The sequence below is a fragment of the Rhinolophus ferrumequinum genome, chromosome 9 (assembly GCF_004115265.2).
Source record: "Rhinolophus ferrumequinum isolate MPI-CBG mRhiFer1 chromosome 9, mRhiFer1_v1.p, whole genome shotgun sequence".
In the NCBI taxonomy this organism is placed as follows: domain Eukaryota; kingdom Metazoa; phylum Chordata; class Mammalia; order Chiroptera; family Rhinolophidae; genus Rhinolophus; species Rhinolophus ferrumequinum.
This window is the reverse complement of record NC_046292.1, coordinates 91318668-92448588: the sequence shown is the minus strand read 5'-3', so window position 1 is coordinate 92448588 and position 1129921 is coordinate 91318668. Positions and strand designations below refer to the sequence as shown.

Genomic DNA, 1129921 nt, shown 5'->3' with positions numbered 1-1129921 from the left:
TCTCTCTCTCTCTCTCTCTCTCTCCTCTTTCTTTTTCTCTGCCATATTTCTGTTTCTCAATGCATAGGGCAAAAAATGATTGAATCTCTATTCCCAAAATTTTATGACCTCCCACTTCACATACTAATAGAGCCTGTTTAGTGACTCCAGTTTCAATTCCAAATTCTTAGGAGAGAAAAATCTTCCTGATTTAGTTCAGCTATAAAGCTAAATATATACATGGGTATCTCCTAGTGCACCATTTTCTTGACCCCATACTCAGTATAGTGTATTGATGGGAACACTTACTAATTGTATGACTTTGATCAAGTCAGTTACCTCTCTGTCTCACAATAATAGTACCTATCACATAGAGTTTGTATAAGAATTAAATGTGATGATGAAAGAAATTTATCACAGTATATGATAAATTTATCACAGGCACAGAATATACCCCAATAAAATGTTACCTATTACTATTATACTAAGGTTATTTTGTGTCAAATTTTTGGCAGTTGCCTGGACACATTTTCCCAAGGAACATTATATATGGTTATTGGGTTCCCAGTTATACCCTGTCAAAGCTTTGAAACTCAAATGCCCCCAGATCTCACCAGTCCATTAAAAATGATTCTCTGTTCATATCAATATTCTATTTATATCAGTGTCCCATCTATGTAACTGCATAATGTTATAGTCCTAACACATTCTCTTTAAATTCTCCAGTTTATTTTTTCTGGAAGTTTACAGATATCTCAAATGTATGTACCAACACCATGCTTATGCTTATCTACACAAGTTCCTGGTTTGATGTTCCTGATTTGCTGGCTATGCACATAAATCTATTTATGGCCATGAGAAAGAAGCTTGTCATTACACTGCTGTGGGTATTCTCATGAATAACACTTATGCCTTATCAAAGATGACATCTCTCTATGAAGATGCCCTCACATTACCAAGGTTTTCCCCATCCCACATGAAAAATGGCTTTGCTTTGGATCCACAGAGGCTTTCAAACATACATGGATAGAATGCACATAATGATTGTAGTATATTCTTTAGAATCAGATTTTCCACTTGTAGTCCTTTCCATCGCTGACTAGCTATGTGACTGTTGGTTAGTTACTTAATCTCCTTGAGCTTCAATGTTTTCTTCTGTCAATTAATACTGATCCCCACAGATATATGGTAAAGATTAAATAAGATGATACATTTACAGCCTTGGAGATTTCCAGCTTCTAGAAGTGGAGAAGTAGTTTATAGCAAATAAACTACCATCATCAACTGCCATCATCAGCTATAAGCTCTAAACAACTATTTAGAGGCACTGGAGAGCAAACAAAAGAGGAAGAAATGGGAGAAGATTCAAGTCTTGAAAGAAAATAAACATACAGTGTGAAATCCACATTTACCCAATTTTTTCTCTTTAGGCACTCCAGAGTCTACATGGAAAATAGAGCTCAAGCAAAAGCAGCCATCTTGTTGGGCTAAATGTCAGAGGTTATAGTTTGGGACTGCAACAATGACTAGAAATCAAGGTGGGAAGAAATCCCAAAAGAAGGGAATCACATAGGGGATTAATTGCTTGCCAAAATAAAACTCTAAATTTTCAGAGGAATATAACACAATCTAGAATTTCTATACCATATCATTCGTAGTGTCCAAAATACAATCAAAATTACTAGACACGAAGAAAAGCAGGAAAATATGACTCATAGTCAACAGAGCAGATTCACAAATGACCTAAAGTTAGCAAATAATAGATATATTAAGGAATTTGCAGGAAAAGATGGATATACAAATGAAGAGTTAAAGAAATAATAGAAATTATAAATAAATAAATAAATAAATCCCCTAGAATGGAGAATTAAATATCTGAAAAAAATTGTTTAATCTGCACAATGAAGAATATTTCAAGATCACTCACCTTGAAGACAGATAATTTAAATAGAAATTATCCAAACTAAAGAACTAGAAAAAATAATTTAAAAAACACTGAATAGAGCCAAAATGACATGTGACATAGGATCAAACAATTTAATCTATACATAAATGGAGCCCCTGAAGAAGAGGAAAGAGAAAATGAGACAGAAAAAAAATATTTGGAAAAAATAATTAGAAAAGAAAAATCTTGGCCAACATTTTTCCAAATTTTATTTAAAACTTCAGCACTCGGATAAATATGAGCAGATTCCAAGTGGGGTAAATACAAACAAAACCACACCTGAGCACTTCATTATCAAATTGTTAAAAACTAATGATAAGGAGAAAAATCATAAGACAGAAAAAAAAAAACCCCACCTATTACTGTTGACTTCTCATCAGAAATATTGGAATCCAAAAGAAAGTGGAATGACATCTTTAAAGTGCTGGAAGAAAAATATGAATTCTAAAAATCTATGCCCCATGAAAAATTTTTCAACAATTATGGCAAAATAAAGACATTTTCCAATTAAAAGAAGCTGAATTTTCCCAGCAGTAAAAGATTACAGGAAATACATCGTAAAAGAAGAATATTCAATTGAAGAGAATGATACCAGGTGTAAATATTTATCTATAGGAAAGAATAAGAATCTGAAATCATAAATATGTGGGTAAATATAAAAAACTATATTTTCTCTTTCATTTTGTAAATGGCAATTGAGTATTTAAAGTAAAAATAACAATAGTGAATTGTGTGGCTTACAACATATATGACAGCAAAAATATTACAACTATAGCACAAAAAGATTAAGTGAAATTATGATGTTATGTGGTTCTTACCTTATACTTGAAGAGGTATATATTATTTGAAGCTAGATTGTGAAAAGCTAAAGATTCATATCATAATCCATGTATAACCAAAAATGTAAAGAGCTACAAAGCTAATATAGAAGACAGAATAGAATATTAAAAAACACACAACTAAAAGAGGAAGAAAGGGAGGAACAACAAAGAACACAGGGGAAAGACAGAAAACAAATAGTAATGTGGTGGAATTAACCTCCACTATATCAATAAATTAAGTAAATGTAAATTGACTATACATTTCAATTACAAAGCAGAGATTGTCAGACTGGATAAGAAGCAAGTCCCAATAATATGCTCTTTAGAAGAGACACATTTTTAACATAAGGACACAATAGGTTGAAAGTAAAATAATGGAAAAAGATATACTATACAAACACTAAACATAAGAAAGATGGTATTGGGTGGCTGGATGGCTCAGCTGGTTAGAGCACGAGCTCTTAGCAACAAGGTTGCAGGTTCAATTCCCGCATGGGATGGTGGGCTGTGCCTCCTGCAACTAAAGACTGAAAATGGTGATTGGACTTGGAGCTGAGCTGTGCCCTCCACAACTAGATTGAAGGACAATGACTTGACGTGGAGCTGATGGGCCCTGATGGGCACTATGCTACAATATTCCCCAATAAAAACCAAATTAAAAAAAAAAAAAAAGAAAAATGGTGTAGTTGCTAGGAGAATAGATCTTAAAAGTTCTTATCACACACACAAAAAAATTGTATGGTGACAGATGTTAACTTGACTTATGGTGATCATTTTGCAATATATACAAATATTGAATCATTATGTTGTATACCTGTAACTAATATAATGTTATGTCAATTATACCTCAACTGAAAAAAAAGAAAGCTGGTGTGTTTATATTAATATCAGGCAATGTAATCATCAAGACCAGAAGTATTACCAAAAATAGAAAGGAGAACTTTATAATGATAAGAGTTTATTTATCAAGACAAAAATAATCCTAATAACATCTAATAATAGATCCTCAACACACCTGAGGTAAAAACAATAGAAGTAAAGTGAAAAAATGTTGGACAATTTAACTCCCCACTCTTAGTAATTTGTGCAACAAGTTAAATAAAAATAAGAATAGGGATATAGAAAACTTTAATAAAATACTATTAACCACCTTCATTTAATTGTAATATATTACATAAAACACTACATCCAACAACTGCAGAATACACATTTTTTTCAATTGCAAATGGAACATTCAACAAAATAGACTATATGCCATAAAACGAGTTGGCAATTAACTTTCAAAGAATTGAAATCATACAGAGAATTAAGTTAAAATTCAATATGAATGTGATAGGTACAAAATCCCAAAATATTTATAAATTAACCAACACTACTTCTAAATAATCCATGGGTCAAAGAAGAAATAACAAGCAAATTAAAAATACATTAAAGTGAATGACAATGAAAATACAAGATATCAGCATTTGTGTAAAGTAGATAATCCCTACTCACCAGTTCTTCACACCCCACCAATAGAGGACACCGTGATTTCTTTCCTTACTCTTTCCACCACTATTCTCTTAGAAAATGCTTGATTTTCCTTTTAACCCACCTCATGTCACCAAGAATTTTTGTGTGAAGCTGACCCCATTAGACTTCAGGGATGGGGCATAGAGCTCAGAATAAATTAATCAATACTTTCCCATCTTTGGTCATGTTAATAGTTCAGACAGGGCATATGACTCAATTTAGGCCAACAAGTAACAAGAAATCCAAATTGAAATCAAAATTAAAATCACATAACAAGGACACTTATATCCTCTCATGTCGAAAGGTTTAACTGCAAATCAACTTTGGAGTTGGTTAACTCTGCAACTAAATGATAATGTCAAGGATCCAATTTCCTTTCAACTTTCTTGACAGAACTTCATAAACTAAGTTGCAGTTTATCATCGGCAGAGAAGACAACATCCAACAGGAAGAAAAGAATCATTTCTTCCTTGTGTGTCTGCTTTTAAGGAAGTGAAGAAATCTTTCCTATAAACTTTTTTGCAGATTTCTACTCAATTTGCATTGACCAGAATTGCATCACAAGCCTAAATCATGATTAAACCAATGATTATTTTCCTCAGCTGGGGCCTACTTTCTTAGAAGCACAGAGAATATGGGAAAATTGAGTCAAATTAAAGTATTTTGGTAAGGATGAAAAGGAAGACCAACTTTTGATTAGGAACCAACCATGTCTGCTACTCTCTGTGATACCATTAAATATTGCTCCAGGCTGAAACAGCTCTAAAAGGTTACCTTTAAAACATTTCATGTAGGATCCAGTCATGATGGTGGAGTAGGTAAATACTGTACTTACATTCTCTCATGACCACATCAAAATGACAAACTACAGAACAATCATTGAGAATTGGCTAAAGTTTAGCTGAACTGAAACACTGCAACTGAAAACATACAGAAGAAGCTACCTAGAAACTGGTAGGAAAAGTAGAGCTGTGGAATGGACTGGCCCCTCACCCACGTGTAATCGTTAAAACTTGGGAGGGATATCTCAGCTGCAGAGATTCCTCCCACCTCCCAGAGGAGCGAGGGGCCCCAGACCCACAACAGGTTTCCCAGCCCAGGGTTACAGTGCTGGGGAGAAAAGTCCCCATAACTTCTGGCTGTGAAAACCAATGGAGATTGTGGCTGAGTGAAACTAGGGCAGCTGCAGTTCCAGGTGCTCCTCTTAAAAGGCCTGCTCAAGGACTTACCTGCTGTCGGACTCACTAACTCTGAGCCCCAGCCCTGGGGAAGCAACTAGAAAGGTGCCAGGAACTTATAGAAAGGAACTGAATTGTCTGGCTTCAGAGAGAGGGCTGAAGGGCAGCCTTCTACCGGACATGGGAGCTGGTGGAAGCCATTCTTTGTTGAGCCCTCCCCTCTCCAGGCGTGCAGATGCAGGTGGCCGCCATATCTCAGTCTCCATCAACCTGACTCAGTTTGCCCACCCTGATTCCCTGAGACCTCCCCACCCAACTTTCAGGCACACCCACACCCCTTTCAGTGGCTTTTCTGTATAAACAGCCTGCCTTTGTTCATGCTGTGGACTTTTCTAAAATATCTCAAAAGTTCACAAAACCCAAACAAGCAGCATCTGGCTTCAGCATGTCCTGTACCTCTGGCTGAGCATCCCCAAGCCAAGAACTAACAGCAGCTGGCCTCAGTTCATGACTTGGCCTCTTGAGGCACCTCCAACCCCAGCATGGGTGGTGGCAATCTTCAGATTGTGTGTGGTTCATGGCTAGTGGCCCTGGGCAGGACACAGGCTGCAGCTGAGATTGGCCTCAGGTGGGGTCCCTCCCAAAAGGCCCTGAGACTGGCATGCCCAGTGGTCAGCTTCAGATTCAGACAAAGTATTCCTGGCCACCTCCAGGGATGAAACACCAAAAGGGCAGACTATACAGGCATCAGAGACCTGCTGAAGCAAACCCTGCTCTGTAAGATCAGCCCCTGCACCACAGCTCCTCTACTGTAGTCACAACTAGTCCTGATAACCAATCCCACCCATTGATGTACAAACAGAAACCAAGGCTTGACTACAACAGGAGGGCACACACAATCTACACAACGAACACTTCTGGAGTACCCAGCTCATGTGACCAGGAAGACTGTGCCATTGAGCTCCACAGCACACCTACTACATAAGGCCACTCTACTAAGACGGGGAAGCATAGCAGTCCTACCTAATACAGGGAAACAAATACAGGTAGGCAGCCAAAATGGGGAGACAAAAATATCTCCCAAATAAAAGAACAGAACAAAACTCCAGAAAAAGAATGAAACAAAATGGAGACAAGCAATAGGCTAGAGACAGAGTTCAAAACACTGTTTGTAAGGATGCTCAATGAACTCAGGGGAAACTTCAGCAAAGAGATAGGAAACATAAAAATGGTGACAGAAAACATGAAAAAGAACCAGTCAGAAATAAGAACTACAATAACTGAAATGAAGAATGAGTTAGAGAGACTCAACAGTAGATTAGATGAAGCAGATGGTGCAATCAGCAATTTAGAAGATAAGGTAGCAGAAAACACCTTCTCGGTACAGCAAAATGAAAAAAGAATCCAAAAAAATGAGGAGAGTTGTGGGGGCCTCTGGGATAGCATCAAGCATACCAACATTTGCATCATAGGGGTACCAGCAGGAGAAGAGAGAAAGCAAGGAATTGAAAACCTATTTAAAGAAATAATGATGGAAAACTTCCCTAATTTGGTGAAGGAAATAGACATACAAGCTCAGGAAGTGCAGAGAGTCCCAAACAAGATGAACTCAAAGAGTCCCACACCAAGACACATCATAATGAAAATGCCACAGGTTAAAGACAAAGAAAGAATCTTAAAAGCAGCAAAACAAAAGCAGTTAGTTACCTATAAGGGAGCTCCCGTAAGACTGTCAATTGATTTCTCAACAGAAACTCTGCAGGCCAGAAGGAATTTGCACGAAATATTCAAAGCGATGAAAAGCAAGGCCTGACAACCAAGATTACTCTACCCAGCAAAGCTATCATTTAGAATCAAAGAACAGATAAAGAGCTTTGCAGACAAGAAAAAGCTAAAGGAGTTCACCAACACCAGACCAGTATTACAAGGAATCTTAGAGGGACTTCATTAAGACTAAAAATAAAAATAAAAAATATGAATAAGAAAATGGCAATAACTTCATACCTATCTACAATTACTTTCAATGTAAATGGATTAAATATTCCAATCAAAAGATATGGTGGCTGAATGGATAAGAAAACAAGACTCTTACATATGCTGCCTACCAGAGACATACTTCAAATTGAAAGACACAGACAGATTGAAAGTAAATGGATGGGGGAAAATATGTTTCATGAGAAAGGAAACAAAAAAAGCTGGGGTATCAATACTTATGCCAGACAAAATAGACTTTAAAACAAAGGCTATAGCAAGAGACAAAGAAGGACCCAGTAATCCCACTTCAGGATATTTATCCAAAGAAACCCAAATGCTACTTTGAGGAGAGGTGTGCATCCATATGTTCATTGCAGCATTGCTTACAATGACCAAAATGTGGAGGCAGCCTGAGTGTCTGTCAATGGATGAATGGATAAAAGGAGGTGGTACATATATACAATGGCATATTGCTCTGCCAGGGAAGGGAATGGGTTCTTGCGGTGGCTAGATGGACCTGGATGGTATTGCGCTGAGTGGAGTATATCAGACAGAGAAAGACAGAGGCAATGAGATTTCGCTTGTATGTGGAATCTAAAGAACAAAATAAACAAGGAAAACAGAAACAAATTCATAAATACAGAGAACATTTTTATGGTTGCCAGATGAGAGGGGGGTTTGGGGGTACGTGAAAAGGGGAAGGAATTAAAATGTAGAAATTGGTTGTTACAAAGTAGTCATGCGGATGTAAGTAGGGTATAGCATTGGGAACATAGTCAATAATATTGTAATAACTGTGTACGGTGTCAGGTGGGTACTAGATTTATCAGGGTGATAGATGGGAGGGGGTTGGGGGTAGGGTAAAAAAGGTGAAGACATTACAAAGTACAATTGGTAGTTACAAAATGGTCACAGGGATATAAAGTAAAGCATACGGAATATGGTCAATAATATGGTAATAATTATGTATAGTACCAGGTGGGTACTAGACTAGTCAGGGGGATCACTTCTTAAATTACAAGAATTTCTAACCAATATGCTGTACACTTGAAATTAATTTAAAATAATATTGAATGTCGGGGCAGCCTTTTCTAAAGTTCACGTGTCTAGAAAACTGGACTGCAGGTCTCTCCTTGCAGCCACGGCGCGAGAGCAGAGTACGAACTGCTGCTGCCAGAGTCATGGCAGGACAGGCATTTAGAAAGTTTCTCCCCCTCTTTGACCGAGTATTAGTTGAAAGGAGTGTTGCAGAAACTGTAACCAAGGAAGGCATTATGCTTCCAGAAAAATCTCAAGGAAAAGTATTGCAAGCAACAGTAGTAGCTGTTGGGTCCGGCTCTAAAGGAAAGGGCAGAGAGACTCAACCAGTTAGCGTGAAAGTTGGAGATAAAGTTCTTCTTCCAGAATATGGAGGCACCAAAGTCGTTATTGATGACAAGGATTATTTCTTATTTAGAGATGGTGACAGTCTTGGAAAATATGTGGACTGAAATAAGTCACTACTGACATGGCATCACGTGACGCTGCCCCTTCCACTGAAGTTCTGAAATCTCATCATGTAAATAATTTCCATGTCTCTTTTGTAATAAACTAATGATATCCAAAGTAATGACATCTAGTGTCTCTTAAAATTTAGTTCTACTGTTCTGATACAAACATTTCCAAATAAAAATATACAAATAAAAAGAATAATAATATTGAATGTCAACTGTAATTTAAAAGTTAAAAGGGTCGGGGGAGGTGAAGGGAAATAACAGGTCCAAATTTCCGGGTATAAAGCAAATCAGTCATGGGTGTGTAATATACAGCATAGGGAATAGAGTCAATAATACAGATGGTTTGCAGGACTTATGGTGATCACTTCTTTAGGTATATAAATGTTGAATAACTATGGCATACACCTGAAACTAATATAATAATATTGTATGTTAGCTATATTTTAATAGAAGTCTTTTAAAATTTTTCATGTAATTGCATTGAGTGGTATGTAATAGAGCTTCAAGAAGTTGATGTGTGCTTTAAGAAGGAATTTTCATCAGATAGATGTTACAGGTGCAGAGAGCGAAACATTCCAGGCCCAGAGGACAGTGTGTGTGTAAAGGCAAAGAGACTTAAAACAATGAAGCATACTCAAGGAATTTCAAGTACTATAATTGAGCATGCCTGGAGTAAAGAATGCAAGTAGAGAGCAGAGGTAGATATGCCAGGAGGTAGGCAGGGACCAGATCATGAAAAGCATTGAATACTCTGCTGAGGAGTTTGGAATTTATCCTATGGACATGAGAGTGCCATGTTGGACAGGCATTTTAGAACAATCATTCTGCTGTCATGTGGAAGAGGAGTAATACTGGAGTCTGCAAGGTTAGTGAGGAAGCCCCCCAATAGGCCAGGCAGGAGAGGATGACCGATGGGGGTGGAGAGAAGCGGACAGAGTTCAGGGCTATATCCTACACGGAATCAACAGAACTTGATGGCCAATGAAGTAGGATGGACTGAAACTGCCTCATATAGGAAGCAGAGGTTTCACAAAAGGAGAAATGGGATTTTATTTTAATTTTATTCTCCAATAAGATGGACTAAAAGCATTGGTTTGAGACTGTGCTCCAGTGAAAGATTATATCGTAACTGGCAAAGTCATGACCTTAACATCATGGGACTTGGGACTAAACTCTTGACAAAATTGTGAAGTTTAACTTCCAACATCAGTGTCCCCTTCTGTTCTGTAGTATTCTCACCTTCAGGAATCACGTATATAACCAGTCAATTATTATTTTTGAGCATTTACTCTGTGCCAAACATCTCACAGAGCCCGTGCGTATCAAACGCCACCCGTCTCTCAAGTAGGGAAGTATGGTAGAGTGTCTACAAAGAGAGTGGCCCCAAGTCCTCCTACCTGTGAACGCATATGCCACCTCTCCCATCAAGAGGAGGAGTCTAGCTTCTTCTCTGAGAAAACACCAATGGCAGATGACAAGGTGCTATGGGAGGGCCCAGGGGCCTGGGGGCCTGGAATGGGCGGCCGAGGCAGTGTCCTGGCGTAGTTTGTGGCCACGGAGCTGGCGGAGGCAAGGCCGAGGACAACGAGTGGATCGCTGTCACCAAGCTGGGCCGCCTGGTCAAGGACATGAAGATCAAATCTCTGGAGGAGATCCATGTCTTCTCCCTGCCCATCAGGGAATTTGAGATCGTTGACTTTTTCCTGGGGTCATCCCTCAAGGGCGAGATTTTGAAGATTGTGCCGGTGCAAAAGCAGACCCGCGCTGACCAGAGGACCCCGTTCAAGGCATTTGTCGCCATCGGGGATTGCAGTGTACATGTGAGTTTGGGTATTAAGTGATCCAAGGAGGTAGCCTCTGCCATTTGCGGGGCCATCATCATGGCCCAGGTCTCCATCATCCCTACGTGATGAGACCACGGGGTAGGGGGGTGGGGAGACTCAAGATCTGCAAGCCCCAGACCGTCCCTTGCAAGGCCACTGTGGCTCTGTGCTGATGCGCCTCATCCTGGCCCCCAGGGCACTGGCATTGTCTCAGCTCCTGTGCCCAAGAAGCTGCTGCTGATGGCTGGTATCCATGACTGCTACACCTCAGCCAGGGCTGCACTGCCACCCTGGGAAACTTTGCCAAGGTCACTTTGATGCCATCTCTAAGACTTGCTGGAAAGCAACCATGTTCACCAGGTCTCCCTGTCAGGAATTCACTGACCATCTTGTAAAGACCCACACTACAGTTTCTGTGCAGAGGACCCAGGCTCCAACCGCAACCACCACATAATTTTATACAAGAAAAATAAAGTGAATTGAGTCTGTTAAAAATAAAAAAGAGGTGGAGTCTATTTCCCATCCTCTGGCATTATGGCTTTATAAACTTCTTATGACCAACAGGATGTAGCAGAAATGGTGTGTGAGTTCTGGAGCCTAGACTTTCAGAAATCTTGCTCTCTTGGAGTCCTGAGCTATCGTGTGAAGTCTAGCAATGATGCGGGAGAGACCACATAAAGAGACAGAGGCTCAGCCAGCCCCCACGCCATTCCATCTGTCCCATCAGAGGCTCCACCAAAGTGAGGCTAACCTGGATTGTCCAGTCTGGTCAAGCCTTCAGATGACTCTACTTCATGAATGACCTCAGGCGAGACCAGCAGAAGCACTGCCCAGTTGAGCCAGGACCATATTGCATAATTGTAGGTAAATAAATGGTTATTATTTTAAGCTACCTAATTTGTTTTTTTTCAGTGATAAATAAGTGATAAAGGAAGTAAAGAAAATTGATTTTAAATATATTGCAGCTAAGGTTTTAAGGACTAAATGCAGACCTATCACTTTTTTTTCTCTGAAGAGAATAGGAGTGCAATACCTATTACGAATGAATTCACCCATCAGCTGGCACTAATCTACTTAATACCTACTATATGCCAAGTTTGAGATGGTTACTCCACAGAACATTAAAAGTAGGAGGTACAGAGATTGCAACTTAGTAAAGGAGATCATATTGACACGAGGAAATAGCACGGGATATAATTTGTAATGGTGAAATTTAGGCACTACGTCAAGTCAATATGTATATATTTCAAGCAGATGACCCACAGTGTTCCAAGTAGGTAATCAGAGAAGACCCTAAGCTAGTAGAGAGTTGAGGGATGAGTCTCCTGGGTCCTGTTTATTCATACCATTATACCACACAAGAGTCAGGTCTGGACTGTGCTACTCTTTGTAAGTGGAACTATGGTGAACATTGGTGCCAACAGAAGTGACAAGAGACAGGCTTTGGAAGGTCCTTGTCATTTTTCCTGGCAAGTTTCTTCTTCCACATATGACTTTAATATAAGATTTTTTATTCTAATAAATAGATTTAAGCTTGAAGAAAGTAAGTCCATAAGTAACCTGTAGCTAGCCTCACAGTTCCACAGCATGGGCCAAGGGGCATGGATGAACGTGTGTCATCAAACAGAGCCTATGTCTGATTTCGAAATGTAGATTAAAGCCACAGTGATCAAAGCAGTGTGGAATTATGTAAAAGACTCACATAGATCAATGAAACAGATTAGAAAGTCAAGAAATAAATCCTTACATCTCCAGACAAAGCATTCAATGTTTTACAATAAATGATGTTGGGACAATCAGATATACAAATGCAAAAGAATGATATTAAGTTAAACCCTTACCTCACACTGTGCACAAAAGCCAACTCAAACAGATCATTGAGTAAAATGTAAAAATTAAAACTATAAAACTTCTAGAAGACAACATAGAAAGAACTCTTTGTGGCCTGGACTTAGACAAAGATTATTTAGACATGACATTAAAAGTACAGTCAAAAAAATTGTTTTGATAGGTTGGACTATGCAAAAGTTAATAACTTTTGCTTTTCAAAAGGTACCATTAAGGAAGTGAAAAGACAAGCCACAGCCTGGGAGGAAAAAATTACAAATCATATATCTAATAAACGACTTTAATCCAGAATACCTAAAGAACTCCCGCAACTCAATAACAAGAAGACAAGTAACCCAATCTTAAAATGGGCAAAATATTTCAGTAGATATTTTACCAAAGAAGAAATATACGAATGGCTAATAAACTCATGAAATGCACTGCAAGCTTACTAAAATGGCAATAATTTTAAAAAGAATTAATATCATGGATAAATACTACAACTTAAATGAATCTCAAAACTTGTGCTAAGTGAAAAAAAAACACAAACTAGGCAATGATTCTATTTATATGAAATGTCCAGAAATGGTAAATCTATACAGTCAGAAAGATTAGCAGTTGCCTAGGGCTGGGTTGGGAGCAAGGACTGACTGCAGGGTACACAGGAGCTTTTTGGATAGGTGAAAACATTCTAAAACTGGACTATAGTGATAGCTGCACAATTTATAAATTTACTAAAAAACACCCATTGAATTGTATAGTTACAATGGGTGAGTTTTTTAATTAAAATTTATTGGGGTGACAATGGTCAGAAAAAGCTACATAGGTTTCATTCAAATGTACAATTCTATAACACATCATCTATGTATTGCCTTATGTGTTCACTACCCAGAGTCACTTCTCCTTCCATCACCATATGTTTGTCCCCTTTACCATCATCTACCACTCCCCTCTACCCTTACCCTCAGGTAACCACTGAATTGCTGTCTGTGTCTATGAATTTTTGTTTCTTTATTTGTTTGTCTTGTTCCTCTCTTGTCTTCAGTTTTACATCCCACATGAGTGAAGTCATATGGTTCTCTACTTTTTCTGTTTCACTTATTTCATTTTGCATAATAATCTCAAGATCCATCCATGTTGTCGAAAATGGCAGTATTTCATCTTTTTTTATGGTAGAATAGTATTCCATCGTGTATATGAAATCTGACAATTAAGTTTGCGAACTCATCCTAGAAAAAGTGCTACACACCTCATTGTTAAATATCACTATGGTCACCTTTGAAGTACTCCCCATGGGAAGCTAAGCACCCACCAGTGCCTAGTCCACCCTTCAAAGAAATTTTGGAACTCTTTTTCTGGAATGGCCATCAGAGCTATCATCATATTACCCTTGATGTTCTGAATGTCATCAAAATGTCTTCCTTTCAATATTTCCTTTATCTTTAGGTAAAGAAAGAAGTCATTGGGGGCCAGATAAGGTGAGTAGAGAGGGTGTTCCAATACAGTTATTTGTTTACTGGCTAAAAACTCCCTCACAGACAGTGCCATGTGAGCTGGTGGTGTATTGTCGTGATGCAAGAGCCATGAATTGTTGGCAAAAAGTTCAGGTGGTTTTTGTCTAACTTTTTCACGCAATCTTTTCAGCACTTCCAAATAGTAAACTTGGTTAACTCTTTGTCCAGTTAGTATAAATTCATAAGGAATAATCCCTCTGACATCAAAAAAGGTTAGCCACATCATTTTGACTCTTGATTTGGACTGATGGAACTTTTTTGTCGTGGCTGACTTCCATTGTGCACTCTGACACTTTTTTTCAGGGTTGTATTGGTACACCTATGTTTCATCACCAGTCATAAGACAGCTCAAAACAGTGTCTTGTCCCTCCAAAAGGTCTTGGCAAACTTTGACTCTTCTTTGCTTTTGTTCATCGGTGAGCTCCTCTGGGACCATATTTGCACACACCATTTTCATGCCAAGATTTTCAGTTAAGATTTTCCCAACTGTTTCTCTATCAATGTTTACTTGATCTGCTATGCTTCTCACAGTCAGCCAACAATTTGGACACACAATTCAATGAATTTTTGCAATGTTTTCATCAGTTTTGCTTGTTACTGGCCACCCTGACGCATTCAATGACGCATTCTTCATCAATGACACATTCTCTCCCCTCAGAAAAATGTTTAATCCTTTTGTATACTGACGTTTTCTTCATGGCATTATCCCCATAAACTTGGACTAACATGTCCCTGATTTCACTTCCACTCTTGCCAAGTTAACCAAGAAATTTAATGTTTGTTCATTGCTCTAATTCAAGCTCAGACATTCTCATGACAGCATACAAAAACATGCAACAACAATAATGAACATCACTCAGCAAGACACTGACAGGAACACACTGTGAGACAGTGATATACCAAGGTTATTACTGAGGTGTTTGTACAGAGCTGCCAATGTAAGTGCACAGTGGCAAGTTCGTGAACTTAATTGTCAGACCTTGTATATACCACATCTCTTTATCCATTCTTCTATTGAAGGACACTTTCGTTGTTTCCATGTCTTGGCCACCATAAATAAAGCTGTAACGAGCATCAGAGTACATATATCTTTACGGATAAATGTTTTCAGATTTTTTGGGTAGATACCCAGGAGAGCGATTGCTGGGTCATATGATAATTCTATTCTTAATTTTTTAAGGAACCTCCATACTGTTTTCCACAAGAGCTGTACCAATTTACATTTCCACCAATAGTGTATGAGGGTTCTTTTTTCTCCACAGCCTCTCCCACACTTATTATTTGTCTTGTGGACAATAGCCATTCTAACGGGTATGAAGTGATACCTCATTGTGGTTTTGATTTGCAGTTGCCTAATAGGTAGTGAAATTGAGCATTTTTTCATATATCTGTTGGCTGTTTGTATGTCTTGTTGGGAGAAGTTTCTGTTTGTGTCCTCTGCCTATTTTTTAATTGGACTTTTTGTCTTTTGGTTGTTGAGTTATATGAGTTCCTTATATATTTTGGATATTAGCCCCTATCGGAAGCATTGTTTGCAAATATCTTCTCCCACAATGGGTGAATTTTAAGGTTATATAAATTATATTTCCATGATGCTGTTTTTTAAAAATAAGAAAAAAATGATAAAGAAAAAAACGAAACTCTATAACAGGTACATGAAATTTCATGGGATAACCCATGTGAAAACTGCTCTGTGAATTTTTAAGCCCGGTATGGATCAGAGCAATAATAATATGGGGTTTTGTGATTACAGGAAACAAAACAAGGACTGTATCAGTTTAAGGTGAGCTTAGCAACCAGAATAATTTTGGTTAGCCATAAAGAAGGACATTAAAACCTTTTTAAATTTTTAATGGTTGTTAAATCCTACAGCATTTAAAAAATATCCGAAATACCATCTAGTGCCTATTCTTAAAATAGTTTTAACTTCATCTCAGCTTCCAGAGATGAAAAAAAAAAAGTGAGAGCCAACCAAGTCTGCTTCTTTGCCTTATGGTTTTAGGCTTCCCCAGCCATCATTACAGATATTTACAGATAGCTTTGGATGTTTGTTGATTTTGCTGCCCAGCATCTATTTTTTTCCCTCCTCTTTGTGTTTATTTCCATTTTCTAGACTTCGATGTACTGGTGTATTTGGTGTGTCTTTTAAGCCCGTTAGCCATTCACATTTCCTGCTCAGCTAGTCTGAGGTCCAATCTAATTGTAGAGGTCCCTGTTGAAGTTTCCTTAAGATGATAGGTATTCAGGAAATCAGGAAGGTGCAGTACAAGGGAGAAAAAACAGGAAGCTGGCAGTGATATCCCAAGAACAATTCCCAGTCCTTTATTTGGCCCTTCCCTCATGGTGAACTCCCCTTGCTTTTCTGTCTCTCTGTCTCTCTGTCTCATTTCTTTCCCCTGTCTCTCTCTCTCTCTCTCTCTCTCTCTCTCTCTCTCTCTCTCTCTCTCTCTCTCTCTCCCTCTCTCTCTCTCTCTTTTCTGAAGGGTCAAATTTTTTCTAATAAGGCTTGACCCCTCCTTTCCTGGAAAATTTATTTTTTTACCAAGAGTTTCCCCCTCAATCATCCTACCTGGAGAGACTCAACGATGATAGAAAATGGAACTTCAGATTGAATCCTTCACCTTCTCTCAAATGAAACAAGCATCTAAGGACAAAGAAAAGAATCTACTTATTTTACATTTATTAATACATACCTTACAATGCGATCACCATGATAAGTCTAGTATTTGTCACCAAACAAAGTTATTACAATATTATTGACTATGTTCCCGTGTTGTACATCCCTGTGACTTATTTATTTTATAACTGGAAATTTGTACTTTTTATTCCCCTTCATCTTTTTCACTTATCCACCTACCCCCTCCTTGCTGGCAACCATCAGTTTGTTCTCTGCATCTATGCATCTCTTTCTTTTTTGTTTTGTTTTAGATTCCACATATACAAGTGGTATCATACAATATCTTTCTCTGCTTATATCACTTAGCATAATGCCCTCTAGGTTCACCCATGTTGTCACAAATGTCAAGATTTCCTTCTTGCAGAGTAATATTTAAGTTGTACACCTGGTACTAATATCATACTTATGTCAACTATACTTTAATAAAAAACCTGATGGTGCCCTTATATCACTTTTAAAATAAAATAACAGACTATATGGTTCCAACTATATGACACTTTACAAAAAGCAAAACTATAGAGACAGTAAAGGGGGTTACTGCAGAGGGGAGGGGTGAATAGGCAGGGCACAGAGGATTGTGACACTACTCTGCACGATACTGTAATGATGAATACACATCATCACACATAAAATGTACAATGTCAAAAGTAAACCCTCATGAAAACTATCATCGACTTTGGGTGATGATGTGCCAATGTAGGTTCATCAGTTGTAACAAATATACCACATGGTGAAGGATGTTGACAGTGGGGGATGCCACATGTAGGCAGGACAAGAGGAATTGGGGAAATCTCTGTACTTTCTGCTAGATTTTGCTATGAACAAAACTGAGCAAAGCTACTCTAAAAACTATTACTAAACTACTCTAAAAAATAAAGTTCATTAAAATTTTTAAAAATAAGAGAGCAGAATTGATAGGTGGAATAAATACCAAAATCCTGGTGTTGTCATTCTGCTCCTGAATGTCACCAGACATTGTATGAGGCCATTGTCCTGATCTGACCTGCAGAAGCAGCTGCTCAACAGTGGCAGCCAATGTTGCTATTATTCAGGATTCGTCTTCACTCCGCCTTCTTCACTTATGGCTCATAACAACAGCCTAGTCCATAGATGCTCAAGGCACCTCAAGCCTGTACATCATGTCTAGAATTCAAGAAATTCCTAGGCCTATGAATAGCCCACCATTGATACGTTTTCCCCCGACACCCATGCCCAGAATTCCTCCTGGCTCCCAAACTGTAATTCTCCTTGTCCGTGAGTTGGACTAGCAGGAGCCAGAGAAACTACAACTATTTTGGAACATTAAGACAGCTATTGACAAGGAAATGCTAAATTATTCTATTTTGTTTGCTTGTTTGTTTATGAAATACTGTGTGACAATATAAACTCTGGAGAACAGAACCCATGTTTTGCTCTCCCAGTATTTTTATCAAGGCTCCATTGCAAGCAGGTCACCAAGTCCACATGCTCCTTGCCTGGAAAGGATTATTTCTCAGTGATGAATTAGGTTGCCTGAAGATAACCTGTCTTCCTGTCTGTGTGAAAGCCTATTCTGGATGGTCAATTCAAAGACCGGCAGAGTGGCCTGTAACAAGGGAAGGAAGCGATCAGAAGATCCAGCCCATGGGGTGCAGTGACCCAGCCCCCTCAGCCAGCTGTGTCCATCAGGAGAGAGGCGACGCAGGGTGCTCAGCTATCCATTCATCTAGCTGCTGGTTCCTTACTTACCTTCCCTTGTACAGGTAGGTTTTAATTAAAACAAGAGCTAAGTTCCATGTGAGCCAACCAAAACATGTTTGTGAACTGCCTCCAGTCCGAGAGCACAGTTCGTGTCCTCTGGTCTAGACTCTGAGAAAATTAGGTGCCATGCCTGGAAAGGCTGTCGAGAGAGAACAGGGTCCCAACACCGAGAAGGAACCAGGTCCTCTCCGTGGCTGTGCTTCAAGCCAGTGGCCGGCCCTCGTCAGGTGGCTGCACGATACACCTAAGGAGGTCAGATCCTGGGTCCTGTGCTCTCAGCCCCTGGAAAGATTCCCACGCTTTGGTGGACTCCAGAGCCCAGGTCGCTCAGAACCCAGGCACAGTGCTGGCCAGGACAGCCTTCCTGAAGCCTTGGGGCTCTGTAAAACCTGCCACCTTTGCAAAGTCCTTGGTGGTAGCCCCATTAATGACTGAGACAAACTTTCCACCAGCTCAGCCAGATAAGGGCCCAAGGTCATATTTGAATTTGATTTGAAAGGAATAAAGAAAAGTGACATTTCTTTCCCATCTGTGTTTATAATTTTAGATTCATACTTGTAGTAAGAATAAGGCTCCTAATAGACATTCCTGATCTTGTACCCCTCTCTACCTAGGTTCCTCATCCCTTATCTGAACCCACTCTCATCCCTGCTTCCAAAAGTGGGGCAGGGAGGGAGGGAGGATATCTTTTTCATTCATTACATTGCAATTATTTCTCTTTCGAGCTAAAAGCTGAATAATTTATTTTCTAGGTCACCTCAAGATATCCCCAAGTCATCACTGGAACTGGTTAATAAAAGTCATTCTTCATTACAAAGTGTATTAATTTGCTAGGGCTGCCATAACAAAGTACCACAGACTGGGTGGCTTAAACAGCAGACATTTATTTTCTCGCAGTTCTGGAGTCTGAAAGTTTGAGCTCAAGTTTTAATAACGAAGTTAATTGTGTATAGTTCTGTCGGCAAGATTGGTTTCTTCTGAGGCCTCTCTCCTTGGCTTGTGGATGGCCGTCTTCTCCCTGTGTCCTCACAAGGTCTTCCCTCTGTATGTGTCTGTGTCCTGACCTCCTCTTCTTTCTTACAAGGACATCAGTCCTATTCGATTGGGGCCCACCCTGAAGGCCTCATTTTAACTTAATTACCTCTGTGAAGCCCCTACCTCCAAATGTAGTCACGTCTAAAGTACCAGGTTTTGGGACTTCAACATATGGCAGGTGGGGGTGGGGAACACAGTTCAGCCCATAACACACAAAGAGGGTAGCTTTCTTTATTCAGGACCCTGAAAGTTGTTCCCTTCACACAAATACAGATCTGATTGTATCAAACCCCGTGCCAGCTGAGTTCTTCAAAGTTTTAGGCGCCTGAACTTGCTCCCCAGGCTTCTGTACAATGCTTCTTCAAAACTTATGGTGTATTCAAAACAAAAGTCTTTCTAGTTTTCCCAGTGAAATGTTCATAGTTCTAAGGCTGATCTTATCAAAAAGCTTTGTCAGCACAAAGCCTCTGGATTTACATAGGGGACTCTGGAGAAAGCCACATGGTGTCAAGGAGAAGCTGGACTGTAGCCTCCTCTTTTGGTAACCAGATTGATATATAATACCCTTTATAGTCTTGTTTTTCAGCTTAAATTGTATATTCCCCAAGTCGTCGGCTGAATAAATAAATTGAATTAGGGGTGGGGGTGTGCAACTTTGAATAACGCTGGCTCTCATCTGTGAAATTCTATATGGCTTTGTCTACGACCTAGACCAGTTGTTCTTGCCTGGCAGTAATGGTTTGATTCTCACATTAAACTTACTAATTTGATAAAGGGCCAAAAAGTGCAGACTCAAGAATCTGAAACGACCCATTTTCCAAGGCGAGGCCCTGGCAACCCCAAGTGTCTGTGGCAATGGGAAGGGGCCCTGGCTTCTAATTTTGTGGTCTCCCTAAGGAACAAACATTTCTTTTGTGTATGTTTCTACTTTGATGTAGAAATAAAAGAGTATTTATATATCATTGATGCTTTAGCATAAACATTTTATAGGGAACATTTGCCCAGGAATCCCCAAACTTTGATGCCATTACAAGTCAGGGAGAAAACGACGGACACAAGCAGGCAAGGGAGCCCAACCTGTCTTCCTCCCACAACCTGCAGGGCTGCAGCCCACCACATTAGCGCAGAGGGTAAGCCATTCTACAGCAAAGTCTTGCCGCAGATAGAACTCGTCCTCATCCCACTGGCAGGCGTTTTAAAGCAGAGCCTGAGGCAGCATCTCCAGGAAAACTGGAAGGTCAGTTTTTCCTGTGAACTGCAGGCTCCTGAGTCCCCACAACTGCATTTCTGTGAATTCAGGTGGGACCTTGAGGAAGGGACAGAAAGCTGCTCCAGACAAGAGCCAAGTCTGAGTGAGTGCCTTTTGTTTGCAAGTGCACAGCACCACACAGAGCTGAGCTGGACGGTTGTCTCCCAGTCTGCTGACCGGCTGTAGCAGCACCCTCAGCGTGGGGGCAGGGACAGAGGGAGGCAGAGTGCAGAGGGAGAATGCTGAGATGGGGTGAGAGAGCCTCAAGCTTTCCCCTTCCAGGAGTCTTCCAATCAAGAAACATCTTCCCTTCCTGCTCCTCCCGTCCTCGGGCTCAGTTGCAGCCACAGCCCCTGCCATAGGTAGTGCTAAGACCACAGACCTCAGAATCCTACCCACCTGGGCTTGAATCCCAACACTGCTATTTACTAACTGTGAAATCTGGGGCATCATGCACTATACTCACCTTCTTCATCTTTAAAATGGGCTCCCCTCACCTTCCTCACAGTATTGTTGTGTGGACTAGTGAAGTCCTAAAAGAGCCTGTGGCCTGGTATTCTTATTATTGTGCTTTTTGAGGTTGCAGGGTCAGCGCCTCCTGTGTTAAGTTTATTCGGGAAGAAAAGCAAACACCTTGATGAGCAAACTCAGCTTGTCTATCCCTGAATGGCCTCTGGGCCATGCCCACCACTGGGCACTGCCCTGACAGCCATACCTCACCAATGATCGCCTCCTTCCTAGTGCCCCTCAGGAACTCCCACGTGGCCACTGGCCTCTGTCTGAGCACAGGAGACAAAAATGCAGACCTTGGCAAAGGGAGAAGGGGGCACCCCTCTTTCTGCACCATGGTTGTATCCCAGAGAGCAGGGGTGGAGTTCTAAATGTGGTGGCCCCAGAATGGGAGGTTCTCTGTTTTGTAAAATCCCAGCCAAAGTCAACAGGACACGAACTTGCCAATGACCATCCTCCTTATTCTATAAATGAAAGTCATGTTTCCCAAAATAATGCTCAGGGAACCCTAGGGAAAATGTTTCATCTTGAATTGCTTCTCATCTCCAAGACTGTGAGCTCCTTGAGGAGAAAGAATATGGGCTACTAATGTTTGTATCCATAGAGTCTAGCACTGTCTGGCACATAGTAACCATAGCAATGGTTTGTTTGTTGAATGAATACATACACACTTACATCTCAGATTCTTTATCTCATTTCTCTAAGCAATCTTGATCGCTTTTAGTAAGCTGATTAACATCAAAGCCTTGATTTTTTCATCCATACAATGGGGCTAAAACAGGCCTAAATATTAGGATTGACTTCAGAATTTAATCTACAAGAATAGTGTTTCCAAACTAAGGGTCTCACCCCATTTGTAGGTCACAAAATCAATTTAGTTGATTATGATGAGCTTTTTATAATGAGGGAGAAAACAATTGGACACAACAGAAAATGTGGTTGGGCAGATTAGAGTAAAGGTTAAGAAGTAAAAGTATTGTATTGTAACTTTTGTTTCAGTTATGTGTATAGGTGAGTACTGGCTTGGACTATAAAATGTATTTCTCACTGTACACGTGGTATAAGATGTCTGAAAGTCACTATGGGAGCAGGCTCACAGGCCAGCTCTGAGAGGATGGGATCTCGGCACACACTGCCTGTGAAGCCCAGTGTCACCCTGTGAGAAGCAGTGGAGTTTCCCCAGGTCTGCGCAGTGGCAACCACTGTGTTGCAACACCCTCTGGGATGCACTAACTTTATCACGTTGCAAAGGTTTCACCTAAAGAACTAGTTTCTGAGTGAAAAGCCCAGACCCATGCAAGCCTGACATTTGTTATTTGAAGGTAAAGAAACCACAATTAAGACTAAATTGGTCTTTTCTCAGGGGATGCATAAACACATGCTCCAGAACATTTTAGAAGGAATTTCAGGAAAGGCCTGTAGTTTCCATGTAGTCTTGGACTGAAAGGCTTATATTAGGAGGAGAAAAGCTGAGGTCTGAAATTAGAGAATCATTAACTCTCCGAGTAAGAAAGGACCTTAGAAATCAACTGACAGCCCCATACGTGAGTCTTTTGTGCCAGGTCACTTCCAGAGAGGGGGATCCTTGCTTCCCCTCAGGAAAGCCCATTCTGTTTTCACCAGCTCTAATTGTACAAATGATCTCCATTTTATCCAATACAAAACCCCCCTTCTCTCACTTTCAATTATTGATCCTAAAAGCCAAAGAGAAAAGAATTCCCTTATAAAGTCTCTCAATTGACCAATGCTAAAAAAATGTATTGACTAAAAAGTTTGATAGCCCAACAGTTCTATAATCCTCTGAATTCAACCCAGCGCACATCATCTTGAGGGACTTGATCATAATTCGGGTTCTTTGTCCAGCTTACTTTTGTTATTGGTTTGATTTAAAAAAAAAAAAAAAGAGTCACAAAGCTAAGTTATTACATGAACATAAGGAAACCAAATACCCTTTAATAGTAACTTTACCCATATTATCAACATCCAGCCTCAGTCTCCTTTTTGAAGAATTGAGCTTCTGAGATCTGAACAGAGAATGTTGTCTCCAGAAGGGGTAGGGAGCTGGGAGAGTGTCCCTTTCCCCTTATGAGTTCCATGTTGATTTCTGCTATAGAAACTTCCTCTGGTTTCCAGACAGCACCACTTCTCTATTACGATTCCACTGAAGCATGCTCACAATACTCTTTCCTTGAATGCTCTGAGCACAGCTGAAATGCCTTGGAGTTTGTAAGCAAGAAGGTCATCCCAACTGCACAAAAACAAAAAGAGAAATAGGCTTGAGGCATTGCTGTTGGTACCATGGACTCAGAGTTCTCAGGTCTCCCTGGGACCCTTATTTCCAACATGGCACCATCCACTTAGCCCCTGCTGGAATCCTAGGTAAGGAAAGCAACTTCCTTTACAATCTTAAAGATTCCATCTTGGGCTTCGGGATCTCCCATCCTAGTCCCTGAACCTCTTCTTCTCCCTCTTTCACTAGCTGGGTTTACTCTTCAGTGAGCCTTAGCCAAGAAGAATCTGGGTCTTAGCACGCTGGTAACCTCAGGATCCGTGTCCACCCAGCACTGTGCTCCAGCAGCCCCGTCGCTCCATGTCAGTCCCCCACAGAGAGCGGAAGATTGCCTTCTCCAGGTTTAAAAAAATTCCTGCTTGAGTTCCTATGCTGACTCTGAGGGACCCCATTAGGCACTCAGTTATTTTCCTAAGTAGAGATAAATTCATAAACACCAAGCACAAGGAATAATCATACCCTTTCTTACTTAGAGGCCACCACCACCCACTCAGGTATCCCCTGGACCCACTACAGTAGCTCTCCCACCCCAACCTCACCAGTTTGCAAGTCATCAGTTCACCCTGACATCTTGTTCTGGGACTCAGTTTGGGCTCCTGTGCTGTGTCCCAGAGCCCCAAACATTCTGGTCGAAATAAAGACTGGCTGTCCTCTTTTCTACACGGAGTCCTCTCTACTGCCTTCTCAATTCATCCACCAGATCGAGAGAGAACCAGATGGCAGAGCCTGCCTAAAATATAGTGTGGTCACTCATTCAACCACCAACACAAAGCAAAGCACATTCTGGCATTGACTTCCCACAAGATATTTTTTTATCCCTTAGCGTATCATTTGTATAAGACTTTCCTAGATGTGCATACTGTTCCTGGAATCTTAGTGTTGGAAAGATCTTGGAGGTCTTGTGATCTCATACTGTCTTTTTGCAGGGCGGTTACTAAAGCCAAAACCATTCAGCTTTTTACTGAAATAATAGGGCCTAGTGCATCCCAAGCACTAATATGCTGCCCCTTGGTGTTCCTGAGATACTACCTAGGGCAGTTGTAAACTATGGCCACAATTCCTCGTCCTTCCTCCTATCACAAGGTGGGACCTATCTGCTCACCCTTTAAAGCTGAGTGGGCTTGTGGCTGCTCTGACCAGTGGAATATGGTGCAAAAGATGCTATGTTTTGATGTTAGGTCATAAAAGGCCATGCAGTGTCCCTCTTCCTTGCTGAAACACCGGCTCTTAGATCTTTGAGCCACCATGTAAGAAGTCCAACTATCCTCCAGTAAGGCTGCAGATGTGGGAGCCTGTGAGTACGTATTCCAGTCTTCACACCCATCGGAGCCCAGCCTTTTTGCTATTCCCCTATAGCACGAGTCTCAGACCACCTACACCGGTCCGTTCACCAGCTGAATACCTCCAAGTGACCTCAATCTCAATCAGGGCCACACACGACAGAATTGCCCTGCTGAGCCCTGCCTGAATTCCTGACCCACACACGTTTAAGCTATGAAAAAAAAATTATCTTAAGTCCCTAGGTTTTGGAGTAGACTTTGCGCATCAGTAAATAACTGGAACCTGCATGATTTCCTATATCAGTTTGCTAGGGCTGCTGTAACAAAGTCCCACAAGTCCCACTGAGTAGCTTAAACAGCAGAAATGTATTTCTCAGTTTCTCAGGCTGGAAGTCCAAAATCAAGGTTGTTCCTTCTGAGGCCTCTCTCCTTGGCTTGTAGATGGCCACCCTCTTGCAGTGTCCCTACCTGGTTGTCCCTCTGTGTGTCCTTGTTCTGATCTTCTTATAAGGACAATAGTCGTATCGAATTAGGGCCCACCCTCATGACCTCATTTAACTGTAATTAACTCTTTAAAGATTCTGTCTCCAAATTAGGTCACATCTGAGGTACTGGGGGTTAGGACTTCGACATGTAGATGGGGGGGCACAATTGGACCCATGGCGCCTCTAACAGTGTTTGGATCACCAACTCCAATGTGCGGGCATAGGGGTTTTCCCACACCTCCAACAAGTCTCTGGACTCCAGCTGATGTCCTACAATTTAACTCAATTCTGACACTGTCCACCCAGAGATAGCATCAGATTCCACAGGTTATGTGCAGTTCCACAAGACTGTGCTTGCCTCCTACTTCAGATGCCAATCACGAGCCCACGTTGTCACCTCTGCTCCTGACCTACTGGCTATAAATCAGAGGTTCCCATGAACCCCTCCTTGGGTTTGATTAATTTGCTAGAACTCAGGAAACCCATTTATTCACCAGTGTTAAGGAATAAAATTCAATCAAGTAAATCTGAGCATCTATTTGGCTTTATTGAGCAATTCATGAATCAAGCAGCTTCTCATCTAGCAAATAAAGAGGTGCTCCAAGGAGCTGTACGAAATGGAAGGCTTTTATAGGCAGATAAAGGGTGGGGTAAGGAAGTTATTAGCAAAATAAAAGAAATGATTGTTTCCAGCAAAGATGTCTTTTGGGGGGAAGGGAATGGAAGGGATTATCAACAAAAGAAATACCCAAACCTGTAGAGAATTTTAATGAGTTTATTTGAGCCAAACTGATGACAATTGCTGGGAAGCAAAATTTCAACAGGTTAAGAAAATGCTCTGGAGAATCGCAGTTTTGCAACTTATTTTATACATTAGAATTAAAGAAAGGAGGCATAAGGAGAGTTACACAAAATCTATTGGTGTTAGGTTAAGGGGGCTGGAGAAAGCAAAGTGGGGAAATCTCTGGGATTGAATAAAAGTTAAAACAGAGAAACACACTTCTTTTACATAGTCTGGATAGTTAATAATTCACATTCACAGCACACAGAGATGGTATTTGGGGGACAAGACAGCACTGATGGGTTCTCAGTCTTGTGCTTTGGTGAGGTGGGTTGCGCCCTGAAGAGTCCTGAAAAAGGGATTACCCTGATATTCCAAGGACATGTTATCTTAGTGCAAAAAGACAATAGCTTAGGCTCACCACTTAAGGTAAACATTGACCTTTGTTAAGACAGCTAGAAGTCTAGGATGTGACTACCCACCATGATTAACTTTCATAAATTCCACCTTTAGTTAGGAATTTTTATGTTCAGACCATCCTACGTCGTTACTTTCAGTCTCAGTTTGTAGGGACCGCCATGCTGGCTTCCCGGTTTGTCAGGTTTAGTGTGCAGCCTCTTTTTTACCCACAGGGTCTTAACATGCCAATTACCTAATTAATATTGACCAGGAAATTTCAGATTGACTATTTAATGCTCACATTCCTGGGAGAGGTTGAAACCGCAGTAAGTCTTGGTTTATTATCATAGGGGCAAATGACTCCATTGGGGCCTGTTATTTCTTTTTTAACACAAGATTACTGGTTTACTACAAAGAATATTAAATGATACAAATCAACAGCCAGATGAAGAAATACATAGGGCAAGATCCTGAACAGAGGAGCTTCTGTCCTCATGACGGTGGGGCCCAGCATGGTGGCCCATGGAAGCGTTCTTGTTCTACAGCCTGGAGCTCTTGGAATCCCATATACACTACCTCAGCAAGAGCCTGAGGAGGAGACGCACAGAGCGATGCATGCAGAAACGAGGCGGAGCGTCCATGACCCTCTGAGCCCACCACTCTTCCAGAACACGTGGGGCCTTGTTCACCAACCCAGAAGCTCTCTGAACCCTTCCTTTTGGATTAGTATGGAGGCTTCATTACACAGCCGTGACTGATTAAATCATTTGTTATCAGTGATGGATTTAACCTGAACCTCCTCATCCCTCCTCAGAAATTAAGGGGTAAAACTGAAAGTTCCAAACCTCTATTCTGGTTGGTTCCCCTGGCAACTAAGGTTCCCCAACCAACCTTAGGTGCTTTCCAAAAGTCACCTGATTAATATAAATCCAGTTGTGGTAGACCAAGACCAATCTATATTTCTTATTATAAATCACAATATCACAACCTTCTTAAAAGGAACAAGAGCCTTTATATAATCCACACCCTCAAATAATCACTTTTAACTGCTCTAATAGGAAAAACAACTCACTACATATTCTTGCCTGTATCACTCAATAATACATCCTAAACTGAAGTTGAAATAATGTGCATAGAAAAGAATGAAAATCAGTTATGAATATGTGAACTCTTTCTTTGTATACAATGGGAAACTGGGGCCCACCTTCCATGATGGTGAGAATAAGAAAAGCTTCAGGGCCGTGATAACAACAGGTCATGCAGGCTGTAGTCCTCCATCACACCTGTGCTGTGTGAGGCCCGGGCCACTGGGACAGAAAGCCAGGCCACTTCAGCAGGGCACTGTGGGGGAGGGCCGAGTCCGTCAGGGCTTTTTCAGGCTCCCCTGTGAGCCTGGCTCCAGCAATCAAGCTGTTAGGTTAGGCAGGAGTCCCACCTGCTGCAAACACAAACAGGACACTCAGTGTTCCATTAAGGAACTCGTATTTTACTCTGCAAGCCCCTCTCATTAATTATGTGTATGATGCTGAGCTGTGCTGGGTGGGGGTGGGCAGCAGATTGGTATGCTAACCTTTCACCTCTCCAGAGCCTGGACTCAAGCCCCACCCCCAGCTCCACATGCAAACACAGTATTGGCAAGCAGAGGCCGAGTCTGGTTTATGTAGAGCGAGAAAGCCACTGGCAAGCAGCTCTCTTGGCCCAGGCTTCAGGACACGGCTCAGGCCTAGACTGCAGGGGTGTATGGGAATAGCGTGAAGGTTTCTGCAGCAGCCTGCAGGCAGAGAGCCTTTCCTTGGAGTAGGAATGCACAACAGTGTTTGTGTCAACAGAATTGAGTCCTCCCCACTTCCAGGTCTTCTTTTTTGTAAAAGCTCTGCTTCCTCTGTCAGCCTACCTCACAGCACCGTACCTACTCATTACGTACCTACTCAGTTCTTTTCAACACCCAAGCTTCCCCAGGTGGCCCCTGTGCCTCTGAGTCTCAGGTTCTGCACGCCCTCACTACGTTGTGAAACTCTCCAAAGAGAAATGAACTTGCTGGCTCTAACCTCAGCTCCAGTTTCCATGCCATGGCCTCAAGCTTCTCCTGCCATGTGGCCAGTCCCACCTAAGGTGCCTGGAGACACCTTGGTCACAGCTGTTATTTGGATTGTACCATACTCTCTGTTGAGATCTCTGAGAACTTCTCATTCAAGGTTGGCAGGATGCTGCCTGTCGTCTCTAATCTTCCGAGGTCTGTGTCCCTACCAGGAGTTTGTTAAGGCACATGTGTGCTTTATGAAAGGAAAGGAGCTGAGGCACTGACAAATGGACAAAGCAGTCTGACTCCTTCCAGAGCACTTTATTTAGCACAGGAGCATTTTTCTCCACCGTAGGCTCTTCCTCAGAAGCAGGAAGCCATCCCTGAACGCCACACACCATTTGAGGTTGTTTAGTACTACAAGTGATAAATAATCATGCCAGCAGCTTACACCTTCACGCTCTGTCTCACTGTTTCACTTGACCCTTACAGCTGGGACTTAGGCAGAACAGGATCTCTCCTCATATCACAGGGGTCGAGTATTTGGCTACCCCAAGGTCATCACGCTGGGTAAAGTAAGGGAGGGGTGTGGGTACCCATCCAGTACTCTTTCCCTCACACGTGCCATCTGCGGCCTGTGAGTCATGTGACTTTCACAGCTCCCAGCCCTGGGCAGCCACGCCTCATGTTCTTTCACTGATGGAGTCTGCCTACTCCATATGTTTCCCTCCTCCCCAGAGTGTTCATGACACCAACATGACAGCCGCAGCAGAAAGCAGAGATGCACAGCAAACAGCAGGCATGTCATCGTGACACATCAAGCCACCTGTGAATCACCTGTGCCCACTGTCAATTTATCACTAGCTCCCTTGCTCTACCCTTCATGAATGGCCTGTGAAAATAGAGCTGGGTCTATTAAATGTTTCCTTTGCCAGCTGGCACAAGGTGAACCTTTATCAGTAGAGGGCATTGCGGAAACATTACGGAAGGAAGAAGTCTTCCTCTCTGGTTCTGGTGTGCTCTTTTTTCAGCCTCCTGCCATACACGCAGTTTCTCCAACAGTAGGTCCAACAGCCCCTGTGGCCAGAAGCTCCCCTCCAGACCCTGCCTTGGATGGTTTCTGGCGGAGCTCCTCTGATGAGATACCTCCTTGTGAACAGCTTCCTCTGGCTGCTAGAGGGCAGCTTTTTCAGCAAGTCTGAAGGATGGATTTCCCAGAAAGTTCCACTAGCACAGCAGTACATGTGTGGTTCTGCCATTCAGGGAGCCATGTCCTGACCTTTCTAACAAGGTCTGGGCATCACGTCAGGGACTAGGAGCCCTTTCTTGGGCACTCTATCTCAGCCTTAGGGGTTGTGGCTACTCCTTATATATCTGCCATGTCTTCATTCTTTAGAGTTCCCTTCACTTCTAACTAACCAATCCTTTATGACTTTAACTCCTTATTATAGTTAATAATTCTTTACATTGAACTTTCCCTGTTTCTGTGTCCTTATTGAATCCTGGCTAACACATTGCCTAAGTGGCAATCATTTTTCCCCTGAAAAACAGCATTGGTTTTCCTAGATTCAGTAGAGGGAGACCAAGCCAGTGAAAGATGTGGAAATCATGCCATATTAGGGATAACTGTGTAGAATCAAGGGCAATGGAAGGAGATGTTGGCAAATGTGATCTGCTGCCTTCAAGTTCCTGATAAGCTGGCTGTGGAAATGGACTTGGACCTGTTCTATTGGACTCAGAAGTGAGATAGAGAGATCACCAATAGGCAAAAATCCATGGGGCTGGAGAGGGGGCAGATCTCCACTCAACAAAAATAAGACCTTCCTAATCATTCTGGCTGTTTGGGCATGACGTGCAGTGCTTCCACCAGGCTTGGCCTGCCCTAGCACACATGCTGACTAAGGCGATACAGACTGGACAATTGCTTGGGAAGAGTTATAGAGGAGGTTGGGGTCCAACAGAGAGGATTTCTAAGAACCCATTACTCTGAGAGATTTTAACAAATAAAATATAAAGCAAAGCATTGCAAAGACAAAACAATAAGAAAGAGCTAAATAATAACATTAGACATTTTTAACCTAATACGTGGATCTCCATGTCATTCTTACATGGTGTAACTAATAAAGTCACTATAAAAAAGTTTCTTTCCAGTTTTTAATATTTTGGTATAACATATCTACCTGGATAAAAGCAATGTACCAGTAATCACACTGAAGTCATAGTTCTATTGGTACTCTAAATATAGTTAATCATATGAGCAAAACACATTTTCAATTAAGGTAAAAATAGTATTGCCAGCATATATATGTTGTATAGTTCTATAATTTAATTTTTGATTTGATCATAAAATCTCATTTGTTGTTTTTTATCTTATGAACCCAAGGGCTGTTTAACTTAGACATTTATGATGTACTAAAGTTACTGTGAGACTATTTAAATAGTTAGCTTTAAGTGCACATGAATTTATGGTTCCATAAATGTCCTCTTGAACTGTAAGATATAGTTCTGCTGGAAACCTAGCTGAGAAATTCAAACCTAGTTTCATCACTATTTTCTAATCAATAAGCAACGCTTTTATTTTCACTACTTTAACAAACCTAACTATTATACACAAAAGGTCTGAGTAATCAATGTGGTAATTTAACAAATATCTATTACCTGTCTTTTGCCAGCCTCTCTGAATATAGCAGTGAGAAAGACTGCTATGACTCCTGCCCTCAGAGAGTGGAGAAATCATGTTTCACTGTATCAGTGATACACAGAACTCTGAAAGTTAATGGGGCTGTAGGGTAGCCTGAGCTAAGGCCTGGGGAGGAAGGCATGTCAGGCAAGGCCTCCTTGAAGAAGGGACATTTAGGCTGAGTCCTGAAAGTTGGAGGCAAAAGGCCAGGGGTGGGTGGAGGGGATGGGTATTGTTATAGGTGGAGGAAAGAGCATGTCCTTACCATGTAAGAACACGGCAGGTTCAAGAATCTAAACACTAAGGGGACAAGAACAAAGGAGAGGTGATATGGGGGGGAAATCAGGAACGAGATCCTTGGGGGAATCACAAGCCACGTTACAGGTCTGGAGCTTTATTCTTTGCTGTATCCTCAGCCTATTCATCTTATTCTTGATCTTAATGTCGTACCCATCAGAGTGTGTATGTATGTGTATGCACACACGTGAATGAGAGTATATGTTTATTGGGTCTAGATATAAGAAGTCTTTCTTACCATTCATCCTAGTCATATGTGGGAAATAGAGCTTTATCCTGAGTGTACCAGGAAACCATAAAATGCTGTGACCAGATTACATTTTAAGTTTCATCCTGGTTGCAGAGAAGAAAATGGACTGGTGAGGAGTAAGACTGGAAGCAAGGGAAGCAAGCGCAGTTGAGAGAGTTAATTCTGCCTTAGATTTGAGTCAGGCCAATTGGGATAGAGTGGACAAATCTGACAAGTGTTTAGGGAAGAGGAACACTAAGACTGGACATGACTTAAGTGTGCACCGTGAGGTAATGGAAGGAGTCGAGCCTGCTTTCCAGGAGTGGAGATTGAGCAGTGGCTTCTATAGTGGGGCTATTTCCTACAAAAGGGAATCATGCAGAGGAAGCACATTGGCCTAGGGAATAAAAGGCTGTGTCTGGGAAATATCTAGTTTGAAATTTCTGTGAGGTATCAATTCGGAGATGTTGAGTAAGTAGTTGGATACATGGGTCCAGAGCTTAGGAGAGAGGTCAGGACTGGAAATGAAGATTCATTCAGACATTTCTTTGGCAGATATTTCTTGAGCTCCTACCATGTACCACGCACTGTACGTTTTGTTCTAGACATCCATTAGTGAGCAGACTTTATCACTGCCCGCTTGGAACTTACAGCAATCATCATTTAAATGAAAATCTAACTCATGGGAGCAGATACGCTGGCCAAGGGTGAGCGTTTTAAATAAGATGAAATGGGTTTAGAATTTCAACATCTAAGATTGAAATAAAAGAAGAGTAGTTGGCAGAACAGACCAAGACAGAGAAAAACTAGCACTGTGTTATGCCCTAAAGAGCCAAGAAGAAAGAGCTCCAAAGAGGAGGGTGGGGGTGTCAGAGTCAATGCAAACCAAATTGAAATGACATGCTCAAGAGCGGTGCTCAATTTTCTCCCTCACTTCCTAGGTTTGCTCTTAGAATGAACAAGAGCATAGGCGTGAAAGCCCTCTGAGTTCCAGGAGACAAAATTGCTTATAAAATATCAGTTTTTATCATCACCATAATTACCGTTATAACAGTAACATCAAAGAAACTACAAATGCAAAAAATTGAAGTGTCACCACCCAAAATTATCTTTGTTTCAGAGATTAGAACTAGGACAAGGGCTTTGCAAAAAGATAAAAGATAGTGATATTCGAAAAAAGAAAAAATTGAAAAATACAGCAGATGAATGTTTCCTGTCATTCCTAGTCAACTGTAGATACTTCTTTGCTGATATGATGATTTATTTGCTCATCTCCGTATGTAGATGTACAGAGTGCATTTCTGATGTTGAATAGCCTCACCAGTTGGAGAGACCCCACTGTCTCCTGGTTGTTGGCAAGTGTCGGGGAAGTTATTAAACAGTTTCGGGCTGGAGAGTTTACCTCCCAGAGCTTTGGCTTCTGAGATGATCCACTGTGAGATGGAATCCTACATCCCTGGGATGAAGGATTGTGAAGCATAGTGAAATTGTAAAGTGTTTTTACTCTCATTGTTATTATTAAAGTTTGCTGTGATAATTGGAGGAAACTAAGGAGAAATGACAACTACCTACAATACGGGACCGTGGAATGCATCCTGGAACAAAAGGAAAAAGGGACATTAATAGAAAAACAAATAAAGTCTGTACTTTAGTTAATAGTATTGGACCAATGTTAATTTATTGGTTTTGATCATTATAATACATGTATGTCAGATGTTAACATTAGGGAAAGCTGGATAAAGGATATCCAGGAATTCTCTGTACTTTTTGGGGTGCAACTTTTCTCTAAGTCTAAAATTATTTTAAAGTGAGCACTTTCTGCTCAAACTCAAAAAAATGTTTAAAATTACTCCATAAAACCCTAATTAACTGAGACTCTCTAAATCCTCAAAGCAGGTGTCAGATTTTGAATTTCTTATAACTATTTTCTAATGGATATTAGTTGGTTCTTGTGATAAGCTTAGGTAACTTCACATTATAACACCACTGTGAGTCTTCAACATATTTGTCACTTTAATTGCCTTTGATTCTTTCTTCAAGTTTTCTGCACTTAAGTACAACAAACCACCTCATTTAGACCCACCAGTATAGAAAAATATTGGAGGCCACACATATGCTTATAACATCAAACAAAATAGCCTCAGTGGCTCCTAAAAAAAAAAAAGAAACTATCTTTATTTTATTGTTTTAAATTTACTGCCTATTATTCCAATAAAGTATTTTTGTATGCTTGCTTTTTAATATCTTTACCAAACTATACCTACACATAGCCACTTTCATTCTATCAATTTTCAAATGGTCCAGTCTAGTGTATAAGCCATCTCAGCGTGTGAAGCATTTCTGAATGCATGGACCCATACACTTGTAACACCCATCCCCACGTGCTGCTAATTCACTCAGCACAAACATGTTATTGAAACAAGGCATGGTGTGCAAAACATTTGGTTGTCTCTTATTGTGGTGATATCTTAAACAATGAAATCTGACTATATCATCAGGAAACACTTGCTCTTCTGTCCCAACTCACTCTATTATCTGTAAATGCACTGTGTTATAAGTGAAAGAGTTTGCCAAAATCAGCAAAGTCAGTTTTTTGTTTTTTGTTTTAAGCCTGGCTATTTGGCTCTGAAAGTCTTTTTTGGCTAGATCCTATGTCTCTTTCCCAACTCAGGACTTGAATGATAACCACAGAGGATCTGTGTGAAGCCTGATGTCTGGGGACCCTCAGCATCAGGGAGGCCCTTTTATCTAATCTCTTTTCATGTAAATGCTGTTTGTGCCTAATGCACTGTAGCATCTCATTTAGATACAGAAAGATGAATTCCACAAGATAAAAAAACAAAACCATTATTCAGAGATTTAACAAGAATGGTTTCACTGAATAAGTGCTGACCCATCCATCTAAAGGACAATTTACTCAAAGAACCCACCAATAAAGGACTTCTCCATACAATACACTACTGAAGTAAGAGTGGGGACTGTGTCATTTGGGACTATGAATGTGCTAAAGCAATACTCCCAGGAGACCACACCTTCTATTTGAATCCCCTGAGTAGTGCTGACGGTGATGTATCAGCATGTCCAAGCCAGAAACATAGTCAGCCTCCAAGGAGGATATCAGTCGACCTATAAACTGTAACATGTGGCTTCCTTTACAAAGCTTACCTCTGCTGAATTCTCAGTTTTCTACTTAGTGCAGTGTCCATTCGGCATATTTTACATGACACACAGAGAAGGCTAATCCTGTCCACTCAAAAGCATGCAGTTTAGCTTTCACTGAGACTTAGAAGAGAGAATTATTCTCAGCAAGACCATCTATAATGGTATGGCTCCCTCCATGGACAGGAGGGAGTATCAATGAAGAAAGTATTACAAACTGAAAGATGAAATTGTGTTTAAGCATGTTATGGAGATGCTATTAAAGCCAATAGTTAATATATGAGTCCCTGAAAGGATTCATTTAGTTATGTTAGCTGTATAAAGACAGTCTCTTCAGAGTACAAGTGTATAAGATTTGTCAAAAATAATATCAGCTAAACTAGACTGTCAGAAATGGAAAAATAGGGCACTAACTCCTTGTTTCTCCTCCCAGATATCCAGTCTTGCTGAGTGAGGAAGAACTCACGTTACATGGTTGGTTCCCTTGGATCAGACTTGGGGCACAGAGAGCCCAAAAGGTCCCAGGCAGTACTGGGACAGCAGGGGGCGATGTTAGCACGTGCTAGTAGACAGCCCCCAGCCACCTGCCTGCTGCTAAGGAAGCTCTTTGATCCTTAGCTGCCCCCATGATTGGAAATGAGCAGAGGACTAGAATAGAAAGTGCACACAGATACTGTCCTAAAAGTACAGGGGAGATTTTCCTTCTGTTTAGACATGAGACAAGGAACAGATGGGGACATACCTAATTTCCCCTGATCCGTTTGCTTTTGTTCAGATGAATCAAAGAAGAAAGACAGAAATCATGGTTATCTAGGACATAGGTTTAGGTCACGTAGATAGCATCAGAGTGGTCAGTATCAAGAGCTTTAGGGATGAAGAAGGGTATCAGGATCGGAGCACCACCCCAATGCATCTGATCCAACTGCCTCTCCTGTCAGAATCAGAGCTTTTCTTCTTCTTTTAATGGATCTGGAATACTGGTCTTCCGATATCATCTATTTTAATGTAAATGCCTCCCTCAGCCCCAACCAGCTAAACTTATATGGGGGAGCCAAAATAATGTATACAAGTAGACAATGATCAAGATTGCTCAAGTAGTAGTTTGCTGTAATCAGAAGTGTCTGGACGCTGATATGAACCACTTTGAGCACCTCTTGTAATTTTGGAAGTCAAACGTGTATTCATCTTTTGTTATCGGTATATATTGAGTATTACAATTTTAATACTTTTTCTTTCTTAAAATGTGCATCCATTTTTTTGGCACCCTCTGTATTTAATAGGATGGAACACAAGATGAGTGTCTTAGTGGTTGAGGAAGGTCCTGTGGACCAAAAAAAGGGTTCTATGGAAAGTAACCTTATAGGGTGATCTGATCGTAAATTCCTAACTGGGCGGGTCATGGTGGGTAGTCACACCCCAGACCTGTAACTTCTTTAGTGAAAGACTTGTCTTTGCCTCAAGCAGCCCTGTCCATTGTTTCTGTGCAGCTAGGTGAACACACATTTGAAATGCCCCTTTTCAGACTCCTCCTTCTAAACTGCAGAGAGTATGCATGCAATCTTAACGATCCTGTAATCCAATTCGTGTCTTGCTTTCTCCCTCCTTTCTGCAAACTTCCTTACATTCCCTCCTTAATCTCAAATGCATTAAAGAAGCTGCAAAACTGTCATTCTCTGGAGCATTTGAGATATTGCTCCCCTGCATATGTCATCGGTTTGGCTCAAATAAAGTCTTATAAAAATTCTCTGCAGATTTGGATATTTTTTAGTCCAACAGTCCCATCCATGACTCCTGTTTCTTGCATCCATCATGCAATCCATCAGCACATCCTGCTAGTTCTACCTTCAAACACAGCCACTGCTCCCCAGTTCCACTGTTCCTAATGCAGCCACTGTTAAGCCATATTTAGGCCATGCTATCTTGTCTTGATCCTGTCTTGCTTTATCTCCTAAGGGCCTGTGATTAGCAGGCCTGGGCAGGCCTGGGTGGTGCAGACAGTGACCTGGGGCCAGGGTGTGGAGCTGCAGGGTTTGGTCATGCCCTGAAACCCTTTGTCAACGAAAACCCCCTGAAACTTTGAAGGGGGAACAGCCTCGTTTACCCCCTCCTATAAAACTCCATACCGCTTTTTGCTCGGAGAGGTTATGGTCTTGTCTAGCCTGATCTCCCACAGCTCAAACATGCCAAATAAATTCTAATAGACCAATTTTGGTCTCCCGCGACTCATTCCTCCAGCCGCGCCTAACAGCCACTGCTCACCAGTTCCGCTGTTCCTTCCTGGTCTGGCTACCACCATCTTCTGTCACCTGAACTACCACAAAAGCTTTTTAACTGGTCTCCCTGGATCCTTCCTTGCCTCCTTTACTCCAATTTCCACTCAGCAGCCAGAGTGATGTTCTTAAAATGTGTCTCAGATGATGTCATCTCACTGCTCATAACTCTTAGCTTCTTATCTCAGAACAAAAGCCAAAGTCTTACAAAGCCCTACGTAATCTGATCCTGGGATCTTTCTGACCTCCTCTCTTATTGTCCCTCTTAATCTATCCCAGTCATTCTGTCCATATTGCTATTTCTTGAACTTTCCAGGCACGTTTCCCAACTCAGGACCTTTGCACTTGCTGTTCCCTCTGCCTATGAGATTCCTCCCCTCTCTCAGATCTTTATTTGAGTGCCCCCACAAACCCTCCTTATACCTGTTTCCTGGCTTTACTTCATTAGCATTTGTTACCATCTAACATGCTACATATTTCATTACACATTTTTTTCAACATCTGTTTCCCTCAACCTAAATGTGAAGACCACGAAGGCAGGGTTTTGTTTATTTTATAGCGTATCCCCAGAGCGTAGAACATGTATGGTACATAGTTGGTGCTCAACAAATCACTGCTTCATTCATTTACTGGGAGAATGAATGAATACTAAATGAACCAGGCAGGTCAGCAGGATAAAGCTCCCCAAAAGAGGAGAGAGATGCTGCAAACTCACTGGTTATGCCGGGCATGCTATTTCTTAATCTATTGGTTAAGGGTGGCCAGAGGAGTCCTCTAGCACAGTGTTTTTCACCCAACATGGTACCCATAAGAGTGGCATAAGATCATTTCAGTGGACCATGACCATCAATATAAAAAAAAATTAAAGAAAAAGAATAGACTTTTAAAAATTAGAGTTAATTATATACAATAAGGATAAGTATTACTTCATGAAATTTCTATTTCCAGTGGGCACACACAGATAGATGGTCAACTATTGTAATGTAAAATATACTGCTTATCATAGTTTTCAAACAACAAAGCTTGAAAAATGCGTTATAGATAACACGCCTGAGGGTGGCTAAAATAATCCTGTTTGAACGGTTCTACAGAGAAAGATCTTCCACGGCCTTTTTGGAACTCCCATTGCATGCAAGTCAGTATACTTACATGTCCAACATGTCTCTGAGGCCCTGCTCATTTTTCTTTATTCTTTTTTCTCTCTGTCCATCTATCTTCAAAGTTTGCTGACTCTTTCTTCTGCCAACTCAAGTCTACTCTTGAGTGTCTCTATTGAAATTTTTATTTTTGTTTTTGCATTTTTCCACCACAGAACTCCCATTTGGTTCTTTTTTATAATTTCTACCTCTTCGGTAATATTCTCCATTTATGAGTCATTTTATCATACCCTCCTTTGATCCTTTAAACATGGTTTCCTTAGTTCTTTAAACATATTTATAATACCTGCTTTGAAGTATTTATCTGCCTAGTCCATCATCTGGGCTCCCTCCAAGGCAGTTTCCATTGCCTCTTTTTTTCCCTGCATATTGACCACACTTTCCTGTTCCTTTGTATGGCTCATAATTTTGTTGAAAATTGGATATTTAGATAGTATATTATAGTCACTCTGGATAAGGATCCCTCATTTGGGGGCTTGATTTTTAATTTGGTTGTTTGTTTAATTGGTTAGTGACTTGGCTGGGCTAAATGTGTGTGCAACCTCTGATGTTCTTCCTCGGGTATTTTTCCTTGCTTATGTTTTTTAAGCTGGCTTCCTAGGGGTCACCTGGGTGTGCAAAAACCACTTACTGGTCAAAAGTTGTGCTTAAGCCCCTTAGCCACTTAGATTTTCACCCCTTACTGTTGGATCTCTGTGTGGCTTGGAGAGTTGTCATAGTTCAGGGAGTTTATGATGTTGCCCTGTCTTCAGCCTGGCACTCATAGTTCAGAGAATCTATTTCCTGAGGAGGTGCAACCTTGGGCATGTATAGCCTTCCAGACAACCAGGAAAGTATGATTTCATTATTTACCTGGCTCGCTAGGAATCACCCCTTTGGTGTAGCCCGTGTTTGCTCAGAAGTTGTGTTTAAGCCCCTTGTTGATGGTTCTGTGTGTGGGGTGGGGAGTGCTTTCATGTCTGCCCCAGGGCCTAGAGGAACAGCCCTGTTCTATGACCAGACACTGGAAAGGATGGTGATCCCTGGTCTTCTCAGCTTGCCCCTTCTTTTGTGGAAGCTCCATCCCATAAAGAAGCCGGCTTGGGGCAATCAGGCCCCATTGTTCCTGGCCTGGTACACCTGGGTAAACCCTCACCCTATGAACAGGGGCTGTGTGGGGAAGAGAGCCCAAGTCCTCACCACCTTGCCCACCTGGAGCTCCACTTTCACAACACAAGGCAGGACAGAACAAGCGATGCAATGACCTGCCTCCCACCCCGGGATAAACAGCAGCCTAGATTGGGTGCTGAGGGGGTGAGCCCCAACCTCTTTGCTACACCTGCCCAGAGTAGAGCTGTCATCACACTAGCTTGAGGTGGGAGTGGGGGAGCAACCCGAGGCTCGAATGCCACAGACTCTTGTTATTCTTATGGAGATTTAGTAGATTTTATCAAATCATTCTCCTTTTGCTGTGTGCCTTTAGAACAATAACTAGAAGGTTTAGGCGGTTGTTGGGTTTTATGTTTTTGAATAATTTTTCTCAGTTAATTGGTTGTTTCGCTAAGGACAGGGTTTTCCTACTTCCTCACACCATCATTCTGGAGGTTCTGTTTCTGGGCTTTTTGTAATCCACACTGAGGCCTTACTCTGTGACAGAAGATTTCCGTGTCGAATTCAGCATGTCATGTGCATGGAAACATCCTGCTATCTTTCAGCAGGTACCCATGGCTGACTCAAAGGGGAATCAGAGGAGAATGAGGACAAATACAAGTGCAGAGGTCTTGTTTGGTAGTTGTGGTACGCACTAGTGGATCATTCAGTTCAAGACAACAAATATTTGCTGATAGAGCCCTACACTTCAGTTCCCATGAGCTATCTGTTACTTTCCACCAGAATAAAAAGACCAAGAGGGCAGGGAGTTTTGTTTATGTTATCTAATTCTGTATCCCCAGAGTATGGAACAGTGCCTGGTACAGAGCAGGGCAACCCGTTGACTGGATGTAGTTCCTGGCCTCCAGCTGTAGCTATGAGGGGGACAAGATGGTAATGAGGCCGGGATTCTGTAGGAGAAACTTGATTTCCCTGAGACATAGCGGTTAGGCTCACTCTCTGATTCTATCATCTATCATAGCCCCCAGCTCTAATCCAGGGTGGTTCCCACCCAATCCCATAACAAGGTGGACAGAGCGCCACAGCTGTAGCCAAAAACTGGCAGAGCTGCTCCTTGAGAAAGATGCATCCTTGTCACTCTGTCACTCGTACCTCAAGTGGTGCCCCATCTGTAAGAGGAAAAGAGACAGCTGGAGAAGACTATTCTGCCTCCATCCCAGGAGACCAGGAGACATATCCTCCATATTTTTAAAAATAATCCCTGGGAAATACATTTTGTGTCACATGCATTGAGTAATTGAGCAAAGGCTCTTTATATATTAGGTCTTAAGCCTCACCACCACCCTGTAAGGTAAGGAATATCAGACTGTTTTTGAGATGAGGAAATGAGGCTTAGAGGCCCTCCATATCCACAGGTTCTGCATCCTTGGGTTCAACCAACTGTAGATTGAAAATATTGGGGGGAAAATGTTATGTTGTTGCTGATGTGCACTATATACCATGTTTCCCCGAAAATAGGACCTAGCCGGACAGTCAGATCTAATGCGTCTTTTGGAGCAAAAATTAATATAAGACCCAGTCTTATTTTACTATAATATAAGACCTTATATAATATAATATAATATAATGTAAGACCCAGTTTTATATTAATTTTTGCTCCAAAATACGCATTAGAGCTGACTGTCTGGCTAGGTCTTATTTTCGGGGAAACATGGTAGCTAGACCTATGATGGTTACATCTGTAGTGAACATGTACACTTTTTTCTTGTCATTTTCCCCTATCAACACAGTATAATAACGATTTACATGGCATTTACATTGTATTAGGCATTACAAGTAATCTAGAGATGATTTACCGTGTACGGGAGGATGGGCAAATACTACACAATTTTATATAAGGGATTGAAGCATCCTCGAATTTTGGCATCTGTGGGGGTCCTGGAGCCAATCCCCTGAGGATACCAAGGGACTCTAAGTTTAACATCGCATGACCAGTAAGTAGCAGAGCCAGGATAGGCATCCAGGAATACCTGAGTGCAGTGTTCTTTCTGGTACTATCTATACTATGTCATCCAGGAAGAAATCATTATTTTAAATGTCCCAAAAGGTCTTCATGGAGGAAAGGAGACCTATGAGTAAGCCAGGAGAAGCCCCTCACATTTTGCATTAGACTATGTGAAATCTTACTTTAAACTGAATTAAGGCTCTGTTGTGTTGACTGAACAAAATGATCCATCGTATTATCCAAGATGATCGTGTGATCCTGTAACTTGCTTTGACTTGCAGCAGCCTTAGCCCCAGGCCCACCTCCAATCATCATGTGGTCCTACAGTTACCTCATGAGTTTCTTTTTTTCACATGGCAAGAGCAACTTTACGTGCTGAGGTCTGGTGCTTTGGCCAGAAGGAGGCTTCCGATTGTATGTGCCACACCTAATTATGTAGCACTTTTATGAGGTGGACGGCAATACCCCAGGGGCTAACTCAGGGACATGGGATTTATTGAGCTCTAACTGCAAACTGACAGCCCTCAGCATGCCTATATTATAAGTAAGTCAATGTTGAAAGAGAATTCTTTCAAGGCAAAGTGAGGTACCCATTCTCTAGTTGGGGTCCCTGCTCAACAACACCAGCATTTCCAGCATGAGCTCAAGGTGCAGATCAGCAGGAGACATGCAGAAGGAAAGATGAGGGAGCAGTGACTCAAAAGCACACTTAGGGCCTACCCAGTGATCGAAGGGAGCAGGTAGCAGAGTTCCTAAAGATAAATCAGGAACACCAAGAGCGATGCGATTTTAGTTCAACAATTTCTACGGATGAGATGGGCCAGCAGGGGTATGATCAATAAGTTTGGTTTCAAGAACAAGAAGACCGGAGTCAGCCACCTGTCTCAAAGCCACCTGTCTCATTGCAACTTCAGCCCTTCACTGGCCAGATAAATAGAAGGAAACAGGAATGTGTGATGCAACCAACCAAAGAAGAGCAGTTTACTTTGCGATCACCCATGTCTAGTTTTAGGGAACATTTTTTAATATGGACAGACAATATGCTTTGCTGAAAATCAAAAGGAACATACTATAGACTTAAAAATCTGCAAGTTTTAACCCATGAGTCAAAAAGTTCCTTGGATTTGGGAGCATCTACCTTTGGAGAATACATGTTTCGTCCTAACCTTACCCTGTGCCATTGCTCTGGGTAGCATGGGCAGCTCTCCCTACAGGACCATAGGAAGCAAGGGCAAGTTTGAAATGAGCATTTGTTTCCTTGGAACATTTATTAAAATAAGAAGATGTTATGTATTCTGTTAATTAATCCATAATGTTGCAACCTGATTCAAAGCAAACACATTAAAAAGCTCAGGGCCGATGTACACAGAAAAGATCTTCATGAGGGATCCTTAGAGATTCTCACATATTTAAGCCAATGTGTCAGGGTGAAGACTCTTGAGACCCTGTAAGGAGCTGGTAAATGTGGAGTAGGGTGATCATTCATCCTAGTTTTCCCAAGGCAGTATCATTTTATCCAGTTGTCCCAGGATAATGGTTAATATTGTCCCCTTGTATTCTGAAAAGCACCTCAGTTTGGACGTCTAAATTATTCAGTGACCTAGAACTGGAATCAATCCTGGAGACCTGACAGCTTCTCATCCTTCAGGTGTCGGTTCCAACAACTATAAAACTAGTGCCTTTTACTTACCTTGGTTCCAAAGCGGGCAGTGAGTGATCAACAAGGCAAATGGAAGGCCAGACATCAGGTCAAACTCCGTGCTTGCCAGGAATAGCTGATCTGCCCCTGCATTAATGGCCATGCTTCCTTTGACCACGGTCAGCCTTGTGGCCTCTCTGCCATCTGCCCCAGGCCTATCACTTTGGGTTGATGACATTATGCTGACAGAAGGAAGATTTCTCCAGCTTTGTGATGTGAAGGTCAAGCCCAGCCCAGCCAAGCAGTCCTTTTTAAATTAGTAATAGCTCTTAGCTCTCTATTTGGTTGTCATAGAAATAAAAAAACAAAGATCCCCTTTTTCATTGAGATCCCATAACACTTCAGATATCTGGAAGAGAGATTTTTGGAATCAAATTGCCCAGAAATTCTGAAGAACTGAACATCACTTATTTGGAAGATGGAAGAGTTGGATGTCCATGACCCCTACAGGGTATCCCCTCCATATATGATGTGGGCACCAAGCAACATATTGCCTTTGTGGTTACAGGAAGACCTCCAACTTTTCTGCAAAGTTTCTCTGGGATATGAGTTGTACAGACTATCTACTCTTAAATAATTTCTGCCAAATGGCAGGATTTACTGCTAACTGTGCTTACTAACCTATGAGGCTGGCTCTGAATCGGGGACCCATATATTGCCAAGCTGCAGTCTCTTTCTCAGTCTTTACAGGTCTGAGACAATGAATGGGTCAAGGTATTGGAAATAGATGGAACAGTATTTGGGTCCTAGCTCTGTGACCTTGGTGTCTTAACTTCTCCAAATATTCCATAAAATGGAAATATTAGATAAGAAGAATAAACTACTGTACAACAGAAAGAACAACAAAATTCAGGACTTTAAAGAATAAAGGAATTTAGGGGGATTTCTGGTCAAGATGGAAGAATAGGTAAAGGCAGTGCTTGTATCCTCTCATGACCACATCAAAATTACAACCAAACTACAGAACAACCATCACTGAGAATCACCTGAAGTCTGGCTGAACAAAAGACCTACAACAAAAGATATACAAAAGAAGCCACTTTGAGACTGGTAGGAGGGGTGGAAACGTGAACCAGGCTAGTCCCACACGCACGTGTGGCAGTTAAAAATTGGGAGGGATATCTTGGCTACAGCAGTCCCCCAGAGGAGTGAGAGGTCCAGCCCCACACCAGACTTAGGGCCAGGGTTCCAGTGCCAGGAAAAGAAGATCCCACACATTGTGGCTGTGGAAATGGAGATTGTGGCTGAGTGACATGGAGGGCAGCTGGAGTCCCAGGCTCTTCTCTTAAAGGGCCTATGCTGGACTTACTCACTGACAGACTCACTCACTCGGAGCTCCAGTGCTGGGGCAGCAGCTCAAAAAGTGCCAGGGACATATGGGGAAGAACTGAATTATCTGGCTTCAGAGAGAGGGCTTTCTCCCAGACAGAGGAGCTGGAGGGAGCCATTGTTTCTTTGTTGAACCCTCCCCACACCCAGCGTGTAGACTTTAGTGGCCACCATATCTGAATCTTCATCAACCTAGCTAACACTTTAGGCCCCCGCCCTGGTGATTCCCTGAGACCCCACCCCACCCAACTAGTGGACCCACCCAAACTCTTTCCAGTGGCTTTTCCAAACAAGCATCCTGTCTTGGCTCATGTTGCAGTTTTCTAAAATCTCTCAAAGGTTCACAAATCCCAAACAAGCAGCATCTGGCCTTGGTGTGTCCCATATCTCTTCCTAGGAAATCCCAAGCCTGGCACTAGAGGCATCTGGCCTTGGTTCATGGCTTGACCACTTGAGATACCTTCAAGCACAGTGTGGGTAGTCCAGTTTTCCTAATAATTTTGTTAATGTGCCATGAAAGACTGAAAATTTGATTATGTAGTGTATATATTAAATTGTGAATGAGTAGGACTTTGATGTAACAGCATATCAACATTTGAAGATATTGGTACTTGATATTCTATTAAGGAAAATTAGCCTCCAAATTTTAAGCTGGAAAGCACTGGGATAACTGTTTAGAAAAGAATCACAACTACATGACATTTTAGGTTTTGGGTATGTATGTTAAGAATTATGTACAAATTGAAATGTCTGTGTACTTATCCTCAAAACAACCAATAAAAATCTCAATTATGAAAGAAAAAGAATCTTACCTCATTAACATGACAGAAAACTCCTTTATCACTTTCATCACAGGAAATTCCAAAGGCTGTAGGAGATCTCTGCCAGGATCTAAGGCCAGGGGAGGAAGGCCAAATATATGTTCTTATTATAAATCATAATTTATCACACATCTCAAATTTAGTATGTACATATGTCAAAACTCATCAAATCATACATTTTAAATTTGTGTAGTTTATTGTGTGTCAATTATACCTCAATTAAATGTTTTTTATAAAATGTTAGTATGTTTAAAAAAAAAACACAAAAAAACAAAAAAAACCAACACTTGCTTTTTTCCCTGAATATGTTCTGTCTAAAGAACTCTAAAAGAGTCTGGAGGCTTTGCTAGAAATAAATGATAGAGATTTATTTAAGGGTCTGAGAATTTGCAAACTGGGAACACAGCTGGGCAAAAACTCAGAAGTTCCAAAAAAGAAAGTAAAGCTAAAAGTTCTGACAGTAAAATGTGCATTGTTGAGAATTATCAGTCCTGCATTCTTTGCCCTAGGATTGGTCCAGGATGGTTATCAGTCTGGTGTCAGGCAGTCAGGATGCTGGATACCAGGTGGTCTAGAAAATGGATGCCAGGAGGTCTGGTCAGTCTTGGTGGTCTGGATAATGAATCTCAGGTGCATGTATGTATGAGTCCTTCAGAGAGTAAACAGGTGGCCTGGATACATGAGGTCATCAGGGGATAATTAGAGCATTACCTGCAAGTCCAGATGTATATCCAGGCATTGAAGCAAATCTGGAAAGTTCAAAAAAGTTTAAGCTCTCGGGCTAGTTAGAACAAGCGTAGAGCCTTCCCTCATGCTTCAATCTTCATAATGTTAACAATTTTAGCAGCTTGTTTAAAATGACTTCATTTTATATATTCCCAATCTTTACTCTTACCTCAGTTCTTTCCCTAGTTGCTGCCATTTCAGCAAATGGTACCACATAGTTGCCCAAATAGAAAACTTAGGTAATGAGTCCATGCCCTCCTCACACCCACATGAAATCCTGTCTATTTTGTGTCTCAGATCCATCTACTTCTCTCCCTGAACCTGGACTGAGCTGTCATCATCCTGTGCCTGCAGCAGCCTACCTGTTGGTGCCATCTCACTGCCTTGCCTCTCACTGCCTTCCAATCTTACCTTTTTTCTGTATGTGTAGTAAAAATATACATACATAAAATTTATAATTTTTACCATTTTAAGTGTATTGTTCAGTGGCATTAAGTATATTCACATTATTATGCAACCGTCACCACCAGCCACCTCCAGAAATTTTTTACCTTCTCAAACTGAAACTCTGTACCCATTAAACAATAACCAGCCATTGCCCCTTTACCCCAGTTCCTGGTAACCACTTCTGTCTCTATGAATTTGACTGCTTTAGGAACCTCATGTAAATGGAAACATCCAGTATTTGTCCTTTTTCTGTCTGGCTTATTTTACTTAGAATAGTATCTTCAAGTTTCATCTATATTGTAGCATGTGACAGGGTTTCATTTTTTTTTTAAAGCTGAATGATATTCTATCCTATGTATGTGCCACATTTTGTTTATCCATTCATCTGTTAATAGATACTTGGGTTATTTCTACATTTTAACTAATGTGAATAATGCTGCAGTGCACGTAGGTGTGCAAATATCTCTTGGAGTCCCTGCTTTCAATTAGTTTGGATATGAATACCTAGAAGTGGAGTTGTGACATCACATGGTAATTCTATGTTTAAGTTTTTGAGAAACCTCCATACTGTTTTCTGTTGTCACACAGCAGCTTTCCCGTCTGTCTCCTCGTACCTGCCCCTAAAGAAAGGAGAGTCTGTCAGATGGATCCTTTCAGGGACTTTGCTTCACCTTTGTGCTTACACCTTATGTCTCCCTGTTTGGCCCCAGAAAGATGGCTGGCTAGTCAAAGACGGGTTCGATTACCCAAGGGGCGGGGTGGCAACCCAAGCCAGACACAGCTGTGTGGGGACCATCTGGGGAACTCGCAGGGCTGATGGAGGTGGGCACAGCCCCCCACCTTCCCCCAGCTAAGGAGAGCCTCTGCCTCTGTGGCTGCATTCCTTCCCACAACCTGCAGGGGAAGTGACTCAATGATGTGCTCTCCATCTATTCATATGCATAAAGGTTTTGTCCCTTGGGGAAGTACTCATCCTGGGACTTAAGGTTCAGCTGCCTGCAGGCAAGGGTGATTGGCTTAAATCAGTTTCCTATTGTAATGTATGGGATTCACAGATCTTGAGACTGACAAGCTTTCCTTCTTTTACTTCCACACCTAACTAATAAAAGCCATGCGTTGGCCCGATTTGGGGCTCAGTCCTTGAGACTTGAGTCCCTTGGCCCCACTTGCACTCTACTCTTATCTACTGTCTTTCTTAACCTTGTGCCGCCTTTCTCGCTTCCCACTGCTCTTGTTGTGCTGGACGCGACAGTTTTCCATAGTGGCTGTATCATTTTACATTTCTATCAGTAATGCACAAGGATTCCAATTTCTCTACATCCTCACCAACGCTTGCTATTTTCTCTTTTGTTTTTGTAATAATAGCCATCCTACTGAGTATGAAGTGGCATCTGATTGTTTTGATTTGCATTTTCCTAACAAATAGTGATGTGATCTTTTCATGTGCTTTTTGGCGATCTGTATATCTTCTTTGGAAAAATGTCTAGTCAAGTCCTTTCCCCATTTTTTAATTGACAATTTGGGTTTTCGTTTGTTTGTTTGTTGAGTTTTAGGCTACTTTTTAAAATATAAATTAGATCATGTCGTCTCTTATTCAACCCCTTCTAACAGGTTTTCAATGCATTTAGAATAAAAACTCCTCTGGTGGCTGTCTCCCTCCAAACCATCGTGCATCACTGTCCTGTTGGCTCACTAAGCAGTTCCTCACTAACAGCCTTCTTTCTGTTCCCTAAACCCACCAAGCTCTTTCCCTGATCTCTCCTCATGGCCCTTCCTGTTGTAATTGAGAGAGCCCTTCCCTGATTGCCTCAGCCAAGGTCACCACCTCTTTGGCTGAGAGTTATGCTCAGTGTATCATCTTGTTCATTACAACCTGAAATTACCTTGTACACTTATTTTGCTTTTTCATATCTTTCCCTCTTCACATAGCTCCTTGATGCAGGGATCTTGCCTGTCTTGCTCACGATATCTTTAACACCTAGCCCAGTGCTATGTTCATAGCAAGAAAAATAAGTATTTGTTAGATGAATAAATAAATCTATTAGTCTTCTGCTACTGTGACTGCTATTTCTACTTCTATTACTGGCCTAAAATCCATGTGCCCAACACTTCAAAAGGCCAAAACTCAAAACATCAGAGTTTGGAGTAAAAAAAGGTTTATTGATCAAGAAGGCACCAACCAAAAAGATGGGAGCCCTACTGTTCCTCAAATCCGTCTTAAGAAAATAGAGTTCAGCCTTCTTTTATATCAAGGGAAGGGAAAATGGGAGGGTCTGTTTTTGTAAAACTCAAGTGGCAAGCAGAATTCCTCTAAGGATTAACATGTCTATATGCAAGACTAAGCAGAAGCTGTTAGCCTGAAGGCCATGGGAACAAAGCAGGCTTGAACAAAATGGAGGTAGAGAGGCCAAACATTTCATTCTGTTACACTTCTACCATTTCTATTATTTATTGGAAACCTATTATATGCCACACACTGTGCTAGGTACTTTAAATATATGAGTACTCTCAAAAAAATCTGAAACTCAGGTATTAGAATGCCTATTCAATAATAAGAAAATTGTATCCCAAGTTAGGAATGTAGGGGAGCAGAATTTGTCACCCCAAAATGTTTCTTTGGCATAAGGATTATTTTAATCTAGTTCTTTTTTAAGAAACAGCAGACATGGGAGAAGCTCTGAGAACAGTAGAAGCTATCCTTTTATAAGACATTTACATTTACTAGGGAAATTTCTATTTGTAAGGCAGTCTCCCTCTCTGTACCAGGAAGAAGACTAAATCTGTAGACACGCTTATCAATAGAGAAGGGAAGGAATTAAATCTACAGAACAACCTTACCCTTGTTTACTGAGCTTTTCCTGGTCACCTCCCGTGACTGACTCCCAACCCCCAACGTCTTATGTCTTTCTCTGAAGATGTTATTTAAGGTGACGACTTCCACCATTTCAGAGTTACTCAGTTTCCCTGGGTTTCCCTTGTATACGGGAGTTATATGTGTTATTAAACTTTTGTTTGTTTTTCTCCTGTTCCTGTTAATCTGAGTTATAATTAGACCAGCCTAGAAAGGTAGAAGGAAAATCTTTCCTCCCCGGTAGTTGGCATAGTCAGCAGTGTGAACTTCACTGGCTGGACATGGCTTGCTGTCGCAACTGGGAGACCCTGGGCCTTCTGACAAGAGCAGGCAGATGGTGAAAATTCTTACCACCTCACTCTCCTGGATCCCTGCCTGCAGGGTCTATGGAAGCAAGAGTGGTAAGTGTCCTCTTTCCTCTTCTAAATTTAGATTAGCAGGAGAAAATATCTGTGGAACTGGTTCATTGGGTATAATGACTCTTGTAAAACTTTGGTCTGAGCATTCTTGTTTTGTATTTATCCTTTTTCTTCCCACAGATGGTCATTGCTTTCTTTTGTCTCTGTGGTCTTATTCTATGTCTTGAGAGCTTGGCTTTATGACCAGTGAGAATATCCCCTCTGGTCTGCGCCAGCCAGAGGATGCATGTGCCATCATGCTTCTGGTAGGCAGCCACATAAGTTTTGGATCTGATATGCAGTGTGCCCTTTGGCTGTGCCAGCTCTCAGAGGAGTTTGTCATAGGGGTCGAGCAATAAGGGACCTTTGTTTTCTCAACCTTCATTGTCTCATGAGTGTTGGAAATATCACACTCCAGTAGCACATACCTGGTGTCACAGATTAGCAAGTCTGTGACTGGAGGTATCTCATATTCTCCTGGGAAACTAAAGACACCATTTGCACCAGCTCCATTCTCGTTCTCCCTCGGGAAAGAGGAGTCATACAAATGAAATCAATGTTCTTTCCCAAGATTATAAACTCTAGGGGCGGACGGTGGCTCAGTTGTTTAGAGTGTGAGCTCTGGGAAACGGGGCTGCCAGTTCAATTCCCATATGGGCCAGCAAGCAGCACTCTCCACAACTAGAATAAAGTCAACGAGCTGCTGCTCAGCTCCAGAGTGGCCAGATGGCTCAGTTGGTTGGAGTGCAAGCTCTCAACCACAAGGTTGCCAGTTTGACTCCCTCAGGGATGGTGGGCTGCACCCCCTGCAACTAACAACGGGCGACTGGAGCTGGAGCTGAGCTGTGCCCTCCACAACTAAGATTAAAAGGACAACAACATGACTTGGAAAAGTCCAGGAAGTATACACTGTTCCCCAATAAGTCCTGTTCCCTTCCCCAACAACAAAAAATATCTTTTAAAAAAAAGATTATAAACTCTAGAAGGAGGAGAGCTGCAGCTCCTCTTTCCTTGGTGCCTTCCACGACAGTGCTTCCTGAGCTCATCAGTCTATGAGTGCAGAGGGGGAAGCCTTCATAGCCATCCCATTTCTCTGGCTTTTGACCTGACTCACTGCTAATTTTGAACCATGAATCTTCCTCTACTCCACTCCCCCACCAGGTCCATTTATCTGCTAAAGCTACACTCAGGTGTTTCTGGGAATTCCTAGGGGGTGTCTTGCGTGAAAAACAGAAAAGGAATCTTTGAGATCGCCAGGCCTAGGCGCTCAACTACAAGGCAGCTGCCAGCATCATATACACCATCTTCTGCAGGCCCCTTTGTTACCAACCAAAGTTGGTGGATTCTTTGCCCACCACACATATAGGCCAGATTCTGAAGCAACAGGTTTTTTGTAGATAAAAGTAGTTTTTATTCATGAGGCAGTCTGATGAGGAGACAAGAGGAAGCCCAAATCTATATCCCCGAATAAAGATTTGAGGCAAATTTAAAGAATAAGATGAGGAGGGACTATGCATATTTATGAATTCTAATTCAGAGGTCTGGTTGGATAGTTTGGACCTAAGCCATCTAAGGCAGTAAGAGGGCAAGACAAAGCAAAATAATTTCAATCTGGCAGAGTTGGATTGGTCAGTCCTACTATGTGTCCACATTTGGTCTAGGCACTGGATCTTCCCTATTGATGGACTATTGATTTCTAAAGGGTTCCAGATGGCAAATGATGGCACCTCTGTTTCTTGAGTTCCATGAACCATGGTTCTGTTATGCTCTCAAAGTCAGCTTAGGGTCATTTGGCTGCTAACTGCACCTGCTCAAGCCTCTGGGACCAGTTTTATCCGGATAGTCTGGCACCGTGAGGAGGCCTGGCATTCTCTGAAAAATACTAAACAGAAACTTGACAGAAAAAAATACGTGGGTCTGGTTTTAGTGTTCAGGCCCAGTTTCAACTTCACTGAGTGGTCGTTCTTGTGCTGGGCTACAGTAGTGACATGGCAGTCTGTAGGAGATTCCAGCAGGTAAGCATTGTCATGGCTTGGCATTAAGTGACCCTATAAAATTATTTTTTTCTGAAATATTTAGCGCTAACTTATTAAAAACCAGAAAATATGTTTAAAGCCATACCAGTTTTCTAAATTGTACAAGAAGGTGTGAAAATCCCTTCCCTCAGTAGCTTTTTCCTTTCTCTTATTCTGAGTCCAGGTTCTCATTCATTTCTGCATGAATACAGTAAAATAAGAGACCCTCTGAGGGATCTATGGCTAACCAACCCAAAAGCAAGAGCCAGAGCTCCAGAAACCCAGTGTAGTGCCATGCAATGGGCGCCAGCATGAAGCAAGGGCATCCTTTTCCAGCAAGCCACCATGCTGCTAAGTGGTCTGAAACTGGGCTGGGGAGAGAAGAGCCTTCAGAACATGTGGAATAAGATCAAAGGTGGCTATGCTACAACACGGATGAACTTTAACATTATGCTCAGTGAAATAAGCTAGTCACAAAAAGACAAACACTGGATGCTTCCACTCATATAAGCTTTCTAGAATAGTCAAATTCATAGAGACAGAACAGAATGATGATTGCCAGGGCTAGGGAAAGGCAATGATGGGAAGTTAGTGTTTAAATGGTTTTAGTTTGGCAAGATGAAAAAAGTTCTAGAGGTAGATATGGTGATGGCAGCACAGCAGTGTGAATGCCACTGAACTGTGCTATTAAAAAAGGTTAAAATGGTAAATTTTATGTGTTATGTATTTTACCACAATAAAAGAACTTGAAGGTAGCTAGTTCCCAATCTCCTCTGCCTAATCTCAGAGAAACACGTGGGCATAGACAAGGAAGGGATGACCCTGTGTATTGCCCTGACCCCGCTGCCTTCCAGACCTTTGACACCACAGAACTCTTTCTAGCTACATTCACAGGCCACTTTCTGGGCCCACCGGGACCGGGGTGGGGGTGGGGAACTGCTGTGGAGAGAGCCAGCCTGTAGGCAGGGGACACGGCACGCAGTGTGTTGACTGGCCGTCTCTTTTTCCTTCCTCTCTTACTTACTGAGTGGGCGTTTGCATGCACTTCACCCAACTCCTCCACTTTCAGGGCAGCCCTGAAACCCAGGACCAGCAGTGAGGAGCAGCAGAAAGAGCAGTACACTACTTGGGGACACCTGGCTTCCTGGCCCAGTTCTCAAGCCCTTGGTCACCTTAGGCGAGTCTCATAATTTCTGTGAGTCTCAGTTTCCTCATTGGTAACATGAGAGAGTCGGACAAGATAATCCCCAAGAGCCCTTCTAGCAACTCCCTTCTGAGAAATGGCCTGCCACAGCACACTCCCTTTAACACACACAAAACCAAAACAGAGGAGAAGATTCTCAGAAGGAAGACGAAGTCTTGCCCAGCACACGGAGGCAAGGGGCCCCTGTGACCTTCTGAAATGCAGGAAGGGCACAGGTTCTGCCACTTCTTGTTCTCTCCTTGAACATCTCTATCTCTTTGAAGAGAGTATTTAGGGAGTAACCAAATACTTCAGCCCTGGCCTGTTTCCTTAGCTCCTGATCGGATTCCAGAAGGCCTGCCCTGTAGCAGCCGTGGGCACCTGCTCCAGCCCCACTAGGCCTGGGGATGGCTAGTCCCAACCAGTCCCACCTGCAATCCTGCAGGGGTCATCTTGATGTAGGTGATGTTGGATCTGCTGGCAGTTTCTGAATGTTGGCCGGGATCATGTCTCGGGAAGCCGAAGAATGGAAACACGGACCAGGGAGAGGCAAAGAGTTTTTAAAAAGAGGATAGTTTATTAGAGGAAGGAGAAGAGGTTGCAGCTCCCAAGTGGGAGGGGGTCCCGAGTAGGGGGTGCCCCCTGACTGTGGCAAAAGCTCTTATTTTTATACCTTCCCTTTGCCTGTCTGGGGAAGGGGAGCTGTGTGAAGAAGGGAACCTGTTTGAAGAAGGGAACTGGCGCCTTCTAATGAAATTCGGTCTACCAGGTTTGTTCCGCTTGCCCATCCTAAAGGAATTAGCAAAGTAACCCACTCTTATCTATCAGATCTGCTCCGTTTGTCAGGCCAAAAGGAATTTTATGATTAACCTCAGGGCCTTGTTACATTATGTGCTGGAGCAAAGGAGTGATTTCAAAGCCTGGAGTTTTAGGATATGGCTGTCTTGTTTATTCCACCAGGGACCTCCCTGTCTACTAGGGACATGCCAAGTCTCCTGGATCAATCTGGGCCCCAACCTCCCCTCTTCTTCTGACTTTTGCTGGTGAGTGGGCTGGGCAAAGGAGCAGCCCACGGCACTATCTCTGCCCACCTCAACCTGGCGCTCAGGCCGCTTCGGGCAGGACAGCCCACCAGCCGCACAGCTGCCCTGGAACTGCTCTGTCTTTAATTAGGCAGAAGTTTTATTAGGTGGATGTGAGCACCAGATTTGTGGAACCCTCCCTGTGACCGAGGCCCAGCTGACTCTCCCAGGGTTTCGCCTAGCCCTGGAGACAGGTGCCCCTGGGCCTTTCTTGGCCTGCCCGCCTCTCTGAGCCTAGACTGGTGTGACAAATACCTGAATAAGCTCACAGGGTGGAGGAGAGAACACGATGATGAGAGTACCCAGGAAGCAGCAAGCTCATCACCAGGCTTGGAAACCTCACGACTCTAATTCTCCATGCCATAGCCATCATGGAATGAATACTTAGAAATTGGAAGTCTGTGAGCAGAACAATTCTGTCATAAAAGCTTAAGGACCATATCAAGGCTGGGCTCCGAACTTAGCGTGATTTCTTTATTTACCAACAGGATAAAACAGGTCATTCGTTTTCTTAGAAGCTGCAAACCTGTCACCATGCTCAGAACCAATCCAAGCAGCTGTTCCAAGTACAGCCTTCAGCTCATGCCAAACTTAGGTCAACTGTAGGCTCGTAGGATGGAAATATGTGTGCCATGGGCAACCCGTGCATGTGTACCCTACTTGTGTGTAGGTGTTTACATACATCCCAAATGGCCATGCACACACATTCATCGCACATGCTGGCTAAGGCCTTGGGAGGTGGCAGGCTCTCCATACTCACAGGATGGAAAAACCATCACGTTTATTGTCTGCCCTTGTGCGGTATTTAAAATACAACTTTGAATGTGTGCAGATTTTTAAATGTTATTCAACCACTTGGGTTTTTTTATTTTTTTAAAACTAAGCTGACTCTGAGCCAGACTGCATCTGTGTGCATTGAAAGGGACTATTCTTTCCTTCCCAGCGCTGACCCCCCTCCCCACACACCCTCCTTCAAGTGAAACCCAAGTGTTTCCTTTCCCGTAAGGCTCAGCCAGCCCGGTTTCTCCTAGAAGCCTGTGCTCAGCTCGGAGGCCAAGCCCTGCAGCTCAAGCAGGCCCCTGTGAGTCTTGAACTACAAACCCAAGTCCCAGGGTAGGAAACCGTCTGTCAACAGCCCTCATATTTACAACTGCAAGGCCAGGCTGGTCTCCTGGTGCATAGCTATTGTTCAAAGCACCAATCACGTCAAGGAGTTCCTGGATCTTTGGTTTTCTCCTCCAAAAACTTTTCTTCAGCTTTGAAGAAATGCTGTTTCTTCCACTGTCTCCTGTCTAGTGATCATTCGGATTAGGGGAATTTGTTATTTTGTTGAGGAGAGGCCCACAGTGCACATTTTCTCCATTTGAGAAGACACCACCTTGAAAGAGCATGCGTGCAGCATCCAGAATTAATCTCAGTTCAAACCACTGTGACCTTAAGCTGGGGATATCCCTTTGGTGAATGGGTCAGTCCCTATATCTTCTCCAAAAGACACCATGGGCTGTATTTCCTAAAATACGTTTTTTTAATCTTCCATTTTCTGTGCAAAACAATTTAGCATCATATACATATAACCCACAAGACAACTTTGTCAATCTCATGATTTTCATTTCTTTATATATTTCCCAGTCCTGACCACGTGAATGAGTACTTTACAGTCCAGTTTCAACTGGACATCCACTGTTTTCATTTAACATTATTTAAAGCCACTGCATTATGATGCAGTCTGCACAATTATAGTTCCTCATGCTCAGATACTATTCCATCCGAAGAGTGCACTGGAATTAGTCTGCCATTCTCTGTTGCTGGACATTTAGGTACAGCATGGTACAGACCAGTTGTTTCTTCTATTGAATTATTTCCTTGAGATGAATTTCCATAAGTGACATGAATATATCCACTGGTATAATCAATTTCAGGTCTCGATGAAACTTGCTTTCTGAAACAACTTGCTTTGTAAAACAACTTGCTTTCTGAAAAGCTTTTAAGAATTTACAATGCCACCTAAAGCAAGCATTATTATTTATTTATTTATTTATTTTTACTGCAACCTTGCCAGGAATTAAGTTAGTTTTTGCTGACTTAGTCGTTAAAAAATCATAAACTCAAAAGGTTATTTTAATTTGCATTTCTTTCATGACTAGCGAAGTTTTTTCCCTTAAACGCCATGCATTTTAAAAATAGCCTATGGCTATACCTTCATCCTACCTCTTCTAGACTGCTTCAAAGCAAAGGCTGCAAATGAGGCCCAAGGGGGAAAAAATGAAATGGAGATCATCAGAATGGCTTGTGAATTGACTTTCCAGTACACGTTACACACTTAGATCTGCTCCTGCTAGGATAGAATGGGAGACTGAGCTAGGAGATCAGGAGGGCAAAGAAGTAATTTCCAGGGACAGAGAAGGTTGGAGGCCATTTCCCTCCCTCTCCGGGGTGATGATGGGGATTCCCTGCTGACACCTGCTGCCTCCCTGGGGCCGGTTCCCTTCTATGGGCTCTCAGGGTCCCAATAGCTTGGTTACCTTTCCTAACCACATGTCCCAAAATGCAGCTGTTTGGTCCTCAAATTCTATACTTCCAGCACGCACTCTCCAGTTTCTTTTCAGCAGGTGTGACAGGCTTGTAGTGTTTTTGTTTTTTCCCCAGCTTTATTGAGATATAATTGACATATAACATTGTGTAAGTTTAAGGTGTGCAATGTGGTGATTTGATAGACTTATATATTGCAATATGATTACCACCATAGCTTTAGCTCACACCTCCATCACATCACACGATTTGCATTTCTTTTTTTGTGGTGACAACATTTAAAGTCTACTCTCAGCAACTTTCAAGTATCTAGTACAGCTTTGTTAGCTATATTCACAATGTTGTGTATTAGATCTCCAGAACTTGTTCATCTTATAAGTTGAAGTTTGTACTTTGTGACCAACATCCCCCCTGCCCCCAACCCCTGGAACCTGGGGACCACCATTCTAGTCTGTTTCTATTCAATTCTGCTCTTTAGATTTCATGTATATGTGATGTCATACAGTGTTTTTCTTTCTCTGTTTGATTTATCTCGGCATAATGCCTTCAAGGTGCATCCATATTGTCGGAAATTGCGGGATGTCCTTCTTTGTCATGGCTGAGTAGTATTCACATGCGCACACACACGTATATATTTCACATCCTCTGTATCCAGTCATCCATTGATTGACACTTAGGTTGTTTCCATACCTTAGTTATTGTGAATAATGCTGCAATAATGCTGCAATAAGTGGAAATACAGTGCAAATACCCAAAAAATAAATACCCAAAAAAGAAAGAAACCATTTAAAAAATAAATAAATAAAATCGTAGTTACAGATTCCCAGGGTTGTCAGGATTAAATGAGCATATATACACATTGCTTACCATATTGAGTCCTCAATAAGTGTTAGCTATTGTGGGAGGCAGCCCATACAATGATTCTCTGTAATCCCTGCTTGGGAGTGCAAATATCTTTTTAAGATCCTGTTTTCATTTCCTTTGGATAAATACCCAAAAGTGGGATTGTTGGATCTTATAGCAGTTCTGTTTTTTTATTAGTTTCAGGTGTACAAAACAATGTACTAGTTAGACGTTTACACCCCTCACAAAGTGATAACTCCCCTCCCCCAATCTACTACCCTTCTGACACCGTATATAGCTGTTACAATTCTGTTGACTCTATTCCCTATGCTGTACTCCATATCCCGTGACCATATATATATATATATATATATATATATATATATATATATATATATATATAAAATTGTAGTTGACATTTAATATTATTCAGCTTCAGCTTCACGTGTGCACTGCAGTGGTCAGGCACCCACACCATCCAGGAAGTGGTCTCCCTAATAAGACAAGTGCCCATCTGACCCCCTACAACATCTTTACAACATTATTGATTATATTCCCCAAACTGTCTTTCATATCCTCATGGCAACATTGTGTCCACCAATTTGTGCTTTCTAATCCCCTCATCTTCTCCCTCATCCCCACTTCCCTCCTATCTAGGAAACATCAGTTTTTTCTCTATATCTCTGACACTGTTTCTGATTAGTTTACTCATTTATTCAGTTCTTTAGATTCCACATATAAGTGAGATCATATGGTATTTGTCTTTCTCCGTCTGACTTACTTCACTTAGCATAATGTTCTCTAGGTCCATCCATAAATGTTTTGAGGAACCTCCATACTGATTTCCATAGTGGCTGCACCAATTTGCAATCCCACCAACAGTGCACAGCGTTCCCTTTTCTCCACATCCTCACCAATACCTACCTTTTGTTTTCTTTTGTTTTACATAATAGTCATTCTAATAGGTGTGATTTGATAACCTATTACGGCTTTGATTTGCATTTCTTAGTAATGTTAGGCACCTTTTCAAGAATGCATTAGCCATGTATATGACTTATTTGAAAATGTTTTCTCTTTTAGGAATGGGAGCCTTAAGACTGAGAACTGAGGCCTCTAAGGGTTAAACTAAATTAGCAGCCAGGAGCACTGCTTTTCAAACCCAGGTCACTTGGAGACTCTAACCGAACCTGTACTCCAGCCCCTGCGTCATGACCCGCACACCACGTCAGCGGTCCCTTAGGATCTGTGGTGTCCACTAACTTCAGGCTGAGAATCAAGTCCCACCTGAGCCCACCAGGACTTCTGCAGGGAAGTTCTGTGTTGAGCTGGTGAAGACATGGGTGCCTGATAGGAGGCTCATCCTCAGGCCATTGGGGACATGTTGTTTTCTTGTGAAGAAGTTAAGGGACAGTTTTGGATGATGAGAAAGAGAGACTCGGGGAGAAATTGGGGACATCGATGTTGGGCATCTAAGGAGCTTTCTACTTGGGAGGATCTGGGCCTTATCTTGATTCACAAAATCAATACTCTTAGTCTGGTGTTCAATAACTCTGCCCCAAAATGCTCTCCCACTGTCCTAGAAAGATATTCCCCCCTATAAACCATCATGTGTGGTTCCTGGGGCAATCTCATGGCTGATCTTCTTGTAGTTCCTATACAGTGCCAAGCTTTTCCCTCTAGCACAGCAAAAGTCACCCACATTACATTTGTCTGCATATTTATCTGTCTCTCCCACTAAACTGCCGTGTCCTGGAAAACAAGGGCATCTCTTACTTCTCGTATTCCCAGCACATGTTGCCTGCGGAAAGTATTGAACAAATAAGGGCTTTGGGAAGACAGAACTGAACCCGGACTCTCCTTGAGTTAGCAGGTACGGCAGGGCTTGGGCAGCAGTCTGGACACTGAGACCCTTTGCAACCATCCACCCAAACAGCAACCTTGCCCAGCATCCTACAGGAGCCCAAGCAGAGCGCAGGGGAATAGAACCTTTGGCATAAGTTTCTTGAGAACCAGCCACTCTTAGATCATCAGTCCCCTAAGCAGGGAGACTTGGCCCAGATCATGTTATGTGGAGCTTCATCATCCCCAGCAGGACAATCACACCCAAACCAGGTGGTTCTCTGAGGATCAGCAATGAGTGAAAACCTGATGGTAAAAGTAGTGGGCTCTGGTTGAAACAAGCTTCCCTGAGGATCCTAGGCCTGTCCTTCCACCCGGGTACTACGGCGGCTGTTCATTTTTATTTGGTTTGAGTTCTTTTTACTACTCCACTCCTCCTGCAAAGAGTCAGATCATGATCTGGACCCTGTGCTTTGCTTTAGCTTTACCCAATTTGTGTTACAGCCTGCTATGTATTTAGCAAGCACTACGTAAATTTTCAGTTATTTTACACATATCTAATATAGACATGTATATAGCTTTTATTTTTCACGTAATATTTTCATAATATTACTTGCTCTTTTCACTTAGCATTGTGTATTGGAGCTCATTCTATAACAGTACATTTAAAGTTGCCTTGTTCCTTTTCTTGGCTGCATATTATTCCCATGTGTGGGTTTACCATAATTTATTTAACCTGTGCCCCATGGATGGGCATTTCAGTTATTCTTCTTAAGTTAATCTTCTGCTATTGTAAGTAATGTCCCATAGTCTTGTAAAATTATATCTGTAGGATAAATTCCTAAAACTGGGATTGTTTAGTCCAAGGGCATTTTAGTGTGGGTGGGAATTGCCCAGCTGTTGTGCAGAGATGTCATGTCAGTTCACACTTGTGTCAACAATGTATGAATGTGCCTGCCTCCACACACGGGATATTTATCACTTGGTTCATCTTTGCTAATCATTGTAGTTTTGAGTTCCATTTCTTCTATTATAACCGAGACTAAGTTTACTTCTAGGTAGGCTTTGTATAGTTGTCACCATTGTATATGGAATATGTACTTCATTATGTCTTAGACTAACTAGTTTTCATTTGTCTGTATGAAAGTTATTGACTATAGTACATAAATTTTGAATGCAGTCACTTTACTGAAGTGTTTTACTTCTTGTAATTCCCTGGAAAACGCCCCCAAAAAATCTGCCTGAAAAAAATAACTATCACATAAGCTACAAATAATGATTAGTTTACTTTCCGTTTTTTAATTTTTATATGTCTAATTTCTTTCTCCTATAATTTATTAACTGATCTCTAGGACAGTATCACATGATATTTGTGAAAGTGTATATTCCTGTTTTACTGCTTTTTTTATGTAAATGTTTCAAGTGTTTCTGCATTTTTAATCATGACACTGTCTTTGAGACTGAATATGTTTTTATATCATGTTAAGGAAGTATCTAAGTAGCTAGCTACATTAAGGAAAAATGGCTGCTAAAATCTCGAAAAGACAACCAGGCATTATGTACCTCATAATGGAAAAACACATCATCTATGAGGAAATCTTGTCCAAAAAATGTCAAAGCTGGATCTGATTTACCTTCTAGATCCAACTACCAACTTATGGAAATACAGGAGACAGAGAAATAGTCTACACTACACCAGAGGGAAACAATCAGCAAAATCCAGACTGTGGGAACATCTACAGGACACATAACTCAGGTTCTTTAACAAACATATTCCAAGGTGGGGGGAAAGAGAAAGCTTGAGGGAGACTCCTCTAGGTTAGAGAGACTTAAAAGACATCAACCAATTCCAGTGTGTGGCACTTATTTGGATCCTAATTCAAACAAACATGTTATCAAAAAACTATGACATTCATGAGAAAATGCAAAAATTTGCACATTTACTGGACATTTGATGACATTAGGAGAAGTATTATTAATTTTTTGGTGTGATTTTGACATTAGGGTTATTTTTTCAATCCTCATCTTTAAGAGGTATGTACTAAAATATTAACTGATGACATAATATGATGTCTGGGTTTGGTTCAAAATAATCTAAGAGGGAAGTGGATGGGGCACAGATGTAACAAGATTAGCCATAGTTGGAACACCTTAAGACATATGCAATTTTTATTTGTCAATTATAAATAAAGCTTGAAAAAAAAGAGTTAAAGAGTGGCATAGGTGAAGCTGTGTAGTGGGAGCATAGGGGCTCATTATACTATTCTACTCTTGTATTTATTTGAAACTCTATTATATGAAGTTTTCAGAAATGAATGCCGCATTTTAACAAATGTCTTTTTAGAATCTGTGGAATGACTAAATTATTTTTCTCTTGTGTTCTGTTAATATGTTTCATTTTATTAATCAATTTCCTATTAGTGAACCAACCTTGCCTTCCTGGGAAAAAAGCTATTCAGTTATGCTCCATTAGTCCATTGGTCCAGTGGGTTTCTAGGCTGTCATTGCTGTTACTTTGATGAGGACTTTTGAATCATTATTCTTAAGTGAGATTAGTGAAGACCTTAATTTCGACGTAAATTCAAAACTGGATGCTTATATGGGAAGACAACTTGACTGTAAGACACCCTTATAATTGTAATGATAGTGGCAGTAAATATTGATTACCTATCACTGTACTGAGCACTTGACTTCTTAGCTGGTCCTGCCCTTCATCTCACAATTAAGAACAAAGGATCTCACATGCCCTGGAGCAAGGAGAGAAAGGGCAAAAGTAGCAGGCAATCCACTGGGCTACACTGCGCATGCATCCTTCCCTAAACCGGCCACACAAAACCACTGGTTGTCCTATGCATTCTCCTGGTCTTAGAGTCACAGGGTTAAAGATGCCCCAGTCCTACTGTGAGGTCTTTACCTAAAGAGTCACTGGAATCAGGACAAGAGTCGTTCCTCAACAGTCTTTTCCTTGGCCAATATCTTGCTTCACCAAGGCTATTTTAGGAAAGTTGAAAATAGCCCATTGGAATATCTTGAGAATCTTTGAACAATGCATGTATGTGGAAGTCAAAGTTCCATTTACTGGTACAGGGGTTATCTCATAAAAAAATAACATCTGATGGTTCACAGATTTAACTTACATTAATATAACATAATTACTATGGGGGAGGAATGTTCTTGATTTGATACTGAATGAAAACAAGAAGGTTAAAAAAATAACAGTATATACAGTAAAATCTCAAGTTTGTAATACAGGTATATATAAAGAAAGAAAAAAATGGAAGGAAAAATACCAAAACATTAATAGTTGTTGTACCTGGATGGTGAATTATGGCTGATCTTTTTTGTTTCTGAAAAAAATTTTCAATAAATATATCCTAATTTTTAAAAAACTATCATTTAAAACTAATAATATATGGTATCCCTTATGTGATCAAAGGATTGTGGCTAATCCTTTTCTATTAGAATTTTATCTTGGTTAGTTAAATTTCTAGAAACCTAACTAACTGCCCGTTAGTATGTCCACATGGGTAAAAAATGTGCTATCATCTTACTGCGTTATTTTTTAAAAACTTTATTACTATTAGACCCCGATATTTCCTCCACACAGCCAGTATTTTGTTTATTCTTCTCACTGCTCACCCTGTGATCTGATCAAGAGTCCTTTAAAAATAAAGAGCAAACTATTTAGGAAGTTTGAGATCAACAAGGAACAGAGACTCTATTGGCTTTCATCGTCTCCTCAAGTTCAGCTCTCATTCTTCTAGAAGCCTGTCACTATGGACAAGTGTGATGTTCCCATGGGATTTATCCTCAACACTGCTACCTTCCTGGGCACGCCTCCCATTACTTGCTGTCCCGCATTTCCAAAATGCTTCTGTGCTAATACTGTCTAGACATAGGCAGTAATATGCACACATACCCTAATGCTATTTTGAAAGCTGTGAAACAGGCAAGCACAGAACATTTGACATTCCCTTGCTGTGCATGGCATTATCATAATTGACAAAAGAGCACTCCAAGTTTTCGGGTGCTTTGCTTTCAGAGAAACCAACTCTCTACTCTCAACAAACCCAGCATGCAAGCCATAAGGAAGGGCTTGTAGATTTATTTCCTGCAGCTGCTTTGATTACATATTACGTATTACCCTAGCCCCAAAGACATCACAAGTTGATTGTTTCAGAAACAGTGGTGTTAAGATCAAGCCCCAGAACGAGCTTATGACCTAGAGATAGCCCAAACCTTCCAGGTAGGGGAAATTGGCCTATATAAGCCACTTACACTCCACTAAAAAAAAAAAAAAAAAAAACCCACCAAGCTATGACAGATACTGCCAAATAAATAACCCTCTTTTAAAGAATAACTTTTTGGTGGTCTGAAGAGAGTGAAGGTTAGCTTTTAAAAAATTGAAATAATTTGGCTCTCCTCTCAGTACCAACTGTGCCATTTGTAAAAGCAACAGAGACCTCAAAATTGTTCTGAGCTCATTCTTCCGGGCCACAGAAATGAGATTCAAGGCCATCGTGATGTAGGAATATTTTTCTGTGAGTTCCCAAATTATGTAAATGATGTAGGATCTGCTAGCAGTTTCTGGGTGTGGGCCGGGACCATGTCTCGTGAAGCCGAAACATGGACACACGGAGCAGGGAGAGGCAAAAAGTTGTAAAGGAAGATAGTTTGTTAGACGCAGGAGAAGAGGTTGCAGCTCCCAAGTGGGAGGGGGTCCCGAATGGGGGTGCCCCATGACTGAGGCAAAAGCTCTTACTTTTATACCTTCCCTTGCCTGCTTGGGGAAGGGGGCTGGAGCCTTCTAATCTATCAGTTTTGTCCTGTTTGCCCATCCTGAAGGGATTAACGAACCAACCCTTTCCTATCTATCAGATCTGCTCCTTTGTCAGGCCAGAAGGGATGTGAGATTATCTATTAACCTCAAGGTGTGTTCTCATGTCTCTGTCCCGGAGTGAAGGAGACATTCCAGGGTCTGGAGTTTTAGGATATGGTTGCTTTTATGTTTATTCCACCAGGGACCCCCCTGTCTACCTAGCAATCATACTAACTAACCTGTCTCACTTGGGTGGTCAGCATCCCTTGGAGAGGTGATGATACAGGATAGTTAGTATGTCCCTAGGTAGACCCGGAGGTCCCTGGTGAAATAAACAAGACAGCCATATCCTAAAACTCCAGATTTTGAAACCACTCCTTCACTCCAGGACATTATGTAACAAAGCCTTGAGGTTAATCATAAAATTCCTTTTGGCCTGACAAACGGAGCAGATCTGATAGATACGAGTGGGTTACTTTGCTAATTCCTTTAGGATGGGCAAGCGGAACAAACCTGGTAGACGAATTTCATTAGAAGGCGTCAGTTCCCTTCTTCAAACAAGTTCCCTTCTTCACACAGCTCCCCTTCCCCAAGCAGGCAAGGGAAGGTGTAAAAGTAAGAGCTTTTGCCTCAGTCAGGGGGCACCCCCTATTCGGGACCCCCTCCCACTTGGGAGCTGCAACCTCTTCTCCTGCCTCTAATAAACTATCCTCTTTTTAAAACTGTTTGCCTCTCCCTGGTCCGTGTTTCCATTCTTCGGCTTCACGAGACACGCACTCAAAAACTGCTGGCAGATCCAACATCACCTACATCAGTGGGAGGCAAAACAAGGGAAATCCTGGGAGAAAGTACATTGTCCAGACCAGGGCAATACTATTTGGGAACACTATTATGAGTTATGTGGTGATAATACGTTGCATTTAAACTAGGCCATGTTTCTGGGGGAGTTCAAGCATCCTATAAAGAAGCTCATGAGCTTTTAATATGAAGCAAGGAAGTATTTTGGGACCCATTTTACAGCAGAAGTAATGGATTTCCCATTGTATGCAAAAACAGAGTAGATTTGGTAATTATCCATTTTATTTGAGTACTCTGCAGTTGCAAGACTGTTCATTCAGACAAAATCAATTTATGGCCTAATGGATCAAAATAACTGGTTGATCTCTGCCAAGTTTTCTTTTTTTGTCTCTTTTTTATGCTCAGTGGTCATGACTTTGGAGAAGTGATTTCTTTGTGTCCATTCAATAACAGAGAAAGAATAATTTTTTAAACCCAAAAAGAAGACCTATGCATTGCTTTGATTTGCAAACAATGAGTAGACAAAGATCACAGAAAAAGCAAGGGCAGCGGTGGAGAACCACAGTGCACCCCGCCCTCGCCTCTGCTGCCCCACCTGCCAGGTCTTCCCACCTGCTAATCTGGCCTCATTCCGAGCCTCAGTCCCCTGAGGGCAGAGACTGCTGTGAGATGTATGCTGATGTGTCTGGCACCAGAGAAGTTTGTAGCAGGAGTTTAGTAGACATTGGTGACTCATTTTCTAAGATGAGGTTCCCTTTGTTGGTGTAATGCTTTAAAGAAAATGCCCAGATGGTCTCCCGAAGCCTCTGTGGGCATGTCCATCGCAGGGCCTTCAACATCCCCAAAAGAAATGGACTTAAGGTTCCTGTTTAAACTTCCTGCATCACTGGAAGCTTTAGTTTTCTGATAGGAATGATTAATTCCTGTGGAATTGGTACTATAAGGAACTATTAGGTGAAGTGCTGTGCTCAGCCGTGCTCCAGCCTCGGAGCTGCAGTAGGCTCTGAGCTTGACACAAATGCTCTTTCAAGTGAGTGAATCAGGTCAGAGACACTGGGGGAGGAAGATGGGAAGGATGATATGGACACGTACGTGGGCCACTAGGCTGGCGTGGGGAACGTTTTGCACTGATACTCTTATCTCTGTCCTCATTATTTTAGAGCCTCTGAATAAGATCCTTGATAGAGCCACAGGCTCAGAATCGCAGAGCTGGAAGGTCCGTCCATGGTCCCTCTTCCAGAGCAGTAGGCTGGCGTCTACCGAGGACAGAAAATAAACCCAGAATGTTTTTCCTTAAGTGAGACTGAGGGGGTTCCAGGCAGCCTACTGTGTCTCAGCTTCCTAACTGATGTCCATTGAACCAGAAAGACGGCCAGGCAAGAGCTCTGACTGGTCAGTGGAGAAGGCAGCCCTGCTTTAGTTTCTTTCATTCCCCCAGTGCTGAAACCATCTGTACTCCAAGGCTTGAAGAGGTTCCAGACACCTCATAAAAGTCACGTCCTCATCACAGTGTGCACACAGAAGTAATCCCAAGTGTGGGTCATTCCACTCCTGGCCAAGGCTGCCACAAAAGGAAGTAAGGATGTGTCCATGCTGTCATACTGGAGAAAAAAGCCTGCTTCCCGTCCTCACTGCCGCGTGTCGCTCACAGCTCTCCTTACTGCTACAAGACCCCAAAGAATTCACTTAATCTCTCAATTTCAGCCAATACAATGTCAAACTCTCCAGATGTGCCCAAGTATAAAATTTTAAACGTAGCACACTATGGTGTACTTTCTCAATAGCCAGATGTTTTGCTGTATTAAGAATATGATATTGAAATACTAAGTTCCAAGAACCAAACTACGTACTTTGCTTAAGTATTATTTATAATTGTTATAACAACCTTGTGAGGCAGAAATGATTACCTATATTTGTCCTTTTCCTTATGTCAGTCCTGTGGATTAGGAGGTTCCATGCCATTTTATGGAGACAAAACCGAAGTCAGGAAGCCGTGTTACCCACCTTTACCTTGGGTCACATGTTTGGTACTTGACAAGAGCGGGAATTAGAAGGCAGGGGTCTGCCCTACTCCAAAACCCACTCTGCCTTCGTCTCTCTGAACCTGCTTCCTCATCAGTAACACCGTCTTTGGAAGATTAAGAAAATAATATGCATCTACTAGGAGGGCACAAGCTCAAGGCCTCCTTGGCCAATACAGCACGGATGTATTTGACTTGAGGAACACAGTGTTTTAAAATGTTTTAATCTGAATCAAACAGGCAGGGGATGTTCCCTTCCTTTAAGCACAAATCCTTCTATGCCCTGTTGTCCTCACCCAGCTGATTCACTAATTGGCTTTATCCAACTGGCCCTTACAATTACGTGTGTGTGACCCCCGTCTGGTGGAAAGTGCAGGGAAGAAGTGGAGAGGTCACATTCTGTCCCACAGTGATCCAGCAGGAGTGAGAAACAGGTGGGTGATGGCAACAAGGAAGGAACTGTTTCCAGATCTTCAGTGCCCCTGAGCTCATGCCCAAGGACGTGCCAGAGCTGAGAGTTCACATCACCCCCCACACACACACTTTACAAAGAGGGTGATCCTCTCAGCCTTCCCACAGGACTCGAAGAAACCAGCCAGGTAGCCTTCATTAATGATGAAACAGGCAAAGGACTTTCCACCGTTCCCCTTCCTTTTCCCCAGGACTTTCCATCTTATGCTCTGTGAAGAGTGAGGCTGGTTGAACAAACAACATTTTGGCCTGAGTTTGAATGTTCTATATTCAGATATATGATAGAAGGGGGTGATAATTTTTGTTTAATAACTGTACTTCTTATATTCTGCAACTACTGGCAGGAAGAGGAGACCTGGGAGCCAAACTCCCAAGATAGATCATGTCTGTCAACTGAAAGCTGCAGAGGAAATAAGCCTGAAATGGGAAAGGAGGAGGATAAAGGTGGCAGGGGTCCCTACTCCATCACATGACATATTAACCATATCTTCTTATTTTCTTTATTCTTGATGCTTTGCCACCTGGGGCGTGTCTGACAGGGAGACACTGACCCTCCCAGGGTTAGCCAATTCTTAGCGATGGCAAAGGACTCACCTGTGAGCACACCTTTCCTATGCAAGCCAACAGATCCACACCCCACCACCTCCTCTGAGTTCTTACACTCTGGCCCCAAACACCTCAAGGCTAGGTCCTAGACAATCAGGGTCAGCATGCCCAGAGCCTACTGACATTATTCAAAGTAGCCAATCCTAAGCCTGTTTACCCTGCCTTGCCCTTTCCTTCCTGTTGATACCACAATCGGGGCTCTGGCCCATGCTTTCCTCCCATTCTGCCTGTGTCCTCTTGTGGAGCTGCAGAGCACAGCATGCCCCCCTCCTCTTGAGATTTGTGACTAATAAACTATTTTCTCAATGGCAATCTTCAATTTTCTCCTGAACTGTTGGCCTCACCATACATGAATAATAATAAAACCTACATTTTTTTCACATCAAATCTATGTTATATTGCTCAAGAGTTCAAATAAGCTCAAAGAGACTGATACTAGTGACAACCAACAGAAGACAGACTCAAATATCATACTAAATTACCAAAAAGAATGACATGGTAAAACGTCCAGACGTGCACATTTCTTTCACATGCAAAGTTTGATTTATCACCCATGAATACAGAGAATCCGAAAAGTCCACTGCTAACTGAATACATTTCGTGTGATCTAACATTTAAAAACAACTGCCAGACAGTTTACCCTCTAAGGAAACTTATTTAGGGGTACAAACTACTTTGGTAAGATTAGTGTTAAGAAGTAATAGGAGCAAGTTAAGGGAAATTGCTATTACATACTCTAGAACATAATGGAAGGCAAACATGCCCCCCCCACCCCCAAAAAAAAGCTTCACTGGAAAAAAAAAAGGTTGAAAGCTAATTGTAACACTAGTGCCCTGCTCCAAAGTCAACAACGTGAACAACGAAAAAAAAGGAAAAGACCTTGCTCAACCCCACGCTCAGTGAGGGACTACAGGAAAGAGCTGTGCGTGAATGGAACGCCTGAGAGCGGAGTGGTGCCAGCATTCAATGGGCATGTCTTGATCTGGGGACCCATCGCTCTGGGCCTTGACGCAGAGCGTGTGGCCCAGCAACCTGGGGGTCCAGCATCCATTCACGGGTTCCACCTAGGGTAGATGAAAGTCTCTTACAGCTCCTTGACAGTAAAACCTACATTTTAAAACACATCGGAATGCAATCTGTCTTTGATTGTAGGACAAAAATTCTCTATTTCTGGGTCCCCACTTAAATGATCATAATCACCTAATTAATTGAGCAGCAAAATTAGCAAATATATTGAGATTGCTTGCAGCATACAATCTATATTCCCAGCAATATGTAGGATAAAAAGAAATAGACCTGGTCCCAGCCCTCAGAAACTCACAATTTTATCGTTTCCAATCCTGTTGTTAGAAGATGGACATTGAGACATCATCCCCAGGGCACCATAATCTGCTAGGGCATTTCAGAAAGTGTGTTCAGTAATTCCAGGGAATGCTGAGGGGTGGGGTGGGGTGGGATGGGGTGGGGGAAGAGCTCAATAGTCAGAGGATTTAGGGAATCATTGTTTCTGGAGAGTCACAAAGCACATTAGCATATTAAAGTCTCCGGGAAAAGGAGTTTACAATATATTTGTTGCTGGAACTGTTTTTTTCAAATTGTAGCAGTGACAACTATTGACAGCTATTGACTGCCCATGAAACTCACTGTTGTCAGAACATACTTCACGAAACACTGGCTTATAACAAAAAACTACTTAGGAGCTGTTCCTTATTTAAGTTATATGAGAAATTTCAGAATGTGGGGCCAATACACCATTTTCTCAGCTGATAATTTAGTATTCTTTGTTATTTCTAAATATATAATTGATCCCAATATATAACTGATCTCATAGACAAAAGATGGAAAAAATAATGTGGTAAAAGCTATTAGTTGCCTCATAATATTTTCCCCCTTATTTAGTCACAGAATCCTGATTTTATTGGGAGTGGCAACATGACCAACTAACAGACTACATTTCCAGCCTCCATTATAGTTAGGTATTGCCAAGTTACTACTTCTGCCAGGGAGGCAATGATGATTAGCAGAGAGCTAACTCAGATATTGAGCCCATTTTGTCCATTTATGACTCTTTAGTCCTGCTGTCTGGAATGCAGATGTGATGGCAGGAGCTCCGTCAGCCATTTTGGATCATAAGGTTACCTTGAAAATGGGAGCTACACACTGAGGATATGGGAGCAGAAGAGGCTTGGGTCCCTGTGAACATTGTGAAGCTGCCACATCAGCCCAAGAATGCCTCTATCTGGATGTGCTGTACCTAACAAAATATACTTGTACATTTTAATTACTGTTATTTGAGGTTTTCTTTTACAAGCAATGGAGTCAAATCTTAACCAAAGAAAAGAAAGTAAGTACCTGAGAGAGTTTATTGATACTTCTGGTACAGGAGTTTATTGGCCAACTTTCCAATAAATTTCCACCTTCCCAGCTGTTACTCCAAGCAAAACATGATCTATTATTACCTGATAACCAACAGCAAAATTTCCTTTCCATCTAGGGATTCCTTGTCACTCCAGAATATTAGCCTGTGGCCCTTTGTCCTTTCTTCAGGATAGGAATTATGTTTTTCTTGCCAGATTCCTTACAGAGTTATACAACGTGAGTTTTCACTGATAATTGCTTTTCATAATGTAAATTTATCCTGTAAATTTTATTCTCATTTTCTTGCGTGCATCTCCCTTTTGGATGCAGCCTCTCACCACAAGGTTGCCATGTCATTCAGTTGTGATATTTTCACCAGGTTCCTATCCCTTTTTCTCCATCTGTCAGGAATTGAGTTTCCATTAAAAGGAAGTTTCTTTTTGATTCAGTAAATTGATGTAAGAAGAAGAGCAAAACTATTTTGATTAGAATATGTTTGCTTTTCCAGCTGTCTAATCCAAATTCAAAAGCTTCTCATTTAACTTTCTCTGTGTGCAAAACAAAAATGAATCGAGGCCCAGAAAAGAAACAAAAGCTTTTACAGAGTAAAAATATTTGATTCTTCTTCATCTCAGAAATAATGTCATCTCAGGAAACATCTGTAACAAGGTTTGCTTTCTTATTTTAAGCTAACTAATGATAAGTGGAATATAAGACTTGAATTTTGTGAAAATTGTCTTAGTCCTTTTGAGCTGCTATAACAAAATACGATTGGACTGGGTGACTTTTAAGCAACAGAAATGTATTTCTCAGTTCTGGAAGCTGGAAGTCCAAGATCTGGGTGCCAGCAGGTTGGCAGATTGTTGACTTTTTGCTGTGTCCTCACATGGTGGAGGGGCTAGAAAGTGCTGTGGGGTCTCGTTTATAAAAACACTAATCCCATTCATCAGAGCTCCAACCTCATGACCTAATTACCTCCTAACGGCTCCATTTCCTAATACCGTCACATGAATTTTGGAGGGACACAAACATCCAGACTATAGTAAAAATATCATGGTTTACTAAGTCATTTGCTTTAATCTCTAAAATAAGGATAGATGGATAAGTAGATGTGTGTGTGAATGTGTGTGTGTGTGTGTGAGAGAGAGAGAGAGAGAGAGAGAGAGAGAGAGAGAGCTAATATAATTATTAGAGAAAATCTAGTTTAATTTCCTTCATCTATGGATAAGGAAGCTAAAGCCCAGAGAAACAGAGCCCATGGTTTCCCCACTGACACCTAAAATCCGGGACTCTTGACTCCCAGTCCAGAGGTCTATTACTACAACTTTGCCTTATTCCCAATGGAATTAGTCAGTTAAACTAAGTTATGCTGCAATAGGAAGCAACCCCCAAATTTCCATGGTTCAAAACAACAAAGTTGATTTCTCTCTCACACTAGGTGTGTGCAGCTGGTCAGCGCAATGGCTCTGCTCATCTTAGCTAGTCAGAGCCTCAGGCTGACAAAGTTCCACCATCTTAGGTCACAACCTTCTCAGAACAGTCTTCAAGTTCACTGCTGCAAGCAAAAACAGCACGGAGGGACTCGTACCAGGTCTTCCCTCTTCTACCTGGAAGCAACCTGTGTCACTGCCTCTTCCATTTCATTAGTCAGAGTAAGTCCAATGGAGGTTGGGGAATGGTCCACATCTGCTTTGTTGTGTACTACAAAGGTGGGCTGGTACGTAGTGAGACAAAGGCAAGATTCACCTGCAAAATCTTTCTCAAGATGAAATAAAATTGACCTCTGATGGAGGTTTAGAAATTTACAAAGACACGAGGCATGCTTAGAGTCGCTAATTCTGGCTATGTTCAAATCTGAGAGTAGCGAAATGAAGACTTTAAGACCTTAAGCACATAATACTATGGCCATGAAGAAAACTCTGTTTTTAAAACACGCTATATTGCTAAGCTGGATGTTCTTTGAAGAATGTTAGGCCTGGAAGGAACCATTGTCTTCTTTAACCATCCCTGCACAGCTGTCTGGTCACAGCCTTCAGTCTTCAAGTTCACTGCTGAAAGCATGGATATTATCACTTGTACGGAGCATTAATTATGAACACAGAATGGACGCTAATAAGTCTGATAGCTGTGTCAGTCACAAAGCAACAGTCATGCCAGGACATCGCATGAAAGGCGTACCCAGTGAATGCCCTAACCAGATAACTCCAGACGCAGGGTGGTGTATGACCACCTGGATGGCTTTATGGGACGACAGATGAGCTTTATCGGACTGCAGATGGGGGCACCACACCCAGTCTTGAGCATAAGATCAGAGCTCTCTGACTGTTTATTGCTCAGGCCTCAGTGACCAGCTGACAGCTACGCCTGCACTTGTCCCAGATGGAGCCCTTGAAGCCTCACCTCCTGACTGTCTCTCCAGCCCAGACTGATGCCCGACTCTCCACACCCCAGCACCGAAGGGATCTTGCTAAACACCAGACTCTCTCTCCTTCTTGCATAAGACTGTTTGCCTCACCTGACCCTATTGCTTACAAACCTGTGTGACCCTCCTATGTGAAACTGCTCTCCCTTGACTATTGAAGAGTATCCTCTGGCGGAGCCTCGGTTAATACCCGTGGAAAACCAAGTCAGTAGGACTAGATCAATGGCTTTATTCTCATGAAGTCTGACATTGTGGAAAGACACAAACGTGTGTGAGACTGCTCCTTTGATAGTCACATCCTGCTCACGACAATAGCATTTTACAGATGATAAAATGGAGACTCAGGATTAAGGGGAGTTGACCAAGTACATTAGTCAGAATGAGCTACATTAGACCTTAAAATTCTACAGTAATAAAATATTTACAGATAATGAAATATCTACAGTAATAAACAAACTTAAAATTCCTGTTCTCTAACATACGTGTACACGTGTGTGCTTACTCACAGGGTGTGTCCAACATGGATTGTCAGGGAGCTCTGCTCTGTACAATCCTTGGGACCAAGGATGATGGAAGCTCAGCCACCTTGTAGCTGCAGCACTGGGAGCACACATTTTTTTCAGTCACAATGGCAGAAGAAGAGAGAGACAAATGATCAACCTGTATGTGACACAAGTCGTTTCCACTTACCCCCTATCAGCAGAGTTGGTCATGTGTCCGGACCCCACTAGCAGTCTCTAGGAAGGACAGATTTCTGAGTGTGCAGGACAGGAGGCTGTGATAGCCACCAAACCGAGGCACTCAGCACAGAACTGTTAGAACTACTTCTAGCTGTCCAGAGCCAAGTCATGTGAGTTGCTCTTCAGTGTTCCTATTCAGAAGTCAGAGTAAATGGTTTAAAGTTAAAATTGGGGTTTAATCCAATGACCTTGGGTCAGTGAATTTATCTGAGACTCAGTCTGGTCATTGATAAATAAAAATAATAAAATTTCCCTCAATAGTGCTTATCGGGATTGCATGAGATAATGAATACTAAATTCTTAGTATAGGATCTAGCACACAGTAAGCACTCGTTAAATTGTTGCTGTTGAGATGTAGTTTTAAAGTCATATGATACCATTGTGCCCTCTACTTTAATGTCAGAAGGATGATGTTGGCCAGGTAATTGAAACACCTTACCCTTCATTGTCGACCTCAGACTTGGTCAAAATGACCCTCCAATGACAATCTTCGTTGGAGCTGGCAATTCGTCACTGAGAAAAACCTTATCACAAACCCATTAAAAGTCTGGGTTATTTTTACGACCTCTTTATTTCATCCATTAATTCAACAAGTATTTATCAAGCATCTCGTCTTCACTAGGCACTTTCCGCGTGCCTGGATTACAGTGATAGAGAAACAATGAGGGTGCTGCCGGTCTGGTGCTCAGACTTGGAAGAAGCATAGCGTCACCTCACAGGCTCTTGGGAAGTAGTAGGGACAGAAAACGCCCTTGCACGTGAAGGGAATTGGAAGCTCTCCAGCACATGGTGTCATCATACGCTGCATCCACACACAGAGCAGAGCTCTGAGGACACTGGATTTGAGTCGTCCCTGTAGGTAACAATGGGCACAGGGAGTACAGCTATGGCGAGCTACTTGCCCACTCCCTTCAGGAAGCTGCACTCCCACCCTCCTCTGATTGCTTCTTCTGCAAACCACAGCAAGCCTCAAGACATTTACTCTCTTCTCTTTCTTGTAGTCCATCCTGCTTACACATTCCCTTAATGTAATAAATGCAGTAAACGTTATAAAAGTAACAAATCGTGCCGCCTTTTCAGAGGCCTCTGTGAACTGTGTCTATCTGTCCGCAATTGGATTCTCTTGCTCATGGCCGCGAAACCATTTCCTTCCTCCTCCGTCACGAACGTCCCCACCGTGTGCCTTGATACCGCACCCCTGGGTTGTGCAGATGCGTTCTGCCAGTCTTCGTCATCCTTTTCTTAGTATGCCTTCCTTTATTCGATAGCGGGAAATGGAAACACCACCTGGCTCGTGGCAATGCCCATAGAGTCTGAGCGGCAGCTAATGCCGCAGCTTCCCAAAGTGTCAGCCTGCTCGCTGACCTGGAAGAGCCAGAAGCCTCCTTGCTGTGTAGGAGACTCTGGGAGTCACTCCTGAGAGCTCAGTCTCTATCTTGTTTGTTTATGTTCACCAGTGATTCTATGAGCCATTTAATATCCCGTAAGAAATCCCTTTCTGCTCAAACTGCTGGGAGTAGAATCTGTTCTATAGCTGAACTCTAATCAATACAGTGATTGGTATCAGGAGGGGTTTGCAGAGCCCCTTTCGTACCTTAGGAAAGAAAATCAAAGATCTGCTATTTCAATGGTTTTCTAATTCCTGAGTTCAAGTGGTACACAGATAATTTTAAAGAAACCTATTCCACGTCCACACCTTCCATAAACACTGTTGCGCCTCGCATGTGTGTGAGTACACAATCTCCTTTCACCCACTTACAACAGAAAGCACGGACCCTCAGCACTCCCAGACTCACTCCCGTGATTGCCTGGGGCTTAGAAACCTTCAAGTGCCAAACATCAAAAAGCCTTTCCTGATAATTAATCAAGGTACCATAAACCCTCCTGCCTTTCCACCTTTCCCTGTCCTGTGTGACTTTCTGTTAAGGGTGGTGAGGCTTAGCATTAGTAACTGAGTATTTTGGCCTGTATTGACATGTTCTGAATTCAGATGTATGATGAAGTGGGGTGGTGAGAGTGATGACAAGTTCTGCTTAATAACTTCACCTTTTATACCATTCAACTGTTGTCAAAGAACGCATCATTTTGAAGAGAGAGTCCTGTGAGAGAAAAGGAAAGAGAACGTGGGTAGTAAATACTAGGTGACTTAAAACTAGGAAGGAATTGGAAGAATGGACTGATATTTCTATAACAAAACCCTTCCCCTTCCTATGAGATTAATTTTGTCATCAGGGTTTTCCAGCAGTTTCATCTACAAAGCACAAGAAATAAGAAAAGAACTGATGCAGAGAGTAAATCTTAAACATTCTCCACGCACACAAAACAGATGTGTTTATTATCTTGATCTTGCTTTGTAATCATTGGTAATTATAATGTATATGTACATGTATATCAAGTCATCCCATTGTGCATATTAAATATACATAATTACATTTGTTAATTATTCCTCAATAAAATGTAAAAAAAGAATTGATGAAGAACTATGTTGCATTATGGCAGTGGCATATCATCCTGCTACATTAAGAAAAGAGTACTTTAGGTATTTTGGACATTAACCCTTTATCAGAGGCGTTGTTTGCAAATATCTACTCCCATTTGGTTGGTTGCCTCTCTGTTCTTTGATGGCTTCTTTTGCTGTGCAGAAGCTTTTTAGTTTCATATAGTCCCATCATTTATTTTAGCCTTTATTTCCCTTGGTTTTGAGGTCAAATTCATAAAATCCTCTTTGAACCTAAGGTCCAGAAGTTTAGTACCTATGTTTTCTTCTATTCAGTTTATTGTTTCAGGTCTTATGCTTAGGTCTTTGATCCATCTTGGATTAATTTTGGTACATGGTGAGAGATAGCAGTCCAGTTTCATTCTTTTGCACGTGGCTTTCCAATTTTTCCCGGCACACTTATTGAGGAGGCTTTCTTTTCTCCATTGTATGTTTTTGGCTCCTTTGTCGAAAATTACCTGCCCATATTTATGTGGGTTTATTTCTGGGTTTTCAATTCTATTCCATTGGTCTGTGTGTCTGTTTTTCTGCCAGTACCATACTGTTTTGATTATTGTCACTTTGTAGTAGAAGCTGAAGTCTGAAGTGTTGGAGAGGCTGTAGAGAAAAAGGAACCCTCATATACTGTTGGTGGGAATGCAGACTGGTGCAGCTGCTATAGAAAGCAGTATGGAGTTTCCTCAAAAAATTAAGAATACCATATGACCCAGCAATCCTTCTTCTGGGTATCTACCCAAAAAAATCTGAAACTATTTATCTGTAAAGATATATGTACTCCGATGTTCATTGCAGCATTATTCATGGTGGCCAAGATATGGAAACAACCAAAGTGTCCTTCAATAGATGATTGGATAAAGAAGACGTGGTATATATAGACAATGAAATACTACTCTGCCATAAGAAAAGATGAAATACTGCCATTTGCAACATGACTGGATCTTGAGATTATTGTGCTAAGTGAAATATGTCAGACAGAAAAAATCGAGAATCATATGACTTCACTCATATTGGGATATAAAACAGAAAGCAACAAAGAAACAAAACAAATGAACAAAGAAACAAACACTCATAGACACAGACAACAGTTTAGTGGTTACCAGAAGGTAAGGAGGAAGGGGGTAGTAGAAGAAGGTAAAGGGGATCAAATATATGGTGATGGAAGGAGAACTGACTCTGGGTAGTGAGCACACAATGTGATATACTGGAGGTGCCAAAAAAACGTGTACACATTTTAAGAAAGGAAAAAACTGTATTAAAATTGTAATAATATATACCAACAACAAAAGATGAATACGAGTCATGTGCAAACATTTTTTGGCACCCCCGGAATAGATGATGTATTATAGAATTGCACACTTGAAACTTATGCAATTTTACTAACCATTGTCACCCCAATAAATTTAATTTAAAAAAGAGAAAAATTCATCACATAAGTGATGTATTTTCAATAAAAATTTTCTCCTTGTGTTTAGCAATAATTTATCAATTTTTAAACAGATTTATGTTGTTTTCTTTAGTTGTATATGATAGCAATACTTGTAGTGATGACTTTACCTAGAAAACATCTTGAAGTCCTACAGTCTTTTGGTCACAGGAAATAGAGAACATTTTAAAATTTCATTTCACATACTTTTTTTTGTTTGCAGAAAAGAGTGATCATTAAGTTTTTCAAGCATAAAAATATATTTCAAATACAACATGGATGAACTTGAAAACATTATACTAACTGAAGGAAGGCAGTCACAAAGGACCATATATTATATGATTCCATTTATGCGAAATGTCCAGAATAAACAATTCTATAGAGACAGAAAATAGGTTAGTGGTTACCTAGAGCTGGAGGGAGGGAGAATGGAGATTTTAGGGGCAGACAGTTAAGAAGTTCAAGATTTCTTTTGAAACAAAAATTTCTAAAATTGATTGCAATCATGCATGGACAACCCTGATATACTAAAAGCCATCAAATTGTACGCTTGAAGTGAAGGAATTATACAACACGTGAATTTATCTCAATAAAGCTGTTAGGTTAAGAAATACCAAAAAATACATGTTACATTATGATAGAATTCTAAGGAGAAAGTGGAATGAAATATATGTTCAAAGAGTAAAAGGAAAAATAAAATTTTCAAGTGTCCAAAAAGGTATTGTATAAATATGTTTCAAGTAAATATTGATGGCTGCTGGATTATAGAAGAGGCAATAGCTTCTTTAGTTCTGCATGATGGCTTTGGGCAGTGCTCTGAAAAGACCAATCTGGAATCTGTTTCTTCAGTCTTCCCAAAGAGTGTATAAATCATGCAATACCCTTTAAAAAATCTGTGTGTTTCTTAAACTAACTAGATTGAATTCTGTTGTCTGCCAGTGAACTTGGGCAATGCACCATGTAACCCTCTTTGCTATTCCTTTCCCTATGTTTCCTTGTTTTCACTAAACCAAGTCACTGCACATGGATCTAGGATGTATTATTCATTCTCCTTGGCCAAAGCACAGGCTTTCCTTTTTTAAAAATGCAACTTGATATTTACCCTCCATGAAGCCATTTTAGATGTGTTCAAAAACACATTCCATTTCTTCTGAAACTGTAACTTAGACACTTATTAATGGCTCTTTGGGGACTCTAAGGACATTAATCAGTTTCAGAGCCAGAGTCAGAGTACTTCCCCTGGGGAAAAACTTTTCACATAACATAAAAGTATTTTGACCCTAGCAGGGCAGATGAGGACTTAAAAAAAAAGCTAGAGTTTAAGGTTGGGATGGTGAAAGATGTGAAAACTCATTCCTCTAGTCTTGCAAGCTATTTCTCTTCCCCTTTCCTTATCTCCCCCTTTTCCACAACACTTGACAATTGGTAGCAAAATTGCATGGTAGTTAATCATGCCAATGACGATATTCTTTCATTAAAAAAAGCCCCACCTGTCAGCAAAGGATCTCTACCTTTCAGGAGGCCCTGGAACTCAGGGCTACCTCCAGCGCGCCTGAGTCTTCTCCAGATCACAGATGCTCAAGTGCCAAATGGTGGCAGATGCTGCCAGACTTGCACATCCCGCCGCTTGGAGATAGGTCCTGCCGCTGCGTCCTACTTCCCACGGGCTCTCAGTCCCATATCTCAGCTGTAGACTTTTCATTTGGCCCACAGCATGGCAGATAAGAATGAAGAGACAAACTTACCTAAAGTTTTAAAGAGAAACTTTCAAAGGAAAACTAAATGAATAGAGGTCATTGTAACAAATATGTGAGAAACAATTAGAAAATGTATAAGTTGTATTTCTCTTTTAGTGTGATTCCCAAAATCACTACCTTTTTTTTTTAACCTCACTCAGAAGTGATGTCATGACACTTCAATTAACCATATCATTGAACTTTAGAAGCAGCTCTAAGCAGTTTAGAAAATTAAAAGACAGAATAATTGGCAATTAACAGTGTCATCTAAATTTTATGTCTTTTACAAAACTAAAGAACAATGCAAAGCAAACTGGTTAGTTAATCCTATGTGTTGATGTGTCATTTCCAAAACTTAATTTTCTTTGACTAATAAGACCAACACTTCCTCTAACAAATCAAGAGGTAATGGGGTGAAGTGTCACTGAATCAATATTTAGGATTTGGAGCTAAAACTTAATATGTAGAGATTCCTTAACTGGAAGATTGGTTTCCTTGCTAATAACATCTACCTGTTCCTACTTTAATTATTCTTGCTTTTAATGAGTTGATTGTGTTACATACCTTTTTGCTCACACATATATACAATGCTTGTCTCACCAGGAATCAACCAGATATTAAAAGAATTTAAACACATTCTGGCCATAAATTATAAAAGCAGCATTTTGGACATTCTAAGCATTTTTATTATTTGCCACCTGTCCTGTTATAAATATTGAGGTGCAGAAATGCTCTAGAGCAACTTTGCTTGAGAATTCCCAAGGAAAGTCCCTAATGACCAGGGAAAGCCAGCAAGCCTTATGAACTTGAAACATCAGAGGAATTGACCATCCTGAGGTATATGCTCTTACAAGACATTGTAAAGACAAATGGTGAGTGCCTAGAAAACCAATACATTCTAACTCTTTCTGTAACATCATCTTTTAAAAAAAATGACAATTCCTGAAAACCCTTGTATGCATAATTTTATGCAAATGTCACACGAGATTAGATGGAGTTGCTTCCAATTGTTTACTAAAAGGGAAAATTCAGATACATTTTTTGTATCCTCTTTTTGAAAAAAACTACAGTCCTCTTTATTAAAAATAAAATTTGGTAACAAACACAAGCATGTGTTACTAAAAGCGTCTTAACTACTTCCAAAAATGTATGAGCACATACATGTTTGAAATCCCTTCTTTTCATCGTTTTCAGAGACAAACTTTTCATTTCCTGCTCTGAAACATGTGGAATATTATTTTAAACAAAAGTCTACTTTGAAGGACTTTCAGGCTTGGTGTGGCTGTTCAGTACTAGAGAGCACTCAGGCCTTGCTGCACAGGAGACTGGCTACAGCAGCACTACGCATAGTAATCACTAGCTTTCCAACCAGATGATAAATCAGAGGACAGTGGCCATGTCTCCCATATTCTCTGTAGTGTCCCGGGTGCCTCCATTATCTTTATTATACATGCAGGGGTCCCAGGAATTAACCATAAGAGCTAATATTTGTAAAGCATACTCTCTGTACCAGGTATGCATTATCACAGAGAATCTCTCACACCATATCTGGGAGGTAAAGGTTGTCATTACCACTGTTTTCTGCCTGAGTGTACTGAGGCTTGAAGGTGCTAGTCAGTGGGCCCAAGGTAAAGTAGGCCAGGGAACAACCAAGGTATCTCTGGTGCCAGCATATCATGTTGTTGCCTTTTAATTAATTGCCTTTAGTTAATTAATGGGCCACATTATTCTTCCATTAGGTGTATCTGCAATCAGCATTCGATAAATATGAAAATAAGAATGACAGTTGCAAATGGAAATGAGCAAAAATGCGGAGTAGCAATACTTATTTTGGACATAATGGACTTTAAAATGAAGACTACAACAAAAGACAAAGAAGGGCACCACATAATAATAAAGGGATCGATCCAACAAGAGGACATAACGCTAGTAAATATTTATGCACCCAACAAAGGGGCACCTAAATATATAAAATGATTTATGACTGATATAAAGTGAGAGATCAACAGTAGTGTTATCGTAGTAGGGGACTTCACCACCCCATTGTCACCAATGGACAGATCCTCCAGACAGAAAATCAGCACAGAAACAGTGGCTTTAAATGACACTTTAGACCAGTTGGAGTTAATCGATATTTTTAGAGCATTTCACCCCAAAGCAGCAGAATATACATTCTTCTCGAAGTGCAAATGAAACATTTTCCAAGATAGACCACATGATAGGCCACAAAACAAGTTTCAATAAATTTAAGAAAATTGAAATCATATCCAGCTTCTTCTCTGACCACAATGATATGGAACTGGAAATCAATTATAAAAAGAAATCTGGAAAACACAAAAAAACATGGAGGATGAATAACATGTTACTAAATAGCGAGTGGGTCAATAATGAGATCAAGGAAGAAATTGAAAGACACCTAGAAACAAACAAAAATGAAAACACAATAACTCAAAATCTATGGGACACAGTGAAAGCAGTCCTAAGAGGGAAGTTTATAACAATGTAGGCCTATCTAAAGAAACAAGAAAAATCTCAAATCAACAGGCTATCTTGATACCTAATGAAACTGGAAATAGAACAGCAAAACAAGCCCAAAGGGAGTACAAGGAAGGAAATAATAAAGATCAGAGCAGATATAAATAAAATAGAGACCATAAAAACAATACAAAAGATCACCGAAACCAAGAGCAGGTTTTTTGAAAAGATAAACAAAATTGACAAACACTTAGACAGACTCACCAAGAAAAAGAGAGCACCCAAATTAATAAAATCAGAAATGAAAGAGAAGTGATAACAGATACCAGAGAAATACAGAAAATTTTAAGAAACTACTACAAGCAACTATATGCCAACAAATTAGACAAAGTGGAAGAAATGGATAAATTTCTAGAAGCATACAATTTTCCAAGACTGAATCAAGAAGAAACAGAAAATCTGAGCAGACCGATTACTACCAAAGAAATAGAATCAGTAATCAACAAGCTCCCAACAAACAGAAGTCCTGGACCAGATGGCTTCACAGGTGAATTTTACAAAACATTCAAAAAAGAATTAACACCTATTCTCCTCAAACTATTCAAAAAAATCCAGAATGAGGGAAGGCTCCCAAACACATTTTATTCTGGCCACTATTATTCTGATCCCCAAACCAGACAAAGACGTTATAAAAAATGAAAACTACAGGTCGATATCCCTAATGAACGTACATGCAAAAATCCTCAACAAAATACTAGCAAATTGGATTCAGCAATACATTAAAAAGGTCATGAACCATGATCAAGTGGGATTCATTCCTGGTTGGTTCAATATCCGCAAATCAATTAACGTGATACACCATATTAAAAAAATGAAAAATAAAAATCATATGATCATATCAATAGATGCAGAAAAAGCATTTGACAAAATCCAGCAGCCATTTATGATAAAAACTCTTAGCAAAGTGGGAAGAGAAGGATCATATCTCAACATAATAAAGGAAATATATGATAAACCCACAGCTAACATCATGCTCAACAGGGAAAGGCTAAAACCTTTCCCCTTAAGATCAGGAACAAGACAAGGCTGACCACTTTAACCACATTTATTCAACATAGCTCTGGAAGTTCTAGCCACAGCAATCAGACAAAAAAAGAAAAGAAAAAAAAAGGCATCCAAATTGGAAAGAAGGAAGTAAAATTGTCATTATATGCAGATGCCATGATACTATATGTAGATAATCCCAAAGACTCCACCAAAAAAACTATTAGAACTAATACATGAATTTAGTAAAGTAGCAGGATACAAAATTAATATTCAGAAATCAGTTGCATTTTTATACACCAATAATAAACTATCAGAAGGAGAAATCAAGAAATCAATCCCATTTACAATTGCTTCAAAAACAATAAAATATCTTGGAATAAATTTAACCAGAGAAGTAAAAGACTTGTGCTCAGAAAATTATAAGACACTGAAGAGAGAAATCAAAGAAGATACAAATAAATGGAAACACATACCATGTTCATGGATAGGAAGAATTAATATAGTTAAAATGTCAATACTACCTAAGGCAATATATAGATTCAATGCAATTCCTATCAAACAACCAATGACATTTTTCTCAGGAATAGAACATATAATCCTAAAATTTATGTGGAACTATAAAAGACCCTGAATAGCCACGGCAATCTTGAGAAATAAGAACAAAGTGTGACGTATCACACTACCTGACATCAAATCATACTACAAAGCTATAGTAATCAAAACAGTATGGTACTGGCATAAAAACAGACACATATATCAATGGAAGAGAATAGAGAGCCCAGAAATAAAACCATTCATATATAGTCATTTAATCTATGACAATGGAAGCAAGAATTTACATTGGGGTAAAGACAGTCTATTTAATAAATGGTACTGGGAATACTGGACTGACACATGCAAAAAAAATGAAACTGGACCACCTCCTTATGCCTTTATGAGAACAAATTCAAAATGGATTAAAGACTTAAATGTAAGACCCGAAACCATAAAACTCCTAGAAGAAAATATAGGAAGTAAATTTGCAGACATTATCCTGAGTAATATTTTTACTGATATAACCCCTCAAGCAAGGGAAGTAAAAGAAAAAAATATACATTTGGGATTACATCAAGCTTACAAGTTTTTTCACAGCAAAGGAAACCATCAATAAAACAAAAAGGCAGCCTACTGAATGGGAGAAGATATTTGTCAATGATACATCTGACAAGGGATTAATATCCAAAATTTAGAAAACACTCATTCAACTCAACACTAAAAAAAAAACAAGCCAATTGAAAAATGGGCAGAGGACATGAAAAGACATTTCTCTAAAGAGGATATACAGATGGCCAACAGACACATGAAAAAATCCTCGACCTCAGTAATCACTGGAGAAATGCAAATGAAAACCACAATGAGATACCACCTTACTCTGGTCAGGATGGCTATCATCAATAAGTGCTGGGGAGGCTGTGGAGAAAAGAGAACTCAGGTACACTGTTGGTGGGATTGCAGATTGGTGCAGCCACTATGGAAATCAGTGTGGAGGTATCTTAAAAAACTGGAAATGGAACTACCTTATGACCCAGCAATTCCATTCTTAGTTATCTATACAGAAAAATCCAAGATGCTATTTTGAAAAAGTATATGCTCCCCTATGTTTATTGCAGCACTATTCACAAGACTTGGAAACAACCAAAATGTCAGTAGACAACTGGATTAAGAAACTGTGGTACATTAATACAATGAAGTATTACTCGGCTGTAAAGAAGAATGAAACCTTACCATTTGCAACGATATGGGTGGACCTAGAGAACATTATGCTAAGTGAAATGTCAGTCAGAGAAAGACAAATACCATATGATCTCACTTATATGTGGAATCTAAAGAACTGAATAAACGAGTAAAACAAACAGAAATAGTCTCAGAGATATAGATGTAAAACTGATGGTTGCTAGATGGGAGTGGGGTGGGGATGTGAGAGAAGAGGAAGAGATTAGACAGCATAAATCAGGAACTACAATATTGCCAAGAGGAGATGAAAGACAGTTTGGGGAATATAATCAATAACATTGTAAAGATTTAGTAGGGTATCAGATGGACACATGTCTTATTCGGGAGACCACTTCATGGACGGTGTAGATGCTTTATCAATGCACTGTACACCTGAAGCTGAATCTGAATAATATTGTATGTCAACTATAATTTTATATATATAATTTTATGTATTTATATATATATATATGGTCACGGGATATGGAGTTCAGTATAGGGAATAGAGTCAACGGAATTGTAATAGATATATACGATGCCAGAGGGGCATTAGATTGGGGGAGAGGGATTATCACTTTTTGAGGGGTGAAATGTCTAACTATTACATTGTTTTGTACACCTGAAACTAATAAAAAAAAGAAAGAATAAAAAAGGAATGACAGTTACAAAGCCAAATAATTCCAACATGCTAAAATAAAAGTTTTTAACATTTAGTTCACTCTCGAGCGTTTTCTACAGTGCTTTTCCTCCAAAGAGCTCTACAATTGACTTGTAAATTAAGACTATATATCAACTTAACTCATAATAAATATTTCATTATTTGATTATTTCTGGTCTAAATGTATTAAGTCTAAATGTATCATGAAATATTTAAGCTTCCCTTGCAAATAAAAACAATGGAGCTACTTATTTTACACTTGAAAGATTTAAGCTTTACAATGCCCATATAATAAAAACAACATAACTACACTATAATTATCTCACCTAAAAAAAAAAAAAAGGATGTAAGAGCAATTATTTAACATCATCAAATATTTAGTCAGTGTTCATTTTTCTCTAATTATTTCATGATTTCTTTTTATGGTCTGTTCAGATCAGGTCCAAAGCCCATATATTGTACTTAGCTGATATGTCTCTTAGGTCCTTTTTTTTTTTTTCTTTGGTTTCAGGTGTACAAAACAGTATAATGTTAGACATTTACACGCCTCACAAAGTGATAACCTCCCACCCCCAATCTACTACCCCTCTGGCATCATATACAGCTGTTACAATTCCATTGACTCTATTCCCTATGTTGTACTCTGCGTCCTGTGATTATATATACATTAAATTATAGTTGACATTTAATATTATTCAGCTTCAGCTTCAGGAGCATACTGCAGTGGTCAGACACCTACACCATCCATGAAGTGGTCTCCCTAATAAGACAAGTGCCATCGGATACCCTGCAAAATCTTTACAACCTTCTTAATTATATTCCCCAAACTGTCTTTTGTATCCCCATGGCAATCTTGTGGTTACCAATTTGTGCTTTCTAAACTCCTCACCTTCTCCCTCTCCCCTTCCATCTAGCAATTCATCAGAAACAGTCTCAGAGGTATAGAGGAACATCTTAGGTCCTTTTTAATCTATGGTTTTCCTCTCTTTTTCCTTGAAATGTTTTTATTCAAAAAACCAAGTCATTTGCCCTATAGTATTTTCCATGTTCTGAATTTGCTCATTGCATACTGGAGGTATCATTGAAATGTCCCCTGTACTTTTGCTAAATTGATGGTCAGATATAGGTTTTTGACGACTTTCAGTGTTGCCTGTTCTGAGATTGTTTAGCTTCATGATTTTCCCTTCCCCTTGAAAAGAAGAAATATATACCATGACCTGAATATTATACAATTTATAACAATCGTAGATGAGGATTTTTTCTTTGGAATTCTTCGTTGGGAAGGATACATAAGGTCTCACCTGGACTAATGGAAAGAATACACATTTTAGAGCAAAAAAAAAAAAAAAAAACTCAGTGGAATACCCACCACCTATGAGTTATGTGATCTTGAGTAAACTATTTAAATCTCAGTTATTTCATCTGTAAAATAGAGACAATAACGCCTTCCTTAAAAGGTTTTTATACACATTAGAGAGAGTAACATATATAAAGCATCAGGTAACACCCTAAGATTTTAATAGTGGATCTCAAGGATGTCTACTAATACTCTAGGGGTCTCAAGGATGGCTACACTCCCTGCCTGGAGTGTTCTTTCCCATTCTTCTCCCTACCCCTATATTGCTTTTCAACAATCTGATGAGCCATTACTTTCCAGGAGGTGATCCCAAAACCCCAGGCTGAGCTATCAGCAGCTCCTCCATGTACCACTGTTTCTTGTATCATCAGCATTTATGAAACCACCATTAGTTTGCTCATTTTCTTTCTTCACTAAAATTTGAGCTACTTAGAGATAATGCCTCTGTGTTGTATTACTTTTTTTCTGATTTCTTTTAAATTTTCAATTACAGTTGACATTCAACATTATATTAATTTCAGGTGTACAACTTAGTGATGAGACATTTATATAACTTACAAAGTAATGACCCTGATAAGTCTAGTACCCACCTGATCCCATACATACTTATTACAATATTATTAACTATATATTGACTATGCTATACTTTACAACGCCATGACTGTTTTTTAAACTGGCAATTTGTACATCTTAATCCCTTCCCCTTTTTCACCCATCCCACCAACCCCCATCCCATCTGGCAACCATAAAATTGTTCCCTGTATCTAGGAATTTGTTTCTGTTTTGTTTAGTTTTTTAGATTCCACATATTAGTATTTATCTTTCTCTGTCTGACTTATTTCTCTTAGCATAATACCTTCTAGGTTACCATGTGGTCACAAATGGTAAGATTTTATTCTTTTTATGGCAGATTTGTACTCCATTGTGTATATGTCCCATACTTTCTTTATCCAATCATCTGTTGATGGACGCTTAGGTTATTTACATAATCTTGCCTATTGTAAATAATGCTGCAATGAACATAGGGATGTATATATCTTTTCGAATTAGTGTTTTGAATTTTTTTCAGATACTCAGAGGTGGACTTGTGGGGTCATACAGTAGTTCTATTTTTTATTTTTAGAGGAACCCCCATACTGTTTTCCATAGTGGCTACACAAATTTGTAATCCCTCCAACAGTGCCTCAGGGTTTCATTTCCTCCACATCCTCGCCAACACTTGTTGTTTACTGATTTATTGATGATAGCCATTCTCACAGGTGTGAGATGATATGTCATTGTGGTTTTGATTTGCATTTACCTGAAGATTAGTGATGTTGTGTATCTTTTCATATATCTATTGGCCATCTCCATGTCCTCTTTGGAGAAATGTTTACTCAGATCGTCTGCCCGTTCTTTAATCAAATTGTTTTTTGGTTGTTGTTGTTTTGTTTTTGTTCTTTGTTTTTGGTGTTACTTTATATGAGTTCTTTTTATATTTTGGATATTAACCTCTTATTAGATGTATTATTGGCAAATATCTTCTCCCATTCAGTAGGTTGTCTTCTTGTTCTGCTGATGGTTTCCTAAGCTGTGCAAAACTTCTTTAGTTTAATGTAGTCTCTTTTATATTTTTTCTTTAGTTTCCCTTGCCTAAGGAGACACATCCAAAAAATATATTATTAAAAGCAATGTCAAAGAGTTTATTACCTGTGTTTTCTTCTAGAAGTTTTATGGTTTTAGGACTTACATTGAAATCTTTGATCCATTTTGAGTTTATTCTTATATATGGTATAAGAAATGATCTAAAATGCAAATAAAAACCACAATGAGATATACCTCACCCCAGATAGAATGGCTATCATCAACAAGACAAATAGTAATAAGTGTTGGAGAGGCTGTGGAGAAAAAGGAATCCTCATACACTGTTGGTGGGAATGCAGACTGGTGCAGCCGCTATGGAAGGCAGTGTGGAGGTTCCTCAAAAAATTACAAATAGAATTACCATATGATCCAGCAATCCCTCTCCTGGGTATCTACCCAAAAAATCTGAAAACATTTATTCATAAGGACACATGTGCTCCAATGTTCATTGCAGCTTTATTTATGGTGGCCAAGACATGGAAGCAACCAAAATGTCCTTCGATAGATGAATGGATAAAGAAGTTGTGGTATATATACACAATGGGATACTGTTCGGTGGTAAGAAAAGATGAAATAGGACCATTTGTGACAACATGGATGGATCTTGAGAATATAATGCTAAGCAAAATAAGTCAGACAGAAAAAGCAGAGAATCGTATGATTTCACTGATATGTGGTATATAAACCAAAAACAACAAAAGAACGAGACAAACAAATGAGAAACAAAAACTCATAGACACAGACAATAGTTTAGTGGTTACCAGAGTGTAAGGGGGGGGAAGGAGTGGTAGATGAGGGTAAAGGGGATCAAATATATGGGGATGGAAGGAGAACTGACTCTGGGTGGTGAATACACAATGGGATTTATAGATGATGTAATACAGAATTGTACACCTGAAATCTATGTAACTTTACTAACAATTGTCACCCCAATAAGCTTTAATTAAGAAAAAAGAAATGATCTAGTTTCATTCTTTTGCATGTGTCTGTCTAGTTTCCCCAACACCATTTATTGTGAACACTGTCTTTACACCATTGTATATTCCTGCTACCTTTGTCATAGATTAATTGACCATAGGGGTGTGGGCTTATTTCTGGGCTCTCCATTCTGTTCCGTTCATGTGGGTGTCTGTGTTTATGCCAGTATCACGCTGTTTTGACTACTACAGATTTGTAGTATAGTTTCATATCAAGTAGCAAGATACTTCCAACTTTTTTCTTCTTTCTCAAGATTGCTTTGGTTATTTGGGGTCTTTTCTGGTTCCATATACATTTAAGGATTACTTGTTCTAGTTTTGTGAAAAATGCCATTGAAATTTTGATAAGGATTACATCGAATTTATAGATTGCTTTGGGTAGTACAGACATTTTAACGATATTAGTTCTTCCTATCCATGAATATAGTGTAGCCTTCCATTTTTCTGTATCTTCTTCAATATTTTACAGTTTTCCATGTACAGGTTTTTTTCCAATGTTTAAAATATTTTTTAAAATTTTCAATTACAGTTGACATACAATATTGTATTAGTTTCATGTGTACAACATATGATTAGACATTTATATAATTTATTGGGTGATTACCCCAATAAATGTAGTACCCATATGACATACCTATTACAATATTACTGACTATATTCCTTATGCCGTACCCACATTCTCATGACTATTTTGTAACTACCAATTTGTACTTCTTAATTCCTTTCTCTATTTTACCTACCCCCAACCCCTTCCCAGCTGGTAACCCTCAAATTGTTCCAGTATCTATGAGCTTGTTTCTGTTTTGTTTGTTTATCTTGTTCGTTAGATTCCACATATAAGTGAGATCATATGGCATCTGCCTTTCTCTGTGATATTTACTCCACTGAGCATAATATCCTCTAGTCCATCCATGTTGTTGCAAATGGCAAGATTTCATCATTCTTATGGCTGAGTAATATTCCATTATACATATAGCCATCTTCTTTACCCATTCATCTATTGAGAGACACCCAGGCTGCCTCCACATCTTGGCCATTATAAATAATGCTGCACTGAACATGTGGATAGACATGTCCCTTCAAAGTAGCATTTTGGGTTTCTCCAGATAAATACCCAGAAGTGAGATTAATGTGTCCTTTGTGTCTCTTGTTATAGGCTTTATTTTAAAGTCTATTTTGTCTGATATAACTAATGCTACCTTAGCTTTCTTTCATTTCCATCTTGATGAAATATCTTTCCTGAAAATATCAGTCCCTCCCCTCCTATTGATGTGTCAACAGCAACCAAGGCTCACCTATAACAGAAGGGCATATAAAACCCATACAAGTGACACACCTGCAGCACCCAGCTCTAGTGACCAGGGAGACTGCACCACTGGGTCCCACTGGACACTTACATCATAAGCCCACTCCACTAAGACCGGGAAGCATAGCAGCCCTACCTAATACATAGAAACACAGGGAGGCAGCCAAAATAGGGAGACAAAGAAACATGTCCGAAATTATAGAACAGAAGTAAGCTCCAGAAAAAGAACTAAACAAAATGGAGAGAAGCAATCTGCCAGACACAGAGTTCCAAACACTGGTTACAAGGATGCTCAGTGATCTCAAAGAGAACTTCAACAGAGAAATAGGAAACATAAAAATGGAGATGGAAAATATAAATAAGTACCCATCAGAAGTAAAGAATGCATTAACTGAAATGGAGAATACATTAGAGAGAATTAACAGTAGATTAGATGAAACAGAGGATCAAATCAGTGACTTAGAAGATAAGGTAGCAAAAAACACCCAATCAGAACAGCATAAAGAAAAAAGAATCCAAAAAATGAGGATATTTTAAGAGGCCTCTGGGACAATATCAAGTGTACCAACCTTCACATTATACGGGTTCCCAAAGGAGAAGAGAGAGAGCAAGAAATTGAAAACCTATTTGAAAAAATCATAATGGAAACCTTCCCTAACTTGGCAAAAGAAATAGATATACAATCCAAGGAAGTGCAGAAAATCCCAAATAAGATGAATCCAAAAAGGCCAACACCAAGACACATCATAATTAAAATGCCAAAGGTTAAAGACAGGGAGAATCTTAAAAGCAGCGAGGGAAAAGCAGATAGTTACCTAGAAGGGAGCCCCATAAGACTGGCAGCTGATGTCTCAACAGAAACTTTGCAGGCCACAAAGGATTGGCATGAAATAGTAAAAGTGATCAAAGGCAATGACCTATAACCAAGACTACTCACTCAGCAAAGCTATCATTTAGAATCAAACAACAGATAAAGAGCTTCCCAGAAAAAAAAAAAAAAAAAAGCTAAAGGAGTTCATCACCACCAAACCAGTATTACAATAAGTATTGAAGGGATTTCTTTAAAAAGAAGGAAAAAAAAACATATGAATAATAAAATGGCAATAACTACACATCTATCAACAAACACTTTAAATGCAAATGGTTTAAATGCTCCAATGAAGAGACTAGAGTGGCTGAATGGATAAGAAAACAATAACCTTATGTATGCTGCCTACAAGAGACTCAGATCTAAAGCACACACAGACTGAAAGTAAAGGGATGGGAAAACATATTTCATGAAAATGGAAACAAAACAAACAAACAAACAAAGCTGAAATAGATATTTATAGCAGAAAAAATAGACTTTAAAACAAAGGCTATAACAAGAGACAAAGAAGGACCCAGTAATCCCACTTCTGGGTATTTATCTGAAGAAACCCAAAACACTACTTCAAGGGGGTATGTGTATCTATATGTTCATTGCAGCATTGTTTACAATGGCCAAGATGTGGAGACAGCCTGGGTGTCCATCTATGGGTGAATGGATAAAAAGTAGGCAGTAAATATATACAGTGGAAAATTGTTGAGCCATGGAAGGGAATAGGTCCTTACCATCAGCAGCAGCATGAATGGACCTGGAGGATGTTGTGCTGAGTGGAGTATGTCAGACAGAGAAAGACAGATGCAATGTGATTTCACTTATATATGGAATCTAAAGAACAAAACAAACTAATTAACATAACTCACAGCTACAGAGACCATTTTAATGGTTGCCAGATGCAGGGGGCATTGGGGGTGAGTGTAAAAGGGGAAGGGATTAAAAAGTACAAATTGGTTGTTACAATGTAGTCATAGGGATGTAGGGCATAGCATAAGGAATACAGTCAATAATATTGTAAGAACTATGCAGGGTTTCAGATGGGTACTAGATTTATCAGGATGATAGATGAAAGGGGGGTTGGGGACAGGGTGAAAAAAGTGAAGACAACAAAGTATAAATTGGTAGCTACAAAATAGTCATGGAGATGTAAAGCATTGAAAATATAGTCAATAATATGGTAATGCCAAGTGAGTACTAGACTAATCAGGGGGATCACTTCTTAAATTATATAAACGTCTAACCACTATGCTGCACACCTGAAATTAATATAAAAATATTGAATATCAAAATAAATAAATAGATAAATAAAGTGTAGAAATCATATAAGGATTTTCTAAAGCATTTTTAGTGATTTTTATTTAATGTACACTATAATTATATAATTTTTTTTTGATGATGAAATGTTCTACAGCGATTGTTAAAATATCGCTAATGTTACCAAGGAATCAATTTTTAAATTTTATTATTTTTAATGACTTAAAATTAATATAACTTTAGTACAGCAATTTTCTACTGGTTTGTGTTACATGAAATATATTTTTAACTTTTACCTTTCTTTTATGCTTATGCTAAAAGTGTATCTCAAAAATATGAATGGATAAAAAAATACTTCACAAACAAACAAAAACTGAGATAATTAATCAGCAGCATACTGGCACTACAAGAAATACTAGAGAAAGTTCTTTGGGTTGAAGGAAAATTATATAATAGATGGAAATGTGAAATTGCAGTAGGGAATAAAGAATACTGGAAAGCATGAAAACTACTCACTGGAGGCCAATGTTGAAGGAATAGAACCTGGGTTCCAAGCCATCGCATGAGGAAGTAGTTCATTCATGATTAATTGAATAGCCCACTCAGGAAAACAGGGATTGCCTCCTCCCACAGATCAGCCCCTCTTCATTCCAGCACCTGGAGTTAAAGCAGAAGAATCAAACCCTTTCCTTCCATTCCTGCTAATATTGTCTCCAGGAACTTTTTTCCATGTGATGATAATTATTTTCTTGAAAAAAAATAAATCCTTAAAATGATGTGTGCATGCTCACTTTTTAAGTTTCTTTTGTTTAAAACAATGTTTAATATAGGAGCTTCCTTGAGATATATAATTCACATGCCACACAATTAACTCATTTAATGTGTACAATTCAAAGGTTTTTAGTTTATTAATAGAGTTCTGAAAACATCACTAAAATTAATTCTAGAACATTTCATCATGTCAAAAAGAAACTCCATACCCATTAATAGTCACTGCTCATTTTCCCCCAGTACTTTCTCTCCCAGGCCTAGGCACCACTAATTTACTTGTGTCTCTCTAAATTTGCCTATTCTGGAAATTTAATATAAATAGAATCATATAATAGATGTGATAGACGTTTTTGTGACTGGTTCCTTTCACTTAGCGTAATGTTTTCAAGGTACATCATGTTGTAGCATGTATCAGTATTGCTTTTTTTAGTTGTGGTAAAACACACATAACACAAAATTTATCATCTTAACCATATTTGAGTGTATAGTACAGAAGTGTATAGGTTTGCAGTCAATCTCCAGAATGTTTTCATCTTGCAAAATTGAAATTCTATACCCATTAAACAACTTCCATTTCCCCTCACCCCTAGCCCTTGGCAATCACCAATCTACTTTCTGTTTCTATTAATTTGACTATTCTAGATACTTTAAATAAATGGAATCACACAGTATTTTCCTCTTTGTGATTGGCTTATTTCACGTGACATAATGTACTCAAGGTTCATTCATGTTGTAGCATCTGTTAGAATTTTCTTCCTTTTTAAAGCTGAATAATAGTTCATTGTGTATATATACCACATTGTTTATCCATTCATCTGTCATTGGACACTTAATTTGTTTCCACCATTTGGCTGTTGTTAATAATGCTGCTATGCATATGGGTGTACAAATATCTCCTTGAGACACTGCTTTCAATACTTTTGGATATATATCAAGAATCATATGGTATATATGGTAATATATACTGAATCATATGGTAATTTGATTTTTAATTTTTTTTGAGGAACTGCCATACAGTTTTCGGTAGTGGCTGCAATATTTTCCATTCTCACCAATAGTGCACAAGGGTTCCAATTTCTCCACATCTTCACCAATACTTATTATTTTCTGGTTTCTCTATGGTAACCACTCTAGTGAGGGTTAGGTGATATCTCATTGTGGTTTTGATTTGCATTTCCCTAATGATCAGTGATATTGAGTTTTTTCTTATGTTTGTTGGTCATTTGTATATCTTCTTTGGAGAATTATCTATTTATATTCTTTGCCCATTTTTAAATTAGGTTAAGGTTCTTTTTATTATTGACATGTAAGATTCTTTATGTAATCAGATACATGATTTGCAACATCTTCTCCCATTGTTAAGGTTGTCTTTTCACTTCTTTTGGTGATACCCTTTGAAGCACGAAAGTTTTTAATTTTGATAAAGTCCAATATATCCACTTTTTCTTTTAATTCATGTGCTTTTGGTGTCATATCTAAGTAATCTTGGCTAACACAATGTCATAAAAATTTATTCCCATATTTTCTTGTAATCTTATAGTTTTAATCTTACTTTTATGTCTATGACTTGTCTGAGTTAATTTTTGTGAATAAGTGGTCTAACTTTATTCTTTTTCAGGTGGATATCCAGTTATCCCAGTACCATTTGTTGAGAAGGCTATTTTTTCCTCCGTTGAATTGTCTTGATAGTCTTATTGAAAATTAATTCACTGGAAATGTGATGGTTCATTTCTGGACTCTGGATCCTATTCTACTGATCTATGGACATGTCTATCTGTATGCCAATACCACACTGACTTGATTACTGCAGTGTTCTAGTAAGTTTTGAAGTCAGGAAGTAGAGTCCTCCAACTTTGTTCTTCCTTTTCAAGAATGTTTTGGATATTCTGGGCACTTTGAATGTTCATATGAATTTGAGATTGTCAAATTCTTCAAACAATTTTGCTGGAATTTTGATGATATGAATTGCTTTTCTTTAGTGTTTCTTTTGAGTAGGTCTGTTAGCAACAAAAACTTTCAGTCAGTTTTTGTTTATCTGTAAATATTTTTATTTTATCTCCTTTTTTGAAAGATAGTTTTGCTGGATATAATATTCATTGCTTTTTTTTTTTTCCTTTTAGCACTTTGAATATGTCATCACATTGCCTTTTGGCCTCCGTTGTCACTGATGAGAAGTCAACTGTTAATTCTTTTGTGGTTCAACGTTTTGTGTGTGTGTGTGTGTGTGTGTGTGTTTAATTTTGTTGATTAACTACAGAATAATAGAATCACATGAAGCTGTGTTGAGGCTTCTTATTCTCACCTTTGTAGGTGGTAAATTTGGGTAAAATACTCAAACTCATAAATCCTTATCAGCATTTACTAATATGATGTGTCTAGGTGTAGATCTGTTTGCATTTATCCTACTTGAAATTTATTTATGTTTTTCAATGTAGATTAATGTTTTTCATCATAATTGAGGAGTTTCAGCAATTATTTATTTTAATATGTTTTCTGCTCCTTTCTCTCTCTCCTCTCTTTCTTAATTATTACATATGTGTTGGTGCTCTTTCTGGTGTCTTGCACTTCTCTAGGCTCTGTTCATTTTTCTTTATCTTTTGTCTCCCTATTTTGTTTTTCAGATTGCATAATTTTTGTCTTCAAGTTTTCTAATTCTTTTTTTCTGGCAGTTAAAATCTACTATTGAGCTCCTCTAGTGATTTTTTCATTTTCGTTATTGTAGTTTTCAACTCCAGAATTTCCATTGGATTCTTTTCCATTTTCTATCTCTTTATTGATATCCTCTATTTGATGAGACGTTATCATCATATCTTCCTTTACTTCCTTCAGCTTGACTTCCTTTAATTCTTTGAATATACTTGTATTGGTTGCTTTGAAGTCTTTGTCTGTTAAATCTGATGTCTGATCTCTCTCACATGCAGATTTTGTTGCCTGTTTCCACTTCCCCACTCCCAAATGTGTTACACAGTCCTGTCTATTTGAATGTGTCATTTTGTTGTTGTTGAAAATTGGACATTTTAGATCATACGCTATAGCTACTCAGGATACTGATTTCCCCTCCCTTTGGAAGATTTTTGTTTTTATTATTGTAATTTGCTTGTTTGTTTATTTAGTGACTTGGCTGGCCTAATTTAGTGACGTCCATTTCCTTTGCAGTGTCAAGCATCTAATTTTGCTCCTCAGAAAGCACAGCCTTGGGTATGTGCACAGTCACCCAGGGATGACAGTGTTTTGTGTTTTTTTTTTTAATTTATTGGGGTGACAATTGTTAGTAAAATTACATAGATTTCAGGTGCACAATTCTGTATCACATCATCTATAAATTACATTGTGTGTTCACCACCCAGAGTCAGTTCTCCTTCCATCACCATATATTTGATCCCCCTTACCTTCATCTCCCACCCCCCACCCCCCTTACCCTCTGGTAACCACTAAACTATTGTCTGTATCTATGAGGGGTTTTTTTTGTTTGTTTGTTTTTTGTTTGTTTGTTTGTTTTTACTTAGACGTTTATCATTTATATCCCTCACACTGTGGACCCCCCGCCCCCCATCCACTATCTCTCTGACATCGCACAGAGCCATCCCATTTCCACTATCTCCACTCCCAATGCTGTACTCAGCCTCTTGTAAATGTATACATACCTATATATACATATATATATATATACATATATATTTATATATATGTGTGTGTATATATATATATATATATATATATATATATATATCATAGTTGGCATTCATTATTGTTCAGCTTCAGGTGTACAGTGCAGTGATCAGGCATCTACATCTTCCCTGAGATGGTCTCCCAAATGGGACACGTGTCTATCGGATACCCTACAAAAGCTTTACAACATTATTGATTACGTTCCCCAGATTAATTTTCAAAACCCCGTGGCCATCTTGTGGTTACTGATTGTTTTCTAATCCCCTCTCCTTCCCCCTTACCCCCGCCCATCTAGCAACCCTCAGTTTTTCCTCTTTGTCTCCAAAACTGTTTCTGATTAGTTCATTCACTTATTCTTTTCTTTAGATTCCGCATATAAGTGAGATCATGTGGTACTTATCTTTCTCTGTCTGACTTATTTCACTTAACATAATGTTCTCTAGGTCCATCCATGTTGTTGCAAATGGTAAGATTTCTTTCTTCTTTATAGCTGCGTAGTACTCCATTGTATAAATGTACCACATTTTCTTAATCCAGTCATCTACAGATGGGCATTTCGGTTGTTTCCATGTCTTAGCTATTGTGTATAGTGCTGCAATAAACATAGGAGTGCATAAAGATTTTTGAATTGGAGTTTTGGATTTCTCCGGATAGGTACCTAGGAGTGGAATTACTAGATCATAGGGTAGTTCCATTTTCAGATTTTTGAGATACCTCCATACTGTTTTCCATAGTGGCTGCACCAATCCGCAATCCCACCAACAGTGCACAAGCGTTCCCTTTTCTCCACATCCGTGCCAGCACTTGTTGTTTGTTGATTTATTGATGATAGCCATTTTGACTGGGGTGAGGTGGTATCTCATTGTGGTTTTTATTTGCATTTCTCTGATGGTTAGTGAGGTTGAGCATTTTTCATATGTCTGTTTGCCATCTGTATGTCCTTTTTAGAAAAATGTCTCTTCAAGTCCTCTGTCCATTTTTTAATTGGGTCGTTTGTTTTTTGGGAGTTGAGTTGAGTGAGTTTTTTATAGACTTGTGATATTAATCCCTTATCAGATATATCATTGGCAAATATCTTTTCCCATTCAGTAGGATCCCTTTTTGTTTTATTGATGGTTTCCTTTGCTGTGAAAAAACTTTTTAGTTTGATGTAATCCCACATGTTTATTTTTTCTCTTTCTTCCCTCATGCGAGGGGATATATCAGTAAAAATCTTACTCCGGGTAATGTCTGTGAAGTTTCTTCCTATATTTTCTTCTAGGTATTTTATGGTTTCAGATCTTACATTTAAGTCTTTAAGCCATTTCGAATTTATTTTTGTATACGGTGTAAGGAGGTGGTCCAGCTTCATTTTTTTGCATGTGTCTGTCCAGGTTTCCCAGCACCATTTATTGAATAGACTGTCTTTACCCCATCGTACATTCTGCTTCCATTGTCATAGATTAAATGGCCATATAGGCGTGGATTTATTTCTGGACTCTCTATTCTGTTCCATTGATCTATGTGTCTGTTTTTATGCCAGTACCATGCTGTTTTGATTACTGTAGCCTTGTAGTACAATTTGAAGTCAGGTATTGTTATACCTCCCACTTTGTTCTTATGTCTCAAGACTGCTGAGGCTATACGAGGTCTTTTATGGTCCCATATAAATTTTAGGATTATATGTTCTATTTCTGTGAAAACGTCGTTGGTAGTTTGATAGGAATTGCGTTGAATATGTATATTGCCTTAGGCAGTATGGACATTTTAACTATATTAATTCTTCCTATCCATGAACATGATATGTGTTTCCATCTATTTATATCTTCCTTCATTCCTTTCTTCAGTGTCTTATAATTTTCTGAGTACAGATCTTTTACTTCTTTGGTTAAATTTATTCCCAGGTATTTTATAGTCTTTGGAGCAATTGTAAATGGGATTGTTTTTTTAATTTCTCCTTCTGATGTTTTATTATCGGTATATACAAATGCAACTGATTTCTGAATATTAATTTTGTATCCTGCTACTTTACTAAATTCATCTATCAGCTCTAATAGCTTCTTGGTGGAGTCTTTAGGGTTCTCTATATATAGTATCATATCATCTGCGTATAATGATCATTTTACTTCCTCCTTACCAATTTGGATGCCTTTTATTTCTTTTTCTTGTCTGATTGCAGTGGCTAGAACTTCCAGCACTATGTTGAATAGAAGCGGAGATAGTGGGCAACCTTGCCTTGTTCCTGATCTTAGGGGGAATGGTTTTAGCTCTTCCCCATGGAGTATGATGTTAGCTGTGGGTTTGTCATATATGGCCTTTATTATGTTGAGATATGATCCCTCTATTCCCACTTTCTTAAGGGTTTTTATCATAAATGGCTGTTGGATTTTATCAAATGCTTTTTCTGCATCTATTGATATGATCATGTGATTTTTATTTTTCATTTTGTTAATGTGGTGTATCACATTAATTGATTTGCGGATGTTGCACCACCCTTGCATACCAGGGATGAATCCCACTTGATCGTGGTGTATAATCTTTTTAATGTATTGCTGAATTCTGTTCGCTAATATTTTGTTGAGGATTTTTGCATCTATGTTCATTAGCGATATCGGCCTGTAGTTTTCTTTTTTTGTGGTGTCTTTGTCTGATCTTGGGATCAGGGTAATAGTGACTTCGTAAAAAGTGTTTGGGAGTCTTCCCTCCTTCTGGATTTTTTGGAAGAGCTTGAGGAGAATTGGTGATAATTCTTTTTTGAACGTTTTGTAAAATTCACCTGTAAAGCCATCTGGTCCAGGGCTTTTGTTTGTTGGGAGATTGTTGATTACTGATTCAATTTCCCTGGTGGTAATCAGTCTATTCAGGTTTTCTGTTTCTTCTTGAGTTAGCCTTGGAAGGTTGTACGCCTCTAGAAAATTGTCCATTTCTTCCAGATTGTCAAATTTGTTGGCATATAGTTGCTCATAGTACTTTCTTAAATTTTTTTGTATTTCTGCGGTGTCTGTTGTCACTTCTCCTCTTTCATATCTGATTTTATTAATTTGGCTCCTCTCTCTCTCTTTTTTTTAATGAGTCTGGCTAAAGGTTTGTCAATTTTGTTTATCTTCTCTAAGAACCAACTCTTGGATTCATCAATATTTTGTATTGTTTTTCTGGTTTCTATTTCATTTATTTCTGCTCTGATCTTTATTATCTTCTTCCTTGTGCTCCCTTTGGGCTTATTATGCTGTTCTTTTTCCAGATCCCTTAAGTGTGACGATAAACTGTTGATTAGTGATGTTTCTTGTTTCTTTAGGTAGGCCTGCAAAGCTATGAATTGCCCTCTTAGGACTGCTTTCATGGCATTCCATAGATTTTGGGTCGTCGTGTTTTCATTTTCATTTGTCTCGAGATATCTTTTGATTTCTTCCTTGATCTCCTGCTTGACCCATTCATTATTTAGTAATAAGTTATTTAACCTCCATGAATTGGTGTGTCTTCCAGTTTTTTTCCTGTAGTTCATTTCCAATTTCATAGCATTGTGATCAGAGAAGACAATTGGTATGATTTGAATTTTCTTAAATTTATCAAGACTTGTTTTGTGGCCGAACATATGGTCTATCTTGGAAAATGTTCCATGTGCGCTTGAGAAAAACGTGTATTTTGCAGCATTGGGGTGAAATGCTCTGAAAATATCGATTAAATCCAAGTGGTCCAATGTATCATTTAAGGCTGTTGTTCCCATATTGATTTTCTGTCTGGAAGACCTGTCCCTTGTTGTCAGAGGTGTGTTGAAGTCCCCTACTATGATAGTGTTACTGTTGATCTCTGTCTTTATGTCAGTCAGTACCTGTTTTATATATTTAGGTGCTCCTATGTTGGGTGCACAGATGTTTACTAGGGTTATATCCTCTTGTCGGATCGATCCCTTTATTATTATATAGTGCCCATCTTTATCTTTTAATATGTTCTTCATTTTAAAGTCTATTTTGTCAGATATAAGTATTGCAACTCCAGCTTTTTTCTCATTCCCATTTGCATGAAATATCTTACTCCAACCCTTCACTTTCAGCCTGTGTGTGTCTTTTGTTCTGAGGTGAGTCTCTTGTATACAGCATATACAAGGGTCTTGCTTTCTTATCCACTCAGCCACCCTATGTCTCTTGATTGGAGCATTTAATCCGTTTACATTTAAAGTGATTATTGATAGGTACATAGTTATTGCCATTTTTAAATTTGTAGTTAGGTTGTTTTGATCTTTCTTCTATTTACAGAAGTCCTTTTAGTATTTCTTGCAATGCTGGCTTGGTGGTAATAAATTCCTTTAGCTTATTTTTTTCTGGAAAGCTCTTTAGCTCTCCATCAACTTTAAATGAGAGCCTTGCTGGATAAAGCAATTTAGGTTGTAGGCCTTTGTTTTTCATCACTTTGAGTATCTCCTGCCACTCCCTCCTGGCCTTCAATGTTTCTGTAGAAAAGTCATTTGATAGTCTTATGGGAGTTCCCTTGTATGTAACCCTCTGTCTTTCTCTTGCTGCTTTTAGGATTCTCTCTTTGTCTTTAAGCTTTGCCATTTTAACTATAATGTGTCTTGGTGTGGACCTGTTTGGGTTTATCCTGGTTGAAACTCTCTGCACTTCCTGGGCTTGTATGTTGGTTTCCTTCATCAGATTGGAGAAGTTTTCGGACATTATTCCTTCAAATATGTTCTCAATCCCTTGCTTCCTCTCTTCACCTTCTGGTATTCCTATGATGCGCATGTTGTTGCGCTTGATGTTATCCCAGAGGTCTCTTAAGCCATCCTCATTGTTTTTTATTCTTTTTTCTTTCTGTTGTTCCGTTTGGGTGATCTCTGCTAGCTTGTCTTCTAAGTCGCTGATTCGATCCTCTGCTTCATCTAACCTGCTGGTGGTAATTCCTTCAAGTGAGTTCTTAGTTTCGGTAATTGTGTTCTTTAGTTCTAACTGGTTGTTCGTTATGATTTCTACATCCTTCTTTATGTCTTCTCTAAGCTCCTGAAACATTCTTATCACCAGTGTTCTGAACTCTGTCTCTGAAAGGTTGGTTACCTCTGCTTCATTTGGTTCCAGTTGTGGAGGTTTCTTCTGTTCTTTTATTTGGGACGTTTATCTTTGTTTCCCCATTCTGGCTGACTCTCTGTGTTTGCCTTGATGTATTAGGTAGATCCCCTAGAGTTCTTAGTTCTTGCTAGGTTATCTTATGTAGTATGCATCCTTTATATTTGACTTGCACTACTTTGTTCTTCTCCTCTGCGTGTGCTCCACAAGTGACTCTCGTGTTGTGTATATTGTCCTGTTCAAGAAGATCTTTAATTGCTTTTTGCTTGTGAGTAGGTGGGGTTAACTCCTAGGCTGACTCGTTGTGAGACTTGGCTCTGCCCACTGCAGGGCGTTCTGCTGCGTGAGGGTTGACCACTTAAATGTGGTTTGGCCTCTGGGCTCTTGTGCCTGCAGAGAATTCCCTCTGGGTATGTGACTTGTAGGTCACACCTGGTGGTACTCTGTTTTGGTCTGGAGTTGACCTCTGGATATGTTGAATCTTGTGCCTCTTAAGCTGGGCCCTGGTAGGGCAATTTCAGAACAAAGCAAATCACCAAGCACAACAACAACAACAACAACAAAGAAAAAAATCAAATACATTCACATGTAAAAACACCCGATAACCCCAACTCAACACAGGCAAAGATATCAAAGATATAAAGACAAAACACAACAAAACAAAACAAAGCACAACAAAAAGCAGCGCCAGTCTTGGCTTAAGCCCACCAAGTAATGTCCAGGTTGTCCTCTGCTATACCAAAGAGCCCCCTGCTTATTGCGCAGGCAGAGCCGGTCACCTGTTGCCCTGAGTGACTTTGGGACTGTAGATTTAAATGCGTGGGCCTGAGGGGTCTGGATGATAGCTTTTACAAAGTCAGTACAGTTTCTGCCCTTGCCTGCAAATATGCACACTGAGAGTAGCACCACCAGCCCCGTGTCCAATACTCCTGAGTCTTAGGACACTTCTTCAGTGTGTGTGTGTTTGGGGGGGGGGGGGCGGTGCGGGCGGGAGATTTCTGAGCTGCTGAAAGCCCAGAGCTGCGTCTGCCGCTTACTGCTGATCCCTGGGAGTGCCTCCGCAGTTGCACTTGCCCCGCCTTTGGCGGGGAGAAGTCTCTAGGCGGGGAGAGAAGGAGGAGTCTCTTCTCTCCTAGCCCAGCCAAAATCACACTCTTCCCAGCCTCTTCCCTGGGTCAGAGTTGCCTGTCAGTCTTCCCAGAGCCTGAGCACTAAGGCTCCTCTGTAATCTGACACTACTCCTCAGTTCAGGGGCCAGTTTAAGTCTCTGGAAGGGCAGGGTTAGGACTGGAAGAGGCGGGGGAGGGGCCCAGGTATGGAGTCTGTGTTCTTTGTCCGCCCTAGGGCCCACTAGCCGCCCTCCCAGCGGAAGAAATCAGCCGTGGGACGCAGGGAAAGAGCCCACCTCCTGGTCTCTGTGCTCTCCGTTCCGCCCTGGGATCCCGTGCGTGCCCGGAACTGCGGGTGCCACCGCGGTTTTCGCTGCCGCCCCCTCCGCTGCTGCCGCCACCAGCCGGGACCCCACCGCGGGCCCGGGCGTTTTCATTCCGCTCCCTTCCTTCCTTCCCCTGCTTGCCCAATTATCGCACCTTCAAGTAATCCTTCCACGAGTCTCTTAGCTGTTCTGTGTGATGAGCAAAGAGTTCTTTGATGGGTTATAGGTCCTGTTTGTAAGAAGATCCGGAGGAGAACTCATAAAGTGTGTCCCGCTGCCGCCATTCCTATGACCGCCAGTGGTTTTAGCAGGACTATCTTTCACTGTTTCTTTCCCCAACCTATCTGTTAAGCTGTCTGCCTTTGCTGATATCACATCTAGTTCTTAGGTTCTACTACTTGCCTAGTGATTGCTCTATTGTTTTTTATAATGTCCTGGTGCATAAATTTCTCCATAGTCTCAATCAATTAAATTTATACCATTTTACAAGGGTAGTTTTTGAGGCTAGTCTTCAAGATTTGCTTTGAACCCCAGAGCGTTCTCCTTAGCTGTCTCTTTCCCTGGTTCTCTCTGATAAACTGGCTGGCCTAGATTTGTTGTGCTCATGGAGCTACCAGCCTCCTCTTAATTGAGTACCAGCAGAATCTCTATTGTTTTTGAGAACTCTCTGAGGTTTGACTTCCAACATGTTGTTCTAAATAAAGTAAGTTCATTTGGGGAGAACTTTGGAAGTCTCTGTTCTTAAGGTCCGCCCCTTCTACTAGCCACAATCTCTGAGGCACTGCTCTGAAGCTGGGGGCAAGGGCAGTGGTGCACTTCTTTTTGAGAAGCATGCAGGGCAGGGACAGTTGTCTCTGGTCTTATTGTCTTGCCTCCCCTAGCATGGAACCACCACTTTATGAGTGAGCTGGGATAAGGGCAATTAGGGCCCCAATGCTCTTGGCTTGCCATCTGGGGTAGAGCTTCCATTCTAAGAACAGAGGAAAAGAAAACTTGACCTCAGCCACACTCAGCTGGAATTTAGCCCATTCAACTCAGAACTGGAGGAGATGAGAAGTACTCGGGGGTTGGCCCCCTTAAAGAGATGGTGGGAAAGAAAGTCCTACATTTCTTGGGCACACCCACCTAGAGTGTAGCTCCCATTATGCTGAACTCATTGGGTACAGGTTGTGGCTCTGGACCACAGACTTTTTCTTTTCTTACGAAGATTTAGTAGAGCTTTGTGAAAAAATATTTCTTCATCTACTGTCTCCCTCAGCACAATTTCTAGAGCTTTTAAATGGCTGGAGTTTTTTAAAAATAATTTTTACCAATTATGGTTGTTATGTTGGGGAACAGATCTACAGAGTTTCTCACACCACCATTCCAGAAGTGAATCAACCATATGTGCTCATAAGCATAATAATTTTTAGGGAAGAATATTTAAGAAATTATCTATAAAAGGGTAAAAGGAAAAATAAAATTAATTGCATTTAATACCAATCTGTATCGGAATTTGTCACTTTTCTTTTAAAATAAACCATAAAAATAAGCAATTTCAAGCTAGATCGTAAGACTATACAGATTCTGCCTTTGTTCACTGATGACTTGCTCTAGGAGTCCTGAGGCATCCTTTGGAGAATTTGACTCTCCCAAGGATGCCATATTGTGAGGAAGCCCCAGCTACAAGGAGAGACACAGCTGAGCCCAGCCAGCAAGTCATCTCAGTCCAGGTGCCAGCCCCAAACATTTAAGCCATACCCAGATGTTCAAGTCTTCCTGGCTGAGAAACTAGACATTGTGCAACAAATACAAGCTGTCCCTGGTATGCATTGTGCAAAATTGAACCCACAGAATCTGTCAGCATAATAAAAGAGCTGTTTTAGGTCACTAAGTTTGGGATGGTTTATTACACAGCAATAAGCAACTGGCAGAAAATTCTGTGCTCACTATTTCTAATACATCCTGGTCAGCAGGTAGAAATTAACAAGAGCATTGTGAGATGTGAGATCCAGGCTCACGTGCCATCATGCCGCGGAATCTCCCAGCCCAGCGAGCTCACACGTTATAGGGTTCTTTCAAGTGGCCCTTTGGATCCCTGAGCAGTCCCCAGCTCCTACAGTTGTAGACCCCAAAAAGAAAGAATACGATGTGGAAGGTGCTGAAGAGTTCCGCTAGAGTTCACGTCAGTATGGAGATCTGGTGCTCAGTTCTGCAGGTTCACAAACCTGACTTGTCAGCATTCACCAAACCCTGTGGGTTTTGTAGACCTGTGTCTTGTAGACACAGATAAATGACAAAAGGGCAACTTACTGATTTATAATGAGGAAGATCATACGTCTTCTCTCCTTCTAGGAGGTGTGATGTTGAAGCTGAACAGTAATCAGAAGTTTGGTGACCAAAGAACCAGAGCAAGGGGTATTATAAAATAATGCAAATATTTAACAGAGATTAAATTCAAATGAGCTGGTAGCTCCAGGTCCACACAGAGGTTAAGGTGAGCAGAGAAGGGATAGGTGTTGCTATGTGCTGACCCCTTTCTGACTGGCGCATAATCTTTAGCTGTATTAATACCTTTTGTTAGGTAATAGGGGCTTCTCACCACTGACTGTCACATGGATGCAGGCACAGCATCACCAGATCTTCTGCCTTTTGGAAGAGATGCTAGAAATCCAGGTTTTAATTTTAAAATTCCTGATTTTTGAAAATAATGACTCAAACCATTTAGTAACACGATGTGGGTCCAACAAAGCCCGTCATCAGAATGAGTCCCACCTGCTGGCTGCTTGGTTGCAAACTTTGGGTGAAAAATCAGGTCTTCTGGCATCTGGACGCAGCCAGGCCTGTTTACAGAAAGCCCCTGGCAGACTTCGGAGGTGAACTCCTGGGCCCAGATAATAGGAGGCAGCCCAGCACTGGCACAGAGACCTCAATGTCCCTTACCACCCAGCTGAGGGGACATGTTCACTGAGGAGCTGAATGTCTCCCTTCTATGGTCATATCTGCTGTTTTTGGAGCTGAAGACCCTGTAAACATGTAAGGCAGTGAGCACACAGTTCGGCGCTCCTCCAAACTGGTAGCTGACAAGGAGGTTGCCAAGGTAGGGAATTCTGGGCTGAGACCTGCATGGCAAGGATAGACACAGCCACTGTCCACGTCCCTGCCTCATTCATGTTCTTTTCACTGCTGGTTTCCTCCTTTCAAAATAAACCAGAGTAAAGCAATGTTAGACTAAGTCCAGGGGCAATTTTGGCTAATCCCCAAACCTGAAACAGGAGAAGGCAACTTTGAATCATCCTCACTCAGGCTGTTTCCCTCTCATCAAAAGCTTCCCGTCAGTCCCCATGACCCCCTAGTAGCCCACTCCCAACCGGATGCGCTGTGGGCCTTGCACACACAGTGGGCCCGGCATCACGACAGGCAGCCCTGGCCAACGACCAAGGCCCCATTCTTTTCCCACAATTAGCTGATGACTAAAGCCTCAGTTTTCTGGAGCAGACTCAATTATGAATGATGGGTTCCTTCAACAGACCATGATGGATATTTTGTTCAGAAATTCCTTGGATGGATGTAGAAATTTCCTTTCCCGTGGCAGAAAATGCAGAGCCGTAGGATTTAACAAACCTGGGGCCAAGTTCCAGTGTTTGCCAGTTCTGTGTCCCTGAGTGCTGCACTTCCCCTCCTGGAGTGTCCGGTTTCTCATCTGTGGAAAAGATATAGCAACCCCTTCCCAGAGTCTTTTAAGTGTCTGGGAAATGCAGGGAGGGATGACTTACATTTGAGCTCACTAAGTCTCTCCTCCCTGCACCTTGAATTAGTAATCATGGACCCTGGCTAGGAATTCAATAAACATGAGTTCCCTGCCTCCTAGTCCCTATCACCAGGTTTTATTTCAACAGGAATCCCCACCTGTCACTCAGGACAAAGCTCCTGTTAAGGCCTTGGGTTTGCCCTGTGGTGTCAGCATGATGACCACCCACTAACACAGAAGGAGCCTGGAGTCCTTCCTCCTGGGGCCTCTGGGTCTGCACGCTTCCCCACTCTGAGCCTCCTCCCCTTGTCGTCTCCTCTATGTAGGTGTGGGAACTGAGGTTCTTAACAGACCCAGAGGGTTTCGGGGAGGGAGTAGAGCTGGGACTATAAAACTCACAACCTCTGAGTTCCCAGGCTCTTTGTCAACCCACCAAGCCATGTCACCTCACAGCTAATGCAGACTGTGGCCCAGCATTCCCTTGGGAAATGTTTAAAAGCACAAGTCTGGTTTTTAGAAAACACAAGAAGCTGACAGTCCCCCACCATTTGAATCCGCGAGTAGCAAAGTGAAAGAAAAGAGAGAAAAGAGCTTCTTGAGTGACATTCTCACAGGAGACACCATTTCTACCTAGGAAACTGGAAGATTCCAGGCAATAATTTTGCTCTATCAGGAAGAAAGCCATAATCCCCAAAGCATTCCAAAGTTAAGAGCCAGCCCCGCTCCAGCCTCAGTCCAGTCTTAACACGGACTTCCCCACAGGCCTGAGGAGGCCACAGTCTCAGGGTTTCACTCCCCATTTGCTCGCTTTCAAAAAAAAAAGGATCCCAGGAACACACAAAGTTTCCCTCCCCAAAAAGGCAATCCAGTACGCTGTTTGAGACCTTCCTTCACACCCAGCCCTCAGCCCGTGCAAGAAAAGACAACACTGTCCCATTCAGCTCCCAGTTAAATGAAAGGCTGGCCTTGTTATGATGGGAAAACAGGGTTGTGGCTCCCCACAATTGGAAAATGCAGTTTTGATGAGTAAAGTGTGCATTTCAACAGGCTTTGTGAAAGACGTTTCTGGGCGAGGTCTGAGAAAAGGAGGCCACCAGTGAGCTGTGTGCCAGCCTTGTTTACTCTGAACTTCTGGCCCCAGTGGGGAAGGAACTAAAAGTTACTTTCTAATTTTTAGTCTTGATCCACAATGCTAAAGGGTCACGGCCTGGGGTTTAGAAAACGTAGCCATGAAAAAGATCCAAAATGCTCTATTGAAGGTCAGTCTACCAGCCTAGTATTCCTTCTACGACAGAAGCACCACAGGCACAATCTGGGATGACAAAATTATCGTATATGACACCAACATTGTACAGTGAGGAACATCCTGTTACACATCCTTAAAGTCATGAGTCATTATGTCAATGCTTTAATCTGCAAATTACCTAATGATTTCAAAGTGCTGTCACGCTTGGACTGAAACCTGATTTGATAGGCCTTCATCTCTGAAATTCCTATGCTTTCATTCTTAATAACAAGCCTGGTGCTTTGACTGTGTATTTATTTGACACCAGTTTATGAAATGATATGCAGAACAATCAATCCTGGCAATAAACGAAAGAGCAGAAGTTGGAGAAAGAAACACCCAGGCTCAAAATCAATCATTGCTCAGTGGATAACTCAATACCAGTAACTTCCAAAAGCAAAACTCTTCAAGAATGAACAGCTAGTGTGTCTCACTGGCTCCAGGGAGTGATTCTAGAGAAAACTGGTGACTGCAGGAAAGCAAATAGATCCCAAATGATCTCGTTTGGCTTTCAGAAAATTGCTTTTTTTTTTTTTTTTTTAACTTGAGTTATCACTTATATAAGGTACCTAGAATCTCACACTCACAGAGACAGAAAGTAGAATGGGAGTTGCCAGGGGCTAAGGGCGGGGGGTGGGGAGTTGTTTAACGCGCATTGAATTAGAGTTTTGCAAGATGAAGAATTCTGGAATCTGTTGTACAACAGCGTGAACATACTTAACACTACTGAACTGTACACTTAAAAAATGATTAAGATGGTACATTTTATGTTATATATATATATATATATTTTATCACAATAAAAAAAGAGAAAAAGGAGTTGAATTAGTTGCTAACATTCAAAAGTCAAGACATCACACTTACAGATCTTGTTTCCTTCTCCTCTCTTACCTATAATTAAAAGGTGAGGCTACACTGAGCCTACTACCCCACAGGGCAACAGCCCGCTGGGGCTGACAGCCGCTACCCCTTAGCAAGCTGGACAGTCTCCGTTCACCCCAGCCGCCACGCCAGGCCACCAGAAGCTTTTGGGTTTCAGAACCCTGGGCTGGAGCAAATGGAACATACTGTACACACTCGACCCAGAGCAATTAAGATGCAAAAACTTTAAATACACGTCAGAGTCCTATGAGAAAATCCTCTAAAATGCATTCTGAGTTATGTGGAACAATAATTTAGGCAGATAGCAAATGTTTGAAAAGACCCAGGGCTCGGCGGGAGGACTGCACCTGATGGCCGCGCCCACACTCAGCGGCACCTTTCCTTTGGCGCGAGCTTTCCTTTGACGCTGTCCTGGGTCGGCCGCGCTTCCAGGTCTGCAGAGGACTCAGTGCTAGTAATCACCTTCTGAAGGGGTAAAGGGCCAGTCATCTTCCTCCCAGGACACTCCACCTGGGCCTCCCCAGGCCTGCGCCAGGGCCCTGAATGGGGACAGTGGGTGATGTCAGAATGCCCATTTGTCCGCTCCCAGGCTGCAGGAGCCCTGGGTCCTCAGGGGCCAACTTTGGGGAAGATTTGTGATGTGGAAATCTAATCCTTGGAAACAAAGTTGAGCTCTGGCTGGTCGTATGCCATCAGTCATGGGCAACCGGGCATCCTCTCGGAGTAACGGCCCTCTCAGGCAGCGAGGCCCCACCCCCACGGCTCGCAGCTGCACAAGCGCACCTTCCTGTTCTGGATCCAGAGCATTCACACCAACCTGGGTGTTTGACAGGATCCAGGGACAGGTCAGAAGTACCAAATAAGGAAGAGTATCTGAAAATGGGCACCAAAGGAAGAGGAATAAATGGCTAGAAAGCTGAATTTAGCTGTCTAAGCGTTTGGAAATGCCTCAAAGCCTGACATTAGTTTTCAAATTGTGGTCTTTAAAGTGTAAGAAACGACTGTGCTAGTAAAGACAAAGAGAGCCTTGGATACCATTTGTGTCCAGATGTCCCTGGAAAGAAGGAACAGAGAGTCTTGAGGGCAAATGCAAGAATAAACACCAAGAGACTTTTGGCCCAGAGGATTCTAGATGCCCAGGGCCCAACAATGGTACCCAGCTTTTAGAAGTGAGGCCAGCACTTGGGCACAGAGCAACCGGACTGTAAAAGTCATCAGTGCTTTGGTTTTTTATTTTTTTGACATTTATGTTTCATTATTTTATGTAGAAAAATCCTGGTTTTGAACAACTCACAGAAGGAAGCACAAAGAGAAATGACATGAGGAGGGAGGGAGCGGTTGAAGCATCAGCTAATGTTTTCAAGAAGAAAACCTACCGTTCTGTTTTCTGCGCTTCTCTGCTGAATTTATTACTCGTCCAAGCACAGTAGATAATTGAGTGGGTATTCCACCAGCTTTCTAAAGACAATAATGCCACATGTCCAAAATTCCACCGTTTCAAAAACCTCATATTCAACACATTGTAAAGAGTCCCTCTATGGTAACCATCTCGTACCAAATAAATCCTGCTGTTGTCACAGATGGCCATGGTTCTTTCCATTTCTTATGTGGGCTTTGAACAGACCATAAATCCATTGATGAATTAGTCATTTTAGACCAGAGTTCTTTCCCCAAAGGCTAGGCAAGGTATGATGAATTTAAGCCACGTGATCATGCACAGGAAAAATCATACAAATTCTCTCTTCATAAATTGAGAATGAGACATTTGGGAGAAATGTACAGTGAGTTCTTGCTTACACCCAGATTCATTGATCATTTATTAGCTGTTTGGAAAAACAGCTGGGAAAGTTCACCCTTCCTGGGTTCTGGTCCAGTCTGTTAGTAACTAACCATGACTGGTTGAGTCACAGCTCTTCTGGGACTCAGATGTCTGGTAGCTAAGATTTGTCCCTGTAGGCTTCCTGCTGTAAGACTCCATGGGATCTACAAGAGGCAGGAAAGAAGATCAGATAACATCTTGGAAGAAATGGGCAGAAAAGACTGAAGAGAAACTGAGGAACAGGATAGCAGACAGCTCAGTCTCCCATAACCTGAGGTAAGAGTGATCCCTCTTTGCTTTGAAATCAGAATTTAGCCCTTCTAATTTCTAAAGAGATGCTTCAGCCTGAGTTTAACAACCCCAACAAAGACAATGTGGCCTGAAGTGCATCCACCCCCACGATAGAGAGAGCCCCTGTGATAGATATGTCTTCGCCTGGAAAGAACGCACCTTATCACCATGTTAAAGGCACTGGAAAGGAGAGAGGACACATTATTATAGTTAATTCATGCTTTTGTGATAGATACAGAAAAACAAGGGGGGACGATGTGGGGAAACCAAAGATTCCAGGAAAGGTCTAGGTGTATCAAGGAAGACTCTGAAGTACTTATAAATATATGATGTAATTTAGTCACAAAAAGAATTTTTAAAAAAACCTTATGATACACTGGGTGTACACAGAGGACAAACACTGTGTGCCTGAGAGGTAACAAGACTTTCTTTATTCTGCAGATCCCAACCCTTAGTTTAGCCTTTCAGAAGACCGCAGACAGTTTGGAGCACCCCAAGTTCACAGGAACATTGAGACATTGGAAGCCTTCCAGAAAAGAGCCACAGAGTTGAGTTACAGGCTGTGAAGGGTTGAGCAATGAAGGGAGGGCCAATAGCATGAAACACTGAATAAGTGCAGCAGCTGTAAGTCAACCAGGGCAAGAACAACCTAAAAATAATCACAAGGCCTCCCCCATGAAGAAGGTTTCCAACTCCACGGACCAGGACCTGGGCGGCTGCAGACCACAACCAGGCTCTTGGCCAAAGAACCAACAATATATTTATAACCTGCAGTTTCCAGGGACTGTGGCTGCTGTCCTGCCTATACCAGGTTTAGCGAAGTCAGCTGTCAGAGACGGAATCTCATGGAGAGGAGACATGCTCAAGCAGAAGTAGTCCCCAGGAACACTGTGAGGGGCCCTGTTGGTACAGATGTGTTCTCACCTCTCTTCATCTCCCCTCTCATCAAGCCCTTCCTCTCGCTCTCCACTTTCCTCTCTTCCTTGTACCTTCCTCCTCTCCTCCCCACTGCAGTAATCCTTGGTGATCTTCTGTTATGTTATCTTCCCCAGTCCAGGGAGAAAGTGAGATCATAAAACAAACCGTCCTTGAGGTGTGAGTGACTCTGCAGATTAGCCTCCAAGACTAGAGGGTCTGTGAGGATGGAGAGTCCAGCAGATATTGGCGGTCGTCGAGGCCACTGTGGAGGCCACTGCTGTCCTCCTGTACCTCAGGCCTCTCCCGCTGTGAACGTCTCACCCAGCTGGAGCGCTTACAGTAGCACAAGTCAGAGTTTCTAGCACTGGGTGCTTGGCCCCCTCTTCCACTCAACCAGCCTGAGCCTATCCTTCCCTGAAGTGCACAACTTCGGACTCTAAACAAAAAAGCCAGAGGCAAAAAGATATGGGAGAGTTACTTGCCATTTTTTTTAAATTATTATTGTCTTTGAAATCAATCATCTGAGTTAAAGTGGCTTTTAGGTACACTAATATGGCCATAACTTGGAGCAGTTTAGAGATGAATTACTCGTGCTTCAGCTGGGAAAAGCTCTCCTGAGTCTTTTTTTAAAATAACGCTGTATTGACTAAGAACAAGGTACAATTTCATATTAAGTAATGAAGCCAGCATAGAGAAAAATCCCTTAGCCAACACACCTGGAGGAAGAAGCATGCAGTGATTTGGGGTCCCACCTGGCTTGAAGCGCAGCCCTGTGAGCACCACCACGCTTTACTGTTTAAACCAGGGACCACCCTAGGACCCTCACACCCTGGGGAGCTAAGACTCTACCAGAATCTTTTTAACCTGTATTCACTTTTCTGCCTTAGAAAGAAATCTTTATAAACATGATATTTGTTCTATAATTCAGATTTGATCAGGGTCATAGATCCACCTGTTGTGATCTGTGGTCATCTTTGATGGAAGGACACAGACAGAACCTCTGCTGACCCTTAGACATGGAATGGGGACAACTGGAAGAGCAAGTAATGCCGTCAAAATTTGATATTTAGTTGGGGTGCGTGTGACAACTTTAGCAAAGTTTTAAGCTGCCTCTACTTCTTTGTGTCCGTACATTGGTCCTGCAGTCCCCCAAGAAAAATCCCACCCAGTGTCCAGAGAGGAGAAAAATCTCAGGACAAGGGTGCGGGGGGCACACTCTGAGTCAAGGTGAACAGAGCTGTCACTTGGGCAGGATGTGGGCCATCAGGAGCTCTCTTACACTGCCACGGGTCACTGGTGACTAGGACCCAGTAACTCCACACTGAGGGATGTACTTAACAGAAATACAATACATGAACACATGCATCACAATTCACGTGCAAGAATTTCACAGACAACTGGTCCAAACATCCCCAAACTGGAAAAATAACTCAGGTGTGCAGCAGGATTAAATTAATAAAAAATAAGTGTAAAGGAGCATGTAAACATTGAAAACAATGAACTATAGCTACATACAGAAAGAAGCATCAATGTCACAAGCACAATGTTGAAGGGAAGCAAGACCAAAAGAAATAGACAAGATGACTCCATTTATATACAATCAAACACAGGCCAAAACTCACACAAAATGTGTATTGTTTAGGGGTTATAGCCAGGTGGCAAAACTATGAAAAGAAAAGCAAGAATCTCCAGAGAAATGGGATAAAGATGAAACTGGGAGAGCACATGGGTTGCTCTCCCAGGCGTGGGATGAGGTGTGGGGTGTTAGAATGTTTCATTTCTTGATCTGAGGGTGGCTTCACTAAACTACATATATACAGGGAAGTATTTTCTGCATGCATTGTTCTACTTGTAAGTAAAAGAAGTGGGGAGAGAAGAAAGATCATTGAATTTAGAGTAAAATCCATGGGTTTTATTCCCATCTCTGTCACCTATTAAACCCTTAAGCTAGTCATATAACCTTCTTAAGCTTCAATTTTCCTACCTATACATATACCAAAGTGTGATTAAAAAAATATCTACAGTGAATGCTGCTGCCGAGTGCCATCCAACGGAAAGACAGGGATCCTCAATACGGGAAGCTGTGCGTCGAACCTTAGTCACAGTGTGTGACAAGTTTTAACTTGATCAGTGCAGTCAGTGGGGTGTGAGCTACAGTTGACAGAAGCTGTGTCTTAAAGTGTGCTGTAAATCATCCTTCATCATGACAATGCTCCGTGTTACACATCGCTTCTGGTACATGGCAATTTCTGTCAAATAATAACATTATGGTGTTTCCTCATTCACCTTATTCACCGGATCTGGCACCATCCTATTTCTGGTTCTTCCTCAAAGTCAAAATTACCATGAAAGGTAAATGTTTTGAATCGATTCAGGCCATTGAGGCAGCCATGACAGCACAATTAAGACACTCATGAAAGAGGACTTCCAGAACTGCTTCAGAAAGTGGCAAGAACAATGGAATAAGTGTGTTTGAAGCCAGGGGGAGTATTTTGAGGGGGATTAATGTCAATGTGTCTTTTACTGTAATACATTTTTTAAAATTTAAACATTCACTGTAGTTTTTTTATCACACCTTGTAAGTGGTAAAATGGGAGTAATAATCTCAAAGAGTTGTTGTGTAGCTAAAATGAGTACATATTTTTAAATGCTTTAAATCCTGAAAAGCAGCATATACCTGGAAAATGTAACTTTATCAACTCCCATCTCAAAATTTTGCCTATATGCACATTGATTTGCTATCTATGCCGTCAGTAACCATCTGTTGTGTGCTTGACAGGTGCCTGGCACTATGCTGGGTGCTGTGCAAATTGCAGGGAGCAAAAGCAGACATTTCATTGTGTATATTTGCATCAATATGCAAAAGTGAAACTGGGATCCATCAACAGATGAATGGATAAATAAAATGTGGTCCACCCATACAATAGAATATTATTTAGCCTTTAAAAGGATGGAAATTCTGACACATGCTACAACACGGATGAATCTTCAAGACACTGCCAAGTTAAATAAACCAGTCACAAAAGGACAAGCATTGTATGATTCCACTCATATGAGGTCCATAAAGTAGGCAAATTCATAGAGACAGAAAGTAGAATGGTGGGTGCCAAGGGCTTGGGGAAGAGGGACAGGGATTTAGTGTTTAATGGAGACAGAATTTCAGTTTTACCAAAAAAAAAAAAAAAAGTTCTGAAGACAGATGGTGTGATGGTACAATGTGAATGTACTTAATGTTACTGAATTGTACACTTAAAAATATTAAAACGGTAAATTTTATGTTTTGTGTAGTTTAGCATTTTTTAAAATGGTTAAGATAGTTTAAGAAAAAGTGAACGTGGGGAAACAGTGGAGGTATTCTCGCTAAAGTTAGTAACAAAACAAGATGTCCACCATCATCACTACCATAGCACTGTACTGGATGTTAGTCAAAGCAATTAGATGAGAAAGAAATGTATAAAAATTGAGAGGAAAGTGAGACTATCACTGTTAATGGATGCAACGAGGAAACCTTGACAAAATCAGCCAAAAATACTGCTATAAACAATAGCTCAGGAAGGTCAAAGCAGAGTCAACAGTAGCCTCTACCATGCCTTTCCCCTTTCTGGTGGTCACGGCCCATGAGCATGCTGCCTGACCAGGGAAGGGCAAGCTGAGTTCCAGCCCCATGCCCACTCGGCTGAATGCTTTGTGCAATGACACAGGTCTATAAACGCACACTCTCAGTAGTAAGATAGAAAATTAACACATAGAAATCACCAGCTTTATATATACCAGCAATTCCCCTTTAAAAGATCGTGGGAAAGGCAACACTATTTATAAGAGCAATAACAAGGACAAAACATCTAAGGAAAACTTAACAAGAAATGTGAAAACCTTTAGAATAAAACTTCAAAATGCTCTGTAAGAATACAAAGGTAGAATTTTTATAATGAGAGGACATACCATTTTCTTGATATGAATATTCAATATCAAAAGGTGTCCACTCTCTCTAAGTTCATTTACTTAAATATGAATTCCATCTCAACTTTTAAAAAGGGAATTTTCTGGAACTAGACAAGTAATTCTAAAGTCTATATGAAAAAAAAGGAAGGAGAAACAAAAAATGTAAAAATAAAGAAAAATGAGACGGGGCCAGCCCTAAGACGTATCATATCAAATATACTCTAAAGGTTTAATAATTAAAACTAAAAGAAAGGCTAGTGGAAAAGGGTTAAAAAGTTTAGAAATAGGATCAAGTGTATATGTAAAATAAGTGTATGACAAAGTCTACATCTTAAATCTGTGTCAATAAAGATGGACTTTTTAATAAAGGAGACTGGTGCAACGAGGTAGGCAGTTGGAAAATGATAAACTGGATCCATCCCTCTCAAAATACATCAAAATAAACTTCAGATGTATCATAGACTTAAGTATAAGAAAATGAAACCATAAAAAGTACTAAAAAATTCCAGGACAGAAAATATCCAAGGCCTTTGTAACTTTGAATGGGAAGTTCTTTTTAACTGTGACTCAACAAATCAGTAGTAGCCATTTAAAAAAAAGAAGATTGAGAGATTGATTAATCTAAACATGTAAAAATAAAAAATGTCTATATGGCAAAGACATACATCATGGGCAGCATGAATATTAGATAATATTAGGGAATTATTGTTTATTGTTTTGGGTCTGATAATATGATGAATGTGTAAGAAAATGTCCTTTTTGGAGACGTGTGCTGAAGTGCTTGGGTTTAAAAAGACATGCTGTCTTCACCTTACGTGTAAATTATACATGCTCACACAAGCATGTGCTCACAGCCTCACAAGCTTACACAGACACAGCTAAGGCAAAGATGTAACTGGTATCAATGGTTGAATTTAGGGGATGCATATACAGGTGAGTGGTGCATTATTCTTTCAACGATTTATTTATTCATAATAGAAAGTTGAAAAAAATACACCATGAGCAAAGTCAAAAGACAAATAACAAACTGGGAAAACTATTTGTAACTCATATCATAGACAAGGGTTAATCTTCCTAATACATAAAGAACTTCTATAAATTAAGAAGAAAAAGTCCAATAACCCAATGGAAAAGTGGACAAAGGCAGAACTAGTTCACAGAAAAAGAAATATGAAATATGACCTTGCTAGTAAGAGGACAAAATGGTAAAATGACAGTGGATGGATATTATATATCTGTCAAAACTATAAATACATTTAGCTTTGACCTAGAAATCTGACTTCTTGGAATTTACATTGTGGATACCCCTGCATACATATATAATGACAAATTTCCAAGTTGATTTATTGAATCATTGTTCATTATAGTAAAAGATTGCCACAACACATGTGTCCATCTATGTGGGGCTGGTTGAATAAACCTTGGCATAGTCACCGTTTAGAGAAGCTCCCTATGTACTAAGGAGAGATCAACAGGATGCAACGATAAGTGAAAAAAGTAAGGTGCTTTTGTTTATAAAAAGAATGAAAATAAGAATATGTACTTTCTACTTCTTCGTATTTCCACAATGAAACACTAGGACAAAGCATATACATACTCCCCCTACCCCATCCCACACACACAAAAACTAATAAAAGTAGTTACATTTGGGGCTGGGTTTGGGGAACAGAAGGACAGTGACCTGGATGGGAGGAAGACTTCCCCATGTTTACCTTTTTATATCTTTTCTATTTAAACCATGTTCATGCACTGCCTAGTCAAACAATAAAATTTAATTTAAAAAAAAAAAAGAAAAGAAAGAAAAAAGCCCTCAAGAACTTCTTCTGATTTTTAAATAAAAATTTTTTAAATGTCGGTAACACTTGTTTTAAAGATTGTTTTCTGAGTTGTCTGGTCCACACCTCGATTCCCAACATTCTCTATGACCTCAGTCATCTCTTTTAAATTGTGCAAATTCATGAGCCAATTGCCTCCCTGGTGATTTGGTGCCTGTGCAGAACTAACCTCAACAATTCAGAACGACAACAAAAGCAAAAACAAAACAAAACAAGAAAAAAAAACCTTTCTTTGGGGACTTGCTGTAAGTGCTCCCATTAGCTCACCCACATGGCTCTGCTTGTGTAGACACAGCCTGACTTCTCCCAGGTGCCTCTGGGTACTATCCATCTCGGTAAGCTCATAAAATCCCCTTTCCAGATAATTCATAAACAAATATGGAGGTGAGAAAATCAACAGTGCAAGAGTGTTGGCTGCTGTTCAAGAAGGATGGGAATAAGCATTGCTCCACATGGGTCTCGTCCAAAACCAAACAGAAAACACATCCCGCCCTTCTGAGCCACCCAGATGCCAGAAGGCCACACGTACTGATTCTATTCATTCTAGTGTATTCGCAAGCGAGAACAGCCAGAGTGTTTGAAATGGCTATAGTATGAGCAGGCAACTCTAGGAGCCTTTTGAAACCCACCACCCTCTCCCAGAAGCTAGTTGCTCAGCATGAAAACACATTTTGCAGAATGCAGCTCCCGGTGGAGGACATTCCTGGACTGCTCTCCTGCCTGGGGAGGTGCTGCTGTGGGGACAGAGGCTCCAGCAATCCTGCTGAGTGTCTGAGTGCTGAGGCTGAGTGTCTCTCCCAGGCTCCCCACATCCTGACACCCTACTGTGTGCTATGGGGCAGGTGAAATCAGCACAGAAGAGAGAAAACCATTTACGAAAAGCACATGCAGCCTGAAGTGTTTGTAGAAAGGAGGAGGTGTGTATCCTCGGGGAACAGTGCATCTGTGGGCTGTCTGCAGGAGAATGGGCTTCTGGTCTCCCAGAGCTGCCAGGCAAAGCCACCTCCTCATAGTGACAACTGACCTGGAGCCCTCTGCCCGGGGCCAGCACAACAGCACCTCTTAGCATGTGGTTCTGGACCAGCGCCCCCATGCGCTGTGCCCCCATGCGCTGTGCCCCAGGCCAGCTTCGGGGCGAAGCATTCCTCCCTTTCTCAGTTTCCACCCAGGGATGGGAACAGGCACTGGCTACCTGCAAAGTGAACTCCTGCTGTGGCAGTCACGTGCCTCTACAACAAACCAACCTTGACAATTTTCTTCTTCAATATATCTTCTAAATCCTTTGGCCTTTTCCTCCTGTGACTTTGGCTTTTTCTGTTTTCCTTTTACAAAATAGAATCATACAGGGCAATAAAATATTTAAATACATAAAGTGAGACTTCAGTTTTCCCCAAATCAGGTAGTTAGTGTCAAATTGCTACCCAGAGCCTTTCTGAGAAAGCTCCAGGTTGTGAAAAAAGGCTGTGAAAAGAAAAAGGCTGTTAGTTCTGGTTCTAGCTCCTGCAGAACCAGAGCTCTCACTGACTAGTGGTCACTAATTCATAGAGGCTGGTATGTTTTCTCCAGAAATTAGAAATAACAATTGATCCTGATGATAGCTATTGACCAGCTGCACCAAATCAATGGACTGCTGAAGGTGTGGAGGAAGCTAGAAGAGCGCCCAGGCAGATTGTCATTTAGCTGTGACTTTCCTCTAACCAAAGTAGCTGCCACCATCTTCTGCTTTCCCAGGGTGATTGCTTTCTCCAGGGTATATAAATACAGGTTCTCTGTGACTAGAGAGGGCACCACAAAGGTCAGGCTGGGAGAGACCTAAATTACATTATTCATGAGAAAAGAGCAAACCCTGGAGGGTCGAGGGTGTGCACTTCTCCTGTTATGACAAAATATTGAATTAACAGGGTCAGGGGTTAACCTCACTCCTGCTTAGCAGAAGCCTTCAAAAGTCCCTTTCTGATCTATGTCTCACACTCCCAATTCTGAAGTAGCAGGCAAATGAGGGCATTCGGGCTTAAGAATTACCTAGGTCTGATGAGTGTGTCTTCTCAGTGTCCCTTCCTTTCCTATTACCTATAACCAAGCAGGGAGAATCTTTGTACTCCCTGAGGAAAAAAATGACTCCTTGATTCAAGGTTTGTATCAGCCAGACTGAGAGGTAGGCCCTGTGTGTGAGTGTGTGTGTGTCAGTGTGGAGGTTTGTGTTGGATGTGCTTGTGGGTGTGCAAGTATGTGATGTGAGTGTATGTTGGCGGTAAGTGTGTATATGTGTTGTGTGAGTGAATGTGTGTGTGGGAGGGAGAGGGGGAGAGAGAGAGAGAGAGAGAGAGAGAGAACATCTCTTGTGTGTGTGACTGGGTTGAATTTTGAATTACTGGTGAACTGAAGCCAACCAATTCAAATGAAGAATTTCTTTTTTCATTGACTCAAGAAAGGCTTACTAGCTCTGGTAAAAACTCTTCAAAAAAAAATTTACCTTTGGGCATACATGGCCCAGCACCAGACAAGAGGTTTCAGCCCCAAAGAATTTGGCAGAAAGTTATGAGCAAGTGACTGAAGCAGCTGTGAAATGCGACTCCACGCTCCCTCTCACTGCCTGCTAGCTCCTGCTGACAGCACCGGAAGGCCACTTCTGCAGCCTTCATTCCCGCGCAGTCAGTGGGCAGCAGGGCGTGGCTTATCTGGTGTGGCGGCTGCAGAAGCAAGTCCCATAGAGGTGTTTGTGAGCTTATGTTAAGCGACATTTACAGATATAGCATAGACTGTAGGCTTCACCAAAAGTCTATATACATATCCTAAAGCTATCTCCTCTCTATAGAACCTTACATACTCAGAATACCATGATAATCCTAGGTGCTTCACCATCACTTTCCTTTAAACCTCAGTTCCATTAAAAAAAAAACGTTGTCCCAAACATTGCCAGCAACATCAGGGTTACTGTTCAGAGCAAACCTGGAAAGCTCCAGTGTTGGGCAGAGAGTGAGTAATTGAAGACTGACAGCTATAATTGTTACCACTTAATTATAAATGCAAGACCTTCTTTCAATTGAGACAGAACCTAAATCTCATTTACACCATTGCCTAGTACCTAGCACACACTGGCACATACTAGGTGTTTAATAATAATGGTATGTATGCTTTTCTTATGCACAGAGATGACCAACATAGAGCTTCAAATTGCACAAAGCAAAAGAGGGATGTTGAGAACCCTTTGACTGACCCCTCATGAAGCTCACTTGAGGGCAATTTTTAAAAAGTTATCATTATCCAGTTGTTGTGCCTGTGACACTGTCTACGTGAGAAATGCAGAAAGAAAAAACCAAAGCCACAGTATTTCAACAGTGGTAGTTACAAGACAGGTGTCGGTCCCACTGTGTTCTGTGGGGTCCGAAGGAGAGGCACCGCCTGAAACATTTGCGTTTGGTAACTGAGGTTGAGATGATTATCAATGCAACATTAAAAACACGATCAAAGTGAAGTCATTATAGTTTCGCTCTTCTTTTGGCAACTCTTAAGTCCCATTCATCTTTGCATTACCCACCCTAAGCCTATTCACAGTCAATGGTCCATAAAAATTTCTTGCAAAATCACAGAGAGCGGCATGTCCATTTCAGTACCTAAAAGCCAGGAAATAATCCCCCAGTAGTACTGAAAGAAAAAGGAGGGAGAGCATCATTTAATTTACCCAAGACAAGGGGAGAGACTGCGTTAGCCCCCCTTGTGGTCTAACCCCAAGGACTGCCATAGCCCCCCCGCGGGAGCGACCCGCCAGCCCACGTACCAGCACTGCTCCCCCACTGCAGATACGCCGTGTATTCTGTGCAGCCCCAGCCTCTATGTGTTTTCCAAGAGAACATTGGTCTGAGAGATCATTCCATGGTCCACATGTCGAGGGCACACTGCCTCATAGAATTCTAAAACATACAGCAGGCTCTGAGAAAGCATGCAGAGAGGAACAAGTTGGGCTTTGCTCAGAATTTCCCAGATTTATCCATTGCATAATCCACAGTACTAGTGTTCTATGGATCTCACTTTAGGAAATGGTGCCCTAGAGGGACGGTTTCATAATCTCACTTTGGAGAAAATTGGTAAGACTTCCTTGTCATGAAAATATGAAAAGGACAGTTGAAAGTGATCCTTTACCTGAAATATTTTCCCCAATATAGCTCCAAAGGGAAAAAACACCATCTCCAAGTGAAACAATTTATACCTTCTAGTATATTAAATACAGTCATATTCAACAGTTCAACAATGACGAAATTCTGATCTTTAGAATGTCCCAAAACTATCAGTTGTGACTGGCAAAGCAGGCTAATACCAGAGCTGGCCACATCCAGAAATGCAGAGGGTGTTTGATGAGTGACTTTTTTTTGATGGAAGTAGAAAGATGACACAGAAAGGGATCATTAACTTCCATGGAGAAAGAAAGGTGAAGAGCTATTTTCAAAGTCCTGTGTGTTTATTAACAAAACACTGTATAAATGCAGTTAATTTTTTAAAGTGTGAATTATCTTTGCTTTGACATTAGATAAAACCAAAAGTTATATTATTAGATAATAATCATTACCCAGAATCAACAGATCTTTCAAATGTATGTTGAATTTATCAATATTATAGTCAATCCTCATTGTTCACGGATTCCATATTTGCGAATTCTCCTATTTGTTAAAATGTATTTGTAACCCCCAAATCAGTACTCTTATTGTATTTCTGGTCATTCATGTATGCAGAACAGTGAAAACCTTCAGTGGCCCCACATGGTTCCAGGTGAGGGTGAGCAAGGGGGTGCTCTGCCTCCTTGGTTCAGCTCTTGTAAACAAGTGTCTTTCCATGGTCTATTTAGTGTCCTAGTTTTCCATTTTTGTTGGTGATGACACTGTTTAAAATGGCCCCCCAGCAGAGTGCTGAAGTCTAGTCCTCCTAAGGGCAGAGGGCTATGATGGGCCTCAAGGAGAAAATATGTGTGTTAAATGAACTCATTCAGGCACGAGTTACAGTGTTGTCAGCCGTAAGGTCAACGGTTATGAATCAGCTGTACAGTACATAAAATAAAGTGTCTTTCAACAGAAAGACACATCAAGCAAGGTTCTGTATTGATCAGTTGATGAAAATGTAAGTAGAGGCTCGCAGGAACCAAACCCTGCATTTCCCCAGGAACGATGGCTCGGTATTTGCTAATTCAGAATTTCTGGGCACGTTATAGAGCTTAACATCTGCGAATAATGAAAGTCAACTGTATTGTTTGGGAAGCAACTAGCAAAGTTTCCTTCACGAAAAAGTCTTACTGAACATGAACAAGATTACTTCCGGAAGGTGAGTGTGCTGCGAGATACCAAACCTTTGAATGAGACTAGAACCACTCAGCCAGCACCCAGGCGGCCCTTTGTGACAGAGCACACAGGAAAACATGCTGTTTGAATCAAGCCCACAGCCAGTTTGTTCACTCAGCATTACATTTAAATCCCTTTTACTCCTACCTTCAGCAAAGTTTTCTTTCAATTCCTGGTTGAAACAACCAAATGGTGCCCTAGAAGGCAAAATTTATTCATATCTCGACCACTGCTCTAAATTGTTGTTCTTATCTGAGCTCATTTTAATTTGAGATCGATATTTTAACATGTCATGACAATCAAGTGCAACTGTAATTTCAAACAATCTTATAAAGATATGCTGACATCATCAAACATTTGCTCAGACATTGTAACTTCAGCCTTTTCTGTAAGGAACCTAGGAGATCATTCCTCGAGGAGGCCTGAGTTAACATAATGTTGGCTTTTGTCCCCAGCTGTATCACAGCTTGCATGGCCCAGCCTGGCACACCGTTTTGTTGATTTCAAGGAGAGCTCACTAACATGTGGGAGCAGTTTGGTCCCCAGGACACAGACAACGTCGGCTGGTGCACTTCAACCACGGTGCAGCTCCACGGCCACCAGGGTCGCCCACATTCAGTTCTGAGGAAGAAAAGTTCAAAATCTATGCTCTTACTTCTAGCACACTCTCCGTGCCACCTCCACAACACACACACACACACACACACACACACACACACGGAGCACTCAGCAAGATTAACTTTGTTCAATCCTTTAAAAAGTCCATGCTTCTAGAGTCAGTCCATGGATAGACAGTTACAGCCAAATAAGTCAGACTGATTTTAAAGTATATGCAGTGGAAAATACACTACCTAAAAAAAGTCCTTTATGATCAGGCACCCTCACCACCCAGGTGCAACGTGCTTATTCCATGACGGGATCATTCTATAGTTATAAAGAGATGTGTTCACAGACTGAAATAGCACATTTTTCCTTTGAACTGATGAAAAGATCCTTGGGCGATTTGGAGAGCTGTGCCGAATGAGTGCAAGGAGCGAAGTGATTCACAAGGGATTTTGCTTGGCTTGTGCAAACACACAATGTCTCAGGAGGAGCTTTTACTCCTTGGGTGAGTTTTCTAGAAACCTGATGAGGCTGCTCTTACCCCGAGATCATACCCGATGAACGGGGCCCCTGTGGTAACCTGCCGTGTCCGTATACACCTCGTGGCCAAACGGAAGGAAGCCCAGACCCTGCTATCTTTGTCCAGAGGAGCTGGCTTGAGGGCATGCAAGACCAGAGTGCTGCCTCCCAGGAAGGAAGTCCCAGGTAGGTGCCTTAACCAGTGCTGGTCAGCCCTCCGCACCTGCCCTACTAGCTTGCCAAGGAAACCACCCTGGCTGTTTGTTTCTCCAGAGGGCAAAAGGGGGGTACGGCGAGGAAAATGAACAGACTTCCCTTTGGGGAAAAAGCAAATGAGGGGGGCACTGGAAGATTTTCTTTCTTCCCTTAGAGTTTTAACAGAAGCAGATTCCTGGCATTATAGGAAAATGAAGCATCCCCTGACTGGTTGGTATTCATTTTGCTGTCATTTGTCCCTGCTTGGTAGCTGAGGGCCACAAACGTGAATCTAGCTGTGGTGTGTGTGTGTGTGTGTGTGTGTGTGTGTGTGTGTGTGTGGTCTGATTTTTTTTAATGTTTTTGTTTTGCTATTTTCAAAAGAAAAAAAGGAAAAACCCAGAAAAAGACACAATAAATGACTAGCTGGCCAAGAAAAAAATTGCTGGCAAGTGTGGGTTAACCCAGCTACCAGCTCTCTTGCAGCTGCTTAACTTGCCTGTAGAACATTTAGTTAGTGCACCAGAAGCACTTGCGTTCTTGCTGGGGACTCTCCCTAGTAAGGTGTCTCTGACTCAGCCCCCATCTTTCCCGGCACATTATATGTCTATCAAGGTGAAAACCAAGAGGATGAAGTTGAGAAAGTGCCTGCCTTTAAAGTCCCCCTTTGAATGTGACTGAACGAACGCTTCTGATTCAAAAATAAACTTGCAGGTTGTGTTATGAATTCTATATGATTCAAAATGTATAGGAAACAAGGAAACTTGTCAAGGCTTAGTCCTTAATAAAACCCCCTTTTAAAAATTGTGGGGGAAAAGAAAGCCCTATTTTTCTCTTTCTTTACTAAAGCACTAGAATTCTGTTGTCTAAAAGCTGCCTCCCTGGAGCCCATGGAAAATTTGCCCGTGGAAATGAGACAAAGTAGTGAGCGTTCTTAACAGACATGTTAAGCTCAGAGTAACCCACAGCCAAAGAAAAACAACGAACTTTATGTTCTTCCAGAACAAATTACACACTTTCCCCAGCTCATAAAGACTTTTTATGTAACTTCACTCAGGCAATACTTGGGCAGGGAGGGTCTGCGGGGAGATAACCACATCCCTGGGGCAGCAGATGCCCGGGTTCACACCACCTCACAATACCCAGGAGTGTCTCCACCTGGCATCACGGCGCCTTCCGTCAGGCTGCTCCTGTGTCCCAACAGACTCCTGCCTCCGGGCTCTTTTCCCCACCTGGGAATCTGAACTTAATGCCAACGTGTGTCCATCAGGGCCCCGAGCAGAGGGAGGAGAGAGGGAACCACGTAAGTCGGTCTCTATTGATGCAAGCCTTGGGCCTTAGAAGTTAAAACTCAAAATATATACCCTGAAAACCTTCCAAGAGAAGTCCAGCCTTCTCATAGGAGACATTGAATTAGTCAGCTCCATCCTTCTCTCAGTCAGTGCAGCAATGTTCCTCACCAACATCACCCCACCTGCAAGCCACTGCTGCTGGCTGGCTGTCCTACCAGGCTGAAAGTGTCTCTCCTTGTCATGCACGGTCTCTGCTCCCGCTCCCCACACAAGAATGCAGGATGTGGCGAGGCCAAAAAGGAGCACCCACGGAGCCATAGGGGGGGGAGTCACACCACTGTAGTCTCACTGGAGGCTGGAGTCACATGACGTGCGACCTGCTGTTCGCTTTTCTGCCAACCGACTTCCTCTCCCCAGCGCAGCCGCGGCAGTTATATCAGGGGCCAATTGGCTAACCGTCTACAGCTGATGGCCAACTAGCCACAGCGGCCGGCCATCTACTACCCAGGCCAGCACCCCTCTACATGAGGCCCAGAGCCTGGAAACGGCTCTCTGGGACTCTGTCCCCACACTCCTCCAACACGGTTTCTGCATTAGGTGACCAGCCAAGCCAACACGACAAAGCTGAAGATACTGTGTCAAATGAACCTATGACCAAGAAAGACTAAGTTAATCACTGATACGTGAGGGTGAGCTTTACATAATTCCAGGGAGTCATTCGAGACAGTTATGAATGTTGTGTTTTATTTAAATTATTTTGTTAACATATGAATATTATCAAATATTAACAATTCTATTAAGTTAATTATTTAAATTAATTCATCTAGCCGCCCATCACCTCTCATGTGAACTATAGTCGAGGTTTTTCCAAGGGCTAGATTTTTAGGTAACACCTCCAAACCCTCAGCTGCTGGAAAGGTTAGAAAATATCAGGTGGCTGAGTTGGGGGGTCCCCAAGGAGTGCTTGTCAGCTAGTGCTTCATTCCCAGCCGTGCCTTGGGGCAGCCCTCGCTGGGGCACAACCAGGCCAGAGTGACTGGCTCCCACTGGGTCTCAGTGTGCCCCTACGTTCTCCACAGCAGAGCCTCCAAGCAAGGCCTGCTGTGATGCACAAAGCTGGTACTGCGCTGGGTGAGATGCCAAAGGCCCCATCCCTCTCAGGTACCCCCTCCGAAGGCTCAATGTGGTGAGGGCTGGTACCCCAGACAAAGCCTTTGCAGCAGGTGCCTGGAGGTGGAGACTTTTAGGGCACACAGCATCTAGCTCCTTAATGTCCTCGAAAATACCTGCCTGGGCTGCTCTCCTTCCCCAGCCCTCACCTTCACTTCCGCCCTCCCCTCCCACTACACATCCAACACAGGGACAACTTGATTTAGATAGGTGTCTTTACAGAGAAGTGTTTTCTAAATCAGTTTAGGAAATACATGAGCAGAAGTGCAAGAGGTGTACCTCATATCGGTCTGCTGAGCTGGGGGATCCAGCGCACGTTTTGAACGTTTCCTCGGTTGCCTCTCATGGGTGTATTTGGATTTGGAGATGGATGGACTGAAGTAGACAGCAAGGTAATTCAAGTCCATTTATGGTTTTTGGCCCACCATAGGGAAACAGGCCCACCAAAACAGACCCTAATTTGAACTGAAATTCAGCTGCTTCTTCTCCCTAATGAGCTGGAGTCAGTCTAAGGACTCAGCAATGAAACCCATGAGGGACAATGCCATTCCAATCTACTGGGGAGGCTGTTGTCTTGCAAATATTTAGCCATAAAGCTCATGGACACTCACCTTGCGGTTGTGAAACTTCTGGGCTTCTGAGGCACCTTTGTGCAGTTCTCATTTATTGCCACTAGATGGCGCACGAGATCCATCACAGTCCTTGCAAACTGTGTGTTAAAGGTGCCACAGCTAGGACTCCTGGAGGAAAAAGAAAAAAAGAAAAAGAAAAGGCTGTAGGGGACGGTAAGGGGGTGGGGTAGGGAGAGAGTCGGAAATAACTTTTGTTGATACATTCTTACAGAGTCAAGAAATAACTAAGATCACTGGTTTCAGTCTTCAAAACTAAGTTTCCATGCCAATTTATTGGATCTCGTGATAGGATACGTAGCATTAATATATAAAAACCCCAGATAACTAAAGTTGCAACCAATAAATACAAAATATGGAATTTATCTTTAATTTTTTAGTCTATGTAAAGCATCGTTGAGTGCATTGTGTCTAAAACAAGCCGATAATAGATTTTTTAATAATTTCTTTTCCGTAAGTGCTAAAGGGCAATAGAAAGAAATGTCTGGCTGTTGTTGACACAGCAAACGTCTTGAGCCTCTGGCCCTTTCCTAGTCTCAGAACCTCTCTTCTGTTTAAGACTGACATCACCTAAGACCTCTTCTTCCCCAGGTTATAGCACACAAAGTGAAGTGTGCCAAGAGACAGAGTCCTCATGAAAATTCTTCTCTCACTGGGAAGCCAGAGCCATTTGCCCTGGAGCTTCCCAGACGCCCAAACACACACCACACACACACACACACACACACACACACACACACAGACCAGCCCAGAAAAACCAGAAGAACAGCCCATAAGCAATCAGCTCTCTCCCTCACCTGCCCCCCTCTTCTTCCACAGCACCCAACCTTCCCCTTCCCGGACCCCCACAAGCCCAAGAGATAAGATTCATGCAAAATGAGAGGGAAATCGATACTCTCCAGGTTTGTTCCCCCTGAGCTGTCCCACTCTGTCTTCATGTCAATTTGTAGCGCCTTCATTTGTGAACCAGCAAATGTTACATAAACGATTCACCATTTTAAAGGTGAGATAACATCAGAGCGGAGGGAGATAAAGGGCTTTACGGGAATTCAATGCCCATGGTATTGGGAGCCTCTTTGCCTTGATGGGGCTTTAGGCCCCTTGTTTACCTCCTCCTCTCACCAAATTACTTGGGGTGTTTACACCTCTCCCTCTCCCCCTGACACCCACTTCTTTTTCTTCCCACACCTCCCATGAGCCCTCTGTCTGTCCCATACTTGTTCACAGGGGAATTTCCAGGCCCAGCCGCCAGCTGGAGGACTTTCCAGAGAGGCTTCCTGTGATGTGATTGTATATCTCAAATAGAAAGCGATCCTTTTCCAAATTCCATTTTCCCATTTTATAACTTTAAATTCTGTATAATCGTACATTAAAGAAATGGTCAGATAAAAGAAAGAATCATCCCACTACCCTAATGATCATTTTTATTTTTTATTTTCTTTGACATTTTTTGTCCAAAAATATCCATCAGTGGGTTCATCAGTTCATGCTCTGCAAGGTCCTCATAATTACGATTTTTCATGACCCCATTAAATTGATGTTCTCATTAATGGACATCTAGTTTGCTTCAAAATGTGTCTTCAAAAACTTTTTGCTTCAGTGTTTGCACTGTTAAAAACCTCAGTTGTGTTTAACACCCAACTTATAGTATAGTAGACTGTATAATTTTTGTATATTTACAAATCAAAAAATCAATTGCAATACGTAAATGATTTTTTCCCTAGACTCATAGTTCCCTTTGTTTCCCATGGTAACACAATTTCTCCTAAAGCTCAGTGAGCACGTTCACACACAAACCGTCACCAACAATGAGGAGCAGGCGGGTGCTCTGAGAACAGAATTTCCCTGGGCTCCTTGGACCTGACCCATTTCTCCTGATGCCGTTAGTGTCTTCATTCGCAGCTTCCTTTCTCAGCATCATCAGACTTGAACACACAACTCCTGTCAGCGTGTGCTGCTCAGGGTAGAAATCTGAAACTCCAGGGACGTAGCTGGAACTTCAGAGCGTGGTATGCTCTTTCATTTACTATTTATAATCACCGTTCCTTAATTTCCTGTATTTACACAGTTTCTTTTTTCAAAGGCATTCCAAAGATTCTCCATTGGGATTATGTCATAAAAATCCGTCTATTAACTTTTAAGTTAAGTAAGAGACAGGGATTATTCTCTCCTTGGAAAACAAGGTAAACTGAGGCACAGCTAAGCACCTCGTGCTAGACCTTCTGGGTGTGCTTGGCTAGACGGGCCTTGCAGTGTGGGGTCTCATGCCTAGGGCCCTGAGCCAGCCAGAGTTCCCCTCGGCTCCACTCTGCAGCTAGTGCCACAACCTGGAATTGAGGAAGGCTTTACTCCTCTGTCAGATTTTGCTTGCAGTACCCAACCATTTCGTGGTGTATACTTTATGTAGTGAGAAATTGGACCAGGCCGACACGTAATTCCACAGAGACAGAAGTTTTCCATGGAGAACACCCACACTCGGCTCACAGAGAAGGTGAGGGTAGCAAGCATGCATTGGGCCCAGCAAACAGATGCAGGCGAATGACCCGCCCCCTCCAGATAGACCCGCCCCACCTGGAAGGGGTAGAGGCAGGGCCAGCAGGTGGGCTGCAGCGCCTGCCTGGCCAGCAGATAAATGATGGCTGTCCTCCCCGGGCCAACTTTCACACATGCTTTACCCCCTTTGGTGGCCAAAATGAGAAGACCCCCAGAAAGTTCTTAAACATCGGTACAAATACTGCCTTCCGTCAGGCTTCAACATTTACTCTATGCCTGCATTTATTTGGCAGGGCAGCTAGGTGGAGAGGCCTCCTTCCCCTCCAATTTTCCTCTGCTCCTGACAACACGCTTGGTTACTTGCTGCACTCACTTTCTTGAGACACTTAGTTCCAGTGGTATCCAATACCGGGGCATTGATCTTGCAGGGCATCCCAAACTGGGTCTGCAGTAGGAAAGTGGTGAAGGGGTGTGGATCTCTTCAGCACTCTTCCTCTCCGTTCCATTTGTGGCCTTCTCTTTGCCACCACTTCCTCTCCCCCCATTTATGTTCCCCTCCACAGGACAGCTCTAACGGAGGAAAATGGATGCTATAGAAGCAATTTGCACTGAAGTGTCAGACAGCTCCTGTATCTTTAAAAAAAAAAAAGAGGAGACATGTTTGAACAAAAATAACCCGACCCCCACCACACACACACACACACACACACACACACACACACACACAGTCCAGCCAGCAGACAGAGGGCCCATTCCCTGTCTCCTGGCATGGCACTGGAGGCTCCCAGCAGGGTCTCAGACTGAACCCAGTCAGGAGGACAAGGGGGGCTTCCCTGCAGTATCCCTGTGGCCTCTTTGCCCCATACAATCATTAATAAGCCCTTCAAAGATGAGAGAATTCATAACCACAGTCATTATGCTTTCTAAAAGAAAGTAGGATCAATAAAAGACCCATCAAACTTCTTCCTCAAAATTTTGGTCCTTGATCTCTTTTACGACCCCAGCTCCATTCTCTCTTCTCATGCCCCCACACTCAGCTAACTTCAAAATTTAAATATAATATTAAATAACTAGAAGTGGGGCACAGTGGGGGACAATGAATTGGATCTATCAAGACATACATTATAATGAATTATTCAACATTCAAACTTTTCCTAAGAGAAAGAACAAATTATGCATTCGTCATTTTCTTTTTCCACTGAATGTAGACACTTACAGTATTTGTTTGATGGATAAAATTGAAAGTTATGCTAATTTTGGAAGAGCAGATCTAGGCATATCAGAGAAATTTGTTTATAAAGGGACACTGCCAAGAACTTTCAGTCCAGTACTTGACCTGTATTTAACATTACTCTGATCTGCTAGGGAACGCTTTCTGGGTTCTAAATACCTGCTTGGAAAATGTTTGGCACAGTCAGAAAATAAAGTACAACTCTTCTTTTGTGAGATTTACAATAGACTGTCAACACCATCTGATAATTGAATCTCCTTGAAATCAGCAAAGCTATATAGAGATATCATCAGGGAAGCTGATGGACAAACCAGCCCCAGAAGGCAAAAAAAGAGTTAGAAAAACTTGTTTGTTTATCTCCATTTAATGCATAATCAAAGGAAATTCAAAATATGCCAAACTGAGGAGAAATATGAAGGTTTTTCAAAATTCTTTTAAAATAAAAGGCAGTGTTATTGCAATGCATTAGCCCTTTCTTTTAAAATACCCAAAGACAAACTAAAATGGGCAAAGCATCGCAATAGAAATCTGAGCCAGAAAAAACAGTTGACACTGATGACAGTAATGTTTACTAGAAAACTAACCTAGTTCCAGCAGACACTAGACAATGCGACTGATATTAAACAAAACATGTGACTGTATTTGCCTTGATGCGAAGAAGGTGGAGCCCAGCCTATTTTCCTATTATGTAAAACCCCTGTCCGACTCCTCCCCAAACATTTTCCCAGTGACACATTTATGGGCCTTTGGACAGGTTCCTTACTAAAACAAATACACCTAACAAGTAATCTTTGATAGCAAATATTCAAAGACAAACAGTGAAAAACTACGATGGGGTGTTTCTCAAGATGGCAGCACGCACTCTGCAGAATTACCACATACAAAAGCAACACAGTTCTGCTTTGCTGACTGGGCCTGTTCCCAGAAGTCAGCAACTTTTAGCAACTTGCTCTTTCTTGGCAAGTAACTAATTTTCCCCTTTTTGGGCAATGAGTGGCCCTCTTCCTAATAAGTCATAGTGTGTATATATGTTGTCTACTTTAGAAGAGAGAGAAGTATAAAGACAAACTATTATTACAAGCCCACACTCACAAATAAAAAGAATGTCTCCTAAACTGATACCGACACCTTATAAAAGTGTAATTTAACCTTATCTAATCTGGAGGCTGTTTCATCATTGGCATATCCCATAATGTAAACCTTTGTGTTAAAGGAAGAAGGAAAAGCAGGGGCGGGTGGGCGGTGGCCAGCCTCTCTTGTGAGCCGCCGCGGGGACTTTCTGCTGCTGGGCAGTCAGTCAGTGCAGACTTTGCTGTCCTGGGGACAGTAGGTGAGAAAATGATGGATGGGCCAGGGTACAGTGAAGGCAAAAATGGCTAAGAGAATCGTTTCCTTTTCCCATCTGCTCAGGAAGGACGTCAGCGAGATAGACTAAACACTGGCCCTGGGTTGGGATTCCGTGTGTGCGCCCGTGTGAACACAACAGCCCAGCCTTTAAAAGGACCTTCCTCCGCCCCCTGCGCGGACCCACAAAGGCAGACCAGACGCCCACAATGGCTGGTCTTGAAGAGAAGCAGGACAATCCCAGACTGTCGCCGCTGCCGGCTGGGGGAGCTGGGGGGCTGGGACATTCCCGGGGGAGTCTGGCCTGTGGAACCCTTCGCCTGCTGCGGCCACCACCTGGGGGGACCCACACTCCAGGCCTGGGCAGAACTGGCTCTCTCTTCCCAAGAAGATGCAGGATATCCTTGCGCAGAGGGGTCCTTGGGCACCACTGAGGGGTCCAGAACACTATGTTGTCCTGTCCTCTGGGACAGCACATCCCCTTGGTCTGGAGAAGCAGTACCCTCCCAGGCCTGCCTGAGACCTGAGGTCTGTCTGCCCCTGGCTCTGGCCACCGGCCACCTACTTTCTACCTCACCAGGAGCCTTTGGATCAATCTTCCAGGCTCAGACCAAGTCGGAGCTGGGCAGGGGAGGGATTCCTCCAAAGGGAAAAAAAGGCCCTGCTCTCTCCGGGCCTCTGTTTACCCCCACAGGCCAGATGGCCGAAGGTCTACATTACACACCAGGGTCTTGGTGGGACCTCAAGCTGAGGAGCCAGGGTGACTGGGGAGGGGAGGCTGGACTAGACTTTGCAATGTCTGGGGGGGGGGGGGCGGTCAGCTCTCTTCAGTAAGTCTCTGTTTCCCTCTCTTTGATATGAAAAGCATGAGTTCCATGACTGCCCAACTGTCCCCTCATGGGTCCTGGGGGTTAGCCACTCCTGAAACCCATCTTCTTCGGCTGTCCGTCCCTCCCACAGGCTCCTTCCTCCTAAATCCTGTGAGGGGAAGAGAATGGAAATGTTCGAATTTTCTTACAGTGTCCTAAGCTTTCTTAGCCTGCAAGATCCGGTCTGTCTAGTCCCTCTGAAAGCAGGGGTGGGGGCTGAGAATTGGGGCACATCCAGCATGGGGGCAGGGGACAGGAAAGATCATTTCTTCCATTCGCTGTATTTCCTAGAGAATCTTCCTCAGTACAACTAAATGGAAGGGAAATCCAGGAGAAGGGCCATCAGATTGCATTCAAGATGAGAGCAAATGCATTAGCCAGCAGGACCTTTATTAGTTAATACAGAAATGTTTGTGCCCAAATACATAGCATTTTTCTGTGCATGTCCTGTGAGGATTCCTAAACATATGTATGCAAATATATCAGCCTTGTGCAAGCCAAGTATGTTTACACACATACAACAGATCCAAGCATTAATGTGGGTGAACATTTCCCCTGTGGCTATTAGTATCTACCTTCACAAAGATGTCCAGCAAAAGGCATGCTATTATATCTCCAGCTGCTAGAATAGTGCTGAACATAAAAACAGCCTCTTTATACTTGTTGATTAAATGGTTTAGTCAACGTAACATTGATCTGAAATGCACATTTTAACATCTGAAATAGAAGTGAGACTTACCACTGATGATGCTTAATAGTTTAATATTTCCTTCTCTTAGTGGCACATAAATGACACCTTAGATCCAATATGACACAGCAAAGTAAAATTATGAGGGCTGTGTAAACTTAAGCAAGTTACCTATACTCTTTAAGCCACAATTTCCTCCTATATCTCTTATATAAGGCACGGATAACAGTATCCACATCTGAGTCCTTGTGAGGATTAGATAAAATGTTTACTTACAGCATTCAGCAGAATGACGACATAAGTGCTCCATGCATCTTATTGTTTTTATTTAAGGGTCTGTGGTTAAGACCAGAGAAATGTCATATCAAACAAATTCACCCTTGGTTAGTATTCACACTCTGCTCTGAACTGTCTGCAGAAGGAGTCAGGCTTTGGGGAGAACAAAGAGTTGTCCCATTTGGTGAATGGAGAGATTTTCTAATTCCAACTGGGGTCTTTGTGACCCCAAGCAAAAGGGGACCTCAATAAAAGTCAATTCTGTGTTGCTTTGTCTATTGCCCTTAATTTATAGTTTAACTCTAGTCAACTATTGGCCTTAAAAAATAGTAGGGCAACCAGAACTACATACCACAGAGGAAGAATCTTTTTACCTTTCATGCATTTATTTTTATTTAATATTCTGTGGAAATTTGCCTCTGTTTGCCATAGTTTACCTTTTCTTATAGCTTCACTTCCAAACTAAATAGCACTAATCCGAATGCATACCTCTCTGCCGGCCAACGTCTAGCCTCGCGTCTGTATCTACCGTGTATATAAATATTGGCACATCTCTCCGTGGGTAGAGCCGCAATGTGCGCAGTCGGTGTTGTCGTACGGTGTCCCTGGGGTGTGTAAATGTGTGTGGGGGTGTGAGACCGCACTAGCAGCCACCATTACTGCCACTCACTAGTCCTGTTCTCTAATCTGGTTCTTTGGGGGTTCAGTTCTTCGTAATTAAGACTAAGGAGTGGTTAAAAAACAGAAGTACATTTTCCTGGAAACCAGCAGTCTTCATTTGCAACTTTTATTGGCAAACCTGGCTGCCAGTAAATACATTCCTTGGCATCTCCCAGAATGTAATTCACTTGATGAAGCGGCCTTGCTTTTTCTGTAATGTGCACATCAATTAAAATGGGCCGCCTGGAAGGAATGTAGCCGGTGGCTGAAAGCCCCAGTACCAGGTCACCTCGGGCTCCAGAAACCAAAACGTCCTTGGTCTGTGCCTGGCAGTCTGAGATAGTCTCCCATGGGACTTCACGAACAGGCTATTCCCGACTGGACTCTGGGCAGGCTTTAGGATGCGAAAACAGGAGCCAGACCCTGCGGGGTCCCACTCCAGCGGCGTGGGCTTCCCTAGGGAACCCTTCCTCAGGAGCCACTTCCCCAGGAAAGGCTCTGGAAGGCAACGGAGGAAGCCGGGCGGAGAGCCTCCCGCCGCCGCAGAGGCGCAGCCGAGATGAAACTGAGGACGGCAGGGGGCGCTCGGAGCTCGCGCAGGACAGAGTGCCCTCGCCCAGAGAGGCGGGCGAGCCCGGGACCCCGGAGGTATAGGACTGGCCGGGGACCTACGGCCCCTAGCCCCGGGCTGTGGAGTGGACTTGGGACTTCCCACACCTTCCCTTCTCTGCCCTGAGCTCGCAGGGAAGAGGCAGGAAGCCTGTGAAGGGCGGAAGGGGCCTCCGGCCATCGCTTCCAGCCGCAGGCACACGCGAAGACGAGCCGCCCACTGGGGAGACCTGTTGCCCCGAGCCAGGTGCCAGCTTTGTCTCTGCCCCGCGAGGTGCAAACAGCTGCTCTGCACAAGGTCCCGGGTGCGCGGCTGCCCGCGCCTTACGCACAGCAGGCCCTGCCGGGCGTCCACGACGGAGGACGCCGGGGCGTTGGGGTGAGGGACCTCGGGAGGAACATCCCAGAGTTCAGGCCCGCTGGGCGCGTGAAGGGGCCGGGTCGTCGAAGCTCAGGCTCCGCGAAGGTCGCTCTGGGGTGGGAGAAAGGGCCTGCTGCAGCCCGAGCGCGCGGGTCCCCCGTGGGGCAGGGCTGGCACCCCGGGAAGTGTCTGCCGCCCGCAGGCCATAGGCCCAGCCGCCAGCAACGTACAGCCGGCCTCAACCCCGCCTGCGGTTCCGAAATGTCTGTGGGTCTGTCCACTGGTCAAACCTTTCCTCCAACACCCGTTAGCCAAGCGGCGTAGGTGCAGGAGCGCGCGCTTCCCGCCCCAGTCCGGGGAAGGCGCCTTGGTCCCTCTGTCCTCTGACAGCCGACGCCCGCCCGCACCCTCACTCTGTGCGGCGCTGGCATCCTCTGCAGCTTGAGGACAGCCGGGCCCAGAGCGGCGCGCTCCCCAAATGACTCCAAGTCGCGAAGCTGGGTGCCGGCATGGCCTCTACCTTTCCGGGCCCTGGCTTTCGGCGGCGGTGGCCCTGAGACGGCTGGTGAGGACCTGGGTAGGGAGAAACCGAGGCGTGCGCGAGCACACACGCACACAACTAGTCCTTTCCAATTATCCGCCTCTTTACACATTGTACGCTTGTCCTGGATTGTTCACGAAAAAACGACAGTTCGAATTGCCATCTACCTCTGCCTGGACAAAAAGAAGCCCTGAGTCTTTCGTAGCCAGGCACCAAAGTTAAAGATTCACTTCCCGCAAGCCCCGTGGCCCTTTCTTGATACTCAACTTGGCTTTGAGCCCCAGAAATGCTCTGGGAGACTGGGGTTTCCCTGCAGCGAGGCGGCAAGTGAGCCAACCCAAGGGGGTCACCAAGAGAAGGTGTTGGCACATTCTCTCCCGTGTACGTAATTAGTGGGGCGGCCCGTGTTGGGGACTTGGGGAATGACATTAACTTACCCCATCTTATAAACTTCCGGGGGAGGGCTGTCCCTAGGAGGGCAACAATCTAATTAATTAAATCATGTAGACACATAATGTGGATCGCTTTGTCTTTAAAACATCATCGAAAAACAAACACTTTAAATTTATTGTAAGAATTATTTTTCTACGAAGGAGGGGCTGAATTAGAGGGACTGCGTTAACAGAACTTCTACTCAGACACCCCGAATTAAGCGAGAAGAAGGCAGTGGATCCTCGGAGTCGCGGTCACCCAGACGTTCGGTCCCCGCCTTCTCCCTCCGCTGAAAAGTCTCACTGATGACAAACACTACCTGCCGGGCCGACCTTTTGATAACGAATAACGGTTATTGACGCCAGGATATTCTCCCCTACCCCTGGGCTTCTGGTCCACGTAAACGAGGCCACATAGAGAAGCATGAAAATTACCTAAACAGCTGAAATACACCCCCAAAACGGACTTGCTCCAATTGTTTGTGATTTCAATCTAGTGAGGAGTTTTCAAGTCGAATTGTCGGGGTAATTGCCTTAATCTTCCACTTCGTCTCGGAGCAGGGAAAGGGGAGATGGTAGGACGGCCGCGGACCTGCAGCCTCGTTCCTGGGTTTGCAGAGCCCCCAGAATTCGAGGCACCGTCTAGAGCTGGAGAAGCCCCTTTCCCCATCTTCTCTCAGCCTGCCTTTCCTGTTCCACAGCTCCTGGGCCAAAGCCTGCACCCCCCTACTCCCCCACCCCACGCCGGCTCGCGGGTGTCCTAGCCCTTCGACTGGACGGTTTCCTGGGCACAACGCAGAGCCTAGAGCGTTCGTGATCCGGAACAGCGGGCGGGGAGGGGGTCTGGGCACGCCACGGAGGCTATTCGGCTGGCCAGGGCTGAGGAGGACGCTGGAAAGTTCCCGAGGTGTCTCTGATGGGGAAGACAGTCTGTGCACCCAGGGCTGGGCTAACGCCCCTCAGCAATCGTTTCCTGGACCTTGGTCCTCCGCCCCGATCCTTCTTCTCTCTACTTGACTTGAAAAAAAAAAAAAAGAAAGAAAGAAAAGAAAAGGAGTTCCCGGCTCCTGATGACCTGCGTTAGGGCACCATCTCCCCCCTTCCTCCCCCCACACACTCATTCCTGCGGTGTCACCACGTTCCCGAATCCGGGCATTTCCTGGAGTGCTCGTCACAACTCCCTTCTTGGTGCTTTTCTACTGTATGGAGCTGGGGGAGGCCTTGTTTTAAATATCGCTGTGACGTCACGCCCCCTCCTCAGAGCCAAGAACCCTCTGAGGTGGGCCCAGGGAATTGGAACCCCGCCTGGCGGGTCAGGGAGGGGATGGGGGTCGGGGGGCGTGACGAGCGACAGTTCCATCAGACATCCATTACAGCTGTCGCCTGCGGGGCATTTCTGCCAATTGAGACTAGGGTGTGAGGGAGACCGGTGATCGAACTACCCCATGGAGCAGAAAAAAGGGGCATCAAAAACTTTAACCTGGAAATAAAAACTTTAGCCCATTCCCCACCCCCACCCAAGATTTCATGTCCGCGCCTTAATGTCCGCTTAACGCCGCTAGCAGCAATAATAAGTACTCGAAGTACAATTCGAACGGTTTACTGGAGGTTTGCTTCCGAGTGAGCTTATAAACACAAATGCAAATGTCTTTTCCTGGCGAATGTCCAGAGCTAAACCGGTGGAAAGTTGATCTTTATAAAGCTGTACCCCTTCATTTTTTTTTCCCGCATGCCAGATACTAATTTCACAACGGCAACTTTTATACCCGAAGCGGGGAGCCCAGAACACAACTGCTCTTCGATTTGCAATTTTCATAACAAGCTGTTTACACTTCTCCAGGCTGACGGACAGAGGGAACGAGGGGAGGGGCAGCGGAGCACGACTGTCTATTGCAAAACCCAGGCCCGTTGGCGTTTCCCACACTCGGAAAACAAACGAGTCGCTGTTTCTGTGTTCGTCCCCGCGCACCGCGAGTGGTAGAAACGCATTTTAAAGACCGAATTCACCAAATGCTGAGGAACTTAGGGAATCCACTTACTTAACTGGCCTCAAGGCTGAAGCAAGAGCGCCCCATAAAGCCTTAGCCAAAGGGGCTGATTAAGCCTGGGTATAGGGGCTGCGGGTTGGACACGAATTCGTTTTTCAAGTTTTGGGGTTTCTCCCGGGTCCTTTCCCCGTAAGTGTTTAGGAACCGCCAGATACTGAGCCTCCTGCTGAAAAAAAATCAAGTGTTCTTCCAGCCCGTCTGTGACTGGGCCTAACTAACACCCTGGAAAAGGCGTTTCATGTGCCCCGAGCGCACAGCAAGCCAGGCGGCAGCGGCCTCGGGAATCGGAACTTCCGGGCAACCTCCCAGGCTAGTTCTAGAAGCAGCAGTTCCTCCTCTTCACGCCATGAAATGTCCATTTTTGAAATACAATATACATTTTTCATGTTCAAGTGACACTAAGCTCTGCCTACTACGCAAGTCAGCGCCCCTGACATCTAACAAATGAAGCTGAAATTAGGATTTTTGTGCGGAGTGAGGAAGTCGAGTTACCAGCGGGGAAGCCGAAAGGGGCTCCGAACACGTCCTTGCAGTTAAAGAGTGTCAGAAAATTTGGGAGTGGAAGTGTTAAATGCGACACGCTGCTCTTCTTTATAGTTTGCTAAACTCGCCATTTCTCCCAGCTTCTAGTAAAGGATCTAGTGCTCAGTCTCCAGGAGGATCTTCTCTGGAGTTGCCCAAGTGCAGGATCGCGCTGCAGGAGGAGAGAGGCCCATCTTTGTCCTGCTCCTGCGTTTTTCCCCCCCCTCTCATTTCTCTTCTTCCCATCTCACCCCAGTCACCTAAAAATTCGAACCCCACGAGGATGCACAAGGAAGGACCCGCCTTCTGCGCTTCCCCCTCCCCCAGTCCTAGAGCCGCCTTGCAGGTGCGATTGTGAACACTCCCCCCAACGCCCGTTATCTCTGCGAGCCGGCAGCCCCGCGCGTGTGGAGACGGAGATTGGACTGGGACGCGTTAAGCTCTTGGACGTATTTATTTGCTTCTTGTCATCACACCTGCTAATGTCACTGAGCCCGCAGGCTGACCCCTCCTCTGAGCCAAAACATGCCGTACTCGACAAGAGGGGATGCTGCATGGCGAACCTGAGGGATTGCATGCTTTCCGAAGGGCAGCATGGGGAGCCTCCTGGCTCCAGCAGCCCGCTTCGCAAGCTCCCTTGGGCAGCCGAGGGCTCTGGGGGGGCGGGCTGCGGCCGAGGAGCAGGTCGTCCCTCAGTGGGGAGGGCAACAGCCTACCTGGGCTAACCACCGCCCGAAGCTCCTGGCGAAGGGGATATCCTCCTCCCTTATTTCTACTGGGGAGGGTTCACGCGGACGGTGTGGTGGGGGCGACAACTCCTTCCCCACCAGGAACAGAGCAAGGCTGTGACTGAGCCCTTGAAACTATGGCGTGTGTAACCCAGTTAGGACAGGAGAACCTTCAGGTGGGAGGAACTAGAGACATCTGTGAAAGCAGTCGATCGGGCGATCGGGAAGGGAGGAAAGAAGTGGGAAGAGAGGAAAGGTGAAGGGAAAAGGAGGAGGGGCCCGGGAAATCCCGGAGCTGGAGCCGGTCAAATTAGCGTAGGAATGGGAGAGAGCCAGCGCGTGTTGGGGCTCCAGGAGTCGGTGACATCTGGGAGCGGAAGGACAGAAGAAGGGTCTGCGTGGGGTCCGGGAGGACCCAGGCAGTCTGCGGGAACAATGGACGTCGGTGCGGAGGGCCCAGGGTGGGAGACCATGTCCCGCGCCGGCGGCGGGCGGGTGGCCGCAGAGTTGCGAACCGACTTCGAGCGCAGGCCGTGCGCCCATAGGGGCGCGGGCTTCCGCGCGGGACCCCGCGGGCCGGCGCGCGTGTGGTCAGCCCCGCGGTCCTACCGCGGCTGGGCGCGGGCCGTCCGGGCTCGGCCTCCGGCTCATTCAGAGGCGGTTCTCCCCTCCCATTGGCTACTGAGGCTGCGGTGGGGCGGGGCTCCGCTGCCCGGAAAAAATGTAACTGCGTAAAAAAGTCCTCGCCTGGGTGACGGATGCTCAAAAGTTCAGAAGTTTTCCAATGCTTCCTTAAGCGGCCGGCGCGCGAGAGACTGAAAAAAAGGTGACGCGGGGCCCGGGAAGGCGGCCGGCGCGGCCCCTGCCCTGGTGATCTGGCCGCCTTCGCTGGCGGCTCCGGGCAGATTCTCCTGAAAGGCTCAGGCCGTGTGGCGAGAAGAGCGCCTTCTTGTTTTTAAGTTTTGGCTCCTTTTTCCCGTTCTCGCCTGGAAGTGGCTCCGTGAGTTCCTCCAAGGCCGTCTGCGGCGTCCCGGGCCGTCCCGTTCCCTAGCACCGACCCTCCTTCGCGGCTGGCGCGGGTCCCGAAGTAGCCGGAGGAGCCCAGGAGCCCGAGCGAGTGCAGGGAGAGGCCGCGCGCGGCCCGCGGCTCCGGGAAGCGGCGGCGGCCCGGCACCAGCTCCGCGGGGCCCGGACTCGGACTGGGCGGCTGGCGCGGCGCGGCGCGGCCGACCTGAGCGAGGGTGGGGGGCGGCGGGCGGCGCGGGGCGGCGGCGGCGGCGGCAAGCGGGGGCCATGCAGGCGCGCTACTCCGTGTCCAGCCCCAACTCCCTCGGAGTGGTGCCCTACCTCGGCGGCGAGCAGAGCTACTACCGCGCGGCCGCGGCGGCGGCCGGGGGCGGCTACAGCGCCATGCCGGCCCCCATGAGCGTGTACTCGCACCCCGCGCACGCCGAGCAGTACGCGGGCGGCATGGCCCGCGCCTACGGGCCCTACACGCCGCAGCCGCAGCCCAAGGACATGGTGAAGCCGCCCTACAGCTACATCGCGCTCATCACCATGGCCATCCAGAACGCCCCGGACAAGAAGATCACCCTAAATGGCATCTACCAGTTCATCATGGACCGCTTCCCCTTCTACCGGGACAATAAGCAGGGCTGGCAGAACAGCATCCGCCACAACCTCTCGCTCAACGAGTGCTTCGTCAAGGTGCCTCGCGACGACAAGAAACCGGGCAAGGGCAGCTACTGGACGCTGGACCCGGACTCGTACAACATGTTCGAGAACGGCAGCTTCCTGCGGCGGCGGCGGCGCTTCAAGAAGAAGGACGCGGTGAAGGACAAGGAGGACAAGGACCGGCTGCAGCTCAAGGAGCCGCCGGGCCGCCAGCCCGCGCCCGCGCCTGCGCCCCCGGAGCACACGGACGGCGCCGCGTCCGGCCCGCAGCCGCCGCCGGTGCGCATCCAGGACATCAAGACCGAGAACGGTACGTGCCCCTCGCCGCCCCAGCCCCTGTCCCCGGCCGCTGCCCTGGGCAGCGGCAGCGCAGCCGCGGTGCCCAAAATCGAAAGCCCCGACAGCAGCAGCAGCAGCCTGTCCAGCGGGAGCAGCCCCCCTGGCAGCCTGCCGTCGGCGCGACCGCTGAGCCTGGACGCCGCGGAGCCCGCGCCGCCCGCGCCGCCCGCCCCGCAGCCCGCGCCGCCGCCGCACCACAGCCAGGGCTTCAGCGTGGACAACATCATGACGTCGTTGCGGGGGTCGCCGCAGGGCGCAGCCGGCGAGCTAGGCTCGGGCCTTCTGGCCTCGGCGGCCGGCTCCTCGCGCGCGGGCATCGCACCCCCGCTGGCGCTTGGCGCCTACTCGCCGGGCCAGAGCTCCCTCTACAGCTCCCCCTGCAGCCAGAGCTCCAGTGCCGGCAGCTCGGGCGGGGGCGGCGGCGGCGGCGGCGGCGCGGGGGGCTCCGGGACCTACCACTGCAACCTGCAGGCCATGAGCTTGTACGCTGCCGGGGAGCGCGGCGGCCACTTGCAGGGCGGTCCTGCGGGCGCCGGCGGCTCAGCTGTGGACGACCCCCTGCCCGACTACTCTCTGCCCCCGGTCACCAGCAGCAGCTCCTCCTCCCTGAGCCACGGCGCCGGCGGCGGCCAGGAGGCCGGCCACCACCCTGCGGCCCACCAAGGCCGCCTCACCTCGTGGTACCTGAACCAGGCGGGCGGAGACCTGGGCCACCTGGCTAGCGCGGCGGCGGCGGCCGCGGCGGCAGGATACCCGAGCCAGCAGCAGAACTTCCACTCGGTGCGGGAGATGTTCGAGTCGCAGAGGATCGGCTTGAACAACTCTCCGGTGAACGGGAATAGTAGCTGTCAGATGGCCTTTCCTTCCAGCCAATCTCTGTACCGCACCTCCGGGGCTTTCGTCTATGACTGTAGCAAGTTTTGACACCCCTGGCCCCCTCAGTGCCAAACTGAATCGAACCCCAAAGCAGGAACAACCAAAAGAACCATCAATGCAAAATCGAAACCAAAAAAATGCAATTTAAAAAATCTTGAAGAACATTCGCCAAACCGGCGAACAGAATCCCTCCAAAAGTTCAACTCACCAGCACAAAGAAAACTATTTTCTTAAAAGATTTATTCAGAGCCACCTCCACTTTGCCTTATCTAAATAAACAAAACCGTAAACCATTTTACACAGAGACAGCAAAATCATGGTTTATTAAAGGACAGTGTTACCGCAGATAACACGTAAGTTTCTTCTTGCTTTTCAGAGAGCACGCTTTCCTTTTCCTCCTCTCTCCCATTTCCTTACCCTTTTCCTTACTTCACCTCTCACCTGTAAGATATTTTATCCTATGTTGAAAGGAGGGGAAAGTCCCCGTATATGAAAATCGCTTTCTTTTTATTCATGGACTTGTTTTAAAATGTAAATTTCAACATAGTAATTTATTTTTAATTTGTAGTTGGATGTCGTGGACCAAACGCCAGAAAGTGTTTCCAAAACCTGACGTTAAATTGCCTGAAACTTAAATTGTGCTTTTTTTCATTATAAAAAGGGAAACTGTATTAATCTTATTCTATCTTCTTTTGTTGAACATATTCATTGTTTGTTTATTAATAAATTACCATTCAATTTGAATGAGACCTATATGTCTGGATACTTTAATACAGCCTTAATTATTATGAGAAAAAAATAAGGTTTCAGAGATTCAAACACTAGACGTTACCTATTCTCCTCCTAAATCTCTGAAAAAGTGGAGAAACCCTTTGACTATTCCCTGTCAAATTTCACATAAAAATCTCTTTTTTGTTTAGTCTTTTTTCCTGCAGCATCTTCTGCAAAATGTACTATATAGTCAGCTTGCTTTGTGGCTAGTAAAGACATTATTTTCCTAAACAGATCTGAGTTGGCATATACACAAAATATATTTATCAGTAACGACAGAACATGATTTGGAAATTGTCAGCAGCGCTCTTTACCACAGTGATACCTGTGTGTAGAGAGATGTGAATGTACCTCCAAAGATACACAAATGAATATTTGGCTTGTGTAGCACATAAACAGTTGCGATGTGTATTATACACCCCTGTGAACCAAATGCTGGGTAGACTTTTTCCTATTATTTTTATTCCTTTATAAAAGGAAAAATAAACCCTTTAAAAATGTATGTATATAACTCATCCACATTTACAATCCTCCATGTGTTATGTAGAAGGATTGATTTAAAAATATATATATACCGTGGGTTGGAAAGGGAAATTTAATCTTTGGGAAACTATTTTAGAACATATGTTTGTAGAACAATTATTTTTTGAAAAGGATTTAAAGCAATAACAAGAAGGAAGGAGAGGAGAGCAGAACATTTTAGCCTAGGGTGGTTTCTTTTCAATCCAATTTTTCTTGCTAATTTACAGTTAAACGTAGGGGGCGATCGGATTGGCCCTCCCCCTTTGTAAATAACCCAGGAAATGTAATAAATTCATTATCTTAGGGTGATCAGCCCTGTCAATCAGACTTTGGGGAGATGGCGATTTGATTACAGACATTCAGGGCCTTTCAGTTTGTTTTCGAGATAATACAGTTTCCTGCTATCTGCCGCTCCTATCTAGAGGCAACACTTAGCAGTAATTGCTGTTGCTTGTTGTCAAAATTTGATCATTGTTAAAGGATTGCTGCAAATAAATACACTCTAATTCCAGTCAAAAACTGCTTTACGTGGCCTCTGATTTGCTCGGGTCTCCTTTGCTCAGAGTCGTAACCTAATAGCCAGGGAAGATTGCAGCAGCGCAGGGCGCGGGTGTCTCTTCGGGTCAGGCCCCCGGCTGGGGCTGGCCTCGGGGCTGCTCGTGAGCCTCCGCGCAGCTGTCGCAGCCCTAGGTCCTGGGGCTGCCTCGAGCTTCCTCGGGTCACCTCCTTTGTGTGGGCGGTGGAGGAGAAGAATCCATTGACAAAGCTCGTAGAGTTTGTGCGTTGATCCACTTTGGCGAGCCGAGTGTGGAGCCGGGATTTGCGGACAAAGGAGGGGTCCAGTGGCCGGAGCTGGGTTGTCTAAGCCCGGAAGGAAAGCGGCAGCAGGTTACCAAACGGCCCCGGCCCTTCGGACCGGGTGACCGATTCCTAGGCCAGGCAGCTCGGGCAGCCGGAGTCGGTTCCTTTCCGACTTGCCTGGTTCAACTTTTTGGAACCGGATAGTGAGTGGAGGCCAGCGGCCCACCGCGGGCTTTCCAGGGGGCGTTTCTCGAGGCCCGGGCCCAGCCGAGTCGCGCCCGACCCGACGCCGGCCTCCGGACGCCGCTCCGGGACTGAAAGCTCCTCAGCTAATTAGCTGTAATTACCCGCCGCGGTCGAGGCCCGGCCTGTTTGTGTTTGGAGCTCCTTCCTTCCCTCATATCGCCCCCGCCCTCCCTCCTCCCTGGCTTCCCGCAGCCTCCTCGCGAAATCAGTAGTTTGGAGAGAAAATAGAGTCCAAGGAGACCGTGGCTGGGTGCATGTGTTGGGACGTGGATGCCGGGAAGACAGCGCTGATGATAAGGTGGCAAAGGGCAAGGGTGTGCGTGAAGGGGACTCGGGCCCTCGCCGCCGGGCCCGGGGAGCCGCGGGAAGGTAGCCGGCTCCGCTCCTCACCCTCGCGCCGCCTGGACCACAGGGCTTCCCGTTTACACTCCTCGCCGCCTTTGTTTTGAAGACACACGTGTGTTTAGGAGCTCAGCCGGGGTGGAAAGGTCACAGGCACTCCATTGCTCCCAGGTGACAGCAGCCACAGGTTTGTAGGAGGACCTCCAACCCGCGCCCCTAGGCCTGCCCGCGCCGACCTGCCCGGTCCAGCGCTGAGGCCCCAGGAGGCCTGTCCCGCAGGGCTGCGTCCCCGCGGTGTGTGAGGTCGGTTAACTGAGGCCACATATCACTTGGCAGTGGTCGGGGCGGGAGTCACTCGGCCTAAAGGACGCGAGAGGCGCGCAGGCAGGCAGCGGGTTCGGAGTGTCCAGGGTCCAGGTGACCGCGACACTCTGCGTCTCCTCGGACCTCGGATTTGTGGCCCTAGGACGTCGCAGCCGCGGCTAGTCTCAGGTCTAGGCCCAGCCTGGCCCTAGAGAACTAGATCGCGCCGCTCCGAGGAGTGGGCCGTGGGATAGAGAAGTAGGCGCGCGGGGATGGGGCGGCCCTGGGGCCCCGAAGGAGCGCACGCGGCCTGAGCTGGCATAGCCGCGCGGCGGGGAGCTCTTTCTGGTGTCGCTAGAAAGCGGAGTGGACTGCGGGTGCCCCTTGCTTCTCCTTCCTGCGTCCAGAGACCCTGAGGCTGGAGAAGGAACCGGGTGTGAGTGCAGTGCGCCGGCTTCTGGCGGCCGGTGAGGAGCCCCTCGTCGCAGCTCCTGACAGTGTTTACATGCTTGCCAGGGGAAGAGTTCTTAGCAATCATTTTTGCTCCCTTCGATTCCAACGTTTGAAAATTAGTCATGGAAGACATATGTGTTTAGGAAGATGTTTGTGTTATACGTATATAGCAAAGGTAGTTAATTGCTACACGAGTCGCATACACAATAGTTCAAAAGCTACGTTTGAGTGGAAGGTCCGAAGTTCTATTCATTAGTCTTATTTTTAAAACCACATATGTAATGCTTTCTACTATCAATACACTTGCGTTTGGATTCTAGTAACCAATTTAAGAAAAAACAACTCCCACCACCTTACTTAATCTGGGAGATTCCTTAGTGGTTTGCTCGTTTGGTTTGTACTTTTTCAGTAATGAGGATAATGCTTCTGTAAAATATTCTAAGAAAACTCCTTGATATTTTAACTAATAGTACGTTTTGAAATTGGCTTGTAGCACCCGGCAGGACCCGTCGGTGGGGACTTGGTTAATTTTGACATTAGCCTCTGTGGAAAGCTTTAGGATAGTATTTTGTCCTTTATGTAGCAGTGGGAACATTTATTTTCTTACCATTTTATACCATGAATGCCAGCATGTTACATGCCACCTGAAAACTGGCATTTGGCATATTACACGTGTGGTAGGAATGCATGGTGTCTCCAGGGTTGTGTAGTCAGCAAGCCTTTTTCACCAGACTTCATGCAAACAGGCATGTATTTTACGATTTATCATTCCACAGTTTGTGTCATTAATAATCGATGTTTGCAGAGGAATAAGGCTTAATTGTGCTGGTGGCCCATAAGCTCTTGGCTGTTTCCTGCGGGGTCAGAAACAAGGGTCAGGAAACAAGAGCGCCTTATAGCCTGGGCTCCCCTGAACTTTGATAGGTGAAGAAGGGACATAGACCTTTTCTTTCCCACCCACTTCCCTAGAGAGAAGTCTCAGTTTTTAAGGTAGAGGGCCATGCGTTTTGTTCTTAGTGTTGCAAAACCCCACCGAGGCCATGAATCCTCTGCTGGTTCAGGCTGCCTGGCCAAGCTGCCTAGGAGTGACCAGAGGCATCCATAATGGACCCAGGCCCTAAATACCTGTGTTTTTCCCGGCTGGTAGTGGCACCCAAAGCAAGGCTGGTTGAAGTAACAATTTCTACCTCCAGACCACATCTTGGAGTTCCTGGGGAGGGGTCCCATTTGCTTCTGAGTCCAGTTCCCACCTCTGGATCCTGCCCGGTGTTGCAGGGCCTTGTCTCTAGACTCCTCTCATTTCAGAGCCGGTTCATGAAGCCATTAGCCCTTCCCACCCAGTCATAAACAAATGTCGTGTTAGGGGCAAGATTGATGGTGGCCATGTAATAAAGCTGGCCAGGCAGGTCAGAATACGACTCTGCATGGGCAGCCATTCTTCAGCCAAGCAGGGAGTTTTGGGGGGAGGCAGGGAGAAAAGGGACCAAGACACTTTGTCAGAGTGCTCACCCCACCAAGTTGTGGGGAGTCGGGGAGCAGAGGGCAGGCAAACCATAAGCTCAGAAGAGCTTCCAACAAGAAAAGCCTAGTTTATTCAGACAGTGGCCACAAGGCATGAAAAAACCCACTGAGATTTGCTATGGGACTCTAAAATCCAACTTCAGAAACCCCATTTTCCTGAAAGCTCCTATTTCAATTTATAACAAGGCCAAGAGGTTCCTTGTAAAGAGGTTTTCACATGGCCTTCCTTTACCATTTGGGTTCTATAGTCATAACTGGAACTTTTGAGGCCTGGTATCCCCTTTACTCCATCTCCCCTTTTTGAGTGTAAATCCAAAATAATCTAAGTTCTGTGTCTCTTTCTGTCTCTATCCCTCTGTCCCTCTTTGTCTTTGTCACTTTTCCTCACCCCTCTTCCTCCCAGGCCCCCAAAGAAGGCCTTGAGACCCCGAAGTTTCTCCCAGATGTCCCCACTCCAGTTGGGCTGCTTCCCTGGTGGCCTGCAGGCCCAGGGGCTGAGCCCTTTGGGGGATGGGCCAGATGCAGGGGACCAGAGCTTACTCCCAGGCCTCTGACAGACCTGGGGCCACAAGGGAGCTGGACTGGCAGATTCCAGGTCAGTCAGGTTGTGAAAGGAACAATACTTAATTAAGTGAATTCCAGCTCCAAAATCCACTCAGGAGAATGAAAGCCGCTTCTCCACGATGTTCTAAACATCATTAGTAGTGGAAAATTGAGCAAAATGTACCATGTCCGCCTTATTGGAAACCAAAATACGGCAGAGAGGGCATAAGGCCTGATTTAGGACCTTGGTTGCGCTCCTTTCCCATCTTAGCCTGGCTGCAAGTAAACCCTCTGTTTTATATTACTTTTTTGTTGTTTACTTGATTTTTTCCCTCACTGATTTTAAATTTGCAGCATATTGAGCGTATTATAGGAGATGCAGTAGGATCTGCAATTTCCTTGCATATAGGTCTGGGTCTTCCAAACGAGAGAGAAGGGCGGAGCTTCCACCGGAAATACAGCCCAAGAGGAAAAGCCGGGTCTGCACGGTCCTGAGAGCCCCTGGCATTGCTACCAGCTCCGCATCTCCCCACCTGGGGTTGGGAGGGTGACCCCAAAAGCCTGAGTGTTGCTTCCCCAGTCTCTTGCTCTTCCAGATGGCGCCTCCCTCTTTTCTCCCAAAGAGCATCTTCTTTCTGTGTTTGTCCTTGAGTTCCTCTAAGCCCGACAGTCAGCAGTGCTGGTCAGTTGAACTAAATTGCCCATTCTCTTCTAGCTGTCTCTCCATGTCGCTCCTAGGAAGACTGGGTGAGCTGCTCATTTGCCCCCTAAGTCAACACAGCTTGGTTCTACTTGGGTGGGCATGGGAGTACAATTTGTTAGCCCAGGGAGTGAGCAGTGGGTGGTCAGCTTGGGCCAGGCAGTGGGGCCTCTCCATTGAGCCAGGTGGTGAGACCCCAGGCAGGGCCTAGGCACAGGAGGAGGCTCTAGTGAGGAGTTCTTTGGGGCTCAGAACTTGAGGTTGGGGAGTGAAGGGGTTTGCTGTAGGGCTTTGAGGATGATTTGAAGAGAGAGAGAGAGGGAGAGAGAGAGAGAGAGAGAGAGAGAGAGAGAGAGAGAGAGAGAGAGAGAGAGAGAGATTCCCTTCTCCATTACCTACCCACACAGAAAAAGCAGGAAAACCAACATTCAGCGCCATTAACTCTTAAGACCTCTGCATTTCCTTCTGTATAAAAGCAGGTCATTGGTCCCGGTGGCTGGGCCAGGGTCCTGTTAATGGCTACAGATGTGAAAGTGGACAGGGTTGGGGAGCACGTGTTTAAGTGGAGATCGGATTCTTTAAAATCTGCCAGTGGAGGAAAAACGAATACTGTCCTGGAGTGGAGAAAAATCAGCAACCCCGACGGTGCACAGGGAGGGCCTTGAAGGCTTCAGACGCCTGTCTCCAGAGCCTGTCGCACCGGGCCCGCGTGTGGCGGTGGGGCGCGCCGGTCCCCCAAGATGGGTGGGTCCGCAGCGCCTCGGGGCCTTTCGGGTGCCCTAGCACACAGGACAGCAGAGGCCGCAGAGCCGGGGCCGAGGGACAGGGGCTGCCCTCCTTGCGGTTCCAAAGAGGATTTTAATAATTATTACGCACGAAAGACACATGCGGACAATGGCTGGGACTAGCAGCTGGCCCGATTACGGCCAGAGGAGGAATGTAGGCTAACGCAAGCGCGCGGGGCAAGGGCGGGGGGGGGGGGGGTACGGTGGGTGTCTGTGTGTGCCGCAGGAGCCTCAGTCCTAAGTGTCCCGGGGACAGCCATAGGAGTTGGCCCCACCTTTGTTCCCGCAGCTAAGGGCTGTCTAGGTGCTATAAATTCCCAGGGAGAATTCGGCTGGGTGATGCCCTGAATCACCAGTTCCCGGGTCCCCTCCCTCCGGGCTTTTTGCGCGCCCACTCCCAGTCCCGCTCTGGTTACACGTAATATCGGAGAGGTTCAGGGCAACGATTTACAGTAAATGTTTGGTGACCGGGAAATGTGACATTGCTCTGCATTTGTCAACTGGCCCCTGGGCGGGCCTACCCTCCCCCCAGTCCGGGGAAAGGGTCCGTGGAGCCAGGGGTCTTGGGGTGCCGACAGGATAAGAGCTCCCTGTCTCCCTGGAGCCGCCTGTTAGAGGTGGCACAACAGGAAAGCCTCGCCAGAAGGCCCTTCCCAGGCAGCTAGCTCCCTGGCCATAAAAAGCCAGACTCCAGCCGAGGTCCTGACCCTTTCCAAATATACATTCCCTCGCCCGCGGCCAGCCACTCTAGCCCAGGCTTTTCCTCACAGGCTGGCGCGGCCAAGCTCCTCCAGTTAGAGTAGCGGGAGTAGGGGAGCCCCAATTTCAGTTGTCTCCCCCAGGTCACCAACCCGGTTGCTCTCCTGCTTTGGACGCTGGGCTTCTGAGCGCCCGTCCGCGGGTGCTCCCTGAGCGCATTAGCTTATTTGCAAAACCAGGGATGCAGCTGTGGAACATTTTCTTTTTTTTAACGACAGTTCTCCATCACCTACTCAGCTCCCCGCGGGTGCTCCAGGGTGGGAAGCTCGAGGCTGTAGGCAACGGGACACGTGTGCCGGGACAGCCCGCCTGGCCAAGGCGGAGGGACCAGAGGCCAGCGCATGCGCACGTGCGGCGCCGCTCAGTCCCCTGCGGTCGGCGGTCCCAATAGCTCGGCCCCCTATTTTCCGTCCAAAGCTTAGAAGCCCAGAGACCTAGAGCCCCGCCCGAGGGTGCCGAGCTAGTGAGCGGGGTGCGCAGGCCAGCCGAGGCCTACCGCAGCCGCCGTCGTCGCTCAGCAGCATAGCAGCTAAGCGGTCCCAGTGCCTAGCGCGCAGAGCGCGCACACTGGCGGGCAACTCGGCCCGCGAGTGCAGAGATCAAAAGGGGCTGCTGAGAGTGGGGCGTCCGCAGTGTATGACCCTTGACCCTGAAGGAAGGGCGGGAGCCAGGGAGTAGGCGGCAGGGCCTGGGGTCAGCCCGCGGTCGTCAGCCTCCCAGCACAGACGCTCTGGCTGAGGAAATGGGTGAGGGTGGGGTGGGGCCCTGCCATCATATTCGTAATGGGGGCCTTGGAAGGTCTTTGGGGATAGACCGCACTCTGGGGGAGCCAGGGCGCGTCTATGGCGTCGGGTCGGAAGCCCTCCAGCTCCGGCCTGGGGAGGCAGCGGCGGCCTCGCAGGCCAAGGACAGCAAAATGGCCGTAGGCCCAGTCATCGGTAATAATCCTGGTGGCACACCCCTTCAAAAAGTGCTCCATGCTTCCCTGTTGTGTGCTGGGGAGGAACGAGGCTGAGAGGTCACGGGGAGGCCTCGGCCTCGACCCTGTTTGGGACAGGGTAGCAGCACCCCTTCTGACTCCTTGAAGAAATCGTCCCAGACCCTGTGTGTTGGGGAAAGGACACTGTGGACGGGGAAATCCCTGACTGCGGAGAGTGGGGCAGCTCCCAGAGACGCTTTGTGTCTCAGTTGTCGCAGCTGTTTGTGAAAATTCTTGGCATCCCAATGATTAAAACCCACAATTTTCGGAGGTGCGGGTGGCACAGGTAGACCCGTTTGTAGGACACATCCACACACACAGAAACATGATTTTTTTGTTCAACCCGGGTGGGGGCTTTTCACACACACACACACTCTCCCCATGCCATCTACTTTAGGCTGCAGTGCAGGTCGTGAAAAATATATGACGTGTAAATTTGGACTTACTGGGCTTAAAACTGAATACCTGGTTGGCATTTCCATATACAAACAAGGTGCCTGAGGTGTTTGGAGGCTTTTCTAGGGGCTTAGAAAGTTATTTGTAAACAATGCGTTTGTTATTTTGAAATGAAATTTTAAAGTGTTGCCCCCTGCTACGACCTTTAATAACATATGGAAGGTTTCACTCGGCAGCAGTGACCAATGGACAGCCAAGTGTTCTATCCAATCTTGGTGGTTGGTGTTGGTAAAGGTGATTTAAGGAGATGATCAATTTCTGTACCGGTTTACCAGCTCACAGTCATAAAGCTGAAATCGGGTTTCCTAAGGGCCATCTTGCATGGAGCGGTACCTTCCAAGCACTTCGGCACTTCCCTTGAAGGTCCTGCAGCCTGCCAGGCAGGCCTTTGCTTCCAAGTAACTGTGGAGCTGTGTCAGGTTTATTATGCCGGACCCAGCTCCCTCTTAATTCTTTAAGACAAAGGGTAGCAGACACAGGCCAGGACAGAGTCTGGCAGGCAGGTCTGATGGAACATGAGGCTGCGGGGAGCCCAGGTGGCCCAGGCATCCATGCACCTTGTTTCTCATCTGCAGCACAAACAAGGCGTTTGACTGCTTTGCTGTGATACTCGAATGTGCTGAAAATTGAACGTTCTTAGTGTTCATTGAAAAAAATCAAGGTGGAAGATTATTTTATCACATCTAAAATGAATAGCCAAAGCTGGCAGAGCAGGGAAAAAAGGGCAAATAAATTCACTGGAATTGAGTTGAGATTCAAGATAGAAGAAACCCTTTAATAAGAATTGTCTTGAAGGATGTCCAAATGAAATTCACAGCACAGAAAGAAAACAGAAATACTCAGGCAAGTCTGTTCTTTTCTACTTTTACAACACACACCTAGAGACCTAAAAGACAAACGAGCCTTCCCCCTTCAACCCATTGAGGGTGCAGGAATCAAGAGAAGGTTGAAACCAAAAATACTTTTTGTGTCCTTCAGTCACTGATGCCCAGGTCGTTTTGGGAAGAATAATTTAACATTATAGCTCCACTGGAGTCCCAGTAAACCCCTACCTAGAGTCTGTCCTGGTCTTCACTGAAGAGCTTATTATGTCTTTCGGTGAACAAGCCACAAAATACTGAACTGAATGCGGCCACTGCAAGCCCTAAGGCCCCCGCGAATGGCCTCTATGCCTGGGTGTGGGAAGAGGTGGGGGATTCAGGGGGTCAGAGGAGGAGAGGGGGTTCCTGTCCATTAGGGTCAAAGCTAAAGGGGATGTGTGTGAGTGTTTATTTGTGAGATTTGTGAGTATGTGTGTGAGAGTGTGTGACAGCAGGTTTGTGAGTTGTGTTTGCAAGTGAGTGAATGTGTGTGAGTGTGTGAGATGGTATGTTTGTAGGTGTGTATTTGTGTTTGTGAGTGTTTGGATGTGTGTATTGGAGTCTCTGAGTGACAGTGTGTAAGTATGTATGTGTGAGTGTGTGTGTATGTGTGCCCACCAGCCTGCCTAGTCCTTCCTGGAGGCCCAGTCTGCCAGGGACCATCTGTTTCCAATTAGCAGCATCCCGATTGGGAGAAGGCCCGTCCTGGGGCAGCTTCTGAGAAGGGGGGCGCAGCTCAGGCCACCCCAGTTCTGCTCCATCAAAGCTGAGGCTGGCCCTGGCCAGCATGCTGTCGCTGCAACTCACAGCCACACAAAGAGCCCTCTTTCCTGCAGCCAGCCTTCGGAGCCTGGGTCCTCCCCCAGATCATAAACCTGCCGGTGAAGACATTCAGAAATAATTCGCCAGCATTCACAGGAGCATGTGCAAAGGCTGGAATTCCATTTGCTATAAAGTTTTATTTTATTTTCCTTGGAGGGGGAGCGAGGGGGAGAAGAAGAGTCCTGACCTAATTTGTTCTACAGCAAAACACTATTTCATGCAAGGTATCCACCTGTACACAGACAGATCCTTGCTCACTGCCCGTGGGTTCCATACGTCTGTGTGTCCACCTGCCTGAAGCTGTGCAGATACAATCTCCACTGCTCGGGAGCACAGGTCTGTGGTCAAAGGCAGGCCGCCTAAATGATGCACTCAGTGAAGCTGGATTGGGGGTCTGAGGCCTAGCCTTAAAGCTCTTTATTATAATTCCTAATTAATGCTGATGTACATGAAGGGCACAGTGTCTGTCTGGCATCTATTAGGCACTTAATGTAAATTGGTCGAATGACTAACTCAAAATTAGATTTAAAAAGTGATCTAGTACTGAGAAGGGGTGGGAAATGAGTATTGTGTAAGATTCTAGACCACAAGGAAAGGCATGGACTAAGAGACCTCTTGGTAACCCAGGGGCTTTGGCATGGAACGTTCCAACAATATTTACTTACCTTCAAGTTTCTTCTTCTACCCCCCCTCTATTTCTGAAGCCTTCTTTTGAGATGATTGGAGCCCCGTGGGTTCTAATTATAGTCAGCAGAGACCGGAGGGGATGTGAATGCCTCCTTTCTGCAGGAACTGGGTTTCCAAATCCTCTGGATAGAGTGGATTATTGTCACCAGGAAGGAGAAAGAAATGTCCCAGGCAGAGCCTTAGGAGGGCACTCTGGCCAGATCAGACTCAGGCCTGGCAGGGGTCTGCCAGCAGGGGTTCTCTGAAAAGGGAGTAGGCCTGAGAGAAGCGATTTCCTTCCAAGGCAAGGATTTGGGTGTCTTTGTTTTGGGGCCTCATAGCTGCCTTTATAATTGGGAGGAAACATAGACGTCTACTCTTACTGTTGGTTCATAGAAAGGCCATTTTTAATAAGAAAAGAGAAACACCATCTGAAAGCCCCACACTTTCAGTTGTCTAATGACATAGTTTCAAGTAAAGTGAATATGTGATTAAAACATCTTGTTGATTTCACAAAACCATTCAGAAAAGGCCTCGACAAAAGGAAAGTGGGCCGAAGGCGGAGTGCCAGGTCCCGGCTGCTGCAAACCTGAGCGACCCCAGTCCTGCGGGCCGGACCACCTCCAGATGGGGTGAAGGTCCTGGGCGACCGTCGGAAGGACGCGCTCCTCACCCCTCCCAGGACCATGCCTGCGGCCCCTCACCAGCTGGTTCCGCGAGGAGGGTAAAGGCCGGTGGGGCGGCTCGGGGCTCAGCGGCTGCGCTTAGGCGTTGGGGTTGTTCCTCATGAGCTCCACGTCGGCATCCACCATCTCCCGCACCAGCTCCTGAGGCCCAAGACGGGGGTGAGGGGTGGGCGGTGAGGGAGGAGTTTGTCACTCTCTCCTGGTGACACCTCCACCCCTGTGAGGCCTCCACCCAGCCCCTCCTTGCCCTCCGGCCAGGGCACCTCAGGCGCCCAGCTGCCAGCCCGGACGGCCACCCTCCCGCGAGGCCCGGCCCACACCGGCGAGTTGGCAAACCAGCCCACGCGTTCCACCGTGAAAAGGACACTTACATCAAAAGCGACCCGAGGTTTCCAGTTCAGCTTCTGTTTCGCTTTGGTGCAGTCTCCTTGCAGAAAGTCCTGCAGGGTGGAGGGAGAGAGAGAGCGCAGGCGTGGTCCGGTTTGGTGGCGGGATCCGGAGTCGCAGGGACCCCCGGCTCCCTCCCTCCCTCCCGCAGCTGTCGCATAAGGGAAAGGCTCCCGTTTCCCTCCTTTTGGTCCCCTCCCGGCACGCTGTCTGGGCTCTTCCAGCCGTAAATCTTGCGAAGGTCGCGTTTAAGAATGTTCTGCACAGGCCAGTGTGGACCGTGACAGCCATAGGGTCCGCAGCTCGCGCAGCCCTCCCGTGCACGGCGTCCCACTGACGCCTAATGACTGTGTGTGTGTGTGTGTGTGTGTGTGTGTGTGTGTATATATATATATATATATATATATATACTGAGTTGACAGGGACGCTACTGTGAGAACTATTTCGAATTACTACTGCACGTCTCCGACGCGAAGGGAGTAAATCACCAGACCACCCCCCAATCCCCCACCCTAGTCTGCAGCTTCTCTCGGGTGGAAGGGGACGCCCCTCGCCCCACGCCTGCCGGCACGCTGGGTCCCATCCCAAGCCACCGGCTGCAGCGTGGAGGCGTGCGGTCCTGGGGGGACCTCGTTCCAGGCCGGGGCTGCGCGCCCCTCTTTGTAACCCAGCCGTGGTTAACTTCTGCCGGTAGCCCGGCATAATTTTTCTCCGGCAGCGGCTTCGAGCTTTTTTGACCCTCGAAAAGGACGGGCAGTTCACCCTGTCATTCAACACACCCACATGCACGTAAAACGAAACTGAAGTTTCACGAAGCAGTCCTCAGTCTGACTGTCCAGGGGCACAAAAACCAGTATTTTCTATTCTGTTCTATTCCACTCCTTAGAAAACGCTGATCTCGACCCACTTACTTCATCCCACGACCCACTAACGAGGTGCAACCCGCAGTTTGAAAGCGCTGCTCGAAGAGCGAGCGTTGGGCAGCTTCTCCAGCCGCCGTCGCTCTCCTCCGCGTGCCCTGTGTCCCCTAACTGCTCCGCTGGAGGATCAAGTTAATTTTCAAACGAACCTCCAACTCCTGTACAAGAGGCCGGGGCCGCCATTTGCTTGATCCTTGAGTTTCTCATCCCATCTTACAGGGCATTATCAAACTGCTGAAACATATAAAACAGTACGCCAAAGACCCTGTTAGAGTCTGCTCGCTTAGCTTTACCAGCGCAGAGCGGAAGCTGCAAACACACCAGGGCTTCGGAGAGTTTCCATCCATTTAAAAGACTTCCTTGGAAGGAAAACTGGCTAAAAGAAAACTAGAGGAGAATAAATTCATCCTGCATCTCAGGCCTCAGCAATTTCTTATTACAGCTCTTTGAAGACTGAGTTAGGAGAAAATTGAGACGAGAATTTCAAGATTATTTGCAAAAAAGGACGGAGAGAGGGAGGAAGGAAAGAAAGCAGGAAGGACAGAAGAAGTAGAAGAAGAAGAAGGAGATGAAGACGAAGACGAAGACGAAGAAGAAGAAGAAGAAGAAGAAGAAGAAGAAGAAGAAGAAGAAGAAAAGACAGAGAAAAAAGAAAGAAAAGTACTCTGAAATAGACCATTTTTGGGGGGTAAGATAAACATTTGGCTTTTCCATATACAAATGTATCATCAAATAGTACACAAGATATGAGTCCTCGAAATGGAAGAATGTGAAGGCAGTATGAAAATAGCTGAACTTTAAACACGTTAAATACCTCATTGAGGCACTATTTTAGCTACACACAATATTAAAGAACAATCTAAAACCAGTAATGTGGAGGGAAAGTAACAGATCCTCAAGCTGCAGTTGAAAGCCTTCCCTACTGATTTTCTCCAGACTGCCCTGGAAGGAGGCGGGCAGGCCTGGGCGATTTGTTATAGACCCACAAGGGGCTGGCAGGACCTGCCCTGCAGGACTCCCTGGGTGCTTCCCCTTACTGCTAAGCCTTTGCTACCAAAGGGTGTCTGGATGCTACTTCTCAATGTCTGTACTGTTTGCTTGAAACTGTACCTTAACAGAGTACATTCAGCAACTCTCATTCTCAATCATCCGTCATTACTTTTTAGGGTTGAATAAATCAAATACCCAAAGGCTTTCTATTTCACAATATACTGAAGTCCTGATTTCCTCTCCAGAGTGCATAGTAAAAAAAAAAGTTATTTCTGCTGGACTTAAGAGTCCATATACAGATTCTTCAGGAAAAGTAGGATACAAAAATTAATAATTAGCAATTTAACAGGAACTGGAAATACAAGCGGAAAAACAAATGATTTCTCTTTCCTTTCCCTAAATAAACTTGTATATAGTTCTACAATATTTCTATTTTACTATAAGTCACACAAAGATATTCATTCTTTTTCCCCAGAGGGAGCTGTGAAATGTGGCGTCATGAAGCAACACAGTCCTCCCTCAAATTCTATAGCAGTTACACAGCCTGAAGAAACACGGTTATTGTTTAATCACATAACACTTGTTGTAAATCAACTAGCATTGTATAGGATGCAATTCATGGCTCTGAACTTATAGTTAGCAAAACCCTAAAACCAAGTTTGGCTCCAAATGATCTCAGTAGGCTTGGGAAAGGGAGCTTTGTATTGTAATTATGTTTCCTGTATTTTTCTGCAAGTAGCTCATAATATAAAAACAACTAGGGAACTACAATTAAGGAAAGAGAAAATGGTTTCAAAAGCCTAGAACAGACATTACTACATACACTGTAAAAGTATTTCATTGAAACCAGAGACGCACCCAGTTAAACTTCCCAATTTAGTTTTGAGCCCAACTCCTACATTCCAGTCTAGCAGCTTACTTTAACTTTCTGCCAAGGCTCTGTCTCCCTGAAATTTAATTAGACCAAAAGACCTTGTGAAGGGAAAGGATGAGGTTCCATCAAAACAAAATAGTGGCTCTTTATGCCAGCTGCAACTGAGCTAACATTTAGAGTATTCCATACGTGTGTGCCCCAATCCACTTTTAGGAAAAGAATAAGGAACCCCAGCTTATTTTACACTTCACCCCTCCTAAAGGACTTTCTTACCTCCTCTGTTGTGAGAAGTTATAGTAAACGGTTTAGTCTGCAAGGTTTGGGGCACAAGGTATACTTAAAGGTGGCATGGGGCGGCCCTGGCGTGGGAGTGCGTGTGGCTCTGGAATGACAGCAAAGACGTGGAAATGCTTCTTTACCTAAGGCTTCCGCTAGCCTGAAGAGAACCAAGGACTGTGGAAGCTGTATTCATACAAGGACATCCGGGACTGCCCTCTTGTAGCACTGTTGAGCAGTGGCAAGGGGGTGGGGGAATAAGGCTACAATATAGTTTCCTTTTAAATTCACAAATCCTCTCACTAGGGTGTGATCAGCTCCTAAGTACCAGGGAGAAGAATGAGTTCATTTGTTTTGCTCTTTTTTTTTTCTTTTTGAAAGTTCAGTTCCTTCTTTGTTTATAGGCTTAAAGCTATAGTATGACAACAGGGGCAAAAGCTGGATTAAAGTGATGATTTTATGTACAGTTTCCAAAATGGACTTTGTGCACTGGGTGGTCTGTAACCTTTCTTTAAAAAAGACAATAAAGCTCTGAGAAAAATTTAAAGCATTTCTGTGTGAATATGACATTTCCTGAACTCTGGCTTCTGGTGTCTTCACCATCTCCATTGCTATTCCTTAGGTGAGCTATACAGTTTCAACATGTGATTAATTATTGTCAAATTCAATTATGGTTAGCTGAGGATTTTATAGCAGCAAAACAGCATGGGCAAGAGAAAATGTATATGTCAGGACTCCTAGAGGCCCCTGCTTTTTTCTCAGAGTCCCTGACTACTGTTGACTTGTTTGACCTTGAGGAGTTGTCCTCTAAGTCTCTGACCAGGCATAAACCCTAAAGGTCAAGGCCAGCGGTCAGAGCTGGGAACAGCAGCCCAGCAGGAGGGAATGTTTGGCTGCAGCAAGTTTCCAGGCTTTCCTGGCTTACCTTCTTGTTAGAGTGAACTGATAAAGGGGCCAGGCTAAATCCTGGAAAAGTCATTAAGCCAGTTTCTGAGCCTGCATAAAGTCCCCCAAAAGCAGAAACCATGCTATGCCATTATCTTCTACTCTAACTATCGTTTCCTCTCCTCAAGTCTCCTGGGCACTTTTTCACCTCCATCAAGATAACAACACATCTTTAATGACACTGGTTTTCTTTCCTTCCCCCAATCTTATTTATTTTGATCATTATTTAAACACATTAAATCCCTTGCTAGCCACCCACTTTTCCTAAAATCATTGTGGGAATGTTATTAAATAGATTGTATAGCATATCTTTTCAAAATTCACATTCTCAATTTTTTTCTTCCTCTTTCCTTGAAGTTGTATTGGGAAAGTTTTAATATTTATTTCAAATTATGTGTTGGATACCATATTTCCTCAAAAGATCTGCTTGTAAGGTTTGAGATGGAGTGGAGGAACAATTTAAGAGTGTGAGCTCTTTTGGCAGGATGTTGTTAACTTTCTAATGCGCATATTGAAAGAAATTCACTCTTGAGTGCTGTAAAGAAGGAGAAGATGTATAGACAGAGGATGTTTAATAAGGAAAATTAAGACCGATTGAAAACCCTGGCGAAACATCTTCAAGAATTTAAGCTATGACACGGCACTCGATATTCATTTCTTTCCTCCACGTTTCTTAAAAAAACCAAAATTGAGGATTAGCTCAGGTTCCAAGGGAATAAAAGAATGCCAATGAATTTGGTTCTTGATCTAACTGTATGTTAATGGAGAGTGAGCAGGAAAGATTTACTCTTGGGGAAATACTTCTTTTTAGAAAGATAGAATTTCTAAAAACAACAACAACAACAAAAAAACCCCAAAACAAAATAACCCTAAAACCCGAAACCCCAAAGAACTTCAGTAAAATGGAAAAAAGTTTTAAAGTTGCACAGAATATTCCCAGTCAAGATTCAAGATATGCAGCTGAAAGTAAGAATGGGAAAAACAAAAAAAACAAACATGAAGTCTGAAAGTTCCCCCAGAAAGTTTGCAGTATAATGTCTCTTATGAGCAGTTTAAAACTCTTATGTGCTCATAAATATATCCTTTGATTGGAACCTTCCCAAGAGGGAGCGAATCTCAAAGCAGTAAGAAATACACTGGCCTTAGTAAGGGGAAGAAACACTTCCCATCTCTCTTCCCTTTTACTGCTCTATCTCAGCACAAATTGAAGTTGAAGCTAGGCATCTCCTTTAATGACAAGGGGTGATAAGAGACAAGTGGAGAACAGTGGGCCGTCTGGTCTGCTCAGGAAGCTGTACTCAGTGGGGACTGTCCGTCAACAGGAGCTGACAGAATGCCGTTAGAGCCAAACAATGCTTGGGCTCAGTCTGAGGGAAATCGAGTCCGTCAGCACTGGCTCCGACTAGCACGCTGACAGTGGACATAAAGTGGCAAAGGGAACAAAACAGTGAGCTGGCCCTGCATTGTGTCTCCATCCTCAATCCTGCCGGGCAACACACGTGTATCCTGGACTGAAACTCTGCTCAAGCCCTCACATCGTGACACTGTCACCTCTGCTGGTGGCCTCACATGTGACTCAGGATGTGCTGTCTGACCTCCTGGGGAGTGCCTGAAGGGGTCTCTAGGATCTTGTGACCCTTTGTTTGATCCCATTTTTCTTGGCTGGGGACCACTTGTGTTCAATGGTAGAATTTGGCATTGGAATCAATAGCTATTAAGAGCACCAAACAAAGGGAAAGAAGCCCATCTACATGTATGCCCCCAGACACTAATGAAAAAGTCTACCAAGCACCATAGAGCTCTCATGGAAAGTGAGAACACTGTCTTCCTTATGTGTCCATTTGTAAACAAAGCTTAATGTGGTTAAAAAATAAGTATCCGCTTTATAAAGGGAGAATGCAATTAATGGCTTCTTAGTGCAGCCTACATCTAGAGGCATCTGTTTTCATTTGTGTTTTAAAAATACGGTTAGCATAAAAAGAGAAATGCAGTTCGGCAAAAAGGGCTCTGTAAGACACACAAACAACATAATTATATAGGGGAGATACAGCAAATAAACACATTAATTTACTTTTAAATAGAGTTTTACAAAAAAATATTCTGGAGAAAGTCCTTTCAGGAGGACAAGCGTGCGACGTGTGGAGACAAGGACAGTGGCCTGTTCTCCTCTGTGGAACGGCCACACATTCCATACAGCGCATGCCACGCGGGAGCCCCCGCTGCCCTCCCGTGAGGCAGAGGAGCAGGCTCCCAGGACACTCCAGCCACCTGCACCGGACGGCCCTGCAGGCCTTTGGGGCCTGTTCCTTTCAACCAGGCACTGGTCTGAGCATGGCTGAGCAGAGGAAAGCATTTCTCAGAAGCTGTACCTCATACCTTCTGGGGCACTATCTTCTAATAGGTGGGTGTTTAATAGGTTGCTTTAAATAAAATAAGCAAATAAGATGTAGGGGATGTAATTTTGCATCATATATATTTATGGGGTACTATCTCTTTCTGGTACCTGTCTACATCTGTATATAATTGTAGTTACTTTTTTTCTTTAGCTTATTTCTTGATCCCTGGTGCTTCTAGGAGTATCAGCCTAGGAAAGCTAAATTCAGTACTATAACTGAAGCCCACTTGACTTTGATTTCTTCACCCATCTTCACTCTAACCAGCTGATATGGGGGGGCTGACTCACAGCTGTAATTCAGGTCCAGTTAATGAAAGGGAGATAAGATTGTTGGTGACCCTCAGCACTCTGGCTTCAAAGCCAGCACCTCTTTGTCGGAAATGACTGGTTACGGTAATAACTGGCTGGCTCTCGGGTGTAAAGATTTACCCATGCTGGTAGGAGGTGACACAAACCCTGAGGAAAGGAGATAAAGCACCTTTAAGTGGACTGATTAAAGATTGGTGTGACATAATTGGCAAGTAGTGGTTCTGGAGTACAAGACACAGGCTACTTTTCTTTTGCCACTTAGTACTTTATAACCTCAAAGCACTTTACATCCATCAGCTAATTAAATCTCCAGAGAGTCATATTCATAATGCAACTTAAGAGATCTTGTATCTGTTTCAGGTGGCCTCTTTCCTGGGGATGAAAGCAGTGTACAAAGTACCTGTGGGGTTACAGCCCAACTCTGCCCTTGGCTTATCTTCAGGTGCATGCGGAGGGGAGGTACCCTCTCATCCAGGAAGGCCGGCTCAGGCCACACGTGACCCCTAATCGCACACTGTGAGGGTGATTTTCCTTAAGCTTGTTCCCTTCCAGTTCATTAGGACATCTACACAGCGCTTTAGAAAAGGTTCCCCCACTCCCTTTGAACATCAGCACTAAATATTTTAAATGACACGAATGCCTCCACAATATAGATGGGATATTTTTTCCTTTGGGGTTTTTCTCAACTTACATAATACATTAGGTTATTCAAATTCAAGAAACCTCACTTCAATAACCCTTCAGACTCCCTCCCTCCCATCTATCCATGAAGCCATCCATCCATCCAGCCAGCTAGCCAGTCAGTTAGCCATGCATCCTTCTCTCCAACCAAAATAGAAATGACATGACAGGGTCATTCAAATGTGTATCCACAAGTTCAGTCAAACATTCGTTCCCTCAAGAACGTCTAGGACTAACCAGGTAACTGACCACATCCAAATTGCTTTTACTCTGGGGACTTTCATATTTCTGGAAAAATTAAGACAACTACTATGAGATTTGTTAGTAAGGTTTTTGAGAGGCACGAAGAAAAGATGAGTATTAAGATGAATCTTTAGGTTTTCTATGATTTTATTTATCCATTCATTTGGTTTCCTATTGTCATAATTAAGAGAGTTTTTTTTACCAGGGTATCTATACTACATGGTTACCTAGAATTTTTTTTTTTAAATCTTTTAAGAGCAATAGAATCCTATACCTGAATGCATCTACAGAGATATTTAAACTAAATAACTCTATTAATGTCACAGAGCCATGGTAGGGTTTTGGATTAGATGGCAGGATTTCTGGTTGTTAGTCCAGCACTCACAACACTCAGTAGGACTAACCCTCCCCAGAAAGTACTGTAAGCAACATACCTTACGCTGCATTATTTTGAATGACAAACAGATCTCTAAATAATAAAGACTATATCAACATTTAGAAATATTAACACATTCCAATGCTGAAGAAAAGAGATGGGCAGAGAAAAGTATATATTGTATGATTTAATGTGTATGAAGTTCCAGGAGAAGCAATTTTGATGATGACAGAAATTAGATCAGTGCTTACTAGAAGAAGACCGACAGGGAAGGTGCACGAAGGAAATTTTGATGATATTTTTATGTTGACAGGAGTGTAGGATTTATGTGTATGTTTGTCAAAGTGGATCAAACTATATAGTTAAGACCTGTGTATTTTACTTTGTGTAAGTCATATCTCAATAACAAACGATTCTTAGATATCAGCAACACTGAAGAGACCTAGTTTCATATCGTGGCTCCACCACTCAGTTGTGTGACGTTGGGTAACAAGTTCTTAATGTTTCGGAGCCTCAGGGTTTAAATCTGTAAAACAGGGAAAACATTGCCTATCTTGCAGGGATGCTGTGAGAATTCAAGATTACGCACGGAAAGTAGCTAGCAGTATTTCTAATTCATTGTATACTTGAACAGGTTTTCTGTTAAGGCTAGCTACTGTTGCTTTCATCCCCAAGGTGTAGGAAAAGCTATTCTTTTCATTTCTTATAGTAATATGATGGATGAATTTGTAATATTTTAAAGTGAGCTGTCTTACAGTATTTTTTTCATACTTATATGCTACTTTCACCCTGCACCTCAACCCAACTTCTGTTTTAAATCATCATTTTTTGATTAATTGTAACCAGAATCTACAGAATTTTGTATTCTGCTTTTCTCCAGTTATTGCAATCATTTCACATGCTCTTGATTGTTGTTGCCAAACACTTACTGTTTCAGATGCTGGGGAAGCAGCCATGGATGGACAAGACAAGGCCATTCCCCTGAGCTCATGTCCCAGCTGGTGAGACAGGTAAGGGGACAGGAGATATGAATCAGAGCGTTTCGGCTGTGGGAGAGCCAGGCAGGAGGCTGAAGAGGAAGTGGGATTGATGAGGAGTGGGAGGCTTAGGTGGGGACGGCCTTCCTAAAGAGGCAACATTTGAATTTGAGATTTGAATGACAAAAAAAAAGCCAGTGCCATAAAGAGTTGGGCCAGGAGGGTCTCCGGAAGATGCCACAGGTGCAAAGGCCTCAGAGAGAAACACACTCAGCCTGAGGAGCAGAGAGGAGGCTACTGAGTCTGGACAGAGTGCCTGAGGACATCGAGGCCCAGGCCACGGAGGGGAGGCAAAGTGGCCGGTCAGATCACCTCTGGCCTCCTGGGTAATGCCTATCATAGGGCACAGCCATGTTGTCACAAGGCTTTATTCTCTAGTCACTGATTGTCCCTTAGAGCATCTGCCACTGGGAGGCCAAGACTCCAAAGCTGCCTACTGCAGCTGAGACTTAGGGCCAGGCCCAGCTGGCCCTGGAGGATGCAGGGCCCAGTCCTGGAGGCAGAGTGCAGGGGCCTGTCCTGCTGCTTTGGCACCTCCTGGGTGTGAGGTGGAAGGCTGTTCCTCTTCTGGCCAAATGGGGACACATTCAACCTCCTCAGGGCTGCTGACATGGTGTCCCACCCTTTACTCCCTCCCGCATGAGCAGAATCCTGGCCTGAGTGAACCTGAAACCACAAGCTCTCCTTGCTGGCTGAGGAGCCACTCTCTACTCTCTTCTTCTCCACTAGCTCTCAAGAGAATGGATACAACACTGAAATTTGCTTGGGTTTTAAAACAGTTTTAGCAAATTCTGTGTGTGTGTGTGTGTGTGTGTGTGTGTGTGTGTGTGTGGTGCAGAAAGGGGCACTCATCTACAAAGAGCCCACTTTACTTTAAAATTTACAGTCCTTTATCAGCCTGCTACACAGAGTATGGAGTTTGGATTTTGTTCTGAGCTCCTGGAAGGCTGTAAGGACTGCAGGCATAGGCTCGGCCAGACGTTTCCAGCCTTGCTGTGGGTGCTGTGCTACATCAGAGAGGGGCTGTGTAGGGGAGGAGACCAGCTGAGACAGTGGCCACAGATGTGGTAAGATGGTGGCAGCTTGGACTGGAGGGAGGTGGTGTAAACGGGAAGATGGGAAGAAGTGGATAAACGGGGGGGCCTATTCTGGAGGCAGAGCAGGAGGACTTGCTGATGAGCTGGGTGTGTGTGTGGGGGAGAGGATTCATAGAGGACTCAGGATGCTGGCTTGAATTAGAGCTTTTTACTGCTTCAAAGGCACCGTATGCATTTATCGTGCTACCAACAAAGTATGACTGTATCACTAACCCACCGTCGTTAGATATGATCTCCTTTTCAAAGAAACCTCTCATTTTCATGATTATGAAACTGAGACTCTTTCAAAAGATACTTTTGTAAAAATTACCTACGATCTCTTATATCATGCCACAGAACACACTGTCTTGTTTGAATCTTGATTTGATGCCAAAGCTTCTTAGCTGAGGAAGTCTCATTAACTCAGAGAAGGCCCAGTGTCCACAGGCCCAGCTGTATTCGTGGGGAGGGAAGGTACTGGGGAAAGCAGCTCACCTTCTTCCACGACCCTAGCTTAGAGGGCAGCTTCAGCTGCCTTAAGACAAGCAAGGAAAGGGTTAAGTCAAACTGTGTCCACTCTGCCTGACCAACACGTCCTGCTTAAAATCTATGGCTTGTGGCAGGAGGAAGTCCGAGAGGTGGCCTTTCACATGACATCATAAAAGCCTGATTTATCACCAGCCACCAAACATCTAGAAAATCATAACATCCTTTCAGGAAAATGCAGTGGAAAATAATCAGGTTGACTTTGATGAAAGCTTTGGTGGGGACTCCCAAGTGTGACGCTCTGCACAGAAACCCTTGGCAGGTGCCCTGTTTGCACTCAGAGAGGCCTTCTCTGACAAAGCCGAGTCAGAGCTTCACGGCTGCCCACAACCGAGCATGGCTTTCATGTCCAAGATAAAATAAGAGTTTGGCTCACACTCTGCCAGCTACCTAAAATAACACTTCGGTGGATATGACATGCTTTGGAAATGACAGCTCTATTCAGATGTGAGAAATTATTGATTGTGGAAATAAAAATCCCAGTCTTGTTACATAAGCCTCTGCCGTACCCGCAGCGCTGACCTCTGACACTTCCCACACGGCATCCATCGCTCTGCTCTTGTCTGCTCTCTCCTGGGACTGTCTTTAGGACCCTGCCCTATATTTAGGTCTCTTTCCTGTGCGGTATTTCCACAGCCGTTTGCCACTGTGGAATTCTGCCTAATAACTAAGAGGGCTAAGGATTGACAGGGGAGAGACATTCCAAAATGGAGGAATGTCCATTTTATTTCAGAGGAAATAAAGGGATGAATTCCTCAGGCCACCAGGAACTGGTCCTGGGAACGTCTGCATCTTGACGTTGTCTCTCTTGCTCAGTAATTTCATAAAACCACCGAGCAGGAACCTTCTCTTCTTTGATGTGCACGACGTGCTCTGCAAGTAAATACAGGAAAGAGGGACAAAGGCAGGCTGGGGTCTTGGATGATTCTAGAATTCTGGCCATATCAATCCGACAAAAGCCTGTCAGTAGAGACAGTAGGCCTATCTTTGCAAAGCGACACCAACTGAAGGCGCTGGGATCCTTGAGTTTGGGGAAAGAGAGGTGGGCTACACATTGAGCCAGGATGACAGAGGGCTAGTCTGGGTTGGAAGGCTGACAAAAATGAAAACTTGGGACTCAGTTCAAAGTTACTTTCACTTTGTTTTACTGCTGTACCTCAACTATGTTGCACAAAGACTATTCATAAGATCAAAGACTCATGTGAGTAGACCCAGCTCTGTGAAGGTTCCCGGACGCTTGGTGCTCAGTGCGGCCGCTGTGGAGGGAAGAGCCCCAGGTTGGAGAAGCACACAGTCTGGGCCCTGACACCATCCACCTAGGAGAGGGGCCTCCTCCTTCTACCTAAATCAGCTCTAACCATACCACTGTTACATCCTTCCACATTTGACTTCTTAACTGAAGAAGCCTGCTCGTGCCTGATCTTCCCAAGATCCTATACAGGAAACAGGAATGAAAGGGAAGGGAGCAGAGGAGAGAGGTGAGGCCCAGCTCTGGCCCTGCCGCATGAGTTCCGTAACTTAAGCTGTCCTCATCTGTATACACAGAATGGCTGGACTAGGAGAATTTCAAGGTCGCTTTTCTAAGTTACTCCTTGCCACTTGGCTGGGATTGCTGGTGCTGGAGCGAGCACTACATGCCTTGTGTCAGTGCCTTAGGGACACCCACTGCCTCTCCTTACCTAATGACCACTCATCGTTTCATAGCAGCCAAGGCAACAGGAGCAGCAGCGTTCACGTTCAGCTCCAGCTGGGCCCCAGTCTGGCTTAGCCTCAGCCCTGAACTTGGAGTTCTGCTTGTGAGTAAAGCTGGGTGGCGGGGGAGCTGGGTGCCTTGGCAGCGGGTGGTGGGCGACCCCTCCTGGACCTGGCCCACTGCAGCTCTGCCCACTGAGGCTGGGCACATGCTTCCCATATGGCTCGAGGCAGAGGGCGCTGGTCAGGAGGCGAGTCACCAGGATGGTGTGCTGCACGGAGCCCTGAGGGTATTGGGACATTCAGGTAGCTAGGACATACAACCAGTCAAACTGAGTGCTTCAGCATTTTGTGGCTGTAAAGTGGACACTTGTGGTACCTTATTTTTCTGGGCTACACGTGTCACTGAGGCACTTGCATGATAAATACATAATGGTGACAGCGGGGAAACAAACTTTTCCACTGATGCGAATCATAATCAAATGGCCTGACCTGCTGGAGACTGTGGTCGGGTCAGGAAACCTGTACTCAGACGGTTAAGCATGGTTCCCCTGCAGTGGGCCGGTGAGCCACCTCCACTCCCCACCCCTGGCCATTCGTTCAAACTGGAATGTGACAGGGCTGCTGGCTGTCATTCGCTCCAGGGGTAAAGCCTTTGGGCCCAACGACTACTTCAGGGGTGGGGAAATTGGGGATCCCCTAGAGCCAGCAATAACATCTCTTCATTGGGCCCCTTCTTTGTGCTATATGCTAAACACATTACAAACCTCGTGCTATTTCACCTTCTAACAATCCTATATGGTTCACGAGGAAAGTGAGGGTCCAAGTAAATTAAGTAACTTGCCCAGTGTCATTCCAGGCGGAGTCTGGACTCCGACCCAGGTCTGTGTGACTCTAAAGACTAGGTACATGTATGTAGACCGCCTCCGAGGGCCTTCTCTCTTTAGTATCTGGGCTGACAGGAGATGAGGACACCAGTATGCGAGGACAGGCGTCCCCTCCCATGAAGTAGACACTCTTGATGAGGATGAAGTCGCCCCCGGAAAAGAACTTGTCAAAGACACAATAGAAGGAGCTATACTTTCACTCTCTAGAGGTCCAGAAACACTAAATTGTTGGTTAGATTACTTGCATAGATTACAGATTAGAGCAGACACCAGTGGGAACCTGAGTCAGCACAAAAGAGGGCCTGCCGAGAAATACCAGATTAAAACAAGCACACAGCTCTCTATGTCATGGCAGCACACGGTGACAAGGTTTGATGCAGCCTTGGATTTTAGAGCAAAAATGAATTCACTGTTTTTCTCTAGCTGGAGGTTAAAGGTTTTATGAAGGGAACCTCCGCTGGATATAAAGTACCTTGTTTTGGCCAATGTGATTAATGTAGTCTTCGCAGAAACAACTATCAATTCTTCAAGTACCATCAGGAATGGTCATGATAATGGCTGTTATATTTATGAGAAGCTGAAACACAGACCAGTGGCCATGTGACCGTGGAACGATTCTTTCCTCTCTATGTCCTGGATACCACTAGGCCATGAGACCCTCAGGGGACCTCCTCTGGCAGAACCTGGCTTTGAGGTGGGTTCTTCTAGGAACTACTGCTGTGCAGGACCACCAGGAATACTAAGACACATGGGAACTCTATGGGTTTGGGACACTTCCAAAGGACATGTGCTCAGTCTCTGACCACCTCAGCTTTTTTTTTGAAAACACTTCAACTCACAGAATTTAAAAGACTTGTCTGATCTTATTTATGCCACTGCCATGACCTACTATTAGACATAGAGACACTATTCTTTGGGGGGCATAGCTTTTCAGTTTCAGGACCCCAAGAGTGAAGTAGACCACTGCTGGACCTGGATACGAGCAGGGAGTACGTCTGGAGAACACGGGGTATGTAAAGACTTTACCGAAATCTACTTAGTTCTTGAGTTTGATAGTGAGTGAGGAAAGAAAGGGATGCCTCTGAGTATCACAGTAGTGACGACACTACTAGTTATCACAAGAGAAACAGCCACGCAGCCCTTTCCTATTTAAAAAGGACCTTCCAATCTAATGTAATGCCGGCAACATGCAGTCATTGACATAATCAACAGCCATTCTCACGGGGTCCTCAAGAAGTTCAAGGTCCAATGGTGGAGACTAATAAGCAAATAGCATTATCTGATGCATGTCCCACAGTGCAGGGGAGTAAGGGAGAGCAGGTGAGCAGACTAAGAGGTCGCGAAGAGAGGAGGGAGCAGGGAGAGGGTTGACATGGGAGGGGTATGAGAAGGGGAGGACTGAGGAATGAGCTGGGGGTGGGCCTGTGCTACCAATGCCATCCAGGTGCCTGCGATAAACAGGAAATGGGAGGACTTGTCCAACAGTCCCCCTGGGAAAGCGCTAGGGTTTAGCTACCTTCACAGTGGGACAGAGGAGGGGACGGCAGCCCAACAGGGGTGCAAGGACTCAAATCCTCCCCAGAGCAGACGCCCCTAAGCTGGTGGTGAAGAACAAGCGGGAGGTAGGAAGGCAAAGAGCAAGGCAGGGAGTCCAGGAGCGGGAGCAGGGTGTGAAGGGCCTCCAGGTGTTAGGGAGTCATCCAGGAGCAGCAGGCGGGTTGGGGGGAACTGTTCCCTCGGGCTGCGTGTGCACCCCAGGGGCCCAGCGATCGTGCTCGTTTAGCATGAAATTCAGCGTCACCCTAAACTGCCTCCTTGTTCCATCATGACTAACTGGGCTTCGGGTACTTCATTTATGAACTTGTTACATTTTATCTGTGAACAATCAAGTTTATTGACAACATAAGCTCTGAGAACAGCGCCTGACGCTGCGTAGGTATTCAGTCAGGGCAGCCACATCAGTGTGTGACGTCACAGCTCCACCAGGGCCCGGAACAAGTGCGATCCCTTACGTGGCCATCCCAGACCTCTGTGCTAGTTCTCCAATGTTACTCCCTTATAGAAGTGACTCATTGTATAATAGCAATCAGCAGCCCTCTTTTGTCACACCGTTAGTTCCCACAGTCTGGAATATTCTTGTTCCTCATCTTCATTTATTTAACTATAGCCCTGCAAAAGCACATGAGATTTGGGGTCAAAGAAACCTCGGCTGAAATTCTAGATTCACCATCTGTTAGATGAGACTCAGTTCCTCACTGGTACCTCTAGCTGGCGTTTTGGCGAGGATATGCCCCGAGCTCATTGCAACCTTTTCTGTTGTACCTAGTCTACCTTTGTACCCCCACAGCCCTGTTTCAGCACTGCCAACACAGCAGTCAGAGAGGCAAATGGGTAGCTCATGTAGCACTACGGGGGTGCTGGCAGTAAACAACCAGCAAGGAAGTAACCAGGTCGTTATAAGGGCCATGATGGAAATAACACTGCGTAATTGGGGTCAGAAGTGCTGACGAGGTGATGTTTAGGCAGAGTCATGACTGACGCGGAGAAGCCAGCTACAGGAGGCCCAGGGAGAGTTCCAGGGGGAGTAGCTTGGGTTGGGGTCCAGTGGCAGGGAGCTGGCTGCTAAGAAACCCTTGCACTTTGGAGTAGCCCGAGGTTGGGGTGATGGAAGCTGTTACAGGTGGTAGTGAATTTAAGATGTACTGATTCATAACTTCGCCAAGAAAGGTCTCTGGATCCCTTTCTTCTTCTGGATACTTAGCAGACCCTCTGCCTGCAGGTGTCCTCTGGGCTTCCCTTGGGGAACCTGTTGGCCATCCAGGGGCTAGTGATTGGACTGGACTCATTTCAGGGCATCCTGGGAAAGAGCTGGCGGCCAGGTGGCACAGACACTTGCTGCAAGGAGCTCCAAAGCCCACAGGCCTCAGAGGAAGCCCCGGGCCCACTCCAGTCCTCTTCACTCCGAAGCACACATCTGGAGTTGCTGAGGAGGGACATGGGGGTTGATGTCTTAGGTTCATCAGGGATAACCTAAGTCACTGTCACCATGTTAGCGAAGATACACAGTGGGAAATACGCTCTGTCAATCGATGGTGCACAGAAAGTGCTGTGGGGGGACTGCCTGCGCCGTGGGCCACAGGAAGTCTTTCAGCAGAAAAGGACCTTCCTGTCAGAGGAGGTTACGTGACTGCCAGGGCCCTGCACAGCCCAGTGAGTGTCTACCTGACCCCCACTATGATCTTTTATCAGGTGATTCAATGCTTCTTACCGCACATCCCTGACTGGAGCAGTGGGAAAGGGCACAATTCCCACGGAGGCACAGAGGGGAGGGGTGGAAAAGACCCCCGCGCCCCCCGGCGGTGAGCACAGGCCTTTAGGCGCAGAGCGTGTGCCTCAGCAACCCACTGCTCACAGCTCACTTCTTTTCAAAGGTTTTTCTCTCTCCTTTCCTCCGAAGGATTCATGTCTTTTAAAGTAAAGCCTTTTAAATATTGGTCAACCTTTTGTTTAATATTTTGCACGTCTTAGAGTCTCCTTGCATCTCTCTGGCTTACCTTCATAAAAGGGAAAAGAAATGCTGTGGACAACTCAGCACACCTTCTTCCCCCAAACGTTACGAAACCCATCAGAACGTTCCTCAGGACCCAGGAGAAGGCCCTGGCTCACACACCTCTGGGACTTCCCCTGCCTTTTCGTATTGGTCACTGTGCCCTGGCACGTCATTGCTCTTTCCTTTTTGAGCCTTGTCCCCTCTTTGCTAGGAAGTCGCTCTCTTCAGATGTCGGTGGCCAGTAGCAAGCTTCATTTCCGTTGAAATCTGGCCGCTTCAGCCTTCAAACTCACCCCGAAGTCATCAGTTCTGTAACGATTATTCTGGTCTGCCTGAAAATTTTGGTTTTGTGGGGGAAGAAAATGAATTCCTCCTTTTATGCCATCAAAACGCTCCCCTCTTCTAAGGTTTAAGGCCAATCTGGCCTTGTCCTCTAGGCTGGAGAACTGGGTGCCATGGTGACCATAATCTTGAGTTATAAATGAGGTGAGTTTATTCATCCTTATGAATAGAAACACAGTGTAATGTTTTGACTTTATAAACCTTGCCTTCATGATCTGTTTGTGGCATCTATGTGAAGAATGCAGGGCGCCAGCTATGCTGGTCCCATTGGGAGGTGGAGGGGCTGGCGACCAGCAAGGTCTGGCCCTCAGAGTCCAACAGGAAGTCGGGGGACTCAGTGGTGCCCAGGGTGGACGCAGCTCTCCTAGCCGAAGGCACACCAGGGACAGCCGGCCCCATGCAGCCCTCACCGAGAATCCTCACGAAGACCCTTCCTCACTCTGACCAGTTCCTTGGTTTTTCTCTCATTTAATTGTTTTCTTGTTTTGGAATATCTGCTTCTGGAGACTGCTCAGGGCCTTTTAACCACCCAGCCCCCGGCCTTGGCAGAGTGGACACAGCTATATCTTAGACCATCTGTTCATAGGTGGGCTTCAGACAGATCGAGTTCGTACTTCCTTTTTAAATTTTATTAAATTTATTGGGGTGATACTGGTTAGCAAAATTATATAGGTTTCAAGTGTACAATTCTGTCATACGTCATCCATGTATTGTATTGTGTGCTCACCACCCAATCTAGTCTCCTTCCATCACCATAGATTTGACGTCCTTTACCTTCTTAGTCCTCCCCCGCCCCCTCCTGGTAATAACCATACTCTTTTCTGTGTCTCTGAAATACTTCCTTTCATTTTCTTATCCGGTTGCTTTTCTCCACCTGTCTCCTCAGAGAAATCAGTGGTTCTAAACAAATTTGTAAAGTTGGGATCCTTAGCCAGGCCAAATGAATTAGAAACTGAGTGGGAGTCTTTAGAAAAAGTGTCCTAGAACTGTTTCCTCAGAGCACACCTATTTTGAGGGTAGGGAAACATCTTACTCGGCTTGGTGTCCCTGGGACCCAGCCCCTTTCTGGGTACATGATAAACATTCTAGGGAAAAAGGCCTCTCTCCTTAAAACGAAGCCCAGACTGCCCATGGTTGAGCTGGACACTCCCATGTCTGGCCTAGCCCCTCTTAACATTCTCTTGCTTCAGTGACTCCCATCTTCAAGGGGCTCCAAGTTCCTTATCTCCCCCGGGCTCCCTTTGGCATAAATGAGGCAGGAGGAGCCTGCAAAAGTCCTATTAAAAACCTGAGAAAGAACAAAGGAGGCACTCTCCTGGACACCATGCTCTGATCATGCTTCAGCAACCTGCTCCCAAGGCTCACAACCCCCACCCATCCCGTGCCCAGCTGTCCCAAGACACCTGCCATCCCTTCCCAGGCCCAGCCCATGGTGGGCATCACACTGCGTCCTGACTCCGTATCTCCTGCCTGTTCTGCTAGAGCTAGGCGCTTTCGCCAGACTCTCCTCCAGTTGTGCAGACTGGCCCTGGCAGATCCACCCACAGCCTACAGCCTTGAGTCCTGAGGATACACTGTCCTTCCTCTAGGGACCAACTCCAGGAAGGCCCTCACCGGCCAGGTGAGACCTGATTCCACCCTGAGGGAACATGTGAGCAATGCACGTGTGTGGACACCAGGCTGTCATTCTGTCTCGGCTGCCCGCTGAGGGCCTGTCAGCAGAACCCACAAGCCACCACCCAGATGCCCATTGCTGGCACCCAACTCTGCCTCAGCACAGCCCCCCAAGTCCCCTGCCTTCTCTCAGTTTCTGTGAACAGACTCCACAGAGCGGTGAACTGAACTGACTAAGCTCGAGGTCCTTGTCTCTGACTGCCCTGTAGTCCTGCCTGTCTCCCACCCTATACTTCTGCTCTCTTCCCAGGTTCCCTGGTTGACATTCTATCCATTTTAAATGATCCTCTAAAATTCTGACTTGGGGTCAGACTCCTGAGCCACAGGCTGACACACTAATTCCAGCCACCATTCAGGACAGGAGCTCCAGGGTCCCCATTACAGTGCCCTTGGTGGAGGTGAGCGATTTGCTGATGCCCACAGCTGGTGTGAGCCTAGCCAGGACCTGCAGGCACGGCACTCAGTGTCTTCGTGGTACCACTGCTGCCTCCGTGCCACTGTCTGGGTGACAGCTTCTCAGGACCCTGCAGCCACGCGTGGACACGGCCCCTTCACAGCTCTGCACCCCCGTAGCCCCCTGCCTTGCATGCACTACCACTCTTACTATGTTACCACTTCTGCACACTCAGTACGTGCTTTGTCTCTGTTGCACCATCCAATTCTTCCAGTAATCTGAGGTGCTAGATCATCTCATTTTTGCACATGAGGAAACTGAGGCTTAGCAAGTTGCCTAAAGTCACAGAGTTAGCGAGTGGGAGTGAGGGGCGTGAGCTACCAACTCTGGTTTTATTCCCAAACCCTTGTTCTCAACCATTGTTCCTCCTTTCCCAAATTGAATGACAGAAATTGCATCTTGCCCATTGGCAGTGACATGTGGTGTGAACGATGGCTTCCTGCACATAGCAGCTTTAGAAATCATCTGCAAAAGCAGTCCTGACCATAAAGAGCACTTTTAAATCACTGTGCAAACCATCACCTTCTCCTGGGGTCTCCTCTCCTCTTGCTGGCTCTGTGGGTGCTCTCCAGATGCTGAATCTCTTCCTCTGCTGGTCCCCCCATTCCCCTTGCTCCTGCCCCACTCACCACCCCTCTCTCCTCTGCTGGTTCCTTCTCTCTTCCCACCTCTAAGCTCAAGTTCTGTTCTTTCTGTGGGCTCTCTCTTGGCAGGACAATTTCCACCCATGATTTCAATTATCACCTCTAGGGACACCACTGTCTCCATTTTCAGCCCTTACCTTTCTCCTGGGGTTCAAACCTGCATATTCCTGGCAGCCGCAGCTGGCCACTCACAGGCATCTCAGAGTCACCACCCCTCCCAAGGGTCTTTCCCTTAAGAAGTCTCCATATACATCCCTGCTTTCCTATGTGCCACTGTCCTCTGCATGTCTCTTCTAGCCCCTTCACACAGTCTGTAATTCCTCTGTCAATTAGGGATGGCTACACTGTCTCCTTCCATACAACGTGAGCAGCCTGAGGGCCAGAATCACTTGTCTCACTTACCTCTATCCTCAGGACCTAGCACCTGCCGAGAGCACAGTAGGCCCTCAATTAGTCTGTGGAATGAATAAAGGGATGCTTAAACTGAGGTCAGTACAGCCTCCCACCCACCAACTAACTACACTTGTTTCCCTTCCTCATTGCTTTGTTACCTTCCCACACCCCATCTTAAAATCCTGCTCAGCTTTAGCTCCCACTGTTTTGCCCCCATCATTCATTCCCAAATTTGCCAGAAACTTTTGCATTCAGGTTTTCCTTTCATGGCCCTCAGCTCACACGTCCTTGGGTGAGAACCGCACCATCCTTCTTCACAAACCAGCCCCCGCTACCCACTCCAGTGTCCCTTCTCTCCTGCAACGCAGCTCACTCCTCCTGGAGATCCATGTGACATTCTCCCAGTCAGAAATCTCTGTGACTTGCCGAATAAAATCCGAACTCTTCCTCAGACTTTCAATATCTTTGACAATTTGAACCTGACATACTCCAGGTTTATTTCTCATTCATTTGCAGCCGTACCCTGCATTCAGGACAAGCTGGATTAACCAGGAAGAAGACTCTCCCCGCCCCTCACACCCGCCCTGTCATATCTAGAAATTCAATGAAGAAGCGTTAATTGAATGCCTGCCATGTTCCAGGTACTGGGTGCTGGACACAAAGCTAAAAGTCACAGGGCTGGAACAGGGAGTGTAATTCACAAGCCAGGTCAGAGAAAGCCTGTCAGTCTGTCTCTCAGGCAGGGTACCTGGCCGGATCCCTTGACATGGGAGGTCAGGCCTGTTCCTTCTCTGGCCTGGCTGGACGAGAGGCGGTTCAATAGGAAAGGGCAGAACTGCTTTGCATAAAGGTGACAAGACCTGCTTGGGGCGCTGGGCAAGTGCCAGAGGGAGAGGAGCTGAATTCCTCTCCCCAGGGGACCAGTAATCTACAGGGAATAACAGCCAGGGACTTTGAAGAATGGGCCTCTCCCATATGCGATTTTCAATTGCTTCATTCACTAACATATAACCAACCTCTTTACCAAACCCTTAAAATTACAGAAGATCTTACTTGTGATGTGATATGGGAAATGGAAGATGCAGGAGACCCAGAGCAAAAGTGGAGAGTTCAGAGGAAGCTGGAAATTCCCCGAAGCGAGGTAATTTGCAGAATATTGGAGACACTGGTATGTGGGGACAGGAATTCAAGCAGTTTAAAAAGGTTTAAAAACAGGGTGTCCCCAGTAGGCAGAAGGGTCTGGAAGCATCTATGTGATTGAGACTTTGGTTACAGAAACCAACCATAGTACCTCCAGCCGTGCACAGGAGAGGGGCACATGAGCCAATCAGCGCCATTCCGTGCGACGGGAACAGACAGGGTCCTTAGTGGGGACGGCTAGGATTCAAGGGAAGAGAGGTAGCAGCTGCTTCTTCTTGGGACAGACAGAGCTCTGCACAGGAGACGGTGTTTGGGCTGACTCCTGAAGAATCCTGGAAACTTTCTCAGGCCAGAGTGGGAAGCACAAGCCTTTCTTTCTTCTTGGAACACTCTTCTCTCCACCTGGACCTACCAACATCGTATCCATCCCTCAAGAACCAGCTTAGAAGCCACCTCCTCCCAGAGCGTGCCGACCCTAAGTGATCTGTTCTTCCCGGGAACTCGGGCAGCTCTGTGCTCCTCTCACTGACACAGCTCCGTTCCCTGAACCCTCAATGCACACGAGTTCTGCCCTTATAGCATCTTCCTGATGGTAAAGGAACTGTCTTATTCAGTATCCTCCCCATTCGCAGCTCGGAGCGTATTTTGCCTACAGTGAGTGCTAAAGATATACTTACTGAAAGAGTGAGCAAATTCCTTGTTTCTAGCTCTTTTCCTTGATTTGATGAGAACAGGCTTGGGGTCCTATAATTTGGGCAATGGTTCATCATATCCTCCCTTTTCAGGATTTCCCCACTATTATTCTTTAGAAGTGACAACATAAGCAGTGTGGTTATTCTGTGTGCAAGAGCATCAGAGGAAGTTATTTTGGATGGGATCTCACATCTCTACCATATTTGCACATTTTAAGATCACCTTCATCCAGGAAAACAAACACACCACAAACGCTTTTCTGCAATGCCATGCCTTCTGACTTGCTTACCCGTGGAGCTGCATCCAGAAATGCAGGGCGTTCTGAGGGTTACGTCTACATCATCATTGAGGGCTGCTCCACGAGGCGTGGCTTCATTTCACAACTAACAACACAACGTTACGGAATTCACGGGAGAAGCACATAGAACAAACGTCAGGTCTGCTAAACCTTATTCCTTGCCATTATAGTAAGGAATGGTTTTGAACATATGCTGAGAATATACAATTACATTTTCCTCTACACAAGGAAAAGTATGGCTTTTGCTGCTTCAAACAATGCAAACCTGTTTTGCATAGAGAATTTTCAGATCTGTTAGTTGTGAAATACTTTAATTCATCGGTAGTCTAGCTAATTATCACTCCCAAATAATAAAACATTGTAACTATTAACAATTTTAAATGAAATAATTTTTGCAAAATAGCTGAGTGTTATTGGTCTAAGTGTAAAAACACCGTGGTGCTCATGGTGTAATTCTTTTAAGGCGGCTTATTCTTCTGTTGGCTGCTGCAGAGACCTTCCTGATAAAGGATCTAAAACCTTAACAGTCTTCTTCTTAGAGGTCTTTGAATTTATTGCTCTAAATTTCTCGATACACATAGTGGTTGTAAAGGCAACACTATACAGAACCAGAAAGAAGAAGAACAGGAGCTTATGTTTATGGCAAACTTTGAAATACACAAATGTAATTATAATTCTTATTTTAAAAAAAGTGTTCACTTATAGTACTGTCTACCAAATACTATTTACATGTGAGGTTTCAGACTATGCTTCAAATCACCTGCCATACGGTTGGGTTTCACTGGTGTGGGAGGTGCACATTAATCCTTTCTAATCACTAGGGTTCTGCGTTAGAATAACACTGTGATGCACTCTCAGGAAGTAAACCTGGTACTAAGAAGAAAGGAGACTTGCTTTGTGGGGTTTTATATAGTCTTGCTCACCTCAACCCATGTTTCAAGTATGTGTCATTCACTCTTCTTAACAGATGGGAAAACTCAGTCTCAGAGGACAAGGGGGAGGTCAGAATACCTGATAATTTCCCAATCTCTAAATTTAACACATACTTATGTCAACAACATTAAAGATGGTTGTAAAATTGTGCAGCTAGCCTTTTACAGAGCCCATTTAACTACATCCACTAAACTAAGATTCCTAGAGGAACTGAAATCCTCTATTATTGCACCTTAGAATATGAAAGCACATAGTACAAGGTACCAGCGCAATAGGTCCAAATGTTCTTGCCCTGATTACTACATCTTCGTTATGTGCAGGCCAAAGGGCACTTTTTCCTTTTGCTACATTCCAACTCATTCTCAAACAACAGGCCAGTTACCCCATGTTATTCTTTCCAAACCATTTCTTCTTTATTTTTAAAGAAAAATTTATTGTATCATTCTCTAATGAAGACATTTTTACTGTACTTCAAAGATATCCCTTAGATATTAGGGTTCTAAATGGCTGTTGAACAAAATAGTTCTAACGTATTTCTTTATGTAGGTGACCAGTTCCGGGTACCATAGAGTTTCCCAAATTCATCTTTTAGAGAGCCCTAAAAAGAACAGAATGGAACTGCCCAGCATATCTCTTGGCCAGTAAATCTGTACTTCACCTTCTGAAAAAGGTCAAAAGTATCTACCCAGCTGTCTGATCTTGGACAAGTAACAACTTCTGTGGGTCTCAGTTTCTTCAGCTATAAAGTGCAGAGTTGGATTTAGTGGCTGTGGCCTCTTGTCTCTACGGGCTGAGACTGGAGCCTTTTTCTCTCGTCATCTCATTTTGTGGAGACTGGTGTCTACAATGTCAACAACTGCACCTACAGTACAAAGAATTTTAACTGTCAAGGCAGCCAGGAGCAAAGACTGAAAGGATGAACTTCCGCACATGGCTCTACCAACAAACTTCTGACGGCACTCTTGTGGATCAAACTCTCTGCCGGGAATAAACAGCCAGGAATCATACATTAATTTCTTCCTTTAAAACCGGGAAGAGGCTCCTGTAAGTGCTGCAACACTCCTCCACAGTGTCCCAACAGACAGCTTCTTACAGTGGCACCTATTTAAGAATCTGTGAGAAATGAGTACCATTAGTAACCAGGCAGAATCAGAAATACTCAGAGGAGTCTCCTGCCAATTCTGTTTCACTTTAATTGTCAACTACACTACAAGTAGAGTAGAAAACCCCTCTTAACTTACTGTTCACTGATTAAATGTCTTAAAAAAAGGTTTTGCACGTCTGAAACTAAAAAAAAAAAAAAAAAAAAGCAAAACAAAACGAAACAAAAAAGAAAATAAACTCATCCATCCAAAGTTAAAAAAAAAAAAAAAAACTATGACAGTTTTCTTAGATTGAAAAGAATGACCAAACGAATGAAACAGAAAAATGCCCAACAATGCCTCCATACCTTTCTGGGGATGCAGGAGCAGCTGCACTGTCGGGAACAGAACCAGATCAACAAAGAAGACAGATGAGGAGCATTCTAGGGCCCCTTTGGGATGAAAACTAGGCTTGGCACTCAACAGGTACTGTTCCTCTGTGGGCACCTTATCTAAATAATAATGGCCACGCTGGGTTTCACCACCATTAACAGTGCGCACTCCCCTTAGATCTAATCGGACAGGGAGACGCTTTGAGGCCTGGTGGCCTTGTGCCTGCTGTGGCACGTAGGCAACAACCCACATTCACCTGACTTGTTCTCACCAAGTCTTAGCTCACACCTGTCATACAGGTTAGAAACACTCAAAGACAAGTTCAAAAAGTCAGACTGATCTAAAAATGCAGTCTGGATCGAATTGCTGAGGCCCAATGCAGTTCTCTCATGTGCTATCCTACACACGTTCTTTGATTTGCATGTCTGGTCTTTCCAGGTAAGGGAGAGAGAGGCAAGAAAATATTCTCCTGGAACTCCTTTCTATGATGCTCTATGAGCCTCAATTTCTGGGTCCTGTGTCACCAAGGCTCCCACTGTGCTATGTGGACACCTCCTTTAAGTAAAAGAGCAGCTGTGGGTGTTTGTGATCAGGGCGTGGAACACACTTGGATCTCTTTCCCAGGAGATCTGATGCCCGGATTTAGCTGAGGCCAGACTTGTTGCCCTTCTCCAGTCTATGACCTTGGAGAAAATGAATGCAGATGTGGAACTTTAGTTTTTTTTTTGCCAGCTCAGACATTGTTTAAGGTCTTCTTCTGTCTATATTCTGTTTGTCCTTCCTCTGCTTGTTGGATATGCACTGGATGCCACACACACGGGTGCTGCCTTGTCCCTGGTCCCACCCTTTGCTAGGTCACTCATTTGTGTTTAAGCTTCCCCCTTGATCAGGTTTGCTTGATTTTTCTTTTAGCCCTCAGCCCACTTTTGGTCATTCAGATCACCAACCCCTTGGAATCTTGACTCTTTCCTTGGCTTGTGCCACTCATGTCAGTCTTGCATGGGTGCTCATGCTGGTCAGACATACTTTCCTCCTCTGACCTTCATGGTATCACCCTTGATGCACTCACCTGGTGTCAGTTCTCATCTATGCTCTTGACTCATTTGTTTAATTTGCCTTACCATTCAAATTGGACTGTACACTGCTCTAGAAAACATATTAAATTTTTCTTTTTCCCATGATCAAAAATGGTGCTGTACTTACAATGGGCCTTCAAAAACAAGTGCAAGAGACAGAAAAATGGGAAGACATCCTGTGTTCATGAATTGGAAGACTTAGTATTGTTAAGATGACAATGCTACCCAAAGAAATCTACACATTCAACGCAATCCCTATTAAAACCCCAATGGTATTTTCTACAGAAATAGAAATTTGTCCTAAAATTCATATAGAACCTCAAAGGATTGGGAATAGACAGAAGAATCCTGAAAAAGAAGAACAAAGTTGGAAGTCTCACACTTCCTGATTTCAAAACTTATTACTAAGCTATGGTAATCAAAGCAGTGTGATATTGGCATAAAGGCTGATGAATAGACTGATGGAATAGAGACCCCAGAAATAAACCCTCATATATATAAAATGGTTTTTGACAAGGGTATCAAGACTATTTAGTGGGGAAAAGACAGTCTTTTGAATAAATGATTATGGGAAAGCTGGATATCCGCATGCAAAAGAATGAAGTCAGACCCTTATCTTATACCATATACATAAATCAACTCAAAATGAGTCAGATCTGAAGGGCGGAGTCAAGATGGACTTATAGATAAACTTGAGCTTACCTCCTCCCACAATTACACAAAAATTACCACTAAATTATTGAACCATCACTGAGAACCATTCGAAGACTAGCTGAACAGAATTCCCATAACTATAGCTACAAAGAAGCCACAGTAAGACCAGCAGTGACACAGACTGGGCAGGCCCCACACCCACATGTGGCAATTAAGAAATGGGAGGGTTATCTCGGCTGTGAAGGTCTCCCTGAGGATCGAGGGGTCTCAGCTCCAAATTGGGCTCCCCATCTTGGGGCAACAGTACCAGGAAGAGGAGTACCCATCACTGGTTGTGAAAAGTAGTGGGGATTATGTCCCAGGGAGACAAAGGACTGCAGGAGACCGAGAATGCTGCTTTTAAAGGGCACGGGCACAAACTCATTTGTGATAAGCTCTGGCACAGGGGCAACAGCTCAAAATGTGCCAGGGATATACCAGAAGAAATACATTGATTAATTTCAGGGTGAGTACTGGAAGGGCAGGGACAGGGACATTTCTCTCAGGGGATAGAAGCACTGGCAGGAGCCATTTTTCCTTTGTGGAGCTCTCCTCTGACACAGCTGGCCCAGCTCAGGGAGGTGCCAAATCTGTGCTGTTCGTTAAGCTGGCTAACACCATTCACCCCACTCAAGTGATTCCTTGAGACCCTACCCCACCTAACTCTCTCCCCAGCAGAGTCTCTTCCAGGGACTCCTCCACACACACAGCCTACCTCGGCTCATGCTGAAGACTTTCCCCAAAATCCGCAAGTCCCACACGAGTGGCAGCCACCCTCAGCTAGTTCTGCAGAATCTCTCAAAGGTCCACAAACACAGCATAAGCAGCACCCGGACTCAGTTCACACTATAGTGCCCACTGAAAGTTCCCAAGCCCAGCAAAGTGGCAACCAACTGTGTATCACTTTATAGCTCCTACCAAGCAGCCTCAAGCCTGAACAAGAAGCAGCTGACCTTGGCCCATACCAGAGCCCTTCCCAAGAGGCTCCAGACCCAACACACCCATAGCCAGTTTTGGGCCACACCAGAGCCCTACCCAAATAGCTCTACAACCGACATACCTGAAGAGCAACCACAGTTGGCACCAGAGCCCCACTAAACTGACTCCTGCTCCATGGGGTGACCCCCTGCACAAACAGCTTGTCTGCTGTAGTCACAGCAGACCCTCATAGCCAGTCAGCCTGAGGGTCAACCCCAACCACTGACCTGCTCAAAGCAATCAAAGCTAAGCACAACAGTAGGGCATACATGACCCACACAATGGACACCCTGGAGCACTTAGCTGAGGTGACCAGAGACACTGAGCCATTGGGCCTACAGGACACCTTCTATGTAATGCCACACTTTTAAGACTGTAAGACTTAGCAGATCTAACTAATACATAGAAACAAACACAGAGTGTCAGCTAAAATGAGGAGACAAAGACACATGTCTCAAATGAAAGAACAGGATAAAACTCCAAAAAAAAAAACAAAAACAAAACAAAACCTAAGTGTAATGGAGACCAGTGATCTACTAAATAGAGTTCAGCACACTGTTTATAAGGATACTCAATGAACTTTGGAGAAGAATAGATGAATTCAGAGAGAATATCAACAAAGAGATAGAAAACTTATAAAAGAACCAGTCAGAAATGAAGAATACAATAATTAGAACAAAGAATACACTGGAAGGAATCAACAGCCAATTAAATGAAGCAGGGGATCAAATCAGCAATCTGGAAGACAACATGGTGGAAAAACACTCAATCAGAACAGCAAAGAGAAAACAGAATTACAAAATGAGGATAGTTTAAGGGAGAACATCAAGTGTATCAATATTTACATCATAAGGGTACAAGAAGGAGGAGAGAGAGAACAAGGAATTGAAAAAATTGATTTGAAGAAATAATGACTGAGAACTTCCCTAACCTGGTGAAGGAAATAAACATCCAAGTCCAGGAAGTTACAGAGAGTTCCAAACAAGAGGAACTCAAAGAGGCCAACATCAAAACACATCATATTTAAAAAGCCAAAAGTTAAAGACAAAAAGAGAATGTTAAAAGTAGCAAGAGAATAGCAGTTAGTCATATAAAGGGAGCTCCCATAAGACAATCAGCTGATTTTTCAACAGAAAATTTGCAGGGCACAAGAAAATTACATGAAATATTCAAAGTGATAAAAGGAAAAAAAAAAAAAAACCTTACAACCAAGATTACTTTACCCAGCAAGGTTATCATTTAGAATTGAAGGAGAGCTAAAGAGATTCCCAGACCAAAAAAAAAAAAAAAAAAAAGCTGAAGTTCATCACCACTAGACCAGCATTACAAGAAATGTTAAAGGGACTTCTTCATGTAGAAAAGGTCAAAAATAAAATTAAGAAAATATAGGAAAGAAAAACCCTCAGTGACAAAGGCAAACATTTCGTGAAAGCAGTGGCTCAACAAATTATAAAGCTAGTGTAAAGGTTAAAAGACAAGATCTTTTAGATCTTGTAGAAAGATCACATGTAATTGTAGCAATAAATTAAGGGATACACACACTCATGAAATAAAAAAATAATGACAAAAACATAAGTATGAGGGGGTGAGTAAAAATTGTAGTGATTTTAGAATTTGTTCAAACTTAAGCAACAATCAATGTAAAATAGACTGCTATAAACATAGCTTGGTATATATGAAGTACATGGTAGCCACAAACCAAAAATCTGTAAGAGGTATACAAAAAAATAAAGAGAAAGTAATCCAACCATAACTATCCAATCCAACTACAGAAAGTCATCAATATGCAAGAAAAGAGACCAAGAGGATGGGAAAGGAACAGAATAGAGCTACAAAAACAATAAAATATAATTAATAAAATATCAACAAGTATATACATGTCAATAATTATTTTAAACGTAAATGGTCTAAATGCTCCAATCAAAAGACACAGGATGGCTGAATGGATAAAAAAACAAGACTCATACATATATTGCTTACAAGAGACCCACTTTGGATCAAAAGACATACACAGACTGAAAGTAAAGGTATGAGAAAAGATATTTCATGCAAATTGAAATTTAAAAAGCTGGGTAGCCATATTTATATCAAAAACAAACAAACAAACAAACAAACAAACAGTGGCCTTAAATGCCATTTTAGAACATACGAACTTAATTGATAGTTTTAGGACATTTTACCCCAAAGCAGCAGACTATACATTTTTTTCAAGTACAAGTGGAACATTTTCCAGGATAGATCATATGTTAGGCCACAAAACAAGCCTCAATAAATTGAAAAAGACTGAAATCATATCAAGTACCTTCTTTGACAACAATGATATGAAACTAGACACCAATTACAAGGACAAAAAATACACAGATACATGGAGGCTGAAAACATGCTACTAAACAATAAGTCAGTTAACAAGATCAAGGAGGAAAAAAATACCTTGAGACAAATGAAAATGAATACACAATGACCCTAAAAATCTATGGGACACAGCTAAAGCAATTCTAAGAGAGAAATTCATAGCAATACAAGCCTACCTCAAGAAACCAGAAAAATCTCAGATAAACAATTTAACCTTACACCTAAAGGAACTAGAAAAAGAAGAACAAACAGAAGCCCAAAGTGAGAAGAAGGAAGGAAAAAATAAAGCCCATAGTAGAAATAAATGAAGTAGACACGAAAGAAAGAAAGAAAGAAAGAAAGAAAGAAAGAAAGAAAGAAAGAAAGAAAGAAAGAAAGAAAGAAAGAAAGAAAGAAAATATCAATGAAACCAAGAGTTGGTTCTTTGAAAAGATAAATGAATTGACACACTTTTAGCCAGACTCATCAAGGAAAACAGAGAACCCAAATTAAAAAAAAAAAAAAAAATCAGAGGGTGGTCCAATGGCTCAGTTGGTTAGTGCATGAGCTCTTAACAACAGGTGTGCTGGTTCAATTCCCACATGAGCCAGTGAGCTGCGCCCTCAACAACTAGATTGAAAACAACAAGCTGCCACTGAGCTGCTGGTTGCCGGTTCAATTCCCGCATGGGATGGTAGGCTGCACCCCCTGCAACTAGATTGAAAATGGCAACTGGACTTCGAGCTGAGCTGCGCCCTCCACAACTAGACTGAAGGACAATGACTTGACTTGGAGCTGATGGGTCCTGGAAAAACATACTGTTCCCTAATATTCCCCAATAAAAAATAAAAGCAAAAAAAAGATCAGAAATAAAAGAGAGTGACAACCAACACCACAGAAGTACAAAAAACTATTAGAAGTAATGAATTCAGTAAAGTATCAGGACACAAAAATTAACATTCAGAAATCGGTTGCATTTTTATACACAAAAAAATCAGAAAGAAAAAATTAAGAAAACAATCCTGTTTACATTTGCAACAAAAAGAATAAAATATCTAGATTAAATTTAACCAAGGAGGTAAAAGACTTGTACTTGGAAAACTATAAGACACAAGAAAGAAATTGGCTCTGCCGCCATCTTGGTTTCGCGTTTCCCGCACAAAATGCCCGGTGAAGCCACAGAAACCGTTCCTGCTACAGAGCAGGAGTTGCCACAGCCGCAGGCTGAGACAGGGTCTGGAACAGAATCTGACAGTGATGAATCAGTACCAGAGCTTGAGGAACAAGATTCCACACAGGCTACCACACAACAAGCCCAGTTGGCAGCAGCAGCTGAAATCGATGAAGAACCCGTCAGTAAAGCAAAACAGAGCCGGAGTGAAAAGAAGGCACGGAAGGCTATGTCCAAACTGGGCCTTCGACAGGTTACAGGGGTTACTAGGGTCACTATCCGGAAATCTAAGAATATCCTCTTTGTCATCACAAAACCAGATGTCTACAAGAGCCCAGCTTCAGATACCTACATAGTTTTCGGGGAAGCAAAGATCGAGGATTTATCTCAGCAAGCACAGCTAGCAGCTGCTGAGAAATTCAAAGTTCAAGGTGAAGCTGTCTCAAACATTCAAGAAAACACGCAGACTCCAACTGTACAAGAGGAGAGCGAAGAGGAAGAGGTTGATGAAACAGGTGTGGAAGTTAAGGACATCGAATTGGTCATGTCACAAGCAAATGTGTCGAGAGCAAAGGCAGTCCGAGCCCTAAAGAACAACAGTAATGATATTGTAAATGCTATTATGGAATTAACGATGTAACCATCTGTAAAAGACAAGGACCTTTTTTTGGTGTTTCAAAAGAATAACTGCAGCTTGGTTTGAAATTTGTACTGTTTCTATCATTAATAAAGTTATGGCTTCTTGTGGGGAAAAAAAAAAAAAAAGAAAGAAAGAAATTGAAGGAGATACAAATAAATGGGAGGACATGCCATGTTCATGGCTAGAAAGAATTAACATGGTTAAAATTTCCCTACTATCCACAGTAATCTACAGTGTCAATGAAAGCCCTATCAAAATACTCATGGCATTTTTCACAGAACTAGAACAAATGATCCAAAGATTCATATGGAAATACAAAAGTCCCTGAATAGCCAAAGCAATCTTGAGAAAGAAGAACAAAGTTGGTGTCACGCTATCTGATATCAAACTATACTACAAGGCTGTAGTAATCAAAACGGCATGATACTGGCATAAAAACAGACACATCGATCAATGGAACAGAATAGAGAACACAGAAATAAACTCACACATATATGGTTAGTTAATCTATGACAAAGGATGGAAGAATACACAATGGGGTAAAGACAATCTCTTCAATAAATGACGTTCGGAAAATTGGACAAACACACGTAAAAGAATGAAACTGGATCACAATCTTACACCACATACAAGAATAAACTCAAAATGGATTAAAGAGTGAAATATAAGGTCTGAAAGCATAAAACTTTTAGAAAACATAGGCAATAAACTCACTGACATTTGTCTTAGCAATGTTTTTTTTTTGGATATGAGTATGTCTCCCAGGGCAAAAGACAACAAAAGTAAAAGCAAACAAATGAGACTACATTAAACTAAAAAGCTATTGCACCTCAAAGGAAACCATTAACAACCAAAAAAGTAGCCTACCTACTGAAAGGGAGAAGATTTGCAAATGATGTATCTGGTAAGAGGTTGATAAGCAAAATGTATAAAGAACTCATATAGTTCAACACCAAAAGAACACAAATAATCTGATTTGTGTTGGCAGAAGACATAACAGACATTTCTCCAAAGAGATGGCCAATACAGATGGCCAATAGACAATAGACTCAATGTCACTAATCATCAGGGAAATGCAAATCAAAACCACAATGAAGTATCACCTCACACCTGTCAGAATGGCAATTATCAATAAATTAACAAAAAAATAAATGTTGGTGAGCATGTGGAGAAAAGAGAACCCTTGTGGGATTGAGAGAACCCTGTTTGTGGGATTGTAAATTGTTGCAACCACTATGGAAAATAGTATGGAGATTCCTCAGAAAATCAAAAATAGAGCAATTCCACTCCTGGGTATTTAGCCAAAGAAATCCCAAACACTACCTAATTCAAACAGACATACACAGCCCTATGTTAACTGCAGCATTATTTACAATAGCCAAGATATGGAAGCAATCTAAGTATCCATGAACAGACAAATGGATAAAGAAGATGTGGTACAAATGTACAATGAAATACTACTTATCTATAAAAAAGAATGAACTCTTACCTTTTGTGACAGCATGGCTAGACCTAGGATATTATGCTAAGTGAAATAAGTCAAACAGAGAAAGAAAAATGCCATATGATCTCACTTATATGTGGAATCTTAAAAAACCCCCCAAATGAAAGAACAAACAAAAGAGAAATGAACTTATTGATACAGAGAACAAATTGATGGCCCCTAGATGGGAGGGATGTTGGGGGATGGCTGAAAAAGGTGAAAGGGATTAAGAAGAACAAATTGCTAGTTACTAGAATAGTCATGCAGATGTCGTACAGCATAGGGAATATAGTCAATAACATAATAATTATGTATGGTGCCAGGTGGGTACTATATTTATCGGGGTGATCACTTTGTAAGGTATATAAATGTCTAATCACTACATTGTACACCTGAAACTAATATTATATGTCATACTTATATTGTATGTCACATAATATTGTATATCAACTATAATAGAAAAATAAAAGAAGATTAAATGGAAACAAACAAATGAATCAAAGACCTAAACTTAAGAGCTGAAATTATAAAACTGTTAGAAGAAAACGTAGTGAATATTTTTATGACATTGGATCTGGCAATAATTTCTTGGTTATGACACCAAAAGCACAGGCAATAAAAGTGAAAATAGATAAACTGGACTGCATTGAAATTAAAACTTCTCTGCATCTAAGGACACAATGAAGAGAATGAAAAGGCAATGTGTTCTCCCATTAGAATGGGAGAACATATTTGTAAGTCATACTCGTATATCTGACAACAGATTAATATGCAGAATATATAAAAAGCTCCTACAGTTCACCAACAAAATGAACAACACAACTAAAATTGTGCAAAGGACCTGAATAGACCTTTCTTCAAATAAGATCTACAAATAGCCAATAAGCAAATGAAATGATTAGTCACTACGGAAATATAAATAAAACCACAATGTGGTACTACATCACACCCTTTAGGATGGTTATTACAAAAAAGACAGAAAATAACAAGTATTGGTGAGGATGTATTGAAATCCTGCACTGTTGGTGGCAATGTAAAATGGTGTAACTGGTATGGAAAACAGTATTGAGGTTCCTCAAAAAAAAAGAATGAATATATAACCTAGCAATTCTACCTTTGGGTATACATCCAAAAATTGTAAGCAGGGTCTCAAAGAGATATTTGTATATCCATGTGCATAGCAACATTATTCACAACAGCCAAAAGGCAGACGCAAACGACGTGTCCATCAACAGACCAACAGATAAACAAAATGAGGTTTATACATACAATGAAGTATTGTTCAGATTTAAAAAGGAAGAAAATTCTGCTACAATATGGATGAAACTTGAGGACATTATCCTAAGTGAAATAAATCATACACAAAAGGAAATAAATCATACACAAATATTACATGATTCTACTTATATGAGGTCTCTAGAGTAGTCAGATTCATAGATAGAAAGTAGAATGGTGGTTGCCAGGGACTGAAGGGAGAAAGGTGTGGGTATTTATTGTTTAATAGGGACAGAGTTTCGGTTCTGAGAGATGAAAAGAGTTCTGGAGATGGATGGTAGTGATGGTCACACAACAATGTGAAAGTACTTAATGCCACCGAACTGTTCACTTAAAAATGGTGAAGATGGTAAATTTTATGTTATGTGTATTTTACCATAATAAGAAATAATCAACCCTCAAAAATAAATCAAGAAATCATTACTGTAGTAAATCATTAACTCTCCTTTACTTTTCAAAAAGTGTCACACTAGAGCTACTCCTTTAGTTGGTTTCTAAGCCTTACTGTTTGTATTATAGCACCTAGCACAGTGCTGGTTACATCTTGGAAACTCAACACTAAGTAAAAAAAAGAGCGTGGGGATGAATATATGGATTATGATAATTTTCCTCTTAAATTTCTAAAGCCATTCATTCAACTATTTTCTGTTTAAACTAACGTATATAAGTATATGTATTTGTGTATACATATATGTCTCTTTTTTAAGTTAAGAATTTTCCTATTTATGTAAAATACATACATTAGTTATTTTTTTTAGGTTGAAAGCCTATAACATTTTTAACACAAAACTAGAAAGAAGAGTATAATAAATGTCTATATATACCACCCAGAATCAACAATTAAGAGCTTTTCATTTGGCCATGGTACATCATGTTATGGTAAACAGTAATTTTCTCAGAGTCATGGTAACATCTTTATGTCAAGTACGAGGAAAAGGAGTTAAGTAACTGGACCAAAGTCACACAGCTGGTAAGTGGTGGAGTTGGTACTTACACCCAGGGCATCTGTCCCCATAACCCCAGCTATGACAACATCTGCCAAATCCATTAGGTTGAATTTCTTTTATTTCCACTTTTTTATGCAAGTTAATTATCTTAACTAATAAGATTAATTTTCCAACGTAACTGGGCCAATTTTTCAAATAAGGTTAACTCAAATTTTCTTAAAAAGAAAACAAATAACTTACGAGTCTGTTCTCTTACCACTGGTATTTGAGCTTTGGAAACAGCCTCACTACCGTCTCTAAACACTCAGTTACGATTCTGGAGTCCTGACTATCTGAAGCATGTGCTGAGGCACGTGGGGTCCAGAGCCTCACAGCTGTGCAATTCGGAGGAGAAAGTTACTACCTCCACAGTCAGTTACAAGTTAAGTTTCTAAATTAGACCCAGGTTTATCCCTTTTTTGTCAATGAGGAAGCAATTTATTCATTTTAGAAAAATGCTTTTTGCCCTACTCTTTTCTTTCACCCTGTTCCCCAGGCAGATTTACAACCACAAATCACAAATTCAGGCTCAAATGAGGTAACATCTGCAAAGAGCTTTGTAAATGGTGAATCAGTCCATATGGTAAAGTAGACTGGTTTGCTTGCTAGAAAACATAAGTTTACACTTTCTGACCTGGGTTTGGCCCCTGGCTGCACACTGTGGCTCTCTCCCTCCACACACCTGAAACACTACTGAGCAAAGGACTGAGGTCTATACTGTGGTGCAGAAGGGCTCCTGCAAATGGTCCCTCACCAGGAAACGATCTTCACAATTATGTTCACAAGGCACAAGGAAAGACTGAAGTCTGGCCTCCCAGATGACCATGCGGGAGGCCTCCTCAGAGGGAGACAGGTACGTGTGTTAGTACTGGCACCATGGAGTGGCATGCGTCATCAGGGCCCTGTCCCCCACACCCCACATCTCACCCAGGGACCTCTGCTGCGTCCCATCTCACCCAGCGTCCCATCTCACTGAAGTCAAACTTACATTCTGTACCAGGCCGATCACTGAGAAGAAACTTGTTTTGGGGATGAAAAACCTGGATGTATTATAGGGTCACTCATCATGACACTGTCAGAGACTCGAATGATGAATTAATTCTTTCATCCAGTGGTCACAGTGTGATGGTGGGCCCGGCAGGCATGACCTGCTCCCCCGTGGAGCACATGAGGGCCGTGCCAGCGGGCGCAGAATGGCCATGTCAGCTACCCAAGCAGGTCGTGGTAAAGTGGCTCATCAATGACCATGTGAGTCCTCCAGCACAATGGCCTCCTGTGGTGATCGGGACCCTCGACAGGGCTTGCTCGGCACAGAAGGCACAGCAGTGCTCCTGGCTGATTCATGGATATCTGAGCAGGGTGCCACCAGATTCCTGACGAGCAGGGAGGCCGGATGACGTGCTCATGGGCACGGTGGGGACTCTGCTGCGTGGGTGTTTTCCCAGGTAAAACCAGGTGAGGTGCTCAGGCACAGAGGGGCTGGCTCGTCTGGCGCAGGCCTGCAGACAGGGTCCGTCAGGCCCCTGCTGGAAGGCGCACTCATGCACTTAGGCAGGTGCTGAAATGGGAGAGGCTGAGCCCCGAGACGCTGGCTGGCTCGATATGGCAGCTACACTGGGGATCATAAAAACCAGACGAGCCAGGAGATAACCGCTGGTAACTCGTGTCACAATACAAATGTCAGTTTTCTGTATTATTTTACAACATCAACTAGCTTAGGAATGCTTTCAAGCAGGACACAGATACCGTTCACTGTTAAAAACAGGGCTAGGCCTTTATTCACTGGTATTCACGTGGCTCCTTCACTATCCGAGTTTGTGAAATGAGACCAAATGTCCTGTCCTTGGTGTTCTTTCAGGAGCAGCGACCACGTGGGTGCTGTAGAATGTTTCTATCAAAAGTAACAGCTGAGGGCGGGCACTCTACACTGGCTCATCCCTGTCTCAGTCACTTTCTCTTGCCCGTGAGAGTTAAGCTAAATTCTTTCATTAATTCTACTCTTTACTCCTTCAAAATATTCTTGTAACAAAGATGTACATACAAGCAAAAGACTCACCTAATAATTTTAAGTAAAATGTCCCTCCCTCCTTTGTGAAGTATGAGGTGAACTCAGGGGCAGTGGTGTGCAGCCCAGGCCCAGGACACTGGCTTCTCTCTTCAGTTCCGCCTTGCATAGCACTGGGGCCCCACAATCTGGAACATTCTGACGGAACAGCTCAGAGGCTAGGATTGCAAAGGGCACGTGTTTGCAAAGAGACATCCAGGTGATTATCTAGATAACGTGCCCCTGAATTCTAAGCTGAAAGACATTAGTTTGAGGGTTGTCTTCTCCTTAATTCGAGTGAATCATCATGAACTGATTTTATAAATATTGCTATTCTTCAAGCTAAAGGTGTACATTGTACTGTCTCTTTATCCAACAATTGCTCCTCTACTGAGCACAGTTGAACTTGTTCATTGTTTCAAAGCTGAAGCCACAATTTGTGAAAACTCGTTTTGTTTACAGCTTTTCTGCTGAAGAAGTACAGTGTAGCTCTGTTGCCTGCTGGCCATGCCTCCACCACCAGCAGACTCCAGAGACAAAATTACCTGTGTGAAGGTGGGAACTTGTCACAGGCATCATGGTGCAGGTGCAAGACTGACTCTGTTTTTACCTAATGCTTCATCTACTTTATGATATACTCAGTCATATGAAGTCTATTGATCATGAAGAAAAAAAGCACCTTCTTTGAATGAATAAATTCTATTTTAAAGAATAAAAGAGCAAGATTAAAAAAATCAATATATACATTCATAATGCTTCATTTCAAAACTGTAGAATCTGGAATATATAAAGCACCTGGGAGATTATTTAGCTCAAAGTTCCTCTTATAAATCAGGAGTTGAGACACCAGCCCTGGGGAGGCCAATGTCTTGACCAAAGTCACCTTAGCAGGATGGCCTTGTCACCCAGCCAAGCCTGTTGTCACCAGTGTCCAAGGAAGGAGGGACGTGAGGTGCAATTAGGGTTTTCTTAGACAAGAGACGTTGCTTGGGGTCAGGGGCCTGAGAGTTGTCCTCTACTATCTGAAAGACTCACGTGGGCAAGCGGTCCGAACTTTTTGGGGTAGACAGACGGAGAAATTTCATGGTGGCAGGTTTTAGTTTGATAGAAGAAAACAGCTTTCTGACAATGGAATGAGCTGCCTTGTGAGCTAGTGACCAAGTCTTCATCATGGGGCAAAACAGACCCTGCTTAGCCTCTGTGAGGATTTGCTTGAGGGAAGGAAGGCTGACCAATCCCAGCGCTGGGCTGGGCCAGGGACATGACATGCAGAGTGCATGCTGGGAGTACCTCTGGGGAGAGTGTTTGGTTTTTTTTTACGACTTCATTGTTGCATGTTTTACATATCATATAATTCACCCATTTCAAATGCACGATTCATTCAGTGGTTTTCAGTTACTCTACCAAGTTGCACAACCATCACCATACCTCAGTTTTATAACATTTCCACCCCGATAAGATCCCACGGTGGAAGTCGCTTTAACTAAAGCTTGTCCCTGGGTCCGGATTGTCTAGTGAGGGCCAGTCTTACGCGCACCAAATCCTGAAGGTTTGCACCGCAGCCCGGCTCCCACAGTGAGTGTGCTGGGTGCTGTGCCAAAAAGCAAGGGTGACAAGTAAGGGACTAGAGGGAAAGGAAGAGACTGGCAGGTGGGCGACAGAGCCCACCAGTGAACCAAAGGGTAGTGTCACTCAGGTGGCACCAAGAGAAGAGTATGTCTCCTTCCCTGGGTCCTGCTCCACTCCATGTAAGTCCCAGCTGTCAACAACTCTGCCACGGCCCGTGACACTGGCACTCTGACCTTCACGACAGCACACTTCAAAGGGCTTTAAGAGCATGCCATCACCTGAAAAAGACTCAGGAAACTGAAGCCAGCCGCTAGCAAAAAGATGGTCCTGATTGTACCGTCCATTTTTAAAAGTATTAACATCCATTTCAAACCCACTTCATTTCCCTAACAAGTTAAAATCACCAGAAAAAGGGAACCCTCGTTACACTCAGGCTCCCTGTGCGCCCCAGAAGGGGGTGTCCGTGGCCTCGCTGCGGACACCGTGAGAGGCCGGTGCTTGGCCCCGCGTCGTGCGCCCCATGCCACCGACCTGCCTGTGATGTTACGGCAGGGACTTACGCAGCGCCCTGATGACCACGTGTGCACAGCGCTTTCCGCGCACGCCCGCACTCCTTGCTGCAGCGCCCTGCGAAGCCTCGCGAATCTGATGCGGGGCAGTCAGGCACCGGCAAGGGCAAGCTCCCAGTGCACGTGCCAGTCACCAACCGGGGCCTTGGTGGGGCTGGGGTAATTGTAAGGGAAAGCCTAGGACCTCCGCTACAGGAAATCTGAAAATCTTAATTGCTAGTTAATGCTTCATAAAAAACAACAACTTTGAAGTGTGGAGCTCAGTCTTTGGGCTTATAGCACCCAACATCCAAAAGAAACAAAAACAACGCAACTACTCATAAAATCTCAGAAAGCCATTTCAGTTTTCTGAAACTTTGAAAATATTGCAAAAATGGCATGTATTTCTCCAGAAAGGCTGAGGAGGAAAAGGATGTAAGGGGGTGGGGGTGGGGGGGTGTCACGAGTGGCACTTGTAGCAGGAAAAAATGAAGATGTATGTTAATGGAAAAAACGTGCAGGAATTACATCTTTGTTAGTGTCATGAGGCACAGAGTATGATGAACACTGTAACTGGCGGGGTCGCAGTCTGCTCCAGTCACCTCTTCCATCAACTGGGTAAGAGCCACCTCTCTAACAAAGTTGGAATGGATTCTTTCTCTTCTGATCATTAGCTCACTGGTACCTGAATTCAACCTACCTATCTGTTTTGTGAGATACAAGGAACATGTCATGTTAGAGGACTGTGGGGACAGAGCCAGGAGTGCAGTTTCCAGGCTCTCGGCCTCACATAGAAAGGTGCTGGCTCAGGTAGTAAATGGCCATCAACTGTGATTGGATGGCCATCAGCTGTGGCTAGTTGGCCGTCAGCTGTAACCAGTGAGCCATTGGCCACTAATGTAACTGCCGTGGCTACGCTAGCGGCAAATGGGGGCTAGCAAGAAGATGGTGGCTGAGCTAGCAAGCGTGGATTGCGGTTAGCATGGCGGAGTGAGGGTTGCAGATTGTAGAGAAGTGGACAGCAGGTTGCAGACAGTGTGGCTCCTGCTTCCTGTCTTCAACCCAGCTGCCAGCGAGACTATAGTGATATGACTCCCCTACCTATGGCTCCGTGGGCGTTCCTTTTTGGCCTCACCATATCCTGCGTTCTTATGTAGGGAGCGGGACCAGAGACCCCGCACGACAGGACAGTGGCAAATCTAAAGCCCAAATCCTGCTACAAAGTCTTTTTAAAATAGACACAACCTCAAAAGTGGGGTGGCAAAGAATATTCACGCTCGGCACCTGTAAGCTTTCAGAGGGCTGCCTGGATATTAGGGACACGGATATTAGGGACTTTCGTTCTTTCCAGCAGAGCTCCATGGATTGTAAATAAATCCGTGCTGGTCACACATCAGTCTCCATTTTTCTCCATCTTGACCTTGAGATACGACCTGAGGAGACTGCAAGTCCCAGCAGGCAGTTTTCAGTCTCTCTGAGCAGCTCCACATAAAAGATGAAAGCAATTTCAACAGGCACCATGTGCAGTCCTCTTGGCTTCTGGAAAACTGTAGAAGCCCTGTAACTGGCCCAGTGTTCGGGCAGCAGCCTCCTGACATCTTTTTCAAATTATAAATCCATTTGGGATAAATTCTCATGGGTTGTGCCTTACAGCCCGGAGTGGATTGCACAGCAGGTGCTATTAGAACCTAGTTGTAATCAGTGACTGATGGTCCAGGAACCTGGGAAGGTTCTAATAATAAGCAAGAACTATCATCAGAATACTTAAACACTTAACCAGCTTTGCATCTTCAAAGCACTTTACAAACATTAATTAATTAATGTACACTACACCCCTGTGATATAGTTAAGTATTATTATCTCCATCTGACATATAAGGAAACAGACAGGTTAAGTGGCTTGCTTGAGGCCACACAACAAGCCCAGAGTGGGTCTGGGAACTGAAATTAGAAGCACCTGATGCAAACTCACACCCAGGTGTGCTAGTGGTGTGGTCAGCTGGTTCACCTCAACCCTTAGTAGGGAGCTGAGAAGCACCTCTGTGGGAGGGCCTGTGGTTACAGCAGACCTGCTGACAAGTGTCAGAGGAGGCAAGCCTCAGGCTGTCTGTCAGACCCTGTCTCATTCCACAAGGTGAAGCCGCTCCTTGATCACTTTGCAACCCAGAATGGTCAGTAAGAGTTTGATGAGAGAGAGCAGGAGAGTGACAGCTGTGCTCTGGCTAGTCCACTGCTCTGTCTAGCTGTGGTGGGTGGAGGAAGGACGGCCCTTTGCTTCTGCATTCCCTCACCACACGGGAAGTGCACTGACAGTTCTGGCTAGAAGAGAATGCTCAGGCAGGCTGGTAGCTGGAAAAGTCAGATGTCATATCTAAAGAGTGGGTGACAGAGGGAGGAAAAAATGGAGGAAAAGAGCAGACCTGGGCAGGAAGAGCCTACCATCCAAGAGTCCTCACAAACAACGGCAACAGCAGCAAAAATCTACCCTGTGGAAATGGAGGCTGTAACTGAGAATGAAAAGAACTACAGAAGGGAGAACTGAATGGTGAAAGATGAATTGCCTTGGCAACTGAAGGTGGCGAGAAAGGGTAGGAAGTTGGGAAGGAACATGGGAGACTGGGCAAAGGAAGGAGACCCAGCATTTCCTGAATGCCTTCTGTGTACCAGGAGCTTTACAATAGTCACGTATTTAGTCCTCAACTCAGCTCTACCAGGTGAATATCACTTTATTTTTATCCTCATTTTTAGGAATGGGAAACTGAGGTACCAATGGTCAATTTTCAGGCATAGTTAGAATTCAAACCAGGTCTGGATAACGATGACCATCCTGCACCATCCACGGCAGGGAAGGACTCGGGCATTTCAATACATGGAAAGGCAGGAAGAACTGGGAGGAGGTGCAGGTTTGGGAGTGGCTGTAAAGACGCTAGTAACACCGTGCTGGGGGCAGTTCAGGCATTCTGCAGCTGTGGGGGACAGCTGCCATACGAGGAGGTGCAGTTGACTTGAGAATGGTCTTAGGGAAGTGGGGAGAAGCCGGAAAAGGCAAAGGAAGCCCTAGGCCCATGTGTATCTCTGGCAAGCACATTCTTAGGAATCTAGTAAACCCTACCTAACATATTGGAATATCCAAGGAGAAACATTCAAGTGGTTCATATATGTCACACCGGTTGGCTTACGTTAACTTAGATATGCTGTCATCAGAGCCAAGGAAAATCCCTTCACTTTTTAGAAAACACAAATTGACATAGATCATCCCAATATTTCCCTGGTTGTTTGCTGACAATGCAAATTTGGGGAGTACTCCTGAGTAACATTTGTGCTCTCTCCTGCCAAGGTGCTGATGGCAGTCACCTGGGAGGAACACTGCTTTGGGATGAATGGACATTTGTTGAATGAATGACTAAACAAGGATTCAGAGGCAAAATGTTGTCTACGAATCCTTGCAATGGGACTGCCAGATGGAGGATATAGGCTTGCATTTACTTATTTTACTAAAAGCTCCCTATCTCCCCGACCCTCTTTCTGAATATTGGAAGACAGGTCTGACCTTTTCCTTTCAAATATGACATTTCCTTCTGTGGGAAGAGACGAAACCTAAAGTGAAATTATTTTCGTAGAACTCACTCTTATTTATGGTATTTAAAACCAGATTGTAGCTTTTCTTAGCATCTCGAACTTTTCTAGAATGTGCAATGGGAAGGAGAAAGGGAGAGAACTTCAACTTGGGTTGTCTTCAAAAGGGGTACTGGGAAGTGACGGGAACCGAGGGTCCTGAAACGTGTGCAGGCAGAGCACCCAGAAGCAGAGCTGAGGGTGTTGGCTCAGAAAAGGCTGCTCTGCTTCCCTTTACGAACCAGCCCAGTCCAAACTGTGGAACCTCCCGCAGCACAGTGCCCTCAGTTGCCTCCTGTCCTGATGTATTTAACTGGAACCCCCTAAAGTTTCCTAGAACGTTGAAAACCTCGATACTTTCTCCCTGTTTCCACCCATGCCTCCTACAGAGTTCTTTCCACAGCTTTTACCAATGCAAGCTGCACTGTGGTGTTCTTGCTGTCCAGAACAAGCCCACAGTTCCCCTCTCACATCCACCAGAACCCCAAACTCTAACCATGGCCTATAGTGCCTTATGTGACCAGCCCACGGCCATTTCCCTAACCTCCTTTCTTCCTCCAGCCCCTGCTCACTGGCATGTGCACTGGCCCCTCTGCTCTTCCTTCAGCTGGCTGAGCACATAGCTGCCGTAGGCCTGTGTGCTCACGGAACACCCTTCGTGGGAAGGTCTGCGTGGCCTTCTCCCTGATTTCCTTTATGTCTGTGCCCAAAGCTCTCATTATCAGAGAGGTCTGCCTCCATCACCATTTACCTTGCTTTGTTTTTCTTCACAGCACATATGTCCCCTGATAGACTCATTTATTTATGGTCTGTGTCCTCCCATCAGGAGGTAAGCATCCTACGCATAGGGACTTTGCACCCCCAAGGCCTGCCACAGTGCTTGGCACCCGATAAGAATCTGTTGGATAAATGCTTAATCCTTGCACATACCACCTATTATAGTTTCTTTACAATAAAAAAAGCCATCCAGTAAAATTTTCTACTTTGGTATTTATTTTTATCAAATTAATCCTTAAATGTTACACATTCTTACTCCAAAAGACCAACTTTGGATCTTGATTTTTTTTCTAAGATCAAGAATCTGTTCCTTTTACTAGAATCTTGCCCAGCCTTTGGTTGAAACCTGTAAAAGCCTGGGCCGACTTGTTGGCCTCAGAGATTTCTGAGTCCTGCATGTACTTCCTTTATGCCCATGACCCCTGTCTCACCTGCCAGCTCCCCCTCCAGCTCCATGGTCTGTCACCAAGGGTGATGCCAAGGTGCGTTCTTACAACCTCACTGTTCACTCCTATGGAAGGAAGACTGGGAGTTTTGCCCCCCAGTGGAACTGAATCATTTCCCCTTACAGGGACCTGGGATGAACGAGTGTCCCATTCTCCTGAGCGTTCTCACCCCCGTGTGTGGCCCAGTTTTTCATTTACAACACGGACAATCACGTAAAGCTGAAAGTGACGATGCTCTTTGTACTGTCAGCCAGATGACTATGTCACTCTGCCAGTGCTGAAGAGTTTGAGCCCATGTGAACTCTTCCCTGATCAGCTGCAGTTCTGGCCCAATGATTAGCACAGTGCCCTCAGTTGCTATATGCTAATATTTAAGCATAATGTTTAGCTTGGAAAATCCTAGACAGCAGTAAAGAGGCTGCACGTTCAGGTAGAGATTTCTCTACTTCATTGATATCAAAGGTATAGGGCCATAAGAACGTTTAAAATTGAAGTTAAAATAGTTCTAACTGTAGTATTAACATGTTTTACTTCAGTAGTGTTCATTATAGTCACTTATATATGACATATGAGCTGTGTAAATACATACAGTCTCCACACACCCCGTCGGCTTCCTCATCTGTAACTCCTGTGGACAGAGCAGGATTCATGGAGTTGGCAGTTGGTTGTTTATTTTTTTCTACTGTATTCAAAGGTGGCTTATGCTTTTAAGGGCTTTTAAGTGTATAATCACAATTATTTTAAAGAGTTTCAATTCCATGTGCTAGAGAAGTAATGAGCCAGCCGAGGAATTGAAAGTGAAAATGAAATATTAGTATAAAAGGGAAAAGGGGAGTAGACCCTTGACTTTTAGTGCAAAGAATAAGACAATCTTAGACTCATTTTATACATCACTTTCAACCATTTTTCTTCTGAGGTAGGAATGAATATCTGACACGGAAGTATAGGGCAGAAAGCTTTGCTGTTGTTTTTGGCATTCTGGTTTTCCTCTTTTACTGTGGTCAGAGCAGAGGGCCTCCTTCTTTCTGGTGATCATACATTCCTGATTTGCTTGTCATCTGGAGATGTGCTTTGTCAGTGGCGACTGGGTTAAGAATGAAGTAGAGCAAAATGAAGAAGACAGTGACGAGATAATGGAGCAGGGAGAGAAGGATATGCATGCGCCTTGCTTCACACAGGGCTATCGCCCTAGAAGAATAGAACATTTGTAAGTATAATCATGTCTGAAATGTGATGATGAAGCTTGCTCTCTGAAACAGACCCCACTGAGCTAAAATAAGGACTACTTTCTAAATATCATCTTTAATTTATCATTTTGGTATATTTAGATTTGTTATATCAAGTTGAGTTATATAATTGGTAGACTTTCTGAGGACATTATTTCTAATTTCAGTGACCTATAGGAGTTAAACTTGACCTCTGGTCACACTAAGAGGAGTCAGCCATATGCACAATCAATGGAGGAGTGATAATGACACTTCCATTCAGATAGGGCTGGGAGTCTACAAAGGGATATCCACATATATCACTTTTGATTCTCAATAGCCACAAGAAGTAAGTATGTAGTAGGTAAGTAGATTGGACATCTGTCCCATGTTATGGATAAAGAAACAAAGGCTCTGTGAGACCCCTAAGGTCAGACAGCCATGAGGTTCTAGAACGGGGAATCAAACTTTTGTCCCAAGGTCCTCTCACTTGCACCACAAGGCATGTGTCTCCTTCTATACCCTCTTTATTTTATACTATGGATTTGTGGGCTAGAGCTCCTCTTCTGTTGGTCCTGAAGAGGCACCAAGAGCAAGAACATTATGGAGCAAATGTGGTAAATGTGAAGCATCAGAGAACTGTCCCTTCTTCCCATTCTGTCAGCCTTATTGTACCAGGGAGGTAAATCTCTGCTATGATTTATTTAAGTTTTTGTCTACCTGTTTAAATTAAAAAGAAGTTCTTGCAAATTTAAAAAGTTGTACAGACACTCAATGATATAAAGGTAACATGAATTTATACTTACACAATCAGCTTTTTATGTTACGGTGTTGTGATCATTAATAGAATTTATGGAGTATCCACGGAATGCACAGGACCCTTGGGATCCTGGGGTATAATTTGAACTGTTTCGTTGCCTTTGTTGTGTAGTAGGCATCTCCGATAACGTCTATAGCTGATTCATGACACATTTACATTTTGGGTTCCCAAGGTCACAGTGTCCTTGTAACCTTGGCATGGAGTAAGCTAACTGGAATGATGGTGGATCAGGAACTAACTTCTCTCTTTTTTGACAACATGAACGGGGCTGGCTAGGCACCTCCTGTGTAGCACTTAATATAATCAACCCTCCCAGCTGGTCACAGGCATTTATGGAGAAAAGGGTGCTGGGGAAAGGGTGCTGTGTTTTCTGCTGAGCACAAGCACCCTTACAGTCCTCACAGAACAAGTCAGAGCTTACCTAGATGAGCAACACCAAAGAGTAGGGCTTCAGCACATACTAACATGAGCCAAGTGGCAGCTAGGCCCACCCTGGGCCCCTGCCATTGACTCAGCAAGTATGGCTGTCTTATAGGGTGTCAGGGGGAGGGGGTGGTAGAGATGAAAGAAGCACGTCTGCTCAACAAACTGCTAGATGGCCAGACCCAGATTGATCAAAGTCTGCCATTTTGCCTTATCTATTTGGAACCATAATTCAAGAATGAAATTGCCCTAGGTTTTCTCCTCCCCACCATTAAATTCCATTCAATCATAGTAGGCAGAATGCAGTCACGCTCAAGCAGCCAGATGTTATCATTACAGACCTTTCTTTATAAACCAATGCTGAAACTTGAGTGGTTGATGAGACCAGCTAAGCAGTTGTACCTTTGACCCGACTGCATTAAACTTGCCCTATCAATTTAAGCTTAGTATAAACACCATTTCCCAGGGCCCCTCATGAAGTCAGCGGTGAGAAGAAGCTGACTAAGCCTAAACATTTTTTAACAGCAATCTTGTCTTACAACACCAAGGGGATTTACTGGGTATCTGGGGCTTTATAAAACCATATGGACATGCTGAAAGAATTAAAATCCTTTAAGAATGAAAAATTGATGGTGACAGTCCTTTCTGAAGACCACTTGGTGGAATGGCAGCATAGAAATGGGTAGGAGAGTTGATTTGAAACACTTTTGTATTTTTTTAAGTGACATATTTTTAATAGTTTTTTTTCTTTTTTCTCAAATGTTTACTCTGAGGTGGCCACTCTGATTAAAAAAAAAAAATGTGTCCTACTTATCAGTAACTTAGACATTTTGAGAGAAATTGAACATATTTATTGTCCCAGTTAAGTTTCTTTCTAATACAGAACTGGGACCCTCTCTCCATTCAGACAGCTTGGATCATGCCATCACAAAAGGTAAGGATACATTTATGATTTGTAAATAAACATACTTCAATGTAAGGCTATTTCAAAAGAGAAGACCATCCTTAGAAGTGTTTGTTTAATATATATATATATATATTTTTTTTTTTTTTAATTTTATTATTATTTTTTTTAACTTTGTATAAAAAGAGTATTCGGTTACTTTTTGGCTTAGATTCCAAATAAGTAGGATACTGTCACTTTCTGTTAAAATGCTAAAATAGTACATTGGTAAGCAAATTGCACTATAAGATTTATAAACTCTAATACAAGTTACTTTGAAAAATGTCTTATCAATAAAAATTTTTGAATTATAAATTATAAAAAGTGGGCAGACAATGTAAATATTTTAAGAGGAAAGAAAAAGGAACCCAAACATCAAAACAGAATATTCTCCATTAAGGGAAAAAATACTATTAAGTTAGAAATATTTTTGAAAATCATCTGATTTTTGCCATATCAAACAAGTACCAGGGTATCAGCTCAGGACAACAAAACCAGTTAGTTATCAAGAGGTATTTTCATATAAACCTCACATACACTGGAATTGGTGAAGAGTCACAGATTTAAAGGAAACATACGTGTAACTCAAATCAATAATGTGAAGAAATCAACTAGTAAAGAGAAAAATTCTCTATAAGAATTCTCTATAACCGTGAAATCTAATACTGAGGTCTAAAAAAACTCTGTCAAATATCTTGTTAGCCTGATTAAAAGAATTCTTATATATTTTTCCTTTTCTTCAGAAGGAGGCAACAGAAAAGACATTTATTTCATGGGATAGAGAGAGAAAACACTGAAACAGATCCTTGGAAGATTGTGGTCTAGACTTGGTACTGTCACAGTTTGGGCAATTTCGTGAGCCCAGAATGGCCTGGCCTGTCCCTCTGAAAGCGTGCACTTCAGAGGGGATGGCAGCTCAGCTTCTTTCTGGCTCTACAACTCTTCCAAGGTACACGTTCTCTCTGGGATGCATTTCAGATTCTGTGATCTTTAAGGTTCTTCCCATCTTTCTTTAGGATTCAACAAATGTAGGAAACATTTGTTCAGAGAGAAAAATGCACTTCGTGAATAACACCTTCCTCTGTTACTTCAATAAAAAGAAGTAACATGTATTGCGTGCTTTGCTATTTAAATGGGAGTATTGAAAAATGATGTCATCACATTCCACAGCACTTCACAGTGAGTTTATGAAGCTGACACTTAGAAGTGGAGGTCTGCCATCAAGAGTTGTCACAACCTGTTGGATGATGGCCCAGTGATTGTAAAAACCACAGAAAACCCCCCTCACCCCCGTTCCCCTGAAGGTTTGGTGGGCTTCTCAGGAATATCCACTTGGAATTACAAAGGAGGGGAAAGCTTAAACAGTGTTTTTCAGACCCATCAAGTCTCTAGGAAGGATCAAATGGATGGCATGATTTCAACCCCACTTGACGCGGGGTGAGAATGAGGAAGCCTCGCTGGGTGCTGGGTGGCCTTCTGGGAGTATGGGGCCAGAGGGCAACGGTTTGGAAAGGAGAGGGTGTTACCCGTGGTGAGACAGAGGTGAGAGGGGTGTCTTGTGCATGGGCGTGTTACACAAGGAGCTATACATTCCCTGCTTTGATTTGAAAAAGCTATTTTAGTATGAAGGGTTTCTGTTTGTTTGATTTTTCCACCTAAACTAAAAGTGTGAGGAGAATGCTTTAGGAAAAGTTCTGGTAATTAGACAAACCTTTTCCACTTGATGTAACACACACTGGAATGTGGGATTTGTAAGCTGAGGCATCATGACTGGTAACTGATTTTTAGTTTTTCTTAATTAATCAGCAGCTCAGATATTTAAATGGAATTGGTTTATCCACACTGTGATAGGCCAGAGGAAAAAAGTACACTAATCTGAAAAACTAGGATATTGTCTAAGTTGGTTTATAATTAAAAAGAACATTTAAAATGAAGAAAATTAAATAGACATGCTCTAACATAATCTTCCTAAGGTAAGGCGACACTGGAGAGGTAATCGAGTCCTACTGTCTTCTGACTTCTGCTGTATTTTTAGTTTTCATTCTGCATTCCACGGTTCCAAAAGCTGAAGTCATCTGCAGGTCAAACCATGGCCTGCGGTGACTGCCTAGCACTTCTTAAAAAATGCATTTTAGTTCTGAAAACATGAAAACTCTTGCTCTGAGGCTGGATTCAATGAACCACACCTCTTTACAAGTTGCTCATCTTTCCTCCCTCCCAGGGCGGACTTCTGCTCAGAGTTTTGCTGTCACCACATAGCTGCGGGGCTTTTCGAAATCCTAGACAATGAAGCTCATTTCCAAGTTGCTCACCTCCCAGCAACGGTGAGGGCCTTCAGAAGGCTTGAGTTTATGGATTGGGGGTGAAGATCTGACAGCAGCATTCTGTAAACCACGGTAACCTACCAGCACTTACAACGCTCCAAGGTGTCAGTCAGTTGCACCGCCCTTACCCTTTCTAAGCAACCTGTGACCCACAGAGATGCCAGCCTACCGGAGCCTGGTGGCAGGCTTATCGCTCTCATCTACGACTTTCAGACACATTCATGTTGGTGCATGTGTTTAAAGGCTGCCTTTCACTCTATGCCCTGCTCAGAATAAGCAAGCAAGGGAAGACAGCTTTCATCCTAGGTTGCTCTTCTGTGAAACACCACAGTGATGAGGAAAACGAATGGCAGCCGCTGGGGTCTGGCCAAAAGCAACAGCACCACACCACTGCCAGAGACTATACCTAATACAGGGCATCATTATCTTCTAGGCCTAAAGTCACAGATGTATGTGCATGTAAACCACTAAGTAAATAAACAGGAACACAGAATGAATTACATCCTCTGATGATTTCAGAGGCAAGCATTTTGTGCATTCCTAAAATATGTATAAGATAAATTAAAAATGGGCAAAATCACGAATCCAGGACTACCACAGACTTCCTCATTGTGTTTTGGCCTGCATCAGACAGGGCCTAGTCGTCACACACTACAATCACATTTGGGTCTGTCTTGGAGATGACAGGTGTGGGTAATTTGAGAGGTACCGGTAACCTTGAAGCAATTGCTATGCTATGTTTTCTGAAATGATAAAGGTGGTCTGGTGCCCAAGTCACGATGAATGAATGAGAGAGAAGATGGGGTGACAAGAGAATGGGAAAGAACTGGGGGGCATGGGATGGTGGGTGGTTAGGATAAAAATGGAGTGGAAGAGGGGAGAAGTAATCGGGAACAGGAAGTAGGGTGGCTATGATAGAAAATAGTCTACAAGCAATTGATTAGGTGGTGTGTGTGTGTGTGTGTGTGTGTGTGTGTGTGTGTGTGTGTAAGCAGGCATACATATTAAGAGACCTAGAGTTTTGTGTAATTCTTTCCATACAATTATAATTTTAGAAACAAAAGTATTTCTGAAGTTTCCAGTTTTATATCTAACATTCTTGGGCATTATTTAAGTCTCTAAAATCAGTGTAAAAAGAGGCATTTCACAATGCTTGGTCTCAGTAAGCAAACTCAGATGCTGAGACAGAATTCTGAGATTAGATAAAAGGTCTCCAGAAATGACAGACTGCAGAGGTTTTACATGTGGTGCAAGGAGACCTATTTGGCCACCTGCCTGAGTATCTTCCAGAGGTAAAAGGGACCTCAGGAGAATCCAACCACCTCACCAGGCAATGACACAGTAGTGACGCAAATTTCAGGGTTAATTTCCTTCTGGTTTGTGTGCCCTGTCTCACGCGGTACTCTTCTGACCTTTCTAAGGAGGCTTTCTGAATGCTGCTGGTTAGAAGCTGGAGTCAGCACAGGGCTAGAGTGAACGCTGTTCCCTAGTATCCTTTCTGGGCTGGTCAGAAAAAGCAGCTTATGACTGGGTCTGCACTCCTCACCACGCCCAACCAGACATTTCAGCGGGGATTCGGAGTGTACCAAATAATTCCCAATTCCATATTTTTAAACACAGCATGAAACAAGCCATCGATCAGCCCACAGCAGCTGGCAGAGGATCAAGCAGGCCCACCGTGGCTTGAACTTTTGTGAAAACAAATGAGGGTTAGGATTTCAGAGCCCCTCTCCAGTTTCAGGCGATCACTAATTCCGACTCTATTTTCCCTAACATCTCAGGCTGCCCAGGCTGCTCAGCCCAGCAGACGTGCCGGCTGGCACAGATCCACGGGCTGCTGTGTTCCCAGAAACTATAGGCCCAAGTGATCAGGGCACTGCCACATCCGTGCCGTCCTCCCACCTTTTTGGCAAAGACTCCAAGTTTTTCACTATGACCTCTCTTCAGTTAACTTGTCAAAGGGCCTTTTCTTTTTTTTTTTAATATATAGGACTTTAATTTTTAGAGCAGTTTTCGCTTTACAGAAACATTACACAGAAAATACAGAGTTCCCATATACTCCTTCCTCCCCATTCCTTGCACAATTTCTCCTATTATTAATATCTTGCATTAGAGTGGTATATTTCTTACAACTGATGAACCAATACTGATGCATTAGTAACTAAAGTCCATAGTTCACATTAGGCTTCACTCTTTATATTGTACAATTTTATGCCTTCTGACAAATGTATAATATCATGTATCCCCACCACCACAGTGTTGTACAGAGGAATTTTTCTGCCCTAAAAAAACCCTGTGCTCCATGTCATCATCCCTCCCCACCCCCCCGAACCCCTGCCAACCACCAATCTTTTACTGTCTCCACAGGTTTGCCTCTTCCAGAATGTCATACACTTGGAATCATACTGTACATAGCCTTTTCAGATTGGCTTCTTTCAGTTGGTAATATGCATTTAAATTTCCTGCCTGTCTTTTTGTTGCTTGATAGCTCATTTCTTATTATTGCTGAATAATATTGCCTTGTATGAATGTTCCATAATTTATCCATTCTCCGACTGAAGGATATGCTGCTTGCTTCCAGTTTGTGGAGATTACGAATAAAGTCGCTACAAACATTCCTATGCAGCTTTTATGTACACATAAGTTTTCAACTCCATTGGGTAAATATCTAGCGGTGTGACTGATAGATTGTATCATAAGACTACTTTAAGGCTTTAAGAAAACTGCAATCTTCCCTCCAAAGGGGCCCCCCACTCTGCATTTCCACCAGTGGCAAACAAGAGTTCCTGGGGCTCCAGACATCCCTGCCAATATTGGCATTTGGGATTTTCATTACTCTAATAAATGTGTAGTGCAATTCCCTAATGACATAGGATGTTGTACATTTATTTTTCCATATGCTTATTTGCCATCTGTATATCTTCTTTGGTGATGTGTCTGTTTAGACTTTTTGCCCATTTTTGATTGGGTTGTTCATTTTCCTGTTGAATTTTAGCAGTTCTTTGTCTACTTTGGATACCAGTCTTTATCAGATATTTGTTTTGCAAAGATTTTTCTCCAAGTATGTGGCTTTTCTTTTGTTCTCTTAATTGTGTCTTTCACAGAGCAGAAGTTCTTAATTTTAATAAGGTCTCATTATCTTTTTCTTTCATGGACTGTGCTTTTGGACTAAAAACTCCAAAATCATCTTTGGTGTTATAACTAAAAACTCCAAGGTCACTAGATGATCCAGATTTTCTCCCATATTATCTGCTAGAAGTTTTTTAGTTTTCCACTTTACATTTAGGTCTATGATCCATTTTGAGTTAATTTTTGGGAAGGGTACAAGGTCTGTGTTGAAATTATTTTTATTTATTTATTTTTTTGTATGTGGCTATCCAGTTGTTCCAGTACCATTTGTTGAAAAGACTCTTTTATCCATTGAAATGTCTTTGCTCCTTTGTCAAAGACTAGTTGACCATATTTGTGTGGGTCTATTTCTTGGCTCTGTATTCTGTTCCATTTATCTATTCTTTCACCAATACCATGCTGTCTTGATTATTACAGCTTTATGGTACGTCTTGAAGTCAGGTGGTGTCAATTCTCTAATTGTTCTTTTTCAGTATTGTGTTGGTTATTTTGGGTGTTGTGCCTTTCCATACAAACTTTAGAATTAGTTTGTCAATATCCACAAAACTGTCCTATGTTATGTTCCTTCTTCATGAAGAACTTCTTTTTTTAAATTTATTTTTATTTTATTATTAGTTTCAGGTGTACAAAATAATGCAATAGTTAGACATTTACACCCCTCAAAAAGTGACAACCCCCCTTCCCCCAATCTACCTCCCCTCTGACAGCGCACACAGCTGCCACAGTTCCACTGACCCCATTCCCTGCGCTGTACTCCACATCCCGTGATGAGATATGTATATATATATATATATAAAACCACAGTCGACACCCATCACTATTCAGCTTCAGCTTCAGGTGTACACTGCAGTGGTCAGGCACCTACACCGTGCATGAAGTGGTCTCCCCGATAAGACAAGTGTCCACCAAATACCCTACAAAATCTTTACAACATTACTGATCATATTCCCCAAACTGTCCTTCGTATCCCTGTGGCAATCTTGTGGTTACCGATTGTGCTTTCTAATCCCCTCACCCTCTCCCCCATCCCCAACCCCCTCCCATCTAGCAACCCTCAGTTTTTTTCTCTGTATCTCTGAGACTGTTTCTGATTAGCCTGTTCATTTATTCTATTCTTTAGATTCCACATATAAGTGAGATCGTCTGGTATTTGTCTTTCTCCATCTAACTTATTTATGAAGAACTTCTTTTAACTTCAATTCTTGCAAGATAAGTCTAGTGGCAACAAATTTCCTTAATTTATATTTGTTTGAGAAAATCTATTTCTCCTTAACTTTTGGTGGATAATTTCCCTAAGTACAGAATTCCAGGTTGGTGTTTTTTTCTTTCAATGCTTTAAATATTTCACTTCACCCTCTTCTTATTTGCATGGTTTCTGAAGAGAAGTCTGATATAATGCTTACCTTTTTTCCTCTAAAGATAAGCTGTTTTTCCCTCTGGCCTCTTTTGATATTTTTTCTTTGTCTTTTATTTTCTGCAGTTTGAATATGACATACTTAATTGTAAATTTTTGGCATTTATAGTACTTGGAGTTCTCAGAGCTTCCTGAATCTGTGGTTTGGCATACGCCATTAATTTTGGAGAAATTGCAGCTAGTTTTGCTTTAAATGTTTCTGCTGTTCCTCTTTCTTTCTTCTCATTCTGCTACTCCCATTGTGTGTATGTTACACCTTTTGCAATTGTCCTGCAGTTCTTGGACATTCTGTTCTAGTTCCCCGCCCCCCATTCTTTTTTCTCTTTGCTATTCAGGTTTAGGAATTTCTATTGACATACCTTCAAGCTCACTGATTCTGTCCTTGGCCGTGACCAGTCCACTGATGAGCCCATCAAAGGCTTTCTTCATAGCTGTCTTAATTTAAAGTCTTATAATTCCAAAATCTTTTCTATACCTGATTCTGATGCTTGCTTTGTCTCTTCAGACTATGGTTTTTGCCTTTTAATATGTCTTGTAGCTGAAAGCTGGACTCGATGTAACAGATAAAATGAACAAATGTAGAAGACCTTTCATGTGAGGTTTTATGTTTATCTGGCTAGGAATTAAGCAGTGTTTATCGTTTGCTGTAGCTGTATCAGAGGCTAAAATTTCCTCCAGTGTCCTTGTTTTTGTTTCCTCCTTTGTCTTTGGGTTTCCCTATAGATTCCTTCTTGGAGTCTGAACCTTGCAGTTCTTTCAGCTGTAATACCCATTCATATACAAGAGCCTGGTGACGTGGTGTTAAAGTGTGAAGGAAGGGAAACATTCTTTAATCCTATAATTAGTTCTCATTCTTTTATTGGTCTATGTCCCTGGGCTGTGACCTTTATAAGTGCTTTTCAGCTTTCTTCCTCATCTTCCTAAGTGAGACAAGAGGGCTAGAGGAGGCTGGAGTTGAGTATTTGCCTTCCTTCACATCAGTTAGACTCTGGTAAATAATTTCCCTTGAGGGAAGGCATTTGTTAAGAAGAAGAGAGAGCTTTGAACACACCCTGTTTCCCTGAAAATGAGATCTAGCCGGACAATCAGCTGTAATGCGTCTTTTGGAGCAAAAATGAATATAAGACTCGATAATATATTATATTGGATTAGACCGGGTCTTATAGTATAGTAAAATAAGACTGGGTCTTATATTCATTTTTGCTCCAAAAGATGCATTAGAGCTGATAGTCCGGCTAGGTCTTATTTTCAGGGAAACATGGTATTTCAAAATGGTTACTTTTCTTCTCCCCCCTGAGGTGATTTTTCTTCATTCTTCACCCTGAGACTCCTGGAGGTAAAACTCATGAAAGTGTGGGGTCCCCCTCATGCTGAACCCCCAAGAGTTTTGATCTCTCAAGCTAGTCCACACTCAGCCTCCAGCAATTAGTCAATCACCGTTTGCGTGAAACCATCTGATGTTGGCCCCGTGGAACTTTCTGCTCCTGATAATCTCTGATTCCTTCTATTCACGTCTCTCTCCAAATTTTGGGGCAGTGTTTTGCCCCGTGACCTCAAGGATCTGAAGGATCTAAGAAGAGTTGTTGATTTTCAGCTTGTTTCGCTTTCTACTTGTTGTGAGAATGATGACTTCCCCACCTACTCCTTACGTGTTGGAGTGGAAAATGGAAGTGAGTTCAATGGACTTCTAATTTATTTTTCTCTTCAACTAAATGCAACTCAGATCAAACATGGAAAGGTAGTTCATAAGGCAAGGAAAGTGGTAAAACCAGACAGGTAGAACATTTTAACTTAAGACTCTGTCAGAGGTAAAAGATTAAAATAGATTTTACAATTATTTTCCACATGACACATTTATAAATTCCTGTAAGGAGGGATTTCCCTGTGCCAAAACATGTTTTCAGGCATTTCTTTTAATTATTTAAAGTTACCATAAAAATTACTTAAATATTTTCATTTACACAAGCCCAGTAAGCCTTGCCACTAAACACTACAAAGATTTCATTATTTGTTTAAAACAAGCACCCACCACAGCACATTCTAATTCCTAACCCTAATACTGATAGCAAAGGAACACATTTTCTAAATGAGTGCTGTTTACCAAGATAGCCCTAGACAAAACTGCTTTTCAAATGATTTATATGACCCAATTGCACGCATACACACACACTCTCACTCTCACACACCGTACTCTCTCTCTCACATATACAGGCACATATTGTAAAAACAAGGGAAGACACCATTTTGCTGGTGAATCCTGTGTCAAGTGCAGATAGGTAGTGGCTGTCACATCCTCTCCACTGAGCTGAACCTTTATGAAGACTGCCTTTGGCACTGGATCCAAACCTGAGCAAGAAGCCTTGTGATGCCCTCTTCCACAGAAGCATATGGATTGTTCCAGCCCGTGGGGGTGGGTGGGAAAGAGGTTTAAAATATAAATAGAGACCAGGACAAAGACTACCTTTATTTAGAGGTGACAGCAACATTAAATAATTTAGGTCAGCTGATGCAAGAGCTGAGAAGCTGAACCTTTACAATGACTGACATGGTTCTCTATCTTGCTTACTAGGCCAGGCCAGCGTGGCCTGGTTAAAGCTGACTATTTGTTCAGATATGCTCTTTGCTCCCATACTTGCTGATATCAACCTGTGGGAGTTTAAGGCCCATGAGTGATCCATGGAGTGATGGCGGAACGCTACTGGATATAGGGAAAGTCACTCACACACAACACCTCCAAAAGGGAGTTTGGCCCCTGCAAGTTGCTACAGTTCAGTATGCACCATATTTTGATAGTGTACAGACAGTGTTTTATTGCAGTCAAATAATATCTGGAGCTCTCACAACAGCAAACTGCGGGCACTTCAAAGGGATTCCAGTCCAACTAGAACCATCATTACAAAACAAATTTTAGCTTTATTGTTAGCCAGACCACAAAGGGGTAGAGACTGTGCCAAAGTAAATGCTCTTGAAATCTCCTCTATATATTACCTTTGAACAATTAATTGGTCTCCTGGAGACAAGGAAAAAAAGAGAGGAAAACAAAATAGAAGATTGACAATGGACTATATTGTTCTTGGATGTTGTAGCATGGACAAACCATAGTCATACTGCACAACTACGTGCTCTGAATTGATCATTAATTTTAGCTGGTCTACAATTTTGCACAGTAGGTTAGGTGTCATAAACTGAAATCATACTCACTTTGTAGATTATTTTTTTAGTTGGTTACAGAGAGAAGAGTCTACTGCATCAGAGAATCTATTGTACTTAACATCCAGCTGTTCAATGGACCACTGCCACCAAGCCTCAGAGGTGACCTTCACTCATGAAGCACTTCTCTGTGGCTAACCCAAATTCCTAACACATGGGCCGTTCTCCAACTTGACTTCTTCCAGCATCCTCCAAAGTGACAAGACGTAACTGACTAGCCAGGTTAACGAACAGCACAGGTAGGTTACTACAGTGAATGAATGGGGGACTGATCCATATCAGGAATGAAAGGTTTTGGGGTCCCAATCCCAAATATCAGAATCCCTTTGCTGTAATAGCTATTTGTCTTCTTACACCTCTTATCTTCCAAAGTTCTGTACAACTTAAGGCTCGGATCAGATTTTAGCTCTGATTCACTGTGGTTTGATTTCTCATATTGGGAACAGTGCCTGTCTTCTGGCCTCCCTCCCTTGGGAGCTGTCATGAATATATATTATATTACCTTTTAATGTGACATTTCACATTGATAAGGTCCTTTGAGATCCTCATATTAAGGGGACTTACTAAGGAAAAGTATCACTGATGCCATCCATGTATTCTAGATGCAACATCTGAAATGTAAGAATCACAGAATAATTCCCCTGTAATTACCTTTACTCAGATGTTGCCTAGCAAGCAAACTACAAAAATAAGTCTGCAAAGATGTCTATCCAGAGTGGGTGTGCAAGAGTGCTTGTCCTTTCTGAAATTAATGTAAGTAACCTAACAGGATGCTTTTCATGATAAATCACCTTGGATGATGTTTCCTAAAGAAAAGCCATGTAAGTGGGCCAGAGACAATTTAGCTCTTGGTCTGTTCTCTCTGGCTGTTCACATTTACTGCTGCCTCTTTAGGAGGGAGGCTAAAAAGAAAGCAAAACGCACAGACACCTACACACACCATACACGGACACACACACACACGCACACCCACACACACCATAAACGGACACACACATGCACAGACACCCACATACACCATACACGGACACACACAGACACACACACACATGCACAGACACCCACACACACCATACACAAACACACACACATACACGGACACACACACACGCACAGACACCCACACACACCATACACGGACACATACATGCACAGACACCCACACACACCATACACAGACACACACACACATGCACAGACACCCACACACACCATACACGGACACACACACATACACGGACACACACACACGCACAGACACCCACACACACCATACACAGACACATACAAGCACAGACACCCACACACACCATACACAGACACACACACACATGCACAGACACCCACACACACCATGCACGGACACACATACACGGACATGGACACACACACACACAGACACCCACACACACCATACACGGTCACATACATGCACAGACACCCACACACACCATACATGGACACACACACATGCAGACACCCACACACACCATACACGGACACACACATGCACAGACACACACACACACCAAACACGAGCACATACACACATGCACAGACACACACATACTCCTCTCCGCCCCCAAGGGGTGATGGGCACAGGGCGTGTGTTGACTCAGGGGAAGGAATGTGTCGGCACATTTGCCCCTTGGCAGCGTCCTACCACCTGGACATGTTGGTACTCGTCCAAATGTGACAAAAGCTCCTGCTTGACTGACTGCATGACATCACACTGCAAATTCTGTCACATTGTTGGATAAGTCACTCATTTTTCAGTCGGCTGTGTTCTAGCATGCAGGGTTCTAAAATGGCACAGGAAAAAAGGAGCCCTACGGTGTTCCACACCTGAAGTGAGGAATCACAGAAGGTTCCACGCTCAGGACAACGGGTGCGGCTCTGAGTGCAGACCGGGGCAGACAGACGCACAGCAGGGCTGCCTGACTGACAGGGCTTTCAACACAGGTGCGCTGAGGGCTTCACAGGGACCAGTCAAGTCCCACCAGCCCTTCTGATCTGAACACCACATTGAAGTGCTGGGAGTTGAATATAGAGAATGCTGTGAACCTGACTGTCAAAACACCACTTAGTGTATTCATGTAGAAATTCCTCCTTTTTTTTCCTTTTTTTAAACTTTTATTTATTTTAAGTGTGTTTTTCTAGGACCCATCGGCTCCAAGTCAAGTTTCAATCTAGTTGTGGAGGGCATAGCTCACGGCCCATGTGGGGATCGAACCGGCAACCTTGTCATTAAGAGTACCGCGCTCTAACCAACTGAGCTAACTGGCAGCTCCATTCTCCTTTTCTTAATAGAGAGATATGGGATTTAGATTTAGAAGACCTGGCTCCACATTATGGACCTTTCAAAACTTACAAATCTTCCAGCCTTCTGTATTTGGTATGTTCTGGGTTGATGAAATGCTCTTTTCTTCCAAAATTTTGACACTTTCTGAACACCTACATTTTACCTTGCAAAGTAGATGCAATTGTAAGTAATTTGATGGGATTCATTTATTTTATTTTATAATTTAATCTAAAACAAATACAAAGAAAAAAAGGGAGTTCATGTCCAAAAAAATCTTAGCACACATTTCATAAGCGGTCACAATTTTAGACAGGAAAAAGCCAGCATTGTGTTAGAGCTCCGACAAGTTCTCCTTGGGCTCCACTCCCAAGGTCTCCACCTCCATCAAATTCAGTCAGTGGTAGCCTAACTGTTGGCATTTTGGTCAGGTTCACAGATAGACTCTCCAATGCCAGCAAGGGAACGTGCACCCAGGTCTTCTGATGTCTCAGAAAGATCAATCTGGATTTTTTTGCAAAATCTTCTGATATTTAAATTCAATTAAAGAAAGCACATCCATTGGCCCCGCTGGTCCTAGAGGCTCCTGATTGGACACCTCTGGGTGGGCAATGCAGAGCAGGGAAAGAAAACGTGTGCAAATGCCTGCAAACCTCACTGCTTAGTTCACGAATTTTCTTTGAGATTGGTTCCTATGCCATGTGTTTTACCCCACCCATGGCTCTAGTGTTAAAGTTAACCCAAGAAAATGTGGCTGAAAGGCTGATGTCAGAAGCCCAGGAATCCTGGCTTCAGTGCTGGCTTCTCTTCTATTTGCTCTTCAGCAAATAGGATGTAACCATTTACCTCCACAGGTTTCAAGGAGAGGGGGTGGGTATCATACACAAATGACATGATATGCTGATTTGGGGGAGTAAAAACTTTAGACATAAGAGTGATTTTGATCTCACTTGTATTTTCCCTAAATTTGTTTTTCATTGAGTTAAAAAATTCCTTTGCACACGTTCAACTTTGTATTTACAAGTCATCCGAGGAAGTAGTAGGCTCTTGGCCTTTAATGTGTAACTAATCATATTTCATCTGTCCTAAAATCCTCTGGATTATCAAGACAAGTTTTCCTAACTATAAGTGCAGTGCTTTGTAACATACACAGAGTGGGTATGGGGCATCAATAGACCCACGTCAGTACAGACTGAACCTGCCATCTGTTAGCTACCCTGTTTCACCGAAAATCAGACCTAGCTGGACAATCAGCTCTAATGCGTCTTTTGGAGCAAAAATTAATGTAAGACCCGGTATTATATTATATTATGTTATATTATAAGTCTCAGTCTTATATTATAGTAAAATAGGACCGGGTGACTTATATTAATTTTTGCTCCAAAAGACGTATTAGAGCTGATTGTCCGGCTAGGTCTTATTTTCAGGGTAACACCGTGTGTACATTACACAGTTCACTCATCTCTTTAGGTCTCTGTTCCCCCATTTGTAAAATGGGAATAATAACCATAATACTTAACTTCATAGTGTTGTGAGGATTAACTAAGTAATAAAGATGAAGATGGGAGCAACTGGAACTCTCAGCTATTGCTGGAGGAAAGGCCTAAGGGCAGAGCGAGCTTGGAAAACAGTTTGGCAGTGTCTTACAAAGTTAAAAGTATACTTCCCACAGCAACCCGCAATCCCATTCACAAGTATTTACCCAAGACTAATAAAAACTGAGGTCTACACAAAACGTGTACGTGAATGTTCAGAGCAGCAGCATTCATCCCATCCCAAAAGGAAACAACCCAATGACCTTCAGTTGCTGAGTGGGCCAAAAGGTACGTTCTCATACAATGGGACACTACTTAGCAATACGAAAGAATGACCTAGTGCCGTGTGGAAGAACAGGGGTGAATCTCAGCCATTACGTTAGGTGAAAGAAGTCAAACACAGAAGACCAAAAATGAATCATTCACTTTGTATGACCTTGTAGAAAAGGAAAAGCTATAGTGACAAAAAAAAGTGGGCTGAAGGATTGACTGCAAAGGGGCAGGAGAGGACGTCCTGAGGTAAAGGAATTGTTCTCTGTCTGGGCTGTGTGATGGTTGCTGAATCGTATCCACTGCCCATAGTCATCCAGTTGTACACTGCAAGTGAGTGATTCTTATTTTAAATAAATTATACCTCATTTAGGCTGGGGGCAGGGGAGCCAAGCACGGTACCCAGCACCAAGTAAATACATCAGGTAAAGTGTTAATCCTCTTCCTGTTTAGTTGTCATTTAGAATTATAACCCTGTGCTTAGATGTGCTAATGCTCCTGTCACCAAAGCCACGAGGCCTACGTGTTCATGTTCCCCTTCAAGTCCTTCTGACACTAATCTGCCTCCCGCGCCAATCCCCCCCCCCCTTTTTTTTTTTTACTATTTACCTCAAAAAAGAGAGTTGGAGAGAGAGTGAGAGAGCGAGAGAGAGAGAGAGAGAGAGAGAGAGAGAGAGAGAGAGAGAGAGAGAGAGAGAGATAAGGTAGAGAGACTTAAACAAGCGTTTGTAAAGCACCCTGGGACACTTCCATAAAAGTGATACAGGAGTGCCAGGTATTGTTACTTATTCTTTTTTTTTTTTTTTTATAATAGACATTTATTTAAAGTAATACATTTGCAGCCCAGATAATTCTAAATTGTACATTTCAGAGTTATACAACATCATAAAAATACTTTGAGGATAGCTGCATCCAAACATTTCCATTACATGATTATTTCTTTGCCCATTCTTCTCTCTCTTTTCTTTCCCGAATAACCTCTTTCAGATAGGGTTCAAGGTAGAATTTATCCTCCTCGTATTTTGTCCACTGCTCTTTAGGCAAGATCTGCTGCCTCATGGTCAGGTCCAATGCTCTCTTGATTCGAAACACCCTGTCATTATACAAGTTCTCAGGAAGCCTTCTTATTGCTTCTTTTACATCTTCATCCACATGTATTGTGTCATCGCACATTAACCCCAGTTTATTGAACCCTGCAGCATTGTAATACCATTTTCGAATACCCTCTAGCCACCGGCTTGATGCTGCAACAGCAGGCCTGCTCGCCATTTTGGCCCGTGAACGAAGCGTTGCCTACTGGGTAAGTCTTGTTACTTATTCTTTGTTTCAAGTATACAAATAGTACAATTCTTTGTCTGATAATTGACTTTAGTAATAAAGCAAAAAACCCTTTTTATTCTTAAAGGCAACTAAAGGCCATCTGACAATAAATGCCTCATCTCCAGTCTGCTGACAGATTCCTGATGCTCGTGTTTCCGCCTGGGCCATGGCGCCTAAGTTCTGACAGCTGAGATCCCCCCGGTGCTCCCCTCTCCTTCTCCCAGAGGTCAAGTCCCACCAGGCATGGGGCAGGTACATGGGCATGAACGCTCAACAGAAGAATGGAGTGAAGACAAAAAAAAGAACCAGAGGGGCACAGAAGAGCATTTTAGGCGCAGGCTGAAGGAAAAATGATGGCTGTTTCACTCAACATTTCTGGGCTTTACTAATTGATAATGTTTTTAAAAGCTAACAATTTATGACAATTTTCTCAATCTTATCAGTAAGCTCTTACATATCACATACAGGAGCCTTCCTTTGGCACATCCCCGAATCTTAATTTCTCTTTCCCATTCTGGGTAATCATGCCGTAAAGCAGAGGATAAAGAGTCACTTTCTGAAACAAAATGTCACTCCACGTTGGGGACTTTTGGGTTGGTCCTTGATGACTATGGGTCTTGTCTGGCGCTATTGGTAGAACAGGAGCCTGTAACTCTAATTAAAGCCCTTCTTGGAGGCACATGCTGTTTAAGGGGAGAGTCGGACCTAAGCGTGTTTCTCAGCCTCTGCACTCTGAAACCCGAGATGACCGGTTCTTTCCCGCACAACAGTGTGGAGCGTGTAGTTGCTGTTATGACTTGTCTGGTTCCCACAGAAAGAGGAATCCTGCCAAATATTTGTAATCTGCACTGAAGTATGCAATCAGGGAAACCACACCCAGAAGCAAGTGCATGGCTGAATAATTAAAATGATCTTGCTTGAAGATCAGATGGAAACACTGGTCAGGAGTGTAAGAAGCTAATGAAGGAGCGGAAATGGCATCTCTAACAGCATTTTGACTACCGTCCTCTGCAAAACATTTTCTCCTCAGACTCTGGTAGACATGCATCTTTCTCTATGCCCCGGATAAATCACAGTGTTTTCCTTTGTGCATGTAGTCATTGAAGACAGTATCTGTATCTATGTAAGGCATCTAGATAAATAGATGCCATCAATTCAGTTTTAATTTATGTCACAAGCCAAAATAGAAGGCACTTATGTGCAAACAATCATCTCCTTTCCTCTAAGTAGGCCTTCTGTCACATTTGTATGACAGCACTGGTAAAAGCGCGCGATATAATCATGCAGGCAGCTTGTGGAATCAAGCTGCTGCATGTTTCAGGGCTGGCTTTACTATACGAAGTGGTTAAAACCATTCACTTTCTGAGGTCTCGGTAAGATACAGGACTAAACAAATTAATGTAGCATTCCAGGATGCAATAAAAATTTTTAATGAGATTATTTAAGTTAGTAAAGCTGAAATTTATATTTCATAGTCAGATAATAGCTACCAGCAGCGCCATCTGTTGAAATATTGCAAAACTTCATTTCCTCCAGCCCAAATAATATTTACTTTAAGTAAAGGAAGATAAAGACATTTGGAATCACAGGTAGAACTAGAACTTTATGGCGTTTTAGTCCATCCCTAGTTTTAGGAAAAATCACAACTCTATTTCCCAAGACAAAGGAAAAGGGCTGTATATGAAGCCCCTACCGGCATCGGTAACCTCCCCAGGATTTACTAAGCATCTCACGGACAGAATTTCTCCTTTAACAGACAACTAAACAGCTCATACTTTGACTTCAGTGTGCTTTCTGAGGGATTACCACCGGGGAAGCTGGGGGTTAACAGCTGAACAACACACACCGTACACAGTCTCACTTATACTTCACAGCATCATTGGGTTTCAGAGCTGGAAGGGGCCCAGGCTTCCATTCTACATGGTCTAGGTCTAAGTCTTGCCCAAGGTCAGACCGGTGGTGAGTACCAAGGTCAGGACCTGAATTCAGGCCCCAGGTGTTCTGAATTTCAGCCCAGAACTCTTTTCATTACATTCCAGATCTCTATCTCTCTGTGACGTGTGGAGGTCAGTACTACCATACCTCATCCACCCAACAGACAGTCGTCGAGCAGCTCGTTCCAGGCACTGTTCTAGGTGTTAGAGAGACAGCAGTGGACACGATGAGCAGAGACTCAGTCTCATGGGACTTACATTCTACCTGGGAGAGAGACACAAGAAGGTGGCAGGGAGGCTGTCACTCTGGCTATTATCTTGAGAGTGAGCTCTAGGGGGCCAAGAATAGAAGCTGTGAGGATGCTACTGGAAAAACCCATGGCAGAGAGGACGGTGCCATAGTCTAAAGAGGTGCTGGGGGAGCTGGTGACATGTGGCTGGATTCTGGATATATATCTCCAAAGGAGAGTACACAGAGTTTGTCGATGGATCGGATATGGGTGCGAGAGAAAGAGAGGGGTCAAAGGTGTCTCTAAAGAGTTCAGAGTTCTGCAAAAATAATCACTACATTTGTTGACTATCTACTATGTGTCAGGCATATTATTTCTACTAGTCTCAGAAACTCTGAAAGGTGGGAATCGCTCCCACTATACAGATGGGAAAAAAAGGCTGAGAAAAATTCATGGCTTGCTAAGGTCACACAGGTGTGAAGTGTTGAATGGAATACAGGTCCCACTCCAGAGCTCTTTCTTTCTCCCACTTGAATCTACTTCCAGCAATGAAGCAATTCCAGTTCCCTCTACTTTCTAAAGTCATGTGTGTGTTTCCACTTTAGCATATGTGCTGCCGAAGCGAGCACGAGTGTTTCCACTTTAAATCTTCTCTGTGACTATTTTCTGAAACCTGTGTATGGTATTCAAGCACATCCTTAGTTGCTGAGTGGCAAATCCACGGCCGCTCTTATAAGGTCTCTATCATAGATACTGGCCCAAATGGGAGAATTTGTCTGGGGACTTTATAGTCCTATGCACAGCTTAGTATTTTTAAAATACTGCTGTAATAGTCTTCATTAGGGACATCTGTATCAAATAAAGTAGCAAGTCTATAAAGACAGCCAACTAACACTTTTGAAGTGTATGCAGATTTTGGGGGTAGTGCTTTTTCCAACTTTTGGCATCTATTCAAGGAACATGAGTTTATAAAAAAAAAAAAGTCAGCTCTACACACATAAGCTTTGGAAGGTAAACAGATGATAAGACTTTAACACCCTGTCATTTGCACTGGACATCACCAAAAACCAACGTTAGAGAATGTGTATTTGCATGGTCATTGCTCTAAAGATTACTTTCTTATAAAATGGTATTGTTATGAAGGTTGCATTGAAAAATGATGCTCTGAAAATACAGTTTTGTACCATCAATTCTAGTAGCCTACTATACTCAGACAACTATTTGGTCTTTTTATCACGCTGAGCTAACTGTGCCAGAGGTATATACCTTTTAACCACTGAAGAGATATAGGAGGAATAGCTTGTATGGGGTCCCATATTTCATACTGGGTTGGATATGACCACAGAAGGTTTTGTCTACCACTTCCCTCTCCTCTTCATTTGATTTTGCTCCACGCCCAATGACTGAAAATATGAACCAAGAGAGCCCATAAAATTACTTAAGTGCAGGCCTTTAAAACTACTTTGCAATGAGTACTTAAAAGCTTTCACTAGCTATTATAAAGTAACTTTTTATTATCTGAATGAACTGTCTCATGACTAATGTCATCCAACAATGTAGCAATCTAGGGCCACTCCTCCTGAGTCATAACTGTGTCGATCTGAATAGAGGTATCATTTAAGAAACTACACCCACATCTTTGAATCAGATACATTTGTGATAGACACTGGATATAGGAGTAAACATGTTTCTGGCAGCCCTGCACAGGTAAATTGTAACTCCAGTGTTGATCCTGTCACTCATTGACACACAAATCTCTTTCCTTTTTCTTCCGTGTACCGTAACTATTTCACATTCCCAGGGTTTTTGTCCAAGTTGCCTTTCCATTGCCTACAAGACTGATTTGAGGGCGGACTTAGACTGCAAGCTACTGGAGCGCAGGATTTATATACCACAGTGCGATGCAAATGGGGACTCCCTGATGCCTTCTGAGAAATTGCAATACAGTTAAAGAAGAGTCATGATTTTCCTAAGTCAAGTGGATCCTACCTGGCCTAATCTTCAAATTGGCTTTCAGAAGCCCACAAATATACAAAACATGACTAAGTAATATGATTGCTTTTGTTAAATAAAATGAAACTGTTGCACATTTACATACACAAATAAACTGAGCATTGTTTCTTCGAAAGAAATCATCCTGGAGTCTAATATTACTTATACCAGCCTTGGTTCAAAATATTTCTGGAGTGTTTCTTTGGGTACTGCCTTAACAGTGAATCTGTAAGTCACATTAGAGAAGCAGTTTTATGGCATAGCTGTAGTATTTTAAATTTATTTTGCTTTAACAGCTTTATTAAGGTTCATAATTAACATAAAATAAGCTGTCATCCTTGTCTTTGTTCCTATGTGTGTCAAGTGTCCTTTAACATTTCTTTTTCTTTGTCACTGGTTTTGTGCAATTTGATTTATGAGGGATCTCAGTGCAATTTTCTTCCTGTTTGGGGTTTGTTGGGCTTCTTGGATCTGTGTGTTTATGGTTTTCACGAAATTTGGAAAATTTTCAGTCACTGTTTCTTCAGGTATTTCTTCTGTTCTCCCCTCTTTTCAGGGACTCCAATTACATGTAGATTAGAGCACTTGAAGTTGTTCTATAAAACTAAAAAGCTACAAAACTATAGTTTCATATACATATTTATATAAATATATTTATATATAAAACTAAAAAACTTTTTTTTAAATGAACAATTCTATTATTTCTGTGTTTCATTTTGGATAGTTCTTTATTGCTATGCCTTCAAGGTCACTAATCTTTCTTTTACAGTGTCTAGTACACCATTAATTTCATCCAATATAATTTTCATGTTGGACAGGATAGATTTCATCTCTACAAGTTCAATTTATATCTCCTTTCTACCTAATTTTTTAAACAGATGAAGTTCTAAAATTTGGTTTAATGTCCCTGCCACTAATTTTAACATCTTTGCCAATTCTAGGTTGGTTTCGGTTCCTTTTCTCTTCATTCTGGGACATATTTTCTTGCTTCTTTGGAAACTTGGTAATTTTTTATTGGATGCCATACATTGTGAACTTTACTTTGTGTAGTGGTAGATATCTTTGTGTCCTTATAAATCCTCGTGAACTTTGTTCTTGGACACAGTGTGGTCTTTTGGGTCTTCCTTTTAATACTTGTGAGGCAGGTCTGGAACAGTACCCAGTATAGGGCTTATAAATCCCTATAACCCAGGCAAGACCCTTCTGCACACTCCAACCAATGCCTGTGGATTTTGAACTTTTCTAGTCTGGCTGATGGGAACAGGAAATATTCCCAGCCCTGCGTAATGCTGGATGCTGTTCCTTTTAATCCTTTTGGGGGGCCCTTCCCCAGCCTTCTTAGACGGTTTCCTCAAACGCCTATGATCATCAGTACCCTCCTCAACACGCCGGGGGCGGGGGTCTCTGCAGCCCTTTGGCACAATCTGCGCAGTTCTCTCCTCTTGGGAACTCTGTCCTGTGTACTCTTGCTGAGCTGTCCTCTCTACTCTCATCTCTGTTCTTTTGACTTAGGGAGTCTACTGGGCTCTGCCTGACCCTTGTCTCCAGCTGTATCTTGGAAACTCTCTCAAGTCAGTTTGTGGGGCACTTAAAGGGCTCACCTCATTTATTTCCTATTTCTCAGGGATCACTGTTGTCTGCTGCCTGATATCTAGTGCACTGAAAACCATTTTGCCACACATTTTGTATTCTTTGTTTTGTCTTGTTCTGGACAGGAGGGTAAATCTGGCCCTTGTCCTTCCATTTTGGTTAGATGTGGATGTCTACCATGCTTAGTTTTTGTTATCACTCAACATGGCCATCAATTTGATAATGGTAGACTTTGGATGACTTGTGCCTACTTCAGAAAAAATCAAATAAAAGTACAAAGGATAAAGCTCTGTCCCTAGCAAGCATGGTTACTATGTTGTTTGCCCTTTTATCATTAACTGAGCTTGTACCATATACCTCACCAGTAAGCTCTGCTTTATGCACATTATCTCATTTAAATCTTTATAACAGATTTTTCAAGTAAATACTATCATCCCCATTTTAAGTATGTGAAAATTGAGACTTGGAGAACCAAGCAACTTGCTCAAAGTTACATAGCTATAGTAGTAAGTGGCAAGACTGAGAGTTGAAACCAAGTTTGTCTGATTCCAAAGCCTGTGTTCTAATCCTCTGCACTTCCTAGTGTAGTAAAGAGAAGATCTGAGGCCAAGATCTTCACTGGAACATATATAGCATTATTAAAACAAAGAATACAATGCCTTCCCTGATGACCTGAAAAAGCATAAGGACAACAATTACTCTGTTTCATTGATTCGAAGATGCCACTGGCAGTTAGAGGAAGCATTATTGTATTTATTCCTGAGAAAGGAAAATCCTGCCCATCAAACTATGACACAATATTTTAAATACCAATAGTTTTAAGATTGTTACAAATTAAATTTAATAAGCACTTAAATTTAAAGACTCAGATTTAGTGTTCTTTAGGATCTCAATGACCGGCACCTACTATGTGCCACTATTGCATTTAATTCAACAACACTAAAAGGCAGGCATTACAGTCTGCATTTTACAGAAGTAGAGCTAAGATTCAGAGAAGTCAATAACAAATTGAAGGTCACACAGCTAGTAATTGGTGATGTTAGGCTTTTGCTATTTCTTATATGCTCATTAAAAAAAAAAATCAGTCTTATTACGTGACATGTTTTACTAATGGCATGTTAATCCCATGTACGTCTGCACATATGTACATTCCTGAGAGCGCCCTGAGAGTTAGATCTGCTATAACAGATGGTGAGAGGTGGAAATAGGATCAGTGAATGTTGGCAGAATGAAATTTCTCATCCGCCCACAATCTATGAATGAACAATGTCATGAATGTTACATAAACATAGAAAAAGCTTAAAGATTATTTACTGTGGCAATAAACCATTTTTAAAATTAGAACATACATCTGTTCAAATGAAAAATATCTATTACTTTTATAGATTCCTACTTAGTTTGAGTGTGTTAAAGACTCAAGGCAAACTCTGCTTAGTGAGTATAATTGTCTGCAGCCCTTAATATTAAGAAATGCCTTTTTACAATACTGTGCGAGGAAGATTCTGCTCCAAGGACAACTTCTTTTTGTTTTCTTGTTAATTCGGTCCCTCTCTTGTGTTAAAAAACAATCAGAGAACAGATTCCTATTTCTTTGTATGAACAAATTTTAAAAAAATTTCCGAAGGTAAAAGTGAGAGGTTGGTCATTTATTGTGATTGATAACTGTAGCCTATAATGAAATATCCAAAGACAGCCAATCTCCATGTCATCACTAGTACAATATGTAATGTGGGGAACACTGGAAAGGTCGTCTACTGTTTAGGGTCCTCATTTCTAATAAGGGCTATAAATCTCAGCAGCGAGTTAATTTCAGAAATAAATGGATTTCTGAGCTTTCTGTGAAAGTGCTGAACCCATGCATGGCTTTGAAATAGAAAGAAGTGTAACTCCCTTTGAAACCTCTCGTCAGCAATACTCTCTAAACAATGATAGGTATGTTAATGTAAAGACTGCTATAATCCTGGCCTTGAAATGTGATATTTTTAATAGGAATGGTTCAATTATGCTTCCTATTTCAGAAAAATAAGGGGTGACACTAATATACAGCGAACAGATTTTTCTAAATGCCAGTTATTGCTGATTACGGAGGGGTCTCTCATGCGGAAGCAGACAGTGTCTAACAGGTCAACCTTCCCTGAAGTCAGGGACACTTGGGTCAGACAAATGGAGTCTGGACATGGCTCCTGTGAGCCGATGTGAGCCTGTGCCTGTAAGGTCCCTGTGCCAGGTACCTGCCCTGTCATGCTGAGATTCTGGCACCTCGTCTGCTCCTCTCCTGCTCACATTCAGTACCTGGAACCCAGGGGCTCAGGCCTGAGAACAACAGTGCTGAGGAAAGCCCATGGCGCCATAAGCAAGCTGAACCCCAAAGACAGACGATCACACACTTTTTATTGTTTTGAATTGAAGCTTTGATAAGAAACACAATGCTGGAGGAAATGACAGGATATGATTTAACTTAGATGAAGAAGCTGCAGGCAGCTGAATGTATGCACACAGAGAAAAGGGAAGAAGAATAGCAAAGGAAGGGAGGCAGAAGCAAACACATTCCTAAAAGGATGATTATAACCCTCTTGGTTCAGCACTCTAGAATTCCTAATGTTTTAAGGAAAAAGAAAACAACAGTAATGAAATGTAAGGAGACCCTTTAACACTGAGGAGGTGACAGCTCAGGCCTGGCCTACTACTGCACACCTGTTGCCTGTGACTTGCAAATGACTGCCTCACCAAGGCAGTGCCTGCTGCCCCGCCCCCGCCCCGCCCATGCCCCGCCCCCGCCCCGCCCCGCCCCGCCCCCGCCCGTGCCCCTGCTCCTTTGCACTGGCCACCACCATTTGCCTGACTGGTTGCTCATGGATGGGCCACATACATTGCTAATCCTTGTAAAACCAGCTGAAGAAACATTTTCCCCCTGAGAATTGTCTTGTGTTCTTTGCTAATAATGGCTACTTTAATTTGCTTTTTTCCTTCTCCACGTTAGCAAACAGTACTCAAGTTGATGTGCCAAATCTCTTTTGGAATAACACATGGCTTAGGAAGTACACACACATTTGTTTAGCACTTTGACAGGTTACCAACAGCTTTACAAACACTATTTCGAGTGCTCTTCAAGACAAGCTAAGGAGGAAGGCAGGGGAGACATTATTATCCCCATTTCACAGAGGAGGAAAGTGAGGCTTAGAGGGGTTAAAAAGGTGACTTGATCCGAGTTATTCAGCTAGCAGCCGAAAGAAATAGGACAAAAGTCCTGATGCTTAGCCCACTGCCCTCTACTCCAGAAAGGGTTTATCTCCAATACAGTAAAAGCATGTGAGTGGTTAGAACACTGATTACTGCAAAAAGACTCAGATTTAATGTCATTAGGGTCATGTAGTCAAAGAACAAGTATTTGACCTGTGCTTTGGCCACTTACAGATCTGTGACCCTCGGTAAATAATAGTCCCTTTAAGCAACCACTACTTCTCAAAAGAAAGAAATAGTGATAATGACTAGGTAGGGCTGCCATGAGAATGAAACAAGCTACTGCATTGAAAATGCGTAAGGGTCTGTCTGTCACATAGTAGGTACACACCAGCACCTGTGTTATTCAAGATTATAACGTTTCATTGTGTGAGCCTAAATGCCACAAGTCAGCATGTTTAAAGTGGCTGTGATTCCTCCACACTCCTCATTAGGTCTAATTAACATCTCTGAAGATCATTGCTGTGCTTTGATGGCAGGTATCACTCAAGTTCAAGTAGTTACCACTTCTACTACTTTGCTTGTGAAACCCAGGGGGGCATATTCACAGTCTTTTGAAGGGGAGGAGGGGCCCTTTGAAAAGGGCCTTTCTGAGTAAGTACCTTAACGGAGCCCGTTGTGGAAAGCATTTTGGGGAGCTGGGTCAATAACTAAGGCAGCCAGTCCCTTCCAGATTGCCCAGTACTTTCCCAGGTTGGGCATCACAAATCATGTGTCCCAAGAACCCCGTCGGTCCTGGGCAACCTGGGATGGCTGGTCACCCGTCAGTCATAGAGGCTAAACTAGTAATAAAACAAAGCAACCTAAAACCAGCTTCTTATAAAATATTCCTAAACAGAAAACAATGCAAGAGCCATGGACCCCTGCAACTCTATGTTCTGAACCAGTGGTTCTCACAGCGTGGCCCGCAGACCAAACAGCGTCAGTGTCACCTGAGAACATGTAAGAGAAAACGAATCTGGGCGCACTCAGCCAGGCCTGATGAGACAGAGACTTCGGGATGAGGCCCAGGCATGTGCCTTTTAACAGCCCCTGGATTATTCTGATATTTGCTCAGATGTGAGAGCACTGGTCTAGACCACAAGTGAGACTCACTGCCAAATAAAATGAAGACAGTGAAAGGCCGCGAGAGAAAACTTGTTTCCTTTGACCATTATCATTTACTTCCATTTCTGAAACTTAAACTGAACCGGGGAAATCCTATGAAAGCACTTCCTACTCCCTTGTCCCACAGTAATCCACTATTACTTAGAGATCATCAAGTGTGAAGTACCTCCAGAAAAGCACACACTGACAGGAGAGGCATCGGGACAAGTCATCCGCGTCGCATCATTTGTGGCCACATGCAAATGCGATTTATGCATGTGTTCTAAAAAGAAAAGGGCGGACAAAGAGATATTCCTCCCAGACTGTGCACACGAGAATCCAGTTTCCTCTCTTCAGCTGGTGCTGCAGGGCCCGATTCCAGCAATAACAGCCTCCTGAGGAGATTAAAGCCCTGGCAAGCACAGTTTATCTTGGTTAATGCACACTTGAGCTTTGTGTATATATGCACATACACACACACTGCAGTATTTATGTGTGATATACATGTGAAATATTACTGGAGATGGGTTTGGAATGGGCAGGCAACACCCAGGAAGCTAGAACTGAGGTGTTTTTCAATGTAATCTCTGTTTTCCCAATTGCCCTCGCCCTTGTGTGGTAAAAACACACACGTGTGCATATCAGGAATAGCACCCCCTCCCTGCAAACAAGTTCAGCAGAGTCTCTCTTCTGTTTCCAGAAAGAGTTGAGTATTTTGTGGTAGCTTCTTTTATCTCTGGGAACTTTGCTTATTAGAAAAATACCTGGAACTTCCATCTCCTTGCCAAGGAAATGTGCAGCTCGGGAGATGAGCTGACTGGCGGCTGCGGCTTCATGGCAAGTGGACCAAGCGGGAATCGAGGTGGAAAACAATCTGGGTAACAGTGCCCAGCACTGTGGAAGGCAAGGCGCTGCTGCCACTGGCCCGGACACGGAAGGGAAGCGTCACAGCAGAGGTGCTGCCCCAGGGCACTGTGCGGCCTGGTCTCCTTTTTTTGTGATAGGGGTGCATGTTTCCTCAGGAAGGAGCAGATAAGTTACTCCTTGGGGCTGTGAATGCTTTCTTCTCACCTGGCCAGAGGGAAATTTCAGAAGTACTCTGAGTAGACAGTGCCACTAGGACTGATGGGCGTACATTCACAATACCAGCCAGCAATCACGGAGTGATACAAACTCCCCTCTCTATTTTCATGTAAAATAAGTGGGAAGCTCAGAGTTGCAACCTTTAAACAATGTTAATCTCATGTGATTTATGGGCTCCATCTAGTCTCTCTTCATCGCTCTCTGTTCAAAAAGCACACGCCCAGACTGTATTAAATGAGAGAGGCTGCCTCAGTGATACAGAAGTGTGACACACTGTGCTGCTCTTCATTTAAGGAACTCGTCAGAGGACAGATGGAAGAAAGAAAAGAAAAACTGCATATCAGACTAGAAAAATGAGCCCTAGGGTTTATGTTTTGAGAATGGAAAGAAATATAAAATGGGAGTAGGGAAAAGGAAAAGAAGCCAGAGGTGAGAGGCTGAGGAGGGACTAAAAGGATGGGGCGGGGGGCGGGCAGCCAGGGAGTTTTTCAGGAAAGGATCCACACTGGGAGGTGTGCTGGAGGGGGCTGGACAGGAAATTCTGGGGTCAGGGAATTCCCACATGCTTCCTCGGGCTGCCTAACAAATTCCCACAGACTTAGGGCCTTAAAACAACGCAGGCTTATCCTATTAGAGTTCTGGGTGTGGGCAGGGCTGGTTCCTCCTAAGAGGCTTCAGGGGTGAGAATTCATCACCCCTGCACGCCTTGGCTCATGGCCCCCTCCTCACGTCACTGTGACCCCTGCTTTTGTCATGACATTTCCTTCTCTGACTCTGGTCCCCCAGCTCCCTCTTATAACAACACTCGTGCATGAAGGGCGTCTCCTGTGTGCCCAGCTGCAGGGGAGCACACACAGCTTCCTTATACCCAGGGGCAGGCTGCCTGATGGATGGGCTTCAGCACCCTCACTTGCACTTACGAGGCCCGGGGGGGCCCAGCAACAGGTCACATGGTCCTAGGCCTCTGTGAAGAACTTTCACAAGTTAGATAGTTTTGCATTCTTTTCTGTAAGGAAGGCCCCAAATGTATAAACTCCCACATAAACGGGATCCACCCCAGTTTAATCTATTTGTCCATCTATTGAAAGACTCTCAGTGGGAAGCTACTGTTTAATTAGAAATACTTTGTATTTAATGATGTGGCAGAAATGCTACAGTGTGAAGATGTGCAGGAAAAGGGATATTTCTTTAAGGAAAAATCTTCATGCTCCTACTAACTTATCTGAGTGTGGAATTTTTGTTTTATTATTTAAGAAAACTCACTTTTACTCTCAACTACTCTTTAAAGGTTTTATTTTTATTCTGAATTCTATTTTTATGCTTGCTGGAAAAAATCTGCAATCATTTAATTTCATTTTCATGTAGTTACAAAAGGAGAAACTCGAAATCTGACAATTTGATGTTCAGGTCAAATGGAGCACCCCAGTACCACTCAAAGCAGGAAGGGGAAGGGAGATCATGGAGTGAGTTTCATAAACACCAAATTATTAGTTTTTGGGGGGAAGAAAAAAAGCACATCTATAGTCTTTTGGCACCTAGTCAGTCTGAACAGAGTCAGAAGCTCCACAGGATGGATTCTATATCACATTTTAAATTCTTATGAACGGACAAAAAAAAATAATTAAAGAGTGCCTGGATATCAGGGCCTTTGATTTGAGGAGTAAGATGGAGACATAGGGCAACAGTATCTGTGTTTGGTATTTTGCAGACGTGAGCTCTCTTGTCTGACGAACGTTCTACATGACAGAGGTGCCAGCACAAACCTCGCTGAGCTTCCCCCACCCCCTCCCCCCCATACAACACCACCTGTGGACAGTGTCCTGCAGGAGTTACTTACTACCTGTCACTGTACTCCAGGCACAGATGTACCCTAGACACAAAAATCCATCCCATGCCCATTCTTGAAACCTGAGACTGTTACTGTACTTTAAAAGATAATTGAGAAATAGAGGCAGGAGTCAAATACAGAGGTCAGGCGTGACTTATCCTATTCATAAATCAGAACAGCAAATACAGAACCCTGGGCAGACTCTCTGATGACCAGGGTACCTGACCATGACGCTTTAAGAGGAGGGCACTTGCAGGGAGGGTACAGCAGAGTACATCATTCTGTTAAAGGAATGAGCTATGTTTACTAAGTTTGGGTTATAGTTAACCAACTGACCCCAATTCTTCGTGTAAATTGTGTTTATTATTCAAAAACACAGGTAACGCTTCTTTCATTGTGAACGTTCAGGTGTTTTCTTCCCATGGAAAATGAAATAAAAATAATTGTCTTTCAATCCCTGCGTTCTTTCCCTACCAGATTAAACACTGTCTGTGGACGGCTTTTCAGGTGTAAGACCCGCATCTACTTTGACTCTCTCAGTTCTCCACAGAACAACTTCATTCTCTAAGGCAATTTTTGAACTTAGAGACAAATCTGTACAATTTAAGAGATAATATATTCAAATTAATGAGAAATTAGTAATATCTACGTTCTCTTGTGTCTTTGTGATGACAAAATAAAAAATAAAACATCCTACTTCCATACATTAGAATCTGAGGTCGCTGATTCTCAAATCTGAGAATCGCTGGGGCAGAAGTCTTATTACTTTTAAATTTTATATCAATATTAATTACAAGTAATCCATTTATTTATACATTTCTTCCTTTTCATACCTCTATAAATGTTTCTTCCATTTCTGTAAACTTAAATTTCTATAAAACAAATTATTTTTGCTTATTGATGGATATGACAATTTTATTTGGAGGAAAACACGTTTTTAATCAAAGAGAACGGTTCTCCCAAAGTGGCTAAAAGCTGATTCACAACACAGGAGTTTGTCTTTTACAGGGAGATATGACGTTATAAAACATCAAATGTCCAAGACTTTTGAGATGGGGGTATTATTGACCTGGAAACTGGAATCCCCCCTTTAATAACAGATATTAAAGAAGTGTCTCAATGCAACATGGTCAGCTCTGTTTTCGCAGCAATGCCAAACTCATGTTTTAACAAGAGTAGCCTGGGTCTGGCTATCTGTAAAAGCAGAGCTTAGCTCAGGCACCACTGGAGAACCTGTGACAGAATTAAAGACATGCAAGCAGTAGGAACTCCTGATCTGGTTCCTCAATTTTATAGATGAGGAGACAAAGGCACAGCAAAGCTAGAAAAATACATACTTCTCTAGTGGCATCGTCAGGACCAAAACATCAAAGTACCTTCCACTCTTTCTCCCAAAATCTTCATTAAAAATACCCTTTGCCCACTCAAGAGGTTAATGTGCTGAATCATTTCCTAAGAACACTGCTCTGGTCATGGTTTGTAGTTTCACTGGGGGGTGGGAGAGGAGTTAGGAGAGTAGCGAAAGGAGCAGTAAGAAGTAGCACTTGATATTATTGAATCACGTTCCCCAGGGAAGAGGACAAAAAGACAAAAACCGCCTCTGAGAGAAGCCGTGATGATGAGAAGAACGTGTGCATCGTTCTCTGTCCTCTTCTGTCTCTCTCTCGATTCCCTAGCCATGGTGGTATTAACAGCATTGTCAGTAAGGGCAGCCTGTGCCTATGGTGAACTTGGGGGAATGATGGCTTTAAGAGCTTCCAGGGGGAGGTTTCTGGAGGTTTCCAGGCTGATGCCCCTAAGTCATGAGCACTTAGGATGTTACAGCTCAAGAACACTGAACTGCAGACAGACACACAGCCTCACTGCCCTTCTGTTGACCTTGGGGGAAATCATTTCCCCATGAAAGATTATTTCGTCTCTGTGACAGCTCCGTCCCAGTCCACACTAAGAAGAGAGACAATCAATTGTGCTGACTTATGACTGCTGGTTTTCGTGTTCCAGATTGCTGAGCATGGAGGATTTCTTAATGCAGCTGGACCAGAGCCCAATACGCAGGGACGAACTGAAGTATTAAAACACAACGTATGCCCTTTTACAGCTGCAGCAGTACCTTTTGGTTGAGAGAGCTGACATATTTCCTAAGCATAATAAGAATAATGTATGTGTAGTGTAGGAGTTCCTTCTCTGATAACTACTCTGGAACGACTGAGCTGGTGTCTCAGCAGGGCAGGGTCGGGAAACTGCAAGCAGGTAGAGTCGTGTTTACTTCTGTCTCTCTCTCTCTCTCTCTCGTTCTCTCACTCATTCTCTTCCTCCCTCCCACCTCTTTCCCCCTCTCCCTCCCTCCCTCCTCTTCCTCGGGGAGAACAGATGTTTTCACTGATAGTTTGTAAATATTCTTAAGGCAGGCAGTTGCTACCTGAATTCACCTTTCTTATCTCCAGTTCTACCCTAAAGTGATAATGTAACATATCCAAACATGTCTTGTCATACCAAAAAGGAGCCTGTAGCTCAAGTATTTACTTTCATTCAAAAAAGTTTTTAAAGGTTGTTATTGTATATGACTTTTTCTGTCCATTAAAAACTATTTTGTATACATATAGAAATACAACCCTCTTCGTCACACCCAGTAACGCAGTGGGCTGCATGCTGGCCCTTGTCCTTGGGAGTTGGGAGTGTCCGTCGGAGCCTCTGTTGCCATGTTCTGCCCTAGCAGCAAGGAGACGTTTGTGTGTGTGTGTGTGTGTGGACACAAGCTCCTCTTGAGCATCACACTGCCATTGAAGTGGCCCAGGACAGAACTCCATTTTTAAGCATCACATACACTCTCTTGGTTCATATGGAGCTTACAGATAGCTACAATGCCAAGGCTTTTTTTCACACGTGATGCTGTTAGGTTGTGTCTCGTCCTTAATGTGAGTTTTAGATTTTGGCTTAGGACTTGAAGTCATCACATTTCTCTTCTCTTTTTCTTTTACCTTTGATGTTCCCTTGTCCTTTAACGTTTTCTTTTACCTTGTAAAAATGAGTGTAAGGAGGTGGTACTCTCATGTGAGAGAGATGTTTCTGAACATCAGTGCACCCCGACTTCCTAAGGCCCCATCAATCATAGTATTAATCACCTCTCATTTGCCTGTCATAGTGACAGGCACCATGGAAGATACAACAGCGAGACAAGACATGATTCTCAACTCTAACAAGTTAACATTTTGCTAAGGGGTCTGAGATGTAATCAGCCAACAACAAAAGGTTGTCTACAAGGGTTACATTTGCACTGCTGGCTCGGAGTACAGTAGGGCCATCAAACAGAGAATGAGCATTCCAGGGGGTAGGGTCAGTCAGAGAAAAGGTACAGAAGATTCAAGGAGGGTAACTGTGGGGGTGAAGGAACAGCCCTGCCTGGTACACAGGTAATATGTATTAACAGGGAAATCAGATTCTGGAGAGCTCTGAAAGCTGGGCAGAGTCGTGTGGGCTACATGGGGTAGGTGACTGGGAATCACTGCAGGAAACTGGGCAAGAATGTGCCTGTGAAGAAGGAAGGTGAATGTATTCAAACTATTCAAGATGGTTTGCTGAAAAAAGAGGACTGAGGCAGTGAAACCAGCTAGAAAGAAACTCAGGAAACCAAAGGCATACTCCAGAAAGGAGGATAAAAATGTCTGCCTTGGGATATTATTGAAAAGAGTCAAGGAGGATTTTCTGGTCAAGATGGCAGGGTAGGTAAATGCTCTGCTTGCATCCACTCACAACCACAAGTAAACTACAGGACAACCATCATTGAGAATCGCCTGACATCTAGTTGAACAGAAGTCCTACAACTAAGGACATACAGAAGAAGCCACGTGGAGACTGGTAGAAAGGATGATGACCTAGAACAAGCTGGTCCCACACCCAATTGGGAGGGATATCACAGCTGCAGAGGTCCCCCTTGAGGGATGAGGGGTCCAAGCCCCACACCACGCTTCCCAGCCCAGGGTTCCAGTGTCAGAAAGAGAAGTCCCCATAACTTCTGGCTGTGAAAACCAGTGGCGATTTTGGCTGAGTGAGACAGAGGGCTGCTGGAGTCCCAGCCACTCCTCTTAATGGGCCCGTGCACAGACTTACTTGCTGGACTCACTTGCTCTGAGCTCTAGTGCTAGGGCAGCAGCTTGAAAAGTGCCAGAAACATAGGGCGAGGAGTTGAATTGTCTGGCTTCAGGGCAAGGGCTGTAGGGGCAGCTTTCTTCCAGACAGAAGTGCTTGCAGAATCCATTGTTTCTTTGTTGAGCCCTCCCCCACCCAGTGTGCAGATGCAGGTGGCCTCCATGTGTGAGTCTTCATCAACCTGACTAACACTGTTCACCCAGCCCTCCCTGGTAATTCCCTGAGGGAGGCCTCACCCCACAAAATTTGTGGGCCCACCCAAGATGCTTTCAGTGGCATTTCCATACAAATGGCCTCTCTTGGCTGATGCTGAGGATTTTCCTAAAATCTTTCAAAGGTTCACAAATGCCAACCAAGCAGCATCTGGCCTTCATGTGCCCCACACCTTTCGCTAAGCAGCTCTAAGCCTGGCACTAGCGGCAGCCAGCCTTGGTTTGCAGCTTAACCTCTCCCAGGCACCTCTAAGCCCTGTGCAGGTGGAAGACGTCTGAAGATCACTTTGTGGCTCATGCCAGGTGGCCCCGGGCAGGGAACAAGTGGAGGCTGAACTTGGCCTTCAGCGGGGCCCCTCCCAGGAACACCACCAGGCTACCTCCACAGATGACACAACCAAAGGGCAGACTGGGCAGGCACCAGAGCCCTGCTAAAACAAATCCTGCTCCATAGGGTCAGCCCCTGCACAACAGCTGCTCCACTGCTGTCATGACCAGTCTTCACAGCCAGTTGGACTGAGGGTCAATCCCCTCCATTGATGTGAAAACAGCAATCAAGGCTCAACTACAAGAGGAGGGTAGACACAGCCCACACAAGGGACACACCTACAGTACCCAGCTCAGGTGATCAGGGAGATTGGACTACTGGGCTCCACAGCACACCTACTACATAAGGCCACTCTACTAAGACTGGAAGACATAGCAGCCCTACCTAATGCATAAAAACAAACACAGGGAGGCAGCCAAAATGGGAAGACAAAGAAACATCCCAAATGAAAGAACAGAACAAAGCTCAAGAAAAGGAACTAAACAAAATGGAAACAAGCAATCTACCAGATATACAGAGTTCCAAACACTGGTTATAACGATGCTCAATGACCTCAGTGAGAACTTCAACAATGAGATAGAAAACATAAAAATGGAGACACAAAATATAAAAAAGAACCAGTCAGAAATGAAGAACACAATAACTGAAATAAAGAATACATTAGAGGGAATCAACAGTAGATTACCGTGTTTCCCCCAAAATAAGACCTCGCTGGACAATCAACTCTAATGCATCTATTGGAGCAAAAATTAATATAACACCCAGTCTTATTTTACTATAATATAAAACCCGGTCATATGATATAATATAATATAATATAATATAATATAAAATAAAATAAAATACTGGGTCTTATATTAATTTTTGCTCCAAAAGACGCATTATAGTTGATTGTCTGGCTACGTCTTATTTTCGCAGAAAAATGGTAGATGAAGCAGAGGTTCGAATCAGCAATTTAGAAGATAAGGTAGCAGAAAACACCCAATCAGAACATCAAAAAGAAAAAAAAAATCCAAAAAACTGAGGACAACATCAAGCATATCAATATTCGCATCATTGAGATACTAGAAGGAGAAAGAGAGAGCAAGGAATTGAAAACCTATTTGAAGAAATAGTGATGGAAAACTTCCCAAATTTGGCAAAGGAAATAATAATACAAGCCCAGGAAACACAGAGAGTTCCAAACAAGATGAACCCAAAGAGGCCAACACCAAGACACATCATAATTAAAATGCCAAAGGTTAAAGACAAAGAGAGAATCTTCAGAGCAGAAAGAGAAAAGGGGATAGTTATCTACAAGGGAACTCCTGTAAGACTGTCAGCTGATTTCTCAACAGAAACTTTGCAGGCAAGAAGGGTGTGGCAGGAAATATTACAAGTGATGAAAAGTGAGGAAATACAACTAAGATTACTCTATCCAACAAAGCTATCATTTAGAATCTAAGGACAAATAAGAAGCTTCCCGGACACAAAAAAGGCTACAGAAGTTCATCATTACCAAACCAGTATTACAGGAAATGTTAAAGGGACTTCTTTAAGAAGAAGAAAATTAAAAATGGGAATAATAAAATAGCAATAGCTACATGTCTGTCAATAATTACTTTAAATGTGAATGGATTAAATGCTCCAATTAAAAAACATAGGATGGCTGAATGGATAAGAAAACAAACCCTACATACGCTGCCTACAAGAAACTCACTTCAGATTGAAAGACACACACAGACTGAAAGTAAAGAAATGGACAAATATTTTTCATGAAAATGGGAACAAACAAATAAACAAAAATCTAGAGTAACAATACTTATACCAGACAAAATGGACTTTAAAACAAAGGCTATTACAAGAGACAAAGAATAACTCAGTAATCCTAAAGCACTACTTTGAAAGGATATGTACATCTGTATGTTCATTGCATCATTGTTTACAATGGCCAAGATATGGAGGCAGCCTGGGTGTCCATCAATGGATGAATGGATAAAGAAGAAGTGGTACATACATACAATGGAATATTACTCAGCCACGAAAAGAATGAAATCTTGCCACCTGTAACAACCTAGCGGGTACTATGCTGAGTGGAGTAGGTCAGACCGAGAAGGACAAATGCCATATGATTTTACTGACACGAGGAATCTACAGAACAAAATAAATGAGCAAAGTAAACAGAAACAGACTATAGCTACAGAGAACATTGTGATGGTTGCTAGATGGGAGGAATTTGTGGGGATAGGTGAAGAGATGAAGAAGCACAAATTGGTAGGTACAAATTAGTCATGGGGATGTAAAGTATTACATAAAGAATATAGTCAATAATATTGTAATAACTTTGTATGGTGCCAAATGGATACTAGATTTATCAGGGTGATCATTTCGTAAGTTATATAAATGTCTAATCAATATATTGTACACCTGAAACTAATATAATAATGTATGTCAACTGTAAATAAAAATTTTAAAAAATTATTAAAAACACAGTCAATGAGAAAATACAGAAGAAGCACTTAGCATAGTGTCTGGTATGTAATATGTGCCCAGGAAATGCTACCTAATAGAACTATTTTGTTGTTATTATTTCCATGTGTGAGAAGAGAAATAAATCAATAGAAAGTAAATAAATGATATATAGCCCCTGCTTGTGTGGAGGTTGTTTTGTGGATTACTTTTAGGGATATCTGGCCATAAAAGCAGATCTTCTATCATTTGAGGGGGTTGAGTACAAATAGCGTTGGCATTAAAGCATTTAATGATCACACTCACAGTTCAAATGCTGGACAAAGCCCATGCAGAAGTTTTGCACATCAATAGCTCAATGAGTTTTGATAATGAGATGCTAGTTCTACAGACAGTTAATTAGTAGATGCAGACTAAAAAGCAAAGTGATGAATGTTCAAATTCCATTCAACCAATAAATACTGATAGCTTACTATGTGTGTAGCAAGGTAGTGGTGACACAAATGAAACAAAACACCTGTCCTGTACTTAAAGAGCTTAAATACTGGGGCAGAAAGAGACACAGAAACCAGCAATTAAACACAGGTACAGAGTCCCTACGTGAAAACTTTTGGCAGCATTTGGAACTTAGATTGTTTGGCTTCTAGGAGGACAGTGACATGTGTAGTGCACAGAGGAGAACTTCTGTTCTGGTCTGTCTGGGACAGTATCCGTTTATCCCTGTCCTGGCATTGCATCTGGCCAGTGCCCCCTTTACTCTCAAAAGTTGGAGGGTGAATATATGGTTACCCTAACCCCATCTTTCTGGACACCTCCAACAATGTCTGGGCAGTGTCCTGTATCAAACATAATGTTTCTTCAGCAAAATTAAAATTTATTGAGCAAAAAAGCATGAAATCTTGAATATTCACAGGAAATAATACTATAAAGACAGGGTGTAGATAGTCTTGTGTCAGTTCAGGTTAGATTTTGCTGCCAGATGGGTTATGAGAGAAGTTTTGATTTTCCAGAGCTTTCTGGAGTTTGAAATCCAGGGTAAGGGAATGGGGACTGTGCAGAGTGGTAAGTGCAGGAGTTACAGAGAATGGAAGAGGGAACACGTTGGTCCATCTTGGGAAGTTGACGGAGCTTCCCAGAGGAAGTACGAGAAAACATGAGCAAACACGAGACTCGGAGACTAGGGAGGAGAACTTAGCTCCTGGAGAATTCGGGAGCAGGGGCAGTGGAGGGAACGGCTATCTCATCAACTTCCTGGGACGCTCCCAGTCAGGGTCAGACAGGGACAGAGCATGAGGCAGAGGGCCCCTCGCAAGCTATGGGGTGCATGTGGAGGGTGTTAGGCCAGGAGGAACATGGTACGATCTGAGCTTTAAAAAGAGGAGCTCTGGCAGCTTAGCAGCTGATGCCTCCTGAGGAGAGGGCCAGGGACGGGGATACAAGTGGGAGGTGGCACACTGAGAGGTGATGTACTCCAGGGATGTTCCTGAGGTGGTGTCTAGGCTTGGGGATGATTAGAGTGGGGGGGAGTGAGGTAAAGAGTGGAATCCAGGGAAACATCCAGGCTGTTTCCTGTTTATTTGTTCTAATCTGAGGGCCGGTGAAAAATACTTGTCTCTTTTCTCATGCTTTTCTTTGTTTTAACTGATGAGAACAACTCTGAGGTCTATGGCCAAGATGGTTTTTTCCCCTTTTTACATTAAGGTAACATATGCTCATCAGTGAACATCTGGAAAATATAGAACGTTAGGGGAAAGTTCCCGTATAGGCCCATCAACAAAACACAATCCATGCTAACATTTGTGCTGGAATGAGGCCTGGAACACAAGAGACAGCTAAAGACTGTGGCTGAATGATCATTTCCTTCTAACTTTCTCTTACCTGTGTGTAGGTTTTCTTACATGGCTGTGATCATACTGTTTGTACATTTTTAAATGCTGCTTTCCCATCCTTAACACTTTATCTCAAACATTTTCCTGAGTTATTCCATGGTCTGAATAAATGCAGTTTTTAATGGCTTCTTTGCATTGTGTCAATTTGAAGTATCATGTACAATTATCTTTTATGATTGGACATTACACTGTCCAACAGATCTCTAAACCCCAAAAATTAATTTTAAAGGCAAACTCTCATGCCAGTATTTTAGGGAAGGCAAAGAAGCATTTGGCATCTCTTACCAGTTCCTAGCTTAAAACCTTCCAAATTCTCTTGCTGTCAACTGAACTGGGCATGGAAATATTTATAACTGGTGGTTTGTGGATAACAGAGTAGTATTTTAGCAGTTAAGGGCATCTCAAGTTTCAGTACCTCTCAAATGTTGTTTACCCAAAATTTCAATATTATTATTGGTTGGGAATAGAAGGAATTAAAATTACATCTCCACTGTGCCCACCAGAACCACGTCTCTGCTAACCATACTTTTTATATGACTTTACGAAAGCAAAACCAAGTCATAAGGTTTTGAGGTCAAAAAATGGGGTGAATAGACTGTGATTTTAAAAAATATCTGTCTTTCCACCCACCTACCTATCTACTGCTTAAACATATTTCTAGGTCTCATAGGAGGGGGCAGAAAGGCTTTAAGGATAGATTGAGAGAAGTAATGAGAAGACAACTTTCTCTAAGGCTCTGTTTGGGAGCCCTCTTACTTTGCCGAGGGGTGAGGCACTGAATGGAAGTGGCCTTTGTCCCCGAGGGCAGCCCTCCCGCAGGCCAGACCTGACACACAGCTCTGGGTGGAGGACCTCTGCTGAGCTTCCTGTCCTTCCCTCCCACCTCACACTCCTGAAAGACACGTGTTGTTAGCACACAGATTTGGAACTCAGGACATGCGCTTCCATAGAAAAACAATTTTATATATGGTAAATAGGTGTAGTTAAAATATTTTTATTAGTATTTTAGATTCATTAGAGAGGAAAATAGGAATTTGTTGGGCAGGGCTGGGGCCCTAATATCATTTAAAGAAGCTTTAGGAGAGAAAAATGTTTTCAAGTACCAACTCTGTTACTGCACCAAAGACTTCACAAAATAGGCTGAACCCTCCCAACTCACGTGGGTAATGACATTTCCTGAAATAAGGTATAAAAAATGAAATAAGAATAAACCAATACATTGCTTATCCAATTTTAATGGCATAGAGAGGAAACATCCAGAAGTACCAAATGTGGACGGTGCCCATCCACTCCCTCCTAAGGCTTGGAAGGCCATGAAGTGCAAGCCATTTGTTCGCCATCCACAGAGATGTGTGAAACACCACGTGGCGTCTTTACACATCTGACAAGTAGGAAGGGAAACTAGAAGACGGTAACTCTGCAGATGCTGGAAGGTCTCTCCTTGAGAGGCAGCATCCCAGCCAGCTGTGAGGTGTGTTCAGAAAAGAGCAAGACAGACGAAGGCAGAAGGGGGAGCTGAGGAACAGGCCTGCAATGGGAACCCGTCTGGGGACACTGTCAGTAGAATGGCAGTGACCAGGACTAACATGCCACATGGCAGGGGTCCAAATCTGAACTGCTCAGGGATAAATAAACGTGTAATGAAGTCTGATGTTAACGATATTACGGTTTAGGCATGGAGAAGGTATTGGGAAGAAAGTCCCATTACATCAGATAAGTGGTTGATAAAATGGTTTAGATCATGGAAAAAGGAGGTTTGGCTTTCCCCAACCATTCCTATTCCAAACTCTGGTCGAATCGTCCTGTTAAACGAAACTCTAGTGGTCTACTCTGAGATTCCAAGGGCACACTGAAGACAGAACAGTGACACTGGCTAGGCCTCGGGACTTGCTAACACTGCGCTGAGCCCCAGGGAAAGACCACTGTTGCTTGAAAAAGCCACCAGAAGTCACATCTTACTATCCTGCATCTCTCAGTTTATCCTTTAAACATAAACCAGAAACACTGCTCAAGAAGACTTTTTTATGTGGCAAGTAAAATGTGTGCCAATGACACAGTAAAAGGACAAGGAGTCACTGATGATGAGGAGGAGCTCCAGCTAGGCCATAACCCCTCCACTCGTAGATAAATCCTCAGAACCACGGGGGGGAGCTGGGCCGTCGGAATAATTCCCTTTGATGGCCCATGAAGCGTTCACATTGCCTCAACTCTGCAGGTGACAGGACAGGTTTATGTGCTGTGGACAGGGCACGGATGCTGCCCGAGTTTATAGTTTCAGGCCATTAAGTAGGTGCAAAACACCCACTGCACTAAGAAAAGCTGTCCTGAAAAGAGGCCGAGGAAGATCTTCAGAGAATCGAAGTGCGAGCCAGCCTGGTGCCGCAGCGCAGGGAACTTACTGAAATACTGATGCTGGTGTCCCTGGTGGCTCAGGAGCAGCAGGCAAAGTTCTCAGGGGAGCTGGAATTCATGAGCCTGCGGGAAAGACGGAGGCTTGATGGGGAACTACAGCCTGGAACCGGCTGGGCCGGTACCACACTGTGCGTGACCTTAGGCAAGTTACGCGGCCTTTTGATGCCCCAGTTTCCCCATCTGCAATGATGATAATGAGATGATAATGCTCCCAGGGCAGCTGTGCACGGAGACCAGGAGGCTCTGTGCTGGCAAATCAGGTAGATGCAAGGCTAACCTCACACCTTCAAAGTGGCGCAAAGGCCACTACCTCGGCAAGGGCCTTGCTGCCTCACCCCACCCCCGGACTGGGGACAGAGAAACACGTGATGGTTCCAGCCGATCTTCACAGCAGCAGACAGAAATGACTCCTCTCTGTTTCCTAAGGCGAGAACTTGACGATGAGCTGCCCTTGCAACAGCTCTGAGACACTGCGTACTCCAGAGAATAAAGGGAAACAAGGAATTTATCAGGAATTTATGCTGTAACTAGCGTGTAGGGTTGGGACTGTGAGTTATGTTTTCAAACCAGATTATGAAGTTTTGGGAAAGGAAAATGGTCTTTCAGTTCAAAACCTGCCTGGCTCATCTGGGCACAGCACCCAATAATGGAGAGTTTGCACCTCAAGCAACAACTTTTGGCTTGACTGCGGAATTATTTCTGGAAGTAGTCAACAAAAATTGCATATGTATATAAAATGATAACAAAACCCCAACCCATACAAGCTCCTTTAAGGTAAATGACTTCAGATTTTAAAAAACTCATTTTATATTGCCTAAATCCCTGCCGTCTGAGCGCACGTTGTAGCTGGAGGCTTCCTGAGAGTGGCTGCTGGTCACCACCGTGCCTGCTGAAGCCAGGAGGCTCACCTCCACCAGGCCTGTCACGCTGACGTTGCCTCTGCACACTCTGCTTTTACATTCCCAGCCTCCAGCAGACAGAGAAAAGCATTTGTGTATGTACATGTTCCTAAGAAGCTTAACCCTAGTATGGCTGAGAACACAGCAGATATAGTCATCAATTTGGTCAAGAAAACCAAAGTGATTGATCGGATGCCTAAAGCAGCTCACTGATTCCGGAGTTTTCGTGTATACCTGTGGTATTCTTTCAGTCATCAAACACTCAGTGACCATGTGCTCTGTACTCAGCATGGAACACACAGGTCATGGTGTCAGATCTGACAGAGCTCCAGCCTGTCAGAGAACTCTGTAGGGGCAGGGGCAGCATTCAAAACGAGCGGATGCATAGACACATCGAGCTATACCTTGGAAGTTCTACTGGGAGGTAGTTCCCTGGACATGGGGTTGGGGAAACCAAGGCTACCTGCACACAAAATCTTGACTTCTAAATTTCTACCATCATTTCACTTTCATTAGTAAATTATCTTTTGAAGCTGCCAAGTTCAACATGCAGGCCCTAAGAGCTTCCTCCCTTGAGGGGCAAAAGCTCTTCATGTTCTGTTGTGTGGGGGAAGGTGCCAGGCATTTCCAAAGTACCCATGTGAGTTTGTGGAGGGCTTACCCACAGCTCTGTGAAGGGCTGACTACACACCATCAGATGACACAAATAAAAATTTCAATCACTCAAAATGAGCATTTAAAAAGTAAAATAACCTATAAAAAGATACTTGAGCTAAGCTAAAACTTGGGAATAGAGGAGAAAGGAGCCAGTCTTCACACTTCAGTTTTGATTTTTCTCAGCATGGATGACTAGAAAGGAATGATGATTTTCTACAATTGCATTAAAAATACTGTATTCTGAGCATTCCCCCCTGGGAAAAATCAGCTTATATCTGATTTTCAAAGAGGTTAATGAAACCCAAAAATGCTGGGGACGACTAAGCCATCTGCATCCTTCTGACTGCAGACCCCGGTGATCTCACTGTGCTCACTGCCCGGCTCCAGGCTGGCTGTCTCAGTGTGCCTACGGACAATCCTGAACTCCCAGAGACCCCTGCTCAGCTGGTTTGAAGATAAGCCCTGGAAAAATGTATTTTAAACAGCTTTCTGTATGATTATAATGCACCAGGCTTGAGGACCCTGGACTAGCGTGGCCACCCTTAATGAAATATGCCTGTAATTCTGCTTATTGCCTGAGTAGAAATGGGTCTCTGGCCACTTCTCTAAGAACATAGGGAAACTGGCACATCCATACCAGTTCTGACTTTACAGTCAAAATGAAACATTTCAAGTGGGAAATAAATGGAGAAACCCAATTTGCCACTGTTTGCTTTGAACCTGCTGCATACACAGCCTGCAGTTTTGGGGGTATTCCTCTACCATTTTCACACATTAAATCTAGGTATAATTTTTTTACCCACTTTGCTTATCTCTGTGCTGTCAGTCTGTTCTTACCTCTAAGACTCCTGGTCTTCTATGTATCTGTCCCCACCCCGTAAGTGACTTGGGAAACTTTTGGAAAGCCATCTTTTCAGTCACATTCTGTGCAGTATGGACCAAAGTCCCCGTTGGCCATATGGGATGAGTTGGATGGAAGGACTGTTAAAAAGGCATAATAAATGTCACTGTGGACATTAGGGCGGACATGGTATGACGACCAGCAGATGTCTGCTGGGTGGCTTTGCCGAATAGTCACCCACAGAATATGCACTACAAATCTTGTCCAATCCCTCACCTGAGAGTTTACCAATACCTGACACTCTTCCTTTGTTTGTAATTCCATGACCGTGACTTACTCTTTAATCTTCTCCAGCATCTAGAAACAGACTTAGTACCGAGAGAGAAAATTCCAAGAGATCAAAGATTTGGGGCTTCACAGAAGTTCTAGAGGACATTGAGTAATTCAGTCAGTTTAGTCCTAACTTCTTGTTTGAGGAGTTTGAGTTTTCCTCTAAAATAAATTTATACTAACAATAGTATGTTTGATCATAGATCTCAACATGTTTCACAAACATTAATTCAAACTTTTGTGAAGTTTGGCACAATCATCCTTCATTCAGAAGATGGAGAAACTGAGGAGATGTGAGAGATGAAGACGCAGACAGCTAGGTGTAGGACTGTCAAGTGCTGCTTCCTTCTTAAGTCCTGACCACCTGACTGAAGTGTTCCTCCCTGTGGTTTCCTTCGGAGGAAGACACTAATAGCATCACTAATGATGTATCTAAACAGCGATAACTGCAAATACACATTCCTAACCCATTATCTATACTGGGAGCTGGGGCTCAGGATGCCACAGATAGAAGATGCAGAACAAATAAGTCCTCACCACAACTCATGTTTGAAAACAAACACACACTTTACTTTTAAGTCTTTCATGCAGACCACAACGCATAAAGGTATCAGAAATGAAGTTCATCTGCCTTTATAAAGATGGAGGAAAGACAAAAGAAAAGAGGTTGCGTTATTGGAAAAAAAAGAATAATATAATGAAAAGTGCAGAAAAGGAAAGAAGAGCATTTCTAGTAAGCAATAGGTTATTTAGTTTGGATTTTAATAGAGGTTGGTAGCAGAACAACATGAGTGTTACTTAGGTGGGGAAGAGGGCTGAGGAGAAAGCAGGCTAAATCAGAAAGATGGACAGTGGGACAATGGAGCAGGTATATAAAGTTGTTTCTGCTGTAGAAAGCTAGAAAGCAATAAAACTGTAAACACAAGCCTTCTTACCGAGTCATCGATGTAAGGCTAATGAATCAGAAGAAATGTGACCATGGTGGGCGTTCTCAATGGACAAGAAACTGACTTTGTTTTATATTTGCCAGACAAACCCAAATGCAGGAGCCAAGTGCTAGCCTTTTCATAAATGTTAAAGAAAGCCATGATTACAGCCATTCTCTTAGCCACCGTTATCCTTCTGGGACGAGTATCCTGGTTTTGCTGATGGACCCCATTGTGTGTTGAATTATCTTGCCACGTCCTTCTGGGATCAGTTGGTGTTTGCCCAGTCCCACATGTGACTATTGCGCACCAGCCTTGGGGCTCCCGGCACCTACCATCCGCCCACTCCAAGATCAGGTGCTTGGCCATTGTTTGTTCAGTGTCTCCTCCCTTCGTCATATGCCCTCCCACTGCCCTCCCTCACCAACTGAAAGAGGAGACAATGCATCATATTAACAGCCACCCCCACCTTTAGGGCAAGTGGGAGGTGCTGATTCATGAAGAGACTATTTCGTATCCCCAATGGAAAAACAGGCTTTGGATCCACGGACTTTCTTGCCCTTCCCCCCCAACACACGCACTACATTTTATAGATGTTCCAACTGCGTGAAAACGGCTTCTCATCATCTCAATTTGGCAGCACACTGCACAAGGGCCTAAAAGGAAAATTAGCAACTGTTTTGATTTGCATTCCCTCTTTTCTTTTTCATATTCATCTGACCCATGGACACATTAGAATTCTTTCTTCACATCCTCAGTGTAAGTTAATATTTTTAGCAAGACAGCTATACTCAATCAGGACACTTCTCTTCATCTGAGAAGTGTAATGTTAAAGAAAACTATATTTTCTATACTTGTTTTAGAAAGTATATCCAAAGCCTATTCCAGTGCACTGGACTGTATTTTTCACCAAAATAGGTTCACAAAGGCAAAGATATTGCAAGCCTTACTAGGAAAATCTTCTCTGTAAGCCCAATACTTATTTCAGAAATTAAAAAAAAATATTATTCTAAATGACTGTCACTTATCTTACACAATCATATACTTAAATTCCAGTCTGCACTTAACAGAAGAAAAACACTGACAATTCTAAGTGAGGGAAGGAAGTGGTAACATGCCATTAAGTGTCTAGTAGATTTTGGCTCCAAAGTAAAAACATCAGTCATTATAGTGATTCATTGATCTATACTTCTCACTTTTTTAATCACAAAGTTTTGGAACTAGAATAGCAAAGGAACATGTGAAGTGGACGAAGCCAAAGGAACAAGTAAGTGTCTCTATGCTGTATGCTCCACCAATAGTCTCAGAGTAGGTAAAAGAATGATAGTAGCTGCCCAAGGGGGTCTTTCTTATTAGCAGCTCAAAGCTAAAAATACCTCCGACTGGCAGATGTACTTTCCTCAGACCAAGCAACCTAGTATGTACTTAGTACCTGTGATGTTGTTGGTTTAGCCCTTCCAAGACTACAGACTTACACAGTGCAAGCTTTCTCACACGGGGTGGGCACCACAGTGCACACGACGCACCATCATGATGCCTGAAGCACCTCACTCGAGAGTCAGGCTGTAATATCGCCATTACCAGTGCTTCCCATGAAGAGGCACCAGCAAACAACTCTGGTGTGTTGAGCTCATTTAAGATGCTTGGAAGAGATGAGAAAGGAAGTTGCAAGAAGGGAAGGGGGGGAAACAATCAGAACGTACAAAAAAAAAAAAAAAAAGAATTTCAGAAAATGAAGAAAAAAAGGAGGGAACATCAGCAAAAACAGGAGAAGATTAAAAAAGGGGCAGAAAAATGAAAGAACTAGTGAAAAAGGCATATATAAAAAAGGGCTAGATATGGAATATGAATTTTATTTAAAGATTGGATGTACAGGTGTGAACTGTAAACTCAACACTCATCTTGCCATAGAATCTCAAATAGAAAGAAAAACGGGAAAATCTTTATACCTTCTTTGCTATTGAAAATTTAATTACACTTTATTACATTGGTTTGAGCAATTTTGTTTATACCAGAGATGGTAGGAAAGCATGAGAATGACTCACTGATGTGGCATACAGGCATTCATTAATTTATCCCCTACTATGTGCCAGGTGCTATCCAATGTCATTTCTGTTCACAAGGTCCCAGGTGGAAATAACACATCACAATACAATGGGACACGTACTTCAAAAGAGGTGAGTGCTAACTTTGCCTGAGGCAATAGGGGAAGGCTTCGTCAATAGGCTGACATTTATGCAGGGACTTGAAACTAATAATTTATCAGTATTCTTCTATATGCCCATAGAGGTTGGTGGAAAAATATGCATTGCTATGTTACAGTGGAAATCACAGGAAAGCTTAAGAGCTTTAAGAAGATTTGTAAGTTTGAGGCTGGGAGTAAAAAGTCTTGGGACTTATACCTTTTAAATTTATCATGCAAGCCAGTACAACCTATCCAAATTACTACTATACTTTCTTTTAAATTTTAGAATTTCAATAAGGGACTCTCTAATCTTCCAAAAATAAAACTAATCCAGAAACAAATATTTCTCTTCAACATCTTCTTAACTTGCCTTAGAGGAAATACGACACATTCCCAAAAGTTTAACAAGCGGTTTTAGATGATCTCGGTAGGGACATTTTCTCTGATGATCTGTTTTCCAAAAATAATAGAGACAACCTACATGAAAAGGTACAGTGTCCTTCTAATGGCTCTTCTGCACAGCGTTACTCTCATTCTCACCCAAATCCGTGTAAAATAGGGAAACACTTCGTTTAAAGTTGAAGAATGTGTTTTTAACAAAGTGTATTTAGATTGATCTTCTTGGAATGACTGTTAAGGACCCATGTTTATGAGATAAACAAATCTCTTATGAAAGTAAGGTCCTCCCTGTTCCTGACTTTACCTTTTTAATCACTAAAACAGCTGTAAGCTGTTTAAGAATTAGTTTCAAACACAAAGTTGTTAAACTAACTTAATTAAACAGGTGAGGGGACACTTCCAGAACTTGCAAAAGTCAGGGATCAGATGACATGTACCGAAAGAGAGGTTGGTGGTCTCAGGAAGAATAGTGGCTCCATGGAGCGTAAGGAGGACATGTGGCTGGTTTTAAGGCTTATGACAGTGAGAAAAAGGGAAGAGAAGGTAAAAATACAGGGAGAAAAAAGTAGATACAAATAAAGGAGGAAGAGCAGCTGAACTGCTGCACAGACAGGCTAGAGGTGCAGAGGCATGGCGCAGAGGGGCACGGCAACAAGTGGGAGGGCTGGGAAGGAGCTTTGTCTCTGTCTCTCACTGTTCCCCTGCTGAGCCCACTCTCAACACAAGACAGCACCCCTGCCCTATGGCTCTTTCCCAGAGCACCTCCTGCCCCCACCTGGAACGCTTTCTCTCTCTCTCTTTCTCTCTCTCTTTCTTAAACCACACATCTTTCTAAAACCCTGCTCCAAAGCGCCCTTCTTTTAGGAAGGCTTTCTTGTCTTTCTGCCTGGTGTTCCCTCAGACTTAGGGTGGCTTGTCCTCATTCACAGCTGCCCAAGCGCATGTGGATGGTATTTTTTGAGTGTGTACATTATGAAACTTTAAACTGATGATTAACTAGAGTCCTCCACTTTTTCTTTCTCTTCAAAGTGATTAATAATGCGTTTTCCAAACAATAGAAAACACTGTGATCCGGCAACGGTTCAAAGAGATTCCTTCAGTATTCTCGGCCAACAGGCTATCCTACAGTCCAAGGACTCTCCAGGCTCCAGATAGAACACAGCTTGTCAACCCCTCGTGTCAGCCTTCTGACCTCCAGAACTGTAAGATAATAAATTTGTGCAGTTTTATGCTGCTCCGTTTGTGACAATTTGCTACAGCAGCAATAGGAAACCAATACATTTTAGACTGTACGAGTGACATCCGGCTGGCTCTAAGAAGCAAGTGCAAAGATAGATTTTTGCATCAAGATTTCTGAGGGAAGAGACAAGGGTGTGGTTGCCAGTAAATGTCAACACGATGATAGGTGATGTCTTCTCTCTGGTGGCTGCTCTCTAGCCTGTGAGGGATCCTGAGTTCCTGGGCGTAGCCATAGAACTGGCTGGAGGTCAAGGCCTGTTATAGCCATTTGGGACATGCAGTTTACGCAGAATCAGAAGCGAAGGTCACCAGTTCAACTCTCTACCTTTCACCATGATCATCGTTTCTACCACTGGATCCAGAAGTACAGAGCTGGTAGTGCTAATCAGCAGGCTTCTCTGCATGGAGTTGTATAGGCACAAAACAAAAGGAGTATGTAAACAAAAGAAAATCTCAGGAGTTGAAGAGCTCACAGCATCCTTTCAGATGCCTTGTGATAAATAATGATTTCAGAGAAGTGTATAATGATGATGACAATTAATGATGACAGTAGTAAAAATTATAATATGCAGTGCAAAGTACCTTATATTTACATAAGACCTTTGATCTTTAAGAATTCTAAAATGCATTGCAACTTGACTTCTAGGACACATCAATTTGAAATTAAGTCTCTGCTTACCACTGATATTCAGTTTTGCCTGTATTGAGATGTACTGTATTTTGCCGAAAATAAGACCGGGTCGTATATTAATTTTTGCTCCAAAAGACGCATTAGGACATACTTTCAGGGGATGTCTTATTTTTTCATGCACAACAATCTACATTTATTCATGTACAACAACCTACATTTATTCAAATATAGTCATGTCATCTTCTTCTGGAACATCGTCATAACTCTCCAAACCCCGAATTCCGGCTGGAATTTCTTGCAACTCCATTTCCTGTAGAACCATTGGCCCCAATCTCTCATGTCCAGCAATAGAGCTCTCCTTAAATGAGCACTTCTTGTCCATGTAGCCTGCTCGTACTGCATTGGCAACACAGCTGGCAGTGATTTTATCCCATGAATTCTTCACCCAAGTCACGACTTCTTGCAGGCCAGGCTTCACAAAGTTTCCATGCTGATTTCTCTCCATTCTATTTTCAATGTAGTCATTGATTTCCATGTGCAAATGATCCTTGAATGTCTTGTTTATTGCAATATCAAGAGTCTGGAGGTAGGCAGTCATTCTTGCAGGAATCATTTGATCTATTCTTCCTTGCATAGGCAAGGAAGTTCTTCATGTCTTTAGCGTGGTGAGTGCTGGCTGAACCCCAGACTAGCAGACCACTTTGGCCACCTGGCAAAACAAGTGGCGGCATTAAATCGACCCAATTCTTTATGACTGCTTGTGTGCACCAAGCATTTTCGGTTTCAAGAATATAAATGCCTGAAACACGTTCAACCTTATCTTTCTTGCCCTTAGTGATGATAAGAGGTGGGGCTTTCTTTCCATCCAGACGAATTGCCAAAATACAGGTAACACATGCTCTTTCGTAACCAGTGGAGGGAATGTAGATTGAAGAAGCATCCTTCTGATCAATTGTCGTTTGAGATCCTTGGCCTATAAACACTGCAGTTTCATCCACAGCAATCATGTTGGAGAGTTGGCATTTAGAAAAGTCGATGCCATCAACAAAGGACTTGAATGCAAGTGCACATTTAATAACATTAGTATCTCCCAGGTTGAAGAGTGTTGTCGATCTTAGAGACAGTTCATATTGCTGAAGGAAGTCATCCAGCCAGTGTTGTGATGCTTTGAATTCTTCTGGGGATATTTCTAAATGGTGCCTTTGCAAGGGCAAATGCTTGAATATCAGCCCTGCGCACAACAAAGCCTTTGCTCTCCTGTCAGCAATCCATTCCCAGATGATGTCCTCCAGCTCAGGAAAACAATGGTTGCCGACCTGATCCACACTTGTGCTTCTTAGCATTTCCCTCGTCCACCTGTTGACTGAGGTTATTGTACTCTGCTCGCCATTTTCAGACCAATCGGGGATCCATCTTCTTCTCTTTGCAGAAAGCCTAAGATTCTTGCCCCGGGATCCCTCCATGATTCCTTTCTTGTATTCGACGGAATAGCTCTTTCTTTTTGCACTCATGTTGTCTGGGAGTCAAAATATTATTCCCTTTAAATCTACCATTAAATCAAGTGTTAACTGAAGACTTAGGAGACAGGAGTGGCAACAAAAATGATGACAATTAAGAATGATGGTCCACACAAAAGCAATGAAAATTTGCAGGCACCAAAATTCAGAAAACATTTCTTTATTTCACATGAGTGCATTAAGTACATCCATTACAACACCCGATGTATTGAACTATGAAGATTCATATTGGACACAACCACGTCCGTCTGTTCGTTATCAAGTGTGCACGTTATTCGTGCGTTGTGTCTGCACTCCGAGTGGTCATTCGGCAATAAGTCTCCAGTTCATCTGTTTACATAGGCGTTTAGATCTCGTCGAAAGGCGCCCGCTTGGATATTTACAAATCCTGAATTATAATTTATATTATCATTTATTTTAAGTATTATTGTCAATCATATTATTTACTTAGATTTAATTATATATTAATATTATTATTTTATAATTCAATACATCTGTTGTGTGTTGCAACGGATGTACTAAATGCATCTGTCTGGTTGACGATCTTAACTGGGGCTTATTTTTGGGGTAGGGCTTATATTACGAGCATCCTGAAAAACCATGCTAGGGCTTATTTTCTGGTTAGGTCTTATTTTTGGAGAAATACGGTAGTAATCATTTGCCAGTTAATATAAACTCTTTGGTACTTACCCTATAAATCTTTAAGGAACATTGAAGGCACGGAATAATTATCTAGGGTCAGGGGCACCTGAGTCTGGTCCAGGCTCTGGGACACAAATGCTTGATTTGTGAACTCTGAATTCTTAACCCCATTTTTCAAAATGTGTTTCTGAGTCTTACCTCCTGGAATTCACACTTGCCTGCCTGGCTTAGTGACTAGCTCTCTGTTCATGCTCTGCTCTTCTCCCTGCTCCTGACCCCAAATGCTCTCTTTTGGGGTGCTCATCTCAGGTCTTCAACTCTCAAAGCTTACACATCAGCCTCTTTCTTCTACAGGAGGCCTCGGCTCCCTCCTGCTTGATATTGCTACATGGATATCCCCAAGGCACAGGAATGTAACAGACCTCAGCACCTCCCCCTGCAGACGGTGTCCTCTCTTTAGATCTTGGATGTGGGTATGGCATCACTATCTCCCCACAGCCCTCCACTTCAGAGAGTCACCCTCAGTTCCTGCCTATCTTCCACCTGTCACGACCCAATCTGATCCCTAACCCCTGGTGTCCATCTCTGCAGTGTCCTGGTATCTGTCACAGTTTTTCTCCCTCCACTGCCTTGGTTCAGGTAGCTCCTTGTTATACCTGCCTGTGACTGTCCCAGTAGCTTTCCTAGCTGCTCCCCCTTATTTGTCTGAGAGTTACTATCAAACAAGGACCTCATCTCATCCATCTTTATACTTCTCACAGGGCTACTAGGACTTCCTTCCATGGTAGGAATCCAATAAACATTCTTTCTGAATTGAATCTCTAAGACCTAATCCATATAAGAGTATTTTATCTTACATATACTGATATATTTCTGAGAAGCTGAGATAAACAAAAATTATATTTTAAATGTACACAATGAAAGTACTATTTAAAGGATTCCTATAATGATCCTAAAAATTAGAGAATCTTTTGGTACCTAGATACTTGCCCATTTCTTAGCTTAGATAGTCTTACACCAGGTTTTCATGAAGAAGTACACATATCACTTATCCAGGCAACTTGCAAATTTACGCACAAGCTGATTTTGCTATTAAGGACAGCGCCCATTCTGAACGGCAGCTGAAGGGAACTAGGGTTTACTGGCAGGCCGAGCCGTGAAGCATGCAGATCAGAGCTGCCAAATCAGGAAGTAAGACAATCACTGTGGGTCTCCACCTGGAGGTTTCCAACAAAAGCAGTCAAATGGACTGTCCACTTTGCTGGTAGATGTAACAATGAATGAAGAAGCCAGTTTGCCAAGAGCCCAGGGCGTGGGGAGTGTGGTAACAGGGAGCCTCAGAGTGAGATACAGACAGATAGGAGCCCAGGTAGATCTACACAGACTAAATTTTAGTAGAGCCAGAATATTTGGTGTCCATAAGTGAATAACGTGCTAGGAAAAAAATCAAGCCTGGACAAGAATAATTAACCTTATTGGGAAGATAAAGCAGAAGTTGTTGTCCTTTCAGTCTTAGTTGTGGAGGGCGCAGCTCAGCTCCAGGTCCAGTGGTCGTTGCTAGTTGCAGGGGGTGCAGCCCACCATCCCTTGAGGGAGTCTAACTGGCAACCTTGTGGTTGAGAGCCTGCGCTCCAACCAACTGAGCCATTGGGAGGCAGCTCAGCTCAAGGTGCCGTGTTCAATCTTAGTTGCAGGGGACGGAGACCACCATCCCTTGCGGGACTCGAGGAATTGAACTGGCAACCTTGTGGTTGAGAGCCCACTGGCCCATGTGGGAATTGAACCGGCAGCCTTCGGAGTTAGGAGCACGGAGCTCTAACCACCTGAGCCACCAGGCCGGCCCCCATAAAGATTTTTGAATTATAGTTTTTGTAGAAGGTAAACATGGCTTGATAGAACAGAAGAGCATTGTTAAGCTGTTTAAAAAACAAATAGCAAATAGGGATTTGTAAAATTCCAGACTACAGGTCTCATTGGCTAGATTAAAATGAGGAGGGAACAGGTGATCACCTCAGTGATGGATGGGCCTCCCGTACGTAATTCTATACTCTGAGTGACCTGCATAAGAGCTAGTTTAGGTAGAAGCTGAGCTCAAATAGTAATTGCTATTCCTAAGAAAAGTAGCTGCAGAGGCTAAAACAAATTTCCAAAATTTTGGAATTTATTTTGTAGACGTCAAGAGGTCAACACTACAATTATAAACTAGGGTAGTCACTACCTGGACAGCTTCTTTAGAAAAAAGGGACAGATTTCCCTACTGGTGCAAGGAATGAAATCATGGTACATTACGGATACCAAAAAGGTTTTAGGATCAATACAAAAAATATTTTTAAGTAAGAGAATGCATACCCTTATGTATCCTCATAAAGATTTTTGAATCTTTAATGACATCATTCTAATCTGGATTTAATCATAAGGACCTTCAAGGAAAATCAGGAGGAAGTCGGGGGCATTACAGTCACTACACAATGCTATTTCATGATGTAGAGATGGAATGTTCTTGAGGGGACTAGCAACGTTAGGAGAGGTCACAGGCTTTGGGAGGAATGTTACATACCCCTGGGGGTTTCTATGGGACCCCATGAAATATGGAAAACATACAGTGGAATATTTGAGAATCAACGAAAGAGATTGAAACTTAAAGCTCTCTTGGTTAAGTCCAAGGAAGGAAAAGGGCAGGAAAGGCCAATGTGATTAAGGAAGGATATAAAGATTATGAAGAGTATGAAGAGTCTAAGAGGGAGGCTCAAAATATATTAACAGTGATTTAGAGATATCAACTATTTATAAAATATAAGTAGTAAAAACTTCAGAGAACAATTACAGAAGAGGAAGCATTCTGATGAGGCATTAGTGACAGTATTCCACACTGGTGTGCTCTGACAGTTACAAAAGGAGGAATGATAGGATATGAACGTTGGAAGAGACCTTACAGAACAAGTAGTCCAGCCTCTCCTTTTACAGGTCCAGGGACGCAGGAAGAAAGGGACTTGCCCTTAATTTGCTCTCTCTGAATCCTCTTTCCCCCAGCTCTCACCAGTCAAAACAAGGAACAAAGAAAAGTGGGGGGCAGGGGAGGCGGGGATTTGAGCTGTAGAGGTCAGAAGGATCAGGACGGGGAGGTCAGAGCTGGAGAAGATGAAGGGATGGAGTGGAGAGGATCTAATTTCTTGCTACAGGAGGGGAAGTGTGAGAAGGTGGTGAGAACAGGGAGTAAAAGGGGACAGTTTCAAGACCCCCAATACACAAAGATGGAACTGAGGGAAGCTCTAACTGGTATTTATACAAGTCCTCTGATGACAGATCAGATTCCTGAGGTCTGGAAAGTGTTACGTAGCATTATTCTAGAGCTACGGGATAGAGCAAGCAATTATGGGCCATTTAACTTAACCTCATTTACAGAAAAATATTAGGAAAAGTTTGCAAAGGGGACAACTCGACAAGCATGTGGTACTTTTATTAGAATTAGGCCACATGTTTTTACTGAAGGAAGGTGTTGTTTTAACTAGCTTGTTGGACTCCTTTAAAGTTACCGTTTTCTCAATTCTAGATTTGCAGTCATATTTTTTTCTAATATCTATAAAGAATGGGAATAAACATAAAGTATCTAAGCAAATAAAACAAAAACCAATCACAATTGAGGACAGTAGAAATACAAGCAAAAAAAAAGGAATGTTAAAGACAAATAATATAGCAAGAAAAAAATTAGTTCTCATTATCTGGTAGAATTTAAGTCCTTTTTTATGAAAAATACATGATTTCACTTTTGGTCTATGAATGTGTCCCCCATGCCATTTCCTAAAATACTCTGCACAAAAAAAAAAAAAGGATTTTTGTTTGTTTCACTAAAAACATCTTACTTTTTTTTGTGTTTGTTTTAAGTGGCTTGACCATTTGGTGTGGTTAAAATTTTCCAAGTTAAAAATTCCCAAACGAAAAGATGACACCTTTGTGGTTATTTTAAAATATGTAATAGTTCAGTATCAATTTTCTTACATTTACATGACACTTCCATACCACTGAATAACTATTTAATCTTAAGAAAGAGGATCAAAAAGGAGGGAAATTAAGATAAAACAAGAATAAAAACATATGAAGAACATATTGTTTGCTAGTAGTCTTGATTATACCTTATCTACTTTTTATTGGTTAATCTACTACACAGTTCACCAACGATGTCATTCTACTTTTCAAAACTTACTAGACCTAAGTATAGATCTAGACCTCTATATCTACAGTCTCCACAAAGGCAGGGGATGTGTCTGTCTTGTGCATACAAGGGTATTCCCAGGGTCTAACAGAGTGTTTGGTAAATATCTGAATGCATACTAAATATCAATCACAGCATCACTACTGGGTTTTTTACTGTGTGCCAGATACTGTTCTTATAAGCATGTTGTATACTTGACTATTATTCTTCAACAATTCTTTGAAAGAAGTTCTATCATCAATCCCATTTTTAGAGAGGAGGAAACAGAGGCACTGAGAAGTAACTTACCCAAGGTCACACAGCTAGTACTTGACAATTCAGACAGTCTGGCCCTGGGGCCCATACATAAGCACAACCCTACTTCTCTATGAATGAATGCACAATGCAATGAATCTGTGTGTAAACACATGCACATACAGAAAACTACACGCAAAACAGGAGTTTTCAGAGGCAGAGAATTCAAGTGTTAATAGCACCATCACAAAATACTGGAATTCAGGGGCAATGGGAAATTCAAAGTCTAATGTTCAGGATCAAACTCTCCACAGTAGCAAAACTCCTAAATGTTCAAAGGAAGCCCCTAGGTTTATAGGTAGAGAAGCAAAAACTGTGACTTCATTCAGTTCTAACTGGGTGCTGGGGTCCGTAATTCAGAACAAAAACTTTCAAGACTCTTCATGTTGATACAGAAACAGTTAAGGTTTTGCATGGCAATGGGGACAATGATTCTTGGCACATGTGGCAGTATGCTTTGTGTGGACCCATGGTGGCCTCTTTTGGGTTAGAGCTGGCCTATGTGGAGCAAAGAGCCTTTCTGAAGGCTTGTCTGAATCTTATTCAAAAAAAGACACAAATCTCCATGTCCCTTTCATCCTGCTTTAGGATACTGGTGTTCTGAGACTTGGTATGTCCTTATCACTTTTTTATTTTCAAATTTTCTTTATGTTTTTTGCCATCAGGCATTAGGGAACCATCTGACTCTCAGAAGGTCTAATGTAAGCTCTGGCTTTGGAGTGCTCTGTGTGCTGAAGATCTTGGGAAATACACATGATAAAAGCTCATCAGGATAGCAAGCTTTTACAAAATCTGAGCGGAGAGAAGAATGGAGAGAAGCCTCTGGCATGCTGGATGAACTTAGACACGGAGTGGGCAAGGACACAGTTTAGACCAGGGAGAATTCCATGTCTCCCCTATATTAAGTGCTGATAAACCTCAGAGAAGCTTGGTGGTTTTGGGGACTCTCTGGGTGTGTTGGCTATCATGGCCCACACCGAAGTGAAAGCTCGTTTACAAGTCAGTGTTCAGTACTGGTCACCTTTCAACTAGATGAATGCTACTACCCCTGAGGCAATTCAATATAAGGCTGTCAAGCTGATCCAAGTTTGGGGAAAACTCCTTGTTCTAAGGAATGAGGTTAAAAGTTTAGTCTCACTGTACAAGAAAATCTTGCCCAACATAAAATCCAGTTGAAGTGGAGTGAGCAAAATTAATGCAGCCTAGAGGCTTAGAAAGATGAAATGCAGTTAAACATCCAAAATCAAGCAGTAAAAGGATTCTGGGGTGAGAGCTAGATCAGTGAACAAATAAAGCAAGATTATGAAATAAGACACCACTCTTATGTTCAAACAACTTTAGCGCAGATGGGGTTGCAGAACAGGTATGATAATGACATTTGAATGAACTAAAGAAATGACGAGGGATGCAGTATCAGGACAGGAAAAGGGCTGATAGGGAGCGACTTCAAGAACTGTCTGTTAGTCCAAGGGTCCTTTTCCTGTTCAGCAAATCCTTTTGTTCTGTGCTCTTATCAATCCCACACCTTGCCTAAGTGAGAATGACAGACAAGCCATTCTTAATGACTTCCTAGCTTTAGAAACTATTCGGTCTCCAGAAAGAGAAAGAACCGTGTTTAAATTGTTATAAGGATTGAGGTTTCTGTTGGCTCAGTAAATTTTCCACTCTGAGATCACAATTTTTGTTAGCACAGAAACAAATTTGCCTCTTTATGTGATCTGTGTGACATTCCAGCAAAGTGACACGCTGCGGCACCTCGAGGACAGGGAAACAAATGCAGCCTGGCTGGGGGCTCCACAGACAGGCCTTGTTGCTGTGTCAGCAAGACTGTGCCGTATCTTCCTCCCCCAGAGACACAGCACATCCTCTCCTTGGCACACCCACGAGCCATTAGCACAGGGAGCCATTGTTCCCTGTGTGTCCCAGACCCAGCCACGCCCTGTGCCAGGGCAGTGCCGAGACACTGCAGCCTGTCTCTAAACACTGCTTATTTCCTTTCCTTTTTATTTCCTCCTGTGTGTAAGAGTGCATGAAATGAAGTTTTTCTTTGTTTGAAACAAGACATTTTAAAGGGTGGTTACTGATGACATATGCACTTTCAATCCCTCTTCGCTGGGGTTTTCCTAATCTCTGAAAGCTTGTACAACACATGGGAATTTGGTTCAAAACACAGGTAAAACAGGTTCAAAGGATTCTATATTCACAGTTAATGTACATTTCATTAGGTAGCCATCATATTTGAACATTTGTCTCGGAAGAGTCTGCTTTCTGTTATGTTTAGGTATATAACCTGGTGAGTTTTGTCACCAGAGTGAACGTGGACCACATTAAAGTGACACCACCAAGCTGAAAGGTTGTATAAATTTAGGAAAGGCAGATGTTATGTCCTAACAATCTATAGGTCATTTCTTAACACAGGAACCTCTGTATTTATAAATCCATTCATTTATCCATCCATCTACCTATTAATCAATATTCATTAAGCACCTACTTTGTTATATTCGAAGATATTAAAAAAAAGCTCCTTATCCTAGAAGAGTTCACGGTTTGGTAAAAGGAGAAAGACATGTAAACAAACGAGTATAATAAATTATAATAGGTGTTATAATTATCTACAGTGTATAATGGAGATACAAAGGAAGGAGTAGAAATTTCAGTGCTAGTGGTATTTTGTCCAGGAAAGGATTCACTTGAGCTGAGTGTTAACAAATGTGTAAGGAGACCATTTATGACTTACGTTTGTGTATGCGTGTGAGTATGTGTGTGTGCGTGCATGTGAGTGCATGTTTGTGTGAGTGTGTGTGCACTGGAGACGTAGGTAAACACTCCAGATCTCGAGATCCTGCAGGTTGTGGAGGGCCTTGTAAGTCAAAGATACCCTGTAGGTATTGGGGCCCAGCAGTCAAAGCAGAAGACTAACACATTGAGGCTCATTGATTTGAGTCTCCATTTCTGAAACCAACTATTTCCTTGGGTGTATTTTACCCTTGTTTTCCTTTTTAAAGCAATCGATTTTGTGGTGAGAATAACATCTCAAATTCAACGCACTGTACTCTGGTTTGGGAAGTGCCCGCTGAAGGATGCCAGCGAGCCCAGTGGAAAGCTCTGAAGGTTGGCTTTGGGCATTCAGTGACAGTATTTTCCCAGCCAGCTGGCCAAATGCAGCCATATGCTGGGTGGCCAGGACTCCTTACCACTTCAGTTGGTCTGTAGTATTTGAGATCCACAGTCACGTGAACTTTGCCGGTCTCTTTACATCTGCCCACTTCGTTTTCATTCTTTCCTTCCCACCTGTAAAGAAGATAAACACTTAATCAGCCTTTAATTGCTTGAGAGCATTTGGCCAAGCTGTAGTCCCTCAGGATGGCTCAGCCTTTTCCCTGCAGGAGCGTGGAAGCTCATTAACTGCAGGAACACAGGCTGAAGTTGAACTGTTATTAGGGAAACAGTGACGTTCAAAGCCTTTCCAGATCGTTTGGAAAGAGCAGGGGTATTTTTTGTTTTTCGTTTTTTCTTTTCTTTCTAAGAAAATCATGATGGATTCAGAAATGAGACTTCAGGAATCAACAGATTATTGAGAATAAGTAATTGGGCAACTTTCAGGAATTTTAAATTTTGCACTTTAGACTATTCTTGGTAAAGTTAATTATTATGAATTAATTAATTTCTTCTGAATCTCCTTTCCTTATATTTTAAAATTTTTGTAGGGATAGTTGTTATTAATTCAATGCATTTCAGTTTGAGTACTTTCATACCCTAATTAATCATCTATTTCATTGCTGTATTACATATAAATTTCCTTACTCTACCAAGTCAGCAGTGGGCCTCATTAATAAATCTCAGATGATTAAATCTCCAAAAAGTGAACAATTAATTGGTTTACTTCCTGCAAAGAGAAGGTATATTAGCATCTCTCTACTTCCTTTGGTTCAGCTACAATGTTATCATTATTTTTTAAAATATATTTTTTTTAATTTTTCAATTACAGTTGACATACAATATTATATTAGTTTCAGGTGTACAGCACAGTGGGTAGACATTTATATGATTTACAAAGTGATTACCCTCTTCCCCCGATCAGTCTAGTACCCACCTGGCACCATGCATAGTTGTTTCAATATTATCAACTATATTCCCTATGCTGTACATTACTTCCCCATGACTACTTTGTAACAACCAATTTGTACTTCTTAACCCCTTCACTTTTCTTCACCTATCCCCTCAACCCCTCTCCCATCTGGCAACCCCCAAATGTTCTCTCTATCTATGAGTTTGTTTTGTTTATTTTGTTCTTTAGATTCCCCATATAAGTGAAATCACATGGCATTTATCTTTCTCTGCCTGACTTACTCCACTCAGCACAATACCCTTTAGATACATCCATGTTGTTGCAGATGGCAATACTTCATTCTTTTCATGGCTGAGTAATGTTTCATTGTATATATATATATGTACCACATCTTTTTTATCCATTCATTCATTGATGCATACGCAGGTTGCCTCTATATCTTGGCTATTGTAAACAATGGTTGGGTATTGTAAACACATGCATCCATATGTTTACCATTGTACACAATGCTGCATCCATATGTTTACATATGTAGTTTACATCCATATGTAAACATATGGATGAAGCATAAATATCCCACCTCTGGATATTTATCCAAAGAAACCCAAAACAAAAGTAGTGTTTTGGGTTTCTTTGGATAAATATCCAGAGGTGGGATTACTAGATCCTTTTTTGTCTCGTTATAGCCTTTGATTTAAAGTCTATTTTGTCTGGTATAAGTATTGCTACCTCAGATTTTTTTTTCTTTTTGTTTCCATTTTCATGAAATATCTTTTTATATCCCTTTAATTTCAGTCTGTGTGTATCTTTCAATCTGAAATGAGTCTCATGTAGGCAGCATATGTAAGGGTCTTGTTTTCTTATCTATTCAGTCATGCTATGTCTTTTCACTGAAGCATTTAACCCATTTACATTGAAAGTAATTGTTGATATATACCGAGTTCTGACAATGAAGTCCGAGATCTTGTTGCAACGATGTTGCTAACCTTTGTTAACATCAGACGGATTATTAATTATGAATTTGTTTCAACTGGACAAACAGTTAACCAAGTTTACTATTTGGAAATGCTAAAAAGGCTGTGTGAAAAAGTTAGATGACCTGAACTTTTCGCCAACAATTCCTGGCTCCTGCATCACAACAATGTACCAACTCACATGGCACTGTCTGTGAGGGAGTTTTTAGCCAGTAAACAAATAACTGGCTAAAAGTATTGGAACACCCTCCCTACTCACCTGATCTGGCCCCCAATGACTTCTTTCTTTACCCAAAGATAAAAGAAATATTGAAAGGAAGACATTTTGATGACATTCAGGACATCAAGAGTAATACGATGACAGCTCTGATGGCCATTGCAGAAAAAGAGTGCCAAAACTGCTTTGAAGGGTGCACTAGGCACTGGTGTTGGTCCATAGTTTCCTAAGGGGAGTACTTTGAAGATGACTGTAGTGACATTCAGCAATGAGTTACGTAGCATTTTTTTTTTTACGATGAGTTTGCAAACTTAATTGTTGGACCTCATATGTAATTAGTGCCATTTTATAATTCATATTTTTTTAATCTTTCTTCTCCTCCTTCTCCTCCCTTTTCTCCTTCTCCTCCTCCTCCTCCTCCTCCTCCTCCTCCTCCTCCTCCTCCTCTTTCTCTTTCAAGAAGTCCCTTTAACATTCCTGTAATACTGGTTTGGTGGTGAGGAACTCCATTAGCATTTCTTGTCTAGGAAGCTCTTTACCGCTCCTTCAGTTTTAAACGATAGCCTTGCTGGGTAGAGTAATCTTGGTTGTAGTTCCCTGCTCTTCATCACTTTGTCTATTTTGTGCCAATCCCTTCTGGCCTGAAAAGTTTCTGTTGAGAAATCAGATGACAGTCTTATGGGAGTCCCCTTGCAGGTAACTAACTGCTTTTCTCTTGCTGCTTTTAAGATTATCTTTTTGTCTTTAACCTTTGACATATTAATTATGATGTGTCTTGGTGTCAGCGTCTTTGGGTTCATCTTGTTTGGGACTCTGTGTTTCCTGGGCTTGTATGTCTATTTACTTCAACAAGTTAGGGAAGTTTTCAGTCATTATTTCTTCAAATAGGTTTTCAATTTCTTGCTTTCTTTCTTCTACTTCCGGTACTCCCATGATGCAAATGTTGGTATGCCTGATGTTATCCCAGAAATCCCTTAAACTACCCAGTGTTTTTTGGATTTTTCTTTTCTTTTTGCTGTTCTATTGGTGTTTTCTGCTACCTTATCTTCTAAATTGCTGATTCGAACCTCTGCTTCATCTAATATACTGCTGATTCCCTCTAATGTATTCTTTATTTCAGTTATTGTAGTCTTTATTTCTGACTGGTTCTTTTTTATGTTTTTTTAATCTCCATTTTTATGTTTCCTATCTCTTTGTTGAAGTTTCAATGAGATCACTGAACATCCTTATAACCAGAGTTTGGAACTCTGCATCTGGCAGATTGCTTCCATTTCGTTTAGTTCTTTTTCTTAAGCTTTGTTCTGTTCTTTCATTTGGGACATATTTCTTTGTCTCCCCATTTTGGCTGCCTCCATGTGTTTGTTTCTATGTATTAGGTAGAGCTGCTATGTTTTCTGGTCTTAGTAGAGTGGCCTTATGTAGTAGGTGTCCTGTGGGGCCCGGTGGTGCAGTGTCCCTTGTCACCAGAGCTGGGTGCTGCAGGTGTGTCCCTTATGTGGGTTGTGTGTGCTCTCCTGCTGTAGTTGAGCTTTAATTGCTGTTTGCACATCAGTGGAAGGGATTGACCTTCAGGCTGATTGGTTCTGAGGACTGGCCATGACGACTGTTGTGCAGGGGCTGATCCTATGGAGCAGATTTGCTTTAGCAGGGCTCTGGTGCCTGTCCAGTCTGCCCTTTGGGTGTGTCATCTATGGAGGCTGTTGAGGGTCCAAAGCAGGTTGCCAAGTGCGCCGGCCCTCCTGAGAGGGGCCCTGCTACAGACCAAGTTCATCCTCTGCTTGAGCCCTGCCCAGAGCCACCTGGAGCAAGCCACAAAGAAATCCACATATAGATGCCACCCATGCTTGGCATGGAGGTGCCTGGGAGGCGCTAAGCTGGGAACTGAGGCCGACTGCCACCATTGCCAGGCTTGGGGCTGCTTAGCAAGAAGGATGGGGCACATTGAGGCCAGATCCAGCTTCTTTGCGTTTTGTGAACCTTGGAGAGATTTTAGGAAAGTCCGCAGCATGAGCCAAGACAGGCTGTTTGTACAGAAAAGCCACGGGAAGCAGCTTGGGTGGGCCTGAAATTTGGGTGGGGCGGGGTCTTAGGGAATCACCAGGGTGGGGTGAACAGTGTTAGCCAGGTTGATGGAAACTCAGATTTAGAGGCTGCCTGTGTCTGCCTACTGGGTGGAGAGAAGGCTCAGCAAAGAAACTACGGCCCCCACCAGCACTTCTGTCTGGAATAAAGCTGCCTCTCCAGTCCTTGCTTTAAAGCCAGACAATTGAATTCCTCCCTGTATGTCCCTGCCACCTTTTTTTTTTTTTAAAGATTTTATTGGGGAAGGGGAACAGGACTTTATTGGGGAACAATGTGTACTTCCAGGACTTTTTTCCAAGTCAAGTTGTTGTCCTTTCAGTCTTAATTGTGGAGGGCGCAGCTCAGCTCCAGTTGCCGTTGCTAGTTGCAGGGGGCGCAGCCCACCATCCCTTGCGGAACTCGAGGAATTGAACTGGCAACCTTGTGGTTGAGAGCCCACTGGCCCATGTGGGAATCGAACCAGCAGCCTTGGGAGTTAGGAGCATGGAGCTCTAACCTCCTGAGCCACCGGGCTGGCCCTCCCTGCCACCTGTTGAGGTGCTGCCCCAGTTCAGAGAGAGTAAGTCCATCATCGAGTAAGTCCATGTGTGAGCCCTTTAAGAGAAGCATCTGGGACAGCAATTGCCCTTGTCTCTCACTCAGTGCCAATCTCTGTTGATTTTCAAAACCAGAAGTTATGGGGATTTCTCTCCCTGGCATTGGAACCCTGAGCTGGGGAAGGAATCTGGTGTGGGATCCCTTACTCTTCATGGGGGTCTCTGCAGCTGAGATATCCCTCCAGATTTTTACAGTCATATGTGGGTGTGGGGACAGCCTTTTCCACATCTCTACACCTCCTATCAGTCTCGTGATGGCTTCTTCTGTATTTCTTTAGTTGTAAGACTTCTGTTCAGCTAGACTTCAGGTGATTTTCAATGATGGTTGTTCTGTAGTTTAGTTATAATTTTGATGTGGTTGAGAGAGGAGGCAAGCACAGTGTTTACCTACCCTGCCATCTTGACTGGAAATTAGCTATTTTATTGTTATTTGGACTCAAGTTTTGCTTCCTTAAACATCTATAATTGACAACAATTAAGGATCCCAATAATGGCCCCCTGAAGTCCACCTCATGCACCACACAGGCTAGGCTCAGGAGCTTCAAGGTCAGCTTTTTGCTGGAATTCCATTTTATGTTCTCATTTTATAAAGAAATAAAGCCACTGGCTTAATGTTGACCTCTGGATTTCTACAATCCAATGTCCAAACAACAGAAAATACTATATAATTTGAATTATTTTTAGAAATGAACCTTTTGGGCCAAGGAAGAAAAGAAATTAGAAAGTAACGTTTGACTTCAATGTTTATCCTCAGAACTGGTTTGCTTTATCAGCTGGAGATGAATCCTATGACAACAGGATAATTCGATGTGCTCCTGGATCTGAGTCACAGTGGGGATTAAAGGGAAGAATAGACCATTAAATTAGTTACTCAACTATGTGATTTACAAGTGCTATTGAAGATGAACATTAAATGTTGATCATGGTTATATTTTGGACATAGGTTGGGTATTAGAGACATAAACTGATCTCACAAGCTTTATTTTAAGCAATGATCTGAATGTTTCATTCTCAATTCACTTTTTGATAACATAGGGATAATATTTCATCATTGGAGGAATAATCAATTTATAAGTATGCTAAATTTGCCGGTGGACTCAAGGCAAATATGAAAAACATCCCACAACAGAGAGAATCATATTACATTATAGAATAATTTGTTGAACAATATGAAACTGTACCACTGGCATTTTCCAAGACTTTCATATTAATTGACTCAAAAAGGAATGTTTGATAATTTCCTTGTTTGGTTTAATTTCTTACTGTCAATTAGACTGATTTGGCAGGATCAGAGCTAAGTTTTTGGAAAATTCATCTATAAATGGTTTGAGGATGTTCTAGGGTATGCAGACTATAAAAATTGTGTATAATGAGAAAACCTAAAGTGATGCTGAACTCTGTACATCTTTTATTTATAACAATCAAATTTTGGCTAATATCCATAGTAAGGGAGAATAATTGGTAAAGCTTTAATTTAAAAAAATTACCTAATTCTAAAGTTAATTATTTAAGTGAAACCTTTCTTTGATTAGGCTTTCAGTAAACAAAAAGATATTTGTATGGTAAAAGCATGTTTTAATTTTATTTTTGTTCACATTTTATACTCTCAAAGAGAAACAAGTTCAACATATATATACCTTTCTGACAGTATCTCCAACTAAGCCAAAGGGTTTACAAAAGTACTATTCATAATTTTGGTGTTTTTTTCCAGTTGTAGCTGGGTATGTAATCTATGACGGGTCATGCTGACTTATGTACACACATACATATGACACTGCCCTTTATATTGGTAAATCTGTTTAGACGTCACAAACTTGAGAAATGATGTTTCCATATATAGAATCTATATCATTAAACTTTTTTTGAAACCACACACAAACACACATACATGTTTAAGTTGCTAAAGCCTTGAGGAACACTTGGAGAACTTTCCCTGACTGGGGAAGGAGCATGTAGGACAGGAAAGGAATGAGACTAAGCCAGTGGTGGCTAGACTAGGGCCTGGCAAACTGTTTCTGTAAAAAGCTAGAAAGTACATATTTTAGGCTTTACAGATGACATACAGCCTCTGCTACATTTTCCCCCTTCTCCTTCTGCTTTCTTTTCTTCCTCCTCCTCTTTCTCTTCTTCGTCAACATCATCTTTGTTGTTGTTGTTGTAGAACGTTGTTGTTTGGTGTAAGAAATTAAACCAAACAAGGAAATTATCAAACATTCCTTTTTGAGTCAATTAATATGAAAGTCTTGGAAAATGCCAGTGGTACAGTTTCATATTGTTGTAGAATGGTGAAAATCTCCTTAGAGGATGGGTAAAAACAGGCCTCAGGTGGGCTTTGGTCTGTAGGTCATAGGTTGCCGCTCCTTGCTTTAGGGGATGAGTTAATTGTATATCCTCACCCTCAATTAAAGGCAAGCATTTAATTTCTGTTCACACCAATAGGTTGCATTGCTGGATCAGCTGTAATTTTCCTGTCTACTATTGATTCTGTTTGATTGCTCTGCAGTCATATACTAACATTTGGCATTTGTACAGTAGCTGAAATGGGAAAAGATTGCATCTGTCTGAATATTGTCTGCTAGGCTGCTATTTTGCAAATGCTGTTTACTGTCCAAACCATCTCTAATGGCATGACATTGCCCCTACGATTGATATAGCTGCACTGAATAATCAACCGTAACCAGGAAATGGCTCAAAGCAGAACTGAGTTGGCAAAAACCACTTTCTAATTTGCACTAGGTCTACATGAGGGCAGTAAACAAAAGTTTCGGCCAAGGGCCAAAAACATTCAGTTACAACAATACATGAAACACTTGTATTAACAAGTAAAAGGTAACAGCTAACTTGTCTTAACAAGTAATGTTATTACTCAAAGCAGAGATGCTGTGATCATGAAATGACAGCACCTTCACAGAGAGTAGAGGATTTAGCTAATTAACAGGAATTGCTACCCACTATTTTTAGATCAACAGCTCACTGAACTGCGATCCTGTATAACTCAATTTTTAAAATAAATTGTTGGCTCCTAATAAGCATTACAAAGCAATAGAAAGCATCGAAGAATAACAGAATGAAGCACAATAAAGCAAGATGAGGTGCTATTAAAATCTCAGCTAGGAATCCCTTTAAGGAACAACAAAAGCAAAGTCAACTGTGTAAGTTAAGTTTAAGTGACACAGATAAAGTAGGGGAGGGGGCGAAGCACTCCTTGTAGCAACCTGAATATCACAAAAGCTCTCAGGGATTATTTTAAGAAATACTACTTCATTAGGAGGTTGTCTGAGGCTAAAATTTAGTAAATGACATAAAGTAGTCCCGGAAGAATTATTAGGTTCTGGACAAAAACAGTAGTTTTGTACACACGTTTGCTTCTTGCCAAGACCCCTTTCAAAAAAGGAACTAACTCACAAGGACTGAAAGAACAGGAAAGAGAAACCAAATTCTGGAAGCTGGAAAGCAGATGGATGAATGTTAAAGGACTTAGCATGAGCCCTAGGAAACAGATTCCTAAGCCAGAGTGGGGAAGCTGAGAATGAACCTAATATAACTTGCAGGAGCCCACAAATGCTCAGGATGTGTGGACTGATTACAGTTCTCCTTGAGAAGAAGTCTGATGCCTAATCCCCTCTGGGATTCTACAGCACTTGGCAACTGCCTCAATCTTTCTGGAGAAGAAGGTCCCAGGATTGAAGATCACTGGGCCGAGTGAAAAATGGAGTCACCATGCTGAAAAGAAGGAAAAAGTAAGTGAATGCTGAGTGCTGAGACACCCCAGCCAGCCCCAGCGTGCTGGCCATCAGACTTATCTCTTTCTAGGGAGCAGACTGGGGCCTCTTCTCTGGGCATCAGAGTCTCTCTGATTAAACGGCCCTTGTCATGTCACCCTGCAATGACACATTCAACACGCTCTGACTGTGTTCTCAGAAACTCCCAATTAGCTTTTTAAGCCCTACTTTTAAACATGAGCACAAAACAAGGATTCCCAGACAGACACGTGCGGAAAACACCATATGTGAAACACAGAAATCACAACAAACAAATTAAAAAACAGTTACTTGGAGGAAATAGAACAAACAGGGAAGATAATTAACAAAACAAAATATAAAGTCATATGCTCCACCATTAATATCTTCAGAGACACAAGGAAAGATATCAAAGAAACAAAAACAAGACACTATATAACAACGAATAATTAAAAAAGAGTTTAGAAATTGAAAACAATTCAGAAATTAAAAATTCAAGAGAAGATTTTGAAAATAAAGTTGAAAAAGTCTCCCAGAAAGTAGAGCAAAAAGATTAGATATGAAAAACCAGAAGGATAAAGAATGAAATCTTACCATTTGCAATGGTATAGATGGACCTAGAAAACATTATGCTAAGTGAAATAAGTCAGACAGAGAAAGACAAATACCATATGATCTCACTTATATGTGGAATCTAAAAAACAGAATAAATGAGTAAACTAATCAGAAACAGTCTCAGAGATATAGAGGAGAAACTGAGGGTTGCTAGATGGGAGGCGGGGTGGGGATGAGAGAGAAGGTGAGGGGATTAGAAAATAAAATCGGTAACCACAAGATTGCCATGGGGATATGAAAGACAGTTTGGGGAATATAATCAATAATGTTGTAAAGATTTTGTAGGGTATCCGATGGACACTTGTCTTATTAGGAAGACCACCTCAGGGACGGTGTAGATGCCTGATCACTGCGCTGCCCACCTGAAGCTGAATAATAATGAATGTCAACTATAATTTTATACACACATACACACACACACACACACACATATGTGTGTGTATATATATATATATATAGTGGAGTACAGCATAAGGAATTAGAGACAGTGGAAATATAATGATTATGTGCGATGCCAGAGGGGCAGTAGATTGGGTGAGGGGGATTATCACTTTGTGAGAGGTATAAATGTCTATTACATTGTTTTGTACACCTGAAACTAATAATGATAAATAATTAAAAAACAAAACAAAAAGAACGCACAAAAAAACAGGAGGATTAAAAAAAAGCAGAAGATGGCCTCAAGAGGTCAGTATAATAGGATTTCCAGAGAGCACAGAAAAAATGGAACAGAGCAAATAATTATCTTAAAATAAATCAAGAAATTGATCAGAGCAAAAGAAGACACATTTCCAGACAGAAAGAGCCCAAAAGAGTGCTCCAAATAATGGATGGGACTAGACCCACGTCACATGAAATTTCCGAATACTGGGACAAAGAGAAGGTCTGACGACTTCCCGAGAGAACACACAGGGACTCGGAGTCAGAGTGGTTCTGAATGTCCCACAGCAGTACTGCAAATTAAAAGGCAATGGAGCAATGCCTTCAAAATTCTGAAGAAAAATTATTTCCAAACTAGAAATGTATATATCAGCTATCTTATTAATTTTGAAGATAGAATAAAGATATTTTCAGATATACAGTAGGTCCTCAAATAATGTTGTTTTGTCATAATGTTGATGAGAAAAAAAACAATTGATTCTTGGCTGGCGCTGCTTTCGGTTTGGGTTTGCACAGTCTCCCCATGTCTGCGAGGATTTTCTCTGGGTATACTGGTTTCCTCCCACGTCCCAAAGATGTGCACATGTCTACACTGAGCGAGTGTGGGTGTGTGTGAGTGAGTGGCCCTGCGATGGAAGGTGTTCTGTCCAGGGTGGGGCCTGCATCCTGAGCTGCAGGGATGGGCTCTGGCCAACCGGGGTCCTGCACTGGAATAAGTGGGATGGAAAAGAATGATATTACTTGTTTTTAGTAACCTTTCTTAAATGTATGTATAGCTGACAGTTATTTCAGTGCTTCATATTAGAAGTGTTTTGGGTCTTTACGTAGAAGTTTGGTGATGTTTTTGTGACCAGAAATATGCTGTGGGAAGTTAACTCTTGTTTATATCAATTAGCCTGTGGTCAATTGGTTTTGTTATACGTTGTTTCACTTAAAGTCGTAGTTTCCAAGACCCCATGGATGACATTAAGTGAGGATTTACTGTACTTTGTCAAAAAATATTTACTTTCCATGTACCATTCTCAGGAAATGAATTGAGATTTGCTTTACCAAACCAAGGAGTGTTTTAAAAAAATGCCAGGAAACAGGGGATCCAAACCAGGAGAGCGGCTAAGAGAACCCTTCAGATGAACAGGAAGGTAGATCACGGAATGCCAACCCTCCACCAGTCCAGATAGGATCAGGTCAGAAGGTTCTAGAGGGCCTGCTATAGGATGACATGGCTGATAGAATAACCAATGCGCTGATTCAAAGCCGATTTAGATAGCTGGGGCAAAGTTTGGGGTAGTTAGTGATAAATATATAGAAAATAAGGCAAATGGACAAAGACAGTAATTATTAGCTTCATGGTAAACAAATGACAATTGTATAGAAAAGAAAAAGTAATTGTGGTTTACTGATGTGAATAGCATTGATCAGTCATGATAATGTAACACTAAATATGAAGCTAACTTAAAATTAAAATATAATAATAGCATATTAAGAGAATGGAAGGATGGGGCAAGGGAAGGAAAAGAGAACAAAACACTTGTTTTGAATAAAAGGAGGACAAGAGATAATGTCTAGAAGGGAAAAAAAATCAAGAGGCAGCAATAAAAATACGTTATTTAGAAACTCGGGGGTAAATGACAAAATAATCAGCTAAAATAGTATAAGACAGTACAATGGTATTTCCAGAGAGAGAAGAGAGACATAGAGCAGAACAAATACTTAATCTTGAGGTAAATCAATACAATTTACCAGAGCAGAAGCGCATGTATATTGAGACCCAAAGGTCCTGCAGACTGTCCCAAAGAGCAGACAGAACTAACTGTGAAATGGAGGGGGTGGGGATAGTGGGGGGTGGGAAATTGCTGGGGTTTCTGACAATTCCTGTGGAATGATTGGAGTTTAAATTAGGAGCTGGAGTAACTAGGGAAAAAACAAACAACGCAATACTGAAGGAAATAAAATCATGACAAAAACGAGCTTTATAAACCATACACTGACCAACCAAGGCCCACCCCAGTGGCTCTCTCTTTAGTACCTGCCAGGGTTCCACCCTGACCCAGCCAGAGCTCTGCCCTAGGGTTTCTGCTCTGCCCATCTCCCCTAAAAACCCATTAGATCCCCCTAGATCTCCTCCTCCCACTCTGTCTTCTGGACAACAGAAGAGATTATGTTTTTTGGAGCCACTGACACTCCGGCTGCCATATCCTTCAGAGGAAGCCACCCACAGAGCGGGCAGATCAAGTCTGCAAAACCTGAGGTGGACATGTCTGGGAAGCAGCAGGCAAACTGCAAATGGCTGGACCTCAGAAAATGAGGGAAGAGGTGTGTGTGCAAGGCAGGGAGGGGATATTAGCATTGCCGATGCTGGGGACATGTTACAGAGGACTAGAGACTGGAAGCAGGCCCATCGAGTTTAGTGCCGTGTAGGTCCCTGGGGATGTTAGAAAGAGCCCCTGTGAGGGAGCCGATGGGGTAGACTAGTGTGAGGTGAAGAGGGCAGGAAGTAAGGCAAGGGGGAGGGTGAGGAGAGGTAACTCTTTGGTACTGTCTGGCAGGGCAGGGAAATGAGAGGAAGGGCAGAGCCTGGAGGGAAGGAGTGTTTGTGTGTGGGGGGGACATTAAACAGAAGATGGTTGGATCTGCAAATGTCAAGATGTTGATGGGAAAGAGCCGTGAAGGAGGGCTGAAGAAGAGGCGCAGGGGTAACTGATAGTCTCCTGAGAAGGCAGGAGGTCTGTTTCCAGAAAGGAGTGAGGGGTGACCTGCTAGTAGAACGAAGCAAGGAGGACAGGTCATAATTTTTAGGTTCAGGGACCACTGTTTTAATCCCAAAACCTACTCTAATTTCTAAAAGATGACTAAAGGTTGTACTGTGTCTGTATGAGAGCTAAAGTTGTGCCCAGGTCTTTCAGATTGCTACTGAAATGGAAACCCTTCTTCTCCATCCATGCTCAATCTTTCTCCATTTTATTTATACTAATGATGATAATTGTCACGAAGTGAGGGCTTTCCAGCTCTTCCATTGTAGTTAATAAATAATCAACAACAAAAAAGTAAAATTTAAATCCATCATACACTGTTCATGTAGAAGGCTGTTCATGTCACCTGTTAGAGTAACAGCTACCTTTCTTCTGCGCTTCCCCAGTGATGGGCCCTTGGAAATGTCAGTACATGAATCCCCACACCAGGAGTCAGGCAGGTAGGACAAGCAGTAGTTTCCGTGTGGGGAAAGGAGTTCAAGGGGCTGAACGACGTCTGAAGGCCTCATGGGCAAGGGCTTGGGTGCCCTCTTACAAGGACACTGTCATTTTTATGGGGAAGCCTCCCAAAAATGTTTCTGTAAGAGTTATTGATTGGTCAATATTTCCCTTGCTTCTTCTTTTCATCAGTATCACAGAAAAACTATTAAACTGAGAGGCTCTACTTTCAAATTGTCTTTTCTTATGCTTTATCTTTAGGAAACTGGATTGTTATGATTAAGTCAACGGTAAAAGCCTTGTATGGTCTTGTCTAATGAGGGTGGCTCAAGAGATCAAATAAGAAAAAACAAGAGGTTGCTCTTCCCAGCTGTAAAAATGGCAGTGAAAGGAAATTCAAATGCACAGCTAGCTTCCAAATGAGCCCAGTGTTTCCATGCTATCTCTACATGGATTGCTGACTGTGCTCTATCCACCTGCTTTATTTTAATTTAACTCAGCTGGGGGCCCATTCCCAAAGATTGTAGATGGCGTTTGTCCTGCTTTACAGGATAAGTAAAATGTGTGGAGGTTTTACTAAGGGGCCACCTAAGGACTAGTACTCAGGTTGTGCATGAGAGTCCTAGCCATAGTTCAGAACCTTCTCTCATCTGTACCTCCTCCATTTGGCCATCCTTATCTATGCACCTCTCACAGATATTCACTGAGTCCCTACTTCAGGTGCCAAGGACGCAGGCATGAGTGAGCAAGACATGGTCTTTGTCCTTTTAAGGGGCTAGAAGTCCAATGGCCACAACAATATAGTGCGTCAATGATGGTAGAAGTCAGAGAGTACTGTTAGAGGACCAGTGCTGTTAGAGGCACTGGCGAGACATGGTTGAAGGTATGGCATTGGCCATAGGGAGAACACCTAAGCTAAGACCTAGAGAATGAGTGCGGGGGAGCAGAGGGAACAGGAGGTGTGGGTATCTCTTGATATGCCCCAAAGTGGTGAGGCTGGTCCAACCCAGGTAATCTGTTTGCTGATCGCCCACATGGAGCTTCCTGAGTCCTGCCTCCATGTCTTTTCTCATACCGTTCCACCCACCTGGAATCTTTCCTTCTTCTCAACTGACGTTCTGATCTCCCACTTTGGCTAAGGACCCGTTTAAATCTACGTTTCTGCGGACAGCACTCCAGTCAGGATCATATCTCATTACTTCAGTACTGAGATAATGAATTCACAAACACCATCATCTATTTGTGTATATTTGTAAATAATGTGCTCTTACTGTCACCCAATTAGAGCCTATACTTCTCACGCACAAGAAAATGCCTTTTAATTCTCTTAGATGAGTTTGGCTTTCAGAAAAAAATGAAGTGGGAGGAAAGCACATTTATGGTATGTCTTAGGTACTGTGCTGGCTGTTTAGTTAGGTAACATATAGAGGCAGCAGCTATTTTGAGGATCTAATGGATCCTTAGTTAAAGAATTTACACTGACCTGCTACCCAGTGAATTGCATCAGCTGTGTGTGAAATGGAACGAGGGTGCCTTAGCCTCCAGGGCACAGCATGACATCAGGACTCAAATGAGATCTTCTACATACTAATAATTCAACATCCTGCTGCTTCGGCGATGGCTCACATCACTTATGCTGTTATATATTGTTTTTCATGGGCTAAAGCCCCAAGCATATTAGAAGTTAAAATGATGGTAGGGCTTAAATTCCAGAAAGACAGCGGAAGGGACAAAGACAAAGAACACAGAAAGAAGGGGATGGGGTTCTCTTTCAATGGTACCGTAGTTCCCCGAAAATAAGACCTAACCGAAAAATAAGCCCTAGCATGGGTTTTCAGGATGCTGATAAGCCCCACCCCCAAAATAAGCCCCAGTTAAGATCGTCAGCCAGACAGACGCATTTAGTACAACCATTGCAACACACGACGGATGTATTGAATTATAAAAGAATAATATTAATACATAATTAAACATAAATAAATAATATGATTGACATTAATACTTAAAATAAATGATGATATAAATTATAATTCAGGGTTTGTAAATACCCAAGCGGGCGCCTTTGGACAAGAGCTAAACGCCTATGTAAACAGATGAACTCGAGACTTACTGCCGAATGACTAATCGGAGTACAGACACAACGCACGAATAACATGGGCACTTGATAACAAATGGACATCGTTGCGTCTAATATGAATCTTCATAATTCAATACATCGTGTGTTGTAATGGATGTACTTAATGCACTCATGTGAAATAAAGTAACATTTTCTGAATTTTGGTGCCTGCAATTTTTCGTCCCTTTTGTGGACCATCATTCTTAACTATCATCATTTTTATTGCCATTCTTGTCTCACAGTCTTCAATTAACACTTGATTTAATGGTAGATTTAAAGGGAACGGTATTTTGACTCCCAGACAAGATGAGTGCAAAAAGAAAGAGCTATTCCGTCGAGTACAAGAAAGGAATCATGGAGGACTCCCGGGGCAAGAATCTTACGGCTTTCTGCAAAGAGAAGTTGGATCTCTGAATGGTCCGAAAATGGCGAGCAGAGTACAATAACCTCAGTCAACAGGTGGAAGAGGGAAATGCTAAGAAGCACAAGTGTGGATCAGGTCGGCAACCATTGTTTTCCTGAGCTGGAAGACATCATCTGTGAATGGATTGCTGACAGGAGCGCAAAGGCTTTGTTGTGCGCAAGGATGATATTCAAGCATTTGCCCTTGCAATGGTACCACAGTTAGAAATATGCCCAGAAGAATTCAAAGCATCACAACACTGGCTGGATGGCTTCCTTCAGCGATGTGAACTGTCGCTAAGAAGATCGACAACACTCTTCAAGCTGGAAGATACTCAAGTTATTAAATGTGCACTTGCATTCAAGCCCTTTGTTGATGGCATCGACTTTTCTAAATACCAACTCTCCAACATGATTGCTGTGGATGAAACTGCAGTGTTTATGGGCCAAGGATCTCGAACGACAATTGATCAGAAGGGTGCCTCCTCAATCTACATTCCCTCCACTGGTTACGAAAGAGCATGTGTTACCTATATTTTGGCAATTCGTCTGGATGGAAAGAAAGCCCCACCTCTTATCATCACTAAGGGCAAGAAAGATAAGGTTGAACGTGTTTCAGGCATTTATGTTCTTGAAACCGAAAAAGCCTGGTGCACACAAGCAGTTATAAGGAAGTGGGTTGATTTAATGCCGCCACTTGTTTTGCGAGGTGGTCAAAGAGGTCTGCTAGTCTGGGATTCAGCCAGCACTCACCACACTAAAGACATGAAGATCTGCCTTGCAGAGAGAAGAATAGATCAAATAACGATTCCCGTAGGAATGACTGCCTATCTCCAGACTCTTGATATTGCAATAAACAAGCCATTCAAGGACCATTTGCACATGGAAATCAATGGCTACACTGAAAATAGAATGGAGAGAAACCAGTGTGGAAACTTTGTGAAGCCTAGCCTGCAAGAGGTCGTGACTTGGGTGAAGAATTCATGGGATAAAATCACTGACAGCTGTGTTGCCAATGTACTACGAGCAGGCTACATGGACAAGAAGTGCTCATTTAAGGAGAGCTCTGTTGCTGGACATGAGAGATTGGGGCCAATGGTTCTACAGGAAATGGAGTCGCAAGAAATTCAAGCCGGAATTCGGGGTTTGGAGAGTTATGACGATGTTCCAGAAGAAGATGACATGACTATATTTGAATAAATGTAGGTTGTTGTACATGAATAAATGTAGATTATTGTGCATGAAAAAATAAGACATCCCCTGAAAATAAGCTCTAATGCGTTTTTTGGAGCAAAAATTAATATATGACCTGGTCTTATTTTCGGGGAAATATGGTAAGTTGAAGCTTCTATGGAAAGTCCAACTCTCTTTATTATGTATGACCAAATGTTCTGTATGGTCATAACTTCTGAAGGCTTGGATCTGTGTAGAGGATCTCCAGGAAGTCCCCACAGTATGTACCTTCAGAAACAGGCTTCTATGCAGGTTCTCACAGTGACTGATTTTCTAGCTCTAATGGCAGATTCTAAGGGTGATGACTGGATGTGAGTCACATTTTCATCACTCAGTTGCACAGATGTCGCTTTTCTCGGTAGGGACATCAAAGAAACACTTAGCAAGCGTTAAGGTAGGGGTTAGAGCTGTTGGGCGGCTCAGAGGTAGATGGTTTGAAAACAGATGCCACAACGCTGTCAGGAACGGGATGCTTAGTCACCTATGCACACTTAATGGCATGGGTCTTCCCAGAGGAGAAAGTGCACAGCCCAGTGATTTTCCTTCTCCCGACTTTCCCCCCTTAAGGATCCTCTGAAGTGTGCCATGGGAAAATCTGTTCATCAAACATGACTGATAGGAAGGAAGTGTTTTCCCTATAATGTAGTCAAACACAGTCACAGGCTCAGGCACAGGGATTCAGCATTTGCAGCCTGGAGGTTCCTTTTTGTATAGTCCTGCTCATGCGTGTCCTTAAGGGCCAGGGGCCAGGAATCCCACCCACCAGGAAACAATTCCCAATTAGGGAACGAATTTGCATGAACGTCTCATGTCAGCCAGGAGGATTTTAGAAATGAGTGTCTTTTTAAATATATAATAATTGTTGTCCTTATTGTTTATACTGAAAATGTAGATACACTACCACAAACTATGATCCATATTTCCATTGGCTGAAACATCTCCCCACAGTCCCAAGCAGTACGTGGTGGTTCTCACATGGTTACGGGCTACTCTCTTCTCAAAATTTAACAAGATTAATGACAGAAAATTAGTCAAGACAAGTATTTGCTACTGTTTGGTTTATGCTACTATCACTTTAATTGTAGGAGAAAAGTGCTTCCTTTTCAAATTACTGAGTAATTCGTTGATGAGAAAGTGAAAGGCAAAACCTAACACTAAAAAAAAGAAAACAAAAAAACCAACCACCAATGCAACCTCCTCTGAATAAACAAACACACAGCCTGAAATGTTCTTAGAAGAAAACATTGTTGTCATAAGGGTGCCTTCTCAATACTAAAGACTGACTGAGCATGAATTGCCAAACCACCTTAAATTTCATCAGGACGGTACGTGGTGCTGATCTGCTGCCCTGAGTATCTTCCACTGACCCAAACTCAAATGAATGTGTTATTTTCTGATAACACAAAGTACAAATCACTCAAATGACATCAAAGATTTCAAGAGCAAACATTTTTGTAAATATTAAATATATAGACGGCAATACATTTTTCAAGCTTTTTCAAAGAAAATTACAACAGATATTTTCAAAAAAAGCAGAAATGGGAAGTGACAACAGATCTTACAGGCAAGGTGAGAATGTTCCAGATATTGATTGATGTGTCCAACATGAAAGGCATGTAATATAAGGTTAAAGAGAAAGTTCAGAAGTTTAAAGAAAATATCTCTTCCTTTCAGTACATAAAACACAGCAGGTAAAAAGGATGGGAGGGAAAAAAGTTTTCTGCCTTACTTGATGGCGCCACTAATCAAGTTCTCCTTCACCCTCTGTAACCAACTGTTCACTGAATCCTATTGATTCTGTTTTCCTTGGGTCAGTGTGTCCTCTCCATCTCTATGCCCTTTTGTAAATTCAGGTCCTTATCATCCATTCTTAGTAGCTTCCTGGGGGAGAAAGCATGATGGCTTTTCTATAGCTGTCACCACCATGTGAGGAATTACGCTGAAGGAGTTCCTGATCACCTAACTTGGGGACATCAAGGTGACAATGGGCACTCTTGGAAGGACTTCCTGGACATGCTGGTTTTTGGACATCCATTTGGGTTCAGTTGGATAGGTACCACAGAGCACCTATGGCAGGCCAGCTGCTGTGAGCACTGAGGACACACTGGTGAATGTGACGGGTATCAGTCTTATCTCCTTCCCTTACAGATACAGATCCTAAAGGACAGGAGGTGCTCAAGGAACCAGGAGGGTGCTACAGGTTGGGGTGGAGGTGGGGCTATGCTTCTAGTGCCAGACCAAAATTGCATATAGTGAAAATTATCCTTAAAAGATCCTTCAGATCTTGCTTTTTTCATCAGAACTTGGGCTCCTGAATGCTCAAAAGCCGAGATTTAGCTTCTTTTACTCTCTTTGCATTATGGCTGGGGCTTTTCTTTCCCAGAGGCATGCAGGCCTCAGCCTAACTTGGTAAGTTATGATGTGACTCTGCTGTTTGCATGCAACCATCACATCACCAAGTTTTCTTTGAAGGATATCAATAAAAAGGATGAATAGTGCAATATAAAGGGCCGTTTGATTCAGAAATACTCAGTTTAGATTCTGGCTCTACCACACACACCAGCTGAGAACCTTTGGAGGGTCACTGTGCCTCACTTTCCTTCTCAGTGAAACAGCACCCACAGCCCTGAAATCATATTTTGGGCTACGGTGAACACGTTGTTTTTGTGTACTTAGCATCATGTTTTGCCTTTTTTTTTTTTTTTTTTTTTTTTTTAGCTATGACATTCCACTGCTGGTGGAGGATACTGCTCTTCTCCCACTCAAACCATAGATTTCTGCGGGGCTGCCAAGCATAGACTTCTCTCTCCCTGACAACAGGACAAGGCCCAGGAGCCTGCTCCACACTCTGGCTTCCGTGATAGGTCTAGAGATGATCACGGGACCAATGGGGCCAGCCAGAATCCTCCTGCAGGGTTTCTCGAAGAGGATAGCTATCAAGAAGGTTCTAGTCCTCTTTGACTATGTTAGGCTGTCTCCCCAGAAATGCTATCAGTGATGTCCTCAGTCATAGGGGCAAACTGAAGGAACGACGGTGGCATTCCAAGAGCAGTCGGCCAAAAAGCAGAGAGCACTAACAGAGCTCCGGATTCTGGACCCAAGTGTTCCTGAGGCTACTCTGAGTTCAGTTTCAGTCCCTTAAAAATAAAAGAACTCTGACTAGTAAAAATACTCATTCACTTTTCTCTCCCTAATATAAAGACTTTCATTATATGCAAGGCTTTGTTTTATTAGCATGGATACTTCATACATTAAAAAAATAAGAATTTATATATATTATTCTTCACAGTTTTTGGAGCTTAACAGAGAACATCCCTAATAATAAAATGCTGTGCTTGATTCCTTAAGAAAACACAAACAAAAGATGCACCTATTTTTAGAAAATACGGTGTTAAGTTGCCTCTACTATTGAGTGGAGGATATTCATTTATTCTAAAATATACATTTCAATAAAAACTTTGGAAGGTTATTTAAAAGCAATATGAATTCTGTATTAAAACACACACAAAAAACCCCTCAATCCCAACATAAGCAATCCACAAAACATTTTTAAGCCCACAAAAGAATATGGATAATTTCTTCGAAATGTGAAATACCTTCTTTAAAAAATGAAATAGAGGGCATAAAGATAATCTAGATGACTAAATTGCATTGCAAAGATTATTTAATATACTACTTTTTATTTTTATTCAATATTTCAACTCTCAGCATTGTTTTTAAAATAAAACTATTACAAACAAAGATACTGGTTATGGGTTTATGGACTTTAACTTATTGTTCGGATTTAAGCAATGTCAAATATTTTAAAATGCAAAATGATTTAGGAAATCATGTTACATGTTTCCAAAGAGATAAGCTCTTGGGCATTCTCCAATTTCCAAGGTTATTTTGATGGAATGATATTTAAATGTTTGAAGTAAGCAAACTACTTTATAAATTGTTAGTTCATTTGAAAGAAACCGAGTAATCCAGAACTGGTGGGTTTGGGTAGGTGATGATGGCTGGAGAAACCACCGTGGTCCTTAGGCTCTGACGTGACTTGCATTCCTGCTCGTTAATCTGCGAAGCATAGTCTCTCAGATTAAAGAGCAGTTTGGTCCAGGTTGGACCAGAAGCAATTTCCAGAAACTTTGGCTTTATACTTTGGAGATCCTAGTCTTCCTTTGGTCTATTTCCTTCAATCATATGAAAAAAAAAAAGGTAGAAATGACTCTTGCTTTTCAGATCTCTTCATCTCATCTGAGGGCATTCCTGAACTTATTAATGGCAGAAATGGAAAAGTCCAGAGAGATCTGTTCATCTCAGTTAATCAGATGATGAACTGAATCCAATTGCAATGACCTTATGAATAGTGGAGATGTGAGGAATAGAAGGAAAAATGAGGAACTTACTGATTTGTTCCCATGGGAAACCCTGGAATTTTTAAGTCTTTACATTTTTAAGAAATTACTCCCCTTGCAATACCTCCCAATCAAATTCCCCAACTTCCAAAATTCTTCTTTGCATTACTGATTCATTAAAATATCAATTTCTTTACCAAATGTCTGACTGTGCTGGGCAGAATGAAAGGTACAGGTAGGAACAGGAACCAGATTCCACCCTTAAGGAAATGACTGTCTCGTCTACCAGGGAAGGTGAGAGTCACAGATGACTAAAACAAGGTCGAAAGTGATAAGGAATTGGACGTGGCAATTGTCAAATTTCATTCAAACGTGAGGTTCTATCGTTCTCTCAGTCTTTGTACTCATGGACCAGCAGCACTGGCGTCACCTGATATCTTCTTAGAAATTCAGAATCTCAGGCCCCACCCACACTTACTAATTCCAAATCTGCATTTTGACAAGATCCCCAAGTGATTCACAGAAAATTAAGTTTGAGAACCACAGTTCTACAGGAGACAGATTTAGGCAAAAGGTGTTATAATTCTGATACATGGCCAATTACTTTTCAGAAGGGGTCAGATGTCAGAGACAAAGACATGTCTAACTCCAACTGAGCAAGCTGGTTCTTCCTCCTACAAGGACCTTTCTCTGCTAACTGTCTTTGTTAAATTTCGTCTGGTCATACAAGCATAAAACATTAGTATAACCTTCTTTACTTTTTCTTGTCCCCAAACACATAATCAGGTGCCCAATCTGACAGTTTCTACATTTTATTTATCCCTTGTATTCACTGTTGACAAATGTAAAGTTCAATCAAGTAACTATTTCATTAACAGCAAACGCTTATATAGAGCTTAGGATGTATCAGGCACTGTTTTAGGTGCTGCACCTATATTAACCCATTTAATCTTCACACCACTCCTGGGAGCTAGGTACTCTTAATAACCCCATTTTACAGTTGGGAAAATGGATACAGAGAGGATAAATAAGGCCCCTAGGAAGTTGCAGAGCTGGGATTCCATCCCGGGGAATGTGGCATGGGGACTATGTTTTTATGGCACACAATATTATCCCACACTGTGTACACATTAGGACAGATATCTTAGGAATGGAGCTGACCACGTCATGAAATAAAAAAATTAAGACAGCATAATTGAGAGAAGGAGGCATGCACTCCGAAAGGTCTAGAAAAACGTTTCTTCAAATATTACTAGTAATAAAACTATGAATTACTAAAGTACAATACTATGCTTGGCCTTCTAAGCTTTGTTCAGATCCCACTGTGTTTTCTTTGCTCATTTCTGCCTGGTTTCCAACTGTGTGCACACTGTTCCCAAGAAGGACTCGCTAGGCTTGTGGAAAGCTCACAGACAGACGCAGTGGGGATTCTGAAGCGCAAGGAGCAGCCATGGCCCTGGCACATGGAGTTGTCTGTGGCTTCCCTGCTTTTCTTCCAGCTGAGATCAATATGCCGATACATGGAACAAATAGAAGACCCAGAGGAAGGAAATTGCAAAAAACCGAACAACAGAACATAACGTACAGACAGCATGCACAAAGCCATCATGATTTTATTATCTGGCCCTGAGAAGGAATTTTCTATTTTCAGACAAACTATGAAGAATATGCATTGTAAACATTCTTTTCCCACCACTCCAATGATATGACACAGAAAGACTTGAAAAAGGTACTGGGCACACAGGTGGCAACTGCCGCCAGTGAGATATGCCGCCACTCGGAAGGTTTACTAAAGGCAAGGTCTTTAGCTCATTTGGAATAGTCGTCACCTCACATCCATCTCTCTTTTCTGGAAGAATTTGGACAAAGTTTGATTTCACTAAAATTTTATATACCAGGCAAAGGTAATTTTTAATATACCACTAAAAGCTTGATTTGTGGTTTAGTCTGTCAATTGAAACAAAATGAGGGTCATTGCCTGAAATTTGAAATAAATTTTAGTAAAACCGACTCGACTGCTTTACTGGGCCTTCCGTACAGAGGGAGAAACTACCAATGACAAGTATCACCTTAGGAAATGACAGACAAACATTTCCCAGTGGGTGATTCACAGAACTGTTGTTTGTGTAGGATTTTAATATAAAATTTTAAATTAAGCTTGGAAAATGCTGGGTTAAACAAAGTTAAACACTTTCTTTAAACTGTTGATTTAAATCAGTTTCTTTAAATCTGGTGATTCTCCAAGAAGGGTTGTAATATTCAATATTTTTTAAAGGAGCTAGACATGGAATGCTTTTTTAGAAATCTCCTGGAATAGCATCCTAGTTTGTGACAGACTGCGCTAGGTCAAAAAAATAGGTATTTATCCCATGTGAATACAGGACAGAAGGGTGACTTGGTGACCGAAAACAGAACATTATCTCCAAGACAGGAGAATGGCCAACTTGCATATACTTCCAAAAAAGTCTTATTTGAGGATTCATTTGCAAGACTACCCCTAATTTTGAAAAATTATGTATAAGATGATTCCTTACTACAAAAGCATATAAGTTCATTATAGAAAATTTGGATATAGAGAAATGCATACAGCAGAATACTAAAAGTCACCCATAAATCTCCCATGTAGAAACTGACATTTATTAAATTTTTGGTGTGTTTTCTTCTAATCTTTTGTAGGCATAATTTTAGAGAATTTAGATCTAGTTAAACTGTATCCTGTTTTTTTGTCATCTAACATTGTCATAATGATATTTCATGTTATTCAGATTTCTCTTTAACATTATTGTTAATAATTGTATAACAGTTGATCAAATTCACTTAAACATTCCTTGACGATGGCCACTTAAGTTCCTTGTTTTCTATTCTTTTTATTAAAAAAGTCAACTATATTGAGGTATAACTTACAAACAATAAAATGTGTAACAAGTGAATAGTTAGATAAGTTTTGAAAATGCAGGCATTCAAATAACCCCTATCACAATCAAGATATAAAACATTTCTACCACCCTAAAAGATTCCCTGTCCTTTTTCCTCGTCACTTCACCTGACATAGCCCCAATCATGCTCATACAACCACTGATTGGATTCTATAAGCACAAATTATTCTTTCCTGGAATACCATATAAATAGAATTGTACAGTATGTACTCTTTTGTGGTTGACTTCTTTCACTAAATTGTAATGATCTTAAGATTCATCCATGTTGTTGTGTGTATCGGGAGTTTACTCCTTTTCATTATTGAATAGTATTTTGTTGTATGGACACTCCACATTTGTTTATTCATTCACTAGTTGATTAGACACTGGGGGAAGTAATGCTTTTTTAGGAATAAAGCTGTAATTCATATTCATGTATAAGTCTCTATGTAGACACATATTTTCATTTCTCTTTGGTAAACGTCTAGGAAAATTGCTGGTTATATGGTACATACGATTTGATTTTAAAAGAAAGCCCAATGAATTTTCAAAGTGGTTGTACCATTTATACTTTCATCAGTAATGTAAGAGAGTTTTAGTTGTTCCCACATCCTCATTAGTATTGTCGATCTTTCTCATTTTGGCCATTCTAAAGGGAGTGTAGTGGTAGTACATTGTGGTAAAAATATGCATCTCCCAGATGACTAGTCCCGTTGAGCATTGTTTCGTATCCTAAATGGCCATTTGTGTATTTTCTTGTGTGAAGTATCTGTTCAGATATTTGGCCCATTTTTAAAATAGTAAAATTGAGTTGGTTGTCTCCTTATTTTTAAGTTATGGGAGATCTTTTATTTTCTAGTTTCAAGGACTTGTATTTTCTAGTTACAAGTCCTTTGTCAGATATAAGTATTACACTTATTTTTTTTGCAGACCATAGCTTGCTTTTTATTTTCTTAATGGTCACTTTCTTTTCTTAAAAAATTAAAATATTTTTTCAATTACAGTTGACATTCAATATTATATTAGTTTCAGGTGTACAGCATAGTGCTTAGACATTTATATAACTTATGAAGTGATCCCCCAATTAGTCTTATACCCACCTGGCACTATACATAGTTAAAACAATATTATTGACTCTATTCCCTATGCTGTACTTTATATTCCAATGATTATTTTGTAATTGCTAATTTGTACTTCTTAATCCCTCCACCTTTTTCACCCACTCCTCAACCTCCTCCCACCTGGCAACCATTAGTTTGTTCTGTCTCTATGAGCTTGCTTCTGTCTTGCTTGTTCATTTATTTTGTTTTTTAGATACACATATAAGTGAAATCATATGGTATTTGTCTTTCTCTGTCTGACTTATTTCCCTTAGCATAATACCTTCTAGGTCCATCCATGTTGTCACAAATGGTAAGACGTCATTCTTTTTTATGGCCAAATAATATTCTATTGCATATATCTATGTACCACTTCTTCTTTATCCACTCATCTTTTGACTGGAGCATTTGATCCATTTACATTTAATTATTGATAGGTATGAAGTTACTGCCATTTTATTAATTGTTTTCTGACTATTTTTGTATTTCTCTGTTCCTTTCTTCCTTTCTCTTTATTTCTCATAGATTTTTGGTTTGTGGTTACCATGTGCTTCTTCTCTTTTTCTTTTTAAGATTTTCTTTTTGTCTTTGACCTTTTGCATTTTAATTATAATGTGTCTTGGTGTGGGCCTCTTTGCGTTCATCTTGTTTGGGACTCTCTGCACATCTTGGACTTGCATGCCTGTTTCCTTCATCAGGTTAGGGAAGTTTTCAGTCATTTCTTCAAATTTGTTTTCAATCCCTAGCTCTCTCTCTTCTTCTAACAAGAATCAGTGTGGAACCAGTTTGTTTCTAGTCTCCACACCTCCTATCAGTCGTGTCATGATTTCTTCTTTATATCCTTAGTTATAGGAGTTCTGTTCAGCTTGTCTTCAGGTGATTCTCAAGGGTGATTGTTCTATAATTTAGCTGTAATTTTGATGTGACTGTGGGAGGAGGTGAACACAATGTTTACCTACTCCTCTGTTTTGATCGAAAGTCCTTAATGGTCACTTTCAAAGAGTAGAAACTTTTAATTGTAGTATTCTTTTAGTAATTTTTTTTGTTTTATGGTTCTTGCTTTTAATGTCCTAAGAGATCCTTGTCTTTGCCCCAAACTGATCTAAAAATTCAACGCAAACATACACACAAAACAAAAAGCCATAAAGAATGATAAACTGAACTACATAAAAAAGTAAAACTTTTTGCTATTTGAAAAGCACTCTTAAGAAACTGAAAATGCAAGTCACGGATAGAAAGACCAGATGTTCAAGACATAAAACCTCACGTAACTCAATAATTGGAAAACCACCTAAGAAATCTTGGCCTACCCCTGGGGTTACAAAGGTTTTCTATTTTGTTTTCATCTAATAGTTTTTTAGTTTTAGCTCTTACATTTAGATCTACAACCCATTTCAATTAATTTTTTGTGCTATTTTTTTGTTTGTTTTTCTTTGTTTTAGTAGTTTCTCTAAAGTATGCACTTTAACTTATTGCAGTCTATCTTCAAATAATTTTGTATGAATTCATATCTAGTGTAAGAACCTTACAAACAATATAATGATGAAATGCTTCCATCCTGTCCCCATACTTTCTCCTTTCGTTGTCATACAATTTATATATACATGTATTGGAAACTTCACAATATATTGCTATTATTTTTACTTTCAATAATTAATTATTTTTAAAGAAATTTTAAAATGAGGAGGAAAACATTTATATTTTCCCACATATTTACTCTTTTTCTTACTCTTCCTTTCTTCATATGGATCCAAGCTTCAAACTAGTATGATTTTCCTGTATAAATGTTTTCTGGCAATGAACTATCTCAGTTTTTGTCTGTCTGAATAAAGTCTTTAATTCACTGCCATTTTTGAAATAGTTTCACTAGGTACAGAATTCTAGGTTGTATGTGTCTCTCAGCAGTTTAAAGATGTTGCTCCATTGTCTTCTGCCTTGCATAGTTTTTGATAACAAAACATCCTTATAATTGTTCTTCTGTAAATAATTCTCTTTTTTCTGGGTACTTTTAAGATTTTCAGTAATTTGATTATCATGTATCCTAGTGGGATTTTCTTTGTGTTTATCATGCTGGGATTTATTAACTCTCTTGAGGACCTGTGACCTTATTTTCATATGTATTTAATTTTTTATGTATTGCTGAATTTGGTTTGCTAATATTTTGTTGAGGATTTTCGCATCTATATAGTCATTAGGGATATTGGTCTACAGTTTTCTCTTTTTTTGTAATGTCTTTGTCTGGTTTTGGAATCAGGGTAATGGTGGCCTTGTAAAATGAGCTTGGATGCCTTCCCTTCTCTTGAATTTTCTGGAATAGTTTGAGAAGACTAGGTGTTAATTTTCTTTTTTTTGAATGTTTGGTAAAATTCGCCTGTGCAGCTATCTGGTCCAGGACTTTTGTTTGTTGATTACTGATTTGATTTCATTAGTAGTAATGGGTCTGTTCAGATTTTCTATTTCTTCTTGATTCAGCCTTGGAAGATTGTATGCTTCTAAGAATTTATCCATTTCTTCCAGATTGTCCAATTTGTTGATGAATTTTCTCGTAGTATTTTCTTGAAATTTTTTGTATTTCTGTGGTGTCGTCACTTCTCCACTTTCACTTCTGATTTTATTTCAGTCCTCTTTCTTTTTTTTTCAATGAGTCTGGTTAAAGGTTTCTCAATTATTTACCTTTTTAAAAAACCAGCTTTTGGTTTCATTGACATTTTGTATTTTTTTAAAGCCTCCATTTCATTTCTGCTCTGATCTTTATTATTTACCATAACCAAAGGTTGGAAGCAACAAACAAAACATACAATGAATTATTATTCAGTCTCAAAAAGGAATGAAATGCTGATAGAAGCAACAACGTAGATGACTCTTGAGGACATTAAGCTCTGTGAAATAAGCCAAACACAAAGGACAACTACTGCATTATTGCACTTATATGAAGTACCTTGAGGCAAATTTATAGAGACAGAAAGTAGAATGGTGGTTGCCAGGGGTAGGGGGAGAATGAAATGAGGAATTATTGTTTAATAGGTACAGAGTTTCGGTTTAGAAATATTAGAAAGTTCTGAAGATGGATGGTGGTGATGGTTGCATAACATTATGAATTTACTTAACAACACCGAATTGTGTAAAAAAAAAGTGATTAAAACGAGGGCTTCTGGTCATAATGCGGAGTAGACAAATGTTGTGCTCACCTGTTTCCACCCTACATCAAAATTACTACCAAATGATAAAGCAGCCACTCTTAAGAATCATCTGAAGACCAGATGAACAGAATTCCTATAACTAAGGATATAAAGTAGAAGCCATGTTGAGAGCAGTAGGAGGGGCGGAAACACAAAACTGACAGATCCCACACCCACATGTGATGGCTAAGAATCGGGAGGGATACATGTGCTGTGGCAGTCCTTTCAGAGAAGCAAGGAATTCCTGCCCTACACCAGGCTCCCCAGCCCAGAGCACCAGTGCTGGGAAAAGAAGTCCCCACATCTGACCGTGAAAAGCAGCAAGGACTCCGACAGGGTGAACCTGAGGGCTCTTGTAGACCCAGATGTCCTCTTGGGTTAAGTTGTGCTTAACCCAAGCACAACTCACTTGCTCACAAACACTTGCCCTAAACTCCAGTGAAGGGACAGCAGCTTGAAAAGAACCAGAGACATATGGTGAAGAAATGAATCGTCTGAATTCAAGATGAGAGCTGGATGAGCAGTTCCCTCTCAGACAGAAGTGCTGGAAGGTGCCATTGTTCCTTTATTGAGCCCTTCCCCCACAGAACTGGCAGGTGCAGGTGGAAGTGCTGGCAGGTACCATTGTTCTTTTGTTGAGCCCTCCTCTCCTCCCACACAGCCTGCAGGCACAGAGAAGTGCCAAATCTGAGTCTCCATTCACCTGTTTAACACTACTTGTCCCAATTTGGTAATTCATATAGACCCTGCCGCAACTAGCTCACCGACCTGAAACTTTCAGTGTTTTTACATACAAGTGGTCAACCTCAGCCTATGCTGTGGACTGTCCTAAGATCTCAATTCCATAAACCCCAAAAAGCAGTGCTTGCCCTTAGAGTGTCATGTACCTTTTGCTAAGCAGCCCCAAGCATGGTGCTAGTGGCAGCTGGCCTTAGTTTGAAGCACAGCCTCTCCCTTCAAGCCCAGCCCCGGCTTCTACCAACCAGAGACACTTTGTAGGTCTTACCAATTGGCCCTGGGCCAGGCACAGCCAAGGCACAACTGACAAGGGCCTGCATTGAAGCCCCTCCCAAAAAGCTCCAAAACAAACAAATATGGTGGCCGGCTTTAGACCATACAAAAGCACCACTCAGTTAGTGCCATAAACAGAACAACGAAAGGGTGGACTCAGCAGGCACCAGAGCCCTCCAAATGTGAATCCTGATCCATGGGGTCAGTCCCCACACAATAGCTTGTCTGCTATAGTTATGGCATCCTCATATCCAGTTAGCCTGAGGGCCAATACCACCCACTGATGTGCCAATAGCAATCAAGGCTCAAATAAAATAGGAAGACACACACAACCCACACAAGGAACACGTCTGGAACACCCGGCTCAGGTGACCAGGGAGACTGTGTCACTGGGTCCCACAGGACACGTGCTACATAAGGCCACTGTGCCAAGACTGGGAGACATAGCAGATCTACCTGATACATAGAAACAAACACAGGGAGGCAGCCAAAATGAGGAGACAAAGAAACATGTCCCAACTGAAAGAATAGGACAAAACTTCAGAAAAACAACTAAACAAAATGGAGACAAGCAATCTACCAGATACAGAGTTCAAACACTGATTATAAGGATGCTCAATGAACATAGGACAAGAACAGATGATCTCAGTGAGAACTTCAACAAAGAGATAACAACCACAGAAACAAAACAAAACAAAACAAACAGAAACAGAAATAAAGAATACATTAAATGGAATCAACAAAAGATTAGATGAAACAGAGGATCAAATCAGCAATCTGGCATTGAAGGTTGCAGAAAACACCCAATCAGAACAGCAAAAAGGAAAAAAGAATTCAAAAAAATGAGGATAGTTTAAGGGATCTCTGGGACAACATTAAGCATAACAACATTCTCATCATAAGAGTAGCAGAAGGAGAAAAGACAGAGCAGCAATTCAAAACCTATTAGAAGAAATATGACTGAAAATCCCTAACCTGGTGAAGAAAACAGACATATAAGTCCAGGAAATGCAGAGAGTCCACAACAATATAAACCCAAAGAGGCCCACACCAAGATGCATCATAATTAAAATACAAAAGGTTAAAGATTAAAAAGAGAATCTTTAAAGTAGCAAGAGAAAAGTGCTCAGTTACCTACAAGGGAGCTTCTATAAGACTGTCAGCTGATTTCTCAACAGAAACTTTGCAGGCCAGAAGGGATTGGCAGGAAATATTCAAGTGATGAAAAGCAAGGACCTACAACCAAGATTACTCTACCCAGCAAAGCTATCATTTAGAATCAAAGGAGAGATAAACTGCTTTCCAGACAAGGAAAAGTTAAAGGAGTTGATGACCACCATACCAGTATTACAAGAAATATTAAAAGGAATTCTTTAAGAAGAAAAAAATATATGAATAATAAAATGAGAATAACTACACACCTATCAATAATCACTTTAAATGTAAATGGATTAAATGCAAAGTCAAAAGACATAGGATGGCTGAATGGATAAGAAAACAAGACCCATTCATATGCTGCCTACAAGAGACCCACTTCTCTTGTATGACACACATAGAGTGAAAGTAAAAGGATGAAAAAAGATATTTCATGCAAATGGAAAGAAAAGAATTCTGGGATAGCAGTAGTTATATCAGACACAATAGACTTTAAAACAAATTCTATAAGAGGACACAAAGAAGGACATTTATTAATGATAAAGGGATCTATTCAATAAGAGATTATAATCCTTGTAAACATTTATACACCCAATTAGGAACACCTAAGTATAGAAAGCAAATATTGACAGATATAATACGAGAGAGTCACAGTAATACAGTAATAGTAGGGGACTTAAGTACGCCATTGAAATCAATAGATAGATAGTCTACACTGAAAATCAACAAGGAAACAGCGACCTTAATTAACACACTAAAGCAGATGGATTTAAATGATATTTTTAGAACATTTCACTTCAAAGCAGCAGAATATACATCCTTTTCACAAGTGAACATGGAATGTTTTCCAGGATAGACCACATGTTAGGCCACAAAACAAGTGGCAATAAATTTAAGAAGACTGAAATCACATCAAGCTTCTTCTCTGACCACAGTGGTATGAAACTAGAAATCAATTGCAAGACAAAAAACTGAGAAACACACAAACACATGGAGGCCAAATAACATGCTACTAAACAATGAATGAGTCAACCAAAAAATCAAGGAAGAAATCAAACGATATCTTGAGACAAATGAAAATAAAAACACAATCTTTGTGTTTTTTTGTGTGTCCCAAAATCTATGGGACACAGCAAAAGCAGTCCTAACAGGGAAATTCATAGCAATACAGACCTCAAGAAAGAAGAAAAATCTGAAATCAACAATGTAACCTTACACTTGAAAGGACTACCATGTTTCCCCGAAAATAAGACCAGGTCTTACATTAATTTTTGCTCTGAAAGACTCATTAGGCCTTATGTTCAGGGGATGTCATCCTGAAAAATCATGCTAGGGCTTATTTTCTGGTTAGGTCTTATTTTCAGGGAAACATGGTAGCAAAGAACAGCAAACAAAGGCCAGAGTGAGCAGGAGGAAGGAAATAAAGATCAGAGTGGAAATAAACTAAAGAGTCTATAAAAACAATACAAAAGATCAATGAAACCAAGATCTTATTCTTTGAAATGATAAACAAATGTGATAAATGTTTAACCAGACTCATCAAGAAATAAAGAGAGAGGACCAAAAATAAATAAAATCAGAAATGAAAGAAGAGAATTGAGAAGTGACATCACAGAAATACAAATGATGATGAAAAAAATACTATGAACAATAATTATATGCAAACAAATTGGACAGCCTGGAAGAAACAGATAACTTCCTAGAAACATACAATCTTCTAACACTGAATCAAGAAGAAAGAGAAAATCTGAACAGATCAATAACTACTGATGAAATCAAATCAGTAAGAACAACAGCAACAACAAAACAAAAACAAAAAAAACCCAACATTACTAAAGTCCTGGACCAGAGGGATTCAGAGCTGAATTTACCTAACATTCAAAGAAAGAACACCTATCCTTCTCAAACCATTTATAATAAAAACTCTTAGCAAAGTGGGAAGAGGGACATACCTCAATATCATAAAGGCCACTGAAAGAAGAGCCACAGCTAACATACTCCACGTTGAAAAGCTAAAAGCATTCTCCTTAAGATCAGGAACAAGACAAGGATGTCCACTTTCAGTACTTTCATTCATCATAGTACTGGAAGTCTTAGCCACAGCAATCAGGCAAGGGAAAAAAAAAGAGAGAGAGAAAAGAAAAGAAAAGGCATCCAAATTGAAAACAAAGAAATAAAACTGTCATTATTTGCAGATACTACATAGAGAGAACCCTAAAGATGCCACCAAAAAACTATTAGAACTGATAAATGAGTTCAGTGAAGTAGTAGAATATAAATTTAATATTCAGAAATCAGTTGTATTTTTATATCAGTAATGTACTATCAGAAAGAGAAATTAATAAAACAATTCCATTTACAATTGTATCCAAAAAATACCTACCAATGAATTTAAATAAGGAGGTAAACAAGCTGTACTCAGAAAATTATGTCATTGAAGAAAGAAATTGAAGGAGATACAAATAAATGGAAGGATATACCATGCTCATGGATAGGAAGGATTAATATAGTTAAAATGTCCATAGTACCCAAAGCAATCTATAGGTTCAATACAATCCCAATGGCATTTTTCACAGAACTAGAACAACTAATCCTAAAATTTATATGGAACCATAAAAGATCCTGAATAGCCAAAACAATCTTGAGAAAGAAGAACAAAGTTGGAGGTATTATGCTATCTGATATAAAAGGCTAGATACTACAAGGCTAGAGTAAACAAAACAGCATGGCACTGGCATAAAAACAGATAAATAGATCAGTGGATCAGAATAGAGAGCTCAGAAATAACCCCCCACCAATATGGCAATTAATCTATGACAAAAGATGCAAGATATACAATGGGGCAAAGACATCTCTTCAATAGATTGTGTTGAAAATACTGGACAGATATGTGTAAAAAAATAAAACTGGACCACGTTCTGACACCATATGCAAGAATAAACTCACAATAGATTAAAGACTTAAATGTAATACCTGAAACCATGAAACTCCTAGAAAAAATATAGGCAGTAAACTGTCTGATATTGCTCTTAGCAATATGTTTTTGGATATGTCTCCTTGGGCAAGGGAAACAAAAGAAAATACAAACAAATGGGAATACATCAAAATAAAAAGTTTTTGCACAGCAAATGAAACCAAAAGAAAAATATAATATACTGAATGGGCGTAGGTATTCATCAACAATTTATCCAATAAAGGGTTAATATACAAGATACATAAATAACTCATACAACTTAACACAAAAAACAAACATTCCAATTAAAATTCACAGAGGAACTGAGCAGGCATTTCTCTAAAAGGGACATGGAGATAGACAATAGACATGAAAAGATGCTCAAAGTCACTAATCCTCAGAGAAATGGAAATTAAAACAATAATGAGATATCACCGTACACCTGTCAGAAGGACTATCATCAATAAATCAACAAATAACAAGTATTGGTGAGGTTGTGAAAAATAGGGAACCCTCATGCACTGTGGGTGGGATTGCAAATTGGTGTAGCCCTTATGAAAACAGTACAGAGGTTTCTCAAAAAATTAAAAATAGAACTACCACATAACCCAGCAATTCCACTTCTGGGTATTTATCTGAAGATATCTAAAACACTAATCTGAAAAGATATGTGCACCTCTATGTTCACTGCAGCATTATTTACAATAGCCAAGATATGGAAGTAATCTAAGTATCCATCAATAGATGACTGTATAAAGAATAGGTGTTACACATATACAAGGGAATATTATTCGGCTATATAAAAAAAAGAAATCTTACCATTTGTGACAACATGGATGCACCTAGAGGGTGTTGTGCTAAGTGAAATAAGTGAAAGACAAATACCATATGATTTCACTTATACGTGGAATCTAAAAAAAAAGTAAACAAACAAAAGAGCAACAAACGCACAGCTACAGAGAACAAACTGATGGTTGCCAGTTGGAAGAGGGTATAGGGCAGGGTGAAAAGGTGAAGGGATTAAGGAGTACAAATTGTCAGTTACAAAATAGTCATGGGGATGTAAACTACAGCTTGGGAAATACAGTTAATAATAGTGTAGTAACTATATGTGGTGTCAGGTAGGTGCAAGACTTATCAGGGGGGAATCACTTTGTAAGTTATATAAATGTCTAACCAGTATGCTGTACACCTGAAACTAATATAATATTGAATGTCAAGTGTAATTGAAAAATAAAATATATTAAAAAATAATAGTGATTAAAATGGTAAATTTTGTTATGTACCAGGGGTGCCAAAAAAATGTATACAAGTGGACACTTTGGTCAATGTTGTTCAAGCAGTAGTTCGCTGTAATCAGAAGTGTCTGGACGCTGATGGCAACCACTTTGAGCACCTCTTGTAATTGCAGAAGTCAAATGTGACTTGTATTCATCTTTTGTTATCAGTATATATTGACTATTACAATTTTAATACAGTTTCCTTTTCTTAAAATGTGTATACATGTTTTTGGTACCCTCTATGTATTTTTTTACCACATTAAAAAAAATTGGGAAAAAAGGAAGAATCTTCCAGTCTTCCATGTGTAATGAAGGATTTCCCACAAAGCTTTCAAATATTGCAATAAAAATCTGACTTCAAAATGTGTATAATGCAGCAAGTAAATGTAATGCATGATTATAAGCTGGATCATTTTGATATAAAGGATAGCATTCAACTTACTGGCAATGATCAAATCAGATCTGATGAGTAGACAATAGCAATTTATCTATGGTGAATTTCCTGATTTTGATGTTTGTATTGCGTTCATGTGCGATAATTGCATTGTTTATAGGAAATACACACAAAAGTCCTGGGTGATGGATGTTAGGCTTGTAACATACTCTCAGTGGTTCAAAGAAGATTGCTTGTAATGTGTTTGAAACTTCTCTGTACTTTTTTAATGGTTTCAAAATTTTAAAACATAAAGTGAAAGCATTAAAAACGATTGTGTAATGTTATTGTATTGATCTGGTAAGAGTAGATTTAGCTACAGTAACATTATAGTAAGCCATATACAGTGTAAACCATAATAAAACATTTATAATTAAAAATAATTTAGAATGTTTTAAAAATGAAAAATATTAAAAAATAAAACAGATAATAGAATTTTTCAAAAGATTGTTTAGATGCTGACAGACATTTCACATGGAATAACTGTGGGTGGAAGCCATGAAATACCAAGACCCTGCTCCATACTGAAACTGCAGATACTGCTTTACAAGAGAGTGAAAAGGGAAAAAGACCAAACCAAGACAGAACAGCAAGCACATATACAAATCTGCCAGCAAATGTCTGATGAATGCAGAAATGCACTCTCAGTTATACTTACACAATGGTTTTTCCAATGTGCAAAAACGATTTCTCTACAAATTCCCGGACACTATGGACTTCCCCAGTGGCGATGACAAAATCCTCTGGCTGATCATTCTGCAACATGAGCCACATTGCCTAGAGAGAGAGGAAAATCCAGGTTAAAGTTGCACCCAGCTGCCACTGGGAAATGAAATGTTATCATACTCACATAATTGGCTATGGACATTGTTAAAAGGTAAACTGAGGCAGATTCAATTTTTTAAGAGTTTATTTGATCCCACGTCTACCTGAATAGTGCAGCGCTAAAGCCAAGGTGGTTAGGAATGCTTCGCCACGGGCCAGGGGCACGGTTTTCATAGAGCAGACGCTGAAGCAAAGCCAGTAAGTTACTATAGCATATGCAGCTGCTTTATCTGGGACTCAAGTTAGCTGTTTGTGATTAGGTGTTCTTAAGTTTCATTTGCTTGATTTTGAGTGAATTGACTCTGGCTTAATGTCTCTACCAAGACATTAAGCACCTGAGGTCAGTGTAATGGTCCCCATGTTGAAATACTTTAAAATGACTATGAATTTAATACAGTATTCTGACCACTATAGTGGTGGTTCTGAAACTTTAATGTGCCTCAGAGCCACGTGGGGAGCATCTCAGTATGGATGCTTGGGACACCGGCACAGACGTTTGGACTCAGTAGAGAAAATGCTTTAGGCATTTTTATCTTTAACATCAGTTGTTTCTCATGCAACTGGTCCTTCGGGTAAAATTTAGAGGACCAAAATGTTAAAGACTATCTGTGGCAAAGAACTTTCCCATAATACACTTAAGAAAAGACGAGTTTAAAAAGCCTTATCTAATATACTCTCATATCATGGATGGAAGGTAAGGAAACGTCATTTGAAGACAGATGTTTGTCCCCCCAAATATAAACAAATTTAACAGTAAAGTTAAAAATTTTACCAATGTGTTGACATTAAAAAGAAAAATAATCAAGAATCATTAATGGAAAAACAATCCTATAATGAATAGTCCTAGCACTAGAAAAGTTATCTGAGAGGCAATGAAAACGTGTGGAGTTAAGGATTTCCTCAGGCAGAATTTCAAGGTCAGGTGCTCTCAGCCAGAGCATCATACAGGTGCTCTTTTCAATAGGAAGGAGAAATCTAATTGGCCCACAGTGCAGCCTCAGGGCTAAGACACAAACTGTGGTAACGCCACAGCCCGGCTCTACTCAGTCACATCAGCTTTTGTCAACACACACAGACCTGTAGTTTCTGTAGCTTGGAACTGCACATTAATTTTAAAGGTTTTGTTTACACAGATAGACAATGCAGATTTAAAACAAGTATACTTAGTATCTAAAAACATGTCTAAGAAAAATCCAAGGGAAAAAAAAAATCAAAGTTTTTTATCACTCCGACGCACTTTTCAAAATATAATAGGTCAAAATAATAGGCACTTCATTATAACACAGTCTGCAATATCATGTGAATTAAACTCTTGTTCTAACATTTAAAGAAAACTGTTTTGGTTGGTGTCTCCCTAGCTGCTATTGAATAAACTGAAAAGTAGGTTGTTGAAATCAACGGGCAGCTTATTTTGTCTTAGAACATGAAATCAAACAAGTTAAATTCCTCTTTATTTATTTGAATTTGTGGCAGCCTTCTAAAAATTAAAAAAAAAAAAAAGGTAAATATTTCTCCTTTACTTGAAGTTACTTCTTGTGAATATTGTATTTTTGGCCTATTACAAGATTGTTTTAAATCACATTTTTGTTCTATGGAAGATAAACCTTTGGGCAATTTCATAGGCCTTGGAGATGTGGCACCCTGGGTGGCGCAGTGGCAAAAGACTCAGGTCAGTGATCTACTGAAAAATAACTGATACAATTTTCTTGGCTAGGAGAGACTTTTGTTCACATTAATAAAATATCTGCAGCTTCATTTTGCATTAAGAGATCATCGATGGCGAATTTAGTCACAATACTTTTTAAATTTTACATTGATTCTATTATTAATAATAAAGTTTGATCAGTTTTTTAAGGGCACAGAATATGAGATGTTCTCCTTATTGGGACAGTCCGTGCAGTGCAGGGTCTGCAAAAGCTTTGCAGCTCCGTTAGCTCATGGCTGCCCATACTGTTGTGAGCTCCATCCAGGCCGAGAGGAGGGTTGTGGGCTGAAGTGCAGCCCGGCTCTGCTGGCCAAGCCCTGAGCCCAGACCCCTTTGTTACAAAGCTCCTCGGAGAAGTGCTTCTTGGTCATGGCTCTAGCCCCTGGGGCTAGACTGGCTTTAGCTGGGGCCCGGTGGGGCTGCTTTTCACGCTGTGCCTTGCACGGGGCAGTTCCCCCGTCTGTGTGTGAACTCGGACCTCTCCTCCTAGATCACGTACAGGAGCCCCAAGTGTCGTCATCGCAGTGAATTGCTGTTATCTCCGTGGGTTTCCCTGTGATGGACAGCACACAGCCTGGTTGGGTTCCCTGGGACGGAGCCTGACCTTTGGCCATCCTTCTTTCCCCAGTTGTTGAGCTGACCCTCCCACCTCCACCAGTGCACGGGGGCGCGTGCGTGCGTGCGTGCGTGCGTGCGTGTGTGTGTGTGTAGACAAACACACACACACACACACACACACACACACAGATTTGTTTGGGCTTTCTTCAGAATACTTTCAAAGTTTTTAGGAAAAATTAAATTATGCTTCTGGCTAGAGTTTCTATTTGAACATTTTTCTGAGGGATTAGTATATACACTTAAATGTGTTTTACTCAAATTTCTCTTCTAAAAATAACATTTCAAATAGGTCTTTCAGGACTGCTCAGCTTATTTCATTTCTTTCAAAACACTATGTTGTGCTAGAATGGTTTTGAAAAAAATCATATTTTTAGTCATGAGAAAGAAAGCAAGGGCTCGCTAAAAATAAAAGGAGAAAATCTGATTACCAGTTAATGGTAGATTACTTTAAACACTGGCACAAGTTCTCTGGTGCTTGTTTTGTTCCTCAACAGGAATCTGGGGATCAGTCAGAGCCTCTCACTTTCACTAGCGTGAGTGCCAAGAATCTGCTCTTTTCTTTTCCATAAGACTATCTGCAGCCTTTGACCTATCAATTTCTAGGCATTTCCTCTTAACTTCATATTGTACCAGACTCCAGTCTGAGGGTGGGAAGGGAAAGGATATACAACTCCAGATTTATTTGTTATTACTGAATAGTTTACTGGTTTTAACAGGGGGAAAGGGCTTTGTTTAAATTTCCACTGAGCATAATTAATGGTTATTGACTGGTAAATGAAGAACAGGTGACACTCTGGATTAGAAGATAAACGATCATGTGTTCTGGTGTGATAATGGGTTAGTAATTTGCCACAAACCGTGGGCCCAGTGCATCCCATCGTAATGCTCGGTCATGTCCAGAACACAAAGGCCCCTGTGTGAGAAGCACTCTGCCGTTCACCTCCTTATACAGCTGCACACGTTGATTTGGTCTATTTATTCTCTGATGGATGGCACAACTGAGGCAAAAGTTCACCACTTCTCACCTTCCTGTTCACATGCTGAGCATATGACCCATGACACCGCCAGGGTACAATCTGTGATCAAATTGCCACCCAGCTTTGGCTTCTGACTATAGAAAGGATTTTGAGGTTACATATTTTAGACGACAATTCTCTTTGTCTCTCAAGAAATGAAGGAAGAAAAAGACAGTCTTCCCACATTCTTTCAGGGCCCTTTAAGGATGTGGCTGACTTAATCCACTTTCTCAGATACTTATTTACTTTCAGCCCTGACCTGATCACCAGTGGTAACAAAAAACAAATTTCCTGCTTTTTAATCCATCTCACAGGGAAGAAAGACAATCAGGTAAGGAATGTTCAACATAAAAATGTCCTTTAATGTCAAATGAACAGTACAGTTTTCAAATCATGTGTCACATTCATTTTGCTTTTAAGGTACATGAAGTTTAGGGGAAATCTGACTCCATACCTCTGACATATGAAGGCCAAGTTAGATGGTTATAAATATTAGTTAAGTTTGGACATGTGCTCTCTTGTAACTTGTAACTATATAATGAACTGATCTGTTCTACAGGTCTAATTTAGAGAAGACAAAATAAAACTTAATTTTAAAAATTTCAAATAAAAATACTCCTCTCCCACAAGCTATTATTTGGCCATTGAAGTCACGAATGCGGAAGTGGGCAGCGAAGGGTCATTTCTCTTTCCTTGATTTGGTAGCTCTGGAGGCTGTTCACAGCTGGACCAGTGAAGGAGAACACCCGAAGTACATCACCACAGCCCAGTGACTACACCTGATTCCATGCATGCCTTTTGGGTGGGATGGATGTTTGTCTTAAAAATCTGGATTCTACAATGGCTTCCACCTCACCATTAACTCCAGTTCAGGATCCAAGCCACAAATACTTATTAACTGAGCTGGCATCCATGAATAACAAGATTTGTTAACCAAGGTTATGTTTAACTATGCTATTTGACTGCTGGTTTTTCAGCCCTGTGCTTTTGTGCTTTATGTGCTACTGTTGTAAAAAGAATGTTAGAACGATACACACACACACACACACACACACACACACACACACACACACATATAGTTCAGAGGAGAGAATCTATGAAATAATTCTAACAAAAATCGAAGGAATTTGAACAAATGGAAATTAAAATTCCCAATAAAGCATGCCAATTGTGGATCCATTCACATACATTTGGTCTTTAAGCTTTGTTCAGTAGCTGTTTTCATGATGGCAGCCTGGTATTTACAGTTTGGGTGAGGACTTCCAGTAGTCCTGTTCTAGCCAGAACTTAAGTTTTGTGGGATCCACATCAGTGGGGCTGAGGGTTAGCCTGGGAGAGCACCCCCTACTCTAACATAATTAGGAAACAGGTACCAAATGACTAACAAATAAAACTACATCAAGACAATCATCTATATAAAACCAAAGGATGGCCTGAAGTCCCTCTCAATCTGTTAATTTTCTTCATGGGCAAAACCTACTATGGTTTGTGGGTTCCTTTGATTAAGGACTCTTCAGACATTTTAAAGATACAAAGTTACTGAACAAGAAAAATCATTATATAATAAATTAATAAAACCACCAAAAATGATGAACCAGTTTAAAGCTACACAGCTCTTGCTTCTTATATTTGCTGTTAACATATCATCTCCATTGATAGCACATACACTGAAAGAAAGGGGCTATGTCAAAGTCTGCCTTGCTCTGGATCCTTTTGTTCTAGCCAGGCACACCAATCTGCAGATGCAAAGGTTGGGACTAGTTTTCCTCATCCCTGGAAACAACACAAAACCTAAAAGCTCTTACTCTTGTGGTAATAAGTCCGAGTCAGCTTTTCTGGGATACCATCTGTTCTTGTGATGCAAATTCAAGTTATATATTTATTTTGTCCATTAATCTTTGAGTAATTTCATCTTTTCTACTTGTTCCATTTCTTTTTCAGGAACACCAATTACGCACATGTTGTATCTCTTTCCTTCTATTCTCTATGTATATTTTATCCTATCTAATCATTTTTATGTTTGCTCTTTTCCATATTGTTTTATGTGATTTCCTCCTGTTGTTCACCTAATTGTTTTTAGTAACATTTAAGTTTCATTGCTAATGTAGCTTCAATTTCTGGAATGATTTTCTTTTTCTCTTCAATATCTTTCCTGCTTACTTCCAGCTTAACTTTTCCATTTATTTTCTTTCAGCCAGGGCTCAGCAAACTTTTTCTTAAAGGGCCAGATAGTAAATATTTTAGGCTCATGAGCCATATGGTGTTTAACACAATTACTCAACTCTGCTGTTGTAGCAAATACACGGCCATAGACAATATAGAAACAAGTGGGCATGGCTGTGTTCCCAGGAAACATTACTTATAAAAACAGGCAATTGGCCCATGGCCTGTAATTTGCCCACCTTCACTTTTAGCAAACTGAACAAAAACATGTTGCCTGTATTTCTTTGACTCTGTGGAGAAAATTATCTGAGCTCCAGCTACATATTTTTTCTTTGAATAATTCTTCTTATAATATGTGCTATTTGTCTGTTTTATGAATATTCCTCTTCTTCTCCTTGCAACCCTTTTCCCCACTCCCATTTCAGGTACAGATCATGGGGTAGTGCCTTTTCAATTACTATTACTATTTGAACAAGGCTGGATATTTGCTGAAGAATGGTATGAGGAGGAGCAGGAAAGTGCTCCGAGGGCAGCCTGCAGCTTCCATTCAAACTTCTCTCAAAAGCGTCCCACCAAACTCACTGCATTCTCTGCCCCAGGACATGGCTGCCCTCATTTTTCAGCACTTAGTTAGTGTGGCTCCCAGAGTATCCATAAGTCCCAGGGTCACTCTGATGCTATTTGGCCATTACTGCTTCCTCTGTGACGTCATCCCAGATCACATCCTGCACTGCCACTCAGCTAGGAGGCTGAGTCACAGGCAGTAAAATTGGTTTCTCCTACAGCAACATCTTCCTGCCATCATGAAGTATAAAAGTGGTCATCTGTAAGGATATTCTCCATTCCTAGGTAGTATCATTTTGTGGGTCTCTTGAACTTAAAATTAATTTGAGCAAAATCTGCAGCCTGTACATGTATGTACGCTCAGTATAATATATTCTGAGTGAGTGCATATAGATCTATTTTGAGCAATTATATGTATCCTAAAGTATGTGACCATGTAAATAATAAAAAGAACCTAAATGAAAAATGCACATACAAATAAAGGATGTTTCACTCATTAATGCTGCTAACAAGCCATCCTAAAACTTAGTGGCTTAAACCTTTTTATTGCTCAGGATTCTGTGAGTTAGGAATTCAGGAGTGCTCGGCAGAGGTGCTGTCGGCAGAGGTGATTTGACCAGGGCTGGCCTCCCTCACAGGTCTGGGTCCTTGGTGCCGGACATACCTGAGTTCTCCACATGCCTCCGCCCCCGTGGTCTCTCATTCGTGTGTCTAGCTCAAGGTTCTTTATACAACAGAAGCTACAAGGCCTCATAAGGCATCAGCCTGACAGTGACCTGGTGTCACTTCCTCTGCATACTACTGATTATAGGGTCAGCCCAAATTCAAAAAAGGGTGTCCCCCTTTATGAAAAGAGTGGTAAAGTTACACTACAAAAGGGCGTGCAGGATGGGAGGGATTATTGCAGCCATCTCTGGAAAAAATCTACTATCTTGTGATGACTATATCAGCTGATTGTTTCAAGAGAGTAATGAATATTTATGCCTTTAATTCCAACATTGCTTCAGTTTGTGGTTTCCATGTAAGGCTCTATGTATCTTTAACATTATTCAGTGATAGTTAGGTTTACATGAGGGCAACAACAATTCACAGACTAACACCTGGAATGTGGAAACTCACTTTCAGTCACTATAATTTAATAAATGCTCTGACTTGGCCCTAACATCATTACTGTCACAACATACTTCTCAGAAGTAGTTGTTTCCTGGAGCGCGCCCAGCCACCCATCTCAACCAGGTGTTTCCAATTACCTGCTCCCACTCGCATACCTGGGTAAGCCATTCTAGAATTAGTTCCTGGCTCAACAGGAACAGTATAACACTCTGGGTATGCGGCAGGAAGTCCCTCTGCACTCACAGCCACCTGATCGTCCATCTCCCTGCCCAGGGTCCCCGGCCATGCTGCCCAAACATGCTCTTGGGAAGCTCTGACTTCTTCTCTCTGACCTGACCCTCAAGCACGTCCTGACCGTCTGGTTTTACCTCTCAGTCTGACTCCGACCTTTGGAATCCAACTTCGGGGCTGGTTCTGGGCTCCCTGAATAACAGGCCCTAGCCTTGCCATAGATCTCTCAATTCCAGTGTTGATAATCATCATCAGCAATAAAGAAAAACTATACATACATCCTATTGCACGTATTAGGTAGAAGACGATAGGCCATTACACGCTTAGTCTAAAACATGCCGTCCAACAGAAATATAGTGCAAGCCACAGGTGTAATAGAAAATTTTTAATTTTTTATTAGCCACATTAAAAGAGTAAAAGAAAATACGAAGTTAAATTTGATGTTTTCTTTTTTTTTAAGGAGGGCGCAGCTCAGTGGCCCATTCGGGGATAGAACCCACAACCTTGGTGCTATCAGCACCATGCTGTAACCAACTGAGCTAACCGGCCGCCCCCAAATTTAATGTGTTCTTTAACTCAATATATACAGCATATTATCATTTCAACATAAAATACTGTAAAGGTGTTTTACATTATTTTCCCATGTATTAAGTCTTTGGCGTCCAGTGTGTAGGTTGTGTTTACAGCACATCTCAGTTCAGACTGGGCGCACTCTTCGGGTGCTCAGGAACCACATGCAGCTGGTGGACACTGCATAGGACAGGGCAAGGCCAGCACTAGAGAGGAAGGAGAGTCTGGACCTACTATGTGATGCACTGCCCTAATCCTGTGTGCTCAATCTGTCAAGGTTTGCTGGGGCTTCCGGGAGGAGGCTGCCTCATCTCGGTAGCACAGCTGGCTGAATAAAACCATTCTCCTCCCTCCTTTGTGATTATCTCTGCCTCCTGACTTTTCCTGTAGTGATGTCATCACTGATGCCAACCAGGGGAGAGAGAACTTGAAAAGCAGTATAACTAGCTCCTAATTTACGATACCTCACGTGAATGCTTGCATCGTTCATGTGTAAATGGGCAGTGATACCATACCCCCAACTCCCAACTGGAATACCGGGGAGCAAATACCTAGATAACCTCTTATGGGTATGCTGAAATGCAGTGCTGAAGAGAGGAGGCAGGGACTTTCAAATTTTATTGTGCATTACAATCATCTGAAAGGTTAAAACACATTGCTGGCCTCTGCTAGCCCCAGAGCTTCTGATTCAGTGGGTTTGGGGTAGGGCCTGGAAATGTGCATTTCTAGCAAGTTCCTGAGTGAAGCCGATGCAGGTGTCCGGGCACCACACTGAGAGCGACTCTTGTGGTTGGAGCTCAGACTCGGAATCAGACCACCAGTGTTTAAACCGTAGTGCCAGGATTTTTCTCGGCAACTTCCGGCAAGTTCCTTAATCTTCCAGTGCCTCAGTGAAACGAGAACAGTAACAGTACCTACCTCATAGGGTTATTTTTAGGATTAAATTAATTAATATATGTAAAGTGCCTGGACCGGTGCCTGACACACAGTAAGTGCTCAAGGACTGTTACTTATCATGACGATGATGACAGTGATGGTTATGTGGCTTGCGAGGGTTCCTGGTACCCGAGGATCTAGTTCATCTTCACGACCAAACTCTTGTACCTATATATGGCACGAGGAGGGAAGACTGAAAGGGTGGAGTAAATTTAATCCTCATTCTGTGAGAGCCACAGAATTTTATAGCTGGAGGGTGCCTCAGCGATGTCCTCATTCAACTCATTTTAAAGACAAAGCAGCAGAAACCAGAGAGGTTACCTGACTCACCTGAAGTCACACACCTGCTTAGTGCTAGAGCCGGAACTAGAACCTTGATTTCCCTTTTATATTCTTTTCACTGCATTACACTAAAATGCATTTTTCCTAATGGCTATGCCTAGGAATGCATTTTCCTGTAGGAAGGCTGTTATAAGTGATTGTTAGGAATAGCTGCATGAACTTCTGTGGGCTAACCTGGGACCTGACCAATCAGTATCTATGGAATGCCTGCTAGGTGCCAAACACTGTGCTAGAGTCTGAGATACGCCAGGTGGGAATAAACAAGGTAAATGCTGCGCTTCCTTGGGTTATGGACTCCCAACATTTATACAGGAAAAGAATTTTAAAAGTCCAACATTTGATATAAGAACTTCTGAGACAAACTGTAGGTAGTATCTAGAAGAAATTGCATGGAAGCCTTTTGAAACCTTCCTTCCAAGCAACACTAGCCCCACACACAGCTCTTGCTGAAGGAGTGAATCAAGGCAGCTATATTTAAGCCAGGTGACCTGTGCCTGGGCCTTCCCTCCCTCCTGACTCCCTTAGGATGGATGGAGACCTGACATATTCTGGGACTGTCAGTCTCGAAAAAGTCTGGAGTAAGAGAACCAAAGACTGAATGAGTAGGACAGCACTGAGCATTGGAGCTATATGGCTGTCACCTAGGGTCAGCTGGCCCTGCTGCAGCCAAGAGGAGAGCAGAAGTGCGGCTGCAGAGTGAGTAGGAGAAGACCTATCTGGGCAGAGGAGTAGGAAAAGGGAGACAACAAAGCTCGAGTGGGCGTGAGAGAAGACATGCACACACATGGGATAGCAGATTTCACTTCCCAGTTCCTGTGAAGCGTCCCTACGTGCTTTATATAAATCCCTTCTTACTTGGATTTCTTTGAGTTGGTTTCTGCTCCTTGTGCCAACAAGCTCAGGTGAAGATAGCTGGAGACCAAACAAGGCTCCCAGGACTTTGCAGTCTGAGTGCATGGACCCATCATGCATCAGGATCTGGCCTCAGAGCTGAGAAGGCAGTTGTTTCCAAGGGGGTAAGAAACCACCTAGGACTGCAAAACCGACCGGAAGACTGCCATGTGCCCAGCCAGCAACTAAAATAACGTATGGCCAATGGGATAAATGCTAGCAGGAAAGGGAGTGTGGAAGCACCAGGAGGAGACAATTAACACACACCAGAGGAGCAGGAGAGCTTCGAGAATTCTTATCACTCTGTTTTTTAATCCCAAAGAGCACTGATGACTGCCTATTCTTCAGCTCCTCTTTAGACTGCAGACTAGGACACTCGCACCACCTTTGTAACGAGGAATGAGTGTCCCATTCAACTTATTTCAAATGTGTTTCACCACAATATCCTCACTCACAAAAATCAGGATTTCAATTTAAAAGTGACTCTCCCACTCAATACTCTTAAAACTGTGCTTGAATAGATTTAGATTTAATCATGCTGTCCTTAATTTTTGGTTGCTAAATATAAAATTACCCCAATGTAAACAGTACATAAGCTTTGTTCTTCTGGGAGGTCAAATTGCTCTTATTGACTTGGTCTCATCCATGAGCGTAATGTTTCTGTTATCATAATTATGTCCTAGATGCTGACTCTGTAATGTCCTTGATTGAAAGAGATGAAAAGGGAAGCCAGTTATACTTAAGAAAACATCTATTATAACAGTAATATTTGAGTCTAGTGATACAGGAGGAAAGAAATTCCACTTTATATAAAAAAATAATAACTTGGAGACAGCTTCACCTCCAGTGAGGGCCCCTCCACACTACTGGAAATTAAACAAAGAACTTCTTTATGCTCACCAAATTAAACAAAAAAAATCAAGAGAGCTCCTAAAAGTTCAATTATTTTAAAAATACATAGATATTTTTTTTTCATGTCTGTATAACTCTAGATGAAATCTAGAAAAACAAACCTCTGATAAATTGAATTAACATTTTCAAAACATTTAACAATATCTAGTATTCTAAAATTCTAAAATGTCCAAAAAGTATTTTAAAAGAATTTTAGAAAAGCTTAATGGAAATTATCAGATTCTGGAGAATAAACATTTATTTTTCAGTGACTGAAATTTTCAGTAGTCTGACAAGTATCAATGACTGCTCAAGATCCATTATTAACAATAAACAATTGTCTATTACTACACAACACCGTAAGTAATGTCATCTAGCAAACGCTAAAGGTCGAGAATGAGGAGCAATCTTTTCTGTTACTATAACAACATTTTTTGCATTCATTTCATATGAATGAACAATGTCTTCATTGTTATCCTGAACACTAATTTAGTGTTGTATTTTTTTGCTTGTGTCAATGAGTGTCAAAATATTGTTCTTTTAGTACATGGAAGTATTTGCATAGAGCTTTATTACTGATCTTTAGATGTTGGCCAGAGGCAAAATAAAACAGAGACGCTCCAGTTGGGAAATCTCACTAGCAATGAAAAGCAAGAGTCTTTAACATATTCTGCTTTTCTGCCAATTTTTTCCCCAAGTACACAATGGTTTATTTACCCCACAATTGGTGAAATTAAAAGCAACGTCGGACACCACAAAACAATACTTCAACTGTAAGACACAAGGATTCCATTTCCCTAAAAATGAAACAGAAAGTTTGCAAGGAGGACTAGAAAAACTCTAACAGGAAATTCTAAGATCCTAACATGAATTAAAATACAATACCATATAAACCAATTATGGAAAAGCCAAGAAACACAGTGTGTTTCAACAATGAGCTGAGAAACATATGGGCAATTTTTATTGTTATGCCTTCCTGCATCATTTCATCACTAAATGCTCAATTGCCTATAATTGTTTGCATGTATCCCAGTTATTAAGAAAAATAAAGCCACCACATTTTCTGTCTCTTCCAAGTTGAAGAGTCCACACCAGGTATCTGATGTGGTTTTCAATCTTGTTTTTTTCCTCCTGGACACTAATTATCTTGCCACGGTCGTATGGCTCGAAAAGACAAAATGCCCTTTCACAGAGGAGTAGGCTTCTACTGATGGGTTACTCACTACGAAACTGAGGGCTGTACCCAACTGGTTGCAGTGGGGAAAGAGCAGTCCCAGAGCTGGGTGCCAGGACTAGCTAGGAAAGGCCATGCTCACACCACGAGAAACCAGACCAGCCTTTCAAGTCAAGTGTTGGCTTGTAGACATATAAGTTAATCAGCTATGAAATAACCACCACAATGTTCTTATTGATCACAAAGGACTTATGACGCAACTCTTGGCCAGGAGAGGATCTGTGCTTCATTCGTTCAGCCTCCAGCTTTCAGAGAAAGAGAGCAGCAGCACATTGAGAGTGGTTTTTACAAACTTCATATATTAACTTCATGATTTACACCTTCCTAGGAAGATGCAGTGTGCCGGGTCTTCCCAATGCAGTGGACTGAACCCATCACATTCACATACCTGCTTGTTTTCTCAAGGAACACGATAGTGTCCCCTAAATTTTTTTCTTCACTGAGACACTAGGTAATGTTGATAGTTTTGTTTTTAAATCAGTATTGTTGATTCAAAGAATAACTATTGAACATTTGCTCCAAAAGTCATAAATTAATTTAAGAGGCTGGTAATTTTAAAGTGTGTAGGTAGACTATTTAGTATGCCTTTACTGCCCTTGAAAATGAGCCAGTGGGATAATCACACTTTCTGCTCAACCTATACCAAATCTTTAGTTCCCATGTCTACTAAATTCTTTCCCAAAGCACAGAGAGAAAAACAAAAGTAGGTGAGGGCGACTTGTGCTGTTGGAGCTTTAGGATATATTCCTAAGATATCCTAAAGATGTTGCTAAATGTGGGCAATTGGGTCACCCACAGATGTGACGATAATCTAACGAGTTCTCTTGCACTACTAGGCAGCTCCATTATTCAGAAGTGTCGGCTAGAATGAATCCTCTTAAGCAAAAGTGAAAAAGAACAAATTCAGTACAGAGTCTGGCGAGAGAACTATGCTAGGAAGCTGAAGAATCAGTGAATTAAGTCTTTAAGAGAAACAGTCAGTCAAGCAATTCTCCAAGGGCATGGAGACAAAATCCTGGTGGCTCCCCAGGAGTGAACTGGCTGCCAAGTGATGAGTCCTCTACTTCCGGTGCGTCATCCCCACTATCTGGACAGGCCTCCAGATGCACATGGCCACAGCCATGGAAAGAGCTCGGTCAGTGAGAAAAGGAGCACACTTGGCTGACATGACAGTTACATAATTGTTCCTGCTTTTCTTTTTTTCTTTAATATAGATTGCCTGTGTGTGACTGACTCCCGGGAAGACTGATGGACAAAAATCAAGTATTGTATTTCTAATAGTGACAAGGTTTGCTCTGGGGGGAACAACAGGGTATCCCGGGCTTCGTGGTGGCATGACGATCTACAAAGCTTGTTTCTCAGTTTCTCAGATTCCCTTTGGTCTCCAGCTCTGTGTTAGATTAGTTTACAATTTTGCTAGGATCACTGAGGGAAAGAACAAGTATCAGCCATTTGCTCCTATGGGTGAACAGTGACCCCCAGCTGGGGGGCATACATGTCCCGATCATTTGGAGGAAACAGCGCCACCTGCTGAGACCCCGAGCTCTTGGTCCAGACGCTTCCCCAGCACCCCGCGGGTTTGGAGGCTCTGCAGGAGAACAGAGCCAGAACTGCCAGCTTCTCCTCTGAATTCAGCTCTTCCTAGCACTCCTGGAGGTGGAGGCTAAGAGTGAAGGAGTGAAGAAAAAAGTGTTTTGCTTTGTTTTTCAAAGATCTTTTCCCAGCAGTAAACACAGTGATGGTAGCTTAGGAACCCTTTGTGCGATCACTTGTGTACTTTCAGGCAACGGGAGACAATTACTTAAAGCTGAGCCTGTGGTGGGAGGCTGCATACAAAAGCACATACTCAAAACAAAAACCCGTATGCAGAATGTGAGAGCTGAGAGAATCACAAGGCCAAGACGTGAAGGCCTCATTTGTCTATTCGTCTTTCCAAATGAAGTGTTTTTACAGGAAAACAGGCAGTCATAAAGGACCGTCTCGGTGTCGTGCAATGAAAAGAACTGAGATGGAAGTCCCGAGACTCTATAGGCTTGTCACATTAAATAAGTCACTATTTCACCCTTGATTTTCTCACACGGGTTCCAGGGTTTTAGGTATCCCATTAGATAACATTTTGAAAGCATTTTGTGATATACTAAATGTTATTGCTATTATAAATGATAATATTATTGGAGAAAAGTACAGGCTTAATGCCTAAGAGATCAGTGTTCCATAATGACCACTGAGATATGATGTGATAATTCCATGGACTGTTATCAGACTTCACATAAAAACACTGCATCTTTCAGAGCTCTAATTCATTTTAAAAATGTGTTTTAGAACAGAATCTGGGGCTCTAACATTTCTATCCAATTTCTGATTCCTTACCCCAAACAGGTCAGTTATATTCAAGTTTTCCAAGAGCATAAAAATGCTGATAATTTCTATATATGTCTTATATGTGGGTTTCTGCTACTTCAGGAAAATAAATTTGCATTCTATAGGTGGATATTTCAGAGGAGCTTTAAGTCTTTTCTTCTGAATAGTTAGCTTCATTAATTGTTGTTAGATAGTATTCCTTTGTTTAATAGTGTTTCTAAATAGTAAACAGCTATTGACAGAGTTTTTTCCAACATGATTTCTCAATGAAGAAAATAAGTAGAGCCTGAACTGAGGAGTGATCAGCAGATTTAAACAAATGAAATCTTTGACAAACAAACAAACAACATTTATAAACAGATCATTTAACTGGAGATTGTGCTTTTTGGAAATGGATTCTAACTTAAGCGTAATAAGAAGTCTAATGTCATCTTTCATTGAACATCATTTTCCTAATTATCTTGGTCTAAGTGTTTCCAAACTTTATTGTTTATTTTGGCATAAAGAGCTCCCACCTCCACTGTCTTTCTTCCTAGAGTGGGGGGATGGTGTTAACATGGAGGGGGACATAACCATGGGGGGAACACAACCATTAATAGGCAACAACAAGGCTGTGGTCTGGAAAAGCGCCTCCGAACAGATGAGGAAGCACTGGGCAAGAGTAACCCAAAGAATGGATCAAAGCAGAGCCCCCATGAAAATATTCATTTGCTATAGTTTTGATGAAAATAATGAGAAGGATTTCGCTAACATTTCTTATAAAGAATGTTACTTTCATTGTCTTATTTTATAGATGGAGAAACTGAGACATGCTGGGGGTGGGGGTGTGTGTGGGGGGAATGACCTGCAAAAGGGTCAGGCGGCAGCAGAATGAGGAACAGAAGGCAGATTTCCTGATCCCTCTGCCAGTTTTCCACCCAATCCAGCCCGGCTAAATGAAACGGCAGAAGCTTAGTTATGATAAGCAGTTCCATGAAAACACATCCTGTGCCAGATTCTCTCCAGTGCCCAAGACACTCCCCGATGGTGAGTTAAGGCTTGGAGTCCTTTAACTCTTTCAGCACACACTGACTTAGGAAACAAATACAGTGAGAGGGCGTTGGGTGAGCGTTCCCAAGACTCAACACAGGACCGTCCTCCCTTTCCCACTTTTCAGGCTTACCCATCACGGGCTGAGGAGCTTGAAGCCTTTAACCTGGGTCCTTTGAAACATGCGTGGGTCCCCTTATTAACGACTGTATTGAAGATATCAAGAGCAAATGTCCACTAGAACGGTGGTCAGACTGGCTGCACAGACTGGAAACTATAGAGATGAAATGGAGGGTGATACTTGAGTGACTGTTACCTTTACAAAGGGATTCTTCGCACAGTTTATTATATTCAACACTCTCAGTGCATCAACATGTTTGAGTCTATGATTTTTTTTTTTTTTTGACAGAGAAACTAGGGAAGTTAGGAAACCTAAGCCATTGTGTATTGAGTCATTGGAAATCGAACGGTAGCAAAGATCAGAGAACTTGTGAGAGTTGGCAGGTTTGTTTGGTGTTTAAGGCTAAGGAAACTGGGGTCCAACAAGACGTCTCACGGGGCTAAAGACAAGCCCAGCATTAGAACCCACACCTTCCATCTTCCAGGCCAACCCTCCTTCTAGGTCACCACGTAGGAGCTAAAAGCATCCTGAGAATCATAATGTAAGCCAATGAAGAAATGAGTGTAATGTTTATATACCTGCTTTCATACGGAAATTAGGACTAACTTTCTAGTGAACAAAGTACTCTAAATAGTGATTTCTCTTTTTAGCAAGGCACTGGAAGGAGGGTGTAAAACAGGGTTCACAATTGCAGAGCCTCCATGTCCCAGGCTCAGCTCCCCCGTTAGCACGCCGAGTCCATCCCCTCCTACCAGGGGCCATGTGCATTGCACTCTAGCAGACAGAGCCCATCTGAAATGTTAAAAATCTAGCATTATGTTAAGAAAACCCATATTTTAACTGTTAGCAAAAAAAAAAAAAAAAGTAAAACTTTGCCTGGACTAAACAAATCATGCCAAAGGGCTGGCCACATCTGGTGCAGTGAGGTCGGCCTGTTAGCAATCTGGCCTAAACAAGTACCTCAGGAAGAGTTGTTTTTTCTTTAAGAATCTGACGTAAGTGTAAAACTGAGCAAGGATCTCCAAACCTTCTTCTCACACCAGCACTGCAGGGTACACTGAAATTTATTCACTTCACTAGAAAATAAAATGGACAAACTATAAAATGCCGCTTCTTAGCCGCTGACAATATAGATACCATATTTAACAATACTCATGTTTTCCTACTTTTCTGAAATGTAAACTGCAAAAAGAATATAATTTAAAAACTGGAAACATATTTTCCAAATGCACAACAGAAAACATCCTTTGTAAAATAGCTAATATAATTACAAAATAATTAGTTGCAGAGATCCTACATAATAAAAATAACAACAACCCTTAAATTTCAGTCATCTAAAATCAGGGAACTCATTATTTGGGAAATAAAAATCCTAGTTCGTCTAAAGTAAATTTGGGGTTGAAAAAAAAGACAGTCAAGCAAAACCCAGTACTACTTCCACCCTGTCCTCTGTCCACCCTTTAGAATGTATTTCAAATAACAACAAATGACAAAGACAGAAAGCGCTATTGCTAGACCTCCCCTGAATTCTTCTCAGAACTGCCACCTCTCCCAGTTCCCAGACTGACCTCTGAGTCAAGCCAGATGGGCTGAGAGAGACATCAAGCAAGTGCTGAAAAGGTGACTTGAGTATCTGGCAGCTGAGTCTGGAGCGAGTTTCTCTACCAATTCTCTGGGGGTTGCTGCTTTCCAATTTCTCAGGAATGTTGAATTCTCCTCATCCCTTCACTGAATCTCTCTCTGGAGAGGTCAGGGAAGCCTGTGACATCTCCGGAGGGCACTGCCTGACTGAATTAGCATGAGATAACTTTAGACTCTCTTCTAAACAAGAAAATACAAGGGAGGGAATTTCATTAAAAGCAGAAGACTGGGTGATCCAAGTTAATCCCGGCTCTAAGCTGCCGTAGAAACGTTCAGTGTTTATATGTGACTCTTCTCTCTGTTCGAGTTCACCAACTAGAATGCCAGCAATGCTGAGTGTCCAACTTGACCTCAGCTGACCAAACCTTACTTTCATAATGAAGGTAAAAAGTGGGTTTGGTGGTGTCAAAATAAGGATTTAGCCTGTGTATGTGTTACTATATAAAGCAGTAAGATCCCGAGCTCAAAAATAAACATTTCAGGATTTCAGCCTTTAAATATCTCTTAAATCAGGAAAAGAGGGAACTTTAATAGGTAACATGAATCAGTAACCATATGTACGTGTGTAAACACGGGAATATCTAACGTCAATTTAGTAAGGCACAGAATGTCATAAAGACATGCTTTCTATTTTATCTGCAAATGTTTGAAAGAACACATTGTAAATATTTAGAATGATAGTATAATTAATGAGATATGTTCAAAAAGTACAAGAATGACCATTTCATCATTTGCTTTTAAAAAATTTAATTGGAAGGATAGCTCTAGAAAAGGTATCAGTGTAGCCTGTTTATAAAATATGACCAATAAAATATTAAAACATTCAAACTTGGATGCATGGTTTGGAGCTCTTCTGTTTCAAGAAGCACTGTTTACTAACTCTGTGAATAAATGTTTCTTGTTAGCTACTATACCACAGTGTGTACTATGTTTCACTTTTATTTAAAAAATATTTTGTTTCTTTTGAATATTAATAATTTGTGAAAGTTGGTATTTCATAAGTATAATAAACTATTACCTATTCATATTTTGCAGACTAAAAGTTATGTTGTGTATTTTTAAACATTTTTGTGCACTTTAAGATATTTTCCACTTTGGATTCCTTTTCATTTTCCTTGACTATTATATGAGATAAAAGGTATAAAATAATACGCTTCAGATGAGGACTAATGGCTTACTTTGTCTGATTATAATACATCCTCCTATAGACAGCAAAGTACTCAGTGATAAAAATTATTGGCTAGTACATTATACTTTACAGTAGGTGATCTCCTGCTGTAATTAGTTCCTAGAAAAGTCCTCTGTTTTGACGCGGTGATTTTGTGTAATATGCCCCCGACTACTTCGCTAAAGCCTCACAACAATGACTGACACTAACTGAACACATACTGCACGGCAGCACTGTATACTAAACTTACAGAGATAAAGAGGAAATGGACCCCTCTCTCAAAAAGCACCTAGGTATGTGATGCAGAAGGTACGTAATGTTAACTTGTGAGGAAATAAAATTCCTGAAAGTCAAAAGTTGGGTTAAGAAACTCTCTGAAACCTGGGCGAAATTGAAAAAAAGATAGTTTAGCCTGTGGTAAGTTACTTCTCAGCTGAAGTTATATGTAGACTGAAGCTATGACCATACAAACAATCCAGGAAACACAATGAGGGAACGAATGACATGCTCTAATTCCCTGTCTCTTTTTAACCCATCACGGGCATTTTCAGGGTAGCTGGTGGGCCTCAGTGAAATCTGTGGCTATAGAACTGTGCTATTAATTAGCCAATATGAAGATTGAAGCCCAAGCTTTAACTTCAGTTTTAAGCTCTAACAAACCAAAATCGATTAGCTTAGACATGAAATGTGGATATTGTTTAGGCAACACAGAGGTTAAATCTAACTTTCTGATGATTTCTAACTTTTGTTATGAATGCTAAATAAAATCGTAAACTATTTTGTGGCTAAGTATTTTAATTTTTTAAAGCAGTGATTATTAACTTGATTTGAGTCATGGACCCCATTGAGAATCTGATGAAAAATAAGGAGGATACGTTCTTCCCTAGAAACCATATGTGTGACATGGGCACATTTTTGCCTAAGATTTTAGGAGATTCAAGACATCACCTAAAGGCTATCTTTGGATGCTAGGATCTAACATTTTGATTTACCGAGATAACACTACAATTTCCACTAAGCTTTCATTCGTGCATGCTTCCATCTAGTACATATTTACTGAAGGTCAAGTTTAAGGCACTGTATTAAAAGCTGTGTGGAACACAACAGTGCAGGACACAGTCCTAGCTGTAGAGAATCTCACCATGAAGCAAATCTGGAATGACACTGTACACATTGTCAATACAACTGCTCCAGAGCACTCACTCCCAGGATGGCATTTCCTCCTGTGTGAATCGGAGTCCTATGACAGTGACCCCCAGCACTGGGTGTGAGACAATGGCTGTGAACAGTGCTCTCTTTGTAAATGGTAAACCACTGTGCAAATGTTAGTTGTTGATTTTATGAAGTCAAACTTGCCTTCCTGTTCTGAGAGCCAACCATTGAGTTGAAAAGCAAAATTTTATACCAGAAGAGTGAAAATGAGAAGAAGACAATCAGAAGCATGTATAATGGTGTCTTTAATGAGGATAGAAGATCATTTCACCAAAAGCATCCAATCAAGTCCTTTGAAAATATTTTTTATAAATGATGATCCTTTAATAAATAAAGCTGCCAAGGTAATAAATGAAGAAGCATTTGCTAGAGTGTATAACTCACGGCTCTGACCTACTTAACGCATTCTTTATTTGGTTCACAGGCTATATAAATAAAATAACTAAACTAAAAATAAATGTAAAAAGTAAAAGGTTTATAAGAGATAGTCACTCTTGATACTCACTTATCTCTCATACCTCACATGCTAAAACATCTCCACCTCCCCTGGCAGTCAAACATTGTATTCTTTTGGAACTAAGACAGCTAAGCTTGAAAATATGATTCTTCTGGAGCTTGTCAACTGCAAGACAGTCAAACAGACTATCTTCAGTTTCAACCGTATCCCAGGAGAATGGCTTTGATGGTGTCTTCTTTTGTCTTCTCTTTTTCCTAATTTAGGATGCAGAGAGAAACCACGAGGAAAGCCTGGGCATTGGACAGACCCTGGTGAGAATTTCAGTTCTGCTACATAATGCCTAGGATGCTGGGCAAGTCACTTCAACGGTAAAATGAGGATAACAATGCCCCTTCTGCAGGCTTGAAAAACCTAAGTGAGAAAATGCCTGTAGCATGCCTGTAACACTGGTTGGCAAATAGTAGTAGATTGATAAAATGGCAGTTAACATCAATTTGCATTAATGATGCCATTCACTCTGAATAAATTAGGCACAAATATCCTACAGTCATACAGCATGTTTATGTTTGATAAAACACCCACCCAATATGTCATGTGATCCTCACAATTTTGAGTTAAAAAGACAGGTATTGTTGCTTCTCTTTTGCCTATAAGAAACCAATGGATGAGAGACGTTAACTGATTTACCGAAGTCACACAGTGACAGTTTTATGACAACATCTGGTATGTCCAGCAAGGAGAGCGTCCTGTGCTACCTGCATCTATTGTATAGTATGGTATTTGAACCAGCTCTATTAATGCTGTAAATATTCAGGTAAAGGAGCGATCTGGGAAGTGTGAACATACAATAAGGAGACGATCAGTCTCCAGAGAAACCGAAGAGTACAAGAAAGAAAAGAGAACAGGCAAAGTGGATTTTGACTTCTCACAGCAGCAGAGAGAACGAACTGGCAAGCAGACCCTGCAGTCCAACAGGGTGGGTTTACAGGCACCAGGAATGGTACTCATGAAAACAGCACACTCGCCTTCTGTACTCTCCAGAATCTCATGCTGTTTGCAGTTACCGCCACAAGGGAAATAAAGCAGGAGATGATGAATTGAAGACCACAGTCAAAACCCAATACTTAAAAATGAAAAAACAAAAAACTCCGATAGTAGAACTAGAACGGAATATGCTAAGGAAAAAGTGAAAAATGTTCCTTTATAATTGAAAGCGCTTGCAGTGGATGCTGAGAAATGCTGACGCCCATAAGTTCCCAAGTCCTTTCATTCTGTCTTCAGCGAAAAGAGAAGCCATCTGATTCATTACTTTAAATCTGCGTGTTGATAAGAAAAAGTACCTTTCAAATACAGAAGTGGCCGTTGAAGGACTTCAATGGATGACTGTTGGGACTGCATCCTCAGAGGTTGTTAAACCTTTTACAGATTATATTTAGCTCTGCCAATGAACAAAGCTTGAGCAGAGACGCAGAGGACAGAGATACTAATTTGGTGCAGCAGCATCTACTCTCATGCACGAGATTATCTACACTGAACAGAACATGGAGGATTATACATCATGGAGGATTCGTTTAGAAGAACTTTGAAAATAGGCTGGTGACTGTGGGGAAAGCCTAGTGGGGGAAGAACTGGTAGAGGCCCATTATGCTACCTAAGATAAAACTGAACATGGAAATAGATGGAAATATTCTTTATTTCCTCTTAGTTCTTTGCAGGTGGCAGCTTGTTAGCAACACGCTAGTTTTTGGACGGAGGGTTTTATTGCAAATATTACCCACCTCTATGTTCCTGTTTGATATTCCTTATGCTTAAGCTGGGATGTATGTTTCAGAGAAAAATATAGGTAAAAAGCTCACACAGGGAAGCTTTTGGTGATCACTAGCTGGGGCTAATATTAAAGAATCTCATTCTTTTTTCTTTGTGAATGGCAGTGCCCGCCAACACTTAATTGCAAACATTAGGCTCAAACAGGAGTGTTAAAGCAGCTGGAAAGGAAGGTATAGTTTATCTCACTCGATGATGAAAAAATGCAGGGGAAGTTCAAGGGAAAATGGATGCTTTATACTTTACATGTGTTTAGGGCAGTTAGAAAACTGAGTGAGGGTCCACTATTTTAACTTCAATATAAGTGTACTATTTGAGAGACATAGCTAAGTTATTTGGGCTAACCAAGATCTTTCTCAATAGTTATTATATTCCTTGGAATTATCAGAATCTCTGAAGTAACAATTCCTCAAATACACCTCTATGTTTTTATTGAGATGCAACTAAATGGAAGCCCTGTCCATTGCTCAGAATGTTGAGTGCTACAGTGTCAAACGTTGGGCATAAATACTTATTTGCACTAACCCACTTTACAAAAGGGGTCTAGGTGCCTCCGGACCCCAATAAACAGTCATACAAATGAAGAGAGAAGGCTGATACCTGGACAGGTATGTGGGACATCAGAGGGAATCTGAGTATCCCTGGTATGACAGCTTCACAGCATGGGCAGGAGAGGTGAGCAGCTCACTGACACTGGCCAGCTACTGAGAGCTTGTGGTAGCCACCTGGGCCTGTCCTGGGTGCCCTGGTCCGGCTCTCAGTGCCGGATAACACAGGAGTTCTAAGCCGTCAGTTCCTCCGGGGAGAACGAGGGGAAGGACTCTACAGAAGGAGTCACGTCTTATTCCAAGACTTTAGTCTCCTTGGGAAGGATAGACGAGACTTTAAGACGAAAGGGTACAGCCTGTTTTTAAGAAATATCAAATCCACTAACAGTTTATGAGTATCTTAGAGCTCAAGAAGCATTTATTATTGGGTGAAAACCTGATACTACTGTACATGATACATTTTTTAAAAAAGGAACTAGAGGGAATTTTTGAATAGTAGCTTCAGTTTAAAGCACAGAAATGATTACAACTATTCAACATCAACATTAGAATGAATATATATATATATATATATATAAATATATAATATAAAAATTAATTAAAGGAAATCTTGAAAGAAGGTGATGGCCATTGTTGCTTCTTGCAAAATTCCCAAAGAGCACTGAAAATGTAGGAAGCAAGGCCTTATAAATAAATGAATCAAAAACATAAGAATTCTACTTCTCTCGTTTCTCCTCTGAGTTGCATTATTAATATAAATAGAGCTGCAGAATAAAGAACAGTATATTATCTGGTGTAGAGAGATATACTGTCTTCTTAACTCACTTGTGCCTCATCACTCCTGTGTCACAGGGTTTAACCTCCCACTCTTGTGGAAATAACATCCTTGTTTTACAGCATCTATCATGCGGTCTTTCTGCATACATGGGGGACAGACAGAGTAATGAGTTGATATGAGATATGGAGTAGATCCCACAAGTAAGAGAGGCAGGCTCTCAGATGAATTATGAGGGTTATTCCTTCACAGCTGCAGATAGTTTTCATATTTTGTAAAACAAAACATGATGCAATCTCTCACTAGGCTATTAAGAGTGGATTAGGGCCCATCAGCATCCCCGAATGATGACCGTGTGTAAATGTGCAGACATAGACAAACACAGGCATAAACACACACACACACTCTGTCCTTCTGTCTCAGCAAAAATCGAGGGAAGCTGTTTTAAGCTACGGCTCACATTGAAAACATGTGTGCAGCACGTTATAGTTAAGAAAAGCACGGTAACTCATGTCAGGGTAGAAATTACTTGACCCAAACTAAAAAAAGAATAGCTTCCAAAGTTTTTCTTAGTGCTTATAAGGAAGCAAATTTTCATATTTAATTACTTCAGTTATCTTCACCAGCAACTCTGACTGAATCATAGATGTATATAATTTTAGAGTATCAGAAGACCTTAGATGACCTTAGATTAAGAAAAGTGAACTGAGTTTCATAGAGCTATAGGTAGAGCAGCTGGTCTGGGGAAAAGAGAAATTTCTTTGGGACCAGGGAAAGGATTCTTGGGGGAGGGGCAGGGTCCATGGAATTTGCACGTTGAGGCCACTAGATGGCCTGTCGTCTTTGGTTCCTTCCAAAGAAAAAGTCTATTAGAGACAAACCACTTAATTAGAATCCATAACACCTAATGTGATCATGAAAAATAAGTAAATAAAACAACTCAGGGACCAAGGCTGGGGTTTCCTAAGAATTACCATGCCTCCCAGAGAAGAGGTGGAGAATTCTGCTGGCAAGCTAATGGCTCGGCTGAAGGTCCATAGGAGGTTTTATGGGCAGCCACAGTAATACCCCCAGGGCCATCTTTGCCCCTGCTCTTCAGTGTGAAGGCTGCGTAAATGTTAATTAAGACAGCCACCACCCCTCGGTGTGGCTGCGGCTCAAAGGACATCTTTGTGTGCATTAGAAGAAGGCGAGGATTCCTTTTACTCTGGGACAAAATTGCATGAATATGTTGATTGTTACAATAGGATGCTCTACTGCCACCTGCGAGAAAATCATCATAACAAGTATGCAGATCAAAGCTGTCTGTAAGAGGGCACCCACACTGGACACGATGGACTTAACCCCACTAGGCTTTGAAGCTTCCTTAATCTTATGCTCAGGAGGGCCAAACACATCACTTCTTTGAATAGACAATTCACTGCCTGGACTGATGCCCTATCCCAGGAATCCAGGGAGGGAAGGAGGCAGTACCTTTTTAAATATTCTCCCTGTTGCTATGAAATGAGATGAGGGCGGCTGGCACATTTTTTTTTTCTCAAGAAAACTGTGTTGCTTACAATTCAAAATATTGTTCTCCAGAACACAGAGGCATTATCCCACAATTTTCAAAAACATGAGCAATAGATGGTTGTTTCTAAATAATAGGTCTGTTTTTCTTCAAATTTTCTAAAACGAATATGTACACTTTTCTGACGTTATAGTGAAAAGAGAAGTTTGTTTTTAAGAAATCAGAAAAGGGGAGCTGGGCTATGTGGGGTTTCCAGGCCAGTTTGTCACTCCCTTGCTATGGGTATACAGGCCCTTACACTGCGTCCATCCTGGAGTCCTCTGGGCAGCGTGGGCAGCAAATCAGCTCCACTCACAGGTCAGCACCTGTGCCCTGAAAACCAGGCATCATCCGGAGTTGACAACATATCATGATCAAGAAGATACTGGCTTTTCTTAAACATTCACCAGAGGACAGTGAAAAAAATACCATTTCTTTATTTCCTTTGAGTTTGGAAAGTCATGGGGCAGGTGTGGCCTTTTTTAAAACAAATTATGTTAAATACATAGATTTCCATTTCGGTCTAAGGTATCCCTGTTGTTATAAAGCCTTACATCCCACATAGCATTTGAGGAATCTTAGATCCTTATGCTCAACGAATAGTCTGTGGACTAGCAGCTCTGGCTGGTTTCTGGAACCTCAGGCTCAACCTCAGACTTACCGGATCAAAATCTGCATGTAATCGAACCGCCAAAGCACTGCATGAGCTCTTTTCTGCCTGGGCAATTGCCTACCCTGACAGCCCGTTAGCACAGGATACAAACATGAGGGTGAAGACTGATGCTCTTTTTCCACGACGTTCTGCAAACTCCTGAGGGATGTGGCTCGGGCCTCACCAGCCCAGGAAGCAGCAGCACACAACATTCGCAGGTGTTCATGTGGCAAAGCGTCGTTATATATTCTATATATTCACATACACATATACATATATCAGCCTTCGGGAGACCTCGCTTCAGGTGGTAGGTGTGAGCCAATCATCAGTGTGAAAACAAATGGCTCAGACACAAACTCGAGTCACCTCTCCGCCGGGAAACCTGGCACAGTGGTCACGAAGCCCACCACTGATGAACACCTGCCATGTTCCAACTCCATACGTTGCCCTGGTCCTCACAACATTATTTAAGTAGGTGGCAGTTTTGCGATGTGGTGGCAGGAGAAGTGGAGGTCGGACGCACGACTGCACCGGCCTGCTACGACTCCCCGTTAGCCCGGAATTCGTCTACGGTCTGCCCACTTCAAAGGCGATGCTCCCTTTACTATTCAGCTGCTTCCTTCCAGGTCATGTTGTTGTGGGGAATGTGTGAAACTTAAAAAATTTATTTGCATGTGGCAATTCTAGAAAGAAATAATGTTTGTATTTTTATTTTATATTATTTCTATATTTCTTTTTGATGTAGTTCCAAATTTATTGCTAAAGGCTGAGGTCACCTTGCTTTTAGAAATTTAAATATATAATATATATTTATAAAAATACATACATATACACATATGCACACACATACACATATACACACCCATACACATACGTACACCCATATACATGTACACATACAGGTGCTCACAAACATGCACACACATATACACAGACACACATCTCTATATATTCACATACACATATACATATATTCACATGTGCACATACGCATATATACACATATATACACCCATACACACATACACATATGCACATGTAGGCACACATACATGCATACACATATACACTCAGGCACACACATCTCTATACATTCACATACACGTATACATATATCAGCCCTTGGGAGACCTCACGTCAGTAGTGGGTGTGACACCATGAGTCTTACAAGTTTTCAAAGATTGTAATGACATTAATATTTCTAGGAAAAGGGCAATGAGGAGCAGGTCTGCGCCTGAAATGCAGTACTGTGAGGTCAACAGCCATGTGTGAGGGAGAGAACGGGAGTTTAATCAGATGGCCTCTGGGTGAAGTTCACGTTTATAGAACACTTTCTCTTTGGGGGATGGAGAAGGGACAGCAAGAAGGTATAAAATGCCTTCCTCATTCTAAAACACAGTTCTCCTCAGACTGTTCACCATGAATAATGAACCAGGGAATTAAAGCTTTAAACCTGTTAAAGAAGCAATATTAAGTTTGGTATAAATATAGCTGAAATAATCCAGACAGTTTTATGACCTTACACCCCAAATAAAGGTGAAATACTGAATTCTTTCCCTAGAAATAGTGGTATACACAGCTAACAGATGGAAGAGCTGAATGGAAATTTCAATAAAGAAGGCCACAAAGAAGCATTTGTAAGCTCAGGGGTGCACACTTTAAATAAAGAAGCTGAAAAATGGAACTTTGTTTTATTTTGATAGAGTGCCAAAACAGTACTGCATTCCTTAAAGAGTTGAATAAAGGATCGAGTTAGACTGGCCTTCTCAACACCTCTCGAAAAGCCCCCTTGGGTCTCATTTTGCTGGGATGACTATTTATATGACAGGTAAGGGAATAATTTTGTTGGATTCAGTTACACTCAGGCCTCCGTGACCCCTGGGTCAAAAGAGCAAAGGCAAAAGTGACAATGTAGATAATTGCCTGTTTAGGATAATGGAATACTGATTGAAGTCAATGATTATAACACCTGAAAGATAAATGAGCTGATGTGAAAGGTTCAGTGGAGATAGCAGACAAGTGGGACGGCTGGCACTGCAGCAAAGAGTGGCCGAGGGACTGAGGAATTCAAGAGGCGGGGCGAGTTTCCTGACCTGGAACTTACTCCAGCCTGGAGTGTTCCAACATCTAAAAAAGGTTAGTTTGTAAAACATGCCATAAAACAGAAATTTCGCCCAATGCCCCAAACTGCAGGATTAGAGTAACATTAGTTAACGTGGTCCTCCATTAATTTTCACTGTAACCTCTGAAGGCCTAGACTTGCCCCAAATCCATTATTTTTGTCTGTCACTGGAGGGAACTTTCCCTTCCTGGCAGCCAGGAAAAAGCCTGCTGACGTTTGCAGTTCAGACCTCAAAGCGCGTCGACAGCAGCCCTGACCAGTGTGGGCCAGGGCTGTACCAGCTCCACAGTCAGAACTTGGCCCCTTGGTTTTCTTTCTTTCTTTCTTTCTTTTTTTTCCTTCAAGGCAGAAAAATGCCTGAAAATGTTTTTCCAACCCCAATTCCCCCGCTGCCCTACTGGTTCAGGTTTCTTATTGCTGTGCCTGGCCCTTCACAGGGCCTGTCCTGTCACCTTGCAGGGGCTGGCGCGGCCTCCCAGGCTGCTTGCTGGGCCAGGCCTGGCGGGGGTCTCAAGGACAAAAAGCCCCACTCTGTTTCCAAGTGAGGCTGGAGGTGGGGTGCTGCAGTTCACATGCCTCCTCGGGGTTCGGGGTCGGGGCGGCCCTTCCTGGCAGGTCTCTCTGTGGTCAATGCTGGGAGCCTTTCTGTCCCAGACCCACGATGCCGCTGGATGGGAAATTTTGGAAACAGGTCACTCATTTGCCTAAGTGTTCCCCGGTCTGTCTCTTCTGACACTGATCTGATGACACACTCTCCTGACCAATGCCTTTTGAGTTTTAAGTCCTCACTTTGCTTCCGAATAAATTCACTGAGGCTCAAGGTCACATATCTGGGGAGCTAACATTTTGGGATTCTACCCAGGCCCTCTTCCTCCAAATCCTCTCCAAAAGTAACCAAAGAACCCTGAGTGACTTGAGAAGCTTCTAGAGATTATGACTGTGGAAGGAAACTTTTTGACCCAGCCCACAATTTTCCAGTGAGAGACAGTGCATCTGACCCGTGAGACATCTGTCTTCTTCTTGATGAGTACATGTCTATGTAAATAGGAATGTTCTCTGACAGGAAATGTCCTCAAAATATTCTTTTGTTGCACCCTCCCCCCACAAAAATAGTGTATAAGCAGCTGGACAAGCATAATTCAATATTGTGTGCTAATCTGTTCCTCTAATTGATAGTGGTAAAATAAAAACACCACTGATCAAATTCAATTTCTTCTTTAATTTATTGAGGGTCACAGATGAATTAAACCAAGTATCTGTTTGTAATTGCTCAGAACCCTGAAAGGGAGCCAGCCCTACAACTGTAGGTACATTTTAGTGAACAACAGGCACAAGCAGGCAATTACTGAACCAGCTGGAAAGAATCACTTCTACTGAGTTCTGCTTCAGTGGCTGATTCCTGTTGTGAGTTTAGTCTTGAGGACACATCCCCCAGATAGCTCCCTCAGGCCACACACAAATACCGCACCTTCAGGAGAGCTGGGATGGGCTCCGTATATAAAAAGAGAAGCATATGTAATACACTCCCTCCACTTGCAGCCTATTGTTGACATATGTGAAAAGATACATTTTAGTAACTGCATTTGAGGATATAGGAGTAAAAGTTTTGTTTTCTAAATAATTATTTCTAATCTTTTAGAAATGTGTGACTTTGGGCAACTCACTTCTCTGAGTCACAGTTTCCTCATCTGTAAAATGAGGATGAGGATATGTTGTAGCACAGAGGTTTTTGTTAGGATTAAATTAATGGGGGTCAAATATATGGTGATGGAAGGAGAACTGACTCTTGAGTGGTGAGCACACAATGTGATACATAGATGATGTATTATAAACTTGTACACTTGAAACCTATGTAATTTTACTAACCATTGTCACCCCAATAAATTTAATTAAAAAAAAATTATAGTACTTAGCATGGTGGGAGACACATAGAATATATTCCATAAAAGGAAACAACTGGTATTATTTGAAAAGTTCATGCAGGCTTGCCGGGACTGTCTCCATTGGCCTGTGAGAGGGGAAGAACAGAAAGGTATCCGCTCCTCTGTCTCAGAGCCCCTCCATGACACTAGAAGCCTATAGCCATCACATATAGACCACCTCCTTTCCCTTCCTTCTCCCCAGCCCATGGGGCTGGAAGTCCTGGCGGGGGCCTCCCCACCTGCCTGCTTGGCATGAGTGGGCCCTGCTGGGTGCCTGGCCCAGGAAGCCGGTAGCCTCTCCCTGCTCTGTCCATTTTCTCTTCTGTGAGGATCAGCACAGCACAGCTCTGTCATCTCCCCAAGCCGCGCAATACAGCATGTAGCTCAGGAGCCTGACAGGGTATCGGACAAAGAAGGTCTTTGCCATCTTGTTTTGCTTTATTATACCTCAGGGTGACTTTTCTTTTAAATCTGAGAGACTGAATTGCAAATGGAGACTTACAAGTACAAAGTCCATGGAGAGATCTGACCTGGTGTAGACCTTATAATGCAGTATCATTTCTCCATATCTTTTTTTTTTTAAATGTATAACTTTAAAACCTTCATATCAAGAAACCAAGCTTTAAATTTTAAAAACAAGCTTTAAATTTTTTAAAACAAGATTTTCCTTTTTCTTTCATATCTCATTACACATGCAATTTGAGTTTGAAGAATTACCTGCAGGAAGTGAGTTTTTCTCTGCAACTGCTGCAGTTGGACAAAACTAATCGGTGCTGTAAGATCATCAAGTTCATAAGCACTGTCTTACATGGGAAGTCTCTGATTTGTGAAGATGCAGAAATCATAAAAGTCACACAACAACCTGCTGGCTAGGAAAAGCTCTTTGCTAATCCACAGTGAGAAAATGACCTTGTGTGTTTGAGGGACCTAAGGCAGAACTTCCCAAAGGAGGCCCCTGCCTTCCTGGTCCTTCCTGCAGGTGTCACTACTGCAGACTCAGGTCCCCCCATGAGAGACAGGAAGCTCTGAGGGAGCTCAATTCCTGCTGTCGCTGGTGGTCCTGGCTTGTCACTCAGCAGCTGCCCAGTCTCTGGCATCTCGGTGCTCACTGCCTCTGGCGTGGGTTCTATCATAGCGTCCTCAAGCCCTGGCGTGGGTTCCCAGCCCTTTGCTCCTCAAGCTGACTGTGGAGCCTCCCGACTGCTGCCTTAATGGCTTCAGTCCGAATTGACCTCAGGTGGGTTTGACTTTCCATGTGGAGGCCAAACCCTTGGGCCTGGTTCCCTCTGGTATCTTCTGCCACCCTCCTTCCAAGCTGAGTCACCTCATGTGAGATATGTTGGCAGCTCTTCCAAATTAGGATTTGAACTCTAATGCATTGTCAGTACAGAGAATAATGTCCTGCTGTGAATATCCTCTAGAATGAACCCTGCTGGTCATAACATCCTTCCCTTTCAACTTAGTACTGCAAGATGAGTCACCAGGTTCCAATATTCTTAATGGTTGTGGAGCCTTTTACAATTTTATAGTATTGTAGGAATAATAATTTAGGAGTAACAATATTCTCAAACCAACTTTTTTTTTTTTTTTTTGGCAAAAGCTGATTTTCAGAGAATCCCAGCTGTACTGAAATATTGATGAGCAGAGGTGGAACGGGCTCACTTCAAACACAAATCCCTGTCACCACCCCTCGCTGCCAAGTTCAACAGACTGCACAGCAACAGGCTGTTGTGCTTGGATCAAAAGGATCCGAGAGTCTGGAGGCAGGCTTGAAACACAACTGATTTTATTATGAGTAAAATTAATTCAATGGAATTCTATTGAAACTGCATGGGGGGAAAGAGAATTTGGCCTGGCTTAGTCCAGACTCACAGAATTTGGTCCAATTCTTTCATTTATTTCCTTATTCCAACTTAGCCCAAAAGAAATTTCTAGCAAAAGACCTAGTTACATGTATTTAAAAAGCATGAAGGAAAAACAAAACATCCAAACGAGCACACCCAAACCTAGCTATGTTCTAAGAGTCACTGTTTCTAGATACACATCACCAAACAAGCACAATAATCTTCAATTCAAGCTTTGCAAACATTCATTTTCTCAGTTACTTTGAATAAAGACAATTGGGTAATTTTTTTATGTCATCAGAAGCCACAAAAAGATCCTCAACGTTCATCTTCTAATAATATCTTTCACGTCCAAGCTTAAGACCAACTTAGGGCCAATAAAAACCTGAATTTAGAGAAAACGGGACTATCATCAAACACAAAGTTCGTATCGCCTATAGAAGGATGAATGCTGTATATCAGGAGACCTCTGACAGAAATGCCTCATGGCTAAATGTCGGATTCTTAAAGTTTATTGACTTTGACTCAATCTTGGCAAAGAGAAATATTAGAAGTTACCAGGAAGTAAAGAAGAAGGGTAAAATGGCCTCGCACATGAAAATGAAGTAAAATGTTTATGAAATAATTTTTCTAAATGCCTAAAATGTGCTAAGCACTATGCACACCCACATTTTAACTCGTCTGACTCCCAGAACAACACTGAAAAGGAGGCACTATTCTTCCCTGTCAAAAAACCGAGGCTCAGAGAGGCTTGGTGGGGGAGTACCGTGTATCCCTGAAAATAAGACCTAGCTGGACCATCAGCTCTAATGCATCTTTTGGAGCAAAAATTAATAGAAGACCCGATATTATATTACATTATATTATATTTATATTATACCCAGTCTTCTATTATATTAAAATAAGACCCAGTATTATATTATATTATATTATATTATATTATATTATATTATATTATATTATATTACATTACATTACATTACATTATATTAGATCCGGTCTTATAGTAAAATAAGGCCGGGTCTTATATTAATTTTTGCTCCAAAAGACGCATCAGAGCTGATGGTCCGGGTAGGTCTTATTTTGGGGGAAACACGGTAACTGAAGACTTGGTTACTCAACTCAAAGCACCTGTCACATCCCTGCATTTTGGAAGTTTGCCCCTGAGGTTGTGTGGTGCTGGTGTACGGGAGCAGAGTCTTACTGGACTCTGCTATGTTAACTGTTTATCTGTGTGTTCCCCAGAAAATTATATGCTCTGCAGGCAGCAGGGTGCTCTTCTCACCATTGTATCCTTGTGGCCTGACCTAATAAATGTCAGACAAACACTAAATATTTAGGTCATGATCCACATGTGCAAAGGAATCCAAAAGGAGGGGTACAGTTCTCTTACTCTTTGGAATACAGCATCTGAATAAAGTTGTAAATCAAAATAATAAAGTGTATAGTGGTTAAAGGTAACTGTTCCTTTTTCCTTAAGAAGAGCCGTGATGTTTACACAGGTTAACGATACTGCTGCTGAAATAAATACGCCTTTGCCATCTCAAGAGTGGCAACTGTATTAGTACTGAAAATACACAAAAGAGAGAAAAGTGAACATGTTAATACAAGCTCCTGACAATGCAGCTCATTCATTCATATTAATGAGCTTCAAATACAGACACTAAAAGGACCCGAGGCTCTTTGGTACTTGGTGACAGAAAATATGTTAACATGTTAAGGTTAGTTTGGCTGATTTACAAACTCCTGCCCCTTCCCCATGGGTCTACGGGCAGCCCTGGATTTGTGATAATTGGCTAGGTGGTCAGGCTAGATGGACCAGCCTTAAGAAAAAGAAAAACAAACCCAAAAAACCAAAAACTTTTCAACTTTAGTTAGGTCCCTGAAACCAGTAAAATATAAGGGAGCTAAATCTGCTGTAATAAAAGTTGTATTTTGCATGTTACACGTAGGCTACTTATGATGCCATTTAAAATTTTTTTCTAAGCATAACTACATGTGACAGAGACCAGACATGTTTATTTGTAAATTTTCACAAACCTCCTGCTCCTTCCCCTGCCCGAGGATGTTCAGTTTGTCTCATCCGAGGACTGTCTGGGGCTAGAAGGAGTAATGGCTGGAGAGGAGAGCAAAGAGGCCAGAGACAGAAGGAAAGAGACGACTTGAAGTGGAATCTGAGAGCGGAGAGGGGAGAAGCTGGAGGCCTTTGCGTAGATGGGTGAAGAGGAACTCCAGGGCTAACTACTTGGTGTCATATGATCAGAACCCCTTGGTTGTCTCTTCCAGAGACAGCAGAAAAGAATAAAGCCACTTTTCAGTGCTTCTAAGGGGCTGGAGGTTTGCTTCTTTGGGCTGTGTGACTGGCCACTCAGCAGTGTAGTTCTCTCTGCATTACATGTAAACCAGACTGACTTCATTCATTCGCTGGTCTATCAGAGATGCCTTTGCAGATCTAAATAACGAATCACTGCAACATAGTGACACGAAAATCGTGCAACTCTATTTTAAACGTGACTATGGAGTAAGGATTTTCCAGAGTAGTTTTGATATAGAAATAATCTGTGACAGCATAAACTTTTCTCTTAAAAAGCATAAAGAATGACTTTTCAGTCTAATAAGGTAAGGATCAAAATGAAAAGTGTGCTGAATAAAGCTTCAGTAATACTCAGAGTTGTAAGAAGTTGACGCATTATTTTCCAGCAGAGGCTTATGCCAACCAGGGTTAGGGAATATAATTCATGAAGTCTTTTGTGTGGCCGTGACAAATCCAGATGGTTTACAATTGAAAAACAGGATTAAAAACATGTTTTTATTTGTATTCTTAATAAATCCTCAGCACGAAGTATAAAAAAATAACAGAGCTAGATAGAGGGTTAAGAAAAAGTCTAACAAGTAGCAAGAAAAAATAGTTTTGTCAGATGAAAATCATAATGTTATATACAATTGTAATAGGTTGTATCATTGGGCCTCATTTCCTTAAAGAGAATAATTTAACCATGACCATGGCAACTCAAAGTCATGATGGTATTTGATAGAACTTTCTTATTCCTTAATGACAGTCCAGAAGAACTGCACTCAAAAAATGCTTAGTATTAAGTTTTCACAATGTGAGTAACACCTCATTCTGGAGAAGTCAATCCCTAAGAACTTGGCATAGCATTCTTGTGGGGTAAGACCTGCAGCTGGTCTGGGACACAGTGAGTGCAGCAGTGTACTTTTTGATGGCACCATTCTATCTGTTTAAGTAATGCACGCTGCTGTCACGGACAAACACTGAAATCTCCATGTCTTAATACAGCCATGCCTACCCCAGAATACACTGTCACCCACGAACGTAATTTAATATTTTCTAGTAGACACAATTAAAAAGAAAAGAAATAGGTGAAATGGACTTTTATAACGTTACTTAATCTAATATATACAAAATAGTATTTCAACCTGTAATCCATATGAAAATTACTGAGCTATTTTACATTATTTTTTGTACTCTGAAATCTAGTGAGTTTACATTTAAAAAAATCTTAGTTCACACTAGCCTCATTTCAGGTGCTCAATAGCCACATTGTAGCTAGAAGCTAAAGTTTTAACACAATAGAATCTAGCCTTGCTTTCCTTGATTCAGTTGGGTATTTAAAAGCAATTTTCAATGTATTGATTCAGGGACAAAAGTCCTTCTATCTTTTGCACATTTCCATCCCCTAGGGGCTCAGAGACCTTCACTTCCAGTCAGTGAACAGGGAAAAAGAGGGAGGACCCAGAAGCCACACATCATTCTGCTTCCAAACAGGCACTGGATCACCTGGATGCCAGGGGACACGAGATGTCACTCGGGACTGAGAGGCTGCTTCCTTGCAAGAGCTCAAAGGAGAAACAGGATCTGTACAAAGCTGGCCGAGTCTAAACTTCCGTTTTTTTGTTTTTTTTTCTCACAAGTAGGGCAAACCGCGTGCTCATTTTGAAGTTTATATTCCTAACATTCCAGACTGACTGGCTTTATCAGAGAGGAGGCGATAAATGACACCTTGGTTTGGCATTCACATGGCTGAGGGTCAGTGGTGTGGGCACGCATGGGCACTGAGGCTAGCATTTTCGTGGCTGGTGGGCAGGAACAGGTCTGGGCTACCACGTAAGTGTGCCGAGATATGAATACAAACTGTACTCTGTGCAGCTGGTTTGTCTGAGCTTGTCCTCTAGTGACTGTTGTGTCCACTCTGGCTGCTAACAAAATTTCCCCAAACTTAGTGGCCTAAAACATCCATTTATTATGCTCATGAATTCTTTGGGTCAACAATTTGGGCAGAGTTGTTACTATCTGAGGGCTGGACTCATTTGAAAGATGGGTCATGCCTGTGTCTGGAGGTCAGTGTTGCCTGCTGGTTGTGAGCCCCAGTGCCTCTCCATGTGCACTAACAGGCTTTCTCATACAGTGACAACTGGATACCAAGGACAAGCATCTCCTGACAGGAAGTCAGATGGGACCTGTGTTCCCTATTTGCCACATTCTACTCACTGAGGCAGTCACAAGGCTGGCCCAATTTCCAGGGAAGGGAAAAGAGGTTCTATCTCTTGAAAGAGAAGTGACAAGGCTCTGGAAGACCATGCCAGGCTGCTGATATTGCTGTGGCCCTTGGTAGAAATAGAATTTGCCACACTAAGTAACCTGCTGAGCATCTCCGGAGTTTCAGAAGGGCTCTCTGGTCTCTGCTCACCATTCAATGCTGCACAGAATGATGTTATTGTAGTAACGCCACAGAAATGGTAAAATAATGAAGCATTCGTGTAATTCAATTCAGTTCACCACAGTTCGTTAAATCATAACCATCAATGAGGTTGATAACTGTGATTCAGAAAGATGGAACCAGCAATGCCTCGACAAACAGCATCCAGCTGGCAGCGACCCTGGGCTGAGGGTGAGCAGACAGGAAGTGGAGTTCACGGGGGCAGGCACCAATCAGAGCCTGAGTCCGGCAGGCTAGGGCACAGAACAGGGCTCCGGGCTCTGGGCGGTGGAGTGCGGAGACTCAGCACAGGGCACTGCCACAGCTCTGGCAAGCCCAGAGAGCCTAGAGGAAGGCTGTGGCTTTATGAGCAGGAGGTGACCTTACGTTCCATGTTCATGGTCCACGCTCTGGGCTTCAGCCAGCACACTGAGTCTTAGCCCTTGCCTGTTGGTGACTGTGATTGCGTAGGTGCTGCCTGGAATGGGGCTGGACACTCGTGTGCCTACACGCTGAGCACTGAGGCTCCAAACCTCCGGGCCAGACACCAAAAGCCGTGCTACCCACCCTCACGGGGCACTGGCATCTCTCAAATGAGGCAGTTATGTATTGAAATTATTATAATTAAGAAAATTTGTCAATAATTTGCGGCTTTGTTATCTTCTGAAAATTATAATTACTTTGGAAAGTAGGGAAGAACAAAACAATGACTATTGATTACGCCAAAAAAGAAAGACAAGAAACAGAGTAAACTGAGTGTCAGTTATGATGTAGCAGCTATCGATACACTGAGACCCCTCCCATCATTTCATGTGCTCATGGACCCACAGCAACGTGACCTCAGCAAATATAATCCTGCAGTTATTCATGACTCTCCAAACTCATTTGTGTCAAAACAAAACGAAAGTTTCCCACTTAATAAAAATGAAAGGCTAATAGACTTGAACATTTACTGCATGTTTTCTGGGCATGCCATAATCTCCCCCTTGGCTAAATCGCCATCGTATAAATCAGACCCTTAAGTTATCATTGTTATAGTAGCAATAAAAATAATAATAAAAGTACTGTGAGGTCAGAAAATGTCAAGAACAGTCAGAAAAATGAGAGCGACATAAAACAGTATAAAAGACTAGCTCGCACTGGAAAAATTCAGGTACTGTACCTCCAAGTGTATTCCGGCAGGAGGTAGCTGCCACTGCTGTTTTATTTAATGAGTCTCCACATAAATCCCAGCTGCTAACCATGTGATAAGTCCATCTCTGCAAACAAGAGGCCCTATTTTCCATCAGTGTTGGGTCCTGGCTGTCACTAATGGGAATTTCACTTACAATAAGGGAAAAAACAGATCTTGAGATGCTCCTTTGGATTTTCTTTTTTATTTTTTAAAAACACAACTTAAACACTAATTGGTTTGACTCTATTTTTTGCAACAAAATTAATGTGTAAAGGCTTGAGACCCAAATACGTACATAAAAAAGGAAGGAGAGTAAGCCCTGGATACTTGAAATGTATTTCATGTGGAGACGATATTAAGACATTTTCCTAAATTACCAAAGAGAGAATTTGGGCTCTAAAGTAGAAATAAAGCCTAACTGTTTCATAAGCTGTCTGTGATGAATAGATACGAGAAAAGAATGACATCTTTTTTGGAATATTCTTAAAGGACACACTTGTTTTTGTAAACTTCTTAACTCCCAGTTTGCAGTGGCTGCCGCACCATTTTAAAAGTGGAGTGTGTACAGGTCTGAAATACAGACTTGCACTTGGTAACAGAGGCTGGGTGGGTGGGAAGGGGTGGGAGAGAGGAAAGAACAGCCTCGAGGCACACCGGCTGGGAGCCCAGCCCGGCCACGTGCTCACCTTGCAACCTTGGCAGGTTACTTACCCTCTCTAAGTCTCAGTTGCCCAGATGTCAAATTGGAATATTAATACCCAGAAGTTGGAACAGGCACCGAGGAAAGGCATGGCAAGCCAGCCAAAAGCAGGCACCGAGAGGAAACCATGAGTCACGAGGCAGGGACCAGGAGACTACTACCAAGGCCATAGCCAGGAAGGCGATCCAGAGTTCAGGGCAGGGGTGAAGGAACAAGGGGAAGGCTCAGAGGACCCAGAAATCACACAGGTACAGAAGGTCTTATTCACACTGTGTGGTTGACGGGATTCTTCAGTGTCTTCAAAATTAAAAAGCAGGGTAGGGGCTGTAGCACACAAATGGAATCATTTGGGGCCTTTTTGTTGGTTTCTCTGAGGTGGTGGTCGTGGGGTGACTATGCTGGGAACTCTTGGCAGAAATGCCTCAGAAAATTTGATGGAAATAGTTGAAGGAAGAAAGAGGTAGTTTCTGATACTTAACCAGCAATGGAGGGGGAACAATAAGGGCTGCAGGTGATGACATCATTACTTTAGGGAAGAGAACAAGAGCTGCTGTCAGAATTCAACAGACCTCTCATTTAGGGCCAAACGTCAATCTAGCTAGTTAAGAATATCAAAGCTCCATTAGGCTCAAATGCTGTTGATGCAACTTAGCACTCTATATTTTAGGAAAAATAATTTTAACTTTTTCAAAAACCATATGTTTGGTTTTAATTAACTATCTTAGATTTCTGGATTTTCTTTCACCTCCCTAATTTGTTAGTCCAATACTGCAGTACAATTCTGACATTGACGCCACGGAGTTAGACTCCGTATAGTAAAGGGCACAGCCCCCACCAAGACGGTCCTCACTTCTGATGCCAGACATAGGTCTGGGGGTTCCCCGGCCACTGTACTTCTGACTAACCATCTACACATTCAGGGCGTTGCCCTGAGTCCCTTCAAGTTTGATAATGTGTTAGAATTAGTCACAGGACTCAGGAAGTGTTACACACATGCACGGGATAAAAAACAGGACCAGCCAAGTGGAGGGACACACAGGGATGGTCTGGGAGGGTTCCAAACTCAGAGCTTCTGTGTCCTCAGGACATGAAACACTCCCATCACGTCTGTATGTCCACTGAGTCTTGGGTCCAGAGTTTTTACTGGGGTTCATTCTGTACACATGATTGATTGGATTACTGACTATGTGGTTGAACTTAACCTTCTACCCAGAGGGCAGGAGGTTGGGCTGACCGCATGTGGCTCAAGGTCCTGGCCCTCGAATCATGTGGTTGGCCTTTCCAGCATGGCCAGTGCCCTCCTACAGTTATCTAGGGGCCCACTATGAGTTACCTCATTAGCATGGTCCAAGGGGTCCACCAGGAATAACAAAGATGCACCTATCACTCAGGATTTAGTCTCCCTTCCAGGAATGAGGAACAAAGGCCAGTCATATTCTTTATTACACAAGTTAGACAGAAGTCCGTAGACAATAAACTTTTTTTATTGCATCTTGCTGCTGGTAACATAGCTAAATATTATGCTAGCATTTAATCTTATTCCTGTTTAAATAAATAATATATTTACATTTATTAGCTTCTATAGTTAAAATTATTTGTGATTCATTCTGATATATTTTCCCCCATCTTGTATCCAGAAAGACACATTTCTTTTGGTTCTTAAATACATACGTTGCGTTCATTGCTATTGAAGTTCTTATGGTATTTCATGAAATGCTTCTCCCATTTTCAAGGTCATCTTGAAAATCTCACTCTGTTTGTCAACAATCTTATCAATCCTACACACTGGTTGACAAATCCAGACATAAGTTGTGTCACTCTAGTATGACAGCTCAGGAATAAACTTCCAGGGTTTATGGGTTAGTAGATAAGCCCCTTTTGTCAAGAAGAACATAAACCAATAATTGATAATAATAATAAACAAGAGCTCCTATTTATTGAATGTCTTCAATGTGTTAGGAGAAACAGTCTTACAACAACCTGAATGAGCTAGACTATTGTTTTCATTGTTTTACAAATGAAGAAACAGAGATTTAGAGAAGATAAGTAACTTATACACACATAAAATGGTGGAGTTGAGCTTTAAAATCAGTTGTTTGACTCAAGCATCTAAATTTTTAACTGCTATTGACTTATTTGTTTTAATGGAGATGATTTGACAGGCAAATTATCTGTGAAACTTCCAAATGTTCCAAAATATCAAGGTTTCCAATAGTCGAATTTATAACTAAAATTAAATTTTATTGAATATAACAAAAAACATGTAGTTTTAAATAAATTTCAATTCACTGACAATAATCCTGACACTTGGGGGTTACGTGTAAACTTCTGTTTGTTCACACCTGCTGATTCCCTTTTCCTCTTGTGGTAGATTGAATAATGGTCCCTCGAAGATGTCCATGCCTTGAGATACCTCCATATTGATTTCCATAGTGGCTGCACCAGTCTGCAATCCCACCAGCAGTGCATGCGGGATCTCTTTTTTCCACATCCTCGCCAGCACTTGTTTGTTGATTTATTGATGATAGTCACTCTGACAGGTGTGAGGTGGTATCTCATTGTGGTCAGTATGGAGGTATCTCAAAAAACTGGAAATGGAACTCTCATGACCCAGCAATTTCATTCTTAGGTATCTATCCAGAGAAATCCAAAACACTAATTTGAAAAAAATTATGCACCCTTATGTTTATTGCAACACTATTTACAATAGTCAAGACATGGAAACAACCGAAATGCCCATCGGTAGACGACTGGATTAAGCAACTGTGGTACATTTATACAATGGAGTATATTACTCGGCCATAAAGAAGAATGAAATCTTACCATTTGCAACGATATGGATGGACCTACAGAACATTATGCTACGTGAAATAAGTCAGACGGAGAAAGACAAATACCGTATGGTCTCACTTATATGTGGAATCTAAAGAGTAGAATAAATGAGCAAACTAATCAGAAACAGTCTCAGAAATATAGAGAAAAACTAAGGGTTGTGAGATGGAAGGGGGATGAGGATGAAGGAGAAGGTGAGGGGATTAGAAAGCAAAATTGGTAAGCAAAAGATTGCCATGGGGATACGAAAGACAGTTTGGGGAATATAATCAAGAATGTTGTAAAGATTTGGTAGGGTATCCGATGGACACTCATCTTACTGGGGAGACCATTTCATGGATGGTAGGTGCCTGACCACTGCAGTGTGCACCTGAAGCTGAAAAATAATGAATTTCAACTATAATTGTGTGTATATATATATATATATATACACACACACACACATATATGTACAGGATGTGGAGTATAGCATAAGGAATATAGTCAGTGGAACTGTAACAGCTATATACGATGTCAGAGATCAGAGGAGTAGTAGATTGGGGGAGGGAGGTTATCACTTTGTGAGGGGTATAAATGTCTAACTATTACATTGTTTTGTACACCTGAAAAAAAAAAAAGTTGTCCATGCCTTAATCCCTTAACCTATGAATATGTTACTTTACATGGCAAAAGTGATTTGCAGGTGTGATTAGGATCTTCAGTAGGGGAGATTATCCTGGTTATCTGGGTGAGCCCAATGTAACTGCAAGGTCCTCATAGGGGAGGCAGGAGGATCAGAGCAGGCAGAGAAAGTGATGTGAGGACAAAGCAGAGGTTGGAGTGATGTGCTGTAAAGATGGAGGAAGGGGCCGTAAGCAAAGGAATACAGGCAGCCTCCAGAAGCTAGAAAAGGAAAGGAACAGATTCTCCCCTGGAGCCTCCAGAACATGTTGCTGACACCGTGATTTTAGCGTATAAGACCCATTCAGACTTCTGACTTCCAGAACTATATGATAATAAATTTATGTTTGCCTCAGTCAGCTTGGGCTGTCATAACAAAAGACCATAGACTCGGTGGCTTAAACCTACAGACAGTTATTTTCATACATGTCTCTGAGGTCAGGGTGCCCGCATGTTCAGTCTTGGTGGGCGCGCTCATCTTGGCTGGTAGACGGCAGCCTTCTCACTGTGTCTTCCTCAGGTGTCTCGCTCTGGCGTCTCTTCTTCTCATAAGGGCACTACTGAGGGCCCCACCCTCAGGACCTTATCTAAATGTAATTATCTCCCAAAGGCCCCATCTCCAAAAGTCATAACATTGGGTGTTAAGGTTTCAACACATGAATTTTTTTTTTGGGGGGGTCACAATTCAGTCCATAGCAGTGTTGTTCTAAGCCACCATGTTTGTGTTAATTTGTAACAATAGCAATAGAAAATTAATTAATTTCCCATCTTCTTTCTCTAGATAAATGAAATGAACAGTTTACTATACTAACTATAGTTAATAATACTGTATTGTGTATTTGAAAGTTGCAAGGGAGTAAATCTTAAAAGTTCTCATTGTTAAAAAAAATAATTTGTAACTATGTATGGTAATGAATGTTAACTATGCTTTTGTGATCGTTTCACAATATATACAAATATAGAATCACTATATTGTACAGTTGAACCTGATATGTTATTATATGTAAGTTACTAAAAAAAAAGAAACCTTACTTCCTGTTGCTAGAATATAGTGTGCATTCAGATGAAAAGCGAACATACTTTTTAAGTTTGATATTGTGTATAACGTATAGTCAAATTATAACAGAATAGACACATCATTTAGCAAACTGTTGTAAGTGTTGAAAGGGGCTCTGGAGGGTCTGACCAGTTGGGAGAAGCTTAACAAATAGTCAAATTATATTTGTTTTTTAAATTAACTTTTAAACTAACCAAATTTTACATATAAATAATATTAAACATTAAATAGTGGAAAAGACTTATAATAAAAAACAGAATACCTTGTTCCCTGCTCCTCCCAACTGATCAGACCCTCCAGAACCACTTTCAACACTTATAACAGTTTGCTAAATTATGTGTCTATTCTGTTATGTCCTGATTAATCCATTTTAGGCATTAACTATCGACTTCCTATTACAGAAATAGAGGATTTTTAGTAGATTTACTCATTTTTTTTCACCCTAAACTGGTGGATCATGATTTCAGTTCCTTTCTTAAAAACCCCTTCCCTCTCCCCATCATACTTAATAACTGTTGGGTTTTTGTCATTTTATTAGCTTTCCTTGTATATCTGCGTCTTCTTATACCCTTCAACTCTTTATAAAACACATCTCTATTTATTGTCCATGCCCTCAAATCTATTAGAGTACTTATTGGTTCCTTTTAATTTTACTCCTGGATATACACATCCTGAAGCGCCTCTACCCCCATTACTGTCTGTTCTATACCTGTTGCTGTGGTCTTCCTGGGACTTCCTTTGCTGTCATCCTGAGAATTTCCTTCTTCTTTCTTTGCATTGGATCCCCTACCTCCTGAAATTATGCCTTCATTTATTTTTTAATTTTTTTGTATTCCCTTGTTTTGGTGCAGTATATCCTCTAAGAGCTTTCTCAGAAAAGTGTGTGGAGGAAAATTTCTTTAAAAATGATGCATGTTTGAAAATTTCTGTAATACTTTGACTGGGTTTAGAATTTCAGACTAAAATAATTTCCAAAATTCCGAAGGCTTTGCTTCATTGGCTTCTCATTCTAATGTTGAAACAAGCTTACACAATGCCATCTTTACTCCTGATTTTACGGTCAATCATTTGTATTCCTGGAAGTTTTAGGATCTTCTCTTTAATCTCAACGATAAAATTTCACAATGGTCTTTGGTGTGGGTCTTTGTTCATTCACTGAGCTAGACACTCACATACTTTTTGCAATCTCAAGATTCATAGTCTTCAGTTCTGGGACATTTTCTAAAAGAAGTCATTTGAAAATTCCCTTCTATTTTTCTTTTTTTTTTCATTATGAGATTTATTTTATTTTATTTTATTGGGGAATATTGGGGAACAGTGTGTTTCTCCAGGGCCCATAAGCTCCAAGTCATTGTCCTTCAATCTAGTTGTGGAGGGCACAGCTCAGCACCAAGCACAGTCACCATTTTCAATCTTAGTTGCAGGGGACACAGCCCACCATCCCATGCGGGAACTGAACCAGCAACCTTGTTGTTGAGAGCTCGTGCTCTAACCAACTGAGCCATCTCCTCGCCTCTCCGGAAGCTCAGTGGCAGCTCTTGCCTTCAATCTAGTTGTGGAGGGCGCAGCTCAGTGGCCCATGTGGGAATTGAACCAGCAACCCTGTTGTTCAGAACTCATGCTGTAACCAACTGAGCCATCCGGCTGCCCCTCATTATGAAATTCTTATTAGATGCGTTCACTTTTCAATATATCCTCTAGTTCTCCTACATTTAATCTTCATGTGGGTATGCTCCAGGACTTAGTTCTCGGTTCCCTTTTTCTAACTATACTCACTGTAATAGTGATCTCTTCTAGTCTCAACAAATGACTTCTTCAGGTTTCCTCTGGGGGCACTGTGGGGCATTTTCCTGGGTCATTATAAATTCCCAGATGTCCCACATTTTATGGTAGTCTCAGAACCCATGATAAAATGACTATGCATTTATGATTAAATTCTCTACTCCAGAATGGTTTTAGGAATCTATGAAGCTGTTTAGGGGTACAGATATGGCCTTAAGTGAGCCTAAGAATTCCAACTGTCTTCAGAACAGTTATAAGAAATTCAGGTAAACTGAAATTCCTATGTTCCTTTAAAGTAGGTCTGAATCAGTGTGGGACACTATAAATGACCTCTTTCCGTAAGTTCATGGAATGAAAACCTGATGTCTGTTCTGAAGATGTCCATGGACTTGATGAGTCTGCCCTTGTGTTTAAGTGAATGTAGTCAACTCCAGGAAACCTGGGTGCTTCTGAACCACCCCAGGTGAAGGCTGTGGCTACCTCTCATGCAGAGGTGATGGATGCGCATATTATGCAGGCAACTAATCTTCTTACTTTAAAATGCCCAAGGAAGTTACCCTCTCCCGACCCCAGGGGATAATTACTATCCTTTCCCTTCCTGCTCTGCAATTTTATGGTCATCTGGAATTCTGCGTCTCTCATTTTACTTAGTATTCCTAAATGCACACAAGTTCTCTGCCTCAAGTCTCAGAGCTTCTCCCAAATACTCAAGACTTAAAAGAATAGAAAGTTTGACAGTGTAGAGCCAAAAATATAGAGATGTCTTTACTTAGCTTAGAGTATAACATGACTGGGCCTGGTAGGGCAAGAGATCCCCAAGGACGGCAGAAAGTGAAAGGACAGAAAGAGCTTTACATGCTACGTGGGAATGGCTTAGTTTAAATGGACAGGAGATGGAACAGATACTTCTTAACAAAGGGTGGGGAAGTGAATGATACCAAAGGAGAGCACATTTTAATGAGAGGGAAAATGACACAAAACAACCAAACGGACAAACTAGATCTATACGAGTTTATCCTAACCTTTGGATGTGAATTTACAAGCCACCTTTCAAATGCCATAACCAACACCTAGTGTGGTCCTTCTCTTTTTTATGATAAACCTATGGAGATTCCTACAATTAATTAATTCCAAATCCCATTTATTTATATTTATAGCTACTCTAAGGATTTTTCAATCTAAGTCATTGAGAAAAAACTGGGAAAACTGCAGCGCCACATAAATTGCTGAGGTGGTGCAAACATTTGGATAAAAACAGATACTTGTATATTAGCAAAAATCAGAGAAAGGAAATTGTGGCATTTTAGGGACGGCTCTGTGTTTGGTGATTGAAACCATGGAGTGGCCAAGTATGATGGTTCTATGTCAAAGGACAGAATTAGAAGTAATCTACTGGAAATAAACCAGTCTTGGGAGACTCTAGCCTTAGTGTGACTTCATAAAGAAGTAGGGTTAATACTGTTGTCATAAGATAAAGGAATGATTTGACAAGAGAAAAAGTCTACGATGTCCTACATTGAATTGCAGCAGGCTGGACAGAGAGAGAAGAGATTTGAGTAGTTAACCAGTTAACAGCTGTGGGCCAACTAACCACAGGGGCTCACATCCCTGACAGTAAGTTGGAGCTTGGAACCAACTTCTGTACTGACCACCAGACCTCACATTATCCTGCATATACTTGAACTTTCAGGACTGTTGCCTGTAACCAATCAAATATAGTAAATATTTCTTCCAGACTGTGCACCTATCATAGAAATGCCCTGGCTTCAACTTTTCCCGCCCACCCTCCTCTGTAGCCAGTGTGAATTCTTTCAAAACAACTTATACCTTTCTTCCCCCATAAACGTATGCAGGTGCCCATGGACTGTTGCCTTCTCCACCTAGCCTTGCGGCCAGTGGTGCAGACTTCATGCTCCAGGACCCGGGGCTTGTTGGCTAGAACGTTGCTCAATAAACCCTTTCTTTTAGAAAAGCTTTTGGTTGAGAGAGTTTTCTTTTCTTTCTACATATTAAATATCAAAGTTTCCTATCAACTCTGAATATTAACAACAGTCCCCAAATCATTTTACATATTGATTAAAAGCTGTATGTATTCAGTGAGAGGACTTTCACATGTGTACTATGTAGGACGAACTTGCCATTCTTACCCCAAGAACATAAAATTCATCTGGAACCTTTGAAAAAGAGACAGAAATGTCCCATTCCAGACTAAACGTATGTCGATGTTAATAAGATCCTAAGGGTTCTAAGTGGTCTCAATGAATGTATTTTTATATAAAGATTTCTATAAGTTACCAAACACTCTGATGTACTGACTTTATTTTTTATTTTTACGGTATTCTCAGTTATAGTTAAAACCCACGAGGCACCAAAATTACATAAATGCATACAATGTTCGTCTAACTGCTTAGATGGCTGTGTGGAATCCAAGTACTGATTTTCCTTCCGAATATTCCTATCTCTTTTTTATACATATGTATATGTCTTTTAAATTGCCTATTGGAGAGAAGATCAAGATACGATATATCCTCATTGGAGAACAGCTGAAATATGAAATAAAACTTTTAGATTTAAAAATAATAACTATGTAGTCATAAATGGGCAAATTCGTATGAACTATGCCTTGAATGCAAATAAAATGTGAAGATGAATTATGTCTAAACATAAAGTCCAGTATTGAAATGTTTCAATACTGGAATGAGCTCTGCAATATAAAGAATACGTCAATAGATGTTCTTATTCTGAAAGCAGTTCATTCACAGTAACAGTGGTTCTCATTTTATTATACTTAATTTAAACCGCTCTTTGATTTAAAGATATGCAAGAAACTTTTGCAACATGACACTATGGAAGCACTCAGATGAGTGTTGATAATTTATTGTAAGTACATAATCTTCATTTACAGTGACCCTATTTCTAATAGTCAGTGGAGCCGGCGTGGGAGAAAAGCAGGGCCTGGCCATTTTCCTTCTTTCTACACCAAATTAGCAGGATGTCTGTAGCCGAACAGCAAGCTGTAATCAGAGCTGGGCCCTCAGTTAGAATGCGTTCCTTTCTGAGCATAAGCACAGTGGTATGTGCACACTTCTCTATTAATCGTCACAGGCCCCGAGAGGGCTCTGCAGCCGTGAACCACAACAGGACTCTGGGCAGAGATCCCTGCAGTGCTGGCTCCGGGAGGGCCGCCTGGCCTCAAATTTTTTCCTTGAAGCTTACAGACAACCAGGGTCTCTGGTCATTTTATCTAATGCAGGAAGATATGTAGAAAGAATGTATAAAATTTGTTATTTTTCCTTAAGACAGTGCTCCAAAAAATAGGACGAAAAAACAAAGCTGGTTCAAGTTATAAACTACACTCTTACTATGTGTATTTTGAATCACCTGGGGTGCTTTAAAATAATACAAATTCTCAGGCCTCACTTCTGCAGATTGCAATTAGGTAAGTTGCTGAGGGGTCTGGGAACTCCTACTTTTATAAAGCTCCCTATGTACTCTTAACAATCAAGCTATGTTTGGGATTTCAAACTTGATCCTATTTTGGATAATTTCCTTGGGATACTAACTTCTCAAATCATAACCCTCAAATTTTATGTCAGTCTGAAATATTGAACTCCTACACATATTTGCTCCTTTAGCAACATAAAATTCACTGATTTGCCTCATTTTAATTAAAAATAAAAACACAAAATATTAATTTGCTGTGTTTTCTGTCCAAATGCTCCCTGTTTTTGTAGCAAAAAACTTGAGGAAGCAGAGAATAAGGTTTTCCCCTCCTCAGCATTAGTAAAGATCTTGTTCCTCAAATTGTAGTGATTTTTACTCATTTGATATGTTCATAGGGGTTCTTTTCCCATTCACTAATGATTAGTCAGAGAAAATTTATCTTGCTTCTGATGAGAAATGGTTATTTAAATGGCTCTAGACAGTAGAAAAAATGGTGCTACTATACCCACTTCAAATGATCACTAGAGCATAATTCTGTTGTGCTGAAGGATAATTTAAAATTTATAGCTGGCATGATAAAAGTGTACTGATAAAAAGAATTCTCTTACTTCTCTCTTTAGTTTAGGTAATACATATTGTAACAGATTGGTTTATATCTACACTGACTTTCTATGAGATTGAAAGCTCCTCCTCAGGAAGAATTTTGTGATGTTGACTTGTGTGATGCAAACATGGTGGCAAGTGCATGTCAATACCATCACCACCACCACCATCATCACCATCATCACCACCACCACCACCACTATCATCACCATTGTCATCACCACCATCACAATCACCACCACCACCACCACCACCATCATCATCATCACCATCATCACCACCACCACCATCATCACCATTGTCACCATCAACACCACCACCACCACCACCACCACCATTGCCATCATCATCATCACCATCATCACCACCATCACAATCACCACCACCACCACCACCATCATCACCATCATCACCACCACCACCACCACTATCATCACCATTGTCATCACCACCATCACAATCACCACCACCACCACCACCACCATCATCATCATCACCATCATCACCACCACCACCATCATCACCATTGTCACCACCACCACCACCACCACCACCACCATCATCGTCATCACCATCATCACCACCACCACCATCATCACCATTGTCACCACCACCACCACCACCACCATCATCGTCATCACCATCATCACCACCATCACCATCATCATCATCATCATCATCATCATCATCGTAGTTACTAACATTTTAAAAGTCACAGTTTCATGAATTTTACATACACTGTGTTTAATTACCCATTGGAATCCTGTGAGGTCAGTACTATCATTATGTTCATTTTACAAATGGGGAAACTGAAGCATAAAGAACTTAGGAGATGCCCCAGTATTTCACAGCTAGGAAGTGGCAGAGCCAGTGTCTGAACCCAGGAAGTCTGGCTCCTGAGCTGATGCTCCAGGACATCATTCACATAGAATACAAGGAAAGTTATGTACTTGGGGATCCCAGTGAGCACTGCCTTGAGGACTCTCTATAATCATCAGACCCCATGTCTGTGTGCATACCAGGACAGACTTAGTAACGTGTCAAAATACTTGTTCTTCAATGATGGGCAGGGCGCTCTTACTTTTCTGTTTTAACTTTGTCTCTGACTCATTTTGGGGTATTAATGTTAAGAATGTCGTATAGTTATTTCCTGGTTTTATATACTCAAAAGCACTAGAAAATGCCTTCCTGCAATTCTTTTACGAAGTAGTCAAAGGAAACAAAGTTTACACATTTCCAAGTTTTGGTTTCAATCTCAGTTTGTACCAGCTTCAGGAAAATACTCATTCCATAGTTCTGGAATTTTCATTAAGTGTGACTGTATACTGAAGGAGGCAAATCTTGCCTAAATTCTGGTTTAAGAATTTATTTCTATTCTTTCCTCCCTGGCTGCTTGAGGGTCGGCCGCCATCATGAATGACGCGTAACTATCTGGCCCAGGAAGTTCATGACCAATAGACGACTTCAACAGAAACAAATGGTAATCGACGTCCTTCACCCTGGGAAGGCAACAGCATCTAAGACAGAGATTTGGGAAAAATGAGCCAAAATGTACAAGACCATACCAGATGTCATCTTTGTATTTGGATTCAGTACCCATTTTGATGGTGGCAAGACAACTGGCTTTAGCATGACTTATGATTCCTTGGATGACGTAAAGAAAAATGAACCCAAACACAGTCTTGCAAGATATGGTCTGTATGAGAAGAAAAAGGCTCAAGAAAACAGTGAAAGGAACACACAACAGAATGAATAAAGTTGGGGAGACTGCAAAGGCCAATGTTGGTGCTGGCAGAGAGAAGGAGTCAAGATTCGTCACTGACTGTCACTGTGGTGACTGAGCAGAGTTTTCATGAGAGGACTAGTAAACGAGTAACTTTGAAGAAAAGTTTATTTCTAATTACCCAGCAATCTCTCTCTCTCACACACACACACACACACACACACACACACACACACAAGCACCCACACACACACCCTACCTACCTTAAGGCAAAAGTCTTAAGGATTTAAAAAGCTATTACCGAAAAATGCACTCCACACCACCGTGTTCTAATTCTCCAGTCAATGATGGTACTAGGTCATTTTGAAAGAAACATGATCTTTAAGGACGTATGCAGTAAACTCTCCTGTACTTTGCTCTTCTCAGGTGAGAACAGAACCTGTAGAACCACAGTCTTGTGCAAACCCTTTGTGTGGGAGGCTCTGGAACAGTACCAGGCTTTCTGGAAGATGGAATGCGAGGGAGGAGCGTGTGGAGGGGAGTAGCAGGAGTCCTTTGTTTGGTCAGAATTATAATAACTCTCCCTGCCACCAGCAACCCACTGACTCTTCAGGAGAAAGTATGGCTCCTCTGGGCCTGCTGCATGTTTGGAAGTCCTCCAAGTGAATGTCCCCTAAATGTCACCCAGAACCAGGCACTAGGAATTTCTGTTTCGCGAGCACTTTCTTTGCAATCAGACCACATTTTCGGGTCCTGGCACCCTATATCTTCCAGGGTACGAGACAGCTTCGCTGACACCTGCACGAGGGGTGTGAACTGCAGGCTACAACACATCAGTGGCAACACAAACCTGCCTTCTTCTGCTGAAAAACATGCTTCTTATTTATGCGAAGCAGTCATATGGATTTAGCAAGGCAGGAAGCTGGATGCGAAGAACTTAGAGACCCCTAATTTTACTTCTGTCTCACGTATGGTGTTCTGGGCCCAGTAATACTTCATGAGACAGTAAAAAGACAGTTCAATCACCACCACTTATTTTAAAATATGTACTTTCAGAACCTTTATACCTAACAATCCCCAGAACATTGTGTAGTTCAAAGACGAGCAAAGGAAGGGATGTAGAATCAAGCAGCTGGAGCTGGAGGAGGACAATGAAAGGGAAAACGGGAGTGAGGAGGCTGGGGTGTGGATGGTGGGTTCCTGACACTCAGTCCAAGTCTAGAACTTCCTCCTGGCAAAAGAGTCAGCCATTTCCCCCCGTTTCTGCCCTCAATGTTCTGATAATAAAAACCAGGTTCTCTTTAAAATGTCAGATTTCTCAGGATTTAATCCCCAACGATAAAAGTGAGTGAACTTGATGTGTCAGTTTAGACAGCATATACTGAAAAGGCCTCAAGCTAACAAAGGATGATGTGTTACACGTGACTCTCAGCCTAGGTGCACTTAAACTAGGTACCTTTGGTCTAGTTTTCATTTTTAAACTGGGATATCTCTAATGGGAAAATTTTTAATAGGAAAACTATGATCAAGATATACTTCTACGTTAAGTCTGAAGGTCTTCATTATTGTCAAGGGAGGCTAAGGAAGGCAAAAAAATGGAACTTGATTCTCCTTCTTTCCTTAGCCACATTCTAGAATAAACAGATGTCACATGACCCTAACATGAAAAGGAGAAGAAAAGCAGAGGAAGAAAATCAAGAGAAATTGGCTAAGGGGCTGGGGATGTAGAGAGAATTAAAATTGGAGACAGATTCTGGAGAGAATAATTCTTAGATTCATGCACATGCTATTCATTTAATGATATATATTATCATTAACACACAATCTTTGATTTCAGAGTTACATCCTACTAAACAAACCCCATGGACTAAAAGCCTAGGTACATTGGTCTGGAAACTTCCTTGTTGAACAAACAAGAAGACCCACCCACTATTTCAAATACATCCCACACATTTATAACAGAGATTCACTGGAAGTAACAAAGTCTCCAAGGTTTAAGCTAGTAGGTCATTCACACCTTATTGTCAATTTTTCTTTAATAATTAAAGTCACAGGTAGCTAAGATGGTCTCAGCAATTCAGAACTTTGCTGTGGGGAAAGAGAGCAGGAGGCCAGGGCAATGGAGTAGAATGGAGCAGAATGGTCTCCCATTCGCCTGCTCACGGCTGACCTTCACCTCTTTCCCAGCCCTGCCCTCCCTTCCATTTTAAGTACGTTCCTAGGACTGGTGGCTGACTTCTGGAAACCACTCCTGAACAAGGTCTCCAGATTAGGTTTTCAAAGTGAATGAGGCATAGTTCAAGTAATGTGATATATTATAGAAAGAAGGAGGCTTCTGATTCTGAGAACTCTGGGAGTGAATCCTACAACTCCACATACCAGTTGTACGGATTTGGTGAATTACTCAAGTTTCAGTTTACTCATTTATAAAAAATGGATAATCATATCCTGTGTCAGAAGGGCCCCTGTGAGGTGAAAGAGGTCACATCTGCAAAGGGCAGCATGATGCATTCATAGTTCCTACTGATCCCCATTTCTTCTAGTGTCACACATTCACACCTCCTCGGGGCCTGGGGGAGGCAGACACAGCCAGCATGGAGCCGCAACTCAGGGATTAATTTTGCATGTGAAGGCACAATGGTGCTGGGCTTCCAAGAACAGTCACACCAGGAGGTGCTGAGAAATGGGAACAACTTCTGGGGAGAACTTCTGTAGGAGGGAGCTTGGAGACTGGTAATTCCAGAAAGGGTATGTCCTGGGTTAGGGCGATGGCTGTCACAGATCTTACCTGTGGCAGTTACCAAGTCATCCCTGCTCTTGAAAAGGTACGCTCTGAGGACACAGTCCACTTCGTCCCGTCCTCTGTGGAATGCTCGACCCCCACTGTGAGGTCAGCAGAGCCTACCCTAAAGCTTAGAAATCGGAGTTCTCTGTACCGTCCCTATTCTTTCAGACCCACATTGAAATTACCTTCCAGAAGGAGAAACATGCTGTCTGTGAGGAAGCTAAGCATGGTGATCTTTATAGGGGACATACGTATCCATTTCTAGTGTGTTCCTTTGAGTTTTCATAATACAAGCTATGCCATTTATATGAGTGAGAAAGGTCCCTTGTTGGAGAATATGAAGTACGTAGATTATCACAGTTCAAGTTGCCAATTCTGGTAGCTATTCAGTAGATAAGTAATTAGTCCCAGTTTTGTTGGACCACTAATACCAGAGATTCATACCCTTGGAATAGAACCTTATACAGCAGTAAAGGTTTATAGCTATATAAAGCTGTCCAGCTGGACTGGAAGCAACCCACAATTATTTTCCATGCAAAACCCACTCGCATGAAGCATTCCTCCCCCTACCTCACTGACGGAGCGGCAGGGCAAGTGAAGCCCATGTTTGCATGGGAACTTTCCCAGGGCTTAATTCAAGACGCTGAAACAGTGAGCACACCTGAGCAAACGAGGCCAGGATCAGGCGGGCAGCCCTGGGCTGCAGCCCCACAGTTCTCTAAAACTGGTTTACAAACACAGAGAGACGAAGGCATTTTCAGTCTTTAAGGTTGGAATTCTACCCACTTGGTATAGTAATGTTCAGTTTTATCAGCTTTGCAAGAGGGGACAATGGAGAGCTGTAGTATTTTCAGTGCGTTGCATTTTCAGTGTGTGTGCATGTCTGTATATACCTCAGAGAAAACACCTCGTCTAATGCTACCCTCTCCTCGTGCATAAATGACATCGGATATTGTGCTGCTGAAATAGGCACCGACCTTAATTGACATGCAGCACCTCAGGCATTGCTAACAAATTTGAATTTGGATAGTAAAGCAAATTATGTTAAACAAAGGCTCACATTTGCCAAAATAGAAAATTTGAAATGTAGTATCACATAAGGAAAGAAAGAAAAAAACGCTGCAACACTTTCAGTTGATTATTCCAATGTAAAATTAAATCTCCCTTCTAAAATATTGTAACAAAGGTACAAGTCTTCAGGAACTGAATTATACATGTTAATGAATGTATAAATATCAAACACAGCAGTTAGCCTCGGTCTTCTATACAGTTGGTACTCAATAAATGTTACTTGACTTGAACTGAAGGACAAGACAAAATTCTGTAAGATGAAAAGGAAAAAAGAAAGTTTCCACAAAGCAAGTATTTTTGTATAATAGGCATATCTCAAACTAATAGGCAGGAAGTATATTTAAAAAATGTTTTTGCTTTAGGTCTAAAAGATTTTCCTTTCCAACTATAAAACAGCTGAAATCATGTATTCTCAGCCCAACGTAATTTCACGCCTAATTTATGGAAATAGAATACCAAAGGACTCTGAAAGGGAGAGGGCAGGCAGGAGGGAAAGGATAGTGTGACATTAACACAGGGACCTGCTACTCTGTTGTTTGGCCAGGAGAGAGACCTGGGCGATTCTAGCCTACAGGCAGCACTGTGAGATTCCAGCAAAAACATGTGTTATGAGGGGAGAAGGGGGGTTCTCAGCTGAATGAACTTACTGTTACCTTTTTCCCCTCTAACATAAGTCTTCTTTTTACTGATACTGTCTGAATTTGAAACATCTAATTTAATCCGTTGGAGGGCCAGTCTTCCTTTTATTTCCTGTCTGTACTGAAGCAGTCGCCTGTTTCAATTACGTCTTTCTCCAGCTCCTACATTTCTTGTGCTCCAGCTGGCTCAAAGTGCACTTCCTTGGAAGGTAAAATGCACTAACTGTGCTGATCGGAGACTGATAGCTGGAGAGCCACAATATTTAATAGCTGCACTGATAAGGAGGTTTAAAAAAATCCATTTTTGAGCCTAAACAAAAGGATATTATGTAGCTGTATGTTCAATTAAGATCTAGTTAAATTCTTTTTCCCATTATGTGGGACTTCATACAGGCAGCAGACATAATTCATAGTGTTATGGCAAATTTCATCGGCACTGTATGTTTGAGAAATACTTCCCTCCTGCTTTTCAGTTAGTTACTGCTGATTTGGGACCAGCTTGGTGCAATTATTTCAAAGAACAGAACTGTGGGATTGATACGGCGTTCTTGCAAAACCTTGGCTGGCTAAAAATAAGACTGTTTTGTAGTGGAGAAGGCAAAAAATGTCTCGCTGGGCTGTAAACACCAGTCAATGTATTTCTTTTCTGCTTTATGAAAACCACAATTTCCCCCCCCCCCTTTACTCATAGTGTAGTTTAATTACAGTTTAATCTCTTTCAGTCAGCTGCCCTGGAGACCTTATTGTTCCACCACAGTATTATCAAGGCCGCAGCTACAATTTATAGCAAAAGGTAGAGGCTCCCCTTAGAAAACCCCAAATTCTACCTCCCAATAAATAAATAAATAAATAAATAAATAAATAAATAAATAAATAAAATAGTCACTTTATTTCTAACTCACATTGCAAATTTTTATTAGGCCCCAGAGATGCTAGCCCAGTAATTAAAGAAATACCTGAGAGGTGTTGATCAACACTTACCCTGTTTAACTCTGCCCGGTCAATAAATCTGAAGGAAAACTTTTAAGTTAACAAGATTGTCTAGGCCTCCGGTTGCTGAAAAGTATTTGGTTACACCGAGGGGAAATGAGGTGGGAGAGGGTGGAGGAGAGGTTCAGAAGTAAAAAACCAACTCTCCACACTCCAGGTACAAGAAATACAGAGTAAGGAGTTTGTTGCAATTGAAGGGGGTGCTAAGGTCAGTAAATTATTTTTGCTGCTTTAAGCTCACAGGTGTAATTTAGTGTCTGATTTTTAGTACATATGTTGAAAGCATGGCTACAATCCTAGGGGTTTCAGTAAAAGAAAAGGTATAACTCCACTGTTTATTAGAACAAAACATGACAAGAATAAGGCGACTGCTCAACTCTGTGATGGAACTTTACTTTCCATATTACTTTGTCAGTTATTCCTTCATTGTCTTCATTCTTTAAATGTTTGAGGTAAGTTTGATAAATAAAATCATTTTCTCTAAAGAAGCAGGAGTAGCAAGAACGTTTCCTCCAGCGCGGCAATGCAGGCTGGCTACCTGGAGGGTTTCCATTCTCCCACTAACTTGGTTCTAACAGCAGTCTCTCCCACCCCATGACCTTCCCTTCAGTCTTAAATCGCAACCCAGGGGGGCACGGATGCTCACGGGGCTTCGGGTGGCTCTGCCCGGCGAGGGTCTCCAACCTGCTGCCCCTGGGACCACCTGAGCCATCTCTGAGGCTGGTTCCCTCCACCAACCACCCCCTCCCCCCCAGCAACCATGGCCTCTGCCACCTACCCTTCTGCTGCCCCTCTGTTTTTCTCTCCTTCTGGGGTTTTATGTAAAAAGTGCTGCTTTATGAATCAGAACTTCAGTGCCTACTGGTCCTCTCAGTTGTTATACTTGCTGACCAATTCCCCTGCTACCGGAGAACACATTCGTCTCTTATTTATCACTAATTACATACACTTTCATTTGAAATTATGGAAATTCATTAATACACTAAACTTTACAGAAAAAAAAAGCCAATGAACAGAAAGTTCTAAAAATCTACTAGAAATTTGCGTCTAATCCTAATCAATAAACATTTTTACATGGCAGAAATGTGTTTATTCCATTTTGTGTTTTTCTAAAATTCTTTAACATCATATGGTCATGTCCATTGCTCTTAATATTTTATAGGCTAAAATCATCTCTGCCAAACCATAAGGCATAGATCTCTAGGACCTCCATGGAATATTTTTCTAAGTGCTTCCACAAAATCAGTTTCTGTTTGAGAACACACTAGTCTCCAAGTATCCCATAGCGAACCTTCTAAAGAAATTGAGCGGCATTCTATTTCAAAGAGAAATCAAGACAGACATCTCACTCTATCATAGAGTGTCAATTTTCCTCCCTGTTTTCTCTCAGTTTTGGAAGTGATGGGTCGCTCTTCTGCCACACAAAATGTATAGCTCTATCTTTACAGTCTTAGACTTTCATAATGTAACTTAGTAGGTTAGGCCTTTGAGCTAGTTCCAAGTTAAGCTGCTTGATTTTATTTAAGTGCTGGTATAAGAAGTGGTCCGAAATGTATGCTTTATTTTTTCTGTTGTAATCTGCATGCATTGAAATATTATAAGATATGATGTTTGTTTTCTAAGTAGGGGGAGCATATGTTATTAAAAATATATTCCTGTGTATTAAAAAGATCCACATACATGCCATTTTAGAGGTTGTACTGTCTAGGTTTGTGTAAGTGCACAACGACGGAATTGCCTAATGACACATTTCTCAGAAAAAGATCAACTTACTTTGTGGAGAATTTCAAGATTATCTTTTTCTCCAAACATAAAAGGGTTAAGGATGGCTGGAACTGAAGTGAAGCCAACATTATAAAATATATACATACTTACATATCTAGGTATTTTTATCTACCTCTCCCTTTAGGTATATGTTTAATTAGGTTTTCGGTACTGTCTTTCTTTTTCAAAGATGATTTTACATCAGTATTTTCCATGAACACATCTGCTGTTGCTTTACAGCCTGAATTTACTAAATGTCATAGCTAACAAAGGAAGGATTTACGCTTTTTCAACATACATTCATTTTGTTTTCTCCAAGCTCCTCCCTCTCTACTCAAAGCTGATGACTTCTAAAACCAAAATGGTTGGTCAGAATCCAATCAAGAATATAAAGGCAACTGAATAAATAAAACCATGAAGTAAGTGTAAAATATTAGTGTCCAGACATCCGAGATGTATGTGGCTACTATGAAACTCCCACAGCTGTTCTGGCCTGGAGCTCACGTGGTTCCTCAGATTTAACAGGACCCATTACCAGTTAAGAGTTTTATTTGCTTAATAAATTACATTCTAAAGCACAATAGCCTAGGCTCATAGCTGTAAAATTGCCAAATATTGTCAATGGCCACTCTCTGGTCATAAATAACAAAATCATCTATGACTCATTGGAGTTTTGATTCCCAGGGCAATTCTTTCTCGCCATTACTCAAAAATGTAAAAAAGGGCCTCTACGTGGCATTTTATGGAGGTTATAAATTACTCAAAGGAGATGACATAGGACAGATTTGTAGACCGAGTAACAGGAACCAGCCAAGCAAATGTGTAAATTAAAAAACTAGTGACAAAGAAGAGGGCTAGTGAAAGAACACTGGAATCCTAAGAATAGATCACAATTAACTACAAAAAGAGAAGAGGGGAATGGAACAAAAGTAATACAAAAAACATTCACAGAACATGCTATTAGGGGCAATGTATTAAAATAACTGAACCATCACCTGGTGACTCAAAGAGCAAAACTCACGTTAACCTTGAAATGTATGTATATTCACAGTCTTATTTGAATGCATCAAAGGGTAAACACAGTATCTAACAGGTGCCACAGAGACAAACTTTAGAAGGCCAATTTTTAATAGCAAATATCAATTTTAAAATGTGGTTAATAGTTCTTTCATTTATGCAACTAACATATAACACTGAGCAGTTGCTGTCTGCTTGCTCTCAGGCCAATGGCTGGGGTATTGAAATTAATAAGGCACGGTCCTGCCATCTGCAAGAGAAGCTCGCGGTCCCGCAGAGGCTCACAGTTGGGAAAGGAGGGAGATGGTTAAATCAGCACGCCCACTTGCACTCCCTGGGTTAACACAGGTCCCAAGCTGTGTGGAACGGTGTAGACTAGGGCACCTGACTCACTCAGTTGGGAAAGGCAGGCTCAGGAGAAGCTGTGCTGGGCATGACAGGTGGGAGGAACCTGGGGGAGTAAGGATGGAGAAACAGTTGTCCTGGCAGACGAAACAAGATGAATGAGAGGCATGAAAAACCTGGTCTGTGGAGACGACAGACAGGGGAGAGGTCAGGGGGTGAGGTAAGAAGGGCAAGCACGAGGGTTTCCGCTGCCAAAGAGGAGGATGGACGTTACCTGGTAGGCAAGCAGGACAGTGACAAGGTCAGATTGGTATTTAGAACGATGACTGTTTCAGCACTGTGGCTAATTCCATTATAAGACCATTTAATGACCAAGTCAAGCTTTTTTAGCTTTTAAACAGAATAATCTTGAAAACTAAAAATGTATTTTTGTGGCAATTATGAAGACTAGAGCAGAACAGACTCGGTTATATTCTTTTTACATGTACTGCACATGTACTAGTCCAGTTATTTTCTGTGGAAATGGAAGATGTCCATTCACAACGACAAGGTTTTTTACATGTCTTTATTGCTCCCTCTCATTTCATTATGGGTTTTTCCCGCCCAGTATTCTAGAGAGTGATTTGTAATGATGTTAGGGAGATTCTGACAATGTGAAATACAATCTTGCCCATTAGTTTGTCCCACGTTCAGAGGATAGATTTTAAAATCTTTTGGTCTCTTAATTTCTTAGACTAACTGCTGGGTAAACTCTCCTGCCCCACTGAGGTTGAAATGATGAAATAATTATTGAAAAAGTTTCACCTTTGTCACAGAGAAATTTGTCCTGTTTCATAGAAGCCATCAAGAATATGGTCCTGTGGTCTTTTCTAATATTCAGTGTAACGCTATGAAGTGCGAACTGCCTTAAACAGACATTTTGACAAACAAGTCGTGTAAGTATTATCAGCTAAGTTTTATTCACATGTATGTTCTTCGCAACTCCCAGTGGTATTTTGCACACAGTAGGTGATTAAGCACACCTTGAATAAATGAGTATTGCTTTTAATTATAGATGATTCCATTTTAATACATCTTTAACATACCATTTTCTATGTACAATAACTACCAACATTTTGACTGACCACATACATATATTTTTAACTGAAGAGCTCCGTAATGCTTTTGGCGACTTAATGGAGAGTCTCCTGTTACACAGCGCATAGGCACATCCACAGGCACAACCTCTGTCCCTCACGGAAGATACGGCATCGCTGACCCTTCACTGAGGCCGTCTACAGTAGGACTCAACGTCTGAGGGCAGTGACACACTGGTTGGTGTTCCTATTCTGCTACCTGTCATTCTCTGAATAAGTTTCATAGTCCATTAAAGTAAGTACTGCACCCAGAGAATTTTCTTTGGATATATAACCACAAACCCACTTGAAATTAAGTACCTAGTTTCACAATGCTTTGCTTCCATAATTTTAGAATTAGAAGCGCTGATATTCATTCATCTTATTCACCTAACTATTATTTACTGAGCAAGTATGTTCCAGGTACATGCTGGATATGTAAAACATAACGGTACCGTCTTCCTGTCATGGGAATCACAGTCAACTAGGAGAAGGGACGTATAATTAAGACATAAAAATGCTAAAACACAGACCTTTATACAACGCTATGGAGGTACAGTGGAGGAGGGAATTATTTTGAGTGGGATAAAAGGGGTTGGAGTAAAGCCCACAGAGGTCAAGTTTTAGCTGAGGACCTAGGAGAAGGAAGAGGAGTTCCCACGCAGAGAGAGGCCTCGCCACCCAGGCAAGGTGAATGGCAGGACCCCGGGACACGGGCTGTGTGCACAAAGCACGTTGGGGACGTTCAGTGCCCCCGTGGCGATTCCGTGAGGAGCACGTGAAGGGGAGATTCCAGTCAGTCCCTTGGGGCCACGGGATAGAACTCACTGAGGACCTGAGACTTTCTGTAGCTGACAGTGGATTGAAAAAAGTAGAGGAAACCAAGGCTTTCTTTCCAGTGTTGGCAGCTGTAGAATCTCCCCGGAAACTCAGGAGGGGTATGAGGGAGATAAAAAAAGAAAGGGCAGAGGAAGGGAAAGGGAAAGGGGATGGGGGGAGGAAAAGAAGGAGGAGTCCGGGGAGGACAGAGAGGAGGAGGGAGAAGAGAAGGTAGAGCCGGAAGGGCAAGTCAGAGGGTGACAACTCCACGCCTGGTCCCCACACCGAGGTGGGCTCACCCAGAAGCTACAAGTGCAGGGCCCAGGGCGCCGCAGCTCTCGGGGCTGCGCAACCAGCTTGGGTCTTGCTGTGGATTCTTGGGACTCGCTGGGAGGGAGGCCCACTCTGTATTTTATTCATTTTTTGAGACAAACAAGCAAAAGTTCCAGTTCGATGTAAAGTTATTAGACTCCAGTGTGAAAAGAGTGCACACTGGGAGGAGAACCTTTTTTTTTTTTGCTAGAGCTTTCCTTGGTTTATCTCTTTGACAATTCTTGGTAACTATATGCTTCTAAAAGGAGATACTAAGCATCAATATGTTTTCAAGAAACTTGGAAAAGAATAAACACTACTAAAGAACTAATAAATAAACTCAATCATTTTAAAGGTTTCTTTTCATGAAAGTTCAGAAGGGAAACCCAGAGCTCAGTAGTCAGTGCGACGTTATTTTAGAAACTACTGCTCCTAACTCATTGCTAACGGCATGTAATGTGAGAAAAAGAAAGAACTCTTATGGGCTTCCTTTTTCATCTGAAAACTTTACATGATACCCCAGGAGACAGAGAACTGTAAAATCCCTGAGGAGGCACATTGGGAGTGATTCGTTGTAGGCGGCCAGTAATGTACGGTCGAGAAAACAGAGTTCCAGAGGATTTAGTAAGAGCGTCTCTCCAAGGGTTACAGCATCCTCACGAGGTACTCACGAGGTACTCAAGACCTTCAAGGAAGAGAGAAGCAGCAACTCACTGACCGTTTCTTTAGTAGTGATATGTTCTTGTGTATAATTTAAAACAAAAACTCTTTTTAAGTTTTCTTAGTGCAAGTCAACTAAATACAGAATTGTTCATCCTATTGTTTTTTATCATTAAAAAAAAATTAGGGAAAAAAATCACAGAATCTATCCCATGCACTGTTTAATATAAATAGTAAAATGTTTGGTTTCATGTAAAGAAATGTATAAGATGTATAAATTATAAAACATAATTGTTTCACATTAGCAAATTCTGAAAATCTGGCATTATGAAACCTGTGCTGTATTTTAAAATGAAGCTCAGTCGTCAAAGGGAACCTGAAGCCTATCTGTCCTTTCTGGCTTTCCATTTTCATTTCAGCAGATTCACATATTGATAAAAATTTCCTGATACTTCAATTTCTGGATATTTCAGTTTCCAATTAAAAATGATAGGATGAACAGTTCTGCACTTAGTTGACTTGTACTAAGAAACAGAAAGGTGTGTATTTTAAATTAAGTGTGAAAAGTCAGGTCAAATTTGGGGACAATAGCAGGCATGCAATAACATCATAAATTCTAAGACAAAACATACATGACCGCGTTATAAAATCTCAAGATGAATACGTAATGCCATGGGTTAATACTGACCACATAATTTTAAACCAAATCAGAGTATCAGTGCTCATTTAAGAGTGATTAAATCTACCTTGGCTGCCAGAAAGTGTTTGGGTAGCATCAAAACCGGGAAGGTTTTCATTATCCTCATTCATAGGACTGCCTGTAGCAGACACTGGAACTCCTTTCACAAAAGGAAACAGCTTCCCACTTTCAAAGGACTGTGACTAGAACGGCCTTTTTTTCTTTCTAAAAAATGTGAACGTTTTCGGAATCTTTGGAAAGACTATCGGAACCTTATGAAAAGTCTTATAATGTTTTCAACATTAATACAAAAGATAAGGGTACCCAGAGTAAAAAGGGGCAGCTCCTTTGGGACACTCAGGGACCACCCAAGCTGTGTTCTGTGAGTTTGTCGATGTGCCTGCCATATGAGGAGCAGGAGAAATGTAAACACGTCGGGGATTGTGAAGACTTAAATAATGTAAGAGTTAATAATACGAAGAGCCACCTCATGTCTATAGTATTAAAGAACTCTCAAGTGGAAGATGATATTCAATTTGAAGGCATTTTATAGTTGTATGTAAAAAAAAAAAAATCACACGAGTGTGTATATATATATTCAAAGCTCACGTATATGAAACAATTCTGCTTTGTAATTCAGTCTCTAAACTTCTTTATACAAAATCAATTAAACTACTGGTATTTATTTTATGATTTTGTAAAATTTCCTGATACTTCAATTTCTGGATATTTCAGTTTATAATTAAAAACGATAGGATGAAAAATTCTGAACTTAGTTGACTTGTACTAAGAAAAAGAAAGGTGTTTATTTTAAATTAAGTGTGAAAATCAGGCTAATTTTGGGGACAATAGCAGGCAGGCAATAAACATCATATATTAAAGACAAAACATACATGACTGCATTATAAAATCTCCTCTTTAAGGTGAGACATTCTGCTGTGGGTTAAATGCCCTCTGCCCCCACCACACACATAGTGCATCTCATTCAAATAGGTAGCTGAGGCTTTCCAATATGTTGGAACACTTTTAGAGCATTGAAGACAATTTCTTTTTCCCCAATGCATGTACTGTGTGCAATAAAAAGCAATTCACCTAATTAAAAAATTCAGCAATTCACCTTAGGTTTGAGGCAAGTTTAGAGTATCAGTCACCCTATAAATAATATTATTAACCCAACAAGTCATCATGCAAACATGTATAAGAGATAATTTCATAAAATAAACATTAGATAACTTCTTCATATTTGGAAATAAATAGCCATGATAGAAAATTTCAATGCCTTTGTTTTTGCTATCAAAGTCTAAATGAAGGCTTCTTGTCGTCCAGCCTCACTGATCAGGCACGAAAAAGTACCTGACATAGACAACAGGCCTATCCAAAGGAAATATTTATTCCATTTGGTGAATAAGGCCATTTCTGGGAAAACTAGGAGAAAATCCGTCTGAGTATTTGTTTGTTATTCTCCTTTTGATGGCCCACATGCTTTCAAACATCTCTTATAAAAAAGGAATTGGTGAGATTAAAAAAAAAAATACCATTCCTACTCACACAGAGCAAGGAATGAGACTTTCAATTTCTTTATTTTTCCTTTTTTTTTCAAATGAAAAAGAACATGCATACTAAAAAGGCCAAGCCAAGTTCTATAGATAACTTACTATTTAATTAGTTGAGCTGTTTTTGATGGCCCTCTGCCTGTTTTATACCTTACACTGATGTCCAACCTTGTTTTTGTTCTTGCAGATTTCTTTCACAAGAAAACTCAGGCTGACAGAATATTGCAAAATAAGGAGAAAACTGAAGAATCTGGAAGAAAGAATCTGGAAACTAAAGAATCTTCTCAAGTGGAAGAAAGAATCTTTGTCCATCAGACCAAATACATGCCGTATTTCTAACATGCTATGCATGCAAATTACCAGCTATTTGCCATGCGAGGTAAATGAGTAAGAGTGTACACTGTCCATGGGTGTGGGCACTGAGCTGGGTGTGAGGTTTGCACTCCTGGCCTTGACCTGACCTTGACAGGTGGTAAGACAGGGCAAGGGGAGAGGAAGTGGATGGAGAAGTAGCCATGTATTCATATCCCATTCATTCAGTACTTATGAGAGCTTACTGTGTTGTTGGCAGTGTTCTAGGTGGTGTTGAATCCTTCTAGGTGGAGGACCTGCTACGTGCCAGCAGCTGTAAATACCACCATTCACCTTTATGCTATCTTACTGGAAATGATATTTTTGTGGCTTACTTATCCATGAGCAAACTGAGGTGCAAAGAGCTTATTTAGTTATCTTAAATCACATCAACTAAGGATTGAGCTATGACTACATCCCAATTTTGTCTCATTTCAAAGCTAAGGATCTCTTGATGACTATATTATGGTGATTCCACAAAATATCACTGTTAGATTTATTCATGTATAATAGCAGCACCCTCTTCTAAAAGCTTCAAGAGAAGTAATATTTCAGACTGCTACTGGTAATTCATAGTATATTGTGACATGTTTTGCTATGATTTCTACTATTTTATAACTTTAATATAAAAGTAATACATTGTCATTGTAATAAATCAAAGAACACAGAAGTGTATAAAGAGTTAACAGGCTTTCTCCTCCTCTTACAAAGTTGAATTCAACCAATTAACCAATGTTCAAAGTTTGCCTTTTTCTTTTAATAATTTTTTCTCAGCTCACGCTAACTGCAACAAATCACATGGACATCTCTTTTCTTTCTTTTTTTTAATCGTGAAAATTTTTCTTTTTGTCTTTTGACAGCAGGATGCTGCTTCAAAAATGGGAGTAAATGGAGGGGTAGTGATAAAGTTTTGGAAGACCATGGAAACTGCTGGAATAAAGCAGGTCTGGATGGGGTTATCAGAGTTTAAATCAAATAAATTTTCCCTTTCTTCTAAAGCAGTATCTAGAAAATTAATTATTAGTAAATTAGCAGTGACTATACATAAAAATAGCAGCATGACTATACATAAGCTGGTGTCTACACACATATATTTAATACATTGCTCTCTCTCTGTACACACACACACACACACACACACACACACACACACGATGCTACTGATAGATTGCAATGTAGAACATGCCTTCCTGTTCCAATACAAATGGGTCTGCATTTTCTTTCAACTTGGCAAGGTTAAAAAACAGACTCGTCATAAGTGTGTAATGTCTTGAACCAAAATAGACTTCCTTAATGATTTGTTTTCTCCAATTTCACCACAAAATGTAATGCAGCCAACAAAAGAACTATTCTTCCCCCACGTATAATAACATGTTATTCAACAATCATGTAAGAAAGCCTATACATAAGACTGCCAAGGATCTGAAATTGAGTTTCTAACTGAAATGTTTGGGGAAAAAAAAATTTTTTTTAAGTTTCACTCCAAGGCTTTGAGTGAAGTGATATAAATACCTAGGCATATACAGTTTTGCTTTGCTACTGTAACATGCTTACAGAAGTAGTTATGGTTTACTTTATGACATAGGTCACTGAAAACATTAACCGTAAAAACATATAAAGATACAAACAAGTTCTCAGTAGGCCATTTACTTTGTAGCAGAACAAACAATTTAACTGCTTCTGTCCTTGGGAGGGCAAACAGCTCCGGATGAACCTGGGTCAGGAGGACCCCTTGGCTTTCTGGGGAGCTTCCAGTCTGCGTGCCCTTTACCCTGTCTCACGACATGGAGGAGCTGCACCTTGGACAGGAGGTAAAAGCCTGGTTAACAGGAGCAAAGGCACCTATGCCCTAAATCCTAAAGATTATAATTAAATGATGAGATTTTTCTTTCTCTTCTTTTCCTCCCTCCCTTTCTTTCTGAGAACTTCAAAAGAAAGAAAAATTATAATGCTGTAAAAAGCTAAAAAAAGGGGAAATAAGTGAATCCCTTATTTAGTTTTCTAAAATATAGAGTTGGTCTTAAAATATATCCCATTATCATTAGCCCATCAGAAAACTACAGAAACTACAGAACTAGAGAACATAAATACAACATCTGACTACACAATGATGCATTAATGCTTTGGGTATAAACACAGTAATGGATATCAATATTACCAAACGTGAAGACATCTCCTGCATCTGTCACATTTCTGAGGAAGTTAATTGGGTGAATTAAAACATATTAGGCAAGAGAAGGCATAGCTAATGAATTTTGAAAATTAGAATATCAAGGACAGATTGTTGTAAAGACTGAAAGTTAGGTTTCCCTGAGGTGGGGGTGGCCGGGGAAGCTAGTACATGCATGCACACATTTGTATAATGTATGTAACATGTCATGTATGGAGCACACATACACACTTTTACACTGGATCATCAAAATAAGTGCATTTTGCCTCATGGACTTCGGGGAGCCTGGGTTTAAGTCCCAGACCCACTGTTTATCTCCCATGTGGCCATGGGTAAGTAAGTCACCCACCCTTCTTTGCCTCATACTAGGGAGAATACCACTCATCTTACAGGGTTACCGAGAGATGTAAAAAGTTAATGCAGGTAAGGCCCTAGTGTCATACCCTGCAATTAGTGTCATATCCTGCACTTCATTAATTCTTGTGAAAAGTACTGGCTGTAACTTGTCACATCAGGAAAGTTTCATGGAAGAGGTCTGCCCCTTGGAAGATATTTCTTTATATCCACTTTAAAATCTGTACTGTGAGTTAGGTTTCTCATAGAGATAATATTATGACAGGTAGAAGGTTTGGGGGGAATGTTAATCTAGTTGCTACGTTGTGATGAATGAGAACATTCAAGACAATAAAATAGTATGGTCCACAGTAGGAGTCTTCATTCTAAGTGTAAATGATTGCTGCAATTTTGAGCGTTTGTTTTGGTAATGTGCACAACAATACAAACATCACACAAAAACTTCTGTCTGGTACTAATATAAAAGCCCCCCCAATAGTATAACCATTATTAAATGAAACTCCATATTTCCTAATGTGTTGTTACAGTTTCTAAGCTACCTCTGACTCATCATTAAAGAAATGAAATTTACAAGCTTGAAAACAAATTTAGTATGAATTGTAAATGGGGAAAAAGAACTTAGGGTAGTTATCTGCTATTCATGTGATACTGAAAGAAGAGGCATAAACTTTATTATAAAAAAATAAAATGTGGATAAAGAATCCCCTGGTAATGAAAACATACACATAAAAAGTATTGGATTTCGCAATCAAAATTTGCAATGAGAATTTTCTTCCTTTGGCAGTCAAACAAAAATTCCAGGAAAATGGTTTAAATTCCCTTCACAAAGTTTAAATGTAGCTATTGGTTATTAACTTGCAAATATAAGATAATATTTTGGTATAGATATCTGACCAATGATTGCTTATGTACCCTATAAAGCTTAGAATGTTTTTTGCCTTTAATACATTTGATATACAATTATTGTTATAGCAGTCCCACCTCTATTTACTGAATGTAATTCCATACAGATGTATTAGAATCTCCTAGAATTCTATGTAAGTTTTAATGTAAACAATTCACCTAGATGGATAGTAGTGTTCATGATTATTTTTAAGAGAGAAGAATGTTTTAAAGACGGGGTAACTTACTCATGCTTTGAAGAATAAGTTCATTTGATTTCTAAAATTCTGATCCACACTGTAATTTACATAATGCTCTGTAACGTAAAGTCCGCAGCTTTTAAAAAAATCACGCATTCCTCTAAATTCACATTTCACAGATACAAATGATCCATTGGAATGTCCTGCTTGTAAGCCTAAACACTCTGGGGCTGCCTGCTCACTAGGTCTTTCTGCACATGTGGGTAGGGGCCTCAGCTGTGACCCTGGCCCTGGGCTTCTAACTCAGCCCCCTGCCATTGACTTCAGCGAAGTTACAGAGCCAATATGTTTCTAAAAGGAATTTACAAAAACAGTTATGGGAAATACTGAAAGCACGTTGACCTCACTGTGTCTTACGTAGTACATGGGTTCTATATATGGACACATACATTACGCCCAATTATAGCTATCCCAAAGTGAAAGGATGTCTTGAGAGAGGCATTATTATAGCAAACAAGACAGGAAACATTCTTTTTCATTTTTCAAGGAAAGACAGATATTTGTTTCTTGTCTCCTGGCAAAAATGGGAAGGTTTCTAACATTTCAGAGTTACTGTGTCTCTCCAGAGATTCCAAGAAGTGCCGATGCTAAACAATCCCAAGCTGAGGCAACATTCCTGGTTCCTTCCTAGCTGGGAGATTCTGTTCAGCCTGAGCTGTGTGTGCTGCCAGGAGCCGCTGATGGTGGACAGTGACCAGTGGCCAGCCGGCTGCGGGTGGGCGGGCTGGTGCTTCAGGGAGCATGCCTGGCAAAGCCAGGGCGGCCAGGAAGAGGAGGGGGAGACTGACATTTCTTTGGTAATAAAAACGCAATTTATATAAACTATAGGAGACTTGGTGAGAAAGTAAAAGAGGTAATTGTTCGCATTCCAAATGTTTTAATATATAAACTGTGTAACCATCACTCACGAATAGTGCAGCTGCTAACAATTTTTCTTTTTTTTCTCTCCCCAGGATAAAAATCATGCTGAAGCCAAGAGATGTTTCTCTAGTGAATGATATTTTGAAACTTTGGTCATAGTACATTTTTAAGAAGTCAGGAAAGCTCGTAGTCTGAAATTTGAAAGAAACCCCAGTTTTTATCCCAAGTAGGAAGGACCACATTTCGGCTTAGTCTTCAGAGGAGGAAAAAAAGGCCAATTCTGCATGCACATCTGTTTCCAGTGTGATGCTGGTATGCAAACTATTGTCTATTGGAAGTGTGTTGTGGTAATGTTTGCCAGGGTTAAAGGCTGGGTCAATTTGATCAAGAAGCTAAAATTAGCTTCTGTGTGTTTTCCTGAAAAGAAAAAAATACTGTAAAGCTCTTTGTTTTCCTTTAAGCACTGTTCTCAGATTTCAGTTTCTGGTGTGTAAACTACCAGGAAACAGACGTCTATGACAAGTGACTTTTTGTTCATTGCATTCTGCATAATGAAATGATGCAACACATTACCTGAGCTGAAGGATGCATGAAAAAAGCAAACATTCTGACTTAATTCACATTTTCCTATTTAAAAAAAATTCACCTACAAATATTTAAAGAGAATGCATTTGGAAATTCAAAACCATAGCTACATTTTAAAGTATGTGATGGTTTGGCAAAGCCCAAACATATTAAGAAACTCATCATTCTGAGAAGTATTGGGGTAAGTTTTAGGTCATATATTCCTGGTTTCATGACAGTGCTCTGATTATTTCCACAGGAAGTAAGTTCCTTAAGACAAAAAAAGAGGAAAAAAATTCATGTAAAACTCCAAACCAGTAATAATTCAACAAACTCAAAGTGCAAAAAAAGGACTAATAGAAACAAAATTCACAGTTATGAGATAATTCAAGAAAAATACCAATATGCAAAATTACTTAACAGTTCAGATAGATGGGAGAGAAAAAAAGAAAGAGCATAATTATCTGTTATGTTTAAGACTTTGTGATGAGTGCACAAATAAACCTTTTAAAAACAGAAGCATGTTTTTTATTTACATTCTCAGAAATTTGCTTTTTCTTGTATTAGATGCTAAGTTAAATAACAATGATCTATTTTTACTCAGTAAAATGCCTCTTTAATATTTTAACTACTTAATTATTAACTTTGAAAATGATTTATAATATAATAAAATATAATTTAAAAATGATCTATAATGTAACAAGTATTTTTATTTTTTGTTATAGCATAGTTACAACTTTCCCTGATAAAGAGAAGTCTGAGAGAAGAAATAAAGTATTTGTTGGGGGGAAGTATTTGTTTCCCCCAAATACAAAACGTGATGGGAAAATAGTTCAACCTAGTTATGCCAATGTGAAATATTATATATTTGGGTCATTTATACCTGAGGATTTCCTTTTCTCTAGGCATCCTCTTGATTTTAGTAACTTTCTGTGCTTTTTAAATTTAAAGATAATTAAAAAGATTTGGTATGTATACTAGATGTACGTAAAATATTTGGCAACACATATTTCTATACAAAATTTATGTATTTGTAAAATATACATAAAATTACCTACTTTTTATATTTAAATATCTTCTAGAATTGAACACTCTAGTACTTACTAAATGTTTGATTTTTTTTTTTCTCTTGGGTCAGATATTACTGGGATAAAAAAAGCCATTATATATTTTGATATCAATAAACTTCTATATTATCTCTAACTTCTCAGTACCCACTCTTCAGTTTAAAATGGGCCCATTTCTCACACAATTCTTTTTTAAAAATGGGGATACTAATATCAAACATCAATGAGTGTCTATTCATCAAGTCCAAAGCTTTTCTGATACTATCTTCCTAATTGTATCATCTTAAACGCAGCTGACTGCAGCCTTCTCCAAAGAGATTCCCCAGGGTTTGTAAGATCTGTGCTGGCCAAGTGCTCTTCCCTCCTTGTCCCAGCACTCCCACTTCCTCCTCTTCCGGGCACTCGAATTTAGGCATTTCCTAAAGTTGTGACCTTATCTTCCGTCCTTTTCCTTTTCCATACTGTTTTTCAGTAAATTCATCTACTAATATGGCTTCAATTACCTATGTTTCTGGTGTAAGGACCTTTAACTTTCTGGTCCATGGATAGACTTCAGGAGATCTGTTAGACTCCTGAAATTGTTAGAATGTATGAATAAATATGTACATTTTTGGTGACCATCTAAGTTTTTCATTGAAAGTTGTCCATGACTCAAAAACAGGATAAAACAAAAATTGAGACCCCCTTTTCCAACACCATTTCAAATAGCCCAGTATCACCCCCACTTCATGTTACCTGCCATACCCTGAAAACACTGCTTCTCCTGTGTGCCCTATTTGTTATGCTATTACCAGATTCTACCCCTCCTTTCTCTGTCACCAACAACTTCAATCTGCTGTGAATCCAGAGGCTTCTCTACTCTCCTCTGTTCCCACTGCCATCCCATCAGTCTGTGACCCTTGAACTATGTGATGAGTTTGCCTCCCAACTGTCTTCCTATCCGGGATGGCCACTGTCGCACAAGCCATGTCATAAACCATGCAAATGCACTACATCTCCATGTGACCTGAAAGAGCCTCCTGGGGCTATGCACACAGCAAGGATCCAGGCACACACTTCCGTGCCGTCCACAGCATCTTTCCCACTTCCCTCTGCAGTCTTGTTTTCTACAGAAACAAGACTGCTCTTCCTTCCACAATTAATTATTCACTGTCTCTAAGTATATACAAACTTTTTTTTAAAGCCTTTGTGCCACATGTCTTGATGAGCCCTCTGTACTAGAAAAATACTATGAAATCCTTGCCTTTCCAAATGCCTGGCAACCTGGCTTTTGTGTCTGTTCCAAGGGGTTTGCAGGAGGGCACAGAGTTTGCAGCAATAGGAGCACATGTGTCGCGTCAGTTCCAAACCAGCTCCAGCATAGACTACCCAAGGAGCCTTCTGCAGACTACCTCAACTCTCTGCACTCACAGACTTGTTCTAAAGTGTGGATAATATTTAACAGCCAGAATATGAGGATTTTTAGTGCTCAGTATTTTGTAGCTATTATTTTAACATCCTCACTCCCAAGTAGTGATTTTGCTGTCCTCTGTCCTCTGCCTTGGGTTCTAATACTGTATGTGTATTGTTTTCTCACCTCCTAAACATGACTTTAGATGTCAAGAGCATTCGTTAATTATATTTAAATCACCTCAAGCAGCTAGCACAGTGCCTCACACATAGTAGGTGCTTATTAAATATTTGATTATTTTTCTGAAGTCACTTTTTCTTGGGCCAAAAATTACAGAGGCAGAGGAGAAGGAGAAAGAGGATCCACAGAGAGTTTTTAAAAACTTTTTTTAAAAAAAAACATCTAAATCCTTTACTTGCAAATAAATAAATCCTCTTGTGGAAGTCAGTCACAGTTTCAAAACATGAGATACAATGCATAAGGTTTTTACAGGTACCAAAGCAAAGCATCAGCTGAGAATACCCCTGATAAAGTTTATCTTGTATAGTTTCCTTCAAAATATCTGATTCATGTGTGAGGATGTCAGATAGAGAAAGCATAAAAATTTCACAAAACATAAATTTTCTTAACTTTTAAAAAGTTAGGACCAAATGCATTACAAAACTTCAGATTTTCAAAATAGACAAATAAATTACAAGTTGGCTTAATTGAGCTATACTGAAAAAATAATCTGAAGAACCAGTTTGAATATCTGTAGTAAGAGGATCATGGAATATTTCTAAGTAGAGAGCCTATGAGATCTATGTTTATGTACAGATACAAATTTTATAGATGAGCAAATTGTTTGTGTGCAAACAAAGGCTCCTAAATTATGTTAATTGCTTAAAAGTTTGTTGTAGGTAGTAATCACATTCACTTTGCTTAAACTGTTAATAAGATAAGTAAATTCTTTCTACAGATATTGTAAAAAGTAGTTATGAAATCCAAATTAATAAGGCAATTTAAAACAGCCTGACTTCAGTTATACATACCTCATTACTTTTCAGTTCTGAGGTCTTATCAAGAATGATCTGAGCCCCATAAATTTTCAAATTACTATCTGAAATCATTTCACATTAGAAACCTATGTATAAAATGAAGACTTTGTAGAGCTATTGTTTATTATAATTTAACAAATATCTCCTGAATACACACTAACTTCAAGGCACTATATCAGATGTTTGGAAAGAAGTCCCAAGGCAGAATCTCTAACAATCTTGTAAGTTAGTTTTATTAAAAGATAACAAGTTGTTGCCATTGTTTCAACCCCCACCAGCTAAAACAACTTTCAGGGGATTTAAAGGAACCGGACCTATTCTGTAGGATATTCAAAAATAATTGCATTATGTGGAATTTAAAAAGCCACCACGATTACCCAGGGAAAGATGCAGGCTCAGAAAAGTCATGGGAAGACCTTAATCGTTCTCTTTAAGATGATTCCTGGCACAGCCACACACTACAAGAATAAAAAACAAACAAAACCCTAGCAAACCCTGGGAAGGAAGAGAATCTAATTTCCAGAGTTAACATATAAGATTTAAATGTCCAGTTTTCAACAACAACCCAAAATCACAAGGAACACAAAAAAACAAAACAAAACAACAAGAACAACAACAACACAAAACCAGAAAAGTATGGCCCACTCAAGGGAACAAAATACACTAACAGAAAATATTCCTGAGGAAGCCCAAACTTCGGAGTTACTAAAAACTGTAAAAAAAAAGATGCTCAAAGTGCTTTATAAAGGAAGTTAATAACAAACCAGAAAAATTACATAGGAACAGAATGAGAATATTAATGAAGAGAAATTATAAGAAGGAACTACAAAGAAATTCTGGAGCTGCAAAGTAAATAATTAAAATGAAAAATGCAATAGAAGGGTTCAGAAGCATAGTTGAGAAACAGAGAATCAGCAAACTTGAAAATAAGACACGTGAAATTATTCTGAATGAGGAACAGAAAGGAACAAAAAAGTGATCAGAACATAAGAGACCCATGGGACACTCTCAAGCAGGCCAAAATATACACCAAGGGAGTCCCAGAAGAAGCAGAGAGGGAGAGAAAAGGGCCAGAAAGAATATTTGAAGAAATAATGGCTGAAAACTCCCCAGATTTGATAAAAGACACGATTCAATAAATCCAAGAAGCACAATGAAGAACAAGTGGGATAAACTCAAAGATGTGTACCAAGACATGTAATCAAACTATCAAAAGACAAAGACAAAGAGAGAATCCAAAAAGCAGCAAGACAGAAGAACCTCGTCAGATACAAGGGGTTCTCAAAAAGATTATCAGCCAATTTATCATCGGAAATCTTGGAGGCCAGAAGGTTTGATATATTCAAAATGCTGAAAGAAAAACATTGTCAACCAAGAGTTCTATATCCAGCAAAGCTGTCCTTAAAAATGTGGGAGAAATTAAGATATTCCCAGGTAAGCAAAAGCTAAGAAAGTTCATTATCACTAGACTTGTCCTGCAAAAAATGTTAAAGAAAGTCCTTCAGGTTGAAATGAAAGGAAGCTAGACAGTAACTCAAAGCCATGTGAAGACATAAAGACCCCGAGTAAAGGCAAATACATAGACATTATAAAAGCTAGTGTCATTATCATTTTGGTTTGTGACTCTGCCTTTTATATTCTATATTACTTAAAAGAGAAGTGTATAAAAAAGTTATTAATTTATATTATTGGGCACACAATGTTTAAAGATGTAATCTGTGACATCAATAACAGAAAGGGGCAGTGATAGAGCTGTATTGAAGTTAAACTGGTATAAATACAAATTAGATTGTTATAACTTTAGGATTTTAATTGTAATCTTCAGCTAACCACAGTATCTATGGAATATTAAAAAAAGAAAATGTCTAGAAAATATATACAAAAATAGCTATAGAATATATACAAAAGAGAGAAGGAAAAAGATAAGGATCTGGTACAACTCTGCCATTTACTAACATGTAGTTCTAATTTGTCCACTTAACCTACTGGAATCTTAGTTTCCTTATTTACAATTAGGGTAAATACCACCTGCTGTGACTGCTTCACAGAATTAGAGGGAGGACCCAATATAAGTAAAGAGGATCCAATATAAGTAAAATGCTTAGAAAACTGTAACTTTCCATAAAGAATTTGGGTGATTGATGAGAAAATACACTTTATTTGAATTGACATTTTCCTACTTGAATCTGCATTTCTAATGTCTGTAATATCTTTGCTCATGCTCCTCCAATCTCATTATATACACACAAAGGGGATGATATGTAAGCCTTACCCTTTTCTGCTCAATGCTATAAACAGTCGTAGTTCATCAGTAGAAAATATTAGTGTTCTTAATTATTAATGACACATTCAATTTTTAATTTTGTGGATCTCATGGTAGTAGTTCAGAAATCTCCATGTATCTGTATTAATAATCTATATAACCCAAAGAAGATAAAGAACTGTATTTTGCCGTGTATAATGCACACTTTTTTGCCCAAATTTGTGAGGGAAAAATAAGGATGCACATTATACATGGGTAATACTAATTCTGTATCTAGATACAGAATATACAGAAACATTTAATTAAAAAATTAAATGTTTTTAATTATATTTGTGCTTATGAGTTAAGTGTAACTCTAGAAATCAATGATATCCGTGTGCAAAATGATATCCTAGAATACGATAATTGGTTTTGCTGAACTTACGATGAACTTTCAACTACGAAGAGTTCTTGGCCTTTCTATGATGGGTAAATATTGTAAATTTGTTACTGGTACATAAAATTTCCTGTACCTTGTATCTGTTCTTGTGTTTTGTAATTATTTGTTACATAAAATTGCTTGGACTATAATATTTTTAAAAATAAATGCTAAAATTCCTTTATAATACAAAAAACAAGTACCTAAATGTAAACAAATAAAAATTTGAATTAAAAAATTAAAATGAAAGATTTTTTTCCCCTGAAAGTTTGGGTCAAAAATGTCGATGCACATTATACATGGCAAAATACAGTAATAATTTATTACCCCTCTCCTTTGGCACAACTATAATAATGCACCTTAGAACAACCCTTTTCAGGGAGTTATGTGCCTCCAGTGGGATGAATTAGTTCTTAGATGACTCACAAGAAACCTGTTGCTATCTTACCACTAAAGTTTGCAAGATTAAAAAAACACACACAAATCTTAGCATATTCAAGGTCATCCCCACACCTAGATACACTTGCTTGAGTGGAAGTGGATATCACCTAACCGTGGGATGCCTATGAAGTATGCGCTCTTCATTAAAATACATTTAGAATTCCATATACGACTTACATACTTACATACTTAAAACAACCAAGTGAATAAAGGGATCAATGTGATCGACTAAGTCTACAAGTATAATTATAACAGCTATAAACAACTTGGGGATTTCTAGTAAAATTAAAAATACTTTGGTGAAACCAATTCAGCTGCACAATGCCTTTTTTTTTTTTTTTTTTTAAAGATGAGTACCACACACTGAGGTTCCTGGTAGAAGAGGAGTAGTGGTTTCAGAATATACAACAAAGGACATCATATTATGCGTTTATCCATCTCCACCTTCCAATTTCTTGCTGTCAAGTTAGGAATATTTGTATTCTGTTCTATCCTTATAGTTGAGTAGTCCAGGCTTTTTCATAGGTTGACTCTAAACAATGGAAACCAAAAATCAATTTTACATTATAGCAGCCATATCAAATAGTGCTCTCTGCAGAGCCAGGTAATATGCTCGGATCACACTTCATTTCCTAAGATTCCGGTTTGGCACATGAGTCCTTGTCTCACAAGACAAGAATATTGTCAGCATTAACGTCATGTGGAATATCATGCCTGGGGTTCACTTCAAAATGATACAGGATGAAAGAAGTCGGTAAAAGTATAAATTAAACAAGAATGACCAGAGGTTGATAAATTGTTGAAGCTGGGTGATACGTACTTGAGAGTTATTTCATTACGTGATACTACCTAATTTATATGTTTAAAATTTTCTAAAATAAAATGTTTAAAAAAGTGAATTCTCTTTTAGCTTGCTACATACTTGGACTATGACTGTTTTGGCTTTCTATTTTTCAAAGTTTTTATTTAGAAAGTGATAAAACATCACTATAACTCTTCTATCCCTCATTGCCTTATTTATTTTATGTACTGCTTGGAGTTCATGCCAGTCTATTTGAAGACATTCTTCTTGGAACTCACTGAGTCTGTTCTAATCTGTACTGATCACTTAATAGGCTTGAATCACTGCCACCAGACCACGGATTCTTTTTATTGGATGCTTGTGTCAGTCGTTTTGTTTGCTGTATCATACATTTCTGTCTTTGTTTTCTCTCTTATTTCACTGGAATTATGGGTATAGAAGGATATGTCAAAATTGACTTCAGTCTTCCTACTTGATTGACATTGTGGCTGGATAAGGAAAAGTTGATTAAAAATAATTTTCTCCTCAGAATTTTGAAGGTCTTGCTCAACACTTTTTAGTATCCATTGTTGCTGACAGGAAGTTCCAGTGTAAGTCTGATCCTTGTTTGGTTGTGGGTGTCCTGTATTTATTTATTTATTTATTTATTTATTTATTTATTTATTTATTTATTTTTTAGTTGCAGGGGGCGCAGCCCACCATCCCTTGCGGGAGTCGAACCAGCAACCTTGTGGTTGAGAGCATGCACTCCAACCAACTGAGCCATCTGGGAGCTCCTGTTTTTATTTTTCTAGAAGTTTTTAGCCTTCCTCTCTATTCTTGGTCTTCTGGAACTTCATAATGAGTGTATGTGAGGGTCTTTCTCATTCTTCTTGACCAGCCTTTCACACGCACTTTCAACCTAAAGGCTCGTAGCTCTGTCAAAATCCTGGAAATTTTTCTCCTATGATTTTCAGTTAGAAATTATACCTCTGAGGATTTATGCCATATGCCTTTTATTTTTTCCCCCAAATTCAAGCCCTGTTTTGTGGAGGCCGTGTCTTCTTGAGTCTCTCTGTGGATACTAAACAGACATGAAGAAATGAGAAAGCCAAGTGTGAGGTCTATGTATGAAGCTGAATGACTGTTGAGCTGTTTTGGAGCAACTAGGGAATCATCCATTATACTGAGGATCCCTCAAAGACCAGAATGGTCAAGGCTTAGTTTCCGGAATCCAAATCACCTCAGCCATGCTGGTTCTACCCAGGGAGCTGGTTCAGATACTACAGAGAAAAAAAGAGTCTGGATTTTACAGGGTAAAGGCAGGCATGAATAGGCACTGCATACACTGACCCTTAGTTAATCCCTGTTTCAGACCTATGAGTGACTTCTGCCTTATGTGATGTGTATCAACTTCTAGTGGAAAGTTTTTCTGGGTTTGCTGGGCAAACAGGCTCTCTCTCCATGTTTTCTAGGCCCTTGATCCTCAATGTGTGGCCCTCAGATTGGCAGCATCTGTTTCACATGGGAACCTTGTCACAAATGCAGACGCTGAACACCATCTGAGACGCACTGAAGAGCTTGGAGTGATTCACACTCACATTCAAGTTTGAGAAGTGCTATTTTAAATCACAATTTCTTCTATTCTGCTTAGTTCATTAGCATTCTTTGATCTGCTCTGTGTTCAGAAATCAGGTAAAGTACTTCATCTGCTTTTCTCTTTGATGTTATCAGTAGGTAAATCTTTTATCTTTTTCCTTTTTTTTTTTTTAATGGGGCCTAAGTCTGTAATAGAAACAAATGCATGTGTTCATTCCACTTTCTTGAACTGGAATCCTACCTGTTACATTATGGGGCCTTCTCTCAATTACTTTATTTGGAACACTAAAGAATTCTTTAAGGAAGATTCAACAGCTTGAAAAGACCTCATTCAGTGTTATTTCTGAATGCCATTCTATAGGTCAATTGATAGTAGTTGTAATAAAGGAGGCAAATTTAATGCAGATGTAGTTGTGTTCCTGAAGGTATGGTTTCATAACTGCAAATCTTAGATGTTGAAAACAAGTCTTTTAAAATTTGGCTTAAAAAGAAATACAGAAGGTAGTTATCTTAAGGATTTCAAGAATACATACATAGAGCATAAAAGGGGGAAAATAGCTAACCTAATGTCATGCAAATGGCTACATAGAAAACATTTTCCAAGGACAGATTTTTAAAGTGCCACACAAAAATATTTTAAAAGTACTGTATCTCAAACAGCTTGGACGGCAGCAACACAGTGTGTTATGGGAAAATCTGTAGACAACTCAGGGGCTCTAGTGATGATGAGCAACTACACCAGAGATAAAACAAGAGCTGGAAAAATATTATTTCAGAAAATGTGAGATTGGAAAAACATAGTAGGCATATTATTAAATATATATGTATATATATGCAAATATCTATATCTATATATCTGATTTTAAAATATAACTAAATTGAAAAAAGTTAATTACAAGTGGACATTTTCCCCTAAAAAAATATTTATTTCCCCTAACCCACTTTTTTCAGTGAATCTTCCCATAAGGTAAACGCAAGAATCATCTTATATTCAAGTTACTTTATATGGGTATGTAAGGTTCTTTTTATTCTTCTACACTCAGCTCAAGTCACCTCCTGTGCACTGTGTTCCTGGAAAGTCACTCTTGCCTTGGCCTTTCTCAGATTTCCGTTTTCTGTGTTCCCCTAACACCTCTCAGTAGGCTTCTTTAAAGAGTTCTCATACATGGAGTTGTAATTATTGATTAACTCATTAGTCTCTTCTTTTAGACATGCACTGTCAATGCGGTAGCTACCAGCCACAGGCAGCTTTTAAATTTTACTTTAAATTAATAAAAATTAAATAAAATTAAATATTCAGTTCTTCAGTCACACTAGCCACATTTCAAGTGCTTAAAATCCACATGTGATTAGTAGCTTTCACATGGAAGAGTGCAGCTATAAAACATTTTCATCATCAGAGAAAGTTCTACTCAATAGAGCCGCTCTTAATCAGGGTTTCTTAACCTCAGCACTACTGATTTTTCTTTAGGTTTATTTATTTATTTTTAAACTTTTATTAAATTTACTGGGGTGACAATGGTTAGCAAAATTACATAGGTTTCAAGTGTACAGTTCTGTAATACATCATCTATACATCACATTGTGTGTTTGCCTTCCACCACCACATATTTGATTCCCTTACGCGCATCTACCATCCTTCTCCCCCCTTATCCTCTGGTAATCACTAAACTATGGTCTGTGTCTATGTGTTTTCTTTGTTTGTTTGTCTTGTTCATTTGTTGCTTTCAATTTTACATCCCACATATGCATGAAGTCATATGGTTCTCAACTTTTTCTGTCTGACTTAATTTGCTTAGCATAATCATCTCAAAATCCATCCATGTTCTCGCAAATGTCAGGATTTCATCTGTCTCTTATGGCAAAGTAGTATTCCATTGTGTATATATACCGCATCTTCTTTAACCAATCATGTATGGAAGGACACTTTAGTTGTCTCCATGTCTTGGCCACCATGAATGTAATGTTGCAATGAACATAGGGCTACATATATCTTTATGGATAAATATTTTCAGAGTTTTTGGGTAGATACCCATCCAGAAGAGGGATTGCTGGGTCATACGGCAATTCTATTCTTAATTTTTTGAAGAAACTCCATACTGTTTTCCATAGTAGCTGTAACAATTTACATTCCCACCAGCAGTGTGAGTGGGTTCCTTTTTCTCCACAGCCTCTCCAACACTTGTTATTACTTGTCTTGTTGATGATAGCCATTCTAACAGGTGTGAGGTGGTATCCCATTGTGGTTTTGATTTGCATTTCCCTAATAGCTAGTGAAGGTGAGCGTTTTTTCATATATCTGTTGGCCATTTGTGTATATCTTCTTAGGAGAAGTGTCTGTTCAGGTCCTCTGCCCATTTTTAAATTGGATTATTTGTTTTTCTGTTGTTGAGTTGTATGAGTTCTTTATATATGAGGTGTGATCAAACACTACAGTGAGTGTTTAAATAAAAAAACATGTTTAAATAAAAAAATGTATTACAGTAAAAGACACATTGCCATTAATTCCCTTCAAAATACCCTCACTTCAAACACACTTATCCCATTGTTCTTGCCACTTTCTAAAGCAGTCCTGAAGTCCTCTTTTGTGAGTGTCTTTAGTTGCACTGTCGTGGCTGCCTTGACGTCCTAAATCGATTCAAAACGTTTACTTTTCATAGTCATTTGACTTTGGGGAAGAGCCAGAAGTTGCATGGTGCCAGATCTGGTAAATAAGGTGGATGAGGACACACCATGATGTTTTTATTTGATGGAAACTGCTGTACCAGAAGCTAAGTGAGACACGGAGCCTTTTCATTGTGATCACAAAATACGATGAATGCTGCTGCCGAGTGCCATCCAACAGAAAGGCAGGGATCTTCAATATGGGAAGCGGTGTGTTGAACCTTAGTAACAGTGTGTGACAAGTTTCAACTTGTTCGGTGCAGTCAGTCAGGTGTGATCTACAGTTGAGAGAAAGTATGTTTTAAAGTGTGCCGTAAATCATCCTCCATCATGGCAGTGCTCCGTGTCACACATCGCTTCTGGTATATGGCAATTTCTGTCAAATAAAAACACTACAGTGTGTTCTCATTGTCAAGCGGGACGGCCTGCGGGGTCTCTGCTCTCGCTCCCCACACAAGAACGCAGGATGTGGTGAGGCCAAAAAGGAAAACCCACGGAGCCATAGGTAGGGGAGTCATACCACCATGGTCTCAGTGGAGGCTGAGTTCACACGACGTGCAACCTGCTGTCCACTTTGCTGCCAACCGACCGACTCTCCTCGACTCCCCAACGCAGGCGCGGCAGTTATATTAGTGGCCAATGGCTCAATGGTTACAGCTGACGGCCAACTAGCCAGAGCTGACGGCTATCTACTATCCACGCCAGCACCCCTCCACGTGAGGCCGAGAGCCTGGAAACTGCTCTCTGAGACTCTGTCCCCACATTCATCCACCTTATTCACCAGATCTGGTGCCATGCAACGTCTGGCTGTTCCTCAAAGTCAAAATGATTCAGCACATCAAGGCAACCACGACAGTGCACCTAAAGACACTCACGAAAGAGGACTTCCAGAACTGCTTCAGAAAGTGGCAAGAAGGATGGGAGAAGTGAGGGGGAGTATTTTGACGGGGATTAATGGCAATGTGTCTTTTACTGTAATATTTTTTTTTTTAAACATTCACAGTATTGTTTGATCACACCTTGTATTTTGGATATTATCCCCTTATTGGAGGTGTTATTTGCAAGTATGTTCTCCCATTTGGTTGCTTGCCTCTTTGTTTTGTTGATGGCTTCTTTTGCTGTGCAAAAGCTTTTTCATTTGATAGAATCCCATTCATTTTATTTTTGCTTTTACTTCCCTTGCCTTTGAGATCAAATTCATAAAATCCTCTCTGAACCCAAGGTCCATAAGTTTAGTACCCATGCTTTTTTTCTATGCAATGTATTGTTTCTGGTCTTATGTTTAGGTGTTTGATCCATTTTAAATTCATTGTGGTATACGGTAACAGCAATCTAGTTTCATTCTTTTGCACGTGGCTTTCCAATTTTCCCAGCACCATTTATTGAAGAGGCTTTCTTTTCTCCATTGTATGTTTTGGGCTCCTTTATTGAAAATTATCTGCCCATACATATGTGGGTTTATTTCTGGGTTCTCAATTCTATTCCATTGGTCTGGGTGTCTGTTTTTCTACTAGTACTATGCTGTTTTGATTATTGTTGCTTCGTACTATAAATTGAAGTCAGAGAGTGAGATACCTCCACCCTTGTTCTTTTTTCTCAGGATTTCTTTGGTTATTTGGGGTCTTTTGTGATTCCATACAAATCTGATGATGTTTCATTCTATTTATTTAAAAAATGCCATTGGGATTTTGATGGGGATTACTTTAAATGTGTACATTGCTTTGGGTAATATGACCATTTTAACTATGTTGATTCTTCCATTCTATGAATATGGATACCTTTCCCTTTCTTTGAGTCTTCTTCAATTTCTTTTAATAATGTAAAAGTTTTCAGTTTTCACTTCCTTTGTTAAGTTTATTCCTCGTCATTTTATTCTTTTTGTTGCAATTGCAAAAGGAATTGTTTTCATTTCTGTTTTCTGAAATTTCATCATTAGTATACAGGGATGCAATGGGTTTTGTTCATTTTTGGCCTGTATTTGTTTATTGTTTCTAATAGTTTTTTTTGGTGGAGTCTTTAGGGTTTTTATATAAAGAATCATGTCATCTACAAAAAGTGACAATTTGACTTCTTCATTCCCAGTTTGGATGCCTTTATTCTTTCTCTTGCCTGACTGCTCTGGCTAAGACTTACAATACTATGTTGAACAACAGTGGTGAGAGGGGGCATCCCTGTCTTGTTCGTGATCATAGAAGAAAAGCTTTCAGTTTTTCACCATTAAGTATGATATTAGTTCAGGGTTTGTTGTATATAGCCTTTACATGTTGAGGTAGTTTCCTTTTATATCCATTTCATTAAGTGTAATCATAAGTGGATGATGTATCTTGTCAAATTTTTTTCTGCATCTATTCATATGATCATACCATTTTTATCCTTCATTTTATTTATGTGGGGGTATCACACTGATTGATTTGCATAGGTCGAACCATCCTTGTGCCCCTGGAATGAACCTCACTTGATCGTGATGTATAATCTTTTTAATGTATTGTTGTATTCGATTTGCTAAAATTTTGTTTAGGATTTTTGCATCTGTATTCATCAGAGATATTGGTCTGTAGTTTTCTTGTGTTATTCTTACCAGGTTTTGGTATCAGGGTAATGTTGGCCTCATAAAATGAGTTGGGATGTATTGCCATTTCTTCAATTTATTGGAAGAGTTTGAGGAGGACAAGTATTAAATCATCTTTATGTGGTAAAATTCACTAGTGAAGCCATCTGGTCATGGACTTTTGCTTTTGGGGAGGTTTTGGATGATTGTTTCAATTTCCTTACTGTTGATTCATCCACCTTCAGATGTTTCAATGTGCAGATCTCTCAGACGTGTTTGTGTGTTGTGCAGGGAATCCTTTGTTGAATTACAGCTGTTCAACTCGTACCTTCAAGGGGAGAGATTAAGGGGGACCACTCATGCTGCCATGTTTCAGGTATCACTCCCCACTGTTGACATTTTGTGTCAGGTAATTCTTTGTCCTGGGATCTCTCCTATGCATTACAGGAGATGTTGATTGAGAACCAGTACTTTACATTCTAGACATCTTGACAAAAAAGAATATGTTTATTCAGCTTTGTATTCCATATAACCAAGCAACATGCTTGGTGTACCACAGAGCTCAATGTATGTTTAGAAATGAAGAAAAGAAGGGAGATAGAAGAAAAGCCTAGGAAATGAGCATTTTCCACTCTAACTCTTCTCTAGTAAAAAAAAAAAAAAAGCCAACAGTAAATACATTTTGATATAATTATTTTTGCCTAGAATATAAGTGAATAATATCTGATATCAGTTTAGAGATATATCCTTCATAGTTGTTATCAATACCATATTAATGCTGTCTGATAATGATATAAAATTGAATCCCCTGCACTATATCAAGACATCTAAAAGATAGCAAGTGGAGATAATTATTAGAGTTTAATTGAGAGTATTCCAACTTTTACACTGGTATGTGAAAATTTACCCAATCATGGTAGAAAATGTAGCCCCTTTCATTCATATGTAGAAAATTACTTGCCAAAAGTATAATTTTAAAAATTATTCTTAACACAATTTAACAACCATAAATGTGGCGATCATACTGGCTTTATTTTGCTGTTATAGATACAGGTTTAATGTTTCCAAATCAGAATGAACCAGCAGAGTTATTCTGTTAAGTCCTTTTGTAAATCATTTCCTGAAGGCTACAAATGCATGACCAACATTATGAAACTGGAGCAAGTCAGAGGGCTTTCCTCCCTCTGAATCATTCCACTGGTCACCCTAGTCTCCTTAACATTAGGTCAAAACCCTCCCCTTCTAAAACCAAAGGGGATCTCAGTGGTTGTGTCCCTTCCGCCATCTTTGACAGGGAACGTAAGCAAGAAGGCCTTGACTCTACTGGTAGCTACCACTTACAAATGCTGCTTAAAATTCCTTTAGGGAAATGATGAATCATGACAGTAAGTCCTGCTTTATGGGGGGTAGGTGAAGGGGAAATGTTTATAAACTGGAGAACACTAAACAGATGCCAGATTCACTTTTATATAAGTAGTTTTGATACAGTTATAAAGTTTTTAGCAAAGCAACTAGGGGAGAGCACACATTGATGATAACTGTAAATCCCAGAGGCAGTTTTTAGGGAAGCATGCTTTAATAAAATAAAAACAAACACCGTAGAGTATCATGTCACTAGGGGATAGTCAAACTTTTATTCCAGCTTTCTGAGGATTCATCTGAACAAAGACATTCCTACCCTTTTCAGGTTTTTTGATGAAATCATGAAAGCTCCTCAAGCACCAGCACCTGTAGGGAGTATTTATCTGAGGGGGTAAAGCTTGCTTCTAGAGGTATTTGTCAGGGCAAACTACCATACTGAAAAATGAGATGTATGATGTGTGGGAGCCTAGTTCAAGCCCATAATAACCATCAATTCCAGGGTCTCTGTGCAGCCAGGGCGCAAGGGCCACAGGTCAGCTCTGGTGACTTTCACTCTCACCATTTTAATCTCCATGCATGAGAGTTTTTGTAAAGAAATAATTCTAACAAAGAGCTTCATGGTCTGGGTCTTAGAATAAATAACTAGAAGAAGGTTTTGAAAATAATTTCAGAAATTTAATAAATCTGTGAAAAGTACCATGTTACTTGGATGGGCTAGAGCTAAGGGAAGACTGGCGTGTAGAACAGAAAAACTCTTTAGAGGTTAATTTTTATCTTGGCCCTTTGACCTAGGGGTGCAATGATGACTGTTTTTTGCTGAAGGACGTGTAAGTGCTACCACTGCCTATCATGCAGATGACACACGACAACCTGGCTGCCAGGACTCACTGGATGTTCAGGATGAAGAAGCAGAAAAGCACACAAGCAAGGCTGGGTGAGAGACAGCCAAAGAGTCTCTGTTTTTAAAAACAGTCTGCCACACGAATCGTTTGCCTGACTGAACATTCAGGAAGAAAAAGAACTAACAAAGTGAGCCTCCACATTTTAGAAAGCACATTTGCAAAAACCCTTTAGCTCAAAAGTTAACTTTTCATTTCTCTTTTATGTTGAGCTTCGTCAAGTGCAGATCCGACAAGCTCCAGTGAAAATGTCGGCAGTGGACGTGAGATGACGTGAGATGCCTGCCGTGAACTTTATCAGACTGTGTCTCTGTGGCCTCTTTCCAAATCACACATTCACCCAACAAAACGTTCAGGCCACACAAGGAAGGAAGTCCTCAGCTACTGAAGATCATTAGCAACACTGAGTGAAGTCGCTGTCAGTTTCTTGGGGTTGGCCTCTGATCACTCATACAAAGGACGGAAAATTGTCGGCGCCACTGGAGCTCTGCCCAGCTCAGCCATCAGCAGAGCATATGAAAGCCTCCTTCTTTAAAACCAACACGCGGGAAGAGGGCAAAGGGTGGTAAGGACCCTCAGGCACATTAATCAGCAGGGGAATTGGCCCAATGTCATCTCCTGCTGGGCTGCACTGCTGAGACTACATGTGTCAGCGGCTCCCAGAAAAGGGGAGGCCCCACAATAACACTGGAAGCATCAAATGTCCTCCCTTCTCTTCATATGGAAAGCTCATCTCAGAGGTGTCAGGATAAAACATGAGAACAGCATTTGTCCTCAGAGACAAACATGAGTGATTCACTGTTTCATGGCACAATGAGAGGAGGAGGACACTGTAATAAAAACTTTATAAGGTGAAATCTAAATCCTGAATGCAGCACACATTTTAAAAAACTTTTTAATTTATTTTTTTTTTCATTTTCTTCCTTTCTCTTCTCCTCCCCTTCCTTAGGGAACATGACACAATGTAATTAAACGGTAAATTACTTGAGAGAGAAATGTTTAGACTCATGACAAATTTTCGTGCAGAAAACAAAACTTCACACCCCACTCATATTTTGGATGATCTCGTTCTCCCAGTAAAGCAAAAAACTACAAGGTTTTTTAAAACACAGTTTTCAGATGGAAGGGCAGTGGTTTGAAAAATCTTCATTATTCAAGACAAAGGTAATTTACAGAGGCAGAAATTAAGATGAATCCACGTTCCTCACTGACTCAAGTAAAGTGAGAGGCAGTTGCTTAGCTTTTCTCAGTTTCTATTCGATGTGTAAACGGGAAACACGCTCCCATTAAAATCCTAGCGCCCATTCGTCCAAATCTTTACAAAAACTCCAGATTCCTGCTCATTAAAAAATGAAAACTCGTACATACAGAGACAGCTGGATCATCAAGGCAGCGCGCAGGCGTTCGCTCAAGCTCATTTAAAACCTTAAAGAAATGATTAAGGGTGACTACTTTAAAAGCTGATTTTAAAATTGAAAAGGGAAACGTTACAGATTTGCAGTCTAAATTTGCAGGTTGGGTGTGCTTTGAAGTTAAACCAGCTGATATTAGTTTCATCAAGCAGCAAAAACCTGAAAGATATTCCACAAGGTTTCATTACGGGTCCACTGAAGGTTTAAAAACATTTAAATCTAAAAGAGATTCCATTTAAAATGTTCTCAGTGGTGGAAAAAAACAGTTGGGCTATTTTAAGATACTGATTTCCATCTGGCAGGAGGGAGCAGACCTACAGTGCATTTCTCTGCTCCCGGGGTGACTGCGTGTCACAGGAACCATGATACATCTTCTGTCCACTGGCCCCAGTTGGGAGCCATCTTTTCTTAGTGCATGACATCTGTGTGGAGAGTCAGCAACTCCCTTTCATTTTAATAATGACACACAAAAAACCCTTTATTTACAGTACTTTTCTGAGATTTAGTTTAAGCACCAGCATACATTTTTAATATATTTCTAATCTGAATACAGGATTACTCTGTATGAAGTAATGAATGAATCAAAAAGCAATTTCTTATTAAACCATATCATATGCAGTAATTCCCAACTAATTCATTTTTTAAAAAATCAGATATTGCATTCATATGGTTAAAATCTCAAAAATTAACAAGGCATATAGTGAACTGTCTCCATCCAGTCCCTGCACACTCCCTCTGCCCAGCAGTCTGCATCCCCAAACCAGGCAGCCACAGTAACTCACCCACCTTCCTAATACTACACTATATATGCTATTCGGACCTTTCTTTTTACCTTAACGTCCCTAAGAGGTGTTTCTGTTTCATAGAGAATGTTCTTGTTCTTTTCTACAACTGCAATTGAACTAAATTATAGGTTTATCATAATTTATGTGTTTTAATTTAGACATTAATTAGTTCTCTGTTGATTGACATAGACTTCCTCTCCCCTGATCCCGTAACAAGAAAGAAAGAAAAAAAGGAAGGAAGGAAGGAAGGAAGGAAGGAAAGAAGGAAGGAAGGAAAAAAGAAGGAAAAAGAAAAGTTTTTGGATTTTAAAATCTTGTCTTGATTCAGTTCTGTAGCACTAATTAAATATATCTAATCACTTGGGTTTAATGTTTTGGTTCTTGAGTTTGATCCAAAGTTGAAGACTGTCATTTATCTATTATAAATAACACTGTATCCAATTTTTCATTTAATATTTTCAAGAAGTATTTATTAAGCATCTACCATTATAGGCCTAGCTCTAGTTACCTCCTAGGTGTCAAGTGGAGGTAAGAGTAGGGGTGGCAGGAGGTGATTTTTAAAAAATCACCAGTGTTCATTAGGGGCTTATGTCATTAAAAAGACAAGCTACAGAGAGCTCAAAAAGGGTCCAAAGCAGTAGATGAGCAGGTGTCAAAATAATAGTTGCATGAATTTAGATGTTCCTAGGTAAGTTAGTAAAAAAAAAAAAAAAATTGTTAATTGTTTAAGATAGGAGATATTTTAGTCAGAAATATTTGAATTCAAATGTAGACTCTGCTATTCCCCATCTGCATGATCTTGGGTAAATTCTTTTCACCTTTTCTAGGCCTCAGTTTCTTTGTGCATATAAAGAACTTCCTTCTATTTTACGCAGTTACTGAGAAGAGTGAATGTACACATATAAGCTTCCCAAGAGCTCTTCCTGACTCTGGTAGATGGATGACCCTTCCCACATCATGGATGAAAGTTCTTTTGGGATACATCTTTCAGAGACAGGGAGAGGGAGAGGGAGGGGTAGGGGGAGGGAGAACGTGGTAAGTGCTAAAATGACATGAGATGATATGTGATAGGGACATAAATAGGGAGGGCACAAAACCCAGTGTTGAGTAGGGGAGACCCTAGAGGTATTTGCATGGAGGACAGGATGTCTAAACCGGCTGAGGCCTATGAGCAGTCAGCCAGGTGAAGAGCACACAGGGCAAAGTGAGGGGCCTGGGGGTGGGGGGAGGCGGAGGTGGGTTATGCTGAAGCAGGTTCTGACTCCAGTTCAGAGGAAGTGAAATTCCTAATGAAGATAACAATTACAGTCTTTGGGAGGAGTTGTTAAATTCTGGGAATTTTTGTCCAGCTTTTACGGAAAATAATGTGAAATAAAGGTGAAATAAAAGGGGATATGTCACTATCACAAATAATGATAATCTGAGTAACATTCACATTTAAATCACTAAATTAGATTTATGTCTTTTTAGGTTTGATTAATCTGTTTGACAAGTTTTTAGATGTTTTTGTTTTTCTAATTCAAACAGTAAGTGCTGGCAGATGGGCATAAATATCAACTGAATAGTTTATTGTGAGGAATCATGAATAAATGTAGTAGGTACTTTTTGATTACAAAATATTTTAAATACTACATCAATGTGGTAATACAGTGAAAAATAAGTATTGCATTAAGGAAAAGAGAGGCTATCAATGTAATGTTCCAGAGGGTCACCAGCGATTTTTTTCATTTGCTTTATTTTTTAATATATATGTTTTTGAGTCCCTAGTGTTTTATCATCTCTAACAGATAAATCTCTTTTCCCAGTGGTTCTGTTGTATCATTGAAAGAATAATGCCTAAAACCGAACTTAGATTTTGACATATGAAAGCCAGTAGAAACCAAATTAAGTGCTCAGATTGGTTACGACATCACCAACTTACCAACTGCTAAGCTATTTCTCTAAGCTCAGTAAGGCATCTGCATTGCTTGTTCCAATTTGTGTTTATGGTTAGAGATCTGTCAGTATTTTCTATTATGTTGCTAAGTAAACACAGTTCACTGAATCTGAAAGCTCAGAGAGTACTCCTGTGCATTTTGTGATAAAGCAGCCCAAGTTTTTGCATTAGTAGAATAAAATCTACTAGCTATTTCAGCTTGCAGAAAAATATTCTATGAAAACAACCAATACAAGGGAGACTGAGTAAAATGGTCGATGAACTGGTTGCATTAACATGTGTTTCCTCACTGAATTTTGTCAAGTTCTCCCTTTTCTTATAAAATTCTATGGACTCTTGCAAATCCCTTTCTTCTGCAGCCAAGCTCTCATTCAGAACAGAGGACACCTGAATTACATAAATCTCTATCACAAAGTTACATTTTCTACGTAGAGCAAGAGCTTGTCAGGAAAAAGGTAATGAAGAAGAATAGCTTAGACAGAGGGATTTAATGATATCCAGCTGCTACTCTATGTTACTTGCTGATAAGACTTTGTTTTAAGTTTACAATAGAGAAAGTTTGGGAAAAGGCTAAAAATTCATATACAGGATGTGGAAGTCTTTATATTTCATTTGTTCAATTTCCGCTAACTCTTGCAATTATGTTCACACAAGGTTCAATTTTCAGAATGCTCAAATGTGTCACTGTAAGACTTTAAAAATAAAATTTAAATTGTATTCAAAAGTGTAGAAATATCGCACCTTAGGGAAAAGACACTTAACCTACTTGGGCTCCCTGTATGTTTAGATGATAAGTTAAACCTGGGAAAGATTGTTAAACATTTACTGTCATTGTACGTCATTATCTGCACTTACGAAAGGGCAGGGGTGGGTGAAGAGAGAGAGTTCTTACCAATCAAGGGGACACAGTTATTTCTTCAGAACTTATAGCTCATTACCATAAAATTAGGCAAAAACAGCATTTGAAGAATGAAAAAACCTAAACAAAGTACAGTTTATTGAGGATTCAAATTCCAACACAATGTGACCTTTCCGTTTGCACAGATGACGCTCAGTGGCATTGCTCAAAGCGCTGACCAGCGTGAGGGACCCCACTACCACGTCTGCACTTTCTATGGGAAGGAATGCATTATGATTAACCCTTGTCTGGGAAAGGAAGTTACTGAAAAAAATATCTGTGGGGAGCAAAGTAATTATGACTTTTTAAAGAAAGAACTTCAAGATCTGAAATGTGAATACTGCCCTCGATGGATTTCCTGCCACAGGAGCCCAAGAGTTAAACACAGGAGCGATGTCCTTTCAGGCTAATGAAACCTTCCTGTCTGGAGTTCCTTTCCCAGTGAGTGGGAAAGGAATGGATGAATAGCTGGTGCTCTGTGCACTTTCCCACAGGTCTGAACAGGATCTCCATCTCCCCTCAGAGGAAGACGTGCGTGGAGGGCAGCCGCTGGAGACCTGGGCCTCCCAAGGAGGAGGAGACAGGGCGACTGGAGAGACACAGCTCAGGCGGTCCCACATAGCCAGGCTGCCCACAGAGGGCTCTGACAGGCTTGACCAAAAATAGCATTGCTTTTTTTTTTTTTTTTTTTTGGTAAAGGGCAAAGGTACACGAAGGTCAGTGGCAGATACCTGTCTGGAGGCTTTTTATGCTATTGGTGCAAACCTCCTACAAGTTGAACTTAAAGGAATGTTCCATCCTTTCAGGAAGTCTCCAGATACAGGAAAAGCTAATAAAATGAAAAGGGAGGAGGCTGTGCTTTACTTCCCAAACTCAGCTCCTACCACATCTCACATTACAAATTTGCAAACTAATTACTTAGAGCCAGACATATTAAAAAATTTCCCCTTACAACTAAGTGAATACAGAGAGATTCAAAACAGAATACTTGGTTCCAGACTTAGATCAGGCTCTGAATTTAAAAGTCTAATTAAGGGGAATCATGTTTGCTCTGTAGTTCTCTCAAACACTAGCATTATTGAAATGACTTCTAACGACTTAATTGATTTAACTAAAACCTCAAGTAGAGATTAGGCAGTAAATTAGTTCAGCCTGCAGAAGCTGAGGTATTAGGGATGATGAGGCTTTCTATAACGGCTTTGGCAATTTTTTTTCTACATATTTATTTCTGTGAAATTTCACGTTAGACAATTTTACTTTAAACAGATATATCACTAAAAAAATCAATATTAAAAATAGCTGAAATACTAACTTAAATGTGATGATTTCTTGATTAGCATTAAGATTAGTATGGGGAGTGGAGGAATTCCTTTCTGTCTCTTTCCTCTGAGCTCTCTTTTTTGAAAAGAGAAAGGGGAAATGGCAGTGTTTTGTGACTCATCCTTCGGTGCAGCATTCCAAGTGTGATTTACTTAATACAGCCCCATAAATCACCTAGTGCAGAAATAATCTCAAGATCTGCATGTAAACACAGCTATTAAAATATTACAATTACTCTGTTTGCTTAGTGCTCACAAGGTATATCTCATCTTAAAGTAAACAGCTCCCCCGTGCCTCCCCCAGGTGGGGCATCTAAAGTAGCATCCAAATTACAGGCCCATGTAAAAATGCTGAATTTAAGTAAAATAAATATCTAAGTAGCTAAGGAAAGGACTATTATACCTTTAGCTGACATTTTTTCTGCTTTCAATTTGCTGCAATGGTTTGAAAATCAAATTCATCTAATTTTACAGTTGGTTATTACACTGGTTGCAAATTATTAATCACAGAAAAAAATTGCAGTTCAGGAGAAAAAGCGAGAATGTCTTTTGACTACCTTTGTTTTAGGGATTCGCTCTGCAACAGCCACAGGGCATTCATTTTTAAACAGAAAGTGAGCCAGGGGACCCATATATATATGTGCCTTTTGATAGTACTTATTTCTGACTCACAACACTTAACTTTGTTTACTGTGGTAATCTGTAAGAGTAAGCAATCACCCAGCAGATTACTATTGGGTTAAAATCTGTAAACCATCTACTATTACTAGCAATGATCCCTAACCTTTGTAAGGTGGTAATCCAGTATTGCTTGTTAGCTGTCAAATTTATTTCCCTTTGGTGAAATACACCCTGGATTTAATTAGCAGTCATTCTTGATACTTTATGGAGCTGAGCCCAAGCTCTGTGGCTTTGACATTTAACCCCTGACCCTCAAATATTTACCAGCTTTTAAACTGGTTGTGTACAATTATCCCTTCAAGTATATCTCAGATCCATCATTTTGACCACTCCAGTCAATTCCAAGTCAGATATACTATTCCGAGTGATGTTGTAATTTTCACCCTGAAACTGGAAAACCATGTTGTTCCCCAATGAGCTCTGTCAGGAAAACCTTGAAGCACTTGTCACTAGAAGCCACCTATGGAAGGAGCAGGATGGGCTCCTAGCTGGAGTCACACGGACCAGGGTGACAAGCAGGCATCAGGCAAAGTGGCTGCAGGCTGCTCTGCAGGCCCTGAGCCCTGGGCCTTTGGTGGGATGTTTCAGAACCAATTTCATCTTTAGCTCACAATGGAAGGAGTATTTTGGGACCTGTTTTCATTTGTTTGTTTGTTTGAAATCAACTTTATTGAGGTATGATTTGGGAAGTGTATTTTTTTAACTCCTCCTCAGGTCCTTAGGCAGCAGACACCTAGATGAAAGCACTCTGAGGCAGGGCCCCCATTTTTCCGACCCTCGCTTAAACTCCCACAGTGTCTAATGCACAAAACAAGTGCTCTACATGTTAGAATTGTAGAGACATTGTCACGCGGGGTGTCACGGGGGGTCTTGGCTCCTGTTCCCCACACAAGAATGCAGGATATGGTGACGCCAAAAAGGAACACCCACGGAGCCACAAATAGGGGAGTCATACCACTATACTCTCGCTGGCGGCTGAGTTGGAGACACAAGAATCAGGAGCCACACTATCCGCAACCCGCCATCCACTTATCTCTGCCAAACAATCTCACTTACTAGCAATCCGCTTCTCTGCAATCTTCAATCCACACTCCGCCGCTTGCTAGTTCAGCCACCATCTTCAGGCTAGCCCCCGATTTTCTGCTAGCGTAGCCACAGCAGTTATATTAGTGGCCAATGGCTCACTGGTTACAGCTGACGGCCAACTAGCCACAGCTGATGGCCATGCAATCACAGTTGATGGCCATTTACTACCTGAGTGAGCACCTTTCTATGTGAGGCCGAGAGCCTGGAAACTGCTCCTTGGGGCTCTGTCCCCACACTCCACTCCTATAGGGTCTCGCCTCAAAAGTTACGTGACAAGCATCTTTCGTGAGGAGCCCTGTGTGAGAAGCCTGGAGGTGAATGCAATATCCTGGACACAGCCAAGCTCTCTGGTCACAGCCAGGGTTTCTCAGGGCACCACCAGTACTTCTGGGCACAGCCAGACTTCCTGAGCTCAGGCAGGGCTCTCAGGACACCGCCACTCTCTCTGGGTACAGCCAGACTTCCTGGGCTCAGCCAGTCTTTCTCACATATTCTCCATGGTGGCTGGTCAAAACACAAAAGCAAACATCCGCCAGTTCCACCACATGGTGGTATGTTCCCAAGCAAACTGTCAAGCGGTCTATTAAATTGGGGATGGAAGGCAATTCCCCATAGTCCACAGTCATTCGCCAGGGCTGTGCGTTAGCCTCACGATGTGTGCCATCTCCGCAGGGCGAGGGCTCCAAGTCCTCCCCAACCTGTGGGTGAGGGCCTCAGCAAGCACTTCCCAGCCCACAGGGCCGCACTGACCTTCACTTTCTCTGGTTTATGCTGGTTGGAGAACCATCCACGTCTTCCCACCGCTACTTGGGGGTCCAGCTCTCCGGCAGCTGCTCCTCCTGGTCTTCCTGAGACTGAAGGTTCATACACACAAACTGCTCCACTGCCCTTCAGGGAGCTTTGGCCAGCACCGTACCCTGCTCGCTGCACCATTTGTCACTCGGGGTGTGTCACGCGAGGCGGCCTGCGGGGTCTCAGCTCCCGCTCCCCACACAAAAACGCAGGATGTGGCTAGGCCAAAAAGGAACACCCATAGAGCCATAAGTAGGGGAGTCATATCACTATAGTCTAACTGGAGGCTGGGTTGGAGACACAGGAAGCAGGAGCTACCTATCCACTACCTGCCGTCCACTTCTCTCTGCCGACCAACCTCACTTGCTAGCTGCAATCCGCCGTGCTAACTGCAATCTGCGCTTGCTAGTTCAGCCACCATCTTCTTGCTAGCCCCCATTTTCTACTAGCGTAGCCACGGCAGTTATATTAGTGACCAATGGCTCACTGGTTACAGCTGACGGCCAACTAGCCACAGCTGATGGCCATGCAATCACAGTTGATGGCCATTTACTACCTGAGCCAGCACCTTTCCACGTGAGGCCTAGAGCCTGGAAACTGCACTCCTGGCTCTGTCACCCCACAGGGTGTCACAGGGGGTCTCAGCTCCCGCTCCCCACATAAGAATGCAGGATATGGTGACGCCAAAAAGGAACACCCACGGAGCCACAAATAGGGGAGTCATACCACTATACTCTCGCTGGCGGCTGGGTTGGAGACACAGGAAGCAGGAGCCACACTATCCGCAACCCGCCATCCACTTGTCTCTGCCAAACAATCTCACTTGCTAGCAATCTGCTTCTCTGCAATCTGCAATCCACACTCCGCCGCTTGCTAGCTCCGCCACCATCTTCTTGCTAGCCCCTATTTTCTGCTAGCGTAGCCACAGTAGTTATATTAGTGGCCAATGGCTCACTGGTTACAGCTGACGGCCAACTAGCCACAGCTGACGGCCATCCAGTCACAGTTGATGGCCATTTACTACCTGAGCCAGCACCTTCCTACGTGACGCTGAGAGCCTGGAAACTGCACTCCTGGCTCTGTCCCCACAGACATATTTTAATCCACATGATTGGGGAAGAAAAAGCCCTCATTAGGCAAATACCAAATGTTAAAAGATAAAAAGGGTGTTGTTCTATTGAGACATTTCAAGACATCACACCTGGAAGATGCAGCCTTCATTCAGGAATGACAACTGGTCACATGCTCTACCCGCCAGGCACATGCATCACGCCTGGCATAAAGTAGGTGCTCAATAACTTGTTGAATGGGTACTATATAAAGATGGCAGTCAGAATGACAGCTATACAAAGGCAGATGTGCCGACCGGAAATGTCAAATACATTTGTGCAAGTAGAAAGAAGAATGTTACTGGGAGTGAGAGTGTTGGAGACAGGAAAATAGAAGCGGGTATCACTGATCTCTTCCGCCTACCCCTCCCCTATGCAAGAGAAAAAGAGTGAGAGAACTGTTTGCTGCTAGTGGGGATCTTATAAGCTGAGTCTAAATTAGGGCCAGATGCTAGTTTTTGGCTACTTTACGAAACCAAAGTCTGGGTCAGCTGCATTTCCAAGTAGAACACTGAGTGGAGACTCTGGGCTCTGATGTCCAGCTGATCCAGAAGCCTATTTTCTGTAAGGAGCCAAAACAGGCATGTGAATCAGCTGGACTTAAAAAAACAATCTGCAGAATAGCCATGATGTGTGGTCTTCAGTGTATTTTCAGTAAAGGCATTCAGTGTGGGTAAAACGCCTCAGTGGCAGTTTGGTGCTTGCACAGGATCTGGCAGCCACTTACTTTGTGCAGGGCTGTGGATTCCTGCATAATAAAGCTATACTGTATGCGTAATACAAATTAAAAATAAATAGCACAGGCTGAAATTTATGAGTCAAACCTCTTTTGTTTCCCTAAGGTTGACACACAGACAAATATTATACAGAATTTCGGTATCATAGACTGAACTAGCTATACGTTTTAAAATCTCTGGGATTTCTTCCCCCAAGTTTTGTTAACTAATGTTTTGGTGATGTAAAAAAAAAAAATCCTAAACAGTAAAAGCCGATAAGTCTTGGGCATTTATCTTTAGGGAGTGCTAAAGAGCTGGACGTGCTAAAAATAAAACGGACCCCAATCATACAATCCCTTGCTTTCAAACATCCTGAAATATTTCAAGGCGTTCCTTATTTCTAGTTTGGTCTTAGTTCAAAGGTGAACTGCATGCAGGGAGGAGGTTGACTAAGCATATTTCAGCCATTTGTAAGAAACATGATACTGAAAATAGTATGTTTCCTCCCAAATTCTAACTACAAAATGAAACTTATATGGAAATCAACAGATTCACAAGTAGCTGACAACCAAATACTGAAGTTTTTAAAAATGATTGATTCTTTCTAAAGATCAATGTCACAGCTAATTAGAAATCACCAAATCTTTTTTAAAAGAGTCACTTGTTTTGCATCCTCAAACAAATAAAATTGTTCATTTAAAATATTTCCAAAAATTGGGAAGGGGGAAGCTGTTAGTATTAGAATGGGGAAGAGAACAAATGAAAATTATGATGTCCCTATTTTTGCTGCAATGTCACTGGCATAGAAATTTCTGCTTCTGTGAGACAGAGAGAGACAAAGAGAGACAGAGAGAAAGAAAGAGACAGAGAGAAGCCCTAGGAGAAATGATGATGACACAGGTGTTTAAAGAGGCTGGAAGACCAAGGATCTGTTGAGGTCCACCACTCCTTTGTGCTCGCTCCTCATATCCCCACTGGCCAGGAAATCCTGTCACCCTTACCTCTGAAGTATTTCTCTAAAGATCACTTCCTCTCCACTTTCTAGATATGCCTGTAATTAAGAATGGCATTCAAGCTTAGTCATGACATAAAAAGACCTCTTTCTCAGACGCCTATCTCATTATTCTCATTCTCTATAATAACCTACTTAGAGCTCCCTACAAAAGAACATGTTATTTCAGAGTTCTGGTCTTTCTGTGTAAGCTGTCCCATCTACTTCAAGTTTCTTCCTCACCTTCTACATCTCCTTATTGTTTAAAACTCAGTCCAGAGATTTCCGGTCAAGATGGCAGACTAAGTAAACTCTGTACTCACCTCCTCTCAGGATCACACCATTTACAACTGAAACACAGAACAACGATTACTAAGAATCACCTGAAGTTTAGCTGAACTGAAGCCCTACAACTAAGGACACACAGAAGAAGCCACCTTGACACTGGTACGAGGGGTGGAGACGCGGAATGTGCTGGTCCCACACCTGAGTGTGACCATTAAAAATTGAGAGTGGTATCTCACCTGCAGAGATCCCCCTGAGGAGCAAAGGGTCCCAATCCCCCCCAGTCCAGGCTCGCCAGCCCAGGGTTCCAGTGCCAAGGAGACAAGTCCTCATAACTTCTGGCTGTGAAAATGAGCAGAGACTGTGGCTGAGTGAGATGGAGGGTGGCTGGAGTCCCAGGTGCTCCTCTTAAAAGGCCCACACATGGACTTACTCGTTGATGGACTCACTTGTTCTGAGCCCCAGTGCTGGGGCAGCAGCTCCAAATGCACAAGCAACATACACAGAAGAACTGAGTTGTCTGGCCTCAGGGTGAGGGCTGGAGGGGCAAGTTTCTCTGGACTGAGGAACTGGCAGAAGCCATTGTTGCTCTGTTGAGCCCTCCCCCTCCCTACATGCATATCTGAGTCTCCATCAAACTGGCTATCATCTTTCATCTGCCCTGCCCTAATAATTCCCTGAAGCCCTGCTCCACCCAATTTTCAGGCACACCCAAGCCATTACCAGTGGCTTTTCCATATAAACAGCCTGCCTTGGCTCATGCTGCGGACTTTCTAAAATCTTTCAAAGGTTCAGAAAACCCAAACAAGTAGCATCCAGCTTTAGCATGTCCTGTACATCTGGCTGAGCAGACCTAAGCCAGGGACTAGCAACAGCCAGTCTTGGTTCACAGCTTGGACTCTCGAGGCACCTCCAAGCACAGTGTGGGTGTCAGCCATCTCTGGATTGCTTTGTGGCTCATGCCAGGTGGCCCTGGTCAGGGCACAAATTGTGGCTGAAGTGGGTCCTCTCCCAAGAGGCCCTAGGACTGGCAGGCCCAGTGGCCAGCTTCAGACTGAGTCGGAACACACCCAGCCACCTCCACGGATGACACACCTAAAGGGCAGACGGGGCAGGCACCAGAGCCCCACTAAAGTGAACCCTGCTCTGTAGGGTCAGCCCCTGCAAAACAGTGTCTCCACTGTAGTCACAGCGAGTCCGCACAACCAATCAGCCTGAGGGTCAATCCCTCCCACTGACATGCAAACAGCAACCAAGTCTCAACTACAACAAGAGGGCACACACAACCCACACAAGGGACACACCTGGAGCACCCGGCTCTGGTGAGCAGGAAGATTGCACCACTTGGTCTCGCAGGATACTCACTACATAAGGCCACCCTATTAAGACTGGGAGGCATATCGCAGCCCTACATAGAAACAAACAATGAGGAGTCAAAGAAAGATGTTCCAAATAAAAGAACAGAACAAACCTCCAGAAAAAGAACTAAACAAAATGAAGATAAGCAATCTACCAGACACAGAATTCCAAACACTGGTTATAAGAATGCTCAATGATCTCAGAGAGAACGTCAATAAAGAGATAGAAAACATAAAAAAGAACCAGTCAGAAATAAAGAATACAATAACTGAAGTGAAGAATATATTAGAGGGAAGTAAGAGTAGATTAGTTGAAGCAGAGGTATGAATCAGTGATTTAGAAGATAAGGTAGCAGAAAACACTCAATCAGAACAGGAAAAAAAAATCCAAAAAAATGAGGAGCATTTAAGGGTCCTCTGAGACAACACCAAGTGTACCAACATTCACATTATAGGGGTAGCAGAAGGAGAAGAGAGAGAGCAAAAAATTGAAGATCTACTTGAAAAAATAACTTGGTGAAAAAAATAGATATACAAGCCCAGGAAGTACAGATCGTCTCAAACAAGATGAATCCAAAAAGGCCAACACCAAGACACATCATAATTAAAATGCCAAAGGTTAAAGACAAAGAGAGAATCTTAAAAGCAGCAAGAGAAAAGCAGTTAGTTACCTACAAGGGAGCTCCCGTAAGACTGTCAGCTGATTTCTCAACAGAAACTTTGCAGGCCACAAGGGATTGGCATGAAATATTCAAAGTGATGAAAATCAAGGACCTACAACCAAGATTACTCTATCCAACAAAGGTATCATTTAGAATTGAAGGATGAATAAACACTTTCCCAGAAAAGAAAAAGCTAAAAGAGTTCCTCACCACCAAACCACCACCTAATCTTAGAGGTATTTCTTTGAGACAAAAAAAAAAAATAAATAATGGCAATAACTACCTATCTATCAACAATTACTTTAAATGTAAATGGATTAAATGCTCCAATCAAAAGACACAGGGTGGCTGAATGGATAAAAACAAGACCCTTACATATACATGCTGCCTATAAGAGACTCACTTCAGATCAAAATACATACACACACTGAAAGTAAAGGGATGGGAAAAAGATATTTCATGAAAATGGAAATTGAAAAAAAAAAGCTGGGGTAGCAATACTTATATGAGACAAAATAGACTTTAAAACAAAAGCTATATAACAAGAGACAAAGAAGGACCCAGTAATCCCATTTCTGGGTATTTATCCAAAGAACCTCAAATTGCTACTTCGAGGGGACGTGTGCATCCATGTTCCTGGCAGCATTATTTACAATAGCCAAGATGTGGAGTCAGCCTGAGGATCTATCCGTCAATGAATGAATGGATAAAGAGGAGGTGGTACATATATACAATGGAATATTGCTCGGCTAGGGAGAGGAATGGGTTCTTGCCATTTGTAGCAGCATGGATGGACCTGGAGGGTGTTGCGCTCAGTGGAGTATGTCAGAGAGCGACAGGCAGATGCAATGTGATTTCAGTTATACTCGTATATGGAATCTAAAGAACAAAATAAACAAACAAAACAGAAACAAACTCATAGATACAGAGAACATTTTGATGGTTGCCAGATGGGAGGGGGGGTTGGGAATGGGTGAAAAAGGAGAGGGGATTAAGACGTACAAATTGGTTGTTATTATACAGAGTCTTCACGGGGATGTAGGGTACAGCATAAGGAATATAGTAAATAATATTGTAATAACTATGTGTGGTGTCAGATGGGTACTAGATTTATTGGGGTGATAGATGGGAGGGGTTTGGGGGAACAGGGAGAAAAAAGTGAAGGAATTAAGCACAAATTGGTAGTTACAAAATAGTTATGGGGATGTAAAGCATAGGGAATATAGTTAATAATATGTTAATAACTATGTATAATGCCCAGTGGGTACTACACTAGTCAGGGGGAATCACTTCTTAAATTATATAAATGTCTAACCATATGATCTACACCTGAAATTAACATAATATTGAATGTCAACTGTAATTAAAAAAGTAAAAAAAGGGGGGGGAGAAGTGAAGGGAATAAGAGGTTTAAATTTCCAGGTATAAAACAAATAACTCATGGATGTGTGATGTACAGCACAGGGAATATAGTCAATAATATTGTGAGAGTGTGGTACGGTGTCAGATGGTTGCTGGACTTATCATGGTGATCACTTCTTTAGGTATATAAATGTTGAATAACTATGGTGAATACCTGAAACTAATATGATAGCTATATTTCAATAAAAATCTTTAAAAAAACCAAACTCAGTCTAAAGATCGCCTCCCCCAGGAAATCTCCTGTGGTGGTTTTGTTGCAGTGGCCTGACTGATTTCCTCCCTCTCCCTTCCTAAGAGAACCCCAGTGTGGTTTGGGTGTTTATCCTTACCCTTGTGCCTGAGGGAGGCTGACCACAGCTCCAGTCTTAGACAATCAGAGCAATCCCACTTATTTGACTAGCAAAGGACTCAGGAATGGCATATGACTCAACACTAGCCAGTGAGATGGGACAGGTGTGCCGGGGACTTCTGGGAAAGCCGTGGGATGTCATTTCTGTTTGTCCACATGGAGAAGAATGTGGCTCTGCCTGCTATTGGCAGCTGGCCTACAGCCATGTCAGGGATGAGCCTGAGGACAAAGTGGTACTGTGTGCATAGCAGAGAGGGGACAGCCTGGGACCTGGACAGCACTGATTAAGCCAACAGTGAAGCCCAGCTCACCTCTGATGTTAGGTTATGTGTGACAATGTATTTCCTTAGCTAAGGCCAATTTGATTCAAATTATCTGTTAGTTGAAGCTAAAAATTTCTTAATTTGGGGGATGAGGTTGGGGGTGGGGAGAGATAAGCTACTTGATGTTCCTTGCCTTCAAAGGTTACAATAAGATAGAGGCTCCAACCGTACACTTTCAGTAAGAGAAGATCTAGCTCTCTTGCATGGCTGCATCCTGCCTGGGTGGTAGATAATGGGAAGTACAGGTTAGGAGCCAATGCGAATGTGCTGTGCCAATGGCCACAGCCAGGTGACTGGCCTCCAGTGTGGCAGGAGGTGTGACCTCAAGCCAGCAGGTTCACTCATGCACAAAGCAGGCCATGACCTTGTGGGTCAAAAGGCGACGTCTGTCAACCCTTCTGACTCTTATGTTAAGGAAAAAAAAAAAAAACACACCATAAAACTACATTAATGTATAGTTAAAGTGTGGAAACAACAAAGTCACAGTGAGCAGGGCACTACAGTGGCCTTGTGCAGTGCAAGACCCTGGCTGAGCACATGGCAGCCACTGACAGCCCCATGCCCCAGCGCACAAGCCCTTCCAAGGTGAATGCAGGACAGGATGGATGCCGTCATGCCCCCAGCCTGTCTGAAATGCAGGTAATCCCTGAGGCCAGGTTTCTAGGTCTCTCACCGAGTTCACAGGTTTTATTTTCAATATGAGTATACGGCTGATCACAAGAGCTACGATTCCTTCGAAAATGTAATAATGTGCTGGGCACCATATTAGTAGTTCTGTATATGCCACCAGATTTAATTCTCACAATAATCCTACGTACACAGATAGTTGTCCCCAAAGCCCACAACTGGTTAAATGGCAGAGCAGGGTGTGCATGCAAGTTTGTCTCTAAACCTTGCATTTCTCCAAGTGTGGTATACTGTCCAAATAAAAATGGAGAATGAATTTTTCCCAAATCAAAGGACGAGGCTTTGTCCTAGCTGAAGGCTGAATGGGTTGTATGTACTTGAGCCATATGTTGAATATTCCACGTTGGTCTTTAAAAATAGTTAATATTACAGGAACCCTATGTCAAAGTTTTTACTGATTTTATGATAAAACTTGAAATTCTTGCTATACCATACTTCTTGCACTTAACTTGAAGTTTGAAACTTAAAAACGCTTGGCATCTTTTTTACATTTTGTTTGAATTTTCCTAAACTCACTGACAGATGGATGGTCGTTAACATAAACTTCATCAACTTTGTACCAAGAAATGTAACAACCAATACTTTTTTTCTGGAGGGCTCTGGAAAACATCTGATTTTTTGTTGTTGTTGCTTAAAATACTATGGTTGGCAAATCTGGCAGCGATAATGGCTGTACCAGCTGCCTGTACTGTATCTATCTAGCAATTTTCAGTAGCATTACTACAGGAAAGTACATTTCAGAATAACTTTTGGCCCAACTGCAAATACACACTTTTTAATAAATATGTTAACTTCTCTCTCAGATAACTTCATTTGAGTAGAAGAAATTAGTAACAGAGAATTGCATTTGTAATCTTAAGGTAATATTTCTTAATGTGAACGGGTAGTGATGAAAGTAAGTGGCCCTCCTTAAGCAAACTGGAAGTTTGGCCTCAGAAGAAATTTTTAGGTTTTACTGTACCACTCAGTAAATGCTTCTAAAGCTCAATGCATTTAAATAATGTATACTTAATAGTTTGCTCTAGTTCAAATTAAATTATGAATATAACTGGTTACCAAGGAAAACTACAAACATTTGAAATAATGGCAAGACAAACTGTTTCACATCACACAGAATTTTACCCCAGAGATTGAGGTAATGTGTCAGTGTCATCATCTGACTCTCTAATGATTTCTACATTATACATTAAAAATAAAATAAGTGGTTTATATAATAAGCTCATAGACTGAGTTAATGGCAGAAAGCATAATGGATATTCACAGTTTATTATCCCATACTAAAGTTTGTATTTATACTTTTGTTATTTAAAAATTAAATTAAATTTCAATTACAGTTGACATTCAATATTATATTAGTTTCAGGTGTATAACATAGTTAGACATTTATATAAATTACAAAGTGATCCCCCCAATAATTCTAGTACCCACCTGACAACATACATAGGTATTACATTGTTATTGACTATATTCCCTAAGCTGTATTTCACATCCCTGTGACTGTTTTGTAGCTACCAATTTGTACTTAATCCCTCCACCTTTCTCACCCAGGCCTTGGCAACCATCAGTTTGTTCTCCATATCTACGAGTTTGTCTGTCTGTTTGTTCATCTATTTATTAGATCCCACATCTAAGTGAAATCATACGGAATTTGTCCTTCTCTAACTTATTTCACTAAGCATAATACCCATGAGGTCCTTTCGTATTGTCACAAATAGTAAGATTTCACTTTTTATTATGGCTGAGTAATATTCCATTGTATGTATGTACCACTTCGTCTTTATCCACTTGTCTACTGATGGACAGTTAAGTTGCTTCCATATCTTGGCTATTGTAAATAATGCTGCAATGAACATAGGGGTGTACGTATCTTTTTGAATTAGTGTTTTGGATGTCTTTGGATAAATACCCAGAATTGGAATAGCTGGGTCATATGGTAGTTCTATTTTTAATGTATTTTAGGAAACTTCATACTGTTTTCCATAGTGACTACACCAATTTGCAATCCCACCAACAGTGCAAGGGTGTTCCCTTTTCTGTGTATCCTCACTCACACTTGTTGTTTGTTGATTTATTGATGATATCCATTCTGAGAGTTGTAAGGGGACATCTCACTGTGGTTTTAATTTGCATTTCCCTGATGATTAGTGACGTTGAGCATCTTTTCATAGGTCTATTGTCCATGTGTGTGTTCTCTTTGGAGAAATGTGTACTCAGGTCTTCTGCCCATTTGTTAATGGGATTGCTTGTCTTTTTGGTGTTAAGCTGTATGAGTTCCTTACTATTTTGGGTATTAACCAGTTATTGGATGTATCATTTGCAAATATCTTCTCTCATTCACTAGGATGACTTTTCATTTTGCTGATGGCTTACTGTGCAAAAACTTAAGATTTTTTTTTCAATTAAATTTATTGGGGTGGTGTTTGTTAGTAAAATTATATAGGTTTCAGGTGTACAACTCTATAATACATTATCTATATGCTGCACTGTGTGTTCACCACCCAGAGTCAGTTCTCCTTCCATCACCATATATTTGACCCCCTTTACCCTCTTCTGCCACCACCCTGCCCTTCTTCCCCTCTGGTAACCACTAAACTGTTGTCTGTATCTATGAGTTTTTGTTTCTTTGTTTTGTAAAAGCTTTTAAATTTGATGTATCTATTTGTTTCTTTTGTTTATCTTGCCTGGGGATACATATCCAGAAAATATTAGTAAGAGCAATGTCAAACAGTTTACTGCCTATGTTTTCTTCTAGGAGTTTTATAGTTTCAGGTCTTACATTGGACTTTTAATCCATTTTGAGTTTTTGCTTGTATATGGAGTAAGATGGTCCAGTTTCATTTTCTTTCGCATGTATCTGTCCAGTTTTCCAAACACCATTTATTGAAGAGACATTCTTTACCCCATTGTATATTCTTGCCTCCTTTGTCATAGATTAATTGACCATATAGATGTGGGTTTATTTCTGGGCTCACTATTTGGCTCCACTGATCTATGTGTTTGTTTCTATGCCAATACCACGTTGTTTTGATTACTAGAGACTTGCAGTATAGTTTGATATCAGGTAGTGTGATACCTCCAACTTTGTTTCTCTTCAAGATTGCTTTGGCTATTCAGGGTCTTTTATGGTTCCATATACATTTTAGGATTATTTGTTCTAGGTCTGCAAAAAAATGCCATTGCTATTTTGATAAGGAGTGCACTGAATCTATAGATTGTTTTGGGTAATATGGACATTTTAAAAATGTTAATTCATCCTATCCATGAACAAAGTATATCCTTCCATTTATTTCTACCTTCTTTAATTTCCTTCATCAATGTTTTGTAATTTTCCAAGTACAGGTCATTTACCTCCTAGGTTAAAATCATTCCTAGGTATTTTATTTATTTTGATTCAATTATAAAAGAAATTGTTTCCTTGGGGCGGCCGGATGGCTCAGTTGGTTAGAGCGGTGAGCTCTTAACAACAGGGTTGCCGGTTCTATTCCAACATGGGCTAGTGGGCTGCGCCCTCCACAACTAGATTGAAGACAATGAGCTGCCGCTGAGCTGCCCAGTGGGGCGGCCAGATAGCTCAGTTGGCTAGAGTGCGAGCTCTTAACAACAAGGTTGCCAGTTCAATTCCTGCATGGGATGGTGGGCTGCACCCCCTACAACTAAGATTGAAAACGGCGACTGGACCTGGAGCTTAGCTGCACCCTCCACAACTAAATTGAAGGACAACAACTGATGGGTCCTGGAAAAACACACTGCTCTTTAATATTCCCCAATAAAAAAATAAAAAATAAATAAAAGGAAATTGTTTCTTTAATATTTATTTCTGATAGGTTATTATTGGTGTATAAGAATGCAACTGATTTCTGAATATTAATTTATTATCCTGTTACTTTACTGAATTAATTTATCAGTTCTAATAGTTTTTTGGTGGAAATCTTTCAGGATCTCTCTATAATCACGTCATTTGCAAATGATGACAGTTTTACTTCTTCATTTTCAATTTGAATGCCTTTTATTTCTTTTTCTTGTCTGATTGCTGTGGCTAGGACTTCCAATGCTATATTGAATAAGTGGTGAAAGTGGATATCCTTCTGTTGTTCCTTAAGAAAAATGCTTTTCACTTTTCATCATTGATATGATGTTAGCTGTGGGTTTGTCATATACAGTCTATTATGTTGAGGTATGTTCCCTCTTTTCCTACTTTGCTCAGAGTTTTTATCATCAGTGGATGCTGGATTTTATCAAATGTTTTTTCTGTACCAACTGATATGATCATATGAATTTTTTCCTTCATTATGTTTATGTGTTGTATCATGTTAATTGATTTTTAGATATTGAACCAACCTTTGATCCCAGGAATCCCACTTGATCATGGTATGTGATCTTTTCAGTGTATTGCTGAATTCAGTTTCCTAATATTTTGTTGAGGATTTTTGCATCTATGTTCATCAGAAATATTGGCCTATAATTTTCTTTTTTTTTGTAATGCCTTTGTCTGGTTTTGGAATCAGGGAAAAGCTGGCTTTGTAAAATGAACTTGGGAGCCTTCCCTCCCCTTCAATTTTTTGGAATAGTTTGTGAAGAATAGGTGTTAAGTTTTTTAAATGTTTGGTAAAATTCACCTTTGGTAAAGCCATCTGGGTCCAGGACTTTAGTATGCTTGGAGTGTTTTGATTACTGATTCAATTTCGTTAGTACTTATTACTGCATTCAGATTTTATTTCTTCTTGATTCATTCTTGAAAGATTATATATTTCTAGGAATTTATCCATTTTTTAAAGGTTGTCCTATTTGTTGGCATATAATTTTTTATAGTATTTTTTTTTAATCCTTTGTATTCCTGTGGTGTCACAGCTCCTCTTTCATTTCTGATTTTGTTTATTTCGTTCCTCCCTGTCTTTTTCTTGTTCAGTCTTGTTAACAGTTTATCAATTTTGTTTATCTTTTCAAAGCAGCAGCACTTGGTTGCATTAATCTTTTGTATTGTTTTTTCTAAATTCTATTTCACTTATTTCCTCTCTGATCTTTATTATTTCCTTCCTTCTACTCACTTTGGGCTTTGTTTGCTGTTTCTCTTTCTTTCTTTCTTTCTTTTTCTAGTTCCTTTAACTGTATGGTTAGATTGTGCTTTCGAGCTTTTTTTTTGTTTTTTTTGGTGTAGGCCTGTACTTCTATGAATTTCCCTCTTAGGACTGCTGTTGCTGTGTCCCATAGATTTGGGGTCATCGTGTTCTCATTTTCATTTGTCTCAAGGTACCTTTTGATCTCTTCCTTGATTTCATTGTTAACTCATTCATTGCTTAGTAGCATGTTATTTAGCTCTGTCTGTTTTTCAGTTTTCTTCTTGTAACTGATTTCTAGTTTCATACCATTGTTAGTGGAAAAGATGTTGTGTACGACTTCAATCTTACTGAATTTACTGAGGCCTGTTTTGTGGCCTAACATGTGGTCTACCCTGGGAAATGTTCCATGAACACTTGAAAGGAATATATATTCTGCTGCTTTTGAGTAAACTATTCTAAAAAAAAGAAAAACAAACAAACAAAATAAACATCAATTAAATCCATCTGGTCTAAGGTGTCACTTAAGGTCACTCGGTGATTTTCTATCTGGATGATGTATCCATTGATGTCAGTGGGATGTTAAAGTCCCATACTGTTGTTACTGTATTACTTTTGCTCTCTCCCTTTATGTCCACCAATATTTGCTTTATATACTTAGGTGTAACTACGTTGGGTATATACATGTTTACAGGGTTATATCCTTTTGCTCGACTGATTCATTATTAAGAAATGTCCTTCTTTGCCTATCGTTATTGCTTTTGTTTTAAAGTCATTTCCTGTGATATAAGTATTGCTACTCCAGCTTTTTTTTCTTAATTTTCCATTTGCATGAAATATCTTTTTCCATTCCTTTACTTTCAGTCTGTGTGAGTGTTTTTTGATCTGTAGACAGTATATGTATGTGTCTCGTTTTCTTATCCATTCAGGCACCCTATGTCTTTTGGTTGGAGCATTTAATCCATTTACAAAGTAATTACTGATAGGTATGTAGTTATTGTCATTTTATTATTTATAATTTTGATCTTGTTTTTCTTCCTTTTTATTAAAGAATTCCCTTTAACCTTTTTTGTAATACTGGTTTGGTGATGAACTCCTTTAGCTTTTTCTTTTCTAGGAAGCTCTTTATCTACTCTTCAATTCTAAGTGATAGATTCACTGGGTAGAGTCATCTTGGTTGTAGGTCCTAGCTTTCCATCACTTTGAATATTTCGTGCTAATCCCTTTTGGCCTGCAGTTTCTTTTGGGAAATTGGCTGACAGTCTTATGGGAGCTCCATGGTAGGTAAGTAACTGCTTTTCTCTTGCTCCTTTTGAGATTCTTTGTCTTTAACCTTTGGCATCTTACTTATGATGTGCCTTGGTGTGGGTCTCTTTGGGTTCATCTTGTTTGGGACTCTGCGCTTCTGGGACTTGGGTGTCTATTTCCTTTGCCAGGTTAGGGAAGTTTTCTTTCATTATTTATTTCAAATGTTTTCAATCTCTTCTCTCTCTCTTCTCATTCTGGTACCCCTATGATGCGAATGTTCATATGTTTAATGTTGTCCCAGATGTCCTTTAAAATGCACTCATTTGTTTAAAAAATTCTTTTTGGTGTTCTTTTTGTTTTTTTCCCACTACCTTGACTTCCAGATTGCTGATTCGATTCTCTGCTTCATCTAATCTAGTGTTGCTTCTGTCTAATGTATCCACCATTTCAGTTATTGTGTTCTTCATTTCTGACAGGATCTTTTTTAGGTTTCCTATCTCCAGTTTTCTGTTTTCTATCTCTTTGTTTAAGTTCTACTGAATTCATCCAGTCTTCCCCTAAGTTCTCTGAGCATCTTTATTACCAGTGTCTTGAACTCTGCATCTAGTAGATTGCTTGTCTCCATTTCATTCTTTTTCTGGAGTTTTGTCCTGTTCTTCCATTTGGGACATATTTCTTTGCCTCCTCATTTTGGCTGCTTTCCTGTGTTTGTTTCTATATGTTAGGTAGATTTGCTACTTTTCCTGGTCTTGATAGAGTGGCCTTATATAGTAGGTGTCCTGTGATGTTCATTGGCACAGTCTCCTTGGTTACCTGAGCCAGGTTCTCCAAGGGTATCCCTGTGTGGGTTGTATGTACCTCCTGGTGTAGTTGAGCCTTGATTGCTGTTGGGACATTAGTGGGTGGGACTGACCACCAAACTGACTGGCGATGAGCAATGACTGTGTAATGCAGGGATTCAGCTCCTGGCAGATGAATGCAGGATATGGTGAGGCTGAAAAGGAACAACAACGGAACCACAGAGAGGGACTTCATACCACTATTTTCTTGAGGGCGGCTGGTCGAGACACAAGTAGTAAACATCCACCAGTACCCCAACAAGGGGTCTTCCTGCACCACAGTCTCACTGGCAGCCAGGGAGACACAGGAAGGAGGACCTGCAAGATCCACAATATCCGCACTTGCTAACGTAGCCACGACAGTTCTATAACATACAGAACAATAGGGGCTGACAGCCAGCTGGTTACAGCTGATGGCCAACTGGTTACATCACTGCTTACATAGGGATGTATCCTATGCATGTATGGGTTACATAACTGAGCCAGCACCTTTCCACGTGAGGCTGAGAGCCTGGAAACTGCTCTCTGGGACTTTGTCCCAACAGACCATGACTATAGTGGATAAGCTATTGTGTAGGGGCTGATCCCACAAAGTGGGACTCTCTTTATCAGGGATCTGGTGTCTTCTGTTTCCACCATTAGTATGTGTCATCTGTGGAGCTAATTGGGTGGTTCGCTGGTGTTCGTCTAAAGCTGGCTACCAGGTGTGTTGGTTCTGGGGCCCCCTGGGAGTGGTTCTCGTGCAGGCCAAGGTTAGCTGCTGCCTGTGCCAGGCTCAGAGCAACCGGGTAGGAGCTACAAAGTGATCTGCAGATGGTTGCCACCTATGCTGGACTTGGAGGCACCTGTGAGAGTGTAAGCTGCGAACCGAGGTGGGCTGCCAGTAGTGTGGTGGTTGGAGCCACTTAGTAATAGGCATGGAGCACGCAGAGGCCAGATGCTGACTGTTTGCGGTTCGTGACCGTTTGATAGATTTTAGGAAAGTCCGCATTGTGGGCCGAGGTCATCCACTTTTGAGGAACACTCGGTGAAAAAGGTTTGGGCATGTGTGTGAATTGAGAGGGGTGGGTTCTCAGGGAATGTTGATGGAGACTCAGATTTGGCAATTGTCTGCACCCACAGGCTTGATGAGGGGAGGGCCTCAACAAAGGAACAACGGCATCTGCTAGGACTTCTGTCCTGGAGAGAGCTGCCCCTCCAGTCCTCATCCAGAAGCCAGTTCCTCCCAGTATTTCTTCGATTGTTTTTTGAGCTGCTGTTCCTTCCCTTTGCTGGAACTTATGGCAACATCTGTGCTTGAGTCCATTAAGGGACAGCTGGGTCTCCAGCAGCCCTCTGTGTCACCCGGATGGAATCCTCACTGATTTTCACAGCCAAATGTTATGAGGACTCCTGTTCCTGGCACTGGTAATCTGGGCTGGGGAGTGGGGTGTGGGGCTAGGACCCTTTGCTCCTCAAGGGGGATTTGTACAGCCAAGATATCCTTCTCAATTCTTAACTGCCACACGTGGGTGCGAGACTAGTCTGTTTCACGTGTCTGCCCTCCCTACTAGTCTCAACATGGCTTTTTTATACCCTTAATTATAGAAGTTCTGTTCAGCTAGTTTTGGGGTGATTCTCAAGGGTGGTTTTTCTATAATTCAGTTGTAATATTGATATGGTCATGGGAAGAGGTGAGCACAGTGTCTATCTACTTAGCCATCATGCCCAGAAGTCTCCTATTTATGCTTTTAGTGGAAGCAAACTATATCTAGATTCTCTTTACAACATCTATCAATAGTGAACATAGATATACACACAGAACATATATATGTATATATACATAGTTCTCTCAGAAAATGCACATAAATTATAGCAGAATAATCTGCTGGCCCGTAATTTTATTATCCAGCCACTTCATTGCTTATGAATGTTAAATGGATACTTAACATAATTGAGTCCTTCTTGGATAGCTCTTTATTATCTTCCCATTAGACTATAAACTGTTCACAGGGCACCTTCTAAGTCCTCACAGCAGTATCCACTCGTGATGACCCAGTGGGGCAGGTTTGAACCCCAGGCCTGAAGTGGGGCCTTCTGGGAGAGCCAGTCACACTCTGGCCTCCTTGATAATATGAAGTGGGAGTTTAAAGGAGGGGCTAGACATCATGAGTTCTAACGTTTTTTCATCTCTAAAATTTTGAAATTCAATAAAAAGACAGAAAACTACTCCAATACTGGGTTAAAGTGAAACACAGTTTATAAAACCATGATGAATAACTCTCTCCATAGAGAGTAGGAAAGATTGAAAAACTATAAGTCTGGAAGGAATGGTGAAACAGTTTGGAAGGCATAGCGGGAACACACAGAGAGAAGAAATTCTTTTACATCTTCTGAAATTCTAGGTTATAAACCTCTATTGCCTCCATTGAATTGTTAAATTCACAATCTGTATTCTGGAAAACTAGGGCACAAGGCAGGGCACTGGAGTGAAGAGAGTAAATGAAAGTTAGAGACATGGCCAGAAGCAGGATCATGTTTGCAGTGGAGCAAAACGCCAGGACGGCATCTGAGCAGATATGTTTTAAAATTTAGAACATTTATAACTCATGTCTTTTAAGATGTAGCAAACTTATCAGTTTGGACTCTAATGATCCAAGAAGGCAAAAACTGGCAAAACAAAAGATTATCATGGAAAAAACTCTAAGGGAAGAAGAGCTGCTGACATCATTCCTGACCCTTCAGCTGTATTTAATAAGCATTATTATGCACATTTGATTGAAAAGATGGTAAATGTTCTTGAAGAAATCTAGAAGATGGCAAAAAAAAGATGATGAGGGCAGGGATGAAATTTCCATTCGTGGCAATCAATGTTCAAAAGATCAAAATCCCAGAAGCTTATCCAGTCTTTCTCGGGTTTTTAAATACCACAGCTGCAATTGGCTTTCACATCTAACTCTGCATCCCTAGTACTCTGCCATGTTTTCCATGCCTGCTAAATCTCTCCACACTAACACTCACCAGCGCTTCAATCTCAGCATGGGCAATATGGAACTCAGCTTCTTTTCAGCTGGACATTTGTCAACCCATTGTTTCCTATCCCTATTAATGCAACACATGACCCCTGTTAGGAGGCTTAAAACCCTGAAGTCATCCTTGATTCACTCTTCTACTGTGCCCTGCTATTAATCGGTTGGTAAATTCTACAGTGTCAACTAGGGCTGAAATTCTGATTTGTGCTGGTCTGAGTGTTCTGGTAGACCAAAACAGACATAGCCCCTGACTTGAGAGTTTCCAGTCTAAGGGGAAGGTAGACTTCCCCTATAGTCTAGGAGGAAGGGGAGGACGAAAGAGTGACACAAGATTTACGGAAGAGAAATATAAGATACTATGGGAGTGTATAGCATGGGCATTAAGCCAAGCCTTGGGAATTGGGGAAGACTCTCTGAGGAAGTGACATTGAAACTGAGACTTCAAGGATGTGAGGTGAAAAGCAGTGGGTGGTCCAGGCACTGCTATTAGTTTAATCTTCCTGAAATCCGTCTCCAATCAGGTCCATTTCCAATCTCATGGCTCCCACCCACTGCCTCCAGAAAGAAGTGCAGCCTTCTGAGCTTTGTTTTTTATATTTTCCATGATCAGGCTCCAACTTAGCTTTCCATTTACATCATCTACTCTTCCCTTAAGTAGCAATACTCCAAACAGAGCATTCCACTGTGTATTTCCTGGTCACAGTCCTACTTTCCAGCTCCCCTGGAACAGAAGACACCTTTGATCGTCTGTTACATCCACCCAGTAGCTCAGGTGTCTAATTGTTACATACCTTTCAATATTCAGCTCAAATGGCACATTCTTGATAAAATATCGATGGATCTCTGCTCCTCCCACCCCCCTCCAATTCCTCACTGCCCTTAAAGCAGCAAGCACTGTGTCTGAACTACCACTGGAGCTGGTACCCTTTCTTAACATTGACTACTTTCTGCTTTAGGTCACTTATACAATTTGATTTACCAAAACAGTTCTGTGTTGCGTGCCAGCCATGTGCCTAACAGAGTGCTGCAAGCAAATGTTTGGAGGAAAAATGGTGAATTCCATTTTGGACACTCAGTGCTTGAGACAGCCTTTGAGATAGTTGGGTGGGAATGTATAGAGGGCAGGCTGCACAGGGCTGGGGGCAGGGACAGGTCTGGACTGGACACAAAAATCTGGAACTAGAGCGCACGTGGCTGTAGAAACCCTGAGAGTGGAGGAATCAGCTGTGGTGTTTGTATGTGTAAAGTAAAGAGAGCTGGAAGGTGGGGATGGGTGTGTATACGTTTTCTCTTCTACTAGAGCAGATTTTCAGCAGTGGCATTATTGATATTTTTGGGCTGGACAGATTTGTTGTGGGGCTGTCCTGTGTACTGCAGGATATGTAGCAGCATTCCTGGCCTCTACCCACTAGATTCCAGTAGTACTGCCCCTACCCCCATAACAAAAACTCCAGCATTGCTGAATGTCCTTTCGGAAGTACAATCACCACTGGTTGAGAGCTACTGGCCTAGATCTGTAAATGTAGGTTCTAAGTATGTTTCTTTCTTCCTGTGATTAAGTTAGTCATTGATTAAATTAATGGTTAAGCAAGTACTTAGTAAACATCTATTACGTATAAGGCACTTGTGCTAACACTGAAGGTCTGTGCTAGCTGCTTAGTAATAAGTACATATTTAGTCAATAAATGAAAAACATGCTACATTTCAGGAACAAATCTGGTAATGTGTGTTCATAAAGGACTATGATCACCGGAAGCACGCGGATCAGTTTCATAGTCACACATCCGCAGGCCATGTGTACTGATGAATAAAATGATACCACGGAGTAGAAATACAGTGACTTGATGTACAATGATCTTTCTTAAAGCAGGTAACACAGGGTGAAGAAGCAAATCACATTGTTATTTCTTTTATTCTCCAGATGCAGAAAAGTTTGTTGACTTGTTAATAAGCACAAAAGCATGCAGCCTTCTTATTTGTGAATAACTTGTGAATGCCCAGTAAATGTTCTCAGCTTATATGGAGTATGATAATTTTGCTTTTGCAAAAACGAACTGCTGTTGCTGTAGCTTTTTCATGAATTTGAGTTTCTTAAATTATTATTATAGCCTCCTCATTCTAAAGAGAGTATACCATAAGAACAACCCTGTTATGTCCAGAGAGGCAGCCATGCAGATCGAAGCCTTTTGCAGTAGTATACAAACAGCAACACCACAGGGATCATTATGAAACAATTTTGCAATCCTTTTTCTCCTTCTAACAAAGAACTTTTCAAAACGCTTTTCAGGAGCCAGAATTGCTCAGAAAAAATGGGTCTTCTTTGCAAAATATGAAGTTTGCTTTTCACAATAAGGAAATTAGATCTTAAAGAGCTTTTATACCTGAAGACATGCGTTGCATGTAAAATCCCATTGGGTTCCCTGTAAACGACCCTTATGTGTGCTGTGTAGAATTCCAGACACATCCTTGTTGGTGTGTTTTCTTCCTACATCTCCTCATTCATACACATGCAAGCTCATGGGCCTCCTGCTACAAATAAAGGCATAAGCTGGCAGCAAACCAATGGCAAGCTTCGGAATCCTTGTGCCAAGCTGCTATCGGATGTAAGTATGCTCCGAGACTGTGTTAGAAATGGGCCTTTTTTGGTTCAGCTTCAGCTTCTATTACCCAAGGTCTGTTCATTAGAAACTCATTACTATGGACGTAAGTGTCAAAATACGCGTGGCAGTTAGGCTCTTCTGCAGGCACACAGTAAAACTTTTATGTAGAACTCTAAGTACGCTTTTTATCTTTGTCAGTTTTCAATTAATTTACAATGCTGGCTTGTTTATCAGAACTGGAATTAGGCCAGGCCCCCCGAGTATTTGATGAGTCTTACAATAACCCTGAATGCACCTGTTAATTTTGCCTCTGGGTAAACAGTTGAAAACTCCTCAGCTATTTCCTCAAATTGGGTGGAAACAAAGAAACATGAGATTGAAAAAAAATGTCTAGATTAGGGAATTGGAGATGCATTAATTTTAAAAGGGAACAGGGTCAAACTAGGGGCTAGGAGGCTAATAAGCACAGAGAACACAGCTAAAAAGCTCCCAGCAGGGTAAGAGTTCACTCAATTCATCGGGCGATCTGTTCCAGACGCAGTCAATGATACATTATTGGATCCAGACCTGCGACTGCTCCTAGGACCAACCGCACTCAGTGTCACTGGCCTCCCTTTCAGAAATATCGCTGTTACTCAAACCTGTTCACAGAGAGGGCTTTACTCAGCTGGCAACCCACTAACTTTTGTTCTTTATGATGCTCCCTGTAATTCCCTTCTCTGCTGTGGGAATTAGGCATAACAACCACCACGCAAACCACAGAACACCCAAGTCGATCCTACTCTATGAGATTTTTAGTCCTTTATTACAAGGAAAGCCTAATCTCAAGGATAACGGATTATAAACAGCAGCAAGTGCTCCATCCAGCAGGCTGTACGAGGTCAAGGACTCTGATTTACCAGACGGGCTGTGGATGGGGTCGTCCCCTCAATCCAACGCTCTTCCTCACACATTAGGTTAAAAACAAAAAAAGAATAATGAAATATAAGACAACCTACTTAAGATATTTAGAAAACACATGTTCCAAAGAATGAGGGAGGGTAGGCTAAGTGATCAGCTATAATTAAGGCTGTCTTCTAACCTTTTAATTATTACTAATGTTCAGAGTTATAAAACCGAGAAAATACATGTATTTTATTGCAACAGGAAATAAGTTTTAGGTGTTGGCTAATGTCATTTAAACATTTACATATTTAAATACATTTGATGAACAATAAATAATCCTCTACGCATATTAAGGGGCTTACTGGAAATAAAAGTTATTAAAGTTAGGAGCTTCAGGGCAGGAATGTGCCTCTTGCCTGTGCTGCTATCTAATTGTTTGAAAACACACATATTGCACAGCAGACCCCACACTGGATGGCAGAACCTGGGCATTTAATAAGGGAAAGTGTTTTTAGGGCTATAAACACAGGCCGACTACTAAGGAAATGATCACCAACACTAAGGTTCCAGCGCTTTCCCTTACTCTGGTGTTCACCATGAAACACCGTATTTTTAAAAATAAGAATTAAGAAAAGAAAAGCTTGAATTGAGAACTAGCCACAGAACCTGAAGTCCTTTCAATGCCAATCTGAGGTCACCGTTTTGTCATTTCTGTAACATACAGATCCCCCTCTCCCAAGCCCTGTTCTGTTTCTTATTCAGAACAAGCACCTTTTATTTGGGGAGATTGACACTTTCAAAGGAGAAAACAAAGGGAGGCTACCCAGCAGACAGCACAGAGCAGGTCCCCCGCATACGTGTTCCCTCACCAGCCACCAGTGCTGTTTTTGGAACAGACCATCCCACTATTACCTGCCGTTAGCAAGAGCAGAGGAGAGAGGAGGCAGCGGAGCTTCCCTGACAGCCACGCAGCCCCTCTGACACGAATGACAGGGGACATGGAAGCATGCTTCTAGGTGCAATGGATTATTCTCTTCTGTGACTGACTGGATGCTCTGGAACATGTGTCCTCCACAACTGTCACTCCAACCACCACAGTTATGGAGGCCCCTGGAATTCCAAGTCCCATGCTGAAGCCGCACTCCCGCACGTGGCCAGAAATGACCCGGAGTGTAGATATGGACACACACGTGGCGTATGTGTGCCAAGCACGGAAACCACATTAAATTTATTAGTGCTTTCTTTTGGTCAAAAACATTTCAAGTACATTTTCTAAAACAAAAGCTTTTTGCTTAATGAGTAAACTAAAAAATGCGAAACTTGAGGACCCTTTCTATTCTAGACTCAGCAATGCATTCATTCTCTGCCCTGCGCTCTACAGCAAACCAGTTCAAAAGCAGTATCTCACCATTTGTTTTCCACAGGTTTTTCCCTTCATTAAAATATGTTTTTCCTCCTAATTCTTGCTTTGATAATTTTGCATTTTGTCTTTCTCAAGTTTTCTTGACTTTCACTATTAACTACCCTTGACTATTTTTTTCTGTTCCTGGGGATGGTGTTAAGAACAGTAGGAAGTGGGCTCAGCCTAGAATCTGTTTATCACTTAGAGAATGTTTTCATTTCCGTCCTTGTTGAGAGGAAGGAAAAACACAAGTGGGCCTTTCTAGAATTCCTTCCATTTCTTTTCTTTCCTCCTCACCAAGTGCACAAGGAAACTTCCGAAAAGTATCCAAGACATGCAATATTGCCAAAAACAAGCACAAAGCATAGTGTCTTTTCGTAAAAAGTTGTCTCACCATTACACAAGGAGATAACTGGGTATGTGTGTGTTCGAGTGTGTGACCATGTACAGGGAGAAGATAGAAAACATTTCAAGCTGTCCACACCTGCATTGTTTAGAGCTACAGAGCCCACTAGGAAATTAAAACATTAAGGTAGACTACAGTGAAGTGATTCGTTTACGAAAGAGAACATTCATAAATGGGCGATCATTTTAGTAGTTCAAGACTCAGTTAAGATAGTCTGGAAGATGTAACCAGAAGTCATTATCAATAGTTTGATTTACTATGGGTGGCGAAACATACAAATCTGATGTGGATCAAACCTAGTTATTCATTTTAGAAAATCTCCTGAGTTGACTGAATGAGTCATGCACAAGGTGTATTTTTTTTATTTTAAATGATTTCCCCCACTCTGATATCAGTGCCAAATCTTTCCCCTCCTCAGTCCTTTAGCACCATTCAGAGGCAGACAATGCCACCACTGTTTTCAGAACACAGACACGGTCAAGAGTGGAATAATATAATGATGCCATTTGAAGCAGGGCAGCTAAGGTTGTGTCAGCATTTCCATTATAAAAATCTCTTTTCAAGGATTAATATCTCAGTTGTAAAAATTCACACCCAGGTAAACTTTGGTAGCAGAAATGATTTCATTCTGTAAAACTGGAAAATGTGCTTGTTCAAAAAGTATTATTTTTAATCTATACCAATTTCTCATATATAGATATATGACAAAACAATTTAGAGGAAGTTGAATATGTGTGTGTGTGGATGAAACACCAGTGCTGAGGTGTACCTCGGTGGCTTTCTTTTACTGAAATCAAGGGCAAAATTACCATGTATCGAATTGGGGTTTTAGTTTTAAAACTCAGATTATGTTGTTGTAAGAACCAAACACAGTAAGTCTCCCAACAAACTTCCAGGATCTTCTGTTAATAGCATCCTCCAGTACTATCTCACCTTCATCCATCCTTATAGAACAGTGGCTCTCAAATGGGGGAAATTTTGTTCCCCGAGGAACGTTTAGCAATGTTTGGCGACATTTGCAGTTGTCACAAGTGGGGCTGTGTGTGCACACTATGCCAGTGATGCTGCTGAATAGAAAAGATGAAACCGGCCCAAATGTCAGTAGTAGCGATGGAGGCTCCTCTGGAAGTTACCTCCAAGAACCCCACTGCAGAACCGTCCTCAGCAGTATGAGCATGGAAGGTGTACAGCTGTCTACAGCTTGGGTTCCCTGCTCCTACAAAACCTGCAGTCCAATAGGGAGGTGGGCCTCATTCGCAAACCATCTTATCCCCACTGTCCTAAAATGTTCATCTCTGTGCTTCATTTTTCAGTTTAGGGAAGGGGAGACACTTTAAAATCTCAGATTAACTATGCTGGACGATTTCCTTTATTATTATACTTTCTTGCTAAGGTTGACTTTTTACAAATCCCTGAGATAATTAGAAAAAAAAAGATTAGAAATAAGTGGCTGTGTGCTAGAAACTGATGCTTATTTTTTATGTTTTTATTTGAAAGGGTACAACGTACGTTTGGCTGGAGTGTGTAGCTGTCTCAAAAAACCGGAAGTGTTTAGTTTATGGTAGGTACTCACTTGGCATTTAAAAACTCTTCATTCACTTTGTTTATCTATGACAAATACATAGCTACCTCCCATATTTTATCCTTTGATTAACTGATCTCCCTCCCTTGTGTCAGGACAGATAGTAGGAAGTTCTATGTACTTTGAAGATCTCCTACGGAAAATTCAAGGACAGCACAAACCAAATACAAGCAAAGGAAACCCTTGACTCCATTTTTAGCTTTTGGTGTCAATATCTTCTCCAGTTGCCATCTATTTGCTAAAACCATCAATCAAGTAACATATTTTGATAAGTGAAATTTCAACTCCTTACTTCCTTATTTCTACCATTGAGAGGAAGGTCTACTTATTAAATAAAGAGTCAAGAAGTGAGAAGCTGGAGGCTGGGCAGATTTAGCGGTTAACACTAAACAGAATAGAGCTCTATTTTAGAAGAGAGACAGGCCATTGTAGAATCTACAATTCACAAGTTCAGAGATAGTCGATACCATTCCCCCCCAAACACCACTGTCAAGATAGTATATATTTCCTTTATCTGTTATCTTGATAGTTGTCTTGAAGTAGTGGCAAATAATGTCAAATGTATTAGAGCAAAAAGAACTGAAGGATAACATGTTAAGCAAAATATTCAATGGGAGCAAGCTATAAAAATAATATTTTTGTTAACCAAAATACAGCATGATAGCAGGAGGCCAACTAGCAGATTGACAGGGAAACAGTGTTTTCAGGAAAAAAACATACACAAATTTGCCCTTCCAGAATTTGAAACATTTAAAATGGAATTTAAATTTACCTTTCCAACAAACTTCTGGTATTATATCATAAACTATTTTTCTTCCCTCTGCTACTACTGTTACTACTCTTACACACGCACTCCTGCCTTTGTGTGTATAGATGTGTGTATGCACATCTGGGGAGATTTGGGAGGTGCAAGGCTGGACTTACACACACACTCGTACAGACTACAGGTGTCGTGTATCCATCTCTCAACTCCAACACCTCTCCACAATAGTTTCAACATCCTCCCGAATTCTGAGTGGCTGAACAATGAACACTGGAACATTTCTGGAAATCTAAACCTCCCTGTAAATGCACAGACTGCTTTAGGGGTAAGACGTATTTTGGAGTACGGCTAGTGAAGATCAAGTATGTTAGTTGTTGGTGGTGATAGTGATAATGGTGGTCTACGTGTGTTTAAAACACCTTAACTACTGTCACCTCCTGATTCTGACGAATAAAGTTCTTGAAAATGAAAACCTTGATAATTCACCGGGCCTGCACTCTAACCTACCTGTTAGAGGTTGCCTGTATTTATTCCTACTTACGACTCAGCACCTACCTACATTCTCCCCCTTTACTTCTATAAATCTGAAAATTCCTCCTGGCTCTAAAACTCTGTTAGCTACCTTAGGGAGTGTCAAACTTTGCCACTGGTGTAGATGTTAACTTTTCAATTGGCTGAGAGCTAGCCTATTTGCACAATTTGCATTTTAACAGTCTGCAGCTGCAGCTGACTCCACTCACTTTAAGACAGGGATGCCCCAGCTTTGCTCAAGACAGGCTACACTGGCACATTGCCCAGAGCCTGACAGCTGTGCCTCATTTGGACAAAATGCAAGAGGAGAGCCTCTTGTTCACAATGGGGTTCAACACGTTGGGGGCTCCACCCTAGACCCAGCAGCTCGCTGACAGAGCTTCCTTTAGAAGAGCAGTTCTGATGTTCCTTCCTAGATGTCTCACCCTTCTGTGCAACCACTTCTCTCCCCACAGAGCCGCATGGAAGTGGGTAGACTCTTTCCTATGTCTATCATGGAGGTGAGGGACATCACAGTCTAAGAAATTAAACAAGGGCCATCCATCCCAGAATGCACGTAGCTGTGCCACATGCTAACGGATGTCTGACCTTGAGTTCACTGAGCTTTCCAGAGGGAATGAACATACTGAGTACACACATGGAGGCGCAGCGTTCAGAATTCGAATCTATCCACTTTAGACATTCCCAAGGCTTTTGTCTTAGAAAATACTGACTTCATTTCCAAGTTCTTAAGTATGAAGATGTGCACGTATTAGAAATGGTACAGAGGAAAACATACATGTGACATTCACTGCAGTGAATATAACTGGGTCTTGCTGTTTTCACAATACAAGAAATCACCTGATAGTCCTATATGCTGAGTTTAGTTCCAGCCATCGTAATGGGAAGCACCGGATTATTTGAGCAACAACTTCCAAAGCCCACGAACAATAAATAAGGCCTGGGGACACAAAGGGACAGCCGACTCTGTGGTGTGCTTCTGCGGGACTTGGGCTGAGGCAGGATGTCCATTTCAGTGTCTTTAGTTCTTTACACTTGGAAAATTGCTGTTTGGCTCTGGCTAACAGTTGTTTGATTTAGGGTCACAGTAGGAGATAATTTGGAAAGTGTTTCTAAACTTCTTTTTGTTAGAAAAGGTTTGATTATGTGGGCTTCCTGTTTGTGAGTCTGAGAGCTGCCTAGCACAACGCACACGTCCCGAAGCCCTGACAGGACTAGTATCTCTACCTGTTTTGCATTCCTGGGGATACAAAAATGTACTTCAATTATTCATTATATTTTATAGCAGGTCTGAGCTGGGTCCATATGCAGACTTTGGGTTTTGTTTATTAATTAAGTCATAATTATGGCTGCAACCATTGCGAAAGTCAGAGTTGCCACTGTTGGGAATTGCATTTCTGTGCGTGTAAGAAAAGTACATTGAGGCAGCCATCACAATCATCGTCTTGGAAAACTCACCAAATCAATTTTAAGATAAACTATTGCCACATCCACCGAAGCCTGTGCTGCATTTATGAACATGTCACTCCATATCACAGTAAAGTGTGTATACTTATGAAGATCTATGTCACACTATGGAAGAGTAAAGTTACACAGCTGAGAGTAGTATAGCTTATTAGCCTATGACTCCAAATATCTCAGCACACTGAATAAAACATATAAAAACAGACAAAAAGGAGCTATAATGTAAAATCTTCAAACAATAATGAAACCTAGAAAAAAGTGTTTAGACGTTACCCCTCATTTCTTGCAAAGTAAGCTCATATTTAAGTTCAGATGGACCGGGTTAACAATCACTATTTTTACTGTTAAAATGCCCCAGGGAAGTTATAAACGCACCAAATATGCTGTTAACCTTCCTTTATATTGTGTGCAGCTGTATGGCTTTGTACCAGGGACCAAACTTCCTAACTGGGCCAACAACGTGAAAGAGGCTTTTTTCCAAAACCTTTCAATAACAATGCTTTGCTTGTCACTAGATTTCCATTTCGTTTTTCCTACTACTTCACACTAGTATTTGGTTTACATTTTATTTATTCCAATTACTTTCTTTGGTTGTTATTTTTGCTGAGTGCATTATATATTATTGAATAAGGATAAAAACAGAAAAAGAAACATAATGGAAGGAAAGAAGAATTCAAATGTTTATTTGCAACACCCAGAATCAATGCTTTTTAAACTCCTACTATCATTTTCATTCACAAGTTTAAAAAGACATTTGTAACATTTCTGTAGACTTTCCTGGCATCGTTAATGTTAAAGACTATCAATTGAGAATTCAATAAAGATGATAATTTTTATTCTTTTTTTTTTTTTACTGTCTACATGGGAGGTTAAAATCTATTCAACTTTTTAAAAGAGATTTTTAATGGCTTTAGATCATTTACAAGCATTGGCAGACTATATTAAAGAAGAAAATGTCAGCCACATTTCGGTGCCCTTTTTTTTTTTTTTAAACATAGGACTATGATGAAATCAACACTGTGGCCAGATTCTCAGGTCTGAGGAGACACATTCCATCCCACTGGTTTATACTTTATGAATTTTGTACTCAGGTCTGTACAGAAATGGCAATTCAGTCTAGGCCCTGGCAGTGATTAACTGACTAGCATATTGCACGTGATCATTTCTGACATCCAGACACAACACTTACCTAGGAGACCAGCAGTACACATTGATACTTAATCAGAAAACAGAAATCGAACTGGAAACCCATGTTCTGTTTCAGTTCTGTTGATGAAAATACTTTCTTCAAATGGCTCTGATACTAGAAAGGCTATCTACAAACTATTTACCAAAATGTGTCTCATGACAGAGAACAAATAAAACAAATTCTGTTGGGCAGACGGTCAAATTAGGCTAGGCTGTAGTTTGTTGGATTAAAAAAATTAATAGAACATATTAATTCAATAAGGTATAAAATTGCAAAATTTTAGCTGTAATGACCACCAAAAATGCAATGAAATGAGTCTAACTGCCTTAATTAGTTTATAGTTTATGCCTCGTCATGATACTTAACTTCAAATCTTTGCTTTTTTTGTTTTGCTTTTTAAGTAAGAAAAAATGATCTTAAAGCTTTGTTTCTGAATGGTCTGTCAAAAGACCACAACCCTTGGAGGGAGAGTTGGAGGGCGTTTAGAGACCACCATTCCTGCCCTTTTACCTATGGATGTCTGAGTGGCCCCTGCACCCTCTGAAATGCCCTACTGTAAAATCAGTGGGCTGTCCAGATGATTTCTATAGCCCTTAGAGAACTCACGCTGGAACTGTGAATCCTAACACTTGACTGTATTCAAAGAACGAATATCATAATTTACTTATTAAATGCCTTCAAATACATTCAATCCTCATTTTATGAAAATAGTACTTAAGCACAAATTTCAAAAGATTAGAAAATCTTGTTTAATATGATTGGACTACAAGCCCGTGACAAGGCTTGACCTGTATTGACCAGAAGACTGTCGTGTACCCACTGGGTCATCTAGACCACATATTCTAGTGAGGAATAGAGACTAGCTAAGCAAATAGCAATTAAAAAAAAACAACCCTGAACACCTACATGGTAATGTGTTAAAAAAAAGGGAATACATGAATTCAAAACAAGTCACTGATCTCAGATTTTAATTACATATATTTGAAAATGTTTGGAATGTATATAATATAAATTTGATATACAACTAAAATGTTACAATGAAGTTCAATAATTTTTTTCAGTTGAAAAATAGCTTAGCCGAAGCAATCTTGAGAAAGAAAAACAAAGTTGGAGGTATCATGCTCCCTGATTTCTAACTATACTACAAAGCTATAATAATAAAAACTGTCACAAAACAGACAAACAGATCAATGGAACAGAATAGAGAGCCCAAAATTAAACCTTAGATTATAAGGCCAATTAATCTATGACAAATGAGGCAAGAATATACAATGGGGTAAAGACAGTCTTTTCAAAACTGGATAGATATATGCAAAATAATGAAACCACACCATTTTCTTACAACATATACAAAATAAACTGAAAATGGATTAAAGACTTAATAAAATGTAAGACCTGAAACCATAAAAGTCCTAGAAGAAAACATAGGCAGTAAACTGACAGTGATCTTAGCAATTTCTTTTTGGATATGTCTCCTTAGGCAAAGGCAACAAAAGCGAAAACAAACACACAAGACTAAATCACACTTAAAAGCTTCTGCACAGCAAAGGAAACCATAAACAAAATGAAAGGACAACCCACTGAATGGGAGAAGATATTATCAAGTGGCATATCTATTAAGGGGTTAATATCTGAAATATATAAGGAACTCATAGAATTCAACATTAAAAAAAAGAAAAAAAGAATCTGATTGAAAAATAAACAGAGGACCTGAATAGGCATTTCTCCAAAGAGGACACACAGATGGCCAACAGACATACAAAATGTCACTCAATGTCACCATTGTCAGAGAAATGCAAATAAAAAGCACGATGAGTTATCACCTCACATATGTCAGAAAACCATCATCAATAAATCAAAAAATAAGTGTTAGTGAGCATGTGGAGAAAAGGGAACTCTTTGTGCTGTTAGTGGGATTGCAGATTGGTGCAGCCACTATGGAAAACAGTATGGAGGGACCTCAAAAAATTAATAATAGAACTACCTTATGACCCAGCAATCCCACTTCTGGGTATTTATTTGAAGAAATCTAAAACACTACTTCGAAAAGACATGTGCACCCCTATGTTCATTGCAGTGCTATTCACAATAGCCAAGATATGGAAGCAACCAAACTGCCCATCAGTAGATGAATGGATAAAGAAGATGTGTTTTGTGTGTGTGTGATGGAAAACTACTCAGCAATAAAAAAGAATGAAATCTTGCCATTTGTGATAACATGGATCGACCTACAGTCTATTATGCTAAGTGATATAAGTCAGAGAAAGATAAATACCATATTCATTTATACATGGAACCTAAAAAAAACAAACCAAACCAATCAGAAACAGACTCATAGATACAGGGAACAAACTGATGGTTGCCAGAGGGGAAGGGGTAGGTAGATGGGTAAAAAAAGTGAAGGGGAATAAAAGGGGCAAAAGTTCCAGTTATAAAATAAATAAGCCACAGTGATGTAGTAGACTGCACAGGGAATAGTCAATAATATAATAATTGCACAGTAACAGATGGTTACTAGACTTATCATGGTATTCACATTTTAAGGTATATATGAGGTATGATTGAAAATATGGTGAATGTTTAAATAAAAGAAATTATTACTTTAAAAGACACATTGCCATTAACCCCCCTTGCTCTGAACACACTTATCCCATCGTTCTTGCTGCTTTCTAAAGCACTTCTGGAAGTCCTCTTTTGTGCGAGTCTTTACTTCATCCTCGATCATAACAACGCTCCCTGTCACACATCACTTCTGGTATGGCAATTTCTTTCCAATAAAAGCATTACGGTGTGTCCTCATCCACATTATTCACTGGATCTGGCACCATGAGACTTCTGGCTCTTCCCCAAAGTCAAAATGACCATGAAAGGTAAACATTTTGAATTGGTTCAGGACATGGAGGCAGCCATGACAGCGCAACCAAAGACACTCATGAAAGAGGACTTCCAGAACTGCTTCAGAAAGTGGCAAGAACAGTGGGATAAGAGCATTCGAAAGGAGGGGGATTAATGGCAATGTGTCTTTCATTGTAATATTTTTTTTAATTTAAACATTCACTGTATCTTTTGATCACACCTTATACATGTGGAATCACTATGTTGAAGCTAATATAATGTGCCAATTATACTTAATAAAAAATTTTAAAAATTCTCATCACAAGCAAAAAGTAGTCCATACAATGGACTACTACTCAACAATAAAAAGGAAAAAACTATTGATACACATAACAATAGGAATGAATCTCAAATGTATATACTAAGTAAAAGAAAGCAGACTGCAAAGGCTACCTGTGGTATAATTACATTTATATGGCATTCTACAGAAGAAGAAACAATGGGGCAGAAAGCATATCAGTGATTACAAGGCGATAGGAGTGAAGACAAGGGAGGAAACTGAATATTAAAGAGGAACGGGAATTTTTGGGGTGGTGGACAGTTTTATATCTTTTTTTTTTTACAATTATTTATTTATTATTATTTTTTAAAGATTTTTATTGGGGAAGGGGAACAGGACTTTATTGGGGAACAGTGTGTACCTCCAGGACTTTTTTCCAAGTCAAGTTGTTGTCCTTTCAGTCTTAGCCACAGAGGGCGCAGCGCAGTTCCAGGTCCAGTTGCCGTTGCCAGTTGCAGGGGGCGCAGCCCACCATCCCTTGTGGGAGTCCAGGAATCGAACTGGCAACCTTGTGGTTGAGAGCCCACTGGCCCATGTGGGAATCGAACCGGCAGCCTTCGGAGTTAGGAGCATGGAGCTCTAACCACCTGAGCCACCAGGCCGGACCCACAGTTTTATATCTTGATTATGGTAATAGTTCCATGACTAATGCAGTTTGAAAAACTATAGAACGATATACCAAAAAAGGTGAACTTAATGGTATGTAAGTCCCACCTCAATAAACCTGACTCAAAAAAAAAATAATCAGCTAATGTTTTGCCCAAAAAAGGGACAAGAGGGTCTAAGATCTTACGTTGTCGTCTGTGAAAGAGGTCTGGTCCACAGGTTTGGATTTTCAGGAACCTGACTAGGAAGGTAAAATCCCAGGGTGCTTTGCAAAGGTTAAATACATTGAGTCCTCCAATTTGCTGAGCTACACAGCAACCGAGCACTGGTAGAGAGGAGATAAGAATCTGAATCTTTCAGTTTTTATTATGATTACACCACCTGGGAAAGGTGCCTTTCCTCATCCTGCTACATTAGCTACTGGTCAGTTAGCAGCACACTCACATTTATGTATCTTGGCCCAGAGCCGACCATCAGGGCAATGAAATATCAAGAATGTAATTTACAGAAACAAGATCTGTCTTTTCTCTGCCTTCCAGTTAGTGTACTGTTAAACTAAATAAGATGTCTGCTTTTGAGTAGATCACTGGAGAAAAGTTTTACCAACCACCAGCAGGGTAAAAGGCAGGGAAGGTGAGGGACACTTGGTCTGTGGGGACCATGAAACCAGCCTGCCATCGCTGAAGTTCCGGGCTCATCATTCCTATGTCGACTTAACGTTCATTCTAGGAAGCAACGTATGTATAAAACTGGAAAATGATGAAACATTTAAACTAAACAAACATTTGCATCGTGAACAAATGGGATTGAGAATCCAGGGGTTCTGGAACGAGAGGACTAATGCCAGGCCATTTCCCCCACCCGAGTTAGCCCTGGCCATTATACAGCTCTGGTTGGCAGAAGTGTCTCACACAAAGTAAGAACCTTTCCTTTTAGATTTTTTTTTTTGTCACCTCTGGAACAACATAGATGATTTCTATTTCCTCTATTAAATAACAGCCTCTCAAATTTGAAAACGTAGCTTTTAAGTTTCCGCCCTAGGTCAAAACATATACTGACGTAGTTTCTAAGCAATGTTCAGATTTACCACTAAATGATGTTGACTCCTTAACCTCATCACCAAAAGGGTCCTTCTCTGTCCACCTCTCTCTGGTAGACAGCAGATCAGCCCTGCGTAATTCAGAAACCGCAGGAGCTGAAAGGCTGAATAATCTCAAGAAACAGATGCCAAGACAGCTCAGAATGTATCCCAGGGAATGGCGTTGTCCCAATGGCAGAGAGCGGGAACCAGGAAGGGCCAGTCCAGCTCAGTATACCTCGGGGACATAGCCAGTGGGGTAGGCACCTTGGGTCCTATCTTGCCTTTTAAAGGGAAATCCAGAGACCCTGATTTCTGTGAAAACAGCAGCCTGCAGGGCTGGAATGCTAGCATTCTGATCTAATTCTGCAGGCTGATCTAATTCTCTGATTTCAGGGCATGAAGCAGAAATGTCAGTGGCTAAAGGTCATCATGACAATTTCTCCCCTAAAATATTGAAAAAAACCAAGAGGTGTCTATAGATCCCAGGGAAATTGCCTAACTGGCTGAGAGTGACCTGGTGCTAGGCAGGGGACTCTTGTATGGGAAGCTGATGTGAGAGAATCTGGATAGGTCCACTGCAGTCCCTGATCACAAGTCAGTCTAGGGATAATAAACACACTCGGTCCTACTTGACTTGCAAAAAGTCCACGTAACAAAGACAAAATACACTCTATATATTATACTGAAAATTATTTTTGTTAAAATTCAAACTGACAAGCAGGTAGTATTGAATAAGCTTAAGAAAAGAGCACAGAAATTACACAAACCTAAAAATAATAAAAGCGATTCACAGAGAACATTTGCTTCAACCACTTTCCCAACAACCCAAGTTTTAGTTACACTTTAAATCTCTGAGTATTTTACTGGGATTTACAGAAAATAACTTGAACAGGATGGGAGATGATAATGAAAGAACAGATATTTCTACACTAGAACTTCTCATTCTTCTTAAACCAGACCAATAAAAATAATGTTTTGTTTGATGAGTTAAGCTTATTTATTTACTTTAGAGGGTGTGGATGATCCATCGGTAATGAAATAGAATTAAAAGTTATTTTGTTTAATATTTCAAACTAAAACAGCAGTTCTCCCTTTACATAAACACACTTTGAACAGGAGACAACAGGGTAAGGCAAAGAGCCCTCCTGGCTCAGCTTCAGACTTCCGGGAGAAGGACGTCACCCAAGTATATTAGTGACACACGTCACTGCTATGTTAATGCTGGGTACAGCACACCAAGCTATGAAAAAGACTTTGCTGAACGTACCAAATGTGTAACTCCAACAAGTTCTTTGCATTAGCCAGAACAAGGGTAACAAGCATTAAAATCGTCCATCAAATGAGTGTGTGATGCATGTTATTTCCACAACCTGCTATGGCTTGTGCTGGTTAGTCTTTGTCAGTGGTACCCAGTAAGATCCTGCATTGACGACAACGTCAAATTAACTTGAGAACATCTAACACTTTATTTATAGAATATTTTCCTAGGTAAAAAACTGTGGATTTATTATTTTGTATCATTGAGCAATACTTTTCTTTAGGCTACAATAATGGGCATAATATAAAATCTATTGGGGAAGAGATATAATTTTTATGCATACAGTGTTCATAACATTGTTAAGAGTCTTTTCAAGCCACATTCTCACTTCCAAACATAAACTTACATACACAACTTACACAAGACACTAGAAAACATCCCTGAAGTTAGAGGTTAGATATTAAAGTTATAATTTATTATAAGTAGTAACAGCTTAGAATCTAAACTAATTACATCATTCTACTTTTTAACATGTAAGAAATGATGCTTGTATTTTTACTCTGCAGAACAGGAAGACATATTTTTTAGGGAATTTGATTTCAGACATTCAGTTTCAAAGGTTCTGCTGTTTTCTGTTGTTTCAATGACTTTGCTTACCTGTGTGACTAAAAGAGGTGGCAGAGGTCTGAACACTAAACTGAACATATCAAGGAGCTCTTACGAGGTGTTACAGTCATATATAACCGTTAGTTTCTGTGGGGACAGAGCCACGAATGCAGTTTCGAGGCTCTCAGCCTCACGTGGAAAGGTGCTGTCTCAGGTAGTAAATGGCCATCAACTGTGATTGGATGGCCATCAGCTGTGGCTAGTTGGCCGTCAGCTGTAACCAGTGAGCCACTGGCCACTAATATAACTGCCGTGGCTACGCTAGCAGAAAATGGGGGCTAGCAAGAAGATGGTGGCTGAGCTAGCAAGCGTGGATTGCGGTTAGCACGGCGGATTGCAGCCAGCAAGTGGGGTTGGTTGGTAGAGAGAAGCGCACAGCAGGTTGCAGATAGTGTGGCTCCTGCTTCCTGTGTCTCCAACCCAGCCGCCAGCGAGACTATAGTGGTATGACTCCCCTATCTATGGCTCCATGGGTGTTCCTCTTTGGCCTCACCATATCCTGCGTTCTTATGTAGGGAGCGGGCCCAGAGACCCCACATGCCATCCTGCATGACAGTTTCTTTTAACATATTGAGAACTCACCATAGGAAAAATTCTAGCAAGCAAGTAAACAAGCAAATGTTTTAGGATTTTACCTTAGAGGGTATATTCTTCCTATTGGTGTTAGTACATGTTTGTGTGTAGGGAGAGTGAACTGGAATTAGCACACACAAGTGCTTGGCTGTGAAACCTTCAAGTTTTATGTAATGTGTCCAAGTATTACTTCCTTATATGTGTCGTGTGGGGCGGCCTGCGGGGTCTCTGCTCCCACTCCCCACACAAGAACGCAGGATATGGCTAGGCCAAAAAGGAACACCCACGGAGCCATACGTGGGGGAGTCATACCACTATGGTCTCACTGGAGGCTGGATTCACACGACGTGCGACCTGCTGTCCGCTTTTCTGCCAACCGACGGACTTCCTCTCCCCAGCGCAGCCGTGGCAGCTACATCAGTGGCCAATTGGCTAACCGTCTACAGCTGACGGCCAACTAGCCACAGCTGACGGCCATCTACTACCCGAGCCCGCACCTTTCCACGTGAGGCCGAGAGCCTAGAAACTGTGGGGCTCTGTCCCCACAATATGGTACCTCATAACACAGGAAGACATGTATGCAGGTGTACATGTCCGTGTGTGTGTGTGTGTGTGTGTGTGTTCCAATATAAATAGGTGAGGGAAAACATCCTATCAACACCTCTAAATTTACATAAAGTATCTGAATAGTTTTTCTTTAAATTTTTGAACAGCATGCGAATGGGCTATTTTATTAGTAATTTAATGATTCTGATACCTCTTAGAAGCTTCTTTAAATCTTATAAATTAAATTCATTCTTAAGTTAAACTTAGTACATTCCTTTACATCTGTGCATTTTAGCAACATAACAAATCACCAACCTTCAAAGTTATCACAAAATAAAAGAACAGGTTTCATAACATTTTCTAGTGTGTATCCTTTAAAAAGACATTAACCAATTGGCTAAACAAATTAGCCAATAAACAAGCAAAAGTGGTTCAACTGATAAATTACCTAAGAGGGGTAGGTCACAACATTTTATTCATAAAAATTTTAAGTAAATTTTTATGCAAGTAAGAAATGTGCTTTCTAGTTTATTAACAGTTCAAAAACTACCCTAGAAGATAAAACATGTAGATATCAAAGAGTTATTTACATAAAGTGTTCTTATTATTTACTACATAGGAGCAATACTCTGATTAATTTTTCACAGCAGGTATTAGGGGAGTTATTGTTAACTTCTGTAGTAGAAAAAGAGACAGGGCACTTCAATATATATATTTTACATAATGCAGTTCCTAAGAACACTGAAAAAAATAGAAGTGTAAATTCAAAGAACCATGACCAAGGAAAAATGAATTGATAAAATAGCATTCAACTCATTTTCAAAGATTAGAAATAGTATTTATTTTTACTATAAATAAAAAATGTTAACTAAACATTCTAAGTATCAGACTAGCAGTCAAAATCATGAAGCAATAGGATCGATCCATAATGCCATGAATTTTTCTTTTTATGTAGTGGATGTCAGCAAATAGCCAGGGGTGGAAACAAATCTGTTTTGTTTCCCCATTCTTGGGCATCATTCATTTAATAGTGTTTACTAAATGTGGCAAAGGTAGATTGGCTGGTGATGAACTCAGGATAAAATGGAAAAAATGTGAACCCTGACCTGTTTAACACCACTCAGAAATGAGAACCAGACCCGCCAGCACACCATGCCGCTGCCTCCAGCCCAGCAGTCGGAAACCCGAGCTCCCGTCCTGAGCAGAAAGCACACTTGCTAGGCTTGCGGAGAGGCAAAGCCCTGATCCCTCTCTCTGGCTTGCTCCTTCCAGACCAGAAGCGCAGAAGGATTCTAAATAAAGTCACATTTCCTGTGGTATTCAGAGTTTACAACAATGCTGGATGTAAAAATATTTCTGAAGTCATTGTTTCCTTTGTCTTGTTTTCAAATTTCATTTGCAAAACATACTATAGAGGACATATGTTTTGAACAAGAAACGATCGAGCGTCCATCATGTGCACTCATCAGCTCCTCTTCACAGCATTAGCACATGAAATTGGCCAAAGTCTCCTAACGAAGCAGTCTGCACTCACCACAGACAAAAATCACGCTCCGTATAAAATATTTCTCAACTTAGGGTTTCCTTATAACCCTTCTTCCCTGTTTTGTCCTTGATTGCAGAATCTTTTCTTTGATCTCTTTTTTTTACTTCTCCAACCTGTTAGATTTGTAATAGCAGAAAAAGCAGTAGGAAGATCACTGTTTGGTATAATGTCTACTACACAATTGAGTTTATGTTTATTTCAAGGAAAAACAAAGATGACTGAAAATACCTGTTTTCCTCTATTTTTTCAAACTGGAAAACCTGGAACTAGGCAAAAATGAGGTGAAATTTTACAACAAATTAAGCTAAGGTGATAAAATCCATGGGGGAAGAGGAGGAGAAGGAGATTAAATGACATTAAAAAATATCCAAGCTCCATTTGATTAACTTTAATCCAATTATAAAAAGTCACTGCTCAATTCCCTACCAAACAAGGAGACCTCAGAAAATTTAAGTTAAAAAAAAAAGATGTTAGAGAAGAAAAATAATGCTGAATTAAAGCACTTGGAGACCAATGGCTTTGAACCTGGTCTCCACCAGTCCCTCCAACCAGTGAGGCTGTCTGCAGAGGTTTGGACTCTTGCTAACAGAGCCTTCATTGTTTTCAAAGGCAGTTAGAAAAATGCTGCTTTATATCTCCTCACACCACAGGCTCCATGCACAGCCCCGAGAAAAGGCAGCTGAGAGTGTACAGTCCACAGGAAGAAAAAAATGCATGGGTATATACACAACCCCGCACCCCACCCCCACCATACAGAAAAACACATTTTTCTGCTATAAACTACCTCAGACTCAATTCCTGGCTCACAAACTGTGGTAAAGGATGTTATGGTGGTGCATAATTTATAACTGGAAATTTCTGATTCATGTGGGATTTGGGGCATTTCTTTGCCCTCTACCCGCTGCCTCTCCATTTCCACCTCCAGTCCAGGGAGGCGAAAGCCATCAGGCAGTGAGGAGATAAACACTGCATTTCTGAGAGCACAGTTATTCCACACCTGTTTAAAATGTTTATACAGTAATTAAAGATTAATGCTTATTCCAGACCAGATAAATATTAGACAGTGCGTGTGTATATATACATATATGAATCTGCAATGTTGCAGAGAACAAAGATTTTATTGTGTCAAGCTTCCTTAGTGACGGGTATAAGCTTTAAAAAAGACTGAGGTTCACAGAGTTTATATTACAGAGGGGAAAAAGGCTTAAAAATGTTAAGTGGTTGGAGCTACTGAGTGCCATGCAGAAAGCAGGTAGTTAGCAGTGAGTATGAGCTAATTCTGCTGCTAATCGCTTGGTTGTCTATTTATTAAAGGGAGGGCCTCAATTTCCTCCTGACCAGCAGTCAGTTCAATGGGTCACTCTGACATGCTTACTGAAGTTCAGCAATTAAAACCTGCTCAGCCCATGACAAAGAAAACATTTAAATTATTTTTGAAACTACGAACTATAATCTATACAGGTTTTATTCTTAATTTTTGAAAAGGCCAATGGACTGTATTTGGTGACAAGCAGCGTGGTCCTCAGTGAAGAGGGGGAGGCCAGCTGTGAGGACAGAGGCTGCGGAAGCTGGGGGAGCACACTCCGTGCAGGTCCCCTTGGGGCCCTCAGGCTGCACTGAGGGTGGTTTCCCGTGTCTTTTCCAGGAAGAAAACTCATCCGGCACACCACACCCACGGAAAGATAACATCAGTATATTTCTGTAGTTTACAATTGACAGTTTTATTAAGTTTTTAATTAATACCCAAAAAAGTTAGAGTGGTATCTTTCAGTTCATGCAAATACATGCTTGTGGCAAATTGCATGGATATATTCAGCCACATTTCTCAATTTACTTATGAAAAATTTATAGAGAGTCTATGTATTTCCTTCCAATGATATTAATTCTGGTGAATTGTTTAATACATAGAAAAATTACTTTGAACTCAAAAGAATTGTACATTGCTACAATTTTTAAGTTAAAATAGTCACATATTGCATTTTCTTGAAGTTCATGCTAATAGAGTCAAAATAAGGATTACTTTAAAAAGTGGTTAAATAAGTCTCATAGAATAATCTTTACATATTTTCTATAAAGAAAAGGTTTTTTTCTCCTCTTAAATGTTAATGAAGATATGTTTTATTTATACTATTATTGGGTAATACAAGCAATTAGACATGAGTTTTAAAAGATAACAATAGGGTTATGTCTGAGAGATCTGATAGAATTTGCAGGCAAATATACACAGAAATAATTTTGACAAATCTAGAACACATTCATCTGGATTTTACACACTGTGCACTCAGACTACCTACTCCATCCATTTCCTACTCCCCACCAACATACTGATACCCACCCAGACTACAAATGTAAAGCTGAAAGCCTTCCTTAAGTGTTACACAACAAGGTCCCCAACACATAGATCCCTAGAAAGAAATGAACATATATCTTGGAGAATAAAGACATACGAGGAAATTTCCCTCTATTGCTTAAGTAATTTTGTATTATTAGTAAGACTTTTAAGATGTTTAGTAAAAATGAGTCAGTAAATCAAAAGACAATTCTGAAAAAAAAATCAGAATACAATGTAAAATTCACTGAGAGGAGAAATTATGAAGAAAACACACATTTGGGAATACTGCTAACAAGGCAGAATGTTTGGGTGGGAGAAACACTGTCAACAATTAGCTGGTGATTGTAGGTGTCCCGCCATGCCTGTGGGTAGGTGTTTCCTTCCCCCTTGAGACAGTTGTAGGAAGGCGGGGTCCTCACTGTTAATTTTATCTCCCAAGGGCTGTTCTGTAATCTGGAGATGTTTGCCCGTAAATTTACTCACCAGTTTACTCTAAATGGGTAATCAGGTAACTTGGGATGTATTTTTCTACGTTGATGAAGTGACCATGGGGTGAATACACAGATGACCCACAGGAGACACCAATAATTTGAGTTGAATGTGCTTAGTTTCATAAACCGAATACACTTCATCTCAAGATAACCTCAAACCCAGGCAACAAAAAAGGATGGAGGGAAATTCAGGACATCATTTTGCAGAGCACCAAGGTAGGCACTTTTCCATTCCTTACTTCATTTAATAATTTTTAAGACTCTTTGAGTTAAAGGATTTTACAGATGATGAAATTTATCTCAGAGGTGTCAAACATGGCAGAGTTGGGATTCATTCCTAAATCTCTGACTTAAATTAAGGGCTCTTCCCCTTTGAGGGCTGACACAAAGGGGACGCATAAACGTTTAGGAACTGTAGAATGTACAGAACACATTACCTCTCACTGCGTACCCAGATACTTAATATTCAGGTAACGTAGCCTTTGAACCCAGAATCTTACAGAGCAATATGTGTATGTTATGAAGTCAGGAGCACAAAGGGAGAAACTTCTAGTTATAAGACAAATACGTGCTGGAAATATAATGTACAACATGATGACTACCGGTAACAGTGCTGTGTGGTCAATTTAAAAGTTGCTAAGAGAGTAGATCCTAAAGGTTCTCATCACAAGGAAAAGACATTTTTTCTTGTATCTATATGAGATAATAAATGTTCATTAGACTTATTGTGTTAATTATTTTGCAATATGTGAGTCAAGTTATTATGCTGCACACCTGAAACATACACAGTGTTGTATGTCAATTATATTTCAATAAACTCGAAAAAAATCAGGGGATTCTTTATGTATATTTTAAGTTTAAAATGTTCATTTTAAATTAATTATTCATAATTTATATCTACTTTCCTTCTAAAATGATTTAAGAAAGCTTATTCATAATGTGAATACCTACAACTGAAATAATAACATGAAAAAGATCGGAAACCATATTATGATTGTGGGAGGAAAGCACATAAACATCGGCTTCTCTCAGTATCAAGCAGATAAAACAACTGAAGCCAGAGGGAGGCCTGCTGGGTTATACAGTTCCTGCTGTTCGAATAAAAGGAAAGTACTAGTTCTTCAGGAATGCTGTTCTCTGGCACGAGGCACGTGAATTCTCATACACATACACTGAGTAACACAAGTCGGAGTGTTTGCAAAGGTGTCTTTTACATGCTAACGTGTTTCTTTGGGTTTTGCCTTTTGTTTTCCCAGTAGCACTCTTAAAGCAGAGGCAGGTCACAGGGAAATCACACCCAGGGCGGGACATCTAGGTGGGGACAATACACACAGCTTTCTCTGCGGTGACCTAATCTGAGGCGGGCACAGGGTTTATAAGCAGAGCAGAGGATGGCATGTTGTCTTTCTTAAAATGGCAACAATGTCTGACTCTCTGGACCGTCCAGACCTCACTCCCTGTGAACGCCTGGCATGTGCGCATTCTGAATCATGCATCTGTATGGAACCAGAGCCTTTCGGCATGCACGCTGGGACATTTCTGACATGGATAGGACATGAAAAATTGGAGACCATCTGACCTGGAGGAAAAGATAGCAGAAGTGCTTAGAGATTGAAAATAAATTCTAATGTACAAACCACAACAACAACAACAGCAACTGAGGATCTGCAGAAGAAATCACAGACCTCCAGTGTTAGTTTCCTTGGGGTGAGTATCGTTAAATACACTCTCCCTTACGCATGCTCCTCTTAATAGAATCATTATTTTCATCACACCCAAGACACACCTATGAAGTTTAAGAAGTCATTTAGGAACAGTATTCAAAACAAATGCAAAACAGACTATTAGTTAAATTAACCCATATTAATAGTTTTATTTTTCTTTATATCACTTCTCGTAGAAGACAGACATGATACATTTGGGGATTGCACCAGCCAATTAATGTTTGTAGGCAAAAGTAAACATTAATAGGGCCAGGGGTCTGATAAGGTCTCCTGTTCCATATGCCAGATAAACAAACATCAGTTGGCCGCAGACGTTTACTATCTCGCATACACAACAGACCCAGGTTTGGGTGGCTTCCCTTCTGAGAGAGTAAGTAGCTATCCTCTCCAAACACAGCCATCAATGCCCCTGTCCCCTAGACCCCAGCCCCCACACTGAAACCACCATCTAATGAAACTGTGAACACCCAAAAGGAGAGTTACCAAGCACCAAGGGTTAAGAAAGGGCTGGCCAGGAAAGGGCGAGGGAAAAGGAAGAACAAGCAGGGAAGCCTCCAGCTGGGGCCTGTTTTTGACTTCTTGGCTCTTGGCCTCACTATTTGAGGCTTTCTGGCATTTTTATTGCCTGTTGTCTCAGTGATAATGTGCAAGCACAGAGATATTAAAATCCTAAGTAAATATATTCAAACAGAGAAAAAGAATAGGTCATGAGAGGAAAACAGCAGAAGAACATTAATTTTGAAGTAACACGTATAGAGAATACAGTATTTTAATTTTAAAAATTGCCATAAAAGTGTTAGTTAAAGCTATTATTATTTCAGTTGAGTGCTTCAGGGAGTACAGACAAATAAATAAATTATAAATGACATTTCATGAAATAAAAAGTTAGAAGAAAACTTTGGTAAGGTGGACTCAACCCATCCTTCTCTGTTATAGAATTACTTCTACACGAAACGGTGAAAGGACTAATCTACCAATTTTATGAAAAAGCATAACTACCTTCATTTCAGATACATTTGTTCCATGCTAAATCCAATAAAAATGCTGTTCTACGCTGCTGTTACTAATGATAAGGAAAGCCAATTACAATGTGTCCTTCTAAGTATTTTTTTAAAAAGTTACAAACAGCTCAATTCTTTTCTATTATTCATAAATACTTTTTACAAGAGCCCTGCCCAGACTAAGATTAACAATGTGACAAGCCATTTTCCCTTTTTTCTTCTTTTTTTTCTGAATGGGAACAAATATTAGGTTGGTGCAAAAGTAATTGCGGTTTTTGCTTTTAAACCGCAATTACTTTTGCACCAACCTAATACAGGACATTGATATCAAAGCCAGCCAGCCCAGATGTGCCGGCAACATCACCTTTCTGTGTGACACAGTGAACACTCTTTGGCACCACATTCTTTATTGGGCAAATGAAGTTAATTGTAACTGCTAGCCAGCACGTCACGGTCCCTCCCCCACGACTGGGCAATTACTTCCCAGATCCCCTTTCACAACTTAAGCTCTCCTTTGCCCACAGTCTATCTCTTCCACTTATTACCCTGTGTTCTAACAGCGGGCTACAGTTCCTTTGGCATACCCACCCACTCCGTGCTGCCCACAGCATGCCCGCTGCCCTGAATGCAGAGATGAGCTGGCTGAGGACATCTGCCAGACGGCGGGCAGAGGTATCTTATTTTTCACAAAGGGGATTGAAATTTTAACTGGATTCAATAATCCATATTGATGATAATAATTTAATACTTATTATTTATATTCTTTTGCCTATAACTTGCATGTGTGTGTTATATATGACTAATAACCAAGAAAAATGATGATGAATGTGTTATGGAAAGCTTGAAGAAGAAATGCACACATTTGTTTGTAACTAGATTCTTTAAAAATTTTTTCTCTAATTGTTCTGTCAGAACTCTTTTTGCAGGGACACGACAGTCCTATGGCTAAAATAGCCCATATTTGCTAGCTGCATGTGACAATATCCAAAAGGGGTACAATATATCACCCAAACAGCTCAGAAACTGGCTAGTCACATTATTTATTATGAGCCACACATGTGACAAATTATTTAACTCAGTTGATCCTAATAAGTCAAAGAGCAAGCAATTAGCTAACTCAGTCAGAGGGCTGTTTGTGGCAATTTATAGATGCGCTCAAGCTGTCCCAGCACTTCAAAGCCCCATTAAGGGGGAAACCTTTTAATGACTCACTTGGGATGACAAGTATTACACAGCACATATGGCAGCCAACAATTTGGCAGCCGATTCTGTTACACTCGGCCTCTCGGCCGGCCTGCCCCTAGCCCCCAACAGCTGTTTGCATGTTCTCAGTCTGTGCTCTGCTGTTGGGAGCAGCCGCAGTGCAGAACCAGGCATCACAGCGTTTCAGGAGCAACAAGTGACATTAGATTCTAGCATCATGCATGCAGGTTTCTGTGAACTGCTGAAATTCCCACAGTTCTATTGGGTGAGTTATTTTACAGGAGAGGGCAGACAGACAGACGCTTAGTGAGGGGCAGCCACGGTGACTTCAGGCTCTGTCTCAGCTGCTTTACAGGTAAAGTGAAGATAACCTATCTTAAAGGGGTGTTGGGAAAATGAGCTAACTAAATGTTAATAAGATGATCTAAGATGAAAAGGGTCATCTATTAAGTCCCGGGATGCTTACTACTTATGGACCATCACTGTGAATGTCATAGGGTGTTTTGCATTGTAACTTTCTGCCACCACTTTTCTGAAAACAGCGTTCACTTGGGCTGGACCCGCACACGCGTCCTAATCCCGCCCCACCTCTGCAGAGGCCTGCAGGAATGCCACAACTACCTGTTCAGCAAAAGAATGCAATTTTGATCAGCAACTTCCCAGAGGGATACCCACACGGGGGCCACTTTTCCCCTGGAAACAGGGCACACAACAAGTTCAGACACCTAGAAATGCAGTATCGGCTGATGTGCTCAGTATTCTAGCAGCAGTGAGGAAACCGCCCTGAGGGGGAAGGACTGAAGGAAAAGCTGAGACCCGGAGCACTAAAGCAGTGTCCTTATTTTAAAGTGAAAAAGGTCCTACGTCTTTATCTGTGGTTTCAAATACCTCAGTAAGGCCAGTCTGGTAAGACAAACGATCGATAAGAGAAGCTGGTGACAGCAGGAAAACCCAACACCCTACCTTGCGTGAAGGGGCCATGGTTTACTAAGAAAAGGCAAGTGTCACCCTCTTCCAAAGTACCAGCAACCACTAGAATTCATTAAATCCCCTTACACCATACACTCCTTTTATTCACGTGAAACAATCTACCAACTGTGCTTTCATAGTCCCCAGTGGCCACAGCTGTATTAGAGCCATGCTGTAATTACAGATAGAAGGAGGCTGATGTCAAACAGGAGAAGGGGTCACCGTAGTCTCTCACTGTGCACGGGAGTGTGCCACCCCACCGGGGATGGCACAGCCACCCAGCCACCAGGGATAGAAGTCACTCTGCTAGTGACTGTACTTTGTCATGTTGGCCTGATGTAATTTCAAGTTTGCTCTTTTGGTTATACAGAAAAGCTTAACAGAAGAAATGTGAAATTTAAGAGGTGATACAGAAAGAACAGTGCAGAGGTGGTTTTATAGTTGTGGTTTAAATTTTCAAATCTCCTTTCCAATACCCCCCAGCAAAACTGGAGTCATCTTATATGTGAGTCCTAACAAAATCCTGTGTATTATGAGGCAGTCTCCTAATTACATTATTTTGAACAACCGAGTGCTGTGTTGGGGTGACAGAGTGAGAGGGAAGACATATTAATTCGAAATAACACCAATCAATCCTAGTTTCTATAGTTCAAGGGGTCACGTGAAAGAATCTGTTTAAACAAAGAGGTCAAAAATTAGCTATAATTATTGTGAGTATGACCTCATAATTATACGAGTTTGATGCCAATGGTGCTTTGGAAGTCACTTAAAAAGGAATATATTACGGTTAGGTGGGCATGACTATATCTCCACACGGGGAGTGAAGCAGTATTTACTGGAGACTCTGGCTGGGAACAGGCTTCCTTGTGACAGCACCAGCAATGGATTCTGAAGCCCTGGATGAAAGTGATATGCTCGGAGAACAGAGGACTCAAAAAGGTATGTTTGAGAATACTGAATAAAATCACTTTATAAAAAATGAGTAGGAAAAACCTTCAATATTCCTACATATCCTAATGCTATTTGTAATATGTGTATGTACTTAATTTAGTATCCTAAACATTTATAGTCATTTGACCACGTTGTCCACATTCCAAAATGTTTAAATATTTAGTTGGCTTAGAAGAACTTTCATTTCTTCTCTTTGGAAAATATGGAACTGTCTCATATTTGAGGTTACCTATTCTTGGGCATATATAATTCAAAATAAAAAGAATACAAAACTGTCAAATAGCGTAAGAATATCCAAAAAAGTTCTATTAAAAATTAATTCAAACAAATTAATTTGAACTAATTTAAAAGAACATTAATATTTACAATTCGGATTTTATAGAAAATATTTGAATTTTTTTATTTAACAAAATATATTTTATTTCCAGTCTTTTTTCTATTTATATACATACACACAAACACACACACACACTGGAAGGTTATGCATTAATGCAATCTCTGAGTGTTAGGATTAGATAGGTTTTTAAATGTATATAAATGCCACCAGATACATTATAAAGATTTTAGTCATTTAACATACACACGCACACAGCCATACACACACGTATGCAAAATAAAACCCATGGGACTCTTACTTCTTGAAACCTCTAAACACTAGAATTATATAGATGGAACAGGAAATTTTCAGAGTATAGACTCTTTAACTACTATTATTAAAATTACTGTATTGCATCTCAAGATGTTCTAAATGGTTTTTTTTCTTGTAGTACTGCCAAATATTTTCACAATTTCTAGGTGCAAAGTATTGTCAAAGTGAACTTTTGACAAAGTAAAATTTATCAAAATAAGAACGCTAATTTAATGTTTTAAACTATGTAGGCAAAATAGCCTTATGCAGTCTTCTATTGTCTCTTCATTAAAAAAATAAAGATTATTCGATGTAAGGCTAAAGACATGATCTAATTGTGTTTTCTGTTATGCTCAAGAACTGAAGGTGATGAGTAAAGAAGAGGTTTTTGAAATGAAACATAAAAGAGATCATTTATTGATTTATATAATCTTTAACCTAAGGATGTAATCCTCAATGGTGGAGTCAGCAGACTCTGAGAATAAATGTGATGATTTCCTAAAGAAACAAACCGGTGCCCAGGTAGTGGGAGGCTGTGACGTCAGGCTGGTAGAGAGCAGAGGCCGTCGGAAGTCAAGACCGAGGTTCATGCCTGGCTTTGGACAATTCCTGAACTTCTGTGATGTTTATCTCCCACACTTAACATGGGAACAATAATAGTAACGAGTGTTTTGTGAGGAGTGGTAAATACGGTGACTTAAAGGAGAACTTTTAGAAAACTTGGACACGCAATATAAAGTTTAGGTATAATCACTGACATTTCTGTTTGTTCAAGAAACTTACTTAGAATATACCATATCAAACTTTTCCGTTCCTTTATGACTTACAGTGAAAAATAAGATGAATAATTCTCATATGTACAGAGGTTCTCTGAGCATCTTTACCTCTTCCCATAGTGGACAAACCGGGAGAAAGTGACCTTATAGGAAAAAACACCTTGGGGAACAGTTATGGCTAAAATGCCAGGTTAACACAACTTTCTGCTATTACATTGTATTGGAACCCCGGTACTTCTCAGAGTAACAGAAAAGCTAGACATCAAGCTCTGGTTTCTAACATGTTGATCTTCTTTACCCTTCAGGATCACCTCAGAAAAGTCACGCTGCTGGAACTGACAGTTACGTCTACCACTGTGGAGGGAGGAACTGCATGCACATAACTTTTCTGATGTCTCACAGACTCACAGCATAGTGGTCTCACTTTGCCGCAGACTCCCAGAATTCAGCAGAACTATCGACAGGGCAGAAACAAGGGGCCTAAAAAACGGTAAGGACTGAAAGGCACACCTACTATTGTCAAGACACCTGTGATCCTTAAAATGGTTGGCAGGTACACTGCTTCACTGGCCACCTGGCATAACAGGTCCTTATCATGTATATCCCAGTCTGTGGGGTTTGGAGGAATTGAACATTTTTTGAGGGATGCTTCCTTTGAGGAATAAAATTATACAAGCTGTAACATCTATAAGCAAAATGCTTTTGCTCTTTGAAGCAAACTTGCACGATTCAGAGGTCAGCCACACCTATTTGCACATTCCAGCTCACTGACCAGGGGATGGGTTATATCTGATTCCCAGCAACTATGACACAAAACTAAATGCAAAAATAGCATCTCTTTAAAAAGTTCTTAGCTTAGCTATGCAAAACAATTTATATTATTTTATTCCTCAGGGACATCCTTTCATTTTTACAAACATGGGTATTCCAAGAGATGATGTGATGTGTTAACCCTCAAAAATGTAACCAGCATCCACTGGGGGATTCTTGATTCTACAGATGGGCTCCGGGGTGTACAGATGTAGATGTGTGACATCAAGTCCTGCGGGGCTGGGCTCTAACATTTCTATGGCCACACAGAACTGTATGTGAAAAAAGAAAGTTACATTTACAGAATTGTGAGAAGTGTAGGATGAAAATGCCAGTGTACAAGGTAATGCTCTTAACAGATACGATTTAATCGCTGGAAATATGAACTGAAGTATAAATGAACCCAGTGTGCTTTCTGCAAAATCTAGTGGGAAACCAGGTAAATGACTAGATATATGGAAAAATGACACTTCGGGATAAAATTTAAAAGACTCTAAAAGGGTGAATATTTTCCGATTAGATATGAACTCAAGAGAGCAAATGATAGAAAGTGGGGTTTGAAACAGCACTAACTTTTTCTAAATATATCTGGGCCCAGAGCTGTCATCACACTCAGCACCACTTAGTGTAATTTATTTCAGTGAGTGCGTTTCTTTGTTACGCAGGGACCTGTGAGGTCAGAGGCTGTGTTGTATTCATCTTGCCATCCATTCCCAGTGCAAAACAGTAAATTCTCAATAAATGGCTAAATAAATTATTATAAAAAGTTGAGTTGTGAATGAAGAAAAAGGGGGAACAGAATTCAAGAATTATTTCTAAAATCTAGTTATGGGCATGGAAAAGAAAATAATTAACTGGTTATTTTCTATTTAAATAGGTACAAAACACAGAATAATATTTAGATATGTGAGAAGGACTGCTTGACTATAAGAGGGACAAACCACCAAACAAGTTTCCAGTTCCTCAGAATTCTCAGCAATCTTTGAAATGCACACCTTGGATAGTTTGGATGTTGACTTGCTAAGGAAGCAAGCTGGCTGGGTAAGGAAACTTCAAGTGACCTCAGAATTATGAGCCAGTCTAGTCATTTTTATGTTAAGTAAAAAATTAAATATTTCTTGAAGAGGGCAATTTATTCTTATTTCCCAGCATGTGACCCAAGTTTTTCTATGGAGGTGATATATAGAAGTTCCTTTCACTATAGATTTTCTCTCATTGTTACTTCTCTGTGTTGAAGCAGCAGAACACCTGTTACTCGCTGGTAAACATCCTGACAGATTGACCCACTAACTCGCCAGGTCGAGCACAGGAGAGATGGCTTCAGTTGGTCAGTTTGGAAATGCACTGTGTTGCTAAGATATCTCTTAAAAACTCTTGATATAGTGAGTTCTGATCAGGTATTGTGCATGAGATGGAGGAGAGTGTTCGAGAAATGGAAAGTTCTAGAGGCATCACAGTGCAGTCTTTTTAGGTGACAACACTGTTGACCCTAGTTCTGTATTGAAAGGGTCAGGAAGGCACTATTCACTTTGCTACAAGAACATATGACGTCATTCCCCATTTGAGATGTGGAGAGCACTTTGGTAAATATGAGGAGAGAGGCAATTGGTTTTATTATTCAACAAATATTTGAGTTGACATGTAGGAGAGTGAATAAATGGTGATGTAGTTTCTTAAATAGAGTTTGTATTACAATGGTAGGGAGGCAAAGTATGAGAATGACAAAGAACATTTGCAAAAACATTTTACTGTTATAAGAAAAATTTAAAAATGTAACGGGGTTAAATTGGGGCTTCCTACGGTTGCTTTACCCAATATTGCTTAGTACCCTGCTACACCTAGTACTGCAAGCCCACTGCTTCAGACACTAACCACTTCGGTTAACGTCTGAACAGCTGCTGGAGTTACTTCCCCAGGGTAACAGAAAGTGTGCACTTCCGGGGCATCTTTCAGGCAAAGGGAGATGGCAATAAGGTTGCGTCAGTCTTTTCTCAATTCCAAATTCCATCAATAGACATAGAACCATCAGAAACAAAAGTAACTTTCAGAAGCAGAAACAATACACCACATCCATGGAAACTTCAAACATCATATACCTACGACAAGGTCTCTATCCGTATTCGGGTGAACACTGAAATAAGTAAGTACATATGCATCCCTATGAGGTAGTGATAGGCACTTAGTAGGAAATTAAACTATTAGGTGGGTGCAAAAGTAATTGAGGTTTAAAAAGTTGAAAACAATTGCAAAAACTGCAACTACTTTTGCACCAACCTACTAAAAGAATGATATGAATTGTTGATGAGATATGATAGTAGAAATCAGGGATGAAGACACAAAAGAAGAACATCTTATTATCTTGAAGATTTTTAGACAGAACCAAAGATAAAATAACTTCTGAAGTATATTTCATAGATGGAAAAAGAATACATTTAGAAATGCACATTTTCCTGTTCTTAGTTAAGAAGACATTCATCTATTAAATTAAAAAACAAAACAAAACAAAACAAAAAATCAGGAAGGAGGAAAAGGAGTGGCACAGAGAAATCAAACAGATTAAACACATTAGAAAAGCAGACTTTCCCTGCAGAATTAGAACCAGTGATATAGACAATAAACTTGAGATGTGTATCCAGAACATAGAAGAAATGCATAAGGAGATGAAACAAAAAGAGAAGCTATAATATTCTATACTACATTTTAACCCATTTGCAGCCAAGCTGTTGTCTTGAAAATCGAACTTATAAGACCCAAAATTTAAAAAATTCATTAAGTGACTCAAACAAACAAACAAACAAACTGAAATTGGAAACTAAGATGGCTTACTTTCTAGCAAAAGGGCGCTGACCATAGGGTTAAGTAAAGTGATTTTGAATAAATCCTAAAGTATATCATCATAAATCTCTGCCATGTAGCCTTGCAAGGGCAATATTGATATAGTCAAAAGAAGTGAATCTGACAAAATAATGTGTCCATCATAAAACTGCAAAGATGTGATTAAAGTAAGAGCCACGGGAATAAGACCAAATTACCTGCCAACAAATGTCTGTTCCGTTTTTCAGCACACACCTTCATCCACAATCGATAATAAAAATGATTATTTTCTAACACACATATGAGTAGGCTTATTTATGGTGAGTATTTTATTTTTAGAACTTTTTTTCTAAATCTACCAAGGGAGGCCATGGCTTAAAAACATGGTGTAGCATTTTCAAACTAAAACATGCAGTATATACTGTCTAAATTAAACATGTTGACCAGGCAGCAAGGGTCAGAGAATTCTTTGCTGCCCTTAATTCCTCAGAAGTGGAGGCAGAGAAAATTCATGCACGCTACTCTCTGTAAGATTGACCAAAGAACTATTTAAATGGCTTTTTACGATGGAGATACAATATTACTTAGAAATACAAATACTGGTTATAATTAAAATCATGCCATTTAGTTGCGCATATGAGGATACACATATGTGTGTGTACACGAGCATACACTAAAATATGAATAAAAGGCTTGGATGAAACAAACCAAAGTATAAATCAGAAGTGTTCTTTGGGTGTTCTTAGGATAGGATGACAAGTTGACTAAAAAGTCCATATTTTGCAATTAGAATGATCATGACTTAGGATCCCTTAAAAAGAAAAGAGAGGAATAATGACATGAAGAAACTTAAGGCCTTAGGAGGGGAAAAAACTCTGGAATTCAATTTTTAAATCAACACCATTAGCAATACCTGACAAGTGACCTACAGTCATAGAGACTCAATGATCAAGAGAATCCTAACACAATGTTTATTGATGATTATTTTAATAAGCATTAACATGACTACATATAAGATCATTACATTCTTTGGCTCTTGAATTGCTTATCTGAGGATGTCTAAGAATGGATTTATAAGGATAAAGCAAGATGATGTAATAGGAAAAAAAACACAGATTATTCAACTCAGAATTCCCATCTTTAGTGTTATATACCTTTGGACTTATCTCCAGTTTTGTCATCTGTAAAACAGAGCTAATAATACCTATCATGCATATTGCTGTGATGATTAGATGAAATAGTGTATGTCATTTCGCCTGGTTCACAGTAGCTCCTAACATGGTAGCTATGCTGGCAGTAGTAGTAAAAGCCATTACCTAGAGGAAAGGATCACTCTTTTTACACATAGGAAATTTGTTACATTAAAAATAAATACATACATCACACCTTTATTTAAAAATATAATTTTATGGAATTAATCACGATGGACTATGGATCTATTTTTTAATATTATTGATCAATGGATTTGAAAAGTTGGTAATAAAAAAAAGAAAAATTAAACACAAATTAAACATCTTAAAGACTAATTTAAACAATTAAAAGATCTTTTCACATATATTAGAAAATAGATTTTAAAAGCTAAAAGTGCCCTTAGATATATCATCTATCTACTCTAAAACCCTGTCTTAGTGAAAAAATTTAGGTAAGTCTTTATCTTGCACAAACACACACAAATGAAGATCAGACATGGGACTAACGGTCAGCACCCTGGTACCTGGAGACTCTTCCTCCTACCTAAATACGCACAAATTATTTTGCATATTAAGCCAAATAATTTAAACAGTTTCAGCATTACAATATTAACATTTACATTTTAATGTTAATTAAATTAAATATAAAATATACCGAAAAGGAATTTTGACCTTACATGTTTTATGTTTCCTTATTAGCCAAATAAAATTTGTAAGACTCAAGTACATTACTACATGTTTATTTAATCAAACAACATTCTTCAATTATTACAAAATTTATTACCTACTTCTACTTCCATTTCATTTAGAATTAAAAATGGATGGAACATGGCCACCTAAATAATATTTAGCACACAATTTTCAACTAGCAAGAATTTTGATGTAATGGAATTATAATTAGATCAAGAGCCTCAATTTAAGAAAGAAGCCATAATCAACCTACATGTGGGAACTTGAATTACTTATTGTCCTTCTACACCTCTTATCTTACTTTTCTCACCAACTGGTACCAAGCACCCAATCAATACCTATGTGAAATCAGATCAATGCAACCATTCATTAAACTCACACAGTTGAGAACTTCCTTTATGAAAATTATCCAAAGATCAAAACACTGCCAACAAAGTAAATCATGATATAGGAGGACAATTTACACCGTGTTTCCCCGGAAATAAGACCTAGCCGGACCATCAGCTCTAATGCGTCTTTTGGAGCAAAAATTAATATGAGACCCATTCTTATTTACTATAATATAAGACCAGGTCTTTATAATATAACATAATTAATACATGCAATACCATACAATACAATATAATATATAAGACCAGGTCTTATACTAATTTTTGCTCCTAACAACACATTAGAGCTGATGGTCCGGCCAGGTCTGATTTTCGGGGAAACACGGTAGATAACTTAAACCATCACATTTAATAAAAAGCATGAATCCCAGAGTCCTGGGAAGGAAACGATGCAGCATCCACGAGGGAAAGCCTACAAATAGGACTGGTGGTCAGTTATGTCTTCGCCAAAATGGCTTTTTTGCCAACAAGACTCTTGGCAGCCCTTAGGGGGCTAAACTTGTACAATTTACCAAATATGGTGGAGAATGTAGAAACATCACAGACATTAGCATTTATTTTTGCAGCTAACATAATGCAGTCCGCAGGCTGCCATCGGAGCCTGCAGCCACTAAGTGATAACTGAAGCCGTGGAATGCAAATAACCCACTGGTTCACATCAGTGTCACACTCATTTGTAAATGTTCCCAGTCCCCTTTTGGCCCTCAGGGTACCTCACTTGCTTTTTAGGGGCATAACTCATGGGCAGTATATTACAAAAAGGAGTTAAATTGTGAAAGCACCAGTTAGCAATGATTTACTCATTAGAAAGCGCATTAGACTGCAGTGCCCTGAGCTGCTCGACCTTGTAGCTGATCACTTCTAAACTACTTGAATAAAAGCTGGTTATTTACCTACGAGTAGTGGCCCAAGATTTATCTCCTTAAGCCACAGAGTTCTATCATTTAACTGTAAGCTCCCTACTCAATGTTAAATTTTGAAATGCTGATTTAACTATAGGAAGAAACTATGTTGGAAACAAGTGAAAAATGAATATAGAACTCTGATAAAGCAGGAAATATTAAAGCAAGCTGGCACCTCTCCTCTGAGAAGTTAAAAGGATGTTTCAAATAATTTATGGATTGGAGGGGATAAAGCCCATGTTATAAAGAAATAAGGTCAGGAGGCCCAGAGCACTTGACCCAGAAACGCCATACCGAACTTCTGATTCTGGAAAAGAGCAAAACTCTGTAACTTAACAGAGAAGCCTGCATGGAAATTAATTTACAGCCTAGTTATCTCCACGCTACAGAGATAAATATAATTATTTTTCATTTTGAAGTTGGAAAAGAAAAGCTATCTTAGAATAAGTGGATTCTCCCACTCATTCTCTTTCTGCTTGTTTATCTTCGTCATATATCAAATTAATGTGTCTGCAAATCCAAGTAAAGAAGTCAAGTGTTTAATCTGAACTTTCTGTCACTTTCTCATACCAAGGAAGAGCAGGAGAAATGGTGGAATATATTTTAACTGACATTGGCTGGAGACTACAAAGGCAAGGGACAAAGCAGTGTTTTCATATGTTACAAACACCCTTGTGTTTTTAGTTTATAAAGATCACAGTGGAAAGTGCTGAAGCAATTGCATGATTGTTCCTTGGCTTCTGAGGCTTCCTAGGTGTCAAAGGGCAAATGGAGTCCATCTCACCAGTCTGCAGGCTGCCTGCTTCCCCTCCCATGTTTCCATCCTTTCCATCCTCCTATGTTACCACCCACCTGCCACTCCCTCCAAGACATGTCCTGTGGTCTAGAGCATGAGGCCCACATACTTCGTTTAACCACTCCATTGGCAGGCAAGCTGGGGCACTGCTCGGCCATCCAGCTGCAGGCAGAGGGGCCAGCTTCAGCCTTTCCTCTGGTCCCACACCCCAAAACTGCTGAACTCACTGGGCTGCACCGACCAATCAGACGGTGCGTTATTCCCATACTGCTTTGATTACTGCTGTCTACAGAAATGAGAAGGACAGGCTGAAACCAAAGTGACTTAGCTGGGAATCACAGCATGCTATTCAAAAGTGAATGTTTTCGTAATTTATAAAAAATTTCCTGCTTGGTCATTTGTCTGAGAAAAGAAGAAAAGTTATGATCGTCCTCCTCCCCTCCTCCCAAAAGGTAAAACCAATGCCAAGAATGTCCCCTAAAAATATAACATTAATTTCCAACTTCAAGAACTTAACATACTGCCATCAAGTTCAATCTCCATCAGAAATCCATCAGGGTACATGCTTTTAGGACCTATCAAATCATTCTTTCTCAGTTGTGTAATTCTGTTGGAATTTGACTGTAACAAGCACTAAAATATTAATGGAAAAAGGATAATGACCAGAAATGGCATAGATTTTATTCTGCAATAAATCAACTAACTTTATCACATATCAGAGATGGAAAGGTAAAGATAAATTAGAGACCCTGTTGTTGAGAACACAAGTAGGCTTATATAATTAAGACAGTTCATTTACCTACAAATTTGATGGCTACTTTGTTAATAGCATCCTAAATAAGAAAATGTTCTGTTAGGATTACTTGCTGGTACATCTTACTCTGACCCTGGATTTCTGCAGTGAACGATAACCACTTCACGACGTGCTTTATTTACTTCATTTCAATTAACTGCACTTTTTAAAAAAAATCAACAATTCTCACCCCAATAAACTTTATTTTAAAAAATTAAATTAAATTTTAGAAAAAGAGGAAATCCAACAGAATTAATATGCAAATGGAAAAATGTTCAAACTCTCTAGGAAATGAAGAGATGGCAACCAAAACAACAAGAAATTAAATTCCTTCTAGCAAATAAATAAAAAATTGAAAAAAACTGAAAAAAAAATCAAGAACAAAACCAATATTTATTCTATTACATTTATCAGCGCCAATGACTGAGGGAAAAAAAGACTAAAGTTTGCAAGTCAGAGGTGTTACCTTTTGGTTACTGTAATAAGAGATTAGATTTGTCCGTTTTAAAAGATGGTAAACTTGATCACAGCAGCTTCAGGCTTTAATTCGAATAATGATGAAATCAGTAGGGCCCATTCCTATTGGTTAGCTCTCATTAACAACTGGAGAAAATTTTTCTTCTTTTTCCTGTTTGTTCCTAGATTTGTACTCTGAGTACTGGTAAAAGTACTCAGAGGCTGAGTACTCATGAGGCTGCTGCTGCCTCTTGAAATTACTGAGTACCTACGATATGCCGGGCTCTGGCCTTATGTGCATTTTCTCATTTACTCATCATAACAATTACATGAGATAAGTGCCTCTATTATACCCATTTCACTGATGAGAAAACAGAGGCATAGAGAGGGTGAGCAACTTGATTTGGACTGGAACCCATGACAGTCTATTCTAAGGCTTTATTTTATTTTACCAATTACTTAGCAGCTACATTTTTCAGTAATACTTTTTCAATAACCCTAACAGAAACCTTGCAAATAGGTATTATTATTACCATTTTACAGCTGAGACCACATACTTGAAGAGGTTCACAAAATTGTGCCAAAGCTCATAAGAGGCAGTGCTGGACCCATGGGGCATGTCACCCCATGAGGTTTCAGTGTTAAAAGGACCAAGATTTTGGAAACATTTTACAGAATGACAAGTTACAAAGCACTAAATATATATTTTTCATTAAGTAAATAAAAAAAGATTTGTACTGTAGTTCATGCCCACCTCCAAAATGTGAAGAAGGGGCACTGGGGGTGGGGTGGGTACCAAGTGTTTACAATGCCTAGATTCAGAGTTTTATTTTGTCACGGATTTTTTCTGCTCTGCCCTAATTATCAACCATTCCTCTGTCCTGCCTCCTTTCCCTCTGTCTCTAAATTTTCTTAAGATTTTTCTTTCTAAACAATGTCATTATTAACAGCAGAAACTTCCTTTAAAACCCTCAGTAATTTCTTCTTCCTTTTCCCACCCAAACTCCTTGAAAATCCAGTCCATACTACCTTCCTTAAGCCTCACTCATTAAAATTTTGTATCTGGCTTTCACCTCCATTGCACTTAACTGAAAAATTGGTCTCACAATCATCAAAGTCAATTACATACTTAGTCGTTCCATAGCACTGCCTTTGTTAAGGGCCTCCTCTGTGCCTCTCCTCTCCTTCCCTTCCATTTTTCCGTACCATTATCTGTTCCCTCATTACCTCTTAGCCCATTTTTCATCTGTCTTCTTCCTGACCTTACAAAATACAGCTGTGTTGTCAGGGTCTGCATTCCCACAGCTTCACTGTTGACACCCGGCGCTGTCCCGGGATTCTCGATTCACTCCCACAGCTTCACCCACTCCTCAGGCTGAGCTTCAAATGCTTCCCTTTGGTGCAGCCCTGTCTCCCGAGTTTCAAACACCCACTGGACTTCAAACACCCTTGCATGTACTCTTGGTGTGCTGAGATTAAAATTTTTATTTCCTTTAAAAAAAACTTCACTGACACATAATTCACATAACATACAATTCAGCCAGTTAAAGTGCATAATCCAATGGATTTTAGCAGATTCACAGAGTTGTACAGCAATCTAAGTTTAGAACATTTATCATCCCCCATACCCATTAGCAATCATTCTCTGTCCCTGGTCCCCAGTACTAGACAATTTACTAATCTACTTCATGTCACCGCTGACTTGCCTGTTCTGGACAACACATACAAATGGAATCATACAAAATGTTGCTTTTTAGGTTTCTCTTTTACATGGAACAATGCTCACAGTCTTAGCAATGTTGTCCCATGCTTCATTCGTTAGATGGCTGAGTTAGATGTACTTCATTCGTTAGATGGCTGAGTAATATGCCATCGTTATGGATATGCCACGTTTTATCTGTATGGCTTTTGAGTTGCTTCTACTTTACGGTTGTTATGAATAATGCTTGCCATTAATATTTGTGTACAACTTTTTGTGTGGACATGTGTTTCCATTTTTCTAAGATATATACCTATATTTAACATTTTGAGGAGCTGCCAAACTGTTTTACAAAGTAGCTGAGACATTTTACATTCCCACCAGTGATGAATGAAGGTTCCAATTTCTCCACATCTTCGCCAACACTTGTTAGGAATCTGTCATTTTGATTCGAGTCATTCTAGTGCTGTGTGCAGTGGTATCCTGAGGTTTTGACTTGCATATCCCTAATAACTAATGATGCATCTTTTTATGTGCTTATTGATGAATACCTTCTTTGGAGAAATGTCTATTTAAATCCTTTGCATATTTTTAATTGGGTTGTTTTTGTTATTGAGTTGTAAGACTTATTTACATATTCTAATTGCTTTCCAGGTATGACTTGCAAATATTTTCCCCTATTTGGTGGGTTGCTTTTTCATGACAGTGTCCTATAGAACACAAAAGTTTTTAATTTTGACGAGGTCCAATTTATCTATTTCTTTTCTTTTGTTGCTTGTGCTTTAAGTGTGATATCTAAGAAACCTTTTCCCAAGTTTTTTTCCTAAGAATGTTATAGTTTTGTTACATTTATACCTACAATCCGAGTTAATTTTTGTCTATGACACAAGGTTCTTTCCCCACTGAATTGTCTTGGTACCGTATTGAAAACCAACTGACTACAAATGTAGGGGCTAATATTTTAGAAATTAAGCTTTACTTCCTTTCCCAAACCCAGCTCCTGGTATTAAAAACAAAACAAAACAAAACAAAACAAAAAAACACATGGCACTGCCATTAATTCTCCTGGTCTGGTAGGTGGAGTCATTTTTGATTCTTTCCTTTGCTTCCTATGCACAAACATTTGTCGAGCCATGTGGTTTCCACTTCTACAAGTCATTTTCTTTATTCTTTCCTGTACATTCTCCATGACATTCTCCTAAATGAAACACTCACTATGGTTGGCTTCAGGATAGTTGAGATATAAATCCGTATCTACCCTGGTGTACAGAACTGTTCCCAGTGCAAGCTGTGATACCTACATGGTCAGAGCAGAGAGTAAATGCTCTGGAGTATGGAATAAACTGCTGTCATGAGAGGCTGTGCTAGAGCGAGGGCCCATTCCTGTTGTTAGCCCAATCCCTGAACTTCTAGAATAGATGATGATAATTTGGAAAAATGTTAGGGGTAATCCTGGATAATTAGAACACTTCCTCCTTATTTTAAAGAAATTATCAACTTAGTATAAATATTTGAGTTCCTAATTTAGTCAGACATTCTAATTTTTTTCAGCTTTATTGAGGTATAACTGACAAAAACTGTACATATTTAAGGTATAAAACTTGATAATTTGATACAGTGCTTATCTATACATTGTGAAATGATCACCTTAACCAAGATAATTAACATATCCATCATCTCACATAGTTACTATGTTCTTTTTTCGTTCATGGTGAGAACACTTAAGATCTACCCTCTTAGCAAATTTACAGTATTAACTACAGTCACCATGCTGTATATTAGATCTCCAGAACTGCAAATTTTTAAAACCACTTTCTTATTGTTGGGTCAGGATGTGGGTGAATGGCTAGCTCTCTACTTGTGGTACCAAGAGTAGCAGCAGCAGGATTACTTGGGAAATTACTAAAAATGCACATTCTGAGGACCCAGTCAGATCCACTATATGAGAAACTCTGGGGTTGGCAAAAAAATCTGTGTTTTAACAAAACTTCCAGGTCATTCTGATACATGCTAGAAGTTCGAGAACCTTTGGGCTAGGCTGACAGAGGCAAGGATCCAGAAACCTGGGAAATGGTGTCAATGTCAAGAGGGTATATAACCACAGAAACACCTCTTCTAGGTGCCGAAAGGGCTGATGAAACCAAAGAACTGCACAAATTCAATCGACTATGAACATTTAGGAGTTATGTCTAAATGATACAGGTAAATACAGACAGTATTATGGTCAATGGTTAACTTCTGAAGGTATTAATTAGGTTTTTGAAATTATTCAAAAAGTAGTGTTCAAAAAAACCCCACTACAAATAATAAACTTGCTTATTTTGATATTACAAATTCCATATAACAGAAGCAACACAGTAGATATATAAATAACACTTACTGGTATTACTAAATTATGTTTAGTAATATAAATACGGTATTTCTTTTCTCTTGGGAGAGACTAAAGCATATATCCAAAGAGGAAAGCAAGGACACACACACAACTTACCCAGAAGTACACCTATGTCCTCCCTGGACTTGGAAATCAATCTGCCTATGGAACCTAGAATCTACCTGTGTGCATTTTAGTAACGTATCCTTTACCAAAGCCCACAAGAAATCCACTTTTAATTAACCTTTTAACACCTCATATGAATTACTTAAAAATAACTTTCGGATCTAACAGACTCCAATTGAGCAGGATGGCTTAATTTAAGTTCAATGGTTTTGTAAGGGAAGCGTTAGTACTTTCTGCTCCCCTGCCGTGTAAATGTGAACATTTGATGCCCAACCTACTTTGATTAGATACGCGTTCTCCCTCACAACTGCGCACCAGCGTCCTTCCTACCTGCTGCTCCCAGACAAGACACGTGATTCGGCCTGGGCTCTAAGCCCCCTCCTAACCATTGCTGCCCATTCTCCTTCAGCTGCAGAGGGCTCCACACTAGCCCCTTGTTTATACCAGTGCTGCAATTAAACTGAAGCCAAGAAGAGAAACCCCAAGGAGAGTGACAAAAGTGCAAGGCTGAACAGCTCTCCTATCTAAACCTCCCTGTCCTCCCTCAACTTAAGAAAATGGAACCAGGGCAGGTGGGGGAGAAGAAGGAGCACCGGGAAGAGAATTACAAAGGTTTCTCTTCTCCTTTCTCTGATTGTCCCCCGTCCCAACCTTCTCCATCCTCTTTTTCATTTTCAGTTGCCATTTTGGGCTTTCTTCACAAATTAAATCCTGTTTTCCAAATTGGCCAGTGAAAAGTTTTTGCCATGTTGAAATCATTTCCAGAGCTAAATTGGGAAACCTGAGGCAGCCAGGCAGTCTTACAGCTGGCTGGAATGTGGCTCCAATAAAAGGCAGTGTGAATAAGGTGCATTGAGGCTAAATTGGATTCCTGTGAAGGGCCATTTATTCGGAGGGGGGTGGAGAGGGAAGAGGAGGAATTAATGAATATAAGAAATTCAATTAGCTCAAGCAACCCTTTAAAAAATATACTGAACAATATTTGACCTGCCGTGAACCTTTTATAAACCTGAGACCTTTGGGTTCAGAACCCCGGAAGCTCATTGATACTCATCTCCAAAGGGAGCCTTCTGGAAGGCAGGCAGGCACTCCCAAGTTAGGTAAGACAGAGCTCGGAGGTGGGGGGGGGGACAATCTGGTTTCTCTCGACTGCAGTCAGAAGGAAGGAGGCACAGCTGTGAAAGTCAGTGTGTGGCTGAGAGACAAGAGGTCACCAACCGATGAGAAATATTTAATTAATTAATCACAGAATACCTGACACAAAAATAAACATCTTGTCATCTTAGCTATCACATTTTTCTTTAATGAAATGAAATTAGGACCTATAATGTTCTTGAAAAATTATTGATTAATTTATGAGCTTTAACCAATTGCAATAATATTTTACTCACACTTCTAATCGGATCATACTGCCACTGAGAAAAGCCAGGGGATTCCACCTGGAAGAATGGCCATGTAGCTACTAACAAAAGGATTATATATTAAATTGTCCTGTTAAAAATCATCCGTTTGTGAAAAAATTTCTTCCTTAAATAACCATCTACTTTTAATATTAAAATATTTAATATTAAAAACATTAATAGGAGAGAATAATGATATCAAATATCTTAAATACTGCTGAGTGCTTTCTTTATAGTTCCAAAGTGAAAACACATTTATCTCATTTTCACCTAAATCTTTCTTCTCTTATTATGTAAAAAGAAAGATGTTACATCTATTGTTTTAGTTCCACGAGGTATCTAGTGTTAAACCAAAAAAGAATATACCTGCCAAAAAGGACTCCTCCTGGGTAACTGGGATCAAACGCAGAACCAGAGCCTAGCAGCCAACGTTTGCACAGGTCCCTCATGCACACTGCATTTCAGGGAGAGGCCACAGACTAGGCTTCCAAGCCTCCTGCCTTCTGAGTCAACACTCACAAGAGAGCTAGCTCCTAGGATCAAAATTCGACCAATAGGACTGAGACGTTCCTCTCTAATTGGAGATGCAAGCTATGGCTTCTTTTACATCTTCACCAATCAATCAGAGCAGCTCCATTCTGACCAATCAGGACCAATTAAACTATGAGGATTTGCATGAAAATGGACTATTTTCATCATTTGCATGAAAATGGACCAATCAGGGACCAGAGGTGGGGACTCTTCTCTGTATGAGCCAGTTTCAAATCTCTCCAGGTGAGGCAAAGGCTGTGTTCCCCTGGCTGGAGCTGCCACAGGGGAGCTGTGCTATAACCCTGTAGGCCTTCTTGCCCAGGCCCACCTCACAACCACGCTGTTCCACAGCCATTGGGGTTCCACAGCTGAACTGTATCACAGTTGAGCTGTCGAGCCTCCTTGTTCGACAGATGAGATGTTTCACAATTGAGCTGTTTTCGCTGAATAAAGTCTCTCCCCGCACCACACCCCAAATTGAGGACTCCTGTTGGCACTGAGTTGGTGACGATGAACTTTTGTTGACACTAGAAAGGGAATAAACATATCCCACGTATTAAAGGCTATTTTGCCAAAAATATTACAGTGAAATGGTATAGGAGTGAAAAAAATCGTATTTTAAAAAGTCAAATGTTTTTGCAAAAGTGTCTGAGCTCCATGGAGTTTGGGGGTTGTCTTACAGTCCTCTCAAATATGCCCCAAGGCTGACTGATAGTGGGGTCATAGCAATAGGCATTCACAATATTTGTGCTGATTGGGCTTATTTTATTTATTAACAATTAAAAATACTTATTAAAAATCACATCCCCTCAAAGTAAATGCCAAAAGACATTCTCATCTCGCCATAGGCTGTATAATTTATTAACAAATTTGATATTCTAGAATTAACTTCTAGTCATTCCCATCTGAAAGTGGTGTACACTGGAACCTGTTCAAAGGTCAAAGAGGTCCAGGAACACTTACTGGACATTACTGCAGCATGGCTGGGCACTGGGAGTACTTTTCTGCCCTGGGCTGTGAGTTTGGGAGTGTCTGAGGGTGGCCCTGGCTTGCTTGTCATGCTTTTCCCCTCCTGCCCAGCTAAGCCTGACTTCCATTAGCCACACGCTGATCATGTGACCCAGACCATTAAGGTCTCTAGGAAAATGGACTACTTTTCCCACCGCATTGCTTTTTATTTTTTAGAACTTTGTATTACTTCTCATTCTTCCCTGCCCAAGATGAGCAGTGATAAGGTTAACAAAATGTTCCCAAAACTACCATGTGTCGTGGAACAGCCCCAAAACAGCCTTCAAGTCTGTAGTGCATGGGCCAAATGTGGCCACTTAAGTATCCTTTAATTAAAATGAATAAAACTGAACATCGAGCTCCTTCGTTGCACCAGCCACACTTCAAGAGCTCAAGAGCCACATGGACTCCTGATTACTGTATTGGACATTTCCAGCACTGCAGAGTCTTCCACTAGGCAGCAATAATTATTCTTTTCACCTTCTCCTCTGTGAAGTCTAGTGCACACAGAGTACAAATGAATCATGAAATTAGCTTGCATGCCAATTACCTAGAGTCTGTCTCACAGTAGTGCCCTGGTCAACAAGCTCTCACACAGCTCTGTTCATGCTCCACTCATCTCCTGTCTGCATTTCCAGTCCTAACCACCAGATACAGAGATGCAGAGCTGACCCATGTGTAAAAGTGGAGGCAACAGGACACTAATGTAAAATAATATTGAATATCAACTATAATTACATATATATAGTGAAGGCAACATTTGCTTCTACCGTTCATTTTTTTTTTCATTCATTCTTCTCAATTGTTACTTACAGAGCCCTAGGGCAGTGCCTAAAGGTGCAAAGGTTCCCGGCCTCAAGGAGCTCATCTAGAAAGGGTAGGATAAAGGAGAGCCCCGATCAGAGTCATTTCCTAAGAGCCACCACAAAGGCACAAGCAGAGCTGTGGGAGTGGGAGCTTGGCTGGGAAGGGCAGCTCCCTGAGGGACAGAAGCTAAGGTGGACTTTCTGAAAATTGGCACTATTGACATTTAGGGCCAGGTTATTTATTCTTCATTGTCATATGCATAGTAGAATGTGTCGCAGACCCCTGGCCTGACTCACTAGATATGATAATGAAAAATGTCTGCAGACACTGCCAATGTCCCCTGGGGGGACATAATCACCTCCTTTGGAAAACTACAGAGGGAAGGCCTTTAGGACACATTCCTTCTTTTACTCAACAAAATTCACAGAGCCACTACTGCGTGCTAACTGGTGTGGCTAATAACAGGATGGGAGGACAAGGCCCTTACGTTAAGTGGCTTGACATTCTAGCAGAAAGTAGAGTGAACAGGTGGGGTGGAGGTGGAGGGGATTTCAAATGGGGCAACAACAGGTATAAAAGCATAGAGGCGTGTCAATATCTGGGAACTTTACAGAATGGTGAATGGGTTGGTGCTGTGAGGAGAGGAGTGGCAAGAGAAACTGAGACAGGGATGCTGAGTGAGATCGTGTAGGTGCTGGTACGTCGCATGCAGTTGTATCAGATTTAGATTTGAGAACACTTGAACAAGGGAATAACATGATTCAGACGTTTTGGATAGTGGTATAGACATGTCATCAAAATGTGACCTACAACCACAAGTGCCATCAAACACCTACTCTGCAGACAGCAGGTTAGGAGCCCTTTCCTAGATGAGGATAACAAAGTTCCAAGTTACAGGTTACACTGCTAGGGATGAACATGGAGACGGGTCTGCCTGATGCCTCTGGGAGTGGAACAGACAAGCCCTGGGACTCCCTGTGGCGGGGGGGAGGAAGAGGGGAAATCTTTAGGACAAAGTCCCAGTTTGGGGTAAGAGCACCTACATATGGTCACGTGAACAAGGTGGTAGATTCAGGAGAAGGAGCAGGTGGTGGGTGGAGGAGGGCTGGACTACTGAGGCAGGTGGCAGGGCTCCGTACACAGCGCTGGTGGAAGCCATGCTTTGTAAAAGGAGTGGGCAGGACAAGAAGGCTGGATTGGTTTTCTAGGGCCGCCATCACACAGTTCCACAGACTGGAGGGCTGAAACATCAGACATTTATTTCTTATGATTGTGGGGGCCAGAAGTCAAAGATTAAGATGTCAGCAGGGCTGATTTCTGGTGAGATCTCTCTCGTTGGCTTCAAGACAGCCATCTTCTCACTGTGTTCTTACATGGCCTATGTTACTCTCCTCTTCATTTATTTTGTCCCAGGAACTATGGCTTTCTGTTCCTCAAATGAGTCAAGCCCGTACCTGTTTCAGAGCTTCTGCACTTGCTGTTGTCTCTCTAGAAAGTTGTTGTACTGGCTCTTTGCTTGGCTGGCTCTGTCTCATCATCCACCTCGCAGCTTAAATGGCACCTGTTTAGAGAGGACTTTTTCTTCTTCAGTGACTACCCTGTCCCAGCCACCACATCACAGCACTGTGCTTCCAAGCTGGGGCAGTACTTCGCCTTTGAACGCAAGTCTCCTCTCATTAAAGTGCAAGGTCAAGAAAGCAGCAAACTTCCGTGGCTTATTCACCAGCATCCCCGATGCTGGGATAGAGCTTATACATAATAAGGGCTCAAGACATATTTCTGGAAGGGAGGGAGGAAGAGAGGAAAGGGGAACAACAGAGGAAAGAAAGAAGCAAGAAGAATGCATGGAAGAAAGGGGTCAAATGCAAATAAGTGAGGTAAGTCCTAGGAGGTGTTGACTGATGTGGCACTTCTGATTCCACCGATGACATACAACTCTGAGCTGTGGTTGGGAAGGACTGCGTAGTTAGTGATGAGGGTGAGGAGCTAGAGGCTGCCCTCAAAGCAACAAGGTGATGAAGAGGAGTAACAAGAGGTTCAGGGGCAGGGACACTGAACTTGAATAACTTAAACAATTCCGGACTTTAGTTTCATTTCCGCTGAAATGACCCATATCTTTGTCGCTTGCCTTACCTTGGGTCATCGTCAGCTTTTCATGGGAGCTGCAATGGATTTCTTCTAGCTTCACAAACGAGCTACCATATTTCCCTGAAAATAAGACCTAGCCAGACCATCAGCTCTAGTGCATCTTTTGGAGCAAAAATTAATATAAGACCCGGTCTTATATAAGACCCAGTATTATATTATTATATTACATTATACCCAGTATTATATTATATTATATTATATATATTATATCATATTATATTATATTATAAGACCCGGTCTTATACTAAAATAAAATACTAAATACTAAAATAAGACTGGATCTTATATTAATTTTTGCTCCAAAAGACACATTAGAGCTGATGGTCTAGCTACGTCTTATTTTCAGGGAAACACGGTATACCCACAGGCCTCCAAACACAAAGCTATGCCTGAAAGATCTAAATTCAGATGCCACCCGGGAACACAAAGGCTGGGTCAGGCTGCTCAGGGACAGGCCACACCTCCCCGTAAGGTGCTTATGGCCGATCATCACAGTGCTTCTGCCGTCTGACTGACGAACCTTTCCCCTAGAACATACACTCTCTCCAAGAGGCCAGGCACCATGTCTGCTATACCCTCCATGCACCTGGCACTGTGCTCAGTACAGGGCAGCTGAGGGAGAGGGATACACAGTCTAGTTCATGTTTGTTCAGGTGGCATCTGTGAATAAAAAGGTTTGACTTCACCATGATTATGTACATCGTAAGGAAACGTCACACATCTGACAACTATGACCAGATGGAAGGGTAACATTTTTGGACAGCAGAATTAGCCCTGTTACTACTTTAGCCCCAATCACAGAATAGGAGTGCCAGATAAATGCAAAGCATCCAGTGGTATTAGAATCTGTTTCATATAAACAGTGAATAACTTTCCGTATCACTGTTTTCATGCAGTATTTGGGACACACTTATACTAAAAATTATATGCTATTTATGTGAAATTAAATTTAATTGGATTCCGATAATTCTATTTGCTAAATCTGACAACCCTACCATGAAGAGACTGCCTATAATTTCATACACATTTCAGGGCAACTCTGATCACTTACCACCAACAGATGATTCATTAAGGCTTCAAGAGGACACATGCATTCGCTCATCAAACTTTACTGAGGATCAACTGTGTATAAAACCCTAATAGGCACCACAGAGGCACATGATCCTTGCTTCTAGAACAAAGCCTAGTAGGGGAGATGAAGCCTGCAGAAATGAATATTGCAAAGTAGAAAGTGGTGCTGGTGACTTGCCACTCAAATCTGGAAGAGGAAAACCCCATTCTATCCTGGGATCAGGATGTTTCCCTGGACATTCTAGCTGAGTATCTGAATGAAAGGCTAGACAGTGAGGTCCGGGTAGGACATACGAGGCCTTCACTGTCAGGCCAAGGAGTGTGGGCTTCAGTATACAGACCAGGGGGCCAGTGCCCTGAGTGGGGGGTTTGTATGAAGCAGTATCGAAACCATCACTGGAACTACCAAAATCCCAATTTGACAAAGCTGGCCTACCTGAATCCACCTTGTAAGTCTGATATACCCCAGAGGTCTGAGTTCACTCATTGAACTCAGACTGATTGAACTAGATTGATCCAAAATCTTAGATTATTGGGTCTCAAATCATAGATGTGCCATGGTTTCAACGTCTATTTGAACATGCACCAGGTGAAATAAATAGGCCCCCCAAATCTTACAGTGAGAGCTTCTTGGGTTGTGGAGGAGGTATAAGGCAGGCCGGGACGCAGTTGCAGACTACATGAAGAACCCGCACTCTGAAACCCTTTTCAGTCTATCAGAGAACTCAAAAAACAGAAATATCTGAAAAGGGACAAAGCTCTCCTCAGGTGATCCATTAAGAAAGGGATGGATGGGTGTGAAAGAGATTCAAGAAAATATTTTTTTAATCACTGTTGACTAGGACTACCCAAAGGTCCATAATTATAACTATAAATTTTAAAAAAAAACAACACAAACATTGTACCGAAGTCACTAAACAATTTTGTCCACAGATGATGTTACACATTGAAAAAAGATTTTAGTAATGTTCTTTTAAATATTATTGCCTTTAAAACGCTCATGAAAGTAATTTGGCTGGAAAAATGCAAGTACACTTTCTCTACCCCTCTTTCTATAAGTTGCCTATATTAAAATTTGAAACCTTTTTCATATGAATTCAAGTACCAAAAGTAAAAAGGAAACTAAGAAATTGTTTTCATAGTTTAATTTTTAAATAGAGTTAGGATTTTCTTGGCTCTAGACAAAATATTTATGCCACATCTAGCATACATCAAAAAGGGTATTATAGGGCCGGCCCGGTGGCTCAGGCGGTTAGAGCTCCGTGCTCCTAACTCTGAAGGCTGCTGGTTCGATTCCTACATGGGTTAGTGTCCTCTCAACCACAAGGTTGCTGGTTCGACTCCCGCAAGGGATGGTGGGCTGTGCCCCCTGCAACTAGAAACGGCAACTGGACCTGGAGCTGAGCTGCGCTCTCCACAACTAAGACTGAAAGGACAACAACTTGACTTTGAAAAAAGGCCTGGAAGTACACACTGTTCCCCAATAAAGTCCTGTTCCCCTTCCCCAATAGAGTCTTGGGGAAAACAAAAAGGTATTATAGGGAATTACCATAAAAAAGGCAAAGAGTTGACAAGTAGTTTAATTTTTGAAAACGCCAAGAAAGAAGATTTAGTAAAGAAATCTTTCTTTTTGACTTGACTGCTTCATGTTTAAAATTCTCACAAAAACGTGCTCTCTTCGGCAGCACATATACTAAAATTCTCACAAAATTACATACATTCATATAATGTATTTTGTTTAAAATAGCATATGACTTCAATGTAGCTTGACTTCAGGCATACTTATCCATATTAAAATTTTAGGTTTTACAAGTATGATTAAAGTGTGTGAAAACACACCTCAAAGGTAACTGTATTATATTCAGAATACTACGAAGAAAATGTACTCTACAAACAAAACAAAACGAAACAAAACAAAACAAATACCAGTATTAAAAATGGAAGTCTTAGAAAAAAACTAACTGGTAAACTCTCAAACATGAATGGAAAGTTGTCTGAATCATTTATAATGTATCTGTGTTACTAAATTACTTTTTATAAAAGGAGTGAGTGTATATGTGTGGACTTCTAATTTTTAATTATTGTGATTTATCAAAATCACTCATCTAAAAATACTGTATATAAACAGACTTAGACTGATTACTGTATAATCTATACATATACACAAAGCTAAAATTTACCATAAATACTAATTAAAACCTCTTTTATGGTCCCAATTTTGCCTCCTTACTGCATATTCTGATGAACATTAAAGAAACACACATTTTCAAGGGAGATCCAGTCAAGAAGGCAGAATAGGTATATGCTGTGCTTATATTCTGTCACAACTACATCAAAATTACAACTAAATCACAGAACAGCCATCACTGAGAATCACCTGAAGTCTAGCTGAACTGAAACCCTACAACTACAGATATACAGAAGAAGCCACCTTGAGCCTGGTAGGAGGGGCAGAGACGTGGGACAGGCTGGTCCCACACCTGCGTGTGACCATTAAAAATTGGGAGGGATATCTTTGCTGTGGAGGTCCTCTGCTGAGAAGTGAGGAGGGGTCCGAGCCACACACCAGGCTCCCCACCCCAGGTTTCAGTGCTGGGGAGAGAAGTCCCATAACTTCTGGCTGTGAAAACCAGCAGAGATTATGGCTGAGTGAGACAGAGGGCAGCTGAAGTACCAGAGGGTAGGTGGAGTCATCATAAAGGTCCCATACATGAACTTACTTGCCGATGGACTCACTCACTCTGAGCTTCAGTGGTGGGGCAGTAGCTTGAAAGGAGTCAGGGACATACGGTTAAGAACTGAGTTGTCTGGCTGCAGAGCAAGGGCTGGAAGGGCAGATTTTGTCCAGACAGAAGTGCGGGGGAAGGCCATAGTTTCTTTATTGAGCCCTTCCCTGTTCCTGGGTGCAAGCCCAGGCAGCTGCCAGATCTGAGTCTCCATCAACCTGGCTAACACTGTTCACTTGTGCTGATTCTCTGAAACCCCACCCCACCAATTTCGGGCCCACCCAAGCTACTTCTGGTGGCTTTTCCATATAAATGACCTGTCATGGCTCATGCTGTAGACATTCCTAAAATCTCTCAAAAGTTCACAAAACCCAAACAAGCAGCATCTGGCTTTGGTGAGTCCTGTACCTGTGACTGAGCAGCCCTAAGACTGGCACTAGCAAAAGCCAGCCTCAGGTCTGTGGTGTGGCCTTACAAGGCACCACCAAGCCCAATGTGGGTGGCGGTCATCTGCCGACTGCTTTGTGGTTCATTCCAGGTGGTCTCATGCAGGGCAGAGGTTGCAGCTGAACTTGACATGTGGTGGAGCCCCTGCCAGGAAGCCCTGTGGTTGGCATACCCAGTGGCCAGTTTCACCGACACAGTGGGAGCATCATCGACTACCTCCAAGGACATCAAACCCCAAGGGCAGGCTGGGCAGTTACCAGAGCCCTGCTAAAGGAAATCCTGCTCCATAGGGTCAGCCCCTACACAGTAGCTCCTCCACTATAGTCACAGCCAGTCCTCACAACCAATCAGCCTGAGGAACCCAACACTGATGTTCAAACAGCAACCAAGGCTCAACTACAACAGGAGGGTGCACACAACCCTCATAAGGGACACACCTGGAGCACCCAGCTTAGGTGACCAGGGAGACTGTGCCACTGGGCCCCACAGGACACCTACTACATAAGGCCACTCTACTAAGACTGGGAGACATAGCAGCCCTACCTAATACATAGAAACAAACAAGAGAAGGCAGCCAAAACGGGGAGACAAAGAAACATGTCCAAATAAAAGAACAGAATAAAGCTCCAGAAAAAGAACTAAACAGAATGCAGACAAGCAATCTACCAGATGTAGCGTTCAAAACACTGGTTTTGAACGGATGCCCAATGATCACAGGAAAACCTTCGACAAAGAGATAGAAAATATAAAAGTGCGGACAGAAAACAGAAAAGAACCAGTTAGAAATAAAGAATACAATAACGGAAATGAAGAATATAGTAGAAGGAATCAACAGTAGGTTAGATGAAGCAAAGGATCAAATCAGCAATTTAAAAGATAAGGTAACAGAAAACACCCAATCAGCACAACAAAAAGAAAAAAAGAATCCAAAAAATGAGGATAGTTTACGGGGCCTCTGGGACAACATCAAGTGTACCAACATTCACATCATAGGGTTACAGAAGGAGAAGAGAGAGAGCAAGGAATTAAAAACCTATTTGAAGAAATAATGACAAAAAAACTTCCCTCATCTGGAGAAGGAAATAAATATACAAGCCCAGGAAGCACAGAGAGTCCCAAACAAGACGAACCTAAAGAGGCCCACACCAAGACACATCATTGTTAAAATGCCAAAGGTTAAAGACAAAGATAGAATCCCAAAAGCAGCAAGAGAAAAGCAGTTAGTTACCTACAAGGGAGCTCCCATAAGAGTGTCAGCTGATTTCTCAACAGAAACTGCAGGTCAGAGGGATTGGCAGGAAATATTCAAAGTGGTGAAAAATTCAAAGTGGTGAAAAGCAAGGACCTACAACCAAGATTACTCTATCCAGCAAAGCTATCATTTAGAATCGAAGGACACATAAAGAGCTTCCCAGACAAGAAAACACTAAGGAATCTTCAAGGGACTTCTTTAAGACCAAAAAAAAAAAACAAAAAACACACACACAAAAAACAAGGATCAAAACTATGAACAATGTGGGCTGGCCTGGTAGCTCAGACGGTTGGAGTTCCGTGTTCCTAACTCCAAAGGTTGCCGGTTCGATTCCCACATGGGCCAGTGGGCTCTCAACCACAAGGTTGCCAGTGCAATTCCTCGACTCCTGCAAGGGATGGTGGGCAGCGCCCCCTGCAACTAAGATTGAACACGGCACCTTGAGCTAAGCTACCGCTGAGCTCCCGGATGGCTCAGTTGGTTGGAGTGCATCCTCCCAACCACAAGGTTGTCGGTTTGACCCCCGCAAGGGATGGTGGGCTGCACCCGCTGCAACTAGCAACGGCAACTGGACCTGGAGCTGAGCTGCGCTCTCCACAACTAAGACTGAAAGGACAACAACTTGAAGCTGAATGGCACCCTCCACAACTAAAATTGACAGGACAACAACTTGACTTGGAAAAAAGTCCTGGAAGTACACACTATTCCCCAATAAAGTCGTGTTCCCCTTCCCCAATAAAATCTTAAAAAACAAACAAACAAACAAAAAACTATGAACAATAAAATGGCAATAACTACATACCTAGCAACCATTAATTTCAATGTAAATGGTTTAAATGCTCCAATCAAAAGACAGGATGGCTGAGCTGCAACACCAATTCAATGTCATTGGGGAAGCCAGGTTATCCTGAGAAGCTGAGTGGGAGTGGCACAGAGCTGCAGGGAATCGTAAACCCCTGAGCTGCGGCAAGCCAGGTCTGCAAGCTACTATTTTAAAAATGACCACACCAAACAAGACACCTCCTGGTGCTGACCCTAAGCAGAAAGGACTGGAACAGTACGGAAAAGTGGGTCACAAGCTGGTTGGTCATTCACTCTCATCTTGCAAACCAGGATGTGGGGTAGATTAGTTATGACAGTCTAGAAACTTACTGGCAGTCAGATGGCTCCTAGCCCCATTTAGTGAATATCCAATTCAGAAGAAAAACAACAGTGAAGACTATGTATTTATGCAGACTACAAATCTGATGAAAGCTATACTCCAAGCAAAATCTCAGTCAGAGTAGGAAATAATTTTCACAATCTCCAAGAAATTCGGCAACTTGAATTGGTGGAACCAAGTGGCTGGATTCACGTTCCCTTAACTGATTGATAATCATAAGAAACATTCATGATACAGCCTGCTGTTCTAGCCAATCAACAAAATGGAAGAGACACTCACATGAGACAAATTAGAATATATACACCAGTGGAAGAGAGCTCCATTGCTCTATTGGTAAATTTCCTAGATGTACAACTAATGATTTCATGATGTATCGTTCAATAAGGTGACTGAAAACAGAATAAAAGTCATTAAACATATAGTTTTCTCTTGTCAGTAAATGTTATAGCGGGTATCTTTATTGAAAAAGCATCAGTTACTTTATAATTTTTGTATGCATTGGAAGGTATTTTATTGTAGCTTTAATATATAAATTTTGGATAAAAAAATGATAGGGTGGCTGAATGGGTAAAAACAACAAGACCCTTACATATGCTGCATATAACAAACTCACTTCAGATGGAAAGACACACACAGACTGAAAGTAAAGGGATAGAAAAGATATTTCATGAAAATGGAAACGGAAAAAAAAAACACACAAAAAATCCTGGGGTAGCAATACTTATACCAGACAAAACAGATTTTAAAACAAAGGCTATAACAAGACCCAACGAAGGACCAAGTAATCCCACTTCTGGGTATTTATACAAAGAAACCCAAAATAGTACTTTGAGGGGACGTGTGCATCTATATGTTCATTGCAGCATTAGTTACAATGGCCAAGATGTGGAGGCAGCCTGGGTGTCCGTCGACAGAAGAATGGATGAAGAGGGAGTGGTCCATATACACAGTGGAAAATTGCTCAGCCATGGAAGAGAATGGGTTTTTTTCCATCTGCTGTGGCTGGATGGACCTGGAGGGTGTTGTGCTGAGTGGAATATGTCAGACTGAAAAGAAAGACAGAGGCAGTGTGATTTCACTTATACATGGAATCTAAAGAAAAAAATAAACAAACAAAACTAAAACAAATTCATAGATACAGAAAACATTTTGATGGTTGTCAGATGGGAGGGGGATTGGGGCGGTGGGTGAAAAAGCGGATGGGATTACGAAGTACGAATTGGTTGTTACACAGTGGTCATGGGGATGTAAGGTACAGCATAAGGAATGTAGTCAACAGTATTGCAAAAACTACGCATGGTATCAAATGGGTACTAGATTTGTCAGGGTGAGAGATGGGAGGGGACTTGAGGGGCAGGCAAATCGCACTGAATCTGCTTTCTTTTTAGTCTGACACTCCACTCAGCACAACAGCCTCCAGGTCCATCCAGCTGCCGCAGATGGAAAAAAACCCATTCTCCTCCATGGCTGAGCAATTCTCCACTGTACGTGTTACCGCCCCTCTTCATCCACTCTTCTATCGACAGACACCCAGGCTGCCTCCACATCTTGGCCATTGTAAACAACGCTGCAATGAACATTGAGGGGCAGGACAAAAAAGGTAAAGGGATTAAGAAGTATAAATTGGTAGTTATAAAAGAGTCATGGGGATGTAAAGTAAAGTATAGGAAATATAGTCAGTAATACGGTAATAACTATGTGTAGTGTCAGGTGGGCACCAGACTAGTCAGGGAAATCCCTTCTTAAATTATATAAATGTCTCTCCACTATGCTGTACACTTGATATTAGTATCAAGTAATAATGAATGTCAACTTTAATGGAAAAATTAAAAACACGGGGGAAACGTGAAGGGGAATTAGAAGTCCAAATTTCTAGGTATAAAACAAGTCACGGGGGTGGGCAATATAGCCAATAATATTGAGATAGTGTGGTACGGTGTCAGATGGTTGCTGGACTTATCATGGTGATCACTTCTTCAGGTATACAAATAATATGAATAACTAATATAATATTGTATGTTAGCTTTATTTTCATAAAAATCTTCAAAGAAAAAATAATAAATTTTTGAGAAATTCATTGTGGGGTGTCTTAAGGTTGCTAGAATGAGGCTTCCTTCCCAGCTGTATCATTATTTTTAGAGTGAGAATTTAGCTGAATTTTGCTGCGGGACAAAAATGACAAATGTTACAAAAACTAAACAAAAAGCAGGTTGTTAGTAGATGGCACAACTCCAAGAGGCAAAGGTTCAGGACCACTGAGTTTAAGCTATAGTTTGAAAGCACCAGCACAGGTAAAAAAGAAGAGTGTTTGTACTGCTCTAGAAGCAGGACCCATGAGCATCCCCTGCGACGAAGTCAGTGCTGCATCTGTGTCAGTGTGGTGACAAGTGCGATGGGTTACAGAAGGCTCGGTCACAGGGACACTAGAGCCTTTTCAGGGCAGTAAGCCTCTCATTATTAAGGTGGGATGCCTTCTTCCAACTATGGTATTGCAAAACAAGTTTGGTAGGCAATTCCTGTGGCATGATGCTCTCTTTTCTCAGGCAGCTAGATGTTTTTACATCACAATGCGGCCCTTTAAATTCCACAAAAGTCTGACACATCTTTTGGGCACAGAGAAAGGCAAAGATGTATTCTTTCAAAATTGTAAAAATCAAAAATGTATAGCTTTATACTTTTTGCTATATACTATACTATATATACTATATAGTATATATACTATACTGGACTGAGAGACCTCACAATTTCAAAGCATCCTCTTGGAGTCCGTTTGTAAAATGAATTTCTACTCTCTAAGTTTACAAGTACCCCTTTCTACCAATCAAGTTGCAATTTTTTCTCGCCCCTCCCCCAGGACACAGTTGTAAGTCTATACAAATAGTTCTCCTAGCCTAAAAAGGAAGATTTTTTTGAAGTTTTAATTCAAATGTGAATACATAGTGCTGTCATATGACAGTCTCAAGCTTCTTTATGAGACAGCACTGGGGACCAGGGAAGCCAAAAGTAACCACCTCCCAGAGCTGGACAGGGACCTGGCACTGATCCCTGGTTCTCAGGACCCACGATACAGACCTATCTCACACTGAATGATTCCTGGACAAAACTCCTTGAAATTTGAGGGTATCTGATCTTTTGTGCAGGCTGGATTCATACCACAGTTGGCCCTGCCCACCTGGGATACCATGCCCCCTGCGGCCCCCTTTTCTGCCCAGGCCTCACACTGTATGCAGACGCTGCCCCACAGGAGATCCTCAAGGCCTTTCCAGCTGTTTCTGTCCACAACAAAACTCACTAAAGAAAAGAAACCTTATGAATTATTTTTTAAGTTAGAATTACAAGATACTTTAGAAACTTATCTAGGTCTGTCTCTGAACTGATATCATCAACTTGTGTCCTACTGGTTGCTAAGCTACTGAAGGAGGGCATCACTTTGTATAGAACAGATCACCAGGAAGTGTTTGGTAAGTAAATGAACGAATGGATGTCTGCTGCCCGAAGGCTCCGGCAGCAGACACTGTTTCTAAGCACAGTAGGTTTACCCACGTCCTTACTCCCAAGGAAGCACCATTCAACATGATTGTTTTCAGCAGGTGACATTTACTGATCAGGAGGGTTTATTACACCAAAGGGCAAAATTCCTTCGGGAACTCAGAAGAAATTTTTTTTTTTTTTTAATCTCCTTGAGGAGTGATTCATTAGGAACTCCTCAGGGAGCCTGGGTGACCTGCAAGTCCTCAGGTGAGGTTACCTCACTTGTGCTGGAGACAACTTGGAGCAGCGTGTCACCCTGACCAGGGCAAACACAGCCTTGTGTGTGTACCCTGAAGGACATGGGAGGCATCGGCCACTGCTGCTAAGCTTTATTTTTGGGTCCCCTTCCCCTCGGCTGCAGGTCCCCTCAGGACCTGGAAACTGTCTTCTTCAGAGCAATCATGGAGTGGATTTCACATTGAGTCAGGCTGGTTGTCGTGCAGGGCGGCCTGTGGGGCCTCTGGTCCCGCTCCCCACATAAGAACACAAGATATGGCTAGGACAAAAAGGAACACTCATGGAGCCCTAGATGGGGGAGTCATACCACTATATTCTCTCTGGTGGCTGGGCGGGACACATGCAGTAGTAGCCACACATCCGCAGTCCGCCGTTCACTTCTCTGCCTGCCGACCAATCAACCAATCAACGCAGCCCCGCAGTTACATCAGTAGCCAATTGGCCAACCGGTTACAGCCGATGGATGGCCAACCAATCACAGTCGATGGTCATTCACTACCCGAGCCAGCACCTCCCCACGCGAGGCCCAGAGCCTGGAAACTGCACTCTGGGACTCTGTCCCCACAGTGGTACAATGGAAAAGTGTAGGACATAATGTCAGGACAACAGCTAGTGATGGCGCCACCACATACCACGTGACCCAGTTAACCCACTCACACTCTCAAGTCCAACTCACTTTTCTAGGAATCAGGCAAGACGGCAGTATCCGTGCCCCCTGTCGGGAGTGTGTTTACCTGTTTGTTCATTCACAAAGCTCCAGTAAGTGTCCACATGTACTCAGTGCTGCACTAGGCCCAGGGACTCGGGGACGACAGCTTACACACGGGCCACGCTTTCCTGGGCCTGGCAGTCCAGCAAGGAAGAATGACTGAATAACCACCTGGAAGTGTTTTCTGAGATTCAAAATACAGAACAACATGCAATGGGTTCTTAGACTGGGGGATCAGAAGAACCTCCTGGGAGCATCACACTTAAGGTACGGGTGCCGTGAGAATCCAGTCTCACCACCCCTTCACTTAATAAATACTTATGGCCAGCCTGTCATGGCCAAGAAGTAGCCAGTGGCCAGGGATTAAGGAGTGAACAGGACAAACAGGGCCCTACCCTAATGGAGCTTACAATAGCGTGGAGAAGAGGGAATCATTGGGGATTACACAAATAATGAATTAATTACAATTGGGATACATGCCAGAAAGAAAAGAACTGCGAACTGCGATCGTGCATATACAAGCGCTTGACAAACGAGCACCTTCTTTACAAATGCTCCTTTTTGTCAAGACTAGAAATGGCAATGAAAGAATAAAATTAGAAGGAAAGCTTCCTTTTTCCTCTTTCTTCCTTCTTTCTCCACCTATTCCTCCTGTTTATGGGGCTGGTAAGACATCTATTATCAACAATACTTACAGTGTCAGATTTACATGTCACCAGTGTTACCTTTTTTCTGAATGCTTTCATCCAATACCGATAAACTGGAATAATTAACAGTATCTGACTTTATAACTAAGACAAAATGTAGGACCACTGTTTCCATGCATCATGGCTACCTGGAGAACAAGTAAAGTGAGTAATGGTTACAATTCTCAATGTGGCAAAGTAGAAAAAGGTGATTGAAGAGATTTTTAAAGAGTAGCCTCCATTAAAGAGAGAAGACCCTCACGAAGCCCAAAACTAAGGCTGCATGGAACCAAGAGAGACAAAATCCTTGGGCCATCCCTGAAAATAACAGGAAAAAGCTAAGTTTTAATAAGTTTACCATAAAATAAATTTCAAAGCCAAAAAACAATCTCAGAAGGCTTCAGTAGACCTTTAGTTCAGACCGTTTTGTGAACATAATCGGAAGCTTTCCTGAAGACAGCGTGGTTTGGGACCTGGCAGCAGCAAAGCGAGCAGGCACCCGTGACAGGGTGGCTGTCCTGAGTCCTCTGAGAGAGCCCACTGAGCCACCCACACATTTCTAGCTCACATGTAAGGTTGGGTCACTTTATTTTCTTCACGAATTGTTCCTTTCCTAGGGAAGAGAGCTCTGAGGGGCAGGGAGCCCACTTGTGCCAAAGTGTGGCTTGGAAGGTCTCTTCATCAGTCAGGGCCTCCCACGGGACAAAGTACTGGGGGATGGAGGGCGGGAGAGCAGGGAGTGCAGTTGTGGGGGTGACCTCCTCCTGGGGCTCAAACATGGGGTGGGAGACCACCCAAGTAGAGGCGGTTCCTGAGCAGATGCAGTAGAGAACTGCTAAAATGTAACAATCGAATACTTCTGTCATGTGGGGTCTCCAACAAACACTACCAACAATGCATGAAGGAAAAAACTGATACTTTAGTACACAACAGAGCAGCAAGCAAATCCATCTTTTCATAACTATCCTCTCAACTCTAAAGGTTAAGCATTTATTATCATTAAAATTATGCTCATGAAGAATTCATGATAGTGAGTATGATGTCAAATTTCATAAACCATGATGTTAACTTATATTGAAGTATGATATACAAATTTAAAAAGTACACATATTATAAGCACATGGCTAGATGTATTTTCAGAAACTAATCATGAAGTTTTATGGGCAACTTCTACCCATGTTTAAAATAATGTGACAATATGAGATAATAGTGAAAGAAAAAGATGCTAATAGTCGGGGTTTTTGTTTGTTTTGTTTCTGTGTTTTTTGTTTTGTTTAGTTTTGTTTAATTCTGGCTGTACAGCGTTGGATAAATCATTGGCTTCTTTTGGCCTTCATTTCCACATCTGATAGGAGTAGACAATTTCAAAGCGTACCTTCTAGTCTAAAATGTTATACGTTGACATGTAGGCTATATAACTTCAAGAAAGTGCTTCTGGATGATATCACTGAAAGAGTGTTTCAGACGACTCATTTATGCCAATGTGCTACACTGACACACTACTATACTACACGGAACTAGGTTAAGGCTGTAACCTTTTGTTCCTTCTGAGGCCATTTCCCCACACGTTTCACTAGCAAGAAATGCGTGTGTTCAGCAACAATCACAATGAGAGGCTGGCAGACCACTGGCAGCAAAGCCACGTAGGCCCAGGCCCTCGGCGCCCACATCATTTCTGAGGAGCTGAGGCGGCAGCTGTGGGCTCCGTCGCCCCGCTGCCCCCAGTCAGTCCAGCGAGCAGGCAGCGCACCCTGCACCCATCGCTCCGGGCTGCGGATACCTGTGCTAATCCAGCTACCTCTCCCACCTCAAGCGGGACCGTGATTCTGACTTGAATACAGCAAGCTCTTCAAGTCAGTCTTTTCTGAAAGTTAATAGTGTACGAATGTTTGGACTTGGTAATAAGGTGTCCTTGCTGGCACAGACAGTGTGATTCTAACAGTGTACATGCTCACACTTATCAAAACTACATTAGGTCTGCTAAGCCAGCTTTTTACCTCCCTGTGATTAAAAACAGAGAAGGAAAAATATATAATGGAAAAGATTATTCTAGGAGGCAGCCACCTTTCTGAGAGAACTGCAGTAACTCTTTCAGATAGTTGGGGATCATATATTACTATTTCCAGAAACTAACAGTTATCCAAACTTAATGCATCTTCCTCAAATACTTCATGTACTAGGAAATTCTGCTGTTCCTCCCCTCCGGGCTGGTACATTCTTGGAGAGTAGTTTTGAAGCGCTGTCAGAGAAATCTGCGGTGGCCTCCGTGTGCTGTGGCAATCATGTAGCACATCATCCTTTACTAGTGTGAAAGGACACATGTCACTCTGCTGTCTATTCAATCATCTGCATATATTGAGCTCAGACTTCGTGCTTGTTACTGAGTTAGACACTGAAAAAAACCAAACGAAACATCCTCTTGAGGAATTCGTAATCTGTCTGGATAGACAGACACAGAAACAACTAAGTAATAAATCATTGCTATGGAGGCTGCATGAACTGAGGGGCTAGATAGGGGAGAAGGTTTATTGTGGGCGCTGAGAAGATTACAGTCCAAAGATAAAAGAGTATAATTTTATTTAAAGATGAAAATATTCCAAATTGAAATATAAAAGAATGGATTCGAAAATCTGGGGGAAGGGGAGTTCCTCTACAATTCCACATGCTATGTCATATACCAATTACCAATTGGTTCAAAGTTCTAGAAGTGTGTAATTAAAGTCTGTATAATGGGAGTTGAGTATGCAAGAGTATTTAAAATAGACAATAGGGAAGGTTTATTTCTCTAAATTTCCTAACTCTTAAAACCCCACCCAATCTTTACTCTAGAGACACATTGAACTGTGCCTTTCAACCTTACACAGTGTTAGTAAAATTTAATTGTAGAATTAAAAGCAGTGAGAAATATAAAGGTTACTATGGACTAAGCAATAATGCATGAAACAGCAATCTTTCCGAGAAATCAATTATCTGGACTAATGAAATGTAAGTTTTCAGTAAGTAATTTTTTTCTAGATAATTGACGAAAGTAAGTAAAATATCCTCGAGGAAATCCTTACAAAACCAGATATGCTGCCAGATCCTTAACAACCCCAAATAATCTACCAGTCCTTAGTAATTGCAATAGAAATACATAATTGGATTATCTGAAATTGTTATCTCTGAGAAATTGCACAGGTATGCTAAAAAGTCTATTTAAATTACTCCTTCACCCACAAGATAGCCAGATTATAAGATAAAAAATACTAAGAAGCTATATGTGATCACTTATAATGTGGCTATTAAGAGTTCAGCAGATTTTTTAAAATCCTTATAACTGAATATAGTTGTATATTTAAATACCTGGGTCAAATAATAGATATAAAAGCATTCAGATTACTTTAGTTGAAACCGCAATGTTTCTCTGAAATCTGTTTAATATCTAAATGTAGTTTCATTATTTAAGTTCATAAAAAACAAAATTTTCATGTCCAGAATGTAAACATTAATTTAGCATTGTGAGGAAATCTACCATTCTTGGGAAAAGCTAAAGTTTCCATTGATAAAAGCTTAATGTTAATATAAAGACATGCAGTATAAAATAGCAAGCTGTCCCAATCACAAAGAACCTCATTTTTCCAGATTAAAGTATTCCAATTATTGGCACCAATTATCTATTACAGATCATAGAACAATCAGAAGATTCACTTTATTTTGTTTATAAAGTTTCTAAATAGTTGATTTTCAGATATTCAACAAGGAAAATGTACATATTACCACAGGAAAAGATTATTGATCTATTGTTAGTCTTAGATGGTGTCTTTTTTTTTCAACTTTAGAAATCAAATCTCTACAGTGGTAAATACTAAGTTTAAAGTCCTACAAAGCACAGCAAACTACATATGGTTTTAAACAAATTATATCTTGTTTTCTATTTCAAATGCACTATTTTGTTTGTACATATTGAAAATTAGTTCATGCTGCATATTCACTTTCATATAGATCTGTTCAATGGTAATTTAATCAACAGCCTTTTTTGGGTGGGTATGTGGAATTGTGCAAAACTAAAGAAGAACTTGTAGTAAATCCTAACCCCAAAGCTAAACCTGTCTCATTCAGCTTTCTGTGAATAAAAACACCTCAAGAGTGTTTTATCTGCACAGCTTCTTTAGTCTAAAAAAATTTACAGGCTGTGTGAACCAGGCATTCATTTCATTACCATATTTTTTACAATGAAAGCTCCTTTACTTGGTTCATTTTCTTCTGTCTCCTCAATTAAAAGGAAACTTATTTTCCTTCCATTTAAATACTGTCTGCACATAGCCTTACATAGATAAAATGTTTTTCCTTGTTGGAAAGCTTGCTCTATTCCCTCCAAAGTAGATAAAATTCACTCAGATGTGCTGATGGGCGCCTCCCTCCCCCTCCAAGTCCTCCCAACCTTGGATGCCTTTCCCATCCTCCTCCAGCATATTCTTGGGTGGGCAGAAACCTGGGGAGACGCAGCCACTAGGCAGCTTGCTACTCTCTTGAAGCACATCTGGGCTTTATATCAGGCCTTTAATTAATCCTCAGTGAAAGCCAAGCTATGACATTTTGACTGGGCAGGCTCCAGTCCTGGACAGGTCTTGATTTATTGCGACTGAGTCTCAACCAACTTTGATTTATTTCAGCTCTGGGGAGGAGGGCAAGCTCAGAACAGAAAAGCGCTGTTGAATGTAGAACACGTGATGGCAGGACAGGACCTCCAGACTTCCGAGGGCTGCAGGACAAACGGTTCAGAACAGTCTCTGAGAAAGCCATTTAAAAAAAAAAAATCTAAGATTTAAATAACATAAAATCATACAAAACAAAATAAATGCAATCGGGAAGAGAAATCGGTTCCTGAACTGGCCGGCTGACTGCAGCAGGGTAGGAAGGCCAGGCCTTATCTCTGAGAAAGGACAAATCCCAGTGGGGCATTTGGTTAAACAGAACTCTCATTTGCATGCAGGGAGCCTGGTCCAGCCACGCCCCTTTCCTAGCGGGAGGAAAATCCTCCAGGATGTCTTCTCTTCCCAGCGCACAAACATCTTCTGGCTGATTTAAATAAGGGCAGGTCTGCCATGTGACTGTTTTCAGTCAGACAGAGTAAGTCAAAAGAAGAGACAGTTACTTAATTAAACAAAGACGAAAGAGTAGCAAACTGAACTGATGAGCTTGTTTCTGTCACGGGAAGGCTATCAGCAGTACTCTTTCCTGGCTGAGCTTCCACCATGGGCTGTGCTCACAGCCAGCTCCTTGAGCACAGCCACGTCAGAATGGTGACCCCGAGTGCCAACAGAGGGTGCACAGATGAAAATCCAGCTAATGCTTCTCTACAGCTTCAACTGTGCTGCTGTCAGCTCAAAACAGAGAGCGGGAGGTCTCCGGCAGCTCCTCTGAAGCTGCCCAAGCCCTTGTCCCTCCCTCCCACAGGGCGATAGCCCCAGTGCAAGCGGCTGCCTGTTGTTACAAGAAACACGGTGACAAAAGAGAACTGTCAGATCATTAGAGGCAAAGTTAAGTTCACTGAAGAGAAATAATAGTAGGAAGAATGGTTGCAAAAGAAAGGAGAGGGGAAGTGTAGGACAGCGGATGGCACAGAGGCAACAGAGGCATGCAGCATGGCCTAACAGACTGGAAAGCAGTAAATAATGGCATGGGTGACACATTCAAACTCCGTTATAGCCACTAACCACATGTGCTCCGGGCAGGCTACATAACCACGCTGAGCGTCCTTTTCTTCACGGGCAAAATGGGGATGAAATACCCTCATTCTGCAGGGCTGTTTCAAGGAGCAGAGGAAACACTTGTAAAGCTCTTACCACAGTAGACATAGGGCACTCGTGGTGCTCGAGACACAGGTGTAGAGACTGGGACAGAAGAAGACAAGGCCCCCGTGTCACCTGTGTGCCGCAGTGGTACGTGGCTGTTGGTAGGTAAGAACCACCCCACAGGTGTCTATGAGCACCTGTGCAGGGGTCTCTGAGAAGAACTGCCCAGGCGGCTGCAAGTGTGTGCCCTCTGCCATGCTCACATAGGGGGTGGAAAGTAGTCAGACTGTTCCTTCACAGCCACATATGAGTGCTCCTAAAGCTACCGTAATCTCTACCTACACCTACTGAGTAATCCTGTGACAAGGTTAGTATAACTGTTAGACCTGAGGTTTAAGTTAATACACAGCACTGTTCGGTAAGCAGCCCAGCACAGACCTTACAGAAGTGCTATCGAACACATCTATTCACTATTTTGGAAATCAAACTCTTGTCACATCTCTAAGATCTCCTAGTTTCTCAGAGATTCTGAGGCTCTTGGAGAATGTGGAAGCCCCTGCACTCTGTGCTGGAGAGCAGGGGGAACGGCTTTGTCCCCCAAGAAGCTGCCTCCTAATCATTAGAAACAAGCAGGGCTGAAGTGGTCTGCAAAGAATGTTTCCTGCTCCCTATGGGTCCAAGGCTCCCTAAAGCACAAGCTGCAAGGTCCTTTTCACTACTCATTCTCCACCCAGTGACACTGACACAGCAGGAAGGGGCAGAGGACCTGCTGCAGGGGGCTCCCTGTGCAGGGAAGACCCTGATTCTAGGAGAAGGCAGGAGTCAGATGGCACATGTCCCTCTGTCTGACCACTGAGGGTGAGTGGATGGACAAAAGGAAGAGCTGTTGGCCACATGCATCCAGGACCCATCATTTTCCCTGCCAATCGGGGAACAGGAAGTTGAGGTGGAAGGCAATGTGTCCATAAGCCTGTGCAAACTCACCCCATCATCACTTCTGTTTTTGTATACGTGGTATTCGCTCATTTGATTTGTCAGCTTCTAAGGGCAGAAGCCTGCGTGTATGAGTAGGTGAGTGCACGTGTGCGTTTGTGTGTCTGTGTCTGTGTGTGCAGCTACATTAACTTCAACTCAGACATTTTCAAGCTCCATATGAGGGAGAGGGAGATGATAAACCACTGGATGAATTCTCGCAAATCAAAGACCACTCAGTCCTGTGTACCAATTTTTAAAATGGAATTACAGTAGAATTTAAACAAACAAAAACAAACCTGGCACAAAGCAATATATTGTGACATATGAACAGAGATAACTTTCTAAACATATTTTTAAAAGACGTTTTGTTTAAGAATCAAAGGCTGGATATCTACTTTGGGCCACTACAGTGATTAAATAAGGGAAGTAATATAAATTCTCCTAGGAATGTTCCACCTTGCAGAGGTCTTTTAACTAAAATAGTGAACACTTTTCTCATAGAACATAGAGTATTTATTTCCCCAGACGAATAGGCCAATAATTTCATAAAGTAATCGTCAGTGAATTGTTCACTATTGCAGAGCAAGGCTATCATAGAACCAACCAGAAAGCCTTCTTCCCTGTGAATCAGTTTGGCCTCTATGGGCACTTACGTTTTACAAAAAACACAAATAAACAAAATGTTAAATTCAATATTTTGCATGACTATATTAGATAATTCCTGATCAATGAGTGAGCTCTACCATTTTTGATACATTCATTTTTCTTACACTTTTTACTTAAAACTTTCACCTAAGATTTCTCTTTGCCATGTAGTTTACAAGTATTGACCAGTTTTGCTCTGAATTTCTTTTGGTAAAAAAATATTTATTAAAATAAATTTTCTTTGAGATGCATGTAATTTGGGTTATGAGATAAACTCATTAAAGACTGTATCATTTTGATGTCATCACGCAAGCTAACAGAACTACCCAGAAAGGAGTAAAGGGGTCATGGAAAGTAAATCACTCTGTTCAGCCACATTTCTTTCCTCTTCTTGATTTACTTCTTCTGATTATCACTCTGATCCTCAAATACACACCTGGCGACCTAAAGCATGAACTGTTTGCTCCTCAGCTCAAAGACTATAAAACAGATATGGAGAAGTTTGGATTTTGCCATGGGTTTTTCCTCACACACAGCTGGACATGTGCTGTAATGATCTGCAGTATCCTGCCTCTTCATATTTTTAAATAACTAATGAGAGCAGAAATCTAAGAATCAGGGCTCCTGGGCTAAAATCCCAGATTTGTCCCAGACTCATGGGTGACAAAGGCGAGTTACAGCATCCACATCTCTGAAATCAGGAAAACTGTACCAACTTGTTTAGAAAAATGGTTTGAGATCCTTAGAAAAAAAAGATGCTATGCAAACAGAAAGAACGACATGAATTCACCGGAAAACGTAGGGTATTAGTCATACCAATGAAGTTATATTTAATTGTCCTGTATTGCTGCTCTAAGAATAAAAAGAACACCCCATGATGCGTGATGAAGTTCCGTTTAAACAAAGACTTTTGGGTTTTTGTAACTAGTGAAGTTTGGCAGTCTCCAAAATGGAGTGGGACAAACCATTACAGGAAAGTGTAGCTAAAATGTTTTAAAGAATTAAATGGAATCTTAGTCTGAATTAAAGCCCTTAAGTAAATTAGCTTAGTCCTGAATTCTACTTGACAACTGAGATTCCACCTGCCTCTGACTTGCCTGTGCGAAACACGGTTACAATGAATATGTCTTGTCTACATGAAAGACCCAAAGATACAGACTCTGTTCTTATGGTCAGTCCTATGTCAACAACTAAGTGTTTTCTAAGGGCCTTCATTGAAAAAAAAACCCTGGGATCCTCTGGATTGCAAAAGGATCTTGCTGAGGCTTCAGCTGCTTGTCTTTTACCTGGTGCCCCCAGTAACATGGTGGTTCTTGTGGCTGCTTTTTCTGAGGGTAATTTGTATTCCAGAAGGTTGAATTTGTCCATCTGTGCATGGTGCTAGCTACAGCCACCCCAAACCTCCCCCAAAACTCTCCCTTAAGGGTCTTCTGCGTGCCCCTTTAAAGCAGGCAGGGACTGCCTGGCTGTGGTCCCCATCAACTACTCAACTGGACTGACAGTCAAGTCACATGACCACTACAGAGCAAAGTAACAAATTGCTTATTCCAAAACAATAGCACCATACAAGCAACCAGGTTATCTTATCTTACAGATGTGCTTCTTCAGGAATCCATAAGTATAAGTAAGAATGCTGGTTTTAGAAGATGCAACTCCGAGCATAAGAAAGCAATCTCTAAATCTACAGACATGCAGAATTCCCACTGCAGCATTTACTATGGTAGGGGGCAGCTTGAAATGTGACTTAAAATGTGGCTCATCCGAGTTGAGATGTGCTGTAAGGTGTAAAATACGTTGTTAGATTGTGAAGACTTCGTACAGAGAAAAGAATGTGAAATTTCTCAGTAATGTATATTCTTACACATTTAAATGATATTTTGGACATACTAGGTTAAATAGAATATAGTATTAAAATTAATTTTACCTGTTTCTTTTTACTTTTTGAAATGTAGCTACTGGAAAATTTTAAATTGCATAGAATTAAACAGCTTGTGTGTGTGGTTTGAATGGATATTTCTATTGGATAGTGATGTTCTACAGCATCTTTTATCCTGATATGGAAAAATAAATAAATGTTAGCTTACATCAGTGCAGAATAACTGATGAAAATTGAAAAAAAAGAAATGACATTGGGCTGTATAAGTGATTTGTTTCATTTAGGGATTTCACAATATGAAACCACAAAAGCATATTCCACATTATGAAAAACAATATAAACTTTATACTAGAGGGTAAATAAGGCTTTTATGGAAAGATTTATTCAACTGAAATCATTTTCTCAGATTATGAATTTTATACTGCATAGGACTCTAGCCCCACCACTTTGGAGATGAGAAAATTAAGATTCAGAATGGTGAAGTGACTGGTTTGGAGCTCCAAAGGAGGAAGTAGCAGCACGAGGTAAGGACCCAAAACAGAGCAGGAGGGTACTGTTCCCCACAGCATGTGGCCTTTTGTGTGAGGTCACACAGGCGACCTTCCTCACCATAAAAACGCCTTCAGGCCCAGAAAACAGTAGGTACAAACATGCAAGATTTCAGGCTCCATTTATAGAAAGTTCCACAAGTATAATTTTATTCTAATAAAAGCAGCTCATAAGGTTAATTCCCTCTAGAAAATATGTGCTAGAAGACTTTTCTGGATGAGTTGAATATTAACTTTAAAAATTTGCTGTAGAAAAATCGGCATTGTGTTTTTAAGAAGAATCACTGATAACTCTGGAAAAGGGCAACTGATGAATTAATTTTATCACAAAGAAGTTCACTACATTAACCGTTCCCTGGAATCATTGTACAACCTCTATGACTACTGCGGTGATTTCTGCATGAATATGGTTTGGCTTATTTATTCATCCCAGTGGTTGGAGTATTTTTTCAAAGTGGTCTGATGCAGGATGTGCTCCCACAGCTTGGACTCTGCAGTCAGGGATGCAGTGATACTTAGCTTATTTCTAACACAAAGAAAGCAGCCATGCGTACCATACACTGTTTGAGCTGGGTAACAGACAGAGCCATCCAAGAGTAACGTTTCTGAAAGTAATATGCTTTTCCTACATACTGATCCAAGAACCCAGATGTAGGGAAATTGTCTCCAGGAATATGCTAATGTCTCCCAAAGAAGGTGAGTCAGAAAGTTCAGCTGCTCTATCTTTGAACCATTAATATTGGATGTTGAGTCAGGCTGCATCCCAAAACACCTACAACTGAAAAGTAATTCTTCTCAAATGAAAACTGGCATATTAAGTGTACCTTCTGGGTTTGGAGAATGTTTCCCGTCCCAAAATAAATTTTTAAGCACAAAGAGACAGTTAGAAATGGTAAGTCTGCTGATAACTATGGTTTATTCAGTAATCTGTCAAATAAGGGGGAAATGGCAAAAACAAACAAACAAACAAACAAATCCCAAAACCCCAAACTCCAAAAGCAGACCTTTATATTTTAATTTCCTTGTGCATGTTCTTTCCCACATTTAAAAAATGTGGCATTTATCAAAAGAATGAACAAAAATCACAGGGGTACGATATGTCTTCCATGTTGCACTGGCTCATTTTCAAAGGAAAAGAATTTAGCAGAGAAAGGATGCTACCACACGCATATAATAATAGCTTTAACCACACCGACTTGCAACGTAAATCGAACCACAAAAGGATTTAAATGTTCCTCATTAACTTCTATTAGTCTCAATTTTTAACTTTTTCTCTTCCTCCTAAGTTTAAAATGAGTCTTCCCTTCAGTTCTGCACACCTTCCAACAGCATTAGGCTAAGCAAGGTCCCAGGGGGATCAGACTCATCCTGGGGGGGAAACAGCACAAGTAACTGAATCCTTGGGTGCAGAGTTTCTTTTAATATCTCTAAACCCTTCCGTAAAAACAGTAAGTCATAGGTTACATTTTTTAAATTTATAGGATGAATCAGAGATTTCACAGACCATTATTTGAGTGCTTATCATTCCTAATCACTAAAAAGAAGTGACCTAATTAAAGCGACCTAATTTTTGGAGAGGGTTCTAACATTTTTGAGTCCTTCCAATGTGCTAGGCATTAGGTTAAGCACTTTAAATTCATTACCGTAAAATTTGTGAAGTGCAATGCCTACTGGTTAATGAACATGATACCTACAAAGAAGGAAAAAAATGCCATGAGGTATTCCTCACTCTCTCCTGTAGCCTGTGTATCTGATCTGCCACGTGATATGCATGGAAGGAAGGAAAGGAGGGAGGGAGGGAGGCACATATACAAATAAAAACCTTTTGATTCTAAAAAAGCTTTTGATTTATTTTGTTTCTGAAACTGATGTTACATTACAAAGTAGCATTTCAGAAAATGAAAAATAAGTGCACATTTGGTTACATAAATTTCAAAATTTGTGGAATGTTACAACAGCAAACTACAAAATCTAATGCCCAGTTTAATGAGTCTTTCAGTTATGAAATTTGCTTATTATTACTATTTATTGTTAATTTGATCCTTTATTGTTAATTGTTATTTGATTCTTTAAGAAAACTATCATATATACACAATGGAATATTATTCAGTCATAAAAAAGAAAATCTTGCCATTTTTGACATCAATGGACCTTGAGGGCAATATGCTAACTGAAATAAATTTGACAGGAAGACAGATACTGTATGATCTCTCTTATATTTAGAATCTAAAACAACAACAAAAACACAGCTCATAGATACAGAGAAGAGACTGGTGGTTGCCAGAGACAGGGGTTGCAGGGTGGGTAAAATGGGTGAAAGCAGTCAAAAGGTACAAACCTCCAGTTATAAAATAAATAAGCCCTGGGGATGTAACGTATAGCATGGCGACTAGAGTAATAATACTATAGTATGTATTTGAAAGTTGCTAAGAGAGTACTCAATCTTAAAAGTTTTCATGACAAGAAAAAAATTTTATAACTATATATGGTGATGGATGTTAACTAGACTTGTGGTGATCATTCTGTGATTATATATATATATATATACACACACACACACACACATACTGGAGGTGCCAAAAAAATGCACACATTTTAAGAGATGTTATTATCTATGTTGTTACTTTTCAAAGTTGAATTGAATTACGGTAGCAATGTGTAGTGTGACGTTTGCTCAAAAGATGGCGTTAATCAAATGAATGTTAGCGTCATTCATTCTACTACAATTTTAATACAGTTTTTTCCTTTCCTAAAATGTGTATGTTTATTTGACGATATACATATAGAATTGTTATGATGTACACCTGAAACTAATATAATGTTATATGTCGACTGTATCTCAATTAAGAAAAAACTAGCTATTGTTAATGGAACCTTTAAGAAAAGTTGTATGTTGTAAACATTTCTCGATTATATTCTCAGTCACCTCAATTTGCTGGCATGCAAAATTGGTAGCTCACTATTTAGAAGCAACTTTTCTTCCTCAAAGAACAGAATGGTGTAATTCTTTTTAAAAGACTGAATTCCAGTTACAGAATAAAATATATGTCAAAAATGACAATTATATGCATTTTTTTCACCTTGAAAGAAGGCTGTAGTATAACTTTTCCATCACTCCAGTTGAATTCTCAGACCACCAGTGTAACAGCCGCACTCAGAAAACCACAGGCCTGGCCTTGCTAGAATACACATCTAGTTGCTGAAGAACAGGAAACGAGGCCAGATGGTTCTGCTGAGGGAAGCACTTTTTTTCCCTTATAAACCAAAAAAGCCCTAATAGGTCAAACACAAAAATGCAGATATGGTAAAACGGAAAGCTAACAGGGAGATTTATGTAAATGAGACAAATCTAGTTTTGCACTATGTTTCCATCTACACCAGTAAATGGGTGTAGGGGAAAAAAGGAAGGAAAAATAAAACAGTAGATCTCTACCATATACCTGCATGGTTTTCTTGACAGGCAGAAAAGCTGTTAGCAGTCCTAAAATAGGCGCTGTGGCAATTCTGGAAACCAACAGCGGCTGATTTGGGTTAGGCTGAGCACCTCCGGGCTATCACAAACACTTTTTAAAAAGTGAACCTTTAAATACAGTGTCTAAAGCGACCACAGTATGCACTCTCACTTCTTGCACATCCAGTTAAGGTGGGTGTTCACAGTCACATGAAGTCCAAATGTAGGGGACAGCGCCCGACACAAACTCCCGGGGGCAGTCTCCCACTCAGGGCCCCTCTGGGCCCCCTCCCTGTGGCCAGCACACAGCCACGCCTCTGCACACACCACTTGGATGTAGGCCTGTGTCTCCTGCAGCACCCATTCATTCTCTGGTCTCCTTGCACCCAAGTCTGTGAGTCACGAAGCCCTTCCAGAGCAGAGTGGCCATGGGCCATGGCTCTGGCTAGGACGGAGATAGTGCTGGTCACCCAGAGACTGGCACAGACTCTGGGGGACAGCACAGGACGGCTGGGCTGTGGAGGGGGCTGGGACTGTGGCTGGTGGCTGCTGCCACCCTCGGGGCACAAGAAAAGGAATGATCAGAAATTTGGCCCTGGCATGTGTGAATCACACAGTGGCCTGCACCTCACTCGGGACTTCTCGGGGTGAGTAAAAGTAACCCCTGGTCAGCTCTGTCACTGCAGCTGAGTGTCACTCCTAATGGAGGCGTAAATCCCCAAATGACCAGTCTCCATAGTTATGGCAAAATTCATCATGTAGCACTTTCATTGGTTATGTGATGGGACAGATAGTGTAGTGGGAAGACCACGAGAGATCGGAGTTGAATTTAAACCCTGAACTATCTGTTTGACCTCAAGTCAGTAAATGTCTGTGAATATTGAGATCCTTTACCTGCTGAGTGAAGAGGCTGGGCAGGATTATGCCTGAAGCTGCTTCAGTTTTTAAGTTAAAGAAACCAATGGAGCTAATCTGGTTTGAGGTTCATTCACTCTCAGGTATTCATTCAATAAACACAGCTAAGCACCCCAAAGTTTCAGGTGTTCTGAAGGGCAAAAGGGGGCCATTGTGGTGCTCAGACATGGGCAGCTGTATGTCTGTGAGAGGCTGTCCAGCCAAGGTGGGGTGAAGGCTCTGGTGGGGACTGGAAGGCATGTGAATGTGGGGGCGGGGGCGGCTACAGGGCCCCCCGGGACGGTCAAGCAGGTAAGGAGGAGGCTGCGCGGGCTACGCCTGAGGCAGAGAGGACCTGGAGATGAGATGAGCAGAGCACAAGGCTGGGTTCGATCCAAGGACCAGTGTAAGCCAGGCACACGGCAAGGGCATACTCGGGAGCAGGAGGGACCTGGCTCCACAGAGCCAGCAAGAGACACTGGCAGGACACTGAAGAGCACGCTCCCATTACCAGCCTTTACTCCGCGTGGCATGCAGGGACTCTGGTCCCACTCCCGCACAAGAACGCAGGACATGGTGAGGCCAGAAAGGACACCCACAGAGCCATAGATAGGGGAGTCATATCACTATATTCTCGCTGGCGGCTGGTGGAGACACAAAAGCAAACATCCACCAGTACCTGGACAAGGGGTCCTCCCACACCCCAGTCTCACCAGCGGCCAGGCAAGACACAGGAAGTAGGATCCACACGACCCGCAATCCACAATCTGCTTGCTAACCCACTTGCTAACCGCAATCTGCCATCCACTTCTCTGCCAACCAATCAACCCCCTAGCATAGCCGGAGGGCTAATATTAGTGGCTAATGGCTAACCGGTAACAGCTGATGGCCACCCAGCCACAGCGTGTGGCCATCTGATTACAGCTGGTGGCCATCTAAGAACCGAGCCAGCACCTTTCCACCTGAGGCCGAGAGCCTGGAAACTGCTCTCTGGGACTCTGTCCCCATACCGTGGTGGAGACACTGATGGTTTTGATGGAGAAATAGATGAAGGTGTCTGCTTGCACCAAGGGGAACGGCAGCCTTCTGGGAGGTGGAGAGCCCATCAGGGGTGGGCACAGAGCTGGCTCTCCAAGCAGGGAGGGCTGCTAAAGAGAAATGTGTAAGGACAGAGCCCATCCGAGACTAACCATGTTCTTGTCTCTCTCCAAGTCTTGTTTTTTGTCTCTGGGGGAGGAAAGGAATAACAGCATCCATTTCGCTAGACTACTGTAAGTAAGCTTGTGAAGAGTGTCAAATCGTTTATACAGTTCAGTACTCAGTAAGGTCTTAAACTTGGAACTAAAATTACATTTTAATTAATGGTATTTCAGATTTAGAAAAGATTGTTTTTAACAAAACAACAACAAATGACAATTAGAATAGTTCAAAATAAAGGGCCACCCTGGACACAATGATTTCCCAGTTATTCAAACAGACTGGCTAGCCACGTCTCAAACACACGACCAAGATGGAAGGTTAGCGCTACCTGAAGATTTTACAATTCTTGCTGGTGCAAAAACTGTCATTGAATATTTAACACAAACTCAAGTGATAATCATGGTTCTCCTGTACTTCACCCCTTTCTTCTCGTGATGTTTTCACTAGTCCATTCTGTATGAAAACCAGCTGTAGGAGAAAAAGCCCAGCAGCCACCTCTTCCTGCCATGCTGTCCAACAGTGCAGGGTGCTGGCCAGCAGGGGGCACAACCCCAGTTCATCACACTTCCAGAGGGCCTTCTGCGCCAAGTTATGGGGAGAAAGCTCCACATGTCAACACTCTGAAGTAAGAGTCTGTGATACTGTCCCCACCACCCACCAACTGAGAGAGACGGAGTGGAAGAGAGGGGAAGGAGGAAAAAAGGAGGGGTAGGGAGGGAGGGAAGGAGTGAGAGGGGGAGTGAGGAGAGGGAAAGAGAGAGTGAGAGACTGAGAGAGAGAGTGAGAGAGAGCGTGAGGGAGACGGGGGGGGGGGGGGGGGGGGGAGAGGGTGTCACGACAGGGAGAGAGGGTGTCACGTGGGGTGGCCTGCGGGGTCTCAGCTCCCGCTCCCCACATAAGAACACAGGACATGGTGAGGCCAAAAAGGAACACCCACGGAGCCATAGATAGGGGAGTCATACCACTATGGTCTCACTGGGGGCTGGATTCACACGACGTGCGACCTGCTGTCCGCTTTTCTGCCAACCGACCGACCGACTCCCCATTTGCTAGCTGCAATCCGCCCCTCTGCAATCCGCAATCCACACGCCGCTGTTTGCAGGCTCAGCCACCACCTTCTTGCTAGCCCCCATTTTGCTGCTAGCGTAGCCACGGCAGTTATATTAGAGGCCAATGGCTCACTGGTTACAGCTGACAGCTGACGGCCAACTAGCCACAACTGATGGCCATTTGATCACAGTCGATGGCCATTTACTACCTGAGCCAGCACCTTCCCACGTGACGCTGAGAGCCTGGAAACTGCACTCCTGGCTCTGTCCCCACAGAGGGAAAGAGACAGAAAGGGAGAAGGAGAAGGAGAGGGAGAGAGGGAGAGAGGGAGGGAGAAGGAGAGGGAGAGGGGGGGAGAGGCAGGGAGGGAGGGGGGGAGGGAGGTGGGGGGAGGAAATGTCAGTGCAGGTGAGTCAGGCAAGATCCTGCTGAAATGCTTAACTACCTAAGCGGACTCATAATTCTTTGAGCCTCACTGGCCTCCTAGCATCCCGAGCCCTATATCACACATACTTAAACAAGCAAACCGGTCATTCATTAGGGCTAATTTTAATAGATGACTCATTGGGCCCAGCCAGTTAATGAAGCTTTGGTTTCCCAAAGGCTCCAGCAGATAGTTAACTACAATGAAGCTTTCAGGTGCCACTGACAAAAGGCAATGGAATTTCAGCCACCTATGCCGTTTCTTCAAACTTCTTACTTCAGGTTTTTTGAAGATAAGTATCAAATGAAACGATTTCTGTTAAACCTGTATTTCCTGTGCAGAGTTGATATCTTCTTCAAATTATATGATTGTACAACTATAAAATGAATCCCTACTTCAGAGGAAGTCTCCTATTTAGGACATGCGACCTGGCCTTTTAACTTTTGACTCTTCCAATGTTTCATAGTTTCTTTCTAACTCAATTTCTCTTATCTGTGCTCTTTATTTCACAGGATGAGTAGAAATTCTAAAAGGCCATTAATGAGAGTGCTAGTTTATTTATAATTCCTAGTGGAGTAAGCATACTTCGTTAAATGGTCAACATTTGAAGTCAGTGACAACAATGGCTTTAAAATCTCACAGGAATGACTAAATACACCAAGCATCAGCGAGAAGCCTTGTGCTGTTACAGGAACACAGGGGTTGCACTGGAGAGAAAGTGGGGCGCTGGACCCATTGCTTAGCACAGCAGGACTTCCGGCCAGGGCCTCTCCTTTCAAAGCCGGCTTCTCCATATGGAAAATGCAATTAATAATTCCTGCTCTCCTAATCAGAGGCTGACATTTGTTGGGAGAATCAAATATAAAGATGTAAATGATAAAGCAAACACAAATACAAGAGGATAACCTTCAGGGGTTTAAAAAAGATCTAGTGAAAGCTCTTTGTATTTTGTTTTCAAACTTGAAATTTAAGATCCAGTGAAAATTAGCAAGTAATTCTTGGCCTAAAACAGACACTATTAAAAAAAACACCAGGAAACCAGGAAGCCCCCAGGATTCCAATCTTTGCCTTCGCAATGGATAAAAGGAGGAAGATGCCATGGCCACACCCAGACTAGCATTGTATTGTGTGGCTCTGCTTACAAAACGGCCAAAAGGCAAGGCCACGTTCACCTTCCTGGAATGCTACCTGCCTACCCGGGCTCCACCCAGGCAACCCACACCCCGTGGGCCCAGGGGCTGAGGCACACCACTCCACTTCATGAGTCAGGCTGGAGGGCGAGCTGGGAACAGAGATCTGAGCTCTGAACATGTGGGTAATGTGCGGGGGGGGGGGGGGGGATGAAACTACACACTTAGAGAACCCCAAAAGATACTGCACAATGGTTCTCTTTTCTTCTAACTGCACACTTTGCGGATTTTCTACAGCTACTATCAAATAACTCTAAGAATGTTTAAGTTCACTTTTACATGTATTTAAACAAAAGCCTATTACTATTAAAAAATGACCTGCTGTGTTTGTGTGTGTGTGTTAGTAGGGGGATATGGACCAGGAGGCAGGTTAGAGAGAGGGGAAGGAATGGATGAGTGAAAGTTTTCCAGAATAAAATCTGTGATGGAAATCTCACTCAATCTAGTAGAATCCTCAACTAAATGAGACTCTTGGAAACTGAGAGGAAGGGATGACCACACAATTATGACTTACTTATCTGAGTAAGCAGATAGCAGTTACCGGTCATACTGAGGGGCATTTGGTCCAGTAAACTAATGCTACTTTTGTGATTTTTAAAATTGTGTCTTATAAGTCAGGGCCAGTGTAATCATTCTCCCTTTCCATTTGTTCCCATCTGCTCAAATATCTTTCTTTTAAAAATAGGAATAAAGTGTAAAAATAGTAGAATCTAGCGATAATTGGGAAACTTGCCACAGTATGAGAATATATGGACACTTTTCAGTTTTCCTTTATGGTCTGCATGCAATAAGAGAGAGCATACCTTGAAAACATTTTGCTGGAATTAAGTAAATCCATCACAACTAAAACTGAAATTTGGTAAGATCACATTCAGTGGGAAATGTCTTATGGTAGGTATAGGACACAATCTGTTAACAGTAAGAGGAATAAACCACATTTCATATATACATATTCATTTTTATAAGTTTTATAAAGAAATGCTCAGATAAGGTGGTTCCACTAAGTTTAAGTATTTATCAGGCAGCAGTTCTCTACCATGCATGCCAGAGACGCAATTACAACAAAGAGGAACGACAGCCAGATCCCAGCTTCAAGGAGCTTCCCTGAGAGACTGGCACCACATCACGTCCTGTGTTTGTGGAGAACGATTTTATTCTCAGAGATCTCGGTCTACTCAAACTATGCATGAAGTAATGAGCAGTCATGATTTAAGCCCAACCATTCTCTTTATGAAATGACAAAACATAGCCAAAGTGATCTCAAACATTCGACTTAATTCTGAGAGGCAGCTGGGGAAGCATACTAAGGAGTAATTCCATCTCTTTCTTTAGGAAATTACTAACAATTTCCATGTGAGGCTTAAATCAACAATGCAAAGACAATTTTGCAAATGGTTTATCAATTTTGCCTTTATACAGAGGGTACCACAAAAATGTATACACATTTTAAGAAAGAAAAACTGTATTAAAATTGTAATATTCAATATATACCAATAACAAAAGATGAATACAAGTCACGTTTGACTTTTGCAATTAGAAGAGGTGCTCAAAGTGGTTGCCATCAGCGTCCAGACACTTCTGATTACAGCAAACTACTGCTTGAGCAACGTTGACCAAAGTGTCCACTTGCATACATTTTTTTGTTACCCCGGTATAATTTGGCTTCTGTAAAATTGAACTTTAGAATTAATTGGGGTTAGTAGAAGCCTAAGTCTATCTTTTTCTTTTCTAAAATGAAAATGGGATCTTCACTTAACGGTACCCCAAATTCATCCATTTGGTATATTTAGCTTGCATGCATGTTACAGCCACAGTTTCTGAAGCAACTCCAAAAGGTACACGGGGAACCCTTTGGCCATTTGGTGCCAAGAGGATAGTGGCTTTGGACTATTCATTAATTCCAATAAGGCACAGAAGACAGACCATGGAACAAAGTCATTAAAGCTATTTCACTAGCAAGTCCAAGTGTCTAGCATTTATTCCTGCACAATATCTATTCCACACAAGAGTCCGAAGCAGTGCCTTCTCCTGCAGGCATCTGCCTCTTGGTCTCACAGCCACTGTCCTGGAGAGCAGACAGTCAGTGGGAACATCACAGTGCCCAAGTTCAGATCTAAGTGCTCCAGACAAAGCCATCGGTGCTTCCAGTTTTACTAAAGTTAACAGGTAGAAAAAGAAATAACAGATTGTACAAATGCAAATGACCAAACACTTATAGTGGGGATCAAACTTTTTCTTTGCCTAAAAGAAAGAATCAGGAGAATTTCTGAGACTTCACAGCCATGATTCCATGGCAGAGAATAAGCAGAAGACATATTTTCTAGAATGGAGTAAACAGAAGTAGAAAATGAAATGTGTGTCTTTGGCTTGGGGAACATTCTATTTGGTAAATGTTTTTTGCTTTGTGGCTTTGGATGCAAAGGCAAAATTAACACATTTGTATGAAAGGATCCCTTGAGGCCAAGCCTGGGAGCCTGTCTCCTGGGCTCCTGGGACAGCAGCAAGGAGCAGGCACGTGGTCTGAGGAAGTTACAGAGCAGGGCGTCAGCGCCAGGGCTCTGCGGGGACAAAACACGCAATTTTAGTAAATGATTTCCTGCAATACAGCACTAAGAAGTAGGATAAAGCCAAATAGTACTTTAGAATGAATTTAAAAATGAGCATTTTGATTCTTACGAGAAGGAGAGAGACTCAGCGAGACAGAGAGAGGGAGGGAGGGAGAGAGAGAGAGATTATTTTCTGGGTGTTTGTGGGCAAGGGTTAAATGAAAATAAGAGAAAGACTACCCTGATTGCAAATACTTTTCTTGTCCTTCCCAGAGTGCATTAGTATCAAAATAAAGCATGTGATATTAAAGATATATATCTGCTATAGGCAAAATCATCACTAAATTTAGATGATGTCATATTTTCTGAGGCAATTACATCTATATCACATGCATGGTCTTGTTATTAAAATTAAATAGCCAGTTTCCATTTGTGGGCGGAAGCAGGTATGAAGTGAGAGATACCAGTGACAGAAGAGACGATGGAGGGGCAGAGAAAGCAGAGGCGACTGCAGAAGCGGCTCAGCGAGCAGGGTGTGAGCAGGCCCACTTGGGGTGAAAGGAGAAAGCTTTGGGAATCCGATGATACTTCCAATGCAACTGGGTGAGCATCATAATCCAAATGAAAAAAGCGCTTTTCCCACTGTTTTCCAAAGGACTTTTACTGTCAGGAAGAGAGCCATACTTTCTTAGGTCCAAGCAGGCATTCTATGAGCCACGATGGTAGGATGACACTTGGCACCCAGGGAGTAAGGGAGGAGTACAGGCGTCCACCTTAACGTGGTGATCGCTGCCCGTTAGAACCTAAATGCCATTCACACACAGTCTCATAATCCGTTTCCACAGGCACTGTACCGACTGCATACGCAAGTCCATTCTGTATTCATTTCCATTCTCTCCACACACATGTACTTACATACATTTGCCGAGAGTAACTTTTCTAATTTAATGGCAGATGATCAATTTTATATTTTAAATATACAACTGAAAATATGATCTAAAAATGCACCCACCTCCATGTTTCTACATTGTCTGTGGATGAAAACTAAATGAATAATCCATTCTAGAAACATGGATGGTGCAGGCTTCAGTTATTAAAACAACAATTTAAACAGGGCCTACAGTTTCTGGGAATTGGGAGCATGGCCGCTGTTGCGATCGAGACTTGGCCAGAGGACATAAAGCAACTATGACTTTCTGCATTTCCGTTAAGTGAGACCTTACTAAAGAATGGGTGCTGGTACCACGAACACTTAGAGAACTCCAACACAAGAAGAAATCAAGGTATTCTCCAGAATGTGGGGACAAAAAAACAAAGGTGGTTGATGCTGTTGTAATAATGAAGCTTTCCCTTGCAGACTAGATGAAAAGAAAGGACTGGGGGACAGTGGTCAGTTCTCCCAGCTCTGTCCACAGTCTACTCCCCACAGCCAGAGGCTCCCACTGTTCCCCAGGCCTCTTACCAGCTGAGAACTGAAAGCTATAATGAAGGTGAACTCGTCTAAAAGCCAGTAGACAAACTGAACTACCCACTTTGCCCAAACGCAACCTTTGCCTTGTTGCCTAATACACTCAATCTGTTGAAGTTCAACAAGATCAGACAGCTCTCTCAGCCAGCCTCTTTTCTTCCAGATATTTCTCTTCCCATTGGACTATTTATGGCAGAAAGAGAAAAGTAAGAGCAGCGTCATTTTCTGTCTCTCTGGGAAATGGAAGGTTACTCAGACCCCGCTGCTAATGTCCCTCCCCTCCCCTTAATATAAATGAGTGGTTATGAACATGGCTTAGGTATCAGGCCAGGCCTGGGGTTCTGGCTTCCTCCACCTCTGCTGGCCGTGGTTTTGGGTGAATATGTTATCTCAACTCTCCAACTCTTAGTTCCCTCATCATAAAATGAGGACATACTCTCTACCTTTCAGGACTGTTGTACGTACTCTGTAAGATAAAGCATATAAAGTCCTTTGTAAAGTTTCTGGCACATAATAAATGCCCAATAATTATTTTAATTTCTAAAAGACGCTTTTTGTTATTAATCTGTGCTCCCTGCCAAAAAAAAAAAAGAAAAGCGAAAGAAAGAAAAGGTGTGTGTGAATATAATGTTACAATGTAGCTGAATCTCCACACTCCCCCAGCAATCTGAACGGCCCCCCACCCCACTGCTTCTGCACCAGCAGACCTGCTCAGGAGCATCTGTATGGTCAGCTGTTGGCAATAATGGCTTTTTACTGAGTCCTGGAAAGAGCTCAGACTTCGGTCACTTGATTACTTGTGTATCCCAAGAGCAAGGGAGCAGCTCGTGAGTGGTGAAAGCTTAAAGCTACTTCCATCGCAGTCCTTATCAATTAGCTTACCTCTCAATATTTTCTGGCTGCCGCTGTGTTCCAGCTAGTTTTCTGTCAAGGTGGGATCACAGTGGGACCTTGTTAACCAAACTGTTACCATTAATTTTATTTAAACATGTGGTGCCATTTCCCAACTCTGTCCTGCCAGATGTTAATACTTATTATATATTAAAATGGTGGAAAGGTAAGTAAGTTTGAGAAACTGGGCAGGCTACAGTACACATTCCCGTAAGTTTTGAGAAGTCTGTCCTAAAATAAAGAAGCTAGCTTACCGTTGTGCAATATAGCATTGTGCAGGCTTAGTTGACTTTGGACAAAGTTTAGAAGACTGTCACTTGTAGCCACTAGAACTATGGCCATGGCTAAGTACTCAACAGAAGATACGAGTATGTTGAAGGAACAGTGTTACCCAGAGAAGCTACGGATTCTCTCTTGCAGTTTTCAGGACCACTAGTACAATACTGATTAGGTGAATTTGCTTGAATGGGGTATACAGCCCCGAGGTGTTCTCACAGATACGAGGGGCTTCTTAATGTACATGGACATAGGCAGGCGTGAGAACAGGTTGTGTGGTAGGTATCACAGTTAGTTTACAAAAATGAAAATATTTTAAAAGTTTGAATTGCCAACTGACTATATCACCTAAGAAATGCAAAAGTTTGCTAACCCTTGTTTGTGTAAATTCAGTATTTATAGCTTTGCTCCATTAGCACTACAGCAATTCTGAAATACTATTTTTTTCTAAAAGTGCAACAAAAATTATAGACGTTAATTTTAGGATCTGGGTGTTGGGTAAATAGCTATTCATGTTAAAAGTCATTCAATGTTTCTGTATGTTTAAAGTGTTTATAATAAAGTATTGGAAAAGATGTAACTGCACATAACTTGTTTATTCTGAAGTGCAATATAATTTAATATAGTTTGTATAGTCTTCATTTCAAACTGAAAAACCTCTTACGCACTCAAATAATTTTAAAATCATTTTCATCTAGGAAAGAAGATTATAAATGGATGTTAATGAACCTGACTCAGCAACAGGCAGTGGTTTTGTATAAATTGTTACAAAAATGTTTACAAGACAGAGGTAGATTCTAATCATGTTACGTACAGCACATTAAAGCTAATTTTTTACAGGGTTGTTATTATGTCCTTTTCACAGATGGGTAAATTTAGATATAAAACCCGTCTAAGGCTGAAGAGCAAATCGCTGACACAGCTGGGATCACCTACACCTCCTCTGTCAAACACTCTTCATCATAAAAATTCATCCATAAATTTAAAAGTGTAAGTGGCGTAATCTAAAGATTTATCACCACAACATGTCTGTGTGACAGGGATGACACAAATGAAAACGTGTGTAAATGAGATGCTATTATGACTTGTTTGATCTGAGCCTACCAAGGCTTCTTCATTCTGAGGCTAATCACAGGGCCAGTAACAGATGCATTTTAAACAAACGCTGCTTCTTTTTCACTCTTATGCTTTCTGATTTTAATTATGGCAACATCTACTTTTAGTCATAAGTCTGTGAAGTAACCTCATTTTAATACATTTAGGAATGCACGGGATGGTAATATTTCTTAAAACGGAGAGAGCAAACTATGAATTCTTACTTATAACGACACTTTTTTAAAAACCAAGAAATTAAGACTTCTTTCAGAACCAAGAAATGAGAACTATGAAATGCTTCTTACATCAGCAACACATGTCACTATCAGAACCCCAGGGGGATTCTCAATTCGAAAAACTCATTTGTATTGTGGGACACATCAGGTCTTGAATGCCACAGAGAAGGACTTAATTTTGTACATGTCTCTCTGTAAAATGTGAAAATTGTATATTATCACCGAAAGGCCAAAACATCTTGCTCTCACGGGAATATTTTGGCTTCTGGGCATGCTATACTGACACCATCTTGTCAAGGAATCTTCAAAATGACATCATTTGTAAATTCTTTGTGAAGTCTTTAAGCCAAAAGGTTTATGAAATACTTTTATGTTAAATAAATACAAATGCCGGCCCTTTGTACCAAGACGTGAGCTACACCCAGGAACAGTGCCGGTGGGGCCACCTGAGGAGTGAATGACAGCAGCGTCCTCCCTCCAGATCCACTGAGCTCACCCAAGGTTTTCTCCTCACGTATGGGTTTATTCAACAGTCTCATGCATTTCTTGGTGGATATTTTGGCCTATTTTTAAAATTTATTTTGTTTCCTGATTTAAAAAGTGCATTTATAATTATGTCAAGTATAAGGAAAAGACAGAAGTATAAAGAAGAAAATAAATGTAACTAGTAAGAAGCATTAACATTTTGGTATAGTGTTTCTGTCACTGTCAAAATCTTTTTCTGAGTTCCAATACAAACTTTTATTTTCTTTACCCCAGTGCACAAATGTAAAATAAAATCGAATGACACATGATCTATTCAGTTCCTGAATTTGGAGAACAAGAGTTTGGATAAAGATATATATATACAGTTGGCTCTAAGTATATATCAGATACAAATATATATATATATATATATGGCTCTAAGTATATCCTGTACATCAAAATGGGAATATTGCAGAAATAACGCATTTTTACAAAACTTGCCTCATATTTTTAAGTAGGTAAGACCACATAGGTTAGACAAAAGAAAGTTTCAGCTTCTCTTGCTAATATCTCCTTTTTCCCACTTTCTTATAATTTCTGAAAGTGTGGCCTTATATATTTTTTAATGTAATGTTCTTAAAATATATCTGAGGATTACTGTCATAAAATGTTTCTCTGTAATTACAGCTCAGAAGAACATGTTTAAATGATGTAAATGTTGTACTTTTCAGAATTTAAAAAATCAGAACTCTTTTTTGTCCATAATATAAATATCGGTGTTAATACACATTTTCAATTGTTATAAACAAAAATACCGACACTGCTGCAGCTAACCTCTGTGTTAGCCAGCCAATGGCTTGTTAGCTTTCTTCTGCAAATGTTCAAGTTCCTTTGGAATCACATCAATGACCAAGGAAGCCAGATCCGGTTTCCCAGAGAGGAATCATTAAGGACAGAAATAGTCTCCTGAGCACAGGAAATCTGCAAGCACCTAAACAAGGACAAGCAGGCTACAGGGAAAATGACAATATCACTAACATGTTCATTCATGTCTGGCCACAGAACCACCAGAGATATTTAAAAGCATACTAATCAGGCAAGGTAAAACGTAACTATTCATTGAAAGAAAAATCACATTACTTACATATATATAACATACGAAACTCAAACCAAAACTTAGTACGTATATAAATCCCAAGAGTAAAAATTTGAATTTCCCTTCAACTATATCCATTATTCTGCAATAGCATCATCAACATCTCTATCTCTCTTTAGTTGACAAAGTTGATTGGCGTGCAAAGCCACACTTTAAGAATGTATAGGGTAATAACCAGACTCTTCAACAGCAGGAACCAGAAGCTCCACAAAATATTACTCATAGAGTAATTTAGTAGAATAATGTAAATCTGAAGGTCTTAGGTTATACACATTGAAATTAGGCAGTATTTCATGAAGATCTGACAACTAGTACCTTTACACCACAGAATTCTTTCACGGTTAGTTACATGTGTATTGAGCACGGAGAAGGGAGAGGATGCAAAAGACTGGGGAGCTGAAAAATATCTTTAGAAAGTGAGGAAGAATACCATTGAAACCTTTTTTTCATCCATCATCCAAAACACTGGCAGGCACATTTTAAATAATTAAACAATTGTGAAAGGCTTCCTCATTCAAATAACATTCAATATAATTGACAATGTACGCTGAACCAACAAGCCTAAATCGAAAGCAGTATGAGTGTGAACATATCTGCATTAGCAAAATGTTACATGCTACCAACTCCAGGTCATGCTTTCCCACTAGCAGCCTGGAATTTCAAACAGCACTTGACACAGGTATTTTTAAGAACATGAGTTAGTTCCTACCTCTACATAGTCCTTGGCATGGCCCCAATCTCGTTTGGCATCCAGATTTCCCAAACTGAAAGACTCCATTTGTCCAAGGTAAATCTTAGCTACTGACCGGCTAATTTTTCGAGTAACAAAATTAGCTCCTAAAAAAGAGACAAAAGATGTATTATCAGTAGAGTATATTTGACATCTAACAGGTTGGTGAACCAAACCCTACCTCAGCCTCTGGGCATTCTGTTCATTCTCCCCCCCCCCCCTTAAAATAATAATAAAGAAAAAGAAAAGAAAAAAATGATCATTAACTGTCATTTAGACAAGTTAAGAAGCTCTAATTCTAAGTGTCACATCAGCTCTACTTTCATAACAAACATTTTTCTTTGAGGGACGGCTTAGACATTCCTAATTTGTTGCTGCAATATGCGACCCAGGCGTTACGCCAAAGAAAAGCTATCATAATGCCAGTTTTTTAAACAAAAAATTCAAAAGGGTTGTATAAAGGGAAATGCCAGAATGGAAGACAGACATCTAAGACCACCCTGATTTTTTTAAGAACATAAACAGCACATATTCCTATTAATAAAGCTATTTTGGAGCTCATGGGGAGAGAAGAGGGGAGTAATTTAGCTCACAGGGTATACAGTTAATTAAAAGAAACAAACCAGATATGCATTTGGATTGTCAATAAGTGGTGATCACTTTCATTTAGAAACTTGCACAGCCACCGAATTATAAATTATTCCACAGCTCTAAATCAAAAGTTTCTCTGTTATATTTACTGCAACACCAACTTCATTTAAGTGTTAGCTACAGGAATGAGCTTCTGAATTCTTTATAAATATTTTGAAATGAATGGATGAAAGGTGTCATAAATTGAAGAAAGTAATGAAATTGTTTTAATATTCTCTGGTCTTTAATGACAGCATCCATCTACTTTTAAAAGACTACAAAAAAGGAGAAAATTAAGTCACTGCTGAGACAATTTTATCATGTCCCTGTATCTAGGTAAGTTTATCACAAAACACCAAGGAATGCCAGATTCTCCAGGTCATAGTAATAACACACATACAAACTAGCTAATAATGGCTTCATACAGTTTAGATAGATTATTATCATAACTTATCACATTTCAATTACTTTAGCTTTGTTCTTTTGCAGGTGAAGCAGGAAGGTGAATGTTATGATGAAAAGTTTTGGCTTCTAGAGAAACTGGCACAGGGATAAGGGGAATTTTTCTAAGTAGGTTTTCTCAATTTTGGCAAGACTATGACCCAGTGCAAGTTCAAACACAGACCAGGTTCACTTACTGCACAACCTCGGTACACGTCTACACCAATGCCACATCATTAAAAATGATGGTGGGACTGCCATGGAAATTCAGATGTTCGGTTTCTTTTAGCAATTCACAGAGTACCTTAGAAATCCAAAGTTTCAACTTTCCATGGCAGTTTATAAGACACACAGAATGCCTTCAAAACAGAGCTTTTCAAAATGAAGAAATATTAGGTGCAATCCTTCTCAATCTATTACCAACTAGCAATATTATATTTTCTATTGAGTTGTAACAATTAAATTCATAATTAAATTTAGGTTTCTTGAAGTCTATCTTTTTACTTTAACATCAAGACTATACTGTCATATAATGTCAGGACTATAGTGTCATTCCAAAATATACTAGATAAACGTGTGATGCCAAATCATTAAAAGAAGTCCCCAACAGAAAAGAGTTAGTATTCTATTTACCAATAAATTAATGTTGAGGAGTCAAATGTAAGCATGTGACCTTATTCAAACAATCGACGTAGGCCCTATCCTCACTGTTTCTTCTTTCATCCAGTACTGAGTAGCTGGCAAACACCAAGTCCTAAGCTGGGGGGGGGCCAGAACTGAGCAGCATCCCGAGTCTCGGGCAGCACAGAGAGGGAGAGAGAGGCAAACCAGTGCTGCCAGAAATGAAATGACAGGTTTGCAAGGAGGGAAAGAGTCAGGGCCTTTACAGAGCTGCTGGCTGCGGTCAGGAAACACCCACCAGAAAAGGAGCCTGAACTCAGTTTCCCCGTGAGGTCAGGAACATGTTGGTTATGAAGCAGGGACAGTGACCCAAGCAGAAGGAGCAGCTGAGACAGGGAAGGGCCAGGTCACAGGCTTTTCTCTCCACACACAGCTGGACCACAACCAAGGCACGGCTGACGATGGACACTGCTTTGAGCTAAGCTCCTTAGACACAGAAACTCATTTAATTTTCGGAGCAATCCATAAGCTGAGAATTATTATTACTTCCTTTGTAGATGAAGAAGCTGAGATTTAAAGAAGCTATGCCAACTTGCCATTCTAAAACAGGATTCACATCAATGTGTGTGTGACTGTAAAGCCAGGCTCTCACCTTCCCAGGATTTAGAATGTGCGCTAGGAAGTACTGGAGCCTTTCTTATCTGGATCCAAAAATTATCTTGGGTAACTAGTCAAATTGATTGGAAATTTCTAGTTCTTTAAATTTTTAACATTATTATTTACAACAGCTTTACTGAGACATAATTCACATACCAGTACAATTCATCCATTTAAAGTCTATAGTTCAATGGCTTTTAGTATACTGAGAAACTGTGCAGCCATTACTACAATCAACTTTAGAACATTTTCATCACCCCAGAGCCTTTAGCAGTCACTCATTTGTCGCCAAGCCTCCTGGCCTTAGGCAACCACAAATGTGCTTTTTGTCACTATAGATTTGGCCTGTTTTGAACACTTCATATGAATGGAATCACACATGTGGTCTTTTGTAACTGGCTTCTCTCACTTAGCATATTTTCAAGGTTCATCTATATTACAACATAAATCACTACTTCATTCCTTTGTTATGGCTGAATAATATTCTATTATGTGGATATGACATTTTACTTATTCATTCATCAGTAAATGGACATTTGGGTTGTTTCCATCTTTTGGCTATTGTGAATAATGCTGCTATAAACATTCATGCACAAGTTTTTATTTGGATATTATGTTTTAATTTCTCTTGGGTATATTCCTACACGTGGAATTATGGGTCACGGGGCAACTCAACAATTAACCTGTTGAGGAACTGCTAGACTGTTTTCCACAGTGGCCACACCACTTTACATTCCCACCAGCAATGAACTGGGATTCTCATGTCTACACATCCTCCCCAACACTGATGATGGTTTCTCTTTTTCACGATAGTTACCCTATTGGGTAACGAGTATTATCTCCTTATGACTCTGATTTGCATTTCTCTGATGACTAATGAAATTGAGCATCTGTATTTTCATGCGCTGTTGGCTACTGGTTTACCTTCTTTGGAGAAACGTGTTTAGATCCTTTGCCCATTTTTGAAATTGTGATACTTGTCTTTTTATTATTTGAATTGTAAGAGTTTTTTATATATTCTAGATCCAAGTCCTTTATCAGATACATAACTTACAAATATTTTCTCTCATTATGTAAGTTATCTTTTCACTTTCTTGATGGTGTCTTTGATGCACAAAAGTTTTTGTAATTTTGATGAAGTCTAATTTGTCTTTTTTCCCCCCTTTGATAGTATGAGCTTTTGTTGTCATGTCCAAGAGAGTTTTGCCTAGCCCAAGGTCATGAAGATTTTCTCCTATATTTTTTGAATGAATTTTACTAATTTTGTTTTAACATTTAGGTCTTTCATTCATTTCTAATTAATTTTTTGTGTATGGTATGATGAAAGGGTCCAATTTCCTTGCATGTGGATATGCACCTATCCTAACACTATTTGTGGAAAAGGTCATTCTTTCTCCCTTTTTTGAAAACCAATTAGCCATAAATGTGTGGGTTTGTTTCTGACTTAAATTCTACGCCATTGAGGTGTATATCTATCCTTATGACAGCACCACACAGGCTTGATTACTATAGCTTAAGGTAAGTTTTAAAATCAAGAAGTGTGAGGCTTCTGACTTTGTTCTTCTATAAGAGTATTTTAGCTATTCTCAGTACCTTAAATTTCCATATGAATTTTAGGATCAGCTTGCTAATTTCTGCAAAAAAGTCAACTGGGATTTTGATAGGGATATGTCGAATCTGCAGATCAATATGGGGAATACTGCCACTTTAGCAATATTTCATCTTCCAGTTCATGAACACATTTATCTTAGGTCTTTCCATTTATCTAGGTTTTTTAAAACTTCTTTCAGCAATGTTTAGTAGCTTCCAGAAAGTAAGTTCTGCACTTCTTTTGTTAAATTTGTTCCTAAGTATTTTATTGTCTTTGATCTCATTATAAATGTGACTGGTTTCTTACTTTCATCTTCAGATTAATTTTAAACATTATTGCTACCATACATTTTACCGGTCAAATTCTTAGGAGAGACTTAAAATGATTTTTAAAATATTTGCTCTCTTCATTTTTATTCTTTATCATGCAAGACTGCTGGTGTTAGGAGAGAACTATATAAAATCATTGAAAGCTAAGTCTTAGAGGTCATTCTGTCCAACCATCCCAAATGTGCAGGAGAACAAAGAGGGGCAAGAGCGGCTGCACAACTGCCCTCAGTCAGGACAAGGAGCTGTGCCTGGCCTCAGCCTGTTCCACCCCGCGCTCTCTTCACTCATCCACAGCACCATACAGGCGGTAGCCCTCCTCACATTGGATCAGTTAAGGGGGTGTGCATTACATACAACACATGTGGATAATGGCATTTCCTATGTATTGTAAATACATACCTGATTTCTAAGAGCCTTAAACTAGACCCTAGCTAGGAAGAAGACCAAGAAATGAAAAGTTAACCCAGTGAATGGACAGAAGGCCAGCTGTGAGTTACTGGCATAACCATTTAATAACTCTGGAGTTACTTTTCTCTGTAGACTACCAGGATAGTAATATTTACCACAGCCAATCACAAGGTACACTAATGTAGGTGAAATGTGTTGTAGAACATAAATCGCCACAGAAATGTAAGAAATTAATATCAACATGTCTTTGTTTATAAAACAAGGATAATCGCAGTACTTACCATGTAGGTTTGATGTTTAAGTGAAAAAAATCTAGGTAATATGAATAGCAAGTTCTCAATAAATGTTAGCTATTATTATAATTATTGTATTATAATTTTAATAATCTCCATAATTAAGCCTCAACGAAAAGTTCAGATTTCTTACTTCTTTTATGACTAAGTCTCTTAGCTCTCTGTTTAAATTCTGAGATTGAAAACATGTATTTGTAAAGATATATGTATCCTTATGTTCACTGCATCATTCATTGTGGCCATGGCATGGAAACAACCAAAGTGTCCTTCGATAGAGGATTGGATAAAGAAGATGTGGTGTATATACACAATGGAATAGTACTCATCCATAAGATGAAATACCACCATTTGTGACAACATGGATGGATCTTGAGAATATCATGCTAAGCAAAATAAGTCAGATGGAAAAAGTCAAGAACCATATGACTTCACGCATAAGTGGGATATAAAACTGAAAGTAACAAACAAACAAGACAGACATTCACAAAGACAACCATACGAGTATGGTGGTTACCAGAGGGAAAGGGTCATGGTGGGGAGGTAAAAACTGGTAAAAGGGGGTCAAATATATGGTGACAGTAGGATATTTGACTTTGGGTGGTGAACACACAATACAATATACAGATGATGTACTACAGAATTTTACACTTGAAAAACCTATATATTTTATTAACCAATGTCACCCAATAAATTAAAACAAACAAACAGCTACAGGCAGACATGCAGACTCACACACTGAAAGCACAAATCAGTATTTCTTAAATCACTGTAGGTTAATTTCTCAATGTAAACTCATTAACCTAGGGCAAATAAAGTTCCCACATAAATGTGTATTTGTAAGAAAGAGATCAGTTAAGAAGGGATTTAGTCCCAATATTAGTTGTAAGATTGAGATTGTGAGTTCTGCTAGTTTTGACAGAATGAAAAGAACAGAATTTGTTTCAGCAACATGGTAGACAATAAAAGCTGCCACACTGAAAAACACTAAGATATGCTGGATAAAATATTACCATTTATTTGAATTCAAAGCTGAGTCTCCAAGAAGAGCCCAGATGAAGGGGGAGCCTCTGAGCATAGGGCAGAGGTATGTGCTAGGAGCAGAACTGGAATGCCATATCAGGACCTGAAAACAGACCCCAGCTTTATGTCCAATCTGAGGTGAAAGATACCGTCTTTCAGACAGGACACTGGAAGTAGGGCTACATACTATGTGAGTTACTGATAATTCTGTTACTATTATCAGTGCTACCATCTTAAGCAAGTGTTTTAACTTTTCACTTTGCTTTATCTATAAAGTAGAATTATAATCCACACTTAGAATCAAATGGGGAACTACAAATCAAAGGCCGCATGCAGAACACTGCATCAACGTCAGTTATAAACACTTACTGTGCTGGATATTTTTACTGTGATAAAACTTTTAGAATAAGGAGGCTTTTTTTTTTGGCCTTTCTCTTTACATGGTCATCTCCACAGTTAGCCTAAGGCTGGAAAAAGATTAGAAGAACTACATGGATAGTCAAAAATAAACAGTTAATATGCATCCCTATGATTCAAAATAGGAATCTGTAAAAAAACAGAAAATCTGAAAGCAAGGCATCATGGAGAAGTTGTTTTCTAAATAACTGTAGTGCATGCAACCCAATGTGGTCACAGCCCAGAGGGTCTCCCACAAGCTACCCCTTCGGGCTCTGATGGGTGGGCATGCAGCCTGAGGTCCTCCCAAAGCGGACAAAAAGCAGTGGGCAGACAGGTTCCAGGTCCCCCTTTCTAAATGAGGGAGAAGGACAAAAGTGGGGGTGGGAGAAGTGAAGCTGCGGTGTTTTAACGTGGCCTCTTTGGGATGAGATAAAGAGTAACTGATTGAAGAAATCGCTAAGAGGAGCCTCCCGCCTATTTCACTGGAGAGTCTGAAGACATCTCCTTAACAGGCCACCCAGACTGATCCGGGCAGCTGCACCAGGATCCACTTGGCGGTGATGCAAGTCTCTCCGGCAGGCCCACTATGGGACCCCGAGTGGGCCTGAGGTGGTGAGGGCGGGGTGCCTGGTAGCTGAGGCTTGGACGTCAGACCTCCTAAGCCAGGGACAACATGGAAGCTGAGGCCTAGGGTCCGTAGGTCTCTAGTGCATATACCCACAAGGGGTGGATGAGGACGGCTCGCCCCAGGTCCTGTGGAGAGAAGCCTGAGTTTTATCAGCAGCAAAAATCAGGAAGAGTCAGCCCTGGGGTTGTGCCACCTCCTCGGCCACCAGATAAAGGAGTAACTTGTACCAGCAGCTCTGAGCTGAGCCCAGCAGGCCCGCAGAGTGTGCCACTTGGGCCTCAGGATGTCAGCTGTTCCCTGTCAACACAAGGTCAAATAAGCCACATCTGTGTCCCATGCACCCAGATGCCATCTCGAGAACAAACAAGGGAAGATGGCAAAACTATAAAATATGACTTCAACATTATATTATAGTACACACTGAATCATTTTTAATTGAATTTGTTCTTTTTGAGGAAAGTATAATCTTTTAGGACCGTATTCATTTCCTGTGGCTGCCATAACAAATTAGTACAAACTGGGTGACTTAAAACAACTGAAATGTATTCTCACAGTTCTGGAGGCCATAAGTCTGAAATTCAACAGCACCGCGTTCCTCTGGGAGCTCAGGGGAAAGCCCTTCTTTGCTTCTTTCTGCGTCTGACAGCCCCAAGCACTCTTGGCTTGTGGCTGCATCACTCACGTCTCCGCCTCCATCCTCACATCACCTTTGCTTTCGTGTCTGTGTATTGGCCTCTTCTGTTTCTTGCAAGAACACTTGTCATTGGATTTAGAGCCTACCCTACTAATCCAGGATGATCTCTTCATCCCAAGAACCTTGATCACATCTGCAAAGAACCTTTTTCCAAATCAGGTCACATTCACAAGTTCTGGGAAGTAGGATGTGGACGTATCTTTTTGGGGCCATCACTTAGCCCGCTATAAGGATCCAGGATTAGAGTATTTGAAAAAATATGATAAACATGAATCAGGCATTGCTATATTATTCTAATAGCATCATAAGGGTAATTATATATATTTATGAGCACAATAGTGAAATAGAATCTCTAATTGTAAAATGTTAATTTAAAGGTGATAAAATAAGTTTCCTCTCTATTTAAACTCTGCAAGTTTTATTCAATTAATAGAAACAGCTCCCTGGCTCTCTTTCTTCAGAGAATATACATCTATTTACAATTTTGGACTGGAAATGCTGTGCATACTCCTGTATTTACAAATTTCCTTCTCATCATTCCTTCCTGAACCTTTCTTCTAACATAACTTCCTTCCTTCTTAAAACGAATTCTTTAGAAGTTCCTTTAATGTAAAAAAATTGTCTGGCTCATACATGAAAGACAGTTTTGCTAGTTATACAATTCCAGGGTGAAAATTCTTTTCTCTTAGCATGTTCAAAGCATTATTCCACTGTCTTTTGGTTTCCTTTTGTTGCTATTGATAAATGTGAGGCTGAACTGTCATTGCGTTGTAGGTTATCTTCTTGGTCTTTGGTATCCTGGAGTTTCAATGCCGTGTTTCTAGACACGGTTTTCTGATTTGTGTCATTTCTTATATCAGGTCCGGAAATTTCTTAGCAACCATCTCTTCAAATATTGCCTCTTCTTCACTCTATTGTCTTCTATTTCCTTCTGGGAAAGAATGTTAGATCTTTTCATTTTACCTTCCAATCTCTTATAATTTTCATCTTTTTATCCTTCTCTGCAGTATTCTGGGTAACTTACTTAGATCTAATTTTCCCTCAGCAGTCTAATATTTAAGACAGCCATTTAATTCTTTATTTCAATAATTATTTTTATACTTAAAATTCTTTTTTTCACATCTTTTATATTCTGTTGCTGCTTAATTATTATGACATCTTTTTTTTTAACTTAAATATGTCTTACTAATTTTATATTCTGAATTTGATCATTCCAATCTTTAAAGTTCCAGTCCTTTAAAGTTCTTGAAGGACTAATTTCTTGTAATTTCTGCTAATTTTGATTGATGTTTGTTTCTTTGTGCATTTGGTGACACTAAGAGTTCATGTTTCCTCATTTTAATCTGCCAGAAACCAGAGGGCATCTCTGAGAATGATGGGTTCCTCCTGAAAGGGTTAGCATTTGTTTTTGAGAGGAGCCAGGAGATACTGATCTCTGGGACGGTCCATCCCCTTCCACAGCGCCCAGGTGAGCACAGTTCTGCTTCTCCACTGTGCTGCTGTCTAAGGCCAAACCTGAGCCTTCTAGCTAAAGAGGTGTGGCCATCACTACAGGCCTATCAAAGTCCCTGCTTCACAACACAAGAGGATTGGACACCACCTCGGTGTCCATCGTGATCCCCTCCTACCAGTAGGAGGAAAAGTCCCAGGAAGATGAAGACAGATTTAGAAAAATAGAAAAGAATTACTTGCTCTGCACACCTGGATGTAAAGTAAGTAATTGTGCCACCCTGTACATATTTATCTTTATTTTCACATTAGACCTTCAGAAAATAATGAGTTTTATGGTTTCTTTTCTATGAAGTATTTCTGTATAATGAATATATGTTTATAAAAATATATGAATAAACCTGAAATTTGCCTCACTGTTTTGCTCACACTATTTCTTTAGCTCAAATACAATTATCTGTAAAACTTTTTTCATACACCAAACTATACTTCTTTCCCTTATGAAACTCTAGACCACAAGACCATCTTGTCTTCGTGTTTCTTCCCCTTTCCACTGGGACTCACTTCCTGTCCCGACAGATGGTGAGGACCATAGAGGGCGGCTCAGATACAGAACTAAAGCCAAATGTCTACTTCCCTACCTTTGTTCTTGTGTCTAATCCTTACATCAATGTGTGTGTGTGCAATGTATGTACACATTCCTTGTTAATTTAAACTTTCTACTATAATATCATAAATTATACCAATATAATATTCTCACAGTCAAATATCTTCTAAAACAAAAAATTGAAGGAAAAGGAAAACTGACAAAATCTATAAAATATACACCTCAAATGAGCAGCATTAAACTTTAAGACATGAATAGTAGTACACATTGAACTTAAAGAATTAGCTCATCTGTTAAATCACAGTCTTTACCATAATGTTTTATACTTCAGTAGAGTTTTAGCTTTTAAATACAAAATGCAACATTGGACATCTTGTGACGATCAAGTGGAACTGAAGGAAGAAACACTGAGGGAGAAACAGTTAAGTCCTACTAGAGACAATTCTTCTGCTTATCAGATTCCACAAAATTATTTCTTGTTCAAACATACATGTTATTATGGCCCTGCAATTATACTATTTAACTCCAAAGAAGCAAAGTAGCTCTGAGCATGTGCAAATTTTATTGTTTGTTTGTATACATGTACACACAATTGTGTGTGTGAGCACAGACATACAAATACATGTACAATTTATCCCTATCAGCACACAAACAGCTTCTGAAGTAACTGCAATGTCTCTAATAAAAATTTTATTCCATTGCCCAGTACTTCATCCCAAAGCTTTTGATGTAAAGATTTTTTGGAGTTAGAGAAAATACAAAGACAGTTTGGACAATATTCACGGGAAAACAGAAATCATTCCAATGTATTCTGAACCCCATGTGCACCTCTGCCTCGGCCCCCGCACTGGCCCTGTGGGAGTCTCTAGCGCCCGCTGAGATCTGCCTGGGCCACGGCGCAGTGCGGGCAGGGTGTAGAAAGAAGAGACACTGCCAGGTCACGGCTGACCGAGCACACCACCGAGATCAGAGCGTCAGACCTCATTGCTCACCGAGTCCTGCCAAGAGCAACAGTATTTTCCTGCAGGTACTCCAAACCCAACAGGCACGCTTAAAGGAATCTCGGACTCACAAGCAGACCATTCACGATGTGCATTTGTTGGGGACTGCTCCCACTTTTTGGCAACCTTCAGAAATACATACTTTAAAGACAAAGGTTCAAAGCACTTTGTTATTTGCATCAAATCTCAATGCCTTTTCTACTGAGAGTTAGAGAATTCAAATTCATAAATCCTCATTTCAGGGTTTCTTAGTTCGGTCATTACTGTCATGTTGGGCTGGACAATTCCTTTTTTGTCGGGGATGTTTAGAAGGATCCCTGGTGTCGACCCATTGAACGCTGATAGCATCCCCGCCTTGGTCATGACAACCAGAACAGTCTGCAGACACTGCCACATTGTACCTGTTGATACCACTTCCTTAGTTAGACCAACCAACCACGACAAAGACAAAATCCCACAAAATTTAAACAAATTATATGTGAGTGCTAAGCCTACCCACAGAGACACTGTGTTATTTTAAGTCTATTATTCATCTGATACGCTGATGGAGCTATCAGGGAACTAACAAACATGAAATATTTAAATCATGATGAGTGTTCCTCTAAAGTCCAAGTGAACATATGGGTCTGTCCTCCTGAGGAAGGTCTAGGGAAAAGCACACACTTGGGAAACATTGATGTACAGATGGTATTTCACTCATCGATGTACAGATAGTGTGACCAGTGACACCACCAAGAGAAGGAAATGAGTAAGAAAACAGAAATGGTCCAAGATCCGAATCCACTGACACTACAATGTTTAGAGGTCAAACAGATGAGGAGGAAGCAGCGACGATGACCGGAAAAGGGAAAGCAGTGAGGATGAAGGAAAACAGGAGTATGGAGGAATTCTGAAAGTCTGGCAGTGCATGACTGGGAGGTTGTTAATCACCGTGCCTACAAGTCAGGGAAGAAGACAGAGGACAGACGGAAAAATGACTGCTAGTGATGGGAGCGTCAAGGTGACTGCAACCCTGTTCAGATGCGTCAGAGAATGTGGACAAAAGTCCAGTGGGTTTGAGAGAGAATGGAAAAGTGCAGACAGCTCTTTTCAGGACTTTTGCTATATGGTAGAGAAGGAGGTATAATTAAGAGAATTTTATTTCACGAGGGGAAAAGAAGCATCTTTGCATGCTAAAGGGAAAGAGCTAGAAATAAGGGAAAAATTGATCCAGGAGACAGGTGAAAATTGCCGGTGTCATGCCTTTGAGAAGGTGATGACAGACAGGAGCTGGTGGATGAATGGTGAGCTCTCCAGACAGCTCCTTCATGGGCACAGGAGAGAGGACAGAGAGAACACAAATATAAAGAGTGTGCAGATGTTCCTGTCTCGGACCCTCTCTTCCCCTCAGATCTTAAACCAACCCTCCATTCCATGACATGTCCTCCATGCCCACCATTTCCATCCTCAAGGCCGCACTGCAGCCGTTACCCGAGCACCCGGTAACCCCCAGTCTCTTGATCATCCGGGTGCCCCAGTCTCTATTCCCTTCTGTTCATATTATTATATATCACAGCAGGCATTTTGTTGCTAATGCCCTTCATTCTGCCCTCTGAGCTGCTCCACTTCACATACTCTGCAAAACCTCCAATCTACTCACTGTCTTTCCTCCCGAGAGGTGGCCTCTGCGAGCTGTGGGAGAAAAAGCACACGCCTGTTCTACTTATGCTCTCCAGCTTAGGCTGAGCTGTTCTGCCCGACAACCATTTTATGGGACCTGCAAGTTCCCAGTAAGGGCTCCCTCCTGTTCACCTCAGTGGATAAAACCTTCACCTCATTCATGTCTCCTTTACATCAGCTGACATGACTTTTTGGCTGTCAGGGCTTGGTGAATGGCGTACCATCTACCCAGCTGCCTCTGAGTCTCCCCCTTGGACTCCTTTCTCATTGAAATCCTCCAGTCAACTAACTGCTCAAGTTCTAACTCTATGCAGACATTCCTACAGAACTCCCCAAGCCAGCTTCTAGTAGACCATGAGTGGGGTGACGGCCTAATTTGCAGACTCCTCCAAGGGCATTTTGTGTCCCTTCCTTTTCTGTCCGACCCTAATGACAACAACCCGACTGGCTCTCTGACTGTGCTGATGTATTCAAGAGCATGAGGTTGGCACGAGCCCAGAGAACTACACTGTCCTCCACATAAGGACTGGTTGAGGGGTGGGCACCTGCTCCAGGGGGGCTTTGGACGCTTCCCAATCTTTCCCAAAGGGCGCTGAGGGAGAAATCTTTCTCCTGCAGGCTAGTGAGACTGAAGCTGATAATGACCCTAGTTCTAGCTGCACGGAAGAGAGTGGTATGAAAAGATGCAACCAAGATGGGAAGAAAAACGGAGACAGAAGCCGAGGAGAGAGCATCCTGACAACATCTGAGTTTCTGGTTGCAGCTGCCCCGGGGGTCACGCTAGATATATCCCTGTCTCTCCGACATGTGGGTAACATCCATCTAACACTCTGTTTAGTTAATTATTCTGTTTAAGCCTAACGTAAGTCTTGCCATTTCTAAGCCTAGATTCCTCAAATACACAAGCCCAGTGCTGTTAACAATTCCTTTGGTCCAGGCCCTTATCACTTTCTTGGGATTATGGCCATGGCTACCAGATGCTCTTCTCTCCCTGAGTCTCTTTTCCCTTCAGTCTGATGTAAAACCTTAGGGTTTCTAAATGAAAATCTGATCACAACCCTCTGTTTCTTCCGTGGTGACAATATTCCTGTGTGACCTGTCATCTGACACCTTCTAGCTTTTCCTCCTGCTTCTTTCCCACCTCACGGCTCACTTCAGCCACCCCCAAATGTGTGCAGGTCCCTCAGCAGGCCTGGGTCCGCTCTCATCTGCACATCCCCTCCACTGTGACAAACATCTTTACTCCACATTCGCTACCCAACTGTCAAGTATCACACGTCAACGGACAGACAGTTCCTGCGTCTCCCTTCCCCATGGGTGAGTGTCCCTCTGTGCTCATCAGTCAGCCCCTGCTGCGTTCACACGCTTTTAGGACACTCCACTGCAAACTTCAGTTTACTCAGATCTACTGGGAAGTTTGTAACGCCAAGCATTATGCTCTTCACCTCCTTCACCAGTGTCTACTACAGTGCCTATAATGGATAGGTTCTCAATAACATTTTCCGATAGGGACTTAAGAAAGTAGGGTATTTAGCAGCTTAGAGAGTAAGATATCTTTCCATTGGTAAATTTCATAATGAACTTAATTCTTTTATTTCTTTTGCCACAATTCCAGATTTTTAGCAATGATTAAACTCTTAAACTGGTATGTTTGGTTTACAAGGACATGCCTTGTAAGTAAGAATAACAATAACATCATAGATATTAGTAAATGACAAGAAAATTGTCTGGTCATAGTTGGCAATTTGTCTGTCTTCTGACACATTTTAGTCAGAACTTCCTCATGGCCTCCATGTTTGTCAGGACCTCTGTAAACTAGTTTTGCGTCTATAGTAAGAGGTCGAGGTGGGGAGAAGAAAGGGAGAGATGGGGAATATAATGCAAAAGAATCAAACTTTCTGTCACAAGAATACATTCAATTTACATAAGAATGAAAAATGCATGGGAATAATAAAGAGATATGCAATATCATCTTCTGAAATCAACTCCTTTTTATAGAAATTATTTATTAACATTAAAAATGACTTATCCCGCATCATTCTATATTATGTTTCGGCTTTATTGCAGAATTTATATACAGTGATTTAATAGAATGATAGTGTTTGTATTACTATTTGTCAATGCTCATACTTAAACCTCTTCAATAAAGTTTCTTCTTTAGCTTACATTTTGACTTAGAATTTTAGTGACATTTGAGAAGTAAAGCAGAGCCATTTCATATAAATTTCATGTTAGAAGTAACTTTAAAAAAAAACCAATAGTAGCTTATCGCCATTCCAGGGTAAAGACTACAGAGTAAGAAAATCTTCAAAATTCATCGTATAGAAAATGGGGACAAGACAAATGTCTACATAATGAGGCAACTGTATCTTCTGCCACAATAATCTTACTTGGCTCTCATCATAGAGTTTCTGTTATTCTCTCCTGTCACAGAAAAGTAAATATATGCACTACCCTAAAAACAAAAGAGTACAAATGGTACTTTTCAACCAAGGAAAGCAAGTAACATAGTCTCCTCTGCAATTACTGTTGCTAATACTTGGTCTGGACTTCAGTTTATGAAATATTTTTCAAGAAGAGTCTGAATCCAAGGGCAAGAATAACTAGAAATAAAGGGTGACTTCTAAGTATTGGCTGCCAGGCTGTCACCACTCCTTAATAGTTGATGTGGGATAGATGCACAATATTAAGGAATGGAAAAACACTAGGAAGGTAAAGTATGGGGGCACTCCTTATTGGGGGCACAGTCTCTCTCCTCACTGCAAGCTACACCTTCTGGAGACGCTGCATCTACTTGGCGCCCCAGCAGGCGCCGCCTGGAGCCTGAGGAGCAAACAGGATGCTAGCAGTGCGTCCCGAAGGCATACAGGGACAGGGACCCAAACCGCGTCTGCACCACAATGGGGAATGTAGCCTCAGAGCGCCTTCTGGAAATTTAGGTAATGTTTAGAAGCAGACATAAGGTTAGCATGACAGTCAATTACACATCAACTTGACTGGGACATAGGGTGCCCAGAGAGTTGGCTAAATGTTATTTCTGGGTATGTCTGTAAGTGTGTTTCTAGTGAGATTAGCACTTGATTGAATCAGTAGACTGAGTAAAGCCCAGGGCCCTCTCCAATGTGGGAGGGCCTCATTTAATCCCTTGGAGGCCTACATAAAACAACAAGGTGGATGGAAGGAGAATTCTTTCTCTCTCAGCCTGAGTATTGAGTTGGGACATTGGTCTTCTGCCTTCCCACTGGGGCTTACTCCATGAGCACCCCTGGTTCTCAGGCTTTTAGATTCAGACTAGAAGAACTAAACCTGGATCTCCAGCTTTCGAACGTCAGATCACGGGACTTCTCAGCCTCCATAACCAGGAGCCAATTCTTTATTATAAAGCTCATATATGTATAGATAGCTCCTACTGGTTCTGTTTCTCTGGAAATCTCAACAGTCAGTGTTAGATGTTTTTAAGACATGCTGACACTAGAACATAGTATGCAAGGAAATAAACTGTTAACACAAATTTCTTTATGGTTCAAGTAGGTTTGCCTTGAATTTTAGAGTCTGCACATATTATTCTTAAGGCCCATATTTGATTTGCATGAAAGAAGTGTCTGTGAGCTGCAAAACCCAATGTTCTTTAAATTAGTTTGGAAGAACACATATGGTCCCTATCAACAAAACCGCAGATGTAACAATCTTATATTAGGTTGATGCAAAAGTAATTGCAGTTTTTGCAATTATTTTTAACCTTTTAAACAGCAATTACTTTTGCACCAACCTAATAAAATATATAAATAATATAAAGGCTTGTAAAAAATGAGGGTTGCTATCATTCAGCAGTATTATTGATATAACATTCCCTGGATAGGCTCTATAAACTAAATACCATGAAACATAGTTTTTGAAAGTTAAAAGACTGAGTTACAAGATAGCTTAGTCATATATTGTCCCAGTTTCTATGTCAACTACATGGCAATATTCAGGTGAAACAATGAGCTTCCATACTTTGCTTCGTCATTTAATTTTTCACTAATTTAGGATTTAGTGAAAATCAAACAAACAAACAAAAAACAGGAATGTAAAGAAGAAACAACAAAATGTCAAAAAGATCTTGAGGAAAAATCTGAGGGTCAAAAAGGGGGCTAATGTGACTAGAATAAAGCTCATTTTGGGAAATGAAGTGTGACTAAAGAGACAGACAGGCCACCTTAGGAGCCAGCACGATATGATGGATAATCCCAGGCGTTCCAGAGTCAGGTTTCCTGGGTTCCAATCCTGTGCCTTTCACTTACATTGGGAAGGTAATTTTAATCTCTCTAAATTTCTGTCTCCTCACCTATAAATGGATATAAGCATAGCTGCTTAATAGTCTTATTCTGGGGGTTAAAAGGAATGAGTGAAAAACAGAGTACCCTGCACATAATAAAGGCTAAGTAAGTGTTAGCTGCTATGTTACTTATCACTATTATTAATAGTATCACTAACAGTCCCATATAGAAACACTTTTTAAAAAATGGAAGCTATTCTTACTTCTCAAGAATTATTTTTGCTTCAAGATTCCAGTCTTAGAAGATTTAGAATCCAGCCCAGGAAAAAGGGAATATGCTAAAAATACCACGCTTGTATCAGAGGCCTTGGGGGAGTGGCCACAGGGCACGGTCCTCCATCAGCTGGAGGACAGGAGAGGGTCACAGGACAGCCACCTTGATGCCAAGTAGGTGAGGCGTCAAAGTGAACAGGTAAGCACCTGCAGGAGTCCTTCCACCTGGTGGCGGTGCCATCCAGATCCTGAAGCCTATCTCATGGGGAACATTCAACTCCTAGAATCCCCACCCCCAAATCCATTCTGGTAAAGTGACTCCACTTTCATAACCATTGATCTTAATTAAATAGCGGTATTCAGCTGTGTCTGCCAAGTTTTCCTGCTTCTGTGTTAGAGAGAGGCAAACCTGCCATCTTTCCCATATATGGCACGTTAGCTCATTGTAACACTGGGCATGGAAGAGTAGAGTATATTCATTTTTTTATATTTGCCTTTCCCTGCCTTATATTTGCCTCCTATAAGGAACGTTTCCCTTTGAAGGTTTAGGAAACATTCCCAAATGTCTGTCACAAACTTCTGATAGTAAATGGTCCTATGGCTAACTACATTAACATGTATTAGTACTAAGGTTCTTCCCAATATTCATTTCGTCTTCCTCAAAAAAAATTAATCAGTGCTCCCCTGAGAAACTCCTTCCTCTTCCTTCAAAAAAAGGTTTTGCTCCTTTTGTACAAATTCATTGTTAAGATTTTAAGAGGCACCTGGACCAGGGCTAAGACGTTTCCTGTGTACTTCAACACAGCCTTCTTTCGATTCTTGTGGGCACTGGGGCTTCCCCTATTCATTGATGAAATTACGCTGCATGCCTACCCTTCTCACAGCCAGGAAGTGTTGCTTTGTCATCAGACTGTATTTTCACTTCCTTAATTGCATCCCATTATGGGCTAGTTACCCTCATGTAAATCCTGCTTTGTTTAGCACCTTTTAAAAAATCTCAAACTTACTCAACATTTAAGACATTTAATTGTAATGATCTGGCTATTCTGGCAGTAATCAGCCTTCTTTAACACGAACTCTGGGAATTTGAGCTCTGTCAATCATTAGGGTCTGTCCAGACCACGACTGCATGTACAACAATACCTGGAAGTGTTCACCAACCAGGACAGTACAAAGGTGGCCAAAGAATTTACTGAATGGCTGAGCCCAAAGGCTGACAAGAACCAAGCGCAGCTAACTCATTGTATCAGGTGACTGGAAGCCCCTGGACTCCGTCAGCCTGTCACTATAAAGCAAGTCAGAGCATCATTAGGGTCCAACTTTTGGTGACTCAATGCCCCTACTTCTAGGAGTTCCTGGGAAATGTTCACTGTTCTAAAATCCTCACCCTCCTAGCATTAGTTAGGGAGGAGTCACAGGCACCAGGAATGTCCCCAAGAAACCCACTTGCCATGGGGGCTCCTGCTCCGGGGTTCAGCACTGCACACGTCCCAAATTCTAAGGGGCCATGCACCAACCCCAATGAGTTGTGCCTCACAGCTGCAAGTGGGGAGATACCCCTCCTAACTCATGGTCTCAGTCTCTAATCTGATTTTCAAAGGAGAACCTCTTGCATCCCTAGCTGCCTGGTCTCACAAATTTCTTTTAAAAAAAAAAAGAGAGAAAAAAAAAAGCTTATTTTGCCCTCACTTTACACCATCTCTCCTTTCTCATACCTAGTTATGCGTCTCAGTTTCAAAGGGTGCCAGTCCTACTCTTAATCTTAGTTCAGCCTGAGCAGTAAGTACGTTCACAATTGTCTAAAAAACTACAAAGGAGAGTCAGAGGTTCTGATAAAAATGCCCAGTGCCCCATTACCCCGCAGCACACACAAGAACTTGACCTAGGGGACCGTTCTGTCCCAGGCAGATTCTCTTCCCGTCCCCTGCAGGTTGGCCTGCCTGATGCTGTGTCCCCGGAGTTTCTCATTCTGTCCCAGCACAGTCTTGGCGCTGCCACCATCAGCGGCTTCCTGTGCTCGGCTCTGGTTCCTCCTCTGCGCTCCCAGGATGCTGCTGCGGGTCGCAGTGCTGTGGCTCATCTGTGATCTTCTTCTCCTTTCTTTGCAACCAATGTTTCCTTATTTCCTTCCTCCCTTCCGTCCTTCCTTCCTTCCTCCCTTCCTTCGTTTCAGGTGTACAAAACAACACAGTGATCAAACATTTACACCCCTCACAAAGTGATAACCCCAATCAGTCTACTATCCATCTGACACCCCAGTATTTCCTTATAGTATACATTTTCTTCTGCAAAGGGTGAACATAGAATAACGTGGGTTTTAAATCTTCTATCTAGAAGAATCTATTCTGCTCAGAATCCAGTCTTTAAATGAACTCTGGAAATTAAACATCCCATAAACAACAGAATTACAGAACATTATTCTTAGCAATACTTCATGTTCAGTATTCTATGAGTTACCTCATCACAACTTATCTACCTTAATTACTAGTTTCCAAGCTCTGAAAACTCAATTTCTTAACTTGCTCAGGAAAGATAAGTTGTCCATCCCTTTATTAATTTCCCCTTTATTACTCCATTTTAAATTGTGAGGTGGCACAAAATCGACCCTACTTCTCCAGATACATCAGCAATAGCAGTGGTTGTAATGATAATGTGTTAGTAACTTTACTTGCAGTATTTCCTTTAATGCACACAACAACCCTACGTAAAGACTATTATTATCCCACTTACCAGTGAGAAAACTGAGAAACCTGGCAAAGTCACTCATTTAGTAAGCGGTGGAACCTGGATTGAATCCAAGCAGTCGAAAACTTCTGTACCCTTACCTGAACCTGAGCCAATTAAAAGGGGGAACAAAATTCCATAACAAAGAGTGAAAAAGAAAGCTTGGACTCAAACTAAATTTGGCGGAAAATGCCATTTTGAAAAAATTTGCAATTTATCTTATAAACAATAAAATTTAAATTATAATTGTACTTATGTGTTTTTTCTTAGTATAGACAAAAAGTGTTTTTTCTGGTTTGAAATTTTTTTGACAAAATAACATTTTGTACCTCACATACGCGTCTTACAGGAACATTAATAAGAATATCTGAATCATTTTAAAAAAATACTTGAAGGTTTCATAATTTTCCCAAGTATCTTTCCTAGGCCTTTGGTGTTTACCCATATCCTTCCATATTCATCATCATCTCTTTGTGGCCTCCCTAATTTAAAAATGTTCATCAGTTCAATTGCCAGAATCTCATTTGTAGATGGCTTTTCCCGTGATTCCAGAAATTCTCCACTACTACTTACATTTTTTTCTTTTTGCAATTCACGGATGTCTCAATGACTACTCTAATTCATCTGTAAACATCATTAATATAGTCTCAGTTTTCCATTTAAAACCATCTCTACTTGGCAGGCCCTGCTGGATTCACCGTTTTCACTGTCCTCGTCTTATGCCAGTCGCCACTAGAATCCCCCAAATAGGGTTCCCACACAGCCTTTCAGCTTAGAAGGGGAGGAGTGAAGAAAATACTACTCTAAGATTCAGCATTGAAAATACAGCAAGAGAGAAGAGGAGGGAAAAGAAAACAAATGTTCAAAGTCTACCAGGCATTGCATTCATCTTTTCCACGTAAGTCTTGCCCATGAACCCACAGGTAAGCACACTGTCGCAGTGACATTATGAGCAATGCAGAAGAGGAAACTGAGGCCTGAGGGAGGCACGTGGTGAAGCTGACTCCATCCAGGCCTGGCTGAGTGGCTTAACACACTCTAACCACTGTGTACACTGCCTGCTGATACTGTGGGAGCCAGACAGTCATCAGTCTGGTTTCAAATAAGTATCACAGAAATTAGGAAACAATTTAACTATCCCAGAGCCTCACCTCAGTAGGTGGGAAAAACTTTACTTTGTTTAGTGGTAATAACCACCTCAATTAGACCAACTATTGCTTCAAGAGTCTTTCATGTTTAAGCAATTACACCTCATCTCTCCACAAAGAATAATATAGGTGACAGTTCTGTGATCTCCAAGTGTACATGTCATCTGTGAAGTATCACAGTCTACAGACCAAATGATGTCACTCTGTGCCCAACCAGAAAGGCCACCTTGAGCCTGGTGGATCCAGAGTGAGTGGCCAACAATTTAACCATTTACACACAGACAAAATGGTATTGTGTAAAACCTATAATGCTCTGAACGGTAACATGAAATTACTTCATCCTGATTTCACAATGGGCAGCTAATATTGTTTTTCAATAAATTAAGGCTATGATGCTCATCTAAAAAAAAAATCACAGGGCATCTTTAATAGAAATACAAATAAAATATTGGGCTATTTGACATTGGTTCGTATATTTCTTCATATTGGTATAGCAGCATGATTTGAATTTGCTACTCAGATCAGCAAATATTTATTAATTTAGTAATTTGTAAAAAGATTATTTATACAGAGAGAGAGAGAGAGAGAGAGAGAGAGAGAGAGAGAGAGAGAGAGAGAGAGAGGCAGCTTTCTGTGTGCATACTGGGATTAAATAAAAACAAGTTCCAGTTATTTAATTTATATCATGCATTCTGTTATCCTCTAAAGCACTAAAGTATCTATGAATTTGAATGGAAAATTCTCAAATAATGTGAACATCTCACATTAATATTCCTGTAATCCTATGCATTGAAAGATTATCTTGAATCATTATAATGGCTGTCTTAATAGCAGAGCCTGACCATGGACTCTATAACTTATTCCCAAATGAAAGTTTTGTTATTGTGATAATTTATAACAAAAGATAATTACGCTCATTGATTTTGGAGGTGGAGGAAAAGTCCGGGGCCCAGCTGGGCATGGTTCAGTGGACCAGTTGGTTAATAAAGTGAGAATTCTCCGAATGATTAAAAGAGCCCTGAAATAACAACTCTGTTATCTGGGCTTCCCTGACTTGGGTTTGATCTGTAATAGGCCAGAATAGCTAAGGCCTATTCAGTTCCACACGGAGGTATTTAAGTCAGAATTATTTTCTTCTGTATTTAGGTAAATGTCTGCTAAAGCTCTGAAGAATTTACTGCAAAATAAAAGTGATATGTAAAGACAGAGAAGATCCTAGTCTTACAGATGACATTCGTCTAGATTTAGTGATGACAACATTGGAGGGTGAAATTCTACAGCAGAGTTTCCCACCCACAGCACTGCTGACCTTTGGGCTGGGTATTCTCTGCTGTGGGGGCCGTCCTGTGCATCATAGGATGTGTGGCAGCATCCCTGGCTGCCACCCACTGGATGCTGGCAGCACCCCTCACCTCCAGTTATGACAACCACGATATCTCCTGATACTGTCACATGTGCTCTGGGGCGCAAAGTCACACGCTCCGCACACTCACTTCTCAACCCCCTGTTGAGAACCACTGTCCTTGAGTATTAACTTTAAAGCAATAAATAAAGAACAATCTTTAGAAAAAAAATGAAGGGGAAAATTATTCAAAATTTTGCTATGACTGAGTTAATTTTTGCATAAATTATAGTTTTAAAAATATAAAGAATAATTTATGATAATAAATATAGATATTTTAAGAAGCAAAACACTTGGCAGCTAGAAAAAAAGCTCAAGTCTAAAACTCAAAACCACAAGTTCATGAACCTTCAAATGTCAGATTCTCTCAGTTAGGTGAATACCGTGTTTAGACTCATATACATGATTTCTTATGAAGCCCATATTTAGAGGAACGTGCTGTATCATCTAAAAATGGCTCAATATCTAAACAACAGTAGTACACCATCCATTTGTGGTAGTCTTAAACTGTTAATTATGGGTATATTTAAAGTACTTTATAACTTTTTATTGCCACATGAGTTTTGATGTATTTTGTATCAGTTCTTCCTCTTCATTTTCAACTTCTTGGTCATACTTAAGTTATTTATTTCATACCACATTTATATTTTAATCTTATAAAACTAATGTTTCATTATGATTATTTCTGCTGAACATCTGAAAAAAAATATTGCCTTTTATCAAACTAAGTAATGTCTTTTACAAAAGATTAGAGCAATAGGATAAATATCCACCTTCTCCACTTGCTTCCTAAAAATACCAGCTCTGCCTCATGCGAATTGACTTGCTCCGGTTCTCACTCTCAAATTCATACGTGTGCTATTTCTACAGATATGAACAGTGCTTATGTCATTCTATCCCTCCTTAGGATGATTTCTGGTCTCAGTATTGACATTTGGTAGTTTTGTGACCTTGGGCAACTCCGTCTCGTGCTGCTTCAGTTTCTTATTGATGAAATAAGTGGGATGGAAGGATCTTTAAACTCCTTTCTATCTTACTAATTCTGAGGGTATTTAGGGAGAATATATACAGGTGGATGCTAACTGTTTATTCCCTAAAAGCTATTTCAAGGAAAGAATGTTATCTAATGAGTTATTATAAAATATATTTTTAAATTAAAAAATTAGAAAAAATAAAAGTACATCTAAATTTTCATATACACATAAAGAAATGTGTAAGGTAAACAAGTTAGTGAAAATGCCTGTAAAAGTACCTTTAAAGTATTAAATCACTATGTCAAATGCAACAAAGACAGCTCGTGGGTATAATACTTTTCACTATTATCATGTTTGATGATGATGACAAAGGCCAAACTACTCTATTTCCTTCAGCTGGGAAATGATGAAAAGTTCCTCTTGACTAAGAAAGAAATACAAAATAAAATAAGCATGAACACGCACCAGCCTCTTAGTGGTATTTATTAGGCTCTCCTGGAATTCTAAAGAAGGCAGTGACGGAGTCTTTACAAGGTTCCACGGTCACAGAGAAGTTAGCATAGTTATACATCACATGTAGCATCATTTACAAGTCAACATGGATGGAGAAAGAAAAGGAAAACACCTACTACAAAGAGACAGTACTTCATTCTTAAACATTTAGGAGAAGAAGAAAGAGGAGGAAGAGTAGTGGAGGAGAAGAAGAGTGGGAGAAGAGAAGAAATAACACTGTCTACATGGCCTATGATTTTTGACTCAGACTAAAGGTATCCGAGGGACGAAGCCAATCACCGAATGCGACTCACTGCTAGTAAACGAATGACCAGAAGGTAGGTTCACTAAGGCAAACTTCTTCAGTTCATTCTGGAAGTAGGAGTTACTCCATTGTCCAGACTGACCTAATGAGCTACACATTAAGATGAGTTAACATAAGAAAAATACCCTCATAAAAAGACTGAAACTCTTAAATTGACCTCCTTCTCCACAACCAGAGGCATCCAAGTGAGAGTCACAAGTAAACAACCTCACTGTCAAGAACTAGCAGATACTTGAGCCCTGCCTGCCAATGCCAGACAGCAGAGAGATTTCACCAGGCACACTCGCTGTGGGCTTTCTCCTCAAGGATACAGACTCTGGGAAATCTCTCAGAAACCCACACTGCTCCTTAACTGTGGGAACCTGAGACACTCATTCTACACTCACATTGAAAATGGAAAAGTCCCATTCAAAAAAAAAGGCTCAATATCATGCGCACTCAGCCTTAATCACACTGGCTATAGTCATCAAAGTGAGGAAAGTAAATCAAGTTTAATTCGATCATTTGATTTTTCTGTCTGCTAAAACTAGAAGGGGGGATATCTCTCTTCTTTGTTCAGTCTTCATGATCATGCAAAATATATTTTTTGTAATTTGCACTACATTATTTTACTTACAATATATTGATATTATTTATAATTTTTAAAGGTCAGCAAATTTGTATTTGTGACATGCCAAAGTAGTCTGCTGATATAAGAATAAAGCATAATTAGCAAAATAGTTTAATTATCTAGGTTATTAACAGTAGGTACTCCTGTTATATTATCTTCTAAAGTAATAAAAAATCAGAACTAGAAATACTGCTGTTAGCTTTACGAATAGGCTTGCTTGTAATGTTCTGGTTTGTAGAATAATTTAAGAAATTTTATATTGATAAGCAAAACATTTGAAAAGAAACTTTAATATCTTGAGTCAATCTATTTTAAAGTAATTTAATAACTTCTCAGTATGTATTCCATAGCTTCCATAGTTAAAAGCTTTATGCCATCAATCTTACTAACTGATTAGCCTTTCAAAGAAACTTAGCAACAAAAGGATTTTCCTCACAGAAATTTAACAATTCTAGACAATAAACACAGATTTTATTTCCTAAATAGAGAATATATAAATCTGTGTTTCCAACAAAAAGGTGTCACGACAGCTACATTTGTGCCAAACAGAACACTGTATTTATGTCCATATAGATATAGAGACATGTAAATGAAACGGATACAAAATTTCAAATTTGGAGAAACCATATGAGCAGAAGTCTTTCAGATACATGTCTGATTTGTGCAATTTATTCATAAAACAACTATTCTTTAAAAAAGTACATTATTTATTTTAAACAGTTGAGTGCTTATGAATAAAAGCACCTTGTTAATATCTGTGAATATCATTATATAACACATAGCAGTTATTCGCAGAACATCTGATACATACATTTTCATGCTTTTATGGACATATAATTCTAGAATGTTAGCTATTATTCATTATTAATTTGTAGTAACTATTACTAAAGTGCCTCCATTTTATGAAAAGCAAGCCTAAAGCATGAGCATATCAATCATCCGGACTTGACAGAATGACTAGATCACTGACTGGAGGAAACAGAGGCCGAGGCTCTACACGGATGGCTTTATCCCCGAGATCAGTGATTTCTAACCATTAATTCTGTGCAACCACAGGGACTCTTGACTATCTTTTTTTGTTTCCCCCCACTACCACAAATTATGCAGTTGAGTTTCCCACATTTGGGGAAATCGCAGGGGTCAGCACATCCGGAATGCAAAAATGGATAAGCCTCGCCCTGGGAAAACCACCTTCGTGATCATGGTACCTCCCCTGCCAGGTACGTATCTCTTGACTATCTTTACCGATATTATAAACTTCTCTTAAAAAAACAAAACAAGTATCTTAAAAAGAAAACCACAAAGGATTGAAATGAAGCAAACATATGAAATAGTGAAAGTATCACACGCAGGAGTCGAGCTGCTGTGGGAACCATGCTGCAGGTCTCCCGTCAGTTAGGAATTAACTGGCTTCCACACCCCAGGACCTGGTAAGCACGGCAGAGCCCCAGCCGACCCAAATGCTTCAGGAACTCTTTAGGGATAGGTTAACTGTTGACTCTCCTTGACTTTAATATTTATAGGACAACTTTCTACAAGATTATCTTGCTAGGTTGGGAAAAACCCATGTTGAGGCCAGTTGAAAGTTTCTTAATTTTGAGGATCTGACCATTCTAAAGCTGGGGTAGCAAATGTTTTCTTAAAGGGCCAGACAGTAAATCCACTAGGCTGTGCAGGCCACAGGACTGGGCCAGGAGAGCAGTCGTCTGTAAACAGATGGGCGAGGCTGGGCCGCATGGAAACGTTGTTTATAAAAACAGTGGGCTGGACTTGATCCATGAGCCATAGTATGCCAACCTCTGGTCTAGAATATCTTTATATTAAAAAATATTTCTTCCACACCTTTATAAAAGTCAGTCAAAAGGGGCCCTGTCAGTTATTTTTCATTAGGCGAAAAGTACATATTCCGAAAATGTTGTATCAGTTATGGACTCAGATTGGGCACTTGTGATGAAATACTTGAGACAAGACTGAAGTTTACCAGGGAACCACCTAAACAAAGAGAGTTTGTGCCCTGTGCTCCGCGCAAAGGGGGCTGATGCTCAACCTACTTAAGGAAATAAACCCACTTAAAGTACTATGGCAATTATAGGTATATACCTAAGAGTATTAATTAAAAATAAATTTTACCTACTTATTAAAGTATCAGAGGGAATCTTTACTTCAAAATTGTTTACCTTCAATTAGTACACGCACAAAATCAGTAAAACATTTACGGATACATAAAACTGTCCCATAAATCCCTATTGTTCTCTAATTCAGAGTGCCTAGCTCGTAGCTTTATTGAAACATGAGTTATTCATTCACTCATTCATTGATAAATATTTGATGAATGCATATTAGCATATAGGCACTGTGTTAACGGCTGAAGACAAAAGTTCCACGAAGTCCTACCGTTAAGGAATTCTAAGTCTGGCAAAGAATCTCCTCAGAAAATAACAACTTATTGTGAGAAAACAACAGTATTATTGTCAGATTAATCTAATATTAAAATTACTTTTCAAGTTTCAGGAAATGCTCTAAGTATCAAATAGCTTATCAAATAAGGATTGCATCATTTCCCATCATTTCCACATATACCTCTATTATTTAGCTACACTCATATAAATGAAATAAAAAATGAGGTATCATTGATTTCCCGATAGGTAATAAAACAAAACAAAACAAAGTGGTGTATGCCACAAGGTCAAGAATTCAACAAACATTCAACAAAAGCCCTAGAAGCAGAAGGTTATGCACAAAATAATGCTATTTTTATTTTTACAATAAAGACACTGGAAACATTTCTGAAGGAAAGTTAACAGTGGGCCTGAGGGCAGGGCTGGGAGGGAGAGAACTTTTGAGAGGGAGAGAACTTTTACTTTTCTCCTGACACCCTCCTCTACTGTTTTCTTTTAAATAAAGAGAAGTATTAATTTTAAAATAAATTTTTTAAAAAGAAAGTGATTAACATCGACAAAGGCAGAAACAGTTGTCATTATCAGATATGCAAATAGAGGATTTTGAGGGGTATACTGAAATTTATCTCTCCATGCTACAACTAAGAATGCTTTTCTCTATCCTAACCTGATCCAGAACGATTGACTTTCATGCTTTTTTTTTTTTTTGGGAAGATGGCAATGTTAAGTGGGGGAAAGCACAAAAACCCAAACAATGTGTATAAACACGTTTGGACTACAGACACAGGGACTGTCATTTACTGAACAGATTTCCTCAGCATCCCACATACCACATGCTATATAGGCAAGGATAGCTACGTAAGCTCTTCCTTCTCCTTTTTCGTCTAAGGACACCCAGAACCACCAAATTAATTAAAGAAATGATTCTGGCTGCTTGGTAACTGCTTTCCTTTCAAGCAACAGAGATAACAGGTTGGGCTCTTCTGCTTTAAGAGCACATCGTGGGAATTTTTAACTTTGGCAATTATAAAATAAAAATGTAACGACGCTACAAATCTATCACTTTAATCTTTCACTTTATAAATCTATCACTTTAATCTTTCTTCATAACTTGGTTTAATTATGTTGCTATAGTCACAAAAATTCATTGAAAAAGTCATAAGCATTACTAGTTGTTGGGTATGAAACAATTTATAACACTGGACCTCTCATTTATTCTCAAGCTAAAAGGCTACATGATAGTGAAATTTAACAAAAATTCTTAAATTGTACAGATAATTTTTAAATTTTAAAGAGTGCACATGTTTTGTAAAGGTTTCTCATGCATCAGTAAAGCAGATATAATGATAGGAATGCACATTTTCTTATTTAGAACCTAATATTTGAAACAGGAGACCAAGCACATGAACAGTCTCAAGGACAGCTGTGAAAAGGCCACAAAGCAATTTAAACAAACACGGTTTTTGAGGAAAAAAAAAAAAGACAATGATTCTAAATGTAGGAACTGATATCAAAATTATTTAAAAATATACTCTAGAAACGTAGTCATTTCTGGATGACTGTTTAAATGAAATATAAAGAAAAACTATTGACTATCCAACCGATTCAAAGTAAAAATTACATAGATTCTACAAATTGAGTCTATGTGAATGAGAGTGACTTCCAGACAAGCATTAGTTTACAACTTATTCCTTTGCATTCATAAGGAAACTTCCTAATACTTAGGTTGAAAACACGATTTATAAGACCTTAAAATGAAAATGGTGAAATTGGGACAATGTTTGGCTTTTCATGTTGGGAAAAAAGCACCTAACAAACTTAAGTAATTAAGACTGGATGTACATGTCTTTATTTACCACTTCTGATATCCATAATAGTTAAAATGTAAAGTTTTCCCAAGTTTATATAGCACAAATGCAGAACTTTTGTGCTTAAAAACAACTTTTTGTTGTTTTTAAGTCTGAAATTCTCTTTCTCGGTAATACATTTACTAACCTCTTCTAGGACTCTCGTGATTGAAGAGAATGCCGTTCACTGCAAAGAGGTTATATGCCTCGCGGAAGTTCACCACGATCCAGTAGGCATAGAGTTTTGCCGCCCCTGTTGGAATAATTTTTGAAAAGCAAATAAAAGACATGATTATATAAAAGACAGTTGTCTTATTATTGAAAAACAGTGATGTCATCATCTTAAGCTAGTAACAACGTTCAAAAATTACAATTTGTAATGTATCGAGATAGAAAAAGATGAGTCAAAGGTAAAGACAAAATAAAGGTTCCTTTGCCGGTTAATAATGAGCACAAGAAATATTTAAGAATTTCTAACATTTGTAATACCCATGGTTCTTTCCTTCACAATCTAACTGATTTAGACTACAGTATGTGCCACGTATCAAGTGGACGTTCTTAGGTCTTATTCCCTTCTGTTTAGCACTAAGGAATTAGAAAGTAGAAAATATGGGATCTCAACATTCTAGCTGCTTAGAAATTTTATCACTGAAGTCTGCCATGAATACTCTTTTTACAAATATATAAGATGTAATAGACCTTTTTGTTTTTGTTTTTTTAAGGGTTTGAACTCAGGGAGAGTTTCATCGGGGAGATAAAAAACATGAAACCTTATCAGTGCAGCACAATCTCACAACAGTTCAGAAAAAAGAATCATGTTGGGTATAATTTTTCTTTCAAAGTGATCTGTATGAAAGAAAAGGTTGAGTGAACATGGACTGGTGAGGTGAGGTGGTAATTGCACCCTGGAGGCAACGGCTGCAAATACTTGTAGTTAGCAATGTATAAAGGTATGCTTCTCAACAAGTCTAGTCACTTTAGCCTATCTTAATGTTAATCTTACACCCAAATGACTTCAGCCATGAGACGCGAACAGAATTAAAGCAGAAGTGCATACACACCCCACACCCACAGAGAGAGTGGCACATGGGCATTCTCACCATATGGTGACCGAGGGTAGAAGGGCGTGGTCTCCTTCTGGGGTATTTCTTGCACTTTCCCATAAAGTTCACTCGTTGAGGCTTGGTAGAATTTCACGGAGTTGATAAGGCCACAGGTCTTAAGTGCATCCAGAAGTCGTAAGGTGCCCACTCCATCCACATCTGCAGTGTACTCTGCAGGTCAAAAAGAAATCTGGAAACAGCAGAAGGCAATGCTTGCGCATTAGGGGTAACAGAGACCTTTTACAGTTTCACACACTTAGATGAGTTATGTCTGTGAGAAAACATTATTTCTAATAACAGACTTAAGAGTGTGGAGGTCATCTATTTCCAACACCAAGCACCTGGAAGAGAATGCCTTAAGAAATAAGCGTCTACGGTAAAATGAAGAAAACTAGAACCACACCTCACCTTCTCATCCTGGGCTCAGTTCCCTAGGGCAGCGCTTCTCAAAGTGCAGCCCCTGCTCCGCGTTACCTGGGGTGTTCCCTAAAACAAGGCCGAATGGCTCCAGCTCGGGGCGAGGGACTAGAATTGCACATTTTATTGAGTTCCAGTTGATTTCTACGCCCAGAGAAGATTGAGAACGTGCTTTAGAGCACAGTTGACTTTAAAAAGGATAGTTTTATTTCTGTTTTAAATTAAGATATCCATACTGTCCCATATGACGGGACTTGTTTTCTTTTTCTATCAATGGACACTTAGGTTGTTTCCATGTCTTAGCTATTGTAAGTAATGCTGCAGTGAACATGGGGATGCAGATATCTGAGTTAGTGTTTTCGTGCCTTTCAGATAAATCCCCAGAAGAGGAAACAGTGGGTCATAAGGTAGTTCTATTTTTAATTTTTTGAGGAATCTTCATACTGTTTTCCATAGCGGCTGCACAGATTTGAAGTCCCACCGACAGTTTATTTTTCTCCACATCCTTGTCAACACTTTTTATCTCTTGTCTTTTTCATAACAGCCATTCTATTAATAACAGGTGCGAGGTGATAGCTCATTGTGGTTTTGATTTTGCATTTCCCTGATGATTAGTGATATGGAGCACCCTTTCAAGTACCTGTCGGCCATCTGTACGTCTTCCTTGGAAAAATGTTTACTGAGTTCCTCAGCCCATTTGAAATTGCATTTTTTTTCTATTGAGTTGTATGAGTTCTTTATTTATTTTGGATATTAGCCCCCTAACAGATCTGCAATCATTTTCTCCCATTCTGTAGTTGCCTTTTCATTTTGTTGATGGTTTCCTTTGCTGTGCAGAAGCTTTTTATTTGATACAATCCCACTTGTTTAGTTTTGCTTTTGTTTTTGCTTTTGGTGTCAGATTCAAAAATCATCACCAAGACCTACGTCAAGGAGCTCACTGCCTGTGTTTTACTCTAGGAGTTTTATGCTTTCAGGTCTTACATTCAATTCTTTACTCCATTTTGAGTTGATTTTTGTGTATGGTGTAAGACAGTGGTCCAATTTCATTCTTTTGCATGGAGCAGTCCAGTTTTCCAACACCATTTATTGAAGAGACTGATATTTCCCCATTGCATATTTTTGAGTTCTCTGTCATAAATTAATTGACTATCTATGTTTGGGCTTATTTCTGGGCTCTTTATCCTGTTCCATTGATCTATATGTCTATTTTTATGCCAGTACCACACTGTTTTGATTACTATAGCTTTGTCATATAAGTTGAAATCAGGAAGTGTGATATGCTCTTTCTCAAGATTGCTTCGGCTATTATGAGTCTTTTGGATCCATACAAATTTCTCATGGTTTTGACTTGCATTTCCTTAATTACTAATGATGCCGAGCATCTTTTTATGTGCTTATTGGACATTTGTATATCTTATTTTGGAGCAGTGTCTATGCAGATCCTTTCCCATTTTTAAGTTGGGTTATTTGACTTTTCATTATTAAGTTGTAAATGTTCTTTATGTGTTCTGGATAAAAGTCTTTTATCAGATACGTGACTTGCAATTTTCTCTCATTATAAGGGTTGTCTTTTCATTTCCTTTTTTTTCCTTTCAGCTATATTGAGATATAACTGACATTTACTATTGTGTAAGTTTAAGGTGTACAAACACTTTTCACTTTCTTAATGGTGTCCTATGAAGCATAAAAGTCCAATTCATCTCATTTTTCTTTTGTCATTTGTGCTTTTGGTGTCATATCTTAGAAAGCTTTGCTTAACCCAAGAGCATGCAGTTTTACTCCTATGTTTTATTCTAAGAGTTTTACAGTCTTATTTCTTACATTTAGGTCTTCAATCTAGTTAATTTTTATTGGATTGGGTGGTGTGGGTTAGAGGTCTGAATTCTTTATCTGCATATGGATATTAAGTTGTACTGACACCATTTGTTCTTTCCCTCTTTAGTGCTGGGCTGTTCCGTTTTAGGGAAAACTGTGGCCCCGTGTTGAGGGCACAGAGCAGACCTTAGGAGATAGAGGTGCCAGGGCAGTGGAACTCCTGGGGGTAGCCTTGGCTGACCACTCAACTACTCTCCCTTGCTGTGGTTTTCTTATAGTACAGTGCCACAATCACACATTTACATGACACTTTGCAATTAAAAAGCACCTTTGTTATAGCTTTACAACAATTTTGGAAGAAACAGAAACCAGGTCCTGAGGTTCAGAGAGCTGACTTGATAAAAAGTCACACTGAAAGTGTGGAGCCACGGGGCTGGGAACGAAAGCAGTCTCCACCTCTGGAATGGGGCTCCCCACGAAAGCAGGGCTCAGCCTTTCTGAGACTCGGGCTCTGTGAGGAGCTCATGAAAGCCTCAGACACTGACAAGAAACAGAAATACACACGTGCACAAGTGCATACACATAAACGCACACACACAGTGCTGCCTAGGGATTCATGGACTACAGATGAAAAAAACCTGAACCGGGTGATCTCTAAGGTCCTTCTAACACTAAGCATCTGCCAAGTCAATATTTAAATATTTTTTACATATAAAATTATATCCAATATTTTCAGTCTTTGTGATGGAACCATTCAAGTTCGAATAGCAAGAGTATATTGTTTTTTTTCTTTTCTTTCTTTGGCTGTTTTAAACTTATATAAATACTATCTAAACAGCTACATAAAAAGAAAAGCTAGCAGTTTTTGAGTACTCAACATGGGGCAGACATCACTCTAAGCATTTTGCATATATACATTATTTAATCCTAAGGACAGGTAAGCACTGAAACTGAGGCACAGTGGAGTCACATATTATATTCATGCAGAACATTATATACATTGTATATATTATATAATCACGTTCCAGTCACAGTGAACCAAAACTTCTTGTGTAACTGCCGCAGTCACCGGAACATAGGATAAAAGCGTTTAGTTATTCTAGGAAATCCAATTAGGCAAGGAATAGGTCCTTATTCAGAGGACTGAAACATGGGAAAGACTTCCAAGCAGACTGAAGAAATAAATGAGGCAGGGGAATTGGGGGATGTGTAGGGCAGTTGCAGGTGTGCAGAGTTTTAGGTAGCTCCATCAAGAATTAAGTATATGTTTGATATTCAAAATGAGGGGGAATGGGATTGGCTGACAAATCTATTTGTTCACAAAGTATTTTATAATATACAGCAACAAATTAACTGGCTTGCTTTAAAAAAAAAAATGAGACACTATAGCTTGATAATGTCCTAATGGTTACAAGGGTGATTCTGAAATACACCAAAACACCAGGGGTCTGGAAAATTACATATAGCCAGTCCATGGGCTCAATCTGTCCCCATGCCTGTTTTTGTAATAAAGTTTTATAGAAACACTGCCACACTCATTCTCTTATGTGTTTTCTACTATTGGTTTCACGCAATAACAGAGTTGCATAGTTGTGACAAAACTATTATCTACAAAAACAAAACTATTTACTATCTGACCCTTTACACAAAAGGGATTTCTGATACCTGCACTACAAAGCATAGTTATATTTGAAAGCAGAGTAATTTTTAAATTGTTTATCATTATTTTTTCCATATTCTCTCCATACTACTACATGATGAAAATGAAGTGTTTCCAATCATGAACAGTGCTACATTTTCTAAGGCATGGAGACTCAGGTAACGGTACAAATTTATTTCACCTAATAAGGAGAACAAAAAAATTAGACTGATTAAAAAAATAATAATAAAACAGCCTACAGAACACCTGCCTACCTTCCCCTTCTAGTGATGGGTTCTGGACCACACATTCTTCTAGTTCTAGTCCGCACTTCATGGGTAGCATCCTTCCAGGCCCTTGTGCTGCCCCTCACCCACACTGCGCTGTGAGGCCTCTTTTCCGCTCTGTAGGCATCTCACGGAGTCTAGGGCCTCCATGCACCAACTCTGTGCACGTGACCTCACAGGGCCACCTGCAGTGCCCTTAAGTACCGACCCCAGGAGTAGCTTCAAGTGCCTTACTGCCCAGCTCACATGCCTAATAGCTCCTCACACTGAGCTGGCCCCAAACAGAATTACTGATGTTGTCACCAAAGTGCTTCTTCCTTTGGCTGTTCCTTCTCTGTAAATGTACCTATACCTATTCGCCTACTGCTGAAAACAAAAACCTAGGAATCATGGCTAACTCCTCTGGTCCTTCACAGCTCACAGAAATCTAAGCACTTCTCACCACTAACGACTCCGGCATCCCTACGGGACTGCCATCACCTTTCACCAGAACTACTCAGTAGCCTCCAACTAGTTCAACTAGTCTTTCTTCCACCTGGCTCCCAGGTACTTCTCTACCTCATCGCCTACCACTGTCCTCTCCCATGAAGGACCCCACCTCTCTGGTCATTCTGCTGCCCCTGGACCGGTGCCGGCTCGTGCCTCAAGCCTGTAACTTCTATGCTGTCTGTGGGCACGTGTTCCTCCGTCTTCCCCATCTCTCTCCCTCTCTCTGCCCCTCTGCTCAAATGTTACCCCTCAGAAAGGATTTCTTCCCTTTCCTCTCCATCTAAAACACCCATGTCGGGTGTATCCATGCCTTCATGCTGCTTCATTTCTTCTTTATTTTAACACTTCATTTGATCTGTTTACTTATTTATGATCTATCTCCATTAAAACGAAAGCTCCCTGAGGGCAGGGATTTTATCTTCTTCTCTACAGTATCTGCTGCATCTGAAAGACCCCTTAATAATATTTGTTGGATGAATAAAGAGGGCATGTAAACTAATGATGAACTCAAATGTCAAATAACATATCAATACCAAAATAAAAATACAAAAAGTAATAGAAAACAGGATATCAGATGTCAATAGACCAGACTGATAATTTAATAGTGCTGAAATAGGTAACATTTCAAAGAACAACATAGATAAAACTATATAAATTTCAAAGATTTAGTATGACAAATATGACAAAAGATTAAGAGTTACATCATATAAAGATCTTGAGTAGAGAGTAACGGAGAACTATGTTAGATCATAATTAATGAAGTTGGATGTAGGAGAAATGGATTACTGAAATATCCAAAGATCCTGGAGTGGGATATATTCATCCTGAAGGCGCTGTCAGGAGAGTCTCAGAGGAGAGTAGTAAAGCCTTGTAGGACCAGAGAAGAATTTAAAGTCAAAGGAAAATGGTAAATTTAAGTTAAAATATAAAGCAAACTGTCCTTACCAACATTCAAAGATATAAACAGATATTCTTGGAATTATTCTTGGAATTATCATTGATACGAGTGATAAAATCACAGCCTTTTTGAAACAAAAATGAAATTAGGAATGGTCCCTGAAAGGGCTGTGTGGGACTCCACATAGAAATGAAAGAATGCATTGCAATTCTGCACAGCGTGCAGCTTGCAAGGAAAAATCCAGAAGTATTTTTATTGTATCAGACTATTATCACAGCAGGCCTGGCCTTACCATGCTAGGGCCTCATATCAAATAAGGCAAATAATAATGATAATTCCGACATCTTAAACCCCTTTTGCTGTCTCAAAAATGATTATTAATATGTTCATTTTATAACCACAGGAAAATTGAGCAGAGATGGAGAAGGGCATTCTAATCAAGTAGGATGAGAAAAATGTATTGATCATGACAACAATCAAAATGTTATTTATATTAGATCATTACAGGAGAACATGAACTGTGTCCAAGTAGCAGAGTGGTTATCACACATATGATGGTGACTGGAGCGCTCCATTTTTACCTATTAAAAACGACCACCAAAACTGAGTACTTATGATCAGAAACGTCACACATTGTGATTCTTTACCCAAGAAGCATAGCAAATAACATTCCAGTCCTTGAACTTGAGATCTTGGATATTCCCTGAGAGATTGCTGATTGGAAACCATGCTGGAACTTTCCAGGTGAGGTCTACCACCTCACTCAGGGGACTTTTCAATTCAAACTCCTTATTGCCTTGACCCCGAGTCTTCTCATGCATACACCTGAGGACCAGTTCTGTTTCTTATAAGAAGAAGCCTCGGGGAACAAACCTCAGCTTAGGGATTAATATTGGAGTCTAGAGCGCGGCAGACGGCTCTAGTCACCAGAGGGAGGCCAGTATGAGCAATGTGTCAGAACTACCCCACAGGTTCTCCCTCGTACTTTCTAGTAACATACTGTCCTCTTAACCTCAAAATACTGATTTAAAAAGAGAGTACACACTTCAAAACTTCTGAAATCCATAAGCAAAAGGTTAAAGAAAAAAACAACACCCCCCCCAATCATACCTACTAGACTGTAAGCTTCATAGGGGCAAGAGCCTTGACTAATTCTGCCCACCATTAAATTCCCTAGAATTTAAAATGCACCTGAAATTTAAAAATGAAAAGCCATTTGAAGAAAAGCTATATTTATTTACAATGAATTAAATAAAAAACATATTTAACTCCCCTACAAATGTTAATAGAACTATTAGATTCTAAAGTATAAACAAATAAAAGAAGTATTTGAATAAAAATTTTAGTAAGCAGAAGAGAATCTCATAACAAATTGATGAATAAGACCTAACTTCTTTTAGGCTATTCAGATGGAAAAAAAAAAACATGGATAAATTTAAAGATAGGCAAAATTACCTCAGAAGAAACGGAATGGCTTTAATAATGAGGCAAGATGTAGCACAGACAGTTAGGGGCTACAGTGCAAGCTCTGACTGAATGAATAATGTGTATCAGACTTCTAGGAAAACCTATTAACATAGCCATCATTCAAGTGTATGCTCCAACTACAGAAGTTGAAGAAAATGAAACTGAATGCTTTTATCCAAGTATCCAAGAAGAAATTGATCACATACCAAAACCAAACATGCTGATAATAGTAGGTGATGGGAATGCAAAAGTAAAAATAAAGTAGAATCAAATGTCATTGGAAAATTTGGATTAGGGCTCAGAAATGAGGCAGGAGAATGGCTCGTGGGTTTCTGTGAAGCCAACAACTTGTGACTCATAAAAACATGCTTTAAAAAGTGAACACATGGCTGTGTACATGGACATCAGCAGATGGCTGATACAGAAATCCAATAGACTATATAATCGGAAGCAAGAGATGGAGAAGCGGTATTCTCTTTGCCAACACAAGACCACGAGCTGATTGTGGTACTGACCACGAACCCTCAATACCAAACATTAGAGTAAAACAGAAGAAGAGCTCCAAAGGAATCGTACTATTAAAATATGATGTAAATAACATTCCTGATAAATTTGAAATCCATGTAAAACAGATTTGCATGGTTAATCTTGATTGAGAAGCAGAGAACTGTGGACTGAAACTAGAATTTTTATTAGGGAAGAATGTGAAAAGACAATGCCAAAAGAAAAAGGAGAGAAAAATCAAGATGGATGACAGAAGAAACATTAAAATTTGTTAAAAACTGGTGAGAGGAAACAGTTAAAGGTGCCAAAAGCAGGATTAGAACCGTGAACACAGTTTTTCAACAACTATCATGATGTTGGGATAAAGAGCTATTACAACAGTCAATGTAAGGAGATAGAAGACAACAAAAAAAGAAAACCAAGAGATCTCTACCAGAAGACTCAAGAAATAAAAAGGAAATACAAACCTATACTGTCAATGCTGAATGACCAACAAGGAAGCACACTATATAATCAGGAGAAAATGAAGGGAAAGCGGAAACAATACATGGGTACTGAAAATCTGTACAGAAGGGGCAGTAGAATGACAGATAACTGAAGAGGATTTCTGTGAAGAAGAACCTGTAATTCTAGAAAGTGAGGTGAAAGCAGCCGTGAAAGTATTGGGAAGAAACAAATCACCGGTTTAAACAGGAGACCAACAGAATTATTTCTAGCCACAGAGACTGAATCTCTCAAAATCCAAAAAAGAATATGTCAACAAATATGGAAAACAAAACAATGGCCTATAGGCTGGAAACATTCCATATACATCCCAGTCTTTACGAAAGGAGATGTCAAGAGGTGCAGTAACTGTGGGTCCATTCATTGTTCTAATTCCTGACACAAGTAAAGGGATGCTCAAGGTGATACAACAAAGGCTCCCACCTTGTAGGAGCATGAAATGTGGATGTTCAAGTTGGAAACAGAAAAGAAAGAGGCACCTGAGATCTAACTGCAAACATCTGCTGGATACTGGAGTGCTCCAAAGAATTTCAGGAAAAGTTAATCTGTATTATAGATAAAGTAGAGCCTCTGACTGTGTGGATCATGAAAAGCTGTGGGCTGCTCCGAAAGAAATGTTCATGCCTCAGCTCTTGAGGGTCCTGATGCGTAACCTGTATTGTGGACAGGAAGGCACTGTCAGGACAGAATATGGAGACAAAATGGTTTCCTGCGGGCAAAGGTATTACATAAGGGTGCATTTTATCTCCCTATTTGTTTAATCTGTATGCAAAACACATTACACGAAAAACTGGAAGAGATTCAGAAAAAGAAGATGTGAAAATCTGCAGGAAAAATATCAGTAACTTAAGATATACAGATGACACCATATTAATGGCAGAAAGTAGCAATGATTTGAAACGACTTTGGATGAAAGTGAAAAAAGAAAATGCTAAAGCAGGACTGCATTTGAACATCAAGAAGACGAAAATCATGACTACAGAAGAAATATACAACTTTAACACAGATAATGAAGACATTGAAATAAAGACATTTCAATGAAGACATTAACACATACAAACACACAACAATCAATCATGATGAAAAACAAAATGTGAACAGAATGATTACTAGCAAGGAGATTGAATCAGTAATCAAAAACATCCCAACAAAAAAGTCCAGAACAAACAGCTTCACTAGGAATTCTCCCAAACATTCAAACAAGAATTAATACCAATCCTTCCCAAACTCTTCCAAAAAAATACAACAAGGGGTAACTCACTCTTCCAAACACATTTCATAAGGCCAATAGTACCCTGATACCAAAACTGGACAATGATATTTCTTTCTCTCTCTTCTCTCTCTCTCTCTCTCTCTCTCTCTCTCTCTCTCTCTCTCTCTCTCTCTCTCTCTCTCTCTCTCTCTCTCTCACACACACACACACACACACACACTCTCACACTCACACACACATACACACACACAAATTTCAGGCCAATATCACTGATGAACATAAATTTAAAAAATCCTCAACAAAATATTAGCAAACCGAATGAGCAAATCAAATTATTTTCACAATCATTAAAAGGATCATTTGCCATGACCAAGTGGGCTTTATTCCAGGGATGCAAGGATAGTTCAATATCTGCAAGTCAGTCAATGTGATACAGCACATTAAGAAAATGAAGGCTAAAAATCATAATCGATTATCTCAATAAATGCAGGAAAAGCATCTGACAAATTCAACATCCATTTATGATAAAAACACTCAATGAAATGGGTATAGAAGGAAAATAGCTCAACATACTAAGGGCCACATATGACACGCCGACAGCTAACATCATACTCAGTGGTGAAAAGCGTTCCTCTAAGATCAGGAACAAGACAAAAACGTCCACTCTCACTTACGTTTCTTCAACACAGTATTGGAGGTCCTAGCTAGAGCAATTAGGCAGGGGGGAGAGAGAGAGAGAGAGAGAGAGGAGAGAGAGGAGAGAGAGAGAGAGAGAGAGAGAGAGAGAGAGAGGGCATCCATATTGAAAAAGAAGTAAAGCTGTCGCTATTTGCAGATGACATTATGTTATATATCAAAAAAAAACCCTAAAGACTCCACCAAAAAACTATGTGTTATAACTAGTAAACAAATTCAGTAAAGTTGCAGGGTACAAAATCAAACAAAAATCTGTTGCATTTCTTTAACAACAAACTATCAGAAAGAAATATTTTTTAAAAATCACATTTACAATTGAATAAAAAAAAATACAATACCTAGAAATAAATTTAACCAAGGAGGTAAAAGACCTGTATATTAAAAACTACAAGACATTAATGAAAGAAACTGAAGAAGAAATTAAATAAATGAAAACATATTCTGTGCTTATAGATTGAAAGAATCAATACTGTTAAAATGTCCACATTACCCAAAGTAATACACAATGCCATACCTATCAAAATTCCCAAGGTATTTTTTGTATAAATAGAACAAACCATACAGGAATTTGTATGGAACCACAAAAAAAGCCTAATAGCCAAAGCAATTCTGAAAAAGAAGAACAAAGCTGGAGGTATCACACTACCTGATATCAAACTACACTACAAGGCCACAGGAATCAAAATAGCATGGTATTGGCATAAAAATAGGCACATAGATCAATAGAACAGAATAGAAAACTTAGAAATAAACCCACCATAGATGGTCAATTAATTTATGACAGAGGAGCCAAGAATACACAATGGGGAAAAAAACAGTTTCTTCAATAAGTGGAGCTGGCAATATTGGATAGCCACATGCAAAAGAATGAAACTGACTGCTATCTTTCTTACACCACACACAAAAATTACCTCTAAATGGATCAAAGATTTAAATGTAAGACTTGAAACCATAAAATTCCTAGAAGAAAACACAGGCAGTGAGCACCTTGACATAGATCTTGGTGATGATTTTGGAATCTGACACCAAAAGCAAAAGCAACAAAAGCAAAAATAAAAAAGTGGGACTGTATCAAATGAAAAGCTTCTGCACAGCAAAGGAAACCTTCAACAAAATGAAAAGGCATCCTATCGCATAGAGAAAATGATTGGAAATCATACATCTGATAAAAGGCTAATATCCAAAACATCCAAAGAACTCAAGCAACTCAGTAACAAAAACAAACAAATAATCCAATTAAAAAATGGGCAGAAGATATGAATAGACATTTTTCCAAAGACATACAGATGGCCAACAGGTATATGAAAAGATGTTCAACCTGTTAATCAACCAGGAAATGCAAATCAAAACCTCACACCTGTTAGAATGGCTATTATCAAAAGACAAGAAATAAAGAAGTGTTGTCAAAGATGTAGAGAAAAGGGAAGCCTCATGCATTGTCAATAGGAATGCAAATTGCTTCAATCACTATGGAAAAACAGTATGCAGGTTCCTCAAAAAAATTTAAAAATAGAGCTACCATATGATCCAGCATTTCCACTTCTCTGGTTTTTATCCAAAGAAAATAAAAACATCAATTCAAAAAGCTATCTGCACCTTCATGTTCACTGCAGCATTATTAACAATAGCCAAGATACGGAAGCAATCCTAAATGTCCATCAATGGATGAATAGATAAAGAAATTGTGTACACACACACACATACACACACACACAAATATTATTCAGCCATAAAAAATGAAACCTTGCCATTTGCAACAACAAAGGTGAAACTTGAGACATCATGCTAAGTGAACTAAGTCAGATGAAGAATGAAAAATATTATATGATCTCTTTTATATGTGGACTCTTCAAAAAAAAAAAAAAAAAAGAAAATGAACCAATGTCACAGATACAGAGAACAGATTGGTGGTTGTAAGAGGCAGTGGGTGGAGGGTAGGAGAAATGGGTGAATTTTTCTTTTAGTTTAGATTAAGTAAATTGAATAAAAAGAAGAAGGAAAGCCCGAAAATCTCTCTTAGAACCCATATCCACACCATTAAGAAGCTCTTATCAGCCATTTTCAATTCTGGATGTAGGAGGTATGATCAAACAATATGGTGAATGCCTAAATAAATTAAAAAAAATTATTACAGTAAAAGACACGTTGCCATTAATCCCCGTCAAAATACTCCCCCTCGCTTTGAACACACTTAACCCATTGTTCTTGCCACTTTCTGAAGCAGTTCTGGAAGTCCTCTTTTGTGAGTGTCTTTAGTTGTACTGTCGTGGCTGCCTCGATGGCCTGAATCATTTTGACTTTGGGGAAGAGCCAGAAGTTGCATGGTACTAGATCCGGTGAATAAGGTAGATAAGGACACCCCGTAATGTTTTTATTTGACAGAAATTTCTGTACCAGAAGCAATGTGTGACACGGAGTGTTGTCATGATGGAGGATGATTTATGGCACATTTTAAAACAGCCTCTCAACCATAGCTCACACCTGACTGACTGCACCGAACAAGTTGAAACTTGTCACACACTGTTACTAAGGTTCAACGCATCACTTTACATATTGAAGATCCTTGTCTTTCTGTTGGATGGCACTTGGCAGCAGCATTCACCGTATTTTGTGATCACACAAAAGGCTCCAGGTCACACATCACTTCTGGTATGGCAATTTCTGTCAAATAAAAACATTACAGTGTGTCCTCATCCACCTTATTCATTGGATCTGGCACCGTGTGACTTCTGGCTCTTCCCCAAAGTCAAAATGATCATGAAATGTAAATGTTGTCAATTGTTTCAGGACCTCGAGGCAGCCATGACAGCGCAACTAAAGACACTCATGAAAGAGGACTTCCAGAACTACTTCAGAAAGTGGCAAAAACGATGGGATAAGTGTGTTTGAAGTGAGGGGGAGTATTTTGATGGAAATCGATGGCAATGTGTCTTTCACTGTAATAATTTTTATTTAAACATTCACTATATTGTTTGATCACACCTCATACATAACTTAAAGGCGTTATTGTTATATACTCGATTACCCTATAGTCTGAATCATTCAATAGATTCCTGACCTCAATACTAAGTATCAAAACTCCGTAAGTACACTAAGGCATTAATGTGACATCGGAGTTGTACATATAAATAAAAAAGTGATAATCAAATTAGCTTTCAGATCTATTTTATAATTTTTATAACTTTAATCATCTGAATTATTTGATCACACATATACAAAATGATCTAACAGTCCCCAAGCTCTCTGTTGGCAGAAGTTGATGGCACAGGAATGCATAAAGGGATTATTTAAATCAGGAGTATTTAACCAAGAGCCTTAAAATATTAAACCAAGGGATTAAAAATATGTGTTGAAGATAATCCAGAGATGACTACAGGATTTAATATTTGCTGCCAGTTACTATGACTCAGGTTATGGTAAGTTAGGGTGTTCTCTGCACAGACAAAATAATGAAAAGGGTATAAAAGTTCAACTATATATAAGCAGACTAAAACACAACAAAAATCTTATAGTCTTCATTATTATTGTACAGCATTAATTTCATTTTATGACTACTATAATTACATTTGGAATGGCCTCTACTATATGTATATAAACACTAAAGTAGGAACAGAGCACTTACCTCTGCAGCTAAATCACTTATCATTCCTAAGTTAATAGACCATCTGAACAAAAAAATGAGACTTCACTGGAATGGTTCAAAGTGTCTGAGAAGCGATGACGTGACCTTAGTTATGACTTCTGAAGGTTTCAGTTACCCACATGGAAGAGTTCATTAGACAAGAAACTGAGCTAAAGTTTCTAGGCAGGAAAAATAACGAGTTTAGGGAGCTTCAATTCCACTGGCACTGGCATATGCAAATGTTTGAGTCACTAGAGACCAAAGCAACATGCTATATGGGTAATACAGGTTTCCCCCGTGTCTGAAAGTAGAGCGTTCCCATGAAACCTTTCGTAAGCCTACATAGCATAAAGCGAAGAAGCAATCACCTTAGGACGCATCTTGCTAACAGGTGCACAGAATAAATGGAGATAGAGCCCAGATGCTCAGACACAGCTCAAACCTCTGGGGCTTGGTGCTGAGTGTGGTTCCCCGGAAGGAGCTCGGCGGGACCGCTCTCGCTGCTTGGGATGTGTGCTGCCTCTATAATGGCTGCTGCAAAACAAATGCTAGGGCTATTTTCGCTTTTTCCTTTTTTTTTTTTTGGATTTCTTTCAGTTAGCAAAACCAGGCATAAATGTAGGTCTTTCATAAAAGTGAACTGGTATAATGCAAACTTTCAGAAACTGGGAATACCTATAAACCATTTTCTGTCCTTCCTTACCTCCAATGCTCTTTCCTACTCTCTTTTCCACAAATAGCACATAGAGTGTCAATTATAGAAGAAATAATACAGGAAAAATATCTAAGGTGTGGGAGAAAAGCACAAAAGTTTTATTTAAATAAGTAACCCCTAACAAGAAACCTAGCTGTTTTGTTGAAAATATTTTACTTTTCAAAAGCTTTTCAAAGCGCTGGAAAGAAGAACCAGGAGCTCAAAACAAACTGTGTGGCAAACTGGCAAGCAAAACTGGGGGAAAGGTGCATTCGTTAAACTGGAATAAAATTTAAATAAAACTCAAGAAAGAACAAGGTGTGGTTCAAGGACAAATCTAAAATCAGTAAGAAGTGCAACCAGACATAGAGAAGGCTGCTGAGAGTTCCAGGTACAACAGGAGGACAGAGCAGCCAGAGAGACAGCGCAAGATTCGCTCCCTTAGCTGGGTAATACACAGGGAGGTTCTGATTCTCAAACTGGTATTTGAAGCAGGTAGGTAGGTATGGAGGTAAATATCTAGCTGTTCTAGATGTAAGAGACAAACCAAAATGCAGACAAATCACTAAGACTGATGAGCATTTAAGAAGTCGTTAGTGATATTGCAAAACTATATGCATTGTGATGAAAATGTCAGCAGATTACTAGTATGACTTTAATGCACAAAAAGGTAGCGGACAGGTACATGAAAAGGGAGCTCAAATCACCAAGCTGTTGCATGTTGCTTCCATAGTGAGTAATCTAGCAAAGGATAAGGTAATAGGCAGAATCGGTGCGCAGTAAGTTATGTCAAGGTAAAACAATGAAGATGGCTTTGTGAGAGTGGGAATTGCCTCGTTACTTCTAAGGGATAAACAAGCACGTGGGCAAGCGCAGTGAGGGGGAAGCCTGTGGACAGAATTCACCTAGACTGTAAGAGGCCTTGACAAACACCACACAGAACAATACCTCTGCCACTGGGAGAATATCCTGTCTCTTAAGTGCTAACAGCAGCCCCAGTACCCCCACCCACTGCAACAGGAACTTCCAGACAGAACACTGAAAGGAAGAATAAAAACATACTAACTGGAAGAATAAAATACAGAAAGCAGATTCTGTCACTAGCTAGTTTTAGGAACAGTCTTTACTTAATGTTTTGAAAACTATCTGGGAAGAAAGGTATACTATGAAAACCTCCAAAGCTTCCCCCCATTTGTCCAGCAAAGTAGAAAGTCACATTAGGGTTAATAAACTGCAGGAGCTCATGGAGCTACCTAAAGGGCTGGAAAAATGGCAAGACACTTCAAACCGGGCAATCTGAAGATAATGCATTTAAGACAGGAGGGGGGAAAAAGAATGACTGGACCCACGTCCCCAGAGTTCTATTTCCTGAAGACATCAGGCTTTGGTGAGACACTGTAAGGCCAAAAAAAGTAAATGTCGCTGGAATGAGCAGAGCAGAGAGAAGAAGGCAGTGTCCCTTGCAGAAGACTGTGATTCCTGCATCACAGTCCTGCATCATGGCGGGGAGGCCGTGAAGTCCTGCTAATGTACTTTAAGACCTGGAACTCAAACAATATTGAAAGCACAAGAAAAATGTTCAAGAAAACACAGCAGCTATCACATAAAGAGAGGGTTAAAAAATTGCTATTCTTTGGTTTGTGAACTCTAAGCCAGGAAGTGGGTACAATGATTAAGGCTTCGTAAAATAATAAGGATATAAATAGAAAGATCATAAACCCGCTCACTTAGGAGTCCAGAAGACTTACATGAGGCACGCTCTGGGTTTCAGCCTAATTAAGGGCTAAACGAACAAAGCAGAAGTGTGTGTTCCAGTTGGTGATACTGAAGAACAATTTGTTTAATCTACTCCACTTGGAGTAATTCATTCTGTCAAGAAGCAGATTATGCGTAAAAGAAACCATGAATTTCAGAGGTAAAATTAGTAATACTGACTAGCTCCATCTTGTTCTCCACTGTGTGACTAGCCCAGTGCCTGGCAAATAATAGGCATTCAGTAATATTTCTTGAAGAAATGAATAAATAAGAGCAGAGCATTTTAATATCACCAAATATCGCAGATATTCTTAGAAGAGACAGTGATTTCAGAAATGCTCCTTCCTTATCTACAGGGAGGCAGCTGGAACCCAGACATCCTCGTACGGAGTCTGCACAAACTCACTCAGTTGCAAACACTCACCTGGTCTCTGGTGGACGGGCGGCAACTCGAGAAGCTCAGAGACGTGCGGGAGAGACTGAGTTGTGTGGCATGGGGCAAAGGATGGAGGGACAGCAGCCATTATTATCCCTGTGTGGATCCTGGCACATGTGTAGCTTACCTGGGGTCACCATCTCTTCCCTATTGAGCCCTCCCCCAAAGGGCCAAGTCTGAGACCACATTGGTCTGGTAGGACCCGGGCGTGTCCACCACCTTGGTGACGTCCTGGGTCCTCTTCCCTCACACAGCTGGTGCCGCAGTGCTTGGGACACTCCTGAAAGCTGGGCTGCTGGCCCCACCCCACAGAAACCTGCTTGTGGACAGCCCTCAGCAGCCAGGATACATTCGGTGGAGGGCAATGACCCAAGACCTGCGTGGCAGTGTCTCTTGGGCAGCTCTTCGGGACCTGCAGGCCTGAGGCTGGCAATGCTGTGTTCTTGGAGCGTCTCTGTGGGGTGGTCCAAGGCCCGGCACTGGTGCGACTGGTGCGGTAGCTGAGACTGCACTGAATTTGTAAAACCATCGGCGACACCCCTTAGCTCCCTGGAACCCTGCACTGCCCACCTAGAACTACATTGCCAGGTACACTCTGGGCACCTGGGTGGCTAGCCCCACCCCCACAAGCCACGGAAGTGGACAATCTGCAATGGCCCGGGGAGATTTGGGTGGTGAACACTGACCCCAAATCCATGCTGCAGCCACTTGGGGGCAGCTCTCAGGAATTTGTGAGCCTGAGGCAGTGGGGGGTTGCAGTGTTCTTGGGGCACTGGGCAAGGTGATCATAGGCTAGGCACTGCTGTAAGAACTGAATCTGCACTAATGTTGTAAAAACCACCGGCCACGTCTCATGACTCCCTGGAACTCCACCCCACCCAGCTAGTGCTGCATGGTGGAAGCACTCTCAACACCAGGTGAACTAACTAGCCCAGCCTGCGCACTTAATGAGCGTCTCTCAAAAGCTGGGCCTTACGGGCAGCCAATGGGTGGCAATAGGCCTAGGGGACCTCCAGAAATAGAACTAAATGAAATGGAGGCAACCAACCTACCAGAGACAAGGTTTAAGACACTGCTTATCAGAATGCTTAAGGAACTTAGTGAGAATATCGACAAAGAGACATCAAGCATAAAGAAGAACATAGAAACCACAAAAAAGAACCAGTCAAAAATAAAAAATACAATAACTGAAATGAAGAATACACTAAAAGGAATCAACAGCAGATTAAATAAAGCAGAGGATCAAATCAGTGATTTAGAACACAAGGTAGGAGAAAACACCCAATCGGAACAACAGAAAGAAAAAAGCATAATTAGAAAAAATGACGATACTTTAAGGGTCCTGTAGGACAACATCAAGCGTAACAAAATTCGCATCATAGGAGTACCAGATGGAGAAGAGAGGGAGCAAGGGATCAAGTAACTATTTGAAGAAATAATGACTGAAAACTTCCCTAACCTGGTGAAGGAAATAGACAAACAAGCCCAGGAAGCACAGACAATCCCAAACAAGATGAACCTAAACAGGCCCACACCAAGACACTTCATAATTAAAATGGCAGAAGGGAGTGGCAGGAAATATTCAAAGTGATGAAAAACAACGGCCTACAACAAAGACTACTCTATGCAGCAAGGCTATCATTTAAAATTGAAGAAGACAAAAAGAACTTCCCAGACAAGAAAAAGCTAAAGGAATTCATTAGCACCAAGCCAGTACTACAAGAAATGTTAAAAGGATTCCTTTAAGCAGAAGATAGGAGAAAACAAACCAACAAAGATAAAAAAGTATGAATAATAAAATGGCCTTAACTATGTACCATCAATAATCACTTTAAATGTAAATGGCTTAAACGCTCCAATCAAAAGACATAGGGTAGCTGAATGGATAAGAAAACAAGACTCATGCATTTGCTGTCTATAAGAGACCCAGGTCGAAATGAAAGACACATGCAGACTCAAAGTAAAGGAATGGAAAAAGATATTTCATGCAAATAGAAATGAAAAAAAATGCTGGAGTAGTAATACTTATATCAGACAAAACAGACTTTAAAACAAAGACTATAATAAGAGACAAAGAAGGACATTACATAATAATAAAGGGATCAATCCAACAAGAGGACATCACCCTAGCAATCATCTATGCACCCAACATAGGAGCACCTAAATATAAAAAGCAAATGTTGACTGACAAAAAGACAGAGATTGACTGTAACACAATCATAGTAAAGGACTTTAACACCCCACTGACACCAGTGTACAACTCTGCCAGACAGCAAATCAACTCTGAAACAGTGGCCTTAAATGACAGATGGATTTAATGGATATTTTTGGAGCAATTCACCCCAAAAGAAGCATAATACAAATACTTTTCAAATGCACATGGAACATTTTCCAAGATAGACCACAGGTCAAGCCGCAAAACAAGTCTCAATAAATTTAAGAAGACTGAAATGATATCAAGTGTCTTCTCTGACAACAATGGTATGAAAGTAGAAATCAATTACAAAAACGAACAAAACAAAAATCTGAGAAACACAGAAACACAGAGAATAAATTACATGCTACTAAATAAGGAATGGGTCAACAATAAGATCAAAGAAGAAATCAAAGATATCTTGAGACAAACAAAAATGAAAATACAACAACCCCAAATCTAAAGCCGTCCTAAATTCATACCAATGCAGGCTGACCTTAAGAAACAAGAAATGTCTCAAATAAACAGTCTAAATTTTAACCCTAAGAGAACTGGAAAAAGAACAGCAAACGAAGCCCAAAGTGAATACAAGGAAGGAAATAATAAAGATCAGAGCAGAAATAAATGAAACAGAGACTAAATGTATGTATGTATACATACATACATTTAGTCTCTGTTTCATTTAATATATATATATATGTGTATGTACGTATATATATTAAATGTATGTGTGTATATACATACACATATATATATTAAATGTATATACATACATTTCATTTTATACATATATAGGTGTATACATTTAATATATACACCTATTTCATTTAATATATATAGGTGTGTATATATATATGTGTGTATATGTGTGTGTATATATATATATATATATACACACACATATACACATATGATGAATGAAACCAAGAGATATTTTTTGAAAAGATAAACAAAATCGACAAACCTTTAACCAGACTCATCAAGAAACACAAAAAAGAGGTCCCTAATAAATAAAATCAGAAATGAAAGAGAAGTGACAACTGACACTACAGAAATACAAAGGATTATAAGAAAATAAAATACTATGAACAATTACATGAGAACAATCTGGAAGAAATGGATAAATTCCTAGAAATATACAATCTTCCAAGACTGAAGCAAGAAGAAACAGAAAATCTGAACAGACTGAAGATTACCAACAAAATCGAATCAGTAATCAACGAGCTCCGAACAAACAAAAGTCCTGGACCAGATGGCTTCAAGGGTGAATTTTACCAAACATTCAAAACAGTGTTAACATTCAAAATCTATTCTCCTCAAACTATTCCAAAAATCCAAAAGGAGGGAAAGCTCCCAAGATCATTTTATGAGACCACCATTATCCTGATTCCAAAATCAGACAAAGACATTACAAAAAAAAGAAAAGTATAGGCCAATATCTCTGATGAACACTGATGCAAAAATCCTCAACAAAATATTAGCAAACTGAAATCAGGAATACATCAAAAAGATCATACACCATGATCAAGTGGGATTCACTCCTGGTATGCAAGGTTGGTTCAATGAACACAAATAAATATAACACACCACATGAACAAAATGAAAACTAAAAATCATATAGTCATATCAATAGATGCCCAAAAAGCATTTAACAAAATCCAGCTTCCATTTAAGATAAAAACTCTCAGCAGAGTGGGAACGTAATAAAGGCTATATATGACAAATCCACAGCTAATATCAAACTCAAAAGGGAAAAGCTAAAAGAATTTCCTTTAAGATCACAAACAAGACAAGGATGCCCACTTTTACCATTTTTATACAACATAGTACTGGAAGTTCTAGCCATAGCAGTTAGACAAAAAAAAAAAAAAAAGAAATAAAAGGCATTCAGTTGGTAAAGGAAGAAGGAAAATTATCATTATTTGCAGATAACATGATACTATATGTAGAGAACCCCAAAGATTCTACCAAAGAACAACTAGAACTGATAAATGATTTTAGTAAATTAGCAGGATACAAAATTAATATTTGTAAATAAGTCACATTTTTATACATCAAAAACGAACTATCAGAATGAGAAATTAAGAAAACAATCCCATTTACAATTGCATCAAAAATATATATAACACTTAGGAATAAATTTAACCAATGAAGTAATAGACCTATACTCAGAAAATTATAAGACATTGAAGAGAGAAATGAAAGAAGATACAGATAAATGGAAACATATACCATGCTCATGGATAGGAAGAATTAATATAGATAAAATGTCCATACTTCCCAAAGCAATATACAGATTCAATGCAATCTCTACCATAATGCTGATGGCATTTTTCACAGAACTAGAATAAATAATCCTAAAATTTATATGGAACCATAAAAGTCCCCAAATAGCCATGGCAATCCTGGAAAGAACAAAGCTGGAGGAATCACACTACCTGATATCAAACTATAGTACAAGGCTATAGTAGTCAAAACAGCACAATGCTGGCATAAAAACTGACACATAGATCAATGGAACAGAATAGAGAGCCCAGAAATAAATCCATGCCTATATGGTCATTTAATCTATGACAAAGGAATCAAGAATTTACACTGAGGTAAAGGCAGTCTATTCAATAAACAGTGCTAGGAAAACTAGACAGATACATGCAAAAAAATGAAAATGGACCATCTCCTTACATCATATACAAGAATAAACTCAAAATGGATTAAAGACTTAAATATAAGGCCTGAAAGCATAAAACTCCTGGAAGAAAATATAGAAAGCATACTCTCAGACATAGCTTTAGTAATATGTTTACCAATATATCTCCTCAGACAAGGGAAACAAAAGAAAAAAATAAACAAATGGGCCTACATCAAACTAAAAAGTGTTTTCATAGCAAAGGAAAACATCAACGTAATGAAAAGACATCCTACTGAATGGGAGAAGATATTCACCAGTTATACATCTGATAAGGTCTACTATACAAAATTTGTTTTAAAAAATCCTCATACAACTCAACACCAAAACAAACAAACAAACAAAAACAATCCATTTAAAAAATGGGAAGAGGACCTGAATAGACATTTCTCCGAAGAGGACATGCAGATGACCAATACATATATGAAAAGATGTTCAATGTCACTAATCATCAGGTACATGCAAATAAAAACCACAATGAGATAACACTTCACACTCCTGTCAGAATGGCTTTCATCAATAAATCAACAAACAACAAGTGTTGGTGAGGATGTGGAGAAAAGGAACCCTCGTGCTCTGTAGGTGGGATTGCAAATTGGTGCAGCCACTATGGAAAGCAGTATGGCCGTTTCTCAAAAAATTAAAGAACTACCTTATGACCCAGCAATTTCAGTCCTGGGTATTTATCCAAAGAAATCCAAAACACTATTTCCAAAAAATATGTTTACTGCAGGGCTATTCACAATAGCCACGATACGGAAACAACTGAAATGCACATCAATAGATGATTGAATAAAGAAATTGTGGTACGTTTATACAATGGAGTATTACTTTGTCATAAAGAATGAAATCTGACCATTTGCACCAACACGGATGGACCCAGAGGATATTATGCTGAGTGAAATAAGTCAGACTGAGAAAGAGAACTGGCATATGATTTCACTTATATGTGGAATCTAAAGAACAGAATAAACGAACCAACAAAATAGAAATAGACTCACAGATACAGAGAACAAACTCCTGGTTGCCAGACTGAGGGGGTTGAGGGATGGGGGACAAAGGTGAAGGGATTAGGAAGTACAAATTGGTGCCACAAATAGTTACAAGGATGTGAAACACAATATGGACAATATAGTGGAAAATGTTGTAAAGACTATGTAGGGTGTCAAATGGGTACTGGACTTATTGGGGGATCACTTCACAGATTATATAGTGGCTTAACCACTGTGCTGTGCCCCTGAAACTAATATAAAATAATATTGAATGTCAAGTATAACGCACACACACACACACACACACACACACATACACACAAGGTCTGACAATTACATCTGCAAACTTGTTGCAATGATGTTGCTAACCTTTTTTTGATATCAGAGGAATTATTCATTATGAATCTGGACAAACAGTTAACCAAGTTTGAAGTGCTGAAAACTGGAAGTGCTGAAAAGCCTGCATGAAAAAGTTAGACGACCTGAACTTTTCACCAACAATTCATGGCTCTTGCATCACGACAATGCACCAGCTCACATGGCACTGTCTGTGAGGGAGGATTTAGCTAGTAAACACAAAACTGTATTGTAACCCCCTCCCTACTCACCTGACCTGGACCCCAATGACTTCTTTCTTTACCTGAAGATAAAGGAAATATTGAAAGGAGGACATTTTGATGACATTCAGGACATCAAGGACAGCTCTTATGGCCATTCCAGAAAAAGAGTTCCCAAATTCCTTTGAAGGGTGGACTAGGCGCTGGCATCGGTGCACAGCTTCCCAAGGAGAGTACTTTGAAGGTGACCATAGTGATGTTCATCAATGAGGTATGTAGTACTTTTTCTAGGATGAATTCGTGAACTTAATTGTCCGACCTCGTGTGTACACACACACACACACACACACACACACACACACACACACGGGGTGCCAAAAAATGCATACACATTTTAAGAAAGCAAAACTGTATTAAAATTGTAATACTCAATATATACCAATAACAAAAGATGAATACAAGTCACGTTTGATTTCTGCAATTACAAGAGGTGCTCAAAGTGGTTACCATCAGTGTCCAGACACTTCTGATTATGGTGAAATACTGCTTGAGCGACGTTGACCAAAGTGTCCACTTGTATACAATTTTTTGGCACCTCTGTTGCGCGCGCGTGTGTGTATAGTCACAGGCTGTAAAGTACACCATAGGGAGTATCGTTAATGCTATTATAATAGCTATGTACGGTGTGAGGGGGGTAGTAGACCTATTGGGGTCATCACTTTGTAAGTGGTATAAATGTCTAATCATTGTGTTATTTTGTATACCTGAAATTAATAAAAATAAATACATTTTTAAAAAAGATCTACACTTGAAGGAAGAATTTACTCCAGAGGAAATGAAAATAATATTGCATTCAGAAAATTTCTTTAATATCTCTTTATCATTGACTTTAAAATATATCTCGAAGATAAGAGGAAAAAATAACATCCGCTAAAAACAAGGAATGATTTTTAAAAACAGAGAAAATGAAACAAGAAGAGAGTTGAAAAAGAATTAAAATTGTGGAAATAAAACACAGTCAGCAAAACCCAAAATATGAAAACTGAAGAAAGGCACAAATCTTCAGAACATATCCCTAGAGATATCATGGCAAGAATAGATGCCAGAAGAATGGGTGCATTTTGTGAAGACTCCTGCTGTCTTTTAATCTTCTCTATGTAGCAGAGTAACAGGAATGCAGGCAGGAAACATACAAGTTTAGTGAAACCAGGAAGATGGATGGGCATGAATGATCATAATGAAAGGCCAGGCTGGACGACCCAAACTGGGGCATTCGAGAACCGAAAGGTGGCAGAAGTTTAGCAGCCTTGCACACCCTGCTTTGGAGCGACAGGCATGTCAGGATTTGCACATGGCACGTGGTATTTGAGAAACGGCGCATTTGTGTACTGTAAGTAGAACCACTTTGTTCCTCCATGACTTCATGATGTACAAAGCTTAGCTTGAACAGTGGCATATTTATAACAGTTTGAAAAACTGATGACCTAGGAAACTAGTGACTGCCAATAAGTTCAAGTTTCAGCAGTTCTTTTATTCAAAGAACAGCACTTTCCTTTAAGATTTATTACAATAAGACAAGGTCTTAAATCACAGATTTAATCATCTGTATATGATGTTCTAGTTATTCTGAAAAACATCTGAGAAAAGGACCTTCCTTGGGAGTTCTCTGAAGTAAAATGAGATGTTATTACTGCTGTACCTACCTGAAATTATTTTTGCTTTTGTGATTATCTCCCCAGGGAAGTACAGTGCAGTTTGGACAGGTTTCACATGGACACTGTGTACCGCCATCAATGCCAGACTCCAGCACTGCCTGGGTGCTTGTATATTTACTATCCTCAGTGACCCAGAACTTACACTTATGGAAAGCTTCAACCATTTCTGTTTTACGTTTCCCTATGAAAACTGCACCTTTCACTACCTTAAGGAGAACGGAAAATATATTAAGAATTCAATAACAAAGTTGCCTTAAGTTCCTAAGAGTGAAGTACTGCATAATCATGTTTTTGTAATTGCTTACCTTCAAACTTCTATATGAAGGTAGATTTTACATAAATGAGTATTACAGTACAAAACCAAGATGAGCAGAGTGGGAGCGATCTCCTGAGTCCACAAGAATCATGACAACTCTAAGTCCTGGAACAAAACTTTCACCTTGCCATTAGTTTTACTTCTCTCTCCATTCACTGCTATTAATTTACTGATCTGGAGAGCTGTCAGGGACATTTGGTAAAAGCAGTTTGTCTTTTAGGATAATCTCTTGAATTTGATAAAAGCATTCAAAACTTTTTTAGCTTTAAACTGTATAGAATCTGAGACTAAGGGTGCCGGGTGGTGATGGAAAGTATGAATGATGGTGAATAAGCAAAGAAGAAATATACCACATTTTTTCAAAGGAGGTATTTTAAGCACCACTCTTTATCTCACATTGTAAAAAGCACAGGAAACCAACACCTAAGGCAGAAACAGTTTTGCTGTTTGAGCCAACGCTGTGCCATCCACGGTGACTGACGTGGCCAGCTTCTGTGAGTTCGCTTCCACAGCCAGATCCAGCTGTGCGAGAAACTTAGCTGCTGCTCAGAAGTTAAAGGGCAGAAAAGGGACTTGAAAAATCACCAGAAAATATTAATATGAAGATGTACAGAGATAGCTCATTCATTTTTCCTTGTCTGTGTCAAGGGAAACAGAAGACTGAGACTAAATATGGGAAAGGAATTTTAAAAATCTTTTTCAACTATTTTTTTTCTTTTCTATCAATATATATACCGGGGGTGCCAAAATAAAATAATGTATACAGAGGACTTGTATTCATCTTTTGTTATCGACATACATTGAGTATTAAAATTTTTTTCCTTTCTTAAAATGTGTATACATTTTTTTTGGCACCCTCTGTATATATTTAAAATATCCTCAAAATGTAATTTCTCTCATTTTATTATACTTTCACTTTCTGGTTCAGATACATTCAGAGTCTTAATATTTGCAAAACTCTAATTTCATCGTCTTGAAGTGCTCCTGTTACTCGTTCACTAATTATTTACAGAGCGACAGCTAAGTCTCTGGCACTGCCCCTGGTGGTACCACGGATGCAGCACTGAACCGAAGAAGCAGGACCCTGCCCTTGCAGAGCTTACTTTCTAGTGAGTGGACGAGAAAACAGACAATATAAAGAAGTGTACTGTAAGCTTGATGGTGATAAGAGGTCTAGAAACAAAGCAGGAAATGAAAATGGGGAATGTCATGTCACACTATTTAAAAAGGTGAGGCTTCACTGAGCAAAAGAGGTAAAAGTCATTATAGAAATGTAGTAGCCACAGAAGGCATCGCAAGTGTTTGAAACTTGCTGTGCGTGCACGGCACTGGGCCAAATACTCTGTCATTTAAGTATCAGGACAAGTCTGAGTCAGGGGCTGCTATTGTATCTATTTTACATCTGGAAACAATGAAGCTAGAGCCATTAAAGAACTTGTCTAACATAAGAGAAACAACTAAACCGCCAACACACACACACACACACACACACACACACACACACACACATTCTTTACTTGAATGCTTTCTGTAATACAGGATACTTTATATAGCCATAAGAATTGTGAAAGTAGAATACAGAATACACATATAGACACAAAATACAGTGAAATAAAAAAAGTTTATTACAGTAAAATACACATTGCTATTAATCCTCTTCAAAATACTCCCCTTCACTTCAAACACACTTATCCCATTGTTCTTGCCACTTTCTGAAGCAGTTCTAGAAGTCCTCTTTCGTGAGTGTCTTAATTGTGCTGTCGTGGCTGCCTCCATGTCTTGAATTGATTCAAAACATTTTCCTTTCATGGTCATTTTGACTTTGGGGAAGAGCCAGAAAGAAGTCACATGGTGCCAGATCTACTGAGTAAGGTGGATGAGGACACACTGTAATGTTTTTATTTGACGGAAATTGCTATATACCAGAAGCAATGTGTGACATGGAGCATTGTCGTGATAGAAGATGAAGTAAAGACACTCACAAAAGAGGACTTCCAGAGCTGCTTCAGAAACTGGCAAAAACGATGGGATAAGTGTGTTCAAAGCAAAGAGGAATATTTTGAGAGGGATTAATGGCTTTTACTGTAATAAATCTTTTTATTTAAACATTCACTGTATCTTTTGATCACACCTTATAGAACTGGTGACCTAATTCTTCTGTGTAATTTAAAATCAGGATGATGAGCTACTTTTTCTAAAAACAGAGTGGCTATGACTTACAATCAGATTGCCTATAATAGTATATCGTATTTTAGGATGGTTTTTATAATTCAGAATATATTTTCCCATAGATGCACTATTATAAATAGTGGCTTAGTTTACACATGAGCCTATTTGGTTCAGAATGCAGCTTATATGTGTGTGTGTGTGTGTGTGTATATATATATATATATATATATATATATACACATATATACATACATTTATATATATATAAAATCAATTTTAAAAAAGAAAGAATCTAGTAACACGTGCTCACTGCAACCACTCACTCCTGCCTCCTGGTCCCAGCCTCATCCCGCCTGTTTAGGGCTCCATCCCTTTGGGACGAAAGTCACTCCTGGTGTAGGGGCCCTAAGCCCACAGCTCAGTGTGCTCTACTTCGGGCTCCCCACCCACCTCACCCTGAAAACATGCTCCTCATTGTCAGAGCCCCCCTTTATGTGGATTTTAGGAACACGCACGCCATCTAAAATGACATCCTGTATTTAACAACAAATAGTATCCTACATGGATGTGCAGCCAGAGTAGGATAGCTGTAGTTATGTTGAAACTGTTATGTTTACAAACAAAATGAACTAAAATGAACACATGTAAATGAGAAATAGATTTTTAAATATTTTATGTTTTTTTATCTCGCTTTGAAGGAGAATAGGATGTAGATAAATGGTGTGAAAAGGAAAAAAATCAAACAAACAAGGAAAAACACAAACCTTGAGGAAACTGTCAAGCTGCCCTGTGCAGAGTACAAGGCTTGACCAAAGGAGAGTGACGCTGGGGTCACAGGCAGTGAGGACAGAAAGCGTGATCCTCCCAGATTGGGGAGGACGTTGTAAGAGTCAACAAGCATTCAGAGTAGAGAGAGGCACAGGCCTCAGAACTTTCTTACAGCAATGTTCCTGAGAATAGAAATGGAGAAAGTTTACGGAAGTTTACTCCACACAGCAGAACTGGCACAGCGGAAGGTCAAGGGCATATGGGATCTTGCGTTACCTGCAGTAATACTCTTCAGGAATTCTAATATAGCCAGAAAAGAAATGGATAGAACTGAATAATTAGAATCCTAGAGCTAGGAACGGGGGCCGAGGATTGGTAAAGAGGCTGTGATGGCAGAGGAGGATACACGTGCAAATCCCTAGGGAACAGTGACACCTAACATCAGAAGAGCCAGGGTGGTATGCGGTCACGGTTGGGGAAAAAAGAGAGACCACGGGCTTGTACTAGGGCAAGAAGGGAACGCTGAAGTTCCCAAAGGAGAAACGTCCTGCTTTCACAGATTAGTATTTTCACCCAGAGAGACACTTTAAATTTAAAGAGAAATGAAATTTACTCTGAACACTTGAAAGAGTTCAACAGACCTTGTGTAGTCATTGAAAATGTTATTTGAGTACCTAGAGCATTTTCAGCACTGGATGATTACTAACTTCCCTGGGTCCCCTGTCATGACAAACGGGAAAGTGAAGACCCATGTCCGAGGTCACTAGCTTTTACAGAGGAAGGATAAAGGTGACTGTTACGTGCGATGGTAAAGGCTGCTCTTTAATCTCAGATTTTCTCCATTGTTTTTCTCAGAATACGTGTATACGGGAGAATCACAAAATAGTGACCTCCACAAGCTCTCCAATCACTAGAAACACTTATTTCAGCAGTAAGGTACTTTGTGAGGGACAGAGTTTCTGGATAACCAAAGATTAGGCATTGTTCAATTCACTGTATTTCTAAAGTGCTCTCTTACCATTTAAAACACAGCAGAATTAATACAATTAAATCATTCTTAATAAGCGAAAGCTATGACTATAAACACTGATAACTGACTCTTGAGGATTACAGAGCATTTGTGAATTTTTCCCACAGAGTATGCTTCATGTTTTGTGCTAACCACGATGAAGCACACACAAAACTTGTAGCCCTGTGTTCTTTTGCCTTTCGAACACACACCTGACCTGCTGCTGTAACCTGTCCTAACAGACAACACGCAAACACTCAGGCCCATCGCAGACCCAGAGCTTTCCAGGTGTGACAGGTGGTGGCAGGCACAGCAAACACTTACTGAATGAGAAAAAAAGAAGGCTGCTCATGATGGACAAAGTACCACACACACACACACGTTAAAGAAGAAATGGTTAAGTTTTAAACAAGAAAAGGAAAATAAGAAAGAGTAAATGGAAGAACTCAGAGTATGCCATCAAGAAATATATCCCAAAGTGTCCAGTTTGTGTTATCCTGATTATTAAACCAGAAATGGAGGTGTGACGATTACTCAGGGAAACAAAACAAGTTTCCATTTTGAAAGTCAGATGTGAAACATCAATCCCAAACATTTCAATGTATTTTAGGTTAACACTTCCATATTTATGCTGCTCGAGTTGACAAAATCAGAAACTTTAAAAATCTAATGTGTAGAGTTAAAGTTGTTTCCTATCTGTTTTTAAGATAAATGTAGACTAGATAAGAATTAAAATAGTATATACATTGTATACACTTTTATTTTCTCTCCACATTAGTTTAGTATTAAACTAAAAGTTGTAGAAAATGCCAGAGACCAACCAACGTACTATTCAAAACAGTTATATGTAGATTTGTTTTCTTATTATTTACAATTTTTTTCCTTTGGGATTATTCTTTATTTTCCTATTGCATGTAAATTAACTTTTCCTAAAATGCTTTAAGGTTCTGCACACCTCTCAGGATGACTATTATCAACAAATAAGTGTTGGAAATGAGTCAACAAAGAAGTCAACAAATAAATGTTGGAAATGATGTGGAGAGAAGGGAAGCCTCGTATACTGTGGGTGGGATTGTAAATTGGTGCAGCCGCTATGGAAAACAGTCTGGAGGTTCCTCAAGACATTAAAGATAGAACTACCTTATGACCCAGCAATTCCACTTGTGAGGATTTATGTGGAGCAAACAAAAACACGACTTCGAGCTCTGCACTAAGTAGAGGGAGTGGACGTGTGGTCGCGAGCCTGCCCACTGCTCGGCCCTCCTCTGACAGCAGCAGTCTCCTAGAAATGGTCCTGGGGTTCCAACTGGGGCCACTTATAAAACTGTAAGCTAATGGAAGAATAAGTGAATACAAGTACTTTACTACATCAAGAGGAATTTAGGAAAGGAGACCACACTGGCTCCATGCTGGAGCTGGGGCCACGGGCAATGGACTTGTTTCTGCCCCACTTCAAACCTCGATGTCAGTTTTTCCTGCTCATGGCTTTTATCTGTCCTTCAATTCTATATCAGAGCTTAACAACTTGTTGAAGTCTCTGAGATTCTGTTATATATATATCATACAATAAAAATGAAATCATTTTTTCATACACATCTTATCTCACAGAACATTAACTGATAGTTAAGAATAGAGGAAAGTACACCGTTCAAGTTTTCAGGAAGGGCTTTTCCTATTAAATTGCTTCTTTCCTAAAATTCATTACCTCAGGACTAATTTATGCAAATGCCTTCTCTTAGCCCTCAAAAGTTTTCTCTTAGCCCTCAATTTTTTCCCTTTCCCCAATTCAAAATGCGCCCTTCCCACAAACTGTTGCTAAGTTACTGCTTTTGTCTAGAAGCTACTAGAACTTTCATACAGATTTCAAGATAAATTTTAAATTATTCAGTCTGTATTTCAGTCTCACATCATCTATCTGCATCCTACCTATCAAACCTTACCTGGTAAGTGTCGGAACCATGCCTCACAGACCAGAGGTCAAAGGGGCTCCCGACCAGCACCAGTGCACCAGATGCCGGGGAGGGGGGGGAGCGCGCCTCTTCCTCAGCACTACCTGGAAACCTGAAGGAACAGGGCTCAGGTTCTTTACTGTCTTGGTAAAACCAGCGTGCGCACGCACGCACACACACACACACACACACACACACACACAAAGCATATTCCTGGCACGTATTTTTGATTTTGAGAGATCTTCCCCCTACATATGACCAATTCTTAAATTGGGATGCAGAGAAACTCCCTTCAGATTGTGTTCCCCATGTGGCAGGCAGCTATGGAAAGCTGTTTCAGAGGTGCAAGGAGCAGAGACGTGCCCGGCAGGTGTCCAGACCCTGGGGAGAGGTCTCTTCTCACTGCACCGATGGCCTGCTGGAAGAGGGCTGACCATTCCCTTCACATCACCTCTCCTCAGCTCGCCGGACGCGTATAATCACTTCCTATGGCACACCTTCCTGTACCCCTGCCCCCTCATCCCTGTCCAGGTCTGCCCTGCCCTCCGTGGTCTGGAGCGAATCAGAGGTGGGTGGAGGATGTAGAAAGCACCCTTGGAGTCAGGCTGCTCAGGTTTGAGTGCCAGCTCTACTCGGCAGCAGGGCAGTTTTGGACAAATTGTTGAACCATTTTGTGCCTCAGTCTCCTCATCTGTAAAAGAGGGATATTAATACTAGCTAACCCATGAGGCAACCATAAAGGTTCTGCACAATACGTGCTCAAGAACTGACAGACGCTCTGCTCAGCACCCTGTTCTGCTGAGACCCCTCGCCTTTTGGCCTGCCACGGTGGCCTCTATAAGCCACATTTTGGGGTGAAGAAAATTCCCCACAATTGAACTTTTATTCCCGCGTTGTCTCTATTTCCTTTTGGTAATCTAGCTGGTTCCCCACTGGTCAACTAATAAATCTATAATTCTTACTGGTACTGGAACATAGCCCCTGCCAAAACCCAACTTCTCCTCAACTATTTTTTTTTTTCCAGTCCTTGGTTGAAAAAGAACAGCATAAGCAGACAGATTACTAATATTACAAAGTTATGGCTGTCAGTGTTAGCAAAGCAGTCCATGCAGTTTCGATGCAGTTTCAGTCATGTCACAACCTATGAATTACCTCCCCGTAGGGCTCCCTGCCTTTCTTCAGAGTTCCTGCCCTTTCCTAATTCTCTTATTCTCCAGCAGGCTAGCTCCCTATTTTGTGCAGAAAGCAGAAGTCACTGGGGCATGAATTTTCTCAAATATTTTACACAAATAAACTTCATTAGATCTCCCTGCTGTGACTTCTAATAGGAAATATTATTTCATATTGGAGCTTCCATTTCTAGCACAGAGCTCCTAAAAACCTCGGAATTTCCTAACTGATGAGAGCAATAAAGGTCTTACCGTTATGTTAATGATGTGACTTTAGGAATCGATCATACACATATGATTGTCACGAAGCCTCCCTAAAATCCCAAAAGGAAGGGATGCGGAGAGCTTCCAGGTTGGTGAACACATGGAGGCTGGGAGAGTGGAGCCCTGACAGGCGTGGGATCTCCACACTCTACTCCCATGCCATGCCCCGACCATCTCTTCCACGTGGCTACTCCTGAGTTACATCCTTTTATAACAAACTGTTGATCTAGTGAGTACAGTGTTTCTCTGAGTTCCGTGAGCTGCTCTCGCAAATTCATCGAACCTGAGGAGGGGTTCATAGGAACCTCTGATGACCAGCTAGTTGATTAGAGGTACAGATGACAATCTGGACATGTGACTGGCATCGTAGTTCAAGAAGGGGATGTTAGGATCCCCCAATCTGTAGTTGGTCCGTGACAACCTGGGCTTGCATCAGCAGTGTTGAGGGGAGAGGCCGCCATGTAGGACTGAACACTTAACAGGGGAATCTGATGCACTCTCCAGGTAGACAGTGACAGGATTTAGTTGAATTCTTGGAGACTCTACTGATGTGGTAGAGAATTGCTTGTTTATGTGAGGAAAAACCTCCACACACTTGGCGACCAGAGGTGTCAGAAGTGAAGTGTTCTCTGTGAAGAACAAACTGATGATTGCTGGATGGGAGAGGGTTGGGGGAGAAGGAGAAGGGATTAGGAAGTACAAATTGGTAGTCATAAAATAGTCATGGGGATGTGAAACACAGTTTGGGAATAGAGTCAATGATGTTGTGAAAGTCATGGAGGGTGTGAGACGGGTACTGGACTTATTGGGGGGATCACTTCATTGATTGTATAAATGCCTAACCTCTTCACTGTACTCCTGAAACTACTATAGAATAATACTGAAGGTGACTACAGTAATACATGTAACTGTGGGATGTGAAGCACAGGGAATGTAGCCAATGGTACTGTAATAGCTGTGTACAGCGTCAGAGGGGCAGTAGACCTGTTGGGGTCATCAATTTGTGAGTGGTTTAACTGTCTGAACATGTTGTTTTGTGCACCTGAAATTAAAAAGAAAAAGAATTATTAAAAAAAAAAAAAAGAAGAAGTGATGTGTTCCCTATGAAGATGAAGGAGACACCCAGGAAGGAGAGCCATAGTAGGGAAGAACTGGAATTTTCCCAACACAGTAGGAAAAAACGGAGGTTTTTCTTTTAACCTCCCTTCTTCCTATGTTAGTGGGAGAGATGTCCCTATTATTATACTTTCCAGGCCTAATCTTCCCCTGTCCCAACTCAGCTTCTTCTACCTCTCCACCTCTATTCTCTTCATCTTCTCTCATATACGAACTCAAGGGCTCACCCTAAAAAAACACACCTCTTTTCCCCCAAGCACCCCCTTCTCCATGCCCATCTCTCCCTCACTTCATTATCAAACATCTTAAAAGAACAGTCTCAGTTGCTATTTCTCTTCTTTACCACCAATAATTCTTGGTCTCCTGGGACCTGGCTCTAAATTCTATGACTTTATATTGGCCAAATTCTTCTCTGACTTCTCAGATTGTTCTTTCCCCATTTTCTCTACACTGGCCCTTCTTGTTCTTCATGGTCTTCCTATTTCATTGCCTCGTGTCATGGGTTGAATTGTGTCCCCCAAAAAAGATATGCTGAAGTCCTAGCCCCAGTCCGTCAGAATGTGACTTTATTTGGAAATAGGGCCATTGCAGATCAGCTGCACTACAATAGGGTAGGCCCTAATCCAATATGATGGTGTCCCTGTAAGAAGATGGCCATTAAAGACGGATGCACTCAGGGAGAATGTCACAGTGAAGGCAGAGACTGGATTGGCCAGCTGGGGGCCAAACACTAAAGAATGCTGGCCACCACCAGAGCTCAGGAGGGGCACAGGATCCCTCTATAGGTTTGGGAGCAAACATGGCCCTGATGACACTTTGATTTCAGACTTGCAGCCTCCAGAACTGTAAGACGGACTTTCTTTTGTTTAAGCCGCCCAGTTTGTGGTATTTTGGTACAGTAGCCCTAACAAACCAATGCAGCCAGCTTATACTCAGGGTCCTTTCTCCTGTTACCCTACTCTCACCGCCCCTAATTTCAGAGTATCCTCCACATATGTTCTAGCCCAGTTCTCCCTCCTGAGCTCCAGACTCACACAGAGCAACACTGGACCTTACCTGGGCGTAAGCTCCTCTATCTCAACCTAACTAAACTCTCTGAATTGTCAAACCTGTCCCCTTGCCTCATGATGCATGATCTCCACCTCACAGGAAGAGTGTCATTGGCATTGCTATCCCCTCTGGAGCCTAAAATGGCATGTCTTTTCTGTCCCTACTGCCACTTTCCAAGGCCAGGCCCACGGCCACTCACCAGTTCTGGCCTCTACGCCAGTCCTTGCACTGGCCATAGAAGTTCCTGACTTGGGAGCTTTGCTCTGGCTACTCCTTCCGCCTGAAACACTTTCTCCCAGAAATCTGCATGGCTAAGCCCCTCACTTTATTCAAGAATTGGGTCAACTGTTACCTTCCAAAGAGTACCCAAGCACCCGAGCCCCTGGCACTCCTGACACCCTCGGCCTACGGAATCCGTTACTTTTAGGGGAACATATCATCTGCTTGCCTGCCCACCTGCTTATTTATTATTACTGTCTTCGGTCATGAACACGCATCTCGCTGGGGCTTAAATTGTTCCCTGGAGGTCCCAAACATCTAGAACAGCGCCTGGCACGGAGAAGGGCTCAGGCACGATCTGCTAAGTGAATGAACCTATAGCAGAATAACAGACTTCTTAAGGGCATCCAGTCACCAGCTTCTGTCCCACCCAACACACCCCACATACTGCCCACAAAAGGTATAGAGACTTTTCAATAGATCTTTATTTGAAATAACTCATGAATATAAACAAAGCACTATTAAAAAAGAAATTAGAGGGACTTCATGGCGGCTCAGGCTGTTGGAGCTCTGTGCTCCTAATGACGAGGTCGCTGGTTCGACTCCCACATGGGCCAGAGAGCTGCGCCGTCTACAGCTAAGATTGTGAACAACAGCTTTTCCTGGAGCTGGGCTGTTGAAAGCAGGAGGCTGCGTTGAGCTGCAGCGGGCTACCGTGTGCTGCCATGAGCGGCCCGTGGCCAGCATGCGTGGCCGGCCGCCAGCGAGAGCTGCCGTGAGCTGCTGCGAGCGGCCGACCGATGACCGGTGACCACTGCCTCAGCCGGAGGGAGCACAAGGCTCAACACCAGCACGGGCCCGGGAGCTGTGTCCTCCACTCGACTGAGAAACCACGGCCTGAACCGGAGTAGGTGGGGGGTAGGCGAAAAAACGGGGAAAAAATAAAAAAGAAACTGTCCAGCACCACGTATGTACACAAATCTAGCTGGGCTCTTTTGCAGAATAAAGTCCAGATTCTGCTATGTGACACAGCCCTTCCTGGCCTGGATGTCCCCTCTCATTACCACTGTGACCTCTCATCTCACCCTTTCCCAGACCCACTCCCTAGCTCTACTCACTACATATTCAGTCCACGAAACCGCTCTTTGTTTTCCAAATGGATCATGTATATTCTCATTTCTAGGACTTTCCTCTCAGATTTTTGTTTGTTTCATTGTGAAGAATGCTGCCTTATTTACACAGTAAATTTCTGACCATCTCATCCTTCTTTTGGTAATCCCTACATCCCAGGAAGTGAATCAGATATTTCTTCCTCTATCACTTTTGACATTACATTACCAATTTTAACATAAGACCCCACCACACTGATTTGTGGACTCCCTGAGGGCAGAGAGGCTTTTCCATTTGCGTATCCCAATACCGCTGCAGACAGCCTGGCACACAGTAAGTGCTTAGTAAATACCTGTTGTAGGCAGATGCTGAAATAAACAACATCTTACTACAAAATAAAGGATTATCATCAAGCAAGAAACAAAAATATATTGATACTTCCTATATTTATCTCTTCAGAACCACACTTTATTATTCTTGGTAAGTTGGATTAGCAAGAATCTCCTTGCCCTTGATAGTTCTTCTTAGTAATTTTCCATCCACAGACCCCCTCACTCTGCTTCTTGGCCATAAATTCCACTTGTCATTTTGTATTTGAAGCTCAGTCTGCTCTCTTCTCAACTGCAATACCCTCGCTACAGCAGTCTTGAATAAAGTCTTCCCTACCAATTTAACAAGTGTTAGAATAATTTTTTCTTTAACAAGTGCTTCATACTAAGGACATAAATTCAATAAAATAAGAATAAAAGATAAGATGCTGCAAAAAACAAATCCGTTTGTTCAACAGGTTTTTATTGTGAGTCTACTATGTTCCAGTCAGTACTCTAAGCATTGGGGAATACTGTAGTAAACAAAACGTAACGTCCCTGCCCTCATGGAGCTTATATTCAGGTGGAAGAGTGCCGAAATTACAGCAATTTATAGTACGTCGGGTAGTAATAGTAACAGATTAACACCTATAGGACACTGACCACAAGCCAGGCATTGTTTTAAAAGCTTTGCCTATATTACTCATTTAATTCTCATGGCAACTCTAAGAAGCAGATATTGTTATGGCCCTAATTTTCCAAGAAAGGCGACTGTGGCACCAAGCGGCCAAGCTGCTTGGCCAGAGTAGAAGCTAATGATGGACAAACTGGGCTGTCTGGCTCAGAGGTTGTTCTCTGCTAGATCCTACTGACTCTATATGCAGTAAGGGAAGAAAAGGTAACAGACAGATACGGCAGGCAGAGACAGCCTCTTTGATGGGGCACTTTGAACGGAGATGGAAATGTCGTGAGAAAATAGGTATGTAAGCACTGGAGAACGAATGATCCACATGGAGGATTTAGAATTCTAGGACAACACAGCAGTTCATGTGGAGGGAAGTGAACACGGAATAGCCTGATGGGAAATGACGTTAATGTAGCTAAGGGAAGGATCACTTAAAGAATTCAAGGACAAGGCTAATTAATATGCTACAATGATAAGGAAATCTCCCCAGTTTTGTCAACAGACACTACTTTTTTTATATAGTTAACACTGACATTCCATTGTGTAGCCATATTTCACAGTTGTTCAGCCTTACTTTGTTTAATATCAGCTTTATTGAAACATAATTCACATACTCACAACTTGAGCTGTAGTTCATAATTCGCCATTTAAAACGTGTGATTCAATGGTTTTTAATACATTCAGAGATATGTGCTCCAAGGCACACTGTATTGAAGCTGTCTCAAATCAACGACAAAGAAAGAATCCTCAAAGCAGCCAGGGAAAAGAAGACAGTAACCTACAAAGGAAAGCCCATTAGATTATCATCAGATTTCTCAGCAGAAACTCTACAAGCCAGGAGGGAGTGGAACCAAATATTCAAACTACTGAATGAGAGATATTATGAGCCAAGAATAATATACCCAGCAAAGATATCCTTTAGATATGAAGGAGGAATAAAGACCTTTCCAGACATACAGAAGCTGAGGGAATTTACTAATACACGACCTGCACTACAAGAAATACTAAAGGACGCTATTCAACCACCATCAACAGGGACAATTTGTGGCAACCAAAACATAAAAAGAGAGAGAGTAAAGTCCTGAACTGGAATATGGGAATGGAGAAAGTAGGCACACTGAAGAAAATGAAATACTCTAAATATCAAACTTTCTTTTACATAAACTTAAGGGTAACCAATAAAAAAAAAATCCGGAACTGAAATATATACTGTAATAAAAGAAGAAACACAGGGAAACATCATAGAATACCACCACACAGAAATAATGGACAACAACAAAAAGGCAAAGAAACAATGGAGACAGAGTCTTACCAGAAAACTAAAGACAGAATGTTAGGAAATCCTCACATATCAATAATCACCCTAAAGGTAAATGCACTGAACTCACCAATAAAAAAGGCATAGAGTAGCAGATTGAATCAAAAAAACTAAACCCAACCATATGCTGTCTCCAAGACACGCATCTCAGCTACAAGAACAAGCATAGACTCAAAGTGAAAGGGTGAAACTGACACTCCAAGCAAATGGTATCCAGAGAAAATCAGGTGTAGCTATACTGATATCAGATGAAACAGACTTCGGGGTGTAACAAGAGACAAAGATGGACATTTCATAATGGTAAAGGGGATGATACAACACGAAAACATAACAGTCATCAATATTTATGCCCCCAGTCAGGGAGCACCGAAATATACCAAGCAACTACTAACAGAACTAAAAGGAGAAATTGACCAAAACACAATTATACTAGGGGACTTAAATACATCATTGACAGCTATGGATAGATCATCCAAACAGAAAATAAATAACGAAATAGCAGCTCTAAATGACACATTAAATGAAATGGACATAATTGACATATATAGAGCACTTCATCCTAAAACATCAGACTATACATTCTTTTCTAGTGTACATGGAACATTCTCAAGGATAGACCACATATTGGGACATAAAATCAGCCTCAGCAAATTGAAGAAGATTGAAATCATACCAAGCATATTTTCTGATCACAAGGCTTTGAAATTGGATATCAACTGCAAAAAAGCAAGCAGGAAAAAAACACAAATACAAGGAGATTAAACAATATACTTTTAAAGAATGACTGGGTCAAAGAAGAAATTAGAGGAGAGATTAAAAGATACATAGAAACAAATGACAATGAAAATACATCCTACCAAAATTTTTTGGATGCAGAGAAAGCAGTTTTAAGAGGGAAATTTATATCATTGCAGGCCTATCTCAAAAAACAAGAAACATCCCTAATAAATAAAAATCCCTAATAAATAACCCTAATAAAATAAAAATAAAAATCCCTAATAAATAACCTCATGTTACACCTTAAAGAACTATAAAAAGAAGAACAAGTGAAACGCAAGGGCAGCAGAAGAAAGGAAATAACAAAAATCAGAGCAGAACTGAATAGAGAACAAAAAGACAATAGAAATAATTAATGTGACAAAGAGCTGGTATTTTGAAAAGATTAACAAAATTGACAAACCCTTGGCTAGACTCACTAAGATAAAAAGAGAGAAGACACTAATCAACAAAATCAGAAATGAAAAAGGGAAAGTTATTATGGACACCACAGAAATACAAAGAATCATCCAAGAATATTATGAAGGAGTATATGCCACCAAATTCAATAACCCAGAAGAAATGGACAAGTTCTTAGAAACATATAGCCGTCTTAGGCTGAACCATGACGAACTGGAAAATCTAAACAGACCGATCACCAGTAACGAAATTGAATCAGTCATCCAAAACCTTCCCAAAAGCAAAAGTCCTGGACCAGAAGGCTTCACTAGTGAATTCTACCAAACCATCCAAGAGGATCTAATACCAATCCTGCTCAAACTCTTCCAAAAAATTGAAGAAGAGACAGTACTCCCTAACTCATTTTATGAGGCCAACATTACCCTGATACCAAAACCTGGTAAGGACAACACACAAAAAAGAAAACTACAGATCAATATCTCTGATGAATACAGATGCAAAAATCCTAAACAAAATTCCAGTAAATCAAATACAACAATGCATTAAAAAGATTATTCATCACGACCAAGTGGGGTTCATCTCCGGGGCACAAAGATGGTTCGACATCCACAAATCCATCACTGTGATACATCACATAAACAAAATAAAGGACAAAAATCATATGATTATATCAATTGATGCAGGAAAAGCATTTGACAAGATACAACATTATGATTAAAACACTTAATAAAATAGGTATAGAAGGAAAATACCTTAACATAATAAAGGCCATGTATGACAAACCCTCAGCTAATCTCATAAATAATGGTGAAAAACTGAAGCCCTTTGCTCTACATTCAGGAACATGACAGAGCTGTCCCCTAACACCTCTGCTTTTCAACATAGTGTTGGAAGTCCTTGCCAGAGCAATCATGCAAGAGAAAGAAATCAAAGGCATCCAACTTGAGAATGAAGACGTTAAATTGTCACTGTTTGCAGATGACATGATGCTATATATAGAAAACCCTAAAGACTCCACCAAAAAGCTGTTAGAAACAATCAACAAATACAGTAAAGTTGCCAGCTACAAAATCAACGTACAAAAGTCCATTGCATTCCTATATACTAACAATGAAATCTCAGAAAAAGAAATACAAACAATTCCTTTTGCAACTGCAGCAAAAAGAATAAAATAACTAGGAATAAACTTAACCAATGATGTGAAAGACCTATATGCTGCAAACTATAAGACATTTTTAAAAGAAACTGAAGAAGACACAAAGAAATGGAAAGACATTCCATGCTCATGGATTGGAAGAATCAACCCAGTTAAAATGGCCATATTACCCAAAGCAATATACAGATTGAATGCAATCCCCATCAAAATCCCAATGGCATTTTTCAAAGAACAAAAAATCATCAGAGTTGTTTGAAACCATAAAAGACCCCGAATAGCCAAACAATCTTAAGAAAAAAGAACAATACTGGAGGTATCACACTCCCTGACTTTAGCTTGTACTACAGGGCTTCAATAATCAAAACAGCATGGTATTGGCAGAAAAACAGACACGTAGACCGATGGAATAGAACTGAGAACCCAGAAATAAAACCACATAAATATGGACAGATAATTTTTGACAAAGAAGCAAAAACATACAATGGAGAAAAGACAGCCTCTTCAATAAATGGTGCTGGGAGAATTGGATAGCCATGTACAAAAGAATGAAACTGGACTGCTATCTGTCACCAGGTACCAAAATGAATTCAAAATGGATCAAAGACTTAAGCATAAGACCTGACACAATAAACTGCATAGAAGAAAACATAGGTACTAAACTTCTGGACTTTGGGTTCAAAGAGCATTTTATGAATTTGACTCCAAAGGCAGGGAAGTAAAAGCTAAAATAAACGAATGGGACTATATGAAACTTAAAAGCTTCTGCACAGCAAAAAAAACCATCGACAAAATAAAGGGACAACCAACTGAATGGGAGAAGGTTTTTGCAAACAGTGCCTCCGATAAGGGGCTGATATCCAAAATATACAAGGAACTCATGAAACTCAACAACAAAAAAACAAACAACCCAATTGAAAAATGGGCAGAGGACCTGAAGAGATATTTCTCCAAAGAGGACATACAAATGGCAAATAGACATATGAAAAAATGCTCAACATCACTAATCATCAGAGAAATGCAAATAAAAACCACAATGAGATATCACCTCACCCCAGTCAGAATGGCTGTCATCAACAAGACAAATAGTAACAAGTGTTGGAGAGACTGTGGAGAAAAAGGAACCCTCATACACTGTTGGTGGGAATGCAGATTGGTGCAGCCACTATGGAAGGCAGTGTGGAGGTTCCTCAAAAAATTAAAAATAGAATTACCGTATAACCCAGCAATCCCTCTCCTGGGTATCTATCCAAAAAAATCTGAAAACATTTATCCATAAAGACACGTGTGCTCCAATGTTCACTGCAGCTTTATTTATGGTGGCCAAGACATGGAAACAACCAAAATGCCCTTCAATAGATGAATGGATAAGGAAGTTGTGGTATATATACACAATGGAATACTATTCGGCGGTAAGAAAAGATGAAATAGGACCATTTGTGACAACATGGATGGATCTTGAGAATATAATGCTAAACGAAATAAGTCAGACAGAAAAAGCAGAGAACCATATGATTTCACTGATATGTGGTATATAAACCAAAAACAACAAAAGAACAAGACAAACAAATGAGAAACAAAAACTCATAGACACAGACAATAGTTTAGTGGTTACCAGAGGGTAAGGGGGTTGGGGGGTGGGAGGTGAGGGTAAGGGGGATCAAATACATGGTGATGGAAGGAGAATTGACTCTGGGTGGTGAACACACAATGGGATTTATAGATGATGTAATACAGAATTGTACACCTGAAATCTATGTAACTTTACTAACAATTGTCACCCCAATAAACTTTAATTAAAAAAAAAAATATTTGCAAATATTTTCTCCCCTTCTATGGGTTGCCTTTCATTTTCTTGAGAAGTATCTTTTGAAGCACAAAAGTTTTAATTTTGATGAAGTCCAACTTACCAATTTTTTCTCATTATTTGTGCTTTTGGTGTCATTATCTAAAGGTCCATTGAAAAATTTGAGGTTATGAAGAATTACCCCTATATTTTCTTCTAAGAGTTTACAGTTTTAGCTCTTACATTTAGGTATTTGCAATTGACAAACTGATTATAAAATTCCTATGGAATTACAAAAAATCCAGAAGAACTTAAAAAAAAAGAACTTCTTTTTTAAGACAGTCTTGGAAAAGAACAAATCTGGAGGACTCACACTTCCCAAATTCTATTATAAATTTACTATACAAGCAACAGTAATCAAGAAAACACTGTTTTGGCAAGAAGAAAGACATATAAATCAATGGAATGGAGTTGAGAGTCCAAAAATAAGCCCAGGGATCTATGATCAACTGATTTTCAACAAGGATGCCAAGACTACCCAATGTGGAAAAGAACAGCCTTATCAATAAATGGTGCAGGAAGAACTAGATAACCACATGCAGAAGAATGACGCAGGCGGGACCTTTATCTCACACCATTAGCAAAACTGAACTCAAAATTGATTAAAGACCTAAATGTAACAGCTTTAGGTTTATATTTAAATTGAATAACTGTACTAACAATTTACTTTACTATGATTTCACCATTCTAATTTATTTTGATTCATCAATTTGTTGGCTATTCTCAAATGGTTTTCCAAGAGTACCTAGGTGCCGTATAACCCACATTCCGTTTAAAATTTGTTTTTAAGTTTGTTTAAAAATGGTCTTGAAGGAAATATTGGATTTGTATAAAGTTCCTGAATCAGATTTTCTTTGCTCTACCATCTTCTGGAACCAAGTGTTTATTCATTCATACATTTAAGATACGAGTATATTGTTGAGTGTCTACCATATGTTAAACACTAGTGGGGAAAGCAGACAGTGTCCCTGTCCTCATGGCTCTTCTGTCCTAGTGGAGAGAGATAAGCTGTCAAAAATATTATATACCAGGTGGTGAAAAACATTATGGAAATAATGCAGGATGAATGAGGAATATACTTAGACATTGAATTAAAAATGAAAACATACTGTCAAAAAAATTTTTCCAACTTCAGTGTTTAAATCTTTTTTTTCTTAAACTTTCCAGGGTACTTTTAGGAACTAACGTTGAATAAAATGAAAAAGCATTAATCTGAAGATGAACAATTCTTTCAGTCACTATTATTTATTCACTAAATTAAAAATATCTTGTCATGAAATCCTATCCTATACAAATATGAGGGATTAAATGTTGAAGAGTCTAGGCAGTACAGTTCTGTTTCATAATAATTTCAAAGTACATCTAAAACAAACAGTAGAGATTTCTGGCACCACAGACCATAGAAGAGAATCTATTTAAAACACCAGAACAGAAATCACAAATACTACACTTAGAGAATACAATCAAATGCAATAGCTATTTGTTGAGTGTCTAGCACTTTCAAACAATTGTACCTAAACAGGAATCCAAATTCAATAGAGTATTTTTGTCTTCACAAATTAGACGGTACTTTTAAATAATGCCAGAAATATCTATTAATCTGTGGAAAAGCTCTTGGTGTACAGGTTATTTTGAAAAGTTAAAATTTTTGGGAAACTACTTTCCAACTAACGAAAGTCATAAAAAAAATACATTTATTATGAAGTGTCCCTGTCTGAACATGTAGAATCTTGGCTAAAACAAGACCATCTTCTGCAACAGTGTTTAATCATAAAGCACATGTTTCCTAAGCTAACATACTTGTACAGGTGTATCCGAATGAAAATCAGAGTCCATAAACAGGATCATTTACTGCTTAGTCACAATTAATCTAGGCATGGAGAAAGCCAAGACCATAATGTTGTTGACGGATGGTGGTAACAATGAGATGCCATATATTTATGTGGAATCAGACCCCAACGAGGTTTTCGATGTTATCTTATTAATATCCCTTACGTCCTTGAGAAGTAGAGACAACACATATTACTGTAGTTTTGCATGGGAAACAATAAACAATGATTTATTTAAAATTTTAGAGTAAAATCACTGCCAAGCTAAATGACCAGGAAGAACTCTGCCCATTAAGCCATATATTTATAAAGCACTTGTCTTTGATAACCTACCCACTGCCCAACAGAATCTGTGACAACATGAAGACAGAAATGTCCAAATGGCAGCAGCAGCCAATTCCAAGGGCATTTCTTAGAGTAAGACTTGCCAGGAATGAAGAGCGACACCAGACTTCATATTTTCCTTGATCATAAAATACTGGCCTTGCGATCTCAGAATAGTTAAACTGGAATACAACAGAATTTAGCAAGGTCTTGAATTTTGAAACCTGCATTGTGATAGGGAGGGATCAAGTCATCTCAGGACAAAATCGACACCTTTCAGTGAGGGAAGGAAAAACACTGCCTCAGATTAGTGCCAGCGCCCATTATTTAAGCCTGTATGCACCCAAATCCTGTTTTTTGTGACCCCTTTTCCTCAGCTATGTTTGTCCAAGAGGATTATTTTGCCCTAAATTTCTGATAAAGATCCAACGTGGGTATTTATATTTTGACATTTAGACATCTACCATATGTTAAAGTAAGACCCAATGATATGGTCACATAACACCCTGCACTGTACACCACATGATTAAATCTTCTTTGGCTGCAGTTCAGCTTGTGACAAAAAGGCCCTTCTCTTTGAAAGAGTATAAAACATTCAGAGGTCATGAAATAAAAATTAATCTGGGTATATATCTCTATACTTTAAACCCTTTTTCGAGAATGTCCATTGCCGAAAGGGTAAGACCCTTCTACGAGACCAACAATTTAGAAAGTATTTATTAGTCATACCACATCTACTCCCTAAAAGGACAGATATAGATTATAAGCAGCACGATTTCTGAAGCACCTTTTCTGGGTAGAGGACTCAGTGGCGATCCGGAACCATGGAAGCCGTGAAGAAGCCACCATTCATCAGGCCTCCCAGAAACAGCTACTGGTTACAACTTCAAAACAACTCAAAATTTGAGAACAGAATTGAGCCATTTTTGAATTTTAAAATCATTTAGTAATGTACTATAATATTAACTAATTTAAAAAATTAAAGTTTTTCTTATCTGAAGTCCTTCCAAATGATAACAGATACTATACCATACATACTATACACACTAGTACATACTATACCAGATACTAAATGACAACAGAACTCTGAGCTGCTGGACATGGGGCACTTGATATATAGACTCCACCCTCTGGGGCTGGTCCAAAATTGTTATTGATTGAGGCTTCCTGAACTATCACTGGGTCTCCTGGCCGACACCAAAGTTCTAAATTTCTGGTACCATCCCTCTAGGAACAGGCAAAGAAGTCCTAAACACTTCATCCACTGACATTTCTTCAAGTTGCACGGGGAGAGTTCAGGAGTGATGGAAATTAGGACTGTGGTATAAAATAGCAAGGACTACAAAGACAGACCCTAATTTCAAGCATGTTTAAATGGGTTTCTGGTGTTTGGATTTAATACTGCTCTTTAGAAAATTATTTGAGCTAATGTTTGACATTAGCCGCTGAAAACTGTCTTTAAAATACAGCAACTGGAATTAAACTAATAAAGTCTTACACAATTTCAATCCATAGATTTAATAACTAGATACGGGTGATTTGCAGTGAGTGTATAGATAGTTTATAAGTAAGTGAGAGCTTCTAAAGTACTTAAGAAATACTTACGGGTGCTTATAAACAAAGTCCTGTTTTAAGTAGTTTGAACATTCTTGCTAAAATCTCGTTTGCAATATTAGTTTGCTTAGTGAAACTTTTTTCAGAGACTGTTACGGTGAGTTTTAATAAGCCCTGTTCTGGAATTGCTCAAATCCTGACTCAATGGGGCCTGGATTAATAAGGTTTTGAATTACCTCAAAACACAAGGCCTTGTGCAAGATGTTAAGTATCACTAGGATTCAGGGAGTTCAACCGTACAGGCCAAGCTAAGGCAAAAAAATTCTAGTCGGAGTCAGTCTACCAGGGCCATTTACCCTGCAGAAAACAATTGCCCCTTTACGATTTCAACTTTTAAAATAAAGAGGAGAGACAAACTGAAGTGGCCTGGAGTGGGCAGTGATGGGAGTTAACGTCCTACTTTAAAGGGCATTTTGACATGTGAAATCGAGTTTAACAGTTTTGTCTACTTACCAGAAACTTTGGTAAGATTTAGGAAAGCCTAAATCACACCACCTATCACTTTACTCACTCTGTCAGGACCAATACCTCCCTTTATTGATCAACCACTAATCCGATTAAAATCTAAGCATTAGTCTTTGTTCCTAAACCAAGTGTGTTCAGTCTCAGGCAGAATACCACAGATACACCAGTTGGCACACACTCCCCACGTATGGCTACCAAACTCAGCTGGTTCCACAGTCAGCTGGATTCTCACCCCTTGGCAGTCCTTTTGAAGGCATTTATCAATCCTTGAGATGAGACAGTACCATGCTTCTTGAAATACACTCCTTCCCCTGGTTTCTGAACACCACCCACTCCTAATTCTCCTCCTATTCTCTCGTCACTCTTAACTCTTGGTATCCCCAAACACCATCCTTTTTCCCACTGACCTCGCTCTATCAGACTGATTTGTTCATATTCACTTACCACCTAATACATTAGTAACCTCCAAATCCTCATCTCTAATTCAGCCACCTTCTGAGTTTCAGTTAAGCACATCCAGCTGCCATTAGAATAGCTCTGCCTACACTTCTCTCACCACCCTTCACCCAGTTGCACTAACAAAAAAAAATTGGCTTCAGAGGTCAAGGAGAAGAGCTGGGTTCTAAATCTCTGTTCATAGCAATACATTTTATAAAAATTGACACAAAATAGAATTTGTATTTATTACTAAATAGGTAAACCTAAAAATGAGTAATTTAATATAGTATTTTTATTGTTTTATTTATGTATATTCTCTGTACTAACTGAAAACACACTTTTCACCATCATTCTACTGGTCTGCCCACCAATAATTTTCCACCACCTTTTCCATTCTGTAACCAAAAAGTTAGCAAGGTATTTAACTTTCCCCCAAATAAATCAATCATCACAAATTACATCACTTTGACCTTTAAATTAATTTACATGAATCCAAAGTGCACAAAGTTTTCAATCAGTGTTCAAAGCAGTTGGGAGAGCCATTTCCAGGGCATACGGCAAATATTTTGCCCTCAAATGTAGAAGTGTTTTGAGCAATATGCTTATTGTAAGTTTTATGTAAGAGGAAAATACCAATCTGCTGTTATACAATTTCCTGCCTTAAAATTTATCCTAGGGGTAGAGAAAAAGTGACAAAAGATAAAAGAAAGTTTCGTATAGAGTAGTCTTTGTACTCTTAAAAATATAATGGAAAATAACAAATTACTTTAAAAATACCTAGACTGACTTGAGCAAGTTTTGATGGGGTGGAGTCATTGTGCAAAAATCTCATCCTTCAATAGCTTCAAGGTATGAAACGCAGTATGAAGTGTCTCAGATTCCCTCAGGGATGCAATTATCCCAAGAAACCACACCCTCAAGAGGTATATATCTACAGTTGTTGCTTGTTTGTTTGTTTTGGTGGGGAATACAGAGTGTGCTACTCACTCACTGAGGGAACACCAGACCAAAAGCAAACAATACCATTACAATGAACCCTGAGGTTTCCCCTAATTAAAAAACGACATCATTTCACAATTCTAAGCATATGTACCTCTGGAGAATATTATCCCCCAGGGTTATTTATAACAAAAGATTCTATAAGAAATTTACTCTGTAAGTTAATTAACTTCCTCTTGCTACTTCTCCTGTTTTCATTCACATCCTCTTGAATGTGACATTATATAGTTCAGTACTCTGTTTCCTCACTATGTTCTCAAATTTACTTAGTTTTCTCATAAAAAGGCCTAACTTTTTCATTTCTTGGCATTTGAAGTTTAAAACCATCTGCACTGTTAAACATATACAGCTCTTCAAAGTTACTAGTAAATGGATGATACTATAAAAGTGCTACATTTTGGAGGGGAAATGCTCAAATAATGGTAGGATACTCAGCAAAAAGGTTAATCCCGCTGTGCCAAAGGGTATATTCTCATATCTTGGGTATTTGGTTGCACAAATCTTTTCAGGTTCCTCTGTAAATTAAATATCAAAACTTAAATGCGTATTGCAATGTATTATAAATAAAATACAATGTGATCTCATTTTATTATTTTGTTTAATTTCAGAATATTTTTTAAATTATAATTTCTATTCCATTCATTTCCAAAATACTTTTTCAAAAATATAAATGTGTAATTCATACTCTATTTACATCCAAAATGCTTCAGAAATAAGATATAATAATAACTAGGTTAGAAACCATATCATCCTTTCTCATCATCTGATTAAGAGGTTACATATCAGTTCTTCGTAAGACAGAAATATTTTCTTGGCACTAAATTTCAGTAGAAAACTATTTTCAACATCATTTTTACTGAAGACAAATATTCGTACTAAAATAGTTTCTTATATTTCTTTTTGATTAAAAAATACAGTTTGATTTATAACTATTTAAACCAACATTTCTCACACTTACTTATGATACATTTTTTTCCTTCACTGATTGTGGAATTAATATGCTATGGAATATACTTTGGGATGTGCTGACAGTGATCATTAATATGTCCCATGGCAGTGCCTTTCAAATATTGCTCAGCTGATCTACTGTACTCGTGACAGGAGCTGAATAACTAACTGCCAATGTACTACCAAGCTTGTGGGTAGTGACGGAAATGCTGTAATTCTAAATTGCTGGACAAAAAAACGCATCTCTTATAGGTATTGACTGAAAATTAAGAACCTTAGCTTGCATTTTCCTCCATCCATCCATATCTACAGGACAGGATAGTAGAAAATGGCTCAATTTAGAAAAATGACCACAATATTTAGATCTTGAATGAATCTTAGACCAGCTAGTGCTTCACGCGCCTCCTACATGTATGAACCATGCCAGAAGTCCTTTCAGCTCCTAAACTGTACTAGGCACATGCCCCAAGGTGCGCACAAGCCCCCCATGATGCTCATCTTGTGTGTTAGATACCCAGCAGGTCACATACTTTCTGTTTGTACACGGGCTTTTGTTTTCTATCTCATTTGCTTCACCAACGACTGTATGAAAAGCAACTTGCTGGACAGTAACCCATTTTGTAAAAATAAAACTAAGAAGCAAGATTAAAGTGCTAGGTGCTATTACCGTCATTATTTTACATCAAGTGTATCATTTAATCTTTACAATCCAATAAAATGAGAATTATTATTCTAATTTGATAAATGAGGAAAATGGTTAAGTTTGTATTTAGTACCACTTCCTGACTGATCAGTTACATTAGGAAACATATTTTGGGACTTTTATTCCCACACTAAACTCCCCATATGTATATTTACACATCCTCATGGACATTCATTCTGTGAAATATGTACCTTCCGAGTCCTAAGCTGGACCTACAACAAACTCAGAATCTTGAGGGGCTGGTCCAAGGAACATTATCTTTAGATGTACAGTGAAATTTAGGAACCAGTTGTTTGGAAAACTACACTTCAGAGATATTGGGTCCTATAACTAATTGCTGGAAAAACCAGAGGAGAAAACACCCAACTTAAAGGCCTGGGAACTTTTTGCAATGCCACACAGATATGCTTTTAAAAAGGCAGAGGGGATCTGTTCATAAATGCATTAGATCTGAACGCAGAGAACCTTTTAATTGTGTCTGTATCATTGATTTTAAACAGTACTCCTATAACTGTGTTTATTGATAGCTAAGAAAGCTCATTAATCGGGCTGGCCCGGTGGCTGAGGCAATTAGAGCTCCATGCTCCTAACTCCGAAGGCTGCCGGTTCGATTCCCACATGGGCCAGTGGGCTCTCAACCACAAGGTTGCGGTTCAACTCCTGGGGTTCCACAAGGGATGGTGGGCTCCGACCCTGCAACTAAGATTGAACACGGCACCTTGAGCTGAGCTGCGGCTGAGCTCCCGGATGGCTCAGTTGGTTGGAGCGCGGGCTCTCAACTACAAGGTTGCCGGTTCAACTCCTTGACCCCCGCAAGGGATGGTGGGCTGCGCCCCCTGCAACTAACAACGGCAACTGGACCTGGAGCTGAGCTGCGCCCTCCACAATAAGACTGAAAGGACAACAACTTGAAGCTGAACGGCACCCTCCACAACTAAGAGATTGAAAGGACGACGACTAGACTTGGAAAAAAGGCCTGGAAGTACACACTGTTCCTCTTCCCCAATAAAATCTTAAAACAAACAAAAAAAAACCTGAATGTGAGGGAATGAGGCATGAAAGGTATTGCCTTTCTAGAAAAGCTTATTTCAGTTCAACCAAAATCCAGGATGCTTCATGGTGCCATCAGGACCGGGAATTAAACTTTGTATTCTCTCCTGTAATTGAAACATTTTCACAAGGAAGAAAATAGGGGAAAATAAAAAATAAAAAAAAGAAAGAAAGCTCATTAATCATCTAAAAGCTGGGAGCTGGGTAATTACATAAATAGATTAATAAATGCCTTCTCGGCCCCCTCAACTGTTTGATTTTCCACAATTCACAATTAATTTTTTTATACAATTAAAAAAAAACCCAAAACATTTAATTCTGTCGTCCATCGTGACTTTAAAATCATCTCTGCTGTGGACACTGGCAGTTTAGACAATTCACAGGCGCATATAAACACAGAACATCAAAATACAACACAAGAAGGTAATCACCAAACTCCAAGGATGAATAAGACACAGAAAAACAGATTGTGTGACCTCAATGAGTTTTTCACACTGTTCTGAATGATTTTAACATCTTGGGGTTTTTTTATTGTTTTAAGAGATGAGGTGAAGGTAAATATATACATATATATTATTCAGGGCCTACAGCAGAAGAAAATCATGAGCAAGGCATTTCAAATCAGAGAAATTACCAGCCCAAAGAAATGATATCACACAGACATCAAACTAGAAAGAAGGACCTGTGTCACTGAGTCTAAGAAGTTTTATCTCTTCAAATAGCAGCATGATAAAACTTACCTTTATATATTACTTTTGTATCCTGAAATCTTACTGAATTTATTCATTGTATTTCTATGCCTTAACAACAAACTATCAAAAGAAATTAAGGAAACAATTCCATTTCAAATTGCATCAAAAAGAATAAAATAGTTGGGAATAAATTTAACCAAGGAGGTGAAAGACCTGTACTCTGAAAACTATAAGACATTCATGAAAGAAAATGAAGATGATAAAAATAAATGGAAAGATAGTCTATGCTCACGGATTTGAAAAATTAGTATTGTTTAAAATATTTATAGTAAACAAATCAATCTACAGATTCAATGCTTTGACTCTCTAAATTCCAACAGCATTTTTACAGAAATAGAAAAACAAACAAACAAACAAACAAACAAACCCAAAATTTCCACAAAAGACACAGAACGGCCAAAGCAATCTTGAGAAAGAAGATCCAAGCTATAGGCATTACACTTCCTGATTTAAACTACTTTACAAAGCTGCAGTGATCAGAGCAGTATGGTACGACACAAAAACAGACACAAATATCAATGGAACAGAATAGACAGCCCAAAGGAAACCCTTAACATGCAAAAGAACAAAATTGGACCCCTATCTAACACCCCATCCAAAAATCAATTCAAAATGGATTAAAGGCTTAAATTTAAGACCTGAAACTATAAAAGACCTTAAAGAAAACATATGGGGTAATACTCCTGACATCGGTCTTTGGATTTGACACCAAAAGCAAAGGCAACACAAGCAAAATTAAACAAATGGCACTACATCAAACTGAAAGCTTCTGCATAGCAAAGGAATCCATTGGCAAAATGAAAAGCCAACTACAGAATGGGAGAAGATATTTATAAATCATGTATCTGATAAGTGGTTAATACCTAAAATATATAAAGAACTCACACAACTCAATAGCAAAAAATAAACAAAAAATACAATTACAAAATGGGCAGAGGAACTAATAGGCAGTTTTCCAAAGAAGGCATACAGATTGCCAAGGTACACAAAAGGGGCTCAACATCACAAATGAGACAATGAGAAAAATGAAAACTCAAAACCACAGTCAGCTATCGACTCCCATTTGGCAGAAGAGCTGTCATCAAAGGAGAAGAAATAACAAGTGTTGGTGAAGATGTGGAGAAAAAGAAACCTTCATGCACTGTTAATGAAAGTGTAAACTGGTGCAGACACTGTGGAAAACAGTATGGAGGTTTCTCAAAAAATTAAAGATACAACTACCCCAGCAATCCCACTGTTGGGTATACATCCAAAGGAAATGAAACAGCACCTCAGAGGGGTACCTGCACCCCCATGCTCACTGCAGCATTATTCAGTATAGCCAAGACATGGAAACAACCTAAGTGTCTGTCAACAGATGAATAGATAAAGCAGATGTCAGATACATCCATAAATACACACAATGGAACATTACTCAGCCATGAGAAAGAAGGAAATCCTGCTATTTACAACAACATGGATGGACCTTCAGGGCACTATGCTAAGTGAGATAAGTCAGACAGAGAAGGACAAATATTGTATGGTATCATCCTACATATGGAATCTAAAGATTGGAGTAAAAGTGGCTGCTAGGGGTTGGTGGGTGAGGAAAATACGGAGAGGCTGGTAAAAGGGTATAAACTTTCAGCTATAAGATGAATAAGGTCAGAGGATTCAATGTATAACATGGTGATTCTAGTTGGTAACACTGTATTGTATGAATAAAATATGCTAAGAGAAAACTGAAACATGCTAAATGCTGTCACCAAAAAATAAAAAAACAAAAACAAAAAACCAAAGTAGAGCTGCTTCACTGTATATTCCCACCGGCAGTGTACAAGGGTTCCAATTTCTCTACATCCTTGCCAAGACTCAGTATTCTCTATCTTTTTGATTACAGACATCTTAGTGGGTTTAAAGTAGCATTTCACTATGGTTTTGAGTTGCATTTCCCTGATGGTTAATGATGCTTTCATGTGTTTGTTGGCCACTGACAATGTATAAACATACCAGTGATTTCTGTATATTGATCTTGTATCCTGAATTTTCCCTGAACTGATTTATTAGCTCTAATAATTTTTATTGTATTCCTGAGGATTATCTACTATATACAATGTAAGATCATACCATCTGCTAAACAGCTAGTTTTACTTCTTCCTTTCCAAACTTTTATTTCTTTTCCTTGTCTAATTACTCTGCTTGAACCTCCATGCAATGTTGAATAGAAGTAGAGAGAGCCCAATCTTTTCTACTTCCTTATCCTACCAGGAAAGCATCCCATCTTTCACTATTAAGTATAATGTTAGCAGTGGGTTTACTGTAGATGTCCTTTCTCAGGTTAAATTATTTTCTATTCCTGGTTTGTTGAGTGTCATTATCATGAAAGAGTTGGAGTTTTTCAAATGTCAAGTTTTCTGTTTGTCTTTTGAGAGGACGATGCAGTTTTTGTTTTTACTCTATTGATATGCTGTATAACATTAATCAAGTTTTGTATGTTAAACCAACTTTGCATTCCTGCACTAAATCCCACTTGGTCATGGTATATAATCCTCTTTTGTATTTGCTGTATTTAGTCTGTAAATGTATTGTTCAGGATTTTTGCCTCTATTTAAGAAAGATATTGATATGTTTTTCTTGTGATGTCTTTATCTGGTTTTTGACATTTTAAGTTACAAGTTTCACCTAAATCTTAAACTGGCAAAAGTCTAGAAAACTGCTGAGCATAGGAGTTTGTTTATCTGACTGATGCTGGACACTTTCATGATATTTATCCTAAGAAAATGGTATTTTGAGAAATTACCCTTGGGAATAATATAAGTATACGTAAAAATGATTTGTCAGGTTTTATAGGCATTATTTAAACATGTCAACATTCAATATGTATTTCTAAAAGGTACAATGTAGGGGTATATAATATATACATATATATACACATATATATATGTAAACACATTTATATATCAATTATCAGAGATAAAATACAGACGAGTAAACAGCAAGATTTAGAAACTAAAATAATATAAAATATTCTTAATTTTAAATACTTTCTCAGTTCTACTATTTAAATAGGTAGGCAGAATGCTTCCTTTTTTTAATTTATTTTTAGGGAAGCAGAGTTTTAGCTTAACTTTGTAAAAATATTAAAATAACTTTGTAAAAATATTAAAATAACTATATTACATTTTGCAGTACTTTAATAATCATGAGAAAATACTACAGTAAATTTAGATATATATATATATATATTATTTAAAAATAAAAATCATCAGAGAGCCCCTTAATAGAAAAAAACACTTAATAAAATAGAAATTCAATGGGGAGGGATCATTAATATTTAATGTAAGTAAAAAAGAGTGACTCTTTTAAAAGCTACAGTAAATGCCTAAAGACAAAATTTGCCAAATCAGGATGATAACAGAATTATCTGAAAATAACACATCTACTTGCATAGGAAGAAATTTGCTTAAACCATACATAGATATATTTGTTTTCCTTAAATCATAAAGGAACGTTACTTTAAAAAATGTGAATCCTGAAATTGAATATGTGTTTATCTACTAAGCGTATCTGGAAAAATAAAACAAACGTGGAACCTTTTTAAAGAAATCATTTTTCCTCTCAATTTCTTTAGCTTTCCTACCCCCAGCCGAGATAGTCTTGTGCTTCCGCCTTGGGTCCAGCTGTTCCTGGTACATTTGGCTTTAATCAGGTGCAGAGCAGGAACTCAACATCCTGTTGCCTCACTCTGATTAGGAGGAGTCAAATTCTACAAATTGGCAGGTTTCTGCTTTTAGTGATTCTATTTGATGAATCATTTGCTTTTAAGTATTTGAAAGGGACCATTAGTGAAGCAGCAGCCCAGCTTGTTGCTATTTTCCGGTCTATTTATAATCAGCCACTCCAAGAAGCCAAATACTGACCCTCTTTATCTACTAAACCTTCAATTTAGGAATACAGCAGAAAAGAATGGATAACTACGTGGTATCTGAAATAAACAGTAGTGATCAACAGCTACGGTTAAGACGCTAGTTCTAGTGATCTTAAAACCATTAAAATATTAAACGAACAGACTAAGAGACCTAGTTGCCTTTTTCCTAATAGCCAAGAGAGGTAAGATGAGTATTTAAAGGCTGAGTACAAAAACTCAAGGATTCAGTCTCTAGAAACAGGAAATACAGAACTAACAATATAAAAAGTCAAAACTAATATAATAAGTAAAACATGTATGACTTTCTTAGACTCTAGGTACTGCTTTAACTTCAGTGCCTAAAGCTCTCATCCCAGATATAAGACACTGAGGTGCTAGAGTCTCGGGGGGGTAGGACATAGTCACATCCACTAATGAAGATGTTCCAAATGGGACTCCATCCCGCACATTCAGGAAATAGCTCCCCACATCACACCACACGGCCTGCTCCCTTGGGGCTCCAGTCAGGCTGGAAGGTGGTACTAACAATGCATATGCCACCCAGCTGGTAGGGTGGCAAGGAGCCAGACTTCCTCAGCTGCATCGTCTTGATTTAGAGGTTGTGAAATGACAGTCTCATTAAGACTTGGCCACTGTCTTTTTCTCAACATCATTAAATTGCTAACACAGTAGGCCCAGCATCAAATGGCCTTTGTGTAATCCTATTAAGACACAGGATGAGAAAAGTTGGACGTGCGGATGAGGGAATGCTTTTTATTGAAACCTGACTTTTGTATCTATTTTACAACATGACAGGCTCCCTAACCTAGCAAGGCAACAGAGTACGGGAAGATGGCACAGACAACAATGCAAGCTGTCACAAAACCAGGGAGACGCAATGCCAAAATGTCAAGGAACACGGTCTAAAGAAACCAAAGTGGAGCAAAATTTCTTTAAAATTTTCGGGGGACAGGGCGGGGGGCGGGCCTGAAGAAAAATAGAAAGCAAATATATCAGTCAGAGTATGAAGGGCAAACCTTCCAGATACTAAATGGTGGGATATGTAAACAGAAAGAGAAGCTCCCTGACTAGCAGAAACTCCTGTTCCCAAAGCCAAATTATAATTCGGTGGCATTTTTCTGGTGTTCTTTTGTATTTTTTGAGATTCATAATATAAAAAGAAGTATCGTGATGTCATACATTATTTGAAAAATACAGAGCTTCATTCATTTCTAAAATTTAAATTTTAAAAGGGGAAAAAGTCACAAATAAGATCACTTGTTAAATCTGCTAGCAATTATGCAGATTACAACCACATTGAATGCAGTATAAAAGTGGGCTACACAACATTTAGTATGTGCCTACCATAGGGGCTGGTACACAGACACTTTACACTGACATATATGTATTTTCGACTTTCATTCTGCATTTGACGATCCATGAGAAAAGCATTCCCAAAACAGATTTTACTTCATACATAAATAATGTTGCAATCAGTCAATTAGACATCATCACAGGCAAATAATTTTGAAGCTTTAGAACACACTAAGAGAATCCCCAAAACTCTAACCAGCTTTCCTTCTGAGGAATAACTACTATTTAGGCACTTATCTTTTAAGAACTATGTGTTCTTAACATATAATTAAGAGATTATTTTTAAAAATGATTTACAATTGACTTTTACAATTTATTTCCTTAAATACATAGATCCTGGCCCTACTTAGCAAACCATGTCAGGCAATATGACATAGGTCCTAGAATCTAAGTGAATGGTTGTCAAACTGTGTTCCCAGAGGTGTTGCAGGCATTTTCCAAATAACTGACCTGAATTTCATTTTAAATTATATTGAAAACTATACTCAAACTCACATGTAAATGACACTAACATTGAAAATAGTGGCAGCTACCTAAATATGTACTTAGCTATCAAGTTAAATTCATTTTTATTTAGACTTCAGAATAAAGCTTCTCCTGTCATTTTCACACATAGATGAACCTCTTTTAAATGTCATTAATTAGGGTAATTACAAGCTACAAAAGTACAGGGCTTCTGTCTCTTCTTCGTAAGTATTTGTCAGAGAAACAAACTGTTCTGTGTTATAATTTTCAGAATTTAAGACCTAAGAACTTGGTCGAAAATGGTGAAAGCTGGCGGCACTGGCACAGGCAGAGGAGAGACCCCTCCTCAGAGACCCTTCTACAGCACATTACACACACAGTCCACACAAACCAGGGCTGCGACCCACACAGGAATTTTCACTCCCAGAGTGAAAAATAAGAGAATATGAAAGACTCTCTAAAATAAGCATATTTGAAATACTCAAAGAAATAAAATGAGGATGTAAAGCCACAAAGTAAGAAAAGGTGGATTTGAAGAAAGCACTAAACAGAAATTCCATTTAGTTAGTAAAATAATAACAAAAGGTGTGAATGGATAGGGTGAATAGTAAACAAAATTATCCAAACACTAGCCAAACTACCATTCAAGAGTACAAGCAAAATTAAGATATTTTTCAGACAAAGGCAAAGAATTTGTAACTCACATTTTCACTGAAACTACCACTGCTTTAACAAGAAGAATAGTAAACTCAAAAAGCAGGACAGCATGGAAGAAGTAAGCGTGAGTGAATAAACTGGTAAACATATGGATAAATCTAAACAATGACCAGCTATATTTAAAAACAACAATAATAACAATGATTCATTTGAAGGATATGCAAACGATAGAATTAAATTACTGGACAATAAATTGGAGCATGAGAAGTAGCAGATCAGAGTTAAAAGTGTTCTGAGTACACAGTAAAAACTATTAATTAGGTTTACACTTTATAAAGATATGTCTTAAAATTAAGCATAACAGCAAAAGAATACAAATGCAAAGTATAACTTGTAAACCACTAGCTGAAGAAATAAAAACTAACCAAAGGCAAGAAAGAAGAAAAATAAGAAGCAAAAAGGAAAGCACATTAACACGATAGAAATAAGCATTTATATCAGTAATAACAATAATAAATGTAGACATATTAAATTCTCTATAAAAGTGATAATAAAATTGAAGTTACAAAAATTAGTTTTTATAAATATATACTGAAAGCAAAAGGACACTGAATGCTTGAAAATATAAGGAATATTAAAAGAACTGCCAGACAGCTACTTACAAAAAAAAAGTTGATTCAGTAATATTAACCCTTTTTTTGCTTGTAATCAAGAATGAGGCACATTACATACTGGTAAAATCATCCACCAAACATATATGATAATCATAAACACGGAAAAGACAGATAAATCCACAACAATTGTGGGAGATTTTAATACTTTGTGGGATTACAGTCTTCAATACAGTCATTTAGGGAAAAAGATAAATAAATAAGCCTAACAATTCAATAGAAGAAGAAACAGAAAAAGTACCCAAAGAAAACAGAAGATACTAAAATTGACTTTTTGAAAAGAAATGGAATTTGTTTCCATTTGTATTCACATTTTACTAAACCTATAAAGTACGGTCTGAAATACAAAGATGCTGGAAAAATTCAAAAAGTTAAACTATTAGCTCTGTAAATCTGATGAGCAGAGAGAGAGAGAGAGAGTTAAGGAGCTTAGAGCCTATTTAAAATATATAGAATTCTTAAAGCGCATGTGTGCACAACCACACACACACACACACACACACACAAATGAGTACTTCTTTTCATACTCGAAAAAATTTCAAGTGTTTACTTAACTTTACACATACTGTTATTAGCTAAGTAAATTCAACTAAAATATTGCATGAATAATGACTACGCTAGCTCAAAAGAACGTACATTCTACCTTGTACCTTAACCCAGGATCTATAAATGAATGAATGCATGATAACTCAGGATGAATAAGGATGTACCATGTAGCCAGTTGTCAGGTCAAGATGTTCTCTGGCAACGTGAAAACATGTCTCAAACTGCAGTCAGTATTTGGAAAATGAAATAATGAAAAAATGGGCAAGTTTGTTCTTAATCGTACAAAGCTACACAGAAAATAATACTTGCTTGAAGGAATAATCAACTCTTTCACCAGTCACATATTAAATTATCATGTCTCCCTTACTCTAAGATGTTATTTAAAAATTTTTTTAAATAATTTATATAATTAATTTTAAAATTCTGTTGCACATTTTGACCAAATGCTCAAATTTTACTTTTTTCTTTAATGTAAAAGGTTTAACCCTCAGAACAATAACTTCAAGTTCAATTAGCACCACTCAGTTGCCAATACAAAAACAGTGCTCAAAAGGCAAAGGAAGGTCTAAGGAGCACCCCGGTGCTGGACCTGAGACCCCTGGCCTTCTGGGAGTGTCTCTACCTCAAGGTGCAGAAAACCTGCGAGTGCTCTCAGGGCAAGCTCAGCAGGCCTTGCCTCCCAGCCGCGCACCTTCACGCCGCATTCTCGAGGCTCCATTTGTTCCTCTGCTAGTCGCCAGCATCACTTGTCTAACCCTAATCTAAACATCTTCAGTATGCATCATGGCTTTACGAAGTGGAAAATAAGGATAACAGGACTTTTCCAAACACAAAAGTCACGCGAAAAGGCCTCTACAATTCATACGTGAACCATACAAAGAAGATTTAACATTAATACACAACCCATTTTTCTTGGTAAATGAGAATATGCTAATCAGAGCCATCAGCATCTGGGATAGACATTTTCATTTTCTAAGTCACTGCTACAGGTGCAAACTTACTGTGAAAATCAGTTTATTCCTTCGTATGATTTGTACATGTTATCAGCAAAATGTTTAATTTTAGCATTAACATTTCTTAAACTGCTCAGAGCCACTCTTTGGATTTCCTAGGAATTCTTCCCGAGGACTGGTTTTGATGGTGCCGTGAGCACATCACGAAGCGGACTTCGACCCCGTGTGGTGGATGGGGCAGGCCGCTAGCCGGCCACCAGATCAAGTGGGATGCCAGTGGGTATTAATCAAGTCGAAAGTAGCTACTTTGTAAAATGCACCATACATCTTCATTAGGTTATTGAATACGGTCTATGGGAGACCGCTGTACTAATTCTTAGGCATAATCAAAACATAGGAAACGCGTCAATAAATTCTTCCAATGAAGACTATGAACCTTGTAAGAAATAAGACAATAATGAGGTCAAAGAAAAACACCAAAAATAAACAAAAACCCCAAGAACTATGTAATACATATCAACATGAACATAAGCAAAAGTATCATGGTACAGTAGGAACTGAAACCAGAGAAGATTGTCTAAGTCAAGAGAATTAGTCTAAAATGGCTTCATGAGGTGACCCTTTCTGGCCCTTCTGAAGCTGAGGCATGCCGGCTAAACGAAGGGAAGAGCGGGGATCCTGAGGGTCACATGGGCGGGCGCTGGGCAGGCTGAGGTGGGCCGGCACGCGCAGAGCTCAGCTGTGTAGGGAGACAGGCGAAGCGCAGGCGGCAGTAACGGCCGTCCAACACGGCGAGATCAATAGGTAGAAAGCTCCGAGGGGCAGGTTTCATCCTGTTTTCTTCTTTATTTCTAGTATGCTCAGAAGAGAGCTTACAGTGGACGACTGAGAAAGATGATTCTGTTTGGATATGCAACATATGCAGATATAGAGGGGGTTATTCTTACAAGAAAAAGAAAGTCCAAGAGAAAAGTGTTAGGGTCTAGAATAAGAATAAGAATGATCAATATAATAAGTATATTTGGCATATTAGTACAAAACGAAAACAGAATTTACTGATGTTGGAATGGCAAATAAAAGAAGATTCTTCCAGAAACAAATGTAAAGAAATCAGAGGACAGCAGAGCACATGATAGTTACTGGAAAATAAGGTAACCGGCATGCCATAATACAAACTAAATGAGTCATGAATTTATGTTTCATAAAGTTTATGAAAGTTATTTTCATTAAAATGGATTTGTAAATGAAAAATTAAAACTTTATCTGCATAATTAAATCGACTTTCTATAGTGATATAACTAATGAACTTTCTTTCTACCGCTGCAAAGTCCTTTTCGTCTACATTTTTAGACTCAAAAACATTCATATCTATACTTCTTTGAACAAAGATTTAAAAACATCGTGTTTCCTCGAAAATAAGACCTAGCCGGACAATCAGCTCTAATGTGTCTTTTGGAGCAAAAATTAATATAAGACCTGGGATTACATTAGACCCGGTATTTATTATATTATATTATATTATATTAATTATATTATATTATATTATATTATATTATATTATATTATATTATATGACCCGGTCTTGTATTATAGTAAAATAAGACCAGGTCTTACATTTTTGCTCCAAAAGACGCATTAGAGCTGATTGTCTGATTAGGTCTTATTTTCGGGGAAATATGGCACTTTGAATATTTAAGGAAAAACAAAGAATTCCTAGCCAAAAAAAAAAAAGTCACTCAAAGACAGCTACTAAAAAGGGCCTAGGTAAAGAGGACTAAAGAGGTGAAAAATATCTTACATATTTTAGTAAGTTCTGCTGTAGATCTCTATTCTAGTTTCCCTGAACAAATATCTTTAAGTAGAAAATGGATACTTTCATTCAAGCAATGGATACTTTCATTTCACTCAACCCGTTTAGTATAATTAGTGAGGATAAATTTGTTCAGCGTGTTACATGGATATAAAACACCTTTGTAAGAGGAAAGAAGCACAGACAAGAGGGTAACTTAATCAAAGTTAAATATGTTTCAAGTTCTTAGTGGAGAAAAGGGTCACATTTTTTTTAAATCCTAAATCATTTACCCTCTGCAATTATCTCATCTAGCAGAACGCCAAAATCAATTTGACAGGACTTTCATTTATGCTTTAAATAGGAAAAAAATGACACATTTCCAAATTTAATTAACCAAACAAAAATTCCTAGGACACCCCGTGTAATTCTGAGTGAACTAAACAATGCATCTTAGGAGCTCAGGACAAAAGGTCATTTGGAAGGGATGTGCCTTGAAGGGTTTACAAAGGCTTGGTCTTCTGTGCTGTAATAGAAGAGGAAGCACATCTCAGTAAAGGAAGGATGCCCACTTTAAATAAGGAAATGGGTTTGCAGGATACACACATACTGCTTTCTATTAATGATAAGCACAGTCTACAAAAAGAGCTTCAGATTGCTTTAACTTTCATGTAGAATACCTGCAGAGAATGCCTAACATAAACAAAATGACAAGTAATGTGTCCACTCACCATTTTATTAAGTGATTTATGTATTCATAATAGAGGCTAGTAAATACTGATGACTGTATTCCAGTTAAGAGCTGTAATTACTGGTGTAATGACTGAATGCCAGGACCAACGCCAATAACGTTTGGGAGAGAAGCTCACTTTAGAAGTTTAAGAGGATAATTATACAAGATAGATGGCTTTGCTATGAGACTTTTTTTTTAACCAAAGGAAAGAAAGCAGAGATTGCTTGAGACTACTTTATCATACCTTTTTAAAAAAATAATTTACTGTAAATGTTTAAGATATATAAAGCATTTTGCTAAAGTCTGATCTCCTTCAAGACAAAATAACTCCAATAAATATCTAAAAAATATTAATTTAATTTTGGCTTCCTCCATCTCTCTCTGTCTCTGTCCTCCACCCTAATCAGGTAGTTTTCAACTACGATAAAATAAATTACAACCCTTATTTAATTACTCAGCTGATGACTGATTTGTCAACTCTCCCTGCCTCTGATACTCTCATATTCCTTCTCACCATCTACTACTGATAATCCTTGGGGATTTTGCTGTTTCTTAACACCTCAACTGAGAGGTATACAAAAGCAGAGAAATTACCTACCTAGCAAAAATCCACTGTAAGTTGTCCAGAATATTGGTGATTTCCAAGAACTGCCTCAATAATGAAGGGAGACCAGATTATAAACCATACCTTCAATTCAGCCAAATCTCTCCATGCAATGTAAGTGGCAAATTTTATAAAACTGGAAAATACTTGCTCATTGTACAAGACTTTTGTCAAGCATCACTTCTATTATGAAATATTGTTGAACTGTGTTATGGCAGGCTCTGGGGCTGACCCCGTGCTGGATCACGTAACAGGCTGAGTATGTATATGCCTGGGGTTCCACGTGTTACTCCAAAAGAAAAAAACTATCTACAGTAAAGTTATCTAGAATTTTTACATCAAAATTTTTCAAAGAAATATTTTAAAGACACTAATTTAAGCACGATTTTAAATTTTGTGTAATTTTTAGTTACATATTGGGGTATGGAGGAGACAGCATTAAATAGTATTTTCCATGCTTCTGGTCCCTTCAGGATTTTAATCTGGTCCTGGTCAAACTTCTTTTATAAAATAGACTGTATATATTTCACCTAACTGTTGAGCTGTTTCTCCCTATGAGATACTGTGTTTCCCCGAAAATAAGCCCCAGTTAAGATTCCCCGAAAATAAGCCCCAGTTAAGCCCCAGATGGACATCAGCCACATTTAGTACGTTATGACGATATTCCAGAAGAAGATGACATGACTGTATTTGAATAAATGTAGATTGTTGTACATGAAAAAAATAAGACATCCCCTGCAAATACGCCCTAACGTGTCTTTTGGAGCAAAAATTAATGTAAGACCCGGTCTTATTTTCAGGGAAACACGGTAACAAGCACCACAGGCCTGTGCAGACAGGTGGACAGGTTAAAGGAGGAGGAAAATGGGATGCTCACACAGGACCCTGACCCACTCCAGGCCGCTCCCACAGCACGGTCAGCACACTGGCAACAGCTCCCTACTGGTGGCTACTGTCCAGCTCCTCTATATGAGTCTCTTCTTTTCGTCCGGACTTTTTTAACTGATGATTTCAAAACTGAGAGTGAACACAAATAAATATGTACCCATATTTTCTTCAAGTATTTGTGAGGATGATAACAGGAATGGCTGTGTCAAATTTGTGAAGTTGGAAAGCTGAGAAAAAGATGACTGAGGCACTTTAATTTGGTGCTGGTAAAGCACCTGAATGGTATTTTGCTGGGCTTTTTTGTACAAACACATTATGGAAGCCTTATTTGTATAGCCACTAGCTGGAAACAGTTCAGGTGTCCATCAACGGGTATTGCATACAATGGACTATTACTCAGCAGTGAAAAGGGACCACTACTGATACAAGGCAACAACATAAAAAAATCCCCAAAACGTTATATTAAAAGTAAAGGAAACCAGACACAAAAGAATACGCACTATTTGACTCATTTATGTGAAGTTCCAGACTAGGTAAATCTATGGTGAAAACATCAGAATAGAGGTTCCCTCTGGAAAGTTGGGGGAGGGACTGACTAAAAGAGCACAGGGCGATGTTCCTTGTCTCCATAGGGTTATACGGGCACACGCAGTGGTCACACGCATCAAAGGGCATATTTAGTATCTATGCATTTCACTGTATACAAGTCTGACCTAAAAAAATTTAAAACTCATAAACACATGATGTGTATGATAAAGTACACTGATGTAAGTAACTTACTTTGAAATGCATAAAAAATAAGATGGGTTGATGGATAAATAGACAGGTGGAGAAATGTACAGACCAGTCTTGCTATGGCTTCTTCCTTATATCCTTAGTTATGGGGATTCTGTTCAGCCAGCCTTCAGACTGTTCTCAATGACGGTTATTCTGTAATTTAGCTGTAATTTAGACATGGTCATGGGAGGAGGTGAGCACAGTGCCATCTTGACCCTTTGCTGTACTTATTTCAGTATCTGAGAATTTGCAGGGAGAGGTTAAGAGAGGAAACACAACTTCAAATGTCGCCCCAATTTCTTTTTTACATGGACCTTGCTCCAAATATAAAATGCACATAAAATGCTTTGTTATCTAAAATTTCCCCAAGGATTTGAAGCAAGCAGAGTTTGTTCAACAGACTTGACCACAATGAGTCTCAAAGGCTCTAGTACTCTCTAGGGATCAATGACATGAGTGCAGAGAAGAATTTATAGGACTCACTGTAACAGTTCCCTTGGAACTATTACTTTCTGATGGGGAAAGTAATAGATATTTTTTAAAAGTAGCACACTTGCCAAACTACATATTGGCGCCAAACAAGGCATTGTGCATTGGATAAACACAGTAAAACTATTGTAAAGTGCTTCACTGAAATGTGGATATACTTCAGGTCAAAACACATTGCTTGAAAACAGTGATATACAGCACACGTTTCACTAAAATGTGAAAAGCCTAGAACACGAGTATTATCCTCGTGACTCAATACCAATAGAATAACAAAGCTTTTCTCCAATTCCTTTATTATAAATAGAATCAATTATCACTGTGTCAACTCTCTCACAAGTAAAAATGATCATATTACTTTCCATAACGGGGTCACAAATTCAGATGCCTACAGGCCAAACATGAAATGAAAAACTGCGGGCGAGCCAGCAGTGGTACGGGAGACTCAGGCGGTGCTTCCTGGACTTGAATGTGCAGAAAGGACTCATAGTCCAAGTGCACATCCTGATGCAGCAGTTCAGAGCGGTGCCCAAGATTCCGCATTCCTAACGCGCTCCTTGAGAAGCAATGAACTAGAGAGCTCTTTTCCCTTTCTGTGACTACCTCAGATGACAGTCCCCATACAGGAATGCAACCACGCTTAATGCTGACCAGTTTCTCAGAAGCTGGAAATCCATCCATTCAAGAAATACGCCAACCTTGTGTATGTTCCGGGCATTCCAGGCACTGAAGACACAGCACTGAGCCAGACAGACACAGATGCACACCCTTAGTACTAACTCAGTAGTAGGAGGAGGGAGGCACCCATCCAGATAAATAAGAAAAATGTAGACGCTGGTGGCAAACGCTTAGGAAAAAAGATAAAGTCAAAGAGGGACAACGTGTGTGGGGCAGGGGTGTGTGCACAGTTTCAGAGAGGGTGACCAGGGATGGTTTCACTGAGGATATGACATTTGAGTCCCTCAAAGAAGATGCAGAAGAAATTTATGAGGATATCTGGGGTAAGAACAAAGCCAAGTTGTAAAAACTGGGGTTAGAGCATTCCTGGGATGGTAAACTGGACTGCTACGGAGGCCAGTGGCTGAGAAGCAAGGTGAACATGGGAAAGATTGGCATTAAACCATTAAAACCTAAATGCTTTACATGTTATCTTCTGATTTATAAATGCTAAACAACTAGTCATATACTTAACAAAATATTAGGCCTGTAGTCATCACTTTCTGGCCTCTATATTTTTAAGGCTTGGAAAATACAACCAACATTTTAATAAAACACTTTATGAAAAAAACTATTAGCCATTTTATCATTACCTAATTTTTTCTAAACTCTTCAGCTATATTGGAAACATAGAATTTTGCTATCAGAACTTACTATTGAAAATGTGTGCGTGCAAAGATCCACAAAGAACAATTACACAAGTTTGGATCTCTCGATGATCAAAGGATGGAATAAAATCCCAGCGAAAGGTAACACTCAGGTGTCATTCCTCTATGAATGTGCTGCCTCTAGCCCATCATCTGGAAGACACATACTGGGAAGTGCTTTTCTGGTGGTGGTGATAGGTTTGTACTGCAGATGCCCCTTGTCTTTGTAATCAATGTCAAGCAATTGAAAGGAGAGTAGCGCAGGCCACGGATGCCTGAAGAGACAGTAAATCTGATCTGCATTTTCTCTTTCAGATACAGAATCCTGTACAACTGGAAATCTCAGAGCCAAATCTACAACCCTCCTCTGGGAAGTATGTAGAGTTTCATATATGTATCCTATATTCTAATCTCATTCTTGGTACCATCTTACATTGCTACCTATATTTGTCTCAGTTTCTCCTCAGCAATATTAAATTTATTTTCTCTTGGCATATTGTATGTATGATCACACTCAAGTTTCCTTAAATCCTCTTCTAAAGTTCTGCAATCCATTCACATTCATTAAATATTTACTGAGTAACAAATACTACTTTAGGTGTTCCACATACATCAGAGAACAAAACAGAAAAAGATCCCTGCCCTTAGGGAGCTTACAAAATTAAAAATATATATATATAGGCAAACAAGAAAAAAGTATCTGGTTCACAAAATGTCTGATTTAACCAACAACAAAATCAGTAGTAAGGTCTCCACTCGTCTTTGTAAAACTTCTAATTTACTGCTAGTGGAAATGTCTTCCACAAGGTCACAGTAAAAAATGTCAGCATTTGGAACATAACCTGTCTCGACAGACACAAAATAGTTCCTTTTACTGATGTGCTATATAACTCACTGACTCCTAGAAAAAGATAATTCAGAGAAAAATTTTAACACCAATTTGGGATTTTTCAAATTTCATTTTCAAAAATTCTAAATTAAAAGATATAAAAATGAAAGTAAAATAAATAAAACCCATGTAACATGTGGTTAAACTAAGTTACTGGGATTTATTCAAATGAAAGACTATATTAAATCTTGCAGTCAGTTGAATGAATAATCATGCAAGAAAAGAAATATTGAGGGCTTTGCAATTCAAGTCATTTCCACTCCTGGATTATTTTAAATTGGTATTTTCTTCATTCGTAATTTGAGCCAAACCATATGAACAATGGAATAATTGCATAATCATTAAATCAATGATTCATTAATCAATAAATAATTGCTAAAAGAAACCATAAACCCAGTCATGTGATTAATAGTAAAGAACTCAGTGAGAAGTTCCCAAAATATCCCATTATACTGCTCTTAAACTGATAAACTAAAGCAATATTTATTTCCCTCAAAAATTATCATATTGTGTGATTCATTTATTCAAAATATCTAGAACAGGCAAATCTACAAAGGCAGAAAGTACATTAGTAGTTGTCATAGGTTAGAAGGATTAGGAGAGAAATTAAGTGTAACAGCTAACAGATACAGGGTTACTTTAGGGGGTGATGACGATGTTCTGAAATTGATTGAGATGATCGCTGCAAAACTGTGAATATACTAAAAACCACAGAATTTTACACTTAAATGGGTGAATTGCACAGTATGTGAATTATATCTCAATGAAGCTGTTATTAAAAATATAACAACTATTCTTATCTCAGGACTTCATTTGGGCCACAGACCATGGTTTGTCAACCACTTATCTATACTAGCAATAGTTCTTAAAGTGTGGTCTGGGAACCCCTGGGGGTACGACATTTTGAAGGGGCTGCAAAGTCAAAATTTTTACTATAAAATGCTAAGATATTATCTGACTTTTTGATTCTTGTATTCTCACATGTATACAGTGAAGGCTACATGACATATGGTGCTGAGAGAGTCCAAATGTAGAGGCAGATATGAGAATCCAAGCAATCCTCCTTCCTGCCTGAAATGTGGGCATAATGCTCAAGGTGAAGCAACCACTGTGAGACCATGAGGAAGAAAATCCAGGTTAAGGAGAGTGGAGCGGAAAACAGAAGAAGTTACCACCCCTGACAGCATTGTGGAATGGCTATACAATCTTTAGTGTCCTTCTCTAAGCTTCTTACTACATGAAAAAACTAAAATTATTTAAGCTGTTTTCCAGGATTCTATAACTTGCAGCTTAGTAAACTTCTTTATGTATACAGCATCACATCTCTCCAAAATTTATATAGAACATTGTCTAGTCTCAGCTAGCTTATCCACCGTGGAGGGCAGGTCTCAGTGTGAAACAGCAAAGAGGTCAAAACAACTGTCCTCCCCTTAGGCACCAAGCTTTCTTCCCTGGGTCTTTTGAATGCTCTGTTTGATCTACATGGAGGTCCTTTCCCTCATCTTCCAAAGTTCAAAGCTTATCCATTCTCCAAGGCCAACCTAAGTAACAAGTCACCGCCTCAAAAATGTTAACTCCTTTTATTTCCCAGAGAATCACCCATTATTCTTACCTCCCATATCTGTGTTTCAAATGGTACTTCACTTTGCATTTTACATTTGATTCATTTCTGTGTCATATTTACCACAGAACTTTGAACTAAATAAAAACTAAAGTTTGTCAATTATATCAGCACCGTGTTTCCCCGAAAATAAGACCTAGCCAGATAATCAGCTCTAATGTGTCTTTTGGAGCAAAAATTAATATAAGACCGGGTCTTATTTTAATATAAGACCAGGTATAACATAATATAATATAACATAATATAACATAATATAATATAATATAATAAATATAATATAATACCAAGTCTCATTTTAATTTTTGCTCCAAAAGACGCATTAGAGCTGATGGTCCAACTAGGTCTTATTTTCGGGGAAACACGGTAGTACTACCCATAATCAAGTTCTTTAGGAAAGAGAAAACACCATAGGACAGAGTAAAAGAGTATTCAAAAATGCCCCCTCCACGAGTAATCTCATCCCTTAAGGCCTAATGGAGTGTCTCAGCCTTCAATTTATTGTGCTATTAAGAGTTAAAGGACAATGTTCTCCTTTCAGCCAACTTTAATTTAATATAAGTATTTGTGTACCTAATGAAAATCAACTCAACCCTTAACTCCCTTTTAAAGTCAATGAAGGAAATCAGGGAGACTTAATTAAAAGGTGAAATAAAGGCCTGTTAAGGAGGATTTATGACCCCTCTGTGTAAAGTATTTAAGATAACAAGGTGTTGATAAATTAGGCTTTGGCAAATCTAAATATATCAATACAACAGATTATGAAGTTGTCTTTTATGAGTGGACATCCCAGGAATAAGTAGCTTATTGATTCTTTAATATGTTTGCTAACTGGGAACAAAATCCTTGCTTTTCAGGGCCTTACTGCTGAACATCAGGTTGGTTAGCTATTGGCACCCAGAAGCCCAAGTCACATCTACCATGGGAAGGTCTGTATCAGGGGTCCCTTACTACTGCTGGTCTAGGTTTCAGCTGTGTATACTAGGCATGCAGATATTTCTGACATTATCCACTATGGTAGTTGTCTATTACTAATAAGCAGGGCTCCAGGCAAAATGCCAAGAGAGTTCAAAACAATGGAATCATATATGCTGATTAATGATAAATCTTTTCCTATAAATATCAGGAAGTAAATATAGGATATACCGAGGGTAAGCAGTTAACCTCATGAAGAGTATTTTATAGGAAAAACAAACTTTTTTTCTTTAAAAAAAAAAAAGCTGCTTTATGGAAAGATTTCAGAACCTTTGATGTACCTGTGAAAATGGCAAGGTAAGCAGTGCTTCCCCAAATTAATATTACCAGAGATCACTTTATGGCATCTTGAGCCATAAAATAAATATACTTTCAGAAGGAGTGAGTTTAAAATACTCACTAGATGCCTTAATTTCCACTTCTGGTTGACCTGAAATTATTTTCTGGAGGCAGAAAGATACTGAGGTAAAAATATGCACTGTGAGGAGAAGGAGGAGGAAGAGGAAGAGGAGGAAGAGAAGGAGGAGGAGGAGGAGTAGGAGGAGAAAGAGGAGGAGAAGGAGAAGAGCCTTGGTAGCATCATGATTATCAAGAATATTTCTCTAATAAAATATATCTCCAGTTACAAAACTGGGGAAACGGTTCAATTAAACTGTGTAGTTACCAACACTTAGTAAGCTTGGCTCTCTCACATTAATTGATCGTGCCACTCCCAATTCCTTTCAGTACACACCTTCTGAGGGCTGTTTTTTGTAAAAGGAAAAGAAGGTAGGAAAGAGATGAAGATCTGAGAGAAGATTTACAAATGGTCCAAACAGTAGGCAAACTAGATTAACTTCCTATTCTGTGGAATCAGTCAATAAACTGTTATGCTGTGGTAACAAGGGCCTACAAAACAAAACCTTCCCACTGAAATATGCTCCTTTACATTGCCTGTCCCTCAGAAGGCAGGTTCTGCTCATCCAGAACCCCAGGGACAAAGAGGCTGCATCCTGACAGGTCCTTCCACAGCAGGGAGGCCGGGGGTGGGGGAGAGGTGGGGTGGGGACTGGGGTCAGCAAAGGAAACTGGCTTTAGGAAAGTCAGAAAACAAACGGGCTGAGAGGTTGGATCTGAAAACTGAACACCTGTGACATCCACATTTTTAAGAAATTTCTATAAATGAAGTTGTGATATGACAGTGCCTGGATTTCCTGAACAGGAGAATCTGATTGTCTCGCGACTTGGTTCTGCTGCTCTCTAGTGTTTACAAAAACTAAAGCTAGGCCAATCTCCCCTTACCACTAAGATCTAAAAGTTTCTAACTTGCTCATTATTTCTAAAGTAGCCTGAAATGAATACAGAAAGAAAACGAGTATATGAAGACAGGAGAAGCAGAGGAAAGACAGAGGGGGGTGGAGGGGAAGTGACAAAAGAAAAGCTACCACAGGAACACACCATGATTTACAAAAATAAATGTTTTAACCACTGCTTGCCACAATACATCTATAGTTTACTTGCCTTGGTAAGCCATACTTTTAAAGCTAACCTTGAACCTTGAAATAAAGGTGGCGGTGGAGGGACTTGGCTCACCAAAGAACCCCTTCTAAATTAAAGCCTGAAGTTGGGCTCGAAACACTTTTCACTGAAGACCAAGCCCCTTCCCACCCCCACCTCGGGACACAATGCTGTTTTTGTCCCCGTTCCTGCATCAGCTGCACAGCACAGGGCGAACATGTTGAAAAGCAGCTGTTTGCTGACAGACTGTGAGCTGGGAAGCTCAAGCTAAGTGAAGTGGTTAACCCACATCCCTTCCCCACTGATAAAGTGCTTTGATAAGCAAGCTACACTGGCAAAAGCTAGAAAGACTGCCAGAACAGCCTCTCAGGAATGAATGCAGGCTTGTTTGGTGGACGCTCGAGCTTTCACATCCTTAGCAGTCACTCAGGGTCCCCACCTTCCTAGGCCGGCATGCTTCAGTGTTCTTTGAGCTTGCAGCAAGACCGAGTCTTTGATATGTCAGAGCAATATCCTGTTCATATGGGCAAAACAAATATTAAAAAAAAAAAAGCCTGCAAGGAAACACCTTCCCATATAGCTTTTTCTCAAAAGTATTCTTCCTAATTCAAACTCCTACTTAGAAGCACAGACAGCATTAAACACTCCTGCAGAAATCTGCTCACCGGATCCATGACTGCTGAGGAATACAGAGACACACATTTTTCTCCAACTTTTATTAACAAAATGAAATTGGAAGTAAAAAGAATGTGATGAATTTGGAGTTTTAACTACTAAGTACCCTGGATGTAGAGCTCCTAATTAAATGCAGAGGGCATGGGAGACAGGATCCCACACTGATTTAAGGAATCCTTTCCTTCAGGAGCATGTCCCTCATTTAAATTTCTAGACTGGAGGGCTGAGATGCTGCTCACACACCCCTGGGCCACATGGCTCCTGCCACCGGAGTAAGAGGACACACTGGGCAGCCTGTACCTCTCTCCACAGAGAAGAGGAATGTGGCAGGGCCTGGCTGCCGTGTCTGCAGACAATTACATCATCTCAACCGTGACGCTAGTCCGAGGTGAGCATTCATGAACACTAGCAGGTCACGTGCACATCATTCATCTGGGTGAAATACTACTTGGGTGAATACAATTTTATATGTATGCTATTTAAAGATAGAATCAGTGAGTTTGTGAAAGTAGAGACCGGTTACTACTCAGAATAGGTATTAGGAAAGAGCTAGATGATCTATTTGACTTACCTATTAGAAAATAGTGTTCTTTACAGCAAACACGTTAATGAGATTATCTTTGGATCCATGATTCATATGTTCTTTACTACCAGAGATGTAGATTGATGTTTAAAGTAACACATGTCAGCTTGTAGGAGCTGCAGAGAACTCCCTGGGAGGAATCAAAGGTGACAGAAGGCAGCTTCACTTGCAGAACTCTGGTTTCCTGCATCTGCAGTGGAAAGCTGACAAATGCTCAGGGAATACTGCACTAGGTAAAAATGCATGTACGCTTACATACAAAAACGTACATACACATGTGTGCCTGCATGAACAGAATTTCCAATAACTGCAAAGCCTGCCGTAAAGGTGAAAAAAACTAGGCAAATAAAATGCCTAAAAGACGCTACAATATGTAGGCCAAAAAAAGAAGTAATGACCAGAAAATATGAAACACAGGAGACTCTGACTACTTTAGTTGCCTTAAGAGTACAGTGCTTTAAGTAAAGGACCACAAGTAATAATAACAGCACCCATGACGTTTATCTCAGACCATTTAATAAAGCTATTTTTCCCGGGACATTTTTACAGAGCCATTTTGATACCAAGGCCGTTCTGACTGGGCTTAAAGAAAACAAACCATTGAACCTTCAACTTGTAAAACTTCACCCACTCACATGTGCTACAGAGAGGGGATCCCATCCCCAATCCTCACTTTCCATACCTGGGCCTGAAGGGCAAGTGGGGAGCAGGGAGAGGTGGGGGTCCGAAGTGTAAGTAGGGAGCAGGGGTGTCTGTTAAATATACTGCTTAATAAAAATTTTAAGCATCTATTGTGAGTGTTTATATGACTTTGTAAAACTATTAAGAAAAGTTTCAGGTAAGAAGGTTAAAATGTATGCCACAACTAGCAGTGTGGACAGAATGAAGGCAAAAGAAGTGAAGAGCAGCTTTAGGAAAAGAGCGTGTCCAGCAGAGGAGATAATTTCAGCCATCCATGGGGCCAGTTATCTGAGAGCCACACCACGCACAGTGCAGACATGTATCACGTTCTAGCCCCCAGCCAAATCACTCTCATGGAAGGGATCACACTTTGAATTTAGGTAGAACACCCTGGGTCAACTAGGGAAATCTTTTTCTGAAGGACGTAATATGAGATAACAATGGAAAATCATGACAGAATGACTTCAAATTTTAGAAGAGGTAGTAAAAGAAAAATCAAAAAAGTTACCTTGTGTGAATGCCATGTGCTTACATTTACAAGTGTCCCCATCTGCTCTACTTTAATAAACCATTACCTCAATTGGTAAACACTTTAAAGTATTATTCAACAGTGAGGGAAAGATGAGTGTTAGAAAGTGTCCAGGATGGAGAGGGAATTACCCCGGACACTTCTCTTCCTCTTAGTGCCCGGTCGCTCAGTCTCCCCGCAACACCCCCCAGTACCTCTCCTTACTTCCTCTCTGACCGAACCTGAATACAGTCCGTTCCCAAACAATCATCTACACGGCAGCCAATACCTCTCTTCTCCACAGCTTAAGCATAGGAATTGCATAGGAAATTTATTCCAAAACAGATTTATGAGGTTTTTCGACTGAGATTCTAATTGAGAAAGTCCAGCTTAGAATATAGGAACCTGGATTTTGAATATGAAGTCCAGATAATTCTGAAGTAAGTGGTCTTCAGAAACTATTTTGAGAAGTGCTGGCCTAGGAGATTCAAACCTTCATCATTTTCAAAACAACTCATAAACAAAAGGAATGTAACATTTTTTTTAAAAAGCCTAATATTTTTTTAACAAAGCCTACTGACGATTTTAATTATTTGCTTTTCACTTGGAGTCTTTTCTTTACATTAAAACACTATACCTATGACGGTAACAGAACACAAACACACACACACCAAAACATTTAGACCATAATCACCGTTCACTTTGCTAAATCATTCACTCACATAACACTGTCTGTGAGTTCCCTTGGTTCACCGAAGTACTAATAAAGATAGCATTATAGTTAGGATAGAATTTTTGGAATTCTCTGGGGTTTGATCAAGTCTCATGGTCAAAAAGAGCCACTTGAACACACAGGTGTTATTGCCCAAGCACAATTTACTGACATCTCCCAACATGTTAGCCTACGGGGGACGAGAGAACAAGGCCACAGGGACAGCTGTCCTGTGCTAGCTCCGTAGCTAGCTTTCCTGGTTTCGTAGGTTGAACATTCTTACTACTGTCTGATGTCCAAAAATCCTGTTTTTGTGACTTAATAGGGCTCCTACAAACCTTTGCTAATTCAAGAAATCTTAAAGAAATAGTACCTTAGTGTATATCCTAAAATCTTAGAGCTCCTCCCCCATTTTTATCTCAACACTCTTAACACCATGGTAAGCTGGATGGAGCCAGAGCAAACCCCAGCCAGGGCACGGGGCGCCACAGAGAACTTACACAGATAGAGGAGGTACCATAGCACCGCACCACACAGCTCACACCTGAGCTGTCCACAATGGAAGCCGCTAACCACGAGGCAGATGGACAAAAAATGTGGCTACTGCCATATGTTCAACAGCATTTGGGATATTCTGGATTAAATAAAATGTTGTATCAAAATTAATTTTCCTGTTTCTTTTTGGTTTTTTATGTAGTCACTGGAAAATTTCAAATTACATATGCGCCTCACATTGTATTTCTATGGGACATTGCTGGCTTAGCCTCTTCTCTGTGAGGTGAAAACTAAACCTGTCTTCATGTGCAGAATATCGTCAAAGCAAATACAGAAAGGCCTTTTTTAGTAGGAACACATCAAGTATTTCATGGTTAAATACTATTGCTGATGATTTCAGATAGATTTCTTTTTATTTAAGTTTGAGACTTTTTTAGCCTATAATTTTTTATTATTATCATTATTTGTGTTCTCAACCCTCTGTTAGTTTCACAATTCAATTAGGAACCATCTCACCATTTTTGATGCTCCCCAAAAGTTAAATGGCATAAGAATCATCTATTCTTTAAAGGCTTATAAAACTATCTAGAAAAAGAGCCTTTAGGGGATATTGTAGATATACCATTGTTACTAGATCTTCTGTTAATAGTTTAGGTTTTCTTGAATCAATTTAATATCATATAATTTATATTTTCCTGAAATTCATTTCACTGATTTTTCAATATCTTCTATCATATTACATGCAATAAAATAGTTGAATAAAGCAGTACTAGACTGCTCATTTTCTGGTGAATAAAGTATTGCAACCCAGCCCCCACCCCCCCCCCAAAAAAAAACCCTCAGAGTCCTTACATTCAATGGTGGTTTGAGGAATCAGTTTTACATTGAAGTGAAAATATTTTTGTTTTCTACTTATGTGAACTCATGAGTGTGTGCAGCGTTATAAGCATGCTTGCACACATATAAGAATTACTAGAAGCTGATTATTTGAGTACAAAGTTCACTTTTTAGTTATGTTTGGATAAATTCCAGACACTGAAAAATCAGAAGCAGCCTGAATATATACTAAAACCAATACCCAATTCACACCCTAGATTATAGTCTTATTGTAATGGATATTTGATATAGTCAAATGAGCACAAATCTTCTGGCAATTCTCTTTAGATGATCATGAACAATTTGAGTTTATTAAAATTTGAGCACAAAGCTTTTGCAGTAGCCTTGTAAACCCAAGTAACCAATCTAATTTTATGAAACAACGAACTGGAGGAATGGGGAAGAGGGCACGATTACTGGGTCCCAGAAGGATCTTAGCTTTTTTAAAGCAAATTTAGCGTGAATGCCTTTGAAATAGCAAATTGCCTGGCATGATTTTATTTAAACTGAATTATATCCAAGTCATTCACATGTTTAAGAACAAAATCATATAAAGTAAGATTATACATATTGAATACTTTTTAAATGCACTGTTAACCTATAAAGACTACTCTATCTGGCAAACTACATCTAGTTTTAGAAAATTGGGCATCAAAATTTGACAACTGAACTTCCATTCCAGGTACTTTTAAATAAAGCTATGTCAGTGTTTACTAAATGCTTATATCATTTTGTTTACACTGAATAACAACACGAAAATTGTATGGTATATAAACTCTTCAAACTAGTATCCAGTAAGTCAATGATCATTCTTCAGGTTTACCATTCTCACTAATATTCTCTGATAGAGGGAGTAGCCAACAGTCAAGAATGAATTCAAACTGCAAAGACCAACCAACTAACCTGGTAAGCTTTATATATCCTGTATAGAAGAAATCTTTCCCTACCATGAGGTTATGAAAATATTCCACTATATGATGTTCTAGGAGATTACTTATTTTACCTTTCACATTCAGATCTATAATTGACCTACAATTGCTGTGTCTGGTGTAAGGTTTTTTTCCCATATAGCCAGGCATCTGACACAACACCATTTAGTGAAAAGATAGGTCTTTCCCCACCTTCCTTAATACTGTTTTCCACTAGTCTATCTGTTACTCTCAGGCCAACGCCTCAGGATTTTAATGAATATGACCTAAAATAAAGCTTAATAACCAACGGAGCCATTCCTTCTACCATACTATGTTTTCTTCCACAAGTGTGTTGGCTATTCTTGTCCCTTTGCATTTCCATATAAATTTTAGAAGCAGCTAATCAGTTCACACACACACACACACACACACACACACACTTGCTCACACACAAATGGTCACTCACAAACACATGTGCTCACACACACACAAATGCTCACACACATATGCACACACACGCTCACACACACTCACACATACACATGCTCACATACAAATGCCCACTCTCAAACATGCTCATTCTCACACACATATGCTCACACAAATGCTCACTCACACACACACATGCTTGCACACATGCTGACACACACACACACCACTCCCTGCTGGGGTTACATATAAATCTACAGATGTACTAAGGGAGAATCTACATGTTAATGATATTGCATCTTCCCATCTATGGTAGGAAGTATAGTATTACTTCCTTTTGTTTAGGCCTTCTGTAATTTCCTATCAATAGCATTTTTTTCCTGTTGTGAAATTACGTATTTTTACATTTATTTGGTATTTCTCTACTATTGTAAACAGTATCTTTTTAACATTCTGTTTTCTGTTAGTTGCTGTTATATAGAAATACAACTGATTTCACTCACTGTGTTGACTTTGTATCTAGTAACATCCTGTTATAAACTGAATGGAATGTTTGTGCCCCAGCCTCAAATTTCATTACGTTGAAACCCTAACCCCAAAGATGACGATATTTGGAGGTAGAGTCTTTAGGACGTGGACAGGTCCAGAAGAAGTCACCCCAAGATGTGCCTCTGTGGTAGGCAGAGTAGTTTGAGCTAAAGGCAACCGAGTCCCTGCAGGCTCAAGAGAAACTTCTGCCTTTCCCTTCAACTGTCTAGAAGAATTTAGATTAGGGGTCTTGCCGTTAATAAGAGTTACCACCAGAAATAACCTTTTATGACCCATCTATAGGGTAGGCAAACTTCTAATTACTGAACATCTGCTCTTCTTACCTTCCTGTAAAGGACCTTCTTCCCCTCTGAAGCCCCAAGGCGCCTCACTTCATCCTTACTCAGGTGCCATATACCCCTCATTTAACCTTTCTGTCTCTGAACTTCTCGTGTATTTGGGCTTCCCATATTAGATCTGTAAACAAATATAGCTATTTTCTCATGTTAATCTGTGTCATGTAGATTTAATTGTTAGAATTCTGAAGGGTAAAGTTTATTCCGCCCCCACAGAGGTAATTAGGATTAGATGAGGTCATGAAGGTCCATAAGTGGGGTCCTAAGGATGAGATTAGTGCCCTTACAAGAAGAGATCCCACAGAGCTTGCTCTCTCTCTCTCCCTGCCATTTGAGGGCACAGTGAGCAGGCAATCATCTACAAGACAGGAGACGAGCCCTTAGCAGAAAATGAATCTGCCCTGACCTTGGACTTTCTGCCTCCAGAACTATGAGAAAATAAATTTCTGTTGTTTAAGCTCCCAATCTACAAGGACTGACTAGTTCACAAACTTCATTGCAACAAAGTTGCTAACCTTTTTTGATATCACAGGGATTGTTCATTAGGAATTTGTATCAACTGGACAAACAGTTAACTAAGTTTACTATTTGGAAGTGCTGAAAAGTCTGCATGAGAAAGTTAGACGACCTGAACTTTTCGCCAACAATTCACGACTCTTGCATCATGACAATACACGGCACTGTCAGTAAACAAATAACTGTATTGGAACACCCTCCCTACTCACCTGATCTGGCCCCCAATAACTTTTTTATTTACCTGAAGATAAAGGAAATATTGAAAGGAAGACATTTGGATAACATTCAGGACATCAAGGGAAATACGACACAGCTCTGAGGGCCATTCCCAAAAGTTATAAAATTGCTTTCAAGGGGGGCGGCCCGGTGGCTCAGGTGGTTGGAGCATCGTGCTCCCAACGCTGAGGTCGCCACCAATTCGATTCCCATATGGGCCAGTGAGCTGCGCCCTCTACAGCTAAATTCAGAACAATGGCTCAACCTGCAGCTGGGCTGCTGTGAGCTACCGTGAGTGGCCAGTGGCCAGCATGAGTGGCCGGCAGCCGGCGAGAGCGGCCTGCGTCCTCCACAATTAGACTGAGAACAACAGCTTGACTCAGAGTAAAGGGAGAAAAATTGCTTTGAAGGGTGGACTAGGCGCTGGCATCGGTGCATAGCTTCCCAAGGGGAGTACTTCAAAGGTGACTATAGTGATATTCAGCAGTGAGGTATGTAGCACCTTTTCTAGGATGAGTTTGTGAACTTAATTGTCCAACCTCATACACTATTTTGTTATGGCAGCGTGAGCTGAATAAGACAGATTTTGGTACTGAGAGTAGAGTGCTGCTCTAACAACAATTACCTAAAAATGTGGAAGTGGCTTTTTAACTGGGAAATGGGTAGGGGCTGGAAGGATTTAAAAGTGTACACTGAATATATGGATATTGAGAATGAATCTGGTAAGGTCTCAGAAGTGAATGAGGATCATGTTATTGGAAACAGGAGGAAAGATAATCCCAGTTATAAAGTTGCAAAGAACTTGGATGAAAAATGTTTTAGTGTTTTGTGGAAGGTAGAATTTGCTAGCAATGAAATTAAATTTTTAGCCGAGTGGATTTCTAAGCAAAATCTGAAGGAGCAACATAGTTCCTCCTGTCTGCTTATAATAATATGACTTGAAGAAAAATTGTTAAACAAAAAGAAACCAGAACTTGAATATTTGGGAAATTCTCAGCCTATGCATGTTACCAATACTCAGAAAATATGTTCTGAAGAGCTAAACTATCACTCGATAAAGAATTTATGGGATTATATGAGCAGAAACACTGCCAGTTTGAACCAAAGTGGATGGAGATGGGACAAAACATAAAGGAAGGCTGCAGGACTTTCTTGGATTTGACAGGATATGAAGATGGTGCTACTCAGCTGTGAACACCCACTATTCTTCAAGAAGCAGGGAAATGACACTGAAGGAGATTCAGAGATTATCAGAACCACCACCTTGGTTTCAAGAGGCCAGATGGTCTCTGCCCAAAGCCTTGGGGGGCGGGGCCACTCCATGGAGCCACAGAGGTGGAGCCACCTGGAGCCCTGGGGGCAGGAACCGGCCAAGCAGAGGGCAAGACCCCCTCCTAGAACCTCAGGGGTGAAGCTACATCCCAGTGGACCTGGAAGGCAGAGTTCGAACCAAACAGAATTATTCTCAAGTTTCATGATCTCATGGAATTTGCCTTGCTAGGTTTTGACCTTGCTTGGAACTCATCATCTCTTTCTTGTCTTCTGATTTCTCCCTTTTGGAATTAGAATGTCAATATCATGCCTCTCCCACCATGGTTATTTTCGAAGCACATGGCTTGTCTTATGAAGCACAGGCTCACAGCTGGAAAGGAATTCTGCCTCAAGTCTCATTCACACCTAATTTAGATATTTACATGAGACTCTGGATTTTACACTATAGAGTTGATGCTGGAATTAGTTAAGAATTTTAAGGGCTGTTGGGAATAGAATGGATGTATTTTGTATACGAGAAGGGCATGAATTTGGGAGAATCAGGGACAGAATATCATGAACTGAATGTCTGTGTCCTCCCAAAATTCCTATGCTGAAGCACTATGCCCCAATTTGATGGTGTTTGGAGATGAAGCCTTTGGGACCTAATTAGGGTTAGACGAGGTCATGAAAGTGGAGCCCTCATGATGGGATTAGTGCCCTTAAGAGATAACACAAAGCTTGCTCTCTCTTCCCACCATATGAGAACACAAGAAGAGAGCTCTAATCAGAAACCGACCGCAAGGCACCCCTTTTCAGAACTTTGACAAAATAAATTTCTGTTGTTTATGCCATCCAGACTATGGTATTTTGTTATGAGAGGCCAAGCTAAGTCAACTCCTAAAATTACTTATTAATTCCAAAAATGCATCTATACTTTATGTTGGATTTTCCTCTGTCCACAATCATATTCATCTGCAAATAATAAGGGAGATTTCTTCCTTTCCAAACTGGTATTTTAGCTGTTAGTTTGTTTACTTATTTGCCTAACTGCCCTGAATATGTCCTCCATTGTAATGTCAAATAGGCGTGGTGTAAATGGGCAGCCTGGGCTCACTTCCTAGGCCAGAAACATTTCTGTAATTAAGTATAATTTCTTTGTACACTTTGTTAGCTACACTATGCTAGGCAGACTAATCCTCTCCCCCAAGTGCACATGTCCCTAGGATCAGAAACCTGTGGCTGAGTTACACCTTATAGCAAGAGGGAGTTCGCGTATGTGATGAAGTTAAGATTTTGAGATTATGATTCTCCAGGTGCTCGCCTGAGGTACGAGAGTCAGAGTCAGAGAAGAAAATGTGACCACAGAAGCGAGGTTGGAGTGATGCAGGGCTACAAAACAAGAAATACAGGCAGTCTGTAGAAGCTGGAAAACAAGAAAATGAATTCTCCCCTAGAGCCTCCAGAATAAACTTAGTTCTGCTAACCCATTTTGGATTTCTGACCTCCAAAACTGTAAGATAATAAACGTGTGGTGTTTTAAGCCATTAAGTTTGTTATAATGTGTTACAGCAGCAGTAGGAAACTAACATATACACCATAGCACATTTTAAAAGTTCCATTACTATCAAATAATTATCTGCTTCTGGTTAAGAAAATATATAATTTATCTCCTTTACTTAAATAATGTGTTGAAATACACTAATTGATTTAAAAATGTTAAATACTTGCATTCCTAAAATAAACTCAATTGGATAATGATGTATTTTCCTTTTTATATTTTGCTGGCTTTGGTTCGCAGCTATTTTGTTTACAATTTTTTTATATGAAAATTCACAAGTGAGATTGGTGTGTAATGCTCCTCTTACTATTCTTGTTAACTTATACTATCCAAGTTATACTGCTTCACAAAATGAGTTGGGGAGTATTTCTTCTTTTTATATTCCCTGGAAGAGTACGTGTAAGACTGGTACTATATAACTTGACCTAAGTATATATCAAGAGGCATTACCCATTACTTAGCTTAAGTGAGTTAATCATGCTGCTCAATTCTTCGGTATCTACACATATTTTTCTCTGCTTCTAGCACTTATAAGGAAAGTAGAGCACAGTCTCCTACTATAGTTAACAATATGTCTACTGCTCAGTTTAGTTCGGTAAACTGCTTTCTAGTATGATGCTAGATCGGGAAGTGCAGACAAATTTAGAATGATCTCTTCCTAGGAACTGCACTTTTATCATTATAAAATCTATACCTGTAGCAGTGTTTTTTTTGCCTTAAAGACTCCCTTTTTTCTGATATTCAGAAAGACTTCCCGCAAAGAAGTTATATCTAAGCTATGAGAAAAAAAAAAAAACACAAAAAAAACTATTAGGTATAGAAGGAAAAATTCCAGACAACAATGAGAAGGTCCTAGAAGCAAGGGAGAATATGGTGCTTTCAAGGAACTAAAAGAATCTTCCATATCTAAAATTTGTAAGAACAACAGTCTCCACCATACACTCCTTTCTTGCTGGCTGCCAGAGTCCTAATTTTGTTCTGGTATTCACTTTGCTATTTAGTCAGGAAACACATGGTCTAGTCCAAGAAGGTAAATCATAATTGTTGCAAGCCAGTTGTGATAATTCTATTTCCCTGGCCAAAGAGATATGAGGAAACACCAAGAAAAGGTTTTCCCCTTTAATAATACATTCACGGAAGGAAACCTGGATGTCTGGAGCTACAGCAACCATTTTGTAATAATGAGGGAACTAGTCCTAGAAGCAAGATAACATGATAAGGCTGCCAGGCCAAAACGATGGAAGGAACCTCTGTCCGCACTGATAGTGCTAACCCAGCCCTGTGCCCAGACTCACTGTTATGCAAATTTATAAACTTTTCATTGATTAGGAGACTTTTGGTTGGGTTTTTTGCTCCTTGCAGTTGATGTATACTGTTATACCACTTCTTAATGTTTAATCCCCAGTTTTAAATTATAAGAGATTGCTGAAAAATAGTTAATTTCCAAAACTGAATAATTTTTGCAAGAAAATGCATATTTTACTTTCCCCCAAAACACTGATATACGTATATATTTCATTATAGTCCAAAATATTAAAAAATTTAATTTTAAAAACATAATAAAAAAAATATATTACCACTCTATAATCCCTAAAAATAATGGTCTTATAGGAATTCTTTTTGAAAATAAAGTTTTCATGTCTGGTCATGATGAAGGGAAATACAAAGAATTAAAAGTAATATACAAAAATGAATATAATTAAATCCCAGGAACATACACACATACGCCCATACACATGATTAAGCCAGCATGATGCATTTCACATATATTAAGGCTCTTTGATTTTCAATAAATTAAAAAGTACAAAAACAAATTAAATTTTAAAAAATTTTCACAATTATCCATATCCTCATTTATACCTACTAAATTTTTATAATTGCCTTATCAAATATTTGTATCATAATAATTCAAATGTGAGAAAATTATGGAAGAGCAAGGCACGTATTTCTAATTCTAATGCAATAATATAATTCCTTTTTTTTTCTTTTTTTATTGGGGAAGGGGAACAGGACTTTATTGCGGAACAGTGTGTACTTCCAGGCCTTTTTTCCAACTCAAGTTGTTGACCTTTCAATCTTAGTTGTGGAGGGTGCCGTTCAGCTTCAAGTTGTTGTCCTTTCAGTCTTAGTTGTGGAGGGCGAAGCTCAGCTCCAGGTCCAGTTGCCGTTGCTAGTTACAGGAGGCACAGCCCACCATCCCTTGCGGGAGTCGAACCGGCAACCTTGTGGTTGAGAGCCCAGTGGCCCATGTGGGAATCGAACCGGCAGCCTTCGGAGTTAGGAGCATGAAGCTCTAACCGCCAGAGCCACCAGGCCAGCCCAATAATGTAATTCCTAAAGAGACTAAAATTTCACAGAACACAATTTTGAGAAGAGATTAAACACACTGAGAAAAAATTTTTTTCAGGTTCAATATGGTCAAACAAAACAAAAAAAGGCTTGATTTTGTAAATACAATCACAGAATAACTAAAAATAAAATATTTAATTAATAAATATGCATTGCTAATTATGTTATTATGTGAATCAAGTAAATAGTTGGGCAATTATCAAGGCAAATTAATCAGAGTTCACTTTTCCTATAAATTTACACAAGGTTGTAATTACTTATATATATGTCCCCCCTTCCTCAAATTACTTGAATCATCAAAGCTTTTTACACATGATTTGTAAAAGCTAGTATCTTTTTTAGCAAATCAAATATTTCCAAATCAACTACTAAAGAAAACATTTTAATTTCTACAAGAAACACATCAAATGTGCTCATTCAGAATTCAGGATAAATTCTACTCATGAAAGACACCAAAGTGTCAAAAGAGTTCTCACGGAAAATGAAACAAAAGCTGGAAAGTTCCACGTGGGGAAGCAGAAATTTCATTGTTTTTACAGCACAAAATGCAACCTTTACATATGCCTATAAAGGAAGATTTGCAGGTGTTTAAAAGTAAGCAGTTCATAAGAATACTCTTCCAAAGGAAGAAAACATGCCTATTTTTTAAGCCATTGGCAGATAATAACTATAAACATCAACAGCATCAACCATTGACAAGGTCAACAAAACAGGAAGGAAAAAAAACTGCTTAAAGGTATTTGAGAGCATCTCAAAGCAAGGAGATTCTGGAGGGGAGTTAACACCTGAAATAAAAATTAAAAAATGACTCTAAGTGAATTTCCTATTTCTCATGAATTTTAGCCTAAGGGCAGGCTTCCATTTGCAAAGGCAGCAAAACCTCCTACAGAAAACTACTGTCTTATTGGCTTGAAGAACCACAGTGCAGAGTTTAGAGCAACCACAGTGACTAGAAATGAGGTTGGCAGGGACAGGGCATCCCAGTAAAGAGACAGACAGAGAAGACAATCCACGCTTCTGTGTATAAACACTGCTCAAATAAATCTCCGGCTGACATGGAAACCAAGATAAGACTAAAGGAACTAAACTGTGATTTGAGCTACTGCTCAAAGACAGAGTTTGCAGTTTGAGTCATCCAAATAAATTTTTTGCAGAAACGAAAATGAAAAAACCAACATCATAACAGAATCAAAAAAGGAAAAGCTGATTCATTCTCCAAAAATAAGATACTCAACATAGATTGATTCTGAGATGATCCCAGATGTTGCTTTCAGCAGACAAGAATTTTCAAGCAGTTACTATAACTTTGATCAAGGAAAGTATACTTATGATGAATGAAAAGAAATCTCAGCATAATGAACGAAAAGAAATATCAGAGAAATAGAACCTATTTTTAAAAAAGAACCAAATTATAAATTCTTGAACTATAAAATATCATACTGAAATGAAATGGACTTTGTTAAGCAGCAAATGGGCTTAGTAACAGATGGGAGATAACAGAGAAAAGAGTCAGTAAATGTGAAGATAGAGCAAAACAAATTATGGAATCTGAGGAATGGAGCAAAGAAATATTGAACAACAGGAAAAGACCTTGGAAACCTGTAGCACAATATTAAAACATTCCTGTAACTGGGCTTGAAGAGAGAAAGAAAAAAAAGAAATAGGACAAAAGAAATAAATTCCCAGCAGGGTAAAAGTCATTAATTTACAGATTCATAAAGTTCAGCAAACATCAAGCAGGAAAAATACAAAGCAAACCACACGTAGGCATGTCAGTCCACTGAAAACCAATGATAAAAACATACTTACCTAATTGTCAGTTGTGTCACTGTTTATTATATGACACTCATAGTCCTCCTACACGCTGTCATGTATGGATATGAGGACACTGGTATCTACATTACCCAGAATCTTGCCTCAAAGATGTAAAATTATTTTCTCTCTTTCTCAAGCATCTCATCCCTCAACTTCACAGGTAGTCACGTTACCACACAGGGCTAAGATGTTGATGGAGTGGAAACATTAACTTCAATTTCCCTCAGCTCACGTTTCTTCTCACATTACCCAAAATGAACTAACCAGTGCTTAGCATTACACACCCACCTGTAGATTAAATATGAGGATAATCAATATAGAACAGTGGTTAGCAAACAGGTTGGGCTTTGGAGCAAAACATGTGGATTCTTAGTTTTGTGACTTTCTAGCTGTCTCAAAATCATCATCTAAAAAATACGTACTATTATTACTCTGTTATGAAGACTAGTGTTTAGCACCATCCCTGGCACATAGAAAATACCTGATACTTAATTGAAATTATAATCACCACAATTAAGTTTAAAGAGGACACCAGGTTTTCCACTTTATTAAAACAAAATAAAAATTAGTACACCTAATCATTTGTATTTCCTAAAATAAATGAATCTAAGACATCATCAATTGGAAGATACACTCTTTTTTTTATGATTTGAGATCCTTTTAGTTTGGTAACATGAACATTAAAAAATAAAAGTCATAAAACAGAAATACACACTTCATAAACATATGTTTTGGAAAATCCCCTAGCTTAAATAGTTGTCAGGAGTAAAAACCAAAAGCTAATTCATGCGCGTGCATTAATGGTCTGTTAGCATATCTGTTGTGAAAATGAACCATTTGTTTTGACTATAGTGAGATTTTATGTTTCAGTAGAAAACTATAGCACACCCTTTTGAGTTATCAGATTCTAGCCTCGTTCTTTTTATTTTCAATGTACTTATTTTTTATTAGTTTCAGGTGTACAAAGCAATGTAATAGTTATACATTTAAACCCCTCATGAGTCATAACCCACACCCAAGCTACCATGTTTCCCCGAAAATAAGACCTAGCTGGACAATCAGCTCTAATGCATCTCTTGGAGCAAAAATTACTATAAGACCTGGCATATATTATTATATTATATATTATTATATTATATAGTATATCATATTATAGACCTGGTCTTATAGTAAAATACAACCGTGTCTATATTAACTTTTGCTCCAAAGGACGCATTAGATTAGAGCTGATTGTCCAGGTAGGTCTTATTTTCGGGGAAACATGGTACTATCCCTCTGACATCTTATACAGCTGTTACAATACCATTGACTATCTTCCCTATGTTGTACTCTACATCCCGTGCCTATATATACCTATATATTTAGTTATAGCTGACATTCGGTATTATTCTACTTCAGCTTCAGGTGTATAGCACATTGGACACAGTCTACGAAGTTACCCCCAGGTAATCCAATGCCCATCTGGCACCTTACATGATTTTTACAACACTGCTGATTATATTCCCCATAGTTTATTAACTGCCAATTGTATTTCTTAATACCTTCACCTTTTTCACCCTGTCCCCAACCCCATTCCCTTCTATCATCCTAACAGATCTAGTACCTATCTGGCACCGTACCTAGTTATCACAATATTATTGACTATATGCCTTATGCTATACCCTACATCTCCATGACTACTGTGTAACAACCAATTTGTTCTTCTTAATCCCTTCCCTTTCACCCATCCTTAACCCCCCTCCCATCTTAAAGAAGTCCCTCTAAGATTCCTTGTAATACTGGTTTGGTGGTGATGAACTCCTTCAGCTTTTTCTTGTCTGGAAAGCTCCTTATCTGTCCTTCAATTCAAAAGGACAGCCTTGCTGGGTAGAGCAATCTTGGTTGTATGTTGTTGCTTTTCATCACTTGGAATATTTTCTGCCACTCCCTTCTTGCCTGCAAAGTTTCTGTTGACAAATCAGCTGCCAGTCTAATGGGGGCTCCCTTGTAGGTAACTAACTGCTTTTCTCTTGCTGCTTTTAAGATTTTCTCTTTGTCTTTAACCTTTGATGTCTTAATTATGATGTTTCTTGATACTGGCTTCTTTCGGTTTATCTTGTTTGGGATTCTCTGCACTTCCTGGGCTTGTATGTCTATTTCCTTCACCAGGTTAGAGAAGTTTTCTGTTATTATTTCTTCAAATAGGTTTTTAATTTCTTGCTCTCTCTCTTCTTCCAGTACCCCTGTAATGCGAATGTTGGTATGCTTGATATCATTCCAGAGGCCCCTTAATGCTTCTTAATTTTTGCTATTCTGATTGGGTGTTTTCTGCTACCTTATCTTCTACATCGTTGGTTGAATCCTCTGCTTCATCTAATCTACTATGGATTCCCTGTAATATATTCTTCCTTTCCATTATTGTATCCTTTATTTCTGACAGGTTCTTTATGGTTTCCATCTCTATTTTTATGCTTTCTATCTCTCTGTTGAAGTTCTCCCTGAGATCACTGAGCATTCTTCTAACCAGTGTTTGGAACTCTGTGTCTGCTAGATTGCATATCTCCGTTTCACTTGTTCTTTTTCTGGAGCTTTGTTCTGTTCTCTTATTTGGGACATGTTTCTTTCTCGCCCCATTTTGGCTGCCTCCCTGTGTTTGTTTCTATGTACTAGGTAGGGCCGCTATGTCTTTTGTTCTTATTAGAGTGGCTTTATGTGCTGTGGGGTTCAGTGGCGCAGTCTTTCTGGTCACCTGAGTCACTCACTCCAGGTGTGTCTCTTGTGTGGGTTGTGTTTGCCCTCCTCTTGTAGTTGAGGCTTGGTTGATAATTGCACATAAGTGGAAGAAACTGACCTGTGGGCTCACTGGTTATGAGGACTGGCCTTGACTACAGTGGAAGGGTTATTGTGCAGGGGCTGATCTTACAGAGCAGGATCTGCCTCAGCAGGACTCTGGTGCCTGCCCAATCTGCCCCTTGTGTGTACCATACTGAGGTGATGTTCCAGCTCATTTTGAAGCTGGCCACTGGGGGGGCCAGCCCCAGGACCACCTTGGAGGGGATCTGCTGTAGGTCAAGTTCAGTCACAGCCTGTGCCTCACCTGGGGCCACCCAGCGGGAGCCAGAAAGAAATGTGCAAATGGCTGCCACCCGTGCTGTGCTTGGAAGCACCTTGAAAGGCCAAGCCGTGAACCAAAGCTGGCTGCCACTAGGGCCGGCTTAGGGCTGCTCAGCCAGAGGCACAGGACATGCTCAAGCCAGATGCTGCTTGTCTGGGTTCTGCGAACCTTTGAGAGACCCTAGGAAAGTCTGCAGCTTGATCCAAGGCAGGCGGTCTGCGCAAAAAACTACTGAAAGCAGCCTGGGTTGTGCCCGAAAGTTGGGAGGGGCCAGGTCTCGAATCACCAGGGCGAGGCGAACTAACATGGAGACTCAGAAATGGCAGCTGCCTGTGTCTGCACATGGGGAAGGGGGAGGGCTCAACAAAGAAACAATGGCCTCTGCCAGCTCTCCCCTCCAGGAGAAAGCCACCTCTCCAGCCCCTGTCCCAAGCCAGACAACTCAGTTTCCACCATATGTCCCTGCTGCCTCTCCAGCCACTGCCCCAGCACTGGAGCTCAGAGCGAGTGATGCTGTATGGTCCCTTTAATTGGAGCGCCTGGGAGTGCAGCCGCACTCAGTCTCATTCAGTCACAATCTCTGCTGGTTTTCACAACCAGAAATTATGGTGACTTCTCTCCCTGACACTGGAACCCTGGACTGGGGTGGGGCTGCAATCTCTCACTCCTTTAGCAGGTGGGGGGGGACCCCCGCAGATGAAACAGCCCTCCTGATCTTTAATGATCACACACAGGTGTGGGACCAGCCCGTTCCATATCTCTGCCCTTCCTACCAGTCTGGAGGTGGCTTATTCTGCAAGTCCTTAGTTGAAAGGCTTCAGTTCACCTTGATTTTAGGAGATTGTCAATAATGGTTGTTTTGTAGATTAGTTGTAATTCTGATATAGTTGTGAAACATAGCGTTTACCTACTGCGCGATCTTGGTTCTCATCCAATATACTTATTTTATGTAGCACACAGAAAGAAATAATGTTCCCAGGTGAACCAGAACATTCTCTTGCTTGTATGTCACCTCCTGATTTCAGAGACGGTAACATGTACATCTTAGAATCAATGAAATAAGGCACATATATTAACTTGTTTAGAAGTCCTACAAGATAAATACTACTATCCCCATTTTTCAGATGAAGAAACTAAGACTCACAAAGTTAGGTGATTTGCCCAAAGTCACAGCATTGGTAAACAGTGAGGCAAGATTCAAAGACAAGAAAGCTGGTTCCTGAACTCTTGCTGTCAGCCAGTGTAGTTAATGTCCCTGTCTTTCTTGGGTTCTGTCATTTTATTAACCTTAAATGTTCAACAATACAACAGGACTCAATTCTGCAAGAATGTCAGGATCTGCCTGGTGAAAAAGAGGGCCATCCACATCACAAGAAGACACAATGTGGCATCAATGATTACAAAATCCTACACAAGAAACTAGTGCTTTACAACTCTGGCTGCCCATCAGAATCACTTCATATATTTAGAAAGCCACAGATGCCAGGAACCAACCCGACTGACTGAATCAGAACCTCCAGGAGGAGAGTACAGGGTGTGTACTTCCCTTAGTGCTCCAGAAGTGACTGCTCCACAGCCAACTGTGAGGGTCAATCACTTCATTTTTGATTATCTAATTTTCCACCAATCCACTCTCCATTACTCTGACCACCAGTGATCTGCACCCAGGTAATACAATGTTGACTGTATACTAACCAAAAGAATTCTGATGTTAATATAATCTTAAACTAACCTCATTACATTTTTAAAATTTAAAATTTATTCCATGTGATCTGGACTGCTGAGAATCTTCATTTTGCATAAAAGCAGCATTACTACATTTTGTGCACGTTGAGATGATGGAATACAGCAATACCTAGCATAACCAGGGAAACGAAACGAACTACTTTTGAAGGAAACAGCATCCATCAGTGTTTGTCAAACTTCCACCTTAGTGACAAATGCTGAAACTACCCACTCGTGATGCCTTCCCAGGCCAGTGGGCTCGCTTCCTGAGGACATCATTCCTATGTCAGCCACAGCACACAGCAAACTGCAATGACCTGCTCCTGCGTGTATCTCCTCCACTGACCTCTCAGAGGAGACCCCATGATGATATCTTCTCCACACAGGTCAGGGCCAGGACAGAGAGAGGAGCAACTCAACAAATGAGTGCAGAATGAATGAGGGAACAAATGAGTGTTCTTTCCCTCCAGTACACATTTCATGGCAGCATTTACATACATGTATATGTATACGAGGTCCGACAATTAAGTTCGTGAACTTGTTGCAACAATGTTGCTAACTTTTTTTGATATCAGAGGGATTATTCACTATGAATTTGTACCAACTGGACAAACAGTTATCCAAGTTCACTATTTGGAAGTGCTCAAAAGGCTGTATGAAAAAGTTAGACGACCTGAACTTTTCACCAACAATTCATGGCTCCTGCATCACGACAATGCACCAGCTCACAGGGCACTGTCTGTGGGGGAGTTTTTAGCCAGAAAACAACTAACTGTATTGGAACACCCTCCCTACTCACCTGATCTGGCCCCCAATGACTTCTTTCTTCACCCAAAGATAAAGGAAATATTGAAAGGAAGACATTTTGATGACATTCAGGACATCAAGGGTAGTACTATGACAGCTCTGATGGCCATTCCAGAAAAAGAGTTCCAAAATTGCTTTTAAGGGTGGACTAGGTGCTGGCATCGTTGCATAGCTTCCCAAGGCGAGTATGGTGATATTCAGCAATGAGGTATGTAGCACTTTTTCTAGAATGAGTTCAGGATCTCAATTGTCAGACCTCGTATGTATACATATATGTATATGTATATGTACATGTATATGTACATATAAATAGTACATGTATATGTACATATAAATACAATTTATCCGTGTCCCCACTTCCTTTTCCAGGTATATCTTTGACTACAAATCCTCATACACCTTAATCCCCATAATGTTGAATTATTCATGTCTCTCTGTATTACCCAGTTTTCCCAAGAAATTAACAATTCCACTAATATCTACTCTCAAAATGATATTCATCTTTTCAAAACACAAATTAAATTACATCTGTTCCTTTAAAACCTGCCTTATCCCCTCAAATAAAATATGTTACTTTAATAATCTGCTATAGTAAAATTAAAGGCATCAATGTGGGAAATACGGAAAGAAAAATTCATGACATTCTTTTTATGTTTCATGGTATTAACTAATATCACAGCAGAGAAACAACCATCCAGTACAACTTTCTGCAATGATAGAAATATTCTATATTATTGCTGTCTAATAGCCACATGTGGTGAGTGCAGCTTGGGAACTAAATATTTAATTTCACTTAAAATTTAAATATAAATAGTCATCGTAATTACCATACTGGGCAGTGCAGGTGTGGAAGTAAGCTGGGGTACACCTCAGTACCCCAGCACTGGCATTACCCTCAGCCTCCTCTCAGTCAGTATTTGTATTAAGCCCCCAGATCAAAGACTCGTACGTCAGTGACAGAAAGCTGGAGAGAGGGGAGGAGTAATATCCCTAAAAAAGACATGGCAGCACTGGTGCCACAATCTGTATCTGGCAGTTAATGGAAATGAATGTTAGCAGACTAAACAACAAACCAAAAGCAGAAATAAAAACAAAAAGCCTCATGAGGACAGGATGACGATGGTGTAGACTCACTGGCATACAAGCAGGGAAAAGAAAACAAAACAGATTTTAACTAAACTGAAGCTCACCATGTCAACAGCGACTACTGACCCTAACAACCCAGAGAAGCTGCTGTCATCATACTGTGTTGCCCCGAAAGTAAGAGCTGGCCGGACCATCAGCTCTATTGCATCTTTTAGAGCAAAAATTAATATAAGACCCGGTCTTATTTTACCATAAGACCAGGTCTTTATGACATGACATGACATGACATAATATGACATGACATGACATGATATAAGATATATGATATGATATGATACCTGGTATAATATAATTAATATAACACCGGGTATAATATAATATAATATAATATAATATAACAATATAATACTGGATCTTATATGAATTTTTGCTCCAAAAGACGCATTAGAGCTGACTGTCCAGCTAGGTCTTATTTTGGGGGAAACACGGTAGTTAGAGCTATATGTAAAGAGAAGCAGTTTCCCAAATGAGGAAGAATGGCCATTTCACCCTCTCCAGGCTGGTGAGTTGTGTCTGCTTTATGGATTAAGTCGAGGTGTCACCAAAAGCACGGCCTGCTCCGATGGGGGCAGGTCTTATGGACAGGGACCAAGAAGGTACTGGCAGGCTCAAAACCATGCCTGGAGAAGCTGTAAAAAAGGCCAGGAGTAGTTAACTTGGAATAATGATAGACCATAATGATTATTATGATATCCGGAAAAACCTAAAATAGAAGAGAGATGTAATGTTTTCTTATTACTAAGGTAATGGTTAAAGGCAGGTAGATTTACCATGAGCATAGGAAGAGCTTTCAAATATTGTCTGAAGGCACATGGAGTATCTTGAAAGGTAGTGAGTCCCAAATTACCAAAGATATCCAAGAATGCCTCGAAGCACCACATTCAGTGTCAACGAAAAGGGATTTGGAGTGGGGAGAGGTATGTGGGATAGAAGCATCAGTCTAAGCTTATAAGTCCAGGTGGAGATCAACAGACTCCAAAGAAAAGAACTTGGTTGTCATAACACTGCTGTATAAATCACATACGCACCTGGCAGCAGATCTGCACCCATTTTGTCCACAAGAATAGAGGCGGTCATATTTTTTTTTTAATTTATTGGGGTGACAATTGTTAGTAAAATTACATAGATTCCAGGTGTACAATTCTGTATCACACATCATAAATCCCATTGTGTGTCCACCACCCAGAGTCAGTTCTCCTTCCATCACCATATATTTGATCCCCTTTACCCTCATTTCCCACCCCCCACCCCCCTTACCCTCTGGTAACCACTAAACTATTGTCTGTGTCTATGAGTTTTTGTTTCTCATTTGTTTGTCTTGTTCTCTTGTTGTTTTTGGTTTATATACCACATATCAGTGAAATCATATGGTTCTCTGCTTTTTCTGGTGGCCAAGACATGGAAACAACCAGAATGTCCTTTGATAGATGAATGGATAAAGAAGTTGTGGTATATATACACAATGGAATACTATTCAGCGGTAAGAAAAGATGATATAGGAACATTTGTGACAACATTTATGGATCTTGAGAGTATGATGCTAAGCAAAATGAGGCAGTGATATTTTAAAGTTGTTTTACAGGTTCTTGGTTTCAGCTCAAACTGCTGGCAGTGATGTCCATTAAACATGTTCTCGCACCCAGAGTTTCCTTAGGAGACCAATGGGAGAGCTACCTTTGAAAATGTGTAATTTATTAGAATTATTATTTACTTTGAATTTGAGGAAGATTGAAATCTGATCATTAAAATCATAAATATCATTAAACAGTTCATACTTTTATTTATAGAGTTTATCATTCCCTTTCTTAAGTGATGTTCTAGAAAATTATTAATTTAATTATGAAACCTTAAAAATGCACTACTATTCAAATCCTAAGGAAAAAAAAACTGTACTTCATCCTTGAATACTTTTTAAGTTTATCAACCTCAAATATATAATAAATAATTCTGAGAACGAAGCTCAGAGACATTGACCTGAAAAACCTGTAGATTAAAAAGTATGGTTTTGTTTTGTTTTTGTTTTTAATAAAAATAGAACTGTTCCATTTTTGGCACTGTTATTAGAGACTGGATTTTGAATTTTTTAAAAAAAATTGTGAAATAAGCTTTATAGTTGAAATGACAACATATAATACAACCTTTTCAAACTAACAGAACAAAAAAATGTATCAGTAAATGAGCCTCCCTCTTTTTTTCAGTACACTATGTTCTCAATTTTCTAACCTGTTCTCCCTTGTCAATAAACCACAGACATAAACACTGATTTTACAAGTGAAAAGCTAACTGAGGTCATGCAACCAACCCCCTCCCCCGGCCCCAACAAGGGTGGCACTTGGGCATCCTGCTCCCTAAGTCCCCACACTCTCCGCCCCTCTGCTCCTCAGCCTGTCATCACAACGGTCTCTCTATGCTCAGTCTCCATGACAGCTAGGTCAGAGGCTTCCGTGATGATCACTTTTTCCCCTTAAATACCTGACAGAAAGCACATCTTAAAGCACGTACTATGGCCACCACCACTCTAGGCTCCATCCTAGTATAATCCATTCTAGAAGGTGCCACAGAGACAAACATCTCTGCCTTTGTTTGTTGGTCTTATACTTTAGGGAGGAAAAAAGAACAATAAACAAAATACATATGTCAAATATGCAGAGTGTGTTTGATAATGATAACTGCTATGGAGAAAAATAAAAGCAGAGATGGGAGACAGGTATGGGTAGACCATATACTAAGCAGGGAAAGGGAAAACCTGACTGAGAGGGAACATTCAAGAAAGACCCAAAGGAAGGGAGTGAGCCGTGAAGGCATTTGGAAGCAAAGGGAACAGCGGGAGGAGCACGACTGGTGATCACCATGAGCCAGGCCTATGTGGCTGGCACCGAGGGATGGAGGGGAAAACAGCAGGTTGTCAGAGCAGGGCCAGGTCCTGCTGAAGCTTGCAGACCCCTCAACTGCCTGTACACAGCCTTCCCCCATCTACTCTCACCACACTTACTCACATCCTTTATCCCTGAACCTCGTACCTCTGAGTCTAGAGGTCATCCAATAAGAAATGATGATGGCAGTTTAAAAACAGGAGAAAGTGGACTGGTAACTTCCCAAAATCTATGTTCAAGTGTGCAACACTAATATTCTGGAAAGTGAAAATGATGTTATATATTGACCAGTATTAAAAATCTTAAATGGTTACCAACCCACATTACTGAAACTCTCTGTTGGGATGCTTATTACAGCCCCAAATAAAATAGGAGACAAGAGGATAGCGGAAATGCCCTGATTTAAATTCTATCTCATTAGTTATTCTTTATCATCACAGTACATTAGAAGCTTTCAATATTTCTATAACTAAATTTTGACTTTAACACCTGGAAACCTAAACCAGCACAAGGTGGTAGGCTTGCATTATTTCCTAGCGCTAAGGGTTTGGCAGCTGACTACAACTGAGAAGTAAATGTTAATCCTTCACTCACTATTTTCTTCACCACAGTTATGCCTAGATCAGCACAGGAAACCAGAGAGAGTGTTCTGCTACAACATTCCCTGCAGCTAGCCCTAAGTTATCTTCCCAACTGCAGTCACCTTAAGCACAACAGTGCTGGGGAGTGTCTGAAGAGCCAAGAGAAAGCGTCTGCGTCCTGCACTGTGAGAGGCCTGGAAGGTCACGTGCAACAGTCACCTTTCCGGGTCATTTTCTGCCTTTAATAAATATACAGTTGACCCCTGAACGACACGGGTTTGAACTGTGTATGTCCATTTATATATATTTTTTTTCAATAAATATAGAAAAAAATGGCCCTCTGTATCCTAGAGTCCTGCATCCACAGATTCAACCAACAGCGGGTGGAAAACAGTATTTTCCATTTGAGGTTGGGAATCCACAGATGTGGAGGGCTGACTGAATGCTTGGTTCTGCACCATTTTATAGGACAGACTAGGGCATCTGCAGATTTTGATATCCACTGGGGATCCTGGAATCATACGCCTTGGATACCAAGGAACAACTGTAGTTAAGTTTTAAGGGGGTCAAAATTTATACATGGATTTTCAACTGTGCAGTGGTCAGTGCTCCAAACTCCCAACTTGTTCAATGGTCAACTGTAATCTATATATTAGGAAGTCTCATAGAACTATACAAGTAGGTCCAATTTGGGGATAAAAATACTGGAAATATGCTATGTGTTGTTTTGCATTGTTGGCCTGAAACATGCATTGCTTATGGCAAAAATTAGGAGGAAGGATTCTATATGCTTAGGATCACTGGGACTGATGTGGATAGTCACAAAGACCCCAAGAAGAACTGTGACAGCCATATTATCACAGTCTGCACCAAAATAAGAAAAAACATGCACTCACTTTAGTGAATATATACACAAACTATATTCACAAATATGTGGCTCCTACAATTCTAAGGCCAATGAAGAACACATTAGAGGGAATCAACAGTAGATTAGATGAAGCAGAGGATCAAATCAGTGATGTGGAAAACAAAGTAGCAGAAAACACCCAACCAGTACAGCAAAAAGAAAAAAGAATTCCAAAAAATAAGGATCGTTTAAGGGATCTCTGGGACAACACCAAGTGCACCAACATTCACATCATAGGGGTCCCAGAAGGAGAGGAGAAAGACAAAGGGACTGAGAACCTATTTGATGAAATAATGACTGAAAATTTCCCTAACCTGACAAAGGAAATAGACATACAAACCCAGGAAGCAGAGAGAGTCCCAAACAAGATGAACTCAAAGAGGCCCACATCAAGACACATCCTAACAAAAATACCAAAGGTTAAAGACAAAGAGAAAAATTTAAAAGCAGCAAGAGAAAAGCAGTTAGTTACCTACAAAGGAGCTCCCATAAGACTGTCAGCTGATTTCTCAACAGAAACTCTGCAAGCAAGAAGAGAGTGGCAGGAAATATTCCAAGTGATGAAAAGCAAGGACATACAACCAAGATTACTCTACCCAGGAAAGCTATCAGTTACAATTGAAGGATAAAGAGTTTCCCAGACAAGAAAAAGCTAAAGGAGTTCATCACCACCAAACCAGTATTACAAGAAATGTCAAAGAGACTTCATTAAGAAGAAGATTAAAAAAAAGTCAAAAATATGAATAATAAAGTGGCAATAACTACTTATCTACCAACAATTACTTTCAATGTATATGGATTAAATGCTCCAATCAAGATAGGGTGGCTGAACGGATAAGAAAACAAGACCCTTACATACACTGCCTACAAGAGACTCACTTCACATGGGAAGACACACACAGACTGAAAGTAAAGGGAAGGAAAAGATATTTCACAAAAATGGAAAACAAACCAACAAACAAAAAAGCTGGCATAGCAATACTTAGACTAGAAATAGACTTTAAAACAAAGGCTATCACAAGACAAAGAAGGACCCAGTAATCCTACTTCTGGGTATTTATCAGAAAAACCCAAAATGCTACTTCGAGGGGACATGTGCATCTATATGTTCACTGCAGCATTGTTTACAGTGGCCAAGATGTGGAGGCAGCCTGGGTGTCCATCAATGGATGAGTGAATAAAAAGGTGGTACACACTGGCGACAACATAGATAGACCTAGAGGGTATCATGCTAAGTAAATAAGTCAAACTGAGAAAGACAAATACCATATGATCTCAGTTATATGTGGAATCGAAAGAACAAAACAAATGAACAAACAAAACAGAAAGATTCATAGATACAGAGAACTGATGGTTGCCAGAGGGGAGGGGGCTGGGTGTTGGGTGAGAAAGGTGACGGGATTAAGAAACACAAATTGGCAGTTACAAAACAATCATAGGGATGTAAAGTACGGCATGGGGAATATAGTCAATAATATTGCAACAACTATGTATGGACTAGTCAGGAGGATCACTCTGTAAATTACAGAAATGTCTAATCACTATATCGTACACCTGAAACTAATATACTGCTGTATGTCAACTGTAATTGAAAACTAAGAAATTATTTAAAACAATAAAATTCTGAGGCACATCATCCTCCATTCACTAAAAACCAAAAACTCAAATTTCAAAACTAACAATTTCTTTATTAATGATCCAAATCACCAAGTTTGAAATTGCAAAGCGCTGACTTCATCTTAAAAACAAGTTAGTAGTATTAGTCTAAAACCTATACTGAGAGATAATGAGTCACAGTGGAAAAGATCAACTGGCAACAAAGGGACTGGAGTTTTAAAATTCTCAGCACTGGCTCTGCGATGTGGAGTAAATTAATTTTTCTGAGCCTCAGTTCACTTACCTATAAAATGAAGATATTAATAGCTCCTTCTCATTAGTAAGGATTTAGAGGTGTCAGACACAAAGCCTGGAGCTCTAAATAAACTGTAGCTATTATTACTACCAGCTTGCTTTAGAATTTATTTTTGGTCAGATGCTATAAACCTGCTGTTTGCCCCAATAAGCCATGGACACAAGCCATTACACATAAGCCCAGGGCCAAAGTTGCAGAACAGACAGTTTGTCTGTCTTCTCTGTGCATAGCACAGTGCCTTGAATTTAAAAGGTTCTGAATATCTTTTTGACTGTAAGAAAGAAAGGTGTTTTAATATACCTCAAAGTTGAGATCAGTCTAATCTTTTGCATTACTTCCTGCTCTAATAATAAACTCTGATACTTCTGATATTAAGGATATCCAGTAAGCAAAAGGAAGATCTTTAATTTCTAAAGAAAACCATTTGTCTAAAGCGGTAGAAATTTCTTGTATGTTTTCAATTTGCAAATAAATATATATCAAGACATTTCATACTTTGAGACTTAAAAGGCCAAGGAATCAAAAAGCACAAATATTCACAACCATAAACACAATGGTTGTGTTTCCCATAATGGAAAACCATGCAAATACAAACAAAACCAAACCATAATAAATGCTACATATAACTCTGGAACTGTTAATACAATCAAACTATAATAAATACTAATAGATAAAATGTTTAAGGAAATGCTAACTCTGTAGCTAAGACCTTTATAAAGCTGACTCTTGGCATGTTCCAAATTCAATAAAGAAGGTTGACGCCACAATGGCTGTCTGAAACACACAAGTCAAAATACAATCCAGAGGGAACAAAGCACCCGTGGAACCCAGTGTTTCAGCAGCTCTAGATAATATCCCACCTGTCGTTACGTCAAACAATTTGGCCCACTTCCATAACAAGACAAAAGTCACTTTTGTTGCATGTCAGATGTGCTGACAGAACAAGTTAAGAAAAGCTGTTTGAAGGTTAGAAGTACTCTGAACAGTTTTAAAAGAACAGCAATAACTAAAACTCATTAACGCCCCTAACGTTACTGGTCAAAAATAGTCATGAATTAACAGATGTTAGTAGGACAGCTACATGCCCAGGTGATAGACAAACTGAGTTATATAAATAGGTGACCTACAAATAAAGATATCAAGAATGAATAATTAATTACAGACCATGCGGAAAAGACATCTTGCAAAGTTAAAGCATCAACAAATGGTAAGTAATGAAATGGTTTTCAAAATACAAAGAGTAGATCTCATTTTTTCTGTCACCTGAAAAGTAGCCCTAGTCATAAATTATGTTTTCATACATCAAACTGATACTTAAAAGGTAATTGAAGCTCAGGGAACTACTTGATTATTCTACATTTTAAAACACCAAACCTGTTATTAGTTATTCACAATTATATACCATATTTCCCTGAAAATAAGACCACGTCTTATATTAATTTTTGCTCCAAAAGACGCATTAGGGCTTATTTTCAGGGGATGTCTTATTTTTTCATGTACAAGAATCTACATTTATTCATGTACAACAATCTACATTTATTCATGTACAACAATCTACATCTATTCAAATATAGTCATGTCATCTTCTTCTGGAACATCGTCATAACTCTCCAAACCCCGAATTCTGCCTTGAATTTCTTGCGACTCCATTTCCTGTAGAACCACTGGCCCCAATCTCTCATGTCCAGCAACAGAGCTCTCCTTAAATGAGCACTTCTTGTCCATGTAGCCTGCTCGTACTGCATTGGCAACACAGCTGTCAGTGATTTTATCCCATGAATTCTTCACCCAAGTCACGACCTCTTGCAGGCCAGGTTCACAAAGTTTCCACGCTGATTTCTCTCCATTCTATTTTCAATGTAGTCATTGATTTCCATGCGCAAATGGTCCTTGAATGGCTTGTTTATTGCAAGAGTCTGGAGATAGGCAGTCATTCCTGTGGGAATCATTATTTGACCTATTCTTCTCTCTGCAAGGAAGTTCTTCATGTCTTTAGTGTGGTGATTGTTGGCTGAATCCCAGACTAGCAGACCTCTTTGACCACCTTGCAAAACAAGTGGCAGCATTAAATCGACCCACTTCCTTATAACTGCTTGTGGGCACCAGGCTTTATCGGTTTCAAGAACATAAATGCCTGAAACACATTCAACCTTATCTTTCTTGCCCTTAGTGATGATTAGAGGTGGGGCTTTCTTTCCATCCAGACGAACTGCCAAAATACAGGTAATACGTGCACTTTCATAACCAGTGGAGGGAATGTAGATTGACGAGGCACCCCTCTGATCAATTGTTGTTTGAGATCCTTGGCCTATGAACACTGCAGTTTCATCCACAGCAATCATGTTGGAGAGCTGGTATTTAGAAAAGTCGATGCCATCAACAAAGGACTTGAATGCAAGTGCACATTTAATAACTTTAGTATCTTCCAGCTTGAAGAGTGTTGTCGATCTTCTTAGCGACAGTTCACATCGCTGAAGGAAGCCATCCAGCCAGTGTTGTGATGCTTTGAATTCTTCTGGGGATATTTCTAAGTGTGGTGTCATTGCAAGGGCAAATGCTTGAATATCAGCCCTGCGCACAACCAAAGCCTTTGCTCTCCTGTCAGCAATCCATTCACAGGTGATGTCTTCCGGTTCAGGAAACAATGGTTGCCGACCCGATCCACACCTGCGCTTCTTAGCATTTCCCTCGTACACCTGTTGACTGAGGTTATGGTACTCTGCTCGCCATTTTCAGACCAATTGGAAATCCATCTTCTCTTTGCAGAAAGCCGTTAAGATTCTTGCCCCGGGCTTCCTCCACGATTCCTTTCTTGTACTGGATGGAATAGCTCTTTCTTTTTGAACTCATCTTGTCTGGGGGTCAAAATAGTATTCCTTTAAATTTACCATTAAATCAAGTGTTAATTGAAGATTTATGAGACAGGAGTGGCAACAAAAATGATAACAGTTTAGGAATGATGGGCCACACAAAAGCGACGAAAAATTGCAGGCACCAAAATTCAGAAAATGTTTCTTTATTTCACACGAGTACATTAAGTACATCCGTTACAACACATGACGTATTGAATTATGAAAATTCATGTTAGACACAACCACAGCCGTTCGTTATCAAGTGCACACGTTATTCATGTGTTGTGTCTACACTCCGATTGGTCATTCGGCAATAAGTCTCGCGTTTACCTGTTTAATCGGCATTTAACTCTTGTCCAAAGGTACCCGCTTGGGTATTTACAAATACTTAATATAATTTATATTATCATTTATTTTAAGTATTAATGTCAATAATATTATTTATTTATATTTAGTTATATAATTAATATTATCTTATTATTCGATACGTCCGTCGTGTGTTGCAACGGACATACTAAATGCGTCCGTCTGGCTGACGATCTTAACTGGGGCTTATTTTTGGGTTAGGGCTTACATTACGAGCATCCTGAAAAATCATGCTAGGGCTTATTTTCCAGTTAGGTCTTATTTTCAGGGAAATACGGTATATGTAATTACTGTATTTTTCAGTTTGTCAAAATTTAAAATATTTTAGAAATGAGGATAAGACATACCAAGGCCAAGAGAATGTTTAAAAGAATCCTAAGAAGTAGGAGAGTACTGGGGGAAGAAGGGAGGGAAGGAGAACGGAAGAAGAATAGGGGTAAGGAGGGAAATAGAGGGAGATAAGGTGGGGAGGGAGAGAGAAAAAATATATTTTGAATCCACTGACATACCTCCAGCAAATTAGCTCTTTGCTGAAGATGTTCCCATTATTTTCCTCCCTGGGCTGGCTGACAGAAACATTTTGTCACAAGTTAGGGAAGTCTGTTTTTCCCCCCTTTCCTGTCATCCTGAGCCCCACCCCCAACCCTCTCTTCCTCACACACAGTTTCTTCTAGTTTTATTCTCCCCTCATGCTCCCCCATGTATGTGACTCAGCCCGTCTTTCCAGGTCCTCCAGCCCCGCTGCCTACCTTTACACTTCCGGACATGAGTTCTAATAGTAAGTTAAAGAGTACTAGGTTGGTCATGCAGCTCATGTGGGAAGAAAAAGGTAGTCTTGCCTCACCAGCTTTCAGAAAAGCTCCTCTGATGTCACATCAGGTAGTTCTTTAGGAACTCCACATTATTCCACTTATAGAGTGTGCTGCGCGCGCGCGTGTGTGTGTGTGTGTGTAGTCATTCTAAACATTTATATCCATATAAACTTCACCATAACCCTATGAAGTAAATACCATTATCTCTGTGCTATGGTCAAGGAAACGGGCACAGGAAGGTTAAGTGACTTACCCAAGATCACAAAGGTGAGAAAGTGGCAGAAGCAGGGTTTGAGCCCAGTCCATCTAGCTTCAGACCCCATGCTCTGCACCACTACACTCTACTGCCCTGACACTCTCTTCTCTGAAATTCTAGTTAGAACGCATAAGCAGCAAACCAAGTAAGAAAGCATAGTAAATAAAACTGAGGTTTCAATGATTTTCTATTAAAATTCTTGTGGTATTTATTTCATTACAGATTGACACTGAAGGGTGGCAGAATATGCCACCTCAAAATACATCACTGGCATAAGGATTATTTTAAGCTAAAGGTACTTAAAAAATATCACATGCAAGAAGAGTACTCTGACTTCCCCTTTTCCTCCCGGAAGCAAGAAGAAATCTCCCATGTGAAAGATACCCTCCTGATACCAGAAGGAAATAAACATTCTTATCATCAGAGATAGGGAGCGAAGACAATGGAATATCTACAGAGGGTGCCAAAAAAATGTATATACATTTTAAGAAAGGAAAACTGTATTAAAATTGTAATACTCAATATATACCGATAACAAAAGATGAATACAAGTCACGTTTGATTCTGCAATTACAAGAGGTGCTCAAAGTGGTTACCAATGGTGTCCAGACACTTCTGACTACAGCGGACTACCGCTTGAGCGACGTTGACCGAAGTGTCCACTTGTATACATTTTTTTGGCACTCCCGGTATATATACGGACCTTGTTAAAATAACTTTTATCTTCTTTATATTTTAGTTACTTTCCTACAATTGCCTCTCTTTGTTCAACCTAGTATATAAATACTTAGGCTAGCCACTTCTTTTGGTCTTTATTTTCCCAAAGGGGCTCCCACGTACATGTAAAAATCTGTATGCTTTTCTCCTGTTAATCTGTTTTATGGTAATTTAATTCTCAGGCCCAGCCAGAGACACTAAAAGGGTAGAAGTAAAGTTCTGCCTCCCCTACAATCCAAATCTCATAATCAATAGATGACAGGAAAGCAAAACAAATAAAAGTAAAATTATAAATTCATGAAAAATCCAGCCTCTTGAAGAAAACATGGTTGTAATGTTTTATCTCTCTGGGTTTCTGAGTAGGTAGCGAAACCAATCAATCAAACAATTTTAAATGGCTTTGGACTAAAACAAGGGGGAGAAAATGTAACATCTGACATTCATAATTATAGAAATATCCACAATTAAGAAAGGAGAGACATGATTTATAGCAGTTAAGCAGTTAATGTGTTAAAAACCAGAGAACTTCAGTCTTTTCAGGACGGTGTAAAAATGTTTTAAGCTAAAAATGATGTCAGGCCACACAAGTAGAAGACCACTTGCTGGATTCAGGCAGGTATTTTCCATTGCTGGGACCTCAGGACCCACCTGGCTAAGGAAGTACCTGAACTTGGGGGAATACGCCAGGTGAGGAGATTCTGGGTCACTGTCAGAAACAGATGAAAGGAAGGGGTATGCTTACAAATGGGAGGAAGAAAAATGTATTTTAAAAGGAGAAATTTATTCTGTGTTACTCCAGAATTAAGACCATGAATAAGTGTCTCAGGCACACTTACATTTAACACATGCAAAAATTTTCCAAAAATAAGAAATACCTAACAATATCAAATGCTGCATGTAAAGTAGAAAGCCTAAAACTACAAATATTCTGTCTTATTGTAGATACAAATCATTCACTCAAAAGTTACCAAATGCCCACCATATAATAGGCATCTCACTCTTCTTCAAAATTAGCAAGTTAATGTATGAAAATTATGATTTTAACTCTATTGCCAACAACACAAGAGGCAGTCTTTTATATCTGATATGTATTGTAAATGCTATAAAATTAAGACATTTTATAGAGAAAATGGAAAGTAAAAAAAGCATTAATACAAATTCTTATAACTCCAAGCATCTTATTTGCTTCTACCTATTTTTGCACAAGCACATACCATAATCATAATGTGTCTACAATTCTTACATCCTTTTCTATTATCATCCAATTTTATGAGCCACTGTGTAGGGACATGGAAGTGCAGGGCACACACAGGGCCCATACCGGTTTTCTGCCATGGACTTCTGTGGCCATCTTTGAAGCCTATGGATGCTTTCTCAGAATGATGTTTTTAAAAACACAAAATAAAATACATAAAGATAAAAAGGAAGCAAATTATTTGAAATATCATTATGAAAATATTTTCAAAGGCAAATTTGTGATATAGTAATATATGTCCTTTATTTAAGATTCCACAACAAGAGCTGAGGCTGGAAAGGTAATAAAATATTCTAACCAAAAATATAATACATTTTTATATGTTTATAGACATTCTTAATACCAAGTACATTTTAAAATAGATTAGCAAAGGTAAGAAAAAAAAGTATGACAAAAGTTCGATGATCACAAAAGCCAGCTCTAGGTACACCAATGGTTCTCTAATCGGAAGGCTTTATTCAGTGCTACTTCTGCCAACTTTGGCATGCTTGGGCCCCAGGACCCCCTGAACCTTGACTTCTAAGACCCCACATTTACCTGCATCTCTCCCTAACGTTCCCAGTACTCCTGTCTCTGTTCCTTCCATTAATTCTTTTTCCAATTTGTGAAAAGAGACATGTCCAAAGGTTTCTTATCAGAGTATGCGTCATAGTACCAATGGCTCTTGGCACACCACTTGGTAAATTCCTGATTGGCTTTCCTGGTGTTTACCTCCAACTACCCCGTACCACAGTTACTCTATGTAGTGTTTCCTCACTCTTGTAGTGTTTCCTCACTCTTGTCTGCCCATAGAAGCCATGCTCCTGCTTCAGAAATCACTCCCTTGGCTCCAAAATTACAGATTCCCACCAAACAAAGGCAAATATCACTCACCATCTTTTCCCAATGCCTTCCTCTGTTCGTTGTCCACATATACACAGCTTTTCGTAAGAATCTGATTTTCCAGCCAGTGTATCCCAACAACCACACATCCCAGATGTTAACTGGGCCAAAACTAGAATACCACTAATCCTAAACCCCCATTTGACTGCCTATAATAGCCAAATTTTAACTTAGAAATTAAACATTATCTTGCACAGACAATATTAGCAGTCTTTTTATATTTATCCCTACATAGCTTTCTTGTTTTGGTGAGCTGAACTTAGCTAAGAATTCTTAAGAACCCCTTTTATTCCTTTAGTGTAAGTGCAAGGAGAGTCAGGCCTGAGGGAGGCACTCCGTGATTCCTCTCCCTGAACCAATCTGCCCTAATAGGTAATGAATTCCCTGAGGACAAAAACAATATTGTAGACGTTTATACATCCCACACAGTTGCCTTATACACAATAGGAGCCCAATAAATGTTGAATGAATAAAAGAACCACAAAGTAAAAATAAGAAACTAAAGATGTGCCAGGGGCTGAATCTCTTAACAAAGAATAAGCATTCCATATTCCTTAACAATTAAATTGAAGACTAAAAAATATGTGAAAAACAATGACATATGAAATACTTTACAAAAAAAGAAGAAACTAAAATTCTAAACCCTCAAACCTCAAACCCCCATTCAGCCATCTACATGGCCATATTTGAAATTTCCAAGATAGCAAAATGGCAAGTGCCGTGATAAGGACTGAGTACCAACCCAAAGACAGTCCAATTAAGCTGCCCAAGCCTAGGTTTTTCACTTTTAGTGTGATCTTGGGCAGTTCACACCACATACCTAGGCCTTATTTTCTTCATCTCTAAATGTAAACATTAAGGCTCCAAAGGAAAACATATGAGTAAAAATTACAGTAAAGCCTTCTGTCAATCTATAGAACAACTCTTTATTAATGAAGAAATCAACATGTGAGCCAGAAGGTTCACACCAGGCAGGAGGGTGTGTGTCGGGGGAGAAGGGGATATAGAGGAGGGATGACGGTGTGTATGTGCGTGCTTAGCCATGGATACATTCTTTTGTTTAACTTTTCCTTTATACAATAGAAAATGCATGCCATTGGACAAAACTGATATTAGTTCATTTAAAAAGCAACTTATTCTAAGTTTCTACAACTTAGACCCCCCTAAGATGTTTAAAATCTAAAAGAGTGGGGCGAAGTCTCCTCTACCCCCAACCCTCAATATTCTCCAAAGGTTCAACAGTTGCTCTTTATGACACATTTCAAGAAAAGCAAAATATCCAGAAAGCTCTGGGACGTCTAAAGACTTAACTTTTTTTTTTTTTTTAATAGAACTGATCAAACATGAAAGTATTATTGCTCCAAAATAGGCTGGAATTTCCAATTCTCTCAAAGCTATTAGGTGCATGAACGGTAAGTTTTGGTTTCATGGCAGCAGGGAGTTACGGTTTTATTTTTGAGTGACCAATGTCTGCAAAGTGAAGTTTAAGGAAAGACACTGAAAGTCATCCAAAATCAATCTTCTCTCAATTTCATTATTTTAGGACAAGGAGCAGATCCTTCACACTGCATGGAACAAAATCAATAAAAGCCAAGAACAACAGGCGTCACTCTTTCAGGATCATTTCATCAGGATTTAGTAGAGGCAAACACAATGAAGTATCTGTAAGCTGCTAGAATAACAAAATTTTCACTTTGTTATTCACTGTGCTCTAATCTGAACCCTATCTTCCTGTTTCAAATGCCATTTCAATATTTGAAATCTCTATAGCTGGTAAAATCACAAACACATCTGTGAACTTCTATCCCCTTAAATTAGATGAATGTGTGACCTTTCTCTATCTCGGGTTCAGATATTCTGCATTAACATACTGTTTTCTTTTTGCATATATTCTTTTTATCCATCTGAGGTTCAATGACCCTTCCCTAGAAATATCAACTATCGGTTTTGTTTTCAACATTGGAATGTTTAGATTAGACAGTCAGTGCACAGGGAAAATTAATACAGCTCCCACCTGCCACAATTCATGTTAACTTCTGCACATGCCATTTCTGTGCTGAGTACAAAGAGCATCTTGGGAATCGTTCTGGGCTTGGGGAGGCATCTTTTCTAAACATGTTTAATTACTCTTCATCATCATGGCATCCTGCGAGGGCAGAGCACCAACCTCCAGGATGTGAAAAAGTCACTGAGCAGAGGAAGGTCCAAGATGGTGGACTAGGTAAACACTATGTATGCCTGCCTCCTCCCAGATCACACTACATCACACTAAAATGACAAATAAATTATATTAGAGCAATCAACCTCAAGAATCATTTGAAGACCAGCTGAACAGAACCCCTATAACAAAGGATATCAACAAGAGGTCACATGGAGACTGGTAGGAGCAGTGGAGATACAAAATGGGCTGACCCAAACTCACAGATAGTGGCTAAACACCAGGAGGAACACTTCTTTGGCTGGGGACCCCGCAAAGGAGGCAGGGGTCCAAGCCCCACACTGAGCTCCCCAGCCCAGGGGTCCTGTGCCAAGAAGAGTTCCCACAACAACTGGCAGTGAAAATCAGCAAGGACTGTCTGTCTGAGAAAGAACACAGCTGGAAACCCAGCTGCCCTGTTAGAGGGACTGCACATTGACTCACGCACTTGCAAACACGCACCTGGTCTCTGGTGGAAGGGCAATAACTCAAGAGGCACAGAGACATACCAGGAAAGACTGAGCTGTGTGGTTTTGGAGTGAGGGCTGGAAAGACCAGCCATTGTCCCCGTGTGGAGCCTGCCTTGTGTGTAGCCTACAGGAGGGCACGATCTCTTCTACGTTGAACCCTCCCCCAAAGGACCAAATATGAGACCACATTGGTCTGGTAAAATCCGCACATACGCACCAACTCTGATGGCCCCCAGAACTCGCCCTGCACAGACAGTGGTATCGAATGGCCGGGGGGCATACTTGGCTACAAAGCGGCCACTCCGCCCCACAAGCTGTAGAAGCCCTTTCAGAACAGCAGACGACCCACAGAAGCCTGGGCAACTTTTGGTGCTGGTCAGCAAGCTACAACCTGCATCACAGCCTCTCTTGGACAGCTCTCGGGGACCTGCGGGCCCAAGGCAAGCAGTGACTGGCGGAGGTGTTTTCGGAGCATTTTTGCAAAATGGTTGCAGGCCCCACACCAATACAAGAACCGAAAATGCATAAAAAGTAAAAAACAATGCCCACACTCCGTCATTTCCTGGGACCCTGCCCACCTAGTGCTGCATCTCCAGGGGCACTCAACACCGGGCCAACCAACCAAGACCATGCACCTAAGGAGGCTCTTTCAATGGCTAGGCCTTACGAGCAGCTAGTGGGTGACAACAGGCCTAGGGGGCCCTGGGCCTTTAGCTAAGCGGCCCCAGGCCCAATACTGGTGGCAGCCAGCCTCGGTTCACAGTGAGGCCACACTCCCACACTCCTCCAGGTCCAGCACTGGCAGCAAGCCAACTAAATCTAGCTGCATAGCTTCTACGGGGTATCCCTGAGCTGGTCACAGGCAAGGCTGAAATAGGCCTGCAAGGGAGCCCCATCCAAGAAACACCAGAGACAACACACCCAGAGGCCAGCTTCAGACCACACCAGAGCATTACCTGGTTAGCCCCACAAGAAGCACACGTAAAGGGAAGACGTAACAGACATAAGAGCCCACAGGGGCGAACCCCACTCAAAAGGTCACCCCTCACACCACTACTCATACACTATGAGCATAGCCAACCCTCACAGTCAGTCAGCCTAGGAGTCAATCCCACCCACTGATGCGCCAAAAGCAATCAAGGCTCAACTACAACAGAAGATCACACACAACCCACTTAAGGAACACTCCTGGAACACAGGAGATTAGGGAGACTGTGCCATTGGACCACATGGGACACCTACTACATAAGGCCACCCAGCAAAGACTGAGAAACATAGGAGAGCTACATAAAACATAGAAGGAAACACACAGAGGCAGCCAGAGTGAGGAAACAAACAAAGATGTACCAAATAAAAGAACAGCAGAAACCCCCAGAAATAGAGGTAAACAAAATGGAAGCAACCAACCTACCAGAGACAGAGTTTAAAACAATGATTATAAGAATGCTTAAAGAATTTAGTGATACTTTCAAATAAGAGATAGTAAGCATAAAGGAGGACATACAAACCATAAAAGAGAATCAGTCAGAAATAAAGAATATAACAATGGAAATGGAGAATACACTAGAAGGAATCAACAGCAGATTAGATGAAGCAGAGGATCGAATCAGCAATTTAGAAGACAAGGTAGCAGAAAACCTATCAGAACAGCAAAAAATAAAAATAAAACACAAAGGTAATTTAAAGGACCTGTGGGACAACATCAAGCCTAACAACATTTGCATCATAGGAGAAACAGAAGGAGAATACAGGGAGCAAGGGATTGAGAACCTATTTGAAGAAATAATAACTGAAAACTTCCCTAACCTCGTGAAGGAAATAGACGTACAAGCCCAGGAAGCAGAGAGAGTCCCAAACAAGATGAACCTGAAGAGGCCCACACCAAGACACATGGCAGGTTAAAGACAAAGACAGAATCCTAAAAGTAGCAAGAGAAAGATAACTAGTTACTCACAAGGGAGCTCCCATAAGAATATCAGCTGATTTCTCAACAGAAAGTTTGCAGGCTAGAAGGGATTGGCACAGTCGACGTGATGAAAATCAAGGACCTACAAACCAAGATTACCCAGCAAAACTATCATTTAGAATTGAAGGACAGATAAAGAGCTACCTAGACAAGAAAAAGCTAAAGGAGTTCATCACCACCAAACCAGTATTACAAGAAATATTAAAGGGACTTCACTAAGAAGAAGATTAAAAAACAAAAAAGATCGGGCAGCAGGATGGCTCAGTTGGTTAGAGCACGAGCTCTTAAAAACAACGCTGCCGGTTTGATTCTCACATGGACCAGTGAACTGTGCCCTCCACAACTAAACTGAAAACAATGGCTTGAACTTGGAGCTGAGACACCGGTGAGCGGCCCGTTGGCTCAGTGGTTAAAGTGTGGCGCTCATAACACCAAGGCCTCCAGTTCGAGTCCCACATGGACCAGTGAGAAGCAACAGCTTGAGCTTGGAGCTGAGCCAACAGTGGGCGGCCAGTTGGCTCCATGGAGTGAGGGCTGGAAAGAACAGCCATTGTCCCCGTGTGGAGCCTGCCTTGTGTGTAGTCTACAGGAGGGCATCATCATAAACACAGCGAGGTCCTCATAAACACCAAGGTTACCGGTTCAAGTCCCACATCAGCCAGTGAGCTGCGCCCCCACCCCCACAACTAGATTGAAAAACAATGACATGGAGCTGATGGGTCCTGGAAAAACACACTGTCCCCCAATATTCCCCAATTAAAAAAAAAAAGTAAAAAATATGAATAAGAAAATGGCGATAACTATGTACTTATCAATAATCACTTCAATTGTAAATGGACTAAATGCTCCAATATAAAGACATAGGGTAGCTGAATGGATTAGAAAATAACAGCCATGCATATGCTGTCTACAAGAGACCCTCAGACAGAAAGACATACATAGACGGAAAGTAAAGGAATGAAAAAAGCTATTTTATGCAAATGGAAATGAGAAAAAAGTTGAGGTAGCAATACTTATGTCAGACAAAATAGACTTAAAAATGAAGACTATATTAAGAGATAAAGAAAGACATTACATAATAATAAAGGGATCAATCCAACAAGAGGACATCACCCTAGTAAACATTTATGCACCTAACATAGGAGCACCTAAATATATAAAACAAACATTGATCAACATAAAGGCAGAGATCAAAAGTAACACAACCATAGTAGGAGACTTTAACACCCGACTGACACCAACGGACAGATCTTCCAGACTGAAATCAACACAGAAAGAACAGCCTTAAGTGACACACTGAACCAGATGGATTTAATTGATACTTTTAGAGCATTACACCCCAAAGCAGCAAAATATACATTCTTTTCAAGTACACATGGAACGTTTTCCAAGATAAACCACATGTTAGGCCACAAAAGAAGTCTCTGTCAATTTAAGAAGACTCAAATCATATCAAGCATCTTCTCTGATCACAATAGAATAAAATGAGAAATCAATTACAAGAAAATAACTGAAAAACACAAACACCTGGAGGCTAAATAACGTGCTACTAAATAATGAATGGGCCAACACTGAGCTCAAGGCAAGGAAGATATCAAAAGATACTTTGAGACAAACAAAAATGAAAACACAATGACCCAAAATCTATGGGACACAGTAAAGGAAGTCCTTAGGGGGATATTCATAGCAATCCAGGTCTACCTAAAGAAACAAGAAAAATCTCAAATAAACAGACTAACTTTACACTTAAGGGATCTGGAAAAAGAATAGAGAAAAAAAAAGCCCAAAATAAATACAAGGAAGGAAATAGTAAATATCAGAGCAGAAGTAAATGAAATAGACTAAAAAAAAAACAATGAAACCACAAGCTGGTTTTCTGAAAAGATAAACAAAATGGGCAAACCTGTAAACAGACTTGACAAGAAAAAAAGGACCCATATAAATAAAATCATAAATGAAAGAGGAGTAGTGACAATGGTCACCACAGAAATACAAAAAAAAAAATTTAAGAAAATACTATGAGCAACTATACACCAACAAATCGTATAATATGGAAGAAATGGATAAATTCCTAGAAGCATACAATCTTCCAAGACTGAATCAAGAAAAGAAAGAAAATCTAAACAGAAGACCAATTACTAATAACGAAATTGAATCAATAATCAACAAGCTCCTAACAAACAAAAGTCCTGGACCAGATGGCTACACAAGTGAATTTTACCAAACATTCAAAAAAGAATTAACACCTATTCTCCTCAAACTATTCCAAAAAAAATTCAACAGCAGGGAAGGCTCCCAAGATAATTGTACGAAGCCACCATTTACCCTGGTTCCAAAACCAGACAAAGACATTACAAAAAAATAAAACTACAGGATGATGTCCCTGATGAACACAGATGCAAAAATCCTAAACAAAATATTAGCAAACCGAATTCAGCATTACATTATAAAAATCATACGCCACAATCAAGTGGGATTCATTCCTGGTATGCAAAGTTGGTTCAGTATCTGCAAACCAATTACTGTGGTACATCACATTAACAAAATGAAAAGTAAAAATCATTTGGTCATATGAATAGATGTAGAAAAAGAATATGACAAAATCCAGCATCCATTCGTGATAAAAACTCTCAGCAAAGTGGGAATACAGGAAACATAGCTCAACATAATAAAGGCCATATCCACAGGTAATACACTCAATGGGAAAAGGCTAAAGGCATTCTCCTTAAGATCAAGGCAAGGTTGCCCACTTTCACCACTTTCATTCACATAGTTCTGGAAGTCCTAGGCACAGCAATCAAACAAGAAAAAGAAATAAAAGGCATCCAAATGGGAAAGGAAGAAAACTGTCATTATTTGCAGATGACACTAGAACTGACAAATGAATTTAGTAAAGTAGAAAAATAAAACATCAATATTCAGAAATCTGTTACATTTTATACACTAATAATGAATGATCAGAAAGAAAAATTAAGAAAACAATCCTATTTACAATTGCATCAAAAAAAATAAAATACTTAGGGATAAATTTAACCCAGGAAGTAAAAGACCTGTACTCATACCATACTCATGGATAGGAAGAATCAATAGAGTTAAAATGTCCATACTACCCAAAGCAATCTATAGATTCAATGCAATCCCTATCAAAATACCAAAAGCATTTTTACAGAACTAAAACAAATAATCCAAAAATTTATATGGAACCATAAAAGACCCTGAATAGCCATGGCAATCCTGAGAAAAAAGAATAAGGCAGGAGGTATCATGCTAATTGGTATCAAACAATACTACAAGGCTATAGTAATCAGAACAGCACGGTACTGACATAAAAACATATACATAAACCAACAGAACAGAGTAGGGAGCCGAGAAATAAATCCATGTCTGTATGGTTATTTAATCTATGACAAAGGAAAGAAGAATTTACACCAGGGTAAAGACACTGTATTTAATAAATGATGCTAGGAATACTGGACAGATGTATGCACAAAAATAAAACTGGACTACCTTCTTACGCCATATACAAGAATAAATTCAAAATGGATTAAAGACTTAAATGTAAGACCTGAAACCATAAAACTCCTAGAAGAAAATATAGAAGTAAACTCTCAGACATTAGGCAAGGGAAACAAAAGAAAGAATAAACAAATAGGACTATATCAAACTAAAAAGTTTTTGCACAGGAAACAGAACAAAAAGACAGCCTACTGAATGTCAGAAAATATTTGCCGATGATACATCTTATAAAGGGTTAATATACAAAATACAACTCAACACCAGAAAACAAACAATCCAATTTAAAAATGGGCAGAGAACCTGAATAAACATTTCTCCAAAGAGGACATACAAATGGCCAACAGATCTATGAAAAGATGTTCAACATCACTATCAGAGAAATGCAAATAAAAACCATAATGAGTTACCACCTCACATCTGTCAGAATGGCTATCATCAATAAATCAACAAACAACAAGTGCTGGTGAGGATGTGGAGAAAAGGGAACCCTTGTGCACTGTTGGTAGGATTGCAGATTGGTGCAGCCACTATAGAAAAGAGTATGGAGGTTCCTCAAAAAATTAAAAATTGAACTGCCATATAACCCAGCAATTCCACACCTGGGTATTTATCCAAAGAAATCCAAAACACTAATTTAAAAAACATATGTGCCCCTACATTTACTACAGCGTTATTCACAATAGCTAACACATGGAAACAACAGAAATGCCCATTAATAGACAATTGGATAAAGAAGTTGTGGTATATTTATACAATGGAGTATTACTCTGTTATAAAAAAGAGTGAAATCTTACCATTTGCAACAACATGGATGGACTTAGAGGATGTTATACTCAGTGAAATAAGTCAGACTGAGAAAGACAAATACCATGTGATCTCACTTACATGTGAAATCTAAAGAATAAATGAACAAACAAAACAGAAATAGAGTCATAGATACAGAGAAAAAAACTGATTGCTAGATGGGAGGGAGGTTGGAGGATGGGTTGAAAGGTGAAGGGATTAGGAAGTGCAAATTGATAGTCACAAAATAGTCACGGGGATGTGAAACACAGTATGGGGAATATAATCAACAATGTTGTAAAGACTATGTAGGGTGTCAGATGGGTACTGAACTTATGGGGGATTATAGATTATATCAATGCCTAACCACTGTGCTGTACACCTGAAACTAATCTAAAGTAATATTGAATGTCAAGTATAATTAAATATATATATGCATACACACACGCGTGCAAGTATACACGAGTATAGTCACAGGATGTAAAGTACAGCATAGGGAATATAGTCAATGGTATTGTAATAACTAAGTATGGTGTCAGAGGAGTAGTAGATTGGAAGGTTATCACTTTGTGAGGTTTCTAAATGTCTAATCATTACCTTCTTTTGTACACCTGAAACTAATAAAAAACTACTGCAAAAAAAAAAAGTCACTCAGCAGACACACGGGTAAGGGACATATTTAGTATTGAGAAATGGTATTCTGCTTCAGATTCAAATCCTAAAAATATGCTCACCTTCACTAAATAAATGAACTTCAAAATGATTATATCGGGAACCCTGAAATCAAGCTTCCCTCCAAAATCCTTAATAGTAACTTACTCAAAACAATACTGGACAAGATGATCGTCATCTTTGATCGTCATCTTTCCATTTTCAGGTGCCAGCTTAGAAAGAATGCTTTTGTATCATGATGGAAGAACATTTTGTGGCTTTTAACTACTCATTTAGTAAGGTTTTACTAAATTGGTAAATTTCATACAGAAAGCAGTAAAGAAGTACAAAAAGGTGAAGATGGGCTTTGGGGGTCATCAGAGTTCTATTAGAATGCCACTTCCCGGGTATTTGAACTTTGGTTAGTTATTAGCTTGAATAACCTAATTCTGCTGATATTCAACTATTTTGGGGCTACAAAATGGCAGTTTCGTATGGTTCAACTGAATACTTAATTAATGGGAGCCTTGATTTTCTGTAAAATTGAGACAGTATCCCCTACTTAATGGGGCTATTGTAGAAGGGAGCATACAGTAGTACCACAAAAATTATTTCAACATTTTTACTAAAATTTTGTTTGTAAGGTATATTATTAAATATTGGATGTCAGATTCTCAGTGAAAACCCTTGTTCTATTTTTTAAACTTCTTAAAGAAAAAAACAGGATCACAATAAAATGAAGACTTTGTGCAAGGGAAAAAAACAAAAGCAGAAAACTCAGGACAGAGGAGTGTGCCCTCAACACTACATAAAGGCTGCCTCTGGCTCCACGCAGTGTGCAGACTGTGAGGGTGCCCCCCCTCCATGTACTGCTAGGTGCCCTCTCCCCGCAGCGCAGTAAAGGGGCTCTGTCCCCACCCCGGAACACCTCCACAGCCTTAGGAAGGGCTGCACAAAGAGCTGTCCCAGGGATCAGCAGCTGCCTTTGGACACGTCCAGACCACGTCCTGCCTGTTGGTCCCCGTCCATCGCCCTGCTCTGGGCTGCCTTCGTCCTTCTGCCCTCACATCACCTCATCAGTTGGATTTACCATCCAGGTCTGCAGCTCACTCTTCCAACACGGGCAGCCCTCAAGGGCCAGCGAGACTAGCATTGGCGTTTCACTGTTAAGGCTGCACACTATCTCAAACACCACAGGCCACAGGCTACATTCTACACTGCCCTGATGTGCTGAGCCCTACAGGACTCTTAGGAGTACTGGTTTGAATTGGAGCCCTCTTCTTTCTTTAGACGCTATCACCACATGAAATTCAGGATAGTTTAGTGGACTCCACCCATTTCCATCTATCTTTTTTTTTTTTTTTTTAGTTAGACGTTTGTCATTTATATCCCTCACACTGTGTCAACTCCCCTCCCCCCATCCACTATCCCTCTGACATCGCACAGAGCCATTACATTTCCACTATTTTTCTGTTTTGGTTTTTTTAAACAGGACTTCATTGGGGAACAGTGTGTACTTTTCAGGACTTTTCCAAGTCAAGTTGTTGGCCTTTCAATCTTAGTTGTGGAGGGTGCAGCTCAGCTCCAGGTCCAGTTGCCGTTGTTAGTTGCAGGGGGCGCTGCCCACCATCCCTTGCGGGTGTCAAGGAGTTGAACCGGCAACCTTGTAGTTGAGAGCCCGCGCTCCAACCAACTGAGCCATCTGGCCACCCGGGAGCTGAGCAGCAGCTCATTGACTTCATTCTCGTTGCAGAGAGCGCAGCGCACTGGCCCATGTGGGAATCGAACCGGCAGCCCCACTAACCAGAGACTGCGCAGAGCTCGTGCTCTAACCAACTGAGCCACCCGTCCATCTATTCTCATAAGTCCAGAATTGATGTGCTTATTCCTGAGATATTCCCTCTCCCTGGCCCAAGCAAAACGATCTCCACATATTACATAAAGGCGGTCTCTCACACATACTACCCATTTCAAAAGTATCTGACTCCTAGGGATAGGACAAGTGAGCAGCTCAATCTCGCCACTGCCAGAAATGTCAGGAAATTTAGCCCCATGGGGAACCATCCTGTTGTACTAACATGATTGAAAACTACGTATGCCATTCATCCCAACTATGAAAAAATTTATATGCATAGCAGTAACAGACAAAATGAAGAAGACATATGATACGAGGTATGAACAAAAGATACGGTGAATGTTTAAATTAAAAAAAATTATTATAGTAAAAGACACACTGTCATTAATCTCCGCAAAATACTCCCCCTCGCTTCAAACACGCTTATCCCATTGTTCTTGCCACTTTCTGAAGCAGTTCCGGAAGTCCCCTTTCATGAGTGTCTTTAGTTGCTCCATCATGGCTGCCTCCATGTCCTGAATCGATTCAAAACATTTACCTTTCATGGTCATTTTGACTTTGGGGAAGAGCCAGAGTCACACGGTGCCAGATTCGGTAAATAAGGTGAATGAGGACACACTGTAATGTTTTTATTTGACAGAAATTGCCATACCAGAAGCTATGTGTAACAAGGAGCGTTGTCCACTTTATGTAAGGATTAGTTTGTCATCGTCACAAACCCAACTTGCATTCTCAGTCCAAAAAAAAAAATCCTAAAATTGACTCCTAAAATTCAATTTTAAATCATAAAACTGAAAGGGCTAAGAGCATCTAATCCAGTTTTCCAAACTGAAAGTGATGGTTGTGGGTCATGAAATCAATTTAGTAAATGGGGTTTTAAAAAAATAAAATAGGGGCAAACAAGTGGCTCAGTTGGTTAGAGCACGAGCTCTGGGAAACAGGGCTGCTGGTTCGATTCCCACATGGGCCAGCGAGCTGCGCCCTCCGCAACTAGAATGAAGTCAGTGAGCTGCCGCTCAGCTCCCGGGTGGCCAGATGGCTCAGTTGGAGAGCGGCCTCTCAACCACAAAGTTGCCTTCTCAACTCCCTCGAGGGATGGTGTGGGCTGCGCCCCCTGCAACTAAGATTGAAAAGACAACAACTTGACTTAGATGGAGCTGATGAGTTCTGGGAAAAACACACTACTGTTCCCCAATAAGAAGTCCTGAAAATATACACTGTTCCCAATAAAGTCCTGTTCCCCTTACAAAATAAAACAAAATAAAATAGTAAAATAAAATAAAATATATATTGTACCTTGTGAGGACACTTGTTTGCAACATACACGATTACTAGACTACTTTATAAAATATATTTCTTACTGTGCATTCCAGTGGGAAAAAAGTTTGAAAAAATTAATCTAACCTTATATCCTTATTTGACAGATAATAAAATTGAGGCCCAAAATGCTTAAAAGACTTACCCACAATTATGCAATTTGTTAACGGCAAATACTCAACCTAATTATTCTTCATAACATGTCTTTCTTAAAACACACAATCCCATTTTCTGTAATTCTTTTTCTAAGTCTCTTTGAGTATCAGCATTTGTCTAAAACACAAAACAGGTATTTCATAAATTTTTCAGAGAACTGAACATAAAAATTAAAATAATTTTTCCAAATTACTTGGTAAATCTGGGCTCTATGGGTAAAATCAAACTGAGGTTAGAAACCAGACACTGTGTTTTTTATAATCAATACAAAATCAGATATATTTAACAAATAAGACTTAAATACTGTGTTGGGCATTTAATAAATGCTAATATCTTCCTGAGTCATACCTCCTTTACTTTTCCATCATGTAGCCTGAGCCTAGATTGAGCCCAGATAACCCAAAACAATAGAAAATCTCCCACAACAACGAATCTAACTGCCCAAAAGCTGTATCTAGCATTATTAGATAATTTATAACTCTTCAAGTATCTGTAACAGCCCAAAGAAATCACAAAAACCATAGAAACACCTTGAGTTATTCTAATGGGTTACAAAATTAAATGAAAAGGATGGAAAAAACAAGACCCAAAACAACTATTTAGGAAGTAAAAAATCAAATCAGATATATTTAAACTGAAATGTCACTTCAGAGTATTAACCATTATGATACTTTGGTTAATTCTAACTGCTTTGAAAGAATGGCCTCAACACTTTCTAGAGATGGGAGGTGAAGGTCATGTCTATGCTTTCAGAAAGCTAATTTTGCTTTGATTTTTACAAGAAGGTTTCAGATTTCTCATAAGTCTTCATGACATTTCAGTATTCTTAAATATGACTACAGCTTATTCATCGAGTAATTTTAAAATTATGGTATATTTATCATTTGCCACTGATTCCTGACAGATATACTCCAGTGGAGGTCTATTTTTACCAAAACATTCCAGTTAATTGGGGTGGGGGTAGGCATTCCAATGACCCACTTTAACAGAAATTATTTCAACTTGAATAGAAAGAAACAGCTAATGCTAAACTAAACAATATTCCAGATACAATGAATAATAAGCAAGTCAGTCAAAATTATGTGTCTCATGGACAGTTCTGGGTAGAGAAAAACAAATTAACAAATATTTTATCAAATGCCCTCTATATGTTAAACACTCTGCGAGACTCTGTATTTTAGGTAAATTCAGGTAACTTAATTTTCCTGACCAAAGTCTTCCGTTAGATGATAAAAGTTACACTTGATCATGTAATCTTGACCTTTCCCTTCATCTTCTTGGATACTTTTCACATAAGCCTATGCATTTCCAAGTAGCTCTATCTACACTACAGAGGTACCTGATTTCTGGGTTTGGGAGGTTTGAGGGAGGCGAGATATTTCTTTTTTTTTTTTTTTTTAATTTTTACTGGGGAATACTGGGGAACAGTGTGTTTCTCCAGGGCCCATCAGCTCTAATTCGTTGTTCTTCAATCTACCGTATTCCCCTGAAAATAAGACCTAGCTGGACAATCAGCTCTAATGCGTCTTTTGGAGGAAAAATTAATATAAGACCCGGTCTTATTTTACTATACAATTAGACCCGATCTAATCTAATCTAATCTAAGACCGGGTTTTATACAATACAGTACTATACAATACAATACCATACCAAGTCTTAACATTAATTTTTGTTCCAAAAGACACATTAGAGCTGATTGGCCACCTAGGTCTTATTTTTGGGGAAACATGGTAGTTGTGGAGGCTGGAGCTCAGCTCCAAGTCCAGTCGCCATTTTCAGTCTTTAGTTGCAGGGAACGCAGCCCACCATCCCATGTGGTAATTGAACCGGCAACCTTATTGTTGAGAGCTCATGCTCTAACAATCTGAGCCATCCAGTCGCCTCTCCAGAAGCTCAGCGGCAGCTCATTGCTTTCAATCTAGTTGTGGAGGGCGCAGCTCACTGGCCCATGTGGGAATCGAACCGGCAACCATGTTGTTCAGAGCTCGCGCTCCAACCGAGTGATACAACCATGCCAAGATATTTCTAAATCTTAAAGACCATAATAAACCAGTGAACAAGAGGCAGCCCTTGTAAATACACAGTTTTGGATAAACCGGTTGGATGTACTTTGAGAAGCTGCTTATTTGTTCAAGTGGTAGATGGAGATCCAATTTTCCAATCTCTAAAATTGCTACCAGATCCTAGATTAGTCAATTACCCTTCATTTCACAGCAAGTAGCTACAATAAAATAATCCAAATAAAATTCCTGAATTCAAGTTTTCAGAAGTAAGAGGGCTGGTTTACATACAGTTTGAGCAAACCAGAGAGGGCCAACTCTTTCATCAGAGGCCTTCTAACACTATTAAAGTGAAAGAACCAGCCTTGCAATTAGTCACATAAAACCATAACCAAATTCAGAAGTCACTACAAATCTAGCAACCCTATCATTTTCCAAGGTTATAACAGTCTTTACTAGGCAAAACAAAGGAAGCCAAGAAAATATCCTCAACTAACACATTCACATTTAGAAAAGTTTCCTTCTTCTACAACAGTGTATAAATTTATAACAGTATTCACTCTTTCTTTAAAGAAGAAAAAAAATAATTTTTCTTGACTTACATATCTTGAAGACAACCCCAGCTCCACTCCCATACCCCCATTTTTTTCTCTTTCCCTTCTATCCATCTCCCTAGGTATCTGTAACATGGGTCATACATACTATTTCGTTTTTCTCTCACTTTTTTTTCTTTCACTTACAGCTTCTTAGTCTAGCAAATCAATCAAGCTTGTTTTCTCACTTAGTCAAGGAAATAAATGACGGATGACATTCTTAATTCAAGATGAAATCATAACATTCCTTCAATTAACTGCCAATACACCTACATTTTAGAAATCATATGCTCTTACTTCTAACCTTTTTTTTCACGTCAACATCTTCGGAAGAGGAATAAAATCTACCATAAAATTTAGATATTTTGTATTCAAACAGACTTGTATTCAAATTCAGAATCTCCACTACTTAACACGCTTTGGTTGATCCACCCAGGTGAAAACAGACACTGTCCCAAAGACATGCTTCCCAAGTTGACAGCTAGGACACTCCACTAACAACTCTCTGTAGGATCATTTCCCAGCCATTGTACATCTTGAGGCAATACCTCTTTCTGTATGAGCACTGACCTTCCTGCCTACTGGCAGAATCTGTGAAAACCCTACCTGAGTGCCCTTTTCTTTTCATCCCTCTATTGGAAACATTTCTTTTGTTCTAAGACACAAGTCAAAGAAGTACCTGGTCTCCCACAATGAACAATCATGCCCCACACTTCTTGGGTTCCCATCATTCTAATACAATAGAGACACTTTACTGAAATCTAGGCCTTTCTAGGCACACTGGTAAGGTAGTATCTCTATTTACGTCACGAGACTAACCAATCACAAAGTAACCAGAGTGATGTAGCTACTCCTGAAAGCTGCTCTTCTGCAGCTACTTCAGGGACTCTGAAACTTCTTCCAGTAGCGAGGAGGGCTGTTTCCCAGCATGTACATACTTTTCAATTCATATAATAGACATTTTAAAGACAGTGTTGATAGACTTTATTCTGCTGATGCACATCAGTTAAATATGTTTTATTTCCCTTCCAGGCTGTGTGCTGGCAGAAAATAACACAATGAAGAGGTGGCAGTGTACATTTCCAGGCTCGTTATGGTCAAGGTTATGAAAGAAGGGCTTTGAGGAAGAATGTTTAGGCTGACTATCATACTTTGCCTTTAGTACATTATTGTTGCCATGTGTTTGCTGCTGTCTGGAGTAATAAAAAAAAAAGCCCTGAAATATTTGTCTGTGTCCTTCATGGACTCAAGAGTTTCCATAAGAGAAATCACTTGGAAAATCACAATATTGCTCCAAATAAAATATTAACAAAAAAAACTTGTTGAAATGTTGAGCTAAAATACTAAAGAATTATTACCATAGATGTAATTTATAGGGATCTGAGTGCCTTAGCCTCATAAAGGTTTTCCATTCTGACCAGGCAAACGTTTGGTATTGTTCTTCATACAACACTGATGCCACCAGCCAGAATGAGAAGATTTGGGAGATTCTTGAAGTTCTGACAGAACAGATTAGAATGATGAGGAAAGAGCACTATATGATCCCATCATGAATAAAAATACATTTAGTAAGCCAATAAACAACACTTACAATTTCACTTAAAGAAATTAAAGTGAATTCTCTTTTGTATATGATATACGTATGCTTTCCTTCTTTCTGTAATCCTTACTGTAGATTGATTTCCTCAAGTTGAAGGATTTAGCCTTGCAACTGTAACAAGTTACCAGTAGTTGTAATTTCTTATAGAAGAAGACGTTAGCTCAACACTGGTAAAATAAATAATCTATTGGTGTTCATGACTGCTCTCCAAACAATTTAGTGCAAATTTTCTCACTAAGAAAATCTCCTACAGAAAAATGACAGCTGGCTTTCAGTTGGTGGTGTAGGTATACGCTGTGCTTGCCTCCTCTCAGGACCACATCAAAACTACAACGAGACTATGGAACAACCATCATTGAAAATCACCTGAAGTCTAGCTGAACAGAAGTCCAACAACTAAGGACATACAGAAGAACCCAACTCGAGACTGGTAGGAGGGGAGGAGCGAGGGATCCCAGCCCCACACCAGCCTTCTCAGCCCAGAGTTCCAGTGCTAGAAAGAGAAGTCCCCAAAACTTCTCGGTGTGAAAACCAGCAGAGATTATGGCTGGCTGAGACGGAAGGCAGCTGGAGTCCTAGGCATTCCTCTTAAAGGGACCACACACAGACTTATTTGCTGACATACTCACTCACTCTGAGCTACAGTACTGGAGCAGCAGCTTGAAAAGTGCAGAGACATATGTGAAGGAAATGAATTGTGTGGCTTCAAAGCGAGGGCTGGAGGGGCAGCTTTCTCCCAAACAGAAGCACTGGCAGAAGCCATTACTCCTTTGTTGAGCACTCCCACCACCCAGAATGCAGACTCAGACAGGTACCATATCTGAGTATGCATTAACCCAGCTAACACCATTCACTCCTTCCTGGTGATTCCCTAAGACCCCATCCCACCCAATTTGCGGACACACCCACGCTGCTTCCAGTGGCTTTTCCATACAAACGGCCTCTCTTGGCTGCACACTTTCCTAAAATCTCTCAAAGGTTCACAAACTCCAAACAAGCTGCACCTGGCTTCGGTGCACCCTGTACCTCTTATTAAGCAGCCTCAAGCTTGGTATTAACAGCAGCCGGCCTCGGTTCACAGCTTAGTCTTTCCCAGGCACCTCCATGCCCAGCACAAGTAGCAACCATCTGCAGATCACTTTGTAGCTCATTTCAAGTAGCACTGAGCTGGGCACAGGTAGCAGTTGACCTTGGCCTGCACCAGAGCTCCTTCCAAAAGACCCCAGAAGCAACACACCCAGTGGCCACCTTAGGACCACACCAGGGTACCAGCCAACCAACTCCACAAATGACACACACAAAGGGCAGACTGGGCAGGCACCAGAGTCCTGCTGAGGCAGTTCTTGCTCTGTAGTGTCAGCTCCTGTACTACAGCTCCTCCACTATAGTCAACGGCCAGTCCTCCCAATCAATGAGCCCAAGGATCAGTCTCTCCCATTGACATGCAAACAGCAACCAAGGCTCAATTGCAACAGGAGGGCCCACACAATCCACACAAGGGACACACTTGGAGAACCTGGCTCAGGTGACCAGGGAAACTGTGCCACTGGGCACAACAGGGCACCTACTACATAAAGCCACTCTAGTAAAAATGGTAGACATACCATGTTTCCCCGAAAATAAGATTGTCTTATACTGTATTTTCTTGAAAATAAGACAGGGTCTTATATTAATTTTTGCTCCAAAAGATGCATTAGGGTATACTTTCAGGGGATGTCTTATTTTTTCATTTACAACAATCTACATTTATTCAAACACAGTCATGTCATCTTCTTTTGGAACATTGTCATAACATACTAAATGCGTCTGAAGATCTTAACTGTGGTTTATTTTCGGGGTAGGTCTGATTTTCAGGGAAACACGGTAGCAGATCTACCTAATACATAGAAACAAACACAGGGAGGCAGCCAAAATGGGGAGACAAAGAAACATGTCCCAAATAAAAGAACAGAACAAAGCTCCAGAAAAAGAACCACACAAAATGGACACAAGCAATCTACCAGATGCAGAGTTCCAAACACTGATTATAAGGATGATCACTGATCTCAGGGGGAACTTCAACAAAGAGAAAGGAAACACAAAAACAGACACAGAACACATAAAAAAGAACCAGTCAGAAATGAAGAACACAATAACTAAAATAAAGAATACATTAGAGGGCATCAACAGTAGATTTGATGAAGCAGAGGATCCAATCAGTAATTTAGAAGATAAGGTAGCAGAAAACACCCAATTAGAGCAGCAAAATGAAAAAAGAATCCAAAAAAAAAAAAAAAATGAGGACAGTTTAAAGGGCCTCTGGGATAGCAAGCATACCAACATTCACATCATAGGGGTCCCAGAAGGAGAAAAGAGAAAACAAAAATTTGAAAAACTATTTGAAGAAATAATAACAGAAAACTTTCCTAACCTGGAAAAGGAAACAGACATACAAGCCAAGGAAGAATAGAAAGTCCCCAACAAGATGAATCCAAACAGGCCCACACCAAGACACATCATAATTAAAATGCCAAAGGTTAAAAGACAAAGAAAGAATCTTAAAAGCAGCAAGAGAAAAGCAGTTAGTTACCTACAAGGGAGCTCCCATAAGACTGTCAGATGATTTCTTAGCAGAAACTCTGCAGGCCAGAAGGAATTGGCATGAAATATTCAAACTGATGAAAAGCAGGGAACTACTACCAAGATTACTCTACCCAGCATGGCTGTCATTTAGAAATGAAGGACAGATAAAGAACTTCCCAGACAAGAAAAAGCTAAAGCTCATCACCACTAAACCAGTACTACAAGAAATGTTAAAGGGACTTCATTAAGAAAAAGAAGAAAAAAATCAAAAACATGAATAATAATAATAAAGTGGCAAAAACTACATATCTATCAACAATTACTTCCAATGTACATAGATTGATACTCCAATCAAAACATAGGGTGGCTGAATGGATAAGAAAACAAGACCCTTACCTACGCTGCCAATAAGAGACTCACTTCCAATTGAAAGACACACAAAGACACACAAAGAAAGAAAGTAAAGGGATGGGAAAAGATATTTCATGAAAATGGAAAGAAACAAAAATGTTGGGATAGCAATACTTATATCAGACAAAACAGACTTTAAAACAAAGACTATAACAAGAAACAAAGACAGACCCAGTAATCCCACTTCTGGGTATTTATCTGAAGAAACCCAAAACAGTACTTTGAAGGGACATGTGAATCCATGTTCAGTGCAGCATTATTTACAATGGCCAAGATGTGGAGGCAGGCTGGGTTTCCATCAATGGATGGATGGATGAGGAAGAGTGGTACATATACACAATGGATTATTATTCAGCTGTAAAAAGGAATGCAATCTTGGCATCTGCAACAACATGGATGAACCTAGAGGGTATTACGCTGAGTGGAGTAAGTCAGACATAGAAAGACAAATGCTATATGATTTCACTTATATGTAGAATCTAAAGAATAAAATAAACGAACAAACTAAACAGAAACAAACTCATAGATTCAGAGAACATTTTGCGAGTTACCAGATGGAAAGGGGGCCTGTGCGATGGGTGAAAAGGGGGACGGGATTAAGAAGTACACATTGTTAGTTATGAAATAGTCATGGGAATATAAAGTAAAGCATAGGGAATATAGTCAACAATATTGTAATAACCATGTATAGTGTCAGACGGGTACTAGATTTATCTGGGTGATCACCTCGTAAGTTAGTTTACATGTCTAATCACTATGTTGTATACCTGAAACTAATATATTGTATGTCAACTGCAATTGAAAAATAAAATATTACCAAAAGGAAAAAAATATCCAACAGTAGAGACTGAATTTGCATTTGGGCTCTTGATTTCATCTTCAGTTTTCAAATTTAAGGACAGATTGCTCTACTGATTATCCTCAATACATGGAAACTGCCGGCACTAGATATATGCTATGCTAATTCAACTATAGGCATTAGCACTTAAACTCATGAGACCTTATAGTGTTCCCTGAGTGCCACTGCCTATCCTATGGAACTGAAAAGAAGTCCTGTGTCTTGAACCTTTAATGATCTCAAGACCGAACACAGTTTGACTCTATTCTTAAATATCAATATTCAAAGAAATTTTTACTTTTGCCAAAATTTCAGACTGAGTGAAGTGTATGTAATCAAGGTAGATTATCTACATCACCCAAGTTTTGTGCTGTAAGCTTCTTTCTGACATAATACTGTATATGCTCTGTTGACATATTTTGTTTACACAAGTAAGGCCTTCACTCTTCGCAACCCCACAAGACCTAAAAAATGAGCTTTGCACTTAACAATTAATTCAGGGTTTATCTACTTGTCTGCAAAATAATATAATATAGTATATTCATACATTTGAGTGGAGGAAAGAGAGATGGTTTAAAAAGGTCAAACGAGAAATAGACAACTATAATAAAAGACTGATATGATGGAGTATTAATTTTACAAATGAGAATGCTATGGGAAAAAAAGTCAAGTGTCTTGCCAAGGTTACAAGGCTAAATCAGTGATAGTAACAGGAATCAGAAAAAGAAATGTAGTCAAGAGCAGAGTGTGGGGATATGGTAAGTGTTGAGTCAATGCTTCTTGAAAGTGAACTAAGTGACTCATATTCAAAAATAAAGGATGGCTAGAAGTTAACTTGCCCGTAAAATGGCAGTAACAGGAATCTGCTTTGCCTGTATCACAAGTTGGTATAAAGATAAAAGGAGATAGATAGTACCTGGGAAAATGCTCTGTAAACCATAAAACACCAGAGAATGCAGTGTTCCTCCTATCAACTTTAACCTGCCTCATAACTCACACTTTCTTTCAGCAAAGTTATCTGATTTCTCTTAGTCATTATTTACACAGAGAACATTTATTAGACAACTATTATGTGTAAATCACTATATGAAGAGCCAGTGCCAATACTAAAACAAAATAAAAGAACTGTCATTCCTCAAAGAGCTTAAGAGGTTAGTTTGTAATATAGTAATATAGCATGGGAATGAATCATATGAATAAATGGCTCCCAACCATTTCCCGGTTCCCAATACCTCAGCCCTCCCTTAATATAATGAAGGAAGGTTCAGCTGTGACCAGATCACTGGGAAATCAAATGGAATTTTCATAAAGAAACTTCTGAAAGATTGTGAGAATGAACTTAATTAGCCTGAACCTGATTTGCAACTGAATTTGGGAAGAAAAAGTGAAATTACACTCACCCAGAAGGCTGCAACAACAGCCCATTTGTGAGATGGCATCAGGACTTAACCTAAGCAATAGCACTGGGAATGAAAAACTAATGCTTTGAGAGTCTAGAAAACCTAACATAATTCTTCTCCAGAGGAAGTGATCACAGATAAGCCTCACAAATAATTTTACAAAGGCAATTAGCAGTACATAGTAAAAAATAACCAGACACTCAGTGAAAACAGTAATTTCTAATGAAACTTCTCGTATCTTTTCTTCTTTCTTCTGCTTCATATACAGCTTCTCTTTTTCTTTCTCCTTCTCTTTTCCCTCTTTCTTGCTATCTACTCTTGTTTCTTTACTTTTATAGCAGCCCTGAGTATTTTCACTAAAAATTACCCTCTGCTGTAAGACAAGTAGATTGCTTGTCTCCATTTTGTTTGGTTCTTTTTCTGGAGCTTTGTTCTGTTCTTTTATTTGGGACATGTTTCTTTGTCTCCCCATTTTGGCTGCCTCCCTGTGTTTGTTTCTATGTATTAGATAGATCTGCTACCGTGTTTCCCCAAAAATCAGACCTACCCCGAAAATAAACCCCAGTTAAGATCTTCAGACAGACAGACGCATTTAGTATGTTATGACAATGTTCCAGAAGATGACATGACTGTGTTTGAATAAATGTAGATTGTTGTACCTGAAAAAAACAAGACATCCCCTGAAAGTATACCCTAATGCATCTTTTGGAGCAAAAATTAATATAAGACCCTGTCTTACAGCAGAGGATAATTTTCAGTGAAAATACTCAGGGCTGCTATAAAACTAAAGAAACACGAGTAGATAGCAAGAAAGAGAGAAAAGAGGAGAAAGAAAAAGAGAAGCTGTGTATGAAGCAGAAGAAAGAAAAAAAGATGCGAGAAGTTTCATTAGAAATTACTGTTTTCACTGAGTGTCTGGTTATTTTTTACTATGTACTGCTAATTGCCTTTGTAAAATTATTTGTGAGGCTTATCTGTGATCGTTTCTTCTGGAGAAGAATTATGTTAGGCTTTGTCAGGAACCTAAGGGTTCTACAAGTCTGTGACCCTCTCAAACTAAATCCTGGGCTTAAAGGTTTCTGGACCCATGCGATGTAATTTTCGATTACAATATGCTTGAGGGCCGACTTGTGGTTACTCCTTCCCAGGAATTTCCCTCCACTCTGCTCTGCTTAGCATCAAAGCAATTTTCCTGTGGAATCCCCTGGAAGTGGATATAGGGTTTATAGCTAGTCCATCCTAAACTTCATGATGCAGCCCTCCGACTTCTCTCTTGCATGACACAGGACTGTCAAAACAAAGCTCCTCGTTGCCAAATGGGCAAATGCTCTCAGGATTAAAACAGCCTGAATGTGTGGCCTATCCCCCCTACTGTCCAGAACATATGAGCCTGATAACTGCTTACTATTTTGTTTGTTCTTCAATTGTTTTAAGGAGATTTAAGATATATTTTATCCTGTATTTTTGGCTTTTTTCAATAGAAGATTTGATCCAAATAATCTACAGTATCCCTGGATACAGAACAAAACAATTAATTCAAATCTCTATACACAAAACGTATTGTGGTAAACTAAGGAAATACCTGGTCTAAAATCTGCTGGCAATGAGAAGGAGACAAGTATAAGAAATTCCTACCTATAGAAAAAAATAAGCATTTGAAAAACTAAAATTAACATATTCATTTGATGGTTATAAATAAAGTTATTTACGACTAAAAACTAAATCATTTTATTAGGATAGCAAACTAATGACTACATATAAAATACTCCTAATGAAGTACATCACAAATATCAACAAATCTCTTAAATACTAAAGTATTCAACCTGACAACAAGAATGGATTTTTAAAACTTTTAAGTTTATAAAATGACCTGTTTTATATTGACTTCTAAGATTTCAATCACAACCTAGAACAACAAAACCAAAAAACCTTGTTTCTCATTCTTAATCAATGGTATAAAAACCAAGTTTGTGGAATGGTATTTTGATGTATACTGATACTAGTTCAAATTAAAACAAATATTTTGAAATATCTGAACTCTTACTGTGTTTATAATGGCATAAAATAATTTGAACAATTCTCAACAACTGAAGTGGAATATATGCTTTAGAGTATCAAAGAAGGATTTAGCTGAAGTTTCAAGGTCTCATCACTTATTAGTTCAAACTATCAGCCTAACAGAACTAAAAGGAAAAATGACACTATATTCATTATGTGATTTAAGTATAAAACACTGCCATGATAAATATTTGGAAATTCCAAGCTTTTATAAAAGCATACTTTATGTACAATATCAGCATTCATCCCTTTAGGGTGTACAATGTGGATTGCCTCTGGGGGGAATTTATCTCATTTGATTTTCATTCTACATTCCACTTTTGAGTTGCCAACTAAATTGCTTCTTGGTTTATAGTATAGAAGACTTCATAATGTTTAGCTGGAATTGCTTACTTTTAAAGAATGCTGATAGAAAACCCAATGTGGTCTGAAATATCCTCACCAGATGTTTGGATGGATGTGAAACCAACACATATCAAAAGGAGATCCAAAATACCATTAGCTGTATAATACATAACCTCATACATTTAACAAGTTCAACTGATGAGAACACATTAAAACATTTTCAGGGGAACTGAACTTAATTCTTACATTTTCTATTGCCAGGTACTCGAATTATATCCATTTTTTGTTTTTCCTTTTTCTTTTTCTTTTTTTTTTAATAGTATCAGTATCTCCATAAATGTCAGGTGATAATGAGTTACAAGTACAGTTTGATACGGTTACCAAAACACTTCACAATATTGGTCTGAAAACCAGAATTTTAGTCACTAAAACAAAGAAAATGATAGTCTTTTTCTTTCCACACCAGTCAGGGCACAAACCTAATAGAAGGTATTTAGTTCCTAGCATTACATCCTAAGAAGGATACAGACAGATGGGATGTGCTGGGCAGACATGAATCAGGATAGTTAAGGGAACTTAGGTCCACATAATGGGAAGAACAACTATAGAAAATAGGGTTGTCTGCCTCTGAGGAGAGAAGGTCAGGGCTGAAGTGGAGGGTAAGGGTGTCTGTATGGGAATAATAACCCTCTGCAAATTAAGAGACTAGAAAGGTAACAAAATAATTGCATTTGTTTTGCATGAATTCCCAAGGAAAACAGTAGAAACAATGGATGTAAAACAAGCTACAGGGTTTTTCAAATAGAAATGTCTAAGGATGAAATGGATTGCCATGACGCCCAGTAGTGGCAGGGTTCAACTACTCCTCAGGGTATACTTGTTAATTCTTACTGAGTATCCCACACACCTTTACACAATCAGGCCTCAGCTTATGCTGTCCTCTCTGAACCAGTTCCCTTCTTTGACCACCTGGCAAAACATGGCTGCATTATAGCTCAAATGCAGTCCCCTTTCTGAAATACTCCCTGATACCAACCTTCCCTCCAAACCCTCCCGTCCTTAGAATTAATCATTCCTTCACCCATAGTCATGTAGCACTTCTTGTGTTCTTCTACTGCAATATTTACCTACACTAACGGGTGGTAATAGAAGATAAGGACTACCATAATTATTATTTTTTTTTCCGGGCATCTATATAGTGCCTGGAATAGTTTTAGTGCCTGTCATCTTGTAGGCAACAGATGTGTTTTCAAATTCAGATAATAGTCAAATACCAGATGCAGAGTCAGGCTACATGACTTTTTAAGATTCTATGGTTCTAGGAAATGTAGACATTTTTAAGATCTCTTACCAGTGAAGACAGAATGAGCTCTATCACTGATATCACAACCAGTAAACATGGAAGAAAAAAATACTACAAACATACCGCTAAAATGAAATAGAGAGACTCAGAATCCAACGTATTTCTCCCCACAGTAAAAACAAAAAGTTCAACCAGAACTCCATAGAAAGAAGTTGGGCATTTTACAGGTCCTGAAAATAAGAAAGCTTAATTTAATGGCAATATAAATCATATTCTAATTAAAGCAGAACGTTTGATGGATAAGGAGAGATACTGAAAGGTTGTCAGGAAATATAGAGAGGTATGTTTATTAAGCTAATAGTTATCAGATTATACATATTTATAGAACAAAAATTATTCATTATCCTATTTTCTGGGCTATATTTTGAACATGCTCATTGAAATATGCCAAAAGTACAAAAGCAACGCAAAGCAGGAAACCCATAGTCTCACCACCAACTCTATTTCCACTGTGACTAGTCTTTCCAGCTGTAACTAAATGGACTGAGAATTAAATTCAAACATATTTAGCCTATGCTATTACTGTAAGACTTTTAGAAATCTCTGTTAAAAGAAAAATAGGTCTACAAGACCACAAAACGTTCTTTCAAATTTAAAAGAAGACAAAAAAAAAAAAAACCCACTTGAAAAAATACAAATAAACACACCAAAAACTGGTGGGGTTTTGTTTGCATTATGTACTCTATTTTTTGTAAATTAAGAAAGGAAAAATGTTAGAAAAAAAAATGGATTTGTCTTAAAAGTAACATCCAAGTCATTTGACATAGTCAGCACAGATTCAATCTAATCCCCTAACTAGAGAAAGTAGTTAAAGATTATGATAGTACCAATTATAGACATAGGACTCAAATAAATAAAAATTGCACAGGAAAGAATTTTAATTATAATGCTTAATATAAATGTACAGTTAAAAATCATTCTGCATGATTCTTCAAATTGAAAGACTCATGTAAGATTATGCAGCCACTGAAATGCTGTTTATTGTAAAAAATTGTTTTATAAAACTTAATTCCAAAAAAGGTACAAAATCGAACTCATATTATGATTCAATATAAGTCAACAGACTACAAAGAAAAACAAAATGAACAGACAAAAAAATAGCAAAATGTGGGTTCCAGTGTTAAGATTTTAGGTAACTTTTCTCAGTTTTCCAGATTTGCTGTAATGTTACTTTTGTAATTTAAAAACAAAATTTCAAAGAAAAATATTTTTAAGACTTGATATAATGGGCAAACAGTGCTTAAGTTGGAACAGATTTCTCAAGAAACAATCCTGTGATAATTCCCAACAATCTTCAAGCCTTAAAGTTTTTCATGATATGCACATAGACAGGATAACTGAAAAGGAGGCCCTTGAGAGAAACCAAGGAGATTCTAAACTGGCTAAATGACACTGGAAACTACATTTAGCTCCCCAAGGAAGCTCAAGCCCACGGTCAACATACATCCACAGGAAGATTCTGTAGGACGCAACAGGCTGCTCTGCTCAAGTCTGTTCTGTTCAATACCTGTCACTAAAGTGGCCACATGCTTAGAAAACATGGTGAGCATATTAGAAATGGATAATACTAGAAATGATTACAACTATATTGGACACTGTAAAACAATATAAAGCTTTTACATTTGTTTAATCATTTTTTGTAAATTAAGTAAATTTGCAACTGGAAAAACTTCACTTAGAACTGCAAGATGGCAATTCAAAAAACAATGAATCTGAAATCCTCCCCTAAATCTAAATATTAAACTATCAAAGTAGGACAGTATAAAACACAGCCAATGGGCCAAACATCTGAGAAAAACTTAGATATTTTAATTGTCACTCAACAGCACAGAAAACAAGTAAGATTCCAGACTGCACAGAAAGAGAAGAATGGTAGCCCTGGGATGCCATATGCTTTACTAAACCCACATTTACAGTGGACACTAATAAACTGAGCACTCAGAGAAAAAAAAGGAAGACTTAAGCTACATTCACATTTTTAGGTGGAAATTATATAAAAAAAGGGGCAGATGTTTTTGTGCAGTTTGGGCATCTGAGAAAGCTAGAATCAAAGGCATAAAGATAAAAAAGAAGCAGATTTGGGTTGATTACAGAGACCTTTCTGACAAGAAAGCAGTCCAAACACAGAGCAGGCTGCTAGTGAAGACACTTGGCTCCATGACTGAGAGTTCAGACAGAAGCATAAAGGAATTTATAGTCGGGGAAGCTACAGAAAAGATTCTTGTACCATAGAAAAGACAAGATTAGACTCCCTGTAAAATCTCCTCTAACTGCTAGACTTCATGATTTGTTAAGCCGACTAAGATACAGTGCAGGCAGCACAACTATACTAACACTGAAAATAAAACAGAATTCTATATGGAATTTTCTTGTTAAAAATAAGACAAATGGTTATTTTCTGAGATAATTTGGAAACTGTGGAACAGGTGGCACACTCCCTCAAAGCCCTAAACACATACACCTCGCTTTTACAACACAGCCAGAACGTGAGACGTTCTACAGTGGGTATTTGTTCACATGCTAATACCTCTACAGTCAGCCTGCGCCTAATCCATGGCTTCACACAACTGCAGTCAGCAGGGTGATGGTGTCTCTGTGACAGTCAGGGCCTGAGCATGCGCACAGCTGGTCACCGCTGTTCACACTGTCACTGCAGGTCTTCCACACTACCTTTAATGACACTATCATTCAGCACTAAAACAGTTATTGTACACCAAAAGGAACTAAAATACACAGTGGGACAAAACTTCAGTATTAACTTAAGCAGATATTTGTCACTGGAAGAATGTCTACAATTCCATATTTTCTTAGAAAGCAACCAATTCATTTCGCTTATACTTTGCTTTTGATATGTGCACAAGAGTAAAATACGATACAAATCTGTCTCGATAAATCTAAATGAGCTTTTCAGTAAGTATAAAATCAAAGAATTTAAAGTGATAAGAAAGAATTGTATGATAGTTCAATTAGAAAAGCTTATCCTTTCCAAATAGCGCATAAAATAAAATAATGATGCATCTGAAAATCAGTGATATCTTAGATTCAATGTAATACAATGTGTTTCGTACAAATGCGGTGCATACTTTATACCATATAGTCCTTTGTTTTTAATCTGTCATATAATGAAATCTTACAATTGTAGAGTTGGAGGGAACCTTGGAGTTCATTTGGTATAACCCAATCTAATGCACGAATCCTTTCAACAATATACCTAATATATTCGATGACAGCTTTTAAAGAAGCTGAAAGGATACAAGCAGTGAAACCTAATAGAGAAAGTATGCTATCCTAAACAGAATTTCTCAAACAAATCACATAAAGCAACCCCCAAAAAGGGTTCAACCTCAAAAAAAAAAAAATTTATATTCAGTGAAGGACACCACAAAGTTAGCAAAGCAGTGACAAACTAGAAGAGTTTATCTACAGCATAAATAACTGGTAAAAGACTTATAGGAATTCCTATAAATCAGCAATATAAATGGTAGGAGAACTGAATAGGCATATGATAGGAAAAGGCATTTCACAGAAAGGAACGCTAGAATATCTAATAACAATATAAAGAAACTTTGACCTATTATTAATCAGAAATACAGAATAAAAGGATAGATTTTAATACTATTTAGTAAAGTGACACAGAAAGTTTACCAAAAAGAATCCCGAAATGAATTATTTTTATAAAGTAGATATTCATTTTATAGTTAAAAATGATAATCAATTTATTTTCTAAATTAAGGTTTTTACACATCAGGCTTTCTTGAAGTACAAAGACAGTACAGTATAATATCTATACAGAGAAGTAATTTTATAATTTCCAAATAAAAATACATAAATTTATCTCATTTTACTTTCATTACCAGAATTTGTTTATGTTTTAAGAAAACACAACACATATGTACCCCTGAGCATAGTTTAAGCACAACCCAGTAAAGGAAACACTCACTGTGTCTATTTCAGAAATAAAAATTTTAATGGTAATGATGTAGTGGAAACCACTACATCAATGGTTTGTCATGTTAAGGAAAATGACAAGTTAGGTAACAGCTGTTACTAGGTCAAGTGCAATTCAAAATCATTAACAGCAATGTATGGTTGGTTCTAACAACTATTTCAATAGGTTCTCTAGCTGTGAAGTTCACAAATGGTTCAGTAATTCTAGGATTAATCCAAAGCAAGAGGAAAAAATACCCAACAGCCTGAGAACAGTAAAAACCTATTTGACCTTTGTCAAACAGGGAGGTTCCCAACTCAAACAAATGGGTACAACAGCTCTAAAGTAGTTATTTCATTAAAATCCCAACCAAGTCACAATGAACACATACCATAAAAAGCCAACATTATCTTCATGTTTTATTTGTGTGTATACACACTTCTCTACCATTTAAGTTAGTGACTGTGAATTTTATGTTCTAAAATGCCATATATTTCAGTCAAAGAATACTTTTTTTATCTTTTCTAAAGACAGATGCATGATGCATACATATTGACAATGTGAATCTATTTAACAGTTTCATCATAATGTCTTGCTGTGTAAAATACAAAGAAAATAATGCTATTTGAAAGCAAAAGGAAAAATAAACCATCCAAGTTTGTAAGTTCCAGGTAATAAAAGAACAAGAGAATTCCAAGAATACCCAGAAGTCCAAAAGAGACTTTCAAGGATCACTGAATTTTCGGAACCTCAAAATTTTGTATTTTTATATTTTATTATTATTGATAACTGTATACCTAACCACCACCACCACCACCCCGCCCACCCGCACCATGGAATAACACCTGGTCTATTGCTTTGAGAGCAAAACAGATGGTTCCTGTAACAGCTCCGCGTTTACCACAGATCTACTGAAGGGGCAGGAGGAGTGGAGGCGGCTAGGAGGAGGGTGTGTGCGGCAGTGACCAGAAAGACAGTGGGAGTTTAAATCACAAATGGACAGGTGGAGCAGAGAGGGATGGAACCGAATGTAAATTATGCTTGGCTTTAATATAGAGTTTTCATGTTTTATTAGTAATAAATCCACCTTTTCCCCCTTAAACTGCTGTCACAATACATATTAGTGGCCGCTGACAAACGCTTGAAATCTATGCCATCATTACTACACAGGAAAGGCTTTGGAAGAATTCCAAGCAATCCATCCATGTCATACTTTGACAAAGCAAGTGAGAGGCAATGGGGAGAGAAGATTTAGCTCTCAATAAAGAGAAACAAAGCCTTGACTTTAGTCCCAGTTGCGCCCCACATGACCTAGCTCTTTAACCTCAGGCAACCCAAGGCATGGAACTTACTTTTAGAGATTCAGTTATCTAATACTGTGTTTCACCGAAAATAAGACCTAGCCGGACAATCAGCTCTATGCGTCTTTTGGAGCAAAAATTAATATAAGACCCAGTCTTACAATAAAATAAGACCGGGTCTTATGTAATATAATGTAATGTAATATAATATAATACAATACAATATAATATAATACCGTGTCTTATATAATATAAAACTGGGTCTATAATATAGTATAATATAATATAAATACCGGGACTTATATATTAATTTTTGCTCCAAAAGACACAGCAGAGCTGATTGTCCAGCTAGGTCTTTTTTTCGGGAAAACAAAGTATGTAAAATGAAGGTATCAGAAGAGGATCTTCCAGTTATAAGAAGGCAGCCAGTCTCCAGTCTAGATGGTTAGGATAATGACAACAAAGGAAATGTCAAATAAATAAATTGTTGCCGTTAATTGCAGTATACAATTAATTTTCAGGTATTTCCTAAATTTACTACTACAGCTTAAGGGAAAAAAAAATCTTTAATAAGCTACCAAAAGCATAAGAAAACACAATATAAAGCTGACTAAATACTTCCTTATATTAGTAAAAGCAAGTAAGTTAGGATTATATTAAGAAAATTACACATAAGTTATTCTTATAATTGCTCTTCAAATAATGAAATGTTAGTCACAAAGAAAGTAATCTATTTGAAAAAAATTTTAGCTTTTATTGTAAATAGCAAAAAACAAAGACTAATCTAAGAATTTGTATGTAATTTATAAAAAAATTTTTCATTTTACAAACAAACTCTTAAATCTTTATAGTAAGTACATAGAAGTGGGGAAAATCAAATTTTTATATGATTACTTGAGCTACCCTTATAGCAATCCCTGCATAAAACTTTGAAGATTTCCACAAGTCACATAAGAAAACATAAAAAGCTCAGAGAGTAAATATTTTAGAAATACTCTACCTGGGAATAAAATAAGACTGATAAAAAGCTCTTAAAAACCAACCTAAAAACAAGTTTGCCACCTTGAATGCATGAAAAGGAACCTGGACGAGTTAAAAATAATTGAATCTATGCTAGTTATCATAACATTATGTCGGACTCTTCTCACTTGGGAATACAATATTTAAATACAATGATAGCTAAAAGAAAAACACATGGCTTTATCAGTAGGTAGTATTTTTGTCTGACTTTTATAAACTTCAGGAATAAATATCAATTTATTTATTCAAATAAAAACTTAACAAAAAATAAACACCTTGAAAAATAAAAGTTTTATTTTTTGTTCTGCCAAATGATGAATTTGGGCTGTGCTAGTGAAATTATGATGTTATTTTTTAAAGATACATTTTTTTAAACTTTCACTTTTTGTTTTCTAAAATCATTGTCTATATTTAACCACTACATTTCATACTATAAACTCCCGTTTAGCAAAAATCTAGTAGAGCCCCCAGTAATGGTAAGTAACAAACTCTATTACACTACAAATCAAACATACATTTTAAACTTAACTATTTCTCCAAACAAATCCCTTCACCACCCAACTTTGCTAAAGCAACAACAATTCATTAAATTGAAATTTATGGAAAGTTGTACTTTAATGAAAGTTACTTATAATATTTAGAAGCTTAGTTTCTATAATTACAAATTGCACATTCAATATATCCAGGGTATGAAAATAGCTTTGTTTATTTTTCCCTGATAAACAAATTTGGGGCACATCAGATTCTTCTGCAATTGTCTAAAAGTTTTAAGAAATAAACACATAAGTATTAAAGTGAAATGTAGAAACAAATTAACAGCGGCACCTATATTTATTTATATACCTCAGAATCAATTTATAAAAATCAATATATAAAAACATGTATATGAAAAATTAGCATGCATTATTCAGAAAACCAACTTATTTTATTCATCTAAATTTCTATTGGGTTGGTGCAAAAGTAATTGCAGTTTTTGCCAATTATTTTTAACCTTTTAAACTGCAATTACTTTTGCACCAACCTAGTATTTTACAGAAAATATTCACATACTAATTTTTTCTAGATAATATATTGCCATGGTAAGAGTGTGATCAACAGCTTACAGAGTTCTCAACCTTAGTCTGTATTTTCTGACAAAATGGAATGTTTTTTCCATCCCAGAGTTTCCACTATTCTGTATTAAATTTTTAAAAAGGTATAAGCCGACTTAAATGAGGATTTCAAATATTTCTTGAGAAAACCATTATATATTAAAATGTGTCAATTGATTTTTCCCAAAAAGTATGCTTTTTAAGAAAGATTGTTTGAACTTTTCAACCTTAGTTTTTATTAACACTTACATTTATACTAGACAAGACACATAATTTATATTGATAAGAATAATATCACTGCAAAAACATATCATACAATCACAGAATTTTAGGGTTGAAAGAGATTTTAGAAAGCATATAACCTAACTCTTCCCTCCTTCCCAAAGTCTCACACCCCATTTTACTGATGAGGAAATTGGGGCCCAGAGAAGTTATATGCTTTATTTCAAAGTTTTACTTTACATGACTAAATAGACTAAGGCTCTGTCAAATCTAATTCCTTTTATTTCTTTTCATAACGAAAAATACCCTATGCTAGCCTAGCATTTAGAATGTTTTACATTTCAATATATCGATCACAGATATAAGGTCAATGAGGCTGAAATCATAAATTATATAATTAAAACTGGGTTAAGTAATATATATATAAATTGTCAATATAGTGAATCCTTAGCTCAGATGTCAACCATGTAGACATCTTTTAGATTTAATATAAATTTCTAAGAGATAAACAATTTGTGAATTTTCAGACATTAGCGATGTTTATGTGTTTTCTTAATGTCTTAAATGTTGCATCACTATTTTCGTCACTCTAGAGATGATTCATTAAAATACCTGTATATGCAACAAACTAATTTTATGAAGTTCTAAAGTCACCATGCAATTTAAATAAACTACAGATTATTCAGTAAGGGATTTAATATACGGCAACACTCATATGTCTTCAGTTTAACTAATACAGATGGAAGACTGCAAATAAAAAGTAAAAGACAGCAACAAAATCTATATAACTGAGAAATCAACATACTAAGTACAGCATCAGGTAACAAATATTGAAAAACAAAAAAAAACAAAAAACAAAAAAAACACCTCAAACAAACGTGACTAGAACACTATGCAATTGTCATGTGTGTGCTAACATCTGGAATTAAGATTACTAGAGTGGAGAAAGTGAAATGCCCCTGAAAAGTAAACGCAAGCTTTAAATCTCTGAATTTTATTGCTGTTGTTGAACACAAAGAAATGTAATTCTTATCAAGAGAACTGATTTCACTAAAAATTTTCAATTGTATTAGTATTTTCTTTAAGGGTGCAGAGAAAATGAGTAAGATCAGTCAAAACTCTTCGTAAACTTCTATTTTATTATGAAAAGACAAAATTAACTTGCGATGTTTCTATTAAATATTTTATGAGCATATGAGCTGAGATTGAGATTTCTTTTTTTAAAATGAGATGGTGTTCAATTGTCAAAATTTTACTAAGAAGTTTTTATGAAACTAAACATAATTTATGGTACATTATAGAGCTTTTATTGGTTTGCAATTTGAAATCTTGACCAGATAACTGTATAACTGGGATATTTATGTTGTCAGGTAAAATACAACTTTTCCCAAGTGATATATCTATAAATTATTTCAGTATTAGCACAGCAGAAATACACAAAAAAAGAAAACGAAAATTCAATGAACCCTGTCAAAAGAGAAAACTCGAGAAAAAAATGACAAGCTAATATTTCACACATTGGAGACTTCAGTAACTGTGTTTTATGGATTAGTTTCTGGGTCCTATGCCAATAAAGTTGCATCATCAAGACTTATCATCATAAAAGACATTCAATTTGATAAGTGGAATCCTCAAGAAGAAACTGAGAGAGAAAGAGGGGGTGGGGAAGAAGGGAACTAGAGATATAAAAGAATCTCCCACAAAACGAGAGCACATGAAATCTATGTAAAAATTATTCCTCAGAGAATATAAACTATGGGCAATACTTTTATGAATGTAAGTGTGCAATCCAAAAATAAACATGCAACCTGTAAAATTTGGGATCAAAATTGAACATTAGGGCATTTATATAAAATTAATTTTTTCAATGATTATTAATACTTCATGAAAAGCACTGGTCACAAGAGAAAATATGGTTTAGGATTACAGTCTTTCTCATTTACCTATTTAAATAATTTTTAAAATATTTATACATTTAAAATATTTTTATCAGTTGTTTTTTAAAAAGCATAATTTGGGCATAATAACAAAAAAAGCTAAGAATTAAAAGCAAAAATATTTTACAGTATAATTACAAACAATACAGTACACTTATTGATCAACTGGAATGCTACTTAATTATTAATAATTATGTTAAAGTTAACACAATAAGAAAAAATGCTCAAGACATAAGCTATCATGTTATAGTGGAAATTTTCAAGTATATAAGATGTGAGATTTAGTCATTTTACAAATGTAAAGCCATCACAAATTACAATTGGTCATAAGATGCTAATAAAATAACAGATATAAAACTTTTTCTAGTTTAAAAAGTAGATCAAAAATTATATATAGAGTGCATCCTTTCTAAAATCCATTTAAAAGTTGATAAGCAAACTGAAAAAATTTAATTATTCAACATTTAATTGTTTATGTAAAATACAACATTTTATCAAGGAAAATCGATATGCCCAGGCTAATAACATTAAGAATAGCAACATGTTGGTTAAAAAAAGTTTTAAAACAATGTTCTTCTGTTGAATTTGCCTACTTTAGACATGATTCTTTGAAACCAAGTAGTTGGAGGAAGTGGTGTTGCAATACTGTCCTTTTTGTGAAAAGTGTGGTAGTGAAAAGGTCACATATATAATGTGAATGATACTAGCCCATTAAGAAAAAAGTGCACAGTCTAAATCCAATGACTGCCAAAGAGGAATAAAAAGTATGTAAAAGAAAAAGTATGCCATCACGTGCAAAACATACTGTATTCTGGTTAAAAGTTGTTATCAAAGAGCATATTGTTAATCTAAAACAAATTATATATACTAATATCTTTCCTAAAACAAATACATTTGATATTTTGAAATGATTTATAAATAAATGTACACGTAACTGTGACATATTAGACTCTGGTTTTAAGAATTACATGATGGTGAAAGTTTATCTCATAAAATTCCATTTAATTAATGAAATTGAAAGCCTGCGAAATTATAAAATAATTTCATGTTTAGAATTGAATTCAAATTGACTAATTCAAATTTTTCTTAGTTTCTGTGTTTACACAGCCCATACCACAGGAAAAAAAAAAAGAGTAACACAGACCTATGTGTGCATACAAATCGAAGTTAACACAATCGATTGTTTAAAACAGAAAAACAGAACATATACGTGTGTGTATCTTCTTTTTCTATTGATATGTGACAGAGTATAACCATTTAATCATTAATAAGTAACAAGCAGCAGCCAGAATATGTTTTATGCTTCATTAAAACAACATTGAGGCCCATTACAGTGCACAGCAAATGGGGCTGGAAACCACCGCAAACCCTGGCAAACCACATTCCCTCCTAACCGCGTTCGCTTGAAGCAGCTAGAGAGTGAACGGCAATATACTCTCAAGTAAGCCTTTATTAAGTATGAGAAATAAATTATATTAAGTGTTATTTTTTGAACCCAGAAATGAGGGAAAAGGTTGTTAAGATATCAAATTTACTAAAAAAATAATTATGTGAGAAGTAAGTTGCTGTCACGAGAGAGACTTGCCAGACCCTGCATTTGAGCTAGTTGTCATACACACCTTTGGACTCGATTTTCTGACACAGAGATTATTCTGTGGTACTAAATCGCATGCGAGCAGATCAGAAAACAAGTGAGGGGTATGGGAAATGTTTTCCTGAACTATATTACCATTACGCTATAGGTATTAAGGAGCCCTTATGTTTATAAGTAGTAAGATACTGACATGATTTGATAGTTCAGAACATGTTATAAATTGCATTTTTATAACATATTTCCATATCTCAGATTTCTAATACACACGATTTTACTTCATTAGATCCTCATGACTGTGATTTTACCAAACTCAATCCTAAAACTTGAAAATTAGCTTGGAAATTTGTGGGGAGCCACAGAAAGCTCCTCAGAAACAGACACATTAAATATTAGTTATAATGACTGTCATATTTTATAGTGATCATGTCATTATTTAGGAATGCTAATTAAGACAAAAAATTACTTGCTAATTGCAAACGCATTCTGAAGAAATATATTTGTACTTGTGTGTTTAATAGCAAAACCAGCCTGGGGACCAGACCATAATAGACTGCAGTTCTATTTTCTAAAATGCTGACATTTGAGCAAATGTTCCCATGGAATGTTTGCCTGATTCGGGACTGACATTTCCTCTCTGTAACTTGCTTAACTAAGGAGACACGCAGGCCAAACTCTACAGGACCCACAGGCAGCAGGCCATTACTTGCTGCTGAAACTTGGGTATGGTTTCTCTTTTACCTCCGTCTTTCCCTACCACCCCCCTCCCCGCCCCCGCCCTTCACTGTCTCTTTATTTTGACATGCATATTATATTAGCTGATTTCTATCATCTTACAGGAGTGGATGACATACCTTAAAAGATTAACCTTTCCCACTGGGGATTTGTCCAGAAATTCAAAGTATTATAGCTTCTTAGAGCCTTCTTCATTCTCCTATACTCTTGTGTTATCAATAGTGACTTTCTTTCTTATTTTATGTTTAACTACAGGACACAGGCAGCTACATTGATAGAGATCAGTTTATATTGTCACTCATCTTTCATAACTACAAGGTTGACTTCCACTGTCTTGTAACACTTTGCTGCCATCTATGTGTGTAAAATAGCACAACACTCCTCTATACACCAGAAACTAACCCCGTTCCAGAAAGAATCATGTCTCTAGACAGATGACAAGGGGAGCTTCAGAAATAATTTGCTTCCCCACAAAAATGTAGAAGCTCACCAGGAATTTCTATTTATTTCTCTGTGAAGCAACTTTCTAAAACTGAAAGAGTACTGAAGATGCATTGTTTAACATAAACCATAACAGTTTTTCCATTATTGCTGTTGACCAATTTTAGCTAATATGGCAACTTCTATAGTTATTATTTTTTAAAAGGTAACAAGAAAAGCTGAAGTTTTAAGTCACTTAAATAATTACAACAAAATGAGTTAATTTTTACAAAATTACAATCTAAATATCTTATAAAATGATATGATGAAATGGTTACTAAGCCAAAACACTTTCATAACATTTAATATAAAGTAAATGTAAAGCAACCAGGTAAAAAAGTATTTACTTACATGATTTAAACTAACAGTAACTCAAATACTGTGACCTAATAATCAGCTAATCTCTGTCAAACATTCAAATGCTTCTTTTTTAAGGAAAATGGAGAAGTACATTAGAATACTAGTGAGCCTCTCAACCTCGCCTTTAAGAACTGACTAGGCTGGCTCTGAACTGTCCTGACAAAAGTCAGGACGAAAAAACAGACAAACGAGAAACATTCCAGTGTGAACCATATGGGAAACTTAAACAAAACAAACAAACAAACAAACAAACAACTTTCCTCAACAAGCCATTTAACAATTAATCCACACAGTAAAGATTGATATTTCCAATCAAGACTAATGATGTGTTAATAGTCCTAAAGAATGCTCCTTAAAGGTTGATTTTGTCAATACTGATTTCTAAAACATTTTTTACTGTTAAATAAACTGGTACCAATAAAATATATAGGGGTGAAAGTGGAAAGGAGACTCAGGAAAGGTTTTATCCTGACATAACAAACAAAATGAAAACCTCACGCTGGCTGCCTTCTCTCCACTAATTTGCCATTTACAGTAACTGCATAATTGCTATCCACACAACGTATCAACACACATACTTAACATACTTTAACAGGCCAAACCACGCCTGCATGCATATGTACTTGTAAATAAAGCAAATTCAAATTCATCATAGATGATTTTTTTTATTAACATCCCAGAATAATGTGTACATTATGTGAATATTACTAAAAAGATTAACATAATGAAACCTACTAATTTTTGATGCTAGAAGTTTTTCAAACAATGGAAATCTAAATTAAAGCAATTTTCTTAGAATTTATGTCTTGCTGGCACTGATAAGGTATCCAAATCAGTGATTTATATAAGTTAATAAAACATTTTATGCATTAAATTTCTTTGAAATAGAAAAGGTTTCATTTTATCTTACTAAACCAACATTAAGAATCTAACTTTAACAAAGAGAATTTTATAAATCCCACTTGTACTAAAAGATAAAGTAGAAATTATACTTGATATCAAGCTTGATATCAAGCTTGATATCAAGATGTCAAGGTGTTTTAAAAGACCTGTTACGTTTAAATTCTTAAATTTACACACAAGTTCTTTTTTTGTGGGGAGGGGAACAGATATATCTAACCATGGTATTAAACAAGTTACTTATGTCTACATTTTAATTTATGCAAGTTACATGTTTTAATCTAATTGGGAATCCAAAAAAACACTTTTCCATTCATCATTAAAAGTCCAAGGCAAAAAAGTTTCACTCACAGTGACTTCACTGACTTACTCTTTAGATTTGTTTACTATTTGTATTTAAATACATCTAGAAGTTGACGTTAAGATAAACACGTACATTTAGCTATTTGCATTAATTTTAGCTTAATTGTTGCAAAGCTAAAATTATACTTTGGATTTTATTTAGTAAACAAGTCACTATTATAAGTGGATTAAAAGTACAAAACCCAACAAACATACCTTTGTGTGGTCCACTAATTATAAGCAAAATTCCAAACATTATTAGCTGTTATCAAAATTACAATACCACCTAGATCTAATAAAACAGAACAATCTGTTTGAACAGGGAGAGGAGAACTTTCATAGAGTGTTCTCTCTCATATAAATTCTTAATGGACTATAAAGAACTTTTTAAGTGGTTTTAGATTTGAATTCAATTGCTCAAATATATAACAGACTTCCAAGAAGAATTTGAGCCAGATGACACATGGGACCCACCAGCAGCATACAGTCCCGCTTCACCCTCAGAAATATAAGATAAAAAATGCTGAACTTCTACTAAGAGCCATAGGGACTGATGAGCCATACTTACATTTGTGCAGTTTATGCACTACAAGCGCAAACATCAAATTATGAAAAGGTTTTGTACTGCAATTTAGCCTTATAACAAACTAGTTACCAAATTTATTAAATATCATGGAGACTGCCCACACAGATGACAGACAAGATCAATGAAAAAGAAATGGAGGTTTGGAGACCAAAAACAAGCAAAAACACACTTTATTTAAGTGTGGAGGTTTCTATCACCCAAGATGTGTATCTGCGGAGAGTAAAAACATCCAGTGTTTGCTCCATTCACCTTATTCACTTCACATATAAGGGAGCTAATTTTTCAGAAACAGACATATTATAGTGTGCATGGATATGAGGTCTAAATGCAAACACACCTTATAAATACTCAGGTTCTCAAAGTTATACCACTGCTCTTTACAAAGTAAAGCCTTCTGCCCGTAGGTACCTTCATAATTTCAACATTAATAATTTGCTATCAAATTAGAGTGATTTTATGTTGCTCTGAGCAAAAATAAGAATTACATGTAAAAATATAAGGATTAATTTTAAACCTCATAAAATACATAAGACTGTATCAATTTATGTATCTACTTAGCAAAATAAGTTATCTTCATAGATCCAACATGGAGTTATAATTTATATACACATACGCGGACAAAAATGTATTTGCAGTATTGTGACAGAAATATTGATTTTTAAATCTTAGAATACAGATTAACTGACAGTATAGTCAAATAACTGACTTGACAATTTCTTTAAAAAAAGTAAGCATGTAAATAGAAACAAATTGTTCATTCTGGGTATTAAGCCACTGAGTCTTCTGATTACCTAAGTAGCATGTATTATTCACCTCCCAGAGCTTTTAGGGAAACTTACTTACACACCAGGAGAGTATAGGTACTCAGTATAAACAGGTTATATTGAATTGAACTGACCTATCTTAACCGAAAAGATTGTGATTATTCCTGATGAGTTAGTAACTGGGGATTTCTATCTTCCCTATATACGAATTTTATTTTAGTATCCCTGACGTGCTAACATCACACCTTGCATTGTTATAGTTGGTGATCTTCCTAGCTATGCAAACACTACTCATATGGTATTAATTATAACCAGTTCCCTCCAGCAAGGAGAAAACAATGTTTTTAACTGAAACCTATTGCATCGAAACTTAATTTCACCGTAATAAGAGGTGGGAATGACAAGAGAGGTAAAGCTCACACAGCAGAGTCTTGTGTTACGGTCCCCTCATATTTTAGGAACACCCCCCGCCCATCCGGTCTTCTCAGATTAGTAGTATGACAAGAAAACGGCACGGGTTAGATCTGGGTCCCAGCCTAGACTGCAGGCTCTGCCCCTCAGCAAACGCAAGTTCCAGGCAGCATTCAGAACTGAGAGCCCGAGCCAGCTCATCGCCAAGGTCTCTTTCGCCTCAGAATTCTAGGGCCCATTTAATAAAAACAACGGCTCCAAAACATCGTTTGGCCCTTTATAATATGTCATATCAAGTTAAAACTTTAGTGGCAGGAACTGCAGGCATTTGAATAGGACAACAGTCCTGCACATGACTTCCAACAGCCCAACAGTGGCAAAGGGCTGGCCTCCGCCACAGGCAGAGGCAATAGTGAGTGGATGGCCATGGACTCACTGCGTCACCCGAGCCCACTCGTTGCTTCTCAGAACAGCCCCTCAGGGTGGCCTACATTATGAGCTCAGAGCACAGCGGGGAGGGCTGAGCAGCAATCTGCCATTTCGCACTTCCTGTCCCCTGGCCCCCAGCTCCTGCTACATTTATCTGCTGCCCTGCTCTCTCCAGAAGGAAGGAAGGACAGACGGACGGACAGACGTGCAGCCACTGCCAGGGGTACTGCTGTAAATGGGATGATCAGGACTGCTCTGCTGAGAAGCTGACACTTAAGTAAAGGGGGCGGGGGGGGGGGGGAAGGGGGCTAAGAGAATTAGGCAGGTGGCTAAGGAGGAAAGAGTATTACAGTCAAAAGCAAGTGCAAAGGCCCATAGGATCCACAAAATAAGGTAGGTGTTCATTTTAGAGATGAAAAGGAATCTTCGTAAAGCTGAGCACTCTGCCAAAGCCACACAGGTAGCATATGACATGGCCAAGATCTGAAGCCAGGGGAACAGGAAGCCCAGGTTCTGGAGTGGGCCTGGATCTGAAATTGTGTCCTGGGAATTCTGATGTATACCCCTGATGTGAGAACTCTTGCCTGTACGACAATGTCCCTTCTGCCCTGTGACAGTCATCTATTTGCATACTCATCACGATGGTCTGCATCTGGGAGCCTCCTGTGCATGCTGCTGGCACAGGACCTGGTAAAAGGCAACGGGCAGAGCGCACAGGTAGATATCTGCAGTCATACAACCTGATGGAATGAACTCTATCAAGCAATTGCCTGGGACATGGGGCCAGCCCCTCAGTCACATTTAAGGATGTTCTGACAGTTCTCTTTCTAACAGCCCCTGCCTAGCCCTCATGTTCCTGCTCTCCTCACACCTCCCTGTAGGGCTCCCCAGGACCCAACATAAAAAAGAGAATGAGCAAGGACACAGAAGCACAGTCCTCTCTGCTGTTTGCTCTGGGTTTTAACAGGCCACCCCCTACCCTTGCTATAATTACCAGTAAAGGGCCACATTGTAGCAATTTTGTTTTGTTCTCTAAGTGGGTTATTCAGGCACTAACCAGATGTCCAAGCCAGGCACCTGCCCTTCCCACCATAACACAATTCTCCCAGTGCAGGCAGTCACCACTCCCCGCCCCCCCCCCACCCTCCCCCACCTTCAATTAGAGCAGCCACAAGAGGTTTAGGCTTCCTGGAGATAAATATGGGGGTTAGCTCTCCAGCTATAAATTTCAACTCTCAGGACCAGCCAGGAAAAAGCCACTCGAGATGACAATTTTTTAACTCGGGTAATGAAATTACTCAGTCCCCTTCCCAGGGGTCACTCTTTAATTCCCATGCATGTTTTTACTCCCAGCTTCAGTCCGTGGACTGGCTTTTCTGTCTCATCTCTCCCTGATTCTCATTTGGTGCCTGTCTACTTGGCTCACAAGTGGCTCTGCTCTTTGCCTAGGTTTCTGGGCTGGACTTACCACTATGAGGACCATTTACACTTGGCTCCTTTGTGCTTCATGTTCAGAATCTGCTAACTGGTCCCACACAACTAGAATAGGAAATCCTGCTCCCACTCACTCAGCCATGCCCCAATTGACCTCCCAGGCACTTAGGCCTTCTACCTGTCATGAAACAAACTCAAATAATTTATAGAGAATTAAAAAGAAAATAATAAAGATAATTAAAGAGTTAGAAAATGAATGAAAAGTATGGACTTATTCAATTTGAATAAGAGACAGTTAAAGAAAAACTTAATCAAGGTCTTCAACACAGAGAAAGAATTTGGAAATCCTTCTCAAAACTAAAAAGTGAAGAGTAAATGACCTTCTGTCTGTACTAAAGACACAAGGAGGGAAATAAGCTTAAGAAAAAATTTAGATATGTAGGGTAAGAAAGTACTTAAGGTAAAGGCTATCTTATAATAGATTTATTACTAGCCGAGATAATCATTTTATTGAATGGTCTTTAAAATAAACTGTAGAAACAAAGACGTGAGTCCCAGTCCTGGACTGGCTAGGAACCAGATGTGTGATTGTCAGCAGGTAACTTCATTTATAAAATAAAAATCTTATTACAATATTTCCAAAGTGCCTTTTAACTCTAACATTCCATGACTGCATAATTTTCATTCTCTAAAAAAAATAAAGGCAATTCCACTGACATTGTGAGACAAAGGGAGTAATACTGAACTAGATTTACTGTAGAAAGATATCATCCAACACTTTGACTTCAAAAGTGATGTAAGATTATCAAAAAAGTTGTGAAGAATGGTAGAAAAATCCAAAATCATGACAGGAATGAATATTGAACAAATATGAAATTTAAGACAGAAATTACTAAAGAACTATTATTTACACAGAAAAAAATAAAATAAAATAAACAGGCTCCTAAAACATTTCCCCATCAAAATGGGCAACACTATACATTGGATAGTTTGCTCCTACTTAGATGTCGTCGTCCTACTTAGATGATGCGAGGTTTAACCACTTTTAATAACTAGTACATTTCAGTCATCTCTCCCTTTCTCCCACATAAGATCAAATCAGCCTTTCAATGACCTACACTTCGTGAGTCATAATTTTTCTGTTTATGATTCAGAAAAATGTCTTCAGTCAGTGTTTCCCAGACTGCTGTGGGTTTATTCCAAGAACCAATTTCATCTTCACTGGTTTCCTACAGGAAACCAGACCAACTTCCTATTATTTTATTTTCCTTACTTTTAGCATACCATAGCCCACATCAAATTAACTAGCAGTGAGAGTGATAGAAGACTATTCAGTGCAAAGAAAAGCCAACACAAACAGTTCCCAGGGTAGAAGTCATGGATTCAAAATTAAATACAAAATGTGCTAATATTAGAACCTTCTTTCAAAAGAGCTCCAAACCAAATAATAAGAAATGTATTTTAATTAACATAATTGCAGGCATTCCACTGTCCGAAAGACCTTTTGTTTAAAAACTATGGTCTATGAATACAATAAATCCCACAAAGCTGATTAAAACAGAAATTAATTATAAGGAACAAAATACTCACATGTATTTTCCATCTTATCCACTAACAGGCTGCCAGGAGACGAGGCAGACAACTGAAGCCCAACACAGAGAGGCTGGGAATTGCAGGGGACAGAGCAGCGTCCCCCGAGCACCCTGGCAGTCTGTCATCACCAGCTGCCATCATGCCAGTCCCTGCCCCACATCCACTCTTTCCATGATTAAGACTCAATCTAACATTAGATCACAGTAGAAATATGGCATGGAACATGGGCTTTTCAGGGGCGCTCCGACAGTGGCTGGTATTCACACAAGGTCGGACAATTAAGTTCGCAAACTCATCCTAGAAAAAGCGCTACATACCTCATTGCTGAATATCACTATGGTCACCTTCGAAGTACTTCCCTTGGGAAGCTATGCACCAACGCCAGTGCCTAGTCCACCCTTCAAAGCACTTTTGGAACTCTTTTTCTGGAACGGCCATAAGAGCTGTTGTCGTATTACCTTTGATGTGTCCTGAATGTCATCAAAATGTCTTCCTTTCAATATTTCCTTTATCTTCGGATAAAGAAAGAAGTCATTGGGGGCCAGATCAGATGAGTACGGAGGGTGTTCCAATACAGTTATTTGTTTACTGGCTAAAAACTCTCTCACAGACAGTGCCGTGTGAGCTGGTGCATTGTCATGATGCAAAGCCATGAATTGTTGGCAAAAAGTTCAGGTCATTTTCGTCTAACTTTTTCGTGTAGCCTTTTCAGCACTTCCAAATAGTAATCTTGGTTAACTATTGGTCCAGTTGGTACAAATTCATAATGAATAATCCCTCTGATATCAGAAAAACAGCAACATCATTGCAACAAGTTGGCGAACTTAATTGTCAGACCTCGTACTACTCCCCTAAAATATTAGGAGTGCCCAAGAAGTATTCATTCTCATGGACTGCTCGGGAAAGGCTTTCCAAAGTGAAGAATTTTGGTATAAACATATATCGGATTCTCCTTAGACTCTTTCTGTTGTCATCATTCTTGATTGTAGGTATAGTTTTAGACTTCAAAAGGTCACACAGTCATTAAACTGGCAAGGAACAGGATTATTCTCTACCAAATTCAAAAGCTGATACATTAAAGGAAGAAGACCTAAGAAAAATGCATGTAAGGTGCACATTCTATTTGGGTAAAGCAAGAAGCCCAAAACATGAGAGTAGTGAAGCGCCCAGACCAAGAGCAGCATTACTGCACAGGTCCTAGGAACCCAAGTTCTCGGGCCCCCTCTAGGCCTAACGGATCAGACATTCTGGAAAAGGACCCAGTAACCTTTGGCTGATGCTGAAGTGAGTTCTACCATATTCTCTCTCTGCCTTTCACCATGAAATTTCTAGAAAAGAATCCACTCAATTTGCATTCGCCCCATAATCCCTGAACTTCTAATTCCTCTGCACTCTGGCTACCTTCTCTATCATATCGCTAAAATGCTCTTTGTAAAAGTCACAAATCCTCTGTACACTCCCTGCCAAGGCCAGTGGCCTTGCCAGGTCCTCATTCCCCAGGACTTGCCTGACTTATCTAACACTGCTGACATCTTCTCCTGCTTAAAATGGCCTGCTTAATTTTTGCTTTATTTCTGTGACCCAATTCCACCCTCCTGCCTCTCTCTGTCTACTCTTGCTCCCTCCACACTATAAACACATGCATGCCCCCAGGCTTCAGTCTTCAGTCTTCCTCTCTTCTTTTTCCATCTGCTACCTTAGCATCTCAAAAACTCCCAGGATGAACTTACATCTTTGTAGCCCAAATCTCCCGCAGACCTCAGAGCGTACTTACACTGCCTCACGACCTGCTTCGTGGGAACGCCCGTTAAGTACTGGCAGTGGAATGTACCTTCCCTCCACACAACTCCACCAGCGCCTCCGCAGGCCTGATCCTAGTATTGGTACCCTCAGTTGCCTGGCCCCCTGGACAATGGAGCTCCGTTCCCCCTCCCCGCTGACCCCCATATCTTGTCAGCAGAGGGATCGCCCTACCTGGCTTCCTGTTTCATCGCCATCATTCCCACTTCTAATGCCACCATTTTCATCCAACAGCTTCCTATCTCTTCTGAAGCACTACCTCGACTCTTACCTATAAACTTCATCTCTGAATCTATTTTCCCCCGTTCAAAAACATGCAGAGGCTGCCCCGAGGTAGCCCTGATTCCTTACGTCACAGTTCTCCTCCAAACGTTTTCTCAGTTAATCCAGAATGCTCATGCTGCCGACATATCCCAAATTTTCTAACTTGTGACTTACATTATTACCTCCATTTTATCTACCACTTCCCACAAACCGTGTTTATAAACTTCCTCCCTAAACTGCCGCCTTGACACCATGCATAATCCCCTCAAACTAAAGTTCTCTCTCACCCTTCTCTGAAGACTCAAAGGTATATTAACGTCAGCCTGTCACCTGCCACAAATCACCACTACGACAGTTGAGACTCCCCCACAGCAAAAGTGGGTTTTAATATCTTTATACATCTAGAGTAGTAGAGTGTCTTCCACTCTACCATACATGCAAATATTTGTTCAAAGGGCTAAATGATCTTACAAGCCAAAATTCATATTCAACTAAGTACCATTTCTGCCAATTCACCAGCCTTAAGAGAAGCAGGCAAAACACAATCAAAACAGGTAACTTCACATATATAGCAACTTAGAAGGAACCAACTCAATGCCCCATGCTTTCTACACTGAGAGTACACCTACCCTAGAATGATAACCAGATACTAGTAGGCTCACTTCAAATAAGGAAAGTATGTCAGACGTTTTGAACTACAAAAACGTTTTAGAAAAAGGAAAAGACAGGCTCATTTACTACCAAAATGGTAGGGAGAAGGCCTTCTAGAAATAAATCTTATAAAATTTCCTGCATCACACACACCAGGTCAGTTTATAGCTCCGGAGGTGATAAACTCACTACAATCACAGAGGAAACTTCTTAATCTGAAGGAAATTAAATAACAGAGCATTCATCCAAAACATTCTATTTTATCTGGAGGACAGTCTCATGGTTGGTCAGGAGGCCACGCAGCAGCCAGACAAGTTAGAACGTGGCACATGGACTGGTTGCTCCAGTTAGGGATAAATGAAGTCTTCATTCCACGAGTGATATAGTCACTGCTTCTCCATAGGAAAGTGGGTTATAATCTCTCAAGGTGTAGTGCCCATAAGACAGCCTTTCAAAACGAGAAAACACGTTTACAAAAACAGCTCTGTTCTGTCCGCAATACCTTTCACAGCTCAAAGCTTAAACTTAGAAACAAAACAACCATCAGAGATTAAGATTTCTGTCTTTAAATTAACACAGAAATTAAGAAGTATTTTTATTGATGGACACACAGCCATCCTTCAAGGTTAACATTTTAGAGAAAAATTATGAGGATTTACCTCAATTTTCACATTTGGCATCAATTACAAAACTGTGCTTACCACTTTTTTCTCTATGTTCTACACCTGGTTTCATTAGAGCTACTTTACAATTTCTCCCTTAAACTAACAGAGATGTAAAACAGGCATACAGCTTCCACTCAGCCCAAAGTTGGGACATGGAGAAATAGCCAATCACCTTAAAGACTTTCTGAAATAAGATTGCTAAATTCATTCATCAAACAGCAAAAAAATGCTGATAGATTTTTTTCTGGACTGTTTTAACATAGAGTTAATTTGCTTTTATTTCAAAGCTCCACTAACTATACTATTAAACAGTGCCTAACTAGATCTCGTATCATACCTGGCTTCAGATTTCATGCACTCAAGTGAGCACTAGGATAAGCAAAAACTTGAATTAAGCAAACTGCTAGAACCCTCTGGATGGGCTTCGCAGGTTTACTGCAGTTTGTTCCTGAACGAAAAACTAAAGAAAGGGATATAGACAACCAGAGAATCTGAACACAGGGAAAGAAATCAACATGGGCTGTATCACACTGAAGAGAGAAGAGGATAAAAAGTTTTTCTTCCAATGATTTTTATCACTTATAATATAAAGTTAATTCCATTAATTTTAACATATTATTGGGACTCAAAAATACTATTTTCTCAGCCAGTAATATAACCACTACCAAAAATTAATATTAAAATAGTAGTTTTATCCAGTTACATTTTGCAATATTTTAACAAAACACTTCATTTACAATGTGACTTGAAATTAAAGAAAATATATCTAAGCAGGGTTCATAACTACAAGATCAACCCAAAATAAATGAATGCTGCCATTTTAATGCTAGCAGTAAGATTTTATTATGTTGTCCAATAACAGAGAATGTACTTTTAAAACTGTATTAGTATTTTTACTAGGATTCATTAATATGCAAACTAGTATTGATGATTAAACTTGAGGACTAGGACTAGTGGTTGTAGTACTGTATTCAGAAGCAACAGACAAAAGATAAAGTACAGAGTAAGTCAAGAACAGCAGAGAAACCACGATAACGGAAATGGCTTACTTTGACGTGGCTCTGGGCTCCGAGGTTGTAGATCTCGGTAGGCTTGACTTCGTTAATGATCTTCACGAGGCAGGTACTGTCAGTGAGGTCACCATAGTGCAACTTCATGTCTTTAGGGTTCAAAACATAGCATTAGATAGAAGAAAACAATATACGCCCCGTTTTGTAAAGTATCAACATTGAAATGCATATTCCAAAAGTCTGAAAAACAGACTGGTTCTGGGGCAGCACAGTCTTTAAAAACCTAAATAGTAGAAAGATATTCACATTTGTTGCTTAAGTCTCTACAGGATTTGTAAAAACTCAGATGAAGTTAAAAAAAATCATATGAATGTTATACGAGGTCGGACAATTAAGTTTGCGAACTCATCCTAGAAAAAGTGCTACACACCTCATTGCTACACACCTCATCAGAAGCTCTGCACCAAGGCCAGCGCCTAGTTCACCCTTCAAAGCCATTTTAGAACTCTTTTTCTGGAATGGCCATCAGAGCTGTCATCGTATTATCCTTGATGCCCTGAATGTCATCAAAATGTCTTCCTTTCATTATTTCCTTTATCTTCGGGTAAAGAAAGAAGTCATTGGGGGAAAGACCGGTGAGTCAGCGCTATGTGAGCTGGTCCACTGTCACAATGCAAGAGCCACGAATCGTTGGAGAAAAGTTCAAGTCGTCTAACTTTTTCACAAAATGCAGCCTTTTCAGCACTTCCAAATAGTAAACTTGCTTAACTGTCCAGTTGATACAAATTCATAATGAATAATTCCTCTGATATCAAAAAAGGTTAGCAACATTGTTGCAGCAAGTTCACGGATTTAATTGTCACACCTCATATAATTAAGATATCTTACGGCTCACAGATGCTTCTGTGTTACATAAGAGTGAGATTCAGACAAAGAAACTCTCTCAGCAGTGTGTATACTCTAAAGAACTCCAATACAATGACAAAGATGCAGGCCACAATGTTCAGAGGCTTTCATGCAGCACTTGTGAAGTGCTTCCTAAACATCGTCCTTATGCCACCCACGAGCTGCCCGCAGTAGTGACATAACTGACTGAGGGACAACTAGCCTAGTGTAACCCAAAACCTAACCAGACCCTCACACTGACTTCATTGGGAGAAGGATCTGACATATATATGGGCGATTTGCTAATGTGGTCTTTTCATTATTTTTACACAATCTTGATCTCTGTCTAGATCCAACAGCCATACCAGTCTGTACTTTGCACAAAAATGATAATAATTTTCAAGGAGGATTAATGAATAAACTAAATATTAAGGTGAAAAGCCGTTACTGGGGACAACTAGGTCATCTTCCTGATGTCACTATCTGTACAAGTGACCCAAACCTTCAACTATTCCAGGCTCTGAGGTGAATACAAAATCACTGATTGTTTACAAGCTGACTAGATCATCCCTGCTAGCTGGAAAAACTGGACAAGTAAAGCAGGCCAAACTTGAAGTTAAAAAAACCCTGTGTCCTAGTCCCAGCTCTGTCTTTTACATGGTCTGTGGCACTGAAAAAGTCACAACCTCTCTCTGCCTCCATTTCCTCATCTATAAAATGGTCTCATTCACAACTTCGGGAGCTGCTGGAAAGATCAAATGAGAAAACACTGTGACTGTGCTGTGTAAACTGTACAGCTACAGGCAGGCAATTTTATTAACAAAAATAACAAACACCTGCAAATATTGACAGTGATCTCTAAAGCAATTAAATACAGTTTTTATTGCCATTTGTTTTTGGACCTGTCTTTAGAAATTATTTTTAAAAATAAATAAATGTACAAAGATTGCTTAACCTAATTAAATTAGACCAAACGTAGAAAGCAAGGGTGCTCTGTGAATAAGGAGCTGATCTTAGTACTTGAGAGGACAGGGATGCCTGGAAAGAGGTGATCAAAGACATGTCTACTCGGTCTCTAGAGTGGCATCACCTGACTGATATCCTAGTAACAGCCTAACCAATATGGCACTATGACCCAGGGGCAGCAAGCCATGACGCATGTGGATAGCATTCAGTGCAGGTAATTCATGGGTAAATAACTACAACTTGATGGGATCTGAAGAAAAACGACATTTGAAATTACCTTATAATATAGGAAATTATAGAAAGAGATTTCAGAAAAAGAAAATTACTTACTTCCTTCAATATGAGCCTGTGGGTTCTTATACAGATGTTCAATTCGACCTGTATTGAATGAACTGGACCGCCGTACAATTCCATGAACCTGTATTTTTACAGTGAGGAAAGATAAGAACAAATTATAAATCTGCAATGAGGATTAATAAGCAACTCAGAAGTTCTTCTGCTAATGTTTAGTTTTGTGGAAAAATATGTGACAATTATTTATAAAAATTATTTTTCCATTATTAGAAGTAGTTCCACTGCTTACATTCTCCCCAACCACTGCCCTCCAGTCACCAGCACCCAACCTACGTCTTTCACCAGTGTTTTTACTGCCAATCTCAACAAAAGTAATTAGATAATTATGTGACTTCACAGCAAATACTAGTCGTAGATACTCAAATGTCTCTTTTTCCAAACACTTGCAGCCCTACTGCTGACAAAACTTTCTCTTAGAGTTGAAACTGAAGACAGACCGCATGAGGCCATATCAGGAAAACAGTCTACGGCCTCTTCAGCACAGAACTTGAGGCGGAGATGCTCCGATGCCAACACCTTTCCAGGGTCCTCAGACCTTTGTGTCCTGCACCCGCTCTCTCTATATATATTCGGGTCACAAACAGAATCAGAGAGCAGTTGCTGTGATACAGCTGTGTGGAAAAGTAAGAACACTAAATAGCACAGGTTGGGGACAAGGTTTATGTACTAGTAGATTGAAAACATGAAGAAAACTCAAATGAAGAGAGGATTTCTAAACAAAGATTTTTATATTTGACTTAACCATAATAAGCGTAGGGGGAAAAAAGTCATTGGAACCAGAAAGCATACCTGTCTAATAATGAAGAAAAGACTGCTTGTATCTGATACACAAGAGAAATTGTTCCAGACCTGGTATCACTTCCTTCTTGTGTCAAGATTGCTCCCTTTGTGTTGCCAGTACTAATACCAGCTTGTGTCACCAGCTGCCCAAGTTCCAGTTCAACTGGTGGCAGATTTAATCCTTCATTTATTTTAGAACTGTTCCTTCTAATGTTGGATAGTCTCATTTGCAGCTGAATACACTCCTATATTTTAACTCAATCATTTTCTATTTCAAACCAAAATTAATCCTTGGCATTACTCAAATATTCCAAATGCAAGGAGAAATTATAAGCACATAAGACTTTCTTTCAAAAGAAAGAAATGCCATCATCATTTTATATGACATACATCAGAAACTGACATCTGCAAAAAGGATACAACACACCCACAACTAATAATTCTGTTAGTTGCTTTAGCCAAAGAGAAAAGCACTCATCCACTCTATTTTTTCAAAAGAACTAAACCCAAGAAAACTTGGTAAACACGAAAGTATTTTAAGAAGGGAACATCACAACCTTGGTTGACATTTTAGGAGGTAAACAGTAAAATCTTGGAAACATTAATTTGAGATTTGGGTGTACATACACATTTCTTAATTTAGAAGTGAAGAAAATGGCATATTAAGCTTAGGATTTATGCTATTTGATGGTCTGCAATTTTTTAAGTCGTTACTTAATTGTAAAGTTAAACTGGTCTGCAAACTTAAGAAATTTTTTTTAATAAAAACAAGTTCACGTATACACTTATACATAGCAAAGCTGGTGTTTACCACCAAAGTTATTTCTGAAATACAGATTGCTCGGGTGCAAGTAGAGCTTTATTTCATTGGATAGATAGGAATTCATATGCTCTAAAAACAGATAATTTAACTTTGACAATGAAAACATATAAAAATATGAAATTGGCAGTAAAAACACTGGTGAAAGGTGGAGGTTGGGTGCTGGCGGCCTATTTTTTTCTCTTGATTGTTGAAATTCTGGTAAGTGACATATTCCAGCAACCCAAAACAAAGAGAAATGCCATATACATACACATTGCATATAAACATATGTCTTACAATAAAGTTAAATGATATTGATTAATTCAGTAGGAAAATCAGACAACTATACAGAGTCACAGCAAATAAATAACACAGGACTTCATTGTCACACTCATGACAATAAAGCATTAAGCACTAGTTTTGGGGTTTAATACCAAAAGAAAGTGTTTTAATTTCCCCTCAATCCCAACTTGTGGTACATATATACAGGGAAAGACCTGCCAAACACTTAATCCGTGACACCAAGTATTGTTCTAAGAACTAATGAAAGCTAAGTCTGTCTGCTTTGAGACAGGTGAAATACAAACTTTAAGACAAGCCAAAATGTGTGCAAACTGGATGATCTAGTTAAGAATTTGAGATTAGCGGCTTTCCCTGTACAGAAGGGATGTATGTAGGGTTTTTTGTTTGTTTTTATAAGGATTTTGGGGGGAAAAGAAATGAAGTGTTAGAAACCAAAGTGAAAAGATAAATGAGCTGAATGTGAGTAGTCCATATAAACTAAAACATAATCATTATTAAATTACAGCAGTTCAAAAACAAATATAATTCTGAAAAACTGAGGCCTTAAAATAAACAGGAGTATTTTGACAAATAATTTCATGTCCCATTTAACTAAATGATGAAAAGGAAAATTTCAAGTTCTCTCAATGTCAGAACAAAGTTGGTTTGACTTCAAAACCTAGAGTCGGATTAGGTAATACTTAGAGAAGTCCTCCCTCCGTCCCTCCCATTCAAGACCTCTCCCTCCCTTCATTCATGTATGTATGTGTGTGTGTGTGTGCATGTGAATATGTGTGTGTGTGTGTGTGTGTGTGTGTGTGTGTGTGTGTGTATGTCTTGTCAAGAAAACAAAAAAATTTTACCACTGGATTTTAAATTCTTCACTGTCTAGATTTTTTTTGAAGGCGAGGATGCCTTTCAGGTATGCTTAACGCCACCCACCTTTTCAAAAATACAGATCACATGGGTAACATCAACAACTAACACGTACAGAGCAGAGACATGTACCAGACATTATTTTTCCTGATCATTAACCACTTCGCCTTTACAACGACCTTCCTATTACCAGCCGGCGCACTATACAGACGAGGATGCCGCCTAAGACCACACAGCTCGTAAGGGGTCATGTGAAAGGGCAGACATGAGCCACCGTGCCAACACTTGCTATGGTTTCAAAATGAAATCCATAAAAAGCTCTGCCTTTCTTTCACAAGGTTTCTGGGATATCCAACAACCAGGAAAAATATTTCAGAGATTCTCAAAGATCAAGAACAGAGGAGAGAACCAAGATGGCGCAGTAGGTAAAAGCTCTGCTTACCTTCTATCACAAGCACATCAAAATTACAACTAATCTACAAAACAAGCATTATCAAGAATCACCTAAAATCAAAGATGAGCTGAAGCCTTTCAACTAAGTATGCGCAGAAAGAGCCACTTCCAGACTGGTAGGAGGGTCAGAGACTCGGCATGGGCTGGTCCCACACCTGCGTGTGACCATTAAAGATTGGGAGGGATATCTCTACCCAAACACCAGAGGAGAGAGAGATCCCTGCCCCACCCCAGCCCAGGGTTCCAGTGCCAGGGAGAGAAGTCCCCATAATTTTTGGCTGTGAAAACCAGTGGAGATTGTGACTGAGTGAGACTGAGTGCAGCTGCACTCACAGGGGCTCCAATTAAAGGGACTGTGCAAAGACTTACCAAGTTTCCCCGAAAATAAGACCTAGCCAGACAATCATTTGGAGCAAACATTAATATAAGACCCGGTCTTATTTTACTGTAATATAAGATCGGGTTTAAAATATAATACAATATAATATAATATATTATAATATAATATAATATAATATAATACAATACAATACAATGCAATACAATACAATACAATAATATAATATAACCCAGTCTTATATTAATTTTTGCTCCAAAAGACGCATTAGAGCTGATTGTCCGGCTAGGTCTTATTTTCCGGGAAACACGGGACTCATCAATGAAATCACTTGTTCTGAGCTCGAGCGCTGGGGCGGCGGCTGGAGAAGTGACAGGGACATATGGTGGGGAATTGAGTTGTCTGGCCTGGGACAGGGGCTGGAGAGGCGGCTTTCTCCTGGACGGGGAAGCTGGTAGAGGCCCTTGTTTCTTTGCTAAGCCCTCCCCATTCCCCGTGTGCAGACAAGGTGGCCGCCATATCTGAGTCTCCTCAGTTAGCTTGCCACACCCTGGTGATTCGAGACCAGGCCCCCCCAACTTTCAGGCACACCCAGGTCACTTCCAGTGGTTTTTTCATACAAACCGCCTGCCTTGGCTCAAGCTCCAGGCTTTCCTAGACTGTCAAAGGTTCGCAGAACTCAGACAAGCAGCATCTGGCTTGAGCATGTCCTATACCTCTGGCTGGCAGCCCTAAGCCTGGCACTAGAGGCAGTTGGCCTTGGCTGGCCAGCTTGGTTCTCAACGTGCCTTCCCAAGCACAGTATGGGTGGCAGCTATCTGTGGATTTCTTTGTGGCTCCTTCCAGGTGGCCGGGGTGGGGCACAGGCTGGAGCTGAACCTGACCTACAGTGGATCCTCTCCAAGGTGGTCCTGGGGCTGGTGCCCCCAGTGGCCAGCTTCAAAACGAGCTGGAGCATCACCCAGCTGCCTCCAAGTACTACACACCCAAGGGATGGATTGAGGAGGTACCAAAGTCCTGCTGAGGCAGATCCTGCTCCATAGGATCAGCCCCTGCACAAAAACTCTTCCCCTGTAGACACAGCCATCCTCACAACCAGTGAGCCCGAGGGTCAGTCCTTCCCATTGATGTGCGATTATCAAGCAAGGCTCAACTGCGAGAGGAGGGCACACACAACCCACACAAGGTACACATCTGGAGTGAGTGACCAGAGTGACTCAGGTGACCAGAAAGATTGCGCCACTGAACCCCACAGCACACCTACCCTATACGGCCACTCTAAGACCGGAAGAAACAGCAGCCCTACCTAATATTAATAAATAGAAACAAACACAGGGAGGCAGCCAAAATGGGAAGACAAAGAAACACGTCCCAAACAAAAGAATAGAATAAAGCTCCAGAAAAAGAACTAAGTGAAATGGAGATAAGCAATCTATCAGACACAGAATTTCAAACACCGTTTATAAGAATGCTCAATGATCTCAGGGTGAACTTCAACACAGAGATAGGAAGCATAAATAAGGAGATGGAAACCATGAAAAAGAACCAATCAGATATAAAGGATAATAACAGAAATGAAGAACATAGTACAGGGAATCAACAGTAGATTAGATGAAGCAGAGAATCCAACCAGCGATGTATAAGATAAGGTAGCAAAAAACGTCCAACCAGAACAGCAAAAAGAAAAAAAGAATCCAAAAAACTGGGGAGCGTTTAAGGGGCCTCTGGGACAATATCAAGCGTACCAACATTCACATTATAGGGGTACCGAAAGGAGAAGAGACAGAGCAAGGAATTGAAAACCTATTTGAAGAAATCATGACAGAAAGCTTCCCTAACCTGATGAAAGAAATAGGCATACAAGCCCAAGAAGTGCAGAGAGCAAGATAAACCCAAAGAGGCCAACACCAAGATACATCATAAGGAAAATGAGAAAACTTAAAGACAAAGAGAGAATCTTAAAAGCAGCAAGAGAAAAGCAGTTAGTTGCCTACAAGGGAGCCCCCATAAGACTGGCAGCTGATTTCTCAACAGAAGCTTTTCAGACAAAAAGGGAGTGGCAAGAAATATTCCAAGTGATGAAAAGCAACAACATACAACCAAGATTTCTCTACCCAGCAAGTCTGTCATGTAGAATTGAAGGACAGATAAGGAGCTTCCCAGACAAGAAAAAGCTGAAGGAGTTCATCGCCACCGAATAATATTGTAATAACTAGGTATGGTGCCAGATAGGTACTAGATCTATCAGGATGATAGATGGGAAAGGGGTTGGGGGCAGGGTGAAAAAGGTGAAGGTATTAAGAAATACAATTGGTAGCTAATACAGTATGGGGAATATAACCAACAATATTGTAAAGATCATGTAAGGTGCTAGATGGGCACTGGACTTATCAGGGGGATCACTTCATAGACTGTATCCAATGTGCTAGACACCCGAAGCTGAAGTAGATTAATATGGAATGTCAACTATAACTAAATATATAGGTATATATAGGCACGGGACGTGGAGTACAACATAGGGAAGATAGTCAACGGTATTGTAACAGCTATACAAGATGTCAGAGGGGTGGTAGCTTGGGGGGTGCATTGCCACTTTATGAGGGGTTTAAATGTCTAACTATTGCATTGCTTTGTACCTGAAACTAATAAAAATAAAATAACAGAGGAATAGAAACTCCATGTTCTTGCAAATAATTTCTCAGAGATAACAGTTGGACAATCCTTATTTTCCACTTCTTGTCTGTCCTCCTCATTTCCTTAATTATAGTTCATTTCCTGGAAGGGAAACCCACAACTTGCCTATTTTTTTTTCAATTCTGATACGCTGTGTTGTAGTTGTTACCAAGTCATTCAACATAGATTTTTAATATGTTCCCTGGCTTCTCTGTATTTTGTGCAAAATGGGTACAAAAGTATGTTGTGGGCTTACCTGCTAACAGTGATGCTAGGAAGGCACTTGAAATAAGAATGCAGTTTCCTAAGAAGCTTTCCTGTTGTCCATGTTCCTTTTCCCCGATGAAGACAAGGTCGGGGCACAGGTCTAGGGTCCGAGGCAAAGTAACAAACCCGCCCTTCACTAATGCTCAGTCATGAACGGGCCGAGGTGCCCTCTACAGAATCTGTGTGCCTCGGCTTGTCGGCATCAAGCACGTGGCATCCTGCCACTCCTTTGTCAATAAGCCCCCGAGAGCCCCCAGAGCTAGCTCCTCTGGACTATTTTCCATGGATTGTCTCACCTAATTTGTACAACAACCTTGGGAAACAGGTACGCCTAGTATCCCCATTAATGTGAAGAAACTAGGTCTTACAGAGGCCCAGTGACTCGGCCAAGGCCACAGAACCAACAGGTGGCAGAGGAGGAACAGGACACAGGCCACCCAGCACCAGACGGAGCCCGAGGATTCCTCTCCCCGCCAGCTCAACTACTTCACCCACCTCCCTTGCACGGAGCTGGCTGGGGCATAAAGGAGAGTTACCCTTTGCACTTCAACAATATATGGAACTAAATATATAAAGTTTTAAAGGGTGATTTTCTATAAAACCTGACAATTCTTAGTTTTCCTCATCATGAAATGATACCTATAGTCTATAAGGAATTAGTGTTAGATCCATTCTCTTTATGTTCTCCTTAATGTTTAATCTTGAGTAAAATTTAAGAAACAAGCGACATTAAAAACTGTAACTTTAAATAGAGTCTCTTCTTAATGACAACCGGACCAGTGATGAAGCACTTCTTCACTTTTTCACGTTGAACAGTTCATTCAAAACATGATCAGACACGTGGATTTCAGCCACCACATCAGATGACCAGGCCCCACAGCTTTAGGAACCCAATGTATGAGGTCAGACAAGGCATGACTAATCACGCAACACATGCCCTTGCTTTTTTGCTTTAAGGTTGGCCAAGCTTTTTGTACCTTTCCTTTGCTTTTTTGACTGAAAGGGAGCAAACAAACTTTAATTTCAAGGGAAGAAAGATATCTTGTGATTAAAGGATCTCATTTGAACCTTTGTTTGCAGTGGTTCTCAAACTGCGGCACCCAGGACAGCGGCATCAGCAGCAACAGCAGCCAAGGGGGCTAGTTCCGAAGGCAGACTGCAGGCCTCTGCATCTTCATGGGCTCTGGGGCATGCAGGCTGAGAAGCTGCTGAGTTAGATGTCTGTGCTCATCCAAACTGCTGGCGATGGCCCTGACGATTCAGGTGTGGACAGGTGTGGCCCCTCTTATCCTACCTACTGCATGCAATTTACTAACCCTGCTACTTTGTTTATGGTCCTGAGCAACCAGGGACTGAATGCTGGCTGATAATTCTAGAAATTTTGCAATGCAGCTTCTTTGAAATATCACTCTCACATTTACTCTGCTGTAAGCACAGAAAGACAAGGCCTGTGCCGCCATCAGAGTCCTCTTAATAGCTTATCCTCCAATTATATCAATCTCTTAAACTGAACACAGAAGCCTATTAAAATTGAATACAATGTGGATAAACACCCTTTCACTCCCCCATTCTTACAAAACTCACATTTCCCTGTGCTATGAGGAGGAATGTTTCTGGTTATGCTTTGCAGTTCTGCACCTTCCATCTGTATTGTCTGCAGTATTTGCTTCTATCTATGTATGGATCTCTCTCCTAAACCTCTCTTCTCTTGCCAATCACTGTTTCAGTGATTCATTCCTCCCATTACTTGTGACCTGCCAAGTGGGCCTTCTATTGTCTATCGTTATCAAAATCAAATCTGCTCTTAAAATTTCAAATGCCAAAAAAAACAAACACATTTGTAGTTCACCCCTGGCACTCCTAGGTTCTCATTACATTTACTTCTAAGTCTCCCATCCATTTAGGAACGGTACTACCTGTCTTCTGAAGTCTGTAACTCCTTCCCGGGCTGCCTAGATGGAGCTCTGTCTCTCCCTGCATGTCTGCTTCCCATCCTCTCCCAGCAGCGTCCTGATGACTACGAATGTTTACATCTACCACATCCAGACCAACCCCGCCCTAGTGCTAGCCCCCACGTCATCTACCCCCAGGTCATCGCTAGCCCCCACGTCATCTAGCCCCTACGTCATATCTAGCCCCTACGTCATCTTCACGTCATCTAGCCCCTACGTCATCTCTCGCCCCACGTCATCTAGCCCCACGTCATCGCTAGCCCCACGTCATCTAGCCCCACGTCATCTAGCCCCACGTCATCTCTAGCCCCACATCTCACGTCATCGCTAGCCCCACGTCATCTAGCCCCTACGTCATCTCTAGCCCCCACATCCTAGCCCCCACGTCATCGCTAGCCCCCGTCATCTAGCCCCTACGTCATCTCTAGCCCCCACGTCATCTAGCCCCCACGTCATCGCTAGCCCCCGTCATCTAGCCCCTACGTCATCTCTAGCCCCCACTCATCTAGCCCCCACGTCATCGCTAGCCCCCGTCATCTAGCCCCGTCATCGTCATCATCTAGCCCCCACGTCATCGCTAGCCCCCACGTCATCTAGCCCCCCACGTCTAGCCCCCACGTCATCGCTTGCCCCCACGTCATCTAGCCCCAGGTCATCGCTTGCCCCCACGTCATCTAGCCCCTATGTCATCTAGCCCCCACGTCATCTAGCCCCCACGTCATCGCTAGCCACCACGTCATCACGGAGACCTCACACTGCCTTCCCTTTCCTCTGGTCTAGCCACAGAGGCTGCTTCTTTCCACCATCCTCATCTCAAGTCTCAGTCCCCAACACCCACCTTGAAGGAAATCTTGACACCCAAGCGGTTCAAGCATTCCTTCTGATACACCACCTCTCTCTTCCAAAACCACAGTGACTGCAAGGGGGGTCAGGGCACCCCACCCCAAGGTATGGCACCTTGACATGCTGACTATTTGAAGGTGAAGGAATCTGAGAAAATGGCAGAAGCAGGAAGGCCACTTTGACCTTCCTCCTGCCACTCTCCCCTCAAGCTGCCATAAAACCCTCATGTGAGAGGTGCTCTCCCTATATATGCTCACAGGAAAGGACCACCCTTATCTCCAAAAACAAGGGAACACCAAGAAGAATCGGAAGCAACAGACCTTCCATAGTTTCCCCCAGTTTACTACACTGACCTCATACTCCTTGACCTATCGTTTTTCTCCACGACTATCCACTCTCCATCAAACCTAACATAAAAATACTCAGGCTTACCTGTTTCTTTGGATCTTCATTTCCTCATGAAAGCTCCCCGTCATGTAAAACTCACATTAAAAAAATTTGTATGCTTTTCAGTTTAATTTTCAGACCCAGCCAGGGACCCTAAGAGGATCGAGGAAACTTTTTCATCCTCTACATTAAACTGACAAAGACAGATTTATGGGAGAAACTTCTGCTGTCTTCTCAAACTCCTTCAGCTTAAAATATTTACTGTGCCATATTTGGGGGTAGTGCGTCCTGAACCCCATCAACTATTACTCGGTTAGCTCCTTCTCTTGGTTTACTCAATACACAGCCAAATCACTAACTGCTCTCCAGCCACCAAGACCTCTTAGCCAGTCCCAACATCTGAAACAAAGGTTTGCCTCTCTGCCAAACCTTTCGTTTTAGATTTATTACAACATTATGTTAATCTAGCCTGAATAAAAAACAGTCTGTACCGCAAACCAACTCTTCTGCATTATATATAATCTGCTCTAAAATCCACTGCTCTTGGAATATGTATTTATTGTTCAATTATTGTAGGAATACATGCATATGAACATCTGTGTACATGCATAATACATTCATAATTATATTGTCTTATTTTGACTTTATTGAAAGATACAGAACTAGCTATTAGATAAGGGTACAGAAGGTGCTAAACATATCTGCTATTACTTCTTAAAGTCTAAAAGTCAAAGCTCTCTGAAAAGATTATGAGTTACAATAAGAAAATTAGTTTCCTTTTCTTCAAATCCTGTTGGTGTTTCCATGCCAAATCCCTTGCTGTTGTTTATCCATTTGCCCGCAGTGCACATTTTTTAAACAATGCACCTCCAACTGGGATAAACAGAGAATCCAAAATTATTAATCTAAACACTCCCCTATCAGCCCAGAGCATAAGGGTCTCCGTGCATTACATGAATCTATATAGATGTACATACTGAAAACTGTTCTTTATGAAAGAAGTACACACCAAAGATGTACACATCAAGCTACATCACATTTAAGGAAAGCAGAACATTTTGAAGGAGTAGATGGAGGAGGAGAAAAAGAAGACAACAATGGTAGTGATGACAGCAGCAAACCTGTAAAATATATATCTGCCTATTAGAAAGCAAAATCTGTAAGTGTAAATTTTTCATTTAAGCTTGCCAAAGATCAACTTAGTTTTTATTGCTCTGTGCAATTTCCAAATTAAGTGACTTCACTGTGAGAGGGACTTTTTTATGTAACACATTACATCATAAATTAACCCTAATAATGTTATAGCTTTGAGCATATACAAGTTGCCGCTTTATCTGAGAATGTGGGAAGCGTGCAAAGCAGTTACACACCGAGGATCGGGGGAAGCCACCCGGGCTCGGCAGCAGATAAACAGTACAATGAGCTGGCATGGTGACAAGCCAAGAGGCACATTCTTCCCTGATTTTGATTTGTTATCGGAGTTTCAGTGGAAAACACACACAGGAGGACGGCAGCAGAGGAAGCTGGAGGCCACTGGGTCCGAGTGATTCCACCAGCCTGCGCTTGCTCACTGGGTCACTCACCTCATAGCCCTTCTCCAGCAGGAACTCGGCCAAGTATGAGCCATCCTAGGAAGAGAATGGACAAACGTCAGACCCATCATGACTAACCAAGAAGGCAACCAAGACTCAGAGTTTGGAGAAAAGCATTTAAGAGGCTATATGAACATAAATTAAGGATTACGGCAAACAAAACAAAAGTAATACAGATGATGATGGTAAACACGGTTCACTGTCCACTTTCACAGACATTGTTTCATTTGTGCACCACAGAAGCACGGTAAGAGTGTGGTCACTGTCATATTCACAGAGAAGGAAACTGAAACCCAGGCAGTGAATAGGGGGCAACAGAGATGACAGGATGCTTCAGAATCAGATGGACATAGGTTTAGGTTTTGCCACTTACTAGCTGTGTAAAATATGCAAAATACATGAGACAAAGCAGAAGGCCTTGGTACTGTAGGAGCACAAAATAAAACTCCGACCGAGACTGGGGTCTGTAGAAAAGGCACACAGGGGACAGGGCAAGACAGTGGCTGTGGGACTTGGGAGAGGGCGGGGTGGGTGTGAGGAGGCAGGGGCCCAGAGTGCTGACACTGCTGAGAAGGCACCACGCGGAGAAGGGAGAAGGCGCCTTCAGGCAGGGGTGGGGGTCGGGAGTGGGGGATGTGGCCTCTAACCCAGGGAGTCTGGAAAGGCACTAAAGAAAGGGTTTTAAGTTCGGAGTCAGGATGGGGGTGGTGGACATGGTCAGATTTATATTATTAACATTAAATATCCTGTGCCCATGCACACGAACTCTAAATAAAAGGAGGGTGTTCACCTTTTATAAAGTAAGTACTTCATTTGTACGCATCTTAAATCATTCTGTTAATCTCTACATTCAGAAGAAGCTGTCTAACTAAACACAGATTTGCAACTGGTTTTTCATAATTCTTTAAAAAATTTCTAGGTAAGGGGGTTCCATTTAAACTGTTTCATGTGCCACTTTTAGGGACAGGAAGTATGGCAGTCATCTAATTAAACTATTAAGAAGACAAAAAGTGGGAAACCACCATTCTAAAGGTTCTATAAAAAGTCACCAGCCTTGCTCAGAAAATGAATTGCAGGCATTTTACAAGTAAACATGTAAGTGGACATCCAGGTAGGTCCCCTAAAGCCCATCCAGACTTAAACATAAAAATGGGAGGCTCCAATTACTAGAAATTTGCATATGCAAAACATAGTTGGGAATATTTGGGTTTTCTTTAGTTATCACCGCTTCAAAAAGCTTAAAATATCCCTTTGAGCTTCGAAAGTTCCTACCAGATATACCAGGAAAAAGACAAATGAAGAAGGACTTATTATTATATTATCCTTACTTGCCTTAAGGCTGGAAGTGGAGATACCTCCGGGTCCTGAAAATGAGGGGACTTCCAAGATAGTGTTCACGACATTAATGCCGAAGGCATACAGAAATTCAGGTAGGGAGACAAGGCAAGATGTATACAAGGGACACATTTTGTGATTCGCTAAAACCTCCAGCAGATTTTCTTCTGACTTCTTGACATAAATATTCTGATTTATAGAGTCATGTGAAGAGAAAAGGTTTGACATATTCCTTTTCCTTTCAATCTTATGATATACACAATTGCATAATTTTTGCATGTCCAATATGCAAACTAAATCACATAAGAGGGGTAAATAATTCAGACCAGGACAAGCCAGGTCACTACATGACCATTGGGAACGTGACAATAGTCACTAGTCTTATAAATCATTCAGTGAGAAAACAGCTTAATAGAAAAAGCATTTACAATAAGAAAAATAATTTTACAGTAAGTTGGAAAGCCCTAAAAAGAATGTTTTGTTTTGTTTTCCTTGTTGGTGTTGTCATTTTGAATCAGGCAATACTATACTTTTCATGTTTTATCATTTCTCTTGGAATAAAAAGTTAAAATGCTTTATGTTTTATCATGGTTGTATAGAAAGTTGTTAGGTTTTTTTGTTTTGTTTTGTTTTTTAAAGGCAGAGGTAAAAGTGCTAGAGAGAGCTGTGATTATTTGGAAAGCTGATGTAAAACAGACCTGACCGGGACCGAACCCTGTCAATAAGGTCTTGTTCTTCTCACCCAGGCTGCCTCTCAAACTTTCCAACCACACTGGAACATTCTGAACCAGCAGTGGCATTCACTTCCTCCTCACTTCCTTGCCAGGTCTCTCAAGTGATAGGGCCTGGCCTGCACAATGAGTGGGAAATGGAGCAGAGCGAGGCCTCCTGGTCGCTGGCCCAGGGAGCCCAGCTGGCCTCCCTTCGTCCTCTCCCCAGGTCCCTGAGGGGACTCTGTGGGGGACATAGGATCTCAGCGGGCAGGCGTCCACCACACACAGTGGGATTGTTGTTTCTCTGCCGCCTCTAGAAGAACAGGGCTGTTGGAGAAAGCTTAAAACAGACAGATGACTGAAACGTCATGGCAGCTAAGAATCTGCAACCAACATTGAATTCTGACACTTAACTCATCAGAAATCAAGGAACTAATGCACTAAATTTCCAACTCATTTGCAAGGAACACAATTAATCTGACACAAATTCCAGCCTGGGTTCAATCCTGTTACCGAAAACTTTTTAATTGGAGAAATAATGTCCCAATTGTGACTCTTAAATTTAATTTTGCACGTAGTTATTAAGAGTATCCATTTCACAGTAAATGCTATAGAGTTTTAAGTAATCACCATGGCTTTAACATTTTCAAGACACTCAGCCCAGAAGGCAAGCAGCCATTTGGCACCTGAGGTAACCGAGGTCCGTGGAGGATAGCCAGCCTGCCTAGTATCACACCACCAGAGGTGGAGCCAGGACTAGAATTCACGCCTACCATTATTCTGACCTAGGAAACAAGCCCCCTCCCTCCCTCCTTCCTCAACCTGGGATCTACCAAAGCATGTCAAAACCCAGCAAAATCATGAAAGGCCGTAAGTGGATTCATTTTTAAACCACATTGATTTAATCATTTTTCCATTACAGGGTGTTTGCATGGATTAGACAGCATTTCTAGTTTTAACCAGGTGACCCAAACCCAGAGATGTCACATAATTTTAGAAGACCGCAGAGTTGAGGAGGGGGCCAGGAGCCAGCATGTGAGGGCCCCCCAGTCTCATGTGGGCCTGTGCACAGCTTAGGAAGCTGGATAGCAGTGTTTGGAGGTGGCCTCGGATTTGTGGTGGATGGATGGTAGGGCCAGAGGGCAGGGCCACTGCCCAGGGTCCCAAGGAGCCTGTACTTGGGACACTCTTTCTTCACCTTTCACAGAGTACTCAGAAATGTTCCAGATAAACAGCCATACAAGTTAAGAGTGATTCCAGAAATAAACTGAATTACACCTTGGCTGTAATATGAAAACTACCTAAAATTTCCCATCTATAAAAAGCTGAAGGAAGCACAGAAAGTTTGCCCCAATCGCAATGGCACTTATCGACCCTCATATCCACCCGATGTCCAAACATATACATGTCAGGCAGTCTGCCTTCCTGCAAAGAAGAGAACTAGCATTTCTCTTCTCTCTTCAAAAATGGAGGCACTTACAGCCCCGAAGGACAAATGAACAGGATACCTTCTTATATGCAATTTGAGAACTCGCTCCCTGTATGAACTGAATCCTACTGTATGTTTCTGCCTCAGTACCTTTTGGCAGCTTCTTTGAACAGAATAAGATAAGTAGTACTGGGCTAAAGAAATCATGCCACTAATAGAATGAATTTCTTTGTTTAGACCGTCTCAAGTACCAGGAAATAGAATACTTTTTCTTTAAGAGAAAGCACTAATTTACACCGCCTTTTCTGCTCTTTAACTCTGTGTATTACTCGAAATTACTCTAAAAGTATTCTAAAATAAGCATTTTTTCAGCTAATCGCAATTACAGTATAAAAGTAATCAATGTCTCCAATAAGAGAGATATGAATACCTCAATAATTAACAGAGGACAGTGTTTTGAATTAGAATGAAAACTTCCAATGGGAAGATTAGCCCGTGCAGTTTGAAGAACCCAAAGGCAGGATATATTTGAAAAGTATTTCAACCTGACTCATGTTTGTAACACAAATCACTGGATAAAATTTCTGTCAGACTGACAGAATTCAAAAGACTACAGGGATTAATTAAGTCAACTCTCTCGGTTTATAGATCAGGAAATTGAGATTCAAAACAGTTACATGTTTAGTGTACTCACAGAAAGCAGCACAACCTGTACAAAAAAAAAAAAAAAAACCCACGGGTCTCCGGGCTCCCCAACCTCAGATTTTTTCCATCAAAACATACAGTGAAAAGATCAAAAATGAAGAGATTGGATTAATGTCTACTGTTGAGAAGCATGTAAAACACACCAATGCATTAGCAGAGTGAAGAACAAGAATAAGCCAACAGTTAGCAGTAGAGTGGTAACAGACGGATTGACTAGTAGACAAGAAATAAGGACACCATCAATATATAAAGCATATAAATAACTCCCATCTCCTAAAGTCTTTAAAGTTGAAAACTATTTCCCCATAAAGGCTGCAGTAGCCTAAGTACTGACTTTCACTTGCTTTGATTTATCTCCTGGTTGAGAGGAGCACGGTAATCCAGAAATGTGATCAACAAACTCTAAACAATAAAGAACTGATTGTGCTCAGCAGCTAACATACACCTGCTGTAATCACCCCTTCCCTCCAACTACCTGCTAGAGCAAGAGCCCTTCAAGCAGGTGCTTAGTGGGTGCAGCACACTTTACACACATACATCAACAAGTGACAGTGGCTCTGCTGCCAAACACCAGAGCTTTTCGGAAACCGCGATGAGCTGGAAGGTTAAAAGCAGTATTTCAGAAAGAGGCCGGATACCCCCCAGTCATCCTACATATTGGTCTACCATTACCTTGAATTCTTGCCCCTAAACATGCTCAATTTCAAAAGATCCTAATGGTCAGTCTTATGTCCACAGTAAATTTTTAAAGAAGATTTGCATGTGAAAAAATATCATAGAGAATTTTAGAAAACATTGTTTCCCAATTTCATAGGTTAAAAAATTATGTTTTTCTTTTCAGTTTTAGCTTAGTATTGGCACTGATGAGATTTTTTTGTGTTTGTGACCATTTCTTCTGGGAATTATTTATTCTTATCACTAATATTTTTTATGCATTTTTCTACAGGCTGTATTTTGCCAATTGATTTGTTCTTATAAATACCTAGAACATATATTAAATTGACTAATTTTTATCTCCAATAAAAGACACTCAAAAAATATTTTGATACAGGTTAGCAGATTTTCAGTGATAGAACTCCCATAATAACCTGGTTTAAAATGCACATTCAAATAAATAAATAAAATGCACATTCCCTTCAAATTGCAAATGATCATTATTAACTCTTAGTTTAATGAGCAAGGAAAAAGGCAAACAGCACAATTTGAGCTCCAGGTATTATTTACACAACCAAGCATTTGTAATATTAATTTCCACATAGTAAAATAAACTTCTATTGTTTGGGCAAATGCTGTAAGAAAATGGGATTAAAGGCTAAAATAAGAGATAAAAAGGAAATAGTTGTTAATAAGGTATAGAGAGGTAACTTTTAATTGCATGATAAGAAGAAAGAAAACACACACAGATAGTCCAAACAGTCCCAAAGATGTTTTAAAAGCCTCAAAAGCAAATCCAAAGGCATTTATTAAGAGCTTACATTTGTGCTGGGTATACGTAACACGGAAATACATATCCACATGAATAAAAATATGCCCAAAGAATACTGTGTCCCACCGATTTTCTTTCCTTTTTTAAATGTAAACTCCTTTAGTTTGAACCTCCTGTGTTTTTCTCTCTTCCACTCTCCCATTCTTAACACTCATGCTGAAGTTTTTATCCTTCAGAAGAAAAAAAAGTCTTAATATGACTTACTACAAACGATGGTGATAATAGCAATGGAAAGTACTTATACAGCACTGAGGACATGGCAGGCAGGCTCTGAGCACCCATACAGCACTGAGGACATGGCAGGCAGGCTCTGAGCACCCATACAGCACTGAGGACATGGCAGGCAGGCTCTGAGCACCCATACAGCACTGAGGACATGGCAGGCAGGCTCTGAGCACCCATACAGCACTGAGGACATGGCAGGCAGGCTCTGAGCGCCCATACAGCACTGAGGACATGGCAGGCAGGCTCTGAGCGCCCATACAGCACTGAGAAGATGGCCGGCAGGCTCTAAATGCTTTACATTCGTTAACTTTCAAATCTTCACCCTATGTAGTCAGCACTATTTTACAAATGAGCAAACTGAGGAGAACTGAGACCAAGTAACTGCCCAGGATCTCAGTGAGTAGCCAGAGTAAGGATATGAACTATACATATTTGTAATGAATTATTTATATGGCAATTCACTTCACTAACGGGATCAGTCACTCCATAATGATGGGCCTACAGATGTTTTAACATAAAATTTGGTCTCTATAGAATTTACTAAGATTAATAATAAATGAGTCTTAATTTATTAAGATTTATTTATTTATTAAGATAATTTATATATTAATCCCAGATTAGTGAATATCAAACGTTCACTTGGGTCATAGGTGTTACAGAATAGAGGTCAGGAAGGAAATAGGAGATTTAGTCCCTGCCCTATTGCTCTGAGAAATATCTGGGAAGCCAGGCATTTCCTGGCCTAGATAGGATTATGCTTCAACCCGGCTAGGGCCTTCCCCGTTTCACAAGCATCAGCAAACCCACAGGGGACAGGAGGAGACTATTAACCAGGTAACCTGCACAGCTAATCAAAACGTTCTGCTATCAGGGAACAGCAGTAGACGCATGAGTCATGGACCAAGGGTGGCAAGGCTGTGTGCATGAAAGGAAAACTGGGAAATATAACCATATCGACCTCTTCTACACTGGATGGCACAATGCCCTGGAGAAATAAACCACCACCCTCGAGCATGAAATCAAGGTGGGAAAAAACAAAGGAAATACAAGAAGCATACCTTGTGAAAATCCTTTGAAAGATCTGCCTAACTGGCCAGTTCAGTGCTGGTGTGAATAACTCCTTTCAAGTTTAGAACACTATACTAAGTGAAAGTTTTTAAATTCAGGGTTACAAATACATTGACAAAGATGTATGCAGATCTATAAGGAAGTAAATGAATTACTGTAAACTTCATGCTTAAAAATAATTTCTTGGCTCCACCAAAAAACTATCAAACTGATAAATGAATTCAGTGAAGTAGCAGGATATAAAATTAATATTCAGAAATCAGTTACAAAAGAACAAATAAACAAATGGCACTATAGCAAACTAAAGAGTTTTTGCACAGCAAAAGAAACCATGAACAAAACGAAAATATAAGCTACTGAATAGAAAAAGACATTTGCCAATGATACATAAGATGAGGGATTAATATCCAAAATTTATTTAAAAACTCATACAACTCAACACCAAAAAAAACAAACAATCTGATTAAAACGTGGGAAGAGGACCTAAATAAACATTTCTCCAAAGACGACATACAGATGGCCATACACATATGAAAAGATGCTCAATGTCACTAATCATCAGAGAAATGTAAATTAAAACCACCCTAAGGTACCACCTCATTCCTGTCAGAATGGCCATCATCAATAAATCAACAAGCAACAGGCGCTAGTGAGGATGTGGAGAAAAGGGAACCACCGTGCACTCTTGGTGGGATTGCAAATTGGTGTAGCCACTGTGGAAGACAGTATGGAGGCTCCTCCAAATATTAAAACTAGGACTACCTTAAGACCTAGCAATTCCACTTCTGGGTTTTTATCCAACGAAATCCAAAAATACTAATTTGAAAAGACACACATACCCCTATGTTCATTGCAGCATTATTTACAATAGCCAAGATATGGAAGCAACCTAAGTATCCATCAATAGACGAATGGATAAAGAAAAAGTGGCACATGTATACAATGAAATATTACTCAGTCATAAAAAAGAATGAAATCATGCATTTGGGACAACATGGATGGACCTAGAGGTTATTATGCTAAGTGAAGTAAGTCAGACAGAGAAAGACAAATATCATATGATTTCATTATATGTGGATCTAAAAAGCAAAACAAACAACCAAAATAGGAACAAATTCATAAGTACAGAGAACATTTTGATGGTTGCCAGAAGGAAGAGGGTTTGGGGGAATGGTTGAAAAGGGGGAAGGGATTAAGAAGTACACATTGCCAGTTATAAAAACAGTCATGGGGATGTAAAGTACAGCATGGGGACTATAGTCAATGATATTGTATTAATAATAACCATGCATGGTGCCGGGTTGATACCAGACTTATCGGGGGGTATATATAAATGTCTAATCACTATGTTGTATACCTGAAACTATTATAATATTGTATGTTACCTATAATTGAAAAATTTTAAAAATTTTGATTTCTTTGTAGTAAATATGTATGTGCATATATAAATTAAAATTCTACAAATTTTGAAAATAGAATTCCTCTCTCTTTCCTTTTCCCTCGTTATCTCTCAAAATGACAGTCCATACAATTGAAGGCTGTTTCTTTGCAAAGTACAAGCTTATGTAGTCCTAATCATCCCAATGATTTACAGAGGAAATGATTTTTTGCAGGAACTCAAACTAAAACAGAGCTGCACTTTGTCTAGTGTTCAAGGCCAAGATTAATAAAAAACCTTACATTTGGGAGAAAGAAAGTACTAAAAAGAGAATTATGAAATTTTACTGTTTGCCTGATTTATTAACATCTCTTTGTGCATTTCTTTTGATTATTTGTGTCCTGACCTCAGGAAGACAAAACAAGGTTCCTTTTGTTTACAGTTTTTAAAAGGTCATAAGAAAAACAAAAATTGATGACTGTATCTTTCGCCATTTTACTTATACATTCATTTAACAGGTTGCTACTAAAATGTCACTGTTGGTGACATACAGAGTTTAAATATTTACAAATATTCTTGCTCTTTTTACCCCAATTTCTTTCAAGGATCTAATTAATCGGCACAATCCAGTTAAGACTGCTCTTAAAACATGTGCATGCTAGGACAGAAACGTCACCTGTCGCCTCCCTGGTGCATTTCAGGTCTGCTATGCAATTAGGGAGGGCAGTGCCCACCACCCTAGAGACAATATAAATCCCTGAAGAAATACATAAAATAAAAGCTATGGTTTGCAGGACTTAAAATCACTGAGAGACAGTGAAGCATATGTACATGCGCGTAAATAGAGAAGTGCGGAAGCACTTGTGCAGGACGCTGCGTACTATCCAAGTCATACAGCTGACACGCAGAGCCCGCGCGCGCGAGGGCGGACAGGCAGAGCATGCGCCTTGTAGGGCTAAGCACAATTCAGAGTTCCCAGCAGGTATTGACACAATGTTGATTTCACTGAGGTGTGGTGTCTGGGAGTAGGTTCCGCTGGTTAAACTCAACTTTGTGGACAAGGGAATCTCTATGTTCATTTGTTAGGTTGTTCTATATATCGTACATTAGGGTTCTGCCACTCAGAGAAGGTATAAAAATCCATTTTAGGGGGAAGAAAAGCACATATTTAAAACTACATGCCTCCATCCACCTGCAGCTCTCTCTCCAGTCTCACTGCCTTTTAGGCCTTAAAATCCAGGTGCGTTTCCAGATAGCTCAGTCCTAACACAGAAACCTAGGAGGTGAAAGGAATTGCCTGTGAGATACTCAGATGACAGCTCAAACTTCTACAGAGCATAAGCTTTCAGTTATTTTATTTTGTCATTTTGTTTTCTTTCACAAACAGCAATGGGGCTTAGCTGTCATTTAACCATACACTTTTTAAAATCCTGACTTAATAGGACTGATAGAAAACATTATTAAGATTATACTCTACTGAAGACCAGAGTTTGTAAGGGCAGACAGAGCTGGGGAGCTGGGCGGTGGGGGTGGAGATTTCCTGGGGAAAAACAATGCCCATCCTAACAGGGTTTGTCCACAACTCCCCATGCAGGTCACGGCAGCAGCCGTGCTACAAATTTCAACCTTGCCAGGGTCTTGGACTGAAAATCAGTCTAACCTGATCGCATCTACATTTTAGCCTAATATTATACTTAAATATCTAACGGCTGCTTTGTTTTCCAGCTATTCTCTCTCTTAATATTTATGACTTATTTGGGATATTTGGCTATATTTTTTTAGAGTTCGATCATACATTTAGAAAAACTGAAAGTATTTTTTTCTACTAAAACATTACGCTTAAAATTCAGATAAGCTATTACCTTTTAACAGACGTAGTTAACACAACCTTACCTTGTAGCACATATGTTCTTCAAATTATTTACTATTATTTCTATCAAAACAATAATATCTTACATTTCCATAATATCTCATGGTTGCTAAGTACTCTAAAATATTTTCCCCTTTATCTCTCACATCCTGGTGAGGCAGCTAATATTATCCAATTTTTCCGGATTAGAAAATTGAAGTTCAGAAAGCTTAAATCCTTTGTTCAAGGTCATAGAGGTAGATAACTTGGCAGAATATGAAACCAATTTATCTAATCCTAACTACAGTATTATTTCCACAATACTTCTCCTTCAATCACAATAAAAATGTTTCAACCAAAATAAGTTGCCACAGAAGTTTTTTAAAGCTTTTCAATTAATTAATAACTGTATAGAAAAACATATAAAGTTTAGTTGCAAAAGTAATTTTTTAAAATAAGTATCATCAATATTACTTTTGCAATAATCTACTATTAAGAATGATTGCTTAAAATAACCCCTCCTTTAAGTATACTAAACAAAATGATCTTTGTGTGTAGATGTACAGTAGTCCCCCCCTTACCTGCAGTTTAACAAGCACCCCCTTCTATTTCAAATAGAGAAGAGAATCTCCCATTGCAGTAACTATTACAGACATCAGAGTCTGCCATGAGTGCGGGCAAAGGGCACAGGACCCTTTTCTGTGCCCTTGCTTGTCTTCTGCTCCTTCAGCAGGTCTGTAAACTGCAGCGATTCACAGATATCCATATGCAGACTGAACACTTAACTATGGCATCTGTGGCACTTTTCACAGTTTGCTTCAGAATATAGTAGAAGGAAGCAATAAGAGAAACACCAGTCTCTTGTTTTCAAATTCTAATAAATGTGGATATTTGACCTAACCTAGCTGGAGTACTATCATTGTGATAGAGATTAATTTTTTCATATCCATCTGAAATTCTTCTTTGATATATGTAAGACATTCAAAAATATCTATACTACAAATTTGGTATTTCTGGCCACAAATTTACATTTCTTTGTAAATTTTTAAATCTTTTGAGATAGGGTATCTAATGTATTTACCTAACAGTGACGCTTATGTTACACACATACGTTGTGTAAAGCTAAAGAAAAGTACCTGAAATTTTTCAAATTTCAAATCAGTTGATTTTTGATACTGTTAGAAAGAACTTGTATTCTACAGGCAATTGTTTGGTGATTTATTTATATCTTTTAAGTTTTGTAAAATAATTGTCTTTCCTCATAATTTTGTAATAAAAGTTCAGTAACTGAAATGATTTCTTTTGCCATCTCACCATCTAAAATGGTTTCTTTTATTGTGCATGAATCCAAGTCATTGCATAGGTAGCCAAAGTTACAAGTTCACATCCTGTTACAAATTTTAATATGTTGAATATTTAATTCAGATTTCAGGCAACTAAAATGGGTTAATTCCTTTTGGACCTTGAGGAGGAAACTCCTTATCAAATCCACTGGATTTGCTGAAAATACCTTTTAATATTACCTACTTTATTTTCTTTAAATTTTTTTAACATAACAAACAGCTTTTCTGTTTGCCTCTGGTGGTAGCAAATTACAAATGCCAGTCCACATGGAATTTCGCAGCCTCTTTTGTCCTCACTGCTTCCCGCCCATAGTAACCACTTTCTGTGGCAACATTCAGTTCTGCAGCAGTAATGTGCCTTTGTTTAATTTTAAAACTGGGTCGATACTTATTATCAATAGAAAAATAATTATATTTTAATTAAAATTAGAAACATTTGATGTAATCACCAACGATGATATACATGTAACAGGGTAAGCCATGCTTCCTGTATAAAATATTCCAATAAACACAAGTACACTGCTAGAACACAGAAAAAACATGCGAAGTGAATAAACTGGTTTGACACCAGCAAGAACTATGTGAAATACATCAATTAAAGTGAAATGTAGTCCTATCAAAACAAGAAAGTTGTAGTTAACAGAAATATAGTTTACATTTCTTCCGTTTTAAAAATTCCGTTCCTCAGTTGTGACTGCCACATGTTAATTGTTCACTAGCTACATATGGCGTATGGCCTACAGTTTTGAACAATGCAGTGAACCGGCTGTGTTCTCAGCAGTTATATTTACTAACTTACGTATTTCTCACAGCTCTTTAAGCATTTACTCTAATTATCCTATTACAGACAATGAAAGGCAGAAGCAATTAAGGGATTTAGCCAAAGTCACACCACTACTAACCAGGGCATCTGACTCCAGACACACTTGCCCACTATCCCAATCAGTCCAAAGATGAACACGGCACAGAGTTTTAATGAGAGAGGACACAAGATGTGCAAGGTGTGTTAAAAACATATACCAATAGGCAGCTGCTTGTCTCAGTGGTAGAGCACAGTGCTCAGATACCAGGGTCGCCAGTTCGATTCCCACAACCAGATTGAAAACAATGACTTGACCTGGAGTTGAGCTGCACCACCCCACAACTAGATTGAAAAAAACTACTTGACATGGAGCTAATGGGTCCTGGAAAACACACTGTTCCTCAATATTCCCCAATAAAAATTTTTAAAAAAAGGTCAATATTCTTAAAAAAAAAAAAACTGCTTTCCAATTAAAAGTGGGAAGCCAAGACTAATAGAAAGTCACTGTGAAAGAGGAAAAAGACTTGAGCTTAAAGATATATGTTGTGGACGAAAAGGAAAAGCAATGTGAGGCGAGGAGGAGTGAGAAGTATGGGCAACATGCTACTTGGCCATGAACGGACAAAAGATGAGCCGCTGCTTGCTTACGGTGATGGGCGTGGGGGGCTACACCGTGGCCCCCAGAGACACGGCCGTATCTTGCTCACTGTGATCTAGGAAGGCTGTCTTACACCAAAAACAGTCTTTGCAGATGTGATCAAGGATCCTGAGATGGGGAGATAATGTGGCATTATCCGGGTGGCCCCTAAATGCCATCACAGGTGTCCATATAAAAAGGAGGCACAGAGATTTCACACAGTAGAGAAGGAGACCATGTGACCACAGAAACAGACAGTCATGATACAGTCACAAATCAGAGCATGGCCCCCGCCAGGAGAAGCTGAAGAGCAGAGAATGCACTGCCCCCCTAGCGCCTCTAGAGGCGCACCGCCCTGGCAAACACCCGGCCCCCAGAACCCTGAGAGGATAAACGTGCTGTTCTCAGCCACGCAGCCCTGGGAAACTAACATAGTTACGAAGGACCTCTCAAAGCCTTTAGTACCTCGTGAATCAGCAAGAGGTGACTCTAGAAAGCTGCGTTTCCCAAGTTATTTAAGACAGAGTCTCCACCCTCTGAGGGATAAGGCTGGTGGTGATGAAAGAACACCTATTAACGTCGAGCAGACCTAGTAATGTTCCCCTTACAACGTCTAGGAAATCCTAACCTAAGACACATTCTGGAAAGCATTTCACTCAGGCAAAGAAGTATGAACTGTATTCAACCAATATAGTACAACGGATGGTTTTTGAGAAATGCTGCAAGAAGTTCACCATTTGGGGTGAGGTAATCTAAGACACTATGGACCTGGAGTCCAGGTGACTTCAAAGTGGCAGAATACACTGCTCTGGGAAACACAACATTGAGTTAACCACCCCAGTTAACAGTAGAGTAGATTTTTAACCGCATTTACCCTGATGAAACCTCCACCTCTAGGAAGTGTTTCAGGTCTTCTCAGGGACACTGACAAACTAAAGTGGCTTTGGAGGGTGACAAGTGAGAAATGGCATAAAAGAAAGAAAGAAGTGTTCCCAGAGAACAATATTCAATGGGGGAACAAAAAGCAGTACCTTCAAGTAACTTAAGGGCTAAAATAAAACAGAAAATGAACTACGAAGGATTCAATAAAAACCAAAAATATTAGGTTGGTGCAAAAATAATTGCGGTTCAAAGGTTAAAATTAATTGCAAAAAATGCAATTACTTTTGCATCAACCTAATAAAATATTAAAGGGGGGTAGGGTCGCTCAACAAGAGGCCCTCCATGGTCTTTTGCAGTACGGAGTTTCTAGTCGATGTGAATACCCTTGGGGAGACTAGATAACCAGTTGTTAGACTGCTATAGGAGGAGAAAATCCACACTGGCCCAGAAAACCGATAAGCTTCCTCCAGCTCCAAGATTCCATGCCCGAATGGGCCACAGACCTGTTCATCACCCTCACATGCATAACTGGAATAATAATTGAATTTAAAAATATTGTGTTAAACTAGGGGTGAAATTCAAAAATTTAATAACCTATGTAGCACAGACACAACCCCAAAAGAATGGTTGCCAGCTTATATGCCTACAGGTGGGACCTTAGCGGATAAATTTTAACCATCATAAAACTGTTAACAGTGACCTGTAGTTGAATATAGATTCTGAGTAGGCGGGAACACAGAGAGAGGAGGAAAAATTAACACCACTTAAAAGCTGTTTATTTAACTTGAAGCTAATAAAAAAATAATAATAAATTAAAAAAAAAAACTTTATCTGAATTGACAATAGGTCCCCAGTCTCAAGAAACCGCAGGATGGAAAGGAAGGATGACCAGGTAGTCTGGAAGCCACCTGCCATACACTGGACATCTGACAACAACCCTCCAACAGCCACACACGGTGGGACCACAGTCTCCAAGTGTCCACTTGGCACCTGCAAACACTAATCCACGCCAGGAAGTCTGGGTTTGGGTTACATTCTCTGTCTCTGCCTCCATGCCCCTCTCCTTTCTCCTTCTCTCCCCAGCCTCCTATAGCATAAATGTGGGCCCCGCTGGTTTCAGGCTAAGAAGAGCCATTTGGCACCAGTGTCTAATAGGTGAGCAGCCAACAACGAGCACTTGTACTTTCTGACAAGGTGGAGGGAAATCAGGGCACTTGAACAAAGCCCTTATTATCTAAATTTTACTGCACGTTCACTACAAGCCAGTTTCAATGTTATGTTTTCATTTCTAGGCCTTAGGACAAAAAAGAGAGAAAATTCAGGTTCATATCTGAAGGGGCTATTTTCTAAAAACATAACAACATCAGGGTAAAAATAGGACCTCTTATAAGTTGAATTGTGTACCCCTGAAAATTCATATATTCAAGTCATAAGAATGTGACCTTATTTGGAAATAGGGTCCTTGCAGATTAAATCAGTTACGATAAAGTCACACTAGGGCAGCATGGGCCCTTATCCAATATGACTGGTGACCTTATAAAACGGGGATATTTGGACACAGACACAAACAGGGAGAACATCGTGTGCAGATGAAGGCAGACATCAAGGTGACATTTCCACAAGCCAAGGATCACCAAATATTGCCAGAAGGCCAGGAAAGTAAGGGGAGAAGCCTGGAACAGATCCTTCCTCACAGCCCTCAGAAGGACCCAACCGGGGTGACGCCTTGATCTGAGACTTCCAGCCTCCAGAACTGGGAGAAAACAAATTGCGGTTGTTTAATCCACCCAGTCTGTGGCACACCATGTGGCAGCCCCAGCAGACTAATACAAGACCCCAAAGAATGAGGAATGGCAAGCCAGAGAGTAGGGAGCTCACAGGAAAGTGTTTCCACTCCTTGCACTTCCAGTTGGCCGTCAGGAATCACCAGGTTGCAGGCCACAATGCCCTGCTTCGGACGCCATAACCCGTCCTTCCCGAGCTTCCGCGGCTGCTCCCTCTCCTAAGCACTCCTGACCACGCTTGTCCCTCACACATCCACTTAGTATGACTCCCATAATTCTAGATGGCGGTTCAAAAACCATTTCCTCAGAAAATCCTTCCTGATTTACTACCCTAACTGAGTCAGATCCCCTACCCTTCCAGAAACACTCAAAACTAACAGTTCTCTCCTTCACAGCCATTGTCACGTGTCTCGCTATGTGTCAGTGACAATGGATTGTGTGCTTTCCCCACTGGAACTGAGGACCCATGAAGACGGGAGCACACCATGCTCAGCACGCACACATGACCGATCGACTGCACTGTCTGTTAGGTACTTGGCACGCAGCATGTACGTGCTCAATACAGTAAAACGCAGTGTCCTTGGCTTTCTAATCTCACAGTCCTAATCTCCAGCAGACATGTCAATGACCTGTCTGCAACGTACATGTCACAAACTTATCTATCAGCTTGGCCCCCTTGTCTGAAAACACAAAGTACAAACGGGCTCTCCTCTTCCTCACTGCCCATCTAGAGCACTCCAGACTCCTTCTCTACGGCACCTGTGAGCTCTCCCCTAGGGAGCTTCTCAGATTCACAGCTACCCACCTCATCTGGGCACCGTCATGGTCTCCCTGCCTCCAGTATCTAAGCCACCACACACCAGCACACCGGGGTAATTGGGCTGTGCTACTCCTACAACTAAACTCCTTTTCCAGTGAAATTTAAGAAGAAATCCAACAGACACAAAGAATTACCACAGCACTGTCTGGTTTCAGGGAGCAGGAGTAGCTATAGAGGGACTCGGGAAGGGTGAGAATCTCTGCCATGCACTTGACCTCCGCTCCCCTCTGTGTCACACCACTACCCCTAGCCCCTCAGCAAAACTTGATGCATTTCAGGCAACCTGGGGCTCTTCAAAACACAGTTTAGAAACCACTGGCCCATCTGATTAAACCTAAACTTCCTGGTAAAGAACTCAAAACTCTCGATTAACTATCACCTCCATTCCCAAAAGCCTAACCAAATAAAAGTGAACTTTTTAATGAGGGCATTTCATACCCTGGCTTCCATCTTCCCTGCCATGTGTATTTTTTTTCAGCCATTTATCAAATACTTGTTGTCATTCCAGACGGAGGGTTACTGAGACAAGATCTGGCCTTTAAGAAATGAAAATATGGTAGATGAGAGAGTTGTGTCAATCCAAATATGTAATAACATTAATAATAAAAATAACAGGCAATATTTCTCATGGGTCAGAACTGGTAAAAGTATTCTATAAGCATTAGCCTTCTGAGCAACCTTTACAATCGGTAGGTAGGGTCTGATTGCTATCCCAATTTTAAGCATGAGGAAACAAAGTCTTGAGGAAGTGAGGTCAGGTCACACAACTGGAAAGAAGCAAAGTGTAGACTCAAAATCAGATGTTTTAACTATGTTGAAGAGATATCTGCACCCCCACGTTCACTGCTGCATCAAGACATGGAAACAACCCAAATACCCACTGACAGATGAATGGATCAGAAGTTGTGACACACACTGGAATATTATTCAGCCATATAAAAAGAGGAAACCCCACCATAGTAACAACATTAATAGACCCTGAGGGTATTATGCTAAGTGTGATAAATCAGATAAACACAAATGCTGTATGATTTCACTTACAAAGTATGATCAAACAATACAGTGAATTTATTACAGTAAAAAACACGTTGCCATTAATCCTCCTCAAAATACTCCCCCTCGCTTCGAACATACTTATCCCTTTACTCTTGCCACTTTCTGAAGCAGTTCTGGAAGTCCTCTTTCGTGAGTATCTTAATTGTACTGTCATGGCTGCCTCGATGTCCTGAACCATTTTGACTTTGGGGAAAAGCCAGAAGTTACACAGTGCCAGATCCAGCGAATAAGGTGGATGAGGACACACCGTAATATTTTTATTGGACGGAAATTGCTATATACCGGAAGCAATGTGTGACACGGAGTTGTCATGATGGAGGATGATTTACGGCACACTTTAAAACACCTTTTCTCACCCGTAGGTCACACCCGACTACACCAAACAAATTGAAACTTGTCACACATTGTTACTAAGGTTCAACGGACCACTTGACTTATTGAAGATCCCTGCCTTTCTGTTGGATAGCACTCAGCAGCAGCATTCATCATATTTTGTGATCACAACGGTAAAGCTCTGTCACACGTAACTTCTGATATGGCAATTTCTGTCAAATAAAAACACTACGGTGTGTCCTCATCCACCTTATTCACCAGATCTGGCACCGTTGACTTCTGGCTCTTCCCAAGTCAAAATGACCATGAAAGGTAAACGTTATGAATTGATTCAGGACATCAAGGCATCCATGACAGCGCAACTAAAGACACTCACGAAAGAGGACTTCCAGAACTGCTTCAAAAAGTGGCAAAAATGATGGGATAAGTGTGTTCACAGCACAGGGAGTATTTTGAGAGGGATTGATGGCAATGTGCCTTTTACTGTAATAATTTTTTTTTAAATTTAAACATTCACTGTATTTTTTCTATCACACCTAATATATGTGGGCTCTTTAAAAACAAATGCCCAAACCCACAGAAAAAGAGATTAAACTTGGTTACCAGAGACAAAGTGGGATGGGGTGGGGGTGATGAAGGTAGTCAAAAGTTACAAACTTCCAGTTATAAGATAAAAAGTATTAGGGATGTAAAGTACAACATGCTGTATGCTATACAGGAAAGTTGTTAAGAAAGTAAATCCTGAGTTCTCATCACAAGGAAAAAAAGCATTTTTTTTTGTATCTATGAGATGATAGATGTTAACTAAACTTACAGTAGTCATTTCATAATATATGCAAGTCAAATCATTATGTTACATACTTTAAACTTATACAGTGCTGTATGTGAATTATATCTCAATAAAACTGCAAAAAAATCAACTCTTGTATAATCTTTTATGTGATGGTCGGTTAGGTGCAGCCACAGGAGAGGCTCAGAAAAACGTTGATCAATATTCTCGAGTCCGGAGAGCAGGTTGCACAGCACACCTAACAGAGCTGGATGGGAAACTCGGGGTGGGCAGGGGGGAGAAAGCAGCAGCAGGGGAAGCAAAGGCTGGAGCCTTTACCAGGGTTTCTGTGGGAAAAGCAAGACAGGGTAGAGCAGGTTGGGTGTGGTTAGTGGGAAAATTTCAGCAGACTGCAAACTACCATGTTTCCCCGAAAACAAGATCTAGCTGGACAATCATCTCTAATGCATCTTTTGGAGCAAAAATTAATATAAGACCCAGTATTATATTACATTATTATATTATATTATGCCTGGTATTATATTATATTACATTACATTATATTATATTAGACCTGGTCTTATATTATAACAAAATAAGATTGGGTCTTATATTAATTTTTGCTTCAAAAGACACATTAGAGCTGATTGTCCAGCTAGGTCTTATTTTTGGGGAAACACGGTATTAGCCGTGGTCCCTAGGTGCTGGCACCTGGCCTGGGGATGATTTAAGCAAATAAATATTGTCTCCTGGGTGTATAGGGCCATATATAGGAGGTTTGGCTCTGGATTTGATAGTTTGATATCAAAATCTTATAAACTATGCTCCCAGTTGGGCCCTTTGCTATCTCTAAGAATTGGCTGGCCCCGGGCTCGATAAGGTTTCATAGCCTTGGTATATCAGTGTCTCACAACGTATTCGTGTCGACGTGTGGCGGTGCCTTGCTGAGTGGCGCTCATTATTGTTGTTGCGTGTTTTGTGTGCCGTCGTGAGAAAGTCTGAGCTTGAATTAGACCAATGAACAAACATTAAATTTCTTGTTAAACTTGGCAAGATTAGAAGTGAAATCAGCGACATGCTAGTCTAGTCCAAGTTTATGGAGATAATGCCATGAAGAAAACGGCAGTGTATAAATGGACTAAACATTTTTCTGAGGGGAAAGAACACATCACTGATGAAGAGAGGTCAGGACGGCTAGTAACAAGCAGAACTGATAAAAACATTGCTCAAATTTGTCAAATTGTGCATCAAGATTTTCAAATGACTGTGAGAAGCATAGCAGACCAAGTAAACACTGATAGAGAAACAGTTAGGAAAATCTTAAGTGAAAATCTTGGCATGAGAAAGGTGTGTAAAAAAATGGTCCTGAAAGAGCTCACCGATGAACAAAAGCAAAGGGAGTTGTTAGCCAGTCAACAAATAACTGTATTGAAACACCCTCCCCACTAACCTGATCTGGTCCCCGATGACTTCTTTCTTTACCCAAAAATGAGAGGAAGACATTTTGATGACATTCAGGACATCAAGGGTAATATGACAACAGCTCTGATGGCCATTCCAGAAAAAGAGTTCCAAAACTGCTTTGAAGGCTAAACTAGACATTGGCCTCGGTGCATAGCTTCCAAGGCGAGTACTTCGAAGGTGACCGTAGTGATATTCAGCAATGAGGTATGTAGCACTTTTTCTAGGATGAGTTCACAAATCTAATTGTCAGACCTCATATAACAGAAAAGTTGAGTACCCAGAATATACCAAGAAGTCCTAAATATCAATTTCAATTTAGAAAAGACAACCCAATAGAAATCCTGGCAAATGCGTGGACAGGTATACTCTATAGAAAACGTAACAGAAATTGCTAATAATCATATGAAAGATGCTCAGTCAGTCTATGTTAGTAATCAGGAAAATGCAAATTAAAAGCACAATGAGATAACATTTTATACCCACTAGATTATCCAAAGTTTAAAAATCTACCAAAATCAATTATCAGCAAAGATATGATAGCAAGACGTATTTGTGTACACTGCTGGTGGGATTATAAATTAGTAAAAGCATTTTGCAAGATAAATCAATTATATTCCAATGTTGAAGTTGCTTCTACTGTGTTTCCCCGAAAATAAGACCTAGCCAGACAATCAGCTCTAATGTGTCTTTTGGAGCAAAAATTAATGAGACCTATGTCATGTCATGTCATGTCAAAGTGGTACCTCAGTTTTCGAACGTAATCCATTCAGGAAGACCATTCAAGTTCTGAAATGTTCAAAAACTGAGGCCCGTTTCTCCATAGAAAGTAATGCAAAATGGATTAATCCATTCCAGATCAACCCCTAAAACTGCAAATTTAGCATGAATTTTACTATCTAATGATACCATAGATCCATAAAATTTACAGTGTTCGTAAACCAAAATGTTCATCAACAGAGACGTTCGAAAACCGAGGTATTACTGTATATTATATGACATAAGACTCGGTAAGACCTAGTCTTACATTATATTAAAATAAGACCAGGTATTATATTATATTATATTATATTATATTACATTATTATATTATCCTGGTCTTATATTAAAATAAGACCGGGTCTTATATTATTTTTTGCTCCAAAAGACGCATTAGAGCTAATGTCCAGCTAGGTATTATTTTCGGGGAAACACGGTACCCTAAGATATAGGATATACTGTGGAAAGACTCTTGTTCATGACACATAAAAAATGTTAACAGAAGCATTATTTGTAAAAGCAAGAAATGGAAACAACTGAAATGTGCAGTAATAGGAAAACTGATCAATAAATTTTGGCATATTCAGAAAAGTGATTATTACACAGTACTGGAAACGAATCGAGTGTATGTACTCACCTCAAAATTGATAACTCTCATAAGCAATGTTGAATGAAAAAGATATACAATATACAGCAATAACATAACTTTCATAAACTAAAAAATACATAAAACTAAACAATATAGTGTTTAGTAACCATTCATTTACGACAAAACTATAAAGAAAAGCAAGAGAAGAGGTGAACGTGATGTTCATTATCTCTGGGGTTTGGCAGGGAAGAACACACAGGGAGCTCTCACCAAGACTGTCTTGGTTTTTGTTTTGTTTTTTAAGTTCGGTAGTAGATTAATCTGGGTTTTCATTTTATTACTATACTATGCCTCTTAAATTACATAGATAGTACATATTACTTTTCATTTATCAAATATTTCCTAATTAAAAATAAAGAAAAATAAAGTACATGACCTAAAATACGCCCTTAATAAATGGTGAAGATCATTCCTTAAAATGGAAGGGATTAAAACATGTCAACAGGCTGGAGAAGGGAGCCCATGAAGAGATATGGAAGAATAAACAGAAGGGAGGAGTAAAGGCATGACCAGGGCAGGAATAGGCTCAAGAGCACATGGAGAAGGTCTGGTCCACAGAGGAAGGACAAGGGCTCCCCAAAACTGGGGACCAGGGTGGGTGCAGGTGGAGATACTTTAGTAATGGGAAAGCAGGAAGGAAAGATGCCTCAAGAATAAAAAGCAAGGTTACTTATTTGCAAAGGGCCAAGAGCTCAAGTTTGACTGGGAAGTTTGAAGAAAGAGGAAAACTTAGAATACTTACTGTTAGGGAAGTGGAAGAAAAATGATAAACATAAGATGGCCACTGAGAGCCCAAAAGAGATAGGAAAGTATGAGTAAATAAGGATACCATATACAAACTTGGGTTATTCTTTTTTTTCAAGAACACTCAGTCAATTCAGCATATGAATAGGAAGAAAAATAGTGAAACTTATTAGGATTGGGAGTTTGCAGAGAGGTGAAAAAGAAAGACAACGACCCATGAGTTGAGAGTATTATTCCTAGATAATTCAAGTAACTGGCCATTGGATGTGGACCTGGAAAGGGCAGAAGTGAAACCTGGATAGGATGATAACCTAGGAGGAAATGGCATACTTGAAGGCACAGAGACTTTGATTAGACTCCAGAACCGTTACAAGAGGGAAGAGTGTAGTTGAGGCCTCCCACGGACGAGAAGGGCACATAATTAGTAGGTCAGAGATGCAAGTCTCTGCATGCATGTCACCACGCCACCTGGCACCCACCCATGGTGTATGCACAGCACCGGTGCCCCTGGGCAGATACTTTCCTTCCAGAGTTCTAGGGGAGTCACAACCCATCCACAGGTCTTTCATTTGACCTGAAGTCTGATGAAAGTCCTTGCAATAATCATTAAGATACTCCCCCAACTTTTAGTCTTGAAATGTTTTAAATGTACATGAAAGTTAATGAAATAGTACCGTGAACAGACATTAATCTTTCACCTCTATTCAGCAATTAATAGTTTTCCACACTTGTTTTATCTCCCTGACTATATTTTGCAAATATACTCACAGTTCTGTTGTTGGGTGGAGAACCACTTAAAAGGAAGTTGCAGACATGGTTGTTAGGTGTCTGAATGTTAGAGACCTTGACTTAATGTTAGGTCTCTGAATGTTAGGTCTCATAGACCTTGACTTGCAGACAGAGCCATGCCCATTGGCCTGTACCTGCAGACAGAGCCAAACTTGCGATAACAGAAAATGCCACACAAGAGCTACTGGCCTGTAGACAGCATTTTCTGGTCAAACAATGCTACCCTGTCAGCACAGCCCCTATAAATCCCTCCTCACCCCCTCCTTCGGGGCTGCAAGTCTCCTTTAGATGTGCAGCCTGGGCTCTAGCGGTCTTTGCTCAGCCCAATATACTTTTCTCTCTTACAATAAAAACTTTCTTAACTTGCCTGACCATTCGTGTTCCTTTACTGGCCGACCTATCAATAGTGATACCTCACCTTTACTGACACTTCTCTGGCACACACGCGACTTCTAAGAATACTGCAGTCCTCTTATGTGACGTCAATACCATTAGTATAGTCAATATTCAGGTTTCCCGGTTACCCTCAGAATGTTTTCAGAACTTTTTCTCTTCTGGTCTAAGATCTAGTCAAGGTCTGTGTATTGCATAGCAGTTAAAATCAGTAAATTTTATACCTATGAAAAAGCAGTACTTTAGGATATGGCAATAGTGAATAGGATTATCTTAAAGCCGGAAGTGTAGCAAAGGGGAGAGACAAATCAGAAAATTACTTCAAGAGTTCAGACAAAAGTGGTTAATTTACTAAACAAGGGTGGTGAAAATGAACATGTAAAAGATGGGCAAAGTCAAGAGTATAGGGCATAAGAAAGGAAAGAGTCAAATTGGAAGAATGATATACACCGGGTACGCTGGTTTGTGGGGAAAAGACACTTGGTTTTTAGGCATTTTCAGTTTCAGGCAATGACAAAATATACACATGGACATGCCTAGCGGGCACTATGTGGTATGTAAGACTAATTTATTAACATTACATAATCTATTCTACCAGCCCTTGTAGCTCTAAAGAGTTAAGAGTCTATGATAGTATCAGAAAATGCCAGGCTTCATGGTTTCTTCAAGTATTCTACCGTAATTAACTTCTTCCCTTGTTTTTACATTCTTGCAACTCAAAGATGCTTTTTAACCATCCCACCTAAGAGGGGGAAATCTATCTTTATAATGTGGATGTTTCATTTTTTTTATTGCTTCTTCAACTGTACAGTAAGTTCTTGCAAAGGTATGAAAAGTGTTCATCTTATTTCCTCAGATTGCCTTCTGCTACAGTGCTATTCATACAATAAGTGATTTCTTTTTACTAAATGTAGTCTATATCAGGAAGAAAGTTATGTATCTGCCAGGAAAGCCTTCCCAAAGACAAATTTGGGGGTATCCTTTTAAAGATGTAAAGCAAGTTAATTAGCAGAGAAGAGGAAGGAGATATTCTTGGTAGCATGTATAAAGGCATGAAAGAGAGAGTCACTGACGGATCTGATATACCATTAGCTGAAACTGATGGACCAAAAGGCAAAAGAAAGTAGAGTTCTATTTTGTCTTATGCTTATTCAGTTCATTCTTAAATTTAGAATGTCTATATTTTTTTGATATGTTAGAATCAAAGACAGTATTTTAGAATGAAGAGAAAAATAAGACATTCGGAAAACTCTTCAGTTTTGATGAAACTTAAAAACAAGTTACCAGTTGGCCAAACTGCAAAAGTGATGCTCTGAAACAAATCATGAAGATAATCAAAATGAGAATCCTTAAACCTCTGATATAGCACACTCTACCAAGATTAGAAAACCGGTCTCACACACACGCTCAGAGTCCCTAATTTCAGTGGTATGTAACACTGGTTGCTAGCCCAGAAGACATGCATGAGGTTCTGAACCTAAAGCTTCCAGTGACTTAGTCCAAAAAGTATTAGGATATTTTTATAACATTCCAGAAGGAGGAGGAAAGATCTAGACATAAGATCGCTGTAACTTTGAAACCCTAGAATTATCTCTACCGTATTTCCCCGAAAATAAGACGTAGCTAGATCATCAACTCTAATGCATCATTTGGAGCAAAAATTAATGTAAGACCTGGTATTATATTATATTATATTATATTATATTATATTATATTATATTCCCGGTCTTATACTATAGTAAAATAAGACCCGGTCTTATATTGTATTATATTAGACCTGGTCTTATATTATAGTAAAATAAAACCGGCTCATATTAATTTTTGCTCCAAAAGGTGCATTGGAGCTGATTGCCTGGCTAGGTCTTATTTTCAGGGAAACATGGTAGTCTGGCATGGAAATGTCTGCATCGTTCCCAGGTCACTACTCTAGAGTCCCCTACATTTATCAATTTATTCCTCCCCTCCCCACATATATACATGCCATCACCATCTACCGTGTTTCCTCAAAAATAAGATCTAACCGGAAAATAAGCCCTAGCATGATTTTTCAGGATGACATCCCCTGAACATAAGCCCTAATGCATCTTTTGGAGCAAAACTTAATATAAGACCAGGTATTATTTTCGCAGAAACACAGTATAAATGAGAACAGCAACAATCTTTTACTTTTCACAGAAATTCAATTCTTAATAAGATGCTTACAGAGCAGATCATGCTACAAAATACAGAACTTTTCTCTAAGTGTCTCAAAAACATATAAAGATGTACCCAAGCCTAGTAAATAACTGTTTTAGAGAAATTCCCCTGAGCATACTAGATAATTCATGAACTTAAAAGTAGTTACATTTTATGCATAATGAAATAGATGTGTTGCTGACAAGATGTCTTAACAAAATATTTATATATTGACTCACATTTAAAATATGTTAGGAGTGTTCCCTATTTAAAAGAATCCTGTGTAAAAGCCTCTATAAAGGTTGTTGTATATTAGACATTCTCAAAGTGGGGCACCTCTACCGTAGAACTAAGCTCCCTGTTTCTGTCCAGTGTTTTGAGACACATTTTTACTATTCCTGGAAGCACTTTCACATTTTTGTCAGATGTTGAGTGAGCAACAGGGTAAATAACATTTCAAAAGCATTTTTAGAGCAGTAAAACCTTAGTTCCTTGCTAAAGGGGCTGATCCAAAATAAATTAAATCCTGGTGTGACTAAACTGAGTGTGGTAAATCCTGATTTGTAGTGTGAAAACCTCCAATTAATAGATCTGTTCAGTGACACAACATGCACTTCGAAGTCTTAAGTAGGGCAGCAGAGTATAAACACAAGACGTAAAAGCATCTTCTGGTTCTGGGTTTGTGTTCACATCTAAGAAGCTGGGGGCGGAGAAGAGCATTTCTCAAAGACCTGTTGTCACACTCTGATGTGTTGCATCAGTTTTGTTACAGAGGTGGAGTTTAGGGAGCTGTGCTTCGTGAAGAGCTCAAAGCTCAGTGAGTCCATGGCAGCGACACTCACGGATGTACAGAAACATGGAAGGAAAGACAGTAAGAGACTGCGTCTGTGGACTCACGGACCCCTCGGGGCCCTGCTGGCACACTGGGCTCCCAAAGCACCACTGAGACAGTGATGAGTCAAAGTCAGACTTGGAGAGGGCCTTAGAGATCAATTAAATCTAATTATCTAACCAGTGAGGAAACCAAAACCTTGACAATGTGGGCAGATTGAGGAAAAAAAGCTGTTCTTTTGCTTGCTGAAGGTTGCCTCAGACCATTCAAGGAGGTTACAGGCTTTATATTAGAGTAATTAACAAGAAAACAGTAGGTAATCATTTTCTTATTTATTGGGAAAAGTCACTGAAGAGTCAGTGGTTTGGTTGGAAGAGATAATCAGTTCAGTTAACCTCATTAAAACGGAAATAAGGACAAAAAGGTGTGTTACCTTTTTATTTATTAATTGAACAACTACCAAATGCTGGATCATTTGTGTTCCCTTCTGTTTGGACAGTTCCCTAGTAGGTGGACAGTAAAACCACCACAAAAGTTTGATGGACAGGCACACACAATGACTGCCCTCAGAAGGAGTAGTAAGGCGTGCGGCACAGAACGGCTGTCAGTTACCTGGATGGAAGTCCATTGAAAACACCGCGCAGAACAGAACAGCGCAGAGCAGAGCAGCTGTCCCAACACAAGCAGTAACAGAGCTGAAAATATTCCCACGCCAGTTCTCCTGAATCCAGTCTATTTTATGCTCTTACGTGGATTCAAGGAAACAGAATTACTATTTAAAAGTGCATTGACAAAGAAGCTTTTAAAAAGCGTCAAAATAAATTACTTTGAAGTATTTCTCACCAACACGCCTCCAGCTTTCCCTTCTTTTCCTATTTGCTGTTCCACAGAACCCAACTGTGACTATATTTACCTGACTTACAAGCTGGGGAGACTGAGTACACAGGCAGATCCCAGCCAGAGCGGCATGCATTAACTAGGGCCCGAGGTTTCTTGCTTTGGCAGATTTCTTTTCTTTCTCCTTTTCTTTAAAGTGTCTTAAAATTATCTTATATCCTGGGAATAAGAAGAAATACTTAGAAGACCCTCTGTGTCGGTTTGCTATGTATATTGAGCCCTGAAACATTTTTTTATGAATAACAGGTGCTCAAGGCAAACACTGGCACGCTGCAGTATTCTTAAAGTTTGTAAGTATTTTATTATTTCTACCAAGAAATGCTCTTTGCACCCAGTACATATTACTAAAGAAGAATAAATAACTTGTCCAATGATTTTCTTTTAGAAACAGGTATACAAAGATTAATAGTATTGGGTAGGAAATAACTAGGATGAATAAAATCAAAACGTCCTACAGAGGTGAAATAAATTAATAATTTCACTGAGTGGGGTCCCTCTGGCTCTGAAGTCCACTTCTCCCACTAACACAAAACTATCTCCATGGAATTCTAGGGACACAAATTCCAGCATCCAACTGGCTTTACCATTTATTACACTGTCCTATGGGAAAACCACATATTGCTTTGGCTTTAGTTTTCCCATCTATAAAATTAGAACTTTAACTCTAAAATAATTTCTGAAATTATTTCCACCTATAAGAATTATTTCAGATTAATAAGTCACAATAATTGAAACTAAATAATATTCAATAGACTCAATGTTCCTGCAAACTTTGTAGATATTGGCCATATTATTGAGTCTAATCACTCCGTAAACTTATAAATGCTGTGGTTAGCTAATATTTCTGAGTGTATCACTACTTCTTTCATTAATTATTATGTGATAAATGTTATCTCTTTCCAGTTCACAGAAAAAAATTATATAGATCACAGTTAAAGTTCACAGCTACTAACTAGTCTGAATATTTAGGAATTTTGAATATGAATATGATTGAACTGCTTTTACACTCTTAAATTTCCCTTAGAGATGCATGAATGATTAGCGATACACTAGGATGTACTAAGAAAATGTATTGTTAATGTTTTGTCTATAAGGTAAAATTGGCTTTAAAATATTTAATTTTATTTTTACCGAAGATCTCCAAAAGGAAGTATCAAAAATAATTTTATCAGGGGCCGGCCCGGTGGCTCAGGCGGTTGGAGCTCCATGCTCCTAACTCCGAAGGCTGCCGGTTCGATTCCCACATGGGCCAGTGGGCTCTCAACCACAAGATTATCAGTTCGATTCCCACAAGGGATGGTGGGCTGTGCCCCCTGCAACTAGCAACGACAACTGGACCTGGAGCTGAGCTGCGCCCTCCACAACTAAGACTGAAAGGACAACAACTTGAAGTTGAATGGCACCCTCCACAACTAAGATTGAAAGGACAACAACTTGACGTGGAAAAAAAGTCCTGGAAGTACACACTGTTCCCCAATAAAGTCCTGTTCCCCTTCCCCAATAAAATCTTTAAAATAATAATAATAATAGTAATTTTATCATGTAAATATGAATGAGTCAAGAGTGAATGCTGAGTAAAAAAAGTTTATAATATATGTGCAGGATAGCCATTTGTTAGCTACCTGATCTTGTACAAGTAAGCTGCATGATTTCTTTGAGACTATAAAACTATGAAGATGAATTCTTATACTCAGAAATGTGAGGTAATATATAAAAAGCTCTTCATGTGATCTTTGGTTCACAATAATTGTCAGTATTATTATTACCTGTATTATTACTCATTAAGCATTGCTATTAACAAAAACACAGGGAAAACTGCTCTTGACCTCTGAAAATACTATGTACAATATTATTAATCTAAAACTGGATTTTCCAAATTTCAGTCACTCTTTCTCATTCTTTAAGAGCTCTACAACATTTATGCAGCTTTTTACTTTTTTCTCTAAATGATTTTGCTTTGCCTTTAACCTCATTCTAAGCAAATGCCAAACATGAAAACACATATTAGAAATGGGATAAATAATGTTTTCCTAAGATAAATGAAATATGTAACTATTAATTTAAAACATACTCCTTAAAATAATTATGTTATCTTACCAACAACTTTGAGAAACACTGAACTAAATAAACTGGCATCTGCCAATCTGTGCTATGTTTCCAAATTAAAGTTCACAACTCCTGGTAGAAAGTCCACGACACATAAAGGCCATACACGAACTAATAGGGCAATGTCACAAACATAATTTTCTAATATGAAAATATTAATGCTGCAAACAAATACCTCAATCTATGTATTATCTTCTAATTATTGGCTTTATTTCTTGAAGAATGGTATTTAAAGTTCCTTTATTAAACAGAAAAGTAAATTCAAGAGTATCTTCCTAAAAAGGCTCTTTCTTACCACGTTAAAGGCACTCAAAAATACCATGTTGGTCAATTCTGAAAGTACTTAAAAGACTAAGAATTGCGTCCTGGTACTAGTGACTGTACATAGATGAGAAAGTGCAAGATAAAAATTAAATTATCATTCTGCAAATGATGTAATTGTACACCTAAAAAACAAGGCACTATTAAGTAACCTGGTTATAAAATTATTATTCAAAATCAAATTTTCCAATTCAAAAATAATATGTAAGAAAGTTATACTGTAGAAAATATCTTATTTATACTAGCAGCAAAATTTGACTACCTAAAGTTAACAAGATATTAAAACAAACCATATAAAGAAAGCTTTAAGTTCTTCAACTATGTATAAACAGAAGGCATTTTAAAATACTGAAAGACAATCCTTGCTCTTGGACTGTAAGATTCAACGTTATGAAGATATCTGCTATACCTTAACTAACCTTAAATTTGATTCAATGCCAGGTAAGAGGTTTTTGGACAGAAGGTGACAAAATTATATGCTAGAGTCTAATACATACACAAAAATAACTTGGAAATCCTGAAAAAAATCAGTAGAAAGGATGGAATCCTGTCATGAAAATTAGGTATTATGAAAATATAAACGTAGAGACATCAATGATGCAATCAAAACCTAGATACAGTCCCACCTACATACAGGAATGTAGCGTAAGACAAAACACATTTCAACCAATGGAGAAAAGATGGATTATTAAATAAATGATGCTGGAAAGTAGCATTTTAAGAAAAATAAATAAAGCTACAGCCCTACTTCATTCTTTATACCAAAATTAATTTCAAGCACAACAAACAAAAGTTAAAAATGAATTCTTAAAAATACTGGAAAAGCATGCATAAATGTATTTACAATCTTACAGCAGGGAATGTATTAAGCAGGACACAAAATTCAGATCATAAAGAAACAATGATACCTTGACATCAGAAAATTAAAAATTTCTATAGGCCAAATAATACCAAATTATGAAAAAGCAAATGAGAAAGTGGAAGGAAAAAATATCTTCAATGTGACAAAAAGAGCTAATGTCCACATATACAAAGAACATGTCTAAGAAGACAAATAAACAAATAGTCCAGTAAGGGGAAAAAGGCACAGTTATGAACAGGCAATTAATAGAAAACATACAAGATGTGATCAAAACATATAGTGAATGTTTAAATTTAAAAAACTTAAACAGTGAAAGACACATGGCTGTTAATCCCCCTCAAAATAACCCCCCCACTTCGAGCACACTTATCCCATCGTTCTTGCCACTTTCTGAAGCAGTTCTGGGAAGTCCTCTTTCATGAGTGTCTGTAGTTGTGCTGTTGTGGCTGCCTCGAGATCCTGAGTCATTTTGACTTTGGGGAAGAGCCAGAAGTCACATAGTGCTAGATCCAGTGAATAAGGTGGATGAGGACACACCATAATGTTTTTGACAGAAATTTCCGTACCAGAAGTGATGTGTGACACAGCCTTTCTGTTGTGATCAAACTATACGGTGAATGCTGCTGCGGAGTGCCATCCAAAGGAAAGGCAGGGATCTTCAGTATAGGAAGTGGTGCATCGTTACCTTAGTAACTGTGTGACAGTTTCAACTTGTTCACTGCAGTCAGTCCGGTATGAGCTACGGTTGAGAAAAGGTGTGTTTTAAAGTGTGCCATAAATCATAGATCATGAACAACGCATTAATATGAAATGGACAAACGGTTTCATCCTCCATCATGACAACACTCCATGTCACACATGGTGTCTGGTAATACGGCAATTCCTGTCAAATAAAAACATTATGGTTTGTCCTCACCCACCTTATTCACTGGATCTGGCATTGTGCGACTTCTGGCTCTTCCCCAAAGTCAAAATGACTCAGGATATGGAGGCAGCCAGGACACCACAACTAAAGACACTCACGAAAGAGGACTTCCAGAACTGCTTCAGAAAGTGGCAAGAACGATGGGTAAGTGTGTTTGAAGTGAGGGGGAGTATTCTGAGAGGGGATTAATGGCAATGTGTCTTTTACTGTAATAACTGTTCTTATTTAAACATTCACCGTATTGTTTGATCATACCTCATACATATAAATGGACAATAAATATATATCCAATGACAAAGACCCATATACAAAATGAAATAAATATAAATCAAAATGAGATATCAATATCATACTTTTTACCCAGTTATATACATGTGCGTGAACAAGAATGTTTATTCCAGCAAGGGACAGAATTGTAAGAGTATAACATTTATGCAATTGTAAAAGAATATGTACCAGTAGGTGCATAAAAATATTTCTGAGAAGATGCACCAAAAAGTGTACTTGAAGGAAAGAAGAGGAGCGATCAATATGATAATAGCAATTTCCTATACAGTTTGATTTTTGCCTTGTCCATATAATACTTTTGTATAAAAAATAAGAAAGCATTTACTGAAGCTGCTTTCATGTTGTTACAATATGTAAGTATTTTCTACTCTTCCCGAAGATGTATACAACTCCAAGTCATAATCACATTTACTGAAAATTTAAATCAGAAGGTTTGATATTTCATGGTAGATTTCAAATCCAAAAGTAGAAAAATATATATTAAGTATATTTAGTCTTTCTTGTTGAGCTGTTGGCCCCATCCACATTTTTCTAAACTTAACAGAACACTGGCTTGTGGGATCTCTTTTACCTCTATTTCAGAAATTTTATTCAATATCAAAATGGATATTAATTAAGTTTTCTTTTCGTTCAGAATGCTGTTAGTAGTTTTAATTAATACACAAAAATAATGTTTGAAAAGCACTCATACTCAAAATTAAATTAAAATACTGGGAAGTGGTTAGGCTCTATAATTCTGATGTGGCACATAAAATAGACAAGAAAGTCAGTGACCACAAGTATGCAGCACCAACTCTTTTTCCAACTTAAACTCAGTAAAAGATTTTTTCCACCTAAACTTAGACTACTCAACTTCTAGACATTCGTTGTCTGGTGCCACCCAAAACTTCTTCTCTTGACTAATAAAAAGTTTATAGTATCAGACTAATAATTATAACATATCAATAAGTGTATGCATTGATACACAATTATATGAATGATCAGAGCAAAACCTGAATTTTTCAAAATATTTATCACTTAAGGACCTGAACTTCTGGCCACACCCAACCCTGTGGTGAAGTGTATCTATTAAAGTTGAGTTCAATAAAAGCTTACTATTGAGAAGATTTTTTAAAAAGTTTACCTTAGATCAAATCAGTCAATTCCAAGAGTATTGTAATAGGTTGAACTGTATGAAATGTATTCAACAGTTCATCTACAGGTTTTTTTTTTTTACCTATTTTACATGGCTCAACCTAATATTAAACCTTAAAGAGGCTGATTACTTTAATGCATTCTTTCATAACATTTCTTCATTTTTTTAACTCATTATATATGTAATCATACTTTATTTTTGAAATATGTTTCCCAAACCAGAGATGAGGCTCTTCCTTACAGGATGCTTAGTCTCAGGTCCTTCCATAACATTGGCACAAGTACTTGATAAATGTCATCAATTTAAAAAAAGAAACAAACTACCTTCTTAAATGAGGCTTTAAATGCCCGATATGGTATAATACAGATGATTCTAATCATAAGGTTATTTGTTATTACCAATTAAAAGTCTATGTTTAACCAAGTTTATCTTTGCTATTTTCTAATAATTATACTTAACAGATGAAACAAAAGGAGATAGAAAGTACAAAAGGACAATGATTTTCTTTTTTCTTAATTTGACAATTAATAAAGCAATCAGAAAATTGGTCAGTTTCCAAAAATTAAGTAAATTCACAGACTGACTTGAAAGGCAATTACCATCCACTTGAAAGGTGGATGTCTTCTGTGGCTAAACCTTGTGACCAAATACCCAAAATTTATTTTGGACTGCTCTCATAAATTGTTTCTCCATTTAAAAGGAAGCATTTGACTTCCTTACCACCAATATATGAGAGCTCAACCTTTCAACCTACATGCAACTGACTGACAAAGAGAAAAATTAGTGTGTCCCAAGCAGCAGATAAGAACATAATTGTTTTAAATTTTTCAAATTCGGGCACCATATTCATAGGCGTTCCTTATTAATGGAGCATATGGGGATAGCATATCCTTAAGAAAAATGAAGTGCAACAAGAATAGCATGCCAATTTCCTCTTAAGAAATATTAGGTTGGTGCAAAAGTAATTGTGGTTTAAAAGGTTAAAAATAATTGCAAAAACCACAATTACTTTTATACCAACTAATAGTTTCATCAAGTTGTTTTCTTTCTTATAGTGGAGGGTAAGAATCAGTGTTTCTGTTGAAAGGGTTTTTTTTAATCAGGTTGTAAAGATTTTACAAACGTAAGCTGAAATTTACGTATATTAAACCAAACACAATGGTCATAATTTGAAAAGATATTTTAAACCATCCTGTTAACAAAATCAAACCGAGACAAAAAATATTCAAGGATTTTAAGATACTTAACAATTTGTTGCTAAATGTTAAGAAAAATCTAAATAGATGATATAGTGTTTTCTTCTTTTAAATCTTTTCAGTTGATACCACTTTCTACCCCAGGGCTTAGAAAATTAAATATATTATTCAGTACTTTAAAAACTGGTTCCCCCATATTTGTAAGTTGTGTGTCATAATTTCAAGACAAAAGTGTGAAGGATAAATACTAGGGGCAGAGAAATTTTCAATCACTCAAAAAACATCTTTCTGAGGTAATTCAATTTTATGTATGTTCTTATTACTGAAAACTAGAAAAAAATGTTCTTACTATAAAAATGATATTAATTTTTTATTAAGAAAATCTAATAAAGACTTCTAAGCCCTAGAAGGGAAAGGTCCGTGCCTTGCAGTACCATCCATAGCATATGCTCAATAAATAAATGAGTGAATTAATCACAATTAGGGACACAACCAAATCTTGACTTTCACGATGAACTAAAAAGTCTTCAGTTTTTCAAAATATAGTCTTAGAGCATATCTTTGGTAACTATTAAGACGGTATTGACACGTTAGTCTTTAAAAAAATAATGTGCCCAACAAAGTAAATTACTCCCTTCTTATCCTAAAGTCAGGTAAGGAATATAGAACATGTTTCATAACATCACTGTTAAAAAAAGATAAACATTTTTGGGGGTAAATATTATTTTTGTTTATGTGCATGAGAGCTTTCTAATTTCTACTCTGAACGTGCTTCTGTTTTCTTTGCACACACAAATATCGCCCATACTTTCTTCCGTGCCCTATTAAAAGCTTTAGAAGGCACTGGGGAGTTAAATAAGGGAGCCAAATGCCACAGCTTTACACACATTGCTAAACTTGTGGAAGAGAACATAAAACTATCACCAAATTGTTATTATTAAAGAAAAACACAGAACTAATTCAGATTTTTTTCTCTACTGATGCATATAATAAACTTTTATTCCTTTTGATTTCAGAGGAATTTCGCTTTTGTGGAAAGTGCGGAAATGAGTGATAAACCCACTAACAACTCTATTGGTAAGAGCAGTGAAGCACAGATTGTCTTTATAGACTCCATACATTCCAGAGCAGAGCTTCTCTAACTTTACTAGGCATCCAAGTAACGTGACAGCTGTTAAAATGCACGTCCTGATTCCACGGGGCTTGGCAGCCTGCAAACTGCGCGGCTAACAGGCTCAGAACACTGCTTATCCGTGAACCACATTTTAAGGAAGCAAGGTTCTAGAGAGACCTCTCGTGAGACAAGTGCTAAGTGCTCAAGTGCATTCAAATTCTGTGTCTTCTTTCTGAACGCAAACAATGTGATATGGTAATGTTTGGGTGCAAAGGGAGCTACCAGTCTCAGGTTCATTTTAAAGGTTCCAGGAAATAAGCAAGTGGTAAAAACTCTATGTGTACCTCAGCCCCCTGACCGAGGGTGGTGCTCTAAATAGAAGAGATCACCCATCCTACAGCTAATCTCAGCACACAGACGCTGTCTCAACCTGAGATGCCAGTGCTCATCTTGTCATGTGAGTAAATATTTTTGCTGCCAAAAGGAGATCTACAGAGGACAAACTTGCCAAAGAAATTAGGGCTTCAGTAATTCGGAAACTGCAAGCCACGAATGCATCTTGCATCACTCAGAGATGAATGGGAACTCTTGCAAAAGTATTTCACCATTAGCCTGTTCTGTGCGAAAGAGTCACGGTGGGGAGAGGGAGGGGCGCGGCAGGGCAGGAATTTTTATATTCCATTATTGCCCAATACAATTATGTGCTTCAGCCTAAAGTAACACTGGCACTGTTCAGCAGGATTCCTTCGCTCCGCAAGGGTAAAATGAGAAGCAGAACAAATAGACTGTCTATATTAGCCTTTCCACATGTATCTCGGAGAGACATCTCTGTTTGGAAATGGGCATTAAAGCCTGCCTGTCTGATACAGCTCTGATTCACTATTGTCTCTAAGATGGCAGCTGAAACAAAACAAAAAAAAAACCCCAAACCACATCAATACATCCCTCCTCTTTGAAAGAGCCATTCTTTCATGTTCAGCGCCCACAGTGGCCTTTTCGCCACCTTGCTGGTTCCAAATTTTATTTTCCCTTTATAGTACTAGTAATATTAAAAAACAAACACATACATAATGGAAACACAGAAATCAGAAGGTTGTCTCCAAATAAGTCTCTGGGAGGGAGTCCTTAATTTACAGTCAGAGTACATTTTCTAAGAGTATAGTGAGAATAGAATACAAAGCAAAGCCTAAATATGTCCTGAGACAATTATATGTTTTTCCTGAAAAACAAATTAGAAGTATGAAGCAAAATTTCCAATCAACCTGAAATACATATCATCTAGATGCCAAAATGGTACTTCCCACATGTGACGCTTCAGAGGACCTTAACGTAGGACCTTCCAACCTCAGTAAGAATCACAGAACACTGGTCCCTCCTCCATAAAATCCCCCCATTGCCTGTCATTCCCTACACCCCCTGCTGGATGCCTGTTGAGCATTGATTGCTACTAAAGATTACTGCCCTGATTTTGCTTCACTGCTAGGGGAAAAAGGCCAGGGTGAGGGCTTAGCAAAATCCCTTCCAATTACTCCTTCCGTAACCTTCACTTAAACCCGGACACCCAGATCAGTAACTGGCTTTTCCTTTATTTCTCCTACTGGCATACCTGGGTGCTCCTTTCCCTCCGTGTGTCCACCTTACTTAATTCCCTATCCTGCCAGAGGGTGAGGTGGTTCTTCACAAGTCCTCAGTTGTCAGTGACAAATACAGCCATTTATATCAAGAATCTTCAAGGTAACCTCACAGGAAAAGAAATTACCGAAAATAAGAGTAGGGGATAGAGGGAGGATCAATAATTACACACTCTGGGTAAGCACTAACAAACATAGGTACTGCAAAATAATGGATTCATTTTCCCTCAATATTTTAGAATTTTGACACCTTACAAAATACAACCAAAATCTCTACCATCTGTTAATTAAACCAACCCAACTTTGAGGATATATATTAAAGGTAGCCCAAAAAGTTATTTTTAAAAGTTCTTTGTAAGTACATGTACAAATATGCAAATATGCATTTTTACAGTCACATTATATTAGCACCATGCATAGGAGTGTAAATGAACAAAAATGCCAACAAAAAATTCTCTGACTACAAATATAATTTAATCCTTTCAGGAGGTAATTATGATCTACTTAAGCCTAAATATTAACATATCTTTAAATTTTAAGACATGTAAATATCTCTACCTATAAAAACAGGGAGTACTGTATCTTCTAAAAGATTTTTATAATAGCTTTTGCCTTTACAAACTGCAGCTTTGTAAAGATACTACATCTGATCTTGGAGAAGAGTGAAGTTTGGACAGTGAGGCTTCCCCAGAAGAATGACAACAGCAGCTGACATTTACAGAGCGTCCACATACTGCGCAAGCACGTACCAAACACAACCTCTTTCATTTCACCTTCACTAAGACCTGATGAGTGAGTACGGTTAGGACACCATTAATAGGTGGAAACATCTCAGACAGAAATCAAGCCATGTCTGATGCCAAACTCCAAATTTATTAATTATTTAGATTTTTTTTAACCAATTCTTTAAAGACAACTCAATTTGCTAAACCAGCACAGATTGCAAACAGTCTAATAAATATCACTTCCCTAAATCTGTACTGATAGTTGCAACCCGAATAAACAAAGACCATACCTTGAAGCTCTTTGAAACATTTTTAATAAACTTTGTCAAAAGTATTACACTAAGATAATTTGAGTGCATAATTAATCTTTAATTCTATCTATATGTTAGTTTCATTCACTGACTGAAATAAGCTGTTTAGAGAGTAATGAACGACATGAGTGACAACAGGTGTTCACAGAGCACTTACCGTATCCAGTATCCTGAACAGTTTGAGTATTGGGACATGATTTATGAACAAGACAGATAGAACAGTACCCTCAGAGAGCTTCAAAGTGTTTCTCTGAGGATTCTGTTTGCGTCTGGATATACCTGAGGATCTGGAAATTCATTTTCAACATCGTAACAAAGCTGTGCCATGAAGCCCTGACCCAGAGGCAGCTGGGAAGAACCCAGCTCCCCACCGTAACCCCCGGACCAACTTCTCTAGGTCAGAAAAAGAACCATGTCGGATGGGGAAAAAGATGAACGACCTCAATGGAGAAACCAAAGCCCCCTTTTAAGTAGTTACCATTTCCCAAACTGCCCCTGAAAAACAAATAAGGGCTAAGGGTTTGGTTTCAAAGGACTTCCTGGCTGTGACTCAGGCTGCTAGAAAAAAAAGAAAGCCAAGACCTGGACCACGCAAGTCACTAATGACAGAAGTCGCTGTCAATAAACGTAAAAGCAAGATTTGCCACAGATAAGCTACAATACAGCTAATTTACTCAGGAAAATCATACAGCTGGCTCTGTGTGCGTGTGTTACACCAAAATATATTCCCCAAGAAAAATAATAGTCCGCCAAGGAACATCTTAACGACACAGGAAATTGTCTGTGCTTGATAAGGTCGCTGCTTTCAGAGGCAAACTCTCTTGAGACTAAATTGGCCCCAGAGCCACACTACGATATATATTCTAGTGCCGATTTAAAAAAAAATAAAGAAGCCTATTTTCCAAGGATGGAAAGCATACCTAACTGTGGACGCCTGGGCTCTAATCACGGTTCTGCCTGAAGTTATGTGACTTTGAAATGTTGAGTAAGTCAGTGTATAGAGGCCAGTTTTTGCACTTGTGAAAAGGAACTGATTAGACAAGTTTCAGTAGTGCTCAAATTCTCCTCTCATGGAAAACCAGGGTTCCACATTGGTTTTCTGTTGTTAATATCAAATAATAGACATCTGTTCTCAAAGTCCTTTCCCATAATTTTTTTTTATACCTCTGGAGCTTGCAACTACTTGTATTCTATGAGCAACCAGAAACTGAGTGCTAATAGGTAAGAGTACATTTGCTTTTGTGTATTGCATTCTCATGTGTTCAAGGTTGGAATTTTCAACTTCATACTTAAAATAATTATATTTATTGCTAGTAAAATTATTCCTGGTTCAAATGATAGAACCAAAAACACCAGGTTTTCATGTTCTAACACACACACCCTCTTCCTGGTGCTTTACCACATGACCAGATTTGAGACTCACTAGATTAGCAACATCTAAAAAGTAGAGCTGGATTGAAAAGAGCCAGCAACCGTGGAGACGACGGATATGTCCTCCTAAGTCACACTGCTTCCCAGGGGCATGGAGTCCCCTCCTGATTTCCAGGCTCTAGGGCCGCTGCAGTTTCACATCATTCCCACCGTTCTGTGTGCCTGCGGCCATCCTTCTCTAACACCTATATGCTCTATGACTACATCTAAGAATAAAAAGTTAGAAGAGCAACAGCCCACCTGTTTACACAATTCTCTAATTGTTTTCAGTGATCCCAGCACTATCATGTTGATGTAAGACTGTCGTAAGGGGAATCTGAGCAGCTCTTAAGATGTCCAATCAAGACTGATGTGCCTTGGAGGCTAGGTTTGTAACACTGAATTATGGTAAGGATGTGGCCCAGATGACAATGAGAAACTATCCGAACAATGAGCAGGGGCTAGAAAAACAGCCAGGAGAAGGGTAGGTAATCATGTCATCTGCCTTGACTCCCAGGTAGAAAAGAAAAATCACCAGTGAAAAGTCTGGTCTCCATACCTAGCCATGTCATGTGGCATTCTCAAGCCCAGGAGAGACAAACACTAACTAGCCTGTATCATTCAGAGTTCTCCAGAGAAACAGAAGTAACTGGATAAATGGGGGCTGGGGGGTATAAAGGGACTTTTTATAAGGAATTGGTTCATATAACTATGGAGGTTCACATAACATTCCAAAATCTGCAGTCAGAAAGCTGGAAGCCAAGAGAGCCACTGCTACAGTTCCCGTCCAGAAGCCCATCAGCTGGAGACCCAAGAAGAGCCAATGGTTCAGTTCAAGTCCAAAGTTAGACAAAGATTGCTGTCCCAGCTCGAGGCAGTCAGGCAGAAGTTCCTTCTTGCGGGAGGGTCAGCCTTTTTGTTCTATTCAGGCCTTCCACCAATCCTCCGGGAGGGCAAGCTGCCTACAGATTCAAGTGTTAATCTCATCCAGACACACCTTCACAGATGCACCAAAAATGTTTAACCAAATGTCTACGCATCCTGTGGTCAAGTTGACACATAAAATTAACCATCACAAGTGCACTCCTTGTCAAGCAGGTACCAATATACACACCACATCTCCTTAAACCAAAATTAACCTCCATATAAAGATGACAGTCATAATTTAGCCTAACATCATACAAATATCCTATGTACAACTGAAAATGCACTAACCCTTTCCCCAGAAGAGGAGGTAAAGTCCTTGAATAAGGTTTGTTCTCTCCTTGATATCTCATAAGTTAAATACTATGCTGTAAAATTTAAATACAATGACATAAAGTCAATACATATTAAGTTACATGATAAGGGAATAAGAGAGGAAGAAACAAAGATATTTGCTATATATAACGTATATTATATATAGTGTGAGTATATGTATACATATGGTGTGTGTATACACACACAAACACACAAACACACACACGCATTCATAACAAAATAAGGAGGAAATACTCATGATAATGACAGCCCTTTTTTCTGTAATGGTCACATCATCGTAGCTAGTACCTACGACTACCTTCTTTCACTACCCATTCTGTCATTTTTTGCCCTCAGCAAGCAGCTCAGCTCTTCATGGTTTGTTACTTAGCGGGGTGCCCCAGATCCTCCTTCCTCAAAGGTCTGGGTCAAGCTGATCCTACGTACACCACTTCCACATGCGGGTGCAGTGCTGCTGTGCATGCCCAGCTATAGGCCTGGGGGGTCAGACAGCACCCAGCTCGGCTTGCATGGGAACTTGGTAGGTCTGCAGTTAAGTGTTCAGTCTCTCCTGAGGTCCAGCGGCAGACTCAAGAGCTGCTTCTCCTGTTCCTCAAGAGGAGAGCAGTTATCTGGGCAGGACGGCAGAGCTCTGCTCCCAAGTCCTAATGGCCTATGACATAGTTCACGTGGGTGTCTTTCAAAGGCTGCAAACAGCACCCCTACCTTTCACTGGGAATTCAGGTTCCACTGGGTCTTCTGGGTCATGTGGACCTCGTGGCAGGGCAGCTGGCATGGCAGCCTTCCCAAGTGGCTGAGCGCGGCCACTTGATGCCTGCTACCCCGGATCAAGTTATTCCACTGCGTGTCAGTTCCCCAGTTCAGTGACTACACTTCCCACTGGCAGGTCAGGTCCACAGAGAAGAACCGTCACAAGGATCTTCAAGGCTCAGGGGGCTCCCCTCACAAATTTACTTCTCACAGTAGTGCTGAAGGATATGTCTCTGGACCTTCCCCGGATGGGTGATTAGGTCCTAAATGACAAATCTATTCTACTATTCCAGTCTCCCCAAGCTTTTAAATCCCTTCCTTTACATTAAACCAAGGCAAGCCCAGCATTTCTAACTAACGCACTGTAGACCACTTTTTGGTCCATGTTTCAGCCAACCAACCAAACTGGAAGAACCCTTTCTAACTTCGCAAACTGCAACATGAAATGCAGACTTTAAAATAAGTATGTTTAAAAGATAAAGGAATCAAATTCATAATGTAAGAACGGGACATTACGAAATAAAAACAGGCAGCTCTGGAAAAGAAACAGAGAAATTCCAGAAATAAAAATATATAGTCATTAAAGTTAAAAAATCAAAGATTGGTTGAACAGTAGACTTTACAAAGGTAAAAAATAATAATAATTAGCAAATTGGAAGAAGTCATCCACAATGATTCATAAAGAGATAGAAAGACAGAAAATACATACAACGAGAAATGTGAATGATACACTGAGCAGCTCCAACAAACATTCAATAAGCATACTGAGAAACTGAAGTGAGAAAATAGGGGAAATGAGTATTCAAAGAACCCTGGCATAACATTATCCAGAGCTGAAGACAGCCAGTCCTAAGAGTGAAAAAGTATTTTGCGTATCAAGCAGAATAAATAGGAGCCAATCCATCCTTATACATATCTTACTGAAACTCCATGAAGTGACAAATTCTTAGGGAAAAACGTCCCAACTATTCTAGTAAAGCAATACGCCGTTACTCTGCGTCAGACCCACCACTAAGGAAACATTACAATTACCTCTTTTAGTTTTAACCTTCAAAACAGTCTGTCAGATAACTCATATTCTCATTTCACAGAAGAAACTGGCTTAGAGAATTCAAGTAAATTATGCAAGTTCCTTCACCGGAAATTCAAATGCAGATCTGACTCCAATCCTAGCACCCTATTCATACTACTCACAATAACGACCCCCCACAAATAGCTATCAGTTTCTTCATCTGGACAGGAGGATAAGAAGATTTATTTGGACACAGATTTTAAAATAACTTTCACAGGTCACGGAGTCCATCAGTAGCAGTTTCAAATCTAGATCTATCATACTCCAAAAGCAGTTCTTTCTGCTGTAAGTCATTTGTCAGCGGGCCTGTCTCTTCGTCTGTGAAAGCACGGCTAATGCTGACCTTCCTCTCAGTTTCTCCAAGACGTTGCCCTTGCTAGCCGGTTACACCCACCAGGTAAAGCCCCAGCCCTAGGACAATTCCACTCTTTCGCTTCAGTCTCTAATTTACATTCTCTATCTCTGTTCCTAACCCAAGGCAGCTGACATGGGCCGAAGACAATCCCAGTGCCTCTACAGATAAAGATTATCAGATCTCAGCTGCATCATCAAAACTGCTCAGCAATCCTATGATAGGTTACAGGCCACTGTTTCTCCTGAACAATTTTACATTTGGACTGACTCGTTAAGCGTTCCCATTTCAGTGAATTCATCAATGACTTCCTAGATGCCTAATTCTGTGGACATTCTTTAAGACTTTATCTTTCTTGCAATTTTTGCAGCATTTTATTTGGTTGATCACGAAGTTAGAGGCACCAATATACTCATCGGGTCACTCAAGGCAAAATGGGAAAGTTATTGCAGATGCCTCCTCTTATGACCTTTAATCAATGCATCCATCCATCCATCCATCCATCCATCCGTCCATCCATCCATGCTATCTCTGCTGTCTCCTGGATACGTGCATCACACCACTGCCTACATCTCCTCTGTCTGGCCCTGTCTAGCTCCTCATAATACCTCATGTGAACTGTGACAGCAGTCTCCTCACTGCTCTTTTCCCCATATCTCATTCCCTGTTCTAATTCATTACCCACCAGAACATGACCCACCAGAATATTCAACCCCTCTTCAACTTCACCCTTCCCTGCGCCAAAAAAAACCCACACCTGTACAGGAACACGCACAAGGTCCGTATCATTTCACCTGATCTCGCGCCATCGCCCCTCCCTGACCCCACACGTATCATGTTCTCACGTCTCCACATGTGTCCTCTATCTGCAAGGTCCGCTCCCAGCTGATCGGTGTGGCGTGCCGCGCCCAGCACGGCTCCTCCGAGGAATCCAGATGCTCCCACTGCACTTCACAGCCACTTCCATTCAGCAACATCTCACTGGGTTAAGTTGCACACATACTGCTCTCTACCTCAGTCTATTCCTTGGGAACAAAATTCTTGTATTTTTTCTCTTTGTATCTCCAGTGCCTCGTAAAAATGCTGAATTCACACTGCAAGCTGACAACAGTAGTTCTTAAATGAACAAACATGTGACTGGATGAATAAGAAGCCTTGACTGCAGCATTTATAAGGTTCCACCAACTGGGCAATTTCCGGTAAGGTAAATTTTAGCCAATGCTGAGGCAGGAAGTAAGACAACAGCATGGCTCTACTTCCTGGGGGTCATTTCATGCCTCTGCACTGGGCGGATACAAACTATTCTATGGTGCTTCTTCCATCTTTCTTTTTTCTGCATTCTCCTCCTTTTCTTCCTTCCTCAGAAAGGCATATGTATTAGCAATACTGGTGTTCGAATTCTCTCCATTTCCCCTCTTCAGCTCTCTGAGGCTCTGCAAACCGTAGGGAGAGGAGACTACTAAGGTTACTATTTACCATAACAGTATCTAAGACTAAAACTCTCTTCTGACAGCTTCACTTGCACCATTTCAAAGCCTAAGTAAGGTTCATCAGTAGAAGAAATTGGGAGGGAAGCAAAAGATCACTTCATTACTAAGAAAATGTGAGCCTCTGAATGTGGAGCCAGAAAATTTTACATAATTTGAATGTCTCATCTGCTGTCAGCTTTTAGCCTACGGAATTACAAAAAAATGTGAAATACTGAGCACATTGTATTTGTATATTGTTCAGAGAGGATACTCTGTAGAAAAGTCCCTAACTATGCTCATTTCATATACCCCAGATTTAGGTCTCTACTATGCTTTCTCTTTTCTTTGCTATTCTTTCTAAAATTGAATGAATCAGTTACATTCTTCAAATACTAGCCAGAATACATCAACTGCTTATTTTAAAATAAGCCCTCAAAATGGGGCAATGTAGATGCCAAATAAGGACTCTGTTTCTAAATATAAATTTAATACAACCATTGTAGGCTAGATCACAATTATTAAAGGAATTCTACTTCTGGATATTTAGAAGAAAAATTTTCACTCTCAATTTTTATGAATTTATAAGTCTTTAAAGTCAACAAAAGAACAAAAATAATAATTGATGTTTTTAAATTCTACTGGATATATTATATTGATGAGACACAATGTAGAGAATAGGGACTATTGCATGTGAATACTGAAAGTTTTAAGTCACAGATAGACAGAGTATTTGAAAAAGATACTGACATTCAGATAGAATCTATGGATTTCATTTTAGACTCCATAATCAACTTTTTAGGGGGGAGAAATACTAAAAATCATTCACTTTCTTAATATCTGGGATAACTTCAAACACAGGCAGTGTTACATTCACCAGGCATAAATCAGGGACAAGTTAACAACTGGAAGGCACTTTGAGAAACTGAAGAATGAAACTAAAGTTAACATTACTATAAAAATAGTTAACCAAAAGCCCTGCTGATATAAAAAAACAGCTTTAAGATTCTCACAAGAAATAACTCACTCAAGAATAGTACATGTAATAGTTTAAAGCAGCCAAGCAGCCAAAAAAACAGTTTAAATCTTCAGGGAAAACAGAGGCACCAAGAAACAAATGATCACAATAATCACAATTGCAATTCAATGAGGCCACTGAGAGTAGCTTATTTTTCCCCTTACTTTCATAAAACAGTGGTCAGGACCTGTTATTTTTAACTCACACTCCTCCTGTAGCCAAACACCAGCCTCAAATACAGACTCAGGAAACAGACTCAGCGCTCAGTCATGCCTTCCGCTGGCAATGCTCGACTCCCAGCTACTGCCTGGAGAGTCCTGGTTTCGTTTAGAATGTACTATCTAGTGGTATGACAGAAGACAATCCCATCTTCTCAATGTAATTTTAGAAAATCTTGGTCCTTTCAGATTGCTTTAAATCATTTATCCTTATTACTGTATATTCTAAAGTAAATAAAACAGCATGATTAAAGACTCACCCATTTGTCCTATTACTTTTTCTGGAAGACTTAAAACTCTAAAACCCAATACAAATCAGACTGAAAAAATATATTACTATTAAGTATCTATGAGTCAAAATGAACGCATTAAAAACTACAAATACACATTGGTAAGGAAATCCAGGAACTCACGAATGTGAATTCAGGAGTCTGTGTTTTTAATCTGAGGAGGAAAACATCTGATACTGTCACACAAATTTCAAGGGTCTTATGAGCTTAAATTAAATGCAGTGATGAGCTTTTACACACATTCAAAATATAATGAGAATAACAACCAAAGAAGAAGAGGGTATACAAAAAGAATTTAAGTAATTTGTTCAACATGGAGCCACTCTGGTAAAATAAAATGACATTGCTAACACAATCTATCAGATAAATTCCACTAAAACCTTATCAAAGAGAAAGAAAGGGAAGGGAGGGGAGGGAGAAGAAGGAAGGAAAGAAAGGAAGGGAAAGAAGAAAGGGAAGGAAAAGAAGGCAGGAAGGAAGGAAGAGGGAAGAAAAGGAGGGAGGGAGGGGCATGCTCAGCCATACCCTACAAAGACAAAAATAATAATAATAATAATAATAATAATAATAATAATAATAATAATAATACAGAGAGGATTATTGCAGAGTAAAGAAAGGACTATTATTTTTTTAAGAGAGCTTAAAATTAATAAGCAATCAAAATTAATAAAATTATGGTGAAGATGCCAGAAATCACACCTATACATCCAGGAGCCTTGGAACAAAAGATGGTAAGACAAGGATTAAATAAGAATTAGAATGAGGTGGCAAGAAGAAACCTTATGCTCAGGTGGGAAATGAGCTTAAGCATCATCAATAGCATTGTGACTAATATTTACTGACTACATCTCCCAATGCCATTTGTTGGGAAACTATTATCCATGGGTCCCTAGTGTTTCAGCACATCTTACAAGGAGAGACATTGAATGTCCTGTTGTCCCAAACTGTATTTTCAAGGATGTTTATACAGTGAAAAGCTTTAGAAAATAAAGTGACTCCCTCCAGAAAGGTGTGCTCACTTTCCATCATAAAAGGTTCAGGTGCCCTAAGCTCAGGGTCCCTCTCCTGTAACGTACCCCATTGTATATACAGACCTCACCCTGCCATCTTCACACTGCCCTTGCAAACTGGGGGTTAAGAAATGACAGCAAGAAAATGTGATCCTTTGGTGACTGCCACTGCTATGGGTTAAAAAGCCCTTAGTCTCTGACCCAAGAGTCTTATGTCTTCCACAAATACCTATGAAACTGGTTGGCTTACTGGTTAGCTTGTAAGTGGGTAAAATCTCAGACCCTTCACAGTTCTTCACAGACATAAGCATTTTATAAACACTGTGCCCTAAGTATTCCATTATCCTATAAGGAGAGTACTCCTATTATTTTCATTTCATGGATATATCCATTGAACAAATATTTATCAAGTGCCAATTATGTGCCAGGCCCTCTTCTAGGTGCTGAAAATAGAGCTATGAAAAATACAGAGAAAAGTCCTTGCCTGGAGCTTATGCAGTAGATGATAAAGTGAATAAGACGATTGAATTAAGGTACCTTGCCTAGGGTCAAGTAATGCTTATAAGTAATGGAAGCCGGTTGCATCTGGGCAATATGACTCGCCACAGCCCACACTCTTAACCACGACACTACAGTGCCTCCAATGTTGTAGAGGGAAAAGAAGCCTAGCCATGAGCTTTCCGAAGATTAGTGTACTTAGAATCATCTGGCACTACATATATTACATTAACAGAAACCAGGACTCCTGGAAAAAAATATCTGACTACAGGTTTGGAGCAGCAAGATTGGCCTAGAACATCTTGTTCTAGAAAGATGCAAGAAAGCTAATCAAGAATCCTGGGATTATATCTGAAGGACTCAAAGAGTAACCTAAATGGGCTTCCAAGAAGCCACATTTGACCATCACTGAAAGCAACTGCAGTGGGTGGCTCATGCCAGGTGGCCCTGGACAGGACACAGGCTGTGGCTGAACTTGGCCTACTGTAGGGCCCCTCTCAGGAAGCTCCAGGCTGGCACACCCAGTGGCCAGCTTCAGACCGAGCGGGAGCATCGCCTGCCACCTCCAAGGACGACATACCCTACAGGCAGACTGGGCAGGCACCAGAGCCCTGCTGAGGTAGATCCTGCTCTGTAGGGTCAGCCCCTGCACAACAGCTCCTCCACTGTAGTCCCAGCCAGTCTTCACAACCAATCAGCCTGAGGGTCAATCCTTCCCACTGATGTGCAAACAGCAACCAAGGCTCAGCTACAAAGGAGGGCACACACAACCCACATAAGGGACACACCTGGACCACCTGACTCTGTTGACCAGAGACTGTGCCACAGGACACCTACATCATAGGCCACTCTACTAAGACTGGCAGACACAACAGCTCTACCTAATACATAGAAACAAACACAGGGAGGCAGCCAAAATGGGGAGACAAAGAAACATGTCCCAAATGAAAGAACAGAACAAAGCTCCAGAAAAAGAACTAAACAAAATGTAGACAAGTAATCTGCTCGATGCAGAGTTCCAAACACTGGTTATAAGGATGCTCAATGATCTCAGTGAGAACTTCAACAAATAGATTAAAAAAAAAAAAAAAAAAAACATAAAAATGGAGACAGAAAACATAAAAGAGAACCAGTCAGAAATGAAGAACACAATAACTGAAATGAAGAATACATTAGAGGGAATCAACAGTAGATTAGATAAAGCAGAGGATCTAATCAGTGATTTAGAAGATAACACAAAACACCTAATCAGAACAGAAAAGGAAAAAAAAAATCCAAAAAAATTAGGATAGTTTAAAGGCCCTCTGGGACAACATCACACATACCAACATTCACATCACAGGGGTACCAGAAGAAAAAGAGAGAGCAGAGGAATTAAAAACCTATTTGAAGAAACAATGACAGAAAACTTCTCTAACCTGGTAAAGGAAACAGACATACAAGACGACCAGGAAGCACAGAGTCCCAAACAAGATGAACCCAAACCAGCCCACACCAAGACACATCATAATTAAAATGACAAATCTTAAAAGTAGCAAGAAAAAAAGCAGTTAGTTACCTACAAGGGAACCTCCATAAGATTGTCAGCTGATTTCTCAACAGAAACTTTGCAGGCCAGAAGGATTGGCACAAAGTATACAAAGTGATTAAAAGCAACCATCTACAATCAAGATTATTCTACCCAGCAAAGCTATCATTAGAATCAAAGAACAGATAAGCAGCTTCCCAGACAAGAAAAAGCTAAAGGAGTTCATCACCACCAATCCAGTATTACAAGGAATCTTAGAGGGACTTCTTCAAGACAAAAAATAAATAAATAAATAAAAATATGAATAAAATGTCAATAACTACATATCTATCGACCATTACTTTAAATATAAATGGATTAAATGCTCCAATCAAAAGATGGGGGGGGCTGAATGGATAAGAAAACATGACCCTTACATATGCTGCCTACAAGAGACTCACTTCAGATCAAAAGGCACACACAGACTGAAAGTAAAAGGATGGAAAAAGATATTTCATGAAATTGAAATGGAAAAAAAAAAAGCTGACAGCAATACTTATACCGGACAACAAAGACTTTAAAACAAAGGCTATACCAAGAGACAAAGAAGGACCCAGTAATCCCAATTCAGGGTATTTATCTGAAGAAACCCAAAACGCTACCTCCAGGGGACGTGTGCATCCATATGTTCATTGCAGCCTTGTTTACAATGGCCAAGATGTGGAGTCAGCCAGGGCATCTGTCCGTCAATGAATGAATGGATAAAGAGGAGGTGGTACATATATACAACGGAATGTTGCTCAGCCAGGGAGGGAATGGGTTCTCCCCATTTGCAGCGGCATGGATGGACCTGGAGTATGCTCAATGGAGTATGTCAGAGAGCGATAGGCAAATGCAATGTGATTTCGATTATATGTGGAATATAAAGAACAAAATAAACAAACAAAACAGAAACAAACTCACAGATACAGAGAACATTGATGGTTGCCAGATGGGAGGGGGTTTGGTTTGGGTATGGGTGAAAAGGGGGAAGAGATTAAGAATACAAATTGGTTGTTACAAAGTAGTCAAGGGGATGTAGGGTACAGCAAAATGGATATAGCCAATAATATTGTAATAACTACGTATGGTACTAGATTTATTAGGGTGATAGATGGGACGGAGCTTGGGAGACAAGGTGAAAAGGTGAAGGGATTAACAAATACAAATTGGTAGTTACAAAATAGTCGTGGGGATGTAAAGCAAAGCATAGGGAATATAGTCAATGATATGGTAATAACTATGTATAGTGCCAGGTGGGTACTAAACTAATAAGGGAAATCACGTCTTAAATTATGTAAATGTCTAACCACTACGCTGTACACCTGAAATTAATATAAAATTATATTAAATGTCGATTGTAACTGAAAAATTTTTAAAGGGGAATAAAGGGCAAGAGGAATAAAAGGTCCAAATCTCCAGGTATAAAACAAGTAAGTCACGGGGATGTAATGTACAGCATAGCGAATATACTCAGTAATATTGCGATAGCGTGGTACAGTGCCAGCTGGTGGCTGCACTTATCATGGTGATCATTTCTTTAGGTGTATAAACGTTGAATAACTATGGTGTACACCTGAAACTAATAAAATATCGTGTGTTAGCTATACTTTAATAGAAGTCTTTTAAAAACTGTCCCGAGAGGGTCTGGCGCTTGCCCAGCACCTAAGCCCGGCTCCCATCACTCTCTTACTCATTGTGCGCCTGGCCTGTTCCTGACCCTAGAACAGAATCACTAGGTTTGCTGCCGCACTGAGGCCTTTGTGCTTCTGTCTGTTCTGTCTAGAAAGATATTCTCCAATATGTTTAGGATTCAACACAAATCTCACCCTCAGAGAGGCCTTCCCTGAACTAAACTTACATCCTGGCACCATCCTGGTACTCTAGCACAGTGCTTCTCAAACTACCTTTGATGAAAGGAGCCTTTAAAAAAATGTTCTTTTCCAATCTATCATTGAACTATTCTTTTATAAAATACAGTAAAAATGATTTTCTTTAAAAAATGGAATAAAACGATATAAAACATAAGACGAAACTATAATTATTAGCATCAATGGTCACAGATTTTCTCTATCACACTACTGTAGGTCGCTTCTTTTCTGTGCTTGTCCCATTTCCAGCTGGCACAAGTGTCCACGGATTGGACTCCAACACAGCTCCAGCATACCACCTACCATGCTTTACCTTTCACAGTACTTAGCACACTCTAGAATCGTTGCTCACTTGTGTGTTTGTCTGCACCAGACACCGTCTGGGCACTGAAGCTGCAACAGTGCATGAAAAAAACAAGATTCCTGCTCTCACAGAGCTCCCTTTCTATGGGGAGGCCCAAGGAGGGAGAGTGATGGGTCAAGACCACAAGACAAAACCAGGATTTCACCTCTGGTCTGACTCCAAGGCTTGTCCCTGGGTTCTGAAAAATGCTCAGCATTTATATAGGCAGTGAACTGTATAAGTTCATATGTATCATCATTTGTTCCTGAAAATACTGCAGTCTTCTACTGTACATTTTCAGTTTACGCAATGGTCAAATATTTTTATCAAAATAATTACTTCTAAATATGTGTCCATTCAGATATCAACTCTGAGGATCTTATAAGGTGGAAGAATTAAACTACATCTTCAACCAGTATCTGGAGCCAACAATAATTTCCTTAGGCCTCTTGAGCTGATAACTGAAAACAAAGTCCTACTGAAAACACACTGGTGCGTCTGTCTGTAACTAGCAGATATGGTGCTGCATCCTGACGGGCCCAGGAATACCTCACTTACGCTCACATTCTAGCCACTCCTGTTCAATCAATGCACCTTCTCCCCCAAAACTCTCCCTACTGTTCTTATTCCCAACTATAAGTTGAGAAAACTGAGAATTAGATAGATTTGGTGACTATGTCAAAAACGAATCAATTAACATATATTTGTTAAAACTTTACTCTATCAAAACAGTGTTAAATCCTTCCCAGTGATTCTCAAATTTGGGCTGGTAGTTGTACTGCAGCCAAACTGGCACAACACCGTGTAGACGCCAAGTGAGCACATGGACAAAAACGTGAAGAGAATGTAGGAAAGGGGAAGCTGCTCATTTCAAAAATTTGCAGGGACCACTGTAATATTTTAAGTATGATGCTATTAGAACATCATTTGTGCAGCAATTCAAAAATCACCTGTTTACCTTATCGCAATGGAGGACTGGGCCTATCCATTAAAACCAGCAAAAAGTGCCGATTAAAGGAACCTGGCATAAATCTACCTACTCAGTTTAGCTGGTTCCCAAAATAATGCCGAGGGAGCTGTTTAAAGCATGTGAGTATCTGCAACACCCTAGAAGGAGGGGATCTGGAACGAGCCCCTACAGCTACTTACTTCTCCAGAAACAATGTGCTAGCTACCTTCCTATAACAAGTTAGACAACGCCAGAAGAACTTCAGCTCTACATTTGGTGTCGCCTCCAGCTGCCTTCAAGCATTTTCTCTAATACACACTGAAGACCACTGTTTAGTTTACTAATTTAAAGGAAAAAATCTATTCTGTCAAGGACTAAACACCACACAACCACCCACACAGATTCTGTACCAAGATCTGATTCACCAAGGTGTAGGACTGAAATTACTAGTGGACTCGTACTAACATTCTCTAGTGTTGTTCTTTTAACCACATGGGCACCTAGAAGAAGTCTTTCCTTGGGCATTTGCCACAGTTCACAAACAAATATGCAAATACACATATGGATGTGTACGTATTTAAATGTGGTGTTATGTATGTGAGAAATTTAATACTTTAAACTAAAAGTGAAGTCTGCTAATAAACATTAGCGACACTGTTTAAAAACAACAGCATTTTTTAAAATTTTGCCAGCTCATTAAAATATTCTAAATGATTCCTGCTCTAGGTAATCTTACTTTACATATTACTATATATCACATCTGCTTGATTGGTTTTGTAATGGCATCATTTAAGACCCGAGATAATCTTCATTCACAAGTAAAGTTCACAAAAGAAAGCTGAGTAGGTTGCTTTCAGTGGGTTCTCTGTGCACGGGGCAGGAGGGAAGGACAGCCGGTAAAGCTTCTGGACTCGGGCCAAGGCCAGACCCCGTGTCTTCACATCCCACTCCAGCTCCACCCTCCAAGGCTGGGCCAAGTCACAGTGACTGGCAAGACCTGTAAGGTGCTTGGGAAACGAGTTCCATTCTTCCTATTCACCGCTTGGCTGGCATCCGTAGCTCTCCAGATTTGACTTACCTGTAGCCACACTACTCACAGTCACAAGATGGACTGTCATCCAGCAGACCTAAGCTACTCCTGGGACAGGCACCACGCTCTCAAACTACAAACTAGAAGAAGCACAAACATGGCTCGCAGTGTCTGTGCAGAAAACACTTAAACGATGAGAGACACAGCGCTAAGTGCTTGCTCTCCATCACTTCACTGATCTGCCCAAGCCTGTGAGGCCCATCCCATCACCATTCCCAGTATGCAGAAGAGAACACTGAGGTGAAAATGAAGTTAAGACTGCTTTGCCTAAGATGACATGTGAAGCAAGTAAAACAGTAAAGATTTAAAGCCTGGGCTGTGATTTGAGCTGCCTTTCCGCCACTGGCATAGGTCATATAAAACGGCATCCCCATCCGGATGGAACAAGCAATGGTTTCCAAGGTGAAACGGCTTTATTCAAAGGAATTATTATTTTTAAATGTTTTCAATAAGGTCAATTACTGAAGATTAGAAAATTGTGGACTTAAATTAGCACTCACATTTCATAATCACTGAATGTAACTGTTGACTCTAAAACGCCAGAAAACAATACCCCCAGTAATTTGCTCAGGAAAGCAGAGGAGTCAAGCCTCCACACTCCTTGCACAGCTCGCAGCTCAGTATTGACCCAGCCGGCCCCCAGTCACACTGACAAATTCACTACGTGTACACTCAGGTTGGTCTCTCAGGCTGACAGCTCTCCACATTCTTAGAGGCCACATGCCCACTTCCACGGAAGAGGGAGGACTGAAAGGGATTTAAAGTGAGAGGGCCTTGGTAGGTGGGGTGAGAGGACAGGGCTCCTCACTGCGCACAACTGGACACGGGTTGGATTTTCTTACCTAAATGCTCAGAATTCCCTCCTCAGATACAAAGTCCAATCTAGCTAAAATTCATCAATAGTCAAAAAGAAGTGATTTCAGCTTTTCCGTATTTCATACTTTACCTCCAACCAAAGGTAATATAAAGCTGCCTATAAAAACAGTATCACAAAAACCTTCTTTGAGTCTCTCCGGCTGCCTCATTGAAATGTCTGAAACTATTCTGTAATGGTCACATAATCGATCACCCCTTAACTCCCAAAATAAATGCTCTACCTTGATATGGAAAGGGTCATTACTGAGTTAGGAAAAGGGAGCAAGAGGTTTCAATTCTTATTATTGTCAGCAATAAAATATTTTCCACGTAATTTCAGTTCTAAGGAATTCAACAATGGTTACTGCCTCATCTACAATGGCTGAGGTTTTGTAAAAAAAAACAATTCTCACAATGGTTTTTATTAAACGACGGTGTTCCTACAACTGCAAACCTCAAGTGTGATTATCAGGGACTAAAAAGGGCACACGCTCTATGCGTGGGCCACCTGCTGGTGTGTTTCCCCCACTGCACTCACAAGCACCCTGTGTTGTGCACACAACCTTGGACTCTAATGGGTTTTACTTTTGGTGTCAAGACAAAAGAGACTCGACACTTACCAAAATTGAGTGGCAGTTAGGTCACAAGGCACAGCTCCACTCAGAAACACCTAAATTCACTGTCACTAAACACAGAACTCACTCCAGAAATGGAGTGACTTTTGTCTCTTCGACAGGTTTGACACCTACATACACTACGCGTTGAACCCAAAACAAATTCAAAGTAAGTACAGATCACACAGCGAGCCTGCCTGTGATTTATTTACCTCTTGCTTAGCTCTGAGCAGTTCAGAACAGAGCAAATTTAACTTCTAACAGGACAGGCAAGGTGGCAATAGGTGCTCAGAGTTTAAAAACAAAAAAAAGTTAAAGAGGTATATACTCTGTTACGAGGAAACTTACAGAACGCCAATCTTTATGTCAACCAAAAGAATTCTCAAAGAGATTCTTAAGATACTCAAATTTTTATGAGAGCAGAACATGCCCAAAGCATACCTTTAAGAGTAAAATGGCCTGGCAGCTGGAGCGCATTAGACAGCAGCCATGATAACCCTAATGGCAACGATGGTGAGGATTGCAGAAAACTTGACCCTAAATGGATACTTGCCAAAAAAGCCAGTGCCAGCGGAAGCCTTTAACTAGTAAAAGGGTCAGGGACGTGAACTGCCTTGTCCAGCAACAGTCCGACACCACTCCTCCAAGTTTCAGTGATCTCTTCAATGAAGAACCAATAAACTCAGCATTAAAGAAAAGCTATACACAAACTCACACCTCCATTGTAACCAGGACTCCATCACTGGTTTCCCTGGGGAGCATACTAGGCATGGCTGCAGAGGCTCCTCACCCTCACGTCCAAGGGCTGCGAGCTCCTGACTCATCGCAGGGACTCAAGGCCGCACAGCTTGCCCAGTGGAAACACTGAATGAACAGGAAGCCTCAAAGGATGGCTCTGTTCATCTTCCAGCCCAGGCCGTTGGTGGAGGCTAGGCTGCTATTAAAAGACTAGTTTCCTGAGGAAGGTAGGTAGTTTTAGGGAAAGGCCATTTGGCTGGCAGGCAGAGGCTCTTTTGCCAGCTGTTTCTCCAGCTCCCTGTGTGGTCTTGAGTTAAGCTGCTAAGCCTGACCACGTCAATGGCCAGGTCTATAAAAATGACTACATTTCCCGTAAAAAGGCTGCCTGGTTCTGCACCATTTGCCTTCACAGGGGAGCGCTTCAGCTTGAGAAGGTCCAGCTCTGCTGTGAACACATCAAAAAGTGAGACATGGGCTCAGGACATTGTTACGGAACATTTCCTCAGGGCAAATCAAAGGGTCCCCATTTCCTGAAACGCTCTAACAAAAGATAATCCGGCTTTAATTTTCAAAACTTCCTAATTGTAGGTGCTACCATGAAACAAACAGCATCATAAGGGACACGATGACACTGCTTTCTTCTCTCTTTAATGCCATCTGTTTTTTAATGATATATAATTGACAAAAAATATATTAGTTTCAGGTGTACAAGAGATGACGGGAGTCAAAAGGTACAAACTTCTGGTTATAAAATAAATAAGTCCCGGGGATGTAATTACAGCATGTGACTACAGTTGACAATATTGTATTGTATATTTAAAAGTTGCTAACACAGATTTTAAAAGTTCTCATACAAGAAAAAAATTTTCTAACTATGTATGGCAATGGATATTAACTAGACTTATTGTGATCATTTCACGATATATACAAATACGGGCACTGCTTTTATATGAGGTCTGCAGCAAGGTAAGGATGACAAAGGAAAGTACTCCTTAAAGAAGACGTTTCTCTTAGTCTCTTCTCAGTCTGCAGGGCCAAGAGGCAGATAGATGTAAGCTTCAGTTTGTCATTCATTTCTTCAGAAAATTATTATTAAGAAACAACAAGAGTTGTAGAAGGATAGGAGCTTTCGAGTCAGCAGGCCTGGGTTCAAACCCCGTCTGCCATTTACACTGGGAGATTCTAGTCCTCGTCTGTAATAAGGAAGTAACGCACATCGCCCCACAGCTCTTCACAGCAGCAGGTGAGGAGAAGGTTTGTGGAATACACTCAAGTGCACAGGCATTACACTGAGACCCGGACTGGCTAATGAAAGAAGGAAAAAGAATGCAGAACTTGCACCAGGAGCTAGAAGGTTCACTCTCTCGACTATGAGGAGGAATCGGAACATGTGTTACATATGCACACGTGTACATATACAAATATATGTAATTCCTAAGAGAGCAGATGTTTCCTGAAGGAAGGGCTGTGCTGTTAACAGGTGTCTCATCACTGCCTGCCTCTTAACAGGAAAAAATATCCATTAGGAAATATGTCCTAAATACTAAAAGAGGCTCTGAGGGCCCCACTATAAACTAATGTACTTAGTTTCTCCTTCAATGACACAACTTTCAGTCAGTTTATTTCTCCTTTCCACAATATGAAAGCATGATAGGACTCTTCAACGAGTCGAGTAGGAGGTCCAAGGTTATATCAATTTTTAATCCTGCTCCAGAGATCACTGAACTAGAAACATAAAGAATGACGGAATTGAGCAATAAAGAAAAGTAGAGCTGCAGATAAGAACTGAGTAAGGAAAATTGTATTTTACTGATACAAGGTATTTTACAGATTCAGAAACTTGTGACTGACCAACTATGTAAAGCTGTAAACTATTAGAACTGTAGTAACTTCTATACCACATCAGACTTTTCATCAAGTTCAAGAAAAACTAAGCCTTTGACACTTCTTGGTGTGGCCAAGTTCAGGGATCCTAAGCCTGAAGAAGTACACTAGTCTATAAGGCGCCTGCAGCCTACCTCGAAGACCATGCTTAGGTAGAATGGGAAGAGACAGAAAACAGCCATTTGATGATGTCGATAATTCAGGTGAGGCAAATATTTGCCACTGCGACCCTGAAGAGAGGACACAGTATCCTTACCCATTTGAATCCTTAATTTCTACAATAACAATATACTCATTTCAAATGTAATTTCAGTATTTTAAATATTCAAAAATGCAATTTGAAAATGAAATTCCCTATGTCACATAAAAGACTTTATAATACAATATTGTTCATTTCTTATTGGTCATAATGGTCTAATTTACTTTGTGTTTTTAACTTTCATGTCCGCAAATACATGGTATTGTTTATTTAATAACTGAGATGTCCCTTAAAACCCTTTTAATGAAAACAAATTCTAGTTTTATGGCGATAAAACTAATGGCAATAAAGAATAAGTATTATGCTAAAATAGCTCTATTAGACCTTAACAGGAGCCCAAAATGAATTAACTCCCTGACACAACTGACAGGCAGCTAGAGAGCTTCACAAAATGTGAATCACGTAAGATATCATTCCAATGGCTTCCCATTTCAACTGGAATACAATGTAAGCTTGGCCCACAAAAGCCACCAGCGTGTCCCCTCCTTACTTCCTGCCTTGAGAGGCTCCCTTCTCCACCTGCCCTCTCCACCCCCACCCTCCCCAACACCTCTTCCAGGCTACCACTTCTCTCCACTTTCGGCTCCTACGACACCTCATCAAAGGCCTTCCTACCAACAACCTAACACAGTACCCCAGCCCGAAGCCCACTTCACTCTCTATTCCTAAGATTTTCTTTGTGGTGTTGTACTATCATATGTTGAAATTATCTTCCTTTAGTTCAGTCTCTTTCATTTAAGCATAAACTCCTTAACAGCAGGACTCTTATCTGCCTGTTCACCACTTTTCAGCAGTTCCGAGAAAGAGTACAAAGCACAGAGCATATACAGGAAATATTTGTTTAAAAAACAAAATGTGTAAAGTCTGAGAATTAAGGATTGCCACAAGATAAAGGGTAAAAAATCCCAAACCAAATAGTGAATGCTATTCCAACCCATAGCAGATTAGAAATAATGTAATTTTGTGTTATACATATGAATACTGTCATCTGGAAACCTTACTCTAGATACAAATAGCTCTAGAATGCATTTATTCATTTATTAAACAAATATTTACTGCACACCTACTATGTGTCAATATTCTAGGCAGGAAGGATTCCAGCAGGAAACATAATCAAAGTCCCTAAACTTGGAAAGTTTACACTCTAAACAAGGGAGATGGACAATAAACAAATACACATATCAGGGGATGGAAAGTACCATAGCAAGAAGTCACGTATGGAAACGGAGTGAGGAGGGAGGACACTGATATCTAAAATAGAATTCTATCTAAAACGAGGGCAAACCACGTGGATATCTGAGCTAGAATGATCCAGACTGTGGGAACATCAAGTGCAAAGACCCTGAGCTGGGAGTGTGCTTGGTACACCCAAAGAACAGCCAGGAGCCAGTGCGGCTGAGGTCAGCAGGGGAAAGTGGTGGAAAATGAGGTCATATAAGCGGGAACTGTTTCCTGAAAGGTTTTAACAGGACTTGGGTTTTTCTGAGTCAGATCAGAAGCCACTGGAGGGTTTGGGGGAGAGGATGACATCACCTGACTTACACTTAAAGACTCACTGATCACTACTACATAAGAGACAGATCACAGAACGAGGGTTAGAGCAGGGGACTAGTTAGGAATCACTGAGATACAACTGAGGGTCTTTGCTATACAAGTATGATAAAAAATACGGTGAATATTTAAACTGAAAAAATTATTACAGTAAAAGACACGTTTCCATTAATCCCCCTCAAAATACTCCCCCTCAAAATACTCCCCCTCACTTCGAACACACTTATCCCATTGTTCTGGCCACTTTCTGAAGCAGTTCTGGAAGTCCTCTTTTGTGAGTGTCTTTAGTTGCGCTGTCATGGCTGCCTCGAATGTCCTGAATCGATTCAAAACATTTTCCTTTCTTTATCCTTTTGACTTTAGGGAAGAGCCAGAGGTCAACAGTGCCAGATCCAGTGAATAAAGTGGAGGAGGACACACCGTAACATCGAGGCAGCCATGACAGCGCAACGAAAGAGGGCTTTCAGAACTGCTTCAGAAAGTGGTAAGAAGGATGGGATAAGTGTGTTCGAGGTGAGGGGCAGTATTTTGAGGGGGATTGATGGCAATGTGTCTTTTACTGTAATAAATTTTTAAATTTAAACATTCACCATATTTTTTGATCAAACCTCATAGACTAAGTGCTTGGGATATACTGCATTTATTTTAATGACTTAGGAAGCTTTGTTTTTTCCAACAATTAGAGCTATTTTCCAAATAACTAAGATTTCCAGGAGTCTAACCTCTAACTAAATAGATTAGGCTATTAGTGTGTGCTATTAAACTCAACAACAAACATTTTTAGATACACAGTATGAACCCTAACCATAAGAAAACTGAGTGGCTAATTAATATCAGACAAAGTAGATTCAAAACAAGGAATATTACCAGGGATAAAGAGAGGCATTTTAAACTGATAAGCAAGTGACTTCATCAAAAACCATAGCAATCTTTTTAATGGTGTACAAACCCAATGACAGGGCTTCCAATAAGCTAAGTGAAAAAAAGATGCATGAATTCATGCACCAGGTAGGTATACCCCAGAGCAAGTGGGAACAGCCTCTCAGAGACACCCTTGGAGTTTGTCAGTCAGTGTGGCCTACTTGGGGTGAGAACTCCAGAAGTGGATGACCCCAGGGCCACACGCCATTGCTCATTTTATTCTAAGCTGGGGAGGTACCATTTAAGTGCTCAAGGGGCTGCACCCTGTCGGCTTCCATGAGGCTCCACATTATATACTTTGGTGTTCCATTTGTAGTTTGTCTTCAGGCCTGACCATGCCCCACCGCAGCATTCTGAATTAATGCAGGGAAAATTCTTAAATAAATGAACATAATAGCAACAACCTGAAATCTTGAAACTAAATTTTATCTTGAGCCATATGATGTTGTCATTTTTATGGGTCAAAATGGTTGACTGAATATTGGTAATTTCATATGGTTTAGCCTAATATGTTGAAAAGAACAACCTAAAGCATCTCAATTGATGGTGATACCATTTTTAACTATAAACAAACACTGATACTACTCAGCAAGCGTAACTTCTGGAATGACAATTCAGCCATACTAATCTCATATTGCTACTCCCCAGGAGACATCCTTAGCTCCACGTGGATGGACTATGTATTGGGTCCAAGCTCTTCTCATGTGTTCAGCTCAACACATTGTGCAGATGATCAATATGGTAATGAGGAAATGCCAGATTACCACAGAAAATATGTAAGTATTCTGAGCATTAAAAAGATGTAATTTTTTCAAAACTATTAAGCCTTGTAGTTTCAGGGGGGAAAAACAGTAATTTGTTTGTACCCAACTGAGTAGCTATCGTGGGGTACTTTCCAGTGCTGTTACTACAGCCATTATTATTGTTGTTAATGAACATAACCTTATAATAAGTAATTACATTGTGACTAAACGCAGGTTGCACCCGCTGGCGCTCAGTGGTTCAGATGTGGACTTCACCCAGTCGTTAAGACTGCTGACATATTCTCAGTCTCTCTCTCTCTGACAGATACAATATTCTCTAACATGTGTGCTCGACATCTGGTTTTAACTCGAAGGTCTGCGTGACCTCCTCAAAATTCTCTGCATGCCTTTGACTGGGAGGAGCGACCTGTTGTATGTATGGGAATGGAGACACCTGATGAAAAGCAGGGAAGGCAGGAACAGTCATGGCCGCCCGGCTCAGGGACAAGATTGTCACTTACATCCTAGCAAGGCCAGGAGGTACAGAGGAGCTACTGAATTGACCGTGCTACCGCGTGGTTGTGGTTTATCTCAGTAGAACCCACTGCTTCCGACTTGAAACTTCTCTCACTCTAAGAAAGATGAGCTGTGCTCTTGCTTCTGGACCACAGCGGACAGAGTGGTTGGAGCAGAGGAAGAAATGAAGTAGCTCCCCCAAATCATGTGCATGGTCCTGGAGAAGCAATTCCGGGCGTTTGCACTTGACAGGTTCTGCAGAAAGTCAGCCTGAGTCAAGTAGCAAAGGCACCTGGATGAGGGCTATGCACCCCCTTTTGCCAAAAGTATTCTGCTGTATTTTTATTCGAAAGGTTTCTAAGAACTTTTCTTGGTGTGTCTTAAATGGTTCATACTTGTTAACTTTATAGGAATGTGTGTTCATAGGAAGCCTGTTAATCAAATTGCCAACATAAATTACTTTTCCTCATTTCTGAAGGCTTGTCCAATTAATAAAAGGCTGATGCTTATGTTCTGAAGTTATTTAAGGCCACTGGGGGGCTGGAGGGAGTTACATTTATTGATTCAATGTAGTCTTTCCTGTCACTTGGAGGACATTTACTCAATTTTGAAATGAAAAATGATGGTAAAATTGGAAAAGAATATGTAAGAAAAGAAATTTATGAAAGACAATTCCCCAATTTAAAAATAATACTGCCTTCCCTGTCAGGCTTTGCTGCCAGCTGTTCCTTAAACTTGTGTGCTCTGCCCAATGGAGCCAGCAGCAGGGTCCTACACAGCAGGAAACCAGGGCATTTATTATGGAGTTCCTGTTAGGACTTATTCTTAGACATAACGAATGCCAAGTTTCTTTAGACACAGTACAGTAGGCCCACTGTGGAAGCTCTGTATGAATACTGGTGTGACATTTAGGCTGCAATTTTTGTTTTATGTGTCAAGACTTTTTTAAATGACTTTTAAAATGTCCTTACAATGTTTTCTATAATGATTTGGAGAAAGCAGTTGACTTTTAAATGAATTTGTGTTTTTAAAATCGCGTCTAATTGGTATACCAAAGAAATATAAGCAGTTTAGATTGAGTCAATGATTCTGTCATGTTTTCTTCCTACGTGGCGCATTTCGTTAGAAAAGCTTACAGTGGCCCTTTTAGGTAGAGAGTAGTAGGGTGGAGGGCTGGGAGAGAGCAGGGGGGAAACATCTTCAAATAGCATAAGAAATGAAAACTTTGAATGTCGCATAATTTCTTAGGAAAAAAATGCATTTTATAAAAATGTCTTTGGAAAACAAATTTATCAGTTTATCAGTAGATAAACTTAGTGTGGACGAACATAGATCAACATCGACCATTTTTCTTCCCAAGGGCAGTAGGGTGGGGTGTAATCTCCCTTGAGGTGAAGTTAAGGTATCTCTGAACAACTTGACTTTCAAACTTCCTTAACTTGGGTGACATGCATTCTTAAAGAAAGCTGTTTCTGGCAGTGACAAAACTAGTACCTTAGGTACTCTTTCTTTTGATAGGCTCGTCCATTGTAGCATTTTCTCCGAAAGTGCCAAACATATGTCAGGTATTAGGTTCCTTTCAAAAGCTTTGGACGAGCCAGTAACAGAGATCATTTTTCTATCACCTTTACGTTGTCCTTCCTGCAGGCAGAGGAAATTTCTGCATTGATGGTTCTGGGCAGGTTAGAAAATCAGAGATCATCATACATGTCTCCTTATTCTACTGCCAAAATGTGGCAAACTACTTACACAGCTCTCCAACTTAACTGCAGCACTCTAGGAGGTCTGACAATTAAATTCGCAAATTGTTGCAACAATGTTGCTAACCTTTTTTGATATCAGAGGGATTATTGATTATGATTTGTACCGACTGGACAGTTAACCAAGTTTACCATTTGGAAGTGCTGAAAAGGCTGCATGAAAAAGTTAGATGACCTGAACTTTTCGCCAACAATTCATGGCTCTTGCATCACGACAATGCTCCAGCTCACACAGCACTGTGTGTGAGGGAGTTTTTAGCCAGTAAACAAATAACTGTATTGACACACCCTCCCTACTGACCTGATCTGGCCCCCAGTGACTTCTCTCTTTATCCGAAGACAAAGGAAATATGGAAAGGAAGACATTTTGATGATAGTCAGGACATCACAGGAAATACAACAGCTCTGATAGCCATTCCAGAAAAAGAGTTCCAAAATCACTTTGAAGGGTGGACTAGGCGCTAGCGTCGGTGCATAGCTTCCCAAGGGGAGTACTTCAAAGGTGACCGTAATGATATTCAGCAATGAGGTATGGAGCACTTTTTCTAGGATGAGTTTGCGAACTTCACTGTCTGGCTCCATATGTTAGCCCAGACTTGTGTCGGGGCGGGCTGTCTGTTATCTCCCACATAGTTGTCATAAGGCCTAAAGCCACGATGACCATTTGTTTTTATAATAAAAATCAATCTGTAGTATATGTGTTTTGACAAAGAACTTTTTCTAATATTGACATTTTTTATGTGTAAAATTTTACAAAAGAAAATAGTAATATATGTATTGACAATTTACTCTCTAACAGGTACTGTTCTAAACACTTTAACATACTTTGTATCATTTAATTCTCCCAGCAATCTCCAAAGTAGATGGATCTCCATTTTACAAATGAAGAAGTTGAAGACACAGTATAACTTGGGTAAAGTCTCACTGGTAATAACTGGCAGAGTTGAAGCAACCAACTCAGAGTTGTAGGCTCTGTGGTCTGAAACACTAAATTATTCACCCTCTGCTTAACTCATCATTAGTTGCATATAAAACTTCCTCATTAAAAAGTTCACCTCCCCACACAATGTGATCTATAGATGATGTATTACAGAATTACACACTTGAAACATATGTAACTTTACTAACCATTGTCACCCCAATAAACCTTAATATAAAAAAATAAAGGTCCCCTCCCAAGTCCAATCCTACAGCAAACCCCATCCATTCTGCGTCCAAAATATATTCCAAACCTGACCTCTTCTCACCGTGTTCTCTACGTCCAAGTCACAATTGTCTGGTGTCCAAACTATTCTAAAACATGCTATCTGCTCTCCCTTCTTCCACTGATGCCCTCCACAGTCTATCTTCCATTCTGCAGTCAGAATAGGCTTGTGGAATCTCAGATCAGAGTATAATACTCTTCTAATTAATACCTTCCACTTGTTTGCAGTTTCAGTTAGAATAAAACCCAAACACTGTGCTAATTCTTACAGGTCTCGAATGACGTGGTCCTTGCACACATCAGGCGAGCCCAGGAGGACCTTACACTGGTGGCTTTGCACTTGCTGCTCCTTCCTCCCGCATACTGGCCCCCAGACAATTGTGTGGCCAACTCCTTTTCAGGGTTCAGTCCAAGCCTTCAGGGTTTTTGTCTGTTCAGGGCTGGGGCGGGGAGCTTTTACATGTGTGTGAGAAAGAAGGTTTTCGGATAACAATATAGTTTCCTTAATAGATACATACTGTTATGCATGTGCTCTGTTACATCGTCAGTCAGTTTGGGCAGATTCTCTTTTTCAAGCAAGTTGTCCATTTTTCATTAAAATAGTTTCATGGTAGAACAGAGAACATCAAAAGCACAGATATCCAAATCTGAAATCTGATTTCCCAAAGTGTTGCTTCCTCTGCTTTGGATGGCTCTGGGGTCCTACCGCAGGTGGGCTTCATTGACTGGCAAACGCAGGGGTGCCTCTAAGAAGCACTTAGAAGGCACTAGAAGCTGTGTCCATTCACTTAAAGGAATACTTATCTCTTGCATGAATTCATGAATCTTTTTAAGAGCTCCTTGGTCAATTCCATAGTAAATACGGGAAAACGGCTTGAGTCAAAAGGGTCATTTTATCAATTTCAAACCTAACTAGCCCACAGTTGCCTGAGTTACAAGATGCAGAAAATCCTAAATCAGTGCTTCTCAAACTTTAGCCTGCAGCTGAATCACTCACTACCCTGTTTCCCTGAAAGTAAGACCTAGCCAGACCATCAGCTCTCTTAATTTTTGCTCCAAAAGACGCATTAGAGCTGATGGTCCGGCTAGGTCTTATTTTCGGGGAAACACAGTACTATCCATGAGAACAATTTACATACCATCATTAAATAAAAGTAAAAATGGTTCTCATATTAGATCTCTCCTTCTCTTCTGTGATGGAAAGCCTTCCCATTTGAAGGTTCTCCTGGGAAGATTGCAACAGTAACATTGCCAGAAGCAATTTTCTTAAGGACTAAGGGGAGTTACACCAGTAAATTCCTCTGGGTAGGAAAAAATTGAGAACATTTCTCTAAAACAAAATCTCAGGAATCAAGAAGTTAAGCATAGTTTGCCAACTGAGTAGGTTTATTCCAAGCATGTGAAAGACCTAGATGGGGAGAGGTGAGCTGGGAAAGGTTTCCTATCCCAGATTAGAAAGAATCCATCCATCATCTTAAAATATGACCTGTTCTATCTCCAGCTGTATCACAGCTGAACAGTGCAGCTAGCTTAACATTCACTATCCCCAGTTTTATGGATGACAAAATTGTCACAAAGGAAGGCTAAGCAACTCACCTAGGGATAAATATTAAAATGATAGCAATGATGAAAAAGGAAGCTACTATTTCTAATCCCCAGTCCACACATTTTATAGTCACAAGAGAACTGGCTAGAGTGCTGTATAGACAATGTACCTACCATTTTCTCACTGCTTTCCAGCGCCACAAACAGGTGGTACTGAATGTAGTCCACGTGTCTTAAGACGCTTACAGGGAACTGTCTACTGATTATTCTAAACATTTTCCTATAGATTGATAGCAGCCCAGGCTGTGGAAAAGCTCAGGGTGGCTGAAATACCCAAAGGGAAGTAAAAGCACTTTAGAAAATAGCATGCCAGGGTATGGAAATTTGAGAACCCGCAATTTTAGAAAGACCATTTTTTACTATTTTCTTCAAGGAAAACCTGCACATTTTTGGTAAATAACTATCACTAACTGAATTCTAAGGCCCTGAGTGCACTTCATTACGAAAGCTTGGAAACATCCATCTGAACACTCACTACCACCATCCTTATTTACAGAAAAACAAGGGTGTCTGAGGTTAAGGAGAGCTAATGGTCTAAAGCAAAGATAATGACTGCGTGGCCGCTGCTGGCACAGACATTAATGTGACCCTGCAGTCCTGTCCCAAGAGGCACAGCAGGTATCTGACTGGACCAAAGCTCAAGCTCAGTTTCAGAAACGCCCCCATCACTTCAAGCTGCCATTACTTCTGAATCTCCTTCTCCTTAACTGACAGTGAGGGGCCCGCTCCTTAACAGTGCAAGTCCCTAACTGAGAGTTCACCAGCCCATTACAAAGCAAAAAAAGATGTCAGATAAGCCCATGGCTCAATACACAGATTTCTTATAAAATCTGAGCTTACTTTCTAACTATCCTAGTATTAAAATATCCTTTATTTTAAATGACAGTAATATTTAATATTAGTATAGGCAGGGTTTTTGTTTGGTTGGTTTTAGTTTAAATATCCCTAGGTGACAAAGTAATAGCCCCGTGTTGAACCCAGAATTAACACATATTGCGAGGTGGGAGGAGAAGGTGCTGCTAAACATTCCCTTCCAGATATGATGTCTCACATTTCCTCAGCTCTCTAATTACTGAACTTCTTCCTCCTCTAGGGGGAGCAGTCCATGCACAACAGACCACAGTCCTCAGCCAAGCCGTCCTCAGTAACAGGCAGGCACCAATTTGTGCATAGTCTGAGATTTTATAAGTGTCAAGGAACAAAATAAGCCACGTTCAAATCCTGAAATACAATGTATCTTTAATACACATATACACACACAAACACGTACAATTAAAGAAATAAACTTGTGGAAAAATTCTACTACTTATGTTACTTATATTTAGCATTATCAAACGTGCATTTATTAAAATCTCTAAATTGGATAAGTGGTCCTTAAACAAGGACAAAATAAGATAAACAGACTTTAAAATTAAAGGGAAAAATTTATTTTGGGGGTTTTAACATACCACGAAGCTTAAGATAGATTCTTAAGCTATTTCAATAAAACAAGGGCACGGTGGCTAAGTGCCCAGCTCAGCACTACTGCTGTGAGCCATATAAAGACAGACAGTACATATGCTTCTTACCCATCAGGACCTGAAACCGAGACCCAAAAGACCCAGTCAGAAATAAAAAATACAATAACTGAAATGAAGAATACCTTAAAAGGAATCAACAGTAGATTAGATGAAGCAGAGGATCAAATCAGCTATTTGGAAGATAAGGTAACAGAAAACACCCAGTCAGAGCCTCAAAAAAAGAATCCAAAATAATGAGGATAATTTAAGGGTACCAACATTCACATCATAGAGGCACCAAATGGAGAAGAAAGAAAGCAAGGAATTGAAAATCTATTTGAAGAAATAATGATGGAAAACTTCCCTAACCTGTGAAGGAAATAGACATTCAAGCCCAGGAAGTGCAGAGCATCCAAAACAAGATGAACCCAAAGAGGCCCACACCGAGACACATCATAATGAAAATGCCAAAAGTTAAAGACAAAAAAAAAAAATCTTAGAAGCAGCAGTAGAAAAGCAGTTAGTTACCTACAAGGGAGCTCCCATAAGACTGTCAGCTGATTTCTCAATGGAAACCTTGCAGGCCAGAAGGGATTGGCACGAAATATTCAAAATGATGAAAAGTCAGGACTTACTTGTACAGCCAAGAGTACTCTACCCAGCAAAGCTATCATTTAGAATCAAAGGACAGATAAGCAGCTTCCCAGACAAGAAAAAGCTAATGGAGTTCACCAACACCAAACCAGAATTACAAGGAATCTTAGAGGGACTTCTTTAAGACGAAAAAAACATCAAAAATATGAATAAATTAGTAATAACTTCACATTTATCAACAATTACTTTCAATGTAAATAGTTTAAGTGCTCCAATCAAAAGATAGGGGGTCAGAATGAATAAGAAAACAAGACCCTTACATATGCTGCCTATAAAAGATTCACTTCAGATCAAAAAGACACACAGAATGAAAGTAATAGAATGGAAAAAGATATTTCATGAAAATGGAAATGGAAGGAAAAAAAAGCTGCGAGCAATACTTTGATACCAGACAACATAGATTTTAAAACAAAGGCTATAACAAGAGACAAAGAAGGCCCCAGTAATCCCACTTCCTGGTATTTATCCAAAGAAACCCAAAACACTACTTCAAAGGGACATGTGCATTCATATGTTCATTGCAGCATTGTTTACAATGACCGAGATGTATTGTCCATCGGGGTGTCCATCAGTGGATGAATGGATAAAGAGGAGGTAGAATATTCCCAAGGAAGGGAATGGGGTCTTGCCATCAGCAGCAGCATGGATGGACCTGGAGGGTACTGTGCTGACTGGAGTAAGTCAGACAGAGAAAGACAGATGCAATGTGATTCGGCTTGTATGTGGAATCTAAAGAACAAAATAAACAAACAAACAGAAACAAACTCATAGAACATTTTGATGGTTGCCAGATGGGAGGGGGGTTTGAAGGGGTAGGTGAAAAAGTTGAAGGGATTAAGAAGTACAAATTATTACTCCATGACCACCACTGAGCAGACTGGACCCCACTCATTCGCACGCCTCGCTAGCCTTACTTTGCAACAATGTCTGACAAACCCGATATGGCTGAGATTGAAAAATTCGATAAGTAGAAATTGAAGAAGACAGAAATGCAAGAGAAAAATCCACTGCCTTCAAAAGAAACAACTGAACAGGAGAAGCAAGCAGGCGAATCGTAATGAGGCACACACCGTCGATACACACTGTACACTCCACAAGCATTGCCTTCTTATTTTACTTCTTTCAGCTGTTTAACTTTGTAAGATGCAAAGAGGTTGGATCCAGTTTAAAATGACTGTGCTGCCCCTTCTCACACCAGAACTACCGACAATGAAGGCCGCACCTGCCTCTCCCATATGCCTGTCTGGCTGGCAGGGAAGGAAAAGAACTTGCATGATGGTGAAGGCAGAACCTGGGTGGGACAACAGTGAAATCCCGAGTAAACACCAAGCTGGTCCAAGGCATCCTGCAGGCTGTAAAATGCAGTTTAATCAGAGTGACATATATAGTTGTTATTCAAATGGTTTCAGTTATTGGAATGCACAGTTTTAAACATGCAAATAAAGTTTTAAAACCTGAAGAAAAAAAGTACAAATTAGTTGTTACAGAGTAATTATTGGGATGTAGGGTACAGCATAAGGAATATAGTACCCAAGGAATATAGTAAAAAATATTTTAATAACTATGGTGCTAGGTGGGTATTAGATTTATTGGGGTGATAGATGAGAGAGGGGTTGGGGACAAGGTAAAAAAGGTGAAGGAATTAAGAAGTACAAATTGGTAGTTACAGAATAGTCATGGGGATATAAAATAAAGCATAGGGAATATAGTCAATAATATGGTAATAACTATGTATAGTGCCTCTAGACTAATCAGGGGGATCACTTCTTAAATTATACAAATGTCTAATCACTATGCTGTACTCCTGAAGTTAATATAAAATATTGAATGTGAACTGTAACTGAAAAATTAAAAAGGGGGGAAAGGTGAAGGGGAGTAAGAAGTTCAAATTTCCAAGTATAAAACAAGTAAGTCTCGGTGATGTAACGTACAGCATGGGGTATATAGTCAGTAATATTTGTGACAGCGTGGTACGGTGTCAGATGGTTTCTGGACTTATGGTGATCACTTCTTTAGGTGTATAAATGTTGAATAACTATTTTGTATACCTAAAACTAATGTAATATTGTATGTTAGCTATATTTTAATAAAGATCTTTTTTAAAAAAGTAAAAGAAACACTGAATTTACTACTTGAGAATTTAAAAATAATCTTGGACTTGTGCTATCCAACATGGTCTGTGATCTCAGACCGTAAGAGCATACTGTAAGCTTGAAAAGTTCAAAAAGCAGTTATTTTCTGAACAGCTGTTTTTTGGGTTTTTTTAAATCACTTTAAAATTTTTAAAAGAAAAATGTCTTTTCTTCTTATAATTTCTTCTGTATACTTAATGTCATTTTTTACTTAACATCTCTTCCCTAAGGTTACTCCCTTTCCAGGTGATTCAAGAAACTCAGGGACAGGGAATTAGAGGACATTCCCCACTGTGCACTATTTCCCAGTATTTTGAACTCAATAAAGGGAGCATGGATTGTGACTGCAAATCTCTGTTCACAGTATTAAATATCACACAATTGTAATGCAAAGCAAAAGCTCATCATAAGGGGGCAAATATCACTCAGGAAAGCCATTTTAGACAATCTTGACTGAAAAATACCTCAAAATATTTTGCAGGAGGTGTGTCTTGATTTATGGTACTCAGTGAAGCAGAATAAAAACCTCTGCAGCTCTAAATTCTAACTCCAGCTGCTCATTAATCTGTTGTTTGCTAATGGTGGAACTTCCATTTTCTTCCTTCATAAAATGAAAATAACAATACAGATCAAATGGTCTTTACAGAGCAGCTGTAGGAATTAAATAAGATGTCTGATGTAAACTCACTTTGAAAATAAGAGAGCAAATAAAATACAAATTAATTTTGTCATGAAGGTACACAAAATAGTTCTGTCATGGGGGAGAGGGGCACGTGTAGAGTTCAGAACAAAACTAAACAGAGGCAGGCCTAGAAGAGACGGCTGGGCCCCACACCCGCCCACAGGAGGGAAGGCTGGGAAGAAGCATCATCTAACAAGCAACCCTAGGACGCAGCACCTTAGGAGACCACGGGTCAGAGTGCTAGGAAAGAGGAGCGAGGCGTTGGGAAGGCCAGAGCAGGGCCAAGCCAGGGGCCTTCCCTCAGTTTGTTTCCATACACGTGTGAGCGAGCCCATCACATCACACCATAACCTGGGAGGACAAGCAGTGAGAGACTATGGAAGTGACCCTCCTGGTCAGACAGGAGTAAGCAGTGACAAGCTAAGATATAATTTTAAAGGCTGTACAAAATGGAAATACAAATGCATTTTGAGCTAAAGGAGAAACCACTAGATGTGGGAGAGCTGACAAGCTCAGCTCTCTCAGATAAAGTGTGTGGGTCATCACTGAGAATAAAGATGCGTGAGGCTGGAACTCAAGCGTAAAGGGGGAGAAGACAGAACTCCCACTATTCACAGAGTGTTTGGTCAAATAAAACATTTCATACAACCATTTGGCAAATATGTATTAAGCTTCTATTGTGTAAAAATACTACACTAAATGCATGACAAACAAGTGAACAGATAATGCTCCCTATCCTGAGAAACTTCAACCAAAATCAGTACTTTAGAAGTAGCAGCGAAAGGACTATTAATTATTTATTAAAAGACTTTTAATAATTAAAATAAACCTGCCTTTGAGCACCCTGGAAAAATAACTGATTCCAGATTTTGAGCAGAAAAAATACATGGAGAGTCCTGTCATAGCAGAAAACAATGAAGGAAAGACTGCCAAGTCTGCATCGAAAAAATGCAAAAGCCAAATGAAAATGTTCCCCTGGCCATAGATTAGGCAATTTGAGTATCAACAAGATACAATGGACTGAAATACATCAAAAACATTTAATTCCATGAGTCCATAATGATATTTAAAAAAACATCACCATTGGAGGATGGTATGGACCAACTCATTAAAAACTGGTAAAGAAAAGGAACTGATTATTTATTTTGCCTTTCCTATACTCCAGAGTAAACAAATACTTACAAGTTTCTCTTTTCAGAAGGCTTTCAGCTAATCAATGAAGAAGGAATTACAGAATCCAATCATCACCACTTTGCAACCTCTAATAAAATCGTGGATCCTGATTATGATCTTCAGTGGCTGCTATCACAAGATGAAAACAAGACATTATATGCCTCTTAATGGAAGTACACAAAACCAACTATGAAGTATTCTTGCCCTCACCATCCCCCCCGCAAAAAAAACAAAGACTGAACCTGATCAAGCCTTTAAACCTAAATACCAATTTACAGAAAATACAAGAGATGAAAGAACACTAGGGAAATGAAATCAGCCAGTCAAACTATGGAAATAAGACACAGCAAATGGCCCAGTGTCTTCAACAAGTAGATTAGGACAGAGAGGGGTGGGGCAGAGAGGGGGAGAGACTGGGAGAGAGGAAGTAGGGCTAGAGAGAAGAGAGAGAGAGAGAGGATAGGAGAGGAAAGGAAACAAGGAGGGAGGAAGGGAAAGAAGGAAGAAGAGGGAGGGAAGTGGAGGAAAGAGACTAAAAGACTTAAGAGGTATCAATCAATCAATTAAAATATATGTACCTTATTCGGACCCTGAGTCAAATAAACAATTATTAAAAATGCTTATGTGACATTTGGGGAAATTTTAATTTCCTGATAGATATTTGATTATATTAATTACTATTAACTTATTTAAAACAACAATGGTATTGTAGTTATTTTTCTAAGAGAATCATTTAGAGTTACAAGAGTATAGCAGGTTCTTAAATAATGTTGTTCCATTCAAAGCTGTTTCATTGTAACATTCATGAGATGCCATGGGAACTTAACACTTGTTTATATCAATTAGGCTATGGTAAAATTGGTTTTGTCATAGATCATTTCACTAAAAGTCACAGAACCTATCAACAACGTTAAATGAGAACTCACTGTAGACTATAATAAATACATATACCTATAATAATATAATGCCCAAAATTTACTGTAAAAAAACTTGGGGGAAGAGGGTCACGGAAAAATATAGGGCTACACATAAAATAAATGTTGCTGATAATTCGTAGCATCTAAGTGACAGGTATGTAGAGGTTTATTATTTGTGCTAGGATTTCTACTGTAGTACATATTTGAAAATTACTAAAACTGCCTTGAATCATTTTAGGATAAGGGAGAAAATAAATAAAATTTTGAAAGAGTTGGGATTATAAAATGATTGTTTAAAAGAGTACAATATATACTACTGAAAAAGATTCATATCATGTAAATATTTTTTTAAATTTCTAATTTTACATTTTTAATGTTCAGAAGTTTCTGGATAATGTTTTAAAATTCTGTAAATAGAATATCCTATATTCATTTCACAATTCCCAGATTTATGATCATTTATTGTGAACATTTTAAGAAAAACGTGATCTACATTGGCTCAAGTTAGTAAGAAATAGATACCAACTTAATCATAAGACAGGCATGTACTTCAGGAGACCCGTGAACTTCTGAGGTGGCCGGAGGCAGGGCTTCCAGGCGGGAATTCCCACCTGTTCTCAGGAAGTTTTTTCACTTTCCCATTCCTGAATCCTGAGATATAAACTGTTTTCTGTTCTCCACAATGAATCGTTTCCACAAAGTGACAGCCAAAACTATCAACCACCTGGGTTCGAGGAGCCAATTTTCCTGATTTCCCGACCAACTTTTCTCGGGATTCGGGTACGGAAAAGTGAAAAAAACTCCCAAGAACGGGCTGGGATTCCCGCCTGGAAACCCTAACTGGAAGGGTACGTGAGTGTGTGTGTGTGAATGTGTTCAAGTAAACAGGTGCTTGTGTGTGAGTGTGTGTGTGTGTAACTATGCACACTCGTGCACTTATGGCCCTCATGCTTTTCTCTATGGGAAAAAATCCAGGCTTGAGTCAAAAGGGTATATATAACCCAAGAAGAGTTAAAAACAAAACTGGCTCACTTAGAACTGCTTACTGTCAATTCTCAAACATGACATTTTTATCTCTCAGGATACAGCGGAATCACTAAAATCACACATTTCCCCCTACAAGAAGCTCTTTCACACTGCAGTTAACACATGCTCCAAACACACTGACGGGCTTTAGGCAGACGGAACAAACCATGGCTGTCTCTCGCGTTGCCTGTTTTCCTTGTGAGGTGCGTGTGCCTGGCATGCCCCCTGAACACACCCTCCTGTCTGCCCGCTCACTCCTACTCCTCTTTATGGAGCTGCACTCAGCCACCACCTGCTCCAGGCGCCTCCCCTCTTACTGACCGCGGCGCTCCGAGGGCCCAAGCTCAGTATTAGCACCACTGTCACTGTGCACAGGGACCTGCAGAGGTCTGTTTGCTCCTCAGGAGCCTGGGAATCCCAAAGGACACGCCTGTCTTTAGTTGTTCACTGGGTGCTGAGGGCCAGGCAGTGCCTCACCCAGGCAGAGATGTGGATTAGGGCGCCACTGCTGTCCCATGGAGGGCACCTCTGAGTTGTAAGTAGTAAGTAGGTAAGCAGCTCAACTGGAGAGAGGGTTAATGATCATCAGAAGCCAGTTTCTCTGCAGCCCAAGCTGTGACCCTTCTTAATCTGCTTAAAAGCCTCCTAAGCCTCTTGCTTCACCTCCCTCCCACCTGACTCTTCCCCTTTGCTTCCATCCTACTTCTGTTCTCACCAACAATCCCATCACTAGAAAAAATGCCCTTCCCCTTTGTTTTCTCTTCTTTCTGGATTTTTATTTCCACTCACCTTAATATCCACTAAACCAAAGAACAGCAGAGCACTTTACACGTTATCCCATAACACAGGTCTGAAGTGTACTTTTAATACACCATAATGTTTTTATGATAAGACATAATATTTATACAATAAAAAATAGCATATTGTATACAATGAAATACTTTAATGGTAGGTGAAGATTTATATTTGTGGTTTGTTGTTTAATTTTAAAGGGGATATATACAATTTCACCAACTCACTTTTGAACTAAGCCTTTTACTTGGGTAAGATAGGAGAAAGGTCTCCCGACCCTGTCTGAAATAGTAAACATCACACTATGCTTATAAAAACTGCCAGTGACTTATAAAGTGATGGTACCCTTGTGAGGAGGATTAACTATGCAAAAACCTTAGCACATAGGGCATGGCGCGTAGAAGCACTCAATATATTCTATCTGCTGTTAGAAGGGAGTCAGATTGAGCCACAGCCTACCAAGAAACAAGAGCCCTGCACATCTTCTTTGAAAGGAGCAAAGACAAAATGAGCTTTGCCCTGGATAATAAAAAGGCAAGCAATATTTTAATCAAGTTCACTTACACTCTGGAATAACTCTAGCTGTGTCTGAAAGACAAACTGATTGAAAATAAATGCTCTCAGGTTCCAAAGGAACCGAGAGATGGTTTGTTTGCCTGTGGCCTTTGGGTACGCCCCTGTATCTCCTTTACCACCTCTGGACAGGCACCTACATCCCTAAGTCTCCTCACCACCTTTTATTAGAGCACCCTTCCCACTGGCACCACTTCACCCCAAAGCCTGATAAACCATTTTCTGACTTATCCCTTTTAACAAAATCTGCAGGTTTGCAATGGAAACCTCAGGGAAATAAGGAAAAGAGAGTTAATGGGTTATATAATATATAATCCATTTTATATATAATATATATATAATATATGTAAATATATATATATAATATATATAAAATAATCCCAAGATATCCAGAACCCATCCTCTGATCGCTTCTCGGCCTTTTGGCTAAGATCAAGTGCAGAACCCATCCTATGGAAATTCGGAGGTTAAAGGAAAGTAAAATGATACACAACAAAAACAATCTCGTATTTCTGTACTGCAAATTAACATACGTTCCCTCTCTCATCTTAGTTATAATTAGGAAAAACAAGGAATAAAAACATCTTGGCTACAGGAAATGCAAGATGAGAGCAAACCAGTTAGATTGGATCACTCAGCAATTATAAAATATTTTAGTTTATACACAGTTTCTTGGATTAACTGCCCATCTTTTGTCAGAAATAAATGATTCGCTTTTGCAAATACTTTCACATCCTGGAATGAAAAGTAGGTGCTTTTTAAATCCACGTCAGACAGTAAAGGACATTAGCATTATCTTAATTGTTTTCCTTCCCATGTGATAATTCTTCAATATACTTAAATGTGTACATTTGCAATTCTGAATCTTTTACATATTTTAATGTGTGTATCTAAGGGTAAAATTCGGTAAATCAATAACATTAGACTTGGCTAGTTTGCAGTTTAACTCACCGCATAGCTCACCACATAGCTCGCTATCTAGCTACCAGTAATTAAACCTAGCTAGTTTGCAGTTAGATCTGCCCTGATATTCAACTATTTTCTCTTTTTGGTTCTCCCCTCACTGATTAACTAAAGAACTCTGTTTTGTTCCCTTCCAGGCTACACATACCTCATTAGTCCATTTAATTAACAGAATCCTAACCTGAAAAGAGCAATTCCTTAACCCTCAGGTGCCCAGACACTGAAATCCAATTTACAACTTCTCGCAGTTTTTCTGGTGACCCATATTCCCCAGGCCACAGGGGCTGAGACAAGTCCGGAGATAACATCGTCTTCAAACAGACCAGATCCCAGGGAGGATGTCAGCCCTCAGACCTGCCTGACCGACTCCCCCTTTCCTTTGTTCTTCTTCTCCTGTACCTATAAAACTTTCTGCCCATTCTAGGAACGGGGAGACGGCCTTTGGACAGGAGTCCGCCATCCTCCCAGATGCCGGCATTCGGAATAAATCTGCTTTTCTTTCCACCAACCATGTCTCTCAATTTTTAACTTTTGCAAGTGAAAGGCCGTCGGACCTTAGCATGGTATCATCTATATTTTAAAGCATTTCAGATTATAAATGTCATACCATTTACTGTAAACTGTGCTATGTGACAAACACCCTGCAATTAAGTGTTAATTATCCTCATTTGATAAATTAAGAAACTGAGGTTCACAGAAGGTAAAATTTATACAAGGACACAAGGTCCCCAAATCTGACCTAAAGCAGAAGCACTTTTTATCACCCTATGCTGCTTTCCACCCCACCTTCTACCTTCTGTGCTTTCTTCATTAGCATACGCTTCCTGCTAATTATCATCACAGTTGGTAGAATAACTACCTTGTTTAAAAAGAACATGTAACTCCCCTACATCATAAGTCCAAGCCTTTGGTTACTCAGACTACATTTTGGGACCTTTTAGGGTGCACCTCAGAAGATTAACAAGAATTTAAATTGCTCAGAATTAAAAGTTCTACAGGGAGTCACTGAAATTATTTCATAGCCGAGATTACGTAAAGTCTACTTCAAAAATCTTCTAGATTAAAATTACTACAGCTATATTCTTTGAGGCAAAACTTAAGGCCCTTGAGACCAGTTTTTCTACTTCCCACGATGGAGACTCATGGAGAACCCCAGATTGTGCCTTGAACCCAACTCCATGCAGGGGGGGTACCCTTCACCTCTGTCTTGCCCCTGTCAGCGCGCAGCCTACCACTCTCACCACAATGGTAGTCAGCAAACATGAAAGACTGGTACTTTCTTTCTTCTCATCATTTACTTACAAGACAACAGTTCATTTGAAACAAAAGGAAATGAACTACATCTAATCAGCAATATAGAAAAGCTGACTGTGGGTCCACACTGCTGCCCCATATTTACCCAAAACTAAAAAGTTCTCAGACAGGACCATCATCTGCAGGCTACGGAGTCTATTCACCAGGCACTGAACTAGAGCTAATACCAGACTACGGGGGCCGCCTCTGAGAAGAGGAGATGGCAGGTGGGGGTAGGGGGTGTGAGGGAGACTCTCCTGAACACCCATTTGGACTTTCTGTATTTTAGATTAGACGACTAATCACCTACTCAAAAAATAAATATGGAAATAAGGCAAAAAGTCAGTGAAAGCCAGATTCTCAGGGAACTGCAAGCTGAGTGCCTAGAGAAGAGCTGTACCTACAGAGCACTGACAGCCAGCAGCCAGCAGCCAGCAGCACAGCCCGGCCCACGAGCGGACACTGAGCCTCCCACAGCCTCCTCCAGATCAGTGCTTCTCACCAGCTGCGCTGAGAGCTGCCCTCCTGGTCACCGTTCTACGCTCCTTGCCACCACAAACCGCTGCTTTTGTAAATGCGATTCAAACTGAATTACTAGGGAAATGATCAGATACGTGAATGTCAAAGGCATGTCAACTTGCTATAGAAGCTTCTGAAGTTACTGTCATCTTCTGCACTTGTCTTGTCACAGACCAGTAACAATTAGCTCGAGGACCACACTGGTGGGCAGATTACACCTATGGGCACTGAATGAAACAGGGAACTATAAAAAAATTCACTCTGGGGGAGGCCGGATGGCTCAGTTGGTTAAAGCACGAGCTCTGAGCAACAGGGTTGCCAGTTCGATTCCCACATGGGCCAGTGAGCTGCGCCTTCCACACCTACATCGCAGACAACAACATGAGCTGAGCTGCCGGTGTGCGGCCGGACGGCTCAGCTGGTTAGCGGGCGTGGCGTGCTCTTAACAATGACGTTGACGGTTCGACTCCCACATGGGATGGTGCTGATGGGTCCTGGGAAATGCACACTGTTCCCCAATAAAGTCCTGGAAATACACACTGTTCCCCATCCCCAATAAAAAAAATAATAAATAAATAAAATTCACTCTGATTTCTGTACAACGAACACTGCTCCTGAGCAGCCCAGTTACCTTCTGTTTTCTTCAAATTCCATAACTTATGCATGTAATTGTACTTCCCTCTTTGGTTTGGTAGCAATAAAGCTTTAAAAACCTGCAGCCTTCCTCTAAAAAAGGATGTATAGAATTGTGGTGTGTAGTTAGGCTCCTAGCGTCATGCCTGGTTTCACGTTAGAATTCTGACACTCATTTTTAATGTCACAATTTATCCACCCGTTTGACTTCCATTGTATTTTACCTTCCTATATTCATCAGGTTCCTTTAAATACAATATTACATTATTAAAAAGTATCATCTAAAATGTTATTTTAACAGTGACCTTAGTGTATTTTACAATGAGTAAAAAAATTAATTAGAAAGTCTTACACAGCATTATTGTAGTCCCAAACAAAAACAAAACAAAAACTTACTTTAGGAATGTGTCGTTCAGCATAATAGCTTAAAAAAGAAACCAAAATTGGTAGGAACTGCCAACAGGACAAGCAGGAAACTTGGTACTGCCCCTCTAAGAGGCAGCCAGGTCATTATAAAGAAAGAACAAAGCCAAAGGTAGCACACTCCCTGACTTCAATACCACAAAGCTACAATAATCAAAACAGTATGGTATCGGCAGAAACACAGACACATAGACCAAAAGAACAAAACTGAGAACCCAGAAATAAATCCACATATATATAAGGACAATTAATTTTTGACAAAAGAATTAAAAATACAAAATGGAGAAAGGAAAGTCTCTTCAATAAATGGTGTTGGGAAAACTGGACAGCCACATTCAAAAGAATGGAACAAGACTGCTACGTATCTGACACCATACACAAAAAGTTAACTCAAAATAGATTAAAGACTTAAATATAAGACCTGAAAAAATAAAATACATAGAAGAAAATATAGGTACTAAACTTATGGACCTTGTGGTCTCAGAGGGGTTTTATGAACTTGACCCTAAAAGCAAGGGAAGTAAAAGCAAAAATAAATGAATGGGACTACATCAAACTAAAAAGCTCGAGCACAGCGAAAGAAACCATCAACAAAACAAAAGGGCAACCAACCGAATGGGAGAGGATATTTGCAAATGATACTTCCAATAAGGGGCTATTATCTAAAATATACAGAAGGTGCCAAAAATATGTATACACATTTTAAGAAGGAAAAAACTGTACTGTAATTGTAATGTACAATATATACTGGTAACAAAAGATGAATACAAGTCATGTGTATACATTTTCTTGGCACCCCTGATATATAAAATGCATACAATTCAACAACAAAAACCAATCTGACTAAAAAAATGGGCAGAAGACCTGAACACTTTTCCAAGAAAGACATACAAAGGGCCAACAGATATATGAAAAAGTGCTCAACTTCACTAGCTATAAGGGAAATGCAAATCAAAACCACAATGAGACACCACCTCACACCTGTTAGAATGGCTATCATCAACAAGACAAGGAATAACAAGTGGTGGAGAGGCTGTGGAGAAAAAGGAACCAACATCATGCAATGTTGATGGAAATGCAACTGGTGCAGCCTCTATGGAAAACAGTATGGAAGTTCCTCAAAATTAAGAACAGAGCTACCATATGAGGTCAGACAATTAAGTTCGCAAACTCATCCTAGAAAAAGTGCTACATATCTCACTGCTGAATATCACTACGGTCACCTTCTAAGTACTCCCCTTGGGAGGCTATGCACTGGGGCCAGTGTCTAGTTTACCCTTCAAAGCAATTTTGGAACTCTTTTTCTGGAATGGCCATCAGAGCTGCCGTCGTATTACCTTGATGTCCTGAATGTCATCAAAATGTCTTCCTTTCAATATTTCCTTTATCTTCGGGTAAAGAAAGAAGTCATTGGGGGCCAGATCAGGTGAGTAGGGAGGGTGTTCCAATCCAGTTATTTGTTTACTGGCTAAAAACTCCCCATCAGACAGTGCCGTGTGAGCTGGTGCATTTTCATGATGCAAAAGCCATCAATTGTTGGTGAGAAGTTCAGGTTGTCTGACTTTTTCACGCAGCCTTTTCAGCACTTCCAAATAGTAAACCTGGTTAACTGTTTGTCCAGTTGGTACAAATTCATAATGAAAATCCCTCTCATATCAAAAAACATTAGCAACATCGTTGCAACAAGTTCACGAACTTAATTGTCAGACCTCATATGATCCAGGAATTCCTCTTCTGGGTATCTACCCAAAATACTTGAAAACACTTATTTATAAAGATATATGAGGTGTGATCAAAAAATACAGTGAATGTTTAAATTTAAAAATTTTATTACAGTAAAAGACACATTGCCATTAATCCCCCTCAAAATAATCCCCCTCAGTTCAAATACACTTCTCCCATCCTTCTTGCCACTTTCTGAAGCAGTTCTGGAAGTCTTCTTTCGTGAGTGTCTTTAGTTGCGCTGTCATGGCTGCTCTGATGTCCTGAATTGATTCAAATGTTTTCCTTTCATGGTCATTTTGACTTTGGGGAAGAGCCAGAAGTCGCATGGTGTCAGATGCAGTGAGTAAGGTGGATGAGGACACACCATAATGTTGTTATTTGACAGAAATCGCCGCACCAGAGTGATGTGTGACACGGAGCGTTGTCATGATGGAGGATGATATAAAGACACTCACAAAAGAGGACTTCCAGAAGTGCTTCAGGAAGTGGCAAGAACGATCAGTAAGTGTGTTCAAAGCAAGGAGGAGTATTTTGAGGGGGATTAAAGGCAATGAGTCTTTTACTGTAATACATTTTTTAAAATTTAAACATTCACTGTATCTTTTGATCACACCTCCTATGTATCCCTATGTTCCTGCAGCATTATTCACAATAACCAAAATATGGAAACAAAGTGGTCTTCAATGGATGACTGGAGAAAGAAGAGGTGGTACCTATACATAATGGAATACTACTAAGCCGTAAAAAATACGAAATACTGCCGTTTGCAACAACATGGTTGGATCTTGAGAGTATTATGCTAAGTGAAATGCGGTGGAAAAGGACAAGAACCGTATGATTTCACTCCGATGTGGGATATAAAACAAAAAGCAACAAATGAATCAACAAAACAAACTCTTAGACACAGACAACAGTATGGTGGTTACCAGAAGGAAAGGCGGGTGGGGGGAGGAAGAAGAGATTAAAGGGCATCAAATACATGGTGATAGAAGAAGTCTGGATTTGGGGTGGTGAATGCACAATAGAGTATATAGCTATCATATTATAAAATTGTACATCTGAAATTTATGTAATGTTATTAACCAATGTTATCTTAATAAATTTAATTTTAAAAAGGGAAAATGAACATTGAAGGGTCACAAAGGGATAGACTTTCTTAAATAAGAAATTAAAAATTATACAGTAATTCCGCCTAAATTATTCTAGCTAGTTTGCAGTCAGATCTAAGATAAGGTAAAAGCAAAAGAAAGACATGTGTCTGACAGGGCTCACTTGCCCGAAGTTGATTAGCAAGAAGCATCTAATATGCTGAAAAGTGCCAGCTTTTACATGTTGTCAGAGTGCCAGTATGGAAGCTGCAAATTCTCAGGAAGTCCTCAGCACTGACTGAACTTGCTGGGACTGGGTTTGGTCCTCAGAGGCTCACTGTAACGCACTATGTGAGCCCAGGGCACACCTCATTTCCCTGGGCATCTATAAACACACCCCTGGGGACTCAGGATTTCACAGTGATGCTATGCCTGGTGATTCCTCAGTTTCAAAATGGTTCCCAAACCTCTGCTTTCCTCCTCAACAACTGCTCCATTATCAGATCCTTTGGCCGAAACTTTTCCATTCATTATACAATTACTAGGCACGCATCATACATTTAAACCACAGAGTCTGTGAACAGAACAGAGGCTTGGTCCCTGAGGCATTTTTATTCTGTAAGGGAAGACGAGCAAGTAAAGAAAACACATCAACAAGGAAATAACAGTGTAGCAGAGGTAATTGCCAGATAATCAGGAACAAAAAGAGGAAATGCTGTACTGCTTGGGAAGGTCAGGGCAGGCTGAGAGTTGAGCACTTGAGTACAGCAGTTTCCAGGTGGTCATGGGCACCACGATGGGTGCAAGGGGCAGTTTGGTCAGAGGTAAGAACACGAGAAGTTGAGAAAGACACTATGATGGTTAATGGGGTGTCAGCTTAGCTAGGCAATGGTACCCACACACTTGGTCAAACAGCACTCTACATGATGCCACAAAGGAATATTTCAGATGATCACGATTGCAATCAGTAGACTCAGTAAAGCAGCTTATCCTCCATCGTGTGGTTGGACTCCGTCCGCTCAGTCAAGGCATCGGCCCTGAGGAGAGGGGGCCCTGTCCCGGGCAGCCGCTGGCCCCACAGCGCAGCCTCAGCTCTTCCCTGGCTCTCCAGCCTGCAGCCTGCCCTGCAGATTTTGGACTTATCAGACTCCATGATCACGAGTCAGCCGATTCCTTAAAACAAATCTCTTCTTGTAAATATACAGCCAGTTGGTGGTGTTTCTCTGGAGACCCTGACGAATGATGACGTGGAGAGTTCCCAGAGGTCAGGATTACGGGGTGCACACAGAGCAGGGGGCAGTGCTGCGAAGGCAGGAAGCGCTGGCCACAGGGACTGGCCTCTGGGAGCTCACTCTTCTCCCTGGGGCAAGACAGAGCCACTGAGGGTTGTAAGCAGAGGAGTGACAGTATCAGTAGGTCATTTCAACTACAACTCACTAGCAGCAAATGAATGAAACAGGGAGAGACTAGAGGTAGACCAGGCAGGAGGTGACTACAATAGCCCACGCAGGACAAGGTGACCTATTCTGGCAGCGAGAAGACCAGAAGAAATAGCTATGCAAACTATGTTAGGGGGTAAAATCAACAGGACCTACTAGTAAAGACAAGAGCGTGAAGGAAGATGGCAACAGGACTACGCCACGGTTTTTTGGCTCCTAAATGGATTGTGATGCTGCTCTGAATTAGGATGAGAATAAACAGAAATGAGCAGGAGGAAGTAAGAGAACAAATCCATCACTGGACATGTGGTGTAGGAGATGACACCCATGAAACACCTAGACTGAAATGTTGAGGCATTTGGAAGAAAGGGTCTGGAACTCAGCAAACAAATCTGAGCTGGAAACAGTGCTGTGGGGCTCACAACAGGGAAGGAGCTGCAGCTATGGGCGCAGAAAGTGCGTAGGGTAGAAAAGAGAGCCAGGAAGGGGGTCTTAAGATGCACCAACCTTCCAAGGTGGCAGGGAGCAGAGAGGGGTGGTAGAGAGGCCATTCTGACAGTGAGGCAGAAGGAGAAAAGGGTAGAAGATCAAGAAAAGGTGCCTTGCAGTGATAGCCGGTGCCAAGAAAACAAGACAAAGACTGAAGTTACACTGGGACAGCAATGAAATGTCCTTGATGAGGGTAGATAAGCAGTTTGTAAGGTGTGATGGGAAAGCAATCAAGTACAGTGAGCTAAACAGTACGCAAGAGAGAAGAAAGTAGATATAGACACTGAGGGCACTTACTGGGAAACAAAGTGTGAGGGAATAATCAGATGAACGGCTTTTCCCACAGCCCTTTGTGGGACCCCAGAATGGTCTGTCCCTACTGCCTCAGAGACTGGATTACTACAGTTCACCCTAATTTAGCGGCACTGCAGGGATCTCTAAAGCAGACTGCTGACTATAGGGCAACAGTGACCTCTGGGTACGACGCTCAGACAACTGGCATTTTCAGTTACAGTCTGATGTTAGAAATTTTGCAACATACCAAGAAGTTGGGAACTATTTTCAATTTGCAACAAATTGCTTCCTGATTAAAAGATCTCAATGATACTCCTTACAGGATAAATTCATTTATCCTAAAAATTGTACGGAGTAGTTTTAACTATTTTACATATAAGTTTGTAGTTACAGGAGCAAAAGGGATCAGCGGTCAGAAATATTTTGTGTACAAGTTTGGTATTGTGTCTCAGAAATGCTGAGAAAGAAAAAAAGCATGAGGACAGCATTTGTTGACTATCATCAAGTACCTTCATAAAAACATGTTTATTTTGACATTGAAAAGAAGAGTTAGTAGAGTATTCCCGTCAAAATTATGGCTTATCTTCAGGAGAAGAATTCTGGGGCAAGACTAATGTTGAGAAGTCAGCAGCAGAAAATCAATGTGTACTTATTATGTGCCGGGCACTTGTCCTTCCCATGCGTTATCTCATCTAACCCTCACCCTATGAGGTAGGTAGTGTTATTATCCCCATTTTACAAAAGAGAAAACTGAGGTACAGAGAAGCTGAATACCTGCCTCAAAGCACAGAATAGGAAGTGGGAAAGAGGCACCTGAACACAGGTATGTCTGCCCAACTTCCGACACTGGCTGAGGCCTACACGGAGCCTTCGCATAGTGACTGGACTGACGACAGGCCCCTCCACCTCACCTTTCCTCCTGTTAGTGACAGCCCTGCCCCCACCCATCCACGGCTGTCCCCTGCACTACATCCTGGTTGGTCCCATGCCACTCTGTGTGAAGCACAAATCATGTGCTAACCCTCAGATTTTCCCACTTGCATCTGGATCAGTGTGTTTGCTATAGACCAACGCTGACGATCAATCTCACCGCAAAGAGGAAGTAGAAGAGCACCATAGTTACACATTAAGCTAGGGACTGAAGGGGATGACTGCAAAACCCTCACATAGGGCAGACTAAGGAAATGCTTCAAGGGTGAAATGAGAGGGGTGGATTCAGACGGGCCAGTTTCCATCTGAACCATGACCTACAAACATCATTAATGCTCCTTCCAAAGCTACTTAAATAATTCCACTATTCGCCTTCTAAACTCCCCTGGGGCATAAACTCCCCTGGGGCACAACTGCCACCTACAGGCCATCAGTCAGAACCAGAGGAGGGCAGGGACACCATCACAGCCCTCCTTCCACTCCTCCTTCCCAGCCTGTGAGCTCTGTGCCCAGACGATAACCTTCCCACACTCAGCCCTGAAGGCCTAACCTGAAGAAGGGGTGACAAAGTAGGGGTGGATAGAAAAGGAAAAAACAGGCTAAAGAAAAAATGGAGGAGGAGGAAACAACAAGGAGGGGGAGAGAAAACAAATAACGACACACGGGACAGTATCTACAAAATGACACCCAGCCAGATTAGCAGTCAAGATTACACCCTGTGCTGTTTTTTTACTAGTGCTCACCAACATTTCACCCTGTCTGCAGAACACAAGACCAACTTTCAAGAGAAAATCCACTGAGAAATGCAGACAGAAGCTCATCTTTGTGCCCGGTGAGGAGGCTCTGTCTCCGCCCACCTAGGATAGAGAGCAGGTCCAGTGCTCACCTGTTCTAGGCATCTGCCAACAACATACTCGATTCTTCTCAGAACTGGCCTTGGGCGCCAAGTCCTGGCTCTTGGGTAGAAACAATGTAAAACCTGTGAAGTTAGTCTCCTTTACAGCAGTGCCCCAAAATGCAGTCCAGGAATTTTGAAAGAACATGTTAGAGCTGTAAGGAGACCTGTGAGATCAGGATCACTAGCTGGATCTAGCAGTTAGATTAACATATAACTGTCCACAATAATAAAACTGGGGGGGGAGAAACTTTCCTTTACCTGCCAATGTTTCTTCGGCAAGTGTCTAATAATGAAATCAACATGAGACAGATTAACAAGGAAAGTTCACCAAATTTAATTACATAGATACATACGGGAACACTGCAAACATGAGCTAGTGAGATCCCCCACACACGAGAGGTTCAGAGACAGAAAGGGAAAAGGAGGTGTATATGGCATTCTGAGCAAGGATGAGGGAGGCTCCTTGGGGCTTCAGAAGGTCATTGCAGGAAGATAAGCAGAGCAGATGTTCAGTGATTAGAAGTTTGCCTGCCCTACATATAGGTCATAAAAAGTCACCTCTGGCAGTAACTTATTATGGGCAAGGCCCCTAATTTAAGTTCTTTCAGGGAGAGGGAAAGGTTCTCGTGAGCCCGCAGGGTCTCTACTGCCTTCAGCTCACAGGCCAAAGTGGCACATCTTGGGGAAGCCTGTTCTGAACCGCTTCAAGTACAACTAAACTTTGTCATTACTATGTGTTATAGTTATAGTTAAATTTAAATATGAATAAATCAAGGTAATAAAGTGCTTCCACAGAGATATCATTAACAAAAGTTAACTGAAAAATACACCAAGAGCAATAATCCCGACAACAAAGGTAAAGGACAACCTCCTGAGCAGGATGAGCAGCAATCAAACATAAGTATCTGCAATGGTGGTCTTTAATCAGCGTCACAGGAATTGTTTGTTTTTGCATATATCGTGTCAAAAAATTCCTGAACTCTAATTCGATTTGCATTTATTCCCCTGAATTACATCATCTCACTCAAAATATAAAACCAATAACAAACAAATAACATTTGAACTGAAATATACAAGCAGATGTCCATGACAATTGTAACAGAGGCTAAAGAGGTGCCACATGAGTTACATGATTAGCAATCTGGAAGATGGGGTTTTCTTCACCCCTGAATCCAGACGTGTGCTCCACAATCTCCTACAGTCCCCTATACTCGATCAGTACTTGCTGACTCCTGAGGAAGCATTCCGGAAAGATTCCAGCTCCACTATAAAATCCATGTTCCTATTCCAGGCCAATAACATCTGCTGAAAAGCAGTGAAGCAAATCACAAACAGTTTAGTCAAAACAGTGGGAAAAAGAACGCTGCTGCCAGTGGTTACTTCTAGTGGTGTGATCATGGATGTTGGTTGTTTTCTTTTACCCTCCTACTCTTTCCAATTTTTCTATAGTAAACATGTATTATTATTTTTAATAATTGGGAAAACATTAAGGAAAAAAATTTCGAGTCGCTACCATAGACCCCTTGAATGAGCAGTTTGCCTGAACCCTCTTTGGAATCACTGGGAACATTTTTAAAACAGCCAAGTTGACGTCCCGCCCTAAACCCACTAAATGGTACAGGGAAAGAACCAAGACTTTTTCAAGCTGCTCAAGTGATTCTATTTAGAGTGCCAGCAACACTGACAGCTATCTGTGCTTTACCGACAGCTTCTACTTCAGTTGCAAAGGTGAATTTCTTTGAAGAGGACTGAAATCGAAGGTCGAAACACCAAAAAGAAAAACAAAGTATTCTTTCGATAGAACACCACATCTGGAGTTATAGCTGATTCTGGTGAGAATGTCCGCAATTCCTAGAGAGTGAATAGAGAAAACAGAAACCTCAGCAGGAAATACCAAGATACATGCAGTGACCGAGGTGACAGATGAATCGGGGTTGGAGTGAGGACGGGCTGGGATTCCAGAATGAGGGGCTGTTTTGCACAGGTGCAGCTTGGGTCACAGTGGCAGCTGCATCTCAGTGGCCACGAAAGCGAGAAAAAGGCAGGGCCCGATTCCCTCTGGGCATGCCACGTGTGTATAGATGCCCGGAAATCACCTGCAGCTCCCCAAATGGAGGCCCCCACCCATTTCCACATTCCCAGCTCTGAGCAGAACTTTCTGGCAACCTAGGCAATGCGCACACCCCTGCACTTCAGTAAGAGTTAAGGCATTGCCCCGCGACCCTTTTCCTCCAGTGCATGGCCCAGGTCTGTGCAGCATCTACACTGGGAAACACAATATAAAAGGAAAGCAAGCAAAAAAAAAAAAAAGAGAAAGAAAAAGAAAAAGAAAGCAAGCGGCAATTTCAACTGCCAGTGCTAAGCCCTGGAAATATCTACCCCCATAGTAGCAGAGGCACAATTCACCTTCAGCACTTTTTCTAAGGAAACAGGGAGGGCAGATACCTGTTTGTGCTTGGCTTCTCTTGGATGTAAGCAACAAGGCTATGTTAACTCAAATGTCACTCAGAATTAAATGTTTTCTGACATTTCATCACTGATTTAAAATGATCTATTTACATTTTAAATGTTTAAGTTTAAATTTACATTTAAATGCTCCACAGAAGGCCCAGGGAGCAGACAGAGATGAGCCTTTGATGTAGCTCCAGAGATAGGCCCCTCTCCTTGACCAGTGGCTGGGGTTCTACTTTATGTGGACATTTCCCGTCTTTCCTTTTCTTAAAACATCCCTGCAGGAGATAAAGTATCACACATTTAGTGGGAAATGCCACTAAAAGCCCACACCAGCCTCCTATGCTTCTCGGCACTTCTGTACTTTCTGCCTCTCTCCCTTTCCTCTTCTGCTTTATAAGCTCTCCCTCCTTCTTCCCTGTCCACTCCAAACCCTCTCTACACAGCTGAGCCCATTTCTGAACAGGAAAAATTGCATTTAAGAGAAAGAAGCCTCTGTGGCAGAATGCAGTCAGGAAAGCAGCCCTGCCCCACCCCACAGCAGTCGTGCTTCCCAGTTTGGTGGGCTTCTGGACGGTAATACTACCTGATCAAAGGGGTATGCTTCACAAATCCTGCCAAACAGACACTTGCAAATCAGCTGTTTGAAACGTGCAATCCATTTCTCCATAGGAAGCGCACGCAGCTGAACACAAATTTCGTGCTCACAGTAGTCCTTCCTGTGCTTTATACACGGGTGGCTTTCTTGGATCTGCCTGAGCAGTGCTGCAGAGCTTCTCTCGGCCATTCAGAATCAGCCCACACCTTGCTGACAGCTTCTTCATGTGGGGGTCCACGTATGACGTCTAAGGAATAGGGTAAGGGGCTCTAGTCGACAGTGGGGGGTGGAATGGGACAGCCAGGCTACTAGCAACAACAGCAGAGAGAGGCTCCTGAGGAAAACTCCCGGCTATGTGTAATGGGGGAGGAGGCAGGGGAGGGGAAGAGAGGGATGGAAAGCCCCAGTAGCAGACTGCTAGCTGGGGGGCTCCAGGGCAGATGGGGTGGAAGAGGGGAGGGAGCAGTGACATAAGCCAATCAGGGGGCAGGACATAGGGGGCGGTCTGAATCCTGTCCTGGACACTGGAGAAATCAAAGGACCCTCTAGAATTGTGAAGCTCCCACCTCCTGAGTGTCACTGTGCAGAGCAGCTTTAAACTAACAGTCACAGCACTCGTGGTAGGTTCAATACTTCCCAGCCAGGTAGGAGTGGTGGAGCCACACAGAAATTTGCCAGTGGCCCCCAGTAAGTACAGAAGTCAGGATTCAAACCCAAGTTTATCTGGCTCTCCTCTTCCTTATCGTAATTCCAAAGCCAGGATTACGATACCAGAAATGGATACTTTGCCAAAATCATCCCTGATGAAAATACAGAGGGTGCCAAAAAAAATGGATACACATTTTAAGAAAGGAAAACTGTATTAAAATTGTAGTACTCAATATATACCGATAACAAAAGATGAATACAAGTCACGTTTGACTTCTGCAATTACAAGAGGTGCTCAAAGTGTTTACCATCAGCATCCAGACACTTCTGATTACTGCGAACTACCGCTTGAGCAACGCTGACCAAAGTGTCCACACTTGTATACATTTTTTGGCACCCCTGGCTATTTGCATATTAACACAATCTGATTGCAACTACTAAATAGAAAATAAAAGCTGTCAAATTAGAGATAAAATAAACTTTCAAAGCAGACTCGGCTGTTCTACCTGAGTCAGACAAAACTGTACCCACCCAGTCAGTCCTACCTGTGCCACTCAACCTGGGAAACCTCAGGGCCCGTCCTGCCCCAGAGCCCCAAGGAGCAGCCCCTGCAGCACGTTCCTACAGCCCTTATTGGAAGAGGGCCTACTAAATTCTAGTTTCCATTATACACGCTGCAAACTTTAACCCAGGAAAGCAAAAGCAAAAATCAGGTGTCTTTACGTATGTATTCACATTTATTTCCTGAAATGTATATTTAAAGAGAAGAAAAACCAAAGCCCATAAAGGTTAAGTGATCTGCATTGCTCAAAAAACTAAGTAGTAATTTCAGGTTTCCTGGGCCCAACCCAAAGCCCTCCACAAACCACTGTGCCCTACATAGAATCTTCTAAAATTTCCAGTTGGACTCCCATTCATTTGCCTGGTCTTGATAAAAGAATTCCTTTTAATATAATCTGTTGTTTTTAGCAATTAAAATCAAAATTCCCATAATAACACTCTGGCAATAATATAAACTTTTGACTATGCTTAAATAGTTTAAAATCTGTATGTTCAAACATCAGTAAAGATAAAAATACAACTTAATGGAAAGAAAATACTCTATAATTTAAAATTATTCAGAACTTCCTAAATTACTCAAAATAGCAACATGTAAGAAGGGGTTAAATGAAAACAACATTACAGTCCACGAAAAAGCTGAAACAAAAAACAACAACAGAAGCAGTTCAATTTTGTTCCAACTCTTATGTTTCCTTTTCATGGTTTATATTTAAATATAGGAAAGCAAAACTCTCTGAAAAATCCATATGTATTATCATATCCCCTCAAAAAAACAACCCCCCAAATCTTCCCACTTACCCCTGAGAAAGTCACTCAATACTTTTTCCCCCATATACCCGGGGTTGACCAACCTCATAAAACCAAGTCAAAACCACCTACAAGCTCCCCAAAACTTGATTTCAGTTTCAGGTACCCAAGTTAAAGTTGAACCAACACAACAATAATTTGAATATTCTTTCCAAGCACACTTAGAAACTAGGGACAACTGCAAAAACAGAGCTGTAAGGGTTACCTGGAGATCTTGACTCTATTAGCTTATGCTGGTATTCTTTGTGAGGTAGGAAAATTGGCTAAGGAGTCTGCCCAGCAAGCCAAAGGAAGTGGCAAAAATGAAATCTCAACCAACCAACTAATACTTAGAGAGCACCTTTTATGGTGCTCATTATCAAATATATACCCAAGAGAACTGAAAACAGGTGTTCAAACATATACAGGAATGTACAGGAATGTTCACTGTAGTATTATTCACATAAGCCAAAAGACGAAAATAATCCAAATATCCTAGAAGAGATGACTGGACAAACTAAATATGGTATACAACCATACAATGGAATATTATTCAGCCTTAAAAAGGAAGTTCTGATAACATGCGACAACATGGTTGAACCTTTAAAACAATATGCTAAGTCAAAGAAGCCAGATACAAAAGGTCACACATTGCATGATCCATTTATATACAATATCCAGAAGAGGGAAATCCCCAGAGACAGAATGCAGGGCTGGGGAAAGGGGGAAAGAGGGAGTGATCATCAGTTAATGGGTACAGGGTTTCCTTCTGGGGTGATAAAGCTTCTGGAACTAGATAGTGGTAATGGCTGCACAACATTATGAATGTACTAAATATTACTAATGGTAGATCTTACGATGTATTTTACCACCAGACACAAATACCTCTGTCCTTCCTCAGATTCATGCTATTACTCTGTACTCTGCGCTCTCTCTCCCTCATTAGCGCTTCCAATTCTAAAACATACATTTTTTTCTCCATCTCACCCTCATTCTTTCTGTCTCCATATTCTCCCATTTGGAGATACCTACATCCACAGCAATTCAACTGTCGGAGCAGCAAAGGTTGGCAAACTTTTTTAGTGAAGAGGCAGATAAAAGCATGTTAGGCTTAGCAAGCTGCACAGTCTCTGCTGCAGCTATGTATTCAACTCTGTGTGGAAGCAGCCCCAGACAATAAGTAAAAAAATAGGTGTGGCTGTGTTCCAATAAAACTTTATTTACAAAAACAAGCAGTAGCTGCACTTTGCCAACAGGCTGAAGTTTGTCAGCCCTTGCTGTACAGTATGATATATTGCGCACCTACATCCCCAGTGCTTTTTTGATGCAGTAAATATTTCATCCAGGACTTTTACAAAGCAGAGATTAACTCCAGATATCATTTACTAAGTGTTTCCGAAGAGCCCATCATGTTCCCAGCACTGCCCTACAGACACAGCAGTGAAACACAGTTCCTGTCCTCGGGACACACTAACTGAATGTGACTGGCATCGAGCACAGACAAACACACTTCTCCTAGTCCCCCCGAGCCAACAACCCAATCAGCAGCTAAGTCCTTTGATTCTCCTCACAATCTTTCGGTTTCCTTCCTGTCTGCTGCATGATGGACTTTTTATTACGTGCTTCGTAATATTTCTTGAGTGAATGAGTAACTCTCTCTTTAGTTCAGATTCTTATCTCCCACACCTGCACTTAGGAAATAAGTGGTCTTTTTTCCTGTAGCTACAACTGTTTTGTCTACCACCCCTCCCCCAATTAATATCCTAAAGTGAAACTCCTGTCATACTTCTTTATTCAAAACCTTTTGATGGCTTCTTACTACTAATTTGATGAAGCTCAGCGCCAGGCTAAGCCCCGAGGCTCACCCTCATCTGGTCCATGGAATCCTGCTCACCCATTCTCCACTACTTTCACACGACCTCTTCATTTCAGTCACATCATCTTATCAGCATCCCCGGAACGAGCTTTGTGTCTTCCTCCCCACAGCTTCGGTCATGCCTCTCTGCCCAGAAAAGTCTCTGTCATCTCAAAGTCCTGCCATCTGCAGAGCACGATTCTGAAGCACCTGCCTCCTCAGTGAGTTTTTCCTCTGTCTCCCCACCCACAGTCCGGGCTCCTGGGTGACCACACACATATTTACACTGCTTATGTGGCTTTTACACTACCCTGTCTTACAGCTGTTTCTGCATATGCTGTGGCGATATGTTAGTTCTCCTTGTATTAGTTAGCTCCTACTGCATAACAATATTACCACAAACTCAGCAGCTTAAAACCCCAGTACTTAATAGTTCACACTTCCTATGTATGGGTCTGGAGCCCGCCCTGCTCAGCTGGTGTTGTCACACAGCAGCATGCCAGTCTGTACCCTCGTACCTACCCCTAAAAAGAAAGAAGAGTCTGTGAGACTATTCCTTTCAGGGACACTGCTTCACCTTTATGCCATCTCCTTGTTTGACCCCAAAGGAGGGCTGGCTAGCCAATGACGGGTAGATTCCTCAAGGAAGGAACGACCTAAGACAGGCACAGTCACGTGGGGACCACCAGGAGAATTCACAGGATTGCTAGAGGTGGGCATAGACCCCCCCCACTTTCCCCCGTCTAAGGAGAGTTTCTGCCTCTGTGGCTGTATTTCTTCCCACAACCTGCTTGGGAAATGATAACATCAGTTCTCCATCTCAGTTAAGTTTTCAGCATAAAGGTTTTGTCCCCTGGGGAGGTACAAACAACAATTACTAATACATCATGGGGCTCTCGGCAGGCAAGGGTGATCGGTTTGAACCAGTTTTCTGGTGTGGTGTATGAGACCCACAGACCGTAGGAAAAACTATGCTACTTTCTCTATGTGCATCAATAGGTGGCCCGATTCGGGGCTCTCAGTCCTTTGAGGCTGGGAGACCCTTAGCCCGTTTCAAAACTTTCTTGATTTCTCTTTCTTTCTTAACCCTTCATCACCCCTTCTCATTCTCTCACTGCCCGTGTTGCGCTGGACGCGACAAGCTGGGTCCTCTGCAAGGCTACAGGCTAGCTGTCAGTCTCATGGAAAGCGCGAGCGATCTGCGGGTCCACTTCGCTTGCCGGCAGAATTCAGTTATTGTGGCTCTAAAACCGAAGGTTTTCGTTTCTTGCTGGCCGTCACCGGAGACCACCCTCAGCTCCCCGATGTCACCCACAGTTCCCTGTCAGCATGGCCACTTGCTTTCTCAAAGCCAACAAACAACTCTGTTTGTCTACAGCAATAAGGTGCATGATAGAAGAGCTTTCGCATTAGGTGCCCGCTGGCATACATTCCGCACACATCCTTGCAAGCTGTGTTCGCTCTCCGCCAACGGCTACTAAGTGCCTGCACACAGCTCAGGGCTGCCAGTCACTGGCCCCACAGCCCTGGCCAGGCGTCTGGTCACTCTGGGACTTGGTTATCAGTCTGTAAAATGAAGGTACCACCTGCCTCGCCTGCCTCACAGAATGTTATTGAGAACAATGGAAATAATTCTTTAAATGCTTTGGAAACTTCAAATTCACATACAAATGTACGTTCTTATACATTTAAAATAATATAAAAGCGAAGTTGCCCATCAGCAGTTGGAACTGTAAATACTGCTCCATTCCAAGACTCCTTTGATCTTGCTGAACAGTCGGAAGAGACCTGACTGACCCAGAAAAAAGCATTCCTTCAGTGGCAAAGTCAGACTGTTTAACAAAATATGCAAATTACTAGAATATCTTCTAATAACACTAAATTCATAAAAACCAAAACAAGGCTGTAAGGAACCTTTAAGAAAACCTGAAAAGACCTTAGGTTTCTTACCTCGAGGGCAGGGTTCAATATCACACAGTAGGCACTAGATAAACACAAATGACAGGAGTACTCTCAAAGTGAGGCTGAGAGTTTTAAGTAGATATGATTTTCAAAGAAAGCATTAAAATTTTTGAAAGAAGCTTACATTCACTCCAAGAGTAAATTAAAAACGAGTGATGGCACATGTTCACACAGGGATTCAATAAGGAAGAGAAGGTTCCAAACCAACTGAGTTAGAATTATTCAGCTAGGGCAGTAGTCAGCGCATGTATGGATGTGGCCTCTTCCCCATGGCTGAAAAAGAGTTCTTCAGAGTTGGGGTTCTTCAGGCCAACTGAAACTAACCTATCAGATTAAACTTAGTGTCACAGCAAAGGCACATTACCACACACCCCCAGAGCACAGCAAAATAAAACATGCATCCTCAGAGCCATGCTACACTAAGCACCTAAGTCCAAGTCTATCATTTTGTTCTTCAAGTAAAAAGTAGAAAAGAAAACAGGGATCCAAAACAAAGTTCAAGCACCCGTAGAGAGGTTTGGAGAAATAGGGGGAAACTTCAATATGTTGTCGTAAAACTGGTGAATTTTGGTGAACAGAGGTGTGCTGGGGGGCAGTTCTCCATGGATCTCACCTGTTTCAGCACGTCTTATGAGAGCACCCTCCCTGACAGCTTTTATTCAGTACAATCTTCTCAAGGATATCTGCGAAGTAGACACCCTTTTAAGGGGGAGATGGTGCCTCTCTCTGGAGCAGAGGGAAGAACTGTCTGCTGCCCAGAAGAATAAAGATAACGTCTCCCTCCCCTAAAGGATGGGCAGGTTTGCCAGCAGCCCCCTTATGAAACCTCAGGGTTCCCTAACCTTGGGTTCCTCAGCTCACAGGCACACCCACTGCATTTAAAACATCTTCCTAAACACCACTTTGCCCCACAGGCCTTGGTGGGGCCCAAGGATCTGACGCAAACAAAGTGCTGCAGACGTCATGCTGCCTACCGTGCTGTGAGGAATGAAGGCCTCTGTCTCCGCCTTGGGGGCACCGTGTGAGGCCATCAGTCAGGGACCTGTAGGAGGCCACTTGCCAACCTGTAAGCAGGTGCAGTCTCGGGCCATTCCTAACAAACAGTGATTCTCATTCTTTCTCCTTGACCTGATTCCAGCCAACAGGAGCATATGCCACTGCTGCAGGTCTCTTACAATCTAGAGCACATTTTGAGAGATTCCACTTGAAGCTAAAATAAATGTGTTCATGTTTATCAGTATTGGTCAAAAAATTGCCAAAGCCTATACATACTTGTAAAATTCCAATTCATCATTTTTAAAGAATATAAAAATACTGTTTGAAAAAAGATATACTGAAAACCAACTACTTTTGTGGAAAGTTATTTTAAAAAGTGCTCTTCTAAGAAACATAGGAAATCATGTTATAATAAAATAAAAGCTGCTAGAGGACCAAATTAGAGGCTTTTTCATTCGCATTAAGGAACATCTTTCATATATATGACTGAGTAATTCATTTCAGCATTATAATCAAACCCAATGTTTAAGGATATACAATATGACCAAGCTCTGGGAGTATAATTTCCAAGTATAGAGTAATTACAGAGTATAAATACTTTCAATAAGTACTTAGAAAGTATCTTTATTTTTTCACCCTTGAAGTTAAAAAAAATTACTATTAAAGTCAGAGAAAGGATCCCCTAAAATTCACATGTAGTTAAATTCTTAAAAGTCACAGTCTGAAAAAGATAAGTCAAAACCCGTCAGCAAAGTCACTGAGCATAAAATCGTCTAACCTCAGTTGTACACAACTCAGTTCTGTGGAACTCCGTTCTGTGGGACTGAACATCAAAACAACATCCTGAAAATCAGTCATTTCAATGAGTATTTATACAAACAATTGAGTTACTACTCCTTACGGTAAGTAACAAGATTTGCTGAGAAAGCTGCTTACTGGATTGCCAAAGACCAACCTGGGCACATGAGTGTGCCCCACTGCCAAGGACGTTACCGATGATCTGCTTTTTATCCCACATGGTTATCTTCTAAGCAAGCGTTAGTCATTTCACAGGTACTGAGATCCCATGGAAATGTTCCGTGGAACTGAGTACCTGGCTTCCAATTAGTCTAGAAATGTGGAATTCCAAAAATTTCTCAAGGAGGAAAGAAAGTGGTGACAAGCTGAAAGTTGGAGGGATCGTAGTTTAGGGCATAGCATGAGTAAACTTAAATAACTGATAAATAAAAATAAATAAAGAGGGAGGGAGGATTAAAGCATACTGGAATAACTTGGTTAACTGCAATCATGAAACTAAAGGGAAAAATGTTGGTTTTGATGCCAGAGAAGAGGAAGGCACAGACAATTGTAGGGATGGGGCAAGAGGACTGGTGAAGGGTACCAGAGTAGCATGAACACATACAGGACTTTCCCATTCCACAGGTGTTGTCCAGGTCGTTATGAGAGACTGACTATATGGCCATGATCTCTCACCTCAGACTCCGGAGGAATAAAACTGAATTCACTACCTTCCCAAAAAAACTGGTTTTCCTTCCCAGTGCTTGCATTTCTGGTCATGGTAATACCATCCAGCTAGTCTCCAAAATTAAAATAACTTTAAAATCTCCAACTCTTCCCTTTCTCACACTCTCTATACCTAAGTGATCACAAAGTCCTGTTGTCTCTTTGATTACCTTCCCATCTCCACAATCTACAGGCTCCTAACAGGTCTTCCTGCCTCCATTGTTTTATTACTCAGATTCATTCTGTGTATCTATACCAAACTGCATTCACAAAACACTTACCTAGCCTTCCCTCATTCCTCCCCATCTTGAAAACTTATTACACATAACAAATAATTTATTATACATATTTCATAAATAGTATGTGCCGGGCACTGCGCTAAGCACTACTGTAATCATCATATCTAACCCACATCAATTTGTGATATGGCATAATTTTCACTGCATGTTAAAGAGGAAGCTACAATTCAAGTAACTTACCAAGGGACACTCAGCTAGTAAGTGGCAGACACTTTCAAATGCACTTTTCTTTAAAGCAGGATTTGAGCCCAGGTTTCAGCCTGACCCAAGACGGGGCTCTGTCTGTCACACCAGTGTCTCTGTCTCCCCACTACTTATTTCATCAAATTCAAGCACCCCTATCTGCTTTTACAGGCCTTCCATGCTCTGGACATTCAATATATTATTTCCCAGTACTCCACCCATATGCTACCTTCTTCGGTAAGCTCAGTACCTTTGCCACACACCAAATATACTGAACATTTTTTCTCATGTGTTTCCACTTCCCCTCTCAAAATCTGACCATCGCTTAAGACCAAGCCCATGGAGCTTTTCCAATTATACTAGTCTCCACTGACCTCAGTTTTTCCCAGTTACAATCTACACAGCCATTTCTCTTTCACTGACCTCTTACCATTAAAAGTCATAGGCACATAATTATCTCTGGGTTCCTGAACATTAGTTTTCCTTTCCTATCTACTGTAAGCTCCCCAAGTCCAGATGCCATGGCTTACACTATGTATTTTAAGTGCTGGAAATACTACAGTGAACATAACATTTAAAAATATATGCTTAATGGTTCAAATATATGGTTCAAATTAATGCTTAATATTCTAGTACAAAATAAAGTGACCTGATTTTATACTCTTAAGTTTCTGGCTACAATACAGTCATCACTGCATCATGACGCTTCAGTCAATGACAGACCACATACACTACAGTGGTCCCCTAAGATTATAACGGAGCTGAAAAATTCCTATCACCTAGTGACACTGCAGCCATCATAACATCATAATGCGATACATTCCTCACGTGTTTGTGGTGACGCTGGTGTAAGCAGAACTACTGCACTGCGAGTTGTTTGAAAGTATAGCACATACAATTACGTACAGCACATACCACCTGACAATAATAAACCACTGTGACTGGTTTATGTATTTATTGTACTATACCTTTTATTGTTATTTTAGAGTGTACTCTTTCTGCTTATAAAAAAGTTGGCTGTAAAACAGTATATACTGTTAACACTGGCAGCAGCCTCATACATCTCGATTGCACATTTTTCTTGTGCTTGATTTTATCTCGCATCATGTTGTACAGTAACGTGCCGTATGGGTTGATGGCCCAGGAGCAGCAGGCTACCCCACTGAGCCCAGGTGTGTAGTGGGCTGTGGCATCTAGGTCTGTGTGATGCTCTGATGCTCGCACATCCCCTCAATCACCTACCAAGGCATTTCTTAGAACATATCCCCCTCGTTATCACCACATGACTGTACCGGCTCAAAAGTTAGTTACCAAATTCTAAAACAAATATTAATTCCCTGGCTGACACCAACTCAGAATTAGGAACTGGGAATGTTTTGTTCATTCAAATTTGATCAGCAGAAAAGAAACATTTGACCTGCCCCACATTATGTCATCACAAGATGAGAAGTCATCAAATGTTTCTTCACTTAGGCTATGATTCCCTTGTGCAGACATGAATATAGCCAATCAAGGAACTGTCAGGGTCTCCAACTGGAATAAATGTTAAAGGCTGGAAATACCATATAGCTCTTAGGACAGAACAAAGAGAATGAAATTAGTAACATCTTTAACCATCCTTCACAGAATACAAAACCACGCAAAAGACTTCTATGTCAAAAAAAGAATCAAGTAGCATATAGGAGGTCCTTAGGCAGCTCAGCTTCCTTCAAACAGGCCTCACAATTAACCCATTTAATACAGGACATACGTCACCCAAAACGTCTAAGGTAAGCAATGCTCAGTAAGCCTGTTGAATTCATGTTATTTTAGAGCACTCTTACGTAAGGGGTGATCTTGTGATTCAGTGACTCATTTATTATTACCATAGCACTGAACATGCTATAAAATGGCTTGTCCCCCACTAGACTGTCAGCTCCTTGAAGACAGAATCATGTCTGTCTTGCTGGTGGCTATATCCCCAGCACCTAGCTCAGCACAGAATAAATCTCGGCAAATATTTACTAAATAAATAAAACCTCAACTATTCAACACTAAGCTCAAAACATAGATGCTTATATTTTTAATACTTCAATCAAAAAAAATAAACAACAGGAATTTAAAACTCCTTCCTCAGCAAAAATCATTTCATTTGGTATAACTTACAAGAGCAGATAGCTCAGATTTTTCACTTTAACTTTACAAATTCTGGCAAAATACAACTTATATTTGAATTTCTTCTTAGTTTACACACTTCACTATAAATTTACTAACGTTAATAGTTCACTGATTTCATTTTTTTAATCCTCTTATTGGCCATAACTTTAAAATTGATATTAAATGACTACACTGCTTAAATATAAATATAAGATTTTTTTTGCACATTATCATTTATAATTTAGTGTTCAATCCTAACGTCATTGCCCTTTACACTTTGACCAGACTTAGAGATCATCTTCTCATTATGGATTAAGAAACAGACTCAGAAAAAATTAAGGTTAGATAATTAATTGATGTTAAAACCCAGCCTCTGATTCTCAGTGCCATGCCCTTTCCTCAGTTAATTAATAACATGTAAAGACATTAAAAAAAAAAAAAAGGCCTCCACCACACAACTTTGTCTTTGATCAAAGTAAGACAGTATTCAAGCCACCTTTCTCATTTCCAGTTACGCCAAACCTTTCATCCCAGGACCGTAAATCCCACTGAGGAAGATTCAGAGTGAAGTCCACTGCCGACAATCCTCTTACATGAGAAGATGAGACAGGCCCCAGATCTGCTTTGCACATCAGCCTGTCAGACTCACACGATATCCAATCTGTTGGCGTTCCAGTACTTTTGTAACCTTGGGGTTGATTCCAAATACTGTGGAACTCTCTGCCCCTTGTGTAAAGCAAGGCTAAATATTAATACCTTCCACATTCAACATCTTTTCCTAAAATTCACGAAATCTTTTACTATCTTGTTAATCCTGTGAGGTCCATTCTAGTAGTTGGGCAAAGTCCCCTTACGTGCAAGGCTTATTTCTATTTGGTAGGAATTATTCTTCCAACCTGTCAGCAAGGTAAACAACCTGCCCGAAGCCATGCAGCTCCTCAGTAGTAACTAAGCAGTAATGCCAAGTTGGTCTAGTAATCCAACAAATTCTCTTCTGCTCATGAAGACAGTCTTAGTTAGCCTCCAGGGAGTTTGCAAAATTAATCATCACCAAGGGCCCTCCAAAGAATTAACTAAATATATGGCCCAAATGACACAGAAAATAAAACAATGCAGTGATTAATACATGCTTATTTCACTATTTTAATACACTTTTCCACAATTGTAAAAACAAAACAAAAACTCTTGAATATGCTTTGTTTTTCAAATTGGATATACAATGTATTTACCTATACTTGGAATTTATTTGTTGATATTAATTACAAATTAATAGAAAATAAAATTACTGGGATTTACATTTCAAATCTGACTTGACAAACTCAAGAGACCGTTAGGCAATATACTTAACCTCTGTGTTCCTTGAGGATGGTAAGAAAACCACTTCAGAGAAGTGCTCTGTTAAGTTACTAAATGCAAAACCCTTTGAACAGTGCCTGGCATAAAGTGAATACTCAATAGGTTGTAATTACTGTAATCTATCGTAACCATCACCCAGAATACCAACGTTCAGGAAGTTCCCGGAACATGGTGTTACGAACACAGCAACGTCCTAAGGATGGGCACTGTTGTCTGTTTTGTTCCCTACTGTTGCCCAGTGCCTGACACATAGCCAACACTCAAACATTTGTTGAACGGATTAATTATAATTACTAGCACTTCTGTTACTAATTAGAGGATGACTTGCACCAAAATGTGCCTGCCTCTGGGAGAAAAGCTTAATCAAGCCTGGGGGGAAAACTGCGACCTGGAAAATTAGGAGAGGGATGAAATGAAGAATTGCTGGCCCAAATGCAATGCTTACTGCAAGAGAGAGGGGAGGCTACTCTCCAGTCAAGGAAGCATCTCCTCAGATTCAACTAACCCACCAGAAGAAAAGTCAAGTGAAAAGTGTTTGCTAAGAGCAATTTGCAGGGCCAAAAGATTTTAAGGCGCAGACAGCCTTTTTTGTTCATAATGGGGGTAGAAGAGTCCAGAAGAGGGGACTGTTGAGTCTCCCACAGAAAATCTAACCTGGGCCATGATAGCAGGAACAAACCCCATTCTACAGAGAGGAAAGCAGCAAAGAGAGAGGAAGTAATGTATCTACGGGCACAGCTAGAGGACTGTGAGCTGTAACTCTCAGAGCGGTGTGCAGGGAAGAGAAGGTCCTTGAGAACAATTTGTAGCGGCCACAAAATCAAGTGTCTCAGCCTTTCCCCTGCCTCTCTCCACCAGCTGAAAACTGGGACTATCATGTGTTCATCAGGGCTCCTGGGCAAGCTCTCCAGTCACAAGTTTCATTCAGACAACCCATCACCCAAGCAGCAGCCCCTGAACCCACCAGCTTCTGAGAATCCCATGAATTGTCCACCGACAGTCAACCCTCCACTGGAAGAGGCAGTGATTTGGGGGCAGAGAAAGGCCCTTTACTCTAACCACTTTCCTCTCTTACTGTAAAAATCCTCAGAGAACTGAGAATGCTGGGGAAAGAGCCACCAGGAGTCTTCAACAGGCCGCAGGAAATACAGCCTCCAACTCTCTTACCCATCCTATTGCAGACCTCTGACACACAAGCTAATAACATTAACATCACCTAATGCAAACGGTGAAACACCAGTGAAAATATATAGCACCCTTTAAAAGCAACTTATTTCTCGATGGCAGTGAACTTCTACAGCTTGTCGACAAACTGGCCAACAGTGCTAGTTGTTGGAGAGAGAAGATCCTGCGAAAAAACTAGCACAGAAAGGGTTCTTAGGCAAGTCTGAAGTTCTCCAAGTCTCGGTTTCCTTGTCTGAATAAGTATAAATACACACCACATGGGGTTAAATGAAATAATTTATGTAAGGTGCTTGGCACATTGCCTGGCACACAGAAAGCATTCTATCAATGTCAGTAAATTTATTTCTGTACCCTCCACCCAAATAACTATCTACCAGGTATCCTGGTTAAAAGCAAGCATCTTGCCTCACTCCTTAAGCCTGATTCTTTCCATGGAATCGCAGCCAAATAACTCTGGTTTAGTTCTAGCGTTAGTTTAACAAAAGTTCAGGAAAGACTGCTTTAAAGGATAGACAAGCTGAGAACTCTACACCTCAAAGAAAGCCATTCAGGATCAAAAGACGTTTGGTTCACCTGAGAAATCAAGTCAGTAACTAATAAAAACTCACCCTCAATTTCAGCCGTGGAGTCCTCAAGCCAAACATGGATATACGCAGCACTAGGGTTTCCCACATCAGGAGTGGGCAAGGCAGCAGCGCTGGAGATGAGCCACCAGCTGGGGACAGTATATGGCCTTGAGTGAACAGTGCATGTCCCAAGTCTCTAAAGAATGTGTTACCTAAAGTTAAGCCCTTTCTTTAGTCCCCATAATCTTACTTACTAATTTTATTTTGTAGATCAAACACTAAAGATTCCTATTTAATTACCCCATACCTCTCTGTCTTTTGAACTTACAAATATTTTGTCAAAGTAAGATGTTAAATTTTATATAAAGTTAAAGCTACTTTTTCCTTAAGTCTTGGAATAGATTTGATTACTTATTCAGATGTACACTTATTATTATTCAACTTTATACTGTAAGAGACTGTTAGCATGAGAACTGCTATCTTTAGGTCAGGGTTAACAGCCCCTAGCCTGAAACAACATAATTATAAAATTCCAGGATGTGGGCAGTTGCAGCATGGAGACTAGAAGTTCTGTAGCTTATCTTATACTCCTGGTCTCCTTGTCCTGTAGTAAATCTTATACTCTTTGAAGCTATGCAAGTCCTGTAGCTTATCTTATACTCCTGGTCTCCTTGTCCTGTAGTAAATCTTATACTCTTTGAAGCTATGTAAGTCCTGTAAGTTTATCTAGTACTCTCTGAAGCTATGGAAAGCCTTGAAAATGCTATATAATCCCTTGGCTTTAAGTGTTTGGGGTCCTTGTTAAAACCCGCTGCGTCGGGCAGAGACTCGGACCCCAGCTGGCTGGAAATAAACCTCGCTGTGTGACTTGCATTATTGTGCGGGTTCTCTGTCTGTCTGAGGGGGACAATTCCGGACCTTAACATTTGGGGGCTCGCCCGGGATGCCCCCCCCTCAGGGGAACAGACAACCCCCGATACCGAGGTTTACATAGGGAACCGCGGAAGGAGGTTTGGCCACCTCCAATAGGGGAGGACTGAAACAGGTCCTCGACCGGAGAGACTGAAACAGGTCTCTGCCCGGTCCCAGTTGAGAATTCTCACGGGAAGGAAAGTGCGGGTTACGACCCTGGAGGCTCCATTACTTGAAGTCGTGGGAGACGTCCCCAACGAGAAGGTGGCCCAGCGACGTCCACAGTGGACGCCGTTTGGACGGGCCCTGGGTAAGGATCTTGAGCGTGGTAAGACTGGTGTGATTGAAACAGCGCCTGTGGATGTGGTGTGGTTGACCGGCCGGTGGGTGTTGAAGAGTCCCGTGCGAAGTTGTGTATTTGCTGGCACTGTGTCTTTTGTCCTTTCTTTTGCCTTTTCTTGGTTTCTCTTTGTGACAATTATGGGACAGGTTCAGGTAACACCTAAGACCCTGCTCCTGAACCACTTTCCTGAAATCCGCGCCAAGGCTCGTAATCATGGTGTGGAAATGAAGAAAGGTAAGTTTGATACATTCTGCTCTGCAGAATGGCCTACTTTTAATGTGGGCTGACCCCCCCAGGGAACTTTTTCCCTAGACATTATTAAGAAGGTCCGAGATATTATTAATCGGCGCCATCCGGACCAATATCCCTATATTTTGATGTGGCAAGCCTTAGTAGAGAGTCCTCCCTCCTGGCTTAAGCCCTTTATCCCCGACAAGCCAGAAGATCCCTCCATCCCCCTTAAAGTCCTGACCGTTTCGGGACCCTCCCGCCAGCCGGCGGTGCCCACGGCCGGCCCGAAACCCCCGGAGAAGCCGACCCAGGGACCCATCCTTCAGGAGGGGTCAGACATATACCCCTCGCTGATAGACCTAGATCTGGAAGAGACCCCCCCTCCTTACGCGCCACTCCAGCAGCGGCGCGTGCCCAGCCCGGTGGCGTCACTCCTGCCTGAGGCTGCCGCTCCTCCCGAGCTGCCTCACTCTACCGCCTCCCCGATGGCTCCCCCTCCCCCGGGTTCCCCTGCCCCAGCTCAAGGGCCGGCGAGGGGATTGAGGCCTCGTAGACGCCGGGAAGAGACCCCAAAGGAGGAACCGTCCTCCTCCACCTCCACTGGGGCGCCGATTCTCCCCGTGCGAGCACTAGGAGGGACTGGTCCAGATGGGGAGCGAGCATACCAGTATTGGCCCTTTTCTAGCAGTGATCTGTACAACTGGAAGGCTCAAAACCCTCCTTTTTCTGAGGACCCGAAAGGCCTAACTGACCTGTTCGAGTCTGTCATGCACACACACAGTCCCACTTGGGATGATTGCCAGCAGCTTCTTAAGACCTTATTCACCACCGAGGAGCGCGAGCGAATCCTCACCGAGGCCAGAAAGAATGTCCCCGGCGACAACGGGCGGCCGACGACCTTGCCGAACCTGATCGACGAGCGCTTTCCCCTGAATAGACCGGATTGGGACTTTGGGAACGCAGAAGGTAGGGAGCATCTCCGAGTCTACCGCCAGACTCTTATGGCAGGTCTCTGAGCAGCGGCACGCCGCCCCACCAATTTGGCCAAGGTAAAAGCTATAATGCAAGGGGAAAATGAAAGCCCAGCTGTGTTTTTAGAACGCCTCTATGATGCTTATAGACAGTACACCCCGTTGGACCCCCTGGCAGAGGAAAACCAGTCGGCTGTAATTATGTCCTTTATAAACCAGGCTGCCCCAGATATTAGGAAGAAATTGTACAAACAGGAGGGACTGGGAGAAATGTCCATTCGGGATTTAATGAAAGTAGTGGAGAGAGTCTTCAACACTCGAGAGACTCCCGAAGAAAGGGAGGATAGAATTAGGAAAGAAAATCAGGAATTACAGGAACGAATCAGGAAGGAAGACAGAGAGCATCAGAGCAGGGAGAACAGGAGGCAGCAAAGGGAGATGGCCAAGATCTTGTTGGCAGGCGTGCAAAGCACAGTCAGGGTGGGACCGAGTCCGGCCGGGCCAGCCCGACCGTGGAGACCACGGCCCCGACTGGATAGAGGACAGTGTGCAAACTGCAAAGAATATGGACATTGGAAGAGGGAGTGCCCCAAGCGCCAGGGCCAAACAGGGCAAGACGCACGGGTCCTGCTGGCGGGGATGGAGAGTGACTAGGGGAGACAGGACTCGGATCCCCTCCCCGAGTCTTGGGTAACTGCGTATGTGGAGGGGAAGCCAGTAGGATTCATGGTAGACACAGGAGCCCAGTACTCAGTTTTGAATAAGCCTAGGGAGCCCTTATCTCAGAAAACCAGTTTGGTGCAAGGGGCAACTGGGTCCAAGGCTTATCGGTGGACTAGTAGGCGCCAAGTGGACTTAGGCCGCCACCAAGTGACTCACTCCTTCCTAGTTATCCCTGAATGCCCTGCCCCCTTATTGGGGCGCGATCTCCTGACTAAGATCAGGGCCCAGATCCATTTTGAGCCGGAAGGCATTAAGGTATTGGATGGCCAAGGACAGCCCCTCCACATTTTGACCCTGTCTCTTGTGGATGAACATCGCCTGTTAGCCCTGCAGGACAACCCCTACAACCCTCCCTCTACAGAATGGCCCCGTGATATGGATTATTGGCTTAAAACGTACCCTCAGGCGTGGGCGGATAGCGGGTGTGGGCCGGGCGGCCCGCCGAGCACCAGTAGTGGTCGAACTTAAAGCCTCGGCCCAGCCTATCCGGATCCGCCAGTACCCCATGTCTGCAGAGGCGCGGAAAGGAATTGTCCCGCACATTAACCGTTTACTGGAAGCTGGAATACTGAAACCTTGCCATTCTGCCTGGAAGACCCCACTTCTCCCCGTTAAGAAACCGGGGGGAAAAGATTATAGGCCAGTCCAGGACTTGAGGGAAGTGAATAAGAGGGTTGAAGACATCCACCCCACGGTCCCCAACCCTTATACCTTACTAAGTCACTTGCCCCCTTCACATGTCTGGTATACTACCTTAGACCTAAAGGATGCTTTTTTTAGCATAGCCCTGGCACCCAGCAGCCAACACATTTTTGCCTTCGAATGGAATGATGGCAATATGGGAACCCCCGGGCAGCTGACCTGGCCTAGACTACCGCAAGGCTTCAAAAACTCTCCAACTCTGTTTAATGAAGCCCTAAATCAGGATTTGGACTCGTTTCGCCAGAGCCATAATTCAGTTACGCTCCTGCAGTAAGTAGATGACTTGCTTCTGGCGGCCCCCTCCGAAGCAGAATGCCGACAGGCCACTGGAGACCTCCTCCAGGAGCTGGGGCAGTTGGGCTATCGGGCCAGTGCAAAGAAGGCTCAAATATGCAGGCAAACAGTCACCTACCTGGGGTATAAACTGAAAGAAGGAACCAGATGGCTGACAGAGGCCATGAAAGAGACTATTCTTAGACTTCCAGTCCCAACCTCAGCACGAGAGGTCCGTGAGTTTTTAGGGACGACAGGCTACTGCCGGCTGTGGATTTTGGGGTATGCTGAAATAGCAAAACCTCTGTATGAGGCAACCAAGGATAAGGTCCCTTGGGCTTGGGGGTCAGACCAACAGAAGGCCTACGATGAACTCAAGGTCACTCTCCTAAGAGCCCCGGCTCTGGCACTGCCAGACCCCCTGAAGCCCTTCACTCTCTTTGTTGATGAGAGGAGGGGAATAGCGAAAGGGGTGCTAATGCAGCGTCTGGGGCCCTGGAAACGTCCGGTTGCCTATTTATCCAAGAAGCTAGATCCAGTTGCAGCAGGATGGCCCCCGTGCTTAAGGATCATTGCGGCAGTAGCCCTAATGGTGAAGGATGCTGATAAACTCACTTTTGGGCAACATCTGAAGGTAGTGACCCCCCATGCGATCGAGGGGGTCCTGAAATATCCCCCTGGTAGGTGGATGATTAATGCCCGACTAACCCATTACCAAGGACTCTTGCTAGATGCACTCCGGATCATCTTCGCTGAACCCACCGCTCTGAATCCAGCCACCCTGCTGCGGACCCCGGATCTGAGAGCTCCCCTGCATGATTGCCAAGAGATCATGGCAGAAGTCACCCAGGTGCGCCCCGACCTCCAGGACACCGCACTACCCAACAGTGAGTTGGTATGGTACACTGATGGAAGCAGCTTCGTTATAGATGGTGTGCGGAGGGCAGGCGCAGCGGTGGTAGACCAAGGGGGAAACATCATTTGGAGTGCCTCGCTTTCCCCGGGGACATCAGCCCAGAAGGCCGAACTGATCGCGCTGGCGGAGACGCTGGAACGGGCCGAAGGGAGACGAGTGACTGTCTACACCGATAGCCGCTACGCCTTTGGCACTGTCCATGTGCATGGCGCTATCTACCAGGAAAGAGGCTTTGTTACAGCGGAAGGAAAGGCTCTGCGCAATCTTCCTGAGGTACGAAGACTGCTGATGGCTGTGCAAATGCCCCGGGCAGTCGCAGTTGTCCACATCCCTGGGCACCAGTCTGCCCAGACCCCGGAAGCTGAAGGAAACTGGCGAGCGGATGAAGCCGCCAAGATAGCGGCAGTAGCTTCATCAGCTTTAGCACTCACCCTGCCCACACCTGAGCTCCCTCGCCTGCCCCCGCGACCTGACTACACTCCGGAAGACCTGCGATGGATCCAGAACCACCACTGCCCGGAATCTGATCAGCAGGGGTGGCATCGGGATACAGAAGGAAGATTGATACTGCCGGCACAGCTAGGACTGTTTCTTCTCTCCAACCTGCATGAAGCCACCCACTTAGGAAAAAAGAAGTTGCTGACGATTCTCGAGTCCGCCCGCCTCCGGTTTCCCCGACAAGCGGCTCAGATTCAAGAGATCGCAGATCAGTGCATTGGGTGCCAGGCTATGAGACCCAGTAGGAAAGGACCCCAACATACAGGTACGAGGGTACGGGGAAGAGCGCCGGGACGGAGTTGGGAAGTGGATTTTACTGAGGTAAAGCCTGGGAGGTATGGGTATAAGTACTTGCTAGTAATGGTTGACACATTTTCAGGCTGGGTGGAAGCCTTCCCCACGAAACGGGAGACTGCCCAAGTGGTTGCTAAGGCATTACTAGAAGAAATTATTCCCAGATATGGGGTTCCTGAGGTTTTAGGCTCCGATGATGGCCCAGCTTTCATCAGTAACGTCCTACAGGGACTAGCCTGAGCGATAGGGATCAATTGGAAGTTACATTGTGAATATAATCCCCAGAGCTCAGGGCAGGTAGAGAGAATGAATCTGACTCTAAAGGAGACCTTGTCCAAACTAGCCATCGAGACTGGCGGGGACTGGGTGACCCTCTTACCCTATGCCATCTTCCGGGTCCGGAACTCACCATATGTACATGGTTTGACACCTTTCGAAATTCTGTATGGGGCACCACCCCCCATTATTGTTCGTACTCTACCAGATCATGACCCCAATGTGGCCCCAAGTTATCTGGCCAGTTTAAAGGCCCTGCAAGGGGTCCAACATGAGATATGGCCCCTAGTGAGTTCCCTGTATAAAATTAAGGACGCCCCGAACCTGGAACATGGCATCGTTCCAGGGGATTGGGTATGGGTAAGGAGACACAGGTCCCGGACACTGGAGGAAAGATGGAAAGGTCCTTATGTGGTTATTCTGGTTACCCCCACTGCCTTAAAGGTTGACGGCATTGGGCCTTGGGTCCATCACTCTCACGTGCGCCGAGCCAGCCAGCTGGAAAAGACGCAAGCTGAGGAGTGGATCGTACGGCGACACCCTGATAACCCTCTGAAGCTGCAGCTCTCCCGACCTCGGGGAAGCGTCAAGCCCCCTGCCTCAGCTAACGATGGAATGGCTGCTAGCCCTAACTCTGCTTAACATCTGGGAGAAGAGCCATGCGGGGATTAACCCACACCAACCCCATAAGCTAACATGGACCCTAACAGATGGACAGACCCAAACAACCCTTAATAGCACCACACATACTGCCCCCATCAATACGTGGTGGCCAGACTTGTTTTTCGACCTGCGTGACATTTTCGGCACTAAACGTGGACAGCAGTATGACTACTCAGTCAGGTCCAAGCGGGCTGTAATTGACACCTCTCAAGGACATAGTGCACAAGGGTTTTGGGCCTGCCCAGGGAACCTAAGAAACAATTGGAAAACCTGTGGCGGCCCAGACCGCTACTATTGTGGTAGTTGGAGTTGTGTCACCTCCTATGACGGGCCCCGACAGTGGGATGTTGGGAACAGGAATCTAGTTAAATTCTCCTTTAGGGACCCCCACAACCGGGTGCCCCAGGTACGTGTCCAGTTTAACCAAGACGTGGCACGAAGAGAGCGTGGTTGGTTATCAGGATTAACTTGGGGGTTCCAATTAGATATAGGCCGTTGGGCATGGATAGGCCCCCACCCCGGCGGTCTCCTAACTATTCGACTATCGGTCGAAACGATCAGCACTCAGGTGGGTCCAAATAAGGTGCTGTCCCCTCTCGTCCCTACCAAGAACCCAGGTATATCAAGATAAAAACACCGCAGGAGGGACTGCGGGAACCCAGCCAAAGACCTCTGTAACTCCTTCGACACCTGCTACGCAGACAACCGAAGACTCATTGCAGAAACTGGTGCGCACTGTATACGAGACCCTTAATGCCACCAGTCCTAACCTCACAACCTCCTGTTGGCTGTGCTATGATGTAAAGCCCCCGTTCTATGAGGCAATAGGACTTAATGCCACTTACAACGCCTCTAACGGTAAGAACCCCTCTCAGTGTTCATGGGGGGATCGTAAAATTGGCTTAACCATGCAACTAGTGAGCGGCAATGGGACCTGTCTAGGGAAGGTGCCCCAGGCTAAACAAAGTTTATGTGCCTCCATAGACAGCTCCCCTAGTTGGAAAAGTGACACTAAGTGGTTAATCCCCAGAACTGATGGATGGTGGATATGTTCAAAGACTGGCCTCACCCCGTGCCTATCTACCTCGGTCTTTAATGCCGCCAATGAATTCTGTGTCCTAGTAACTGTGCTGCCCCGCATCCTCTATCACCCTGAGGAGAGTATGTATTTGCATTGGAATGGTGACACAAGTACGAGAAGTAAAAGAGAGCCCATCACTGCACTAACCATTGCCACCCTGTTCAGTTTGGGAATAGCCGGAGCCGGGACTGGCATAGCTTCCCTGGCTACTCAACAATCAGGAATGACCTCCCTAAGGGCGGCCATAGATGAGGACATAGAAAGATTGGAAATCTCAATTAGTCATTTAGAAAAGTCGCTCACCTCTCTATCCGAGGTAGTACTCCAGAATAGAAGAGGACTTGATTTGTTGCTCCTCCAACAAGGGGGACTATGTCCTGCGCTGGGGAAGGAATGTTGTTTTTATGCTGACCATACTGGTGTGGTAAAAGAATCCATGGCAAAGGTGAGAGAAGGGTTAGCTAAGAGAAAACGGGAAAGGGAAGCTCAGGAGAACTGGTTTGAAGCTTGGTTTAACAGATCCCCCTGGCTCACCACCACCTTAGTATCTACCTTAGTGGGCCCAATTATCTTGCTTGTGCTCATTCTAACCTTGGGCCCTTGCATATTAAACAAGCTTATTAATTTTGTAAAAGATCATGTTAATACCGTCCAGCTCATGGTCCTAAGACAACAGTATGAGACAGTGCCCACCCGTGAGGACCTCTACGGCTGACCCGTACATGAGCAAGATTCCTCATTATGAACAACACACAGGGGGGAAATGTAAGAGACTGTTAGCATGAGAACTGCTATCTTTAGCTCAGGATTAACAGCCCCTAGCCTGAAACAACATAATTATAAAATTCCAGGATGTGGGCAGTTGCAGCATGGAGACTAGAAGTTCTGTAGCTTATCTTATACTCCTGGTCTCCTTGTCCTGTAGTAAATCTTATACTCTTTGAAGCTATGTAAGTCCTGTAAGTTTATCTAGTACTCTCTGAAGCTATGGAAAGCCTTGAAAATGCTATATAACCCCTTGGCTTTAAGAGTTTGGGGTCCTTGTTAAAACACGCTGCGTCGGGCAGAGACTCGGACCCCAGCTGGCTGGAAATAAACCTCGCTGTGTGACTTGCATTATTGTGCGGGTTCTCTGTCTGTCTGAGGGGGACAATTCCGGACCTTAACAATACAACCCTATAATATACATTATACTACTACATAGAGTCTTCTATTCCAATTTTTCTAGCTCAAAGCAGTCTCTCTTTCTTGTTAATGGAGGACAATTTTGATTAGTACAAAGACAATGAAAAGACAAGAATACGGGGGTCTAAACCTAACTCGAGCACTAACCTGTTGTGTGACCCCTTAGAGAATCACACTTTCTCAGTCTCCTTTCCTCCTCTACATAATGATGGTAATTTAACTCCACTTCTCAAATCACAACATGTATGCCAAGAGAGTTTTGTTTTGTTTTTTAATTTAATGGTTAATAAAAGTACAAAACAGTAGGAAATCTATCACACAGAACTGGACATGTTATTTTTTTCCCCTTAAATGAATATACAAGTGCTTTAAATCTGAAATTATAACAAATTATTTTGTCTCCTAAACTGCACTTGTCTGTCAGGTATTTACTATCCAATTCTCCCCAGTACCCTGACAATGTCTTGGTACTACCCAACCAACAAGTAATGTATCATAACATTTTATTCCCATTTATACAGACTTCTACAATTTCCAGGCAAGTTTCCTGCAAGACAATAAACATCAGTAACTAAAGATGAATGTAATTATCAAATATTTTGAATACTTAACCTGTACCAGTTATACTAGATATAAGAGATTAGTGATTAAGATACTTTTTCATTTCCTCAGGACAATCCTGAAAAGACACAGCACTTGGGCCATCACTCCCATCCCTCCCCCAGGCAGACATCACTGACCACGGGCCTCCCCCTTGAACTGCTACAGTCTTGGCTCCAAGATTCCATGGAGCCATTACCAATCAAATGGGCTTGTTTTACTAGACCTCATCACGTGTCACTAAATCTCCATCTACACAAGTGATGATTCTGATACCTCTATTGGAATATGGAAATTTGTAGGAAACTGAATATGCATTAGGAAGTAAAACCAAAAGAGGTCATGTCCCTGTTATCGTTTATAATTCAAATGAAACATTATTTAAAGGGATTAAGGAAAACGTGTGGGGGAAAACAGTACTTCCTGCCAATTCTCAATTACCATTTTCTAACATTCTAAATTAATTCTTAAACGAATGAAGCCTGAGAACCACCTGAGTCTAGGGAATCCGGTTATCCATTTTATAAATGTTCCCTTTAAAGGCCAGGATTGTTATTATAGCAGTTAGAATAAGCTCAAAAGAAACTAATGAAATTAGTGAAAATAAAAAAAAAATTTAAAAAGCCTATTAAACCAAAATTCTGAAACAAAGTAAGATGGCTTAAACAATCTAACCTTGATAACTCAAAGGCCATCTTTTTCATCTATGCAAGACTTAAAGACTTAAAACAAAAGTTTATTGTCTTCCAACTGCAGGCAAGTTAACTCCTCTTGTCCATGACTAACTATTCAACTATTTAAAGAGAAATCCTTTGTCCTCCATACTTCAAGGTGCAGAACTCCAGAACCTTGAATCAGCACTGGCTTAAATGTTTGACCAGACCTACACCACTGCCTAAGGAAAACCTAGGCCGACCTGCAGGTGTGAGAAGGACCTCACCGTATCCAATTCTTTCATATTTAAAACACGAGTATTAACCTTACTATCAAACACACTTGACAAAGAAATCTACAATTCCAACTTGCCTGTTCTCCTGGCAGAGACCAGCTTGAAATAACAGATACTAAAAAGGGGAAAATCCACAAACATGAACTGTTCAATCCTCTGAAGTTTCCACCAACCAAAAAGCGTGCTGTTGCCATCCATTAGGGAGTAATAAGAGAGTGTCCTAGGACGATAACTCTGTCTTCTTTAAAAAACTATTATGGAACATACTGCTCACCATGTTATTCTGAATCTGTTGTTTAAAAGTTATTCCTCTGAGAGTTCAGTCGTCATAAAATGCTTCACTCACCAATCCACTTTGACTTGACTATCAGGAAGCTCAAAGCTGAACTGTGTGCCCCCGAAAGCAGCTATCCGCAGCTCAGGGCTTCGGTATCTTACCTCCATCTCTCCATTGCCTTCACTGCAGACTCCTGTTCTCTCTGTGATGGCCTAGAGATGTGTTTTTTATTGAAGCCACCTCAGAATTCTTTTGGAAATGAGGACATAAATAATTTAATAAATTAGTTTGCTTCGTTCTTACTATTTATTTTTGTCCTCGGCATCGCCCAGAACTCTCCCTTTTCTGTGCTCCTGTGCACACTGCTCACCCAGGACATGGCCCCCACCATTTATAGCATTCAGTGACTCTCCTCGAGCCTGGGGCTGAATGACCACTCATTAGGCCCCTACCATACTTTTGAATACTAATTTCTTCATGTGCATTGTCTCACGCTCCTCAAAGACTGTGAGATCCTAATGGGCAGACAGTACATCTTTATATTCCCAGCAGCATCAAGACAAGCCTTGCCCACTGCAGACACATGGGTGAAATCATGTGGCAGGTAACAGGCTGAAAAGGAGGTTTCCATCTTAAAGCAGTTTACAAGCCAAACTAAGATATATTAATTATCTATGCAGCCAACAGGAATTGCATATATGTAAATACAAAGAAAGTTCCTGGAATGGCTGCATTTGGCAGGATTAGTCAGAGTATGAAGAGGTTTTCAGTTGAGTTAAAAGGAATAAGACTTGTGAGGACATTCAGTCACAAAATAATGACTCCAGTGACAAAGAAGGTGCAAGTACTCAAAGCACATTTCCATGGGTGTAGTAAAGAACTATAAACATCATTACACAATGGAGGTGAACTTTGGGGATGCCTGGCAGAGGGCCTAGAGGCAACAATCTGAATCCAGAGCCTGGTTTTCCAAGGTAAAAACTTTGGAAAATGATACACGACTCCTGTGTCAAGAAGGAGGGAGAAAGCTAGAATATGACGGTAAATACTAGAGATGCACTCATTCTCAAGTGGGAATTTAGAACGACCCATTTAGGAACCCATCTTGGCACAACTGCCATGATAGCGCTAGGGCTTGAGCAGCAGTTTCTACCTCACCTTCTTGAATCTGAGATCTCTTCTTGGAGAACAACAATTTCAATCTCTCTCCCTCCTTCTCCCTTCACCACCACCACTAACCCTCCACCCCCCCGCCAAACATGCACAGAGCTGTAATTTAATGTGTGTAGCTTACCACAGGTGCAGTACAACAAAATGGCTTAGAGCAACTGCTCACTTCAAATCTCAGCTCTGACACTCATTAGGTGTGCACTCTCAGGGAACATATTTAACCTTACTTAGCCAGATATAAGACGGGAATAAAAACTGTACCTGCCTCGTAGGTAGAGATACATAAAATGTTTAGCAGAATGAGTAGCTCAGTAAGCTGTCACCCAATGTTATTTTTTAACGAACAATAAGGTATGGATTTTCGGACCCTCGTACTAACCTCCTTGAGACCCATAGCAGAGCAGTAAGTTCCAACAGCAAGGATTCATGTGGCAGCTACAGAGTTCAGCACTGTGCCAGGGGCTACAGAAGCCAATACAACACCCCAAAAATAAGGGGGTGATGCAGAGGGTGGATGTTGGAAGGAAGTGGGAAACATTGGTTCAGAGGCTAAACGTAGACTGAAACTCAAGCAGGAGTTTTAAAGTTGGAAATGATATGGGGAGCCAAGAACATCTGGTCAGGGAGCAGCATGCTGAACATGTGGTTAAGGAAGACTACCTTCCCCCCCACCCCCCCACCCGCAGCCTACAGGACAAAACTAGGGAGAGGGCGTGGCACAGCCCTCACCACTTGGTACCAACCAAATGACTGCGCTCAAAGCTCTAAATACCCTAATACTGCTGGTCACTTAAGTTGGTGTAAGCCATACCAATAGTTACATTAACAATTTAACTAATTTCTTCATGATACTATGAAAAAACTTTACCATCAAGATCTCATGGAAGCTTAGTAAACACTGAGCTTCAGATCCAGTCTAAGAAATTGGAAAAAGGGAACCATCTGCAGAGGAGTCCTCAGCATTAGAAAAGGATAGACAGTATGTAGGCCCTTGACTGAATTTAAGGGTTCTCTTCCTCACCCTTAGATCCTCGACCTAACTAACCTCTATCATTTTTCAAACACTTGTTTATTGTAATTACCTCAAACAAACTAAGATGCATGAGTAACCAAAAATTAATCAGGTATCCAGTAGTTAAAGTTGTCTAATCTTTTTTGGCTTTATATCTGGCCAATTGCAACTTATTTTCTAATACTAGAAAGCTTTTGAGAACAGAGTTGGAATCCTAACTGGACACTTCCTAGTTGTTTCATTTCAGGCAAATCAAACTCCCATGCTACAGTTTCCACATCTACAAAGAGGGGATACCCCCTCAAAAAGTACTTGTAAAAGCTAAATGAGTTAGTATTAGTCAGGTGACTGAAACATAATAAGCAGAATATGTGTTATCTATTATTATCATCTTTATTTCAGAGTAATATTGGCCACCACCAGATCTCCAGGGACACAGATATCACATTTTTTCAACAAAAATACGTGGGCAAAATTATTTGATTGCCACTGAATGGAAAACAGCACAGCTTGATAAGACACAGTGGTGGGCCCCTACCTGTTGCAACACCTCTAAGAGATGACTATCACAAACTAGCGATGCTTTCAGGACCTCACTCAAGGAACTCATTTCTCTAGAACTGGAACCCTAGCACGTGTGAACATGAATTTCAGAAGTTCATGAAATTAAAAAAAAGTTTTTGTAAGGTATGATTTAAAAAAAAAAAAAAAAAAAAAAAGCATTTCCTGGTGTGTGACCATAGCACTACTTTGTAATTTTTTCTTCTCTATCTGGAAATCTGGCGAGGTGGAACGAAAAGAGTACGGAACTCCCTTCCTTGCCTCCCAAACCAAAAATTAATTTTTAGCAGGTAAAGCGGCCCTTATGCTGAGATAAAGCAAGGTGACTCCACACACACATTCACAGATAAAAGGTCCCTTCGCTCCCCGACACTAGGCACTAGGATCCGCAAAGAACTAAATTCCAAGTGCACCCTAGAGAGCTTGGAAAAACAAGGGCTCCAGTTGCCTGTCCGACATGTGAGAGAGGATAGTCTTGCTCAGCTATGAGGACCACATCCCATGCACAATACACGCTCCCACGCCCAAGGGGAAGACCAGAAACATTCAATGCATTGAGCACACTCCCCACAACCTACATCGTCTCCGACCTCTCGGGCAACAGACACCTTCCGGGACGCCCAGAAGGCTGTTCCTGGAAACGCTGGCAGCACCGAGCGCGGGGCAACGCGCACACGTGCCCCGGCGGCGCCAGAACGGGCTCGGGCCCCCGCTTCCGCACTCACCTGGCCTGTGATGCCAGTGATGAGAGCCACCTTCCTGGGCTTGCCCATCTCGCCGTCCCCGGAACCCCGGGCGCTGGGGAAGCGTGCCTGCGCGTGTGCCATGTCCCCGCGGGCGTGCGACGGAAGGTAGGGCGGAGCAGAGGCGAGCGGAGCTGAGGCAGCAGCGCCGGAGGGACGTGGGGGTGTGCCCGCGCGCAAGCCGCCTCACGCGGGCTACAGGAAAAGAGCGCACCGCGCGGCCGCCGCCACAATCTGACAGGGGCCGGGTGGGGGAGGGAGGGGGGCGGGCCGACGCGAACCCCGCTGAAGAGTGGTGGGGCTGCGCCCTGGCGGGCGCCGCGTCACACGTCAGCCCGCGACGCTCCCGCGGCGCCTGCGACAGGCCCCGCCCCCCGTCGACGACGGGGCGGGGCGTCGGAAGCGCCGGCCGGGCTGCTGTGCGGTGCCGCCTCCAGCTATGGCTAATATGCAGCCTCAGGACGGGGAGTGATATACCGGTGCCTCACTCCTGGCATGTCTCTTGGCAAGGCTAGAGAGTGGAGGGGCCGGGCCAGCGGCGGCCTGTACTTCACCATCTTACCCTCCACAGAAACCCTATGTCCTCTCCTTCACCCTTCTGAGTCTCCCAGGAATCCTAATAGTACCCAAGGATGCTGACAGGAACCATAGGCTGACTTTTCCATTAGGAGAAAGCCCTGAATTCCAAATTTGTGCATCACGGGGCCTCGGTCAAAGGCTTTGATAAATAATTTCTGGAAACCTAGTGTAGTGCTTTTTGAGGAGTCTGGTTTTATGTTCCTTGAAATGCCCTAGCATTACAAGGCCCCTGAATGGGATCGCAGTTGTGGGTTGTAACTAACCTCACCTCTAGCCTGGCTTTCTGGCTCTTTTCACATTTCTCTGATGCTTGGAACCAGGCACTAGGTTCCAAATAACTGGGCTCAACGTCTTCCAGTTCAGAAAGTCTCTGGCCCCACCCATGCTTACAATAAGGAAATGTTGAAAAGACTGCACGGGTCAATAAACCGGATCGTGGCCAACTTCAAACAAAGTAACTCACATGCAAGGTGGGGTCCTAGTTTGGTGCCTATGAAATATTTTGTGCATGTGATGACTGCACATTGGGCAGTGAAAGCAGCTGAGTGAGGTAACTCAGACACTGGGAGGAGAGCAGGTGTGTGTACCTAAGCAGTTGACTAGAATCCAGTAAGGAGACAGAAACTTCTCTGCCTCTACTGCTCTGCTTATCTGTACATATTCCTCTCCCCTCAGCAGATCCCCTCAGATCATCCCTTTAAACCACAAATTAAGTAGGAGAGTGCCCAATCTAATGCCCAAGATGTGTTCCAGATCTCAAATTCCCAAATCAGAAAAGCTCAAGATTAAATTAAAAACCTCTGTCTCCTAAGCCCCTCAAGAATACTCCTGAGATTTATAGATAGGTTTGTCTTTGTTTTCACACCTTGCCTTTGCTCTGTCCATTCTATACAGAGAATGACAGTAAGTGTTACAGGAAGTAGCAGAAGTCTGCCTCTGAGTGGTGAATGAAAAAGCCCTAATACAGAGGAGAGTAAACACTTTCATTTAGGGGAACTCACTCTAAGCAAGAAATGTCTTTGAAATCTACTAGATGAATAACATGTTTTATTTAATATAAATATGCTTTCAATTAATTTGCAGATAAATTACACAACATTTTCCCTAAAATCACTGAAAAAAATGGATACTCAGGGAGGATGTGCCAGTTTATTCTGCAGCTATGATACTTCCTATCACACTACTGAACACTGGACATATTTGCCTGTCTTAGTAAGAAGTATGACAGTAGAAGACCCATAAAGAGAAAATCGATAATATTGTAGGTCCTGTAAATAAAATCATTACAAAACATTGAGGAAAATGGTAGTTCAGAGATATAGTGGAAGGTTGACAAATGAAGAATATTTCTGTAGAAAACTTCTGTGAAGAAAGGTGTAAGACAGTATACTGCTTTGCTAGGGCTGTCATAACAAAATACATACTGGGTGGCTTAAACAACAGAAATTTATTTTCTCACAGTTCTGGAGGCTGAGAGTCCAAGATTAGGGTTGGTTCCTTCTACCGCCTCTCTTTTCGTCTTATAGATGGCCATCTTCACATTCACATTGGAATTCTCTAATATATCTGCGTCTAAATTTCTGCTTCTTACTATGTTTCCCCGAAAATAAGACCTAGCCGGACCATCAGCTGTAATGCGTCTTTTGGAGCAAAAATTAATATCAGACAAGACCGGGTCTTATATTAATTTTTGCTCCAAAAGACGCATTACAGCTGATGGTCCGGCTAGGTCTTATTTTCAGGGAAACAGGGTATAAGGACACCGGTCATACTGCACTATGGCCCACCCAATATATCCTCATGTTAACTGAATTACCTCTTTAAGGGCCCTCTACAAATAGTCACACTCTGGGTTCTTGGGGATTAGGACTTTCACATATGAATGTGGGGTGGGGGGGACACAAAGAGAGGTTTTTCTTGTTTCTTGCTTTGTTCGCTGGGGTGGTGCAGAAGGGAGGCTAGTTTAAATGTGATGCAAACTATGAAGACAAGGGCAAGACCACAAATTCCAAGTTCTCTAAATGGATAAAAGCCAACTGTGTTAGCTCAGGCTGCTAAACCAAAATACCATAGACGAGGGGGCTTAAACAACAGAAATGTATATCTCACAATTCTGGAGACTGAGAAGTCCAAGATCAAGGTGCTGGCCAATTTGATTCCTGGTGAGAGCTCTCTTCCTGGGTTGCAGAAGGCCATCTTCTTGCTGTATCCTTACATGGTGAAGAGACATCTCTCTCGTGTTTCTTCTTCTAAGGTCAATTATCCCATCATGAGGTCTCCACCCTCATGATCTAATTACATCCAGGCCCCCATCTCCAAATACCATCACACTTCAGATTAGGACTTCAACATATGAATTTTGGGATGATACGATTCAGTCCACGCATCGACCATTTTATATTAGGTTGGTGCAAAAGTAATTGCGGTATTTGCAATTATTTTTAACCTTGTAAACCGCAATTACTTTTGCACCAGTCTAATACAATACTTAATATGTTGAACAAGTTTTTTTCACATCTTTGTTTCCCATTTCTTGACATTGAGTAGATGCCAATTATTCAAGAATAATGCTTCTGCTTTCCCTTCCAAATTTTCTCTTCTTTTAAAATCTTTCTTTCCTTTGCTTTTCACTTATGGAACATTTGCTAATCTTCTTTCACTGTACCTCCGATAAGAAAACCAATGATAATCTGGTTTTGAGTTAGCATGTATTGAGTGAGCCTGTAAGATGTGCCATATCTCATTTAATTCTGTGAGGAAAGTATGCTAACAATCCCTATTTTATAGAAATTGAGACTCAGAAAGGTTAGTAAACTTGCCCAAGGTCACATAGCTAGTGTCTGGTTATGGTAAATGTTATGATTGGCTCTTTCAATCCCCATTCCATACTCTATTTGGAATAATTGAAGTGCTTGAACCCATATTTCACAGACCATTTTGCGGTTAATGTTTTACAAATTAAGTTCTGTCTGTCAGCCACGTTCCTTGATCTGGCAGGTGGAAGTGAAACAGAAGCCATCTTTCTACTTCTTGTCAGACTGACCTAAGAGTTTTTGACAACTCAATTCCAAATTCAGGTTTAATCACAAGTTTCTTAAGTGCAGAGTCATTATTATTGAGTAGTATTCCATGGGATGATAACAGCAGTAGCTTCCTAATGGCTGCCTTAAAGGTATGCCTTTGATATCAATAGCTCAGGCTTCTGTTCCTCCATCCCTTACAAAGATTATTTTAACTGCAGTTTTTATTAAGATAATTGTAGATTCAAATATATTTGTAAGAAATAATACAGTGGCATCCTATGTACTCTTTAACCCAATTTCACCCAGGGTCATATTCTCAAAAACTATGATGCAATATCACAAGCAGGTTATTGACACTGATACAATACACTGATCTTATTCAGATTTCCCCAGTTTTACTTGTACTCATTTGTGCATGTATGTGTGCAGTTAGTTCTATACTCTTTTATCACATATGTAAGTTTGTTCATCTACTACCAAAGTCAAACTACCAAGTAGTTCCGACAACACAAGAACACCTCATGTTGCCCTTTTACAACCCCATCCCTAAGCCCTGGAAATCACTAATCTGTCCTCCACTTCTAAAGTTTTGTCACTTCAAAAAGTATTATAAATGGAATCATCCAGCTGGCACTCTTTTGAGACTGGCTTTTCTTCACTCAGCTTAGTTTCCTGGAGATTCATCCACGTTATGTATGTCAGTAGTTTGTTCCTTTTTATTGTTGAGTAGTATTCCATTTTGTGGATGTACCATACTTTGTTTAGCCATTCAGCCACTGAAAGATATCTGGGCTGTTTCCAGTTTGTGGCTGCTACAAGTAAAGCTGCTATGAACATTCATATAAAGGTTTTTGTGTGAATACAGTTTTCATTTTGCTCAAGAGTACATTCACTCGGCCATATGGTAATTACATGTTTAGTTTTCTAAAAAGCTTCTAAACTGTTTTCTCACAAAGGGCTTGTAAACAGAATTTATTTCACTAAATCGCTTTCTACTTGAAATGCCTACAGTGGTTTCTGTGTCCCACTCAAAACTCTGACTGACTCGGCATTACAGAAAAGACACGAATTCCAAACTCAGGGTTCTTAACCAAGATTGAAAGACCAATGAAATGGTTATTTGTGTGTGTGAGTATGATTGATAGAGAAGCATTGTAGCAGAGAAAACATACAGGGGAGAAGTAGAGACCATTTTCTTTTTACTTTCCCTCCTTTTCAGGGTTGATACCAGTTTTCCAATTCAGGAAACAATCAGGAAAGAAGTAGTAAATTTTTAGTTTTCAATTAGCAATAATCGCGCCTCGGATAAACCTCATTGGCTACGATACTGCCACTGCGCAAAACTAGTAGTAATTTTTTAAGTAATACCTTATAAAATACAACTCTGTTGGAGATAAGACCACTTAGATCCCTGCTTTTGCACTATGTTTCTCTCTGGAATTCAATGAAATTGTGTGAGTCTTCTTTCCAAAATTCATGGCAGAAGCAGCAGAATTTTAGAAACATAATTGGAAGTTGATGAGATCGCTCTGAAGATTGGAAGAACTCCCTGAAATTTGTCACCCCAACTTTGGACTATACCATTCTACTAATGAAATTACACTATGACAAATTTTTTAGACCAAGGTTTTAGAAAAGGGGAAAAGTATTCAAAATAATTGAAGACATGTATTGTGGGGAGCCATAATTTCTTGTTATTTTGTAGCCTTGCAGACTGGCTCAGTTTATGGTTAACTTGTTTTAGCTCTTAAGGCATTGTCTCTGCCTACACCTGGAGGGTGCTTGCAAGCTGCTGAGGAATGAGGTGGGAGTGGCCGGTTCCCGGACACTGAGGACTGATGATTATCAGGGTAATTGGTGGGCTTTATCATTGAGAAAATGACTTTGGGAAGTTTCAGTGATTTTGTAGTTTCTATGTAGAAGTTAAAAATTTACTCTCAATGAGGTAATGCACACTCGTGATTGTTAAGCTGCACGTACACAGATGGTATAAATTGGTAAAGAAAAGTAAACTCCGTGCTTCAGGATCACTGAAGACCGGCCGCATCATCAATTGTGTGAGTGTCTCTTTTTCATTCCCACTCCCCTTGTCAGGAACTGTTCGACTCGTAACGGCTGGTCCGCTACATTTTGGCGCCCGAACAGGGACCTGAATATAGGGGTAACGGTGAGGAACACCGCGTGGTTAGGATCCGGCTCAGATTGTGGGGCTTAGTTCATGGATGCGCGGTGAGTGAGGCACAGTCCCCTCGGTCGAATGTGTGTGTGAGTGAATGGTAGCTCCACGACTTCGTGTTACGGAGCTTGTTTGGGCCCTAATCTGAGGTTCCGGTTCTGTCATATGGCATAACGGCGATTGGGGCTCCGTCCCACCAGTTCGGGGAATTATACCGAAACGCCTCTAGCTACGACAGATTTGGTCCCAAGAGGGGCACGGCCAGACGGGCATCTGAGTGAATTTTGTGTGAAAGAAGGGCCGAGTCAGGGAAAAGAGAAATAGGTCACGCCAGCAGCAAGGACCTGTGTGTTAGAGGACTTAAGAAAATGGGTCACGCTAGCAGCAAGGACCTGTATGTTAGAGGACTTAAGAGATTACTTGCCGCCCGTGGCAGCAGGGTGAGCAAAGAGCAATTAGATAAATTTTTAGAATTTGTAAGAGAAGTTTGCCCATGGTTTCCAGATGAAGGTACCGTCAGCCTGGAAACCTGGGAAAAGGTTGGGGACAGATTGCAGGATTATTACACTGTCCATGGACCGCAGCAGGTCCCGGTGGAAACATTTGGATTGTGGACACTGATTAGACATTGTCTAGATTTAAAGAGGGAAGGTTGCAAGCTCGAGAAAGTGAAACAGGCTGGAAATGAAAAAATTCTTCCATCTGCCGCCTCTCCGGAGGAGAAGGAGGAGGGGGAGGAAGTCAGGTATGCAGAGGGACTTGCTAAGCATGATAAGGAGCCTGTTAGTCAAGATCCGCCAGACGAGCAATGGGAAGATTTAGACCCTCAAGATCAGGAAGATTTAGAGGAGGCTGCAGCTAGATATGATAGAGAAAAATATCCGCCAGTAGTGGCTGTGGCACAGGAGAGTAGGAAGCCTCCTGATCCTATACATACACTTACACAACAAATAAAAATTCTACAAGGCCAACTAGAGGAACTTAAAGTCACTCGGGAGGGAGAGAGCCTTTTTGGACCTCCCCGAGTGCCGTATACTGAGGAGAGTCTCGGGCCTCCTCAAAGTCTTACCAGACCTTCATTAGTTATGTATACCAATCCTTGGAATCCAGGGGGTAAAAATCCCCCTGTGAGCAATCCCACTGCGCCGCCTCCTGAGGGACCCCGCGTGTGGGATCCTCCGCTGCCACCACCGCAGCCACCGATTTGGGACATGTTTACAAAGCCCCCGCCAGGTTATGTTAAGCCAGGGTCAGATTCACTTGTACGATCTCCACTTCAGCTGGCTTGTGAGGAAGCTCACACGCAAGGAGAATCTACAAGACACTTTGGCGTGTATCTCCTTTTTGTGAGAACTGATCAGGCAGGAAATCAAGTTAGGGAGTGGAGACCTTTTCAGTGGAAACAGGTAAAAGAATTGAAAGAGGCATGTGCTCAGTATGGCCCTATAGCTCCTTTTACTATGGCCATTATTGATGCATTAACGGGGGACGCTACCCCCCCGGAGGACTGGAAACACATCGCTCATGCCTGCCTTTCTGGAGGCGATTACCTTTTATGGAAATCAGAATTTTATGAAAATTGTAAGACAAAGGCTAATGAGAATGCATTGAGACAAATTCCTGTTACTTTCGATATGCTGGCAGGAGAAGGCTTGTATGCCGAGTTAAGAAATCAGATGGGCTACATGCCTGGTGCTTACGGCCAGATTGCTGCGGCAGCTAAGGATGCCTGGCGAATGCTGCCTGATTCCTCCCGCAAAGAAGAACAAGTAACTCAAATAAGACAAGGAGCCGATGAACCTTTTCAGGACTTTGTGTCTCGCCTCAGTACGGCTGCGGGGCGAACTTTTGGTTCAACAGTGGCCACTCAGGCTTTTATTAAACAGCTTGCTTATGAGAATGCTAATTCTGCCTGTCAAGCAGTTATCAGACCATTTAGAAAAAAAGGAACTTTATCTGATTTTATTTGCCTGTGTGCCGATGTGGGCCCGTCTTTTTCTCAAGGTATAGCCCTAGCCGCAGCTTTACAAGGCAAACCTATCAAAGAAGTAATGTATCAACAGGCAAAACTCCATGCAGGGAGTCGTTCTGGGGCTTGTTTTACTTGTGGAAAATTGGGACATCGAGCGGCTCAATGCCCTCGCAAAGCCGAGCCCGAGAATTCAGCGGCTCCCACAAAAAAGCCGCCAGATATATGCCCTAAGTGTAGGAGAGGAAAGCATTGGGCTAATGAATGCAAGTCTAAGACAGATAAGGATGGAAAGCCGATCCAGGGAAACTGGGTGAGGGGCCAGCCCCAGGCCCCGAATCAACAATGTTATGGGGCACTACAAATTCCGGAGCAGATACAGGGACAAAAAGGGAACGGGTCCCTGAAAGAAAACATATCACAGATCTATTCAGGGCCACCGCAGGCAGCGCAGGATTGGACTTGTGTTCCACCACCGACATCGTATTAACTCCTGAAATGGGAATGCAAGCATTGCCCACAGGTGTTTTTGGGCCCCTACCCCCAAAAACTGTAGGTTTATTGTTAGGGAGAAGTAGTACAATCATGAAAGGAATTCATGTTTCCCCAGGAGTTATTGATGAGGATTTTACTGGTGAAATTAAAATTATGACACACTCACCATTAAACATTTCTGCTATACCTGCTGGTACCCGAATTGCACAGTTAATTATTCTGCCTCGCATCAAGATAGGAAAAAATAGACAGGATCAGGAGCGTGGAGATCAAGGATTTGGCTCCTCAGATGCTTATTGGATTCAGGAAATAAAGAGAAATCGGCCAGTGTTGCTACTTAAAATAAATGGAAAAAGTTTTCAAGGAATTTTAGATACTGGAGCTGATGTGTCCTGCATATCTGCTGAACATTGGCCTTCTAACTGGCCGACGCATCTTACTAATACAGATCTACAAGGCATAGGCCAATCTCATTCTCCTCAACAAAGTAGTAATCTTTTATCTTGGCAGGATGAGGAAGGTCATCAGGGAACTTTCCAACCGTATATTATCCCTGGCCTCCCAGTCAATCTCTGGGGACGAGATATTATGAGTGATATGGGAGTTTATCTCTTTAGCCCAAACCTTCAAGTAACTCAGCAAATGTTTGATCAAGGGCTCCTCCCAGGACAGGGCTTAGGAATTGAAGGACAGGGACGACAGGAACCCATTTCACCCAATCCTAACTTACAAAGAACAGGTTTAGGATATTTTCCCCAGGGGTCATAGATTTACCTGTACTCCACCAAAAAACTGCAGAGGCAATAACTTGGAAATCTGATACACCTGTGTGGATAGATCAATGGCCCCTAACTCAAGAAAAAATATTAGCCACTCAAGCGCTTGTACAGGAGCAGCTTGAAAAAGGCCATGTGATTGAATCTAATTCACCCTGGAATTCGCCTATTTTTGTAATCAAGAAGAAATCAGGAAAATGGAGATTGTTACAGGACTTGAGAAAAGTAAATGAAACTATGGAAGTTATGGGTGCCCTCCAGCCAGGGTTACCACACCCTTCTGCTATTCCTAAAGATTTTTTTTCTCATGTCATTAGACACTGTCTTGCTGCTTTTGCCATGATTGGAACTCCTAAAAAACTTAAAACAGATAATGGCTCCGGCTACATCAGTAAAAAAATTGCTTTATTTTGCCAGCAATTTTCAATTAATCATGTTACTGGCATTCCTTACAATCCACAAGGACAAGGAATTGTTGAACGTACTCATGGCACATTAAAAGTCATTTTACAAAAAATAAAAAAGGGGGAGTTATATCCCCTAATGCCCCATAATTACTTGTCTCATTCTCTTTTTATTCAAAATTTTTTGACTTTGGATGCCTATGGTAAGAGTGCAGCTGAACGTTTCTGGCATCCTTCTGCCAGCCCTCAGGCTTTGGTCAGATGGAAGGATCCACTTACTGGATCATGGCAAGGCCCAGACCCAGTCCTCATATGGGGCCGAGGGCATGTTTGCGTTTTTCCACAGGATACAGAAGGCCCTCGGTGGCTGCCAGAACGATTGGTGCGACATGTGGACCCTCTACATGCTGATGACATTGATGACCCTCAGCAATGCAGAAGAAGACCAGACGTATTGGGCCTATGTTCCTGATCCACGAATCCTCCACTCTGCTGTATGGGAAGGTTCTGAGATTCCAGTCTATGTCAATGATACTCACGCCATAGGATTGCCTTCTGATGGACACATGAAACAACATTTAAAAAGTTTTGTAAATCAGGCACTCCCTGCAGTCAGGTGACTGATTTACAAGACGGGACTAGAGACTGGTCTAAGAAATCTGTTAATGTATCTGCTTGTGTTCCTTCCCCTTATACACTTTTGATTGGAAATATTAATGTACATTTTGTAGGAGTTCAGTATATGGGAGATGTGATTCAGAGTATAAAAGTTAAATCTTATTTAGAATGTCATTCAGAATATCATTGGATATGTGTTACTTCTAAAAGGTATAATAATAGTCAATATGATTGGAATCGGGTTCGTTTACATCTTCAAGGAATTTGGCATGATGCTAATGTGTCTTTAGATATGTTTCGGCTTCATGATGAAATTCAAAATATGAGAGAAGGTGAACCCTTGAAATTTGATGCAGCCCAGGCTGCTTCTGAGTTTATTGATGTTCTTAAAAATGCTATGCCATCTATGCCTCATATTACCCATTCTGTTATGATTTTTCTTACATTGGGCATCTGTGTCTGTTTGGTTCTGTGCCTTCTCCCCATTCTCATCAAATGTTTCATCAGCAGGATGTTAGACTTGCGAGCTGACATCCATCAGCTTAAACTTAAGACAAAGCCCTGAGCCTTCCTCCCTGAGCATTCAGAGGGACAGGATAGTCAAAGACGGGTTGTACTTAGGCACCGCTTCAACACCTAAGACAGGGCTTGTATTATAAAATATAAGTTCCAAAGACGGGTAAGTTGAAGTCGGCATCCCGAGACACCTAAGTCAGGCGCTGTCACCTCGCCATCCTAGCCGGATGGGTTTTGCTCCTATAAAATAAAAAAGGGGGAGATGTGGGGAGCCATAATTTCTTGTTATTTTGTAGCCTTGCAGACTGGCTCAGTTTATGGTTAACTTGTTTTAGCTCTTAAGGCATTGTCTCTGCCTACACCTGGAGGGTGCTTGCAAGCTGCTGAGGAATGAGGTGGGAGTGGCCGGTTCCCGGACACTGAGGACTGATGATTATCAGGGTAATTGGTGGGCTTTGTCATTGAGAAAATGACTTTGGGAAGTTTCAGTGATTTTGTAGTTTCTATGTAGAAGTTAAAAATTTACTCTCAATGAGGTAATGCACACTCGTGATTGTTAAGCTGCACGTACACAGATGGTATAAATTGGTAAAGAAAAGTAAACTCCGTGCTTCAGGATCACTGAAGACCGGCCGCATCATCAATTGTGTGAGTGTCTCTTTTTCATTCCCACTCCCCTTGTCAGGAACTGTTCGACTCGTAAGGGCTGGTCCGCTACAATGTATTTCTCATATCTTCACTCTTACCATTATCCATGTGAGAGCTCTCTGTCTTAAGACAAATGAGTATAAGAAGTATGAGTTCCAGGCCCTCTGTATACCTCTATCTCAAGTAGAGCATGTGTGCCTAAAGTCATGTTGCCTCTACCTTTTTTGTTTTTTAATTTTCAAATTTTTTACTTATACTAATAATTTTTTAGATAGAAGAGCAAATTCATTGGGAAAATTTTCTACTCTGGTAAGCTTAATTCACAGAATCTCAGGGAGGAGAGCCTTGGGATCATTGCTGTACTGTCTAATTAGAATCTCCACTCAACATTGTTTTTCCATCAGTAGCATCAAACCCAGGGGTGGAGGGAAGTATGTGAAGCTTTAAATCTTCCTTTGCTCCTTTCTTCAGCATTCTGCTCTCTAGATTTGAGAATGTATACATGCTCACTCCTCCCTTTGCAATATTTTCTAAAGCCTTGCTCAATAACAGGTGAATCCCCAGTAACAAAAAAGTCTAGAGATAAAGTTAACACAATATACTAAAATAAATATAACACAATAAATTGGAATAGGCAATAAAACACCCTTGACGGCCTATGGAAATGTGCCAGTTCCTGGCTACTAGTCTGATCCTTATACGTCAAAATTGCCCCAAGGTTAAGATATAGGTCTCATTTTTTAATTCTAAGCACTCTAATTCCAGAGAAACTTTACCCGTTTGTACTAACATGTTTAACATATTCAATATTCTCTCATAAATGTTAAGCTCCTCCAGACTGAGTCCATGCCAACTAGTAATGGTTTCCAATCTTCCTTCTAGTACCTGTATGCTAGTAACGGTCTTGGCTAGGGGGCTAATCTATATAGACAACAGAGGAACACTAAGATTGTAAAGGAAAGTACCACAAATCCTATACATGAGAAAATCTGCTAGACCTCCAGAGAGAAACGGTAAAGAAAAGGTTAATACTGATGGATTTATTAAATAGCCCTTCCTTCCCACCAAGAGGGATCTTCCTTCAACCCCTAGAAGGGACGCCTTAAGGAACTTATTCTAGGATAGAAGGAGGGCTGAAGAGCATGTGGGCTGTATCCTGGACTGTGCCTGAATCATTAGTGAGAAGACTCACTTTTTATAAGATTTTTATGAAAATATGGCTAACATACAATATTATATTGGTTTCAGGTGTACATCATAATTATTCAACGGTACCCACCTGACACTATACAAAGCTATTACAACATTATTGATTACATTCCCTATGCTAAAGAAGTGATCACCATGGTAAATCCAGCAACCATCTGACACACTGTACCGCACTATCACAATATCGTTGATCTTTCCCCGCTTTTAAAATTTTTCAACTGGAGTCGACATTCAATATTATTTGGTATTAGTTTCAGCCGTATAGCCTAGTGGTTAGATATTTATATAAGAAATGACCCCCTGACTAGTACCACCTGGCACTACACATAGTTATTACCATAGTATTGATTATATTCCCTATACTTTAGATCCCCATGACTATTTTGTAAGTACCAATTTGTATTTCTTAATCCTTTTACCTTTTTCACCCTGGGCCCAACATTCCTCCCATCTATCACCCCGATAGATCTGGTACCCATCTGACACCATACCTAGTTATTGCAATATTATTGATTATATTCCTTATGCTATGCCCTATATCCCCATGACTACTGTGTACTTCTTAATCCCTTCCCCTTTTCACCAACTCCCAACCCTCCTGCCATCTGGCAACCATCAAAATGTTCTCTGTATCTATGAGTTTGTTTCTGTTTCATTTGTTTATTTTGTTCTTTAGATTTAGAGTGAAATCATATGACATTTGTCTTTCACTGTCTGACTTATTACACTCAGCACAGTATCCTCTAGGTCCATCCACGTTGTTGCAGACGGTAAGATTTCCTTCTTTTTTATGGCTGAGTAATATTCAATTGTATAGAAGTTCTGACAATTACATTTGTGAACTTGCCACCGTGCACTTACATTGGCAGCACTGTACAAACAACTCAGTAAGGTTTCATAACCTTCATATGTCAGTGTCTCACAGCTGTGTTCATGTTGACATGTGGTGGTGTCTTGCTGAGTGATGTTCATTATTATTGTTGTGTGGTTTTGTGTGCCATTACAAGAGTTTGAATTAGAGCAACAAATAAACGTTAAATTTCTTGTTAAACTTGGCAAGAATGAAAGTGAAATCAGGGACATGTTAGTCCAAGTTTATAGGGATAATACCATGAAGAAAATAGCAGTGTACAAAAGGATTAAACATTTTTCTGAGGGGAGAGAATGAATCACTGATGAAGAAAAGTCAGGGCAGCCAGTAATGAGCGGAACAAATGAAAACGTCGCAAAAATTTATTGACTTGTGCGTCAAAATTGTCAGCTGACTGTGAGAAGCATAGCAGACCAAGTAAACATCAATAGAGAAACAGGAAAATCTTCACTGAAAATTTTGGCATGAGAAAGATGTATGCAAAAATGGTCTCCAAGGAGCTCACCAATGAACAAAAGCAACGGAGAGTCAAAGTATGCCAAGACCTTTTGGAGAGGTAAGACGATATTTCGGGCTGTGTTATCGCTGGTGATGAAACATGGGTGTACCAATACAACCCTAAAACAAAGCGTCAAAGTGCAAAATGGAAGTCAGCCAATTCTCCATGACCAAAAAGTTCCACCGGTCAAAATCAAGAGTCTAAATGCTGCTGCTAACCTTTTTTGATATCAGAGGGATTATTCACCAACTGGACAAACAGTCAACCAAGTTTACTATTTGGAAGTGCTCAAAAGGCTGCCTGAAAAAGTTAGACGAAAATGACCTGAACTTTTCACCAACAATTCATGGCTCTTGCATCACGACAATGCACCAGCTCACACAGCACTGTCTGTGAGAGACTTTTTAGTCAGTAAACAAATAACTGTATTGGAACACCCTCCCTACTCACCTTATCTGGCCCCCAGTGACTTCTTTCTTTACCCAAAGATAATGGAAATATTGAAAGGAAGACTTTTGGATGACATTCAGGACATCAAGGGTAATATGATGACAGCTCTGATGGCCATTCCAGAAAAAAGAGTTCCAAAATTGCTTTGAAGGGTGGACTAGGTGCTGGCATTGGTGCATAGCTTCCCAAAGGGAGTACTTCGAAGGTGACCATAGTGATATTCAGCAATGAGGTATGTAACACTTTTTCTAGGATGAGTTCACGAACTTAATTGTCAGACCTCATATATGTACCACCTCTTCTTTATCCATTCATCCATTCGGGGACACACAGGTTACCTTCATATCTTGGCTTATGTAAGTAATGCTGCAATGAGCATATGGATGAGCTTGTCGGCTGGAAGTAGCATTTTGGGTTTGTTTGGATAAATACCCAGAAGTAGGATTACTAGGTCCTTCTTTGTCTCTTGTTATAGTCTTTGTTTTAAAGTCTATCTTGTCTGGTATAAATATTGCTACTCCAGCTTTTGTTTCCATTTTCATGAAATAGCTTTTTCCATCCCTTTACTTTCAGTCTGTGTGTGTCTTTCAATCTGAAGTGAGTCTCTTGTAGGCAATATATATAGGAGTCTTGTTTTCTTATGCATTCAGTCCCCTTTCTTATGCATTCAGTCTTTTGATTGGAGCATTTAATCCATTTACATCGAAAGTAATTGTTGATAGGTATGTAGTTATTGCCATTTTATTATTCATATTTTTTAATATTTTTTTTGTTTTAAAGAAGTCCCTCTAAGATTCCTTGAAATACTGGTTTGGTGGTGATGAAGTCCTTTAGCTTTTTCTTGTATGGAAAGCTCTTTATCTGTCAATTCTAAATGACAGCTTTGCTGGATAGAGTGATTTTGGTGGGAGGTCCTGCTTTTCATCATTTTGAATATTTCCTGCCAATCCCTTGTGGCCTGCAAAGTTTCTGTTGAGAAATCAGCTGACAATCTCATGGGAGCTCCTTGGTAAGTAACTAACTGCTTTTCTCTGGCTACTTTTAAGATTCTCTCTTTGTCTTTAATCTTTGGCATTTTCCTTATGATGTGTCTTGGTGTTGGCCTATTTGGGTTCATCTTGTTTGGGACTCTTTGTGTTACCTGGTCTCGTATATCTATTTCCTTTGCCAGGTTAGAAAAGTTTTATGTCATTATTTCTTTAAGTAGGTTTTCAATTCCTCGCTTTCTCTCTTCTCCTTCTGGTACCCTTATAATGTGAATGTTGGTATGCTTAATATTGTCCAGAGGCCCCTTAAACTCTCCTCAATTTTTCTGATTCTTTTTTCTTTTTGCTGTCTGATTGGGTGTTTTCTGCTACCTTATCTTCTAAGTTGCTGATTTGATCCTCTGCTTCATCTAATCTACTGTTGATTCCCTCTAATGTATTCTTCATTTCAGTTATTGTATTATTTATTTCTGACTAGTTCATTTTTATGTTTTCTATCTCCATTTTTATGTTTCCTATCTCTTTGTTGAAGTTCTCCCTGAAATCGTTGAGCATCCTTATAACTTTACATCATCAGAGTTTGGAACTCTGCATCTGGTATATTGCTTGTCTCCATTTTGTTTAGTTCTTTTTGTGGAGCTTTGTTCTGTTCTTTCATTTGGAAATGTTTCTTTGTCTCTCCATTTTGTCTGCCTCTCTGTGTTTGTTTCGATGTATTAGGTAGGGCTGCTATGTCTTCTGGTCTTAGTAGAGTGGCCTTATGTAGTAGGTGTGTGGGGGTCAGCTCAGTGGCACAGTCTTCCTGGTCACTTGAGCTATGCACTCCACGTGTGTCCCTTGTGTGAGTTGTATGTGCCCTCCTCTTGTAATTGAGGCTTAGTTGCTATTTGCACATTGTCCTGTAACACGGGCAGCGAGGGAACGAGAGGGGCGGCGAAGGATTAAGAAAGAAACAGAAATCAGGAAATTTGTGCAATAGAGGCCAAGGGTCTCCCAGCTTCAAAGGACTGAAAGCCCCGAATCGGGCCACCCTGTGGCTTTCATTGATGTACACACAAAGAAGTAGCATTGTTTTCTCCATAGTCTGTGAGTCTCGTACATCGTACCAGAAAACTGATTCAAACCAATCACCCTTGCCTGCAAACAGCCGATACAGAAAGTCCCATGATGTCTTAATAATTGTGGTATGTGCCTCACCAAGGACAAAACCTATATGCTGAAACTTATTAATAAGAATAGAAGGAGAACTGATATTATCACATCATTGAATCACTTCCCAAGCAGGTTGTGGGAAGGAATATAGCCACAAAGGCAGAAGCTCTCCTTAGACGGGAGAAAGTGGGGGGCTGTGTCCACCTCTATCGACCCCGTGAGTTCTCCTGTTGGTCCCCACCTGGCTACGCCTGGCTTAGGTTGTTCCCCCCATGGGGAATCTTACCCGTCATTGACTGACCAGCCATCCTTTGGGGCCAAACAGGGAGACATAAGGTGTAAGCACAAAGGTGAAGCAAAGTCCCTGAAAGGATCAGTCTCACAGACTCTTCTTTCTTTAGGGATAGGCACAAGGGGACAGACGGTTAGGCTGCTGCATGACAACAGCACATCAATGGGAGGGTGATTGACCCTCAGGCTCATTGGTTCTGAGGACTGGCCATGACTTCTGTGGAGGAGCTGTTGTTCAGGGCCTCTGGTGCCTGCCCAATCTGCCTTTTGGGTGTGTCATTCTTGGGGGTGTCTGGGTGATGCTCCAGCTTGTTTCGAAGCTGGCCACTGGGGGTGCCAGCCCAAGTATCATCTTGGAGGGGATCTGCTGCAGGTAAAGTTCAGCTGCAGCTTGTGACCCACCTGCAGCCAACCAGCATGAGCCACAAAGAACTCAGCAGATGGCTGCCACCCGTGCTGTGCTCTGAAGTGCCTTGAGAGGCCAAGCTGCAAACCAAGGCCAACTGCCACTAGTGCTGGGCTTAGGGCTGCTCAGCCAGAGGTTCAGGACATGCTCAATCCAGATGCTGTTTGTTTGGGTTCTATGAACCTTTGAGACCCTAGGAAAATCTGCAGCATGAGCTAAGGTAGGCGGATTGTATGAAAAAGCCAGTGGAAGCAGCTTGGGTGTGCCCAAAAGTTGGGTGGGGCAGGGTCTGGAATCAAGAGGGCATGCCAAATGAATGGTGTTAGCCAACTTGATGGAGACTAAGATATGGCAGCTGCTTGTTTCTGCATACTGGGAAGCAGGAGGGCTCAACAAGAAACAATGGCTTCCACCAGCTCCTCTGTCTCAGAGAAAGCTGTGCCTCCAGTCCCCATCCCAAGCCAGACAACCCAGTTCCGCCCCATATGTCCCTGCCACCTTTCCAGCCACTGCCCCAGCCCTGGAGCTCAGAGCGAGTAATTCCATTGGTGGGTAAGTCTGTGCACAGTCCCTTTAAGAGAAGTAGCTGGGATTCCAGCTACCCTCCATCTTACTCAATCACAATCTGCTGGTTTTCACAACCAGAAATTACGGAGACTTCTCTCCCTGGAACTGGAACCGTGGGCTGGAGTGGGGCTGGGACCCCTCGCTCCTCTGGCATTGGGGGGGACCTTCGCAACTGAGATATCCCTCCCTATTTTTAATGGTCACACATGGGTGTGGGACCAGCTCGTTTCTTGTCTCTCACCCTCCTACCAGTCTCAAGGTGGCTACTTCTGCATGTCCTTAGTTGTAGGACTTTGGTTCAACAAGATTTTAGGCAATTCTCAGTGATGGTTGTTTTGTAGTTTACTTGTAATTTTGTCATGAGAGGAGGCAAGCACAGAGTTTACCTGCTGTTCCATCTTGACCAGACTTCCTTTCACTCTTCTTAAAGCGAAGCACCAGTCCTGAGAGGAAAGCGCCATTAGTGTGCATGCAGAGCTGACGGCCGACAGGGCCAGGTGGTGTATCTGTCCTAGGCACGGCACAGGAGTTGGGCGATACAGAGGTGGTGATAGGGGCGGTGGGGATGCAGGCAGATGCCGGTGACCCCCGAGCTGCTGCACAGCCTGTGCTCTCTGCCCATCTCAGGATCCACTAAAGTGGCCACTGCTTCTGCTGCTGGAGGGGAAGGAGGCAAGGTGGAGTGGAGGAGACACGCAGCTAGGAGGGAGGGGAGAAAAATGGGGGTGGAGGAGAGAGTGGAGAAGGGGAGATGATCACCCAAAGTGGAGAGGAGAGAGGGAGAGAGGCACAAATGAGCATATCAAAGGTTTCAACCAGAAGAGCTCCAGGAGGAGAAATTCCAGATGAAGTTATGGGTCTCTTTCCCTCCCCTACCTCAGAAGACTCACTTTTGATGTAATAGTAGATGGAGCCCCTAAATAATCTTCAGATGTATCTCTGAGGTAATTTGCCCCGTGTTCTCAAAGTGAACTGTAAACTCTAAAAAAGGAAGCCACTCTTCTGGGAACCTCACTGAAGAGCAGTCAGCATGGCTGGGGACAGATCCTCCAGCTGCCACTAAGCAGTGAAAATAGTTGAGACAACATCAGTATCAGCTGTGGTCTGGCACAATGACTGTGGCAGCAGATAATCATTATAGCAGACAGCATAGTTGGACTCCAAACATAAGCAGTGCTCAGCAGCTATTCAGGGAAAGGAGCACCAGGAGTGAATGTTGATTAGTCTGCACTTATGATAATTGTATTCCCCTTGTCAGAGAAGCACTGCCATAGACATTTGGTGCAGCCCTATCCAATGAGAGGTGATGGGTGAAATTATTCAGCTATGGGAGACCCCACCTGTCCCCCAAACACCCTTGGGAGATATCCTAGGTTAGTGTTGATGGTACTCTACCTCTCCTGGAAAACACCCAACCATATTCTGCCTGATTACTGTGTAACAAACTGCTCATGATTCTGTGAGTCACTAATTTGAGCAGGGCTCCGCTGGGCAGTTCTTCTGCTCTTTGTGACATCAACTGGGGTCACTCAGTATTATTCAGATGATGGCTAGTATGGTCTAAAGGATCTCAAAAGTCTTCACTCACAGTCTGGTGCCTTAGCAGGGAAGGCTGGAAGGCTGGGTTCAGCTGGGGTCTATGATAACCAGGCATCTTTCTCCATGTGGTCTCCCCATATGGTCCTTTCAGTATGGTAGATAGCTTACACATTGGGTCAGGACTACCAAGAGCAAGGGTTCTACAAGACCTAGGAAGAAACTTCAAAACTCCTTGTGACCGCCATGAAGTCTCAGAACATCACTTCCATCATATTCTATTGGAAGCAAACACTGAGTAAGCCCGGCCCAAAGTCAAGGGGAGGAAATAAGATTCCAACTCTTGATGTGAGAAACACAATAAATGTACACAGAGCCATTGGTAGTGGCCCTCTTAGGAAACTATGTACCTCAGGCTATCCTTTGGCCACTCAATTCACATCCCCTTCTCATGCAAAATACATTCACCCCTTGCGTTAGTTTTCTATTGCTGCTTAACAAATCACCACAAACTTAGCAGCTGAAAACAACACGCATTTACTACCTCACAGTTTCTGTGGGTAGGCATCTAGGCACAGCTTCACTGGGTCCTCTGCTCGGGGTCTCATATGACTACAACCAAGATGTCAGCTGGGCTGTTTTCTCATCTGGGGATTGACGGGGGAAGAATCTGCTTCTAGGTTCATTAAACCTAGTACTACTTAAGATTATATACAATTGTCCCTTTTATTTTATTTAATAATTGTTCTCTAAATAGATGTAAGTTCTACAAAATTAGAAATCTCATTTATTTTTGTTGGCAACTGTTTGCCTAGAACTTCAGTGTTTACCGTATGAAAGGTATACGATAAATATTCGTTGGATTAACTAATTAATTGATTAGTTGTTAATCCATACTCTAGCTTCTTTGGCAAAACAGTATTTACTATTATCTTGGTGTGAATTTGTCCAAGTTTTAGTTGTTTCCAATTAAATTTGGACCAGGAGAGATCCATGCCCCCCAAAGGACTACCCCATTTCAACCAGTAGATGAGGAATATCCAGCTTTACTTTAGGATTAAAATGCTACACCACAGTTATCTAAAGAAAGTGGCTGAATCTAACTACTGAATAATAGTCATTCTTAGGAAAATTTTAGACACGTATTTTATGTAGTTGCTGACAAGTGTTTTATTTTACAGAATAAAAGCCATGTTGCCTGGGGTACAAGCAAAGGGCTATGTCTTTGTAGCGCTTTTCTTTCTGTCTCGGAAAGGATTTCTTTTTAGCTAGTGTGTGTCATGGGAATGTTGAATTCTCTGTTGAAGGCTAGGGCTCTTGGTTTCCTTGATGTTCCTAGGCTTTGGGGTTTTGTTTAAATTTTGTGTTTTTGGAAGGAACATTTCCATGGTTACACCCGTTCCTGGTAACAGGGTTCAATTTCTTCTGAATGTATGACTGTGGACATTGGCTTTCTACTGGCTGTCAGAAAAGTCCAGCCTCAGTCCTAGAGCACCTGCAGTTCCTTGCTTTGTGTGCTTCCTCAATATGGCTGCTTGCTTCATCAAGCCAGTGAGGAGAATCTCTCACTCCAGTATTCGAAGAGAGTCTTATATAACATAACCTAACAAAGGAATGACATCGCATCACCTTTGCCATATTCTGTTGGTTAGAAGCAAGTCACAGATCCCATCCTCACTCAAAGGAAGGGGAGTCCATAAAAGCCTAGATACTAGGAGGTGGAAATTATTGACCCTAGGGTCAGTCCACCACATCCCACTTTTGGAGGACCCAAAATTTGGTGGCTTAAAAAAAATTATTATTTTTGGTTATAGTTCTGTGGGTTGACTGGGCTCAGATGGGAAGTTGTCATTAGGATCACTCTTCTGGTTGCAGTCAAGTTGCATCTGGGGCTGGAATCATCTGAAGACCTGACTGGGCTAGAAGTCCAAGATAGCTTCTTTGCTCACATTTTTCATTCCTGGGCTGGGATAGCTGACATGCTTGAGCCTGGCTGGGCATTTCTCTCTCTCCATGCAGCGTCTGTGTATAGCTAGCTTGGGCTTTCTTACAGCATGGGAGACTCAGAGTAGTCAGACTTATGACATGGCTGCTGCCTTCACAAGAGTAAACATTTTTAGAGTCCCAGACGGAAGCTGCAAGGCTTTATATGATCTAGACTCATGCAGGAGTCATGTACTGTGACATCATGTAGTGTGATTCTATTAATAAGAAGCAAGTCATAAGGCCAGCCCAGATTCAAGGTGTGGGGACTACACTACAGCATGAATACTCAAAGGCATGGCTCATTAGGGGAGTCATTTGTGTAGAATAACTATTAAAACCTAAAACATGTTAACCTAAAAAAATCAGCATAAATACTTTATATGGTTTCAAACACTATGTCCCGTAAGAATATTACTTAGATCCATATCCAGATCCAGATGCAGTTTTGACTGAGCAATCAATGCTATGTTGGTGCATTATCCACTGTTATTTAATAAAGCCAGACATCAAAGATGCATAGTCACCCTAAAACTGCATAACTAGGGCAAACCATGGAAATGCATCACCCATTACCTTTGATACCTCAAGACCTAAGAGTTCAGGGTCTATCGATAAGAGAGAGTCTTCTAAGAACTTCTGGAAAGGGTTTTCCTCCCTGAAAAGAAGTAGGCAAAGCAAAACTCATTTTTCTGCCTGTGGGTGTTGTTATGTGAGGCTATGATGCCTGCAGTTGCCCCAGCCATCTTGTGACTCTGAAGGAAAAGTCAAAAATTGTACAGAAGCAATTCAGAACTCTGACATAGTGAGCAGCTAGCTATAGTCACCAATCCTGAAACCTCTTATCTTCTGGTTTCTTGTTATGTGAGACAGTAAGTTTCTTATTTTTAAACCACTTTAACTGAGTATTCTGTTACTTACAACTCAGATGAGCTTTTACTGATACACATCTCCAGGTCACCAAGCAGTGAAGAAAGGAAGCTGGCAGCCACAGAACTTTAGTGGCAGCTAAAAGCAGATGATCATACAGCACACTGACAGGAAAAGTTGGAGCCTTTGGGCCTCATTGGTTGGGAATCCACTCCTTTAACTGCCCTTCCTGAGTCCAAGTGGCCTGAGAAAACAAGTTTGTTGTTTTGCTTCCTTAGAGGTTTGTTTTTTTGTTTTGTTCCATCTAACCCTTAAATATTCGCTTCTTTTCTAAGCCTGGTTTCACGTTGGAGAACTAAGTTTATATGGAAATTAGGGAATTTCCATAATTATAGAAAACCTGGTGGGGGCTCCATCTGTCCCACCAATTATTACTAAACCCCAAATTAGTGTCAGATGATCTTTTGTGGGACAGTGTATTAGTCTCCTGGGGCTGTCTCACTGAAGTACCACAAAATTGGTGGCTTAAAACAAATTTCTGCTTTCCCAGTTCTGGAGGTTTGAAGTCCTCTGGGCAATGCTCTCTCTGAAGGCCCCAGGAGAGAATCTTTCCTTAACTCTATCTAGCTCCTGGCAGTTGCCAGTAATCGTTGGTGTTTCTTGGCTTGGAGATGCATCACTCCAGTTTCTGCCTGTCATCACAAGGCTTTCTCCTTATGTGTGTCTGGGTTCAAATGTCCTTCTTTGTATAAGGACACCTGTCACATTGGATTAGGGCCCACACTAGTCCAGTGTGAGCTCATCTTAACTTGATTACATTTGCAAAGATCCTGTTTCCAAATGAGGTCACATTCACCGAATCCTGAAGTTCGGACTTGAACATAAATTTTTGGGGTACACAATTCAATGTATGACAAAGCAATTTAGAGAAAAATAAATTAAAATGGTAAAACATCCATTTGAAAACGTGCTCAACTTAATGCAAATTAAAACAAGTTACCATTTATACCATAAAATTTTGAAGTATTCCAGGTTGGCTATTCAGTTTATAGAATGAGCTGGAGAGTCACTTTTATGCACTGTAAGTGGAAATGCAAACTACTATTCCTTTTGTTGAAGGCAGCATCTATTGAAACATACCCTCTGGTCCATATCTGGCATATGGTAGTCATGCAATAATTATTTGTTGATTTAGAGCAGGATTACTTTGGGGAATGGAAAGAGCATGGACATTGCTGTCACACAGAGTTCAATTTTATCCCTAGCCTTGCCATTATTTCTAAGGAATTGTTAAACAAGTTACTTAACTTCCCTTGAGCCAAATTCCTTTCCTAGAAAATAGAAATACTTCCTACCTTTTAGAGTCTTGATAAATAATGAAACAATACAAGCAGTGTTTCATCCAATGGCTGCCAAGTTATAAGTTCTGGAAAAGAAAGACTTTATTCTCTCCCACATGATTTCTTTGGCCACCCAAGATAATTCCATTTCCTCAGAAAAGTTTACCCAGATTCTTTTTATATTCTCCTTCCGTCTCATCTAATCACCTCTCTATCTAAATCCAGCATTCCCAATTCTACCCTTAGGCTCTCCTCTTTTGTGATGCCAATAGTTCATTAGTAACTTGTTTAGGAATATATTCCCGCAAAAAAAGTATAGAACTATTCTCCTATTATATTTGTCAACATAATAAACGTCTGAACGTGTAGAGAATTTTTATAAGAGTTTATTTGAGCCAAAACTGATGACAATAACTGGCAAGCAAGATGTGAAATGCTCCAGAGAACAACAATTTTGCAGTTTCTTTTATGCATTTATTGATTAGGGAGGGAAAGTAAGGAAGGTTAGATAAAAGTGGGAGAATGCAAGGTGGGGATTGGATTACAGGACAGTAAACAAGATTATGTACTTTCTTGACAGTGGTTATGCTTATTTCGAAGGTGTGTTAATCCTAGATGCACAAAAACAATGGGCAGGGCTTGCTTAAGGCAAAGATAAACCTTTTACTAAAAAAGTGATATGCCTGGAGCATGACTACTCACTGTTGACCTGCCCAGTTAGGAATTTATGACCAGATCACAATGTGAGGTTACTTTCCATAGAACCCCTTTTTCATACACATATTTTGTATTTGTATTTCTATGTAAAACATAATAAAAAATATTTTTTCCCAAGTAGACAACCAATTATCATCAAGCCATCTATTAATTTGTCCATTTTTTCTTTATTGGATCCTGTTACATTTTATACATGAATCTTATACTAGAATCTCATTTGCTTTGTTGATTTAATTATCTCTTCCTTTTTTTCAATATAAACTCTCTAACCATACAGTGTTATTGAGTACTTTATATTTGTTATAATATTTTCCTCTTTATGATTCTTCATTTTCAAAATTTCTTCCCTATTCATTTACATTTTCTTTTTCTAAAAAGTGTAAAAATCATCTTGTCAAATTCTTTCCAATAAAATTCTTGGGGAGACTAAAGTTAAATTTACAGATTAGTGTAAAAATATTTATATCTTTATAGGATCATTTCCTACTCTTTAGACTTTAAAGTTTTATGGTTTTTGTCACATAACTCAAATGCTTTTCTTATTAGATTTATGCCAAGGTTTTATAATATATATTGTTATTGTGCATAGGAATTCATTTTTCCCAATAGTTCCTAATAGTTTATTGCTAGAAAATAGGAAACCATGAAAATAGGAAAACAAGCCTTTCCTTTTCCTCTTCTGGGGACGGTGTCTATAGGCATTCAGAATGGTCCAGCATCTGACATACCATTAGAGGCTGTCCTACAATAGAGACTCTAATAGGCTATCCTGAACCCCTGGTAATAGAATTGTTTACCTTTATACCAAGAAGGTTGGGAAAGCACAAAAATGTACATGTGGTGTGTGCCCAGGACGACTTCGTGGAGTTCGTGCTGTGAAACCTAAAGTTCAAATGAGCTTGTCTAAAATAAACAAACAAAATAACATGTCAACAGGGCCTACAGTAAATCCATATGTGCTAAATGTCTCTATGACAGGATCAAGCGTGCTGTCCTTATCGAGGAGCAGAAAATTGTGAAAGTGTTGAAGGCAAAAGCACAGTCAGAAAGCTAAATAAAAAAATGAAGTTTTTGAGTAATAAAAACAATTAGAAAGCTAAAAAAATGGAAAAATAAGAAATCATCAATTTCTATATGTTAATTTTTTTCTTCACAGTATAGTGTTTCACTATAATCTGTTCTTTTTTATATATTCATATATATGAAAGTATGAATGAAAAAGGGGCTGTGTAGTAAATCTAACAGGCTTAATGACTGAAAGTAACCTCACAGGATGATCTGATCATAAATTCCTAATTGGACAGGTCATAGTGGGTAGTCATGCCTCAGTCCTATAACTTTCTTAGTCAAAGGTTTATCTTCTCCTTAAGCAAGACCTGTCCACTGTTCTTGTGCATCTAGGTTAACATACCTTTGAAATGCCAGCACAATCCTCTTTTCCAGACCCCTAAGAAGGGTAACCATCCTCAAGAGTACATGATATTGCTGCTTGTATAACATCCCTGCTTACTGTAAATATAAACTATCCTGTATCCACTAATGTAAAAGAAGTATGTGTCTCTTCATTTAACTTGTTTATTTGGTCATAGATATTTCCCCTCCTTTCTTTCTTCCATCTCCTTAATCTAACACCAATGGATTTCATGTTTCCTCCTTTGATTCCAAATGTATAAAAAGAATTGCAAAATTGCCATGATCTGCAGTATTTTCTTAATCCATTGAGATTTTGATTCCAGGCATGTCCTCAATTTGGCTAAAATAAACTCTAATAAACCCTTATAAAACTTTCTGTTGGTTTCAGTGTTCATACATTGACAAAAATGTCACACACACACACAAGGTCTGACATTAAGTTTGCGAACTTGTTGCAACGATGTTACTAAACTTTTTTTGATATCAGAGGAATTATTCATTACGAATTTGTACCAACTGGACAAACAGATACCCAAGTTTACTATTTGGAATTGCTCAAAAAGCTGTGTGTAAAAGTTAGACGACAAGAACTTTTCGCCAATAATTCATGGCCCTTACATCACAATGCATCAGCTCACACAGCACACTGTCTGTGAGGGAGGTTTTAGCCAGTAAACAAATAACTGTATTGGAGTACCCTCCCTACTCACCTGATCTGGCCCCCAACAACTTCTTTCTTTACCTGAAGATAAAGGAAATATTGAAAGGAAGACAAGGGTAGTACGATGACAACTCTGATGGCCATTCCAGAAAAAGAGTTCCAAAATTGCTTTGAGGGGCATCGGTTCATAGCTTCCCAAGGGGAGAGCAATGACGTATGTATCACTTTTTCTAGGATGAGTTCGCGAACTTCATTGTCAGATGGCGTGCACGTGTGTGTGTGTGTGTGTGTGTGTGTGTGAATAGGAGGCAAAAAAGTGTCAGGGGATTATGAAAGAAGAAAAGTCCAAATTATCTGGATTAGGCCGTAATAGCCCCATTAGGGTTTGAATGCCAGTACAGACAAATATCTACTATATTAAAGCTATTTCCTGATAGAAAACTTTTTGATAAAGGGAGTATGATGGTAACTTAAAGAAGCTTTTTTTTTTCCCCATGTAGATTAAACAACGTACTTCTATTTTTTTTATTTTTTTTCTCCTTTCATCACCATATATTGGACCCCCCTTACCCTCATCTCCCACCCCCCCTTACCCTCTGTAAAGAAGCTTTTAAGGTACACATATCTGCTATTTTATCACTCTTATCAGAAGCTGGCTATAAGGGAGGCAGAACAAAGGGGCAAACAGATTCCCCACTAGTCATTTAGGAACCGGTGTGCCTTGGGGAAGTATGAAGGTAATGGGAGGGCATGAAACCCTTTAAATCAGTGGGCTTGGGCTTCAAGAAATCCTTATGTAGATGAGTGAAGCCCAAATGAAAAGGTCAGAGCCCCTATCATGCACAAGATTCACGTATAAGAGAATAGAAAGCATAGCATCCTTATCTGCTACTAAGGGCCTGGCTCCCACACCTGTATGAAAATGAGTAGAGCCTAGATAAGACCATCTTATGAAGGTCCAGGAAGTAACCTGTCCCACTGAATGGAAATTGGGATTGATGGAAACCATCAGCCAGTCAAGGAAATTGTTGAACACGCACTGTGTACCAAGCTAACACTGAATAAAACTTCAATTGAGAAGAAGGCTGGGTGAAAACCTTGGTGGTAGGAATCATCACCCATTTACCTAGCTTATTACTTTGCAAGCCAACTTCTTTCCCTCAAGGCAGTACAGGAGTAAAACTGATAGGAACATGACACAAGTCCCGTCTTTTCACTTGTTAAATATTAGCTGTGTTGTCAGAGGTAACTTTAACTAGGCTCAATAACCAGAGGGGGAGTAAAACCTCAGGATGATAAAAAGAGGAGGATGAAGGCGGGGGAGGGCCTAGGTGGAAGAAAGGTAGATGTGGATGGATAATGACTATGGGAGGATGGTGGTGCTAGGAGTCAGCTCCCCAAAATGGAAAGAAAGAAATCTATCTTATGTCTCAGATAAATATATTGCACCTCTGTCAGCAACACATACAGTCACCATTTTGGAATTGCTCCTTCCAAGTCTCAAGAGACATTGGGTACTTCTTTAGAGGACCTCACACATTCCCTTAATATGGATAAGAATGCTGATTTAGCAGGGATGACATGTACAACAATCTTGTGTATGCATCAAGAATAATACACTGATTTGCTTTAGGATCATAGGTCATGTTTGATCTAGAACACTTGAAATAAGAGGAAAGACAAAGGCAGCCACTACCTCTACCTCTGAGGGAAGTACCTCAGGTGCATGAGGTGTGAGATGGGAAAAAGCAGAGATATCCCCTATTCATACTAACACTGGTTCATCATTGGCAGAAAGGAGCATTTTTAAGTGTAAGAGTTGGTTATGCTACTCAAATATATCCTCACCCAACCTCCTCATCAGCCCTCTCCCAAGTTCAAAGAAAAAGGTTGCAGAAGGAATTTAAAGAACAACACCAATGCAAGGGAACCATATAAAAAGGTACCTCATGCTGAAGCTGGAATAGCACCTAAACCACTTTAATAAGAACAGCAGAGACCACAGTGAGATTAGCAACAGCAACATCAATTACAATAGCAATAATGACAAAAAGTGGGCTGGTACCCTCTATCAGAAATGGACAGATCCAACAAGAGACAGCTGAACTCAACAACACCATCAACCAACTGGATGTAATTGACATCTATAGACTACTTCATCCAACAACAGAATACAGATTCTTCTCAAGCACACATGGAACATTCATCAAGATAGATAATTTTCTTGGCCATAAAATACACCTTAACAAATGTAAAAAAAAAAAAAAAGGAAAAAAAAGAGGAAATGATACAATGTCTGCTTTCAGACCACAATAGAACTAAACAAGGAGTCAATAACAGAAAGACTATTGGAAAATCCCAAAACGTGAGGAGATTAAACAACACACTTCTAAATAACACATGGGTCAAAGAAGAAATGTCAAAAGAAATTTAAAAATATTTTCAACTGAATGAAAATGAAAGCACACCTTATCAAAATGTGTGATATTCAACAAACACAGTGCTTAAAGAGAAATTTTGTGGCATTGAATGCATGTATTCGAAAAGAAGACATCTAAAATCAATAATCTAAATTTCCACCTTAGGAAACTAGAAAAAGTATAAGAAATTAAGTCCGAAATAAGCAGAGCAAAAAAAAGGTAATAAAAATTAGAGCAGAAATAAAATTGAAAACAAGAAATCAATAGAGAAAAATCTACAAAACCAATAACTGGTTCTTTGAAAAGATCAATGCATTTGATAAGCCTGTAGCCAGGCTAAATGAGAAAAAAAGAAAAAGGACAAAAATTATTAACATCAGATATGGAAGAGGGGGCATCACTACAGATTCCATGGTTATTAAGAAGATAATAAAGGAAAGATGGCAGAATAGGTAAACACTGTGCTTATCTCCTCTTATGACCACATCAAAATTACAACTAAACAATAGAACAACATCATTGATAATTACCTGAAGTCTAGCTGAACTGAAGCCCTACAATTAGGAAGGGCTTAGTTGCAGAAGAAGCCACCTCGAGACTGGTAGGAGGGTAGATCCACAGAATGGGCTGGTCTCACACCCACATGTGACCATTAAGAAACAGGAGGGATATCTTGGTGGCAGAGGCCCCCCAGAAAAGCAAGGGGTCCCAGCCCCACACCAGGCTCCCCACCCTAGGGTTCCAATGCTGGGAAGAGAAGTCCCAATAATGTCTGGCTGTGAAAACCAGTGGAGATTGTGGCTGAATGAGACAAAATGGCTGCAGTCCGAGGTGCTCCCCTAAAGGGCCTGCACATGGACTTACTCACTGATGGACTCGGTCGCTCTGAGCTCCAGCAGTGCGGCATCAGCTTGAAATGTGCCACGAACATATGGGGAGAAACTGATTTGTCTGCCTTCAGGGCGAGGGCTTGAGGGACAGCTTTCTCCCAGACCAAGAAGCCAGCAGAAGCCATTGTTTCTTTGTTGAGTCTGTACCCCTCCCTGCATGCAGACACAGGCAGATGCCATATCTGAGTCTCCATCAACCTGGCTAATACCATTTGTTCTTCCTGTCCTGGTGATTCCCTGAGACCCTGCCCCACCTAACTTTCAGGCACACCCAAGCTGCTTCCAGTGGCTTTTCTGTACAAATATCCTGTCTTGGCTCATGCGGGGGACCTTCCTAAAGTATCTCAAAGGTTCACAAAATGTAAACAAGCAGCATCTTGCTTCAGTGTGTCCCATACCTTTTACTAAGCATCCCCAAGCCCATCTCAGTTCATGGCTGGGCCTCTCCAGGAATCTCCAATCCCAGCATAAGTGGCAGTCATCTGTGGACTGCTTTGTGGCTCATACCAGGTGGCCCTGGGCAGGGCACAGGCAGTGGCTGAAATTGACCTTACAGCGATGCCCCTCCCAGGAGGTCCTGGGAACCAGCACAGCCAGAGGCCAGCTTCAGACAGAGTTGGATCATCGCCCAGCTGCCTCCGAGGATGACACACCCAAAGCATAGACTCAACAGACACCAGAGCCCTCTGAAAGTGAATCCTGCTCCATAGAGTCATTTCCTGCACAACAGCTCCTCCACTATAGTCATGGCCAGTCCTCACAACCAATCAGCTCAAGGGTCAATCCTTCCCATTAACATGTGATGAGCAGCCAAGGCTCAACTACAACAGGAGGTCACACACCTACATAAGAGACACACCTAGAGCAGCTGGCTCTGGTGACCATGGAGACTATGCTACTGGGCCCCACAGGACACCTACTATATAAGGCCACTCTACTAAGACCAGGAGGCATAGCAGCTCTACCTAATACATAGAAACAAACACAGGAAGGCAAGCAAAATGGGGAAACAAACATGTCCCAAATAAAAGAACGGAACAAAACTCTAGAACAAGTAAACAAAATGGAGACGAGCAATCTACCAGACACAGAGCTCAACACACTGGTTATAAGGATGCTCAGTGATCTCAGCAAGAACTTCAACAAAGAGACAATAAACATAAAAATGGAGATAGAAAACATAAACGAGAACCAGTCAAAAATAAAGAATACAATAACTGAAATGAAGAATATAGCAGAGGAAATCAACAATAGATTAGATAAAGCAGATGATCAAATCAGTGATTTAGAAGATAAGGTAGCAAAAAGCGGCATAAAGAAAAAAGAATTTTAAAAATGAGGATAGTTTAAGGGGCCTCTGGGACAATATCAAACGTATTAACATTCACATCATACAGGCACCAGAAGAAGAGAGACAGCAAGGAAGTAAAAACCTGTTTGAAGAAACAATGATGAAAACCTTCCCTAACTTGGTGAAGGAAATAGACATACAAGTTCAGAAAGCACAAGGAGTCCCAAACAAGATGCATGCAAAGAGACCCATACCAAGACACATCCTAATTAAAATGTCAAAGGTTGAAGACAAAGAAAAAAATCTTAAAAGCAGCAAGAGAAAAGCAGTTAGTTACCTACAAGGGAGCTCCCATAAGATTGTCAGCTGATTTCTCAACAGAAACTTTGCAGACCAGAAGATATTGGCAGGAATGTTCAATTTCCAGCAAGGACTTACAACCAAGATTACTCTACCCAGCGAAGCTATCATTTAGAATCGAAGGACAAATAAAGAGCTACCCAGACAATAAAAAGCTTAAGGAGTTCATCACCACCAAACCAAATTCTGGTGAGGATGTGCAGCAATAGGAACTTTCATTTATTGCTGATGTGAATGCAAAATTGTACAGCCACTATGGAAGGCAAATTGGCAGTTTGGCTGTATGCAGCACTGTACCAGCCTCTCTTTGACAAGAGAAGGGACTTCGTCACTGATGATACTGAGCTAACAGATGTAGAATTGAAATGGCACAGTGAGAATGAAGAGGAGGATAAATTGGCTGGAGACATGAAAAATAAAGTAGTTATAACAGAAAAAGAAGCAGCAATGGCTGAAGAGCCAAACCCCAAAGGAATCCCAGAGTTCTGGTTTACCATCTTCAGAAATGTATACATGCTAAGTGAGTTAGCCCAGGATTATGATAAGCCAATCTTGAAACACTTGCAGGATATTAAAGTCAAATTTTCAGACCCTGGACAGCCTATGTCTTTGTATTAGAGTTCCACTTTGAATCCAAAGACTACTAATTCAGTGCTGACCAAAATATAAAAGATGAAGTCAGAACCAGATAAGGCCAATGCCTTTTCCTTTGAAGGTCTTGAAATAGTTGACTGTGACAGGTGCACCATTGACTGGAAGAAAGGAAAAAAAATGTTACTCTCAAAACGATCAAGAAAAAGCAGAAACATAAGAGTTGAGACACTGTCAGAAAAATTACCAAACAAGTTCCCCATCGTTCATTTTTTCAACTTCTTCCATCTGCTGAAGGCATATGGTGATAGAGAATCACTGTGTGAAGATTGTAAATTCACATTAGCCTCCGACTTTGAGATGGGACACTTCTATCTTGAGTGACTAGTCCCACGGGGCTGCGCTGTACTTCACGGGAGAGGCCAGAGAGGTTGAGGACAATTTTGAAGAAGGCAAGGAAAGAGGAGAGGAGGAATTAGAAGGTGATGAAGAAGGAGAAGATGAGGACAATGCTGAAATTAACCCCAAGAAGGAGCCGAGCCAGCCCTCCAAATGCAAACAGCAGTGAGAACTAATCACACCTCGCTCCCCTGGGTGTGGCTGTCGCCTTCAGACTTCTGTCAGGACCCATCACAGCTGCAGCACCATCCTCCTGGGAATCCTTCCATCTAACTTGTTTTCAAGTGCATGATTTTCACTTTCACTTTTTCGTTTCTTATTATATTGCTTAACCTGTACAGTGGCTGTGCGGACAGAGTCCCAGAGAGCAGTTTCCAGTCTCTTGGCCTCACGTGAGGAGGTGCTGGCTCGGGTAGTGAATGACCGGCGACTGTGATTGATTGGCCATCAGCTGTAACGGGTTAGCCAATTGGCTACTGACGTAACTGCGGGGCTGCGTTGATTAGTTGGTTGGTTGGCAGGCAGAGAAATGAATGGCGGACTGCGGATCGTATGGCTACTACTGCATGTGTCTCGCCTGGCCCCAGAGAGAATATAGTGGTATAACTCCCCTATCTACGGCTCCGTGGGTGTTCCTTTTTGTACATGGTGAAATTCTCTGTACTACAAAGTTAAAAACAACAACAATAAACAACTCTTTGACATAATGATAATGTTATGTTGGAGTAGCTTACCTTTGGTCACCCTGTTTTCTTTCAGCATCTGCTGCTGATAGAGCACTCAAACAAGGATAACAACTGAATGAGTCCAATGCAGCATATTATGTTTGGATTGGGGCACAGCACAACGCTGTTCTCTATGAAACTTAGATAATTTGGCTCAGGCCTGAAGCCTGAATGGTTTCCTGTCCCCCCTCCTTATTTGGAGACACTTGGCCTAGAATGGACTTATCCACCAAGTTACCCACCCAGTGAGAGGTGGCAAAGCTGGGAGAAGTGATGGTTGGTCCCCCTCCTGACTTAAGAAGGTGGAGGACTTTTCTTGACAGGTGTGTTCATCACAAGAGAGCTGGAAGCAGATGAGACCCTACAGAGCCTGAGCATGAAGCGAAAGAAAAAGTGAAGAACCTGGGTGTTGCTTTTAGACACAGTAACCCATTAACTCATCACCAATCACAATCAGATTCATCATACTTTCTCCCTTGGCATGGAGTGAAGAAAGTGGTAGAGATGCAAGTCAGCAGTCTATGTCAAAAATTTCCCCAAAGAAGAAGATGAGGAAGGCTTGGGCTAAAGTTTTATCCATCACTTGGACAGAGAAAAAAAGTGGAACAATAAGTTTACCTATGAAGAAATAGTACCAGAACAAACATGGCCTATTAGGAAGCAGCTTGAGAGAGCAAAATGTATTCCATGAGGATACAGAAAATCTGAGGTCATGGCCCTGGCCTGGTTATATAATCTCAGGAGAGCTCCTTGTCCTCACTTGCCTCACAATTAAATGGGGGAACAAGTGCTTTCTCTCTACTTCTATCCCTCCCTCTCTATTTTCTGAGCACATGGAGACTAAGACATAAGCCTTGCCCTCAGGGAGCTAAGGTCTTAGGGTACTGGAGACAATTACTGTTTTGGGTGATTTCTAAAATCTGAAATCTATGATCATTACAAAGTATGCTCTAACTCCTATGAAGCCATATTTTCCTCTCACTTATAGTTAGCATGAATTTAAATCAATGAAGACATAATTTGACCAAACATTGCTACTGTTGTTAGTTGACATCCAAAACTAAAAATGTTACTTAAAATGTCCCTTAATGTTATTATACGACAATTAATTTCTGACAACTAGGTCACCTTCAAAGCTCTCTTGGGGAGCTATGTGCTGACACCAGTGCCTAGTTCACCTTTCAAAGCAATTTTGGAACTCTTTCTGGAATGACCATCAGAGCTGTCATTGTATTACCTTTGATGTCCTGAATGTCATCAAAATGTCTTCCTTTCAATATTTCCTTTATTTTGGGGTAAAGAAAGAAGTCATTAGGGGCCAGATCAGGTAAGTAGGGTGGGTGTTTCAATACAGTTATTTGTTTATTGACCAAAAACTCCCTCACAGACAGTGCTGTGTGAGCTGGTGTATTATCGTGATGCAAGAGCCATGAATTGTTGGTGAAAAGTTCAGGTCATCTAACTTTTTCCTGCGTCTTTTTGAGCACTTCCAAATAATAAACTTGAGAGCGGCTGGATGGCTCAGTTGGTGAGAGCGCAAGCTCTGAACAACAGAGTTGCCAGTTCGATTTCCACATGGGATGCTGGGCTGCGCCCCCTGCAACTAAAGGTTGAAAATGGCAACTGGAGGTGGAGCTGAGCTGCACCCTCCACAACCATATTGAAGGACAATGACTTGGAGCTAATGGGCCCTGGAGAAACACATTGTTCCCCAATTCCCCAATAATAAAAAAAAAAATAGTAAACTTGGTTAACTGTTTGTCCAGTTGGTACAAATTCATAATGAATAATCCCTCTGATATAAAAAAGGTTAGCAACATACTTGCAACAAGTTCACGAACTTAATCGTCACACCTTGTATATCTTCCAAGGCAATCCTGAGAAAATTGATAAAACTCATCTTCAAGGGAAAGCTCATGTATTTAAGCAACAAAATTTCAAATAAACAATATTGTTGTATGAAACATAAGCTAATAATAAATCTGATCTAAAATATGAAAAATGAATACTTTAAAGTGTTTTTATTTTGTGTTTCTGGTTAAATGTATGTGATATTGTGATTTATAATAAAGATATATTTAGTCATTCAGATGACCAAAATATATTTCTCATATATATTTAGTCTTCATCCATTGTTTCTGGTTCACAGCTCCCCAAATCCTTGGAATTTCCTGAGCAGTAAGACCAATGGAAGCATCTTTTGTTATAATATTTGGTTTGTTGTCCTTAGTTCCTGAAATAGCTTCAGAGCCATAAAGGTAAAATGGGCATTTTGTTATTCACAACAAACGCCTTTCCACTGCAACTGGGTTAATGAGATGATTTTTGGAAAGTACCTAAGGATGGGGGATGGTTGTCAGGAGAACCAACCATGAATGGAAGATTGGAAATTTCAGTCTTATCCTGATTTCTGAAGAGGGTCTGAGAAGGTCTTGAGGTTGAATCAATCACCAATGGCCAGTGGTTTAATTAATCATGCCTATATAATGAAACCTCCATAAAAATTCAAAGGGTAGGTTCAGAGAGCTTTCAGGTTGGTGAATACATGAAGATTGGGGGAGAATGAGGTACTGGGACAGAACATGGGGGCTCTGCACCTTTTCCTCATACCTTGCCCTATGTATCTCTTCTTTCAGGATGTTTCTGAGTTATATACTTCTATAATAAACCCATAATCTAATAAACAAAATGTTTTTCTGAACTCTGTGTGCTGCTCTAGCAAATTGATCGAACCCAAGGCAGAGGCTGCTGGAACCTCCAATCAATAGCAGGTTGGTCAGAAGCACAGGTGACAACCGGGACTTGAGACTGTGTCTGAAGTTGAGGCTGAGGGAGCAGTCTTGTAGGACTGAGCCCTTAACCTGTGGGATCTGATGCTATCTCCAGATAGATGGTGTCAGAATTGAGTTGAATTGTAGGGCATCCAGCTCTCATTCAAGAGTTGCTTGGTGGTGTGGGAAAAACCACCCCCCTCCACCCACTGGAATTGGTGACTAGAATCTTTAGTTGGTATCAGAGAAATGGAATTTGCTAGAACAGCCTTGATTCACAGAAACATGTGGTTTGTTAAGAGAAAGGATAAAACGGAGTGGGATGAGGATCCCTGGATGGCTACTTCATCACTGAGGAATAGAAAATAGTAAAGAAATAAAATGCAGTCACCATAGTCAACATTCTAAATTATTAAAATCAAGTAGGTTGAGGCATGAAGAAACAATTCTATTCTTGTTTTAACCAGCCTAGGAAATAAACTTTTGAACTTTCCAGTCCTGTGTCAATGCTTGGATACACATCAAACTTCCAGATAACCTGAGTACCCCCTGAAGGACTAAGGAATGAATGTTCACATATCCAGACCACCTGACACCCATTATCCAGACCACGGGACATGACCAGACCTTCTGCTGCCCATCTTCCAGACCACCTGACCCCTGACTGATAACCGTCCTGGACCAATCCTAGGGCTAACTATGCAGGACTGATTATTCTTAAGAATGTACTTTTTACTATAAGAACACTTTCTCCTTTGGAACACTTCAGGAGTTTTGTCTAGCTGTGTTTTCAGTTTGCAAACTCTAAGACCCTTTAATAAATCTTTATCATTTATTTCTAGCAAAGCCTCCAAACTCTTTTTGAATTTTTTCGACATCACCCGTGATATGAACATGCAACTGCCCTGTGATCATTTACTAATCCAGTGAGTAAATAGGTTCTCTCAGTTTCGTGAGCCATGCTAGACAATTAATTGAACCCAAGGAGGGGATTGTGGTAACTTCCAATCTGTAGCCGGCTGGTCAGAATCATAGGTAACAACCTGGGCTTGTGATTGGCATCTGAAATGGAGGGCAGTCTTGTGGGACCCTGCTCTTAACTTGTGGAATCTGAGGTTATCTCTGTGTAGTGTCAGAATTAAGTTGAATTTTGGGACACTCAGCTGGTGTTGGAACCTCCCACATCCCACAATGGAATTTTGTTCAGAACCTTTTAATGTGTCACCTAAGAATCGTAATTGCAACTTGTAAAAAGATGTAGTCTGTCTTTTTAAAATTTCTGATAAAAGAAGTCACACGAAAGGTTAATTCATGGAGTATAAATGGCAATGAGAGTAAGTAAAAGGAAAATGTTATAAAGCACTTACTCACTCTGCTATGCTAGGAATTCCATTTACATATGCAAAGTTTATATGAACTTCTTTGGAATCCAGCATAAGTCTTTGATAATATTTAGAAAAAGAAAATACGAAATAGCAAAATGGAAATTTAAAGGGAATGGAAACTCTTAGTTAAAAAAATGTCACACCTCCCTGTCTGTCTCTGCCTCTTGATTCAAAGCTCTAAGGTATGTAAACACTAGAAATTAGTGTTTCCTGCAAAAGCCTTCTTGGATTATACTAAATCAAAACAGAGTTCTTAATGAATTAAAAAGTTATTGAGAAAGAAGAGCTCCGAAGCTGCCAGCTCCTCAGAAGCAGGGCTGTGCATTTTACTTCTTTGAACATGCCCTGGACACGCTGGAAAGATGTTAAATCAATGTTTACTAAATTGATCTTTGATGAGAAACAGACAATGCTGTTCTTCTAACTATAAGTATTTTATTTTTTTTTTGGGGGGGGGAGTGGGTGTAGCTTAAAAATTAATCCATTTAGATTATGACATTTAAGGTCAGGAATGTTCTCCTTCCTTCTTCCTCACTCTATCTGTGGCAGCCTTTTCAGCTTATTGTATTCACTACTCCCCCCTGCATAAAATACAAAGACTAGTAACCAGAATTATCATAAAAATTAAAAACAAAACAAGTGTTTTTATTAAAAGTTTTAAAAAGTCATTTTGTCAAGAGAAAAGACTCCTTTAGTAGTGTTCACTTCAAGTCCAATAAAGGGCTTTGACAAAAATGTTGAGCAGTTTTCTTCTTGCTGAAGTCCAACAAAGGCAAAAGGGACTTAAATTTGAACTTTGATTGAACATTTTATTTAGTCAACCTTCACTCAGAAAATGTTTATAAGTGTCCGCTGCATACCAGGTACTGTAATAACTAGCTGTTAGTGCTGGGTTAGCTGCAAGAGTGAGTGTCTAAAGGAAGCAGTGTAACATGAATAATTACAGGTCTTTGATGGGAAGTAAGACAACTCTCTATCCTGTAGGGTTAATAGGAGAATAGGAAATGGAATAAGGTAAAACTCAAGACGCTCTTCATGTCTCTCATTCTTACTGTATGCTTGTCATAAATCAAGGTGGGAAAATTCTGACTTAGGAGGTGTTAAAAGATCATCAAATTTGATTAGGTGAAATAAAGCCATGGGCACCATTCTATTACCTAACCTTCCAGTAATGAAATTAAATGAAATAAAACTAAACATTAGTGAAGAATAACGTAACTTGGTTTAGTGAATCAGCAATTAGCCATAACTCCACAATCATAACGAACCTAATAGTGAAACTTTTCTGCCACTGGAAAACGCATGATGTACAAAACTAGATTAATTGTGTTCCATGCTAGAGCAACTGTGAAAGTCTAATTGAGAGATATTGCTAGACCCAATGGCTTCTTTAAGGATCCTTAGATGTTAAGATTCTTTCAGAGACCCCATATGGATCACCAGGGTAGACCTGGAGGACCAGTCTCAGGAATGAATCTAGGAATTATACTCGGTAAGTGCAAATGACTTTTTATCCTTTTTGCCACTCTGAAATTCATCTGGATTGACAGAATTAGGATGTAAAAACAAACAAACAAAAATTGTATCCAACGGTAAAACAAAGGATTGAACCGAACAAGGAAAGTTGAAAATGAGACTGGAGAGGAAAGTTGAAAATAAATAGTGATGGGTCATATTTGCCATAATAAGGAGCCAGACTGTATTAGTGACGTTTTGGAAGAAAGGATTGATCATGGGTTGTGCTGGCCCATGTATTGCAAGGCATTTAACTACCTGGCCTCCTGATTCCCTTTGTGTGACAGTCCCAATACCATTTTGGTTAGGATTCTCCCTTAGGCAGATATAGAAACAAGATTTGAAAGCAAATAGTTTATTTGGGAGGTGCAGGAAACACCAGTAGAGGAGTGAGAAAGTGGTATAAAGAATGAAAGGCAAATGATAAAGAGTGTGTTATCAAGCTACTGCTGGGGGTGACTGAGCCTAATCCTGTCGGAAAACTTGGAAATCATACAGAAGAGCACCTCATAGTTATTTCACCAGACCAAGGGAGCAGAGGTGTTTCTGTCAGTCTTGTTTGAAGGCTGCTGGTATGTTCAGGGATCTGGACTATTTCTTCAAAATAGATGGAGTTGAAAGGTCTGGAGCACACTGAATATGAAGTCCCGAGGGATAGAAGCAGAGAACCAACATTATCTGCTACATAGCCCCTTCACTTCTAAATGTTCTTCTACAGGTCAGTGCCAACTCTAGCTTGGCCTTATCCCACCAAACAAGACCATTGTGTCAGGCTAGCAAGTGTCACTGAACAGTTTTAGGATGTGAAGCAATAATTGTCAGATTTGCCTTTTTAATAGCATACTCATTTGGTTATAGAAGGAATTCAAGATTAAAGGTCTAAGAGGATGTTGCTGTAGTCAAAGGAGTTAGAAAATAAGCAAAATAAATAAGTACAATAACATGTTAGGTAACAATTAGAAAACTAGAGCTGAGAAGGGGGCAGATGGTGTGAGGAGGTTAGGATAGAATTCCATGATTCTAAATTGTGTGGTTTGGGAAGGTCTCACCGTGAAGGTTACATTACAACAGAAATCGAAAGGAATAAAGGAGGAAGCCATAAGGATACCCGCATTGAAAGTGCTCAAGGCAAAGGGAAAAGAAAGGAAAATCAGCTCTGAGTTGATTGCATGTTTGGCTTCAACAGAGAACAGAAAAGAAGCCAGAGAGACTGGAGCACTGTGAGCTGATGAAAGAAAGGGGAGTATGATCATTGTGGTGGGCAGTCTCCCAGGTGGCCATAGTGATCCCCAACTCCTGGGATTCCCTCCTGTAAGTGTAGCTACACTTATTAACTCATTTCTAACAAATAGAAAACGGCATCACAGATAGGATGTGACTTCTGAGACTGTGGCTTCCATCTTGCACATCCTATCTCTCTGTCCCTCTGTTTCTCTGTCTCTGTCTCTCTCTGTCTTGAATCACTTATACTGCAGCTTCCATGTTGGGAGCAGCCCCCATGGAGAGGACCACATGGCATGGCGAAGAGCTAAGGCCCTTAGTCCAGCATTGACATGAGTGAGCTTGGAAGGAGATCCTTCAGCTCTAATAGAGGCATGAGATGACTGCAACCCTGGCCAATAACTTGACTGCAACATCCTGAGATACCTTGAGCCAGAATTACTCAGCAAGATGTTTCCAGATTCCTGCATTACCAAATTGTGCGATAATAAATAAACATTTATTTAAAATATTGTTTTGTGCTGCCAAGTTTAGGGGTTCTTTGTAATGCTGCAATAGATAACTAACACAGTTAGGTAGAGGACTGTAGCCAATCTGTGAGTTTACCTTTTACTCTAAGTGAGAGAAGAAGCCATTGGAACATTTGAGTAGAAGAGTAAATTAGCTGCCTTTTATATTTAAATAGTCATTTTGGCTGTGTTGAGAATAAACTGACTAAGGGAAAAGTACAGTTACTGAGGGGAGAACAGTTCAGAGACTATTTAAATAGATCAGGCAAGACAGGACAATGTTGACTTGGACCAAGATGGTAACCAAGATGGACCAAGTGGAGATGATGAGAGGCTGTACCTGGATATGTCTTAAATGTAGAGTAATCAGAATTTACTAAAGGATTAGAAGTAAAGGGAGGGGGGGAAGAAATAAGTCAAAGATCACCTCAAGGCTTTGGCTTGAGCAAATGGAAGGATAGACTTGCTATTAATTGAGCTGGAGAAAGCTGTGGGAGAGAACAAACCTAGGTGGGCGACAAGAGGTCAGTTTGGACATGTTAAATCTGAGATGTCCTCAGGTATCTGAATGGAGCTATTGAAGGAAATGTAGGATGTTTAATTCTGGGGTTCAGGGGAGACAAACTGGCTGGAGATACAAGATGAGAGTAGTCAGTCAGCATATAGATAACATGTAAAGAGAACAAGTGTAGATAGAAAAGAGTTGTCTGAAGTCTGAGACCTGAGGTCTTCCAACATTAACAAGTTGGAGACATGAGGAATAACCGGTAGGAAAAATCAGAAGAATGTGGTGTTCTGGAAGCCAAGAAAAAAAAAAGTGTTTTAAGGAAGGAGTGATCAACCGTGTCTAAAGCTCCTGGTTATTTAAATAAGATAAAGACTGAGAACAGGCCCTTGGATTTAGTTACAAGGTGGTGATTAGTGACCTTGACATAAACAGTTTCAGTGGAATGGTTCTTGGAGTGAGCTAAAGAGAAAACAATGAGAGAGGAATTGAAAACAGCAAAGGTAGGGTTTTGAATAGTTTTGCTGTCAGGGGAAGGAGAGAAATAAAACAAAGGCTAGAAGAAGATAGGGTGATGTAAAATAATAGCATATTTGTAGTGTGTAGGAATGATCCAGCTAGGAAGGACCAAACTAGTGATGTGGGCAAGAGAAGGGGAGATCTGCTGAAGTGGTGTCCAAATGGACAAGAGGGATGACATCTGGTGAGCAAACAGGCATAGGCCAGCCTTAGCTCGGATATTGGACGGCTAATCCATAGTAATGGCACAGGATGTGCACATGGATTGACATAGACGGTTTGGCAGTGAGGACTTTTTGTTTGCTTCCATTTTCTTAGTTAAATAGAAAGTAAGGTCACTGACTAAGAGTGATGCTGGGACAGGGGTGTTGGAAACTTGTGGAGAGGGTGTGAGGGTCATTCAGGACGGGAGAAGTGTGAATATACTAGAGAAATCTCTTGGCAACATTAAGGGATCACTCGATGAGTTATCGTGTACTTAAAGAAAGACCAGTCCACAGAATTATGAGTTTTTCTTGGGTTATGTCCAAGTACATGGCCTAAGTAGAGAGTTGGATTTAACTAGGACTGGGATTCTGGCAAAAGGATATGACCAGACAAGGAGGCGGGTAGTGTATGGAATAATGTGCTGATAAGAAGGAGCCATGGAATTAACCGCAATAAGGAGAGGAGGGAGGAAATGAGGGATGAGGGAGAGCAATTTGTGGGTGAATCAATGTTTTGTGGGTCCCAGTGAGGTAGAAGGACTGTAAGTGCTACAAGAGGAGAGAAAGAAAATAGGAAAAAGTGGCTGGACAGTAGTTGCTTGAAACTGAGATTATGGTGCAGTTTTGTACAATGAGAAGGTCTAAGGTCTAATCATGGGGTAAGTGTTTGAGGAAGAATGAAAGGCAAGCCCTTTGGAGAAGAGGAGGGAACTGAGAGAGCCAGGGAATTGGATGGATCATTAGATGCCGAAATCACCAAGTCATGGAGGAGCGACAGAGAGACAGGAGTGACCTGGGGGTTCATTCAGAGACAGCAACAATGACAGCAAGTGGATGACATAACCTGTCAACATGAGATTCAAAGCTGTGAGGGACAAAGAATGGCCCACAGGGACAAATAAGAAGGAGGAGGAATCCACCCCACCTGTAGGCCCACTGGTACAAGGGTGTGGCAGAGGAAACAGGTACCACCTGAGAAAGCTGCAGGGGAAGCAGTGCTCACAGATCGAGGCCAAGTGTCAATAAGGCCAAGCGGTGAGAAAATGTTCAGGCCAAGTGATGTGTGAAGGGTATGGGAGTTTTACTGAGGATTACTGTGTCTTCCAGAGCAGAGCTTCAGAAATTTAATGTGCAGCCATATCACTTTCTGGGGGCTTGTTAAAATGCAGATTCCCAGAGGGTAAGGGGGGAGGGGGTGATAGATGAGGGTAAAGGGGATCAAATATATGGTGATGGCAGGAGAACTGACTCTGGGTGGTGAACACACAGTGGGATTTATAGATGCTCTAATACAGAATTGTACACCTGAAATCTATGTAACTTTACTAACAATTGTCACCCCAATAAACTTTAATTAAAAAAAAATGCAGATTTCAATTCAAGAAGTCTTGGGGATTCTGTATTTCTAACAAGGTCCCCGGTGGTGCTTGCTGCTCTGTAGTGTCCAATAAGGTACCCATAGCCACATAAGGTCATTGAGCACTTGAGATGAGCTATAGGATAAAATACACACTGAATTTTGAGGACTTAATCCAAAAAAAAAGAGAGAGAATATAAAGCATTTCAGTAATTTCTATACTGATTATATATTGAAAATATAATATTTTAAGTATATAAAATTAAAATTAAATTCACCTGTTTCTTTTTACTTTTGTAAGTGTGGATCCAAGATAATTTGAAATTACATGTATGACTCCATTGACAGTCTCTTATTCTCTTACACAGTGCTGTTCTAGAGAGAACATGGGAACAGTCTGAGGAGTTTGAAAGAATGAGAATTAAAGTCAGATAAAAGAAGGCATAGGGAATTATGGAGGTCAGATTCCAGGAAAGTTCTGGGCCTGTGTCACACTGACATATAAAGGGCCTGGTGAGATTAGACATGATGGTTTTGAAGCTCATGGCAGTGCCAAGTTTGTGAGAAGCAGGGACAGGTGAGAACATTTACATATTTTAATACCAAAATAACTAGAAATATTTATACATTTCAATACCAAATAGTTATACATTTCAATACTAAAATAATTGGAATTGAGAATGTCCAGCATTTCCAGAATTTGCTTGGAGCTCACCAGGTGCCTCAGGTCCCGAGGAGAGAGCACTTTCTCAATTTGAAATGGCATGATCTACAGAGAAGTCAATAGCAGAAGTCAAAAAGCTCTCAAATATGTTAACCATAAGAACACCACTTTGAAGAAGATTGCAAGCAATTTTGTTAAAAAATATTAATAATAATGACACCAAATTAAATTCTATGCAGAAATACCATTGACTAGCATTACAGACAAGTACAGCTAAGAAACTGATCAAAATATGTGAAAATATACTAAGATAATTTGCTTATGTTATTTTTAATGTCCAAATAATTCACACAAATAAAAAATGTTGGAGCGCACCTCCTCATTTCCATTGGAATCTATGTTTCCCAGGTTTGCAAACTGTTTACCTGAGTAAAGCTTCTCCTTTTACCATCCCCCCAACCCCAGACTGGGGACTTGTGTTGGCTGTGACCTTTTGGTTAACACAAGTCATTAAGGCTAAGAATGAATGTGGACGTGCCCAGCACTGTGCTAAACACTCCCCAGGCAACCTATCATTGACTTCCCCATCAAGCCTGCAGTGATTCAGTCATCGGGTGCCCCCAGCGCTGGGAGACCCAACAGCCTGTAGAAGGAGGGAGCTCTTAGCCTTGGAACGGCAGAGGCGCAAGTCTGCGCCTGGCCCACAAAGACCTCGAGACGGGCTGAAGTGCCGTGTTTGCGATCAACTCACAGACTATTTCACCTCCTAAATTGGCCTTCTCTGCCTCTGGTCCACCTGAAGATACTGCAAAAAGACAGGAGGTGACGTCATAGGAATGGCAGCAGCGAGGCGCACTGTTTGAGTTCTCCTCCGGATCTTATCACAAACGGAACATCTATACCCCATCAAAGGACTCTCTGCTCATCACTCAGAACAACTAAGAGACTCATGCAAGGATTACTTGAAGGTGGGCAAATTGGGCGAGCAGGGGAAGAGGGAAGGGAGTGGAGTGGAGACACGGCCCACATCTGCGGCTGTGGAGACACAGCCGGCATCCACAGCTGCAGAGACGCAGGGGATCCCAGGACGGAACAGAGAACACAAAAGCCAGGAGGTGGGCTCTTTCCCTGCGTCCCACAGCTGATCTCTCCCGCCGAGGGGGCAGCCAGTTGGGCCCTATGTTGGACAAAGGACACAAACTCCATACTTGGGCCTTCCCCCCTCCCCCCCCCCATTCCAATTCTACCCCCGCCCTTCCAGAGATTTAAACTGGCCCCTGAACTGAGGAGTGATGTCAGGTTACAGAGGAGCCTTAGTGCTCAGGCTCTGGGAAGACTGGCGTAAAGCTCTGACCCAGGGAAGAGACTGGGAAGAGTGATTTTTGCTGGGCTAGGACAGAAGAGACTCCTCTACCCCCAGCCACCACCTTTTCTGGCCTTCGGGAGGAGTGTGACACAGCTGGGCTGGGAGAGAGAAGACCCCTCCATCCCCAGCCCCCACCCTTTCTGGCCTGTCTAGGGCAGGGCAATTACAACCGCAGAGGCACACCCAGGGATCAGCAGTAGGCGGCAGACACAGCTCTGGGCTTTCACCAGCTCAGAAATCTCCCGCCCGCCACACACACACACACACACACACACACACACACACGGAAGAAGTGCCCTAAGATTCAGGAGAACTGGACACAGGGCTGGTGGAACTACTCTCAGTGCGCATAGGTGCAGGTGCGCATAGGTGCGCATAACTGCACTGACTTTGTAGAAATTATCACCCAGACCCCTCAGCCCCATGCATCTAAATCTGCAGTCCCAACGTCACTCTGGGCACCAGGTGACCGGCTCTGCCTGCACAATACACAAAGGAGTCTTTGATACAGCAGAGGACACCTGGAGATTACTTGTTGGGCTTAAGCCAAGACTGGCACTGCTTTTCTTTTTCTTTTTTTTTAGTTTTTTGTTTTTTGTTTTGGTTTCTTTTGTCTTTATATCTTTGATATCTTTGCCTGTGTTGAGTGTGGATTGTCGGTTGTTTTTACATGTGAATGTATTTGATTTTTTCTTTGTTGTTGTTGTTGTTGTTGTTGTTGTGCTTGGTGATATGCTTTGTTCTGAAATTGCCCTACCAGGGCCCAGCTTAAGAGGCACAAGATTCAACAACACACGCAGAAGCCAACTCCAGACCAAACCAGAGTAGTACTGGGTTTAACCTACAAGTGACACACCAGGAGGGAATTATCTACAGGCACAAGAGCCCACAGAGGCCAAACCACATTTAAGTGGTCAACCCTCACGCAACAGAAAACCCTGCGGTGGGCAGAGCCAAGTCTCACAACTAGTCAGCCTAGGAGTTAACCCCACCTACTCACAAGCAAAAAGCAATTAAAGATCTTCTTTAACAGGACAATATGCACAATGCAAGAGTCACCTTTGGAGCACACGCAGAGGACAAGAACGAAGTAGTGCAAGTCAAATATAAAGGACACATACTGCATAAGATAACTCAGCAAGAACTAAGAACTCTAGGGGATCTACCTAACACATCAAAGCAAACACAGAGAGTCAGCCAGAATGGCGAAACAAAGAAACATGTCCCAAATAAAAGAACAGAAGAAACCTCCAGAAATGGAACAAAATGAAACAGAGGTAAACAACCTATCAGAGACAGAGTTGAGAACACTGATGATAAGAATGTTTAAGGAGCTTAGAGATGACATAAAGAAGGATAGAGAAACCATAATGAACAACTAGTTAGAAATAAAGAACACAATTACTGTAATGAACTCACTTGAAGGAATTAACAGCAGATTAGATGAAGCAGAGGATTGAATGAGAGACTTAGAAGACAAGTTAGCAGAGATCACCCAAACAGAACAACAAAAACAAAAAAGAATAAAAAACAATGAAGATGGTTTAAGACCTCTGGGATAACATCAAGCACAACAACATGCGCATCATAGGAATACCAGAAGATGAAGAGAGGAAGCAAGGGATTGAGAACATATTTGAAGTAATAATGTCCGAAAACTTCCCTAACCTGATGAAGGAAACCAACATACAAGCCCAGGAAGTGCAGAGAGTTCCAATCAGGATAAACCCAAACAGATCCACACCAAGACACATTAGAGTTAAAATGGCAAAGCTTAAAGACAAAGAGAGAATCCTAAAAGCAGCTAGAGAAAGACAGAGGGTTACATGCAAGGGAACTCCATAAGACTATCAAATGACTTTTCTACAGAAACATTGCAGGCCAGGAGGGAGAGCAGGAGATACTCAAAGTGATGGAAAACAAAGGCCTACAACCTAGATTGCTTTATCCAGCTAGGCTCTCATTTAAAGTTGATGGAGAGATAAAGAGCTTTCCAGAAAAAAATAAGCTAAAGGAATTTGTTACCACCAAGCCAGCATTTCAAGAAATACTAAAAGGACTTCTGTAAATAGAAGAAAGATCAAAACAAGCTAACTACAAATTTAAAAATGGCAATAACTATGTACCTATCAATAATCACTTTAAATGTAACGGATTAAATGCTCCAATCAAGAGACATAGGGTGGCTGAGTGGATAAGAAAGCAAGACCCTAGTATATGCTGTATACAAGAGACTCACCTCAGAACAAAAGACACACACAGGCTGAAAGTGAAGGGTTGGAGTAAGATATTTCATGCAAATGGAAACGAGAAAAAAGCTGGAGTTGCAATACTTATATCAGATAAAATAGACTTTAAAATGAAGAACATATTAAAAGACAAAGATGGGCACTATATAATAATAAAGGGATCAATCCGACAAGAGGACACAACCCTAGCAAACATCTATGCACCCAACGTAGGAGCACCTAAATATATAAAACAGATATTGACTGACATAAAGACAGAGATCAATAGTAACACTATCATAGTAAGGAACTTCAACACACCTCTGACAACAAGGGACAGGTCTTCAGAAAGAAAATCAATATGAAAACAACGGCCTTAAATGACACATTGGACCTCTTGGATTTAATCGATATTTTCAGAGCATTTCACCCCAAAGCTGCATAATACACATTCTTCTCAAGCGCATATGGAATATTTTCCAAGACAGACCACATGTTAGGCCACAAAACAAGTCTTGACAAACATAAGAAAATTGAAATCATACCAATTGTCTTCTCTGACCACAGTGCTATGAAATTAGAAATGAACCACAGGAAAAAAAACTGGAAGACACACCAATTCATGGAGGCTGAATAACATGTTACTAAATAATGAATGGCTCAATCGGGAGATCAAGGAACAAATCAAAAGATATCTCGAGACAAACGAAAATAAAAACACAATGACCCAAAATCTACGGGATGCAGCGAAAGCAGTCCTAAGAGGGAAATTCATAGCATTGTAGGCCTACCTAAAGAAACAAGAAAAATCACTCATCAACAGTTTATCTTCACACTTAAGGGATCTGGAAAAAGAACAGCAAAATAAGCCCAAAGGGAGTACAGGAAGGAGATAATAAAAATCAGAGTGGAAATAAATGAAATAGAAACCAGAAAAACAATACAAAAGATCAATGAATCCAAGAGTTGGTTTTTAGAGAAGATAAACAAAATCGACAAACCTTTAGCCAGACTCATTAAAAAAGAGAGAGAGAGGACCCAAATTAATAAAATCAGAAATGAAAGAGAAGTGACAACAGGTACAACAGAATTACAAAATTTTAAGAAATTACTATGATCAACTATATGCCAACAAATTTGACAATCTGGAAGAAGTGGACAATTTTCTAGAAGCATATAACCTTCCAAGGCTAACTCAAGAAGAAACAGAAACCCTGAATAGACTGATTACCACCAGGGAAATTGAATCAGTAATCAACAATCTCCCAACAAACAAAAGCCCTTGACCAGATGGCTTTACAGGTGAATTTTATAAAACGTTCAAAAAAGAATTATCACCTCTTCTCCTCAAGCGCTTCCAAAAAATCCAGAAGGAGGGAAGGCTCCCAAACACTTTTTACAAGGCTACTGATCCCAAAATCAGACAAAGACACCACAAAAAAAGAAAACTATAGGCCGATATCTCTAATGAACATAGATGCAAAAATCCTCAACAAAATATTAGTGAATAGAATTCAGCCACACATTAAAAAGATCATACACCATGATCAAGTGGGATTCATCCCTGGTATGCAAGGGTGGTTCAACATCCGCAAATCAATTAATGTGATACACCACATTAACAAAATGAAAAATGAAAATCACATGATCATATCAATAGATGCAGAAAAAGCATTTGACAAAATACAGCAGCAATGTATGCTAAAAACCCTTAAGAAAGTGGGAACAGAGGAACCATATCTCAACATAATAAAGGCCATATATGATAAACCCACAGCTAACATCATACTCAATGGGGAAAAGCTAAAACCATTCCCCCTAAAATCAGGAGCAAGGCAACGTTGCCCACTTTCTCCACTTCTATTCAACATAGTGCTGGAAGTTCTAGCCACAGCAATCAGACAAGAAAAAGAAATAAAAGGCATCCAAATCGGTAAGGAGGAAGTAAAATTGTCATTATATGCAGATGACATGATACTATATAGAGAGAACCCTAAGGACTCCACCAAGAAACTGTTAGAACTGATAGATGAATTTAGTATAAAGTAGCAGGATTCTAAATTAATATTCAGAAATCAGTTGCAATTGTATATACCAATAATAAAACATCAGAAGGAGAAATTAAAAAAACAATCCCATTTACAATTGCTTCAAAGACTATAAAATACCTGGGAATAAATTTAACCAAAGAAGTAAAAGATCTGTACTCAGAAAATTATAAGACACTGAAGAAAGAAATGAAAGAAGATACAAATAGATGGAAACACATACCATGTTCATGGATGGGAAGAATTAATATAGTTAAAATGTCCATACTGCCTAAGGCAATATACATATTCCACACAATTCCTATCAAACTACCAACGACATTTTTCACAGAAATAGAACATATAATCCTAAAACTTACATGGAACCAGAAAAGACCCTGGATAGCCTCAGCAATCTTGAGAAATAAGAACAAAGTGGGAGGTATAACAATACCTGACTTCAAATTATACTACAAGGCTACAGTAATCAAAACAGCACGGTACTGGCATAAAAACAGACACATAGATCAATGGAACAGAATAGAGAGCCCAGAAATAAATCCATGCCTATAAGGCCATTTCATCTATGACAATGGAAGCAAGAATGTACGGTGGGTTAAAGACAGTCTATTCAATAAATGGTGCTGGGATACCTGGACAGACACATGCAAAAAAATGAAGTTGGACCATCTCCTTACACCATATACAAAAATAAATTCAAAATGGCTTAAAGACTTAAATGTAAGCTCTGAAACCATAAAATTCCTAGAAGAAAATATAGGAAGAAACTTCACAGACATTACCCGGAGTAAGATTTTACTGATATATCTCCTCGCACGAGGGAAGTAAGAGAAAAAATAAACATGTGGGATTACATCAAACTAAAAAGTTTTTTCACAGCAAAGGAAACCATCAATAAAACAAAAACGGATCCTACTGAATGGGGAAAGATATTTACCAATGATATATCTGATAAGGGGTTAATATCACAAATTTATAAAAAACTCACTCAACTCAACTCCAAAAAAACAAACAACACAATTGAAAAATGGGCAGAGGACATGAAGAGACATTTTTCTAAAAAGGACATACAGATGGCAAACAGACATATGAAAAGATGCTAAACCTCACTAACCATCAGAGAAATGCAAATAAAAACCACAATGAGATACCACCTCACCCCAGTCAAAATGGCTATCATCAATAAATCAACAAACAACAAGTGTTGGCGCGGATGTGGAGAAAAGGGAACACTTGTGCACTCTTGGAGGGATTGCAGATTGGTGCAGCCACTATGGAAAACAGTATGGAGGTATCTCAAAAATCTGAAAATGGAAGTACCTTATGATCCAGCAATTCCACTGCTAGGTATCTATCCGGAGAAATCTAAAACTCTAATTCAAAAAACTTTATGCACTTCTATGTTTATTGCAGCACTATACACAATAGCCAAGACATGGAAACAACCGAAATGCCCATCGGTAGATGACTGGATTAAGAAACTGTGGTACATTTATACAATGGAGTATTACTCAGGCATAAAGAAGAAAGAACTCTTACCATTTGCAACAACATGGATGGACCTAGAGAACATTAAGTTAAGTGAAATAAGTCAGACAGAGAAAGACAAATACCATATGATCTCACTTATATGTGGAATCTAAAGAAAAGAATAAGCGAATGAACTAATCAGAAACGGTTTTGGAGACATAGAGGAAAAACTGAGGGTTGCTAGATGGGGGGTGTGGGGGGTTTAGAAAACAGTCAGTAACCACAAGATTGCCACGGGGTTACAAAAGTTAATTTGGGGAATGTAATCAATAATGTTGTAAAGATTTTGTAGGTATCCAATGGACACTTGTCTGGTTTAGGGAGACCATCTCAGGGATGATGTAGATGCCTGATAACTGCATTGTATACCTGAAGGTGAAGCTGAACAATAATGAATGTCAACTACAAGTTTGTATGTATATGTATGCATATATGTGTGTGTGTATGTGTGTGTGTGTGTGTGTGTGTATGTACTTACAAGAAGCGGAGTACAGCATTAGGAAAAGAGACAGTGGAAATGTAATGGCTCTGTGCGATGTCAGAGGGATAGTGGATGGGGGAGGGGGTTCATGCAGTGTGAGGGATATAAAAGATAAACGTCTAAGTATTACTTTGTCTTGTGCACCTGAAACTAGTTAAAAAAAAAAAGAGAATAAAAAAGCTGAGGCAAATTTTGCCTGTTCAGGGATCCAAATACACCAATTAGTGAATATGTGGGTGGCACATTCAATCAGAAATAGGCTCTTTTCAGCACCAGTACTGTATGATTACAGCATTCTAGTCTATGTTCCCTCTACAGGTGCCTGGACAGTGATCCAATCCATAAGTTGGATCCACCTAGACTAAGTACACTTTAAAGGACTAATTGAGACAAATTGAAACTAAATGATAGCATAAATTACATATAAGTTAGTGAACTGTTAACTCAAGCAAATAATATATTTGGAGAATATAAAAATAATGTGTTGGCATAACTACCATAAGTTTTTAATAACTATCAATTTTCATCGCATAGTTTTAGTAAAACTACCAAGAATAACCAGGCAAATATGGGCCTTTTAATAGATTCTTTTCTTGTGATAGCATAGTAGTTCCATAGCACTCACTAATCTACTTTCAGTAATCAAACTTGAGAATTTTGGGGCTGGGAGCTCATTTTCTCTCTCTCTTCCATTTAGGACTTTATTTACATAATGTCTGAGTATTACCAGAGGCTCATGAGATTGTTCATTAATTTTTCAATCTTTTTTTCTGTGTTATTCAGATTGGAAACATTTCTTTTGATCTTCAGGAGAGAATTTCCTTTCAGTTCTTTTTTTAAATTTTTAAATTTTTAATTTTTTTATTAAAGTTTATTGGTGTGACAATGGTTGGTAAATTTACATAGGTTTCAAGGGTACAATTCTATAATACATCATCTATAGATCACATTGTGTGTTCACCACCCAGAGTCAGTTCTCCTTCCATCACCATATATTTGATCCAGTTCTTATTTATAGTTTTTATTTCCCTTCTGAGATTTCCCATCTTTTCATTTATTATGACCATATTTTCTTTTATATAATTAAATGTGGTTAATATATGTTTTAAAATCTTTGACTATTGAATCCAACAATTTGGTCATATTGGTGTCAGTCTCCAGCGATAGTCTTTCTCTTGAAAATGGGTCACATTTTTCCATTTCTTCTCCTGTCTAGTAATTTTGGGTTTTATCTTGAACATTGTGAATGGTATGTAGTGAAAACACAGGATTTTATTATATTCTTTTAACGTTTGTTTGTTTGTTTGTTTTAGTATGCAGTTAATGTCACTGGATTCAAACTGTAAGCCCAGTCTTTTGGGAAGCAGCTAGAGTGACCAAGCATCCCAGTTTGCCTGGAACTGATTGGGGTTCCTGGAATATGGGACTTTCAGTTCTAAATTAGGAAAGTCCTAGACAAACTGAGACAAATTGGTTGCCTTAGTGGTAGTTCATATCTCAGTTTAATTCTTTTAGTCTTAGCTGTTGGAATTGTTTAGAGTGTACCCCACATATACATAACGCATATATATGATTCAGGGATTAGCCAGAGATTTAGGCAGAGTTTAAAACACACAATCTTTGCAGGCAAGATCTTAATTACATCCAATTTTCTCCAAGATAGATATAACTTACATTTGTGACACCCTCCTCCAAGGAGATTCATTTGACAGGCTATTCAAAACATACAAATACTCACAAAGGAGCACACAATAAGGGCATGAACCACTGCCTCACACACAGTACAAGGCAACACCATCTTGGTTAAATTCATGAGAATTACTTGATAAGCCGATTGTCACTGCATCCCTGACACTGTCAAGAAAAAACTATTAACTCTTTCAACACCCACATTAAAACAAGCCTATTTAGTTCTTTTTGGATTTGGAGGCAACATACTCCTCATTTACAAATTTTACCTAAACCCATTTATGCTGTTATTTACAAATCAGCCCACCTTAAATGAGACTACCAACAACAAAAGTCTTTATACTCTGTCCAATTTGCAATATTTGCACTCTCTCTAGTGCCACACACCACCCACAAAACTCCTTCACTGTAGAGGCTTGAGCAGCTTTCTTTCATGATGGCCATAATTTGCCAATGGGTTTCCAGTGAAAGCAACTGACTTCCTCAGCTCCATGCTACTTGCAATTAGATCACTAATTCCTGACCATATACTATGCTTTCATGAATATAAAGGTTCTCACAGACCCTGAGCCCATGATCCTTCATACCCACATTTCCATTGTGCCTTGAGTCATGAACCCAGCACCTTGCAAAGTCAGCAGAGCCACAAAGATCTTCTTGATAAAATGAAAATTGTGTCTATAGGATAAAGTCAAAGCTGAACACTCTGGTCTATCCCTTCTGTAGGAAGGGGTGATCATCCCTATCCTAAGTCATTTGCCAGGGAGTTTATGTACTTCTCAAATGGGATTGCCACCAAACAAATAACAGAGCCCATTGGGAACCTGCTGCTTTTCATCTCTTAATCAGAATGTTCCTGATAAAGAATGTGACCCAAGTTTACGACTGGCTGAACTTCAGGGAATCAGTTATATTAGCACTGAATGCCCTGGTCAACAATTGGCCACATCTGCACATTTTTACAGACTCTTTGTCCATTGCTAATGGTCTGGCTGTCTAGCCTGGCCAATAGCACCAACAAAAATTCCTTAATCAAGGTTGTATCTTATAGGATCAAGAATTCTGGAAATATTGTGAATAAATTCCCCAAAATGTATATCAAGGTCACATACATACTAAAGCCATACTACAAGTCTTCATCAGGACAAGCCTTATCCCCTTTGGAGTTCCAGATATCACTGACAGTGAACAAGGCATTCATTTTACTTTTCAAAATATACACTATGGACTCTTGAACAAGACATTCATCACAACTTTTACCTCCCTTACTGTTCTCAGGCTACAGGCCTCATAGAGGAACATAATAGTTTACTTCAACAAGTTTAATTCAATTAAATAAGACATGGCACATCTGAATGTCAGGGATAACTCAGCCCTCAGCTTATCAAGTAATAAAAGCAGAAGTCTCTTGGATAGGATTTCAGAGAAAGCTGTTGATTCTCTCATAAAAAGGGATAGACTCAACCAGTATGCAGCTATATTTTGCTCTTCACTTTCCCCTGTTCTTCCTGCCTAGAACGTTGATGTAATAGCTAGAGGATGAGCAGCCATCATAAGTCCCTGAGAAAGGAAGCTACAAATTAATCCCCCTTTGGTCAAGCCTGCTTAGCTGGGTTTTATTACATGCAACTGAATATAATCTTAATGAATATAGGCTGATTCTGGGTTTTCACTTCTTCTTGAGTCTACTTTGTTTACAGTTTCATAGCAATCATACCTTCCTTCCGGTTTTCAGACAAACTTGCATTATAGTTCTTGATAGTATTTTCAATATCTCCATCTGGATTATCATTTCCTTTCTTTTATTCTATATATTTTATAAAATTATTTTAGATTCTGAATCATCCATTCTTTTGGTCTTTGCAAAGGACTAAGTCTTAGACTTATTTATCAATTGTATTGTTTTCCTGTTTTTAATATCTGTTTTTCTTTTTAATAATTTATTCTATTACTTCCTACAAGTATATCTTGTTCTTTTACAGATACAAGCATTCATGGCTTTGTTTTTAATTTTCTTGTTTAATAATAAAATTATTTAAGGCTATATCATTTTGTCTTAGCACACATTTAGCCCCATGTCATAAATTTTGATATCTAGGGTTTAAATTTCTTTTTTAAACAAATAATTTATAATTATAGTTTTAAGATTTTTTCAAACTCTAAAATTTACTTAACAGAGCAATTTCTGAGAGTGTGTGTGTGTGTGTGTGTGTGTGCGTGTGTGTGTCTTTTTGCTTCGTTATTAATTTCTAACATTATTGAGCTGGTGTCAGAGCATGTAGCCTGTGGAATTTCTAATTTAAATTTTATTGCAGCTTTCTTTGTGACCTATTATTTAATCAATTTTTACAAATGTTACATAAACAGTTAAAAAAATTACTATAAAACCCGAAAGATTCCACAAGCAAAAAACCTCTTAAAACTAATGAATTCAGCCAAGTTCATGATTCAAATTGACCACGCAATGAACAATACAAAAAGGAAATTAAGAAAATAATTTTATTTATAATAGCATCAAAAAGAATAAAATACTTAGGAATTAACCAAAGAGGTGAAAGATTTGTATACTAAAACCCATAAACATTGCTGAAAGAAATTGGAAAAGATCAAATGGTCCCAGCACCACACCAGGCTCTCCAGCCCATGGATCCAGTGTTAGAAAGAGAAGTCCCCACAACTTCTGGCTTTGAAACCCAGTGGAGATTGTGGCCAAGTGAAACGAAGGTAATGGAGACTCAGGTGGTCTTCTTAAAGTGCCCACACAAGGACTTACTTGCTGACGGACTCATTTACTCTGAGCTCCAGCTCTGGGGCAGCAGCTCAAAACATGCCAGGGACATACGAAGAGGAACTGAATTGTTTGGCTTCAAAGCAAGGGTTGACGAGGCAGTTTTCTCCCAGACAGAAATGCTAGCAGAAGCCATTGTTCCTCTGTCGAGCCATCCCCCTTCCAAGCCTGCAGACACAGGTAGCTGCCATATCTGAGTCTCCATAAACCTGGCCAACACCAGTCTCCCTGCCATGGAGATTCTCTGAGACCCCACTCCAAACAACTTGCAGACCCATCCAAGCCACTTCCAGTCTGTTTTCTATGCAAATGGCCTGTCTTTGCTCATGCTGTAGACTTTCCTTAAAATTTTTCAAAGGTTTATGAACCCCAAACAAGTAGCATTTGGCCTCGGTGTGACACATACCTCTTGCTGAGCAGCCCTAAGCTTGACATTGGCAGCAGATGGCCTCGGTTTGAGTCTTGGCTCCTCCCAGGCACCTCCAAGCCCAGTGCAGATGGCCCCACGTAGCTGAACTTGGCCTGAAACGGTGCCCTTCCTGGAGCTCTGGGCTGACAGGCTCTGGCCAGCTTCAGACATTGCTAAAGCACCACCTGTCTGCCTCTAAGGATGACATATCCAAAGGGAAAACTAGGCAAGCACCAGAGTCCTGCTCAAGCAAATCCTTCTCCTTAGGGTCAGGTCATCCCCTGCACAACATGTCCTCCACTGTAGTAGTGGTCAGTCCTCACAACCAATCAGCCTGAGGGTCAATCCCTCCCACTGATGTACAAACAGCAACCAAAGCTCAACTATAACAGGAGGATACACACAACATACCCAAGGGACACACCTGCAACACTTGACTCATACAGCCAGGGAGACTGCACTACTGAGCCCTAAAGGACACCTACTATATAAGGCCACTCTTCTAAGACCAGAAGACATAGTAGTTCCACCTAATACATAGAAAAATAAAACAGGGAGGCAGTCAAATGGGGAGACAAAAAAACAGGAGCCAAATGAAAGAACAAAATAAAACTGCAGAAAAAGAACTAAATAAAATGGAGACAAGCAATTTACCAGATGCAGAGTTCAAAACAATGATTATAAGGATGCTCAATGATTTCAATGAAAACTTCAACAAGATAGGAAACATAAAAAAAGGTGATAAAAAACACAAAAAAGAACCAGTCAGAAATGAAGAGTACAATAACTGAAATGACAAATACATTACAGGAAATCAACAGATTAGATGAAGCACAGAATCGAATCAGTGACTTTGAAGACAGGTAACAGAAAACACCCAATCAGAACAGCAAAACAGAAAAAGAATAAAAAAAAATGATGGTAGTTTAAGGGGCCTCTCGGACAGCATCAAGCATACCAACATTCACATGATTGGGGTACCAGAAGGAGAAGATAGACAGCAAGAAATTGAAAAGTTATTTGAAGAAATAATGATAGAAACCTTCTCTAACCTGGCAAAGGAAGCAGACGTACAAGCCCAGGAAACTCAGAGTTCCAAACAAGATGAACCCAAAGAGGGGTTCAGAAAACACCTGGACCAGATGGCTTCACCGGTGAATTCTACCAAACATTTAAAAAAGAATTAATGCCAGTACTTTTCAAGCTTTTCCAAAATATTGAAGAGGAAGAAACATTTCCAAATTCATTTTATGAGGCCAGTATCATCTTGATACCAAAAGTACATAAAGACGCTACAAAAAAAGAAACCTATAGACCAATATTCCTGATGAATATAGATGCAAAAACTCTCAAATTTAATCAAGGAAGTGAAAGATCTGTACAACAAAAACTATAAGACTGTTGAAAGAAATTGAAGACACAAACAAATGGAAAGATATCCTGTGTTCAGACGAATTAATATTGCTAAAATGATGACAGTACCCAAAGCCATCTATAGGTTCAATGCAATCCCTATCAAAATTCTAATGGCATTCTTCACAGAAGTAGAACAAAAAAAACCTTAAAATTTTATGAAATCACAAGATACCTTGGATAGCCAAAGCTATCCTAAGAAGAACACAAAACACTTCCTAATTTCAAACTACACTACAAAGATACAGTAATAAAAACAGTATGGTACTGGCATAAAAAATAGACACATAGACCTTTAAAACAGAATAGAGGGTGCATAACAAATCCCCTCCATATTATATTTGACAGGGGAGTCAAGAATACTCAATAGGGAAAAGATAGGCTGTTCAACAAATGGTGTTGGGAATACAGGATAAACACATGCAGAACAATGAAATTGTAACCCTGTCTTACACCACTCACAAAAATTAACTGGACGTGGATCAAAGACCCAACATAAGACCTAGTACAATAAAACTCCTAGAAGAAAACATAACAAAGAAACCCGTCAACATTGATCTTGACAATGATTTTTTGGGGTGACACCAAAAGTACAAACAACAAAAGCAAAAATCAACAAATGGGACTACATCGAACTTAAACATTTCTGCACAGCAGAAGAAACGATCAACAAAATGAAAAGGCAACCTACAGATTGGGATAACATTTTTGCAAACCATATATCAGGTAACGGATTAATATTCAAAATATATAAAGAACTAACACAACTCAATAACAACAATAGCAAACCCCCCAAACAACCCAATTTAAAAATGGGCAGAGGACATTGTTCTAAGAAAGATATGCAAATGGCCATTAAGGTACATGAAAAGATGCTCAACATCACCAATTATCAGAGATATTACCTCATACTTGTTAGAATGGTTATCATCAAGAAGACAAGAGAACAAGTGTTGGCAAGGATGTGGAGAAAAGGGAACTCTTGTGCACTGTTGGTGAGAATTTAAATTGATGCAGCCACTATGGAAAACAGAATGGAAGTTCCTCAAAATATTAAAAAATAGATCTACCATTGATCTAGCCATTTCACTCCTGGATATATACCCAAAAGGAAATATACATAGAATATTGAAGACATGTATGCATTTCCACGTTTACTGCAGCGTTATTCATAATACCCAGTATATGGAAAACACCTAAATGCCCATCAATGGATGGATGGAAAAAGATGTGAGAGAATATATATATGCTGGGGTGCCAAAAAAAATGTATACAAGTAGACACCACTTTGGTCAACGTTGCTCAAGCAGTAGTTCGCCATAATCAGAAGTGTCTGGATGCTGATGGTAACCACTTTGAGCACCTCTTGTAATTGCAGAAGTCAAACATGACTTGTATTCATCTTTTGTTATCAGTATATATTAAGTATTACAATTTTAATAGTTTTTTCTTTCTTAAAATATGTATACATTTTTGGCTATATATCTATATAAAATCTATGAGAAAGAAGGCCATCCTGCAACATGCAGCAATATGGTTGGACCTTGAGGACATTATGCTAAGTGAAATAAGTTAGACAGAGAAAGACAAATACTATATGATATCACTTATATGTGGAATCCTAAAAGTCCAAAGTTGTAAAAACAGTGAAATGGTGGTTACGAGAGAATGAGATGTGATGAGGGGATTGGACAGATGTTTAAGAGTATAAACTTGCAATGAGTACTAAATAAATCCTAGAGATCTAATCACAGTATAGTGGGTATAAACAACAATATTGTATTGTAATTATCAAACTTCACAATATTCATATTCTCTGTATCTTTTTTGTGTACTTGACCTGTCAAAATATAAGAAACATTATTAAAGCCTCCCACTACTATGTCTGTATCGATTTCTCCTTGTATTTATAAATGTTTGCTGTATTTATTTTAATGTAATAATATTAAATGCAGAATCAGGAAAGCTGTCCCATATGTATGGAATAATAACCTATTTCAATTAGTTTTAAATTAACTCATTTTTTGCACTTAATGGTGTTTGCCTTTAATTCTACTTTTTTTTTTAATTAAAGTCTATTGGGGTGACAATTGTTAGTAAAATTGCATAGGTTTCAGGTGTACATCATCTGTATATCACGTTGTGTGTTCACCACCCAGAGTCAGTTCTTTCCATCATCATATATTTAATCCCTTTTATACTTATCTGTCACCCCTTCCCCCCTTACTTTAATTCTACTTTGAATTTTCATTGCAATCCATGCTTTCCTGGTTTTATGTCAAGGTGACTAATATTTTCCACTGTTTTGATTTTAAATTCTTCGTGTCACTTTAAGTGTGACTCTTATGAATAGCATACAATTGGATTTTGATTTTAATCCAATTTGGGTCTGTCTTTTTAATAGAGAGGTTTAATCAATTTATATTTATGGCAATAACTGATATACTCAATTTTATTCTGCCATCATTTTTTTTTATATTCTGCTTTTTTTATTGTAGATAGTGTTTTGAATTTTCAAAAACTTTTTTCAATTGTGAGATATAACATACAGAAAAGTAAAGAAATATATAAGCACAACTTAATGAAGCAACTATTGCCACCAACAGAGTAACCCACTATGTGTCACATCTATTCATAATTCCCTCCCTCTTCAACCTAACCATGTTTGTGACTTTTGCAATAATCAGTTTCTTGCTTATAGTTTTTCCATTTGTGTATGCATCTCTAAATCATATCATTTAATTTTGTCTTGTTTTGAAATTATATAAGTAAAATTACACTGAATGTCTCTTTTTGTGTCTCTTCTTTCACCTAACAGTATATTTTTGAAATTCATTTATGTCATTATGTCAAATTGCAGTTAATTCCTTTTTATTGCTGTGGAGTATTCCATTCTATGAATATACCAAATTAACTTATTAATATACCTATGCCAACTTTCTTGGGGTATTATGTGCATGGTACATTTTTTCCTTCTTTTTATTTTAAACTTTCTATAGCCAATGTTTTGGAAGTATTGTTTTATAGACATCATAAAGTTGGATTTTTGTGTTTTTGTGTTATAATTTAGTCTAATAATCTTTGCCTTTTAGCTGAAATATTTAGTCCATTTCAAAGTAATGTAATTATTTTATACTTGGGCTTCAATCTACTTTCATATTTTATGCTTTTTATTTGTTCCATGAACTCAATGTTCTTTTTTTCCCTCTCTTGTCTTATTTTGGAATATTTTTTATCATTCAATTTGCTTTCTTCTTGATTTATATGTTATTGTTGAAAGTATTAACTATCTTGATTTTTCAATCCCACTATACATTGTCATTATTTGTTGATTGTTTATTTAGGCTAACCAGATATTTATTACTATCTTTGCTCTTTTTTTTTTCTCCCACATCAGAACTTCTCGTAGAATTACTTTTTTTTGTTCGAAGTATATCCATCAAAATTTCCAGAATACAAGGTTAGCAATTATTTTCTTTAATACGCTGTCTTCAGATTTCCATTGTTGCTATTGAGAAGTCTGCTTTCACTCTCTTAGTATTTCGAATGTAGCAGCTTTTAAGATTTTCTTTTAATCTTTCGTCATTTTTATTAGGATTTGTTATCTTATTGTTACACCACATTTCCCCGAAAATAAGACTGGGTCTTATATTAATTTTTGCTCCAAAAGATGCATTAGGGCTTATTTTCAGGGGATGTCTTATTTTTTTATGTACAAAAATCTGCATTTATTCAAATACAGTCATGTCATCTTCTGGAACATTGTCATAACTCTCCAAACCCTGAATTCCGGCTTGAATTTTTTGCGACGCCATTTCCTGTAGAACCATTGGCCCCAATCTCTCATGTCCAGCAACAGAGCTCTCCTTAAATTAGCACTTCTTGTCCATGTAACCTGCTCATAGTGCATTGGCAACACAGCTGTCAGTGATTTTATCCTATGAAGTCTTCACCCAAGTCACAACCTCTTGCAGGCCAGGTTCACAAAGTTTCCATACTGATTTCTCTCCATTCTATTTTCAATGTAGTCATTGATTTCCATGCACAAATCGTCCTTGAATGGCTTGGTCATTGCAATATCAAGAGTCTGGAGATAGGCAGTCATTCCTGCGGAAATCATTATTTGATCTATTCTTCTCTATGCAAGGAAGTTCTTCATGTCTCTAGCGCAGTGAGTGCTGGCTGAATCCCAGACTAGCAGACCTCTTTGACCACCTCGTAAAACAAGCGGCAGCATTAAATCGACTCACTTCCTTATAACTGCTTCTGTGCACCAGGCTTTTTCGGTTTCAAGAACATAATTGCCTGAAACACATTCAATCTTATCGTTCTTGCCGTTAGTGATGATTAGAGGTGGTGCTTTCTTTCCATCCAGATGAATTGCCAAAATACAGGTAATACGTGCACTTTCTTAACCAGTGGAGGGAATGTAGATTGAGGAGGCACCCTTCTGATCAATTGTCGTTCGAGATCCTTGGCCCATAAACACTGCAGTTTCATCCATAGCAATCATGTTGGAGAGCTGGTTTTTAGAAAAGTCGATGCCATCAACAAAGGACTTGAATGCAAGTGCACATTTAATAACTTTAGTATCTTCCAGCTTGAAGAGTGTTGTCGATCTTCTTAGTGACAATTCATATCGCTGAAGGAAGTCATCCAGCCAGTGTTGTAATGCTTTGAATTCTTCTGGGGATATTTCTAACTGTGGTGCCTTTGCAAGGGCAAATGCTTGAATATCAGCCCTGCGCACAACAAAGCCTTTGCTCTCCTGTCAGCAATCCATTCACAGTTGATGTCTTCCGGTTCAGGAAACAATGGTTGCCGACCCGATCCACACCTGCGCTTCTTAGCATTTCCCTCGTCCACCTGTTGACTGAGGTTATTGTACTCTGCTCGCCATTTTCAGACCATTCAGAGATCCAACTTTTTCTCTTTGCAGAAAGCCTAAGATTCTTGTCTCGGGAGTCCTCCTTGATTCCTTTCTTGTACTTGACGGAATAGCTCTTTCATTTTGAACTCATCTTGTCTGGGGGTCAAAATATTATTCCCTTTACATCTACCGTTAAATCAAGTGTTAATTGAAGACTTACGAGAGAGGAGAGTCAACAAAATGATGACAGTTAAGAATGATGGTCCACACAAAAGCAACGAAAAATTGCAGGCACCAAAATTGAGAAAACATCTCTTTTTTTCACACGAGTGCATTAAGTACGTCCGTTACAACACACGACGTATTGAATTATGAAGATTCATATTAGACACAACTTCATTTCTTCATTATCAAAATGCGCACATTATTCGTGCGTTGTGTCTGTACTCCGAGTGGTCATTCAGCAATAAGTCTCGAGTTCATCTGTTTACATAGGCATTTAACTCTTGTCCAACGGCACCTGCTTGGGTATTTGCAAATACTTAATTATAACTTATATTATTTATTTTAAGTATTAATGTCAATAATATTATTTATTTATATTTAATTATATGTTAATATTATTATTTTATAATTCAATATGTTCGTCGTATGTAGCAACGGACATACTAAATGCGTCTGGCTGACAATCTTAACTGGGGCTTATTTTTGGGGTAGGGCAGGGGTGTCCAAACTGCGGCCCATGAGCCAACTGCGGCCCGCAATCCATTGTTAATTGGCCCGCAGCAAATTCCAAAAATATATTTAGTTTACTTAAATAAATCAGGTGAGGCAATACGTACTTCACCTCGTGTGAGTGGCCCGGCTGTTTGTGTATTCTACCGCATATGGCCCTTGGTGAAAAACGTTAATAAAAAGTTGGACACCCCTGGGGTAGGGCTTATATTACGAGCCTCCTGGAAAATCATGCTAGGGCTTATTTTCTGGTTAGGTCTTGAGACCTAAGGTAAAGACATCTCCATCCAGTGTCAGACACCTACTATCTCTATCAGTCCAGGACCACTTTTTAAATTTCTGTTTTATTTTATTACTTTTTGAACAATATTATTGAGATATAACCACATAAAATAAAACTTGAATATTTTAATTATATAGATCAGTGGCTTTTGCCAAATGTTTACAACTGCATAACAACTACCAACATGAAGACATAGAGCATTGTACTTTCCAGAAAGTTCCCTGTGTCCCCTTGCAGTCCATCTCTCTCACTATTAACACCAAGGAACCACTAATCTGGTCTCTGTCATAGATTAGTCATAGATTAGTTTATCTCGTTCTAGTCTGCCAGCTCTTGTTCACCATAATGTTTTTGAGATCTATCCTTGTTATGTGTATCAGTAATTTGTTCTTTCCATTTTTAAGTAGTAATTCATTATATCAGTACATAATAACTTATTTACCATTCTCCAGTTCATGAACATTTGAAGTGTTTTCAGGTTTTAGTCATTATGAATAAATCTGCTATGAACAACTAATTGCAAATATTTTTGTAAACATGTTTTTATGGTTGTGTTTCTCTTGGGAGTAGAATTTCTGGATCATATGGTGGGTACAGGTGTAAATTTATAAGAAACTACGAAAGTGTCTTCCAAAGTGATTGATTATAACAAGATCACTTTTAAATAAACTCAAGGCTTAAAATTTGTTGACGATCTAAGAGAAGAATTTATGCTGCAAATCCATTAAAGGGGCCAAGCCTCACTCTTTGTCAGGTTTATGTTTCCCTGCCCTTGAAACTACCTATGTTCAGCTTCAGAACAACTTTTCTTGTAGATGTTTGCTGAGAGTGCACTTCTGATTTACTACCCTGTGGTCTAGCCTTTCTCAGCCCATCTTAATATGAGGACAGTCTCCCCTTCTTAGGTTGACCATGGGATTTGCTTCTGAAGGGTTATCAAAACCAAAGATCAAGTTTACCAGCATCAGCAAATACCCTCAGAACCCAAGAGCTTCTGTGCTCTTCTTACCTTCCAGGTTCCCATTTTCCGTTAGATTTTGGACAGCCAATTCCTTACATCTCAGCAGCTTTTGGATGATTTTAAGAATATGTTTTTTTATATTTTATCCAAAATTTTAGGTGTTTGCAGAAGGATTGCCAGCAACCACCAGAAACTAGGAAAGAGGCATGGACCAGATTCTCCCTCAGAGTCCTAAGAAGGAATGTCAACCTTGCTGACACCTTGATCTGGGGCCTGCAACCTACAAAATTGTGACAGAATACAATTCTGCTGTTAATCCACCTAGTGTGTGGTATTTTGTTATAGCCACCCCAGAAAACTAACACACTCGTAGAAGAAAAAGCACTGGGTTGTTCTATGCAAGAATTCATTAGTTTGAAAGAGTTTGGGGGGAAGTACAAATTCCAGGGGCAGACTGCGTTGCTTTAAGTATAGTATAAACTACCAGGGATGAAAAAGGAAACACCACTTCTCACAGTGTCCCAGGAAGTATCAGAACCTCCGACGGTGTTGACACTTGGGGCCAAACACCAAATCCCTGAGAGGGACTCTACAGGTGCAGCTGGCACCAAGTGGGCAGACACCCTGGGCAGCAGAGCTTCTGGTGTTCCGGTAGATAGCATGAGCTCAGACAATAAAAATATTGGTTGCATCCCTGTGGTATGGTTTAATGTGTTCCCCTGTCTTCCGTCCTTCCTATAAACTGGATATATACTATAATATCCACTATAGGTGTGGTATAGATGCTAATGGACAAGAATGCCCCAGGGCACAGATTTAAGGGCTACAAACAATGGTGTATGGAAAACAGTATGGAATTTCCTCAAATGATTAAAAATAGAACTCTCATGTGATCCAGTACTCCCACTTCTGGGTATCTGTCCAAAATAATTGAAAATACGATCTCAAAGAAATATTTGCACTCCAAAGTTCATTACAGCATTATTCACAACAGTCAAGGTGTGGAAACAACCTAAATGTCCGTCAGTTGATGAATGGATAAAGAAATGTAGTATATACATACAATAGAATATTATTCAACTCCTATAAAACAGGGAAATTCTGTCGTATGTTGTAACATAAATGAATCAATAGGAAATTATACTGAAAGTGAATAAACCAATGAACTAAGTGAAATAAACCAGTCACGGAAGGACAAATACTGCATGATTTCACTTAAATGAGGAATCAAAAGTAGTCAAACTCATAGAAGCAGAAAGTAGAATGATGGTTGCCAGGGGCTGGAGGTAGAAGAAAATGGGGAGTTATTGTTTAATCGCTATAGAGTTTCACACAAGATGAAAAAGTTCTAGAGAACTGCTGTACAACAATGAGCATATAGTTAAAAATGCACTATATACTATACAATTAAAAATTTGTTAAGAGGGTAGATCTCATGTTATGTGTTTTTTTAACCACAATAAAAGATAGTTCAGCTATAACAATGACAAACATCCAAAAGATGTCAACAAACTTTTGACAAGGCTATGGGAAAATCGGCACTCTCATACACTGTGGATAAAAATGCAAAATCATACAAACTTTAGGGAGGGAGGTTTGGCATTATTTGGCTATATTACATATGCATGTCCTCCATATATCCTTTGACCTGGAAATCTTACTTCTAGGAATCTATCCCACAGACACACTGGCAAAGATGTAAAAAGATAAGTGCACCAAGTTATTCTCTGCAGGACTATTTGTAACACCAATTTAAAAAGCATAATGGAGTACTACGCAGCATTAAAAAGGAGTGAGGAACATCTCCATTGTTATAGACTGAATGTTTGTGCCCTCCCCACCCCCCAAATACATGTGTTGAAACACTGACCCCCAGTGTGATAATATTTGGAGGTGGAGCCTTTGGGTGAAAATTAGGTTTAGATGAGGTCATGAAGATGGGCCCCATGATGGAATTAATATCCTTATAAGAAAAGGAAGAGTGTGCATCTAGAAATACATAATAAAATATTTATGGATGCAATAATAGAGCGTCTTGGATTTTCTTCAAAAAATACATAGAAGAGGGAATAAGTGAAGGTACATACAGGTGAAATGAGATTAGTCATCAGTGATGATTATTGAAATGGAGTGACAGGTATATAATAGTTCATTATACTATTCTACTGGTCTTGGCACATAATGGAAAGATTAGCTAGCACAATCTTCCAAAGAGCAAGTAAATTTCTATGATTTGGTTCCCTTGAGGTTGTAGGGGAATGAAAAAAGAAAAAAAAAACACTTTTTATCTACCCTTTTAAATTAAGTGGCTGGGGTCTGTGAATCAAACTGACAAAAGATCATTAGGAGAAAAAGTTATTCTATATGCATATGAGGGGCCTCATTGAAATGAAGTGAAAATCCCATAGAGGTGGTCAGACACAGAGGCATATATACTATTTTATTTTAGCAAAGGGTGATAAATTTGTGCAGAATTTGTAAGACAAAGAACAGGTGTTTCGGTTTTTTAGGGACAGTAAATTTGGGCAGTAAATATACGGGAGAAATTAATGGAAAATAAAGATTTTAGTGAGATTTGTTTATGTGATCACATCGTGATGCCATCTCCTCCTCCTGTGATAAAGATTGTTCTTACCTTTCTGGTATGGGAGAGGGGGATATCTATGCAAGGGAAATGTTTACTCTGCTTTTAGGCAGACAGGGAGAGAGGGCAGAGAGCTTTTCTTACGTCTGCTTTTTCTCAGTTGCTTTCTGTTCAAAATAATTTTTATGCCAAAGTGGCATATTTGGGGTGGCCTATTCTAATTACCTGCAATGCCTTCCTCAAGATAAAAGCCATCTTGCTTAAACAAACTAGAAATTTCTTTTCCCCTCATACAGTCCTTGGCTGTGTTGGCAGCTCCCTGACCACTGGGGAAACAGACTCCTTCCACTTTGCTTCTCTGCCATCCTCAACACTTGGCTTTCACCTCATCATTCATGTTTCTTGAACTCTTGCCATGATATCCATATTCTAGCCAGCAGGGAGAAGGAAAATATGAAGAACAGCATGTCTCTCTCTTGTTACGATAGTAACAAGCTAAATGATTCTCAGATTTGGTACAAAGTTCTAAGAATGTATCACCTACTTCCATAGAGCAAGTGGCCTGATATACCAGATTCCTCTTGCAAAGTGGGAGGTGTCTCACTTTTCCACCTTATGGCTAATATATTCTGGTAGCAATAGATACAATTTCACACTTTTCCTTCAATTGTTTGTGCCAGTACGCAAGCAGAAACACACCCTGGTATTCAAATAAAGTGACTTCTGGTGTGGAAAATGGAAGCTTTATCCCATAAAACTTCAAAACCAATCTAAAATTGGTTTAAGAATTCCTAAGGAGTGCTTATGTAACTAAAAATAGAGTGGAAATATTAAATTGAATTTTCAAAGACCAAAGATAGATATTATTTTTGCTTAAATGTCAGTGAGATATTTCAGTGGCACCATCTTGAGACTGAAATAAAACAGGGCTGATGTTTGTATATATTCTCATGTGTGCTTTTTCCTGGATTCTCATCATCTTTAATTTTCTTGTTCCTGGAAAAGTCTTAACCCTGAGGCATTTTTTGATACTAAGACCTATCCAAAGGTCTCTGGTTCAATGGTACTCAATAAATCTTTAAAAATAGTAAAATTGGAAGCAACATTTTTAAATGCCCCAGGATGATATCCTGTCTTGCAAGCATTAGAATTAGTACTCAAGGGAGATAATTTTTTGTAAATTACTGACACGGCTCAGTGCAGTATACTTCAGAATAGTGTGGTGGAAATCTCTAAGAGTGCACTCCCTGGTGAGTAAAGCCAAAACTTTCTAAAAATGCTGATGATTAGATTATTATAGAAAAATAATCCCTGTTCCAGCAGCGATTCTATCATCAATAACGTGATGCTGGGTAGGCTGCACAGAATCATAAAGAAAGAACTAGAAGACATTGCAATCACTTCTGGTGATGCATACCTCATTATTCCAGGCAGAGATGAGATATCCAGCTGTTGAAAGTTTTCATCTGAATTCAGAGGAGTAATAAAATACATACTTATAAAGAATGGAGAATTAAACCTACTTGTGGAGAATATATACTGTTTAACATTTTAGAGAGACATTAAATAAAATAATTTCATTCCCTTAAAAACTTGAATTTGTAGGTTCTAAAACACGATTAAGCCATACTTACTTTACTATTGTAGGAACCTATTTGGACAGTTGGTATCAAGATTTTAAATTGAAAACAGTGAGCTACAGAAGATGCAGAAAAAACAATCCTATCTGAACTTCCCATATCTGACTGAACCAGAGCCTCCTGAAAAATACAGCTGCCATTAATCCCCCTTTGAGGGAGTTTCCTCCAAGTTCAGCTTCCATGGAGACAAATCACCCATTTCCATGAGCATCATTAAGCCCAATAGAACCTTCCATACTTGCCCATTAAAGCCCTAAACTCCTCCTTGTTAAGTTCACATATAAATCTTTATTCTGGCTATTCAGTGGGTTACTCATTATTTAGCAACTGAATGCAACATATACATAAACCTTGTCTTTTCTCTTATTAATCTTTTGTCAGTTAATTCATAGTCCCCCAACCATATGAATCTAAAATAGTAGAAGAAAAGACTTCCTCTCAACATAAGAAAACACTATTCTAAGATTACTCTGCCTACAAAGACCTATACTGAGGGTGGGGACAAAAAAATGTAAACTTGAAAGTATAAAATCAATTTGTGCATGCTAAAACAGAATACATTACATATCTAGCTGATAGCTTTGGCCTGATGTAGAAATGTGTTTCCATTTTCTCCTGTGTTTAACCTAGTCCTAAACTTTGCTCTAGGGGGTCATAAAATGGGATTGGTATTTAGGTGAATATATTAAATATGTTTTTTTATTCAGCATTTAATGATCATCTATTTTGTATCAGGTATTAAGACAGACAACTGGAAATCCAGAGGGTAGAAGACAATTTCTGCCTCTAAGGAATAAATGTAGGGGGGCGGGGAGGAAGGGATTGGCAAGTAAAAGGACATTAGAACTCAGAAATGTAACATTATAGTAGATGTGAGCCCATAACAGGCACATAACTCAAAAGCTTTTTAGAGAAGGTGGTAAGTTAGATGAAAGAGGGAGGGGAGAGAGGAAAAGTAATCTTAACATAAAATAGCACAAACAAAAATAAGGAAAATAAAATAAAAATCCTTTTAGGAAATGGCAAGTATTTTAGTAGAGCTATAAATTAAGGAATGAAAATGGGAGGAAAGGAGAAGATACTGGCTATGTCAGCTAGAGCAAGATCCAGACAACCTTTCATGCCATGATAAGAAGGTGGGATTTTATCCTGAAGGCAAAAGGGAGCTATTGAAAGCTTTGCGAATGAAAAGTGGGTTATGTAATAAATCTGACAAGCTTAGTGATCAAAAGTCACCTCACAGGGTGATCTGGTCATACATTCCTAACTGGGGAGGTCATGGTGGGGAGTCACACTCCCGGTCTATAAAAAGTTTGTCTTTGACTTAAGCCGGCCACGTCCATTGTTCTTGTGTATCTAGGTTAACACATCTTTGAAATACTAGAACTAATCATCTCTTCCAGACCCCTCAGAGGTGTAAGTACCCTCAAGGAAGCACATAATCTTGTTAACTATTCTGTAATCCAATCATAGAGATTTCCCTGCCTTCTTTTCTCCAATCTCATGTAATCCTCCCTAGGGCCCCTCCTTAATTCCAAATGTACACAGAGAACTGCAAAACTGTCATTCACCAAAGCATTTGAGATCTTGCTTCCCAGCATGTCATCAGTTTGGCTCAAATAAACTCTTATAAAATTTTTCTATAGATTCGGACATTCTTACGTTTATAGCTTTTAAGCAAAGTAGTGAAAACAGTTGAGCAACTTTATGAAGAATAAATTGGAAGGAAGTGAGACCACAAGAGAGAAGCTCTACCTTGAGTACTCCAGGAGAAACTTCCTAAGAATATGAAAGGTCTCATTAATATATTAAATGATCAGATTGATTATACTGTGAAAAATACCAATCTGAGGCCATTTTCCTATACTCCACACATGCTTAGCGCTCATCACTACTATCTACAACTTTCCTACACAGATGGAAGTGAGGGTTCAGAATGAGTCACCCTGAGATGTGCCTCTGTGGTAGGCAGATTGTTTTGAGCTAGAGTCAACCAAGACCTATGGGCTCAAGAGTAACTTCTGCCCCCAGTTAACTACCTAGCAGAATGTGAATTAGGGGTCATGCCCATCATAAGAGATTATCAGAGATAACCACTTTTACCTATGATAGGGCAGGGCAAACTTCTAATTACTAAACATCTTTTCTTATCATCCTGCAATGACCCTTTGAAGCCCTCAAGTCACCTTACCTCATCCTTAGCTCAGAAGTCCTGTGTCTACCTCATGTTTATTTGTTTGTTAGATTAGCTGCAAGAACCTTGAGGACAGAGGAAAATTTCTTTCTCCACCACAGTTGGCACTGTGAGCAGGATACCTCACTGGCTAGGCACTGCTCACCCTGAAGCTCCTGCAGTAGAAATATCCTAAGACCTCTAGCATGCCTGCAAAGGTGAAAGTTCTTGCCAAGTCAGACTCCTAGATTTCTACCTGCAGAGTTTGATAGAAGCAGAGTGGTGAGAGTCCTTCTTTTCTTTTTTCTTTTTTTTCTTTTTCCTAAATTTAGGTTAGCCAGAGAAAATATTTCTGAAACTAGTTTCTTGGGCTTAGTTACTCTTGGTTGTTTGATATGCATACTCATTGTTAGGCCATATTTAGGCCAGGAACAAGAACATTCTGTCATGCAGGGCGGCCTGCGGAGTCTCTGCTCCCGCTCCCCACATAAGAACGCAGGATATGGTGAGGCCAAAAAGGAACACCCATGGAGCCATAGATGGGGGAGTCATACCACTATACTCTCGCTGGCAGCTGGGTTGGAGACACAGGAAACAGGAGCCACACGATCCGCAACCTTCACTCCCCAGCTTGCTGGCTCAGCCACCACCTTCTTGCTAGCCCCCATTTTCTGCTAGCAAAGCCATGGCAGTTATATTAGTGGCCAATGGCTCACTGGTTACAGCTGACGGCCAACTAGCCACAGCTGACAGCCATCTACTACCTGAGCCAGCACCCCTCCACGTGAGGCCGAGAGCCTGGAAACTGCTCTCTGGGGCTCTGTCCCCACACCTTCTTATGTTAAAAGCCATCTTGTCTTGCTTTGTACCTTATACCTGCCAGCTTGTGTTTGCCGTAGGCCTGGAGAAGCCACCTGGAATGTAGAAACCATCTTATCCTGTCTTGCTTTGTACTTTGTCTCCTAGGAGCTTGTGATCAGGGCCTGGGTGGACCTGGGGCCAGGGTGTGGAGCTGGAGGGCTTGGTTATGCCCCGAAACCCTTGGTTGGGAGAGACAATGCAACGAAAACTCCCTGAAGCATTGAAGGGGGAACAGCCTCGTTTACCCCTCCTATAAAACTCCATACCCTTTTTACTCAGGGAGGTTATGGGCTTTTCTAGCCTGACCTCCCACAGCTCAGACGTGCCAAATAAATTCTAATAGACCAATTTCAGTCTCCCACGACTCATTCCTCCGGCCATGCCTAACACTCATGAGTTCTGTTAATTCTGTTTTTCTGTGTCTCTGTCTGGTGTCTCTCCTTTCATCTTGTTATGTCTTGAGAGCTTGGTCTTCATGACCAGTGAGAATACCTTGTCTGGTTTCTTCCATCTGGAAAGTGCACTTACCCAGGTGCATCTGGTGGCCAGTCAAATAGACTGGGGTTCTAAGCCTTGGTTCCTCTCTGTCCAGCCCTGCCAACTCTCAGGGGAGTTTGCCATAAGGCGCCTAAGACCATAAAATGCCTTAGTCATCTCAACACTTGTTACTTGTTAGTGCTGGGAAATCCTATTCCATTAAGCACCTGCCCAGAGGCTCGAATTAGCAGGTTTGTTGCTAGAAGCATCTGACATTTGTGTAGGAGATTGGAACTCCTGCCATGTGTATTGAAAGGTCTTTGCTATCTCTATTTTCTTGCTTCCTTGGTTAAGCCATAAAAAACTTAATTGGTTTGAGTCACTATAGATCCTACCATCAATGACTAGACAATGGATTTTTCAATCCTTTTAATTGGAAAGACTTCTAAATTGAAAAGAAAAGAAAAGGAAAAGAAAGAAAGAAAGAGAGAGAAAAAAAGTTTTCAGAGAGCTCACATATTGTTATAATGGCTAGTCATTAATATTCCCTTAATAAGAGGTGTTGCGACCCGCACAACACAAGCCATGGGAAGTTGAGGGAGGCGGCGAGGGTTAAGCTGTAATAAAGAGACAGAGACTCATACACAGTTAAATCACAGAGGACCAAGGGACTCGCAGTCTCAAGAGACTGGAGCCCCGAATCGGGTCACTGACAGGATTTCTTGATTACAGACAATGAACATCACATGATTAGAGGCAGGGTCTGTGAAACTCTTACACCACTTCAGAAAAATGATTTCAATACCCAATTATTTGTCCCAAAGCAGCCAAAGCATATCGTCCCAAGATGACTAAGGTCCGGTATGCACCACCCTGGGGGAGAGAATCTCTCGCGGTGAAACTGTCCCATAAGCTGAGTAGAAAGAGCTTGATCTTATCGCTCTAATGGGTCTCTCACTATAAGGTGAGAGGGAACAGCAGAGGCAAGCAGCAGCTTCCCACAAGAACAAGAGGAAGGCGGGGCAAGGCTCCCTCCCATTATTTCTTATAACAGCTCATTGGGGTCCCAACGGGGTCCTGTCTGGCTTGAGTTGTCCCTCCCGCGAGGAATCCTACTCGTCGTTGACCGCAGACCCTTCTCTTGAAGACCAGATGAAGAGACTCAGGATATTATAAACTCAATCCCAGAAAGGCACAGTCCCACAAATTCTTCTTTTCTTAGAGAAAGGTTGGGGGGGACAAACGGATAGGCTGCTGTGTGACCACAAGAGGAAAGGACAGAAATTAGAACAAAAATTCACATCTACTCATACTTCCTCCAATTTGCTTTCAGACATTTGCAGATCTTGTAAAAATTAGGACACTGAAAGTAAAATTGTACTGCACTTAAGGAGAAAAATGAAAGAAGAGAATGGCAAAATTTCACTAAAAGACAACCCCTCCAAAAATTATGTCCTAAAAATTCTGTTTGGTAGCTGTCAGGTTGGAAGCCCCAAAACATGGCCAGACGTAAATGGGCTAAACTCCATTTATGGCTAGGGTTCTACCAAACTGCTGCCAACCCTCAAGGAAATTACAACCTAAAATTATAATGTCTATTATGAAGAACGTTCCAATTAGATTAAATCATATAAAGGTATACTTAAAAAGCAATGAGTTTTGAATCAAATAAACAGACTGAGATACGTATTTTTAAATATTGATAAGGGAAAAACAAAGATAAAACAGAAAGGAGAGTCACAGGACTTGTCCCAGCAGGGTGGATGTCTTTTTTTTTTTTTTTAAATTGTTATCACTTTATTCATTCAAAGCATTTATGCACACTTTGTATATGTAGCACCTAATCATTAACACAACAGATGAAGACACTGGGTTCTTGCACTCAGGGAGTGTGCAATCCCACAGAGGGAGTTGTGACAAGTACATAAACTCTTTTAAAACAAATTAGAATAGCACCAGCGTAATTAGAAAAAAAAGGGACCAAATGTTGCTGAAGATGAATTTGCTTTCTTCCAGGGTCATGGAAGCTTCATAGATGGGTAGCAGTTGAGCTGACTTTTGAAATGCAGGTGCACGTGTGGATAAACTACTAAAACAAGAATAGAGAAAGGAAAGTTGGGAGTATGTTTAGAAAGAGTAGTGGCATTGAATGCGTCGGGGAGATGCAAGATAAAGCTGGAGGATGGATCTTGTTGACAACAAGGAGGGCTTCCAATTCAAGGACTAGGTACTTGCACATTACTTGGTATAGTGGAGGCATCCTTGAATGCTTCTGTTCAGGAAAATGACAGAATTATAGTTCTGTGTTAGCAAGACACATTCAGCAGCAGGCTATAAGATTGGTGAAAAAGGGAAGAGCAGTTTCAGAGTGCAAGTTAGAGGAAACCAGAGTCTGAATTTGAATAGTGGCTGTGAAGACTGGAAGAAAAAAGAGAATTTAGGAAACAATAAAGATTAAAAAGTGACTGCACTCACTGGCTGAATGTGGGTGAACATCTTTAGATTCTTTTTTAATTGGAATAAATAAATCGGATATTGATAGGATTAAAACAAAGGTTTTAGTACAGCACAACCAAATGCTGACTGTGCCACATGGACCCTCCAATTGGTCCCCCAACCTTATAGGGCCTAAAAATGTCTGTTCTATTCAACCCAATGTGGATAAATTTAAGACTGGAAGGAAGAGATAGCAATGAGAAACCTGACTAACAATTGCTTGGGGCAATCGTCAGGTCAGTTAAATCAAGCTAAAAATTGACAACAGGGCCAGGATCCCTGAACTTGGTCCCTCACTGGATACACAAAGCCTTTTCACTCAATAATGAGTATAATAGTCAGGGGATAGAAAAGAGAAATTTCCAGGACTCCTTGATATAAGAGTTCATAAGCTATGGTACCAAAGCCCACTAGTGAAGCCCTGACTCAGCCTCCAACTAGAATAAAAGAATACAGTAATTAGAAATGTACGATAAGATTAAGAAAATTGGAATGTTTAAACGGGCTTTATTCTTAAAATAAGTCAATTTTACCTGAATGTCATATAGGAATGGATATTATGTCTGGCCAAAAACACTTCTCCTACCCAGTATTGTAAAACAAAAACCTGTTAATAAATTAAGGTAGAAGTTTATAGACAAAATGATTTACTTTGAACAGACTTTATTATGTAAAGTAATTGCATCTCTTTTACCTGATTGTATTATGGAAATAGACATTGTATCTCCCTGCGGAACTGGGATGTGAAGACTGTCAGTTCTTTTTGTTGCCTATCAGAGGAAATGACTCTTGAATCCATGGATTGTTTAACACTGCCGAAAATATTTACTGTTTGTCCAAGCTGAAACTTGACAAGATATTTGAAAGCGTTTAACAACATTTTTATCAGAAATTTGGAAAAACAGAAAGCTGACGATTCAAGAGCCTGACATGAATTATTTTAGTATTTATAATAATGTTTTTATTTTCAATTACAATTGACATACAATATTATATTAGTTTCAGGTGTACAATATATTGATTAGACAGTTATATAACTTATAAAGTGATCACCCCAATAAATCCATCTGACACCATACATAGTTATGACAATGTTATTGACTATATTCCTATACTAAAGTATAACATATAAAGTATATGCTATATTTTACATCCCCATGACTACCTTGTAAGTACCAATTTGTGTTTCTCAATCACTTCTTCCCATTCATCCATTCCCCCAACCTCCTTCCCATCTGGCAACCATCAAAATATTCTCTGTATCTATGAGTTTGTTTCTGTTTTGTTTGTTTGTTTATTTTGTTTTTTAGATTCCACATATAACTGAAATCATATGGTATTTGTCCTGGTCTGACTTATTTCACTCAGTATCATACCCTCTAGGTATATCAATGTTGTTGCAGGTGGCAAGATTTCATTCATTTTTATAGCTGAGTAATATTCCATTGTATATATGTACCACTTGTTGTTTATCCATTCATTCGTTGATGGACACCTAGGTTGCCTACATATCTTGGCTGTTGTAAATAATGCTGCAATGAACATATGGATGCACATGTTCCTTTGAAGTAGTGTTTTGGGTTTCTTCAGATAAATACCTAGAAGTGGAACTACTGAGTCCTTTTGACTCTTATTACAGCATTAGATTAAAAGTCTATTTTGTGTGGTATAAGTATTGCTACCCTAGCTTTTTTTTTTTCAGTTTCCATTTTCATGAAATATCTTTTTTCATCTCTTTACTTTCAGTCTGTGTGTCTTTCAATCTGAAGTGAGTCTCTTGTAGGAAGCATGTTTAAGGATCTTGCTTTCATATCCATTCAGCCACCCTATGTCTTTTGATTGGAGCATTTCATCTTTTTACATTTAAAGTTATTGTTGATCGATACGCAGTTATTGCCATTATACAATTAATATTTTTAATTTTTTCCATCTTCTTAAAGAAGTCCCTTTAACATTTCCTGTAATTCTTGTTAGGTGATGATAAACTCCTTTAGCGCTTTCTTGTCTGGGAAGCTCTTTATCTGCCCTTCAATTCTAAATGATAGTTTTGCTGGGTAGAGTAATCTTGGTGGTAGGTCCTTGCTTTTCATCACTTTGAATATTTTGTGCCAATCCCTTCTGGCCTGCAAAGTTTCTGTTGAGAAATCAGTTGACAATCACACAGGAGCTCCCTGGTAAGTAAGTAACTGCTTTTCTCTGGGTGCTTTTAACATTCTCTCTTTGTCTTCAACCTTTTGCAACTTAATTATGATGTGTGTTGGTGTGGGCACCTTTGGGTTCATCTTGTTTGGGACTCTCTGTGCTCCCTGGGCTTGTATGTCTATTTCCTTCACCAGGTAAGAGAAGCTTTCTGTCTTTATTTCTTCAAATACATTTTCAATTCCTTCCTCTCTCTCCTCACTTTCTGGTACCCCAATCATGTGAATGTTGGTACACTTGATGTTGTCCCAGACAACATCCCACTTAAATTGCTCATTTCCACTTAAACAATTCTCATTTTTTTTTTTAATTCTTTTTGCTGCTCTGATTGGGTGTTTTCTGCTACCTTGTCTTCTAAATTGCTGAGGTGAGCCTCTGCTTTATCTAATCTCCTGTTAATTTCCTCTAATGTATTTTTTTTTCTCATTTGTTCCACTAATGTCTGGAGAAAGGAATTTTATTGGTTGTGGCTCATAAAATAATAGATACTCCATCCTTAGAAATATCCTCTAATGTATTCTTCATTTCAGTTATTGTATTATTTATTTCTGACTGGTCCATTTTTATGTTTCCTATCTCTTTGTTGTAGTTTTCCTGGAGATCACTGAGCATCCTTCTAACCAGTATTTGGAACTCTGTGTCTGCTAGATTGCTTGTCTCCATTTTGTTTAGTTCTTTTTCTGTAACTTTGTTCTGTTCTTTTATTTGGGATGTTACTTTGTCTTCCCATTTTGGCTGCCTCCCTGTGTTTGTTTCTATGTATTAGGCAGGGTTGCTCTGTCTCCCGGTCTTAGTAGAGTGGCCTTATGTAGTAGGTGTGCTGTGGGACCCAGTGGTGCAGTCTTTCTGGTCACATGAGCAGCGTACTCCAGATGTGTCCCTTGTGTGAGTTTTGTGTGCCCTCCTCTTTTAGGTGAGCCTCGGTTGCTGTTTGCACATCAACGGGTGAGATTGACCCTTGCGCTCATTGGTTATGAGGACTGGCTGCAACTACAGTGGAGGTGTTGTGGTGCAAGGGCTGATCCTACAGAGCAGGATCTGCCTCAGCAGTACTCTGGTGCCTGCCTAATCCACCCCTTGGGTGTGTCATCCTTGGAGGTGGCAGAGTGATACTCCAGCTCATTTTGAAACTGGCCAGTGGGCACACAAGCCCCAGAGCCACCTAGGAGGGGACCTGCTGCAGGTCAAGTTTCAGCCACAGCCTGTGCCCCACCTAGGGCCACCCAGCAGTAGTCAAAAAGCAATTCACAGATGGCCATCACCTGCACTATGTTTGAAAGTGCATCAAGACGCCAAGCAGCAAACCAAGGCTGGCTGCCCCTAGTGCCAGACTTAGAGCTGCTCAGTCAGAGGTACGGGACATGCTCAAGCCAGATGCTGCTTATCTGGGTTCTGCAAACCTTTGTGAGACCCTAGGAAAGTCTGCATCATGAGCCAAGTCTGATGGTTTGTACAAAAACGCCCCTGGAAGCGGCTTGAGTGTGTCCGAAAATTGTGTGGGGTGGTGTCTCAGAATCACCAGGGCATGACAAACGAACGGCATTAGCCAGCTTGATGGAGACTCAGATATGGTGGTAGGCTATGTCTGCACACTGGGGAGGAGGAGGGCTCAACAAAGAAACAATGCCTTTGATCAGCCCCTCCATCCAGGAGAAAGCTGCCCCTTCAGCTCTCATCCTGCAACCAGACAACTCAGTTTCCCCCCGCATGTCCCTGTCACCTCTCCAGCTGCTGCCCCAGTGCTGGAGCTCAGAGCCATTGATTCCATTGGTAAGTCTGTGGGCAGTTCCTTTAAGAGGAGCACCTCGGACTCCAGCCACCCTTGTCTCAGTCACAATCTCCACTGGTTGTCGCAACCAGAAATTGTGGGGACTTCTCTCCCTGGCACTGGAACCCTGGGATGGGGAGCCTTGTGTGGTGCTAGGACCCCTTGCTTCTTCGAGGGTAACCTCTGCAGACAAGATATCCCTTTCAATTTTTAATGGTCACATGTGATTGTGGAACCAGCCCTTTCTGCATCTCTGCCCCTCCTACCAGTCTCGAGGTGGCTTCTTCTGCATGTCTTTAATTGTAGGGCTTCAACTCAGCAAGATTTCAGGCAATTCACAATGGTGTTTGTTTTGTAGTATAGTTCTAATTTTGATGTGGTCATGAGAGAAGATAAGCACAGCTCTTACCAACTGCATCATCTTGACAGAAACTCCGTTTAGGTGTATTTTTAAAAGTTCATCTTACTTTGAGTTTGTAGACTTGGATCTGTGGTTTCTTTGTTATCTTTCATTAGTTTCAGATAATTTGCAGTCATTACTTACTAAAATATATTTTCTCACCCATTCTTGTACTTTCTCTTTTGTATACTTCAATGTCAAAAATACATAATATAATCTTTTCTGTTTTATCAAAGCTTTTTGCTCACTATGATTCAGTCTGCATATTTTGTATTTACTTTTTCTCCTAGTTTACCAATCTTTTGGTCTTGTGTCGTGGATCTGCTTTTAAACCCATTTATCGAGTTCTTAATTGCAGTTATTGTGTTTTTCAGTTCTATAATAGTATTTCTATTTGCTTCATTTTTATGAGTTCAAATTCTCCATATTTTTCTATCTTGATAGATTAATCATAATTATCTTAAATTCCTTTTCTAATACATCTAATATCTGTGTTTCCTTATGACTGTTTTTATTGTCCCTTTTTCTCTGCCTAGTAATTTTTTATTGGATATTGTGTCCATTGTCTATGAAAAATTTTAGACGTTCTAGAAAGTGTTGTTTTCCTTCAAAGAAGATTTACTCTTTCCTTTCCTGGCAGATAAAGTGGGCAATTAATACTCTGTTCAAATTCAGACCTGAAGTGACTGTAGGTTCAGTCTACTTCGAGTTCAATCCTAACTCTTTGGGTTTAACTTCAGGTGTTCCAACTGAGGATCTATGGGGGTCTGAAATCATACTTCTCTTCTCAGCACTGAGTGATTACTAAAACACTTTCTCTACTTTCAGATATTTTTATTTTGCCTCTCGCCTCCAACCTAGCACAACCAGAGAATCTAGCAAATGTCTTCAGGGAAATCCAACAGAGTATATGGATCAATTTCCTACCTCTTTTTTCTCATAAAAATCTAACTTCTAAGTCTCTAATTTAATCTTTCTAGTATGAGACTGAAAAGCTACGCTGTCTTTTCTGCTTTTAGTAGCGATTATCTCAATTCCTTTGCTTGAATTCTTGGTCTCTTGCTCTACACACAGAATTAACAAATGCCCAGAGGAAAAAAGTGACTGTATACTATCAGATCAATTCTCTCTATGGTTCTCCTTTCTCCAGAATTCTTTCCCTTTAATTCCTATTTACCTCACTAGCACTTTGATGCTTTCAAATATATTTCTAAACAATGTATCTATCTGACTTTTCTAGCTGTTCTTAGAGGGAGTATTGTTTGATCCAAGCTATTTTGTCATACTTGGCAGCTGGTTATCTTTTTTAAACACAAGTTTTATTATATTCTCCTCAGCTTGAGTTCCTTATTGCCTACAGAATAAAATCCAAAGTCTTTACCAGGTCAGACAAGTTTCTTTTTACCATCTGGTACTATTATATATTTCTAGCTTTATCTCCTGTTCCCTTTCATTTACTCTATAACTCCGTCAAATTGAACTGTTTATCAGTTCTCAAACAAATCATGCTCTTCCACCTTTTTAAGCCTTTTCATATGCTATATCTCTTGCTAAGAGAGTTAAAGTTCTCGTCACAAGAAAAAAAATGTAACTACGTGTGGCAATAGATGTTTACTAAGCTTATTGTGGTAATCATCTCATAATATATACATATATCAAACCATCTTGTTGCAGACCTAAAACTAATACAATGTGACATGTCAATTATATCGCATGACAATCAATGGCACTATAATTTTGGCCATGAGATAGCAACAGGAACTACACCATAGCCTAAACACAAAGGTTTGCAGCTGGCCTAGTTGTGGTCACAGTCTGATGTCCACAGTGAGGAGTAGAAGCTGAGGATGTGAGTACCTCAAGTTACTGAGTGAAGATCCTTGGTGTACACCTTGGAGTCATAACAGGTGAAAACAAAATCATTGGGAAATGGGGCTAGAGAAGAAAAAAACAAGCAAAAAAATGAAGGGTAACTACAGCAGGTGATAAGCAAAAATGTAGATCAGTCACAAATTTGAACCTTACACTGCTTACTACAAGGATCAGGCATAAGGAGGGAGTAGAAAGAACTGCTCAGTCTCAGCATTAGGCATGAGCTCCTAGTCCTACCCGATTTATTCACACACCAGGATGGGTCATAAGATAGGATCTGGCACCATTTAAACTTCTCTAGTTCCCCTTTTTCTCCCTATTCCAGCTGTTGGCATTCTCCCAATTTCTCTATTTTTATCCTTCTCCTCTTTCCAACACCTCTCCTCAGAGTTTTATTTGCTTACCTACTTTCAATTATCTCTCTAAAGATGCCTCTGTTTTGCTGGTTTCTAAGAGTCTTTGTATGAGATCACCAAATCTATATCTTTAGTCTTATCCTTTGTACTAAGAACCACATACTTCTAACTTCTTACTAGATATTACCACCTTAATGTCCTTCTTTCATCTCAGAATCAAACTCATCATCTTCCTCTTTAAACTTCTCCTGACTTCCCTATTTCTTTTATTACTTAACCAGTCTGAGCTTTTGTTTTCTTATTTTTAAAATTAATGTAATATTATTTTCTATACAGAGTTGTTGTGAGGATGAGAAACAAACTATGTAAAACACTTACCACAATTCCTGGCACATAGTTGGGGATCAATAAATGGTTCCTATTAATAAGAGTAGTACATTTATTCTCCTGGTATCCTGATTATTGCAGTTTATGGTAACTGCTGCTTCTCTGTGTCCCTCATCTACATTCAATTATGTCAAGCTCTATCATGACAAATTATAAAACAACACTGGCCTCATTCTCTGCTTCAGATCCTTTTTTCTCCCACATTTTATTATAAAAAATATAAAAATATAGCAAAGTTAAAAGAATTTTATAGCAAATATCCTTATACTAACCACTTTGATTCTACCGTGAACATATTACTACACTTGCTTTATTACATATCTTTCTATCTATCAGTCTATTATTTTTGATACATTTCCAAGTAAATTAGACATCAGTACACTTTCATATACATGTCATTAACTAAAATGTTATATTTGTTGACAGTTTTTCTTCTGTGATAAAACTTGTGTGTGATGTAATATACAAATCTTCTGCATACATTCACTGATTTTTACAAATGAATCCACCCTGTAACCCAAGTCCCAATCAAGATATAGATTATCGTCACCCCAAAAAGTTTCCTCATGCCCTTTCCCAGTCATTCCCCACTATTCCTCCCCAAAGCAACAACTATTCTGATATTTTTATACCATAGATGAGTTTTGTCCAGCTCTTATTAATTAATTCACACCAACATAGACTATGAAGTAGTCTTCTAATAGGTTTCCCTGCCTCAACTAAAATTACTCTGTACCTATCACAATTCACAACTCATCCAGAAGCTAATTTCCCAAAGCACCACTTTGTCAGGTCACCCCACCAATCACCTCATTTCACAAACTCCCCATTGCCTCTGAAGTGCGAGCTGCCAACATAAGACCTTTCCCGATGTGATCCCAGCCTAATTTGAGCTTCATCTCTACCACTCCTGAAGTGCAAAGCTTTGGAAACTCTTGAGGAATTATACACTGCCTTGGGTTCTGTTTGTTGTAGAAAGCTGGACCAAAAGCACCTTGAAGATCACAGCAGTGTCCCAAACATCTTTTTATTCCAAGATATGTGAGAATTCTTCCTTGCACATAATCTGGCAGTTGATAGATATTCATGGGATAAACTGATGACAAATTTAACAAAAGAATTGAATGAAATAAAAAAAGGAATGTCTTTAACTGTCTGACACTACCTTGGCATTAACTTGGATTAGTTATATTTACAGTGTCTATCTCGTAAGAATGTGGTGAGGAAGGCATGCAAAATTCTCCAAGGATCCCTACAAAATTTAGAGATGAGAAAAAGAGATATAGTTGGTAGACAAGAAGGGGAATCTTTTGAAACATTTTGATTAAGATTCTAAAGTGTAATCTTACGCCACTGATGTGGAGATTGAAATTTTGTTTTTTCTAAGTTAGTTGTCAACTAAAGACTAATTTTCTAGTTTCAAATGTACAGCTTAGAAGAGTGGATGTCAACGTCGGCTGCATATTAGAAGCACCAGGGGAGCTTTTAAAACATCCCAATGTTCAGACTCCACCCTCAGCGGTTCTGATTCCATTTGTCTGGGGTTCAGCCCAGACATTGGTATGTTTTTAAAGCTCCCAGGTGATTCTGCTGTGTAGTCATCACTGCTAGATGAATGTTCTTTACACAGAGATAGCACATTTACTGTCATCTTCCCTCCCCCCAGAAACTCAGTGGGAAAGGAAAGAGATAATTCCTAGCCAAAAAGGAGAATTGGGGTATTATTTTTTACCACCAGTAGGGCATGTGTGCACCATGGAGAAAAGGGATGGGTTTTTCCAACAGCTACAGATTCTCAGAAAGCTGGGCCCTTAGCCTTAGAGCTGGAATAAGAACAAGTCAGGAGCAGTCATGCAGGAATGGCATCCATAGTAAGATTCACACAAACACTATTGCTTCAGGCTGTCCCAGGGAGAGGCCATAAGGCTGGGCTGCTCGGTCACCTGGGAAGTGACCGAGAGAGAGCAGGTGTAGAGGGTTTGCAGGCAAAAATACCATCGAACCCCACCATCTCCAAGCTCTCCCCACTTGGCTATGCTGGCCCTTCCTTAGCTCCCATCAAACATCCCTGCCCTCATCCTGGTCCCCAGGGCTTCCCCATGAGCTGTGCTCTTCCGGGAAAATGGAATCTGCTCACACCATTAGCCTTCAGGGTATTCCAAAGAGAAACGGAGCCTCCACTCGGAGGAAGAACCCAGGCTCCAGGCAGGGAAATATCTTTGCACTGGGGACACTGTGATATCCTCCACAGCACATCCCATTGGAAGTTCTGTTGGAAAAGTAATAGGTTCAGAAGAAAAAGGGAGGGAGGGAAAGGAAAAGGGAAGGAAAGGAAAAGCAGTCACATTAGGCACATTTTGCTGCTCACATTCTTCATTTGGATCAGGGTTTTAGAAACTTTGGGTTTTGCCAGCTCGGTCTTCCCTGCACGGTGGGGCCTGGCCCATCCAGACTCCTCCTGCTCCCTGAGAACTTAGCCTCCAGGCAGGAGTGGCTTTGGTTGGGGCATATCCAAATGCCAACCGCCTGGCTTCAGAGCCATCCCTGCCCATTGTTTTCCAAGGTCCACCTGGTGGTGCCAGCCCCTTCCCCAGCCCGCAGGAGCCAGCACAGGCCTGGTCACCCAAGCAGCCAGTGTGCTCAGGGCCCACCCAGCTTGTGCATCTTCCTGAATGCTCAGACACCGTAGTGGGCAGACTGACCCTTGGCCAGGGCCCGCCCAGGACCCTGATTCTGGTCCCACGTGACCTGGCCCTACGCACAGGCATCTCGCACTGTCAGGTCTTGGGCATAAGGTGTTTGGTCATGAGCGGGAACAAGACATCGCACAGGCAGGTCAGAGTCCTAGAGCCAGGCCCTGCTCGGTCAGCCAGCGGTCCTCCCGCCTTCTCAGGTAGAGCACCAGGCACTCCGGGACTGTCTGACCAAGCACTCCGTCGTCACCGGGGGAGTTTGTCACCAGGCGTCTGCACCTGCCCAGGCTGCAGCCGGGAGGGATGCCTCTGAGAAGGTGCAGAGCTGCGGGGGAAGGAGCCCTTGCACCTGCCAAAAATAAACCATCAAACCTTGAAAAACACATAACCACAAAACATCCACATAATACTTTTCCCGCAGAGCTGGGGCCTGCCTTATGGAAGGGTTGGATACAGAACACATCAGTCAAGTTGCTAACAAACAACGGACATCAGTGCTCCTCAACCCTTTCATTCACTTAATGGCAGTAATGGATAGTAGGATGAATGTCTGTATACTGGGTAAACTGGAGGGGATAACGAGGAGGCATCTGTGTTGGACTTAGTGAACAAAATTATTACATTTTCTTTGTATTTATGACTAAAAGAAAAATTAAATGCTAAGTATTCAGGAAAATATTAAATATTGAATGTGTTTAAAATTTCCAAATAACATCTGAGTAAAATATTTAATGAGAAAATTGAACTTTTTTCTTTAGCATAATTCACTTTTCTTTTGAACTCCAGTGGGTTTTTTAAATCCTTCAGTTGTATCATTGATCCCTCAAGGCTTACTGTTCCCTTATTCCACTTGCATTACACTCTGCCCTGCCCCTCACTCACTGATCAAACATTCTATTCTATTTAATGTATATTTTTGTGTGTATGTGCTCTTATAAAATGTATTGTGTTGCTTTATATCATGTACTTTTAATTTATGTAAATGGCATTCTATCTTTCAAGCCCCATCCATATTGTTCTGTGTATTTTTAATCCATTGCTTCTAATTGCCGTGCGATGCTTCATGGAACTCATGTACACCGTCCACCTACCTACTCTCCCGATGCTGGGTGCACAGTTGCTTTCAACACCCTGTCACCACGAAAGGGGATTTTTTTCTGCAGTTGAGGGAAATTCCTTTAATGTCATCAATTAGATTTCAGTCCCTTTAAATCATACTTCTTTAAGCATCTCTTCTTTTGAGTTTACTATCAAATTTATTGTTAAAAATACAAATGTGAAATAATAATGCAGTGGGTTTCCAATCCAGTTGAATTTTTTTTGTATTAAGTATTACAAAATAATAATGAATCCTTTCCTCAAGCAAATTCTCTATTATATTTGTCACAATTTTCAATTATTCCATTCAAGGACTTAAATTATAACACCACTACGCTTCCCCACTGAACTTTGAAGATTGAAGTTTTGCTTTGGCTCCTTAAATGTTATCAGTACACGATAACATATATTTTTCACATAGCCCTTACAGCTTTATTGTCATAAGTAAAAGGTACAAATTTACACTTCTTTTGCATTTGATGCCTGATGCTCACCCCTCTTTTCTCACCTGCAACAGGCCTGTTGCAGGTTGGAAGTCTGCCACTGGAAAAGGCAATTTAATTTCTATTCTTCTTCCCCCCGTTTGCTGACTATGGTTTCTGACTCCTCTCTGAAATTATGGGAGACAAAAGGAAAGGAGAGGCAGAAAAATTCTGCTTTGAATGCTACTGTCAGAGTTGTATTGTTTTCTGGATATGGCAAATGTTTAAAGCTGGAATTTTTCTCATCTGTAGTTCCCTTGTTGTAAGTGATATGCTTTCTTTCAGCTCAAAATTGAGATATTGCCTCAGCCTCTGAACATCTGGTGAGTCACTTCCAGACTCTTTTTGCTGAGTGCCTCTTGTCCCTCTAGGCAGCCTTTGGATGACCTACATCAGGTTCCCTGGTTGGTTCTTGCACAAGACCCACCCCTGGCCTATGGGATTCATATCATGTTTCCCCGAAAATAAGACCTAGCCTGACCATCAGCTATAATGCGTCCTTTGGAGCAAAAATTAATATAAGACCTGGTGTTATATTATATTATTATATTATATTTATTATATTATATTATAATGCGATATATTATATTTTATACTATATTATATTACAGTAAGACCAAGTCTTATATTAATTTTTTCTCCAAAAGATGCATTAGAGTTGATGGTCCAGCTAGGTCTTATTTTCAGGAAACACGGTACGCGCATCTCTGCCCTGACCAAGTATGGGAGTGCAGGCCCAAGCCAATGCAGCAGAAATCTCTCTGAACTGCTTTCCCAAAGGAGCAGCTGTCTGGCTCAGATCCAGTATACCATGTTTTCCAGACAAGAGGCAGAGGTCAGTCCCCCGTGTCTCCCATACCACACATCTCTAGTTCCAGTGAAACCCCTTTCTGGGTTTCAGGATAGTTGAGACGATCTTCCCATTTGGGGGTTGAGATTTCCGCAGAGAAGATAAGAGTCACAAAACATTAGCAATTCTCTCCAAAAACACCCCTCAAATTCTCTTTCAGTCTCCACTCCAGTCCCTTTGTGCCATTGCTCTAGGTGAGGGATTGGGAAGTCATCTAACTGCTTTCTGTCCCCTCCCTTCTGTAAGTCTTACACAGCGGTATGCTACAAAATTCACTCTGGCATTTACTGCCCAGTGTCTTAAGGTATTAGCTGAAAGTGTTCTTGTAACATTTTGTTGTATGTATGTTATGCCACTCTTGTTGAGAGGCATGTTGACGACTTTGGAGGAAAAAGACAGAGGCTACAGGAAAACAAAAACACATGTACCACATAAGACTTGTGGCCCAGCTACTCTATGATTCTACTGCTAGCATAGCCCCACCTGAGATCTTTCTCACAATAGTGCACTTCCTTTGATGTCAACATTAAGAATTAAGTACATCCCAGCTTCTCTTAGTAGCCATATGTGGCTCTGTTTATTCTAAACTTAATTCATCCTTTTGGAGGCAAATTCTTTTTCGTTTTCTTTCTTTCTTTTCTTTTTTTTTTTTTTTGTGCCAATTTGCAGGAAGGAAGGAAAAGCTAGGGTGGGGGTTTACTGGAGCACCAGCCTGGGGCACCAACAGAACTGAGGGCAGCAGAGGCAGACCCTGACAACACAGGAAATGCCGAAGTGGAACAACAGTCAAAGGCAAGATCCAGTCAGGAACCAGAAAGTCTTCAGCGTTGGGAAGGAACATTGACAGATGACTGGGAAATAATGCCAAATGTGGGAGACACTGAAGTTGACATATGAAGCAGAGAAGAGTATCTGCAACCCAGGGTTTGAAATGAAAAATGAGAAGAAGGAGAATAAGAATTTTTTTTTTTAATGGGTGTGAGGTGGTGTTATCTCACTGTGGTTTTTTTTTTTATTAGTTTCAGGTGCACAAGACAAAGTAATACTTAGACGTTTATCATTTAGATCCCTCACACTGCGTCAACCCCCTCCCCCCATCCACTATCCCTCTGACATCGCACAGAGCCATTACATTTCCACTGTCTCTATTCCTAATGCTGTACTCCGCTTCTTGTAAGTACATACATATACACATATATACATACATATACATACAAACTTGTAGTTGACATTCATTATTGTTCAGCTTCAGCTTCAGGTGTACAGTGCAGTGATCAGGCATCTACATCATCCCTGAGGTGGTCTCCCTAATGAGACACGTGTCCATCGGACACCCTACAAAATCTTTACAACATTATTGATACATTACCCAAATTAATTTTCAAAACCCCGTGGCCATCTTGGTTACTGACTGTTTTCTAATCCCCTCACCTTCCCCTTTATCCCCACCCCCCTCCCATCTAGCAACCCTCAGTTTTTCCCCTATGTCTCCAAAACTGTTTCTGATTAGTTCATTCACTTATTCTTTTCTTTAGATTCCACATATAAGTGAGATCATATGGTATTTGTCTTTCTCTGTCTGACTTATTTCACTTAACTTAATGTTCTCTAGGTCCATTCATGTTGTTGCAAATGGTAAGATTTCTTTCTTCTTTATGGCTGCTTAATACTCCATTGTATAAATGTACCACAGTTTCTTAATCCAGTCATCTACCAGTGGGCATTTCGGTTGTTTCCATGTCTTGGCTATTGTGTATAGTGCTGCAATAAACATAGGAGTGCATAAAGTTTTTTGAATTAGAGTTTTGGATTTCTCCGATAGATACCTAGGAGTGGAATTGCTGGATCATAAGATAGTTCCATTTTCAGATTTTTGAGATACCTCCATACTGTTTTCAATAGTGACTGCACCAATCTGCAATCCCACCAACAGTGCACAAGCGTTCCCTTTTCTCCACATCCTCGCCAGCACTTGTTGTTTGTTGATTTATTGATGATAGCCATTTTGACTGGGGTGAGGTGGTATCTCATTGTGGTTTTTATTTGCATTTCTCTAATGATTAGTGAGTTTGAGCATTTTTTCATATGTCTGTTTGCCATCTGTATGTCCTTTTCAGAAAAATGTCTCTCCATTTTGTAATTGTGTTGTTTGTTTTTTCGGAGTTGAGTTGAGTGAGTTTTTTAATAAATTTGTGATATTAACCAGTTATCAGATATATCATTGGCAAATATCTTTTCCCACTCAGTAGGGTCTCTTTTTGTTTTATTGATGGTTTCCTTTGCTGGGAAAAATTTTTAGTTTCATGTAATCCCACATGTTTATTTTTTCTCTTACTTTCCTTGCTCGAGGAGATATATCAGTAAAAATCTTATTCTGGGTAATGTCTGTGAAGTTTCTTCCTATATTTTCTTCTAAGAATTTTATGGTTTCAGAGCTTACATTTAAGGCTTTAAGCCATTTTGAATTTATTTTTGTATATGGTGTAAGGAGGTGGTCCAGCTTCATTTTTTCGCATGTATCTGTCCAGGTGTCCCAGCACCATTTATTGAATAGACTGTCTTTACCCCACCGTACATTCTTGCTTCCATTGTTGTAGATGAAATGGCCTTATAGGCATGGATTTATTTCTGGGCTCTCTATTCTGTTCCATTGATCTATGTGTCTGTTTTTATGCCAGTACCATGCTGTTTTGATTACTGTAGCCTTGTAGTATAACTTGAAGTCAGGTATTGTTATACCTCCCACTTTGTTCTTATTTCTCAAGATTGCTGAAGCTATACATGGTCTTTTATGGTCCCATATAAATTTTAGGATTATAGGTTCTATTTCTGTGAAAAACGTCGTTGGTAGTTTGATAGGAATTGTGTGGAATATGTATATTGCCTTAGGCAGTATGGACATTTTAACTATATTAATTCTTCCCATCCATGAACATGGTATGTGTTTCCATCTATTTGTATCTTCTTTCATTTCTTTCTTCAGTGTCTTATAATTTTCTGAGTACAGATCTTTTACTTCTTTGGTTAAATTTATTCCCAGGTATTTTATAGTCTTTGAAGCAATTGTAAATGGGATTGTTTTTTTAATTTCTCCTTCTGATGTTTTATTATTGGTATATACAATTGTAACTGATTTCTGAATATTAATTTAGAATCCTGCTACTTTATACTAAATTCATCTATCAGCTCTAACAGTTTCTTGGTGGAGTCCTTAGGGTTCTCTCTATATAGTATCATGTCATCTGCATATAATGACAATTTTACTTCCTCCTTACCGATTTGGATGCCTTTTATTTCTTTTTCTTGTCTGATTGCTGTGGCTAGAACTTCCAGCACTATGTTGAATAGAAGTGGAGAAAGTGGGCAACGTTGCCTTGCTCCTGATTTTAGGGGGAATGGTTTTAGCTTTTCCCCATTGAGTATGATGTTAGCTGTGGGTTTATCATATATGGCCTTTATTATGTTGAGATATGGTTCCTCTGTTCCCACTTTCTTAAGGGTTTTTAGCATACATTGCTGCTGTATTTTGTCAAATGCTTTTTCTGCATCTATTGATATGATCATGTGATTTTCATTTTTCATTTTGTTAATGTGGTGTATCACATTAATTGATTTGCGGATGTTGAACCACCCTTGCATACCAGGGATGAATCCCACTTGATCATGGTGTATGATCTTTTTAATGTGTGGCTGAATTCTGTTCACTAATATTTTGTTGAGGATTTTTGCATCTATGTTCATTAGAGATATCGGCCTATAGTTTTCTTTTTTTGTGGTGTCTTTGTCTGATTTTGGGATCAGTAGTCTTGTAAAAAGTGTTTGGGAGCCCTCCTCCTTCTGGATTTTTTGGAAGCGCTTGAGGAAAAGAGGTGATAATTCTTTTTTGAACGTTTTGTAAAATTCACCTGTAAAGCCATCTGGTCCAGGGCTTTTGTTTGTTGGGAGATTGTTGATTACTGATTCAATTTCCCTGGTGGTAATCAGTCTATTCAGGGTTTCTGTTTCTTCTTGAGTTAGCCTTGGAAGGTTATATGCTTCTAGAAAATTGTCCACTTCTTCCAGATTGTCAAATTTGTTGGCATATAGTTGATCATAGTAATTTCTTAACATTTTTTGTGTTTCTGTGGTAACTGTTGTCACTTCTCCTCTTTCATTTCTGATTTTATTAATTTGGGTCATCTCTTTTTTTTAATGAGTCTGGCTAAAGGTTTGTCGATTTTGTTTATCTTCTCTAAAAACCAACTCTTGGATTCATTGATCTTTTGTATTGTTTTTCTGGTTTCTATTTCATTTATTTCCACTCTGATTTTTATTATCTCCTTCCTTGTACTCCCTTTGGGCTTATTTTGCTGTTCTTTTTCCAGATCCCTTAAGTGTGAAGATAAACTGTTGATTAGTGATTTTTCTTGTTTCTTTAGGTAGGCCTACAATGCTATGAATTTCCCTCTGAGGACTGCTTTCGCTGCATCCCATAGATTTTGGGTCATTGTGTTTTTATTTTCGTTTGTCTCGAGATATCTTTTGATTTCTTCGTTGATCTCCTGCTTGAGCCATTCATTATTTAGTAACATGTTATTCAGCCTCCATGAATTGGTGTGTCTTCCAGTTTTTTTTCCTGTAGTTCATTTCTAATTTCATAGCACTGTGGTCAGAGAAGACAATTGGTATGATTTCAATTTTCTTATGTTTGTCAAGACTTGTTTTGTGGCCTAACATGTGGTCTGTCTTGGAAAATATTCCATATGCGCTTGAGAAGAATGTGTATTATGCAGCTTTGGGGTGAAATGCTCTGAAAATATCGATTAAATCCAAGAGGTCCAATGTGTCATTTAAGGCCGTTGTTTTCATATTGATTTTCTTTCTGAAGACCTGTCCCTTGTTGTCAGAGGTGTGTTGAAGTTCCCTACTATTATAGTGTTACTATTGATCTCTGTCTTTATGTCAGTCAATATCTGTTTTATATATTTAGGTGCTCCTACGTTGGGTGCATAGATGTTTGCTAGGGTTGTGTCCTCTTGTCGGATCGATCCCTTTATTATTATATAGTGCCCATCTTTGTCTTTTAATATGTTCTTCATTTTAAAGTCTATTTTATCTGATATAAGTATTGCAACTCCAGCTTTTTTCTCGTTTCCATTTGCATGAAATATCTTACTCCAACCCTTCACTTTCAGCCTGTGTGTGTCTTTTGTTCTGAGGTGAGTCTCTTGTGTACAGCATATACAAGGGTTTTGCTTTCTTATCCACTCAGCCACCCTATGTCTCTTGATTGGAGCATTTAATCCGTTTACATGTAAAGTGCTTATTGATAGGTACATAGTTATTGCCATTTTTAAAATTTGTAGTTAGATTGTTTTCATCTTTCTTCTGTTTACAGAAGTCCTTTTAATATTTCCTGCAATGCTGGCTTGGTAGTAATAAATTCCTTCTAGCTTATTCTTTTCTGGGAAGCTCTTTATCTCTCCATCAACTTTAAATGATAGCCTTGCTGGATAAAGCAATCTAGGTTGTAGTCCTTTGTTTTCCATCAATTTTAGTATCTCCTGCTCTCCCTCCTGGCCTTCAATGTTTCTGTGGAAAAGTCATTTGATAGTCTTATGGGAGTTCCCTTGTATGTAACCCTCTGTCTTTCTCTTGCTGCTTTTAGGATTCTCTCTTTGTCTTTAACCTTTGCCATTTTAACTATAATGTGTCTTGGTGTGGACCTGTTTGGGTTTATTCTGGTTGGAACTCTCTGCACTTCCTGGGCTTGTATGTTGGTGTCTTTCACCAGGTTAGGGAAGTTTTCGGACATTATTACTTCAAATATGTTCTCAATCCCTTGCTTCCTCTCTTCACCTTCTGGTATTCCTATGATGCACATGTTGTTGCTCTTGATGTTATCCGAGAGGTCTCTTAAACCCTCTTCATTGTTTTTTATTCTTTTTTTCTTTTTGTTGTTCAGTTTGCGTGATATCTGCTAACTTGTCTTCTAAGTTGCTCATTCAATCCTCTGCTTCATCTAACCTGCTGGTAATTCCTTCAAGTGAATTCTTTATTTCAGTAATTGTATTCCTTAGTTCTAACTGGTTGTTTATTATGATTTCTCTATCCTTCTTTATGTCGTCACTAAGCTCCTTAAACATTCTTATCATCAGTGTTCTGAACTCTGTCTCTGAAAGGTTGGTTACCTCTATTTCATTTGGTTCCAATTCTGGAGGTTGTTTCTGTTCTTTTATTTGGGACATGTTTCTTTGTTTAGCCATTCTGGCTGACTCTGTGTTTGCTTCGATGTATTAGGTAGATCCCCTAGGGTTTTTAGTTCTTGCTGGATTATCTTATGTAGTGTATGTCCTTTGTAATTGACCTGCACCACTTCCTTCTTCTCCTATGCGTGTGCTCCAAAGGTGACTCTTGTGTTTTGTATATTGTCCTGTTATAGTTGATCTTTAATTGCTTTTAGCTTGTGAGTAGGTGGCGTTGACTCCTAGGCTGACTAGTTGTGAGACTTGGCTCTGCCCACAGCAGGATGTTCTGCTGCCTGAGGGTTGACCACTTATATGAGGTTTGGCCTCTATGGGCTCTTATGCCTGTAGAGAATTCCCTCTGGGTCTGTCACTTGTAGATCAAACCCGGTAGTACTCTCATTTGGTCTGGAGTTGGCCTCTGGGTGTGTTGAATCTTGTGCCTCTTAAGCTGGGTTCGGTGTAGGGCAATTTCAGAACAAAGCAAATCACTAAGCACAACAACATCAACAACAGCAACAAAGAAAACACCAAATACATTCACATGTAAAAACAACTGATAACCCACACTCAACACAGGCAAAGATATCACAGATATAAAAACAAAACAAAACAAAACAAAGCAGTGCCAGTCTTGGCTTAAGCCCACCAAGTAATCTCCAGGTTGTCCTCTGCTGCACCAAAGAGTCCTCTGTATATTGTGCAGGCAGAGCCAAGAGTGACCAGAGTGACCTTGGGACTGCAGATTTAGATGAGTGGGGCTGAGGGGTCTGGATGGTAGTTTCTACAAAGTCAGTGCAGTTTCTGCCCTTGCCTGCACATATGTGCACTGAGAGTAGCACCACCAGCCTTGTGCCAGTTCTCCTGAGTCTTAGGGCATTTCGTGTGTGTGTGTGTGTGTGTGTGTGTGTGTGTGTGTGTGTGTGTGTTTGTGTTTGTATGTGTGTGTGAGTATGTGGCGGGCGGGAGATTTCTGAGCTGCTGAAAGCCCAGAGCTGCGTCTGCCACCTACTGCTGATCCCTGGGTGTGTCTCTGAAGTTGTAATTGCCCTGCCCTAGGCAGGCCAGAAAGGGTAGGGGCTGGGGATGGAGGGGTCTTCTCTCCCAGCCCAGCTATGTCACACTCTTCCTTCAGGCCAGAAAAGGTGGTGGCTGGGGGTGGAGGAGTCTCTTATCTCCTAGCCCAGCAAAAATCACACTCTTCCCAGCCTCTTCCCTGGGTCAGAGCTGCACACCAGTCTTCCCAGAGCCTGAGCACTATAGCTCCTCTGTAATCTGACACTACTCAGTTCAGGGACCAGTTTAAGTCTCTGGAAGGGCGGGGGTAGGATTGGGAGAGTGGGGGGAGGGTCCCAGGTATGGAGTTTGTGTCCTTTGTCCGACCTAGGGCCCACCTGGGGGTCTCAGCTGAGGTTACTGCCTCAAATGCCGGATATGCTGCCCCCTCGGTGGGAGAGATCAGCTGTGGAACGCAGGGAAAGAGCCCACCTCCTGGCTTTTGTGTTCTCTGTTCTGTCCTGGAATTCCCTGCGTCTCTGCAGTCACGGATGCAGGCCGCGTCTCCACAGCTCAGGATGCGGCTGTGTCTCCACTCCGCTCCCTTCCCTCTTCCCCTGCTCTCCCAATTTGCCACCTTCAATTAATCCTTGCATGAGTCTCTTAGCTGTTCTGTGTGATTTGCAGAGAGTCCTTTGATGGGTTATAGATGTCCGGTTTGTGGTAAGATCTGGAGGAGAACTCAAAAAGTCTGCCTTGCTGCTGCCATTTCCATGATGTCACTCAAAGCAATTTTTTTAAGAAGAAGAAGAGAAAAGATAAAAAATATGAACACTAAAATGGCAATAACTATATATGTATCAATAATCACTTTAAATATAAATGGATTAAACGCTCCAATCAAAGATAAGGTGGCTGAATGGACAAGAAAACAAGACCCAAGTGTCTATGAATAGACAATTGGATATAGAAGTCATTGTACATATATACAGTGGAATATTACTCGGCCATAAAAAGCAATGAAATTTTACCATTTGCAACAACATGGATGGACCTAGAGGGTATTATGCTCAGTGAAATAAGTCAGACAGAGAAAGACAAATATATGATTTCACTCTTATATTTTGAACCTAAAAGACAAAATAAATGAACAAACAAAACAGAGACAAACTCTTAGATATAGAGAAAAAACTGATGGTTACTAAGTGGGAGAGAGGAGAGATTGGGGAGCTGGGTGAAAAAGGTGAAGAAATTAACAAGTACAAATTGGCAATTACAAAATAGTGACAATGATGTAATGTACAGTATAGGGAATACAGTCAATAGTATTGTGATAAGTATATATGGTGTCAAGAGGTACTAGACTTATTGGGGTGATCACTTTGTAAGTAATACAAATGTGTAATCACTATACTGTATACCTGAAATTATTATAATATAAATGTCAACTCTAATTGAAAAATAAAAAATTTAAAATAATAATAAAACAGTGGTATAATTTACTGAACTGTGTTTTTCTATTAGAAAATGTTACGCTGTGCACTACTTTTTAAAACTGCTAGTCTTCTGTTTGGAGAACAGTTACCCTATATTTCACTCTCAACTGACAAATATTTATTGAGAGGAAACAAAGCTGAATAAACTTAAATTTGCTTTGAGTTCTTAAGAATGCATTAGAGGGGTCTGACATATAAATGGCTACCGTGAGATGAGCTTTGGGAACACAAATAAGGGGAGTACTTATTTAGTATTCCCTCATAGGGTTGTATCCTCACTTATTTATCCTGTGCCCTGATGATGGATATTTTGGTTGATTTTAATGTTTTCTTTTTTCTATCAAAACTATGATAGAAAATCATATTGTATGGAAATTCTATGGAATTTCTATGTTGGAAATTTCTATGACAGGAAATTCTATGTTTTCATGTGTAACCTTATATAGAGCTCATTTAATCCATGAAGGACAAATTTCCAGGAGCAGAATTGCTGGTTGAAGGTTCTGTGTTGAGAGACTGAACATACCAATGGAAAATGGCCTGATCATTGTCATATAAAACTAGAGCTCTGAGCAACAACCTGCAGCAACCAACCCAGAAAACCAAACAATAACCTCTGTCACTGTTGGCAAAAAATGGTCAGGACTTGATTCATAACTGACAACTTTCCTATTTTTGCCCCTGCTTACAATTTAGGACCAATCAGAGAAATTTAAATATGCACTCCAAGGTAGTTCGCCTCCAGCTTCTCCAGGCCAACAGTTTCCAATCAGGGCACACCTGAAGCTTCCTTTTATTCCACTATGAAGTTTTCCTGTTCCTCTGTCTGCCTTTGAGTCTCCGCCAAACATAAGTGATGGTGGCTGACTCCCTTGCTAGAGCAAGCTCTGAATAAACAACCTTTGCTTGTCTCATTTAGTTGGTCTTTGTTTATTTTCACAGTTATAGGGAAGATCCCCTGAGATATGGTCTGCACTGGCTGTTGCCTTGGGTCGAGCCTTCAGCATGGTTTGGAACCCACAGAGGCCCTTTATGCCCTGCAGCACAGTGATGGTATGGCCCATCAGCACTGGGTCTAAACTTTGCTCTCTCTGTGTTGAGTTCCTTGGCTGTTCATTCTCCATTTGGTACTCAGGTTTTGCTATTAGTTCCCATTTTTTGCACATCCTTAATGTAGTCAGGCCATTCTTTTTCATCACTTTTTGCTGTCTTTTGTGTTACTCTTTTGTGCTGTACTGTGTCGTAAGATGGAGAATCACAGTGTAGAACACAGGAATAAGCCCTATGAGCCTGTTGTGTGAGCCAACCTCACAGACCAGTGTTTTTGCAGTTCTCAACAGACCAACATCCCTTTGGAAAAACTTTGCTTTGAGTCACTAACAAAACTCAAACTTTTTGTCTTGATTTTGTGTTCTGAGAGCTTAACTGTGATTCAAAGAGAGAGTTCTCACTGTTTTCTATCTTCTGAGGGCACAGATTGTAGGGGTCAGCATTTGGAGGCAGCTAACCATCAGGCAAGGGTTCTGAGACATGGGGTGCACAAGCATTATGTTCCTACTGATCATTGCCAACTCTCATGGGGTCGTCTAAGTCTGAATCCTCTCCTCTGCCTGGTAAAACTCCAACTTCTTGTATGTACTCTCTTTACAGTGCTAATTATTGTGCCTATCTTTCTAAATAGCATAACTTCACTAAGGATGATTTGGGCCTTCAGTGGCCACTCTGGGGAATATTTGATTTGAATATCATGATTCATTTGAGGAGAAGAAAAGGAAATAATATTTCTCAGACTCAGTGGGCAACATTTTATGGTTGGTAGGCAGAGACCTCCAAATAAAATTCTGAGTCAAAAATGGCTTCACTAAAAATTCTTGGATCAAAGCTAAAAAGCAATTAGGCAAACTTAAGCAAGAACAAACTAGACTCATTTTGCTATCAGCTCCCCCTCTCCCTGATTATCCTTCTGATTCCCCTTCTTTTATGCCTCCTTCAATGCCTCCCTCCTCTTCCCCTTGTCCAGACCCTTTACCTTTTCCAAATAAATCTCCTAACACCCAAAATTCCAGTTGTCTCTAAATATCCATTCATCCCATGAATCACATAAGCAGACAACTGTAGAATTTAAAACTTGGACCTGAGCTGAATTAAGAACTATGATGAAAGATATCCGGAAACCCAAACAAGACTAGCAAATATTTCCAGAAGAATTTATAATTCTTTTGGGGGCATATGACCTGGGATTACCTGACCTATATCAGTTTGTACACATGTTGGTCAGAATCTCAGATGCTGAACCTTGGATGATAAAAGCTGATTGGAGTAACCTGGAAATGAATCTACAGGATTCCTTTTTCTTTTCCTCAATAAACCTGAGAATCAAGAAAAGGCCAAAAATGTATGTTAAAATATCCTAAAAGTCATACTTGAAACATGTCCAACAAAAATCTATTGGACCATAATTTAATTACACAAACAAACAGAAGAACACGATGAAACTATAGAAGATTTTTAGGATAGATTAAAAAATATCTTTGGACTGTATTCCGGAATTAAACAAGATGCTGATGGAATGGCAGCACTTTCATCTCATTTTATCAAATGGAGTTGAGACTGAAATTGGAGATCTAATCTGAAAACAGAAATTGGATTGGGAAATAGACCTTTAGCTGGACTACAACATCTGACAGAATATTTTGAAAGGGCTTTAGATAAAAAATGAGACAGGATCCAAAGTAAACTTGCCTGGCAGATCACACAGCTAGTTGGCCCAACTAACCACCTACTGACAAGGACAATTGCAGATCTTGTAAACTGTAAAAAAATGCCATCTTACACTTACACATACACACACGCACACATGCTCGCACACACACATGCACACACACACATGCATGCACACACACACGCACACACACACACACACACACACAGACAAAAATCCCTCAATTCAGATAAATGAGGGTGCTCCAAGGAAGGAAAAATGGCCCAAATAGCCTTAAATACTAAAGGTGAATTATCCATAATTGTAGATGACCATTTTTATCAATTGCTGGTAGTTACATTTTCTACCAGATACCTTTGGTCAATCTCTTCTTCAGAGTAAACAGACCACACAGGTGGTAGACATTTCAAATATAAGTGAAATCACATCACATCTGGTTTTCTTTGTCTGACACTCCACTTTGCACAATAACCTCCAGGTCCACCCATGCTGGTACAGATGGCAAGAATACATTCCCTTCCATGGCCAAGCAATATTCCATTGTATATATGTACCACCTCCTCTTTCTCCATTCTTCCATTGATGGATGCCAGGCTGCCATTGTAAACAATGCTGCAATTGAAACTATGGATGCACATGTCCCCTCAAAGTAGTGTTTTGGTTGTCTTCAGATAAATACCTAGAAGTGGGATTACTGGGTCCTTCTTTGTCTCTTGGTATAGCCTTTGTTTTAAAGTCTATTTTGTCTGGTATAAGTATTGCTACTCCATCTTTTTTTGTTTCTGTTTTTTTGTTTCCAGTTTCATGAAATATCTTTTTCCATCCCTTTACTTTCCGTCTGTGTGTGCCTTTAAATCTGAAGTGAGTCTCCTGTAGGCAGCATATGTAAGGGTTTTGTTTCCTTATCCATTCAGCCACCCTATGTTTTTTTTAATCAAAGCATTTAATCCATTTACATTGAAAGTAATTGCTGATAGGTAGGTAGCTAATACCATTTTATTATTTATAATTTTGATCTTTTTTTTTTATCATGAAAAAGTCCCTCTAACATTCCTTGTAATACTGGTTTGGTAATGATGAACTCCTTTAGCTTTTTTTGTGTGTGTCTGGGAAGCTCTTTATCTGTCCTTTGATTTTAAATGATAGTCTTGATGGATAGAGTAATCTTGGTTGTAGGTCCTTGCTTTTCATCACGTTGACTATTATGTGCCAATCCCTCTGGCTTGCAAAGTTTCTGTGGAGAAATCACCTGACAGTCTTACGGGAGCTCCCTTATAAGTTATAAGTTGCCTTTCTCTTGTTACTTCTGGAATTCTGTCTTTGTTTTTAAACTTTGCCATTCTAATTATAATGTATCTTGGTGTGGGCCTATTTGGATTCATTTTGTTTGGGACTCTCCATGCTTTCTAAACTTGTATGTCTATTTTCTTCACCATGTTAACAAAGTTTTCAGTTATTGTTTCTTCAAATAAGTTCTCAATCACTTGCTTTCTCTGTTCTCCTTTTGGTACCCCTATGATGCTAATATTGTTATGCTTGATGTTGTCCCAGAGGTCTCTTAAACTATCCTCATTTTTAAAAATTCTTTTTTCCTTTTGCTGGTTTGATTGGGTATCTTCTGCTACCCTGTCTTCCAAACCGCTGATTTGATATTCTACTTCATCTTGTCTGCTGGTGATTCCTTCCAGTGCATTCTTTATTTCAGTTATTGTATTTTTCACTTCTGACTGGTTCCTTTTTTTAGGGTTTCTATGTCCTATTTTATGCTTGTTATCTCTGTGTTGAAGTTTCCACTAAGTTCCTTGAGCATCCTAATAACAATTGTTTTGAACTCTGTCTCTGGTTGTTTGTATCTATTTTATTTGGTTATTTTCCTGGGGTTTTCTCCTGTTCTTTCATTTGGGACATATTTCTTCTTTTCCTCATTTTGGCTGTCTCTCTGCATTTGTTTCTATGTACTAGGTACATCTGCTATGTCTCCCAGTCTTGGCCAGCTAGCCTTATATAATACGTTCCCCTGGGGCTCTGGCACATTTTCCCTGGTCACCTGCTCTGGGTGCTCCAGGAGTGTCCCTTGGGTGGATTGTGTGTGCTCTCTTATTATATTGAAACTTGATTGCTATTGGTACATAAGTGGGTGGGATTGGCCCTCAGTCTGATTGGCTGTAGGGTTTGACCACATTTACAAACAGCTTACAGGCTGCTGTGTGTGGGGCTTACCCCACTGAGTGGAATTTTCCCAGTGGCTCTGTTGCGTGTTGAGACCACCCTTTGTGTGTGCTGCTTGTAGGGCTAATTGGGTGGTTGTCTGCTGTGGTTTGATGCCCACCTCCAAGTATGTTGTTCTGGCACCTCTTGGGAGGGGCTCTGGTGCAGGCCCAGGTCACCCACTGCCTGTGACTGGCCAGGAACAACCTGGTAGGAGCTACAAAGCAATCCACAGTTGTTCGATGCCTGTGTTAAATCTGGAGGCACGTAAGAGAGGGCACACTGCAAACTGAGGATGGCTGCCACCAGTACCGGGCCTGGGGTAACTTTGCAAAAAGCCAGGACACCCCAGACCTGCTGCCACCTGTGGGCTCCCTTGAGGTTCAGCCACTGATAAAGCCTCATGCAGTATGTGAGTTGGGTGAGGCAGGTTCTCAGGGAGTCACTAGAGTGGGAAGAACTATGGTCACCAGGTTAGTGTAGACTCATTAGGTGCCTGTGCTAAGCCTGGAGCTACTGGGCAAAAGTCTCAGAGTACACTGAGGCCAGTCACCACCCATCTGGGGCCCACAGAATACAATAGTTTTCTAAGAAAGAGTGAAATATGTGCAGGGCTGGTTGCTCATGAGAAAGTGCCTCTGGTATTGGGGGCGTTGGGTAGGGCAGGTACCCACTGACTCAGTAGTGTGGATTCCCAGTGAGTCAGCAGTGTGGAGCAGAGGAGCTTACCAGGCCAGTGAGATTCAGATTTGGCCTGTGGGAGAGGGCTCAACACAAGAAAGATGGTGCCTGCCTGCTTGCCAGCTGCACAGAAGAAGGACCCCACACAGGGAAAATGGTAACCATTATCCAGCCATGCCCCAAAGGAACACATTTCAGTTTGCCCCCTGTATACCTCTGACACCTCCCAAATCACTGGAGTCCCTCCACTGGAGTCCAGGAAGAGTGCCTGGGGGTGAGAGAGTCTGTGCATGGGCCCTTAAAGAGGATACCTGGATTTCCTACTGCCTTCCATCCCACCCAAATTGTTGGAATCCCCACTTTTTCACAGCCAGATGTTGAGGGGGTTCCTCTTCCCAGCACCAGTACTCTGGACTGGAGAGGCTGGTGTGTGGCTGGAGTTTCTCTCTGTTTGGGAGGCCACAATATCCCTCCCATTTCTCAATCACCACAGGGAGGTTGGGGGCCAGCCTATTTTGTGTCACCATCCCTCTTACCAGTCTCAATGTGGCTTCTTTATATCCTTAGTTATAAAACTTCTGTTCATCGAGGCTTTAGATGATTCTCCAGGTTGATTTTTCTATAATTTAGTTGTAATTTAATGTGATTATGGAAAGAAGCAGGCACAGTGTTTATCTGCTCTGCCATCTTGGATCTCTCCAGAATCCAAGTTTTAATGTTGGCAACTGATTCATTGAACAAAGCAGCACTGAGCAGGAAAAACAGTATGTGGGCAGGCAATGTTCGGCCCACAGTCCTCTAGTGTATTACCTCTGCACATAGGGCCATGGTATTTTTTAGGCTTCATTTAACGCTTTTGGAGACCATGGAAATCTTCCCAAGTGCACATTTCTCTTTCTTTCCTGTTGCAGTTCAGGCATCTTTTGTGCATATCGTTCATATCATGTAAGTTAGCACTCTCTAGGTAAACCATATTTTCTGTGGTTACTTTTGACTCTGCACTTGCTCTGTACCCTCTTAATCTGCTCTCCCATCCTGACCCCCATACCAGCTCTCAGTTCACAGCACCACCCTCTCCTCAATCACTTGGGGAGACTTTGCAATGCTCTTCATCTCATCCGTGTTCTTCTTCATACCATTAGTCACCATAAAATGGGTAACATTTTATAGCCTAAATTCTTTTTTAAATCAACCATCTCAGCATTCTCTTAAACTGGTCTTCCCATGTCTGCTCTTGTCCCTTACATGTCTATCCTCCACTCAGCCACCATAATGGTATAACTGACACATACACCTGACCAATATCTCCCCCATGTAAAGCCTCCAAAATTCCAACAGGAACAAATTCATTATAGAATCCCTACGTTTCTCAGGCAGCCTTATCTCCTGACAGCTTTCTTTTCCTAATTTACATGTTCATGGGGTGATTGCCTTGTGTACCCATGCAAAATGTGTCATATTCTCTACCTGAGAATATTTCTACCCCTTTGCCAATCTCACCTTTTAGGCTACTTTGTGGGTCCTGATGGGTAAACGGCCCTCCCCTATGCTCCCACTGCATGTTGAACACTGATTACTTGTTGTGTTACATTGAATTTATCTATATGCTGGCTGATTTTTCCTTTGTCAGAAATCTCCTTAAGGGCAGGGCATTAAGTTTATCCATTTTTCAATTCCTGGTTCTAGCACAGGTCCTGGTATACAGCAAAGAATTGATGAATGTTTGTTGAACTAAAATGTCCAACAATGCTTGATCTGATCTCTGTGCCTCCTGCCCCTACAACTGCTGTGCTTCTGAAGGAGTCCTTCACTCACATAGGGAATGAACGTTTATGTTCCTCCAAAATTCATATATTTATGACTCAACTCCCAATGTGACTGTATGTTGGAGGGAGGGCCTTTATGGAGGTAATTCTGGTTAAATGAGGACATAAGGGTAGAACCCTGATCCAACGGGATTAGTGTCCTCCTAAGAAGAGGCACCAGAGGGCTCACAGTGCACCCCACCCATCTCTCTTTTCCTGCCATGGGAAGACTCAGTAGGGAGGTAGCCATCTGCAGGCCAGGAAGAGAGCCTTCACCAGGAACTGAACTCTGCCTGCCGGAACTTTGATTGTGAACTTTCCAGTCTCCAGAACTGTGAGAAATAAGGTATACACTCTTCTTTTATTTGACCAGGGAGTGAGACTACTATCTTTTTCAACTACTTGTTAACTTCTGCCTGCATTACAACAGCAGGTGGACTGGCCCCTGCAGAGGTTTTTGCTTCAGTCAGGATTCTTTGGTTACAAGTGACTGGAATTCTAACTCACACTTGCTTAAGGAAGATAGAAAATTCATCAGTTTCCTAGCTGGGTAGGGCAAGGGTAAAGCCAGAGATTATCAGACTCAGGGACCTTTAACGTCCAGTCTCTCTCTCTCTCTCTCTCTCTCTCTCCCATCTTTACCTCTCATCTCTGATTCTGCATCTCTCTCCTACTCCAGACAGGCTTCATTGAGAGCCAACGTTGGGGCCCCAGGAGATTCAGGTACACTTCTTTAAGACCTTGCAACCAAGGAAGAAAAAGCTACAGCTAACAGAAAGTTTTGGGATGGGCTCTGATAAGCCCAGCCAATGTTCAAAAGGAGCACACGGAGGCACTGTGATGGCAATCCCTCTATGCCACATGTTTTGAACAAACATTTTCCAGAAAAGAGTAGTGCTATTCCAGACATCCAGGATAATGGTTGTCTACTTTCAGGGGCATTAATGAGTGTTCACATGTTGCCTGAAGTAGATTCCCTTCCCTAGGGAAGAGAAGAGGTCTGCCTACTGGAGCTTGGGGCAGGGGACAGTTCTATATTTGCTGCCTACAAACCAATTTGCACATTGCTTTTGGCATAATGTTGGCATTTGTTTGCTTTCATATTGGAAAAAATACTTTTAAAGTACTGTAAATTAAAAAAAAATCATCCTCGAATTCTCCTATTTTTTTCTGGAATAGATATGTTGATGAGTGGAGAAGCTGAATGGTAATGAGGTTCTGGGTTAAAAGGTGGCATGGTTTAGTAGAGTGAAAACTGTTCTAGTCACCTGGAATCCAGACCTTGAGACCATTTTGATAGGGGGCCCAAGGGTAATCCACTTTAGTGGCCTGGAACTCCCCTGAGCAAATACCGCTTTGTGATAAAAATTTATTTTATGGGTCACAGAGAGTCCCATAAAGTGGAAGCCCTAAATCTAAAAAACAACACTTGCTGATGTGACTTGATTATAATGAAGCAGATTGATATGTTTATATGTAAAGGTGTGAGAGGCTTTTGTTTATTTTCTCTGTTTAAGGGGTTGGTCTGTCGTTGTATTTAGAGAACCCAGCCTTGAACTACCTGTTCTCTCTTGGTTGGTGCTTTCCTTTGATTCCACAAAAGGTAGGGCCCAGTGACTTTCTGTCTGGGTCAGTGACACATGCTGCTGGTCGGTGCCATTACTGGAGACTCTCAGACACAGTGTGGCTGGTTCCCATCTAGAAGAGGCAGGATTCGGGTTCTTCAGTACTTACAGGCTGGCTGAGCAAATCCAGTGCCCCCACAACTCCCTACAGTCTGCACAGGAATCGATGTGGAGTGGGGAGTGTTGTACACCTTGATTTACTGGGCTTTTGGACCATGCTAGAAGGCATTCAAATTAACTTGTATTTCACATTTATCTTGTAATCTTGTAAGTCTAAGTAAGGACTCACTTAGTGAAAGAAAATAACTTGTTTTTAGCTCTACCCCTGGAACTATAAAGTTTGTCTCGAGCAGATTCTACATCAGCCCAGTCAGTTCCTTGCTGTGTGATTCCAGGTAAGCCTCATCAGTTCTCTAGGCCATAGTTTACTCATCTGTAAGAAAAGAGGCTTGGATTGGATGATATTGAAGGTCCCTCCTAGCTCTATTACGGGGCCTAGGACGCAGGCATACTTATTTAAATTTCTTTTCTTTGTTTCTAATAAGCAAGCTTCTGTGAATATTTCTGACTATTCTGCCAAGTCAGAGATAAAATAATTATTGAGTGAGTTTGTTATTTTATGTCATTCCTTTCTTACTATCTAATCTACTTTGCAGAATATCCTATGATCCTGGTGAAAGGGAAGAAACAGAAATTGTGAAGCTAAATTCACATTTCATTCTAGGTTAGTCCTACAGATTAGTTCATTAGTCCCTCAACTCTCCATGGAGTATGGGCATCAACATCGTCCACTTCCTAATGCTCCTTTGCCCTGGCCTCAGGAGAGCTCACCGTACAGTCCACGTCTACAAGAAAGGGAATCTTTTCTTTAAAAGCCTACACTGCTAATGATTTTTTTAAATTATAAATTTTAATTTAAATAGAAAGGTTTTAAAAATTTAAATGAAAACTCATTAACATTGACTTTTTAAAGACATTCTAATGAAGGCCTTTACTGAAAAGCATACGCTGTGGTTTGTAAGTTGTACACAACGTTATAGTTATTTACTTGGGGCTGTTTTCTCTCCAGCACCCATGTTCCTCACTCCCTTCACCACACCCAGCCCTGGTCAGCATTACAAGTATCTTTGGGACCAAATTTTCACATCTTAGACCCAGGATTCTTATTTCCTAATGATAATATCATTAAATAATATCAAAGATTAGTATCAAATTCTGTTAGGTTGGTGCAAAAGTAATTGTGGCTTAAAAGCTTAAAAATAATTGCAAAAACTGTACAGTCGCATTTGCTTGGAGTGTCAATTCAGAACACTAGATTTTCTTTGCTTTAAGTAGTTTTGATAAAGCTCTTGTTATTTAAAAAAAATAATAATTGCAAAAACCACAATTACTTTTGCACCAACCTAATACAATATAGCTTATCAAAAGAAAAATGTCCAAACCTGTAGAACATTTTTATAAGTTTATTTGAGCCAAATGAAGGACACGTCTGAAAGCACATCTCAACAGACTGAGAAAAATGTTCCCCAGAATGACAATTTGCCGTTTCTTTTATACATTTGGAATTAAGGAGGGACAGTAAGGGAGATTACCTGAAGGTGGGAGAAAGCAAGGTGGGGATGGGTTTACAGGACAGTTATCAAGATTATGTGCCCTCTTGAGAGTGGTTATATTTCCTAAGGGTCTAAAAAAGAGGCATTTCAAAGGTGTATTAACTTAGATACAAAAAACAATGGACAAACTTTAAACAGGAAAATTTTTTAGATAGACAAATTTTAACATAATATAGAGGCTAGAACACATCTTTCTGAGACTCTTTATGGATTTTGCTTGAAAAATATATTATACATACATCCCATGACACAGTTTATTTTCTAGCAACTGGTTGGCAAATTGCAGCCTATGGGCCAAATCTGGCCTGCCACTTGGTATTGTACTGTTCTTGAGTCAACAATGGTTTTTACATTTTTTAAATGTTGTATAGCAAACATTTCTCAATTTTCCCCAAATATTCTCAATTTTTTTCAGATACTAAAATATTTCCTATCTGGCCCTTTAAGAAAAATTTGCCAACCCTGCTCTACTTTAAAGGGACAAATAACTCATCTAGCATTTCAACAATGCCTGCTGAAAGGCATATGTAGAGCAAACCTGAAAACTTTGGTAATAAAAAAGAAAGAAAATGTTTATAAATGTGTCTTTGACAATATGACTGATCTTGTTTTATCTTGTTGATATGATTCAAAGTCCTCATGTCAGATATTGTTCCATTTAGTAAACAAACAACAAAAACAAACAAACCAAAAAAACCCAAAAAACAAAACAAAAAAACACCCAGATAGGATGATATCAAATAAAAATACAATTAAAGAGAAAGACAGAATGGAGTATTTTACTGTTTTTAACTCCAAATAAGAACTTGTTTTTCTCTTATGCATATGTCGCTCTATATCTTTGTAGGAAAATTCCCATGTAGCTCCAAAGCCCTTTCCTGGGCAAGGTAAACAGTGGTGCTTTTCTAACTACGAGACAGATGAAGTGTATATGCATAGGTTAACTAAGACTTGAAAATCAAAGACGTCCCCATCTCTCGCATGTTATACACAGAGCCAAGAGAAATAGATGGATCATCAGGCTTTGTAAAGGGAGTTCACAGTAGTCTCTGCTAGGATGGAATATCTTTGAAAGTTTCAAAACACAGATAAGATTAATCCATTTGTGTTTCTTGGGAATTACTCATTGGAAACAATGAGAAGTGCCAGCCAGGTTTAGGCTGTTCAATACCGCCACCTGCTGGCCTAATTGAGGAAGACTATTTGTGTCAACGTGTTTTTTATAGCAACTATGCCATAAAAATCAGTCACCTAGCACGATAGTGCAAAGCTCTAGTTTTTAAAAATTCAGCGTCTTTCCTTCTCTTTGCCAGTGACTTTCACAGAAATGTGTCTTTATGTGTAATACTTTTTGGAATATGAGTGGATGTGTATTGGGATCACATATAGCTACAAATCAGTTTCCATATACTTATGAAAGTTATGGGAGTTATAAGTCTTTGTGGTGCTAATAATTCATTTTGTAAATACCCCTGTTCCCAACTCTTTTGTCTTCTCAGTTTTAAAATATACCCACAGTGGAGACAAATTAAAGAGACTGAAACTTATATTAGCCACTTGTATCTCATGCTGGCAGCACTCAGTTTTGGAATTGAGTGCTTGTAAACAATAAGCGCTGCTTAGAAGAAATACATACCGGTATAAGCAACGTTTGTTGCAATAAGCCAAATGCTTTTAAAAGTGTGTATGTGGCGGGAAAGGTTGGTTTAGAAAAATCTCCATGAAAGCATAAATTTTGTACATTTTATAATTTTCGATCAGCTAAAATATCTAAATCTGCACAAAATGATAATACCATACTTAAAGAATGTAACTTGAAGAGTAGCATAAATGCCCCAAAGACAGGGAAGTCTGTATTCCTAGGAAGGATTTTAGAATTTCAAGCTGATACCGCACCCCCCCCACTCAAAAAAACCCTGTTAGTTATATATTTAGACTTCAAAATCACTTTTGTAATATTGGAAGTTGCGGCTATATAGCTAAAAGTATGTCTGTACGAGCACACAAATCAAATATTTTGGTTAAAAACATATTTTGGTTTGTAGCTATAAGGCAACACAACATATTTTCAGCAATTTTGTCTCCTTGGACTCTGTAAGTTTTACGAATCTTGGAGACTAGCCCAGGATTTCTTACTTAGTGGTTTCTTATTTCTTGTTGGCGTGCTTGGCATTAGTACTTCTTCACACATTAGTTCAAACTACTCCTCACTAAAATGATGTTGTCTAGTTTTTGAACTGAGAGATACTGTAACAACCACCTGATCCAACACTCTTTTGTCCCGGAAAAGGAGGTCCTGATGCTTAAGTGATGTATAGTATCAAAATATGTTTCTAATTGAGTCTGGACTAGGATGGAGGTTAAATAAGTAGAGTGTTTGGACTCTACTTCCTAACTGAATGAGCATTAAAATTTTTGTTTTCCTTTTAACTGTTGTTCACACATTAATTAGTCCACTTTGTTTCCACTATATTTAAAAATAGTCGTTTGGATCTATAAATATATTTTAATATTTTCTGTTGATGTATAAAATATACAAAATAAAAACCCTATAGAGTCCATGTGATTTCAAAATTAGAGTCTTATTTTAAAAAATGACCTCACGATTAGACTTTGGCTCTCCTTCCAGCTGTTAGATCTGCTTAAGGATAAGGAGGATGCGTGGTTGCCGAGGAGTGAGGGAGATGAGGTAAATTATTGAAAACTATTTTTGCTCTTGAATAATACCTCCTACTCTTTTTATTATCATCAATAGAAATGATCCCAATTGATGAGCCCTCCTAATCATTCATTCATTCATTCATTCATTCATTCATTCATTCTGTATCTGCTGTGTTTATTGAGAGCCTACTACGACAACAGCTGAGTTAAATAATATGTGGAAAGAGGAAAGATTAAAGAAAAAAGGTGTTTTTACATAGATGTCTATGCTCTGACTCCTAGAACCTGTGAATTTGGTGAGAAGCAGTTCATTACAGAAAGTATCCTTATTTTTTCATTGTAAATTTTGTCTGCATGTTTTTAAGCAAATGAATTCATTGCTGTGTGTTATTTGCCATGGCCCACTATAAACACAATTTTATGTTGCAGCATACAAGCTGTACATGTTATTGCCTCCAAACCAAACTAGCAAATCATGTAACATGGAGCAATCACATTAATTATTTAGAGATCAGGAAAGGCTGTTTTAAGCATTTTATATCCTAACATCACACACACACACACACACACACACGGACATTACTTATATAGACACATTTCACTGTGTTGGAGTTATGTTTTAGGAAATTCACTGGGGTTTTGAATTGCCGTAAAGTGTAGTGTAACATTTTTCCACTTATAAACAATGGGAAATTGGCTCATAGTGTATTTGCAGAGAACGTCTGATTTTCAGGAACAAGTTAATGCTACTACATGGGCAATGCTGGGGTGTTTTAACCAGCCCGTTACCCGCGTGTGCGCCACCACCACCACCACAGTGTCAGCCGTGTTTCTTGCCTAGGCTATTGCAGTATCCGAACTGGTCTTTCTGCTTCCACTCCTGCTTTTCTATCCTTTTCTCTATAAAGCAACCAGAGTGACTTTTAAAGCATACATAACATAAGATTCATGATTTTAATAATTTTTAAATGTACAGTTCAGTGGCATTAAGTGCATTCACGTTACTATGCAACCATTAACACTATCTATTTCCAGAACTTCATGGCAAGGCTTCTGCTTATAATCCCATCCTCCGTAATGCCTGTCTTGGCAATGTGCCTAGTCAGCCCACAGTAGGGAGCATGCTGTGGGAAGGCACTGGATACAGTATGGCTGTGAGAATCCAATTTGTCATCTTTAAAATATACCATATAGATTAAGCATATTTCCAAATTACTTGTTATCTAAGGAATAGATTCATGACTAAGACAGACTGACTATAAATGACAAGAGCCCAGTGTCATTGATAGTCCAACTCTAGAAATATTAGTAATGGAAACCACTTTTGACCCATCAGAATGGCAGCAATTAGAACGATGGGTGACTCAAACGTTGACAAGGATATGGGGAGACAGGGAGTGGCAAATGGGAGTGCAAACTGGTACAGTCATCCTGGAAAACCATCAGTTTCTTCGTGAAATTAAGTGTACATCTGCCCTCTGACCCAGCCATCCCACTCTTGAAGTTGTGCAATGGGCTGCTTTCACAACTGTGTGCTGTGGCCCTGATTCAAGACCACAAAATGAGCTGCTGAACTATCTGGGAAGAGGGCCTCCTGCTTGCCAGGCATTCCAAAGATCTAGGTCCATCGCAGCAACAGTGCCTGAAAAAGAGAAGAAATAAAGCCAATGTGCAAGTACTTCCAGGATTGAAAAGGAAAGTTGGCATGCCATCGAGGGGATCCTTGAGTCATGGTGGACTCCATGAAGGGTCTGAAGCTGTATGGCTCTAGGAAGGAGGACCTTGGGAGAGAATGCTGGAAGGGAGTCTGGAAGGACTGAGGATTCAGAGCCACAGCCTTGGGAAACTGGGTGATGGGACCCATGTGGATTTAGCACAGAGGGAGTGTAAAAACCTGCAGAGCATCTCTCTCTTGAAGGACCCTTCTGGCTGCAGCCTGGGTCAGCAATGCTGACAAATGAGAGGCCAGCACTGGAGTGGTGTGAGGGGGTGGGGATCAGTGAGAACAGGCTCACGATGGAAGCAGCTGGCTGGTTGATGACAGGTCTTTCTCTTACTTGGAAGAAGACTGTGGTGGAGTTTTCCAGGATCCCTAGATGATCCAGGAGAGGATACGAAAGTGCATGTTTGTGATCCTGGAATTCCATCCAATCTGTAGGTGGAGGCTTGAACTAGTTCTATTGAATCTGGAAAAGTAAAGTAAATGAGGCAGAACCTGCAGTTCTCCAATTTTGGAGCAGTTCCTATGTGCTCCCTTCATTTAAATTCCAATTTTCTTACTAGATTCTGACGTTCTCAAAAGTAGGGTTCAATTTTTATTCTGCTTTGTATCTGCATGACTTAGCACAGAATCTGGGACCTAGCAGTTCTCAGTAAATGTTAGCTGGAGAGGGGAAAATACAGACTGCAGACCTTGTGGAGGCCAGAAAAAGGCAGAGGAGAGCAAAAGGCGTTCCAGAAAATAAGGGGGAATTCCTGAAAGCTCTCCCCACCCCCTTTCTCTTTCTCTTTAACAGAAGGGTGTAGAGCCTACCCCAGATAATTTGCTCAGACACCTGGTGAGGGTAGAGTCACTATTTCCAAAAATCCCTCCTGAAGAAACAAAACGTGGGGGAAGGGTAGTGATCAATTATTCTTTAATATACCCACTATGCTTGCTTTTTGACAAACCTTGGAACATCATCCATTCCAAATAGCCTTTTTAACTCCGGTTTCATGCTGACTTATTTTGATCCATCCACCAATCAATTAAGTTCTGGTTAGATCTTGAATAATGATTGGAAATGGAAAAACAAATTACCCACATTTCAAGAGCTGTTACACACAGTAGCAATTTAATTTACATTTCTCGATTGGTTTATTTTCTCAGAATATAATGTTTTCTTGTAAAACTTTGTACCTGGTGGTCCATAAAGAAAAGAAGGGTAATGTGTCTCTAAAATTTGAAGACTATTGAAAATGTAACCATTTAACAGATTTTTTATTTTTTTTATTTTATTTTTTTTTTAGTATTTAATTTCCACAAATCTTGACCTTTCGTAACAGAGAGCCTAGTTTTAATCTCTCTATGGTATTTGGCAGATTCCTGTTGAACTAAAATCTTTAGCCACAGTGAGTGTTAGTCCCTGGAATGAAGACTTGTGGAATGGATTAGCCAAATCCATTTAGGTAGACTTATGAATTTTACAATAAACAAATGCAGATACACTTTTTTCTAGACAGGATCTGTTAAGTTTAGTGGCTAATGGTATTGGTACTGGCCAAGTAGATCAAGGTTTTAACATTTTCTTAAATACTTTACACTATCCTTGGCATGAGGTACATTTCAGTGCTTTCCCACTATATTAATTAATATATGCCTATGAGCATGAAAACAATTATAGATTCGATGTGAGATAGGCTTCAGAACACTAATTTATAGTTTTATACACACTAAGTGGGCACGTACTTCCATAGTTCACTTATATCCAGTTTATCTCTACATCTAAGCACATGGGAGAATGGCAATTTCCTTGTCCTGGCAGGTAGTCATGGCCATGTGACTTGCTTTGGTCAACAGAATCTGGTGCTTGATCTTCTAGCATTTCTTTTACCTGCCACAGTTCTCATGGAAGCATGTCTTAGTTGGTCCCTGCATCAGTCTAAGTCACTGAATAACTGGGATGAGCCGAGCCGGTCTTCTGACATGCACTGGTTGTATGGCTCTTTACTAAGAAGCAAGCTGAATCATTTAGGTTGTCTATTACTGCAGCATAACCTAGCCAGTCCTGACTGGTATAGTAAACTACACATTTATACACATAAAAGTACATATATGGGTGAATGTGCACATAGGTGGACAGTAAGGAGGAATAATGGATCACTGAACTCTGTTTCCTTTCATCCCTGGGCATAAAGATAGGCAACATTGTTCAGTTTCTCTTGCAGGTAGTTCTTTTCAGTGAAATATGGAAAGAAGGATGTCAGCCATTTCTAGCCCTGGCCCGTAGAGCCTCTCCCATGCACTTGCCTACAGGTTCTCTCCTTTTTTCTGCCATCCAGATGCAGAGCATCCAGAGAGGTCTCTGAGGCCGTAGGAGACTGTAGCACCAGTAGATGGAAGCAGCGTGGGTCCCTGAGTGACTACAGAGAGCAGGGCCCTTACACTGCCCCATGATCCATAGTGGGCTTGATTTGAGTAATTAAAAAACAACAACACTTTTATTTGTTTAAGCCATTGAGAATTTGGAGTTGAAATTAGCAATAGTTGGATACTTTAGTTTGAAATGAGCCATATTTGTATACTGCCTTAAAATAAAAAATACCTATTTCCACCTCAAACTTAGTATTATGCTTCATGGGAAAAAATAAATATTCCAATTAAAGTTAGAACAAGACAAAGATATCCACAATTACTATTATTATTTAGCATTCTGGTGGTACTAACCAATGCAATTAGATAAGAGAAAGAAATCATGGGTTTTAACTATACCAGATATATTGTGGGAGGCCCTGGCCTATGAAGAGTCCCTCATGCCTCAAGAGATCCAGTATTTGATAAAGGGAATGTGAAATCCATGAAGAATAAATGAATCATATAATAAATTATGTGAGGACAATAAGATTCTAGATCAGCAATAGCTTTATACGTAAAACAAATGAAACAATGAAAATACTAAACAGCATAAGAAATTTAAAAAATAATCTTGGCATGGAAAAGGTTTTTCTAATTATGGTATAACACTTAGAAGTCATAAAACAAAGATAGTTAAATTCGAATATATAAAAATATTTTTTGAAAGTTCAAAAGTTAAAGGACAAAGTAGGAAAACTATGTAGGAACTGTTTCACAAGCAAACAGCTAATATTCCTAATATTTAAAATACCCCTTATAAATCAATAGAAAAAGTTTCAATAATTTAATAGAAAAATGGGAAAAGGATTTAAATAGGCAGGTCTTGGACAAGTCAATATAAACCAATGACTCTTTTATCAAGCTTTGTACTATGGAAAACTTCAAACTTGTACTGAAGTACATAGTTAATACAGTGAACTTCCCCTGCCTGTAGCCATCACCCAGCTTCAACATTTATGAACTGATGGCCAAGTGACTTATTTTGTCATATCTCTCCATCTACTTCCCCCAGAAATTCCATTTTCCACCAATCAGATGAACAAAGAATTTAAAAATTGACATACTTTGTTGGAGAAAAAGTTAAAGAAACATTAAGTCATACATTGCTGGAAGGAGTGTAAATCAATTACAACATCTATGGAGCAATTTGTTCCTATCTATTAAAACTGTAAACTTTTTGACCCAGTGATTCCCCTTCAAGGATTTTTTTATGCAGGTCTATGTGCACATGTGCAAAACTACATACCTACAAAGTTATTAATTATCATAACCCATGATTGGAAAGAAGTTAAATGCTAACACTTTGTAGATATGGAAAAAAAGGGAAGCAACTGTACTGAGATGGAGTGATCTCCAAGGTATATTAGGAAATGAATATGCTAAGTACAGAGCAGTGCAGCAGTGTGAGCTCCCATCTGCAGAACAAAAGGAAACAACTAAAAGGCTGTTAGCAATGCGTGGTCAAGAGCCTCTCTAGAAGGAAACTGGATAGCTAGGGGCCAAGGATGGAAGGAAAGAAATTCAAATTTCCTCTACATATGCCTGAATTATGTATCATTTCCAAGTATTCACACATAAAATTAAGTTAAAAATTAAAAAAAAAAAAACAGTCTGGCAACCACCACACTATACGTTTAAGCAAAGCACACTATGTCTCCTGTCAGCCAATGAATGGACTGCTGATGACTTCTCTTTGAAATTAAAAAAGTGACTCATTAAAAAAATAATCTTTCAAATGAAAAAGAAATTAGTTAGTGACGACCCCCTGGTTTACAATTATAAAGGACCATAGTTCTGTGGAGAAAATATGCTTGAACTAAGAAAGCCAATAAAAAATGAGATGTATTGACTTGTGTTCTAACTGAGAAATAAATATCTTGTGAAATGCACTGTGCACCTGCATACACATGCACACGGACACACACACAAATACATATGCGCACGCGTACATACACTTACACATGCGCATACACGCATGCCCCACACTCCTATCTTGGCAACTTGGTTCTCTTCCCAAATAGAGTGAAATAACACACGGATGGATATGAAAGAAACGCTGGCTTGTAACACGCAGTTTTAAGTCCCGCAGCTGTCTTGGCACTTCAGAGGAGGCTCTGTTTGATCAAACACCATGTGTGCTGAACTGCATTTTATTTTACAGCTTTCCAAAGAGCTGTCCAAAATGCTCCCCACACCCTTTCCACAGCGGAACCCCAGCCATCTCAGTGTGTGTTTCTCTTACCCAGCTGGCCTGGCTGGAAGGCGTGTGCTAGGTGCCAAGAGGCCTTCTGTCCCTCAGGAAGGACGCTGGAGGCATTTCTTGTCTTGTTCCATCACCGAGGACTGCTGTGCACCCCCCTCCCAGCTCTCCGTGGAGAGTAGCCTGGCACCAGCGATAAGATACCTCTGCAAGTAGGTGGTTGGCATGGCGCCATTTAGCATGGGCTTTATACCGACATTTGTAAAATTTTACAACACTCATAAGAAATAATGAATCTACACACTTTAGCAGTGCAACATTTCGTACATGGACCCATCCGAGAACCCTGGAATGACACTGAAACTGTCTTATGGGAGTCAGTACATAAGCACTTGTGAAGTGATACCTGCATGTCTCAGTGCTAATTGACCAACAAAGTTTTCCTGAGCCCTTACCTTGTGCAAGGCTTGGCTCTGGGTGTTAGGGCTGCAATGGTAAGTAAGGAAGACTAGGTCCATGCCCTTCTGAGGCTAATAATGTAGTGATATAAGACGTATATTTAGTGTTAAACAGTCCGCTGAGCCTCAGAGTGGATTCTGTCCCACGCAGAGCAGCCACTTGATCAGTGGACCTGCGCCACTCGGATGGCCCCTTCAGATCACAGTATTGACAGCTGACAGCCCTCCTGAGCCCCTCCTACGCCCCCCCCACCCCTGCCCTCAGCAGAAGAGAACTGCTTATATCCAAGGTTTCAATCTCCCCAGGAGGCATCTACATCTGATCACTGATTGTCCCTGAGAGGTACAAAGCAAAGACACAGACCTCCCTCTGGTAGCTGGGACTGTTTTTTTCTTGGCCTTGTTCTGCAAATGACCGAATTCCTTAACTAAGAAAGCAGAGAACATAGTGACTTTGCTTATTTCTTAACCTTACTTTTCCTTCTGCATGGATGATTGACTATTTCCTTGAAATCTGTGAACCAATTAGAAATATGTTTTTGGAGTAATCTTTCAAACTTGGGTTTCTTTTTCTAACCATAGTTGATATTTAGACGAGGTCAGTATTTTAAAGGTGGTCTTTCTAACTAGAACCTTTTCTTGCTTTTAGAAACTTATACATGAAATTAAGCTGTAAATTTATTTAAAATGAATGCTTGAAGAACAAGCAAATATGAGGGTCACAAGTGGAACTTGAATTTATACTACTCCACTTTCAAATATATCTAAGAAGTAACCAAAGGATGTCATTCCCATGTGCTATAACAGGTTGCTATATTTGTTGCAAATGACAGAAAACTCTGGTGGAACTGTCTCGAACAGAAAGCAGTGGTTCTCAGCTGGGCTGATTTGGCCCTCAGAGGGCAGTGGGCTCTCTGGACACATGTTGGTTGTCATGACTGAAGGTATACTATGGCGACTAGTGGTTAGAGGCCAGGGATGCTGCCCACCATCCTGCAATGCACAGGACAGGCCCCACCACAAAGAATTATCTATCTAGTCCAAATGTCAACAGAGCTAAGGTTGAGTGTCCCTGATGTAAATGACAGTGGCAGCTGCTGCCTCATCTTCACAGCATGTTCTTCAGTGGGAGAGAGACATTCTTGTTTCCCACAGGTCCCAGCAAACAGGTGCCCCAGCCTCCTCGCTGTCTCAGGGGGTGCATGTGCCCCATTCTGATTCATATGCCCCACCATGCGGCATATGCATGGATTCTACTCAGTCAGGGCCCGTGACTAGAGCTTGGCAGAGGGTGGGGAGCGGGTCCTAGAAGAAGACTGAGATACTGTTTCAGAAGTGGGGGGGGGGAGAAGAAAGAGAGAGAGAGAAAGAGCGAGGCCTACTCTATTGAACTAAAGAGCAGAGCTTCGATGGAGGTATTCAGTCAAGTGTATTTGGGTGGTTTCTTTACATAATCCATGAAATACTGTCAGAGGAAGTGAAAGCCATGCTTCCCTATTGGTGTGAGATTGCTGTAGCCCCACAAGAATATGGCCCCTCTGACGAGCAGCCTGATACACAAGGAGACCTGGGGCCTAAAGCAACTCTTGGCCCATACAGCTATTCTGATGGGCACCAGGACAGATTCACGAGGGCAATCCTGCCTGAAGAACGAAAGTAAGTTCCGTATTTGTGTGTGTATTGCTTGTGTGTGTGCGTTTATGTGTGTGAGCACGCACGTGTGCTGAGTGTGGTGATGGAGGAAGCTGCTTTTGCTTCACCCGAGACCCCCAAACCTTTAGAATAGTGGTTGCAATCTGCTCTTTCTCTCTCTCTTTTTTTCTAACCTCCCATCCCCATTAAGAATTATTCCCTACAGTGGGAAATAATAGCAATAACTAACATTGCAGAGTGACCGATATGGTGCACCTTAAATGCAAATTGTCAGAAGCGCCCTGTGGAGAAAATATTATTTTTATTCCCTTAGAAGATGAGGCAACTGAAGCCTAGAGAGGTTAGGCAGCTTGTCCAAGACCAGTATGTGGCTCATGGAATTGGTGTGGAGACAGGGAAGACACCGAAGATCGCAACTCTAAATCTGATTAGAGCATATTGGTCACAAATATAGCCCTGGTCTGTGGGGTTCTGTCTAAACTTGTCCTGCTTCAGTGAGAGACCGGTCAGTGGGAGTGACACCTGCCACTTTGGGCAAAAGCTTTATCAGCCAGCACACAGCTCTCTGGGGTGCGCTTCCCCCTGTGATGATGACAGTGATGCTTCAGATAGAAAAGCTGCTCCACCCTTCTGGGTCCCAGAGGGCCTTGCGAGCGCAGCTGGAGTGGATCTGAAGTGGTCACGCCCTGTCAGCGAGTGAGATATTGCTGGTGCAGTAAGTCCCTGAGGTTCTGGGGTTCTTTGGCACCCTAGCAGAATGTGGTGTATTCTGAGCGATTCAAGGGCCCTCGGAACTTTCAGTCTTACAAGCTTTGGATCCCTAGAGGTCAAGGCTGAGAGGGAAGCATGTCAAACAGATTATTTTGGTAACTATTGCGCTGGCCTATGGTGACTCACTGTGCAGCTGAGATGTTCCGGAGGATTTACAGGGTGGCGCTGTGCTGGAACAGGGTCCCATATTCCTGCACTGCCGGGGGCAGGACGAAAGTGAGGGGCGAGCAGCAGCTGTTGGGAGGTGCAGTGTGAGAGGTGCTCAGAGGTGGGCAGCTCCAGTGTATAACCTGTTATCTATGTAGACTTCGGTCGTGTTACAACATAGGATTTTTATATTAGTAACGATGCAGTAAAAATGAAGTCAAGATTTCTAGGATCCTTTATATGACATAAAATTAGGTCCAAATGGTTTCACTGGACAAATCTTCCAAGCATTTAAGGATGAAACAATAAAGATGTTACACAAAATTTTCCAGAACCTAGAAAAAAAGGAACATTTTCTCTTTTTCCCTCAAAAAAACAAAACAAACATCAGATAATTTAACTGATTGGAATACTGTATTATAAGATGATGAGTTCCAATACACATTTGATCTAATTGCCCTTATTTATTTTAAAGCATAGTCGTCTACAAACCATGAAGAATACATTCATGTAGTCAGTTAAATATTGAGCAACAAATGAACACTGTACCAAGAATAATGCTATCTGTGCCTGCAAGATATTTAATATGCTTATACATTAAATTTTATTATCGAATTCCTCCACTAGAATCTTAACCTATAAGGGCAAGAACTCATCCTTTTATCCCTGGTGCTCAGCAGAGAGCCTGGCATGAATCAACAGTCAGTATTAGCACTTTTGCTTTATATTATGAGGCCAGTCTACCCTGAATATCAAAACCTAAAAACAACATTAGCATCAAGGAAAATTATAAGATGCTAAATTTTCTAATAAAATATTAACAAACTAAATCTAGTGATGAACTAAAAGGGTAATTCATCATGTTTGAGTGTGGTTTATTCTAGGAATTCAGAGTGGTTTAACATTTGAGACTCAATCGATATAATTCATTAGATTACTAGGAAAAAAAGGAGGTGAAGGAAGAAAAATGACAAAATTCAACACTCTTTCATGATAAAAACTCCCATCAAACTAGGCAAAGAGAGTAATTGCCCTAATCTGACAAAGAATATTTACAAAAACCCACAGCAGCAAACATACTCAGCGGCGAAACACTGAGATGTGGGGAAAGCAGAGGCTAATTGGCCTTAAACAAGACTAAGTCCGGCGCGGGCCGGAGTAGCTGCAAAAGCTTTTCGGTGGGGCCGTGTGTGCGCGCGCGAGCGCGCCAATCGCAACTTCATAAACTTTGTAACACTTTCTCTTCAAAAAGTCCCCAAAGCTTGTTTTCTCACTTACGTGTTGATTCAAACACTGCTTAAAATGTTGAAATCTAAGAAAACAAAACCAAACAAGCCCCAAAGAAGTCAGATAGGTGATCAGGACTCCCTCAGACTGTGACGCTGTGCAGTGGTCACAGGAAAAGTTACCTTTGGGTCCGATATTTGGAGTCTGGGTTCTCACACTTCAGCGCTACTTTGGGTTCTTGAGCTTCCCTGAATGTTGAAGAGGCTTCATAGAGTGTAAAACTCATGTAGGCCAGTTGTTTTGCACCTTGAGAAATGGCCAGACACACTTCTTTTAAAGAAAAAAAACTCTCACAGAATCTCCCAGTTTAAATGAATTACCTTTGTTGTAATACTTAAGTATGTAGTCACACAACTGTGTATAAACTCCCTTTACTTATAAATTCGATAAGTACATTATAGAATTTTATATTATAGTATAAATTTATATTTTCAATTATCTGTATCTTATTCAATCCTTTCAATGTGAATATGGTACTGATAAGGTTTGTTTCTTTTTCCATTTTTAATTCGGTGTAACCATTTTATCATCTTTTGCAAAATGATTCTATTCTCCCATCTTTTCTCTCTATTCAAACGACTAGAAAATTTTCCTGTAACCCTGCTATTTGTCTGGGCTTCACCTGGCTCAAAGCATTATTTAGATCAGGGGTGGACAAACTATAGCCTGTGAGCCAAACCTAGCCTACAGCCTGTTTTTGTGAATAAAATTTTATTGGAACCCAGCTATGCCCATTTATTTATGTATTGTCTATGTCTGCTTTCATACTATATTGATCAACTTGAGTAAATGCAACAAAAATTGAAAACCCTACAAAGCCTAAAATACTTACTCTCGGGCCCTTTACAGAAACAATTTGCCTACCCCTCAATTTTATGACCAATTTGTTTTTTTTTTTATTAGCTCATTGAAACTAAGGTAATACTTTTTGGTGCTAATGCCTTCATAAAGCCCAGTGCAGAAGTGGGTATTGTATCAAGAGGCAGCGCTCAGTTATGGGAGGCATTTGATGGTTTGAAATATGTTTACAGATTATGGATTATTGTTTCTGGAGGAATTTAGAACACTTCACACTACCAGATGCTAGGTGCTTAGCATGAACATAAAATTAGAGCCAAAAATTTATTGGCTATGGCAAGATACTTTACGATTTATCTAATTTGCACATTAATGTATATAAAGCTGTTTTCTTGGTCTGTGAGAAAAATGAACATTATTCAACAAAATTTTATTGGAAATCTACCAGGAATGCAAAAATGAATCAGATACAGTTCTTGACTCAACGTTTTGTGGAGCTAGAATTTGGGGGTCCACTTTATTTCAAGACCTGAAACCCAAGGTGTCTCTAATCCCCCATGTGTCAACTTTTTGGTGGAAATCTTGTTAAATTCTTGGCCAGTGCAAAAGGTGGCCAGATTATTGTTTTATCTTCCACACTCCTGTGTTTCTACTGAAAACTACTGCAGTGGGGGAAAGTGGTCAAGAAAACAGGGCGTGTAAAAAAGGTGTTTCCTTCTGTAATTTGTAAAGAGGTATTTTGAATATAGTCTCTGAAACTAGAGAGGGTATGCATCCATCTCTACATCCAACAATTATTTGCTGAGAGTATTCCATGTGCCAACTATTCTGCTAGACATTAAGGAGACAGTTGTGAACAGGACACACACGCTTCCTGCCTTCAGGTCACTTCTGGTCTAGCAGGGCTGATGGCTTTATGCAAGAGTGGTAGACATACCAGAGCATCACGAGGTTCTGCAATGTGGGGAACCTAGGTTAACTCTGGGAACAGGGAAAGCATCTTGGAAGAAATTGTATTTGAGCTGAGATCTTAAGTGTATGTAGGAAGAGATAAACCAAGAGGATAGGCGGAAAATTCCAGGCAAAATACAGGGCCTATGCCCAGTTATTAGAAACTTTTGAGGAATGAAAAAAATGAAGATGTCTATGGATATGTTGATCATATATCACTGAGGTATCTGCAAACTCTGCCTTTCAGCTTTTTTTTTTTTTTTTTTGGCTTGAGATCCATGTTAAAATATTTAAACGTCGTCTCTATGATAGTTCATTGCTCATTGAGGTATATCGACATTCAACTCCACACCATTTATTTTAGCCAACACAAGAGGAAGTTACACTTTGCCACCCACCTAGTTTCCACATAATCTCTGAAGTAATAAAGCAGACAGACCAGTCTGTATTTGCCAAACTGTCTTGTGCTTTGAGCTTGTAATATATCGGCCTACTTCTCCTCCCAAAAGAAGGAAACTTTGCTCTCATATTTCTTTCTCTGAGCAAGATAAATGCATACACATATTTCATAGGAGTTTAAAAATGTATAATTTCCAGTTCAAGAATGCTCCTTAATGACATTTTCTCTCTGTTCTTCATTCAGGTCAATCAAATGCAGATGCCCTCAAATGAGAGTGGAAAGGGTATCTTATTCTGCAAAAGATTTATTTGAGAGGAAATGTGGTCTGAGTGAGATCTGTTTGGGCAGACCCTATTTAACATCTTTGTGCATCTTTACTCATGACAAATCACATACAAACTCTTGTCTGGAGCTGGCACAAGAAGGTGGGTATCTGCTGGGTATTCACAAATGAGTTCATTTAAAAGCACATCTTTAAGTGAAGTCTGCATTAAAGGTCCCCTCTTGCCTGATAAAATGGTCCTGAGCCAGTCTGCTGTCCATCATTTGTGCATTCATACCCTTGCTGGGTGCATTTGGGAGCTGGGTGCAGACAGCGTGCTCTCAGCTCCCACGCTGCTGCTCTGCAAATCGGCTGACGCCCCTCAGGCAAGTCATTTTATACATTTGGGCCTTAGTTTCTTATCCAAAAATGAGGTGTTTGCACCAGATGATCACTCAAGTCCCTTTTTTGCTGTAACATTCTGTGAATGAATGTATTGAACATGTTTAAATCCCTAGGCAGAGGGAAATGGAGGTTAGAAGTTTACTTAGTACAGAATTTGATGGGGAAAATAGCGTACTAACAAAGGCCCTTGCATTGCTTGCTACTGTCATTTGTGCCAGTCAACTGTTTGGTAGTAATATTGATCTGATTTGGCTTCATTTTAAGGAAAATTGAGATTGAGGGAAGGTTGTGAATTTGGGGGCAGTGTGGAAAGATTACATCCCATGATTCTTCTTCACCCCCTAGATCTTATCTAGAAGACCACTGTTCCAGACCCCCAGGGGCTTCTCTACATGAGTACCATCCTATTCTCATTAAGCACAAGAACATGCACAATTAAGGAAAAGTGTGCACGTGGGGAAACTTCAGCACTTTTCACTGGGGAATGGACATACAAAACCAGCTTTGAACCTGCAAACCCAGCCAGCCACGGGCGAGAACGTGTTAGTGAGGGGTTGACGACAGTGCGGAGGCCAGTAAGTCATTTACCCCCAGGTACATTGAGCTGATTGTTCCACGTTTCCGGGCGGTGAGAATACGGTCCTTTTCCCGGGCACGGGTGGGCAGTGCCAGGCAACAAGCATCGCCTCAACCTCACTCCTAGTTTTCTGCTTTAAATATTTCTCTTTCCCCCTTTCCATCTTATCTTCCTTACTTACTACTTTTCCTTCCTTCTAGACTTCTTCCTTTGTTCCATGGCAATAAAAATGGCCAAATTAGAAAGAAGTAGTGAAAAAAAGATACACTATTTTAATATATAACAGTCACTGACATATCCAGCACAATACAAAATGCAGAAAAAGCAGTTGGCAAATTTTAGTTAATTTGTAAACTTGATTCCTCTCCCCAGACGTGTACCCGCAGGGTGTATGGATATCTTCTCACTGCGTTCCATACTAAGTATGAAGCTTTGGTCTCACAGTGACCATAGGGGAGGGCATAAAAACGAGTCATCAGTTTTTTGTTTGGGGTGGAAATCTTCCCTGTTTGTGCTAGGACCATCTGTCCCTTGCTATACGCACATGCCACACACATGTACATGTGCACACACAGACACACACACATACCCAATACAAACCACATACCCCCACAACCCAATACACACACATCCTCTGCACACCCAGTGTACACACACACCAGGCATGTGTGCACACACCACACATCTAACACACACACACACTTACACGCACTTGCGTGAACAAAGCCACAGCTGGATGGGGAAAATCAGGCATCTCTGGACAGACAGCCAAGAACAGGATGAGAAGCCGAGATTGGTGAGGCGAGGGCAGCAAGAATGCACATGAGTTTAACGACAGGGAGGCTCTTTTCAAATAGTTTCCAAAACTGTCTTTTCCATATTCTAAAGCTTGACAGCTTTTGCAACGATGAAAAGAAGGAATATTTGCCAGACATTGTTTATTTAAGTATTTGCTTGGTTTCAGTATCTCATGATTTTAAAACCTAGCAAAATAAAAACCCCCAACCCATATACACTCTCGCTAATGGCTGCTCTCATGTGGTTGGACACAGGCTTATGTTTCAGGGTTTGTAGCAATCGAGGAAGGTTTTCTTCCCCTCCCGGCTGAGAAGGCCTTTTTCTTCAGCACCAACTTGTCTTCTGGCCACACCAAAAGAGAATGAAGAAGCTCAAGTGAGAAAACCAACATTTTCAACGGGCAGGCAAATAAACAGTTCACTGAAATGCCCTCCAGAGGCTCCTCCTCCACTGCCCGCCCTCCCTGCCCAGATTGGGTAGTATGTTTAAAGAATTACCATGGAAATGGTAGTTTACGAGCATGAGTCACTTCTGTTTTTTTCCGGGCGCGCTCGTTCTACCCATCTCTTTTAGCACATTTCCACTGGGTGTGGTTTGGCTGCCAAGTGCAGTGTGGCAGCAAGTTACTTGAAAACATTGAGCAAAAAGCCAGATTCCCCAGCCCTGGCTTACCTGCGGACCACATAGACGGTGGTAATTGCAAACAGCTGCCCACCCACCACGTAACAGTGAGAGAGGTCATTTAAAAAAATGTTAAAAATAGCAAACCCTTGGAGCAGCCAGCTCATTTGTTGACTCAAAAATGTTTGCCACCAAGAAGAGTGTTCTGAATATATACCGCAGTTAACGTTTCAAAGAAGGTTCACTCAGGGATAGCCCTATGGTGATCTTCACTAATTAATAATACGAAGAAGAAGAAGAAGAAGAAGAAGAAGAAGAGGAAGAGGAAGAGGAAGAGGAAGAGGAAGAGGAAGAGGAAGAAGAAGAAGAAGAAGAAGAAGAAGAAGAAGAGGAAGAAGAAGAAGAATACGAGTCCTGAAAATTAAGTTCGTGAACTTGTTGCAACAATGTTGCTAAACTTTTGTGATATAGGAAGGATTATAAATTATGAATTTGTACCAACTAGACAAACAGTTAACCAAGTCTACTATTTGGAAGTGCTGAAAAGGCTGCGTGAAAAAGTTAGACGACCTGAACTTTTTGCCAACAATTCATGGCTCTTGCATCACGACAATGCACCAGCTCACACAGCACTGTCTGTGAGGGAGTTTTTAGCCAGTAAACAGATAACTGTAGTGGAACACCCTCCCTACTCACCTGATCTGGCCTCCAATGACTTCTTTCTTTACCTAAAGATAAAGGAAATATTGAAAGGAAGACATTTTGATGACATTCAGGACATCAAGGGTAATATGATGACAGCTCTGATGGCCATTCCAGAAAAAGAGTTCCAAAATTTCTTTGAAGGATGGACTAGGTGCTGGCATCGGTGCATAGCTTCCCAAGGGGCGTACTTTGAAGGCGACCATAGTGATACTCAGCAATGAGGTATGTAGCACTTTTTCTAGGATGAGTTTGTGAACTTAATTGTCAGACCTTGTACAATAACAATCACTCATATTTATTCAGCATTTGGTGCTGCACTAAGCATCATACAAGTACTAACTTAGCGAATCCTCATGCCCCTATGATGTAAGTACTCTCCTGTGTCACAAAACCCCTGCATCTCTCTTTCTGAGAGATGTTAGGCCTTTGCCTCTTTGAGGGAGGACCCTATTCTTTTTTGTGTAGCAAGTCATTTGGTGAGACTAGAATTCTACTATAAAGAGTGTTCCTCAACTAGTCTTATGAGGTGCTCTGAAAATAGAAAGGAAGTAAGGAAAGAGGAAGAGGAAGAGATGGAAAGCGGGAAGGAAGGAGGAAAAAAAAGGGAAAAATAGTAGGGAGGGAAGGAGGGAGACAAAAAGGAAGGAGGAAGGAAAGGAAGAGGGGAAGGGAGGAAGAAAGAGAAGGCACCACAGTCAAATCCAGGTTTAAGGACCATTAAACAGGTTTGTTACGGGGGACTTCTCAGAGGAGGTCAGCATATGCAGTGTTTCCCAAACTTGACCCCAGATCCATTACTATCAGAGCTGATCTTGTTAATCCAACATTAGAGTTGTTCCTGAGGATTTTAAACAATGTCCCCATGAGGAAGACCTCTTTTAAACGCACGTAACCATGGTGATTCTTAATACCTTTGAGGTTCCTTAAGTATTTTCCTTCAAATGGTAGGTATATGAGACAGTTATGGAAGATTGTCCATTTCTTCTTGCAATCCTTACTGAGCACTTCTATACGCTGGGAGACTTGGAGAAGATATACTTTAATAAAGTTACTGGGTGTGTGGAGGTGCTGAAAATTGGGCAAAGCTATGAAAAAGAAATATAAGGCCATTCCTGGATCTTAGTGGATTTTTGTAAACGTGCAAACTGACCAACAATTTAATAAGCTATAAATCTTTCTCAACCTAAAAAGGGTTGCCATCACCAAGACATAAAAATTCATATAAAACATTTGAAACAATCAATGCTAAAATATCATTGCCTGTTAGAAGAAGTTGATGATGATGACTAAAAACAAATGGTAAATATGCCATTTCATTTCCCCAGCTACTGTCTGAGGTAGGATAGGAGGTGAACTCACTTGACATGTGACTCATCGCAGTTATTTATAATGAAAACCACTTAGGATAGAACCTGTAGTATGTTAAAGAAACGTTAGAAAACTATCTCAGGAAAGATGTAGGAGACATAGCTTTTCTTACATTTTCTCAATGCCAAACATTGTCTTTTGATGTTCATATATGCTAAGCAAAGCCTAATGGATACAAGGCGTCCAGGCCCATTTTATTCCTCTTTGTTGACAAATATCATTGTACTCACATTAATTTGACTGAGTTATTTGAGATAACTGCATTTGATGTCAATCTAACTTTCTGCCTTAGCACATTCGTTGGGGATGGAACAAGGCAGGAAGGTGTCATGGGGACTCAGTTACATGTCCCACAGCACTCCTTGTAACAAAACAAAAAGCAGCTTCATGCAACTAAGTCTTAACTAAATTATTGTGAATTGTGGGGGAAATGAATGGATGTGAACTCATTTATAAAGTTATTGATTTAAAGAAGGTATATTCATGGGGAGATGTGGGGACAGAGCCCCAGAAAGCAGTTTCCAGGCTCTCGGCCTCACATAGAAAGGTGCTGGCTCAGGTAGTAAATGGCCATCAGCTGTGGCTGGTTGGCCGTCAGCTGTAACCATTGAGCCATTGGCCACTAATATAACTGCCGCGGCTACGGAGGCAAGTCGAGGAGAGAGGAGGAGAGAGGAGGAGACTGAAGGAGAGTGGAGGAGAGTGGAGGAGAGTCGGTCGGTTGGCAGCAAAGAGGACAGCAGGTCTCACGTCGTGTAAACCCAGCGAGACCATAGTGGTATGACTTCCCTACCTATGGCTCCGTGGGTGTTCCTTTTTGGCCTAGCCATATCCTGCGTTCTTGTGTGGGAAGCGGGACCAGAGACCCCGCCTGACACCCAGCACGACACTTGGCGTAGTCGGCATGATCCCCTGCACTACAAATGGCGCTGTGAGCAGGATCCCCTGCATGACAAATGGCGCAGCGAGCAGGGTATGGTGTCGGCCGAAACGTACTGGAGCAGTTTACACGTATAAAAGCTCAGTTTCGTAAGCAGCGTGTGGTGCAGGCCAAAACCTACCAAAGCATGGTGGAGCGGTTTGTGCGTGTGAGAGCCCAGCTTCAGGAGGCCCGTGAGGAGCGACACCGGGAACGGGAGGCACGGTCCGCCTGGGAGACTCAAGCCTCCAGCTGGCACACCACCGTCTTGGCCATGGAAGGCGTTGCCTTAATTTTGATGATCTGCTGCGGCCTTAGGATCCGATGGTTGTGGACATCTTATAAGGAGGCCTCCACCCACTCAGACACCTGTCACGGTGAGCAAGATTCCGACCAGGTAGGAATGGAGTCTGACTCTGGGCGGGAGGGCGGGTGGCCCCCACACAGTGTGTGGTGTCCGGTGGCCACTGTTATCAGGAGTTGGACCCCCAAGGAGAGGTGGGAGGACATGGATGGCTCTCCAGCCAGCGTGGAGAGCGCCCTGAAGCCTCTGGCTGAGCGGTTGCCGGAGGAGGCGAAGGCTACAGCCGGCCGCGTGGGCTGATGTTCCTCACGGCCTTGAGTCTCAATACGGAAAATGCGCTTAATGAAATGGCCCAGGTGCCGGACCAGGTGTCCCGATTGGAAGCGCTGGAAGCTCGGGTCCGCTTGTTGGAAGCGGGGCCCCACAGTGGAGACTCTGAGGCAGAGGCAGAGGAAGCCAGTGGAGACAATGTAGCTCCCAACCCCCAAGCCCGGCCAATCTTGAAGCAAAGGGTAAACCGTGAGCAACCTTTGGGCCCCGGGGGCATTGCTGCAGGCAACCCAGCTGTGACTGAGTTCACAACCTACACCCCTTACACTCCCACTGAGTTGCAGGAGCTGGGGAGGCGGTACAGACAGCGCCCTGGAGAGCCAGTCTCGGCTTGGCTATTACGTTTATGGGATAAGGGGGCAGACAGCATTCTCTGCTCCCCAGGCGAGATGGAAAAGCTAGCCTTTGTGACAGTGCATCCGTCCCTGCGACAAAGGTTACAGAACTGCCATAGGTTGGCCCACGACCAGGGCAACCATTCTCTAATAGAGTGGCTCACTGCTGCGGTTCGCACAGTATGGGGACAGGCTGGCGAGCTGCCAGACACTGTGAGTCAATGGCAGTCATATACGGAACTTACGCAAATCATCCATGAAATGGGTATGAGACATGCTATTTTCAATCCTAATATGCAGGGGCCAGATGACGAGCTTTTTACAGCCAGCATGAGAGATCTGGTTTTGGATACTGCACTTGCGAGTGCTTTTGGATCCTTGGTTGCTATTCTTACACCTTATGTAGGGCGACGGATCCATGAAGTTACAACTGCCATGGCCACCCTAGGGGATGTTGAAAGCCGGAGGCGAAGGAAATTAAGACAGGAGGTTCGCACAGTTGAGACCTGGAAGCCCAAACCAAAGGTAAAGGGGCGAGGTCGCGGACCTCAGAGAGTAACACGCGCACAGATGTGGCGTGATCTTGTGGCAGCAGGGGTCGATCGGGAGAAAATAGACGGAAAACCCAATGCACTCCTGCTGGAACTTTGGAAACAGTTGCGTCCGGAACAACAATTCCGGAGAAGCATAAAGGAGATGTCTGGGCAAGCGCGACCCGTGTCCCTCCAGGACTTCATGCAGCCACTTGAGGACAACTCCTTTCAGCTTGATTAGAGGTGGGGCCAAGGTACCCGGTCAGAGGGGACGAGCAGGGACCGGAGGCCCCATGTGGAACTATCCATACATTGGTCCCCTTCTAATGTGCAGAGGGTTTTGGCCCTAGTTGACACTGGTGCAGACTGCAGTCTTGTTTATGGGAACCCAGAACTGTTCCCTGGACCAGCAATCTGCATTGATGGCTATGGGGAAAAGACTGTGACTGTGAAAGCCGTTTCCTTATCACTGGGTATAGGAAGGCTTCCCCCTCGTACCTACAAGGTTTATGTCTCCCCCGTTCTGGAGTATATTCTAGGGGTGGACGTGCTACATGGCCTCAGCTTAGAGACATCGGTAGGAGAGTTCTGTCTCCGGATCCGGGTGGTGAAAGCGGTGACACGCGGGCATGCTCACCACCCTCCTCAAGTGTTGCCACAGCCCCGGCGCGTGGTTACAGTGCGACAGTACCACCTGCCAGGAGGGCAGGAGGAGATTGGTCATACAATATTGGAACTGGAGAAGGCACATATTGTGAGACCAACGCATAGTCCCTTTAACTCCCCAGTATGGCCTGTCAAGAAGCCAGATGGGACCTGTCGAATGACTGTGGACTATAGGGAGTTAAATAAGGTGACACCACCCTTGCACGCTGCAGTGCCTTCAATACATGATTTAATGGATCGTCTGACTGTCCGCCTGGGGACATATCACTATGTAGTGGACTTGGCCAATGCTTTTTTCTCCATTGACATTGCACCCGAGTGTCAAGAGCAGTTTGCTTTTACTTGGGATGGGCGGCAGTGGACTTTTCAAGTCCTTCCGCAAGGATACTTGCACAGCCCCACTATCTGCCACGGGCTCGTGGCCCAGGATTTGGCACAGTGGGATCGCCCATCCTCTGTGGCCTTGTTTCATTATGTCGATGATATTCTGTTAACATCAGATTCTCTTTCTGATTTAGAGCAAGCAGCTCCCTCTCTTCTCCGCCACCTGAAGTCACACGGCTGGGCGGTGAATGAGGAAAAGGTCCAAGGCCCTGGCTTATCCGTCAAGTTTTTGGGTGTTGTGTGGTCGGGTAAGACAAAGGTTATACCTGAGGCAATCATTGATAAGATACAAGCCTTTCCCCGGCCGACCAAGGTCTCCCAACTGCAGACATATTTGGGTCTGCTAGGATATTGGCGGGCGTTTGTACCCCATTTAGCACAAATGGCAAGGCCCTTGTACAATATGATAAAAAAGGAGGCCTCATGGGATTGGACAGAGGCTGTAGAGCAAGCCTTCATTGCCACAAAACGGGCAGTGCAGCAGGCACAGGCTCTGCAAGTAGTGGACCCCGGCCGCCCATTTGAACTTGATGTTCACGTAACCCAAGAGGGGTACGGATGGGGCCTCTGGCAACGGCAGGAGCGTCTCCAGTTGCCAGTGGGATTTTGGTCCCAATTATGGAAAGGAGCAGAGGTCCGCTACTCACTAATAGAGAAACAGCTGGCTGCTGTGTACGCAGCCCTAGTGGCCACAGAAGCCATCAAAGGAACGGCACGGGTGTTGGTTCGAACAACCTATCCTGTCCAGGGGTGGGTCCGTACGTGGACCCAGGGACCCAAAACGGGGGTGGCACAGACCACCACCCTCGCCAAGTGGGGTGCTTACTTAGAGCAACGTAGCACTCTTAGTTCAAGCCCTTTGAGGACAGAGCTACAACAGGTCCTGGGGCCTGTGGAGCTTGTAGCCCAGGCTGAGCCAAGTGCTCTGCCTAGAGGGGAGGACTTGGAGCCCTCGCCCTATAAAGAAGGACAGTCCCCAGTACCTGAGGATGCCTGGTTTACCGATGGTTCTAGCCGATGGGCTGCAGCTGTTTGGACGGCTATTGGTGTGCAGCCCAAAACAGACACCATTTGGTTTGATACTGGGGTGGGCCAGAGTAGCCAGTGGGCTGAGCTACGGGCCGTGTGGATGGTAATCAGCCACGAGCCCGGGCCCCTAGTTATTTGTACTGACAGCTGGCGGTGTTCCGGGGCCTAACGCTGTGGCTCCCTACGTGGAAACACCAAAACTGGTTGGTAGGACACCGTCCACTGTGGGGTCAAGCCATGTGGCAGGACCTTTGGGACCTAGGGCAGAGAAAGGAGGTGACCCTAATGCATGTCACAGGTCACTCCCCCTTAGTGTCCCCAGGTAATTATGAAGCAGATGCCCTAGCACGGGTCCGATGGTTAGAACGGGCTCCTGCCACTGATGTAGCCCATTGGCTGCATAGGAAATTTCAGCACGCCGGAAGCCGAACCATGTGGCAGGTGAGCAGACGCTGGGGTCTGCCTTTGAAATGGCAGGAGATAGCAGATGCCTGTTATGACTGTGCCGTCTGTGCCCAGGACAACCCCCAAAGGCGGAGGCTCCCCTGGGAGACACAGCAGATTACGCGAGGGAGGGTGCCCCTCACTCGCTGGCAAGTGGATTACATTGGACCCCTGCCTAAGGCCCGCAATGCGATATACGCATTTACAGCAGTGGACACTGCTACGGGATTGATGTTTGCTTGGCCGTGTCCAGCTGCGGATCAGCGGCATACAGTCGTCGCTCTTACAAGGCTGTGCGCCCTCTATGGACGCCCCCAAGTCATTGAAAGTGACAGGGGTACCCATTTTACGGGGCAAGAAGTGCAGCGCTGGGCTGCCAGGATGGACGTGCAATGGTTGTTTCATGCTCCGTATAACCCACAAGCAGCTGGCATGATTGACCGCTATAATGGCCTTTTGAAGCAAGGTCTCCGGGTGTCAAAACACCCTCCCACGATGCGTGACTGGGCCTCGCGTTTATGGGATGTCCTGAGAGTCCTGAATGAGAGACCACGGAAGGGACGGCCCGCACCAGTGGAAGCTCTGCTACATCGAACGGCCGCTCCCATTCAATTACAAGTTACCACCAGTGAGACTCTGTTAAAGCCAGGCTACGGCAGGAATGGAAACATTTTGCTGCCAGCCCCCACATGCTTGAAAGCAGGGGAACGACAGCAATGGACTTGGCCCTGGCAGGTCAAAAGCCCCTACTGTCGATGGTTGGGCCTGATAGCCCCAACGGGGGGCCGGTTTGACTCATGATTTGCAAGTGACGCCAGGGGAGGTGGCTGAGTGGCCACCACAAGTGACTGTAGTATACGAAGGTCCCGATACTGGGATGATTTTGCGGGGAGACTATGTGCTCTCACTATGGCCTATTATGGGGTCCCCTGTTCTGTTACATGTTGAAACTATGCAAGGGACCCCAAGCACTGCCATAAAGGTCTGGTACCACAAACCGGGAAAGGTGCCAGTGGCAGCAACCCTCCTTTCCCAAGACAAAAAGCTAGCGTGTATCCTCCCAGATGGAAGGGATTTGCCACTGTTGGTTCCTAAAACTACCGTTTCTTTTCGTCCGTACGTGTCAATAGGCTAATATGGCACAGGGACCCTCGCGGAAGACGCTTGTCGCGTAGATTATGAGGCAAGAACCTGTAGGGGTGGAGTGTGGGGACAGAGCCCCAGAAAGCAGTTTCCAGGCTCTCGGCCTCATGTGGAAAGGTGCTGGCTCAGGTAGTAAATGGCCATCAGCTGTGGCTGGTTGGCCGTCAGCTGTAACCATTGAGCCATTGGCCACTAATATAACTGCCGCGGCTACGGAGGGAAGTCGAGGAGAGAGGAGGAGAGTGGAGGAGAGTCGGTCGGTTGGCAGCAAAGCGGATAGCAGGTCGCACGTCGTGTAAACCCAGCGAGACCATAGTGGTATGACTTCCCTACCTATGGCTCCGTGGGTGTTCCTTTTTGGCCTAGCCATATCCTGCGTTCTTGTGTGGGGAGCGGGACCAGAGACCCCGCCTGACACCCTGCACGACAGGAGAACAAGGCATCTATCCATGCCCACTCCCACCCTGTCATGCAGGGCGGCCTGTGGGGTCTCTGCTCCAGCTCCCCACACAAGAATGCAGGATGTGGGTAGGCCAAAAAGGAACACCCACGGAGCCATAGGTAGGGGAGTCATACCACTATAGTCTCACTGGAGGCTGGAGTCACACGACGGGCGACCTGCTGTCCGCTTTTCTGACAACCGACCGACTTCCTCTCCCCAGCGCAGCCGTGGCAGCTACATCAGTGGCCAATTGGCTAACCGTCTATAGCTGACAGCCAACTAGCCACAGCGGCCGGCCATCTACTACCCGAGCCAGCACCTTTCCACGTGAGGCCGAGAGCCTGGAAACTGCTCTCCGGGGCTTTGTCCCCACACAGCCCCTGCCTGCCCCAGTCAGGTAATGTAAAAAATAAACGAGTATTTAAATGTTTACAGCTTAATGTGCTTTTCTGTAGTCTTTTCTTGCTCAACCTCATTAAAAACACGGAAGAAGAATGAATGATTGTTACATAGTGGTCAAGTTATGCAAACATGTAATCACTCTACTGTGATTACATACAAGCCCAGTAGAGAAGTGACAACTATAGGGGGAAGACCCCTTGTCCTAACTTTCCAGCTGTGGAGATTTGAGCTAGTCGCCCAGTCTTGATATTTCCGTAAATAATTAAATAATATAAAAAATATGTAAACAAAATAATTTATTAAAAAGTAGGTCATTTCTATATCACAGGATGGTTGTAAAGATCAAATAGATAATTAATTAGTTAGTTAATATCCTGCTCTGTTCCAAAAAATAAAAAGAAGAATGTAAAGCAACTGACTATGTGGGAAGTGCCTCAAAACTCTCACTATAGCTAGTAAAACATTATTACCAATCCATTCAGTGAAAGGGCACAATTCTAAACAAGACTAGAATTTAATCCCTTGAGGTTAGATACTGGAAAAGATCACACAATTATAAGCAGCCTGCAGTCCTGCCGAGTTTCTCAGTGCTTTCTCCTGGACTGTAGCAGTTTACACTAGAATATTTTGCATATCAAGTGCCAGGAGGGCTTTAGGGTCTAACGTGGGGAACAATCACAGAACTCCCAACATATTATTCTCATAGTTCTCTGTGCTTTTTGCAATGATAGCTTATCGGTAGGCCTTCAACAATGCTCCTTGAATGAAGGAATGACTGGGTGAATCTGCCTTCTCATGCTTCTCAATCAGCTGTGCTGGATTAAGGCAGGCAGGCTCCATCAAAGAAAAGCTAACTATGGTCAAAGGGAGGGAGGGGAAGGCCCGAAAAAGTACCCAGGCAAGTGGAAAGAGCTCCCTGTCCCTGCATGTGCTTCTCCTGGCCAAACGCCCTTTCTGCACTCTGGATAATGTACATATGTTCTGGCCATGCTCTGTTGAACTCAAATTATAGTATCTTGTTCCCCTTTCCAAACACAAAGCCAGTATGAATGGCTTTTCCCAACAGTTTTAGTCAGTGGAAAGACTGAGCAATGTAATCCTGTTGTGGCCAGTGAAACTTCAGATCATGCAAATCAAATTGATAAAGCCTAGATTTTGTCTACATGGCAAAAATACATGGGGTTATGCATATCTTACACACATGTAAATGTCTACATATGTGAATGATTGAGTTGTGTTAAGGAATCAATAAGGATATAGGTGATGGAGTAAATAAGGGTTCTAATACACACACACGCACACACACACGCACACAGACACTGTCAAAAAAGTGGTGACAGGATGTCCTGGATATAGCATTAAAATATAATGTATGCATTGTCTTTGATTTAGGAAATAATTAATATAGAATGTGAAGGAGATGAATTGGGGAAGGGAAAATGATAATATTTCTCTTTGGGTAAAAAAAAAAATCCTCTTATTTCACTAACTTTTTTCATCATCAACAGTATCAAGTGATTATGCATAAATAGATATGCCTATCTAATTTTGGTAGAAAAAATGCCCCTGTGGGGACAGAGCCGGGAGTGCAGTTTCCAGGCTCTCTGCTTCACGTGGAAAGGTGCTGGCTCAGGTAGTAAATGGCCATCAACTGTGATTGGATGGCCATCAGCTGTGGCTAGTTGGCCGTCAGCTGTAACCAGTGAGCCATTGGCCACTGGTATGGCTACCGTGGCTACACTACCAGAAAAATGGGGGCTAGCAAGAAGATGGGGGCTGAGCTAGCAAGAGCGGATTGCAGTTAGCACGGCGGATTGCAGCTAGCAAGTGGGGTTGGTTGGCAGAGAGAAGTGGACGGCAGGTTGCAGATAGTGTGGCTCCTGCTTCCTGTGTCTCCAACCCAGCCACCAGCAAGAATATAGTGGTATGACTCCCCTATCTATGGCTCCATGGGTGTTCCTTTTTGGCCTCACCATGTCCTACGTTCTTATGTGGGGAGCGGGACTAGAGACCCTGCCTGTCACCCTGCGTGACAGCCCCCAAATTGAAGAAGCTGATAGTAAATTTATTAAATAAGGAATTAATTCTTTGGATACTGCAGTTTCCCAAACCAAGATAAAAACGTCACTAAGGAAAGTAACCCAGTTGAATGAGTAAAGTGGTCACTACCTAATTATTACTGATCCTTTGAGAAGGGAAATTTAATCTTTAGATGATTATTTAAATTTGACAGCTGATTCCTTGCTAAAGTCACAGGCTCACTGCCTGCTCTAATCTATTATTTTTTCTTTTAGAAATACGATGACTAATTCTCTGAAGGAGTACAGTGTATTGAAATTTACCAGGCAAAAAGGACCCAAGAGTTACTGTCTTTGAGCAGAGCCCAGAATATTGTTTTATGCTAAAATGAGAAGTTTAAGATGTCTTTACTTATGTGAATTAAGAAATAAGGGCTGTGTTGAATATCATAATATAAATAAAAGACATTCTTGGATCATAACGTTTTTGGAATGCTTGTTGCAAGCAATTGTCAACTGCCAGAAAAATGAAGATTGAATGGTCTAGGAAGTGAGCCAGCACTGGGCTGATGAAGGACAAAGTTAGCCACCCTCATTTGATCCTGGCCCACTTCTCTCTAACATGTTCCCTCCCCTACCCCATTCTGGTGCCTTAAGAGAGAGGCGTATTTTAACATGTGGCCAGTCTCCTATTTAGTTCCTGGCTTCCTAAATTTCAATTTTTTATTTTTCCTTCACAAAAACCATTATCCCAATTGCTTCAGTCTTTACTGACTCGTTAGGGATAAATAATTGAGGCTGTATATAAACTTTTCTCTCTTGCATCCTACTCAAACATCTATCCACACGACAGGGCAGCAACATCTCATTACAGAGAGTGAAATGTTGGGAAAATAGATATTGGTTGTCAAGGCAGCTTTGTCTAGGAAGTGACGAGCAGCCCAGGTTTGAATTACTCTTGGCAAACTCTGCGTGGCTGTTCTGTTCCAGGAACAGGGAGATGATCATCAGGAATCTTGGAAACATTGGTTTGGGGCAAATGATATGATATGTGATACGTTGTCTTGCTATGGAGAATGGCATGCTCAGAAGAGGAGAAGGTAATCCAAATGGTCTTAGGCTTAGAATGTGTTGGCCTCTGAAAGTCTTCTAAGGTATGTGTTCAGGGACTGAGATTTGCATGCATGCAGCAGATGTTTCAATGCCTGTGTTCATCTCAGGAATGTGCGATTGAAAACAAAAGTATTTAGAAATTACCTTTGAGATTTTATGGTAGGAGTTTTTACTATGCTGTGACATTGTATGTCACATCTAAAAATGGATAAATATGAAACCTACAGAAAAAGAATCCTTACCTTCTTTGTCCAGAAACGGATTTCTTTCTTACCAATTTGTTTTTTGTCATCATTATAATTTCTTTCACTTTTGGCAGTTGGCATTGTGAACTCCTGGGTAAAGAGGTCTCTGTTTAAAATTATAAAATTTCTCAAGCAGTAATTTCACATCCATCTAGTCCATACTTTGGTTCATGTCTGATATTTCCAACCAGGACACTAACTTAGGCCAGTTGTTTTGGGTTAGTTTTCCATAATATGTTAGATTGTCTAGACTCCACCAAAATCCTTTTCAGACATGGGTTGTTGCTGTCTCATCATCAGCTGCTGGATGCTGTTAACTTTTAGCTCATGTAGGACTCTAATTGACAAGAAATACTATACACACACACACATATAAATATAAATAAATAAATATATATAATATATATATATATATTTATCAATTTTATTGGGAAATATTGGGGAACAGTGTGGTTCTCCAGGGCCCATCAGCTCCAAGTCATTGTCCTTCAATCTACTAGTTGTGGAGGGCAGAGCTTACCAGCCCATGTGGGAATCGACAGAGCAACTCTGTTGTTCAGAGCTTGTGCTCTAACCAACTGAGCCACCCGGCCACCTCTTTTTTTTTTTTTTTAACATATATTTGATGAATAACTTTTTTTCACCCATTAATCCAGGGTTCTTTTTTTTTTTCCAAAGAAAAGGCTAATTTTTTACATGTATTTGTGTCGCAACCAGTTCTCCATCATCACTCTTGTTTGTTCATTATGACATGTGCAGTATGGTTTCTGTTCATTACTGATTCTCAAAGAACTCAACTGTGCAAATATCAGGTCATAGGCCTCTCAGCCAGATAGGCTATGTGCTAATCTTCCTATTATCTGAAAAGGGCAAGCGCAAATTTCATCTTCTCAAATGTGTAGGTCATGGAGGCAATTTTGAAAAAAGAGATTCAGCTAGAAAAAAGGTTAACGTTATATCTACTCTTGTGTATATTTGAACACTTTCATGATAAAAAGTTTAAGTTTCTTGACAGGCTCATTCATATATAATTGATCTTTTGTATTTGCTATTCTGTATTTGTAAATTCACCTATTTGCTAAAATTTATTTGTAACCCCAAAATCCACACTTACAGGGCTTTTGTGGTCATTCATGCACTTGCACAGAACAGCAAAAAAATTTGAGCCACCTGATGCATATGGTCCCAGGTGAGGATGGTCAAGGTGGTGCTCTGCCTCCTCAGTTCAGTTCTCACACTGGGAACAAGTGTCCTTTCCCCATCCATTTAGTCCTCCATTTGTGCAGTTCTGAGCTTTTTTCTTTTGGTGATTACACTGTTTAAAGTGGCTCCCCAGCAGACTGCTGAAGTGCTGTCTAGTCTTCCTAAGGGCAGAGGGCTATGATGGGCCTCAAAAGAAAATACATATGTTAAATGAACTCATTCAGGCACGAGTTATAGTGTTGTCAGCTATGAGTTCAATGTTAATGAAGCAACAATTAACATTATATATTAAAGAAGGTGTCTTTAAGCAGAAACACACATAAAATAAAGTTTGTGTTGATCCATTGATAAAAATGTATGACCAGAGGCTAGAAGGAATCCAACCCTGCATTTCCCCTGGGGACATTGGTTCGGTATAGACTAATTCAGTGTACTGCCAATAAAGAGAATCAACTGTATTTATATATAAATATATTCATCTCCATCTAGCTAGTAATAACGAAGCGCTGTTTGTGTTCTTCAGCACTGAAAGCCACTCTGAAAGCTGGCCCAAGAAATGAGGCTGTGTATGCATAGATTGCAAATTAGGCTACTAATGGTCCTGTCTCCTATTTACCAGTACTTGGTCCATTGTAGATATTACCTGATTCTGTTCTCTAGATTGTACTGTTATCCGTGATGCCCTTCAACTTTTTATTATTATTATTATTAATTATTATTATTATAATTTCCTTTTAGTTTTGGCAATTGGCTTGTGAACTCCCCAGGAAAGAGGTTCTGTTTAAAATTACTGTACGAAAGTAAAAGCTGGCAAATGTGTCCCCATACCTTTCTTTCTCAAGGCTGCAGGATCTTTGGTCGGCCACCCTCTACAAGACCCCTTCTTCACTGGTGAGGTCTTATTTATCTCCCAGGCCTGACATAGCACCTGGTACCCAGCAGGCGCCCTACTAAATGAATGGAGTACCAATTAAAGGTAGAATCATAACATGTATTGATTTAAAAATCTTACAAAATAAGTAGTGGCTAATGTTTAATGTAACAGCTGGGGAACAGTGTCTTCAGGACAGAAAATGTCTTAGATGTTTAGAGATTTACTGTTGGTTACAGAACCTATAAAATGCACAGAAAATTTACCATAAATGTCTATAAAATGCACATATTTCTTGTGCTAATCATAGAGTTTATGTATTTTATTGGCTTGGCAACTGACAACAATAACTGTAAATAAACAACTGAGGTAAACTTTTTTAGTTAGACACAGAATAGGAAAATATTGCCCAAGGGACAGAAAAGCAAATTTAAGGGACGATGTCCTGGCTTGGGAATTATTTCACAATTAAGGTAACTTCTATCAAGAAGGCAATATTTTTCAGCTGTCCTCTTTACCATTTACATTATAGTTTTTATTTTTGTTGAGTAATAGAAGCAATTAATTCTAAGCATTATAGTTTATTCTGCATTTTGGCTTTGTGCTTCTCAAGAGCTGATTTTTTTTTTTGATTTTTTTTTTTTAATCCAGAGAGTTGAACAGAATATAAATGTCATTTTAATAATAGGAACTGAAAATTTAATAATATGGTATTAAACTGTAAGTATAAGTGAATAATACTAGTCTTAGCTCATTTTATTTCCTACAGAATTCTGGCCTATTAATGGAATTATTATTCAAAGGAATGTTGTATTGTAAGATACTTTTAAGTAAAGAAGCTTTCAACAGAAACACAAAGGATAACATAAAGATAAATGTTGAGATTCCTATATGGATTATTGGAGATACTGATATGAATACTTCTATGGATTAAATTCTCTTTGCCTGAAATATCCAGAAAAAAACAGAGAAGTAAAGGTAATTTTCACCTGGAGCATTTTCTTAATTCTTCATGTAAATTAGGTTATGTTGGTAAGTGTGTGAATAAATATGGAATTATCTAAGGCCATTATATATATAGGCATACCTCATTTTATTGTGTTTTGCTTAACTGCATTCACAGATATTGTGTTTTTTTGGAAATTGAAAATTTTGGGCAATGCTGTGTCAAGCTAGTCTGTTGGTGCCATTTTTCCAACAGCATTTGCTCACTTCATGTCTCTGTGTCATATTTTGGTAGTTCTCACAATATTTCAAAATTATTCATTATTATTATATATGTTATAGTAGTCTGTGATCAGTGATCTTTGATATTACTATTGTAATTGTTTTGGGGTGCCAAGAACTGTGCCCATATAAAACCACAAAGTTAATAACAACCCTACAATGGCCTCTAAATGTTCAAGTGAAAAGAGGAGTTGCATGTCGCTCATGTTAAATCAAAGGCAAGCAATGATTAAGCTTAGTGAGGAAAACATGCTGAAAGCCAAGACAGGCTGAAAGCTAGGCCTCTTGTGCTAATTATCCAAGTTGTGAATGCAAAGGAACAGTTGTTAAAGGAAATTAAAAGTGCCACTCCAGTGAGCAAATGAATAATAAGACAGCAAAACAGCCTTATTGCTGATATGGAGAAAGTTTTAGTAGTCTGGATAGAAAATCAAACGAGCCCCAACATTTACTTAAGCTAAAGCCTATTCCAGAGAAAGGCCCTAACTCTCTTCAGTTCTACGAAGGCTGAAAGAGGTAAGGTAACTGCAGAAGAAAAGTTTGAAGCTAGCAGAGGTTGGTTCATGAGGTTTAAGGAAAAAAGCCATCTCCATAACATAAATGTGCAAGGGGTAGCAGCAAGTTATCCAGGAGATCTAGCTAAGATAATCAGTGAAGGTGGCTCCACTAATCGACAGATTTTCAAAGTAGATGAAAGAGCCTTATATTGGAGTAAGAAACCACCCAGGACTTTCATAGCTAGAGAGGAGAAGTCAGTGCCTGGCTTCAAACTTCAAAGGACAGGCTGGCTCTCTTGCTAGGGGCTAATGCAGCTGGTGACTTTAAATTGAAGCCATTGCTCATTTACCATTCCAAAAATCCTTGAGCCCTTAATTATACTAAATCTACTCTGCCTGTGCTTTATAAATGGAACAACAAAGCCTGGATGACAGCACATCTGTTTACAACATGGTGTACTGAATACTTTAAGCCCACTGTTGAGATCTACTTCTCAGAAAAAAGATTCCTTTCTGAGAAAAAAGAACATATGACTGCTCAGTGACAATACATTTGGTCACCCAAGAGCTCTGATGGAGATGTACAATGAGTTTAATGTTGTTTTCATGCCTGGTAATACAGTATCCATTCTGCAACCCGTGAATCAAGGAGTAATTTTTGACTTTCAATTCTCATTATTTAAGAAATACATTTTGTAGCACTATATAATATAAATAGGAATCCTGCCATAAATCCTTCCATAAATAGGGATTCCTCTGATGGACCTGAGCAACATAAATTGAAAACCCCTGGAAAGGATTCACCATTCCAGATGCCATTAAGAACATTCATGATTCATAGGAAGAGGTCAAAACATCAACATTAACAGAAGTTTAGACAAGAAGTTGATTCCAACTCCCCATGAATGACCTTGAGGGGTTCAAGATGTCAGTGGAGGAAGTAACTGCAGTTGTGGTGGAAATAGCAAGAGAACTAGAATTAGAAGTGAAGCCTGAAGTATGACTTAGCTGCTGTGATCTCATGATAAAACTTTAACATGTGAGGAGTTGCTTCTTATGGATAAGCAAAGAAGGTGGTTTCTTGAGATGGAATCTACTCCTGGTAAAGATGCTGCAAAGACTGTTGAAAACAACAAAGGATAGAGAATATTATATAAACTTAATTGATAAAGTAGTGGCAGGGTTTGAAAGGATTGACTCTAATTTGGAAATAAAGTCTGTGGGCAAAATGCTCTCAAACAGCATCGCATGGTACAGAGAAATCATTTGTGAAAGGAAGAGTTAATTGATGTGGCGAACTTCATTGCTGTCTTACTTTAATTGTCACAGCCACCCCAACTTTCCCGCCCCAACTACCACCCCGACCAGTCAGCCGCCATAAACACTGAGACAAATCCTTCCACTAGCAAAAAGATAATGACTCGCTGATGGCTCAGATGACTGTTAGCACTTTTTAGCAATAAAGTATATTTTAATTATGATATGGACATTGTTATTTTAGACAAAATGCTATTGCACACTTAATAGAGTACAGTAAAGTCTAAATATAACTTTTATATGCACTGGGAAACCAAAAAATTCATGTGACTTCTTTTATTGTGATACTCACTTTATTGCGGTGGTCTGGAAACAAACCCACAATATCTCTGAGGTATGTATGTATGTACATATATCTCTATTAGCTCTATCTCTGTCTCTGTCTCTATCCATATCCATATTCATATCTATATCTATTTCTATATCTATCTCTATATATGTATATGTATACGAGTATATGCATATCCAAGAATACATTTGAAAATCCAGAAAGTATTTGTGTAAAGTGAAAAATAACATGAAACATAAGCTCTTCCTGCCAAACAGAAGCAAGACAGACATTAGAAAGTCTCCTGAATGAGAATAGCTACTGAGGGTTTGCCCTTATAAGTATGCTAAGTGTTATTCTAATATTGCCAAAAAGAAGTTATACAATAGCTTAAATTAATTCTTTTAAAAATAATAATGATAATTTCTCTGTTTTACTTTGGCACATTGATGGAAATAAGACTAACTTATGGCAATGAAAAACACTACTAGGTATTTTATAGTCTGACTCAGAATTTTCACGGAAACAAAGAAAACCAAAATGTATTAAGTGAGAGAGATATTTGATAAATTAAAACGAACAAATATAGTTATTATACCTAACTACAGTATATTTAAATATTTTCCTGCTAAAAACTTTTTTTCCTTTAACTTTTCCAGTCATTTTTACATTTTTCCCTTTCTTCTGGGCATGCTGCCTTGTGCCAATTGGGTCACTCACTATTCAGTACACTTTCATTGACAACCACACCACAAACTTCCACCATGACCAATCTGGGATGCAAAAAAAAATTCAAAAGTTTTGTTTTGGTTGTTTGCATTTTGGAAATTAAACAGAAACAACCCCTAGTCATCCTAGTCCACTGGCCCAAACGAGTTATTTATTTATTTATTTTTTGGCGTTCTTCCAGCAATAGAAATGGAGGAATAAGAAACGGGATACTCTTTTTAAAAATCTTTTTTTCATGGACATTCCTTATATAATTCCTTATATATCACCAGGCTATGGTCATGGTGACTATTTCTTGGCTGGATGGCAGATTTCAAGCCAGTGGTTGCTTATGTCCACCCGTTGGTTCCAGAACCTTGCCTGCTCACAGGTGATGAGCTTTTGTATGACTAAGCCTATGGAAGACCAAGGGGAAGTACACACAGTATTTTTATTATAGGACTGTCCTTCTTAAAACAGCCTGAGGAGCCTGTGGTTTGAATTACAGAGTGTCTCATGAGAACTCCTGGCATCTGGTTTGACCAACATCTTTTTAAAAATGTATTCTTTCCTGAGCTTGTGACCCCAAATGATATGGTGAAACTAATGCTGGCAACTCACAGTTGCTTAAATTGCAATAGTTATGCAACTAAGAGAAGAGAATAAATAGGATTGGACACTGGATGGAATTTAATAAAATGTAATATATAACTGGAAGCCCTATCCACTATCTGTCTACCTATAGTGGGCTGAAATGGTGACCCCTCCCTCAAAAAAGATATGTGCATGTCCTAACACCCAGAATCTGTAAATGTGACCTTATTTGAAAAAAAAAAAAAGGGTCTTTGCAGATATAATTATAAATTAAGGGTCTCGAGATGTGAAAATCATTTTGGATTATCTGGGTAATTTCTAAATCCAATGGCAAGAGTTTTTGTAAGACACACGTAAAGGAGAGACAGACAGAAAAGGAGAAAGCCATATGACCACAGAGGCAGAGATTGGAGTAATGCAGTCACAAGCCAAGGAACAATGGGAACCACCAGAAGCTGGAAGAGACAAGGAACAGATTCTCCCCTAGAAGCTCTGGTGTGAGAACGGCCCCGTCAAAACCTTGATTTTGGACTTCTAGCCTCCAGAACTTTGAGAGAATATACTTCTGTTGTTTTAAGCCATCCAGGTTATGATGATTTGTTATAGGAGCCACAGAAAACTAATTTATCTCTCTATCTATCTATCTATCTATCTATCTATCTATCTATCTATCTATCTATCTTAATATTCTCAATGTTTATCCTCCCACTGTATTTGTATTTTTGCCAACCCTTCTTATTTATTTAATTATACATATTTAATTATTTCATTATAAATTAAGGGTCTAAAATTAGTTAGTTTACCTAAGTCTAAAATTAGTTTACCTATTAACTGAAAAAATAAAATTCTAACCATTTTTAAATTATTTCATTATAAATTAAGGGTCTAAAATTAGTTAGTTTACCTAAGTCTAAAATTAGTTTACCTATTAACTGAAAAAATAAAATTCTAACCATTTACAATTTGAGGCAATATTTGATTTCTGTACTCCTCTTTAATATATACATATACACATATATTAAAATATACACATATATATTAAAATAAACTTCATTCCTTGTCTATGTCATATCAGGGTGTTCTTTGATGTTGTCTGCTTTAGATCTCAAACCTCAAAGAAAAGGAAACTATACATCTTAGATTGCTTTATAGCAACCCTGATGACAATGTCTCTTATTGATGACCATTTTCAGGCATATCCTTTTGACTGAAATTAAAAATAACTCAGAGGAGATGACGTCATAGGAATGGGGGCAGCGGGGCGCACTTTCTGAGTTCTCCGGATCTTATTACAAACGGGACCTATAACCCATCAAAGAACTCTTTGCTCATCACACAGAACAGCTAAGAGACTCGTGGAAGGATTACTTGAAGGTGCGCTAATTGGGCGAGCAGGGGAAGGAAGGAAGGGAGCGGAGTGAAAACGTGCGGGGCCCTGGCGGTCCCGGCCAGCGGCGGTGGTGAAAACCGCGGTGGCACCCGCAGTTCCGGGCACGCACGGGATCCCAGGGCGGAACGGAGAGCACAGAGACCAGGAGGTGGGCTCTTTCCCTGCGTCCCATGGCTGATTTCTCCCGCCGGGAGGGCGGCTAGTGGGCCCTAGGGTGGACAAAGAACACAGACTCCATACCTGGGCCCCTCCCCCCACCCCCACCGCCATTCTTCCAATCCTACCCCCGCCCTTCCAGAGACTTAAACTGGCCCCTGAACTGAGGAGTAGTGTCAGATTACAGAGGAGCCGTAGTAGTGCTCAGGCGCTGGGAAGCCTGACAGGCAGCCCTGACCCAGGGAAGAGGCTGGGAAGAGTGTGGTTTTGGCTGGGCTAGGAGAGAAGAGACTCCTCCACCCCCAGCCACCACCTTTTCTGGCCTGCGGGAAGAGGGTGATGAATGGCTGGGCTGGGAGAGAGAAGACCCCTCCGTCCCCAGCCCCCAACCTTTCTGGCCTGCCTAGGGCGGGGCAAGTGCAACTGCAGAGACACTCCCAGGGATCAGCAGTAAGTCGCAGACTCAGCTCTGGGCTTTCAGCAGCTCAGAAATCTCCCGCCCGCACCCCCCATATACACACACACACTGAAGAAGTGCCCTAAGACTCAGGAGTACTGGACACGGGGCTGGTGGTGCTACTCTCAGTGTGCATATGTGCAGGCAAGGGCAGAAACTGCACTGACTTTGTAAAAACTATCATCCAGACCCCTCAGGCCCACGCATTTAAATTTACAGTCCCAAAGTCACTCTGGGCACCAGGTGACCGGCTCTGCCTGCGCAATAAGCAGGGGGCTGCTCTTTGGTACAACAGAGGACAACCTGGACATTACTTTGTGGGCTTAAGCCAAGACTGGCACTGCTTTTTGTTTTGCTTTGTTTTGTTTTGTTTTGCTTTGTCTTTATATCTTTGATATCTTTGCCTGTGTCGAGTGGGGGTTATCGGGTGTTTTTACACGTGAATGTATTTGATTTTTTTCTTTGTTGTTGTTGTTGTGCTTGGTGATTTGCTTTGTTCTGAAATTGCCCTACCAGGGCCCAGCTTAAGAGGCACAAGATTCAACATATCCAGAGGTCAACTCCAGACCAAACCAGAGTACCACTGGGTGTGACCTACAAGTCACACACCCAGAGGGAATTCTCTGCAGGCACTAGAGCTCATAGAGGCCAAACCACATTTAAGTGGTCAACCCTCACACAGCAGAACGCCCTGCGGTGGGCAGAGCCAAGTCTCACAACGAGCCTAGGAGTTAACCCCACCTACTCACAAGCAAAAAGCAATTAAAGATCTTCTTGAACAGGACAATATACACAACACAAGAGTCACCTTTGGAGCACACGCAGAGGAGAAGAACGAAGTAGTGCAAGTCAAATATAAAAGACACATACTACATAAGATAACCTAGCAAGAACTAAGAACTTTAGGGGATCTACCTAATACATCAAAGCAAACACAGAGAGTCAGCCAGAATGGGGAAACAAAGATATACAGGTCCCAAATAAAAGAACAGAAGAAACCTCCACAACTGGAACCAAATGAAGCAGAGGTAACCAACCTTTCAGAGACAGAGTTCAGAACACTGGTGATAAGAATGTTTAAGGAGCTTAGAGAAGACATAAAGAAGGATGTAGAAATCATAACGAACAACCAGTTAGAACTAAAGAACACAATTACCGAAATTAAGAACTCACTTGAAGGAATTACCAGCAGGTTAGATGAAGCAGAGGATCGAATCAGCGACTTAGAAGACAAGTTAGCAGAGATCACCCAAACGGAACAACAGAAAGAAAAAAGAATACAAAACAATAAGGATGGCTTAAGAGACCTCTGGGATAACATCAAGCGCAACAACATGTGCATCATAGGAATACCAGAAGGTGAAGAGAGGAAGCAAGGGATTGAGAATATATTTGAAGTAATAATGTCCGAAAACTTCCCCAACCTGATGAAGGAAACCAACATACAAGCCCAGGAAGTGCAGAAAGTTCCAACCAGGATAAACCCAAACAGTCCCACACCAAGACACATTATAGTTACAATGTCAAAGGTTAAAGACAAAGAGAGAATCCTAAAAGCAGCAAGAGAAAGACAGAGGGTTACATACAAGGGAACTCCCATAAGACTATCAAATGACTTTTCCACAGAAACATTGAAGGCCAGGAGGGAGTGGCAGGAGATACTCAAAGTGATGGAAAACAAAGGCCTACAACCTAGATTGCTTTATCCAGCAAGGCTATCATTTAAAGTTGATGGAGAGATAAAGAGCTTTCCAGAAAAAAATAAGCTAAAGGAATTTATTACCACCAAGCATTGCAAGAAATACTAAAAGGACTTCTGTAAATAGAAGAAAGATCAAAACAACCTAACTACAAATTTAAAAATGGCAATAACTATGTACCTATCAATAATCACTTTAAATGTAAATGGATTAAATGTTCCAATCAAGAGACATAGGGTGGCTGAGTGGATAAGAAAGCAAGACCCTTGCATATGCTGTATACAAGAGACTCACCTCAGAACAAAAGACACACACAGGCTGAAAGTGAAGGGTTGGAGTAAGATATTTCATGCAAATGGAAATGAGAAAAAAGCTGGATTTGCAATACTTATATCTGACAAAATAGACTTTAAAATGAAGAACATTTTAAAAGATAAAGATGGGCACTATATAATAATAAAGGGATCGATCCGACAAGAGGACACAACCCTAGTAAACATCTATGCACCCAACATAGGAGCACCTAAATATATAAAACAGGTACTGACTGACATAAAGACAGAGATCAACAGTAACACCATCATAATAGGGGACTTCAACAGACCTCTGACAACAAAGGACAGGTCTTCCAGACAGAAAATCAATATGGAAACAACAGCCTTAAATGATACATTGGACCACTTGGATTTAATCGATATTTTCAGAACATTTCACCCCAACGCTGCAAAATACACGTTTTTCTCAAGCGCACATGGAACATTTTCCAAGATAGACCATATGTTCGGCCACAAAACAAGTCTTGATAAATTTCAGAAAATTGAAATCATACCAGTTGTCTTCTCTGATCACAATGCTATGAAATTAGAAATGAACTATAGGAAAAAAAGTGGAACACACACCAATTCATGGAGGCTGAATAACTTATTACTAAATAATGAATGGGTCAAGCAGGAGATCAAGGAAGAAATCAAAAGATATCTCGAGACAAACGAAAATGAAAACACGACGACCCAAAATCTATGGGATGCCGCGAAAGCAGTCCTAAGAGGGAAGCTTTCATAGCTTTGCAGGCCTACCTAAAGAAACAAGAAACATCATTAATCAAAAGTTTATCTTCACACTTAAGGGATCTGGAAAAAGAACAGCAAAATAAGTCCAAAGGGAGCACAAGGAAGGAGATAATAAAGATCAGAGCAGAAATAAATGAAATACAAACCAGAAAAACAATACAAAAGATCAATGAATCCAAGAGTTGGTTCTTAGAGAAGATAAACAAAATCGACAAACCCTTAGCCAGACTCATTAAAAAAAAGAGAGAGAGGACCCAAATTAATAAAATCAGAAATGAAAGAGGAGAAGTGACAACGGACACCGCAGAAATACAAAAAGTTTTAAGAAATTACTATGAGCAACTATATGGCAACAAATTTGACAATCTGGAAGAAATGGACGATTTTCCAGAGGCGTACAACCTTCCAAGGCTAACTCAAGAAGAAACAGAAAACCTGAATAGTCTGATTACCACCAGGGAAATTGAATCAGTAATCAACAATCTCCCAACAAACAAAAGCCCTGGACCAGATGGCTTTACAGGTGTATTTTACAAAACGTTCAAAAAAGAATTATCACCTCTTCTCCTCAAGCGCTTCCAAAAAATCCAGAAGGAGGGAAGACTCCCAAACACTTTTTATGAAGCCACTATCACCCTGATCCCAAAATCAGACAAAGAGCCCACAAGAAAAGAAAATTACAGGCTGATATCTCTAATGAATATAGATGCAAAAATCCTCAACAAAATATTAGCAAACAGAATTCAGCAATACATTAAAAAGATCATACACCACGATCAAGTGGGATTCATCCCTGGTATGCAAGGGTGGTTCAACATCCGCAAATCAATTAATGTGATATACCACATTAACAAAATGAAAAATAAAAATCACATGATCATATCAATAGATGAAGAAAAAGCATTTGATAAAATCCAACAGCCATTTATGATAAAAACCCTTAAGAAAGTGGGAATAGAGGGATCATATCTCAACATAATAAAGTCCATATATGAGAAACCCACAGCTAACATCATACTCAACGGGGAAAAGCTAAAACCATTCCCCCTAAGATCAGGAACAAGGCAAGGTTGCCCACTATCTCCGCTTCTATTCAACATAGTGCTGGAAGTTCTAGCCACAGCAATCAGACAAGAAAAAGAAATAAAAGGCATCCAAATTGGTAAGGAGGAAGTAAAATTGTCATTATATGCAGATGATATGATACTATATGTAGAGAACCCTAAAGACTCCACCAAGAAGCTATTAGAGCTGATAGATGAATTTAGTAAAGTAGCAGGATACAAAATTAATATTCAGAAATCATTTGCATTTGTATATACCGATAATAAAACATTAGAAGGAGAAATTAAAAAAAACAATCCCATTTACAATTGCTCCAAAGACTATAAAATACCTGGGAATAAATTTAACCAAAGAAGTAAAAGATCTGTACTCAGAAAATTATAAGACACTGAAGAAAGGAATGAAAGAAGATATAAATAGATGGAAACACATATCATGTTCATGGATAGGAAGAATTAATATAGTTAAAATGTCCATACTGCCTAAGGCAATATACATATTCAACGCAATTCCTATCAGACTACCAACGACGTTTTTCACAGAAATAGAACATATAATCCAAAAATTTATATGGGACCATAAAAGACCCCGTATAGCCTCAGCAATCTTGAGAAATAAGAACAAAGTGGGAGGTATAACAATACCTGACTTCAAATTATACTACAAGGCTACAGTAATCAAAGCAGCATGGTACTGGCAGAAAAACAGACACATAGATCAATGGAACAGAATAGAGAGTCCAGAAATAAATCCATGCCTATATGGCCATTTAATCTATGACAATGGAAGCAAGAATGTACGATGGGGTAAAGACAGTCTATTCAATAAATGGTGCTGGGACACCTGGACAGACACATGCAAAACAATGAAGCTGGACCACCTCCTTACACCATATACAAAAATAAATTCAAAATGGCTTAAAGACTTAAATGTAAGCTCTGAAACCATAAAATACCTAGAAGAAAATATAAGAAGAAACTTCACAGACATTACCCGGAGTAAGATTTTTACTGATATATCCCCTCGCGCGAGGGAAGTAAGAAAACAAATAAACATGTGGGATTATATCAAACTAAAAAGCTTTTTCCACAGCAAAGGAAACCATCAATAAAACAAAAAGGGATCCTACTGAATGGGAAAAAATATTTGCCAATGATATAGCTGATAAGGGATTAATATCACAAATCTATAAAAAAAACTCACTCAACTCAACTCCAAAAAAACAAACGACCCAATTAAAAAATGGGCAGAGGACTTGAAGAGACATTTTTCTAAAAAGGACATACAGATGGCAAACAGACATATGAAGAAATGCTCAACCTCACTAACCATCAGAGAAATGCAAACAAAAACCACAATGAGATACCACGTCACCCCAGTCAAAATGGCTATCATCAATAAATCAACAAACATCAAGTGCTGGCGCAGATGTGGAGAAAAGGGAACGCTTGTGCACTGTTGGTGGGATTGCAGATTGGTGCAGCCACTATGGAAAACAGTATGGAGGTATCTCAAAAATCTGAAAATGGAACTTCCCTATGATCCAGTAATTCCACTCCTAGGTATCTATCCAGAGAAATCCAAAACTCCAATTCAAAAATCTTTATGCACTCCTATGTTGATTGCAGCACTATACACAATAGCTAAGACATGGAAACAACCGAAATGCCCATCGGTAGATGACTGGATTAAGAAACTGTGGTACATTTATACAATGGAGTATTACGCAGCCATAAGGAAGAAAGAAATCTTACCATTTGCATCAACATGGATTGACCTAGAGAACATTATGTTAAGTGAAATAAGTCAGACAGAGAAAGATAAGTACCATATGATCTCACTTATATGCGGAATCTAAAGAAAAGAATAAGTGAATGAACTAATCAGAAACAGTTTTGGAGACAAAGAGGAAAAAACTGAGGGTTGCTAGATGGGCGGGGGGGTGGGGGTAAGGGGGAAGGTGAGGGGATTAGAAAACAATCAGTAACCACAAGATGGTCACGGGGTTTGAAAATTAATCTGGGGAACGTAATTTAGTGGTTACCAGAGGGTAAGGGGGTTGGGGGATGGGAGATGAGGGTAAGGGGGATCAAACATATGGTGATGGAAGGAGAACTGACTCTGGGTGGTGAACACACAATGTAATTTATAGATGATGTGATACAGAATTGTACACCTGAAATCTATGTAATTTTACTAACAATTGTCACCCCAATAAATTAAAAAAAAAGGTTAAAAAAAATAACTCAGAAAGTGTGTTAAGAAAGTAACAAAATCAGAAAACCAAGCTCATCCCACTAAACCTGTTTCTATTCCATTAGTCCTTATTTCAATTGATGACAAGGAGATACATGAAATCCCTCAAGCCAGCAACCTAGGAGTTTCTTATCTGACCTGTTACCAGATGCTCTACACCCCCTCAAATATCCCCCCACGCATCTCCTTCTACCTCATTACACCAAGATGTTTCAGGCTTAGTTGTCATTTCGTCCATCAGTCACTCTAAACTCTCCCCTCTTGGCTCCCTGCCATTTCCATTCTTTCTTCTGCCAATACACACATACCCACACACCCAAGCACACCCACACACATGCACAAATATACACCCCACATGTGAGCACACACCTGCATACACACACATCTATTTCGTGTGATTCTGGGGCCCCCTCAGTTACTCAGACCAGCCATTGAAGGATGGATAATGTCCCGATGGCTCTTTTGAAAGCGGCCTCAAACCTACCATGTTTCCCCAAAAATAAGACCTAGCCAGACCATCAGCTCTAATGCGTCTTTTGGAGCAAAAATTAATATAAGACCTAGTCTTATTATATAAGACCTGGTATATTATATTATATTATATTATATTATATTATATTATATTATATTACATTACATTACATTACATTACATTATATTATATTCAGTCTTATAGTAAAATAAGACTGGGTCTTATATTAATTTTTTTCTCCAAAAGACGCCTTAGAGCTGATGGTCTGTCTAGGTCTTATTTTCGGTCAAACACGGTAGTTGGGGCTCATCAGAGACCTTTTGGGAGATACCCATGGATGTGTGGTAGCAGCAGTGAACTCTTTTCTCTGGGCACACTGTCTGAAAGAATGATAAAGACCTGGAACTCCATTAACGTTTTACCACTGCAAAGGGAGAGCCCAACCAAAGTTAAACTAATTCAGGAAAGGGAGCCAAAAGACAAAGGTAGAGGGAGGGCTTAGGGGGAGGGGAAGAATTGTCTTAATCTCTGGACCCACAGTGGAGCTGGCTTCTCACCTTGGTCTTTATATTTGTGAACCACTATAATCCCTTTTTTGCTTAGCCTAATTTGAGCTAGAATTCTGTAATTTGCAACTAAAATTGTCCCCATGAATCTAGTCGTTGCCCTGATTAACATCTTTCCTTTTGTTCCCAGAATAAGACCTAAGCTCCTTGGCAAGTCCCTCCAGTCTTTCACATCTGTCTTACTTCTCTAACATCAGCATTGACTTCCAGCCTTTGACCTCCTTTTACCTTACAATCTAGCCATACTCAAGTACTTGCAGATTCCTGATTGCCTAAGGATGTTTCACCCTCAGACCTCTGCACAGTTATTCAGTCATTTATTCCAAAAATATTTACAGAAGACCTATTTTCTAAGCACTGGAAATATAGTCATGTACAAAACAGACAAAAAATGCTGTCTTCATGGGACATATATTCTAAGAGAGGTGAGGGAGGAGGATAGAATATAATTAAAATTAATAAGTAAGACATAGAGTATGTGCAAAAAGTTAATCATAAAGCTACTACGTGACCAGCAATTCCACTCTTAGGTATATGCGTAAGAGAAATCATAACGTGCCTAAAAAGAGGTGTGCATGAATGTTTATAGCAGCATATTAATAATAGTCAAAAGATAGAAACTGCAGCCCTCATACTACAGCCTATATTGCAAGAAGGGCAGAAGCAGTGGTCTCTTGACAAATGGCATCTCCTTCCCCTCTCCCAAGTGCAGTAGACATGAGTAGAGGTGGCTGGGAAGCTTAAAACAACATAACACTGCTGACAGCTATTACTGGAAGGACGGCAGAGCCATGGATTATGAACTTGACTCCATAACTTTGACCATCCCAGCAGAGCCTGATAAAGAAAGCTGTGAAACCTCGGACAGATTGGCAGTGTCCATAGTTGTTGCTGGAAGGTGGACGGAGCTGTGAAATCATAAACTTACCTCCCTTGCCCCACCCAATGTGACAGATCCAGGTAGAGAAAACTAGATGTCTTAAACAATACAGTGGGGTTGCCAAATTATGGAATTGCCCCACCCATCCTGGCAGAGCCTGGTAGAGGTAGTAGAGACACCTCCAAAAATGCAGCAGGGCCAGTGATCATTAGTAAAAAGGGGGTAGTTCTGAAAGCTTGCAAAACTGGTTCTCCACCACCACTCACATTTCCCCACCACTGTGGTGGTTCCGTGTAACCAAGGTGTGCTCTCATAGAGGGGACAATTACCATTCTAGTAGGTACGCAACATTTTCATTAACTGAAGTGATCGCTGAGACCCTTGAGGTGCAAATAATGGAAGTAAAAGAAAACAGAAACATGCACTACAACATCATCCACTGGAAAACAAAAGGAAGTACCCTGCCTATAAAACTATTTCATTGTTAAGAGAAAAACAGTATCAAAACAAGAAAACTGAACAACCAAGGTAACACAGGAGCACAGAAAGAAAATGAAAAGTCTCCAGAAACCAAACTCAAAGTCATGGAAGACTGTGACTTAAATGACAGAGGACTTAATATTGCAGTTATGAATAAGCTCATTGAGATACCAGAGGACTCAGAAAGACAGTTCAATGAGCTCAAGAAGAAAACTAATGAATAAAAGGAGTACTTTACCAAAGAGATTGAAACCATAAAAAAGAACCAAACAGAAATTCCGGACCTGAAGAACTCAATAAATGAGATGAAGAATGCATTACAGAGCATTGGAAACAGACCAGACCAGATGGAAGAAAGAATTAGTGAGCTCAAAGATAAAAACCTAGAAATGGTCCAGGAGGAGGAACAGAGGGAACTAAGAGTTTAAAAAAAAAAAGAAAAGAAAGAAAGAAAGAAAGAAAGAAAGAAAAAAAGAAAGAAAGAAAGAAAGAAAGAAAGAAAGAAAGAAAGAAAGAAAGAAGAAGAAAGAAAGAAAGGAAGGAAGAAAGAAAGAACTCTATGAGAAATATCAGACTCCATTAGAAAGAGCAACATACAGGTAACAGGTATACCAGAAGGAGAAGAGGCGGAGATAGCAACAGAGAGCCTACTCAAATAAATAATTGATGAGAACTTCCCAAGCTTATGGCAAGAACTGGACATTAAAATAGAGGAAGCTAACAGAACACCTAATTATACCAATGCAAAAAGACCTTCTGTAAGATACATTTTATTCAAACTGTCAAAAGTTAATGACAAAGAAAGAATTCTCCAGAGGGCAAGGGGGTGGGGGGTGGGAGATGAAGGTAAGGGGGATCAAATATATGGTGATGGAAGGAGAACTGACTCTGGGTGGTGAACACACAATGGGATTTATAGATGATGTAATACAGAATTGTACACCTGAAATCTAGGTAATTTTACTAACAACTGTCACCCCAATAAATTAAAAAAAAAAAAGAATTCTCAAGGCAGACAGGGAAAAAAATACTGTAACCCACAAAGGAAACCCCATTAAATTACTATCGATTTTTCAACAGAAACCTTAAAAGCCAAGAGAGAGTGGAATGAAATATTCAAAATATTGAAAAAGTAAAACCACCAGCCAAAAATAATATATCCAGAAAAGTTATCTTTGAGATATGAAGGAGAAGTAAAGCCTTTTCCAGACAAAGAAAAGCAGAGGGAATTTACCATTACAAGACTTATATCACAAGAAACGATGAAAGGAGTTTCTTTACCTGAAACAAAAGGACAAAAGTATACAAAACTTTGAGTAAGATGACAAACAGAGAAACAGGAAATTGCAACTCTATTTCAGAATAGAGTATTAAACATTTAATTATAACACAAAGTTTAAAGAGGGAAAAGTATTTTAAAAAGACTATAACTTCTGCAATTTGGAGACAAAAACACAGCATTAAAAAGGATAATTTGTGACAACAGAAACAAAGGGGGAGGAGGAAAAGGACTTAACTTGCACAGGTGAAAGAAGATAAGATGCAATCAGAAGAAAAAGGACTATGGCATGTCTGAAACATATTTTTACATAAACTTAAAGGTAATCACAAAACAAAAATCTAGAGTTGAGACACAAAACATAAAAACAGGAAACAGAGAAAAATATTATAGAAAGCTACCATACTAAAATAGCAGACAGAAACACAAAGGAAAAGAAAGGAGATACAGAGCAACCAGAAAACAAAAGAAAAAAAATGGCTGTAGTAACTCCTCATATATCAACAATCACCCTAAATGCAAATGGACTGAACTCACTAATCAAAAGACACAGGGTAGTGGGATGGATTAAGAAACAAGATCTAACTATATGTTGTCTTCAAAAGACCCATCTCAGCCACAAAGACAAACATAGGCTCAAAGTGAAGGGGTGGAAGTTGATACTACAAGCAAATGGCATCCACAGAAAAGCTGGTGTAGTTGTACTTATATTAGGCAAAATAGATTTCAAGTCAAAAAACGTAACAAGAGACAAAGATGGACATTTTATAATGATAAAGGGTCAATCCATCAAGAAGAATAACACTTATCAATGTATATACACTGATCCTGGGAGCACCAAAATATATAAAACAATTACTAACAGAGCTAAAGGGAGAAATTGACAAAATACAATCATAGCAGGGGACCTGAACATCCTGTTGACAACAATGGAAAAATTATCCACACAGAAAGTCAATAAGGAAATATTGGCCTTAAATGGCACATTAGAGCAAATCAATATTTATAGAACTTTCCATCACCAAATGACAGAATATACCTTCTTCTCAAGTGTACATGGAAAGTTCTCAAGGATGGACCATATGTTGGGGCACATAACTAGTCTCAATAAATTTAAGAAGATTGAAAGCATACCAAGTGTACTTTTTAGCCACAACATTGTGAAACTGGAAATTAACTACAAAGAGAAAGCTGGAAAACCACAAATATGTGAAGATTAAACAACATGCTACTGAAAAACTACTGAGTCAAAGAAGAAATAAAAGAAATCAAAGATACACGATACACAAGACACAAATAAAAATGAGAATAATGCCATACCAAAATTTGGGGGATGCAGGAAAATTGGTACTAAGAGGGAAGTTTATAGCATTATAGGCCTACCTCAAGAAACAAGAAAAAATCTCAAAAAATATACATTACACCTTAAAGAACTAGAAAAAGAAGAACAAACAAAGCTCAAAGTCAGTCAAAGGAAGGAAATAATAAAAAATAGAGCAGAAAATAAATGAAATAGAGAACAAAGAAAAAATTAATCAAATGAAGACCTGGTTCTCTGAAAAGATTAATAAAATTGATAAACCTCTGGCTAGACTCACCAAGGAAAAACGAGAACAAGTGAATAAAATGAGAAATGAAAGAAGAGAAATGACAATGGACACCACAGAAATACAAAGAATTATACAAGAATATTATGAAAGGCTATATGCCACCAAATTTGATAACCTAGAAGAACTGGACAAGTTCTTAGGAATATGTAATTTTCCTAGACTCAACCATGAAGAACTGGAAAACCTAAATAGACCGATCACTGGTAAGAAAATAAAAGCAGTAATAAAAAAATCTCTCCCCAAAACAAAACTCCAGTCCCAGATGGCTTCATTGGTGAATTCTACCTAACATTCAAAGAATATTTAATACTTATCCTCCACAAACTCTTCCAAAAAAATTGGAGAGAATAACTCATTTTATGAGGCCAGCATATATATCTCTAATACCCAAACCAAGCTAGGACAATCCACACAAAAAGAAAATTACAGACCAATATCTCTGATGAACATGGATGCAATAATCCTAAACAAAATAACAAATCAAATACAACAATAAATTAAAAAGACAGTACATCAAGATTAAGTGGGGTTCATTCCAGGGATACAAGGTTGGTTCAACATCTACAATCAATGTGATACACTATATTAACAAAATAAAAGATAAAAATCATATGATAATATCAATAGATGCAGAAAAAACATTTGACAAGATACAACGTACATTTATAATTAAAACACTTAATAAAATGGGTATAGAAGAAAAGTACCTCAACATAATAAAGGCCATATATGACAAATCTTCAATTAATATCATACTCAATAATGAAAAACTGAAAGCTTTTCCTTTAAGATCAGGGATGAGACAAGGATGTCCACTCTTGCTGTTATTCAACATAGTAATGTAAGTCCTCGCCAGAGCAATCAGGCCAAAGAAAGAAATAAAAGGCATCCAAATTGGGAATGAAGAGGTAAAACGGTCAATTTTTGCAGATGACATGATTCTATATATAGAAAACCCTAAAGACTTCACCAAAATACTATTATAAACAATAAACCAATACAGTAATATTGCAGAATACAAAATCAATATACAAAAATCCATTGTGTTCCTATATACTAACAATGAAATATCAGAAAGAGAAATGAAGAAAACAATCTCATTTATAACTGCAATAAAAAAGGATAAAATACTTAGGAATAAACTTAACAAAGGAAGTACACTGAAAACTATAAGACACTGTTGTAACAAATTGAGGAAGACATAAAGAAATTGAAAGATTCTGTGTTCATAGATTGGAAGAATTAACATTATTAAAATGGCCATATCACCTAAAGCAATAAACAGAATTAATGCAATCCTCATGAAAATCCCAATGGCATTTTTCACAGAAATAGAACCAAAAAAAAAAAAAAAAAATCATTAAATTTGTATGGAACCACAAAAGACCCTGAATAGACCAAACAATCCCGAGTACAAAGAAGAAAGCTAAAGTTATCACATTCCCTGACTTCAAATTATACTTCAAATCTGCAGTAATAAAAACAGTATGGTATTGGCAGAAAAATAGACACACAGAAGAGTGGAACAGAATTGCGAACCCAAAAATAAACCCACACATATATGGGCAACTAATTTTCTACAAAGAAGCCAAAAACATAAATGGAGAAAGAAAATTCTCTTTAATAAATTGGTGTTGGGAAAACTGGAAAGCCATATGCAAAAGAATGAAACTAGACTGCTATCTGACTATAAAAAAAAATTAACTCAAAATGGATTAAATACTTGAACATAAGACCTGAAACAGTAAGAGACATAGAAGAAAATACAGGCACTAAACTTATGGACCTTGGTCTCAGAGTGGTCGTTATGAACTTGACCCAAAGGCAAGGGAAGTATAAGCAAAAATAAATGAGAGACTACATCAAACTCAAAAGCTTCTGCACAGCAAAAGAAACAATCAACAAAATAAAAAGGCAAGTAACCAAATGGGAGAGGATATTTACAAACAATACCTCTGATAAAGGGCTAACATCTAAAATGTATAAAGAACTCATACAATTCAACAGCAACAATTGAAAAAAAACAATCTGACTAAAAAATGGGCAAAGGCCCTGAATAGACACTTTTCCAAGGAAAACAGACAGAGGGCCAACAGATAACAGGGAAAAAGTGCTCAACATTACTCTTTATTAGGGAATTGCAAATCAAAACCACAATGAGATACCAACTCACCCCTGTCCAGAATGACTATTACCATAAGACAAATAATAACAAGTGTTGGAGAGGCTGTGGAGAGAAAGGAACCCTCATACACTGTTGGTGGCAATGTAAACTGGTACAGCCACTATGGAATGAACAATATGGAGTTTCCTCAAAATTAAGAACAGAGCTACCATATGACCTAGGAATCCTTCTTCTGGGTATCGACCCCAAACATTTGAAAACATGTATTTGTAAAGATATATGTAACCCATATGTTCATTGCAGCATTATTCATAATAGCCAAGATATGGAAACCCAAATGTCCTTCAATGGATGATTGGATAAAGAAGAAGTGGTACTTATATACAATGGAATACCATTTGGCCATAAAAAGATGAATTATCGCCATTTGTAATAAGATGGATGGACCTTGAGAGTATTATGCTAAGTGAAATAAGTAATGGGAAAGGACAAGACCGTAAGATTTCACTCATACGTGGGATATAAAACAGAAAGAACAAATAAAACAACAAATAGATGAACAAATAAAACAATGAAAAACAAATTCATAGGTACAGATAACAACGGTGGTAACCAGCGGGGAAAGGAGGTGGGGGAAGGGCAAAGAGAATAAAGGGGGTCAAATGCATGGTGGAAGGAGACTAGGCTTCCGGTGGTGGGACAAGATGGAATATACTGATGTCACATTATAAAGTTCTACACTTGCCACTTACATGTTATTAAACAATGTTACCGCAATCACTTAATTAAAAATATTTAAAAAGAGAAAAGAAGTCAAAGATGATTCCATGTGCTGGCGCTTGCATCTGAAATGTCTTTTCCCATCATAAGGTCATCTTCTGGCTTGTCTGTATCCTTCGATTGATTGCGAGTACACGGACGCAGGCGGTGTGCTTCTCTTCCCGTACGAGTATTACTGCTCATTACTGTACGAGTATTACAGAGGTTGGACAGAGTAGGAGGATCTCTAGAGCATGTTGTAGATCAAATGAGAATCCAAATGTATCGAGTTGCCCCGAGGCCATTCCTGACATAGTGACATAGCTCAGAGAAACACGCCTGCATTTCTAAAAGCATGGGAGCTATGCTAGGCCTTGGCTGAAGGTCTCAGCAGAGCTGGTTTTCTCCCTTCTGATTTCTAAAGTCTCTGGCTGCTTCTCTCTCTCTCCTTCTTCAGTTCCCTGTATGCTGCTCATCCTCTCCCCACTCTCTCTTCCTCTGCTCTCTCTGATCCCTCCCTCAGTGCTGTCTCGCCCCTCCTCCCTACCCATACCCCTCTCACCTTTGCATAGTGCCTGAATTAGGCCCGCTTTCTGCGTCTGACATTCTCCTCTGGATCTCTTAACCTGATCAGTGGAATGGATCTGGAAATCTAACTTGCCTGGGCAAAGTGTCCTTTCTATTTAAAAGATGAGCAAGGAAACTGTGGTATAATAATGAATTTCCTTTTATTCATGTCACATATGAATGAATACTATTGTATGGTTCTTAATTTGGGATATGGGAAAACGTATTTCAAGTCCCTGTGTGTTTGTACCTGCTGTTTCCTTATGCTTGGAAATCTTTTCTCTTTCCTTCTCCCCAAACAACTACTAATTTGTCAAGATCCCTGTCCTGGGGTCCACTCCTCAATGAAGTGTTTTCCTGAGGCAGAGCCAGAGGCAATGTAATGCCAAAGGGAAAACCCCATTAACTTGGAGCAAGACAGGCCTGGGTTTGAATCTCAATCTCATGTCATATGAGCTGAGACACCTTGAACAAGTTACTTAAACTCATGCAGTCTTGCTCTCACCATTTGTAGCAGTGTGAGGTTTCAGTGGTGTGCGGCAGTGCCTGGCTCTGCAGCATAGGAAAGCACATGAGAAGGGGCTGGTGGGGCTGAGATGTGGTTCCCTGCAGCCTATAGAGAGCTGGAGCCTGGGCAGGCGGCCCCCAGCCGAGAGGAGCCTCCTGAGTTTACCTGAGCATGTCACAGCACTGGCCTCATTTTCTACATAAGTAGCGATGTGAAAAAGAAAGGAAAATACTGAAGGAATGTTCTAAAGTACTTGGCACATAGTAGGTACTCAGTAAGTGTAGGTGCTATTGCCTCTTGCTCCCTCCACTTCTGAGTAAGCCTCTATTGCAGCATCTGATACCCCAGCCATGCCCACAGTACTGGAGATAATTTAGGGGCATGATATGTATCATCAGATTTATTTGCATTTCTGTCTCCACCTCTAGACTCTAAGTTCTTCAAACCCGTGGACTGCATTAGACTCATCTCTGCAGCCCCTGTGCTTAGCATAATGCCTCAAATGTAGTACATACTCAGTAAATATTTGTTAAATAATGGATCAACGGATGACAATTTCATGGAAGAATCACTCACTAAAATTTCCAGCCACAGACTTATGAAAGTCGGGATGAAAACACATCATGTTTTCTTGCCCAACCCTCACCACACTCTTTAGGAGTGGTCACAGCACTGCCTGTTTTTATAGATCTGCGCTGGGCACTTCCTGGTTCTGCTCTCTTGGTGTGGGGAAGAGAAGGGTGCCCATACGTGACTGACAAAGGGAGCCAAGAGGGGCAGTTTTTTGCCTTGGTCGGGCCCAAGCACATTGCAGTGCTCCTGAATTACTTCCAGTCTTGTGTGTGGGGCTGGAGTTTCAGGTGCCACCAGATGTCTGTGAGTGTCCCTATGTTCTAACCTCACTCTCTAGAATCCCCCCTGACGTTCTCAGTGAGAATAAAACTCATCTTCCATGAAGTGTCCTCCAAAAGCTCTACAAGGAAGCAAGTTCCATTAAGTGGGCACCACTCCCATGTGAGAGGCCAGCCTTGTATGACCTTGGACGACTTTGGGGTGCCTCTAAAGGGAAGCAGCTTTCACTTTCCCACAGTGCGTGTGGCAGGATGCTTGCAAGCTTTCAGGCTCACTCAGCTGAGATAGTTACTGTGTCCTTAGGATTCATCCTGGGGAAGGAGTCTGACCAGTTCTTATTCCTGGAGGTTGATTCTTAAATGCAAAATTGGGCCAATCTGTTGAGGCCCAAGTGGTTCCAGAAAAGATATACGAAATAGATACACAGAACCTGAATTTAGTTCCTAGTTAAGAGATTCCATGGAACAAAGTTATTGATTTAGTGGGTTTCTTAATTGTCGTATATACATCAGGGGATGGGACAACACTTGGCAGCAGGAAAGCTTGCTTTCTTCCTGCTGATACCTTCTCTGTACCCCTCCCTCTAGCTTATAGGTACCGCCATTTAGACATAGAGGATGGCTTATTATTAGCACCTCACTCTTCAGAGTGGCGGCCAAAGCCTGTGGCATCCACGTCACCTGGGAGCTGGTTAGAAGTGGCAGCATCTCAGGCCTCACCCAGACCTACAGAAACCAGAACCTGCATTTTGACAAGAGCCCCCAGGTGACTCAAATGCATGTTCAAGTTCGAATGTGTTGATATAATGGTTAAGATGAGGTTTTTGTAATATTGCCAAATAAAACATGCCAAATAACATATGTCAAATAACATATGCCAAACAGTCCTGGCTCTGCTTCTGATCCCAAGTCCTGCCACATATTAACTGTGGAACCAGAGCAAGTTACTCTGAGTCTCTTGGAGCCTCAGAATCATCATTTGTAAAATGCACACAGAAGAAGGACCCACACTATAAGGTTGTTGATGGGATACAATGAGCTAATGGATGTGAAGCTTTTAGCCCCTCGTGTTTGGTGATGGTGCTTATGGAGGTGACTATCATTCCTCTTTGTCCTCCTTCGCCATCCTGGCACCTAGGACCAGGCCTGTGTGATCGGCAGGAGGCCATCTAAGAGCTCTGGGCCTGACTTGTGGCTGCTCAGGATGGGTGGCGCTAAGCAGGCCTTCTGACCGATTTTGTGTTTTGGGTGCTGCACTCATATATGTTGATGGCAGTGGGAGCAATTGAGCAGCATCCTATTTTTATTTCATTAGGTAATTTTTATCAATGCTATGATTTCTATGCTATTGGAGGGATCCATGAGTTTTCAACTTGTAAATGCCACAGATTTCTAAAACAGTTTTTAAAAGTTATGGTTATAAGTTTCAGGCCTTCTGAATCAGTGTCTGCTGGAGCTATATAGTTTTTGCATCCCACCCTTGGTGCCCGGGTATTAGACCAAGGTGCCACAAAGACTATAGCTAGCAGGGGGCAGAGTGGACATGGCAGGCAGCAGGGTTCAGCTGACAGTGTCTGCTGGGCAGAGCAGGTGTTGGGAAGACACGGATCTGGCAGCAGAACTGGGGCACCCGTGGGATGACGGGACACACGCAGGGAGGAATGGGAGGGTCTTTAGCCCAGGGACATCCTTTGCTCATCTATGAATCCCCTGTGGTTCATTTTATAGTTTGAACTCTGTTTTAATGAGTCTTTTTGCCCTGAAGAAGATTTTCCATCTTTTCTGTTAAGATCTTCAAAGTCTTTGGCATATGACTTTGACCTAATGGTAAATGAATTGATTTGGACACTTATCAGTAAAGATGTATTTTCCCTTTGTGTAGTCCTAACCTGGTCCCCTCCTGCCCACTTATTTCACTTATATGGAGAAAACTCAATAAAAATACATGTTGGACAGACACGTGTATCATCATTGTTGGTTTAACAGTCAGGCCAGGTGTGGGGAAGGGAACAAAGTCAAGGAATGTGAATGTGACAAGGATATTTAAGGAAGAAAGCAGGAAGTCAAGGAGCATAGGTGGATGGACAGGGATGATTTCCACTCCTCCTCCTCCCCCACCCATAACACTCTTCCTGTTTGGCTTGGAAGAATTCTAAGATCGCTTCATGAATTGTCATTGTGGTAGCCACCAAATTTTTCTTGGGCAAAGCCAACTGTCCCAAATCTTGAATAATTGTCAGAAAGGTCAAAATGAAATCTTGCTGCATTTTTGAATATCACAGTAGGCTCTGTTCCACCCAGTCAGATCACATTAGCACTGCCCTATAGAAACACCACTCAGCCAAATGACAAGTTCTGTCTCCAGAGAGCCCAGTGAGCTAACTGCCGGGAAGAATGTTCCCCTGCCTTCTCAGCAGTTGGGTCTATCATAAACGGGTTATTGCATAAGTGGGCTTCTGGGAAGTCACTTCACTGTCTGCAGACACTCTTGGGGAGCGTGAAGCCATTTTCCAGATAATTCAGTCCATAGGAAGCCACCACTTTTTCCTCAATGATGGGACTATTTTAACGTTCAATGCTCTCTTTGGCTAAAATTGTAATATAGTTGCCTCAGTTCTGCATTTCTCTGGCCATGCATCAAAAGACACTTACAGCTTCTTATGCATGGATGTAGCACACCGATAGTAATGCAATTCACTAGAAAATCTCCTAGGATTTAACCTGGTCTACATGTGGCTACTAGAAGAATGCCACTGGTCTAAGTTAGAAAATAATTATCCAGATTTGGTTCTCAAATTAATGTCCAATTTTATACTTGTTTTTTTATGGAGAGGAGTCAATGACTGAGATAGGGAGGATTTGGAGAAATGGTCAGCAGAGAAAAATAATAATAGATACTAACATTTATTGAGTACACGCCATGTGTTAAGTGTGAAATACTTAACATTTTGGCAACTTAAAGTTGACAGCATGGAAATTTGAGAATCTGAGTTCCCTGCCCAGAATTTCTTAACTGGAAAATTATTCCAATCTAGATTCCAGTCTAAATCCAGTGGATACTAGAGCTTACGGTTTATGTGACTTACTAATAAGTGAATGGGCAACGTGTTTATTACTTAGTAAATGGGATGCTTGGAAACAGTGACGACAGAAAGAGTTGCAGGTCCTGACTATGATTCTTTTTCTATTAGAAGGAGGATGGTAGTAGAAACTGGCACAGTCTTCCACGCTGTGTTTGGCCTCCAGAAGGTTCCTGCTCCTCTTGGTTCCCACCACTTCTCTTTGTCAAGCTCCAGAACAGACTCCTTCAGATCCTCACTGAAAATTTATGAACTTTCACACAGAGTTCAGTAACCTACCTGTGGCTTTGCTTCCTCCTCCCCCTCCACTTCCCCCCCTTGCCCTCCCCCGTTGCCCTCCCCACTCCCACTCCCCACTCCTCCTCCTTTTCGTCTTCCTCTCCTCCTCTTCTTCTTCTTCTTCTTCTTCTTCTTCTCTTCTTCTATTCTTCTTCTTCTTTCTTCTTCTTCTTCTTCTTCTTCCTCTTCTGCTTCTTCTTCTTTTTCTTCTTTGTCTTTTCTCTCTTCTCTTCTTCTTCTTCTTCTTCTTCTTCTTCTTCTTCTTTCTTCTTCTTCTTCTCTTCTTCTTCTTCTTTCTTCTTCTTCTTCGCTTCTTCTTCTTCCTTCATTCTTCTTCTTTTCTTCTTCTTCTTTCTCTTCTTCTTCTCTTCTTCTCTTCTTCTCTTTTCTTCTTTCCTTTCTTCTGTTCTTTTCTTCTTCTTTCTCTTCGTTCTTCTTTCTTCTCGTTCTTCTTCTTCTTCTTAACTCTTTTCTCTTCTTCTTTTCTCTTTCTTTCTTTCTTCTTTCTCCTTCTTCTTCCTATCTCGGTCTTCTTCTTCTCTTTCTTCTTCTTCTCTTCTTCTTCGTCCTTCTCTTTCTATCTCTTTTCTTCTTTCAGCTTCTTTCTTCTTCCTTCTTCTTCTTCTTCTTCTTCTTTTCTGGTTCTTCTTCTTCTTCTTTCTTCTTCTTTCTTCTTCTCTTCTCTTCTTCTTTTCTTCTCTTCTTCTTCTTCTTCTTCTGGTCTTCTTCTTCTTTCTTTTCTTTCTTCTTTCTCTCTTTTTCTTTCTTTTTCTTCTTCTTTTCTTTCTTCTTCGTTTCTTCTTCTTCTTCTTCTTCTTCTTTCTTCTGTTCTTTTTTTTCTTCTTCTTTTCTTCTTCTTCGTTCTTCTCTGTTTCTTCTTTCTTTTTCTTTCTTCTTCTTTTCTTCTATCTTCTTCTTCTCCTTTCTTTCTTCTCTTTCTTCTCTTCTTCTTTTCTTCTTCTTCCTTTTCTTCTTCTTTCTTTTTCTTCTCTCTTCTTTTCTTTTCCTCTTCTTCTTCTTCTTCTTTCTTCTTTCTTCTTCTTTCTTTTCTTTCTTCTTCTTCTTCTTTTGTTTCTTCTTTCTTTCTTCTCTTCTTTTTTCTTTTCTTTCTTTCTTCTATCGTTCTCTTCTTCTCTTTCTCTCTTCTTCTTCTCTTCTTTCTCTTCTTCTTTTCTTCTCTTCTTCTTCTTTCTTTCTTCTTCTTCTTCTTCTTTCTTCTTCTTCTTCTCTTCTTCTTCTTCTTCTTCTTTCTTCAAAAAATATTCATGAGTAGCTGGGTCCTGGAGAGCTATAAAAGCTCCCTAATTTTGCCAGCAGACTGAAGGACTGAAGAAGGGAAACTCAAGTCAGTGGAGACAAAGGGGCAAAGTCACGGGTTTGGCGGCAGCAGGAGAGAAATAGTGTGTGACCAGGGCTTAAGCCGTCTGTGCTGGCTCTGGATGACAGTATACTCTTGCTCAAGGACCTTAATTGGCTGATAGAGTGATTGCTTTGGCCAAGGGTCCAATTAATACCCAACATTTGAGGATTGGTTTTCCAATTCCAGTTGGATGAATTTCTTGGCAAAAAAAGGTAACCACTGTAAATTCAATCCACTTCCTTAACTCTGCACCCACTCTATAATGTAAGGATATCACTCTGTCTGGTTAATTCCAGACAAGGCTCATGAGCAGTTGGGGAATATGGATTTTCAAATTAAAAAAAAAATCATAAGTGAGTGTGAGTTTTATACAGTTACCTTGGTACTCTATTTTGTGGAAAATATACTAAGTTCCGATATAACAGAAGGCAGGATTGCAAAAGAGAAATAGTGCTTAGCCTATAGGTTCATGCATGCTGAGAACGCTCTGATCAACTGCTTGCTGTGACTGAATACGGATCCACTGACGTTTCCACTGAACTAGATGGTGATGCAGTGGTCATACCCGGAGGTGGTACTGCCTACTCTGGAATAACGAGAACACCTGGACTGGGAGCTTTGGGTTCAGATCATGGCTCTAAGTTGCATACACTTGATTAAGTTGCTTAATGTAATTCATAAAGCAGGGATGATAACACTGTCCTTTCAGTTTTGTTGCAGGGATTACACTAAAGAATACGCGAGTATTTAAGAGCATAAGGACATTCAATTAATGTTCGCTCCCTCCCCTTAATACCAGGGATGGCTGCAGCTGCTCAGTCTGACACTTTGTGAACCTTGACACTTTATACTTTCTTGGAGAACTACATACAATATAACACTTGCCTTCCAAATGGCAAGCACATAATAGCAAATTCCTAGTCAAAGAAGCTTATGAGATGCAGTCACTCCCCTTCCCTATTTAGCATCCTAGCAGAAGAGACATCTTAGAGCCTGCATTTCAATGTTTTTACTCACCCCAAATATACTGCAGGCTGCTCACTCATTACTGCTTCCCTTTACAAGTCTTTCCCTTGCCTTATTTTTTCTTTTTCTCTTGTTTACCAGATGGAGTAAAGTCTATTTGTCAAAACATCCTCCCCCTCTATTACCTTGACCTGATTTTGAAAGCAGCATACCATTTTATTTAGGCTGCTGGCAAGAGCACTAAACCAGATGTTTAGGTGACTGGGATTTCTGGAAGACATTCTTCTTTTCTCCAACGAGACACGTCATGCATGATGCAGGAGCCTCTGGCAGGGAGCCACTGGCCTCTATGGCAGCTCACATGCTCACTCACGTCATTGACCTCACGCTTCCCATCTTTGTCCAGAGGGCCAGCTACTTCAGGAACTGTCTGCTAATCATTCTTTTGTGCGTTACCCAGACTACCTGGCTTCCCTTGGTTCTGTCTGCGGGCGGGTAATTCAGTAGCTGAGGGCAGAAGCTCCCGATTACAGGGAATCCACAAAGCACTGGAGTTTGTCAAATGTTCCCGTCCAGGTCTGTGTCATTTGTTTTTGTAAAGAAAAAAAACTCATTCAAGACTTTGCTTTTATTCTTGACTTCTTAAGTAACCAGTGTAGGCAGAGCTCAGGACGTTCTTCAGGAGTCATTACCAAACCTGGCCTTGCCCAGGACAGGCAATGTCCGACTGCAAAGTGTTGTCAGTCGGTGTCCAGCTCCGGGCATCCCGTACAGGTGGCGAGACTGCTTCCTTCTTCTCCTGTTGGCTCTTGGCTGGAGCAAACTGCAGCTCCTATCAGATAAAAGGTGCATTTTCCTCTGCCTTCCAGATGTCTTTGGAAAATCAATCCGTGTAGAATGAGTGAAAAGCACTTATTCATGTGTTTAATCAGTGATTATTTATTGAGCATCTATTATGTGCCAGGCACTGTGGTGGGAACTGAGGAAAGAAACGTGAACAAGACACAATCTTTGCACTCAAGCAGACTGAGATGGAGGTGGGCTGAGACAGGGACAACTGTGACATCACTTGTAATATGGTGTCAGGATAAGCACTGGGGACCATAAGAATCTCCCTGGGAGTTGGGGGAACTTTCCAAGAGGGAGCAGCATCGGCATAGACCTGAATGGTGAGAAGCAGCCGGTCATTTATGGGGTAGGTGGGTGGAGATGTGCGTAGTGCCAGGAAGATTACAGGTGAAAATTCCAGGCACAGCAGTGAAGGTGAGACCTAAGGGGTGGTGGAGTCTCAGGAGCCTGGGAGATGCTTGGGGCTTCCATGGAGGCCAACTCAGTGCTGGCGAGGGACCCTGCCTGGTCAGGGCCTCTACAGTCAGCTTTGGCCATTGGCTTCACTGTCGCCATTTCCAGCCTCAGTGGAGTTGCATTTCCCTAAACTTCAGGGTCTGAAGCAGTGAAACATTCTAGACTAGTCTTTTTGATGGTGTAGATCAGGACCTGTCCCACCCTTCAGAAAACGTGGTGAGGGGAGACCCGGAATCTCCCTGGTAGAAGCAGAGCAGTGGAAACAGGAGAGCTCCCGGCAGACGGGACATCTCAGGAGTCACAGCAGAACTTCTAAGAAATACCTCCTGACTTTATTACCATGGTCTGGGAATCCAGGTCTCACAGATATGGTGAGGCAATCTTTTAGCCAAAACTCTTTATATGTGGGTAAAAGGGCATGGGCTAGTCTACCTGATTCTTCTCGACTTCCTTTCTTAACCATGACACCTTTCACCTTCAACCAATTTTCAGTGAATGCTATGATGATTAAGTATTTCATTTGCTTGGGGTTGAAGAAGTTCTCCAGATGCCAGACTTTCAGTGCAAAAACCAAGAAAGTTCTGGTTTCTAGAATGTTGACCTTGTGCCAAGAACTTCTGTGTTAATATGCTCACATTTATTCTTTAAAGCAATGCTTTGAGATAGATACTATCATTTCAATTTAAAAAAATGTAAATAAGAGATGATGTGAATTTAGCAAGGCCACTTATCTAGTAAATGATAGAGCCTGGATTTAAGCTAAGTTGCCTAGTTTAAAGCCAGTGTATTAGTTATCAATTCCTGCATAATAAAATACCCCAAAACTTGCTGGCTTAAACCAATAATAAAGGGTTATTAATTCAGTTTCTGAGAATGAGGGTGGGTGGTCTGGGTCAAGATCTTCATGAGGTTGCAATTCAGATGTCAGCTGGGGCTGCATAATCTGAAAGCTTGACTGAAGCTGAGAATCTGCATCTAAGACGGCGCCCTCCCATGGCTGTTGGTGGGAGATCTCCGTTCCTCTCCATGTAGCTCTGTCTACAGCACTGCTTGAGTGTCCTCACAATATCGTGGCTGGTTTCTCTCACAGTAAGTGATCCAAAAGCGAGGAAGGAAGAAGCCACAATGTCTTTTATTATCTAGCCTCAGGAATTATGTATTGTCATTTCTGGAATATTCTATTATTCTATATGCTCTGTATGGCAGGGGACTACATAGAAGGTGAATACCAGGAGGCAAGGATCACTGGAGGTATCCTAGACGCTGGCTACCATAGTCAATATGTGTTTCACAATTGCACAGTTACCATAGATTCCATCTAAGGTAGGCATTTGAATGGAGTCTATAGGATGAGACATTGAAAATGTGTACATATGAGCACACACACATATGAATATCCATTATATATGCAAGTCTCATTAATTGTATACTCAAATGAGTGCCTTTTCAAGATAATCATTGTTTTTGTAGGCTATATATTTAATCTAATAATGTTTCCACAACACCACATATTTTTGTTTTATACATTAATTATAGATGACTATTCCTGGTTTTCTAAATTTTATAATATCAACATATGTTTTAGTTTTATAATAAGAAGAAAGTTGTTTTAAAAAACATGTTTATGTATACATGTTAACACATATATGATGGGTACTGGTTGGAATTCTTCTTGGGCCCTCATAGAAAAGGAGTCTGTCTGTTTAAATGTTTCAGAAAGCAAAATATATACTGTTACTATAGATACAATTATATATAGAATTATATATTCTACTGTATATACAAATACACATTTTACAGTAAATTTTAGCCAGTCCTAGCACAGTACTGCTGGGTGGTCTATGTTAATTTAAAGAGGTTGGAAAGCCACACTCTCTAAACCTTAGTCATTTCATTTGTAAACTAGAGGAAGATAGTGACCTTGTGCTTTCAAATCCTTAGAGCTGTTGTTAAAAAAAAAAAAAAAAAAAAAAAAGATCTGTATTTGAAAATGCTTGAAAACTGTAAAGTCCTAGGCCAGAGGAAGGTGCTACTGTCACCCTCATTATAGCTGTTATCTCTGGAAGTGGACCAAGACCTCCTAGAGGGCAGTGCTGAGGTTCCCAGAACCATGCACCACTGCTGCTCTGCAGCCCCTGGGAGCCCTTCCTTGAGGAGCATTAGCCACACATCTTTCTCCAGTTGTCAGACGCCTTAGCCACTGTTGTTTTCTTAAGCTCTGCTTCCATGTGCTGCCTGGAAGTACATGGTTCTGTGGGTGGAAACAGGGCTGTTGGCAGGGCTTTTTACTTATGTCTGGTTGCTTCTGCTTGGATGTCAGGTCAGGTAGGGCTAGGTGTGCACGAGGCCTGCCACCTGGTGTTGGTGTATACACAGGGCTAGCATCAGGCCACAAATGCTCCCAAGGAAGCAAGTACAGAATGTCCCAAAGGCAGTAAATGGAACATGCATACAGACCTGTAACACTTTTTCACATTCCTTGCCACACTGCCAAGGCCAAAAACAGGAAGAGAATTGGGTTTCTTTGACGAACATTTCTTTTTCACTCCTTTTAGGACCCTGACCTGTCTGAAGAGTCTGGCAGTCATTTATGTGTCAACAACAGGCAGTTTTATGGAGATGGCATGAACAAAATCCCTGCTAAGATTTTCAGATCTGTGCGTAAAATGAATTGCTGTTTAATGAAGTACAGCTAAAAACCTCCAGCTGCCTTCTGAGGACTCCCAACTTTTATATCTCTATACCAGACTTCTCTATGATCCAAAGGCTGGTGTGCACGTATATGTTTAACAACCAATTCTCGAAATGGAAAAAAATAAAAAAAATAAAACCACCGTAAATTGTAGCATTTGCCAATTTCCATGGTGTAAATATTCCCACCATGTCCAATATCAAGCTACTGACATGAGGTCACAAAATGCAGAGTTGGAAAGAGATGCAAAGCGTGTGTGATGAGCCGGCTCCAGTATACCATTGGATCCAAATTTACATATCAAATGCATCCTTTACTTGTTTACTTGGAGGCGAAATGAGTATCTCATAATCAACATGTGCAAAATTGAAATAGTAATTGCGCTCTGCCCCACACTCAACCTTGTCCTCTTCCAAGGTTTCCTATCTGAGTGTAAGGTACCACAACACAACTGATTTTGTAAGTCAGATCCCAGACATCACTAGTTATCCTCTACATTTCCCTTTTTCCTCACCATTATATCCAAGTCATCACCAAGGTCTGTTACTTTCACCTCCTAAATATTCAATTTGTCTACTTCCCCCAAGACTATGTTATCATTGTTATTTGCCTGGAGTATTGCAAAAGGCTTCTGAATGGTTTCCCTGTATCCATTGTTCCCTGGATACACATACACTCAACTCATTTTCTTAGTGTTGACCAGAGTGATCTTTGAAAAATGCAAATCTGAGAATATCATTCCTTTACTTAAACTCATGTCTCAGGATAATGATCAAAATCCTTAGAGCAGCCTGAAAGAACACAGGTGACTCCTGTCTGCCTCTTTAGCCTACTCCTCTGCTGCTCTGCCCTGTGCCCCTTTCTCCTTCTGCCCTGGCCACACTGTGTGTCTTTCAGTTCCTCAAACATGCTGAGCCCTTTACCAATTCAGGCTTTATAGAAAGTGTTCTCTTTGCTTGGAATTGTTTGGTTTGATCAACTCCTTATTCTTCAATCTCAGCCAAAGGTTTTCAGAAAGGCCATCTCAAATCTTCCAATTTAGAGATCTCTCTATTTTTATGTTCCAAAACATCATTTCATGGTTTACATTCCCTAAAGCGGAGTATGAAAGTACCAGTTGCTTCACATCCAACCCAACACTTGCTATTATCAAAATTCAAAATTTTTGACAACGTGGTGTAATGGTATCTCATTGTGATTTTAGTTTGCATTTCCTGGGTTACTAATAAACTTGGGCATTTAAAAATATGTTCATTGCTCATTTGGGTTTTCTGTTGTGTGCAATACTTGTTCAAGCTGGTTACCCATTTTCTGTTATATTGTCTTATTCTTATTATTTATTGGAGCACTTTACATATTATGGATGCTACAGTTTGTGGGTTATATGTGTTGCAAGTATCTTCTTCAATTTTCTGCCTTGTTTTCTCAGTCTTATAGATGTTCTTTGATGAAAATAAAATTTTCAATTTAAGGTTATCAAATATTTTATGCTTCCTTTAATAACTTCTAGCACTGCCTGTAAAGGTCTTTTGAGGTAAACTTTCTCAGGTTTTGTATTTCTGAAAAGGTAATTATTTTCTCTTCATTCTTGAAAAAAATAATTTGTTGAGGCAATGAATTTTAGGATGATAGTAATTTTATTTCAGTATATTGAAAAATATTCACTCTTCTTTTTGGCTTTCCTTATTGTTGATAAAAAGTCAAGCTTCAATATAATGCCTTCCCTTTGAAGGTTTCTGTCTTTTCTCTCGAGCTCACATTTGAAATCTTCTCTTTGTCTTTGATTATTTTATTATGATGCATCTATTCTTATTATTTCTTATTATTTCTCCCACAAGGATTGATTAGACTTCCTGAATATGAGGGTTTGAGTCTTTCAACAAGTCTGGAAGTTTCTTGTTCATTATTTTTTAAATATTGCCTCTTCTTCATTTTCTCTTATCTTATACTAAACTCTAATTAAACATAAATTACATCTTTTCATTCTCTTTTCTGTCTTTTTGTTTCTCTGGATTGCATTTTGAATAATTTCTTCATATCTATCTTCCAGTGTAATAACTTTTTATTTGGTTGTGATTAATCTGCTTTTTAACATGTCTAATAAAAATTTAAACTTAATTATAATTTGCATTTCTAGAAGTTCTACTTTACAAATTTGATTCTCTTTACAAATCAGCTTGGTCATTTTAAAAACTCTGAAAAAATAAAATCTTTATTAAAATATTAAAATATCTATTTTATATTCTTGTTCAATGATTTTCATATTTAAAATCTTTACCAGACCTATTCTGATATCTATCTATCTATCTATCTATCTATCTATCTATCTATCTATCTATCTATCTAATACAGAGATGCGTCACCTATATTCCTCTTTAAGAAAAGAGTTGATGCCTAACTGTTGATGATGCCCAGCTATGGGGAGAAATGAGTTCAGCAGGCCACCTTCATCTGCGGAGAACTGCCTGGCCTATGGCCATGGCCTACCCAAAATAGCCTGTATCTGGAGAATGAGTGAGGGTATGAATACTTGGCCATTTTAGCCTAGTGTAGGACCACCCTAATGGAAAATATCCTCACCAGTGCTCTCTGCTGGGTTGGACAAGGTTTTGTCAGAGCTACACTGTAGTTCAACTTCTCCTACTGTTTAATTTTGCTTTCTTCCCCTGCCTCTCACAGTTGCTGATACTAATAAACATCTTATATCCCAAGTTCTGGGCTGGTGGCTGTTTTCACAAAACTCAACCTACAGTGTGTGTGTGTGTGTGTGTGTGTGTGTGTGTGTGTGTGTGTTGTGTGTTTTCCTGCTTCTTACTCATGGAGACTTATTTCCTTCTGTCTTTTTTCTTGAAACTTTATCTGTTGGAATTATTTGAGATTTGTGTTAAGATTGGATTCTTTTTGAGAATGCATGAGATTTCATCCATCAGTTGCCCAAGTGCATGACCAACTTGGAACCAGTTTAAATTAAACTGTTTCTTCAAACCACAAATGTAGTGTGTATTGTCTGCAAACCCATGAATGGGGATTGTAGTTAGGAATTCTGAAAATAGGTAGGTTCTTTATTTTCCCTTTCTGTTCTGAGTTTATGTCCCATTTACCCTTATACTAAGGCTGTAGACTTATAGGCCCCACCTTTATGTAGTATTTTCCAACTTTAGGTAGGCCGAAGGCTTCATTTCCTGTTTCTCATGCCACTGTGTAGCTCTCAAATGGAAACAAAAGGTCATCAGAGTTCAGTACATAGTTTGGGCGGGGAAGGGGGTTGGATCTTGCTTACTTTCCACAGTTCCAAGGCTGAACAAGGTTTCCGTTTGAAACTAGAAATTCATGGTTCCAAGTTTCAAAATAAGATAGACTCCTGACTTTATTGTCAGCATGCTAATTCATTGAATTGTTACTTTCTTTTGTTTCATAATTATCTAGGCTTCATTTGTTTTTCCTACTGTGAAGCAGGGGTGGCTGGGTCATTTAGAGTTTCTAGTTCACCACTGATGGAGGTAAATGCCTGCAGTCATATTTAAGTGGACCTTACACAAGAGAGCTGCTGACAGGGCCAATGGGACCCCAACAGAGCGAACCTGTATTGACTGGATCATCATAAACAAGGGGACATTGTTGGTGGCTAAACAAAGAAAGTAGGAGCTATTTGTGAGATAACCACAATTATGAAGAATGTTTCTGAAGAATCCAAAAAATGTATTCTGAGAAAAAATAGTATAAATGTCCTCAAAGACCAGATGAAAGCACTTCCTGCCGAATAAGACCTACTTGACCCTGCCTTTCCGCTTTACCTTCTACTTCCTCCCTGGAGGAGCCAGAGGAAGATTCACAAGGAGGGAACAGAAGCAGAAGGAGTAAGCTGAGAAACAGAGAAAGGCGACCTCTCACTTCAAGGCCTCCAGGAGAAGCGTTGAATAAACTTCATAAGTTTGATTGTTACAGTGGAACAAATGAAACCCAATTGCCACAAGACCATTCTTGTTTATTCTTACAACTCAATGTGAGCAGACAAACTATAGTGTCTGCCCAATACTGCATCTGGGCAAAGATGAGAACAAACACCACAGAACAATTTGGTAGAGGTGGGAAGAAGAATAAAGATATTTCCTGGTAGAAGCTGGTGAATCTGCTCTTTTAACATAGAGACTACCCAGGATTCATACTAGAACACTAAGTAGTTGGAAGGATATAAGCAGTTCGGGGAAATATGGGGCTAAAGGCTTTTTGTTGTTGTTTGTTGTTTGTTTTTGTTTTTTAGCTAAGAGGGGTTTGAATGCATTTATATGCTGTTGGGAATGAATCTATACAGAAGGAAGTATTGAAGAGAAAGGAGAGAGAGGGTGTAATAATGAAGGAAATTTCCAAAAACACAGCAGGTGTGGGATCTAGACATAGGTAAAGGTGTTAACCTTAGATGAAGAAGAAGGTCACTTTGAAATTTTAAAGAAAGAAAGAAGAAAGAATGGGTGTGCTTGCAGATTGAATCTATGTTTCATGGCAGAAATTTGAGGGCTTTCTGGTCTGATGACTTCTTTTCTCTCTGAAGTGGGGGCAAGGTCACTTTTTTGAGCATGAACGGCCAAGCGAGAGGGTAATAAGTTTCAGGCAAGTCTAACTAAGGGCAAGTAGGAGGATGGCAGAATGTACTCTTGGCCCAACCAAGGCTACAAAACAGGAATTTATACTGTAACTCATCTATACTGTTGCATGATTTTTCTCAAGCAGCACAACCAGCTTGTATATAGGACAGGAAGGGGACAGCTGTGCAGAACATATTAAACCTTTCTAGTGTCCAGAATTCTTTGCGTTTTGCATAGAATCTCTTTCTCCCTGTATGAAGAAAACTCTCCTGTGTTTCTGTTTACTTTCACAATACTGCAACAGAACTACCATATTTCACTTCTGATACCAAATGTGTAAATTTTCCACATATCACTCGATTCTCTGACACTAACTGGGTGTCCTACAATTTAACACAATTCTGACACTATCTACCTGGAGTTAGCATCAGATCCCACAGGTGGTTAAGATCTCAGTCCTACACGAATTGCTCCCACTCCCCGCACTTCAGGTACCCATTGCAAGTTCCCCTGTACTTCTGACCAACTGGCTATACATTGGGGTTCCCACAGCCCCCTCCTTGGGTTTAATAATTTACTAGAATGATTTACAGAACTCAAAGAAACAATTACTTTGTATTTAGTGGTTTATTATAAAAGGATATTATGAAGGATGCAGATTAACATCTAGATGGAAGAGATACATAGGGCAAGGTATGGGGGAAGGTATGCCCTCTTCAGGCATGCACCTCTCCCAGTATTTCCATGTGTTCAGCAACCTGGAAGCCCTCAGAATCCAGTACTTCTGGAATTTTTATGGAGGCTTCATCAATCATTAACTCAAGTCTCCAGACCCTCTACCTTTCCCAGAGGATGGGGAGTTGGGCTGAAAATTCCAAATTTCTAATCATGGCTTCGTCTTTCTGGTGACCAGCCTCCACACTGAAGCTATCTAAGAGCCTACTAAGAGTTGCCTCATGAGAACAAAAGTCACTCCTGTCACCTAGGAAATTCCAAGGGATTTAGAAATTGTCAGGAGGTTGGGGCCAATGTATATATTGGGGCAGAGGCCCAATTTCTATTTGATATTCCTCCCTCCCTCTCTCCCTACACAATTAATTTTCCCTATTTTGAGATTCAGTCTCCCTGATTTAAGTTTTAATCCAATCAGATATTTGTTTTTCTCAATTCAATCTAGTTCTCTGACTTGATTGAGCATGTCTGCCAGTCTTCATCCCTAATGCATATACATAACACTTAGAATAGGTTATTTCTGAGCATGACAAAACTGTTGCAATAAGTAATCACTTCTGCTGATTCATTCTAAAATATTACTAATCTTAAAATTCTGGGAACATCTAAGTATAACCTTCTGTATGTTGACTACAAATGCAAGAAGATAAAAAGACTGAAAAAAGTGCTCGATGGTGATGCCAAAGCAAGCTTCTGCATGCATCACAATCATGTGTGGGCACTGGTGTATTTGTGAGAACGCCAATTGCTGGGCCTTGCTCTTAGAGTGTCTTATTCAGTTGGTCTGGAATAGAGCCCGAAAATTTAATTTTCTCCCAAGTTCCAGATGGTACTACTAGTTCAGGGTCCATACTTAGAAAACTGCTGTGCTGAAATAATGAGACAGGTAAAAAAGCTTCACAATAATAAGGAGGTAGTACTCATCTTCAATATAAACAAATGTACTCAAAGCCAAGTTTAAAAAGAACTATATCCAAAGGAGGTCATTTTTCTGGGTTCCTCAGTTTCTTTGACAAATGTTCTGATCAATAATTTCCATGTTGCAATTATTTAATCAAGTCTACAAGTAAAGAAAGATGGGGGAGACAAGCGGATCTGGGGCTCTAAAGGTGTAAAGGACACCATCAGAATTGTGCCACCCCAGTCTCCTATACACAAAGGGAGGTGAAGAGTGGTAACGGGTTTTTGCTGGTGTATGTCAATATTATGGATTTTAATGCTTCACCAGAAAGAAATGTTACAATGTCTCAGCAACCCAAATCAGCCAAAGACTTAAGTAAATCGTACTAGGTCTTCTTTAGAAAAAGAGCTAAAAAGTGAATTTGTACCAGATGTACCATAATAGTTATTTAATAATTTAGCTTTTAATTTAATAGTTAAGTTTATGAAAGCATGTGTAAAATATTTAGAGAAGTGTTAAGTGTTGAAAAAATAATCAATGGACAATAAAATAGTATAATACAAACAATGGCGAGAATAATTTCCTCCCCACATATAAAACTACTCAGATGTTGAAGAGTTTTAGCATCAAACTGATTGGTGAGTTGCGGAGCCAACTAATCTTTTATAGAGAAAAGAGAATATATAGTATGCTCTCTATTTAGCAAGAGATTCCTTTCTCTACTGACAATTTATTTTCCTGTGATTACTCTGCAGATTCTCCCTGTCTAATACTTTCCACACAGCTCGCTGCTGAAGTTGTAATTCTCTTCTTTTTGCAAAAAGGGAACTATTACTTATTATCTGTGACCATTTTTGCAATTGCGTAAGAGAAAAAATAAACTGCACAGTCCCTGTAATCTTGTAAAAGTATTTGGCCTGGAAGATGCTCCTTGGCTTTGGGCCAATAACAATGACTGTAGGGACAACCTTTAGTCCAAAACGAGCAACGTGAACCTTTATTGTTTAATTTATGTTCAATTATTCAGAATTGGCTCAACTTTAGTCACAGGATGAAGTTTATAGAAAAGGAATTTCCATCTCCAAGGAAGGAACCAAGATCACTGAGAGGTTATGGGATGAAAAGAAAAAAACCAAGCTATCTTAAACAGATTTTATTAATTTTTGCTAATTATTTTAAAATATTTAATATAGTCTCCTACCTTATCAACCTGTGACAAGCCACTGATTTCAAACAATCGTTCTGGGAAGCCAGTTGGCAAGCAAACATGGAGATTGCTGGCTCATAGCATGGTGAGAAAATCAATAGAAACAGTTGGCCCTCTGTATCCACGGTTTCCACATCCTTGGATTCAATCAACTGGTGATGGAAAATACTTGGGGAAAAAAAATTTACGTTTTTGCTGATGTGTACTATGTAGTGAGGCCTACGATGGTTGGGTCTGTACTGACCACGTACAGACTTTTTTCTTCTTGTCATGATTCCCTAAACAATACAAGGTAACAACTATTTACATAGCACTTACGCTGTATTAGGTATTATAAATAATCCAGAGATGACTTAAAGTATATAGAAGGATGGGCATAAGTTATATGCAAACACTACACCATTTTATATAAGGGACTTGCGCGTCCCCAGATTTGGGTTTGCCTGGGGGTCTTGGAACCAATCCCCAGTGGATACCAAGGGACTCCTTGTAGTTGGTAATTGTCTTCTGTTTTGTTTTTCTCTTTCTCTGCTCCTTTTTTTCCTTCCCTCTTGCTTTTCCCTCCCTTTACCCACTTTCTTTTTTGGCTGTTGAAGATTTACTGCCTTTCAGTACTTACAGATGATGTTTTCATAGGCTTTAATGAGGTCCCAGCAGTTTTTAACAATAACAGGACATTACTGTTCCTAAGATATATTATGTGTTTTCCCTCATCTTTCTCCCTTGAATGAAATGCTTAGAAGCATGTTAACCTCCAGTTCCCTTTCCTTTACTATGATAAATGGTCCAGTTACTTAATAGGGCTAAATACTTTGCAATGACTTAAAATACTCATTTGAATAAAATCTTAAAAAGATTATTGTGTGCTTTTTTTTATTATTGTATTTTCTGGTAGAGAACATGTACACATGCAAAACACCTGTTTATTATCAGCCTTGGAAGTCCTCTCTTTGCTAGTTATGTGTCCTGATGGTGATTTTTGCGACATTTTCTGATCCTCTTGGAGAGCTGGTCAGGGCGCATGCTCCCATCTCCTCCGGGTTCTGGCTCCAACCTCACGTGAGTCTGCCCTTAAGAAGGACTTTAGGAGCTGGCTGGAAAGGTCAGGGGTCCTCTAGCTGCCAAGGTGCGTCTCGCGCCATGGAGCTATTTTTTAAAAGGAGAAAACAGGGCGACGAGCAAGTGCCTCAGCGTTCCCAGCTCTGCAAGGGGACTCCCTGCACTGGTTCCTCTGCGGTGGCAGGGTGGGCGCCAAGTCTCCAGGTGTTTCTTCTCTTTCAAGGTCAGTGTATAGAGCATATAAAATGTATTATATATGTTGGATTGAGGTTTGCAAAACAAGTTGTTTACTAGTGGGGACAGGACTATGGCTGCACATGTGTGAGACTGATAAGAGTAAAGTGAAAGTGAACATGTTTATGTGTAGAGCATATACATGAAAGTAAACATGTTTATGTTTATGTGTGAAACTGAGCATAACAAAATTGAGTGATACACACGTTCACCAAATCAATTCTGGTTATCACCTAAGAGATAAAAAACTCCTGGCAAACAAATTCTGTTTATCACCTGAGAGGTAAACAACTCCTGGCAAACAATTTTTGGTTATCACCTAAGAAGTAAACACGTCCAAGTTAAAGAGGATAAAAGCAGAGCTCCAGAGCAATGCGGTGAGTGGTCCAACTGGGCGTTCGGCTAAGACCCTCTGTTAGGCTCTGGGTGAGACACTGTCCCACAGAGTCCTGTGTGAGGTGCAAGCCGAGATACTCTAGGACTCTCCGAAGCTCTTCCCTGCAAGACCAGCTCGCCTTAGACCCGTCGTGGGCCCAGTCATCCCTCCCGAACCAGGGACCTTCTCCACCTCAATTGACTCTGGGACTTGGTTCATTATTAAATTCTGTTCTATTCTGTATAACCTTTTGTGCTTACCAGAGCATTGGCCACTGAAAGGACATTGGCTCCCAAATAAAGCTGTGTTACTCACTCTATCTGGACCGGTGTGCCAGGACTTTGTTCCCCACTCGTGTCATGAGTACCACGCAGGGACATAGGGTCCTGCCGAGGGGTTAATGTCCCCTTAACTTTCAGGAAGAGACTGAAATGTAGCGGACTGCCTTTACAGGTACTCACGACAGTCAGACAGATGAAAAGTAAGCAACAAAGAAGGGAAGCACGCTGTGGACCCTGCTATAACACACAGGGGCTTCAATAAAAGCTGGCATTATCCTTTGAGAAATCAAGCTGCAGGGAGTGCCTTCCAGCCGAGGGGCTTTGAGGAGGAAAGCTCAAAACCATCCCATATTAGTGTGTTCTATTTTGGTCTGGGCTAGCTTTGGATCAGTGGCTTTCACTCTGCCCTGAAATTAGCACATTATAAACAGATGGGTTGGGTCTCCAATCCAGCAAAGAAGCCAGCTTGAAAAATCATTCTGGGAAACGGACTGAATCATTTGTTCCAGGCACAGAAAGTCACTGTACCTTGAGAAGCAGGCCGTCAGCAAAGTCCCTCAGACAAGTAGACTCATATTCGCTGTGTAATAGCCAGCAACAGTTCTCCCTTCATTCTAGGCTCTCATTCTTTCAGCCTATCACTTCACTACTCATATTATTTAGGGCTTCCTTTCTGCTAATAGGTTCTCTATAGAGACTATGTGGGGACAGCTTTTTGAGAGCCTTCTCTTTCCGGATTCCTGTGGGAGAGAAACCACGGAGCTATTTAATGCAGTCTGCGATAACCCTCATTTTCCATCCTCTGTTTTCTGGGCAACTAACTGCCCTTGCTCTTCGCACACACAATAACGACTGAAAATGAGCTCCAGGCGAGAGCAGAAATCCGCATGCTGTGTGTTGTCAGCCCACGCAGGTCTGATGTTGGCTGGGCTGCGTTCACCATTCTTGATGCCCCTTCAAACTGTGGCTCCCTGCCGTCCCAACCGAGATACTACTACTCATTCCACCTGTGGCCGGAGGGCGGCGCTGACGATGCTGTTTATAGCTTCAGTTCCCTGGCGCTCCATTTTATTTAGTTGTGTCCCTCCATTTGTTCCCCCAAACAAGCAGTCTGTCCCAAAAAAGGATCAAATGGAAAACTTTATAAATACTCCAAATGGCGGAAACAGGAAGTGGAATATAAATGATGTAGCAATTCACAGAAAACATGCTGTTATTTTTCCTACATAAATATATACTATTCATTTTCAGAAAGAGGCTATGTCTAAAACTAAAGACATAAACTCACAGTGCCTCCTGACTTTGGAGACTGTTAAGAGAAACTACCTTGTGGTGTGTCCTTGGGGTAGGAGTGGGGGGCACAGCTGCATGGCCATGGAAATCTCTGAAAAATAAGAATGGGTTCTAGTGTGGAAATGCAAAGTGATGTCTCGTTGGGGTACCAGATCCCAAGTCTTGTGACTTATTTAACAGATGCGTCATCAGTATCAACTATAGCAATGGTATCAATGCCAATTCCAATGGTCATTACCATATTCAATTTCTTCCTCTGAATCTTATTCATATACTACTACTACTAACATTTATATGATGCTTACTATGTTCTAGGCACTATTTTAAGTGTTCTACAAGTACCCATACATTTAGTCCTCACAACAATCCTAAGCAGTGAGCATTACTATTATCATCCCCATTTTACAGATGAGGAAACTGAAGCACAACTTCCTAAGAGCACATAACTTAGACTTGATGGAGCTGAGATTTAAACTTGGATGGTTGGGCTCTAGAAGCTATATACCCTTACTAGTACTCTTTATTGTGGATTAAGAAAAGACTAGACAAGCAATCACAAAGTACACTGTGAAAAAATTAAATGTATTTCTATTTGGACTTCATAAAAGATTAAATGAATATTTTTACAATGGGATGGCTTGAATGATCAAGTTAAAAAGTGGTATCTAATCACTTGCATCCTTATAACAGACAGGCATGGGGGATTTGAAATAGCCAGAAGCAAAAATACAGACAGAGGAGAAGGTGCTATGAAGTGGAAGGCAGAACACAGACAGAAGAGGAGAAGGTCATGTGAAGATATGGCAGAGATGGGAGTGATGTGCCCACAGGCGAAGGAATGCTAGCCATCGCCAGAAGCTGGAAGAGACAAGAAACGGATTCTCCCCTAAAGCCTCTGGAGGGAGTTGAGCCCTGTTGATGTCTTGATGTCAATCCAATGATGCTGATTTTAGACTTCTGGCCCCCAGAATGTGATTGTTTAAATTCTATTAAATTCTAAAGCTGTAATTTTTCAAGAGTAGAGGAGTGAGAAAAGGAGGATTAAATGCCTTGTCTTCTGTGTTGTATTATTTTAAATCAGTAGTTCTCAGACTTTTTGGCTTTGGTACTCCTTTCACTCAAAAATTATCGAGGACCCCAAAGAACTTATCTTTATGTGTGGTTTAGCTATAGCTATGTACCATATTAGAAATTAAAACTGAGCAAATTTAAAATATTTATTAGTTCATATAAAAATAAAAATGGTAAACTTATTTATTACATTAACATAAATAACATAATTTTATGAAAATGGTTATATTTTCCCAAACAAAAAAAAATTAGTGAGTAGTGTGGCACTGTTTTATATTTTTGCAAATCTCTTTTTTTTCTTGATTAATAGAAAACTGTTGATTCTCTTATTTGCTTTGCTTAAATCTGTTGTTTTGATTGAAATGAAGAAAGAAAATCTGGGCTCACATAGATTTGCAGTTGCAAAAGGAGGGATATTTTAATAGCCTTTAAAATAATTATAAATATTTTTCTTTGACTCTTTATAAAAATTAAATGATAATTTTTAAAAGTTAATTGTAATGTAGAATCTGAAACCATATCAGTGAACTCTTGGTATCATTAGTATATTTTGTACTTTGAATGCATCTTTTACCCATGAATTGTTTTTATTTATTTATTTATTTGTAATTGTGGTAAAATATACATAACATAAAATTTACCTTCTTAACCATTTTAAGTGTACAGTTCAGTTTTGTTAAATACATTCACATTGTTGTGCAACCATCACCACCATCCATCTCCAGAACTGTTTTCATTTTGCAAAACTGAAGCTCTGTGTTCATTAAACACTAATTCCTCACTCTCCTGTCCTTCTAGCCCAGGATAACCACTATTCTACTTTCTATTTCTATATATTTGACTACTCTAGGAACCTCATATAAGTAGAATCATACAGTACTTGTCCTGTTGTGACTGGCTTATTTCACTGAGCATAATTTCCTCAAGATTCATCTATGTTGTAGAATGTGTCAGAATTTTCTGTCTTTTGAAGGCTGAATGATATTCCATTGTATGTGTATACCACATTTTGTTTATCTATTCATTTGTTGATAGATGCGTGGGTTGCTTCCAACTCTTGCCTGAGCATAATCCTCCTATGCACTTGGGTGTGAAAATATCTATTGGAGATCCTGCTTTCAATTCTTTGGATATATGCCCAAAGGTAGACTTACTGGATCATATGTTAATTCCATTTTTAATTTTTTGAGGAACTGCTATACTGTTTTCCATAGTGACTGAACTGCCACACTGTTTTTCACAGTGAATGCACCATTTTACAACCCCACCAATAGAGCACAATCATTCCAATTTCTCTACATCCTTGCCAATTCTTGTTGTTTTCTTTCTTTTATTCAAATGGTAGCCATTCTAATGGATGTGAGGTGGTATCTAATTGTGGTTTTGATTTGCATTTCACTAATGATTAGTGACATTGAACATCTTTTCATGTGCTTTTTGGCTGTCTGTATCTGTATATATATATATATATATATATATATATATATATATATATATATACCTATATATCCAAATATATATAGAGATAGATAGATATAGAAAATATATAGATATTTCTTGCTTCCAGGCAAGAGTTGGAAGCAACCCAAGCATCTATCAACAAATGAATAGATAAACAAAATGTGGTATACACATACAATGGAATATCATTCAGCCTTCAAAAGACAGAAAATTCTTCTTTGCCCATTTTTTTTATTTGACATTACATTTTGTTCTTTGCCCATTTTTAAATTGAGTTATTTGTTTTTTTGTTGTTACATGTAGGAGTTTTTCATTTCATATTAGCCCCTCCTCATAGATATGATTTACAAATATTTTCTCCAGTTTCATAGGTTGCCTCACTCTGTTGGTAGTGTCCTTTGATGCACAGAAGTTTTTAATTTTGATATAGTCCAATTTGTCTATTTTTACTTTTTTTGTTTGTGGTTTTGGTGTCAGGAAGCTCCTTGCTAAATGCAATGTCACGAATCTTTCCCCCTATGTTTTCTTCTGAGAGTTTTATAGTTTTACATTTATTATCTTACATTTAGTTTTATAGTCTTACATATTTGGATTTTTGATGAATTTGAATTAATTTTTGCATACGTGTAAGGTAAGGGTCAAATATTTTCATGTTGATATTCAGTTTTCCTAGCACCATTTGTTGAAAAGACTGTCATTTCTCCCACTGATGGTCTTGGTACCTTGTAGAAGATGAATTGATCATGTATGTGAATGTTTTATTTCTGGGCTCTCTATTCTATTCCATCGGTTTATGTGTCTGTCTTTATGTTACCCATGTTTGAGTTTGTAACATCATTTGTTGATCACTTTGAAAATATTGGTTCACTGAGTTTTTTGAAATTTTCTAAATGTTGACATATTTCATTGTACTATATATATGTACATATATGTACATATGTATATATATATATATATATATATATATATGAAATCACATTCATCAGTGTTACCACCAAGCTCATCAAAAAGTTTTTAAGTATTCGTAAGCTGCTCATGGTGGTAGACACAAGTTTTCCAAAAGTCTAATTTTCACTAGATAGCTCAAATTTTATCATTGCCAACAAGACTGATAATTGTTTTCTTTGTAGTGACAGGCTCATTGTTTTTATTTAAAAATAGTTTCTGCCAAGTACCCAAATTGGAATAACCACAGTTAAACAATTAAACAATTTGACATAATTAAACATTTCCTCCATTTTAAAACTTTTTTTTATTATATGCTATCGTACTCTCCTGCTTTTCTTTCTCCCTTACCGACCACTCTTTTATAACTTTTACTGGCTGCTGTTCGTGTGCTCTAATAGTGGGACACACCAGGATCTTGATCCTGGGTCTCCATGTCTCTAGATTTACTTTCTACCTGGGTGATCTCATCTAGTTTTGTGGTTTTAGATGTCATTTATAGGACAATTCTTCTTTTCTTTATTTCTTTCTATCATCTATCTGTCTACTTACCTATCTACCTACCTACCTACCTACCTACCTACCTACCTACCTGCCTACCTACCTACCTATAACTATCATTTCCATCCTCCCAATAAGCCCCAACTATGTAGCGCTCCACTTGGGAACCGTATAGGTGTCTACAGCTAAATGTGACCACAACAGAATTCTTTTTTTTTTTTTAATTTATTTTTAATTTATTGGGGTGACAATTGTCAGCAAAATTACATAGATTTCAGGTGTGCACACAACAGAATTCTTGATTTCATTCCCCCAATCTATTCCTCCCCCATTTCAGTAAATGACATCACCATTCTAGCCCAAAGTTAAATTCATCTTTTGTATTCTCCCCCTTATATTCCATATCCAATCCATCAACACCAGTAGGATGGACATTCAAAATACATCTAGAATCAAGCCACAGCTCATCACCCCCACAGCTCTCACCAGGCCGTCATCATAGGAGCAAGAGTATTGGATACCTAGTATTAATCCCTTTTAATAGGCTTCAAAAACATTCATTCCCAGGTTTATTTTGCTTCATGATCCTTGATGTGATGCCATTAGTTTACAGGAAGGTCTTTATAAGCAAGAGTCCTATGAACTTGAGGCTGACTGTAGTAAGGATATTGTTATATCACATGGTGCATTCTCCCAGAAGAATCCAAGGAAACATTTCTGTTTAATCTAGTAGAAACAGTAATTTGTATATTGGATGAGACTCTTTGGTTATAAGTAAATAATCATGTAATTTATTATCTAAAACTAAGATGCTTTCCGAAGTAAAAGAAAACCCTCTTGATCTTCATATTGGGATTGTCTCAAGAAAACCAGGGCATGTGATCACCTTAGCAATAGTCAAAGAAACAAACTATGGCTGGTTAATTGATAAAAAGGGGACTTTGATGTATCATATAGATATCAAGAGCAAGAATGCAGCCTGGCCTCAGCAAAGGATTGTAACCAAAAAGGTGCTCTCACTACTCTCCTCTCCTTTCGTTTGAGTCTGTTTCTTTCTCCACTGACTGATTTTTCCTTTTCCTTGGTCCACATAGTGGATGATAGTCATGGTTTTGTTCCATACAAAGGACTAGATCAGGCTAAACAAGAATACCAGAATTTTTTTCTTTGTATTAGCATTCCTTTATTTTGTAAGTTCACATTTGTAATGTCCATTAATGATATTAAAAACAACTAGGTGTTTTGATGACACATGTCAGAAATTTGAAATTAGAGATGGTTTTATAGTTATAAACATCAGCATGCAATTTTGCGTTTGCTCATAAATGTAAGACAATCACACCTAAAAACTCCACACCTAAAAACTATCTCTGATATAACATTATCACATCTGGTACACTACACTCATGTCTGCTATAGCACAATCTGATATCTCAATGAGATTGTCTAGTCAGCATATGCACCCGAACCTTACATGTCATCTTCACTGGGCTGGGCACATGTAGTGAGAGACTCTTTTATTCAATTTTGTGTTATAAAAAATTCATAGGTTTGAATTTAAATACCAGTGCAGAACTTCATCTTTCCTAGTTAATGGCACATTTAGGCAATGCCAAGTAGGCACAGAGATGACAAAGGGTTTATGTTGGGGATTGCACAAAAATGAGTTACCTGGCAGCAAAAAGCAAGAAGGCTGATAAGGTCTTTCACTGGAGTGTTTCAAATTCCAGAGTGAATTCCTGGTATAGCCAGAGGACCAGGAATCTGCCCATGGCCAAAGGGCTAGAGCTACATAGAACATCCATGGATATTTGGGAAAGAAGTGGTCAACAAAGAAAAATGTCAATTATTCAAAGAAGTAGGGAGAGAACCAAAAGAATAGTAGGAGGGGAAAGTTTTGAGGAGGAAATCAATAACACTGAATGCTTCAGGTAGTCAGTTAGAATAATTTATCCACTAATTCAATAAAAACTGCTTGATCACTTACTCAATGCCAGGCATTATCTTTGGCACAGTCCTAAAATGAGACCAATGGTCCTTCTGCCCCCAAGGAGCTTACTTTCTAGAAAAGGAAACTGACAATGAATAAATCAACATATACAATAAATATCCAATTTCAAATTCAACAGTGTCTTGAATATTTCAGGACATGTGGCCAATGTTCAATACAGAAATACAGTCACAGTTACCGTGTTCATTCCCATTCTGTTCCCTACTTAAACCCAATACAGAAATGGTGTCCCTGGAGTTGTGAACACAATTGCCCTGTGCCTCCTTGGAAATACCTGCTGAATTTTCTGAACTGCCAGGGGCAGGCATCACAGGAAGCTGGCATTCACAACATGGGCGAGCAGAAACCTCACTTTCCCCTGTCTGTCCCAACATTGCCAGTTCCCGAAATCCCTGTGCCACACGTGAAAACAGTGTCATGGTTTCCCATAGGGTTTCTTCAGGCTGTTTGCTACTCAAACTCTCATATTATTAGTGTGTGAGACCACAGAGCAAATAAATGAGTATATCATGGCTAACCTGACAACTAAAGGAGAGAAGTTAGATGTCAAGAGGAGACACATTTGTTTGCTCCCTCGGGGGCAGACCTAGCCAGAAAAGGCCAACCTCTTTGTGTTCATTTCTTTTTCAACTTGTCCCATCTTTCTTATCATTGTCTGCCAGCCACAGAGGATTAATGGCCTTGAGTCACCTTCATCATCACTCTCTGCCTAAATTGTTTATTTAATCATTTTGTATTGATAGTTTAACCTAGATAGACAGGGGGTCACTTTTTCCCTCTCTTGGAAAGATTTCCAAGGGGATGGGAGGAGACCTAGAAAAACACCAATAAATTCTATTGACTTCATATTTGAACTTGAGGCAATGGGTTGAGCAGGGGGCTGGGAGAATGGAGTGAGACGGCATGAAGACAAAGACTTGGAACCAAACCTGAAGTCACATTATCTTGAAGGTCCTTTTATCCTTTCAGATAAGACTTCACTTCTTTTCACACAAACTCAGGCCAAACTTGTGGTCAGATTCTGTCTATCAGGGAACTGGGAAGAGAGAGGGATGGCAGGCAGTCCCCAACACTGGCATAGTACAGGCATGGCTCTCCATGTGATGAAAGCCTATTTCTCACACCTCTTTGGCTCTCCACAATATTAACTTCTTCTAACTGGTGAAAACTGAACCAGGCACTCACAAAGGAAAACACAAATGTGGTACCTTGATGGGTGAGGTTCCTTCCTTGTCATGTTATTCCTGGGACATATGCTGAGGCACCTGCTGGAGCCCTGTTTCTGCCCAAACATATTTCTTGTGCCAAAAAAGAGTTGCATTGCTCCAGACCTCCTTCCAACTTAGAGTAAAACTGCGGATCTTCTTCCTTACTCCTCCTGGGAATGAAGTCTTCATTTTCTGTCTTATTCATTTCAATGACTATTTACCTTATTTATTGAACTTGTATAGTTCAACACACACACACACACACACACACACACACACACACACACAATTTGAGCTTACATTATGAGTTCTTTAAGGAGAGGGGCTTAATGTCTTCTGCTAATTGAACTTTGGCCAGCTCTTTAGAGTTTGATACACTTACTTGGATATTGATCTAAAAATATTTGTTGATAAAACCACCAAGACTTTAGTAAATGGCATTAAATTTAACTCACAAGACATTTGTTGAAAAAAAATGTTTGTTACTTCAAGGGCAATTTGTACTTATTAGGTATCTATTGGCCTGATGCATAGGATAAAGTGATAAGTACTGAGAATAAAAGATCAAAGGACAGACCCAGAACTTCCACTCTGGGTATATACCTCCAAAAATGAGTAATATGTCCATCGAAAGATATGTGCAATAGTGTCCATAGCAGCATTGTTCTTACCAGCCACAATCTGGAAACAATTCAAATGTCTGGTGACAGAAGAGTGGATACATATATTCAATATAGAGCTATGTAAAGGAAGAGATTATGGCTACATGTAAACAACCTGGATGACAAAATGTTGAGTGAAAGTATCCATCTCCGAAGAGTACCTATTCTATAATTCCATCTACGTTAAGTTCAAAACAGGCAAAACTAATCTATAGTGATAAAGGTCAGAATAGTGCTTATGTTTGGGGTGTTGCCTGGGAAGGGGCATGGGGTAGATGTCTGGGGTCCTAGAAATGCGTTTATCCTGATCTTGCTTGGGGTTACACAAGGGGAGGCATAGGTAAAAATTGGTTGATCTATATACGTAAGATGTGTGCATTTTGCTATGTGTAAATTATGCTTCAATTAAATAGAAAAAGATGAACAATATAGGGTCCCTAGCCTCAAGGAGCTGGTAGACTAGTAAGAGAGAAAAATGTAAAACAGGAATCATTTCCCTGAAACGTGCTTAGTGTTTCCATGAAGGTGTCTGTGAAGAAGAGTGACAAATGACACATATGGAGGCACCAGGAAGGAAGAGAGGACACACACACACACACACACACACACTGGTCCTCTTGGAAAGAGGCAGAGGGGCATTCCAGGAGAGACAGTGCAAGTATGTCTGGTGTGGTTTATGTCTCTGTCACATTGTGAAACTGCTACGCAGATCACCAAATCCAGGGGATAATTCCCAGCTTTTCTATTTTTTGACCTCTTTGTGGCATTTGGTCTTCTCATTGCTTTCATTTTTAGAAACGCTCGCTCTCTTGCTTAGCTTTGGTGTCAACATTTCCCATTGATTTCCCTTCTTCCTCTTGCCCATTCTTTTGCTTTTCCTCTTTGGTTCCCTCTCCTGGATCTTACCCTTTAAATGTTGCCATCCTGCAAGTTCTGTCCACCGATATTTTTCTCTTCTCATCCTTGTCTCTGGGCAACCTCATCCATCTGTGCCCATGTTTTTAGCTACCCCTCCCTTCCATGTCGTTGACTCCAAATTTGGTGTTTTCAACCTACATTTCCAACCTTACCTTAAGAGATGTACATGTATGTACAGGTCAACTTGGACACCACTACTAGATGTCGTACACACCACTTAAAAATATTCTCAATACTGAGCTCTTCTTCTCGTTCTCCTCCCCAACCTGCTTCTCCTTTTGTTTTTCCTCATCTAGCAAATAGCCTCCTTTTCAGTCAACAAAATGGAGGCCACCGCTCTTGTGTATTTTTACCTCCAAGAGGCCCACCTGAGCTAATGTTTAGTGGAACATGATCAGGCCTAACATCCTTCCGTCTTTTGACAGGACTTGCAGTTGCTTCACAGTGTTCCTGTCCTTTCCCATAGTTCTGTGTGATTACAAATCCTACAGGAAAAAAGAGAATGTATTGAAAAGTTTTGGCTTGACCTTGGACATAATGAATCCAGTGGCTCCAATGATGTCATTTAGATTTGGTCTCTCCCCTTCCCTCTGCTCTGGCTCTCAGATCTGCTTTCATACCTGTTGGCTCTGCTCTCAGGTGGGCTACTGAAGCCTCTGGTGTTACATTACCTTTATGGTTGGCAGTTACAGCACAAAGATAATGCTTCTCTCTAACGAACTTCCCCAGACAGAGTCTATTTGGCTTCCTTGGCTCATGAACTCAGCCCTGAGCCAATGTCTGGTGCCAGGGAAGAGGAATGCAACGATGGTGAGGGCCTGTGCTCTCTGCCCACGTCAGGAGTTTGGAGGTTGAGCGAACCATCAGAAGGTCTGAGCTAGGGGTAGGGTGGGCCCCCACAGGAAAAGATAGGTGCTGTTAGCAGAACAGGAAATGAAGGCTTGCCAGGCAGAAATAATATTTGTCCACTATAATTCCTATGTGAGGAGGAGCTGGTGGTTCCATAGGTTTGGGGCAGTGCTCTAAGTTGGCAACAACACCATGATCTTCCGGGCCAGCCCTCCTTTCTTGATTGTGGTTTATCCTCTGATTCACTTGATCTGTCAGTTTGTCTTTCCTGTCAGCCACACACTTCCTAGGAGGGTCATTGTCAGGGGAATGGGCATTAAAGAAAGGGAGCCTTTTAACCTGCATTTTCAATTTGCCCTTTGTCTTTACCTGCCATGCTCTGTCCCGTGTCATGGGAATGAGGAAGGAGGATGCAACCAGCCAGTTCCAACACGCCTGTGTGAGGCACCTGTAAGTCATGCACAACGATGCTATTGAGGGGTCAGATTTCCAGGAACCACATCTCATGCGTCTTTCTTATTCTGCGTAGTCCTGCATAGGACTCTGGCTCCCGCCTCTCTGCCCTTCACCCTTCAATATTGCTCAGATTACAAACTGAAGATGTGGTTGGAGAAAAGAAAGGGTTACTGCCCTAAATCCAAAGGCATGATGAGCTGCAGACAATGAGCACCGGAGTGGCCGGGTGACTGGAGTAGTCAACCAGTGCACACCGGGGTGGCCACGCCGGCTCTGTGTTCACCTGTGTTCTCACTGGTTGGTGCCTGGTCTTACTGAACATCATGCACGTCTCTAGTCCCGCCTCTGTCACTGAATTAACTTGTGCATGCATGCGTTCACTGACCCCCTCCCCAGACCTCAACATTTTATCAGTAGATAGAAGCTGGGACACAAACACTCCTTTTAACTCAAAAAGTTGCTATGACTCTGGATATTTCACTTAGAGGGCCCTCAACCTCCTCTCCCTCCCCCCCAAAAAAACCACACATACACAAATACAAATCCTATATTCTGGAGTTGATTTGATAAAATTCACAATAAACCACTAACCTATCTAGTAATTTACTAGTCACACATTTCCTGGTGAGGGAAGGTATCCAACAGGGCGATAAGGTGTAATGGCCACTGTAACGAGAAAGTATCTCAAGAACGACAAACGAAGCATGCAACTCCATAGAGTTGCATAGAACATAACCGAATTTATTGTAGGGTAATTTACTTATGGGAAGATTGGGTCAGAGCAGAAGAGACAATACTGCACAGATTATTCTCCACTAAAGGCTCCCATTACTGTACTGTTTTTATAACTCAGGCACCAGATAAAGGGACAAAGAATGCAGCAGTGCCAGGGGCCATACCTCCTGGTGGTCGATACTGTCACCAGTTTGATATTTAATTCAGTTGTCATGTCATTCCAGGATGTTACTAACAAAAGGATTTATGGCTGCATTTTAAGGAACAGAGATAATCACCCAATAGAAAGCTTTGATATGCCTGCTAAGGACAGTGAGGTCGGTCGGAGGTCAAAGCGTGAAAGGACACCAAGATGGAGATGGTTTTTGTTTACATCTATGTCTACATCATGGAAGGCCATGGTTTCTCTCTCTTTTACTGATTCAATATGTGCTGTTCTCTAAAATAAAAATCAACTTCATATAAAGCTGCTGAAAGTTTTATGTAGTCTTAGCACATACCACACCTAAGCTCAGCAGGACATTGTTTCCTTGTTAGAAGACACATAGTGGAGAGTTCCAAATAATAGCTCAGTTGTCCAATGTATACTTAATGGATTAGCAAAGTTAACAAATGATATCTTATTCCTGGCTTCTTCTGCTGAAATGTAATACTTCCAAAGGCACATAAACTGTTCCCCACTTGGTGACCTTCCTCCTTTCAGGGAACGCACATATTTGCTTCTCTCAACCTAGGTCTTTTCTCCTCCCCACAGAATAAACCAAAACATCTGGAGATACTGTGGGGTCTCTTTCAAGAAGATTACACTTTCTTTTCGGCTCTTACTTTTCTGGGAGATGAATCTTGACAACTTGAAATTAGAAGCTGGTGTTACGGCTACATGTGAGACCAGTGTAACTGTCCCAGGAAAAGTCATCCTGTGCTCCTTTCATCCACCGTCTCTCCCCTTTTCCCCTCATTCCCTTGTTTCTTCTTATTTCTTTCCTTGCAATGTTTCACTGAATCTTGAGAATGTAAAGCATAGAAAAGCTTTCCCCTCCTCCTCTCCTATTTTCACCCCAGAAAGAGGTCACCTGGAGTTACAATTCAGCATTGCCGACACCCACTACCTCTCCTCTGGGCTTGGCCTGAGACCAGGGCTGCTGGTTAATACGGCAGCTCTGACCTCACCACCAGGCAACTCAAAAAGTTGCCTGAAAGCTGCTGAGCTCTTACCCTGAGTAGGTATAAGTTACCTTGAAGCCAGGTGGAACTGGCTTGTCTGTCCCTTCCATAACGAAGGGCTTTGCAAATGCTGCTGTGTGTCATCTCTAATCATTCATTTATTTCTACTCCAAACCGATTTCCCCATAGTCAGTGAAAGAGACCTGGTTGACTGTACTGTGTGACAGGCAGGAGGGCTTTTTGCCAACCCAAACTCTAGGACCATTTTCAAGCTGAGATAAAAGGAAAGAGGCCAGCTGTGGGACATCCATATAAAGGAGGTGGGTTTCTTCTCAGGATTCTCTTCGCTTTGGCTCCCAGTTGAAAGCTGTTCTCTAGGTGCTTAAAGTCCAACTTCCATTGATGTTTGGTTAGAGAGAAAAAAAGATGAATAAAACCCTTGCTTGAGTGCTGACTGGTAACAAGCATTCCAGTTGCTGTATAGAGCTGGGGCTTCTGGGTGGAGAAGTCAGTGAGTCATAGGACATTGTAAGGAGAAAATATCTGGGGAAAAGACATATTTTTCCCTTGGGATATGGACAGTGGTGTGTGTGTGTGTGTGTGTGTGTGTGTGTGTGTGTGTGTGTGTGTTTGGTAGGAAAACAGAATGATGGGGGAATAAAGACAGTGGTGGGAAGACACTAATACAGTAATTGAGGTGGAGAAAAGGCCAAAGAGCCTCCCTGGTCTGCTTTGGCCGATTTTGCTACAGGTGGAATGTGAAATATGAACTGTTTACACAGCTCATATTTCCATGTACTAAGAAAAACAGAGAAAGCTGGGCAGAGAGCTATAACTGAGCTCCCTTCTTCTTAGCTCCAAACCACTTCTTTAAAATGGACCGTTAGATCCTAGAGGAAGCTGTTTTCCACTAGACCTAGTGGTGCTGGAGCAGAGCATATGCCACCAGCTGAGAAAACAAACCGGAGAAAGAGAAAGTATGCTCAGGTTAACGGGCCCTAGGCTAGAAAGTCTCGTTTCCCTCCCTCACTGGTCGGCCCTGTCCCCTGGGGCTGGAATGGTGGCCCTGGCAGGAGAGGTCCTGAGGTAGGGGATGCAGGCTGGCTGCACTGGAACCGGGTGGAACATGAAGAGATTTACAGTCTTCTGCTCCTGACTTGTATTTAATGGAAACCAGAGGTATAAAAATGAGGCAGCAAATAACATAGCAACAGGAAATAAAAGGGGAGAAGGGGGAGAAAAGGCTGTGCTCGGAGTAGAGTGCACGTTTGCGACACAGGTATTCACAGTTAGTTTTTATCAGCCACACTGCGTGAAGGTGATATGATCGTGGATAAATGCTGTTGAGTGCGCAGAACTGTCTGCAGCATCACCAGCTCTAGGACCCCTTGAGAAAGGTTAACCTTGGCGAAATCCTAAGTGGACTTGTCAAGATTTTTCCTCTTTTGCTTGGAAATCTTTGTTTATTCTAAGACACACTTTACACATTTGTTTCTGGTTTGTTTATATTTCTCTGGAAATAGTTGGGTTAAAAACTACTCGATGCTTGAAAATCCCTTTAGGTGTGTGTGTGTGTATGTGTAAATGTGTTTCTCTGTATGTGAAACATTCATACTTTTTCTTTCAAACAGCTGGAGATTTGAACTAAATCTAACGTTTTGAACCCTTGTCCATAGTTTCCGAGTGGGTATTTTTTCCTGGCAGTCTGTGATCCTTCCTAATGACAGAACTCTCATTTGACAGGACAGTTCTTTGTACTAAAGAGTAAGTCTTGTTTTTAGAGCCACAAGTATTTTTCTCCTTTTTCCATTCTCATACCTGGACTCTGATTCATTAGCTAAATTCAGGTGGAAGAAATCAGATGCTTATAAAAATATTCTAAAAAGTCATGCCTAACCTTTAAGGGGAAAGGTCTACATGTTTCATTAAACATTTATCACTTTTTTTGGGGGAAAAGAAACGTTATTTTCCTCTCCTGGGGAATTACCCAGAAGCAATAAAATGCTGTTTTATAACTGAATAGCCCAGTTTACATCTCGTGGAATGAAGCAAAATAAATATAAACTTTAAAAATATGGTCACGGCCCATATATTTTAAAAAGTGTTGTCACCACGGACCAACGCAGCTCAAATATGTTTCTTTCATGTTTAACCATATGGGGTGGATAGATCCCTCCCCCCACACACATCAGTTTTGTTTCTCTATTAACTGATTTCTGCTGCAGTGTTTGATTAGAAAAAAGAAGTGATAATAGAATCTTATATTTTATTTAAAATGTAAAACGTTATCAAAATCTGAGAATAATTCTTAGGAATGAATTCCTTTCCCCACTTGGTTCTTCACATTTTTCTTTGGTGGCTTTACTTTTGCTCTCAAGTTTTACTTTTCCTTGGAGTTTATAAGCAGCTTCTCTCTGTAGGATTTATCCTGGTTTAAATACCTTCTCCCTACATACTGGAAAATTAGGAAGGAAATGGCATGAGGTCTGGGATTTGCTTCAAAGCCATCCAGTGAGTGGAGATGATGGAGGGGAGAAGGGTGAGGCCATAGGTGAAGCCAGCTTAGTCCTGAGCTAATTAGGATTGAAGCTGCATGTTGGGCACATGGATTTTTATTACATTATTTTGTTTTTGAGCATGTTTGAAATTTTCCATAAAAAATGTTTTCCTGGACCCTGGTTTGTTGGTCCATATATTTCTCCTCTAGACCCTAAATGTTTATCTTGGAAAAGACACCCTTTTGCCCAGTCGACTGTCTCTGACGATGGGATTTTTGGAGCTCTTTCTGAAGATATCTCACATGTTAAGACAATATTGTATGTCTGTCTGTGTGTATGTCTATATGTCCGTGTGTTCTTATTCTAGCTTGTGTCAGGGCGAGTGCGACACATCAGGCTCCATGAAGAGCCCAGGCTAAAGTGAACAGGGATGGGCTCCGTTGACTCAACAGCCGCCTCCCTTCTGGGTCTAGTTCTGCCTGCTTCTCTTCCCTTCCCTCCCCTTCATTTAATCTCCCTTTACTATCTCTTCTTCCCACCCTTCTCTTTTCTTCTTTTCTCTCAGTACTAATTCAGCTCTCTCTCCTATACTGTGTGTGGAAAAGCTGTCTTGCTATTTCTAAAATTCAAACTCCACTAGAGTAGGCGGGCTAGAGCATTCAGCCACGGAAGGGTGTCCATCTGCTCTGGCCCCAAGAATCTACTTACACACTTAATACATTAGAACAGGCACCTAGACATTGCTCCTATTTGCCATGTGGCAGAGGAACTCCAGGGGGAACATCTGAACTCTTCCACAGATGGGGATTAGATGTGTTTAGACAAAGCTTAAGGGGTGTGTTGTGGGGAGGGCACTACCAACTGAAGTCAGCATGCAGAGATGGATTTTAACTTCTGAAAGTCTTTCTACTCTACCAGGATCTTCAAAATATAAGGAAACTCATTTCTATTCCCTCTATATAAAGCTAGGATGGATTAGAATTCCAAAATACTTGAATAGGCAAGAATGATGAATGAGAGCCAATAAGGTAAAATGTATTAACAGTTCTAAATTCCTGCATTTGGATGTAAAGAACCAATGGCAGCAGTGTAGTGAAGAACTGACATTCTGCGTATGCAAAAGCCTAGGATTTCCAAATATTTAGAAATGCAGTTAATGAAAAAGCTAACACTCTTTAAAGTGCATAAATACATTTACAGTGTCCTGATCAAGGGAGGCAATAGTTACATATTATGGGCACCACACTTTAAGAAAGATGTTAATAAATTTGGGACAAAGGCAAGCGACTTAGATGGAAACGATTCTGGAAATGATAAGTTATAAGGAATCATGAAAGAAAACAGGGATCTTTCTCCTGAAGAGAAACAGGGAACCAATGGAGGCTTCTCTCAGAGGGCAGAATGCCGCTGGGTTGCCAGAAGTGCAGGGAGGTTCCTGATGAACAGGAAGATGCTCATTTCTCGCTGTCTCTTCCGCTAAGTGTGATAGAACCTGCACAGAGCACGTGGGGCCGCTGCTCCAGGGCCCTGAGGAGTAGGTGGAGGAAGACAGATGGAGAAGACCAGAATTCAAAGTACCACTGAGCTGGCAGCAAGATTGCCACCTTCCCACTCCAGTTCTTTCACTGCTTAGTCCAGGATGTGTGTGCAGCTGCAGAGGACCTCAGCAGAGTGGGTAACTAAAATCCCAGCTTTCCAGATGGAGGACAAAAAAAGTGGGCCCCAGGAAATGGGGCAGCACTCGCAAGAGCACAAAGAGAGAGGAGTTTGGGAAAGCAAGCTTGTGAAGTTGTTTATGAAATCCTGAGCTCATCTCTGAGCTGCACATGAATGAATCCGATTCTAATCAGCACAGAAAGGACGTTGATAACCGAATTAACAGACAGACCACCAGCCCGGTCCCAGACTAATTACTTGTAGCACATATGAGGGGCAGATCCAAATAACACTGCAAAGACTGAAAATTGAACTCACCTTAAAATCACAGACTAAACATGGTGGGCGGGAATTTGCAGCTTGAACTTACCCAGGTTGATTGTCTGCTAAAAGAAAAATATCAACATTTTCCATATATTTAAACAAGACCCAGAGTCTCACAGCACAATAGTCAAAATGTCTAGGATGCAACCTAAAATTATTTGGCATAGAAAGAATTAGAAACATTTCAACTCCCATGGCAAAAGACAATTAACAGACAATAATAAGATGACACCCAGATACTGAAATTATATGACAAATATATTAGTGAAACTATTATTAAAATGTTCCAAAAAGCAATTGTGAACACACTTGAAACAAATGGAAAGATAGAACTGAAAAATAAAATAACCGAAATAAAAACTCACTGAAACGGCTTATTACCTTTGTTTTTAATACAATGTATTTACTTGCAAATGTATATAAATTATATTTTTAACAATGGCTCTTTTAAAATCCTATTTAAAAATTCCTGAAAATTTAAGAGTCAGGTCTCATGAGCTAGTACAAGACAATCCACAACAACTGACATTTACCATGTCTGTTTCAATGAACAGTACAATATTCGGCACTATAAAACTTCTTAGAGAATGTGATATAGAAATGGGCATTATGAGACAGCAAGTGAGAGGTGACACTCTAACATTTCCAACACAGTTCTCTGTGAGTTAATATACTTTGGGAAATGCTGGTCTGAACAAACATTTTACCCCCAGGATGCTTTGATTCTTCTGACTATATTTTAATCTCTCTTGCTATATAGCTATTCATACTTTACATTCACTCTAGTTCTAGACCTTTAATCTTTTGTTGTCTTTGTCTTGTTTCTATACCCTTCCACTGTAACTAATCGCTTGGCCCAGAGCAAGCCCTTGTTATTTATTTATTTTTTTTCAGAGACAGTAGCTATGTTTAAAATCCGGACTTATGAGTAAAAATTTTGGAAAGATCATACCTTCTTTCTTAGCTAAAAGAGGCTTCTCCCATTGTTTTCCCCAGACTTATAATACTTATACTTACACCCTCAAAAGTGTCTCTCACAATATCCATATTCTTTGCAGCTATTAAATCACAGAAAAGATGGAGGCTATCTTGTAAGCTTGGCAAGGAAAACCTCTGAGATAATGTTAGACATCAGTTCCCTTTTTGGTGGCCGTATGATTTGTCCTCACATCTCCATCTGTGTTGACCCTCCTCCCACCGTTGAATTGCTGGAGCCCCTACCCTCGTTAACAGGAGTGGGAAGAGCCAAATAGAGATGATGTGACTTCCACCCTTCGCTCTCAGATGGATAATAGATCACAGATACGCTATCATCAGTGTCCCTGGATCTCATTTGGGAAACACTACTTTTTATTACTTTAGACTATGTTTATGTCAATAAATATCATGCCTGAACTACAGAAACTTGACCCAATAGCTAATTTCTCTTAATTTGCGTGCAGCTGTTTTACCTGTGTTGACAATTTTCCTGAAGAAAAATGTTGCCCCTTGTGGAGTTAGAGCCTCTTTCAGTTTTGCCAGTGCTTCAGAAATAAATGGTGTGCTAGTGCAAAGTTGCTTTTCAGTGAACCGTATGCTTGCCAAAGCTGCAAGGACTCCCACTACATCATGGCCGTTAAAGTGAACTCTTAAAACAAGTGGTGTCTGAGGTATAAGGCTGGCTGGAGAGAAAATGAAGGGGGGGAGGCGACTGGTTTGAGAAACTGAAAACACGCACAGGCCTTATTGGGAACCAATAGTTAAACTTAAAATGGTTGAAAGACTTAAATTCAAAGCAGAAGCTGACTGTCACAAGACACCATCTCTCCATTCCTTTATGGGCTCTTTAAAGTTGTAATTTAAACTGTGGTAAATTGGTTTTAAGGAAGATTTGTTAATATACTTATGGATTGCCAAAATTAGGCTGTTGGTTTGCTTTCTGCATGCTTAATCAAAAGAACGGAATTGTCTATATCCGCAAACAATGTAATTGGTCTGCGATTCACAATCATTGTCCTTCAATATTATGTCTCTTCTGTAAACAGTAATACTAAAAACTAAACTATTTCAGAATTTGTAGATTTATTTACTTGTTTTTACTACTTCTAAAATTTGTGGTCTTCTTAGTAGGATGAATAAATTCAAGTTGAGTGCTATCCATCTTTGCATCTTTAATTCCTATGACAGAGTGCTGGGCAAACAGGTCAGTAAGTGAGCTAATGAATAATAATGAACAAATGGGTGAATTGGTGTTTCAGATCGTATACAGGGTGAGTTACCTATGTAAATATTTCTTTCAGTAAGTAATAGCCTTACTGTTTTTAGATAGAAACTAATATTTTCAGAGAAAAAGATCAGCTTAGGACAGATTTCTTTCCCCACCCAAGCCCAAAAAATGATTTTGGACTTAATTTAATTTAGGCCCATTCTTCGGGCTCTGATTCAAGAAAAGTAGAACAAACTTCTTTCCAAGTGGGAATTTGGGAGCTGCTATATTTATCTACATTTTAAAACCCTCAAAATCATCAGGGGTACTATTACCCCAAAATGAGTGAAAATTGGTTCTTGTGGGTGTGCAAAAAAAAATCTTCCTCTTTTTATGTATAAGTACAAATATATACATACAGTCCATAAGCATTGCATCTGTGATGTTAAAATTTCATGGGGAATTGATTAGGAAAAAATATCTAAAAAGTCTCCATGTTTAGAGAAGTGATAATGAAAAAAAGTCAAGAAACACTATTCTAAGTGGTTACATTTTTGATAATTTGCTATTTGTAACACTAATTATAGTTTCAAAGTCTGTGACTCCATTTTACTCATAAAGAGATGCTATAGACTGGACAGGTAGAAATAATAGGTAGAAATAACAGGTAGAAATAACAGTAGTCCCCTCTTATCTGCTGAGGATACATTCAAAGACCCCCAGTGGAAGCTTGAAACCGCAGATAGTACCTAACCATATATATATTGTTCATATATATTTATATATATAATACATGTATATGAGGTCGGACAATTAAGTTTGCGAACTCATCCTAGAAAAAGTGCTACATACCTTGTTGCTGAATATCACTATAGTCACCTTCGAAGTATTCCCCTTGGGAAGCTATGCACCGATGCCAGCACCTAGTCCACCCTTCAAAGAGATTTTGGAACTCTTTTTCTGGAATGGCCATCAGAGCTATCATTGTATTACCCTTATGTCCTGATTGACACCAAAACGTCTTCCTTTCAATATTTCCTTTATCTTCAGGTAAAGAAAGAAGTCATTGGGGGCCAGATCAGATGAGTAGGGAGAGTGCTCCAATACAGTTTTTTGTTTGCTGGCTAAAAACTCCCTCACAGTGCCGTGTGAGATGGTGCATTGTCGTGATGCAAGAGCCATGAATTGTTGGTGAAAAGTTCAAGTTGTCTAACTTTATCATGCAGTCCTTTCAGCACTTCCAAATAGTAAACTTGGTTAACTGTTTGTCCAGTTGGTACAAATTCATAATGAATTATCTCTCTGATGTCAAAAAAAGGTTAGCAACATGGTTGCAACAAGTCCACGAACTTAATTGTCAGACGTGTGTGTGTGTGTGTGTGTGTGTGTGTGTGTGTGTATGATAAAGTTTAATTCATAAATTAGGCACAGTAAGAGATTAACAACAATATTTAATAATAAAATAGAATAATTGTAACAATATACTACAATAAAAGTTATGTGAATTTGGCCTCTCTCTCTCTCTTTCCCTCTCTCTCTCTCTCTCTCTGATAAGCGATCTGATAACCTAGACAGCTACTAAGTGACTAATTAATGGTTGAGTAGTGTCTACAGCATGGATACACTGGACACGGGGTAACTCATGTCCTATGCCAGATGGAGCAAGATTTCATCACGCTACTCAGAATGGTGCACTATTTAAAATTTATAAATTGTTTATTTCTGGAATTTTCCATTTAACATTTTCAGACTACAGTTGACCATGGGTAACTTATACCTCAGATAAAGGGGTAGGTAGTACTGTATATCAACTATTCTGATTGTTTGCCAATCTTAATGGGCAAAATATAACTATTTTTATTTCAACTGCTTTGGTGTTACTAACAGCTTACAAATATATATCACACCTATGTTCACATTGGTATATTAGCTATGTAAATAAAGATTACTCCCACTAAAATGAATAAAATCAATATAATATAATCTTTTAAAAAAAGAAAAAATGGCAAATCCTAGCCCATTTATTCTAGGTACTATATGGCCTAACAAAAAAATAGATATATAATTAGTAATCAGTTAAAAATGAAGTTGTCATCTTTATTAAAAAAATGTCATGCTGAAGTAAATTATTAAAGCTTCTTGGCTTTATTGCTGCTGTTGTAGTTAAGAGCTAAGGAAAATCTTCCCTTTCATGTTTAAAGAATTATATCCCCTTTTAATTCTGTGGTATCAGCATTTCTCCAAAAGCAGTTCTGTTTTTGAGAGAGGATTGTCCAGGAGAGGTATAAGGAAAACAGAACATTCTATTAAAAAGAAAACATAAATCTGAGCTGTATATTTAAAACAAAGAAACTAGCACTTTCCAAGGTAAATGAAAAACAGCTTATCTTATTTTTCTCAGAAAGGGAAGGTTTGAAAGCTAACCCATTTATGATTTCAAAGTCATGAACGGATTGGTAAAATAGTGATAGATCCAGTGTATATTTTATAGTAGCATGGAATTTAAAAAATAGGAACTCCTACAATATTATTTCGTCCAAAGCATAATAAATATAGAGAGCAAGGTCACTGGAGTTGATGATTTAAACAAATACTGTCGTTCAAGAGACATCTAACATTGTGAGGAAAGGGTTGGAAAATGGCATTATTCTGCTCAGTGTTTTAAACACGGTCCTTCCTCATGATTAACACGAAGATAAACCAAGTAAGGCCAGCTTTGCATTTTTCTTTGGGGTCAAAGGAAGTCACTGAGATATAATTTCATGGCCTACTTTGAAAATTTGGGACTTAGTGTTACCAAGATTTAGGCCATGTTTTTGAGGGATTATACTGGAAAAGAAAAGTTGCTACGGCGCTTAGGCCATTCAATTCCTGAGGAAAGTAACGCAATCGCTTCTCATGCCTCACATGAAGTCCATGCTGGGGAGAGGAAACGTTCTGGGCATAGAGCTAAGCCTGAGGTGCTGGGTCTTAAGGCATCAGTGGCATTCGTCTTACAGGTGGGTAGCGTAGACCCTGAGTTAGCTTGTTAAGAGAACAGATCGAATGTGAATTTATTTCTGGAGGGGACTGTGATTTCCTTAATCTGAGGGGCATCAGAAAGAAAGAACTCTAGATGGAGGTCAGTGGAAACTAACTTTGCCTTTTCAACAGTATCCAAGAATCATTCCAGATGGCTGTGGACTTCAGCCAAAACCTTTAAGTTGCCTCAGTTTCTGTTTATGTCAGATAAGAATTGCTTTGCTATCTTTTTCTTTCAGATAATGATTGATCCAGAAGGATTTTGCAAATTACTTAACATCCTTTTGACTTGTTTCCTTGTCAATAAATGGGGATACCAACACCTATCTTCATATACAAAAACATATAGAAAATACTTGGTGTTCATTAAGGAGTAATTACATATCAGAGCTCAACTGAAAATGAAGGTTGCTGTGTGAGGATGGAACTGAGATGGCCTATGTCAACATGATTTGGTTGTTTTTACCAGGGAAACTTACCCAGGAAAGATAAAGCTGTAAAGAAAAAAATTAACTTCACTGCGTATCTCAGGAAATTATTACAATTTATAGGAGAAAATGGTCTGCTCACCTGGGCAAAACAGCTCGCTTATTAAAGCAACAGTTTACTTATCAAGACTCACTTCCAGACATTCATTTCATTCTGTCCACCAATCCTAAACTATTATGTCACATACAGAGGGTGCCAAAAAAATGGATACAACTTTTTTTAACTTTTTTTTTTAATTTACACTTTTTAAGAGATGGTCAACATTGCTCAAGCAGTAGCACATAATCAGAAGTGTCTGGACGCTTGATGGAAACCACTTTGAGTATCTCTTGTAATTGCAGAAGTCAAACGTGACTTGTATTCATCTTTTGTTATTGGTATATGTTGAGTATTACAATTTTAATAGTTTATTTCCTTTCTTAAGATGTGTATCCATTTTTTTGGCCCCCTCTGTATTTGCCCAGTCCCTGTCAGTTTCAGTTCCTTGCCTTGAAGTTCTGCCTTAAAGGACTTGAGTCCAGGGTCCAAAGCCCTATAAAAGTTCCTCTTCTGACTTCATCTCTGAGACATGGCTAAGATTCTGTCAAGGCAGTGTTCTCTCCTCCTGCAGTAGGCTCAAATAAATTCAGTTTTGCTTAATTAACAATTAATTAACTGGTGATATTTCAAGGACTTCAACAACCATCATTACATAACAGCTTGAGCCCTTCAATCTAGGCTTCACCGTGCTGCTGAGTGATTGTAGCTGCAGGAGGTGTTATTCCGCTCGGTAGGTCTCTGAGTTTCTTATTCTCTGGTATTAAGTGGGTTTCTGAGGGAGTCATGACAGGCAGCCACTTAGGGAGTGTAATGCATTTTAGATCACCTTTTGTTTACTTTCCACTCTCTGAAAGCCTTGTGGAGCATCCCTACATCTCTAACTCACTTGGCTGCTGGGGACAGCCTGGCTCACTACCCGTCTCTAGTGTAGGCACACCTATTTGCTAAGCATTCCATAACACCTGCTTAGTTTTGTTCCTGGAAAAAAACCAGGAAGTAGCTAGAGCTAGATATTCTGCTCAGATGACCAAGATGGAAGCAAAGTTAATGAGTAACAGATGCCAAGTCAAGGATTACATTGGGTGGGCCAGTTGTTCTGACCCTCAGGTTTATACCTGGGTTTGGCTGAAGAGCAATTACGTCTGATTCTCGTTTGGTGGGCTGAATCCTGTTGTTAGCTGTCAGACTGGCTTCACAAAAACATTATTCCATAAGGTGAGTTTTCCATCACATAGAATACCAAATCAGCCAAATTATCTCCATCTGGCTTTTGGCAGCAGACTAGGGTAGGAGAGGAAAAAAAACTGTCTCATACCTTCTTCCAAAGCTGTACAGCTGGCAAGTTTTTAAGTTCATAGGCATTTCTTTACATTTTCATGCAACATAGACAAATAGGATTTTAAAATTGAAGTTCTATAGAGATCACATACTATAGTTGTCCTCAATTTAGGTGCCCTGGTACCTAGAGGTAAGGGTTGCCAGATTTAGCAAATAAAATTATAGAAAGAATAGTTAAGTTTCAATTTCAGATAAACAACAAATAATTTTTTTAGTATAACTATACCTCAAATATTGCAAGTACTGAAACAGTTATTTGTTGTTTATAAATTCAAATTTCCTGTGCATCCTGCATTTTATCTGACAAACCTCTTAGGGATTTATGAAAATGTGCTTGAATTAAAAGCCAGGTTTTCTTGCTTGTAGTTCTAGATTCTCTTGAGCATGTTATAAGCATGCTTATGCTTCTTAAATTGATGTATTAAGTTACTTATGTGACATGAGCAGTATATGATTAATGAGAAACTATTCAAAAGGTATTGTTATATAGAAGCAGAAGTTTACTGTGGGAAAGCAAAAAGCAAGTATGAAATTGGGTCTTTGGCGTTCAGGCATCAGGGAAGGGAATGGAAAAGTGCCTAGCACAGATCTTATGTGTAGTGGTTGAAAATGATACTCAGCTGTCACAACTCAGTTTAAAAGTGTCTTTCTATCATTCTTGCCAGGCTCATGCCCTGTGAAACTCAGTCAGGGAGTATATTCTATGACATCTGATTGTGGCCAGATGTTAGTTTTGCTGTTCACTGTATTTTAGTGCTGTTATGTTATCTTTATACTGCTGAACAACGACATGTGATGAAACTCCTAATATGCAGTAGTCAGAGTTGTCCATTACAAGATCTAGGGAGCTCATGTTCATCCTGAAAATATTTTTCAATACTTTTCATCCTTTTCTAAAGTCTATTCATTTATCTTTGTATCTTATAACTAAGGTCGCAACATTCACATTGAAAAAAAACCCCGACTTCTGGGGAAACTATGTTGATGTAATTATTTTCATTATCGTACATCATGTTCATATTACTATGGGAAAGAGCCATTTTCCCTTAGAAAGAAAAAATTTCCTTAGTAACATGGAAACACATCAAATACAACAGCACCCTCCACTGTTCATTAAAGGGAAATGTGTGCTTTTGTGATGGCAATAGGAAGACCAGGCCCCTTTAAGGAGGTCATTCCAATTAGGGGCAGATTCCGTTGCTGTTTGAAGCAAAGGTGTTAGAGCTTCAGAACGGAAGTGATTGGAATCGAGCCTCTTTTTTTTTTTTTTAATAGCAAGAATGATATAAAGAAGCGTCTGCAGACTCTAGATGGTAAATAAAAACAGAATACTAAACCATCGTAAGTATGTCATTATGATGTCATTGCAAAGCTTGTAAGCCCTTTTACCGTGATTATATTTTCCCTCTTGTTTGCTTTGGAATAGATTCTGACAGACAAAAGAAAAACTAAAATCAGATGTGGTTCTTGAAAGACTAGAGAGGAAGCTGGGTTTGCGTGCTGACTCTGTAACCACGGGCTTTGTGAACTTCAGTTTGCTTTGGAGTTCAGGGATGGACCTTAGTGTCACTGCGCTTACTGCAGCCCGCCTGGGATGATGACATGTCTGTTTACTCTGAGTGAACGGGCCCTGGGAACCCTGCCTTCAGTCCAGTGTACCCACCGCTTCTGCCCATCTCTTATCTCAGCCTAGAATTCTCGTCTTCTCTTAGACATCCCGCTGTCAGAGATCTAGTTCAGCTTCTTAGTTTTACACTTTATAAGTTCATGGTGACTTGTCTAAAGTCGCTGGTCATCTATAAATACAGATTTTATTTCATCTAGCTTCAGTGTTGCTAATAACTTAATTCTGTTTTTAAACTTCTCAGTTTTGGTGGCAGAATTAATTTTCAAAGAGATGTTAAATAAAGGATTGTTATAGAGGAACTTGGGAGGTGGGTACTCAGGTACCTGGCTACTGAGACACTTGGTTTTATTGCTTTTAGAGTCTGTGTTATTCATGGAAATGTATGAAGTCACACCCCAAACAAATGAATGGTTAGTTTTGGTCTACTGGTGAGTTATTCTTCCATAACATTGGTATGTGAAATGGAAGATAAACCATTATACTCACAGCAGGTCTAGAACAAGTTTAGAGTTTTTTACGGGTTCATGTAGGGACTATTGAATCAAGGAAACTTCATAGCCAAATTAATATGCTTACCAAAATGGAATGATATTTTAATATAATTAAACAATAACAGAGGTAAGCTAATAGTATCTCAGATAGTTTTTTTTTTCTTTTATAGACCAAAGAACTCTACTAAATCTCTAATTTAATTCTTCTGAGTCTTAGGTTTATAAAATTGAAGAATGAAAAAAAAGAAGTCCCCAAAAACAAACTTGAGTTGATTCTCTTGAAAGGTAAAGGTCCTTAAAGCATCTTCGTAATTTGGGCCATCCAACCAAACGTTTTTAATAAATTATGGTAAATTAAGCTAAGGAAACTAATTGTGTGTGGAGGGTAGCCTCTCAGAAATCTACTCTGGAAATCTAGTTAGAAATCAGTTGCAAAATCATCCTTCTTCACCCACACTATTGGGTTTATTTTGTCACTATAGTTACTGTGAAAGGTAGCCATGGGGCAATTTAACCTCTGGTTTTCTGAAAGGTGCCGCATAGGCTTCTTCTGTGACCAATTTCCATAAAGTTCATTTAGCAGTTGAAACTTTATTAAGACTCTTGACAAAACCAGCTGCTAGAATTGCAAAGGAATGTAATAAAAAAAACATAGGGTCAGAAACAACCAGAGTCTATAAAAGCAATATCCATAGTGGCCAAGCCCCCTTGGGGTGCAAACTGATCACAGTCCCTGCCCATACTGTGGGGACCCCTGAACGGGCAGACAGCAGGACACCCAGGCTCAGCTCAAGCTCTGAGGCTCGAGGCTGCTGCCATCACCCAGCTGATAACCTAGTTACGGTCTGGGCAAGATGCCAACGAAAGACTATCACAAGCAGGGGGAGGCATGGTAGTTTTAAAGAGTGAGGAAACACTGGAGCAAATTCATTTTATGTTGGTTTTATTATGTAGTAAAAAAATCTCCAACACATACTCATTTACTAAAAAGAAAACAATAAATGTTCAGTTGATTGTAGTTTTCCATATTAGTGCAAAGGGGCACAAATTGGAGTTAGCCAAAGACTGTGAGATGCAGTTGGAAATCTTAGGGAAAAATCCAGGTTTGAATAAAAATATACAGTAGGAATTAGTGTTGACAAGCCACTATTGTTAAGCTTCTTTGATTTTGAGAGGGAGTGAACTTTTGATATAAACTTCATATACTATGAAAATGACATCTGGATATTTCAGGGGGAAAAAGGGACCACAATAACTGATATTGCTTTTTACATAAAGATGTAATTTTCAGAAAACAGAAAATTAGAAAATTTAGTTTATTTTTGTGGTTTTGACTGAACTCACAAATTAGGCAATTTGCAAAGGCTGGTGTGATAATGGAGGAAGGGGAATGAAAAGCCCTCTCCCTCGGCAGGCACTGCTGCCCACCTCCAGTCCCCCAATACACACACAGTCAAGGAGGAAATCCTTCCCTAGACTCTGGGAGTACAGAATCCAGGTGCAATCCCCCAAGTAGGATGGGCATGCCCAAGACTGACCAGTGGTTACTTATGAACAATCCTTTTCGGGGGTCTTGGACAAATGACTTTCTTCATCTGAAAATTAGGGGAAACACATGCTTGTACTGTCTTGAGAGGGTTGTGAGCCTACTTGCGGTAATGCTAAATGTATAGGAATATAAATGGTAGTCATTCAAGTTCTCCCAGCCACCAGCCCCAGGGGCCACTTACATCATAGTCTGTGGGAACGCAAATCCCTCCTCTCCTCCTCAATGTGAGCGTTGTCTCTGGGTTATTCAATGCAGTGGCCATGCCATTCATTTATTCACTCATTCAACAAACACCTGATAGCTTACCTACATGTGTCAGCCACTGTGCCAAGAAAGTGGGATACAGAGATAAACACGTACTCCTGTCCTCACATACTTCTTGGTTCAAAGAGAAATAGATGAGGCCAATGGAAGTTCTGTGTTACAGGGAGCAGAGAAGGAGGTAGAGGATGATTCCAGGTGGGAAAACTCCTCAAGAGTCCAGAGGGGTAAGAGTCATAGCGCCGGTTCAAGGATGAGTGGGAAGGGTGGTGGGACTGGACTGTGGGCTGGAGGAAGGAAAGAGGGCGGGGGAGGTGGCAGCTGGAGTGTTGGACATGGCATGACTGTGCTCGGCCCAGGGGAAGGTGGCACTGCCCAAGGAGGACCAAGGCCTTGCCCTTCTCCAAAATCACTTGTTGGTGGAGATGTCTGCTGTTCCCAGTTGCTGAATCTTGTTTAAGGACAAGTGAATGGCTTAGTTGTCCACGTTCGTTGAAAGGGTCACAAACCTGGTTTCCTACATTTTTGGCTGGGAGGCTGAAGAGAAGCTGGAAGAGCCCTTTCACCTCAAACATTGGAAGACGCGAAGACACGAGGCTGCACCTATGATCAAGACCTGTCCGCAGCAGCAGAACGGGGCACAAGCCAACTCTGGCTGACAGAGACGGTGGGGAGGTGCTTGTGCAGCTCTGGGGGTGACTGGAGACAGCACCCTGGAGGCTGAGATCATGTCACTTAACACTGGAGGGCTTTGTGTTCTCCTAGAGCCACATCTTTGGTGGACATCAGCATGAGTGAGGAATCACAACTTTTTTTTTGATGAGTGTATGTTGTGCCTTATTTATTTTTTGCAGTTTTATTGAGATATAATTCACATGCCATACAATTCACCCATTTAAAGTGTATAGTTTTGTTATATTACATTATTAATTTTTAAAAATTGCAGTAAAATTTGCCATTTGAACAATTTTAAGTGTGTAATTCAGTAGCATTAATTACATTCATAATTTTGTGCAACCATCACCATCTCTATTTCCAAAACATTTTCATCACCCCTAACAGAAACTGCTTAAAAACAGAAACTTCGGCTGAAATTATTAAGCAATAACTTCACATCTCCCTTCCAATGACCCCTGGCAACTTCTAATTTACTTTTTATATCAATGAATCTGCCTGTTTTAGATACTTCATGTAAGTGGAATCACACAATATTTGTCCTTCTGTGTCTGGTTTATTTCACTTAGCATAATGTTTTTAAGGTTCATCCATGTTGTAGCATGTGTCAGAATTTCCTTCCTTTTTATGGCTGAATAATAGTCCATTGTGTGTATACACCACACTTAGTTTATCCTTCATCTCTTGATGGACACTTGGGTTGCTTCCACCTTTTGGCTGTTGTGAAGGATGCTGCTGTGAACATGGGTGTAGAAGTATCTGTTCGAGTCCCAGCTTTATATTGCTTGGGTGTGTTGCTATGAGGGGACTCGCTAGGCCATATGGTAGTTTAAGTTTAGCTTTTTAAGGATCTACCAAACTGTTTTCCAGTTCGACCAGCAATGTAAGAGAGTTCTAATTTCTTTACATGCTTGCTCATTTTCTGTTTTTAAAAAATTATATCAAAACCATCCTAATGGGTGTGAAGTGGTATCTCATGGTGGTTTTGATTTGCATTTCCCTGATGATTAGTGATGCTGAGCATCTTTTCATGTGCTTGTTGGCCATTTGTGTGTCTTCTTTGAAGAAATGCCTACTTGGGTCTTTGTCCACTTTTAAGTAGAATTGTTTGTCTTGTGTTATTAAGTTGTAGGAGTTCTTTATATATTCTGGATATTAAGCCCTTATGAGATACATGATTTCCAAATATTTCCTCCCGCTCTGTAGGTTTCCTTTTTCACTTTCTTGGTGATGTCATTTGATGATTACTACTTTTTCAAAGAGGTAAAGGGATTTCATTCCTTCTTCCGTAGCCTGTCTCTGTGCTGCCTCTGCTCTATGAAAACACACAGTCAAGCGAGGGTGGAAGGAGTAGGGGCCAGCAGAGCCCTCAATCTGGTTTTCTCAAAGAGGCCCTTTCTGTCCTGAGGGCATTACCCTGTAGAGTATAAGATTCCTCATGGTGAATTAATCATTTCCCATTTACGGAGGCTACTTTTCAAAGTAAATATTCCAATCATCTCCTCACTCCTGGGCAAAGTCCTAAGCCCTGCTCAGTTGCATCTGCTTTCAGCATCACATGTGTCAGGCGGCCCACATTCCAGGCAAAAACACCCCCACGCAATTGCAGAGAAATGCTGCTTTTAAACCTTCATCTCCCCACTTCTTCATAATGGGGAAGAGATGTGCGGGAATGTTTCGAATTAAGTCAGGGTGTGGGAACCTAGTCCTGCAATAAAATGACAGGAACCTCAAAGCTGGGGTCATTACGAAGGAGGTTGTTCATGTTTTCCATCTGAGTCCGACAGAACTTGGCGTTCTGCGGAGGGTAGTCAAGTTTCATTATCAGGGTCAGGGCCACTCCAACTCCCTGAGACCTTTCTCAGCCTGATTCGTGCCCACACCTGCCTCCAGCCCTCTCCATCAGCCACACCCAGCTTGATAGGTCCAGAGACAGCGGGAAAAGATTCGTCCCTTCAGGACCGTGCCAGTGAAATTTGGCCAAAGTTTTGTGCTTTTTTCCGTTAACTTTCATTATGGAAAATTCTAAGCACATGCAAAAGAAACCCTCCAGATACCCATCACCAGTTTCAATAATATCAAAGCATGGCCAATCTTCCTTCAATTCTTCCCCCACATACTCTCCCTTGCCCTGTACTACCATTTTGAACAATCCCAGACCTCATATAATTTCATTCATAAAGGTTTCAGTCTAGATCTCTAAAAAGTAAGAACTCATAAAGATACAAATCTATTATCACACGTCAACAATATTAACAGTGATTCCTTATTATCATCCAATATTCAGTCATTGCTTACGTTTCTAGTTGTCTCATCAATGTCTTTTAATTATTCTACTATTGGTTTGTTTGACTCATGTATCCAAAGAAGTTTCACACATTATATTTGGTGAATATGTTTCTTTTAATCTACTGGATTTCCCCACTTCCATCTCTCTCTCTCTCCCTCTTTTTTCTTCTAAAAATGCATTTGTTGAAGAAACTGGATTGTTTGGCCAGTAGAGTTTCCCATAACCTTAATTTTGTGAACTGCATCATAATGGTTAACGTGTTTCTCTGTTACATTGGTGGTGAACCAACCAACGCTTTTGGTAAGTAAAAACACATCTGGAAGTTCACACCCTGAGGTATGGCTATACTGGGTTTTAAGCAAACCAAATCTGGTCTTCTGGAGAGGGATGGCATGTAGGGTGTTGTGGAGAAGGGACCTCATTGCAGGAGAGGTCTCTGAAGTGGTCTTAGAAAGTGTTTGAGAGTGGTTGTTGTCAGAGAAGAATGTTGGGACCAGGGGAGTGGGGGCGTTGAAGCGGGACATTCACTTTGTAGCATTTGAAATTTTTATAATGAGAATGTATTATGCATTATTTGTGAAATACAAAATCGAGCTTAAAAATAAAGAAGGGAAAAAAATGAAGACAGTATATAAGACAGCTTGGCAAGTACTAGATGCATGGATTGGAAACAGGGATGTGGGCATAAGACATGATAAGAAAAACCAAGAGGCTCTAAGCCGAGAAAAGGACCAGAAGCTCTCTCCACTACCCTCCTTTTCTTCCTCAGGCTACAGGGATAGCAGGGAAAAGGACCTGGGTATTCTTTGGTCCTTTAGCATGAACCCCCATCTTGCCAGACCTATGGGCATACCATTCCCTGAACATGTATTTTAATCCTCTACCTCACTCTATTGTGTGTGTGTGTGTGTGTGTGTGTGTGTGTGTGTGTGTGTGTGTTTTAGGATAAAGTCCCCCCACCCCTCCATGTCTCACTGGAGATTGGATACAATTATAAGATAAGATACAGGAGTCAGATAGAGATGAAAAATCCTCAGCTCTGTTGGAAAGTGCAGTTTAGACCAGTAGCCACAGAACTTATAAAATAAATAACTCAAACTTTCTCACTAGCCTCAAACACAGCTCTAGGCCTCTCTGTGAATGGAGAGAACAGAGCAAGACACCACCAACCTGACCTGAAGATGGAGAATCCGGAAGAGGCAGAGGTTGCCTTCCAGTACTTCCTTCTTCCAAATGAAACCGCTGTACAAATATACCCATAATATTCCCATTCTTTGGGGAAAAGAGAGGGATGGAGAGAAGCTGAGAGAGTCTTCCCTTGAGAGGAGTGTGCGGAAATTCCTTTCCTTCCAGGAAAACCTAAGGAATCCGGAATAAATGTGCCCCTCTAAAGTAGCCTCTATACTTCATTTCACTAAGAGGAAATGTCCTCCCCTTTCCTAGGACTCCCAGGAGAAACGAAGTATTTTAAATATCTCATTCCAACCACTGCACCACACTACCATATGGTACTTAAGCTGACTAAGAAGTATATGGTCTGTGCTATGTTCAGACCCTGCCCTTTGGCAGGGATCTGGTGGGGAGAAATAGCAAGGACTGCAAGGCCAATGACTGAAGGTATATGACAGCTTGTGTGTGCATCAGTAATGATATACTAAGGAAGTAAACAGGAAGCTAGTGGAAAGCCCCACACTTAAATGTTCTGATCCAATTTAAATGCCTTATTTCTAAGGCAAGTCATCTTTAGATGGAAGGGCCAGAATTGTTCTGTTGCATGTAGACAATGAGATGCTAAATCCACAGCTGTATAAACATGGATCCCATTGCACACGGGTCAGTAACCACCCAAGGTGTAGGTCCTCTGCCTGCCGTAGGGTGTGGGAAATAAGGGCTGCCAAGCCTGAGACCTTAGGGATGGACACCCAGAGCACCTGCTGGTGTATTACGTCAGCTTATCAGGACACCAGGTACTCAATTTTTACATGCGGGAAATCCAGTCTGGTCACATGGCTGTAGCTAAGGATCATTCCAAGACTTTCTTTAACTCAAGTATGAGTGATGCTCAGTCAGAAATTAGAAGTGAAAAGTTCCATACCCTATGATTTTTAACATTTATTCAAAGTATTAAAACTAGACTTTATACTCTTTCAAATACAATTTCAAACAAAAACTATTATCTACATCTATATCTATATCTATATCTGTTAATCCATACCTGTGTCCATGAACCCTGAATCAATCACAGGCTTCCAGATGGGTTAGATTGAACTTCATTATTTTTTTTCAGTGGATATTTCTTTATCATCCTGAAGGCCTTTATAAGATCTAGTTGCTTATTGAGCTCCACTCCTCCTCTTATCTTTTAAATTCAGTGAATATTTAAATTTACTTAATTAGTTGGTTTTAATCAGGTACTTAGGTTTTAATCACTCTTTCCAGGCCCTGGCATCTTTCATGTCTTCTAGACCACTGGGCTCTGGAGTTTCCATGTCTACACCCTTGAGAATTCCCAGAATTTGAGGACCCATTGTTGTCCCTTACTTAGCCTGCAACTTCACCCCCTTTCTTTGTGTCACTGACTGCTCTTGTCAGTTAATATATTCATGTAAATGAAGAAATCGCAAAAGAAAACATACCAACTAAATCAGGGTAGAGCAGAGATATAAAGGAGGAGTTTATGGTAATATTATGGTAATATCATTTTGATTGTTCAAAGAACATTATTTTTCCCCAAGGCTATGAACAAAGGTTGTTGATTTGTGTAGATGGGCAGTACTCTGTTGAAATATCGTTATTTATTTTAATTTTATGATTGCAACTTCTTAGGTTAAGTCATCTCAAGGCACAAGTACAGAGGAATAATAATTAGTTAATTGAAATACATGACTGGTATAAAATTACCAGTTTAAAAATCAGTCAAACATATGAAGATCTTTCTTATTTATACAAATTAGGACTGAAAGGTTATGTTGTCTTGGCCAAGGACCCAGTTGCAAAAGTGGAGGGGAATTCAAGCTCATGTAATTCCCCAGTTCAAGCTGTGCTGATGGGTGTCCACTGCACTTACTTTATTTTGACATAGAGTGGTTAACCTAAGCACAAGTGTTTGATAATAGCAGTGTATGTAGCAGGCTTGGAAATATGAAGCTCGTTCCCTATCTCAGAATCAACTTTGCAGCAGTAAAAGCCAGAGAAGGAGGGGGAGAAGAATAAAGAGAAGCAGGAGAAAAAGAAGAGGAATAATCTTTGGCATAAATTGTTCATGGGCAGACAATTTTTGTGAAAACAGGGCTTGGATCAACTTTGGAAACCTTGATTAAATCCCTGATAAGGTGCCCAGATGTTCTAATGAACTTTCTTGGGGGTTTTGTCATTTCAAGTTTATGTGTTTTGCCCAACGGCCAAAGATTGGGACGTTCCCAGCATCTGCTATTGATTCTTCAAAGAATCCCCCTTCTCACCTCTGAACAAGGGGTGCCGGCTGGAGAGGCTGCAAATTGGATCAGGCCTAATAGAAACTGTAGTCAAGCCTGGAAGCAATAGTCCTGCTCACTTTTCCAGGAACATTGTTCCAAGAAAGAAAGGATTCTTGGGATCCTTCCACTTCGTAGCAATGATGGGTATGTGTGCAGACACAGTGCAGGCTGCTTTCTAAAATCCCCACACATTGTCAAGTGTGACCCTTGAAGTCTGGGGCCGTGGGAAGAGTCACTCAAAACCCATGTATTGACTGGTTGATGTCCCAGGCTTTGGGGACATTAGAGACGAATAAAGCAAGAATTCTGTCCTCAACAGGCTTACAGGCATTAGAGTGAGATGTATGCAAACTGACAAAGACTGTGACATGCAAGAAGCACAATTTGGGCAGTATCTTCCTAAGTTTTGGAAGTCCTCATCCTGGAAGCTCCTATCACTAGATTTGATAGTTTTTGACACCCAGGATTTCATTCTCCTTTTTTATATGTGCGTGGGATACTAGACCTACTCAATTCATCTCACTGAAGAAAGAGTTGTCATTAGTTGTTTGTCCTTATCTGATTGCTCTAAATTTTGTAAAATGCACAACTAGGAAGAAGTAAATGATTTAGGTAATATAATATGATTTTTTAAAAAACGAGTTTTTACTTGGGAACGAATTCAAAGTATACCAAAGAATTTCTATAATCCTACCCAAATAGCATCAAGTTTCATCATTGAATTTAGAGATCTTTTACTTCAAATGAAAGTATACACTGGTTTAAGAAATTAGATCAGCCTTTATTAAATGTTAACTATAAAAACGTGGATTTGCATCAGAATTGGTTGATCTATTCCGTTCTTAATGCTATATTGCCATTACATTCATTTAATGCAGTAATAGCTTGTTAGATCTGGAAGAAAGCTTAGTCCCAGCATGGCAAATAATTTTTATTTGGTGGGTAGTGGCTTCCTGGAGACCTGGGTTGAGAAGGGTTCTGAGTTCATATTGGTGCTCAGAGTCATGATCGATTAATGATGTCTGCCATGGACGTGGAACTGGAGAAGGGTGGTAATGCCTCCTATTTGTTGACTTCCTTTTATTATGGATAAGGAAACATATATCCAGAATCACTGACTTAGGAAAAGTTCCTGTGTAAGCTCGTTGCAGAGCTTGGAGTAAAACTTGTGTTTCCACCTAGAAGCAAGCCAGACCGAGGAAGCGGCAGTCAGCATGGGCGCACACACCAGTCAGCCCTGGCTTTGTGAGGGCACAGCGTGGGCTTGAAGAGAGCTGTTACGGCGCTAGTTGAATTTGTTGTTCACTGGAGGTGTTTTCTCAGAGGCAGACAGGGTAAGGGAAAGCAGGACTTGGCCGGAGGCGTAGAGAATGAGGGGGCGGATGTGCTCTGGCACGTGGGAAGGTGAACGGATTCCTTGCACGAGTGACTGGTGATTAGTCACACTTGGGTCCAACCTGGTTCCAAACCTGGCTTATCTTTAACACCTAGTCTACCTCAAGACAAACAATATAAAGGGGAGAAAAACATTTTGGGGTCATTTGGAAATACGTCACAGCTCCAATGACAAAGGCGCCCAATTGAGCAATACAGCAAGGGGAGGGAGCTGGGTGCCAGGCCTCTTCTCAGACCTCCAGCTCCTCGCCCTGGTGCAAAAGCACTCTTGTTAGACATTCCTCGTCAGGTTCAGAAACATATGTTTTGTTACAGAAGTTCTTTATCCTGCAATATCTCCAAATGAGGTAGCTTGCCCCAAACTGTCAAGAAATAGTCAGAATTCCAACATCTGAATTGACCTGAAAAGAATAGCATATTTGGGAAGAACAAAGAATTCCATTGTTGTGATTTCTATCCTAAGTAGCAAAATTTGAGGTTTAGAACAATAAATACCAAAAAATTACATTGGATTCTAATAGAACAAAAAGCCAAACTATGAGAAAAGCAAAACAAACACCAACAAGTACTCATTGAGTCTAAATTGCCAGTATTATAATCCTCCTGATTGAAATGATATTTCTGAGTTCCAGTCTGAGATTTTTTTAAAAATTGAATAAATTCGATATGTAACATTGTGTAAGGTACACAGCATGTTACTTTGATACATTTACATATTGTAATATGAATGCCAACGTAGTGATATTTATCACATTACAGAATTATAGTAAGTATTATTGTCTGTATTCATCATACTGGGCATTAGATCTCCATTACTAGAATTCGTTATGAGTTTGTACCCTTAAACACCATCAACCTTATCCCCCCTGGTAACCCCCAGTTTATTCTCTGTTTTGAAATAAAGTTTTAAGAGGAAATGGTTCCCAACATTTCGGTTAAATCCAGTTCAACTTTGAGGTATTTCAGGTGTTGACAGCCACATGTGTTCTGATAAGATGCACGCTCCAACTTTCCTTTCTCTTCTCTGTGACTTAGTTCCAATTTACATTTCAGTTGGCCTTATCCACCACCCTCTATGTCCAAACCTTACCTACTCCTTCAGGTCCTGATTGAATTCTCTCTTTTATGAAGGCTTGCCTCATAATCTCACTTGATGAAGCTCTCCTTCCAATTTGAACAGCCATCCCATTTGCCCTGCACCTGTTTTTAATACCAACTGTCACTTGTATAATTTAGTTGTTCTGGCTACAGCTCTGTGGTGCAGTGAACAGATGAGTCTGAAACTGCTCATGGGGGCTGACTTTGTGTTGCTTGATTGTTAAGCTCTCTGGTACCAGGGGACCTCTATTTTTCCAGCAGGGGGAGCTGCCTGGAGCTTTGCTTTCTTTGGGTCTGGGGCTTCCTCCCCTTGCAGGGGAGACTGCAGTTTCCCACAGGCCCCTAAAGTCTCCAGGTTTGGGATGGCTGATATTCTGCAACAGGTGTTTAATCCGGTAAATAGCTGATGCTCCAAACCCAGACTGTCTGGCTCCGAGAAGCCTGTTTATTCCTCCATTGACAGGAATGCTTTGCTGTGATGGACCCATAAAAAGGGAGACCCACGTCAAGGAGGGGTCCCTCCACTGGATCCATACTACGGGCCCAGCTGCGCCCTGGATCTCCCACCTCTCTCTGTGAGATGTCAGGAAGCTCAGGGGAACCTGTGCCTTCTCTTCTCTCGTTGGCTCTTGGCCAAATAATGTTTTCTAGTAAGGCCTATTCTTTAACTTGTATTGTGTAACTTCTGGAATTTCTCCTAAACCTGACCAGTGGAGACTCAGACAGGGTGTTGCTAGGAATGATGAGACCCACTTTGCACGACAATGCCTTATCTCCCCTTAGTGGCAACTCTTACACAGTGAGGAATCGGAGGCAATGAGATGTGAGGAGATCTCAGAAACCAGAGTCGCTGTGAAAATAACAGCAATGTCTGATGAAGGGTAAAGAGAGGAGTCAGGAATGCTTCCACAGCAGATTCACAAATGAGCCCCACAACTGAGTTCTAGTCCTGTCCCTGTGTGCACTGAGACAAAGACGCTCAAAATTTCCAAGTCTCACTGAAATCATGGAAATATAGTATCCCCCCTTATTCATGATTTTACTTTCCAGTTTCAGTTATCAATGGTCAACTGGGGTCCAAAAACATTAAATGGAAAATTCCAGAAACAAACAATTCAAAGTTTTAAATTTCACAATGTTCTGGGTAGCGGGATGAAATCCCGCGCAGTTGTGCCCCGTCCTGCTTGGGACATGAACCATCCCTTTGTCCAACACAGCCATGTTGTAGCTGCTCCCCACTTGGCAGCCCTCTCCATTATCAGATTGCCTGTCGTGGTATCGCAGTGCTTGTGTTCAAGTCACCCTTATTTTATTTAACAACAGCCTCAAAGCGCAAGGGTAGTGATGCTGGCAATTCAGATATGCCAAAGAGGAGCTGTAAGGTGTATGTATGTATAGCAAAAACACACATATAGGGTTCGGTACTATCGGCAGTTTCAGGCATCCACTGGGGTCTTGGAACATATCCCCCACAGATAAGGGGGACAGCTCTTTTTCCTGCCTACGACTCAAGTTTCTTAGGTCCCCTCCATCTATCTGACAAGTTGACCCGCTTTTCCCTCAAACCTCTCTTTCCCTTCGGCTTCCATAAACATACCCTACTTTGATTTTGCCAACACTCTGAAGACTCTTGGTTTTTTCTGCTCCATCTGCTTCTTTTGACCTCTTCTCCTCTTGGTCTGTGTCCCCTCCCTAGATGGCCTTATGTGCCTCACCGTGTTGGGCTGCTCTGGCTCCGAGACACCACACTTTGGATCAGGCAGCACAGTGCCTGGCTCGCAGCGGGTATTTGCTGAAATTAGTTGAGAAGAAAACAAAAGCATGCGTTGAGAAGTATGAAGTGCCATGATAGAATAATAGTAACATCTTGTGTTATTTATGGTACTCCAGTGGCATAGGAGGCCGTGCTTGCAAATGTGTGAGCACTTGCGCAATGATGCGTATCCCTTGGTGTAGGTGCGGTGGCCATGAGAACGTGTCTCACAGGTTTCTAACTCCACAAGTGGAAGAAGCCAGGGGCCCGCTGTTGGCTCTGGAATCTATCACTGTACAAGGGACCTTTCCTCTGAGCCCATGCTTCTACAGGCTGCTCCCAGGTTCCTGGGAGACTAAGCAGTGGGGGTACTGGGGCAGGCTGGTTCCTGGGAGACTTGGGACTCCTCTGATGGGCAACATTGGCTGGAGGACTCCTGACGGCCTTAGATTGTGCAGTGGTCCAGGACGCTGCCACCAACCTCTGCTCTCTCTTTCCTCAGGGTCAGCCTTGCATCACAATCTGGCAGTACTCCCAGCCTTACCTGACTTTCCCCCTTCTTAGCCTATAAAATCCTTGCACATTTCATCTTGTTTTGTTTTGACCCCTGCTTCTCTGAGACCTGGACTAATAATAATCGGCCTTGCATTTGGGGTGTCAACAGATGCAGTGAAGAAACCCCCTGTGCCAATCCCAAGGGTTTGAAAATTTGAATTCTATGGCAAGTCAACAATATATATTGTTTCCCACTCCTGGGCAACAATTTAAATGAATGGCCAGTGTCTGTAGAGTTAAAAAATGACTCAGGTTTGCAAGACTATTAAAAATTCCTTAAATGTGCACAGGAAAAACATGATAGAAAATAGGTTAAGACATATGAAAAGCATGTCACAAAATGTTTTTTTCAGCTAGCTTCAACAATTCTATTTTACAAAAGCATTGCAGGGCTGGTTCTTAGGAAATCCAGGCAATCAAATGAAGACGGTAGAGAGCCCTGTAGAGATGCTAATGCTTGACATCCAGTATGTGCTTTCGCAACTGTTGTTGATTGAAATAACAGTTCTAAGTTACATGATGAAAATGCTGAGTCTGCTCAGGAGCAGGATTGGACCACTCCAACGGTGCTCACCATTTGTTCAGTGGGTTGTGGAATGGTTCATAGAAATGGGGAAAGGGGAACTGACCTGGCCCCCATAGGTATGATTTTCATAGCATCTCTATGAAGCATTTGTTAATATCCCCATTTTGCAGATTTGGAAACTGAAGCTCAGGGTAGTTAATTTACACAGCCAGTCACTGGAATTTGACTTTGTGGCTATTTCGCATTCATACCTCCAAGGGCTTTTGTAATCACACCCTCTGACCTGGTGTCCAGAGGTTTGCCTGGTGATTTGGGGAAGAGCAGCTCACCAGATGGGAAGGTAAACACCCTGCATTGCACAGAGCCAGTGTCGCATTCATTTCTCTTCCCCCAGCACCAAGCCCCTGATTGGCACAGACGAAATCCTCCTGAGGTGGTTGAGTTTAAGTGAATCGAGTGGCAATTTAACACGGGACAATCTCTTCAGTATTTAGAAACAATGTTTGCTTGTTTGCTTTTTCTTCTGTGTTTTATTCTTTGGCTTGGTTTTCCTTTAAGCCTTGAATTTGTAGGTCTCTGCTGTTTTCAAAGGCTAGACTAGTTCAACAGCTATATGGTTTCCAGGCTCTGGGATGGCCTGACTTCCAAAAAGCAGGCATATTTGCCAAACGATATGCCCTGTTCTTTGGCCTAGAAAGTATAGTCACTCAGCAAATCAGGTTGTCAGTCTGCATGGTTTGAATTATACCCAACTGACCTGAGGGAATCCTGATAGCCCTAAAAATGGGGCAATTTATTCTGTTGGGTGATGTGTCAACCCCTGTTTTGAGTTGACCTTTCTGTCCATACCTTAAGAGAGATAATTTTAAAATGTTAAAATAGCATGTTTTTTCTTAATACAAGAGAGATATGTTCATCGTAGAAATGTTCGCTATACAAATAAACAAAACAAAGAGAATTTAAAAGCACTCGCGATTCCATCACCAGAGATAATCATTGTTTACACTTTGAGCACACCATTGCAGTCCTCTGATATGTTGATCCCTTGCTCTCCAATAAACTTTCTGTGGAGACCATGGCAGTGACATTTCTCTACATGACACATTGGTGATGAAAGCGAGTGATTTGTGATTGTAAGACAATCAGAGCAAATGTTGGTTAATATCTGTTTTTCTAATTGTCAGACCATATGGTGATAAATTCTTCATATCTTTAATTGGGATACTCTGTACTTATAGTTGTTTTTCTAAAATTCTCAGTTTATACACACTACTCTGTAATATCTTATTTTTAACTTAAACTCATGTGGTGAATGTTTTTCTATGTTAATACATAATAAGCTACACCATCCATCGTTTTAAGTGGCAGAACAGCAACCCATGCTCTGTGTGCACCATTGCTTATTTAACAGCCGTCTGTTCCTGGATATTTAGTCGTCTGTTCCCTCCACCCCTAACTCATTGCAATTTTACTAAAAGTTATTTTACTACATCTTTATATATATATATTTTAATATATATTCCTCAAAGCAGAATTTCTGGCTCAAAGGGTATGCACATGTTTAAGGCTTTCAATACTTTTGCCAAGTAGCCTTACAGAAGCTGTTCTTACTAATAGTCCCACAACCATCTATGAGAGTGCCCATTTTCCTATAGCACGCTCTTGCAAATATACATATTTTAAATTGCCAATTTGATAGAAAATATTTTATTTTTTAAAATTAAGAATGCTTTTGTTTCTTGTTACTTTTTTCCTTCAGTTTGATTTGCTAAAAAATGAACCTGCTCTTCTTAAGAAGGAATTCCTGGGCCTTTGATGTCTCTGGCTCTAATGCCTATTTTAAAATACAGGTTTTATTATTATTCAAGTATGGTGAGGCCAATAGATCAAGAGGAAACTGCCTTTAAGAAGATAGTTTGTTACTCACAGTTACCAAGTGGAGTGTTCTCACCACACATACAATGCAGGGCCACACAGGGCCGCACCAAGGTCTGTCAGGAAGCAGAGGGGGAAACCGTGGCAAGAGCCTTTACTGTGGTTTCTGGGGGGAAGAAACAGGTGAGGCAGGGTGAGCAGGTCAGGATTGGCCAGACTGAAAAATTTCAGTGGGCTCCGGGGCACAGGGCTGTCCCTCGTTGTCTGGTACCTGGCCGTGGGGTGATTAAGCTAAAGGAGAGTGGCCCAGGCTGTGAGAGCACATAGAGGAGATGAGTGGTTTGCACCGGCAAGGCTCACCTGCAGGTGAGTCCTTTACTCTCTCTTTAGGAACTGACTAACCCTGGGAGGGGCAGGCTCTCCAGCGTCAGCAAGGACCCAAGATGTCAAAATATCAGAATTCAGATGATAAAAGGCATGTTCATATGGCCTGTCACTGGCTTATAATAGATGGTGTGTGTTGAGAGACTGCATGAGCTTGTAAAACGATCTAGAGTCCGGTGGGATGGCTTCGCCTGTAACCCCTCCTTTACTGCATAGGGAGAGTGAGGCCTGTTGTCCTCACCACTGCAGGCTCCGGTTGGAGGATGAATGACAGCTCATTGTAGAGATCCGCTGTGCACTGCTGTATACCTGGGTGGGACCAAGGGCGTGCCCTAACTTCTATCACAGGGATCATTAGTGATAATGATCAGAATACATTTCTTAAAATGTGGGCAATGTTATCAAATACCTAACTGCTATTTAGTATAGGACTTCTCAAAGTCTCTTAAAACAGAGGGTTAAGTCTTACTATTTAGAGTTCACTTTTTCCTGTGTATAAGAGTATATTCTATATTTGAGACGTTTCTTATACATTTTATTTAGCTATGGCTCTTTGCCAAAGAGTGTGCATTCATGCTACTGCTTTTTGAGGCCATGCTTGCTGTGAGCTTAGTTTCTTCAGTTTCTCTCCTGCCTTTACCAGGTCCCACAGTTAATTGATGGTGAATTGGGCCACAGAAGTCTATTGTTGGAATTGGTGGAAGACAGATGGATTTATGGACTGGAATTTTTCTTTTCCTATTTCAAGAATTACAAGCTAACCCAAAATTACAGCAAGATTCTTAAGGTTCAATAATTAAAAGCAAAACGCAGTCCCTTTGGAAAAAAACCAGTGTGGTCTGGAAGATATCTTTCAAATTGAAGCAGACTGTGTAACTCCCAAATATTATGGATACAAATTAGCTATATTTGATCACTGGAATTTATTTACCCTAATTGTCTTCATTTCTGTGGTTTCCTCACACATTTTGTTTAGTAGCTCATTGTTAGAGTCTGTGGTGGTGATGAGAGCAAGCTTCAGATTATGAAAGAGAGAGAGAGAGAGAGAGAGAGAGAGAGAGAGAGAGAGAGAGAGAGAGAGACATGTTTTTATTTAAAGACATGGAAGTCTTATAAACTCAGACCAAAGATATATTAAAAATCAACAAATTTTGTTATGTGAAATGTTTTGCTTGTTTCTTGGAATGATTAATGTGAACCTGAGGAGAATTTGAAATTTGAGCAAACAAGCAACCAGGAATTAGGACCTTATCTAAAACTGAGACAAAAACTCCAGACCACTATAGTTGAGAAATTGGGTTAGAATTCTCCTGAGAAGTTGCTTTCCCACAAGATTTCTGACACTTTACTTCTGAATGGATGAGAAATATGGCAAGAATGTACCATTGCTTTTAGTGTCTTTTGTCCTTTTCTCTGCTTTTGGGTAAAAGTAGGAAACCAAGGGATGTAAACAAATAGACAAGTGTCCCTCAAGGGGACCAGGTTGGAGTTTCAGGGCCATGCTGGTTTGGATTGCGGGGAATGTTGAAGGCCAGTTCTCTCCTCTAAGTTTTTTTTTTTTTCCCCTCTTCCCAGAACTTCTGCCTGCAGTGAATGAGGCACTTATTATTACAGTGGATGGTTTGGCAAGCTTTCCCCTCTGGAGACCTGAATTCAAATTCTGGCTTGGTTCAGAAGGGAAAAAATGGCTGGCGGTCTTGACCCGGACTTTTGTGGTCATCTGTCCACATAACCTTACACACAGCACTCTGTGGAGTTGGTGGACATCGTTGGGAAAGTCCCAGAGCAGAAATGGAAGAAGCGCTGTGTGGGAGAGGCTGGCAGTAGCCTTGCATTCTTGCATCATGTTTCCTTTAGCCAGAAATTAGTCCTCTGAGTTTGATGAGCACTTTGTTTCAGCTTCCCCTGCACCATGCCTCAACCACACACAGCAAGTAATAAATGCCACAGATGCACTGTACACTGAGAGGATGCAGGGCAATGTATGGGCCTAGGAGCAAGTGTGTGTATGCATGAGCGTGTGAGTGTATGTGCATGAATATGTGAGTGTGTGGTTATGTGTGTATAAGTGTGTGTACATGTGTGCACATGTGATAAGATTACATGATCTGAGAGGGACTACTGACTTCATGACAGATCACAACTTGGTTGTGTATCTCTGACAAGCTACGAATCCTTGCATCAATTTCCCTCTGACAAATAGGATTTGCTCCCAAATGTCCTATTGCTGAGGAAATGCATTTCATTTCCTTGTCTTTAGACAAATGGTACAGTACACATGGCCCTTCACATATCCAGCTTCATGGCCGGACCCAGTCCAAGAGCCCAGACCTGACTCCTGTTCTGGCCTTGCGCAGGCAGATGGATCAGTCTTCCATGAGACAGCTTGTCTTCCTGCAGCGGGCTGTCCCTGGGGGTGGGTGAGACACGGGACCTGCCGTACTCCACCTACCTCCCTAGGACGCAAAGCTTATTTCTCCCCTCTCCAGAACAAAACTCCAGTATAACAGATTCAAGGATGAGTTTTTAAATATTTGGGATTTTTTTATCCTATTCACATAGATCAGTTGAATCTTAAAAGCTTTTCTGACTCTCTTTTGATACAAATTTTATCATTTCTAATGAGATTTATATTGTTGTCTACTCCAGGGGAAAAAGATGTGAAGGGAGAGTTTGGCTTGGAGGAAGGAAATAAGGATTGCTGAAACTAGTTAAGAAAATGTCCACTCGAATATGGTTCTCCTGTGGCCATTTAGGGGTAGAAAATTCTATGAAAATAATGATGTTTGCCAAAGCTTTTGTTTCTGTGAGGAATTTCTTTAAAATCACACACAATTTAATAATATTGTGTTTTAAGATGGTGATATTTTAAAATAAATGACTATAGTTATCCCTATACTTTCTATTTTAATTGTTATTTGCTAGAAAAATTTGCTGAACTTCCTCCATTGATCATAATTTATTATTATTTATTTGGTGTATGAAAATAACCTCTGTTGAAAAAATTATATTTAAGTTTATTTTATAGCTCAGTATCCAGTAACAAAAATCAATATCAATATCTACATCTCTCTTTCTCTTTCTTTCTCTCCAACACTGATTGGTTCCATTATTTTAGGCTGATGACATTTACTTAGTTCATGCTTGTCTCCAACTTTCAGTAACATAATCTTTCATAAAATATATCTTTAAAAGTTTATAGTTTATAGCCTGTAAATTTAGAGCCTCACAAAACCAATAATTTATTTAAGTTCATTAATTTTAATTCTAGGTGTGTTTCTTCTGCTAAGAAGCTTATTAAACTAATAACCATAATTGGATCGGTTCATTGGTTTTGATGAAACCCACAGGTGCAGCATATGAGAGTGCAGATACTACACATGACTTCTGCACCACCAGTCAGAAGTGAATGTCTGCTTGAAATAGAGTTCTATCAAAATTACATTTTGCTTCTATGAATTCAACTTTATGAGTTTAGCCAAAAGAAAAAACTATTAAATACTGATCATTTATACTCACCCATGAGTGTATATCCCAGAGAGATCCAAGGTGGTTGGTTTTGGATGCACCATGCCCTCAGGTGTGTGAGAGCATGTACAAGTGTCTCTCATGGTACGAATAGCCCATGAGCCGAGTGTGATTCTACAGCTTACAGAGAAATGGCCTCTAAACCTATGTCAACAACTTCATTTGGCATTCAACCAGAGAAACAGCCAATGCTTCCAACAATGAGGGACATGCTGGGAGGTATAATCCACTTTCTGAGGATTGCTCAAGGTGATACCCTGTTTCTCTCCGTGGGGGAGATGCAACTGCACTACAAAATTAATGACAGATGGTTGGCATTTTCATCAGAATTTGGATTTCCTGGTGAGTTTCTTTCTCACGTCTCTTCCGTGATGTTTCTGTGATCCTCTTCTGAACTTCAGCCCGCACTCAGCATGTGCCCCTCACCAGCTGTGAAGCGATTTCGGGCATTCAAGTCAGAACAAAAGTCAGCCGTTTGTCCGTCTTAGTGTGAGTCAGGGTAGGACCTTAGCAAAAGCTGTTGTTGAAACAAAAACTAATTTAGTTCTGTTACATGTGTGTTCTTACAGAAACTGCTGCCTCAAAGGCTCCCCTTTCAAGAGTTTCTGAGGAGCAGCCACATTCTACTCAAACATTAGGCCTAACCTGACCACCATTTTTCAGTTTCTGCTTTTAAGAGTCATTTAATGAAAACATACCATGCCCAGAAATGAGCTGGGAGGTGAATTTTATCATCACCTATAGCTGTTATGCCGCAGAATTTCTTCAGCTTCTTTAGTCATGCACTGAATGTTTAAAGGAGATCATTCAAACTTGCAGTGAACTTGGACATCTCTGAGCACACACAATAATGTATTTCTTTGGGAGTGAATGATCTGAGTTGCCTTTTTATGGAATAAAACAGTGAGCTGGAATGCCAAAGACTTTGACAAGAGCTTCTCAGGAAAATCTCCTGATGGGCTGTATTAGACGGCATCGCAGGTCCTTTCTGTAGCCATAAACAGCTTCCAGATTGTGTATATCTGATATATAGGCCTAATTCCAGACAGCCCAGAGCACCCAGCTTCTAGGAGAGTGGAGCATCCATGAAGGTACACTGACACTTGCAGATAAAAATTGTGTAAGGCTTTTGGCTTGAATCTGTGATGCAAAGTTTATTTTCTCTATAAATTTCTTTTTGTTGTTGTTGGAGCACATAGAGCATAGCTATATGACACAAGAGCTGGGCAGCCCATGGATGGGCAGTGAAGGAGGCTGATATCTAGTGGTGACTCCATATCAATGCTTGACCATAGCTTCCCTTCAGACCCCATGTCAGTCAGGGCCTCCACAGGAAATATGTGGCATCTTCAAATATAATATTTTAAGGAGGATTTAATGAGGGGCCTATTTACAAAGTTGAAATCATGGTATGGGGAAATGACAAATAATCATAACAGCTAGGGCTATCACCACTCCTAGTGTGAAGGCCTGAGAGCAATCGCTAGTGGTTATAGAGAATCCTGTGGAGAGGGCCACCTTGAGAAGAGGGTAACTTTAGTTCAAGGGTCATAGCCGGTCAGAGCAACTCCTCAAAAACGCTGTTGGGGGAGCAAATACTCTGAGCTCACTCTGCATTGCCAGACCCAACCGGAAGTCAGAGCATGGGGGGCCCCTTGAAGTGTCCCAAGCCCAGAGCAGTGTGGAGAAGGACGCAGAGTGAACCTGGAGGGACACACAGTGCTGACTGAGGCCACGAATGGAAGCAGCTGGGCGCTGCAGCTGCTGGCCGGGCTCTCTGCCTGCCGGCCCTGGAAGCCCATGATTTTGGTTGCAGAACAAAATATGTCTGTGTTTGCCTAACTCATTAGCTTTAAATACCATCTTGGAAATGTTTTGATTACCAACATGGTCAATAAAGAATGCTTAAATAAGAGAAATGAAATGAATTCCTGCACAGGATTTCCCTGGAAGAAAAATCCAGTGATAAGAGTTTTCTTTTCTTTTTTGAAACCTCGGGATTTGACGTTTGTAAAACACAAATGTAACAATATCTACAACCTGCAAGGCAGAAGTGGTTGAGTGAGCTGGGAAGTGGGTGAAGAGACAACTGCTGAAATCCAGGGCAGGCACTGGGAACAAATTAAGTGACAGGAGAATGGGCTTCCAGTATCTGCCTCCTCATTAAAACCTTCACTCTGCTTCTCTCCAACATCGCACGATCCATCTCAATGCTGCAGAATCACAGCCTATATTGGAGGACCTTTCATTTATTTGCTTTTCACTTATCTTAGACTTAATATGGACAAGAGACAGGGAGAACACTTCTATGGTCATGGCTTATGTGCATTTAAAGCATGAATTATTTTGTTGGTGTATGACATACTTAGAAATGTACCCACGTAGGCAAATAGCTCAATGAATTTTCACACCACGGACACTGCCCATACAGACATCAGGCTTGTGCACGTTTGGCCGAGTGATGTGTGAGGTGGTATATGACAGCTACCATGAGGGTGAGTGGGTCATAAATTAGACCAGGCTTCTTGTTTTTGGTGCACTTGGAAAATGATGGATTTTCCTGAGGAGAAAAATTATCAGAGAAAAATGCTTGCTTAAAGTTCTGGAAAGGAAAGGAAAACAAGATAGTTAAGTGGCACAGAATGAATTGAAGATTGTACAGGAAGTGTTATGCTGTATTTCATAGAAATAGTGGCATATCAGTCATTTGTGCCCAGCTTCCTTTGCTTATCTGGAAGAAGCAAAAACCATTTAAAATGTTACAAGTCAATGTTGTTGATTCCAAGGTATGACTTAACATTTGGGATGATTTTAGTGTGAAAGAAGATGTGTTTATAGAAGCTTAGTTGAAATCTTTAGGTTGACAATAGGCTTAATAAAAATGGCCAACTCTATTTTTACTATTCTGTTTATCACCCGAAATTCAGTAGAATGAGTCAGAAGAAAAGTAGTCTAATACATATTTCCACTCCATCAAATTCACTGACACAGTGGGCCAGGGACGTAACGATACTGACCAGACTTTACAAGTATTGGGTTCTTTCGGTCCATTAATGATATTTAGGGTGTGTAGTAACCACAAGTGGAGTTATGGTGGTAAGGCCTGTAATAATGAGGCTTCGTGACTTGGGGCTTATCCTACTTTCTGATTATGTTTTCCATATAGGATTACAGAATTGGCTAGCAAATGCATAATGGTTTGGATGTAATAATGGCATAGTCTGACTTCCTAGCAGGCCATCACTTTCTGAAAACCAGATTCATCCAAAAACTTAAAAACCAAATAAATATTCCTTCAAGTGATTACTGCATTCCAGTTGTCATCTGGCTTGTAATGACTGGGTTTCAGTGTTCGGTGATGGGCCGGGCCTAGAATAAATCTTGTCCCAATCCTCTATGTCAGCACGGGCATTAAAGACCATAAACCATCCTGTGCCTCGTCTGTCAGCTGCTGCCACGTTCTGAGTACTAGCTGATGGAAACCTGCCTCGCTGGCCCAAACAGTCATCCGACAGACATGTTATGGTTGCTTTTCCCTAAGCCAGATGAAAATGATTATAAACTACAAGGGCTCTTTTGACATGACCTATTAATAGCTGTTTTTTTGGATGGGGGTGGGGAGATGGCAGGGAGTGTTGGCATGTGATGGGTGAAAAGTGGGCACTGCCTTCTGACCTCACAGTGTGCGGCCTGAGTTCTCAGCATCAGAAGTGGGGTCTCTTCCCCAGTCCCTGGGATATGTGCGCGCCTGCCTGGCCCATGTCTCCCACACTGCTGCTGTGCTGTTGTCCATCCTCTCTCTGGGAAAGAATGTGTGACATTCAAGCTATTCCAAGCAGCATCCTTGATGTCTCATTTCATGGGTCCGTTTCACACCGCAGTGATCGCTAGCTGTTAACTTTCATACCTCAGCTGTTTGTCTTGGCAGCTCCCCCTGTTTTGTTAACTGGACAGAATCAGGCAAAGGCAGCCTCCCCTGCACACGCAGGAAGGGGAACCATCTATCATCCCTCTGCCAGCCAGCGGGACGCCTGGCTGAGGACCTCGGGCAGGACCAGTGGGCAAGTGTCCTCCATCTGTCTCTTTCTCCCTTCCTGAGCTATGAGGAAAATGCTTAAGCAAAGACTTAATTCACAAGTTTTTGGAGAAACTTTGAAACAAAATATACGAGGAGAGTTGGTAGGGTTGAGGCAGCAGTGAATAATGCGGTCAGTGGAGGAGGAGAACCAGGTCTGATAGCGGCCACACTGGTCGTCCCTTCTCCCAGGGAGAACTTTTCACCCTATTCATGACGTGAAAAGTGCCTGTGTGGCAGGTGGCATGTTCTCCATTTGTGCTCACTCAAGGGGGTCGAGGAGCATTAGCCCAGGCCAGCCATGGCTATAATGGCAGATCTTGAGGCCCATCAAAATTGATGAACACTGTCTTCAAACATTCTGATGAACACTTGCCAAAGGGAGGAAGCATGGACAAGAAGAAGTACAACTTTAACATAGAATTTCGCTGAATTAAGGATAAAAGTGAATACAGATTACAGAGTTTGAAAGACAGAATAGAGAATATAGAAAGCTGGTTAAGCGTTTGGATAATGAATTCTAGTTAAATGTCAAAAAGGATTCCGTCCACTCCTGGCTTCTGGTGAGGGAAGCAGGAATGATAAACCTCCTTCGCTTAAGATTGCCTGCCGTGTTCCTGTGCTCACGGTCTGTGTCAGACACTAGTCTTTAAGAAATGGTTGCCAATTGCTCCTAGTTTGCTTTCTTCATCATGTTTTACTGGAGATTTCCATGTTTGAGCACATATTCATGTAAGAGCGCTCCAGGGTAAGAAAGAGCTGTTGGACACTTCAAAAGAATCTGTTCAGGGTGGTATTTCAGACACTGCCTGCTGCGACTGCCCTCATCTCCGTTGTATAGAGAAGAACTCTGCTTGACCCTGGCCTGAGCGGGAGTCAGAATCAACCTAGACTGACAACTGAGGCAGTGTTGGAGTAAAGAGGAGGAAGAAGAAAACTAACGTGTCAGTTCATAGCATTTGTCTCAAAGGACTGAGATAGGAGTAACCATCACAGGCGCTCACATGACAAAATGGTGAGACATTTCAACCCACGTTCTTATCTCCATGGAAGAAAAAGCCACCAGGGAGCTTAACAAGTGATAACAGCAAAATAAGGAAAGTGTTGTTCTGGAAACTTGTCTTCATAAGGAAAAATTAATTTTGTAAAAAAAAACAACGTCACACAGAAGTGACGATTTACATGTGATCCCCATGTGGTCACTTTCTGGCAGTGTTTTGGGGGCTTCCCTTACTTCAGGGGTGCTTTCTACAGAGGGCATTTTCCCTCATTTTCTCTGTCATCATCGGATCACTTTGGAGCTGTTTCTCACTGGCCCAGAGGCATTTGCAAAACAGACTATTAGCTTTGCCCTTCCATGGCCCAGTTGGGGGGCATTGGGAAAGCTATTCTGCCCCGTTGGGACACCTTGATTCATCTATGAGTAACACGAATATTAATTACCTCGTGGAGTTCCTATGATAAATAAATGTGATAATATTCAGATAAAATGTCTGAATTTTGCATTTTGCATTGGACTCTGACTTTCTATTCCGGGAAAGAGGAAACTGCTGAACCAGAAAGACCATTTTGTTCTTTTCTGTCTCTTACCCTTAATTTCTAGAGGCAAATGCTTCACATTTTCCCTATGGCATATTTCGTTATCTGATAGCATGGCCAGCCAGAAACATTCATCTATTTGGTGGAAGTGAGTGACAGTGATTATTACCACCCGTAGAGCATAGCCGAATACAGTTATAAGCCTGAAACTGGAGCAGAGGCAAAGCTTACAACGTGACATGAGATGACAGGGAAAGATCAGGTGCATAAAGCATGCTTCTTAGCCTCCGGAAGGACTCCGCAGTGGAGGAAGGACAACCCCTGGAATACAGTGAAGACAGTGTGAGGGTCACTGGTGCCCGGAACCACAGCCCAGGAGTGTCACTGTCTTTTCACCTGTCTGGACTTAGCCCGGGTTGCATGTGTGCATCATCTGACACGTCCAGCTGAGGCCACCCTCACACTGTTTCAATCCCTGCTGCCTCGTCTTCCCTCTCAGCAGTGTCATTTCAGGATGGCATGTTGGCTTTCTAGCACAGGAATTGCCAATTTCCTGCTCTTGTCACTTTTCTACTTGCAATGCTCTCTCTTACACACACATTTTTAAATAGTTGACAAAATTAAGAGAAGATTTCATAACACATGAAAATTACATGAAATTCAATTTTAAGTGTCCACAAATAGTTTTATCAGAACACAGCTATATTCATTCCTTTATGTACTATCTGTGGCTGCTCTCATGCTACAAGGGCAGAGCTGAGCAGTGACAGACACCACATGGCCCAAAAGCCTAAAATATTTACTATCTGGCCCTTTACAGAAAAATTTTACCAAGTTCTGCTCTAAACCAGTGGTTCTCCAATGTTAGCATCCCCTGGAGGGCCTGTGAAAATGCAGAGTGCCAGCCCTCTCCCCCAAATTTCTGATTCAGGGGTCTAGGGCAAGGCCAGAGAATCTGCATTTCTAACAACTTCACAGGGACCACCTGGAAAGCCACTGTTTCAAACCACATGTTATGCTGCCTTCTGAGGGTCTCCGGATGGATGAAAATAAGTCTGGAAGTCCTTGGTGTTGCCCGGCATCCAGTCCCCTTTTGAGAAAATGGCTCCTGCTGACCTCTTCCCAGATGAGTCATTGTGACTCAGGTAGCGAGCTTATCAGAGATGCGAAATCAGACCTGTTTTCGGAGGGAATGAGTGCTCACTCTCCATGTAACGATGCATGGGCCATGTTTAAGGGCGCCGGGTGGGGACACACCATGCACAATGAAGCTCAATAGGGCAGACAGATCCCTCTCTTGACTAAGAGTAAGTCTGAGTAGGACAGCAGGACAGGTGAGCTTGCTTTCTGCTGCACTGCTCTCCTGCCAATTTATAATGTCTGGTCAGGCCCTGAATCACTGGCTGTGGCTGGGCCGTCCACCTCCCGCTGCATACTCGCACGTTCCTTGCAATAACTGCTGCCATCCTAAGTTAGTTATTCATGACCCTTGCTGTGATCTTGAGGAATCCAACCAGCAGGACTAGAACTTCAGGAGAACGGCCAGTGTTGCAGTTTGGCATCTCTGGAAGCAGAGCCTGAGATTAGCGTGTGGGGCTTTAACTGGGGAGTCTTTCCAAGAGTAACCCCTTTGTGAGAGAGAGGGGAGTGGGTCTGCTGGAGAGGGGAGTCGGGCTTTGCAGATATCACAGAGGCTTCAACCTGCCCCTTGGTGACTGTCAGGCTACGAGGGATTGTCCAGGTTGTGCCAAGCAGAAATGAGGCTGGGCCTTCGTGCCCCTGTCCCCTTGCCTGCTTGTCATTGACCATCACTGCAGGCTGCACCCCTGCATGCCTTACATCCTGTCATCTGTGGGGGCTCCCGGCCTAGCAGCCCACTCACAGTTCTTCCAGGGTCCACTGCCGTTCTACGGCAAGGTGTAAGGGGGATATTTGGCATAGGGTTGCCTGATCAGAGATTAAATTTATGTTCTCTCTTTAGCCAGGGACAGGCCAGTCTTCCTGTACTAGAGGCCTCAGTGGAGAATCACCTCGCCATCACTGAGCTTGTCCTCTGTCTTACAAGGTGAGGGGGACACTGGGATCCATAGAGATTTTACAACAAGGGGATCTGATGTCCAGGAACGGAACACAGTGAGTGTCTGTGCTCAGAGGGTTTTCAAGGAAAATCTGCTCCACGCCTCCTGAGGTGGCCAACATGGAGGAAGGGAAGTGGATGACAGATCTGCACCTGTGAGGGGCTGGCTGTTAGAACTGGGCTTAGGCTGGCTGGTATTCTGGAAAGTGCCTCTTCATGTGAAATGAAAGAATGTATCTGTAAGAACTGCAACTTTGGGGCTCAAATATGGAATACTTTTGGTGGCAAGCAATACTTAGGAAGGGATCTGTCCTCTCTGGTAGACCCCTGTGGCTTGGGCAGGCCCCTCTTGGCCTGGTCAGCTGTGCAAGACCGAGCTTCAACAGCACCACCACGTGGCAGTGGAAGCAACTGCAGTGGCGATTGATTGGGTTTTCTCTCCAGCTGCCATTGTAAGACAGGTTCTGTCTCCGGACCCAGTAAATTTTTGGAGTTTATAGACAGCTCTGGGAAGTGGGCTCTTAAGAGAGCAATGTAAGACTTTCATGTTTTTATTTTTTATGTGAGAAAATCAAACAGATTTGACTCGATCTGGGCCTCAGTTTGTGGTTCATGTCAATTTAAGTAGGTTTGAAATACCAATGTGACCATCACTTTTTTTTTCTGATTTTTGAAATGTCACATGAAAGCAATGCCTCAATAAGCATTTAATTCAAATCTTCTCTAACAAGGTCTGTTATAAAATCTTTCCTTATCTATGGGAAAACAATTATGAGGTAAATATTAATAAAGTTAAACTTATTGAATTTCAAGTACTGGTTTTTTTTTTTCTGATAACATATCATTATATCTTTTCATACATTCTTGGTATAAAGTTTTTCTTCCTTTTATGAAATGTTTGTAATTTTAGATGGCAGGATTTAAAAATGTTTTTACTTGGGAAAATAAAGATTTGGCAACCCAATATCAATCTTTCAAAATGTTCCTAAATTTTACTTTTCTATGAAATTAAGTTTATAGTTTACATAACATTTCTATGTCTAGTGTCTTGAAAACATTAAGTTAGAAGAGTGGGACTTAATGGCAACCATATAATAATTTTATTGTTTTTCATGACTGCCCTGCAAACTGGCTATGTTGGCCTCTTTTTATACTGGGTAAAAGCTGGGATAAATCCTGTGATTTTTCTAATCACAGCACATTAAACACATACACACACACGAAAAAAAACAAAAACAAAAAAAACTCTCCTCTGCTTGTTTCTAGTCAAAGAGTTGAATTTCAATAATTAAAAGACCTATTTGAATGAAAAAAAAATAATCCCAAACTTCTGGGTACGGGGGGTGGTGGGAAATGCCACAAACTAGAAGATCTGTCATAATAAACTCTCTCCTATTTTTTTTCAATGCTAACCATTTGATAGCTTTGAGATGGTGATCGGTTGAGAATTGCAAAGCCAAGATTTGACCAGCTTCCCTGAAGGTCCTGCCCAGATGTCCTGGGATCTTGTCTGGAGAGGTGGACACCTTGTCCACTGCGGTTTTGTCCTCACCGACCCGTTCTTTTCTGTTGTTCCTTTCAGGAGTTCTGCCATTGTGTGTATGTCCTTTTTTGCTCTGGGTCATTTTTTCCCTCAGCTGTCAAATGAAGGCATGTCATTTTACAAGGTCACACAGTGAGCAAAGTCACTAACGCTCTTGCCTCTACAATTCACAGCATCACAGGACCACTGCCGTTAGCACTGCAATAAACCTTAGGAATTGCAGGCCAATTCCTTTATTTTACAGATGACTAAACTGAAATCCACAGAGTTTAAGTGGCATGACAAGAGTCAAAAATCTCTTCTCAAATTACTATGGAAGAAGGTTTCATAACATCTATTGTGGTACAGTCCCAGATTGAGAGGAGCCTGAAGCTTATACAATTTTGGAGTTCTCTTTCAAAAAAGAATAAATACAAAATTAAATGTAAAATTTTTATCATTTGAAAAGATAAAAGAAATCACAATGTTTTACAAATTTTCAAAACTTACGAAATAGCACAAACAGCATAAAATCCAGAAAAATAGTATCTTTATAACTCAGTTGTCTAACCCACCTCTGTAATTCGTATTTCCTTGTATTTTTGTCAGCATACTTTGATTGCCTTAATCTATGACACCAATTTTGTAATATCATTTCTATAGAGAGACTAATGAGATAATTGAGTCTTTCCTCTAGCACAATCAATCAAAATTTGTTTCTTACGGATAGTTTAGAAAACTTTCTTTCAGTTTTGCAACTCACTATTGACATCATCATGTAAATTTTAGTGTTGTCAAATTTTGGATAACTTCTATCTTTCATATGTGAGCTGTAAAATTTGGAAAACCTTTCCACGGACTGGCTTCTGATTCCATGTTTTTCAAATCTTGGTTTTCTTCCCCTCATGTACATCCAGTGCCAGGTGCTACAGGAAATGTTTGGACTGTGAGATGACCTGTGAACCTGCATCTTTGGGTCACTACGCTGGGGACATCAGCAGAATGGGCTCTATGAGCATTCCTGGAAGCCAGGTCTGCACCAGGATGGCAACAACAACCTAACTACTTCTGTAAGTGGTGCAAACCACATAAATACAATCCATTAAACCCAAACTAAGTGTACCCCTATCCTCCACCACTCATTTTGATTTGGGGCCCTGAAGGGCTGTGTCATAGGTACACACACACAGACATACACACACACAGACACACACACACACACACACACACACACACACTTTGGCAAGCCCTACACTCCAGCACTGTTCTCTGGCCCCATGAGTCACTCAGCCTTTCAGCTCTTCCCTCAGAAACAGGCAAATGCTTCTAGGAAAAAGAGGCCTCAAAGGCTGGGTTCAGGTCTATTTTCTGGATCTTGGCCAAGTAATTCTTTACCGTCTTGTTAGCACCTGAGTCACAAATTATTTCAGCAAATAATTTTGGGTTACAGTGACTATACAGTAAAAAATAACCAGCCTTCTTAGGAGACAAGAAAATGTGTACAAACATCAGCTGAAACAACTAACAATAACAACAGACCCACAGAGCTTCCAAATCACAGAATTACAAATTTTAATAGAAATGGAAAACAAAATTCAATAGAAATTAGAATATAATAAAAACATACACTTCAACATAGATATTCTTACTATGTTCAAGGATGTAAGAGACAATATTAAGAATTTTGTCTCCTAAACATAAGACCTGAAACAATAAACTGCAAAGAAGAAAATATAAGTACTAAACTTATGGACCTTGTGTTCAAAGAGCATTTTATGAATTTGACCTCAAAGGCAAAGGAAGTCAAAGCTAAAATAAATGAATGGGACTATATCAAACTAAAATGCTTCTGCACAGCAAAAGAAACCATCAACAAAATAAAGAGGCAACCAACACCTCCAATAAGGAATTAATATCCAAAATACATAAGGAACTCATACAACTGAACAGCAAAAAGGACAAACAATCCAATCAAAAAATGGGCAGAGGACCTGAAGAGACATTTCTCCAAAGACGACACACAAATGGCCAATAGACTTATGAAAAAATGCTCAACATCACTAATCATCAGATAAATGCAAAAAAAAACCACAATGAGATATCACCTCACCCCAGTCAGAATGGCTATCATCAACAAGACAAATAGTAACAAGTGCTGGAGAGGCTGTGGAGACAAAGCAACCCTCATACACTGTTGGTGGGAATGCAGACTGGTGCAGCCGCTATGGAAGGCAGTGTGGAGGTTCCTCAAAAAATTAAGACTAGAATTACCATATGATCCAATAATCCCTCTCCTGGGTATATATCCAAAAATTCTGAAAACATCTGTAAAGCCATATATGTTCCGATGTTCATATATGCAGCTTTATTTACAGTGGCCAGGACAAGGAAACAACCAAAATGTCCTTCGATAGATGATTAGATAAAGAAGATGTGGTATATATACACATGGAATACTACTTTGCTATAAGAAAAGATGAAATTGTACCATTTGCTACAATGTGGATGGATCTTGAGATTATAATGCTAAGTGAAATAAGTCAGACAGAAAAAAACCAAGAACCATATGATTTCACTGATATGTGAGATATAAAACTGAAAGCAACAAAGGAACAAGACAAACAAACAAAGAAATGAAAACTCAGACACAGACAATAATTTAGAGGTTACCAGAGGGTAAGGGGGATGGGAGGGATAGTAGAAAAGGGTAAAGGGGGTCAAATATATGGTGATGGAAGAACTAACTCTGGGTGGTGAACACACAATGTGATATATAGGTGATGTATTACAGAATTGTACACCTGAAATCTATGTAACTTTACTAACAATTTTCACCCCAATAAACTTTAATTAAAAATAAATAAAGTGGAATACAGATATTGAAGCTGCAAAAAAAAAAGCAAATGTATTATGTCTAGTGGAGATGCAATTAATTATTATCCTATGGATATTGACTAATTTTACTTCTATTTGTAAATTCATCTCAACATTTCTAGTTTCCCCTGTATGTATGTGAATGTGTGTTGAACTGCATTTTGAACTCATTAATTCTAACATCTTATTGGTTCCCTCATTGGTTAATGATGTAAATAAAATCTCTAACATGTGTTTATTTTATGTTGGCATTAGATTCATGATGATTTTACCCTTTACAAATTTTGTTAATATATTTATACAACAGAAAACCTCACCTATATGATTTATACTTCTGGAATTTATTGAGATTTAATTTTAGCCTAATAAATGGCCAACTTGGGGGCTATAATTTTTCCATCATAACATGGTATTTTTCTCTAAGATCCAGGACAAATAACATTATCCACTACTCCAATTTTTTTTCTTGAAATCCTGAATAAACAACTTTAATCTCAAAAATTGTATGGATGAAAATATGTTTCTAAAAGGCACCTGAGTAGATGTGTATGGCAGTGGGGATGTACACGTATAAAGAAGTCTTAGCCTTTTAATTTGGCAAACAGATCCTTCTACTCAGAACCATTAGTTGTCAACCTCCATCGCTCTTTTGGACTAATTGTAAACAGAGGTGATTTTTTCAGCATCGATCAGCAGATCCATCCACTGTCTTCCTGAGTCTGATATCCTCATAAGCATGATGTGTGATGTAATGACTATCTGATTTTCTATTACTGAGATATTTTCTGAGCAGGAGTAGTCCAAATCCAGTTTTTCTCTATTTTATACCTTCAATATCTTTTGAGTGAAACATACTTCTGAATAGCCAACCCTAACCGTTCAGAAAAAAGACGACAAACTCATAATTTACAGAAATCAGACTCAGAGAAATGCTTGGTTTTGTCTGTAGTCAATTAATTGTATCCACAAAGTCACCAGAAAATTCTTCACAGTATGTCAACTCCACAGTTAGGCAGAGAAAGCAAAACTTAACCAGGCTGATGCACAGTAACTCAGATGCTCCCAGGAGATAAAGTGCACAGGAGTTGTGGTCCCTGCAGCACAATGGTATATAAGATGAACATCTCTCCTGGTTGAATATGACTGGGCTGAGATGGGTGAGGAAGAAATGGCTGACATTAAATGCTTTTCTGGGAGTGGGTTTTAATGTGGAGTTGGGAGAGAGCAATAGGGCATCTTGGGCTTGCCAGGACATATTCGTGCTGAAGAAATGTGTGCCTGAAAGGGTTGAGAAGACAGCACACAGAAAGGAGAGAAGAATGCAAAGGGGAGCCACGAGGGCAAACAGCTCAGACGTCTGAAAAAAGTTCTCATGCCTTTTCCTTGGATTGGGAGAATGTATAGGATATAGTGTCTCTATTTGTCAATGTGACATCTGCTGCCAGGGCTCATGCATTTAGACTCATTGCATATGCTTCATCTCCCAGGCCTGCAATCTGAGTCTCTGTGAGCTCCAGGCCCAGGCTCTTAACATAGTTCCTCAACTCTGAATCTTTTCATGTGCTTCCTACCAAGTATTGGAGACTTCCAGCTGTTAACTGAAATGGTTGTGTAGGCATCAAGTTCAGGTGGAGTGTGCTGATTGTAATCTGGTTGGCTAAAAACTTTGTTGGCAGTTTTTCTTTCTTTTTTTTAAATTTATTGGGGTGACAATTGTTAGTAAAATTACATAGATTTCAGGTGTACAATTCTGTATTACATCATCTATAAATCCCATTGTGTGTTCACCACCCAGAGTCAGTTCTCCTTCCATCACCATATATTTGATCCCCCTTACCCTCATCTCCCACCCCCCATCCCCCATTACCCACTGGTAACCACTAAACTATTGTCTGTGTCTATGAGTTTTTGTTTCTCATTTGTTTGTCTTGTTCTTTTGTTGTTTTTGGTTTATATACCACATATCAGTGAAATCATATGGTTCAATGCTTTTTCTGTCTGACTTATTTCGCTTAGGATTATAATCTCAAGATCCATCCATGTTGTCACAAATGTTCCTATATCATCTTTTCTTACCGCCGTATAATATTCCATTGTGTATATATACCACAACTTCTTTATCCATTCATCTATGGAAGGACATTTTGGTTGTTTCCACATCTTGGCCACCGTAAACAAAGCTGCAATGAACATTGTAGCACACATGTCTTTATGTGTAGATGTTTTCCGATTTTTTGGGTAGATACCCAGGAGAGGGATTGCTGGGTCATATGGTAATTCCATTCGTAATTTTTTGAGGAACCTCCACACTGCCTTCCATAACGGCTGCACCAGTCTGCATTCCCACCAACAGTGTATGAGGGTTCCTTTTTCTCCACAGCCTCTCCAACACTTGTTACTATTTGTCTTGTTGATGATAGCCATTCTGACTGGGGTGAGGTGATATCTCATTGTGATTTTTATTTGCATTTCTCTGATGATTAGTGATGTTGAGCATTTTTTCATATGTCTGTTTGCCATTTGTATGTCCTCTTTGGAGAAATGTCTCTTCAGATCCTCTGCCCATTTTTCACTTGGGTTGTTTGTTTTTTCGTTGTTGAGTTTCATGAGTTCCTTGTATATTTTGGATATTAGCCCCTTATTGGAGGCACTGTTTGCAAAAATCTTCTCCCATTCAATTGGTTGCCTCTTTATTTTGTCGATGGTTTCTTTTGCTGTGCAGAGGCTTTTAAGTTTCATATAGTCCCATTTGTTTATTTTAGCTTTTCCTTCCATTGCCTTTGAAATCAAATTCATAAAATGCTCTTTGAACTCAAGGTCCAGAAGTTTAGTACCTATGTTTTCTTCTATGCAGTTTATTGTGTCAGGTCTTATGCTTAAGTCTTTGATCCATTTTGAATTAATTTTGGTACATGGTGACAGATAGCAGTCCAGTTTCATTCTATTGCACGTGGCTATCCAATTCTCCCAACACCATTTATTGAAGAGGCTGTCTTTCCTTCATTGTATGTTTTTAACTTCTTTGTCAAAAATTATCTGTCCATATTTATGTGGTTTTATTTCTGGGTTCTTAATTCTATTCCATTGGTCTATGTGTCTGTTTTTCTGCCAATACCATGCTGTTTTGATTATTGTAGCCCTGTAGTACAAGCTAAAGTCAGGGAGTGTGATACCTCCAGTATTGTTCTTTTTTCTTAAGATTGCTTTGGTTATTCGGGGTTTTTTGTGGTTCCAAACAAATCTGATGATGTTTTGTTCTATTTCTTTAAAAAATGCCATTGGGATTTTGATGGGGGTTGCATTAAATCTGTATATTGCTTTGGATAATATGGCCATTTTAACTATCTTGATTCTTCCAATCCATGAGCATGGAGTGTCTTTCCATTTCTTTGTGTCTTCTTCAATTTCTTTAAAAATGTCTTATAGTTTTCAGCATATAGGTCCTTCACATCCTTGGTTAAGTTTATTCTTAGGTATTTTATTCTTTTTGTTGCAATTGCAAAAGGAATTGTTTTTTGTATTTCTTCTTCTGAGATTTCATTGTTAGTATATAGGAATGCAATGGACTTTTGTACATTGATTTTGTAGCCAGCCACTTTACTGTATTCGTTCATTGTTTCTAATAGTTTTTTGGTGGAGTCTTTAGGGTTTTCTATATATAGCATCATGTCATCTGCAAAGAGTGATCATATAACTTCTTCATTCCCAATTTGGATGCCTTTTATTTCTTTCTCTTGCCTGATTGCTCTGGCAAGGACTTCCAACACGATGTTGAAAAGCAGAGGTGACAGGTGACAGCCCTGTCGTGTTCCTGAATGTAGAGCAAAGGGCTTCAGTTTTTCACCATTAATTATGAGATTAGCTGAGGGCTTGTCATATATGGCCTTTATTACGTTAAGGTATTTTCCTTCTATACCTATTTTATTAAGTGTTTTAATCATAAATGGATGTTGTATCTTCTCAAATGCTTTTTCTGCATCAATTGATATAATCATATGATTTTTGTCCTTTATTTTGTTTATGTGGTGTATCACATTGATGGATTTGTGGATGTTGAACCATCCTTGTGCCCCGGGGATGAACCCCACTTGGTCGTGATGAATAATCTTTTTAATGCATTGTTGTATTCGATTTGCTAGAATTTTGTTTAGGATTTTTGCATCTGTATTCATCAGAGATATTGGTCTGTAGTTTTCTTTTTTTGTGTTGTCCTTACCAGGTTTTGGTATCAGGGTAATGTTGGCCTCATAAAATGAGTTGGGGAGTACTGTCTCTTCTTCAAGTTTTTGGAAGAGTTTGAGCAGGTTTGGTATTAGATCCTCTTTGAAGGTTTGGTGGAATTCACTAGTGAAGCCATCTAGTCCCGGACTTCTGCTTTTGGGAAGGTTTTGGATGACTGATTCAATTTCGTTACTGGTGATCGGTCTGTTTAGATTTTCCAGTTCTTCATGGTTCAGCCTAGGAAGGCTATATGTTTCTAAGAACTTGTCCATTTCTTCTAGGTTATTGAATTTGGTGGCATATAGTCCTTCATAGTATTCTTGGATGATCCTTTGTATTTCTGAGGTGTCCATGATAACTTCCCCTTTTTCATTTCTGATTTTGTTAATTAGTGTCTTCTCTCTTTTTATCTTAGTGAGTCTAGCCAAGGGTTTGTCAATTTTGTTAATCTTTTCAAAGAAACAGCTCTTTGTCACATTACTTTTTTCTATTGTCTTTTTGTTTTCTATTTCATTTAGTTCTGCTCTGATTTTTGTTATTTCCTTTCTTCTGCTGACCTTGGGTTTCACTTGTTCTTCTTTTTCTAGTTCTTGAAGGTGTAACATGAGGTTATTTATTTGGGATTTTTCTTGTTTCTTGAGATAGGCCTGTAATGATATAAATTTCCCTCTTAAAACTGCTTTCGCAGCATCCCCAAAATTTTAGTAGGATGTATTTTCATTGTCATTTGTTTCTATGTATCTTTTGATCTCTCCTCTAATTTCTTCTTTGATGCAGTCGTTCTTTAAAGGTATGTTGTTTAATCTCCATGTATTTGTGTTTTTTCCTGCTTTCTTTTTGTAGTTGATATCCAATTTCAAAGCCTGGTGATCAGAGAATATGCTTGGTATGATTTCAATCTTCTTAAATTTGCTGAGGCTGATTTTATGTCCCAATATGTGGTCTATCCTTGAGAATGTTCCATGTACACTAGAAAAGAATGTATAGTCTGATGTTTTAGGATGAAGTGCTCTATATATGTCAATTATGTCCATTTCATCTAATGTGTCATTTAGGGCTGCTATTTTGTTATTTATTTTCTGTTTGTATGATCTATCCATAGCTGTTAATGATGTATTTAAGTCCCCTATTATAATTGTGTTTTGGTCAATTTCTCCCTTTAGTTCTGTTAGTAGTTGCTTGGTATATTCGGTGCTCCCTGATTGGGGGCATAAATATTGATGACGGTTATGTCTTCTTGTTGTATAGTCCCCTTAACCATTATGCAATGTGCATCTTTGTCTCTTGTTATCTTTTTCACCCTGAAGTCTGTTTCATCTGTTATCATTATGGCTACACCTGATTTTCTCTGGGTACCATTTGCTTGTTGTGTCAATTTCCGCCCTTTCACTTTGAGTCTATGCTTGTCCTTTTAGCTGAGATGTGTCTCTTGGAGACAGCATATGGTTGGGTTCAGTTTTTTGATCCAATCTGCTACTCTGTGCCTTTTTATTGGTGAGTTCAGTCCATTTACATTTAGGGTCATTATTGATATGTGAGGATTTCCTGTCATTCTATCTTTAGTTTTCTGGTAAGGCTGTGTCTCCATTGTTTCTTTGCCTTTTTGTTTTTATCTATTATTTCTGTGTGGTGGTATTCTATGATGTTTCCCTCTGTTTCTTCTTTTATTACAGTATGTGTTTCAGTTCTGGATTTTTTTTTTTGAGTGGTTACCCTTAAGTTTATGTAAAACGAAGTTTGATATTTAGAGTATTCCATTTTCTTCAGCACGCTTACTTTCTCCATTCCCATATTCTGGTTCAGGCCTTACTCTCCCCCTTTTTTTTTTTGGTTGCCACAAATTGTCCCTGTTGATGGTGGTCGAATAGCCTCCTTTAGTATTTCTTGTAGTGCAGGTCGTGTATTAGAAAATTCTCTCAGCTTCTGTATGTCTGGAAATGTCTTTATTCCTCCTTCATATCTAAAGGATATCTTTGCTGGATATATTATTCTTGGCTCATAATTTCTCTCTTTCAATAGTTTGAATATTTGGTTCCACTCCCTCCTGGCCTGTAGAGTTTCTGCTGACAAATCTGATGATAATCTAATGGGCTTTCCTTTGTAGGTTACTGTCTTCTTTTCCGTGGCTGCCTTGAGTATTCTTTCTTTGTCGTTGATTTTAGACAGCTTCAATACAATGTGCCTTGGAGAAGGCTTCTTTGGATTGAGGTAATTAGGTGTTCTATTTGCTTCTTGGATTCGAGGATCCAGTTCTGTCCACAGGTTTGGGAACTTCTCATTGACAATTTGTTTGAATATATTCTCTGTTCCCTTCTATCTTTCTTCTCCTTCTGATATGCCCATTAATCTTATATTGCTCTTTCTGATGGAGTCAGAAAGTTCTTGTAGAGTTCTTTCATTTCTTTTAAGTCGTAAGTCTCTTTCTTCTTCCATCCGTGTCATTTCCAGGTTTCTATCTTCGATGTCACTGATTCTTTCCTCCATCCGGTCAACTCTACTACCTAAGCTGGTTATTTCATTCTTAATTTCTTCTATTGAGTTCTTAATCTCCAGAAATTCTATTTGGTTCCTTTTTAAAATTTCAATCTCTTTCATAAAATGCTCATGTTGTTCTTTGATTGTGTTTCTGAGTTCATTACACTGCCTTTCTGTGTGCTCTTGCATCTCGTTGAGGTTTTTCAGAACTGCAATCTTGAATTCTCTGTCATTTAAGTCACATATTTCCATATCTTTAAGCTCCTTTTCTGGAGACTTTTCGCTTTCTTTCTGAGCTGTCTTGTTGCCTTGGTTATTCATGGCAATTACTGATTTATTATTTATCTTCCTAGACATCTACAGGAGTGGCTCTGTCACAGGTTGATAGGAAGAGGTCTTTCTTTTCTTTTCTAGTACTTGGTAGAATGTTTTATTTTCTTTCCGACTGCAGCCTTTTTTTTTTCTCTTTCACACGGTAGTGCTATGTTTTGTCTGCACTATTCCAGCTTCTCACACAATGGGGAGATTCCTCAGGAGATGGGCTTCTCCTCTGTTAATAGTTCGCTTGGGTCACAGGGCGCAGTGTCCGTGTGGGTATGTGGAGAGCTTTTGAAGTTCCAAAGCTCTTCCTGCACCAGATTCAGAGCCCGTATGTTTCAGCAGTTCTGTTTACTCCTGCAGGGACCCGCCCAGATAGGTGGGGCCAGGGGCGGGGTGAGTTGTGAGAGGTGGCCCAGAGCAATGGCTACGACCACCACCACAGCCGGTCCTGCTTCCACAGCTCCCTCCCCTTTGCCGGAACTAGTTGTGCTGCGAATCTGTGTCTGCGGTCCACAGATCTCAGAACAGCAAATATTCTGTTCTTTTGATCTGACACTGCTACTGTTCCGCTTCTAGCACCGGGCAGATGGGGGTGGGGCGAGCTCTGGGAGGGTGGGGAGGAGGCGGCTAGTCTCAGTGCCTAAGGCTTCCGTTCTCTGCTCGGCAGCGAGGGCTTAAACCACGGTTTTCAGCCTTCTTCCCTCAGTCTTTGCTCCGAGGTCTCTGCCGTGAGCGTTGGGTTCAGCCGTGTTATATGCCGCCCCCTCAGCCCTGTGGGCCATAAACGGAGCCCTCGCAGTCCGAGTTCTTCCCTCTCCCGCAGCTGCGGTAGCTCCGGGATGCAGGGAGCTCGGAGCACTGAGCTAGGTCTGTGTCCTGTGCTCGCTAGGCTCCGTCTCCACACTTCTCCCTTCCCTCCTCCCCTGCTCGCGCGATTTGCCCACTTTTAGGTGAATTCAGTAGTAGGTCTCTTCGTCTTGCCTGTCTGCTGTGCAGGGAGTCCTTTGTGGAGTTATTGTTGTTCGATTAGTTGTGAATTCCAGGGGAGCTTTACAGAGGCTCACCTCACGCTGCCATTTTGATGACGTCCGGCTGGCAGTTTTTCTTTAACTCCCTTATGCCAATGGAAAACAAGCCCACTGCAAAACCCCATTCAACAAGAGTGTACTAATGAACTTCTAGCAATCATACCATTTACGTCAGATCTGTTACTTGGAGCCAAAGTTTGTTAGCTTTGATTTCAAGCCAGTTTATACACACACACACACACACACACACACACACTCACACACACACACACACACACACACACAGCATCATCTTTACTTCCTTGCTACCCACCTATACATGAATATACCTTTTCACCAATCATCTATAGATCTTTCACCAACTCCTAAAAAGGTCAGTATCTTAGTATGTATCCCTAGTCTTCTGATAACATAAAAGCAGATTCTAATATTCGAAGCAAAGCTAAAATTTACTTGAGGTTTTAAGAATAAGCATTTCCTACTCTCTATGCTTCAATATGCAGTCTGGACACATCTAAGTGAAGAGGGTGTCTGCTCATGCTCTGAACAGTGGTCACTGGTAAATGTTTATAAAAACTGATCTCCAAGAGTAAAAAAACCTGGTCTGTAGCATTTGCCTATTCTCATGGTATAGGATACTCCCTCCATGACTGATACCAAGTTTTAACATAAGGACACTCAATGTGGAGTTGTGAAGAAAAGGACATAATTGTCTCTCAAAACCCAGCGTTATCCAGCTCCAGCATCACTGGTTTGGTTCTACTATGCTTCTAACTATCAATCAACTAGACAGAAAAGTAAGTTTATGAAGTAATATGGATCAGATTTGGGGGTAGGGGTGTGGAGGATCAGAAAGTGTTTTTTCACATTCAGGTCTTTTCACAATTATCCTTGGCAAAATGATATGATGGTCACATAGCATCAAATACACACCAGAATGATAAATCTCCTAGTGCCACTGAGTGTCTTCTTACATGGCATACTTCAGTAAAAGAGGAAACTGCAAGGGACGAACATGTGTCCTCTACAGTTATATAAATCTCTGGAAGTGGCTTACCTGTTTAGAATTTATGACCCAAGATTCTTTGTACAATAATAAAGTGTTTTTTTGAAATTTTAGAATTTGGAAAAGACCTCATCGATGATCTATTTTAGTTGCTTTCACTTGTATCAGACCCAAGACCCCTGTTTCCCTAACTTTATGGAGGTATAATGGAAGTACACTAAACAATGCATATTTTATGTGTCCAACTGACAAGTTTTGTATATGTATGCCTGTGAAACCATCACCACCGCCATCTCCTTTTAAAAGTAAATTATTCTGTAACACCCCATGGAAGAAATCCATAGATAATATAACCCATCTACAAACATGTTTTAAAAGTCAATATAGTGATCAATTGCTAAATGTTCAGATAGTTATGCATCAGGAAACATAGTAGGGAAGTCAAATGGGTATATTTATATAGAGAAATCGTCAGGAATGCCACAGCGTAAATGCAAACAAATACAAGTGCAAGTGTCAAACACAATGAACAGCTTTCTGATCTGTGAGATTTTCCACAAGAGTGCCCAGATTCATTAGTTTCAAAACAGATCCTCAGATTTATATGATAGCTGTATATGAAGCCTGTGCAAAAATACTTTGTGTTTATATGTGCAATGGAGTGAGATTCTAGGCATATATAATGCTATCATGGCTGTATAACAGAATATTCTAGTCTTGTGGGATGTGCGATAATGAATTTGTGCAATAGTTCTATGAATTGCAGAACATCTAACATCCCTGTTTCTTCCCAGTAAATGCTCAGAGTGGTCCCCATCAATTATTGTGACAATCACCAAATGCTCCCACTGTTCCTGCTGAGAGCTCTGATATTATCTGATACATATTTTGCAGAAATAGTTCTTGTGCTCTGGGTTTATTGGTTGTTTTCAGTCATAAATGACATAAGGCCCCAGCTCAAATTGGTTTGAACAACCCAATAATTTATTATCTCACAGAAAAGCAGCTCAACAATGTCATGGGAGGCCCAATTCTACCTCCTGCTTGTCCTGCCATTCTCTGGCCAGGTACCACCCAAGGAGAAGGGAACAACTCAAAGATGCTACCTCTGCAGGCCTCCCTCATTTACCAATCACTCTCAGGTTAAACGGGGGTAATTGTGATTGGTTAATATAAACCAGTATGTACCCTGGCGCAAAAGATGAAGTCACTGTGGGAGGGAAAGATGTCTGAATAAAATTGGGAAGGAGAGAGGTCCAAAATGGCAATGGCATAGGAGGAAGCTGAACTTGTCCCCTCCCACAAGCACAGTGAAATATACACCTCTATATAGAGCAATTACTCTTGAGATACAACTGAGGGTTGACTGAATAGCTTCTAAACAACAAATAAGGCAAAGAGACCATATAAAGAAGGCTTGGAAACTGCAGGAGCTCTCTGGGATCGGAGGTGCCAATGAGCACCAATGTTTATGTCCCCCTCCATCTTGACAGGACAGGTGGGTGCACTATCTGGATACTTTGGCCTACCGACAAGATCACTGCAGTGTGTTCCCAGCTGCACTACCCAGAGCCCATTTCAGCTCTGAACAAAGGGACCAAGCAGTATCAACAGTGACACCACCACATACACCTGGTCTCCCTGCCCAGAGCCGCTCCAGCCTAGCAAGCCAGCACCCTAGGCACCATAAGTACCCGACTGGATCCATCTGGGCTGCCAAGACAACACAGCACATACAGCCTACACAGAGGCCATTTCTACACAAGATTACTTTCTGTACAACAAATGAGAGAGAGACTGTATAAAGAAGGCTGGGGAGGCATGGGAGTTCTCCAGTAAATGCTGGGATTCTCTGGGATCAGAGCTGCTGGTGAGTGATATTGTATATGCTTCCCTCCACCTCGGTAGGGTACACAGGAGTTCTATCCAGGTGCTCTGGCCTACCTTCAAGGTCACTGCAATATGCTCCCAGACACATTGCCCAAACCCATTTCAGCTCCAAACAAAAGAAACAAGCAAGATCAACAATGCATTACTAAATACACTTGACCTCCCCACTTAAAGGCACACCAGCTCAGTAGCCCAGCATCCTGGATGCCTTAGCCTACCCATTTAGATTCAACAGGCTCGCAAAAACCACCCAGCACACATAGCCTACACAGAAGTTGCTTCTACACAGGGCCATTTTATCAAGACTGGAAGAGATAGCTATATTGTCTAATTCATACAAACAAACAGAAAGTCAAACAAAATGAAAAGACATAAGAATATCTCTCAAATGAAGGAACAAGAAAAATTACCAGAATAAAACCCTAATGAAACAGAGATAATTTGCCCGATAAAGTTTGCAAAGAAATGGTCATAAGGGTGCTCACCAAACTTAATAATGGAAGAGAGGAACTTGGGGAAAACTTCAACAAAGAGTTAGCAAGTATAATAAAGAACAAAGCAAAGGGGAAGAATGCAATAACTGAAATGAAAAATACACTAGCAAGAATCAACAGCATATTAGCTAATATAGAAAAGTAGATCAATGACCTGGAAGACAGACTAGTGGAAATCAAACAATCAGAACAGTAAAAAGGAAAAACATAATGAAAAAAAAATAGGGATAGTTCAAGGGACCAACATTAAGTGCAAAAATATTCACATTATAGGAATCCCAGAAGGAGAAAAAAGAGAGAAAGGAACAGAAATTTTACGTAATGAAATAATGGCTGAAAATATCTCTAATCTGGGAAAGGAAACAGACATCCATGTCCAGGAAGCACAGAGAACTCCACACCAAGCAAGAATACAAAGAGACTGAGAGCAAGACATATTGTAATTGAAATGACAAAAGTTAAAGAGATAATTTTGAAGGCAGCAAGATGAAAACAATTAGTTACATACAAAGGAAATCCCATAAGCTATCAGCTGATTTCTTAGCAGCAACTTTACAGCCAGAAGAGAGTGGAAGGACATCTTTAAAGTGTGGGAAAAAAGGAACCTACAACCTAAAATAATTTGCCTAGCAAGATTATTATTCAGAATTGAATCAGAGGTAAAGAGTTTTCCAGTCAAGAAAAACTAAAGGAGTTCATCATCATTAAACCAGATTTACAATAAATGTTAAAGGGTCTTATTTAAGCAGAAAAAGAAAGGCCATAAACAGAAATAAGAAAACACAAGAATGGGAAAAATCTCACAGGTAAAGCCAACTATTTAATAAACACAGCAAACCAGACATTTAAAAAACTACTATGAAGGTCAAAAGACAAAAGTGCCCTACTCAGCTTAAACTACAATAAAGCACAAAACAAATACACAAAACAAAAACATCTAAAATATGACATCAAAAACATGAAACATAGAAGGGGGAGTAAAAAATGTAGTCCTTTTAGAATATGTATGAACCTAAGTGTCTATCGGCTTAAAAGAGACTGCTATAGATATAGAATAATATACACAAACCTCATGGTAACCACAAACCGAAAACTTACTAAAGATATAGAAAGAATAAAGAGAAAGGAACCCAAACAAAAAATACTAAAGAAAACCAACAAACCACAATGGAAGAGATAAGAGAAGAAGAAAGGAACAACGGAGAACTACAAAAATAACCCCCCCCCCAAAAAAATTAAGAAAATGGAAATAATTATTTTAAGTGTAAATGTATTAAATACTCAAATAAAAAGATATAGGGTGGCTGAATGGATTGCAAAAACACTATTCATCTATATTCTGCTTACAAAAGTCTCACTTCAAATCAAAAGACATATACAGACTGACAGTGAAGTGATGGAAAAAGATTCCATGCAAATAGAAACAAAGAAAAATCTGAGGTAGCAATACTTAGAGCATACAAAATAGATATTAAAAAAAAAAGACAAAGAAGGACATTACATAATTATAAAGAGGTCAATCGAAGACGAGGATATAACAACTGTAAATACTTATGCACACTGCATAGGAGCACTTAAATATCTAAAGCAAATATGAATGGACATAAAGGGGGTATTCACAGTATTACAATAAATAGCAGAGGATTTTAATACTCCACTCACATCAGTGGTTGTAGTATCCAGACAAAATTAATAAGGAAATATTGGCCTTTAGTGCTACATTAGAGCAGATTGACTTAATAGACATATATAGAACATTTCATCCATAAACTTTAGAAAACAAATTTCTATTTCAAGTGCACATGCAACGTTCTCCAGGATATATCATATATTAGGCCACAAAACAAGCATCAGTAAATTCAAGAAGATTGAAATCATATCAAGCACCTTTTCCAACCACAATTGTGTGACACTAGAAATCAACTACAGGAAGAAAACTGGAAAAAACACAAATATGTGGAGACTAAACAACATGCTACTAAACAACCAATGGATCAAAGAAGAAATGAGACCAGAAATAAAAAACTGCCATGAGACAAATGAAAATGAAAACACTACTTTTCAAAATTTATGGGATGCAGCAAAAGTAGTTCTAAGAGGGAAGTTCATAACTATACATTCCTACCTCAAAAAAGAAGAAAAAATACAAATAAAAAATATAATTTTACACCTAAAGAAATTAGATAAAGAAGAGAAAAACCCAATATAAGCAGAAGGAAGGAAATAATTGAGATCAGAGTAGAAATTAACAAAATAGAAATTAAAAAAATAGAAGAAATCAATGCAACTAAAAGCTGATTCTTTAAAATGATTTTAAAAATTGACAAATGTTTAGTCAAAATCATCAAGAAAAAAGAGAGAGGACCCAAGTGAATAAAATCATAAATGAAAAAGGAGAACTTACAACCAACACCAAAGAAACAAAGAATCATGAAAGAATACTATGAACAACTATATGCCAACAAATTTGACAATGTAGAAGAAATGCAAGTTTGTAGAAGCATGTAACCTTCCTAGATGGAACCAGGAAGAAATAGAAAATATAAATGGATTGATTACTGTCAATGAAATTGAAGTAGTAATCAAAAAACTCCCAAGAAATAAAAGTCCAGGCCAGATGGCTTCTGGTGAATTCTACCGGTGAATTCTACCAAACATTTAAGAAGAATTGATACTTATCTTTCATAAACTATTTTGAAAAAAGTCAAAGAGGAAGGAATGTATCCAAACTCATTCTATGAATCCAGCATTACCCTGATACCAAAATCAGACAAAAACATTAGGAAAAAAAAAAATTGCAGGCTAATATTTTTGATGAACATAGATGCAAAAATTCTCAACAAAATATTAGTAAACCAGATTCAACAATACATTGAAAGTATCATATACCATGACTAAGTTGGATTTATCCCAGTGATGCAATGATGGATCAACATCCACAAATCAGTCAATATGATGCATCACATCAACAAAATGAAGGATAAAAATCACATGATCATTTCAATAGATGCAGAAAAAGATCTGACAAAATTCAATATCCATTATGATAAAAATTCTCAATAAAATGGGTACAGAGGGAACTTACCTCAACATAATAATGGCTATTTATGACAAACCCACAGCTAATATCGTATTCAATGGTGAAAAGCTGAAAGCTTTTCCTGTAAGATCAGGAACAAGAGAAGGATGCCCACCCTCGCCACTTCTATTTAACATAGTATTGGAAGTCCTAGCCACAGCAATCAGACAAGAAAAAGAAATAAAAAGCATGCAAATTGGAAAGGAAGAAGTAAAACTGTCACTATTTGCAAATGACATAATACTATATATAGAAAACTCTTAAGAATCCACAAAAGAAAATTAACAGAATTAATAAATGAATGCAGTAAAGTAGCAAGACACAAAAGTAATATATAGAAATCTGTCACATTTCTAAACTCTAGTAATGAACAATCAGAAGGAGACATTAAGAAAATAATTCCATTCACAATTGCATCAAAAAGCATACAGTACCTAGAAATAAATTTAAGGACATGAAATACCCATACTCTGAAAACTATAAGACATTGAAGAAAGAAATTGAAGAGGATACAAATAAATAGAAGGATATACCATGATCATGGATTGGAAGGATTAATATTGTTAAAATGTCCTTACCATCCAAAACAATATGCACATTCAATGAAATACCTATTAAAATTTAAATGGCATTCTTCTCAGAACTGGAACAATTAATCCTAAATTTATGCTGTACCACAAAAGATCCCAAATAGACAAAACAATCTTGAGAAAGAACAAAGTGGGAGGTATCACACTCCTTGATTTCAAACTATAATACAATGATAATAACATTATGGTACTGGCACAAAAACAGACACATAGATCAATAGAATAGAATAGAGAGCTCAGAAATAAATCCTCACATATAGCAATTAATCTATGACAAAGGAGGCAAGAATATACAATGGGGTAAAGATGGTTTCTTCAATAAGTGATACTGAAAAAAACTGGACATGCAAAAAATGAAATTGGACAACTTTCTTACACCATATACAAAAATAAACCCAAAATGGAGAAAAGACTTAAATGTAAGATCTGAAACCATAAAATTCCTTGAAGAAAATATAGGCAGTAAACTCTTTGACATTGATCTTAACAACATCTTTTTGGATAAGTCTTCCCAGACAAGGTAAATAAAAGACAAAATAAACAAATGGGACTAAATTAAATTAAAAAGCTTTTGTACAGCAAAGGAAGCCATCAACAAAATGAAAAGAAAACCTACTGAATGGGAGACGATATTTGCAAATGATATATCCAATAAGGGGTTACTACCAAAATTAAAAAAAAACAAAAAACCAAAAAAAACCCCACATACAACACCAAAAAACCTAAACAATCCAATTGAAAAATGGGCAGAAGACCTGAATAGACATTCCTCCAAAGAGGACATACAAATGGCCAACAGACTTATGAAAAGATGCTCAACATCACAAATCATCAGGGAAATGCAAATCAAAACCACAATGAAATACGACCTCACACTTGTCAGAATGGCTATCATCAAAAAACCAAGAAATAAAAAGTGCTGGCGCGGATGTGGACAAAAGGGAACTCTTAAACATTGATGGTGGGGTTGCAAATGAATGAAGACACTATGGAAAATAGTATGGAGATTCCTCAAAAAATTAAAAATAGAGCTGCCATATGACCCAGCAATTGCACTTTTGGGTATTTATCTGAAGAAAACAACAACATGAATTTTAAAAGATATATGAGTATGTACCCCTGTTCACGGCATTATTTACATACCAAGATATGGAAGCGACATAGATGTCCATTGATAAATTGATGGATAAAAAAGATGTGGTATATGTATGCACAATAGAATATTATTCAGCAATAAAAAGAATGAAATCTAACCATTTGTGACAACGTGGATGGACCTAGAGGATTTTATGCTAAGTGAAATACTAAATCAGACAGAGAAAGATAAATACAATATCATTTCACTTCTATGTAGAATCTAAAAAACAAAACAAATGAATAAACAAAACAAAACAGAAACAGACCCACAGATAGAACAAGCTGATGATTGCTAAAAGGAAGTGGGTGGAGGGATGGGTAAAAATAAAAATAAAATGGGGAAGGAAAGGAGAATAGGGGTGTCGGTCAGGCCATTAACAGAGTGCAGTAGAACGTGGACTGTCTCACCGGAAGGCTCATGGGCAGCAACAGACAGGGAGGTGAGTAAGAGTGCAGAGGCTGCAATCCTGATGTCTATGCACACTTTTACGTTTTCTATGGTAGCAAAACAGAGACCAGTGCAAATGGAGGAAACCATGGCTCTGACATCTCTGATATGTTGCCAGCCCGTCCTCCCCAGTGATCAGACGAGTGTGCCGGGGCCTCGCTGGTATCTCAGCAGACTTGTGGCACTGTGGACTGCGTTGTCCATATGCCTTCCCCTGGGCAAGAACTGCCTTGAAGATGAGCTGAATTTTTATTGTTTTGAGTCCAACACCTGCCTGTGATCATCACATATTAAATGCTTGATGATGTTTTATGAACCAACTGAAAGCTGGCTTTGTCTCTGTCTGGTCTTGCCATTTACCATTTAGGCTACTTCTCTATCCACAACCTGAAATGCCAGCCTACATCCTACATCCACCCTCACCCTGCATCCACCCTTCCCCCTTGCTCACTCATTTCCCCGCTCTTGATACCAGGGTCATTATAGCTCCCATTGGGAAAGGTTGGGAGGAAATTGTTACTGTGAGAAAAGACTACAGAATTCCTGTCTTGGGGAGTATATGTATACACATTTTAAGAGCTGTTATCTATTCCCAAGCAGTAGTTCACCATAATCAGAAGTATCTGGACGCTGATGGTAACCACTTTGAGCACCTCTTGTAATTACAGAAGTCAAATGTGACTTGTATTCATCTTTTGTTATCAGTATGTAATGAGTATTACAATTAATACAGTTTTTTCCTCTCTTAAAATGTGTATACATTTTTTGGCACTGTGTGTGATATATTATATATATATATATATATATATATATATATATATATATATATATATATATATATGTTTGTTTATGGAGATGAAGGCATTGACAATAAGGATCAGGAAATGACAAAGAGATGGAGAAACTTCATGATATCAGAAAAGAACAGGAATGTTGTGGGTGGAGAGCAACAGCAACACAACAACAACACTACACACAAAGGTGAGATGAGAAAATTGAAAGTTGGTATTTCTACCATGTTGGAAGACGAGAGATGATAGGGGGAAAGTCAGCCAATGAGAAGTTCACTTGGCAGGTGTGAGAGAGGGATGCCTGACTTTCTATGCAGTTCTGTGTACACCCCATCCCCATCTTCTTTAATTTTGAGTAAAACTCTCCTATATATCCATCTACTTGTGGGAATGAAATTTGGTGAAATCAAGGAAAGGGGCTGTGGCTAGATTTGGGTTGACATAGGGTAGAGGGAAAGAAACAGTCACTGGAAGTGAGCTGTGAATGAGATCGAGAGGTCAGCAGGACAGGAAACTGGCACAAGAGGTGACCATGGGAATGCTACCCCCATGAAGTTTGCAGAAATCTCGGGTAGGGCCCTGGACTTCCCACAGGATGTGGGAAGGAGGTTGAGCCAGTTGTTTTTGAATCCTAGAGGACCTGGTGAGTTCAACTGACGCCGAAATTACACAATCTCCACCCCTCGCTCTTCTGGCCAAAAGTTGATGCAAGGGATAAAGAAAGCCAGGATCTTGATACACCAAGTTTAGTGTCACTGTAAATGCACACACTATAGCTGTGTTAGACAGGCACCTGGTAGCTGCATTCACACGTACATGTGTTCATCCCATCTTTAGGATTTATAATGCTAGAGATGCCAGATACCAGCAATAGAAGATGCATGGGTTCTAGTCTCCTCCTTTGAGGGATTTCTCACAGTAGACCACTTACCCTACATATCTTTTACCTTCTCAGGCATTTCCCCCACATCTTTGTTATAAACAGTCTGCTATTCTGTCACTTTGTTATTTATGGGGCTGACCTGGCATTGGGAATCTGAAAGCTTAGAGGAAAGGACATTTGAGTGAAGACCCAAAGAATGAGCTGGTATTAGCCAGACAAAGAAAGGAGAGGAGTGTACAGTGGTTTGATGAGTAACAAGCATTCCAAAGTTCTCATGGCTCTGCCTGTCTCTACTTCTGTCGTGACTGGATCAGAGTTAAGACATCTCATAAAGTAGAATAATCTGCAAAATAGTGTGGACACAAGGTCTTCACGCTTTTAGCTCTGCACAGGCAGGTGCCCATATCTGCACAGGCAGATGTATAATACGTGCTTTTCTCAGCCTCCCGGGGGAAGGGAACTGATCATGCTTTCTTACTGGACAAAGAATGAAGACAGGGTGGAGAAGCTGAATAGAAGGTGCTCTCATCATTACATGTGTGGGAGATTTTGACTGCTTATTGAACAGTTGTCTGAATAGTAACATGGGTACACTAGTGGTTAAGAATACACACTCCGAAGGCACATTGTCTGTGCTTGAAGTCGGGCTTTGCCAAGTTCAAGCTATACAAGCCACCTCACCTCTCTGTGACTCCTGTTTTCTCTTTCCAGCAGTACCCAGCTGGCAATATGCATCCCATAGGATGGTCATGAGGATGAACTCAGTTAACACAGAGGAAGCATGTTGGAACTCAGTATATATACTAAGTGCTTGCTAGAGATCAGTAACTGTTGCTATTTTCACCAAGGGAAGTGTGATGTCAAGAGTCTCCTTTAGTTTCCCGTCTCAGAGGAGTGAGTGGCATTGAGCGTCTGTCCCTGGATCAAACAGCAAAGCCCTCTTCCTCCTGCTGCTTCCTGTCACTATATGCAGTACCTAAACCTTGGGTGGTTTCTTGTGTAAGAAGATGAATCAAGCGTTGTCCTGGAAAACTCAAAATGTCCTTGAGAAATTGCAGGCTGACAAAGTCTGCGGGGCACTTTTCAGTGCATGTTTCTGAGCAAACATTAAGAGATGGTGATTTGGGTTGTAATACTCAGCTTTTAGGTCCTCAGTTTTTTTCATGTCTCAAATGAGCATAATTTTCTCTGCTCTTATTTGTGCAATTCAAATGTGAACATATAAACAAAATTGCGTGTAAAAGTATGATTCATTCTACAGGTAAAAATGATACCTGCATTCATTTCCGAATTGGTGCTATTCTGGTAGGAAGCAATCATTTCTTCAAGAATTTCTGAAGCCACATGAAGGAAAAATGGTTGATATAATTTCTCTGTGCCTGCCAAACATTTGGAGATGAAAGGTGGTTTATAAATGTAATATGTGACCGTTGTTATCTATGGTGATTGACAGTCTCAAGCTGCCACAATTCAAAAGCAAGACAGCTAGTCCTGGGTGTGCCGTTAAGAATTCTGGAGCCAAAGGAAAATGAAAAGGCTTGGTGTAATTTTCTTTCCCAATGGCCCCAAGACAACTCCTGCTGCGGTGATTGAAAGGGGCACTTAAAGAAGGCATCACCCAGGTCTAGTTTCTCTATAAAACGTCCCTGGTGTAGAGTTAGCTGTATGTCTTTCAACCTAGCCACTTTGAATGACTCTGTCATTAGGAAAGAATTTACTGGCTTTACATTTAATATAAGCTAATGGTTTCTGGAGGATTTTGAGCAGCAAATAATAAGTTTAAGCAGACTCCTGAGAAGTTTGAATGACGTACAAGTGCTAACGCACCTGAGAGCAGTATGCCTACCATCTCCAAGAGCAAAGTATTTATTTAGCTTAATTACTTACATTTGTCTGAAAAATGTTAGCTCTGTTCCTCTGTCTATGTAATTAAATTCTTATTTCTTTCTCATCTCTTTGGATAATTCTTATTCCTATTTCACAGTGAGCATTGTAGCTATTTGTGTGTTTTTTACGTGTAGAAACAAGATAGAGATAAATCCCTAGAGAGACTGATTTTAATGGGTGCAGATATAGTATAGCAAAGCACTTGACATCAAATCAGAACACTGAGCCATAAAATGTGGCAGAGATACTTTGGTGCAGATTTGAAAGATTGTTAATTAAAATTGTTTCTGATACTAAAATATTTTGAGCTCTACACCAATGGCATAAGGACAAATCATAGTCTGACAAATCTGACAGTGCAGATTTCTTTCCTATTTTTTTTGTGTGGTAAAATACACATAACATAAAATGTACTGTTTTACCACTTTTAAGTGTACAGTTCAGTGTCATTAAGTACCTTTACATTGCTGTGCAACCATCACTGCCATCCATTTCCAGAACTTTTTATCTTCCCAAACCAAAACGCTGTATCCATGAATCAACTTTCATTTTTATTGAAAAGCAGGTAGAATGTTGAGATGCCAGATCATAGCAACATATTGAAATGCAAGGACAACACTCTCGGAGGCATGCCGTTTTGGGGCATGTCTCTGTGGGACGGTAGCCATCAAAGCAAGCTATTTGGGGGCCCAGGCAGATGATGGGGGCTCAGCCTAGAGTCTCCCCTTTGGGAGGAACTGCACTGTCATGTCCTCTTTGATTTTGCGTTTCCTTCATTCACAATATGAGAGGGGACAACTCCATGTTCCCCAGGGTGCTGGCAACTTTCTTTCCTTTTCTCCAAGCTGACGCATTTCGCAATCACTCTTGGGAGTGCAGGAATAAATATACCAACACAATTCTCATTTATGCTTCAATGCTGGTACTTTAAAGAAAAAATCATCAAAAAATTTGGCTATTGCCAAATTATCCCAAAGAAATTATCACTGAGTAAAGGGAAAAGTATTTGTCACTCCTAGCATGGTGAGTTTTCTCCAAAGTAAACAGCAGTGCCCTTCCAAAAATAACCAATCGGCCCATTGGGTCATACATATTTACATTTGGTCAGAGCCATAAAGAACCAGGATTTAAGCCAGCAAAGCTGTGGAGAGGGCATTTTATGGATGAGGTCTCTTGTTCTGCTGTCTGGAAAAGGTTTCCAGGACAAAGTATGGAACCTCCTAGAGAAGAGAAAGGAAACAAACGATTGAGCCCATGGCAGGGGTGATGCAAGGGTGGCCAACGGCTTTGGCTCTATCACTTCACCCTGCTGTAGGCCTGGGCCCTGGGTTGTGGATGACAGCAACCCCAGCTGCTGTGGGTCTGCTGGTATTACTGGGGAGGAGGGCATGCGGCAAGAGTGGATTATTTCTGGGGAGTGAAAAACATTTAGAAATTGTTTGCTGAAACATATCTCTAATGTTTCATATATTTATCATCCAGAATTGCCTTGGGAGCCTTTTGGGGTTAGTGAACTCCCTAAGGACATTTAGCAGCACTATGTGTAGAAATTGTGGTTCACGGTCAAATGCTTACACATCAGCAGTGCCAACAGGGGCTGCTGTCCTCCCCCAAAGCACCAGCATTGGGAAACAGCTCTCTCTAAGGGGTGAATGTTCACATGGGTTAGAAGAGACTTTAGGAGGAGAAGACAGAGAAAGGAAAAAGTGACCAGTGTTAATGGAAAGCCTGTTATGTGCCAGCCACTTTGCTCTACTGTTTAAGCCTTAAGAGATTAGTTTACTATAAGAAAAGTGTGGCTCTGAGAGGTTAGATAACTTGTTCAAAGACACATAACTTACAAGCGTTTAAGTGTGTTATCTTCTTGACTCCACAGACCACATTCTTTCAATTACATGGTGTTGTAAAGACATTCCACCCCCCTGACTACTTCCATCTAGGAGTGTATATTAGGATTCTCCAGAGAAACAAAACCAATAATAGGATCACTCTTTCTTTCTTTCTTTCTTTCTTTCTTTCTTTCTTTCTTTCTTTCTTTCTTTCTTTCTTTCTTTCTTTCTTTCTTTCTTTCTTCCTTCCTTCCTTCCTTCCTTCCTTCCTTCCTTCCTTCCTTCCTTCCTTCCTTCCTTCCTTCCTTCCTTTCTTTCTCTGTCTATCATCTATCTATCTGATATAGATGTATCTATTGATATAGATATCAATAGGTACCTAGAAGGATAAGTATAGATATAGAGATCTATGTATATCAGACAGAAAGATAAACAAATAGATATCCTATTGGTTCTGTTTCTCTGAAGAAACGTATATTTGCATCTATCTATCACGTGTCATCTATCTATCTAAAACATATCTGTCTATCTCTCAATAGAAAAAAAAGAGACTTATTATAAGGAATTGGCTCACATAGGGAGATTGACAAGTCCCTAGATCTGCAGTTGGCCAGCAGGAGACCCAGGGGAGCCAATGGTATAGCTGCAGTCCAAGTCCAAAGGCCTGAGACACAGGAGAGCTACTGGTGTAAATTCTAGTTCCAAGTCCAAGCCCGAAGGCAGTAAATAAAACAATGTCCCAGCTCAAAGGTAGGTAAAGAGAGCAAATTCTCCCTCCCTCCACCTTTTTGTTCTATTCAGGCCTTCAGTGGATTAGATGAGGCCCACCCACATTTGGAAGGCAATCTGTTTGCCTCAGTCCACCGATTCTAATGTCAGTCTCATCTGGAAACAGCCTTATAGACACACCCAGAATATTGTTTAACCAAATATCTGGCCACCCTGTGGTCTAGTCAAGTTGACACATAAATCACAAACTACTAATTATAAAAGGATTTGAGGTAGAACATTTTAAGAAGAAATAGACATTTAAAAAAGTATAGGAAAATGTATTTTTGAAAGTTTTAGCCATAATAATATTTTACATTCATTTAGTAATAAAATAATAGATTGTATGTATAAATCTAAGAGAGTTTATATAGATACACAGTGTTTTTAAAACCATCCTTTGAAGTCCTATTTTATAGATGAAGACACAAAAGTTCACAGAGTCTGAGTGACTTCTTTAAGGTCATAAATGAAGAGGAAGAACCAGCACTGGAACCAGAACTTCTGATAGTTCAGTTCTTTCTGTAACAACCACTGTTTTTGAGTAGATCAGGATAACATATTTAAATTCATATTGACCAAAAAAGTAATCATCAGTAGGTAAATTATACCTTTGTTTATATGTCTAAAAAACATTTTAAAAAGTTTTTAAAATTAAAATTATTGCCTGTTAAACTTAGATTTCAAAATGCCAAACTCTTTCCAGAATAAAGTCTGTGTGAGTCCAGAATAAAATCTGTGTGAATAATATTTGCTATGTTAAACATATAATACATAATACGGGGTTAAGGTGTTGAACACCAGAGAGGGGAAGAATGGTTAAGAAATTTGGAATTTAGGCAAGAACCTAGAAAACTGTCATTTTATTGGAAAAAGAAAACTACTAGTTTTATGCTATCCAATAATGCTGTATTCCTTTTAATCATTCTCTCTTGTTCAGCCCGTGCTGGAATAGATAGGAGAAATTCTGTGGGTGGAGTGTAGCTTGACATCTTGGGGGAATTTAGCAACAGGCTGTGGAAGAAATCAACTTCTGTTGAACTGAGGAACCCTAATTTTCCCAACCAGGAACCAAGAAAACATTCTAATAAATGAAACCCAGAGTTAAATAGATTTCCCAGAAGAATTCCTACTTTAGGATGAAGGGCCTCAGGGAGTTATGATGAAGTTCCAAGCCTGGAGGGGAGAGAAGGAGAGAGAGAACAGAGTTAAGAGTGATTGACAATAGTTAGAAGTATCCAGATGTTTTTATCACTTTAAATTTTGTTCCCAGCAAAATAGATTTTGTTTGTGAATAGATTAGCAATGCCATTTATGCTTATGCTTAACCTTTAACATGCTATATAACTTGTCATGTCTATCTCTGGCCTGGACCTCCCTCTGAGATCCAAATCTGTGTATCCCACTGCCCACTTGACACTTCCTCTGAGATATCATAGAGCAGCTTAATTTTGACATATCCAAAACCAAAGTCAGGTTTTCCCTTGAAGGCTTAGTGCTTTCCTAGCTCATTCTGTCTAACAAATGGCACCACAGCCACCCAGTGTGCAAGTGAGTAACACAGAGTCAGCTCTGGCTCTTCACCCCACACTCACTGCATCCCGTCCCCAGGCCCACCTCCTCAGTGCAGGCTACTGGAGTCTTTCCTTTGGTCCACTGCAATTGTCCGTACTATTAGTATCTTCTGTTGTCCATTTGGGTTGAGTTCCCACCCTGGAGCCAGAACAATCTTGTTAAAAATGGAACCTCACCTACGTCGCCGGCATTCCCCTATTCATAAAGGAGTATGTTCCTCATGTGGTCCCCTGGATCCTGGTGTGGTTTGGCCACTGCCCACCTCTCCAGAATCACTTCACACCAGCTCTTTTCCTTGCATTCTGTACACCAGCCTTACAGCAGGCCCTCACCCTCTTCATGGCCCACTTTTTATATATTTGTGTCTCTCCCTGGACAGTTATTTTCTTCCAGCTTTGCCTATTAACTCCTGCGCCTCCTTATCCTTCATACCTTACCTGATCGCTGCTTCCTCCAAGAGCCCTTTCCTGGCGTCCCCTGTTGGAAGACCTCAGAGCTCCCACTACCTCTCCTTTGAAACTCTGTCTACAAGTGTAATTTAACATGTTGTCATTGAATGACTGTCATCACCCTCCACACAAGCAGGGGCAGTATTTGGTTTAGCTCTACAATTTTTGATTGAAAGAATGACTAATAAGTGAAATCCTAACTGAGAAGTCATTGCTGACGACTTTTCCGTGGCCGCCATACCTATGAAAGGCCGCCTGACAGCTCGGTCCCTGAGCATAACTAAGTCCTTATTGCTTACCCATTGTCGTTTGCCTTAATGTAGACAAGAGAAGAAATGGGGAAATGGCTGTGCTAAAAATATTCTCAGAAGTGCACACCTAAAAGATTGTGCTGAAAAGTCACTCTGGCAAATGGATCTGTAATAGCATTAATAAAATTTGATTCTGTAGAAATTAACTTTGAAAACATTGAACTAAACCCTTTCATCTCCCCTTTTTCATCATTTTCAGGGGACAACAGAACAGAGTGCATTCTGCATAGTAATTTCCTAATTTTCTAGTGATTTATCCCCTCTCTTACATTTTTTCATTGTCTTGTTTTTTGAGCTAACGCTGCACAATTAGATCTTTCTTCGGACCTCTGGAAATGAAGAATTCTCACAAATTTGGAGAACAGCAGGTCTGAGGAGAACTTTGAACAAGATCCAGCTCTGAAATATCTTGAAATCCAAGGCAATTCAGCTCAGCATACCATGTCCATCTCAGCTGGTCCTTCACAATGTCTGCTGGTTTTCACCAAAGCATTTCATGTTACACTCTTGAAGTTTTATGAAGAAATTTAGTAAGTAAACCATAGGTCAGCAAGCCTATAGTTTTCCTAACTTGCTAGAGATGAAAGTTAAACTCCATCCAGAGACATTTAGCAAGTGGAAGCTTGAATTTGGATAAAACTTCTTGATTTGTGAGTATTTGCTGGCACTTCCTACCCTATCTGCATTAACATTCTTAAGTTACACAAAATTTACAAAGGCAGTGGAAACAAGAAGTGATCACACATCCATGGGGATTTCGGTGATATTGTAAATCAGCCACTCCAGCTCTGAGGATTGACCAGACTTCCTGGCCTTTGTATTTTCAGAACATAATTCAGCCTCAGCCCTGGGTTTATCTATGTGTCTTCTTCCCAAAAGAGCAGGAAGAACTTCCTGAGAATGTTCAGAGTATAGTTTATTAAAGTTCTTAAATCATCTCAAAAAGGGAAATATGGCTTGAGTAAAACAAGTAATTAAAAACAAAAAATGACCATCAGAACAAATACTGGTGATTAATACCAAATAATTAGTTGTGAATTAGCCTGCAAAAAGCCATGGAGAACCATTTTCAGGCTTCCGTTGAATTTCAGTCACATACACATCACCGTATAATAATAAGTCTACTATGCTTCAGAAACATGTCTGTGAATTTTCCATATAATATTCGCAATATTAAGAAACGAGGTCAGCTTTCAACAGCTGAAATAGAAGTTTCAACAGTTTTCCTGTGAATTAGAATCATTTTGAATCAGCAGCTTGCTTAGACGGCCAGTTTGGACAATTCGAACCCTAGAGTCATGTCTTAGGGCTGCTTTATTTGCTTTGGTTAACTAGATAATTCCAAACACTAGACAATGGCTCATGCAGAAATGCGGGAAGGCCCTCTTGCACGAATGTCTCCTTCTGGGCAAGTATATAAATGTGAGATGGTAAGAATTTGCCTTTCCTGTGACTGAGCAAATAACTTTAAAGGGTCTAACACTTTTCCTCTTCATTCTTGAAATCCTGACAGCAATGGGTACCTCATGAGCCCTGGGAAGCCCCTGATGGCAATTGTGGGATAAAATGTTTTAATTGACAAAAGAACCCCCTGGCTAAATTCTTGTCTTTGTAGGACACGTCAAAAATGTTCAGTTTCAAGCCAAAAAGCTGCCAGAATGAAGGCCAATCATTAATGACAGAAAGATTAGGAGGCAGAGATCTGCTGGCTGTACGACAGCACATAATGAGACAAAATGCGAGGGAGTCAACTGAGGGCAGTTGACCCATGGCCAATACTTAATAGGAGGGACCTCATTGTCAGATGCTCCGTATTTCACACTGGCACTTCTCACGCATGTAGCAATGATTTGTCTTCATCATAAGAAACTAGAAAACTAAAAATGGGATACTCCGAGTGTGTTTTTAACTCAATTTCTTTTTCTTTGTTGTACATCTACATTGTTCTAGGCACAGGAGAAAACACAGGAACAAATGACTACCCAAGTTACTTGCTGAGTAAACCCTATTGAGTTGTTCTTATATATCCCAGTGACACACACACACACACACACACACACACACGCCCACACTAGAACGGGGTTCAAATCTATATATCTTAGGATTTACTATCAGATTTTACTATTACTATTAGATTTACAACTATTACCTAGAAAAGAGGTTGGAATTTGGCTAAAGAAACATTTTGAATGTTTATATATTCCCCTTAACTATGGACTCTTTATCCCTATCAATATAAATATGATGGGAAAAAAATTATTAATATGTGAGTATTTGCCCTTCCCCCCCCCCACACACACACATTATGAGGTGGATTCTGTCTTAACCTACTCTACTTCTGATGTTGGTCAGGCTTAAAGTAATGAGTGGCAAAGGTAGAGAATCCAGGTAGGGTTGATTGCTTTCCAGAAAGTTACAGTAGAAGAGGAAGGGATAGGTGAACAGGGAGAAAGGCAAACTTAAACTGACTTGAAGAAGTCTTTTCGACGAGCTTGGAGGGAAGTAGGAGAGAGGTTTTAGGAGAAGTTGACATATGACTAAGATATTAAAAAGGAAAAAAACAATTAGGAAAGAAGGCTTTCTAGAATCCTTTATGTGTTTTTATGTTTGTTTTTAATAAATAAAATCCCCTTTGCATTTTAAAGAGACCCAAGTAAAATATATTTTAATTGCTTTTCTAATTAAAATCTTGGATGCCAGACAGTGTTTCTTTGTAGGTAACACCTTGCCAAAAATGGGTGGCACAGTGTCTAGGTTTACATGGATGACATATGTAACTGAAGGCCTATCTGCAAGATACTGAGCATTAGTGCTAAAGAGGAAACTACGTTAAAGACCCAGCTGCCCAGATGTTTGCATCATGCTGTGCTAAACTTCTCACATATGAACTTGGTGTGTCAGTTGTGTCCCTGTACGCCCACCGAACCACAAGAGTCAAGGCTCCAGTAATAGCTGGAATGTTTAAATCAGGATATACATGGGATCATATTCACTTGTGCCTGTTTCAAATAGGTACACTTCTTGAAATAAATGGCTTATTTTAAACCTTGTGTGTAGCCAAGGCAGGGCAAGAACTTTAACACTAAAAAATACAATTTTTCTATTTTTAAAAAATGCCACTATTTTAAAAAACAAATGAGAGCAAAATAATCACCACAAAGTGGAAAAGTGTTTGCTTGGTAAATTTCCATCTGTGCCATAGTAATTTTCACCAGCAATTTAAAAAATCCTGTCATAAGCAGAAAGCAGGTTTGGCCACAAAAGTAAACTCCCTTTTCTGCTAGTGATTGAATGTGACTTCCAGATTTATAAACTCACAAGCCACTCACATTACGTTAGTTGTTGAAATAGGGCAATGTTTGGCTTTGAAAGATGTTTACAATATTTTTTAAGTTTTGTAATAAGCGAGTGTCCAGTGAAATTCACCATGTGGACAGCAGCAATGCCGTGTCTGACTGTTCTGCTTGCGTTCCCGTTGTCAGCTGCCTGCATTACCAGCCCCGGGTTGCGGCTGTACTCAAAGATGGAGGCTTACATATCAAAATCACGTGAAGATGCTGAACTGTAAGACATAGAAAGACCTTACCTAAAGTGTCCTACCTGCCAGTCTAAGTCAAATCATTCTTCTAAAAGTCTCTCAGATTAAAGTTTTACGTATGCCCTGGGCAGGAAGCCAGCCAGTTCTGGAAACATAAGAAAAGTACCAATCTGTATCTCCTTTATGCTTCCATGTAGTGTGGATTCACTCTGCTCAAATTATTATATTTAAACCTGGTCTGAGAACCTGGTCGGCAAGTAGCAGCAATACCTGCGGAGTGACTCAGTGACCTTAGTTTACTGTATGTCCAGTGACTCCTGGCCCACAAAGGATGGGGCTCACTCCACATCACTGTCCCCAAGATGTCCCTGGGCTCCTCGTTGCATGGCACTTACCCCCAGACCCCTGGCATTTGGAGGCTCATACAACTTTGACTAGGAAGTGAAGTTGTCTGCTGGGAACAGAGGGAGGTACCTAGAAGTTTGGATAAAGACTTGCCTGGGGTGCTCACGTTAACTCAAACACACAATTGGTATAACCCTAGGGTCAGCTGTTTGTGAACAATTTCCCCTCTTCTTTCTACTACCCCTCCCAGGCTGCTATATCATGCTCTCTGGGATAGCTTCTCTTCTTGTCAAGCTTGCCCTTTGTAGTTTTTTTAAACCAAATTTAGTACAAAAATTTTAAGGAGAGGGGAAGAGGAACAGGAAGACATACTTATTTGCTTTTAACACCCCCGCCTGCATACACACCTGGACATTATAACCCTCTCTGTTTGTTTTAGTTGTGTGGCATTTCACCTCTTTTCCTTCCTATTCAAAGTTTTCAACACAATGTATTCATTTCTCAAGTTAATGTAAATTAAAGTATAATCTTTTTGAGAGCTGATCTAAGATACCTGAATATTAGTTAGGCATGTGTTTGACTGAGTGTAAAAGAAAACCTGAAGATGGTTTAAAAATAAGGAATTCATTTGTGTCAGGTAATAAGAAATATTAGTGTAGCTGGAACAGGGCTAATATCCAGGTCCCATCTGTCTTCCTGCTCTGCTCTCCATGGCGTGTGGGTTTTTATCCTCACGGTTGCAATATGGCTGCTGCCCCACCAGGCACTACTTTCCCGGCAGGAAAAATGGAGATGAATGAAGGAAAAGGGGCAAAGTGCTAAAAGGGCAGGTCTTCTGAGTCTTTTCTCTTTGAAAAGCGTTCTGGGACACTCTGCCCTGAGACACCCACTCCTGTCTCATAGCCCAGAACTGCCTCTCACAGCTACCGTTTGCCACACAAACTCTATGGCTTCCGTGCTAGAGGAAGGGGGACTCTGTGACTTCTGTGTAGCTTTTTGAGGACTTTAAAATAATCCAGAGGAAATACATAGCTTGGTTTCATGAAAGTGGATCTGAGGAGGGTTTCAATTAAGAGTCAGGATTATTTTTTCATGGGGATGACAATATGTCCAAGCTTGTCTGAGAGAGTTTCAACGTACGTCTGTGTTCCTGACCTAATTGTTAATAGTACCTGCTTTCACCAACTTGTTATTACGAGAAATTTCATGTTGTTATGAATGTCAAAAGGATATTATAGGAATACTTGTATATCCACTATCTAGATCCTACCATTAAAAGTTTCCTACATTTGTCTTATCACATATCTCTCCATCTATCATTCTGTCTTATTTATTTATTTATGGATGTGTTTCAGAGTAAATTGCAGATGTTAGTACACTTTTCCTTAACCAAAATTCCATATTTTTACAGTGTGATTTTTTTTCTTTTGGGGTAACATTAACATAGAATGAAATATACATTCTAATTATATATTGGTTGAATTTTGACAAATCTGTAACTGAAACCCTTATGAAGATATAAAACATTACTATCACCCCAGAAAATTCCCTTACCTGCCTCCCTGTCAGTCCCTCCTCCCTTCAACCAGAAAACAACTGCTCTGATTTTTTCCAATATAAATTGTTTTACCTGTTTTAGAACTTCAAATAAATGGAGTCATACAGTAGATATTCTTTTGGATAAGGCCTCAGGGTAAGTGAAAACTAAGGGTAATATTTTTGAGGGTCATCCAGGTTGTTGTGTATTGCAGAAGCATATTTATTTCATTCTCTATATAGGAACTAAACAAACTGGATCCCAGTTGGGTCAAAATCACCTATTTTCAAGGCTGATTTTTAAAAACCTCTATGCGAGCAAAAACATTTAAAACTAGTAAAGTAATGCTTCTTCTCTCTATGGCAAAGAAGGTATACTCCTAGAAAAAGAGATCTTTAATTCACAAAAAGGAATGTAGGTTTTGGAACTTCTAAACGGCTCCTTTTAAATTTAATGTCTCTCTAAGAGATATAAATTAGCAACAACAAAACATTATGGCCTTTTGAATGCATCAGACCATGAATTGTAAATTAAAGTTTGTTTAGCTGTTTTGGGGGGCTTAACCTCACTAAAAAGAGCTGTTAAATATTTTATGGTATCTAAATGTACTTGCAACCATGGGCACCATTCCCGTCCCCTGACACATCTTTTGAGAAAGGGAATGACTGAGAATGCATATAAAAATATTCCCAGTTAACAGAAGTTTAAATGAATTAAAGAAATAAAGAACACACATGTTTGCATTTAGACATGGTGTATGGCCAACTTTTTCGTGAAGAGTGCCTTATTACTTTTACTCTAAGCAGTACTCGACATGTTCAACATTTGACAAGGGGAATTTCCCTTCCCTTTTTTCCTTTCCCTACAGTATATATTAAACTAATTGCTTATTTTAACAAGAGGGACCCTGTTTCCCCCAACCATCTTCTTGACCCCCAGCTTGAACTTCAACTGCAAGGATCTTGCAGAGGTAATTGCACTACCAACATGATTTAATGCACTTTGGCTCTAGTACATGAAGTCTTCTCCATCTTTAGAAACGTTTTTAACTCTCAAAGGGTCAGATTCCCATCCTATATAATTCTTGGAGAGTCATATAAAAATTTGGCCCAGAGTTTTCTTATCATTTATAATTTTCATAAAACCCTCAGAGTCACGAAACTATCTAGTGTTTCAGAGATGAGCAATTTGCTGGTTTTCACGAATAAAAATGCTCTGAAGAGTAATGTAAGGAATGCCAATAGGATTATAACTGTCACAGGGAAATTGTAACTAAAACTCATGCTGTAACCTACATTGCCCTCACTTTAGTTTTACCTTTATAAACATCCATTTCTTCAGCTTCTCCTCAAAAATGTCTCATGATTGAAGTGAACACGCATGAAAAACTGGCAATGAGATGAGGCATTAGCCTTCCTGTCCTGGATGAATGGAGAGGTGGCGCCATGCACCACTCTGAGGGGTCCCATCTTTCAGGACTCAAGCTTGTCTTTTCCTGAAAAGTTCTCCCTGACCGACCTGCCCTGAATTCCTCGGGCAGCTTGGAATTCTATGGTTAGCGTAATTTGTGTTTCCTTTCCCACTCCCCCACCCCTTTTTTGGGGTAGATGGCTTTGTGTACATGTGTATTTACACACACACACACACACACACACACAGAGTCAAAATGAGCAGCATTTTATTTAATTTATTCACTTTCTATCTAGTCTTTACTCCTTAAAGGAAAATATTGCTGTCTTGGGATAGGCTTAAGCAAATACTCCTAATATTAATTCTTTTGGAAGATGTTCGGTTCGGTCAGTGATTTTAAACACAGTGTATCTCCAGGCAGCCTGGACTAATGGAACACTGAGGATTTGGCTTCTAAAACCCTCCAACATTTTTTAGGTAAAGCATTTCAGACAAGTATTTTGCGTCTCTAAGTCTCAATTGTTTCATCTATAAAGTGGAAATCAAATGATCCACCCACAGCACTATTGTGAAGCTATGTGAGACATAAGCATTTTAAATCTGTAAAATACCACAGAAGAGTTATTATTGCTACTAGGTGGCCCTCTTCTTAGGCAAGGAACACATCTGGGGAGAAGGTTTCTGTATAATCAGAAGTGCCATGGGTCCCAAAGAGCCAAACACACACTTATCATAAGGATGAGAATGAACCCATCTTCCAGAAAACGGAAATGAAGTAGAGATCTGTGCAAAGATTCCTTTAGCTCTTTGTTACTATGGGAGTTGAAAAGGCGGACTAGAGATCCTGGGCAAAGTGTGTGTGTATTTGTGTGTATGTGTGTGTGTGTGTGTGTGTTGGGGCTACTTTAATGCTGGCCAGCTGCAATACCATAAACTTAGTTCATTTCCTAGTGACCACGCAGTGGGAAGGCTGGCTGTGCGCAGTTGGCCCTGCAAAGCTCAAGAGGAAGATGGGAGTCTTCCAAGCACTCAGGGTCTCTTCTGATTGAACCTGTGAGAGATGTGGGGCAATGCCCCTCACATGCCCTTCAGATTCCCATGAATCTTCACTGTACATCAAGACTTCACTTTCCTTCTGTCCTTCTTTGGGAATTCCTCCCAGATTCCTCCAGTGGATGCTCCCCTCTAACCAACATCAGTCACCATTGTGAACAGTGGGCCAGAGACTATGGCTAACGCATGGAAGGAAGCAGAAAGACGAGGGAGATTCAACCAGCATCAAACACTCTCATAAACTAACTAGTTTGTCAGAACGATTAGCCCATTTCAAATTAGTCAGTGGCATGGTCTTCTCACTCCTGTCAGGAAGCAGCATTTGATTATATTATTGGAATTTGGGGAGAGGAAATGAATTTCCTGTACTGGCCTGCCTCACGAGACTGTGTGTTCTGGTGTGATATTTTTCTAAGATGCTCCCTTGCAGCTTGCTCTCGGGGGCATGCTGTTTATCAGGGCCTATTGTTCTTGACTGCCTTTGATCCTTTACTTTAGCTTCTTGTCTCCATCCTTCAGTTAGTGCTGTGCTTTTTCACAGAGTTATCCTTTCATTTATGGTCGCTGGCTTTCAACCCAATTCTTTTTATTATTTTTCATCTTTGAATCATTTCTAACCACAAATTCCTCATTTCTCTCTGTGGCTATTTAGTGTAGTTGATGGAAACCCAGTGGCAGGAAGGCTATAGGTTGGCACAGCTTCAATTTCTGAGTGAGTCAGTTATATCATGTCCAGATATAGTATTTTAAAAATGCCCAGCCATTTATTAATCTAGCAATTTAGCAAGTGCTTGGAGTTGGCCACCAAGCTAAAGGATAAATATTTGGTGGGATCTACGTAAATCTACCCTCAGCATTAGAAAAGTTTTGGGAGGCAGTCCTGTTAATATGTATATTCATTAATAGTTTATGGATACTACCAATTTGCTCTTAAAATGGCCAGCCCCACTTCCTCTGTAAGCATCCCTGGCTCCCTTCTCTCTACTCCACCCTTCCTACAGGCAGATGTATGTTTTTCCTACTTTTTGCCCTGACTTTGCACACATATACTTGACTTGAACTTGCTACAGTTATTTGTTTAGAGATCTGTCTTCTGCTAGACCAGGGCTCAGCAACAGTTTTCTGTGAAGGGCTAGATAATAACTACTTTAGACTTTGTGGGCTATACAGCCTCTGTCTAAACTACTCAACTCTGTGGTTATGGAGCAAAACAGCCATAGTCAACATGTAAACAAATGGTGTGGCTGCATTCCAATAAGACTTTATTTATGGATATTAAAATTTGCATTTCATATAAATTTTACATGACATATTATCCTTCTTTTGATTTTTAAAAACCATTTAGAACTGTAAAGATGACTCTTAGCTCACAGGCTGTAAATAGACAGGCAGAGGGCTGGATTGGGCCCACTGACCACAGTTTGCTGATTCCCATACTTACTAGAGTACAAATTCTTTGAGGGCTGGGCAATTTTCATGTTCATGTATTCTAGAACCTTGGCCCAGAGCAAGCACTTAATAAATACATTAATAAAATAAGAATTTCTTTGGAATCTATAATATAAATATGTCTATTTATTAATATGTATTATATTAGAATATTACATAACTTTATATTAAAATAATACATTGTATTATATACGTAATAATGTAAACTTATATTTACCTAATTTTTTCCAGTTGAACAAATAATTTTATAAACAACATTTTGTTTTGCTGTACACCTGTGATATCTGCAGACACTACAATCTTGTTTTATAGATGATGGAATTTATCCTAGAGTGCATTTTGGCCTTTGTGGACACACCATACAAACACTGATTTTCAGTGGAGTCCAAATAATTACCCCATAGAGAATGTCTTCATAGTTTTTTGTTTTTTAATTTTTACTTACTTTTGGAGATGCTTTTGGTGACCTTGCTGACTTAATAACGCATCAGTTGTCTATAACATTTCTGCTTCTCAGTGACTTTAGTTCATACCTTGGCAAGAGGGTAAATCCTATCAGTCTTCATGAACATGAAGTTAGTGTGGACTCTGGAAATTCTGTCAGGGGTATAATCTCTAAAGGAAAAAGACACTGTCTGTGAGGGTCAGCTGAGACTGAGGTGCAGGTGATGGCTGTGTGGACGTCCTCTATTGGCCACAGAGCCCAAATTTATTCTCCACACTTCTCAGCCTACTTTCTGCACAGGAAAGCTAGCATCCAGTTAGTCTGTCCCATGGACAAACCAGCTGGATATTAGAGGATGAAGTACAAAGAGGTTGGAAGTTCAGTATACTTGCTCTGGCTCTGCAGTGGCAGTGTCATCCATGGGGAGCAGTTGTCCAGCTTGTTCTGGGTCTGCAGTGGTGGTGTCCCCTAGGTGAGCACTTGCCGAACATGTCGTGACATTGCAGTGTCTATGTCCCCCACGGGGAGCATTCATCCAGCTGGTCCCAGGTCCGATGTGGCTGAGTCCCCCAAGGGGAGCACTTATCCAGCTTGTTATGAGTGTGCAGTGGCTGTGTCTTCCATGAGGAGCACTTTTCAGCTTGTCTAGGGAATATAGTGGCTGTGCACCCCTCGAAAAGCACTCCTCCAACTTGTCCCACATCTACTGTGGCTGTGTCTCCCACTGGGACCAACTTTCCAGCATGTCCCAGGTCTGCAGTGGCAGTGTCCCCCAGAGGGAGAACTTGCCCAGCTAGTGCTGGTGTGCATGGCTATTTCCCCGATGGGGAGCAGTCGTCCCCTTCTCTTGCTCTGCAGTGCCTTTGTCCTGCAGGAGCGTTAATCTAGCTTGTCCTGGGTCTACAGTGGCTGTGTCCCCTACGGGAAGCACTCGTCCACCTTGTCCTGGGAATTCACTGACAGTTTCCCCCAAAGGGAGCACTTGTCCAGCTTTCCCGGATCTGCGGAGGCTGTGTCCCCCATGGGGAGCACTCGTCCAACTTGTCCCTGGTTGTCAGTGGCAGTATAACCCATGGGGAGCAGTTGTCCAGTAGTCCAGGGTTTGCACTTGCTGTGTCTTCCACTAGAAGCATTTGGCCAGATGTCCCGGGTCTGCAGTGGTGGTGTCCTCCATGGGGAGCAGTTGTCCCATTTGTCCCGGGTCTCCATTGGCGGTGTCCCCCAAGGGGAGTACTTGTCCCGTTTCTCCCGTGTCTGCAGTGGTGGTGTCCCCCATGAGCTTGTCCATGGTCTGCAATGGCTGTGGCCCCCACACGAAGCACTTCTCCAGCTTGTCTCAGGTCTGCAGTTGCAGTGTCCACCACAGGGAGCAAACGTCCAGTTTGTCCCAGGTCTGCATGGCTGTGCCCCCCATGGGGAGCACTTCCCCAGCTTGTCCCGGTTCTGCAGTGGCTTGTCCCGGTTCAAGCACTTGTCCAGCTTGTCCCGGAAATGCACTGGCTGGGTCCCCCACGGTGAGCACTTTTCCAGTTCTCCTGGGTCTGCAGTAGCTGTGTCTCCCATGTGGAACACTTGTCCAGCTTGTCTTTGTATGCAGGTGCGGTGTCCCTCAAGGAGAGCTTTATCCAGCTTCTCTTGGGTCTGCAGTGGCTGTGTCCCCCAAGGGAAGCACTTGTCCAGCTTGTCAGCATTGGCTGGATCCCCATCCGATAGCGGTGTCTAGCTTGTCCGTGTCTGCAGGGCACCATATACCAGGGGGAGCATTTGTCTAGTTTGTCCCTAGTATGCAGTGGGTATGTCCTGCAGGGGAACACTCGCCCAGCATGTCCCGGTTCTGCAGTGGTGGTGTCCCCCACAGGGAGCACTTATCCTATTTGTCCCGGTATGGCAATGGCCTTGTCCCCCAAGTAGGGCACTTGTCCAGCTTGTCCCAGGTCTGCAGAGGCTGCCTCCCCCACAGAGAGCCCTTGCCCAGCTTATCCTGGATCTGCAGTGGTGCAGTCCCCAATGGGGAGCATTCGTCCAGCTTGTCCCTGGTCTGCAATGGCTGTGGCCCCCACATGAAGCACTTCTCCAGCTTGTCTCAGGTCTGCAGTTGCAGTGTCCACCACAGGGAGCAAACGTCCAGTTTGTCCCAGGTCTGCATGGCTGTGCTCCCCACGGGGAGCACTTCCCCAGCTTGTCCTGGTTCTGCAGTGGCTGTGTCCCCCAGGGTAGCACTTGTCCAGCTTGTCCCTGGTCTGCAGTGGGCGTGTCCCCATAGGGAGCACTTTCCCTGATTGTCCTGGCTCTGCAATGACAGTGTCCCCCAGGGTAGCAGTTGTCCAGCTTTTCCTGGGTCTACAGTGGCTCTGTGTCCCACAGGAAGCACTTGTCCAGCTTACTGGATCTTCAGTGACTGTGTCCCCCATGGGGAGAACTTACCCAGCTTGTCTCATGTCTGCAGATGTGGTGTCCCCCAGAGGGAGGTCTTGTCCAGTTGTTTGGGTTAGCAGTGGCTGTGTCCCCCACAGGGAACAATTGTCCAGCATGTCCCTGGTCTGCAGTGGTGGTACCCCCCACAGGGAGCATTTGTCCTATTTGTCCCGGTACTGCAGTGGCCGTGTCCCCCAAGTAGAGCACTTGTCCAGCTTGTCCCGGGTCTGTAGTGGTGGGAGCTATTGTCCAGCTTGTCTGCAGTGGCTGTGTCCCCCCGATGACAATCACTCTGCCATAGGTCTGCAGTGCCTGTGTTCACCATGGGGAGCACTTCCGTACCTGTCTTGGATCACATCCTCTATCGGCTGTGTCCTCTATTTGAAGCACTCTTTCTTTGCCTTACTTTTTAGGTGGGAGTTGTAATGGTTTTCCATTATTGCTCCTGGAGTACCTGACTACCCCTTTAACCTGACACCTCTGTAAATAATCTCTTCATTAAAAGCTCTCCAGTTTAACTCTTTGAATTTGCTTCGTATGTGGACTCTGACTGACTTAGCAATCTATGAGGTATGACTGGGAGACACTGGGAACTAATTAGTGGGGACCCAACTAATAGTTGTGACTTCTGAAATTCTCCTGCTAAAAACTTCCTCTCTGGCTTACAACTCTGGGCATTTTCTTTTATATTGTAAACAACACTTGCCCTCATTATGTACTAAGAAGCTATCATTTATCTTACATCATGGTGTTAGTCACCTGGTTTGCTATATCACTTTCTTCTGTGACATGACTGCCTTGGGCCACTGAGGGAATTTTGGCTGATCTGAGCTATTGGAACAGGGGTGTAGTAAGAAAGGAAAGCTGAGACACTGTTTACAGATGTAGCTGGGCCTTCAAGGGACACAATGAGGCCATAGGGCACTCATGGGTAGGAAAAGAAAGGGCTTATTGAGGAACTTAGAAACTAGAGGCTGGGAATATTAAAGACACTTTTTGTCTATTTTTTCACATTTTCCCTACCATGTATGAATATAAGAGCTGACAATAAAGTTTGCGAACTCATCCTAGAAAAAGTACTACATACCTCATTGCTGAAGATCACTACGGACACCTTCGAAGTACTCCCCTTGGGAAGCTATGCACCGACGCCAGCGCCTACTCCATCCTTCAAAGAAATTTTGGGACTCTTTTTCTGGAATGGCCATCAGAGCTGTTGTCATATTACCCTGGATGTCCCAAATGTTATCGAAATGTCTTCCTTTCAATATTTCCTTTATCTTCGGGTAAAGAAAGAAGTCATTGGGGGCCAGATCAGGTGAGTAGGGAGGGTGTTCCAATCCAGTTATTTATTTATTGGCTAACAACTCTCTCACAGACAGTGCCGTGTGAGCTGGTGCATTGTTGTGATGCAAGAGCCAAGAATTGTTGGTGAAAAGTGCAGGTCATTTTTGTCTGACCTTTTTGCAGACTTTCAGCACATCCAAATAGTACACTTGGTTAATTGTTTGTCTAGTTGGTACAGATTCATAATGAATAATCCCTTTGATATCAAAAAAGTTTAGTAACATCATTTTTATTCTTGATTTGGATTGACAGAACATTTTTGGTCATGGAGAATTGGCTGACTTCCATTGTGCACTTTGACGCTTTGTTTCAGGGTCGTATTGGTACATCCATGTTTCATCACCAGTGATAACGTGGCCCAAAACATCATCTTGCCTCTCCAAAAGGTCTTGGCAAACTTTGACTCTCCTTTGCTTTTGTTCATTGGTGAGTTTCTTCAGGATCATTTTTGCACACACCTTTGTCATGCCAAGATTTTCAGTTAAGATTTTCCTAACTGCTTCTCTATTGATGTTTACTCGGTCTGCTATACTTCTCATAGTCAGCCAATGATTTTGACGCACAATTCAACAAATTTTTGCAATGTTTTCCTCAGTTCTGCTTGTTACTGGCAGCCCTGACCTCTCTTCATCAGTGACGCATTCTCTCCCCTCAGAAAAACATTTAATCCATTTGTACACTGCTGTTTTCTTCATGGCATTATCCCCATAAACTTGGACCAACATGTCCCAGGATTTCACTTCCACTCTTGACAAGTTTAACAAGAAATTTAACATTTGTTCATTGATCTAATTCAAGCTTAGACATTCTCGCGACGGCACACAAAAACACACAACAACAATAATGAATGCCACTCAACAACAAACTGCCACACATCGACACAAACACAGCTGTGAGACATTGATATGCCAAGGTTATGAAACCTTACCAAGCTGTACAGTGCTGCCAATGTAAGCACACGGTGGCAAGTTCGCAAACTTAATTGTCATACCTCGCATATATGAACATATATCAGTGGGATAAAAAAAATCATATTGTATTTAGGTAGACAAAGAAAATATTCTTTGTTTTTATAACTGCTTTATCTTCCTTATAAGACCCTCTTTCATAGATGTCAGAGAAAAAAACTAAACTTTTGTCCAATTTAAATATATTTCAATGCAATGATTAAACAGAATTTTTAGGTAACCAAGTGTCTTTCAAAGCTCAGTTTTTCAAATTCCTACCCATGGTCCTGTCTAGGATGGTATCTGGGTATTTGGGAAAGGGGTTACACAGACCCAGAGTGACAGAGGAGATAGGGCCTTGAACCCACATGTGGGATCCCTGTATTGCCCTGTGGCTCCTCTGCAGGGTAGTCTTTATCTGCTTATTTACTAGGTGCCGCACTCCCTTAATTTTTGAAGTTCAGGGCCGGGAGCCTATGAAAGTTTTGGCATTGTCCTGATTCAGGCAAGGGCCCTGGTCCTGGGAGCATTACCCACTTCATTTGTTTGAAATGGCCCTTCTCGCTTCAGATCCTATCATGGTTAGCTTAGGCGATTTGCAGGAGCCATTCTACCTGAACCATGGCAGCTCCCTTCTAGCCAGTTCTCTTGCCAGTACTCTTAGCCCCTTTTTCCTTCATTCAAGTGGAGCCCCGGAGGGCAGGTAGAAACTCCTGGAGGCCACGTATATCACTAGGAGCCAAAGGAGAATTGGAGGCCTAGGCTTAGTCTGTTTATCTTATCTGATACAGCTGGGTACCACTTTTATTTGGATCAAGTGACCTGGGATTAACACTGGGGACTCCTCACTGAGTCCCCAAAATGAAGCAGGGACAGATTTCCTCTATTCTCAACATTCTCTTTATCTATCCAGATGTTTTTCAAGCCCTTCTCCTCATGCTCCCCTCCTCCCAATGTATGTCTCTTAGGCAGGATGGAAGAAAAGAGATTTGGTGATTGACTTCATCACTCCATCCCAGTCTTCTTTTTCTTCTTCAGTCTCTTGGTCTAGCCTTCCATTTTCTCCAGGTGCCTACTTCTCTCTTTGGGTTGTCATTCTCATGGCCTCTTCACCATGTTCAGGGGTTCTCCTAACCCCCTAGAAAAACTCTACAATATGAGTCTTTTAGGTCTGTTCAATGATGTGTTAAAAGGATAGATAAGGGGTTTAAAAATGTCTTTTCTCTCCTGACAAATCTGATTTCCAGCTTATGTTTTACTCTGGACTGAAAAAAAAGCAATGAATGTTACAAGTGGAATATTAACTCTTTCTTTCTTAATTCCCTCTGCAAGAGTCTTGATTCTTCTTGTGACAGATTCATTCTAAAAACGCAAAAGAGGGGAAAATCCCATTAATATATTTCAGAAAATATTACATTTCCCTTATTCATAAGTAAACAATAAGACAAATCTAGATATGCTAAAAGACAGCTTGAAAAACATGGGGAATGGCGTCACTGGTGAATTTTATCAAACATTTAAAGAAGAATTAATATCAATCCTTTTCAAACCCTTTTTAAAAAAAAAAAAATGAATAAAAGAGAACACTCCCAAACTAATTTTACAAGGGCAGCATTGACCTAATATCAAAGCCAGAAAATGATACTAGCCAGAAAAGAAAACTATAGACCAATAACCCTGATGAATACAGATGCAAAAATTCTCAATAAAATGCTAGCAAACTAAATTCAGCAACTCAGTAAAAGGATCATTAACCATGATCAAGTGGGATTTATCCCTGGGAAGCAAGGATGGTTTAACATACACAAATCAATCAATGTAATATACTACATTAATAAAATGAAAGAAAAAATAATATAATCATCTCAATAGACATAGAAAAAGTATTTGACAAAACTCAACATTTGTTCTTGATAAAAATTATTAACAAATTAAGTATAGAAGGAACATCCCTCAACATAATAAAAGCTATATATGACAAGCCCACAGTGAACATCATACTCAATGTGAAAGGTTGAAAACTTTTCCTCTAAGGTCAGAAAAAAGACTAGCATGCCAACTCTCATCACTACCAGCCAGCATAGTATTGGAAGTCCTAGCTAAAGCAATCAAACACACACACACACACACACACACACACACACACGCACACACAAATACAAGGCATCAGATTTGGAAAAAAAGCAAAATTGTCTCCATTTGCACATGACATGATTTGACATACAGAAAATACTAAAAACTCCAGCCCAAAACTGTTAGATCTAATTAATGAATTCAGTAAAGTTGCAGGATAGAAAATTAACATATAAAACTCAGTAGTATTTCTATACACTAACAATGAATTATCTAAAAAAAGATATTTAAAAACCAATCCCATTTACAATAGTATCAAAAAAATAAAATACTTAGGAATAAATTTAACTAAGAAAGTTAAAGATCTCTATTCTGAAAACTACATGACATTGATGAAAGAAATCAAAAAAGACAAATAAATGGAAAGGTATCTCATGTTCATGGACTAGTAGAATTAATATTGTTAAAATGTCAATACTACGAAAAGCCATCTATAGATTCAATGCAATCCCTATCAAAATTCCAATGGAATTTTTTTCAGAAATAGAAAAAAATATCTTAAAATGTGTATGAAATCACAAAACACTCCAAATAGCCAAAGCAATCTTGAGAAAGAAGAACAAAGTGGGAGGCATCACACTTCCTGATTGTAAGCTACATTATAAAGTTATAGTAATCATAATAGCATTGTACTGGTATAAAAACAGAAACATAGACCAATGGAACAGAATTGAGAGCCCACAAAGAAACCCATGCATATACAGTCACTAATTTTTGACAAGGAAGCCAAAAATATTTGATGGAGAAAAGACGTCTCTTCAATAAGTGGTGCTGGGAAAATTGCATATTAACATGCAAAAGAATGAAACTAGGCCCCTATTTTATACCGCTCACAAAATTTAACTTGAAATGGATTAAAGACTTAAATGTAAGGCCTAAAGCTGTAAAAATCCTACATGAAAACAGGAAAAAGGTCCTTGACATAAGTCTTGGCAATTACGTTTTGGATATGACTCCTAAAGCACAAGCAATAAAATAAAAACCAAGTGTGACTACATCAAACTAAGAAGCTTCTGCACAGCAAAAGAAATGATTAATAGAATGAAAAGGCAACCTATGGAATGGGAAAATAATGTTGGCAAACCATATACTGATAAGGGGTTAATACACAAAAATATCCATGAATGTGTACAACTCAATAGCAAAAAACCAAATAATCTAGTTAAAAAATGGGCATAGGATCTGAATAGACATTTTCCAAAGAAGATATACAGATGACCAACAAGTACATGAAAAGATACCCAACATCACTAATCATTAGAGAAATGCAAATGAAAACCACAATGCGACATCATGTCATGCATGTTAGAATGTCTGTCATCAAAAAGACAAGAGCTAACAAATGCTGGCAAGGATGTAGGAAAAGGGCACCTTTGTGCCCTGTTGGTGGGATTGTAAATTGGGACATCCACTATGGAAAACAGTAGGAAGTTTCCTCAAAAAATTAAAAATAGAACTATCATATGATTCAGCAATTCCACTTTTGGGAATATATCTGAAGGTAATAAAATCACTGTGTCAAAGAGATATTTGAATCCCCTGGTTCATAGCCACACTATTTCAATAGCTAAGACATGGAAACAACCTAAGTATCCATCAATAGATATATGGATAAAGAAGATGTAATAAATACATACATAAAATGGAATATTATTCAGCCATAAAAAATGAGGAATCCGGCCACTTGTGGCAACATGGATGGCATTTGAGGGCATTATACTACATAGGTAAAATAAGTCAGACAGAGAAAGACAAAGACTGTTTTATCTCACTTATATGTAGAATAAAATAAGTGGGGGAGGAGATTGAACTGTTCCAGATGAAAAGAGACAAAAGAAAAAATCAACTGAATGCAATGCATGAAAATTGATTGGAGCCTAAATTGGGTAAATGGAAACAAAACTAGATATTAAAATGTATTTTCAAACAACTGGAGAAATTTGTATATGGACTACTGAGTAAATGATATTATGAACTTATTGCTAATTTTCTTAGGTGTGAAATTGGTACTCTGATTACATGGAAAAATGCATGCAAGTGTTGCAGGGTATAGTGGCATTATATCTGTGATCAAACAATATGGTGAATGTTTAAAGAAAAAAATTTATTGCAGTAAAAGACACATTGCCATTAATCCCCCTCAAAATATTCCCCCTCGCTTCGAACAGACTTATTTTATGATTCTTGCCACTTTCTGAAGCAGTTCTGAAAGTTGGTCCTCTTTCGTGAGTATCTTTACTTCATCTTCCATCATGACACTGCTCCATGTCACACATTGCTTCTGGTACCACAATTTCTGTAAAAAGAAAAACATTATGGTGTCTCCTCACCCACCTTGGATCTGGCATTGTATGTCTTTTGGCTCTGCCCCAAAGTCAAAATGATCATGAACATTTTGAATTGATTCAGGACGTTGAGGCAGCCATGACAGCACAACTAAAAACACTCAAGAAAGAAGTCTTCCAAAACTGCTTTAGAAAGTGGAAAGAATGATGGGAAAAGTGTATATGAAGTGACGGGGAGCATTTTGAGGGAATTAATGGCAATGTGTTTTTTACTGTAATAATTTTTTTAATTTAAACATTCACCGTACTTTGTGATCACACCTCGTATTTAAAAAAAAAAAAAAAAGAAACCCAACAAAACAAAACCGTCCCAAAAAAACCTTAGTAAAACAATACATTTATATATAAATATAACATATATAAACTGCATACATAAAACATATATATAATAGATACAAACTCGCATATACGAGATCTGACAATTATGTTAGCGAACTTGTTGCAACGATGTTGCTAAACTTTTTAAAATAATCCCTTTTATCAGAGGGATTATTCATTATGAATTTGTACCAACTGGACAAACAGTTAACCAAGTTTACTATTTGGAAGTGCTGAAAAGGCTGCATGAAAAAGACGACCTGAACTTTTCTCCCACAATTCATGGCTCTTGTATCACGACAATGCACCAGCTCACATGGCACTGTCTGTGAGGAAGTTTTTAGTCAGTAAACAAAAAAATGTATTGGAACACCCTCCCTACTCACCTGATCTGGCCCCCAATGACTTCTTTCTTTACCTGAACATAAAGGAAATATTGAAAGAAAGACATTTTGATGACATTCAGGACATCAAGGGTAATACAACGAAAGCTCTGATGGCCATTCCAGAAAAAGAGCTCCATAATTGCTTTGAAATGTGGACTAGACGCTGGCATCAGTGCATAGCTTCCCAAGGGGAGTACTTCGAAGGTGACTGTAGTGATATTCAGCAATGAGGTATGTAGTACTTTTTCTAGGATGAGTTCACAAACTTAATTGTCTCACCTAATATATATTGTTGCATATGAGGCAAAATGTTAGTGATTGAAGAATCAGGGTGAAAAAATGTGAGTGTTCATTATATTATTCTTTCACTTTTCTGTAGGTCCAAGCTATTTCAAAATAAAAGAAAATGAAAAAAATAACTTTCAAAATGTTTTTTTAAATTAAAGTTTATTGGGGTGACAATTGTTAGTAAAGTTATGTAGCTTTCCAGTGTACAATTCTGTAATACATCATTGGTATATCACATTGTGTGTTCACCATCCAGTCAGTTCTCCTTCCATCACTATATGTTTGATCCCCTTTACCCTCATCTCCACCCCCCGCCCCTCTTACCCTCTGGTAACCACTATTGTCTGTGTCTATGAGTTTTTGTTTCTTCATTCGTTTGTCTCATATCTTTGTTGCTTTCAGTTTCATATCCCACATATCACTGAAATCATATGATTCTTGATTTTTTCTGTCTGACTTATTTCACTTAGCATTATAATCTCAAGATGCATCCATGTTGTCACAAATGGCACTATTTCATCCTTTATTATGGCAGAATATGGATATATGGATATATACCATACACCTTCTTTATCCATTCATCTATCAAAGGACACTTTGTTTGTTTCCATATTTTGGCCACCGCAAATAAAGCTGTAATGAACACCGGAGCACATATATCTTTATGGATAAATGTTTTCAGGGTTTTGGGGTTGTTGGATCACATGGTAATTCTAGTCTTACTCTTTTGAGGAACCTCCACACTGCCTTCCATAGCGGCTGCACCAATCTGCACTCCCACTAACAGTGTACGAAGGTCTCTTTTTCTCCACAGCCTCTCCAACACTTGTTATTATTTGTCTTGTTGATGACAGCTATTCTAACTGGGGTGAGGTGATATCTCAGTGTGGTTTTTATTTGCATTTCTCTGGTGATTAGTGATGTTGAATATTTTTTCATATCTCTGTTGGCGTTTTGTATGTCCTCTTTGGAGAAATCTCTCTTCAGGTCCTATGCCCATTTTTTAATTGGATTGTTTGTGTTTTTTTTTGTTCTTGAGTTGTATGAGTTCCTTATCTCTTTTGGATATCAGCCTCTTATTGGAGGAGTTGTTTGCAAGTATCTTCTCTCATTCTGTTGGTTGTGTCTTTATTTTGTCAATGGTTTCTTTTGCTGTGTAGAAGCCTTTTAGTTTGATATAGTCCCATTCATTTATTTCAGCTTTTACTTCCCTTGCCTTTGAGGTCAAATTCATAAAATGTTCTTTGAACCCAAGGTCCATAAGTTTAGTACCAACGTTTGCTTCTTCGCAGCTTATTTCAGGCCTTCTGTTTACGTCTTTGATCCATTTTGAGTTAATTTTGGTACATGGTGACAAATAGCAGTCTAGTTTCATTCTTTTGCACGTGGCTTTCCAATTCTCCCAGCACCATTTATTGAAGAGGCTGTCTTTTCTCCATTGTATGTTTTTGGCTTCTTTGTCAAAAATTATCTGTCCATATTTATGTGGGTTTATTTCTGGGTTCTCAATTCTATTCCATTGGTCGGTGTGTCTGTTTTTCTGCCAATACCATACTGTTTGATTATTGTTGCCCAGTAGTACAAACTGAAGTCGGGGAGTGTGATACCTCCAGCATTATTCTTTTTTCTTAGAATTGCTTTATTCTGGGTCTTTTGTGGTTCCATACAGATCTGATGATTTTTTGTTCTATTTCATTCATTATATACATGTATATACATTATATACGTTATATACATTCGGGCTGACCTTCCAGACCAAATGCAAAGTAAGGAGCACACTGAATTTTGAGTGTAGGCTTAGATTTGTCTTAGTTTATTTTTTGATAACTCTAATTACAATCATGTGTCAATTTTGGGGATATGTTCTGAGAAATGCATCATTAGGTGATTTCATCATGCGAACAACATAGAGTGCACTTACCCAAATCTAGACAGTATAGACCACTACACACCTAGGCCTGTTGCTCCTAGGCTACGAATCTGTACATCCTGTTACTATACTGAATACTGTAGGCAATTGTAAGACAAAGGTATTTGTGTATCTAAACATAGAGAAGATAGAATAAAAATATAGTATAAAATATAAAGTAGTATATGCATACCAGTGTTGCGGGGCAAGTGTATAGCTGTGGGGGGAGGTGCCCTCAGAGGGAGAGCAGACATCAGAAGGAGGGAGAGAGGAAGGGAGAGAAGGATGGAAGAGAAGGGAAGAGAAAGGGAGAGCGGAGATTGAAAGAGACACAGATAAAGCTTGAGCTTAAGACAGAAATAAAAAAAAAGAGGGGGGAGAGGGGACAGAGAAGGAGAAAGAGAAAGAGAGAGATTTGGGGAACAAGACTGGGAGGAAAGAGAGATAAAAAGAAATGGAGAGAAATGAGTTTGTATGTACGTGCACGCGCGCGCGCCTGTGTACGGGAGAAGCCATCGGCTCCCAAGTTCCCAGGCTCTTCTCCTCCCCAGCCTGCTTTTCTTGCTCCCTTACCAATTCCAGGCCCTAGCCTGGGTAAGGAATGGCAGGTGGGCAGCATGCTGAAACTCTCCATTCATTCAAACCAACGAGAGCTGGCAGCAAATTGTACATTATAGTTGGATCCAGCCTTTTCTTTCAACATTGCAAACAAACTCTTTGCTTATAATCCTTTACAATCTTATGGGACCACCCTTGCATATGTGGTCTGTGTTGATCAAATTGTCGTTATACCACACATTACTGTATAGTATATTACATTCTCTTGGGTTTTACCAGCCTGTGGTCTCCCATGAAATCACATTAGCATTAATTCTCAAATTTCTCTGGTGTGAAGCTCTTGCCCACATCATTTTCCCCTTTAGAGTTTCGTAATTACATTAGAGAGAACTTTAGTAGGGTATCTGTGTTAGTCTGCTCAGGCTTCCATAACAAAATACCATAGACTAGGTGACCTAAATACCAGAAATTCATTTCATCAGAGTGCTGGAGGCTGGAAATGGAAGATGAAGATCATAGCCAATTTGGTTTCTGCTGAGATCTCTCTTTCTGGATGCAGACAGCCACCTTCTTGTTATGGTCTCACATGGCACTGAGAGAAAGCTCTCTGGTGTCTCTTCTTATGAGGACACTAATCCTGTCGGATTAGAACCCCACCTTTATGACCTCATTTAACCTTAATTTCTTCCTTAGAGATACCATCTCCAAATACAGCCATGCTGAGGGTTAGGGCTGAGGGTTGGAAGAGTGGGGGCAAACATTCATTTGATTCATAACAGCATCCCAGAGGGTGTTCTCCTACTCTGGGATTCTCATTGAGATCTACTGTTCAAAGCCCAGAGGTGCCCTGTGTGAGACGGCTGCTCCACTGAGCACTGAAGTCACTCTCACTATATAGGCTGAACACGTGGGGTACCAAAGATAAGTGAGGTGTCTCGCTCTGGAGAATATCCACATTACACTGCTCTTTCCTAGTCACCCAGGACTCAGGCTGTGTGATACACCATATTAGCAAAATGAAAGATGAAAGTCATATGATCATATCAATTGATGCAGAAAAAAATTTGACATTTGACAAAATACAACATCCATTTATGAATTAAAACACTCAATAAAATGGGTGTACAAGAAATGTACCTCAACATTAAAGGCCATATATGACAAACGCTCAGCTAATATCATATTCCATGGTGAAAAACTGAAAGCTTTTCCTCTAAGGAAAAGGAATAAGACAAGGATGCCCACTCACCATTATCATTCCACATAGTACTGGAAGTCCTTATAGGAGCAATCAGGCAAGACAAAGAAATGAAAAGCATACAAACTTGGAATAAAGAAGTAAAATTGTCACTCTTTGCAGACAACATGATTCTATATATAGAAAACCCTATGGACTCCACCAAAAAACTATTAGAAACAATAAACAAATACAGTAAAGTTGCAGGATACAAAAATCCATTGCATTTCTCTATACAAATACTAAAATATCATAAAAAGAAATGGAGAAAACAATTCCATTTGCAACAAAAAGGATAAAATATCTAGGAAATAAACTGAACAAAGGAAGTGAAGGGCCTGTACACTGAAAACTACAAGAGATTATTGAAAGAAATTGAAGAAGACGCAAAGAAATGGAAAGATATGTCATGTCCGTGGATTGAAAGAATGAACATAGTTAAAATGGCCATATCACCTAAAGCAATATACAGATTTAATTCAATCTCATCGAAATCCTAGCAGCTCTTTCACAGAAATAGAAAAAAAAATCATCAATTTTGTATGGAATCACAAAAGACCCCAAATAGCCAAGCAATTCTGAGAAAAAATAAGAAAGCCAGAGGTATCACACTCACACTCCCTGACTTCAAGTTACACTACAAAGCTACAATAATCAAAACAGTATGGTTCTGGCAGGAAAACAGACACACAGACCAGGGGGACAGAACTGAGAGCCCAGAAACAAACTCACATATATATATATAGCCAACTAATTTTTGACAAAGGAGCCAAAACTATACAATGGAGAAAAGAAAGCCTCTTCAATAAATGGTGTTGGGAAAATTGGAAAGCTACATGTAAAGGAATGAAATTAGATTGCTATTTGACACCACACACACAAATTAACTCAAAATTAATTAAAGAATTAAATGTAAAACTGGAAACAATAAAATACATAAAAGGAAACATAGGTACTAAATTTATGGACCTTGGTCTCAGAGAGGATTTTATGAATTTGACCCCAAAGGCAAATGAAGTAAAACAAGGATAAGTGAATGGAACTATGTCAAACTACAAACTTCACTCAAAGGAAGGTAAATGAAAATTTACCACAAATTTACTCCCACAGCTGATAAACCACAGCTGGAACTTTATTTCCTTCCTTCCTTCTTCCATTACTCACCCACCTTCCTCTCAATCCTCACCCCTTCACCCTGTCTCTCTCTGTTGTCTCTTGACGTATATCTCTTGAAAAAATATGCTCTTTCTGATGAAGCTACTCCTTGGCTGCTGCTCTCTTGCATCTAATGCCATTTGCAACCTGGAGCATTGTCAGATGACTAAAACTGGATTCACTGATTATTCAGCGTGAGCCCGCAGAAATGAAAAACAGCTGAATGCTGGGCATGACCTATTTAAACTCTGCCACTTCATACATTCAATTTTTCACCCTTCAGAGTCTTTCACTTGTTTCATTTTATTTTCACTGTATGCCACTCATTTCTATACATGCATTTTGCAAAGGCAACAAAATCTAAGTCTGACAGGTCATCCTGTGTCTCCAGATCAGATGAACCCAAAGCAACTTCTTGGCCCTGGCATATTAGGCAGAGGCAAAAGGCCAACCTTTGAAAGCACAAATGGGGGACATTTGGAAATAAGGAGTGATATGTCATAATTGTTAATGTAACTTAGACTAACACATCCTTGGCTTGGGACCCGGTGGTTGAATTTTCTCGTATTGTGGCAGGCATGTATCAACATAAGGTCTCAAAACACTGAGCTAAACAGTGCATACAGGGACCAGGAAAAAGCAGGTTTTAATCTTATTTTCACCTTCCTGTTTTCTAGAAGATGTGAGGAATCAGCAAGGTATGTAAATATTAGTGCAAGAGAGCAAAATAGCTCTGGATTGCACCAGGTCAGGCCAGGTCATCATAGATTTTTTTTTTTTTTTTGAACAGGACTTTATTGGGGAACAGTGTGTACTCCCAGGACTTTTTTTTTTTTTCCAAGTCAAGTTGTTGTCCTTTCAATCTTAGTTGTGGAGGGTGCCTTTCAGCTTCAAGTTGTTGTCCTTTCAGTCTTAGTTGTGGAGGACGCAGCTCAGCTCCAGGTCCAGTTGCTGTTGCTAGTTGCAGGGGGCACAGCCCACCATCCCTTTCGGGAGTCGAACCGGGAACTTTGTGGTTGAGAGGACGTGCTCGAACCGAGCCATAGAGGAGCTCAGCGGCAGCTCAGCTCAAGGTGTTGTGTTCAATCTTAGTTGCAGGGGGCAGAGCCCACCATCCCTTGTGGGACTTGAGGAATTGAACTGGCAACCTTGTGGTTGAGAGCCCACTGCCCCATGTGGGAATCCAACCAGCAGCCTTCAGAGTCAGGAGCATGGAGTCTAACCGCATGAGCCACTGGGCCGGCCCTAGATTTTGAGCAAAATTAGTATCCTGGAGTTTATAAATATGAGGTCTGACAATTAAGTTAGCAAACTTGTCGCAACGGTGTTGCTAAACTTTTTTGATATCGGAGGGATTATTCATTAGAAATTTGTACCAACTGGACAAACAGTTAACCAAGTTTACTATTTGGAAGTGCTGAAAAGGCTGTGTGAAAAAGTTAGATGACCTAAATTTTTCGCCAACAATTCATGGCTCTTGCATCACAACAATGCACCAGCTCACATGGCACTGTCTGTGAGGGAGTTTTCAGCCAGCAAACAAATAGCTGTATTGGAACACCCTCCCTACTTACCTGATCTGGCCCCTGATGGCTTTTCTCTTTATCCAAAGGTAAAGGGAATATTGAAAGGAAGGCATTTTGATGACATTCAGGACATCAAGGGTAATACAATGACAGCTCTTATGGCCATTGCAGAAAAAGAGCTCCAAAATTGCTTTGAAGGGTGGACTAGGTGCTGGCATTGGTGCATAGCTTCCCAAGGGGAATATTTCAAAGGTGACCATAGTGATATGCAGCAATGAGATATGTAGCACTTTTTCTAGGATGAGTTCATGAACTTATTTGTCACACCTCATATTTGATTACAAATGCACCTATAAGGAAAATAGTGTAATAATAAAATAAAATAAAAACTGTTTAAGTAATTGTGGATTATAGGTGTTTTAGTATTTTATTATAGGATATTATATATTGGAAGTTTTATTTCAGAAATTTTAGCAAGATGTTAAATTAAGAATAGATGAACATCCAGATTATTTAAAAAAAAACAAAACTTGAAAATGTAATTTTATGTTCACTCATGGAGAGTCATAGCAGTGGTTCCAGACAAAGGGAGTGGGTAAAGTTCTTGTTTGTTTACTTGTTTAAGTATAGTAGCTGAATTTTGGAAATTACAAAACTGTAAGCTTGAAATCAATCCCCAACAACATTCTAGAATAGATCACTAAATTAATATTTGCCAGTAGAGATCACCCATGGAAAGAACAGTCGCCATCATTTATTTTTCTGTTGGGGATGCAAGAAAGAACTTATAGATGGGAACAAAGAGCAAGTACCTCACATCAGAATTGACACAAAACACTGAAACTCTCTTTTGATAGCTGTCCGAGTTCAACCTGAGTGAAGAAGGGTAGATGATTCCAAAATTTGTTAAATATTTTTATCAAAATAATATTCATAATGGCTTTTGTCAACTGGAAGAAACAGCTTGACGCACTACCTGCCTGTCTACTAAAATTGGGAAGCAGAAAAGCAAAGAGAATAAAAGTGCAGGTTCTGGAATCAGATGACCTGGATTCTGAACCACTCATGCTCTGCTGGGACCTTGAAAGGTTGTTATTTAATTAATTAATTAATTCACCATTTCTGCAAATATTTAATGAGTTCCTAATATATGCTATGTACATTTGTAGGTTTGGAGGAATCAACAGTAAATAGAATATTGTAAATGAATGAATAAACTTTGATTTTTTTTTTTTGGCAAAGTGATTCCTTAATGTCTCTGCCTTTAAAATTATTTAATCATTTGATTAGTGACAAATTCATATGGTTTTCAAAATAAAACAAAGAAATGAAAAGTTATAGTAAAAATAAACATGTGTGACTACATCAAAGCAAAAAAACTTCTGCACAATAAAAGAAATGACCAACAAAATGAAAGGGAAAAAATATTTGCAAACTACATATTTGAATATATAAGGAACTCATACAACTCAATCTCAACAAAACAAATAATCCAATTTTGAAATGGATTATTAGACATTTTTTCAAAGAAGGTATTCAAATAGCCAAGTGGTACATGAAAATGTGCCCAATATCACTAATTATCAGGGAAATCAAAACAAAACCACAATGAGATGTCACGTTACACCTGTTAGAATGAAAACTAATTTTTAAAATGTTAAAAAAAATAAAAAAGAAAAGAAAAGACTTAGGTGTTCGAATGGAGAAAAAACAAGATCCATACATTTGCTACTAAAACAGATCCACTTCAGCTCAAAAGACACATACAGATTGGAAATGAAAGGATGGAAAAAGACATTTCATGCAAATGGAAATAAAAATTTTAAAAATCTGGAGTAGCAATACTTATATCAGACAAAATAGAGTTTAAAACAAAGGCTATAAGAGACAAAGAAGGATATTTCATATACAATAGCAAGATATGGAAGTAACCTAAGTATCCATTGATAAACAACTGGATAAGGAAGATGTGGTACATATATACAATGGAATATTACTCAGTGATTAAAAGAAATGAAATCTTACCATTTGCAACAACATGGATGGACCTAGAAGGTAGTATGCTAAGTGAAATAAATCACACAGAGGACAAACACCATATGATTTCACTTCTAGGTAGAATCTAAAAGACAAATAAACAATTAAAACACAAACCAATTGACGTAATCAAAATGGCAGTGTGAGGTGAGCCTCTGGAAATCTTTCCTAGAATTTACAACAAATTGAACAACTATCACTCCACAAAGGACTCCCTGCACAGCAGACAGGCAAGACGAAGAGACCCACTACTGAATTCACCTAAAGGTAGGCGAATTGTGCGAGTGGGGAAGGAGGGAAGGGAGAAGTGCAGACACGGAGGGTGTGGGCCCAGGACTGTAGACCTAGCTCAGTGCTCTGAGCTCGCTGCACCCCAGAACCACTGCAACTGTGGGAGAGGGAAGAACTCGGACTGCTAGGGCTCCATTTATGGCCCACAGAGCTGAGGGGACAGCATATAACACGGCTGAACCCAAAGCTCACGTCAAAGACCTCGGAGAAAAGACTGAGGGAAGAAGGCTGAAAATGGTGATTTAGGCCCTCACTGCCGAGCAGAGAATGGAAGCCTTAGGCACTGAAACTAGCTGCCCATCCCTACCCTCCCAGAGCTCACCCTGCCACCACCTGCCTAGTGCTGGAAGCGGAACAGTAGTGGTGTCAGATCAAAAGTACAGAATATTTGCTATTCTGAGTACTGTGGTCCTCAGACACAGATTTGCAGCCCAACTAGTTCCGCCAAAGGGGAGGGAGCTGTAGAAGCAGGACTAGCTGTGGTGGTGGACCCGCCATTGGTCTGGGCCACCTCTCTCACAACTCACCCTGCTCCTGTCTCCACCTATCTGGGTGTGTCGCTGCAGGAGTAAACAGAACTGCCGAAACACACGGGCTCTGAATCTGGTGCAGGAAGAGCTTTGGAACTTCAAAAGCTCTCCGCATACCCACACGGACACTGCGCCCTGTGACCCAGGCGAACTGTTAACAGAGGAGAAGCCTGTCTCTCAGGGAATCCCCCCATTGTGTGAGACGCTGGAATAGTGCAGAGAAAACATAGCACTACCGTGTGAGAGAGAAAAAAAGGCTGCAGTCGGAGAGAAAATAAAACATTCTACCAACAAGTACTAGAAAAGAAAAGAAAGACCTCTTCCTAGCAACCTGTGGCAGAAGCCACTCCTGTAGATGTCTAGGAAGAGAAATAATAAATCAGTAATTGCCATGAATAACCAAGGCAACAAGACAGCTCAGAAAGAAAGTGAAAAGTCTCCAGAAAAGGAGCTTAAAGATATGGAAATATGTGACTTAAATGAGAGAGAAATCAAGATTGCAGTTCTGAAAAACCTCAACGAGATGCAAGAGAATACAGAAAGGCAGTGTAATGAACTCAGAAACACAATCAAAAAACAACATGAGAATTTTATGAAAGAGATTGAAATTTTAAAAAAGAACCAAATAGAATTTTTGGAGATTAAGAACTCAATAGAAGAAATTAAGAATGAAATAGCCAGTTTAGGTAGTAGAGTTGACCGGATGGAGGAAAGAGTCAGTGACATCGAAGATAGAAACCTGGAAATGACACGGATGGAAGAAGAAAGAGACTTGAGACTTAAAAGAAATCAAAGAACTCTACGAGAACTTTCTGACTCCTTCAGAAAGAGCAATATAAGAATAATGGGCATACCAGAAGGAGAAGAAAGAGAGAAGGGAACAGAGAATATTCAAACAAATTGTCGATGAGAACTTCCCAAACTTGTGGAAAAAACTGGATCCTTGAATCCAAGAAGCAAATAGAACACCTAATTACCTCAATCCCAACAGGCCGTCTCCAAGGCACATTGTATTGAAGCTGTCTAAAATCAACGACAAAGAAAGAATCCTCAAGGCAGCCAGGGAAAAGAAGACGGTAACCTACATCTTCTAGATCATCATCAGATTTTTCTGCAGAAACTCTACAAGACAGGAGGGAGTGGAAACAAATATTCAAACTATTGAAAGAGAGAAATTATGAGCCAAGAATAATATATCCAGCAAAGATATCCTTTAGATATAAAGGATGAATAAAGATCTTTCCAGACATACAGACGCTGAGGGAATTTTCTAATACACGACCTGCACTACAAGAAATACTAAAGGAGGCTATTCGACCACCATCAACAGGGACAATTTGTGGCAACCAAAACATAAAAAGGGGGAGAGTAAAGGCCTGAACCAGAATATGGGAATGGAGAAAGTAAGCGTGCTGAAGAAAATGGAATACTCTAAATATCAAACTTCCTTTTACATAAACTTAAGGGTAACCACTCACAAAAAATCCAGAACTGAAACATATACTGTAATAAAAGAAGAAACAGAGGGAAACATCATGGAATACCACCACACAGAAATAATAGATAAAAACAAAAGGCAAAGAAACAATGGAGACACAGCCTTACCAGAAAACTAAAGATAGAATGACAGGAAATCCTCACATATCAATGATCACCCTGAATGTAAATGGACTGAACTCAGCAATAAAAAGGCACAGAGTAGCAGATTGGATCAAAAAACTAAACCCAACCATATGCTGTCTCCAAGAGATACATCTCAGTTACAAGGACAAGCATAGACTCAAAGTGAAAGGGTGGAAATTGACACTCCAAGCAAATGGTATCCAGAGAAAATCAGGCGTATCCATACTGATATCAGATGAAACAGACTTCAGGGTGAAAAAGATAACAAGAGACAAACATGGACATTTCATAATGGTAAAGGGGATGATACGACAAGAAAACATAACAGTCATCAATATTTATGCCCCCAATCAAGGAGCACCGAAATATACCAAGGAACTACTAACAGAACTAAAGGGAGAACTGACCGAAATACAATTATACTAGGGGACTTAAATACATCACTGACTGCTATGGATAGATCATCCAAACAGAAAATAAGTAACGAAATAGCAGCCCTAAATGACACATTAGATGAAATGGACATAATTGACATATATAGAGCACTTCATCCTAGCACATATATCCTGATGTATAGCACATCAGACTATACATTCTTCTCTAGAGTACATGGAACAATCGCAAGGATAGACCATATATTGGGACATAAAATCAGCCTCAGCAAATTTAAGAAGATTGAAATCATACCAAGCATATTCTCTGATCATAAGGCTCTGAAACTGGATATCAACTGCAAAAAGAAAGCAGGAAAAAACACAAATACATGGAGATTAAACAACATACTTTTAAAGAACGACTGGGTCAAAGAAGAAATTAGAGGAGAGATCAAAAGATACATAGAAACAAATAACAACGAAAATACATTAAGTGAAATAGAGAACAAAAAGATAATACAAAAAATTAATGTGACAAAGAGCTGGTTCTTTGAAAAGATTAACAAAATTGACAACCCTTGGCTAGACTCACTAAGATAAAAAGAGAGGAGACACTAATTAACAAAATCAGAAATGAAAAAGGGGAAGTTATCACGGACACCTCAGAAATACAAAGGATCATCCAAGAATACTAAGAAGGACTATATGCCACCAAATTCAATAACCTAGAAGAAATGGACAAGTTCGTAGAAACATATAGCCTTCCTAGGCTGAACCATGAAGAACTGGAAAATCTAAACAGACCGATCACCAGTAAGGAAATTGAATCAGTCATCCAAAACCTTCCCAAAAGCAGAAGTCCGGGACTAGATGGCTTCACTAGTGAATTCCACCAAACCTTCAAAGAGGATCTAATAACAATCCTGCTCAAACTCTTCCAAAAAATTGAAGAAGAGACAATACACCCTAACTCATTTTATGAGGCCAACATTACCCTGATACCAAAACCTGGTAAGGACAACACAAGAAAAGAAAACTACAGACCAATATCTCTGATGAATACAGATGCAAAAATCCTAAACAAAATTCTAGCAAATCGAATACAACAATGCATTAAAAAGATTATTCATCACGACCAAGTGGGGTTCATCCCCGGGGCACAAGGATGGTTCAACATCCACAAATCCATCAATGTGATACCTCACATAAACAAAATAAAGGACAAAAATCATATGATTACATCAATTGATGCAGAAAAAGCATTTGACAAGGTACAACATCCATTTATGATTAAAACATTTAATAAAATAGGTATAGAAGGAAAATACCTTAACATAATAAAGGCCATATGTGACAAACCCTCAGCTAATCTCATAATTAATGGTGAAGAACTGAAGCCCTTTGCTCTACGTTCAGGAACACAACAGGGCTGTCCCCTATCACCTCTGCTTTTCAACATCGTGTTAGAAGTCCTTGCCAGAGCAATCAGGCAAGAGAAAGAAATAAAAGGCATCCAACTTGGGAATGAAGAAGTTAAATTGTCACTCTTGGCTGATGACATGATGCTATATATAGAAAACCCTAGAGACTCTACCAAAAAGCTATTAGAAACAATGAACGAATACAGTCAAGTTGCCGGCTAAAAAATCAACGTATAAAAGTCCATTGCATTCCTATATACTAAGAATAAAATCTCAGAAAAAGAAATACAAAAAACAATTCCGTTTGCAACAGCAGCAAAAAGAATAAAATACCTAGGAATAAACTTAACCAAGGATGTGAAAGACCTATATGCTGAAAACTATAAGACATTCTTAAAAGAAACTGAAGAAGACACAAAGAAATGGAAAGACAGTCCGTGCTCATGGATTGGAAGAATCAAGATAGTTAAAATGGCCATATTACCCAAAGCAATATACAGATTTAATGCAACCCCCAACAAAATCCCAATGGCATTTATTAAAGAAATAGAACAAAACATCATCAGATTTGTTTGGAACCACAAAAGACCCCAAATAGTCAAAGCAATCTGAAGAAAAAAGAACAATACTGGAGGTATCACACTCCCTGACTTTAGCTTGTACTACAGGGCTACAATAATCAAAACAGCATGGTATTGGCAGAAAAACAGACACATAGACCAATGGAATAGAATTGAGAACCCAGAAATAAAACCACATAAATATGGACAGATAATTTTTGACAAAGAAGCAAAAAACATACAATGGAGAAAAGACAGCATCTTCAATAAATGGTGGTGGGAGAATTGGAAAGCCACGTGCAAAAGAATGAAACTGGACTGCTATCTGTCACCATGTACCAAAATTAATTCAAAATGGATCAAAGACTTAAGCATAAGACCTGATACAATAAACTGCATAGAAGAAAACATAGGTACTAAACTTCTGGACGTTGGGTTCAAAGAGCATTTTATGAATTTGACTCCAAAGGCAAGGGAAGTAAAAGCTAAAATAAATGAATGGGACTATATGAAACTTAAAAGCTTCTGCACAGCAAAAGAAACCAGTGACAAAACAGAGGCAACCAACTGAATGGGAGAAGATTTTTGCAAACAGTGCCTCCGATAAGGGGCTAATATCCAAAATATACAAGGAACTCATGCAGCTCAACAACAACAACAAAAAAACAACCCAATTGAAAAATGGGCAGAGGACCTGAAGAGACATTTCTCCAAAGAGGACATACAAATGGCAAATAGACATATGAAAAAATGCTGAACATCACTAATCATTAAAGAAATGCAAATAAAAACCACAATGATATATCACCTCACCCCAGTTAGAATGGCTATCATCAACAAGACAAATAGTAACAAGTGTTGGAGAGGCTGTGGAGAAAAAGGAACCCTCATACACTGTTGGTAGGAATGCAGACTGGTGCAGCCGTTATGGAAGGCAGTGTGGAGTTTCCTCAAAAAATTACAAATAGAATTACCATATGACCCAGCAATCCTTCTCCTGGGTATCTACCCAAAAAATCTGAAAACATTTATCCATAAAGACACGTGTGCTCCAATGTTCATTGCAGCTTTGTTTACGGTGGCTAAGACATGGAAACAACCAAAACATCCTTCGATAGATGAATGGATAAAGAAGTTGTGGTATATATACACAATGGAATACTATTCGGTGGTAAGAAAAGATGATATAGGAACATTTGTGGCAACATGGATGGCTCTTGAGAGTATAAAGCTAAGCAAAATATGTCAGACAGAAAAAGCAGAGAACCATTATGATTTCACTGATATGTGGTATATAAACCAAAAACAACAAAAGAACAAGACAAACAAATGAGAAACAAAAACTCATAGACACAGACAATAGTTTAGTGTTTACCAGAGGGTAAGGGGGGTGGGGGGTAGGAGATGAGTGCAAGGGGGATCAAATTTATGGTGATGGAAGGAGAAGTGAGTCTGGGTGGTGAACACACAATGGGATTTATAGATGATGTAATACAGAATTGTACACCTGAAATCTAGGTAATTTTACTAACAATTGTCACCCCAATAAATTAAAAAAAAAGTACAAACGGAAACCAACTCATAGAAACAGAGAAGAAACAGATGGTTTCCCAATGGGAGGGACATTAGGGGGTTGGGTGAAAAAGGTAAAGAGATTAAGAAGTACCAATTGGTAGTTACAAAATAGTCATGGAGATATAAAGTACAGCACAGGAAACATAGTCACTAATGTAATAACTCTCCATGGTGCCAGGTGAATACTAGACTTACTTGGGGAATTACTTCGTAAGTTATATAAATATCTAATACTATGTTGTACACCCAAAGCTAACATAATATTGAATAGCAACTGTAATTGAAAAATAAAATAAATAAAATTTTAAATAAATATGTAAGAAAGAAAAAAAAAGAAACCATAAAAAAATATTTTTATTTCTTCTTTTTGTTACACAAAAGAAACATACTATATACTCAGTTTTTTTCTCCTAGCTTTTTTCAGAAAAGTATATATCCAGAGATTTTTCCATTATCAGTATATACTGTGTTTCCCCGAAAATAAGACCAGGTCTTATATTAATTTTTGCTCCAAAAGACGCATCAGGGCGTATTTCCAGGGAAAGTCTTATTTTTTATGTACAAGAATCTATATTTATTCAAATACAGTCATGTCATCTTCTTCTGGAACATCGTCATAATGTACTAAATGCGTCCATCTGGCTGACGATCTTAATTGGGGCTTATTTTCAGAGTAGGTCTTATTTTTGGGAAACATGGTAGAGTGACTCCTCATTTTTTCAAATAACTGCATGTTCCATGCTTTATTTGAATAATCCTTACTAATGGAAATTTGGGGTGTTTCCAATCTTTTGTTGTTATAAACAATGCTGCAATGCAAAAAAACGCCTTTCATTTTGCACGTGTGCAAGTATATTTGTGGGATAAGATTACAGAACAGAATTAATAGTTTAAAGGGAAGTATGTGATTATGATTTTGATAGTTATTGCCAAATAGACTATCACCAAGGCTGTAACACTCCCCCTAGCAAGTCTGAGAGGACCTGTTTCCCCGCAGCCTTGTGCCAATGGAAAGTATTAACAACTTTTGGATTTTTTCCAATGTGATTGATGAAAAATGGTATCTCAGTATGTTTTAATTTGCATGTCTCTTATACTAAGTGCAATGAGCATCTTTTCATATAATTAAGAGACAATTATTTTTCCTTTTCTGTTGATTGTCTGTTCCTATACTTTGCCCATTTTTCTATTGGACTGTTGGTCTTGGCTCCGTGTTTTGACTCAACCGAGAAATGTTAAGCACTATAAATTATTTGGGGTCTAAAAAAATCCCATTGCATTTTTAATGTTGTAAAACTTACAATAAGCCTGCCATTTTAATACTAGAAAATTTATCTTATAATACTAGAAAATAGTTTCTTTGTTCAGAAGCTGAAATTAGAAATTTCAAATGTGGCTCATATGTATGTGTGTGTGCATATAATAATGCCCTTATTAGAAAGTCACATGAGGCCATAAAACTTTACTCCAAAAAGGGAAACCAAACTCAAATAAGGTCCCTGGAATACAGCTATTCTGAGGCTTAAAAATGAAGTCTCAGATTAGTCTAGGCATTGCTCACACTGAAGGGGTAACATTTCTAATTATTTTAAGCCCATTTGTTGAACAGTTTCCAGTCTAAATCATTAATATCAAACCAGGTTCCTGAATTGCCTACTTGGATGGTGTACAGTTCATTATATTTATATTAAACTCCATTTTATTAATATTTTTAAGAGAACAATACACATCATGAAATAAAATGTCAGAGCTTGTCATCTTGTCTAATCCCCTCATTTTATGTAGACAATCAATATGGGCTTTGATTTTTATCCATCCGTTTCTATTTTTCTTCACTTTTTAAAATGCTTTCAGTGCTTATTATAACATCTGCTTGTAAGATAAGTTCATCCAACTTCCATTTTGCATCATGCTGTACAAACCTAAATATACACAAAGTCTATCTTACCTAGTTCTTGGCTACTTTAAATTTTAGTGGTCACTGGAAAAACTTTTCTAGGACAGTAAACATTGTATTTTTTTAATTGATAGGCATTGTTTCTTCCATGGGTCAATAGAGTATTCTTCAGTGGAATGCCTCTAAAGTTCCCAAAGATTAACCATCTGTGAGTTTGAGAGATTTAAAAAGCGGAGTGATGGATTCTTCCACTTTCCCAAAGGAAAGGGCTGCCCTGCTGTGGAGCAAAGTTAATATTTCTGCATAGTTTTGTTACATTCTGTTTCCTGAGGTCATAACAGTCTCCAATTACATTCCTAGAATAATGAGCCTATTACAGTAAATGAACATTTTCAAGTGCAACTGAATAACCATCTATTGAAAGTGCTGGCACGTAATAATTTTCCCCATGGCAGAAGGAAAGAAGTAGGTATTTGGGTGACAGGAAATAGTCTGTGAGATGATAGAAAAAAGGAAGATGAGAATTTGAAGTGGCTCTCTCCTGGCCTCTGTTTAATCAAGGCTGCTGTCAGATAAAGGCAATGGACCTTTTCTGCAAATGTGGAGGCTCCCTGACTCCAAACCACCTCGAGTTTGGTGCTAACCTGATCCCAGAAGTTACCTGATCTAAGTTTGTCTCTTTTCTTCTTTTTGAAAACTATGATTGCTATCAAATGACAACTCAGTATCCTGATTTTATTGGATTAGAGCTATCACACACACACACACACACACACACACACACAAAATGGAGTGGAATCAGTTAGTCTGTGTTGAGACAGTAAACTTCAGGAATAGATGTATACATACTTTTTAAATATTAAAAGCATAGTTTTCTATGCAACCATTTTGCCCTTTAACTTTGTGGTATTTTCATATGATTTTTATCAAGGCAACTTTGTTACTGGACATACACATAGTAGGTGTTCCTGTTCAAAAGGCAAAGAGAAAACTGGTTAGTGACCATCAGAGTAGGAAGTCCTGATGGAGAAATCCCTTCGAGAAGACACACAGAAAGGCTCCAAACCAAGGATGGGAAAGAGAAGTGGTGTTAAGACATCATCTGCAAGTATCTATGCATGCTTTTCCTACCAAATGATTGCTAATCTTGACAATTTGCACTTATTGGAAAGAATAATGTTTTACAGTAGGAGGTGTCCATTTCTGGCCCCACAATTTCTATATAAACTTGTACACGTGTCCTGTCTTTTTTGCATCTGTGTAGACTACCCACACACAACCAAATAGTAGCTCCATTTTCAAATACTGTGCTGGAAGCTGGATGTGGTATTGGTGCTGAGCAGATCCTACTGATTTTGTGGGTAAGTTCTTTTCTATTCTCATCAGAAAAAAAAGAAAAAGAAAAAGGATCAGAAACAGTTTGTATTCATGTGGAATAGACCACATTCATTTGTAAGTTTTTCCCAGGATTAGGTTAGCTATCCTGCTCTCTGTAGCAGTCCAAAGAAATACAGACCATTGAACATCTGCAAAACATCACATTAAATTCATTAAATTGATGACATCTTACTTATTGGACAGGTCAAGCAAGCAGTGGCTAGTATGTTGGAGGTCTTAGTAAGGTATATATGCTTCAAAAGGTGGGGGATAAACCATACAAAAATTTAAGGAGCTGCCATATGAGTCAGGTTTTAGGGGTCCAGTGGTCAAGAGAGTGCCCAGGTATCCCTTCCAAAGTAACAAATAAGCTTCTGTATCTTGCATCCCTACCATATAGAAGGAAGCACATTGACTAATCAGCCTCTTTGTGTTTTGCAGGCCACATTGCATACCTAGAATACGTTCTGACCCATATATCAAATGATACAGAAGGCTGCCAACTTTAAGTGAAGACCGGAGCAAGAAAGGGTTCTGCAGTGGGTAATGCTGCATTCAGTCCTACCACTAGGGCCATACAATATGGCAGACCCTATAGTGTCAGAGGTGTCTGTGAGGCTGTATGCTGTGTGAATTTGCATTAAACCCTAGGATGAGTCAGAATGTCATCTCTGGAGTCCTGAAGCATGTATATGCCAATTCTATCTGCAGTGTAGAATTGCGCATTTTTGGGGAAAAGTTCCTGGAGTATTACTAGGTTCTGTTAGAGATGGAAAGCATGACCACGAGGCAACAGTCCTTTATGAGCTGGGCTTATAAGACCCACCACGTCCTAATGTTGGATGGGCCCAACGGCAATGCATTGTCAGATGGAGATGGTACATCTGGGATGGAGCCTAAGCAGGACCAGAAGGCACAGAAAACTGTGTGAGCAAGTAGGCCGGACGCACACATCATCTACTACAGTCATCTGCATCCCTCCCTCAGCTCACACCTGTGGTCAAAGGGGATCCTAGATGACCAGCTGAAGGAGGAGGAACAATCTGATCTTCGTTATAGATGTTCAACTTAGTATGTGGGAAGAAGCTGAAAATGGATGGTGGCTGCACTGCAGTTACATCAGGGGTTTTCCTGACACAGTGGAGAGGGAAAAGCTTCTCAATAGACAAGGTTGGGAGTGGTGTCCCTGGTCATTCACTATATCTGGAAGGAGAAGTAGTCTGAAGTGAGAAACTTATAGTTTTCTGGGCAGTGACAAATGGCTTCACTGACTGGTCATGGGCATGGGAGGGGAAGAAAGGCAAGACCAAAAACAAGCAGATCTGGATCAGAGGCACACAGCTGGGGAGAGGGCACAAAGAATTAATATTTTATATCACATGCTCATGTCCACCAAACATTATATACGCAGAAATAGGCAGACAACTCAGCCAGTTCATGTTGACCAGCCTTCATCACTGGCCTCCTTAAAGCTTGTACAATCACCTAAGTGCTAAAATTCTCATATAACAAGGCCAGTCTAGCTACTGCTGCTTCTGCTTCTGAACATCCAACCTACCGGCAACAGAGACCTATGCTTATACCTCAGTATGATACTACTTTTCAAGGATACCAATCAAACTCTTGATGGCAAATCTACTACATTAGACTCCCTTCCATCCCGGAAGAGCCAGCAGTTTGTCCTAATGGAGATAGACAGTTTTTAGGTATAGTTTGCCTTTCCTTCAGAGGCTCAGCCAGCACCACTATCCAGGTGTTATTTTCAGAATCCCTGATCCATAGGGATGAAACCCGTACAGTACAACATTCAACCAGGAGACCCACTCAGAGCAAAGATGGTGCAGGAGTGGGCCCAGGACCATGGTATCCACTGGCTGTATCACAACCTTGCCCTAAAGAATCAGCTGGCCTTTTAGAGCTTTGGAATCACCTTCTGAATGTTGAACTAAAGTGTCAGATTAAAAGAAACACTAAGGGGTGGGTACCACCCTTCAGGACACAGTGTATGTATTAAATCAACATCCCTTATATTGGACTGTATCCCCAGCAAGAAGTGATAAGGTTGCTATTACACAACGGAGGCAAGAGGAATATGGGTGGAGCTCAGGTGATCCACGGGGGTGCCCAATGGTAACGGGGAATGGAAATGCGCAGCACCCCTGACCTGAAAAGGGTATGGTTGCCAAGGGCTCAGACTATTAGAAATGAAGGTTTGAATCACACCACCAATCCATCAAGGCAACAGCAGCCAACATGATAGCCAAGAGTGAGAGGAATTTAGAATGGGTACAGTAGAAGGGATTACAAATATCCGTCTTGGTCCAGCAACCAACTGCAGTTGTGGGGGTTGTGTTCATCTCAATGAACTCCCTCTAAGGGAGCTCTCACCAGACTGTCAGCAGATTTCTCTTTCTGCTTTTAAGATTCTCTCTTTGTTTCTAACCTTTGGCATTTGGACTATGATGTGTCTTGGTGTGGGCCTATTTGGATTCATCTTGTTTGGGACTCTCTGTGCCTCTTGGACTTTTACGTCTATTTCCTTTGCCAGGTCAGGGAAGTTTTAGTCATTATTTCTTCAAATAAGTTTTCAATCCCTTTCTTTCTTTTTCCTTTATGCTACCCCAATGATGTAAATATTGGTACACTTTATATTGTCCCAGATGTCCTTTAATGTATCCTCATTTTTAAAAGTCTTTTTTCTTTTCTGCGCATTTGATAGGGTGTTTTCCAATACCTTGTCTTCCAGATCACTGATTCAATTCTCTGCTTCATCTAATCTTTCCAGACCAGAAGAGAATGGCAAACTGATGAAAGGCAAAGACCTACAACCAAGATTACTGTACCCAGCGAGGTGATCATTTACAATAGAAGGGGAAAAAAAGAATTTTCCAGACAACAATAAAGGAATTAATCACCACTAAACCAGTATTACAAGAAATATTAAAGGGACTCTTTAAGTAGAAAAGAAAACATCAAAAATATAAATAAGAAAATATAGGAAAGAAAAAACTCTCACTGACAAAGGCAAACACTTAGTAAAAGCAATAGATCAACCAATTATAAAGCTAGTAAAAATATTAAAATAAAAAAAGAGACAGATCGTGTGTATTTACAACAACAAATTAAGGGATACACACAAACACATACAAAAAAAAGAAGTAAAAATAGTGGCAAAAACATAAAAGTGGACCAGAGAGCAAAAAAAAATTAATGATTTTAAAACGTTATAACTTAAGCAACCAACAATTTAAAATGTACCGCTATAAACACACCTTTGTATATATGAAGAACATGATAATTACAAACCAAAAATCTGCACAAGATCTACAAGAAATAAAGAGAAAGAAATCTAAACACAACACTACAGAAAGTCATCAACATGCAAGAGAAGAGAACAAGAGAATAGGAAAGGAAATACAAAAACAATCAGAAAACAATTAATAAAGTGGTAATAACTCTATGCCTATCAATAATTAATTTAAATATAAATGGACTAAATGCTCCCATCAAAATATATAAGGTGGCTCAATAGATAAAAAGCAATAACAACAACAAAAAACAAGACCCATTCATATGCTGCCTACAAAAGACACACTTCAGATCAGAAGACACACACACACACAAACACAAACAAACACACACATACACACATACAGACAGAAAGGAAAGGGATGGAAAAATATATTTCATGCAAGTGGAAACGACAAAGGCAAAATCTGGGGCAGCAATATTTATATCATACAAAATAGACTTTAAAACAAAGGCTATAACAAGAGACAAGGGCATTTTATAATGATAAAGGGATCAAGTCAATAAGAGGATGTAACTCTCTTAAACATCTACACACTGAAGATAGGACCACCTAACATGCAAAGCAAATATTGATGGACAGAAAGGGAGAGAATAAAAGTAATAGAGTCATAGTAGGGGACTTCATTGACATCAGTGGATATATAATCCAGACAGAAAATCAACAAGGAAACAGTAGCTTTAAATGACACATTAAACCAAATGGATTTGACATTTCTAAAACATTTCACACAAAAACAGCAAAATATATGTTTTTATCAAGTGCTCATGGAACATTTTTCAAGACAGACTACATGTTAGGCCACAAAACAAATCTAAATAAATTTTAAAAATAGAAATCATATGAAACGTCTTCTCCAAACACAATGGTGTGAAACCAGAAATTAATTACAAGAAAAAAATTGAAACCACACAAACACATGGCAGCTAAATAACATGCTGCTAAATAATGAATGTGGTAATGAGATGAAGAAAGAAATAAAAAGATACCTTGAGACAAATGAAAATGAAAGCACAAGAAACCAAAATCTATGGGACACAGTGAAAGCAGACCTAAGAGGGAAATTCATAGCAATAAAGGCTTACCTCAAGAAACAAGAAAAATCTCAAATAAACAATCTAACCTTACACCTAAAGGAACTAGAAAAAGAACAACAAACAAAGCCCAAAGTGAGGCAAAGGAAGGAAATAATAAAGACTGGAGCAGAAATAGATGAAACGGAATCTGAAAAAAAGAAAAAATGAAACCAAGAGCTGATTCTTTGAAAAGGTAAACAAAATTGATAAACCTTTGACGAGACTCATCAAGAAAAAAAAGAGAGAGAACCCAAATAAATAAAATCAGAAATGAAAGAGAAGTGACAACTGATATCACAGAAATACATAGGATAATAAGAAAATACCATGAACAATTATGTGCCAACAAATTGGACAATCTGGAAAAAATGGATAAATTCCTAGAAACATACAGTCTTCTTAAACTGAATCAAGAAGGAACAGAAAATATAAACAGAAAGATTACCACTAACAAAATTGAACCAGGAATCAAAAAACTCCCAACAAACAAAATTCCTGAACCAGATAGCTTCTCAGGTGAATTTTCAAAAAAATTCGAAAGAAGGGAAGTCTCCCAAGCTCATTTCACAAGACCATGTTTACTGTGATTCCAAAACCAGACAAAGACATTACAAAGAATATATATATAGGCCAATATTGCTGATAAACATAGATGGTAAAATCCTCAACAAAATATTAACAAACCAAATTCAGCAACACATTAATAGAATCATACAGTATAATCAAGTAGGATTTATTCCTGGGATGCAAGTTAGTTCACATAAAATGAAGAGTAAAAAATCACATGATCTAATATACTCCTGAAGCTGAAGTTGAGCAATATTGAGTGTCAACTATAATTAAATATATATATAGTCACAAGATGTGGAGTACAGCATGGGGAATATAGTCACTGGAATAGTAACAGCTATATACAATGTCAGAGGGGTAGTAGATTGGGGGTGTCGTCACTTTGTGAGGGGTGCAGGTGTCTAACTATTGCATTGCTTTGTACACCTGAAATTAATAAAACAATCACATGATCATATCAATAGATGAAGAAAAAGCATTTGACAAAATCCAGCATCCATTTATGATAAAAACTCTCAACAAAGTGGGAATAGAGGAAATGTACCTCAACATAATAAAGGCCATATACCACAAACCCACAGATAACAGCATACTCAATGTGGAAAAGCTAAATGTGTTTTCCTTAAGATCAGGAACAAGACAAGGATGTCTACTTTCAACACTTTTATTCAACATAGTATTGGAAGTCCTACTCACAATGATCAGACAACAAAGAGAAATAAAAGGCATCCAAATTGGAAAGAAAAAAGTAAAACTGTCATTATTTGCAGATGACATGCTACTATATATAGGGAACCCAAATGTTCTACTAAAAAACTATTAGAACTGATAAATGAACTTGGTAAAGTAACAGGATACAAAATTAATATTCAGAAATTGGTTGCATTTTTATACACTGATAACAAAATATCAGAAAGAGAATTAAGGAAACAATCTCATTTACAATTGCATCAAAAAATAAAATATCTAGGGATAAATTTAACCAAGGAGAGAAAAGATCTTTACTCAGAAAATTATAAGACATTGAAAAAAGAAATTGAAAAAAATACAAATAAATGGAAGCATATACCATGGTTATGGATAGGAAGAATTAATATAGTTAAAATGTCTATACTACCCAAAACAATCTATGGATTCAATGCAATCCTTATCAAAATACCAATGGCATTTTTCACAGAGCTAGAACAAATAATCCTAAAATTTATATGGAACCACAAAAGACTCCGAATAGCCACAGAAATCTTGAGAGAGAAGAACAAAGTTGGAGGTATCACTCTAACTGATATCAAACTATACTACAAAGCTAGAATAATCAAAACAGCAATGGTACTGGCACAAAAATAGATACATAGATCGATGGCACAGAATAGAGAGCCCAGAAATAAACTCATGGCTATATGATCATTTAACCTATGACAAAGAAAACCAGAATATACAATGGGGTAAAGACAGTCTATTCAATAAATAGTGTTGGGAAAATTGGACAGATACATGCAAAAAATTAAAACTAGATCACCTTCTCACACCATACACAAGAATAAACTCAAAATGGATCAAAGACTTAAATGTAAGACCTGAAACCATAAAACTCCTAGAAGAAAACATAGGCAATAAACTGACACTGCTCTTAGCAATACTTTTTCTGATATATAATATCTCCTCTGGCAAGAGAAACCAAAGAAAAAATAAACAAATGGGACTACATCGAACTAAAAATGTTTTGCCCAGCAAAGGCAAACAAAACGAAAAGAGCCTGCTGAATGGGAGGGAGAAGATATCAGATATATCTGATAAGGGGTTATTATCCAAAATATATAAAGAACTCATAAAGCTTAACACCAAAAAACAAACAATTCAATTAAAAAATGGGCAGAGGACCTGAATTGACAGTTCTCCAAAGAGTACAATAGATATATGGAAAATATGCTCAACATCACTAATCATCAGAAAAATGCAAATTAAAACCACAATGAGACGTCCCTTCCCCCTTGTCAGAATGGCCATCACCAATAAATCAACCAGTAGCAAGTGTTGGTGAGGATGTGGAGAAAAGGGAACGCTTGTGCACTGTTGGTGGGATTGCAAATTTGGGCAGCCACTATGGAAAACAATATGGAGCTTCCTCAAAAAATTAAAAATAAAACTACCTTATGACCTAGCAATTCCACTTCTGGGTATTTATCAGAAGAAATCCAAAACACTAATTTGAAAAGTTATATGCACTCCTATGTTCATTGCAGTGCTATTTACAATAGCCAAATTATAGAAACAACCCAAGTACCTATCAATAGACGATTGAATAAAGAAGAGTATACAGTGGAATATTTCTCGGCCATAAAAAGAACAAAATCTTATGATTTGTGACAACATGGATGGACCTAGAGGGTATTATGCTAAGTGAAATAAGCAAGACAGAGAAAGACAAATACCATATGATTTCACCTACATATGTGGAATCTAGAAAACAAAGTAAATGAACAAAAAAGAAACAAACTCATAGATACAGAGAACAAATTGATGGTCGCTAGATGGGAGAGGGGCTAGGGTGATGGGTAAAAAAGGTGAAAGGGATTAAGAAGTATAAATTGCCAGTTATAAAAAGTCACAATGATATGAAACATAGTGTACAGAATATAGTCAATAATATTTTAATAACTATGTATGGTGTCAGATGGGCACTAGGTTTATTGGGTATATGAATGTCTAATCATTGTGTTGTATACCTGAAACTAATATAATATGGCTATGTCAACTGTAATTGAAAAATCCAATTTAAAAAATGGACAAGGAAAAAATAATAAGGGGCAGGAGGGGCAAGAATAAGGAAAAATTATGCGTATATAATTAATAATATATGTATATAATTTTTAAAATATATGTAATACTCCCAAAACAAAACCCTCTACCCACTCGTGGTCACTCCCCGTTCCACGCTCCCTCCAGTCCCTGGCAAAACTAATCTACTTTCCTTCTCTATAGATTTGTCTATTTAGACACTTTATATTTCATGTAAATGAAATCATACAATGTGTGGTCTTTTATGACTAGCTTCTTTCATTTAGCATAATGTTTTCAATGTTATTGATTTTTTCATAGTTAATATTTATAATAATGTACAATAGTAACATTAAACAACTTATTCTATAGAGTTGTTTGAGGATTAAATGAATTAAGGCATGTAAAATACTTAGAATAATGCCTGCAGTTAGTGCTTAATAAATTAAACCTATTATTGATTACTTCACTTTGTGTAGAATTATTTATAGAATTAACAACATTAAATGTCTTCTAATCTGGCATTAATGAAAAAGTATAAAACATTTTATAAAATGTGAGCATTTTCAAAAGAGAAAGTCATAGTTACCAAGATACTTGATGTGAATTGAGATATTTTTCCTTTCTTTTCTTCCAAGTTGGGGAGTTATTGTTTAATGGGTACAGACTTTCAGTTTGGGAAGATGAAGAAGTTCTGGAGATGGATGGTAGTGCTGGTTGCACAGCAATGTGAATGCACTCAATGTCACGGGACTATACACTTAAAATGGCTAAAGTGATATCTTTTATATTATGCATATTTTAGCAAAATAGTTTTTTGAAAAAAATAAATAAGGGCATTGAATCAGACCTTAGCACAAATGGTTGCTCCATTTATTGAATTACTTACACTTGCAAAGATCATGTCATCATCTGTAAAATGGAATAATAGTTTCTTTCTCATGGAGTTGCTGCAGAGATTAAGTGAGAAACAGACATGCACAGCAATAAATGCAGTCTGTGGCACACATGTAGGCTGTATTACTAGAGATGAGCTAACTGGCCATGCTCCTAGCTGATGTCAGTCACTCCACCTCAGTACTTTTATCTACTTTTCCTTACTCAAGGGCATCACTCCAGCATCTTACCCTCTCTTTCTGACATCATCATCATTTCCCAATTTACTGGATCATTTAAATAAGAGCATGCAAACAGGCTCTTGTTTCTTCTACCAGCAGCAGCAGCAGCAACATTCTTTGGACTCTCCTTTTCCTGCAAGATATGGCTGTATTATTCCACTCTCTTTTCTAAGAATACCTCGCAGAAACGTTGTCTGCACTTGCTGTTTCCAACTTCTCCCCTCAGTCTCTCGTAAGCTCCTCCCATTGGCTTCCACTGCTACCACTCTGCTAATCCTGCTTTCATCATGGTTACCAATGATGTCCACAGTAGTGAATTTCTGGTCCTATTAACTCTTCCTTTAACCCATTGATGACTTCCTCCTTTTTGACATGCTTTCTGACATACACTTCCAGGACACTCTAGGTTTCCTCCTCCATTAGCTGACTACTATTTCAGTTATGTCCTGGAGCCTCCTTTGCAGATTCCTCTTCTCCTTTGGGACTCAGCATTTCCATGTTAGAGCTTGGTTCTTCGTCCTCTTCTCTTCTCCATTTACATTCACTCTGGATGTTTTGGTGACGTAGGTCCCGTTCATATGCTGATGATTCCCAAATGTATATCTCCAGCCCAGATCTCTCCTCTAACTCCAGACTCCTATATCTAACACCTCCACCTGAATTCTAATACATCAAATTTAGTATATCAAAAGTTCACTCCACAGCGAGTCTTCCCCATTCAGTTAATTGGCAACCCCAATCTTTCAGTTGCTCATTACAAAAAACTTACATGTTATTCTTGACTCTCCCAAACCACATACTCTCATATAAGAAATCATTTTGGCTCTATTGGCCACTTGGAATATATCCAGAATCTGACCATTCCTCATTATTTGAGGCACCACCATTGATTTTTTGTTTCTGGACTCTGACAGTTAGCTTCCTACCTGGTGTCCCTGCTGTCACCCTTGCCCCTATAGCTTGTGACCATTACAGCAGCCATAGCCATCTTTCTGAAATTCAACTCACATCATGCCACTCCTCTGCTCAAAACCTCATTCCTAGTCCTTGCAGAGGTTTTCCAGGCGCTGGGATCTGACCAACCTCCACCATCTCTCTGATCTTATCTACTGGGGCTCTGCCTAGCTTTACAGATTGAGTGTGTTGGCCTTCTCGCCTCTCAACATTCCAGGCATATTCCACTGGCGTCCTTCCTGGGCAGTGCACCTTGCTAATACCTCTACCTCCTTTCAGGTTTTGATCAAAGGTCACCTTCTCAAACTTATGTCCTTTGCTTACTCAGAATTCTGAAGACAACGCACCTTTTCCCCATAGAACTTATCTTCGGGCATACTAGTCATTGTTGTCAGTCTGCCTGCCTCCCACTAGCACACCAGCTCCTTGGGAACAGAGATTTTTATCTGCTTTGCTCACTGATGTTTCTTAAGTGCAGAAGCAGGGTCTGGCATATAGTGTTTCAAAAATATGTGACAATGAATGCATGAATAAAAACAGAGCTGTAATAACACTTTTTAGTTTCTTCTAATCTCTATGTCTGCCCTCATTTTGTGATGTTTCATATAATATGATTTTATACATTTTTTAATATTGCTGCAACAGTCTTTATCTTTATTAATCTAGTATATGTATAATACTTTATAACAACAGTCAACCAACTTTTCCTGTAACGTGCCAGATAGCAAATATTTTAGGCTTTGGAGGTCACATTCTGTCTCTTAGCTTCTGGGCTATTTAAAAACATATATAAATTTATATATTAAATTATTAACGATTACTCCATCATTACACATATGAATTATTTCCAGTTTTCACCATTACAAATCCTATAGTTCACATTCAATTAATAAACTTCTGTTAAATTTATTTCATTTTTCTTTCCTATTTCATGGTTTTCCTTATTATTTTTTCTCTTTTCCTTTATTATTTCTTTACTGATTAAGAAGTAAGAGAATTATTTCTGTAACATATTTAGCATACATTCATTATTTGGCCTTTAAAAAATATTCAATCATTAATATTTTAATATAAAAATCACATATGCTCATTATAGAGAATTTTAAACATTTTAAAACAGAAAAATTTAAAGAAGAAAATACAAATCACTAGCAAATACAGCACTCAGAGTAGCCATTTTTAATGTTTCATGGACTTTTTCCAATCATTTTTTTCTCAGCGTATATATGTTTATATGCTTTAAAAAAGTCAGGATAGTGCTATGTGTACACAACTTTTCAGACTTGAATTTTTCCTCTTAATCATGAGAGCATTTTCCAATATTATTAATTTTTCCAATATTATTAATGTTTCCAATAATGTCATTTAAATAGCTGCATAGTATAACATTATATAATAATGTATTACTATTACACCTACTTAAAACAACTTCCATGTTTGAAGCAATGCTTTTTCTGAGTTTCTGACTAGTTTTTAGGATACGTTTTTTGGTCTCTTTCGACAAATACTACTCCAGAAAGGATAGACCAACACATAGTTCTCTGAGCAATGCAGGGAAAGGTTGGCTTCCCTGTGTATCCAATGACATTAAATGAGATCAAGAGATTGAATCTGGGGGACTGTGACAAATGAGTCATCTTAAAAAATATTGACCTTGCTAAATAATTCCTGTATCTTGCTGCTGTTGTTGTTTTTCCTGCAGTATAGTGTTTAGATCATCACTGTTTGCATCAAACACACATAGGTTTAAATCTTGGCTTAGTTACCTAATAGTTTGTATGACCATGGCCAAGTTATTGACTCAATTTCCTTGTTTGTTAAAGGAGATAATGACTAATTTTTTTAAAATTTTAGAGTTGTCATGCAGGGTCTCAGCTCCCACTCCCCACATAAGAACACAGGATATGGTGAGGCCACAAAGGAACACCCACGGGGCCATAGACAGGGGAGTCATGCCACTATATTCTCACTGGCGGGCCCGTGAGACACACGAAGTAGGATCCACACGATCCACAATCTGCCTGGCCGCTTTTCTGCCTGCCAACCAGCCAACCAACCAACCAACCAACCAACCAACCAACACAGGCACGGCAATTGGCATCAGCAGCCAATTGGCTCACTGGTTACAGCTGATGCCCAACCAATCACAGCCTATGGCCATCCAATCACAGTTGATGGTCATTTACCAGAGGCAGCACCTTTCCACGAGAGGCTGAGAGACTGGAAACTGCACTCCTGGCTCTGTCCCCACAGAGCTGTTTGACGAATCTTCTGAACTCTTGAAATTTTCAGTTTGAAAATGTTTTCATTATTTTCAGATAATTTTTTCCATTTGACGTTATCCTTAGAGTTTACCTTGTTGACATTTTATAACGATCAGGGATTTATTAAATATAATTTTACAGGTATTTTCTGATTTATAATGAAGAAGGTGTCAGTGTTGCTGATCAAGTAGCCCCTACCCAGAGGTCTGTAAACTGGGCAATATCAGCCAGCCCTGTGGGCGACACAGATGCATGAACAGTTTACATTGGAACGAGTGCAGGGTGTCATGGGATCACATAGGAGGGGCACTGAGCCCTCTTGCAAACTTCAACGCCTCCCAGAGGAGCCGATGTTTAAGCTGAGAGGCAACCAGCAAGGCAGAAAGTACTGTGGAGGCTGTTGTCAGAGAGAAAGCAAACCAGAGAGACACAGGGGAAGGTGGGCGCTGAGACTCTGTGGATCTGATACCAGCAAATCTCCCATTCAGGAGCCATAAATACCAGGTGAAGGTCACTCTGACACTAGTTGAAAGGTTAAATTTCCTGTCATAGGCTAAGCTGTGTCTTCCACCACTACCAAATTTACATGTTGATGTTCTAACCCCCAGTACCTCAGAGTGTGACTGTATTTTGAGATAGGGTCTTTACAGAGATAATTAGGTAAAATGATGTCATAATCCAATATGACTCCCATCCTCATAAGAAGAGAAAATGTGTAGAAAAGGAAGACCATATGAAGACACAGGGAAAAGACAGCTATCTACACACCAAAGAGAGAGGCCTGAACAGATCTTTTCCTCACAGCCCTCAGGATGGGCCCACCCTGCTGACACCTTGATCTTGGACTTCTAGTCTCCAGAACAGTGAGACCATAAATACCT

General features: G+C 40.4%; 6 protein-coding genes, 1 long non-coding RNA gene, 1 other non-coding gene and 6 pseudogenes across 8 annotated transcripts; 9 read left to right on the top strand and 5 right to left on the bottom strand.

Annotated features, from left to right (window-relative positions):
- Positions 1-8557: 8557 nt before the first annotated feature.
- LOC117027679 (10 kDa heat shock protein, mitochondrial-like) lies at positions 8558-8899 on the top strand. The gene has a single exon (XM_033115686.1). The coding sequence runs from the start codon at positions 8591-8593 to the stop codon at positions 8897-8899; it is 309 nt and encodes a 102-aa protein (XP_032971577.1). The 5' UTR covers positions 8558-8590.
- A 1518-nt stretch (positions 8900-10417) lies between these two features.
- On the top strand, positions 10418-11182 carry LOC117027362 (40S ribosomal protein S2-like; annotated as a pseudogene).
- Positions 11183-141283: 130101 nt separating this feature from the next.
- Positions 141284-144172, top strand: FOXC1 (forkhead box C1). The gene has a single exon (XM_033115630.1). It carries the CDS (start codon positions 141828-141830, stop codon positions 143469-143471), a length of 1644 nt encoding a protein of 547 aa, XP_032971521.1. The 5' UTR covers positions 141284-141827; the 3' UTR covers positions 143472-144172.
- Positions 144173-155337: 11165 nt separating this feature from the next.
- Positions 155338-815240, bottom strand: GMDS (GDP-mannose 4,6-dehydratase). Its single transcript, XM_033115015.1, is given in 11 exon segments — positions 155338-155779; positions 156010-156078; positions 261774-261870; positions 297496-297614; positions 498445-498572; positions 527493-527597; positions 528445-528637; positions 684231-684340; positions 686373-686460; positions 697632-697676; positions 814950-815240. Coding segments are annotated over 11 exon segments (1119 nt in total). The 5' UTR covers positions 815052-815240; the 3' UTR covers positions 155338-155716.
- Positions 187078-187866, top strand: LOC117027357 (nascent polypeptide-associated complex subunit alpha). The gene has a single exon (XM_033115017.1). It carries the CDS (start codon positions 187110-187112, stop codon positions 187755-187757), a length of 648 nt encoding a protein of 215 aa, XP_032970908.1. The 5' UTR covers positions 187078-187109; the 3' UTR covers positions 187758-187866.
- LOC117027358 (cytochrome b-c1 complex subunit 7-like) lies at positions 218880-219375 on the bottom strand. The gene has a single exon (XM_033115018.1). The coding sequence runs from the start codon at positions 219338-219340 to the stop codon at positions 219005-219007; it is 336 nt and encodes a 111-aa protein (XP_032970909.1). The 5' UTR covers positions 219341-219375; the 3' UTR covers positions 218880-219004.
- Positions 466249-466614, top strand: LOC117027359 (anaphase-promoting complex subunit 10-like; annotated as a pseudogene).
- LOC117027859 (uncharacterized) lies at positions 524152-524326 on the bottom strand (annotated as a pseudogene).
- On the top strand, positions 766437-766571 carry LOC117027360 (thymosin beta-4-like; annotated as a pseudogene).
- Positions 815241-819778: 4538 nt separating the features above from the next.
- On the bottom strand, positions 819779-819914 carry LOC117027898 (U4 spliceosomal RNA). Its single transcript, XR_004424015.1, has one exon. It is a non-coding gene; the product is annotated as a U4 spliceosomal RNA (small nuclear RNA).
- A 1916-nt stretch (positions 819915-821830) lies between these two features.
- LOC117027140 (endogenous retrovirus group K member 113 Gag polyprotein-like) lies at positions 821831-823276 on the top strand. The gene has a single exon (XM_033114515.1). It carries the CDS (start codon positions 821831-821833, stop codon positions 823202-823204), a length of 1374 nt encoding a protein of 457 aa, XP_032970406.1. The 3' UTR covers positions 823205-823276.
- Positions 823277-839755: 16479 nt separating this feature from the next.
- LOC117027139 (60S ribosomal protein L34-like) lies at positions 839756-840102 on the top strand (annotated as a pseudogene).
- Positions 840103-846338: 6236 nt separating this feature from the next.
- Positions 846339-847242, top strand: LOC117027138 (nucleosome assembly protein 1-like 4; annotated as a pseudogene).
- Positions 847243-925008: 77766 nt separating this feature from the next.
- LOC117026562 (uncharacterized) lies at positions 925009-930093 on the bottom strand. The gene is made up of 3 exons (XR_004423786.1): positions 929975-930093; positions 925676-925804; positions 925009-925260 (listed from the first exon to the last, which is right to left on the bottom strand). It is a non-coding gene; the product is annotated as an uncharacterized LOC117026562 (long non-coding RNA).
- Positions 930094-1129921: the final 199828 nt, after the last annotated feature.

Excerpts from the sequence above, each read along its gene's own strand:
- LOC117027679 (XM_033115686.1), top strand. The coding sequence starts at position 8,591 with ATGGCAGGACAGGCATTTAGAAAGTTTCTCCCCCTCTTTGACCGAGTA.
- FOXC1 (XM_033115630.1), top strand. The coding sequence starts at position 141,828 with ATGCAGGCGCGCTACTCCGTGTCCAGCCCCAACTCCCTCGGAGTGGTG.
- LOC117027357 (XM_033115017.1), top strand. The coding sequence starts at position 187,110 with ATGCCCGGTGAAGCCACAGAAACCGTTCCTGCTACAGAGCAGGAGTTG.
- LOC117027358 (XM_033115018.1), bottom strand. The coding sequence starts at position 219,340 with ATGGCGAGCAGGCCTGCTGTTGCAGCATCAAGCCGGTGGCTAGAGGGT.
- LOC117027140 (XM_033114515.1), top strand. The coding sequence starts at position 821,831 with ATGTATACCAATCCTTGGAATCCAGGGGGTAAAAATCCCCCTGTGAGC.